The 1,140,397-nt window shown below is 39.3% G+C and overlaps 3 protein-coding genes, 4 long non-coding RNA genes, 1 other non-coding gene and 5 pseudogenes across 33 annotated transcripts; 7 read left to right on the forward strand and 6 right to left on the reverse strand.

Moving 5' to 3' along the window:
* Positions 1-3,160: 3,160 nt before the first annotated feature.
* On the reverse strand, positions 3,161-108,420 carry PANK1 (pantothenate kinase 1). Of its 6 annotated transcripts, none has more exons than XM_043925013.1 (9): positions 108,238-108,420; positions 102,455-102,604; positions 88,513-88,653; positions 28,347-28,699; positions 18,129-18,382; positions 12,871-13,047; positions 12,238-12,361; positions 8,652-8,777; positions 3,161-4,678 (listed from the first exon to the last, which is right to left on the reverse strand). In XM_043925013.1, the coding sequence occupies exons 4-9, from the start codon at positions 28,680-28,682 to the stop codon at positions 4,619-4,621; spliced, it is 1,077 nt and encodes a 358-aa protein (XP_043780948.1). In that variant the 5' UTR covers positions 28,683-28,699; positions 88,513-88,653; positions 102,455-102,604; positions 108,238-108,420; the 3' UTR covers positions 3,161-4,618. The 6 variants fall into 6 exon arrangements, with proteins under 6 accessions (XP_043780948.1, XP_043780950.1, XP_043780949.1 ...); XM_043925015.1 differs by lacking the exon at positions 102,455-102,604 and adding an exon at positions 107,495-107,637; XM_043925014.1 differs by lacking the exon at positions 102,455-102,604.
* Positions 96,902-96,998, forward strand: LOC122709714 (annotated as a pseudogene).
* Positions 108,421-108,528: 108 nt separating the features above from the next.
* KIF20B (kinesin family member 20B) lies at positions 108,529-187,099 on the forward strand. Of its 11 annotated transcripts, XM_043925788.1 has the most exons (35): positions 108,633-109,043; positions 110,551-110,659; positions 114,492-114,639; positions 122,955-123,041; positions 123,142-123,258; positions 123,715-123,853; positions 124,419-124,603; positions 126,481-126,517; positions 126,999-127,226; positions 128,156-128,267; positions 129,387-129,458; positions 129,550-129,696; positions 130,937-131,099; positions 131,637-131,927; positions 135,562-135,701; positions 136,208-136,346; positions 137,336-137,564; positions 138,289-138,341; positions 139,671-139,790; positions 145,282-145,435; positions 153,855-155,091; positions 155,432-155,570; positions 159,328-159,447; positions 161,400-161,460; positions 167,741-167,866; positions 168,709-168,836; positions 170,436-170,591; positions 174,556-174,732; positions 176,472-176,582; positions 178,153-178,350; positions 179,134-179,202; positions 180,881-180,982; positions 181,389-181,539; positions 185,536-185,678; positions 186,848-187,099. In XM_043925788.1, the coding sequence occupies exons 3-35, from the start codon at positions 114,493-114,495 to the stop codon at positions 186,923-186,925; spliced, it is 5,556 nt and encodes a 1,851-aa protein (XP_043781723.1). In that variant the 5' UTR covers positions 108,633-109,043; positions 110,551-110,659; position 114,492; the 3' UTR covers positions 186,926-187,099. The 11 variants fall into 11 exon arrangements, with proteins under 11 accessions (XP_043781724.1, XP_043781721.1, XP_043781730.1 ...); XM_043925789.1 differs by lacking the exons at positions 108,633-109,043; positions 110,551-110,659 and adding an exon at positions 108,529-108,626; XM_043925786.1 differs by lacking the exon at positions 110,551-110,659 and having other exon boundaries at positions 108,604-108,720.
* Positions 187,100-245,386: 58,287 nt separating this feature from the next.
* Positions 245,387-245,878, forward strand: LOC122708544 (annotated as a pseudogene).
* Positions 245,879-272,574: 26,696 nt separating this feature from the next.
* LOC122708986 lies at positions 272,575-528,352 on the forward strand. Its single transcript, XR_006345373.1, has 5 exons — positions 272,575-273,026; positions 520,946-521,235; positions 523,978-524,141; positions 526,864-526,971; positions 528,196-528,352. It is a non-coding gene; the product is annotated as an uncharacterized LOC122708986 (long non-coding RNA).
* On the reverse strand, positions 450,386-450,867 carry LOC122708982 (annotated as a pseudogene).
* A 9,355-nt stretch (positions 528,353-537,707) lies between the features above and the next one.
* LOC122708984 lies at positions 537,708-553,306 on the forward strand. 3 transcript variants are annotated; one of them, XR_006345371.1, is made up of 6 exons: positions 537,708-537,760; positions 539,336-539,497; positions 551,959-552,146; positions 552,339-552,457; positions 552,655-552,745; positions 552,970-553,306. It is a non-coding gene; the product is annotated as an uncharacterized LOC122708984 (long non-coding RNA). The 3 variants fall into 3 exon arrangements; XR_006345369.1 differs by having other exon boundaries at positions 552,655-553,306; XR_006345370.1 differs by lacking the exons at positions 537,708-537,760; positions 539,336-539,497 and adding an exon at positions 551,152-551,835 and having other exon boundaries at positions 552,655-553,306.
* A 21,689-nt stretch (positions 553,307-574,995) lies between these two features.
* Positions 574,996-747,475, reverse strand: LOC122708985. The gene is made up of 4 exons (XR_006345372.1): positions 747,394-747,475; positions 583,874-584,019; positions 582,182-582,307; positions 574,996-575,237 (listed from the first exon to the last, which is right to left on the reverse strand). It is a non-coding gene; the product is annotated as an uncharacterized LOC122708985 (long non-coding RNA).
* LOC122709740 lies at positions 630,645-630,705 on the forward strand. Its single transcript, XR_006345707.1, has one exon. It is a non-coding gene; the product is annotated as a U7 small nuclear RNA (small nuclear RNA).
* A 132,786-nt stretch (positions 747,476-880,261) lies between the features above and the next one.
* LOC122709654 lies at positions 880,262-880,482 on the forward strand (annotated as a pseudogene).
* A 1,219-nt stretch (positions 880,483-881,701) lies between these two features.
* LOC122708981 lies at positions 881,702-882,817 on the reverse strand (annotated as a pseudogene).
* Positions 882,818-976,917: 94,100 nt separating this feature from the next.
* Positions 976,918-1,009,715, reverse strand: LOC122708983. The gene is made up of 3 exons (XR_006345368.1): positions 1,009,353-1,009,715; positions 996,987-997,088; positions 976,918-976,965 (listed from the first exon to the last, which is right to left on the reverse strand). It is a non-coding gene; the product is annotated as an uncharacterized LOC122708983 (long non-coding RNA).
* A 5,054-nt stretch (positions 1,009,716-1,014,769) lies between these two features.
* HTR7 (5-hydroxytryptamine receptor 7) lies at positions 1,014,770-1,125,693 on the reverse strand. Of its 9 annotated transcripts, XR_006345365.1 has the most exons (4): positions 1,124,772-1,125,499; positions 1,044,619-1,045,377; positions 1,043,289-1,043,417; positions 1,033,932-1,037,253 (listed from the first exon to the last, which is right to left on the reverse strand). XR_006345365.1 is itself a non-coding variant. In XM_043925913.1 (3 exons), exons 1-3 carry the CDS (start codon positions 1,125,314-1,125,316, stop codon positions 1,019,396-1,019,398), a joined length of 1,332 nt encoding a protein of 443 aa, XP_043781848.1. In that variant the 5' UTR covers positions 1,125,317-1,125,499; the 3' UTR covers positions 1,014,770-1,019,395. The 9 variants fall into 9 exon arrangements, 6 of the variants coding, with proteins under 6 accessions (XP_043781848.1, XP_043781851.1, XP_043781846.1 ...); XM_043925913.1 differs by lacking the exons at positions 1,033,932-1,037,253; positions 1,043,289-1,043,417 and adding an exon at positions 1,014,770-1,019,423; XM_043925916.1 differs by lacking the exons at positions 1,033,932-1,037,253; positions 1,043,289-1,043,417 and adding an exon at positions 1,023,602-1,023,621 and having other exon boundaries at positions 1,044,614-1,045,377; positions 1,124,772-1,125,498.
* Between the last annotated feature and the right edge of the window lie 14,704 nt (positions 1,125,694-1,140,397).

Raw genomic sequence — 1,140,397 nt, forward strand, 5'->3', positions numbered from 1 at the left:
CTCTAGTATTCTTTCCTGGGCAATCCTGAGGACAGAGGAGCCTGGTGGGCTACATCTGCAGGGTCGCAAAGAGTCAGACATGACCGAAACAACTGAGCATACCCCTACACCCATCTGACTGAAGGAAGTCTTTTTCTTTCCTATCACATCACCCTGTTTCTTTTGCAGCGTTATGACTATATGATTATTTTCTCATTTATTTATTGGTCTCCGCTTAAAGTCAATTTTTCCTTACCAGAATGGAAGCCAAATGAAAGAAGGGATCTTGTTTTCTTATTCACAAAAGAATGTATTCTAAATGTTACCCAGTGCCTTCCAGATCATAGGCATTCAGTCAAAATTAAATAGATGAAGAGAGAATGAGTGAATACCTGGAAGACCCTGTAGGAAATGTGCATTCATTAAATCTTCTTCAACAAATTTGGAAGGATCGTCTTCTGATCACTGGGGGGAAAAGTGCCTTCTCTCTAAACAGTTCTTACCAGTAATGGAGTTTATGGTAATCTCTGATGGAGAAACCTTCCCACTCATTAAACAGAATCACAACAGAATTGTAGCTACTAGTCGTAGCCTTTGTCCTGTGGGAAAATGCTCAAGAGTTTATATAACCATCTTAGTTACAGAGAAATGTGGTCCGCTAAGCAGCTCCTGCTCGAGGTTTGGCACAACAGAGGAAATAAACATGATAATGGATTAGTATGGATTCAAAAGCACAATAACCGGTTTACTCACTTTAATAGGACATTCTGCTCTACTGTCACTTTGAAGCCAGATTAATTCTAGTTTCACTTTACTTGAAACTCTCTGACAGCTCCACACTGACTACAGAAAAGACCAACATCCTTAGTGCAGAATTTGAGTCCTTTCAGAATCTGGCTGTTTCCCTCTCTCCTATATCTGGTTTCTCTCTCACTAACCACAGCCCGGCTGAAGCAGACAGCATCCAGTTTCCTGAATAAGCAAGGCTGCTTCTTTCCTCAATGCTTCTCTCACCCTGCTCTCTGCTTGGGCAGCCCTCCCCTCCTGGTCCGCGTGGAACCCTTGGCTTGTTGGTTAAGACTCTATGAAAACTTTTCTTGCACTGGGATGACCCAGAGGGATGGGATGGGGAGGGAGGTGGGAGGGGGGTTCAGGATGGGGAACACATGTACACCCGTGGCTGATTCATGGCAATGTATGGCAAAACCACTACAATATTGTAAAGTAATTAGTCTCCAATTAAAATGAATAAATTTATTAAAAAAAAAAAAACAAACACTTTTTCTTGCACCCTCCTCCAGGAGAGAGGACCAATGTCTCCTTCAAGTGCAGCTTTCTACCCTCACTTGGAGGACTTCAAACAGGACCCAGTTCATGGCTACTGGTAGAACTACATTTCCCACCACTCTGCCCATTGTTGACTCCAGGCACACCAGCCTCCTTACAGTTCTTTACCACTTCCACTGACATTTTCCAGGAGTAAAAGAATTTCTCCCAGGTATTTCCATGGTGTGTCCTCAACTTTCTTCAACTCTGCTCCAGCATCACCTCCTAAGAGAGGTTGTCTTTGAGCACTCTAACCAAAGAAATTTCTCCTTTTCATTTTCTAAATAGAATTACCTCGCTCTCTGGCCCCTCTATCTTACTTTTTCCTCTTTGTAGTACTGATATAATATTATGTGATTAGTAATGTTATCTGTCTTCCCTTCCAGAATGTAAGCTCTCTGAGGATGGGTCTGTGTTTTGTTTACTGCTGTGCATATTTGTGAAAGAATGAATGACATCGGAAATTATATGGTTGGTTGAAGATGCCTATCTTTCCCGCACTTGACAAGCAGTGGTTGTAACCTATTCCTTCTAGTTTACTCAGTGCCCCTTCCTGGCACAAAGTAACTTCTTAATGTTCCTTGTACAACTGAATGATGTCAAGGATAAATTACCTGTAACAATGGTTCTCAACAAAGGGACTCTGAATCCATGTAAAGATGGATGAAGAATGCATAAACTGAAGAATACAAGTAAATATTTCCACAATTCCTTTATCTGAAACTCTTGGCACCAGATGTGTTTCAAAATTCAGAATGCTTACCTACTTAATTAGGGACTTAATTCTCTGTCCATGAGAATCCCATGGACAGAGGGGCCTGGTGGGTTATGGTCCATAGTGTCACAAAGAGTCGGACACAACTGAAGTGACTTAGCACGCATATGCACACATATGAGTTAGAAAACGGGTTTAAAGAGAGGGTTAACTACTTGCCCACACAGCTCATCAGTGGATACGCTGGATCCAAACAGAAGCTGTCTTACAACCAGATGCCCTGCCGTGGACCTTCTGGTCACCCTGACTTCATGGAGTTCAAGATAAGCATTCTTAGTCTTGCCAAATTTCTTCATGATGTTGAGCCAAAGTAAAGTGTCTGCTATTCAAGTGAATGTAAAAAATTCCTCTGGGTACTACTCCCTCATTGTTTAAAGAAAAAAAAAAAAAAAGCCTGGCTATAAGTAGCCAACATATAACTGATATTTGTATAATGGAGTAATTTATTTCCTCAGCTAAACCAATGTTATATACATTTGTAATGAAAGATCAAGTGATTCCAGATAATTTAAAAATTATGTAGTTGCACTAACATGCCTTGATTTCTTTTGAAGAACCATGATCCAAGGGGTGTTATTCCCTGACAGATGAGAGTAGGAATGGCAGAAGAGAACAATCTGACAAAGGTATTCTCATAGACGATATGTGGGTTTTCACACTTACCTTTTTCAAAAACATCTTAGTTGCTGGAATTTTTTTTAAGCCAAGTGGAAGTTGATCAAATGTTTTTGTGATGACCAGAATTTGAAACTCTTTCAGAACTATCAAATATAGTAGTGATCTTTTGGGAATAAGGAGTTAGTTGTGTAAGAACAATAAAGCTACATTAAAAAAATAAATCCTTGCATAGGGCTACACCACAGCTTTAACTGAAGACATAGTGTTTTGGACCTTACCAAGCTTCACTTGATCTTAGCCCAAAGGCTGAGAAGCGATGGACCTTTACGAAGCTCATATGAACGTTTCAAATCATGAAATGTAGAGTAGCTAAAGTATAACACATATTCATTTTATGATACAAAAGCAGATAATATGGACATAAAGGTTAAGATATGAAAATGACATAGACACTAAAACAAATCACAACAGAAACAGGCTTTATTTCAACCAGACAAGTGAATACTTCCATTAACATCAACTTCTTCAAGACTTGAAGACATGGAAATTAAAGATGGTGCCCAGAAGGCAAAGAAGGAAAGTTTCATCATGGAACAGTGGTACTGCCCTTCAAAAATCCCTTTCAACAATATGCTCAATTCGAAAGATTAATTAGTTCTAAATCATTAGATCTCATGTGTTTCAATATTTGTACAAAGCTCTCATTTTAAAGTTACCCATCGGTCCCAATGATATCTTTCAAACAGAAAAAAATATATATGGATCAGTATCATAATTTTTTTTTTTAATTTTAGAAAGTGAGATTGAAATACAATTTTCAGTCTAAAATATTTCAAATAAAAAGTTTGTTATTAATTAAGATGCATTGTTACAAAGCTCCTAGGTACATACATGTACAAAACACAGATATTACTACATGACACCTCAACCCATGACTTCTCCTAAACATCCCAGTGTGAATAGTTATCTACCAGGAGACTTTCTCTGTAAATTCCAGCATCTTGCACAGGATTTGCTGCCACTCACATGCTCTGCATGGATGAGGACATTTAGTCAGAGACATTTCAATGTAATATTATAACCTAACATAAAAGAAATTCAATGCAACAGTTTATATTCATAAGGGTGATGACAAAATTGCATATATTAATAATTTTCAACTTTTGCCAGACACACTAAATTCATGAACACTTCTTCAGAGTTTTCTCTTCAAGGGCACTTTTGAGAGCTTTAGATCTCATGCTTAACTTTGTATTGAGTTGGTCAGCACCTTGATTAATATGAACAAGGACATTAAAGAACGAATGTGTTGCGGAGGTGGGGGGAGGGGAGTCACTGGAGGACAGAAACAGGGAAGGAGTCTCTTTTCCCATAAGACATTCAAACAGAAAAAACAAGACCAAAAAAAGGTAAACAAACAAACAAAATAGTGTTCACAGTAAAACATGCCCGATTTGTAGTTTCATTTGAAACCAACAGCAAATCATGAAACGTCATGAAAAATATGTCAAGGTAAAATCTTCTAGAGTCATTACTAAATGAAATTAAAAATTATCACACTGATCAGTAAACCCCAGAAGAAAAATAACCAGCACTTACAGTTCAGGTCCTTCTTTAAACATCATTCAATTTTTCAAAGTCAATGCATAAAATTGGTAGGTTTGGCCACGCTGCACAAATGTTTTTCTTTTTTTTAAAAATACAGTATACAGAAAAAACTCTTGTATTCCCCATTTTGAATCATAAGCTCAAAACCCAAGAGTAGAAGATCAGCAAGAAGGATTTTAAATTATGTACAAATCCAGCAGGTTCATCTGCCATAATGGCTTGGCTTCCGTCCCAGTGGCTCTCACCCTCTCCAGCAGCAGAGCTTGCGTCCCTGTCCTCACAGAGGGCTGGCTCCATGTCTATGGCTCGTCTCTACTGGTCATCAGGCATTTTGAACAGTTCCAACAGTGCCCCGACAGCTCCAAAGTAACCCTGCAACAACAACGGGAAAACTTCTGGATGATTATCTCTGAACCTTGGCCCAATACCAACTGCTTTTCATAATTTGAGGAATGCTGCCTACTAATGCTGCGTGCTCAGTCACTCATTCATGTCTGGCTCTTTGAGGCCCTATGGACTGTAGCCCGCCAGGCTCCTCTATCCATAGGATTCTCCAGGAAAAAATACTGGAGTGGGTTGCCATGCCCTCCTCCAGGGGATCTTTCTGACCCAGGGATTAAATCTGCGGCTCTTTGTCTCCTGCATTGGCAGGCGGGTTCTTTACCACTAGCACCACCTGGGAAGCTGTAGATAATGAGAAATTTAAAACCTGAACTCTGATATGAAACATGATAGAATAATAATAAATGCACTGCATATCTATTTGCTTATATACACTAAATAAACTAACAGATGTAAAGTGCTTAGAAAAATCTCTGGCACCACAGTATACACTACTGCCTTGCTGTTGAGTATTTTTAGGATTTTTCAGATTATAATTATTTCATTTTAATCCTTGTCATGGCAAAATTCACATTATTACCCCCATTCCACAGATGAGAAATGGAAGGTAATAAAGTAAATTACCCTTTCAGGGTCACATGCCTTGTCCCGGGGCTCAATCCCAAAATCTATCTGACTCTGAAGTTGTTATGTTTCGTAGGAAGGAACTCTAAGCTTCTCTCATCTGTAAAAATGAAAGACCCTGAAAAACAGAAATTTTTAGAGAAGTTGGTTTCCAAAATGCAGGAGACGCCTCTTCTCTGGTATTTGCCTGGCTCAATGGTTACTTCCTGCAGAAATGGGTGACAGATGTCAGAACACTACACAGCAGGGATCTCTGCCTCCATTGCCAACTGCTAACATTTATTGAGGGCTTGCTATAAGCTAGAAATTGTTCTAAGAAGTTTACATGAATTTTTTCACTTAATTTTCACAATAATTTTATGAGACAAATACTATTATCACTTCATTTTACAAAAGCTAAAACAGAATGGAGAAGTAGTCATTGACTAAGGTCTCCAAGTCAGTGAGAGCCTGTGTTCTCAACTGCTTTACTAGACTATTTCTTTTGGGTTCCAAGATACATGCGTGTGCATGCTCAGTCATGTCCGACTCTTTGCAACCCTATGGACTGTAGCCCACCAGGCTCCTCTTTCAAGAATATTGAAGTGGGTTGCCATTTCCTCCTCCAGGGAATCTTCCCGACCCAGGGATCAAACCAGAGTCTCCTGTGTCTCCTGCATTGGTAGGCAGATTCTTTTACAACTGAGCCACCTGGGGAGTCCACTTCCCTTAGGAGATGCTCACTCATATAAGTGAAACGAATGAGACTGAGTGAGGACTCCAGGCAGGGCAGGAAAGCCACCTTACCAGACCTGCCAAAAGTTATCTCTCTATACCTTCCTCCAGAAAGACCTGCCTAACAGAGTGAACCCAAGGAGGTAGAAAATTTTCTGAGAAGTACCTACAAGGAGTTATAAAAATGCTCTATTTTCACTGGCCATAGAGACTGAGTTTAACACTTATTAACAAACCGTAGCTGTCATCCAGAGGCCTAAGACTGTATGAAGGATATGCCTTTATACCCAGAGAAGTGGGTTTTCCCAAAACATTGGGTCTTACTCCCTATCTTATCATCAACTAACTACCTGTGTGCCCCTGTAGATGGCTTTTAATCTCTGATGGCTTCCAGCATTTGTTTTCTCCCTTAGTCCAAGAGGATCATAACTTAAGGTTGCCAGATAAAACAGATAAGTGCTAGATAAAATAACTGTGTCCTGTATTTTTGATTGCTAAATATAGTAACACTAGGGTTTCCCCAGCGGCTCAGTGGTAAAGAATCCACCTGCAGTGGAGGAGCTGCAGAAGATGCAGGTTCAATCCCTGGGTCAGGAAGATCCCCTGGAGAAGGGCATGGCAACCCACTCCAGTATTCTTCCCTGGGGAATCCCATGAACAGAAGAGCCTGGTGGGCTACAGTCCACAGGGTCGCAAAGAGTTGGATACAACTGAAGCGATTTAGCACAGATATCCAGAAGAGTGTCTTTCTTTTTCATTTTATTTTTTTAAACAAAACTTTACAAGGAAAATCGATTAACTAAGTAGATAGAAAAAAAGATGCTCTGGTCGGGGGGAAGGAAAGTGAAAATTCTGAGGCCTCATCCTCCCCACAAAAAAGTTAACATCACTTTCATTTCTCAGCCTGCATAAAAACACGAAAACAAAAACTTTCTTTAGTATTAATGTCTATCATTGGCCTTTAACTCTTTCGTATTTAACTTCCTATTGCTTTATATGCTTTAATAGAACAGAACATAGGCTTAGGAGCCCTAAATAACTTACAAATGCATCAGCAACTTTTCAAATAAATAATTCAATTTGGAAATGAGAAAAATGCCACAGTATTCATTACAATGGAAATTTATGACACTTCCTGTTCTTCCTACTGCATTAGAGCCAAGGCACTGGGTACCTGCTATGATAAAGAGCTGCTTTCTACAGTATTGATTTTATTTTCTTCCATTTTAAAATTAATTAATTTCTTTTTGGCTATGCTGGGTCTTCGTTGCTGTGTGGGCTTTTCTCTCGTGGTAAGCCAGGGTTCCTCTCTAGCTGCAGTGCTCAGGCTTCTCTTGTTGCAGAGCACGGGCAAACAAGTTTCAGTAGTTGTGGCACATGGGCTCAATAGTTGTAGCTTGTGGGCCCGAGAGCGCTGGCTCAGCGTTTGCTCCACGGCATGTGGGGTCCTCCCGGAACAGGGATTGAACCTGTGTCTCCTGCACTGGTAGGCGAATTCTTCACCACTGAGCCACCAGGGAAACCCTACAGTATTGATTTTAAAGGAGGATAGAGAAGGTGGGAAGAAAAGAGGGCCCCCCTACTCACTCTTAGAAACCTCCAATATCTATTAGTGCAGAAACTGGATATAAGGGATTCTGAATTAATCAGCACTCTCTACTTCTGTAAACAGGCTGCCTGATGTCTAGCACACTAGTCTCTCAAGGCCCCAGGTTACTCTTGTAGGTTGAACACTTCCGTTCTCACCGACTGAGTTGTTTATTTGCCAAGAGTCAGTTGTGTTTATCCTCAAATTTGTTTATGACAATTTCATTGTTAATGTAACAATCTAATGTAATTATATACCACCAAAGCCAGTAAAAAGAGTACAAGATGAATGGTCACCTCTGTGAAAATCCACTTAAATTCTTAAAAAAAGATGAAAAAGCTAGTTAATAATAGTGGAAGTTGCTGGGAGAGTAAATTGTTGAAAGTTCTCATTACAAGGAAAAAATCTTTGTAATAATGTGTGGTGGTGGATGATAACTAAACTTATGCTATTAATAATAACCATTTTATAATATATACATATATTGAATCATTATTATATACTTTAAACTTATACAGTGTTATGTGCTAACTCTATCTCAATAATGAAAACAAAGTGAAACAAAGATTGAAAAAGGTAGTCACAACCGTTGCCCGCTCTTTAGGTAGATTCTACATATGAAAGATTGGGATAATTTAGAATGATTTTGCAACCAAATTACTTCAACCAAATTAAAGTATCTTTAATTTCTTGATCTACTTTAAAGAAACAAACCAAAAATCAAAAAAGGTACAAAATACTGTGGATTATGAAAAAAAAAGACAATTACAAAGCTCCCATCAGCAGAACCCCAGCTCAAAATTAGGTCTTGGACCTACCTCAAAAAATTGGTGAGCAAATGAACATTTACACATTTTATATTAAAACAGAATATTGAAAGTAGGAAGGTATTTTCCCATGATCACTCATTTTTTAACTTTTAAAAAAATTAATCATCTATTAGTCTTGATTGTTGGATGAGAGAGCTTCCATTTTATATACTGTTCTTCCTTATCTTTTGCATAAATACAAACTAAGGAAACCGCTCACATGTTAGGCAACCACGGAGGAAATTAAGTCCATGTGAACTCAACTTACCTCATGTTCCAAAAACAGAGCTTTTAGCTGTCCTTTGGACCAAAAATCCATGGCGTATGCTAGCAGCTTCATGGAGACCATATTGATTCTGAGAAAATTCCCAACGAACACAACCCTATCAATATTCTGGGAAAAGAAAAAACGAAAGAGAAACAATTGAACCATGGCATAAAAATAGCATTTAACAGACCCAATGCTTCGTGTATCACTGTGTTCCAGGACCTTGCAGAGTGAATTTGTTGTTGTTGTTAAGCAGAATTATTTCAGGATTTCCAAGATGAAGCCAAATCAACCTCAGAGTTCATTCCACAATTTGCATGGTTGAGGCAGAGACTGATATTGGACTTGTTTACAGGTATTATGTTAGGTTGCCTTGGGTCTAATATAAAATTCACTTCCCAACATTTCATATATGAAATTAAAACTGGAGTTCAAGCTCATCTAAATTGCTTGTGCATTTCTTCAATCCCCCAAACTTCCAACTCTAAAATATTATCAACTCATAAATTATTTTTTTATGAATTTTATCTATTAAAAAAAAATTAAAAACTATATTTTGGCTGTGCAATGTGACTTGTGGGACCTCAGTTCCCTGACCAGGAATCAAACCTGAGACATTGCGATGGCAGCACCAAATCCCAACCACTAGGCTATCAGAGAACTCCCAACCAACTCATAAATTAAATGGTTATGGTGTGAGTTATTCATCTAACAAGTCTGGTCAGGTTGCTCTGTTGCAAACACTGGCAATACAAAAAAAGAAATGATACTTAGTTTCGCCCTTTAGGATATATGATGAAATATCCTGTTTGATCAATATGTGGGTTACAATAAGATAACAAAAAATACATTTATATTTTTGTCGTCATGGATACAGATTTGCATTCTGAACACACACCTCACACTGAACTCAGCCTGTCTGCCACACAGACGCTGCTCACCATCACTCACTCACAGAGCCAGTTGCTATGGTCACTCACATAAAAGGGAACAGAGTCTTGGGATCTGGCATTATTTTCTGTTCAATCTATCAAGAGCAACCAGAGTGTGGGAACATCACTTTCTAACTGTCTCAGATTTTAACAATACATGTTAACAAACCTATTAACCACAGTGAAAACTTTCCCTGGGTAGAGGTGTGGGAGGTAACTTTAATGTTTCCACAAATAAGAATTGTAGCCACAAACTGCCCACATAGGACTTGCTTAAACTTTCAGTCCTGCATTGCTCTGGCAGGAAGCCAGAAGAAATGGAAATGGCATTAGAATGTGATAGATACTCCTATTTCAAATAAATTTCAGGTGGGTCAAAGATATAAATGTTTTAAAAAAAAAAAAAAGGGAGACAAAGAAAACATGGAAGAATTCTTTTGAAAAATGTCGAAGTAGAAAAGGTATAACACTCAGACTCCATTAAAGAAAAGTCTGACATATTTAATTCAAAAATCAAGTATTTAGTCAGTATGTTTATCCTATAATGCAGATAATATATAGAGTCAAAACAAAACAGAAAAACTAAAAACAATGGCTACCTCTAGTGAGGTTAAAATTGAGGGATGGGATGGCAGCGGTGACTTATTTCCATGTATACTCTACTTGTGGTGTCTTCAGAGCTCTGTATTATGTGTTTGTACTCTCTATTCCAAAAAAAAAAAAAAATACAAACTTTAAAAGCTGGTAGAGAACTATTTGATAGCATTCCAATAATCACAGAAAAATATTTTAGAGTCAGTAAATGTGGTGTCCCTCCATGAAATGGCTGGAATCAAAGATCCTCCAATCAGTGACTCTAGGGAGCAAAGCAATGGCTGGCAGGACGCTGGCTATCAGAACCCTGGCCCCAAGTGATCCGTGAGTCCTCTCATTCATTCGCCACCACAGAAACATTCAAAAGAGTTATTCCAACTATTCACAGTATGTACCGTGGCTACACTATACTCCAACAATAAATGGTATTGACACTGAAATAAAAGTAAAAAATAAAATCAGTTACTCTACTCGGAAAGTGATTATGATACCTGTGAAAAGATCCACTGGCTCACTCACTGCAGCTCTCTGGAAAGTAGGGGAAACGGCACCTATTTGCTCTATTGGATGGGAGACATTCCACCCAAGCGACCTTTGAGAGTTTACGGGCACAGCCAACTATACACATATGAGTCCTGGGGCTTGTTTGGCTACTTGGGAAAACGTTCCTCAAAGGTTAATGTCAAAAAATAAATTCTCTGTTAAAGTGAATCCCATGACCACAGTGGACTTTGAAAAGGCATGTCTCTGGAATACTTTCATCTGAATACCACCCTCATTTATTTTTTATTTTTTTTACCACCCTCACTTAAACTCCAGTCAAAATGGGGGCTTACAGAAAGCATGACACTGATCCATAGGCCAGTGACAAATTCTGTTCAATACTATAAAAGGAGTGTGTCTCTTTCGTAACCCTAGAGTTCAAAGGCAGGGCTGCCACCCACCTGTCATAAAGGCTGCCTCATACCCTGTTTAACATTCCACTGTTCAACTAGAAGGGGGCTGGAGAGGGTTTCTGCAGTTACCTCTAGTGTTCTAATTCTTGATCTGAGTGGTGGCTATACAGGTGTGTGTGTGCATACATGCACACGTATCTGACAATTTGTCAGCTATACCCTTGTGATCTGAGCCCTCTTCTGTATGTATGTCACATTTCTATGAAAAATTCATATTTTATTTTATTTTTGAAAAATTCATATTTTCAAAACTCTTATTACTGATGGTCCAGTGCTAAGTCGCTTTAGTTGTATCTGACTCTTTGTGACCCCATGGACTGTAGCCCACCAGGCTCCTCTGTCCGTGGGATTCTCCAGGCAAAAATATTGGCAAGCAGGTTCTTTACCACGAGCACCACCAGGGAAGCCCCACTACTGATGCTACAGTGATTCTTTAATACTTTTACTATTGCTTATTCCACATCCCAATGCCTCTTTCTTGTCTTCCTAATACAACTCGGTGAGAACTGTTCTACTTGACACATCTTGTATTTCGGAAAAGGGTTCTATTCTTCTCAAAGGAATTTTGCAGTGTTTTAAAACACGTTACCAAAGCTTGGTCAGTCACCAGCTCTGCCCTTTCTTGTGCCTGGGGCTCTGGCTGGCCTCAGCTGTAGCAAGCTCTCTGTGCTTTGATAGCCCTGTACAATGCTGCTTGAACTCCATGCCACAAGGCAACACTGTAAAGAAGCTGAAAGCAGAGAGAATATCGAATATTGCAAGTGGAATGTTTTACCTGCAATTGTTCACAAGGATGCGTGAGATTGTCCTCACAGTTCAACAGGTGTGTGTCCATGAGGTTGGAGAGGTTATAGTATGGACTGTCCTTTTTACTGTGTTTCCCCGGTTAGATGGTTTTATTTGGCATCACCCACTGCCTCCTTAAAAATAAAACACATACTCCTCACCCTCCCCCAACACACATCCCTCATGGTCTACAAGGTATGATTATGAGAAACAGCAGGTTTTCCAAGGATCTGGAGTGCTGTGAGGGTCAACAGTTACTGCACTGTCAAAATTGAGATTTATGAATGACACACGGCTGTCCCGGGGTTAAGGCCTTACCTCATTCAGCGCACACATCCGAGCGATGGAGCCAATGTTGTTGGTGATGGTGACGAGGGTGGCTCGGGCGAGGTCTTCCTTGCTGATGGAATCTCGCTTTTCCTTACTCATCATGTTGCCAAAGCTATGTTGGAAATATTAGCGAGTGTTCAAAATCATCCTCCAGGCAGGCCCCATGCTTCCACCAAAGTACAGCGGAGAGTTTTATGAATAACTCTGATCAAGCTCAAGTAACCTGGTTTAGCTACCATGGTTTACAAGCTGACAGGATTACCATATGGATGACTGGCCGCCCTTTTCTTAATAGGGACAAAGTAGCATGGCTATTAATGGGGAAAAAAAATTTTTTTTTAATGCCTCTAGATATCTGGACAAGAATGGAACAGGGGAAACTGTTGCAGTTTTCCAGAACCTTCTTTCAAAGCTGCCTTATTTTAAGCACAGGTATCCAAAGCTAAACGTCTCAGTGCTTCATCAAGGGCAGGAGATCAAGTCTGAGCTCCAATACCATAGATCCTTGCACCAGGCTGGTGGGTTGACATTAAAAAAAAAACAAATAAACTAAATGAACAGCCAGGGTGGAGAGACTGCCTTGTGTTTAATCACGACTGCTCCTAGCTACTTAGTCTCTACCTTGATGCTACCGCAGATCCTTGAAGGCCAAATCGTTCATAGTCTCCTCCGTAAATGTCCTTCACCAGCTTATCAACATTGGTGCTGTCGCCTTTAGCTGCCATTTCCAGAGCTTCTTCAAAGGTCTCACAACCAGTCAGCAAGCAACAAAGGCCTAGGAATGTTCCACCTCCAAGACTAAAGGAACAATAAGGTTTATTTTTTAAGTTTCACTTGAAGACTTTGCCCGTCCAAGTCCCCAACTACATCAAGACCGCTAATACGGGTGAATAAAAACAGAAGAAAAACTAAGGGGCACTTGAATTAAAGTGCTGGGTGAAAAAGAGCTTGAGGGTAGATCGGATTTAAAAAAAAGGAAAAAAAAAAAAGAGGGCAGAGACTAAAAGAAACATCAAGGAAAACTTGCCCTGAATTTTAAGAACAAAACCCAGAGAAAGACTCTCACTGATTTCCGTTGTGAGACCTTCAACCAGCCGCTGACCTAAGTGCTTCATGTAATCTTCCCACCTAGAAAATGGGGCCAAATTATGAGCTAGCTCCCTTAATCTGGGTGGTGTGAAAACAGCAAATAACTGGAGAAATGACTGCTATTAAAAAAAAATACAAACATATGTAGCTAAATACAAATACTTAGAAACTGTGTATACATGAAGCACAGTTCATATCTAGAGAGACAGACTATGATGACAAAACTGAACTGGGACTCTGCCAGGAATAGCCAGTCCCAAAGCTTTATCTTTCATCTGACCTTGCTTCTCCAGCAGAAATAATTTCATTGAAGATTCTCAGAAATTTCAAAAAGGAAACAACTGATAGATCTCATATTTGATTTTTTTTTCTAGTAAACTTTGGAAAAGATTATTAGTATTTTACTTACCATCCGATAGTCAAAAAGTAGTAACAGAGATCTTAAAATGATTTCAGTACTTGAATTATGTCTTAAAAGCTTTCAGTTTTTTTTTTGGTGGCGGGGGGAATGGCGGGTGCAGGGAATTCATCTACAATAGTCTTTTGAGACAAAATTTGAAACCAATCATGATAGTTGAGAGGGGGAACACAATTGTGTATTAATATCAAAGTTATGTGAGGGGAAGAAAAGCAGATTCAGAATAAAACTGTCAGCAGTGAGCTTCTGGCAGAGAAGAGTACTGATATGGCCATGAATGGGCCTTACTCTCTATTTACCACACAGAAGAGTAAATACATATCAATTTGTTCTGAAATTCCAAGAACTGCCAGCCCTGGGGATTCCATATGTGTTTGGATACTGGCTTTTAAGAGAAAATTAAAATTGAGATTGAGGTTATTTTTAAAACTTAAATCTAAAAAAAGAGAGAAAATGTAGGGTAAAATATATTTATTGTCAAAAAATTGTTACCAAAAAGGTACCAGATTATAGACACACAGTTCCTTAGAATTTACATCTAAGGTGCAACTGTAATATTTCTTAAATAGTGATTCTTACAAAAATATATATACGTGATTGAAATGATGTGTCTTGGTAGAAAATTAGGTAGTTAGGCACCAGTCACAGCTATCCACATTGTAGGTGCAGTACCATGAGGACAAAAAGAGCTCCATGGGCATTACTACCTTGACAACTCAGTCACAGCAGAAATTTTGGATTTCCTCCAAGAAAGTCTGTGTTTATTTACATTTAACATGGTGCATCATGAGATGCTAGTTTTCAGTCTGCCCCACGTAGCTAGCATGGTTTAATGGGAACACTTTTTGGCTGTGTGTCACGTGAATTTGTCTTGTTTTCTCTCTGTATATGTGTGTATATATATATATATACACACACACACATATACGTATATATTTTTTAAAAAAGCCTGTCTCCCATTGCTAGTTTCTACCTTTCATCCACACTAATATCCTGTCTTTGAAATCAGGTTATGTGTATTCCTCAAGGTGTTCAGCAACTGACTCCAAACATATAAGCACTTAAAGGCACTGGCTGACTTAGAAAGAAGGCAACTCATCATCTGATGCGTTGGTATGAGTGAGAAGGGACGAAGGTTTTGTATGACTGGAAAATGACAGGTGACTCCAGACAAAGAATCGGTGCTGAATGGAGAAAGCAAGCATGCACTGACACAGCTGGGACACTGCAGGTTGGAGGAAAGAATGTACAGTTGCAGAAGAGCACTTCATTAACATCCTCAACCTGCCCCCCGTTATCTAGTCTAGCGATTCTCTCGCTTATCATCAGATGCATGTTTGTTTCAGCAGACACATAGCAAAACTCTCAGCAAATCAGAGACCAAAACATCATTCTTTTTTTAAAAAACCCAACAAACTTGTAGTGAGGAATTTCAGGAAGAAAGTAAAAGAATCCAATTACATGAATGCTCATGCCGTTAAAATAGATTCCAAAAGAATGAAATAAGCTGCACTGCTCATTTCATTGAAATTTGAAAAGTCTTTACATTCCTCTTTTCATTGATTACACATTCTAACAATGTAAGGTGTGAAGTTCTGCTTTTATTTTTCATTGACTGCTATAATAAAATTGGAGTTGTGTCAACAGAAATGAAATGTTGCTACGAATCTAGGATGCAGTAAAATTACATATAACACTGAAACAAATAATTTAAAATCATATGTCTAAAAGAAAACTGATATCCTGTAATAATGTGGCTTCCCCCAAATAAAAATGCTTAATAGGAAAATAGGGTATACGAGAATAACAAAAAGCCTAGAGTTACAGCCATCATAGTAGGAGTAGCAAAACTTAAAGATCAAGCCATTTGCTTCAATCAGCGATTTCCAAAGTGTGTTCCACACACTGATGTTCACGGCTGACCAAAATACAGGCACACCTCGTTTGTCCTGTGCTTCACTTTATGGTACTTTACAGATACTGCGTTTTTATAAATTGAAGGTTTGCGGCAATCCTGGATCCCCAAGCCTATCAGTGCCAATTTTCCAACGACACTTGTTCACTTTGTGTCTCTGTATCACATTTTGGGTAATTCTCACAATATTCCAAATTTTAACATTATGATTATATGTGTCACAGTGATCTGTGATCTTTGGAGTTACTATTACAAAAGGATTATGACTTGCTGCAGGCTCAGATTATGGTTAGCATTTTTTAGGAATAAAATTTTTTAATCAAGGTATATATATATGTATTTTTAAACATAATGTTATTGCACAATTAACAGACTACAATATAGTGTAAACACAACTTTTAAATGCGCTGGGAAACTAAAAGATTTATGTGATTTGCTTTATTGTGATATTGGCTTTATTGCAGCAGTCTGGAACTGATCCTGCAATTTCTCTGAGGTATGCCTATAGTTTATAGATCAGTGGTTTTCTAACTTGGATCAAAAACAAAACAAAAAACCTTTCGCAGAATAACTGGTTGGACAAGGAAGACCTGGGGTCCAGACACTTGATATTTCGTTCCCCTCCCCAAACTGTGGCAGCCCTGGAAGGGCTCTCTCTCATAACCTTCAGTCTCCTAGCAACACCTTTCCAAAACTACTGGTTAAAGAGAGCTTGTCAGAAAGCTTGGACATGCAAACAGTATTCGCCGACTGCAAAGCACTGGTCATTAACCAGCATTTACCAGTCACTGGAATTTATAGGCATTACTGCACATGTATCAGATACCAAACATCACAGTTTGGCTCATTATTCAAAGATAACCAGATCCTTGGGGCCTCCAAGGTTGAGAGCATGTACCTGTGATATAAATCATGACTTTGTTTAGTCTTAATCAACAAAACTATAAATATCTCTAATTGTGGACAATGGTTAGCTTGTTGTTACCTTAGGACTACCTCTACCAATTCGATGGCTCCTTTTGGGAGGAAGTCTGCAGTTGAAGATTATACCTTTCTCAGGAGATCACTCTCTTCAGGTAAACCCAATCTAGCCAAAATATTTACTTGTCTCTGATATTTCTGACAGTCCTAATGAGGCTGTGGGGCCAGTTGTGATTCTTCAGCTTAGTGCTGTATTCTTAGTAAGAAAGTGTGTTGCCTGGAGGCAATTTACACACACACAAGCAGGGTCAGTCAGGATGTGTGTGCCAGGGTTTCCTTATACCACTAACTGTTAACATTTGGGACCTGACACTTTTTTGCTGTAGGGGGCTACTGTAGGATATTTAGCAACACTCTTGGTCACTAGATGCCGGTATCACTGAATCTCCGGTTGTGACCACCAAAAAACACTGTCTCCAGACATTGTCAAACCTCCCTCCCCTGAGGGGCTTAATCTTCCCTTCCCCAGTGGTGAACCACTGATTTATGCAGACCCATCACAAGTCATGTTAATAAAGGAGAAAAGCAGTGCTCGCCTCCTCATGCGTGAGTAGAATTACAGAATGTTGGTACTGGAGAGGCAGGTACAAATTAAGAAACAACTCACTTCATGGCACAAACAAGGATACTGAGGCTCCGGGGAGTTACATGATATCTTTGTCTATCAAAAACAACACTTTCAATATCACGTCTCAAAGCACATGTCACACAGCGCTAGTTCCTTAAATCGTTCCTCCAAAAACAGGTTCTTGTGGTCCAATAAGTTAAAGAAACTTCATTCTAATCCTCTGTAATTTTGTTTACACTACGATCTCTCAAAGACTTCTGACCCTGTTTCTTTGTTCCAGGTTGAATCCCCACTAACAGGAAGCTGAGCCCCTGTGCCCGCGGGGTGTGTGTACACCAAGAAACACTCCGCCCCACTGCCGTCACAGGGCTGTTTGCCTATCCACTGCACTTCCAAATTCCCTGTGGGGTATGCTGACTATTTCAGTTTGCAGCGGGAGCATTTACCTGAGGGTAAAAAACACTGTGAACACAGTCTGGCTCACTGATTGGAATGCCATTATTTCAAGCAATTCCTCCTGTGCTAGGCACCAAGGCAGTTCCAAAGCACGGTTTTCTCTGAAGCCCTCTGACCATCCCAAGCATCCTTCCACCTGGCTGCTGTGATTGGGGTCCCTGCCATTCACCTGGCACTTAACACAGACTGCCTCTGGGAAAGCTTCTGGGGTGTGTGACCCTTCTCCCGCACCGGACCAGTTTCCCACCAGAGCAGGAGCTGTGTTTTATTAACCTTTCTATCAATCACCCTTTATAACACATCCAATAAATCCTTTTTGGTAGGTTGAGGAGGTAAGATCTTTCTTTTAAAAGTGTATTCAACATAAGTAACCTTTTCAGAAACTGTCTTTTAAGGAAGAGGCCGGGGTTTAAGTAGCACAGAAAGGTTCTCCTAGTGGAAACCGCATTTACCTGGTCCCTGTAACTCTTTTATAGTTGTCCTTGGAGTACACTGCTAGGATGCTGACACCTGAGCCCATGTTCACCAGCAACATAGGGTACGGGTTATCCAGGCAGTACGGCTTTTTCTGACACAACTCGGGATTTGTGGGATTTTCAAAGTAGTAACATTCCGGCTTGCCATTGAAGCCAATGGAGTCGACGTAAAGCAGGCCCTGAATCAGACAGTCCAGTTCATCCAGTTTGTGCAGCTGCAGGTCAGCAATCTGAAAGAGAATAAGCCCGTGGGAGGGAGACAGTCACCACCTTAGGGATGCCCTGGGGGCTTTTCTTTGGTCTTAATGTGTCATGAACATGGAAACATTCTTCTAGCACTGCATGGTGAAATCTTGTTGAGACTCAGTCATTCCACTGGAAAACCAGCCACTAGCCTGTGGGGTGGGTTAAATGCTTGCCCCTGAGAGATATGCCCAAATCTTAGTTTTCAGAATCTGTGACTGTAACCTTATTCGGAAACAAGGTCTTTGCATATGTAATTAAATTAAGGATCCTGAGATGAAGAGAGCATCCTGGGTTATCTGGCTAGCCCCAAGTCCACGGACAATTTCCTGATAAGACGGGAAGACTGGACGGACACAGGGGAGAAGGCTGCATGAAGACAGAAGGCAGAGACTGACTGGGGGGCTGCACGACTGGCCAGGAATGCCAGCAGCCACCGGACACCAGAAGAGGCAAAACATGGGTTCTGCCCAAGAGTCTCTGAAGGAAGTGTGGTCCTAGCAACACATTGATTTCGTCCTTCTGGCCTCCAGAACCATGACTGAATACATTTCTGTGGCTTTAAGCCGCTAGGAGGGTGGTCATTTGTTATAGCAGCCACAGGAAACTAATGCAGCATACCATGGGATGAAGAGAGTGAGAATGTTCTGGAAGCAGAAAGACTTCTACACTTCCTTGAAAAGATACACAGTCTTGAGGGAGGCATGTGAGCCTGGGGGATGGGGACAATCTCCTTTGAGCCCAAATAGCCCAGCTCTCCTTTGCCCAGGCCCCAGGCTTTGGAGTTAGAGGGGCCTGACTTTGAAAGCTAGCTCTAACACTTAGCTAATTGAGGGATGTGGGGCAAGTACTTAACTTCTCAAGCCTCAGTTTCCTCCTCTGTAAAATGGGGATATACCCACAGCATAGTGTTGTGAAGACTACATGATAATAATATACAAAATGCTGGGACTTCTCTGGTGGTCCAGTGGCTGAAACTCTACCCTCTCTGTGCAGAGGGGCCCCAGGTTTGATCCCTGGTCAGGGAACTACATCCCAAATGCTGCAACTAAGAGTACAAATGCCATAACTAAAGGTCCCATGTGCTACAACTAAGGCCCGGAGCAGCCAAACAAATAAATCTTTTAAAAAATAAAATAAAACAAAATGCTTACACACGGCTTGGCAAGTACAAAGGACTCGAAAAATAGTGGCTCTTTTACTAATAGCTTAGGTAGTCCCAGAGTGTCCTTTCATGCTCCTAAGAAACAAAAACTCCTTTTCTTCTAGGTGTGGGGGGAAAAAGAAAAGGGGAATGAATTAACTGAGGGCTAGCCTTACTTAGCAGGCAATGGGTACTTTGCATTCTCAAATGTTTATTCATGGTCCTCAAGAGTGATATTACTGCTGGTCCAAAAAAAAAAAAAATCTAATATTCACTAACATGAAACTGAATCAACAATGGAAGGTAATTTATAGTCTAACCTAAATTTTTAAAAATCTCTTTAAGAAAATAATAACTAGTATTTATTGTTTACTATATGCCCAACCCTTATACTAGATCATTTAGTTCTCACAAAAATCCTATGAAGAGGTATCATTATCCTAATGCTATATTTGAGGCTCATAGACCTGAAGTAACTTTCCCTAAGTGATACAACTAGCAAATGCCTTGCTGTTCTTCTCCTGTCTTCATTCATAATAAGTCCTGCTTCTGGGATCTGGAAACCACCTACACAAGTACTATACTTAGATATATTACCCCCAAAGCATCATCTTCATTATGAAAGTTAATAGTTAGAAGGAAATTTTGAACTTTTTGTCATCTCACGGTCCCAGTCAACAAAATCTACTGAAGCTTTATCTGCAGAGCAGAGTTAGAACAGGTTACTAGCAAGATGGTGGACATTTTATTGATATACAGGAAAAAGCATTCTAAATGACACATGGTGATCAAGCAAATCTATCAAATGATCCTGAACATTTCATTTTCCACCAAGTGAAACTCTAGGTGAGACGCACGTCATGATTCACGTGTTCAGGGGTAATACTATAGGTGTAAGAGATCTGGAGATCTAAACGCTATAGTGACACATAGCTGTGTAAACCCTGTCTTCTCTTCCTCCTGGATTCCTCGGCTCTATCCATATCTTCCATCACACTCACAGCAAGGGTCACATTCTGGCTTGCTTTTTGGTTCACTGGGTGCCCCTGTGCACCACGCTCAAAGGCCTGTCCCTTATAATGGCTTAATAAACATTTCCTAAATAGAACAGGGAAAGTTGTCCCCTCTTCAATCACCCCATGCTGAAAAAGTAGCAGTTTCATTAGCCAGTCTTGGGGCCATAGGTTAACCTGCTTAAAAATTAATCAGAGGTCCGTCAACAATATCGACAGCCATGCTCAGAACTAACATCAAAAACGTGAACAAAGTCTGTCCAGGAGACGTCCTGACACTGCTCAAGGAGAAAGAAAACCTGTCAAGGCATATCATGCATGCGACTTTGCTCTGAAAGGAACAATCTCAACTTTCCCCTCAAAATCACTTTCAAATAATGTGCTAGCTGCAAACAGACATCTCTTCTACAGCATTTTACTGAGGGATGGGTATTTGTTTTTATTTATTTTTTAACTGGAGTATAATTGCTTGGCAATGTTGTGTTGGTTTCTGCTGTACAACGTGAATCAGCTCTCTGTGCACATATATCCCCTTCCCCTACAGTCTCCTTCCCCCGTCCATCCCACCCCTCCAGGTCATCAGAGTACTGAGCTGCGGTCCCTGTGCCACAAAGCTGCTTCTCACCAGCTAGCTGTTTTACACATGGTAGTGTATTTATGTCAACGCTACTCTCCCAATTTGTCCCGCCCTCGCCTTCCTCTTCTGTGTCCACAAGTCCCTTCTCTATGTCTTCTTCTCTATTCCTGCCCTGCAAATAGGTTCATCAGTACCAATGGATATTTCTGAAGTCTGAGGTCATACACCCCCCACACTGAGAAACAGAAAGATTAGTCACTTTCATTGAGACCTATGGAGACTTCCCTCGAAGGTCTTTCTCATCCAGGAAATAGGACCGGCTCCCAGGTATAAGCCATGAGTCAAATCATTACTTGGACAGCATGTTCAGATCCCAGCTACAGAGAAACGCTCTTTCTCGGGACTTAGTTTTCTTTATACTGGGGGTAAACAAAAACAAATGCTGCAGGAGCCAGTAAAGGAGTAAAGTTCCTTTACTCCTTTAAACGTTCAAGTAACAGAAGGATGGGGACTGTGGCACACAAGGCAACCCACATGTGTTTAAAATTCATTGCAGCCCATATGATAATGGGGGCTCAATGTTGCCAAGTGATCACATTTCTCAAGAGTCAGAAATCTAGATTTTTTATGTGAAAACTTCCAATTTTTAAATGGTGGCAGCTAGTTTAAATTAAATAAATAAATAAATATTGCTACTGCTAAGTTACTTCAGTCGTGTCCGACTCTGTGAGACCCCACAGACGGCGGCCTATCAGGCTTCACCGTCCCTGGGATTCTCCAGGCAAGAACACTGGAGTGGGTTGCCGTTTCCTTCTCTAATGCATGAAAGTGAAAGTGAAAGTGAAGTTACTCAGTCATGTCTGACTCTTAGTGACCCCATGGACTGCAGCTTACCAGGCTCCTCCGTGCATGGGATTTTCCAGGCAAGAGTACTGGAGTGGGGTGCCACTGCCTTCTCTGAAATATATATATATATTTTATAAATATATATATATATATGTATATATATATATATAGAAGGGCACCATAACAGCTGTGGGCTACATCTCACTTCCCACTAATAGGCAGCAAATTCCTATGAATTTTGTATGTATTCTTAATGGTGATCTCTATAATGGGTCTTAGATGATGGTAGATCTGAAATACTAGATGCAGCGAATATGCAAATGAAGCTCCGTTAATGTGAACATAACCTTGTCACCAAGGTGTGTTGGTAAATGTTTTAGAATTAGCTCTCTGGAAGCAAAAGCCCTGGTTTATAGCATTTACCAATTTCAGTTGTATCATCACTCCCACCATGGCCAGCTTCAAGCTGCCAACACAATGTCACTAAGCACAAAGTTGGGAAGACACAATGGGTTTTCATGAGCCAACAGGAGCCAACTCCAGCACACCACTGTGTGTAACTCTCCTTGGCACTTTCAGAAAATATGATTTGTAGGACTGCCTGGCAGTCCAATGGTTAAGCCCTTCGCTTCCACTGCAGTGGGCACCAGGCTCAATCCCTGATGGGAAACTGTGATCCCACATGCCGCACAGTGCGGCCAAAAAGAAAAGAAAGTATGAGTTCTGCCAGTTCTTAAATCATTAAGTTTAAACTATTCCCCAAACTTAAAAACAAGAAATCAAAATTAGCCCTAAGACTCAAACTCTGTAAATAATGGGGATAGGGGAAAGAATAAAGTAAAAAACAAACAAAAAACAAAAAACCCTTTTTTCAAATTATTACTATGATAAACTAATTTTGCTTCGCCCATTCCCAAAGTCGCCCAAGCAAGCATGGGTGCAGTGAGGATTCTCAAATTTTAGGCACCATCAGAACACCTGGAGGCTTTGTTAAATCAGACTGCTGGGCCCCCACCCCCAGAGTTTCTGACTGCCTGTCTAACAATATCCCAAGTGATCCAGATGCTGCTGGTGCTGCGACCACACAGTCTTTGGAGCTGAAGAGCTGGTATGAATGCATGACCACACCACAGTACAGTGACAACAGGCCTTCAATAAAATCACATACTCTCCCCAGTAACAGCTGCCCTAGTTAACTTTCAGGGCTCTTTTCAAGAACCCGATGAGATGGCTGTGTGAAAATGCCTTGGAAACATGAGTTAGACATGAGTTATATAACTTACACAAGAGGTAAAATAATTCAATCTTCTTAAGTTGAAATACATTTGGAAACCCATTTCCAAACTGAAGGCTCCAATTTCTCAAAGGAATTCAGTGATTCCCTGTATGATGAAATTAGAAAAAAAATATGGATTCTAAAGACAAGACATGTTGACGATACAATTTTAAGAGGTTCTCCTTATGTGCTTCCCTCTGTCAAAAATAACTAAGTAGCAAAAATTATTATATATAAGACAGGCCAAATAAGAAGGTCCTACGGGCTTCCCTGGTGGCTCAGAGGTTAAAGCGTCTGCCTCCAATGCGGGAGACCCGGGTTCGATCCCTGGGTCCAGAAGATCCCCTGGAGAAGGAAATGGCAACCCACTCCAGTATTCTTGCCTGGAGAATCCCATGGACCGAGGAGCCTGGTAGGCTAGAGTCCATGGGGTCGCAAAGAGTCAGACACGACTGAGCGACTTCACTTTCACTTTCACTGTATAACACAGGGAACTACAGTCAGTATTCTGTGACAAAACATAATGGGAAAGAATATGAAAAAGAAGGTGTATATGTGTCTATACAGAGACTCTTTCTGCTGTATAGCAGAAATTAACGCACAATAGTAAATCAACTAGTGAAAGTCGCTCAGTCATGTCCGAGTCTTTGCGACCCCATGGACTATACAGTCTATGGAATTCTCCAGCCCAGAATAATGGAGTGGGTAGCCTTTCCCTTCTCCAGGGGATCTTCCCAACCCAGGGACCGAGCTCAGGTCTCCAGCACTGCAGGTGGATTCTCTACCAGCTGAGGCCCAAGGGCGGCCGAAGAATACTGGAGTGGGTAGCTTATCCCTTCTCCAGGGGATCTTCCCAACCCAGGAATTGAACCAGGGTCTCCTGTATTGCCAGAGAAGGCAATGGCAACCCACTCCAGTACTCTTGCCTGGAAAATCCCATGGACTGAGGAGCCTCGTAGGCTGCAGTCCATGGAGTCGCTAAGAGTCAGATACGACAGCGACTTCACTTTCACGCAATGGAGAAGGAAATGGCAACCCACTCCAGTGTTCTTGCCTGGAGAATCCCAGGGACGGGGGAGCCTGGTGGGCTGCCGTCTATGGGGTCGCACAGAGTCGGACACGACTGAAGCGACTTAGCAGCAGCAGCTCCTGTATTACAGGTGGATTCAATTAGATTCAACTAGGCAATCAACTAGACTTCAACACAATAAACTTTCAAAGTAACTAAATAAATAGCTGAATGAATAAATAAATAAATGCATTCATACATACATATGTATGTTCATAAATCTGAAAAAACCCATCCCAGGAGGTTTCATGCCTGCTCTCTATGGGAGTATGCTATGGACCTACTCTATTACATCCCTCTTCTGCCCTTGAGAAATGAGTCACTAAATTGTTTTTCACAAAATGAATAAAGACCCATCTGTATGATATCCCACACTTCCCAAGGTGCTTTTGCTGACACTGGCTCCATAAGTCATACTGGAAATGGCAGAAAAGGTTATCTTACTAAGCTCAAGAACAATCTGCATATAAAATAGTTGACTCTGAACTACAGATTACACTCGGAGCTCTTTGCTCCTTACACACAGGAGAGCTAAGAGACCCGAAAGAGAGTTGAATTTCAAATATGTTTTGTGAGTGAGAAAAATAATAAAACCTCAAAGATGGCTTCTTCCTCCTGATACCCAATGATAAAAGGTGTACATGAATGACAGAAAGGATTGAGCCAGAATGAAGGGGGGGGTGTCTACCAAAGCTTATGCTCCTATAATATCACAAATCTGTTCCTGGATTAATAATAGGAACCCAGCTAATAATGAATGGTCCACTTAGATTTAGAATTTTACATATCCACAATTATCTTATCCCCTCCCGATGATTTTTTCTCTAATTAACTTTTTTAGGTTGTGTCATTGGAGATTTCTGCCTTAATAAAGGCCAATTCTTAAGTCCTCACACCAGGCTCTGGTTGGCCCTATTACAGCCTTGGGCCCAATGTTACCTCATCCCACAAAGACCCTCCCAGTACTCCCTATCCCCTTTACCCATTTCTTTCACCCCAACTTATCGCCATTTGATATGCTCTATATTCATTTATTTGATTATCGACCATTCCCCTGCTCTAGAATATAAGCTCCAGTGGGGCACGAGCTTTGTTTTGTTCATAATAGTACTTGTTGCACAGAAAGAGCATGGTAAATATGTGTTGTGTGATAGAATAAACACTTATTAGGAAAGAAGATGATAAAACCTATTCTTCCTCACAAACTCTGGAAGGATCAGGGTGTATCACTTAGTGTACTGACAAACAGGCTATAGGAAGAGATCTGTCTTCTTCAATTCTGTCTTCACTTTGGCCAAGACTGAGTATGCAAACAGAAGCCAGCCCATATATTGATACTTTCTTTTATAGATGGCTGGACTGTTAGGCAAGTACTCCAGACTTGCTCCCTGCACCAATCTCTTTATTAGGCTCCAGCAGCCTGAAGGATTAGAGGCTTATTTTGGTTATATAAGACATGACCTCTCTCAGGTCAGAACCTTGAGAAACACACTTGCTCATGGCCAACAGAAATTGAGTAACTCTCCTGGGGCATTACTCCAGAGGAGGGATAGAGCCTTTGACAGAGCTTGCTTAAATGCTCTAGGTCACCTTGGTTCACTTCAGGCTCCCTAGAAGAGATGGACACAGGCAACCTTGAGGGACCTGGGGAGCTCATAGCACTAGCAGCAGGTCAGCATCTCCTGAATCAGAATTGAGCTAGCACTCAGCTCTCACCTAAGGGGGCACTATGGATGCCTCTTCATGACTCTTTAGCTTTAGTTTCCTTATCCTTATAGCCACCTTCTGCTGCCTTCTGATGATGATGAAACTGAGTCCCATAGGAGGGACATGATTTATCCAAAGGCACCCAGCTAGTTAAATGCAGAAACAGCATTAGAATTCAGGACCAGTGCTTTTTCATTTATGAATTTGCACTTAATTTTCATGCTCCTAGATCTCAACCTTCTCAGTTTCAAAACTCTTCAATTGTTGGGCCCCAAAGAAGAGAGTGAAACAGTTGGCTTACAGCTCAACATTCAGAAAACTAAGATCATGGTATCTGGTCCCATCACTTCATGGCAAATAGATGGGGAAACAGTGGCTGACTTTATCTTTTTGGGCTCCAAAATCACTGCAGATGGTAACTGTAGCCATGAAATTAAAAGACACTTACTCCTTGGAAGAAAAGCTATGACCAAGCTAGACAGTATATTAAAAAGTGGAGACATTACTTTGCCAACAAAGGTCCATCTTGTCAAGGCTATGGTTTTTCCAGTAGTCATGTATGGATGTGAGAGTTGGACTATAAAGAAAGCTGAGCAGCGAAGAATTGATGCTTTTGAACTATGGTGTTGGAGAAGAATCTTAAGAGTCCCTTGGACTGCAAGGAGATCCAACCAGTCCATCCTAAAGGAGATCAGTCCTGAGTGTTCATTGGAAGGACTGATATTGAAGCTGAAACTCCAGTACTTTGGTCATCTGATGTGAAGAGCTGACTCATTTGAAAAGACACTGATGCTGTGAAAGATTGAAGGCAGGAGGAGAAGAGGACGACGACAGAGGATGAGATGGTTGGATGGCATCACCCACTCAATGGACATGAGTCTGGGTAAACTCCGGGAGTTGGTGATGGACTGGGAGGCCTGCGTGCTGCAGTCCATGGAGTCGGACACAACTGAGTGACTGAACTGAACTGAATTTGGTGGAGAAAAGATTCCATGGATCATTTAAGTAAGTGGCAGCATCAAATTCTACTGCTGGGTAGGGAACATGGACACAAAAGGAAAAGTCAACACCTGAATACAATCAATCTGATTGAAGAGAATGTTCCAGGGCTCTATTGCTAGCTCTTGTGGAAACTACTTATCAATGAGATAAATGATGCTCCTTCTGATTGTGCAAATAAATTTGTATTAGAGCTTTATTAAATACAATGAATAAGGCATTGATTTATTAATTTATTCATTAATGATAAAATTTCTGGCAAGACTAATCCCAGAATCTTTCAACCCTTCCTTCTTTTATGTTCAAACACTTCTGTTCATTTAAATTTCTCTATTATCTCTATTATTTTTCTTTCTTCTCATTGCATTTCCTGTGAGATGAACCTAGACAGTAAAGAGATTATCTTGACTATAGAAATGGGGAAATTGGAACACATAGGTGTTAGGGATTGCTTAATAAAGAGAAAGTTAGGACTCTATGTCACTCATCCATATCTTCCATTTAGCCAACTCTATCAAATCTAAATAAGCAACACAGAGGCAGAATATGCTGCCAATCAGGATAAGGTATTATTTATTTATTTGGCTGCACCATGTGGTATATGGGATCCTAGTTCCCTGTCCAGGGATTGAACCCGCACCCTCTGCACTAGAATCACAGAGTCTTAACCACTGGACTGCCAAGGATGTCCCCAGGATAAGGTACTATTCTTATTATGTAGAACCATACTGCCTAAATCTTATTTATTTATAAAGGAATTCACCTGTAAATAATATCAAAGATTTCATTTTTGTTTGTGAGCAAAACTTCTAAAGGGCATTCATAAAACAGAAAAGACACAGAGCAAATGGGAAGAAAGAAGTAATCATTTTTAGTAAGATGTATAAAAAGTCTTTCCTGCAGGCCTCAGTCTATATATCTATGAAATTGGCACAATAATTATGTTTTTCACAAGACTCAAGATTTCTTGTCTGTGGAAAACTAACATACTTCAGAAGGTGATTTATATCACCTTGTCTTTAGCACATTGTGCAGAGGTAATTGAAACAAAAATGATGAAGAGGGCAGCTAATATTTATTGAGCCTTATAAGTGCCAGGTACATATTATCTCCCCCAGCCCCATGAAGTAGGAACTATTTTTATTCTCATAAAGATGAGGAAGCTGAAGCAGTGAGAGGTGAGGTAAATTTGTCCAATGTTACCAAGCCTAGTAGCCTAGTTCTTCCATAGGCGACGCCATGCCCATGGGCATGGGAGAGGTTTCCTTTGTTTCTCTAAGAGGTGGTTTTGTGGTTTGCACAGGGCTAAAGCGGACATACCGTTCTGAAATCCTCTTCGAACTTGAAAGCCCCACCTCCCGTGGCGCAGAGCGTGGTGTGCAGGCTGGAGAAGTTCTTCTCGCTGCCCATTTGGATGAACTTGTGCATTGCGCAGCTGGGGAAGCGGATGAAGTGCAGGTTCCCCTTCCGCCCGCACATGGTCAAGTTTTTCAGTTCCAGGTGGACATCTCGGATCCCGGTTTTCCCATAAGCCGTGTTAGAAGTCAAATACTTCCTGATGCTCTTCAGGTTCTCCACCTCCTCCTGCTCTTCTTCAGCTGTAATATCCTTCGGCTCAAAGTAGACCAATTTAACCAGCGTCCCACCGATGTCCATGCCGAACCACGGGAACGCTAAGGGGACAGAAAGACAGAGTGACCATGAATTCTGTACATTCAAGAAATAGTCAATAATGAAATGTCATGGTGTCGTATATGTATGCACATTTACCATTCAATTTACCAGAATTCTACTATAGGTGCCTAAAAGAAGAGACAGGCGAGGTGAAATACACACTTTAAAATGGTGCCCATGATTCTGCTTTCATCCCACTCAAGAGTCAACCTCAGAATTGACTATGAGATGAGAATAGGATTCTCTAAGGCAGTCTGAATTGCTGCTTGCCTCTCAGGGCTCCAGAATGTCACCAGATGGAGTGCAACTTCAATACTTAAATATACATGTTTTGCATACACTCTGGCTCCCAAAAGCTATTTTGTCAGAATTTCAGCGAAAGAAACAATGATCTGACACCAGAGGAAATGCTGCTATGCTATCTGTATGTACCAAGAGATGGTACGTTGACTCCTAAGCCTCATGCTCTCTTCCCAGAGCACTCTTGGATGATAATTTTCACCGTATACAATTTTTGCCTTCATGAGCTGACTTTTATACAATGTGACTCCACTGCTTCACTCAACAGAATAAATAGGAAGGAGAAAGGAGAGACAGTGGGTTATAACAGCTGAGGGGCAGACATGATGATTCCAGTGGCAACAGGAATCTGTTCTTCTCAAAAGAACAGATCAAATTACAACTCATTCCTTTCTTTACTAAGGAAGAGATTCTCTCTCCATCTCCAGTTGCCCACCCAGAAGTCCTCACCTCAGCCCTGTGTCTTCTCTCCCATCGATTCTGATTTTATTCTTGGGGAGGACCTAGGCATGAGTATTTTTCGAAGTTCCCCAGACGTTCCAGTTTGCACACTTGTATAAACTGCTAAACCACAAGAACCATGACCACTGATGGTCAAGCCTACAAATAAGCACAGCTCCTGACCAGGTATACAACACAGAGGCATGTTCTGTGTAATATTTCTATATATAAATATATATTTATATTTAATCTGCTGGAGAGGCTTACCTATGGCAAAATGAATTCCCATAGTAATTATTTTTATTGTTATTGTGAGTAATGGGCTGAGCTCCCTGAACAGGCTGACTTTATTTAGAGGCAACCTGGAAAATTAATACTGGGCTGTCACATGCTTTGCAGTAAACACAGGGCAAACACAAATGGGAATCTGAAATTTGGAGATCCCTTTTCATCTTCCTCAGTAGACTGTATGGGCTAAATCTGAACCTTACAGTAAAACTGAGTTTACATTCTAAATCAACTATACTCAGATCTAAACTAAAAAAACACAAAAACTGAGTTTAAAGACTTAAGAAGTTAAAATGGCTTCTTTCAAAAAGCTTATTTTATTCAGCCCTAGAGAACAGCCATTTGAGCCCTGGTCAAATTGGGCACATTATACCTAGAGATTACATGGCCAGGAACAGAACTAGGACTTAGAGGAAGTCTTCTTTCTAGGCAGCCCCACTATTTAGCCCTCTCCGTCGATACATTGGGAAGGGAGGAGGAAGGAGTACATAGGAGGAAGCCATTCCTGCCTAGAATCTTCTCTCCTGTGCTTCCCTATTGTCATTTTAGTTCTGATCCAAGCCAGCTACTCCACACTTGGTAAGCAGTAACTCCAATGATAAATCCCAAACTCCCGAAAAGATTAAGAACAGCAGGGACTTCCTTGGTTGGTTCAGTGGCTAAGACTGTGCTCCCAATGCAGGGGCCTGGGTTCAATCCCAGGTCAGGGAACTAGATCCCACATGCTCCAACTATTGAGTTCTCATATGCCATAACTAAAGATCCTGTGTGCCTCAGTGCAGATCAAAGATCCCTCGTGCCACAACTAAGACCTGGTGCAGTTATATAAATAATTTTTTTTTCCCCCAAAAATGTATTAAGAGAAGCAAATTCTGGTAACAAGACTGTTAACAAATGTCCTCTTATCTTTGCAGAAGTTTGCAAAGCAAATCCCACACAGCTCAGTGTAGACTGGGAAGCTTGCCTATCCTAGCAGGAAGAGAACAGAAACCTGGGAACAGTTCATCCCTAGCTCACAGATGACATTTCTTGGTCCATTCTCTAAAAATCACTGTCAGCATGGCCCACAGTGTGCATGTGTGAGCGCTCAGTCACTTCAGTTGTGTCCAACTCTTTGCAATCCATGGACTGCAGCCCACCAGGCTCCTCTGTCCATGGGATTCTCCAGGCAAGAATACTGGAGTGGGTTGCCATACCGTCCTCCAGGAGATCTTCCCTACCCAGGAATTGAACCCATGTCTCTTATGTCTACCTGAACTGGCACGAGGGTTCTTTACCACTAGCGCCACCTGGGAAGCCCAACCCACAGTGTAATAGGCAAAGTCCCAATTCAAGATTCCAAACAACTGCTTCCCAGAAGCAGCAGCCAGTAACTAGCTCACATGAACTCCCTTCACCTCTCTGGATCTCAATTTCCTTATCTGTGAAAGGAGGGGCCTGTATAAGAATGACCTCCAGTTCCCTCCCTCCCATAAACTTCCCGAGGATTTTTTTTTTTTTTAAGAAATACATACACAAAAATCACAACCACCCACAATCAAATAGGCAAACCAGAGCCCTAGTTTTAAACCCCACTGAAATATACTGTAGTATGTCAACAGGTGCCAGGTTATGCAATCAAGGTTGCAGGTATAATCCATTCTTATCCAAGTAGGAAAGACACCTACTACTGAATAGGATGGGAGAAGTATATTCTGGAACACTGCTAGGATAACCATTTTTGAAAGACTCTGCCAACATCTATTAAAAGCACACATACATTTTAAAATGCAGTTGATTCCTCTCTTGGACCATGTTTTTTAAAGGACCAGTATTTGAGGATGGGTATAAAGAAGTTTACTGCACCCCTTCTTGTTGACTAGTCACCAAGTTGTGTCCAACTCTTTCATGACCCCATGGACTGTAGCTAGCCAGGCTCCTCTGTCTATGGGATTCTGCAGGCAAGAATACTGGAGTGGATTGCCATTTCCTTCTCCAGGAGATCTTTCTGACCCAGTGATCGAACCCATGTCTCCTATACTGCAGGCAGATTCTTTAACAGTGAGCTAACTTCCCACTACCTGCGAAGCCCACTGCACCCCTTACAGTGGCCAAATGTAAGGAAAACAAAAAAGCAAGATCAAAACAAATTGGAAACAACATACATGCCCTTTAACAGAGAAACTTCAATAAAGTATGACTTTCCAAACCATGGGATATTAGGCAGACATTAGAAAGAATGAATGAGATCTATACTAGAGATATCACCAATCTTCTGAGAATGAGAAAAAAATAAAAAAGAGATACTTAGCAGTGTAAATAACTTAACTCCATCTGGTTTGGGAAAAAAAGGAAGGGAGAAAGGAAAAGAGGAAAGAGGAATGAAGGACAGTGGGCAGGCGGATGGAAGGCAGACTCCAAGTGTTTATGATTATATGAGCCCACAAGAAGGTATAGAAGGCCACCCCTTCAGGTTGTTAATATTGTCGGAGGATGGTGGGATAAGTAGATTGTATAGGTAGAGGCTAGAAGTCAGAGAAAAGCATGAGAAAATTCTATACTTAGAACTTTCAGTACATGAAGTAAAATAAGAATTCAGTGATAATGAAAAATAAGACATCTTAGTGCAGAATGGACAGAACAAGTTGTATGTAACCCAGAAAAGGCCCTGTGGCCTTTATGTGGTTGGCTGTTGTTAATTTAAGTACAGGCAACTGAAAAGAGGTCTCCCTTTTTAAAATGTGTCTAGGGACAGCTAAGCATTTTATAAATTATTTATAATTCCAGTTTCTTCTTCCTGCATCACCTCCTCCATTTCAAAGCTTTTGTTGGCAACTCAGCAAAACAGTGGGGGAAAGTGTAGAGTTTTGAAAATTCAGTTAAATGTCATATCAGCAGTTTGAGTTAAGGTAAAAGGGAATAAGGATTGGAAAACTATAGTTTAAATGGCAGTAGAAGTTGCTTTCATTTACTATATTCATTCCTTACCTTCATAAAAAATTAAATGCTCTTCTATTCACATTTTAATGCTTTTATAGGATACTATCATATTTTAAATGTTCAGTTTTATTTATCTTCCTGATATCAAGGGCTACTTAAATGATAGTCCCTATATATAAGCTGTGGTTGGAGACAGAAGAGAAAGGGAAAAAAGAAATCTGAATGCAGCCACCATCCATGACTCATGCTTTCTTTAATCCAGGGTATGCAGATGCTTTGATAAATTCAGCTGAACCACTGATAAGAATCTCTTCTGTGTTTTCCAGAAGTGTTGCTCCTTCTAGATACAGAATATCTGCACTCACTCTTTACTCCTCCCTTTTAAACGCAGATGCCTTTATTTTTTTTGGTTCAGAAGCCTCTAGATCAAGAGGACCCACATCTAGAGTTGACGTTGAAATGACTTTGTTTCACCTCCTAATTTAGTGCCAACTGTGCATCAGCTAGGTTCTTTGACTGGGTGGGACTGTGGGGTTCTCTCCTTTGGGGAGGAAATGAGTATTTCACGTGGAGGAAGGGGAGTGAGCCAAATACCTGGGAATCAGAAGAGCACCTTGTGGTCATCACTAGCGCTGCTGATCCCCTTCCCTCCTGGCCTGTGGCATCACACTGCCGGTCCTGGCCATTTTCTAATGGAGCTGGGCAACGTACCTAATCTAGCTAGTGAGTTGGGAATGGAAATGGTGTGTGTTACTTTCAGGCAAGAGCACTTACGGCGAGTGTCAGAGTCTGCAAAACTCCTTCTCTGTTTCCATAACCAGCAGAATTCAAGATAATGTTTGTTCCATCAGCCCGGATGTAGAGTGAAGATGAGGCGGATTGGAGCCCCAGTCACCATCAATGGATTTACAGTGTGAAGGAGAAATAAACCTTTGTTGTTTTAAGGTACTGAAATTTGGGGGTTGTTACTGCAGGATGATGAAATGGTAACCCACTCCAGTATTCTTGCCTGGAGAATCCCATGGACATAGGAGCCTGGAGGCTACAATCCACAGGGTCACAAAGAGTAGGACACGACTGAAGCGGCTTATCACCACTGCAGGATGATCTTCCCCGTCCTGACTATTAAAACTTTCCATCAAAATCTTTGGCTGGTTTTTCCCCTGGAACCCTCCCTCTCTCCTGTAGAGCCAGATCCAGGGACTGTCAATATTGTTGACAAACATGTGGTCACTGAGTGTTAATAAAATGGTATGTAGGCTCTATTGCATTTATTTGCCTGAAAACTTCTCCAAGCACAAACTTGAATTGGTCATCTGATAGTAGTGAAAACCCTAAAATGAATCTATATTTTACATGGTGTGGTGAAAATATTTTTAAAATTTTATTGGTGGTCAATGGCTTTAAGACAAAGCCTATTTCTTAAAGACCTTTTCAGAACACTAGAATTGTCTCTGAGGGGGTACTTATGCTTCCTGCAGTAAATTGCAAGGGTTACACAGTGAGTTTCTAATAGTATAAATGAGTAAAGACTGAGAAGAATCCAAAATCAAAAACAAACACAGACACACAGAGAGAGGTTTCCTACCAAAGAAACAGTAATAAAAAGCTAAGGGAGCCTGGCACGAGAAAATCCACCTCCTTTCGAACAACCTACAGGGCTTTAAGGTGTTTCTGGTGAGGCGAGTTTCCTACCATCATTATTTCTTCACGTGTGTAAAGTAGGTGCTCAGTATTCAAGATTAGTTCCTCTGTGCACAGGTCTGACTTAGCAACCTGATGCTGTCATGACAGTTTCACAGTTTTCCCTAGGTTCACCAAGCTGAAATTTGTTGTAATGATTGTGAATAGGGAACAAAAGGACTGAGTTTCTTTCTCCACTCTTTGTTAATAGATTGTCAAGCAAACTAATAAGTAGGTGGGCAAGAAGTTTGGGGATTGTGTAATCAACAGAAAAAAGAGACTTTTCAAGTACTTTGGAAGATATTTTTATACTATGTGAATACTGATTATGTTCAAGTTGCCTAAGGACCTCTGCAAGTTAAAAACACCACCAATAACAACTTTAATTTAGATCCAAGTGTGTAATACAAACTGTATTTCTTTAAAAATTTCCTCAGTGCTAGCCACCCCCCTCACTGTGTCTAAATTTGATTGACAGCATAATGAAATTCTCTGCTAATGTATTCATGGAAGCATTGAACTTTAAGAGGTGGAAGGGGTCTTTGCTCAAATTCAACACTTTGTTTACAGATAACAAAATCGAGGTTTAGAACGATCAAGGAATTATCCAAGGTTGATCACAGTAGGTAACAGAACCTATTTTCAGTTTCATGAGCCCACATACTCCCCATTTCGCCAGGCTGGTCTGAGTTGAGTTGTTAGTCACAGACAGAATGATTGTAGGCAAGTTTTTTTCTTGAGCCATTTACTAATCTGTAGGATGAATAGACTAACCCAACTAACTAAGGTCCTGTTAAACTCTTACATTTCCTCATCCCAATTACACATATACAAAGTCCTCCAAAAGCATACTTTTAACAGCATAAAATATAAGAGTTGAAAACCTAAGAACTATTTAAGGACCTTGAAGAAAATGGTAAATGTAAAATTTAATAAAAGGGTTTCCATAACATTGTGAAGAAACCCATAATTATTGTACACAGAGCAGTCTGCTAAACATTAAACACTCTACGCAAAGAAACTTGAGTCATGGTTTCTTTTAAATTAATGCATACCAGGTTTCTTGAAATTTTAGTCACATTGCAGCCCACTCCAGGATTCTTGCCTGGAGAATCCCCATGGACAGAGGAACCTGGCAAGCTACAGTCCATGGGGTTGCAAAGAGTCGGACATGACTGACAATTAAGCACAGCACAGCACAAAGGTATTGGAACACAAGCATTTCCAGAGTAGGCATGGGAATAGAAACGGTTGCAATCGTTCCTCCGGGCTATTTGGAAATACATATTAAAAAGCACCAGATTCCTATGCCCTTTGATACACTGGTTCCGCTTTACCCTACACAAATAATTATGCATGCATTCAAAAATTTATCTTAAAAATCATTAAAGTTTTACTACTACTACTGAGGAAATGAATTTAATGTCCAAAAATAAAAGGTTGGTTATAGATGATTATCCATTAACACAAAGGAACAATGTATCACCATCAAAATCATTTTGCAAGATAGCAATTAATGACGTGAGGAGAATGTTCATTATATAGTATTAGGTGAAAAGTGCAGGTGATTAAGTGGTACATTTTGTATGATTACAGTTTTGTGTAAAAATTAAACAGTTATTTGTTCCCAGAAAATAAGACTAGAAACTTCAGGCCAAAATGTTAACAGGCTTTATGGACAGTGTGTGCTAAGTCACTTCAGTCCTTTCCACCTCTGCAACCCTATGGACCATAGCCCACCAGGCTCCTCTGCCCAAATACTAGAGTGGGTTGCTCTGCCCTCCTCCAGGGGATCTTCCTGACCCAGGGATCGAACCCACGTCTCTTACGTCTACCTGTACTGGCAGGCAGGTTCTTTACCACCAGCACCATGTGGGAAGCCCATTATAGTGGGCTTGTGGTTTTTTTCTTCTTCTGGCTTTGCTGATAGGATGTTTTCCAATTTTTACAATCAATATGTTTAATTTTCATAAGCAGAGTTATTTTACAATTCTCAATCAAAAACTTCTCTGTAATGATGCAAGAGCAAAAAAAAAAAAAAGTTTTAATTTCACTTCAATGAACAGAGAGCAGATCTGTGGTCTTGCTCATGAAAAAGTGTGCCTGCATTTCCTCATCTCAATAATTTGGATTACTCATCTCAACAATTGCTTTCTCAAGCAATATTCTGCTCACATCAAGCCTGTTACCAAAATCTAAGACGGCACTATAAAGAAGATGTGATATATATACACACACAATGGAATACTACTGAGTCAACATAAAAGAATTAAATGTTGCCATTTGCAACAACATGGATGGACTTGGAAGGTATTATGCTTGGTGAAATAAGTAAACCAGAGAAAGATAAATACTGTATGCTACCCCTTATATGGGGAATCTAAAAAATAAAACAAACTAGTGCATATAACAAAATAGAAACAGACTCACAGATAATAGAGCACAAACTAGTGGTTACCAGTGGGGAGAGAGGGGTAGGAGAGTGACAGGTACAAACTATTAGGTATAGTAAGTTGCAAGGATATATATACAACACATGGAACATAACCAATATTTTGTAATAACTATAAATGGACCTTAACCTTTAAAAATTGTGAACCACTATACTGTACACCTTTAACTTACATAATATTGTACAGAAACTATATTTCAATTTAAAAGGTTGGAAACAAAAAAAAAGAGGGACTTCCTTGGCTGTCCAGTGGCTAAAACTTTCCATTCCAACACAGGGTGTGCAGGTTCCATCCCTGGTTGGGCAGCTAAAATCCCACCTAATTTGCGGTCAAAAAACCAAAACATAAACAACAGAAGCAATGTTGTAACAAAATCAATAAAGACTTTAAAAATGGTCCACATTAAAAAATTTTTTTTTTTTTTCTTAAAGAAAAGGAATGACAGGGAAAGCCTGACACTCAAGAACAGAGTTGTTTAGCTAGTTAGATGCTTGACATCACCAGGGCTCTTTCAGGTAGGAAGAGACCTGATTTCCCCCAGTGTGGCAAGGCACACCCCTGACACCCTGAATGTTAAACTTGGAATTCAGAACACACTTAAGAGAGCACAGGTATGTGTGTGGGGATGGATCACCACAGCAAAGGGCCCACATCCCTGTGTGACAACAAGCCTCAGATGCCCATCAGTTTTCTCCTTCTCTCCCAGACAGGTGGGAAGGAACCAAAGGGCCGATCATATTCCCATATGCAAAAGGGGAACAGAATAGTGAGAAGAGTCCTTTCAAAGAATAATCCTTTCAGAACTCCCGAGGCAAGTAGAAGTATTACCACTACAGTCACCAGAACTAACTTCTGGATTTCACCACCTCTGCCATACAGGCTCCAGTTAACTGTTAGGCACCACAGGTTACATGCCTACCATATTTTAAGCAATCACAAAAAAATCAGAAGAAAACATGAATTTTCAGGTCAAAGAAAATGCTGTCATACATAACAACACATCCAACGTTATAGCAACAGTTGTAAAATGCATGTTTTTTTAAAAATGGAGCAAGAGGCCCACAAAGTCAAGAGTGCCTGAGATCCATGAGAGTGAGACTGTGTTTATATTCTGCTCTGTGCCCAACCCCAGGTTAGAAATGATGTGATACCCAATCAGGGTCTACTTTGCACATGCAATTTGAACTGGAGCTCTATGATTTGCTTACAACTGTATTTCCTGAAAGCAACTCCCTCAGTTGGCAGCCTGAGCTCCCTAGCAGTTATGAGCAAAGAGAGCCCCAAGCAGGAGGACTAGAGACAATGTTTTCAAGGAGGGGCCCCTGGAATTCTCATGGGTCAAGTTCAAAACCAGAGTTCTAGCTGAATCAAAATGAACGTTCTTGAATGCTCTTCAGTATTGGACCACAATTTGAAAGTGAGAGTCAGAGTCTGAATGAGCTGTCTTTGCTCATAACTGCTAGGGAGTTCAGGCTGCCAACTGAGGGCAATGCACGGTAATGACCTGGCTGACGTCCCCATTCCCAGGAGGGACTTGGAAACATCTTATCGCTTGCTAATGAAATTATTTCTGGACAATTTATAACATGAGTGCCGCGGGTGATTTTCACATTTTAAATACAGCTTCTCAAGTTTCCAGTTATCATTCAACCGGGCCTGAACCCAGCGGACATGGGTCTAGAAATGTTCCACATATAATTAAATTTCATCATGTGCTCCTCTCTCCCAATGACTCCCATCTGAAAGGTAACCAGGCATTCTTCCATAAAGAAGTAAGCTCTGGCAACAGCACTCATGTATTTAGGTTGGGCAGGCAGATATTCTCTGATTTGCAACCCATGGCACAGACAACCACAAGAAATCAGAACAAACAGGTATACTGACATGAAAGTTATGTCTTTTTTTTTTTTTAAGGTTAAGATTTGGGAGGGGAAAAAAGGCTTTGCAGGGCACCACTGTGGTGGCACCAGCAAATGTGTTCTTAGCCTGGATCTGGGCCAGGAGGAAGTGGGGCCAAGTTGGAGCCAGACATGAGGGGACACAAAATGTCAAACCCCTGAGGCTAAAACAAACTTTTCCTCAAGTCTCTTCCACGAGTTGCTGAGAGGCTCAGTGAGGTGCAATCTCTCTTCCAAGGTCCTGGAATCTCTCTCTCCATTCCACCTTCTTACAAGAAGTTAGAACAGCAAGGGCTGTCATTCCAATGCCATCGAACTCATCTTCTTGCCCTCACCCCTGAAGTCCAGCCCTGCTTTCCTGCAACAGGTCTTAAGGAGGAGAAATGAGAGACAGATGAAATTTGTTTCCCATCCCATTGCAATATTCTCAGGCTGAGTGTGTGTGTGTGTGTGTGTTGGGGGCGGTGGTGGCAGGGTGTGTGTGTGTGCATGCTCAGTTCTGTCCTACTCTTTGGGACCCTATGGACTGTAGACTACCAGACTCCTCTGTCCATGGAATTTTCCAGGCGGGAATACTGGAGTGGGTTGCCATTTCCTCCTCCAGAGGATCTTCCTGACCCAGGGATTGAACCAGAGTCTCCTGCCTTGGCAGGAAACATTCTTTATCACTGCACCGCCTGGGGTGGCAGGAGATGGATACAATTACAGATCTTTACGGTCACAGTCTCTATGTCTCATCCAGACGGTCTGTCTTGCTCAATCTGCAGGCAGAGGAGGGTCAGTATCAACCTTCCATGTGGCCTTCACCTTTAATTACACCACTCTACTCATCAGAAATGGATTTGCTGGTGGCTTAGCCGTAAAGAATCCACCTGCAAGGCAGGAGACAGGGACTTGGTCCCTGGGTTGGGAAAATGGCCCCTGGAGAAGGAAATGGCAACCCACTCCAGTATTCTTGCCTGGAGAATTCGGTGGACAGAGGAGACTGATGAGCTACAGTCCATGGGGTCACAAAGAGTCAGACATGACTTAGTGACTAAACAACAACAATTCATCAGAAATACAGTCCATGAATTAAAAAGAAGATGCCACAGTTCTGACCATGCAGAGATGTGCCAAGAGGACCTGAAGGCAGTGCACCTGTGTGACTGTCTCCAGTGTGATCGTTTCAGCCACCAGAGCTGATCCCAGTGTCCACCTAAGAATGGTTCTTCCAGCTTCCTAATACCCTGCGGTGAAGCTCAAGATGGTAATCTCTTTATCTCCTTAAACAATTCCCAGTTTAAATCTCCAAGAGGTTTAGCTTTGTGTCTTGACAAGCCACCAGAGCATGCTTATTTACTCTAGGGATGCTATTGACAATTTAATACCAGGGAGTGGTTAATTAAAGAGGCTTCGGGGAGAACAGCATTGCCAGATGGCACTGCAGAGAACAACAGGGTTACCAGAAATGAGCTTTGTTCATTAATTTTAGCTGTGAAAGCCTGGCAAACCTTTCAGGTCTAGCTGGGCGGGGACTGAGAAAAGATGTGCTAACTGCTCACATGGCAATACAAGCTGAAGTCGAGGAGGTCACAAGGACCCTCCTTCAACGATCTGAGACCAAGTTATATGCTTATGCCCCCACCGATTCAGTGAACAGATACTTTGTTCTGTAGACTGGGAGGCACTATGGCAGAGTGAGGATGCAGAAATGGACCTGGTCTCCTGGCACTTAGATTCTCCTCTGCATGGACTGATCATTAATCAAGAACAGTCTGGAAAGAAGAAGTGAAAATTCTGCTATGAGTGAAATTCACATTGTCCTTGTACCAGCCATTACTTAATTAAAACAATCCTTTAATATTTACAAAGGGCAGCAGTTCTATGCAGGTTTCTCTTTTTAGCACAGTAAAGTCTGACACTTTCCAGCCATTCAGGAACCTTCTAATTAAACTGCAGATAAATTTTGAACCTACAAAATGTTTCAAAATCACAGGATGTTAGTGTTGGAGGGATGTAAGGGCACTTTTTTAGGGAAATGCGCATCAAAATCACAGTGAGGTATTTCTTCAAACCCACTAGAATGGCTATTATTTAAAAAATGGAAAATAACAAGTGTTGATGGGGAGATGGAGTAACTGGAACCCTCCTACACCAATGGTCAGAATATAAAACAGTGCAGTCACTTTGGAAAATAGTCTGGCAGTTCCGTAAAAGGTTAGACATAAGCTTGTCTATAATCTAGCAATTGCAGTCTTGGGTATATACCCAAGAGAAATGAAAGCATATGCCCACACAAAAATTTGTATGTAAATGATCAGAGCAGTATTACATAAAATAGTCAAAAAGTGGAAACAACAGAAATGTACATCAATTGATGAATGGATAAATAACATAGGACATGTCCATACAATGAAATATCATTTGGCAATAAAAAGGAAGGAAATACTGATACATACTAAGACACAAGGGAAGTTTGAAAACACTGCTGCTGCTGCTGCTAAGTCGCTTCAGTCATGTCCGACTCTGTGCGACCCCATGGACGGCAGCCCACCAGGCTTCCCCGTCCCTGGGATTCTCCAGGCAAGAACACTGGAGTGGGTTGTCATTGCCTTCAATGCGTGAAAGTGAAAAGTGAAAGTGAAGTCACTCAGTCGTGTCCCACTTGTAGCAACCCCATCGACTGCAGCCCATCAGGCTCCTCAGGTCCATGGGATTTTCCAGGCAAGAGTACTGGAGTGGGGTGCCATCGCCTTCTCCGTTGAAAACACTATGCTAAGTGAAAAGAGCCAATCGCAAAAGACCAGATATTATATGATTCCATATACATGAAACATCCACAATAGGCAAGTCTATAGAGACAAAAAGATCAGTAGTTGTCTAGGATTAGGAGTTGTGGGGGAAAAGGGGAGTGATTGCTATTCAGGTTTTTTATGGGGAGTGATGATGTAGTCTAAATTGTGTTAATGGTTTCACTGTGAATATGCTGAAAACCACTGAACTGGGCACTTTAAATGGGTGAATTATATATGTATATATCTCAATAAATCAGATTTCATAACATATATAAAGCTCTGACCCAATCCATGCATTTTACCAATGACTTTTAAGATATAAATGCCAAGTTATAAATAATTTTTGAAGGAAATCTTTCTAAAATGCATGACTCACTTCTCATATTCTTAAAGAAATATGCAGAAAATCTTAGCGCTTTTGATGACTCGGGATCATGTGAGAATCAATTACTGTACCTGCTAGATACTGATGCACTCAAGTACCACATAAACTTATGCTTCCCAGGCCGCTGTGGTTTGAGTATTCATCTGTCTCTGTCATAGCTTTCTATGTCTTTCTTTTCGGCTAATGCTGTTAATTTCTTGGCTGCTGTCAGTGTACTGTAATGTCTATCTCTAACCTGCTATGTATGATTGCAGAGAAACCAGAAAATCAAGTCTGTTAAAGCTGTGACTTGGGTGTAAGTAAATAGACTTGAGAGAGTCCAGGAAGTACTCCAAGTGTAAAATGCACGAGCATTTCTAACTTGATCTACTTTCCAACACTGATTTTTGGTGGCTCAGAAGTGTTTGTTTCCTTCCAGATTCTCATTTGTCTTCTGGGTTATGGCTGCCAAGATGCCTGAAGTGATGATCGCTGTGATCAGCAGGAACAGCCAGATGTAATATCTAATCAGGAAAAGAGATTCAAACTTCACAAATATATGAGTATTCAAAATATTTTATCTGTCTGGTGCCACTTAGTTTGGGGGCATGGTGCCCTTCTCTATCACTAAGGAGAGACTGTCAAACTCTTGAGCATGGGAGCTTTTCTTTTTTTTTTTTTTTTTTAAATATCTTAACTCTGGATCAGGTAAAAACAATATCTTACTTAAGTTGGTTTATTTTACAAAACATATCATGTATTTAACGTTAAGTTAACCAATAAGAACGATGCTATTTTGACGAACATAAAGACCGGAAAACTGTCATTTCTGGACAACAGCTGCACGGGAACCTCAGCATCCAGCTTATCTTTGCACTTTCTTTAGATTACACAATATGGAGACAAATTTGAGTCAGACAGTAGGCGTGAGTGAATCCTAACTGGTTTTGCAGCAGTTCTCCCTACAATCTCAGAGATTTCTTGAATCAAAACTGATGCAGTAGCTTGAAAAGATTTACTGGAAATGTATCACAAAAAGCTGAGTAATAAAATATCTAACAGCTCCTCAGTTTACTTGTAATAAACATTAAAAAAAAAAAATCAAACAAAAAGCCTCTAAATCTTATACATGCTAAAACTCTAAGACAACATAATCAGGACGCAACAGGTTATCCATTTACGTGTGAGAGCATTTGCCAACCAAATATGCCTGAGCCTTGCCCCAAAATTTAATGGAGTGTGGTAAACGTGTGCTGAAGTACCAGCTTATGCAAGTTTATGTGAATATGTGGGCATAGACACACAGGCCAAATTTCAAAAAATACTTCAGGGCTGCACACGTGCCAATCAAAGGTCTCTTTTTAGAAATTCTGAAGTTTATTCTAGGGTCTATAAAAAATGCAGCAGGATTGTAACAACGAATGTTAAGGGCATACTATGTGCCAGGTGCTGTGCTAGGAGCTTCACAGGCAGTATTTAATTCTCATAACCGAATGAGGTAGGCATTGTTATTATGATCAATTTACAGATGACAAAACTGAGGCTCAGAGAGGTTAATGAGCCCACCCAAACATTAGTGAAGTGATCTTTAGCTTTTTAATTACAGCTTTTAAATAAATAAAAGCATTTTTTATTGAAGTATAGTTGATTGTACAATGTTGCGTTAGTTTCAGGTGTTTACACACACACACACACACACACACACACACACACACACACACATCCTTTATTTTTTTTGGCCATGCCATGCAGTATGTGGAATCTTAGTTCCCGACCAAGGCTTGAATCCGTGCTCCCTGCATTGGAAGCACAGTCTTAACCACATGAGTGCACTTCTATCAATAAGAATTCAACGATGTTTAACTGATCTGATCCCTAGGAATGCCTGACAAACAAGATTGATACTAGATAGATTCAGGATCTTTTTTTTCTCTTTCGTGGCTAACTTGAAATACAGGGTCATCGGTGGAGAGATTGCCTGGAATCACAAATCTCTCACAAATTTCAGCAATATCCTTCTTGGCTCAACCCTGAACCTAGCACCTCCAGATTGCCAGGCCTGAGCTCAGACCTACATCCTACTTGTCTATATCTCCAATGTGAGTGCTAGCTTGCCTGTTCCCACCCTACTGACTTCAGAAGAAAGAAGGGTGGAATTCTTTTAAGACTGTTCCTAATCTCTCAATCAGGGCTTCCCTGGTGGTTTGGTGGTGAAGAATCTACTCGCCAGTGCGGGAGACACAAGTTCAATCCTTGGGTTGGGAGGATCCCCTGGAGAAGGAAATGACAACCTGCTCCAGCATTCTTTCCTGGGAAATCCCATGGACAGAGGAGCCTGACAGGCTACAGCCCATGGGGTCGCAGAGTAAGACACAACTGAGCAACTAAACGACAACAAACCTCTCAAGCTCAAGACAAAAACTACATAGGAGATACCAGATGCTTCTATCTCAGTGATTTTGGAGTGATCCCAAAGCTTCTGTTTTGGGGCCCAGGACTATTTTATCCCAAGAAAGGTTTCAAAATCTCAGACCATGAAGATATGGTTAAAAAATAATGATAAACAAATAATAAAAGGTACTGGCCAAAAAAAAAAAAAAAAAAGAAGGAATCCTTCAGGACAACACCATATCAGATTTTCATCTATCAAAAAATGGGATGTAACAATTTTAATCATGGTTAGATAACTGAATTTATTCATCTCATTGTGCATCATAAAATACTATTTTCTCAATTGGATATAATACATCATTAATGTTTTTAGCAAATAACAGATTATGGCTATTTTTTTTTAAAGCATTCTTATCCTTTAAACATATATATGAAAATATCTACCATTGAAATGATATGATATCTGAGATTTGCTTCAATATCATCCAGTTTGGGAAGGGAATATTTGCATGTAATAGCCAAAATAAAATAAGATTGGACATGAGTTGATAACTGAGCTGAGTTTGGGAGGGGAAGATTTGCATGTAATAGCCAAAATAAAATAAGATTGGACATGAGTTGATAACTGAACTGAGTGATGAGTACTTAGCAGTTAGTTACACCATACACTCTAGTTTTGTATAGTGTTTGAAATCTTCCTAAACAAAAAAATTTAAAAACAAAAATCCCAACACTCCAAATACTTCTTCAGGACAGTGAGAGAATAAATGGCACAATGAGTTGCCTTTGGAGTAAAATGCAAATGGGGATGAAATGGAGAAGTCCCTTTTTTGCCTGAGAGATCCTGTTTTGGAAGCAAACTTACATACCAAGTTCTTTCTCCTCCTGGCTGGGACAAATTTCAACCTGCCCACTCTAACCAGAAACATGAAATGAAGATAGTCTGGCAACTCCACCCTGCTGTTTCAGCACCAGTAAATTCTAAATCAACTTAGAAATTCTAAATCAGCAAGGCTCAACTGGGGCTGGATTTATACCTATTTAAAGAAGTTGGCTTAAAGTTCAACATTCAGAAAACTAAGATCATGGCATCTGGTCCCATCACTTCATGGCAAATAGATGGGGAAACAGTGGAAACAGTGTCAGACTTTATTTTTCTGGGCTCCAAAAAGACTGCAGATGGTGACTGCAGCCATGAAATTAAAAGACGCTTGCTCCTTGGAAGGAAAGTTATGACCAACCTAGACAGCATATTAAAAAGCAGAGACATTACTTTGCCAACAAAGGTCCGTCTAGTCAAGGCTATGGTTTTTCCAATAGTCATGTATGGATGTGAGAGTTGGACTGTGAGGAAAGCTGAGCAGCGAAGAATTGATGCTTTTGAACTATGGTGTTGGAGAAGACTCTTGAGAGTCCCTTGAACTGCAAGGAGATCCAACCAGTCCATCCTAAAGGAGATCAGTCCTGGGTGTTCATTGGAAGGACTGATGCTGAAGCTGAAACTCCAATACGTTGGCCACCTGATGCGAAGGGTTGACTCACTGGAAAAGACCCTGATGCTGGGAGGGATTGGAGGCAGGAGGAGATGGGAATGACAGAGGATGAGATGGCTGGATGGCATCACCGACTCGATGGACATGGGTTTGAGTAAACTCCAGGAGTTTATGATGGACAGGGAGGCCTGGTGTGTTGCCATTCATGGGGTCACAAAAGAGTCGGACACGACTGAGCGACTGGACTCAACTGAACTGAAAGAAAAATTATATTGTTCTCCAATCCACAAGCAATGAGAGTGTAACTCAAAATTTGTTATTCAAATAAAAGCAATGGTGAATTATGAAAGAAGTATAAAGAAGTCCAAGGTTATGATTTTCCTATGAGTAATACCTGGGTGCAAACATATATGTATACACACTTACACACGCACAAAGACACGTATGTTATCGTCTCCTTTCCTTGATTCCCATGCTGCACTGCTGCACTGACACTACCCGCTTGTCCTACCTGCTCGGTCATCCAACAGTGAGCCCAAAAGCGTTAGTCACTCAGTCGTGTCGGACTCTTTGCGACCCCTGGACTATAGCCTTCCAGTCTCCTACGGAATTCTCTGCAGGCAAGAATACTGCAGTAGGTTACCATTCCCTGCTCCAGGGGATCTTCCCAAACAGAGAGCAAACCCAGGTCTCCTATGTTGCAGGCAGATTCTTTACCATCTGAGCTACCTGAGCGCAACTATTCTATTTTTTAGTTTTTTTTCTGTGGGGACCATTTTTAAAGTCTTTTTGAATTTGTTACAACATTGCTTCTGTTTTATGCTTTGGTTTTTGGCCATGAGGCATGTGAGATCTTAGCTTCCTGACTGGGGATAGAACCTGCACCCCCCTCATTGGAAGGCAAAAGTCTTAACCACTGGACCACCAGGGAAGCATGTGTGCACGCTTGCTCAGCCATGTTTGACTCTTTGTGATCCCAAGGAGTGGGGCCCACCAGGCTCCTCTGTCCATCGAATTTTCCAGGCAAGAATACTGAAGGGGGTTGCCATTTCCTACTTCTGTCAGGGAAGTCCCAAGCCTAACTATTTTTGATGTAGAAATTTCAGAGGGAAAAAGGAAAGCAGATAATAGTTGTTCATCTAAAATCCAAGGGGGATTTGCTCCAGAACATCAACCCCTCCCCACCAAGTGGATACCAAAATCTTCAGATGCTCAAGTCCCTTATATAAAGTGGCATAGTATTTGTATACAACCTACATGCATCCTCCTGTATTCTGGGGATAGAACCTGCACCCCCCTCACTGGAATGATCTCTAGACTACTTATAATACATAATACAATGTAAATACTATGTAAATAGTTGCCAGTGCATGGCAAATTCAAGTTTTGCCTTTTGGAACTTTCTGCAATCCTTTTCAAATATTTTAATAGAATCTGCAGTTGGTTGAATCTGCCGATACAGAATATGCAGGTACAGAGGGTTGACTGTATGTGAGTCTAAATTCTACCCTTATATTACAGTGGGTTTTCAAACATTTGTAGAATACTTTATTTCCTAAGAATGAGGCTCCATCATCTAATGTCTCATCTTCTGATACTGTCCTAAGTATCAGAGGATATATTGAGCTTTTTCTTCCATTCTCTGCCCCCAAAGCTGTGATAATTCAGTTTGTATTACTGCTGCCCTCTGGGACTTTTTTCTTAGTGACATGTGACCCGTATTACAGTCAGTGGTAAATATTTAACAACTGGATCTCTGAAAATAAAGCCCTGATTTTCAACATTTGCCAATTTCCATTGTGCAAATACACCCATTGTAGCCAATTTCAAGCTGTCAATACAAGGACACTGACTGCAGAGTTGGGATGTAATGTACACAGCTAGCTCCCAGAGCCTGTAGTAGCCAGTTCCAGCACACCACTCGAACTCCTGGTTTGCCCAAGATGGTTCTGGCATCTTTATTAATGGTACCCTCTACCACTCTGTAAGACTGCTGATGCAAAGGAGACATGGACATTTTGCACATAGTAGGGGAAGGAGAGAGTGGAATGATATGAGAGAATAGCATTGAAAAGTAATGCTCAAAATTCTCCAAGCCAGGCTTCAGCAATACGTGAACCGTGAACTTCCAGATGTTCAAGCTGGTTTTAGGAAAGGCAGAGGAACCAGAGATCAAATTGCCAACATCCACTGGATCATCAAAAAAGCAAGAGAGTTCCAGAAAAACATCTATTTCTGCTTTACTGACTATGCCAAAGCCTTTGACTGTGTGGATCACAATAAACTGTAGAAAATTCTGAAAGAGATGGGAACACCACTGTCTCTTGAGAAATCTGTATGCAGGTCAGGAAGCAACAGTTAGAACTGGACATGGAACAACAGACTGGTTCCAAATAGGAAAAGGAGTACGTCAAGGCTGTATATTGTCACCCTGCTTATTTAACTTACATGCAGAGTACATCATGAGAAACGCTGGGCTGGAAGAAGCACTAGCTGGAATCAAGATTGCCGGGAGAAATATCAATAACCTCAGATATGCAGACGACACCACTCTTATGGCAGAAAGTGAAGAGGAACTAAAGAGCCTCTTGATGAAAGAGAAAGAGGAGAGTGAAAAAGTTGGCTTAAAGCTCAACATTCAGAAAACTAAGATCATGGCAACTGGTCCCATCACTTCATGGGAAACAGATGAGGAAACAGTGGAAACAGTGTCAGGCTTTGTTTAGGCTCCAAAATCACTGCAGATGGTGATTGCAGCCATGAAATTAAAAGACGCTTACTCCTTGGAAGGAAAGTTATGACCAACCTAGACAGCATATTAAAAAGCAGAGACATTACTTTGCCAACAAAGGTCCGTCTGGTCAAGGCTATGGTTTTTCCAATAGTCATGTATGGATGTGAGAGTTAGACTGTGAGGAAAGCTGAACACCGAAAAATTGATGCTTTTGAACTATGGTGTTGGAGAAGACTCTTGAGAGTCCCTTGGACTGCAAGGAGATCCAACCAATCCATCCTAAAGGAGATCAGTCCTGGGTGTTCATTGGAAGGACTGATGCTGAAGCTGAAACTCCAATACGTTGGCCACCTCATGCGAAGAGTTGACTCACTGGAAAAGACCCTGATGCTGGGAGGGACTGGGGGCAGGAGATGGGGACGACAGAGGATGAGATGGCTGGATGGCATCACCGACTCAATGGACATGCTTTTGGGTAAACTCTGGGAGTTGGTGATGGACAGGGAGGCCTGGCGTGCTGCGATTCACGGGGTTGCAGAGTCGGACATGACTGAGCGACTTCACTGAACTGATATACATTACCAACAGGTAAAATAGATAACCAGTGCGAGTTCAATGTATGATGGACGGAACCCTAAGCCAGTGCTCTGTGACAGCCTAGAGGGGTGGGATGGGAAGGAGGTGGGAGAGGGGTTCAAGAGGGAGGGGACAGATGTATACCTAGTGCTGATTCATGTTGCTGTATGGCAAAAACCATCACAATATTGTAAAGTAATTATCCTCTAATTAAGAAAAATATAAAATAAATTTTAAAAGACTGCTGATGAAATATTATGTGGTCACTGCAAAGAATAAATCACATTTCGGCTACTTCTTCACGGTAGAAAGCTTCCATGAAAGAAGATGTGATATCTCCCTGACCAAACTCATGCTATCTTCCTTCTAAATACATAGTATCTCTTTAGATGTTTCTCATCAAATAAAGGTAGCTGGGGAAATAGGAATGGTGAACAGTTTTAACTATGTTCAAGCCTTCTGACTCATACATACAATTTCAGGACTTAAGGTACTGCCATAGCATAGGAGTAGAATAAAGTCATGTAAAAGGCTACACTATAGCTTGGAATCACATGAAACCAAATACCACACCCAGAGCCTAGCACGGTGCCTTGGCCCAAAGGAATAAAAACTGACTGACCCCTGTGCGACCCATGGGAAGTATTAAATCTGAGTTTTCAAGGTCACCCAGGTCAATACTTATCTAATCTCCTTTCAGTTCAGTTCAGTCACTCAGTCATGTCTTACTCTTTGCGACCCCATGAATCGCAGCACACCAGGCCTCCCTGTCCATCATAAACTCCTGGAGTTTACTCAAACTCATGTCCATCGAGTCGGTGATGCCATCCAGCCATCTTATCCTCTGTCATCCCCTTCTCCTCCTGCCTCCAATCCCTCCCAGCATCAGGGTCTTTTCCAATGAGTCAACTCTTCGCATGAGGTGGCCAATGTATTGGAGTGTCAGCTTCAGCATCAGTCCTTCCAATGAACACCCAGGACTGATCTCCTTTAGGATGGACTGGTTGGATCTCCTTTATGACAATCCAAAAGAAGTCATCCTATAGTCTAAACTTTAATACTTTCTGGTAACTCAATACAACCTGTACTGAATCACGTGGGTGAAGGAATCTGTGAGGTGAGAGTGTGGCTCTTGGTTCTTCAAAGGGTGGGACCCCAAGCAAAAGTCAAAATAAAATAGCTATCTTTAAATATCTATATAAGATAAATTAGATGTGCTGTGTTGTCAAGGAACACAGGGTAGAAAATGTGAGATGCATTCTGACTAGTGTAAGGAAGGATATCTAACATCAACCCCCATAATTTCTATTGAGTGCCAATGTTTTGATGGAAGACTCACCATACTGCTGAATCTCAAGTCAACTGAGACTGAGCTTCAAGTCAACTAAGTCCATCCCTGTCTCTTTCACTCCTGGACTGCCTACTTCACGCTTTAAAGCAGTTGTTTTTCTGTAAGCCCCAGGATTCCCAGTAACTGGCATCACCTAAGCTGGCCTCAGCTTACAGAGAGGTCCATGCAGGTCCAGAGTGTTCCAAGCCTCTATCTAAAGTCCTGTGGCCTCAGATTCAACAGAGTCAAGGTCAGACAACACCAGAAGGTTTATATTCTGGCCTTGCAGGCAACAAGTGCCCAGAAGTATCCATCTCATCTTCTGCCAGAACAAAGTTTGCTAGGCAGAGGGTTAAAAAACAACACCTAAGCACTGGATACGGCTGTTCTGAATTCTGAAGCCTTCTTCAATTTGTGCAGCTTTTATAAAGGAAAAGTGCTCCCTTTCCTAATCTTTCTCCTCTCCATGGTCCCTATTTGCCTCACTCAAGGGCTGAGATATCAAATGGTAAAAGATCAAAGGAAGATACTTCCTGTTTTAAAAATAACTTTGTCCTGACACTAGATTAGCAGTAACATAAATTACACAGCTTTCTTACTCACAGACTTGCCAACATCATTCTCAGGCAGGGCCCGCTCCTACTTGGTCTCAAGAGTTGCCATGGAGCCATCTGTGAAAGTGACAGTGAGATAAAGACACGACACAGCCATGCGTCCTGCTTCCAGAAACCTAAGAAGGAACTAAGGAAGCTTCCATTTAGGAGATGATGTCAGATCAGGTTGGAAGATACCCTGAAACCCTGTCCACAAAAGTACTCAGTCAGAGCAAGATGGGTTGATGAGAATCCTGAGATTTCAGAAAGATTCGAAAGCCTCTGTGACTCAATAATAGCAAGAAAATTAATATTGAATACCTTTTATAAATAGTAGCTAGTATGAATAGTAAAATATCTTTAACTCTGCACGTTATCAGGATACAGGCATTCTACTATACGAGACCTCACCTACATTTCCCACATTTGGTACTCGAAACCAGTAAGATGTGTGTGTGTGTGCTAAGTCCGTTCACTTGTGTCCGATCCTTTGTGACCCTGTGGACTGTAGCCTGCCAGGCTCCTCTGTCCACGGGATTCTCCAGGCAAGAATACTGGAGTGGGTAGCTATTTCCTTCTCCAGGGGATCTTCCTGACCCAGGGATGGAACTCACATCCCTTCTGTCTCCTGCATTGGCAGGTGGGTTCTTTATCATTAACGCCACCTGGGAAGCCACATTTTCCACATTTGGTCCTTACCACTGGTAAGACAGAGGCCAGTTATTTGTAATCAACAAAGTGAGCCTCTGAGAACCTAAGCAACTCAACTGAGACTGCACTGTGAACAAGTAGTAGAATGAGGCTCTGAATCCAGGTCTGGTGACTCCAAAGCTCCTTCCACTCTAGAACACTACCCATTCATCCTGAGAATCCAAGGGGGTCCTGAGTCTGGTCTCCTGGCCCAGCAGAGTCCAAATCTAAGCTCAATTTTCCCGAGTCCTGGAGTCCTTGCTCCGTTTCTTGGAGAAGGATAAACAGAAATTTATTCCTCACAGTCCTGGAATCCAAGATTAAGACACTGGCAGATTCAGGGTCTGGTGAGCTCAATTCCTAGAAAGCTGTCTTTTTATTTTTTTAAGCTTTTTATTTTGTATTGGGGTATAGCCAATCAACAACGCTGTGATAGTTCCAGGTGACCAGTGAAGGGACTCAGCCATACATATACATGTATTGATTCTCCCCCAAACTCCCCTCCCCTCCAGGCTGCCACAGAACATTGAGTGGAGTTCCATGGGCCATACAGTAGTTCCTAGCTGGTTATCCATAGATAGCTGTCTTTTTGCTTTTAACCTCTAGAGAATTCTCTGGGCTCGTCCTCATGACCTAATCACCTCCCAAAGGCCCCACCTCTTAATACCATTATCTTGAGGGTTAGGATTTTGATATCTGAATTTTGGGCGGACACAAGAAATAAATCTAGAGTAGGACCTAACTCATAGAAAGCTGGGAGTGCTGCATGAGATAATCCATGTAAAATGTTTCGGTTCCTGGCACAGGGTAAGTGTCCCTTAATATCGGCTGTTACATCCACACACACATGAATGAGTTTTTTGCCAAAGGTGTACCAACTGTACACACCGATCTCTTCTTCAAGTTTTACAGAACACACTTCCTTTTCCCAAAATAGTAGGCTTAATGTAGCAGAAAAGAAAGGCAGCTAGCTGAAAATGGAGGTGAACTTGGCTTTGAATTCTGGTTCTGCCATTCACTGACTTCAGGTAGGTTGCTTCAATTCTTCAGGCCTTTCTTTCCCCATCGTAAAAATCGAGTGTGGGAGTGGTGACCACATACTCTTGTAAAGACACATAGAGAGCAATGGGACACACAGCTGTTTCAATACTGGCTAAGTTAGTTACTTGGTCAATCAAAGTGACCGCTGGAAGTACCCACTATTGTCATAAATCTTTTCACCTTCTTTCTAAACTATACAGAATCTGTTAGAGGCACAGATCATTATTTTGATGTAACTGCCTCTAAAAATAACACTCCCTTACCCCTTGGAATCATTGGCTGCTTTCAAATACATTCCCAAGGAGAAAACATAGTCATACATACACACATACAACTAGCCAACTCTAAGCATCTAAAAGATCTCATAAATTAAGTAATGAGGTACCAAGCTTGACAACTGCACTATCTAGAGGAAAGGTCTACTTAGAAATTCTGAGCACCCTATCTGATTCAGAATATTGTCATCTCAAGGTGAACACTGACCTGACCTACACAGGGAAGCTAAAGCATATAATTAAATGTAATTAAATGTAATGGAAGTCAAACCTTGATTGCTTTTCATGGTAATTGGTTTGTATTAAAACATATACACACACACTATTAAAAGTCAGGCTATCACACACATTAAATAAAAAACAAAAAACAAAAAACCAACCCCAAACCTGTTGATTAAAACCAGTACTCTTGTTTCCTGACTAATTATGTCTCCAAAAACCATGCTGGATTTTGTTTTATACCCTTGTTGAATGTCCCACATGTTAAAAATTAACAGCACTCTTTCCGTCAAAAGTTTTGGTTACTGTGCCAAACAAAATATGTTTTGTATTAACGTTGAAATTCACTTACTGGCCTTTTGGGAAAAAGTGGTGTTCAGGTCCCTAATGAATCCTGACACCTGATTTAACCACTTAAGACACTGAACACTTGGGCCCTTAAATTCATAAATCTTTAGTCCAAATGTGCATTGTACAATTCATAACTTCATTGACAAACTTAGAAATAAGACCACATCCCAGAGGTAGCAATTCTAGAGTGTTCCCCTGCTTTCCATCCTAGTCTTTTGTTCTTGATTTGCAAAGCTTCTCCACCATCTACAAGTTCTGACTATGTTTGAATAAAAATGCATATATCGTCACACAGTTCCAACCAGAAAATTCTACCTATTTATCTTTATATCTTGGTTTTTCCATTAGCCCAATTCAGAAGTTGCGGCAATTCTAGGTGCCAAAGCTAAATATCCTAATATTTAGAAAAGTGAAGACTTACACTTTGTCAATGGTGGCTAGCGAAAACTGGTAATAGATTTGTGTTTCTTCAGTTTATACCCCACAAATGTATTATGTGCATAATGAACTCTCACCCATTTTCTGTTCACATTCTATCTTGTTGATCTCAGAATCCGGAACTTCTACTGGGAGGCTGCAGGCACTGCTCCAGCCCTTATTCCTGCTTGTTGAAGAGGGCAGCTCACATCCTCGAGTCTTCTGATGACACTCAAATATTTGCCTTTCTACAGCCTAGTGTTTGGCAGCTCAAACAGTCATCTCCTTTGCATTTTTCTCCTCTCTTCACTAGTGTGGCTCATCTACAAGTATCCTTAGAATCTAAAATATCCAGGATTTCAAGGCAACAGCTGTATACTTTTTTGTGCCATTTATGTTCCTTCTTTAAAAAGTATATATTCATCAATTTCATCAAAAATAAAGAGCTATATACAAAATTGTTGCTGCTGCAGTGTTTATGATGTTTAGAGACTCAAGCTGCAGCCTAAAGCTATTAGAGACAGGTTAAATAAATTATGGTATATCTATATAATGGAATATTGGGAATGTAATACAACCACTACAAATGATGCTTTAATGCTGTAAGAAAATGCTTTCACTAAGATTTTCAAATAAAAAAGGGTAAGTTGGGAGTTTGGCGTTGATATATACAGTACTACATTTAAAACAGAAAATCAACAAAGACCTACTGTATAGCATTGCTGGTGTTGTTTAGTTGCTAAGTTGTATCTGATTCTTTTGTGACCCCGTGGACTATAGCCCTCCAGGTTCCTCTTTCCATGGAATTTTTTTTCAGGCAAGAATACTGGAGTGGGTTCCCATTTTCTTCTCCAGGGGATCTTCCTGACCCAGGGACCAAACCTGTGTCTCCCGTGTTGGCAGGAAGGTTCTTTATCATTGACTCACATGGAAGCCCACTGTATAGCATAGGGAACTGTATTTGATACTTTGTAATAACTAATAATGGAAAAGAAAATGAAAAGGAATAGATATATGTATATGTAAAACTGAATCGCTTTGCTGTATATCTGAAACTAATACAACATTGTAAATCAACTATGGTCCACCATAAAATAAAAATTTTTTAAAATCTTATCTTAGTGTGATCCAAAATTACCTTCAGCACATGGCAAATTTAAACAGCCATCTTCTCTGAGTGATGGTATTTGTGAGTACTTCTTCCTGCTTTGTTTCCTCCATTTCATATTATGCAATATTTTTATTGGAAAAAGGGTGTTGGAAGTAACTATGGGACTAGGAGTATCACAGATAATCAAATAAAACTTTTGGCTTTCTTATATTAGCCAACTCCCACCTTTTTTTAAACAAGAAAGTCAATCTGAGGTGTCTCTGTCAGCTCAGACTCTTGTCCTGTGTGTTAGTGGTGGACAGTGTTCTGCACGGTGTGATAACGACTGGCATTTGTCAAATAACTGCTATGTGCCAAGCAGGAATTCACGTTTTTATATATATATATAATCTTATTTAATCCTCACATCAACCTGATCACATAGTATGATCAGTTCCATCTTATCAATACTGAAACTGAAGCACAGAGGTTAAATAAGTAGCCCCAGGTCACCCAGATGCAATTTAAACTCAAGCCCTCCAGGGTCTGGATAACTCCACCATTTACAAACATTGGCTTGGCATTTTATTAGGACTATAACATTAGTTTCAAAATATTTGGGAAATGATCTGACTTCATAAGGTGCTACTTACGTATGCTTCAAAGAATCAGAACACGAAGGAGCATTCAAAAGGACTCTCCCTATAGAGACCTTAGCGAGACTCCATTGAAGGGCTTTCCGCTAGTCTGTCCCGCAGATGGAAATGGCTACTTCGATGAGGGGGTGATGATGTCACTTGTACCTTTTTCGTCAACATTAATCAAGTATTCATGCATCCAAGTTGCAAAGCATATGAAAGAAACTATCATCTATAATAAGACTTCCAACTTAATTGGGGAGATAAGACCAATAACATGCAGGGAACAATCAGCACAAGGCAAAAATCAAAACTTTTAAAATGATAATAAAATGCTAAGCCATATGGTAGACTGGATGACTAGTGTAGAAGTTATGTAGAAAGAACTGTCAGCTCTTTAGTATCTTAGCACTTTGAAAGCACAAGAAACAATCCTTGAAGATCATTTTGTGGACTCCAGCATTCCAAGAGATCTAACTTGGTTGAGGCTACATAGTTGCTCAGTAGCAGAGACAGGTAAAGTAACCAAGGAAGCTTAATGAAGCAGTTAAGTCTTGGAAAAGCTTTTCAAGGAAAAGCACAGTGAGTGAGGTGATGGTACTTTTGATGAAAAGAGTGGACAAGATTTCCTGGTTTAACAAAGTCAACCTGCCACTACTCTGATTTTTAGATTACAAGATTGTGAATAGTCCTTGTACTGAGGGATTAGATTTAATTTTTTTAAATAATCAAAAACTACTGAATTGCCCGTTTCATTGCATGCATTGTTTTCAGACATGCAGTATTTCAAAGTGTATTGCACTCTACCCAATATATTACCAAATAGAAACACATCTACCCACATATGCATTCCAGGTGCCTATCTGAGAGAAGTGATACCTGGCTGTCCTAAAACACTTCTGGTTCAGATAGAAGCAGGAATCTGAAGTTGCAGACTCTAAGTAGGAAATAGTTATTTGCCCAACTTTGATGATTTTATCAACAACACACTCAAATTTCGTTTAAAGCATGTAAATACCCTGTAATAATTGCTTATGTAAAATTTATCAGTCATCAGAAAATAGAGATATACTTAAGTCTAAGTAGATTTGTTTTAGATTACCTAAAAATCAACTGATTGGGCAATTTTTTTTTTTTTTTGTAAAAAGATACTTGAATATTAATACACAAGGTATAAGGATCCTAAATTAAACCTAACTTCAACTAAGAAATTTTGGTAGTGAACACAGCAGATGTGGCTTAGAAAATGTAAAATTTATTTCAGAAATGTTTGTTCAAATTTGAGAAAAAAAATAGGCTAATGAAACACCAATTTTGATGAATTCTTTTTAAAAGTTGATAAATAAGTATGATCACTAAACTTAAAATACCTATGGCTTTCATTAAAAAAAAAATACAAAAGCTACTTCAACACCTGACAAAATACACAGGCATAAAGTTATACTTTCTTATATTCTAAATAATGCTTCCAGTGGATTTTCAAGCAAAAGTTAAGGCTCAAGGTTATTTCTCTGCCTTCCTGCAGAAAAAATTGTTAAGAGAGTATATTTTCAATTCCTTGAAAATTATTTCAAGAGGTATGATACACTCAAACATAGACCAAATAAAAACTCAAAGCAGTTCTCTTTTGTTGTTTTTGTTCACATTCCTCGAAAATTATTTCAAGAGGTATGATACACTCAAACATAGACTAAATAAAAACTCAAAGCAGTTCTCTTTTGTTGTATTTTAGCTATTTACATTTAAAATTCTAATGTAGTTTGTTAAAGTAAATCAGAGAAATAACTGAAATGTGGCTTCAAAAGAAGTAAAACAAGTTAATCAATCATAAATAATCAATACTAATGCATAAATAAAGTCATTTTCTAACAAGGTCCCAAAACGAAAGAAAACAGAAATTCAGGTTTTAGATGCCTTCCTTACAACCCTACCTATCCGCTGTATGGGTTCAAAGTTCCCGACAAGAAGTTAACTTTGAACCTGAACATTTCAGACTTACAAACCACAAATATCAGAGTTACTGCGTCCCACAGTTGGGTTAAAAAGCTTCCCAAAGTCTAAGAGACTTTAACTGAATGCAGAAAAGCTAAGAGTCTAAGATAATAAACAGAAACGGCAAAAAGTGAAGCTGCCAAATATCAAAGTTTTACAGACGAATCTAAAGCATATCTAGCAATTTCCCTGTATGAAACAGAATAAATAACCTATACGCAAATATGCATGTTTGAATGCAATCACGTTACTAGCATGCATTCTACTTACTTTGCTTTTTGCCATTTATAAGCTTCATTAGGGAGACCCAGAAAGAGGTAACAAGCTGAATGAAGTTCGGCTCAGATAAGAAACAGCTGTAAAATTGACCTACAAATTTGCATCTCAGAACATCCAGCGGGGGAGAGACTCTTGACAAACTAAGATATATACAAGCTTTAGATTGTGAAATAACGCATTTCAGCTTTCTGCACTGTTTATTACTATTGGAAACCTCAACTCTACCTCCCCATTCTCCGAATTAAAAAAAAAAAAAATTCCACCTCCAATCTTCATTGGTCCACATAGTTCCGGCCCACATGGTATCAGTGGGTGTGCCCCTGCCAACAAGTCCTCTCATTGGTTGCGAGGAAACAGCCTCTAATAGGCTGTGATTTGGGGGGCTGTCAAACTCCACGCCTCCAGACCTAGCGCTCGCCAATAGACCCAGGGAGCTGGCGGCTCCTCTGCGATTCAAAGGGCAGGCTGACTGCCTGAGCGCCAACCCCAGAAAGATGAGCTTTCAGAAGAGAAAAGGACGAGGATAAGGGCGACGGCAGCTCAGGCTCTCCCCCCACCGCTGCCCGACTCCTACTCCCGGACCCCACCAAATGTTGACACACGTGCATTTTCCCACCGACATATTAGTAAGGCGGCCAGCTTGTTTGCCGTCCATAGAGCCGTTACCGAGGAGCAGCACAGGAGCCGAGTTCAATCGGCCCATTCTACAGATGGAAGAAGGAAAGGGATCTGTAGCGCCTGGCGCCCCTGGGGAAAGAATCAGTCCCGTGCGCCCCCTCAAAGCCGTCCCCCGACAGCCGGGGCTGGGATGCCCCGGGCGCGCTTAGGTGCCTGTCCTGCCGCTCCCGGGGGTCGCGTCCCGCTCCCCTCCCTGAGAGACTTACGCGGCCTGTTCTTCCTCCCGGAGTCCATCCTCCTCCGCAGCCGGCATTTCTTGGCGGGGGAGTCGTGCTGAGGGGGCGGCGGCTGTGGCTGGAGCTCTGGCTGGAGCGGCAGGCGCGGGGGTGCCGCGTCGCTGTCGCCCGGGGGGCCCCGGCTGCAGAGGCGCGACGGGTGGAACCCGTTGTGCAGCAGCCCGTTCACGGCTGCAGCGCCGACGCCGGCGGTAGTCCCCGGGGCGTGCGGGGCCGAGCGCTCAGGCTGCCCGCCGTGGTCGCCCATGCCAGAGGCTGGTGGGGCGGCGCGCGGGCCCCGGCTCAGGCGGCCTCGCTGGAGGTCATTCTCGAGCGTCTTTATTTCCCCGGATCCTCCTTGCGGCTTCCGATTCAGCAGCCGCAGAGCCGGCGCCGGGGGATGGCGAGTCGGGCGCTCCTCCCCTCCTCCCGCCGGCGTTCCCACCTCCTCCACGCCCTGCCCCCCGCGCGCCGGCCCCCCGGCGCCCGCCTGGAGCATGCCCGCTCCCGGCGCGGAATCGGGGATCCCCGCGCACCCCCAGCCGGGGCCCCCAGAGCCCGCCTTCCCCCGCTGCCCCAGTCGCGCGACTTCAAACGAGGCTTCCTCGCCTCCCAGACCTGTCCCCGCTACTGAGCATGCCCAGTCCTGCCCGCCACCGCCGAGCTTCAACATGGGGACTGAAGTTCTCCGGCTTCGCAAAGAAGAGATGGGCGGGTTGGGCTTTGTATGGCGGAGCAAGCCGAGAAGGGACTGGGCGAGGCCGGCGTGAGCAGAACGAGCAGCTTCGGGAGGAATGCGGGCGGGGGTAGTGGGGGAGACAATAAATATTTGTAGAGGTTTGGGTTTGCTAATCCTGTCCGCACTGAGCTAGATAGCTTTGCAAGGTCATTCACGTTGTCCCCTCCTCCCTGAAAGCTTTGTGAGCGTCTGTGTGTTACTCTGGGTTTAGTTAAGTGACCAAACTACTCACAGGCACGAGGGGAAGGAGGAGAACGATTATTTATAGACAGGTGGGCGGATTTGGAGAGGGAGGGGAGTGTAATTTCTTTGCTGGCACTCACAGACACCATGTGGCCTCGTGGAGTTGTCTTTTACAGGGAGGAACCTAGGAATACAGTGTAAGGACAGTGAAGGACAGAGATGTAGGCGGGATTAACCGGTGCTGGAAGAGACCAAGTAAACAGAAGCAGTCCCAAGCTATAAAAAGCACTTTCCTCACCCAGAAAGGACGCTGAAGAGACAATGTCACCCTATTTATAGAGTAAGGAGTTGCCTGTGTTTTCAGAAGGGCAGGCCGCATCGCAGGGGAGACGGCACCATAACCCTGGAGTCAGAGCGGGATTCAAACTCCAATTCCGGCACCCAACAAACCATGAGAAACTCATTGCTCAAGTTAACACACCTGGTGACAGGAAACAGGACTGGGCATGCTCAGTAGGCAGGACAAACTTGGGTGCTGAGGACCTTCCCAAAGTTGTGCAATCCTTGAGGCCTCAGCTCTTGACTCTAACTAGAAACTGTCTTGAGGAATCTATCTGCTACAGTCCTGATGCACAGTAAATGCCCCAAAGAGCTGGTTATCCTTATTACACTGTTATTATTAGCAGATCACCCTTCATTTCCAACAAGGGGAATAAACCTTACTCGCAGTCATGTTTATTGTGTAACTTACTGTGTGTGATGTTCTCCATCATCTGCATTTATTTAATCTACAGAGGAGTCAGAGGCCTCAGAGCACTCAGTAGCAGCCAGAGGCCTGCACCTGAATGGGAATTCCTTCCAGCAGAGTTTGATCTGGAATCAGCTTTAGAACCCATGACCACTCGAGTGCACAGGTCCCTTGACTACTTTTTTTCAGATAAGAAAACTGAGCCACAGAGGGATGGCTGAGGTTATTAAGAACAAAGCAAAGAATAAACCAGGTGGTTAAATGATAAAGAATCCACCTGCCAATGCAGGAAACACAGGAGACTCGGGTTCAATCCCTGGGTGAGGAAGGCCCCCTGGAGGAGGGCACGGCAACCCACTCCAGTATTCTTGCCTGGAGAATCCCATGGACAGAGGAGCCTGGCGGGCTACAGTCCACAGGGTTGCACAGAGTTGGACACGACTGAGCTTGCATGCACATTAAAGAATAAACCTTAATTCTCCTACCTTTGCTTCCCTGACCCTATCATATTATTTGAAAATATGAAGGAAAAACCTAGGTGACCTGGCCCCTACCTCACCTTGAGCTCCTGATTCTCCCTCTACAGAGCGGCCTTTCAGTTCCTCAAACACACGAACATCCCTTATCATCTGCTGTGTTCCCTTGCGTGTTCCCAGATGTCTTTGTTTACTAGATTCCAACTCAGTCTTCAGATCTCTGCTTCAACCTCTTAAAGTAGCCTTCCCTGACCCTTAGAACAAGATTAGAGCTCCCTCCCCCTACGCTTGACCTTCATGACTCTATCAGTTTGTAACACCACTGTGGGGGTATAATAGGACATCACTGAGTTGTTACAGTGATAAAACGAATATATATGTAAAGTGTCCAGCCCATCATAAGTGCTATAGAAAAAGTTCAATATTATTTGATTGTGCATCTCCCCCTACTACACTGTAATCTCCATTAAGGCAGATGACTCTCTTTCATAACTGTATCCCTAGGAAGCTCTTGGTAATTATTTGTGACTGAATAAATGACTTGGGTGATATTTCCCCAGGGTGTCTCTCACTTTCTATTGTAAATTTGCTAAAAACAAAACGCCTGGATTGTTACTCCTAAATATTCAAATATAAAGCTTTCAAATTCTGACATAATTTAAGCTCAGTAGTTTAGGAAGCACTTTACAGCAGAAATGCAGAGAGTAGATTTAGCAATGCAGTGTATCCAAGGACATATCCTCTCCAGCATGATTCCCGGGCATGGTGAGGAAGGCCTGAGCCAGGTGGCTCAGACCCAGGTAGGGCAGGAGCACTGGTACTGGGGACAGAACATCCTCTCTCATCTTTGCTCTGGGTGCCTTGAATCAGTTATACCTTGCATGTGATAGAGAGGAAGCCAGGTGGCATATCACAGGTTTATGGGGTGCACGGGAGTGGGGGGGGCTTGGGGAAACTGTGGTTCGGAGGTGTAATTTTGAGGTATGAACTGTCATGTGCTGCAGCAGGGGAGTGGAACAAATAATGTTTGTAAGAGAGGGAGGAAGAACCCACAAGGCACTCTCTCCCTCTGTTCATTCATTTATTTACCAGTCATTTATTATGAGTGCGCTATGTTGTAGGCAGTAAAATAAATGCTGGGAGTAAGTACAACGTCAAAACAAATGGCTTCATTGCCCTCCAAGGGCTTACAATTCATAGAGACAGACAGAGACAGAGAGATAAGTCAATGATTCTCCATCATCTGGGTACATACGAATAACCTAGGGAGTTTTTCCTTTTAAACTTCTTGTTGAAAATAACATACATACAGAAATATACACATATCCTAAGGGTAGAGCTCGCTTCCTAAGGCCCACTTGTCTTTACGGTGAATTTTGCAGTGAATGAAACAAACTGTGTCACCTATACCATGGAAAAGAACTCCAAAGGACTCCAGAGAGTGAGCAATGATGGAACAGAGAAGAGAAGAGGAAGATGGGGCTGAGATGGGTGTTAAAATACGCTTCAGGGAGGAAATGACCCTTAAACTGAAGTTTGACCAATGATGGAATTTCATCATGGAAGGCTGAACGAAATCCATTCAGAACTGAGGGAGTGGAGACCCTGCAGGTGGTTTGAAACCATCTGGCATGCTTGGGGACCTGCCAGGAGATCAACAAGGCTGAAAGACAACCTACCAAGGGAGGAGGTTAGTGATGGCCAAAAAGGTGAGATGGGGTCCAAATCTCAGATGGCTTTCTGCACCATAGGAAACAATTCAGACTTTTTCCCTGAAAGCCACGAGAAACCACTGCAGAGTTTTAGATTGTGGAAAAACTCCTAGATTTGCATTCTGGAAGGATCTCTGGCAGCAGTCTGGAGAATAAAATAGGGGAGGAGGTTCCTAGTTGGAGGGACCAGATAGAAGACTACTGGAAACAACCTGGAAAGAAGTGAGATGGGGCTGAGTGAAGGACATACCACTCAGAATGAGATCACCAGGTGGACTCAAAAACTATTTAAAGAATTTATAGGACTTAGTAACCAACTGCAGAACGAGGAAGAGGTAAGGCTAGGATAATTTTTATGTTTCCAGTCTGGGCCACTGGGAATGTGGTGGTTTCAGCATGCAAGATAAAATATGCAGAAAAGGAGCAAGACCTACTACTTATATTCTCTCTGGGATTTATATTTAAGAAGGGTGATCCTTTAAAAATGTAGATATGATCATGACATTCTTGTACTTACACTGATATGTAAGCCATATCAGTATTTGTCTGTTTCAGTCTAACTCGACACTTACCACTTTCCTTCTTTCCTCCCTCCATCCCTCTCTTCCCCTCCCCCCATAAAAAGAGGGAGGTCAGCACTAGTTTTTAACTACTATACATTGGACTTTTAATTTACTTTTAATTTTTTTGAAGACACAGATTAAAACCTGTCCACCATGCCATCATTACACATGATCACTGTAGAAATTCTAGTTCCTTGCTAAAATGGAAATAAAGTCCAATGTGCCCAAGCTTTCTACCACTTAATAACCACACCGATGACACAGTATGAGCTTGGGAAAGGATCCTCTTCAAGACATAGTTTAAAAAGAATTACTAGAATTTTAACTGTCAGAATAATATTGACCCAAGATGACTTCTTTCTTTCATTTTTGCCTCTTTTACTATTGGTGTCGGTGCATTTCTTAGAGATTCGCATGAGGCACCTCAGGAGGCTATTTTCAAGTACTGTGCTATTTTAGATGACAGTGCTTTTCATATTGCTTTCTTCAGGGCCCTAGGGAGTAGCGCTGCTTCAGGGAGCCAAAGGCCACCAAAAACCAACAAAAACTGCCCTGTGAATAACAGTGTTATGGAGAGATTCTGAGGACCCCTTCATCAGAGCCTCCCTCTTCTTCAGAATTGAGCAACTACTACACAGCAGGTACCATACTAAGTACCAAGGATACACTCTTAAGCAAAAACAAAGTTTCCATCCTTATCCAGATTACAGAATGGACAGGCCTTAAGCACGTAATCACCACAACAGCAAAAGTGTAACTATCATTCCAAGAAATGCAAAAAATGGAAAGGCTCTCAGTGCCATGAGGGCACATATCAGGGTGACCTGGACTCGTCTTAAACTTTAGTAGATGAAATGACATTTGCTGAATTCTGAATGTTGAACAGAAGTTAACTAAGGTGGGGGTGGAAGTGGAGGAGGTATTCTTAGGCTCTCTTATGTCATAAATATGGTAGGCACTTCATAAATACTTGCTGACTGAAAAGATGAATTGACCCTGTTCCTCTCAATAGGGCAAATCGAATGTCAGGAAGATTTTTCCCGAAATAAACCACTGGAGAGGGTTTAGGTCAATCCTGTTCTCTTTACTGTTTTTTCTATATGGCTTGATGGAGGATTTTAGTTTTTTGTCGTTGGGTTTTTTTTGTTTTTTCTTTTTTTTTTTGGTCAGGAGAAGTGGAAAAATGTAACATCAGCAGCTGCCACGACAGTAATAACTGTGTGTACAGGATTGAAACACACCCTACATGAACTAATTTCCTGTTAGTCACTAATATTTTTTGAGCACCTACCAATGATGATTTGGTGAAGGGAGATGGGAGTGTGACTGACTAGAAATTTGATAAGCTATAATCAGAGTGACCCCAAGTACTGGGCATAAGTTTAGGAATGTATCTGACTTTAGCAAATTGACAGTAGGCTTATTATCTAACATTTATTGAGTTCTTACATGCCATACACTGTCCTAAGCACACTGTAAGTGTCATCTTTCTTAATTAGCAAGGTAGTCATGTGAGTTGGATACTATTATTAGCTCATATTTTGTATGAGGAAACTAGAGCTTAGAGAGGCTAATGGGTCCAAGTTCACACAAGCAGAAAATCTAACAGACATTTGAGTCAGGTCTGGGTGGCCCTAGAACCTCACATTTTGTAACTCAACCACCATGCCTCCCTCCCAAAAGATGGTGTGCCTGCTGTCACCTGCAGATTTTACACCACGGTTGCAAACAACTGATATAGTATGCCACTGCCCACACAACATTGCCTTTTAAACTTCTCGAGTCCCTTTACTTCTCACTGAAATGTTTTTGCTGTCCAGTGTCTTAGACTTTTGTTTCCAAAAGAGCTTTTCCCCCCCTTTTAAAAAATGTGCCAGCTATTGCCATTTTCTATTTTGTATATCTATCCAACAAATATTTTAAAAAGATGTGCAAACCACTGTTCCAGTTACAGTGATGAGCAAGGCAGAAAAGTCCCTCCCATTCCGGAACACACATTCCTTTGGGGAGGGGGACAAGGAGAGTCAGAAAATAAACAATAAATACAGTCTGTGTTAAGTAACATAAAAATTAAACAAAATGGCATGAAAGAGAATTATTGGAAGAAAGGAACCAGTTTACATGCAGGTAGTTGAGGAAGCCACACTGATAGCGGTTTCTGAGGGTTGAGAGACTGAGGTGTGAAGCATTGTGAAGAGAGGTTTAGAAGCGCATTCCAGCACATGGAAGAGGAAAGAAAATGAGTATCTGTATCTATATCTATGTGTGTGTCTGTTTGACTCTTTGGGACCCCATGGACTGTAACCCGCCAGACTCCCTCCTCTGTCACAGGAATTTTCCAGGCAAGAGTACGGGAGCAGGTTGCCATTTCCTACTCTAAGGGATCTTCTGACTCAGGCACGGAACCTGGTCTCTTGCGTCTCCTGCATTGACAGGTGGACTCTTACCACTGTGCTACCTGGGAAGCCCACTTCTATATCTATATCCATATGTGTGTGTGTGTGCATACACACACACACACATATATATATTCATCTCTTCATCACCGAAGTTCCAATATCTGGGGGGAAGCTGATGAATAAGGGGTAAGCATTTTCCTTTGAGAATGACAGCAGTGGAAGGAACAGTCTTTGATTAGGGTCCCAGCATTCAGGACATTCAAATTTGTCTTACAGTTTTTCTGTTTTCTGGGTGAAGTCCCCTCTGAATCCTGAAGTTTCTTCAGCTGCAAATAATAAAAGCTGCTTTAACTCATCCCCACATAAAGTGAATCAGTACAGGGAACTGGGTGAATAAAAATCTCTGAAAGGCTGAAGGAACGGCCTCTAGGCTGAGCTCCCAGCAATGAATCCCACCACAGGATCAGCTTCTTAAGGGAACTGCTGTAAGTGAGCTGCTACTTCTGGTACAATAGTAAACCAAGATACCAGGGAGTCACTGCACCCCCTGGGTCCAGGACTGACTGTCTCAGGGTGAATGGAAACTTACGGAATTCATGCCCTATATTCTGTCTCTCCAAATCCATGGTGTCCAGGACAAGACACCAGAACCCCTGCTACCATGGCACTGTCCACCAGACCAAACGGCAGAAGTTGGGCCTCCTCCTCCATCTGGACTTCCACATGCTGGCCAGCTGCATCTGCTTGGCAGAGCTAAGCAGTGTACAGGACCCGGGCTGTAACAGGGCCTGGGAAACCGACATCTTCAATTTCCTAATGTGTGGCAAGTGATACGGCATGTTTAGTTCAGTTCAGTCGCTCAGTCATGGCTGACTTTTTGGGACCCCCATGAACTGCAGCACACCAGGCTTCCCTGTCAATCACCAACTCCTGGAGCTTACTCAAATTCATGTCCATTGAGTCGGTGATGCCATCCAATCATCTCATCCTCTGTCTTCCCCTTTTCCTCCTGCCTACTATCTTTCTCAGCATCAGGGGCTTCCCAATGAGTCAGCTCTTCTCATCAGGTGGCCAAAGTATTGGAATTTGAGCTTCAGCATCAGTCCTTCCAGTGAATATTCAGGACTGATCTCCTTTGGGATTGACTGGTTTGATCTCCTTGCAGTCCGAGGGACTCTCAAGAGTCTTCTCCAACACCACAGTTCAAAAACATCACTTCTTTGGCACTCAGTTTCTTTATGGTCCAACTCTCAAATACATTCATGACTATTGGAAAAACCATAGCTTTGACTAGATGGACCTTTGACAGCAATGTAATGTCTTTGCTTTTTAATATGCTGTCTAGGTTGGTCATAGCTTTTCTTTCAAGGAGCAAGTGTCTTTTAATTTCATGGCTGCAGTCACTGTTCACAGTGATTTTGGAGCCCAAGAAAATAAAGTCTGTTACTGTTTCTATTGTTTCCCCACCTACTTGCCATGAAGTGATGGATCAGATGCCATGATCTTAGTTTTTGAATGCTGAGTTTTAAGCCAGCTTTTTTACTTTCCTCTTTCCCTTTTATCAAGAGGCTCTTTAGTTCCTCTTCGCTTTCTGCCATAAGGGTGGTGTCATCTGCATATCTGAGGTTATTGATATTTCTCCCCGCAATCTTGATTCGAGCTTGTGCTTCATCCAACCTGGCATTTCGCACAATGTACTCTGCATGTAAGTTAAATAAGCAGGGTGACAAAATACAGCCTTGATGTACTCCTTTCCCAATTTGGAACTGATCTGTTGTTCTATGTCCGGTTCTAACTGTTGCTTCTTGACCTGCATACAGATTTCTCAGGAGACAGGTGAAGTGGTCTAGTATTCCCATCTCTTTAAGAATTTTCTGCAGTTTGTTGTGATCCACACAGTCAAAGGCTTTGGCATAATCAGTGAAGCAGGAGTGCAATTCTCTTGTTTTTTCTAGGGTCCAACGGATACTGGAAATTGATCTCTGGTTCCTTTGCCTTTTCTAAATCCAGCTTGAACATCCGGAAGTTCTCAATTCATGTACTGCTGAAGCCTAGCCTGGAGAATTTTGAGCATTACTTTGCTAGCATGTGAGATGAGTGCAACTGTGTGGTAGTTTGAACATTCTTTGGCATTGCCTTTCTTTGGGATGAGAATGAAAATTGACCTTTTCTAGTCCTGTGGCCACTGCCAAGTTTTCCAAATTTGCTGGCATATTGAGTGCAGCACTTTCACAGCATCATCTTTTAGGATTTGAGCTATTAGGAAATAGCTCAATTGGAATTCCATCACCTCCAGTAGCTTTGTTTTTAGTGATGCTTCCTAAGGCCCACTTGGACTTCGCATTCCAGGATGTCTGGCTCTAGGTGAGTGATCACACCATTGTGATTATCTGGGTCATTAAGATCTTTTGTTACAGGGAGCTGTAATGGAGCTGAGTGAGCCCATCTATTTACCTGCAATAACCTCAATTGAGAATCTTGATATGAAGTAGCACTGTTTGCCTCAGACTTTTCTGTTTCCTGAAAACCCCATGGGACAATTGTTTACCCTAGGAGGTGCCCAGGCTTGAAGCTCCCTATAAATCCTTCAAAGGGGCTGAAATTGAAAACAGGACTAAGCAACTAATAATAATAATGATACTTACTACCTTACATGATTAAGAGTTCCATCTCTGAAGTCACTCAGACATAGGCTTGAATCCCAGCTCCTCCCCTTAGCCAGCTTCCTCTATTATCCAGCACTTTCCAAGAATTTTGTGATGAGGTAAATGCACTTATGTCTACTTTTGAGTGGTGGTCACTGGCCATGCATCATTTCTGAGTACTTGATAATGTGACAAAAGAACTGGATTTTAAATTGTATTTATGTTTTAATTAATTGACATTTAAAAAGTTAGCTTATTTTAAAAACCACTTTACTGAGCTATGATTGACATATAAAAACTGTACATGTTTAATGTATACCATTTGATGAGTTTATAGATAAGTAGTATATACCGGTCAAACCATCACAATTTGGCATAAATTTATCCATCACCTCCAAAAGTCTCCTCCTGCCCTTTCCCTCTTATTACATGATGATGATAAAAACAATATAACGCCTACCTTCTTAGCAACTTTGTAAATATACACTAAAGTATAGCCATATTGTTTCCCATAGTAGCTGAACCATTTAAACTCAAATAGTAATATGGGACCAGTAGCTACTGTATTGGATAGCACTGTATACAATGGGGATAACAGTGGTATCTACCTCATTCATTTATTCAATGAATACTTATACAATATCTTCTATGAGCATCTACAGGTGTTGTGCTAGGGAAAAACATCCTGAAGCCTACAACCAGTAAGGCAATCAGACCCATTTAACAAGGGAACAAATAAAAAGAGCTACAGTTTATAGTCAGGAGTATAAAGGAAGTAACAGAGTGGAGCTTTGCAGAATAAAAGGGGGTGAGGGGACATAGGATAAAGGAGTTCACCCACATGCTGGCTTCTCCACGACCTAACATAAAACATGAAAAAAGTGATGACTTAAGTCACAACAACTGGAACAGGACCTCTCAAAAGCAAGAAATTTAAAAATATCCCACCTTTGATCGCAACACTCTTTTAAGTTGCCCTGACACTTGAGCTTTTATTGAGAATAGAATGTTCTATATCTGTTTTGTTTTTTTTTTTAAACCATTTTCTGTGGGTCTTAGGCTTATGTGCTCAGATCTGTTGCCTGCCATGCCCCTGCCCTGCCAAGTGAGGCAGGGGGCTGGCTCCGGAAAGCCAACTCTCTTAGGGTCCAGGGTCAGTTGTCTTCCAGCAGGCTTAGTCAGTGGGAGATGCTGGTGAGAATGGCAGAATCTTCTCTGCCTTCCCTCGCTGTCTAGGCAGACATCTCCCCAAAGTTGCTGACCCTCTTCTGGGGTCTCCATCACCTACGGATATGCCTGCCTTAACTCTGTCTTCTGCTTGGTGACCGCAACTTCTGGGATCTGATTCTATCACTTTCTCCCTGCTTCTTGCCAGCCTAAGGTGGTGATGGCTTCATGCCATTGCTAATGTCTGTGTTGCCTCACTGTCCTCTGATTAGCTTCTCTGCTTCTTCTTCCCTCTCTTCTGAACATCCTGGTTGGATGTTAGATGACAGACCATCTATGATGTTGACTCAGGATTGGACCTAGGACCATACCTGAAAACAGTTTTAAGGTTTTAACTACTTCCCATGGCATCCCCTTTTGGCCCACCCCTCAGGCCTGTTGAGGTATGATATTCATTATTCCATTATGGGTGGGCATATTTGTGTCAGCAATGCAACCTTCAGAAAATTAAAATTTATCAAGTCAGCTGGGCTGCAATCATTTAACAGCTGAAAAAATGTATTTAAAAGGTCTGGAATTTCTGAGTAAACATTAAACAGTCCACTGGTCATATAACATGTAGCATGTTAAATTAGTAAACTGGAAATTTTATTAGCATACTTTATACTAGTTTCTGTGTAAATAAATAAATCCAAAACTCAGTGACTTAATGCAATCAAAGTATATTTGCTGTTCTCAAAGAGTTCAATGTTGTCAGCTGGGGGTACCTGGTCTGTGTAGTTCATTTGGAAACTAGTGTTGCCCTAGATGTTGACATCAGGTAGCAGATGAGGGACAAAAGAGAGTGAAAAGGATGGTGGTGGTGTTTTAGGGACCAAAACTGGAAACAGCATACATCAACTTTGGCCACATCTCACTGGGCAGAACTCAGTCACGTGTTCCCTCTGTACACCCACCCCAGTTGCAGGAGAGCCTGAGAAGTGTAGTTTAACTTCATGCCTAGGAAGAAAGAGAAATGACTGTGGAAAATACATGGTCAATAACTACATTTCATTCTTCTTCCCACTTGTAGCATAAACTCTTCCCCACTCACTTCCTAGAACGTTATCCAAAGCTCTAAACCTGGGTGTTGGAGAAGGCGATGGCACCCCACTCCAGTACTCTTGCCTGGAAAATCCCATGGATGAAGGAGCCTGGTAGGCTTCAGTGCATGGGGTCGCTAAGAGTCGGACACGACTGAGCGACTTCACTTTCACTTTTCACTTTCACGCACTGGAGAAGGAAATGGCAACCCACTCCAGTGTTCTTGCCTGGAGAATCCCAGGGATGGGGGAGCCTGGTGGGCTGCCGTCTATGGGGTCGCACAGAGTCGGACACAACTGAAGTGACCAACTTAGCAGCAGCAGCAGACCTGGGTGATGCTCAGCCAGCTCTATTTGGTTCACATGTTCTTTTTGGTTGAGTACTTTACAAACTAAAAAGAGGAGTTGTCTGCCCCTGCTCCTTTCTTGTCCCCAAATATACACTGGCGAGCAGAGACAAAGAACTTCAGGGTCCCATCTGGAAAAGGAAGAAGTGAAAGAAAGCTGACAGTAGTCCAAAGTGGTTGGTCAGGCATTGTGACATTTCCCTCACCAGAAAGCACTGGAAAATGTCTTTTGATTGAACTCTCTTTCTCCTCTATGAGAGGCATTATCTTGTCCATATTTCTCTGTGACCCCTGGTTCCACTCTTCTGAGATTTTCTTCATTGTTCATTATCTATCCTCTGTGGCAATATCTGAAGTGGGTGACGGGGAGTAAATTATCTCTGACACTAGGCAGATTTTGTAGTCTGCCTCCCTCTGATGGAAACCTGTAAGTCCAAGGCTGGTTGTTGCTTTGTACCTTTTTCTAAAATTTATTTATTTTTGGTTGCTTTGGGTCTTCATTGCTACTCACAAGCTTTCTCTAGTTGCAGCAAGCAGAGGCTACTCTTCATCAAAGTGCGGCGCCTTCTCTTGTTACAGAGCAGGATTTCTAGAGCGAGGGCTCAGCAGTTGTGGTGCACAGGCTTAGTTGCCCTGCAGCCATGTGGAGTCTTCCCGAACCAGGGATGGAACCCATGTCCCCTGCACTGGCGGTGGATTCTTATTCCCTGTACCACCAGGGAAGTCCTGTTTTGTGCCTTGACTTGTCTTTGTCCCAGACTTCTGTTTTCTTTGGAAATCATTTTTGCAAAAACCTAACAGACTTCCCATTGATTTCCTTCTAGACAGTTCCTATGCCACAAACTGCAGACCAAACACTGTCCCAGGTAGTGTTCTCAACATCCTTCATATATTTTTCCCCTTATCCTCATGCCTTCCTCATCTTAATGGCAGCCACCTGGACGATGTCAGGATTGAAATGGAAAGTCACACCTGGGAGGTGACCTGTGCCGCGAGGTGGTGGTGACCTAGCAGTTCTCTGTTGCTCACAATTTTCTCACTCTTATTTCCTACCATTTGAGGTCTAGACATAGTCTACTTCAAGACTTCCAATTTATGTAGTTTTTCTATTTTCTTTCACTTCCTCCTGCAAACTGCCCAAATGTGCCAGCCACTTGTGGCCAAAACGCACTAACAGTTTGATTCCTTCCAACTGCTTCTCTTGGAGCTGACAGTCAGGAAGCATATGGTTGGCCTCTCAACTGAGAATTCTCGCCAAGTTTTTGCCATGCACAGCATGCATTGCCACCTTTTCTGCCTCAGGGATCACTTTCCTTTCTTCCCACAACTGGCATGCTAAGCCAGTGCCACTTATTTTAGGTTTTCTGGATTTTTTATTTTAGGAGTTCCTGCCTTTGAATTGTGATACTGGAGAAGACTCTTGAGAGCCCCTGGGACTGCAAGGAGATCAAACCAGTCAATCCTAAAGAAAATCAACCCTGAATATTCAATGGAAGGTCGGACGCTGAAGCTTCAGTACTCTGGCGACCTGATGCAAAGAGCCAATTCACTGGAAAAGACCCTGATGCTGGGAAAGATTGAAGGCAAAAGGAGTAGAGGGTGGCAGAAGATGAGATGGTTAGATAGCATCACAGACTCAATGGACATGAGTCTGAGCAGACATTGAGAGATAGTGAAGGACAGGGGAGCCTGGGGTGCTGCAGTCCGTGGGGTCACAAGGAGTTGGACACGACGCGGTGACTGAACAACAGCAACCCCCACATCAAGGTCCCATTTGTGGTGTTTGTTATAGTATTAATGCCAGCTGCATAAAAAGAACCTCCGAGCCTCAATACTTTAAGACAACAAACACAGTCAAGTTCATGTTTCACTCCACAGTCCTATGTAGGCGTAAGGGTGAGTGTGGAGAGGCAACTCTGAGCTGTGCAGTCAGAGGAGGCTCACAGAGGCTCTACCATCTTCAATGCATGACTCCCAAGGGTGCTCTGAGCATAGATATCCAGCCAGCAGCTGGAAGAGGAGAGAGAGCACAGATGATCATACGGGCTATTTTAGCAGTTGGGTCTGTGAGTGGTGGTGTCTCACTCTGCATACATTTCATTTGTCAGAAATCACCAATATGGCACAAAGGCTCAGTAGGTTACATAAGTGAGTTGAATAGGAACCAGGATGAATTCAGAAACTGCATATTCTTTCTAAAGTGAGCAGCAGCCACTCAACTCCAACTGATTATTGTTATGTGGGAATGCAGGGTTGCCAGATATGATTTTTCTGAAGTAGCCAGAAATCCAGATTTTTATGTGAAGTCTTGTGGTGGTGTCTTCCAACAACACAAGAGAAGAATCTACACATGGACATCACCAGATGGTCAACACCAAAATCAGACTGATTATATTCTTTGCAGCCAAAGATGGAGAAGCTCTATACAGTCAGCAAAAACAAGACCAGGAGCTGACTGTGGCTCAGATCATGAACTCCTTATTGCCAAATTCAGATTTAAATTGAAGAAAGTAGGGAAAACCACTAGACCATTCACGTATGACCTAAATCAAATCCCTTATGATTATATAGTGGAAGTGGGAAATAGATTTAAGGGACTAGATCCGATAGACAGAGTGCCTAATGAACTGTGGACGTAGGTTCGTGACACTGTACAGGAGACAGGGATCAAGACCATCCCCAAGAGAAAGAAATGCAGAAAAGCAAAATGGCTGTCTGAGGAGGCCTTACAAATAGCTGTGAAAAGAAGAGTAGTGAAAAGCAAAGGAGAAAAGGAAAGATATACCCATATGAATGCAGAGTTCCAAAGAACAGCAAGGAGAGATAAGAAAGCCTTCCTGAGTGATCAGTGCAAAGAAATAGAGGAAAACAACAGAATGGGAAAGACTAGCGATCTCTTCAAGAAAATAAGAGATACCAAGGGAACATTTCATGCAAAGATGGGCACAATAAAGGACAGAAATGGTATGGACCTAACATAAGCAGAAGATATTAAGAAGAGGTGGCAAGAATACATAGAAGAACTATACAAAGAAGATCTTCATGACCCAGATAATCACTATGGTATGATCACTCACCTAGAGCCAGACATCCTGGAATGTGAAGTCAAGTGGGCCACAGGAGGCATCACTATGAACAAAGCTAGTGAAGGTGATGGAATTCCAGTTGAGCTATTTCAAATCCTAAAAGATGACGCTGTGAAAGTGCTGCACTCAGTATGTCAGCAAATTTGGAAAATTCACCAGTGGCCACAGGACTGGAAAAGGTCAATGTTCATTCCAATCCCAAAGAAAGGCAAAAGGCAATGCTAAAGAATGCTTAAACTACCACACAATTGCACTCATCTCATACGCTAGTAAAGTAATGCTCAAAATTCTCCAAGCCAGCCTTCAACAGCACGTGAACTGTGAACTTCCAGATGTTCAAGCTGGATTTAGAAAAGGCAGAGGAACCAGAGATCAAATTGCCATCATCTGTTGGATCATCAAAAAAGCAAGAGAGTTCCAGAAAAACATCTACTTCTGCTTCATTGACTATGCCAAAGCCTTTGACTGTGTGGATCATACCACAAATCTGTATGCAGATCAGGAAGGAACAGTTAGATTTGGACAAGAAACAACAGACTGGTTCCAAACAGGGAAAGGAGTATGTCAAGACTATATATTGTCACCCTGCTTATTTAACTTATATGCAGAGTACATCATGAGAAATGCTGGGCTGGATGAAGCACAAGCTGGAATCAAGATCGCCGGGAGAAATATCAGTAACCTCAGATATGCATATGACACCACTCTTATGGCTGAAAGCAAAGAAGAACTAAAGAGCCTCCTGTTCAACGTGAAACAGGAGAGTGAAAAAGTTGGCCTAAAGCTTTAAACTAAGATCATGGCATCTGGTCCCATTACTTCATGGCATATAGATGGGGAAACAGTGAAAACAGTGACAGACTTTATTTTTCGGGGCTCCAAAATCACTGCAAATAGTGATTGCAGCTATGAAATTAAAAGACACTTACTCCTTGGAAGAAAAGCTATGACCAACCTAGACAGCACATTAAAAAGCAGAGGCATTACTTTGCCAATAAAGTACATAGTCAAGGCTATGGTTTTTCCAGTAGTCATGTATGGATGTGATAGTTAGACTATCAAGAAGACTGAGCACTGAAGAATTGATGCTTTTGAACTGTGGTGTTGGAGAAGACTCTTGAGAGTCCCTCGGACTGCAAGGAGATCCAACTAGTCCATCCAAAAGGAAATCAGTCCTGAAGATTCACTGGAAGGACTGATGTTGAAGCTGAAACTCCAATACTTTGGCCACCTGATGCGAAGAACTGACTCATTGAAAAAGACCTTGATGCTGTCAAAGATTGAAGGCGTGAGGAGAATGGGACGACAGAGGATGAGATGGTTGGATGGCATCACTGACACGATGGACATGAGTTTGAGTAAACTCTGGGAGTTGGTGATGGACAGGCAGGCGTGGCATTCTGCAGTCCATGTGGTCACAAAGAGTTGGACACAACTGAGTGACTGAACTGAACTGTGATGTTTAAATGTTCATGTGGCAGACATTCCCTGAGATGGTCTCCAATGATCTTCTGACCATAATAGTTATGTGCTTGTGTAGTCACTTACATCAAGTGTGCCATTGTGTCACAGCTGGTCTGAGTGACCCAATAAAATATGAAGTGATTGATTATATGTGAGCTACTTCTAAGACAAGGTCATAAGACATATGAAAGACTATCTTGCTTTCTCTGGAATTACACACCCTGGGGGAGGTCAGCCACTGTGGAATGAGGACACTCAGGCAGTCTGTGAAGAAGCCTACATGGGTTTACTGATAGCTCCCATCAAGAGTCGTACCATTTTGCCCACCATGCGAGGGTGCCACCTTGATCAATCATCTGTCTCCAATCGAGCCTTCAGATGATACAGCTGCTGCCAATATTACATCTGCAACCTCATGGGAGACTGTGAGCTAGGACCACCCAGCAAAGACTCTGAGTTAATAGATTCTTATTTCTATTTTCCTTACTGTTGTTTTAAGCCACTAATTTTTTGGCATTTTGCTGCTCAGCAATGGATCACTAATAATGGTCATAAGTCATATTTTACATTTTTTTAATACTTTTATTTATTTGGCTGTGCCGGGTCTTTGTTGCTACATGGACTTTTCCCTAGCTGTGGTGTGGTGTCTCCCAGCCTCTAGACCACAGATTCACTAATTGTGGCGCATGGGCTTAGTTGCTCCCCAGCATGTGGGATCTTCCTGGATCAGGAATCAAACCCATGTCTCCTGCATAGCAGGTGGATTCTTTACCACTGAGCTACCAGGGAAGCCCCATTTAAAAATTTTTTAAAAAAATTTAAACATTGCATATTAAAAAATTCCTTCTACTGAATTCAGGTTACCAATTTATAACATCTATAGGGTATGCAAGAAACAGGGGGCTCCCTTTTTGTGATTCTTGCTTGCTTTGAACTTTTCAAGCATGATAAATCTAAGAGGGAAAATGATTTAATTAACTGAATTACTTTTGCCAGATTCAGTAAGACTGAAGCTATTCCACTATTTACTGGTTATGAGACCTTGGAAAATTTACTTAACCTCTTTTGACTACAATTCCCTTAACTGGAAGAAAGGAATAACAACAGAAGTACTTCTCAGGGCAGGGGAGAAAATTGTGAAATACTTTGAAATAAGAAAAAATTAGTGGGTGTCCTATCTGTTAATCTATTAAAAGTTTACTCTCTGCATTTCATTGGCTTTGAGTTATTTTACAACTCTACAATTTGTAGAAAACAGAGTAATGCAAATGTTCTTACACATAGAAATGCACATTGTGTCCAGGGGTATGCCACCCCTTACTGTCCCATGGATAAAGATCACTTTTACACCAATAAAGTAAGTGCATTTAAGCATTCCTGATGGCTTAATGTATTTGCTCTTTGGATTCTCATTTGGACTGGCTGCAACATCTTAGTTATTATATCATTAATTAAATTAATAAAACCAGAGACACATTTATATTTGTGAGTCATGACTCAACTTAAAAAAACTTATCCTTCAACAAATTTCAGAGTGTTATTACGATGAATAAATTAATTAATGCATGTAAAGCCCTTGGCACCATGACTGGCATAGAACTTATAATGCTAAGGAAGAGGGTAGTGAAGATGCAAAGATGTGAGGTCACCAATTTAGGTGAGACAAAGTTCTGTTAGTCTACCTTCTCTACAGATTCCTTTTTCTTTTTTTAAAATTTACTATTTATTTATTTGGCTGTGCCAAGTCTCTTAGTTGCAGCATGTGGGATTCAGCTCCCTGACCAGGGACTGAACCTGACCCTCCTGCATTGGGAGTGAGAAGTCTTCTCTACTGGATTACCAGGAAAGACTCTTCCATCCCTGATTTCTAAAAAGAATAATCAGAGAAAATAACTTTGCAAATCAACAAAATGGCAGTCAAAATGATAACCAACACAGTTGCTGCTGCTAAGTCGATTCAGTCGTGTCCAGCTCTGTGTGACCCCATAGACAGCAGCCCACCAGGCTCCCCCGTCCCTGGGATTTTCCAGGCAAGAACACTGGGGTGGGTTGCCATTTCCTTCTCCAATGCATGAAAGTGAAAAGTGAAAGTGTAGTCACTCAGTCGTGTCCAACTCTTAGGGATCCCATGGACTGCAGCCCACCAGGCTCCTCCGTCTGTGGGATTTTCCAGGCAAGAGTACTGGAGTGGGGTGCTACTGCCTTCTCCGAACCAACACAGTAATTACACAAGATTTCCAAACACTTATCTCACCTATCCTATCCCAGTGAGAAAGATAATACAATACCAACTTCAACAGTTGTTGAGAAGGCTCGTGAAAGTAATATACATGGAGGGGACTGTGAATGAGCCAGAAAGGGTGTTAATCTGAGAACAGATTTAGAAAGCATACTTCTGAGAGTTCTTTCAATTCTGCCTCCTGGTAAGTAACTGAAATGCCTTAAGTGGGCCAGGTATAAGAAATAGCTCCATCAATTTTTGTTTCAGATATTTAATAAAGAGAAAACACATTTTCCTACACTGCCAACTGAAATTTGTCACTTGCCATCTGCCTCTGCAAAGATTAGGTCACTAGCCACCACAGTTGCTGACCTACACCCCCTGGAAAGAGTTCAGGGAAGAAATCAGGAATGAGGCACTCTGTGCTCTGGGGAAAAACTTGCAGAATAGGCCTTCAGATAGTTACGTTAGGTAGTTAGAATAGGGAAAAGGAGTCCAAAATGGCGGTGGCTAAAAGACAAGGAAGGGAAAAGCCCTCAAAAATAGAACAAAGGAAGGTCTGAAGACCTGAGTGAGAACCTCAGGTAAAACAAACAACGCTCCTGCCTAGGCCCAATTTGCACAGGACAGGCCCAGGGGGAACAAAATCATATAAAAAGAGGAGCCAAAGCCCTCTTCGCTCTCTCTCCTGCATGATGGGGCGCTCTTCTCTTCCCGTCTTTGGATCGACGTGGCAGATGCTGGCTGGCCCAATTTACATAAGACAGGCCCAGGGACAGAGAAACATATAAAAAGAGGAGCCAAAGCTCTCTTCTCTCTCTCCTGCACGATAGGGTGCTCTTCTCTTCCCGTCTTTGGATTGACGTGCCCTCACACCTCGAAGACGGATTTTCCTGCTATCATCTAAATAAAATAGAGCTGTAACACTGAGTTGTAACACTGATTTATTTAAGAGCTATAACACTGGTCTGTCCAAGACCCAAGAGCTGTGACCCGCCGAGGGGGCTTTAATGTCCGTCACTCCAAATTTTTGTTGTGACGAGACAAAGAACCGAGGAGCATACACTCGCCTGACAATTAGATATTTTCAGAAGATTTTATGAGCCCAATTGCTTGCATCTGTTCATATCTAGAAAAGCACTAAAATAATTAATGGAGACATCTGCTCCTCTTGACGAGCACTAACCTTCTTGTGACCAGCAGTAACCTTCTGCCAAAATGTGTGCTTGTTGCACATATCACCCCTACCTCCCAAATCACATATATACAGACCTCCCCCTTTACCTCTTCAGAGCAGTTCCTTAAAGTTACCCGAGAGACTGTCTCCCAGGTTATAGTCTTCAATTTGCCCCCCCAAAAACTTAACTTCACAACACTCCCCTTGTGCATTTTTTTCAGTCGACACTAGGAAGTGAACAAATCTGATGATAATTGGAAACAAATACTCTGGCTTAGCATCAGAGAAGCAATATGAAATGGAATAGTGAACTGGAAGTGGGGGGCCACTCCAGTCAAATGTTGCCACCCAGGAATTCAGGCCTTGGTTTTGTAAGAGCAATAAGAATCTCAGTTATTATGGGACATTTCTTAGCTCAAGCAATTAACTAAGCACCCAAATCAGGCAATCAAGACACATCTACCATTTCTTTGTGACCTCTGACTTAGGCCATGATGTTCTGGATGTGCTCTCTAGGTGGCAACCACTTGTTGGTGACACTCATCAGAAGCTTCTTATCCTGGTTTGAAGTCTTATTTTCTGGCATGAGTAGGAGATGAAATGCCAGAGAACTGCTGATCATGTTTGCTTATCGGACTGGGGTTGCTGGTCGTCAACGAAGAGAAAGAGTAAGTAATATCTGTGGCTCTGCTGTCAACCACTGGATGCTTTATTTTGCCATTGCACTTCGCTTTGTTCATCATAATATGTAAACGTGGGGAGAAAGGGTTCTAAGTATGTTCATCCTTTCAGGAAGCTTGTGAAAAAGTGAAAGTGTTAGTCACTCAGTAGAGCCCGACTCTTTGAGACTCCATGGACTGTAGTCCATCAGGCTCCTCTGTCCATGAAATTCTCCAGGCAAGAATACTGGAGTGCTGTAGCCATTCCCTTCTCCATGGGATCTTCCTGACTCAGGGATCGAACCCACATCTCCTGCGCTGCAGGCAGATTCTTTACCATCTGAACCACCAGGGTAGTGCAGGAAGCTTGTATTGTAGTAGAAAACAGACAACTCTGGAGTCATATAGACACAGATTTGAGTCCCAGCTGCAGTGCTTAAGAGCTAACTGACCATGGATACTTTACTTAACACTGCTGAGCCTTGGGTTTCCTCACTTATAATAAGAGAATAAAAGCTGCATACAGAACAAGGCTCCTTCAGTCTGACTTTTCTGCCATCTTCAGTGTGTGTCTTTCTGCCCCTAGGTTGCAACGTGGCTGTTGCCAAACAAGCCAAACAAGCATTGCTTCTGAGTTCCAGGCAGGAAAATGGAGAGTGAAGGTTAAAAGGCACATGTCAGCTCTGTCTCTTTTATAAAAATTCAGTAGCTTCCTAGAAGTCATATCTAGCAGACTTTTGTTACTGGTCATATTAGCCACCTCTGGTTGCAAAGGAACTTGGGAAATAAATTTTTTTTTAGCTGAGCACATTTCCACTTACTCATAAAGCAGAATTCTCCTGTGAATGGGAGATTGGCTATTGGGTTAAAAAAAAAAACCAAACAACCCAGTGATATCTGCCAAAGTGCTCAATAATCCTGGATATTATGTTTATATTAGTCTTAATCTCAGCTAGTATATTTCCTTTGTCATCATATCCAAAGGACTGGGCATATAGTGTGTGTGTGTGTGTGTGTGTATATTCAATCTTGCTTCTTGCCCATCTAACTGGTACATCCGAAGTACATTCTTCCCAGTTAGACTTAACAAAAGGCTAAAAATTAAAAAGAAAAAAAGGCACTTCTTCCATAAGTGTCTATGCCAAGAAAGTACCTTTGTTGGTTTTTTTTTTTCTGAAGATGAACCATTATCATTATGATAATAGCTAAAATTTACTGAGCATTTATGGTATGACAGAGACTGTGCAAAGTTTTTCTATTCATTATAACCATCATAAAAACTCTATCAAGTGGACTCCATCATCCCTACTTTACCAGTAAGGGAACTGATGCTCAGAGCGTTTAGTTGGCTTAAGATCACACAGCTAATACACACTGGAGCCACTATTTGAAGGTGGATCTGTCTGATTGCAAAATTCCTGTTCTCATTTTAGAGTACCGATTATACTGGCAGGTTGTGAGATGTTCCTCACCTACATTTGGAAACTCTTGTCCAACTTTATTCTAAAGCCCAAATCTTGGTCTCACCATTTGGCCAATGCCACAATAATAACTGATGTTTAAGTAAAATCCATCAATGGATTGTAGAATTAGTGAGGTAAAGTTCGATGAAAAACAGGATAGATGCATATTTCAAAAGTATCTCCACATGAGAAACTCAATTATAAAAATAGTAACTTCACAGTGCAGAAAGCAGGCTCACATCACCGTAACCAAGTAATCAAAGTTGACATCACTAGTAATGAGACAGAGCAGTATCATGTGACGCCTGAAATGATGCCCTGAGAGGTGCACAGCATTACAGTGTTCCTGCCAAAAATGCACAAGCTAAATTTAATCATAAGGACATCAGACCCAACTTGAAGGACATTCTACAAAGTAACTGGCTAGTATTGCCCAAAAGTATCAATGTCATGAAAGACAAAAAAAAAAAATTGAGGAAGTGTCTTAGCCTGAAGAAGACAGAAAAATATGACAACTAAATGTAATGTATGATCCTGGATTGGATCCAGGACCAGAAAAAAAAAAATCAGTGTGACAATTAGGGAAATTTGAATAATATCTGTGTATCTGTTAATAGTATGGTTAAGAAAAGTTTCTATTGTCATAATTGTACTATCATTATGCATTGTGAACATTTGGAAACTGGGTGAAGGATATATGAGAACTTATTTTTGGTTCTTGGTGACTTTTTCTTGCACCATTTTTTATAAGTTTTAAATTATTTTAAAATTGGAAATTAAGAAAAACCTGACCTACCCAGTTCACCTGTTAAAGGTGTTTACTTATCAAAATTATGTCTGAACTGCAAGTACGTCTCCACCAGCTTTCTCCTCTGCTCTGTGTTCTGTCTCTAAGAGGCTGCCCTGTTCTTTGTCCAGATGGTGCCAGGCTCAGCGGCGCCAGATCTGAGAACTATTCACACCCTAGATAGCATACATTTGTATATTCATTATGACAAATTTCTGGCAAATGAAAGGAAAATGTTTTGTGCTAACAAAAACGAAGTACTGTGAGTTTATCATGATATGGAGGTAAAGTGTCTTGGGAAGGGTATTTTTTTGTTCTAATTCACAGTGTGGGTTAGCAGTGGTCCTGCTGTCTGTTTCCTTCAAAGTCACCACCAGGGTACAGCCTCTTCTTGTCCAGATTAGATCTAGTCATAGGCCATCTCCTGGTGGAGGGATATCCCCTTTCCTTATCTCTCCTTCAGCTGCAAAGCAGAACCTTCTCTCAGATTTTCAAATATCCCGAGGCGCGACACCCTCAGCTGGCAGCGGGTGGGCTACACTGACCAGCCAATGCAAGGAGGAGCTGCAGCGCTCAGGGCTGTAAGATGAAGAGCTGATTCTCAAACTTCCCCCCAAAGGTTCCCCAACAGTAGAGGAGAGTTGTATCAGTTAGGATGCTTAGGGCTGCAAATAACTGAAAATCCAGTTGAGGCTAGCTTACACACGAAGAAATTTATTAACAGGCAGTCCAGAGCTCAAAGGGGCTGCAGGTCCTCTGCCATAAGGGCTTCCCTCCATTTCTTTGATACTCTCCAGGTTCAGTCTTCCTTTGTGTATCAGCTTTGTCTCTAGATTAGAGTCCTCACTGTGAATAAATGGCTTACAAGAGCAAATGGGACACACATTTCTTTGTTCATGTTCTACAGGAGAAAAAGACCACCTTTCACCCACTGTACCACAGAAACCTTTCCCTTCAGGCTGACTGAGGGGTCAACTAAGGTCACAGGTTCCACTCCTCTGCCAATTAACACTCCCCAAGGGAGCTGCGCCATGAATGACTGAAGCCTGAGTTCCTAAACCATTCAATGGCAAGGTGGTGGGATTACCACGAGTGGTTCAGAGTAAGCAAGACACATCCCAAAGCTGGGAATGAGGTTCAGTTCCTTTGAGTACTGTGCCTCCTGAAGAAAAAGTGGATACTCGAATAAAAATCAGGGCTTTGTCAGGGAAAGGAATGGGAACAATTGACGTTAAGTGAATTCCTACCCCCTGTGAATCAAAAGTGTTGGCCCAGCCTGACCCTCTACAAATAGGGTGTTTCTTTGCATACCTTCTTCCTTTTTAAATGGATTATACTGCTATGGAAAATAATATGGAGGTTCCTCAAAATATTAAAAACAGAACCATCACATGATCCAGCAATCCCACTGCTGGGTGTATATCCAAAGAAGTGGAATGCAGGATCTCAAAGAGATATTTTCACATCCATGTTCCTGACACCACTGTTTACAATAACCAAGAGGTAGAAGTAACACAAATATCCACCCCCAGATGAATGGCTAAACAAAATCTGGTTTACAGGAATATTATTATCCATCCTTAAAAAAGAAGGAAATTCTATCACAAGCTACAACATGGATGAACCTTGAGAACATTATGCTAAGTGAAATAAACCAGTCACAAAAAGACAAATGTTGTATGAATCACAAATGACCATTATACTGCGGGTTGTGATGGCATTTCATAAATGTTAATAATTTTCTCTTCTATCACATTTCATCTAATTTTAAAAATCCTTTTCCTGCTTTATTCTAAAAATTTATTTACATTTCTTGCTCTATTTCATAATGTCTGAGCTGGGTTCATCTTAGAATGAATCTTCCAATTTTGTGGAAAATTGGTTACTTTATTTTACATATATATATTTTTTTATTTAGAGGATAATTACTTTATAATATTGTGATGGTTTTTGCCATACATCAGCAAGAATTGGCATTAGGTATACATATATCCTCTCCCTCCTGAACCTCCCTCCCACCCCTTAGGTTGTTACAGAACACTAGCTTTGGGTTCCCTGCATCATACATGAACTCCCACTAGCTATCTATTTTACATATGGTAATGTATATGCAGATATTTATCCTGTGGCATCCAGAAACCCTTAGCCACATTTGAGAGGAAAGGTATGGAACCCAGAGGAATGGGTTTTCTGGAAGTCAATTTCTCTAGTTAAGTGAATTGTAACGCAGTCATATACATGATAGACTATTAGCCATTAAAAAGGCTTATGAAGAGTATAATTTTTAAATGGGGGAAATTCATATTTTACAATAATATGTAAAAAAGACAAAAGAGAAGTCAATGCTGACCATGACTATAAAAGAAAGAAGTAACAGGAACAATATTGGGAATTTGAAACAGATGTACAGGAAAATACCCCAAAAGAAACTGATGGAAATGTTAACAGTGCTAGTCTTTGGGTGGTAGATTTCCAGGAAAGTTTTCCTTTGAACTTTTAATTTTCTTGTTTTTTTTTCCCCCCTAATTTATAATTATTTATAAATTATAAATAATTTATAATTTATTTTGGGTGTAGAATGTTTAGTAAGGAAAAAGTGAACTGGGGTAAACATAAAAATTGTGTCTCTAAGGGACTCACTTATAAAAATATAAACATTATGACCAGTATTCTGGCTGTTCAGAGAAATTACACTACCACCCACACCCCCACTTTGTTATTTTTCATGTGTTTTTGACAGTTCAGGTCAACATAAAATTACTCCTGTAAACATAAAAATAACGATAGGTCCAAAATTAGGTGGCTCAGCTTTCTCTGTGATTTAACTTCTTGGCCATTTAAAGTTTTATCTCTGAGTAACAACAAACTATTCCTATTAGCATTAAAAGTAAATTAGCATTATTAGCATTGAAAGAACAAAATGCAATTCTTGGTTGTCTGAAAAAGGTTTAAAAGTCTTCCATACAAAAATATAAAATTGTTCAAAGGGATATAATTTGAAAGTCTGAAAGCAGCACATTTATGTGTAAAAAGGTCATTTTAACTCTCCCTTACCACATACTAAAATTTGAGAGGAGGCTGAGCTTGTTCCATGTAAGTGCTCTTTAATAGTATCGTCATTCTGTTTCTTCTAAGTACAGCTTTACATAAGCATCCCCATGTGGAAATTCCAAGGTCAGAATAATTTAGATTCTCTCCTGGGGACACACTGTTTATCTCGTGTAAGATGACGGAATGTCCCTGTAGTGAGATGGGTTCGGACTGCAGACTCTGCTAAGACTCAAGTCCCTGGATGTGGTCCAGTCATGATCTCTATCAGTGAGGTCACAGGGCCGCTCTGAGCTGGCATTTGCAGCTGCTGCTCTCCCCTGCCCTGAGCACCTGCCCTGCAGAGACTGGGACTTGGTCCATCCAGGCATGTGCTAGTCAGCTGGTGTTGGTCTGCATCTTACTGCTGCGGGGCTTTGGATTAATCGGTGACTTACTTTTTGTGACAGGAAAACTCATTGAGAATCAGTTTTTTTTTATATTCTCCAGACCCCGTGCTCACCATCCCCTTTCTCAGCAGAAGACTCGTGGTATTTTCCTGCCTTGGGGGCTTTTTGCACAAGGAAAGACATTGCCATGGACCACTTTTTGCTTTGTTAAAGTTCAAACTCAGCTAGCTTCTTCTATGCATTCTTAGAAAGAGAGGAGAAAGGGGCTCTTTGAGGGAAGCAAGAAGGAAGAGACAAATATACCTGTCACTAAAAGAGGAGGGAGAGGAGCCCAGAGATTTGAGTAGCTAGAGGAGGATGCTAGTGCCCAGAGAGGAAAGGTATGTGGTGAGGTGTACATTGACCTACCCCAGCCCCTCAAAGATCCTGGCCATCACAGGTCACACAGAAGACATGGCATGTCTCATTTCAGAGGAAATTTCCTAGTACAGAAAATGGGCATCCAGCAAGCAATCATGCAGCTGGCTAAGAAAGGGCAGGGGCTGGCATCCTCCATGCTTTAGCACACTGGGCAAGAACTGGAATCCTGAGTCAGGTCCCATGAAGGAAGCCTTCAAATGGCTGGGATGTCATTTCTTGCCATTCCAGTGGAACCATGTTAGGAGTTAGATTTAATTAAATTTTAGAGAAAATAACTGGACATTTCTTATTCATTTGAATTTGTATGTATTTCTACTTTGGCTGTTTGAACCTCTATTTCTTCATTATATCCTGGGGATCAAACACTTGCCTCATAGCATCACTATAAGGATTAAGTTAGGTTAAGATGGGAGGACCTGGGAAGGCAGTTGGTCATACTCACTAGGTGGTTGGTTGCTGTTGATTCTCTAAAAAAAATTTTTTTCCCTTCTCTTCAAGATGGGACTGCCAGAATGAATGGCAGAAGCTGGTATCAGGACCTATGGAAGGCTTTGGGTTAGGGAAGGCAGAGGGGCAGTGATTTTAGCAGTAATAATAATTATTGCTACTTTTTTGGGGGGTCTATTAATTGGGGGCTTTTTAATATTGAGCTTTTAAGTTGATTTGGGCTTTCCAGGTGGCTCAGTTGTAAAGAATCTGCCTGCCAATGCAGGAGATGCAGGAGACTCAAGTTTGATCCCTGGAGCAGGAAGATTCCCTGGAGAAGGAAATGGCAACCCACTCTAGTGTCCTTGCCTAGGAAATCCCATGGACAGAGGAGCTTGGCAGGCTACAATTCATAGGGTCACAGAGTCAGCACACATGCACGCACATTAAGTTGATTTACAATATTTTCTTTTAGGTATACAGTACCTGAATTAACAATTTTAAGTTTACAATTAAAAATTCATAATTTTAAAAGATCATAATCCATTTATACTTATTATAAAATATTGGCTATATTCCCTGTGCTGTATAATACGCCCTAGGAGCTTCTTTTATGTATAGGAGTTTATATCTCTTAGTATCTCTTAGTACCCTAACCCTGTTCTCTATAACTGTGAGTCTTTTTTTTCGTTGTTGTTATATTCACTAATCTCATTTTTCAGATTCCATATATAAGTAATAATATAAAATACCTGTCTTTCTCTGTCTGACTTATTTCACTAAGCCTAATGCCATTCAGGCTCATCTGCATGGTTGCAAATGGCAAAACTTCATTCTTTTTTATGGTTGAGTAGTATTCCATTCCATCCACATACTGTATCCTTTTATTCATAATGATGGACAGTATTTATTAAGAACCTGTTATGGATCAGACATTCCTGGACTATAAATCTTGTCAGAGGTTTTTCACCTGTTCTGCGGAGTTCTAAGATTCCATGGAGGGTCTCAGAAGCTGCAGTGAAGGGTCAAAAGGAGACCAATGAGTTCACATACAGGGCTGCTTCCTTGGCTTCAACTAGATCAGTTTTGCATTTACCTGATTAATACACTGATCCTCTACATGAGATTTTGTTTGAAAAATAGTATGTCTTTTTAAAATGTTGGAAAACTTCTACAGAAATATTGGATCAAGATGGCAATCCAAACAAAAACATGCTCATCCAGCCTTCCTCGCCTGATCTAAACCCTAAAACTAACCTAAAGGATATATATCTACAGATACCTATAAATATATACATTCTATATGTCTTTAGATATATAGATATTTGAAGATCATGTTGACTTGCAAGAAGAATTTCTCTAAATGGATCAAACATTCTGCAAGAACTGCTGAAACACAGAAAACAGAACTGGGATAACACTGAAAAGGGACCCACTGCCCACCATTAAAGAAGAGGGCACCTATAAATTGTGAGTCAGGCTTCAGTACTGCTCCAAGCTTAGGGAAAGGAGACACAGCGTCAGGAGGCAGTCCCAAAGCAACATTTAGGGTGATTCTGGTAGCATTCCAGCAGCAGGAACCATCAGGCAGCTCCTCTTTTCTTCCTTCCATCTGTGCCACACAGCAAACAGCCAAAGTAATTCCAATGGGACCTCCTGGGGATTATAAGCAGGGTAATAACCAAGAGACGTGTGTACCCCAGAAGAAAGTGGGAGTTCCCATGCTCAGAAGACTAGCTACTGATCCACTTGGTCTGGTGGTATATCCTTCCTCTCCCTATAACCACAGGAAGCAGAAACAATGAACAGATAGGCTAAGAGACAACTGAAAATGCAAACAGACGAACAACTGAGAATCACCAAATATTTGAAGAAAAACAAAGAGGTGTCCCAGAAGGGAAGAATGGAGGGAATGAAGGGAAAGAAATATTAAAAAACCAACAGAATAAAATAGCTCCTTGTCAATGAAAGACATGACACCTCCAACGAAAGAGCCCCTGAGTGCTGCTTAAAATGAATAGAAAAACAAAACAAAGCAAAACCCAGATCACATCCAGACACTTGATGGTAACATTTCAGAAAACTAAGGATAGATGACAATTTAAAAATTATCCCTAGGTAAGGAAATTAACAGCTAAAGTAAAGCATATTACTTGGGAGGAGAACATCATCTATTATTATAATTTTATAAAAATTGTAGAAAACCCTGGCGTAACATGGGAATAAAGTCCAAAAACAAAATCACACAAAGCCAGTTCCCAAGGTCTGGCTCACAATACCACCTCTAGTCATCTAGAGCTAGTTGTTCATCTGGCTTACATTCCAGTGGGGTGCACTTTTAAGCATGAGCCGGGCTGAGATTTCCATAATAGCACAGTTAACTCCAGGCCTCTTCCCATTAGCTCACACCTATTTCAGTGACTAATTTTGAGACTGACATGGGTACCACTGAGGACAAAGGGCCCACCCCTCACATCCCTACTTACCAAAATGGAGTTGCTGCTGTTTTTCTCTCCGTGGAGACTCTCTCTCTCTTCCATGCCATGCCTTTCCTGCACAGTGTCAGCTCGTCCCAATCCAAGAACAGTGCTGAGTGGAGAATGGGAACCAGTCTCCAGTCAGGTTACCTGTGAGTCCACGTGAAGGTGAAGGTTATTATACCTTATAAGAGCAGCTTGCAGAGAGGCAGGGCATGCGATAATGGGAAATGAGGGGACCATTCTGATGGGGAAGTGGTGAGGACACAGAGAAATGAAGGCTGGTCTGGCAGAGGGGCTGCAGGGTAGTGTTTCCCCAGGGCTAGGGAGTAGAGCGGAGAAGGTAATGGCACTCCACTCCAGTACTCTTGCCCGGAAAATCCCATGGACGGAGGAGTCTGGTAGGCTGCAGTCCATGGGGTCGCAGAGTCGGATATGACTGAAGCGACTCAGCAGCAGCAGCAGCAGGGAGTAGAAGTCCTGAAGTAAAGAGGATAAGCGGAATGCAGTGTAGAAAATCAGATTTTGTCAGATCAAATAGGATTGATATGGGAAAATATAAGATAGTGTTAACTAATCTGGATAAAAGAACTGTGAACACAGTTTGATCCCTGAAGGTGTGAGGGTGTGTTTTCTTTAAATCTGTTGTATGCCTGCTACTGTATATGCTGAATGGAAAGCCTGCCATTTGTACCCCTGTAGGGCTTATAGATCAGCATCATATATAGCTTCCAAAGTAAACAAAGGTTAAGAGTGATTATCACTGGCTGTAATATTGTTCTTTTAGTGTCGCTAAGTCATGTTCAACTCTTTTGCAACCCCACAGACTGTAGCCCTCTAGGCTCCTCTGTCCATGGGATTTCCTCAGCAAGAACATTAGAGTAGGTTACCAGTTCCTTTTTCCGGGGATAATTCTGACCCAGTGATTGAATCTGCATCTCCTGCACTGGCAGACGGATTATTTACTGCTAAGCCACCTGGGAAGCGGTTGTAAAACTAGGAGTGAGTTAATTTTCTTCCTTATAAGTCATGCTTTCTACAATAGCTATGTATGCCTTTTAAGAGAGAAAAGCAATGAATCTTATATTTTAAATACACAAACACTACAGAAAAATGAAAACAAAGGAGACTAGGCTATAGAGAATTGATTCACACTCATCAGGCTAACAACAGCTTTATTTATAAAACACAATGCCAATTTTATTTATTCAGCCATGTCCAAGATCTTACGATAGCGGCCAAGGTTATACAGAGGGTTAGGATAAATCCTTGCTCACAAGGAAGATTAAATTATGGCTTATGTGGTACTTATGGAAGAGGGAGCTGAAAGAATGGTTAACAGATAGGCATGTATTAATAATTGTATTTCCTTGATGAATAAAATAAGGGCTAACTAGAGGTGTATGTATTTTATAAACGTGCAATGTAGCCTACTGTAGTATATAACATTCTCTATTCTCTGATTTAGGAAATGCTTCTTAGATGAAAATTAGGGAGATAACTCCTAGTACATATTATCAGCCGTACATTTCCAAAGGCTCTATCAGGGTCATAAAATTTGAAGAATGCTTATTATTACCTTTGCTGTCAACTTATTAACTTCAATGCCAAAAAGACCTTATCCAACATTTTACTCTTAAGAGCAGGGGAATGAAATAATAATAGTAGTTACATTAAATGAGTGCTTACTATGTGCTAGGCATTTCATGGGGTCTTTACAACACATCTCTAAGGTAAGTATTACAGGTCTACAATCTCTTATCCAAAAGCCTGGGGAAGAAGGTGTTTTGGAAATTAGATTTTTGTTTCAATCTAAAAAGAAACTGGAATTCTGTGGAATATGGTACTTAAACTACAGATTTTATAACACTACTAATGGGTGTGTAATGCATTAATATTTCTGCAAAGAAATCTATGAAAATTCAAAGTGAAAAAAAAAGACCATAAAAAATATACCTTATTTATGTAAATAAATGACCAAATTTGGGCATGTGGGATCTTAGTTCCCCAACCAGGGATTGAAATCATGCACTCCTGCAGTGGGAGACTCTAAACCACCAGACTGCCAAGGAAGTCCCAAGTTTCTTTCTTTCCTTGCTTATGATAAAACTTATTTCTAGGAAAGGTCTTAGCCATATTTAAAACTGATACTGATGAAAACAAACCTGTAACACATGCAACAAATATCACTTCTTGAAGAGATGATGCTGGTGTTACCGTTGCCTGTAAAACCAGGTTGGAGCTGAACATCTGATGAGGAGCCAGAAACAGAATCCTCAAGTGATGAAGTGTTACCAAACACAGACTTTCCTTTTTAAAGACTCTCCTCCGTGTTACTGGTCTCCCTAAACACACGCTTGTGTTTAGGCAGTTTCTGTTTTTAAAAAATTTTATTTATTCTTAGTTTTATTGTTGGCTGTGCTGAGTCTTTGGTGCTGCACAAGAACTTTCTCTAGCTGTGGCGAGCAGGGGCTACTCTCCAGGTGCGGTGTGCAGGCCCCTCATTGTGGTGGGTCCTCTTGTGGAGCATGGGTTTTAGGCAAGCGGGCTTCAGTAGTTGTGGCCACATGAACTTAGTTGCCCCAAAGGATGTGGAATCTTCCTGGACTAGGGATCAAATTCATGTCCCTTGCACCAGCAGGTGGATTCTTAACCACTGGACCACAGGGGAACTCCAGCAGTTTCTATTTAAATGAGTAAATTGTCAGTGAACAGGCTCACTGATAAACATACACTGTTCAAGTCTAGCAATTAATTGGTCACACATTTTCACCATTTGGTCTTTGGAGATTTTTTTCACTTGTGCCTGTGATGCCACTGTCAGTACTACTACTATCTTTGTACTGATCTGTACCTAACACCCTCTCAGCAATTTCTCCATCACTCAAAGAAAGCACATGGGGGCATCATTATGTGTTCAGCATCTCTTCGAAGTCTGCTTCTTTCAGTTATATTTACACTTCCAGTTTTTGGCAAAAGTAATGAGCTTTGCTATCATCTTCTAACCAGAGTCTCTAAATACTTCAAAATTTTTATCGGTCAGGTAATTTTCAAATGTCATTGTGGCCCAAAGTCTGTACCAAGTATTAGTGTTGATTTACTGACATCATTTTAAGCATTAGCAGTTGGGTTGGTGGCTCAGAGGGTAAAGAACTGCCTGCAATGCAGGAGACCTGAGTTCAATCCCTGGGTTGGGAAGATCCCCTGGAGAAGAAAATGGCAACCTGCTCCAGTATTCTTGCCCAGAGAATCCCACCGACGTAGGCTACAGTCTATGGGATCGCAGAGTCGGACATTACTGAGTGACTAACACAGAGGGTGTTCTCAAGACTAAATTCTTAAGGAAATCTTGGATTTTCAGGCTTCTGTTGACCAAAGCAAGAATGCTACTCAAAAAAAGGAAAGAAGCATTTATATTTGTTCTTCAGGGAGCACAGAATTCCTTGGTCACAGGGTTATATTATGGATGTCACACTGGGGGGAAAGTAAGCACCATAAACATTATTTTTCATAAGAAGTTCAGGAGGGGGATGTGCAGAACAGTTGTCTAGGCACAGTAAAGTTTTGCAATTGTCTTCCAGTCCAGCTTGCTTGCAATGAGTTCATGTTGCTGGCACAAGGTGCTAATGGAACCAATCCAAAAAGATTTCTCTTGTTACTGGTGCTTTCCTGTTTGCATAATACCGCAAAGGTAAATTGTGTACACCATTTTTTTTTTTTTTAATGTATTCATTTGGCTGCACTAGATCTTAGTTTTAGCATGTGGGATCTAGTTCCTTGACCAGGGATCAAACCCGGACCCCTTACACTGGAAGTCATAGCCACTGGGCCACCAGGGGAGACCCTGAGCACACCTTTTAAACATCTCGGATACGGACTTTTCCCAATCACTGTCAATTTTATCTTGTGTGTGTCTGAAGCCTATGCACACCCAAGAAGAGTCAAACTTTGCCTGGCATCCTAGACATCTGTTGGTGTCTTTTTGTCTGTCACTATTACAGTTTGTCTAGGAATGTAGTACGAGTACAGAGCTGTAAATGTGTCCAGGGCTATGGTTTTCATTAGATATGATCTTGGCGAATTCATCAATGTAATTTTCAGTGGTCTCGTAATCATCAACAGCTTCACCACAGAATTTAAGATACTTGATACCACACTACTTTAAAAATTTTTACAGCCAGTCTTCTGAATATTCACACTCACTCTCAATGTTCAGTTCTTCATGGTATAGCCTAGCTTGTTTTATGACCTACAAGGCAGTCAGTGGCATATCTTGACTTCTTTGTTGTTGAATCCATTCAGTTAACACACAGTCAAGATCCTTGTTTTTGGTCCTATGAAATGTTTTTCTGTTTTTCACCAGCACTTGGTTATCACTGTCACCATAAAATTTTAAGAACTTATCTTTCTGTCTGTACAAGTCATAAATGGTGGTGGTCCCCATGCCATATTCTTCAGTAAGGCATCTCACAGACACACCACCACCAAACTTCTGCGGTAACTCCACTTTCTGAGCTATTGACAAAGACAGATGCTTCCTTTTCTTCTGTTACCCAGGGGCACATCTTTAACTCTTTGGGTCATTTTCACAGTGCAATTAATCCTCAAGCCACCAAATGTCAGCAGAAAGCAGACATGAGTGGTGATGGATATGATGGATATGAGTGCTGAGATATAACTAAGGCTGCACAGCTGAGGTTTTGCTGCCAAATAATCCTGGTGCCACACTTATAAAAACGTTTTTGGGTCTCAGACAGTATTTTTTTTGGTTTTGTGTTTCGTCTATTTTGGTATTGCGGAGTAGAGACTGTGGACCTGTATTAAAAATATTATTTTAATGGTGACAAGACTGAGGATCAATTAGTCACTTGCTTTTCTATTTCTTCTCAGTCTCCTAAACTTTGGCCACTTTATAGGACAAAGAAATTTTTTTTTTTTTTGGGTATTGTCTGCCAAGATGATTCGAGTTGGAATATTTTTAGCAAAGGAACCTAATACTCTTGGCTGTTTGACTGACATAGCCAATAGTTGAGGCCTGTGCTGGGCAGTGTGAAGATGCCTAGGCAAGAAGAGGCTGGATGTGCTAAATTTATAGTCATTGAATTTAGATATTTCTTTTTGTTCCAAATGATCTGTTTGGTACTTAATCTGTCTAGATACTTATTGCCCCACAATGAGTAATCAGGACAATTGAGAGAAAACAGCTCATTTCAGATCTTTTTCAAATACTCCTACAAGTTTCCCATAAATATCCACTCATCTGAAAGGTTTTGTTTGTTTTCTTTTAATGATTCCCTAAATTATACATCCCAACTGTGACTCAGAATTATTGTTCATCAAGTTTCAGAATTAAAAACGTATTTTAGACATTCTGCTAAAATATTTCCTTTAACTTAGAAAGAATTCATTAGACTTTTGAATGCCTTTTAAGAGTCTGTGGTTAGGGTCCTACATCAAATATTATTTTATGAGTTTGTTTTGGAGGACCAGCCTTTCTCCCTTAGTCTCATCATCCCCATATTTGTGTAGATCTTCATGGAACATCTATAATGAACTGGAGATTGTTGATTCAGGCCTAAGTCTTTTTCCATTATGTGCGAGAGCAGTCACTAGGACTGAGGGGTTTATAAAACTGTGTAAAGCACAGTTCCTGTAATCCCAGAAGTTTAAAATCTAGTAAATAAAATACGAGAAATGTATAAAATCCAGTGAAAATTCTCTTCCTCAGGAGAGGAAGGGATCACATTTGTTACAATCTAACCACACTTATGTTACCTTTTTACATTGGTCTCTCCTATAAGATTGCAATAATAACTACCATTTATTGGTCCCTTCTGTACCCAACAGAAGCTGGCATTTAAAAAGCACCAGACTCAGAAATGTCCATTGACCTTGCTCAGTGTCACAAACTTCTAAATGACAGTCTGGAATTGACCCTACTACTTGACTATAAAGCTCTATTTATTTTTCACTCTAATTTAAACAACACTCTTTCCTTTGCCTTCAGCATATAGTCTGTGTTCCCACCTGTCTCTTCAGTATAGTCCATTCTCCTACTTTAGAAAAGAAAGGCATATCCTAACTTATCTGAAATCTTATAGTGTATTATCTCAATAAGTAAAAATCTCCTGGTTGTCCAACAAAAGGACAATTCAAACGACTGGGAGACTTCATTGGAGATCCAATGGTTAAGACTTTGTCTTTCAAGGCAAATGGTACGGGTTTGATCAGGGAACTAAGATCCCATACACTTTGTGGCCAAAAGACTGAAACATAAAACAGAAGCAGTATTGTAAAAAATTCAATAAATACTTTAAAAATGGTCCATATTAGAAAAAAATCTTAAAAAAATGATTGGGGAAGCCTCCTTGAATTTTAATCAAGGCACATAAAATCCTGCCTAACATTGGTCTTTCTTATACATACTTTTGTTAAGAGAAAAACGTTGCTTCAGAACCAGCATATTTTGGCCAGTGTTGGGATACTCTGAATTAAAACAGAATAGGTATTGGGTGTGACTGTGCCTCTGACCTTTATGGACTAGAATCAAAGAATGCAGTGCCCTTGAAAGTTCCATGATAGTAAAGCAAAGACAGCTTAGATTTTTTTTTTTAAGGAAAGCAATTCTTTTCAGCTATTAAAAGAATACTCATCTTGGCAGTTGTCATTAGCTAGAAAAAATTATAAGATTTTTCTCAGGTTAGTTGTCTATCATCCAATAAGGGAGCTAAACCCTATTTTATCAAATCAGATTATGAGATAACTTATCCTGATTAAAGTCCATTCCCATTTTTAACATTTATTTGATTGTGCCAGGTCTTAGGTGTGGCTTACAGCAGCTTTAGTTGTGGCTTTTGGGACCTAGTTCCGTGATCAGGGATTGAACCTGGGCCTCCTGCATTAGGAATGCAGGGTCTTAGCCACTGCACAGGACAACCAGGGAAGTCCCCCATTCCCATTTGATTTCATCTTTTGAGTTATTTACTGCTTACTATCTCCTAATAGCTTCCCAGGTGGTTCAGTGGTGAAGAATCCACCTGCTAATGCAGGAGACACAGGAGATGTGGGTTTGAGCCCTGGGTCGGTAATTATGATCCCCTGGAGTAGGAAACAGCAACCCTAATAACAACATCTCCTAATAACAACAAGTGAATTTGCTAGCTGCTGGGCCAATTAGTTACTAGCTGTGTGGCAGAGGCTGGTTATGTGCTCATCAACTGAGCTGCTTCCTGGGTGTGTAGGAAAACCACACTTCCCACTCTCCCCTGCAGTTAGACTGGGACCACATGCCTGGGTTCCTGTCCCAGGAACGTGAGCAGAAGTAATCGACACCACTTTGCAGGCCTAGTTATAGACTCTCCGGGCACCATTCTTCAAGCTCTCTCTTCCCCTTCGCTGGGCCCACGGAGGTCAAAACTGCAGATCACCAGACGAAAGGAACCAAGCCACTGCACGGGAGTCACCCTACTGTCCCTGGGGCTATGATATGAATGACAAATAGTGTGGAGTTGTAATTTTTTAAATAGCATCTAGCTTTAACTACCCTGATTAATACAAACAATGTATACTTTTATTACGGAGAAGTAAATGGCAACCCACCCCAATATTGTTGCCTGGGAAATCCTGTGGACAGAGGAGCCCGGCAGGTTACAGACCATGGGAATGCCAAAGGTTGGACACAACTTAGCGACTCAACTACTTACTTTTATTAAGTGTACCAGATTTCGAATCAAGATTCCTAAAGAATATCATACCTGTTCTCATAGGTCTTGATTTACATGTAACTTCTACTCTTAGCTGGATACTACATTGCATTATTGCAAATTAAGAAATGAAAATGTATTGCTTTGTTTCAGTTAAGTAATGTAAAGTTACTTATACGAGAGCTATATCATTGTAATTTTGATAGCTCATAGAAATACACTGTACAACACGGATTCTGTAACTTCTCAGTGATTTTGATACTGCTCCTTAAAAGAAATATTAGCATATCTGAACTGAAAAATAAAATCTGACTTTTTCTGACAGAAAATAAGTCATATTTTAGTGATTAGTTTCCAAATGAGGACTGGCTTTGTTAATTGGGTCATATGGCTTTGTCATCTGTGATCTGGTTGACCACAAGAGAGGGGTACTTTCCATATATTCAGTGAATGAAATCTTTAAGTTTTGACATAACTATATTTAAAATATGATAAAAGAAGTTTATAAAAAACACTTTACTATCATAGATAACTGAAATTAGTATCTCCAATTTTGACTGAGTATACTGGTTTAAATGAAACACTGCTGAGTGAAAGAATAAAAGGTATAATTAACATTTACTTGATAATCCGTGATAATAGCATTTTTGGTACAGAGACTGAGACTCTAATAATCTGTCTAATAAAACCTTTTAGTGCTCGCTTCGGCAGCACATATACTAAAATTGGAATGATACAGAGAAGATTAACATGGCCCCTGCACAAGGATGACATGCAAATAAAACCTTTTATAAGTCAGATGGTTTCTAATTTATAGCTTTCAATAAAACTAAAAAGAGAACCTAATTCAATTATTAGCTGATAAAACTTTTAAGTAATTTTGGATAATAAATCACTTATTCTTGACATCTAATTTGAAAGAAGTTAAAAGAATTGGGTGACACTGCCATAATTTCTATTATTATATTATTATTGTGAAAAACAGTAAGAGAATAGAAGTGGTACTCTGTCCTATTTTTAGAAATAATGTTCTTCCAAGAGTACCTGAATTAATGATAAAATAAATCCCCATTAATTAAAAAAATTTTTTTTTTTTTGCCACACTGCATGGTATGCAGGATCTTAGTTCCCTGACCAGGAATTGAACCCTTGAACTCTATATTGAAAACAGAGTCTTAACCCACTGGACCACCAGGAAAGTTGCCCCACTAACTTCAATAAAATGTACACGCCTGCAAATTTCTACTTAGGTGTTTGGCAATTATAAAAAATATTTAATATATTTATATGGTTTTAACTACTTGTATAACAATAATAATCTTAATTACAGAGTATTTTTTTTAACTTAGAGGGAACTAAAAAAATTAAAATCTGTATCTGTTTTTGTTTGAAACACATGATAAGGTGATCAATGAAAGTCTTTGGAGCATAAACACTCTCTATTAGGGTAAAAAAAACTTGCACTAGGGTGAAAAACTGGGGGAAATGGAATGAAAAGGAGCTCAGGAAGTAAAAAGAACAATGCTAATTTTCTGACTGCTAAAGAAGAGTTCATGTATTTTTTAAAAATGTGTGCTAGTCTCAGAGTTGCTAACATGAGATCATACTATTCTAACTACTTGTAGCCTGATAGTTTTCCTTGTATATCAACTTTTTAAAAATTGGCTAGGTTCTTATAATTTATGTATTCATATTCTGGCTCTGCCACTGCCCATGATGAGTGCTTGGGCATGCTACTTAACTTCTCAGAGCCTTGGTTTTCTTCCCTATAAAATGAGAAAGTTGAACCAGATCACTTGCATGTCCCATTATGTTTCTAATATTCTATAACTCTGTGACTAAAGACTCAGAAATATTCCTTTAGATGACTGAAAACAAAAACTGCCCAAACAGGTATTTTCTTTTTCCCTCTTTCTCATTTTCCTTTCTCCCTCCCATCACTAAGGCCCTGTTGGCATAGAACAAAGATTGTTTGTTTTGAGGGAGTTACTAAAATTGGTCTCATTATGTTCCAATTAATTACAGTGAATTCACTGGCTTCCCTCAACCAAAAATAGTCAAACTACTCATGACATCATTATTTTCCCCAGTAATGAAAATCTGAAATGCATATAATAAAGGTAATATTTTCTGAAATAAAAAGATCACATTGGCATGACCCTTCTTCCTCCTTTTGAGGAAGCCAGAATCTTGAAATAGCTCATCAGAAAGAGAACTCTTTAGAAAAGTTCACCAGAAAGTCTATAATTGCGGTTGAAAAATATGTGAGGTCCACTAGCACCGCCTTGTGCTATTTTCAAAACAATGCAAGATATAATGCATAAATAGTACTGTTTTGGTTTTAAGTATTTTCATTTTGGTAATAGAATGGTCTGATTTTTCACATTTGCAGTGAGAAAAGGTCTTGAAATGCTAGTGCTGTGTTCTTCTTTCTTGTTCCATACTTCCATGTAGTTAGATCTATCCATGTCGACTTGGGGACAATTGAGATTTTTAGATCAGGGATTCAAAGAGAGAGAGTTAACTCAATTGACAGACTTCCAAAAAACAGCAGAGTAGGGGAGGGAGCCCATGTGAGGAGATAGTTGCTGACCAACCATGGGGAGCTATGTGGAAAGGAGGCCAGGGACTGCAGTTCATCCCCACCATTCGAGTGAGCATGCCTCTTCGTGTATTAGGAGAACCACAGGTGCTACCGTCATCACTGCCGGGTCATTGCCGCACCTGCGCTGGGCCTCTTAGCTCATCCAGCTGAAAGACATCTGCTGCTGCTTGGCTGTGCCTGAATCTTTGCAATCCCATGGACTACAGACCACCAGGCTCCTCGGTCCATGGGATTTCTCAGGCAAGAATACTGGAGTGGGTTGCCATTTCCTTCTCCATAGGATCTTCTTAACCGGGTGATAGAACCTGGCTCTTGGCAGGCGGATTCTTTACCACTGAGCTACCTGGGAAGCCCAAAGAATGCCTGTGTCCTAAGACCTTGCTAGGCTCCCAAATGAACCACTGTGAATTTCAACCTTGTCAACAGGATATATTTGAAAAGATATATATTTAAAAAGATGTTTATCTTTTCAAAATCATGTGAGATCCTTCACCACCAGAGGACACTGAAGATGAAGTAGAAAACAGAAACCCCAGCTTTAGGACTTGAAAGAGTCTGGACTGGGAAACCCATCTGTGGAGTATGTGTGTGTGTGCACGTGTGTGTGCAGTTACATGTATATATTTATACTGGAGCAATATTAGGGTCTTAAGACTAAATGAGATGGCATATAAGAAAGTACACAGTATTAATTCCTCTATACATCCTATTAATAAAATTTTATTGAATACCTAATGAGGATTTATTAGGCACTTTCTATGTGCCAGGCACTGTCCTAAGTACTAGGGATACAGTGGTGAACAAGATCGATGAGGTCTCTGTCTCATCAAAGTGAAAGAAAGTGAAGTTGCTCAGTCGTGTCCGACTCTTTGCGACCCCACGGACTGTAGCCTACTAGGCTCCTCCATTCATGGGATTTTCCAGGCAAGGGTACTGGAGTGGGTTGCCATTTCCTTCTCCAGGGGATCTTCCCGACCCAGGAAATGAACCTGCGTCTCCCGCATTGTGGGCAGGCGCTTTACACTCTAAGGCACCAGGGAAGTCTACTGTCTCATAGGTCTGCCCTATGGTGGGGGAAGACGTAGTGTAAACAAACAAAGAAGGTAATTTCAGTCATTGTAAGAACGTTATGAAGAAAGTAAATGAGGTCAGTTGGATTGGGGAGGTGGCTGGCTGGGGGAGGTGTTGGTGAAGGGAGCAACCTCAGGGAGGGTGGGTAAAGATCACCTCTTTGGGACGATAACACTAAATAATGACAAGTTAGTCATGGAGAGACATCTGGAGGGAACAGAGGGAAGAGAGAGTGCAGAAGCTCTCAGGCAAGTATTAGTCGACCATGTTTTAGAAAGATGGCCAAGGATGCAACCTCTGCAAGCTCAGGAGTGGGGAGCCTCCTTCAGTGAGCAGATGATGGGGTCTTATAGCTTGACACACAGTAAGTGAATAGCGTGTCATTTCTTTGACACATCGTAACACAAGAAAATTCTTGTTATCAATTTAAGAAGAGTTTGTAACAAAAAGCTTCCCCAGTCCCCCTCCTGTCTTGCTTCTCTGAAGCAATCACCCTTACAATCTACTTTTAGTTCTTTTAACATATTTTTGAATAACACACTCATAATGTTATTTCTTCATGTATTAATTATAAGCACTACCAACTTACTTCCTACAATGACAGATAAGCACTTAGCCAAGAGAGTTATGGTTATTTTTCTGCCCCTACTGGTAACCTTCACACCTATAAATGATTAACTTCTATGTACTATGTCCTGTTCCTTCATCTCTTGACTCCCACATTGTAAGACTGGGATATTACAGACTTAAACCTTTCTGTTGCTTCTCTTCCTCCATTTCCCCCTTGCATGTCTCTGCTGTGCACAACCTCCTATGCACTATCGAATACAGTAATTCTAACTCTTTTTTAAGCATGTCATACATACAGGACCGTACATATGTAGGTCCCGCCTGCTTTTTTCATCTCCTGGCATTGTCCACGGTAGCTATACTCAAAGTCTTATTGAACTAGGTACTTACAGTTTTTGTAATGACTTTTGTGTGCTCATGTCTTTCTTTTCATTGCCTCGTATTGTTTTCATTGTCTGGAATGGCCTCCTCCTACAATTCACTGGCAAACTCCATTCATTCATTCCAGTTTACATGCCACTTTACAAAACCTTCCTTGGTGGATGTAATTTATAAATACAAAAAATATTTGTTCAGTGGCTGTTATAATGCAAGGCACTATTATAAGTGTCAGGGTTACAGAGGTTCTAGACAGACACTCATGAGCCTGCATACCAGTGACTTACGCAGACTGAATAAAAACAAATACCATGATGAAACATATTATGTGTTAGGCTTTACTAAATAACGAACGAATGCTATTTTAATCCTCACAACTTTAGGGAGACTTTTATATCCTTCCTGAGGTCACTTCCTGTAAGTGACTGAGCTTATATTCAAACTCAAATCTGTCTATCATCAGAAGTTGTCACTCTAAATTATTCTCATTCTGCTCCTATTACTCTTTGTACACTTTTATCATAACATTTGTCATACTGTTTTGAAATTGTGCAAGGATTTCCCCAAATAAACCACAGGATATAAAAAAAAAATTATTCGTGTGACTATTCTCTCAGTTTTCTCAGGATGGCCACAGAAGTAATACCATTCTAAAGGCACAAGAGAGAAATGATTGCATTACATACAATGGGTGCTGTAGGGAACAGGGATTATATTCTTGCTTGAAATCTCAGATTGAGAAAGACTTGCTTTAGGATGAAGCCTTCTTAAAGACAGAGATATTGAGAAAGACTTGCTTTAGGGTGAAGCCTTCTTAAAGACAGAGATATTGACAAAGACTTGCTTTAGGGTGAAGCCTTCTTAAAGACAGAGATACCTACTGCATAATGGGTACTAGATAAATGTTTGTTGAACCTGTTATTCAAACCTTTGCAAAAATACCTACTCAGTTTTTGGATTGAGAAACTGTCTACATTAGTTCTGCGTTTGGAGATGACTTTGCAGCAGGAGCTAGTCACTCAGTCTTCTTTCAATGGGGTTTCAGGGGTGTTCAGTCCAAACTTTAAGAAGCAGTAGGAAGCAGTGGTTAACTGTGCAGACTCTATAGCCATCTACCCAGATTCCAATTCTATCATTTACTATTTGTACAATAAGTTATTAGTTAACATGTGCCAGGCACTTTTAAAAGTACTTTACAGACATTACCTGACTAAACCTAACACCTCTATGTAGTAAACACCTCTACTATTCTTCAACAGGGACATGTCTCAGTTTTCTTGTCTACTAAAGGCAGAGAGTCGGACATGACTTAGCAACTGAACAACAACTAAAGGCAGGGTACTGATAACAGAATACTTCACATGGTATCTAGGATTGAATGAGTATAAAGTGCTTAGAATAGTATCCAGCACAGAGAAACTTAGCTATTACTACTTGTACAGGCTGTGATCAGAGCAAGAAATCAGCTTGATGCAACTTAATATTTTCATCTTATGCTATTGTTCACTTCAAGGGGACTAATGGGAATTATTTGGAATGGGCCTAAATCTTAAGCATCTCCCAATCAAGTTGGCTCTGTGTTTCTAAGGGAAAACTAGTGGCTGGTGCTGAGATGGAAAAATACCTCTGAAATCTGTTCAGTTTTCTGCATCTGCTCTGCCATCTCCTAGTTCCACGATATCACCACCTCTTGCTGGGATGGCTGTAATAGCCTCCTAGCTGGTTCAACCGCATTCTCCTCGGATGCCTCTATCCTCTGCTCCAGGAGATTAACCTTTTTAAAACACAAAGGCAAAAGGTATTGTATGATACGCACACTTACAACAGTCCTTTCTCATTGTTCTTAAGAATCCAAATCCGTAACTTAGCTGACTAAGCCTTGTAGGATCTGGCCTTAGCCCATCCCTCTCCACCCACCTCAGCCACATCAGCTTTCATTCATTGTTCAGCAAGTATTTGTTTGATTACCACGTGTTTACGGAATCACTGAGGATACAGCAATGACCAAGATAAACACGGCTCTTACAGAATTTACCTTTAAGGAGGTGGGAGAACAATGGCAACAAAAACCAGACATGTAATAATTACTGTAAAAAAGATAATAATTGCTGGTTGTAATACGTAGGAAAATGAAATCTAGCCTGCAAATAAAAAAGAGGAGCATTTGAGATAAGACAGACAGAAAGTCTTTTCTAAGTAGGTAATATGATAGAGGAGATCTAAAGGAGGAAGAGAAGTGAGTCACATGATAAATGGAGAGGAGAGAACTCAGGTGGAGGGAATCTATGCAAAGGTTCACATATGCTAGAAGAGGCTGGTGTGTTTGAAGTACCCAGAGTAGAACTCATTGCACAGAGGTAAGAAAGTGGGGAGTGAGATTGGCTGATACCTGATCTTGTAGGGCTTAGTAGGTCATCATAAGAATTAGGAATTTGGGGGACTTCTGGTGGTCCAGTGGTTAAGATTCTGTCTTCCAGTGGAGGGGGTGTGGGTCAAGACTCTACCCTCCAATGTAGGGGGGGTGTGGGTTTGATCCCTGGTTAGGGAGCTATGATCCCACATGCAGGGCAGTGTGGTCAAAAAAAAAAAAACAAAAAAAAAAACACCAAAACAATCAGGATTTATTTTCCCTTTTCATTTTAGAAAAGCTCAAAGCTATAAGAACTATGAACTGTTTGTCACATAACTGTTTTGGTTCTATTTTCTTTGTTCTCTCTTCTTTTGTTCTCCCTAACATTCTATTTCCCACCTCAAATCTTCTGAAGGTAAGTAGTTGCAGACACTGACACACTTTGCTGCTAAATACTGAAGCAAACATCTTTCCAAAATAAAGACATGCTTCTACATGGTCACAAATTATCACATGCTCCCAAATTAATACTGATTCAGTATAATCTACTATATAATCCATACTTAAATTTCCCCAATTGTCCACAAAATGTTTTTCTTTTTGCAGTTACTTTTAAAAAAATCTATAACCAATGAAGATTCATGAATTTCATTTAGCAACAAGCACCACGACCTTTGACTTTCTCTTTCCCTAACACTGACATTCTAGGTCTGTTGACCTGTAAAATGGTCCTCATGATTAGATTCAGGTTAAACATTTCTGGCAGGCTTCCCAGGTGGTGCACTGGCAGGAATCTGCCTGCCAATGCCGGAGATGCAGGTTCGATCCCTGGGTCAGGAAGATCCCCTGGAGTAGGAACTAGCAATCCACTCCAGTATTCTTGCCTGGAAAGTGCCATGGAGAGAGAAGCCTGGTGGGCCGCAGTCCATGGGGTCACAAAGAGTCAGTCTTGAGTGACCACACACACACACAATCCATTGTTTTAGCATTCGCTGATAAGCTTTATCTATGTTGATTTTTGGGCTCCCCAGGTGGTGCTAGTGGTTAAGGAACCTGCCTGTCAAAGCAGGAGACAGAAGAAAACACAGGTTCAATTGCTGGGTCAGGAAGATCCCCTGGAGGAGGGCATCACAACCCACTCTAGGGTTCTTGCCTGGAGAATCCCATGGATAGAGGAGTCTGGCAGACTACAGTCTACAGAGTCCCAAAGAGTCCAACATGACTGAAGTGACTTAGCAGGGATGTCAATTTTTACACTGGGAGTTGCAAAGTGGGGATATTTTACTATTGTTTTTGCATTAACTGTCATTCTCGTGTGAAGAGCTTTCCATTTTTAGTCCTCTTCTCCCTCATCCACCCTCCTACAAAGAGGACTTAAAACATTAAACGTGTTTTTAAACTATTACCATCATTATTCTTTTGATGCACAAATTGTTCCAAACATGGTCAGTGTAAAACCCTTTAGGCCAGATCCAGTGTCCTTCGTTAAATGACTATTCATCTCTGAAAACTTCTTTGCTTTTTCTGACAAGAATGTTCTAGGTTCACTTTATAATTTCCTTGCCCCAGACTTGGAAGCAGTGTTCTCTCCAAGAGGCACTGGTTTCTTTTAGTGATAAATGGTATTTAGAAACCATTTTGGTGGCTTGGTCCTGAGGTATTCATTGTTACTGGGGTGCCAGGGCTTCTAGGCCTCCAGGCCCTATCAGTGGACCCAATTAAGATAAAAAAAGATAAAAAAACCAAACAATCCAGGTCATTCTACTACCAATTCAAATCTAACAACATGGGATTCTTCTTTACTTTCTATCATACCATATTTATTTCTCTTCTCCCACAGTGAGAACCCTGGAACCAAATATGAATATATTGACTGATTTGCTTTTTCCTATAACACATACTTAATAGTTTCAAATTTATACCAAGACCCGTTTCAACATCAAGCCTACTAGGCCAAGTTATTAATTTTTTTGCATTTCTTTTTGCTCTTCATCATATCCCACAACTCCTAACTCCTGTACATAGAATACTGTGCCCAAGTTAATTGAACAAGCTCTTTATCTCTGTGTAGCTATGCTGACAATTTGATATACAGGTATATTCATCTCTTTCTTTGCATTACATTTTAGGGCTTGCTTCTATTTTTAGGTTTAATTTTTTGAAAAGGCAAAATTCTGTTTGTTTTTTTTTAAAGTTACAGAAGTCACATTCCCATCCCCAATAGATAGCCATTTACAACTAATTTTCTGTTTTATAGTTTTTGTATTTCTATCTTCAAAAATATACCAAAAATGTGTGGAATACATATGTATGTAAACTCTCAATTTCTTCTTCTTGCTTACATAATAGTACAGTTTTTATATACTTTTGCATCTTTTTTCTTCACTGAACAATATAAATATCATTTTATTCTAAAACGTCATTGAAGTGCTTTAAGCCAGAGGCTGACATGATCATTCCCACGTGAAGCTGGTTTTGCTGCCCTATAAATAACGGAGAACAGGATGTGAAGCAGGCGGCCAGCTGGAGGCTGTAGGGGTCTGGGCAATGAAAAGAGAAGCAAGCATTTATTTCACTTCTAACAAAAAAGTAGAACAGATACATTTGTTTACTAACTGGATGAGAGTGGTGAGGGAAAAGGAGAACTCAGAGATGGTTCTTCCTCATGAATAACTAGGTAGATGCGTGGTGGTATCATTTACTGAGGCACAGATTAGGGAGGAGAGGCTTCCTGTTTTGCAATGAAAAATCTTGGTACCATATTGAATATGCTAAATCAGAGATTAACAGTAAACAAGGAGAGGGTGACCTTTTGCTGGCTCAGAAGCCAAAGGAAGAATGTTTCAAGGCTGAAACATTTAACTGTGTGGATGAAACAAACTGTGAGGAATGCTTCTGAGAGCTAGAATAAAATAAGGCAGAAAAACCACTGATTCTTATATTTATCCTGCCCCTATACCTGGGTGCTTACTCCTCTCTTTTTTTTTTTTAAACTTATTTAACACCTAATAACCCTTGGAGATCCAGATCAAACACTACTTGCTCAGGTTCTGGTGACATTCTCTTACAGCTCTAAACATTTTCTTCAAACCACTCAGTACAGTTGTAATTTCTCAATTATTTATGTCTTTTTATTTGTATTTGCAATTTTTTGTCAATTATTTGAATATAACAGTGACAGGTTTTTATTTTCTTGGGCTCCAAAATCACTGCAGACGGTGACTGCAGTCACAAAATTAAAAGATACTTGGAAGAAAAGCTATGACAAATCTAGACAGTGCACTAAGAAGCAGGGACATCACTTTGTTGACAAAGGTCCATATAAAGCTATGGTTTTTCCAGCAGTCATGGACAGATGGGAGACTTGGACCATAAAGAAGGCTGAGCATCAAAGAACTGATCCGTTCGAACTGTGATGCTGGAGAAGACTCTTGAGAGTCCCTTGGACAGCAAGGAGATCCAACCAGTCAAACCTAAAGGAAATCAACTGTGAATTTTCATTGGAAGGACTGATGCTGAAGCTGAAGCTCCAATACTTTGTCCACCTGATGCGAAGAGCCAACTCATTGGAAAAGGCCCTAACTCTGGGAAAGACTGAGGGCAAGAGAAGGGAGCAACAGAGGATGAGATGGTTGGATGGCATCACCAACTCAGTGGACATGAGTCTGAGCAAACTCCTGGAGACAGTGATGGACAGGGAAGCCTAGCACGCTGTACTTCATTGGGTTGCAAACAGTCAGACACAACTGAACAACAACAAAGCTCCTCAAGGGTTAGGGTCTGTTTTGATAGCTTTCCTCCACTGTCTCAATACCTCCTAGTCTAGTGTTTGGCACTTAGCAGGTTTTCTGTAAATATTTGTTGAACAATAAATAAATGTAGCACCTGGAGGGCCCAAGAGTTGGAATCAGTAACAGCTAGTAAAAAGCAAAACAGGCATTATGAGGTGCAGACTGGAAGGGTAGATTTTTGGGTAGACTTGCCTGAAAGGGTAATGAGTTTGACACAGAGGCCCCTAAAGACTTAAGTTACAGCCCAAGCAGTAAATTACAGTTTTATTTTATCATCTCTCCTTTCTTCCCTTTCACACCTACTTTCTCTGTTCATTTTTACTCCTGGCCTTGCATCCCTTCTTTACTCCAAACTGGCTCACCACAAATATGATGATTTTGTGGGGAAAGAAAGCAAACTGAATGAGACAGTGGGAAGTTAGAAAGGGAAGGGGGGTAAGTTACAGGGAACATAAACATAGAATAAGAAAAAGAAAGACAGTAAGTTCAACGGAACAGTTACTATGCTACAAATGCTACTAACCAAGTAAAACAGTGGAAAATAAGATCACATGTGAGACGGCAGGCCTTGAAGTCATCCAGCTGAGTTTAAATTCCCAGTTCCACCATTAATAGCTGTATGCCTTTGAGCAAATTATTTAATCTTGAATTCAGTTTCCTCAAAATCTACAAAAAGAGCATAGTAACAGTACCTACCTCACAGGTTGTTCAAAATCTATGAAAAGTGCATATTAACAGTATCTTCCTCATTGGGTTGTTCTCAGGATCAGTACCATAACCAGTTTTAAAGTGCTTAGGACCACGGCTGGCACAAGGTAATGCTCAGTTAACGTTAGCAGTTACTTTTCTTTAAAATGAAGCACAGCACGTAGAGATGGCCCAAGTAGTAAATAACTTGTCATATGACTGTAGTAACACTGTATCAAAAGAAAAGGATCACTTTAAAATAATCAGAGAAGATGTACTGGCACTTACATTTTGAGCACTGCAAAGACCTTGCCTGTGCGTGGAAGATAGGTAGCTGCTTTATATTTTCAGAATGGCAAACAACAACAACAACAAAACCCACAAAAAGAGAAGAATGCTTTTGAAAATCTTTTCTGAGAAAAATGTACCTTGTCCATGAGGGCGCCTATGGACAACAGGTAGGATCAAGAAGCGAAGGAAGTGAAGTGACCTTCTGGGTGCGGGCAGCGCTCATTCTAAGTTACTCTTTCGAAGCAGAGCCTGTCCCGGCCCACAGTGAAAAGGCCTGTCATTTCTTACCTGGTCCCTAGGGGAGTGGCGGAGCTAAGTGTAGTGGCAGCGGCCTCACTTCGGGGCTTCAGCTACGTCTTTATTTTCTCCAGATTGGAATCCGAGATCCGCAACGCTGCCAAGAGAGGGTGGTACCCACCTCAGCCAGGAAGCAGCACCCTACCCAACTTGGCACGCGGATACCCGCGGGAAGCTCCGCCCACTATCCGCTCTCCAGTCTGCTTCCGCCCATTGGTCGCTCGGCATACCGAGACCCGCCCCCAAATTTGAAAGCTTCTCCCGGGAGTGGAGAGTCTACATAAAGAGACCGCGGCGCTCCGACGCGTCTTCCCGGAAGCTCCGCCCACTCCCAGCGTTCAATGCGGGACCCTGGCCGCCATTGTTTGAATTTGAAAAGGGTAATAACTCGGTTCTGGTCGCGGGTCGGGCTGGCAGGGTAACGTTTGCAGGTGAGGGTGCGAGGAAGGAAATGGGGGACTGCGTACATACCAGGTGAGGTGAAGAAAGGTCTCAGACGGCGTGAGTACCTTCCGACGGGGCTCGAGACGTCCCTCAGGTTACTGTCGATACCTGGAGCTCCGGGTGGAGCCAGTGGAGGGCTGAACCGTTTTACTAGCGTTAGGGTTTAAATCTGGTCTCCGCCGTTTCAGTCCATGAGGTTGCAAAGAGTCAGACACAACCGACTGAACAACAACAACCGCCGCTTATTAGCTCTGAGGCAAGGCAACGACTTCGGTCTCTCTGGGCCTCAGTTTCTTCAGCTGTTAAAAGGGGTTAATTTTAGAACCCACCTTTCCGGCTCTTACGACGATAAGGTAAAACTGTTAGAAATAGTGCCATTGGTATAGTAAGCACTATGTATTTGCAGTCCTTAGTATTTTTATTATTGTTGCTGCTGCTGTGAGGATCAGGCCTCCTTTGCCGAATCTGGTGTCCTGTATCCCCAAGGTGAGCAGTTTGCTCGGCAAGTGGCTTGGTCTGTTTTTAGGGCAGTTGGGGGCTCGATGTCTGTGCAGTTATTTCCAGACTGCTACCGCCGGTGCCGGGGCGCTCCCTTCTTGGTCTTTGCAGTGCGGAGCGAAAGCGGGTATGTGTGGCGAGTGCGATGACTGTAGTCATCTCCAACCACCCACCCCCCACCCCCCCGTTTGGAAGGTTTCCCCCATCTCATTATACTTTTTGGTTCAGTGATTCCTGCGTAGTGCCGCTCTCTAATATTCCTTACTGAAGGGCTAATTGACAGAAGTTCGAGCCTTATGGGTTAGCTTGTTTTTAATCCCCAAGCTGATCAAATTCAGGTTTGAATCCGTTCTTGAAACAAGGTAGCATTACTCCGAAACAGCCGTAACTGTGTACGTTTTATTAAATGTCCAAGACCTGAGACTTCAGGTTGCAAAATAATGTAAAAGACTCATAAGTTAATTGTGAAGACTTTGTATTTTGTGGATGACATTCAGCAACCTCAGTAGCAATCATTCTTCAACCATGAAATCTCACTGGAGAGAAGATAAAGGATACCATCTCTCAGACGTGGGAACAGCCTTCCGCACTGACGTCTTGAACCCTGCTGTTGGCTAGAGATAATATAGGACCAAAAAAATTCTTTTTTGCTCATAGAGGATTTTATTTATTATTATTTAACCCACTACACAGGGAGTCTTTGTCACTGCCTAAATCTCTGAATTTGTTGTAGGGGTACAGAGTAGTATAAGACAAGGTCCTTGCTCTTGTTTCTCGTCTAGTTAGGGAGGCCACACATCCATAGAAGTTAACTAAAAGTACAGGAAATGACAATGTATCTCTCAATTTTATGATTGTTAAGGGGCAGTTTATTCATTGAAAACTGATCATAGAATCAAGCACAAACAACTGTAACCATATTTTTTTTAAAGGAGGTACAATATTCTTTTTAACTTAGTAATTTCATAAAAGATGTGTCAACATTTTTTTAAGCCAAAAATTAATTGAAGGCAAAGAATGAAGGTTACTTTCCAGTTTCCTGGGCATTTCCATGAAATTTCAGTTATGAAATGTCAAGCCATTGCATTCATGTTTCTGTAAACTTTTCTTCTGTGTTCTAGATCAGTGGTTTTTATTCTATCAGATACTTTTTCTTTCTAATTTTCACCCATAAGTTGAATATTTGAAATATTCTATCAAACTACATTTAAATAACTTTTCTCATTTTGATTACATCATTGATGATACAATGACAGCAAAAAGCAATAAAGATTAAACGTGCTTAATTGTATGGTTGGTTGATCTTGTAGTTTGCTGGGTTTTGTTGAAGTGTAAATGTATAGTTTCTTTAAATCTTTGAAGTTTAGGGAAAAAAGAGAAACAGCCTTGTATTGAGTTTGGGGGTTTCAGCGCTGATCAAGGAAAAAGATACCACCACACGGTGGCAGTAACACACAAGGATCTTTAGCAGGTGCGCACTCGGACAGGACTGCGCGCTTTAAAGCTGCCAGAAGCCTGAGACTTCTCAGGAGGCTAGAGTGAAGGGCTGTCACCTAGAAGGGGAGGGTAAGGAACTGGGGAGAAGTGGGAATAACAGCAAAGGGAGCTTAGTATAAGTCCTTGCTCAGCAACGCAGTAGGGAGTCTGCATGTCTGAGAACTTCAAAGGGCAGCAGTGGCTTGGGGTCTTTATAGTCTTGGATTTTGTCTGCGGCTAGCCAATGGTTGAGTGCAGTTTCATGGAATGTGCAAACCAGATGGGCTCTAAATGGCTAAAACTAAGATTATTTTGGCTATATATAAAGCAAACAGATGTATAAAAATTTGAGTTTGACACCTCAGGGGGTTTTTAAACTAATGTTGCCAGCCTGCCGTGAAGTAAACAATGCAGGGCCAGTATACAGGGGCCATCTTTGGCTCATTTACTTAACGCCTGTGGATGCCCATTACAAGTACCTTCTTGAGCCAGGAACCCTATTGGCAGTAACTGTTCTGAATATATCATAATATTCAAAGAGTATAGTGCCCTCTCCATTTCTCCCTGATACTGTGCACCTAGTGGATTCTCAGTAAATATTTGAATGTTAATATCTTATCAGTGAAGCTTACCTCTACATTTGTCTTTAAATTTAGTGACTTGATGCCTGATTTAGTTGTAGTAGTTTCAGTTCAGTTCAGTCCTTCAGTCATGTCCGACTCTTGGCACCCCATGGATTGCAGCACGCCAGGCCTCCCAGTCCATTGCCAACTCCTGGAGTTTACTCAAACTCATGTCCATTGAGTCAGTGATGCCGTCGAACCATCTCATCCTCTGTCATCCCCTTCTTCTGCCTTCAATCTTTCCCAGCATCAGGATCTTTTCAAATGAGCCAGTTCTTTGCATCAGGTGGCCAAAGTATTAGAGCTTCAGCTTCAGCATCCATCCTTCCAATGAATATTCAGGATTGATTTCCTTTAGGATGGACTGGTTTGATCTCCTTGGAGTCGAAGGGGCTCTCAAGAGTCTTCTCCAACACCACAGTTCAAAAGCATCAATTCTTTGGCGCTCAACTTTCTTTATACTCCAACTCTCACATCCATACATAACTACTAGAAAAACCATAGCTTTGACTAGACAGACCTTTGTCAGCAAAGTAATGTCTCTGCTTTTTAATATGCTGTCTAGGTTGGTCATAACTTTTCTTCCAGGGGTCTAGCGTCTTAATTTCATGGCTGCAGTCACCATCTGCAGTGATTTTTGGAGCCCCCCAAAATAAAGTCAGCCACTGTTTCCATTGTTTCCCCGTATATTTGCCATGAAGCAATGGGGACCAGATGCCATGATCTTAGTTTTTGAATGTTGAGTTTTAAGCCAACTTTTTCCACTCTCCTCTTTCACTTTCATCATAGGCTCTTTAGTTCTTTTTTGCGTTCTGCCATAAGGGTGGTGTCATCTGCATATCTGAGGTTATTGATATTTCTCCCAGCAATCTTGATTCCAGCTTGTGCTTCATCTAGCCCAGCATTTCTCATGATGTACACTGCGTGTAAGTTAAATAAGCAGGGTGACAATATACAGCCTTGACGTACTGCTTTCCTGATATGAAACCAGTCTGTTCCATGTCCTCTTTCCATGTTGCTTTCCTGACCTGCATACAGATTTCTCAAGAGGCAGGTCAGGTGGTCTGGTATTACAGCTTTTTAAGAATTTTCCACTGTTTGTTGTGATCAACACAGTCAAAGGCTTTGGCATAGTCAATGAAGCAGAAATAGATGTTTTTTTGGAACTCTCTTGCTGTTTTGATGATCCAGCAGATGTTGGCAATTTGATCCCTGGTTCCTCTGCCTTTTCTAAGTCCAGCTTGAACATCTGGAAGTTCACAGTTCACATACTGTTGAAGCCTGGCTTGGAGAATTTTGAGCGTTACTTGACTAGCGTGTGAGATGAGTGCAGTTGTGCAGTAGTGCAGTTGTGCAGTAGTTTGAGCATTCTTTGGCATTGCCTTTCTTTGGGATTGGAGTGAAAACTGACCTTTTCCAGTCCTGTGGCCATTGCTGGGTTTTCCAAATTTGCTGGCATATTGAGTGCAGCACTTTCACAGCATCATGTTTTAGGATTTGAAATAGCTCAACTGGAATTCCATCACCTCCACTAGCTTTGTTCATAGTGATGCTTCCAAAGGCCCACTTGACTTCACATTCCAGGATGTCTGGTTCTAGGTGAGTTATCATACCATTGTGATTATCTGGGTCGTGAAGATCTTTTTTGTATAGTTCTTCTGTATATTCTTGCCACCTCTTCTTAATTAATATCTTCTGCTTCTGGTAGGTCCATACCATTTCTGTCCTTTATTGTGCCCATCTTTGCATGAAATGTTGCCTTGGTATCTCTAATTTTCTTGAAGAGATCTCTAGTCTTCCCACTCTATTATGTTCCTCTATTTGTTTACATTGATCGCTCAGGAAGGCTTTCTTATCTCCTTGCTGTTCTTTGGAACTCTGCATTCAAATGGGTATATCTTTCCTTTTCTCCTTTGCCTTTAGCTTCTCTTCTTTTCTCAGCTATTTGTAAGGCCTTCTCAGACAACCATTTTGGCCTTTTGCATTTGTTTTTTTCTTGGGGTTGGTCTTGATCCCTGTCTCCTGTACAGTGTCACGAACCTCTGTCCATAGTTCTTCAGTCACTCTATCAGATCTAATCCCTTGAATCTATCTGTCACTTCCACTGTATAATTGTAAGGGATTTGATTTAGGTCATAACCTGAATGGTCTAGTGGTTTTCCCTACTTTTTTCAGTTTAAGTCTGAATTTGGCAATAAGGAGTTCAGGGTCTGTTCCCGTCTTGTTTGTGCTGACTGTATAGAGCTTCTCCATCTTTGGCTGCAAAGAATATAATCAGTTTGATTTCGGTATTGACCATCTGGTGATGTCCATGTATAGTGTCTTGTGTTGTTGGAAGAGGTTGTTTGTAATGACCAGTGCGTTCTCTTGGCAAAACTCTGCTGCTCTCTGCTTCATTCTGTACTCCGAGGCCAAATTTGCCTGTTACTTCAGGTATTTCTTGACTTCCTACTTTTGCGTTCTAGTCCCCTATAATGAAAATGGCATCTTTTTTGGGTGTAGTAGTTTACAGGTAAATTATTCCATATTCACCTGTGACATATTAGGTACCGCTTTAAATACGTTCACATCACTTTTTTTTTTTTTTGGTCATGCCGCATGGCTTGCAGAATCTCATTTTCCCAGCCCGGAATTGAACCCTAGCCCTTACAGTGAAAATGCTGAGTCCTAACCACTGAACCACCAGGGAATGCCCAGTACTTCACTTCTTGCTTGTATTATTTGAAAGAATTCAGTTGAAAGTAATTGTCCAGATAACTGAATTTAACTCATAAATGCTAAAATATTACAAAGTCTGTAATATTCTTCAGAAGACACTAAATAACTAAGCACAAGGTTATACTTATTCCACCTATTTGACTTCTGAGAGCATTTCAGACAGAGACTGAATGTTTCATACTATCTTACTTTGTGGATTATCTTCACTCATGAAATCTCTTTGGATGAGTCTACCTATAGTTTGGATCACATGAACAGTAGTAGCAGGCAATGTCCAATATTAGTTGATTTAGAATCTGTAAATAATCTGTTCTTTTGTCTTTTCCATGGCTCATCATGTTATAGATGAAATAGTAATATCTTTCTTTTGGAAATATAGTTATATGGCAAGAAGTAGCGGGCTGGACTCATAGACTTTTTAAACTATGGATGGTTTATATGCTGATTTATTGAGATTTTCTAAAGATGTTACTGTTACTCTTGCAGAATGGAATCTAATTTAAATCAAGATGGCATGTCTAGACCATCTTATGTTTTCAGTGCTGACCCACTTGCAAGACCTTCAGAAATAAATTTTGATGGCATTAAGCTTGACCTCTCTCGTGAATTTTCCTTAGTTGCTTCAAGCACTGAGGTAAGTACAAGAATTATGTTGATTGTCGTGATTCAGTGAAAATGGACATGTTCACACATGCACACATATACTTGTTGACTGGTATGACTAAAGATGAGCTTTCCAAACTTTGTAGGTTTAAGACAAAGTTTTATCTCAGTAACTTTCTCATGATGCCCTAAATATATAACAGTTCCTTTCCAAATAGTAGGTGCAGACAACTTAATAACTATTTATGCCTGACCTAGTAGCCATTTGAGAAAAAATTAAATGAAAAAAGAATTTTAACATCCTTCTTCACCAACTAAAGGTTACTTAGTAATGGGTTATGTGTGCCTTTTGGGTGCTGCACAACTTCTCAAACTTTGGAATCAGATTAGACACTGCCACCTTCGTTTCCTTTTCTTCATTGTTTTGGAGTTGTACTTGCTTTTCATCACAACCAGTAAGAAATCCAGCTTCACTAACATGACATTATCAAAAGAAGTAGTGTGATCCAGTGTTGAAACCAAATTACTTCATGGTTTTCCACTTGTGTCAAGTATTGCTATGATTCTCTCAAAAATGTCAAATATTCCACTATTCCCCTGGGAACTGCAGGCCTTAGTTTAAAAAATAATGCAGATTTAAAAAAAATTAACTTAGTAGTGTTTAAGAAATAAACACTACTAAGTTTCTACCACCCTACCTATTACTATGTTTGCTGTGTTTATAGACTTTTTCTTACAAATTTACATTCAATTTATTTATATTCTCTTTACTACAGATTAGATTAACTTTGATGCCTTAGAGATATACTAACCCATTTTATAAAGACAGATGGAGTGGATATATGCATAGGTATAACTGATTGACTTTGCTGTATAGTAGAAACTAACAACACTGTAAATCAACTACAGTCTAATAAAAAAAAGACTGAACTCCAGTTAATGGAAACTGTGTACTTTGGGTGATAATGACATGTAACAAAGTTACCACTCTGGTTCCGGGGTGATAGTGGGGGAAGCTGCTTGTGGGGACAGAAAGTACATGAGAACTTTGTACTTCCTCATGCACTTTCTCTGTCCTCAGTTTTGCTGTGAATTTAAAACCACTCAGAGTGACTTTGTTTTGTGTGTGTGTGTGTGTGTGTGTTTTGTAAGTAAGTGGTCTAGGAACTGACACTAGCAAAAAGGCAGACTAGAATGCTCCAAGCCCTCATTTCCCCCATGAAACATTAAAACAACAACAGTAACTAGAGACTGACTAAAATACCTTTGTGAGAGCTCTGAAAAGCAAAAATGCACAGCAATCATGTAAATACCCAATTAAAAAAAAAAAAGCTGTGAAATGGTTAAAAAAAATGATGGAAGGGGAAGAGGGAGTATAGGGAACATAGATAAAAGAATAGCAATTATTTAATACCCATTTCATGTGGCAGGCTCTTTTACTTTAGCTTATTTAATCATAAAAGAGAGAAAGGGATGGCCTGTTTTTGTACTGCTCACAAGCTGTCACTGGTTTTTGCATATCTAGATGGTTGAAGAAGAAAAATCCTATTTCATGACATGAAAATTATATGAAATTCAAGTATTGATTGGTTTACTTATTTTCTAGGTCTTCTAGGTCTGCTTTTATATCACAGTGGCATTTGCTTGCTGATGGACACATGTGTTTATAGTGTCTGGCTATTACAAACAAAGCTTTTATGAAATTTTGTATACAAATCTTTGTATGGATATATGTTTCCTTTTTTTTCCCCCCCCTTGGATGAATACCTAGGATTGGAATGACTGGATCATTTTTAGGAAACTACCAAACTTTTTCAAAGTGATAATAGCGTTTTATATTCCCAGTAACAGTGTGTGAGAGTTAAGGTCTTCCACATCCTCACCAACCCTTGGTGTGGTTAATCTGTTTGTTTTTAAATAGACTTCATTTTTTAGAGGAGTTTTATTTATATTCACAGCTAAAATGAACAGAAGATACAATGATTTCCCATATTCTCTCTGCCCCCACATAGCTTCCTTCATTATTAACATCTCCAACCACAGAGGTACATTTGTTACAATTCATGGATGTACTTTGACACATAATCACTTAGATTCCTTACAATATAGTTACATTATGGTTTACTCCTGGTGTTGTACATTCTATTGAACAAATGTGTTATAACATGTATCCATCATTATGGTATCATACAGTGTATTTTCACTACCTTGAAATTCATCTCTGTTTCACCTGTTCATCTGTTTCTCAGCCCCACCAACCATTGATCTTTTAACTATCTCCAATATTTTGCCTTTTTCAGAATATTATATTTTAATAGTTAGGATTATACTGTCTGTAGCCATTTCAGATTGGCATCTTTCACCTAGTAGTAGACATCTAAGATTGTTCCATGTCTTGCCATGGCTTGATAGTTAAGTTGTTTTTGGTTCTGAATTATATTCCGTTATATGGATGTTCAGTTCAGTTCAGTTCAGTTGCTCAGTTGTGTCTGACTATTTGCGACCCCATGGACTGCAGCACACCAGGCTTCCCTGTCCATCACCAACTCCCGGAGCTTACTCAAACTCATGTCCATTGAGTTGGTGATGCCATCCAACCATCTCATTCTCTGTCATCCCCTTCACCTCCTGCCTTCAGTCTTTCCCAGCATCAGGGTCTTTTCCAGTGAGTCAGTTCTTTGCATCAGGTGGCCAAAGTATTGGAGTTTCAGCTTCAACATCAGTCCTTCCAATGAATATTCAGGACTGATTTCCTTTAGGATGGACTGGTTTGATCTCCTTGCAGTCCAAGGGACTCTCAAGAGTCTTCTCCAACACCACAGTTCAAAAGCCTCAATTCTTCAGCGCTCAACTTTCTTTATAGTCCCCAACTCTCTGCATCCATACATGACTACTGGAAAAACCATAGATTTGACTAGACGGACCTTTGTTAGCAAAGTGATGTCTCTGCTTTTTAACATGCTTTCAAGGTTGGTCGTGGTTTTTCTTCCAAGCAGCAAGCGTGTTTTAATTTTATGGCTGCAGTCTCCGTTCACAGTGATTTTGGAACCCCAAAAAATAAAGTCTCTCACTGTTTCCATTGTTCTGAATTATATTTAGTTCTAATTTTAGTTTAGTTTATAATTTAAACTAAATGTATACTTATATATATTTGGTGTTATATATATAAATACATATTTAGTTATATAAATATATATTTAGTTTAAAATTTTAATTTATGTTTATAATTTATAATTATAAATTTAGTTATGAATTATAGTTGGTTCTGAATTATATTCCATTATATGGATGTACTGTGGTTTATTCATTCACCTATTGAAAGGCATTTTAGTTGCTTCCTTTTGGGGAACTATGAAAAAAAATTTTATGAGCATTCGTTTGCAAGTTTTCTGTGGACATAAGTTTTCAGTTTCTTTGGATAATTACCAATGAACATGATTGCTAGATTATATGGAACAAAAATATGGTTAATTTTGTAAGAAACTGTTAAACTATCTTCCAAAATGGCTGAAACATTTTGCATTCCCACTAGCAGTGAATGAGAGTTCCTGTTGATCCACATCCTCACCAGCATTTGGTTGTCGTTGTTCAGATACTGGCTATTCTAATAGATGTGTAGTGATAGCTCATTTTAATTTGCATTTCCCTGGTGACTTACAGTGTGGAGCATCTTTTTATATGCTTATTTGTCATCTGTATATCTTATTTGATAAGATATCTGATAAGGTCTTTGGCCCATTTTAATCAGTTTGTGTTCTTATTATATTTTGAGAATTCTTTATATATCTTGGTTAATAGTCCTTTATTTGGTATCTTTTTTGCACATATTTTCTCCCAATCTGTGGCTTGTCTTATCATTCTCTTGATTATGTCTTTTACAAAGCGTAAAATTAGTTTTAATGAAGCCCAGCTTATGTGTTATTTCTTTCATAGATCATGCCTTTGGCGTTGAATCAAAAAAGTCATTGCCAAACAGGATCATCCAGATTTTCTAGAATTTTAATCGTTTTGCGTTTTACATTTAGGTTTGTATTCTTTTTAAGTTACTTTCTTTGATGGGTGTAAAGTCTACCTCTAGGTTAATTTTTTTGCATCTGGATGTCCAGTTGCTCCAGCCCCATTTGTTGAACAGACTGTCTGCTCACTTGTGTAGCCTTTGCTTTTTTGTCAAAGATCAATTGACTATATTCATGTTGATCTAGTCCAGGGCTCTCTTCTGTTCCATTGATTCTGTTCTTTTGCCACCACTGCACTCTCTTGATTACTGTAGCTTTATAGTATGTCTTAAAGTTGGGTATTGTGAGTCCTTCATCTTTGTTCCTCTCTTTCAATTTCATGTTGGCTATCCTTAGTAGTCTTTTTATTTTTAGTCATTCTAATAGGTATGTATGGATAATCTAATTGTTATTTACATTTACCTAATGACCAAAGATGTTAAATATGTTTTCATGTGCTTATTTGCCCTTTGTGTGTCTTCAGAGAAATGTCAATTTAAATCTTTTGCCCATTAAAAGAATTTTTTAATTGAATTTTAAGTGTTCTTTATGTTCTCTGGATACATCTGTCTGTCAGATATATCCTTTGCAAGTATTTCCTCTATGGCTTGTTTTTTCATCCTGCAGGTGTTTTGGAAGAGAAGTTTTAAATTTTGACAAAGTCCATTTTACCGGTTTATTCTATTAGGTATTGTGCTGTTTGTGGCATATCTAAGAAATCTTTGCTTAATTCAAGGCCACAAAGGTTTTCTTCTATGGTTTTTTTTAGAAGTTTTTAGTTTTATATTTAAGTCTGTGATCTGTGACCCATTTGAAATTAATTTTTCTATACAATGTGAGGTAGGTATTCAAATTGCTATTTTTTAAATTGTATATAGATGTCCAGTTGTTCTAGCACAGTTTGTTGAAAGAGCTATCATTTCTGTACTGCATTTCCTTTACAGCTTTGTCATAAATCAAATATTCTTGTATGTGAAGGTTTGTTTTTGAATACTCTATATATTCTGTTTCCTTTATCTCTCTGGCTGTCCACTGTTTTGATCACTGTAGCTTTAAAATGTGTTGAACTCATGTGGTAGTGTTAGCCCATCAAATTTCTTCTTTATCAGAATTGTTTTGACTGTTCTAGGAACTTTGCATTTATCTGTGAGTTTTTAAATGAATTTGTCAGTTAATCCCCCAAAAACCTTCCTGCGATTTTTTGTTGCAATTGCATTGAATCTGTAGATCAGTTTTGGAAGAATGGATATCTTAACAATACTGAGTCTACCAAATAATGAATGAGGCATATCTCCATTTATTTTGGTCCCTTCTAATTTCTCTGAGCAATGTTTTTTAATTTTCAGTGTATGGTGTTCCCAATCTTTTGTTAAGATTTTTCTTTAATTGGTTCATAATTTTTTGAGGTTATTGCAAATGGTTTTTTTTTTTTTTAAATCAAATTCTGTTTCTTCTAAGCATATACAGAAACATGACTTTTTGCATATTGGTCTTCTATCATACTACATTGCTAAACTCATTTAATAGTTCTGGTAACTTTTTTGAAGGTGTTGTCAGATTTGTAACATCTAAAAATGGAGATGTTCATGATGTCTGTGAATAAAGACAATTTTATTTCTACCTTCCCATCCTTTTCCTCTTCCTTTTTCTTCTCTTCTTCCTCTTCCCTTTCCTTCACTTCTTTCCTCCTCTCCCCCTCCTTTCACCTGATGACTTTGGCTAAAACATCTAGAACCTCTAATTTAGTGTTGAATAAAGGTGGTGAAAGCAGAAATCCCTTTGTTGTTACTTATCTTGCAACTCTTCTTTGATTCAGTCTTTTGTCATCAAATATGATGTTGAGTATAGGTTCTTATAGGTGCTCTTTATCAGGTTAAGGAAGTTCCCTTCTATTCCAGTCTGCTTGTAATTCTTATTACGAATGGATGTTGAATACGTATATCAAATTCAAGTCATTCATATGCACTTTTTTTGCATCTAGTAGTGATGAAAGTTTCTCATTCTTTTTTTTTTTTTTTTAGTCAAACATTAATACCCTTTAATCAACAAACACTTGTTGGGATTCTTCTACACAACCACACACTGTGGCAGGTACGAGGGGTGCTAGTGCATCCGATGATGCTTCTGGTCACTTAAGGCGCTTACTATCCTTTCCTCGCCGCCGCCACCACCGGCCTCTAGCAGCCCAGGTTCCTTCCCGAGCACCCGCTGTTTTGTTTCCGATGTGAAATCTCGGCCTTTGGAGCTGATGGCCCAGGCCCCACCCCCTCATTTATTCTTTTAATGTACTAATTGATTTTTGAATGCCAACTTAACCTTGCACCAGGATAAGCTATTTTTTGTTAGGATATACTTTCCTATTTTATATATTAGCTAATATTTTGTTACGGAATTTTTGCCTCTTTTTTTCCTGATAGGAAACTTTTTTCAGAATATTTTAAAACAATTACATGTCAATAATAAGAAAACAATCTAATAAAAATGGACAAAAGATTTGTACAGATACTTCACAAAAGAAGCTATACATAGGGTTAATATGGACATGAAAAGGTGCTCAACATCATTAGTCATAGTCAGTTCAGTCACTTAGTCGTGTCCTACTCTTTGCGACCCCATGAACTGCAGCACGCCAGGCCTCCCTGTCCATCACCAACTCCCGGAGTTTACCCAAACTTCTGTCCATTGAGTCGGTGATGCCATTTAACCATCTCATCCTCTGTCGTCCCCTTCTCCTACCTTCAGTCTTTCCCAACATCAGGGTCTTTTCAAATGAGTCAGCTCTTTGCATCAGGTGGTCAAAATATTGGGGTTTCAGCTTCAACATCAGTCTTTCCAAATGAACACCCAGGACTGATCTCCTTTAGGACGGACTGGTTGGATCTCTTTGCAGTCCAAGGGACTCTCAAGAGGCTTCTCCAACACCCAGTTCAAAAGCATCAATTCTTCGGTGCTCAGCTCTCTTTATATTCCAGCTCTCACATCCATACATGACTACTGGAAAAACCATAGCCTTGACTAGACGGACCTTTGTTGGCAAAGTAATGTCTCTGCTTTTTAATATGCTATCTAGGTTGGTCATAACTTTCCTTCCAAGGAGTAAGCGTCTTTTAACTTCATGGCTGCAATCAACATCTGCAGTGATTTTGGAGCCCCCCAAAATAAAGTCTCTCACTGTTTCCATTGTTTCCCTATCTATTTGCCATGAAGTGATTGGACGGGATGCCATGATCTTAGTTTTCTGAATGTTGAGCTTTAAGCCCACTTTTTCACTCTCCTCTTTCACTTTCATTAAGAGGCTCTTTTAGTTCTTCTTCACTATAAGGGAAATGCATAAATTAAAACCACAATCAGATACCACCCTCACACCCAGTAGAAGGGCGATAATGAACTAGACTGGCCACACCATCCACTGGTGAGTTTACAGAGCAACTGACATGTTTATCCACTGTTTGTGGGAATAGAAGATAGTATAACACTTTGGAGAACATTTTGCCTTTATCTTATAATTATTAGGGATATTGTTCTGTAATTTTTTTCTGAGGATATCTTTGTCAGGTTGTGGTATTCAGGTTATGTCAAACTCAAAATTAATTGAAAGGTGTTCTCTCTCCATTTTGTTAGAGTTTGTCTTTAATTTGTGTGATTATAACCTTAAATGTTTGAGAGAATTTACCAGTGAACTGCCAGGTTATTGCAAATGGTATTGCTTTTTGGAGGGTTTGGAGTTTCTATATAGGATTATTTTGTTTGAATATAAGTTGAATTTCTTTAATAGGTATAGAGTTATTCAAATTTTCTTCTTGTGTCTTGTTTGGTGAATTGTGTTTTTCATGTAATTGTTTTCTTTTTACTTTTTAATATAAAGCATTTCTTTAAAATTATTTTTTAAAAAATGAATTAAGCTAATTCCTTTCTCAAAGAAGCAGTAAGGAGAATATAATACACCAAAATAAATAAGTAAATAAAAGTGCATGATGGTATTGAGCATTTGGGTTAATTGAGTATTCTGGTTACTTGTGATTTACTCTATTCTTCTGTGTTTTAGTGACTTTCAGCCCTGTTGTTTGTATTGGTTATAAAAGTTACGATTTTATGCCAAAGAAGCATATTGTAAACTTTAAATATAAATATAGAAGGCAGGAGAAATTGAATCTTTTCTGGCATTTTTGTTTTTTTAAAACAGATTTGTTTTTCTTTAAACAAATATAAAATGGATGAGAACAGAAGAGTCACTGTTTGCTTAGAGGTTTTGTATAATCTCAGATTATTCTATGACAATCAGCCACTTTAAAGAAAGGTGATACCTGAAAATCTACATTTTATATCTTTAAAATATTTTCTCCTTTTTAAGGCAAACAGTTCTGAATCTAAAGATTATCTCCAAGTTTGTCTTCGAGTAAGACCATTCACACAGCCAGAAAAAGAACATGAGTCTGAGGTTTGTGCTGAATTTAATTTGATAATTTATTTCCATTAAGTGGGCACAATATCATCATTTTAATTTACTTGTTGTGGGTTTTTAATTATTTGTGTTCTAGGGCTGTGTGTATATTCTGGATTCACAGACTGTTGTGCTGAAGGAGCCTCAGTGTACCCTTGGTCGTTTAAGTGAGAAAAGCTCAGGGCAGATGGCACAGAAATTCAGTTTTTCCAAGGTAAGTACCCATATGAAACTGAAGGTTTTTCTTTTCTTAAGCTAAATTGCTATCTAATTTTATATAATGAACTCTGTACACCTTGTGCTTATGAAACTTAGATCTTAGGTTCTGGTATTTTTTTCTCAATGGTAGAGCTCAAATTTTAGGTGTGTAAATATGTAATTGGAAGTGAATAAATCATTGTAAAAATTGTACAATCTCTTCGTGGTTGGTGGAAATGTTCTTTTAAAAATTTAGATGAAAGGTTATTGGCTGGATCAGATTTCTGTCGTGAAAACTTTTGGCTGTAGTTAAACTAGCAATTGTATCTGTGGGGATTGGGAATATGTCAGCTATTTTAAGAATGAGTCTTGTAAGACAGATCTTTGAAATATTAAAAATATTAAAGGGTAGAACTCGTGACTATTAACTTGAATTTTCTAAAAAGACTTGTTTTAAAAAATGGTTGTTTAGGTTTTTGGCCCAGAAACTACACAGAAGGAATTCTTCCAGGGTTGCATTCTGCAGCCAGTTAAAGACCTCTTGAAAGGACAGAGTCGACTGATTTTTACTTATGGGCTAACCAATTCCGGAAAAACTTACACGTTTCAAGGTAAATGGTTTTATTTTTGCTAGAAAGAAGAAAGGAAGCCCTAATATTTGCTCATTTTCATAATACTTATAGTTATGTTTCCATTGCCTTGCAAATTTGCTCTGTTTTTAATAGTAATAGCATATTGAATGTGTATTGCCCATGGCTTTTGAATCAGATTGACTTAATTTGTGAAACTACTTTACCCATATGATAGAGAATTACATGGTGATGAAAACTTGGAAAAAGGACTGATGTAACATAAAGAATTAAGCACAGAAAACCAGGGAAACACTGTATTTTATTTTACTTTTATACTTTATGATAATGAATGATAGTCAGTCTTAAAACCTGATTTGAATGTAAAATTTCAGGTTTTACGCCAGGCTAATAGTTGGTAAATGTCAGTTATACAATGAAAACTAAAGTGATGGAACACTGAGTAATCTGCAGGTTTTCTCACTTTTTGTCTTAGCTTTTTACTCTTGCCTATTGGTGGTATAAAAGGAGTCTTGGTAGTTCAACAATGTTTCTTTACTCTTTCTTAGTACTTTGAGAGACTGTAAAACACAAATTCTTGTCATAGGCACAGAAGAAAATACTGGCATTCTTCCTCGAACTTTGAATGTGTTATTTGATAGTCTTCAGGAAAGACTGTATGCAAAGATGAACCTTAAACCACATAGGTCCAGAGAATACTTACGGTTATCACCCGACCAAGAGAAAGAAGAAGCTGCTAGCAAAAGTGCATTACTTCGGCAAATTAAAGAGGTATGGGAGTATTTTAGCCGGTAAAATACACATAATTGTGACCTTTTATTAGCTCTTCAGTTTGTTTCAGCCTATATTGAAATATCTTGTTGTGGTTGTTGTCTTTTCTTTATGATTAAAAGCTTTTTTGAAGAAATTTCTTCATTTTGTATTGTACAAACAGCTGAAATGTTTAAACAAAACAAATGTAAATGTTCTTTAATCATTTTAGGTTGTTGTAGAAACAGCAACTTTCTATAGAATTTTTAAAAATTCCTTTTTCTATTTGTAGGAGTAATGTGTATATACAAAATCTAAACAAGAGGATATGAAAAATAAAAAAAAATTTCCTATAATTTCATTTCTAAAGAGAAAAACTGATATTAACAGATATGAGCATGTCCTTTTTGATCTTTTTCTCAGTATACCAAAAAAAAATAAAATCTATGTACTGAGGTTTCTATGTATGTCTATATGTTGTTTAGTCGCTGAGTCATGTCTGATTGTTTGTGACCCCATGGATTGTAGCCCACCAGGCTCCTCTGTCCATGGGATTTCTCAGACAAGAATACTGGAGTGGGTTGCCATTTCCTTCTCCATGGAATCTTCTGGACCCAAGGATTGAACCTGTGTCTCCACCTTGGCAGGCGGGTGGGTTCTTTACCACTGAGCCACTGGGAAGTTCATATACACATGCAAATATAGTCATATATAAATAGTCGCATATATCTTTATTCCTTTTTCTTTGTATGTGGGATAATGGTCTTTTATTTAACAAAAATAAGATTTTATTATACAGACATTCTATAACTTGCTGTTTCATTTAACATATTATAAATCTGTTACTACATTAATTCATGTGTCTCATCTGTTTTTTCCTTTTTCTTCTTTTTAATAATTTTTTATTAAAACATGTTTTAATAAAGTTATACTTGTCTATTTAGTCCTTCTGGATTTTGTGTTATGTTTTTACATGTTATATTCTAAGATTGTTAAAAACTATTAACAGTCCTTTTGGATATATTGAAAACACTGATGAGGATTTGTTTTTAATAATTTAGAAATCAGGGTTTCAAAGTAGTGTTGCTCGGTGGAGAGTAAAGTTCAAAGTCCATGATTATGCTCTCTGAAAGTAAAATAGTATTTTAACAAGATTTGTGGAGATTGGTGGATATTTGTATAGGTAATTCATAGAGGAAATTCAAGTCATTAATATTGAAAAAAATTTTCTCTAACAGTTTATCTAGTTAAAATATTATTTTGCCTATGAAATTATTAAGATAGTAAAAACATGAGATCATACTTTCTTTTTTTAAAATCTCTTTTTATTGAGTTTGCTGTACAATATTATATGTTTCAGATATATGACATGAGATACACACTTTCACTTCCATATATTGATTGTAAAATGTATTTCTCCAAAGCAATTTAGCAATACTATATTATGAGTGAGAACTTGAAAAAAAGTTCATATCTTTTCATCTACCAATTCAGATTAAGGTATATAGTCTAAGGGAACAATTAAATTACAGAAAGAAAAAATATGCTGTTTATCTTAGTATTATTTAATTAAGTAATTTCACATCACATCTAGTCAGTTATGCAGGCACCAAATGTTTGTTAATAATTTTTAATTTTATAGAGAGAAAGCTTACAATGCAATCAGTGTAGGGAAAAGAATAGACAGGAATATATTGAGATATTAATAGTAATTGCCTCTGAGTGGCAGGGATTATATATGATGGTATTCCTTTGAATATTTTCTGTAGTTTCCCCAAATTTCCTATTAGTTTGTTGAGTTGAGTAGATGAAAGGCTGGTGACTTATTTGGATAGGGAATGAATTTACTGGTTATTTAATATTAACTAAAAATATTTTTTAACTTAAATCTTTTTTAGGTTGTTATGCATAATGACAGTTATGGTGCTCTTTATGGTAAGGTTTCCTTTCTCATATACTTTTAAGAAGTTAATTATTTAAAGGGCTTTTAATTTTTGAATCACTTCTGGTGATTTAATTTCTTTAATGACACAGTCAATAATACTTCGAAAATGGTACATAACTATATGAAATGCCAGTCACTGTAAGGTTTTATTTGGATTTAATAACTGTTACTGATTGTTAACTTCTACTGATTGTTAACTTTTATGTTGAATTCAAGAGTGGCACTATTTTTTTCTTTGTCCTTTACATTTAATTTCATTTTGGTTTATTAACATATTTGCAAAACAAAAAAGCCAAATTTTGGTTAACACAAATATTTTTATCTGCTTTGGTCCAAAAAATTTTTAACACTGCTGCTACTCAGAAGATTCGGATACTTAGTTTCTCAAGCTGGGGAGTCTTGGAAGATAATAAGGTAATAGCCTATTATCTTATTTAAGTTTGTGATTATCTTTTTTTAAATTTTCTGTAGGAAGTCTAACAAACTCTTTGAGTATCCCAGAGTTTGAAGAATCCATGAAAGATTGTGAACGCTCGAACTTGAATATGGATATTAATAGAAAATTTTCTGTGTGGGTATCTTTCTTTGAGATTTACAACGAATGTATTTATGATTTGTTTGTTCCTGTATCATCTAAGTTCCAAAAGAGAAAGACACTGCGCCTTTCCCAAGATGTAAAGGGCTATTCTTTCATAAAAGGTATACTGATGAGTATTTTTTACTTTTTTGCTTTGAAGTTTCTTTCTAGGCTTTGTTATAGGAAAGCAGACTGGAAATTGAAAGTTTTTATACTATTTATTAATATCAAGATAGTAACAGTACTTTGTGCTTTGAAAATGTTCACTAAACCTGAAGGTAAAAGGGTTTAGTGTTTTGTTTCTTGAGTATTATTGATTGAATATTGGGGGATAGGAAAAGCTGTGTGTGTATATTCACATTGTTCTGCTGCTTTGTAACAGTATTCAGACCTTGGAATTATTTGGTGTACCACAATGGTATTTTTGCAACCTTTTAAAAATCACTACCCTACAGTAGGAAATACTTAATAATGACATCATAATTCTCCACCTGCACATGTATATGTGTGTGTGTGTGTATGCATATTTACAATTGAAAATTAACATTAATTATATTTACCGTCACAATACACTTTGGTGTTTTTTTTTTTTTTTACACTTTGGTGTTTTGTACATTCTACTTCATTTTTACAAAATGCTAGTTATGGCTCAAGAAATTTGATTTCATGACTCACAAATGAATTGCAATCTATCTAAAATCTCATAGCTAGTTAATTTTCTAGGTTTACTCTGTAATGTACTTTTTCTTTTTCTTTTTTTTTTTTTTTCCGGATGTCTAATTCTGAGGAATCTTAACCTATTTTTAATTTTCCCTTTGGCAAATCCTGTTGAAGAACATCTACTTTTTGTGTTTATGCTACAAAATCATTATAATATCCTCATCTTGTGTACTTATTTTCTAGTGGAATATGAGATAGCTGAGTTGGCTATACCTAGGATGTGTTATTAAAAGAAAGATTTCATTATATGTCTAGGAAAGAGATTACAAATCTTCAAAGAGATTACACTATGCATTTGTAAATTGATATGTGCCCTCTTTATTTTTTAAAGATCTACAGTGGATTCAAGTATCTGATGCCAAAGAAGCGTATAGACTTTTAAAGCTAGGAACAAAGCACCAGAGTGTTGCTTTCACAAAACTGAACAATGCTTCTAGCAGAAGGTAAGGAGTAAATCTTGTGGTCTAAACCTGACCTGAGGCACCCAGGTGTTCTGTGCTCATTTGAAAGTGAAAGTCACATAGTCCTGTCAGACTCTGTGATCCCATGGACTGTAGCCCGCCAGGCTCCTTTGTCCATAGAATTCTACAGGCAAGAATACTGGAGTGGATTGTCATTTCTTTCTCTAGGGGATCTCCCTGACCCATGGATTGAGCCTGGGTCTCCTGCATTGCAGGCGGATTCTTTACCAACTGAGCTTCTAGGGAAGCCCTAGTACCTGTGCTCATTTAAATACAACTAATTTAAGATTAAATCAGACAGTAGGTTTTCTGATATGTTAAATTAATTTGTAGACATAAAAACATTCTGTAAACTGAAGAGCACTAAACACATAAGATTATCAGGACTAATTTCTTGTTCTAACATACAGTTTACTAATTTGCACTCAATGTGAAGTATTTTTGTTCTTTCTGTATGTGAATATCTAAGCTCAATGTTTTAATTGCCTGTAATATAGGACATTTCTCTGTTTTTTTTTTTACTTACTCCATGAACATAGACACTCTATACGAGTTAGGCCAGTATTTCAAAGGGCTAAGGAAGGATGTTTTTAATGGAAGGGATTGGAGAATGAGAGACAAAAGGGAGTAAGTTTAAACAGTGAGATACTTAAAACAGATTTTCTCTTAAAGGGGAAAGACCCGTTTCCCATGTATGGCTTAAGGACAACATGTAATCCAGATAAGCCAATATTTAGGCATCTAAGCCAAATGTATACTTTGCTTGATTCAAGTGATTAGCTATACATTACACCATTTTAATAAGTAATAACATCTTTGCAAGCAAATTGAGAGTTTATTATGAGTGACTTCATTAATAGAAGTTGGAATGTTGAAAATTTGAAGGATTTGGGGCTAAGTGGTGTTAGTAGTCGAGTGTTACGTAGGTGACAGTGAAACACTGAATTGCGATACCTGATAGGTCGTTGGAGAACGTAGTACTATAATGATGGCTGGTATTAGGATGAAAAATAGATACTGATTTAGATGCTTGCCTCTCCTATTTAGGATGCAGAAATAAAGAATGAGTGATAATATTTAATCTTTGTTTATTTCTTTTAGTCACAGCATATTTACCATTAGAATATTACAGATTGAAGATTCGGAAATACCACATGTAATACGAGTCAGTGAGTAAGTTGAGCATTTTTTAAATTGTAATTATTATTTTGAACTTTTTTGTTTTGAAGAATTTTTTAAAGTTTTTTTCCTCTGGTTAATTTAGATTGTCTTTATGTGATCTTGCTGGCTCAGAACGAAGCATGAGGACCCAGAATGAAGGTGAAAGGTTAAGAGAGACTGGGAACATCAACACTTCTTTACTGACTCTGGGAAAGTGTATCAGTGTTTTGAAGAACAGTGAAAAGTCAAAGTAAGAGTTGCTGAATATGTTATCAGCATATCAAGGATTATGTTAATAATATTAAACTTTCAGCTTTGCTAGTTTAAGAAAGTTCTTTTTGTTTTTAACTTGCTTCTTATGTAATGACTAGGAATGGATTATAATTAAAATTTCTTAGAGATCTTGGATTTAAAACATGATAGAAATGAAAAGCATTATCAGTGAATGCCAGTGACTCAGGTAAACACAGTATTTTCTATAGCAAATATGTATCAACTGACAACTTAGATAATAAGCTTCTAATGCTGGTTTATTGACAGACTTTGAAACCGTATTATTCTTATTAATGCATTGTGGTTTTCTAGATGTGATAGATTTCTGTATTAACTAGCATTTTAGGCTAAGTAAATAATAAATCCAGCCTTTATCATTTTCTAGTTATGGTGTATATATTGCATAATTGCTATACACTAGAGAACACGCTTACTCCTTGGAAGGAAAGTTATGACCAACCTAGATAGCATATTAAAAAGCAGAGACATTACTTTGCCAACAAAGGTCCGTCTAGTCAAGGCTGTGGATTTTCCAGTGGTCATGTATGGATGTGAGAGTTGGACTGTGAAGAAAGCTGAGCGCTGAAAAATTGATGCTTTTGAACTGTGGTGTTGGAGAAGCCTCTTGAGAGTCCCTTGGACTGCGAGGAGATCCAACCAGTTCATCGTGAAGGAGATCAGTCCTGGGTGTTCATTGGAGGGACTGATGCTGAAGCTGAAACTCCAATACTTTGGCCACCTGATGTGAAGAATTGACTTATTGGAAAAGACCCTGATGTTGGGAATGATTGAAGGCAGGAGGAGAAGGGGAAGACAGAGGATGAGATGGCTGGATGGCATCACCAACTCGATGGACATGAGTTTGAGTCAATTCCGGGAGCTGTTGATGGACAAGGAGGCCTGGCGTGCTGCGATTCATGGGGTCGCAAAGAGTTGGACACGAATGAGCGACTGAACTGAGAGAACACAACCCACTTCATTGTGACTTCCTTTACATTTTGCCCTAGTTGGTTATTACTATCAGTATTAATAATAATAGTAGCAGTGTTTAGAGAAAACAACATGAATAAACAGAAAATGACTAGTACAAATGAAACTAATCACTAATCTAGAATTTAAGTCAATGGTTGTTATGTTATTTCTTTGTAAAATTTATCAGTATCCTGACTTTACGAGATTTGTTTTAACTTTTAATTTTTTGAAAATTTTTTTCATAGGTTTCAACAGCATGTGCCTTTCCGGGAAAGTAAATTGACCCACTATTTTCAAAGTTTTTTTAATGGTAAAGGGAAGATATGTATGATTGTCAACATCAGCCAATGTTCTTTTGCCTATGATGAGACACTCAATGTGTTGAAGTTCTCAGCCATTGCACAAAAAGTAAATATAGCTAAATTTCAGAATTTGTTAAGCTTCGTATTAGAATAGTAATGATTTTTTTTCTTAGAGTAGATAATACATTTTGCACTTAACAGCTGTAAACCTAGAAAATAATTGAAAATTAACAATGTAATATTTGAGTAGTAGGCATAGGAAAAAAATTGAAAGTTACCCCTGCTTAAGAGTAAAATGAGCTCAGTAATAAATAACTTACCCGTTACAAATTGCAAGTATGCAGCGAATTATATGCTCTGCTGTCCATCTGGCTTATTTAGTGGCTAATCAGGAAACCCCCTGCTGGGGAATAGTACTAGGAAAAGAACTTAACCCAGGAAAGTAGATTTATCTGTAGTATACATGTGTAATTAGCTTTTTTCTTATCAAATATGTATTTGAGTGTGCTAATTCCTTCTTGTCTATTTGTATAGATTTTTCTTTTTAATTCTCAAGTTGTCATTTGACTTAAATTTATAATTGTTTTTTCTTTGTCGACAGTTTTTGCCTTTGTTTTAAAAGTTACATTGTATATTTTACCAGGTTTGTGTTCCAGATATTTTAAATTGCTCTCAAGAGAGATCATTTGGGCCTGTCAAATCTTCTCAAGATGAATCATTAGAAATTAATGATTCAGATAATAAAATACTAAATGAAAAAAGATCCACGATTTCATGGGAAAGCAGTCTAGAAGATGTGGTGGAAGATGAAGATTTGGTTGAGGATCTAGAAAAAGCTGAAGAAAAGCAGAATGTGGAAACTGAATTTACTGATGAAGATCTAGATAATACATTAGAGGATGATAAGGCTTTCAGTAGCCGTGAGGGGAAGAGAGTATGTATTAACTCATACTTCTAAAATTGGCTTATTTATTATTCTGAAGTTATGGTTAGTAATTCTTAAGGCTCTTTCTCCCATTTTTTTCCAACAATACACTAAGTTTATCTCTCATTTGCATGTTTTGAAAATTTTCACACCCATAGAAAGAATAATATAATGAATAGTCATTTGCACTTCATCTGGATTTGCCAGTTGTTAACATTTTGCCATTTTTATATTCTCTTTTTGTGAGTGTGAATACACGTCTTTTCTGCCTGTACCATTTGAAAACAAGATGCATACATAATGATACCTTACGACTAACTACTTCATCATGTTTCTCAAGAACATGGACGTGTTCCTCACAATCAAAAGGCCATTTTCATACCTAAGCACTTTCACATTAATACAGTAACATAGTGTTGTATTGTCCATATCAAGATTTCTCTAGTGGTCCCAGTATTTCCTTTCATAACCACTTTGTTTTTGATACAACTCAATACATTGCTTCTGATTATCATGTTTCTTTAGTTAATCTCTAATCTATCATAGATATTTTTGAAACTTTGTGATTAGTTGTCCTGTAGAAAACCGCCAGTCCGGATCATCTTAAATAAGATGATTTAACACTTTAAGAAGGTTTAACACTTTAGGCAAGCCTGTTACATATGTGAAGTTGTGAATTTCCCATTGAGTTACATTAGGAGGCAGACAATGTCTGATTTCTCCATTTTTGGTGAAGCAGAGTTTTGGTTAACTCGGTGTTGTGTTTCGGATCTCTTTTCATTGTTCCCCAGTATCCTTTCACCCTGTGATTTTAGCATACTCCTCCAAAATTTTACCTTGCTGTCTTAAGTACAAGAGTGCAAAATGTGTGCCTAGTACCGATTATTCTATTTATTCAAAACAAAAATCGCTTGATCGTCTTACATTTATGAAAACAAATAAGATTTAATGGTGTTTCTTATAATTTCTGTCCAAATAAAATTCATACATATATTTAAGTTTCATTAATCCTGAAATATTGCTTCCCAGGTGGCTCAGTGGTAAAGAATTCACCTGCCAGGGTAGGAGATGCAGGTTTGATCCCTGGGTCAGAAAGATCTCCTGGGGAAAGAAATGGCAACTTGCTCTAATATTCTTGCCTGGAGAATCCCATGGACAGAGGAACCTGGTGAGCTACAGTCCATGGGGTTGTAAAGAGGCAGACACGACTGAGTGAGCACACATGCACACAGTTCTGAAATGTAGATCCTGTCCACATTACTGGTTCCCCTCATTAAGTGGCTTCAGTGGTATTGACGCATCTGACATCATAGTACTCTTTTGGACTGTAGAAATTTAAGTAGATCAATGATGTATTGAGTTAAATACTCTCATCTTAATAGTTTATTCCAGTGTCCCTGAAAGCCATTCTTGTGCCTTTGTTGCTTAGAAATGAAGATGAAAGCTTCAGATGCCATTAGTCCTAGTATATCTGGTCACTGTGTGATTGAACCTGGTTTACCCTGGATCTCTGTAATGTAGTACTTCACTCAGTGGAAAACTAGGCTAAGTCGTTGATAGTCGTAATTTAATTTTTTTATCTCAAAACTGAAGTTTATATATCAATATGATGTTCATTAAACTTATTATGTTAGTAGTTTATGAATTTATATAGGAAAAATTAATGCCATTTATGTAGGATTATATAGTGTAAGTGCGTATCTTTTAGTATTGACTGCTGCTAAGTCACTTCAGTCGTGTCCAACTCTGTACGACCCCATGGACTGCAGCCCACCAGGCTCCTCCATCCATGGGATTTTCCAGGCAAGAGTACTGGAGTGGGGTGCCATTGCCTTCTCTGATAATATTGACTAGGTACTTCAAAATTAAAATTTTCATCCAAGTTTTTTGTAATACTTCTCAAAATGAAAATGATTAGGCTTCTCATGCTTTACATTGTTAGCATTTTATTAATTAGAGGGTCGTCAGTATTAAAGATCATTATGAAATGTATTAAAAATCATTATAAAATATATTGATAGTAACATGTTTATGCTTAAAATTCATTTAACTTGAATAACCAGAATTTTTTTCACTCAATACTTTATCAGATACTAACGGTGATAGAAAACTAGTTGTTGTTGAGAATTACTGAAAGAAACCAATTTCCCAAGATATTCCCACATTCATACAGATTTCTCTTGAGTCTCCCACATTTCTTCTTCATTGTGAAAAGTGAAAGTTAGTAAGTCCTGTCTGACTCTTTGTGACCCCATGGACTGTTCCTGCCAGGCTCCTATGTCCATGGGATTTCCCAGGCAAAAATTCTGGAGTGGCTTGCCATTCCCTTCTGCAGAGGATCTTTCCCACCCAGGAATTGAACTTGGGTCTCCTACATTACAGATGGATTCTTTACCATCTGGGCCATTAGAGAAGCCCCTCTTCTTCAATAGTTACTACTAGTTACTATTAAATATTTATTGTTTTAAACAGTGGGAAAAGTCTGTGGTTATTTAAAATTATAAAAGTATTATATAGTCATGATAGAATCTAGGAAAAAAGAAAAAGGGAAATATAAATGTGTCTAATCTACTGGTCATGTTAATAGATTTTTACTGTTTGTTACAATATTTTTAACTGATTTTCTTCATTTAAAAATAAATTGTGGAAATTATGAATAGTAAATATGTCATCATAATCCATTACAGTAGTTTTACTGTATGCTGGTACCATAGTTGAACCCATTTCTTAAGTTTGACTGTTGAGTTGCATTTTACTTTTTTGTTTACATACAACAACTCATTGCAAAAAACACAGTGACTATTTTATAGCCAAAATATAAAATTATTTCCTCAGTAGAAGTTCTTAGAATTTCAAAGTCAAGATATCTGTAAAATATTTTCAAGTATAAAATTGATAAAGTGAAAGATCTGTAGCTTTGAGAGTTTATTAGTTTATTATTGAGAAACTTTAATTAGAAACCTTAAAAAATGCTATCAGGCTCTTTTCTTGACTGCTACAATTTACATACCTATACTGGCTATAATGTCAAATTTTAATTGTTTTATTGTTTATTGTCCATATTACATGATTAATTATGTGTGCTTTCAAAGAGTTGTTGCTTACATTTGGATAGTTATAGAAACCCAATAAAATATGTAATATCTCCCTTTGCCATTTTGAAAACTGGGGATTCGCAGTAACTGCTCTGTGTAACATGTCAACTTTATATTTTGACGGACTAACTTTAAACTCAAACTTACGCATTTACCACAGCTTGGTCCTTACTTTCCCTACCTAGGAAATTTGAGTGTTCCTACTAAGTGTAAAAAAGATTGTGTGGATTAAATGAAATAAAATATGAACTCCCCAAGGTAGTTCCTAGTAGATAATAGATGCTCAAATTTTCTTTTCTCTTCATTCTCTGTGTAACCAGATACACATTTGAACTATGTCTGTTTCTAAAATGTGGTGAGATGAACTTGATTTTTCACATTAATGAATCTCTGCATATACATAGTTTCCAGTGAAAATACTATCTGTATTAAAAGGAAACATAGTAATTTAGTAAAGAAATGAAAAAGTTTTATTTTTAAACACGTGGAATATCTTTCTCTTGGAATTTATTTGCTTTTTAATTAGAATTTTAATATTTATATTTTAGAAACTTTTGGATTTAATAGAAGATTTGAAAAAAAAACTAATAAATGAAAGAAAAGAAAAGTTAACATTGGAATTTAAAATTCGTGAAGAAGTTACACAGGAGTTTACTCAGTATTTGGCCCAACGAGAAGCTGACTTTAAGTAAGTTGTTTTGTTCTTGTCCAGGTAAAAATTGAAAATTTTATTTACTTGTGAAAAAAATATTTTTTTGCTTTTTTATATTAGATGACTTCTAAACTCTAACCTTTATGCAAGCTTGAAAATAGCTATTACTAATCCCATGGTGATTGTGAATTATATATGAGTGATTATTTAAATTGACTTTTAATTTATAAGTCTTTTTATTTACTGTCTGATGGTAAAGAATCCGCCTTCAGTGCAAGAGAGCTGGGCTTGATTCCTGGGTCGGAAAGATCCCCTGGAGAAGGAAATGGCAAGACACTTCAGTATTTTTGCCTGGAAAATCCCATGGACAAATGAGCTTGGTGGGCTAGTCAGTGGGGTCGCAGAGAGTCTGACACGACTCAGCAACTAACATTTTCACACTTTCACTTTAATTTATAATGTGCTTAATCTTAGAAATTTAAAATAAAAATGTAAAGTAGTGGTTTTTCTGTTTCTTAATGGGATTAACTTCTGTTATGAAGGGAAACTCTCCTTCAGGAACGAGAAATTTTAGAAGAAAATGCTGAATGTCGTTTGGCTATTTTCAAGGATTTGATTGGTAAATGTGATACTCAGGAGGAACCAAAGAATGAAGATCACGCCATGAAAGATGAAACTGAAGTATGTTAACTGAAATATTAAATACATGAACTATAGGTACCAGATTTAGTATATGACATCAATGATAATTTAATATACTTGAGAATTTAAAAAACAACATGACTTTATTATGAGTAAGTGTGCTTTGTTAGGACTGTAAACACAAATAGTTTAAGTATAGCTATTGAACTTAGAAAAAAATACCTTTTACATTTATATCTCAGTTTGATGTGGCTTGAGTCATTGTGTTGTTTGTAGGTAGATTGCTTTTTGTCTGATTATGGGATACCCACTCAGATTTGTTTTAAACTTAAGAATTTTACATGTTGGCTGACAGACCTGTAGGGTCATTTAATTCTGTTCTGATTAAAACAAAAATATTTATATATAGAAAAATCACTCTTGCTTGGCTGAATAACCATTCTCTACTGTTGAGGAAACGTTTTTCTCTTCTGCTGCTTCTACGGAAGCAGAAATTAATCACATCTTTCTGGAATGGTTGGTTGTTTTTGTTTTGCTCTGTTTTTTAATTACTCAGTTCAGAGGTGCAGGATGATAATGTCTAGGCTCTTGCCGTCAAACCATCATTCTGTGTCCCTGACATAGTTTGGGATTTAGTCTGAATTGTGAAAATGAGGATTTGTTTCTTCAGCTCAACCAAAAAATCTTTTAAAGACTCATTATATGACTAAGAGTATACCTGAACTAGATAATTATAATTGTTCTGTAAACTCCATAAGACATTGTTCTTATGGAGAAATAATGTCTCATGTTCCGTAAAATAAACAATGACTAATGGAGCACATCTTTTTCATAATTGGAGCTACTTCTATGTAAGAAAACATAAACATGTCTATAGTCACCTAATAGAAAAACATAAATAATATGTTTAAAAAATTTTAAGTTGTGCATTTGTTTTCCTATTTATTTTTAAAACACGCTAGATGGTACCACACTGAAGTAGTGAAAGCCACTGTTAACATTAGGCATGTGGTTTTTGCTATTTTTAGGAAGGACATAATTATGTAGGAATTGAAGATATTATTGATTCTCTTCAAGATGATGTCACTGGTATTAAGAAACAGGCTGAAATTGCTCACTTATATATTGCATCTCTTGCTGACCCCCAGGAAGCTATTGCTTGTTTAGAAATAAAGTTTAATCAAGTTAAAGCTGAATTAGCTAAAACCAAAGAAGAATTAATCAAAACCCAAGAAGAGTTAAAAAAGAGAGAAAGTGGTAAGTGGTTGTATTATATCCCTATGTAGATGTTATAAATTCTTAAAAAGACGGTTGGTAAGTATGAGATTTATGCAGCTTATTTACCAAGTGGTCAGAAAATGATGGAGGTGACATTTAATATTTTACCATTTGTATGAGTTTACAGTAATTTATTAGTAAAAATATATTTTTGCTTTTCTTTACTTTAAGACTAATATTACTAGAAAATAGACTTTCAGGAAAAACCAAAACCTAAGTATAGCTTTATCAGCAAATTAAGAAATCTCATAGGAAATTGTAAAGCTGTAAAGTTTGTTCATTTATATGTGTGTGTGTGGTGGTGGGGAACTGGGAGGGGTTGTCACATCTGAGTTTCAAGTATTAGATGAAATACTCTGCCCTTTTCTGTGTGAAACAAGATGGGTGGAAAATAGCAGATAAGTGATGCCTCATTATGAAGTGGGTCAGAAAGGTATAAGCTATTTCTCTGACATTATTCCAGAAATTTTCTACTATTGAGCAGACAGCATTCATTTTTTCCCTGGGTTTTGAAAGTGGCTCTTTCAGAAACATTACTCTCTGGTGGTAGAATTTGTAGCTGTTTGTGTGCTTCTAGTGCTGTGAAAATTCTTTTTCCTGAGTATAACAATGAGGTGTCTACTGTAGCAGCTTAAGTTTCATGTTTATTTATCGATTTATTTCTTTAGGTACTTAGATGTTTATTTTTAATATTCTTTTTCAGAATCAGAAATTAATTTAAATTCATTGGTTCAAGAGCTTGAGAAGTCTAATAAGGTACTGCTTTTAAGCTTTATTTTATCTTGATAAGGAAATTAATAAGTAAAATAGACAGCATGAATAATTGATGAGTATGTAAGTGCCTTCACTCTCATACCTCTTTCCACATATGGTTTCTGGAAAGTTTCTTTGGTCTTTCCAGAAAAGATTTTATTTGTATATGTGTAGATATATGTGTATGTATGTGTGTAACATACATCTATTAAAAAATTTATACGAATAGGATTGTAGTTCTGTGTCTTGCTTTCTTCCCTTAGAAGGCATCTTAGATCTGTATGTGCTGCCAGAGAATCATCTCTGTCATTCTTTTACCAGGTGCATTGTGTTGAGTAGATTATTTAAATAGTGTTTATCTTGTCTGAAGTTACTGTTTTAAAATTTAGGATATGGCCTGATCAGTGTGCAGCATCAGAATCTGAAAATCTCTAGCACTTTATACGTTCAGATCAGTTCAGATCACTCTAAGTGGTTGTAGATGGATTTGGCCTTGTTAGATCTAAGTATGAAATTGCAGGTATACATAGAGGTGAAGTGAGTTTAAAACTCTAAACTTAATATTTTTCCTGACCTTCTCTGAACTTACATTTGTTCTTCTAAAGAGCTGAATATTTTAACATATGATCAGATATAAATAATTCAAAATCTTGGCATCTAATACCCAGTACTTAAAAAGATAACCAAAATAATGTACTCAATACAAGACATTTTAGCTGTTGTTTAGACAGTTCCTATTCTCCTCCTTTTCTTTTATTTTTTTCCTATTTATAAAAATAGCTGCTGCTTGTAAACATACTGTTATATTAAACTATAAAATAGAAGGTACAGTAGTCCCTCATAATGTCTCTCTTACATTGAAAACAAATCCAAACCAACTTGGTTGATAGCTCTTTGAGATTATTTTATGTATATACACATACACACACATACATATTTTTTATAGAACATTTTCTATGAATTCTTTTAAGTTCTTTAGTTGTTTAAGTCTCAGAACAACCTTATGATGTAGATACTGTTATTTTTTTTTATGTAGGCATTAAATAACTTGCTTGGGGTTCACAACTAGAAAGTAGAGAAGCTAAGATTCAAACCCAGATCATGTGACTTCTGATTCCTCTTACCCATTATGAAATATTGCTTCTCTTTCCTTTTGTATTTAGGCATGTTGATTTTTTAAATGAAAATAAAGTCATGCTATGCATAGTGTATTGCTATTTTTTTTTTTTTTGCCTAACCTTAAAATTTGAAGGAATTCTAAAATGTATCATATTTGCATTCTAGTTATCCCCAAAGTACATTCACTAAACTTTGTTTTTTCCCTTCCCAAAGAAAATAATTATGCAGAATCAAAGAATTCAAGAGTTGATGGATAAAATTGACCAAAAAGAGGATACTATTAACAAGTTTCAGAACCTAAAATTTCATATGGAAAACACATTTAAAGGCAGTGTAAGAATCTAACTTTATTTGTGTTATAAATTAAATAAAGAGTATGTTTGGTTTGGTTTAAAATAGTTTAAAATAGCTTATACAACTGAGACTAATTCATTAAGAATGTTGACTTGCTTATCTTGGCATTGAATTCAATTCACTATCATGCCAATATGAATTTTTGAGAACTTAGAAGGTTTGATCTCCACAAACTAAGCTGGGAATGCTTTGTACATAAGAGGGACAAGACTGTGTAGCCCTTAGAAGTTTAAGCCTCAGTGAACTGGATGGGGAGCTCTGGGGTGAAAGAAACTTAGATGTGCTTTGATACCCACAGACCATAAAGATCTCTGTCTCTGTGTAGCCCTAATCTATTGATATATCTGTCTATATCTGTACATCCATCTCTATGGAACTATAAATGACATCAGGTTTTAGAAGCTTGTTTCTATTTTATACAATTTTGCCAAAGTTCCTATGTTTAATAGCAGGGATATTTTCTTTTAAAAATTACATTATTAACTATAGCATATAAAGCCTTTATGGGCTTGTCAGGGCTCAGCAGTGAAGAATCCGCTTGCCATGCAGGAGGTATGGATTCTATCCCTGGGTTGGGAAGATCCCCTGCAGAAGGAAATGGCAACCCAGTCCAGGGTGTCTTGCCTGATGAATCCCATGGACAGAGGAGCCTTGTGGGCTACACTCCATACTGTTGCAAAAGAGTTGGACACAACTCAGTGACTAAAAAACAAACTACAACATTTTAAGGGTTTTTAAGTAGCCTTTCATAAATAGAAATTTAGGTAATTTTATATTTAGGTAGTTTAGGATTGGATGATCACCCTTTTAGTCATTTTTTTAATTAAACAGTGGTTTTTGGCTTTCTTTTATATTCATTTTTTATTGCAGATACCTTAAAATTATTTTTTGACATAATGTTAATAACACAATAGGCTGAGTAAATTAATAGCTAAAATTCTCTGCTTTTGTATGCCTTTTCTCTAACAGAGGCAAGTGTGGTATACAGTAGTTCCCCTTTATCTGCAACTTCAGTTTCTGTGGGTTAACCATGGTCAGAAGGATTAAATGAAAAATGCCTGAAATAATTCATGAGTTTTACATTGTGTGCTGTTCTGAGTAGTATGATGAAATCTTATGCCATATTGCTCCATCCTTCCTGACCCGACTCATCCCTTTGTCTAGCATATCCCTCCTGTTAGTCTTGTTTATCAGATTGTCTGTTGTTGGTATTATAGTGCTGTGTTCAAGTAACGCTGATTTTGCTTAATAATGCCCCCAAAGCAGAAGAGTAGTGATGCTGACAATTTGGATGTGTCATAGAGAAGCTATAAAGTGCTTTGTTTAAAAGTAGAGGTGAAAATTCTCAATAAGGAAAGAAAAAAATTGTATGCTGAGGTTGCTAAGATCTGTGGTAAGAATGAATCTTCTATTTATGAAATTGTGAAGAAGGAAAAAGAAAATTTGTGCTAGTTTTGCTGTTACACCTCAAACTGCAAAAGTTATGGCTATAGAGCATAAGTGCTTAAGATGTAAAAAGCATTAAATTTTGTACAAGATAATTTTGAGAGCAACAGAGGCTAAATTCACATAACTTATTATGGTATATTTTTATCATTGTTCTATTTTATTATGTTTAATTTCATTCTGTGCTTAATTAAAAAAAAAATTATTTGGCTCTGCCACATCTTAGTTGTGGCATGAGGGATCTTTAGTTGCAGCATGTAGGATCTAGTTTCCTGACCAGGGATCAAACCTGAGTCCCCAGCACTGGGAGCAGGAAGTCTTAGCCACTGGGCCACCAGGAGGTCCCTGTGCTTCATTTTTAAATTAACCTTTAAGCATGTACTAAACTTTGTAGGCGTGTACAGGAAAAAGCGTAGTGTGTATAGGATTCAATATTTCCATGGTTTCAGGCAACTGCTAGGTCTCAGAATGTATTCTCTACAGGTAAGCAGGGACTACTGTATTATAAAATGTTACATTTGACCCTTCTTTGTGTCTTGAGAGTTGAACACCAGTACCCACAACTTTCTCTGTATCATCTCAACATCAGATAGGTTTTTGATTCTACAAGGGTAAATAAGGAACATTCTCTGGAGAAACATAGCTCATCCTCTGTCTAATTTCTTGTAGCAGACCTCTCTTTTGGCATTTATTAGATGCATTATTCACTCCATCTGACTTTTAGTCACTTCTGTTGAATACGTTATTGTAAATTAATTAATAATTATATTAACAGTTTAATATTTATGTTAATATAGTTATCAACAAATTATATTGGTAATATAATTAATAATTATAATTTATAATTATATATTGTTGGATTTTTTTCAGATCTGTTATATGTATTACTGTTTAACTTTTCTGAACTGGGAGAAATACCCCTGTAGAGTAAGGTAGAGAGTTAGGAGGAGAAGCGCAGAATGATTTATTTTGTCAAGAAAAACTGAGATTCTTTGTGCCAGGTGCTCTGCTAGATTCTAGGCATTACACAGATTAATAAAAACTACTCCCCTTAACAACTCCCCAGTAAGAGAAAACCAACATAAATGTATTTATAATGAAATGTGCAGTGGTAGTTAGTGTGTACAGGAAGCTGAGAATAGATAGGGTTTGAGAGAATATTTTGTGCAGATGAAAATGATTAAGTTGAATCTTAAATGGCAAGTGAAATTTTTCTAGTCCAAAGTAGGAGCAGTTGCAAGAAGATACACTGGCTTTCTAGATAAAAGAATCAGAATGCACAGTCATGGACATATGAGAAGCCTTTCAGTCAGTGTAAGAAAGTGTAAGTTTTAATAATTTGCTCAAGAAGAAAGTTTGAAGCAGGAGAGGTGAATAATGATGCTAGGAGCAATAGACTGGGGTGAGATAGCATATGTGTTAGTCGCTTAGTTGTGTCTGACTCTGCGACCCCATGGACCACAGCCCTCCAGGCTTCTCTGTCCATGGGATTGATTCTCCACTCAGGAGTACTGGAGTGGGTTTGACATTTCTTTCTCCAGTGACCCAGGGATCAAACCCAGATCTCCTGCATTGTAGGCAGATTCTTTACCATCTGAGCCACCAGGGAAGCAGAAGGCCTTGAATACTTCATTAAAGCATTTGGGTTGTATTCTGTAGGCAGCAAGGACTCATTAATTTTAAGGAGAAGAATGGCAAAGTTGATTTTTTATTTTGAGTTGATATTTTTAGAAACTTGGAAGATGGGATTGAGGTGGAATTAGAATGAAGGCTGGGAGACCAACTAGAAAACTCTTGGAAAAGTTCAGGTGATAGTTGATGAGGACTTTGATTTAAGGTAGTTGGGTAGTGGTGGTATGGATTAAGAAGTGGAAATTGATTTGTGAAATAAAAGGAGATAAAACTTTTTACAACTTAGGGCTTTTGACTTTTTCAAGTAAATGAATTGCTGGACCTCCAGGCTCTTAGCACTTTGAGATGATTATTTGCCACCTGTTTTTGTTCTGAGTGAGTGAGTGAAAGTTGCTCAGTCTATCTTACTTTGCGACCTCATGGACTATATAGTCCATGGAATTCTCCACGTCAGAACACTGGAGTGGGTAGCCGTTCCCCTCTCCAGGGGCTCTTCCCACTCAGGGATCGAACCCAGGTCTTCTGCATTGCAGGTGGATTGTTTACCAGCTGAGCCAGCAGGGAAGCCCAGGAATCCTGGAGTGGATAGCCTGCCCCTTCTCCAGGGCATTTTCTGACCCAGGAATCGAACTGGGGTCTCCTGCATTGCCTGAGAATTCTTTACCAGCTGAGCTCCTAGGACTTGATCTGAATTTTAAGTCCAGCCTTAGATTTGTTAAAGGTTAAGAGAAAAACAGAAAACAAACTATAAAAAGAGAAGCCAGAGATAGATCACTCCTAGTGCCTACAACTTTGAAGAAGATTGTTGGAATTTTAGCAGGGGATTATATCTATTTCTGTAGTATGTTTGCATATCACATAATGTTAATAATGTTTATGTAAATAATAGTAAAAAAGAAATATAAGCAATATTCCTAATTTAATAATCCTTGCCTTTGAGTAAATTTTTTAGATAGGCTTTAGACTGGTTTATCAACTAACTTAAAACAGTGTGTTAAATTGTTCACATAAATAAACAAATGCAAAGTAAATTAGAACTTAACCTGACTGTGTTGATCAACTGTTGATCTAGGGTCACTGTTCCAAAGAGTCCAGAGCAGACTCTTTTTATGATTAAAAGTTTGTTTTGAATGGTTCTTTAGCATCCTTCCTACCAAGAATACTCCAGGCAGAAAATATTCCTTTCGGTAACTGACACTTGTGGAGGATAGATTTTTTTCTTGGTGAAGATTGTATAATTTGAAGAGGAGAAAAATGATTAGGTGATTATAATACGTCTGAATGTGGAAGGGGGGACAACTTAAAATTGTCATGGACTGTTTGAAAACTCAGACTTTGTCAGAGGTCTGATTCCTCCATCCCAGGACATTGTCACTTATCAGTGACACCAAGGGACTAATTGTGAAAAAGCATGAAGGTTGTTCTTCATGATATTCTTTGTTTAGGGCCATCTAAAAAGACTGCTTTTTTTTTTAATCATTACTTTATGACTTAAAATCATTTTAATCTATATCTCAAAGTGATGATTTTCTAATATAAAATGATGTTTTATTTTCTCATATAGTTTTACCCGCCACCTACCTGTCCCCCACAAATGGATTGCTACCAGTATGTAGGGATTTAATTAATCTCTGCCTTTCCCAAACCTTTAATTACTTTATAAACATGCACTTAATTGCTAAGGTTTCACCCTTCTTTCTGGGTACCTTTCTGCTGTCCTATTAGGGAGGTGTAGTCTTTGCCTTAAAAAATGAAAATCTAAATGAATGGTCTTTTTCATCTAGATAAACTAGGAGCTCAGTTTTAAAGCAGTATGTAGATTGTGTATCTTTGAATATACAAAGGCTAGAAGCTAAGATTAGAACTTTTTCTGGGATTTGTTAACGTGTAGGACATGGTTACTTTGAGCTTTGGTTGCAAAACAAAATGATTGATGTTTTCTAGTTATTCATGATTACTCAAAATTTTAAGTGACAGTATAAGGAGCAATTATGTCATAGTGTTTTCCTATTTCTCTTTTTCAAAGCTCATTTTGTTTATGATTTAGAGGTCAGTGTTTTAGGACTTGGTTATCTGCAAATAAGTCTCTAACCCACCTGATCTTCTTAGAAAATATAAAGATGAATTTGTTTTTAGTTTTGCTATCAGGATGAAACTACACACTTCCTTTTTGTTTTTTTGGGGTCCTCCTTAGTGATTTTACAAGTTAGTTAATATTACTTATTTCATAGAGTCATCAGTTATTTTAGTGTAGGGTGAGACTTAGGAAATAACCTAGAAAATGTCTCAACAAACTTGAAAATACAATTTTTATGATGCAGTATTGAATTTTAATTTATATAGTTCTTATAGCTTTCTATATGTGAACTAATTTTAATTTATTTTACTTTAGGACAATGTTGGTAATTCTTCTTTAATAATAAACAATAAATTGGTTTGTAATGAAACAACTGAAATGTCTAAGGACAGCAAAACTAAAACGTATTCAGGAAGAAAAAGATTAAATGAAATTGAACTTCAACAAGATGAACCACCAGCAAAGAAAGGTACTTCTTCAGCTGCTAACAGTAGGCCATTGAGAAAGCTAACTCCTAAACCAGTAAACGCAAAAGTTGCAAATAGAAGGAAATTTACTTATCTAAGGAAAAAACCTGAAAAAATCTAAATGTCACTGATTTTTACACTAACATGTTATAAACTATCTAGAGGATGCAGGTATTTAAAGCTGCCTTTATTTTAATGTTTTTAGATGTTATGCTTTTATCAATTGATCATCACGATAATTCTCTTTATTCCTGTGCCTGTCATAATTGAAAGTCACCTTTTCTGCCAAAATTTCTCCACACTTTTTTTCCTCTTTATTCTTTTTTCATTTGAAGAAAAGGCCATTTGACAGGAAGACTTTGAGCTAAACATTACAAAAGGCAAATGTGGTCAAGTTGTGTTTTCTATGAAACTACTAGAAAAAAAGTGTGTGCTAAGCTTACTCACTTTATGCTGTACCTTCCTGGCTATGTAGAAGAACATAGTAGCTTTCACTTTGCCTCTAAACTATTCTGTCTTTAGGAAAACTTTTATAATATAATACAGAGAAGGAAGGCTTTCTAAGAGAACATACATTACTTCAGAAACCTAATTAGCTGCTTCACCTTGAGAAAAATGGATAAATTAAGTCTTGCTTTGTTTATTAGTAAAATAAATATACCTGCCTCCCAAGGTTGTTAAGAATAAAAACAATTGGATAATACACCAATATAATAAAAACTTCATAGAACCTCAGTAAAAGTAATGTGTTCAAAAGTAGTTGACTTAAAGGATAATATAGCATTAGCTATATTAATGTAATAATTTATGAGCTAATAGGTTGAAAGTAATATGCATTTGTCATCGTTCAGTCACTCATTTGTGTCTGACTCTTTGCAACCCCATGCACTGCAGCATGCCAGGCTTCCCTGTCCTTAACTCTCTACTGGAGTTTGCTCAAGCTCATGTCCACTGAATTGGTGATGCCGTCCAACCATTTTATCCTCTATTGCCCACTTCTCTTCCTGCCTTCGATCTTTCCCAGCATCAGGGTCTTTTCCAGTGAGTTGGTTCTTCGCATCAGGTGGCTAAAGTATTGGAGCTTCAACATTAGTTCTTTCCATGAATATTCAGGGTTGATTTCCTTTATGATTGACTGGCTTGATCTCGCTGTCCAAGGGACTCAGTGAGAGTTTTCTCCAGCACCACAGTTCAAAAGCATCAATTATTCGGCAGTTAGCCTTCCCTATGGTCCAATACTCACATCTATACATGACTACTGGAAAAAATCATAGCTTTGACTAGATGGACCTTTGTCTGCAAAATGATGTCTGCTTTTTAATATGCTGTCTAGGTTAGTCATAGCTTTTTTTCTAAGGAACAAGCGTCTCTTAATTCAGTGGCTTTAGTTACTGTCCACAGTGATTCTGGAGCCCAAGAAAATAAAATCTGTCACTGTTTCCACTTTTTCCCTATTTATTTGCCATGAAGTGATGGAACTGGATGCCATGATCCTAATTTTTTGAAAGTTGAGTTTTAAGCCAGCCTTTTCACTATCCTCTTTCACCTTCATCAGGAGGCTCTAAAGTTCCTTTTCATTTCTGCCATTAGAGTGGTATCATCTGCATATCTGAAGTTGTTGATATTTCTCCCAGCAATCTTAATTTCATCTTGTGATTCATCCAGTCTGGCATTTTGCGTGATTTACTCTGCATATAAGTTAAATAAGCAGAGTGACAATATACAGCCTTGACTTACTCCTTTTTCAATTTGGAACCAGTCTGTTGTTCCATGTCCAGTTCTAACTGTTGCTTCTTCACCTTCTTACAAGTTTCTCAGGAGGCAAGTCAGATGGTCTGGTATTCCCATCTCTTTAAGAATTTTCCACAATTTGTTGTGATCCACACTGTCAAAGGCTTTAGCATAGGCAACGAAGCAGAAGTAGATGTTTTTCTGGAATTCCCTTGCTTTTTCTGTAATTTTCTGTGTTTTCTAAACGCGGCATGAACATCTGGAAATTCTCAGTTCACTTATTGTTGAAGCCTAGCTTGGAGAATTTTGAGCATTACTTTGCTAGTGTGTGAAATGAGTGCAATTGTGCGGTAGTTTGAACATTCTTTGGCACTGCCCTTCTTTGGGATTGGAATGAAAACTGACCTTTTCTAGCCCTGTGGCTATTGCTGAGTTTTCCAAATTTGCTGGCATATTGAGTTCAGCACTTTAATAGCATCATCTTTTAGGATTTGAAATAGCTCTGCTGGACTTCCATTACTTCCACTAGCTTTGTTTGTAGTGATGCTTCCTAAGGCCCACTTGACTTCGCACTCCAGGGTGTCTGGCTCTAGGTGAGTAATCACACCATCGTGGTTATCTGGGTCATGAAGATCTTTTTTGTGTAGTTCTTCTATATATTCTTGCCACCTCTTCTTAATATCTTCTGTCTCTGTTAGGTCCATACCATTTCCGTCCTTTGTTGTGCCCATCTTTGCATGAAATGTTCCCTTGGTATCTAACTTTCTTGAAGAGATTTCTAGTCTTTCCCACTCTGTTGTTTTCCTCTATTTCTTTGCATTGTTCACTTTGGAAGGTTTTCTTATTTCTCCTTGCTATTCTTTGGAACTGTGCATTCAAGATAGGTGTATCTTTCCTTTTCTCCTCTGCCTTTCGCTTCTCTTCTTAGCTATTTGTAAGGCCTCCTCAGACATTTTGCCTTTTGCATTTCTTTTTCTTGGGGATGGTTTTGATCACTGCCTCCTGTACAGTGTATTAACCTCTGTCCTTAGTTCTTTAGGCACTGGAGAAGGGAATGGCAAACCCCTTCAGCATTCTTGCCTTGAGAACCCCATGAACAGTATGAAATGGCAAACTAATATGCATGGTCACTTTCTCTTACCCACTGAATGAGTGGTGCCTAGCTGCAGGGAGTATAACCTCTTTATGATTCCCATAGCACTGTTCCTCTGTTTTTTCACCTTGTTTGGGGCCATGGAGTAGAGAGTTCAGGGCAGTTGAGAATGTAGGATCTGTAAGATCACTAGGAAGTGGGAGTGTGAGGAGCGAGTGACCCACATGGTGCGGCTCATCCTAAGGGTGACCCATTCATGAAAGAGATGGTTATATAATAATGTGAGTTGTTAGCAATAAATAATTCAGATGTGAGTAGGTTTATAAGTTTAGGTAACAAAATTCATAACCACTGTGGCTATTTCTTAATTATTTGTTGTTAAGAGACTATAAGGACTACATAAGAGATCATATGAAAATTGTAGCTATAATATAACCATTTTCCCCCCTCTACCTACTACTAAAAAATCTCCAGAACAAAATATGTGATTTCTGTACTTACTAGGATAGGACTAGGGGATTGATAGTTACACAGGATTGATGTTTTCTACTCTTAAAAGGAAATGTAAAGCTATTTCCCTATGAAAGTGAATTTACTTCTTTGCTTCACTGTATCTGTACTTTGGGTAAGCTGATTAACCATGTAAACTTTTCAAGAAATCAGCCTTCAGAATAGTGATAAAGGAGACAAACCAAAAATATGCTACAGTCTGCTCACCTGTGACTTTTCAACCAAAACTAATTTTTGTAGCAAAATATAGGTAAAGCAGTATATGTACAGGTTGGATGTGGTGGAAGCATTGAATTAAAGTAACTCACTTTCTTATTGCTATGTTTACTTTTTGTAAGTTAACCTATATTAGGCTCACATAGTGTAAAACCTACTTCATCTTTATTGCTAGACTACTAATTTAATTTCTCCCTGACAAGGCAGTTCTGAATATGTTCTATGAATCTTTTGTTATGAAACATAAAATTTTCTAAAAGGGTAATGTGTATATCTGAATATCAGATACAAATCTAATTTCTTGAAGTATCTTATGTAATTATCTAGTTTATTAAAGTATAGTCAGAGAACAACATGACAAAATGCTGTTTTTGATCACAAAAGCTATATTGCACTTGCTTTAATTTACCTCAAGATTTAGGGATATGTCTATATAGTATGCGTGACTCAAGTCTCTTCTCTCAGGATATTCAGGATTTATTTGTGAGCTCTCAATTTCTTATTATCATTTTCAACTTGCTTACATCCCATCTCTCCTGATAAAGGGTTCAGACATTTTTATAACTTGTCTTCTTAAAGGGAAGAAGGATTAGTCATTTCCGCTGGTGAAGTTCCACCGATGAAGTCATAGGTGTGAAAACTGTGTCATAAGTACAAAATTACTTAAAGGGGAAGTAGAACAGAAGTGTGAATCAGTGGGAAAGAAAGTTATTCCACTTTGGGATGACTTGGCTACAGTTTTGTAAAATGTTAGGAGACAGTCTGATAAAAAATAATGCATTGGTTGAAGATTATTTTTAGAAATTCGTTAGAATAAATGGGCAAGTTTGTTATAAAAGTAAATAAGACTGAATCTCTAAGTTTCCAAAGTAGCTAGAATCCTTAGAATAAACTGAGAATTTGAAGGAGCTAAATTATGAAAATGTAACTACAAACATAGGAAAATCTTCAAAAATCAACTCATTAGCTTTTCAGAAACCAGGCTATAGAGCAGGAATAATGCCATGATTTTCCTCTCCTTTTTGAGGCAGAAGAGACAATGTAATTATAGGTATTAAAACGTTATCCAGTGTGCTTTTAGTTAGTATGTTAAAGAAATCTTGGAATCCTTTTATGGGATTACATAATTACTGCTGCCCAAGAGCATTTAAACTATTGCATGAAGGAAAAGAATATGGATTGTATTTAAAAAATGAAAACTTAACAAATAAAACTTGTTTTCACAAGTATACTACTGAATGTAAAAATGGATAAATTCTTGGAGTGGCAAGATGATGTTCCCACATTATATAGTGAGTTTTGGGGTGAGGGGATACTCTAACTGGGGACATCAGTATATTGAGAGGACTGGGATTTTTCCCCCCCCAGTCCTATTGAGGTATAATTGAGAAATAATATTGTAATATATTTAAAATGTTTAACATGATTTGATATACATTGTGAAAAGTTTCCCACCATGTTAATGAATTAATACATCCATCATCTCGTGTATTCACCTACTTTCCCCCTCTTTTTCTTTTTTGGTGAGAACACTCAAGTTATACACCCCAAGCAAATTTCAGTTATACAGTACATTCTTATCAAGTATAGTCACCATGTTATAGTTAGATCCTATGACCTATTCATCTTCAACTGAAAAATTATACCGTTTTACAAGCCTCTCCCTGTTTACATCAACCACCATTCTACTCTTTGTTTCTATGAGTTAGATCTTTTTTTTTCCCTTGTATTGATACCGTACAGTATTTGTCTTCCTATGTGTAGTTTATTTCACAAAATGAACCCTCCAGGTTCACCTATGTTGGAGATGGCAAGATTTCATTCTTCTTTAGGTTGAGTAATTATATTCCATTGTATACATACTTATACCCCTTTTTAAAAAATCCATTCACCCATCCGTTGACACTTGGGTTTTTTTCCAATGTCCTGGCTATTGTAAAAAATGTTGCAGTGAACATAGGGCATGAACTTGCATGAACTTTGAACAGTGATTTCATTTCCTTTCGATGTATACTCAGAAATGGGGTTGTTAGATCATATGATAGTTCGATTTTTAATTTTTTGGGAAACCTCCGTACTGGTTTTCTACTGCCTATACTACTTAATATCCCCATCAACAGTGAGCAGATTTCCTCTTTGTTCTCATTCTTCTCAACATTTGTTATCTCTTATCTTTTTGATGATAGACATCCTAACAAGTGTTAGGTGATAATCTTACTGTACTTTGGATTTCCTTTTCCCTGATAATTAGTGATATTGAACACCTTTTCCCGTACCTATTGATTATTTGTATGTCTTTTTGGAAAAATATCTGTTTGGCTTCTCTGCCAATTTTTTAATTGAATTGCTTGAGTTTTTGGCTGTTGAGTTGGGTGAGTTTCCTATATATTTTGGACATTAATTCCTTGTCCTACCGGACAAATGGTTTGCAGATATTTTCTTCTATTCCACAGGTTGCCTTTTCATTTTGTTGACTGATTCTTGTGCTGTGCATACTGTTTGTATGTAGGATTGTATTAATTTTAAAGGACTTTTTATGATATTAAAGATGCCTTCTTAATTGAACAGATTCGTTAGATTGGGTACTAATGTCTCTCATCTAGATGCCCAAGAGCCTGCCACAGCAGGGGGAAAAATTTAAGGGCTTGAATCTCATTGCTGTGTGAGATTTGATATTTATCTCTTACGGAACAATTACATGTAGCTGGGCTGCCAGATAGGGGCTTTGTAATGAAGCAAACTATGTTTAGATCCCAAATGTATTACAGGGGTGACAGATAAGTGCCTGGATCATTGTGTATGTACGCTCAAAGTGTTTGCATGTACAATACATTCCAGATTTACCAAATCAGTATGTTTGATATTTGCTTGGAATCTACATTCTGAGCTCTCTTGCTCACTCTCTAAAACTAGAGAATCACTATTGTAAAAAAGATACCGTAAAGATAAAACCTTAAAATTTAAAACATAAAATTACACCACAGTAACTGAGTTAATATAACTGGGGCATGTTAGATTATAAATTTGCATGTATCTAGAACCGGAGTAGGTGATTGATTACAAAAATTGTGTTTTTTGATCCAGTGATATGTCTTAGAGATAGAAAAGGAGAACATAAGCAACATAGCTAAATGTCAAAAATAATTCATTTAGGATTATTGTTCAAGTATGTAAAGATGCCTTAGACACAGAGAGTCTTCTGTCAGGAAATTTGGAATATAATAGATGAGAGCAACAAGTATATATAGTATTTCAATATAATATGATGTACTCAGATTCATAGGATAATATGGTGGCACTTACTAAAAAGACAACTATAAAATATACCTTTTAAAGATTCTTTGGACAGTTACCAACTGAAAGTAATAGATTTTTTGGAGAATTTCAGTCCACTTCTTCCTTATGACTACCTTCTGCATTTATGGATTTCATATTGTACCTGGCACCTCTAAGCAGGAATTTGATTCTTAATGTGCTTAGTGAGACTGCCAAATAAAAATATAGGTGAAATTGACAGATAAATGGCCAGTTGGGGGGAATGCATGAAGGTCAAAAGGACATGTTGAGTTGATCAGTACAGTATTGTGTAAAAAATACATATAAATTGTATTATAGTCATGTTGTATATAAAACTCACACATACAAACATCAAACCATGAAGTGAAATAGAATAGGAAAAAAATTTAAAAACCAAAGGTTCAGATTCTTAGGTTTTGAATTAATTTTCCTAGGATATGAGACACTCATCAGATCAGTTATTATCATAATGGAAATTGTATGAAAATATAAAAAGATAAATTTGTATATCTGGAGAATTGAGAATTATGTTTCAAGAATTAATCATGCAATCTGTGAGAAAAATTTGAACATAATTTATATTGGACAGTTGTGTGAGATGATTTATTTTGTCAACATAAATATTAAGAATTAACTTTTAGCTAATAGTGCATCCTCTGGACACAGTTTAATTTAATGTATATCAACTGTATTTGTGTAAGTTCTTGTACTTACATAACATTTAGGAAATGCTTTAACATACATTATATATTAATTTATTTGGCCCTCTTAACACTATCCTGTAGAAAGTAGGGCAGAGAGAAATATCCTATTTTTGAAATGTAGAGATTAAGCCTGAAAAAGAAACATTTATTAATTTTTAACTAGCTGAGCTCTTCTGTACAGATTTTCAGTTTCTAACAATAATCTAACTATACCCCAAACACAGTGTTCCAAGTTCATTTATTTTCTTGATCTTCACAATAATTCTGAGATAGGTGATCCATTATTTCCATTTTACATTTGAGGAAACAGCCATGGGATCAGTTTATTGACAGTTATGCAACTAGTAAAGGTAAGACTCCATTAGACTTAGCAGAAGTTTAACCATTTTTCTCCTAATTTCCGCTCTGAAAGTGTAAGGCACTCAGTTTGTAAATCACTGATTTACTAGGCCTATAGTATAATTGTACTTTTAAACTGTTCTTTAGTTGGCCTTAGGGTGTGATTCCCTACCCTCTATCTCATAGTAATAATAAAGATTTGTGGTAAACAATTCAGATAGCATTAAAAACTGTAAAAAGAAAGTAGAAGTAACTGGTAATCACACTCAGAAGTAGCTGCCAGTATTTTCTTGTACATCCTTTGCTAATAACTCTGCTGTGACTTAATGGAACTATGATTTTTACATAATTGGGTTTATACTGTGTATGTTTTGCAACCTGATTTTTCTTTTTTAACTCAATAGCTTATCTCTGTTTTTCATTGTTTGTTTTCATATGTTTCATATGTTTGAAATACTGGCTTATATGGTAACTTTTTGATTGTATTGAGGTTTGCCAGATTAATAATATATTTTTTTTTAATTTTTAAAGGACTTACACATGCTAGTCCAACTATCACTGAAGACCAAAAGAAAAGTGAAGAAATGCAAGAGAGCATTTCAGATGAGGAAAACATTAGAGTTCTACAAGAAAATAATGAAGAGTTAAAAACACGTTTGCTCACCATTGAGAATGAACTTAAAAATGAAAAGGAAGAAAAAACAGAATTAAATAAACAGATTGTTAGTTTGCAGCAGGAACTTTCTTCTTCTGAAAAAAAAAGTTTAGGTTTTAGTATAGAGGTCCAACAAATTCAGTTGAGTTATGACAATGTGATTTCTGAATTACATGTGCAGAAAAGTATAAATCAAGAACAGAAGGAAAGGATCATGAAATTGTCAGAAGAGATAGAAACTGCTAGAAGAAACATCACAAATAATGTTTCCCAAATAAAATTAATGCAAGCAAAAATAGATGAACTGCGTAGACTTGATTCAATTTCTCAGATCGCAAGCATAGATTTACTCAATCTCAGGGATCTGTCCAATTGTTCTCAAGAAGATAATCTGCCGAATACACACTTACATCATTTGGATAATGATTGTTTGATAAGTAAGCAGGTTAAAGAGCATGGTATTCAGGAACTTAGTAGGGAAAGGTCTTTCCACTCTACTGTTGAAGCCATTTGGGAAGAATGTAAGGAGATTGTAAAGACTTCCTCCAAAAAAACCCATCAGATTGAGGAACTAGAACAACAAATTGAAAAATTACAGGCAGAAGTAAAAGACTATACAAATGAAAACAATAGACTAAAAATAGAGGAGAGGGAGAAAAAAAATCAAGATGATTTACTAAAAGAAAAAGATAGTCTTATACAGCAGCTGAAGGAAGAATTGCAAGAAAAAACCGTTAGTCTTGATATTGAAGTACAGCATGTAGTGGAAGGAAAGAGAGCACTTTCAGAACTTATGCAAGATGTTACTTGCTATAAGGTGAAAATAAAGGAACTTGAAGCAGTGTTAGAAACTCAGAAAGATGAATGTAGCCATTTAGCCAAGTTAGAACAAGAAATTATGGAAAAGGAATCTATCATTTTAAAGCAAGAAAGAGATCTGAATGAATGTCAAGCAAATCTTAGAGATTCTATCCAAAATGCCAGAGATTTAAGTGAAAGGGAAGTCAAATTGAAAGAAGAAATCACACAATTAACAAAAAATTTGCAAGATGCTAAGCATTCCCTTCAATTAAAGGAAGAAGAAAAGGAAACAAGCTGGCAAGAAACAGAAAAGTAAGCTAAAAGTTATTAAAAGGTTTTAAAAATTTGCATTTCTTTTATTGATTTTTCTACATAGCTTTTAAAGCATTTAGGTGGGCATAACTTAATCTGGTTAAATATAGCATGTATGTTGAGAGAAGAACTTGAACTTTGTATAAACCTTTGGGACTGAATGTTATTTACATGCAGAATTCTGTTTATAAAATCTCCTGAAATCCTCCTTGAAGTACTCATTCATGCTGTGGACATTCCAAATTTGTGAAGAGATCTAATTTTGTAGATTACTAGTCGCACATATGATCCTAAGTGATTAGTGATATATCACTATAGGAAAGTGATTTGTGATTTTTAGGTTGAAAGAGGAGCTCTCTGCAAGCACTACTCTTACTCAGAATCTGAAAGCTGATCTTCAGAGGAAGGAAGAGGATTATGCTGAGCTGAAAGAGAAACTGGCTGATGCCAAAAAGCAGATTGAGCAAGTACAGAAAGAGGTTAGTTATTTGAAAAGTGTGGCCAATTTAAACGATAATGATTGTTTTCCTTATATATCATGTTTAGACACTAATTCTGGTATTGACCGGAACATTTGTCAACTCTGTAATTTTTTTTTAAATGATGAGAACTGTTATTTCACAGAAAATTTAGTCAGCTTAAACAAACCGAAGAATGTCTAATAGTAAGAAAAATATATGCCTTATATAAGACTAGAACCTTTTTTTTCTTTTAAGGACTAAGCTCAAGTCCCCCCCAAAAAGTAAAAAGTAAACTTTTGTTTACAGATTGTATGTAGGAGAGTATGTAGTGCAGTTGTCACAAGTTTTTGTTATAATTTGATTTTAAAAATAGGAAATATGTTCACATGGTTCCAAATTTAAAACAGATGAAAGTATATATAGTGAGGGGAAAAACTGCCATCAAGCTTCCCACCAAGGAATCAAATGTTACCAGTAATTTTTTTTCTTCACTTCTCCCTCTTCCTCTGTTGTTCCTTTCTTCTCTTCCTGTGAAAAAATGGAAACCTCCAATAAATACTATGTGAACCTTGTTTTTCTTCACATAGTGTATCTTGACTGTCTCTCCATTCCAAGATATAAAGAGTTTCCAGATGACTTTTTTAATGACTAGGAACATGTATTTATGGTTAATGAGTCTCCTATCATTGAACAATTAAAGTAATTTCCAGTTACTGATGCAGTGATGTCATTTTGAACTTTTATAGGTCTTCCTGTGAAATAAATTCCTAAAAGTGGAATTTATGAGTCATTGGTTTGTACATTTTGATATTTATTATGCTTTTTAGAGATTATGCCAATTTACTCACCAGAACTAATGTATAAGAAAGTATTTTTCTCTATACTCTTATCCACAAAGTAGTATTTTATCATTATTTCTTTGATATCTGCTAACTTGACATGTAAATAGTATATCTCAACTATAATTCTAACTTGCATATCTTTAATTAGAATGAACATTTTTTGGTTTACAATTTATTTTTTTTTTCTCCTGTGGTCTGAGTATTCATATTCTTTGTTTTAGTTTATGTTATTTTTTTTTTATTGTTATTGCTTTATGGGAGCTTACTATATATTTAGGAAAGTAACTTTTTAAGGATATTAATTGTGGATAACCCCTGCACCTGACCCCTATGTTGCCATTTTTCTTGATTTTGATTATGGTGCTTTTTTCCCTTGGAGCAATGTATTTTTCTTTTATGACTGCTGTATTTTGTATCATAATTAGACTTTTTAAAAAAGTTGAAATAATTTGAAATATTTTTCATTCCTTAGAGTTAGTTACAAAAGAATACTTAAATTCTAATGTCTGAAGAATATTCACACAGCAGGTGTTTGTGGGTCTCATCCATTTTTTGTTTCCTATCTCCAATGAAGTTACTATAATGAATGTTTTATATTTGTCTTTTTTTAGATCTGTTAAAAATGTAAGTTAAGCTATATATATATTTTTTTTTATTTCTACACATTAATTGTGTTCTGAGACATTATCCACATCATATTTCTGAGAGTCATTTATGTATGGTTATAGTTAATCACTTTCACTGCTGTGTAATATTCCAAAGTGTGTGTAACTGTACAATTTAGTTATCTATTCTTTTGACCATTTACATTGTTTTTGTTCTTTGCTCTTAGAAGAAAGAGTGATCCTATTTTAAACACGCCCTAGGTATGCATGTACAAGAATTTGTAGAGCATGGGGTAGAATTGTTGGGTCAGGAGGTAAAGGGATATCTTATGGTTTTAAGTTGTATTCCTCTCAGTGTCTGTTTTTATTCACTAAATGTCTATTCTAGTTTTCACTCTGAAATACATTCATTCATATTTTCTTTTAATTTTGCTATCCTTTTAAAAATTATTGTGTTGGATTTCTTTATTCTTATGTCTGATTCTTTGTTTTTAAATTTTTGTTTATTTATTTTTGGCTGTGCAGAGTCTTCATTGCTGCACGAGCTTTCTCTAATTTCCACCAGTAATTGTTTACCACTTCCCACCAGGGAAGTCCTTGGTTCTAATTCTTATAAAATATATTGCAAATACTTTCTAGCTTACTTGTTGAAAGTCAGGCCTTCTTTTTCTGTGAATGTCCTCAAAAGCCAGTCAATGTTACACTTATTTTTGTGATTATTTTTTCACTTAATTTTTTTGTTATCTTGATATTTATTTATGTTTTTGTTAGTTTCTCAGTACTTTTAAAAAGATTTAAAACTTTTTTATCCAGCATTTGAAGTCCTTGAATAATTTTTAATGTAGCATAATAAAGCTCACAATAATATAGCATTAATGTAAATTAAAAATGAATGAAAAGAATGGGTATAAACTTTTTGATCAAATAAATTATAATTTTCATGACTATTAGGCCTGTACTGGTAAAGAGAAGCTCCCGCTATGACTTGGTAGATACCCTCCGTATCCATATATGTAAACTAGTTACTCTATGTGCTTGTGTGTTTTTATTTTTATAAATGGGATCAGCAATATATAAATACTGCTTTTAAAATTTGTTCTAATTTTAAGATATTTTTTTTCATAGCTTTAGGTGGTATCTCTTTTTGAGTAATGTTTTATTGTGCAGATGACTAACATTACTCTAAGGGCGAGAATTAAGAGTGTTTTCTCTCTTTCAAAATAAACAATGTATAATGTTAATGCTAATAATAATAGAAGCTTACTCTGGATTGGTTGTTCTGAGTTTACATGTATCATCTCATTTAGTTTTCATACAAACGTTAGGCATAGGGGCTAGTTTTAGCTTCCATTTCCTGACTAGGGAGACAGGCACTGAGAGAGAGAACTTGTCCAGTGTGAGAGCCAGCATGGAAGCTGAAGCAGTCCTATGTGCACCTTGGTGCAATACATAGTCTCTGTCTTATTGGCAGACGGTTTATGTCTGTAAAACTGATGAAGATGGTGTTTATTAGTGGAAGTCCCTTGTTTTTGAACAAAATAAGATAACATAAAATTAATCTTATTAATGTATGATTATAAAAGGAATATATGTTTATTGTAGTAATTTTGGAACATACAGGAAGCCTAAAAAGAAATGTAAAAATCACCTGAAACCAAAGAACTACTATTATTATGGTATCTCCATAATTTTTATGAAGGGGAATTTTGTTCAGTTAATTTCCTTCGGTTTATGAGATCCCTAGGTATCTTGAAAATTGGCCTAAAGGTATACTTTGATTACATGTTTTTTCTACTTATCCCTTTCCCTTCTCTCCCCTCCCTCCTTCTCCCCTCTTTTCTTTTAAGATTTGCATACTAACTCAAAGTGCTTTTTGATTTCTTTAATAGATTTGTAGGATTAAGTTACCCGTAACACCAAAAATCAATTGACCTTCCCTTGCATGGGTACCTTTTGATCTTGTAATTGTTCTGTTTTCATCCTCTACATGCCATTATTAGCTGTTAAGTTATTTCTTGTGTTACTGGATCATATTACTTAATAAATCTTGGAAATCAGAGTCAGTATTTTTCCCCTAGAGTATCTCTATTGATTTTTCCATGATAATGATTTCCCTCTTGCATGCATGGGACTATTCTGAGTCTTTTTTGGGAGCATTTGCAGAGTTTGAGATTCTGATAATTTGAGCTACATCATGTATGTTAGAATCTGTAATTTTTCTAATGCTCTTAAAAAGGACATTAATCTTTGAAACAGTGGCCTTGAATTTTAAACAACAAAAGCAATTAGTATTTTTAGAAATACTTAATTTGATTTATTACTTTGTAGGTCTCTGTAATGCGTGATGGGGAGAAATTGTTGAGGATTAAAATTAATGAACTGGAGAAAAAGAAAAACCAGTGTTCTCAGGAAATAGATATGAAACAGCGAACCATTCAGCAACTTCAGGTAACAGTTTTATTTTTAAAGATGATTTAAATAGACTCTGCTGGTATATTTTAGTGTTTAGTTAAATGTATATATGTTTTTTTAAAGTAAAAAATGGATAATCTGAGGATTATAACCTGGGAGACAGTCTTTCAGAAAGCTCTTAGGACTGTTCCCATTAGAGGTCAAAGCAAAGTTGCATACATTTTGAGGCAAAGGGTTATACATCAAATGATATATTGTTGACAATTTACAGTACTCAGATATGAGTAGGGGGTAATCATGGCCCCTTTCACGATAAGAAGGAAGGTATCTCCTAAGGAGTTACCTTGCTGGCACCAGGAGAAAATAGCTTTTTACCATCCAGCAGGCATTCCTGTGTCTTCTAAGGAGGGGTTAATGCCAGTGCATAATGCACAGTTAAAATAGGGTAGGAGGCGGGCACAGAGAATTTTATGCTTGTAAAAAAAAATTTTTTTTTTTTTCCTTATCCTGCCTTAAAATGTTTATCACAACTCAGGAGTCTTAGGTGGTAAACCCAGCCCAGTGTCTGGTCAAGGTGCCTGTAACAGCTGGGATTGCTCCAGAGATTTGTTTGCATTTGCTGTCAGGGAAGGGCATCGCAGCCCCAGGTTTAGGGGAGATTCCCAGGCGTTGGGAGCCCCATTTCAGGGGGATCTCTTAGTCCGCCTTCATGTTCCCTGACACCTGCAGAACAAGAGTCATGTTTTTAGGAGATGTTTGGAGGCCTTTAGGAAGAAAAAAGCTGTTAAAATCCTACTTTGAAGAAGACAATTATTTCATGATTCCAACACCCTAGGGATCTTTAGGGGACTTTGAGGAACAGCTATGAGTATTTGGTGATAAATGATTTGAGCATCAATCCAAAGGAATGGTGAGGTGTCAAGACAGATGGAAATTTTGTTTATAGTGTGCCCTTATGTAGCCAGACACTGACTAGGTTCTTTCCCTCACTGTCGGACCACCTTGGACCGCCGCTGTCATTTTCCATCTATTTCCGTCTCCATCTGCTTCTGTCCTGCCTGACCACCTCCATCGTTCTCTGTTAGCCTGTGTTGTCCTCAGCGTTTCGGTCTCTGGTCACCCACTTCCGCCATTCTCTGTCTGTTTCTGTCCACTGTCCTTGTTCTCTGTTTCAGTCGTGTCAGTGCTACCTGCATCATTCTGCATCCACCTTAGTCGCTTTCCATCTGTCTGCTTCTGTCATTCTCTGTCTACCTCTGTCATTCTCCGCCTGGTTCCGTCCTACCCGTCCACCTCCTTGGTTCTCTGTTTCCCTTCTGTGGGTCCATGTCTGTAGTGCTGTTTCCCATCTGTTTTGTCCCTGTCCGTCAACCTTTGCAGTTCTGTGTTTCCATCCATCTCTGTCCATCCACCTCCATAGTTCCTCCCTCGTTTTCTTTCATTGTCTCTTCACCATCCTTCCAGCTCTAGATAGAAGGTTAGATTACCAGACGGGTTAAAACTAAAATTGAAGGATTTCCAGTGTCCATAAACTAATGTTGCGTCTTTTTCAAACCTTCCAGCTACTTTCTACATATAGGGGATGTGGGGGCTCAATTTTTTCTGCATCTTGAGTTTACTTGATAAGGAATTTATTTATGGTTTACTTTGTTGTTCCCATATTAAATATATTTCTTACCCTTTATGCTTTTTGTGTTGTGTAAGAGGACATACATGCTAGCTTAAAATGTTGAGTGAAGAAAATGATTTGGCATTTTTGAGGTAGATTAAAGGTATAAAGTTGGGGGGGGGGTGTTTTTGTTTTGTTTTTTCCTATTATCACTCTCACCCTACCCTTTACTCTGAGGTGAAACAAACTTAGGAGCTTAAGACTCTTAGCCTTCTAGGAGATAGATTTCAAAGTTAATAATAAACCCTGTTCAAGTCCCACTGTTAAATATTGGCGTATGATTAAGTTTCATTTGCATTTCATATTCTTTCATTTGCAGGAGCAGTTAAATAATCAAAAAGTGGAAGAAGCTATACAACAGTATGAGAGAGTGTGCAAAGGTCAGAAACAAACCTCTTCTTCCAGTACTAAAAAGACTGCAAAATAAGTAGCTAGAATAACAATTGGTTCATCATTTTCCTTTGAAAATTCTGAAGTGAAATAAGGGCAACATAAAATGTAACTTTGTCACAAGAGAAAAGCATTGATTCTCAAGAGTAATTAACCACCCTGAAGTTTATCAGTGAAGAGGAATTAACTTGGATCAGTAACTTGGATGTGAAAATACATGTCCCTACAGAATCTTATTTTCTCCCACCCTTTTAGGCCATTGTCCCATAACCATCTCATATTTCTGTAATAGTTTTGGAATTTTCCTTTACTTTGGCTCCTTTGTCATTGTTGGCAGGTGTGAATAGATCTTGGCTATTCTATAAAACATTCTTTGAACCAGAATATAGTTTCTTTCATATTTTACTATTTTATTTCTTGGCCACATATTGAGATGTGTGGTGTAGGCCCATTTTGAGTACTCTTAATCTTCCATCTTCTCCAGTCTCTCTAAACTTTAATCCAGGCCACTTGTAACCTGCATAGTTTCAGATCTTTTTGGTTTTTGCAATCTGTCCTTTCCTTTATTTTTTAATTGTTTGTCAATTCACTTTCTCTCATTTTCTTTTTTTAAGTAGTATTAATTGTGTAAGAGTATTTTTTCTAGTATAAAGGTTATGTGTAGCTTCCCCCTTTTTGAAACTCTTTTACCTTGGCTTTTGTGATCTATTCTTCTGGTTACTGCCTTTCTCTCAGAATGGACCTTAGCCACTGTGACAGATTTCTTGAATAAGGCATCATTATCTTTTTCTTTTAGTTTTCACTGTTGAGTTCCTTCACCTTTGTGATTTTAACTTTGTGTTAGACATTCTCTGACAAGCGGAAAAGTACATTTTTAGCTCTTAAGGGTTTCCCTGGCTTCTAAAGTTCTATTTAAATACTGAATGCCATTTACCTAGGTATCTTACTGAGTTTTTCAATTGAGATACACAAAGCATAAAATTTACCCTTTAAAAGTGTATAGTATTGGTAGCTTTTAGTATATTCACAAACTTGTACAGCCACTACCACTGTGTAACTCCAGAGCGTTTTCATCACCCTAGAAAGAAATGCTGTACTGATTAGCAATCACTCTCCATTCATGCTTCCACCAGAACTCCAGCTTCTGCTTCTGTCTTAACATAGACATCTTCCCTCTGAGTGTGTTTCTTCTCCCTATCTGTTGCCATACAAGCTTCCCTTTTCTTACAAGGACACCAATTATGTTGAATTTAGGGCCCACTGTAATCCAGTAGCAGGAGTTCCCCAGTGGCTCAGCTATTAAGAATCCACCTGCAATGCAGGAGACGTGGGCTCCACCTGTGGGTTGGGAAGATCCCCTGAGACTTCCCACTGGAACAACCTGCTCCAGTATTCTTGCCTGGAGAATCTCATGGACAGAGGAGCCTGGTGGACTGCAGTTCACAGGGTCGCAAAGAGTTGGACACGACTGAAGCAACTTTTGCATTCAGGCACGCTAATCCAGTATGACCTTATTCTGAACTTGATTACCTCTGCAAAGCCTCTTTTTCCTAGTAAGGTCATATTCACACGGAGTAGACATAATTTTTTCCCCTGATATCGTGGTGGGTATAAAGGAGTATGTCATTTTGATTCACTTATTTATTCAGCTGCAGCAAGTCTTAGTTGTGGTCCGTGGGATCTTCATTGTGTCTTTGAGATCTTTTGTTCTGACGCACAGCTTCTCTAGTTGTGGGCACAGGCTCCACAGAACAGGCTTCGTAGTTTAGACACGTGGACTTAGTTGGTCCACAGCATGTAGGATCTTAGTTTCCTGACCAGGGATTGAAACCATATCCCCGGAATTGCAAGGCAGATTCTTAACCATTGGACGACCCGGTACGTCCTATTTGTTGTTTTGATTTGCATTTCCTAGTAATATTGAGCATCTTGTCTTCTGCTATTGGACATTAATATATCTTCTTTGCAGAAATGTCTGTTAATGTCCTTAATGTGCTTTGCCTATTTTGGGCAAAGGTTGCCCCCTCTTGTTCCCTCAGACAATTCAGTTGGGTTGTTTGCCCCCTAACCCCACTTGTTTTTTGTGTGTGGGTGTGGAGTTGTGATTTTTATATTTTCTGGATTCTAGACCCTTATCAGGTAAATGTTTTCCCCTATTCTGTGGGTGGTTTTTCACTTCCTGGATAGTGTCCTTTGATAGATAAAAGTTTTTAATTTTTTAAGTTAATTTTTATTGGAGTATAGTTGCTTTACAGTGTTTACAAAGTGAAAGTTTTTCATTTTGATGTTACCTGTCTTGGTTTGATTGCTTATGCTTTAGGTATCATGTCTAAAAAACCTGTAGCCTAACCTGAAGTTACCTAGGTTTTCTTCTAAGGGTTTTATAGTTTTTGGCTATTGTATTTAGGTCTTTGATTCACTTTTGAGTTAATCTGAGTATAATTTTGTATATTATGTAAGGTAGATGTCGAACTTAATTCTCTTTCATTTGGAGATCCAGTTGTCACAGCACCATTTGTTGAAAAGACTATTCTTTCTCCTGTTGCATTGTTTTGCATCGTTGTTGAAAATCAGTTGACCATAAATGTAAGGATTTATCTCCTAACTCTTAACTCTTTCATTGTTCTATGTGTCAGTCCTTAATGCTAGTACCATACAGTATTGTTACTTACCTTTTAGTGAGTTTTGATATTGAGAAGTGTGAATTCTCTCACTTTAGTAAAAAAATAATAATTTATTTGGCTGCCCTGGGTCTTAGTTGTGGCACTTGGGATCTTTAGTTGTGACATGCCTACTCTTAGTTGTGGAATGTGGTATCTAGTTCCCTGACTAGGGATTGAACCCGGGGCCCTGGCAGTGAGAGCGCCATATCTTAACCACTGAACTGCTGTGAAATTCCCAATCACTGAGTATTTCTAATCCAGAGTTTTACATGACATTTGTATGTCGTTTCTTTCACAAGTTGGTGCTATGTCCCTTCTTTCCACAACCAAGCTATTCTCGAACATTATACTTAAGCTTTTCCTCCTTGAAGCCTTGCTAGGACATTATATAGCTTTCAGTGATCCTCTCCCCTGAATGTTAAACACTTGATTGATTGATTGTCTGCCAGTCATTTATTTAGTTATGTTAGTTGATAGCTGTCTTTAGATAGCTTTGATGAAGTATCTAGTTCCTGTCCTTTTGTTTTATTTTGTGTTTTATTTGTTGCGTATTTCTGGATTCTTTTCTTGAAATAAAGTTCAGTTATTGGAGGCTATGATCAATATAATTATCTTTTTTCTTTTACTGTTTCTACATTTCACAATAGATGGATAGCCATTAGTGAAGTTATCATTGGTGTCTTGGGACTTTACTGATTGCTATCTAGATACTTAAATTCCTTCTTTTGAACCCTCTAATTTAGAGCAGATGATAGGATGCATGAACAGATTATTTGAATAAAATTGTGATTAACTATATAGTCAATATATTTGCATATCATGCTTTTTCAAAGGAAGAGTTTGGGGTAGAATACCAGTACTTCTTTGATCCTAAGAAAGAATTCTGTTTCATTAATTCTCCTGGTGGCTTATATCAATGAACAGAAATACTGAAAATTACTCAAGATATTTTCTCATTGTTTTGTTTTAAGCTTGCTTTATAGTAAGTATTTTAAGGGGGCCATCTTTAGATATTTGTGTTACTTTTAGTGCTCTGAGTTTGAGCTATGCATTTATAGATTCCTCACCTCTGACATGAATAGTAGTCTTGGTAAGAGGTGTGGGAAGTGAGCCCTGGTACTGTGTCACCAAAGACAATAAGCCAGTCTTTCCTCCTTATCTCTTTCAGGTAGGATTCGAATTATTTATAATCCATTATTTTAGTCATTTTTTCAAGGGCCAGAAACAGTTTTAGTAAGGTTATCATAGCACAGTTGTTCCTGAGGAGCTGGTTTAAAAAACACTAGAAATAAATATTTAGCTTTGAAATTTTTTCTAGAAAAAATAATTACTTGAGATTTTCAAAATAGTAAATTTGGGATTGAGAATTTATTGTCTTAAGGAGGTAAAAATTTCAGTTTTAGTTTTGGTTTAAGAATATTAACAGTGAAATTTGTCAAATAAGGTTTTTTCTAAACCCCAGTATATGTGTTTATTAGTACTGGTGTACCTCAGAGATGTTTCAGATTTGGTCCTGTGCATGTGTGCTAAATCACTTCAGTCATGTCTAACTCTTCGTGACCTTGTGGACTGTAGAGCCTACCAGGCTCCTCTCCATGACATTCTGCAGGCAAGAATACTGGAGTGGGTTGCCATGCCCTCCTCCAGGGGATCTTCGCAACCCAAGGATCGAACCAGGTCTCCCACATTGCAGGCAGATTCTTTACAGTCTGAGCCACCAGGGAAGCCCTTAGCACCCATGCACATAGTTAAATGGCTTAAAACAATGCAAATATATTACCTTACAACTCTGGAGGTCAGAGGTCTGAAAAAGGTCTAATAAGGCTAAAATCAAGATATCTGCAAAACTGTGTTCCTTCTGGTTGCTTTAGGGGAGAATCTTGTTTCTTTACCTTTTCCAGATTAAGACATAATAGTATTATGTTTAAAAAAACAGTCCTCACACCTAATTAAAAAATACTTTATTGCTAAGAAATGCTAACCATCATCAGAGCTTTCAGGGAGCTGTAATCTTTTTGCTGATAGAGTAGGGCCTTATGTTGATGCTGAAGACTGCTGACTGAACAAAGTAGTGGTTGCTGAAGATTGGGGTGGCTGTGGCAATTTCTTAAAGTAAGACAGTGAGGAAATTTGCCGCATCAGTTGACTCTTCCTTTCATAAACAATTTCTCTGTAGCGTGCTCTGCTGTTTGATGCCTATTTACCCACAGTAGAATTTTTTCAGAATTAGAGTCAAGCCTCTTAGACTCTGTCACTGCTTTACATTACATAAACTCAGGTTATGTAATATTCTGAATCCTTTGTTGTCACTTCAACATTTTTCACTCAGAATAGATTCCATCTCAAGAAACCACTTTCTTTGCTCATCCTTAAGAAGCAACTCGTCGTCTGTTCAAGTTTTATCATGAGATTTCAGCAGTTTAGTCATTTTTCCGGATAACTGGCAGCACCTTCTACGTCAGCACTTGGCTGCTTCACCTTGCACTTTTATGTTTTGGAGACAGCTTCTTTCCTTGAACCTCAAGAACTAACCTCTGCTAGCTTGAAACTTTCCTTCTGCAACTTCCTCACTTCTCAGCATTCGTTGAATGGAAAGAATTAGAGCTTTGCTCTAAATTAAGCTGTGGCTTAAGCGAATGTTGTGGTTTTTTTTGATTTCTCTATCCAGGCCACTGAAAGTTTCTCTATATCATCAGTAAGTCTGTTTCGCTTTGTTATCATTTGAATATTCACCGGGGTAGGACTTTGAAGAACTTTAGTTTGTAGTCACAACTTGAGTGTTTGGAACGAGAGGCCTAGCTTTTGGCTACTCTCAGCTTTTGATATGCCTTCCTTACATAATCATTTCATTTCTAGCTTTTGATTTAAAGTGAGAGTTGTGTGACTCTCCTTGAACACTTCCTTTCACTTGAACACTTGAAGGCCTCTGTAATGTTATTAATTGGATTAATTTCAATATTGTTATGTCCTAGGGAATCGGGAGGTCCACGGAGAGGGAGAAACAGGGAAATAGCTGGTCATGGGAGCAATCAGAGCATGCACAGTCATAATGGGTTAATCTTACTGTCTTACATTGTAGTAGTTCATAGCGTCCCCCCTAGAAATACAGTAGTAACATCAGAGATCAGTGATCATAGGTCATCATAACAAATACAACAATAATGATAGAATTATTAAAATGTGATACAGAGGCAAGAAGTGAACAAATGCTGTTAGAAAAATGGTGCTTATAGACTTGCTTGATGCAGGATTGCCACAGACTTTGAATTTTTAAAAAACATAGTGTATCTGAAGCACAATTAAGTGAAGAACAGTAAAATAATAGTTTTATGATTTTTATTAATAGCTTAATTGTATTGAAAATGATTAATTTTATTTGAAAGGCTTCCTTTTCTGTCTGTTTATTCTTGCTTTCATCTGTACATCAGTTACTTATTTGATCCTTCATATATGCCAGTACTGGTCTAGGCATTGAAAATATAGCAGTGAACGAGACAAAGTTTTGTCTATGTGGAACGCATATTCTATTTAAGTTAACTTAATTTTCAATATGGATATCTAGATGTAGATGTTAATAATTTCTACAGTGTTCTTTCTAAATTTTTAGATCTGAGTGTTAAAGAAAAAATAATCAAAGACATGCAAATGACCCTGGAAGAACAAGAGCAAACTCAGGTAGAACAAGATCAAGTGCTTGAGGCTAAATTAGAAGAAACCAAAAGACTGGCCACAGGTAAAACAAGATGCTTAAATATTTCAAAGCATACTTTTTCATTTTCTTTCTTTTACTGGTTTGCTTTCCTTTTTAATGTGGTTTAATATTTATAAAAATTGATGATAGAAAAGTATTTATTGTCTTTTTGGAATATCCTGTCACTTGTTATGTTTTACTGTGATGAAGATCGTTGTATCTCATTGAAAAAAGGAATCAGTACACTTTCATAATAACTGGATGATAGCTTGCAGTGTTCCCCAGATGTTAAGAATAAACTTTCAACTTTTTCACCTTGCTACAGCAATTGGTATCATCTTGTATGTTTAGCTCAATAAATACTCTGATTCTATCGTTCAGAATACCATTTTTTTTTTTTTTAAATTTTTGAGAGCATGAAGTTTCCTGTATATTGGCACTCATTTAAACTGTATACTCAGAACACTATTCAATGAGTTATTGAGAGGTTTTTGTAGTTCTTGTCTAAGAATTTGGTAAGCTTGTAGAATGGTCTCTCTGCGTGTGTGTGTGTGTGTGAAAATCTCTCAGTCGTGTCCGACTCTTTGTGACCCCCATGGACTGTATATTCTCCAGGCCAGAATACTGTAGTGGGTAGCCTTTCCCTTCTCCAGGGGATCTTCCCAACTTAGGGATCAAACCTAGGTCTCCCGCACTTCAGGCGGATTCTTTACCAGCTGAGCCACAAGGGAAGCCCAGAATGGTCTCAGTTCTATTTAATATTTTGGCCTATGATCTTCTGCTTCTGGGCTCTGCTGATTCCTGTCTGTATCCCATGACACATACATCTCTGTGCAGTATAACTTTTGCATGTACTTTAAAAAAAATTTATATTTCCATATCAGAATTGGAAGAATGGAAGGAAAAATGCAAAGATTTGGAAGCCAAACACAGTCAAAGTTCAAATAAGGAATTTGAGGATAACACAGATGTACTTAATACAAAACTCAGTAAGCTTCAAGATGAGTTACAGGTATGATTTTTATCTACATGTGTAATTGTATCTATATATTTATTAATATTTCTCATAAGAAGATGGTTTAGTAAATATTTTATAATTAATTTAGATATGGATATACTCATGGCTGGGAAATGTTAGTATATAATTTCTCAGTACATGTTGAAATGACATGGGGAAGAGATTCCCTAGAATACAAGCTACTAAGTGCCAATGAAAATGCAGTGGTTGGGTCTTCAGTTTTACATATTTAATTTCTGTATCATCATGTCTTAAGTCTTTGTACCTATTTTTGTACTGTTTAAACTTCTAACTCTTCAAACACCACTATAGAGAAGAAACTATTAGGAAAATTATTTTGATTATTGTAAATTTAATTATTAAGCTGGAAAAGAATAGAATTGTATGTCTGAACATTGGAATACATTTGAAACTATATTACTACATTTGAAACTATATTACTACATAGAAGATACCGTTTCCTGTTTATGTATTTTTCCTTATTTAGCTTTCACATGCCATGTGTAGAATAGAACATACAGGGCAAAGATTTTTTAATGGGACTTAACAAATATTATGTAAAATTTTATACATTTTATTTATTAGAAGTTACAATCCAACTGCAGTTTTGGCATTGAAGAAAGCATAGTAATGAGTTTTGAAAAGATTGCATCTAAATTATTTTCTTAAATTCAGGCTGTATATAATCAGATATTAAATAAATCAGTTCCTTTCTTTTTTTTAACTATTAATTACATACTGTAGAATTTATCCTTTTCATTGTCAGAACCAAAAGCAGCTAGAACAGAGTGGATAATCCATTAGTTATGAAAAAATACACTGATTACTTTGCGAATGTTCATATTAAGGAATACTGGTGTGTTTTGCGTTCTAAAATAATATGATCATGTATCTTATATAATAAACTTTGTAATTCTGTAATGGGCTTGTGGTAATTTATCTGGCACAGTGGTTTTGCAAGTTTTAAGAACAGTAGATTTTTAAATACATAGCTTTTAGTGTAGTATTATTATTTTTGCTCCAAAAGAAGTTTTACATGAGTTTTGAACGTATAAATGAGATGTTTTTGAACTTGAAGGATCTATGGAAGCCTCTTTAAAATTTATTGATCAACTGTATTTTCTGTCCAGCTATTCCCTGTATTCTTTAAACTAATAAATATTTGTCCTGTTACACAAGTTACTCTTTGACATTCTGTATACCTGGGAAAATTTTATTTTAGGAATCACACTAGAAATGACCACTATAAATCAAAAATTTTTTTAAATCTGGCATTTAGGAAGACTTGATTCTCTGTAATTCTTTCAGAAATTTCAGTTATTTCTTAAGCTCACTGATGAAGGAAAGTTCTTAAATGGACTTTATAGCAAAATTAAGTTTATAAATGAAATATTTAGGAAAGCAACTGACAATGTTCATTTTATAATCTGAAATATACTCAAACTTTTTCATTATTTAAAGAAAAATGCTTGTTTTTAAGTTTTCTAAAAGGTGAAATGAAGAGCCATGTATTATATGGAAATGTTTATAAATGCAGATTTATTAACTGCTTTTGAAACATGTGGTAGTTACTTGTGCTATTTCTACATGTAGGAATCTGAACAAAAACATGAAGCTGAAAGAAAAAAATGGTTAGAAGAAAAAATGATGCTTATCACTCAAGCAAAAGAAGCTGAGAATCTACGAAACAAAGAGATGAAAAAATATGCTGAAGACAGAGAACATTGTTTGAAGCAACAAAATGAAATGGTTGGTAATAGTTATACTTTATCTGCTGTGTATTTTGCCTGCTTTCTTTGGCTTCTTAAATTTTTGCCTGGGATTCTTAGATTCTTATCAGTGTCTACATGGTTGTGTGGGTTTGGTTTTTTTGTTTGTTTTCAAGGCAGTTTGTCTATTTGTAAGATGAGTTTTCTATCCCAGTTTATCTTGAAGTTCTTATTTTTGGGAAAATAATTATTTCTCAATATCTAGATTCAGAACTTAAAAATCTTTTCCTTTTGACTGCCGTGGGGTTCTATAATATAAAATATTTGCATTTTGAACTGTAGATTCTGCTAACATGGTGTATGCATTTTACCTCATAAGCTGATTTTGTCAGATCTTTTTTATTTTTTTAAAAAATGTCAACTATATAGTTTCTAGAAGACTTTAGGTAGAAATAACTTTCTGTTTTACATTGACTAGCTATAGTTCTCAAGTAATTCTATCTTATTAATAGTTTGTGTTTTTTCCTCCTATTTTAATCTACAACTTAGTCTCTTTGATACTCAATCAGAAAAAAGTTCAAAGTCATCGTTGACCTGGCAAAACTATTGAGTAATATTATCTTTAAATATTTAAATATTATCTTTAAATATTGAGTAATATTATCTTTAAATGAAAAGATAACCTAACCCTAACCCTAGTTCCCTATTTACAGTAATAGTAACATGGCAGTATCACATTGCCATCTGTTGGCATTTCCTTTGTTTATGACAGAATTTTACTTATATCAGCTGAACTTTTCTGTACAAACAGGAACATTAATTTTCACTAACTTAAAGAAGATTTTCCCACAGATTTTAAAAAATATTTTTTATTTTGAAATCACTTTATTTCCAGAAACGTTGCAAAGCTAGTACAGAGAATTTCTGTATACCTATTACCCAACTTCTGATGTTAGAGCTTATGTAACAACAGTGCAGTGATCAAAACCAACAAATTAAGATTATTATTACAATACTGATTGCTAAATTATGGATCTTACTAGAATTTCACCAACTTTCCTACTGGTTTTTTTTTTTTTCCTGGATATAGATCAAATCTAGGATACTGTGTTCCATTTCGTTGTCAGGTTTCCTTAGAGTCTTGACTCTGTTTTCTTTGTCACATGACAAAGTATGTGAGACTAATACTTGTTATTACTATGGCACTCAGGTGGCAATATATTTCACTTCATGTACCAACGCCACCTGACTGGAGTTACCTTCAGGAAGTGTTGTGTTGAGCAAGATTGAAATGCTACATCTATCTTAACAGAAAATGCTGCTGCTGGTTCTGTTTCTGTCCATAGCCCATTCAACCTTCCGGACAGTAACAAGAGGCAAGAAGTGAAATCAGAACAGTTGACTTTCATAGTTAGTCACTCCAGCCCCAAAGCAGGAATGGACCTACTTCTTAATCAGTGGTCCCTCTGCAGCAATGCCAGCATGTAAACCTCCTTTGAATTTTTAGTCCTAGAGCAAACTAACTTTCTCCTTTCTCCTATCTCTTTCTTTACACTCGTACCTAGGATGTGTGTCTGCAATATTTAAGAAATAAATTGTTGATTTTTTTTTAAGCCTTTTAAATTGGAATACACACAACACAGTAAGTAAAAGAAACGTTGTTCAATGAATTATTGTAAAACCAGTCCCCAGTTAACTACCGTTGAGTTTAAGAAATAAAACAATATTAGCATCCGAGAGACCCTGTCTCCTCGGTGATAATAACTGTTCTGTCTTTTAATGTTAAACTTCAGTTTTGTTCATTTTTTAAAACTTTATATAAATAAAAATATGTAGAATTCATTTTCTTGGGCCTGGCTTCTTTAACTCAGTATTATGTTTGTGAGGATCATCTATACTTGTTGCAAGTAGCTGGAGTTAGTTTCCTTTCATTGCTGAGTATTTCACTGTATAAGTATACCACAGTCTGTTCAATTTAAAGTTGAAGATACAGGGGTTGTATCAGCTGTATTTGGGGCTGTTATGAGTAAGATATCCTGTAAACATTTTTATGTATTTCTCTTAGTGCACGTGTGCATTCATTTCTATTGCGTATATCGCCAAGAATAGAATTGCTAGTGGATAGGGCATCCCTGGAGGAAGGGATGGCAACCCACTCCAGTATTTTTACTTGGAGAATCCCATGGACAGAGGAGCCTGGCAGACTGCAGTCCATAGGGTCACACAGAGTCTGACATGAATGAAGCAGTTAGCAGGCAGGCAGGCATGGTAATTATATGTGGAACTCTAGTAGAATGCCAGACTAATTTTCAAAGCAGTTTTTACCCATTTATACTGCGACTCGTATTGTTGGATCGGATGTTTTGTTTATCGACTCTGCCTACTCAAGTCCCCTTGTTTGTTTTCTATTTGACTATCTTTTTTATACAGGAGTTCCGTATACTTTCTGGACAGGAGTGTGTTGCAGTTCCCTTCTTTCAACCTCTGGGTTACCTTTGTACTCTCATTGCCTTTTTAGAACAGAAATGAAGAATTATTCTAATTAATTTTCTCAGTCTTTTCCTTTATGAACTTCAAGGACATGAAGATGTTCTCTTACATTATTTCCTGAAAAGTTTGGGGTTTTACCTTTCATATTTTGATTCCAGTATTAATTTTTGTGTTGGGGTGAGATAGGGATAAAGGTCGTCATCGTTCTTGTAAATTTGAATTACCAATTGACCTGGTAGTACTTTTTAAAAAAGCTGTTACTTTTCTACTGCTATGCAACTTTTGTTGTTGGTTAGTTGTCCAGTGGTTAACTTTTGTATATGGTGTGAGATTATAAGTCTTTCTTTTTTTCCATTTGGCTGTTCAGGTGTTCCATCACCCTTTACAGAAAAGACTTCTTTTCTCCATTGAGTTTCTTTGACATTTTTATGGACTATCAATTGACCATAATATTTGTGGACTGTATCCTCTGTCCTCTGATGTCTGTATATCCTTAAGACAATATCACACTGTCTGTTATTATTATTATATAGAGTAGGCTTAAAATGACATGGTATGATTGCTCCTACTTTGTACTTCATTTTCAAAGTAAAACTAGTCTATGTTATTTGCATTTTCATATTATTTTTAGAGTCAGCTTTTCCACTTTGACTCACACACAGACACACAGATACATACTTGCTTGGATTTTTATTGAAGTTGCTTGACTCTAGATCTTCTAAGGGAGCACTGACATTTTAAAAATACTGAATCTTTTGATCTTTGAACACAGGTTCTCTTTGTTTATTTAAAAAAGAAAGTGAAAGTGTTAGTTGCTCAGTCTTGTTTGACTCTTTGCAACCCCATGGACTGTAGCTGGCCAGGCTCCTTTGTCCATGGAATTCTCCAGGCAAGAATACTGGAGTGGGTTGCCATTCTCTTCTCCAGGGAATCTTCCCAACCCAGGGATCGAACCTGTGTTTCCTGCATTGTAGGCAGATTCTTTACTGTCTGAGCTACCAGGGAAGCCCCTTGTTTATTTAAGTGTTCCTTTATTTCTTTCAGCAGTGTCTTGTAGTTATGTTTAGATCTTGCACATATTTTCTCTAATTTGCCACTATTTCATGATTTTTGAACCCAGTGAAAAGGTATTTTTAATTTTCCTTTGTCTGTTGTTTGTTGCTGTTGGTTTTGTCATTAATTTTTTTGTAATTTTACCATCTCATTTTACAAATATTGGGGGGAATGCTAAAATTCATTTAAAAGCTGTAATTGTTTATTAAAGGAAGTGCCCAGTAAGCTTTTTTTTGTTTTGGAATGAGGGGGGATAGGATATAGTATGTGGATAGTTAAGGTATATAAAGGCATTACGTATTTGTTTTTTTAAGTACAAATTTTATCTAGAGTTGACTATGTAATTTGTTGTATATCCTGTTCACAGTGGTATTTATTGTGTTATTCATAATAACTTCAAAAATTCTTAGATTCATAATGTTACAACATTTACTTTAACATTTTGTCTGTATTCTGTTTAGGAAATACTTAAAGGACAGTTGGCTGAGAAAGATGGTAACCTCCAGCAGTGGCGGGAAGAACGCGATCAACTGGTTGCAGCTTTAGAAATAGAGCTGAAAGCACTGATCTCCAGTAATGTACAAAAAGATAATGAAATCGAACAATTAAAAAAGATCACATCAGAGGCTTCTAAGACAGTCAGTAGAATGTTATTCTATGCCTTTTTTGATTAAACATAGGAGTTTTTCAAAATTATTTAATTGATTAACTTTTAAAGAATAAAAATGTTAGTAGATCAGTGGGGAATCATAGGTTGAAAAAATTATTTGCATATTTGCCATGAATTTTGAGTTTTCAGAGTTTATCATTATAGTTGACCCATCAGTGACTGGTTGAGGAATAGTACTTTGTCTAATATTTTGGCCATATCTTCAGGTAGAGTATGTAGAAAATAAACAACTGGTGATTTAGTCCCTCATCTGTCTTTAAAATATGGCAGTGTGACTCAGCCTGAACTCTTGCTGATATTTAAATATTTGAGCCCATCCTAAATTTATGATAAAGATACACACTGTTTTTGAAAATAAGCACAATGGTGAGATGTGAGTCATTCAGTGGGTACTTTTTTTTTCTTGGCCACACCACTCAGCTTGCAAGATCTTAGTTCCCCGACCAGGGATTGAATCCAGGCCCCAGCAGTGAGAGCTCTGAGTTCTAACCACTGGACTACCAGCAAATTCCCAGGAGTTACTTTTGTAATATGCACTGGAGTTAGGAACCCTAGATGAAGAAAGCATTACATTTCTCAGTTAACTGTTTCCCAGGAAAATTGAATCAGGGTACATCTAAAGCTAGTCTTTCCAGAGTAAATGATTGGCATTTGAAAATATGCCATTCTAAAGCCTTCAGATAAATAGTAAAATAAATGTGTATGTGTGTATCTCTCTCTTACATCAAAAGACCTTGTGATTCTCAGAGAAATACTGTCTGCTCAAAACAGGTATCAGCATGTGGTATAAATTGTACAGAAGAGAAAGTTAGAAAAATGAGATATCAACTGCTGTCACTGTGGTTTTGGGACCTTTAGGAAAATTACTTAACACTTCTGAACTTTAAATCAGAGGTGATGATGTCTTTCTAATGGAATTGTGAAAATTTATTGAGAGTGTTTGTAAAACAGTTAACACAGTCATTACGATAGTGGAAGTCAGTACATTCTAGTTGCTTTCCATATTATGAGTGCAAATAGGATCTTTTTTACTTGCTATTTTGGTGACATAAGAGATGTATTTCACTTTTGATTTTGGTGGTAGTGATTAGAGGGTCCACGTTGGAATTTATCAAGTTGAGCAATGTAAATCTGATATTTTTTTATATAACCCTTAAGTAGGGTTTAGGAATAGAGCATGTCCTGTGACTAAGTGGGATGAAGAGTGTGCAGCAAGGAAAAGTTTAGTTATCAGTATAGTCTTTTCTACTCTAATTCTGTAATTGCATTCCTAAGACACCTCTAGTTTTTCAGAATTACATTATCAAAGGGATTTGGGAGGTTTAAGCTCCAACTCAGTACAGGCTGTGGTTTTGTTATTTAATGTCTCTAGGTCTCTATTTCCTATATGGAAAGTAGAAATAATTATTCTTGCCAAGTCTAACTCCGAGTTGCAGTGAAAGTAAAATGAGAGAATATATGTAAAACACCTTGGAACTTGAAAGTAATCTTTCAAATTTCTGTTCAGGTCAGACTCAGAAGAGGCTGGAAAGTTGCTGAGTCTCTGAGCGTGCAAAAGAGGAAGAAGGAGAGTTAGTTGGTCATTGAAGTCTTTAGTTACTTCCAGTGTTTAATTCATCCAAATCTTGATTTTATATTCTTTAGGTGAATTATTTTAATGTATATTTGGTTACAGCGGCTTGTTGCTTTAATATTTCCCTACTTTAGGAAAAACAGACCATGGATAGCCAGCCCACACAAATGAGTTCAACAAATCCTGGCAGGGTTGAAACTGAACCTCAGTCAACAAGTTTTGAAATTTCCAGGGGTGAAGTCGAGGTGGGTATTTGATAACACAGTCTGTTCTTTAACCCTCTTTGCCAGTGACCATTAATTGCTAAATAACACTTGAAAGTATAATTTAATCAACTGTTGAAGATATCTTGCTGTACAGTTAGCTATGAGTGCTCTTGGGGAGGAGAACTAAAGGCTTTTGAAGGGAGATGCAATTCTCCTGAGGAAATTTGATCCTGAAATGATACTGATCTCCTCAACGTGATGCTGATCTCAAACAACAGATCTTTTACTATAAATAAATTTGATGGTCAGAAATAGGAAATCCCACAAAAGATAAAATTTGGATGACTGTTTTCTCTCAAAAGTAGTCCATTTAATAAGCATTCTAGTAAACAGTATTTTTTGGAAATTTTACCCACTTTACAACTTTATCACCTATCCCAGTAACCTCACAGTGAAGTTTCTTTGGTTTGAAGCGGCCTTGGGGTTCTGTGACTCATGTTGTATAGCATAGACTTTATCAGAGTGCCTATGAAATAGGTAAAAATCATATGTCACTTTTTGAAAATAAAATTATTTTTTAAAATATTTATTTCAAAAACATTTAATGGGAGCATTCATTGTTAGGAACCTTGCTGAGCCCTGAGGATAAACACATAAATCACCATCCTCGAGGAGTAAGAATTTTAATAAGACAGGTATTTAATGACTGTCTTGTTTGACCATTCAGACTGAGTGTTATGAAGAGAGTGCTGGGAAGGGACACTGAGGAAGATAGGATGAATTTTGCTTGAGTGGCTGTGTAGAAAAAGTAACATTATGCTGGGTCTTGAAGGCTGATGGAAGTTTACCAAGCAGAAAATGGGAAGAGAAAGGCATTTTAATTCAGGAAAATAGCATAAGCCATTCCTTACAAGACTTCAGAAGAATCGTGTTACTTCTACCACATGCTGTTAGTCACAGAAGCCATTAAGGCCAGCCTCCACTCAGGGGAGGGGGAATGAGACTCTCTGAATAGGAAGACTAGTATTCGCAGCAAACTGTAGTTTACCACAGTGAGGGTACTTATTACCTGGTAGCTCAGACGATAAAAAAATCCGCCTGCATTGTGCGAGACCTGGGCTCAATCCCTGGGTTGGGACGATCCCCTGGAGAAGGGAATGGCTACCCATTCCGGTATTCTTGCCTGGAAAACCAAATGGACAGAGGAGCCTGGCAGACTATAGTCCATGGGGTCCCAAAGAGTGGACACGACTGAGCAACTTTCAATAGACTATAGATAATGGAATAGATAGGGTGCTTATTAAAAATCCTAGACTCTTTCCTTTGAGATTCCTGATTTAGTAAATTTGTGGTAGAGTTCAAGAATTTTTTTAAACTATTTCTCCAGAGGATTCTTATGATGATACAGGTTTGGGAAATACTGAGTACCATGTGTTAACCTGGAGAAAGTAGATGACAACTCTTTTTATCCCTGTTGTGAGTTTGACCCAAACGTTTTATCTTTCCCAATTCATTGTTTTTAATAGGTATTTGAGAGAAGTAATTTTTGGCAATTTAGAAATTCATGTTCTGCAAATAAGATTTGTTTTCCTTATAAATTCTGTTGTAGGGTGGATCTATAGTCCTTGACTCTTGTGAAGTGTCAACAGAAAATAATCAAAGCACTCGATTTCCAAAACCTGAGTTAGAGATTCAATTTACACCTTTACAGCCAAACAGAATGGCAGTAAAACACCCAGGTTGTACCTCACCAGTGACGGTTAAGATTCCGAAGACCCGAAAGAGGAAGAGTCATGAAATGGAAGAGGTAAATACTTAACTATTAAGTGAACTAAACAAGTAAGTTTTATTATTGTTAAGTTCAGCTATATAGTTAAACTCTGTTACATTGCCCTCCTGTTCATAAGCACTAGTATTAGAACCCAAAGTCATAGTTTACAGAATATTTAATACTCTTAAGAATGTTGTTGTGGTAAATAGTCCTCAAACAAAAAGCTTGAGGATTTTAAAATGTGTAGATTTCCTTGTTTCAGTGAGGCTGTGATAGGTCAAATGGTGGTGAATTTTAGTAGAAAGCTATTTCAGTATTCCAATTCCGTTCATACTTAGTCACTTTCCCTCCTTTGGAATAGAAAAGGGATTAAGGATAAAGGAATTAGAGAAACTGAAATTACTAACTTGCTTGAATATAATCCTTGTGATTTAGTTAAAATCTTAGGTCTCTATGATCATAGTAGGTTTCAGAAGAGAAATTCTTTTTCTGTGAGTCAGTATGAAAATTTGGATCTTATTTAGTGGTAGCCCAAAAATGATTTACTTCTTTACTTCTTGCTTTCTGATTGTGGGGTTACCAACCTTCTATCATATTCTAGTCATTTAGGTTCAGCAAGTCACATAAACTTTCTGATTCTCACTTTCCTCCTTTTGAAATAAAGAATTAGATAATAATATGTTTAAAATGTTTTGCTTTTGTTCCAACTGTGATAGGTACATAATAAATGACAGTATTTATGTTAAAAGCAATATGTATGTTTAAAACTCTTTAGCACAATAACTTTTTCTCCAACTTGTCTTTTTCACTTCTTTAAAGAGTAGTGTATTTTCAAGCTGGTGGAAGAACAGAAATAATATTAAACATACTCCTGAGGCTCTCTGTCAGGTAATACATTTGATGAATGAATATTATTTAGCATATTTCTTGCTACATGTAGAACACCTTAAAAGATTGTTTTGGAGAGCCTTAGTTAACTTTTATTCTATATTTAATACACTTAGATACCATTAAGATACAGATGACTCTTGGACAACATGAGGGCTCAGTGCCAGTCATTGTGCAGAAAAATCTTGTGTAATCAGTTGGCTCTCTTGAGTGTGAGGTTCCTCATCTGTGGATTCAAACAAAGTACAGAGTATACTTTGAATAGTATTTACTATGGAAAAATATCAGTGTATAAGTGGACTCATGCATTTCAAACCTGTGTTGTTCAAGGGTCAACTCTACTAAGTAGTTTGATTTCATCATCATCTGTTAACATAGTGGCTGACACCTATGTTGACTTGATTCATTTTTTTCAAGGGAAAAGGAAAAATTGACTGTGTACTCCGAGGGTTAAGAGACAGTTATTTTATTCATTTTACTGCTGGTATATACTCCCCATTTCAGAATTACAACAACAGATTGTTGTAAGTAAACCATGTAGAAACTTAAAAATTTTAACTGATTTTGCTAGGCTCTTTACTGCTCTAGTAAACAGTGTTGTGAAGTCTTCAGGAAAATAATTTATACAATGCTATATTCTACTCTCATGAAGACTCCAAATTTGAAGTGCTCTATTGAAAACAGCAAGTGTGATGGGGTTATAATCTTTTCTTCCTTTGCTTTCCCTGTCTATCTGTCTTTCCTCTCTTTAGAAAATCTGCTTCTTGTCATCCTTATGACTTTACTTTGTAACTTGAATTCTGAGGTTCAGTCATGATCTTCTCTCTCTTTCTGTTCTTGCCTTTTCCCCCCCTTTTATGCTTATCATCTTTAGCACAGTTAGGATTTTCACAAGTTCAATTCAGTTAATACACTACGAAAGATTTTGTCTTAAGTAAGGTTATGTGGGGGAAAAGAGTAAGATGTCATGCCTATTTAGTACTGAAGGCAGATTTTATTTCTTCACTATCATTTTTTACCTGTGCTTACACTGAAGATTTTTGTTTTGTTTTCAGTGTTGCTAAGTACCAAATAGAGGTCATGCTCAACATGATTTGGGAGTTGGGAAAAGGGTAGATATATTACTATGTTGTATTTTAAAGATGGGACTCAAATAAAAGATGTTATCCCTTCATTTAACTCATGTAATTTCATTATGATGCATGTGAAAAAATATACCTTCAATAATTTTGTAATAATAACATGTATTATGTCATCACACTGTGCACTTAAACCTACATATGTTATATATCAGTAATATTCACTGAAGGTGAAAAAATTGTGAGAAAAAAGTTGTACCTTCAGTCAGGGTTTCTCAGCTTCAGCATGATTGACATTTTTGGCCAGATATTTCTTTGTTTTGAAGAGTTCAATGTCCTGTACATTGTAGGGTTTTTTAACAGTATTCCTGGCCTCTACCCACTAGTTGCCATTAAACCTGCCTCTTATCCCCAGCAATGACAACCATAAATATCTTCAGACATTGCCAGTGTCCCCTGGGGACAGAATTGCTTCTGGTTAAGAACTGTTTGCTTGGTTTTTTGTTTGTTTGTTTTCTTTTTTTTCTTCCTCTGGAGTCTAGAGAGAGAAAGAATATGTTGTCAAGAAATTAATCAGTGCTGAACTTCATTATTTTTAGGACTTTGTGAAACTTGAAAATAAGAAGAATGCTACACCAAGAACTAATTTGAAGTCCCCTGTTTCTGAGCATAGAAATTCTTCTGTCAAAAAGGAACAAAAGGTTTGTCTTTTAATTTGTCCAAAATTGACCATTTTCATAAGTTAAATTTGTGAAGTAGATGATGAAAATAAAAATGTCAAATTTGATTAGTAATTATTCAGAAGTTGAGTTTTGTCCAATTATAACTCATTTATATTCCATTTTCTATTCATCTAATTCAGCTTAGAATACACAACCTTTAACATTTGACAAGTAGCAGGTACTTCTTGATGTATTCATCTCTGTCTTAGCATTCTTACCACACTCATTCTCTGGCCCTTTCATCCCTCTCCTTATATTATTAACCTCAAGTTCCCTGCCTGAGAATTTATAACTTGTGTCTGGCCTCTTTAATTCAACTGTGACTATAATGGTTTCTTCTAGCATGCCTCATTACCAATAACAAAAAAAAATGTTTGTTTATTAGGTTTCTATACGCCCATCATCTAAGAAAACGTACTCTTTACGGAGTCACGCATCCACAATTGGTGTAAATGGGTCTGCTAAGAAAAAAGAAGGAACGCTGCAGAAATTTGGAGACTTCTTACAACATTCTCCAACTATTCTTCAATCAAAAGGTTTGCAGACTATTAATTAAATGACCCTTTATGTTAGATGTATGGTGTTTGCTAATATCTGATTGGTATAAACTCAACCACAGTGACTCTTACATCTCCAGTAGACTTTATTCTTTGTTAAGTATTGAGGGAGGAAACATGAGAGTATGATGTGCCTTGGTGTTTACTGTGTGGTGGAAGAGAACAATCTGTATTTAAATAATTGATCCGGAGTAGCTTCCCAGGTGGTGCTAGTGGTAAAGAACCTGCCTGCCAGTGCAAGAGATGTAAGAGACATGGGTTCGATCCCTGAGATGGAAAGATTCTGTGGAGAAGGGAATGGCAACCCACTCCACTATTCTTGCCTGGAGACACCAATGGACAGAGGAGCTTGGAGGACTACAGTCTGTGGGGTCGCACAGAGTTAGACACAACTGAAGCGACTTAGCACCCATGCATGTAGACTGCTTAATGCGTTGTAGAGATAGAAGGAAAGAGTAGTATTGGAGTATTGGTAGTATTGGAGGAAAAGAACTGTTGGGGACTATGGGAAGATTTGATATTAATAGACGAGATGGGATTTAACTTAGGTATTGAAATACTGGAAGATTATACCTCCTAGATGTAACCACTGTTAGTATTATGCTATATATTCTAGTGCTTTTTTCCTCTGCATGGATAAATATTACCTAATCTTATGTACTATATCAAAAACATATTTCTTTAAGTATCTATTAAGTTTAGTTGCTTAATGCTTTTTTCTTTATAATGTAGACGTATTAATACCCTGGTATTAATATGTGCTAAGATATATATTCTCTCTATATACACATCTACCAGAAAGAACAGTTTTAACATAAGTAGAGTACCAGGAAAGTGTAGGACTTGTGCAGGCAGTTCTAGGTAGCAGTATGCATCTGGCGTCTAGAATGTGGAGAGATTATTAGGAGGAAGAGGGCAGGAAGGAGTGAGTTTTCATGTTTTCATGGAATTACCTGAGTGGTGGTGGTGGGATAAATTGGAGACTAGAGTTGGGGAGAATGAGGAGGGAAAGTGACTAAAAGCACGGGGACAGTTGAATTGAGTCACGTTGGTTGTGTAAAAATACTTTGTGTAAAAACTTACCACAGAGCTTCCCCAACTCTCTTGGTTCACAGTGCCCTTAATATGTCAGTAATTTTTTTCAGTGCATCCATGCACCCAAAGAAACACCTAAATAGTCCCATCCATTAATACTTAAGGCCAAACAATCCCTGAAAACTTAGCTTCTGAAAATTCAGATTGCTAAAATATGTCACCATCAAAAGGAAGGATATTTGATACCTTTTTGAAGCTCTGAACTACCCTGAGTTGAGTGTCACTGTTTTCCTTAGAAATTTGAAATATCCCAAGTTGCTCTTGTGAATTTGCTGCAGCATGTCTTGGCGCACAGTTTGGGAACTTCAGACTTAGATCCATTAGTGTGTATATATATATATTTAAAAGTATACATTCTTTGAAAGGTATCGTTTGTATAAGCATAGAAAGTATCTGGAGAGGTAAACAGCAAATTGTTAAATGTCTAAATTTGGAGAGATGAGACTTGTTATTTTAGATTCTTAGGTATTCTATTTAATTATATTGACCATTGTTTATATTTATTTAGTTGCTAAGTTGTGTCCAACCCTTTGCGACCCCATGGACTATAAATATAATGGTCACTCTTCGTGACCCAGGCTCCTCTGTCCATGGGATTTCCCAGGCAAGAATACTGGAGTGGGTTGCCATTTCCTTCTCCAGGGTATCTTCCTGACCCAAGAATTGAACCTGAGTCTCCTGCATTTCAGGTAGATTCTTTCCTGACTGAGCTACGAGGGAAGCCCCTCTCCTTGAAAACATACTTCCTTTTGATATATAAACAATATATTGCCATAAAAAGCAGTGCATATATGGTTTATGTATTAAAAGGAAACACGTTTTCAAGTAGAGGGAAGTACCCAGATGGTAATGACTTCCTGAGTTGGTTGATTTAGCTTAACAGCTTCCCTACTATATACCCGGTGTGGATTTTTTTTTTAAAAAACTCCTTTCTAGGAATATAAAGATTCCATGTTTTGGATTGTAACTGCAGTACAAGTCTGTTGTTGATCACTTGGAAATAAAGGGAAAAAAGAAGAAAATAGAGGCTAATTCTTAAAATTCTGTTGCTCTGATAACTACTCTTAATCCATTACTCAGTATCACTGGTCTCCCCATTTATCCCTTACGCCTATCTCCTATCCATTCAGTACATAGCAGCCAGAGTGATCTTTTCAAAGTACAAATTGTTTAAGCCATGTAATTTTTTGTTTTCTGGCTACCTTTTCCAGTAGGATATAAGCTCTACAGGTGCAACACGTCTGTCTCGTTTACATCTTGGGCTCTTAGGACAGTGGTTTGCACATAGTAGTGAGGGGTTTTGAGGCTCCAACCCAAAATCCTCTGTGTGATTTGTTTCAGGCTGACCATGGGCAATTACAAAGGTTTAACCTGTTAGGTCTCATAAGGGAAAACTGCCCTTCCCACATCAAACATGATACACAGCCAGTGCATTCCAGTCTTTGAAGGGAGTTAGTCAGTCAAGGACTCAGGTCTCCTCTTGGCCATACTCTTACACACATCTGCATTTCTAGCCTGTGTGTGTGTACTAGTCACTCAGTCGTGCCCAATTCTTTGTGACCCCCATGGACTGTAGCCTGCTAGGCTCCTCATCCATGGAATTCTCCAGGCAAGAATAGTGAGTGGGTTGCCATTTCCTTCTCCAGGGGATCTTCCCGACCCAGGGATTGAACCTAGGTCTCCTGCATTGCAGGCAGATTCTTTTACCACTGAGCCACCACAAAATTCCTAGCCTAGGGGCCTTCATTTGGATGCTCCTAATTGAGTGCCTTCAGTAGAGAGTGTCCTCGGGCGTCTCTGCTGAAGACCTTATGATGGGGAAGGAGAAGGACTACTTGTCTACTCTTCGCCCTCCCCTCTGGTCTCCAGCACCAAGGTCCGTAAAACTGCAAGTGCAGGAGCCTTTTGACAATGATAGAACCACCACTTCTGTGCTGATCCACCTGACCCAGACCATGCATTCATGGGGGAGTGTGGAACAGGGTGGGAGTTGGTATGTTCTCAGTTTAGCCTCTTGCTTATTCAGTTGCAGTAGAAGGTTAAAGGCTTTAATTTTCATGTTGACTTGTCTTAATTAGCTACTCTGACATCTGGCAGCTCAGCTCTTAGGCTCAGCTTAGCCCTTGACAGGTAGACACTTAATTCTGTGTATTTCCTTATATGTTTTCTTTAAAAAAAAATTTTTTTTTTATATCATGTATATATATATGGATTTTATATCCATAAGTTTTCCCAAATGGAAATGTTTTCTGCTGAAATCAGTATGTGTCTGTTTAAATAAATAAATAAGGCAGATGTACAAAGTAAGAAATTGAAAAATTCTTTTTAAACTTCCGAGAAACGATCAACTGTTAAAAATTTGGTTTCTATCTTTTAATCTATGTATCTGTGTGCATGTGTTTTGTAACTGGAAGTAAATGGCTCACGATTACAAGTTACTTTTACTTAATATTCATGTGGACATCTTTACATGTGAATACTGAACTAGCTCTGCCACCTTATTATTCTTACTGCTACATAGTCCACTGTGTATGTGTACTGATCTTTTCCGTAAATGTAGTATAAACCTCTTCCAAGTCATTAAAGATGCCTGAGTTTTACTGGTGGTAGTATACTTTGCCCATATGTAAATTTACCAAATTTACAAAATTTCAACCTTTACAATATGTTGAACTTTAGTGAAGTGATATTTTATTTGCCTTTCTATTTTTGCTGTTGATCATTAAGTCATATATTTATTAGGCATTTCTTTGTTTTCTATTCGTGTCCTTTCACCATTTATAAATTGCAGTGCTTTTTAATATGGCTCTTTATTAAGCATTTACAATATTTGCAATTAGGAAATTATTTCAGGATTTAACTGATAAATTTTTTTCATAGCAAAGAAGATAATTGAAACGATGAGTTCTTCAAAGTTCTCAAATGTAGAAGTAAGTAAAGAAAATGTGTCTCGACCAAAACGGGCCAAACGAAAATTATACACAAATGAAATTTCATCCCCTATTGATATATCTGGCCAAGTGGTAAGCTACTATTTCAGTTCTCTTAAAAGTAAAACTCTTTATGTTCTTTTTAATTCTGAAGTACTCTTACAATTTGAATTATATAGTGGTTTGAATCTTTTATTCTGTACACCAAGTTTCGTAAAACTTGCTTTAAAATTTATACTATTGGTACTGGATGTGTTAAGTTATAGTAATTGAATGTAAATGCTGCATTAATGTATACAAGTGTCACATGCACCTGCATTTGTAAACTCATTAGAATTTTAGAATTTTAATTCCATCAATAGAATTATCACTGTTTAATAATCTATTGGCTTCTAACATCTGTTTTTCATGTTATCTTTATCGTAAAAGTTGTACAAATCTGGGCCTAAGTCTGCCTGGTTAAAATATAGACTTGACATTCAGTCATTTCCTCCCACTTTCCCTCTAAGGCTTCCATGTTCTCTTAAGAAAAGACTAGTTTGTCAGCCTGACTCTGTGACTCATTCTCCTTACTCAGAACATGCTGTTCTATTACAGGGAAGGTTCTAATTTTCCATCCTGCTTGCATTTACCTAGTGGATAAAAGTGAAGATAGGAAAGTAATTAAAGGAAAAGCCTTCAACAGGAAGTGGCCAAGGAAAATCAGGAGAGACCTTTTTGTAACAGTAGCTGTCAGATAAAAGATAGACACTTGCAGCAAATAGTAAAGAATTAGGGTAAAGAATTAGGGTCATTAGGACTTGCTTTTCCAAGTGCTGTTATCTTGGTTACTTTTTTCCATCTGTCTGATGAGTACATGATTTTCTCCCTTAGCTGAAATTGTTTCTTTTCTTAGTTGCAAAATAATGCTGTACTTGTTATTGCAAAAAATAATTTCTTTAAAATTACTTGAGATACTTGTCTCGAAATATTTTAGTTATTATTTCAAACTATGTATGTCCGGAACTCAGTAAAAGTATGGGTTTCTTTAATTTTAGAATGAGGTGGTGGTGTAAGAATTTTGTATAAAATCTACTGCCTTAGGCATGCTTTTTTATAGAAGATAGTGTAACTGCAGTCCAGGAGGACAAAAATTACTGTCATGTACTTATTATTTCAGTTTATTAAACACTTAAATATGAACATATCTTATTAATTGTAAGTAAGGTTTCATTTTTGCTTTTATTTTCACTTATAAAAATGTATGAAATTGTTCATTTCAGATTTTGATGGACCATAAAGAGAAAGAAAGCGATCATCAGATTCTCAAACGACGACTTCGAACCAAAATGGTCAAATAAATCACTTATGGAGAATATTTTAATATAAATTTTATATTCATAATCATTGTAACTTGTATTGTGACATTTTAAAGATAATTGTATATACTGTGTTGCATCAAATCCCTTTGTGTATACATTGTTATTTTGTACTGGTATAATTTTAATTCAATAAAGAAAACATGTCAACAATAAGTTTACTTGCCTACTTTTCTAAGGCTTTTAAATAATAGCTGCTTTTCATAGTAGCTTCTTTTTAATAATAGCTTCTTTTATCCTAGGCATGGGCCCAGTGAGGAGCCAAGGAAAGATGCTATGGTTTTTGTTTGTGTTTATGTAGATAGATGTTATAAGTTAGATCTTTGGTTTACTTATATTTAACTGTTGCAGGACTTGCTTTTATTGCATCTGTTAGGAAATACAGGTGATTTTACATATCTGTTTGTACAGGAAGTAAGTGTGTATAGGTCATCTGGTTGCTAAAATGTGCACATATTTTAGAAAAGATCTCAGGTTCTTAATTAGAATGTCTTTTATTTTTAAATAATAGAATAGAGTTGGCTTTCTGATTTTTTTAGGACACAGATGATTAGAAGCAGAAAGTTAGAAGGGAAGGGGAGATAACATTTAGAGGCCAAAAAAATAACACTGTTATCTAAGAAAGATAGAAGATTTTAGTCTTCACACGCACTGCAACTAGAGAGTAGCCCCCACTCTCTGCAACTAGAGAAAGCCCACATGCAGCAAAAAAGACCCAGTGAAACCAAAAAATTAATAATAATAATAAATTAAAGCCATAAGTAGAAAACTACAGTGAGGGAAGGAAGATCAGTGATTGCCTTGAAGCTGTGGTCAGGAGATGGAATCTGAAGACATGAGGAAACTTCTTGGGGGAATGGCTATGTTCTGTGCCTTGAGTGTTCTGTATTCTGTATGCAATCTCTAAAAATAAAATTGTCTTTGAATTAATTTTATTGCTTGAAATATAGAGCTGGGAAAAAAGATTTTAAAATAAGCACCAAAACTGCAATGAGACATACCATTCTGTGGAGACCAGGATTGCTAAAATTAGAAAGACTGACAATATCAAGTGAAAGATTCTGGCTTCTAGCATGTATGTTTAAAGGAAATTTTTTTTCCCCTGTAGAGTAACTGCACTCGTTCTTTATTGTGGCAAGAGATCATATTTTGGAAAATGTTTTGAAGGCATTTTTTGACCTAAGGTTCAGTTCAGTCACTCAGTTGTGTCTGACTCTTTGCGATCCCATGGACTGCAGCCCGCCAGGCCTCCCTGTCCATCACCAACTCCCGGAGCTTACACAAACTCATGTCCATTGAGTCAGTGATGCCATCCAACCATCTCATCCTCTGTCGTCCCCTTCTCTTCCTGCCTTCAGTCATTCCCAGCATCATGGTCTTTTCAAATGAGTCAGTTCTTTGCATCAGGTGGCCAAAGTATTGGAGCTTCAGCTTCATCATCAGTCCTTCCAATGAATATTCAGGACTGATTTCCTTTAGGATGGACTGCTTGGATTTCCTTGCAGTCCAAGGGACTCTCAAGAGTTCTCCAACACCACAGTTCAAAAGCATCAATTCTTCAACACTCAGTTTTCTTTCCAGTCCAACTCTCACATCCATACATGACTACTGGAAAAATTATAGCCTTGACTAGACGGACCTTTATTGGCAAAGTAATGTCTCTTCTTTTTAATATGCTGTCTAGGTTGGTCATGACTTAAGGTGACTTAAAAATGATAGAATTATAATAGAAACATTTTATTAAAGCTCACTTTAGAATACAGGTATTAATAATTACATTTGATGAAGTGGTTATAGCAAATTTGAGGGAGAGTTTGAAAATCTGTAGGTGAAATTTAAAATGAAATATGAGACAAGTGTAAGCTGAATTCTAAATGTCCTAGGGGTGATCATTAGAGGAAGGCTTTTGTAAAGGAAATAATGCTTTAATACTTGAGTAATCACTTTCTAATTTATGTGTTTTATAAATTTAAAATTTTATTTTTTCTTATGTAAAGTTATGCCTTATTTGTGATTAAAAGTCAATTTAGCAAATGCTTATCAAAAGTTAATGATGATAAATACTATTTAAAGGCATAACAGAAGAAAGCCAAATATTATATATCTAAAAATGGAAAGAGGATATATACTTCTGAATTCTCCTTTTGGTTACAGTTTTTTTCATCTTCAGCATTCAAGAGAAGTGAAGACTTTATGTGGAAGTTAAGGGAACAACTTCAAAGAAATGTAGTAAGCTATTGGTAGGTATGTTAAACTTAAGCCTGTAATTTTTTTGTCCCTGTGGCTGTCAGAGGTATGTTCATCTGTTAATGCAATTATACCCATTTTTTAAAAGTCATAGTCCAGTATACTGAATATTCTTACTGATCTGAGTCTCAAATCTCAATCAGGGGAGACCTGTAAATGTGATATTCTGGTTAATCTACTATACCAAGCTGTGCTTTGCTTCCCAACTGCCCAGCTTCCCTAATCTTGATCTTCACTGCTTTGGAGCAAGACAAAAGTGCTGTACTTTAGCTATTTAATCTCTGCCTACAACCATCACTGCAGATGTAATTGCTATAACTGCAGTTTGATTAAGATGGGCATTTTCCTTCCCCTCTTCATACTTGGTAAAGCATATAGGCTGTCAGTGTTTCTGATTTGGCCAAATCCCAGAGAGTGACCAGACGGGGTGCTAGATTGGAATTTTACTGGCTGATGTCATTCTTCTAAGCTTTTCATTTCCTATTGGTGACTAGTACCTTTGAACCAGTATCTGAACTCTGTCTCAGTGTCACACACACAGTCAAGTCCGTCCCTTGTTTCCCCAAATATGGAATTCATTAAGGAACTACTGTATATAAAACATAACTACTAAGGACCTACTGTATATATAGCACAGAAAACTATTTAATGTAATGACCTATATGGGAAATAAATCTAAACAAGAGTGGATATATGTTTAACTGATTTCACCTTGCTATGTAGCAGAAACGAACACAACATTGTAAATGAATTTATACTGCAATGAAAATGTTTAAAAACAGAAAATATCTACACCCCCCCCCCCCACACACACACACACAAAGAGGAAGTTTAGGCTTTGCTTAGGCTGTTTCATGGCCAAGTAGGCTAAACTTGCATAAATGGGAGGCTTCACTGTGGCTTTCTGAACCTAAGGCTTGAACTAGCAGAGCCTACTCTAATTAATAATAGCCAAGAATTTGGTCTTTAGTTCTAAAACTCACTTTTTATTTTCCATGTGACTGAGGGACATAAATGTATGTAAAACAGTAGATGAACCTTATGGTACAGACTCGGCATGACTAGATTCTATATCCAGTGTTAAATTCAGATACATATTTTCTGTGCAATTTGTACACCAGCAATATGATGACTAGTCCCACAAAATTAGTGCAGTATTAGTTTTGCATGCTTCAACTAGCAGTGTATGGTTCAAGAATACAATTTATATATTGACACTTAGCCCCCTGTCCATATTATCATTCCATTTATCATTTATTTTGGGACTCTTGTCCTTAGAATACCATTTAAAAGTTACTTAACGAATAACGATGAATAACCATTGACAGCACCAAAATGACGTTCTTGAGATAAAATATGTATATGGATTATTGGGCAATGTTCAAACTAACTTCTGAAAGTTTCAACAGAAAAGGAAACAAATGGTTTCTCAGATAACACATTAAGTGGAAATTTGAAGACAAGATACACGTCATTGATCAAGGTACATATCAGTGATCCAGTAATCCAGAGATCTATTTAGTAGACCATACTATGGCCATTACTCATATATCTGTAGTTAGATTCATACTACAGAGTTGAGTGGTTGTGACCCTTGTCTGCAAAGCCTGAAATTTTTACCATTTGACCCTATACTGAAAAATTTGGTTGGCTCCTGTAGTAGACAGTCCAACATACATAATGCCAGTCAGTAAGTGGTATTTATCCAGCAAGCTGCCAAACATGTTTGGTCATCATCAGGTGATGTTTCCTGCCGCTTCCTGGCATATTTTGGATTTAATGTAGTATGTCAGTGTCTGGCACATAGGTTTATTTTTTTGAGCATTTACTGTTTTAATTTACCTGTTTTACTAAAAATAAGCATATGATACCCTTACTTTTAAAAATTGATCATCACAAAATAAGAAGAACCTAGAAGTGCTTAGTATTATTTTTAAAAGTAAATTTTGATTAACATTTTAATACTGTCTCTAGATGATAATGTGAAACATTACTGTTTGAGGAATGTAGTTTGGAAAGACTACTCAAGGTCCTTGTTACTTACAGTGCAGTCAGTAGTCAGGCAGTGTGGGCATCACTTGGAAGCTTGCTAGAAATAGAGACAGGTTCCACCCTAGACTCCTCCTGGAAAAAAGCTGTTTTTTTAAACAAGATCTCCAGATAAGTCATGTAAAGTTTGAAGAGTACTGCCAGTTACAATACCATCGCAAGTGATTGTGAGCAACTTCTACTCATGTCCTGCTGATGATAATGTACTTGATACAGCCATTTTGGAAAATTGGTAGTATCAATTCAAACTCCCCCACTTAAGGTGAAAAGCACAGGGAAGACTTGATTCCTAGTGAAACTATTTTTTACCATCCTGGTTAAAAAAAAAGAAAGTTAACAATTCTCAAGTACACAAAATTGTATACAGCTCAATGAGTTATCAGAAGTGAATGCATCTATCTTATGAAAACTCAAAGAAAAATTTCTATCATTACTCTCTGGCCCTGTCCCAGCTACAACCTGTCCTGTTATTGGAAAGTAACCCACTATCTTAATTTCTAACAGCATAGAATGCACAAAAAGTATGCATATGTTGTGGCTGACACCATTTGTACTAAAATATACTTGTGAGGTTTATCTATATTTTTCTTTCTGGTTATAGTATTTTCACTTATTGCTATGTGATATTCCATTATATATCACAATTTATCCATTCTACTATGGATGGACATTTAGGTTTCCAGTTTTTTGTTATTTACAAATAATGCTGCCATAAATGCATGTATCTGAGGTGTACCTAGGAATTGAAATTGTTAAGTTATAGGATATATTTGTATGTTCAGCTTTAGAAGCGAAGTGAAGTTGCTCAGTTGTGTCCGACTCTGCGACCCCATGGACTGTAGCCTACCAGGATCCTCAGTCCATGGGATTTTTCAGGCAAGAATACTGGAGTGGGTTGCCATTTCCTTCTCAGCTTTAGAAGATACTACCAATTTTCTAAAATGATTCTACCAAAGTACATTATCATGTACATGTACAACTCAGCAGGGCATGAGTTGTAGTTGCTCACAATCACTTGGCATTATATGGTTTTAATTTGCATTTCTTTGATGACTAATGAGGTTGAGATCCTTTCATATGTTTATTGACTATTTGATTATCTCCCTTTACTAAGTCATTTGCCCATTTTTAAATTGGGTTGTCAGTCTTATTTATTTGTAGGAATCCTATGTCTTCTAGATACGAGCTCTTTTGTCATTTATATGTGTTGCAAGTATTTTTTCTGATTTGCCTTTTCATTCTTTTAATGATATATATTTTGAATAATTTTTCATGTTGTACTTAGAGAGTTGATCAAAACCATCTAATTCAATTCAGTATTGCCAGAAGGAGAACTAGTTTCCTTTTTAATAACTAAATTTTATAACAGTGATGTATATTTATGATGAAAACAGCCATTATCAGCAGGAATTAGTTTGACAAGCTTTGAAAAGATAACAATCAATTCAATCTATTTAATCTTCATTTGAAGTCTTCTAGGATATGTAAAAAAGCAATAGATAGTATGTAGCCTCCATGTTACATGTGTAAGAATTTCTATAGTTATATATTTATGCCTTTGATGATCTTCTCTCAAGATTATCAAATATATGTTCAACAAATGTACATCAAATAGATCTGTATTGGTTGGGGTAAAGACAGAAGCTGAGATCTTGGCAACGTAAATATTAGAAAAATTTATTTGTAAATAACTTCAAGATTATAGAAAAGTTGCAAGAATAATAATATTATATGGAATACCTATGTAATTTTTACTCAGATTCTCCCTTTTTTCAGCTTTATTAAGGTATAATTGATGGAAAAATTATGATACTTAAAGTGTACAAAGTGATTTGATATAAGTATACATTGTGAAAATATCCGCCATCAAGTTAATTAACATATCCATCACCTCACATATTTATCCTTTTTTTTCCTTTTGGTAAGAAAACTTAAGTTCTAGCAAATTTCCGTTAGACAGTATGGTGGTGTTAGTTGGTGAAGTGAGTATTAATGAGGAGGAGAAGAAGGGAAAAGCAAGGTCTGAGTGTGTACCTTAGATACTGTAGGGCTTGGTGTTCTTAGATGAGTGTTGGTACTCACAGGAGGAATGAATATACACCTTAACGGGTCCTTAAGAGAATTAAATGAGAATATATGTGAGAAAGTTTTTGGTAAATACAAAAGGTATGAAAGTCTGGTTAAAACTACTTGACAGTTTTGCGAAAGTACCTGATTGTATACTTATTGTGTGTGTTGTGTGTATTTCCTTAGTACATTCTATCTCACTATGGGGAGAGTCACTCAGGAAGAAACTGGGATTTACAGTTCTTATATTCTAAGAAAGTCCTTAGTGATTTCTCCTCTGCAAATTGTAAAGGGGCTTCTGGAAGATGATAGAATCTACATACACAGATTGCTGTTATCCCTTTGTGGCAATCTCACAGGAGGAATGAATGTCCAGTATTTATCATTGATTTAGAACTTCGAACTCAGTGCGTATTAAAATTATGTACGTATTTTTTAAACCAAATATCGCTGGCTGGATTCTGTTGCAAACCTCATTGAATTAGTCTGGGGCAGGGTTGGGGTATTGGGATTATTGAACCACTGGTGATTATAAGGGCTTGCAAGGTGGCACAATGGTAAAGAATTTGCCGGCCAATGCAGGAGACTTGGGTGCGATCCCTTGGATTGGGAAGATCCCCTGGAGGAGAAAATGGCAACCCATTCCACTATTCTTGCCTGGAAAATTCCATGGACAGGAGCCTGGCAGGTACAGTCCACGGGGTCGCAAAAGAGTCGGTGACGACTGAGCTTGTGTGCAGAGGGATCCCAAAGTGCACCCAGGCCTGAGAACTGCAACTAACGTTGCAAAGATAAATTTTTCCACCAGAGGGAGACAAAGCACTTCTCTGTGAAAAAGGCCTGGCATAAAACCCATTCTCTGACTTCACAGCTGCACCAATTTATGTAAAGTGCCAAGCAGGGCAAAAATGTGGGAAGATAGGTAATATTATCTTTGGCACTGTTCCTTACCAACCAAAGAAGTTCTTGCCACCACTGGAGAAAATTCCAGGAACTAATTTTAAAAGTAACATGTTTAAAAATATCTCTTATTCATCCAATTACCTATACTAGCCTCTAGAAATCTTTTCATTCCTTCTACTACCTCACTTTAATAAAATAGACTGCATGAAAAAAAGGGTTATATTGTTCATATCAAGTGGAAAATTGACATAAGATCACTAGAAAAATTTGACATAAGATCACTCAAAGAATAGTGCAAATAGAAATCAACATCAGCAAAAGTAAATTAGCTTAAGTTATGCTCACAAAATTTTAGGAAATATGCAGACATAATAATGTGATTTAGATGTATTTGATTGGCATCTCCCAATTTTAATTTCTCCCATCTCATGCCTACTTCATCATGCATTGCAGGCAGACTCTTTACCACGTGAGCCACCAGGGAAGGCCCATCCTCCATCATAAAAGCCACATCCATCATAAAAGCCACAAAAGCTACAAACTTGATCTCTGCCCTCTTGTGGCTGGAGACGGTCAGTGAGAAGGAGGTGAACATCACTGGGGAGGGCTTACCTTCATGAATAAAATGGCAAAGAAATTTCTCTCTTTTCATTACCTAGCAGTGTGCTTGGCAAATGCCATATGTGATGGACCTCTTTATGGGATGGAACCAAAGTGAAAAGATATTAGCTTGCCTGGAAAGAAATGGAATTTGATGGCCAGGACAAGGAAGTAAATGATGATTTTTGATCTGATTATCCAGTTCAGTCGCTCAGTCGTGTCCGACTCTTTGTGACCCCATGGACTGCAGCACACCAGGCTTCTCTGTCCATCACCAACTGCTGGAGCTTACTCAAACTCATGTCTGTTGAGTCGGTGATACCATCCAACCATCTCATCCTTTGTTGTCCCCTTCTCCTCCTGCCGTCAATCATTCCCAGCATTGTGGTCTTTTTAAATGAGTCAGGTGGCCAAAGTATTGGAGCTTTAGCTTCAACATCAGTCCTTCCAATGAATGTTCAGGACTGATCTCCTCAGGACTGGCTGGATCTCCTTGCAGTCCAAGGGACTCTCAAGAGTCTTCTCCCACACGACAGTTCAAAAGCATCAATTCTTCAGTGCTCAGTCTGAAGAGTTATAGTCCAACTCTCACATCCATATGTGACTACTGGAAAAACCAAAGCTTTGGCTAGGCAGACCTTTGTGTGCAAAATAATGTCTCTGCTTTTTAATATGCTGTCTAGGTTGATCATAACTTTCCTTTCAAGCAGCAAGTGTCTTTTAATTTCATGGCTGCAATCACCATTTGCAGTGATTTTGGAGCCCAAAAAAATAGTCTGTCACGTTTCCATTGTTTCCCCATCTATTTGCTATGAAGTGATAGGACCAGATGTGATGATCTTAGTTTTCTGAATGTTGAGTTTTAACCCAACTTTTTCACTCTCCTCTTTCACTTTCATCAAGAGGTTCTTTAGTTCTTCTTCACTTTCTTCCATAAGGGTGGTGTCATCTGCATATCTGAGGTTATTGATATTTCTCCTGGCAATCTTGATCCCAGTTTGTGCTTCATCCAGTCCAGCATTTCTCATGATGTACTCTGTATGTAAGTTAAATAAGCAGGGTGACAATATACAGCCTTGACATACTCCTTTCCTGATTTGGAACCAGTCTGTTGTTCCATGGCCAGTTCTAACTGTTGCTTCTTGACCTGCATACAGATTTCTCAGGAGGCATGTTAGGTGGTCTGGTATTCTCATCTCTATAAGAATTTTCCACAGTTTATTGTGATCCACACAGTCAAAGGCTTTGGCATAGTCAATAAAGCAGAAGTAGATGTTTTTTCTGGAATTCTTGCTTTTTTGATAATCCAATGGATGTTGGTAATTTGCTCTCTGGTTTCTCTGCCTTTTCTAAATCCTGATTGAACATCTGGAAGTTCATGGTTCAGGTACTGTTCAGTTGGCACTAAAAGTCAGCAGCGTAGCTACTACAGCTCCCTTACACATGCATGTATTCTCATCAGTCCCAAATGGGCATATCTGCTTGAGCCATTAAACTGTGAACATGTCAAGGCATTACCTTTAAGGTAACACTGACTAGTTGTACCTTAGACTTTTGGCAGGAAAGCGCTCATTTTACCATAATGAAAGTCAGGATTCTTGTGGTAATGGCTGTTTGATCCTGGCTCTGTCCGTAATAGCACACTGGAGAGTATGATTTATGAGCTGAGTTTTTATTGTTCAAACTGGGAGTTAAAGAATAGTGTCTTAAAAAAAAAAAAAAAAAGAATAGTGTCTTGACAAAACCACCTGATATCACTTATATGTGGAATCTAAAATATGACACAAATGAACTTATCTGCCAAACAGAAACAGATTCACAGACAGATCAGACTTGTGGTTGCCAAGCAGGGGAGGGTGGAAGAGGGATTGATTAGCAGTTTGGGATTAGCAGATGCAAGCTATTATCTATGGATAAAGAAGGTCCTACTGAACAGCCTGTATACCACTCTAATGGTAGAAAGTGAAAAGGAACTAAAGAGCCTCTTGATAAGGATGAAAGAGGAGAGTGAAAACACTGGCTTGAAACTCAACATTAAAATCATGATCATTAAGATCATGGCATCTAGTCCCATCACTTCATGGAAAATAGAAGCGGAAAAAGTAGAAGCATATGACAGATTTTCTTTCCTTGGGCTCTAAAATCACTGAGACTGATGATTGTAGTCATGAAATTAAAAGACATTTGCTTCTTGGAAGGAAAGCTATGACAAACCTAGATAGAGTATTAACAAGCAGAGACATCACTTGGCCCACAAAAGTCCATGTAGTCAAAGCTATGGTTTTTCCAGTAGTCATGTACAGTGTGAGCATTAGTCCATATAGAAGGCTGAGCACCACAGAATTGATGCTTTTGAATTGTGGTGCTAGAAAAGACTCTTGAGAGTCCCTTGGACTGCAAGATCAAACCTGTCAATCCTAAAGGAAATCAACCCTGAATATTCATTGGAAGGACTGTTGCTGAAGCTAAAGCTCCAACACTTTTGCCACCTGATGCAAAGAGCTGACTGAGTGGCCAAGACCTTGGTGCTGGGAAAGAGTGAGGGCAAAACAAGAAGTGGGAGGCAGAGGATGAGATGGTTAGACAGCATCACTGACTCAATGGACATGAATTTGAGCAAACCCCAGGAGACAGTGGAGGACAGAGGAGCCTGAGTGCTGTAGTCCACGGGATCACAAAGAGTTGGATATGACTTAGTAACTGAACAAGAACAACTGTAAAGCGCAGAGAACAATAGTCAATATCCTGATAAATCATAACGGAAAAGAATATGAAAAAGAAAATGTCTATAACTGAGCCTCTATGCTGGACAGCAAATATTAACATAGCAGTGTAAATCAAATACATTTCAATAACATAAAATTTTTTAAAATGAGTAACCTCTTGATAGCAATACACTGAAAGCCTTGGTGCTGTAGCAGCTTCTAAGATGGAGCATTTATGGACCCTGGTGTTTGGACAGCTGGACAAGTGCAGCTGTATTTGAGACATACTGAAATTTTTTTGTGTCGTTTAACTGATATTCAAATATAATGGGCATCAGGTGTTTCATTTGGCATGGAAATGGCTTAAAAAACCATACCCCAAATTAGGGGGTCATTCGATGTGCTAGAAATAACTCTAGCAAGTGTCAGAAGAACTAGTTTCTAGCCACAACTCTGCTGCTGCCCTCCACTGATTCCTTACCTTAAGAAATGAGAGGGTTTCAGATGCCATAATTTTCAGATTTTGCTTGTCTTTAGAAACTCTTCACAAGTGAAATTTTATTCAGAAGCCCACTATATAAAACAGATAAAAGCTGAGTTGCTCTGATTGAAACTGAGTGTGGGTCACTACCTACCTGAAAGCGGTAGAAAAGCACTGGACTTGGTGATTTCTAAAATTCCTCTACCTGTGACAATCTGTGTGTCCAAGTGAATTCGTTTTATAGGAAGTAATCATCCAGATTGTGATTAATCAGATGTCGTCCTTTCCTTTGACACTTAGGAAGGACAAAGTAGAATTAGTAACTGCCTTCGTTGATTCTTTCCACAGATGTTTGTTGAACACTTACTACAGGCAAGGCAATGTATTAGGCACTTTGGAGCAAGAATACGAAGAGAGAATTTTAGAAGGCACTCTGAATTTAGTAGAAGAGTTGAAACTTATGACAGGTAACTGTAGGTGCATTTATTAAGATTTACTATTTGAGGGGTATGCAGTGCTTCCAATTTAAAAAAGTATTTCAGTGAGCATTGGTCTGACTCACAGCTCTTGTTCTTTTCCACCTGCTTTCATCATAATCTTATTTCCTTTCCATTTTTTTTTCTAAAACTAATATGCAGATGATTCCTCTACTTGTTTTTATCTCTGAATTTGCCTATCTAATTTTAGATATTTCTTAGAAGCCCTACCTCTGCTAAAGTGTAGAATGATGAAGTAATAAAGTGTCCCCCCGCCCCCACCACCTTTCAAAGAGGCATTCCAGAGACCCAGCCTCCTCCCACAGCATGTCGTGTCCCAGGTTGGGGGTAGAAGAGTTCATTTTGGACATAATCCTCATTTTCATCCATTTGCATGCTGAGGCTGTTAGCAAATTTCACCGTTTCCTGCCCTGCAGCATTCCTGGCTTTCTCCTTCTTCCTCTGCCAGGCCGGATCCCTCACCTGAGTTCTGGTCATCTCACATCTCCCTCACTGCTGTCTTCTACCAAGTCTTTCTCTCCCTGCCTTTCATATTTTGCATAACTCCGCAAAGGTTCTTTTTGACCATGCTAAGGTAAGTGGTTTGAACCCACTGCTCTGTCCTTGTCTTCCTGCTACTGAACATTCCCAGGTGCATGTTTGAACAAATGTTCTCATTTTGATACAGCTCTCGATGGCCAGGTATTCTCTTCCATTCACTTTTGGTTTTTAAAAAACATTTTTGTTTTCCTTTCATGGACTACAAAATAATATCTGTTGAAAAAAATTAAACATATGCTTTTTCAAAAAGTAAGTGTAAATCATATGTAATTCTGTCTCTCTGGAGTGGGAGGGGAGGTGGGGGATGAACATCTGTAAGGTATAGTCTTTGGATTTTTTTCTTCTATGTATTTTTTTTCTTCAACAAAAATAGAAGCAAATATACATACTGTTTTGTGGCTTGCTTTTTCGTTTAACAATAGTTAGCGAACATCTTCTGATTTTATTAAATTTTTTCCCTTGATATCATTAAAGACTGTGTAGTGTTCTATCAGATGGATGTGCTATGATTCATTTAGCCTACGCTACTTTGTTGGTCATCTGAGTTTCCCAGGTTTTCCCTATTAAAAACATCCTGCCCTCAACAATATTGAAGCTAAAGTGTAACATACATCAGTGAAATATATTAAATGTTTTTTCCCTTAGGTCAATTCATAGAGAAAATATTTAGACATAACCCACTTCACAACCAGATTTCACCTGGTGTTTTGGTCAAACTTTCTTGTGTGACCACCCAATTCCTGGATTGCTCCTTCTCGGCCATTGAAGACCCGCTTCTCTCCTGTCAGTCACAGTCTCTCACTTTATACCACACCTGTGTTAGCAGATTTCACCCGGTAAACACTGCTGGCTTTCCATTCTGCAGGTGGAGGGAGAGCAGAGCCTCTGGCTCCTTTCTCTTTCCAATGTTTCTGTTATTCCTGCCTCTTTCTTGGGAATAGAGAGGCATGCACAAATCCCTTAACAACTTGAGCTTCACTTAAGATGGTGCTGGGGAAGCCCCTCCAGTCACTGTGTGACTCATCTCAGACACACACACACACACACACACACACACACACACACACACACACACACACTGCCCTCTCAGACCTTCACCCAAGGCCCAAGTTCCCAGCAATGCTCCCACAGAGAGGCAGACTGCATCCAGCATGGTGGAGATAGTTCCTGTCTCTGGTGTGAGAAGAAAAGTCAAGCACTAAGTGGTATCATTGCAGGAAGTCTCAGGGCTCATTTTATGTTATTATATTTTTTTTTTTACAATTTTTTCTGGGCCGTGCCCCACAGCATGTGGGATCTTAGTTCCCTGGCCACAGACTGAACCCATACCCCCCACCCCAGCCCGCATTGGAAGTGTGGATTCTTAACCACTGGATTGCCAGGCAAGTCCCCCATTTTATGTTATGATATAAGAATTCTAAAGAATCTGAAAGAGTGGATATAGATATTATATAATATATATAAAATATAATTATATATATATACACTTTGCTGTACACCTAAAACTAACCCGACATTGTAAATCAACTATACTCCAACAAAAATTGAAAAAAAATTTCTTTGGTAGAAGGAAAAACTGTAGTTTTTCAAGCTGGGTCCTGTGAGGCCCTTGGGTTCTAACACAACTTCTTGGGGGTCATCCCAAGTGGGGAGCAGAGAGCAAAGTTGAGGTGACCTAAGCTGGTCTGCCTTTTTGTCTTGCCAGAGAAGAAGAAATGAAGACACTGGAAGGAAGCGAGGGCCTTCCTAAAGTAAGCAGAGGTCATGTCTTAACCCAGAGTTCCCAGGCTTTTCGTCTTTTTTTGAGAGGAGGCTGCTTCTGGGCCTGGAAGGGGGCCCAAGAGAATCCCTCAGTGGCTGAGAGTTGACTTGGAGTTACCGGCTAGTGCTTCCTTCTGATCTGGTGCCTGTGAGTGCTGGACAGGGAGGCCTGTGCAGAGACACAACTCAGTGAGCGGGAAGGCGACGGCTGTGTCCCGCTGTACAACACGGCAGACACACTCAAGTTCTCCCGTGGGCCCCGAGTGAGTGGGAAAGTGAGTGGAGAGCAGGGACTGTTTGGTCACTTCTCCACTGCTGGACGCCTGTGCTGTTGGTGGTCCCTCAGAGGGTTTGACAGAGAGGAGACAGGACTGTCTCCACAGGATCACCCCTGAAACTTCACTGGGTAGGAGAAAACAAGCAGAGCAAAACCCAAGAATCTGATGAGTAATCAGGGTCTTGTGCGCCCAGATGTTTGGACTGTCCTCCACAAGACTCAGACTTACGTGATGGGAGTCATGGGTGAGTTCCCTGCATGCTGACTGACTGGCGGGACTCAGGTCCGAGAGAACTTAGGGCAGAGGACTTAGGATTCCGTGGTGGCTGATGATAGTGATGTTACTTAAGAAAGTGACATTTGAAACCCGAAATGATAGAAAATGACTAGATTGAATCAAGTCTTCCAGATTGGCTTAAATTTAGTTTCTTCATTTCTGATAATGAATGAAAAGTGAAGGTTTTACTTGCTCAGTCGTGTCCGATTCTTTGCAACCCCATGGACTATGTCCTACCACGTCCTGTGTCCATGGAATTTTCCAGGCAAGAATACTAGAGTGGGTAGCCACTCCCTTTTCCAGGGGATCTTCCCGACCCAGGGATCAAACCCAGATCTCCTGCACTGCAAGCAGACTCATTACCATCTGAGCCACCAGGGAAGCCCAGATAAGTTCTCACGAAAGAAAAATTTCAGTATTTATAAAAATAAAATGAATTTTATGCTTGCATGTAGATTATTTATGGCTAAGTCACATCTGCTCTTATATTTTTTTATGCGAGAAGTGAGACCCAGAGAAAGGGAGGGATTGATTCAAGGATTCGGTTATTGAGCAACAGCACTGTTCCTAGAACCCCTGTGTCCACTCAGTGCCTCAGTGGAAAGTCACCAGGTACACACTGCTGCCAGACAGAATAGGGCTTATGGAGCTGCAAAGAGGGAGAATGAATGTCAGGAGAAACGTCAGGGGAGGTCTTAGAATGCACTTGGAGGATTTGGGCTTGTGGTGGGTGATTTGGAGGCAGGTTTAAGGAAGCAGGTCTTGCTGTCTTTGCTGAGTTGGATGCTGTCCGAAATAAAACATTGCTGTCCATGAGGCAGATGATGTGTTTGAGGAAGGAATCTGTAGGTCAGGTATGCTTTGGGGGTAAAAACATATACCTGAGTTAAAAAGAACAGCAGATAGTTTACAGTGAACATGTAATTTGATGCCATTGTTTTTCCCAAGTTGCAGGAGAGAAGGTCAGGTTGTTTTCTAGAAATTTGAATGATGTGAATTAAGAGATTAGGTTTAACATCTAGGCTCCAAGCTTATCGTGTAGAGGTAAACTGTCCACAAAGAGATCCAACATATTTGTTTCTTCTCGCCTTTTTTTTTTTGCTTCTTCTCTATTTTTGCCAGTAGAGATTTGTCCTGCCTTTCTTCTCCATGGCCCTCACAATATAAGAATCTGAGTCTCTGTTATCCGTCTAATTATAAAGCCCAGGGTCTAACCAGGACAGCAAAGAGACTGTTGAAATAAAGATCTTATACGTGCATTTTGATTTCATTGTAACTCTGGTTATAATTAAAAATTAAACATTCCTATTTTCCTGGGAAAAATAGCCAGATACTCAGAGCTCCTCCTGAAAATACTATTTGAATGATGCCTCAGATTTTTGGGAAGAGGTGTATGAAACATATGAATTGGAAGTGGGGACTTTTTCCAGGCTCCTATGTTGTCTGGGTTTGGCTTCTGGCTGGAAGAGCAAATTTCCTTGGGGAAATTTCAGGGTTGGTGGACAAAAGCTCTACCTTACAGAAAAGCCAGGTAAAGCTTGTGGATTTGGTGTTTTGTGGGATTGCATTGATTAAGTCCAGACTAAACTCTAGTGCCTGAAGAACAACATCTGTCTCATGAACTGTAGATAGAACAACTAGCTTCTCCACAATCAGTCAATCTAGACTAGACAGCAATGCCATTTTTTCTTAAGACATTAAAAAGAAGAGGCATAATGGATGGGGACTCTCAGAGTGGATCATCTCAGATGCAGAGGATCCTCTGGAAATATCCAGCTGCTGAAAAAATTAGGAGAGCAGTAGCGGCAGAGGAGGCAGGGCTGAGGGTGGGCAAGAGGTAGATCCCTCCTCGAGAAAGGCAGTGTGGACTCCCTGAAGAGTCAGGAAACCTCCGGGTCAAATCTGGCTGCTTCCTGGGATACAGAGTTGAGAGCACGCCTGTATGCTGCCCTGCTCTCTAAGAATCCAGGTGCTGCTAGGACGAAGTGAGGGATGCTGGGAGCTTCCACTGTGAGGAGCTGGGTTTTGAAAAGCATCCTCCTTGCCTGTTCCATGTTAATTAAACTGAACGTGGGAAAGGAGCAGGAATCCTGAGGGGAGAAGCAGAGTGTGCCAGCTGAAGGGGAAGCTGTTGCTCAGCCCATTTCCGCTGCTTGAATGTGTACTCTGTACCTTCTTGCTGTGTAACCTTGAATGTGCTCCCAACACTGTCTGTGTATTGAGTTTCGCATTAGTCAAGGGGAATAGTAAATGCCTTCTTTGTAGGGTTGATTTGAGGATGAAGGGAGATGGGTTTTTTAAAGAGCTATGGTAGGCCCTACCTAACTTGTAGATGGTTCTCAGTGAATATTGGCTCATTTCTTCCTCCCTCAGGAGAAACTAACTTTCCCTCTGGTAATCTAGCAAGCCTTGGGTGTCAGGGATTGACAGTGATTTCACATAACCCTCTTTCTAATTTTTGGCTTTAACACAGATTGCAAGGAACAGAGCAGGTCACTGCAGGAGGCCTGTCATTTGGATCCAATACAACCCTGCAAGCCACAGGCCTGAAGACACATAATTCTAATTACCTGGAAGCAGAGAGGGGACTTGCCTGGCCATCTAGTGGTTAACACTCTGCAGTCCCAATGCAGGGGGCATAGGTTCCTTGATCAGGGAACTAAGATCCCTCATGCCACATGATATGGCCAGGAAAAAAATAAAAAAAGAAGGATGATTTTGGAAAACCCAAGCTAAGTGAAAAGAATAAAATCTTACTAATACAACATTTACATACATGTTTAAAACATACAAAGCAATGTCTAGAGCCACAGAGAGAGGGAGCTGATTGGGTTGAGTGACAACACTTACGAACATAGATACTGGTGTGTTAATTTCTGTCCCCCTCTAAACATGTGTGTGCTGTGTTAAGTCACTTCAGTCATGTCCGACTCTTTGCAACCTCATGGACTGTAGCCCGCCAGGCTCCTCTGTCCATAGGATTCTCCAGGCAAGAATAGTGGAGTGGGTTGCCATGCCTTTGTCCAAGAGGGGCAGGTAAAATTTGGCATTTCTAAGTATCTGCAGGCAGCCAGCAGCTAAAATTGACAAGAAAATTTCAAATTCTAGTTCTCTTTCCATGGATCTAAGTGGAAGTTAGATGAAAACAAAGAAGGCTTAGAAATGGTTGGGGTGAAGAAATCTGCCCTACCAGGAAGCATTAACTTTTCCCCCGATAACTTGCCAAAATGCACAGCTATTTACAATGACTAGCTCATCCTGGTCTACCTGGACTTTTCCTGGCTGTATCACTGAAAATCCTGAGTTCCAGTAAACCTTTCTGTCTTGGGCCAACCAAGACAGTTGGTTATCCTCCTGGAAAGGATCAAGAAAAACTATTGAGAAAGAGACAGCCTCAGTGAACTCTGGAGGGATAGGCTGGGGTCAGGAGTAAGGGGAAGTGGGTGGGGTTAACTGCTTGAACTAGGCCTGCAGAGTCACAAAGCTGAACTTTTCAGTAATTGGGGGAAACCCAGAAGTTAGAGAGGTTGCTGAGGCCACCTTGAGTAACCAATAAGCAAATAATTAAATGCCAAAAAAATGGAGGAATTCTACTCCCCACCTGAAGTTGAAATAGGCTAGACCTAAAGATCTACTTTGGGACTTAGGGCAGAGAAAGAAAATTAGTTTTTAGGGAACTGGTCTACAGAGCAAGACTCCATTAAAATTGCTAAGAGTGTTTATTAAACAGTTTCCTGGACCTTACCTCAAACCTACCAAACATAATTGTTCAGGCTTAGGACTGGGAATCTGTCCTTTTAATAAGCACCTTGGAGAAATTAATATGAAGTAGGTTTGGAGGATCAAAAAAATTTTTTTAATATATATTGTCAACATATGTTGTTGTTTAGCTGCTAAGTCATGTCTGACTCTTTGTGACCCCATGGACTGTAGCCCTCCAGGCTCCTCTGTCCATGGGATTTCCCAGACAAGAATAATGGAATGGCTTGCCATTTCCTTCTCCGGGAGATCTTCCTGACTCCAAGGTCAAACACACATCTCTTGCACTGGCAAGCAGATTCTTTACTGCTGAGCCACCTGGGAAGTCCCAACATATATATATATATATATATATATACACATGCAGCTGTCTTTTAGGTTTCACATTTCACACTTCTAGAAATGGTTTAATCAAATTGGTTTATGTTCTTATCATACCTTGGATCTTTCTTTTTAGAACACATTTGTCTGCTAGACTAGAGTTTCATGAGGGCAAAAGACTCTATTTGATTTACCTTTGTACTCATGGCAGAGTATGCTTGGCTCATAGGAGGTGTTCAATAAAATATTGGTTTGAGCTGAATTTTAAGGACTCCTCCTTGAAAGAAAGGGGGCTTCCCAGGTGGGTTTAGTGGTAAGGAACCAGTCTGCCAATGCAGGAGACACAAAAGACGTGGGTTCAATCTCTGGGTTGGGAAGATCCCCTGGAGTAGGGCATGGCAACCCATTCCAGTATTCTTGCCTGGAGAATACCACGGACAGAAGAGCCTGGCGGAGTATAGTCTATAGGGTCACAAAGAGTCTGACACAACTGAAGCAACTTAGCACGCACCCTTAAAAGAAAGAGAGCTTGTCCATGGAACAATGCTGGTTAATGCTAATATTGCATGTCCAAAGTGCTTCATGTTTCCATGGAAACTCATCTAGGAGTTCACGTAGTCACCTCTACCTGCCAATGCCAGGTACCCAGAGAGTTTAAAATCCCATTTCCTGGTCTCCAGCTGGTTTTCTCCCACAATGGCAGGACTCCTGCTATAGGAGAAAGGACCCTCCATTAAAAGAGCAGCAGGAGATATCAGTAAGAAGCTTTCAGTCCAGACAAGTAAAGAGTAAAGCAGTGGAACAGCTTCCTTCTTCAAATATCACCTCCCCATAGGAGGCATGACTCAGTGAGGAGGTCTCCTCGGACAGGTAGGCAGGAAAACAAATCCACTTCCCTCTCTTGGGAGCTTTATTGTTGAGTTCCAGTGATTGCTAACATCAATTATACCATCACTACTTAATAGCACCTTCGAAAATAGGGATTGCTGGCTTTGGAAAAACCTAGTTAGTTTCTTTATCTACTTTGGGGTAAAAAAAGTCAACATGAAAATGAAGATTGAAAGACAAGGAGTGCTTTCATGGTTATGTAACTGCTTCCACGCATGGGCGGCAGATGCTGTGCACGTTTAGGGAAATGATGAAATGGTGGAAGGTTGTAGCTGGGGAGATCACGATTCTGACCCTCAGTCTGCATCATTACTGAGGTAGGTGTTGTGAAATGACCCAAATCACTCTGGTACAACCACTGGGTTCTTTTTGGCAAATGTATAAGTAGTTTTCAATGATTAGAAGCTGCTAAGGGTTATGTGTTCCTGCTCATAACTTTCTACTAGGTTAGAATGGAAGCAAATTTCAAGCCATACCTGACACACATACTCACATTTAGTAGCAAGGAGACCCCCAAATGATCAGATCTGATCTTTGAGGTCTTTTGACTATTGTTAAAGAAAAAAATTATCCATGACACTTGTTACAACAGTAAGGCTGGTTTTTTTTTCAGGACCTTCGAGATAGATGTAGGAACTAATGCAGTGGGGCTTTGATGCAAGGGAGAGAGATTGTGCTCAAATCCTGATACAATAAGAAAAAGTGGAAATTTTTAAAGAAGTGGAAGTGTGTGTGTGTGTGTGTTGCGGGGGAATTGGTGGGCAGGAAATTATTGAGGAAACATCAAGGGGAGGGGAGGGACTCTGGCTAAACTGCTCTCATTAGATTGTCACTGAAGGCAAGCTAGGATGATCGGACATCACCTGGAGAATGGTGAGGATGGAGACCCTAATGAGCAAGGAGATGTGGGAGATGGGGTTCTGGCTAAACTGACTCAGTGGGACTCTATTCTTGAGGACATGCCCAAGGACAGAGGTTAGCTGAAGCAGAGCTCAGAGGATACAGATTAGAGTTTGATCAAGGAGAGAATCTTAGTTACTATACCTCTGTGAGAAGAAAATGTGGCTAGACTCAGCTAATTTTACAGTTAAATCCCAATGGCAAGAATCCCTTGAATCAGTCACTGTTCTGTCTGAAATCAAGCTTCGGGTACATTTCAGAGGGTACAGATGCCTGCGCTTGCTAAGTTTGTTTACACTGCTCACATTAGAGCAGTAAAAGACTGTAAGACTTTTAGCCAAAAGACTTGTCTTGAAGACTGTTCATTCTAGTGGAAAACCATAGTTCGTTATCACTACCTGGTGTTGGTAAAGATGGTTGAGACAGTCATAGGAGCCATCTCTGAAGTGTGGCTTCCTGCCAGTCTTTCCAATACTAGCTGCCACTGTGGAGTGGTGTTCCCCTCAGGGCAATCGACCACTCAAGATTATAGCCTGGAGCTAACAGGCAGTTAATGCCAAGTACTTAATGTAAATTACAGACTGCAGGATGGTGGAACTCAGGATTTTTTTAAAAGTCTATAACCATAACTGAAATAAAGCAAGATGCTCTTGTGCTTCTTTCTGGTGTAGTACACAAGTCATGCATGGTAGTGATTTTTAAGAAAACCCATATTGACAACAAAGGCATAATTTAAAAAAATTTACTCAGTCTAACAAGGTGGAAAGAGCATTCCTCATATATAGCAGAACTTAAAATATGTGTCCCTATCATTGCCTCTCTTAAAATATTCCTCATGGACAAAAGCTGTTTTCAGAAGCTCTCATTTTCTTTCAACTCACAACTTTAAATATTCTTCCAATTCCAGACTCACTTCTCTGTCTCCTCTCCCTTATTTTCTCTCACAATTATTTTTTCCCTCTCTTGTGGGAATTTAGACTTTCATGCTGATTTCTCACCATTCTTGCTATCAGTGTAATGAAGCACAAAAATGAGAGGTAGATGGGGAGATAGGGAGAAAGGTGGGGCAATTGTCAGAGTTTGGGAGGAAGGAGAAAGAATGAATATTTTTCCCCACTTGTTACATAACTTAATAAAACCCTAGGCTCATGGGTTGAGTAAGATATCTCTATATATAGGTTATTCATTTTGTCTCTCTTGTTTTTCTTAATCACTCCCCTTCCATTACTGTACTCTTACATTTTTAAATAGTTTAATGTTTTAGGCTAGTGTAGCAATAATATTCCAATGGAATTACAAAATTTCTACTAGTAATGAAATTATTATTTTTCTTGTGCTTAAAAATGATAATAAAAAATGTATTCTCAGCTACACCACTGCAGTGTTTAAACACATGCAAGATAATAAATAGAGCGACACGGGACCTGTAACTATATAAATATCCTCCTCAGAAAGAGTTGGCTTTGGTCCCTCTCATGGTGGGAGTCAGGTTGTTTGACCTGGTAATTAGTGGGAATGCGAGATGAAAGGTAATCCTTGGTCTCGTTGTGCTTCTTTACTACACAGTAGATAAAAGAAGTTTTGGAGAAGGGTGAAGGTTTCCCTAAGGTTATACCAATTGGTTAGTGGCCAGAATCTGGTGCTCTTTCCTTTATTTTCATGCTGTCCCTTTGCCAGATTTTGTCTGGCAGAAAATGGTTTGTTTTGACTAGGATATAGGAACGTAGAAAAAGAATTTTATTTCTACACATACACAAAATTGAGCTCTGTGTAACTGGGACAGTTTAGATAAAAAGAAATAAAGGAACAGTGCACCCTCTTGCAGCATAATGCAATTTGGCATCTGTTCTCCGGTTTATAACAAAAGGAACTCAAGCGCCTCTCCTAGGCTGTTGCTGTTAGTTAAGTTGCAAAGCAGCTGGGAAACATTGCTCTGATGAGACTTCCCTTGGCCTGCTGAGAACAGGCTGGGTGATGCCGAGAGCTTAAAGAGGAGAAAGTCGACCTAAGAGAAAAAGTTGACAATGAAAGATTTTACTGGGTAGAGTTAAACAGGCAAAAAAGATTTAATTTGAGACTATGGGTTTAATTGCAATAGAGATACAACAGGGGAGAGAGTGAACTCCATGGAATAAAAAGGCTGGAGGGTTTTGTTTGTTTTTTACTTTTTTTTGGCCACTCAGCATGTGGGATCTTAGATCCCTGCACCTGCTGCATTGCAAGTGTAGAGTCTTAACCACTGGACCACTAGAGAAGTCCCTGGAGGGTTTTAGTGTTGAGGTGAGCTCATGGGAAAGTACTGAAAGTATTAGGAGGAAGTTGGTTGATGTGATTAGGCCACATGTGTTTGCCTGTTGACGTCAGCCTCCTACTGCCCACAGATTAGAGAAATATGGACCCAATCTTTTTGATGATTACATTTCCAAGGGCTGCCCTTCCCTCCCCTGCCTCCTAGAGAATGATTCTTAGGTTGTAGAAGTTGTTGTTGTGTAGTTGCAAAGTTGTGTCTGACTCCTTTGTGATCCCATGAACTGTAGCCTGCCAGGCTCCTCTGACCATGGGCTTTCCTAGGTGAGAATACTGGAGTGGGTTGCCCTTTCCTTCTCCAGGGGATCTTCCTGACCCTTGTCTTCTGCAATTGGCAGGCAGGTTCTTTATCACTGAGCCACCTGAGAAGCCCAAGTTGTAGAAGTGTTACATCTCAAAGGGGCAGAGAAGATTTGCAATACAAATTTTCTAAAGTTAATGCTCTAGGAAAAGATCATCAGTGCTCTTGGAGATCAGTAGTGGGCCTATAGTTGGAAAGTAACCAGTCTAAAGTTAGTTAAGTTGAGGGGCAGGTTAAGGTTTTCTTTGTCACGGGGATGAGGCTTGGAAGCAGGTGGTTGCAGGAGTGTCAACTGAGATAAACTGGATTATACCAGGAAGCATCTCTGTTCAAAAATTCCCCATTACAGGGACTTCCCTGGTGGTCCAGTGGTTAAGAACCTGCCTTCCAATGCAGTAGGGCTGGATTGGATTCCTGGTAAGGGAACTAAGACCCCACATGCTGAAGGGCAGCTAAGCCCAGGGGCCGCAACTACGTGGCCCGCATACCCTGGAGCCCTCGCGCCTCAACTGGAGAAGCCTGCACACCATAACAAGATTCTGAGTGCCACAACCAAGATCCCACATGCTGCAACTAAGACCCACACAGCTAAATAAATAAAGTAAAAGGAAACCAATGTCATAAAAACAATTCCGCATTACAGGCAAGCCACCTATTGAAATCACACTTAAAGTGATTCACTCTTAACTGTACTACAGTTAAGTGGTTGACATTCTAACATATTACAGTATTAGGGTTTTTAAATTTGGCTATATGTTTATCTTTACCAGTGTGTCATATATATTCATATGTTTTCTTATTGCTAATTAGCATTCTTTTATTCAGTTTGAAGAATGTCTTTCAGCAGTTTTTGTAAGGCAGGTCTAGTGGTGGTGACTCCCTTAGCTTTAGTTTGTCAGAAAAAGTCTATTTCTTCTTTATTTCTGAAGGACAGTTTTGCAGGAGAGAGTGTAGTTAGTTGATAGTTTTTCGTTTGACTATGTATATATACACACATACTAATAGTCCCTTTTATGCTGATAAAAACTTAACTTTGCATACAAAAGCTCTACCCTTTTACTACTCCCCACCCTTGCCCATTTGATGTTTTGATGTCAAGTGTGATCTTTTAAAACATAAGTTAGACCAAGTCATTGATATGTTCAAAATCCAGTCATGCTAAAAGTAAATGTCAAAGGGCTTGTAATGGCCCAGTGCTGCTTCCCCATCCCCACCTGTTACCTCCTTGACCTCACCTCCTACTGCTCTTCCAGTCTCTGTCTCCTACCACGCTGGCCTCTTGCTGCTTCTACAGTCCTGGTATATCCTGGCTGTGGCTCTTTGCCTGGTTGTCTCCTTTGCATCTCTTCACACCCAAGATGAATGCTGGGACTAATCCCTCATCTTCTTTATGTCTACTCAGACATCACTTTCTCAATAAGGCTGACTTGGACCACTCTATTGAATACTGTAAACTTCCTCTTTATCCCACCTGCAAACTTCTTTACCTGTTGTTATTCCTTTTGTAACATATTGTGTAACTTACTGTGTGCATCATTTATTGTCTGTCATCACCAAACATATTGTGTAACTTACTGTGTGCATCATTTATTGTCTGTCATCACCATCTACTATTGCAGTTTCCTAAGATTAAGTATTTTATATACTGACACACCTCAAAGGCCAAGCACACAATAGGTATTCAATAAATATTTATTGAATGAATAGATGCAAGTGGCCTAAAAATGCCCTGAAAGTGGGAGCTTTGAGTTGAATTGAGAGAGAACCGTTTGGTAGGGGCTAGAAGGGAAAAGGGTGAGAAGTCAGTCTGGAGCCCACGCCAGAGGCTACCGTTGGGTGTGGGGTAGTTATAGACGGAATTTGTCCTCTCCTTATTCATATATTAAAGTCTTAATGACCCTTGTGCCTATATTTTTAGATAGAGCCTTTTAAAAGGTATTTAAAATTAAATGAAGTCGTAAGAGTGTGGCCCTAATCTTATGGGACTGGTGTCCTTACAAGAAGAGACACTGGTAATGTGTGCACATAGAGAACTGGCCATGTGAGGAGGGGGAGAAAGTGGCCATCTTGCAAGCCTAGGAGAGAGGCCTCAGGAAAAAACAAACCTGCCAAAAACTTGCTCTCAGATTTCTAGCCTCTAAAATTGTGAGAAATACATTTCTGTTATATAACCCCCCAGTCTGTAGTATTCTGTTCTGGCGACCTAGTAGGCAGGTAGTATTTGGCCTGAGAGTTTTTACGTCTGTCTTGGGAGGAACTGTCGGAGGAAAAGGAGAAGTGGGCAGAGAAATGGAGTTGGAAACTTAACCATGTGCTCGTTTGGATGTTTGTGCAGGTCACTGTGCTCTTTCCATTCAGCAATGTGTGTGAAACGCATTGACTGCTTGCCCAGTTTCCTTAATAAACTTGCTCTCATTTCGTGGCTCCTGTTTCAAGTAGAGTGGCTGGGGATGGGGATGAGTGCTGTGTGGTTGGATTGGTCACTCATTTCTTCATCCATTCACTCATTCAAGGGACATGTAGTAGGTACCTACATGAGCTAGGCTCCTGTGATATAGAGATGAATATAATGTGATCCCCACCGTAAATCAATCATGTTCTGATAGTGGAGAAATACATAAGCAGATAATTGCATTACAGTTATCTGAGACGTCTTATGACAGAGAGGCATCCTAGTGGCAGTAGTGATAGAAGAAGGTGCTGAACAGGTGGAGCTCTTGCGTCCTTCTTGGTGACTCCCAAAGTTAACAAATGTTAAAGTTAGCACAGATGCAAAACTGAGCCAAAGAGAGTCATTTTGGCTCATAGATATTAAGAATGTTAATTTGCATAGAGCCCTCCAAGGATTCTGTAAACAATTGACAAAGCCTCATTCCAAAGAAAGCAACATTCCCAAAGGGGCACATCATGATGAAGTCTTCAGGATTCTGAAACCCCATCTACTGAATAAATGCTCTTGATGAAATTCGGGTTTCAAATATTCCATTGTGCCTCAGTTCTGCTGGCCTTCTGTTGTGCCTGAATTTCTGTGGGAACAGGATTTAACCTTTGAGTTAAAATGGTTCTTAAATGGCATGATGTGACAATAATGTCATATCAGCACAATGAATTGCTGCTCTCCCTCAGGTGGTATTTTGTGCTTTGTGAGACCCCAAAGTACAGTTTAATGGGAATCACTGTCACTGTAGATTGGGTAAGGGCATTTTGTCTCAGATTTGGCACTAGCTTAGAGATGGGGAGCAAAATGAGTAGGTAGAAATGCACATTTGTTTAGAAGGAAAAGGGTAAACCCAGTGGGGTTCCTCAGGGGTTGGTCTGAGTCAGCCTTATTTAGTACCTTTATAAAGGATCTGCAGAAGGTTTTGTACTGTGAAATCTCCAAGTCTGCAGCTAATGCTGAACTATTCTGAGCAGGGAAAAACCAAGCTGATGTGTACTGATTCCCTGATGAGCAGGGAAGACTTAGGAAGCTGTGCTAATGGGCAGGAAAGTGGTAGATGAGTTTAAGTGTGGACATGAGTAACATAATGCATTTAGAACAGGAACATTAAAAAAATTTAAAAGGATGATTCTAAAATGTGACACAAGAGACTCATGGAATCATGATAAATTCTTGTCTAATGACATTAACCCACATGCTTCTGCAGCCAAATATGTGTATTATAAAGGGAAAACAAGGAAAATTGTTGTAAGTATGATGTTAAATTTTCTAAAACTCGGCCTCTTGATCGTGCCTTAATTTAATTTATGTTTATGGAGCACCTACTATGTGAAACATGTGTTTGGCACTGTGCTGGATAGGAACAGGCCTCCAAGGGAGATGGCCTGATAAGTATGCATCATCTGATAAGTGAAAGTGATGGGAGGGAACCAGCAAGGGTCCTTTAAATTACCAGGACCTGGCAGGCAGCCTAGAGTGAGAAGCAGCCAAGAACCTCAGGCACTGGTGGAAACATCTGCTGATAAGGAAACAGTGATGGTGTCCTAGGAAGGATACCCTTTGCTTTTCTGTTGATTTGATACAACAATCGCTGCCACTTGGAAGGGCCTAATATGTGCTCTTACACTGCTAAATACTTACCCTTGTTTAACCAACTCTGTAAAAACCCAGATTCCCTCCCTTTCTTTGACAAAATAAACATTCTCCTTGTTGCAGTAACCTAGATAAAATAATCTTCTCCTTAATTGTCCCATACATCTTATTTTTCACAATTTCAAGCAATTAATTATAATTAAATATTTATTTGTTCACCTAACCTCTGTATATTTGCTCACCAGACACTATATTGGCCTCAACATGTACAGCACTAAGCAAGGCAGACATAACTCTCTTTGGAATCCCCAATTCACAGTCTCGTGAGGGTGTCAGATGATAACAAGGAGTTACACTAAAGTGTGATGACTGTTGAGATAGGTGATTTAAGTGCATTATTGGTTCTAAAACAGAAAAGGATTTAATCCAGCATTGAAAAGTGCAATGTTTACTTTCCTATTAAATGCTTCTTTAATTTACATCTTAAAATATAGACATTGCCTTTGCCAGGGAGCAAAATGACTAATCATACAGAGGCCTGATGTATTTGAGGGAAGGCTTGCCATACCTCTGTCCAGGCTGCTCAGGGATCCCAAAATGAATAGACAGTGGCCAGAGAGATTCCCTTTGTTGCTTCATGATGGAGAGGACTCCAGTGATGAACATGCAGGCCACCAAACCTCAGGTCTGCTACAGTCCCCAGACACAAGTTTGAAGGTGGAGACAGGATGAAGGTATGTTTGTTTCTTTATGTGAAGTATAAACCTGAATTGATCTGGATTTTTAATGTTTGGTAGGAGGTAGCAGGAACTTTCTGATGGTCCATTTAGAAGACAAAAAAGATCTCTGAACCAAGGCCTCTGAGCAAGAAAGCATTAAAAACATTTCCTTCAGTTCAGTTTAGTTCAGTCACTCAGCCATGTCTAACTCTTTGTGATCCCATGAACTGCAGCACGCCAGGCCTCCCTGTTCATCACCAATTCCCGGAGTCCACCCAAACCCATGTCCATGGAGCCGGTGATGCCATCCAACCACCTCATCCTTTGTCATCCCCTTCTCCTCCTGCCCTCAATCTTTCCCAACATCAGGGTCTTTTCAAATGAGTCAGCTCTTTGCATCAGGTGACCAAAGTATTGGAGTTTCAGCTTCAACATCAGTCCCGCCAATGAACACCCAGGACTGATCTCCTTTAGGATGAACTGGCTGGATCTCCTTGCAGTCCAAGGGACTCTCAAGAGTCTTCTCCAACACCACAGTTCAAAAGCATCAGTTCTTCAGTGCTCAGCTTTCTTTACAGTCCAACTCTCACATCCATACATGACCACTGGAAAAACCATAGCCTTGACTAGATGGACCTTTGTTGGCAAAGTAATGTCTCTGCTTTTTAATATGCTATCTAGGTTGGTCATAACTTTCCTTCCAACGAGTAAGCGTCTTTTCATTTCATGGCTGCAATCACCATCTGCAGTGATTTTGGAGCCCAGAAAAATAAAGTCAGCCACTGTTTCCAATGTTGCCCCATCTATTTGCCATGAAGTGATGGGACTGGATGCCATGATCTTAGTTTTCTGAATGCTGAGCTTTAAGCCAACTTTTTCACTCTCCTCTTTCACATTCATCAAGAGGTTCTTTAGTTCTTCTTCACTTTCTGCCATTAGGGTGGTATCATCTGCATATCTGAGGTTATTGATATTTCTCCTGGCAATCTTGTTTCCAGGTTGTGCTTCCTCCAGCCCAGCGTTTCTCATGATGTACTCTGCATATAAGTTAAATAAGCAGGGTGACAATATACAGCCTTGTTGTACTCCTTTTTTCTATTTGTAACCAGTCTGTTGTTCAATGTCCAGTTCTAACTGTTGCTTCCTACCTGCATACAGGCTTCTAAAGAGGCAGGTCAGGTGGTCTGGTATTCCCATCTTTTTCAGAATTTTCCACAGTTTAATGTGATCCACACAGTCAAAGGCTTTGGCATAGTCAATAAAGCAGAAATAGATGTTTTTCTGGAACTCTTTTGCTTTTTTGATGATCCAGTGGATGTTGGCAATTTGATCTCTGGTTCCTCCTCCTTTTCTAAAACCAGCTTAAACATCTGGAAGTTCGCGGTTCACATATTGCTGAAGCCTGGCTTGGAGAATTTTGAGCATTACTTTACTAGCGTGTAAGATGAGTGCAGTTGTGCAGTAGTTTGAGCATTCTTTGGCATTGCCTTTCAAGTCTATTTTATTTAGTGAGTTACCGTGGCAATGGTCTGTTGGAAGAAGACAGTTCTACTTACAAAGTTTTTTGTTTTAGGAATTTGCCTGACTCCCATAGTGTGGGAAACTCAGTGCTTAATAATCCCTAAGATCTTGGTGCCCGGATTTTCTGAATTTTTAAAATTTACCTTCGGGCCTTGAAAGGGACCATGATAGATATAAACACAGGTCCTGGTTTCTATGAATATTTTACAGTAATAATAAGTATTATTGTTTATGATAATGATTGTAAAAGTGATCAATTACATTCAGAGAAAGAAGCAAGAATAAAATATTATTTATTAATATTCTCTCCCCAACAAGGTAGTGATTATTAGCTTCATTTTACATATGAATAAACTGAGGCTTAAAGTTGAATACCTAGGTTTGTCTGACTGCAAAAGCCACACTCAGAACCACTCTGCTGTACAGTTTCTAAACATTGTCACGTGATTTCCCATGGCCATTACATTTATTTTTAATGATTTGCATTTTGAAGAAAGCACACTTTTTGAGGTGTTATGATTTTTATTTATTTTTTCATTTCTGGGCTATGTGGCATATGGAATCTAACATTTCCCAGCCAGGGATTAAACCTATTCCCCCTGTAGTGGAAGCACAGAGTCTTAACCATTGGACCACCATTATCATTGAACACTGTGACTACTATGACAGAGAAGTTGCCCCAAATCTGGTATAGGAAGGAATCTTTGTATATGATGTAATTTGTTACCTCTATTTTTGGAAGAAATGAACATTCCCGTAAAATGCTTAAGTAATTTTCTGCTAAATATTAATGGAACAAAATCTTGTTCTAGGAAACCTGTCCCGTATCTATACTGCTGACTGACACTCAAAAATCTAGCATCTTTAGCAAGCATTCTTTTCTTGTATATTTCCCTGTAACATTTTCCTATAAAGAATACATTTTTGATCACCTCACTAGAGGCTTTTGCCCTTGCACCAAGATTGTAATAAACTGTGACAATGCCCATAATTAAATAGCCTGAAGGGTTTCGATGAACACTCTAGACTCACATCTCTGTTGTGGAACCTAGCTTTATTATAAATCCCATGGGTAAGGATTCCTTCAACTGCCTATTGCTTACCAACCCCTTGCCAGCTTCTCCATTGTCTTCCCCACTGCACAGTGATTTCTGTTCCCAACTGATGGAGACCAAGAGACATGGAGATGGCTTAGTCTTTGCCTGTATTGGAAATTTGTCTTGGAACATGTTTTTCCTTAAATGATTCTGAACCACATCTCAACTGCTAAGCGAATTTTTTTCAGAAAAGATGTCATGAGAGGGATGACTCATGAGGATAAGTTTAACTGCCCAAGATCTAGGCTGGAAAGAAGAGAGGTGCATTGGGAGATAAAACCTCAGCTAATCTCTAAGGTCTAATCTGGCTATCAACAGAAACTGCCTCACCAAATCCTGAACACAAGAGAGCAGCCTCTTTGGAGTTTAAGTGAGACATGATTAGGATAAGTAAAAGGAGATACTGTACTTCCTGGGTAGACAGTGAGTGGAAAGAAATATTAAGAAGTTAAAAATATTTTGATACATTCACAGATGAAAAAGTCATGATTAAAGGACCTTGAAATGCTTGGGAATGTTGTTCCTGTTAATATGGTAATCAGGGATAAATTACATCCCCAATGTATTGTTGAAGATGCTGTTGGACTAAATAGATCATTAATCCAATCCAGAAAAGTTATCATTTCCTGTTTTTGTTTTGGTTGGAGGGGGTTTGTTTTCATCATTTTGATAAAAATTATAGAGAAAGAAGCATATTACTTATTTAGCATATTGCTAAATTTCCAGTGATAAAGGTAGCAGGGCAGTTGACCATGAAGAAGGCTCAAACAGCGTTATATATCATTCCCTAAGGTCCTCGGCATCAATAAAGCTGAAAAGTACGGTGTCTCAGAGATCAGACTTGAGAATCTGAATCCCACCCAGCTCTATTATGTGCCAGACTTGAATTTTTCAGCAAGTAATTTCATCTCATTCAGCCTGTTTCCTCTTAAAGAAAGTGGAAACACCTTTTCCACAGTGTATGTGAAGCTATCTACTTCTGTTTTGTTTTTCTTTGTATCAATTTCTCCTGTTTTTTTTTTTAGTAATAATTTTCCTATAGAAAATAACCTCCCCGTAACTTTGGTCCAAATAGTTCAAGTAAGATTGAACTCACGGAAGGAGCTCAAAGGGTCAGCAGGTTAACACAGACCTGGCAATGAGAAAACCCATGTTTCAGTGGTGGACATGTGACCCGAACCAGGCAAATTAGAATCAATTCTGGGACTTTTGCTGAGGTTGTTAGGGAATTCCTCTGGGGTTGTGTATTAGTCAGCTGGGCTGCCATGACAAAATACCATAAACTGGACAACTTAACAACAGAGATTTATTTCTCACAGTTGTAGAGGCTGAGATTTCTAACATCAAGATGCTTGTAGGATCGGTTTCTGGTGAACATTCTTCCTGGCTTGTAGGTGGTTGCCTCCTCTCTGTGTCCCCCTATGGTGGAGAGCACAAGTTTTCTGGTGTCTTCTTCTCTTATAAAGACACCAATCCAATCAGATTAGGGCTCCAACCATACAACCTCATTTAACCTTAACTACCTCCTAAAGGCCCTATTTCCAGTATAGTCACATTGAGGGCTGGGACTTCAACATATGAGTTTAGTTGCGAGTGATACAAATCAGTTCACAGCAGGTTTGTTTTGCTGATAAGATGTAAACATGGAGCTAATGGCATTCATCTCATAATTACACAAAGACATCCTGAGAATAAGGCAATTTAGAAGGAAGTGGAGCAGAGAGAAAAAAAAGTGTCTGGATGATATCATTGAGGCTGTGTCATGTCTTTAGCTAACTATGTTCCAGAATTTTAGAGCTGCATTTTTTCCATTTGCAATCCAAAGATTCTTGACTAATAGTGAGTTGTTGGGAAGAGACAATGAGATTGCACTTATGAAATACTTAACACATTACCTGGAGGAGAGTAAGTGCTCAGTAAATACTAGCTGTTACTATTACTATCAGTGATTGCATCAGTGACAGACTCAATTGATTTTGGATTTTTCTGAGACATCTAATGGAAATTTGGAACAATTTAATCACCTGAAAAATGTTGTGAGGGTAATTTAGAGAACTATAAGTTTTGTGGAAATTCATTTTTGAAGGGCAGAGGGTGGTTGGACAGATTGCTCTCAGCAAAAAAGAAACAGCCATAGCAGCACACAACTCATAACTTTTAGACAATGTGATTTGTCTTTCCAATGACTTGAAGGAAAGGTCAGTAGAAATATTTTAAAATGAAGAGCTGAAGTTACAGAAGATGATTACTTTTGGCCCTCAAATCAATTCAACAATGTATGAGCAGAAGGGAAAGGAAAAGAAATAGAAAAATATATAAAGATTCAACAAACTATTTAGCTGTTTGAACAAACACGGATCAAAACTAGTGGACTGATGGTTTGGTTTTCATACTTGGTGGGATATTACATTGATGAAGAAAACAACTCATGACATCACATTTATGATTGACTTTCATTAACATCACTAGATTTACTTTTTTTTAATGGCAGAAAATATTCTTAGTATTTTGCTTATGGAAATACTTTTTCTATACAGATCTCCTAAGGAATTCTATATGCCATTTAAAATTTGAATTTTGAACATTGTATTTTAAGTTCAAATTGATTTTTCTCTCTCTCTCTTCCTCTACCTCTCCTCTCCCTATCCCCACCCCCGCCCCTTACAGGGGAAAATGTTAAAAAAAAGATTCTGATATTTTTATCTAGAGCTTAAATAACTCTACAGTGCTTAGAGATATTAACAAGATGGCTGTCTTCACCAAGTAAGGAAACCCTAGCAAAATGTGTGTGTATATCAAGGTGGTGTAAGACATTTCCAGAGCAATGAAAATATTTAGTGATGTGTAGGGGTGTAGAACCTGGAATTATAATTTTTAGAAATGACTCATTCCCTAACATGCTCTGTCAAAATGTAGAAGACCCAGGGCTTTAGAACAGTCTCTAGTTTTCATAATCTCAAAAATTAAGAAAATAAGTACAAATCCTAAAATATTTTGCCATTTCAAGGGGCGAGGAAATAGAAAACATACAAATAAAATATCTAGACAGTACAGGGATATATTATTCTGTATCTTCATTTAACAATTTTTGATATAAAGCAAAAAGTCTTGTTTTGTCTTTAGCTCCCTGTTTGATATATAAGGATTTTCAGCAATGTGATCTGGATTCATTTTTGGTGTTGCCACTGGCAAGGACAGACTCTTTTTTAGAGACACACATTTTGGAGCATCTTGAGTTTAAAAAGCCACTGTAGAATTGGGTCACTGACATCCAGTTGCCTAACTCCTTGAGATCAGAACTAGAATGGCCCAGATGAAATGTTTTTGTGTCCTTCTCAAAACTTTCATGAGGGTAAACATATGATTTTACTTTCTATTTAGTCCACTAGTAGAAAATAAGGGAAAAGTTTGCTTTAAAGTTCATAATGCTATACTTGTTCAGTGTGCTAAATTTGTTCAAAATTTGATATGCAATAATTCTGAAATGGATGCTTCCCACATTTATCTTCCTATCAGTCAGTTCAGTTCCATCACTCAGTCGTGTCTGACTCTTTGTGACCCCATGGAATGCAGCACGCCAGGCTTCCCTGTCCATCACCAACTCCCGGAGCTTGCTCAAACTCATGTCCATCGAGTCGGTGGTATGTGATACTAAAAAAAAGAAAGAAAAAAGTCTATTAAAAATGGTGGCAAGGGTGGTTCCTTGTCTTCAATCACTGGGAGAGGATTTCTATAACACCTCAATATGTCCCGAACAATGTTAAGATAGAGGGCATAGAATGATGTGGAAGACAAGCACCATCCTCTTACCCTAATAGAGCTTCCTGTTTAGTCAAGGAGACAGGTCAAAAATACAAGGGCCTAGAGAATAAAAGAAAGGGATTTAAGTTAGTGAAATGATAAGTTGGTGAAATTTGTGACAGACCAAAAAGATGTACTGAATAAATCTCTTCAAGTTTAATATAAAAGAAAACGCTCTTTGGACCATGGAATATACCTTTCTATAGGCACTTTAGAATTATACACCATTCAAAATTCCTACATTAAAGGAAAATTTCATAAATAATTTTGTAGGTGGGAAAGAGAAAAAAACTATCAAGAATAATGTCATGGTTTGTGCATGAGTCGGAAAAGAATTTCTAGTCATGAGGCAGAATGAGAAGAGAATAGAGTTTATTAGAGTGGGAGATGCTGTTAAAATAGTGGGCTGATCAAGGGAGAGGCAACACTTTCATGGGCTAGTAGCCAATTTTTCTAGCCTCAAGACAAAGACAATTCCTGCTGGAAGGCTGGAATTAGGTGATTGGTTAGGATGCTACAGGGTAGGTATTTTTACCTAATATAGGATCAGGGAGCTGACTGGTTTAGGTCTTTTCCAGTGAGGTTGCTCCTCACATCAGGTGGCCCAAGTATTGGAGCTTCAGCCTCAACATCAGTCCTTCCAATGAATATTTAGGGTTGATTTCCTTTAGGATTGACTGGTTTGATTTCCTTACTGTCCAAGGACTCTCAAGAGTCTTCTCCAGCACCACAGTTCTAAAGCATCAATTCTTTGGCACTCAGCCTTCCTTATAATCATGCTCTCATATCCATACATGACTACTGGAAAAACCATACCTTTGACCATACATACTTTTGTCAGCAAAGTAATGTCTCTGCTTTTTAATACATTGTCTAGGTTTGTAATATCTTTTCTTCCAAGGAGCAAGCATCTTTTAATTTCATGGCTTCAGTCACCATGCATAGTATTTTGGAGTCCAAGAAAATAAAATCTGTCACTGCTTCCACTTTTTCCCATATATTTGCCATGAAGTGATGGGATTGGATGCCATGATCTTAGTTTTCGAATGTTGAGTTTTAAGCCAGCTTTTACACTTTTCTCTTTCACCTTCATCAAGAGGCTCTTTATTTCCTCTTCCTTTCTGTCATTAGAGTGGTATCATCTGCATATCTGAGATTGTTGATATTTCTCCTGGCAATCTTGATTCCAGCTTCTGATTCATCCAGCCTGGAATTTCACATGATATACTCTGCATATAAGATAAATAAGCAGAGTGGCTTTGGTGTAGGGCTATACAAATAGCCCAAGATGTCATGAGGAAGTGGCTCCTCACTATAATTTCTGAGGAAGTTACAAGTTATCAGTGACCTGAAAGATTAGTAGGAGTTAGGCAATAAAGATTGGGGAGAGAAGATTTACATTGAATGCAACAGTAGCACTGATTGTGGGATGGGAAATAGCAAGTGATGAACTGAAGGGGCCAATGTGAGATTGAATAGGCTGTCTTGAGAATTTTAAATTTGTCCTAAAACAAATAGAAAATCAGTAAAGGATTTTAAACAAAGTGATTTAAGCATATGTATTTTTTTTGTAGGAATACCCTAGATGGAGTGTGTAGAATTGAATAGAGAGAAGTCAAGATTGGATGTGTCAGGGACAGTTAGGATGCTATTACAGTGGTTCAGGTGAGATGGACTGGGCTTGGACCATATGGTTGATGGTTGAAATGGAAAGATGATTTATCACTTGAAATTAGGAGTAGCCTTGACCAAAAACTTTGTATTATAGCAGCTTGGGCAGATAAAATGTTTATTTCTTGCTCACATAACTGAACTATGCACATAGTCTGCATAGAATTAGATTGGTGGTTTTACAATCACCAATACCAGGGACTAGATCCTTCTATCTTGTTTTCCAGCATGTAGTCTCTACCTCTTTGTCCAAGATTGTTGCTCTGATTCCAGCTTTGTTGTTTTTATTACAGCTAACATGAATGAGGAAGGGGAGAAAAGGGTATGTCCCCTCCTTTTATGGGCATTTATAGAAATTATACATGATACTTTTAGTTATAGATCATTGGAGAGAACTTAGTCATATGGCCCCATGTGGTTGCAAGAAGTGTAGGGAAAGAAAATGGTTATTATAGGACTAAAGGTCTAGTTGAAAACATGGGATTTTATGACTAAAGACAAATGGGACAATGAACAATAGAGACAACTAATATCTTCTGCCCAGAAGTAGACACAGTTGAGATATGTTTTGGAGGTCAAATTAGCAGGATTTGATGATTAATTTAATTCAGGGAAGGTGAGGAAAAGAGAAGGAAGACAACTGAGTTCAACTTTCCTGACATAATCAATGGGATAAGTGGTAGCATATTTTTGAATATGAAGAAATGAAAGAAGGGGCAAGTTTAAGGCAAGAAACTAGACTTAGTTAACCTCTAGGAGCTTGTCTACTCTGTCTTCAATCCTGGAGGGAAGCAATTTATCAGTTTGCTGTTGCTGTTGTGATGTCCTCTATGACCATATAGGTGTGTTTGTGTCAGCATGTATATAATCTGTGTGTACACAAAGTTACTTAGACTCATGTAGATGCACACACATTTCTAATTTTATTTTTATGCAGTGGTGTTGTTCAAATATCACACCATTATAAATCTTAAATTTTTCATTTAATGTATCTTAGAGATATTTCCATATAAGTGTATGAGTGAGGGTGTGCATGCTTAGTCATGTCCGACTCTTTGTGACCCTATGGACTGTAACCCACCAGTTCCTCTGTCCATAGGGTTTTCCAGGCAAGAATACTGGAGTGGGTTGCCATTTCCTTCTCCAATAAGTGTATGAAGGGGTACCTGAGTATTTTTAACCATCACAGAATATTGTATGGTATAGCTATGCCATAATTTAACCAGTCCCTTCTCCAATAAGTGTATGAAGGGGTACCTTAGTATTTTTAACCATCACAGAATATTGTGTGGTATAGCTATGCCATAATTTAACCAGTCCCTGAGTTGTTTCTAGTTGTTTCCTATTATGAAAAATGCTGAAATGCTGTAATACATGTCCTTACACATGTCATTACCACATGATTGAATATAATTGTAGGCTAAATTCCTTTAAGTAAAATTGTTGGGTACAAAGGCACATGCATTTGAAATTTGCATTTGCCTATTTCACTTCATGGAAGTTTTAGCAATTTATACTCCCACCAGCAGTACATTAGAGTGTTTTCCTACACTCTTGTCAACTGAATGTGTTAAACTTTCTGAACTTTGCCAAGCATATGGCTTAAAAAATTGTACTTAGATTTGGTTTCATTTTGCATTTTTCTTACTATGAGTGAGATCAAATATGTCAAAAGTTTAAAAATCAGTTTTATTTCCTTTTCTCAATATGTCTTCAATTTTCTAATTGATTTGAAAGAATTAGTGATATATTGAAGAGATTATCTATTATGTTTTGCAAATATTTTCCTCATTTTATTCTTTTATTGCTTATATTTTCCTCATAGTAAATTCCTTTCTGTGAATTAAGTTAGATGATTATTTTTTAATTGAAATATAATTACCTATAACATTATATTAGTTTCAGCTGTATAACACAATGATTTTAATATATGCATATATTGCAAAATGATCCTCACATTATGTCTAGTTAACATCCCTCACCACATATATTTACAACTTTTTTCTTGTGATAGAACTTTGAAGATCCACTCTCTTAGTGACTTTCAGATAGACAGCACAATGTTATTAGCTATAGTCACCATACTGTACATTACATCCCCAGGACCCATTTATTTTATAACTAGAAATTTGAACCTATCGACACCCTTAATCTATTTTAGCCACCTGTTCCTGTCCCTGTCAACTGTCACTCTGTCCTCTGTATCCATGAGGTTTTTTTCTTTAGAGTCCGTATATGAGATCATACTATTTGTTTTTCTCTGATTTATTTCACTTAATGCAATGCCCTCAGTGGGGCTTCCCAGGTGGCGCTAGTGGTAAAGAACCTGCCTGCCATTGCAGGAGACAAAAGAGATGCGGGTTTGATCTTTGGGTTGGGAAGCTCCTCTGGAGAAAGGCATGGCAATCCACTCCAGTATTCTTGCCTGGAGAAGCCCATGAAAAGAAGAGCCTGGAAGGCTACAGTCCATAGGGTTGCAAAGAGTCGGACACGACTGAAGCAACTTAGTATGCACTCACTCAATGTCCTCAACATCTATCCATATTGTTGAAAAATGGCAGGATTTCCTTCTTTTTATGGCTGAATATTATTCTATTTATCATTAATGGTGTCTTACTTCCCTTGTGGCTCAGATGGTAAAGCGTCTGCCTACAATGTGGGAGACCCGGGTTCTATCCCTGGGTCGGGAAGATCCTCTGGAGAAGGAAATGGCAACCCACTCCAGTACTCTTGCCTGGAAAATCCCATGGAGGGAGGAGCGTGGTAGGCTACAGTCCATGGGGTCACAAAGAGTCGGACACGACTGAGCAACTTCACTTGGTCACTTGGCTTCTTACTACATAGGTTCAATATAAGTACTTTTTGGTGCTTTGACCTTTATTTTCCTTAGCTTACATAATTTTATGAAACATGCTCACACCACACATACTATTTAGGTATTTGCTTTTAATCACATATAATAATGGAAATCCTTCTATATCATTCAATATTTTTAAAAATCATTTTTAATGGTTGTATGTATGATTTTGTCCTTTCAAGGTACAGTAATTTAACCAATCCCCTTACTCTTATTTAGGTTATTTCCATCTTTAAAAACCACTGTTTAGCTACACATTCATGGTAATTCATTAGGATAAGGTCTCAAAATAAAACTTGTATGTGTAGCACAAAAGCCTCTCCTGTTACTTTGTGGCCTCAGGCGGCTCCACCGGACTCCTTGGGTCTCAGGTCTCAGAGCGGTCAGTCAGTCAGTCAGTTCAATTGCTCAGTCATGTCCAACTCTTTGCAACCCCATGAATCGCAGCACGCCAGCCCTCCTTGTTCATCACCAACTCCCAGAGTTTACTCAAACTCATCCCCATTGAGTTGGTGATGCCATCCAGCCATCTCATCCTCTGTCATCCCCTTCTCCTCCTGCCCCCAATCCCTCCCAGCATCAGGGTCTTTTCCAATGAGTCAACTCTTCACATGAGGTGGCCAAACTTTTGGAGTTTCAGCTTCAGCATCAGTCCCACCAATGAACACCCAGGACTGATCTCCTTTAGGATGGACTGGTTGAATCTCGTTGCAGTCCAAGGGACTCTCAAGAGTCTTCTCCAACACCACAGTTCAAAAGCATCAGTTCTTCAGTGCTCAGCTTTCTTTACAGTCCAACTCTCACATCCATACATGACCACTGGAAAAACCATAGCCTTGACTAGATGGACCTTTGTTGGCAAAGTAATGTCTCTGCTTTTTAATATGCTATCTAGGTTGGTCATAACTTTCCTTCCAACGAGTAAGCGTCTTTTCATTTCATGGCTGCAATCACCATCTGCAGTGATTTTGGAGCCCAAGAAAATAAAGTCAGCCACTGTTTCCACTGTTTCCCCATCTATTTGCCATGAAGTGATGGGACCAGATGCCATGATCTTAGTTTTCTGAATGTTGAACTTTAAGCCAACTTTTTCACTCAGAGAAGTAGTTCCAGGCATTTCCTGGAGGGCATGGGGACGATGCTGGAGGGCAATAGGCACTCTGCAGCCCCTCCCTCCCCTCGCGCCCAGCACAGCCCTTAGGGATGTTGGTACCTTACCAAACCGCCATCTCCAAAGCCAGTCAGAATTTGAATTTCTTCTAGAAAAAAATCAGATTTTGCTGGAGAAGAATTGGTTCTTTATTTGGGTATGTACTTTGCAAATCCCTGGTGGCTCAGATAGTAAAGAATCCCCCTGCAATGTGGGAAACCTGGGTTGGATCCCTGGGTTGGGAAGACCCCCTGGAGAAGGAAATGGCAATCCACTCCAGTATTCTTGCCTGGAGAATCCCCATGGACAGACGAGCCTGGTGGGCTACAGTCCACGGGGTCGCAAAAAGTCGGACACTACTGAGCGACTGACCACACTTTGTAAATTATACAATACCGGACTCTTTCCTCCGGCCCCCACCCACCCTCCATTCTCCTATTAGTGCATATAAAATATATTCCTAGTAGTTCAGCTTATCTCGTAGCATATTTAAGGGGAGTGTGATTTGTCTAGAAAAGGAATGGACATCCCCCAAAGATAAAGTGAACAATGAGATTTCATGTCCTCATTTGGGAAGCCATTTAGGGTGTCAGCTGCAGTCATCTTAGGGGAAAGCTAGATTTTGCAATTGCAGGTTAAATATGCCTATTAGAGGCCTAGGACTGAGTAGGGTACCAGTTTGACAGTGCTGGTTTTGTATGGTGTGGCCTGACCTAAGCTGGAACTACATTTATTTTATGGTTACATGTTAGAGTTGGCAAGAGGGAGATGTGCAAGATTTAGGAGGTGAAAGTGAAGTGGCAGCTGTGCCTGCAGTTGGGGTTGGCTGCAGAGGCAGAGGCAGATGTGCTAGTGGGTCCTAGTTTGTTCCTGTTCTTCTGTTTTGCCTCTAGATTTTTCTGCCCAGTCTGCCCTCCTGGCCTACAGGAGCCCCAAGTCCCCCATCAGATACAGGGCAGCAGCTTTCCTTGGCCTTCTTCACCAGCTCCCATCTGTGTCCCACTCTTGCAGCTAAACGTGCTCTTCCCCAGATTTTCCTGCAAGTTCTGAGTTTCCCCTCATACCTCTCCTCACAGTGTTGGGAGGGCTCAACAGGGGCTTTTCTCTGCTCCTTTCCCTCCTCAGTCTGGGCTTTCCTTCCTCATCTCCGCCCATTGTTGTGTAAGTTCTCATTCTGTAAATTACTAGACCATTAACTTAAGTTAAGCATAGTGTCTGTTTTTATAACAACTGTAGACCCAGTGCCTGGCACCTAGAAGATATTCAATAAACATTTGTTGAATTTGTAAAGGATGTAATACATGTGCTTGACCCATAATTAGCACTCAATGAATAATTTGCAATTGTTTATCCAATACTGTTACCCAATAGAATTGAAGAGGACTCTTCCTCATGGGCCTTGGTTCTTGGTAAGGACACAGAGAAGAATCTGAGATCTTACCCATGGCAAAAACAAGTTTATTGAAGAAAGAACAGAAAGAACACCCCCAGGGAGAGGTGGGATAAGCCATGAGAAGTTGGAATGATGAGGTAAGGGGTTTTCAACACAGGGCTTTTACATGTTCATCTAGGAGGGCATGGACTGACAGTTTTGATTGACAGTTGCAAGTTACATAACGCTGGTCTCTATTACACATATCCTTCCCATAATTCAATCTGTTATAATCAGATGTATATATATAGAATTTTTATGAACCCTTAATGGGCTCCTGGCTGCCTAAGTTCCCTTGAAGACACAGCTGTGTGTCAAGGGTGCATGTCCCTGATTTGGAAAAGTCTCTGTGGTTATTTTGTAGGATATCTGTGAGTGCTCCTGGGCAGCACTGGTGAGTGTCTGGGATGGGATTTTCCAGATCAGCTTGACATTTTTTCAGCTAGGCCACTTCTCATTGCTCTTGCCTTACTTCCTACCTAATAGTGAAAGTGTGAAAGTGTTAGTCGCTCAGGCAGTCGTTTCTGACTCTTTGTGACCCCATGGACTGTAGTCTGCCAGGCTCCTCTGTCCTGGAATTCTCCAGGTAAGAATACTGGAGTGGGTAGTCATTCCCTTCTCCAGGGGATCTTTCCAATCCAGGGATTCAACCTGGATCTCCTGCTTTGCAGTCAGATTCTTTACTGACTGAGCAATCAGGGAAGCCCATTCTCAAATGAGACTGTGTGGCCTGAGACAGAAGGTACATAAGCAACTTGCTTTCACTATCTGGCTTAAAAGCTTATTAGGGAAAACTACTTTTTAAAGTGTTTTCATTGGCATTTGAGGATCTCTGGACCTCTAAACTCAATCCAGTCCCTGGGAAGCCCCAAATTACCTATAGATAGGGTGGTCTGAAAAATTTTGGCTTGCACCTCACTGCCCAATGATACCTTCATCATAACTCTTTCCTGCTTTTCCTAGATTTTTTTTTCCTTTAATATGTTAAGGTCAGCAGAATTGTCTTTCCCTACTTGTATAAGGTCATGTGGACTTCTTTAAACATTGTTTTATATGTAACTAAGCATTTATTCTTAGTTACTCATTGGAAATAACTATTCTGACTCATTGGAAAAGACCCTGATGCTGGGAAAGATTGAGGGCAGGAGAAGAAGGGGACGACAGAGGATGAGATGGTTGGATGGCATCATCGACTCGATGGACATGAGTTTGAGCAAACTCTGAGAGTGAAGGATAGGGAAGCCTGGCACGCTGCAGTCCATGGGGTCACAAAGAGTCGAACATGACTGAGCAACTGAACAACAACAAACTATTTTTTCACTTCTGAGAGAACTGTTTTCTTTGATTTTGTTTTGACTCAGTATCTTTTCCCCTTATTTATGTAAAAAAAATATAGCTCAACCATCCATGGATGAGTGTACAGCATTGTGCTATGAACATATTGTTGTTGGAAAATTGTTAAGGACTTCAAAGAATCCATGAAACAAACACATGGGATTTTTGTTTAAAGTATCTTTAATAGTAATTTCTCATTTTGTTACTAATTTCTCATTTAAATGCTTTCCTCTCTGCAGTCACCCTCTGTGTTTTTTCATAATGCAAGCTAGCACTCTGTTCTAGTCTTTATCACTACTGATTCTCACTCCCCAAAGACAACAACTTACATCTCATTGAGGCTTCCAGTGTGGGTTATTTTCAAATATCTTTTTATGTTGATTTCTAACATAGTTCCACAGTGATAAGAGAACAGATTCTGTATGACTTCAATATCTTGAGACCATGAAGTATTTTCACTTTGTTTTATGTCCCTGGATATGGTCAAGTGTCTCCTAGTTTACAGTCTATGGGAACTTGAATAGACTTTGTATCCTGCTGTTGTGTGAAAATTGTATAAATCTTAATTATGTTGAATTGGTCCACAGTGTTTTTCAGGTCTACTAGATCCTTCTACTTCTCTATATATTTATTAATTTTTGAGAGTTTTATTTTGAAACTCCAACCAAAAATGCTTATCTACTTAAAAAATAAATATAGTGGAATTGTATATAACCTTGTTCTGTATTTTTCAGGTCTTCTGTAAAGGTGTTATCATACTTTCATAATTAAAAAAATAAAAATTAAAAAATAAAAATATAAAACAAAATGCACAAAAAGAAGAATTCATGAAAGGCATAGTCAGTTTTGGGGGAGGGTAATTTTCTGCTAATAGACTTTAAAATATCTTCAAGGCTTTTCATATACTATATCTAACCTAATATATACCACTTTAACAAGTCATAATAGTTAGGAGAAGGGGACGACAGAGGATGAGATGGCTGGATGCCATCACCGACTCGATGGGCATGAGTTTGAGTAAACTCCGGGAGTTGGTGATGGACAGGGAGGCCTGGCGTGCTGCGATTCATGGGGTCCCAAAGAGTCGGACACGACTGAGTGACTGAACTGAACTGAATAGTTATTCATAAAATATTATATTTATTCTCTTGATTCTCTTGTTTTACTCTTTTCTCAGTGTTTTATTATGGAGAGCTCATATTTATATCCTGTTTTATATTCTCCCATACAGACTATAACATAATGGTTGTATCTGGCACTTCTGTTCGATTAGACTTAGCATTTTTCACTTTCCTCATTTTCATTCATTTTCTTCTTTTTGAAGTATTTCTCATCATCTTGTTAGAATTTCACTTTGACCTTAGAGTCTACTCTATCTCTTTAATGTCCCACAAGCACATTTCATGGGTTTTAAGTGTTCTAATGTGCAAATCCATTTTTGCACTTTCTAAACCTTTTCAAATTTAATACATACTCAGAAAAATAGAAAATTCTTCGAGTAAGTATATTAACACTTAGCAATGCTTATAGTTCCTTTAATTTAACTTCATTAAAGTAGCATATGTTCTCCATCATGGAGTAAAAAAGTTAATGTCATAATGCAAGCTAGCACTCTGTTCTAGTCTTTATTACTACTGATTCTCACTCCCCAAAGACAACAACTAACATCTCTTTTAACTGTTTCCTCTTTTAGCTTCACATTTCTTTAACATGTCTGTAATACTATTTATTTTTTAAAGTGTAGATGATTTACAGTGTTGTGTTATTTTCAGGTATACAGCAAAGTGAATTAGATATATTTATATATGTAGATATATGTATGTGTGTATACACACATACATGTATCTTTTGCAGATTCTTTTCCACTATAGGTTATTATAATGTATTGAATATATTTCCTTATGCTATAGAGTAGGTCCTTGTGGTTTATCTGTTTTATATACAGTACTGTATATCTGCTAATTCCAAACTCTTAATTTATCCCTTCCTCCCTGCTCCCCTTTCCCCTTTGGTAACCATAAATTTGTTTTCTGTGTCTGTGAGTCTATTTCTGTTCTGTGTATAAGTTCACTTGTCTAATACTATTTCTTAATAGTTCAATGTATTTCTTTTCTCTTTCCTTCCTACTGTTGAAGATGAATTGACTTTCTTACAATTGGGCACATATCCCCTTTTCCAATCTTCCTAATCTAGAAATATTTCATTTTCAGTGCTTATTTTGACACTGTATGATTCACAGCTGATTTAGTATAGATTAAGATTACATCTCCTTTCTTATAGAATTGTCTTCTGTTTACTGTGTATTGTGTTTTCTTTGCTTAATGACTCCGATTTTCCACCCACCTGATCCGCCACAGGTCCCTGATGCCTCCCATCCAGAGCTTCCCAGGGCCTGCAGCCCAGAAGAGCTTAGCTTGCTCACTCTTTGCCACTGCTGGTTAGGTTCTGGCTTCCTCACATTTGCCAACAAGTTGCTACTCATTCACACACAACACATTCTTCCAAACTGTTATTGCTATTGTCTTCCTGCCACTTCTGCTTATCCTTGTGTTTTGACCTTGTAAATTATTCCTTTTACTATCATTGTAGGACTTACCAGGAGGGAAGTGAAGGTAAGTGTCCTTGTTTGTTTTTTGATGATTAGTGTGAAATGTCTCATAAAATTCCTATACACATTTTTACACACTATTTAATGCTCATATAGTGTCCTAGAATCCTTATAGCAAAGTAGCTGTTTGGCCATGCATATAAGCATGTGCATGCACGCGTGTGTGTGTATGTGTGTGTGTGTGTATTGAGGCAAAGAGGGCATCAAATGGTAGTTGAGCCTTAATTGTATGCTATTACTCTCTCTATTTAAATTGCAAATTTAATCTCTCTAGCTCATTTTTCCCCCTTATATGTTATAAATAGTTTAATTTTTTAAATCTATTCTTTCATACACTGGCATTAAATCTGTGTCAAAACAAGTTCCTTTCCAGGAGTGAATAGAACCTGTCTTTCTTGGAACTTAAAAATAATTTTTCAAAATACAGCAGACCTTTTTCTTCTTTTTGTTAAACATGCTTGTGCCCCACTTACACACAATAGGAAGAACTAAACTTTAAAAACTATGGAAAAATTTAAAGTATAAAATTTGTCATAGCTCTAGATATCAGGATATAAGACATCTAAAATCATTTCTATTTTTATTACCTCATTTACTTATATTAAAGTTCTCTCATATAAGTCCATTTATGCCTGTTAGTCTAAACTAATAGAATCAACAGATGTTAAGTACCAATAACATTTAAATACATACATTTTTTATTCTAGAATTTCTTGGAGACAAGTGATAGAAACTCATCTCAAATTAACTGAAACCAAAATGGCAATTAATTTGTATAAATACTTGGGAATTCTGAGTTTATTTAGCTCTAGGTATAGCTGGATTAAAGTGGGTATTAAAAAATATTGTCAGGGTTCTAGCATTTCTTTCTCTTCTCTTTCTCTCTGTCTGCGTATACCCCTATCTATATATGTATATGTCGTTGTTGTTTGGTCGCAAAGTCGTGTCTAACTCTTTGTGACCTACCAGGCTCCTCTGTCCAGGGGATTTCCCAGGCAAGAATACTGTAGTGTGTTGCCATTTCCTCCTCCAGGGGATCTTCCTGACCCAAGAATCAAACCTGTGTCTCCTGCAGGCAGATTCTTTACTGCTGAGCCACCAAGGAAGCCATATGTGTATGAAGGTATATCTATTTTACAATAAATATTTTTATCATGTTGCCAATATTATTCAAACAAATATCCAAATGAATGTTAATCATTTAAGATAGTTTTTTAGGAGGCTCAAACACAAATGGAACATTTGTATACTTTTTCTTTTGAATTTCCTTCTGAATTAAAGCCACAGAAGGAAATCAGTCTGGCAATTTTATAATCATTGAACTTTCACTGGTTCCCATATGATATTTGTTTTATGGACACTTGTGTATTGCACCTGCAGTCCCTTGGATGTTTAGGCTCTGAGTAAACAGCTGTGTGTTCTCACCGGCTTTGCCTGTGTTTATCTTCCAGAGCATCGTGCCTTCACACTGGATGGAGGAGAAGAGGAGTCCCTGGCAGGATCAGGGCTCCCAGGAGACACTGGGCCTGGCTGAGGTCTGGTCGAGGTAGGTGAGCATGGCCTCAGCTCAGAGCAGCCGCTTCTGGGGTCCCTGGATGGAGGATCTGGAGGCAATGCTTCTGGAGGCCATGGAGACAAGGGGCCCATGGGGGTAGGGAAGCCACCCTTCCTACCCACAAGTCCCACTGCCTGCACAGCGGCGGGTCCTGGTTTGGCTGCACTGGCAGCTGCTCCATCATCATCCCCTGGCTGTCTGGGGCCCTCCGCCCTGTCCCCTGATCCTCCCCCAGATCTGCCTTCCTCCTCTGAGTATTCTTAGTAGCAGTTAGAGGTGGGGATGTGCTGCTTGCAGTTGGCGGGCACCCTATCCCCACACCTGGGGGGAGGGAAGGAGAGCTGTTGTTAGATCGGCTGAGGGCTGAGGCTTCAGGGTGACTGGGCAGCCCTCCAGCTCGAATCTCTTATAACCCAGGAGTGATATTGGAACATGACTTCCTATTTCTGGCCTATCAGTGAGTCCTGGATCTCCATCTCCAGGTGTAACCATGGATGCCATGAAGTCAGTCTGCCCAGAGTCCTTGTGGCTCCATGTAGAGCTTTAGTTGCTCATATCCATGACTCACAATAATCCACGGATCCTTCACAATCTGCTCTAAACTCTCTCTCTTGACGGGATCGAGAATGGGAAATTTCTCTAGCAGATTTTCACGTTCCTTTCACAAGAATGGAATGTGACGTGTTCTGCTCAGAACCTGCATCTACAGCTTCTTGAGTTTCCATCCTTGGAAAGGTCAGAATCCATTGCACTGTGGACAGGATGACTTCCTATGATTCTTCCCTGGAAGAGTTCTGGGGCAGCCTGAGGGGGACCACCCCAGAAGATGTCCAGCTTGTTGTAAAAAGTGAATTTGTTGCTGAAGCCAAAGTCTGATGTTCGTGTTCGCATCCAAGAGCAGGTTTTCTGCTTGTAAGTCTCTGTAGCACCCTCCTGGTGACCAGTCACACAGAGCACTCTACCGGTGGACCCTGCCTTCAGCCTCTCTGCTTTCCTACTGCCCTGAGCCACGGGTGCTCACACACCTCTCCTCCACTAGCATCCTCCGAACATGAGTCAAAGTTTCAGCATCTTTAAATGTAGAAGTTGCAGCTGTGAGTTGAGGAAACATGCCATCTACTCTTTTTAAGTCAATAATCCACTGTGCTCTGTGTGCCTCTTATTTGGCTTGGGATGAGGGAGTAAGGGCATCTGGGTGTTGTCACCAGTGGCTCAGAGGAGGAAACCAAGACACCCGTGCACGATTTTTTAAAGAACGTTTTATTGACAGTATAGATACAGAAAAGTGCACAAATCATGTGTGCTGCTTGGTGACTGTTTACAGATTAAACTCAACTTAAAGAGCATTCAGATCAAGAAACAGGATGTCATCAGCTCCCCTCCCCTCACCCCCCACAAACCCCTTTCCAGTCGCTTTCTCCACAGTGATAACCACTGCTGTGTCTTCTAACAGCACAGATTAGGTTTGCTTGTTTTTGAACTCTACATAACTGGAATCACACAGTGTTAGACTCATTGTGTCTGCTTCCTTTGTTCGATGTTTTTATGAGATTCATTTCTTTCATTTGCTCTTCTAAATGCTGAAGAGTAACCCATTGTTTGTCCATTTTGCTGTCCCTGGGCATTGGATAGGTCTTGGCTCAGTTTGGGCTGTTAAGAAGAGTGCTGCTCTGAACGTCCCTCTCCTGTGTTCCGTGAACCTTTATGGCTTTCTGTTGGGTATACACCTGCAAATGGGATGGATTGCTTAAGAGGGCTACAGTACAGTTTTTGGTTTTAGCAGACACTGCAATTTATACCAATTTACACACCTGCCAATATTAGCCCTTTAATTTTAATCTTTCTCTGGGTGTGGAGGTGTAGTATTGTGGTTTTAATTTGCATTTCCCTGATGCCTAATAAAGTAGAACACTTTCATATGCCTACTGGCCCTTTTCTTTTCTGTGAAATGCCCAGTCAAGTCTTTTGCCTATTTTTCTTTTGGGTTGCCTGTATTTTTCTTATTGGTTTGTAGGTATTCTTCTTCTTCTTCTTCTTTTTAATATTTATTTGGCTGTGCCTGGTCTTATTTGCATCACTTGGGATCTTCAATCTTCCCTGCGTCATGCAGGATCTTTAGTTGCAGCATGTGGGATCTAGTTTCTTGACCAGGGATTGAACCCAGGCCCCCTACATTGGGAGTGCAGAGTCTTAGACATTGGACTACCAGGGAAGTCCTAGTTGGTAGGCATCCTTAAATGGTTTGGTATGAATTGTTTGTTGGATTTGGCCCTGGATATACATTTCCTCTCCTCCCCACCCATCCCTGTTTAACTCTCTGATGTCACCTCCCACTGCTCATTCCTTCCCCGAAGCTGGACCGCCTTCTTCCTTGAATATGCCCTGCCAGGCACATTCCCACCTCATGCTCTGCTCTAGCTCCTGCTTATGCCTGGGCTCTCCTCTCCCTGGATCCACAGAACCCTCTCCCTCACCTCCTGCAAGTATTTGCTCCAGTGTTACCTTCTTAGTGAAGCCTTCCCTGATTTACATCTTTGGTCTTATAAGGTGTGTTACAAGAGCTATCTGCCACCCTCAATCCATTGTTTGCTTTCTTTTTTAAAACTTTGCATTATGTAAAAATTTAAACATACACAGAACTAAAAAGATTAGTATAAAGGCCTTTTCTCACATATCTAATATCCAACAGCTATAATTATCAACAGTGTTGCAATCTTATTTTATCCATAAATACTTCAGTCTACATTTTTAATAGGTGCATTTTTAATATGTAATACTGATCCATATTCAAATTTCCCATTTGTCTCAAAAATGTTTTGTTACATTTGATGTGTTTGAATAAAGCTCTAAATAAGATGTACTTGTTTTTACCTTTTTCCATAACAATTTGCTTGTTATGGAATATATTTATCAAATATATCAAAATGTATATATTTTGCTTACTTATTGATTATTTTTCTGTCCCTCTCCCATTAGAATATCTATTCCACGTGAGCAGCGATTTTTGTCTGTTTTGTTCTTTGTTGTACCTCTAGCACCGAGAACAGTTCCTAGCACTAAGTAGACATAAAATAAATGTTTGGAGAAGGAATGAGTGAATATGTTGGCAAGATGGATGTAATAGTGCAAGGGGTATGCTGTGTCAACTTGGTGAGATCTGTTATTTTCCCTCTCTAAAACTTCGGGCAACTTCTCTGAGCCTCAGATTTTCTCATCTGTGAAAAGGGACTGATAACACCAACTTTTCAGGGTTATTTTGAGAATTAGACAAGACTGAGTGCGCAGCGCCTCACACTCTCTGTGTGGCTACTAGTTTTATTTTTCACTGTAACTGCCTTTGTTAGCCATATCTGTAAGGCACAAGCAGATGAAAGGACTGCAGTGGCAAACTTAGCCTTGCCCAAACAGAGGTCTGACCTTTGTCCCTGGCTCCTAGGAGGTAACAGCTAAACCCCTTGGGATTTTCTGAGTGATAGGAATGTCTTTTTTATTTAGTGTCACACTGGATAGTATGCTATTGAAGTGTCTCCTGGTGCACCCTTTGGGCCCCTTGATATCTGCCCTGCTGAGATGAGGGAGAGAGCTGAATGCTGAGTTCAACCACATGGCCAATCAGTTAATTATGCCTTCATGTGAAGTATCTATAAAAACTCTGATCAGTGAAGACTGGGTGAGCTTCCCTGTTGGCCATGCTCCATTCATACTGTCACACATCAGTAATGGGAGGATAATATGTCTTGAGGGCAAAGAAAATTTATGTTTGGAAAATTCCCAGACTCTTCCCTATGTGTCTCTTCATTTGGCTAATTTTAATATTCATTGTTTCCCTATAATAAACTATAACCGTGAGTCTAAGCTTTCAGTTAGTTTTGTGAGTCCTTTCAATATATGATCAAGTCTGAGGGTGGCTTTGGAAACTCCCTGAATTTCAGTTTGTGTTGTAAGTGAGGACAGCCACAGTAGCTATGCTCTTCAACTTTACATTTGGACTCTATTCTGGTATGCAGTGTCAGAAATTTGGGGAGACTTGGCACTCTGAAGCACTCTACCCTTAAACCTCATCTTTGGGCCAATTGCAAGTAGTTGGTGTTAGGAGAAGTGGGATTCAGGATAATGACCCTGACTCACTGAAATAGGCAGTTTGGGAAGAGAAAGGATGAGAGATCAGGGCTTGACAAACCTTTGATTCCTGAATGGCCGTGGGGCCACCCATAGAGTAGAATGGGTGATAGGTGGTACAACTGTGCTGTAATCAGTTACTGGAGGTAACTACAATAGAATGTTGAAAAAGCTACCAATGGAATGTTGAAATGATGAATCCATCTCCTAAGGAGTTAGCTCACTGGATGCATAAAGAAATGTAAAGTAGTAAAGAAATGTAAAGTAATCAGTCCTTTGGTTATTGTTTTTTGTTGTTGTTGTTTAGTCACTAGGTCGTGTCCAACCCTTTTGCGACCCCCATGGACTCAGCCTGCCAGGCTCCTCTGGGCATGGGATTTCCTAGGCAAGAATACTGGAGTGGGTTGCCATTTCCTTCTCCAGGGATCTTCCTGACCCAGGGATTGAACCCCCATTGGCAGGTGGTTTCTTTACCACTGAGCCACCTGGGAAGCCCCTGTTATTTATAAAGTGCTAACATAACAGTGAGGAGAGGGATGGTGAATCCCAATGACCAAGCTTGGATTTGGCTGGTCTACATTTCTGCCCCCAGCCTTAGGACCGCTACCACTGGGTAAAGTTAAACTGAAAGAAGAAATAGTGTTGTGCTACATCCTGACACTAGAACAAAATTGGATTCTGGCCATTCAGTGTTACAGACTCTAGCCTCAGGGCCCTGAACAAAGGGCAAAAGAAAACTAGAAGAAAGTCTGGGTAGATCTTGACACAAAACTTGAATCCCAACCTATCCATGGGACAGCCTGTGGCCTCAGGGCTGCTGCCACCAGGTCAGGTTAAAATGAAAGTAAGAGAAGATAGGGGTACTTTCTGATGCTGGGCAAACTCGAATTCCAGCAGGCTGAGCTACAGTCTTGGTTTCAGTCACTTCCAATGAGAACAGTTACACTGAAACACCAGCATGTCATTGTATACGTGTACAAAGGGAACAGCTTTCATTTCACCTCTCTGAGTTGCTGGAAAATGCAGAGCTTAGTCTAAAGTCAGGTTGAAAGTGACATTAACAAGTACTTTTGCATGGTGTCTTAGAATACTAAACGTGGTGTCCAGAGATCTGCTTTTAAATCCCTTCTTTACCATTTATCATCTTTTTGACTTTGGAATTCATATTGGCCTACTTGGACTCCAAGCAGAATACTGATGCCTGACTGGCTTAAACACAAGAAATTTATTTTTTCACAGTTCTGGAGGCTAGACTATGGTACTATTGAGATTGGTGCATGAGACCTTTCTGCTAGGCTTGAAGACTGTGTCTTCACATGGCTCTCTTCTGTGTGTGCACACAGAGAAAGATGTTGCTGTTGTCTTTTCTTCTTCTTGTAAAGACACTGGTCCTAGAGGGTTAGGGCCTCACCCTTATGACCTTATCCTACCCTCATTATTTCCTTAAAGGCCTTATCTCCAAATATAGTCACATTGGGGGTTTAGGACTTCAGCATATGAATTGGAGGGGAAGCAGAAATAATTCAGTCCATTATGGAAATATTGTTTAATTTTAGTGTATATCTCATATTGCATTGCTGGGTAGGTCTGAAGATTAAATAAGAAGATATATGTAGTAGACACTTAGTATTTGAGTTTTTAAAAAAATACTTATTTGCTTGCACTGGGTCTTAGTTGTGGCCCATGGGATTTTTAGCTGTGGCACACAGAAAATATATATATATAGTTTTTTCAGTTGCAGCATGTAGGATCTGTTTCCCTGACCAGGGATCGAACCCAGGCCCCCTGCATTGGGAGTGTGGAGTCTTAGTTATTGGACCACCAGGGAAGTCCCTAGTTATTATTTGACTTTTAAAAGTATATCATTTTTTAGCCCTCTGCTATGCATTGCCAACTGAGAGGAGAGGAGATGATGAGTTTAGAATTTATATTAGTAAATTGAGCATATTACATGTAATTTGATTATATGTTGATTTTCAGCTTATAAGTTGATTTTCAGCATTTGTGAAAACATGTAGGGGTGTTTGAAAAAGAAAACATTCATTTCCTGGATTTACAATGCTTTCTTTTCACTACGAACACAAATGTTAAATAAGCCACTTTTAGTCATGACTAGTGGGTTTGAACATCGCCAGAAAGTGACTGATGTTAGAGAGCTTTGAAATCTATGAGGTGAAACACAAAGGTAAAGCATTTGTGTTATTTTTATACCCTGTATCTCTCGTCAAAAGGCTTTCAGTTCAGTTCAGTTCAGTTGCTCAGTCGTGTCCGACTCTTTGCGACCCCATGAACCGCAGCACGCCAGGCCTCCCTGTCCATCACCAACTCCCGGAGTCCACACCAAACCCACGTCCATCCAGTCAGTGATGCCATCCAACCATTTCATCCTCTGTTGTCCCCTTCTCCTCCTGCCCTCAATTTTTAAGGTAGTTAAAAAAACAAAACACCAAATCCTCTAAATGCATTTGGTTGTTTCAGTTAGATATTTTAAAAAAATTTAATTGGCATATAATTGCTTTACAGTGTTGTATTAGTTTCTGCTATACAGCAGTGTGAATCAGCTTTGTGTATACGTATGTCCCCTCCTTCTTGAGCCTCCCTCCTGCCCCTGCATCCCACTTCTCTAGGTCGTCACAGAGCACCGGGCTGAGCAACGTGTGCTACACAGCAGGTGTCTGTTCTACCCACGGTGGTGTGTATGTGTCAGTGCTGCTCTCTCCCTTCGTCCCACCCTCTCCTTCCCCGTCTGTGTCCCTCAGTCCATTCCCTACATCTGTGTCTCTATTCCTGCACTGCAAATAGGTTCATCAGAACCATTTTTCTAGATTCCAGTTTCAGTTTTCTGTGGCTTATTGAACCGTCATGGAGTACTGGGGCTAGCGATTTGAGGGATTTGTTATTTGTGTGACTGAGAGAATAAGCCATAGCCAATTAAAAGAACTTTAGGCCTGACACTTTTTTGTGTGTGCAAATCTGACACATGTAACCTAGACTGTGTACATAACCAAGTTCTCACTCTGTGCTTTCCAAATAACACTTGCCACACAATCCAGATAATTTTCATCATATGAAAAACATGGTGCATGTTTTTCAAGAACATGTACAAAAATCCTAATTCAATTTTTCAGCAAACATTAGGTATGTTCTTGCCATGAGCCAGGGGTCAATGCTTTCTAGCCAAAATCACCAGGAACATATCACATTGTACCAGTTGGACTTATTACTCACTGTAGCAAGGGATGGAGAAGGCAATGACACCCCACTCCAGTACTCTTGCCTGGAAAATCCCATGGACGGAGGAGCCTGGTAGGCTGCAGTCCATGGGGTCGCAAAGAGTCGGACATGACTGAGTGACTTCACTTTCACTTTTCACTTTTATGCATTAGAAGGAAATGGCAACCCACTCCAGTGTTCTTGCCTGGAGAATCCCAGGGATGGGGTCGCACAGAGTCGGACACGACTGAAGTGACTTAGCAGCAGCAGTAGCAAGGGAGAAAGCCCATCATAAGGGCCTGAGGGACTTCTCAGTAAGAGGGTGTTGGAAGGTGACTATTACAGGATTTGATTTGTTTTAGGTGATTTTGTGGAGGGGCTAAGGAAGCAGGAGTTTGCATTGGATGTCAGGAAGCTAGTTCATTCTATGAAAAAAATAAAAGTGGAGAGAAGCCACGTATGGTCAGGCCACTCAAGACATCTCCCGCCCAACCAGTGCCTGTTCACCTACGCCCTACACAGCTGAATGATCTTCCTGTGTATTTGCCCCAGGCCTCTGCTGGTGATTTTTCTTATCAAAAGGGCGGTGAGGGGCGTGCTCCTCTGCTGGTTTCCCTGGTAAGTAATGGGCCCACCTGCCATCATTTCCCCTATAACTGGTAACTCTTCCCTCCCCTCTTCCCCTGGCAAAGACTGCCACCATGTTCTGCCGCTTTCTGCAGCACACTATGAAGTGTGGCTCCAGGACCTTTCTTCAGATGTGTAAGCTCCCCCATCCGTTAATCTCTTTTGATGACTCCAGTCTCTTTCTTGGGTCTTGAAGCTGGGCAAGCACAGACCTCATGGTCTTCAGGGCACAGCTCAACAAGCCGTCAGGGATGGCAGGGGTGGAGGGCTGACTGTGGGAGAAGGTATACAAAATTAATAAAGCAGAGTGTTTATCTTGTTCACTTGGCGGGTAGGATGGGCAAACAGTAAGTCATTTATCTGAGGTGGATGGCTTGTGGAGTTAGTGGTGGTAAGAGGGGGTGAAGCAATAGGTTGGACCCAGATTATAAAAGACCTTGAGTGGAGGAAACGGGGAGTCATTGAATAAGTTTGAGGGGGTGCCAAGAATCACAACTCACAGCTCATGCTCCTAACAGGGTAGGGGTTTTCATACTCTTCTGACCATGTTGCAATAAGAGATACATTTTACACCAAAACCTAGTACACTCACACACACACACCCCTGAATTTTAACAGAACATGACTCAGCCTTACTATTAGAGCTGCCCTCTATTTTCCATTCCATTTGACTACACTTCACCTCTCTCTATGCTACTTCACTCTGTTCTATTTCATGCTGGCTTTTACGCACCCAAATGATTTTTCTTCCTACCCAGGAATGGCCTGAGGTCTGAAAAATATTGTTTTTAGAAGATGAATCAGTGTGGTGAGGGGAAATAGGAGTAGGAGGGCTGTTCATAGCACAGCAGTAGTTCATTTACCAAAAAATTAATTAATTCATTCGATCAAAAACATTTATTAAGTATCTCCTACATACCAAGCATGAAGATACAAAGATACCCAGACCCAGCAGGGCCCTTGGAAAGCTCATGGTCAGCTGTCAATTCACTGTTGCAAGTCTTTAATAGTCAGTTGTGAAAATATTTCAGGATGATCTAAACTGCCTGAGAAAAGTAGGGAAGGCTTTACAGAGAAAAGGGCATTTGAGGTGGTTCCTGAAAACTAAGTTTGCCAAGGTGAGGGGACTGGTGGAGTGTAACCTAAGGGAAAGGGTCATGTGACAATGACAAGCAGGTCTGAAAGCACAGAGTGTGATCTGGTAGGGTTGCCAGATTGAGTAATAAAAATAGAGTGCCACCAGTCAAGTTTGAATTTCAGATAAATAATTACTAACTTTCAGCATAAGTATATCCCATCAGTCTGGGAGGGGCACAACATTCTGTGTGATTGGAATATGGGTGAACACTGGGGTGTACTGGGATCATGCTGTGAAATGTGATGAGAGAATAAAGAAACTCCCCTGTAGAGTCAAGCTTCTCCTGAAGGGTAATTTGAGAAATAATTGTGGAATGCTTGGAAAGAAATTAAAAAAAAAAAAAACACTGAAAAATATGCAACCCTTGAGTCTTTAGCTTATTAAAAAATAAAGGTAGAATCACAGTAGATGGGATGATTATTAATTATTAACCATTATTAATTGTGTTTGAGTAACTGTTTCTCACCTTCTCTCCTGATGTCTTTGTCCCCATGTTTAGTTGAAAAGAGGGGAATGAACACATTTTGCCATGGGTACCGATTTCTTATTACAGTCTAGCCTGAAGCCATATTTAGGTTGGTAATAGTCATGGAATGAATAACACATGTGTGATCAGTCAAGTGAATCTTATTTCTGTTTAAGCAATTTACCAGATGTAATAGACACAGGTTGTCTACCTTTCATCCTCTCCCTTCTGCCCACCCTCCCCAACCCCCATCTCATCTACTCTTCAAAATACTGTAAGGGTGGCCCCTGGCAGGCATGTGATGGGGCAAGTAACCCAAGCTGGACCAGGTAGTCTTCAGTCTCTCTTTTGGTAGTTGTAACTGTGACTTTAAACTCAGGAGCTCAGGGTAGCCGTGTTTTTTTTTTTCCTGCCATATGGACTGGAAAACCAGAAGAAGCCAGTCAATACTGGGTGCAGGGTGTGGAGACTTGTGCAGCTTTTCAGTGAAGGAAGGATAGAAAGAGTGTGAGCATTTGGATTAAAGCAAAAACATATTAGAATGAGAAAGTGAAGAATGAAGAGACACAAAAGAGGAGAGAGAGAGAGACAGAGACAGACAGACAGATAGATAGGGTTGGTTACATTCCATCTTTGAGTTTTGTGCCCTTTTACCTTCTGATCCCTTTATGTTTAAGATCACTTTGCTGGATTCTGTGACTTGAAATGAGTACTAATTTAAAAACCAGATCACTGGAAACAGTGGCTCTTGTCAATCTCTTGTCTCTGGAGAGTGAAGACCAGAGAAAGGGGATCCAAGCCTCAACACTGTCATGGATGAGGGGAAAGGAATGTGATGTCTTTTTTCAGGACAAAAGGAGGAGAGCTTTATGTCTTCCTTCAGGAGACATGCTTTCTCTCCATTTGGCTCTGTGAAATAAGTCACAAGGTGTATCTGTCTGCAACAGGACAGTTTGAGCATTGCTTGCCATTCAGTGCTCATGAAAGGAAAGTATGAAGACTGAGGAGAGTCAAGATTATGTGATTTTTACAAACTGAAGATTCATGACAATCTTGAATCAAGCAAGTCCATCGATACCATTTTTCAAACAGCTTTTGCTCACCTTGTGTCTCTGTGTCTTATTTTGAGATTAACCCCTGAGCCTTTGGAGTGGCAGCACTGACTCCAAGACCCTGGACTACCAGAGAACTAACCCCAGGGAGTATCAAATAGTGAGAACTCACACAAAGGAAACCACTTGAATACAAGACCCAGCATCACCCAACCACCAGTGGCACCCTGTGCAGGAAGCCTCATCTAAACAACAAACAAAACAAAAATACAAACTCAGTCTTCAGCAGACAGGATTACCACCCCACTCAGCCTTTCCCATCAGAGGGAAAACAAACGAACAAACAAATGAAAATTGCACAAATCTCACCCTATATGAAGCTTACACAAACCACTGGACCAACCTTAGGAGGACAGGAACCAAAAGGAAGAAAGAATTCAACCTTCAAGCCTGGGAAAAAGAGAGCTCAAACACAATAATTTAAAAAAAAAATAATGAAAAGGCAGAGAAACACTACACAAATGAAGGAACAAATTACAAACACAGAAGTACAAATAAATGAAGAGGAAATAGGCAAACTATCTGAAAAAGAATTCAGAATAATGATAGTAAAGATGATCAAAAACCTTGAAAACGAAAATGGAGAAAATGCAAGAATCAATTAACAAAGACCTAGAAGAATTAAAGAATAGACATACAGAGACAAACAACACAATTACTGAAATGAAAAATACTCTAGAAGAACTCAGTAGTAGAACATCTGAAGCCAAAGAGTGAATCAGTGAGCTGGAAGATAAAACGGTGGAAATAACTTCTGAAGAGCAGAATAAAGTAAAAAAGAATGGAAAGAACTGAGGATAGTCTCAGAGACCTCTGGGACAATATCGAATGCACCAACTTTCGAATTATATTGGTCCCAGAAGAAGAAGAGAAAGAAAGGGTATAAGAAAAATTTTGAAGAGATTATAGTTGAAAAATTCCCAAACATGGAAAAAGAAATAGTCAATCAAGTCCAAGAGGTGCAAAGACTTCCATACAGGATAACCCAAGGAGAAACACACCAGGACACATATTAATCAAACTAACAAAGACTAAACACAAAGAAGGAATATTAAAAGCAGCAAGGGAGCCTGTCGGCTGGAACCACCATCTTCCAGTAATTCGCCAAAATGACCAACACAAAGAAGAAGAGGAGGGGCACCTGCTACATGTTCTCTAGGCCTATTAGAAAGCATGGAGTTGTCCCTTTGGCCATGTACATCCAAATCTACAAGAAGGGTGATATTGTAGATATCAAGGGAATGGGTACTGTTCAAAAAGGAATGCCCCACAAATGTTGCCATGGCAAAACTGGGAGAGTCTACAATGTTACCCAGTATGCTCTTGGCATCATTGTAAACAAATAAGTTAAAGGCAAGATTCTTGCCAAGAGAATTAATGTGCCTGTTGAACATATTAAGCACTCTGAGAGCCTAGATAGCTTCCTGAAACATGTGAAGGAAAATGATCAGGAAAGGAAGGAAGCCAAAAAGAAAGGGATTTGGGTTCAGCTAAAGCACCAGCCTGTTCCACCCAGAGAAGCACACTTCATGAGGACCAATGGAAAGGAACCTGAACTGTTGAAGCCCATTCTCTATGAATTTATGGCCTGTTGGGTGTAAAAGTAAAGAGCTGGACTCTACAAATGTTTCTCTTAATTGAGTGGAGGTGTTGTGTCTAAATTCAGTGGGTGATGTGTTTTCAAATCAAGTGTTTCTTCTTCCTGAAAAACGTAAGATAGTTTGTTGTTCAGTATGTTCCATTGGTTAATAAATTGCCAGATATTGCCAAAATAAAAAAGTAAATTGCCAAAAAAAAAAAAAAAAAGCAGCAAGGGAAAAGCAACAAGTAACATACAGGGAAACCCCATACATTTAACAGCTGATGTTTCAGCAGAAACTCTGCAGGCCAGAAGGGAATGGCAGGATATATTTAAAGTACTGAAAGGGAAAAATCTACAACCAAGATTACTGTACCCGGCAAGGATCTCATTCAAAATTGATGGAGTCCAGATCTGAAAGAGACACGTGCACCCCAATGTTCATCGCAGCACTGTTTATAATAGCCAGGACATGGAAGCAACCTAGATGCCCATCAGCAGATGAATGGATAAGGAAGCTGTGGTACATATACACCATGGAATATTATTCAGACATTAAAAAGAATTCATTTGAATCAGTCCTAATGAGATGGATGAAACTGGAGCCCATTATACAGAGTGAAGTAAGCCAGAAAGATAAAGAACATTACAGCATACTAACACATATATATGGAATTTACAAAGATGGTAACGATAACCCTATATGCAAAACAGAAAAAGAGACACAGAAATACAGAACAGACTTTTGAACTCTGTGGGAGAAGGTGAGGGTGGGATATTTCAAAAGAACAGCATGTATACTATCTATGGTGAAACAGATCACCAGCCCAGGTGGGATGCATGAGACAAGTGCTCGGGCCTGGTGCACTGGGAAGACCCAGAGGAATCGGGTGGAGAGGGAGGTGGGAGAGGGGATCGGGATGGGGAATACGTGTAAATCTATGGCTGATTCATATCAATGTATGACAAAACCCACTGAAATGTTGTGAAGTAATTAGCCTCCAACTAATTAAAAAAAAAATTTGATGGAGAGATAAAAAGCTTTTCAGACAAGCAAAAGTTAAGAGAATTCAGTGCCACAAAAACAGCTTTACAACAAATGTTAAAGGGACTTATATAGTCAAAAAACACAAGAGGAGAAAAAAGATCTACAAAATCAACCCCAAACAATTAAGAAAATGGCAATAAGAACATATATCAATAATTACTTTAAATGTAAGTGGATTAAATGCTCCAACCAAAAGACACAGACTGGCTGAATGGATACAAAAACAAGACCCATATATATGTTGTCTACAAGAAACCCACTTCAGACCTAAAGACATATATAAACTGAAAGTGAGAGGATGGAAAAATATATTTCATGCAAATAGAAGGCAAAAGAAAGCTGAAGTAGCGATCCTCATATCAGAAAAACCAGACCTTAAAATAAAGATTACAAGAGATAAGGAAGGACACTACATAATAATCAAGGATCAATCGAAGAGGAAGACATAACAATTGTAAACATCTATGCACCCAACATAAGAGCACCTCAATACATGACAAAGACTAGCAGACATAAAAGGAGAAATTGACAGTAACACAATAATAGTAGGAGACTTTAACACCCCACTCACACCAATGGACAGATCATCAAAACAGAAAATTAATAAGGAAACACAAGTCTTAAATGACGCATTAGATGAGATGAATCTCATTGATATCTTCAGGATATTCCATCCAAATGCAGAAGAATACACTTTCTCAAGTGCACATGGAACATTCTCCAGGATAGACCACATCTTGGGTCACAAGTAAAAACTCAGTAAATTTAAGAAAATTGAAATCATATCAAGCATCTTCTCTGACCACAATGCTATGAGACTAGATATCACTTACAAGAAAAAAAAACTGTAAGAAACACAAACACATTAAGAGTAAGCAATACACTTCTAAACAACCAACAGCTTACTGAAGAACTAAAAAGTGAAATAAAAAAAATTGCTAGAAACAAATGACAATGAAAACATGACAACTCAAAACCTATGGGATGCAGCAAAGCAGTTCTAATAGGGAAGTTTATAGCAACACAATCCTACTTCAAGAAACAAGAACAACATCGAATAGACCACCTAACTTTACACCTAAAACAACTGTAAAAAGAAGAACAACCCCCCCCCCAACCAAATTAGTAGAAGGAAAGAAATCATAAAGATCTGAGCAGAAATAAATGAAAAAGAAACAAAATAATACTAAAGATTAATAAAACTAAAAGGTGATTCTTGAGAAGGTAAACAAAATTGACAAACCTTTAGCCAGACTCATCAAGAAAAAAAGACAGAAGAATCAAATCAACAAAACTAAAAATGAAAAAAGGAGAGGTTACAACAGACAATGCAGAAATACAAAGGATTATGAGAGACTGTTATGAACAACTATATGGCAATAAAATGGATAACCTGTGGACAGATTCTTAGAAAAGTTCAATCTTTCAAGACTGAACCAGGAAGAAATAGAAATTATAAACAACCCAATTACAAGCACTGAAATTGAACCTGTGGTCAAAAACCTCCCAAAAAACAGAACCCAAGGACCAGACGGCTTCACAGGAGAATTCTATCAAACATTTAGAGAGGAGCGAATGCCTATCCTTCTAAAACTCAAAAAATTGCGGAGGAAGGAATACTTCCAAACTCATTCTATGAGGCCACCATCACCCTGATACCAAAACCAGACAAAGACAACACACAAAAAGAAAACTACAGGCCAATATCACTGATGAACATAGATGCAGAAATCCTCAACAAAATTTTAGCTAACAGAATTCAGAAACACATCAAAAAGCGCATACACCATGATCAAGTTGGGTTTATTCCAGGAAGGCAAGGATTCTTCAATATACACAAATCAACCAATGTGATATACCATATTAACAACTTAAAAGATAAAAACCACATGATAATCTCAATAGATGCACAAAAAACCTTTGACAAAATTCAGCACTGATTTATGATTAAAACTCTTTAAAAAATGGGCCTATAACGAACATACCTCAACATGTTGTTGTTGTATTAGTCGCTCAGTCGTGCCTGACTCTTTGCAACCCCATGTACTGCAGCCCACCAGACTCCTCTGTCCATGAGATTTTCCAGGCAAGGATACCCATTTCCTTCTCCAGGGGATCTTCCCACCCCAGGGATTGGACCCAGGTCTTCTGCAAGGCAGGCAGATTCTTTACCGACTGAGCTACAGGGAAGCCCCAGAGTAAAGGCCATATATGATAAGAAAACACAAATGTAAAACGGCAAAATGGTTGCCTAAGCAGGCCTTTCAAATAGCTATGAAAAGAAGAGAAGCAAAAGGCAAAGGAGAAAAGGAAAGATATACCCATTTGAATGCAGAGTTCCAAAGAACAGCAAGGAGAGATAAGAAAGCCTTCCTCACTGATTAATGCAATGAAATTGAGGAAAACAATAGAATGGGAAAGACTAGAGATCTCTTCAAGAAAATTAGAGATACCAAGGGAATGTTTCATGCAAAGATGGGCACAATAAAGGACAGAAATGGTATTGACCTAACAGAAGCAAAAGCTATTAAGAAGAGGTGGCAAGAGTACATAGAAAAACTATACAAGAAAAGATCTTCACAACCCAGATAATCACAATGGTGTGATCACTCACCTAGAACCAGACATCCTGGAATGCAAAGTCAAGTGGGCCTTAGGAAGCATCACTACAAATAAAGCTAGTAGACATGATGGAATTCCAGTTGAGCTATTTCAAATCCTAAGAGATGATGCCGTGAAAGTGTTGCACTCAATATGCCAGTAAATTTGGAAAACTCAGCAGTGGCCACAGGACAGGAAAATGTCAGTTTTCATCCCAATCCCAAAGAAAGGCAATGCCAAAGAATGCTCAAACTATTGCACAATTGCACTCATTTCACATGCTAGTAAAGTAATGCTCAAAATTCTGCCAATGAGGCTTCAACAGTACATGAACCAAGAACCAGATGTTCAAGCTGGATTTAAAAAAGGCAGAGGAACCAGAGATCAAATTGTCAACATCCATTGTATCATCGAAAAAGCAAGAAAATTCCAGAAAAACATCTGCTTCATTGACTATGCTAAAGCCTTTGACTGTATAGATCACAACAAACTGTGGAAAATTCTTAAAGAGATGGGAATACCAGAGCACCTTACCTGCCTCCTGAGAAATCTGTATGCAGGTCAAGAAGCAACAGTTAGAACTGGACGTGGAACAACAGACTGGTTCCGAATCGGGAAAGGAGTCTGTCAAGGCTATATATTGTCACCCTGCTTATTTAACTTATATGCAGAGTACATCATGAGAAATGCTGGCCTGGATGAAGCACAAGCTGGAATCAAGATTGCAGGGAGAAATATCAATAACCTCAGATATGCAGATGATACCACCCTTATGGCAGAAAGTGAAGAAGAACTAAAGAGCCTCTTGGTGAAAGTGAAAGAGGAGAGTGAAAAAGTTGGCTAAAACTCAACATTCAGAAAACTAAGATCATGGCATCTGGTCCTATCACTTCATGGCAAACAGATGCAGGAACACTGGAAACAGTAACAGACTATTTTTTGGGGGGGGGGTGCTCCAAAATCACTGCAGATGGTGACTGCAGCCATGAAATTAAAAGATGCTTGCTCCTTGGAAGAAAAGTTATGAACAACTTAGCACATTTAAAAGCAGAGGCATTACTTTGCCAACAAAGGTCCTTCTAGTGAAGGCTATGATTTTTCCAATAGTCATGTATGGATGTGAGAGTTGGACTATAGAGAACGCTGAGAGCCAAAGAATTGATGCTTTTGAACTGTGGTGTTGGAGAAGACTCTTCAGAGTCCCTTGGACTGCAAGGAGATCCAACCAGCCCATCCTAAAGGAAATCGGTCCTGAATATTCATTGGAGGGACTGATGCTGAAGCTGAAGTTCCAATACTTTGGCCACCTGATGTGAAAGACTGACTCATTGGAAAAGACCCTGATGCTGGGAAGGATTGAAGGCAGGAAGAGAAGGGGATGACAAAGGATGAGATGGTTGGATGGCATTACTGACTCAATGACATGAGTTTGGTAACCTCCAGGAGTTGGTGATGGATAGAGAAGCCTGGCGTGCTGCAGTCCATGGGGTTGCAAAGAGTCAGATATGACTGAGTGACTGAACTGAACTGATGATAAGCCTGCAGCAAACATTATTCTCAATGGAGAAAAACCAAAAGCATTCCCCCTAAAATTAGGAAGAAGACAAAGATGTCCACTTTCACCGCTATTATTCAACATAGTTCTGGAAGTTCTAGCTACTTCCAGAGAAGAAAAAGAAATAAAAGGAATCGAGAATGGGAGAGAAGAAGTAAAGCTCTCACTGTTTGCAGATGACATAATACTATATGTAGAAAACCCTAAAGATAGTATCAGAAAATTACTAGAGCTAATCAGTGAATTTAGCAAAGTTACAGGATACAAAATCAATACACAGAAATCACTTGCATTTCTATATACTAACAATGAAAAAACAGAAAGAGAAATTAAGGAATCAATCCCATTCACCATTGCAACAAAAAGAATTAAATATCTAGGAATAAACTTATCTAAGTAGACAAAATAATTGTACACAGAAAATTATAGGATATTATTGAAAAAATCAAAGATGACATAAACAGATGGAGAGATGTTCCATGTTCCTGGGTAAGAAGAATGAATATTGTGAAAATGACTATACTACTAAATTCAATCTACAGATTCAATGTGATCCCTATCAAATTATCAATGGCATTTTTCACAGAACTAGAACAAAAAAATTTCACAATTCATATGAAAACACAAAAGACCCTGTATAGTCAAAGCAGTCTTGAGAAAGAAGAATGGAACTGGAGGAATCAACCTTTCTGACTTCAGATTATACTACAAAGCCACAGTCATCAAGACAGTAGGGCACTGGCACAAAAACAGAAATATAGACCAATAGAACAAGATAGAAAGCCCAGAAATAAACCCATGCACCTATGGGTAACTTGTTTTTTGACAAAGGCAGCAAGAATATACAATGGGGCAAAGACAACCTCTTCAATAAATGGTGCTGGGAAAACTGGACAGCTCCATGTAAAAGAATGAAATTAGAACACTTCCAAACACCATATACAAAGATAAACTCAAAGTGGATTAAAGACCTAAATGTAAGACCAGAAACTATAGAACTCTTAGAGGAAAACATAGGCAGAACTCTCGATGACATAAATCAAAGCAAGATCCTCTATGACCCACCTCCTAGAGTAATGGAAATAAAAACAAAAGTAAACAAGTGGTACCTGATTAAACTTAAAAGCTTTTGCATAGCAAAGGAAACTATAAGCAAGGTGAAAACACAACCCTCAGAATGGGAGAAAATAATAACAAATGAAACAACTGCCAAAGAATTAATTTCCTAAATATACAAGCAGCTCATACAACTCAATACCAGAAAAATGAACAACCCAATCAAAAAGTGGGGAAAAGACTTAAACAGACATTTATCCAAAGAAGACATAGAGATGGCTAACAAACACATGAAAAGATGCTCAACATCACTCATTATTAGAGAAATGCAAATCCAAACTACAATGAGATATCACTTCACACCAGTCAGAACGGCCATCATCAAAAAGTCGACAAACAATAAATGCTGGAGAGGGTGTGGAGAAAAGGGAATGCTCTTGCACTGTTGGTGGGAATGTAAATTGATGCAGCCACTATGGAAGATGATATGGAGATTCCTTCAAAAGCTAGGAATTAAACCACCATATGACCCAGCAATCCCACTCCTAGGCATACGCCCTAAGGAAACCAAAATTGAAAAAGACACATGTATCCCATTGTTCATTGCAGCACTATTAACTGTAGAAGAACATGGAAGCAAGCTAGATGTCCATCAACAGATGAACAGATAAAGAAGTTGCGGTACATATACACAATGGAATATTACTTAGCCATAAAAAGGAATGCCTTTGAGTCAGTTCTAATGAGGTGGATGAACCTAGAACCTAATATACAGAGTGAAGTGAGTCAGAAAGAGAAAGATGAATATCATTTTCTAATGCATATATATGGAATATAGAAAAATGGTACTGAAGAATTTATTTACAGGTCACAATGGAGAAACAAACATAGAGAATAGACTTATGGAGATGGGGAGAGAGGAGCAGAGGGTGAGATGTTTGGAAAGAGTAACATGGAAACTTACATTGCCATATGTAAAATAGATAGCCATCAGGAATTTGCCGTATGGCTCAGGAAACTCAAACAGGGGCTCTGTACCAACCTAGAGGAGTGGGATGGGGAGGGAGATGGGACGGAGTTTCAAAAGGGAGGGGATGTATGTATACCTATGACTGATTCATGTTGAGGTTTGACAGAAAACAACAAAATTCTGTAAAGCAATTATCCTTCAATAATAAAATAAATTAAAAAACCAGATTACTAAAGTTGTATTGAAAACTCCTGTGATTATCCTGGTTAAGCGGGGATTATGAGATGGATATTTACTCACTGGGGCTTCCCAGTGGTACTAGTGGTAAAGAACCTGTTTACCAATACAGGAGACATAAGAGATGAGGGTTCGATCCCTGGTTGCACAGATCCCCTGGAGGAAGGCACAGCAACTCACTCCAGTATTCTTGCCTGGGAAATCCCATGGACAGAGGAGCCTGATGGGCTACAGTCCATAGGGTCCCAAAGAGTAAGACATGACTGAAGTGACCTACCACGCAGGCACATTTACTCACTAGGTAGATCTTGACCCTAGAACTCCTTAATGGCAAACAGAAAGAAGTATGGTTTTCATTAAACTGTGTGCACTGCTACTACACACGACAGAAACTACCCAGGTATACCGCTTCTCTCTCCCTCCTGGAGCTAATTCTGGATTTGTTCTAGGAAAAAACCATGGGTTTAATTTGAAGCCAGTTTATTTTTTATTGGTTTTGCAGTTCTTTTGTGGTGCTTTTAATATGACACAAGTTAGGGTTTCCCAAGGTGTGTATTGTAAAGTTTTAGTTCAGCCATGGAATAAAAAAAGGAGGGAATTTCCATGGTCAGGTCATGCGGGCTTTAGGTAAACCACTTTATAGTACACTGTGGAGTCTTTGCTCTGCCCATATGCAATGTGAATTTCTAAAAGGGAGAGAGCTGATGCTGCATTTCCTAAACTCACTTGATCACAGCATGGAGCATTTCACTGGACTAGCATCTCCCAGGACACACTATGGGACAGGACAGCTGAGTGCACATGGGGGTGGCTATCACTCCTCCTCTGTGTAGGAGGGGACGTCTCCTGCCTGGTGCCTCTAGCATAGAACGTTGCTCTTCAGGTGACAGGAAAACGACCTGACTGCCAGCGATTCTGCAGTACTCTTGAAGTTGTTAAGAGAACAGATTATTTTAAAGAGCTTCTCCTAAGAGAAAGGGAAAGCTTGGCATAGTGTGTCTCTAGGTCAAGGGGTCCACAGATGAGATGCGTGGAGAAAATTCAGGTGCTCTCTAAACCTGGATAGAAATAGGAACCCGTGTCTTCATTTTATCAACATCCATCCAAAATTTAGCAATTCCTATAGTTATGAATGTGGCAACAGACCCCAGTAATATGAGCAGAACCTGTGACTTCATCAGCAATAGAAATCATAGATTTAATATTATGTCACAGTTGTTGCAGGTTTCTCAGAATATTATTTGAGCTTCTCGCTAGTTTGAAATTACACTAATTATGACGCCTGTCGTTAGATTGATCTTGTTACTTACTGTGTTACTAAAGAAGCACATAATCACCAAAGTTTGTGTGTGTGTGTGTGTGTGTGTGTGTTGGCCACATTGTGCAACATGTAGGATCTTATTTCTCTGACCAATGATTGAACCTGTGCCCCCTACAATGGGATCACAGTGGCTTAACTACTGGACTACCAGGGAAGTCCCTACCAAGGTATTTTGATAATAACTTTACCTCTCAAGCACATAATCTGTCCCTTGGTAGGGCTTCATGAATATTGACTAAAGTTACTACCAGCCCCATCACCACCATGTGACTGAGTTTTCATATTTGTTGTATTAAAATGTCTCACTTTACTTCCAACCTCAGAATAGTAAGGCATTTAATACTGATCAAATCAGATTGAATTATTTGCATTGCTGATTCTTTTGCACATGATATGTACTAGAAAACTGCAGCACTTACAAGAAACTTTAACTTGTTTATAAATTCATTTATGCATTCATCTGCCAGGCCCTCCTCCTTGGTCTCTGTTCAGGTAATGTTGGTGTGGTTGGAGTGGAAGTAAAGGGGGGAGCAGTAAATGGGAAGAAGTCTTCATAATCTATTTGTTCAACCTTCATCTCTCCCTGTCTTGTCTCTGTTAACTCCAGAAAATTCAAGGGAAATGTTGCCATTGGTTTCTAGCACCGTACTCTGAGCCTCAGGGCACTAGGGAAGTTGAAAAACAACACAGGCTCTGTCTACAGTGTTTTTACAGGGTCACTTTTAAAGACTGTGGAACCCGTGTTCTCAGGTTATCTGGTATCTAAGTGCCTTTTTAAAGTTTATTTTCTAAAAGTGGAGTATAATTGCTTTTCCATGTTGTGTTAGTCTCTGCTGTACAACAATGCAAATCATCTACAAGTGTACGTATATCCCCTCCCATTGGGTCTTCCTCCCACCCTCTCAGTCATCAGACCACTGAGCTGAGCTCCCTGTGCTATAAGCAACTTCCCACTAGCTATCTATTAGACACGTGGTAGTATATATATATCAATGCTACTCTCCAATTTGTTCCACCCTCTTCCCACTCTGCTGTGTCCACAAGTCTGTTCTCTACATCTGTGTGTCTATTCCTGCCCTGCAAATAGGTTCTTCAGTACCATTTTTCTAGATTCAATATATACGTGCTAATATATGATACTTATTTTTCTCTTTCTGACTTCACTCAGTATGACAGACTCTGGGTTCATTCACACCACTACAAAGAACCCAATTTTGTTCCTTTTTATGGCTGTGTAATATTCCACTGTCTATATGTACCACACCTTCTTTATTCATTTATCTGTCAATGGACATTTAGGCTGCTTTCATATCCTGGCTATTGTAAACAGGGCTGCAATGAACACTGGGATACATGTATATTTTTGAATTATGGTTTTCTCAGGGTATATGCCCAGTAGTGGGATTGCTGAATCATGTGGTAGTTTTATTTTTAGTTTTTTAAAGGAAACTCTGTACTGTTCTTCACAGTGGCTGTACCAATTTACATTCCCACCAATAATGTTTATTGTTTATAGATTTTTTGATGGCCATTCTGACTGGTGTGGGGTGATACTTCACTGTAGTTTTGATTTGCATTTCTCCAATAATGACAGATGTTGAACATCTTTTCATGTGTTTGTTGGCCATCTGTATATCTTCTTTGGAGAACTGTCTATTTAAATCTTCTGCCCATTTTTGATATTTTTTATATTGAGTTGCACGAGCTGTTTGTATGGTTTGGAGATTAATCCTTTGTCACTTGCTTCATTTGCAAATATTTTCTTCCATTCTGAGATTTGTCTTTTCGTTTTGTTTACGGGTTCCTTTGCTATGCAAGAGCTTTTCAGTTTAATTGGAAATGCCTTTTGTCTAATCTTCTCTGGTTGTTTCAGACAGAAAGTGGAAGATTGGCCAGGTGAGAATAAAATCTCTAGCGGGTTAAATTGTGTCCCCTAAAAGATGTGTCAAGGTCCTAATCTCTGCTGCCTGTGAATGCTACCTTATTTGGCAATAGGGTCCTTGAAGATGTAATTAAACTAAGAATCTTGAAATGAGAACATTCTAGACTTAGGATGGGCCCTAAGTCCAATGATAATGTCCTTATAAGTGACAGAGAAGTGTCCTTATAAGTGACTCAGAGGCACACCAGGAAGAAGGCCATATGGAGATGGAGGCAGAGATTGGAGTGTTGTAGCCACAAGACAGGGAAGTCCAGGAGCCACTGGAAGCTGGAAGAGGTGAGGAAGGATTCTTTCCTAGAGCTTTTGGATGGAATGTGGCGCTGTGGACACCTTTATTTTGGACTTCTGGCCTCCAGCGTTTTAAGAAAATAAACTTTTCTTATTTTAACCATATTAGTGGCAATAATCAGGAAGCTAGTCCATTTTCCTCCTCCACTGGATACAGTGTGGAGCACACCAGTGTTCAGCCAGGCCTGTGATTTGAGTGACAGACATTGCTATGGTCTGAACGTTTAGGTCCTCCCCAAATTCATATGTTGAAATCCTAACTCCCCAATATAGTGGTCTTAGGAGGTGGGGCCTTTGGGAGGTGACTGGGTCATGAGGTGAAGCCTTCATGGATGAGATTAGTGCGCTTGTATAAGAGGCTCCAGAGAGCACCTCCTGCTACATGAGGACACAATGAAAAGATGGTTGCCTATGAACCAGGAAGCAGGCTTTCACCAGACACCAAATCTACTGGCACCCAGATGATGGAATTTCCCAGGCTCCAGAACTGTGAGAAATAAAGTATTGTTTATGAGCCACCCCATCTAGTGTATTTTGTTATAGCAGCCTGACTGGACTTAAGAAGACAGACATTCTTTAGTAGCTTCAGCATATTTTCCATTGATTCAGAGTCCAGCCCCAATTGGTTTGAACTTCATTTATCTATTTCTCTCCAGCCACCCTCTCTCTCTCTTTTCTTCTACTTTTAGGATAGAATCAAAGGCACCAGAAGACCTGATAACTATTCCTGTCTCATTCAGAGTTGTCTCAATGATCCTAAATCAACCGAGTGACTATACCTACCTGATCCGATACTGTACAAATAGTTTCTTCCCTCCTCTTGTGAAGGTCAGCAGGCTGGAACTGATGAGAGGCTGATGAGAGAAGGGGATGATTGAGGGAGGCCCCCTCTTTCTCTGGGCGTTGCCCTCTGATCTCACTCCCAAAACCTCTCTCCAGACTCTGTTCCCCTGCTCATAGGAGAGAGAGACTAGGAACTAAACTGAACACACATGAGCAGGGGAAGAAGGCTTTGTATGGAGGCAATTGTTACTGATGTGCCCTTGCATGGGGTGGTGCCCTTCCTGGGGCCCTTTGCAAAAGTGACTAGGAATGTACATGAACTTGGGCAAACTCTGGGAGATAGTGAGGGACAGGGAGGCCTGCTATGCTGCAGTCCATGGGGTTGCAAAGAAAAGGACATGACTCGGGGACTGAACAACAATAACTCTTGGGAAAGAATTTATCTTAAATTCTTAAGGTAATTTTTAATTTTACCTTAAACCAGGCTTGACTTGGGCTTTGAAGGGAGCAGTGTATGTCATCATGGCACATAGAGCAGGGAGGAGAAGTCCCATGGACACTCCATGGAGCTCCCAGACATATTTGGGAGAGAAGGCTAGATTCTGCAACTGTGGGTGGAAACGGAGCCAGAGAAATAAGGTGTTGATCTGTCTCTTCTGTTTCTCTTATGGAGACCCTGGTTTTGAATCCAGACAGGAATGACCTGGGAAACACTGGTAACAGTGGGATATAATGCCAGTCACAACTGCTGAAAGCCATAAATGCTGGAGCACATTGGAAAACAATAAGCTCACTTTTAAAAGCCAATGAAAAGAACTTATAAAACTTGTTGCAATTTAGTGAAATTGATCAACAAAGATAATTTATTTTGCATAGATGTGCATAATAAACTTGAATTACAAAATAAATCTCTAGGGTTAGAACCCAATAAGGGCATGATGGCTTCCCTGAGCCCAGTTGGTAAAGAATCCACCTGCAATGCAGGAGACCCCTGGGTCAGGAAGATCCACTGGAGAAGGGATAGACTACCCACTCCAGTATTCTGGCCTTGAGAATTCCATGGACCACAGTCCATGGTCGCAAAGAGTTGGACATGACTGAGCAACTTTCACTCACTCACTCAAGGGCATTGTATCCTTTCTTCTATTCTCATCATAAACCTGAAGTCATATGGCCAAAAGCTACACCTGCAGCAAAAAGGTAGCTTTGTTCCTGCCTCCTCCTCCTCCACTGCCTGGACCAGCTCAATGATGAAGATGTCTGATGCTGCAGGGGCCTTCTTGGTTCTCTGAGTGAAAGTACTGCTCCAGAAAGTGTCTCTGTGGCCCTCCTCTCTCCTTCCTGTCTCTCTCAGCCATCTCAGGTGTCGAGTATCTGGGAACACCTCAGCATCTCAGGCCTCCACTGACCCAGCAGCTGCTCCCAGAAGAGCAGCTGGGAATCCTGGGGATCAGAGACTCTCACTGGGTGACCTTCAATTGTGAGGAAATGTTCTAGCTTTTCCATCAAGTGCTGTGGTTACTGAGCTACCATGGGTAAGAAGCTCTGCTAGGATGTCTGCAGGGCTTCACATAGCCCATCCTCAGAAGTATTTAGGGAGAGAACACACACTGCAATTAGAAAAGGAAGAAGAAAGTGATCTCAGTGAGGCAGTAGCAAGTGGTGGCATGGAGTGAGATCTTAATGCCCTGCCCAGGAATTGAACCTGGGTAGCCAGGATGAAAACTAGGAACCCTATCCACCAGACCAACAAGGGCTAGAGGCTAGATGCTAATTTTTCCTGGATCTTTGCCCCCAGTGAAAAATGCATTTATCACAGAGGCAGAAACGGTACATGCAGGTACAAAGTTTATTATTAGAGACATAGCACAACAATAAGTGGGAGAGCACATAGAGACACAGTTTGCTAGGCTGAGACAGAGGCAGGGCAGAGACGCACACCCAGAGAGAAAGGGTGTGGGCGTCCCCCCAGTAAGGAAGAGCACTGTAAAGAGGCGGTTAAGTCATTTATATAGATCAGTTCTTCTGGGTCTTTGTCCTCCTTCAGGACAATTATCTGGTTTCTTTTCCAACACTAGACCTACTCTGGGACCCTCCCCCAGATCTCGAAGTGAAGGCTTCTGGGAGGAACAAGACTCATTATGGCCTGGAGTTATCCCCTGACTTTTGATTCCAAGGAGCGTTTCTGTGCATGTGTAGTATCTCTGTTATCTTTTACTCAGAGTTTTTGCCTCTCTTTGTCCTTGCCATGATTATTCCCTTGAGATGTACACAAGAGACAAAGACTGGCTATTTACCCTGTTTCTATTGTTACTTCCATTTCTGAGAGCAAATAGAGGGCTGGTTGTAAATTCCTCAACTGGAGCCCACCTATCTTTTGCCTCAGAAAATGTAAAGAGAAGGCTGGCTGATTGTGAATTTCCAACCTGGACCCTGTCAATCTCCTACCTCAAAAACAATAGGACAGTGTCATATAATGGCTAAGCGCTTGGGCTCTGAACTCCCCAGCGGCCCTGGGATGAGTCTCAGAACTCCTTGGCACCTGGCTGGAAAGGAACTGGCCTTCTGTCCAGTCTCAGGTGCTGGTGGGGGGACCTAGAAAACCGGGAGGAAAGCCCTTCAGGACAGCACAGGTCCCCAGAGGAGTGGGACAGAGGCGTGAGCCCTTCACCCACGTGTGTCTGCTCCTGGTTTGCTGTAAGGATTATAAGAGCTCATTATGAAAAGCAGATAATTAGCACAGCTACTAGCACATAATAATCTCTCAAAAGCAGTGCTATTATTGTTTCAACAGAAAGAACTGCCAGACTCCTGAGGATGGAAGCGATTCCTGGAGGGATTCATGAGAGGGAAGAGATTTAGGCAGTAAGAGGCTTCTGGGGTGGGGGACCTGAGAAAAGATGACGTTGGGCAGATGTATTATGAGATGGCTTTGAAAGGGTCATCAGAATATCACCTAGAGACTGGCCTTGGAACTATGGGGGCAACCTTTGTTAGCAGTCTGTGGCTTTGTTATTGATCAGTGTTCTTTGCCCTCCTTGATCAGTAGAAATGGATAGGAGGCCAGACAAGAAATTCAGGCAAGGCTTTATTGGGGTCCCTGCTGCAATAGAGGGGAATAAGAACAAGTAACAGTTTCCTTGCTCACTCCCTAATGAGGGTGGAGAGTTGATTCCCTTCATGTGGGGAGGGTAGGGGTGGGTCCTGGGGTTGGGCCAGAGGGGTGGCTTAAGTGGTTTGCCCACTTCTTTGGTGGTGGTGTATGCAAGGGGCATGGACAGCACCCTGCTTTTGCTCCCAGCTCTTCAGAAGTGGCAGCTGGAATTTTGGTCTTTTTGTATTTTACCATTCATAATTTGCCCCAGCTGCGCATGCACACAGTTCTTTGGTCCCTTGTAGTTTCTTTTTAATCCCTTATAGCACAGGGAAACCTGGCACGCTGTGGTCCATGGCATTGCAAAGATCCTGACATGACTTGGCGACTGAACAACAACAAAGTCTCTTTGTATTTTGTTGCTCCAGGAGATGTCTGTCCTACAGCAAAGGGCCCCAGGACCCAGCCTGTCTCAGCTTGAGCCCCACAGGCCAGGGGAGCAGGAGGTGTCTTCAGTGGTGGGCTGTTGGCGGAGGGCAGGGCCTGAGGAGAGCCAAGGCCCAGAGGCCAAACTTCAGGGGGTGTTGAGGGAACAATGGGTAAACGCCACCCCTTCCCAGCTGGAGCAGAGGTTTGGCGTAAACTGTAAAATCAAAGAGAGTATCTCTGGGGCTGTGCCAGGGACGAGAAAGCTAAGGGGAGACGATCAGATTTCCAGGAGGCTTAGAGCAGCCCCAGAGGGAAGTCATGAGCAGGGTGGTGTTGGGGTGTGTGAAGGGGTGGGGTGCAGGTGCCTCCCCAAAACAGGACTCACCGGGTGAAATATCTCTCCCAGCCCCGCTGAAGTGTACCTTCCCCAGCTAATTCCAGGCTGGTGTCACCTTCTACTGAGCGAAACAGTGGGGAGGCCTGAGAGCTGCTGTTTACCTTAGCAAACAGCGGTGAGCCTATGCCAGCGAATCCTGAAAAGGATAAAGGCTGTAAATTAAAGTTTAGGAAACACAAGAAATGAAACAAGGCCTTTTAACTTGTAGCCCCAAATAGGCAAACTGCTCTGTTCAAGCAGTTCAGCTGCCGGGCTGGGCGACCGGCAAAACACTGGAAAAGCCTCTTAAAACTAAGTTTGAGGACGACGTGACACCGTTCTATTAGAAAATGGGCTCCGCATGGCGGCTCACTGCTCCTGCACCCTCCTGGCCGCCAGGGCTTCCCTCCTGGCTTCCGGTACACGCAGAATACAACAGTCTTTCCTCTCCCTTCCCTGTCAGTAGGAACACACCCAGAGGGGTGAGGCTGAGAAGAGGTCATTCGTTGGCTCTGGAAGCAGGAGGTCGGGTGACCTTGGCTAGGGCAGCTTTCACAGGCCCGGGAGAGCAGAGGGTGCTGACGGGCTCCCCCACTAGGGGGCGAGCGTGGCCGACTCACCGGGGCCTCGGGAACAGGTCTGAAGGGGGGCGGGCCGTCTCCCCTCCTCGGCCCCGCCCACGGAGGCCTCCACACCCTCTTCACAAGTGAGTTCTTAAAACACCAATTTTCTTTTGTGTTTCTTATTTCAAAAGGAATATACAGAAAATTTTTTTTGAGGGGGGGTGGGGGAAACAACAGAAGACCACAGAGGAAAAAAAACTGCCCACAATCCTCGAACTAAGGAATTCCTCTGTTAGCGTTTTAGTGTGTTATGAGTTGATTTTTTTTTTTTTTTTTTTAAATTAAGTGACAGCTGGCATCAGCATTTATCTTTGGGGTGAAATTCTCTTTTTGAGAAAAATAAACTGGTACATTTTCTGGTTCAGCGTGGGAAGACAATTTGCAGGAAGGAGAGAAATGGGGTGTGGGTGTCCTCTACCAAGGGGATTCAGCGGAAGCTGTATGACCTGGCTTTCTTTTGTTTCTTTCTTTCTTTTTTTTTTTTCAGCAAATGCATTTGTTGCATTGTGTGACTGGATATTTTTGTGCTGTGCGGAGCCATTAATTTCAAGTCTAGAGCAATACAAGCAGCGTAAGCATGGAGTCTGGGAGGAAGGAACTCAGGGGGCCATGAACATAGAAATTCAGGGTGAAGCTGCAGAAATCTGGGGGCAGGCGTTTGGACTTCCACAGTCTGTGGTGTACTGACAGGGGTGAGTCAGCTATACCCAGAAATTTGGGGATGGAAAACATCCAGCTGGGTTATGTCATGCTAGAAATTTATCATTAGGATCAAAATTTATCATCGGGATCGTATTTGCTTTTTTGGTTGCAATGTGCCTGACATTAAACTTTTGATTGCTGAGGTGTCCACATCAGACATTCATTTCCAACAGACACATTGCCAGCTACACTAGATAAAACAGCCAGACCTGGTCCACCCATGAAGTTCCTTCTTTTTTGTTATTTCAGAAAACTCTGGTTGTGGTAGATAACCAACTCTTCATTTGACTGACCTCTTGTTTTCCCTCCTTGAGCTTTAATTCTGGATTGTATGATTTGTTTTTTTGAATAGGGTACTGAATTTATTACTTAATTTTTGTTAACTGCAGGGACATAGACAGAAATTCTTAACTTTCCCTGTATTGCTGATAGAAATGTGACTGACTCAGGTTCTTGGGGGCTTCCCTGTGGCTCAGATGGTAAAGCGTCTACCTGCAATGTGGGAGACTCAGGTTCGATCCCTGGGTCGGGAAGATCCCCTGGAGAAGGAAATGGCAACCCACTCCAGTACTCTTGCCTGAAAAGCTCCACGGACTGTCACATGAGGAGCCTGGTAGGCGACAGTCTGTGGAGTCGCAGAGTCGGACAGGACCGAGCGACTTCGCTTTCAGGTTCTTGGACTCCTTAATCACTAGAAATTGGTAAGGGGCCAGAAGAGGAATTCAGGCAAGGCTTTATTGACATTCAGGTGCTCCTGTTTGTTCCTGAGGTGGGGAACAAGCTGGTACCTTAAATGAGCTGGGCGTTGAGGCGGGTGGGTAGTCTGCACACCCCCTTGGTGGTGCTGTGTTTACAGATTTTGTGGGGTACCCTGCTTTTGCGCCTCAAGAGTGGCAGTCGGTTTGTGACTGTTTTGTGTCTTGTTGTTTGTAATTTGCCCCAATTGCTCACTTATGCAGTTATTTTTAGTCTCTTACAGTTTCTTTGTATTCTGTTACTCAAGAAATGGAGGAGACATTTGTCCAGGTCCAAGCACTCTGGTAAAAGTTTCCAGGTCCCAAGTCCCAGGTCCCAGCCTAGCAGAAATAATGACAAAGTGCAAAAATACAAGATTCTGGATGAAGAGTCAGGTTGTTCTACAGCTTGTTTTTACTCAAGCAAGTTGGGACTCTTGGTTCACAGGGTCTTTTGGGAATATTTATGCTTTATCTCTTTTTCTCTTGAATTTGTTTCTCTGTTGTAGGTTTTGTTTTGAGTACCTGTACTGTTCTCTTCTTTCCTGTTTTTGTGCTGTGTTCTTATCTTTTTAAAAGTTATGTCCTTCTTTTTTACTAGCTATTTTTTTAAAAATTTCAAATTTATTTTTTAATTGAAGGATAATTGTTTTACAGAATTGTGTTGGTTTCTGCCAAACATCAACATGAATGAGCCATCAGTATACATGTGGCCCCCCCCTCCCTCCCACTTGCCTCCCCATCCCACTCCTCTAGGTTACTACAGAGTCCCCATTTGAGTTCCCTGAGTCATACAGAAAATTCCCGTTGGCTGTCTATTTGCATATGGTAATGTAACTTTTCATGTTACTCTTTCTAGCTATTTGGAATGCTTATTTCAGTTGTCCTGGTTTTTGGATTTGCTCATTTAAGATGTATTTATCTCTATTCTTGTAGCTATAACTCACAAGTCTTTAAATGTAATGTATTCTTTCTCATTCTGTTATTATTTAGAACATTTTTCTTTTCCCTCCAGTTTTATTGAGATATAATTGACATATACCTGTATGTGTCATATACAAGCTCACTGCATAAATTTGGGGCTTCGCTGGTGTCTCAGATGGTAAAGAATCTGCCTGCAATGCAGGAGACCTGGGTTTGGTCCTTGGGTTGGGGATATCCCCTGGAGAAGGGAATGGCTCCCCACCAGTATTCTTGCCTAGAGAATTTCATGAATGGAGAAGTCTGGTGGGTACAGTCCATGAGTTCACAGAGTTGGACACAATTAAGCAACTAAACACAAACACACACTGCATAAATTTAAGGTGTACAGCATAATGATTTGACTTCCATATGTCATGAAATGATTGCCACAATTAGTTTACTGAACATCCATAATCTCATATAGATACAAAATAAAAGAAAAAATTTTTTCTTTGTAATGAGAACTCATGCTTTAATCTCTTAACAACTTTCATGTATAGCATATAGCCATGCTAGTTATATTAATCATACTGTACATTGCATGCTGCTGCTGCTAAGTTGCTTCAGTCATGGCTGACTCTGTGCAGCCCACCAGGCTCCCCTGTGCCTGGGATTCTCCAGGCAAGAACACTGGAGAGGGTTGCCATTTCCTTCTTCAAGGCACGAAAGTGAAAAGTGAAAGTGAAGTCGCTCAGTCATGTCCGACTCCCAGTGACCCCATGGACTGCAGCCCACCAGGCTCCTCCATCCATGAGATTTTCCAGGCAAGAGTACTGGAGTGGGGTGCTATTGCCTTCTTCAGTACATTGCATACCTAGTACTTATCTACCTTGTAACTGGAAGTTTGTATCTTTTGACTATTTTCAACATATAAAAATATTACATAATTATTGAATATATTCCACAAGCTGTACATTTCATCCTTGTGATTCATTTATTTTGTAACTGGAAATTTATATCTCTTAATTTCCTTCACTTATTTCGCTTATACCTCTTCCCACTGGCAACCAATTCTTTGTTCTCTGTATCTGTGACTCAGTTTCTGTTTTGTTATATTTGTTCATTTGTTTTGCTTTTGAGATTCCACATATATGTGAAATCATACAGTACTGTCTTTCTCTGTCTGACTTAGTTCAATTAGAATAGTAATCTCTAGGTCCACCTGTGTTGCTGCAGATGGCATTATTTCATTCTTTTTTATGGCTGAGTAATACTCCATTGTATATGTGTGTGTGTGTATGCCACATCTTTATTCATTCATCTATCAATACATACTTAGATTGTTTCCATCCAGATCTTATATTTTAAATTCATCAGTAAAGAGTGAAACCAGGAAGCAGTAGGCATCCCACCCTTGACCCCAAAAGAGGGGGAACTCCAGATCCTTTTTCTATTTCTCTCTCTCTCTCTCTGCCTACCTGTGACCTCTCCATGTGGTCTCAGGGGTGCCACATACTTTCCAGGACATGTGAGTAATAAGCCTTGATTTTTTTCAAAATTTCCTGGTAGTTATTGCTGAGTGTATCTTGCAATTACAGTAAGAACCACAAGGGTCAGCACAACTAAAATATTGACTCCATAAAGGAAATGTCTGTGGGACTCAACACAAGTAGTACAGGCCCAGTTTAATGTCCCGAGGCAATTCTAGTCAGTAGCATCACTATCAATAGGCTGAGACAATATTGTTATTATATATATATATGTATATATATATATATACACACACACATATATATATACACACACACAGTTTTTATCTTGTTATACTTTTTCTTATTTTATGCTCTTGAGTATTTTCCCTGCCCATTAAAAAAATATATACATGTATATATGCATGTGTGTGTTCACACAGGTATATATGTATATACACAACATATATACATGTGTGTAAATACATGTACGAAACTTAAAATGTTTAAAAACTGCAATATTCTATCATTTGGATGAAATTCTGATGCCTAAATTTGGATGTTGAGTGTATTTGTATGGCAGTGAGTATTAAAGAAGACCTGATTTTGAGGTCAGGGGTTGAATATTCACTTCTGAAATATCTTTCACAGCTCTGGCCTTTCTTGCCCCAGAAGATCCCCCAGAAGCACCCAGGTACAGTGGTGACCATTCTTGCATTGTGGTTCCACTGTGTTCAGTCGCCTCAGTGTGGCTGACTCTGCAACCCCATGGACTGTAGCCCTCCAGGCTCCTCTGTCCATGGGATTTTCCAGGCAAGAGTACTGGAGTGGGTTGCCATTTCTTTCTCCAATTCGTGCATCACACTGGGCTATTTCAGTTGTGTGTTTCTACTTCCTCTACTATACCAGGAACTCCCTGATCTTACGACACCTCATGTTTTACATTTACAGCACAGCGTCAGGCATACTGTGTAGGTTCAGGACACGTTTTAAATAAACATGAGTACTGAGTCATTGAGCAGATCCCCCTCCCACCCCAAGTCATGGGCAGACACTCACTCTGTCAAGCTTCTCCCATTGTGATGAAGTGGCATTCTAAACTGACAGTTAAGTCTGCTTCCCACTCTACTTAGATGAGTCCTGCGGAGGCGAGCTTTCATGATTCCTGCATCCTAACTGGACTTACATAGATTCTTTTCATGTGTGACACCCAGTGGGTTTTTTTAGGAGTATTTTGTATTGTCATTGTTCTGCTTTCTGAATCTGAAAGTGGGTGGTGGAGGAGACGGGGAAAGAGGGGACAGACTGAGGTTTTTTTGCTGGCCTGCCTTGATATTCAGTTATTATTTTGACTTTGGGTAGGTAAGCATTAAAGATTGAATCCTAATTCTGAAAGAGCTTACAACCTCTAGAGGAAAAATGTGAGAACCAAACCCATGTCTTGCTATTTTGTATTTGAATAGTTGAAAGGATTCCCATGCACCCAATTTCACCCAGTTTGTGATTTTGTCATCTTTATTGTTTTTAACATTGCTGATATCTGAAGCTAACTGAAAGATAGTCTTTTTATTGACATCTGAGAAGAGAATCATCTTCCAGAACCAACACATCCTTTGTGTGGGAAGTGTTTCCTTTGCTTTTCTCCCCCTAGTAGTTTCTGTTTAGAAGAACTGAGTCTTGGTGCATGTGTCAGGCAGGTCTGTTTCAGAGGTGAGTAGAATAGATGGAGTGGCTGGTGAGATTTCTTTTTCTCTTCCTATACCACTTGTTGAAGATAATGCAATACATATAGTGAGCTCAGAGAAGGAGGAAACTGTAGGTGTTTTTCAGACATTCCACTTGACAGAAGTTGGCCTTCTCCACTTTTTCCCTCTCTCTTTCACCTTCTTACTACTGTTACAGAATTTCAATGAGTTAAGATACTTAAGACCAAGTCAACTGCATGGCAGTTATACTCTGCAAAATGAAAAAGGAAACTAACCTTAAGAATAGAGAAATAAATGATGTTTTCAGTAAGAACACATGCTTTTCAGAGTGCATGAAATCTTAAGAATCTAGAATCTAAAATCACTAGAAGAGTCCATGGATGTGACATAGCTAAACACCTGGGGAATCAGTACTGATGCTTCTTATACTGACGATGGCAGACATCATTAACTAATCACAGCATCTGTCCCACTGTGCAGAGACAGGGCCTCAGAACACCTCTCAGCAAACCATACTGGTTCTTCTCTATTAATTCATGGGAGTTGATACTGAAGATGAAAGCTCTTTGTCTGGTGTGACTTAGACATACTATCCATTGTATGAAGGGAGTTTATCTTACAATGTTTTGGATGGGTGATTCAGGGCTTCCTATTTCCAATGATCTCTGTAGCCCCCAACAGTTATATGTACCACAAAGTTCAGACAAATGAAATGATCTCTGCTTCCCAAATAAAGCCTTGGTTATTCTTCTATAATTTTGTATATCTCGAGCATCATTATCACCCTAATAACATTCCAACATCCTTCCAAGATCCAAGAACTGCCATTGCAGTCAAAGCTTCTAACCATTTGTGCCTCACAGAATTTTATGATTACTTTTTTATTTTTTTGACCACACTACATGGTCTGTGGGATCTTAGTTCCTCAGCTAGGAGTTGAATGTGTGCCCCTTGCAATGGAAGCACAGTCTTCGCCACAGGACCACCAGGGAGGTCCAGTGATTACTTCTTTAAATCCTCATAGCACTCTGCACCTTATAATAAACTCTAGTAGGTGTTTTGTCTCTAAGACTTTTTAGAAATTTTAAACTGGTTTAAAATTATCTCTTGGCCAACACTTTTTGGGTTTAAGAACTTCTGGATGAAATGTAAAGAGACTCAGATAATCCTGCTAATGTTTGGCTTACCCAGTGCCAAAGTAGTCTGAAATTTTTTCCTTTTCCTAGATTTAATTGATTGAAAGTTTGATGTTTTTCTTTCCAGTGTGAAATCACTTATTCTTGTGTATCAGGAATAAGTCAAATCAGTATCTTAGCAACTATTTTTGAGGCACTTTTCAGTAGCATATGTTTTTTATGCAAAAGTAGATAACTGTATCTTTCCCAGAACATAACAAATATTATAGACAGCCACGGGATCACTAGCCTGATGACCACAAATTTTATGGTAGAACTCACTGACATTTCTATCATATTATTTATGATAAGATAGGAGTGAGATTAACACAAGTCTCTCCTAAGGGTACACTGAAAAATCCAACTTCATTTTTTGGTAATCTCAGCCTTGGAAGTCCCCTGTACATATACGGCCTTACATTACAAAGACATTTCCACGTATGCAGATCTGTGGCATAAAATACATCGTGAAAAATAATGACTCCTCTGAGTTCAAACAGAATTTAGTGAATCTACATTGTATGTGTCATTTAAACACAGACTGCCCTAAATCAATATGTCTGATTATTCTTATTAGTCCTAAACCACAGTTTCTTCCATTTCTTCTTTAGAATTAATGTAAATCTCTCCCTCTTCAAACTGTCATTTCCTATTTTCTGTCCTCCGTGGAATGGACTCATGGCCAGTTACCATTGTTTATATGATACTCTTTCATTGCTTGAAAATTTATCATCAACTTCTCGTCTTCTAGCTGAAATATTTTTTTATTCTTTTAACTTTTCCTCAGAAGGTCTGCTTAACCCCTTCTACCTTTTTAAATAATTGCTCCTCTGGAGACCGCTCTGAGCTCACTAGGTGTTGTTCAATTCCTAATTGAACAGAGTAGTTTAATAAAGGTTGTTCACCATTGCTCCAAGGCAGGTGACTGGGTGATATTTCATGAGAAAGTACTTTGTGGGCTCCAAAGCAACACCCAGATGGGGGAGATGATTATTACTTGCTTGTTTGTGCAGCTAGAGCCAGGTCCTCATTTCTGGAAGTAAGGTTTAAAAATTTCTTTACTTACTTAGTCACTCATTCATTTATCCAACAATAATCTTTTTAGCAAATGCTGTTAGACAAGTATTAGAAATTGGGCAAAATCCATCTCAAGAGTCTTTACCTCTCAATGCCTATGTGACAGCTAAACTTGCTTTTCCAGTTTTTAAAAAAATTGAAGTATAACTGATTTATTTACAATATTGTGTTAGTTTCAGGTATACAGCAAAGTGATTCATATATATACGTGTATATCTATATTCTTTTTCAGATTCTTTTTCATTATAGGTTATTACAAGATATTGAGTATAGTTCCGTGCTACATAATGGGCCCTTTTTGGTTATCTATTTTATATATAGTGGTATGTATCTGTTCACTCTTGCCATCTCCTGTTTGACTACTTCCAATTTGCCTTGATTCATGGACCTAACATTCCAGGTTCCTATGAAATATTGCTTTTTACAACATCAGACTTTGCTTCCATCACCTGTCACATCCACAACTGGGTGTTATTTTTGCTTTGACTCCATCTCTTCATTCTTTCTGGAGTTATTTCTCCACTGATCTCCAGTAGCATATTGGGCACCTACCAACCTGGGGAGTTCATCTTTCAGTGTCCTATCTTTTTGACTTTTCATACTGTTCATGGGGTTCTAAAGGCAAAAATACTGAAGTGGTTTTCCATTCCCTTCTCCAGTGGACCACATTTTGTCAGAACTCTCCACCATGACCCGTCTGTCATGGTGATGACCATTATATCTACTACTGTGGGCAAGAATCCCTTAGAAGAAATGGAGTAGCCATCATAGTCAACAGAAGAGTCCAAAATGCAGTACTTGGATGCAACCTCAAAAACGCAGAATGATCTCTGTTCATTTCCAAGGCAAACCATTCAATATCACAGTAATCCAAGTCTATGCCCCAGCCAGTAATGCTGAAGAAGCTGAAGTTGAATGGTTCTATGAAGACCTACGAGACCTTTTAGAACTAACACCCCCAAAAGATGTCCTTTTCATTATAGGGGACTGGAATGCAAAAGTAGAAAGTCAAGAAACACCTAGAGTAACAGGCAAATTTGGCCTTGGAGTACAGATGAAGCAGGGCAAAGGCTAATAGAGTTTTGCCAAGAGAACGCACTGGTCATAGCAAACACCCTCTTCCAACAACACAAGAGAAGACTCTACACATGGACATCACCAGATGGCTGACACCAAAATCAGATTGATTATATTCTTTGCAGCCAAGGTGGAGAAGCTCTATACAGCCAGCAAAAACAAGACTGGGAGCTGACTGTGGCTCAGATCATGAACTCCTTATTGCCAAATTCAGACTGAAATTGAAGAAAGTGGGCAAAACCACTATACCATTCAGGTATGACCTAAATAAAATTCCTTATGATTATATAGTGGAAGTGAGGAATAGGTTTAAGGGACTAGATCTGATAGACAGAGTGCCTGAAGGACTATGGACAAAGGTTCATGCCATTGTACAGGAGACAGGAATCAATACCATCCCCAAGAAAAATAAATGCAAAAAAGCAAAATGGCTGTCTAAGGAGGACTTACAAATAGCTGAGAAAAGAAGAGAAACGAAAAGCAAAGGAGAAAAGGAAAGATACTCTCATCTGAATACAGAGTTCCAAAGAATAGCAAGAAGAGATAAGAAAGCCTTCCTCAGTGATCAATGCAAAGAAATAGAGGAAAACAATAGAATGGGAAAGACTAGAGATCTCTTCAAGAGAATTAGAGATACCAGGGGAACACTTCATGCAAAGATGGGCACAATAAAGAACAGAAATGGTGTGGACCTAACAGAAGCAGAAGATATTAAGAAGAGGTGGCAAGAGTACACAGAACTATATTTTGGGTCCAAAATCACTGCAGATGGTGACTGCAGCCATGAAATTAAAAGACACTTACTCCTTGGCAAGAAAGTTATGACCAACCTAGACAGCATATTGAAAAGCAGAGACATTACTTTGTCAGCAAAGGTCCATCTAGTCAAGGCTATGGTTTTTCCAGTAGTCATGTATGGATGTGAGAGTTGGACGGTGAAGAAAGCTGAGCACCAAAAAATTGATGCTTTTGAACTGTGGTGTTGGAGAAGACTCTTGAGAGTCCCTTGGACTGCATGGAGATCCAACCAGTCCATCCTAAAGGAGATCAGTCCTGGGTGTTCTTTGGAAGGACTGATGCTGAAGCTGAAACTCCAATACTTTGGCCACCTGATGCGAAGAGCTGACTCATTTGAAAACTCCCTGATGCTGGGAAAGATTGAAGGCAGGAAGAGAAGGGGATGACAGAGGATGAGATGGTTGGATGGCATCACTGACTCAATGGACATGAGTTTGGGTAAACTCCAGGAGTTGGTGATGGACAGGGAGGCCTGGTGTGCTGCAGTCCATGGGGTTGCACAAGCACACGTGCACACGCGCGCGCACACACACACACACACACACACACACACACACACACACATCAGACAAGCCAACAGAGAGGGCCCACCATCAACAAAGAATATGAAGGCGTGGAAAAACTCTATTATATGGACCCAATTACACGGCCTATTGGGTTCATATGTCTGGAGCATCAAGTGTAATGAGAAGATGACTGGAGAGTCGAATTGAGGCCCCAGGATGAGTGATGTCATACAGCCACCCATGTTGGCCCCAACAAACGTTTTCTATAAAGGACAAGATAGAACATTTTATAGACCATTGTAGACCACATACAGACTCTGTTCCATTTTCTTCTTTTTCTCTTTCCCTTTTCAAGCCCTTTAATTTAAAAGTATAAGAACTATTCTTAGCCCAAGGGTTGTGCAAAAAAACAGTCGGCTAAATTTGGCCTTCATTCTGTAGTTTGTTATACTAAGTCCCTCCCTTGGGTGTATAAAGAATTTCCTCCAGCCAGAGCCACTATGCCAGTGCAACCAGAGAGACTTGGAACACACTGATAAAGAGAGGGACTAATTCGTCCTCGGGGAGTCTTCTCAGAGGCAATGGCATCTGAGTTGTGTTTGGAAGAATAACTAACAGTTCACAAGGAGAAAAGCAAGTTGCAGGGGAGCGATGTTCCTACTGAGTCGGGCTCTGCCATTTGAAGATCATAAGCTATGGGGTAAGGCTTTGTTGGACCTGAGTTTCTTCATCTTTAGGGTGGGTCTTATAATACCTACCCTTCTAATCTGGAAAGAAACACAGTGCAGGTGATATACTACCATCACCGCCACCAACAAAAAGCCCTCTAAACCTTGCTTAAAAGAGCTTAAAGTGCCTGAAAAACGTGGTTGTTATCTTAGACCCTTCATCTTGCCTGAGCCAAGATGACTCATGCCACTCATGTGTGCACAGTAATTGCTGAGATTATTGGGTTTATGCTGGAGTGTTTGGAGCCAACCACTCATCTCTCAAGAGAGAACAGAATGAGTCAGGAACAGACTTTGGCATCTTCTTGTTGTTTTTTATGTGAGCCATTTGCATACTGATCTGAGGCTAAATTCGTTACAGCTCTTTGCTTCTTAAAAGTGCAAGTCATCAGGGGTGGGAGGAGGGGAAATGGGAGGAAGGTGGTCAAAAAGCTTCCAGTTATAAGTAAAGTAAGTACTAGGGATGTAGCACACATGATGATTGTAGTTTACATTATTGTGTGTGACATACATGCAGGCTGCTGAGACTGATTCTGAGACTTCTCATCACAAGGAAACGAATTGTTCCTTCCTTTGCTTTCTCTTTTTATGGTACCTACACAAGATGATTGGAGAAGGAAATGGCAACCCACTCCAGTACTCTTGCCTGGAGAGTCCCGTGGACAGAGAAGCCTGGTGGGCTGCAGTCCATGGGGTCGCACAGAGTCAGACACGACTGAAGCGACTTAGCATGCATGCATGCATTGGAGAAGGAAATGGCAACCCACTCCAGTGTTCTTGCCTGGAGAATCCCAGGGATGGGGGAGCCTGGTGGGCTGCCGTCTATGGGGTCGCACGGAGTCAGACACGACTGAAGTGACTTAGCAGCAGTAGCAGCAGCATACAAGATGATGGATGTTAACTAAATTTTTATGGTAGTCACTTCACAATAGTTTATGCAGTTTAGTTCATTATGCTGTAAACCTTAAACTTATAGTAATGTATGTCAATTATATCTGAATAAAACTAGAAAACAAAGTACAAGTCAGAAGACTTTTTGGTGTTTTCCGAGGGGCAATATCAGGATCTCCCCAACTATTAACTTTTTCTATCATTCCACAATGCCTGATGTTCCAACAGAGTGGATCCAAGTACTTCTTTAGAAAGGAAATAGCATTTTGGACAACCGGAGGTGAGTCAGACATCATATATGCTAAGTCACCTCAGTTGTGTCCGACTCTTTGTGACCCCATGGACTGTAGCCCAGCAGGGTCCTCTGTCCATGGGATTCTCCAGACAAGAATACTGGAGTGGGTTGCCATTTCCTCCTCTAGGGAGGACACCTTAAACTAGGTATTAGCCAGAGAAATCATTTTCGTGCACCTGATTCTGAGAAAGGCTGAGGTAGAGACATGGGACTCTAGGAAGATGACGTGGGTCCAAACTCTTTGTGCTAATTACTTAGCCTTTGTGTTTCTCTGTTTCTTCTCCAGGACATAAGATGGTGCCACGACCTTATAGTTGCCATTAAGATGGAATGCACAAGCATATGTCAGGAACACAGAGCAGTGCCTGACAGACAGTGACAGATGTTAGCTGTTATTATTTCTAGTTAAGGTCAAGTTGAAACAGAGGGATAGTTTTGTAACTGGAGCTAGGAGTGTGGAGAGGGGAAAACTGCTGTTGTTCAGTTGCTAAGTTGTGTCTGATTCTTTGTGACCCCATGGATTGCAGCCCACCAGGCTCCTCTGTCCTCCACTATCTCTTGGAGTTTGCTCAAATTCATGTCCATTGAATTGGTGATGCCATCCTACCATCTCATCCTCTGCTGCTCCTTTCTCCTTTTGCCTTCAATCTTTCCCAGCATCCAGGTCTTTTCCAATGAGTTGGCTCTTTGCATCAGGTGGTCGACGTATTGTAGTTTCAACATCAGGATCAGTCCTTGCAATGAATATTCAGGGTTGATCTCCTTTAGGATTGACTGGTTTTGTCTCCTTGCAGTCCAAGGAACTCTTAAGAGTCTTCTCCAGCACCACAATTCAAAAGCCACAATTCAAAAAATCAGTTCTTTGGTACTCAGCCTTCTTTATGGGGAAAGCTGCCATGTGTGCACGCTCAGTTATGTCTGACTCTGTGACCTTATGGACTGTAGCCTGCCAGGCTCCTCTGTCCATAGGATTCTCCAGGCTTACTGGAGTGGGTTGCCATTTCCTCCTCCAGGAAAAAGCTGAGATAAGACTAAATATAAGCATCATCTAGGTTATTTTTTTCGCATACTGGACCTCTGAGTGCTGTGTCTGGGCATGGTGTCTTGCTCAGTGAGCCAATAGTTTAGTCTTGATTGGAAGATCCCCTGTCACCACGTGGATGGATGTTCAACACAGGCTTCACCATAGTGAGACATGGAGTGATCACTCTTCAGTTTCCTTCCTGCTGCTTCTGTTTATTTGACCATCTTTACTTATGCATTCAAAATATTCTTTAAATGTGTAAATAAATATCTGTATTCCATATTTACAGGCTTTGCCTGTAAATTACAAGTCTATTTACAGGTGACTGCCATATTTACAGGTGACTCAGATGGTAAACAATCTGCCTGCAATGCAGGAGACCCAGATTTGATCCCTGGGTTGGGAAGATCCCCTGGAGAAGGGAATGGCAACCCCCTCCAGTATTCTTGCCTGGAAAATGCTATAGACAGAAGAGCCTGGTGAGCTACAGTCCATGGGGTTGCAAAGAGTCAGACACGACTGAGCGACTAACACACACACACATTCCATATTTAATTCCTGGGGAAAATTAGTGGTCTATGTATGTAGGCAGATGTATTTACACATTTTATGTTCACAACTAAGTTATTTGGGTCATCAAGATTAGATGCCAAACACTATGTACAAGGTTGGGCAAATTCTAGAAATATTTAATCTGTTACTGGTCAATCCAGTTCATTCTCCCTCAATTCTTGAGAAAACTAAAATCCAAATCTAAATGCTACAGGCCATTTAAATTCCTCAAAAATCTCAGAAAGTGGAAATGTTACCCATTGGAGCATAAGAGGAACCAATTTAAGGTGAGAATCTGAGAAATAAAATGCTTTACTTTTATTGACAGTGAGTCAATATGATATTAAAACCAAAAAAAAGAAATTCAGTGAAAGAGGCAGTCCATGCCATCTTTGAAAATTCAGTAGGAAAAAAAAAAATCAGATTAACTGGTGATTTTCCTGAAGTTGCTTGTCAATTTGTTCAGAAAGCTTAATTTGGCAGAGTCAGCCTTAAATTGGTTTCTAGGGTGTATCTTAATTGTATCACTTTTCAGAAAAATGTTTCTGTCAGAAAGTGTTTTAAGAACTAACCTGCTTGCAAAACTGAGACCGGGCTCTTCGTGTAGGAGGACAGCAGGTACCCGAGTCCTGTATCAGAGAGGAGAGAACGTTCCATGGAGGGGTGGGAGGCTGGGATGTACAGAAGTGCCTTGGGGCTTAAGTCCATGTTGACATTTTCTTTTGGGGGAAGTCTTGCAGTAGTTAAAAGAGTAAAACTCATGAATTCTAGTCTTAGGCCTCCTGGTTTCTTTCTTTTGAAGGTGTGTGGCCTGGGGTAAGATCCATCTTTTCGTTGTGTCTTGGTTTCCTTAACTAGAAAATCTTAAGAGCTGAAGGGTGTGCCATCAGAGATCTTTTTTTGTTGTTTAGCTCTCAGCCTATGTGAGTATGTAAGAGAACCAGGTTCAATCCCTGCGTCAGGAAGACCCCTGGGAGAAGGTACTGGCTGGCTACCCACTCCAGTATTGCTGCCTGGAGGATTCCATGGACAGATGAGCCTGGCGGGCTGCAGTCCATGGGGTCGCAAAGAGTCAGACACGACTGAGCGACTTTCACTTTCACTTCACTATGTGAGTTTACAAATTTTCCCTCTAAATCCATTTCTGAGATATTAAGGGGTTTCAAAAGATATTGGGGGATATTTACAAAGTCAGAGGTATTTGGTATTTTCACGAGCAGAACTGATTGCAATTCAGGGCTACCTAAGGTGCTGCCCAGAACATCTAGCCCTGGGCAAGGGGACAGCCAATGGGGCCCAGAGCAGGAACACAGGGTAAATAAACATTTCTCCCATCAGCTCTCCCACCATCTCTATGATGGTGGCGTCATCATAAGCTGACTCTGTTGATCTTTATGCTGAGCAAGATCCACATGGTCCCTGTGAATGCATGCCACATACCCAGAAGACAGTGAGAACAGGGAGATTTTTGGTGGGGGGAGGAGGGTGGAAAAAGACTGTAGAGATTTCTGTCTGCAGGAAATAGAAAAGCATAGATTTCAGGCTGTTTCTGCCATAAATCCTTATTCAGTGCCTGGTTTATAGTAGATACTCTGGATTTAATACTGAACAGCACAGGTAGGCTTCCTGCCTTCGTGGAGCTTATTGCTCAGTGGAGGAAAAGAGTGAGTAAACTGCAATCCTATTACACATCATATCAGGGAAAGTGGAGGGTCCTGGGTGCCCGTCGGTGGGACACCTGACTCAGGTGTAGGAAGCTTGGGAGGTTTTCTGAAGAGATTTTTAAGCAGAAAATAGGAAAATACACAAACGGAGAAAGCAGAAGGAAGTGTTGAAGGTGGAGGGACCAGTGTGTACAAAGGCCTGGAGGTGGGAGACAGCGGGGTGTGTTCAAGGATCTGAAAGCTGTTCAGCGTGTCTGGAGGGTAAGAGACGGAGGCAGAGAGTAAGTGGTGGAGAGATCACGGCAGTCAGGTTCCAGAGGGCCTCCTTAAACCTCAGGAAGGAATTTGGTCTCTCATTTCAATGTGGGGCGAGTCTCTGAAAAACTTTAAACAAGGCAGTGATGGGATCAGATTTGTGTTTTAGAGCCATCTTCCTGGCTGCAGAGTAGAGAGGGGATTGGAGGGGGCAAGAATCGAGATGGAGAAAGATAGGAGAGAGAGTCAGAGGATTTTTGAAATCTAGGTGGGGAGAAAATAGTTCTTTGGATAATGACAGGAACAGTGGGATTAGAGAGAATTGGTGGGTTCAAGAAATGCTTTAGAGGTGGACTTGACAGGACTCAGTGAATGAGATGATGGGGACACACACACATTTAGTCCATAACAGGTGGTATCATAGTTTTCACCATGTCATGTACCCTTTTGAGACCCTGGTACATTGCAGTTTATGAACTATGATGACTGGTGTATAGAACTTTAGGAATTATTTGTCTGGATATGGAAGTAAATAACCATCTGTTTCTATGAGAATTGGTCTTCTGTTTTGTCATATGATTTGTAGTGATTGGTTTCTGAGCTGCAGTTTTTATCCTGTGTGACCTTATGTCTCCTGGTCTTGGTCAACTGGATGAAGGGTAGAAAATTAATTTAACAGGAAGATTTGGCTCTTTCTCCTAGGAATTTCAAATTGAGAGTGTTCGTGTAACTGGACCTTTATCATGTAAACTTGGGAGCTGCAGGGTGGACTTATTTTCTACCACGGAGATCGGGAAGCAAAGAAAAAACAAAAAGGAGCAGAAGGCTGTGTAAAGGTGAGCATAAGTGAGAGATGGAAAGAGAGTCTTATTTATTATGGACTATTACAGTGTTGTGTTAATTTCTGCTTACGGTAAAGTGATTCTGTTTATATATATATATATATATATATTCTTTTTAGTCTTCTTTTCCATGATGGTTTATCATAGCATACTGAATATATCAACAGTTCTCTGTGCTATACAGTAGGGCCTTGCTGTTTATTCATTCTATATATAATAACTTACATCTGCTACATCCAACCTCCCACTCCATCGCTCCCTCAACCCCCTCCCCCTTGGTAACCACAAGTCTGTGGAAAGAGAGTCCCAATGTCCTTCCCTTCTCTCCCTGCAGTTTCTTCTTCACGTCCAGCTACATATCTGTTATGGGTTTCCATGAGATTCTCCTGTATCCCTCTTAGAAATTCTCACTTTTCCTTTTTGAGTTGGTTTCTGCTGCTTGCAACCAGATAGTCTAAGTAAAACACCTAACACCTTTTGCCAGATACCTGGCAAAACATAGGTCTTTTCAGAGCCTTCTTGCCTGTACCATCCTTGCAAAGCGTTCTCTTTTCATGCGTGGCTTGGGCTGTCATTTTCTATAGAAACTTTCTAGAGGTGATGTACCATTAGCTCAGTGGTGGCTCTGGACATCTATATTTTGGCTATGACTCATAGAGCAGCTCTCTTCCTTGGTATAGATCAGAAAAAAAAGAAAACTTACAAATAATTGTATTCAGCTCCTTTCCCAACCAACGTTGTTTTGACCTGGCATTGTGCCAAGTATAGCAGCTTGGCTCTGATGGATTCAGTCTTCTAAGAAACATATGATTAGAATCATGAACACTGATAACATTTTATAACCTGCTGAGGGCAATGTTTTTCCACAAATAATGCTCATAAATATCTGAAAATTTTTTAAATCTAGCTCTGCACCCAAGATGTTTTGGCACAAATTACAGAGCATTTTGGGACTTTTATCACATGCTGCTTTCTGAATTTAGTAACTGAGTGAATACGTTATGTACCAAATTCTTGCTTGTTTAAAGAAATAAAGAACTATGTTTTCAAATTAAAGTCATTTTAAGGTTTTGCAGCTGTTAAATTGAAAAAAAAATTATAAACCAACAACCTAGCCATATTTGAGCTGAGTCTACACAGCAAAAGAAAGTCCGGGAGTTGAGGCATTGGCTGATCAAATCATGAGAACTTAGAAGGGTACCTACTGCTTAGTGGTTAAGAGACCTGGTGTTGGAGGTAAGACCCCACACCTAGGTTGGAACTGGGCCTTGCCTTTTTCCAACTAGTCCATTTTTTTTAACCTTTTGATACTCCAGGCTTCTTCATTATAAAATGTATTGCAATTGTACCTACCTCAGATGGTTTTGTGAAGATTAAGCAAAATGGTGCTCATGAAGCACTTTGCCTGGTCATCCTTAACGCTCAGTCGTGTCCGAGTCTGTGCAACCCTGTGGACTGCAGCCCACCAGGCTCCTCTGTCCATGGGATTTCTCAGGCAAGAGTACTGGAGTGGGCTTCCATTGCCTTCTCCAGGGGATCTTCCCAACCCAGGAATTGAACCTGGGTCTCCTGCAGTGCAGGTGGATTCTTTACCATCTGAGCCCCCAGGGAAACCCTGACCCGGTGATGGGGCATGGTAAAAACCCACTGCATGTCAAGTAACTATTTGGTGCCTGGATGAGGTGGATTGGAAAAGGGGGGAACACGCTAGGATGGCCTGCTGTTAATGAAACAATCCTCCAAAACAGGACATGGCAAATTATATCCTGAGAGCCAAGTCTAGCTGGCAGTCTGCTTTTATCTGGTCCACATCTAAGAATGGTTTTCAAGTTTTAAAGGTAATACTATTGAATGAACTTCACCAGAGCTCTGTGGGCCTGGAAAAAAGCAACTGTTAAAACTTCTCTTCATCTTTTGTTTTCTGAGGCTAAGTGTAGAGGACCACCTCACCCTGGCATATTCTAAGATAAAAATTGTCTCCAATCTCCTTTAAGACTTCCCTAAAACTCATGGATGGCTCCCCTTGTGTAGTTCAGGTCCTCTTCCCTTTCTCTGAGACATTCCTTTTTAATGAATGTTGATCCTATTCCAATAACCTGAATAAAGCCAGCACCTTAGTTGTCTGGTGCATTTTGTCTTTACTATAATGTTATTAAAAATTAAGACCCAAATCCCAAATATACATGCAACAGGGACTGTTGCCCTCAACATAAGAAATATTTAATCTGGCTTTACAGAAAAGCTTGTTAACTCCCATGTCTGGGATAAAAAGGGTCCTGGCCCAAAACTCTCCCTCAGTCATAGACATTCTTTTGTATATCTGTTGAACTTGTCAAGTGATTCCTATTATAACTCAGATATACCATAGGAATGAGCCAATCAGAGCATTCAAATGGGGGAAGGAAATGAGCAATTTGGAAATGATGAAAAACGATCAAAGGTACTTGTGCTGCATGTTTTCTTGATATTATCTCCTATAATTCTTAACTGTTTTGAGACAGTTGTTCTAAGAAACAGTAGATTCAGGAGAAGCTTTGAAAACTGAGTGGAAGATACCCTTTTGTAAGGGACGTTTATATTTATAAAGGAAACTTCCATTTGTAACAGTAACAGGAAAAGAAGTGTGGAGGAAAAGAAAGATATATATTTAGAAACTTCTATCAATAAAGAAGGCACTGACTTAAATCTGCATTATGAACCTTACTCTTGCTTATTTTGATTTCCTGGTAATCTCTTTAACACTGACTTCCCTCCCACCCACACTTTTCATTCTTCTGTCTTTAGCTGAAGATGGTATTGAAGTTGGAGTTGTAAACCACTTTTTTGAATGACCAGTTTTGCCTCTGGCTAGGGCTTCCCTGGTGGCTCAGAGGTTAAAGTGTCTGCCTGCAGTGCAGGAGACCTGGGTTCGATCCCTGAGTTGAGAAGATCGCTTGAAGAAGGAAATGGCAATCCACTCCAGTATTCTTGCCTGGAGAATCCCATGGAGGGAGGAGCCTGGTAGGCTACAGTCCGTGGGGTCACAGGGAGTCGGACACGACTGAGCGACTTCACTTCACTTCATCTCCCATGTATCCATGAGGTATATAAGTTAATAAACAACTTCCATTTGTTTTTCTCTTGTTAATCTCTTTTATGACAGCAGTCTCAGCTAAGAACTCAGAATGGTAGAGGGAATTATTTTTCCTCCCCTACACAATCTTGCAGAGTGAATATTTATCATCCCAATCTTACAGGTTAGGTGATTGAGTGTGAAGGTCACAGAGCAAATAATTGGAATGTGAGTCTCAAGCTCTCTGATTATAAGGTCCACGTTTCTTCTACTAAAATCCTATTAGGTTCAAGAATTTGAAGCTCTGCTATAGAATGCTGAGTAAACTAGGGTACTCTAAAGAAGACAGAAGGTGAGATGGTTGGATGGCATCATCAACTCAATGGACATGAATCTGAGCAAATTCCAGGAGATAGTGAAGGGCAGGGAAGCCTGGCGTGCTACAGTTCATGGGGTTGCAGAGTTGAACATGACTAAGTGACTGAGCAACAATAGTAACTACCAGAAGAATGGAGCTAGGCAGATTCTGGTTCAATGAACAGAAAAACTTTGAACAACTAGGGCTTTTAGCAAGAGGGACCAAGTCTGTGAAGTTTGCCATCTGGCACTCTATATGTCAAAAGATATATTTTCCAAAATTTAAAAAAAGTCTTTAATTCTTGCCACAGAATACTTTAATGCATACAGTATAGAATTTTGCAGGATTTTGGTCAGTGATTATCAGTGGTGATTAGAATGGAAGAACAGATCACCTTAAAGTGGGAAGCTATCAGAATTCTCATTCTAAATGTTCTTATAGGTCTTGACAACTTTGAAGCTCACTCTTACTTTTGGGAGTGTGTCCTTAGGGGGTTTGGGGAATGAAAAACTTTTTTTTGAATATTTAGACACATGTGCTACAAATTATAACTTAAAAATATCTAAACTCTAAGAGTATTTTGCACCCTAATCAAGAGAATTAATGGTGTCATTTTGTTCCACTTGAACATATTGAATATTATTTCATCAATATTACATTCTTCTTTCAAATATCTGCATACCCTGAAGCCATTTTTGAAGTGGAAATATTTTTTCTACCTGCTTAGCTGTTGCAAGTGAAAAATTGATTTGAATTTAATATTGCCATTTCCTGCCCCCAGAAGCATCCTAGTGTTGGTTTCTTTTGAGCTTTTAAAAATTCATTAAAATATTGACTTTCGTTTGTTTTTCTTTTTCCATTTTTCTGGCAATAAAAATGATTAACCAAACCCTAGAGTAGGGTCTTCTATAGATGTGTTAATTTGATTTAAATTATTTATATTTCTTGTTATGCCTTGCTGTCCACCTAGGCTGAGACTTGGGGAGTAAATTTCCTGCTTTCACTAATCTTTGAAATGGTGATTAGCGGTCTATCTTTGCAGAAATAGTGTGCTGTTAGACTATTGGTTCTGGAAAACAGAATAATAGCTTTTGTTTATAAATGCAAAAATTTAGTTTTGAACCACAAGATTAATGTTTTGAATATTCTGAAAGCTTTGCATGTGCATGAAGGAATTATTTAGGTTTTAAAATTACTCAGCTTCAATATATCAGAGGAGGGGCTGTTAATTTTATGTACCCGGTGCCCTTGGCTGAGCTTTGACATTCAAAAGCTATTTTAAAAAATTAGTTTGTTGTCTATGGCTGTAACTTGACTGGATTTTCAAAGAAGTTTCCACTTAAAAATGATTAGAGATTAACATTCGACAATGCCTGAAGGTTACAATGGGGACCCACATTTGTCATCAATTTTAGATTTTTTCTTAAACAAAATTTTGGTTTTAATAAAACAACCAAGGAAAATATGAATTAAAAACACAGAAAAATTTTCAAGGGAAACCCACACACACACCTGGAATAGATGATTTAAAGCTCTTTAAACTTTAAAAAAAAAATATCAGTATAAATGCTTTTCATTTCTTCAATTTGTTATTTTGTATCTAGTGTGTGCTAGCCATTAAACTACTTAATATATATTTATGTTGTTTCATTTTCTTAATAATTCTTTAAGAACTATTCCCTCCCTTTTAGATTAAAAAAAAGTTGAAAATGTATGAGGTTAAAAAATTGCCTAAGGTCACAAAACTCTTTCTCTAGTAGCAGAGAATTTGACAGCAGTTCTGACCTCAATGTTAGAGTTTTTTTGACTACCAGTTATTAATAACAGTCACCAGGGCTAATTAGCAAGATTTTATCAGCTAGTGGGCCAGCATGACATTCTGTAGAAAACAAAGATGACTGAGGTCCTTTTGGACTCCATTGTGTCAGAGAGCAGGAGGTGACTTGTTTTGGGTCAAGACGTGGGTTTATAATGTTGTCCTTCCCACAAAAATTCAAACTGTTTTTGACCACTTTACCAATGGGGATTGAGAAGAACACATATCCCAGATCAATTTCTTCATCTTGAAGTCCAGAGTCCCTATCGCTTTGCTCAGTAATGTTAAATGAACTGTCCAAGTGAACAAAGTGAAAGTGAAAGTTGCTCACTTGTGTCCGACTCTTTGCAACCCCATGGCCTATCCAGTCCATGGAATTCTCCAGGCCGGAATACTGGAGTGGGTAGCCTTTCCCTCCTCCAGGGGATCTTCCCAGCCCAGGGATTGAACCCAGGTCTCCTGCATTGCAGGTGGATTCTTTACCAGCTGAGCCACAAGGAACTTGCCCAAGGATGCACAGTAAATAGTGGGCAAGAATGGAATAGACCCTGGTCTATCTCTCTCCAAATTCTGTGCCCTTCCCAGCACACTACATAGCCTTTCTCTGTGGCTCCTACCAGGTCATTCTACATGGTAGACATTTTATATGGGAGATATCTCAATCTAGTGGCTGATCAAAATGAAAAGAAGCTAGATACTTGATTAGTTAATTTTATCAATAACTTTGTGATTGATTCAGTTAAAGATTTTATGAAAAGCTGGGAAGGTTTATGATTATTGTGAAATAATCAAATGGTGTCTATTATACTCTTGGGGTTCATTAGTCTATTTTGGATAATTGAATTTATATATTACAGAATGTAAGGTATAGCTAGTTAGGTTGAGAGTCAGCTTGGACTCAACTTTGCTTCAAATACTATAAACTAACACTCTCAGGAGTCAGAATCGTGATATTTTGAGCCACTAACTTCATGTAGCACCCACTTCGTGTTGTACAATGATTTTAACTTCTAATCATTCTTGTTTCACTTGTTCAAGGTGGGTAACATAGAACTTATCCAGAGTTTAGGTTAAGATTGGCAGAATAAATTTGTTCCTGTGATCTACTGATTTTTTGTTTTTTCTCTTCAGACATTAACAGAGACATAGTCCATTCAAGTTACATACTATAATGGATTATGTGTGAATAAATTAAAAGATCTAGATCTTTAATACTAATACCACTTTGTAGCAGCAGTGGTTCTGTAAATGGATATCTTACTTATTAAACAAAGTGGAGTTGAAAAATAAAATACACTGCTACGCAAATAACACTTTATGTTACAAATAATCGGTTTGGATACAGCTACAAGATTTTTCTGGCACAATAGTAAATTACACTTCAGCAAGTTTGTCAAACTGATGAAAATCCCAATCCTATGTATTTTGTTTTAATGATGTAGAAATATAGACAAGATGTTTTCTTTTATCCATATTCACGTGAACAGAAGAATAATTTCACAGGTAAATAGTTTCTAGTGTTTTTCTGAGAAAATGTGGTTATAGCAGTTAGAAATGCCATTAGTAGCTTAAAACAATAGCATTTACTTTTTTTTCATAATTGACATTCCAGAAGTTGATGGCTACTGGTATAAGATCACCCTATCAACTATGCCAGGAGTCCCCAACCTTTTTGGCACCAGGGACAGGTTTTGTGGAAGACAATTTTTCCACACAGGCAGGGGTGTGGGGGAGGATGGTTTCAGGATGATTCAAGTGCATTACATTTATTGTGCACTTTATTATTATATTATCTCCATCTTAGATCATCAGGCATTAGATTGTAGAGGTTGGGGCCCCTGAATCATGCCATCAAGGACAGAAGGAATTTCTATCTTCCAATGTTGTTATTCTTAGAAAATTAGCTTTCATTCTCCTGCTAATTGCTTCATGGTTGCAAGGTGGCTGCAATAGTTCTGGCTATCAGAAAAAAAGGGAGAGGAATCAGGATATCTATGATCCTTTATCAGTCCACTTTCACATTTATCTCCTAGACCAGTATTGTATCCTATGTCCTTGTCTAATTGCAAGGAGGCTGGGCAAGTGAGGAGCAGGATTGGTATTGTCGGTATGGCCAGTCATGACTAATCCTCAGGGGCTAGGCTGTTGCTGCCTCCAAACAAAATTGGGGTGTGTCTAGAAAAAAAGAAGAATATGGATGTTGGTTCCACTTCAGAGTTTTCTGTATGTTGTGGTCAGCTGTTCTTTTTACTTTTCTCAGAAGTCTGTTCACAGGTGCCACCTTACTGATAACTATTCCCAATGGATGTGTATGCTTAAGTATGGATGGTAGGGATTCAGATGTGGAAAAGATCAGTGAGGACAGGAATGCTCACAGAATATCTAATGAAAGAATGGAATTAAAGGGTCAGGTGGCACAGTGGTAAAGAATCTGCCTGCCAATGCAGGAGAGGCAAGAAACATGGGTTCGATCCTCGCGTCAGGAAGATCCTCTGGAGTAGGAAATGATAACCCACTCCAGTATTCTTGCCTGGAGAATCCCACGGACAAAGGAACCTGGTGGGCTACAGCCCATGTGATCGCAAAGTGTCACACATGACTGAGCACACATGCAACCATGTCCCAGGAGGAGGAGGATTCAGAGAAGTGATAGGGAAAAGAAACAGCATCCCAAACAGAGGGATGGAGTCAGTCAAGTCAGGGAGGTCGGCTAAGCACTGTCTCATGAGAGAGAAAGGAACTGAGACTGTGAGTTGAGACTTTCCTTCTGAGAAGAATTGAGACTGTGCTGAGTGTGCCTGTCTGTTCTGATAGTGTTCTGATGGTTTGGCATCTGGGACCTTGCTGACGTGGAGAGACTATCCCTCCCAGGCCAGCCAATTCCTAGAGATAGTAAATGATAGTAAATGACTTGCCTTTTGAATACGCGCACACCAGCCAATCCAGAGACCATGCCTTCCCACTACCTCCTTTGGACTTGTACACTCTGGGCCGCTGTCCACCTGCCCGAATCACACCAGGGCCAGGTAGGAGAAACTAGAGGCACCTACACCCCAAAGCCAACGGAAAGTGTTTAAAGTAGCCAGTCCTATGTCTTCTCACCCTGCCCCACTCGTTCCTTGGTGGAAACCACAACGAAGTCCCTTCCCCATGTTTTCCCCTCGCTCCTTCTGCTTCTGTGTGGCTCCCCCACAAGGCCAAACCATGCCTCCTGTTTCTAAGGATCTGTATCAACTTCTTTCTTCACGGCAGCCATTTTCCTGCGTGTTTTCCCATACCTGTTTGAAACACATCCTGGTACATTCTACAACACTGTTCATTTTTTGTTTGTTTTCACCTTCTCTTTATTTTTAATTTATTTTTTTATTGAAGTATAGTTGATTTACAATGTTGTGTTAGTTTTAGGTATACAGCACAGTGATTCAGTTATATATACATATGTATATATATTCTTTTTCAGATTCTTTTCCCTTACAGATTATCCCAAAATATTGAATATAGTTCTCTGTGCTATACAGTAGGTCCTTGTTGGTTATCTGTTTTCTATGTAGTAGTATACAGTGAAAGTGTTTGTCTCTCAGTTGTGTCTGACTCTTTGTGACCCTATGAACTGTAGCTCTCCAGGCTTCTCTGTCCATGAGATTTCCCAGGCAAGAATACCGGAGTGGGTTGCCATTTCCTTTTCTAGGGGATCTTTCTGACTCAGGGATCAAACCCACGTCTCCTGCACTGTAGGCAGATTCTTCACCATATGAGCCACCAGGGAAATTCATCGTAGTAGTGTACAATACTATCCTTATTCAAAAGCACATCAGTGAGACTGGGAAGAGTGAGAAAGAAGGTCTCATACTGTGGTCTGAGATTTCCAATTTTGGTGTGGAGAGGTGAATAGGAAGGTCACTGAGGAAGAGAGAGGCTTGGAAAAGTTCTGATCTGACCACTGGGATCAGAGGGCTCTGGGGCTATTTGGTGGCATGTGGAGTTTTCTTTCAGAAATTCAAAACATGACTGTGTTTCCATGTGAAAGTCAGTTAGCTTTCAAAGTGATCTTCAGTTTGCTATTCATGTCTGAGAAGGATCAGTGAGATTATAAAAAAGATTGGAGCTAATAAGCTACTGATGAGAAGCAATGAGCTCATTTGTAACCTCATTTCTATAAATGACATAAGTTTTGCAGCTTAAGAAAAAGTGATGTATTGGGCAGTTAAGGAAACTAGTGTTTTCCCTTCAAATAGTATCTTTCCTTTCTTTTATTCTACCATGAAATATTTCTGTTGCCCATATTGATAATCTGTTGTTAAAATTCTAAGAACCCTTCTTTGGAAGTCTGCAGTTTATGAACCCAAATAATTGTTAATATTTTATGGTTGAAATAGCAGAACAAATCAAAACTAATAAAAACTTGTGGTTACCATCTTTACTAGCATAAAATTTCCTACATAAATAGTCTGCAGTTAAAATGAGAAGAGAGCATGCTATGAGGTAGTGGTCCTGATAAAGATGGACCTTAGCAGTGTTGCTGTCTGGAGCTGAATTTCCAGAGACTTCCCTTGGCAAATTGCTCTGCTTCCAGGCAGAAGTGAGCCAACTGAGAAAAGAGCCTTAGGTACCCTACCGAGCTGATGTTGGAGAATTGTGATAACTGTTAACTCGTCTATTAACTTAACCGAATAAGATTCAATTAAATCCAGTTCATACCTCATTGGTAAATTTGAAGTTTCAGAATGCTTGCTGGTAAAATTCAACCTACTGGAACTTCCCTGGAGGTCCAGTGGTTGACTTCGAACTTCCACTGCAGGGCATGGATTCGATCCCTGGCCCAGAACCAAAATCCTGGAGAGCCAAAAAAAAAAAAAAGATCAGCCTACTGTGAGTGTGTGTATTAGTCGCTCAGTCATGGCCGACTCTTTGCGACCCCATGGACTGCAGCCCACCAGGCTTCTCTGTCCATGAGATTTTCCAGACAAAGATACTGGAGTGGGTTGCTATTTCTTGAGCTAACCCAAATCATCTTCTCTTCCAAATTAGGGTTCTAGAATATGTGAAAGATAGGAAAAGACCCCCTCCACTCATTTTCTTATGTGTTAATTAAAAACCAGAGCCCCTCATAGACTAGCATACCAAGAGAACCAGTGTCACCATCCAAACAATGAAACAGCTATTGCAATTCATAAAAAAAGCTTCATTGAAATAGCCTTCATTATTAGGTGCTCCTTCTAAAGCCATTTAAGAGGGAAAAGAACATGTTGTTCAGATGTGGGGGGAAAAAAGAACAGGAAGGCAAATCTTTAGATCAGGTTTGGAGGTTTTTTTTAAAAATGACATTCATCTTGTAAGTGGGCTTTACACCCAGTTTAAACCAACCATTTTGTTCTTCAAAAGTCTGGGCTGTTGTTTTTGCGTTTTAAAGGATAATCATTTCCCAGGGCACTGTCTCTGATTAGCAGGAGAATTTTAAAACCCTTCTGCCACAGAGAGGTGTGTAGAGGAAACACAAACTGAAAAGGCAGCTTGACTCTGCCACCGAGCAAATTAAGTAAGCCCGCCTCTCTTCAGGCTTCACTTTTCTTCTCTCTAATGTGCTAAGGTTGGGCCAGCCGGTCCATGCAGTCTTCTCCAGCCCCAACATCCTGTGATGCCCAATCTCTGTGATTCACGACTGTGTGGTTCAGGCGAGTAACGTGATGGGAGAAGAGGGGCAGCTGCTGAGGGAGGCAAACTGAGGGGTCTGTGCTTGGCTTAAGGAACACAGCTGCTGCTCAACTCAAGTTTACTGATGCTGCCACAGCTACAGGGCCAGTGCTGCAAGCTCTGATTTCTTTGAGAGTGACTGCCCAGCAGTCAGTCTTTTTTGCCTTCAGACCTATTTCTCCACTCCCCACTTCTTTGCTCTGAAACGGGGTGCTGACCCCCACAGGCTGGGGTTCCCATGTCAGCTGACTCTGCTTGGCTCCAATGATTGAAGCCTTTGAAGATGGGGGTTGGGGAGAAAGGGAGAGGCCACGGTATTTCTGCCTCTGCCTCTCTGCCTTGCAATATGAAGGCCTCCTATGGCACAAATATCTCTGCAAGGACCTCAGCTTTTGCAAGACAGGCCCACCTATGGAAATTCTAGCTTTCACTGGGTGATCCTAGTCATCTCCTTGCCCTGTTTTTGTACACCCTCTCTCCCTATCTCTGCCTCTTCCTCTCCCTCCAGCCTAGATGTGAGACTTTCTCCAGTCTAATACCTCAGGAAAATTCTGGAACACAAAGTGCAGCACAGAATTTGTTCCATCTTGAGGCAAGGGTTGACCAATTATACCCGTAATGTGTTAGTAATTGGATAACTCTCCAAGTTTCAGAACACTCATCCTTGTTTCAGCCATGTTTAAACAGATGTGATTGTTTTAACTGTATTCCCTCCTGAAGGGATGATGAGAAGAAATTGGAAGTTTTACAGCTGTGTTACAGTTCCTTGGGGGGAAAACACAACATACCCTTTAGGGCCCCACAGGGAAGCATTAGGGTTGGTGAAGATGCAGGGAGAGAAGGTAGCTGTGGGTAAGCACCTTCTATGGCTTCTGTGGGAAGGAGTGGGCGAGGTAGCGTGAACAGGCTTAGGACTGGCTAATCTGAATACTTTCAGAGGGCTCTGGGAGAATGGGGGCTGCCCTTGGTTGTCTGGTCCTTGGTCCTGGGGTGATAAGCGTAGTTATATAGTGGCCTGGAATATAAGAACCCCATATGGAAGGTGCTTGACTTCATCTGCCGCTCAGGAAGGGGACCTGAGCAGCCTCTAGGCAGGACCTCCAAAGTGGATCAAGACAACACATACAAAAACTATTTTACAGTGACCCAAGTGGAAACTTCCCCAGGGAGGCCTTCCTGGGTTGCAGGAAGGTGTTACCTTTCCAGGAAGATTGGGATAACTGCTAGTTCTCCATCTTTGCAAAGCTACCTAGCAACGGTGCCAACACTTCTTGCTCAGCAGAAAAAGAAGCTAGGGACAGCCAATACTTACCCCAGCCAGTGGGCAGGGCCAACAACTGGTCTCTGGCTACACCTGGCTTCTTCTATCACTTCTCCCAGCTTCACAGAGGGAAGCTGTGCTCTAGTCTTGATTGACAGTTTTCCCTAGCCCCTCTCAGTATTAAGCACAAGCACATTTAGCCTAATGATCCTTCTTAGAACATCTCCTTATGGAAGATCTTTGATGTTTCAACACAGAATTGAAAATGATTAGCTTTGAGGTTATAAGAAGGGATCACATAATTTTCTTCTTCACCCAAATTTGTTCAAAGTGCAGAAGCAGCAAACCGTAGACTGTGAGCCCCCAAAGGAGCTTAATCCTATTCCCTCTTTGGAAACAGGCTCAGAGAAATGAAGAGACTTGCTAAAGTCATGCAGCTAGTTTGGTGACAAAGTCAGAACTGGGATCCAGATCTCTCATTCCTTTACTAGTGGCTGAAAGCTCCTGGAAACCACTTGTCCCGTTTTACAGCATACACATAAAAATTAAACTCAACACATTTCTGGAATTTGCAAATATGAAAGTTGTTAACGTTGAACTTTATTTATTAAAAGTTGTGAGCGGGGCCTTTCTATGACCAGTTTCTCAGTGAAGGCCGTGAAAATGGCCTGAACTTGAATCATGCAGCAAGTATGTGCAGATTACTCATGTGTGTGTTTTCTGCTCAAAGAAATCATATTTGGCCCAGTGTGTGTAGCTGGGTGAACAAACCTGACTTAGCACGATGGCAATTTTATTTATTTATTAAGGAAATTTGGGGGGAAAATTTTCAATGACTGCTCACAGACTGTCTAGTGTGGATGCTACTTTATTTAATCATCACATCATCCCCTTGGGGCCTCCCTGATAGTTCAGATGGTAAAGAATCCACCTGCAATGCAGGAGACCCTGGTTCACTTCCTGGGTTGGAAGACCAGGAGGCCCTGGTTCGCTTCCTGGGTTGGAAGACCAGGAGACTCTGGTTCGCTTCCTGCTGGAGAAGGGATAGGCTACCCACTCCAGTATTCTTGGGTTTCCCTGGTGGCTCAGCTAGTAAAGAATCCCCCTACTATTTGGGAGACCTGGGCTCAATCCCTGGGTTGGGAAGAATCCCCTGGAGAAGGGAAAGGCTCCCCACTCCACTATTTTGGCCTGGAGAATGCCATGGACTGTATAGTCCATGGTGTCACAGAGAGCCAGTCAGGACTGAGCAAATTTCACTTCACTTCACTTCATCTCCCTCAGCAAGGTGGGCTGCTTGGAGAGTCCCTGAAAGAAAAGGTTATCAGAAGGACATCTCCCCTCAAAGGGGAGTCACATGATACCTCTGTGAGCAAGACAGGAATGAAAACACATTTGCACAAAATCTGCCCAGATTCTGTTGACAGTTAGCCCAGTTTAGTACCTCAAGACAACTTTGTGATTTTGGAAGAATAGAGAGCCCAGTCAGAGACATGACTGCAATTGCCTCTCCACAAGTTACAGAACAGTTTGGGACCAGCCTTCCTCTAATTCTTTTCAGTGGCCTTGACCATGTGTCCGCAGACAACTTCTCATTGTCAAGTTGTTAGCAGTGGTTTTTTTGAGTGGCTTTCCTTTCTTCCTTCATTCTATCTGTTTCTTCCTGTGCCTTGTATTTCATGTTAAGGCAACCAATTAAAAAGTCCCCATGTTTTCAGTGCTTTAGTCTCAAAGAGCACAAGTTTGATTAATGTCCTTGGAGAGACATAGTTTTATTTCCTCATCTCTAATACTGGGTCTTTGCAGCCAAAGAGTGAAATACTAGAAGATCATGACGGACCTTGTGTGGCTGGTCATACATACTGTAGATATGTTTCAATGTAATTTCTTTTAATTTATTTTTCATTTTATATTTGAGTATAGTTGATTTGTAATTTTGTATTAGATTCAGGTATACCGCAAAATGATTCAGTTATATGTATATCCCTTCTTTTTCAGATCATTTTTTCCATACAGGTAATTACATAATATTGAGTAGAGTTCCCTGTGCTATACAGTAGGTCCTTGTTGGTTATCTGTTTTGTATGTAGTAGTGTATATATGATTAACAGTGATCTTGAAGTGAGTAATCACCAACAGAATCCTTCATGTTTTATGGATAAAGACAGACTCCTGTTTGAAAACCTCTGGCAGCTTGCCACTGCTGACAGAATGATGCTAAAACTCCTTGGTTCAATATGCAAAGAAAGCCCATCATCACCTAATAGTGAGTTCTTAGTCTCTTATAGTTCTTAGGCTTCAGTCAACTTGAACCCATTCATTCAACAACCATGTGTTGGCCCCACCATGGACCAGTGCTGTGTTGGGCACCAGGGAGAGAGTGAGTCAGTCCTCCTTATCATGCCCACTGTCAGCATTCTCTTCTCCAGATGTTCACTGGGTTTCCTCAATCTTGTGTCTCTGGTCCTCCTGTTCCCTGACTGCAGTGAACCCCACCCCCCATCCTCTCATCACAAAGGACCCTCTAGGTTCTTTCCTCTGAAGTGACCTTGGTTTCCTTGTTCCCATGTGTTTCTGTGGTACTTACCCTTTCCAATCCTGTATTCTAGCCAGGATTTACAACTCAGATTATTCAAAGTACTCATGAACAGGGATAGTATCTCATTCATCTTTTAATCTTTGCTGCTGGCAGCTGTGTGGGGATGGATAGAGGTGCCTTAGGCTGATGCAGGCAGTGACATAGGCTTTGGCCTCCTCCTGCAGCTAGCCTTCTGATTTCCTCCACATTTTGTTTCTCATTTATAGTGACTAAGGTAACCATCATATCCAAGAAAACATCCATTGCCCGTGATGTGAAACTCAGCATAGCTTGAGCGGAAGTCAAGGTGTGGGAATTTTCTCCATGTTCAGTGACTCGTTCACTGAGAAATATGGGGTTAATGTACACCTGATTTTTGAGTATGTTCATTTGTGAATGTTTGTTACTATTGTATTTACTTGTTCTGATAAAGAATCTTGGTTATTTCCATTGCCATGTACTAGTTTATTTTAAGCTTTCAGCAGCTGCTTTGAGGAGAGCGAAAAGGATTTTCTTCCAAGAGAATAAAGTGAATATTGTGTGGAGGATAATCACTAAAATGTATTGCTCATGTGGCTGTTCAAATGACCTAGTTATTTATGTAAAACTTCCTTTTCATTTCAAAAACTGTCGACTGGACCTAATTGCTTTTTGATTGTAGTGCTAGCAAAATATATTAATACTAATTACCATGGATTCTATCATCTGAAAAGATGAAGTATTTATTTCTGTTTCATTCTTGAACTAAAAAAGGATATGCCCTTCTGTAGGATTTTTCCTTAAAAGCTGAGAGTTGCATGTTTATTTTCATTTGTTAATTCAAGTGTGAATTACATGGGACCTTCTTGTATATTTTTTTAATTTTGGGTATGGAGCTTAAAACTAAAGTCATCTCTGTATATCTCTATTTCTATTTAGCTATACCATCATACCATCATCTACATATCCTCTCTATTTAGCTCCTTCCTGTATGTATGTCTGTCTGTCCATCCATTCATTCATCCACCCAAGTTCTCTATAGAATAAGATGCAGTAGGATATGTTTCATGTTAATTTTTGGCTACAGTGTGTACTTGGATTGTTTACCTTTTAATTTTGGTTTTACAGTTTAGGGTTTTGCTAAAACTCATAGATGAGTTTGTTTACTCACTGTTTCTAATCTTTGAGGAATTATAGAAAATGGAAATGATGCCAAAATACTGGAACAATTTTCTGGGTGAATTTGTTTCCTTTACAAAAGAGAGAAGAGAATGGACTCTGTAAATCAAAGACTAATGCCCTTGAGACCAATATTTGGATGGACTCTAGAATAAATGATTGAAAAATAGTTACTGAACATTTAGAACAAGAAACAGTAATCATTCAAATTCTCAAGGGTTCATGAACAATACATTTTTAAACGTTCTTTTCTAACTGGTTTATTGAACAGGCTTCCTCATCAGACTTTGTTTACTGAAAAATTAATATACTACTGTACTTTTTCTTCCATTTTTGGAGCTTGGAATACCCTTTTTATAAGCTCTTGTCTCTATTTAAAGTTTATTCATTTATCAAGTTACAACTCAATGCTTTAGTGAAGCTTTCTCAAGTCCCCCAATCAGGGTTCAGTGCAGCTTCTCAGAATGAGCTTTCCTGGTGGCTCAGACAGTAAAGAATCTGCCTGGCAATGCAGGAGACCCGGGTTTGATCCCTGGGTCGGGAAGATCCCCTAGAGAAGTAAATGACTACTCACTCCAGTGTTCTGCTGGAGAATTCCATGGACAGAGGAGCCTAACAGGCTATAGTCCGTGGGGTTTCAAAGAGTTGTATATGACTGAGCGACTAACACTTTCACTGACTTCTCATAGAATAGACATGTGTATCTCTTTTCCCTTCTTTAATTCTGTTACATATTAGGGTTTACAAATCTATTCTTTCTCTATTTATTGAAGACAAAACCTGCTCAACTCAGCCCATGACTCTCCACTCGCACAATTGTGAACTTATATTGTGGTTGCTTTCTCCTAGGGTTCCATTATATCTTCATTTTCTTTTAGCTTCTCCTAATTGGATAAAGTTAGCTCTTGTTTACTCTTGTTATTTCATTCTCTTATCTTCAAAGGGATGATACCATGACAGTAAGCAGGTCCAACATTGGTTGGAATCTCTATCTTTAGCATAATATAACGTCCATCTCCTTATATCTTGTCTCTGGGCCATAATCTGTTCCAGATTTGCACCAAGAGCACACGTCTCCCATTTTCTCTGTGAGGGTGGGAAGCCTGCAGTATGTTGTATTCTGCAGTTACTTTGTCTTGATGTTATTTAACAATGGTACATCCCACAGTTTAGATATGCCTTCTTTACATTCAGGCTATTCTTCACTCCTTCTTGAAAAAGCCTGTTCCTCTCAATCCAAATTGAGAATACCATCCATTCACTTACGCATTCAATGAACATTCATTGAGTCCTAGTACATGCTAGGCACACAGATACAAGAATAAATGATTGTCTTTTCTGTTTCTTCAAAGCACTCTGACCTCTTAGCAAGATGGATGCTCTAAAGGAGCATTTCAATTCGGTGTTCTGAGACAGTGCCAAAGAGAAGCACTGGTCTCATACGAACCCTTGAGGACAGTTCTGATCCTTCTGGTGCAGTGAGATAGGATAAGACAAGGTTCCCAGGAGTTTTAATATTCAAGTTAAGCCTACAGACATGAGTAGACATTAGCCTTCAATAGGAAGTAGCTATGGAAAAGTTGGGGGTGGGGTGGGTGAGGCGTGGGGGTGGGGAAGAATTATTCTGGGCACATGGCAAGGCATGAGCAAAGGTGAGGTGGTAGAAACATCATATTGTAAACTGCTGCTGCTGCTAAGTCACTTCAGTCGTGTCTGACTCTGTGCGACCCCATAGATGGCAGCCCACCAGGCTCCCCCGTCCCTGGGATTCCCCAGGCAAGAACACTGGAGTGGGTTGCCATTTCCTTCTCCAATGCATGAAAGTGAAAAGTGAAAGTGAAGTAGCTCAGTTGTGTCCGTCTCTTCGCAACCCAATGGACTGCAACCTACCAGGCTCCTCTATCCATGGGATTTTCCAGGTAAGAGTACTGGAGTGGGGTGCCATTGCCTTCTCCAATATTGTAAACTAGGAAATATAAACCATTTGGTGTTGTTGGAACATGGAATTCAAGACAGGGAGTGTCAAGAGTTGAGGCTAGAGTGTCAGTCTCAGGTCAGATCTTGTAAAATCTGTAAAATTCAAGCAGAGAACTTGGCAGCATTCTTGTCCTGAGTTCCACCCCAGCAATTCTCACTAATAACTCTATATTTCCTTCTATGGGTTAAAAACTTGTTTGTTTTGGTCTCCTTTCCACAGATACATAAAGCTGGAGCTGATTCATACTGACTTGGATTTTTTAGAAATTTTGCAGGTTGATTGTTGAACATAGCCATTATTAAAAATTACATGCAATTATTAGGTTGGCCAAAAAGTTAATTTAGGTTTTTCTACGACATCATACAGAAAAACCCAAATGAACTTTATGGCCAACCTGCTAATTAAATTAAATATACCAATAATAAATACTCACCACTTTTCTATTATTTTACATTTCATTGCAATGTATGGTATCTGCACTCTTAAGATTATGTCTGTTGCTCTTGTGTGGTAGAAATATTATATAATGGTGTGCTGCTCTGCACAGCCCTTCCCAACTCTGTTGCATAAAATTGGTAGCTTGAAATTGGCCATGGTGGGAATATTTACACCATGAAAATCAGCAAACGCTATGAGTCAGGGATTGATTTATTGTTTTGTTGACTGTCTAGACTTAAGAAAATGAGGGAGCAAATGTAAATAATGCAGATTAACATAAAAGCATGTTTGTGTCTGTAGCCGTTACATTGGGAGTAATGGTAAAAAAAAAAATAGGAAAATATTCTTCCAGTATCTGAAAACGCATTTCCAATTCAGCAAGGAAAGCACTCACATCACTGACAAATAAGTAAACTTCCAACATATGTCTTTGTTGTTTTTCTTGTGTCCTTTCTTATTAAGGTAAATAAAAACATCTATCGAAGTTCATTTCAGAATGATGCTCATGTGTCATTTGCAGCCATAAGTTGGACATAGATACAAAAGTTCTTCAAAAATCAGCAGCTGCATTTTGTCAGGATCAGTTGGCTATATAAATTTATAATAGAGGGGATTATATATTTTATAATTATTTGTAAGTGGTGAGCTATACATCTTTTATATGCATAAAATTTATGAAGAACTTTTATGACTGTATTATATAATACATATATATATATATAAACCACACATATATATAAACCACCAGGGCTTCCCTGGTGGTTTAATGGTAAAGAATCTGCCTGTAATGCAGGAGACACAGGTTCGATCCTTGGGTTAGGAGGATCCCCTGGAGAAGGAAATGGCGACCCATTCCAGTATTCTTGCCTGGAAAATCCCATCGATAGAGGAACTTGGTGGGCTACAGTCCATGGGGTCACCAAAGAGTGAGACAAGACTTAGCAACTAAACAACAACAAATTATATATAAGTTTTTTTCCCTCAAAGAGCTGTTGTTAATCATTTCCCAACATGTTATGGTCTAAACTTATTTCTAACTGTAGTCTAGCTTAATTTTTTCTGTTGGTCACTGAGTTCTGTTGCACAATTATTATTTTTCCTGTATAATACACAGAACTTGCTGTTACATTTGGTTTTACAAAGATCTGGGCACTTCCTCTCTCCTACCTCACCTGCTGTTTCAACTACTGGTAATCATATTGACAACTCTCTGGGAAAATTTATCTTCTTTCTCTCTTTGTGACCTGCATGATGACCTTAGCCCATTGTTCTATTACCAGGTCTAGAAGATGGAAATTAACTTTGCATCCCCCACCTCCATTTAGCTAGTTGTTCATTTCCCATTTTTTTTTTTTTGTCTCATAAAAATTCCCAGCTCTCAACTCTAAGTTGGGATATATAAATTCCACTTCGATATACAAGTCCTTTAGCTTCCCTCCATGAACTTGATTGCCCTGAGAGATGTCTTCTAAGTCTCTTACAGCAGAATTATCAGTCTTTGAATGAATCAGTAGAAACAGAAAGAGGATAAATGTCATGGCCTTCATGTTCTCCCCTGGAGAAGGAAATGGCAACCCACTCCAGTATCCTTGCCTGGAGAATCCCATGGATGGAGGAGTACAGTCCACGGGGTCGCAAAGAGTCGGACACGACTGAGCGACTTCACTTCACTTCCTGTTCTCCATTGGAAGGACTGCCACTAGGGGAACATGTCAAGTTTATGAGAACCGTATCTCTGTCATTCCAAGAAGCCATTACTGAGGTCTGAATGCTTCTCACAGCAGACCAAGAGACAAGCGCTTTCTAGTACTAGTCTTGTCCTACAAAGCATAAATCACTGCTTCTCCTCTGCTGCTGCTGCTGCTAAGTCGCTTCAGTCGTGTCTGACTCTGTGCGACCCCATAGACGGCAGCCCACCAGGCTCCCCCGTCCCTGGGATTCTCCAGGCAAGAACACTGGAGTGGGTTGCCATTTCCTTCTCCAATGCATGAAAGTGAGAAGTGAAAGTGGAGTTGCTTAGTCGTGTCCGACTCTTAGAGACCCCATGGACTGTAGCCTGCCAGGTTCCTCTGTCCATGGGATTTTCCAGGCAAGAGTACCGGAGTGGGGTGCCATTGCCTTCTCTGGCTTCTCCTCTAGGAGGTGCCAATTCTCCTAGAGATACAGTTTTGGGTTGTTATGAAGCTTTCTTGCTTCAGTTTCCTCTCATTATCTTCGTGATCACAGTCTACCCACCACACTCTCCCCAGGCTTCTTGCTGTCATCAACTTCTTGTCTATTTTTTGTCTCAGATTTTTGTCCTCCAAAAAGGCTTCCCTGAGGGGTAGTGCTCCTAGGCACTCTGCCCACCCCCAATATTGCAACTGGAGAAGTGCCAGCATGACTTCTAAGCTATCTCCTACACTGTTCTGTGAGGGCAGAGATGGTACCCCTTTTCTCTATGACTTTATTTCCAGCTCTCAGGAGAGGACCTGGTAAATGGTAGGCACTCAATAAATATGTACTGCATGAAATAATAGATGAATAGATGAATGGTCTTGGGTCTCGATGGGGTGCCTCTTGATTCAAAGATCTGTGAACTAAGAAGACAAATGTTCTGCTCTCTAACACATAGTATACAATAGTAAGATAGCAGTAATACATACCGTTAGTGTGGAAGAAATCCAGCCATTAGAAAAGGGGAAGACTAGTAGGTACACAGTAATTGCTGGTTTACTGCAGTTTTGAAATTTTACTGGGCAAATCCTGCCAGGTCCTCCCATTTTCAGGGCAGGGAGGATTCCTAAATTAAGCCTGGGCAATGTCTCAGTGAGTGTTGCAATGCAGGAGATACAGGAGACATGGGTTCAATCCTTGGATAAGGAAGATCCCCTGGAGGAGGAAAGAGCAACCCACTCCAGGATTCTGCACCTGAAAAATCCCATGGACAGAGGAGACTGGGGGTCTACAGTCCAAAGGGTCACAAAGAGTCAGACACGACTGAGTGACTTTCCCTTTATCCTTCACCTGCTCTCTTGGTGTGACTCCCAGTTCATTATTGTCATAGGTCTTGGCTTCTCCCCCAGAGATGTCTTTCTTTCTCCATAAACCTATTGGCTACTTCTGAAGATGGAATTGGAATATGTTCTTTGAGTACATCTTTAGCATTCTTCCTGCCCAGAGAAATTTAGGGACCCTCACTCTTTCTCAATTGAGCAATGTCAGTCTCCAGTTTAGGCTGGCAGTGTCTCTGTCAACACACCTCTTTGTATATTTGCATGTTTTCTAGATATATGATTTGAAAGGTCTAGATAGGCCAAAGGTCACACCAGCACTCCTTTTTTTAGGTACGTTTTTCTCTCTAGACTTAATTACTCCTATCTTGGTCATCTTTGACTCAATGGACATGAGTTCGAGCAAGCTCCGGGAGATAGTGAAGGACAGGCAAGCCTGCCATGCTGCAGCCCATGGGACTGCAAAGAGTCAGACATGATTGAGTGACTGAACAACAATAATCTTAGTCTTAGCTGGTTGCTATGGAACCATCCCATACCTAAGCTTTATAGAAGCATTTTTGTGTGTGTGCAGCTGAGAAGATACTTTATTTATTTCAGAAGTTTTAAGAAGGGCTGTGCAACCAAATTATTGATTTGATCTTTACCCTGAGGGTGTGTCTAACTGCAGTGCCCTAGATCTTTGCCCACAGGATTTTTCTTAGTTTGAGAATGTTTTACTGGTTGAAGAGGTTGAATATGAGAAACCAATTAATTTTTCAGATGAGTCAGGCCCTGCATTTCTGGGCTGTGTTCTCTCTCAGTTTGTTTGCAAGTTTGCTAGTTCTTGCTTGCGCTGATCATCTCCCTCTTGTAGCTACCTAATCATAAACATTAAAAGCAACCAGCTGATGCTTTCAGCATTGTGTCTAGAGACTGCCTTCGGTTCAGTTCAGTTCAGTCACTCAGTCATGTTCGACTCTTTGCAACCCTATGGACTGCAGCACGCCAGGCCTCTCCGTCCATCACCAACTTCTGGAGCTCACCCAAACTCATGTCCATTGAGTGATTCCATCCAATCATCTCATCCTCTGTCATTCCCTTCTCCTCCCACCTTCAGTCTTTCCCAGCATCAGGGTCTTTTCCAATGAGTCAGTTCTTCAAATCAGGTGGCCAAAGTATTGGAGCTTCAGCATCAGTCTGTCCAGTGAATTTTCAGTACTGATTTCTTTTAGGATTGACTGATTTGATCTCCTTGCAGTCCAAGGGACTCTCATGAGTCTTCTCAAACCCCACATTTGAAAAGAATCAATTCTTCAGTGCTCAACTTTCTATATGGTCCAACTCTTACATCCATACATGACTACTGAAAAAAACCACAGCTTTGACTATATGGACCTTTGTCAGCAAAGTAATGTCTCTGCTTTTTAATATGCTGTCTAGGTTGGTTGTAGCTTTTCTTCCAAGAGGCAAACATCTTTGAATTTCATGGCTGTAGTCACCATCAGCAGTGATTTTGGAGCCCAAGAAAATAAAGTCTGTCACTGTTTCCATTGTTTCCCCATCTATTTGCCATGAAGTGATGGGACCAGATGCCATGATCTTAGTTTTCTGAATGTTGAGTCTTAAGCCAGCTTTTTCCCTCTCCTCTTTCACTTTCATAAAGGCTGTTTAGTTCCCCTTCACTTTCTGCCATAAGGGTGGTATCATCTGTATATCTGAGATTATTGATATTTCTCCTGGCAGTCATGATTCCAGTTTGTGCTTCATCCAGTCTGGCATTTTGCATGATGTACTCTGCATGTAAGTTAAATAAGCAGGGTGACAATATACAGCCTTGTCATACTCCTTTCCCAATTTGGAACCAGTCCGTTCCATGTCTGGTTCTAACTGCTGCTTCCTGACCTGCATACAGATTTCTCAGGAGGCAGATCAGGTGGTCTGGTATTCCCATATCTTTAACAATTTTCCACAGTTTGTTGTGATCTATACAGTCAAAGGCTTTAGCATAGTCAATGAAGCAGAAGTAGATGTTTTTCTGGAATTTTCTTGCTTTTTTGATGATCCAGCGGATACTGGCAATTTGATCTCTGATTCCTCTGCCTTTTTTAAATTCAGCTTGAACATCTGGTTCTTGGTTCATGTACTGTTGAAGCCTCACTTGGAGAATTTTGAGCATTACTTTGCTAGCATGTGAAATGAGTGCAATTGTGTGGTAGTTTGAACATTCTTTGGCATTGCCTTTCTTTAGGATTGGAATGAAAACTGACCTTTTCCAGTCCTGTGGCCACTGCTGAGTTTCCCAAATTTGCTGGCATATTGAGTGCAGCACTTTTACAGCATCATCTTTTAGGATTTGAAATAGCTCAACTGGAATTCCATCACTTCTGCTAGCTTTGTTCATGGTGATGCTTTCTAAGGCCCACTTGACTTTGCATTCCAGGATGTCTGGCTCTAGTTGAGTGATCATGCCATCATGGTTATCTGGGTCATGAAGATATTTTTTTTGTATGGTTCTGTGTATTCTTACCACCTCTTCTTAATATCTTCTGTTTCTGTTAGGTCCATACATTTCTGTCCTTATTTGTGCCTATTTTTGCATGAAATGTTCCCTTGATATCTCTAATTTTCTTGAAGAGATCTCTAGTCTTTCCTATTCTATTGTTTTCCTCTCTCTGCATTGATTACTTAGGAAAGCTTTCTTATCTCTCCTAGCTATTATTTGAAACTCTACTTTCAGATGGGTATATCTTTCCTTTTCTCCTTTACCTTTCACTGCTCATCTTTTCACAGCTATTTGTAAGGCCTCCTCAGACAACCATTTTGGTTTTTGCATTTCTTTTTCTTGGAGATGGTTTTCTTGTTTGTTTGTTTGTTTTGTTTTTGTTTTGCAGATGGTTTTGATCACTGCCTCCTGTACAGTGTTATGAATATCCATTCATAATTTTTCAGGCAATCTGTCTATAAAATCTAATCCTTTGAATCTATTTTCACTTCCACTGTATAATTGTAAGTGGTTTAATTTAGATCATACCTGAATGGTCTAGTGGTTTTCCCTACTTTCTTCAATTTAAGTGTGAATTTTTCAGTAAGGGGCTCATGGTCTGAGCCACAGTTAGTTCCTGGTCATGTTTTTCTGACTGTATAGTGATACTCCATCTTTGGCTGCAAAGAATATAGTCAATCCGATTTTAGTATTGACCAGCTGGTGATGTCCATGTGTAAAGCTGTCTCTTGTGTTGTTGGAAAAGGGTGTTTGCTCTGACCAGTTTATTCTCTTGGCAGGACTTTGTTAGCCTTTGCCCTGCTTCATTTTGTACTCCAAGTCCAAACTTGCCTGTTATTGTAGGTATCTCTTAACTTCCTACTTTTGCATTCCAGTCCCCTGTGATGAAAAGGACATCTTTTTTTGGTATTAGTTCTAGAAGGTCTTGTAGGTCTTCATAGAATCATTCAATTTCAGCTTCTTTGGCATTATTGGTTGGGGCATAGACTTGGATTACTGTGCTATTGAATGGTTTGCCTTGGAAACAAACAGAGATCATTCTGTCATTTTTGAGATTGCACCCAAGTACTGCATTTCAGACTCTTTTGTAGACTATGAGGGCCACTCCAATTCTTCTAAGGGATTCTTGCTCACAATAGTTGATATAATGGTCATCTGAGTTAAATTCACCCATACTGGTCCATTTTAGTTCACTGATTCCTAAAATGTCAATGTTCACTCTTGCCATCTCTTGTTTGACCTTTTCCAATTTACCTTGACTCATGGTCCTAAAATTCCAGGTTCCTATGCAATATTGTTCTTTATAGCATCAGACCTTACTTCCATCACCAGTCACTTCCAAGGCTGGGTGTCATTTTTGCTTTGGCTCCATCTCTTCACTCTTTCTGGTGTTATTTCTCCACTGATCTCCAGTAGCATATTGGGTACCTACCGACCTGGGGAGTTCATCTTTGTGTCATATCTTTTTTCCTTTTCTTACTGTTCATGGGGTTCCCAAGGCAAGAATACGGAAGTGGTTTTCCATTCCCTTCTCCAGTGGACCACATTTTGTCAAAACTTTCCACCATAACCCATCTGTCTTGAGTGGCCCTGCATGGCATGACTCATAGTTTCATTGAGTTAGACCAGACTGTGATCCATGTGATCAGTTTGGTTCAGTTCAGTTCAGTTTAGTTCCTCAGTCATGTCCGACTCTTTGCAACCCCATAACCTGCAACACGCCAGGCCTCCCTGTCCACCAACTCCTGGAGTCCACCCAAACCCATGGCCATTGAGTCGATGATGCCATCCAACCATCTCATCCTCTGTCATCCCCTTCTCCTGCCCTCAATCTTTCTCAGCATCAGGGTCTTTTCCAATGAGTCAGCTCTTCGCATCAGGTGGCCAAAGTACTGGAGTTTCAGCTTCAACATCAGTCCTACCAATGAACACCCGGGACTGATCTCCTTTAGGATGGACTGGTTGGATCTCCTTGCAGTCCAAGGGACTCAAGGGACTCTCAAGAGTCTTCTCCAACACCACAGTTCAAAAGCATCAATTCTTCAGCGCTCAGCTTTCTTTATAGTCCAACTCTCACATCCATACATGAATACTGGAAAAACCATAGCCTTGACTAGATGGACCTTTGTTGACAAAGTAATGTTTCTGCTTTTTTAGTTGACTGTAATTGTTGTTTTCATTCTGTCTGCCCTCTGATGGATAAGGATTAGAGGCTTGTGGAAACTTCCTGACAGGAGGGACTGACTGTGGGGGGAGGTGCATAAATGTGTGGCATCAGTCCCTTTGGAGGATTTTGCCATTAACCCCACCATAGAGCCACCAAGCAGATGACCCACAAACTGGAGAACAATTATACCAAAGAAGTTCTCCACACTGTTGCAAAAGTTCTAGGGCCCACAACATATTTCCCAACCTGGGTTTCCAGCAAAGGGACTGAGAACCCCTAGTGAATTTGACTTTAAGGCTGGTGGGATTTGATTATAGAACTTCCACAGGACTGGGGAAACAGACTCTGGGAGGGCACAAACAAAACCTTGTGTGCACCAGGACTCAGGAAAAAGGAGCAGTGACCCCAAAAGAGACTGAGCCAGACTTGCCTGTGAGTGTCCAGGAGTCTCCAGCAGAGGCGTCGGTTGAGTGGCTTGCCGTGGTGTCAGGGGCGCTGAATACAACAGACCTGGGAGTCTTGGTGTGCTGGCATATGTCCTTTTGAAGGAGTTCACCATTACTGCCATTACCCTTACCATAGTTTGTCCTCAGGCCAAACTAAGGCAGGGAACACAGACTCACCCAGCAACAGAAAATTGGATTAAAGATTTACTGAGCATGGCTGCAGGGGCTTCCCTGGTGGTTCAGAGGTTAAAGTGTCTGCCTGCAATGCGGGAGACCTGGGTTTGATTCCTGGGTTGGGAAGATCCCCTGGAGAAGGAAATGGCAACCCACTCCAGTATTCTTGCCTGAGGAATCCCATGGACGGAAGAGCCTGGTGGGCTACAGGCCACGGGGTCGCAAAGAGTCGGATACGACTAAGCGACTTCAGTTCACTTCACTTCACTTTGGACAAGTTCAAAAGCTTATTAGATATATTTTCTATCTTCCAAGTGACATAGGTGACAGTTTAACCAATTGTTTCATGTCTCCACAATGAAGCTCATGGTTTCCTAGCCTTATATGTTTTCTAACCATGTCTCTAGCTTTCCTTAACACTTTCTTTGCCATTTTCTGAGCCTGCACACATAGTCTAGTTCCAAAGTTAATGCCTCATAATTTAGGTTTTTGGTTGCAGCAGGACCCATTTCTACGTTCCAATTTCTGTATCAGTTAGCAATTTTTATGTAACTAACTATCCCCAAACTTGTTGGCTTAAAATAACAATCATTTATTATTTTAATTATAAATGGCTCTAACCCACATGGCAAGGGGAATGGCCACAGGGAGGGATGTTGGGTTGCCATTAAAATAATCCACCCTAAAGATTAAGGCTTTTTGCCTTAGAATTACAGAGGAAACATTTTTGTCCGTTGGATAATGGTGTTATTTTCTCTCCACACATTAAAAAAAATACTCTGATAAAAGCACACTGATTTCTTTCTTTAAAAAAAAGTCAAAATCTGTTTTTTTAAGTCTGCAAAAATCAGTAAATGAAGTGAACTGTGGCTTCAAAGTTGTTAATCCAACTTTTAAAAGTGAAGCAACTAAGATTTCGACAGGCTCTTATTTCAAAGGGTAGAGAACCAAGCAGGGCAGCTCAGTGGAGGAAAATCTTCCCTTTATTGGCAGAGTCACTCTAGGAACCAGTATGTTTTCTTTCTGCCAAGGCTCATGGAAGGAATGTACAGAGTTTTGAAGTCAGTTGAACTAAAACCTTTGGGGATATTACTCAATAAGGCAGAGTCTGAGAATGCAGGAGCTAGACCTGGTGGGAAAGGCTTCAGATCCATATGACCTCAAGGCCTGGGGGTTCTGTGACATAGTGAGTGAAGGAATGTAGTTTAAGGGCTTTTTCCACCAGTGCTCTGCAAAGAAGCAAGACAGGTTTGGAGTTCATAATGGAGTGCAAGCTTAGTTGCTCAGTTGTGTCTGACTCTGCGACACCATGGACTGTAGCCCACCAGGCTCCTCTGTCCAGAGGATTTTCCAGGCAAGAATACTGGAATAGGTCACCATTTCCTACTCCAGGGTATCTTCCTCATCCAGGGATCGAACCTGTGTCCCCAGTGTTTCCTGCGTTGCAGGCAGATTCTTTACCCACTGAGTCATCCAGAGAGCTCCATTCCTAATAGGGAGAAGGGTCATAAATACAACCTTGATATTGAATTTTAAAAATACCACTCTTTGGATTACTTTTATATAGTAAGTAGCTAGTATTTGTCTACTATTAAATGTTTTTGTCAAAACATCACTGGAAAACATGTGCTCCATTATTGTAATTTAGTGAACTAGTCGAGGGAGGCAGAACTCCTTTGAGCTCAGTGGTTCAGCATAAGAGATGTTCATTCCTCACTCATGTCACAGGCTCCGTGGATAGAAGGGAGGCTCTGCTCTGGAAGGTCATCCAAGAATCTGAGCACCTTCGTCTTGAGGCTCTAACCTCTTCTGGATCCTCTTAGTTTCCTTTGTCCAGCTGAGATATGGTGGAAAAGAGTGAGATGGCTTTAGAATGGCCACATATCCTTTGTGATCTTTTAAAAAAATTGTTTATAAAATTTTGACTGTGCTGGGCCTTGGTTGCAGCATGTGGGCTCTTTGTTGGGCAGGCTTCTCTTGTTGCAGCATGTGGGCTCTCTGGTTCTGGCACCATGTGTGGGATCTTAGTTCCCTGACCAGGGATCAAACTCACACCCCCTGCACTGGAAGGGGGATTTTTAACCACTGGACCCTCAGGCAATTCCCTCCTTTGTGGTCTTTTTATGTGCACATGACTCAGATGTACTTGACAAGATGGTACTTTATTCCCTTCCTCTTGAGAGGGGACTTGCTTCTAATGAATAGAACAGAATTGATAGTGGGTAGCTTCCGAGACTAGATCATAAAGGCACTGCAGCTTCCTGCTTGCTCTCTCTCTCTCTCTGATGGTTTACATTGAGGGGAGCCAGCTGCCTTGTCACAAGGACATTCAGGCAGGTGTGTGGAGAAAGAGGAGGTGAGGTGGTGAGGAGCTAAGGACTTCTGCCAATTGCCAGCAAGGAGATGAGGCCACCTGTCAAAAGCCCTCTCAAGAAGCCTCCTGAGGTATGGATCCTCCAGATCCAGGTGAGCCTGCAGATGACATGGCCTCATTGGATGGCTTGACTGCCATGACCTTGTGAGAAACCCTGAGGCAGAAACACCCAGGAAAACCAGTCCTAGGTTCCTGACCTTCTGAAATTGTGTGAGATAATAGGTACTTGTTACTTTAAACTGCTGAGGCTTTGGATGATTTGTTATATCGTGATAAGTAACTAAGAGAGAATGAAGGATTGTGCCTGGAAGGGTTTTATATCCTGGACCTGCAGGATTCATAAACCACTTTCTACCACATTCAGTTGGCTAGAGTGACTCACATGATCACACCTAACAACCCAACTACAAGACAGGCTCAGGAATGTCATCCAGCTGTGGGCCCAGGAGGAAAGGCCCACTGGGAAAACAGCTGGCCAATCTCTTCCAGGTTCAGTGAGTTTATATTTAGGAATGTTTGGACTGCAGGGAGCTGGTGGTTGTTTATCCAGGTTCGGACAAAGTTCTTAGGGAAGTAAGTACAGCCTTTGAAATATTCGTATTTATATTAGTTCCTCTTGTAGAGTGATGTCAGCTGTCTCTGAAGTTACTCAGGAGACTATTAAGAGGCTTTGGTTTGTCTCTTGGCAAGTGCTGTCACTGTCATCAGAAGCAATAACAGTGATACCACTACCCACAGTTCACATTTTCAAATAACTGGACATCATATGAAATTGTTAATCATCACAGCACTTAAATGAGGTAGGGAGAATGATCTCAACTTCACAGATGGTAAAACGAGACATAGAGAACCTAGGCAACATGTTTAGAGTCTTACAAGTATTTTCAGGCCCTTTAACACAAGTATGTGTTTCTCCAGATCTAAGATGCTTGACCTCTCATCAGGGTTAGCAGGATGTTTAAGGGAGGGTCTGAGCTTGGCCAAGTGCTTTTAGCACATGGTGTGGGAAGGGCTCTGACATGCCATCCCAGGCAGAGGGGGTGATGGTCTGCCACACTCTTCTACAATGAAGAGTACTAGATACCTGAAGACACTAGATACTTCCAGTACAAGTATCATCCTAAAAGCAGGTAGAAAGACATAAACTAGCTGCGTCAAATTCTAACTTGGTCAAACTCTCATGTTTTTTTCTTCAGCACAGCTCTAGGTAGGATATCTCTGAGCCTCAGTTTCTCCTATAAACCAGGAACAAAGTGGGCTTGTTGTAAGGTTCGAATGACATGGTGTATGCGAAAACATCTGGAATATTTCTTGGCAACACTACAATTTTTTAAAGTCCTTCTAAAACCCAAGCCACTATTTTCTGAGGGACTAGAAGCCACTTCTTATTTATCATTATATATCCTTCATACCTAGTACAGTGTCTGGCACAAAGTGATTGCACAGTACAGTTACGTTGAAGGCACAAGTGAATAAATGAAAGAATCATTTCTTCTTCGTTCTTCCCAGGAGTGAGGAGCTTAGTTTGAGATATGCAGTCTAGCGATCAAGGGTTTACAGAGTGCTTTTACACACAAAATCTCCTGGCATTGCTGCTCCTCCCAGCTTCTTCCCCCACACCTCCTCCTTCCCCGCCACCCCCCAGGACATTGCCACTGCCTACTCCCGAAGCAGTGGGAGGCAACCCTTATTAAAGTACTTTGTCCAGTTCAGGATTGAAGAAAATCTAACAAACTCAGAGAGTGCCCAGAGGAGAGCAATAAAAATTGATTAAACAGACCTTCTGAAGAAAGGTTAAGAGAATTGGGATTATTTTCAGCTAGAGTGGCTGGTGGAGGGAATAATAAATTTTCAAGAAACAAAAGAATATCTTGCAAAACTTTTTTTTTTTTTTTTAAAGTGGTTACAGTGGGCTATTCTACTGAGGATAGTAGAGAAGGCGTTTTGATGACTTTTTTGCTTGACATTAGCAAGCAGCCTCTCTCACTGTCTCTGCCCATGGGATTGTATTGGCTACTTGCTCTCTGAAAATTCCTTATTGCTTTGGGACATTCCTTTAAGAATGTTGTGGGTCTCAGGTACTGTGAGGTCACTGGTGCATGATAGAGAAGAGACACTTGAATTAAGTAAGAGATTAGATTATATTCATCCCCTGACTTGGAACTTCCAAAGGAGAAGACTGTAAACCCAATTAACCAGAGGCCCCAAAGACGTTTATAGACACTATGCCTCCCTACTTTGCTGACCTCCCAAGACTTTTCAGGGCTAACTCCTATAAATCTGCTACATTCCATAAGACATGCATGAGCAGCATCCTCATTTTATTTTTGTTCAATTATCCTGTAATATTTATGGATAGAGGTAGATTTCCTAGGACAGCAGGAGCTCAGAAATAGGTATCAGCAGCACCACTAGGACCGTGATGTTCCTTGCCTACGCCCTAAAGTCAATTTATGTTGACTTTACACAGCTTAGTAGCATAGTAGATGTTTATTGAGTGCATTCTATATGCCAGGCATTGTGTTAAGCACTGGGGAGACATATACAATGGTGAGTTTTCTATATGAGACCCTTGCCAACACAGGGCCTAAACATGGGTTAGTGGGGATACAGACAATCAAGAGGTAACTGCAATAGTGTGAGATATATGCTATGAGGCCATTTGACAGACCTGCTTAACCCAGATAGGTGGTCAGGGCAGGCTTTATGGAGGATATGATGCCTAAGTGATTTGTGAAAAATAAATAAGCATTATTAATTATCACTAGTTTCTATTTTGGCTACATTATCAGTCTAGATAGCTCTTGTTTTGGAAATGGATGTCATTACCTAATCCATTGTCACCCTTCCCCCACTCCACTGTTTATTACTTTTTGTTTTCTTTTTAAATGTTGCCTCCCTGATCCAACCATTATCTTCATGGTTTAGGGATGAAGAAAGGCTCCAGGTATACTTAATCCAGGTTAAATTAATGCCAATAATTATTTGCCAAGAGTTAATACTCTCTTCTGAAGCGCTGTATTAGTAAAACATCCAGGCATCCCACATGTTGAAGAACGTCTGATCTTGAGATTCATACAGGAAAGAAGCTATACTCATTTGAACCAGAGAGAGCTGATTGTCCATTCATGGAGCCCAGAGTACTGCCTTGGCATTGGGGCACTGTTAGTTTTTATTAATTATTTTCTGTTTAATAATAATCTGAATGAGGCCCCAGTGTAATGACAGAGCTTTGTGAAATTAAATTTGAGCTGCTCCAAGTTAAATAATTAATTACACTCAGCTTTGGAGCGAATATACAAAGAGATGTGTGCCCAGCTCAGGGTGGTTTCCCTTCTTTGGGACTGTGCCATACAGAGAATGGCCTCTAGTGGCTGTGCGTCTACAGCTGATGGATCCAAGGGCTAGACACCTGTCCAAGCTAGGCCAATCTCATTTCATCTCAGGAAGTTTTGAGTTGAGAGAGAGAAAGGGAGAGAAGTAGAAAAGAGGGGAGAGGAAAGGGGAGGGCAGAGAAGGAGAGAAGAGGAGAGGGAACACTTTAATGGCAGTAAGTGTCTGGCTCCCATAGTTCTCAAGGTCTTCTCTGCATCTGTCTTGCAGTTTGGTTATGTGAGATAGGTCAATATTCTTATAACAAATTCATTAGTCTGCCTTAGCTACATCAAGGTGGTATTCTGTCCCCTGCCATTGAACATCCTGCTGAAGACAAGTCTGCAGTATATACACTGCATATACTGTATGTATATATATATATATATATATATATATATATATATAGTATCAGTTCAGTTCAGTTCAGTTGCTCAGTCATGTCTGACTCTTTTCGATTCCATGAACCGCAGCACGCCAGGCCTCCCTGTCCATCACCAACTCCTGGAGTCCACCCAAACCCATGTCCATCGAGTTGATGATGCCATCCAACCATCTCATCCTCTGTTGTCCCCTTCTCCTCCTGCCCTCAATCTTTCCCAGCATCAGTGTCTTTTCCAATGAGTCAGCTCTTCGCATCAGGTGGCCAAAGTATTGGAGTTTCAGCCTCAATATCAGTCCTTCCGATGAACACCCAGGACTGATCTCCTTTAGGATGGACTGGTTGGATTTCCTTGCAGTCCAAGGGACTCTCAAGAATCTTCTCCAACACCACAGTTCAAAAGCATCAATTCTTCTGCACTCAGCTTTCTTTATAGTCCAACTCTCATCCATACATGACCACTGGAAAAACCATAGCCTTGATTAGATGAACCTTTGTTGGCATAGTAACATCTCTGCTCTTTAATATGCTGTCTAGGTTGGTCATAACTTTCCTTCCAAGGAGTAAGCGTCTTTTACTAGGTGGCTAGAAATCTGTAATTCACTGTGTGGTGATAGATGGTCACAGGATGGAGCATAAGGCTGTCTGACCTCCTGCTTTGTGAGCTTGCCTGTTAGGAAACCTTTAGGGGCTCAAAGAGTCTTAAGAGGCCACACACTTGGCTCATTTGCCGAGGTTCTATTCTATACCTGTGTCTGAACCTCAGTAGCAGGCTGCATGCTCTCAGCCGTCACTCCTGTGGCTATATCCAGGGGCTCTTCCTAGAAGGCAGTGCTATGCAGTAGTTCCCCACTCAAACTCTGGAGTCAGACAGACGGTGCTCGGGATCCCAGCCCTGCTCTTTAGGAGCAGCGGTTATGTGGCCATTTGTTAATGACTCACAGCCTTGGTTTTCTCATCCTTAAAATGGAGGCCTCACTTGGTGTTGCAGGATTAAAGTTTCTTTTTTTCACAAAGAATATTGGACAGAGCACCTGGCACATATTAACCACTCAAATATTAGCAATTAACTTGAATACAAGCCAAGTCTTCAAATAGGAAAGAAATGTCCTTGTTCACTCAACTGGTATAAGGCAATGGATGAAGCAGGCTTTTCAGACACATAGAGTTACTCAAATCCTGGTATTAAAAAATACTTAGTGTATTAATGTCTTGGAAGAGACCCGAACAAGGTAAGGGAAAGTTATGATTATATTGCTACTTGTGACTTAATCCGACGGTCTTGCTTTCTCATCTCCTCTTGGGAAAACCACAGCAGGAACCTCCTGAAACCATGCAGTGACCTCACTATATTATGCCTCACTTCATTCAGGAATCCCACAGATCCTATCCAGGGGGTTTAATTACCCAAACTATGCAAGGAAACTAATTATAAGAATGCAAGGTTGCCCTGAAGTTGCATTTATGCTCAACCAAGATGATCATAAAATCTTCTCTGTTCATAGCTCTGCTTATTTTTTCACAGTTTGAGGTGAAGATTATTGAGTGTAAAGTCAGCCAAATTTCTGTCTGTATGTTTTCTTTTTCTGCTCTGAGACCTCTCTCTCCACCACATGCCCTAACTTCCTGGTTCCTGCTCCCCTCAATTTAATGAGAGATTTGAAATAATATAATTGTTGAGAGTGACTTGAGAGTCAGATATATCTGAATTTCAATTCTGACTCAAAGAGTAACCTACTTCTCTTTGTAAGTACATAATACATGTCAATAAATGAGAATTATTGCTAATTATCAAAATGTCTCATGTTTCTTCTATGAAAACAACAAGGAATGATTTTGAACTGTGGTCTGAGGATAGCTTTCATCAGAATGATTCTTACTAAAAATATAGACTTCCAGGCATTTATTTTTAGTAAGAACTAAAAAATAAAGGGGCTTCCCTGGTGGGTCAGATGGTAAAAATCCACCTGCAATACAGGAGATCTGGGTTCAATCCCTGGGTTGGAAAGATCTCCTGGAGAAGGGAACAGCTACCCACTCCAGTAGTCCGGCCTGGAGAATCCATAGACAGACGAGCCTGGCAGGCTACAGTCCATGGGTTCGCAGAGTCGGACATGACTGAGCGACTTTCATTTTCAAAATAAAGGGGGAAGCCTAGGGGAGGGACAGAGCAATCTGTATGATGAGCCCCAAGATGATTCTTCTTCACGTTGAGTTATGAGAGTCACTGAGATTCTACTTGAAGATACCAGAGGTGGAGTCCATGTGGTACTCCAGTGGTATTCTCAGTGGAGAATGGTATTTGTGCTTTGACCTGACCTCTGACAGAAGGGTGAGAGAATTTTGGACTGAGTCTCAGGCTTTGCTGAGCAAGACTGGAAAAGCTTTTACGAGCTCCAGGGATGTCCATTTCCCTGAAATCACACTGAGTTTATGTGTAAGGTTGACCTCAAAGGTAATTCTGTTTTTGTGGTTTGAGTCCTTAACCCCTTGGGGGCTTCTCCAAGGCAAGAGGGATGGTTTCCATTACTGCTCACTTGTGATGGCAGAAGCCTGTTCCCATGAGCACCTGGAAGCAGAAGCTATGGGTGTCAGACCTGCTCTGCTTCTGTCCCAACCTGCCTCCAGCCTCTCCTTGCCTGGACAGCTTCCACCTGCAGGTAATGCCTCCCTTCTGAACTATAGAAGGTGTGGTTACAGCTGGAAATGTCTGTTGACCAGAGGAGGCAGAGTGACCATAAAGCTTATGAAGCTTGGGCTTCAGGGCTCTTCTCTTGCACAGACCCCTCTGTGTCTTGGGAGCTAGGGAGTCAGGAGTGGAAGGCTGACAGCCATCAGGAAGCTTCTGTCTGTATAAGCATTCCCGGTCAGTTGCCTAGGAGATCTTATAGGAAAGGCACCTGGATCTCTAGGGTGCCAGCAACTTATTTTCTGTAAATTATTTTTGTAATTTATTTTCTCATTCTAAGCAAATATTTACTTTTGTATGTAGTTCTGTATTTGTAGTTTTGCATTTGTTTTCCTAAAAGTCCCTTACTCTCCAGATTGTATAGACTTCAGCCTCATAAAACCTGGACCTGTCCTCTCTCCTGATTGGGGCTCATTAGCTTTACATGAGCTAATATAAGTTTGGGGGAATTAATAGATTTTTCACATGAATATGAAATGGGCTCAGGGTGGTGCTTTGGGGCCACAAGTGAACTGAACATGAGGCTCTATATTCATTGGTCAAGAATGGTCTCATGGCAGTAATTCCCCACATTTACTGAAGACCCTCTCAGATTGCACCTTTGCAGGCTGAGTGACCGCATGCAGGGACTGGTCAGTGGCTGAAACATGAGGTGAGGTCAAGCCAATTGACATGATGCACCAGGGCTGAAGGGTTTCCCTGGTGGCTCAGATGGTAAAGACTCTGACTGCAATGCAGGAGACCTGGTTTGATCCCTGGGTTGGGAAGATCCCCTGGAGAGGAATGACTATCCACTCCTGTATTCTGGCCTGGATAATTCCATGAACAGAGGAACCTGGAGGGCTACAGTCCATGGGGTCGCAAAGAGTCAGACACAACAGAGCGATGAACACTTCACCAGGGCTGATAAAAGCATCTCCTGCATAATCATCATAGCAAAGTCAATCAAGATGCTTCCACTCAAAAAGTTAGCTCTATTGAAGAAGATTCCAGTTTCCAGGAGAGTCATTATAAGAATCAGCAGCACCTGGTGAGTGACTCATCCATCTATAACCTAGAATTGGCTGCTACTGAGTAGCTGGTAAGTCTTTTGACAGATAATTTTATCTATGGGTAGAAAGGGAGATTGGAGAAGGCAATGGCACCCCACTCCAGTACTCTTACCTGGAAAATCCCATGGACAGAGGAGCCTGGTAGGCTGCAGTCCATGGGGTCGAGAAGAGTCGGACACGACTAAGCAACTTCACTTTCACTTTTCACTTTCATGCATTGGAGAAGGAAATGGCAACCCACTCCAGTGGTCTTGCCTGGAGAATCCCAGGGATGGGGGAGCCTGGTGGGCTGCCGTCTATGGGGTCGCACAGAGTCAGACATGACTGAAGTGATTCAGCAGCAGCAGCAGCAAAAGGGAGATGTGAATTAATTTGCTTCTCTCAAAAGAAAAATCATGTGTTAACTATTTGCCATAATTACTTTTGGAGCATTTTATCATCAACTTTGGGAAGCTATTTGGCATTTACTTTCACTTTAATATTCATTGCTTTTCCAGAAATTTTCCAACAAAACAACTGTAATGTGTTGAGAAACTCTGTTCAATGATTTGTTGAGGTTATCCTCAGGTCTTTTTAAAAGGCCTCTATTCTCTTTCTACCTCTGTGTGACACAAACTGCCCTCGAGCAAATCTTTTACTCTCTCTGGGCTTCAGCATATCTTTGTGTTACATTTAGGTCAGTTCAGTGGTTCTTACACTTCAGTGTACATCAGAGTCACATAAAGGGCTTGTTAAAACATGGATTGCTGGCCCCAACTCGTGGGTTTCTGATATAGGAGGTCTGAGATGAGGCTGAGAACTTGCAAGTCTAGTGAATCTTTGGGTGGTGTTGGTGCTACTGCTAACCTGGGACTACACTCTGGTAACCCCTGGGCTAGACAGATAGACCCTAATGCTGACTGATGACCAGGATCATCTGGGGAACTTCTAAGCAATGGAGATGCCTGAAGCCTGTCTCTGCCTATATCAGAATCTCTAAGAGTCAGGGCCAGGATCAGGATGAGTGAAGTAAGGCACCCAGGTTACAAAAATAAGGAGGGACTCAATTGAAAATTGTTTGCTTTTCCATTATGGTTTATTGAAGGATATTGACTATAGTTTCCTGTGCTATATCAGTAGGAACTAGTTGTTTATCCATTCTGTATTTGATAGAGCATCTACTAATCCCAAACTCCGAATCCTTGTGTCCCCCTTGGCGAGAAGGGAATCCTTGTCTCCCTTAGCAACTACAAGTGTGTTCCCTATGTCTGTGAGTCTATTTCTGTTTTGTATATATGTTCATTTGTGTCATATTTTAGATTCCACATATAAGCAATATCAGATGACACTTGTCTTTCTCTTTTTAACTTAGCATGATAATCTGTGGGTTCATCCATGTTGCCGCAAATGGAGGATGACTGCAGTCACTTTTAGGGTTGTACAAATCCACTCTAAGAGTGAGTGCCTCCTTAAATTTTGCTCCCCAGGCATCTCACTCACAACCCCCGCCTCCTCTGCCCAGAGTGTTGGCCATGTTAAGAGGAGAGTTGAAAATTTGTATGTAATGCACCAGACGCGTGGCTACACAGATGGTTCTCTAAAGCTTCCTGGAGTAATCAGGGTGTGGGGTAGCCCTTTACTCATTTATAGATTAGACTGTTTCTTTTTAAAAAAATTATTTATTTGTGATCACACTGGGTCTCCAGTGCTCTGTACAGGCTGTCTGTAGTTGTGGCAAGCAGAGGCTACTCCTTGTTACAGTGCATAGGCATCTCACTGCAGTGGCTTCTCTTGTTGCAGAGCATGGGCTTTAGTTTGCAGGCTCGGTAGCTGTGGCATGCAGGCTTAGTTGCTCTATGGCACATGGGATCCTCCCAGACTAGGGATTGAACCCGTGTCCCCTGCATTTGTAGGTGGATTCTTAACCACTGAACCACCAGGGAAGTCCCTAGATTGTTTATTTCAACAAGGGATGTCAGACCAGTGATATTTCTAGGGCTAAAGAGTCTCAGGTTGTGCTCTTAATAATTGGTTCCTGCTGAATTCCTTCCTTAGGCAGAAACTTTAAGTTACTCAACCTGTTGAGGGTTAACTGCTGATGAACTGATCTATACTGGGAAAACATAGAGTGCAATGGAGGGGCTGTTGGAGCTGCTCGATGCAGTTGCCCCTCTTTCCTTATTATTCATATATATGCTTGAAAATAATATTAAGTGATAGCATATCACAGAAGTAAACAATGCTTTATTCTTTTTCTTAGAATCATTATTTTGAAATCATTTCAAGCTCACAGAAAAGTTGCCAGAACAGTACAAAGTACTCCTAGCGCCCCATCATCCAGCCTTCCCAATTGATAATATTTTACTGCATCTGTTCTGTCACACTGTGTTCTTGGTCTAGGGTCCCATCAGGTACATGTAGTCTAAGGTAGTGTTCAGGTCTCTTGAATCTCTTCAAGTATGGAAGAGTTCCATGGTTTTCCCCTGTTTTCCATGTCCTTGATAGTTTTAAAGACTACAGGCCTTTCATGTTGTAAGATTACTCTCAACTGTCTGGTATTTCCTCAAGCCAGACTCAGGTTGTGTGCATTCTTGACAGGAGTCCCACAGGAATCACTCCTTTTCAGGGCATCATTTCAGGGGGCACTCTCTTGACTGGTCCCACGACTGATGATGTGAACCTTGATCACCTGATTATCTTAGTGTCTGTCAAGCTTCTTTACCAGTTTTCCCTCTGTACTTAGAATTTTGTGGAGGTATTCCAAGGTCACACAAATATCCTTCTGCATCTATAGTGTCTGCCCAATGGTGATTCTCCGTTTCCATCACTCTTTCTACATTTACTAGTGGCCACTCGCATGCAAACCTGAGCTTGTTAATATACATGGACTCATTGTGTGTTAGTCAGGGTTCTCCAGAGAAGCAAAACATTCATTTATCAATCAATCATCTACTGAGAAATGTATTATATGGTGTTGGCCCATGAGATAATGGAGACTGAGGAATCCCACATCTGCCCTCTGCAGGCTGGAGACCCAGGAAAGCCAGTGGTCTAGTTTGGAGGCCTGAGATCCAAGGGAGCTATGATATTATAGATTCTTGTCCAAGTCTGAAGACCCGAGAACCAAAGAGCCAAGGAGGGCAGGACAAGAGGTCCCAGCTCCAGCAATCAGGCAGAGAGAGGGCAAATCCAACCTTTCTCTACCTTTTTCTTCTATTCAGACCCTCAATGAATTAGATGGTACCCACCTGTACCGAGGAGGGCAATATGCTTTACACAGCCCACCTATTCAAGTACCAATCTCTTCCCAAAGTACTCCCATAGACAAACCCAGAAGTAACATTTAATTAGATATCTGGGCTTCCCATAGCCCAGTCAAGTTAATACATGAAATTAACCATCATGCATGGATTCCTATTTTATTTTTAGTGATTTGTAATTTGTTACTTTGTTTTTTTATTTTATTTATTTGATGCTCAAATTTTCCGCAGTTTGAATACTGGAAGCCTCTTAATGCATGTTTCTATTATTTTTTGACCGTTTTCTTACTTTATGGCAAAAAAAACAAAAACAAAAAGGATGCTCCAGGCTCATCTTGTACTTTCTGTGTCTCAGCCCAGAAATGAGCCATTTCTCTAGGGACATGCTTATATAGTCCTCAAAGCTCTCTCCAAATAGTGTTTACAAATGAGAATTACATGATAAGAATTCATTTGTTTCTAAATTTTAGCATAGGCATATTAACAAATGATAAAAACTCAAGCCAAGTGAATATTTTAGAGGAGTAGATAAAAATGACAGCATAGGCCAGAAAAAAGTTTTTATGGCCAGTGTTTCCTTCTCCTTGAGTTATACTATTGCTTACAAATATGCACACCTCCTAGCATTTTATTTGCGCCATAAATCCTTTTAGTGTTAACTTGCATCTGGTTACTGGGTTTCCTTCTTTCTCTGGGGCTTGTTTGATGGCCTCAATTGACGAAAACAGTTCAGGCTGTTGACCTCTCAGTGTATCTCCACTGAGATCAACTAGAGGAAGCAGAGTGAAGAGTTCAGTTCACTTTGCTGGTTGAGCATAAAGAAGAATCCAGAAAAGACCAGCTTATAATGGTAGCTAATAATGCCATTCCTAATGAAACCAATGACAGTGTCCTAGAAAGAAATCTGCTGATAACATGTTATTCTGGTGGTGTTCTTAGAAGTTCCCATTGTTTCCTGCTGAGCCTCCTTGCCAAAATAATTAACTTGCAACCTGGGAACTGCAGTAGGGAGGGTGGAGGGAGAGATAAGATACAATTACTTCCTATGAATTTTTGCCTTCCTGAAAAGATTTCAGGTTTTGCAAATTTCTCTGCTATTTTTAAATGTTCTCATTCTAATGAGAAGCAGACCCAGCGTCATGTAATGGTTGAGTTGGTATGGTAATTGCATTACAATAAATAGCTGAGGTGCTCAGCCCATAAAACTGACCTATAACCCACTGTTCTCTTGGAACAGGGGACTCTTTAATAACAACAGATTTTTAAGGGGCTGGTGTTTCTTTGGACTATTTCTTCCAGGTATAAATAAGGAAAAGTCTACCTTAAGGGCCCTGTGTTGGGTATGAGTAATTTTATGTCTTTGCTAAGATGAGAAGTGTTATTATCCAGAGAAAATTATGCTGACACACTTTAAGCAGAAATGATATAGGAGATAGTTGGAAAAAAAATCAAGCCTTTTGTTTTTCCAAGCAAGAAATTAAGGTACCTTGGTATTACTGGGAGGAAAATGAACTGAAAATCATATTTTTAAGGACACAGTCCTCTCTAGACTATGACAGAAGACTACTGGGATCCTCAGATATATGCAATAGGTATGTGAAGGTACATTTCATACGTATTCTTTCCCTTCTAATTTCTGTTATGGACTGAAGGTTTAAGCTTATAGGAGAAAAAAGTCATTCATAGGACCCAGCTCACTTATATTAAAATGTTCTTGTTCAGGGTGGTACAAGACGGAATGGAGGATGAGACAGATGTACACTGTCTAACTGTGCCCTTAAATAGCTTATGATCATGGAGGGGGGCCAGAGGGGTTTTATGTATGTATGTATATATGTATCTATCTGAATGCAGCACAAGCTCAGTGTGAAACAAGCTCCAGGAGTGCTACAACTCAAGTGTGATGTGGGTTAAAGAAGAGAGGTGTATTTAGATGAAAGTATGTGTATTTATGTGTGTGTATAAGTGTCATTGACTGAAAAAAATGCATAATGTAAAAGTTGAAAATTATATTTTATTCAGCAAACAAAACTGAGGACTTAAGCCTGAGATGCAGCGTCTCAGATAAGTCTCAGAGACTGCTCTGAAGAGATGAGGGAGGAGCCTAGGATATATTAGAGCTTTTGCAACAAAAACCAGGTAGTCAGAGCATCAAAAGGTTACTGTTAATTAAAGAAAACCAAATATCTCAAGTTAAGGAATTTAGTGCTTTTCCATGTATGGAAAGATGCAAGACTTTGGGCTCACAGAAATCATTACTTTCTTAGGCACCTCAGCTATCTGGGGCCAGTATCCTGTGCCTTTCCATCCTGTGTCTCCTCAGGGTGCACCATCCATGGTGGGTGGCTAGAGATGTTGACTGTTAGATGGTGGGCATCCTTTGACTTTCCTGAGTTCTCCCAGAATTCATCGTAGGGGTGGCTATAATGTGATGGCTTGATGTCTGCAACATCTTTTACTAATATGGCAGGCAGTGTATTCATTCACAGTGTATTTGTGTGTGTGTGCATGTGTGTGTGTGGCTATAGATGTTTCTTAGATGTTTCTGATGGAAAGAACACAATGACACTTGGCAAGTCAGGATAAGAGGGCTGGCTAGATGCCTGGTTGGGCCTTACAATGTGGCATTTACATGGGTGAACTCACTAGTGTCCTAGGCCTGGCTCATAGTATTTCAGTATCAAAAACTGACTTCTTGGTGCCCCAGAATTGATTGGATTTTGTGATGCTAACTTGGTTTAATAAAGCTTATGTGAGTTTAATGTATTAATCCAGAAAACCAGTTTATTAATTCATAATGGGAATTATAACCCTCAGTGGACTGGACACTTTTGTTAGCCTGATTAGAGTGTTAGTCCTACATACGCAGGAGCCATGATCATGGCTTGGAGCCATGAACTCAGGATGAAATCAGAATCAGGATGCTTAGCTATCTGAGTTCAAAATGTAGTGACATCATGTTAATCCAAATTGTAACCATTTTTAAAATAGGGGCACCTTTGATGATTGGATCCATCAGGATGCATCCTTGAGCTACAATGGAACATTTTCATCTGGATGTTGCTTAGACCAGCATGGCTCACGGTGGCCTCCGGTCTTCTTTCTTGTGTATTTCCATGGATGACTGAAGATCCTCCACTTCCCTTTGGACTGACACATACTCTTTTTTTTTTTTTTTTGTAGTAGAATCTCCTTTTCAACAAAATTGACTAAAGGGTTGTTTAAAATGATGCACTTAATTACATTAAAAAAATTAACAAGTATCAATATAAATTCATTCCCTAATGTTTTGATGTAGCACCACCGTTTCACATTTTGTTTGATTCTTAGTTTGGATTACCTGGGGTTTCCCCAATGGCTCTGCATTTAAAGAATCTGCCTGCAATGCAGGAGACAAAGTCTGATCCCTGGGTTGGGAAGATCCCCTGGAGGAGGAAATGGCAACCCACTCCAGTATTACACAAATGATACCCATTATGTAACCTCTATGATTGGGTTATAACCATGTAAGGACACTTAGGAAGCAATCTGAGGGCAGAATCTTTCTATATTGTTATGATTCTCCCTTCACATTAGGCTTTTTATAGTTTTCATATATGTGCTTCATTTGATAGCAATTTACTTTCTTCCTTCTTAACATTATTTAGTTTTTCTAAGGCTTTAAATTTAAAAGAAAGAACAATTATTATTCTTTTCACATTCAGATTTCATCAGTTTATATATTGTTTATTAAATAACTTAGGTAAATAGTTTTAGAAGAAACCATAATCGACTCTTATATGCTTGAAATCAACTTGGTACTTTAGAGTACCTAGTCACCCAGAAGTGAGCAATCAGCATATAGGGTATTAGTCAGAAACATTATCAGCAGCATTAGGGAGGCTGGGTTAGTCCAGGCAGCTTCTACTGTATATTAATTGTTCACTTTGTTTACAAGTTAGGTCTTGCTGGCCCAGGAGTCATTTCATCTCTGGCTCTGCACTTCTCTTTATTGGCCCATTATGTGCTATTGAGCAATCAGAGGGCAATCTCATTTCCCTTCCTTAGCAGCATGTACTTTCAGAGATTACTTCCCCTTGCTCCTTTCTAGTGAAGGTAGCTCAGTGGGTAAAGACCTGCCTGTAGTTCAGGAGATGCAGGAGACGTAGGCTCAAGCCCTGGGTTGGGAAGATCCCCTGGAGGAAGGCATGTCAACCCACTCCAGTATTCTTGCCTGGAGAATCCCATTGACAGAGGAGCCTGGCTGCTACAGTCCAGGCTGCTAGGGTCGCAAAGAATTGGACATGACTGAGCAACTAACACCTTCTAGTGAAAGAGGTGCCAGAGAAATCATTTTGGAAACACTAGAGGCAGCCATATTACCTGCCACGCACCAGAGGAGAAAATATGACACTTAAGTTTCTCTGGCGAGCTGGCCCAGAGAGCACTGTAGAGTGTAGAGCTCTGTCATCCAGGGAAATGGGGTACAGTCAGATCCTTTGTGTGAGAAAGTTACTGGCTTCCTTAAGTTAATCTATGGGGAGAGCAAAATGCTTTGGTTCTAAGCTTATGACTATGAAATAGTGGCTAGAACCAATCCTGATGCAGAATTCCTTGGGTGGACTGATGCTTTGAATGGGGATGGGTATATGGAGTGAAAAGCTGGGCTATGGAAGCTGGGGATCCCAACAATGGGTTACTCTGGACTAAGCACTGGGACATGGAACAACAGACTGGTTCCAAATAGGAAAAGGAATACATCAAGGCTGTATATTGTCACCCTACTTATTTAACTTATATGCAGAGTACAGCCCAGAGAAACGCTGGGCTGGAGCAAGCACAAGCTGGAATCAAGATTGCCAGGAGAAATATCAATAACCTCAGGTATGCAGATGTATACAGATGACACCACCCTTATGGCAGAAAATGAAGAATTACAGAGCCTCTTGGTGAAAGTGAAAGAGGAGAGTGAAAAATTTGGCTTAAAACTCAACATTCAGAGAACTAAGATCATGGCATCTGGCTTCATCACTTCATGGCAAATAGATGGAGAAATAGTGGAAACAGCGGCAGACTTAGTTTTTTTGGGCTCCAAAATCACTGCAGATGGTGACTGCAGCCATGAAATTAAAAGACGCTTGCTCCTTGGCAGGGAAGTTATGACCAACCTAGATAGCATACTAAAAAGCAGAGACATTACTTTGTCAACAAAGGTCCGTCTAGTCAAGGCTATGGTTTTTCCAGTGGTCATGTATGGATGTGAGAGTTGGACTATAAAGAAAGCTGAGCACTGGAGAATTGATGCTTTTGAACTGTTGTGTTGGAGAAGACTCTTGAGAGTCCCTTGGACTGTAAGGAGATCCAATCAGTCCATCCTAAAGGAGATCAGTCCTGAGTGTTCATTGGAAGGACTGATGTTGAAGCTGAAACTCCAATACTTTGGCCACGTGATGTGAAGAACTGACTCATTTGAAAAGACCCTGATGCTGGGAAAGATTGAAGGTGGGAGGAGAAGGGGATGACAGAGGATGAGATGGTTGGATGGCATCACAGACTCAATGGACTGAGTTTAGGTAAGCTCTGGGAGCTGGTGATGGACAGGGAAGCCTGGTGTGCTGCAGTCCATGGGGTTGCAAAGAGTCAGACACGGCTGAGAGACTGAACTGAACTGAACTGAAGCACTGGGAGACTGGGGTCTTCATCCCTTTGAACCAGAGTGGTCCATGCAGAGATCTGGGCCAGCCATGCACCTGTTGACAATTTTCCAAAACTTGGATGGATAGCAAAGGGAGGGAAACTTGTTCTTTCAGTGTCCTGTTGGAGCATCACGTAAGGGGGTCATCCAAAAGTATTTAATTACTTTAATTTTGACTTGCTATTTTCTATTGACTAAGGCTCAGATTCTGTGAAGTTTCAGATTGCTGGGTAGATTTTGTCTGGTACAGGTGAAAATGGGTCTGTCTTGTAGAAAAGATAATCCTAAAGTTTATGTTTTAAATGCCTTATAGGACATTATCAGTTTTACATCCAACCTAGTGTGGTGGTTTATTTGCTAAGTCATGTGTTACTCTTGTGACCCCATGGACTGTAGCCTGCCAGGTTCCTCTGTCCATGGGATTTCCCAGGCAAGAATACTGGAGTGGGTTGCCATTTCCTTTTCCAGGGGATCTTCCCAACCCAGGAATCGAATCCAGGTCTCCTGCATTGCATGTGGATTCTTTACCAAGTGAGCTATGAGGGAAGTCCTATTCTAAAATGAAAAAAAAAAATCAAATACCAAACATCCCAAATTCCTCAGATGGTCTTGGACCCAGTTTTCCCATGAGTGAGTTGAATAAGGCTTTGGCATATGTTCATTCTTTACTTGCTCCAGAGTCAAGTCTGTGTTATACTTTGATTTACCTCTGTCAGGCTGATTTGGGATCTGTCTCTATGAGGGATCCCCTGTGGGAGAGAGGAGTAAAAGCATCTCACATCTCATCCTGGAGGAATGGGTGGGAGGGGTGGACTGACTGCCTCTGTTATTCCTCTTAGGTTTCCAAGCTCTTGGAAAATTCAAGAGGAGGACAGCATCCCTAAGCTTTTCTGCTCTTAGTAAAGGAAGTGGGATGAGATGGTAGTGGTGGTAAGGATGTGGCTCCAGTGATTAATTGGGAAATAAAAGTGATGTGACTATAACTCTATCTTGTTTGTGGAGTAGCTTATATGTGAGTTATTAATATTTAGAGCAGCAAATTATTTTTGGTTATTGGGGTAGAACTCTCTCTCTTCCCCTTGTATTTCTGGCAGTAACATTGAAAGGTGTCTTGAGACTGCAAAGATGAGGGGGTGTTGCACAGTGCTGTGGGTGTTAGCACTCAAATAGATGTATGCTTGCTAGGTGTTACAGTGCAAGGTTTTTTGTTTTTGTTGGTTTTTTTTTTGAGGAGGGCTTTTATATTTTTATTTTCTGTATAGTACAATCTTTGTGGTAGTGGGAATGTATGCACAAAAAATCAATTCAAATTAGAGTTCAGAGTAAAAAGAAAAAAGAGAATTTATCCCAAAGGACATTAAATATACATGGTTTTCACAGCTATACTCTATCCATGCCCCCAGACTCCACACATCGAATCATTCTAATGAGACTATCTGATCTTGAAATTTTTCAGAATCAGGGGAGAAAACAAACATGGCCACCTCTCCTTTTGTATATTTACCTTGTTCTGAAATTTACCTAGTTGGGAGTCAGGTGCTAAATCCAGCACTAGAAGTGTTATTCACATGATGATTCCTGTTTCTGATGCTTGTTAAACATTTCCTATCACCAGGCACTCTTCTAATCCCCTACCTGTAAGAATTTCTTTCATAATGAAAAGAAATCACATTATGCCATATTTCTGTTCTGTAATAGATGTGATAGCAGCTGTTACAGGTCAGGTGCCCCAGGAAGCAGACTATGAGATGGAGTTGTGTATACAGGAGGTTCATCCAGGATCTGTCTGGGGATCAACCTCTTAGGGAAATGAAGATTCAACCTCTTAGGATGAACCAGGGGGAGAAGCTGAGTGGTGATACAACAAAGACCTCAGCTGATCCCATGGGAAGCGCAGTTTTTGAACCCACTTTTATCTCCCAATTAAATATTAATAACTCACTAGTCTGAATGCAGGCTGACCCCACAGGAGGGGCTTTGACTTGGGCAGAGTGGTGAGCCTCAGCAGGCAGCAGGCAGCAGGCAGCAGAAGGGGGCTCAGTTGTGAGCTGTTATCAACACTTTGAGAAGCTGGGGAAAGAACATTTCAGTCCTGAAATGGTAGTGGGATCTGAGCATCCACTAAGCAAGCTTTGGCTTATGTTGTGCTAGCCTAATTTTCATATCTTAATAACTGCAATTTCTGGACACCCATGTTTCTGAGCATTCCTTTTTAAGGCTCCTTTGGCTCTTTCCTTCTTAAATGTTATCTCCTGGGTTCCCAGCCTCGGCCCTCTTCTCATTCCAGCTACATTTATTTTCTAGGTGATCTCATCAGCACTCATGCCTTTGGCATCTTTCACATAGGACAACCCACGATGGCGTTTTTTTAATGGATTCCCTTAAGTAGTTGTGTGGAGCTCTTACTAGGTAGCATATTTCCTTTCTAGACATCTTGATGGTATCAGAATCTCTTGACTGAACATTGTCTTAGCTTTGTCTGCAATAACAAAATACCATAGACTGGAAGGTTTAAACAACAGATGCATACCTCACAGTTCTGAAAGCTGGGAAGTTCAAGATCAAGGTGCCTGAAGATTTGTCTCCTTGTTTGATAATAGCTATCATGACAAGTGTGAAGTGATATCTTGAGTTTGTGTGTGTGTGTGTGTGTCTTTCTGATGATCCGTGTTGTTTTTGCATCTACCTGTTAGATATTTGTATGCCCTCTTTGGAGAGGTGATAGACAACTATGTTTTTAACTTTGTCTTTTGTAGGAAAACATTAGAGGTGCAGTACCGGAAGGCCTGGAATGAATCCTTGATCAAGTTTCTTCTTTTCGTGTCTCTTTCCTCATAAAATTATACCTTGATTACAGGACTGTTGCATAATGAAGTGAGATGCTACAAGTGTAAAACTATTTCCTGGCATGGCTTTAGTAATCAAAACACATTAATGATTAATTTCATACCCTTTTGGTATATATTTATAAAGATAAAACTGTGTCTTTCCATTTATCTCTTTTTAAGTTACTTTTTTTTTTCTCTCTGTTCACCTAGAAAGAACTGAAACGGCCCACCCAGTTCCCATTCTTTTCTACAAGAGCACACTCCTGTAGTGGTCCTGGAAATACACAGATGTCATGTGTTGGATGACTCCAAAACCTACCTCTGGTTAGATTCTTCTTCTGAATTCAGGATGCCTATTTTTGGCTGCTTGTCAGGAACCTCTTGCTGTACTCCCAGAGATACCTCAATTCCAACAATTTAAAAAATAAACTCAGAATCTTTCCTCTCAAATTTTCTTCTACAATCTCCATTTACCAACTTTCCCAGGCAGAAATATCAAGGTCATATCAGATTCTTATTCTTCTTCCCTTCCTCACGTGCAGTTGTTCATCAGATTCCTATAGGTTCTCCCACCTAGATGTTGCGTCACCTCATTTCATCCCATTCTTTCTAATCCCATTTCTCAGGGTAGGTTTATGCTCTCATTGTTTCTTTAGTGGTTATTTCAATGGTCTTCTAGCAACTTGTTTCCCAGTTCCCACTACTGTCCTGTCCAATTAAGCAGACATATAATTTGTCAACCAAATCGGGACACTTTTGAGAGTGAAGTAGGGGTGTTATTAAACATTACACGCAGACATCAACAAGGACTGTCCCAGGCAAATTAGGACATATGGATAGCCCTCTAATTTATCCTGCACAGCTGTCCGAATGTTCTTTCTAAAACACTTGTCTGACCCTGTCGCTTGCTCTCCCATAGTGTGTCTAAGGGGAAAGCATGTGATTTCTAATGACTGCAGCGTTCTGCTCCGCTTGGCTTGGTTTCTTACTGTAAATCAATCAATTAGCTCTCTGCCTCTCTTGCAGTTTGGGGTAAATTTTAGCAAAGAGAAGTCTTCCCAGGGTTGGATCACTTCTGAATATTATAAAAAAGCAAACTTTGGGATTTACCCAGCTTGGAATACACTGGACTGATGTAGGCATTGTTGTTGTTTGGTTGCTAAGTTGTGTCTGACACTTTCATGATCCCATAGACTGCAGCCCACCAGGTTCCTCTGTCCATGGGATTTCCCAGGCAAAAATATTGGAGTGGGTTGCCATTTCCTTCTCCAGGGGATCTTCTTGATCCAGGGATTGAGCCTGCAACTCCTGCACTGGCAGGCAGATTCTTTGCCAATGAGCCACCTGGGAAGCCCAATGCAGATGTTACTCGAGACAATTCTGCCTTCCCCACCAGGGGACCCCTCTATGATACCAGCACCCCACAGCCTTCAGCTGTCACCTCTCAACTGCTGTCAGGTCAGTTGTTGACTAAATCTGTGCATGACAGATTTAATAAATGACTGAACACAACATAAAGTGGCCAGCAGGCCTCACTAGGTATATCAGCCTTTTTTTTTTTTTACATTAGCTTTCTGATTTTCAGGGAAAGTAGCAAAAATCTTTTCCTGATGAGTATGCATTTACTTTTCATTCACTGAAGAAAGGAATATTTTCTTACAGCTTCTCTGAGGAAACCAGCTATTCTTTTAATTGATATTTGCAATCTTTCCTAAATATCAAATTTTTTGTTATGTAAGAAATCGATAGTCATTGCAGAAAAATTGAAAAATATATAGAATACACATAAAAATATACAGAATATACAGAAAACACAGAATGGGAAAAGGAAAGAAAAATGACCCATCTTTCTATCTTGCACATAAATTGTATTCATATTGTGTGTTTTCCTTATATATTTTCTGTGTGAATGAGTATATAAACAACTCACATAAAACAGAAATAAGCATGCTGAAGAATAGCTTGCTTTTTTGGCTTAGTAATAAAAAATGCTTTTTATCAAAAAGTGTATCTTGGCAACCATTGTTTGTAAAGGCTGCACTGTATTCATTGTATGGCTGCTCCATTCTTTACTTAACTGTCCCTTATTTTTGGATACTTAGGAGGTTTCTAACTTTATTTCCATTTAAGAAAATATTCATGGAATCTCCTGGAATATACATCTTTTCCCACTTTGGGTATTTCTTTGGGATTCATGTTCATACGAGGATTTGTTGAACCATTTTTAGATCTTTGAGCTCTTTGGGCTTTGCATTTGTATGTGCTACTGGGCCTCAAAGCAGCCTATCTGGGCAGCTTCACTGACGGAGCCTCACATTCTTTGGTTGCTTATTAGAAAAAGATAAATTTTAAACTCGAAGGGGTGCCTTAAATATATATTTTTTATTACAATCTTTTGCCTGTGTTTATGCAGGCATGTTGGAATGGGATATGTTCTAAAGAATCCATTTGCAGAAAAATTCAAGCCCATATATATTTTTCTCTCAAAAGTGTTTTTATTGTGCCTTCCTCCTGAACTCTTGGGTCATTGGGAAGAAACAAGCATGGTTTCACTTCTTTTCTGCTGATTATCTGGCTAATGGATTCAGTCTAATGACTGAATGCTTCTAGGGAAGACATGAAAAGACATATTCTATGTATTTCTAATTTTGAATAGATATCTACCCAGGAGAAGCACTTTGAATTAACCAAAAAAAAAAAAAAAATGATCAGAAGGTGACATATAATTGCACTCATGTTTTATTCTTCAAATAGTTCTTTTGCAGAATTTGGTATTTATTTGGACCCACTAAAAGTAAAGTTTGTGTCAGAGTCCTTTGTGATGGGTGTCAGATAGAAACTGTCAGCATGACTCCGAATGTGATGGATTGTGGAAGATTGATTCCTCAAGAGAAAAATTGTGAAATGATTCTCAGAGATGGCAGCATTCAGAAGAGTATACATTTTTGCCATTTAAAAAGATAATGTCAAAATGAAAGTCAAATTTCTTTAGGTATTTCCTTAGTGACTATCACCATGATCTTTCATGTTCTACATTACTTTCCTTCTCCTAAACCAGATAATTTTTATTTTTTCCCTGAAATATGCAGCCGTGTCCACCCTAACTCTCTCTCCAGAGGAGTCTTCCTTTCCCTTTGGATTTTCCACATGGGCAGGAGAGGGGTGGGGCGGGGAGTGGGAGTTGAGGCTTTGTTAGCATCTGGAGTGGCTTCTTGCTTTCTGAAACCTAAAACATTAACCTGAGGGACAGGAATAATGCTAGGTGAGTCAGTCTTTTTTCCCTCTAGCATCAATATCTTGAATCTATTAATAGTGACATCATCATAGTGTACAATTAGGCCCTAATCAGTGGAGCATTTTATTGATGGTAAATGTAATTGCTAGCTAATGTTATGATCATGTCAATAGAACTCAGAGGTAAAGGTTTCCCAGTTAAGCACTGGGTATTTGAAGGTGTTGCTGCCCTAGGTATAGGCAGTGCTTCTGCTCAGTACCATTCTGCAATAGACAATCTATAGATCAGAAGTCTGCAATTATCTATTGCATCTACAGAAACTCTCCTGTCTCTAAGAGTTCATGAATTCTGGGCATTTCCCCTCTCCCCACCAACCTAAAGATGCTGAAGCATAAAAGAGAGCCCCAAGCACAAAGATATCCATAAAAGCCTGTGCTCTTAGGTTGACGGTGAGGATGCTAAGAGCTAACAGGTTGGTTAGTTGGCTTCTTTTGGGATAGAGGGTGAGATTTGCAGTAGTCTGTCCACTTGTCTTTCTGGATCATGGTCCTTTCATATTTAACCATAAAATGTGGATGTCTACAATATGGGAAAGAGGAGGATGGAACCAGGAGAAGATAACAACACTGTGTTGGAGGAAGGGATCTTTGATTTAACTTGTATAAACGTGCACATTTTTATGTTTCCTACTTTTGTATTCTTTGAAGGAGACAAAGGGCTTGAATCATAACAGCACACTTGTTAGTCATAAGAAGCAATATACAAGAGTTTGGAGCTGCCATCTTCTTGTTCTAAAACAAGTTGCTCAGAAATTAGGGTGGCTGGGAATCCTGATTTTTGTGGCTGGTCTGAAATGAGGGCAGTCTAGTGAGGAATTCTGCCCTTAACCTGCTAAGTTTGACCTAATTCCAGGTAATTAGCATTAGTGGTCAATTACAATACTAAAAAGCACTGGGGAAACATTGAAAATAACATAATGCCTGGCACAGAATTGTTGCTTAAAAATGTTAGTTAAAGGGCTTTCAGTTAAATGGGACAAAGTTATATTCTATATGGGAATAAAATAAAATGGATAAAATCTACAATTTTGCATCATCTAACTATGGCAACACATTCAAAATAGTCATAAGCAGGGACAGCTTATGCCACAAGTTTTATCTTGTAAAAATATTTGTCAAAGAAGAAGTGTTAATATAACAAGCAAAAAGATAAATCTGTGAAGATATCTGGCTTGAAATATTTAAAATTTCACTATGAAGAAAATTAGAGTTGAGAACATCATCAGTTACTAAAATTTACATTTACCAAATACTCCGGCAATAGAAGAGAATATTTTCTCAGTATTTAAAACTGTTATGGCACTTATTACAGAAAGAGTCAATTGAAGATGTCAACAACTTCTAATTTATTAACCATAAAGGGTAACTTTCCAGAAGATTGTGGCAATTTTCTAAGAACTTAAAAATAATAAAGTTATATTGAAAAAATTCTTTGGAAAAATATCACTGACATGAAAGGTAAGTGTGGTTGAGAAACTGGATAGTGAATAGAGCTATGTATTAGTCCACTCAGAATAAAAGCCAAGGTCCTTAGGATGGCCTGTGAGGCTTTCCTAAAGTGCTCAGGCTCTTTCTCTCTGTGAACTCTTCTCCTAACCCTCTCTCCAGCAGACTCTGCTCCAACCACATTCCTATTTTTGCATTCTAGCTGCCATTCACACTCTCCAGGCATGCTGTGCTGCCCATAGTCAAGAAGGTTGGTAGACCAGAAAACCTAAAAACATGTCTCAAGTCCCCAGTGCTCTGAATGTGCCTTTTGAAATTTATCACAAAAATGATGCAAAGAGCTGACTCATTGGAAAAGACCCTGATGCTGGGAAAGATAGAAGGCAGGAGGAGAAGGGGATGACAGAGGACGTGATGGTTGGATGGCATCACTGACTCAATGGACATGAGTTTGTGCAAGCTCCAGGAAATGGTGAACGACGGGGAAGCCTGGCGTGCTGCAGTCATGGGGTTGCAAAGAGTCAGACACAATTGAGTGACTGAACAACAACAATTACAAAATTTATTTCCTACTCCCTTTTAGTTGGGAAGTTAAAATGAGATTGCCAAATAATGGCATTATAGAAAAGAGGAAGTAGTTAAATTAATACCCTCAGCTGTCTAGTCTCAAGTTCTTTACAATAAATCAACAAATGCCAAGCAAAATCAAAGAGAATGCAATACAGTAAGAAGATACAGATGCTGAATAGGAGTATTTACATATCACCACAGGAAGATTCATCTGTTTGTTTGTTTACTGACAGGTGTGGTTAAATCCACAGGCTTTAATATAATTAACCCCAGTTACGAAGGGACTAATTATCTAGTCTAGTTTTCATCAACTTTATCTTAAACAAGAAATTTACACGGTTTCCTCCTCTCACCTCTTCCCATTTTCTCCCCCCCTCTGATGTCTTACTCTTGACCCCAAACCCTTCTACTTTCAAAATTTACTAGTGATGCTTAATTGGCAGGCTTTCCAGTCTTCACCCAGTTTTGCCTGAGGGACTTCTATTAGGTGACCATCCACAATTCAAACACTCCATTTTGGGTTTCCATGATGTGTTCATTCTCTCTTGAGTGATGTGACCCTTCTAATTTCTACCTCCTTGTAGAGAAAACCTTTAATCCCTCTAATCTAATCTCTCTGTCCTCATTGTTTGGTTCTTGTCCACAAGAAGCCCCTATTCTTGTTCTTCTCTGTGAACTCATTCAACTTCATGGTTTGACACCTCTGTAGCCCAGACTGTGCTGTGCTTAGCCACTCAGTCCTCCGCATGACTCTGCAACCCTATGGACCATAGCCTGCCAGGCTCTCTGTCCCCCGGGATTCTCCAGGCAAGGATATTGGAGTGGGTTGCCTTGTCCTCCTCCAGGGGATCTTTCCAACCCAGGGAATGAACCTGTGTCTCCTGTAGCTCCTATACTTCAGTCAGATTCTTTACCCCTGAGACACCAGTGGTAAACACAGTAGGTCCTTGTGGTTTAAGTATGGTTTTAATGGAATAGGATGGAGTCTTCTTAGGCAGGGGCTACAGACTGATCAGACTGATTCTTCCTTAAGCATTTTGAAGTTTTTTTCCCCCTTATTACCTGCAATTAAACAGTAATGAAGAATCATTGGAAAAATTAAAATGCATACAGCATAGCTAATGATGTAAGAGGGATGACAGCCTCGCTAAAGACCCAGGCACACATTCACATCCCATTAACTAGTCTTTTAACTGCTGTCTTGTGAATTACTGCACATGTAGAAACTGAAGAGAGCTACACAGGCAGGAACTTATCACAGAAGAGAGTGCCTGACCAGACTGCCAAGCTTAGTTAGAGCAAATATCTCCTGCCAGAGCCTGCCAAAGTGTTTGTTCACTCTTCCAGATCGCTTGCAGTAGGAGCTCTGATGACAAGCTGGAGCTCGTGTCTTAGCTGTCATTACCAACGGCATTACTGATGAGTATGCTGAGCCCAGGATTCAGAGCAGAGATTCTCTGATACTGTTCTCTGCAGGGCTGGCCTCAAGCTAACTGTGGATTCAATCACCTTCATTTGTCCTCAGGGCCGCCCAAAGTTTCTTCTTATATAGCCCCTCCCTGCCTCTCTCTCCCCAAACCTCTTCAAGATGCCTTATTCATCAGAGGTTGAAAAAGGGTTGGGGATACAGGGAGGAGGAATTAGAAAGGGGATATTTTTTATTTTTTAAAAATTTTATTTATTAAAAATTTTTTTAATGTGGACCATTTTTAAAGTCTTTATTGAATTTGTTACAATATTGCTTACGTTTTATGGTTTTTTTTTTTTGTCCATGAGGCATAGATCTTAGCTCCCTGACCAGCAATGGAACTCACACCCTCTGCATTGAAAGGCAAAGACCACCAGAGACATTCTGGGACTAATTTTTAAATGAAAATAATACATGTACACATATTTTTTTGTAAGTCAAAGAGTTTTCTAAGGTTTAGAACTAAAAAGACAGTCACTTGGATCTTTTCTTCCTTCATCATTTCCATCTTATACTACCCAGATGCAACCACTTTCAGTTATTTCAACAATTCTCCTGGTATTTACCTCCATGTCTAAATAATCTGCTTATGTGCCTATTTATTTTTACTTTTTGATTTTAACATTATCGATCAGTTTTCTATGATTATACTTTAATAAGTTTAGAACGCCAACTGCCTAACACATGTATACTCTGCTAAACCCTAAAATTGGCTATATGATAATTGGATATAAAAATGTTTATACTTTTATTGGATATAATAGTATTTCATCAGCTGTCATACAGTGTATTATGATTATGTTTTCTTTCTTGTTCAACCTTTCTTCTAAGTTAATAAATGCCTTGTTTTTTAAAGTTTAGCTAACTAAATCAACTCCAAGAATATCTCACCATGTAAACAAGAAATCAGGTCATCTATCAACTATTTTTTTCTTTTATTCTTGGGGTCTTTCCTCTGAAGTCTCTCAAATCAACCTGGGCTAATTGCTCTTGAGACCAATTGTTCTGGGTCCACCCTCACTCTCATCCAGGAATTTCCTTTGTCCTTTTCTTATGCTGGATGCTCTATTTTCATGTTCCATGTATTTCTCTTTCTTGTTTTTGCCTTGTTTTTGTGGGGTATACCTTCCAGTAGCTTCCAGAGCAAGATGCATAGAAGAAACACTTCTTAAGAGCTTGCTTAAGCGTCTTTATTCTATCTCCTACTTAACTGATAGTATTTTAGGGTTTATATTTCCAAGTTGAGAATAATTTCTGCTCAGAATTATATTGCTCTTGGGAAGCTTATTGCTATTTGGTTAGCTGTCTCTGGTATGTGAGCTGTTTTTTGTCTCCTTCCCAGGGTGCCATCAAGTGTTCTTCCCCTAAATCAAGATATGTCAAAGTGCAATTACAGAATTTCAAAATTAAATCTTCTACAACCCCTGGCTTACATTGTTTTGTTCCTTTCTTTTACAAGGATCAATTTAAATGTCTTCCTGTTCACAGCTTTGTTTTCAATAATTGCAATTTGCTAAAAGCTTCAAAAGCTGAAAAATTTGGCACTTTATACATGAAATGCCACCTCCTAAAACCAGAAAGAGTAAGCACATTTCATTTTAGCATCCTGCGTGCTGTTCTTGAAAGGGTCTGGGAAGGGTCAGGGAAAGAGAGAGGGTGACCACTGGTTATTGTCTAGATTTAACCACAAGTTAAGACGAGAGGTCTGTTTCCTGCAAACGCATCTCACATGCTACTACGTGAGAGCATGACAGATGCTGGGAAGTCTAAGTAAAGGTCATCTGGTCTCATCAGGCTGATTTTAAAGCAACTATTACTACTAATAGTACTTTATTACAAATGAAAATAATCTGGAAAAATGGTAAACTAGATCCAATTCTAGTGGGACTGTTCTAAGCAAACAAGGATGGATGGCCACTTTAGACATAGGGCATCTTTGATATTATTGCAGAGGTATCCATTTCATATTTTATGGAAAGAGGATTATATCTTAAAATGTGTATTGGATGTCTCTATAAGTTGCTCTGGCCTGAGCATTCTGAAAAAACAAACATAAAAATGAGATCAGGGACTTGTGAGGACTTGTAACCCCAAGGAGGGCTGCCTGACTAGGAGGAGGGTGACGTGGAAAGGAATATAGGTTGGGTTGTTGCTAGAGGTAAATACCATGGATTCATCCTGTAATGGTTTGAGCAAAAAGTCAACCACAATTTGGAGATTTCATACCCTCTTAGTGCTATAAAGAAATGTTCCAGTTGGATGAGGGCTCAAAAACCTTTAGATTTAATGAGATTTCAACTTTCAAATGCAGTCTCTAGTTTGCATGGAGTGAGACTTGCTAACAAAGTTGGTAGCTTCTAAAAAGGCTAATACTTGTTCTGAAGAGTTAGAAAAACCCTGTGAACCTCACGTGAGCACCAGCTGGGTTCTGTGAGGTTGACAGATGGTGCTTTTTCTTGAGAAAGTCAACTCTGCCTGTGTGTTCGCCCAGAGCAGTGGCATATCTGAGGTCAAGAGAAAGCTTGACAGAAAGTTTCATTATGGTGACATCTATCAAAAGAGAAAAATCTGTTCACTTGAACTCTGAAGGAGGTGTTTTTAAATCTGTCTAGTTGACTTAGGACTACTTAATCTGTTGTTGTTATTGTTCAGTAGCTAAGTCATGTCCGACTCTTTGTGACCCCATGGACTGCAGCATGCCAGGCTTCCCTGTCCTTCACTGTCTCCAAGAGTTTGCTCAAATTCATGTCCATTGAGTCAGTGATGCTATCTAACCATCTTATCCCCTGTCACCCCCTTCTCCTTTTGCCTTCAATCTTTCCCAACATCAGGGTCTTTTCCAATGAGTTGGCTCTTCACATCAGGTGGCCAAAGTATTGGAACTTTAGCTTCAGATGACTACTTATCTACCTACTTAAATATATACTATGCATATTCTTGTGTGCTAGGCATTGTACTTGCTGCTTGAAACTCCTACCTTCATGGAGTTTTGGGATGAATACAAAGAAATATTTCTTTGGAATTCTAAGTAATTCTAAGGCATTCATTATCTATCCTTCTGCCCTTCCAACAAGTTGCAAGTTTCAAATATAGATTGGTGCCAAGATAAACATACTTTTGAGGAATAAGGGATTTTTGAGAAGTATATTTCTCATCAGATTGATTTAATGGAAGAAAATAATTTAACTAATTGATATAATGATGTTATATTTATAATGATGATAATAATTCAGTGGGTACTTTCCATGTGCCAGATATTGTGTTAGGAATTTTCCATAGATTATTTCATTCAATCTTCTCAACAATTCCATATGTAGGCACTACTGTTATCTCTCTCTCTCTCTCTTTTTTTTTAAGAAGAAAAGTGATTTACAAAAAAGTTAGGTAACTTACTTGCCCTGGGGCATTTATAATGTACAGATGAACCAAGAACCAAGCCTAGTGAGTCTGACTCTGAAATGACAGTCTTAACTCCAGACATCCCCTGCTTCCATCAGATTCAGGCTAAGTGGCATCCATTTGTGAGGTCAATGTGGATCAGGTCTGTGTAGTTACTCTTCTCAGATGCTGAGGGAAGACATTGTTGAAGGGCCTGAAAGGTCTAGTCAACCTCTGTTTGGAGCATCACCTTTAATCTAGCACAGTCCTAATTTATGGCACAATGGATGCATCATCTCTGTCGTCAGTGCCTCTCTATGGAAACTCTGTCCAAGTGTCTTAGCATGTGAAAAATGGGCATAAACCCACTCAGCAGAATCCAAGTAGAAGGAAAATCTCAATCACAATTTGCTTTCACATCGAGTAAACATCCTACATCAAAGAGATGGAAGTTGGCTTATGAATGGCAGCTCGGAAATGGCTCATCTGTTAGGTCATATAAGTGGTACTAAATATAAGTTTGAAAAGCACCAGGGCATGTTCAGAGTATAGAAAGCTAAGATGTAATCACTTACAACTCCTCTGTATGGATGTGTATGTGTGTGTGAGTGTGTTATTGTGTGAGTCAAGCTAATGTCACAAATATTAAATTATTCAATTAGGCAGCACAAGATTAAGCCCATAAAATGTGTTAATGTGACACATAATTTCACAAATGGGACTTTAGGATGGCTTGTTAGGATTCTCCAACATGGCAAAAATACCTATTAACTTTTACTGCAGTTTGTCTTCAGATTGAGGTAGAATCAGCTAATAGTTCTAGAAAGAAGTGGTGGTAGAGGAAACATGGGTTGGAAGTCAATGTCCTGAGCAGTGATTTTGCTTTTATAATTTGCTTTTCTTTCCTAACTTCTCTTCAGACATACAAGTAAGCTGTCTTATTCTTATTAATCACTTGACAATAATGTCTACTATATACTGAGTTGTATTCTGGGGAATTAACCATGTATTAAAGAAATAAATTGTATACAGTGCAGTAATTTAAATGTATTATTGTTATATGCCATTTATTATTCATATAATATTATTTGTTACATTGGAAACACTATACATTTTCCAAAAACTGGAAAATGAGCTACAGAAACTGGGATATATCTGCATAATAAAATATCATCTAGCTGTTAAAATGATGTTAGCAAAGATTGTTTTTTTTTACTAACAAGTAAAAATATTACTATGTTAAATGAATAAATTAAGTTAAAACTTGTTCACATAATCTAATGTTTGTAAAATATCGATAGATAAAAGACTGGGAGGAACATTCCAAAATGTTAAGATTGTCTCTGGGTTACAAGATATGGATATCAGCTTTTTTTCCCCTTCTATTTTGTTTTTTTTGCTATTCTTTCTGTGTTATTCATATTCTCTGTCATAAGAGTTATTTTCATAATCTCAAACCAAAGTAAAAAATCTCATTTAAGAGACATTTGAATTATTCATAAGTACCAATGGAAACTTTAATTAGCAGTCACCATTATGTTTGGGCACTTAAAGCAGTTTCAATATCAAGCAATTTTAGTACTTTCAGTAAAAGTGATTTGTTCAAAGTATGAGAAAGATATGATTTAATTATGGCCTTTTATGCAAATTCCATTTATGGGCAAAGGATGGAGAGCACCTGGATTGCACGTGGACCCCCTGGTGATCCTGCCCTGAGTGTGTGTGAGGCTAGGAGCACCCTGCTTGCTGCTCCTCTTCTGCCTCCCTACACCTGTCTCAACTCCGCCTCCCACTGATCCAGGACCTGCTTAAAGGTCATTCTTTCAGGCAGGCCTTCCCATGTTTCTCTTCTCACTCTCCACTCCGGTCCCTCCGGAAGGTCGTTCTATTAAAAGCACCCTGCCAGCACCCTGCCTTTTATCAGGGAGCCTTTTCTGTGATGTGATTGTATCCCCGCGTGATTTCTGTCCACCCATCCTTCCGCTGCACTTGACCCTCTATCTGGCTCCCTGCTGCTGTCTGAGCACCTAGAGCAGAGTATAGCACATCAGAACTCAGTACCTTTTTGTTGCATAAACGAGTGGATCCATCACATTTTAGATGCCAGATATCAATTCCAAATGTGTAAATATCCCCATGCCACTACAATTGTGTTTGAAGGAGAAGCCCCGGAATGGGGCCATGATGGAAGCTGGGTGTGGAGTGGAAAAGTGAGGGTTGTGCCTTCCTTCAGACACATTAGCAATGAGAGTGTGTTAGTCTATCAACCCTATTCTTAAGTCAGAGCTGAGGTTTAATAATAGTATAGCCTTCTGCCTGAGTATGAAAGAAAACTACTTGGCTTTGCATTCCAGCTAGGCATTTACTGTATCTGTGAATCTGGCTTGTTATTTAATACCTCTGTGACGTAGTTTCTTCATCCGTATAAAGAGCTACGCCAAATCACTCAGTCGTATCTCTCTTTGTGACCCCATGGACTGTAGCCCATCAGGCTCCTCTGTCCATGGGATTCTCCAGGCAAGAATACTGCAGTGGGTTGCCATGCCCTTCTCCAGGGGATCTTCCTGACCCATGGATAGAATCCTCATCTCTTGTGTTTCCTGAATTGTTAGGCTGGTTCTTTACCACTAGTGACACCTGGGGAGCACATAATGAGCTACAGTACCAATTAAGGTTATTGTAGAGAAATTGAGAGACAGCACATACAGAGCTGAACACAGCCCTGGAATACTTCAGGTGTTCATTAAGTCTCTTCAACAGCAGCAGTATTATTATTAATAGTTTTTTAATTTCTAAAGTCGTTACCAATTTTGAGACACAAATTTCTCAATGACCACTAGATGGCATTAAGATTAGTTTAAAATATACATAGTGTGGTCCTTATTCATATCTATAAAAACATGTGGTGAAAGGCAATTTCATACATTCTGATTTTTAAGGTCAGAATTAATAACTAAGGGGTTTTCATTATTTTACATAGGAAAATCCTAGAGGGGATTATATTTGATTCAGCTATGTTTCCATTAAGGGCTCACCAGGCTTCTTTGGTTTTTTTCAATTAAGATGTTTACTGTTGAGTGTTCTGAACTATGCCATAAATTAAATGGCCATCTCAGTGCACCGAAAACTACAGTTTTGCAACCATGGTGGGGTATACAGATGATGAACAATGTGTTAAACTCAGTGGTGATTTGGACAGAAGTTTCTGTGGGTTTCTTGTGCTGGGAGTGAAGATCGTATGACAGTGATTATGTGTGAAGCAGATGAGCGTATACAGGAAGAGCCTGGTGCATCCAGCAGGAAGTGCACTCACTCCCTATGTTGCTCAAGGATGCTGTTTCATGAGACAGATGCCTGTTGCTTTCTCAGCTTTGCAGAAGGTAATAAATGAGCAGAAAATGCAAATATATTATAAATATCCTCCTCAGCAAGCTGCAGAGGACTTAAAACTTCAGGATTGCTGATTTTTTTGTGGATTACCCAGACATTAATCTGTGGATATGTTATCTAAGGTGTTGTAGAAGGGCTATGTATTTAGGACATTCAGAAAGGAGAATAACCTTGGTGACAAGTAAACTTTGATGGGGTGGGTGGCTGACTAAGAGCAAAGAGCACACAATGTTTAACAAAGGGGAAAAATTAGTTTTGTCATAATGGCCAATGAACCTGAGTTGGAAAACCATCCACTTGGCAGTTAGAGTTGGATTGCTAAATGACCCAACTCACATGTGAACTTCATTGAGGCAGCAAAGGCTTGTGTATAGCATTTCTGAGTCTTCAGTGCAGAACATAGTACTTACAGAGAGCACTGTATGCACTCAATAATGTTGGTTGAACAAACAGTAATAAAATATCCAGTCAATTAGACTAAATGAAAGAATCCTATTAGAGGTCAGCAAGCGGGATTTTTGGTCAAGTTGTTATAGCATATTTGTAAGAAGACACTCCCCTTTCATTTCAAATATATAAGAGAATATAAAATATGAACTAAATATAACAAAAAGAGATAAAAAGGCAAGGTAAAGTTGAAAAATAAGGTAAAGGCCTATATGAACCAGAAATGGAACTCAATCACAAAGCAATGAATGAAGCTAAAGGTTTAGGATACTGGGCTCCTTGTATCCCTCAGAATAGATTGGTGAGTTTTGCTTCTGTGGAAAACAAAGTAAATGCTCTCCTTGTGGAATGGGGAATTGGGTCCAGGCTTGGGCTTCCCAGGTGGTGGTAGTGGTAAAGAACCTTCCTGCTAATGAAGGAGATGTTAAGAGATGTGGGTTCAATCCCTGGGTCAGAAAGATCCCCTGGAGAAGGGCATGGCAACCCACTCTAGTATTCTTGCCTGGAGAACCCCATGGACAGAGGAGCCTGGTGGGCTACAGTTGATAGGGCCGTACAGAGCCGGACACAACTGAGGCGCCTTAGTATACACACATTCACTGCTTGCATTTAACTCCCAAAGTCTTAATCAGAATTATTAAGATTATATTTTAACGAGAAGAAAAGTGAATCCACTACAATCGTGATATCTAGCCCTTAGTCTTATAGACTTTAAATTTTTTTTTTTTTTTTTAGCAAATTTAGAAAGAACTATCACTTATGGGGATGATTCAGATTAGCCAAGGCCCAAGACATTGATGTAAAAAAAAAATTTCTCCAAAAACCTAGAATGCAAATATAGCTAGAAATAACAACTGATGGCCAAAGCACTCTCTCCTTTGTGGGTACACTGCCTAGAAAGCTAAATTATAATCGGAAGTCTGCTTAGTGAGCATGAGATCAGAGCAAGAGGAATTAGTAATATAATTAAAATTATTGAAAAGTTTTATGGTAGAGGTGGGCAAACTTTTTCTGTAGAGGTTTTGTCAAGACTACACAACTTTGCCATTATAATGCAAAAGGAACCATAGTTAATGGGTAAATGAATGGACATGCCTGTGATTCAATAAAATTTTATTTACAAAACAGGATTTGACCTATGGGCTATAGGTTACCAACCCCTGTTTTGTGGCACCAGGTCTGTATGCCTGTTTTATCCCTCTCCACCATGCGGTTAGAGATACGGTATTTATGTGAGGCACTGCATTCTTGAATTAGGGTTTTCTTGCCCTCAGTTAAGCAGAGATGAAATTAGTGTCTGTGACTTGGCTTTTGGCAGGCCTCTGTGGTCCCCTCCTCCTCATGATTAAGACTCCTTAGGTATGATCATTCCTCCAACTAGAGTTGAGTGTTGTTGGTTTAGGAAGCTTTCTGCCTTCTTAAAGTGACTTTGGATATCTCTGTTTCAGTTTAACTCTCGGGGGATGTTTTATTTCCCAGTTCTACACTGGTCCCCAGTTCTCTCATTTCGCATTTCTAAGAGGTTTCTCATCATCACCTCACATTGATCCTGCAATGGCAGCTCATGGGCAGATCCAAGCAAAGGGAAGTGATGAAGCATAGTTGTCAGCTGATGCTTAAAATGCTTATTTCTCCCAGCTGTGTGATTTCAGGAAAACTGCCCTGTTTTATAGCTCCCAGAGCCCTCACTGTCAGTCTGGGACCCAAAAACATCTTGGGCTGAGTCTACATTTTAAAGAAACCACATGTAAAGGACTTTTTTTTTTTTTCTCACAGGAGTTTTTCACATTTTTGTAGTAATTATTCTGGTCTGATGGCCTCTGATTCCTGTCACTGTGTAACTTTAGTTAGTGATGGAGGAGCAACCATTGTTTATCCTAAGTGGTGGTATTAGAGTCTACTTTAGCAACATAGAATGCAGAATGTGGGCAGACCGCTGCTGCAGTAGCATCGCCTGGGAGCCGATTAGAAATGCAGACTCACAGGGCCCCAGACCTTTTCAATGAGAATCTGCGTTTTAACAGAATCCTCAGATAATTCATGATAATACAATTTTGAACTCTAACTTATTTTGCATCTTAATGGCCTTTATTTTTTGGCTATGTTTAGATATAATTGACAAAATTATAAGACATTTAAAGTGCATGTCATTTATCATAGTGATTTCATATATGCAGACATTGTAAAAGGATTTCCCCTAGCACATCTATAGCTTAGTGTTAATTAGGAAACAGTGGCTCCTTTTGGCTGCAGAATTAGGAAAGGCCATGAAGTTAGAGGATGTGGGGTTAATTTCTCCCATATTTTCATTTCTTTGGGGAGATCATGAGGGTATGTGGTGGCCTTGATGGGTGTGGTCATCCCAAAGTCCATTCGTAACCCAAATTATTGTGATTAGATAGAGGGGTTGAGTAGACTAAAATAAATGAAATTCTACTTCACCAGCAACCTTGTTTTTCAGAGATTTTTAAAGAAAATTTTATTTACTTAATTTATTTTTAACTGCACTGGTCTTTGTTGCCACATGCGGGCCTTTCTCTAGTTGTGTAGAGCCGGGGCCACTCTCTAGTTGTGATGCTCGAATTTCTCATTGCAGAGGTGTCCCATGTTGTGGAGCATGGGCCCTAGGGTGCGGGTTTCAGTAGTTGCAGCACATGGACTTAGTTGCTCCATGGCATGTGGAGTCTTCCTGGACCAGGGATCAAACCTGCATTCCCTCCATTGGCAGGGGGATTCTTAACCACTGGACTACCAGGAAAGTCCTCAAAGATTTTTTTTTTTTTAAAGCTTCTTTTATTGGCAAGTTGTGACATTCTTTTGCCTTCATTTCTTGGCAATTAAATATTCTGGAACAAATCGTGTTCCTTTCAGGGCCTTGCAGATCTGGACCTTCACCTTCTAGCTCTGGATTTTACAAGACTCACATGTATAGACTCAAACTCTTACACAGCAATCTTTGATTAACATTCATTATATCACTGTGTGGCACAAAATGGATCACATGAGGTATAACTGAAAGTTTCATGCGAAACTGATTTTTAGGGATACAGAATAGTCTGGTTGTATTTCAAGACAGAAGATTAATATTTGATACTTGGTTTTGCCGGGTTAAGGTTTATTATGTGTCCTTGGACAAAACACTTTTTTCCAAAGAGTGGTAATTTATAACAAAATAACATTCTATGCCTTTGGGGTGGAGACTAGCAATCTTAATTTTGTAAAAATTGAAGTATAGTTGATTTACAATATTGTATTAGTTTCAGGTATACATCACAGTGATTCAGATATATATATATATATATATATATATATATATATATATATACACATATATATTTAAAGAAATATATTTATACACACACACATATATATATTCTTTCCCCTATTGGTTATTATAAAATGTTGTGTATAGTTCCATGTGCTATACTGTAGTCTCCGGTTACCTATCTTGTATATAGAATGTGTATATATTAATCCCAACCACCTAATTTATCCTTTGCCCTTTGGTAGCCATAAGTTTGTTTTCTGTGCAATCTTAAATTTTTAAAAAAAGGCTTCCTAAGTGACTTTAATCAGATTGATTATATTCTTTGTAGCCAAAGATGGAGAAGCTCTATACAGTCAGCAAAAACAAGATTGGGAATTGACTGTGGCTCTGATCATGAACTCCCTATTGCCAAATTCAGACTTAAATTGAAGAAAGTGGGGAAAACCACCAGACCATTCATGTATGACCTAAATCAAGTCCCTTATGATTATACAGTGGAAATGACAAATAGATTCAAGGGACTAGATCTGATAGAGTGCCTGAGGAACTATGGATGGAGGTTTGTGACATTGTACAAGAGGCAGTGATCAAGACCATCCCCAAGAAAGAGAAATGCAAAAAGGCAAAATGGTTGTCTGAGGAGGCCTTACAAATAGCTGAGAGAAGAAGAGAAGCTAAAGGCAAAGGAGAAAAGGAAAGATATACCCATTTGAATGCAGAGTTCCAAAAAATAGCAAGGAGAGATAGGAAAACCTTCTTCAGTGATCAGTGCAAGGGAATAGAGGAAAATAATAGAATGGGAAAAACTAGAGATCTCGTCAAGAAAATTAGAGGTACCAAGGGGACATTTTATGCAAAGATGGGCATAATAAAGGGCAGAAATGGTATGGACCTAACAGAAGCAGAAGATATTAAGAAGAGGTGGTAAGAATACACAGAAGAACTATATAAAAAAGATCTTAATGACCCAGATAATCAAGATGGTGTGATCACTCACCTAGAGCCAGGCATCCTGGAATGTGAAGTCAAGTGGGCCTTAGGAAGCATCACTATGAACAAAGCCAGTGGAGATGATGGAATTCCTGTTGAGCTACTTCAAATCCTAAAAGATGATGCCGTGAAAGTGCTGCACTCAATATGCCAGCAAATTTGGAAAACTCAGCAGTGGCCACAGGACTGGATAAGGTCAGTTTTCATTCCAATCCCTAAGAAAGGCAATCCCAAAGAATGCTCAAACTACCGCACAATTGCGCTCATCTCACAGGCTAGTAAAGTAATGCTCAAAATTCTCCAAGCCAGGCTTCAGCAATACATGAACCGAGAACTTCCAGATGTTCAAGCTGGATTTAGAAAAGGCAGAGGAACCAGAGATCAAATTGCCAACATCCGCTGGGTCATCGAAAAAGCAAGAGAGTTCCAGAAAAACATCTATTTCTGCTTTATTGACTATACCAAAGCCTTTGACTGTGTGGATCACAATAGACTGTGGAAAGTTCTTAAAGAAATGGTGATACCAGACCACCTGACCTGCCTCTTGAGAGATCTGTATGCATGTCAAGAAGCAACAGTTAGAACTGGGTATGGAACAACAGACTGTTTCCAAATAGGGAAAGGAGTATGTTAAGGCTGTGTATTGTCACCGTGCTTACTTAACTTATATGCAGAGTCCATCATATGAAATGCTAGGCTGGATGAAGCACAAACTGGAATCAAGATTTCTGGGAGAAACATCAATAAATTCAGATATGCAGATGACACCACCTTTATGGCAGAAAGTGAAGAAGAACTAAAGAACCTCTTGAAGAAAGTAAAAGAGGAGAGTGAAAAAGTTGGCTTAAAGCTCAACATTCAGAAAACTAAGATCATGGCATCTGATCCCATCACTTCATGGCAAATAGATGGGGAAACAATGGAAACAGTGACAGACTTTATTTTCTTGGGTTCCAAAATCACTGCAGATGGTGATTGCAGCCATGAAATTAAAAGATGCTTGCTCCTTGGAAGAAAAGATATGATCAATCTAGATAGCATATTAAAAAGCAGAGACACTACTTTGCCAACAAAGGTCCATCTAGTCAAAGCTATGGTTTTTCCAGTAGTCATGTAGCGATATGAGGGTTGGACTATAAAGAAAGCTGAATGCTGAAGAAGTGATACTTTTGAACTGTGGTGTTGGAGAAGACTCTTGAGAGTCCCTTGGACTGCAAGGAGATCCAACTAGTCCATCCTAAAGGAGATCAATCCTGGGTGTTCATTGGAAGGACTGATGCTGAAGCTGAAACTCCAATACTTTGGCCACCTGATGTGAAGAACTGACTCATTTGAAAAGACCCTGATGCTGGGAAAGATTGAAGATGGGAGGAGAAGGGGATGACAGAGGATGTGATGGTCGGATGGCATCACCGACTCAATGGATATGAGACTGAGTAAGCTCCAGGAGTTGGTGATGGACAGGGAGGCCTGGCGTGCTGCAGTCAATGGGGTTGCAAAGAGTCGGATATGACTGAGTGACTGAACTGAACTGAACTGAGGCAAGAAGAAGATGGCAGAGTAAGGGGATGTAATGAGAGGGAGGGTTTATGATCTCACTGTGGCCTTGCCTGTGGGTAGGTGGGTGGGGGAATGTTGAAGGTGCTGATCTGTTTCTATTGTAAATAGAGGCTAGAGCCAAGCCAAATGGAACCCATTCAGGGTGTACCTTCTGTTGACCTAAAACAAACAGACTACCAGATATTTCTGCAGCAATGATGGGTTTATTTGGGATCAGCAGAGAATTGAAATTCAGGGCCTGCAACCATGATAAGTCTCCCTCAGGCAAAGGAAGGGGAACTCTTCTACTGAGGGGAGAAAGAAGTGAAGAGGCTGTGGAAAACAAAGAATCCATGGCTTTTCATTGGTTGAATTCTTACCAGGAGAGAAGAGAAGCTTTTCTTCTTCTTGATGGCTCTGCTATCAGCAGAGGGCATAAGAGCACCCCCTTCTGATCTCTCATCTCTATTTAATTGAGGTTTGAGTTTATCACTTTTTTATTCTTCAAAGTCACCTTTAGGCCTCAGAGAACCTAGCATGATAATCCCTGTGTTACCTCTTGGTTATGCCTATAACATCTAGAAGAATAAACAGGTACAGGTGGTTAATTGAAAGAAAAGATTCACACTACCACCTTGTTGACAACATAGTCTGAAGAATGGTGCAAAATGTGTGGCTTTCCCCTGTCCCACTTTCTTTCTCATAAGGTTGCCAAGTTACAGAATCTGCCACTTTCGCTTATTGGGAGTCCCTTCTTTTACTGATTCCCATCTTTTGTCTGTCCCTCTGTAGGTTTTCCTCCTCTTTTTTAATACTTCTGCACAAATTCCTCTCTCCCTCCCAACTCTGATGTCTAGACTCCATCTTAGAGGAGGTTCTCAGTGTCATGATAATCGTTGGCTGTGTCCTGAAAAAGTGGGTATAGGGCTTTGTCTGTTGAAAGAGTAAGCTTTAGGCATTCACAGAGTCTTCACAGAGACTAGTGCAAGTCTTGATGGGTTCTCCATGTTTAATTTAGCTGAGTTATTCTACTCATCCCAATAGTTTTCTCTTCACCCTCTCATATCAAAGACTCTCTCCACTATGAAAGATGTGGGAAGAAAAGAAGTGCATGGCAGGAAGGAAAACATTGTTTCACATCTTTAGGTTGCTAAGGGAACTGGCTATTACATGGAGGGAAAAGACAGCAAGGTTGCTGTCTGATTCTGAGGACAAGAGGATGAGAAGTAGTATTTCCCTAATTCTGAAGCGCTTTGGAAATTGATGTCACACTATTTTGCCCACTTAGCTCTAACATTGGAGTGCTTAAAACCTATTATAGTGAAACCTGTATCTTCTTCAACCCTTTAAGGGGAAGTCTTACAAATTTTTTGCTTTCTGGGGCTTATATTTATATGGTAACGTTCGCTTTAAGAGGAACTCAGAGATAGGTTGAAACAAACTCCAGACTGAAGTCAAGGTGAAATAAAGCTTTCGATGAGGAGGAATTATTCATGGGCCTCATAATTGACAATCTTGTGCAAGATAATTGGAACATCATTTTAGACACTCCTTGTGACTTGGTTGAATTTTAGTTGATCTAAGCATTCAGCCCGAAGGTACTCTGAAAGTATAATTCTGTTTGAAATAAAAGTTAAAGGAATTTTTGGGTAAAAGTTTGGAGGTAAAAAACTATAGATGCTGGTGGGCACAGAATCAGGGACAGGAACTACGCCAGCACAAATAACTCACATATATGCTGGCCCTCAAATTTTAGAAAAATCCTTTCTAACAAAGGAAAAAAGATAAACTAAACAAGGGAATTTCCCTTGTAATATAAGAAGCATATATATCATGGCCAGCAAATATTCAGTATGACTGTTGCCTCTTCCCTCCAACCTGTACCCCAACAGACATTGCTAATTGATCAAGACTCACTTTTCCACAAAGCCTACAGCTGGTCTTGCAGTGATCACCACAGTTTTCCAAGTAGCCAGGGAGAATCACAAAATTTGATATCTGAGATTATCTGAGATACAATTTACCTTCCTTGATAACTTCAGTCACCAAAGAAGGCTCTCAGGTAGACTTGAAATCCTTCTTTGTCCAAATATCAGAGAAACATTGTAAAATGTCATAGAAGGAGAAAGAGAAGATAAGGTGCACAGAAAGTCTTAGTCTAAATCAGATCTGATTCTTTTACATAGCTGATCGAGCATTATTTATTCTCAACTTGACAGAAACTGCTCCTATAGTCATTCAAAGAGGGCCCAAACTGAAAAACAAAGTCACTAAATACTCCCACATTCTAGACAGAGATGCAAATGAATGGCCTAGAGTTGAAGCAGAAACTTTATAGGGTTTCTGCTTTATCGGGTTTGTTTATGAAGAAGTAGTCAAATCAGCCCCATTACCTCTAATCACCACTGCCTTCCTGGTCTGTGAAAGAAGCCTGGGGAGAGGAAAAGTGTCATCATAGTCCTTTGAAATTTGGGGGAATTCTCCTTCTCCTCCCCCCAACGGAGGGGGTGCACTCCAAGAGATCATCTATGGAGATAGTTGGTGTTTTGAAGAAGGAAAGGCTAGATCACTCTTGTTCCTTATTGTGACAACTTGCTCTTATGTTTCTCTGCCTGTCTGATGAGGGGAAGTAAGACCTGCAGCAAGGAGGCGGGTGGAGAGACGGGACGGCAGTAGAGCGCCTGCCTGCAGACCCTTAGTATGTCAAGGCGGCATGAGTTTTCCAAGGGTTGGGAAGACACAACAGAAGGTAGCTTGGCCAAGTTTGTTTGTCCTCACCAAGAAGGGATGCTTTCTGGATGTAGGAACCTCAGCAGCAAAGGCTGTGACATTGACCACTCGTGGGAGACGCTGGAGCAATGATGAAAGAGGTTGAACCAGAGTTAAAGTTCCCATGTTTGGGACTCTTCAGTGGGAGACTCCACAGGGCCCTCCAGAGAAGCCTGAAATGTACAACACAAGATATTCATCATTCAGAAGCCAACTCTACAGAAGACACTGGTTGTCAGAGTGTTAGTATAAGAAAAGAAACTCAATAAGAATAGAAAAGAGCCCACCCTTAAGACACACGAGAAGACATTTACTTTTTTCAATGTGGTGGCCAACTTTCAGGACAGACTTCTTATATTTCTTTTCTTTTGTTCTCTATCCTTCAACCTCTCACCACTCTCTACCTACTTTTCTCTTTTCTCTACTGTCTAGAGCATAGAAAGGGATCGGAATTCCTGGATTCCATAGATTTTCTGTTGAGTAGGATCAATTTGCAGATAATTGTAGCTATGGGAATACTGGGGGAAAAAAATACTTCTTCATGCTTGAATTTCCACAACTAATAATGGTTTCTTTGGTGTTAATTACAGTCTCTTTCTTCTTTTTATTCCCCTCCCCCCAGATACTAATTTGAAATGATAAAATTTTCTAATAATAAAATGAAAGAATCTAAATATTCTTGTAAAGGGTAACAAGGAAGTTGTCATCTTACTTCTACCCTCATTTACTCAGATGCACAGGTCCTATGGCTGAGCTGCAAATCAAAAGGTGAGGATTACACTCTGCTTGTAGCGGAGGATTGCAAAGCCATATAACACTTGGGTACAGAATTGGGGCCAATCTGCCATTCTTCTCAATCCATTTATTTGGTATGATCTTAATTTCTTGCTATTTCATATAGGTTAGTTATATATAATATATAAATTGTTGGCTTCCCAGGTGGCACAGTGGTGAAGAATCTGCCTGCCAATGCAGGAGGCAGAGAAGATGCAGGTTTGATTCCTGGGTCAGGAAGATCCTCTGGAGGAGGAAATGGCAATCCATTCCATTCCAAACTCTCGCCTGGAAAATCCCATGGACAGAGGAGCCTGGTGGGCTACAGTGGCAAAGAGTCAGACATGACTGAGCACATGCACTGAACTGAATGTCTATAAATTATATGTGTTATAAAAGAGAAACTTCTCTAAGGCCACGGCCATGTGGAAGAGGATGATCTGAAGGGTGAGGAAACTAGAGACAGTGTGATCAGGCAGAAAGTTGAAGAAATCAGTTAGGGCAGGATGAATCTTGAGCTGAGATGGGCTAACATGATGGTAAGGAAGGGGAGGAAAATCCCCCTGAGAAAGACTTTGGAGATAGGTATGTGTCTGACAGGTTGATTGGTTGATAGGAAAAGGGAAGGGGTTCTTGTCACGCCCAGATGCCTGGCTTGGGCGCTTAGAATAATCAGGGGGAAGTATAGTTCAGGACTGGATGTGGAAACATGAGGGCCTATGAGATATTCAGGGATGCCCATGAAGCATCTAGATTTTTGGATCTCTACCTCAGGAGACAAAGATTTTGCTGGAAACAAAGATTTAGGCATCATTAACTTGGAGTAATTAATGTTCTAAGTGAAATGAAAGTTGCTCAGTCGTGTCTGACTCTGCGACCCCATGGACTATACAGTCCATGGAATTCTCCAGGCCAGAATACTGGAGTGGGTAGCCTTTCCCTTCTCCAGGAGATCTTCCCAAATAATGTTCTAGGAACAGAAGAAATTTCTGAAGAGGCCTATGAAGAAATATGAAGCCCAAACCCACTGGCTTTTAAGAAATAGCAGAGGAAGTGAAATTCACAAAAGGGATCATAGTATATGAGGGGGGAAAGTCTTAACACAAGCTGAAACTCAGAAATATCAAGATGAAATAAGCTGTTATAATTTGGGCTCATTTCCTCCCCAAATCCAAAGTTCTTCTCCAGGGCAGTGCCCCACTCCACCCTGCCCACCTCTGTTGGCAATGCTTGGGTCCAGGGAGCGTGTGTTAGGTTCTTCTAGTTTTTGTGGGCAAAGGAGAGTTCCATAGGGACATGATGATTCATTTTTGCTTTCCTTCAAATAAAAATTAGTCTCAATGAGCCCTGAAGCCCTACCAAATGAATCTAGATGTGTTTTGGGGTTTTAATCCATTGCAGCGGTGGTGGTGGTGTTCAGTCACTAAGTTGTGTCTGACTCTTTGCGACCCCATGGACTGTAGCCTGCCAGGCTCCTCTGTCCATGGGATTTCCCAAGAAAGAATTCTGGAGTGGGTTGCCATTTCCCTCTCCAGAGGATGTTCCTGACCTAGTCACCAGGGAAGCCTTTAATCCATTGTAGGCAACAGTTTTTAGCATTTTGACTTGAACCATTTGTGTTAGTGAACACAAATTAATTATCTGGTATTTCTGTATCCACCCACTAAATTAGTGAAACAACCACGAAATTACCTTTGTTTTGTCTGATTTTTTGTAAGTATTTATAAGACACTAGGAAGGGTAGATTGAGATGAAAACAAAGTCCTTGGAGAACACTTGTGAAGTTAAGTAATTTTCAAAGGGGCTTTGTATCATCAGAAAGACTGCTTTCCTTAGAACCATCTGAATTATACTTGGGAGACTTTGCTCATGTCTCTGAGTGGTGCTTGAGATGAACCCCAGACTGCAATTTTCTCAAAAGCAATTACTAAAAAAGGGCCTTATTGAAGAGGTAATGAAACTGTTCATCACCACAAAAACACTTTCCACCAGGCATGATGAAAACACTTGCTGGGCTGGGTGGGGTGTTTTGTCATTTATTTAGTCTCTTTGAGACTATTCCTACCAAGCCAGGGAAGTGGGGAGGAGAGGCAAGATCTTGAAATGAACAAGATCAAAATGTTCTGTTGTTAAAGAAATATTGACATTATGCTTGCTTTCTGAGTCATCCAGGTCCGGCATCTACATGAACACATCGGGAGCTCTCATTCTCTTTCCCACCGCCCCGCCCCCCCCCCCCCCCCCCCCCCCCCCCCCGCCCCGGCTGAATGCCGATATGTCAGTGCCACTCTTGTAACAGAGGATTATAAAGGATTGTAAACGTCTAAAAGTGACCTGGCCAGGCTTTCATTCTGTAGTCTCTAAGAGTATATTTCTTTGGGTCTCTGAATCTGGGAGTATATTTCTCTGGGTTTGATTCCTGTCTCTGCCACTTCCAGTATGATTTTAGGTGAATTAATTAACTTTGATGGAGAAGGCAATGGCACCCCACTCCAGTACTCTTGCCTGGAAAATCCCATGGACAGAGGAGCCTGGTAGGCTGCAGTCCATGGGGTCGTTAAGAGTCAGACATGACTGAGCGACTTCACTTCACTTTTCACTTTCATTCATTGGAGAAGGAAATGGCAACCCACTCCAGTGTTCTTGCCTGGAGAATCCCAGGGATGGGGGAGCCTGGTGGGCTGCTGTCTATGGGGTCGCACAGAGTTGGACACGACTGAAGTGACTTAGCAGCAGCAGCAGCAGCAGCAGCAGACGAGTCCCAGGTAAAGTTCTGAAAGTGGTAGAATTGTGGTTTGGTGGAAAAGTGGAAGTGGGAGGTAGGAGCTAGCCACAGACAGGGGGTTGGCAGGCATAATGAACATGGTCCAAAGGGTAAGGATGTGTAGCCAGAAAGATAATCTCCCAAACTGAAGACAATAGGGGGAGTTGGAAGGTAGGAGGTGAGACGAGTCAGCCAAGGAGACTGGGAGTGTGTATGAAGAGGGTCCCCCAGAGGTACAGGCTGGAGAAATCATTCTTGTGGGATTATGCATGTTAGTCCAGAGGCTGGTGAGTTTATTAGGGGCAGTTGGCAAGTTTGGAGCTCATTAGGACTTGCATTAAAGTGACAGCCATCAGAACAGGAAACCAGCAACAACATTTCAAGGGAATTTTGAGGAACTGTTCACTTCATTGTAAGAGGCGATCAAGTCCAGATTTGGGGAATCTCACAGAACCAACATTGTTGTAAACACAGACATTTGGGAGAAATATCAATAACCTCAGATATCAGATGATGCCACTTTAATGGCAGAAAGTAAAGGGGAACTAAAGAGCCTCTTGCTGAGGGTGAAAGAGGAGAGTGAAAAATCTGATTTACAACTCAACATTCAAAAAACTAAGATCATGGAATCCAGTCCTAACACTTTATGGCAAATAGAAGGGGAAGAAGTGGAAGCAGTGACAGACTTTATTTTCTTGGGCTCCAAAATCAGTGCGGACAGTGACTGCAGCCATGAAATTAAAAGACGCTTGCTCCATGGAAGGAAAACTGTGACAAACCTAGACAGTACATTAATAAGCAGAGACATCACTTTGCTGACAAATTTCTGTATAGTCAAAGCTGTGGCTTTTCCAGTAGTCGTGTATGGATGTGAGAGTTGGTTCATAAAGAAGGCTGAGCCCCAAAGAATTGGTGCTTTTGAATTATGGTGGTGGAGAAGACTCTTTAGAGTCCCTTGGGCAGCAAAGAAATCAAATCAGTCAAGCCTAAAGGACATCAATCCTGAATATTCGTTGGAAGGGCTGATGCTGAAGCTGGAGCTCCAATACTTTGGCCACCTGATGCAAAGAACTGACTCATTGGAAAAGACCCTGATGCTGGGAAAGATAGAGGGCATGAGGAGAAGGGGGCAACGGAGGATGGGATGGTCCGATAGCATCACTGACTCAATGGACATGAATCTGAGCAAACTCTGAGAGATCGTGAAGGACAGAGGAGCCTGGCATGCTGTAGTCCATGGGGTTGCAAAGAGTTGAACATAGTGACCGAACAACAACAACAACAGACATTTTACCACTAGATGATGAATAGGGATTTCACTTCAGAGCAAGGAAACACAAAGTATGCAAGACTGGTTAGTCAGTCAGTCAGTTCAGTCGCTCATTCGTGTCCAACTCTTTGCGACCCCATGAATCGCAACACGCCAGGCCTCCCTGTCCATCACCAACTCCCGGAGTTTACTCAAACCCATGCCCATCGAGTGGGTGATGCCATCCAGCCATCTCATCCTCTGTCATCCCTTCTCCTCCTGCCCCCAATCCCTCCCAGCATCGGGGTCTTTTCCAATGAGTCAACTCTTCACTTCAGGTGGCCAAAGTATTGGAGTTTCAGCTTCCACATCAGTCCTTCCAATGAACACCCAGGACTTATCTCCTTCAGGATGGAGTGGTTGGATCTCCTTGCAGTCCAAGGAACTCTCAAAAGTCTTCTCCAACACCACAGTTCAAAAGCATCAATTTTTCATAGCAACTGTTGAAAACACTGATATTTAAGCAGACTCCCTTCACCGCTCCAGTGGTGGCAGCAGGCAATCTAGACCCCAGGTGCAAGATGCTAGATTTGTTTTTCCCCACCCCCAGGCTCTGTTTTAATTTTCAAAATTTTTGCCTAACATAGCATATAAATTGAAACAGTGGGAGGAGAGGGGTGAAGGTCCGTGATAAGCTGTTGGGAGTCTCGGCTATGGGCGCCTTTTGCCCCAGCTCAACGGGTACCAGCTGTGGTGACAGTGATGCTGAGGCCCCGGTACTTTCAGTCTGTTCTCCCTGTAGTGACTGCCGGCTCCAACTGGGCATGGAAGGCCGAGAATCTGTGAGGCCAGGGTAACTGACATCTCCCCTGCTTTCAGGACTTATTCTTAGGTGCGGTGTGGAAACGGGTGGGTAAAATCCATTACAGCAAAGGGGTTTTCGAAAAGGAAGATGGATCCTAAGTTTTGATTGCTGTGCCAGCAGTCCTTTAACTACCTCTGGGAATATGCTGTCCTAGAAAAAAAAAAAAACAGGACTTTTTGGTACTAAGTTTTTACCCCAACATAGCATTACAACTCTAATTTCTCTTAAGTGTTCTATTTCTCTTGTTCCATGTGGCTGGAATATTTAGAGAGCATCATCATACTAGTGACTCATGTTTGTAATTTTTAACTGACTTTGCCTTTAATCTGGCCAGAGATTTCTTCAAACCAGCTTGGTTGCTGCTTCATAGCAAATCTCTGGGTAATGTTGCCGCTGTACTTGAATCCTTTCTTCCTTTCTTTTCAGTTCATGGTGTGTTTCTAAACAGATCTCACTTGTGGGTTTACTTTCTGCTTCCACTGTTACTGTGTTTCAGAAAAATCTTTGGAGTAGAGGGGTAGTGGGTCAGGTGACATAGATAATCACTTTTAAATGTGGTTTTGTTGAGTAGAGATGTGTGGGCCTTCCATTGCCATGAGTTTTTCTTTTCTTTGAAATTCAAGTGATTATTTCAGATCATGAACTTCACAAATCAGTATAACTTCACAAAACAGTATAACTTAATAAATGTTCATCTTGAGTAAGTCATTGTGACAAATATTGGACTGGCCAAAAATTTCGCCTGAGTTTTCCCATAACATGGAAAACTAGAACGTTTTGACCACCTCAGTACTTTGTATCCCTTTTCTGTTTGAATCCTTTGGAAACTTTATGAGATAAGTTGTTTTATCCCTTCAATAGGGCAAGAAACAGGCCCTGAAAGTCTAGGTGGTCAGGCCATTCACGATGGCTGTTGTCCTACTCTCTGGACTTGCTTTGCCTGACCAGTCCCTGCTTCACTCATATGATTCTCCAGTCTTTTTAATTATACAGCTTAATCAGTAACTGCCTGCAAGTTTGCCCCCTGCCCCAGCGCTGGTTTCCCTAGTAACTGATGAGCCAACCTGGCATCAGTTCCCCCTATAAATGGTAGCCTCACCACCCCCCACCCAACAGGAGTAGTACTACATGCTGTTTGTCATCCGCAGTGGGCTGTCTCTCCAGGACCTTTGTTTTGGACGTGTAAATCACCTGTCCAATAAATGGTTGATGCCTTTGTTGGTGTTTCTGTGTCTCTCTTCAGTCTCTCTACTGGGCAACTGCAAGGCTTTCAGGCCTGAGGTGTGCATTCCAACAGGTGCCTTATCTAAAGTAAGAGGCGAAACAGTAGTGTCTTTTTTTAAAAAATTAAAAAAAAAAAATAGAGTTGATTGACAGTACTGTGTTAATTTCAAGTGTGTAACAAAGTGATTCAGTTATATAAATTTATGTATATACATATATAGTTTTTTAAGATTATTTTCCATTATAGGTAATTACAAGATATTGAATATAGTTCCCTGTGCTGCACAGTAAATCCTGTTGCTTGTCTATTTTTATATAGAAATTTTACCTGTTAATCAAATCCTCCTAATTTATCCCTCTCTTCCCTCCCTTTCCCTTTGGTAGCCATACGTTTGTTTTCTATGTCTGTTTCTGTTTTTAAATAAGTTTGTTTACATCACATTTTAGATTCTACATGTAAGTAATATCATATAATATTTGTCTTTATCTGACATCACTTAGTATGATAATCTGTAGGTCCATGTTGTTGAAAATGGCATTATTTCATTCTTTTTTAAATGGCTGAGCAATATTCCATTGTGTATATATATACTTCACATCTCAAATGGGTTGTCTGTTGATAAGCATATGGGTTGTTTCCATGTCTTGGCTATTTATAGTACTGCTGGGAACATTGGGGTGCACGTATCATTTTGAATTAGTGTTTTCATTTTTTCCAGATGTTTACCCAAGAGTAGAATTGCTGGATCATATAGTTGTTCTATTTTTAGTTTTTAAAGGAGCCTTATATGTTCAGGACACTCAAGATGGCTGTTCTCTTGTCTGTGCATTCCCCTGCCTGACCAGTGTTCACATGGACCCTGTGCACACAGCTGACTTTCCTTTGTGCTTGCCCCAGGCTCCAGCAGGTGATTGTTCTTATCAAAGGGGCAGTGAGGGGCGGGCCCCTCTGCTGATTTCCCTGGTAACTAATGAGCCCACCTGCCTTCAATTCCTCACTAAGTGGTAATTTCTCCTCCCCCCCTAGGAATGACAACAGCTGCCAGATCCTGCTGTCTGCTGCACACAGTTACTCCAGGACCTTGCTTCAGAAGTTAAGTTCCCCCTCTATTAATTCATTGGTGTCTGTTGCTGACCTCTGGGCTCTTTCTGATGGGCAAGCACAGGCCTACAGGGTGCAGTCCAACTATTGTTGGAGCAGCCAGGAGACGGAGGAAACCCATGTAAGAGTGGATGTGTCAGGAAATAGAGGATAGGGAATGGAAAGTTATGGGGGTCATCCACTAACACATGGGGCCCAAAAGTTCTGTAGGTGATGCCAAAAGTTATGGGGAAATCCTGGGGTGACTGTCCACTAGTATGTGGGGCTCCAGGGTGGCTGCCCTTGCTAAATGGGGGCTGTCAAGAGATCTGGAGAACAATGGTCTCTAATGACTCTGCTATTGTAGTGAGTCTTTTGTAATTGGTTAAACTAGTTTTCTAGAAGGAACTGGTATTTCTCTTGTCCCTTTGAGATGTAAATAACCTACCTGTGCTCTCTGGAACTTTAACCTGTGATCTTTTCAGATGTGCCTTGTATATCTTCTTTGGCCTTTGAGGATGTGAATGTATTTGAAAGTCAAAATGGAGTAGCTGTGGTGCAGACATCTGAAGTAAAACCAGGTGGCCATTGTGTACATGATTTTAGGCACATAATTGTATTATTGAAAGCTTGTTTTCTGAACTGTTTGCAGACCAGGATATTATATCAGAATGAGGTTACTGCTTGTATTTTGCTTAATTGTTATGGTCTCCACTGTGTTGTACCTGTTCGATGTCTTAGAGGTAGGAAATCTATTTGAGGACTGAGCAACACCACTGGCCTTGCTGTGAAATGAGTCAGATTTCTGGGTCTACAGTTAAATGGCATTGTTGTCCTCCTCTGGATTCCATGAAAAATTGATGTGCCTAATGTGATTATGTGGGGACTACTGACAATGAAGGAAAAGACCCACCACCATCTTCCAGTCCCACATGCCGATACATCAGAAGGACTCCTGTCAATAAACATTACTGAATGACCGACAGCCCACGAGCCACCTCCCAACCCCCACCATGCTATATGGAGTGGAATAGGCTGGCTTCTGGACATATAGTCCATCTAGTGGGGTTAATTGCTTTTGTTTGGAAAGACTTAGTGGGTCCACCTTTAACAGCACTCAGCATAACATGAGGTGACAGATATGTGCTGTGACTGCTGACTTCTGGCCAAACCATCAGACTGTTTCTTTTAAAAGTCAGGTCTTCCTCTCCCCATGGGGATGGCTCTGGGTTTGTGAAAACCAGGGGTGGCCTTTCCTTCCTTAGAACTGCACAGGGCGCTGCTGCTATTGACTCTCTTTCCATTGATCAGGTAAGTGCTTTGGCTCCAAACTTTGCCCACATCCTGGCCAATGACTGTTCTGAGCATACTAGGTATCTTAATCTTGATACTCCGGCCCCTACTGTCTGTATTGTGGTATCTGGTTTCAGTGCGCGTAGCAAACCTGAAGGGATAAGGTGGAAGATAAGGGGGTGGGGGGACCACGATTGTTAAGGGTTGGGCAGGGTCTGTAGGAGTGGAGTGTATGGTCAGGTGGCTGTTCCCTTGCTCTCTGTACACCCCCTGCCTGACTGGTGCCTGCTTCACCTGTACTAACCACAGGCCCCAGCTAGTAATTGTTCTTATCAAAGGGGCTGTGAGGGGCGTGTCCCCTGCTGTTTCCCTGGTAACTAACAAGCCCACCTGACCTCAATTCCCCTACACCTGGTAAGCGCCCCTTACCCCCAGGAGTCAAGATTGCCACCATACCCCACCAGGTGCCCACTGCACATGGTGGGGTATTGCTCCAGGTCCTTGCTTCAGATATATAAGCCTTCCCTGCCACCCTTAACCCCCACCCCCTGCCAATTAAACCATTGATGTCTCTGTTGCTGATTCTGGGTTCTTTCTTTAGTCTTGACCAGGCAAGCACAGGGCTTGTAGGCCTGTGGGGGGCAGCCCAACAAACCTCCATACTGTTCTTCATGGAGACTGTACCAATTTACATTCTCACCAATAATGCAGCAGGGGTCCCTTTTCTCCATACCCTCTTTCAGTTCAGTTCAGTTGCTCAGTTGTCTCTGACTCTTTGTGACCCCCATAGACTGTAGCACGTAGGGCTTCCCTGTTCATCAGCAGCTCCTGAAGCTTTATCAAACTCATGTCCATTGAGTCGGTGATGCCTTCCAACCATCTCACCCTCTGTCATCCCCTTCTCCTCCTGCCTTTGGTCGTTCCCAGCATCAGGGTCTTTTCAAATGAGTCAGTTCGTTCCATCAGGTGGCCAAACTATTGAAGCTTCAGCATCAGTCCTTCCAATGAACAATGAGGACTGATCTCTTTTAAGAATGACTGGTTTGATCTCCTTGCAGTCCAAGGAACTCTCAAGAGTCTTCTCCAACACCACAGTTCAAAAGCATCAATTATTTGGCGCTCAGCTTTCTTTATAGTCCAATTCTCACATCCATACATGACTATTAGAAAAACCATAGCTTTGACTAGATGGACCTTTGTTGGCAAAGTAATATCTCTACTTTTTAAAATGCTATCTAGCTTGGTCATAACTTTTCTTCCAGGGAGGAGCAAGCGTCTTTTAATTTCATGGCTGCAGTCACCATCTGCAGTGATTTTGGAGCCCAAAAAAATACAGTCTGTCACTGTTTCCATTGTTTCCCCATCTATTTGACATGAAGTGATGGGACCGGAAGCCATGATCTTAGTTTTCTGAATGTTGAGCTTTAAGCCAACTTTTTCACTCTCCTCTTTCACTTTCATCAAGAGGCTCTTTAGTTCTTCTTCACTTTCTGCCATTAGGGTGGTGTCATCTGCATATCTGAGGTTATTGATATTTCTCCCGGCAATCTTGATTCCAGCTTGTGCTTCATCCAACCTGGCATTTTGCATGATGTACTCTGCATATAAGTTAAATAAGCAGGGTGACAATATACAGCCTTGATGTACTCCTTTCCCTATTTGGAACCAGTCTGTTGTTCCACATCTGCCGGAGCCTGCCGGCAAACGAACTGGTCAAGAACGCAATCACCAGAGTACCTAGGAAAAATAAGACTCAGAAAGAGAAAGATGGGGTTGAGAGGGACGGAGTCCGCTTGCGTCTGACTCCGCCAACTTTATTGAAGAATACCACACCTATATATATGCTAACAGGAGTTACTAAGAATAGATTGAGGGTTTGCATACGTGCAGAGCTACAGATGTTTTAAATTCCCACACTCAAGATCAGTAAAGCATTAATTACCCTAGCGCCCAACATGATTAAGATCATTAGAACATTAGATAGAAAACAGGCTTCATCAATAGAACATTAGATGGAAAACAGGTTTCAGGCATGATGAGCTTATCAGCACCAGAAAAACAGGCAAAAAGGTCACCGGTGTGTTTTTTCCCTGAAGGAGACAAATGCCAGTCTATACTTTAACAAGAAGGGGTGGCAGGACAAAGAGAGACCTTTTGATCTCTCTTAGGGCCGTAAGGGGCCTGTACATTCAGGCCGGCTCCCTGCAACTCCCCCTTTTCTTTAAACTATTGGCAAATATGTCTCCTTCAGGGGAACCCGTTGTGCCTGTAAATGAGAAAACATCAACAATCTTATCTATCATCTCAGATATACATTGACAAATGCAGTGGCCAAAGGTTATTTCCACAAACCCATCGGGTATTGTTAGGAGCTACTCATCTTATACCAGGATTATTGTTCCTAGTCTAACCTAGGCCACACAAAGGACTTATTAGTATTCAAACGTCACATCTATCACAATTTTACATTTGTAGGTAGGTAAGAGTCCCATATGTTTCATCAGGTTTCCTGGGAGTGTTCCGTCTTCAAATGTTGGTATATGAGTCTTTTGCTCCCAGCAAATGTCGGCAGGGGTCAGTAGCTGTCTTTTTTCAGGGGTCATCCAGAAATATTCGTCCCAAACTTGACAATAATCTCCTTCAAATCAGGAGCACTGGGGGAAAGCTTGACCAATTACTGCACATGCCAATGCAAGAACAATATAGGCCAGAGCAGATCGGGGTTCAGCAGTGTCAGCGGCCATCCTTCTTGCTTGTAAAATGAACTCATGCATCTGCTGAGCTGTCGGGAATGCATTTCTCTGCTGTAGAGACAGCCGACTCACTTGCTGGTTCAGTGATCTTCTCCGTCTGGCGTACCAGCCTTTCCGGGAGCCAGCGCGGTGTTTCGGCATCCTGTGGAAAAACACATACATAACCCCTCCCCCAAATTAATACTGGATCCGGACCATGCCATGAATTGTCTAATGGGTCTTTCCATAATACCATTGGTTTCTTACTAGAGATTTGAGGGTCCCAAAATCTCTGGGCAGCTGAGTGTCCTTCTTTATCTAAAATTAAAAAATTTAAAATATATAAAGCATGATTAAGATAATTTCGAGGTAAAAGAGGGTAGAGCTCCCCCTTTTGTATTTTTTGTAGCTGCAATTTCAAGATCTGATTGGCGCGCTCGATGATGCCTTGGCCCTGGGGATTATATGGAATTCCTGTTTTTAAGGTAATAGAAAAGGAGGAACAAAAAGTCTTAAAAGCAGAGGAAATGTAACCGGGGCCATTGTCAGTTTTTATAATTTTTGGTGTACCTAAAATAGAGAAGGCATACAGACAATGTGAAATGGAATGTTTTGCAGCTTCGCCAGTTTGTAGGGAAGCCACGATATAACCTGAAAATGTGTCAATAGATACATGAACATATTTTAAGCGACCAAAGGAAGGAACATGAGTGACATCCATCTGCCAAAGGTGATTAGGTAAGAGTCCACGAGGATTGACACCTAGATGAGGGACTGGAAGAAACTGAGGACAAACAGAACAAGATTTAACAATCTGTCGGGCAGTTTCTCGAGGGATTTGAAATTGCAAACGAAGGGTATTGCTATTTTGATGATGTAAGGCATGTGATTGTTGTGCTGCAGCTACCTGTGAAAGAAAGACTCGAGTATGAGAATCGGCTATTTGATTTCCCATAGATAAAGGTCCAGGAAGCCCGGTGTGGGCGCGTAAATGCCCAAAAAAGCAAGGTGAGGCACGCTGTTGAAGAAGAGATTGAATTGAGCGCAGTAAATACTGAATATTAGAATTAGTAGTGGAAATGAAGGGAACAGTTTCTATATATTGTAAGGCATGAACAATATATTTACTATCCGTAAACAAATTAAAAGGCTGTAAGAGATATTGAGAACAGACTTTGTGAACCGCTGAAAGTTCGACTTCTTGAGCGGAGGTATATCCAGTCTGCCAGGAAAAAGAAGTATTATTAACCACAAAAGCAGCAATTCCATTAGAAGATCCATCAGTAAAAACAGTTAGTGCATTTTGGATAGGGGAATTGGAAACATTTTTGGGGATGATAAATGCATGTTGACTAGCAAAATGTAAAACTTTGTCAGGAGGTAAATGATTGATAATCTGTCCTGTAAAAGAATCAAAAGCTAAAGCCCAGGAATCATTAAACTGAAAAAGCCATTCCTGTTGTTCTTTAGTATAAGGCACATAAATGTAAGTAGGATCGGCCCCCAGCATTTCTCTGGAAAGACGTCTTCCTTTGGCTACAAGGAGGCTAATAAAATCAAAGAAAGGAGTAAGAACTTTTGAAGGCGATACAGGTAAATGGATCCAATATAAAGGGGCATTTTGATATAACACTGCCGTTGGAGTATGTTTCGAGGGAAACACATATAATCCCCACGATCGAGAAAAGTCACAGTAGGTAGCAGAATGCTGAGAAAGGGCCTGTTCTACTAAGGCCAGAGCAGCTCGCCCCTCATTGTTTAGTGTTCTAGGGGAAGAAGGGTCAGTGGATCCTTTTAAAATATCAAACAAAGGCTTCAATTCTCCAGTGGTCAGTTTTAGATAGGGACGGATCCAATTTATGTCCCCTAATAATTTCTGAAAGTCATTTAAAGTCTTCAGATTATCTTTTCGAATCTGAAGTTTCTGCGTTCGAAAGGCTTCTCCCTCTAACCTAAACCCCAAATAAGAAAACGGCGGGGATCGTTGTATTTTTTCAGAAGCAATTTGCAATCCAAATTTAGTTAATTGAAGCAATAGTAAGTCATACGCTTGCAAAAGAATACCCTCTATACAATGAGCAAGTAAAATGTCATCCATATAATGAACCAAATAAACTTCAGGATAAGTCTTTCGAACGGGGTCAATTGCCTGATCAACAAATTTTTGACAAAGTGTAGGGCTGTTAGCCATGCCCTGTGGAAGGACTTTCCAATGATATCTTCGTGCAGGCTGTTTAAAATTTGTAGAGGGAATACTAAAAGCAAAGCGATGACAATCATTAGGATGTAGAAGTATTGTGTAAAAACAATCTTTTAAATCTATAATTATTTTATAGGTTGCACGTGGTATCCTAGCAGGTGAGGGCAAGCCGGGCTGGAGTGGTCCCATAACCACCATAGTTTCATTAACTTTGCGAAGGTCTTGTAACAACCTCCACCTGCCAGACTTTTTAATAACAAATATGGGGGAATTCCAAGGGGAGTTAGATGGCTCAATATGTCCTAATTGCAACTGCTCCTGTATCAATTGCTCAGCTGCAGAAATTTTCTCTTTAGTCAGGGGCCACTGATTAACCCAGACAGGTTCATCAGATTTCCAACTGATTGGGTCTGCATGGATTACAGGAGAATCAGTAACCCCCGTTAAAAACAACCTAATCCAGATCTAGAAGGTTTAGAAATAGACATAACTGGTTGGGTAATACCTTGATTATTTCTTCCTAGCCCCTGCTGGGGAAGTAACCCTTGATTCATCATCATCTCAGAAATAATCTGATTTGGAGCAAAAATATAAGCCCCCATTTGTTGCATTACATCTCTTCCCCATAAATTAACCGGGAGATGAGGGAGAATGAAAGGTTGAAAATCTCCCTCATGTCCTTCAGAGTCTCTCCAATGTAGGATACTGCTGCTCTGCTGTGGATTTTGAGATTGTCCTATTCCCCGTAAGATGGAAAAGGCCTCCTGTTTGGGCCAATGCTGAGGCCAATGCTCTTCAGCTATAACTGAAACATCTGCACCAGTATCAAAGATCCCTGTAAATTTTTTATTTTCAATAAAAAGATCTAGTTTGGGACGCTCAGCAGAAATGGACTGTACCCAATATACGTCAGAAGAGCCAAAACCATCAGTCTTTCGTTCTCGTTTAGAAGCAGTTTTCCCCTCTAAATGAAGAGGTAGCAAAACCAATTGTGCTATTCGTTGGTTGGTGGGAATGCTAATTATATTTGAAGGTGCATGGGCCATAATTTTAAGTTCCCCTGTGTAGTCTGCATCAATCACCCCTGGGGACACTGACAACCCTTTCATAGTCCAACTACTTCTACCAATAATTAGTCCTACAGTTCCTTTTGGTAACGGCCCGAAAACTCCAGTTGGAATGGCTTGCATTCCCATATCAGGTGTTAATACTGTGTGGGTGGTGGCACACAAGTCCAATCCTGCGCTGCCTGGGGTGGCTCGGAAAAGGCTTTTAATGCCGGGTCGATTAGATTTGACTGAGGCTCGGTCTGAAGTGCCCCATAACATTGTTTTGGGGCCTGGGGCCGGCCCCTCACCCAGTTTCCCGACTGTGGAGGAAGAGGTTTGCCTTCTATATTCATTTTTGATCTACAGTCCCTGGCCCAATGTCTTCCTTTTTTGCATCTGGGACATACATCAGGATTCTTTGTACTATCTAAATTATTTTTCTTAGGACATTGGGCCATACGATGTCCCAGTTGTCCACACGAAAAGCAACTACAGGGAGGCCCTCCCTTTTTCATACCACCCTTGTTCTTAATCTGTTGATATAAAATTTCCTTGATAGTTTTTCCCTGGATAGCAGCAGCCATAGACAATCCCTGAAGATAGGAAGGGCCAATGTCAGCACAAATTCTTATATAATCTGTTAAACCCCCCTTTCTTCTATAAGGTCTCAAAGCAGCCTGGCAAGCAGCATTTGCGTTTTCATATGCCATCTGTTTAGTTACAAGAGTGCCAGCTTCTTCATCTCCAATAATTTTAGACACAGCATCAAGTAACCGAGCGACGAAATCCTGATAAGGTTCGTCAGGTCCTTGCCTAATTTTTGATAAATCTTCAGTCTTTCTATTTGAGGCAGGGAGTTTTTTCCACGCTTTTAGCGCCGCTTCATTAATCTGTGGGTAGGCTTGTTCAGGATAGTTTAACTGCTGATTAAGATCTCTAAATGCTCTTTCCTCCGTTAACATGTCCAAAGGTAACCTGCAGCCCATTACGGTGATTACGAGTTTCAATGCTGCTGCAGATCTCGCCATATTCCGAGCGCCACAAAAGATATTCACCTCCTGAGAGACAGGCCCGTGCAACAGCCTTCCAGTCATTTGGGGGCAAACATTGAGATGATAGACTGTCAATTATAGCTAAAGTAAACGGCGCAGTAGGCCCATATTGAGTGCAAGCCTGTTTAAGCTCCTTCAGTTGTTTAAAAGGCAGAGGCTCATGATACCTACGACGATTGGCATCTTCAAAAACAGGGAAGATCATAGAATATCCCTCAAGATTCTCACCCTGATCTCGGGCTGCTTTCATAGCCATTTGAAGTGGTGAAAGGACTGGCTTTTTTAAGCCAGATGAGACGTATACAGGTGCTGTTGGAATCAAAGGCGTTTCTGCGAGGGGAGGGGGAAGGAGAGGGATGGGTGGCGGAAGCGGGTCAGGATCTAAACCTGCTACAACAGATGGCGTTTTAGAATGCAATGGTTTTGCTGTATCCAAAGATAATAAGTCTAGCCGTTCTATTCTCTGCGATATAGATGTTAACATATCTTTAAGTTCAGAAAAAGGGGAGCCTTTATCTTTATGTTTAGTTACTATAAAGGCATCCCAATTTTCTTTATTATACTCAAAAGCCTGCTCTTCTAAATCCTCTCGGTCTTCATGGGAGAGTTCTGAATCAAAATCTTGTTCAGGAACAATAGTCTCATCATTTTTTTTTCTAGGACCTGGGATTATTGGGGAGTCATATATGTGCTCCGCTACCCTTTGGGGAGCATTCAAACATTTGGGTATTATAAGTTTTTCCGTTTAGACACTGAAACTCCTCTAGCTTTTAACATAGTTTTTAGAGTAGAAGCAAAGAACTGTCTACTATTATTTTGCCCCATGAGTTTTACTCTCAACTATACCCTCTCCACCCGTAATCATCCACAATACCTGTACTCGTAGATACTTTTTTACCTCATATATACCTTTCTACTTCCCGCGGGACAACTTTTTTTCTTCGGGTGGCTGTACGCTGGAATCCGTTCCTGTCCCTGTTCGGGCGCCACTATGCCGGAGCCTGCCGGCAAACGAACTGGTCAAGAACGCAATCACCAGAGTACCTAGGAAAAATAAGACTCAGAAAGAGAAAGATGGGGTTGAGAGGGACGGAGTCCGCTTGCGTCTGACTCCGCCAACTTTATTGAAGAATACCACACCTATATATATGCTAACAGGAGTTACTAAGAATAGATTGAGGGTTTGCATACGTGCAGAGCTACAGATGTTTTAAATTCCCACACTCAAGATCAGTAAAGCATTAATTACCCTAGCGCCCAACATGATTAAGATCATTAGAACATTAGATAGAAAACAGGCTTCATCAATAGAACATTAGATGGAAAACAGGTTTCAGGCATGATGAGCTTATCAGCACCAGAAAAACAGGCAAAAAGGTCACCGGTGTGTTTTTTCCCTGAAGGAGACAAATGCCAGTCTATACTTTAACAAGAAGGGGTGGCAGGACAAAGAGAGACCTTTTGATCTCTCTTAGGGCCGTAAGGGGCCTGTACATTCAGGCCGGCTCCCTGCACACATCCAGTTCTAACTGTTGCTTCTTGACCTGCATACAGATTTCTCAGGAGGCAGGTCAGGTGGTTTGGTATTCCCATCTCTCTCAGAATTTTCCACAATTTGTTGTGATCCACACAGTCAAAGGCTTTGGCGTAATACACTGTCTCTAACATTTATTATTTGTAGACTTTTTTTTATTAAACTTTTTATTTTGTTTTGGAGTATAGCCAATTGATAATGTTGTGATAGTTTCATGTGGGCAGCCATACATATACATGTATTCATTCTCCCCCAAACTCCCCTCCTATCCAGGCTGCCACATAACATTGAGCAGAGTTCCCTTGTGCTATGCAATAGGTTATTTGTAGACTTTTTAATATTAGCTATTCTGATGGGTGTGAGGTAATACTTCATTGTGGTTTTGATGTGCATTTCTGTAATAATTAGGGATATTGAGCATCTTTTCATGAGCTTGTTGGCCATCTGTATGTCTTCTTTGGAGAAATGTCTACTTAGGTTTCTGCCCATTTTTTGATTGGATTGTTTATTTTTGATATTAACTTGTATGAGCTGTTTAAATATTTTGACTATTAACCCCTTGTTGGTCTCATCATTTGCAAATGTTTTCTCCCATAGGTTGTCTTTTCATTTTGTTGATGGTTTCCTTTGCTTTTTAAGTTTATGCACCGTTGTTCATTTTGATTTTATTTCTTTTTGCCTTGGGAGACTGATCTAAGAAAATAATGCTATGATTTATGTCAGAATGTTTTGCTTGTGTTCTTTTCTAGTTTTATGGTTTCATGTCTTATATTTAGGTTCTTTAAGCCATGTTGAGTTTTTTTTTTTTTTTTGTATGGTGTTCAGTTCAGTTCAGTCGCTCAGTCATGTCTGACTCTTTGCAACCCCATGAATTGCAGCATGCCAGGCCTCCCTGTCCATCACCAACTCCCAGAGTTTACTCAAACTCATGTCCATCGAGTCAGTGATGCCATCCAGCCATCTCATCCTCTGTCATCCCCTTCTCCTCCTGCCCCCAATCCCTCCAAGCATCAGGGTCTTTTCTAATGAGTCAACTCTTTGCTTGAGGTGGTCAAAGTACTGGAGTTTCAGCTTCAGAATCAGTCCTTCCAATAAACACCCAGGACTGATCTCCTTTAGGATGGACTGGTTGCATCTCCTTGCAGTCCAAGGGACTCTCAAGAGTCTTCTCCAACACCACAATTCAAAAGCATCAATTTTTTGGCACTTAGCTTTCTTCACAGTCCAACTCTCACAGCCATACATGACCAGTGGAAAAACCATAGTCTTGACTAGATGAACCTTTGTCGGCAAAGTAATGTCTCTGCTTTTTAATATGCTGTCTAGTTTGGTCATAACTTTCCTTCCAAGGAATAAGCGTCTTTTAATTCGTGTGTTCTGATTATATTGATTTACATGTAACTGTTCAGAGACTATTTTTTCTCCATTGAATATTCTTTCCTTCTTTGTTAAAGATTAATTGACCATAGATGGTGGATTTATTTCTGGGCTCTCTATTCTGTTCCATTGATCTATGTGTCTTTTGTGCCAATACCACACTGAAAAATAGCATCTTGATATTAGATTTGAGTCCTATTATGCCTCTAAAGACTTTTAATGAACTGTGGAATACTATTGGTTTTGTATATTTTTAGAATTAATAATCTGGAAGAGACCAAAACATGTGACTGTCTTTTTTTTTTTTTTTTGAGTATCAGTTTGGTACAGTGACCATCAGACAGTAATGGAACTCTGAGGCCCCAATTCTTGCAGAAGAGCCTTGCTAGGTAATTGTAAATGCTGAAACTGAAGTCTTTGATCTCAGACATGGAGATACTAGATATGCTAGGCAGGTTATGAAACCTGTGTGTTTCATAACAGAGAATGATGATATCACAATTACTCCAGAATAAAGGCTGAGAATTCCAACATGACATTGACGCTAATGAATTTTGACTGATGAAACACTCTAGCATATTAAAACAGATATAGAATGCTAGAGAATTCCTCTTGGAAAGCAACATTGCAGATGAAGGAAGCAGATAGCTTTTAGGTCCTAGGGAACCTCACTCAAGTGAGCAAGTCACAGGTATAATGGGCTGGTTTAGTGGGAGGCAGTTGTTGTTCAGTTGCTAAGCTGTGTTCAACTCTGCAACCTCATGGACTACAGCATGCCAGGTTTCCCTGTTCTTCACTGTCTCCCAGAGTTTGTTTAAAATCATGTCCATTGAGTTGGTGATGTCATTCAACCATCACATCCTCTGTCACTCACTTCTCCTGCCCTCAGTCTTTCCTAGTGGGAGACAGAGATGGCAGTGAAATGGCCCTCCAAGATGAAATAGATTCTACTAGGTGAGAAGGCCACAGCAATAATGGGTCCACAATGGACTATTGCCTGAAATGATTTCAGGTAAATGGTACTTACTCAGAGGTTGAAGGATCAAAGTCAAGGCTCTGACTCAAGGAAATAGGAGTACTTGGCAGGAAGGGTAATGTGTTAAAACTTGGGAATAGGGGTAAGCAGGAACCTTGACTGAGCCAAAGGCAGGGCTGGATAGTTGAGGATGGTTTGAGGTCCATCACTATGGGAGGTCATACCTGGGACTTTATTCCTTGTTCTAACTGGAAAAGCAGGACTTGGGAAGCAGCATGGAATTATACTTCTTTTCATTGGCAAGCTGAGTCTCAGAGCAACATCTAGTTTTAATATAATCTGCATATAAATATATATACACACATATAAATATGTGTATATGACTGTATACACATACACAGTCAGCTGTAAAATTGGGTTAGTTGATGACTTGGACAAGATAAGATTTTAGGAAGATCTATCAATGGCCCAACCTATGGTCAGCCAGTCAGGGCCACAAAGAAATTGGGAGGAGTTTGAACTCTATGAAGAACAGCACAGACCTAGATAGAAGGTCCCTAGTCCAGTAAAATATGTAGATCTACTCTGTAAGGAGTGCCTGGTGAGTGCTCAGAGAATATGTGGAATTCCAGAGCTGCTCCTCTTCTCCTGTTTGCATTATATTTTGTCTTTTATTTTCCTATTTCAAGTTCCATTCTACCTCTAATCTTGCTTCTGTGCTATTCTTTCCCCAGAACTGGTTTTGGATTTTGAACTTTGGTTTCTGCTATCTCTCCCCTGGCAAGCCCTCTTTATTAACTAGCCCTGTTTGATGTGAATCTCGACTTCCCACAGACATTTACTGCTCTCTCATGCAGAATCTAGAGCCAGGGCCCAATTTTGTAAATGGACTTGGGAAAGGTATTAGTTATTGATATTTCTGAACAATTCTGTTGTCTTTGGACCATCCCTATCCTCATTTATTATATTCAATAGAGAAGTATTTCCCAAAGTATGCTCCACTGCATGCTTAGTCCTATGAATCATTCTGTGAAAAGAGTTCTGTGACCATATATGTTTGGGAAGCAGAGTATGTTATATCCTCTTCTTGGGAGTCATACTACGAATGTTAGCACATTAAAGGCTCTGATAATGAAACTCTTCATAAACAAATGTTTTCCAAAGTTGCTTGTTCTGCTACTTAAAATTCCATAGACATAATGTTCCAAAGAACAAATTTGGGGAAATGCTGTCACAAAGCAGAGTTTGTACTGGATTTTCTGTTTAAATTGTTAGGCTAAATGAACTTTATTGATAGTCATCAAGTCTAGCAGAGAATAGAGCGTACTTTGCAAATATTTTCTTTTGATAGAGCATTCCCATGACCACAAAATCTCTTTTGTGACTGTATAGGAGACTTCTTAAGGTTCTACTTGTGACTACCTCATGTTAGGATAAGAAGTAAAAGCAGTTGACCTTCAGAATATTATTCAAATATGATTTTGTCCTGGGAACAAAGTAAAATGTGTACTGATTTTATTTTAATTAGAAATGTACAATAAAGTAGAAATAACTGTACTGGTTAACATGACCTGGTCATAAAATGTTCGTTCTTAGAATTAGTGAGTTTTCATGAAGGAAGAGCCAGCTCTTCAACTAGTAGAAATTAGGCCTCCGCTTTAATCAGCAGGACAGTGAAAACCAATGAGAAGTAAGTACTTGTCTCTTAATAATCTTAGCAGAGGGAGACTTGAGGTCTTTAGGCAATAATACAGGATACAGAGTGTGCACTATAAAATTTCTGAGCTGTATTCACAAGTCTGGGGCTGTTAGTTTTTATGGAATGCAGTTGCATCTTTTATGCTGGTAATCCTAAATCATTCAACCAAACTCAGCAAGCAATATGAAGGATGGTGGAAGTGGAATTCAGGAGAAACATTATTTTATAGTGTCAGTGATTCTGTGGCCCATTACTCTCAGTAAGTCTAAGCCTGGGAGAAGGAATGGATGGGAGTGAGGGTCAGCCCATGGGAAAGAATGTTAATATGCTTTCCTCTCTTTTCCCAAGTGTCTTTTCTAGCATGAGCATTCTGTGTGTCAAGGACGATTTTAGTGGTTGGTAATTTGTGTTCCGCTCAGAAATGGCTTCCTTAAGCAAACCAAAATCTTCAACTGGAGATCAATATGGTAGTGCCTTTCCAAGGGGTTTTCAAGGATAAATTGGCTATATGCAGTTTTTACCTTGAGCATGGGTTTTGGAGCTAACCTCCATGGGAGAGGGGACCCTGTTGAACTCAGATATCCTGTCTGCTTGTTCTGAGACTTGATCCTATTTCTGATTCTCCTTCTCAAGCAGGGATCTTGTTGGAGGAGGGGAAAACTGAGTCACATTTCAGGAAGAGTCATGAGAGATGCATTTGTTACCAGTCATGTATATTCTAAGGAAGAGAATGTCCTTTCTCTACAAACACCCTTTCCTGGGGCAGGGGAGCAGTTACGGTGAATACAGAAAGTTGGTACCACTTTTTTCTTTGCTTACTATGCACAGTAAAAATACTATATTTTTTTGTAAACTGCTTGATTCAGCCATGTGGCTTGGACTGGGGACACTGTGATAAACAGCTAGAATTATGACTGTGGAAACTAACATAAGTGCTGGCAGTTGAAGCCCATTCATTTTTGTGTAGAATTCTTTATGGGAACCAAGATAAAATTTTAATTCTATTAATAAAAACAACAAATGATAACATATTTGTCTTGCACTTTGAAAATATCAGGTTGATTCATAGCTTGTAACTTTAATGTAATTCACCCTGGTGAGATCTACTCATAATAGTGAAACAGATTATAGCAACTCTGAAACAGATGGTTATATGTGTCTACATATATCCACTGGCTATGGGCACATATTGCCGTATCACTGTATTGTTGATCTGAAACAGTCTGCCAGTTACTTCTCAGGCAAAAATAGGCTTATTGAAGAAAAGCAAAGAACTGCAAGTTGGAATCTGCAACCATGGCAAGTCATGTGTCTGTCCCCACACAGCAAGGAGAGAACTCTTTTAAAGTGGGAAAAAGGAAGTTGGGAAGGGTTAAGTAAACAGAGAGCCCAGGGGAGGAATTGAGAGTCTGGTCTAGTGACTTTTTACTGGCTATGTTATAACAGTCCCTCATTGGCTGAGCTCTCCCTGGGCAAGAAGAGGAAGTTTTTCTTCTTTCTTTTGGATTCTCCTATCATAGGGAATGAAAGCTTTCTTTCTGACCTCCTGACTATTTTAATTGAGGTTTTCTATTCATTTTTATGAAAGTGAAAGTTGTTCAGTCATGTCCAACTTTTTGTGATCCCATAGACTGTAACCCTCCAGGCACCTCTGTCTGTGGAATTCTCCAGGCAAGAAGACTGGAGGGAGTAGCCAGTCCAAGTGGTGCTAGTGGTAAAGAACCCGCCTGCCAATGCATAAGAAATAAGAGACACAGTTTTGATCCCTGGGTTATGAAGATCTCCTGAAGGAGAGCATGGCAACCCACTCCAGTATTCTCACCTGAAGAATCCACTGGACAGAGTAGCCTGGGGGGCTACAGTCCATAGTGTCGCAAAGAGTTGGACACAACTGAAGTGACTTAGCGTGCATTAATTGTTGTAGTATGTAATATGCAATTGTTTGTATTGACTATTAAGTACTTTAAAGTATAAAATTTCTCTGCATAGATGCACAAGGAACAGTGGTTATTTCTGGGAAGGAGAGCTTGGAGGGTTGGGGGAATGTTTGAATTTTTAAAATTACATGCATATGTGCGCTCAGTCATTTTCAACTCTTTGTGATCCCACGGACTGTAGCCCGCCAGGCACCTCTGTCTGTGGAATTTTCCAGGCAAGAATACTGGAGTGGGTTGCCATTTCCTTCTCCAGGGGATCTTTCCAATCCAGGGATCGAACTTGCATCTCTTGCTTCTCTTACACTGGGAGGTGGATTCTTTACCATTGCCTTACCATACCCTTAGTTTAAAAAAAAAAAAAAAAGAGACTGGTGAATCTTTTCATGATGCTAAGCCACCAGAATAGGGAGAGGAAGGTCCAGGGCCTGGGATGCCAAACAATCTAGAGATTGTTTGATTCCTAGAGAAACTGACACCCTCCTACCATGAAGATATAATTAGGCCAGAGGTGTGTCTTGCCAAGAAACTTAAAAGTGATGGGTAATATAGGTCATTCCTGGACTCCACCAAGCAGGAGATCCTTGAGGTACTAGGAAGAAAAAAAAAAAAACCCTTTCTCCTAAGCATTCATTTTTGTTGTCATAACAGAAAGTGGTGAAAAGAAAATTTAGGCTTATGCACAGAACTGTCATAATGGTTTTGAATTTTATCATCCCTTTCATCTCCTTTCTTCTTTCCTGCCTTTTTGGAGAGGAGGAGTTGACAGTACAGTGGGTGTTGTGTACTATGGGAGGGGTCCCAGGTTGAGAAGCAAGAGTCCAAGGGGTTCCAGAGTTGAAGGTGCAGAGTGGTCTCTCCCGGGATGGGCGGTTCTTTTGGCCAATCTGCATTTATTCATTTCTTCTGGAAGAATAAAGTTTTGCTCACTTTTCATCTTGATAGATTTTTCCTTCTGCCCTCTCTGCATTTCTGTTTTCATTGAACAGCTATGATACTAGCCCTGATGTTTCTTCAGACATTTTTTTTTTCCTAAGACTTTAGGCAGAAATTCAGACAGCTGCCATTCTGTCTTGGGCCTTTTTGATGATTGATTGAACATGTTTTCAGATTCCACTCCTGGTTTCTATCCACTCTTCAGTGTTGAGGCCTTGGGACTGTGTCAAAGAGGAGAGTGTCAAAGATGTGTCTACATGTCCTATGGACTGGGTTGTGTCCTTCTTTTCTGCAGAACCCAGACTAACGCAGGCTCCTGCCACCCCACAGAGAATGGGAGACAGGAGTGCTATATCTTTCAAAGATTACATTTTAAAGGGATGGCTCTCAGATTTTTGAGAAAGACTTCCTTGAGTTGTAAAAGCTGGCAAAGACTGGGAGAAGATTTACATCTCAACAAGTCAGAAAGAGAATTGACAGTTAGAAGTTTTCTAAAGTAAATGCGTTAAGAAAAGGGAGGTTAAGGGTCTATAGTCAGGAAACAAACCTATAGTCAAGCCAGGGAGATAATGTTATCTTTGTCATGCACCAGTCACTTTTATATGTCTTGAGAAGCAGAATTATATTTAGGCATCAGTAACAGAGGGCATTTAATTTTTCCATATTATCTTTAAAAGAGTTTACATTTTAAAAACATGTTAGATACTCCCATGAACAAGAACTTAGTTTTTCCTTAGGAATAATTAACCTAAATGAGATAAAGCATGTTATTAACATTCACTTATAAGCAATGCCTGGTTCACAAAATTGATTTGATTGACTCTCATGAAATTTCTCCTGGCTGTTGCAATTCCAGTTTATGGCCCTAGAGAGGATGTGATAGTAAATAATCCAGATAAGATAATATGGCATCCTAATGGAATTATACTACAGAGTAAATATGAAAGCATCTGGCACAGTGTCTAATATGAGATGTCCTCAAAAAATGTTTTTCAAAGTAGACATTGGACTTGTTCCCATTTTCTGATCCCAGACCAAACAGGCGCTGGTATTTCACCCTTGGGTATTTCTGCCAGAGGTGTACAACCCTGTGTTCTTAGCATCACCATGTGTTGCTATGCAGAGATTTCATGTTACAGGGAAGAACTCAAGCACATTTGGTGATGGTAACTGGTGGGCAGTGAGGAGACATGTGAGGGAGCAAAGGAATGAAGGAACAGCAAGAGCGGTGATGGTAAAATTTTGTAGGAGCAGGGAGGGGAAGATGGCAGGAAAGGACATCAGCCACACATCAAACGTGCGGAGAGCTTGCTGCTCCGTCTGATGGTACATGGGTAGGTGGCGCAGGCTGAGTCCTGGCTAGAATCCTCTGACTATTCGGGTTTACATAGTGATGAAAAGCAGAGGGTCTTGGAAGTCTGGTTGGAAACCATTTATTTGCATTCTGACTCTAGCAGCTGGCTGTGTGAGTTGGAGGATATTATTCAACCTTAATGTCATTGATAGAAGAAAGATAATTGCATATGGCTCACTTGGGGCATTAAATGGGATGTGTGTAAACACTTGAGCACAGTAGCAGGTCCATTTGGGCCAAAAACAAACTACCAAAAGCAAGGACAGGAGTGGAAAATGCCAGTTTCCCTTCCTCAGGTTTTCAGAGGGCTTCCCTGCCAAGGTTTATGCTGCCGCTACTTCCAGTCTCTGGGCTAAGAACAAAACTCATTAAAGCAAATTCTTTTTTGTTGAAGTGGTAGGAAAGAGGGTATTGAACTCACTAGTTGACAGTGTTTTGAGAAAGCAGGAAGTGTGGGCCTGCTGCAGCCAACTGACAGTCTGAGGGATTGTTTTGTACCAATGATTATTCATTTTCTGTGATTCAGAAATTGCCTAAATGTTTTAATTATGTTCCTTTCATTGTATTTTAATGAGCTAATGAATTCTTTCACCCACTTTTTATCCAACAATGGGCCAATAATTATAACACCCAGAAAATCTTTTTAAATTGCCAGGAATCAAAATTCAGTGGAGTTCTTTCTGGGTATTAAAATGAATGTGCTAATTTTGTTAGCTAACAAGCAGCTTTGAACACCCACTGTGCACCAAGCCCCACAAAGAAAGTGAGGGACGTGAAAGAAAAAAGAACCAGATGTCTACCTTCACTTTAGTTTTTCTTTAGGATGTAAATAACTTATCTCCTCTTCATCTTGTTTCTTCATTCATTTACTTCGTAACCATTGGTGGAGCATGTATTTCATGTTGGGGACTGTGCTAGGTATGTTGTGACTGGATGCTTATGGAGCATAAAGTGTAAGATCAGGATTAGTGAGAGATGAGCTATGGGATCAGATGACAGAGACTTTACATGGGATTACGTGAAGGGGAGACTTTAAAGGTTTTCAGTCTGGAGTGATGTGGTCAGATTTACATGTTTTATGTACATGACTTGGGTTGTGAGGAGGAAAATGGATTAGAGAAAGAGTTACTGGTTATAATGAGACTTCTGTGGTTTTGCGGGAGAAAATGGAAGCAGTGGAAGAAGGATTGGATAGTGGACACCTGAGGATCCTTCCTTTCCTTCTGCCCACTTTCCAAGAGGCTTTGATTTCCTGGGACCTATGAGGTTATGAGGAAAATGAGTCCACCTGTGGTGCCATGGGGACGAGCACGTGGTCTGGGCTAAAGCGCTCACACTGGGTGTGGGTGATGGACTGTGCTGATGAGCACAGACCAAGTCCCTTATCACCTGTAGGGCTGGGGATTGGTTTGGAGGTGAACGTATTACTTAAAAGCATTGAATCACAGTGACTCTTAACTTTTCTGGGGATTCTGTGACCAGTACTCATTCTTGCTTTGGAGAATGTAATATAGATATGAGACAGATTCCCTGGAGGTCATATTATTTTCTAAAGCCAATGGCAGGTAGGTGCAGGGGCAGCTGTGAGGCTCCAAGTAGTCACCGGGGGAACTCTTGAGAACTACCCATTCAGATCAAGAGAGTCCAGATGACCATGGGGGAACATATGTATGTGGTGACTTCTCTGACCTTTACCACCGTTAGCTCTTTCAACGAGTGTTCTCTGTATTGAAGCTCTATATATTGACATATATAAAGGATCTCTTTTTCCTATCCACAAGCTGGCTGATACAAGGTAGTAGTTAAATTTGTGAGCGAGGTTGATATTGTTTGAGAGCATCATCTTCAGTTGGGAAGAAAAATGCTTACATGTGAATACTTGGGCAATACCAATACTTGGGAATCAGTGGAGGAAGACCAGAAATAAGTCCAGAAAAGGAACTGTTTGATGCAGAGGAAGAGAGGACCAGTGGAGTATAATGTGGAAACCAAAGCATTAAGTTTCACAGAGGAGGAGGAATTTGCAAAGTAACAAGACTTGGCAAGAGAGAACAAATGATCAGCCAGTAGATTTGGTGGAAATAAGGTCAAGTAAGACCTTCGCAAGAATAGTTTCAGTTGAGGGATAAAGGATGAAGCCATTGTAGGGTCAGCTGGAAGAACTGGCCCAGTGAATTCACTCATATGAAAAAAGACCATGAGTTTTGACTGCTAGTACACTTTAAACACATATCTCTGTTGGGAAATTTTCCTCATATCTCAATGTCCCAAGATAGAAACTAGAAATGCTCCTCTTCCCTGACCCTCCTTGCTCCTAGAGCAAGGACATGTCACTTGGGCTCTGCTAACCTAGGAAACTCATTTGAGATTTTAATTCAGAAGATACTGAAGGACACACAGTACAATTCTGGTAAAGGTCCACATTGAAAATATTTATCATATGATAACTTAAGAGCCTTAAGATATCCCTACACTTTGATTCTGTAATCTCATTACTCAAAATTGGAAATTATGAGGCCAAAGCTATACTTATTAAAATGACCAAGGATGCATCTTCTATCCATAAAAGGAAAAAATGGAAATGAACTAAATGTCCATCCTTAGTAGAATGGTCGGAATGGATGGAGGAGCCTGGTGGGCTGCAGTCCATGGGAACGCTAAGAGTTGGACATGACTGAGCGACTTCACTTTCACTTTTCACTTTCATGCATTGGAGAAGGAAAGGGCAACCCACTCCAGTGTTCTTGCCTGGAGAATCCCAGGGACAGGGGAGCCTGGTGGGCTGTCGTCTATGGGGTCACATAGAGTCTGCACGACTGAAGCGACTTAGCAGCAGCAGCAGCAGCAGTAGAATGGTCAAATAAACCATGATGCATGTACTTGATGGAGTATTATTCAGTCTGTAGCTTTCATATTAGTGTCTATCACATGGTAGTTATTTGTTAAAAGAATGTTGTTAAAGTGAAAATTATGGAGACTGTGCATGGAAAAACATATATGGTTTGTTGTGGTAACAGTAAGTAAAAGACAAAATGAATTTTTGTATATATGATTACACCTATGAAAAGTAAGAATACATGAGTACATGGACTCTAAATGAACTCAAAACTCAAAAATGAAAGGATTTGCAGTAGGACTGGGAGTATGTGGTAGAAAGTGAAGAAGAACTGAAGAGCCTCTTGATGAAAGTGAAAGAGGAGAGTGAAAAAGTTGGCTTAAAGCTCAACATTCAGAAAACTAAGATCATGGCATCTGGTCCCATCACTTCATGGCAGATAGATGGGCAAACAGTGGCTGATTTTGTTTTTCTGGGCTCCAAAATCACTGCAGATGGTGATTGCAGCAATGAAATTAACAGATGCTTACTCCTTGGAAGGAAAGTTATGACCAACTTAGACAGCATATTCAAAAGCAGAGACATTACTTTGCCAACAAAGGTCCATCTAGTCAAGACTATGGTTTTTCCAGTGGTCATGTATGGATGTGAGAGTTGGACTGTAAAGAAAGCTGAGCACTGAAGAACTGATGCTTTTGAACTGTGGTGTTGGAGAAGACTCTTGAGAGTCCCTTGAACTGCAAGGAGATCCAACCAGTCCATCCTAAAGGAGATCAGTCCTGGGTGTTTATTGGAAGGACTGATGTTGAAGCTGAAACTCCAATACTTTGGCCACCTCATGCTAAGAGCTGACTCATTTGAAAAGACCCTGATGCTGGGAAAGATTGAGGGCAGGAGGAGAAGGGGTGACAGAGGATGAGATGGTTGGATGGCATCATCGACTCAATGGACATGGGTTTGGGTGGACTCTGGGAGTTGGTGATGGACAGGGAGGCCTGGCATGCTGCGGTTCATGGGGTCGCACAGAGTCGGACACAACTGAGTGACTGAACTGAACTGAACTGGGAGTATGTATGTGAGCCCCTCCCCCTCTTTAATTTTGTTACTATGTTTATCACTTATGGGCTTCCCTAGTGGCTCAGATGGTAAAGAACCTGCCTGTAAGGCAGGAGACCCAGGTTCAATTCCTAGGTCGGGAAGATCCTCTGAAGAAGGCAACGACTACCCACTCCATTATTTTTGCCTGGAGAATTCCATGGACAGAGGAGCCTGGCAGGGCTACAGTCCAAGATGTCACAGAGTTGGACACTACGGAAGCAACTTAGCATGTGCATATGCATGTTTATTACCTATACCACAATAAGCTGAAGTTCAAAATGCAAAAAAAAGAAAACGAAAAGGGAAGAAATAAGTCCAGGGCAATTCCTGCTTTATTCTGGTCTCTAACTGTCCTAGGCCATTCTGCCATCTTAGGTGATTCCATCCACAGGCTTCAGAAGGAAAGTTTCTATTGATTAGCCCACCAAGCCAGGGAAACTATGACTCATATCTCAGGAAGTTGGCTGCTTCTGTGACATTGCAATCCAGCAAGACTTTCTCTGGAGATTTCTACCTTCATGATCCTTCAGAGAGAGGTGTGCAAGAAACATCAAAGCAGGGAAATGTGTACTTGGAGCTATGCTTAGCTTCTCTGTTTGACAGCTTTAATTGGGAGTCTGAGAGACAGCAGGTTCCAGGAAAGAGAAGATGCTTTGGAGCCTGTATCAGCTGGGTGGTGTGCAGGTATGTGCAACAGTAAATCTTACTAGAGTGGTTTACATAGTTTTAAACACTTTTATTCTCCTCCTTTAACAAGAAGTCAGGTGGTAGATAGTCCTGAATCTCCTGGTGGCTTACTAAGAAAATCAGTGGTCCAGGCTTTTCCTAGCCTTTGTTCTCTGTGTTGTTCCTTGCAGCAAGAAAGCTATAGTAAAACCACATTCCTGATAGAGGGAAGATGAAATACCTGCAGACGTTTGCTTCCATCTCCTCAGTCAGAATGCATCATCTAATCACTCTTGGCTCCAGGAAATGCTGGAAGGTTATTTTTCATTCTGTTTCAGATTTTCTATTTCCTTATCCGAAAAGGGAAATTCAATGAACTGTCTTGTATGGTTGTTGTGAGGGTGCAATAACTGAGTCAGGAAAAGATCTCATCTAGCACCAGGGACCTCAGGTATGTTAAGAATAAACTCAGTGAAGCTAGGACTGCAAGAGCCCAACCGTGAGTCACATTCAAATGAGTTGTGTGATTTCAAAACCTTTGAATGGTATTTATATGCTTTTCATTTGAAAAAATAAATCTTAGGTTTTAAAAAAGATCATTACATATATATAGTTGAGGGACAAACAGTCCTATAACCAATAGTCCCTTATCCTCAACACATCCCATGTTTAACCTCTCTAAGTGGTGGAGGGCTGACTGGTTGTCTGCCTGACAGTCTGGGAGAGGTGTTCTACGACAGGGATGCCCCAACCTCTGGGCTCAAATGCCTGATAATCTGAGGTGGAGCTGATGTAATAATAATAATAGGAATAAAGTACACAGAAATGTAAGGGGCTTGAATAATCCCCAAACCATCCACACTACGCTGGCCCCCAATTTTCCGTGGAAAAATTGTCTTCTACAAAACTGGTCCATGGTGCCAAAAAGATTGAATCTAAGAATCTGTCTTAAAAATTATTAGTAAATCTCTAGAATATTCAAAAGGTACAAAGAATAATAATTGAACTAGTAGTCAATGACCATCATTCCAGTTATTTATCTATTAATGGGAAAAATAGTCCCATTAAATACACCAGATAAGATGTTAGAATGCATATACACGTACTCTGTACCACACACTTTTAAAAATGAATGGCTTGAATCAATGTATGACAAAAACCACTACAATATTGTAAAGTAATTAGCCTCCAACTAACAAAAATAAAAAAAAACAAACAAACTTAAAAAAAAAAAAGAATGGCTGAGCTGCCAGGAACATACACAAACTCACAAGGAGCTAAACTAAATCAACACTGTGAATCTAGAAAGGTAAACAAGTGCTAGAGCACTCGCTCATCTTTGATGACTTAGGCCTTTGATTTCATGGCCACTGAAGGACAGCTGACAAAGCCCCATGCTTGGAAACATGGTCATTCAGATCAGAGACACTTGAATGTAATTAGAACTCCCAGAGGGCAGAACCCTCTGGGAAAGTTTGATCTAAACACATTCTCCTCTGAAAAGGAGAGAGTAAGGCATATAAATTCAAGTATCTCTATGGTGATTTTCAACCCTTCTTATCTTTCCAACATCTATCATACTTCAGAGATTTCTGGAACCTCAAACTTCTGAGACTCTTGGGACTTCTGAGGCTCTGTATGATAAACCCTTTGCTTCTTCGCTTGGCTCCCCACATGCAATTTGTTTTCTCCTCTTTACCATTCACCAAGGTAGTTGCCTCATCTCCACATGTTTCCAAGTTCTGAAACTGCTGTCTTTGTCAGCTGTTTCCTCTTCTCTTTATCCTCATGGGTGTCTGCATTTATTCTGTTTCTGGAACACAGTTGTGTTTTAGGAGCCAGGAGAGGTAAATATGAAGAATGAACTCGTAAACGTTTAAACAGGAAGTCGAAAGTGTAGACCTTTGCTAGAGCTTTCTTAGTCTGTGTCATAGTCACATTTCTTCAAAAGACAACAAACGCTGCTCCTATGGCCACAACTTCCCACTCAAATAGCTGCTCACTTCTCTTGCCTGCCAGTGCACACACAGTGTTCTTTCACTTTCTCTCTGTACCCCGTTGAATCACACTCCTTTCAACTCTGTACATGGGGATTTTCAAAGTATTCCAGGTGATCCTAAAATGAAGGTTGAGAACCACTGCTTCTCATAGATGTGTTGATCTGTTGATATTTGGATCGAGCTAGTGGAGACTATCCATTAACACATTGATGGTTAGTGATTTCTTGTGTTGAGTTTAAATTTCAAGTTGTTAAGTCATAATAGTTTCGACAGCCTGGAGTCTACCCTGCCCCTTCCAAAGATACCGAGCTGGTGCACTTGCACACCTAAACACATGCTCTTGGAGTGGTCAGAAACTTCACTGTCTTACTGTCTTCAATAGCCACTTGCAGAAACTTCTGAGACGATCGGATACTGACTTTTTTACCAAAAAGCAATTCCATATGAAAAATACTGTTATTAGACAACTGTACTTACATTTTTTATAAATACATTTTATAACTATACTTATATTTCTTGAGGAGAAAACCACGAGCTCTATCTGCAGTGATGCTTTTGGGAGGTTGAGATGCTTTTCTGAGTTACTGTTGTCATTCAGTTTACGCAATCATAATCCAATACTACATTAAGTCAAAAACAGTGGCTAAGTTTCTTTCTTTTTTTAACATTTATTTATTTGTATATATTTGGCTGTGTCTGTCAGGGCATGCAGGATCTTTTGTTGCAGTGCATGGTCTTCTCTCGCTGTGGTTCCCAGGCTTGCCTTATGGCATGTTGGATCTTAGTTCTTGGACCAGGGATCGAACCTGCGTCCTTTGCACAGGAGGGTGGATTCTTAACCACTGGACCACCAGGGAAGTCCCAGGGGCTAAGTTTCTAATGAGAGTGCACATAATTTTGGCTTTCAGAGTAGAAAGGATGACAAATGATGCAGGTGCTCGCATTAACTGAAGTGAACATTGATGGCAACTTGCTTTGGTTGAATTTCAGTATTAAAAATCATGTGAGGAATACAGAGGTGAAAAGGACATTTTCTTATTCTAAGGAACTTACAATCCAGAGCAGAACTTATAATCTAAAAGGAAAAGAAAACTCCAACCTAAGAAAACGCCAGAGAAAATGTCATCATGGAGGCACAATAACAAAGGAATCCTCTTAGTAATTTTGTGAACTCCCCAACTCCTTTCTTGGAGCTATTAGAAGGGTGAAGAGAGCTTTTAGTTTCCAGTGTAAGACCTGGAAGATAAAAAGGAAATGCCCTCTGGGTCCAAAGAGAAAGGGTGAGTGCCAGCATCATGCCCACTTGGAAGGTGATTAGTGTTTCCTAAATGCTTACCACATGCTGGATTTGTATCATAGTTTCATGGCCTGTGCTCCCTCCTAGCACAGTCAGTGGTTTGATGTGAGATCTGAGTGATTCTGTCTGTTTTTTTGAAAGCTTTTCCCATCCTACTTCTAACTGATTCAGGTACTTATTCTCACAACACCTAGCTTCACTGATGTTACATGTCGCTGTGTAACACATTGGGACATAGAAGATGTGTCTGGAAGCTTCCACTGGGCCATCACGTTCAGCCTGAATGATACAACCGAGTGTCCAAAGGAGCCTTAGAGTTCATCTTGTTTGCTCTCTGGCTCCCTTGATTATACCTGATGCAGTGTCTGTGTAAATACTTTGTCCATTGAGAGCTAACCATTTCTCAAGGTAGTCTGCAATTTGTAGGCCAGTGTGTGCTGTTAAAAATGTGGTTTTTTTTTTTTTTGATCCACTATTTATTTTATTTTATTTTATTTTTCCATTTATGTTTATTAGTTGGAGGCTAAAAATGTTTTTATTTTGAGCTGAAATTCAATGGAACACATTTAACGTTCTTGAACTATATGGAATTTGGCTTCTTTTTCAACATACCTGAGCCTATTGAAAAATCCCCACTTGGAAGTCAGCCCTGAGAAAAGTCTTAATGAAACAAAAATGTCCTTGGGTCTCCTTTACTTCCAATTATCTACTTTTATACTTTGGCTTTGATTTCAATACAGGCTTTGTAGTTCACTAGACTCCAAAGCATCATTTGATAAATTTCTAGACAAGAACAGAAAATACTGATATTTCCATTTTCAGTTAGTGTAGCAGAACCGAAGAATGAAAGAACCCAGCTTCTCAAAACTCTTTTCACTGAATCGCTGCTCTTCAGTTTTTACACAGAGAGCTTCTGGAAATTAACCAACAAGGTTTTACTGAGGGCCTGATACTTGTTCAGACAAGCAGTGTTAATGGTGCATAGAGATGAAAGACTGAGTTTCAACATCTCAAAGAGCTTGCTGTCTAGCTAGGGAGACACTGATATGTTTGAAATGAAAGCAAATACCACATGGCAGATTGGAAAAGATATAAAAGTTTTTTTAACATTAAAAATTTTTTAGTATGGACTCATTGAGAAAAATTTGAACTTCAGTATTAAATGAAAATTGAGGAATATTTACTGACTTTTGAAAAACTGATTTTTAATATCAAATTAATCTCTAATTAGGCTGATGCATTTTATGAACAAAGACTAATAAGAGGCCTTTCCTCTCATGTTTGTCCCACGTCTATATCATCTAGATCAGTTCTGTCTTTCACCAAGACAATGTAAGCCATTGTATAATTAAAAATCTTCTAGTAGACACATTTAAAGGGCTTCCCTGGTGACTCAGATGGTAAAGACTCCACCTGCAGTGTGGGAGATGTGGGTTCAATCCCTGGGTTGGGAAGATCACCTGGAGAAGGGCATAGCAATCCACTCCAGTATTCTTGCCTGGAGAATCCCCATGGACAGAGGAGTCTGGTGCGCTATAGTCTGTGAGGTCACAAAGAGTCAGGCATGACTGAGCAGCTTTCACACATACAGACAAATTAAAAAACTAAAAGAAACAGGCAAAATTAAGTTTAGTGATGTACTATTGAATCCATTATATCTAAAATATTTCAACATGTAATCAATATAAAATTATTAATGAGATTTTTACATTCCTTATTCCATACCGAACTCTTCAAAATCTGTAATGTACTTAAACAGAATAGGTGTCAATTCAGATGCTAATTTTTTATTAGAAGTACTTGCTTTATATTTGGATTTTAAAAATTTTACATTTGAAAAGTAAATTTGCATTCCCAAGTTGTTTCAAACACATTTTTTCTAATAACTATGTCGAATATCAGCTTTTGAAATAAAATTTAAATGCTTTTCTCAGTTGCACTAGTCATAATATTTGAAGTGCTCAATAGTCACATGTGGATAGTGGCTACCCTACTGGACATCTCAGGTGAAGGAGATAACATCATGATTTATGATTTCAGACCTCACATTCAAGTCTTTAATCCATTTTGAATTTATTTTTGTGTATGGTATAAGAGAGTAGTCTAATTTCATTCTTTTGCACATGGCTGTTTTTCCCAACACCATTTATTGAAGAAACTGTCTTTTCCCTATTACATATTCTCAGCTCCTTTGTCATAAACCAGTTGACAAACTATGTGTGGGTTGATTTCTGGGCTCTATTCTATTGGTCTGTATGTCTGGTCTTTTGCTAATACCATACTGCTTTCGTTACTGTAGCTTTGTAATATAGTTTGAAACCAGGAGTGTTATGCAGAATTTCTTTAGGAAGGTTTTAAACTATGGATGTAATTTATTTTATAGATAAAAGATTTTTAGATTGTCTCTTTTTGAGGCAGTTTTGGTAAGTTGTGTTTAAGGAAATTATCCACTTTATATAAATTGTCAAAATACTATTTTCTTATCTTTTTTAATATTTCTAGTTTTTTTTTTTTTAATAATCTTATTTAGTTATTTCAGTTTTGACCATTCCGGGGCTTCATTGCTCCTTGGGCTTTTCTCTAGTTATGGTGTGCGGGGCTGTTCATTGCCAAGTGGCTTCTCTTGTTGTGGAGCACAGTTCTAGGGCACAAGGGTTTCAGTAGTTGTGGCCTGTGGGCTCAGTAGTTATGGCTCTTGGACTCTAGAGCACAGGCTCAGTCGTTGTGGCCCACGAGCTTAGTCGTTCTGCAGCATGTGGAATTTTCTCCATCAGGGATCAAACCTGTGTCTCCTGCTTTGGCAGGTGAATTCTTTACCACAGAGCCACCAGGGAAGCTGTCTTGTCTCTTTTGTAAATGTGGGCTCTTAAGTGATATCTTTGCTCTTGGTTTTATCTTTTAATTCTTATTTTCTTGATCTGTCTTACCAGTGACTTGTCAACATTTTTCAGTTCAGTTCAGTCGCTCAGTCGTGTCCGACTCTTTGTGACCCCATGAATCGCAGCATGCCAGGCCTCCCTGTCCATCACCAACTCCCAGAGTTTACTCAAACTCATGCCCATCGAGTCAGTGATGCCATCCAGCCATCTCATCCTTTGTCATCCCCTTCTCCTCCTGCCCCCAATCCCTCCTAGCATCAGGGTCTTTTCCAGTGAGTCAACTCTTCGCATGAGGTGGCCAAAGTATTGGAGTTTCGGCTTCAGCATCAGTCCTTCCAATGAACACCCAGGACTGATCTCCTTTAGGATGTACTGGTTGGATCTCCTTGCAGTCCAAGGAACTCTCAAGAGTCTTCTCCAACACCACAGTTCAAAAGCATCAGTTCTTCGGTGCTCAGCTTTCTTTATAGTCCAACTCTCACATCCATACATGACCACTGGAAAAATCATAACCTTGACCAGACGGACCTTTGTTGGCAAAGTAAAGTCTCTGCTTTTGAATATGCTGTCTAGGTTGGTCATAACTTTCCTTCCAAGGAGTAAGCATCTTTGAATTTCATGGCTGCAGTCACCATCTGCAGTGATTTTGGAGCCCCCAAAAATAAAGTCTGACACTGTTTCCACTGTTTCCCCATCTATTTCCCATGAGGAGATGGGACCGGATGCCATGATCTTAATTTTCTGAATGTTGAGCTTTAAGATAACTTTTTCACTCTCCTCTTTCACTTTCATCAAGAGGCTTTTTAGGAAAAACCAATAGTTATCTTTGTTTATCCATTCTATCATGCACACATACACACAATTAACTCTGTTTCCTTTTCGTGGTTCTGTTGGGGGTCTAATTTCCTATTCTAACTTTTGGTAATGGACTCCTAGATAATGATTTTAAGAATTTCTTCTCTTCTATTACATGCAAATAATATTACAAATTTTCCACTGAGAGCATCTTTCAGTGCTTCAAGGTTTCATATACTACATTTTCATTATCAGTTGGTTAAAGGGAGTTTTTAACCTTTAAAGGGGCTTCCCTGATAGCTCAGTTGGTATAGAATCTGTCTGCAACGCAGGAGACCCTGGTTCGATTCCTGGGTTGGGAAGTTCTGCTGGAGAAGGGAAAGGCTACTCACTCCAGTATTCTGGCCTGGAGAATTTCATGGACTGTATAGTCCATGGGATCACAAAGAGTTGGACACGACTGAGTGACTTTCACTTCACTAAATGGAGGTTTACAAATTTACATTATAATTTTTGAAACTGCATAGGCCATTTGGATATAATTTGCTTGATTTCCAAATATTTGAGAATTTTATAGTTACTTTTTCTTATTGATTTCCTGCTTAATATTACTGTCACCAGAAGACATCTGTATGATTTTAATACTGTGGAATTTAAGAGTTGCTTTATGGACAAGCACATGGTCAATTTTTGTAAGTGTCCATGTGCAGTTGAAAAGAATGTGTTTGGGGGAATAAATATATATTATGCATATAATGTAAATCACAAAATTATATAACTTTGTTTGTAATATTGTTTAAAGCTCATTTACACTTTTTTTGTCTGTTTTTCTATCAATTACTGGAAGAAGAATATTTATCTCCCATCACGATCATAGAATTTTTTCCATTCTTTCAATTATGACAGTTTCGCTTTATATATTTTGAGACTGATATCAAGTGCATACAGACTTAGATTGTTAGATCTTGTTGGATTGACCTCTTTATCAGTACTAAATATCTCTCTTTATCTCATGTAATGCTTCCTGTCGTAAAGAACAGTTTCTACAATGTTAATAATTATACCAGTTTTATTTTGGTTTGCACGGTATATTTTGTTTCATATTTTTTTAACCTTCAGCATTTCTATGTAATTTAAAACATTCTTCTGTGAGCAGAATATAGTTGGATTTTATTTTTTGTTTTTTGTTCGGTCACTCAGTAGTGTCCGAGTCTTTGCGACCCCATGGACTGCAGCATGCCAGGCTTCCCTGTCCTTCATCTTCTGCAGCTTGCTCAAACTCATGTCCATTGAGTATCAGTGATGCCATCCAGTCATCTCATCCTCTGTCGTTCCCTTCTCCTCCTGCCTTAAATCTTTCCCAACATCACAGTCTTTTCCAGTGAGTCAGCTCTTTGCATCAGGTGGCCAAAGTCTTGGAGCTTCAGCATCAGTCCTTCCAATGAATATTCAGGCTTGATTTCCTTTTGGATTGAATGGTTTGATCTCCATGCAGTCCAAGGGACTCTCAAGAGTTTTCTCCAACACCACAGTTCAAAAGCATCAATTCTTTGGTGCTCAGCCTTCTTTATGGTCCAACTCTCAATCCACACATTACCACTGGAAAAACCAGAACTTTGACTAGATGGACCTTTGTCTGCAAAGTAATGTTTCTGTTTTTTAATATGCTGTCTAGGTTGGTCACAGCTTTTCTTCCAAGGAGCAAGTGTCTTAATTTCATGGCTGCAATCACCATCTGCAGTGATTTTAGAACCCAAGAAAATAAATTCTGTCACTGTTTCCATTGTTTTGCCATCTATTTGCCATGAAGTGATGGGACCAGATGCCATGATCTTAGTTTTTTGAATGTCAAGTTTTAGGCCAGTTTTTCACTCTTCTCTTTCACTTTCCTCAAGAGGCTCTTTAGTTCCTCTTCGCTTTCTGCCATGAGGGTGTTGTCATCTGCATATGTGAGGTTATTCATATTCATATTATTCATATTTCTCCTGGCAATCTTGATTCTAGTTCCAGCCCAGCATTTTGCATGATATACTCTGCATATAGGTTAAATAAACAAGATTTAATAATAAGGATTTTGCTTGTATTATTTTTTTTCTTTAAATTGAAGTGTTTAATCCCCTTAAATTTAATAACATATTTGGATTTAAACATGCTTTATTATTTGTTTTCTATTTTTCTCACCTACTTTGTATTCACTTTTCTGTCTTTTTGTTTTCTTTTGCATTAACTTAAAAAATTTCTCTCTCTTTCCATTAGCTTGTTTACCAAACTTGATGTCACTATTCTTTTAGTGATTACCTCAGAGATTATCACCTGTCCTTTGACATCTTATCTCATTTTATTGAGAATAACTAACATACATCACTGCATAAGTTTAAGGCATACTGCATGATGGTTTGATTTACATATATTATGAAATGCTTATTACCACAATAGGTTCAGTAACATCCATCTTCTCACATAGATGTAATGAAAAGAAAAGAAAGAAGAAGAAAGGAAAAGAATTGCTTCTCCTTGTGATGAGAACTCTTAGAATTTACTCTTTTGAGAATTTTGTATTTTGACTTAAGTATAATAATATAGGGCATTTTTCTTTTTCTTTTTTTTTTTTTTTTACCATTTTCTACACAATGCAACGTGTCTTCCTTTTTATTATGTTTGTTGTGTTTTTAAATTCTATCTCATTATTGCTATTTACATACAGTCAGTAAATACTTTTTGTCGTTTTATACAGTTCATGAGGTTCTCACAGCAAGTATGCTGGAGTGGTTTGCCATTCCCTCCTCCAGTGAATCGCGTTTTGTCAGAACTCTCCGCTTTGACCAGTCTGCCTGGGGTGGCCCTGCATGGCATGACTCAATAGCTTCACTGACTTGTGCAACCTCCTTTGCCATGACAAGGCAGTGATTCGTGAAGGTAGGGAGATCAAACCAGTCGATCTTAAGGGAAATCAACCCTGAATACTTGTTTGAAGGACTGATGATGAAGCTGAAACTCTAGTATTTCCGTCATATGATGCGAAAATCTGACTGATTGGAAAAGTCTGTGGTGCTGGGAAAGATTGAGGGCAGAAGGAGAATAGGGTATCAGAAGATGAGATGTTGGATGGCATCACTGATGCAATGGACATGAACTTGGGCAAACTTCGGGAGATGGTGAGGGACAGAGAGGCCTGCCGTGCTGCAGTCCATGGGGTCACAAAGAGTTGGACACGGCTAGGAGACTGAACAAGTAAATACTTATATTTATTCATATGTTTCCCCTTTCCAATATTCATTTTTTCCCTATACTTCTTTGCTTTATTCTATTATTATTCTCCTTCTCCCTTAAGAACATCTTTTACTATTTCTCATGAATCCACTAGTGACATTTTTTGGGGTTAGTTTTCATTTGCTTAATGTTTCTTTCATAACATCCAGGTTGATAGTTACTCTTTTAAAATATTGAATGCATACTTCCACTGTCTTCTATCTTCCACTGCTTTTAATGCAACATTAGTTGTGATTCCTTTAGAGGTAAAATATCTTTCTTTTGCTGCTTTAAAGATTTTTATTACTGTCTTGCTTTTCACCAGTTTTACAATAATGTGTGCAGGTTAGGTTTTCCTTGTTATCCTACTTGAGTTCATAGTTGTTCCTGAAGTATAATCTGATTTGGAAAAAAAAAATTCAGTCATCACCCCTCCATTTGTTGCTTCTACTTCATTCTTTCATTTTTCCTCTGAAACAGTAATTGTACACTGATGAGAACTTATCATTAGGCTTTATTTACTCTTTGCTGACAAGGGTCCATATGGTCAAAGCTATGGTTTTTCTAGTAGTCATGTACAGATGTGAGGGTTGGATCATAAAGAAGGCTGAGTGGCAAATAATTGATGCTTTTGAACTGTAGTGTTGGAGAAGACTCTTGAGAGTCCCTTGGACTGCAAGGAGATCAGATCAGTCAATCCTAAAGGAAATCAACCTTGAATATTCATTGGAAGGACTGAGGCTGATGCTGCATACTTTGGCCACCTGATGTGAAGAGCTGGCTCATTGGAAAAGATTGAGGGCTGGGGAAGAAGGGAGCGACAGAGGAGGAGATGGTTGGATGGCATTATTGATGCAATGGACGTGAGTTTGAGCAAACTCAGGGAGATAGTGAAGGACAGGGAAGCCATGGAGTTGCAAAGAGTCAGACATGATTTAGCGACTGAACAACAACAACGAATCTACTCTTGGGAATTTTCTGTTCCTTTGTTTCACTTTTTTTGATCTGAATTATTTTCTTCTATCGTTTCACTAATTTTTTCCTTAGCTGCTGAATCTAAAATTCTGTTAAATTCATCTCCTGACTTCTTAATTTTCATTATTGTTTCCTTTTCTACAAATTTCCATTTAAAGTAGAATTTTTATAGCTTCTTCTTCTTCTTTTTTCTCTTGTAAATATTAAGAATACTAATTTTAAATTGTATCCAGAAAACCTGGATGTCTTGTGTAATAATTGCTTTTTGCTTGTTATTCATTCAAGTATTTATTTTTGTGCCTTAAAAAAATTCTTGTTGTCCACATGTATATAAAGTTTGTAGAGATAATATGAGGCTCTTGGAAGATTATATCTCCCTGTGCAAGCACTCATTCGAGTCCGATTCTTTGTGACCCCATGGACTGTAGTCTGCCAGGCTCCTCCGGCCATGGGATTTTCCAGGCAAGAATACTGGAGTGGGTTGCCATTTCCTTCTCCAGGGGATCTTTCCACCCCAGGGATCAAACTTGGGTCACCTGCATTGCAGGCAGACTCCTTACCATCTGAGCCACCAGAGAAGTCATTGTATTTCCTATAGAGAGAATTTAATTTTGCTTCTGGTAGATGGTTGGGACAGGGAAGATCACCTTAATTCAGTTAGGGACTGAGCTTCAGACAGTTAATCTGAAACAAGCTCGTCTGTCATTTCATTTTAAAATCTTCAGAAGTGGGGTTTCAGACTTTTTGAGGATTATTTACATTTTCTACCTTTTTCCTAGAGGACAGCCTTTTAGGGGTTCCAAATAAAAGTGTGGGATGTTTAATAGAGTTCTACCTTTACTCCAGCCGTGACCCATGAGGTTTTCTGAAGGTCTGCCCCATTTCTTTGTGCTCAGCCGTGTATGCTCTTATCTGCTACTTTTGAATCAGTAAATGCCTTGGTAGAAAACGTGTTGCCAGATATCAGATCCACCTCTCAGAATGTTCTGTCTGAAATCTTAATTATTTAAGCACTCATGGACCTGGACACTCTCAGATGCTTTTAATAGGTTAAAAAACAATTTTGTGAGCTTTTGTAGTTATTCTCAGGGAGACAGTTAATCTGAAACAAACTAGTCTGGCATTTTATTCTAAAATTTTAGTGTTTGCTACAACCTACCATTCTGACTGTGCGTTCCTTCTTCTACCTTGCTCATTGTGCTTCAACCACTCTGAGCTTGTGCTTCCCAGCCTAGGACCTTTGTACTTGATTTTCCTGTGCCTGGAATTCTCTCTTCATCTCCTTCTCCTTGCCAAGAAAATGTCTTTTCAGTTTGGAAACCTCATATCAAAATTAAGTCCCACAAATGAGAGGCCTTGCTTCCCAGATTGTCTCTCTTTTAACAACTTTAATTTCCATTTACTTAATCTTTTTAGCACTTATCACATTTGTATTAAATTACTGTGCAATTAGGAATTTAATGCTTCTGAATTTATTCACTTCCTATGGCTACTGTAACAATACTGCAAACTTGGTGACTGAAAACAGCACAGATTTATTCTCTCACAGCTCTGAAGCCCAGAAATCAAATCCATTTCACTGGGCTAAATAAGGTGTTGGCTGGGCTGGTTAGTGTTCATTGCTCAGTTGTGTCCAACTCTTGTGACCAAGCTCCTCTGTCCTTGGGATTCTCCAGGCAAGAATACTGAATTGGGTAGCCATTCCCTTCTCCATGGATCTTCGCAATTCAGGGATAGAATTTAGGTTTCCTGCATTGCAGACGGATTCTTTACCAACTGAACCCACAGAGAAGCCCCTAAAGTTAAGGTGTTGGTTGTGCTGGATCCTTTTGGAGCCCCAGGATGATCCTTGTGATTATGGTGGAGCCATCCAGGTAATCCTTGATAATCTCTGTCTTGAAATCTTTAATCAGATATTCAAAGGTCCTATTGCCATTTAAAGTAACATTCACAGGTTTGGGTATTAGGATGTATCTTCAAGGTGCCTCTATTCAGCCTACCACAGTCAGCATGGAAAGCAAACTCCACAAGGGCTAGAATTCTTTTCTTGTTCACCATTGAATCTCTAGCATATGGTCTACTTGAATATTTGAGGAATGAATGCTTCCTCTCCAGGCCAGCAAGACACTTATTGCACGTTTACATAGAGGCTTTCTCAAGAGAAATGACTGAACAGAAAATGGTTGTGGACTAATACTTACACTGAGCACCTACAGTGTATCAGGCAGTGAGCTAAGATTTTTATACTGTTGCCTCCTTTAATTTTTAAAAAAGCTTTCTGAGATAACTAGAGCTTAGAGAAGTTAATTAACCTGCTCAAGTTCACAAAGCAATTGAGTAGCCAAGCTCATATTCAAATTTGGGTCTTTCTGACTGCAGATTTCAAGCTTTTAGTATATATGTGGAAGATTCCTTATAATTAAGCAGCTCACAGTTTAGTAGTAATATTTAATATTTAGTCAGTGGTTTACAAAGATACTGTGCTGACACATGTAGTTTTATTTAAGACTCCCAAACAAGAGGAAACAATCTGTTTCCTGCAAAAGTTGCAAGCATGTATTAATGGAAAAGACCCTGTGTTAATGGGAAAAGACCCTGATGCTGGGAAAGACTGAAGGCATAAGGAGAAGGGGCCAGCAGAGGAAGAGATTGTTGCATGGCATCACTGACTCAATGGACATGAATTTGAGCAAACTGGGAGAGAGTGAAGGGCAGGGAAGCCTAGTGTGCTGAGGTCCGTGGGGTTGCAAAGAGTCAGACATGACTTAGTGACTGAACAACAACAAATGTGTTAATGAGCAAACACTAATAGACCTAATAAACATTTAGCATTTCAACTTGGAAATGTTAGTGTGTAAACTAACTATTGAAAATTATTATTAATAAGCAATGTCAGTGGATAGAAAAATCTATATTTTTCTTAAAAACATAATTAAAGTTCTGAGTACCCTAGTTTATAGTAGCCTGTTAACATGCTGCTTTTGACAGGGAGTCTCCTTAATAAAACTTCACAGGAATCTCTATTTATGTGCAACCGAAAGTTTATTATCTTCTCATTATTTGATGCTGATAAAAGAAATGGCTGAAATGTTAAAGCTTATGAATCTCTCTTATGTTAGCTGAAGACTATTCTTTGAGCCTATGACTCATTCATATTATTTGAGAATCTGTGTCTTATATTTTTTCAAGGTCAAAAGAACAGGCTCTATTCTTGGTCCTTTCTGCCTCTAAGTTTTTGCTGTGTATGGGTGAAATTCTGATGTGAGAAATCTTGTTTCAAAGGAATAGAAATGTCTAAAGTTTTCTATCAGATGATGCTCTGTTAACAGAGGTATTTGCAGATGGGTTGACTTTGGGGAAATAAAAGGCTTCTTTATCAGTATCTGTAAGGCAGTCCTGAATGGGTCATCAAGCAACAGGTGGTGGGAGCTTAGGTTCCCACTCATCATGTGACAGCACTGTCTCTTGTAAGAACAGTGACAACGCGTCTGCCTGCCCGACTGGGGTGAGAACCTTCTTGGAGTGATGCCTATCTGTGCAAGCATCTTTTAACAAGTAAGAGAACTTTCTGATCCCACAGAAGGGAAGAGAGAGGTGTCAAAATATTCCTCCACAGTTCTTTATTAAAAAGTTTCAATTTAAAAATAGCATTTTTTCTTGATTGTAAAATTAATACATGTTTATTATAAAGAAAGTCAGAACCTTTTGGCCAACTCAATATATACATATATATGTACACAGACACATAGAAACACACATCCATATACAATGCTTGTAAAAATGAAATGCTGTTTTTCATAGTGAGTTTTAAACTTGCTTTTTCACTTAACAATATATAGTCATCATCTAAATTGATTTATACAGATTTATTTTAATTATTTCATAGTATGAGTGTACTGTAACTTATCCTTTCACTGTTGAGGGGATCTTTGGTTGTTTGCATTGTTTTCTATTATAGACAACATAATAATCAATTTTCATTCACATATATCTTTCTGCAGATGGTCTTAAAATTAAATCATCAAATATTTCTTTATTCTAGGTAATGGAGGTACGTACCTGATCGGACAGACAGACATTGTCTGTCTCAGTAGGCTTAGAATAGAGGAGTGAAATTAGCCATTAAAAACAAGTAATTAGAAGTGAGATGGTTATTAAATGGGCAACTCAAAGTACCATAGAAATGTATAGTAAATAGATTTTCTTGGTTTTGATATGTCAGGTACAGCCTATCAGAGGACAAGTCATTTAAACTGACATCTGAAGGATGAATAAAAATGTTTGCAGATGAAATTGATCTGGGGCACTAGGTACTTGAGGGATGAAATTGATCCAGGGGCATTGGGTACTTAAGGCGGAGTCAACAGTATGTTAGGGGCCAGAGTCAGAGAAAGCATGACATGTTCATGACTGTAAGGAAGGTAAGGATGTAGGAAGTGAGCCAGAGAGAGGCACAAAATGATACCTGGAAGTGTGGCAAGGGGCTTGATTTTATGAAAGAAGTATTAAGGATGATCTGGAGGAATTTAGGCAAGCGAGTGACATGGTTACTCTGAATTTAAAGTTTTACTTATAACACTGATAGTACTCCATACTGTTTGAATTTTGAGCATGAACGAGAAGGATCACAGGAGAATCTCAATTTTCCAGCTCGAGGCGGATCCCTGAAAATGTGTGCCAGTTGCCATGTCCTTGGTAGAGAAGCTGCTTTGAGGAGGGAGGATGTTATAATTGAAGACATTTTGAGTTTGAGTTACATCCAGGTATCAAAATGGAGATGTCTGTAAGTAAGCATATAACTTTATAGCTCACAGGAAAGGACTTAGCTACAGACATAGCTTTGTGAGTCCTCAGCACCTAGATGGTAATCAAAATGGGAGAGCAGGTGATCAAAGACAATAGAAGAAGGGCCATGACAGAGTCCTGAGAAATTCCTGTAAATGAGTATGGTATTGGGGAGATGGTGGCAGAAGTAGGTATCAAAAACAATAAACCAGAGGGTACAAAGTCCCAGAATGCAAGAGAGAAAGATATTGCTCTAGAGGAGAAAGTGGTACATTGTATCAAATGTTGAGATAGGTTTGGTGTTGGAAGTAAGGAGTATGGCTGCAGAATCATGGAGACCACTCATGACCTCACTGAGAGCAGTCTGATGGAGTTGAGGGGATGGCTTGGGAGTAGAATAAGAAGGTAAGGAATGTGAAAAATGTGTGTGATACTTTCCTTAGGGTATAATTCAAGTAATGGAATTGATAGCCAATGGTACTTCGTATAAATTTGGACACATTTTTCCTACTTACCTTTTGGAAAGGTTTTATATATTTATGGTCTTTCCTATAGTTTTATGAGTGTTCATTTTCACATACTTTTGCCACCTGTTAAAAAATTATCTGCAATTTCATAAGCAAACAAGACAAACCTAAGTTATTTTTAATTTGTATTTGACTATTAATGTACTTGAACATTTCATTTTTTTTTTTACCATGTTTAGTCCTTCTTTTGTGAATGATATACTTTTTTCATTTTCTTGTTATGTACTTTGATTTAAAAAAATGATTTGGATGATCTGTATATGTCTTTATGATTGTAACCTATGTCTGTCATATATACTGCAGTATTTTATCCTGCTTATCCTATTTTTTTGTTCATAGAGAAATCTTTAACAGTTTTATGTATTAAATCTAGTTGTCCTTTTTATTATGGTTTCTGTCTTTGGTGTTTTTCTCAGAAAGGCCCTACCTCACCACCACGCTGCAAGTCTATACTTTTCTTCTAATTAATTAAATTTTCTTCTAATTAATTCATGGTTTGAATTTTTCAATATAACTTTTAATTCACATAAAATTCATTTTGATGTGACATTTAAGATGGGGACTCAACTTTATTTGCTTCCAGTAACTTGTTTATCTAAGTATGCTCCACACTAATTTGGATTTGGAATCAGAAGAATGAGTAAAGTAAGTGAAAAAGGAAGATTTGAAAGAGAAGAGCACTCCAGGTTAAAGTAACAGTATGTTCAAAGGGCCTGAGGTGGAAAGGGGCCTAGTGATGTCAAGTTTGTAATAGGGCTAGTATGATTAGAGCTCAGAACAGGGCAAGAGTAGTGTTATATGAGGCTGGAAAAATAAGTGTGGACCTTGTGTTTAGGGTCCTATTAAGTACCTATTAGGTTTTGTTTCAGGGCAACAGGAAGCCAAAACAATATTTGAAGTGACAGCATAATTTTTACGTTTTGAAGAAAACAAAGTACACTTTGTTTGAAATTGGGATAAAGACTGGCAGAGAGCAAGAGTATATTAAGAAAGCCATTGGGGGAGATTATATTAGTAGTTTAAATAATAGTTGATAGTAACTTAGATTCAAGTGTGAGCAAGGGAGACGAGAGAAATAGTACAATACAATTAAAGATATTTAGAAGGAAAATAAAATTTGATTTAGGGAGAACATCAGTCAGAGGTTGTTTGGAGAAATAAAACTACTCCAAGATATTGTGGATCAGTAAAGTGATTAATAGAGGGGACTGGGTATTTATTAACCAAGAGCTGGAGGAACCGAAGTGAGTGACAGTTATCATTAGATCTCGGGTTTCACTGTTGGCTTTCAGGAAGCCAGTTGGTCACAAGAACCATACGAAAGGACTGCCATGATCACATATGTCTCTTGTACCTGGGTGAATAATTCATAGGAAATTATCTGTAAGCCACTGTGAAGGGTCTGCCTGCTGATACTGAAGAAAAAGAAAAAGGCTTTCAATTCTTGGACTTTCGAAATTTCATGGTAATGCCTCTTATTGTGGCAGTCTAACCAAGAATTCACTGGCAGATACCCTGGTATCTAGGGTATCTAGGTTTCTACCCATTATTCTCCAGGGGAGAAATATAGAAGGGAAAAATTGGGGTTGGGTTACTAGCAGACAGTTAACACAAGAAGTGAAAGAGATAAAGGTATTAATGATGACACCCATATTTCCAGCACAGGTAACTGGATGTAGTGTCATTTGATAAATATGTACAGAGAACAGTATAATCATGTTTGAGGGTACTACGAGAAGAAGTGGGCTTCCCAGGAGGTGCTAGTGGTAAAGAAGCTTCCTGCTAATGTGGGAGACTTAAGAGACATGAGTTTGATCCTTGGATCAGGAAGATCCCATGGAAAAGGAAATGGCAACCCACTCCAGTATTCTGGCCTGGAGAATCCCATGGACAGAGGACTATGGCAGGCTACAGTCCACAGGGTCACAAAGAGCTGGACACAACTGAGGTGACTTAGCACACACCAGTAGAAGTAATATAAAAGTAAATATTTATGTGACACAAATATTTATGTTTCTAGCATTGTTCTAAGTGCTTTACATGCGTTAACTCATTTAATCTTCACAAAATTTCATGAAGTAGGTATTAATATTATTTTCATAGGGGAGAAAACTGGCATACCAAGAAGTTAAGAAACTTAATAACAAATGTTGGTGAGGATGTAGAGAAAAGAAAACCTTTGTGCACTGTTGGTAGTGTAAACTGGTGCAGCCACTATGGAAAACAGTATGGAGGCACTGCAAAAAATTAAAAACAGAGCTACTATATGGTCCAGAAATTCCACTTCTGGGTATTTATTCAAAGGAAACAAAAACACAAAATCAGAAAGATATATATACACCTCCATGTTCATTGCAGCCTTATAATATATATATATACACACACATATATATAGATGCATGTGTGCTAAGTCACTCAGTCATGTCCAACTCTTTGGACCCTTTGGATTGTAGCCCACCAGGCTCCTCCAGCCATGGGATTCTTCAGGCAAGAATACTAGAGTGGGTTGCCATGCCCTCCTCCAGGGGATCTTCCCAACCCAGGGATCAAACCTGCATCTCTTAAGTCTCCTGCATTGGCAGGAGGTTTCTTTACCACTAGCACCACCTAGGTGGAGAAGGCAATGGCACCCCACTCCAGTACTCTTGCCTGGAAAATCCCATGAACGGAGGAGCCTGGTAGGCTGCAGTCCATGGGGTCTCTAAGAGTCGGACACGACTGAGCGACTTCACTTTCACTTTTCACTTTCATGCATTGGAGAAGGCAATGGCAACCCACTCCGGTGTTCTTGCCTGGAGAATCCCAGGGACGGCGGAGCCTGGTGGGCTGCTGTCTATGGGGTGGCACAGAGTCAGACACGACTGAAGTGACTTAGGAGCAGCAGCAGCACTACCTAGGAAGCACCCCCCCCCCACATATATAGTGGACTATATATGTTTATATAATAATGGAATATGTATATATACATATATATTTAGTCATAAAAAAGGAGAACATCTTGCCATTTGTGACAACATGGGTTAATCTTGAGGGCTTATACTAGGTGAAATAAATTAGAAAATATTACATGATGTCACTTATATATGGAATCTAACAACAACAGCAAACAACCCCAAGCTCATGCATACAGAGAACAGACTGGTGGTTGCCAGAGGCGGGGAGTTGCAAGGGGTGGGAGAAAGGGGTAAAAGAGCTTATTATAAAGTACAACTTCCAGCAGTAAAATAAATGTCTTGGAGATGTAACATATAGCACACTGGCTATAGTTAACAATATTGTACATTTGCAAGTTGCTAAGAGAGTATACCTTAAAAATTTTCATCATAAGAATAAAATTTTTTGTTGCTATTTATAGTGATAATATTAATTATACTTTGGTCATTTCTCCATATATACAAATAATGAATTATTGTACACCTGGAACTAATGTTAGATATTAATTTAAGAAACTTGTCAAAGGACACAGTGCTAATAAATGGTGGAATTGAGATCTCATATCTGGCACTAGACACTGTTATTTTAACCCCTATAAACTGCTATGATAAAATTCATAAACTTGATTTCAAACATATTGATTTAGAGATGCCTTTGAGACATTTTAAAAGAAATGTAGGCAATTAAAAAAAAATGAGGAGTAGTTGTATGATTTGGAAGTGTAGAGGTGAGCTCTGGTTGGAGATTTTGAGTCTTCTGCTGTATCATACCTTGTGGTTGGGAATAAGGTTGCCCAGGTGGTAAGTACAGAGTTAGAGGAGAGGAATGCTTGGAACTGAGTTTAAAGAAATGCAAACATTTGAGAGCTGTGTAGGCAAGATGTAAGCTTTCTAAGGACCCAGAGGAGGAACACTTTAAGATATTGGAGTAAAATTAGTAAATTATGATAGTCTAGAAAAGAATTTTTAAAAAGAAGAGTGTGGTCAAAAATGTGTACATTGGTGACCTTATCCAGAGTTGATTTGCTCAAATGAGAGTGATAGAAGCCACTTTAGTGTGGGCTAGGAGTGAAGTAGGGAGCATAGAGACAGCAAGTATGGACTATTTTTGTGAGATGACAGATTCAGTTCTGGCTGCAGGAGAATTTTGTTCGAGGGGTGGTTTTTGTTTTTAATTGCTTGCTTTCAAGAGGGACAGACTTAAATCCTCCCATTTTATTTTATTTTTTAATAAGTTTAATCAGTTAGAGTTTATTTTACTTGTTGTTGTTGTTCAGTTGCTCAGTCTGATTCTTCACGTCCCCATGAACTATGGTACGCCAGGCTTGCCTGTCCTTCACCATTTCCCAGAGCTTACTCAAACCCTGTCCATTGAATTGGTGATGCCATCCAACCATCTCGTCTGTTGTTTCTTCTCCTCCTGCCTTCAATCTTTCCCAGTATCAGAATCTTTTCTAAGGAGTCAAATCTTCGAATCAGGTGGCCAAAGTATTGGAGCTTCAACTTCAGCATCAATCCTTCCAATGAATATTCAAGACTGATTTCCATTAGGATTGATTGGTTTGATCTCCTGGCAGTCCAAGGGACCCTCAAGAGTCTTCTCCAACACCATAGCTCAAAAACATCAGTTCTTCAGCACTCAGTCTTCTTTATGGTCCGACTCTCACATCCATACATGACTACTGGAAAAACCACAGCTTTAATTAAATGGACCTTTGTTGGCAAAGTAATGTCTCTGCTTTTTAATGTGTTGTCTAGGTTTGTCATAGCTTTTCTTCCAAGGAGCAAGTGCCTTTTAATTTCATGGCTGCAGTCACCTTCTGCAGTGATTTTGGAGCCCAAGAAAACAAATTCTGTCACTGTTTCCATTGTTTCCCCATCTACTTGTCATGAAGTGATGGGGCTGGATGCCATGATCTTAGGTTTTTGAATGCTGTTTTAAGTCAGCTTTTTCACTCTTCTCTTTCACTTTCATCAAGAGGCTTTTTAGTTCCTCTTCACTTTCTGCCATAAGGGTGGTGTCATCTGTGTATCTGAGGTTGTTGATATTTCTCCCAGAAATCTTGATTCCAGCTTGTGCTTCATCCAGCCTGGCATTTCATATGATGTACTCTGCATATAAGTTAAATAAGCAGGGTGACAATATACAGCCTTGATGTACTCCCTTCCCAATTTGGAACCAGTTGGTTGTTCCATGTCTGGTTCTAATGGTTGCTTCCTGACCTGCATACAGGTTTCTCAGGAGGCAGGTAAGGTGGTCTGTAAGAAAAGGAAATTTCCAGCAGAAATGACCTTTAACAACATAGGAATAAGTTCCCTTGAGTAATTGAAAAATTCACAAAGTTTTGCATTTCCAGGAAGAGTTGATGCAATAATCCAGGATGTCAAAAGGAGCTGGGGTTGCTCCATCTCTAGGCTCTGTGTCTGCCTCATTTTCCACCTTGCTCCTGATCTAAGATATCTGTTTCTATTCAGTCTACATGCAGGACTTCTCTTTCTTCCCTCAAATATGGAACAAAGTCTTTTAAAAAATGTTTTATTTTATATTGGAGTCTAGTTGATTAACAATGTTGTGTTAGTTTCAGGTGTACATCTAAGTGATTCAGTTATACACACACATATATTCCTTTTTATATTCATTTCCATTATGGTTTATCACAGGATATTAAACATAGTTCCCTGTGCTATACAGGAGGTCCTTGTTGGTTATCTGTTTTAAATCTAGTAGCGTGTACATAGATAAATTCCCAGTTTATCCCTCCTCCCACCTTTCCCCTTTGGTAACCACAAGTTTTTTTTTTTTCCGAGTCTTTGAGTCTATTTCTGTTTTGTAAATAAGTTCATTTGTCTTTTCTTAGATGCCACATATAAGTCATATCATGATATTTGTCTTTTTCTGCCTGACTTTGCTTAGTATGATGATCTCTGGGTTCATCCATGTTGCTACAAATGGCATTAGTTCTTTTTAATGGCTGTGCAACATTCCATTATATATATATATATATGTATGTATGTATGACATCTTCTTTATCCATTCATCTGTCGATGGACATATAGGTTGCTTGCAAGTCTTGGCTATTGTAATTAGTGCTGCAATGAACATTGTGTTGTGTGTATTGTTTTGAATTATGGTCTTCCCAGGAGTGGGATTGCTGCATTATATGGTAGTTCTATGTTTAGTTTTTCAAGGAATCTCCATATTGTTCCCCATGATGGTTGTACCAATTTACATTCCCTTTCTCCAACCTCTCCAACATTTGTTTGTAGACTTTTTGATGATGGTCTGAATGGTGTACAGTTTTGATTTGCATTTTTCTAATAATTAGCAATGTTGGGCATCTTTTCATGTACCTGTTAGTCATCTGTATATCTTTTTTGGAGAAGTGTCTATTTAGATCTGCCCATTTTTTGATTGGGTTGTTTGTTTTTTGATAATTGAGCACATGAGTTGCTAGTAAATTTTGGAGCTTCATCCCTTGTCAGTCACATCATTTGAAACATTTTCTTCCATTTTGTGTGTTGTCATTTCATTTTGTTTATGGTTTCCTTTGTTGTGCAAAAGCTTTTGAGTTTAATAAGGTCCCATTTATTTTTGTTTTTAATTCCATTACTCTAGGAGATAGATCAAAAAAGATACTGCTGCAATTTATATCAAAGAGTGTTCTGCCTATTTTCTCCCTTAAGTTTTAAAGTATCAGGTATTATATTTAGGTCTTTAATCCATTTTGAGTACATTTTTGTATGTGGTGTTAAAGAATGTTCTATTTTCACTCTTTTACTTGTAGATGTCTAGTTTTTTCAGCACCGTTTACTGAAAAGACTCTTTTCTCCATTGTATAGTCTTGTCTCCTTGGTTGTAGATTGATTGACCATAGATACATGTGTTTGTCTCTGGGCTTTCTGTCCTGTTCTATTGATCTATGTGTCTGTTATTGTGCCAGTACCATACTGTTTTGATGAAGAATCCACTTGCAATGCATGAGACGGAATTCTCATTAGGCTCAGGGACTGACCAGCTTCTCGAACAAAGAATGTGCTGCTACCGGTCTGGGGGAGGTGGTTGTGATGTTGAGTGGATTGTGGAGTAAGACAAAACTGAATTTGAATCCTGATTTCATTAGGTACTGTAACTTACTCCTTTGAGTCTGAATTTTCAAATCACCAAAATAGGATTTGCAAGGCCAATTGTATGCAGGTACTGTCAGGATGAAACCAGATAAAAAGTATGACTTATTGATTACAGTGCCTAGAATTTAGCATGTGCTCAGTAAGTCTGAATTCTTCCTCTATGAGGAGACCCATCCAGGGAAATTGCAGTATTGAGGGGAAGACTTGTAAGCTCCCTCTATCCCCAGATATTGGAGGACAAATAGTTTGCTAAATTATAATTTTGTGCAAAAAGACAAGCAAATGAATAGTTTGCCAGAGGTGGCAAGATGCCTTACTTCCTAAATTTTTTTATAATATGGAAATTTAATTCCATTCTGTGGTGATTACAATTCAGTCTGTGGAGATAATTGCACCTAATTGTGATCTTGTTATGAATAACTTTGTAGAGAGAAATGCAGCTAAACAATGAGGTTGATTACCTGAGGTTTACAGCATTCAGAGAAGTGACAAAAATAGGCCAGAGTCCTTGGCTGAATATTGATTACTAAATGAAAGCCAGGATTTTCTTTGAGATTCAAGAAGTATATATTTTTCCTCAGCTCTAATGAGGCCTGTACAACGTAGTGACAATCATAACCATGTAAGGGTGGAAGATAGTGTTTTTACTAGAGAATACTGTTAAGTACAATTTATTGAGTATCCATCATGTGCCCCATGCTTTCTAAGCACTGACTAATCTTTACAAACACTCTTGGGGGTGGGAAATTGATCCCCAATTCCAGATGAGGTGGCTGAGGTTGGACAGTTGAAATTACCAAAGGCTGTCATTTGATCAATGTTTCTTTAAAGTCCAAGTCTACCCATTATATCACCCTGCCTCTAGGCAAAACTCTGGGAGCATAGGTGTTATGTTTCTGGATTTTTATAAAAGAAAAACAGCAAAATTTCTTAGACTGCATTAGTCAAGAATTTTCCAGAGAAACAGAACCAATAGGATGTGCATATGTATGGAAAAAGATTTATTATAAGGAGTTGGCTTATGCAGTTATGAAGGTTGGCAAATCTGCTGAGTGGGCTGGCAAGCTGGACTTCACTTTTCCACTGGTGCAATTCCAGTCTGCTGGAGGATTCCCTCTTGCTCAGGGATACTGGTATTTTTGTTTTATTCAGTTTTTCAACTGATTGGATGAGGCCTACCTGCGTTATAGAGGGCCACCTGCTACTCACACTTAACTGATTTAAATGATTAAAAAAGAGCTTCTCCACCTTGATGAATAAAATTAACCCTCCAGAGACTTAGATGAGTCTATTTTTTAAAAACTCATTTATCCAGGAGATAGAATTTACCAGGCACTGATGTAATTTCCTACCTTGATAGTTAGCAGAGCCCATTTAGTGGGCTCATGGAAGATTACAATAGGTTAGATGATGCTGCAACACCTTAAGAGTGAGCTATGGTTCAAAGATTCATAGAAAATAAAATTCTAATTGCAAAAATTCAGTCTCTGAGATTTAGTCTTCAAAACTTCCACTCTAGGGAATACCAACAATCCTTCCTCTTAGACTAACTTTGTGATCATCCTCTCTATCATCATCAGTAGTGATGATAACAGTTAACATTTACTGACTGGAGCTTGTGTGGTTGGCACTGGTTTTGAGCACTTTTTGTGTGTTACCTCATTTATGTCAGCACTAGGAGGGAGGTGAGGTACTATTTATTCTTTTACATCTTTTTTTTTAACATGCATGGAAAGAGTCTCCCAGAAGTTTGTAAACTGGCTATGGTAATACAGCTAGTAGAGTGTGGATTCAGGATTCAAAAAGGCAGGTTGCTATGCATAAAGATGACTTGGGGTCATCTTTGGGGTCACCTAAAGCATATCTGCCTGAAAATCTTTCATTATTCGTCATAGCATCTGAAATTGTTACTTTTAGAAGAATCAAACCTTTGGAAAAATCAAACAGCCAACATTCAGTACTAATTGTGGATCTGGTGCCCATGTAGGGCTTCCCTGGTAGCTCAGCTGGTAACGAGTCCACCTGCAATGCTGGAGACCCTGGTTCGATTCCTGGGTAGGGAAGTTCACCTGAAAAAAGGGATAGGCTACCCACTCCAGTATTCTTGGGCTCCCATGTAGGTGTAGAGGATAGAAAGATTAGTAAAGAGGACTCCCTACTTGAAAGAGCTTGTAGTTGTTGGGGAGGGGATATCTCCCCTCTACCTGTCTACAGTTTTTGTGGCTGGACTAATAATAAAATTGACAAAAGACAGATACCAAATTAATGAACCATTTCAATTCTCTCTGGAGTCTTGAGTGGGTCAGAGCAAAGAATTTGGATAATTTGGTGGACTCTTAGGCAAATGCATCTAGCAAGATACTTACTAGGACTTGTTGAGTAAAATAAATCATAATAATAATAGATATGATTTGGTGAGAGCTCACTAGACCCCTGAGGTAGGCCATGAGACATCAAGCATGTTAATTGCATCTGTTTCTCATATTCTAGTAAAATGTAAGCTTCATGAAGATGGGGGCCTTCTGCCTTGTCATTGCTGAGTCTCCAGCCTCTGGTAGAGAGCCAGAAACTTGGAGGGTGCTCAATAGGTGTTTACAAAATAAGTGGATGGATGTGACAGTTCACTTATGGTCATTCTTTGCTCTGTCAAAGTGTGATAGTCAGAACTGGGTGATTTTTCGTTTTTTACCCAAGTAGAAAGAATGTAGCCTTTGTAGTCAGTAGGACTTGAATATTATCACCATTTTTCCATTTATATTACATGTGACCAAAATTACTTTTAAGCCCAATTTCCTTGTCTAATTCTGCTAAGATGGCAGTGGCAGCAGTTCATAGTCTTATAATTTTCCCTAATCACACCCTCTCCACCCATAAACAAAGAGCATCTAGCTAGCAAAATAAGTAGACCATGAAACCCATGAGGGGCATTTACAATGAAATTATGACAAGGTGTCCTCAAAACCCCAAAGACAAACAGCAGGAATAACCATCAGCCACCACAAAACCTGTGTGACATTAGTAATTGTGTGGGATGAAGAAGGAAGCATAGGCGTGTCTGATGGATATAGGAACAGGAGAATCCCAAAACAGACAACAAGGATTCACTGAAAAACACTGTGGGCTAATTTGAAAGCAGTTACTGAAACTGGGAGGGGTTTTGTCCAATCTAACAGCAGGTGAATGTAAAGGTTCGCATGACTGTACATATTTCCTTGCTAGAACTTTCTCTCCATCCCCCCATACTCTACCTATACCACTAATATTAATTGTTCAGCTTTAGGCTTAGATATCACTTTGGCTGATGTGTGATTTTCTTACCGCTCCCATAACAAAAGCCCTCAAACTGATTGGCTAAAAACAAAGCAATGTTTTAATCTTTAGGTTCTGTAGTTTAAAAGTGCAACACAGGTTTCACTAGGTTAAAAATCCAGGTGTCCGTGGGGCTTCCTTTCTGGAGGCTCAGGAGATCGGTGTCCTTTCCTTTCCAGCTCCTATAGGTGACCCACTTCCTTGGTTCATGATCCTTTCCCTCCATGTCCAAAGTCAATGTCAGGGAGATTCAGTTTTCTTGACATCGCATCACTTCAACTTCCTCTTCTGTAGTCAAATCCCCATTTACCTCCCTCTTATACTTTTAAGGACCCTTGAGATTATATTGGAGCTACCTGGATAATCTACAATAACCTCTCCATTTCAAGATCCCTCAATAATCACAGCTAAGTCCTTTTTGCCATATATGGTAATAGATTACAGGGTTCCAAAGATTAGGACATGGATATCCTGGGAGGAGGAGCAGTAGTTAGGGGGTACATTATTCTGCTACCACACCTGAGAAGTGTTTCCTGCCCCAAGATGGCATTGGGTACCCCTCTGCTGAGAGCCTGTGGATGCTGGCCTGCTTCCCTGTTGGCTTGTCTGGGGGTGTCACAAGACAGACAAGATAAGATGGAGTCTTCCTTAAAAGCAAATATGTATCTTTGCCACTGAGTTCCCATAATCCAGCACACTGCTGTTCAACATAAATATAATATGATCCACATATGTTATCTTAAATATTTTAGTGGCCACACACACAAAACCTGGAACAATACATTTAAAGACTACATTTTATCTAACCCAATATGTCCAAAATGTTATCTTTTCAACAGGTAATCAATATAAGGTTACTAATGAGATATTTTACATTCACTTATTTGGACTACATCTTTGAATCCCAGTCTGTATTTTTGTACATACAGCCTATTTCATTCGGGCCAGCCACCATTCAGATGCTCAGTGGCCACCGTATGGGACAGCTCAGCTCAGCACCGTCCCTGGTGTTCAGGAGCATTCCAGGTGCATTTGTGTAATAATTGGGGATGGGGACTGATGTGCAGCCAACAGGAGGGCTGAATCTTAGAAGTGAGTGCCAGCCTCATGGTGCTACTGTGTTCATGGCTTAAGTTTATTAGATTTTACATAAAAAACAGAAACAAAATCAAGCGCCTTGTGAGCATAGGTCTTTCGGTTTCTAATTTGACAGTGTGCACACTCAGATCAGTTTCCTGGGGTGATGGAGCAACCACTGCAGTAAACATTTACTCAGAGTCCTCTTCCAAGGCTCCCAGGAGCAGGAGGTAATTAGCTCTGGAGGCGAAAAATGTATTTTCTCTGCATTTCCAAAGGTTTGCCTTACTTTCATGTATACCTCCTTCACAAACTGTCCTCAAACTGTATGTTGAAAGCTGACCCTGCTAACTCTGGCTCCCCAAATCTCTTTGAAGTCACAGAACCGCCTGAAAACAAAGCATTTTCACAGTCCTGGGACAGAAAAACAAACACACATTCCTCCTGAAGGGAGATCCCAGCCTCTGAACTTCAGAACTCCGTCTGCCAGGGGAGGCTGGCTGGTGTTCAGGGCTCCGTCTCCACCAGAATCCCCTCTATCCTCTGCTTTACTCTTTCAAAGAGCCGGATCCCCATAATGCACACTCGTATTTCCTCACTGCCAGCACAAGGCAGAATTCTCTGAATTGAGCTGCGTGTAGAGCCTTGTGATCTAGCAAGATATTAAACTATAATCAGAAGCAAATTGTTGCTCCCCCTCCCAACAGATGGACTATAAACAGAGATAATCACACAACCACAGCATTCTGCCTGGTTCTTTTCTGCTTTGTACATTCAACAAGGCAAAGAACCAGCCACATATTAGGTCGCTAAATGGTGTTGCATGCATGCATGCCATGGACTTTCCTCTCTTGCCCCCAGCTTTGCAGAGGGAACGGGAAGAGAGATCTATTATTTCTGGGGATCATGCCATCCTTAGAACACATGTGTAGCCAATTCTCATGAAAGAGTACCACATTTCAATATGATCCATTCACTATCAAAGAGACGAGAAAGGGACACACTCCCAAAGATGTTAGGGTATAGGCTTTCACACTGTCTAAAATCAAGACAAATCTCAAGGTCAACCAGACACTGCCTAGAACCTGAGGATCACTTTGAGTTCTATGGAGCAGGACTGGTAGGTTTTCTGGTTGCTGCTAAAACTACCCAGCTACAGGGAAGACCCTATGATTGGAGTGAACATGAAGACAAAAATCAAGTTGTGGAGGCTCTCTCTGCATCCATACTGTGTAATAGGTATCTGTCTGTTAAAGTTATAAATTGCAACTTAGTTTATTTGTTTCTAGTTCCCCTGCATGGTTCAATTTCTCCAGGCATCTTTTAACTCAGTATGCCTAAAAAAAGAAGACCACCTTATTTATTGGGAACATAAAAGGAAAAGGAAAGATAGAAATGGCAACATTGTCTACACCTCTTCATTCTGCTACTCCTGGGCTTGAGGCAGAAGGGTCTCACAGATTTGAGCACAATTTCTCTTGCGAATGATATAGGGTGTGTGTGTGCTCAGTCATGTCCGACTCTGTGTGACCCCATGGACGGTAGCCCACCAGACTCCTCTCTCCATGGGATTTTCCAGGCAAGAATGCTGGAATGGGTTGCCATTTCCTCCTTCAGGGCATCTTCCTGTCTCAGGGATAGAACCCTTGACTCCTGTGTCTCCTGCATTGACAGGCGGATTTTTTTTACTACTGAGCCACTTGGGAGCCCAAATGACACAGACTGCAGCAGTCGTATGGGCAAGTGTTCATGTTTCCAATCATAGGAGAGGAGGTTGATCCTAGGACATAACTTTAATAGGGAGCCAAATAAGACAACTGGAGAATCCACAGCACCCCACCTTCTGTAGCTTCAGCCTCTCACTGCCGCACTGTTCCAAGGTTGCCACATCAGGGGAGAGACGGGGGTATGTTTATATGTGCACGTAGGGACTTGATTTTTCACTAGCATATTCCCTCTTAAGACCCAGATAGAGTGTCCGATTTTCACTCATGGTGTCTTTGGGCCACTTTATGAACTTTGAACAGACCTATGTTTTTCCTTGCCTTCCTGTCTAGCGAGAGTGGGGAATCATTATACAGAAAAATCGGCATGCGTAGTTTCAAACGCGTCTTCTTTAAATGCTAATTCTCCACATTTGATAATTAAAAATAAAAACTTGGACACAGATGCACTCTAACATGGAAAAATAAAATTGTTAGCCAGTTTTTTAAGGCCAGATGGTGGGCAGTGAAGAATAAAATCAAGTTGAGGAATTGGTTGTGGCTAGGATATAGTAGATGTTGCAAAGTATTCATGAGTAATCTATTTTAGGGAAATGCAGGACCAAGTGGTGTGGGTTAGTTCAGAGTCTAAACTTTTTATGCAGCCATAGGAAAGAACAGGCCAGAAACGGATTTCGTTTAAGTCAAATGAAAGAATTACTGGAAAGCAGATTTGGGGCACGAGGAAGTCATAAAATTTTCTTGGAAGGTGAGCAGGGACAGATAAACCAACAGATCTACCAACAAAGAAGGTAGAACCACTGAGTTAGTTTTTCTATTTCCTGTTTTGGCTGTACATGTCATTGCTGAGTGTAAGCAAATAAGTTTTGCAGCTGTGTGCTTCTGACCATAAAGGAAGGCTACTAGTAAATTAAACCTTGTTTTTTTTTTTTTTTTGGCTACTGGAAGCTGACATTTTATTTGTCCATTTTTTTCCCATTATAATCATAAAATCATAAAATAATAGCAATCATAATAGATGACTGGAGTTCCATCTATTTGAAAGCTATAAAATTTTGGTAGGCAATTAAATGTTTGAATTGATGATTCTGAGACTGACATTTCATATGTTTTCTCTAAAGTTGGAGGCTTCAATAACATTCAGATGGCCAAATATATTTGGTTCATCTATTCAATGGTGTTTATCCTGGGCTTGTTTTACTAAGTGCTTGGCTATGGTATTAGGCTATTATTAATATGATTACCATATTGAACTTAGGTCAAGTATATGGCTCAGAAATTGAGAGCATTTCTCTTTTACCATGCCCTAAATGAGTTAAAAATGGAAAATGGTAAATGCTATAATGAGGTGAATTGGCATGAGAAATGGGGCTAGAAGATTCTGGCTATGTTTCTTGGTCACTTAGTCCCCTTTGGGACTGGGCACCAGCAGCTCTTAAGCAAATAATTTTGTATTTATATTTTTTTAGTGGTAATACTTGTTTTTCCAGAAAATGAACTTTAGATGCTCAAAATTCGATTACTTGTAATTCTGATCTGAGTATCATACATCTACTTACCTCTTTTTATTTTCCTTCCTTTCACTAATCATCCCTGGCCCCAAATTTCATTTCTCCTTATCACAGGCACCCGTTCTTTTTCTTTTCTGTTTTAGTCAGTCAATTCAGTCTTATTAGTTTTCAGTTCGGTTCAATCATTCACTTATGTCCAGCTCTTTGCTACCCCATGCACTGCCGCATGCCAGGCTTCCCTGTCCTTTACCATCTCCCGGACCTTGCTCAAACTCATGTCCATTGGGTTGGTGATGCCATCCAGCCATCTCATCCTCTGTCACCCCCTTCTCCTCCTGCCTTCAATCTTTCTCAGCATCAGGGTCTTTTCCAATAAATTGGCTGTTTGCATCAGTTAGCCAAAGTATTGGAGCTTCATCTTCAGTATCAGTACTTCTAATGAATCTTCAGGGTTGAGTTCCTTTAGGATTGACTGGTTTCCTTGCCATCTGAGGGGCTCTCAAGAGTCTTCTCCAACACCACAGTTCAAAAGCATCAGTTCTTTAGTGCTCAGTCTTGTTTATGATCCAACTCTCACATTGATACATGGCTACTGGAAAAACCATAGCTTTGACTAGACGGACCTTTGTTGGCAAAGTAATGTCTCTGCTTTTTAATATGCTGTCTAGGTTTGTCATAGCTTTTCTTCCAAGGAGCAAGCGTCTTTTAGTTTCATGGCTGCAGTCACCATCTGCAGTGATTTTGGAGCCCCCAGAAAGAAAATCTGTCATATGCTTATCTTTATTCCCCATCTACTTGTCATGAAGTGATGGGACTGGATTCCATGATCTTAGTTTTTTCAATGTTGAGCTTTAAGCCAACTTTTTCACTCTACTCTTTCACTTTCATCAAGAGACTCTAGTTCCTCTTCACTTTCTGCCATAAGGGTGGTGTCATCTGCATATCTGAAGCTATTGATATTTCTCCTGACAATCTTGATTCCAGCATAATGTATAGTACAGTGATTATAGTTAATAATACTGTATTGAATATTTATAAGTTTCTAGAAGGATAATTCTTTATTTATTTATTTTTATTAGTTGGAGGCTAATTACTTCACAACATTTCAGTGGGTTTTGTCATACATTGATATGAATCAGCCATAGATTTACACTTATTCCCCATCCTGATCCCCCCTCCCACCTCCCTCTCCACCCGATTCCTCTGGGTCTTCCCAGTGCACCAGGCCCGAGCACTTGTCTCATGCATCCCACGTGGGCTGGTGATCTGTTTCACCATAGATAGTATACATGCTGTTCTTTTGAAACATCCCACCCTCACCTTCTCCCACAGAGTTCAAAAGTCTGTTCTGTATTTCTGTGTCTCTTTTTCTGTTTTGCATATAGGGTTATCGTTACCGTCTTTCTAAATTCCATATATATGTGTTAGTATGCTGTAATGTTCTTTATCTTTCTGGCTTACTTCACTCTGTATAAGGGGCTCCAGTTTCATCCATCTCATTAGGACTGATTCAAATGAATTCTTTTTAATGGCTGAGTAATATTCCATGGTGTATATGTACCACAGCTTCCTTATCCATTCATCTGCTGATGGGCATCTAGGTTGCTTCCATGTCCTGGCTATTATAAACAGTGCTGCGATGAACATTGGGGTGCACGTGTCTCTTTCAGATCTGGTTTCCTCAGTGTGTATGCCCAGAAGTGGGATTGCTGGGTCATATGGCAGTTCTATTTCCAGTTTTTTAAGAAATCTCCACACTGTTTTCCATAGTGGCTGTACTAGTTTGCATTCCCACCAACAGTGTAAGAGGGTTCCCTTTTCTCCACACCCTCTCCAGCATTTATTGCTTGTAGACTTTTGGATAGCAGCCATCCTGACTGGTGTGTAATGGTACCTCATTGTGGTTTTGATTTGCATTTCTCTAATAATGAGTGATGTTGAGCACCTTTTCATGTGTTTGTTAGCCATCTGTATGTCTTCTTTGGAGAAATGTCTGTTTAGTTCTTTGGCCCATTTTTTGATTGGGTCATTTATTTTTCTGGAATTGAGCTGCAGGAGTTGCTTGTATATTTTTGAGATTAATCCTTTGTCTGTTTCTTCATTTGCTATTATTTTCTCCCAATCTGAGGGCTGTCTTTTTACCTTACTTATAGTTTCCTTTGTAGTGCAAAAGCTTTTAAGTTTCATTAGGTCCCATTTGTTTAGTTTTGCTTTTATTTCCAATATTCTGGGAGGTGGGTCATAGAGGATCTTGCTGTGATTTATGTCGGAGAGTGTTTTGCCTATGTTCTCCTCTAGGAGTTTTATAGTTTCTGGTCTTACATTTAGATCTTTAATCCATTTTGAGTTTATTTTTGTGTAAGGTGTTAGAAAGTGTTCTAGTTTCATTCTTTTACAAGTGGTTGACCAGTTTTCCCAGCACCACTTGTTAAAGAGGTTGTCTTTTTTCCATTGTACATCCTTGCCTCCTTTGTCAAAGATAAGGTGTCTATAGGTTCGTGGATTTATCTCTGGGCTTTCTATTCTGTTCCATTGATCTATATTTCTGTCTTTGTGCCAGTACCATACTGTCTTGATGACTGTGGCTTTGTAGTAGAGTCTGAAGTCAGGCAGGTTGATTCCTCCAGACCAAAGAATTTCACAATTTGTATGGAAATACAAAAAACCTCTAATAGCCAAAGTAATCTAGAAGGACAATTCTTAAAAATTCCTATCATGAGAATAAGAAAAGTTCTGTAATTATGTGCTGTGAGAGGTGTTAACTGAACTTACTATAGTGATCATTTCTCAATATATATTAATATAAATATTGAATCATTATGTCATACACCTGAAACTAATATAACATGTCAATTATATCACAACAAAAATAATCTAAACAAGTAAAACAAAAATAAAGAGTCAAAACCATATATTCAGAAACAAGAAAGATTGAAAATTAAGGAACTAAGCATTCAATTCAAGAAGTCTGCCAAAAAGCAATAAAATAATCCTCCAAGAAAGCAAGAGATGTAGAAAAGCATTGGATGAAACTCATAGAAATGTTGAAAGGATTGAAGCTGACTCCAACTGGGTCTTAAGGCACATTTAGCCAAATTGAATTGTGAGGGTACATGTTCTAGCAAGCAACTCTTTTGTTTAATGATAATATCTATGGAGGTTTTTCCCATGATTGATGAGATATTGAACTTCATGATTACATCTGCCAGGCCAGTCCACTGAAGCTTATTCCCCAGGAGATCTTCAGGTTAAATTTTAAACTTAGGCACCATGCTGAGCTGAGAGCCTGGAAATCTTGCTTCTCACCCCTCTGCTAGCATGCTATTGCTGGAAAAATTTTGTCATTTATCATTATTTCCCATGGGTGTGTTAACCTTCTCTGAAGAATTCTTTTAGAAATTTCACCATTCTTTTTTCTCCAAATGAATGTTCATGCTTCCATGACCAACCGTATAGATACAAAGCTAAATTGATGCCCCTGTCTGTCACCAGAACTGAAGAATAATAACCTTTGGCATTTAGAATTCTTCATTCACAAAGCTATCTTAAATCTACTTCTCTTTAAATAGTAAATATTTGGATTTTGTATTATGATTAAAATTGAGTAGCAATTGCTTTTACAGCTGACAGCATTATATTAATAAAAAACATTTGGCTTCCAAAAGTAAAACTTTATTTCAAGATTGGATTTCTCTATAATTTTAGTGACTCAGAATATATCAAACCCGATATTAATGTTCAAGTCAGTTATTACATTTTGTAGATAGCCTTTTGTGTTTCTGGAACATAAGGAATGAATAAATCAACCAAATCAACATACTATATTTATTTACCAAGGCTATGTTTTTACTACTTTTCAGAAATGTATTATGTGGTACTGTTGCCTATACTCTGAGAATATTGTTTCCCTCTGTGTTTTCTGATATAATCTGGAAAAATAAAAACCAGAAGCAAACATAATTCTGTCATTCTATTTTTGTTGGAAGCAAGGCATTTGTTATTATCTGGTTTTGGGAAAATAAAGGCAGTATCTCGGATTTGGAAAATTTCCCAGACTTAAAAATAATATTTGACAGTGTGGAGAGCAGGGCCAGTGTGGTCCCTTTTGTATAGGCAGAATAAGCCAGTTTATTTGAAGTTAGATTTTTCTCTGTATGTAGTCAAACAAATCCCTTTCATGTGTGGATGTAATTGTAGAGACGCTGAAAACCAAGGACGAAGCATTACACTTTGACAGTAAGCTGTTAGGAATGAACTCTTAAAGAGAATCAATATGCTATTGTGGTTGAATTCAGCTTTTGAATCAGACATACCTGACTCTAATTTCATCTTTAATTCTTACTAGCTGTCTGACCTTACTTTTCAAATATCTAAAATGGGAATGATAATCGCAGCTAAATCATTAGCTTGTTATAAAAATTAAATGAAACCAAATTTAACAACTTATTGACCAGAGACATGTTACTATGTCTTTTGTTACCCAAACGTTATTAACCAGAGTGTTTTAGTATTCACTTATATAACAAATTGTTGGCCACAGGTGTTATCTTCTGCAAAATTCCCTGGTTAATAATGTATTAAGAAGGCTTGCAGCTCTGTGCCTGACCCACAGTGAACTCTTTCTCTGTCTCCAAGAAAACTATTAACATAAAAATTCAAGAAAAGACAGGGAATCCTTTTATAGTTCATGTGAAGCACCCTTATTTGAAAACGTTTGATGAGTCTGGAAACAGAAAAAGGCAATGGACCTACTGCTGGGGGTGGCATAGAGAGGGAGAGGCATTTGACTTTAGGGAAAAATATTATTACCAAAGCGGATAATAGTAACTGAAGGGAAATCAGGGCCATCTAGGGATAACAGAACTTTGAGGATGACTTCGGTCTCCGACAGGCCATTGTCATGTAGGATGTTGTGTGCATGTGAATTAAGCCCCAGCTCCTCACTCCTTGCCCTGACATGCAAGAACTTCACAGGTAGCTCTGATAACCCTATTAGTACCGCTTTCAACATACAACCCAATTTCTCTGCAAACTAGACCTTCCCCCAAAGATTGTCGCACTTTCTGGCTTCTGTGGCTTGGTTCCTGCCGTCCTCTCTGGTTTGTTTCTTCTTCCTTTCTTCATCCAGTTTCTAGCCATCCTCCCTATTCCATCTGAAAGGCACCTTCTCCTTTCTGGATCCCAACATTAAGATTTAATATCTCCTGCTTTTGAATTTCTGTAACTCTTGGTTTGCACTTCTTTCACAGCATCTACATTATTCATCTTGGATTAGAGATGTGATTGTCTCATTACTCCTACACTTGTAAGCAGCTTGAGGGAAGTGATGATCTAACTTATCTTGGTTTCCCCCTGCAAGACAGCTAGTTTGTGATAAGCGCTAAACAAATGGTTGTTGAGAGAATAGTCATTGCAGATGCAGTTTTGAATGGACCACTAATGTGATCCAGCATGGCATTTTTTTAAAAGATTTTTTTGATGTGGGCCATTTTTATTGAAATTTGCTACCAAGACTTGATTGAATTTGTTACAATATCGCTCCAGTTTTATATATTGGCTTTTTGTATGGGAGGTCCATGGGGTCCTAGCTCCCCAGCCAGAGATCAAACCTGCAACTTCTGCATTGGAAGGCAAAGTCTTAAGCACTGGACTGCCAGGGAAGTCCCCATGGCATTTTTTTTTTTTTTTTTGGATAATGTACTGGTAAAAACTGCATCAAATTTTTATAAAGCATCTACTGTGTACCAGGCACTGAGCTAGATTCTGTGAACAAGGTAGTCTTGATTTGTACTCCCTTGTGGTTTATAGATTAATGGGAAAACCAATTTTAGACAATTAAGTAGAATTGAGTATTAGGAAAGAGGTAGAAAGAGGTTGTAATTAAATAGCTTATTTCTCAGAAAGGAGAAAGTGGCTGTTAATGCTGAAAAAGTTATCTGGATTAGTTTCCAAACTCAGAAAATCCTGTGCCTGAGACTGATTTAGGTTTGAAGCTACAAAATGTTATGGAACCACAGGAGCTGCTCTGTGCTCTCAGAGAAAGAGGCTACCTATAAATTTAGGTTCCGGAGGTAGGTTGGGAAGTCGGAGTGTTAGCTAACTGAAGAGATGCACTAACACAGCATAAAATACACTGAGATCTGCCACTTATTGTCCCCTCAGCTGGCATAAAGTTGTTGAGTTACTGGCTGTAGCAAAGATGGTAAAGTGATACTGTAGCATAATGTCTATTATATATGAATTCAGGTATCTACACCCTGAGTATATAGGCACATGCTTACATTTTATCTTGTTCTGTTGATTTAACTTGGTTTTAGAATGCAGGCCATAAAGCACAATAAATCATGAGAGTTCTCTCAGAACACTGACCTCAGAGCAAAGCTATCTCTTTGGCTTAAAACCACTCTGACTACTCTCCAGAAAAAACACTTAACCAGATGTCTCTACACTCTTTTGAGATTCATCTTTCTTAAAGTGAATGGCAAAAAAACTGACTTTGAATAAAATAATGATATATCGGAATTTTAATATTTAATTTCAATAGTTCCTCTAAATGAGGACAGAATATGGCCTGCAAATAATAGCTCTCTGAATTTTCTATTTTACCTGAATTTATATCAACCTTGTAAAAACTTGAAAACATCTACAGGCAAGGTAAGAGACTTTTTTTTTTTTTTTTCCTGGTAGAAGTTGAAGTGCTTAAGTACCTAAGTGCCATCCCCACTCACTGAGTTGGCTTTCCTTAGGGTTACTACAATATTTACAGAAAACCGTTTAACTTCTTCACATTCTCAGTTTAAAATTCCTAATAGAATGATGGAAGCATTTTGTCCACTTTACACAGGCGCTTTGAGTACAGCAAAGCGAAGTGAAAGTCGCTTGGTTGTGTCGACTCTTTGCAACCCCATGGACTGTAGCCTGCCAGATTTCTCTTTCCACAAAATTCTTCAGGCCAGAATACTAGAGTGGGTAGCTGTTCCCTTCTCCAGGGGATTTTCCCAACCCAGGGATCGTACCCAGTTCTCCTGCATTGCAGGCTAATTCTTTCCCATCTGAGCCACCACGGAAGCATAAGTAGCTAAACACCAAGGCTCTGAATTGACAAAAATTTATGTTCTAATTCTATACTACTATTTATGAGCAGTCAGATCTTGATTAAGGAAAGTGAGGCTTTAAGAGGTTCCATATCTGTAAAATGTAAGTTATCATTTTACTTAGAGCTGTGGGGATTTAAAGGTGCTAATGCATGAAAGCTCTTAGCATAAAGCTCGAGATGTGGTAATTTATCAACAAATAGTAGTTATGCTGATTAATCTTTATTAACCTCTACCTTTATACCTAGGAAGCACATAGTGAAATGCTTCTTCTAGTGAAGAGTAGAGAGAACACACTCTTGGTTCCTTAGAGTTCTAGAAGCAGTGAAATCACTAAAGGAGTATAAACATGTCTGTCAGGATTCTCTCGGTTGTAAGTAACAGAAAGCCAGTTCAATCGACTTAAAGCCAAAGGGGGATTTGTTGGAAGGAATAATGTATTGGGCAAAGAACATATGTTGCCTTTTATCAGGAGCATCTAGCATCACTGTATCTTGGTATGGGCTTGCATGCACCCCTCTTGTGCTGCTAGAGAGAGACCTTGTTCTGTCTTGTAAGAGACAGATGTAGTACTGGAGTTGGGCATACCTGCCTTATATTTTATAGTTTTCAGCATATAGGTCTTTCACCAACTTGCTAAAGTTTATTCCTAGATATTTTATTCTTTTTTTGATGCAGTTTTAAATGGGATTGCTTAACTTTCTCTTTCTGATATTTCATTGTCGCTGTAAAGAAGTGCAACAAGTTTCTGGGTATTACTTTTGTGTCTAGCAACCTTGCTGAATTCATTTCAGTCCTAATAGTTTTTGTCTGTGGAGTCTTTAGAGTTCTCTATATAGTGCATTATGTCATCTGCAAATAAAGACAGTGTTATCTCTTCCCTTCTATTTGGATACCTTTTGTTTTCCTGTCTGATCTGGCTAGGACATCAAATAGTATGTTAAATAGAAGCATTAAGAGTGGGTGTCCTTGGCTTGTTACAGAATTTAGCAGGAAGGCTTCAGCTTTTTGCCATTGAGTACTAGGTTGGCTGTAGGTTTGTTGTAAATGGCTTTTATTATGTTGAGGTATGTTCCCTCTATGTCTTTTGGTGAGAGTTTTTATCATGAACGTATGTTGAATTTTATCAAAAACTCTTTTTTGTGTGACTGTCAGGATGGTTATGTCATTTTCATCTTGTTATCGTGGTGTACTACACTGATTGACATGCATATATTGAATGATCCTTAGGACTCTGGAATGAATTCAATTTGCTCATAGTGTATGATCCTTTTAGTGTATAGTTTGGTTTGGTTTGCTAATATTTTATTGAGGATTTTTGCAACTATAGTTGTCAGAGATACTGGTGAAGGCCCCCATTTTCATGTGGCTAAGTTGAAGAACTGCATGCATGTGATTTATTTTCCCAACAATATGAGCAACTTGTGGAACTAAAACTACTGTAGAAATTACTTACATTAAGAAGTAAAATTGAGTCTTGAAAACCACCAGTTATATCTCTTATTCTCTCTCTTGTCTACTTGTTGGCCTCATTTTCTTCTATCATTACATGATTTTACCCTTGCAACATGGATCCTGGCTCCTGGCAACTTCCAGGGCCATATTTTAACAGCTTGGAAACCAGTGAAGAAATAGAGTATCCCTCTCTCACCTTCTGCTTAAAAAAGTCTGAGGAAGGCCTCTGGAATTGGTCAGATATTCTCTTGGACTGCTTACTGTGATCAAGGATTGGGGTAGCACTGTTACTGGCCTAACTTGGGCCATGTACCCACCTCTGTTACCTGAAGCAAGTGCATTTTGTGTAGGCTTGTGGTTAGGGTTAGGTAGAGGTTGAGGGTGAAATCTCTATAGCACAAATGTGACCATTTAGTGAAGAGTTGTTAGGATTTTTCCAAATTCTTCAATGTACAGACAAGAAAGTGGAACTCAGAGCTAACCAAAGGTTGTTCAGAGTTAGCCAGGCATGGCGCTACTGATGAAGTATTCTGTGCTGGCTGGAAGGAAGCTTATCTTCATTTGGTCATTGGAGGAACACAGTCAGTCAGAAGGACCCCAAATACTTAAATGCCTATCATCCTTCTAGCAGGAAGATTTCTAAGTTGGACCCTCTATATTTGAAGAGGAAGATACAACTCAAGAGGGCAGGGAAGGTCACAGGACTTTGATTTTCATCTCTTAGAATTATGATTTCCTTCAAACCCTGTGTACGTGCTCAGTCATTAAATCATGTCCAACTCTCTGCGACCCTATGGACTGGAGCCCACCAGGCTCCTCTGTCCATGGGATTTCCCAGGCAATACTGGAGCAGGTTGCCATTTCCTTCTCCAGGGGATCTTCCCCCTAATCAGATTGTTAACACCTCACAATTTGCTTATGAGGGCACAGACTATGTAATCACAAGCTTGGGAGGTTTTACTGACCATCGCAGCAGTCTCAGGCATGAAGCTGTGAACACATTCTCAAACTTTGCAGAGGGGAAGACTCAGGTACAGTTTTGCCTCTGAGCACCACTTCTTCTGTCCTCTAGGTCCCGAAGGGATTCCTCTCAGCCTGTGAATGGCTTGGTCTTATTCTCAGTTGGTCTCAGTTCTCACACTGGGATGCACTGGAAAGTGTTCCATGGAACATGCTGCAGTGGGGGAACCAAAGATAAACAAAGAGCATTTTCTTGGTTTGGCAGTTAAAAACTTGACTTACAATTAAGACAGACATTCAAATATTATGAAATGGAATTTAAATAGCGTTTCAGTGTTTATGATGAATCGGGAGACTTTGAAGTCGTTTAATTTTGTTGTCAGTGTCCTGGTCCCACGTCCTTGGTTCCCTAGGGGTGGACTCTCTTTCTTGTCAAATTCTATGAGTACCATAGATGGAAAGTTTGAGAAGCACTGGGGAACCAGTTGTTCTCAGGGCTTAACTCTGAAGTCTGTAGGAGAAGATCATCATACTTAAGAGTTAGGCTCCTCCTTGGCGCTGAAAGCTTTCAGAAGCCTGTTTCCTTTTGCTAGGGTGATTTTGGAAATGGAAAAATACTCTCGGGCCACAGCATCATCCTTTGCTTTGAAATTCCAGGCTAAAGAACTTGGTGGGGGTAGGGAGCCACTTCATTGTTTAAATGAAACGGATTTCCTTCTCTCCTTTCCTTTCATCGTGTTTATTGCTTTCTTACAGAGCTTCCTAGTTCCCTTTAACTTTAGACTTGGATACGTAGAATTTAAGAGGTAAAGAGAACTAAGAAATTTCCTCACAAATGGAGAGCCTGAAGCCCAGAGAAGGGGAGTGACCAGTTCAAGATCACACAGCTCATCATTGTGGCAGAGGCAGGAACGGAAGCCAGATTTCTGCTCTCGTTCCAGGGCTCTTTCCATGATCCCTCACCTCCACAGACACTACCTCCAAAAGGGTTAGACTCGTGCTAAAGTTTATGTGGTTTTACTTCTCTGCTCGTGAATGTCTGCCTTGAATTAACCTTAACTTGGATTGTGTTGCTATCTCAAGGGACAGTACTATATTGAGATTCAGCTGCCTTTCAGAATGTATTTGCTCATTTTTTCCTTGTATGTGTTGACTTATATGACTTGGTATCTAGAACTTTTTTAGGGACATTTCACTTTTTAATTTCTGAAGTGTCAGCAGATTTCTAATTTCTGAACAGTCACTTCTCATCTAGGTTATACCTGTAGAGTGCTCTCTCCTCATCTAAATTCTATAACTTCTACCCACAGGATGCGTGCACAGGTGCTCAGTCACTTCAGCCATGTCCGACTCTTCATGACCCTATGGACTGCAGCCCTCCAGGCCCCCCTGTCCATGGGATTCTACAGGCAGGAATACTGGAGTGGGTTGCCATGTCTTCCTCCAGGGGATCTTCCTGAGCCAGGGATTGAACCTGCGTCTTTTACATCTCCTGCATTGGCAGACAGGTTCTTTACCACTAGCACCACCTGGGAAGCCCACCCATAGGATTCTCATTTGGCAAAGTTTCACCATAAAGACACAGGGCTTTTTCATCACCTATGGAAATAATATGTTCTCTTTCATTCTATTAATATCATCAGTTATATTGATGGATTTGTTAATGTTAAAATTTCTTTGCATTCTTGAAGGAATCCTATTTGTTTGTGATGATGTATTATTTTTATTGAAATTATAGATTCTCTTTGATAGTGTTTTATTAAGTTTTTAGATGTCAATATTCATTAAGTGCCATCTTAATCTTTCAAGGTGCCAACCTTGAAAGTTAGCTTATTTTAAAATTTCACAAATTTCCCTGTGAAACTATTCAGACCTTTTTTTTTTTTGTAGAGAAGTTTTTTTTTTTTTTTTTTAAAACACTCTCAATTTTTAAAATGGAAATTGGTCTGTTTGTAAGTTTTCTATTTACTGGGTTTCACTTATGATTTTAAAATCATATGTATCATTAGTTTCTTTTAGCTACTTCTCATTTTGAATATTCTTCACCTTTAAAAAAATTAGGCTAGCTAGTGTTTTATATATATATTTTTAAATTTCCCCCAATGCTTATTTATTTATTGGTTGTTATTTTTGTTTTCTAGATTATTAGATTCTTTTATATTAATCACTTCTTTCTGATGTCTTTTATTAATTTGCAGTTCTCTATCTAGCTTTTTGAATCATTCATTCAGCTCTTCCAAGAAGCACATGCTCAATCCCTGGGTTGGGATGAAATGGCAACTCTAGTATTCTTGCCTGGTGAATCTCCATGCACAGAGGAGCCAGGAGTGCTGAAGTCCATAGGGCTGAACAGAGTTGAAAGACTGAGGCTACATAGCACAGCATAGCTCTTCTATTTTAATTTTATTTAATGCTAAGAATTTTCCTCTGAGCACTTTTATAAAGCTATACCCCACATATTCTGATAAGTTTTGTTTTCACTATTTTCTAGGAATTCTAGAAACATGTTTTGTGTCTTCCTTTTTTGTCCCAAGCATTGTTTAAAACACATTGTTTATTTACGTAGCCCATTGGAAAAACCTTTTAATTTTTTAGGTTTTAAAGTTTATTATTATCTAATAGTTTCATTGTGTTGTATTCAGAACATGATACTGTTTTTGTTACTATTTTTAATTTTCTGAGGTTTTTCTTTGTGGATTTGTATGTCCTCAATTTCTCTATGTATTCATTGTGTACTTGAAAGTATTTCTTCTAATATATGGATTTGGACCTTCTATATCCTCAGTATTTTTTGATTTACATGGTCTGTTTAACTCTAAGAGAGGTGATAAAGTTTTGCTTACCAGGATGTGTCTGGTTCCTTTTATATACTTTTAATAGTAAAAGATCTTTTATTTTTAATATTTCTTAATTATTTTGTTAGTATATTTCTTTACATAGTATGGAATTGAATTTTTTAAACCTATTTAAAAATACTTTATAGGGAGTTGAAATCTATTTACATGTAAAAATATGACCTATTTGGTTCTGGTTTGTCATATTGCTTTATATTTCATACATTACATAAATTCATACTATATGTTATACATACCAAAAAAGTTTTTCACTAGATGGAATTTTTTGTTTCTTATTTCATAGTATTTATGAAGGTGTTCATTTCTGTTCTAGTGATTATCACTAACAAATACTTTTATTACATAATACCTTTAGTTATCTCTTTAGATATTTAGATAATGTCTCTTGGTTTCCTAATATGAGCCATTCTGATGTGAGTTATAAATTACTTCTCTTCTGCCTCTACTTTGCCCATTAATCTATTGTTCAGGGTTTTATCTTTATAATTTGAGGTAGACATCTGTTACTTAATTTTTCAGTTTCAAATGATATTGTTTTCAGCTCAGTTCAGTCGCTCAGTCGTGTCCGACTCTCTGCGACCCCATGAATCGCAGCACGCCAGGTCTCCCTGTCCATCACCAATTCCTGGAGTTTATTCAAACTCACGTCCATCGAGTCGGTGATGCCATGCAGCCATCTCATCCTCTGTTGTCCCCTTCTCCTCCTGCCCCCAATCCCTCCTAGCATCAGGGTCTTTTCCAATGAGCCAACACTTCACATGAGGTGGCCAAAGTATTGGAGTTTCAGCTTCAGTGATATTGTTTTAGTCTCCTCTAATAACCAGTGGCAGTCAGAGGCTTTATTCTATTTTATACTTATTGCCTTTCTTAATCTCCCTTTTTTTTCATTAGTTACATAATGTCCACATGCTCAGAACATTTGACACTTATTTATAGCTTTGTTTCCTTTTTCTCCATTTTTTAACAGGATGGCTTTTTAAAAAATCCATTAATATCACTAACATCACCAGGTAATGGAGAATTATGTGAATCAAATCTGGAGTGGCAGAAGTAACAGGAAGTGAAAGGGGACAAGCAGGGTAACCAATAAGATACAGAAATGAAACAAAAAATTTACCCCAAAGTTACTTCCACCCCAAAGTGAAGAGTGTTCTCTGAACAGAACCCAAGTTGGAGGATCTAAGACAGCAGCAAACTGGGAAAAATTCCCAGAGGTTTCAAGTTGCAAATGAATGCAGAATGGAACAAGGTTGGTTTACAATGTGTTAGTTTTAGGTGTACAGCAAGGTGATTCCGTAATACATGTATTCATTTTTTTTAAGATTCTTTCTTCATATAGGTTATCACAAAATATTGGGTAGTATTCCCCGTGCTACACAGCAGGTCCTTATTGGTTATCTATATTATACATAGTAATGAACATGTGTGCATCATAAGCTCCTGATTTCTCTCTCCCCTACCCCCGTATTTCCCCTTTGGTAATCATAAGTTTGTTTTGACATCTATAAACATGCTTGTTTTGTAAATAAGTTCATTTGTATCTTTTTTTCAGAATTAGATTCCACACATTTGTGATACCATATATTTGTCTGACTTACTTCACTTAATGTGATAATCTCTGGGTCTATCCTTGTTGCTGCAAATGACATTATTTCATTCTTTTTAATGGCTGAGCAATATTCCATTGTATGTACCACATCTTCTTTATTTGCTCCTTTGATGATAGACATTTGGGTTGCTTCCTTGTCTTGGCTATTGTGCAGTGAACACAGGGGTGCATGTGTCCTTTTGGATTATGATTTTCTCTGGATATATGCCCAGGAGTGGGATTGCTGGACCATATGGTTGTTCTATATTGAGTTCTTTAAGGAACCTCCATACTGTTCTGCATAAAGATTGTACCAGTTTACATTTCCATTAATGGTACAGGAGCGTTCCCTTTTCTCCATGCCCTCTCCAGCATTTATTATTTGTAGGCTTTTTGATTATGGCCATTCTGACTGGTACAAGGTAATACCTTACTAAAGTTTTGATTTGCATTTCTCTAATAATGAGTGATGTTGAGCATTTTTTTGGTACGCTTTTTAGTCATCTGTATGTCTTCTTTGGAGAAATGTCTGCTTAGATCTGCTGATTTTTTGACTTTTTTTTTTTTTTCATATTGAGCTGCATGAGCTGTTTGTATATTTTGGAGATTAATCCCTTGTTGGTCACTTCATTTGTAAATGTTTTCTCCCATTCTGAGGGTTGTCTTTTGTTTTGTTTATGATTTACTTTGCTGTGCAAAAGCTTTTAAGTTAAATTAGGTCCCATTTGTTTGTTTTTGTTTTTATTTCCACTACTCTCAGAAGTGGATGAAAATAGATATTTCTGTGATTTATGTCAGAGAGTGTTCTGCCTATGTTTTCCCTAAGAGTTTTATAGTATCCAACCTTATATTTAGGATTTTAACCCATTTTGAGTTTATTTATGTATATGGTCATATAACAGTTTTAAATCTGCCAATCTATCTACATGTGCATATAATTTTACATTTTGGGACATGAGCTTGGCAGAGTGTTTTCTGGGAGTGCACGCATACTAGTGTGTGCCAATGTTTAGCAGTATGATTAATAGCTCAAAATTCCATACAGCAATTCTATAATTCTATTGTTCTCATGTTCCCAACACTACCACACTCAATAAGAAGTAGGTTTCTATCTTATACTCATAGAGTTCTGTACTTTTCATTTCTGACACATCAAATGCTGTGATTATATAGTGGTGTGCTATGTTAGATCTCCAGGGCTGCCATAGCAAGTTGCCACTATTTGGTGGCAAAAAACAAGAGAAATTTAATCTCTCCCACTTCTGAAAGCCAGAAGTCAGAAAATCAAAATATTGGTAGGGTTGTACTCTCTTGAGACTTTGTGGGAGAATCAAGCCTTTGCCCCTTCTAGTTCCTGGTAGTTGTAGACATTCTTTTGTATTCCTTGGCTTATGGCTACATCTCTGCAGTCTCTGCCTCCATCCTCACATCTCCTCTGGGTGTCTGTCTAATCTCCCTCTGCCTTTCTTTATTAAGGATACATGTCATTACACTTAGGGTTGACTCAGCTTATTCAGGATAAGTTTCTTCTTTCTATATCTTCAACTCAATCACATCTTTTGCCATTAAATGTAATATCCACAGGTTCCAGGGATTAGGATGTGGACGTACCTTTGCAAGGGCTTCCCAGGTGGTTCAGTGGATAAAGAATCTGCCTGCAATGAAGGAGACACAGGAGACATGGTTTAGATTCCTGGGTCAGGAAGATCCCCTGGAGGAAGGCATGGCAACCCTCTTCAGTATTCATGCCTGGTGAATCCCATGGACATAGGAACCTGGTGAGCTATAGCCTATGGTGGTCACAAATAGTTGGACATGACTGAAGCTACTGATCTCTCGGGCCACCATTTAGCCCATTTCCTGTACCATCCCTCCTACCAAATATCTAGTTCTTTTAGTTCCTAAACTTCATCAAGTCAAGATTATGCCCTTTTCTCTCTTGATAAATTCCTTGTTTCTAGCACTGTACCCAATCTGTTCAACTACTATTAACTTATAGTCAATAAATAAATTATTGTGGTATAAATAAATAAATAAATAAATAAATCTATGAATTATGTATAATTGCATCTCGATGTTTACAGTTAGCCTGCAGCCTTAGCCTTGAGCAATCTACTCAATTTATAACTGAATGGGGAAGTGTCTTATGAATTCTAAAGGATCAGGCCAAAACTTGTATTAAGATATGGTATAATGAATGAGATAGCTCTTTTGAATTGAATTAAGTGTTTTCTAGCATTCCAGAAGCATTTCTTCATTTTACTGACTGAGAGCTCCATGAATTAGTTTCTTATATGACGTATTAGCAACTATTTGTGTGTCCTGTTGTTATCCATTTTTCTTGTATGTTCAGCTTGGTGGAGTTGTATTAAGATAAGCATTGCTTTGGGCCTGAAAGATGGACTATCTTCACGGCTAGCTCATTTTCCTGCTTGTGCTCAGGATTTCTTTAAAAATTAATGTATACCCTGGCTTCCTCCAATGCAATTTTGAAATAACTTCCCCACTTAATTCAAGCAAGCAAGACAATAAAAATATTTTTAAAAATAACAGAAGTCAAAGTAAAAAAAGAAGAAATATAGATATATTAGATACTCAGGATGAGATAATTATTGTAATCATATGCTAAGCACTGTTAGGACTGGTAGTTGAAAAAGAAAGAAACACTACTGAATTAACAAGTTAAAGAGAAAGTGAAATTCATTAGAGGATGTAAAGATTTTCCTGACTCTGAACTCTAAGAGGAGAAATTTAGTGTGTATGTTTTGCTTACAATGTGTCGTTGGTTGTTTATTAAATTCATCTCATCCCACTCCCTATGTTCTTTCTGAAGCTACTCTCAGTCACAAATATCTTTGTGACATGTCAGAAAGTAACATATCAGAGTCAAGGGGAGGTTGAAGGGCAGGTAGTAGCAGGATACATTAAGCCTTTTCCCCAAATTCGTTTTGTTTCTGAATAATGTACATTTAAGTAACCAGGGTAATTTTTTTTTAATTTCTATAATCAAGATTGAGGAGTCCTTCAAAATGTTTTGAAATCAATACGCTCATTTTGCTATTAGCAGAAATCAGTAGCTTGTAGCACACTTCTACAGCATACATATATAGTTGGCAGGTATCAATAATGAATAAGTCCCTGAAGAAATTAGGACATTTACAGCTAGAATGTAGCTCTACTTTCCTTCCATATTTTACACAGATCCCCTCAAGCTATGTAATTCTCCATTGTCCCCGTTTCTGATCACAAGCCTATCTCAACCTTACATAGTCTTTCCTATCTCTTTTGTGTGTCAGTAAGATGTTTCTCCTCTTTCCTGAGATAAATTCCTCCACCTTGTTCACATCCTTTGATCTGATGAGGAACTTGGTTTTACCCAGCATCATCTGTTCTTCCTCTTGTAATATCAACTGCTCTATCATCTCTTTTCTTTATGTAAACATTTATTTAACAATTATGTAACTCCTATTGAAATACAGTGGTGATCAAGGCATCCCCAAAGAGTAATATCCCCAAAGAGATGATAGTATAATAGGACAGAGGGTCAAATAAACAGGCAATTTTAGCACAATATAACAAGTGTTAGGTGTAAAATAAAATGTTACAGGCTCTCACTGATCCTTCCTCAGAGGTGGGTTCTGATTCCCCTCTTCTTTGATGTAGGCTGGGCTTAGTGATTTGCTTGACTGATAGAATATAGTAGAAATGACATTCAGGGATGTTAGTCTAAGTCTTAACTTGCAGCAGGACTCCTCAGAACCTTTAATATGTTGAGGTTCCTTGTAAGTCTCTGAGAAGTGGAAATCAGTTATTAAATGCCCCTTCTCCCCTTCACTAACTATTCTATTGTATTTCTATATTTGAGTAAAACTTGAGGAGAAAAATAGGAGAATTATGAGAGACAATGGCTTTGTTCCTTCTCAGAGAGACAATGTGGCCGAATAGGAAATAAATAGGTTCTGGGAATTAGGCTAACCTTGCTCTTCCATTTTAACTACTTGTTTGACATTAAATTGCTTATCTTTTATAAGCCATAGATTTTTCTTAATCGAAAAAGAGTTTTTGATCTGAATTATAGATTTTTGAAAATAGATTCCACAAAGCCCCTAGGTCCATGAACCTTTGGAAGTCATTCACTTATCTCCTCTCTTTAGATTCTCTATTAGATTCTCAAAAGGGTCCCTGAACCAAAAGAGGACAAGAACTACTAGACTAGATTATTTCTAAGCATAGCCCACGTGAATACCGATTCAGTACCATTTCAAAGCGTAGTGTGCAACTAACTAAAGTTAGTTGCTCAGTCATATCTAACTCTTTGCTACATGACTATGGCCTGCCAGGCTCCTCTGTCCATGGGATTCTTCAGGCAAGAATACTGGAGTGAGTTGCCATTCCCTCCTCCAAGGGATCCTCCAAGGGATCTTCCATACCCAGGGATCGAACCCAGATCACTCACACTGCAGACAGAATCTTTACGATCTGAGCCACCAGGGAAGTCCACCATTTCAAAAAAGAAGTGTTTTTTCAATATTTATCTTATTAGCTGATTTTTAAACCATATGCTTTGTTGTTCAGTCACTAAGTTGTGTCTGACTCTTTGTGACCCCATGAACTGCAGCACGCCAGGTTTCCCTGTCCTTCACTATCTCCCAGAGTGTGCTCAAGCTCATATCCACTGAGTCGGTGATGCTGTCTAACCATCTCATCCTCTGCCACTCTCTTTTCTCTTTGCCTTCAATCTTTTCCAACATCAGGGTCTTTTCCAGTGAGTTGGCTCTTCACATCAGGTGGCCAAAGTATTGGAGCCATACGCTTGCACTCACTTAAATGAATGATTCAGTTGAAAGAAATATTTTATTATTTTTTAAAAGATTAAAAAATTAATTTTCTCCTTCATACTGAAAAACATCCAATAGTTTTAGTATGCTTCGTAGAGTAAGAGGAAACCCAAAGCTCAAACAACTGTGAGTGCAGAATTGGTCTTGAATTATCAAATCAGAATTAAGTTTGCATGAAAAATGCTTTGAAAGTGATTTCAGTCTGGAGTTTTTAACTAATTTTGTTTTAGGCATTAAGAAGAATACTGCAGTGAGTGAGTGAAGAATCTTTCCAACTCAAAGAACACACACAGTGTGGCAGGAAAGCAAAGGATGAAGTGATTATGTAAACACAGAAGAACTAACTTAAACTATTTAAACCTCCTATCTTAATTGCATACTAGACAGGAATGGTTTCTTCTTCAGGGGCTCAGATTGCTAGTTGGGTTTTTTTGTCCTGATTAAATTAATTAGATGGATAGATGTTGTCTCTTCTTCCGTTCATCATATCTTTCTTTCTTACTCTTGTGGCAGTCACTCCAACATATATATTTTTACAGATGTTTCTTCTAAACATTTAAAGATAAGCTTTATTAGTTGAGTGGAGAAATAGCTCTATTAAAATTTCAGTTTCTTCATTTCTTAGGAGTTATTTTTGGAGGCTTCTAGTTGTTATTTTTCCGGTATCAAATTGAGAAGCTGGTAGGCAGGGTCTGGGTATCTATGTCCCAAATGGAGCTATGTATTGGGGTGTATGCATTCCTGGCCACTGTTTGTCACTTCTTGCTTTAGGTTTTGCTTCCTCTGCCACCTCCTTCTCCTCCTGCCCTCAACCTTTCCCAGCATCAGGGTCTTTTCCAACGAGTTGGCTCTTCTCATCAGGTGGCCAAAATATTGGAGTTTAAGCATCAGCATCAGTCCTTCCAATGAACACTCAGGACTGATTTCCTTTAGGATGGACTGGTTGAATCTCCTTGCAGTCCAAGAGACTCTCAAGAGTCTTCTCCAACACCACAGCTCAAAAGCATCAATTCTTCGGCACTCAGTCTTATGATCCAACTTCCACATCTGTACATGACTACTGGAAATACCATAGCTTTGACTAGACAGAACTTTGTCAGCAAAGTGATATCCCTGCTTTTAAACAGCACTGATTCTGCTCATCAGTAGGACAGCCAGAAGGAACATGTGGGAAATATTATGGTTGAAAAATTTCTCACAAGCTCTAAGCAAGCTCTTCCAGAAAAAAGAACGGCTCAAGATAATTATTCAATAGTATTTTTTTTTTTTTTTGGCCTGCTGATGTGTATAAACAATTATGGGAAGAGTTGACATTGCGCCTCAATTTAGCCCTCTTCCAGAAGCTCATTTCAAGCATTCCACTCTGACTGCCAAGCCTGCTAGTGTTACCACTTCAGCAGAGAACAGGGAGGCCACAGATTTTTCCTTACGATTTACCCTTTACCTCCTTACTGCCATTCCTAATCTCCACATTTCATCACTATGAGAAGTCCTCTGTAAATACCATCACTCCTTTGGTTGTCCCTCCCTCCCTTCATCACACCTTTCTTGCAAACTCTCCACACTATCTGAGACCAACTCCCTGAGATATTAAATCAATGTCTCTTTTTCACATAAGGAAACCAGGACTCAGAATTAAGAGATTTAGTCAAGGCACACATAGTTAATAACAGTGGTAATTTTAAGGATAATAACAAATGCTTTGTGTCAAGCATTGACACAAATACAGTCTCTTTTCATTTTCATAATAAACCCTTTCTCCATGTTGATACATACATAGAGGTTCAGGTTAGGCTGAATAGGCTGCCCAAGGTTACCCTGCCAGTCACTGAGGCATTCAGTCTGACATTCAGTCATTCAATAACTCTTAATTGAGTCCATAATCTCTGCAAGTAGTGAACTGGGGATTGAGTCTACAGTGGTGGACAGAACAGATATAGACCTTGCCCTAATAGTGACACCATAGTGGGAAATATTTATTAAGCTTTTAGTAGACTCTGGACATCATTTTATTTTACTCTCACCACAATTCTGTGATGTAGATCTTGTTAATATAATATGCAATTTTCAGATGAGAAGTTGAATCTTGAAGAAGGATATTCCTGAGGCCCTACTGCTGATAGATGAACAGATTAGGATAGGTATATGAACCCTGACTTCAAAGTTCATTCTTCTTATCACTATGCTATGGTGGCCATGGATACTAGCAATAAACCACAGATAAACCCAGGAGAATTTCAGGTTGTCTTATTGGAAAGGAAAATCTAGGGCCAGTGGACCTCTTTTTACCCGGCAAATAACATCACCTTCTTCTGCCCTGCCAGTCCACAGGGTTTATGGAACTGTGTGCACAGGTGTCAGCCAGGCTTTGCATTCTTATAATTTGCATGATGTCAAGCAAACCCAACTTTTAATGATTCCTATTGAAATGATTCAATAATTTCTATTGAATGTAAAAAAAAAAGCCTGTCAAGTTAAAGAGAAATAGAGCATTTATAAACATTCCAAACATTTGTTTTGTGTTGGCTGGAGTTGGAGTCTCAATAAAAGCTCCAAGTGTGACTAATAATTATAATCTAATTTAGTGCACTGAATTGGAAAGGAGTAATTACTACACAGGACTTTTTGAAGTAAATGATTTATGGTTGACCTACAGTAGATTATTAATTTGGAAAAGAGAGGAATTTTAATGCAAATTAATTGAATTTGGAGTCCTTTCCAATTAGGTTGATAGAGTAGTGGAAAATTCCAGGGTCTTACAATACTGGCTGAATTCAGACTTGAAATATGGTGTAAACATTGTATTGGTGTCTGGAACTTGGGTGTAAAGACACAAGCTTCATGCCAGACACTGAGCTTTTCTGATCTGATCAGGGAAGAGCCCTAAAAGAAAAACTGACCTTCTTCAAAAAAGGAAATGTTCTCTCCTCAAGTATTTATATGCTCCAAGATAGTTGTACTCTTTCTGGAGCCAAGAAGAAGCACCATCACCACATACTGAGTGGTGTTATGTTCCAAGTACTCAACCTTCACAAGATTGACATTTTGCTGTGGGAATCTGTTCTGTGCATGTAGGATGTTGAGAAGCATTCTTTGCCTCTACCCCTCAGATGCCATTAGCATCCCTCACTTGTGAGAACCTCAGATGTTTTCAGACATTGTTGAGTACATCCTATGGGAGGGGGGCAAAATTGCCCCTGGTAAGAACCACTGTGCCAGACACTTAATGTGCATTATTTACGTCATTCCTGACAATATCCTGAAAGGCCAGATGTATTAGTGTCCATTTCAGAGATGAAAACCCTGAGGCTTACAGAGGTTATACTTTACCAATCACATAACTAATACATGTGGAAGCCAGGATTTAAACACAGACCTGTATGGACTCAAAGCCTCTATTTTCAGGGAAGTGATGTTTTTGAGGTTGAATCACCTCTCATTTTTAATAAATAAACAGAAGTCAGGCAGTTTAGTGATGTGGTCAAAATTACATAACTCACTTATAGCAGAGGTTGCACTACAACTTGGGCATCCTTAAACAAGCTGGTCATGGGAAGTAGAGATTCAGCTGATAAATGAAAAGCACATTCACAGTGACTTTGGCTGGTTTTTTCTCTTTCAATTGTTACTCTTTTATTTGTTCAGTTTAGCTTTTGAGTATAAAAGGATCTTTAAACTTGTGTCCATTAGCTCTCAAATACATACTGAGAGTTTAAAATTTGTTTCTTTTAATATTGGAAAGAAACAGACCCTTGGATGGTGGCTGCTATATAATTATTTATAAAAGCATTGCAACCCACTCAAATATTTTGCCAGTCTATCCTCACCACCACCCCTAACCCCAACCCAGCAAGTATAAAGGAAGCCAAACAACCCAGTGAGAATTCTATTCTATTCCTAGCATATTCTGGTACTGCTGGTGAGCCAGGGGGTAAAGGAGTAACTAACTGGATGACTATAATAAAATAGCAACAGACAGCCTCAGATCAGAAATTTGCAATGGCCACTCCAGCCAGCATTATTATTCAAATCCACATGTAACGCAGTGGGGCCTGATCTGAAATTTCTGCCTGGTGGGTGCCTAACCACAGAAATCAATGTTTTCTCTATAGAAGATAGGCAAGGGCTTTCAGAATCTGTTAGGCTGAAGAAATCTAATAGAGAGATCTGCATAATTAGTTCTTTGACTAATCTTGCTCTTGCCTTGGGGTGAGAGGCAATTTAAGCTGCAAAAACATTTTTGAATATTTGAACTGCAGGGAAAAAAATGTTCAGGATTTGTAGACTTTTCAAAATCCAGGGCAAGATATTTATTCTTCAAATAGAAGGTCCCTGGAAAATCTTCAGCCTTTTGGAATATAGGGTTTCCTGGTGATGAGTAGGTTTTCTTCTGGTTCAGAGATGCTGCCGAGTTCTGATGTGTGTGTGCTCATGGGTTATCTGAGGCTAGGGAGCCCAACCACGGATGTTGTCAGGGAGCAGGGCAGGACCAATGTGGAAAAGTCAGACGGGCAGAGTGAGAATTAGCAGGCAAATAATACCTACTCGGAGATGCTAGATGATATAAAGGAAATTATTCCAAGATTTAAAGATATAGTACATTTTTTTAGGTTTTGGGGTTGACTGTGCTAGAAGGCAATGGCAACCCACTCCAGTACTCTTGCCTGGAAAATCCCATGGATGGAGGAGCCTGGTAGGCTGCAGTCCATGGGGTCTCGAAGAGTCGGACACAACTGAGCGACTTCACTTTCACTTTTCACTTTCATGCATTGGAGAAGGAAATGGCAACCCACTCCAGTGTTCTTGCCTGGAGAATCCCAGGGACGGCCAAACCTGATGGGCTGCTGTCTGTGGGGTCGCACAGAGTTGGACATGACTGAAGTGACTTAGCAGCAGCAGCAGTGCTAGAAGGAACCACTGTAAAGATAGAATATAGAGTTTGAAGGCTCATCCCTGGAGTCAGATCATCTGCATTCCAATTTCAGCTCTCCCACTCACTGGCTGTGTGACCTGGGATGAGCTGTTTAATTTTTTGTCTTTGTTGATCTTTTTTTTTTTTGTTGTTGTTGTTGATCTCTTCATAGAACAGGCTTAGAGTAAGAGTAACCCCATGGAGTTGTTCATAAAGGTTAACCGAGACAATCCCAATCAAGATTTAGATCTGGGTATAACACATAGCACTCAGTGAATGCTGGCCATTACTGGACAGTCCAGCCCACCAATGGGGTAAATCAGTTCAGTTCAATCAGTCAGTCATGTCTGACTCTTTGCAACCCCATGAACCACAGCACGCCAGGCCTCCCTGTCCATCACCAACTCCCAGAGTCCACCCATGTCCATTGAGTCAGTGATGTCATCCAACCATCTCATCCTCTGTCATCCCCTTCTCCTCCTGCCCTCAATCTTTCCCAGCATCAGGGTCTTTTCAAATGAGTCAGCTCTTCGCATCAGGTGGCCAAGTATTGGAGTTTCAGCTCCACCATCAGTCCTTCCAATGAACATCCAGGACTGATCTCCTTTAGGATGGACTGGTTGGATCTCCTTGCAGTCCAAGGGACTCTCAAGAGTCTTCTCCAACACCACAGTTCAAAAGCATCAATTCTTTGGTGCTCAGCTTTCTTTATAGTCCAACTCTCACATCCATACATGACCACTGGAAAAACCATAGCCTCGCCTAGATGGACCTTTGTTGACAAAGTAATGTCTCTGCTTTTGAATATGCTGTCTAGGTTGGTCATAACTTTCCTTCCAAGGAGTAAGCATCTTTTAATTTCATGGCTGCAGTCACCATCTGCAGTGATTTTGGAACCCAGAAAAATAAAGTCAGCCACTGTTTCCCCATCTATTTCCATGAAGTGATGGGACCAAATGCCATGATCTTAGTTTTCTGAATGTTAAGCTTTAAGCCAACTTTTTCACTCTCCTTTTTCACTTTCATCAAGAGGCTCTTTAGTTCTTCTTCACTTTCTGCCATGAGGGTGGTGTCATCTGCATATCTGAGATTATTGATATTTCTCCTGGCAATCTTGATTCCAGGTTGCGCTTCTTCCAGCCCAGCGTTTCTCATGATGTACTTTGCATATAAGTTAAATAAGCAGGGTGACAATATACAGCCTTGACATACTCCTTTTCCTATTTGTAACCAGTCTGTTGTTCCATGTCCAGTTCTAACTGTTGCTTCCTGACCTGCATACAGGTTTCTCAAGAGACAGGTCAGGTGGTCTGGTATTCCCAGCTCTTTCAGAATTTGCCACAGTTTATTGTGATCCTCATAATCAAAGGCTTTGGCATAGTCCATAAAGCAGAAATAGTAGGGCTCAGAAAAGTAATGGTGGAAGAGCTGGACTTCTTCCCAATGGATCACTATAGCGCCTCTTCCCAGTACAAATGACATGACCAGCCCCTGGCGGTAGTAGGAGTCTGGCACAAGTGGGAGCTTTCAGAGCTCCTGAAAAGAAGCACAAGCTCCTTTGCAACTAAAGAACCTCCTTCTTCAACACAGTGACTTCTGGGAATGTGAGCCATTGCTGTTGAGCCAGGAAGCATTAAACATTGATACCTAGCTCATTTCTGTCCATTCAGGACACTATTGGGTACACATAGGCCTGGTTGAAGTTTAAGTATAAAGCAGAAGATCCTAAATGTCTATAGGAGAATATTTCTATCAAAAAGTTGAGATTATCCCACCTTGAAGAAAGGTAAAATGAGATACCTCACTGCATATGTTTAGGCTTCGATGTTGAATATGTTTTTATTGATAACATACCCCTTTCAGTACATAGAATAAATACATATATTTAACTGGTGAGCCTATCTTGGCCACAATTGCTTTAGGTTTTACTGCTTAATAAGGGCTTCCCTGGTGGCTCAGTGGTAAAGAACTCGCTTGCCAATGCAGGAAACATAAGAGACGCAGGTTCAGTCCCTGGGTTGGGAAGATCCCCTGGAGAAGGAAATGGCAACTCATCCAGTATTCTTGCCTGGAGAATCTTATGGACTGAGGAGCCTGGTGGGCTACAGTTCATTGGATCACAAGGAGTCAGACGCGACTGAAGTGACTTAGCATGCACATGCCTAATAAACTGGGTCTTTGTAAGTGAGAGAAAGCAGTTGAGCTAATAATCACTGGACCTTCTTTGAATAGTCAGTGAGCAGTAAACCTCAGTTTCTCAACACGGCCTTAGTGGGGATGGACAAGGAGCTGGGCCTGATGGGAGGAGCCAGTGGGACCCAGAATGTGGACCAGACCACGAAGAGGACTATACTGCTCTTACATGGTGGGCCTCAAAGGTCAACCGATTCCAGCCTCTGGGTTTCTGAAACTCAGCCCTCTTCTAACTCTCTCCTAGCCACAGGCTTTGTCAGGCAGAGGTCAGCCCAGCCTATTTACAGTTTACGGGTGCTGCAGGGGGAAGGGGGCAATACTGTGTCTATCACCATTCATCATCATTTTCAGAAATAGAAAGCCTGGATCATTGGCATATCCTTTTCTGAGACTAGGGTAAAAGAATGGGAGCAGATGTATAAGTGGTGTGGCTTTTTTCCCTCTGTCCACTTTCCTCTTTTAAAATGCTCAATTTGATCAGACCATGTTGAAGCAAAGAGGATTAAAATAATCCAAGATCAATTCCTTACTAACATAGATGACATTTGTAACAAGGTTATTGCACATCCAGGGAGCAGATAAGCTCTTTTGGATATTGAGGAAAAAGCAATCAGTTTTACATTACCAGGCTTCTGGAGCAGAGTTAGAGGTTATTAGAGATCAGGGATATTTACAGATGAGGTGAAACTTTAACTCCAGGAGACTAGAATTTGGAAATGCAATGTTGCTTTTTTTTTTTGGACAGCCAGGACAGCTCTTGAAGACTCTGTTTATCTCTGAGGTGACTGGTGCTTTGATAAAAGAAAAGATGCTTTTAGTCTTTCCCATTTCATCCTTTCAATTTTAGGTTAATAACTTTCCTTCTTCAGCATTGTGGATGTGTTAGATTATTACAGGGAAAAATATATATAGTATGCAAATTCATCCTTTTCGAGCCTTTGGATATCAACAAAGTTACTGATTTTCAGAAACAAAGAATATGATTTATATAATATGAACTTTTAAAATTGAGTATGCATACTTTTGAGTTGCTCTTAATTTTAGGAAAGCAATTTGAGGATTTTATAGAACATAATGACAGCTTATACAGCTTTGTGTGACAACTTTTTTTTTTTTAAAGGAAATTAATTTCATTCCAAAACATTTTGAGACATTTTTTATCACTAATCATGTAGAAACTAAGTAAAAAATATCCCATGGGCCCTTGTATTAGTGAAAGAATTAAAATGCTTAATTGCATTTATTGCTTAATTCAATCAAAATACACTTATTCCTCTCAAGAAAAAAAATAGACTTATTTGGAAGTAAGAACATATCCAGGTTGAAATAGCAATAAAAGTGAAAAATAACACAAAGAACCAAATTAGAAATTTTTATTAAAGAACACATCACTGCAATGAAACACATCAAGGTTTCTGACATTTACAAGCTATGTGACTTTGGATGAAAGATTTACCCTCTTTTTACTGCATTTTCCTCATGTGGAAAGTATTGATTCAAGGCTTACTTGAGATCATGTATATAAAGTGTCTGGCATTGTGCTCATTCTACAAATATTAGTCATTACTTTTTACTTACATACTTGGAATTTAGGTATCTTGTTCATTTTTAAGTGCCCATAAAACACCTTTAAATATTTTTGAAACAAGCAGGAATAAATTCTATATTAATGTGTTCACTTTGTGGCAACCACAGAAATGGAAAATGACCTTTTGTGGAATTGCTTATTGTATTTTTTAATTGGAATATAATTGCTTTACAGCATCGTGTTAATTTCTGCTGTACAACGTGAATCAGCCCTATGTACACATATAGCCCCTCCCTCTTAAGCCTCCCTCCCACCAGCCCCCCACCCCACTCTTCTAGGTCATCACAGAGCTCCAAGCTGAGCTCCCTGTGCTATACGGCAGTTTCCCACAAGTTTACACCTGATAGTGTATATATGTCAGTGCTATTCTCTCATTTCATCCCATTTTTCTTTCTGACCTCACTCTGTATGACAGACTCTAGGTACCTCCACTTCCCTACAAATGACCCAATTCACTTCTTTTTATAGACTTACTGTATTCTTTTTAAAATTAATTAATTTATTTTAATTGGAGGCTAATTACTTTACAGTATTGTGGTGGTTTTTGCCATACATTGACATGAGTCAGCCATGGGTGTATATGTGCCCCCCCATCCCAAACCCCCCACCCACCTGCCTCCCCATCCCATCCCCCTGGGTTGTCCCAGTGTACTGGCTTTAAGTGCCCTGTTTTATGCATTGAGCTTGGACTCGTCATCTATTTCACATATGGTTATATACATGTTTCAGTGTTATTCTCTCAAATCATCCCTCCCTTGCCTTCTCCCACAGAGTCCAAAAGTCTTCTTTATATCTGTGTCTCTGTTGCTTAGACTTACTGTATTCTTACCTTAAAAAGCCTATCTCTTCTACTGAACTGAAGACAAGGACTTCACCAAGGCATGGGGGAGAGGGAATGTCCTAAATGGGAGAGGGCTCACATAAACTTCTTAGAGGATTGTTATTGTTGTTGTTGAGTCACTCAGTCATGTCTGACTTTTCTGCGACCCCACAGACTGTAGCCCACCAGACTCCTCTGTCCATCAGATTTCCCAGGCAAGAATACCGGAGTGGGTTGCCATTTCCTTCTCCAGGAGATCTTCCCAGTCCAGGGATCAAACCCATGTCTTCTGCATTGGCAGGTGGATTCATTACTGCTAAGCTTACCAGGGAAGTCCCTCTTAGAGGCTAGGATAATCATATATCTGCTGCCAAGAACAGTCAAAGCTCATGTCTGTTATTTTGGCATAATTACTTATAGTTGTCATTACACTAAAGTGTTTTGGTTGGACAATACAATTTATGGTCACTCTAATGACAACTCCACTGGGATGTCCCTGGAAAGAGAGCAAGTTGATCCTGACAGAAGCTTTGAGAGAAGCCAGGGAATTGTTGCTCAGATCTTGGCCAAAAAGTTGACCTATGTCATCTTAGAGAAAAGACTTTTTCAATGTCTTAATCCTAAGAAGTCTTAATAAATTTTCCCATGATTTCATTACATATGAAAAAAATGCAGCTAAACACAGTCTGATTAATTAGATCAATTGGGTCTTAAGTCTTTTTTTAAAAATTTCAATATATTAAAATTAAGGACATGACCAAAAAAGTCCTGGATGTGAACGAGCTGCTTCTTTGGGTGCACTAGGGTGACAGATTCTTGATGAAGGTTCAGTTCAGTTCAGTCGCTCAGTCATGTCTGACTCTGCGACCCCATGAATCGCAGCACACCAGGCCTCCCTGTGCATCACCAACTCCCGGAGTTTACTCAAACTCATGCCCATCGAGTCGGTGATGCCATCCAGCCATCTCATCCTCTGTCATCCCCTTCTCCTCCTGCCCCCAATCCCTCTCAGCATCAGGGTCTTTTCCAATAATGAAGGTTACTAGAGTTTAGATCTGGTCCTTGACTGTGCAGATTCACAAATTGAATTTTCTAATAGACCTCTCAAAGCCCAAAGATTGGGTACAGAAGGAAGAAAACTTCTGGTTTTGAGGACAATGAAAATAATATCAATGGCTAGCAAGTGTCAAGCACTGTTCCAGGCACTTTGAATGAGTCATTTGGTATCTTTTGTTTCACAAGCATAGCACTTGAAGCCGAGTTTTCCTGGGGTATGACCACACTTCATCATAGCAGACACTTCAGTTCATGGGTCACACTGTGCCCAGGCTTCTATAGTTTCTAAAAAGATTTATAAACATTTCAAAAAGAGAAAATACTTATAATTACACATTTCTAAAGTAAATGCACTAGGTAATGGGAATTCTAGGGAGAAGTCTATTCCCATATTTTCAACAGGGACAATTGAGTCTCTTATTTGTGTAATTTATATTTGTCTGTATACCATTCAGATACAGACAGCTGATTTTGGAAATAAAGACAAGACAAAACAAAACAGAAAACCTTGTTTTCCTAAAAAGAAGGATGTCATTAGATAGTTTTGGAGAGTTGGGCTTGCTGAAAATGCCGTCATAATCTCAGTACAAATCCATTGGAGTTAAGCGGATTTTTCTGACCCCACCGTCAGTCTGTGATAAGCTTGATTTAAATCTTTGGCTCAAAGATCCCCAAAGCATTACCCAAAGGATGAGCCTCCTCACCTAGAACCTAATCTCATACTCTAGGCTAATCAGCAAGCGCTAGAAGTGTTACTATATCCCATGGAACTAGAATCGGTTCAGTTCAGTCACTCAGTTGTGTCCGACTCTTTGCCACCCCATGGACTGCAGCATGCCAGGCTTCTCTGTCCATCACCAATTCCTGGAGCTTGCTCAAACTCATGTTTATCGAGCCAGTGATGCCATCCAGCCATCTCGTCCTCTGTTGGAACTAAAATAAGAGTCCACAAAGGCTGAAGTCAACTTAGAATCACAGACTCTTGAAGCCCCAAAGTGCCTTAAAGAACATATAATTAGATATCCACCTAAGGCCACATCGTGCTCAGAGAGGTTAACGTTAGTGTCTGGAGTGGGAAACAGGAGACAAATAGCTAATTTCTTTTCACAAAGAGAAGCTTCATGACCAGATGCCCTGTCTCTGGTCTCTAATAGTTGTGGGATCTGGGGAAAAGCACAGAAATGCCATGTTGAAGCAGTTGCATTTGGGTTTCACTGTTTTCTTATCTGTATGTTAACTGCTTCCTTGCTGATCATTATGTAAAGCAAGTGTAATGAAGTCATTTTGCTGGTGCTGATTCCAGAAGACAGTGAAATTTTGCTGGTGGTGATTCCAGAAAACAGGGACATCAAAGAAGAGGTTCTGGCTGAGACTGAGGTGCCTAATAAACAAAGAAAAGCAAAATGCACCCAGAGAAAGAAACTTCTATAGCATTACAAACCTGGAAATGCCTGAGGGCTATCATCCATCCACCAGTTTCATTTTGCAGATGGGAAAACTGATGAAGAGAGAACATATTCTCTGCTCTGAAAGGCAGAGTGAACACCTTGAAGGATGAGAAAGAGATCTTGACTTGTAGTCTTGCACCATTTCAAAAGATTGATGAGACTGTTCACCCTCAATTGAACTTTACTTTTCTCTCTACTTCTGCGGTTTCACTCCTAAGTGAAGCTGGGCATGGGTGTGTGATGGATGTGTGCCCATGTAACCATATCACATTCCATGTCACTACACACCAAGCTTACTCACGACATCCCTACCTTCATACCCACTCCAGGAGAAGACAAGTCTGGTTGGTGAGAGGAAGCCTGTAAGATTTTATGGGGATAAGCAGGCATCATGGGGAGGTCCCAGTATCTGAAAATGATTGACATTAGCAATGATTGACATTGCTAATTCTCACATTGTTAGTAATTCATAGTCTGCTTCTAGCACATTCATATTTAGGAAAACAAGGGAAACTTAGGAATTTTTTCTTCTCTTTCAAGATTAATTTATGTGTTTTGGGAAAGTATTGGCTTCCTTCCCCAGTTCTTCAGCTGTTATCTAATGCAATGAATCATCTTGAGTTCCTCATGTCATATTATTTTCTTTTTCTTTCCAGCATAATGGAAGAATATAAACACTCCCAGACATATCACAATTGGGGGAAAATGGACAAATTATTTTCTGTGAAGAGATTAATGGCTGATGTTTACAACATGCTTACTATTTGGGCTTCTCTTCTTTACTTTGGAAATGCATCAAGCCTTCCATGTATGCTAAGTCGCCTCAGTCGTGTCCGACTCTTTGTGACCCCATGGACTGTAGCCTACCAGGCTCCTCTGTCCATGGGATTTTCCAGGCAAGAATACTGGAACGGGTTGCCATTTCCTCCTTCAGGGAATCTTCCTGACCGAGGGATTGAACCCTCGTCTCCTGTGTCTCCTACACTGGCACGCAGGTTCTTTACCGCTAGCTCCACCTGGGAAGCTCAAGCCTTTCATGGTCAAGTGCTATTCATCCCAGACAGACTCAAGTGTTCCTGGTCCAATGCTATTGTGCTTACCATTTCAGGGTTTAAAGGATGAAACTCTTTTCCATTTTGCATCTTGGGCCTACAAAATGAGCAGCCCGTTTCCCAATATTTAAGATGATTCTTCATTCCACTTGTATATTTCTCTCTGAATTTTGGACATTTTGATACTTTTTAAAAGCATCTTTACTAAATAGGCAGATTCGAACAAACCTTAAACAGACATTGAAAATAATTATTTAAAGTCCTTGTTTTTTGAAAAAATTATGAGCACTCTTTCATCTTTTAGTTAGGAGTTTTCATCACCTAGATTATTTTTGAGTACACAGCACAAAGTAGGGAGATGTCAGAAAATCAAACAGTAGTTTGTATTTGGAGGTTAATGTCCAGAATGCAGTTTGAAAGCAAATAAGAGTCCTAAAATGCAAACTTGAATTCTACTGAACTACTTCTGTAACTTACAGAGTAACTTAATTTTTCCTTAACTCAGCCTTCAGTCCTTCTCCCCACCAATCTTCTTATGAGATTACAGCTGAATTGTTTCTGCTATGGGTTCTGACCTACTCATTAATTATCTGGGTCTTCTCTCTTCCATATCAGCCTCTGGTGTTTTGTCAGCTTATCTGGCCTCTGGTCCTCTGAAAGGACCAAGGACAGGAGGAGAGGAGGAAAGCAGACCTCATTTGATGTCTGTCCGTCATTAATCCAGGCGAGCTCCTCTTCTCTAAACATAAAATCCACTTACCACTTGTGGTTCCTAAAATGTATCTCAGTGTTAATAGCTTTATTTAAGGGGAAAAAGAAAGTTTTCTGGTCAAATATATTTGGAAACTGCCATGTAAAATTAAATGAGCTGTTTATTGCAGACCTTCTCCAAGTTTTAAATATGCTAATGTGCATTATGAATCTCTTAGAGGGCAATGTAAAGTAGTATACAGCTTTTCCCAAACTTATTTTACTGAGAAATATTTTTTTCTTCTGGGAGCATATTTTGAGACTAGTGTTTTAGGGAGCATAATTTTAAAACTCGTTTTAATTTGTCTCTTTAGCTCAGTTTTTCCCAAACTTCAGCCACCCAATTATCACCTTATCACTTTTTTGCTGACATTTTTCTTAAAATCAACTCACTTTTTAATTTAAATAAACTTATTTGAAAAGGAAATTACTGTGATGGGAAAAATAAGAATCACTTGCCATAAACAGAAAAATAACCATGAAATTAAGTAGGATGAAGCAACATTCAGTTCAGTTCAGTTTAGTCACTCAGTCGTGTCTGACTCTTTGAGACCCCATGGACTGCAGCAGGCCAGGCTTCCCTGTCCATCACCAACTCCTGAAGCTTGCTCAAACTCATGTCCATCGAGTCATGATGTCATCCAACCATCTCATCCTCTGTCTTCCACTTCTCCTCCTGTCTTCAGTCTTTCCCAGCATCAGGGTCTTTCCCAATGTCAGTTCTTCACATCAGGTGGCCAAAGTATTTGAGTTTCAGCTTCAGCATCAGTCCTTCCAATGAATATTCAGGGCTGATTTCCTTTAGGATTGACTGATTTGATCTCCATGAAGTCCAAGGGACTCTCAAGAGTTTTCTCCAATATTACAGTTCAAAAGCATCAATTCTTTGGCACTCAGCTTTCTTTATAGTCCAACTCTCCCTTCCATGCATGACTAGCAGGAAAAACCATAGCTTTGACTAGACGGACCTTTGTTGGCAAAGTAATGTCTCTGCTTTTTAATATGCTGTCTAGGTTGGGCATAGCTTTTCTTCCAGGGAGAAGCGTCTTTTAATTTCATGGCTGCAGTCACCATCTGCAGTGATTTTGGAGCCCCCAAAATAAAGTCTCTCACCATTTCCATTGTTTCCCCATCTATTTGCCATGAAGTGATGGGACCAGATGCCATGATCTTAGTTTTTTGAATGTTGACTTTTAAGACAGCTTTTTCACTCTCCTCTTTCCCTTTCCTCAAAGGCTGTTTAATTCTTCTTTACTTTCTGCCATAGGGTGGTGTCATCTGTATATCTGAGGTTATTGATATTTCTCCCAGCAATCTTGATTCCAGCTTGTGCTTTATCCAGCCCGGCATTTCACATGATGTACTCTGCATATAAGTTAAATAAGCAGGGTGACAATATACAGCCTTGACGTACTCCTTTTCCTATTTGGAACCAGTCTGTTGTTCCATGTCCAGTTCTAACTTTTGCTTCTTGACCTGCATACAGATTACTCAGGAGGCAGGTAAGGTGCTCCGGTATTCCCATCTCTTTAAGAATTTTCCACAGTTTGTTGTGATTCACACAGTCAAAGACTCTGGTGTAATCAACCAAGCAGAAGTATGTGTTTTTCTGGAACTCTGTTGCTTTTTTGATGACCCAGCAGATGTTGGCAATTTGATCTCTGGTCCTCTGCCTTTTCTAAATCTGGTTTGAACATCTGGAAATTCCCAGTTCACGTACTGTTGAAACCTGGCTTGGGGAATTTTGAGCATTACTTTGCTAGGGTGTGAGATGAGTGCAATCGTGCAGTAGTTTGAACATTCTTTGGCATTGCCTTTCTTTGGGATTAGAATGAAAACTGATCTTTTCCCATCCTGTGGCCACTGCTGAGTTTTCCAAATTTGCTGGCATATTGAGTGCAGCACTTTCACGGCATCATCTTTTAGGATTTGAAATAGCTCAACTGGAATTCCATCACTTCCACTAGCTTTGTTTCCGGTGATGCTTCCTAAGGCTCACTTGACTTTGCATTCCATGATGTCTGGCTTTAAGTGAGTGATCACAGCATTGTGATTATCTGGGTCATGAAGATCTTTTTTTGTATAGTTCTTCAGTGTATTCTTGTTACCTCTTCTTAATATCTTCTAATACTTCTGTTAGGTCCATACCATTTCTGTCCTTTATTGTGCCCATCTTTGCCTGAGATGTTCCTTTGGTATCTCTAATTTTCTTAAAGAGATCTCTAGTCTTTCCCATTCTACTGTTTTCCTCTATTTCTTTGCAGTGATCACTGAGGAAGGCTTTCTTATCTCTCCTTACTATTCTTTGGAACTCTGGATTCAAATGGGTATATCTTTTCTTTTCTCCTTTGCCTTTCAATTCTCTTCTCTTCCCAGCTATTTGTAAGGCCTCCTCAGACAACTATTTTGCCTTTTTGCATTTCTTTTTCTTGGAAATGGTTTTGATCCCTGCCTCCCGTACAATGTCAGGAACCTCCATTCATAGTTCTTCAGGCACTCTATCAGATCTAATCCCTTGAATCTACTTGTCACTTCCACTGTATAATCATAAGGGATTTGACTTAGGTCATACCTGAGTGGTCTAGTGGTTTTCCCTACTTTCTTCAATTTAAGTCTGAATTTGGCAATAAGGAGTTCAGATCTGAGCCCCAGTCAGTTTCTGGTCTTGTCTTTGCTGACTGTATAGAGCTTCTCCATATTTGGATGCAAAGAATATAATCAATCTGATTTTGGTGTTGACCATCTGGTGATGTCCATGTGTAGAGTCTTCTCTTGTGTTGTTGAAAGAGGATGTTTGCTATGACCAGTGTGTTCTCTTGGCAAAACTCTATTAGCCTTTGCCCTGCTTCATTCTGTACTCTAAGGCCAAATTTGCCTGTTATTCCGGGTGTTTCTTGACTTCCTACTTTTGCATTCCAGCCCCCTATAATGAAAAGGACATCTTTTTTGGGTGTTAGTTCTAGAAGGTCTTGTAGGTTTCATAGAACCATTCAACTTCAGCATCTTCAGCACTACTGGTCGGGGCATAGACTTGGATTACTGTGATATTGAAGGGTTTGCCTTGGAAACGAACAGAAATCATTGTGTCATTTTTGAGATTGGATCCAAGTGCTGCATTTCAGACTCTTTTGTTGACTGTGATAGCTATTCCATTTCTTCTAAGGGATTCTTGCCCACAGCGGTAGATATAATGGTCATCTGAGTTAAATTCACCCCTTCCAGTCCATTTTAGTTTGCTGATTCCTAAAATGTTGATATTCACTCTTGCCATCTCCTGTTTGACTACTTCCAATTTGCCTTGATTCACGGACCTAACATTCCAGGTTCCTATGCAATACTTCTCTTTACAGTATTGAACTTTATTTCCATCACCAGTCACATCCACAACTGAGTGTTGTTTTTGCTTTGGCTCCATCTCTTCACTCTTTCTGGAGTTATTTCTCCACTGATCTCCAGTAGCATATTGGGCACCTACTGACCTGGGAAGTTCATCTTTGTGTCATATCTTTTTTTCTTTTCTTACTGTTCATGGGGTTCTCAAGGCAAGAATACTGAATTAGTTTGCCGTTCTCTTCTCCAGTGGACCACATTTTGTCAGAATTCTCCACCATGACTTGTCCATCTTGGGTGGCCCTACGTGGCATGGCTCATAGGTTCATTGAGTTAGATAAGGCTGTGGTTCATGTGATCAGATTGGTTAGTTTCCTGTGATTGTGCTTTTCATTCTGTATGCCCTCTCCTGGAGAAGAATAAGAGGCTTATGGAAGCTTCCTAAAGGGAGAGAATGACTGAGGGGGAAACTGGGTCTTGTTCTGATGGGCTGGGCCATGCTCAGTAAATCTTTAATCCAATTTTCTGTTGATTGGTGGGGCTGTGTTCCCTCCTTGTTATTTACCTAAGGCGAAACTATGGTGGAGGTGATGAGGATAATGACGACCTCCTTCAAAGGTCCCATGCATGCACTGCTACACTCAGTGCCCCCAGACTGCAGCAGGCCACCGCCGACCCACGCCTCTGCTGGAGACTCCTGGACACTCATGGGCAAGTCTGAGTCAGTCTCCTGTGGGGTCACTGCTCCTTTCTCCTGGGTCTCCAGTGCCTACCATCTTGCTGGTGCTTCTCTGTCCTTGGATGTGGGGTATCTCCTCATAGTCGTTCTAGTGCCGTGTAGCCGCTTAACAAACAATAGCAGTTTTTTTAATATTACCTAACATTCAGCTCATATTTTAAAACTTTTGTTCAAGAAAACTTTGCTTCAAGAAACCTTTGAGTGTTCTCTAGATGATTTTCTTTGGAGAATGTCAAGTTATTTGATAGTGTCCAGTGTTGTAAACTAAGGCATATTAAAAACTTGAAGAGTTTATTTGAGAAAAAATCAATTTGAATCAGGCAGCATCCAATCTAGCAGAGAAAAAGAGCTCCAGACAACCGCATGAAATGAAAGACTTCTATAGCCAGAAAGGAGCAGAACCAGGAAGTTATGGTAGGCAAACAAGTGAGTTGGTTATTGCAAAATTACTTTCCTTCAGGGGATGGCAGGCAGATGACCTGACTAGTACTGATCTGGTGATTCTTGATTGATTGGTTTATGTTTCCATTTTTGGGAGAGCTGAAGCTATAATTAAGTCTCAGTTTGGTGACAGGGCCTCCTAAGTGAGTCCTTTTAGGGACTATGATCTTGTTTTAACACCAGTCAGTGATGAAAAAAATATTCATTATCTACTCTCCACTGCCATTTAATTTGGGGAAATACTGATGAAGTCTTTTTATAAATGTTTCCAGTTTCACTTCATAACATTTGAAGTATTTTGAGTTTTTCAGATGAGTTGATAAATAAAACATTCTACTTAAATGAAAGTAGAGTTTCAAGGCAAACCACTTCAGTATTCTTGCCTTGAGAACCCCATGAATGGTACGAAAAGGCAAAAACATAGGACACTGAAAGATGAACTCCCCAGGCCGGTAGGTGCCCAATATGCCACTGGAGATCAGTGGAGAAATAACTCCAGAAAGAGTTATTTCAGTATTTTTTGGTTGTGAAATGGAAGAACAAGATTAGGGAAAATTAGAGAGCAGAGCCCCATCAGTGCTGTGTCCAATGGAGAGAAAGAAAAAGTTATATTAGGTGCTTATCATATGCCAGGTACTAGCCTAAAAGATTTTTATCTGTCATCTTACTTCATTATCATAATACCTATGTAGTAAATACTGGATTATTTTCAAGGTGGCTGTATACCGTTAGGCAAGGGGGTAAGTGAGGCTTAAAATCCAACTTCCGTTCCACTCCTCAAACTGTGTCCATTGGTAGGTTTAAAGGCCTTTTCCCAATTCGCAACAGATTCATGTATGCTGGCTACAGCCAAGTCAGGTGGCTGAGATATCTGGGATGCAAGGCAAGACCCCGATCTTTGTCTCTCTATAACTAGAATTGTACACTTTTTAAAACAAATTTTTAATTTTGTTGGAGTATAGTTGTTTTACCATATTGTATGTGTTTCAGATGTATAACAAAATGATTCAGTTATATGTGTGTATATATATACACACATATATTCATTCTTTTCTCATATCTGTTATCAGAGAACATTGGGGCAGAGTTCCCTGTGCCGTACAGTAGGTCCCTCTTGATTTATCTATCTTACATACAATAGTTTGTGTGTGCTCATCTTAAGCTCCTGATTTACTCCTCCCTCACCCCGCGTTTTCCCTTCGGTAATTGTAAGTTTGTTTTTGACATTGCTTCTGTTTTGTAAATAAGTTAATTTATATCTTTTTAAAAATTAGATTCCACATATGAGTGACATCACGTGATATTTGTCTTTGTCTGACTTACTTCACTTACTACGATAATCTCTAGGTCCATCCATGTTGTTGCGCATGGCATTATTTCTTTTTTTTTTTAAGTTGCTTTATTTATAATGCCAACTTTAAAAGCCATGAAACTAAAATTAACTGAACAATAAACTAGGTGAAAATTGCATTCAAAAAAGGGAAAGTCCAAAATGTCACTTTCTATAGAGAACCCACCGGAGAAGGCAATGGCACCCCACTCCAGTACTCTTGCCTGGAAAATCCCATGGATGGAGAAGCCTGGTAGGCTGCAGTCCATGGGGTCGCTAAGAGTCGGACACAACTGAGCGACTTCACTTTTTTCACTTTCATGCATTGGAGAAGGAAATGGCAACCCACTCCAGTGTTCTTGCCTGGAGAATCCTAGGGATGGGGGTGCCTGGTGGGCTGCCATCTATGGGGTGGCACAGAGTCGGACAAGATTGAAGTGACTTAGCAGCAGCAGCATAGAGAACCCACAGTTCAGTTTTATTCAGAACAAAGAAACTTTTGATCACGCTCGAAGAAACCGAGCTGTAAGTGTGGGATCTGTACTGAAACTACACGTGCAATGAGGACAACACTCTAGTAATACAATTGGCTTGCTGCTGCATTTGTTGACTGTTTTTCTAATATTAACAATTACAAACAAATTATAAACAAATACTAGTGCAACTAGTATTTGGAGTAACCCTTACAGTGTTAAAACATCAGACACAAAATTTCACTTCTCCTCATACCACTGGTTTTCTATGTGTATGTGAGCTTCCTCTTCTTCAGTGAAATCATTTTTGATATTGAATGTCTTTCAAATCTCCTCAGGGGTTTTCCCCTGGATCATACTGGGAACAGTCTTGCAAGTAACATCAAGCAAAACTTTGATGTCTAAGTATTTTGCTGCCAGTGTAAGCTCAAAAGGTGTTCCTTGGTCACCTTTCAGAATGTCTTGATCCCAAACAGGGTTATCATCTGTTCGCTTTTCTTTATTCTCATCCCACTGAACGATCTTTTAAAAATATTGCTGCATTAACATTTGGCAAGGGGACTAGAGCATCATCTTCATCATCCATTCTCAAATCTTCTAGTATGGTCTTCACAGTCACAGATTGTTTTGCAGTTTCAACATCCACTTTGAATATATCTCCATCAGAACTCTGAAACTTAATTGAAGGCATGGTGTTAGGTCTCAAGGAGACGGCAGGCATGAGGCTGAAGAGAGAGGGCAGTGTCTGCAAATGGCAAAACAGAAAGACAGAGAACAAGGCCAATACCTATTTCATTCTTTTTCATGGCTGAGTAATATTTCATTGTATATATGTACCACATGTTCTTTATGCATTCCTCTGTCGATGGACATTTAGGTTGCTTCCATGTCTTGGCTATTGTAAATAGTGGTGCAGTGAACATTGAGGTGCATGTGTCCTTTTGGATTATGATTTTCTCTGAATATACACCCCCGATGAATCAGTAGGTAAAGAAACACCTGCAGTGCAGGAGAGGCAGGAGATGTGAGTTCAATCTCTGGGTCAGGAAGATCCCCTGGAGCAGGGAGCATGCCATCCTCTGGAGGGCATGGCAACTCACTCCAGTATTGTTGCTGGCAAAATCCCATCGACAGAGGAGGCTAGTGGGCCATGGTCCATGGGGTTGCAAATAGTCAGACACAGCTGAAGTGACTGAGCACAAACAGAACACAAATTGGCTCACATGCCCAGGAGTGGGATTGCTGAGTTGTATGGTGGTTCAGTTTTAGGTATTTTTAAGGCGCCTCCGTACTGTTCTCCGTAATGATTGTACCAATTTACATTCCCACCAACAGTGTAGGAGGGTTCTCTTTTCTCCGCACCCTCTCCAGCATTTATTGTTTGTAGACTTTTTGATGATGATCATTCTGACTGTGTGTTAGTCACTCAGTCATGTCCAACTCTTTGCAACCCTGTACCATGTCAGGCTTCTCTCTCCATGGAATTCTCCAGGCAAGAATACTGGAGTGGGTTGCCCTTCCCTTCTTCAGGGGATCTTTCCAACCCAGGGATTTAACCCAGGCCTCCCACATTGCAGGCAGATTCTTTACTGCCTGAGCCACCAGGAAGCCTGCTGATGGGTGTGAGGTAATTCCTCATTGTAGTTCTGATTCTTTCTCATAATTGGTGATATTGAGCATCTTTTCATGTACATTTTTGCCGTTGGTATGTCTAGAATTGTACTCTTAGTCAACTTTTCCTGCTGTCTCCTAGAAAACTGATCTGGAATCAAAATTGTTTATGGAGATAATGGAGAAAAAGATCTTGGACGAGCTTGGGAGGCGGAACTAAGAAAGGCCATGCTTCCTAAATATGACTGTGGAAAAACAAACTTCTCTGTTATTGTGGGTATAGGGCCTTTTAATTATGTGATAGCAAGAATATTATGCAGTGAGAGGTGATCAGTTTTATCAAGAGATCCATCTTTATCTTTCCTCTACACTGAAGAACATGAAGACATGGGACAAATGGGATTCCCTACCTGGATTTAGGGACACCCTAGTGAGTGAAGAAATGCCAGCTTCCTCACTGGGGACCAGCATCAGGAAGGGAGGAAAAGTATGTAAGGGAGAGGGGAGATAGGTGTTCATACCAAAAGATGCAGGCATGCTGCAAGGAATAGTCATGAAGCATAGGCTCTGCTTTCTGGCCTTCTGAGCTCTTCATGACCAGCTAAGAACAGGGTGCTTCCAATGATAGGCAGAGGCTTTGCCCTTTCCTAGGTAGGGAATAACACATAAAAGGCTAAACTATTTTGGTCAAAACTCAAAACACTCAAAAGTGTTGTGTTCTGTTGTACCCCAACAGAATGGGCTACTGTCTTTGCTTGTTTGTAAGTTTTTGTGCTAGCTTATTGTGAAAATGGCTACAATTCTTTCACACAGCCCATTTTCTAGTTTTATTTTATCTTCCCAATAGTTACCTGAGAGAGATAGCATCTCATTTTACTGGGGAGAAAACTGAATTTCTAAGGACATAGTCGGAAAGTAACAAGAATGCAAGTTGAGTCTCAGATCAGCCTGACTGGAAAGTCTGTTTTTGTGCCTTTGACTGAGTATACTGCCTTCCTTTGGAATATATAGGGAAAAACTCTTTGTGGTTTTCATTTGAGGGGACTCTGGAACTAAGGTGGACTGTTAAATTACCTACAATCATTATCTGTTGATTAAAGAGTAGGTAGGAGGAGGAAGATTGGGATGAATAAACTGGAAGGGTCAGCATGACTGTTGAAATCTACAAATGAGATGTGAGTGCCAGAACAGAAATAACACTTCTATAAATAGAGTTTGGTAGGAAAAAGGACCAAGAAAAGCCATCCTGACCAGGCGTGAACAGATGTTGAGCAGGTAGGAGGTGTCTCTGGAAGACCATTTTAATTTCAGCCTAAAAGGAAAGTCAGACAAATCATAGAAAGCTCCACTTCTCTCCCTCCTCCACTTTCTTCCTTTTTAAAAATTCAGCTTTATGAGGTGTAGTTGATATATAAAGTTGTAAGGTATTTAAAGTGTACATTGTGGTGATTTGATATATGCCGACTTTATAAAATGATACCCCTATCCCATCCAGTTAATTAACACATCCATCACCACATATATTTATCTCTCTCTCTCTTTTTGTGTAAGAAAATTTAAGTTCTACCCTCTCAGCAAATTTCAATTAGAGAACTCAGTGTTATCAACTATAGTCACCATGTTTTCTATTAGATTCTTAGACTGTAATCATTTTATAGCTGAAAGTTTGTAATCTTTCACCAACCTCTCCCTATTTCCCTCACCCTCTAGATCCCAAGAGCCACTTTTCTATCTTGCTATGAGGTGGTTTTTTTTTTTTTTTTTTTCATATTCTGCATGTAAGTGATACCAAGCAGTATTTTTTTTCCCCTCTGTCTGGTTTATTTCTAGCACAATACTCTCAAGGTCCATCCATGTTGTTGCAAATGGCAGGAGTTCTTTCTTTCTTGCGGCTGATAACTATTCTTCCTCCACTTAAAACTGTGGTATAAAATAAGTCTGAGGAGGCACTTGGAACCAACTTTTGGGGAGAGTTTTGACATCCTGCTAAGCACTAGAGATAATTATAAGACATAGAGTGGGCAGTTATGAAAATAAAACTTTAGCTAATAAAGAAGAGGAACACATTTGTTTTCAATAGTCCATCGAAGTTCTAATAACTTAAGGTGAAGTTGTTTAATAATAATATTTTTCACTGTAATACAACACAGTGACACAGGAAAATGTCTGAAGACTGTTTTCCCCCTTAAACCTAAAGCTCAAATTCAGACAGAATTCCAACCAAACCTCAGTCCCCTTGCTAATGATCTGGGGAAATGTCTTGATTGAAGACCTGGTTTCATCAGCTTAAACTGTGGTGATTATGGTATTTAGTTCTTGAACCTTTTGTGAGAATTAAATGAGATTCCATGTGAAATTCTTACTGAAGCTTTTGGCAAATGTTGGCTCTAAGAGAGTTCTGTGGTTTCTGCCCTATAGTCACAGCGATTCCTCTACCCCACCACCAGGGGCCAGTATATCTAAATTTCCAGGGCTGTTCCTCAGATAAATTAATTGAATAAATATTTATTGAGTACTTAATATAAGGATAGGAAAGACATGCTCTTAGATGATTCTGGTGCTATAAAGCTGAGTAATGTGGTTCCTGATTTTTAAAAGTTTATGACAAGGATTACAAACTCTAGCTAAGTTGGACAGGAAGAATTATTTTATTTTATTGGCATGATTTTGTTTTTAATCTGTTTTTATTGTTCAGTTGCTAAGTCATGTCTGACTTTTTGTGACCCCATGGACTATAGCATGCCAGGTTCCCCGCCCTCCACTATCTCTCGGAATTTGCTCAAAGTCATGTCCATCAAGTCAGTGATGCTATTCAACCTTATCATCCTCTGTCGTCCTCTTCTCCTTCTGCCCTAAATCTTTCCCAGCATCAGGGTATTTTCCAATGAGTCAGCTCTTTGGATCACGTGGCCAAGGTATTGGAACTTCAGCTTCAGAAACAATTCTTCCAATGAATATTCAGGGTTGGTAGCTTTTAGGATTGACTGGTTTGATCTCTTTGCAGTCCAAGGGCTTTTAAGAGTCGTCTCCAGCACCACAGTTTGAAAGCAACCATTCTTCAGCACTCAGCCTTCTTTATGGTCCAACTTTCACATCCATACATGACTACTGGAAAAACCATAACTTTGAATGTTAAATGTGTTTAAGTATGGTATATACCCTATTTCACCCTACCAGTTCCTTTTCTTGTATTATCAGTTCAGTTCAGTCGCTCAGTCATGTCTGTCTCCGTGACCCCATGGACTGCAGCACGCCAGGCTTTCCTGTCCATCACCAACTCCCAGAGCCTACTCAAACTCTTGGTCATGTCAGTGATGCCATCCAACCATCTCACCCTCTGTCGTCCCTTCTCCTCCCACCTTCAATCTTTTCCAGCATCAGGGTCTTTTCCAATGAGTTGGTTCTTTGCATCACGTGGCCAAAGTACTGGAGTTTCAGCTTCAGCATCAGTCTTTCCAATGAATATTCAGGACTGATTTCCTTTAAGATTAGACTGGTTTGATCTCCTTGCAGTCCAAGGGACTCTCAAGAGTCTTCTCCAACACCACAGTTCAAATGCATCAATTCTTCAGCACTCAGCTTTCCTTATAGTCCAACTCTTACGTCCTTACATGACTACTGGAAAAACCATAGATTTGACTAGATAGACCTCTGCTTTTTAATATGCTGTCTAGGTTGGTCATGGGCTCCCTTTTTGGCTTGTGGCTGCTGCTGCTAAGTCGCTTCAGTCGTGTCTGACTCTGTGTGACCCCATAGATGGCAGCCCACCAGGCTCCCCTGTCCCTGGGATTCTCCAGGCAAGAACACTGGAGTGGATTGCCATTTCCTTCTCCAATGCATGAAAGTGAAAAGTGAAAGTGAAGTCCTCAGTCGTGTCCGACTCTTAGCGACCCCATGGACTGCAGCCTACCAGGCTTCTCCCTCCATGGGATTTTCCAAGCAAGAGTACTGGAGTGGGGTGCCATTGCCTTCTCCTTCCCTTGTGGCTTAGCTGGTAAAGAAGGCTCCTGCAATGTGGGAGACCTGGGTTTGATCCCTGAATTGGGAAGATCCCCTGGAGAAGGGAAAGGCTATCCACTCCAGTATTCTGGCCTGGAGAATTCCATGGACTGCATAGTCCATGGGGTCGCAAAGAGTCAGACACGACTGAGCAACTTTCACTTTCAGATTGGTCATAGCTTTTCTTCCAAGGAGCAAGTGTCTTTTAATTTCATGGCTACAGTCATCATCTGCAGTGATTTTGGAGCCCCCAAAAATAAAGTCTCTCACTGTTTCTATTATTTCCCCATCTCTTTGCCATGAAGTGATGGGACCAGATGCCATGATCTTGTATTATACTCAACCCAATAATGTTGCCTTCTAGCCCTTGTAGACATTTGAGATGGATGCCCCTGGTTTACTAATAGGTTAAAGGAAGAATAATTCAGCATAGGAAATACAATATTTTGAGAGCTGAATCTGCACAAAACTGCACTGACAGGAGAAAGGTAAACTGGGCTGAAACTAATTTGGCCTATTTAATAGTTTTGCTGAGGCCAACACAGATCTGTTATCTGCTACATAAAATTGTTTCCTGTTATATTCACTTAAATTCCAAAAAAAGTTACAAAATAAATAAAAGACACAAAGTGCTGATTGGTTTCTAAAACTTCCAGATGAAAAGGCTGAATAGTGAAGTGTATCTGTACTTATAAAATGAAGCCTCATTTGGGAGATATTAAAAAGCAAGAACTGCTGTGATGGGTTGGACCATGATGCTGTAAGCCCCATATTCTAACTGATTTTTTACAGCTTCAGGGAAGAGATTTCACCTTTAGAGTCATAAAATCTCAGCATTGGTAGGGAAACAGATTTGATAAATGGGGAAACTGAGTGAATAAATAACTAGATGACTTGTCACAGGTCCTGCAGACTATGGAAAATGGCAGTATACCAATAAAACCCCTGGTTGCCCAACTTCCAGTGACTCTTTCCACATTGCAATGATGGAAACAGTATTTTTGGCTTGAGTAATTCAGATTCTTGGTCTATATGACCTATAGTTACCAGTAATTTTCACTTCATTTCTCTCTCAGTTTTTGGACTTTGGAATTCTGGGGAGGTGCGTATACATGTAGCAAAGATTTAGCTTCAGCTAGCAGAGGGTGTATATCACCAGGAACAGTGAAATTGAAATTTCACCTTGTCATTTGAGCAATTCAGGGAAAAATAAAAATAATCTGCTACTGAAGGGGAAGAAAAGGGTGTTCAAAATTGATTTCTGACATTGATTCAGCCTTTTGGGTCTCTGCCCAATTCCTCTCTTTTCTTTATATAAATGGATCTGAGAGTCACAGAGATAAATAAGGGTCAACTAGTTCAAATGAAATGACTCATTTCAGAGATATCATCTCTCTGGAGAAAGCTTGAGAACAAACATATCCATTCTCTAAGCTGCTCTTATAGTGGGCTCCTATTCAATTTTGTACTTTTCTGAAGCTGGCTACATCATAGCACAAAATGTGGGAGTCTTGGGTTATCTTTAGAGCATTCACCACTCTTTGATATTTTTTCGTGGATTCATTCATTCTTTAAACAAATTATTGCTGGTGTCAAGGGGATGTTTATGGATGGATAGGGATAGGTTTAGAATGCTGCTCTTAAGGAACTTGTGACTTACCAAATAATGGGGCATAAAATAAGCACAGGTATTTCTACCACACCAAGTAGACTGTAACAATGGAAAGCAACTGTAAATAGTATTGGAGAAATCAGAAATGTTGACAAAAGAGATGTCAACTGTGTCGGGTCTTGAAGGATGGATAAGATTTCTGTAAGATTTGACTCATACAGGTCTCTCCACTTAGAATAGATAACCTACATTTTGGTTGATAAAAGTAGTGAATGAATCATTGTATCAAGTACTATTTGAAAACCTACGATGTTCTGTCAAAAACTCTATTCCACCTTTATAGCTCAATTAATGCTACCATTTTATTTAAGCTTTCTAGGAACATCTCAGCAAAGATTTCTTTGTTTGCATTTCTGGTCTGCTTAATTGGTGATTATTTTGCATGAACCTTGGACCTAGAACTGTGGATATTTGTTTCATTTATGTTCTTGGCTTATAAGCTCCTTGAGGGCAGGTATGGTTTTGTATGTCATTTTAATTCAGTTTAGCATTAGTACAGAGTGAGACTTTAGGAAGATTTTATTGACCAAAATGACCTAGGTAATTGTCCAGTCTTCACTTTGTGTGTGTGTAAATTATTTCTGTCTTCTTTGTGACGAATACCACCACCATGGTCAACCTTCTCTACAAGGTTGTCTCTATATTTCAGACAATTACAAAATAAAATGATCAGATGGTTAGATCCTAAAGTTCCCTGTTCTCTGTAATGTCTCCTGGGCACAGTCTGGTCTATTCTAATATCTAACTTTTATAGAAATGGTTTTTAAATTTATGTGAAACTATTCTCTAAAGACAATAAAATATAACCTTTGTAGAAAATTATGTAAAGATATAGAATTTTGAACAAGGGATTTCAACTTTTTGTTATGTGTTAGCTCTTAACATCTTTTAAAATCAGAAATCTTTGGAGATTAAAAACTGAAAGAGCTTGTCCAAAGACTGCTCAGGGGCTGAAATGACAAAGCATCTCATCATTTTCTACACTTACCCATCAGTTCAAGCCTTTTCTTTTGTCATATAAAAATTACTGAGGTTAATAGGCTGGTTTTGGCCTTGTTCCCCAATCTGCCAGAGGGGTTTAAAGTCAGAATCTGAAGGATACATATGACATACATTACTGAGTCTGCCTGAATTGTCTCTATCCACAGACTCACCATGAAAATAAGATAGCTCCAGAGGCTCAGCTTCTTTGGCCCAGAATCCAAAGGGATGCCATTAACCATTCTGAATAATTAAAGCTAACAAAACTCAGAATGTTTGTTGTCATTTTTCATGATCAAGAACCTTAAGAGGTAGGCACTTTTATTCTAATACAAATGAGAAAATTGAAGTTCTGAAAGTTTCTGTAAGCTGCCGAGGTCACTCAGCTGGTGAGTGATAGAGCAACAATTTGAACCCAAGCAGTCTAAATCTATGCCAACAAAATTAATCCCCAAGTTATTTTGCTTTTGTTGGAATTCCATATTCCAATTATATGTGACACTTTGAGAATATGCCAACCCTCCTCTGAGGAAAGAGACTGCCCACAGAAGTAGATTCCATTCTAGGTTCTAAATTTTATTACAAGTTGATTCTTGAACCTCATGGAATGAAGTCAGGTATAGTAAGTGCTACATAAATATTCCCTGAATAATTGAATAGCATGTCCCTAGGTAGATATCTTCTTTATTAAACCCTTCACTGAAATTTTCCTTAAATCTTCAGTTGAAGTCAGAATTATATAGTCAGTGGAGTTTAAGAGAATATTCCCCCTTTAATTTGAAGGCTGCCTTAAAAAGGAAAGCATTTGGATATGAGTATTAGCAGGATATTTCCTATACACTCTATTGCATTTGTGAAATTGCTATTAATTTCCCCCATTTCACTGCCGTTTTAAGAGCTACTAGGCTGTGATTATGTAGCAATTTACTTGCCATCTTTCCCTTTTCTGTCAACAATGCCAATGCATAATTAAACCATGTGCCCTGGGGAAAAGACACTTTTGAGTACAGAGGTACAAGCAGGATATGTCTCAAGAAAAGAGCACAGAAACCAATTTAAATACCAAGTTAATGTCAGTATATTAATGTCAGTATATGCTTTGGCAAGGAGAACTAACTTGAATAATTTGTTTCCATAGTGCTTTTTAATTTGATAGTGTACTATTGTTGAAGTTTGAAGATATTCTCAGGCACAAGATCATATATACAATAAATATTTTATGTAACATTATATAAAATAATCAGAGAAAATTAATGATCATTTGATTATTTAGATGTAGCAGTTAAAAAGTGGCAGAAGTCTCTCATGAGTGTTCAGAAAGTAAATACATATATTAAATACTTCAATATAATTTTAAGGATTCTTTTCCTTTTTTTTTGCTATAGATAAGACACAGACATTTCAGTATATAGCAAGCACAGGATGAGCAGATGCAAATGAATCTAAATCCTCTGGAAGTCATTTTGCACTAGTTTCTTTGGCATTTTTCCATTTAATAAATAAATGCATCCTATTACATTTATTTACATTTAGCTGCAGGCTAGTAGAGAAAACCCATTTAACAAATATCAGGCTAAACTGCCTGATAATTTGGCAGGGTACCTCTCTCAGGGTAGGGCAGCAATGAGCTCCAAGCACGAGGCACAGAGAATCTAAACATATGCAGAACACCATTTATGATTTACTGTTGGCTTGGCTATGTTCTAGAGATCATGAGATAGAGGAAAACTTCTGGAATTTCTCCTTTCTCCTTCCTCTGACTGCTTTTCACACTGAGAACATAGGTCAATACTGCTTTTCCTCATAAACCAGTTGACCCTTTGCAAAGAAGTGACTGTTGACTAGGAAAAAAGAGCAAACAGACTCTGGTATAGGAGCTAAGGGGTTGGTGAGCCCTTTAAGTTGCTCACAATCTAACCTGGCCCCAAATGGCGGAGGAATGCCAAAGAGCTCTAGGCAGTATCATCCAACCTTCTTTGGTCAAATTCAGGAACCCAAGGCAGGACAAGAGAAAATGAATCTAGAACAAAGGAAAAGTACTTTTGAAGGGATCCATCTATGAAGATTCAGGCTTACTTCATGTTGTTTTTGTTCAGTCTCTACATTGTGTCTGACTCTTTGCAACCCCGTGGACTGCAGCACACCACCCTCCCCTTTCACTATCTTCCAGAGTTTGCTCAAATTCATGTCCATTGAGTCAGTGATCCCATCTAACCATTCAATCCTTTGCTGCCCCTTCTCCTTTTGTCTCCAATCTTTCCCAGCATCAGAGTCTTTTCCAATGAATTGGCTCTTCACATCAGGTGGCCAGAGTATTGGAACTTCAGCCTCAGTCCTTCTAATGAATATTCAGGATTGATTGCCTTTAAAATTGACTGGTTTGATCTCCTTGCAGTCCAAGGGACTCTCAAGAGTCTTCTCCAGCATCACAACTTGAAAGCATCAATTCTTCAGTGCTCAACCTTCTTTATGGCCCAACTTTCACATCCACGGGGCTTCCCTGATAGCTTAGCTGGTAGAGAATCTGCTTGCAATGCAGCAGAACCCAGGTCGTTTCCTGGGTTAAGAAGATCCCCTGGAGAAGGGATAGGCTACCCACTCCAGTATTCTTGGGCTTCCCTGGTGGCTGAGCTGGTAAAGAATCTGCCTGCAATGCAGGAGACCTGGGTTCAATACCTGCATTAGGACAGTCCTCTGGAGAAGGGAATGGCTACCCACTCCAGTATTCTGGCCTGGAGAATTCCATGGACTGTATAGAGTAGGACACTGTAAAGAGTAGGACAAAACTGAGTGACTTTCACTTTCGCTTTTCACATCCATACACGACTACTGGAAAAACCATAGCTTTGATGATACAGACCTTTGTTGACAAAGTAATGTCTCTGCCTTTTAATACACTGTCTAGGTTTGTCATAACTATCCTTCCAAGGAGCAAGCATCTTTTAATTTCATGGCTTCACTTGTTGTCCACTGTGATTTTGGAGCCCAAGAAAAGAAAACCTGTCACTGTTTCTACTTTCCCCCCTTCTATTTGCCATGAAGTGATGGGACTGGATGCCATGATCTTAGTTTTTTGGGTTGAGTTTTAAGACACCATTTTTTCCTCTTTCACCCTCATCAAGATGCTCTTTAGTTCCTCTTCATCCCTGTAGCTCAAACAGAAAAGAATCTACCTGCAATACAGGAGACCCAGGTTTGATCCCTGGGTCAGAAAGATCCTCTGGAGAAGGGAATGGCAATCCACTCCAGTATTCTTGCCTGGAAATTCCCATGGACAGGGGAGCCTGGCAGGCTACAGCCCATGGGATTACAGAGTCAGACATGACTGAGCAACTCATACTACTATATACTACTACTCACTTTCTGTCATTAGAGTGGTATCATCTGCGTATCTCAGGTGACTGGTGTTTCTCCCAGCAATCTTGATTCTAGTTTGTGATCCATTCAGCTTGGCATTTTGCATGATGTACTCTGCAAAGAAGTTAAATAAGCAGGTGACAATATACAGCCTTGTCATACTCCTTTCCCAATTTTGAACCAGTCTGTTTTTCCATGTCCAGTTCTAACTGTTGCTTCTTGACCTGCATACAGGTTTCTCAGGAGACAAGTAAGGTGATCTGGTATTCTCATCTATTTAAGAATTTTCCAGTTTGTTGTGGTACGCATAAAGGTTTTAGCATAATCAATGAAGCAGAAGTAGATGTTTTCTGGAATGCCTTGCTTTTTCTATGATCCAATGAATATAAGCAATTTGATGTCTGGTTCCTCTGCTTTTTTTAAACCCAGCTTATACATCTGGTAGTTCTCAGTTTGCATACTTTGAAACCTAGCTTCAAGGATTTTGAGCATAAATACCACATTTTGTCAGGACCACATTTTGTCGGAGCTCTTCATGATGTCCCAACCATCATGGGTGACCCTCTACAGCATGGCTGATAGCTTCATTGAGTTACACAAGCCCCTTAACCTCAACAAGTCTGTGATCCTTGAGGTAAGGGGGGCACTACTTCTTAGACTTTAAAAATTGTTTTTCCTTAGAATTAATTTGAATGACTTAAGTGAATTAGCATGAGAGAGAGCACCCTTGGGGGAGTGATGTGCTAGACCTTGGGTGTGCCAGCTCAAACGGTGAAGAATCTGCCTGCAACACAGGGAAAAGGCTCCCAGAGCAGCCTCCCAGGGGAAAGGCTGAAACTTGTATGGTGCTACATCCTAAACTTCCAACATTTGGGACGCCCTCCTGTTTCTGTCCACTGAGAGGGGTCTCTTCTTTCAGCAGAGTAAGTTTTCAGGGTCCTAGTTCTTGGCTTCATGTAATCATTTTTAGGAGTTTTTTATTTTACTGTCAATGAAGGACTGCTTTTTATAATAAAAACATAAAACAAACATATCCTGTGACTCTCCTGTCACTGGGTGAACATAAGAATAAAATCCCTCAAAGGATTGATAGAGATTAAATCTCTGTAGCTTCAGAAATTGTGATAGGGACATACTAGCATCCTCAAAAAGAAATCAAAACTTTAGTCAGTGCACAAATTGGGTAATCACATCGTGTTTTCTTTATGTATATTTGTAATGAGATGTTTGACAAACAAACATCAGACTGACCTAAAGGTGGATGCTCACTGGGTCACTTATTATCTATTTGTTACATTATGTAACATTTAGGTATTTTATAATATTAAGGAGTCAGTTTTCAGGGCTTCCCTGGTTGCTCAGTGGTAAAAATAATTCGCCTGCCAATGCAGGAGATGCGGGTTTGATCCTTGGGTTGGGAAGATCCCCTCGACAAGGAAATGGCAACCCACTTTAGTGTGCTTGCCTGGATAATCCCATGAACAGAGGAACCTGGTGGACTACAGTCCATAGGGTTGCAAAGAATCAGACATGACTGAATGATGCACAATTATTTTTCAAAGTTATCATGAAATTGTAAAACCCTATTTTTAAGGCATGGCAGAAACCTGTTATTTCTTCAGCTATATAAGGTATTAATAAAATAGTGCTCCCTTAAAGTCCTACAGGGAGATACTCACAAGCTTCAAGGCCTAATGCATTCTCAGCAGTTCATAAAGTTGAGAAAAAGTTGAGGACGCAAGACTGGCCTAGGTTTCCTGTGTGTGTGTCTCCCCTTATCAGAGTTACGTGCATTATCAGGCTCAAGTCTGGGCCTGTGATAGCTCCATTTCAGGCATATTAATGTTGAAAACTGGGGGTAGAAATAATTATCCATATTTCAAAGGCCTTAAGTCATTCGAGGCAACCAAAGGGGTCTGGTATGAATTCTGCAATTTGGCTGTCAGTTTTGTTTAATGAATCTATCCAACATACATTTAATGAGTTTCTTTCTGTAGAGCCTGGTTTAAGTACTGAACGGGGAATGAAGATACTGAAACATGAATCCTTTTTGTTAGTGGCCCCTGTTCCTCCTGTTTTAGGAGCTGTGGCCATTTGGAGTCCTGTGGTGAATGAAATGAAAGATTCTTAAGAGACATCTTTGGCTGGATTTTGTCCTATGTAGAGGGGCTGGGTAAAGCTCTGCTTCAAGCTGGCATATTGCAATACCCCACTCACCTACCCTCCTCAGTTCTATCAATTCTATCTGTTCCCATATGTGGCGATCCATATAACAAAAGAGGAAAGCAGTGGGCTCAGATTCTAAACCAGGAATCTTGTCATGTCCTGAGATCTTTCCACGATTTGCAAAACCACCAACAGGTTCCAAACTACCAGTGTGATTGATTTTCATCAGGGAGGTGATATTAGAGGTAGTGTTTAAAGCAATTATTTGAGGCAACAGGAAGAACATGAAAGAAATGCATGACCATTTCTGGTCCTTCTGCCTTGTAGAGCCTTGGGAGAAAGGAAGGAAGAAGGAAGGTTTGAAAGTTCTCTGGTATCTGGCCTACTAAACTTTCTTACGATTATGCAGGAGTTTTAATATTATTCCTTAGTATTAGTTTCTTATTCCATTTAAGAGATTTCAGTTTAGTGGAAGTGACTGTAGAGTCACTAGCCAATGTCCTATCTCTTCTCTTCTGTTTTCTTGTGGTGGACTTTTCACAGTCAGCTTTCACTGCAAACAGAGTGTTACCCATCACAGAAAGGAGCCATAGAATGTTCTGCCTGAGACTTAGATATGTGTTGCATTTCCTTTCCGATGAACTCAGAATTCTCTTTGGCCCAGGACTTCAGAGCTCATGCTAATTTTTTTGGCAGCAACCAGTAAAGAAAGATCAGTTTCATTAGGTTCCAGTGTTTTTCAATAATAACCCTTTTTTATTTCAATGAATAGATAAGCACTTTTTATATAATTGATTAACTTGCTTATTTCATCTTCCTTAAAACAAACAAAACAGACCGAGAGAGGATACCAGATACTGAACAACCATTTGCACAGCTTAGGACAATTTTAACATAATATGCAACAAGCCCCAGGGTTTCTATCAGAATTTTGCACACATTACCTGGATATCAGAGAGGGTGGGTTCTGTTCTTTCTGCTCTCTAAGAAGGTTTGTGTTTGGGAGTGACAGGACTGTTGTGGAGAAATTTGTCTCTTCACTCCCTTTATTTTTATCTTTCTTTTCAATTGATGATTATATTTTTATTCAGATTCTCAGAGGATTAAAAGAAGACATTTAACATATGATATACTCAACATTTCTTCTATACCATCAGGCACATAAGAAATTCATACATGGTGTATTACATGTTTAGTATTTATGCCTCTCTCCTAATAATAGAGCAATGTTCTACTATAGGAGCATTAAATAAATGGTACAAGAGAGCATTATATGAGAAAAATTATTAAAAAGATGTGCACACCATTTAGGCTTGTAAATGTTATCTGTCATTTCTCATATACTCAACTTTTTTAAAGATTCATTATTTTGCTTTTATTTCTGTTCTTCTCTTTCATTTTGGTTTGACTTTCTGGCTGTTTCTTCTTCTGACTCTTCTTATCCTTGCTAGGCTTCTGCATTCTGCCCCACACATGAGGACTCTTCCTCAAGATCAAGAGTCAGTGTTCTTGACAAACATTTTATTTGTAGACAGAAAGTTGTTTTATTGTTAAAGCAAGCAGCAGCTTCAACCAGGAGTTGGCCCTGCTTTGGAGAAGTGTCACAGGTAACTGTTCGAAAACCAAAGTTAAGATTTTGGTAGCGGCACTCAGATTTTGCCTGGTGATGGATGTCATCTCTCTGAAGTTTTATGCCATCTCCTGCTCCCATCTCTGGGTTGGGAAGATTCCCTGGAGAAGTGAATGACTACCCATTCCAGGATTCTGGACTGGAGAATTCCATGGACTGTATAGTCCGTGGGGTCACAAAGAGTCGGACATGACTGAACAAATTTCACTTTCAGCTGCTCCCATCACTCACTTGGCGTTAATATTCTTTCAATTCTGCAAACACATTCCTGCTTCCAGGGTTTCATATATGTTGTTCCTTTCTTTTCACCTTCCCTCTTTAGTTTGAATGCCGCCTCCTAAAAGAGGCCTTCATGAACCATCAAACATGTTACAGTGTTAGACTTTTGGATGAACTTTTCTCTCCCTTGGGTGCTTGTAATTTGTCATTGTGTTTTCAATTCTCTTGCTTTTGCTGTCATAGTAGAATATAATTTTCATGAGGCTGGGAATATGTCTGAATTTTTCATTATTGCATCTTTATGATTTAGCTGAAGCCTGACACACAGTAGATGCTCAACAAATACATGCTGAATAAATAGACAATAATCTTCATAGCAATTTACCTCAGCTTGGTATATATCTTTAACTTAGTTCACTGTGGATATCTCAGTTTACTGTGGATATCTTAGGGATTAGCTTGACAAACTCCATGGTAAATTTATTGAATCTGTGCTTGGTAAAGTAGAAGTTTGAAAACTAATTTGTTCATTTGTCTCTGTGTTAATGTGATTTTAAATATTTTATAAAAATATGAATTATTTTTAACGTGATGTTACATATTTATTGTAGAGAATTTGGGAAACATAAATATGGTGGAGAAAGTATAAAACTACTGATCATCGGTCAGCAAGTTAATATAAGCTGTTTTTTTCTTTCACTGATAACTGAAAACTTATGTAACATTATAAATACCACTGCAAATTCTGCACATGGAGGCATGAGTACCTGGTTGACCAGAGATGCTAGCCGGGAATCCACTGACCCAAAGCCTTGGAATGAACTCAGAACTGTTATCTCTGGTTTTTAGTGCAATATATTTATTTTAAAACATCTATACATTGGGATATACAGTATGAACTCTTTTTGAAATTTGCTTTTGTTTTTGCACTGAATCTCACGAGTGATTTCAATCCCATTAGGTATTGCTCAAAAATGTAAGTGGCCTCATGGTAATTAATCCAAATACCTTCTTGAAGCCTTAAATGGTTGGAATTGGGTTTCAGTGGCTTATAACCAAAAGAATATGGGAAAATAGATATACCAAGGACTTTTATTTATAACTTCGCACCATGTCAAAAAGGAAGTGAACTCTCAGAAGTTGGGATGGAGAGAAAGTATGGCTGGTTTTTTTTTTTTGGTAATTTTCCTATTTTCAAAGCCTGAGGTCTGACTATCCTTGAGCGTGATGTGTTACTCAATATCCTCCTGATAACTTTTTCTTCCCTTTCTTAAGACAATTTCAATTACTTTCTGGTACCACTAGAAGAACTGTGGCTAAGTCACGTTATTAAGAAGTGAAGAGCCTCCAATATAGTACTTTGGAGACAGTAAATTCCGTTCTTCATGTTCCATCTTGTTTTTCTCACAAAGACAACATTAGTATTTTCTTCTTCCAGAGCCCATAGGAACATATTATGACTTGAGTTCCTTTGCCACTTCAGTTACATGTTCCTGTTTTAAACTGTGCTTGTCCCAAGTTCAGGTGGTTTTTCTTACTCTGTCAAGCACTCCACAAAACTTTCTTCTCTATCTCTTGCTATGCTTCTTGCCCTCTTTTATATTGGGGTGTTCCACATGCTTTTGGACTCAAGTTCCATCTACAACAGACCTATTGTTTTCATTGGCTCTGGTCTCCCTCTACGTTAATCCCCTTGCATCTTTTCTCCTCACTTCCATTCATCCTCTGGTTTTTGACAAAGCTGCTCCTACCGAGGCAAGTGCTTTTGCCAGGTTTTTTCTGCAAGACCAATTTTCTTCCCTCTGTTTTCTCAGGGTAGTTCTTTTTCATCCCTAGACTCTTCCCTCTTTCCTTTTATTTATTTTCCTCCTGGAAAATAAGCTGCCTTCTTTACACTCCTTGAGATGTTCCTAGAGTATTATCTTACTTACTGTGTTCTTACCGGCCCAGGTGACTTCTCTGCATTCTTTTGGGCTGAGAGAATGGGATCCCTGTTTATTCAGGCTCTCTGCCTAACCTCCCTTCACTAGGGCCAACCCAGGGATCGAACCCAGGTCTCCCTCATTGCAGGCAGATTCTTTACTAGCTGAGCCACAAGAGAAGTCCTTACTATGGCCAGTTCCTAGGAAATTTGTCTGAGTAGGTTCTTTGTAGTTTCAGGGGTTAAAAAGAAGAATGTATTAGTCTGGGTTCTCCAAAGAAACAGAATATACATATATATTCTATTTTCCTAATAAAAAATAATGAATTGGCTCATGTGGTTTTAGAGGCTGAGAAGTCCCAAGATCAGTCAGCAAGCTGCAAAACCAGGGGAGCCAATGATGGAAGCTTCAGTTTGAATCAAGTCCAAAGACAGGAATAGGGTGATGTTCCAGCTTGAAGACAAGATAGCCAGAGTGAGACTCACTCAGCATTTTTATCAGGCCTTCAAAAGATTGGATAGGGCCCATCCACATTGGGGAGGGCATTCTATTTTACAATTTGCCTATTGAAATGTTAGTCTCATCCAGAAACATCCTCACAGCCACACCCAAAAGTATGTTTAACCAGATATCTAGTTGCTATGTGTCCCATTAAACTGACGCATAAAACTAACCCATCTCAGAGAGTTAAATGAAATTACTTCAACTGCTCATCCATATCTGGTAGACATCCAAGGCTTGGTGAACCCCTCAGGACTCACCTTCCCTTGGTATTTTATGGATCTTTACTTTTTTTTTTTAACTTAATTTTTTTTTTTTTACTATTTTATTTATTTTTTTACTTCTACATTGGTCCAGAGAAGATATGAATTTGCACAAAAAAGGTTCACATAAGGCAGTTGAGGATAGCTCTAGACCCACAGATGGGATGCGAAACAGAAACTGTACACTAAATCAGTGCCATAAATCAAAATTATATAGTAGATGGTTCTATTTTTAAAAAATACCCAGTCACTCCACCTTCAAGATTCCTCACTGGGCACCTTTCTTCCACCAGATGGTTCAACTGCATCCTCTGCTTCTTACTCTATCTCCTCCTCTCTGTCCTGAAACCCCCAATTCCTGTTTGATTTATTGGAACAACAGTTTAGTGAATTCTTTGTTGCATTGCAGCCTTCCAAAGTGTAATGTATAGATTCACTTTTCCTGCCCCAATACAGTTCCTTCCTAAAAATCTACTAAAATGCTACTTTATTCACTCTACTTTGTTTGTTTATGCAAGTAATCAATCATTCATTAAACTTTAACAAGTACCTACTTAGCAGTCGTTAAACATGGAGAAGCAAAAGAAAGGCAAAAATTGTGTGAGATAGTGTTTTAAGTGGTTCTATTAGCTATTATGTGTTATGATTTACTATCTATTGTATTAAGAAGGAAGACTTAGAATAAGAAGGAAAGAAATGAATCATCTCATAGCTTTAGGAATTCCTGCTAGCATAAGGGTTGAAAAATAAAACTAAAAAATGAGTGATAAAAAAATAGATCACGTTTGTTAAGGCTTCAAAAACAGTAACACCATCAACCACAACCATTCCATTGTTTAGAGAATTTACAGACCAGTAACAGGGACAAACAAGCAGAGAGCAAATAGCAACACAGTGTGATAAATAGAGATAAACATGGGATGGCATGAATGGGCTGTGGTCATCATAGAATATTGAGTCTTGGGCTTCCCAGGTGTTGCTAGTGATAAAGAACCCTCCTGCCAATGCAGAAGACATGAGACTCAGGTTTGATCCTTGAGTCTGGAAGATCCCCTGGAGGAGGGCATAGCAACCCACTCCAGCATTCTTGCTTGGGGAATCCCATGGACAGAGAAGCCTGGTGGGCTACAATCCATAGGGTCACACAGAGTTGGACATGACTGCAGTGACTTAGCATGAAAAACTGGCTCTTAGTTGTTGAGAGAAGACACAGGTAGGTAATGAAGCATTTGTTTGTTCTTGTGTATTGGTAGGTAAATATGAGTGGAGGTGAGGGGCGATGATGATGTAGCAACTCCAGAGCGATGTCAAACTCATAGGACTCAACATAGCCTAAATTAAACTCTTATCTTTTCCTCTCTTTCTGCTTTTCTTCTACCATTCCCTCCTCAGTAGATGACACAAACACTCACCTAAATGTTCAACCACAAGTAGGGCAACATCCCAGTATGTTCTCTCTCAACAAACATATATAGTTCATCAGCTATTAAGTCTGGCCATTCTGAACAACTTTCAAAATCCTAAATATGCCATGACTCCTTTTACCTCTAAATGTTTATTTCCTCTATCTGGAACATACCCTCTCTCACACATACCCACTTTAGCTTGGCTAACTAACATTTTTGGTTTCTGTATGTTGACACACAATATTGTTTTAGTTTCAGATATCTGACATAATGATTTGAGATTTATATACATTGTGAAATTGATCACCACAAGAAGTCTAGTATTTGTCTATCACCACAAAAAGTCATTGTAACATTATTGACTCTATTCTCTATGCTGTATAGTACATCCCAGTGATAGATTTTGGTTTGTGGTTACCATGAGGTTCATATATAATATGATATAATATGAACGGCCATATATAATATGAATTTCATGTTTTTAAGTCTGTTTTAAGTTAATATTAACTTTAGTTCAAATGCATTATAAAAACACTACATTTTTACTCCTTCACTTACAAGTTTTATGCTTTTTACATCATATTTTACATCTTTTCATTTTGTGTATTACTTAAATCATTATTTTAGATTTAGATGATTTTACTACTTTGTCTTTTAAGTTTCACAGTAACTTTGTTAAGTGGTTGATCCACTATATTTGCTATGTGTTTTCCTTTATTATTGAGATTTTTTTTCTTTTATAATTTTCTTGTTTCTAGTTATGATCTTTTCTTTTCCATTTGAGGAAGTCCCTTTAACATTTCTTGTGAGGCTGGGTCAGCGTAATGAGCTCATTTAGCTCTTGATTAATTGGGAGACTTCTTATCTCTCATTCAATTCTGAATGATAACCTTGCTGGGTAGCTTATTCTCAATTGCACTTCTTCCCTTTCAGAAATTTGGATATATCATGCCAGCCCCTACATCCCTATACAGTTTGTCCTAAAAACTAGCTGACGGTCTTATGAGATTCTCTTATGAGCTACTAGTTGTTTTTCTCTTCTTAGTTTTGAGGCTCTCTCTTTAACTTTTGACATTTCAATTAATGTGTCTTGGTGTAGACCTCTTTTGGTTCATCTTGTTTGGAACTCTCTGTGTTCCTGGACGTGGATGTCTGTTTCCTTCTCCAGATTAGGAAAGTTTTCGCCATTATTTCTTCAAATAGGTTTTATGTCATGTTCTCTGTCTCTCTCTCTCTTGTCTTTCTTATAATGCAAATGTTAGTATTTGCTTGATGTTGTCTCAGAGGTCTCTTAAACTATTCTCGTTAAAAAAAATTTTTTTTTCCCTGCTCTGATTGGGTGATTTCCACTACCATGTCTTCTAGATTGCTGATCCATCTTTTGCATTTTCTAATCTGCTGTTGACTTTCTCAACTGTATTTTTGATTTTTAATATTGTATTCTTCAGTTTTAATTGGTTATTTTTAATATTTTCTCTTTGTTGAGATTCTCACTAAGTTCATCAATTTTTCTCCTAAGTTTGATAAGCATCTTTAGGACTACTGTTATGAATTTTGTATCTAGTAAACTGCTTATCTCTGCTTTGCTTAGTTCCTTTTTCTGATACTATTATCTTGCTCTTTTGTTTGGAATGCCTTCTTTTGCCTCCTCGTTTTCACCTAACTATTTGTTTACATACATCTCCTGGTCTTAAAAGAGTGATCTTAGGTAGAAGTTGTCCTGTGGGGACCAGTGGCACAATACCCACTGGTTACCAGAACCAGGTGTTTCAGAGGTATCCCCAGTGTGGGCTGCGTGGACCTTTCTTTGTGGTTGGGCCGCTGCTGATGCAGGCATCCTGGTGGACAGGGCTTATTCCCAGGCCAGCTAGCTATGTGGCTTGGCAGAGCCAAATGTTGATACTCTAGTGGGTGGAGCTGGTCCCTCACCTGGCTGTCTAGTAGACCTGACCATGAATATGTGGGTGTACTGGTTTGTCAGGCTGATCCCCTGGCGTGGGAGCCACTTTGGAAGGGTGCTTTTGCTGGCTGAGTCCTCCCATCAGATGACCAGGGCTAGCTGTCAAGGGCAGGAGCCTCTTGGGGGGTGCCAGTGCCAGCCAGGAGGGTGAGAGTTGTCTTGGAGGGACTGGCCGGGTCGAATGGGTTTTTTCTCAGGGGAATGCTGGGTGCCCAGTGTTAGCTAATTTGATGGAGAGTGACAGAAATGGCACTTGCCAGTGTTGAACCAGCTAGGTAGAAGAATTTTTTTTAAAGAAGGCACCTACTAGTACTTCTGTCTCTGGAAGAAGTTTTATCAGATCCCTGTTCTTCCACACATCCTAAAATTAATCAATGATTTTTTTTTTTTTTTTCATGACCCAGGGGCTTGTATGACTCAGCTGCAGCCTATGCACTGGGCCTTAGAATGGGTGAGTTTGTGCAAAAGTCCTTCAAGAGTGGAATCTCACTTTCCCACAGCCCTCTAGCTCCTTGGATGTAAGCCCCAGTGGTTTTCAAGATGAGACATTATGAAGGCTCATCTTCCTGCTGCAGGTCCCCCAGGTTGGGGAGTTTGACATAAGACTTGGGCCCCTCATACCTCAGGGGGGAACCCCATGGTTGTGATACCTCTTCTGTTTGTGAATTGCTGCAACAGGGGTGTGGGTTCTGACAAGACCATGCCTCTGTCCCTCCTACTTTGTCTTGTTGTGGCCTTCTCTTTATATTATTAGTTTTAAAAATCTGTTGTTACTCTTTAGATCATTCTTAGAGATCACTATTCTATATGTAAATAGTTGTAGTTTTGGCGCATTTGTGAGGGAACTTAAGTTCAGGATCTTTCTACTTCACCATCTTGATCTGGATCCTGTCTTTCCTCTTGGTCTCTTATAATCATTTTTTAAAATTTATTTTATTGAAGTATAGTTGATTTACAATGTTGTATTAATTTCTGCTACATGGCAAAGTGATTTTGTTTATACACACATACAATATTCTTTTCCATTGTGATTTATTATAGGACACTGAAAGTAGCTCCCCGTACTACACAGTGGGACCTTGTTGTGCATCCATCCCAAATATAACAGCTTGTATCTGTCAGCTCCAAACTCTCAGTCCATCCTCTGTCCACTCCCTCTGCATTGGAAACCACAATTTTGTCTTCTATATCTGTGAGTCTGTTTCTATTTTGTAGATAAGTTCCTTTGTGTATTCCATTATATATGTGTGTGTGTGTGTGTGTGTGTGTGTGTGTGTGTGTATCTCCTGGAGGGGGAAATGGCAACCCATTCCAGTAATCTTGTCTGGAAAATTCAATGGACAGTGAAGCCTGGAGAGCTACAGTCCATGTGGTCGCAAAAGAGTCAGGCACAACCAAGTGACTAAACAACTACACACACACACACACACAATCTTCTTTATCCATTCCTCTATTGAGGGACATTTAGGTTGTTTCCATATCTTGGCTATTGTAAGTAGTACTGCTGTGAATATAGGAATGCATGTATCTTTTTGAATTATAACTTTGTCCAGGTATATGGCCAGGAGTGGGATTGCTGGATCATTTGGTAACCTTATTTTCAGTTTTTTGAGGAACCTCCATACTGGTTTCCATAGTAGCTGCATGAACTTGCATTTCCACCAGCAGTGTAGGAGGGTTCCTTTTTCTCCACACTCTCTCCAGCATTTGTTATTGGTAGACTTTTTAATGGTGGCACTTCATTGTAGTTTTGACTTGCATTTCTCTTATAATTAGCACTTATATTCTTAAAATATCAGTTGAGGCTTTACTCGCACAGGAAACCTACTATGACAACCTATATCTAGATCAGATGCTCTTCCTGTGTCTTCCCTATCATATACCAAGAAAGTATTTATGTCGTTCTATTGTAATGGCCTGTTGGTTTTTCTATCTCCTTCATTAGTATATAAGTTCCACAGAGGAAGAAATATTGTCTTTTAAAACTATAACTGTTTTACAGTGACTAGCACAGTGGTTGACACAAGGTAGGTATTCAATAGATATTTGTAAAATGAATGAGGAAGTCAATGATTGACATTTCACAGGTAGAAAATTCCAATGATGATAAAAAGCCATGGTGTGGATATAGTTCTGTGTGGCAAATATAGGTGAAGTTGAAAGTCACTGGAATTGAGAAGGCCAAGAGCTTGTCTACCTTAGAGATGTCTGAAGGGATTGAAGTTTGTTAAGGGCAAACATGGATAGAAATATCAAGAACCACAGTCAAGGTCATTAGTAAACATAGTGAGTACATCATGAGGTCAACAGATCATCAGAGATGAGAAAGCATTCAGTTCAGTTCAGTTGCTCAGTTGTGTCCGACTCTCTGTGACCCCATGGACTGCAGCACGCCAGGCTTCCCTGTCCATCATCAACTCCTGGAGCTTGCTCACACTCATGTCCTTTGAGTCGGTGATGCCGTCCAACCATCTCATCCTCTGTCGTTCCCTTCTCCTCCTGCCTTCAATCTTTCCTAGCATCAGTGTCTTTCCCAATGAGCCAGTTCTTCGCATCAGGTGGCCAAAGTACTTGAGCTTCTGCTTCAGCATCAGTCCTTCCAATGAGAAAGGGTAAATGGTATAAGAGCCAGAATGGAAGAGCATCAAGGAAGGAAGGGAGGAACTTTGTATGAACACAAAGGGATACTTTTTTATACCAAAAACATTTTTTCCTGTCCATACAAAGCTCTCAGGTTGTCCTCAAGCTCCACCTATAGCATATATTTACTGTCCTTAATAAAATATTAATACTGAACCCCTAAGATGAAAGCATATGGTGAATATTTTCCATTGTTGCCTTTCAGTTTTTTCATTCCCCAATTCAGACACCAAGTTTACTACTCCTTTTATTGAGACTGCCAGTCCATCATAATGCCTTTGATCAATCACAATGCCTCCTACAGCAATTGTTTCCTCCCTGGAAAGAAAAGAAAAACAATCAATGTATGACAAAACCCACTGGAAAAAAATAAATTTAAAAAAAAAAGAATCAAAAAAAAAAAAAAAAGAAAAACAAATAAACAAACAAACAAACAAACATGTTTTTAACCTTAGCTTTCAATGTATGCTCTCTCACTGGCTCATTTTTTTTCTTTTAATACTCTCTTCAAAATGCAATTTTTCTAATGCTCTGTGGCTCACACTGAATGACTTATTTCCAGAGATTTGAATTACTGCAAACAGGCCTCTTGGGTCCATCCTAGTGAAATCAATAATAGGCATTTCTACCATGTAACATCTTGCCAGGCAGTGTTTTATATTCCTTTTTATTTAGCTCATCCCAGTGAATCTTTATAGAATGGTGCACTTTTTTACCCTTCCCTGTAAGAGGTTTCCTCTTCTTTTTTTTTTCCTTCTCAATCCCTGTAGTTGGTAAGAAAGGCATAAAGGAAAAGTCAGCATTGTTAGTTTCTTTTCTTCCCATCCTTCTCACATTCATCTCTACATTTCTGCTCTTACTTACCCATTCCAATTCTTCTGTTGTTATCATGCTGGCCACTTTTAAGAGGCTGACACAGAGGTTCTTGAGACACTATCTCACTCACTCTCAATGAGACAGAGTCTCCCTCTGAAGGACTCAAGAGTGCAGCCCTTTGATCTCTGGTCCCATAGAAGAGGCTCCTCACACTTTGACTCTACACATCCACTCCCACCCCAGTGTCCTGCATGGTTTGGACAGACCCCCACTCACTGTCATCACTGTCCTCCATTCTCCCATTTCTAGTTCTTCACTTAGGTCTGCTGCAATATCCCCAATAGTTACTCTGCTGAAGGGCATACATTTCCACTCCATGAAACTACAGCTTGATTTGGGTGATTGAATTTGATCCGAGATTGAGGGAAAGAAGGCCTTTGAAGTGAAGTCTCTGAAGCCATTTTAACTGATTTGAGGCTTTCTATCAGACTTAATAAATAAGATGGTGCCATTTAAATTAGTGACATGTGAATATCATACGGTATGGGTAGAATTTGGTCCTCATTATTTCAGAAAATTGTCTTCTTTGACCTAGAAGGCAGCGCTAGTGGGAAGCATGAGAAAGAAGAGGGAAATTAAATCAGGCTGGTAACCAATGTGTGACACATGTCACTGATAGATCATGCTTTTACCTGAGAATTTCTGCTCACAAAGCCAAACAGGAAGAGTGGCAATATAAATGTAGACCTGTGGCCTGCTTTATCCTCTTGGTGCTGTGAAAAGGCCCTTAAGTTAAAAAGAAAAAAACAACCAGACATCTGGGGTTTTCTTTAAGCTGACAGTTTTCCCCTCCATCCTAGGATATCCTGATAAAGTTCTCCTTGACTTTCCAACTTCTGCCTTTATAGGTTATTAGAGGAGACCACACAGCCTTTCTCAACTCTACTTCCCTCTTAGAAATTCCTTTATAGGAAATACTGACTTAGAGCCCCAGGCCTCTGCTTGCTGCTGGCTCTGACACTTCTCTCCAACATGAGAAGCAGAGGGAAAGTTTGGAAGGACAACTCTTCCAGTTCAAAATGAATTCCCATTAAGCATGCAGCAAACCCATGCCCACCACTGACTCCAGGGTGAAGATGTGGGCATCTAGAGGCTGCATGTATTCCTACCGCAGGGTGGGAACCAGGGCAGACTTCTCTGTGCTTTTTACAGTCTGTTATGTAGGTAGACAATCTACTGTTATGCCATTTTTGAAATGAATTGGTAGCAAATGCATCTGGCTTGAGGATATGAGAACACATCAGAGATGCAGCGGAGCCTCAGTCCCAGGTCCTCTGACCACCAGTCTGGCTTCTTGCTCTTGGTACCTGTTGCCTCTCCCAAGTCCCTATTTTTGGTCAGAAGTTCCATTATTCTGAACAAAAAGAAGAAGCTACATTTAAAAACAAAATTCTGAGCATGTAGTTTGCTCTCCAGTCTCTGAGCTGATTTGTTTATCTAATCTGTACACACAGAACTCTGACTTCATTGGGTTTTGTTAGAATCACATTCCAGGGCTTTGTGGTCGATATTATGCAATGCCATTTTGCTGGTTTGTGCTCTGCCAATTTTGGGGAGCAGGCTTAATTATGCAAATGCATCTGATAATAGATTATTCATTTTAGTCATGCTCAATTATTTATTTTTTATGCATGGCCCTGATGACTTGGACCGAGCTTAGCAACAGCTCATCTCATATCTAGCAAGAAGACACAGGCAAGGACGTAATTCTGATGCAGGTCAACTGCTCTTATGGGCATCAAGCTGCTTGAGGAAAAATCACATTTGAGGCAAGGCCAACTATTTCCATGGAAAATGCCAGCTGTTACTGCCTGTCTGTCTTTCCCTGACTGAGAGGCCACTTCATGCGCCGGAAGGAGCAGTGACACTTAGAGGCAGTAGGACTTTACTTGAAATTATGGGTTGAAGGTGAATGAAAAGAAACCTGTTTGGTTACTGATTCCTGCTGCATTTCCCCATTTGGGCCTTTCTAGCTTTAGGGATCATAAAAACGGACCTGGAGGGAAAGCAGTAAAGTGGAAATAGACACACAAGGGTGTTTTGTCCTTCTCAGAAGAAAGTAAGTGAAAATAATGCTGTGGAGTGGAAACAGAAAGTCTGGCATCTTTAACTTGTTCATTTTTCCACGTGTATCCTAAGTTTATTGACACACAATATGTATCTATTTAAAGGGACTTCACTCTGTCCCCCAGAGTTGACTGTTACTCATCATGTAGGTGTCATTTTAAATATTATTTCTCCCAAGAAGTCTTCCCTGAATACTTTACCCGCCCTCCACCTTCAACCCCAGACTAGGTTATACACCCTGTAACATTGTCTAAGAGAATCAGGTACATTACTTACCTTGCCACTTATTTCACTTCATGGGATTGCTTGTTTAATTGTGTGTTTATACCCATTTGTGAAGGTGAAGACAATGGCTGTGCTGCTTATTGATACAGAGCTAACACCTATCTCAATGCTTGGGAGATAGTAGCCACTTCATAAATATTTATTGAATAAAACAATGAATGAATAACTGATAGAAAGTGGTGATGTGGGGGTGGGGGGTGTCAGGCTTTGCTCTGTTCGTTAATGTCCTCTCGAAAACCAGAAAAAGTCACCTAACTCGGTGGCAGTACTTGTTTCTAGTTGTGGGAAACAACAGTGTTTTTTCTATTGGATAGCTGTGGCTGATTGATCGATGGGTTTTGTGAATGCTGTGGCCAGTGGTGGCTAAAGTATTGTTCCAACAGACTTTGCTCTTGACCTTTCATCTGGGTAGACAGAGTAGGCTTACTCTGTCCCTCTTCTCCACTTGCCCTATGACTGCCAGAGAGGCAGGGAATAGGATCCGGGACTAACCAGTATGGCTCTTCACCAGGAATGAAATTGGAAGAAAGCATATTGTGTTAATTAATTTTTATTAGAATATCGTTGCTTTACAATGTTGTGTCAGTGTTAGCTATACAGCAAAATGAATCAGCCATACATATACATAAATCCCTTCCTTTTTGGATTTCCTTCTCATCAGGTCATCACAGTGCATTAAGTAGAGTTTTTCCTCTGCTATACTGTATGTTCTTATTAGTTATCTATTTTATACCTAGTCTCTATAGTGTATATATGTCAATCCAGATCTTCCAATTCCGCCCCCCCCCACCCGGTATCCATGTGTTTATTCTCTATGTCTGTGTCTCTTTTTCTGCCTAAGCATCTTTTTGTTTCCAGTGAGGTTTGTTGCATCAGAGGCTTTGAGTCTGAGACCACTGATAGCCATCTTGTCTACTATCACCCAGAGAGTCTACAGATGAAGCCAATCATAAAGCCACATAGAAATTCAGATAGAGTCTAAGATCCTGATTCCTGCACATCTTTTTTTGCTCCCATGACCTTCACCAGGACACAGTTTTGCTAGGAAGCCAACAAAATATTTTTTCTTTCAGTCAATATGAGTTTGATTTCTATTTCTTGCAACTGAATGAGATCTGCCTAATGCATTGATTAAAGTACCTTATTTTTACAGACATAGGGGGTCAGCTGAAATCAGGGGAAAAGGCTGTCAGACCTTAGTTTCCATGTTTATATAAGCTTGACTTCGAAAACTCAGTGTTCTGATAAGTAAAGAAAATTCAGTGTTCTATAAAGAAATCGTTAGCTAAGGTCAGATTTAAGGGTCATGTTCTGACAACCTATCTAGTATTGGTAACTGTAGTAGATGGTTCAAGAATCAAATCAGAAATAAATTGGAATTTTAAGGAAATTACACTGACAAAGAAACCCCCAGGCTGGCAAAAGGGGCCTTATAATTACTTAACGCCTAAGGCTCTCCTTACCACAGTTGTGATTGTACTGTGGGAAGAGGATGAATCATTGTAACACCAAGTATCAAGTACTAATTCTGTCTTAGGCTTTTCTAAGGAGGCCAATGGTTATAGTCAACTTTTCTGACAAGTGTCCAGGGCCAGGAAGAGAAATTCATTCAAGGACTTATTCTATGGTCAGGGAAGTCAGTCTTTCTCCTTTTGACACTTTCCAAATGGGACTTTAATTGAAGTGTATAACACTCCCTTGCAATTTTATATTGGCTATGTTGGGGTGGTTATTATTTGGCAAGACTATGACAAGACTTGGGATTCAATATAGCAAATAATGTGACAGGCTGTTGCTTTGGAAAGGGTGGACATGTTTTCCGTTGTACATGGGACACTGGCATTTTGATAAGTGGGCATTTTAAAATTTAATGTCAGGGGACACGGGTACCTCTTGTGTTATGAAGTCAAGTGGTGGAATGTAGCAAATCTTGGTAGTTATTGTGTTGTCCACAGAGCTTTTCCATCTTCTTCTCTGGCAAATGCTCCTTCCTCTGATTTCTCTCCCACTACCCCAGCCATAGAGATGACCTTATAACTCACATCTGAATAAAACCGTTTCCTGGGATTGAGAGATCATCTCTGGGAAAAAGACTGCTCCCTTTTTTGACGTAGCCTAAATGGGAGGATGTGAATCTGAGGCTACTGAGATGAGAGGGGGCAAGAGGTAGAAGAGAAGGTTGTATTCTCTGCGTCTAATTCTCCATCTTTAAGGTTCCAAGGCCTGGACCCTGCAATTGCTCATTCAATCTCAGCGCTATTCCAGTATCCCATTCACCTTTTGGGTCAATAAAATCTGTTCTTAATGTATCTAGATGTGGATTTTTACCACTTCCAACCCAAAGAGTGAGCTCAATGCCATATCCTCAGAGAGTCCCTCTTTGACCACCCTAGATAATTTAGTGCCCTTTCATCACTTGCCATTATCGATCTTGTTGCCCTACTTTAGGTTATAAGGCACTAATTGCACTCTGAAATTACCTGTATAGAAAATGTCTGTTTTTCTGTTTGTTGCTCATTCTTCCTCCCTTCCCCTGCCTGCTACTGAAATGTAAGTAATATGAGGTCAGAGATTTCATCTGTTGTATTCATTAATTTCCCCAAGGTCTAGAACAGAGCCCAGCATGCAGTAGGTGCCTCTTAATAAATACTTATTCATTGAATCACTCACTAACACTACACATAGATATAAAGATTAAGGAGTATAAAAGGAAACAGAATCTGCAGGAGGAGATATCCATTTATTTTTCTATCCTGGCTTTCCTAGCATTTCTATTACCTCACCCACTATTGTTAAATATTTAGCTTTTTCCTCTCCTATATTTGTCCTTTGTTTAGAGTAACCTTACCACTCAATCTCTACACCACTCCTTCCATCACCCACCCTTGCCTCATAGCTACTTTTCTGTCTAAAAACTCAGTCCATATTTGGCTCCCATAAATGCTTACACACCACATGACTTAATTATTGAAAATTCTACATTTCCTTTTGGTTCTCTACCCAAGGAACCTATCCCACCACAGTGCCTGAGTTCTTTATATGTGTGCATGTGTTCAGCCAGTTCAGTCATGTCCAATTCTTTGTGACACTATGGAGTATAGTGCACTGGGCTCCTCTGTCCATGAGATTTTCCAGATAAGAATACTGGTGTGGGTTGCCGTTCCCTCCTCCAGAGGATCTTCCCAACCCAGGGATCAAAACTGCATCTCCTGCATTGTAGGCAGGTTCTTTACCACTGAGCCACTGGGGAAGCCTGAATTCCTTATGACCTGCCTGAATAATTTCTTTTTTTCTGTGGGGAGAAGGTGATTAAGAGACCTACTTTCTTAAATGATAGAAAAATGTATTCTCTTTAAAGCATCTGTGCATGTGTTAATTTCAGCTATCCTGTACAATATCCTTCATGATGCAGACAAAAACTGGAATTGGTATCAAAAATTCAGAGATGAGAAAACCAGGATAAAGAAAAGCTGATGGTTCTTCTAAGGCTGCAGAAGTGGCAAGGGTAAACTTGGACTTGAATCCAGTCTTTTTCTTCTTGGTAACAAATGAGACATTGTAAAGAAGGCTGTCAATTGGGATGAGAATCAAATCATAGAGTGTTGGTAAATCAGTGGATTCTAGGCCACAAACTCAATTGTAATCATTTTCCTAACTTACCAGGGACAAAACAAACTAGTTTATAATATATACACTATAATCTATACAGACTAGCTGTATCACTAGTCAAATTTTGCTAGCAGGAAAAAAACAATCCCCAAACTGAAAGCTGCCATTTGAAATTTCTTATGATACCATTCACCAAACCCCAGCCACAGAGGGATAGAAAAATATCGGTTTTGAACAAGTTGCATTTTCCCTGTGTTAAGTAAAATACAATACATCATAGGCCCAATGACATTTTAAGAGTTTCAAGTCTGTAGTGGCTGTCATGGCATGAATCATTCAAATGGAGGCCACCATCCTGAGCAATGACTCAGAATAAATAGCTCGAAGAGAGAAAAACATATTCTCTCTACTTGGAGCCATCCTTCAAATGAAATGAACTTACCCAAGCCACGAATACCTTTCAGAAGGCTGGATGCTTCTATTGTGTCCACAACAGAGCATATTTTTAAGGTGAAGTCAAATGAACAGTGGAGACCTCTGAAGGTCAGTTCTCGCTCCATCACTAATGAAAAGTGTGACCCCAGGCAGGTCTTCACAGTTTTCCTGGCCTCAGTTTCTTCATTTGTGAAATGAGAGAGCTAGACCACTTAGACTTAGAGGTCCCCTTGGTTCTAAGAAGTGCTGATTTCAGGTTATCTTACTCTAGTCCTGGAGGTGTTATTGATTCCAGGTGTCGTCTTACCCACTGAGAGAAGCTAATGCTCTGAGTAAGGAGGCAGGTGCTGAGGTGTTGTTCCTGGTTCAGCTACTACTGTGGCCAAGAGAGGCAGAAGATACAGTTATCACTTGGGTGGCAAATATTTTAATTTGCACCAGGATGTTTCTGAACCCTAGAGGGAGTCACAGGTTTATATTTACCTAGTATTTTACCAGAAAACTTCCTTTGTTATGGCAGAGGAAAACACAGTAGCCAATAGTTCTGTTGTACTTTTGTGTGCTTTGCTATGATGATTCCCAGATTTTGCCATTACCCTTTACTTCAAGGGGAGGAGAAATAGGGAATTCAGAGAGAATATAACTGCTTTATCTGTGTCAGGAATGTGATGGAGCAGCCACTAGTCTGAGAGATGGGATTGGTCTCTTACTGCCAGAAGGATGATAGATTGGATGATGTACTGCAGATTCTTTACCAGCTAGATAACGAGGGAAGCCCAGATTGGATGATAGCCGAGGATTTTTCTTTAGTCCAGGCACTTGGGAATGATTAAAGCACTGTTTTGCTTAGACCAATGTAGCTCCTTGATGGAAGCTTTCATTTATTGATGGCTAACTTTTTCCTTAAGGTTAAATGTTTCTGAGAGTGGGGGTTCTATATAAAATTCCCACTTTTTTCAACCAATAACATTCAAATGCTTTAAAGAATTAAATTACTCTATCAGGTGCATACTCACAATACTCATTCTTTTACAACCTAATTAAACACAGAATTTGAGGAGTCATACAATTGTTATCAGTACACAATTCAAGCCATTGTTTCATAATGTTTAAAATAACTTGCATATATGTGTTAATATACAATTTTTTTTTCTCTTTCTTACTTACTTCATTCTGAATGACAGATACTAGGACCATCCTTGTCTTTACAAATGATCCCATTTTCTTCCTTTTTTGTGGCTAAGTAATATTCCATTGTGTGTGTGTGTGTGTATACATACCACATCTTCTATATCCATTTATCTGTTGTTGGACATTTGGGTTGTTTCCATGCCCTGGCTACTGTAAATAGTGCAGCAATGAAGTCAAAGAGAAAAAACAAATATCATATATTAACACATATATGTGGAATTCTAGAAAAATGGTACAGATGAACCTATTTCCAAGGCAGGAGTAGAGACACAGAGAATGCACATGGGGAGAAGGGAAGGGCGGGATGCACTTGGAGGTTAGGACCGGCATGTGTACACTGCTGTGTGTAAAATGGATAGCTGGTGGGAAGCTGCTCTATAGCACAGGGAGCTCAGCTCCGTGCTCTTGAGGACCTAGAGCGCTGGGACGGTGAGGTGGGTAGGAGGGATGTCCGAGAGAGGGGATATATGTATGCATGTGGCTGATTCACTTCATTGTACAGTGGAAACTAACATGATATTGTAAAGCAGTTATATTCAAAAAAAATAATAATAACTTTTACCACTTAAAAAACAAAACAAAACAAAGCTGAGGGCTCAGGAGCCCAGTGGCCTGAAACCATCACCTGATCCCGGTATTTCCTATCAGGGACATGCTGGCCTTACAGCAGATTTGTCAGGGTTACCCAGTACAGACAGTTCCAGGGATTCTTGGGGTGATTTCAGTGGTCCCAGGACTGGCAGCAAGTGCCAATAGAATCATGGTTTGTATGTGGCATGGGGGAGAGTCAGAAGTGGGCATTGTGGCTTCTAGTGCTGTATTTCTTAAAAAAAAAAAAAAAATTGTGGTGAAGTATACATAACATACCAGGGCTTCCCTGCTAGCTCAATCAGTAAAGAATCTGCCTGCCATGCAGGAGACTCGGGTTTTATCCCCGGGTCAGGAAGATCCCCTGGAGAAGGAAATGGTAAACCACTCCAGTATCCTTGCCTGGAAAATCCCATGGACAGAGGAGCCTGGTGGGCTGTAGATCATGGGATCGCAAAGAGTCAGTCGCAAATGAGTGACTAACACTTTCACACATAACATAAAATATAGCATTTTAAGAATTTTGAGTGTATAACTCGGTAGCATTAAGTACTTCACAAAATCATGTAACTCTCACCACTGTCCACTTCCAGAAGTTTCTGATCATCCCAAACAGACACTCTGTGCTCATTAAACAATATCTCTGTTCCCTCCTTCCCTAGCCCTTAGTACTCTATTCTCCTTTCTGTTTCTCTGAATTTGCCTATTTCAAGTACCATATATGAATGTAATCATGTAATATTTGTCTTTTTGTGTATGGCTTATTTTACTTAGTATGTTCGCAAGGTTCAGCCATGCCATAGTAGATATCAGAGTTTCATTTCTGTTTATGGCTAAATAATATTCCATTAGGTGGATCTGTTACAGTTTTTCCATTCATCTGTTAATGCACAGTATTAACAGGTTGTTGGCTTTTTCTGTTGTGAATAATGTTGCCATAAACACTGATATACAAGTATCTTTTAAGTCTTTGCTTTCAATTTTTCTGGGTATATATCCAGAAATGGAAATGCTGGATGATACAGTCATTCTATGTTTTACTTTTTGAGGGACCGTAAAACCACTTTCCACAGAGGTTGCACCATTTTATATTACTCTCAGATATGCATGAGAGTCCTAATTTTTCCATGTCTTTGCCAACACTTGTTTCCTGGTTTTGATTTTTTGATACCAGCGATGCTAACAGTATAAAGTGGCATCTCATTGTGGTACTGCTGTATGTTTGACAGAGCAAGGGAAGCAAAGAATAGAAAGAGTACTTTTGCTTGGAAATTTAGCCATTGACTAGATCCCTGAAGATGCAAGTTCTGTGTACCCTCTGGTACTGACACAAAAACAGACACATAGACCAATGGAATGGAATAGTGTGTGCATATGAAATTGTTTCGGTCGTGTCCTACTCTTTGTGACCCCATGGGCTATAACCCACCAGGTTCCTCTGTTCATGGGATTCTCTAGGCAAGAATACTGAAGTGAGTTGCCATGCCCTTCTCCCGGGTATCTTCCCCACCCAGGGATTGAACCCAGGTCTCCCTCATTGCAGGTGGATTCTTTACCATTAAATGGATTATTATCTATAAGAATTTTGAATCACTATGTTGTATATATGAAGCTAATATTGTGATTCAACTGTTTTGCTTTTAAATTGCAGCATAGTTAAGAGAAATAAGTTACTTAATCACTGACTCACCTTTCTTCCCAGTACCTATGATTATGAAGTTCAAAGTAAATATAAATCACCCAGGATATATTGCCTGCACCAGCCCAAGTTGCCGAATGGTGGGCCCCATTTCTTGTTACTTGCCCTTGACAGAGTATAGGTATGGCACAATTTGGTTATGATCAGAGTATAATAGACTTCATTTTTTGAAAAGATAAACATTACAACTCCTAACCAAAGCTTGTTACTTAAAACACATTCTGTTCAAAATATTGGTCACTTTACTTTTTGAAATGAGGAGTTTCTCAAGCTAATATTTTAGTTGAAGGGGTCATGGGATTTAGCCATCGCTATTCTACAGAGAGAGAGGCATTTCATACAGAATTTTATCAGGAATGATATAGAATTGTTATTTTTATTGACTTTCAGTATTTGGTTGCAAACAGTAAGTTGCTTAAATCAATTCAAAACACCTCTCTCTCCTAACACTCTACTTAAACTCATAAAAAATCTGAAAAATACTAAACTTATTATAAGACTCCAAGTGAGTAGGGTTGCTTCTTAATCAAATAAGCATGCTTTTTCAGTGAGATAAAACATGGCTATGTCCTGACTTCCATTCATTTTAATTAGTTTCTTATCATCTGATAGCACATTAGCATGAACATTCTTTTATATAAAGCTGCTATGTTTTCAATATTGTGATCTAGGAGAGATCTTAGTAGACAATGTAACATGCCATCTAATTATTATGGAGGAGAAAAACTACAGATTTTGTATCCTAAGATGAAAAATGATTTTTCAGGGAACTAATATTTAATTAGTCCATATTTAATAATTTCACATAGCAAGTCGCTTCACTCAGTGCTTGTGGCACATGTTTCTCATGAAAGAAATAGAAAAATAACATACCTTAAAATTAGGCATTCCATGAATGATATTTTAAAATGGTGGAGCAGTCATTTGGCTGTGGAATATTCTGGGTTAAGCAATTTTGGCCATTCTATTTAGAGTGTTCTGGAATGTAGATTGCTTTTTAGTCTGTGATGTTAAGGTAGAGGGATGCAGGTATAAAGATGACTAAAAACCCAACTTTCTATCCACATATTGCCCGAATCCCCTCTGAATGGAGGTGAGAGGTATATATCTTTTTTAGGTTTCTCGAGTTTCACAAAAGAATGTCAACTGATCCACTAACTCAGCTTTAAGTTAAAACATACCATTTTGAATTTAAGTGGCAAAAGCAAGGTGCCCAAGCCAGGTAATTGTCAAGGATTACAAATCCAAATTCTCTTGTGCTCTACTCAAACTCTTAGTCAAGAGAAAAATATTCTTAGAGAAGGGTTCATAGGATAGACAATCTATTAAGTTCTCCAAATGAATGCTTCTTAATTTCTCTTAACAAGGAAGATAATAGGATTTATTAAAAATGAGAACATAGCTATTTGCCACTTGGTACAACACTTGCACAGACCAGGTGGGATGGATGGTGGCTATTAAGGACTATATTGTATTGGTTCTGTCTTTGAAGATGGAGTTGGTTTCCCTATCACAAAGTCATGTGGAGCCACCATCGCACTCATGGCAATAATTGCACTTCTAGTATCTATTGCCAAATACAGAATGAGAAGATAAGCCTCCATGAATTCTGTGCCAAATTTAAGTATCTATATAATCATCTACATAATCATAGTGTCTATACATATCTGAACATTGTTCATATATCAGTGAGTGAGACAATTATTTATGAAATAAATACATGGACAATACTTCTGGAAACTTCACAAAAACTTCAAGTTTCCCCAGGAATTTGTTGTGCAGAAGTTAGAAGTCATAAGTAATCTATGTAAATTATGCTTTGTAATCAACCTATGTAAATTATGCTTTGTAATCACCAGATGAAAAACAAACAGAATCTATTGGAGGGTGTTGAGGGCCTGGTTTGTCATATTACACAATGCCAGACCCCTTCAGTGAAATCTTTTGCTTTATTTATGAAAAATTATTGCTTTTTCCCCCTAATAGCTTATCTTTGGGAAGCAGAAACATATGATAGACAAAGAAAAAATTAACTGTTAGGAAAATTTTGAGGCAAATATGCCACTTCCTATAATTGGCAAATAGGACCTCATGAAAGGTGTTTTATGTCAACCTCATTTCTATCATATTCCCTTGCTTTCTGTTCATCATCTACCTCTAATTTCTTATCTTGATGTATCTTATATATCTTTGAAAGATAATAAATCTTTTTCGGAATAGAGCTGGATATCCATAAACAAAATTAAATGGCTGCTGTCTATGGGGTTGGCAAGTTGACACAGCAAAAGGACAGAGGTATACACATAAAAGGACAGAGGTTGATTCCTTTCGTAAGCTCTGTGAATATTGTGTTCAAAATTTCTCTGCAAATCCTAGAAGCTCCGGCTTCCCTTACAGTGTGGGTAGGTGTGGTATAGCTGTGAAAATTACCGGAGCGAGAGGAAATTCTGGGCTTTCATTCTTAGCTTTCATGTTAACTAACAGGATTAATCAAGGCGTTGGGGCATTGGTTCTTTTTTTAAAGTTTTTTTTTTTTTTTTTTAAACTTTTTTATTAGTTGGAGGCTAATTACTTCACAACATTTCAGTGGGTTTTGCCATACATTGATATGAATCAGCCATAGATTTACACTTATTCCCCATCCCGATCCCCCCTCCCACCTCCCTCTCCACCCGATTCCTCTGGGTCTTCCCAGTGTACCAGGCCCGAGCACTTGTCTCATGCATCCCACCTGGGCTGGTGATCTGTTTCACCATAGATAGTATACATGCTGTTCTTTTGAAACATCCCACCCTCACCTTCTCCCACAGAGTTCAAAAGTCTGTTCTGTATTTCTGTGTCTCTTTTTCTGTTTTGCATATAGGGTTATCGTTACCATCTTTCTAAATTCCATATATATGTGTTAGTATGCTGTAATGTTCTTTATCTTTCTGGCTTACTTCACTCTGTATAAGGGGCTCCAGTTTCATCCATCTCATTAGGACTGGTTCAAATGAATTCTTTTTGATGGCTGAGTAATATTCCATGGTGTATATGTACCACAGCTTCCTTATCCATTCATCTGCTGATGGGCATCTAGGTTGCTTCCATGTCCTGGCTATTATAAACAGTGCTGCGATGAACATTGGGGTGCACGTGTCTCTTTCAGATCTGGTTTCCTCGGTGTGTATGCCCAGAAGTGGTATTGCTGGGTCATATGGCAGTTCTATTTCCAGTTTTTTAAGAAATCTCCACACTGTTTTCCATAGTGGCTGTACTAGTTTGCATTCCCACCAACAGTGTAAGAGGGTTCCCTTTTCTCCACACCCTCTCCAGCATTTATTGCTTGTAGACTTTTGGATAGCAGCCATCCTGACTGGTGTGTAATGGTACCTCATTGTGGTTTTGATTTGCAGTTCTCTAATAATGAGTGATGTTGAGCACCTTTTCATGTGTTTGTTAGCCATCTGTATGTCTTCTTTGGAGAAATGTCTGTTTAGTTCTCTGGCCCATTTTTTGATTGGGTCATTTATTTTTCTGGAATTGAGCTGCAGGAGTTGCTTGTATATTTTTGAGATTAATCCTTTGTCTGTTTCTTCATTTGCTATTATTTTCTCCCAATCTGACGGCTGTCTTTTCACCTTACTTATAGTTTCCTTTGTAGTGCAAAAGCTTTTAAGTTTCATTAGATCCCATTTGTTTAGTTTTGCTTCTATTTCCAATATTCTGGGAGGTGGGTCATAGAGGATCTTGCTGTGATTTATGTCGGAGAGTGTTTTGCCTATGTTCTCCTCTAGGAGTTTTATAGTTTCTGGTCTGACATTTAGATCTTTAATCCATTTTGAGTTTATTTTTGTGTATGGTGTTAGAAAATGTTCTAGTTTCATTCTTTTACAAGTGGTTGACCAGTTTTCCCAGCACCACTTGTTAAAGAGGTTGTCTTTTTTCCATTGTATATCCTTGCCTCCTTTGTCAAAGATAAGGTGTCCATAGGTTCGTGGATTTATCTCTGGGCTTTCTATTCTGTTCCATTGGTCTATATTTCTGTCTTTGTGCCAGTACCACACTGTCTTGATGACTGTGGCTTTGTAGTAGAGTCTGAAGTCAGTCACAAAGTTTGTTTATGTTGGAGTATAGTTGCTTTGCAATGTTGTGTTAGTTTCCACTGTACAGCATAATGAATTAGCCACATACACACATATGTCTCCTCCCTTTTGGATTGTCTTTGCATTCAGGTGAGCGCAGAGCATTAGGTAGAGTCCCCTGGGCTCTACAGTATGTTGTCATTAGCTACCTATTTTATATGCAGTATCAGTAGTGTATATGTGTCAATGTCAGCCTCCCAATTCGTCTCAATCCCTCTTCCCTCCATGGTATCCATATCTGTTCTCTGCTTCTGTGTCTCTATTTCTGCTTTGTAAATAAGATCATCTATACCATCTTTCTAGATTCCTCACATATGTGTTAATAAACAATGTTTTTTTTTCTCTTTCTGACTTCCTTCATTCTGTACGACACTCTCTAGGTCCATCCACATCTCTACAAATGATCTATTTTCATTCCTTTTTATGGCTGGGTAATATTCCACTATATATATGTACAACATCTTCTTTATCCATTCCTCTGTTGATGGACATTTAGGTTACTTCCAAGTCCTAGAAAAATCCTCAACAATATACTAGCACACCGAATCCAACAACACATTAAAAGGATCATAAACCTTGCTGGGTGTTCATTGGACGGACTGATGTTGAAGCTGAAACTCCAATACTTTGGCCACCTGTTGCGAAGAGCTGACTCATTTGAAAAGACCCTGGTGCTGGGAAAGATTGAGGGCAGGAGGAGAAGGGGACGACAGAGGATAAGATGGTTGGATGTCATTACCAACTCAATGGACATGGGTTTGGGTGAGCTCCGGGAGTTGGTGGTGGACAGGGAGGCCTGGTGTGCTGCGGTTCATGGGGTCGCAAAGAGTTGGACATGACTGAGTGACTGAACTGAACTGAAACCTTGCATGACTAAGTGGGATTTATCCCAGGGATGCAAGGATCCTTTAATATATGCAAATCGATTCATGTGATGCCCCATTTTAGCAAATTGAAGCATAAAAACCATATGATCATCTCAATAGGTGCAGAAAAAGCTTTTGACAAAATTCAATACCCATTTATGATTAAAAACTCTCCAGAAAGTGGGCAAAGAGGGAACCTACCTCAAAATAATAAAGGCCATATATAACAAACCCACAGCAAACATTATTTTCAATGGTGAAAAATGAAGTATTTCCTCTAAGATCAGGAATAAGACTAGGGTGTCCACTCTTGCCACTAATTATTCAACATAGTCTTGGAAGCTCTAGTCATGGAAATCAGAGAAGAAAAAGAAAAAAAAGTCCAAATTGGAAAAGAATGAATGCTGTTACAGTTTGCAAATGAAATGATACTATACACAGAAAATCCTAAAGACGCTACCAGAAAACTACTAGAGCTAATCAATGAGGTTAGTAAAGTTGCAAAATTAATACACAGAAATCTCTTGCATTCCTATACACAAACAATGAAAGATCAGAAAGGGAAATAAATGAGACAATCCCACTTACCATTGCTACAAAAATAATAAACCTCACCTAAGGACATAGGAATAAACCTACCTAAGGTGGCATTATTTCTTTTAAGAGTCACATGTTCATCAGCTCATAAATCAGAACTCAGTGCTTTCAGGTGTCCAAGGAACTCTGTAAGACAAAGGCAGAGGCGGGTATGGCAGGGAATGGAGAGCCCGCGACCCACCTGAGACATGCCAACCTTTTCGGTACTCTGTACCAGCTGAACAGTGGGGTCAGATTTGCCCAGAGGCTGTCAGGTATTTTCCCCTTTTTTTCCCTTCTTATAACCCCTGGTCCCAGTGATCCTGCAGGGTCCCGCTGTTCTTGTCATTCTGTGGTGATAACTCCATTGTTCAGCACAGTCCACCTCTTTCAGGCTGGGCAAGTGTGAAGAATGAAATGACAGTCAGGGTGTGAGCTGAAGTGAGGGGATCGCAGGCAGGGAGACAGGAGAAACCTTTTAAGAATTCAGTGACAGCCTCTGGCACCTGGTACCCGGGGCAGAGCTGCAGCTGGTTGCGGAATGGCAGCAGCTCACAGACCAACCTGTGAGGAGGGGCGTGCTCTCTTTGCTGGGCTTGACTTTGGACTGACCATGAATCTAAGAAGCAGAATTACAAATAGTGACAGGTGATAATAAATAACCGTTTCCCAGCTTCCTTTTCTTCCCTCCCCTAGACCCTTAGGCATTCAGCCTACTTTCTGCTCCTTTTAATGGCTTTCTCATTATATTCTACCCATCACTCAAGTGCAGCTCAAATGCCAGTTCCTCCTCGAAGCCCTCCTGTCTCCGTGGCTGGAATTCTCCTCTGTGCTCTGGGTTTGGTTTGGATTTCACTGGGTGCAGATTGCATTCTACCAGCTGCTAGTATTATGACAGTCTGTTTTCACCTGCTGGGATGTAAGCTGCTTTCTCTCTGTTTTTCTGTCTCCCTCTCAGTGCCTAGAAGAGTGCCTTGTTAAAGCAGATGTCCAGGAAATAAGGTATGAAAGCCCAGAGTTTAGGCTCTGTGGCCAGAAACACAGACTCAGTCTGGGCTGCTGGACCCACTAGCTTTATGACTTTGGATGAATTAGCAACCTCTCCAGGCCTCAGAATCCCATGGACAGAGGAGACTGGCAGGCTACAGTCCATGGGGTTGCAAGAGTTGGACACAACTTAGGGACTAAACCACAACCACCAAACCTCAGTAGTTAAGTGTGTCTGCTTGCTTGTGTTTAGGATTATATGGTAAATTCATGTACACTTCTCAGCATAATAATATCTGGTGTCTGGATAAATGTTAAAAAACAATGCTGCTACATGTTGCAGTCTATGCCCTCTGTAGCCACATTCCTTTTTTTATTATCTGAAAAATGAATTTGTGTGTGTTGATGAAAAACAGGGCTCTGTGGATGATGGCTTTATGATGGACCAGAAATGAAATGACCAAAAAAAAAAAAAAAAAGGAAAACAAGGATTTGATCTTAGACTTGGAGGAATAGGAGAAAAAGTGACTGATGTTGGAAAGCAGAAATTTCAAACTAATTATAAAGAGAGGGCCTGAGGGAAACAGAATAAATTTAATTAAGAGGAGCAGTTGGATCGGCTGTCCAGAATGACAAATTTGTTAAACAAAAGAGGAGAGAGTCAGAAGTAAAGATGAGGCAAAAACTGAGAAAAATTCAAAGAGAAGGTCTCCTTATGGAATCTGTCCTGGGGCTGGGGTGGAGGGGTGACCAGGGAGTTCCTCCAGAGGGATACCTGAGGGTTGAGCAACCATTTAAAGAGTGGAGGTGGTGCCTGGGACAGGAGCTCACACAGAAAAGCCCAAGCATCCCTAATGCTCAGGAAAGTGGGGTCCTATCTTCTATGAGAGAGAGAGAATCTCAAACTCCAAAGTCCGGCTTACCTGTTAAAATATGCTGAGCACAAGTTGGTGACAGCTATCGACTAGTAATCTCCCACTTTCCCTAGAGTCAAGAATTTCAGTATTCTGAATTTTGCAGGTTGATCTTTATATCTAAAGTACCTGTGAAATAAGTGAACTAAGGTTGTATGTAATACTTCCCTGGTGGTTCAGATGTTAAAGAATTCGTCTGCAACGTGAGAGACCAGGTTCGATCCCTGGGTGGGGAAGATCCCTTTAAGAAGGGCATAGCATCCCACTCTAGTATTCCTGCCTGGAGAATCCCCATGGACAGAGAAGCCTCACCCCATGAGGTTGCAAGGGGTCAGACACGACTGAGTGACTAAGAACAGCACAGCACAAGGTTGTAATAACGGAAGGATTTGGAAGTTGGTTTAAGTTTCATATGAAGTCAAATAATTAGAGGTTGTTTGCTGAGCATGGAATTAAGCTACAATATTTCATTAATTCTAAGATGTATATGATCACATTTTAATATCCAAAATTATGCTATGTAATAGATAATTGTATCTTTTTTTTTTTTTAGATAATTGTATCTTATAGTTGTGCTGGCCAAGTAGCAATAGAGATGTGGCTTGTTAAAAACTTGATATGCATAAAGTCAAAAGTGTCAGCATCAAAACATGCAAAATGGGTCAGCACCTGGGTCAAAAATCTGGAGACAAATGTGACTAACTCTTTTAAGAAACGTGAACTCATCATGACATGATGGCATAGAGCATGGAAAAGAAGATCAGTGACCCTTCTTACCCAGAAAGTAATTAGGAAGATTCAGGTTTGTATTGTGAAGAAATTCCAAAGGGGGTGTTTATTTCATTTATATTTCAGTGTATGTGTATAGAAGATAAAAATGCCTCAATCAGTTTCTATCAGCTAAGACTCAAGAAGAAGATAATTTACACATGGAATAGGGAAACATAGGGATAGTAAGATATAGAGCTATGACCTGGGAATAGTAGCAGAAAAGCTTTTGCCACCTCAAGGCAAAGGGTTGGGTGTGTGCTCCTAGAAGTCAGGGTGAAAGAATTGTAAGACAGGGTCCGAGGGTGACTGTAAAAGGAGGACAGATACAACCAGCCCAAGTGACCCTGCAGGGAGACAGTTGGGGGAATCAACATCCACTGCCACCCCCTGTACCCCCATTCTCTAATTTCTTGGAGGGATTTGATCTCTTGATCAAATAGAAGGCAGAGGTAAGACAATACATTTATGTAAACTACCAGTTTTCAAGTTTTTTGGTCTCAGAACTACATTATACTCTTAAAAATTATTGAGGACCCTAAAGAACTTCTGTTTATGTAGCTTATATCCATTGATATGTACCACATTAGAAATAAAAGCTAAGAAACTAAAAAAATTTTTAATTGAATTAAAAAGTAATAAATCCATTGCATGTTAATGTAAGAAACATTTCAATGAAAAACAACTATGTGTTTCAAAAGCTAGTAAGTAGGTGGCATTGTTTTACATTTTGGAGAATTACTAATGTTTGGCTTCATGGAGGACAACTGGATTTTCATATTGATTTCTATATTCAAAATGTGGTGACATACTATTTTGGTTGAAGTGCATGAAAAAAAATCTAGCCTTATACCTACATGCAGTTAGAAAAGGAGGCTTTTAAATATCTCTTCCAAAAATCATGTATATTCTCCTTTAATAATGCACCAAAGCTCAACAAGTAGTTTCTTAAAGGTTAATGCAAGATGGAATCTGAAATCATACCAATGAACTCTGTGTACTTGGTTACATTAAAATCTATTGGCCTATATTGCACTTTGAATATACATTTTACCCATGCATGATTGTGTAATTTTATGCCTTGGTCATTTGGAAAATATTGGTTTAGTGAATTATGCAAATCTACTACATATTGACACACTTGAATATACAATATAAAAAAATCAGTTTTGTTAACAGCACCACCAATCTCATCAGAAAAATTTTTAAGCTTTGGGAAACTGTCAGTCTCATTGGAGTGAATATAAGTTTCAAGAATTCTAATATTTGCTTAAAAGCTCAAATTTTATCATTGGCAGCAAATACAATGGTTTCTCTCAAAATGACAGATTCACTTGTGTTATTTTTGAGAAGAGACCTGCCAAAAGCCAATTCTGAATACCTACAGTTTATCTATTAGTCTTATTTCCAAATGGTGCTCCATGAGCGAAGCAGATATTCAACCTGCAGTTTAAACAATCCTGTCAATGCATTTCTTGGAAACAACCGTCATGCTTGGGTGTACAGAAGAAGAATACTTTCTGCATATTCCTCTCTCATTACATGGAATATTAAAAAGATATGGACACAAAGGATGTGAGTGAATGAAATTAATACTGTTTTTGCTATTTTGTCACGGGCATTCTTAAATGAAGCTGGCATTTCTTTAAGAATCGAGAGTGCTGAGTGAGTGGAGAACATGATGTGAATGTGAAATTCACTCAGTTGTGTCCAGCTCTTTGCAACCCCATAGGGTGTAGTCTGCCAGGCACCTCTGTCCATGGGATTTTCCAGGCAAGAATATTGGAGTGGGTTGCCATGCCATCCTCCAGGGGAATATCCCGACCCAGGGATCGAAACCAGGTCTCCAGCACCGCAGGCAGATTCTTTACCATCTGAGCCACCAGGGAAGCTGGAAGAATACAATGACTACCAGCAAGTGGGTGCCCTGCCTTGATTCTTGCTAAAGCAACAGCGGTTTTATCCACCTTTGGTTTTGCACCATTGGTTCAAATAGCAGCACAGTGAAAAAGGCAAGTACTGTCTTAGTATTCTTATAGTTTTGACTTGTATACCTCCTGAAAAAGTCTTGCAGAAACCCAAGGATTTGAGGACTGTACCTTGAGGACTGCTGAGGTGGCCCCTGCAGATCAGTCACTTGGGTCAGAAGGCTGAACAGACAAAGGTGGGGAGTAGATTTGAGGGTGGTGGACAATAGGAAGCTGTGCAACGTAAAGCCGTAATCAGCAGTCTGCTTTAGGATAAAATAAAGACACATCTCAGTTACCAGCTGACTTGATCTTTGGTTTCTAGGAATTTGCAGTTTAGGAGAAGGAATAAGTCAAGTGTACAGGTAAACAATAGAAATTCAATAGTGGATGGGATCAAGATAGTAGAGTAGGAGGATGTGGACCACCCCCGCCCCACAAACATATCAAAAATAAATCCACAATCACAGAAAATCAGTGGGAAACTGGCAGAAGATCTCTTCCACAACCAATCCTGCAAGAAAGATCCTCATAGACCCAGGTAGGATCAAAACAAGGCTTTACGATGGGATTGGCATCACCGGGAGGGATCTGTGAATGTAGGGGGTGCCTTACTGGCAGGCTCTCGGCCTGTGAAGCCCCACTGTAGGCTGAAACAGATAACAGGTGCTGCGGGAGCCTGGACTCTGTGCTCCTCTGCTAGCTTGCTAGCCCTCGGGACAGGGAGAGACCAGTGCCGATGGCTGCCACCTAGCTGCACTACCTAGCCTGAAACAAGAGTCAGGTGGGCGTGCTAACCCATAGCAACTTGGTGCGGAAACCTGGGCAGACAGACCTTAGGAAGGGACTTGGTCTAGCTGCGCAGAGACAGACCACAGGGCCTGGGGTATGGCCAGGCTGAGCCTCTGAGCCCCTTGTCAAGGTGCCTACAGGGGGGTTCCTAGGTGGCACAGTGCTAAAGCAGGAGACACCAGAGATGCAGGTTTGATTTCTGGGCCAGGAAGATCTGCTGGAGAAGGAAATAGCAACCCACTCCAATATTCTTGCCTGGGAAGTCCCATGGACAGAGGAGCCTGGCAGGCTACAATCCATGGGGTCGCAAAGAGTGGGACACGACTGGGCATACACACACAACAGCTGTAGTGGGGCACAACTCTTGAAGTGGTGGACCATGTGCACACGCACACAGCTGGGGTGGGGCTGACCTGTGAGCCCATCAGTACTCACAGCCTTGGAGCAGGAGGGCAGATCCAAGGGCGGGTCAGGAAGTTGTAGACTTTGTTGCCGTGTACATCAGCTGGTAGACCGCATCATAGATCTGCACCATTCCAGTTGAAAGCCCCTGGGGAGGAGTATGCAGGGGTTCCTCATCCAGTTCAGTGCTCTGGTTCCTTTTCCCTCACACAGCTGCTTAGAACCAGATCTGGGGCAGACAGGTCTCAGGAAAGCCCTCATACAAAGGCAGCTCAGGTCCCAGGTGACAGCAAAGCCACCTTGATCCCTGCAGGCACAGTGCCCTGGGCCCTAGTGCTAGCCTAGGAGCAGGTCTGGAATGAACACATGGAGAAAGGGACATGACCTTGGGCTGCTTCTGGGCAGAACCTCAGAGGCATGCACAGGTGGTCATTTCACTGACAACATGAGCATCACCTGCCTCAGCTTATCCTTCCTGGAGACAAAACACACACTTAAGCACAAGGGATCCTTTATTGAATGCAACCCTCAGGGTTTTTACTCCAACAATTGGAGAGCAGACCCCACCACTGACAGGGCTGTGATATCCATGGAGCAAAGAATAGGCCCTTCCCAACATCCAGTGCAGGCTCTGGACACTACACCATCAGTCACATCCCCTATCGGGGGGAAACAGCCAGCACACTCTGAGGAAAGATGTGGCAGGCATCCATACCAAAAATATTGGACTCATACAGTCTACACAGGGACAATCCTACATAATAACAACTCTTCAAGACCACAGCAGGTAACTGTTCGTCCTAAATTCATAGAGACAAAGTTAAGATGAAAAAGCCGAGGAACTACTTCCAATTAAAAGAAAAAGAGAAATTCCCCCAAAGAGAAATTCCCCCAAATTCCCCCAAATAATGAAAATGACCTTGCCAGTCTACTAGACCCTGAGTTGAGAAAGGAGGTAATAATCTTTCTTAGTTCCTATAGTACTTTATTGATAGAAATTTGGATCACTGTAACATGGAACTAGAAACTATAAAAAGGAGCCAATCAGAATTAGACAACTCAATTGCTGAGATAAAAACCAAACTAGAAGCAATGAACAGCAGACTAAATAAGGCAGAAGAGCAAATTAACTGATCTGGAAGTTAGAATAATGAAAATCACCCAATCAGAACAACAAAGACAAATGAAAAAAAAAAGCAACATACAAGATCAATGAGATAATATAAAATGTGCCAACCTATGCATACATAATAGGGGTTTCAGAAGGAAGAAAGAGAGAAGGGATTAAAAATGGATTTGAAGAAATTATGTCTGAAAATTTCCCACATCCGAAGAAGAAAACAGTATCCTGGTATAGCCACCACAGAGGGTCCCAAACAAGATGAACCCAAACAGACCCACCTCAAGACATATTAGACCATCTCTACATTTGAACATTCAAGTTGTGAACTTTCAGAGATGTCAGCATGTGTTCCATCAACATGGGGTGTGAGTGAAATTAAGCTTACTCTCCATCTCCTGTTGCTAACCATCCTTCAGGCTCTACCATCTCCCACTTCCTCTCCCTCCTCCAGTCACTAATCCTTTGTCTGTTCACTTGACCCCAGTGCCTATATGCCAACTGTTGGACTCTATTACTATACTATTTCAAGGTACTGTACTGTAAGAATAAAAAATGTCTTTATTTTTGTGTTTGTTTTTTATGTGTTATTTGTGAGAAAGTTTTATAAACCCATCACAGTATAGTACTATAGAGCCAATCGTGTTAGCTAGGTCACTAGACTAACTTTGCTGGACTTAACAAACAAATTACTTACAAACACGGTTTCAGAACATAACTTATTCATGTGTGGGGGGACTAACTGTATTTAAATAGCAAAAGTTAAAGATTCTAAGGGCAATAAGAGAGAAACAAAGTCAATTACAAGGGAATTCCCATAAGGCTGTCAACTGAGGTCTTTGTAAAAACTTTGTAGGGCAGAAGGGGTTGCATGAAATGTTCAAAGTCCTGAAAAGGAAAAACGTGAAACCTAGGATATTCTTCCAGCAATATTATTTAAAATAGAGAAAGAATTTCTCAGACAAGCAAAAACTAAATGATGAACATTAAATACTAGACCTAACCTAAAAGAAATATTGCAAGGTCTTCTCTAAATAGAAACTTTTTGCAGCAAAGGAACCTGTCAACAAAATGAAAAGACAGCCTATGAAACTGGAGAAAATGTTAGCAAAAGGTGAGATCAACAAGGTGTTAGTTTACAAAACACACTAACTGTTCATACAATTCGATATAAAAGAAAAGAAAGAAAAAACCCAACCCAATCGAAAAATGGCCAGAATGGGGTGGGGAGATAGGGATGGGCTTGGAATTTCAGGTTGATAGAGTCAAACTATCAAACTATTCCATTTAGCATGGATTAACAGCAAAGTCCTGCTATATAGCACAAGGAACTATATCCAGTTTTCTGGGATAAACCATAATGGAAAAGAATATCAAAAAGAAGGTATATATCTCTATCACTGAGTCATTTAGCTGCACAGCAGAGATTGAGGTATGGCTGATTTACAATACTGTGCCAATTTAAAAAAAAAAAGGAAAAAATGTGCAGAAGACCTAAATAGACATCTCTCAAAAGAAAATATACAGATAACTAACAGGCACATTAAAAGATGTTCAACATCAATAATTATTAGAGAAATGCAAATCAAAACCACAGTGAAGTATCACTTCCTACCAGTCAGAATGGTTATCATCAAAATGTCTACAAATAATAAATGCTGGAGAGAGTGGGGAGAAAAGGGAACACTCTCATACTGCTGATGGGAATGTAAAGTGGTGCAACCATGATGGAAAACAGTATGGAGTTTCCTTAAAAATTAAAAAAAGAGCTACCAAATGATCTAGCAATCCCACTTCTGGGCATATATCTAGAAAAGCTGAAAACTCTAATTTGAAAAGATACATGCACCCCAGTATTCATAGTGGCAGAATTCATAATTGCTAAGACATGGAAACATCCCAACTACCCATCAACAGACAACTCATTTAAGAAGATGTGATATATAATTGAATACTATTTAGCTATACAAAAGAATGTAATACTGCCATTGGCAGCAACATGGAGGGACTTAGAGAATATTATGCTTAGTGAAATGTCAGAGAAAGACAAATAGTGTATGATACCTGGAATCTAAAGAATAATACAAGGACTTTGCTGGTGGTTCAGTGGTTTCGACTCAGTGTTTCTACTGCAGGGGGTGCAAGTTAGGTCTCTGGCTAGGGAAGTAAGATCCCACATGCTGCATCGCCAAATAAAGACATCTCAAATAAATAAGAATAAAAAATAATACAAATGAATCTATATACAAAAAAGAAATATACTCACTAACATAGAAAACAAAGTTAGGGTTACCAAAGGGGAAAGGGTGTGGGCGACAGATAAATTAGGATTTAGGGATTAACAGGTACAGACTATCATACATGAAATAGATAAGCAACAAGAATTTACTGTACAGTACAGGGAACTACATTCAATCTTATAATAACCTATAACAGAAAATAATCTGAAAAAATATATAACCAAATCACTTTGCTGTATACCTGAAACTAATACAATATTTTTTAATCAGCTATAATTCAATTAAAAAAAAAACTCAAAAAGTGTGGTAGCACAGTGTAATTGTAGCTTGTTATTTTTTTAGCAGTATATAAAATAAAGTACATCTTTGAACTGACTCTTTAAGACTCACATCTGTGAAGTATCATAGGTGGAGAGAATCAAATGAATTATGTGTTAGAGTGACCTGATACATCTCTTTCCACATATCTGTTTATTTTAGAAACACTTGGTTTTCTAGTCTTCCATTGTTTATGAATCTCCTTTCGGAGAGACACATTTTATCTTCTAAACTTATGAATGCACAAATGAATGGCCTGCAAGTCACTGGGCCTCCTTCAAAGGACTTTACCTGTCCATTCTGGTAGGATGATTTTGTACTTTAATGTTCGTGGGGCAGTTTCCCCCCCCCCCCAATTTCCTTTCACCCTTGAAGAGGAAGAATCCTTTACTGCCACCCTAACTCCTTGCCCACTATGCTATGGACATAATAAAGAATTGAGACTGATGGATACACTATGTTGCCATCAGTCACTCTTCCATGAATGCCCAGCCAGACTTTCTCCAGTCATGACTCAAGAGAAAGTAATGTTATCTGCAAACTGCAGTTACTTGAGTTTACATTTGCAAGGGAAACTGTAACCTAGGAACAATCCTTTATTTCAAGGGGATTAGAGCTTCAGCTGATATTGGACTCTCTTATTTGTTTCTATAAATTTTTAACAGCTTGAAATGGCATTAAACTCTGCAGAGAGCAGAATATAATGCCACTAATCCTGTTGATCTTACATTGCTTTACAGAGGCGAGAACTGCAATAAATCCTTTTATGTGTAAATCAGGAGAGATGTTAGCCATTTCTCTGCAAGGACATATCTTATTACTAGAGTTGGCTGAGATAAGTTAGAACTCAAGTATTAAACCTGAAATGTCTTTTCCCGTTCCCTTTGCTAGTCCACCAATTCTCTTCCTTCTCCCATTCCCCTTTCCCCAAATAACCAAACCTTTCTTGTATCTATCAATCATCCATTTATCTATCCATCACTTGCAAAATCTCAGTGTCTGACTATTCTGCCATTTTAGGACACATTTCTGCAAAGCATTGTGACAAATGCTTTTTGAAGGCACACAGTAAGACTTGATTTTTAAGATCTTGCTATCTAGTGGGAGGGATAAGTCAAGTGCACAGGCAACAGAAAGTTAAGGTTGGATTTGGCAGGATATGGATTTGAGTGGATAATGGTTAAGGGCAAGGACTCAGAAGATGGAATCTATGCTTGTCTCTGTTACATGCATGTGTGCATGCTAAGTTGCTCAGTGGTGTCCAACTCTTTGTGACCTTATAGGCTATAGCCCTCCAGCCTCCTCTGTCCATGGGATTCTCCAGGCAAGAATACTGGAGTGGATTGCCATGCCCTCCTCTAGGGGATCTACCTGACCCAGAGATTGAACCCACGTCTCTTACATCTCTTGCATTGGCAGGGGGGTTCTTGACCACTAGTGCCACCTGGGAAGCCCTTCCTACCCATACTTCCCAAGTGAAATTCTTTGATGTATCTGAACCTCAGGGTTCCTCATCTGCAATGTCAACCACATAGGACTGTTGTGATGATCAAAGAAACACAAGTATTTAGCACAATGCTATTTATTCCTGTAAGTAATATTATAATCTGTGCTCAAGAGGTATATAGTGTGTGTTAGACGCTCAGTCATGTCTGATTCTTTGCGATTCCATGGACTGTAGCCTGCCAGGCTCCTCTGTCCATGGGATTCTTCAGGCAAGATTACTGGAGTGGGTAGCCATTTCCTTCTCCAGGGGATCTTCCTGATCCAGGGATCAAACCCAGGTCTCCTGTATTGAAGGCAGATTCTTTATTGTCTGAGCCACCAGGGAAGTCCCCTGTTAGTTGCTCAGCTGTGTCTGACTCTTTGCGATGGTATGGACTAAGCAACAACCAATCTGACCCTTACGTGATTATTAATAATTGATTTACCTAGCCACCAATAAAAACATATCAAATTTGGTTTTCCTTTTGTGTAGCTTTCAGAAATAAAGCTAGCCAAAAGGCCCTGAGCTGTCACCCACATTATAGTAGTTTCTTTACACAGATGGTAAGGCTATCCCTGAGAAAAGATGCTTCTGGAATTGTCTTTCTTATGGTAGACATATGTTGTGGTAAACCACCTGTGCAGTTCAATGAATCTCTACTCTTACAAGCAATGATATCGAAATGTGTTACTGTCCCAGAGCTGGATTTGTTCAGAAGAAAGATAGTCATGTATGACATAGGTCATCATATTTGCTCTGCTTGGTCCAGTACAAACCAGCCCCACTGCCATCAGCCAGCTATAAGTTTGCAAGCCATGTGTGATTTCTTCCCCTATGCTATTATACTCACTTGAATCCCAACAATTTCTATACTTGCAGCACCTTTGTCCCCATTCCAACACAGTCACTGATGATTCATACATTTCTGGGGGAAAGAAAGAACCATAGTTTCTAGAACTTCAGAGGAGACCAACCTATTTCAAGACTTTGGCAGTCTGGAATTCCCTCTGGAAGAGAGGAACAGTGGAGGAAAACGTAACAGCCTAGAATCAGAACCTCAGAGTGACTTCTGGCCCTAGTTCTGATTTACTCTGTTGATTGAACAAATTACCAAGACTTTGGGGGCCTCAGGTGACCCCACTACATAGTAAATGTATTATGCTAAATAATCTAAGCTTAGTGCATTCACCAGCTCATCCATTTATAAAGTACTTGATCCTGCACTGTGCAGAATACAAGACATTTCTATTATATTATATAAAATCTAGGCACATGCACACACTGATTCCATTACTCAGAATGTGATATGAGCGGCAAATAAAGATACAAAATGGTGAGGGACTGTAGTTGTTCTATTGTGAGTCTAAGCTACTTCTCAATTCTAACCATAGGGCCAGATCTGTCGCTGGTTTCTTCAAGTTCACAAACATATCTTGAAGCATCACCTCTCTGGGGCTCTGTTGTTTTCTCTGGAAAATGAGGCAAATGAATTTAACAGCTATTTAAAAAAAAATTTTTTTTTGGCCACATAACTTTATCACATTTGTCTCTGAACATCATTGTGAATTGGTCAGTGACAATATCCCTGTCATCTTTTGATATATAAGGAGACTGAGGCTCTTAGAGGCTTAAACGCTTACTAGAAGGAAAACCAGGGTATGGATGCTCAGTATAGGACTGTAGATGTAATGCACAGAGAAATAATTGCTGGGTTAATTCTCCAAACTAAAGCTCAGTTTTGCCATCAATATATTCTTCTCCTGATCTAGAACATATCCAGTGGAGGAGATAATGTGTAGTAACACCAGTTTTTTGGTTAATCATCTTCATCTGGGTTTGTGCTTTTAGGATGAACTCAGCCAGACGATGTTTCTTCCTGCCAATAGGTGGCAGAGGAGGCAAATTTGTCTGATAATGGAAATAAAAAATATCTGAAAGGAGGGAGCATGGATTGGGACCTCCTGTTTGGCCAAGCTACATTTAGCATGCACTCACGTTGCAAAGCCCACCACAATGCAGGTTTGAGCAGTTTGCTTGCCTGCTAAGTCACTTCAGTTGTGTCTGACTCTTTGTGACGCTATGGACTGTAGTCTGCCAGGCTCCTCTGTCCAGGGGATTCTCCAGGCAAGAATACTGGAGTGGGTTGCCACACTGTATCTTCTACTGTCACATACACTTATCCTTTTAACTAATTTTAGGCTCTTTTAACTAATTTGAAAAATATCTGCATATTTTGCTTGCTAAACTGAGATCTTGGAGGTCATGACCATAAAATTAGTCATCTTGGTGCTACAGTGCCAAATATAGTAATCATTCATTATTTGTTGCAGAAATGAATTTATTACTAGAGAAATAGGTGACAAGGAGGGACTGGGATGTTTTCTAAACTGCATCATGTTTTTTTAGAGGATGGCTGAGGTGACCACAGAAAAATGAGACACAACAGAAAGTATGGTAATATAGCCTTTGTGACACGTTAGCCGTAGCATATTTCAGAGCCATGTCTTTATTCACATATGACTCTGTCACATGTAATTTAACATCTCTGAGCTTGTTTACTCATGTAAAATGTGAAAAATAATGCTTCAAAGAACCGTCACCAGGTTAAGTAACTAATAATCAGATTTAAGTTATACATTTTAATATAATACACATATATATAAGAATGGTGACTACTTATATTATCTCTGTGACAAACCATTTTCTCTTTGAAATGATATTTGGTATCTTTAGAGTCAGCAAAATTAGCAAACCATCAAAAGAAGTTTATTCTTTTTCTTATATCACCTGATTTTGCTACCAAGGAAATAAAGGCAGTTTTGCAGGTTAAAAATGGTTGATTCACTGAAGCAAAAAATATACTTGCAATTGTGATTTATGTGTATGATTTTTCTCCTATGAACAATTTAGAAATGAATAGGGATTATTTTATGTGGTGTTGATTTTTATGCTGAATTTAAAAAGTGTTTCTGTAAAGATCCTGAATTGTATTCCCTATCTGATCCTAGAGGCTTTTTTTCTAGAATATTTATAAATTAAAATTAAATTTGGTGGAATATAATTAAACATATAACTTTAAGTATAAATTGGGGCCTGTGAAAGTTTGAAGACAAAGAACACTTCTGGCAAAGTGAAAATGCTTGAAATTTGTGGTGGGGCAAGCTGCTTGTGGGCTTCCTGGTGGCTCAGACGGTAAAGAATCCACCTGCAAGTCAGGATACCTGGGTCTGATCCCTGGGTTGGGAAGATCTCTTGGAGGACAGCATGGAAACCCACTTCAGTGTTCTTACCTGGGAAATCCCATGGAGAGAAGAGCCTGGTGGGCTACAGTCCATGGGGTCGCAAAGAAGTCGGACACAACTAAGCATATTGCACGCACACACCACACACACAAGCTGCTTGTAAAATGATTTGGAAACTGTCACTGGAAAATCAGAGGACGGACAGAGTCCGAGTTCAGTTGGCTGTGTTACCAGTGGCTGTGCGGTCTCCTCGCCCAGCTCAGTCCTGGGTCATGGTAGCTGCATCCCTAGCTGGTGGGTTGGAATGCATGTGAGGAGCCAATGTCTCATCAAGCAATAGAACCTGTGCATTCTGGAGCCACACACTAGATCCTACCATCATTGAAAGACCAAAAAACAATACGAGGAAGTGACACAATCTCCACATGCTGAATTCACCCTAATTCCTTAAAGTTATCTTTTTCTTGAGGATATGCAGCCTGCAAAGCCCAATGCTTTAAACATGTACTGTGGTGGTACCATCCTCACCCCCTATCTTAAGCTGTATCCAGAAGGATTTCTTCTGATTTATGTCTGTGGAATGAGATTTTCTTTTCTCGTGCTCGGGAGATTTCCATGGTGTCCTGTGGATGCTTCGAAATGAAGCCTTTCCTTTTTTAATCCTTTCCTTTTCTTAGATAGAATTGCCTTTTGTAATTTCTTCTTCGTTGTTGTTAAAAAAAATTCAGAAGGAAAGGAGAAAAAGATGCAGAAGGAATCTAGCTGATGGCTGCAGCCCAGCTATTCCAGAAGGTAACTCCTGTAACTGGTTGTTAAAAGTGCCATTGTCGTCATTTTCCCCACAGATTGAAATTGACTTTTCCTTGAAACATTTCCCTCTGGGGGCTAGGGAACTTAACCAATTAATTGATTAAAATGAAATAACTGTCTAAACATTTTCAAGTACTGGTTTCAAAGAGAAAAAGGGGTTTTGAAGCATCTCTCTCCTGAACCAAAATCTCGGTTCAGTGCATGAGTGCTGGTGTTTGAATGCTAAATCATTCAAGATCTGTTCTCAATGTACGTTTTTCTCATTGAGAAATCTCACACATGATTTAGCATAAATTATAGCCGAGTGTGATGATCATCCATAAGTGAAATACTCTCAGTTGAGTTAAAATGTTGTTAATTGATTGGGGAAATCTGAAAAAGATCATGTGACGGCCATGTGTAACTACTCAGGAAAAAAAGAAAAAAAAACGGTTTCTAAGGAAATGGACTTTATTCTCAACTGCTGAATGTCCAAGATCTCTACAGTGGTCATTGGAATATTGTGGTGATATGAATGACACAAGTTAGAGTGAGAAAATAATGACCATGAATACAAATAACCAGACTACGGGTATGAGCAAGCTCAAACTCTGCTGATACAAATGTTCTGTAGGAAAATTAGAGACTACTTTGAGAAAATTTAAAAATGTGCCCATTCCTTGGCTCCTCAATTCCATTTTTAAAAATGTATCCTAATGGAATTCAGGATGTATGCAAAGATGCACTTGCAAAGATGTTCATTGTAAAATTATGATAGAAAGTGGAAGCAACTGAACCAGTCAACAAAAGGATAGTTACAATACTGGTTAAATAAATCATGGCATAAATTCCAACAGTGCTATACCACTCAGCTTGAAATGAAGTGAATGGAAACAGGTTAAAAAAGTATACACGCAGCAAACAAAGATCCTGTGCATCGCAATTAAGATCCAACATAGCCAAATAAATAGATGAATATGTGTTGCATGTTTGATAATATTGCAATACTGGCCCGCACTTCTCGACTTTGAGATGGCTCAGAGTCTCCCTGCTGCTGCTGTTGCTAAGTCGCTTCAGTCGTGTCCGACTCTGTGCGACCCCATAGACGGCAGCCCACCAGGCTCCGCCATCCCTGGGATTCTCCAGGCAAGAACACTGGAGTGGGTTGCCATTCCTTCTCCAATGCATGAAAGTGAAAAGTGAAAGTGAAGTCGCTCAGTTGTGTCCAACTCTTAGCGACCCCATGGACTGCAGCCTACCCAGTTCACCTCAAACTAGTCACAGTAACCATCCTGGGCAAAATGCTATTTAGAACATGGAATCTCCTTAGAATCTAAAGATTTTGCAGTGTAACATCTTAACACTTTCTTATTTATCTTTTTTATATGTCTTAAAAATATACTTCCTCAAAATATGATGTTATACATGTTAATGTTTTAAATTAGTATATTTTATTCTTAAAAATGTGTTGGAATAGTTCTTGTGATAATTGTTTATGCAATGGGGAACATCCAGGGCTTGCAATCACTTCTTCAGAAACTGGATTTGTCATGGATTTGAATCACTTTAGAAAGGATACTGGGTAGTGATAGTCAGAATTCTTTGAAGTATGTAGTGAAACAGAGAACCAAATTGCAGTCAGGAAGAAAAAGGAAGTGTACTCCTGTAAGGAGAAAGTCCCTCCATCTTCATTCCTATACAGGTATCCCTAGTAACTACAAAATGTTTTTAAGTTCTATGAATGAGATAGTGTACTCTCTCCCTATCTCCATTATGCCTGGAGTTTAATAGTCATGATCGGGGTCAAAGAAGAGAGCACATGTGAAACAGTCAACATAAGTCACAGCAATATTTTCTTAGATTCATCTCTTAAGGCAAAAAAATTAAAAGCAAAAATAAACAAATGGGACCTAATCAAACTTAAAAGCTTTTGTACAGCAAAGGAAATCATCAACAAAATGAAAAGAACCTGTGAAATGGAAGAAAATATTTGCAAATGACACAACTGGCAAGGGGTTATTTCCCTAATACATTAACAGCTCATACAATGTGATATCAGAAAACTAAGCAACCAAATCAAAAATTGGGTAGAAGACCTAAATAGACATTCCTTGAAAGAAGAAGAGATGGTAAATAAGCACATGAAAAATTTGCTCAACATTGTTAAATTATTAGAGAAATGCCAATCAGAACCATAATGAGGTATTACCTCATACCAGTCAGAATGGCTATCATCAAAAAACCTTCAAAAAACAAATGTTGGAAAGGATGTGGAGAAAGGGATACACTTGTACACTGTTGGTGGGAATGTAAATTGGCGAAGCCATGTGGAAAACAGTATGCTGCTGCTAAGTCGCTTCAGTCGTGTCCGACTCTGTGCGACCCCATAGACGGCAGCCCACCAGGCTCCCCAACCCTGGGACTCTCCAGGCAAGAACACTGAAGTGGGTTGGCATTTCCTTCTCTAATGCATGAAAGTGAAGTCACTCAGTCGTGTCCAACTCTTTGCGACCCCATGGACTGCAGCCTACCAGGCTTCTCCGTCCATGGGATTTTCCAGGCAAGAGTACTGGAGTGGGGTGCCATTGCCTTCTCCGCTACTTAGCCTAGCAGACCTCAAAGTATTACAATAGTATCTCCAAAATTTCCGTGGAATTGCAGTAAATTTTCCATGATATTTCCTTGTAAACATGTCTAGCCCTTCCAAATTCCCATCCTCCCAGATGGGCAGTTAGAGGTTTTTTCCCGCTCTATGGTAATACATTACCCTGTAAAGTCTTTTTCATAGCACTTAGGGTATTATATGATAACTCTTTGTTTTTTTCTTAGACTTTGAGCACTTTGAAGGCTAGGACTATGAATTAGGCATCTCTCCATGTTCAGATCCCATGTCTGCCATAAAATAGGCAATTGATGCATTGAATTCATATGGAATAAATAAGGTGATAATTGTAAGAATTTGACATTCTCCTTGTGAAGAAAGCATAGGCCAGGATGTCCATTTACTGTTAATATAATCTTATGTCTGGACTCATAGTGATAAAAAGCAAGAAAGGGAAGCAATGATATTTTATAGCAATGATATTTATATACACTTACATAAAATATATTTTATAGTGCCCCTTTAATGATATATAAGACTGGAAGAAAATTAGGAGTTTTTCTCTCTATTGTGTAAGTCAGTTTGGAAAATGTGGATACTTTACAAGTCTTTGACTGCTGGAGCATTTATATGCATATGCAGTCACTGCTCAATCTCCTCAGATAACTTCTTTTTCAAAAAAATTGGAGCTAACTTCTGCAAAAAGCTGATACCATTCTGTCACTCAGACATCTAACACTGTATCAGAGTCACTGCACCATATATCAGCCAGCACACCCAAACTTGTCTGGAGCAACGAACAGTCAGAACAACGGCAGATTTCATTTCAAAACAGCAGTGGAATTAAAGAAGCTTTCACTTATCTCAGGCATTAGATAAAACACTGTTTAGTGTATCATTACTAAGAAAAAGTGAAGTCTTTCTGTGTTGTTTCTGTGTTTTTTTTTTCCCTTTTCTGCTCATATCTTTATTTCTATCATCTATGAAGCTGTAGTCATCACACATAATTTAGGGCAAAAATGTCTCATAACGGCAGATTCAAGGAACTCCTAGAAGTATCCTGAAATTCACATAGTAAAACACACTGGGTTAAAATCTTGTCTTTAGCTCCAGGACTTAGAGGCATAAGTTAGACACTTCTCTATTCTTAAAGTTCAACGGCAAAACATGTTAGGTGTAAATTAAGTGTCAGACAATATGTTGGGTTCCTAGGGGGGTGTTTGGAACAGAAGAGGAATAAGTTGAAATGGCTTTTCTTGAAGGGCTCACAGTTTGGTAGTGAAAAAAGACAATATTATACACTATAAGGACGCCCAGAGAGGGCTTTGGGATCCTAGAAGAGGGATGTATATTTTCCTGTATATTCTTTTGCAGTTACATTCATTTTGGGTTTTTTTTTAATCACTTGTAATTCTAGAGTCCTGACTATTATAGTCTTTCAGTCCTGGTAAAACCGAGTCATCATTTGCTACTCCCTGCAACCTATATCATCTCTTCCTGGGATCCATGGTTATGCCCCTAATCTTTGATCTCTGTCCTCCTCTTGGTTTTAGGACAGCTCTCAATACCTACTGTTTTAGGACAGCTCTCAGTACCTACTGCCATTGTAAACAGTGCTGCAATGAAATGGAGTACATGTATCTTTAGCAACCTAAGTGTCCCTTGATAGAGGAATGGATAAAGAAGATATGGTACATATATACAATGGAATATTACTCAGCAATTAAATGGAATGAAACTGTGCCATTTGCAAAGATGTAGATGGACCTAGAGAGCATCATACAGAGTGAAGTAAGTCAGAAAGAGAAAAACAAAATCATATATTACCACATACATATGGAATCTAGAAAAATGGTACCAATGAACCTACCTGCAGGACAGGAACAGAGAGCCAGACCTAGAGAAGGGACTGTGGGCCGAAGGGAGGGTGGGACAAATTGGAAGAGTAGCACTGATGTGTATACACTGCCATGTGTAAAGCAGATAGCTAGTGGGCAGCTGCGGTATACCAGGGAGCTCAGCTCGGTGCTCTGTGATGACCTAGAGGGGTAGGGTTGGGGTGGGGTGGGAGGGAGGCTTACAAAGAAGGAGATACATGTAGCTGATTCACTTTGTTGTATAGCAGAAACCAACACAGCATTGTAAAGCAATTACAATTAAAAAAAAAAATACTGCCAGAATAAAGCTGATATGCCTGGGTTTTGAAACTGGTCATTTGGTTTACCTGGTTCCACACACTTGGATTTTTCACACCAGGTTTTTCCTCTGTCTCTTCATGGGTTGAAACCACAGCAACCCAGTCACAGAATTGGCAAGTTCCTGAATGCAGCTGCCAGGCAAGGGCTTCTGTCTGTTATTTCAAAAGGCCAGTGGATTTATTGTTGTGTCATGGAACTCAAGGGGACACCTAGCCCTCTCTAGTTGCCACTGAAACACACAATTAGGGGAGGTTATGTTCAGTAGAATGGAAATTTAATCAAGCAAATTATTTCATTTACTATTCAATAAGCATTTACTCAGCACTTTCTGGGTGTCAGGCACTGTGCTAGGAATTGGAAATCAAAAATGCTTTTGAAGTGTGCTTTTGATGAAGAATTGGTGCTTTTGAACTGTGTTGTTGGAGAAGACTCTCGAGAGTCCCTTGGACTGCAAGGAGATCAAATCTGTCATTCCTAAAGGACCCCTGGACTGCAATGAGATCAAACCTGTCATTCCTAAAGGAAATCAGTCGTGAATATTCATTGGAAGGACTGATGCTGAAGCTGAAACTCCAATGATGCAAAGAATTGACTCATTGGAAAAGACCCTGATGCCAGGAAAGATTGAAGGCTGGAGAAGGGAAGACAGAGGGATGAGATGGTCGGATGGTATCAATGACTTGATGGACATGAGTTTGAGCAAGCTCTGGGAGTTGGTGATGGACAGGAAAGCCTGGCATGCTACAGTCCATGGGGTCACAAATAGTTGGACACAACTGAGCAAATGAACTGAACTGTCATGAAAGCTAAATAGAGATATTGGGCAGGTAGAGAGCAGATCCAGAGAACTAAAGAAACCTATACAGAAGGGGAACAGTTCGATGGGTCTTAAGAAACAGGACTTCATCAAGGAGTACAGAACAGCCTATTCCAAGGTGTGAGAGTGGAAGAGAAAGAAGTGTGACTTGGGAATGATTTTAGTGTAACTGGGGGAGGAAGAAAGGATTCAAAGTATTGACAAGTTGTGCCTGAGGTCTAAGCGAACTATTCTCCTGCCTGTGCATTTCCTGTTATGTTTTTTCTCTCCTTCCATGGAAGAGAATCTCCACTTCCTCTCTTTCTGCTAGAGACCAGATATTGACTAACTCATTACTCTCTAAATGTAAATTTCAGAATGTTTGGGGAGAAAATGTTACATTCTTGACCGTGACCATGGATGCTAAACTTTACTAGGTGGTATCCAAATAGCCTGAAATAATTAATACAATTATTTGCAAGTGAGATCTACCCAGAAATTTATGTTTGAGTCATTAAAACACTTGGTGCATCTGATTCATCATTTTACCACCATACAAAATGGGACCCTGCATCTTGTAAACAACTCTGGTGATGTACTTTACATCGTAAAAGGATCTTGACAGCTTACAGTCATCAAGGAGAGCCTCTGTGTTCTGAAACTGAAATACTTATATGAAGAGTAAGAAGGTGATTCCTACTCTAAGCATGCACACTTTTGGAATTTTAATTTTTCAAGATTGAAGATGAACAATTTGGAGAAAGATGGACTGAGCTAGTGATTCTCAACCTAAGCTAGATGTAGAGAAGAATCACACATGGAACTTGTTAAAAATAAAGGGGGAAGGATCTGGAAGTCAGAATTAAAAAAAAAAAAATTCCACAGGTGGCTCTTGTGCACAGTCAGGTCTGTAAATTCCAGGGTTGGATGACCTTTCGTGATATGTCTAGTCAGAACACTGTTAGGCAGTTTTCTGGGTGAATAGCTAAATAATGTTAAAAAAAAAAAAAAAAGCCCACCTGAATCTAAATAAACAATACAAATGAATGCATAAGCAAAACAGAAACAGACTCACAGATAAAGAAAACAAGTTTTTGGTTGCCAAATGTGAGATGCGGGGAGGAATAAAACAGGAGTGTGGGGTTAAAGAATACAAAATTCTATGTATAAAATAGGTAGGCAACAAGGATTTACTGTTCTAGCATAGGGAATTAGACCCATTATCTTGTAATAACCTATAATGGAATATAATCTGCAAAAATACTGAATCACTATGCTCTATCCTAGAAATGAACACAATACTGTAAATCAACTGAACTTCAATTAAAAAATCCCCACCTATTCAAGATTGAATTGTATATAAAGAGAATTGGTTGTTAAGACTTCCCTGGTGGTCCAATGGCTAAAACTCCATGTTTCCAACACAGGGGAGCATCCCTGGTCAGGGAACTAGATCCCACATGCCACCACTAAGAGTTCTCATGCCTCAACTAAAGATCCTGAGTGCCTCAACTAACACCCAGCACAACCAAATAAATTAAAAAAAAATTTTTTAAGAGAGAATTTGTTGGAGTAGAATGCCCAAGTGTTTTTTTTTTTTTTAATTATGTAAGGTCATTTTAAAAACCATATTTGACCACTATATACATTATATATAGTTCAGTATAACCAAGCGTGAATCTAGAGTTCACTAGTTGTTTATGTTCCTCCCATTCCTATTAGTAATATACATCTCCCACTTTTGGTCATGGATTCATGACTATTCATCCCCCCAGGCAGACTAAGGTGCTGTTACTTCTCTTGGCGAGAGCAGTAACTTTAAACTGTATAACATCTATGAGAATAAGGGAAGTAAAGATTAACTTCCTGCTGTTGTGAATTTTCACATGGTTGACTGTTTTTTAAAAAGTTGCTGACTGAATGTTAAAGCATTTAACAAAATTTATGAGACCAAACGACTGAGTGTACATGGGTGCACACACATACACATGAGGCTTACGGTAGAAAATCAAATTAAATACAAATGTTAAAATAGCAAAATGTGATATTTGTTCTTTCCCTTACAATGGTTCAAGTGTGTATCTGCTCTAGCAGGGACACAGTTGGTGAGGTCTGGGTTAGTGCCCTACTCCATAGGGAAGGGGGTTAGAGAAAGGAGAAAAGTGTTCTGACAGTCACACCAGAACCAGGTGGCATGAGAGAAGGACATTTTTTTTTAAGGCAGAGGAGGGGCATTGTTATTAGAAAAATAAAAGGTACCTGGCAGATAAAAACAATATAGGTCTCTTACCATTATAAATCAGATTACAATATTGCTTTGTTTTCTCCAGAACTAAAATTTCATCAGGGATACCAAAAAGAGGGCTGCTTCATCTAGCTTTATTTCTGAGCCATTTGAAAATGGAACACAAAGGTTTACATACATTAGCCACTTGGTAAATACCAGAAGAAGAGAAAAGAAGGTGGGTAGACAGGCATTTTCCAGCTTGAAAAAAATTGTGTTGATGTGCTTCAGAGAAGAATATGGTTCCAAATGTATGGTAACTAGATGCAAAAATAATTATAAAACAGTATGGTTTTGTCAGTTAAGTCTTAAGATTTGCATGTGAGATGAAAACGAGTCATTGTTTTGGTTGCTGTCCCAATCAAGTATACTGTTCATATGTGTCAAAGCTGTTTTTATTGAAATAAGCAGAGTCAGGCATTCCACTTTCACTAAGTAACAAATGCCATGAGAAATTACAAGTTGTTATGTGTCATTGGACTAAGCATTTTCTCTTGACACTGTTTCCTAAGGCCAGTGGTTTGTCCAGTAGTAACAATTTATGAACTCAATTGATGACCAAGCCACTAAAGGGCGCCTAACTCCATTTCACTCTTTTCTTCTATTAACTCTCACTTTAATTCTCTGATTTTTTTTTTTTTTCCCCTCATGGTCTCTCCCCATTCTGCACAGTAAAATCCATTCAAAACCTGATTCTCCACTCTTCTCACATTATCAAACTTCTCTAAAGACTTCACTACAATAATTACTTTGCCCCACTTCTCTTTTTCCTTTGTCTTCTTGTCCCTTTTTCCTACAAGTTACTTCCCTATCTCTTGTCAAGATGAATGTCGAGTTGGAGAAGTGAACTGAAAATTGTTTAGAGGAAATGAAAAAAAGATGTTGAGAGAGAAAGTAAAATAAAAATAAGAAATGAAAGCCTTAAAGACAGTCCATTGCTTTGCTATAAAAATAGAGACTAATACAGGCCTTGAAGATTGAAATAAATTAGATGGAAAGGGTCACAGTCACTAGCAATTTGCAAGGCTTTTGAGCTATTCCTTTGGACTTTTAAGACTCCTTTCTGAAGGTGTGTAAAGGGTAAGAGAATTCCTCCAGATGTCTAAAGGGATAGAAACTGTCCTGCTTCTTCTTGCATGGCTTGGAAAGCAACCTTATTGCAAAGGCTCTGCAAAATGAGATGTGGGAGGAGCAAAGAAACAGAAAATCAGCTTTGACACAAGAAAAGAACTTGAAAATGGAAAAACTGAAAAGACAAGCACTGAATAAAACATAGTTGCTTTGATGTCACCTGTGGTTCTCTGTGGACAGAGTTTTCACTGAAGGCATAAAGTAAGGAGGTCATGGTGTTAAAGACTCTTTGGTGAAGGGTAAAGGTTTAGGCAGCTGTCTTTAGGGTTCGTTCCATCATTTTGTGAGGTTCACTTTTATTTTTATTAGTGAAAGCAAATATAAGTTACCATCTAAATTTAGACCAGCTGACCAAAGATACTGGTTTCGAGGCTTGGACATCCTACTCTGGCAAATCCAAGGTCTTTGCCTGAAGAAGGGATATTTAGTGAGTCAGGGGAAATAAAGTTTGTTTTAATTTCAGATGCAGTAAACACTAGTCTGAGTGACTTGTACCAGCGGTGATTTCTTTTTTTTTTTTTTTTGAATGATAATTTTATTTTATTTTATTTTTTTTTTTAAGAGGTAAACTTTCTTTTTTTTTTATTTTTTTTTTAAATTTTTTTATTAGTTGGAGGCTAATTACTTCACAACATTTCATTATTAGAGAAATGCAAATCAAAACCACAATGAGGTACCATTACACACCAGTCAGGATGGCTGCTATCCAAAAGTCTACAAGCAATAAATGCTGGAGAGGGTGTGGAGAAAAGGGAACCCTCTTACACTGTTGGTGGGAATGCAAACTAGTCCAGCGGTGATTTCTAATATGATCTCACAAGTGTGAAACGGGGAGAAGACAATGATCAGGCCTTTTAATGACCCAATATAGTAAATGCCTACTTGTCATTCATATTACATATCCATCTCAAGTCAGTAGGCATGTCCTGCCCATTGGAGCCACTTAAGGACACAGGGTGGTGAGATGCCATCTTGATACATATTTTTATAATCACCAAAGCAAGGAAAGAAGATACAGTAAATCATACACTGACTCTCATTTAAAGTTTCTGCCTGAAAGTGACACGTTACTTCTGCTCATAATAGAAAAGCAAGTCATAGGACCACATGTAACCTCAAAGCAGGAAGAGAAGGGCAATCCTCACACCTAATCACAGAATAGGAAGTTTTGCAAGCAATTCCATTGTTGACCATGCAAAGCAAAAGCCATTTAATGTAATTTAAATGAACTCATGTGAAGAGCACAGGTATAGGACTTACCTATACCTGTGGTAAGGTAAGAGTGACTTACCCTATCGTATTAAATGTATAAGTAGTCACTGACCCTCAACCCAAACTTCAAAGCCTCAACTCTTAGCAAGCTCCTAAGTGTTAGAGAGTAGTTTCTCCTTCTAATGACATATTTCTGCACATTTTTATCTTGGAGTCAGAGGGTACCATTCTTTGGCCTCTAGAGTTAATGCTTCTTTTCCTTTTTTTCCCATCTTCGCCTCAGTCTTATTGATACTGGCATTACCCATTTCTCTTAAGATAAATCTCTCCAGACTTCCCTGGTGGTCCATTGGTTAAGATTCAGTGCTTCCACTGCAGGGAGCACAGGTTCGATTCCTGGATGGGTGGACCAGTATCCCACATGCCACACGATGCAGCCAGAAAATTAAAAACAAAATCTCTCCTACAGTTGCCTCGTATGTCATCTGGTTTCATGACCCGGGTAAATGTAGTATTCAGCAGACTAATTCCTACTGTGTTGTTCAATCTAATGTGGGAGACTTCCTAGATTTCCTTCCCTCTCACTCCCTTTTTTCTTCTACCGCATCTTACTCCTTCCTTGAATGAGGTCTTGGGTAAAAATCAAAAATGGTTGAGGGTCTGTTGGCAAAATACTTGAAGTGCTGTTATGCTGCTGCTACTGTTAAGTCACTTCAGTCGTGGCCAACTCTGTGCGACCCCATAGATGGCAGCCCACCAGGCTCCCCTGTCCCTGGGATTCTCCAGGCAAGAACACCGGAGTGGGTTGCCATTGCCTTCTCCAATGCATAAAAGTGAAAAGTGAAAGTGAAGTCGCTCAGTCACGTCTGACTCTTTGCGACCCCATGGACTGCAGCCTACCAGGCTCCTCCGTCCATGGGATTTTCAAGGCAAGAGTACTGGAGTGGGTTTCCATTGCCTTCTCCGAGTGCTGTTATGAGAGGGGGTCAAATCAAGGTATTGCATCTCCCAGCTGCAGCAAAGCCTGGAGTGGTGGAAGTGATGTTATTCTTTGTCTCTGTGAGGTAGTCTTATTAATTTGCATGCATTTGTTCCCTCTTGAAACACTGGGGGAACATTTTTCTGCTTCCTTGTTTCTCCAATTGCAATGTTATAAGGGTTTGTTTTTCTATAGTTTAAGTTTATGGTATAGGTTTTGGCTCAAATGCAAAACTTTCCTAATCCCTTGAAGTTCCTGAGGGGTCAAAAAACCTGCTGACACCCTGAGAAATGGAGTATTTCCTGCCATATCAGTAAACAAGGATGTCACAGTCATCAGTGATTGCAGCCCTTCAATGCAGGTTCCTGAGCCCTAAATCTTCCCAACCCAGGGATCAAACCCAGGTCTCCTGGGTTTGTGGGTGGATTCTTTTCCAGCTGAGCCACCAGGAAAGCCCAAGAATACTGGAATGGATAGCCTATCGTTTCTCCAGGGGATCTTCCCAACCCAGGAATCGAACCAGAGTCTCCTGCATTGCAGACAGATTCTTCAACAACTGAACTACCAGGGACATCCCTAAAGGCACTCGGGAAGGAGAATACCTGGGAACTAGCAGCCATTAGGACTGCAACTACTCCCTATGGGGAGCCCCAAGGGAGCTCAGGATGTGAAATACACAGGATACTGAGATGCACATGAAAGGAATGATTTCAGTGAACCCAGACTTTTGCGTCTTCCCACACATTGAGGAATACTAAATTCCTTAACTTGGGATATCTGTTTTTCTTTAATTAGCAGTAATCTTTTGATGAAGAGATTACCTGTCCTTTGTTGCAAAATTTCTGTATAATCTGGCTCCTCTCCTCACCTCCTCAGAGCAATTCTCTCAGGGTTACTTGAGAGGCTGTCTCCTAGGCTTGATGTTCTAAAATTTCCCACGGAATAAAACAGAACTCTCAACTTTTAGATTGTGAATATTTTATAAGTTGACTGCACACACACCCAGACACACACACACACATGCACGCACGCACAACTACACAACTTCCTAGGGAGATTCTTTTTATGGCCAGACTGTCACAAAGAACTTCAACCTTCAAATGCTTGCCTGAGGCCTTTCCATTCCTGGGACTGTGACTACCGCCTAAAGCAGGGTAAACAAAGTTCTGGTCTTTTTAACTTTATAGTAGGGGTGTCATAAAGGCTATTTCATGGTTCCCATTTTAGCTATTGTTTTGCTTTGGAGAGAATGCAGAATGGGACTTGGAAAGAATAAGACATCAGCCACACACACTCAAGTACCATCTTCTTAAAATATCTCCTCATAGAAACATTTGCTCTCCCATCTGAAGGGATAATTCTTGATGGGAGAATACATTTTTGTCTATTCCTAGGCTTATTTATGGCTTTGTGATATTCTTTCCTTGGGCTACTTCCTGCCCAAGTTCTCTCCTTTCCGTGATAATACAAAAATAATTATTTTAAGTGACTTTCTTGAACACTTACGGTATGCCAGATTCTGTGTTAAGCACTTTATGCATATTATTTCCTTTACTTCTCCTTACAGGCCCATGTGTAGGTGTTGTTTCAGTTTTATAGATTCCAACTCCAAGATTACCAAAGACTGAGAAAAAGAGTCTGATTTTTTTTCTTGTAGATTCTATTTTTTTACATTATTTATTTTAATTGGAGGCTAATTACTTTATAATATTGTGGTGGTTTTTGCCATACATTGACATGAATCAGCCATGGGTGTATATGTGTCCCCCATCCTGAACCCCTCTCCCACCTCCCTCCCCATCCCATCCCTCTGGGTTGTCCCAGTGCACTGGCTTTGAGTGGCCGCTTTCATGCATCGAACTTGGACTGGTCATCTGTTTCACATATGGTAATATACATGTTTCAGTGCTATTCTCTGAAATCATCCCACCCTCGCCTTCTCCCACAGAGTCCAAAGTCTGTTCTTTACATTTGTGTCTCTTTTGCTGTCTCGTATATTGGGTCATCATTACCATCTTTCTAAATTCCATATATATGCATTAATATACTGTATTGGTGCTTTTCTTTCTGACTTACTTCACTCTGTATAATAGGCTCAAGTTTCATCCACCTCATTAGAACCGATTCAAATATGTTCTTTTTAACAGCTGAGTACTATTCCACTGTGAATATGTACCACAGCTTTCTTATCCATTCATCTGCTGATGGACATCTAGTTGTTTCCATGTCCTAGCTATTGTAAACAGTGCTGCAATGAACATTGGGGTGCACATGTAGGAGAGTCTGGTTTTGAATTGAGGTCTTTCTTACTCAGTTCATATGCTTCATTACATATATAGTTTTGTGACTATCCTTCCTCTGTCCAACTATGGCTCCCAATTCTTTATATTTTCTTACTTAATAATAGTATTGGATGATACTTAAGTGATCTCTATGTGCCCAGCCTTTTAAGAACAAACAGGAAAAAACAACCAATGGAGAAAAGCCAACAAACAAAGGAAAATCCAATAACCCAATATTAAATAGAAATTTCATACTATAGTTTTATCTGCCAGCCATTCCATTGAGATGGTGACTATTATACCGGGAATGAATCAATTGCCCCTTTGGCTAGTCTCAGTTTCCAGGCCGAGCATGTCTCTACACTGAATGTAGTTTAGACCTTTAACCAAAGTCATTGACTTCATCTGGGGCTCATCAAAGGAAACCCCAATAGGAAAAACACAGGGGGGAAAACTAAACAATGATGTGTATCAGCTTTCAATATGAAACGCAACCAAGGGATTCTTAAAGATAATTTTAATCAGGCTCATTCTTACCTTCCGGGGCATCAGAGCAAGCCATGACACTTTTACCATGATGCACGAAAAATCAGAGAAGGGACATTAAAAGCTATTTGAACAACCCCCTCAAAGTGTAAAGACATAGAAACTCAAGCAGAAGCAGTTAAATGGCATATTCAACAGGAGTGGGATAAGTTACCCCACTGTACCTGTGGGTAGTAGGCAGCTGTTAGGACTAGGACTCCATGCCTGAGTTACAAACTCAGCTCTGTCATTCCCAGTGGTGTGTCTATGGGAAGGAGATTTCATTTTTGTCCTTTCACAGGTATCGAATAAAATAACACCTCTTTTCTTTTTGTTGCTGGTGAGTGAAATAACCCATGTAAATCTGACTTTTAAAATACTAATATAAATATAAAGAATTGTTATTTTATCTGTACCAGGCTGCTTCGGTTACCTTTGCCCTGTCTCTTTTGCTTCCTCTGTCTCTAAATTCTTACCTGTCTACTGTTCGGTGCTTCTTTATCTGTAGTAAACCAATTGTTTTGTAATTTTAGAGTATAAACAGGCTTATGAGAAAGGTCCAGAAGAAGGGTTTGATTGGCTACTTACATTCCATTAGTGTATTCAGTGTCCCATGTGGGAGTGACAGCCGCTTACCTCCCAGTTCAGAGATTTTTGTGCCCACTAAACATGATGGTCAGGAAACCTAGATGTGATTAGTAGTGTCACATATGGGTTAAAATTACAGGTTTTGGCTAAAAACATCCTGGGTGGAGTGAAAGCTCTGAGAATGTCTAGTTTTGTGACTTTCAGCAAATTATTCAATCTTTCTGAGTCATGTTTTCCTCATGTTAAAAGTGGATGGGTCAATGTCAGCTCAACAGTTGTAACAAAGGTACCACTGTAGTGGGAGATGTTGGTGATGGGGAAGTCAGCGCGTGTGGGGGAGCAGGGAATTTACAGGAAATCTCTTTTTCTCAATTTTTCTGTGAACCTAAAACAGTCTAAAACTACATCTTCAAATAATAAAAGATACACAGTTTTTGCTGCCCTTAGTAGGGTTGCTGGGAGAAGGATGTAATGATAACTGTATGTAAAGAGATCATTGTGTTCCTAAAACACAGCTATGAATTCTCTCACACAGCTCTCATCCGTACTTGAGTGTACGGCCCTCCTCTTCAGACTTGGACAAGACTTTGTGACGATCTGGATGGAGAGAATGCAGCAAAGGGGGACAGCGTGGTGTTCAAGCCAAGAATGGAAAAGATCATGCAGCTTTTGCCTGCCTTCTCTTGGGATTCTGAGAATCAACATATGCCAAGGAAAAAGCCTAACTTATGCAAATTCACTATTTGGAGAGACCCCAAAGAATAAAGGGAGAGAGAGATGTGCTCCTGTTGGTCCTTTTGAGTCTTCTAGCTGAGGTACCACCAGGTAAGTGAAGAAGCTCTCAAGAAGACCCCAGCCCTGGGACTTCCCCAGCCGTCCAGTAGCAAAGATTTCATGCTCCTAATGCTGGAGCCCAGGTTCCGTTTCTGGTCCGGGAACTAGACCCCACATGCTGGAACTATGAGTTTGCATGTGGCAACTGAGAGTTCACAGGCCAGAGGTAAAATCCCATGTGCTACAACTAAGACCTGCTGCAGCCAAACAAATAAATATTAAAAAAAAAAAAAGCGACCCCAGCCCGAACCTTTGTCTGCCTGCATTTGTCTGAGAGACCCTCAGCATGAATCACCCAAGCCCAGTCAACCCTCAGAACCTTGAGAAATAATAATAATAATAAACTATTGGTGTTTAAGTCTTCATTTTTGTTAACACCCAAGGTATTACTCTGAGTCTGTCTCTGTATCCTTAACTCATTTAACCCTCCCAGATCTGTTATTTTTCCCATTTTACATATTGGGTAGTTCATGTACAGAGAAGTTAAATGCATCAGGTGTGTTTTTTTCTGTGTAACAAATAACCTCAAATCTAGTAACTCAAAAAATAATAATTCTGCTGATCTGGGTCTGGTTGATGTCAGCTGGCCTTATTCATGTATCTGTACTTAGCTGCTGACTCACTGGGGGTGGGAAGTCTGTCATGGCCTCACTCACACTTTCGGCCTTTCATGAGTTATCTGGGGGTACTGGGGTGACTGGACCACGTCATCTCTCATCACTTCACAGGCCAAGTCTGGGGTTGTTCACACGGTGGTGGCAGTTTTCCGGGAGAATGAGTGAAGCATTCAAGGGCTCCTGAGGTCTAACCTCGAGACTGGTACAGTGCCACTTCTGCCATATTTGTTCATTAGAGCAGTTCAGAGTGACAACCCAGAGCCGGGGGAGGGGGGGGGTGAGGAAAATAGAATCTGCCTCTTGATGGCAAAGCATTTTTCAAAGGGCAAGGGTATAAGGAGGGAGATTCCTGGGCCATTTTGCAACAGTTGGCCATATTATATAACTCACCCATTGTCACACAGGTTGTAAGTGACAGAGCCAGGATCTGAATTCAGCAGCAGGGCTCCAAAAAGCATATTTTTACTACTCTACCGCCCTACTTCTGAGTATCTGAAATCAATTATTCTTGGTGAAACCACCTGAAAAGACAAGTTGGCCCTATATCAGATTAGGAGCCCAAAGCTATCAGAGTATGTTAGAATAGAGAGTTTGCATCTTTGCTTAACTACTCACCAACTCTTTGTTCTTGGGTAAATTACTCAAACCCCTGGAATATCAGTGTCCTCCAATGAAAAATGATACTTTTTGCAAGATTTAAATAGGATAATAAGGTACATTCAGTTCTACTATAATGCAACATATGCATTTCCTAAAGTCACTGTGCTGTGCAGAAGTACACAAACCACAAACTTACAGGAGAAATGAGGTTAGAAGCACAACACTAAAACACTGGTGAAACACAAAAAAGAGGAGGATACTTTAATGGAAATACTAGAGCAATTTTACATGATAAGTGGTTAAGAAATACATAGATACTACAGTAAATATGGCCCTGTGAAAAGACCTGGAGTTGGCTGTGAAACTGGGTGCCAGAGGGTTGCAGCTTGTGGGTTATGGTGGAGCAGTGGATGGGTTGGGAGTGGTGGTTTAGTACCTAAGCTGTGTCTGACTCTTATGACCCCATGGACTGTAGCCTACCAGACTCCTCTGTCCATGGGATTTTCCAGACAAGAATACTGGAGTGGGTAGCCATTTCCTTCTCCAGGGGATCTTCCCGACCCAGGGATTGAACCCAGGCCCACTGTACTGCAGTCAATCTCCTGCATTGCAGGTGGATTCTTTACGGACCAAGCCACCAGGGAAGCCAGATTGGTGGTGAGGGGGTGTGTGTATCTGAAATTGGAAAGAAAGTTGTGACACTGGATATGGATGAGTTGACTCATGTGGTGAACTGAGGCAGCTGGTAGAGATCTGATCTATGTCCATGTATACACTTTGTATATTCATAGCGGTTGGATTCCATTGAGTTTTTGCTTTGGCCTAGGGGTTCCTGCAGACAAAGTTGTGTATAAGCAAATGAATTCGCAGTATGTTCAAACTGTTCCCTAATATATGGTTCTTAAACAAGTTTAGTGTTTTCAAAACAAGCATTTAAGCAGAATTGACTGTGAAGTTAGCATACATCCAGCACTTATTACCACTCAATAAATATTAATATTAGCTCATTACTGTTAATAATAAGGGCTCACTGAACATAGAAAAAAGGCACACCCTATTCAATGGCATTAATATATGTAAAGGCAGAATATGTGGGTGTCCAGCAAGGAATCTAGAAAAGGGAAGGCCAGTGAACAGGAATTGTCTATGTGTTTCCAGCACTGGCCAGAGAATCCAAGTGTCCTGCCTTCCTGGCAGGTCAATCCCAGTTTGGAGATGGATGGGTCAGCTTTAATGACACCAGATCTTAAGGTCATCCAACTTCCCCCTCCTGCTCCAATCCATACGTGCCAAGTCTGTGACTACCCACCAAACTTTGGATTATGATTGACCTCCTCATGTCTTTAGCAGGCTGCCTTCTCCTGCTGACATAAATGTTCGGAACCGTTTGGCAGTTACATTTCTTAGTATAAATTGGTAAATTGGCAGTCTGCTTTGTACATCAGTCTCTTGTAAATTCCTGGGGATTAATCAACTACAAGCACACTGACACATTTCATTTTCTGGATCTGCAAAGCTGAGGAGCAGATGCTGGAATGCTGTGACCCTGAGAAGTGACTGCGCCCTGCCAGGCCTGACAGCTGCCTCCCCAGATGACACATTTACCCCTCCTCCAACTGCAAGTGTGCTGGCACGGAACTGCATTGGACCTGAACACACGTGCATGGGAGCAGCTAGAAGGTAGGCGCTGTTTAAGGCTCCATCTCTTGTGGAATTAGGACCATTTTCTTTGTTCATTAGTCATTCATTTCAGTAGCTGGGATCTGAACCTCAAGGCATAGCATCTTTACTTACAAGACTTGGATTTTGGATAGCTGACTTTGAATGAATTTGCACCTGCAAAAACTGATTTTTCTCTTTCTTCAGGGGGTAAATTACCTTAGAAAGAAAAAGAGCATGACATTCAGCTGTCTACTCTATTCCCTATTCATTTTGAACCAAACCTGAACTAACAAAAGCAGGCATGATTAGTGTCATCAAAGACAGAACTTGGAGAGAAATAGACTCTTCTCTTATGTTTTTCATTGCAATACTGTCAGACTTCTAACTCCATGATTGGGTCTGAAGTGCACTATTTTTGAAGATGCTAGGTTTGCAATCTTTTTTATTAGCAGGTGAGAAAACCTGTCGGCTTTACCTATGGATGAACACATACAGTACAAACAAACCGAAAATTTGTACAAAGATGTTTGCAGATATTTGTTATAGTTTGAAGGCAAAGATAATCAGCCAATTAAGTAAACTGGAGCCATGACCGTTCTCTGAAATTTCTTAAAACTTGTAATGTTCAATATATCAATATTTGTCATAAGAATACCTTAATATTTAAACTAATTCATTTTGTATATTCCATTTTTTCTATGGTTGCATGCATTTTCATTATCTTGAAGTATTCACTCAATAACAATGATTTTTTCAACAAACCTTTAGTAAGTGCATTAATTGAATTCTAGGCATCATGTTATGTCCCAAAGATATAACAATTGTGATCATTGACCTCTAGGAGCTTGCTGTTGGCTTGACACAAAGTACAAATCAATGAATGCTTCTATAAATCATTCATTCATGGATTCACAAATCTTTATTGAACACCTAAATGTCAGGAATTATTCTAAACATTGAGAATGCAACAATAAACCCAAGATACAAGGTCCCTGCTTTAGCAAGCTGGCATTGTTGGAGACAGCTAATGAATAAGTGAACAAATAAACAAGATAATTTCAGATGGCCATGAGAGCTATGAATAAAATAAAGTGGGTGAACTGATATAGAATGATGCACTAGAGAGTGTAGCACTTTGCTGGGATCATTAGCAACAGCTTCTCTGAGTAGGTGACATCTGTACTGAGATATGAATATGAGGAAGTGGCCAGCGGGGAAGATCTGGAAGAGGAGTTTTCCATGCAGGGGAGCTATAATTTCAAAAGCCCTGAGAGGAGAACAAGTTTGGCATGACGCTGTAAGCGAGGCAGCATGGCTGGAGCAGGACTTTGTATGACATGGGGTCCTAGTTGCAGGCAGAGACCTCGAGACCACAGTAAAGCACTGAAGTTTTATCCTAAATGTGATAGGAGCTGCTGTGGTGGGGAGTTGTTGAAAATGGAAATAGCCTGACTCAAGATCATGTTGGCAATTTGTGCAGGGGCTAGATGGAAGTGGGTTGACAAGGTGGTTTTTGCTCTAACCCATGGGGAGATGGGTGAGCACAATCTCTGCAGAGTCGAGTTACAATGTGATCGGTGTGATAATGCTGTATATAAACAGAGCCATGAGAGCACAGATGCAAGTGAGTTTAATTCTGCTTTGAAATGTTGGGACTTCATCAGGAAGGGCTTGTGGACTGCTACATGTGAGACTAAAGCAGGGATTGGAAAATTTCTGTGGAGGATCAAAGGGAAACATTTTAGGCTCTGAGAGATGTTGCTTCAACGAATCGATTTTGTTGTTGAAGCTCAAAAGCAGTCATAGATGATGCGTGTAAATAAACAGGTGTGGCTGTGTTTTAATAAAACTTTATTGACAAAAACAGGCAGCCAATAGATTTGGCCAGTGGGCTGTGGTTTGGCAACCTCTGGGGTAGAGGTTATCATTTCCAGCACTGCTGAGTTTCTTCTTATCCTCCATGTTTTATGCCATTTCTCTCTACTCTCACTCTTCTGGTTTCATTTATATTAACTCTGAGAACCCAGATGTTTTTGCTACCTTATTGAAATAACTTACAGCATCATCAACCATGATGTCCCTCACTGCCCAAAATTTTGCTTAAAGGATTGGCCTGACGGCCTGTGATAATATGGTCTGAAACCTGCCCAGAACTCACATAAGTTTCTTAGTGGAAAGCCAACAGCAGTCTTCATTTCTTAATCACTGCTTTATCTCTTGAGTTCATTTTCTGGTACTGAAACTGATTGATTACAAAGATATTGGAGTCATATTTTATTAGTCACGGTCTTCAGCTCCTATATGCAATCACATATACAGTTCTAGTGGCTCTTTCTCATGAAGTTTTCCATCCAGCTCAACATTAGTATGATCCATAACTCAATATTACCCTCAACATAGGTCATGATTCAACCAGGAAAAAAAAATACTGTAAATATTTAACAGAGTGAATGGGTATCACCAATGATGAAGCTAAAAATCTATATAGGGAGCAGTCAGATAGCTCAGACATCAGCAACAGCAAGAAGCTGCTAGCAGCTGTAGGCAGGGGTCTGGGGTTACTGTAGCCCAAGGACTAAAGTCACCAGTCAGAAAGTAGAATTCCTGTCACTTGGCAGGAGCTGGAGCAATAGAAGAGACATGGTCAATGGCTGAGATGATGCCCAAGATAGTGAAGTAGAGGGAAAAATCACTTGGGTTCTTTCTTTGACTCCACAATCACCTGCCTGTCTTTCCACAGGCCAGGCGTTTGCCAGAAGCCAGCTGACACATGAGCCTGTGAAACAACGTGAGACACAGCAGAGCAGAGAAGGGGAAGGGAGCAGATCCGAGGGACATAAAGACCAAAGTAAGCAAGGGACTTGATAGCCTTTCCTAGATGGAAAGCTAAATGGAAACACACACACACAGAATCAGAGGCAACCATCAGCTGGGCAGAGACAAGAGCAGGGGGCCTGGAATCAGAGGGTTTTCTACTCACAGATACAGGGTAAAGTGTGCTTATCACAGGCAGTTATAATAACAAAAATATGCAGCAGTTGGCCTCACAAACCTAAGTATTTCCAAAATGTACTTAGAAGGACAGTTACCAGAGACGTCTCCTGCCCCCCACCCACCCCACCGCCAGAGGGACTCACCACCAAGATGGAAGGAAGCCCACCTCCTTGCCAGCTTTCCCAGGCCCATTTACTGCCCATCTGTGATGGGAGCTGTTGAAGGAAAAGAGTTTGGAATTTGTCCAACCAGGCACTACGGACAGATTGCCTCAGAGCCAGCAGTGACCCAGAACTTCCTTGTCATTCATAGCTGAAGGCACAGCCTCAGCTGAGTTCAGTCCAGCTGGCCTGGGATATCCTTGCTTGGTGATGGAGAATCTCTCCAAATTAGCAGCTTCAGCTTTCACACTGTAATTTTGTGTAAACATAGCCCTGACACAACCTGGATAAGTGAGAGGGTGATGAAATACGTGTGACATGAGCATTTTCATTCCTAAATCCACCAACAAACAACCCTTCCTCAATCCATAGGGATGCCCCTGGTAGTTATGCCAGAAGCAAGTCCTTGCTGACTTCTTTCACTGCCCAGTGCCCTTCAATACCAGGATCTAGCCCTCCAACCCTTGGGTGATGGCATAAAAGAATGATGTCAGTAAGATCTCAGTGGTTCTCCTGAGGGAACTCCCTCTCAAAGAGGTATCTCTTAAGAAACAAACTCATGGTTCTCTTTCCCAGACCCAGGAAAAAATAGTTTAGTTGCCTGGAAGAGGTCATCAGTGACTCCTGATGACCTGGGAACATGACAAAAGCAGTTGCAGTAGTTTGGTTTATATGCTGAGACATCACTGTCTCCTTCAACCGACTGATGTGGGGACTTCAAAAGGCAAAACAATCATACCTAGGACCCACAACTTCTGGGACCTAGAAAACCGTTGAATTATAAGTGTTTTGGAGGAATCTCAGAAATATTTGGGGAAGGTCAACTCTCTTCTCTGAGTATTTTTAACTAAAGAGCAATGGGGAGTCTTCATAGCAGGAGTTTTATGGGGTTAATGTAAATACATTTGTACTCTTAGCTGGCTGGTGATGGCTGAAACATCTGAGTTTCAGGAATAGTTTCCTAACAGTGAGAGAGGATTCAAGATTGCATTGCCTCTAGTGAAAGTGAATTGAGTGGCTGAAGCCTGGATACTTCTAGTAAGCAGGAATTGCTGAGGGGATTTGAATCCTCAGAATCAAAGGTAAGAGAATTTCTGTATAACATTCTTACTGGGCAGTTCCCCCCCCCACACACCAGTTTTCTTATCTGTCTCTTGGACTTTGCTGTGTTGCTATGAGGCTGCATATCTTTATCACTTTAGTCAATAGTTCTTATTTTCATAGTCAAGAACGTGGGGGAACACGAGGACAGAGTGGCAACAGATGAGAGTCACGAGAGGCAGCTTTGGAAAAACAAACCTTCTGTAGGCTTATAGATCTTATAGGAATTTAGTTCACAGTTACTTTGAGGATCCTGGATAGTTGCTGAAAATCTGTGCAGTAGGATGTGAGGAACTTCAAGTGCAAAGTTATGTTCTCCATCCTTCCCACTTGCCCGTATGGCCACAACAGAATTATACAACTGATGAGAGATTTTTATAGGTTTTCTCAGCAGGATAGCACATTGATCATTTGGGGGCTTATTGAGGAAAATTGTCAAGCAGTCAACGGGTGCTTCCACATTGGCAAGCTGGCCCCATTACCAGCCTGGTTTAAATAACTTGACAGCACAGAGTGTCAACAGTTCAGGCTCTGATGGATCACTTTAGACAGGGGAAAAACTAAATTACCCTTCCAATGGGCTGATAAGGTTGAAATATGTAAAGAGAAACAGAGTTCTCCTTGGAAAATGTCCACTATAACATTTGAATCATAATGTAGCAGAGCCTGAGAACAGGAAGATTAATGATAATCTAGGAGAGTAAAATTAAGTTCTTTAGAAAAGTGAAAGAATTGGGGCAAAGTTATAGATATGATAACCCAAAACTCTCCCGCTTTGCTCTGTCAGTATGGGCATAGAATGTCTCTGACAACCTACCTGGTGCCAGGGGAAAATGACATTTTGCAAAAACAAACATACCAACCAACCAAGCCAACAACCAATTCAAAATTATTGTGCTATTTGTGAGCTTCGTTTTATTTAACCTTGTCCTTGTAAGTTAATGGGTCAAGACAGAAGTCCATTACTGGAGTTGTTATTTAAATTGCTTTGTTTGGGAGGAGAACTTTAGCCTCTTTTATGTTCTGTGTGTGCAAAAGTTTTTGTTTATAATATTAAATTTTCTACTGGCTATTTTATGGTGTAGATAACCTTTAGCAACATCTGTTTTATCCTTGTAAAAATATTCCCTTATGCATCTTGTATAAATATTAAAATCCTCAAGCCATCCCTTCATGAAATTCATTCTTCTTTTACAAAGAAATTGAAGAAGCCAGCTGATTTCAGTTAAAATATTATATATAAAAGTTATTATTGCCTCCACATACTAAACCCACTTTCACCCCTTTGCTTTTACCTAAAAAAAAATTTTTTTTTAATCCCATTATTTAGAGTCAATGCAGAGACACAAAACTGCCCTGGGGCTCATAAAGTCTGAGTAACAAAATAGAGAAATGAAAAAAGAGAAAATATAGGACAAAACATTACTGTCTCCCCAGAACAGTTGCAGAATTGAGGTGTGTATGAGGCATGGGTCTATTTTTCAGATCACTTTAATCCTCTTTCATATTGCATGTTTTGACTTGGCCATTGTAAGTACTTTTAATCGGTTGCAGTAAAATAGCTTTGGCTTTCAACTTGAGTTTAAAAATATATTATGCAAATATATATGATTATAAAAATTACCTCTGTACACAGAAATGGAACATGACGTTAACTTGTTTTTTGGTTTAATAGAGGAGTTTGCCTTATGTCTGAAATCTTTATACAACATATATATTCTGAGCATATGCTGTATGATAAGTCTTCTGCTAGGTATAAATTATGCAGCTATCATGGGGTCAACATTTTTTATACAGCATACTCAGATGTCTAAAAAGGAGGTGAGATATATAAATTGGAATGATTTCCTTCCAGAGGGGCTGGGAGTTGTAAGAAGAACCATCTTGACAATCAATGTATTTCAGTCTCTGCTAGGATTAAATAGTTTTCCTCTTGTTTAGTTCAGTCTCTTTTGGGTTCAAGCTTCTGCTCCCTACCAGGCTATGTTTATCTTTCAAGTGTCCATCCCATATCGTCTCCCTCCCCAAGATGGAATCAGTAAGGATGGCAAATCATGCATCTCCTCTGGAAAACAGAGGCAACTGTTATATATATGGGTCCTTGTGTCATCCTGTAGTTCTTTTTTTAAAAAAATGTTATTGAATTATAATTGATTTACAATGTTGTATTTAATTTCTGCTATACAGCTCAGTGACCATACATCTGTTCTTTCTCATTCTTTTTCTGTTATGGTTTATCATAGGGTATTGAATATAGTTCTCTTACTATACAATAGATCCTTGTTGTTTATCCATCATATATATAATAATTGCATCTCTTAATTCTAAACTCCCAGTCCTCTCTCTCCCACCTCTTCCCCATGTTGGCGACCACCAATCTGTTCTCTATATCTGTGAGTCTGTTTTTGTTTCATGTGCTATGTGTGTGTGTATTAGATGCTCAGTCATGTGAGACTTTTTGCAACCCTATGGACTGTAACCTGCTAGGTTCCTCTGTCCATGGGATTCTCCAGGCAAGAATACTGGAGTGGATAGCCATTCCCTTCTCCAGGGGATCTTCCTGACCCAGGGATCAAACAAAGGGCTCCTGCATTGCAGGGAGATTCTTTACAGTCTGAGTCACCAGATATGTTCATTTGTGTCATATTTTAGATTACACATATAAGTGATAGCATTTGTCTCTTTCTGAATTACTTTGCTTAGTATGATAATCTCTAGGTCCATCCACATTGCTGTATATGGCATTATTTAACTTCTTTTATGGCTGTGTTACTGACCTCTTGTTGAGATGTCCTTGTCCACTGAGTGGCCAGCTCTTATCTGAGGTACATGATTGGTCACGTCCTATTCGCTCAGTACAGGCAGCATTCCCTGGGATCTCCACCATCTCCCTGCTGACCAGCCAAGGCCTGGCCCATCTTCCCTGAAGCCATCACTCAGCAAACCTACTGGACCAGAGCCATCAGTTATGTGTCTCCTGCAAGGTCACAGGAGCTTCTGGTGCCCACTCTGTGACTCTTTCTCTATCCAACACCCTTGCACTTCCACCAACGCCATTTTATCCTGGGTGGCTGCATCCTCTGAGGCTGGCTTCTCTCAAGAACAGGGCACGGATTCCTCTTGGCTCAGCTTCTCCCTCTGCTGCAATACATCGGGACCTTTTATATCATTTCCTTCCCTGTTGGCTCAGTGATAAAGAATCTGCCTACAATGCAGGGGAGCCAGGTTTGATCCCTGGGTCAGGAAGATCCCCTGGAGGAGGGAATGGCAACCCACTACAGTATTCTTGCCTGGAGAATCCCATGGATGAAGGAGCCTTGTAGGCTACAGTCCATAGGGTCACAGTCAGACATGACTGAAGTGACTGAGGACACGGGCACTTCTTCCAAAAGTGTATATAGAAAGGAGGATTTGCATAAGGTTCCCCAGGCTTTGGCTTTATGGGCTTTTGCCGACAAAGCTCCATTTAGTCAAAGCTATGGTTTTTCCAGTAGTCATATATGTGAGAGTTGGGCCATAAGGAAGGCTGAGTGCTGAAGAATTGATGCTTTTGAACTGTGATGTTGGAGAAGACTCTTGAGAGTCCCTTGGACTGCAAGGAGATCAAACCAGTCAATCCTAAAGGAAATCACCTCTGAATATTCATTGGAAGAACTGATGCTGAAGTTGAAGCTCCAATACTTTGGCCACCTGATGCAAACAGTCGACTTCTTAGAAAAGACTCTGATGCTGGGAAAGATTGAAGGCAGGAGGAGAAGGGGATGACAGTGGACGAGATGGTTGGATGGCATCACTGACTCAATGGACATGAGTTCGAGCAAACTCCAGGAGATGGCAAAGAACAGGGAAGCTTAGCGTGCTGCAGTCCACGGGGTCACAAAGAGTCAGACACGACTGAGTGACTGAACAACAACCACCCCAGGCTGCAGAACCAGAAAGCATTTCACCTGGTTTCTGTGAAGTAGGGGTTGCCTTACCCTGCAGCACAGCTTGTTTACACTACAGTTTTTAGCAAAGCATTTCTCCTGTGATAGGTCAAGATGAATTAGGTAAACTTTGAAAAATCCCTTTTCTCTCTGGAGAAAATTTTGTTTTTGAGATGAATGTTGCCCATTCCAAGTATTACAGGTGAATAAACTTCACTTGGGGGCTTCCCTTGTGGCTCAGCTGTAAAGAATCTGTCTACAAATGCAGGAGACGTGGGTTTGATCCCTGGGTCGGGAAGGTCCCTGGAGAAGGAAATGGCAACCCACTCCAGTACTCTTGCCTGGGAAATCTCATGGACAGAGGAGCCTAGGAGGCTACAGTCCATGGGGTTGCAAAGAGTCTGGCATAACTTAGCAATTAAACAACAACAATAAACTTCACTTGTGAGGCAAGAATTGAAGATACTCTCTTGAGATATACCAAGATACCACAGTGGTCTGCAGGTGGTGAGAAAGAGAAAGTTGGGTCCTAAGCCCAGAACCTGCCTCAGTGTGACCTCCACCAATGCATGTTGCTATCCCCTTTCTCATTGAGGTCCACTCCTAGGCTTCAGCCTGCTCACTCTCCAAATCTCTCCCTTTGTCTTATAACACGTTCCCCCATGGCCTCCCATTTTCTGTACCTTTAGACTATAAACCAGTCTAGGACTATAAATTATTTATATGCATTACCATGAGATTTCTAGACTGTCATCTTATTCCTTTCTTTTTGACAGCTATCTACTTTAAGATAAAGGGTAGGGAAAACAACGCTGTCTACAACAAGAAGCTCTGAGGATGGGGTAGAATTCAGCGAAGTATGTTCCCATGCTTTCCTCAGTCACTCATGTGAATTAAGACAAATAAAGCATTGCACTTCCACTACAGACACCAAGGTCAGAGCTTCTTCTTTGGCCAAAGAGGAAAGAGGAGGAAATCTCTTATTTCTAAAATCTGTTGTAAGACTACATTATCAAAGGAAGAGAAGAAATACTTAAAAGGAGAAAAAGGACTGCTAAAATCAAGGCTATTTATTGTCACCCTGCTTATTTAACTTATATACAGAGTACATCATGTGAAATTCTGGGCTGGATGAAGCACAGGCTGAAATCAAGATTTCCAGGAGAAATATCTATAACCTCAGATACGCAGATGATACCACCCTTATGGTAGAAAGTGAAGAGGAATTAAAGAGCCTCTTGATGAAACTGAAAGAGGAGAGTGAAAAAGCTGTCAAAACTCAGCATTCAAAAAACTAAGATCATGGCATCCCGTCCCATTGCTTCATGGCAAATAGATGGGAAAACAATGGAAAGAGTGACAGACTTTGTTTTCTTGGGCTGCAAGGTCACTGCAGATGGTGACTGCAGCCTAGAGATTGAAAGACGCTTGCTCCTTGGAAGAAAAGCTATGACCAACCTAGACAGCATATTAAAAAGCAGAGACATCACTTTGCCAACAAAGTTCTGTCTAGTCAAAGCTATGGTTTTTACAGTAGTCATGTATGGATGTGAGAGTTGGACCATGAAGAGGGCTGATTGCCAAAGAATTGATGCTTTTGAACTCTGGTGTTGGAGAGGACTCTTGAGAATCCCTTGGATTGCAAGTCAATCCTAAAGGAAATCAGTCCTAAATATTTATTGGAAGGACTGATGCTGAAAATGAAGCTCCAATACTTTGGCCACCTGATGCTAAGAACTGACTCATTGGAAAAGACCCTGATGTTAGGAAAGATTGAAGATAGGAGGAGAAGGGGACAACAGAGGATGACATGGTTGGATGGCATCACCAACTCAGTGGACATGAGTTTGATCAAGCTCTGGAAGTTGGTGATGGATAGGGAAGCCTGGCGTTCTGCAGTCCATGGGGTCACAAAGAGTCAGACACAACTGAGTGACTGAACTGAAAATTTATGACATGTTTTTCCACAAGTATTTAAATATTCCTCAAGCCTTTCCACTTACAACAAGGACAATGGATACTCATTTATGTGTGTGTGTGTTTGAGTGGTGATGGAAACATCTTTGCTTGAAATCTCGTGTTTTAGTTTATGTATGAGAAAATTTTATTCTAATCTAGAATATATCTCTCTTTTAATGGAAAGAAAATGACCTCATAGTAAAATTACTTTTCAGTGTTTATCTTTTGGTAGGACTCCAACCTTAGGTTGAGAACCACTGCCTTATTCTCTTTACTGAAGAGGGTGTATGGAAGAAATGGCTAGCTGTCCACCAAAATTCACTCTCCCCTTCCACAATGTGGAGTCATTTGGGGAGGGAGCTGAAACGAGGGACTACATTTCTCACCAGTCACCTCCAACTCCACATTCTCCACCAGCATCTGAGTATGAACTTGTGATTTGTTTTAGCCAATGAACTATGAGCAGAAGAAATGCTTGTTGCCCATGTTCCAGAATGCTGTGATTGAGAAACTGATTTGTACCTTACACCGGTCAGAATGGCCATCATCAAAGTCTACAAACAATAAATGCTGGAGAGGGAGTGGAGAAAAGGGAACCCTTCTACACTGTTAGTGTAAATGTAGATTGGTAAAACCACTGTGGAGAACAGTATGACGGTTCCTTAAAGAACTAAAAATAGAACTACCATATGCTCCAGCAATCCCACTCCTGGCCATACATCTGGAGAAAACCATAATTTAAAAAAATACATGCACTTCCTCAATGTTCATTGCAGCACTATTCACAATAGTCAAGACATGGAAGTAAATGTCCTTCAACAGATGAATGGATAAATAAGAAGTGGTATATTTATATAATGGAATACTACTCAGCCATTAAAGGAATGAAATGAAGCCATTTTGCAGCAACATGGATGAACCTAGAGATGATCGTACTAAGTGAAGGAAGTCAGACAGAGAAATACAAATACCATATGATTATCACTTATAAGTGTGGAATCTAAAAAATGATACAAATGAACCTATTTACAAAACAGAAACAGGCTCACAGACTTTGAAAGCAAATTTATGCTTAATAAAGGGGAAAGGTATGGGAGGGAGGGATAAATCAGAAGTTTGGGATTAACATATGCACACTACTGAAAACACCTAGTATAGGTGAAGTTTTATATCTGAAAAAAGTTAAAATGAGGTGTAGTCAAGACTTGATTCTGAATGACCTCTTCCTTTTTCACAGTAATATTGAAAAGTCCGTCTTTTTTGGATGGGGCTTAGCAGAGAATATCAACTACATCAATGAACATATTTACTGAGTTCAAAACACTTATTATTCTGCTAAGAGCTCCACATTTATCTTATGTACTCTTTATAGAAATCCTTAGAGAATTTAATTTGCACACTATCATACAAGTGGAAATGGACAGAAGTGTAATTTGAACTCTGACCTGTTGGAATTCTGAAGACCATGTCTTTTCTATGAAGCAATGTCATTCTCCTTCAGTCAGTCAGTACAGTCGCTCAGTTGTGTCCAACTCTTTTCAACCCCACAGACTGCAGCACACCAGGCTTCCCTGTCCATCACCACCTTTCAGAGCTTGTCATTCTCCTTGCACCAAACAAAATTGCATGGAAGAAGAGGTAACTGCTAGATATCACTCGCCACTGATATCATGGCCATTTTTCCCCAATTGTGATCAAAATGGCAAGAGCAATGGCTCTGCTAAGTGGATATAGATTTCTAGAGTGTTCCCTGAAGGTACAAGACCTTGGTTTTTACCAAATCAATCCCTCATCCATCGTTCATACTGTCCACCCTGACTTTAGATGATGTTACTAGCTGCTGTGTCATCACTCAGCTCAGTGGCTTCTTTATGAGAACAAAACTAGGATGGTCAAGACCAAGGCGGTGAGGTCTGGATGGGCAAACTTCATGTCATACTGGGCTATTTCCAGCCCCATGAGAACAGTTGGAAATTTGCCTGCAGAGTAGAGAAAAATGATCAAATCAGATGCCTCATCAATTATGTGTGATATGAAAGATTGAAGCAAGCTGGAGAAATCACGACCAATTCTCAAGTGCTTGTTTCCTATCATTTGTTCTGAATCCCATCATAGAAGGCAAGACCACTTAGCCACTGTAATTTGGCCTTAGGATAATTTTTTTGAAATATGAAGTCTTTATCTTTTCAAAAGAGAACATTATTCTTTACTGTTTGTATCACAATTTAAATACAATTTTATGCTCATGAACCTTTCTTTTCTACTGTTCTTTGTCAACAGTGGAAGGTAAATAAGAATACCATTTGAATAATGAATGCTAATAAAATTCATAAAGGGAAGAGTGTTTATCACAGAATTGAAAAATCAATGCCATCAAGTGCCTACACAGTCTAAAAACCCATATTCAAAACACATTATTATTTTAAGGACAGGGACCTTTAAAAGTCATTAGGATGTCTTAAGCCCTTCCAAATTATATGACCTGAGGATATTAAATAATTATTGCTTTTGATTTTTGTCCCTACATATTCCAGGAATAAATGCAAAGACAGTTATACAAACAAGCCTGGGCAGCTTGCTAAAAGCAATTGTTCAATCAAACAACGATCATTGTTCAGGCACTCATATTTTATGTTACATGCATCTCCTCAAAGGATTGGAAAATGGATCTCTAATTTTCCCTCAAGAAAGTTCTGATTGCGGTTTTGGCTTTCAGGGTATTAAGCTCAATACATAAGCCAAAATGTAAAAATACAGGAGGGTTTTTTGCTATCCTGACCCCCCAAAAAAGAGTCTCTAGGTATCTAAGACTAGATTATACAAATATTTTTTTTTAAAGGCATAGTCTATACAAGTAAGGAATTAGAGAAAATTAAAGATAAATTCAGCACTTTAGCTTCTCTTGGTCTTGAATTTCCCAGATAATTGTCCAAATATTTGCTGCACTTTGCATAAGGAGATACAGCTATCATTTTGTTGAGACAAAAGCACCTTTTGGATTTCTTTAGTTCATTTGTTAACTTATTTTATTAGCATGAGCTGAATGGTGAAGCCATGCATATAATCCAGCCCCCTGTATGGGTCAAAGCCACCAGATTGTGACTATAGAATCCTTCTACTCAGGTCGACTAAACACAATGAATAAACAAGTGAACAAGAGCTGAGTAACTCAGCAAAAAGATATATAAATTCTGTGCAATAAATATGAATCTAGATACCAGCTGGTGAGGAGCAGCATGAAACTAAAAATAATACCGTCGATCTTAAAATAGTGAAAACCAAGACTTGCCAGTAAATATTCACATTCAACTAATATTTATTGAGTGCCTACCCCACACTAGGGCCCATGTTAAGCACTTCTCAGATATCACCTCCTTTCATTTTCACAAGAACCCAGCCAAATAAGAGTTATAGATTTCTTTTTCTTTTTTTTTAAACAGAGGCAGAAACTGACATACCTCTGGGTTAAATGACAGGTTTCAAGGCCTGGCAGCTGGTAAGTCTAACCGGGTTTTGAATCAGGGTTTCCTGACTTTACTTGAGGTAGTTCCTCCCAGAAGCAGACCCTGAGCTAAGTTTGATTCCAAGTGATTAAGAAGAAAGTGTTCCCGGGAGAAGGTAAGTAGCAAAGGGACGGGCAGGGAAACAGTACATGAGTGCTAAGTCACTTCAGTCGTGTCCAACTCTTGCAACTCCATGGACTGAAGTCTGCCAGGCTCCTCAGTCCATGGGATTCTCTAGGCAAGAGTACTGGAGTGGGTTGCTGTGCCCTCCTCCAGGGGAATCTTCTAGATCCAGGGATGGAACCCACGTCTCCTGAATTGGCAGGCAGGATCTTTACCACCAGCGCCACTGGGGAAGCCCGGGGAAACAGACAAGGGTGCAATTATAGATGAAGCCTTACACTGAGGTTCTGCTTTGAGGCAAATGCAGACTTTGTGCTCCCTCATCAGCTAGTCTGGCTGGCCAGGCCCTTCCCTCTCTGCAGAGCAATGCTCTCAGGTATCTGTACTTAGCAGCAGAGCAAGAAAAAAAAGTAGAAGCTGGATGCAAAGAGCAGGAGAAAGAATGTCATCAGAGTTCACTCTAGACTCCAAGACGTGTGCTTCCTCCTGAGTTGTGTGTGTGTAACTTTGGAATAAAATTTTTTTCTCCCAAATTATGTAAACAAAAGTGTAACATAATAAAAGCACTCAGGACTTCCCTGGTGCTCCAGTGGTTAAGACTCTGGGCTTCTACTTCAGGGGGTACAGTTGGTAAAGTTCCACATGCCTCACTGTGGACAAACCTGAGAAGAGTTATTCAAAGGACATCTTCAAAGACTGTAGAGTTACATGGTTGGGAAATTTCTTTAGTTCCAACAGAAAAAAAAAAAAAATCACCCATATAAGACCTATGGCTTCAACAGTTTGTGTGAATGTGATATTTTCCCTTGAGCTTTCCTGGAACTGAAGGGAAAAGGAGACCATTTTTGTAATTGTTTTGCTTCCTCCCTCTCTTAATTTCACATTTTTAGAAGTCTATATTTGGATGAGGGCTTCCTTTGTGGCTCAAATGGTAAAGAATCTGCCTGGGTTCAACCCCTGGATCTTCCCTGGGAAGGGAATGGCAACCCACTCTAGTATTTTTGCCTGGAAAATCCCATGGACAGAGGAACCTGGCAGGCTACAGTCTATGTGGTCGCAAAGAGTCAGACATGACTGAGTGGTGGACTTTCAATTTCATTTCAATGAACCACAGTTTGTTGGTATAATAAGTCAATGAGGACCAATTCTATTATTGTTTCTTAAGAAAAATGAATTATTAGTACTGACATCTTGCTACATTTTTAAAAAGGCCTCTGTCATCCTTGTTTCCCTTCTGCAGCTTCTCTTCATGTCTTTACTTCTACTGGGTATATAATTGTTCTGATCAATAGTGGAACCAATGACATTTATTTCAATGAGCTGCATTAATACTTCTTCGGGATTGACCAACACTTTACCAATCACTCCTGGGAGCATATCTGCTCCAAGACCCCTTTAGTAATCAGGAGATCTCATCATCTCTACCTCTTTTTTTCCTGTTCCAGGTGCCATTACAGGCTCTGAACTTGACCAGGCAGGAAAGAGTCTACCTATGTTTAACACCATGATTGACCTTCACTGGCCACCAGAACCACAACCAATAAGTTGTGAATCTTCCATTGAGAACAATAAAAGTGTTTGCTGAGAAGGACTAACCCCTCTCTAAGGTATGAGCCACATGCTATGTTGCATTTAGCTAATCAAGTAGATTACATAGAAGGTCTACTAGGCTTTGAATGCTAACTTCCCATCCTTCTTCCCCAAGGACTGGGATGAAGTCTCTGACTCTGTCTCACGTGTATCCTTATCCTCCCATGTCATCCATGGCCTCCATCATTCATTGATCCTCGTGTCTGCTCATTGTATTTCTCAGGTTTGTCTGTGTCAGAGTGGGTACTTCATTCTGATTAGTCCTTGTTCTCCAGAGAGTCCTCTCCTTCTGTAGATGCTCAAAGTGCATGATTTCCACAAGGTGCTGCATTTGGCTCTCCCAAATTCAACTTACACCATTCTTGGGTGTAAAAAACAAGAGGAAAGTTGGTCTTCTTCAACACACACTCTATAACCAGCCAACCAAAACCACCAGTTACACCACAAATAGCTTCCTTCTCCTGCACTGTCTATCCTCTGACTGAGGCCCTCTGAGTGAAGTTATCGGTGTGTGAGTGTGCACACTTACTCTCTGACATCATTGTGCCTGTGCGCCAGGAAGCATCCCATGGTTTTATGCTCCCTCTCAGCATATGGGCTTCGCAGAGGTCCTCTGTATGTGGGCAGGGCCCGAGGTTCAGAAAGTGTTCATGCATAGTTCCCTACATTATTGCTCCACATGGAAATGTAGACTGGAAATTGTAATCACATCTTGGGCCAATTATCAGAATCTCTGCACCATAAAGAAGAGAAATAGGGAGATAGACTGATTTCTTTTAATAATCAGTACAGTTAGTGAAATATAACCTGTCACTTGCCACTAATCAAACATGAGTGCTTCAAAGTTTCTGTGACTTCAGAAAAGGCACTTACGCTTAATTTATAATCAGTTCCAGAAAAGTAAGTGACATTCCATAGATCAAATACGAGATAGCCAAACTAGGATACATTAACATCACATTTAGCTATATTTTTTAAATTATATGAAGCAATAAATTGAGATGGATTAGTAACCAGAGAGAAGCTGAGAAATGTTAGGCATCTGAAAAGACATTTATCATCACATATGCAATTGACTATCAAAAGTACTGATTGCTTCCATTACAGAAGAAGCCAGATTCTGATAAAGGAGAGAAATATTTCATAAGCATTTTTTAAAAGGTACTAAAATATTGCATACCTCTTTCTGCTTTCACCTGGATGGAGAACTGAACTCTTATTCTCATATTAGAAGCTCTTTGTCACTAAATCACTTCTCATTGCTTGAAATGTGGGCCAATTCTGTAGGCTTATCCTCAGATTTTTTTTGTTGTTATTACTATGGGTTAAAATCCACCATAAGGCTTTCAAAGAAGACTCAGGTATGATGCATAGAAAAAACTGTAGAGGTAGAGTCTCTTAGTATAAGAGGAGGCAACAGCAACCCGCTCCAGTATTCTTGCCTGGAAAATCACATGGGCAGAGGAGCCGAGTATGCTGGCATCCATGGAGTTGCAGACAGTTGGACACAACTAAGTGACTGAACACACAGCCCACACTCATAGCATAGAGATGGTTTGTAATTCAGAGGTAATTTCATAAAGAAAGAATCATGATAGTAAAACATCATACCACTGTGTTGTTTTTAATGTAGCATCTAAAATGATTTAAGTTGGATTTTGGAAGGAACCCATGCAAAAGACAGACCTAAAACTAATTTTTTTCCTGAAAATAATATCAAGTAGATGTTGATTTGAAGGGATGGAGTAGAGAAGTGTATTGGGCACTGTCATCCATTTTGAATGTAGCCATGATCAGACATGAACTGGTGCCAGGCAAAGATGGTTGGTTCAAATCTTCTGTGCTTCTCCCTCTTGCTCAATCTTTAGATGTCTAATTATTACCATCTTTTTATTTTTCAGCATTAACTGAGATTTCTGAGCTTTAGTCTCTTTTTCCTAATTATAATTTTTCAAATATATGAACAGTTTCTGATTTTACAATGTCAGATAAAACCAAATGAAACAAAAGTGCTCACTGTCTTAGCTGACCAAGGACCCAAATTTCAAGCATCTAAGAGATGGTTAAAGGAATGAAAAGATGATGAGATTCCTAAAGGATATGGAAATAAATATCTTTGATTCTCCCTGGAAAAATAAAAATAAAAAATTGTACCTGATGAAAAAGTACTGAGCCTTTCTCAGGGTCAAGACTTATGTGGCCTAACCCTAACCTTTGCTTGCACAGATATCTGAGACCTGAATTTAAGAATGAAATAAATTCCTTCTCATCAACAGTTGAAGGTAAAGTTATATCAGCAAGCCTTGAGTTAAAAAATAAAAGTGTCTATCACCTACCTATCATCTACATATTTTTGTTCATCATTCTGTAAGGAAAATTTTAAGATTTTAGAATGGGAAAAAGGATTACTAGGTATCTATTCAGTGGAATGCCAGAGTCTTGGGGTAGTCTGCTCTTACAGGGCTGTGAACCTTTGTCTTTCACTAGGCATTATGCTTTGTTAGAACTTTGACCACCTGATGCGAAGAGCCAACTCATTGGAAAAGACCCTGATGCTAGGAAAGATTGAGGGCAGGAGGAGAAGGGAGCAACAGAGGATGAGATGCTTGCATAGTATCACTAACTCAATGGACATGAATTTGAGCAAACTCTGGGAGATCGTAAGAACAGGAAAGCCTGGTACACTGAAGTCCATGGGGTCACAAACAGTCAGACATGACTTAGCAATGGAGCAACAACAGGCTGTTATACAACACTGAAGAAAGACACTAGCTAGTAGAAAATGGAAATTACCCAATGCAAATATTTCCTCTTGGCTTTGCAAATGATTCCTGTTCATGGCAGTGCAAATGAATTTTGTCCAGTAGAGAGTATAAATTAAATCCACATTGTTAGAACCAGTTCTAACAACTTACCTGTTCCCTTATTAATGTGTCAAAAATATTTTTGACATGTGTTCATTTTCTATATATATGAGTCATAATTTTAGATTTGTTGGAAGACTAATAATAATACTCAATCAGGGTCTTCTTTTCCCTTTTAGAGTTAAAAGGATTCTGGAGAGAGTGCCATCATGCCAATAGGAGCAGAATCTTTTGGTACCACTGTGGAATACTTTTGCAGAATACCAGAAAGATTTGGGATATATTGGGTGTTGAGAAGGCTCAAAACATTGTGATAATGAGAACAAAGAACCAACTGTCTTCTCTCCATACTCATGTTTCTAGGTGTGCACGACCCAGATCTGCTTCTGGGGGAAAGGGACAGAGGAGAGAGAGAATCCCTTTCTTGAAACTTTTCTCTTACCCTTTGTTTCTTGACTTAATATTTCTAACACATCATTATTTGTTTTGCTTTCTTCCTAGAAGAAATTTCATAGAATGCCTGCAATTTATACAGCAGATATATTTATGTTGGCAAGCTGTCATTTTCATTTCTTTCAAGAGAAAATAATTTCAAAATACTTTGTCAGTAAAAATTTTGTACATCTGTCTTTCAAGAATATATATCATGTCATCCACTATTCCTTCACTCACCCAAACCCTATGATTAACCAAAAACCTTAGTTGATTTAAACAATTTCTTGCTAAATGTTACAGTGCTTTCCTATAAGCTACCAGGGCAGATCCTGGGCAAGGCTGTAAACTGTGAATAAGATGCAGCCTATGATTAGGGAACAAGAGCAGCAAAATTCAACTGAAAGCCATAGGATTAGTAACAGACTGGCTCAGTGATTCCCAAGTAGAGTTTGTGGTTGTAGACTAGTGAGAAGACAGACTTGCAGCAGAGAGTGCATGTTGAACATGCCTAGTCAACTCGGCCTGCTGCTGAAACACTGTTCATCTGTTTCCTTCTCTGGAAGTTGACATCAACCGATGCTATGTCCCCACGAATGCCCATGAGCCCAGCCAGGGAAGACCTTGGAGGGAGACCTAAATATGTTTCTTTCCCTACATATTTGAGCTCCAAAGATTCATAACCACCTTCAGGAAACTTACTGTAAAATGTTCAAGAAAGAGGAGGAGAGAGAACATCAGGGAAGAGGCATTTGCCCACACACCTTTGTCCCTGCCTTGGGTTGGAGGAGTATTCCTCTGCAGACCTATGTATGTCTGGGGCTGCACTTAGCACAGGCTGCAAATACAAAGCAGGGTTATCAAAGGAGATCAGTGTCCCCTCCATCGAAGGGCGACACCTGGTCTTAGGCTTGGGCTAAGAATATATACTTGGTTCTGTCTGTCTTGTATGACTTGGTGTCCAGGTCACTATATGACTCTCTACTTCAGGGCTTGGTAGTTCTCTGCTTGAGCTGCAGTATCTGCTATCTTCCTTGATTTATTATATGAAAATAAAATGAGTGCCAGTTTATTCCAGCCACACACTTTCAGGGTGGGTGCTTGAAGGTGAAAGAAGTAGTAGGTTTGACAGTACAAGTCAAAGTGAAAGTCGCTCAGTCGTGTCCAACTCTTTGTGACCCCATGGACTATATAGTCCATGGAATTCTCCAGGCCAGAATACTGGAATGGGTAGCTGTTTCCTTCTCCAAGGGATCTTTCCAACCCAGGAATCGAACCCAGGTCTCCCACATTGCAGGCGGATTCTTTGCCAGCTGAGCCACAAGCGAAGCCCTGACGTGTACAAGTAGTGTCTAAGAAATCAAGAAGCAAATACGTGTCTCTAATCTAAAACTGATCAGACTTATGCTTTTTTAAAGCAATTTAAAAACTCTCAAATGCACAGAAAAGTTTATATGTATAATTTTTGCTGAATCATTTGAGAGAATGTTGCAGATGTCACAATCCTTTATCCCCTTACAGAATCACAATGTAATAAGCAATTCAACATGGGGAGGGAGGTTCAGGAGGGAGGGGACCCATGTTTACCTATGGCTGATTCATGTTGATGTTTGGCAGAAACAAATTCTGTAAAGCAATTATCCTTCAATTTAAAAATAAATTAAAAAAAAAGAAATTCAATACAGATACACTATGATTCTTCTACCATTCTTCAACATATAGTCCATGTTCAAGTTTCACCCTTGTCTCAATAACGGTCTTTATAACAAGTTTTATTTTTTGATTCAAGACTCAACATGGTAACTGTTTTCAGTCTCTTTTTATCTAGATTAGTTTTCAGCCTTTCTTTGAACTGAGTTAGACATTTTTGAAGAGTACAGGCCATTTGCTTTGTAGAAAGTCCCTTAGTTTGTGCTTGTAGGATGGGTTCCTTGTGATAAGATCTAGGCAAAGATATTGTGGGGGCAGGGGAGGGGCAGAAATTCTACATAAGTAATGTCATGTCCTTCTTAGCACATCAAATCTGGAATTTTGTGATGTTACTTTGTTTTATTATTGGTGACATTAGCTTTGATCATGTGTTTAAAAATGAAAGTCATACAGGATTTGGCAGTAGAATGAATAGTATAGAAGGTTTATTCTACTCTATTAAGTAAATTTCTGTATCTAATAGACTAATATGTGAGGAGGTTGGATCTTTCAGACTATACAAGTAACTTATTCCTTAATAAACATTTTAGCCAATGGTTTAAGTATCTGTAATGATTCTTCCTTGAAACAATTTGTTATTATAGAGTTTGAAAATAATGATTTTCTAGCTAGTTCATTTCTTTCATGTATGATGGTAAGAATTCTGCTGAAAAGGGGGGCTTCCCCTTTCTCTCTTCCTCTTTCCTTCCCGCTCTCATTTCATCTTGATGTGACAGCTCCCATTTCCTATGCTATTTTATTAGAATTTTAACCTGTTTGCAATGGAGAGTCTATGACCACTTTGTAGTTATTTGAACCATGTGGATAACAAAGGCACCACATCACCCTTTTCATCTCTGTAACCACTATACCACAAGCTTCACTATATCAGTGTACACAAACATTTTTAAATATATCCCACACAAAGAAATACATTTCCCATTATAATCCTGTGTTCATATACCTATGTATTAACATAAGCTGAAAAATACCACTTAGGTTTATTACCCTTAACACATGCAAATCATATTGTCTAGCCTATTGTTTTTTTAAAAGGTGACATCCATCTATGTGAGTCTGCTCGATATACCATAGCAGAAAACCACAGACTGGATGGCATGAACAACAGGAACTTGCTTGTCAGTTCTGGAGACTGGATCAAGTATAGTCAGATTCAGTTCCTCCCTGAGGATCCTCTTTCTGTCAGCAGATGCTTGCCTTCTCACTGTGTCCTCACAGCAGAGACAGAAGAGAGACACACACACAGAGAAAGAGACTGAGATGGGGTCAGGGGAGAGGGAGAGAGAGGAAAAGTTCTTTGGTGCTCTCTGGCCATCCCTTCTTATAAGAACACTAGGACCTCAGGATATCATTTAAACCTAACCACCTCTCAAAGGAATCATCTCCTACACCATCACATCAGGCATCCAGGCTTCAACATATGCCTGTTGTGGAGGACACAATTCAGTCCACAGCACCACCTCATAAATTGATCTCATATCCATCATTGGGTAACAACCCACAGTTTGAAAAACTCTGTTCTATGACTCATATTTTGCCCACCGTCTCTGAACTCTAGGGAAGTTTCTACTAAGTTCTATGTTAATCTCTCCTATTGTTCTAACCATATGCACACATAAACACCACAGTCCTATATGATGTGTAGGTAATAGTAATGAGAACGTATAATGGCAAACATTCCTTGAAATAAAAAAAATATGGCCTCCCAAATTCAAATCCATTATCACATAAAAACAAGTTCCAACTATTTACAGAGTTGCAAATACACTAAAACCATGTTGTCTGGTATTCAGAGCGAGGAGGCCCATTTTATACATGGAGGCCGTTTGCATGTGGGACCCATGGATTATTCATTATCACTCTGTTTCCTGGTCATTTCAATTACTCATTTGCCTTAATCAGGCTGACTGATGTTGTTTCTTTCATCAAATAACTCATTGTTTGACTCAATCGACCAAGTAACAGCTTGTGTTCTGGAGATAGTGCAAGTAAAGGCAGAGCTGACAGTTAATCTAAATGAGACCATTTGTTTTGGGTGGATCTTAATGCAGTCTTAAGGAAAACAACCATCAGAAATTATTCCTGGACAGATAAGATAATAATTTTGAGAAACAGAAGGTAGCTATTATTTAAGCTTTCCTTCTTTTTAATTTGTTTCTTAATAATGTGAAGCTAGTTGGGAATGATGAAAACAGATATCAAATATTTTTCTAAGCTAATGAAATATTTTTGTCAGGAATTTAACAAATGAATTTGTTTTATTATCTAAAGAAGGTCCATAGAAAAAGTTGCTGGGGATTAATCACTCAAACCTGAAATCAATATTTTGATATCTCAGATACACTTGAGAATGTCACTGAGTCATACTACCAGTTCCCTAGGGCTGGGTTCTTTAGAATATTTCAGAATGCAATCCATCCTGGAAATCTATATTTCTCCAAATAAGATAGTTTCTTGTGTTCACCATTAAGCTTTTTCTTTAGTGAATTTTAGGGTGATTGGTGACTCCCATGTTAAAATTGTCTGGGCTATAATTGTCAAAGTGATCATATTCTATGGTATAGAACTATGAGTCTTATATAGTCATTTACTGTTGGTGCTAACTTTTACCTCATTGTTATATTTATATACTGTTCCTGTCTAAATAATTCCCACCAACCAATGAAGATGGAATAATCTCTGCACAAATAGAGGTGATGATCGAGTGCCTTAATTTTCATAAGACATCAACCTCTTTCTTTTTACTGTCAACCAGTTTTTAAAGACCAAAGATGGTCCAGAATCAGCAATACAGAATCAGTTCAGTTCAGTCGCTCAGTCGTGTCCGACTCTTTGCGACCCCATGAACTGCAGCACGCCAAGCCTCCCTGTCCATCACCAACTGCCTGAGTCTACCCAAACCCGTGTCCATTGAGTCGGTGATGCCATCCAACCATCTCATCCTCTGTCATCCCCTTCTCCTCCTGCCCCCAATCCCTCCCAGCATCAGGGTCTTTTCAAATGAGTCAGCTCTTTGCATGAGGTGGCCAAAGTATTGGAGTTTCAGCTTCAACATCAGTCCTTCCAATGAACACCCAGGACTGATCTCCTTTAGGATGTACTGGTTGGATCTCCTTGTAGTCCAAGGGACTCTCAAGAGTCTTCTCAAACACCACAGTTCAAAAGCATCAATTCTTCGGCCCTCAGCTTTCTTTGTAGTCCAACTCTCACATCCATACATGACCACTGGAAAAACCATAGCCTTGACTAGATGGACCTTTGTTGGCAAAGTAATGTCTCTGCTTTTTAATATGCTATCTAGGTTGGTCATAACTTTCCTTCCAAGGAGTAAGCGTCTTTTAATTTCTTGGGTGCAATTACCATCTACAGTGATTTTGGAGCCCAGAAAAATAAAGTCAGCCACTGTTTCCACTGTTTCCCCATCTATTTGCAATGAAGTGATGGGACTGGATGTCATGATCTTAGTTTTCTGAATGTTGAGCTTTAAGCCAACTTTTCCACTCTCCTCTTTCACCTTCATCAAGAGGCTCTTTAGTTCTAAACATTTTTCAGAAGAAAAACATGGCATTATCTAGTGCCTGAGTTTTTATCCAAAGTTCAATTATACAAAATGCATGGAAGATCGCCTATATGATCTATAGCCTCTTCATTGCTCAGTTTTCTTGAATTGAGAGAAAGTATAAAAAGCAGTCATAATAAATTTGCCTTACATCTATATAGGGATGCATGCATGCATGCTCAGTCGCTTCAGTTGTGTCTGACTCTTTGAAACCTATGGGCTGTAGTCCACCAGGCTCCTCTGTCCATGGGGTTCTCTAGGCAAGAATACTGGAGTGGGTTGCCATGCCCTCCTCCAGAGGATCTTCCTGACCCAGGAATCAAATCTGTGTCTCCTGAATTGCAAGCAGATTCTTTTCCCTTATTGTCTCCTATACTTAGAGAATAGGCAGAACTTTTCCTTTTGTCCCCAAAGAGAAAACAAAATGATTGGATATCAATACAGAAAAGAGTGATGAAATGTCTCTATTTGCTCAGAATGGCCTGGTTCCTACCTGTTGTTCTACTGTAATTAGGAATAGTGACTTCTTTTATCATTTTCAAAATTGTTTGGGTTTGAAATAGTAATCATGTGGTCCCTCTATCACAGGAACACAAATTCTGCCCAGTTTGGAGTTAAGAAAAGGAGACCAAGCATTTTCCCTCTCAGAAACGGAAGTTTTCTTGCTTACAGAGTTTGTCCTTGTGTCATGAACAAACCCCTAAACAGTCCACCTGAATATAAACAACATTGGATCCAAGGATCTGGGACTGGTCAGGTCTTGGAAAAGTAAAATTCCGGCTTTGACCAAGTCTTGGAAGCAGTATGGACATTTGAATGTTTCTCTGCAATGTCTTGAATAGGAAATACAGGGTTAGGAAAACTTTTTCTTCACAGTGATTACAGGATTCAAAGTAAGACCATAGTCAAGGAGGAAGATTTCCTTAACTTTGATGAGTTCTTTGGCACACAACTCAAACACCAATGGTATCCTGTAGCCTCATGCTGATGACTTTAAAATATTTGGATGTTATAAAAATAACTTATTTCTATGGTGTATAGGGCCAAGACTACTGTTTGGAACCTTTTATTCACCCCTACAGGGGCTGTAAAGAAAAACTGTATGCATGAGTGACACTCTAGGAACAAAAACTATTTCTTTCCTTTAATATATTTATAAATCATCAGCGTACTTTTGTAACCCCAAAGAGTACAATATCCTTACATAGGATGCATACCAGAGTCATTATTTCTTTAAAAATCTTTTTTGAAAATATAGCAGCAATTTTCATTTGAAAGTCAGACATCCTACAACAGCTAGCAAATTGCATACCCACGAAGTCAGCTACATTTCTGTCCTTTCCTTGATTGGAGAATTGGGCAGAAATGATCAAGATCAATCCAGGATGCATGAATTTCACCTTCTTCAGTTTCTGAATGTTATATGAGGCCTGTAATTTCGTCTATAAGATGACGCTCTTAGGGAGTGAACAAAGAAAGCAATTGATGCTTTATTCTTATTCTTGCAAATCATTTTGCTTATTACCTTCTTCAAAGTACAATTGAGTGAATAGTGATTATTCTTGCATAAGCATATATGTGGAAGAAGCTAAAAATGAATGGCATGAAAATAGCTTTCAACTTCCAAAATCATTTGTTCAATCTGCCAAATGAGGCCAGATTTGCACAATGGACGTCAAACTTAGAATAGACTCTTCAAGTTTTGTGGCTGGCTCTGGATCCAGTAATGTAAGGTGAACGGAAGTAAAAATTACTAATGTAGATTTTTCTGCCTATGGTCAGGACTGTAGGGAGAATCTAAAAACACATCCTTATTTCTCAGAGTACACATTACAGCTTAACAAGCACTGATGTAGTTGGTAGGTTGTATTTGCAAAGCTTCAGAAGCACATGGATCCATCTAGAACTTGAAGCATGTTTATTTCAATGCCATGTCTATTGAGTTCCTACTATGCACTTTATATATTTTTAAGGTATATATTTGTGAAATTAGTTCATGGATTCTATTCTATGAATGACTAGAAATAAATGTTTAGTTGGTTCAGTTAGCATAAATTTTTCTTCTTTTTCCCTTGTCCCCCATTATAAGTATGTATCCTTAGTCAGTGCTCTTAGAGTGTATAAATATATTTTTTACTATCTAAATTATTTGCAAATGACTGCCCACATGAATTTCACTTCATGAATTGCCATTAATTGTATATATCACTCTTCAGCTTACACATATACAGTGAACTCTCACTTAGGCACAATGATTAAGGAATGGTCACTAATAGCTAACTGACCATTCTGGTTAACTGATAATTATATGACACATTTCCAGAAATTAAGCAAACTTGCAAGCACTATGTAACACATCATTTAACTTTGTCTTTCACAGGCACAGGGGATTTTAGAATCTTCATGTGGCTCAAACTCTATTGTTACATGAACACCAAGGCTTATCAAAATTTATCTTTGGAATATATTTTATGGGGTCTCAGCCCTCTTTTCCTCATCCCTGACTAATTTACTTCTGAAATCTGAGAGTCTGTTAAAAGGATAAGTTCATTTTACTTCTCTGCTTAAAAATACCAATGGCTCTCTCTTTCTTTCAGGATAAAAATTCAAAATTGTCAGTATGGTCTGGACCATACATACTTTTCAGGGTCACACATCATCAGGCTTCTCTATTTCCCAGTTCCACTCAGCACAGGTGTGTCATCTCTATCTCTTCAGTCTATCCTCCAGTTAGAAAAATGATTTTCAGGTCCCAGAAGTCTCTGTGTACTTCTTGGCCTCTGGGCCTCTGCACCTGCTGCCCCTGTGACTGGACCATTATTTTTCTGTTCTATACTTTCTATCCCATTGCACGAGTAATTCATATCCCTTCCGATATCAGATTTACCATGGATTTATCCAAGTGCCTTGCCTGCCTCTCTGATATCTCTTTGAGCCTAAGCCCATGCATGCATGCTAAGTCGCTTCAGTTGTATCTGACTCTTTGTGACCCTATGGACTGTAGCCTGTCAGGCTTCCCTGTCTATGGGATTGTCCAAGCAAGAATACTGGAGTGGGTTGTCATGCCCTCCTCCAGGGGATCTTCCTGACCCAGGGAACCCACGTCACACTGTGTACCCTACATTGGCAGGCGAGTTCTTTACTGCTAGCACCACCTGGAAAGCCCCAGGGATCCCATAGCAGATCACTAAACGTCCTTCATCTCAGCACTTTGGACTCAGATTTCCTGTTTATCTCTCTGTCTCCCCAAGTATTTTAGGGCCTCCATGGTAATGAGTTAAGTCTTTCTCACCATTAAAAACCCGATGCCCAACACAGTGACAAACATAGATGTCACTCCATATATTTTAATGAAATAAATGAACCTACTGATTTATCAAAAAGCATAAAATTTAATCTGTTTAAATATCACTTTTCTATATGCACTATGAGAAAAGATAGCAGATAAACTATTTACAATGAATCTTTAGTTACCTGGATGTGTGCTCTAGAAGATTCATTCTAAAATTAATACCCAATATTAACATGTTTGCTTGACACTTCTTTTCAGAAAAGATAAATGCAGATTGGGCAAATGCAGAGCTGGTTAGGCCAAAACCAGCTGGTTAGGCTGCCCTTCATAAAAATGAATATAAGATTCTGCTCATTTGTATGCTCTGATTATTACAAGAGAAGATGGATTACAGTCTATGTCCTTAGAACAAAGAGTGGCAGAAAATGAGAAAAAGGAACTGTGGATGGATCATGTTAAAGAGATTCTCCAACCTGGTGAAACTGCAAACTAAATACGGTAAAACTCTGAGAATTTAATTAAGCAATTACATACAGGAAAAGTATTTAATTAAGAAGTAATCAACAGGATTTCAAGTTTGTTAAGAAATAATCAAACTCAACTGATGTCTTCATCTTCCAGGAAAGCATCCTCATAAAGAAATGGTACCTCCCACCCTCAAGGATGTGACCAAAGACAGAGTCTGGTGGCAATGCCACAGCTAGGAGAGAGGGCTCCTAGCTGTGCACGCGTGAGAAGACCTGGGGCAGGAAGTCTGCCTTTGTAGTAATTGGCTGTGCTGAGGTGATTAACGACCCTCCAATCCAAAGGTTTCCAGACATAAATGCTTATTTCTGATGCACATTTCGTGTTAGCTGTGTCTGTTACAGCTCCATGTCAGCATCCCTTTACTGCAAATCCCAGCTGAAGGAGAAGCACATTTGGGGACATGGCATTCTTATGGGGAAGGAGACATGAAAGGCAATGTTTAAACACATAATCACGGTTATGATTCTTTTCAGATATGACGTGTTACAACTGCTTCCATGCCATTGGCCAAAACACATCATCTGACGAAGCCTGATATTAGACTGAAGAAGTGCCTGCCAGCCACACAGAAGCTCTGCAAGTCATGTGTACGGTAGGGTAGCGCTATGTGCTCTTTTATAAAAGGGAGTGACTACTTGGGAACGATAATATAATGGACTGACAGTCCTTGAACTGGGACACAGAGAAGACGGAGTCAAAATGAGGAACACGGCAGGGACGTGTGAGTTTGAAAATGAAAGGCCCTGTGGGATAACATTTCTAAAACCTGTGTCTATTCCTCTCTTATAGGTGGAAGCTGTGTGGCTTGGAGGTTAAGGACTCGTGCACATAGATCTCTGATTGTGCTGGATGGGAATCTGTTTATTAGCTTGGTGACCTGGTGAGGCACTTCACTTTTCTGAGCCTCAGTTTCTCTGGCAGAGTCCATTTTCTGATCACGAAATATCAAAGAAAAATCCACATGCTTCTCTTATATTTAATCACTTCACCTGCAGTTAAGATGAGGCCATTAAGACAGGTTCTGGGCAGTTGGATAGGAAATTTCCAGATATGGCCCCTAAAATCGGCCCTGAGACCCTCAGCTTATTTTCTTCTATTCTGTAGAGCAAGAATTGGAGACAATATAGATCTCTGAATTTCTCTTTGGAGAAGACTCCCACAGGAAAGCTACCCAACCCACCTAAGACTGTGCTGGGGAGACAACTCTAGGTTGGTGTTAAGTCATTGAAATCTATTTTGTTTCTGCACTGATCATTCATCTACAGAAGAGACCAAAGAATGAATTGTGTTTTACAAAGGTGAATTGAGATAATTTACACAAAGCATGGAGACTTCCCAAGTGGTGCTAGTGATAAAGAATTGGCCGCCAAGGCAGGAGATGTAAGAGCTGCAGGTTCCATCTCTGGGTCTGAAAGATCCCTCAGAGAAGGGCATGGCAACCCACTCCAGTATTCTTGTCTGGAGAATCCCATGGACAGAGGAGCCTATCAGGCTATAGTCCATAAGGTCACAAAGAGTTGGACATGCCTGAAGTGACAGCATGCATGTAAAGTGCAGAGCAATGTTTGGCACAGTAAAGGCTCATTTTGTGGTGTTATAATTTATTTTAAGGTCATGTTAATTTAGAGATTAAGAATAAAGTCTTTAAGATCAATAGATCTAGTTTATATTCCAGTTCTGCTACAAACTAACCATGCATGTTAAGAACAATTTTTAACTTCTCTATGCCTCAATTTCTTTGTTTATAAAATGGCAATAAAAAATAACATTCAACTTACAAGGCTGTGAATTTATAATAAGATAATCCATGTGGTGGTGGTGGGTGGTGGTGACAGGTGGTGATCTTTTGCCTGATCTACCGTTATAGAAGCAGAGTTGACTGTCAAGTAAAAGAACTAAGGTGACAAGCTTATGTAGAGACTGAACTATGATTCTGATGTGATCAACTGAGCTGACTAGTTACAACGTAAGTACTTCTAGAACTGTCTCCATCCATAAAGAAAGTGCCCAGATAATGGCAGACTATCTATATCACTAAGTGGTTTTTCTGCTGAAGACATGAAAAACTTAGGAGCTGGGAAAACACATATATACCATTTTAACTTTGTTGTGTTTGTATTTCTTTTTTAATAATTTTAATGCAGTAAGGGATGCAGCATTAAAAATTATTATGTTTTCTATTAAAATACATAGTTTATTGTAGAAAGAAGCATAGATATTTGTGCATCAAAAACTGCATAGTTCTAATACAAGAAATAACTAGTAATTGTTTTGTATTTACATTCAACCATTTTTCCTATGGGTGAGCTTTGTTTATTTAATATAGTTGGATTTTCTAGAGTTTTATTAAAATTATTACATAAATATTGTTTTCAAGGACTTAATTAAATGAATTTACCAGTTTACTTAATCATATATTTATTTTGGGTCATTAATTTATTTTATTTTTTGCTATTATAAATAATGCTCCTGTTAATTTTTCTGTTATATATTTTTCCATGTTTTGATTTATCAGGACAAATTCACAGAATTGAAATCACTAAGTCAGATAGAAGAAATATTTATAAGAAATAATAAACTGACAAATTGTTAACCCCAGAAATACAGTCATCTCTTGATATACGCACACTAAAATCCCTTGATTCTCAAGTCCTTTACATAAAATACATTTGCATGCACATATCTTTTACATAAAATACATTTGCATACACATATCTTTTAAGTAATCTCTATAAAACTCATAGTACTAATACAATGTAAATGCTATGTAAATAGTTGTAAACACAATGTAAATACTATATAGATAGTTGCTGGCAGGTGCAACAAATTCAAATTTTTCTTTTTGGAATGTTCTGGAATTTAAAAAAATGTTATCTATCTGTAGTTGGTAAATCTACAGATTTGGAACCTGCAGATATGGAGGGCTGACCATATATGAAAATTATGATTTCATGTGGCCCATCATGGTTTTAATTTTTAAAGAAATATTTGCTAATTGTTTGCAAATATTTACTAATGTATTTATAAATTTAAATATATAATTATTTTCTTAATGATACAGGGGTTTGAAAAATCTTCCAAGTTTATTATTAGTGCATGGTTTTTGAATCATCTCTTTATGTCAGTTGCCAATATCAAATATTTTCATTACTGATTTGCATGACTGTTTCTAAAATTAAAGTTATTAGACATACTGTCTTCTAAATTTATATCATCCTTTATATCAGGAGAACTAGAAGCTGCCTCTGTTCTTCTTAGCTCACTTTTAACTAATTAGGTGGCTATTTTTTTTTTACTATCTCTCATATACTCTCACAGGCTTCCCAGGTAACTCAGTGGTAAAGAATCCACCTGCCAATACAGGAGACGTGAGTTTCATCCCTAGTCGGGAAATCCCCTGGAGAAGGAAATGGCAACCCACTCCAGTATTCTTGCCTGAAAAATCCCACAGACAGAGGAGCTTGGCAGACTATAGTCCATGGCATTGCAAGAGTCAGACACAACTTAGCGACTAAACAATAAAAACATATACTCTCATAACTGGATTTCCCAATGACTGTAGTTAAAATCAGTGGGTGAACTTGCAAGCTTAACAGAAGCAACTCTCCCTGAAGATAGACCTCATGCAGACTTTTCAACTTTTATTAGATAGATTTGGTATCTGTTTCTTTCTTTTTTAAAAATAGCGTAGTTACAGAATTTTATTTAAGTCCCTGTCTTTAGGCAAAATGTTTCTTCTAACACAACTCGGAACTGTCAGAGAGGTACTGAACTATGGCTGAGTTTCTGTGTTAATTGAAATTTGAGAAATAATTGGAGTCTTCATAGAAATTTCCATTTCTGGCTATAACTCACGTTGCTGTTTGAACTTCAGACATTTTAGATTATCTCTTCACAGATTACAGTTCTAAGCACTGGGAGTGTTTTCTCAGAATTTCCCCCATGGAGGTGCCGTTTTCCATGATTGCCAACTTTTCTACTGCTTTGTACCAGGACAGGCAGACTCTGTGATACAAGCTGTCAGTTGAGCTTTTATGTGTGGCTTCTGCTGAGCCTACGTTCATGCCTGCCATTAATGTAGCTAAGTTTCCAAGTGCACAGTGCTAAGCAGAAACCCTCAAGGTTACATGTGACTTTTTTATATAGTGGATTCTATTTGGACCATTGTTTCCCTCAGTTCTCACCTATTCTCATGTTTTAAGCAGCAAATCTCAAAGATTTTGACTTAAGGGATTTCAAATGCACCAGTATAATACCCTGCATAAAACTGCTATTGTAAATACCACAACCAGTGTCTTCTAGCATTAAAAGGCATCATCCATCCTTTCATTCATTTGACAAATATTGACTGCCTAGAGGAGCTAGTCTGCCTGCATTTGAATTTCAATTCATTAATTTAGCAGCTCTGTAAATTTAGGTAAGTCTAATTAATCTTCTCAGTTTTTCTCATCTGAATTGCATTATTTCAACTATGATGACTATAATCCAGGCACTGTGCTAGATGTGATGAACACTTCAGTGATTAAAACAAGCATGGTTTAAACTTTCATGGAGTGTAAACTCAGTCAGGAGAGGTTTCTGGGTTTTGGAGAAGATAATAGAGGATGCCTAAATTTGAACCTCTCTACCTAGCTTCATATAATGCACAAAGGATAACAAGGAGAGGAACTTAAATCTTCCATAGTGCACAGTTACAACTTTAGTAGGCAGAAGAATGTAAAAAATCTCAATTGACACATAGGTGAAAGAACATGTCTAAAAATAGTGGAGTCTGCTCAGGAGTCCAAAAGAGTTGAGAATCAGATGGAAATTCTGTAGAATGAGAGAGAGGGCAGTGGCATCAGCGTGTCACTATGACACAGATAATATCAACTGAAGTTTATCCCCAGAAGGACTGGGTCTTCATTCTGAATGAAGAAATAATATAAAGTGTGTGTTCAGAAATGAATAGGAGCTCTGGCTACCAAGAAGTCTAATGGAGGATTAGAAAGAGAGCGTCACAGGCAGGTACCACCACCATGGAATCTGTCTCTTGGGAGCTCAGAGAAAAAGGGGAAGAAGGAGGCATTTGAAGGTAAATGCCACAACTTAACATGATAAAATCAAAGATTCAGAAGACAATGGACCCAAAAAGTCGCTTATTAAAGAAATTGCACCTCACTGTAGCAATAGAAGGAGACTTTCCTAAACCAAGAAATCAAGTAAGCCACTCAAACTCCTATAATACTGCTTCTCTAGGAAAACCCAACCCAAATGCAGTTATTGGATGCCAATAACGAAGAGTCCCAACACCCCTACTGAGTTGTTACACATAATAAAAGCAGTGGTTCAAGGAAAATACATAGCCTTAAATACTTATTATGTTAATAAAGATTTCTTTAAAATGCTGGTAAATTAAACATCCAGCTCAAATATTTAAAAATTTTTAGACAGAAAGAAAGCAGAAGGAAAGAAATGTCAAAGACTACAAAAGTAACAATTTATAAAACAAAAACATGAGGACTAACAATTATTCTCAATTATTTTCACATGTGATAATGATGATCCTCTGTTTAAAAAGTCTCCTGAAGTCTTCTTACATTACTGATGGAAGGCAAAAAATGATCCAGTCACTCTGGAAAAGAGGGATTTTTCTTAGAAAGTTAAACATGCACTTATCATAGGATCTATTAATCCTGTTCTTTGGCATTTACCCAAGTCTCATGAAAACTATGTTCACTCAAAAGTCTGAATACAAATGTTTATAGTAACTTAATAATCACCCAAAACTGGAAACATCCCAGTCCTTCAACTGGTGTGCAGATAAACAAACTGTGATACATCCATAACACAGAATGCTCCTCAAAAATAAAAGGAACAAACTATTAATGAGTAAAACAATATGGATGAATATCAATTGTGTCAAAGAAGCTAGACTCCATTTACATGAAATTCTGGAAAAGACAAAATTATAAAACAAAAAGCCAATCAGTGGGGTTGGTAGGAGGATTAATTATAAAGAGGCATAATGGAAATTTGAAGGAAGTGTTCCATGTCTTAATTTTAACTGTGTTTACATGACTATAAACATAGCTTAAAACATGGAACTGTACATTTGAAATGGTAAATTTTCCTGTATGCGAATTATACCTCAATAAATCTGACAGCATCTCAGAGATTTAAGTTCTAGAGAGTCTTGCTAAAAGGTTTACAGATAAAATGAAATCTAATATTTTATTCAAGATAATCTGATGGTTTGGAGAGTAGTTGGAAGTATACATAAAATCAGATTGCCCAAGGGTTGCACTTGGTTGAAGTTAGAGTGGACTTGATTCCCCCTGGGTCAGAAAGATCCCCTGGAGGAAGGGATGGAAACCCACTCCAGTATTCTTGCCCTGGAGAATATCATGGACTGAGCAGCCTGGTGGTCTACAGTCTATAGGGTCGCATAGAGTCGGACATGAGTGAAGTGACTTAGGCCCATTACTCTATCCACCTTGCTATTCTGTATATTTGACATTTCTCACCATAAACAATATTTTAAATGTAATAAGTTCTTTGGAATTAGAAATTAGTCAACACAGAAGAAAAAGTCAATTTCACATATTCTTAAGATCAAGATACAAATCTTGGTATATTTTGCAGTAAGCTGTTATGTTGTTATCACTGAAAAAGACTTGTTGGAAGTCTTGAACTTGAAATACTAATTTGGAATTTTATGAAGTAGGTATGCTCCATAGGAGTCCCATATTAAACAAATTAAATTGTATTTTTCTTAAAGTGCTTTATATCTTGATGTGGGCTTCCCAGGTAGCCCAGTGGTAAAGAATCTGTCTGCCAATACAGGAATTGTAGGATATGTGGGTTTGATCCCTGGGTTGGGAAGATACCCTGGAGGAGAAAATGGCAACCCACTCCAGTATTCTCGCCTGGAGAATCGCATGGACAGAGGAGCCTGGTGGGCTACAGTCCACAGGGTCGCAAAGAGTCAGACACAATTGAGCACACATGCCTACACACACACACACATCTTGATGTATGGAATTTTAGCATTCTCAAATTTATTTGTCTATATAATCCTCTTTTTTTTTTCCAGAGTGTTTGCAGAAATAGCATTGCATGGAACATACTTGAGATTCCATACAATACATATCTATAGTTGCTTAGGTGCCAAGAGGCAACTTAATTCTGAGATTAAAACTCGGTGCTAAAAAAACAAAAAACAAACAAACAAAAAAACCCCACAAAACTCGGTGCTTCATATATTAGGGTACTGTTCTCTACTACATCACATAATTCCCAGAAGTAAAGATGCTTAACAAAATAGAATTTATTTCTCCCTCATATGTCTGTCAAATGAGGGTATTGGGGTAGCAGGTGACTTTCCTTTATGTAGAATTTTCGGGAATTGATATTCTTCTCATATTATTCCTTTTTCATCCTCTAGGGGCTCAGATTCTTCTTCATCTATTCAGCTCCAAGAAAGAATGAAGTCACCTTGATAACTTAACCACCTTTGCCCAGAAGTGATACACATCACTTCTGCTTCCATTTCCTTGATGACAGTTAGTCATATGGTCCAACTAGATACAACAGGGTCTGAGCAATGGAGTTCCTGGCTGGGCAGTTGCTTTGCATGAAAAATGAACATGAATTTTGATGGACAGTTCACTGCTTCTACTATGGGCAGCATAAACACATGAGCAATTCAACTAATTCAGTATTTCTACCAGAGATTATGACTTTAATGATCTGAAGTGTGATCCTGGCATCAATATTTTAAAAATTTCCAGATAATTTATTTCTCAGTTTGAATTAAAAAACATGAGTAGTCATTAATTTTTAAAGAAGAAATTTCTTTCTTCCTACTTTTTCTAGCTTTAGTGAGATACGATTGACAAATAAAAATATATGTTAGGCTGGACAACGTGATTTTTAAGAAACAGGTCTGTTATGTATAGGACACCTCATTTTCTATATTACAAATGAAGTGAAGTGAAAGTCGCTCAGTTGTGTCTGACTCTTTGTGACCCCATGGACTGTATAGTCCAGGGAATTCTCTTAGGCCAGAATTAGGCCAGAATACTGGAGGGCGTAGCCTTTCCCTTCTCCATAGGATCTTCCCAAACCAGGGATCGAACCCAGGTCTCCCACATTGCAGGTCGATTCTTTACCAGCTGAGCCACATGGGAAGCCCTTATTACAAATAACCCAATGGAAATGCTAACTTATCAAAAGATATTCTATTTAAAGTCAGGTCAATATGAAATTAGGTCAATTAAAATTAGGTCAATATGAACAAGCACTGCTAATGTGATGATCTGCTGCCAATGATATCTGGATCCCTGGGCAGTATTCTGCAGAATGCTATGGCTTTGCTTACCAACCAAAATAGATACATTTTCACCCAGCATACTCCTAGAATATAAATCATTCAGATGGCTGAAACTTATTCTTTGATGGCATGATAGATCACTGGGCAATAGATCCTTGAAGAGATGCTATTTTTCAGAAGTTGCCTTTAAACCATCACTCACACTGTCACAACAGATCCAAGTTTTATAGCCCCACAGCTAATATTCTAAATTATTGAAATTGACACTAAGCAGCATGTCCACCATAAAAGACTTTATATAAAAGTATACTTGAATTTTATTTCATTTATTTTGATGGATTGCATTAAACTAATTTGAACTTACTACACAAGTGTCCACAACTACATTTCTCTGCTATGTGTCTAGGAGTTTTTATCTCTATTCTTTAAGAAATGATTCATTTTGTTTTAGCCACACAGGTCCAGAGAACACTTGTCCATCATATTTGTATGTAAAGGTGTTTATATTGTTTCATTATGGAACATTTTGTTCCCCCTGGAATGGAGACAATCATAGAAAAGAGATGACCTTTATCTCTGTGCATAACTTCATTTTGTTTCTCAACATAATCAATTGGTTTCTATGTTTGTCAGTTTAGTTTCATCAGCCGCCATAATGGTCAATTACTAAATAAGAATTGATCACCAAGTGGCCTGATGCTGTTTCCTTAGCAACCCTGTGCCCAGTCTAGTTATTTAAATCATTTAAATGCCTAGATCAGATTAGCCATTTGCCATTTGATCAATAGCACAGTGACCTGCATAAGACTGACTAATCTTATTGTGCACTTAGGCAAAGTCTTAGGAGGAATATAGTTGTTTAATTAACATACAAATATATTTCCCTGGGCAAAACAAAGTATTTGCAGATATGCTATCTAACATTGCAGCTATTTTATTTTTCTATAAAGTGAGAAAAATGCCAGCCTTAAAGTCTATGGTACAAAACCATAGATAATTTATTCATTTAACAAATGCTAATAAGGACAAAGTAAGATTTTATGAGCTGGATGTTGTGGATATAGTGATGAATAATTCATAGTTCCTGCCTGCAAGTAAATCATAGGCTCATAACAGAGATATACTGGAGGAAATAATTTCAATAGAGCATGGTAAGTAAAACAAGGTATGATAAATGGGGTGGGGGAGAAAGAGTTACTTTTTTCTACTTGAAAAGTTAGGTAATATGCACATAGAGGAGATGAGGCTTAAATAGGTTCTTGAGAGATTGATAGTCAGTTCAAGGTAAACAAATAAGAGCATTATAGTCACAGGAGACCTAGGAAAGCACAAAATAGCATAATGTCTGTGTTTTCCCATGTCTCTTGGTTGAAAGTGACAAAATCAGAAAAACTAATTTGAGAAGAAATGTGGATTTTTATTAGAAATAGCAGTAGGAGGGCAGAATAATGACTCTTACCCCACAATATCTACGTCCTAACATCTGAAACCTGTTAGTATGTTGTGTTACATAGCAAAGAAAAAGTAAAGTTGCAGATGGAATAAGGTTGGTAATAAACTAAATTTAATTAAGATAAGGAGATTGCCCTGGATCATCCAAGTAGGCCCACTGTATCAAGAATTACAAGGGTCTTTACACAGAGAAGAAGAAAGTGGAAACACAAGAACCACAATGGAAAAGACTTAACCAGCATTTCTAACTGTGAAGATGGAAGGGAACCACAAGACAAGAACACGAGCAGTCTGCAGAAGCTGGAAAAGACAAGAAAACAAATTCTCCCTTAGTGCCTCTATAAGGAAATATAACCCTGCTGACACCTTGATTTTTAGCCCAGTAACACTCATTTTGGATTTCAGACTTATAGAAATGGAAGATAATAAGATTTTTAAGCTACTGACTTTGTGGTAATTTGTAACAGGAGTAATAGGAAACTAATGCATAAACTTACTTGAAATTTAGTTTACTTGAAATATAAATGAAGGGAAAGCTGGGAAATCAATCCTTAAGAAGGGTAGGGATAATTGGAACCAGATTATCAATAATCTACATCTCTCTACTCTTTCTCTCTCAATCTATTGGTTTCCTTCTCTGAGAGCAGCTTTCCCCATGGGATAGGGGATCTGGTCACTAGCTGCCCTGGGCTCATACATCCTGGAATTTCAGAGAAAACTATTTTTCCATCTTGGTTTCAGTTTGGAAAAAAATGCCATGGAAATATTCTAATGGGCCTATTGTAAGTCAGATGTTAGACCACTGGACTAAACTCTTGGGGTGAATGATATTAATTAGCCCAGCTGGGACCCCATGCACATTAATTTGGCAAAAAAGAGAGATTTGCTGCCAGAACAATGGGGACAAGAATGTAGGGAAAACTGGAATAGTAGCTGTCTACTACAACGTGTTGAGTGAACTACAAGTGGTTTACTATAGCAAGAACTTAAAGTCAGCAATGAATTCAACCTAAATTCCTATGAATAGTTGCTGCTGCTGCTGCTAAGTCACTTCAGTCGTGTCCGACTCTGTGCGACCCCATCCCTGGGATTCTCCAGGCAAGAACACTGGAGTGGGTTGCCATTTCCATCTCCAATGCATAAAAGTGAAAAGTGAAAGTGAAGTCACTCAGTCGTGTCCAACTCTAAGCGACCCCATGGACTGCAGCCTACCAGGCTCCTCCGTCCATGGGATTTTCCAGGCGAGAGTACTGGAGTGGGGTGCCATTGCCTTCTCCGTATGAATAGTTAGATCATACAATTAGTCACTCAGTTGTGTTTGACTCTTTGTGATCCCATGGACTGTAACCAGCCAGGCTCCTCTGTCCACCAAATTTTTCAGGCAAGAATACCGGAGTGGGTTGCTGTTCCCTTCTCCAGAGGATCTTCCCAACTCAGGAATCGAACTGGGTCTCCTGTACTGCAGGCAGATTCTTTACCATCTGAGCCACCAGGGAAGCCTAGATCATTTAAATTAGCACTAACTCTGCAGACTTGATTCCCAGAACTCTAGCTTTCCCAAATGCATGTTTATGAGCTTCCTTTTAATCAGGGAGGTCATGATAGATAAGTTCAATTTACACTGGTTCACCATATTGTTTTCAGTATAGGAAATTTAGGAACTTGGTCAGCTGTGAGGAGACTGAGGTCAGGAAAGTAGATCCCTACTAAGAAGTGCTATTTCTTGGGTCACCTCTAGGCAACCAAAGATCCAGTCATGAATCTTCAGCCTTTTGGAAAGTGCCTTGGATTTTGGTTTCAAGATCTGGATATAAGCCTAAGCTACACTCTTTCTTAATTTTATGACCTTGGGCTGGTTCTCTCAGCACTGTAAATCTCATTTTCATTACCTGCGATCTATATATTGATCATAAAATCTGCTCCCTGTAAAAGCTGTCATTTATTGAGAGCTTATATGTATCAGACACTTTACGAGGGTTCCAGGAAACTTCAGTCATGAAGGAGAAGTCACTGGCCTTGAAACAAAGTAAATCTGTAAACTAAGGAAAGAGGGCAGAGACCTGGTGAAGTGCTATAGACATAAAATCAAAGCTGAACTCGCAATGAAGTTAACTGGATGCAGAGGCCTTTAAAGTAAGGTTCTTGTTGCAGATATGATGGCTTGCTGAGTCTAAGTGAGCTGGAAGCAGGGTTACACAGTCTGCAGGTGAAGGAGGTCAATCGTGGGGGGATACAGAGAAAGAGACAGAAACAGTTAGACAGAGACTGAGTATGGAGGCACGAAAGTCATTCCACTTCCCTTTCTGCCTCTGCTTTTCCTACCCCACATTTTCCAAGTATGAAAACCACTCTTGAAGCCAGCATTCGTTTGGCAATTCCTTAATGAAAATGATTCCAATGAACCGAGGAAAGGAACCTTCAATCAAGACAGTCTTTATAACAGCCCCAAATGGCAGCTGTTTCCCAAATCTTAGAACATTGCTGATTCTGACCCTGTAGGCCAGCTAGACCCACGCTCACTTAGCAGAGTGTCCCATCTAACAAAGCACCATATTACTGTTAGGAGTTACTCTAGCCCATCCATATTCATCTCCTCGAGCTGCTATTACAAAGCACGACAAGCTGGGTGGCTTAAAACTATAGAAATGTATTGTTTCACAGTCTCCCTGTGTGTCTCTGTCTTTGCATGGCTATATTCATATAAGGCCATTAGTCATACTGGATTAGGGGCCCATCTTACTCTGGTATGACCTCACTTTAACTTAGCTAATTATATCTGCAATGACCTTATTTCCAAATAAGGCCCTCGTCTGAGAATCTGGAGATTAAGACTTCAACATATCTTTGTGCTATGTTTAGTCACTTTGGAGAAGAATATGGCAACCCACTCCAGTGTTCTTGCCTGGAGAATTCCATGGACAGAGAAGCCTGGCAGGCTATAGTCCATGGGGTCTCAAAGAATCGGACACAACTGAGTGACTAACACATACACACACATGATTAGTTGCTCAGTCATGTCTGACTCTTTGTGACCCCATGCACTGTATAGCCTGCTAGGCTCCTCTGTCCATGGGGATTCTCCAGGCAAGAATATTGGAGTGGGTTGCCATGCCCTCCTCCAGGGGATCTTCCCAACCCAGGATTGAACCCAGGTCTCCTACATTGTAGGCAGATCCTTTATGGCCAACCCAATAATTCAACCCATAATATCATCCTCTTATTTTTGACCAACTCTCGTTCAGATTCTACATCTGTTTGCTTGTTGGTTCCTGACTCCTGATTTCTCTGCTATTTATGACCCAGCTCTTATACTTGGGGTTAAGGGTTCACAGATTGTTGATACAAACAAAAGAGAAAAACAGCCCCTGGAAAGTAGAAGCTGGCTGGATCATCCAGACCTTGATGTTGCCATGAGCTGCCTGGCGCCTACTGCTAAGCCTTGGTATTCCCTGTGAACATGATGAATCAAGACAAAAACAAGACCACTCTATAATCATGTCTGAACACAGAGAAAAATACCAACATTGTCCAAACCACACAAAAAACCAAATCTCTTTTTTATCTTGAGTAATATGAGTGACTGCTGCTTCTTTACCACTCACAACTTTGCCTTGGTCTAGTCCTCTCCCCTTCTAGATAAATTTAAATAAATCGTTAAACTTGCTCCCACTTCCTGAGAGCATCTAATCCAGAACAAAGCTCCCCTTCCTTAAATCTTTCCCAAATCACATAACATAATCCCAAATCTTATAGTAAATTCTTTCTAATACCTTCTGTCTGAGTCTCTGTCTGGCTTAATGATGTATATTCCCTCTCACTGCAATAAGCAATAAACTTGACTTGTCAAACTATGAATTTGTTCCTGATGGAATTTGCTTGGAGGGCATTGGCAGGAATTTTAATAATGCATATTAGCTAAAATGTGATAATTGAATTAGAAAAATACTTTGCATGTGAAATGTATCAATCTATTCACTGATTACCATGGGGATGAGTATACTGCACTCCAGAGAGAAAATGCTGGTGTAAAATATGGTTGTACTTACTAAAGTATTATTTGCTATCCAAATCTGGTGTGTGAATGCAGTCATATGTCTTATTTTATAAATCAGACTCAAACTTTGTTACATCAGTTTGGCATCAAGGCTAGTGTCTTTTTTTTTTAAAGTGTCTTCTTCCATTGAATGGTTAAGAAAAAAACCTAGAAAACTTATCAACTTCCACACCCAGTTAGTGGGATGTGAGAGAGAAGGTCTGAGATCATATCAGTTGGCCCCAGCCATTATTTCTGGCTGTCCCATGGAGTCACAGTTGGAAATTCATCCTACCCTGCAAGGTCAGGCAGTCGGTCATCTTTGATGACTCAAATCCCTCAGTGGGGATTTCTCTGGTTGTCCAGTGATTAAGACTCTGTGCTTCCACTGCAGGGGTCATGGGTTCCATCCCTGGGTAGAGAACTAAGATCCTGCATGCCTCATGGTATGCCAAAAAAAAAAAAAAAAAATCCCTCAGTGCCTGGTGCCAACCAGAACATTCCTGACTTTGGCTCTCCAGGTCACAGCTGTTAGCTCTTGACTCACTCATTCCCACCAGTAGTCATTCTACCAAGGTGCCAATTGCTCCAGGAGTGCTGTTTGAAGTAGGACAAGAGCCTGCAATCTGAGAACTCTCTTTTCTCTGTTGGAGAATTGCCTCCAGGATGGGCAGTTCATCTTATTCAGACCCTCGGACACAGGTTTCCTTACTTACATTGCCTCTACAATAGGGAGGACTTTTTACCTCAAGAGAGTTCTGAAATTCCTACTTCTACCTGGAAGGGAAGGAGCCGCCATGTCTCAATGAGAAGAACCTTCAAGGGTGACATGGGGGCTGTTTAAGCCCTCTCTCAAAAGAGCAGAGAAGAAAGAAAATATTTTTAAGACACAAGTTAAATGCTTGGTGGGGCCATACTGCCCATTCAGTGACATAATAACATAGAACTGCTTTGTTCTTGAGTGTCTTCTCACTTGGAATTGCTTTCTTTAATTTACATTGGACATTGGGTTCTTTGCCAGGGGATCTTTCTGACCCAGGGGTCAAACCTGGGTCTCCTGCATAGTAGGCAGATACTTTATGTGTGAGCCTCCAGGGAAGCTGTATCTGTTGTAGTTTTGATAATTTAGGAAATGAATACATTTTACCTATCCTATATCTTATCCCAGACTTTTAAATGTAAAGTACCTTTGCTCTAGTCAAATTTCATCAACACATTACTGTATTTAGCTTGAAGTAAGAACATATCCTGATATTCTTAAAAACACTTTGTAAATCCCTCTAAGAAAGATCAGATTATCAATGAAAGTTAAAATTTCCTCAACTCTTAGCTTTTCCCCCAATGAGACAATTATTTGTATAACTTTAAAACTCTGATACTATCTAGATGATATCTATCTGTAACTGTTGTAGCAGAACAGACAATATTAATGCTCATTCTAAATTCCTTTCAGGACTCTGACTCTGCCTGCCTCCTTTTTTTTTTTTTCATTCTATATGGAGTTGTGCTGGTACTGTAACAGGAAGACCACTATCAACTAAGATATTTGTTGCTTAAAAGTGTTTTTTACTATCATAACAGAGAGAAGATTTGAGGATGAGACTCAGGCTAGGTCAATTTTTGCTGGAAGGCAAAAAAAATTGCAGACATAATGTAATCCTCTAGAGCATCAGCTCATAAGGGTGGTCAAGGTAGAGGGCAGAATATGAGAATTATGAGGATATAGATAAAAGGGTAAAGAAGTCAAAATTTAACTCATATCTTAATTTAGCTTTGGTTTCTCCCCAAACTTTCAGTTTGTCTATGATGATATTTAGTATCTTTAAAAAAATGAACTAATTTAAGATAAGAAAGTTACTTACATTAGGTTTAGATTTTTTAAATGAAATTAGGCTGAATAGTATTCACACTTGTTCCAACTCCTGATAATTTCAGTTAACACAGATTTATAGTGCATACCTGGGATCTAGAAAGCCCAGAGACATACTATGTCTCTGCCATCACTGATACCATCATTCTGGAATGTGATTTCAGCCCTGGTGAAATCCAATTGTGATGATAGTAAAGTACACTTCTCTGATGCTTTCAACTCACTCTGTTCCTGGGCAGTATTTATTTGTTTCTGTTCTCTTCAATCTGACAAAGTACAGAAAAAAGCTCATAGATAAACACAACACTCCTTTCTTGCTCTACACGGATTTCGATGAAAATTGAACTACTGGTTCTCTGACAAAGAACATTTGATAGAAATGTGACCATGAATCCTATGGGATACATGCTTCTTAAACTGAGCTGTATGCGTTTGTACTCTTCAGAGTAAAAGAATCTTCAACCATTTTCCTCTAATTGTTATGTCATGTTCTGATAATTAACATTTTCTCCATTCTGAGGATTATCACTTCTTACTTATTTTATGTTATTCAGGAATCAGGGTTAGCATCTTTTCATTAAAGGATCACCAACAATAAATTTTCATCTCAAAGCAAGATTTTCGGCAAACAGAATAATAAAAGTATTTTTATTTTCTGACATTTTATGTTTCTTTTAGCTTAATGATTTCATTTACGTTTTAGTGCCTGGCAAGTGAAACATTCTAATATATCTTTAGATGATGCATTCAGTGACATAGGTCCCTAAACTAGTGGAAACATGGTTGAAAGGGCCATTGGACTAGGTATTAGAAGATGTTATTATAAATTTTGTCCCTGTTATTTATAAACTATGTGAACATTGGATAATTACTTAAGCTCTCAGATCCTCATTTTACTTTTCTACAAATTAGAGGTGATAATTGTGCTATATAAGGTCATTGTGAGGATTAGAGATCATGTATATAATGTAAGAACTTGGCATATATTAGCTGCTGACGAAAAGGAAGCATTTATGCAAAAGCCCTGGGACACATGCATTAGACAGCCTTGGATGGGCCCCAGTGGTCCTCATTTTTGGGGGTTCATGACCTTGGGTAATCCCTTCTCCTTGAGTGTAGTTGGACTCGAGGGAATATGTCATAAGTGATGAAATGACACTTTTGAGTTTAGGTTATAAAATGACTGCCTTTCATCTTGAATGTAGTCCCTCTCATCTACTCATGGGTCATATGCCCTAAGGGATGGCAGTTTGCATGTTTTAGGCAGTCCTGTGAAATTGTTTGTGTGGTGAGTGACTAAGGCCTGCCAACAACCATGGGAGTGATCTCAGAAACAACCACTCCACAGGTGAGCATTCAGATGAAACTGCATCTCTGGTGTACCTCATGAGAGACCCTGAAATGTCCAGTGAAGCTGTGCTCAGATTTCTGACCCAGAGAAACTGTGAAATAATTAATACTTATTCTTTTAAGCTACTAATTTTGAGGTACTTTGTTATATGGCAGTAGATGACAAATATATCATTAAAAGGCGTAATAGCAGCATTTTAGAAAAAATATTTTCTTCCACTTCATAGAAATCATTTGGTAAATGTACATAGGAAGTTTACATATAATCCATCTCTAAAGAATATTTGATGTGTTTTGCAGTGTGAGGTGGCAGAGGGGAAGAGTATAAAGCAGTTTTTGAAGACAGACTTTAGGTTCTGTTCATCTGACTATAGCCTTGAATCTCAAAATGTACCCAAGGAGCACCAGTCAGTCTCCAAGAAATGTGGTCACTGTGCTCTCTGAGTCTGGAAAACACCAATACCTTCTTTTATTCCTGGAGGGTCACAATAATGAACACAGTATACTATAGGTTCCAGAAGTCTGAGAAATGCTAGGATTTCTAATATGTTAATGGCTTCAACAGGTTAAACATCCCACAGTAGACTTTGGGAAATCATGAGTTACTATGATCAACAAAGTGCTGAAATCCTGGCTTATACCTCACAGCAGCCCAAACGTCACTTACGAACAATGACTTTCAGCCTATTTCACCTTGCCTCAATTCCCAGGCCCTAAAGGTTCAACCTTTTCCCTGAGCAAATGTTTTATTAGAAAATAACAAGAACTCAGGGTTATAATCACCAGATGGTAAAAGCTGAGCAAGTTCTAATCTGACACCACAAAAGAAGTTGGTCCTAGTCTCACTCTGTCCATTCACATTTCATCTTTTTCCTCCTAACTGTTGATGTTGAGTTGATGATTGCTGATTCCAGCAATTCATTCATTTTTTTTTCCAGAAGGACTTGTTAATAATGCCTTCTCCACCCCCACCCCTTAAGAAAATATTAATAGTGAAATCCGTCCCATTTAAAACTCCTGGTTAAGCAGTTTTAGTTCTCCATGAAGGACTCCCCGCCACTATGACTTGCAGCATTTCTGCTAAATATTGTATAATGTTTTTGCAACATATTGAAAATTCTTCAAAAATGTTTGCATTTCCCTCTAGTACCATTTGCAGCCGTGTGTGGCAGTTGCTATGACAACTACCTTTAAAATTAAAAAGAGAAATTAAAAGTTTTACATAATTGAAAGGACTTCCTGACACTAAGTTTAAGATGCTAGGATTTTAACATAAATTATATCTTAGTGTGTAGGTCTTTTCTTATTAGGACAACATTTAAGAGCTCATCATTGGAAATGCTGTTCTACTCATTTTTCCCGTGTCAACTATGCTAATATTGTCAGAAAATTGTTACCAAAAATCTGTAGGTTATAAAGTTTATGAAATGTGCTTGGTTAGCAAATTCTCCTTTCTGAGTGCAAGCAACAACCACCACAAAAACCACAACAGTGTTAGCAATCACCAAGTGGCTGTGTGTTATGTACTGCATCAGGCATTGATGTATGCATTATATAGATATTCAGGATTTTGTAGGATTGTCCTGAGAAGGAAATAGAATTGTGCAATTTTATATACACAATTAAGTTATTTCTGACAACACTCCTACTAAATAGCTATTGTAATCCCCATTTTAACCATGAAAACAATCTGAGGCTCAGGGATATTATATAATTTGTTCAAGGTTATAAAGCTAATGGATGGCAAAGCTAGCATTCAAACCTAGGTTTGTTAACTTCCAAAGCAGTGCTCTTAATAATTACACTGCTTTATAAAAATAACAAAAATCATATGATATCGCTTTTATGTGAAATATTAAAAAGGATAGAATGAACTTACTTACAAAACAGAAATAAACCCTCAGATACAGAAAACAACCTTAGGGTTACCGAAAGGGAAAGGAAGGAGGATAAATGAGGAGTTGGAGATTAACATGTACACACTACTACATATAAAATAGACAACCAACAAGGACCTACTGTATAGCAGAAGGAACTATTTTCAGTATTTTGCAATAACTTCTAAGGGAAAAGAACTGAAAAAGAATGTATATGTATGAGTAAATGACTTTGCTGTATACCCGAAACTAACACAATATTGTAAATCAACTATAATTAAATTTTTTAAAAAATTTTAAGCAATTTATCTACGTTACTTTTTAATTGCTGCTCTTTGCAATTCACACACAAGAGGTTCTTGACATGAGGACAGGTCAGAGGTGATCCAGGGAGAAACTCTCAAAAGCAATGCAAAGACCCTTTTCACATTCCTCTGGCCTGACACAGGCCACCAGGGAAATGCAAATCAAAACCACAATGAGATACCACTTCACACTAGGATCGTTATAAATCTCAGAAACAGAAAATTACATGTATTGGTGATGTGGAAGAACTGGAGCCTTGTGGCAAGGTAAATGGTGCAGCCTCTGTGGAAGACAGTTCGACAGATCTTAAAAAGGCTCAACAATGAATTACCATAAAAATGAAAGCGTTGGTTGCTCAGGCCCACTCTTTGCAGTCCCATGGACTGAAGCCCACCAAGCTCATCTGTCCATGGATTTCTCCAGACAAGAATACTGGAGTGGGTCGCCATTCTCTTCTCCAGGGGAATCTTCCCAACATGGGGATTGACCTCATTGCAGGCAGATTCTTTACTGTCTGAACCACTGTGGAAGCCCATATAGCCAAACAATTCTACACCTAGGTATATAGCCAAAAGCACTGAAATCAGGAACTCAAAACAGATTCTTACAAATATTTACTGCAGCATTATCACAAGAGACAAAACAACCGGAAGCAACAAAACAAGTCGGAAGCGACCGACGTGCCAATCAACAGATAAATGGATGAACCAAACACAGAATATGCATACAACAAAATACTACTTAGCCATAAAAATAAAGTTCTGACACATCTTGCAATATGAATAAACCATGAAAATATTATATGCTAAGTGAAATCAGCCAGACACATAAAGGACAAATATTGCAAGATTCCATTTCAGTGAGGTATCTAAAATAGGCAAATTCACAGAGAAAAAGCAGATTAGTGGTTAATGGGGGTGAGGGGAATGGAAAATGAGAGTTATTACTTTCTAACTTTCTATTTAAGGTAATGAAAAAATTTAAAAAAATAAGCAAGTAGTGATGATTGTGTGGCATTGTGAGTGTAATTAGAATCACTAAATTGTACACTGAAAAATGGTTAAAATGACAAATTTTACAGTATATGTGTTTTACCACAATAAAATGAAATGTTCCAATTATCTTTATCTTAACTCCTAATTGTCCCTTGACTTTTCTGCTTCAGCTTCCTGATACTAATTCCAGCTTTAGTTTTTTAAGTCTTTTGTTGTTGTTTTACCTGTACAGTCTGTCCAGAAAAGTTTCCAAAGAGGGCCAGAATTTCGTGTGGATCTTAGAATTTTAGACTGGGATAAATTTAGACATTATTTTTTAAACCACTCCAACACTGTTTTTGAAAAGTTTAGATCCTCCAGAACAAAAATTAACACATATATTTCCAGGTGCTATCACAAGGCCTGACATGTCGCACTTGACAAATGTAAACTTAAATAAATGAAATGAAAGAAAAGAAGGAAGCAAAATGAAATCCAGAGAAGTGCATTTCAGTTCATTTTCGTCCTTAATCTAGCCATTCATTCAAACAAAATTTATTGTTGTGTTCTCGGTGTTAGGGCTACAAGATGCTGATTTGTTAGCTTTTATCCCTAAGGAGCACAGAGTCAAAGGTGAGAGACAGATATATAGGCATATTCCCAGCACAATGGAGTGTCTGGCAGTATAAATAGTTAGGGGTAACATAGCTGGCCAGTCTCTTGTTTCCTGAAAAAGTGAAAAGTGTTAGTCGCTCAGCTGTGTCCAACTCTCTGAGACCCCATGGACTGTAGCCCTCTGGGCTCCTCTGTCCATGGAATTCTCCAGGTAAGAACACTGGAGTGGGTTGCCACTGCCTTTTCCAGGGGATCTTTCCCAAGCCAGGGATCAAACCTGGGTCTCCAGCATTACAGGCAGATTCTTTACCATCTGAGCCACCAGGGAGAAGGCCAATGAATTTCTATAGGAAGGTCCTAAGCAAAGGGGAAAATATGGTAACTGGTCTTTTCAAAAACTAAGCATCTCCCTCACATCAGTTTTTAACTGTGCTCTTGATTCCTATTTCAGCTTTATTCTGGTATCACTTGATAAAAAAAGATGGAACAATGTAAGTGGTGCCAATAACCCCTCTCCACTAAGGGCTAGAACTAGGCCAGAAAAGGTCATTCTGGTCTCTAGTATTGTAAGGACTTTTGAAATTGCATGACTTGTATTGTATTAGGCCACTTCATAACTTAGGTTTTATACCTGGCTATTACAGGGTATGAGACATTTCTGGGAGATTATATCAAGACTTAGGATGCTCAGCATATGTTATGGACTGAATGTGTTCCCCAGTATACTTATGTTGAAGCTCTAATCACCAATGTGATGGTCTCTGGAAGTGGAGACTTTGGGAGGTAATTAGGTTTAGAAGAAATCTTGAATGTGGGCTCCTCCAGGATGGCATTAGGGTCCTTATAAGAAAAGGAAGGGAGACCATAGCTTGCTTTCTCTCTTTACTATGTAAGAACATAGTGAGAAGATGGCATCTACAAGCAGGAAGAGGGACCTCACCAGGAACTGAATCAACCAGCACTTTGATCATGGATTCTGCTACCTCCAGAACTGTGAGAGATAGATGTCTGTTTTTTAAGTCACTCAGTCCATGGGATGTTGTTACCAGTAGAAAGTGAAAAGGAACTCAAGAGCTTCTTGGTGAAAGTGAAAGAGGAGAGTGAAAAAGGTGGCTTAAAACTCAGCATTCAAAAAACAAAGATCATGGTATCCGGTCTTGTCACTTCATGACAAATAGATGGGGAAACAATGGAAACAGTGAGACAGACTTTATTTTTTGGGGCTCCAAAATCACTGCAGACAGTGACTGTGGCCATGAAATTAAAAGACACTTGCTCCCTGGAAGAAAATTTCTGACTAACCTAGACAGCATATTAAAAAGCAGAGACATTACTTTGCTGACAAAGGTCCATCTAGTCAAATTTATGGGTTTTCCAGTAGTCATGTATGGATGTGAGAGTTGGACCATAAAGAAGGCTGAGCACCGAAGAACTGATGCTTTTTAACTGTGGTGTTGGAGAAGACTCTTGAGAGTCCCTTGGACAGCAAGGAGATCAAAACTGTCAATCCTTAAAGGAAATCAGGCCTGAATATTCATTGGAAGGACTGATGCTGAAGCTTAAGCTCGAATACTTTGGCCACCTGATACGAAGAACTGACTAACTGGAAAAGATCCTGATGCTGGGAAAGATTGAAGGCAGGGGGAGAAGGGGGTGACAGAGGATGAGATGGTTGGATGGCATCACTGACTCGATGGACATGAGTTTGAGCAAGCTCCAGGAGTTTGTGATGGACAGGGAGGACTGGCATGCTGCAGTTCATGGGATCACAAAGAGTCGGACATGACTGAGTGACTGAACTGATTGCTGTCTGCAGAGACGGTGGGATTGGCTTGTCTGTTCTTGGTTGGGGTAGATGGCAGAAAGTACTGGAATGCCTGTCAATATGAGTGTCAATGCATATGAACTTGGAAGACCAGCTTCATGCCCCATGGTAGGAAGGGGAGAGCAAGGTGGGTTGCTGATGTTTAGTCACTAAGTCACGTCCGATTCTTTGAGACCCCATGGACTGTAGACTGCCAGGCTTCTCTGTTCATGGGATTTCCCAGGCAAGAATGCTGGAGTGGGCAACCATTTTCTTCTCCAGGGGATTCACCCTGGGATCTAACATGTGTCTCCTATGTATCCTGCATTGCAGGCGAATTCTTTACCACCGAGCCACCTGGGAAGCCGTAGCAAGGTGGGACCAGGGTAATAAATGTAATGTAGACATTCAAAACCAGAAGTTTACAAAAGAAGAATTGAGAGTGAAAGTCCAAAATTTTAAAAAGAGAGGAAGATGAAAATAAGATGAAATATAGACTGTGAGTAGGAAAGATGGGCATATTTCAGAGGTCAAATTACAGCTACCTCTTTATACGATGAGCAGGTCCCTTTATGGGGGCTGAGATGGGTTATCCTATAATACAGCCATCTTCTCACCTTGATTTTACTGGCTTGGCTCTGCTACCAGGAATGCACTTGGTCCCCTTCACCAGGGCTTTCAAAGGTCTCCGTGTTTTTCAAACTGTCACAGTGGTCCCAGGTCTCCTTACTCAGGAGCCCTGGAGGAAGTCTGTGAACATCACAGGGATGCCTGAATCTACAACAGGAAGAAACCAAAGACACATTCATGAGTCATCCTCATCAACTGCTACTGGAATATGATTTGAATTACTTTGATCTGTTTTCCTCAGTGGTTCATCTGGTTCATAGACCAGAAACATACAATAGTTCCTCTAATTCACCCAACTATATAATGGAAACATCTGTATCATCCTGAAAACCTTTAGCCAGATCAAAACTGCTTATCAATTTGTGCATGAACACTGACAGTCCTTTGAACTGAGATTTCTGTTTTAAAATTGACAAATGCTTGGAAGTTAAAATTGCAACTCTACGCACTACTTGCAATTTTATGTTCTTTGCAAATTGTCATCATGCATATTTCTGGAAATCTGAGGGATTTCAGTTCAGAAGCTCATTTTTCTTTCTTTCATCCTCTTTAGTCTTCCAACTTTGTTCCAAACCAGGCTCTATCTTCTAAAGAAAAGTTGCAAGGGGATCATTCATATTCAGTTTTTTCCTTTTTTGTTAATTCAGAGTGTATGAACTGTTCATTTTACATTGCATTTTAGATAAGACATTATTTTTTCTGCATTCTCTAGCTTTGGTAGGAAAAAAAGAAAAGTCCTGGTTGAGTAGTTAGAAACCTGGTTCTTTCCAGTTTTGAGTAAATTATGTAACTCTCTGAATTTCACTTTGTATTGGCAAGATGGGAATGATTATTCTTGCCCTACACATATTGTTTGGCTGCTGAAATGATTAAATGAGGATACCAGATATTAACAAGGCCCTGTAAAGGACACAGAACAACTTCAAGAGTAAATAATACAGAAAGCAGAAAAGACTTCTGTGGGAGCTTGGTTATTTAATTAAACACATTTTCAAACAAAGAACAAGTTGCTGTCTTTCTGGAGCAGCTTTCATCCAGGCCCTAATCCCCATACTTGAGCAAGCAGTATGAACTCTACGAGAAAGTAAGTGAACCACATGCCTGGAGAGGAATTTCCCAATGAATATCAGGAGACGAGAAAGAAACACAAAAGAGCTTGATGTAGTTCCCAATCTCTATCAAATAGGAAGGGGTTACACAAAGGAATAGCAGCTCCATCCAAGAGAGAAATACTCTAGAATTCTCTGTATTACAGGACAGAATCTTTCTTATGTGGAATATTGAAGAGGCCCAAAACTTGGGTCTGTTTTCTGCTTGCTCTCCCTTGACTGGAACCAGACTTTCTGCTTTTCCCGAGAGAGAAAACTGTTGGGAAAATGGACTTACTCAAACACTGAGGAAATATACACAGTTCCTTTCTAACTAACCAGGTGTCGAGATGAGAAGACTCATCAGACAGCTGAAATGGAGAAAATATATAAAAGGGAAAGATTCTGATCAATTAACAACTGATACCAGAAGAACTAGAGATAATGTAGCAAATAAAAATAACTTAAAAAATAACTTTTATTTATCAGAAATTTAAAAAAAATACATTGTGGTCATAATATTAAACTATTTTGAAATGTAAACTAAGCTATTAAAGACCAAGATAGCACCTTGGAAATTAGAAATTCAACTCCTTAAAATGTAAAAGATCTAGAGTGATAGTTGAAGATAAAATTTTTAATTTGGAAAGTAAAAAGCAGTTGATTTCTTAGAAGATAAGGGAAACAGATGAAATAATAGAAAAATAACGGAGAAAATTAAGAGATGTGGAAAATTATTCCAGAGGTCCAATATTTACCTGACGAAGATCAAAAGTCATAGGCATTAGAAAGTGAAGATAGGAGAAATAATTTTTAAAAGATGATTATTTTTTCAAGCTGAGGAAAGTCACAGGTGGAAAGGTGTGTGTGTGTGTGTTAGTCACTCAGTCATGTCTGACTCTTTGAGACCCCATGGACCCCAGGTTCCTCTGTCCATGGAAGTCTCCAGAACAAGAATAATGGAGTGGATTGCCATTTCCTTCTCCAGGGGATCTTCATTCAAACCTTGGTCTCCCACATTGCAGGCAGATTCTTTACCTTCTGAGCCACCAGGGAAAGTTCTCATGGAGTGCCAAAATGGAATGAAAGGGGTAAACAGATAAACAAAAGATGATGGGTAGATGATAGATAGATAGATAGATAGATAAATAGATAGATAGATAAAAGAAAGAAAGAAAGAGAGGGAGTATATACTATGTTACATGGTCCAAGGAACTTTGCTAATGTGATTAAGTTAAAGATCTTGAGATGCAGAGACGGCCAGCATCACCCTGATGGGCAAGCACAATCACAAGAGTTCTTATAAGAGGGGGGCAAGAGGATCAGAGTCAGAGACAAAGAGTTGATCTGAGCATACCTCAAAGAGATGTCGGTCTTTGAGTCAAGGAATGTGGGAAACCTTTAGAAGCTAAAAATGGGCAAGGAAACATTCACCCCTATAGCCTCCAGAGAGGATGCAGCCTTTCTAACTCTTTGACTTTAGGACCTCTGAGCTCCAGAATTGTAAGATAATATATCTGTGTCATTGTAAGCCACTGAGTCTGTGGTAGTGTGTAACAATAGCCATATAAAATGAATGCAATTTATTTTGTTCAAACACTCATGGGAGTGATAAAAGCCTAAGCAGAGATTGTTGTTATACCTCTATCAGGAAGACACATGTGAAGACACTGAAAGGAATATCTCATGGATGCAGAGGTCTTTGGGATGGATAGCTAGATGTGAGGGATGGGCCTTCTTTCAGTGAAATGGGGTCTTTGCTACTGATGAATCCGCCCTGACTTTCACTTTGGTGCTTAAGCAATACCTCTCATGGTAGCTTCTTGAGGACAGATCCTCATTGCAATTGACATGGCCCTTCAGGTCTGACTTTTCTCTTAGGATCTCTGACTCTTACGATCTTTGATCCCCCAACCACACATTTTTTTTCCTCACTAATATGGTGAAATAAAGAAACTATATACTTCTCTGTAAATGAAATGTTTTCTCAGAGTCCCCTGGATGAGTTTGGGTTTTTAGAAACCAAAGCTTGGAAGACACATTTTTAACTTCTGCTTCCTTACTAGTTCTATGTATCACCAGGTACATGGATCGCAATGCTTACTATCTGCTTGAATGGGAGGGAGACATACAAAGAAAAAGATAGAAGCTTGGAAATAAGAGGTTTAGGAAATCAAAAAGTGGTTCTAGGCAACAGAAAGGTATCAGAAGCTCAAGACATTATCTAGATACCTCCACAAGGTTCCAAGTAACAGGTATCAGAGAGAGAAGGCAGCTTGCTCTTTACTTCATTTTGAGTCACTTGTTTAGTTCTTCCTGCCCAGGGCAAAAGCTGGTATCAGAGTGTGAGGCCTGAGTTCAAAGATTGGGATAAAAATGACTATGTATGGGTGCACTCTCAATTGTGTCTGACACTTTGCAACCCCATGGACTGTAACCTGCCAGGCTCCTCTGTCCATGGAATTTTCCAGGCAAGAATACTGGAACTAGTTGCCATTTCCTTCTCCAGAAATATGACTATAGTGAGAGAGAAAAGGAAAAGGAAACACAGGAGTTCTTGACAGGGTAATATTTCTTTATATTCCAGCAGGTTGATGATTAGAGTCATGCAATATCAAAGCTGAAAAAGTCTTCAGAATCAAGAAACACTAGTAATGATTGAGCATGGGGTGTTAAGTGTTAAAGCTGTGTGCTAAGTGCTTTATATCCATGTAATCCTAAAAGTCAATCCATGAAGTTGACATTATTATGCTGTCTGACAGATGAAGAATCTGAAACTCAGAGAATTTAAGTGAACTATCTGAAGACATTCAGCTCAAAGGTATTCAACAAATGCTTGAGACAGAAATAAAACAAAACCCAAAATGCATGCAGTCTTGATTTCTACCATATCGCTCCCAAATAGTCTCAGCAAGAATTTTCTGTTACTATCTAGAACCCACAACTGCAAAAACATTCTAGTGCAATCTTACTGCTATGCTTATATGAGAAGTCACATGCAGTCACACAGTTTTAACATTCAATTCATTTTCAGGTGATATACATTGATATTTCCTCTTTGAACTATGGACAAATCTTTCAGTACCTAGCGGTATGTCTGTAATCTCCCTGGATTCCACTTATTTTGGCCAGCAAAGCACAGCCCCAATCATGCTGCTTCAGTTTCTAATTTAATGGAACATTAAGCATTCATTTCTGGTATCTAAATTAGCTAGTCTCTTTTATTTATAGAGCTTACATGCAAAGTGTTTAACTAAAAAATGGAAATAAAAATAGGAAATGGATGGGTGCCTGCCATTGAAGTCTCATGAGTGATCCCATAATATTATTAAGTCCAGTGGGTAATGAGTGTTAAACAATTTACATTTTAGAAATTTTAAAGTAAAGACTTAATTACTTCCTTCTGCTAATGAGCCTCCACTTTTTCTTTGGTGTTGCAAACATGGGCTTCTGGAAATAGGTCAGCCACACTCCATACATCATTTGGACATTTCTTGTTCTTCATGGTGGTAGAGTACCTCTTTCTTTCTCCCTCATCCCTTCCTTCCTTCCTATAAATCAACACTGAGATGCGAAACCCAGAAATGAACTCTGATACTGAGCATGTGTGGCAGGGGAGCACTTTGTAAGCCTGTCAAATACAGTTTCAAAATTCCACTAATGAAAACAAATATACATAATCTGAAAGCTGCCTTTTGTTAGGGACATTCAAAATGGATATCTATTTATTTTTGTTGGCCTATAAGCACAAGAAAAACAAAATTTTGCTGACAGATTCAGAAGTTCCAGGAGATACTGAGTAAGGGCCCGAGGACCTAGGACAGGAATCTCCACGCAGATCATAGTCTGACATTTGATTTCAATGACTGTTTGTTAAAAAGCAGTTGGGAGTCACAGAGTGTCTCTCTACCTTTCCATACCGCCTAGGAGGTCCAAGCCCCTCTTTCTATGCAGCTGCTGCCATATATCTCATGCATACCATCTTCTTTTCTGTCAGAGTTTCCCATGGGATATCACCCACATCCCTCTGACTCTCAAGATGTTAGTTGCTCAGTCAGGTCTGACTCTTTGTGACTCCATGGACTGTGACCTGTGTCTGACCTCTTTGTGACTCTTCTGTCCATGGGGATTCTCCAGGCAAGAATACTGGAGTGGGTTGCCATGCTCTCCTTCAGGGGGTCTTCCCAACCTGTGGATCAAACCCAGGTCTCCTGCATTGTAGGCAGATTCTTTACCATCTGAGCCACCAGGGAAGCATAATTTAATTCTCTTCCTCACTCTTTGCTCATCCTGACCCAGGGCTTTTGTTTTAGAATCAAAGGTTGCTTGGCTAAACAAAACAGTTCTTGCATGTAAGAATTCTGTAACCAGAATTAACTGTATGTCCAATTAGTTCTTTTTCTCCTAATCTTACATTTCTGAGAACATTTTAACCTCACAAAGACACTATCAGTTAGGCAGGACTTATTCAAGATTCCCATAGTATGGACGAAAGATCTGAGTCATACAGTTGCAGTAACTTGAAGCTGGAAAATTAAATATCTAAAACTAGAATGCAGACCCTCACATGCCTTGTGTACTGCTATATCTGACACATGGTGCAGGCTCTACGGATTAACAGAGTTTTCAGACAGTGTATGCAAGGAATGTGACCAGTGGGAACTGTAGTGGTGAATGTTATGTGTCCACTTGACTGATCAATGGGTTGCCCAGATGGCTGGGAAAACATTATTCCTGGGTGTGTTCATGAGTATGTCTTTGGAAGAGATTAACATATGAATCTATAGACTGAGTAAAGATGACTGCCTTCCCTAATGTGAGTAGGCATTATCAATCCATCAAGGGCCTGAATACAACAAGAAGGTGAGCGAAAGGAGAATTCTTTCTCTGTTTGAGCTGAGACATCATATTCTTCTGCCCTTGATCACTGGCTTTTGGACTCATACCTGGACTTAGACCACTGGCCCCTGATTCTCAGGCCTTTGAACTTGAATTGAATGACACGACTGACTTTTCTGGTTCTTTATTTTGCAGATGGCAGATTGTGGGACTTCTCTGCATTCAAAACCACGTGAGTCAATTCCTGTGAGTTTCTCTGTCTCTCTACCCCACCTCTCTATATATATCTCCTATGGGTCTGTTTCTCTAGAGAACCCTGACAAATATAAAGGTATTGGAGAAATGTACTGTGATGAAAACAGTCATTGCTGGGCTCACAGGAATGTCATATATTTTCTACAAAAAGAGTGGTATCAAACTCATAGTTGGACAAAATTTGCAAGGAGATCCAACCAGTCCATCCTAAAGGAAATCAATCCTGTATATTCATTGGAAGAACTGATGCTGAAGCTGAAACTCAATACTTTGGCCACCTTATGTGAAGAACTGATTCATTGGAAAAGACCCTGATGCTGGGAAAGATTGAAGGCGAGAGGAGAAGGGGATGACAGAGGATGAGATAGTTGGATGGCATCACCAACTCAATGAACATGAGTTTGAGTAAACTCTGGGAGTTGGTGATGGACAGGGAGGCCTGGCGTGCTGCAGTCCATGGGTCGCAAAGAGTCAGACACGACTGAGAGACTGAACTGAACTGAACTGTGCCCTCTCCTCACTGGAGAGAGAATGAAGAAAAAAGGGACGAGGAGGAAAAAGCCACATTTTATGAACAAACTCATAGATTTGGAATCAGACAGCCTAAATTATACCTTAGCTCTGACAGTAACCTCTTACCAGCCAGACCTTGGACCAGTCTGTCATGTCTTAGCAGGAGACAGAGGACTAAAATGACCAAAGAGAGTTTCAGAAAGAAAATATTTGCAAAGTTGTAGGAGCATTAAGAAAAACCAACAAGGAATATAAAAACTCTGACATTAGCAACCTAGGGAAATTGCTTATACCCCTAGATCAATGGGCCAGGACTAGTTAAAAGAACTCCATGAGATCTGGCAAGAAAGTGTCAGAAGACTGAATACTCCAACTTCTTTCTGCTCACCCACTCACCTCCTGCCCGTGCCTCACTTTGGCTGAAACCAGTTAAAAATCAGAGGACCTGAGAGCCCACTGATGCAGTCCACGGACATCAGCCTCCCAGGTACAGAGCAGGATGGAGAAGAGTGCAGAGTTGATCTGGAGAGGTAAATAGAAAACAGTTTGCATAATGAATAACAATTTCCTGGTACAAAATAGAGACTAAAAGTGCCCATCTCAAAGTTTTATCTGTTTGTTCTGCTTCTGCTCATTGAAAGACAATGATTACAAAGGACTTGACCTCTGGATATATATTATTTGCAAAGCAGTATTCTGCAAAAGAAGAAAGGTAACACTAGTATGAAAATTCCTTGGATCCAGCTGCCATCATTATTTCTATAGTGACTTTAGGTCAATTTAGTCAATTCATCCATTTACTGCATAGTCCCTATGGGCAGAGGTTGGGGAGTGGTGGTCTGGGTCACCTAAAAGCATCCAGGGTTAGGAGCAGAGCAGAAGCAATCCTTCATTACGTTGATAGTGCTTAGCTCCTGGAGAATGATTAAGCATTCCCTTTGGAGCAATGACTACGGCTTATAGAAACATGTGTAAAGTTAAGTTTTCAAGATGAACAAAGTAGTTTTGTAATCACATACAAAAAAAGAAAAGAGGGCTTTGAGCCATATGACAGTATCTGGGAGGGCATATTCTTGTCCCCCGCCTTACCAGGCCATGAGGACCAATGGTGAAGGGACTAATCAATATTTTTCATAGCTGGTGGCACTGACAGTTTTTGGTTTCTCTCAGATAGGAACATATTCTTGGCTTAAAGGAAGAAATTCCCTGAAGTTTTGAATTTCATTCTCTTGGATTTGTAAAGATGGGGAATTTGTGACTGTGTTTTAACTGAAAGTCTGAGGGACATTAAAAATAACTCCGACCTAATAATATTAGGTGCAAACTAAAGTCTCAAGTTTACTAGATTGACAAGGCTACTGCCTACATTTTAAAATGATGGGGAAATTTAAGGGACAGAGGAAAGAAGAGAGTACTGGGGAGTGCAAGAATAAGACGTCAATAATTTTGATGAAAATTTGGATTGATGCTTCCAAACTTAAAAGTTCACGTGGGAAGAAAGAGCAATTAGGAAAGTTTGTGAAGACATGTAACAAAACAATCAATTATGGGAAACGCTGTTCATCCACCCACTCATTCTCTAGATATTTAATAATAAACTACTATGTCTCAGGCACTGTCCTAGGTACTGCAGATACAGACAAATTCAGGAAAAATGCCCTCATGGTATATAGTGAGCTAGTGACATTTGACAGTAGGAAAGGTATGCAGGAGCCAGGTCACAAAGGACATAGAGATTTAGGTTAAGTCATTTGTATGTTATTCTATGTGTAGTAATGTAACATCAATTTATCTACAAACAATAGGATTCCCCAACTTAACTGACATTTCAAAGGAGGAAGATTAATTACCTTACATAGTGCATTCCAGAAGTAGGGTAGTTCCAGAAATGGTTAAATTAACACTTTGATAAAGCCCTCAAAGAGCCAGGTATTTTACATTTATCTGTTCTGTCATTGTTAGCACAGTGTTTTGTCTTCATGATTGCAAAGTGGCTACCTAAGTTATATTCTGAAATTTGCAGATATGATTTAATGGTAATAACTAAGAGAAACCAAATAACAATGAATTAAAGAGACAGAAACTTACTTCTTTTTATGTAAAAGAAATCTGAAGTTAGAGTTGGTTCAGTATCTCCATAAAGTTATCAGATTCAGGTTTCTCTCATCATCTCATCACCAGGTTTCATCTCATCATCAGGTTTACCGCCATCATCTCTAGGATAAGACTGCACCCTAAGAGACAATTATGACTGTTGGAGCTCCAGCTATTTTATCCACATTCTAAGCAGTAAAATGCAATAGAGAAGAAAGAAAATAGGTATACCCCATGTCTTTTAAGGGGAGTTTCCAGAAGTACACTCAAAATCTCTACTCAATCTCATTGACTACTATTAGTACTTAAATACAATGCCATATGTAACACCAAGAAAATCTGTGACAATGGTGGTCTGTGGTATTACAGTAGGATAGCAATATATCTAGTGAAAAATTGGAAATTTATTAACAAAGAATAAAAGGAGGATGAATATTGAGGAAAAAGAGGAAGTCTCTGGCACTAAGAATCATCTTCTATTCCTTATGTCTCAATTTGAGAGCAAGGAACATTTCCAAAAGCATCTTAAAGAAGCTTAGTTATGGAGGTTTTGAATTTGAGAGAGAGATTTGTGGCTCAGATGGGAAAGATTCTGCCTGTAATGCAGGAGACCTGAGTTTGATCCTTGGGTCAGGAAGATCTCTGGGAGAAGGGAACGGCTACCCACTCTAGTATTCTTGCCAGGAGAATCCAATGGACAAAGGAGCCTGGTGGGTTACAGTCCATGGGGTCCTAAAGACTCAGACATGACTGAGCAACTAACACTTCACTTTGGAATGTAAAAACTGATATTACAGCCCAGTTCTGCTATATATAATCTTGATAAATTTATGCAAGTTAGTTTACCTCTCTGAGGCTCAAGTTATAATATATAAAATGAGGATTCTAAGCTCTTAAGTTTGTTGAGAGTATTAAATGAAATTGTGTATTGCAACAGATGGTAAAGTGGAAACTGCATTTCACTACTGGGACCATCCTAGTGACCAATAAAGTTCATCAGTTGTTTTGATCTTTTGTTTGAAGATCAATGCTTGTGGGTAAATTTTGTGACCAGATAGTAGAGAAGGGGCTTTGGCCTCACCAGCTCCTCAGTAGGCTATGTGTATGAGCATGAGAACTTAGCTTTGAAACCATAGAACACATAGATTCTTTCTCCTGTAGCAACCATCAGTTTTTATCATTTGCCATTTTCCATCAAGGAAGACTCTAGGATATTTTAGAATTGTCTTAAGTAGGGACTCAGCTGCAAAATATAAACTTTCAGAACATATGGTATGGAATACAACTAATGCGAAAGTTCCAAAAAGAAGATGAAAATCCTAAAGGGCTAAAAATACTTTCTTCAAACAACCTTTTTCAGTACATCAGTACAGCTGCTTCTTTGTTAAGCCAGCTGTTAACTAACCCCCAAGGGTACTTCTTACAGAGGGCTGTATTTTGTTGTTGTTTTGTTGTTTTTAAATGATTTAATTCTTATAGCTCAAACTGCATTGTGTTCTTAATGGTTTTACATTTGTACCTCTGAAAGACAAAGAAAAAAAGAGTAGAACAATGAAAGAAATTAAAGGCTGGAGGAAGATTGATGAAGGGTGTGTATATTCAGTTCAAAGTATGGTAGGAGGGAGGGAGGAACTGGCAGAATAGCTGAGAAAATGAGGATGTGAAAAATATAAGTAGTTCCTGATGAAGACAAGCTAAAACTTAGCATATTAGGACATGCTCAACACGCTGAATATTAAATAACGTCTATACCATATTGGCCAAAATACAGGAAAGCAACTGAATGTGATGTTGAAGATAGCATTCTTGGGAGCATAGTGGATTATAGAAACCCTAGTTCCTCTACTTACCAGTGGTGGGAACTTAGCCTTAGAAAAGCTACTCGGTGTCTTTGAACCTTAATATCCTCATTCTAAAGCAAATAATAATAATAATAATAATAATAATGTCTACCACATGGGATGACTCTCCATTAATTGAAGCAATGTGAATAAAAGCATTTGTGATACTGCCTGGCACATACAGAGATCACAATGAATTTAATGAAAATTATTACAATTTGCTTTTTCAGAAAAGGTTTATACTTGTTAAGAAAAATAATCAATACACAAGAAATAGACTAAAATATACAAGAAAATGTTCCCTTTCATCATGGACTCTTTCTATAAGACAAAAAGTCTTATAGCCATATCCTGTCCTCAAATGGGTCAACCTTTTTTTTTTTCATACTCAAAACAGATTGTACAATATTATTCAACCTTAAGAAGGAAGGAAATTTTGTCATATGCTACTACATGGATAAACCATGAGGATATTATGTTAAATGAAATAAACAATCAAAAAAGACAAATACTCCATAATTACACTCATATGAGGTATTAATGAATCAAACTTATGGAAACAGAAAATAGACTGGTAGTCTTCAGGGACTGGAGGGAGGGGGTATGGAGAGTTGTTGTTCAATGAGTACAGAGTTTCAATCATGCAAGAAGAAAAAGTTCAAGAGGTTTATTGTATAGTAATGTGCATATAGTTAACAGTATTATAATGTACACTTAGAATCTGTTAAGAGGGTAAATTTATACTATGTGATTTTTACTGCATTCACATACTATAGCAAGGACATATGATAACCTTGAGGTAATTGTGCTAAGCAAAATGAGCCAGTTACAAAGGGGCACATAATATGTGGGGCCACTTTTATGAGGTATCCAGAGTAAATTCATAGAGAGAGACTGTAGAATGGTAATTACCAGAGGGTGAGTGGAGAGAAGAATGAGGAGTCACTGTTTGATGAGTATGGAGTTTCAATTTGGAAAGATGAAAAATTTCTAGAGCTAGATGGTGGTTATGGTTGCCCAATAAGGTGAATGCACTTGTTCAGTTGCTCAGTCGTGTCCGACTCTTTGCAACCCCATGGATTGTAGCACTCCAGGCTTCCTTGTCCTTCACTATCTCCTAGAGTTTGCTTAATGCAATTGAACCATACACTTAAAATGGTTAAGTGGTAAATTTCAAGTTATACATTCTCAACCACAGTTAAAACAGACAAACAAACAAACTACCTTTTCTATAATGGGGTTAACCAGTATGTCTTTACAATTGAATTGGTCTGACAGTAATATGACCATAGGAACACTTAGCTGCCATATTCAAGGGCTGAAGAAAGAATGAGGCCCTTCTTTCCCATGCAGTGTGTGACATGGTATGTGCTGTAATAAAAATAAGTTTTGCTTAGACAAAAATTTTCTATGGAAGTCTCCTTGCCTGATTCATCTTATGTAAGAACAAGAATCAAGGATGTTTTTCCTTTCAGAAAAAATATATAATGTGGATACTTAAACTCAGGACTTTAAGAAGATGGCAAAAGGATTTGCTGAAAATGTTTCAAACCATTCTCTTCATCTCATAACCAATTTGTTAAATACACTCAGAGATGGCACATTTTAAAAGATAATGTTTATTTATAGTTCTTCCCCAATAAAGAACTGCTGTCAATCCCTTCACAGAGAGGCAAAAGAGATGATTCTTGTCCAGATTTTACTCTCCTTTCTTCAAACTCAGTGTCACTTTATTCTGTCTCATGAACAGAATAAAGAGTGTCACATATGGCTTTAGGGCCATTATTTATGATTTCTTGAACTTATGTAGGTACTTGATTAAAGCAGAATCATTTTGTTCTGAGATTTTTTTGAACCAATTTCTATAGAAGGCTTTGCTTCCCCCCAAATAATCAATACTGTCCTGACTATACAATCTTTTTACACCCCTACCCACTCTTCTGTGATGACCAACTTATTGATTCTTTAAATGGGGGATGAATTTTAAACTGATTTTGGTGGAAAAGGGTCACTTCTTGCTCAGATTAAAAGCTGGAAACTCATACTAAGCATGGAGTGCTTCCTAGTAAAATCTTTGTGTGTTATCTGGCCCCTGAATAAGCTGAGGTAGTAAAGAACGGTGGACCCATTTGAGGACAGGATATGGCTATAAGACTTTTTTTTCTTACAGAGTCCACTGTGAAAGAGAAAATTTTCTCATTTACTTTGTCTATTTCTTATATATTGATTTTGTAATAATTCAGAGCATTACAATTTGATTTCCAATGTACTACATCATTTTGATTGTATAAGGTGGGAGATCTTCTGAAGTGGGAGTTCATGAAAGGTAAAGAGGCTCTTTCTTTAAATGTTTTCCCAAGCAAAAATTTAAAATAAATAGCTTAAAAAACTGCAAAGCACTCAGGAATGATACGCACAAAGAATACATTTTAAAACTGTCTAAGTGAGCTCATGAGAAAGCAAGGGAAATCCCCAGGGGGCACAATCTAAGAGAAAGAAAGGCATTAAAATAATACTAATGCTAAGATTGACTTGTGATTGGCTGGTGTTTGCAAAACCCATAACAAGGGTCTGGATTTTCAGGAGCCACACAAAGATGTAAGATAGGGTTGAGCTCGTATAAGGTAGAAAAATTGTTACTAAGACTCTTGAATAAAGTTGTGACCCTGTAAGAGTAAACCCCGGGGTTGGTGATGGACAGGGAGGCCTGGCATGCTGCAGTCCGTGGGGTCGCAAAGAGTCAGACGTGACTGAACAACTGAACTGAACTGAAGGGTAAACCCGTAGTGAACAGGAGAAATCAGAGAAAAGAAATCTATGCATTGCAAAAGGAGATAACATAAAACTCTTCTATTTCAGCATGGTCTTTGATAGAAAATATTCCTGTAACCGTAAGCTTGTCCTCATACATAATTGAATGCCAATTTATTCTCCCTCTGTAGACAAGAATACTTTAACCTAAAAAATTAATTTAAAGTGTCCAGAGCTAACAGCAAACCAAGGAATTTGGCAAAGAAAATGCAAATCGTGATTCAGGCTCATACCCTTGAGGCAGGCCATCCGTAATTCTTTTTTAAAAAGTTTGACTAAGTAAAAGGATATAATTACAAAGTACTTAATACAGTTAGAGGAAACCACCATGAGTGAGGGACAACAAATAGACTGATTAAACTTCCTAGTTTAACATTCTGATTCAAGCATAAAAACTAAAAGTAAAAGATAGTGTTTATGTTCAGTAATGGCATAGTAGTAATGATAATAGCTATAACTGGACAAAATACATAAATCAAACACCTGAAGGCACTTAAGATGACAAGAAACAGGTATACATTGAAAGCAAATTAACACTTGGGACAGGCTTCCCTGGTGGCTCAGTGGTAAAAATCTGCCTGCAATGCAGGAGATGTGGGTTAGATCCCCGGGTTGGGAAGATCCCCTGGAGGAGGAAATGGCAACCCACTCCAGTATTCTTGATGGGAAAATCCCCCCAACAGATGAACCTCATGGGCTGTCTGTGAGGTTACAAAGACTTGGACCTGACTGAGCATGCACACACACACACACACGCACACACACATTTGGAATATAGGAACAAAATTCTCTGAGATACTCAATGGCTTTCAGTCAAAGGGGTGGTCCCATTTATAAATGGGACCAAGTAGTGTAAATAAAACATGGATAAAAACTGGAAAGATTGTTGTCTTGAAGAGCTAGAAAATAGAATTTGGGGGTGACCACACCAGCTTTTAAGTGAGAAGGGGAATCCAGGAAAAGAGAAAGTAATAGCAGAGAAGCCCAAAAATCAACATAAAAACCCTGTGTTTTTATATCTGGCTAACTCCTGAGCTTCTCATGAACACAGCAGAAATCAAGCAACAAAGCTGAGAATTTAAAAAAAAAAACTAGAGCAAGACACGGAAGCGACCTTAATGTCCTTCAGCAGATGAATGAATAAAGATGTGGTATATATTCACAATGGAATATTACTCAGCCATACAAAGAATGAAATCATGCCTTTTGTAGCAACATGGGTGGACCTAGAAATTATCATACTAAGTGAAGCAAACTGGACAGAGAATGTAAATGTCAAATGATATAACATATGTGGGATCTAAAAAAAATGATACTAATGAACTTATTTACAAAATAGAAATATACTCACAGACATAGAAAACAAACTTACGGTTATCAAAGAGGAAGGAAATAGAGGGATAAATTAGGAGTGTGGGATTAAAATATACACACTCTTATATTTAGGACAGATAACCAACAAGGACCTATTGTATATCAAAGCGACTACACTCAATATCTTGCAGTAACCTATAATGATAGAAAATGTAAAAAAAAAAAGAATATATACATGTATAACTGAATCACTTTGCTATACAACTGAAACTAACACAAAGTTGCAAATCACCTATATTTCATTAAAACATTTTTTTTTTAAATGGGCAGAAGACCTGAATAGACATTTTTCCAAAGAAGATATGCAGATGGCCAATAGGCACATGAACATATTCAACATTGCTAATAATCCAAGAAATGCAAATCAAACCAGAATGTGATATTACCTCACACCTGACAGAATGGCTAGCATTAAAAGACCACAAACCACAAATGTTGCCGAGAATATGGAGATAAAGGGAACCTTTGTATACTGTTGTTGGGAGAGCAATTTTGTGCACCCACTGTGGAAAACAGTACATAGGTTGCCCAAAAAAACAAAAAATAAAATTATCATATGATCCAGCAATTCCAGTCCTGGGTATATATCCAAAGAAAGTGAACATATTAATTTGAAAAGATACATGTACCACAATGTTCATAGTGGCACTGTTTACAATAGCCAAAATATAGAAGTAACCTAAATGTCTATCAAGGGATCAGTGGATAAAGATGACATGGAATATATACAATGGAGTACTATTTAGCCATACAAAGAGTGAAATTTTGTTGTGTTTAACATGGACAGTTCCATACGGTATTGTGCTTAGTAAAACAAGTCAGACAGAGAGCATACATACTATATGCTATTACTTCCATGTGAAATCTGAAAAATGAAACAAACAAATGAATATAATTAAACAGAAAGAGACTTACAGATATAGAGAATAAACTAGTGGTTATGCATAGGTAAACAGAAGAGGAAGGGGCAAGATTAAGGGGTATAACTACTGCATATAAAATAAATAAGCTACAAGGATATATTGTAGTGCACAGGGAAAATGGCCAATATTTTATAACTTTAAATGGAGTATAATTTATAAAAAATATTAAATTATCCAATTAAAAAATCCAACCCTTTTTAAGTACTCAGAAGGGCAGGCAGCAAGATGGTCTTAGCCACTAATAACTGGCTGTAAAAGAAGCTATAATTTTCTAATTCAACCAAATGTCACAATTTTGCCCCAAGTGGATGTGTCTTGATTTGTTAAAAATCAAACTTGGCTCTTAAAGAATATTAAATCACTTTGTTATACAACTGAAACTAATATTATAAATCATCTATACTCAATAAAAAACAAATAAGTAAATGAAAAAAACTTAAGTAGATATTATTGCAAGTTGTCAGTTTTGTTATAAAATGTATATAATATCATAATAGTATTGTCAATGTTTATAATTAGTTGCATTAGTTTCACTTTCTTATATAGCTTAAATAATTTTGTTAATTAAAGTTTATAGTATACTTAATATAGGACTTCCCACAGGGCTCAGATGGTAAAGTGCCTGCCTGCAAAGCAGGAGACCTGGGTTTGATCCCTGGGTTGTGAAGATTCCCTGGAGAAGGAAATGGCAATCCACTCCAATACTCTTGCTTGGAAAATTCCATGGACAGAGGAGCCTGGTAGGCTACAGTCCATGGGGTCGCAAAGAGTCAGACACGGCTGAGTGACTTCACTTTCATATTTAATATATGAGCAACTTTTTTTATATAAAAACATAGCTTACATTATACAATTATAATTATATAATATAAATTGCTTACAAAATTTTGACAGTTTCATATTTCTATTGATCAGAGAGTGCAAATGCAAATATGAATTGTATCTGAACCATAACAGATTCAAAGTAGATTTCTGCCAAAGAATATTATTTTTACAATGATTTGTGATCCACCAAAATCTATTATTTGGTTAACTATTACAAAAAACTTTTATCTTCAGTTGTTTAACTTTCTAATTGAACTTACAATAGCATGTATAATAATATCAAATGTTTTACTTTTGGCAGAGTAACCATTTAAAAGCTTTACTTTTGATTTCAAAAGTTGTTAAAAACCAAATGATTAGTACTGATTTAATACTGGCATCATTTAACTGTTAGAAAAATCATTCTTTTAAAAAAGCCAACGTAGTAACTAATATCACCTCAATTTTCTTAGACATTTAAGAACCCTTGTTTTGAAAATGAGCAAAATTAACTTTTAAAAAAACAGTCAATTTATTTAAATAAAAAGTGATGTTTCACAGTGGACAGCTGCTTATGGTAAATCACCATCTTCAGGGACAGCCTCCTTAAAACACCTCCCAACAATTAAAGTTAACACTATGCTTCTTCAGCAGACATGTCTCTTCTGATTTTCACAAGCTATTGGATATTTCAGGAGGTTTCTGATTTGCTATTATACCATTATATTGGGTAAATATCAATAAATATTTTATACATGGTCGTCATCACCTTTCTTGAGAATGAAGAACAAAATTCAATCCTTATATTTTTATTAAATGTACACTTCTTTCTTTGGCTCATTGTTGTGTAAAGGGTTTATTATAAAATAAATACACATAACCAAAAAATAAATAGGTATAGCTTTATACCATATATCAAGTGGTAAACTGCTGTAGGAAGGTCAGACTACTATCTTTACACTCCTGGCAGAACTTCTCAGCCTCTTCCCATAAAGACTTGTATATCTGACCTTCAGCTTCCCCTGTTAACTATCGGCCTTGCCAACTGGTGGCTTTGTACCTTTATGCTTCTTCCTGACCCACAGCTGGCCAGTAGGGGTATCTACCTTCTTTACATCTCTCACTCAGGACTAGAAACAGCTATCCCAGCTGCTAGTACCTGATAGTACTTTGTTTTTATTAGAGAATGGTCCACTTGCATTCTTGTCTAAAAAATTCCATGGACAGAGGAGCATGGTGGGCCACAGTCCATGGAGTTGCAAAGAGTTTGACTGAGCATCTGACCACACACATACACCATATGTGTTGCATTTCCTTTCATCTGAACAGGTGAGAGAAAAAAGCCAATACTGAGCCTAGTATACTAAGTGGAAACTTCTGGATGCTCAAAAGGTATATCTATAAAAATGTAAAAGTGTAGCTATAACACTTTCACTTCAATTTAAAGTGTTAGCTATATTTATTTAGAAAGTAAAAATAATTCTTTCATTAGGTTTCAAGTATAAAATTCAAAACCTGATAGTTTCTTAATGGTTTCACAAATGCTTATTCCTACTTTGTCAATTCTATTATTAGAAACACTTTTTTACCATGCATAACTAACCAGTAATTTGGCACAATTTTTGTACTCTGGTCATTGACTAATCATTAATAGTACAAATTCTAGCATCACTTAAATATTCCTTTCTTTTGCCAAGTAAACAGTCACTTTTTCATCACTGTGTATTTTGACTAATCTCTTAATTTAGGAACATGTTTCTGAAGAGCCCTCTCATTCACAGATTCTAAATCCATTCTGAACATATTAATGTTGCCTGTGAGTCTTTCCTAAATTCTCATCTCCATAACTTTCTTTCTCAGTCCCACTCTGCCGCCATTTGATTTCCACCTCTCTCAAAATGCTCAAGTTTCTCTTTATCTTAAATATAAAAGGTGAACACAGGAACTAAAAACAAACAATTTCTGAGACTGCATGCCAGTGACATCTTACTAGTTTTAAAAATATGCTTTATGCCTGATTTTCTACTTCTCCTTTATTACAGTGTGGAGGTTTTCATTTATTTAGCTTTTCATTTTTAGCTTTTCCCTTGGACACAAGGTAAATTTGATTTTAACTTTTACCTTTATTTTTGTAAAATTTGACCCCATATTTGATGGGTAATTTGGGGTTAGATACATTCAGTTGTGGTCTTATATTCCAAGTTGATAATCAAGTTTGTATTTTAAAATTTAATGTAGAAGATGCCCATATAACCTTAATTGGTATATTCCCCTGGTCCTAGGCACTGTGAGACAAGTATTCTCTTACTTTCCAACAGATACACATATGGTTTGATCATCACTGCTTAATCCCTCTGACTGATAGAGATCAGATCATTAAACAAAGATTCTATTGGTGCTTCCTTCTCTATAAGGAAAAAAAAAATCCTAAATTGCTCTGATGTGATTTGCATTTAGATGCTCTATACATAGCTTTCTCTGAAACTCACCTGTAACCAAACACATTTTCCTCCTTTCCAGTTAAACACCTCCAAGCATCTTACTAAGAAAGACTAAAGCTTTTGCAAATATAAACAGACTAGTTTTTTTTTTAAGTAAGTAAATTCAAATTGGAATTTTTGAAGACTTTCTATGAAACAAATGGGCTGAATAACCTAGTGAAATCGCAATCTGAATTTCTCCAAAGACCCTCAAAACTTAAATATTAATACTGATGACTTTTATCTGAGATATGTGTTTGATAATAATAAATACATTATTGAGAATACAGTACTGTACCAAAGAGAAATGCCTCATAGGTTAAGAGGTTATTTTTTTTCCTTCTGCTTTAAACAATATGTTAGGGAATGGTTGTATAAAACTTGGAAACAGATCTGGAAAAAGCTTGGAAACACAGGAAGAAAAAAGATGATGGTGATTATATGGTGGTAGTTATGGTTTCTCTACTTAGTTATGTATGGATGTGAGAGTTGGACCATAAAGAAGGCTGAGTACCAAAAAATGGATACTTTTGAATTGTGGTGCTAGAGAATACTCTTGAGAGTCCCTTGGACAGCAAGGAGATCAAACCAGTCAATCCTAAAGGAAATCAACTCTGAATATTCATTGGAAGGACTGATGCTGAAGCTCCAATACTTTGGTCACCTGATGCAAATTGCTGACTCATTGGAAATGACCCTGATGCTGGAACAGATTGAGGACAGGGGGAGAAGTGGGCAACAGAGGATGAGATGGTTGGATGGCATCATTGACTCAATGGACATGAGTTTGAGCAAACTCTGAGAGATAGTGAAGGACAGGGAAGGCTGGCATGCTGCAGTCCATAGGGTTGCATATAGTCGGACATGACTTAGTGACGAGACAACAAAATCATATCATGCAGGAAGGCAGATCATATGTAGATACTTTTCCCCATCTCTGAGCCTTGTTTTCCTCATCAGAAACAAGAGGAGAGTATTCTGCATATAGAGTGATGTACAGCTGCAATAAAGTATCATAAATGCTGTATGCCAAGATCATTAAAATTTTTGTGCAGAAACAGACAAACAAGAAAATGAGATCAGTACTACATCAAGAAAGACGCCAAAATATCAGCCATAAACCAGGTAGGATGCCCTGTGAGTAGCTAACTGTGCCTACTTTTGTAAAGTATTCTTTTGGGAATTCTCTCTTGGCTTTTTCTCTATGATCTATTGCCTTTAAATCTTGGTTCTTTTTTCAATAATTTCTTCTCATGCCACCAAGAAGGTGACACACCAGGAACATGTCTCACAGGACAATATCAGAAGACAGCACGTCTGAACTATCTCTGTCTATTTAGGGAGGAAAGGCCCATTCCTTCTTAAATAATCATAGTTAGACCTCCCTCAAGAGCCAAGATTTGGCAGTGGATCAAAGACAGAGAAGGAGAGGAGGGCTCTAAGTGTAAAAGACAGATTAAGTCACCAGGTCAAGAATTTCTATTTGAGAATTTAAGACCAAAGCGGTTCCAAACAGGAGTTTGGGGATGAATCCTGCTTTAAATAGAGTACCATGTCCTGGGAACTCCCTCCTGTACATCTTTCTCATGAAACTAGAGCAGCTATAGTCTCAGGGTAACACTCAAACCCACCATCTTCACCCACAAAGCCCGTTGTACCTTATCATGGCTGAAAAATGGCACAAATGGTATAAATTTAAATCCAGGACTCTGGTTGACCAGTTTTCCCAGCACCACTTGTTAAAGAGGTTGTCTTTTTTCCATTGTATATCCTTGCCTCCTTTGTCAAAGATAAGGTGTCCATAGGTCCGTGGATTTATCTCTGGGCTTTCTATTCTGTTCCATTGATCTATATTTCTGTCCTTGTGCCAGTACCATACTGTCTTGATGACTGTGGCTTTGTAGTAGAGTCTGAAGTCAGGCAGGTTGATTCCTCCAGTTCCATTCTTCTTTCTCAAGATTACTTTGGCTATTCGAGGTTTTTTGTATTTCCATACAAATTGTGAAATTCTTTGGTCTAGTTCTGTGAAAAATACCGTTGGTAACTTGATAGGGATTGCATTGAATCTATAGATTGCTTTAGGTAGAATAGCCATTTTGACAATGTAAAAGAATGAAACTAGAACACTTTCTAACACCATACACAAAAATAAACTCAAAATGGATTAAAGATCTAAATGTAAGACCAGAAACTATAAAACTCCTAGAGGAGAACATAGGCAAAACACTCTCCGACATAAATCACGGCAAGATCCTCTATGACCCACCTCCCAGAATATTGGAAATAAAAGCAAAAATAAACAAATGGGACCTAATGAAACTTAAAAGCTTTTGCACTACAAAGGAAACAATAAGTAAGGTGAAAAGACAGCCCTCAGATTGGGAGAAAATAATAGCAAATGAAGAAACAGACAAAGGATTAATCTCAAAAATAAACAAGCAACTCCTGCAGCTCAATTTCAGAAAAATAAATGACCCAATCAATAAATGGGCCAAAGAACTAAACAGACATTTCTCCAAAGAAGACATACAGATGGCTAACAAACACATGAAAAGATGCTCAACATCACTCATTATTAGAGAAATGCAAATCAAAACCACAATGAGGTACCATTACTCGCCAGTCAGGATGGCTGCTATCCAAAAGTCTACAAGCAATAAATGCTGGAGAGGGTGTGGAGAAAAGGGAACCCTCTTACACTGTTGGTGGGAATGCAGACTAGTACAGCCGCTATGGAAAACAGTGTGGAGATTTCTTAAAAAACTGGAAATAGAACTGCCATATGACCCAGCAATCCCACTTCTGGGCATACACACCGAGGAAACCAGATCTGAAAGAGACACGTGCACCCCAATGTTCATCGCAGCACTGTTTATAATAGCCAGGACATGGAAGCAACCTAGATGCCCATCAGCAGATGAACGGATAAGGAAGCTGTGGTACATATACACCATGGAATATTACTCAGCCATTAAAAAGAATTCATTTGAATCAGTCCTAATGAGATGGATGAAACTGGAGCCCCTTATACAGAGTGAAGTAAGCCAGAAAGATAAAGAACATTACAGCATACTAACACATATATATGGAATTTAGAAAGATGGTAACGATAACCCTATATGCAAAACGGAAAAAGAGACACAGAAATACTGAACAGACTTTTGAACTCTGTGGGAGAATGTGAGGGTGGGATATTTCAAAAGAACAGCATGTATACTATTTATGGTGAAACAGATCACCAGCCCAGGTGGGATGCATGAGACAAGTGCTCGGGCCTGGTGCACTGGGAAGACCCAGAGGAATCGGGTGGAGAGGGAGGTGGGAGGGGGGATCAGGATGGGGAATACGTGTAAATCTATGGCTGATTCATATCAATGTATGACAAAAAATAAATAAATAAATAAATAAATAAATAAATAAATAAGGAAAAAAAAATAAATAAATCCAGGACTCTGAAATCAGAGTATCATATGATAGAGAAAGAATCTAATGATGAGTTTCTTCCTAGTTCCAGAGGAAGAGCAAGCCCTAGGACATAGTTTAGTAAAGAATCTGCTGTCCATGGAGCTTTGAAGGTGGCTCAATGGGTAAAGAATATGAAGGAGATACAGGAGACTTGGGTTTGATCCTTAGGTTGGGGAGATACCCTGGAGGAGGGAATGGCAACCCACTCCAGTATTCTTCCCAGGAGAATCCCATGGACAGAGTAGCCTGGTGGGCTATAGTCCATAGAGTTCTGAAGCGACTGAGTGTGCATGAACTACCTTGTATATTATCCTATTTTTCTGTTATATGTTCATTCTACCTCTTATAATCCTTCAGGAACATCATGCCATCATAATGCCTTAAGATATTATGATACTGTGAGCTCCTAACTTGGCCTGCCCTACTTTTCGAAAGTCTGCAAGTTGCTAATTTTCTATCTCCTACCTCCACCCAAGACCCTCATGTTTTCTATACAGCTGCTCAGACAGGGGTATGAAGGAAAGCAGATGATTAAACCAATTCACAGAAAGATTTGAATGACTGATCTTTCACACACCCCCAGATACTTGCATTTTTGGAAGAGGAAGCTTGTTAACTCAAATAAATCTATCATCAGTGAAATTTTTAGATGACTTATCAAAGAGAAGAGAAAAAATAAATCAGACTTTGATAGGAAAGGCAAGAGGAGGAGAAATGAATCTGTTTTGTCCAGCCATCTCAGTTCCAAGGATGATCTTACTCTGGTCTCACAAAATTCCTCAACATGCCAAGGTTAATAACAGTGGTCCTCATGCAGCAATATAATTGCAGATGAAAATGTATGCATACACACATGTGTGTGTATGTGTGTGTATTTGTATGTGCAAGGGAAACAAGTTTATGGTAGGGAAAACAGTAGTGAATTACTTGTAGATTGTGACCTGGCAACCACTGATGTCTGATGGTGGTTAAAAATAATTCTAGCATTCACAGGAAAGGTCCTAAGTATGAAATAGATGTTTGTTTTGGATTGGCTATAATGACATCAGTCAGTAAGAGACTGACTGCACTGGGAAACATTTAGAATGACTATTGGTTAACCTTTGCTGAGCAACAAACACCCCAAAATATAGAAACTTAAAACAATAATCATTTATCTTCTCATGATTCTGTGAGTCAGCAATTTAGGATGGGCTCAGCTGGAAGGTTCTTACACTGGCTTTGCCTGGACTCTCCTATAGGACAGCTGTTAAACAGGGGCTTAATGGCCTCACTAAACATGACTTGCAGCAAATCAGTTTTTGGTTGGCTGTCTCAACTCTCTTCCACATGTCTTCTCCATTAGGCTGACTTAGACCCATTCACATGAGAATAGCACTCCGAGAAGGCAAGATGAAAGCTTCAGAGCTGTCTCTGCCTAGGGCTCAGAATACACACCATGTCACTTGCTCACTTCTGTCATATTCTATTGACCAAAGCAAGTAACAAGCCCAGCCAGAATCTAGGACTAAGGAAGCAGCCCCACTTTCTGAAGAAGACCACTGAAAATAGCTACTTTTTAATCAACTTATCAAGTCTTAAGAGTAGCACAAAAGATTTTAAATAATTTTCTATCTGAGGTGTTTTCTTTTTTCTTCCACTCTCTCCCTACTTAAGTCCAATGAGATTATTATTTTTGTTTTGGAGAGAAATGATACTGGGAGAGCTCATGTTCCATTTGTAAACAAGACCTATGAGAACAGAGATGTTAAGCTGCTGATTATTCCATTTTAGGAAAAGTGAACAAAAATAGACCTTACAGTTTTTAGAACATTTCAAAAATGACATGTAATCTTTTTCTTTTTCCCAATAAATGGCCTCTAGTGGCATTGTTTGGAAGAATTAACACTAGAAAATTCACTGTATAGCTTCTCAAGTTTGAACTGTTGGAGCAGATGTGCTAAGATATTTAATTCACACATTTTCCAAATATTGACTTTTTTTAAAGGGTGTGTTTAGCTTTTATCCCTTGAGACTTAGATTTATGTTTCTTGCCACTCATAATAAGAACTTGAAAGCTATTTCTTTTTTCTGATTGAACATCTTATTTCCACTTTTTAGGCTAAAAGGAAAAACATTTAAGGAGACTATTTTCTTAGTTTGTTATGAGAACATTTATGACAGGCATTGATTTCTTGTGGTAAGCATCTGGTCATGGTTTATGACAGAATGGAACAGGTGCTATTACATTTGGAGAAGCTGATATGGGTGTCTCAATATTGAGCTCTGTAAGTCATATAGCCTGTAAAATAAGATGATCAAGGATTCTGTCTGAACCAGCTTGGTACTAGAGCCAAGCCAGAAATTTTGAAGAAGAACAAATACTTATTTTGAACATCACCTTCCAAACAATGGAGAAAGTAGGTGTGATGGGAACAAGGTGCATGGTAAGGAAACAGAGGGAAGGAGCAACCTCTGGGCACAAGAGGGTCCTTGTACTTTCAGACTCTCTGATCTTGAACTCCAGTCTCCATCTCCATCTGTTTTTGTACTTTCTAAAATTCAATGTCTTTGGAGTAAGAGCTCTGATAGTAGATGTGGCAGTTTCTATTCCCCATAAGGTAAGACTTGTGATTATAATATAGTCTTCAAGGAATCTTTCACTCTGTTTTGCTTCCAGATGAATTTTCATGCCTTGTCTTGTTTTTGCTTATTTCTATTTCAGCATTTTAGAACAATTGAACATACTTAATTTTGTGAAAAAGAAAAAGAAAAATGAACATTGTTTCTATGACTTGATTGGATTATAAAGGAAATCATCCTGCCCACCTATTTTAGATCATTGATTCTTCCTGCAAGGATAATAAACATATAATATACCATTTGTAAGCCATATCTCAATGAAACAAAACCAAGGCAAGAAGAGTTTTCTACATTACATTTGATTTTTTTCTTACACAATTTAGCCCATTTGACAGAAACCATGAGCTCAAGAAATGTGAGTTCCTGCTGCCATTAAATGTATCTGCTTCTAATGTATGCTGCTACTAAGATAATTATATTGTCCAGTGAAATTTCTATGACTCATTCGATATTATATACTCTAAAAAACTCTTTGCCAGGAGTGCAACTCTTTATAATAACTCAGATAAGATATTAAGCAATTCATAGATATCTTTTTTGAGATGTCCTAAAAAGTATTGCAGCAAACAATGAGATTAAGTATATGCCATATAAAAACTGTTTTATACTGATTTTAAGTTTTATTTTTTACATATTTCCCACTATGGATGATAATGACACATACATTCACCTCCTTTATTTCTTTCATTTTTAAATTGCTATGGCTATGTAACTATTACAGCTAACCTGTTAGCATATTATGATCACATCTCCTTTCTTATAAGTTGGATTTTGTCTAGCTTTATTAAGGCATAATTGACAAATTAAAAACTGTAAATACTTGAGGTATAAAATGTGTTTTAAGTGACTGTGGTTGAAGATGCAACTTTCAGTTAAAAATGAGTAAGTTCCAGTGGTCTAGTATAGAGCATGGTAACTGTAGTTAATAATAATGTATTGTATACTTGAAATTTGCTGAGAGTAGATCTTAAGTGTCCTCACCACATACAGACCTAGAATGGTAACTATGTGAAATGATATGTTAACTAGCTTGATTGTGGTAATCATTACACAAGGAATTTTCCCTCCCCTGATTCTATCCCTAATTTACTTTTTCTTCTAGTCCCTGTTCTATTTTTCATATTCAGTATGGACCTCATACTACTAAATCCAGTGTTCATTTTTTAATCCTTGTCTTATTTGACTTCTAAGCAGCAGTTGATATCACTGATCACATCTTCTTTTTGGAAATTCATTTTCTTGGTTTCTATGATGCACTTTCTCCTGGACTTTTATTCTCAGACCCCTTTGTTAACTTAAGTGCTTCTGCTTAAACTCTACTTGAACTTCCCAAGTTCAGTCCTGGAGTTTCTTTCTTGTCTATCTCCACTTTCTCTACATAGTCTTATTCATATTCATGATATTAAATGCTAGCTATGCTCTGTCTTTGAAATTTTTACTGCCAGTCTTCATATAATTCTGGAATTAGATTGGAATAGCCAATTATCTACATACAATTTCCATTAGGATGTCTAATAGGAATCTTAAACCTCACAAGATCGAAACAGAACTATTGACTTTGACTCCAACCTCTTCCTCAGTCTGCTTTTCCCAATTCAAAACGGTATCACCATTCTCCCAATTTACTCAAACCAAAAATTCAGGTACCATTATTTCCCACCTCAAATTAATCCAATAGCAAACCCCACTTATTTTATCTCCAACATGTGTTCAGAATCCATCTAGTTTTCTCATCTCAACTCTTCTACCCAAGTCCAATCTACCGTACCCTGTCTAAACTTCCACGTTAACCTTTCCCCCATATTCCATGATTTAATATGGTTTTTTTTGTTTGTATTTTAACTTAATACTAGAGAAATTTTTAAACATATACAAAAATATGGAAAATATTATAATGGATTGATCCCTAATGAAAACTTCATCTAGTTTCAATAGTTAACATCCTGCTAGTTTTGTTTCATCTATCATCTACCATTTCTCCTCCTTTAATCAATGAAATACTTTAGATGAAAGCATGGACATCATTTGATTTCACTATAAATAATCCAATATTAGTAGCAGAAAGTGACCTGTGTTGTTAACATAACATCACTAGACAACTAACCAAAAAAAAACTCCAATAATTTTGTTACATCATCCGATATTCAGTCCACTTTAAAATTTTCCTAGATTTTAGGAAAATTTTCAGCAAGGCCAAAAGACTTTTGGACTAATAAGCTCAATAGAAAAAATATGACAAAAAGCACAAATATTTTAAGCCACAAAATATCAGAAATGCCTTCTTATGGTTGTTCCATTTGAATAAGACTCCAAACAAGGTCTACACTGCATAAGCCTTTTTTAATCTGTAAAATCCTCATTTATTTCATGTCATCTATTTGTCAAAGAAAGCAATTTACACATTCTGGATTGGCTGGCTGAATCTTCACAATTCTTTAAACATATTTGCCTCTCCACATTTTTCCTTAGATTGTTAGACCTAGAGACTTGATTATATTCAGGTCCAATTTTATTTTGTTAAAGATAATTTTACTTTGTAAGTGATATACTATGTGCTTCCAATTGCACCATATCAGGAGTATCTAACATCCGGTTGTCCCACTTTAAGTGATAATGAGATTGATCTATGGGCTCAGGTGATGTCAGATTGGCCCATTCATTATATAATTCTCAAACAACTTTTTGTTCTACTGTTCTAGAAAACATGGTGACCACTATCTAGATCCATTATTTCAATATAGGTCACAAAAGGTGATTTAAAAAAATTCTGTCCTTCTACCTGCATACACTGGCTGAAACTTATAAAGAACATACCATCAGCAGCTATTTTCTTATCCTGAAGCCCACTTTATACAGGAAAGACAGAATTTATGTTAGATATCTGCCCTTTATTTACCATTTTCCAGGATAATGAGCCAGTGCTTTGGAAACTTACAAAAATTTTAAAATTATTGTTCAGTTCTGTTTTTATTGTCATTATGAACTTGCACATATTTGATGGGCATGAGCCACAAAATAGTCTTCAAATTATTCACCCCATTACTACGATATTCTTACGAAATTTTCACTACACTGCAGTCAGTGTGATCTTTGAAAAACCCAAATCACATCACACCATCTGTCACTTACTACCTTCCAATGTCTCCTCATTACGTTAGAATATTCCCCAAATCCTTTACTCTAGTAACGTCTTCATAATCTGACCCTGCCTACTTCTCTGATTTCAGTTCACACACATCTCCTCCTTCACCATCAATGTTATTCTGTTTCTCAAATGCCCGTCATCCAGGGACAGTGCACTGTCTATTCCCTCTGTCTCTAGTGCTGTTATTCCTGGTCTTTGCATATGTCCTTCTACAGTTAGTCAGTTATTTTACACCAAATCTCCCACCAGGGTTTTATTCTTAGTTTTTAATCTTACTAATTTATTACTTTATTGTGTTTGTTTTTATTTTACTCTCTCCTCTGAAATATATGTCCTATTGAGAACAAAGATCTTGCCTATCTGGTCCATCACTGAATCTTCAGTGCCTAAAGGAAGATTAGCACTAGCAAACTTTCACTGCTTCTGTGAATAACTGAATAAATGCATGAAGGGCTCACCCAATTTAAGACTGAATCTCCCCAGAGAAGAGTGCCCTTGAGATAAATATATACACTACAGACTTCTTGGTGGAAGATATAGCTCTCATATTGCTGAGAAGACTGTAGTTGCTCTCACCCTAGTATGGCAAGTTTCAACTTACAAATAAATAAAGGAGAAAAAAAATCCTTTGAGCAATTTTGCATTGAAAGAAAAATTAAAAATCAACACAATTTATTTTAAAATCTTTGTTAGTCTTTCACAGCAAAAGTATGAACTTCAGTTAATAGTAGTAGGATTTGCTTTAAGTTTTCCACTTCAAAAATTTGTTTCATATTGTTAGCAATGTCATACAACTTATTAAAAGTATATTATATTGCAGAGTAACACACACAGATATTCTTTTGGTGTTTCTTATTTTTGACCACATAAACTTTTGTATGAAAGACCAAAAGAATTTTGGACTAATAAGCTCAGTAGAAAAAAATATGACAAAAACCACAAAGGTTTTAAGCCACAAGAAGTGCTAGGCTCTAATTGCTAAACTTTTGAATAATATACCATCAAGAATTTTTTTGAGGTAATTGTAAAGTCGCACTTCATATATTGATATTATTCCATCTCAATTACATGCTGGTTTAATGTCAAAAATCTGGGTGTAACTCTTTCTAGTCAGTATAGATTTTTTAAATTATACACAAATTTAATTTCTGATTTCAAAATATTGCTAAAAATGTTACAGTAACCTATAATCTATAATATTTTTAAAAATTAAGATCATATGAAATTATTTTTATTGTTTTAATTAAAAATACAAACATAAACATTAACCTTTATTTTAAATATTTAATATGTTTTAATAAAAAAAGTATTTGTGTTTTATACTGCAACAACTATTGAAATATGATGGTGCCCAGTTATTTATCTTTGAGGAAGCAATAGATTCTAAATATTAACAACTCATTTTCACTAAAATACACCAAAGCAAAGTGAAAAACTTATAATTTGGGAGAAGATTTTACAATACAACTAACTAATAAAAGACTAGACTAGTATCCCAAACATATATTAAAAAATCAACTTTTTAAAGTAAAATGGGCAATGAGGTATATTCAGTTCAGTTCAGTCATGTCCGACTCCTTGCAACCCCATGAACCGCAGCACACCAGGCCTCCCTGCCCATCACCAACTCCCAGAGTCCACCCAAACCCATGTCCATTGAGTTGGTGATGCCATCCAACCATCTCATCCTCTGTCATCCCCTTCTCCTCATGCCCTCAATCTTTCCCAGCATCAGGCTCTTTTCAAATGAGTCAGCTCTTTGCATCAGGTGGTCAAAGTATTGGAGTTTCAGCTTCAACATCAGTCCTTCCAATGAACACCGGGACTGATCTCCTTTAGGATGGACTGGTTGGATTTCCTTGCAGGCCAAAGGACTCTCAAGAGTCTTCTCCAACACCACAGTTCAAAAGCTCAAATTCTTCAGCACTCAGTTTTCTTTATAGTCCAACTCTCACATCCATACATGACCACTGGAAAAACTATAGCCTTGACTAGATGGACCTTTGTTGACAAAGTAATGTCTCTGCTTTTTAATATGCTGTCTAGGTTGGTCATAACTTTCCTGCCAAGGAGTAAGCATCTTTTAATTTCATGGCTGCAATCACCATCCGCAGTGATTTTGGAGCCCAGAAAAATACAGTCAGCCACTGTTTCCCCATCTATTTGCCACAAAGTGATGGGACCGTATATGCCATGAAGTGATGAGGTGTATTAGGAGCAGATTATTTCACAGAAAAGAAAACATAAACAGTAAACCAGCACATAAACACCTGTTGACTCTCAGTAGCAACCAGAGGAACATAAGGTCACAATGATCACAGTTTGGATGCACTCTATTGGCAAAATATTAGAAATTTGATGATACAAAGTATTAGTGAATATATAAATCAAAGAGAATGCATAAACAACTGTTCATGAGTATGTAAAATGATATACCAACTGTGAAAGACAACCAGATATTATCTTAAAAGGTTGAAAATGTCCATACACCCTTCCACAAACATCCCATTCCTAGTTGAATACCTTACAGAACCTCTTGATGATCGATGTGAGACATGTAAAAGAATAATCAGAGCAACTTGTAATTTTTTTAAAAAGCAGAGATTCAAACCATAAATGCCCAGTAAAAAGAAAACATATATTTGAAACATACATACATACCTACACACACACACACACATATGAATAAAAGAATTATAGCTATTCATGATAACATGGATAAATCTCAGAACCACCATACTTAAGGAAAATCTCAGGTCTCAAAAGACTATAGAAAGTATATATACTTATAAAGTTTAAAGCAAGCAAAAACAAACAATATATTGCTTATGAGTATGCAGAGTTAAATGAATTTTAAACAAGGGAATTCAGGATTATGGTTACTTCTGAGTGACTGACAAGGCAACATAGGATATAGGTAGTTTCAGTTACATTAGTAATATTCTAAGAAAGGTGATGAATTCATAGCCACCATTGTATTATTTTACTTCAAATTTATGATGTTCTGTGGCTAGCATGGATGACTGACTGGGTTGATTAGAACCAACTTTTCAGTTGAGAAAAACTACAGAAGCTGTCCATAATGTGCATACCATCTGATCTAAGTTATTGGAGAGGTATAAAGATGGTGAGAATTTTCAGGCCATAGCCTGTAAAAATAGTGAAACTAAGAGAAGTATTTACATATTTAGAATATCACTTACTTGCTGGGTGATTCTGGATTCTACAAAAAGCAGTGAATGAAAAGCTGAAAAGCTGAGCACAGTTTTTATTAGTCTGTGGAACTGGGGGAAAAAAAAGAAAGTGAAACTCAAGGAGAAGAAATGTCACAGGTTAATATTCCCTATTTCAAAATCAGATTCTGAAGGGTACACTCTGCAGTTTATAATGAATAGCAAATAGAATAGCTCTCAGAAGGACTGAAGCACATCTTTAAATTATCTCAAATCAGTTCATATGGCTTCCTTTTACCCTAGCTGCCTACCAGAAGCAAAATATATTATTTCTGGAGGAAAATACTTTCAGACATAACTTTAAATTATTTCTATAATTTTTTACATGCAACTTTCAGCCTTTAGTAAAAATAGTGAGACTTACAAGTATACAGAATTGATCAAAAGTCAAGGGAGACATAAATATTAGAACTAGAGACCCAAAAGATAAAGATACTTAAAATTTTAAGGCACATACTTAATAAAAACACAAAACTATGCTTAATATGATCAAAAAATTAAATTACAAGTAGAGAATTTAAAGAAAACCAAACCAAAATAATAAATAGATAGTATATAGCTAAGGAAAAAAACCCTGAAATTAAGAACTCATAGAGTGAGTGTAATAGCATACTGGACTCAGAAGAAGAATAAAATGGAAGGTCAATTCAGTTCAGTTGCTCAGTCATGTCCGACTCTCTGCGACCCCATGAATCGCAGCACGCCAGGCTTCCCTGTCCATCACCAACTCCCGGAGTTTACTCAAGCTCATGCCCATTGAGTCGGTGATGCCATCTAGCCATCTCATCCTCTGTCGCCCCCTTCTCCTCCTGCCCCCAATCCCTCCCAGCATCAGGATCTTTTCCAATGAGTCAACTCTTCGCATGAGGTGGCCAAAGTACTGGAGTTTCAGCTTCAGCATCAGTCCTTCCAATGAACACCCAGGACTGATCTCCTTTAGGATGGACTGGTTGGATTTCCTTGCAGTCCAAGGGACTCTCAGGAGTCTTCTCCAACACTACAGTTCAAAAGCATCAATTTTTCCACGCTCAGCTTTCTTCATAGTCCAACTCTCACATCCATACATGACTACTGGAAAAACCATAGCCTTGACTAGATGGATCTTTGTTGGCAAAGTAATGTCTCTGCTTTTTAATATGCAGTCTAGGTTGGTCATAACTTTCCTTCCAAGGAGTAAGCGTCTTTTAATTTCATGGCTGCAAAATGGAAGGTAGGACTGATAAAAATCTAGCCTGAAATATGAAGAGGAAAAATCTGGAAAATATAAGAAACAAACAAAAAAACTCCACCACACTGCCTGAATAGGAGCATTGGTAAGAGTAACAGTGATTTCTCAACAGAAATAATGAAAGACAAAAGATAGTGGAATAGTATTAATGTCTTCAAAGTAAACAGTGACAGTGCCTGGTAACTTAGAATTCTTAACAAATATAACCTTTAAAAGTGAAAGAAATATAAAGAAATTTTAAACAAGTAGAAGCTCAGGTTTTATAATCAAACTTATACTAAAGAAAATATTAAAGTGTATTCTTCAAACAGAAGACAAATTATTCAGAATGAAAACAAAGTTCTGGTTTTTTAAAAAACTGGAAATAGAACTGCCATATGACCCAGCAATCCCACTTCTGGGCATACACACCGAGGAAACCAGATATGAAAGAGACACGTGCACCCCAATGTTCATCGCAGCACTGTTTATAATAGCCAGGACATGGAAGCAACCTAGATGCCCAGCAGCAGACGAATGGATAAGGAAACTGTAGTACATATACACCATGGAATATTACTCAGCCATTAAAAAGAATTCATTTGAATCAGTTCTAATGAGATGGATGAAACTGGAGCCCATTATATGGAGTGAAGTAAGCCAGAAAGATAAAGACCATTACAGTATACTAACACATATATATGGAATTTAAAAGATGGTAACGATAACCGTATACGCAAAACAGAAAAAGAAACACAAATGTACAGAACAGACTTTTGGACTCCGTGGGAGAAGGCGAGGGTGGGATGTTTCAAGAGAACAGCATCAAAACATGTATATTATCTAGGGTGAAACAGATCACCAGCCCAGGTTGGATGCATGAGACAAGTGCTTGGGCCTGGTGCACTGGGAAGACCCAGGGAGAGCGGGTAGAGAGGGAGGTGGGAGGGGGGGATAGGGATGGGGAATACATGTAAATCCATGGCTTATTCAAGTCAATGTATGACAAAAACCACTACAATATTGTAAAGTAATTAGCATCCAACTAATAAAAATAAATGAAAAAAAAAAAACAAAGTTCTACAAGAATAAAAAAATAAAGAAGAGGATAAATATGCAGTAAAAATAAATGAATATTGACTACATAATGCAATAATAATTGAATATCATGTGAGATTTAATATATAAGTTAAAAGCATGCAATAATAGCACAAAATCCCGTGGGTAGCTGGGTGAAAAGAATTAAATTGTTCTTTGATCTTTGCATTTTTCTGGAAGATGTTAAATTTCTAATTTTATGAAGCATTAATAAGTCACAGACATATGCCATAATCTCTATGGTAATATCAAAAGAATAGTAAAATAACATATAATTATAAGAAAGGACGATAACAGAAACAGACTCACACACAAAGTCAGGAATAAACTCTAAGTAAGAATAAAAGAAATCATAAAACAGAAGAGATAAATAGAAAATGAATATTTAGATGACAAATTTAAACTCTAGTACAAAAAATATGTGGTGAATATTTTGTTTAAAAACAGCAATTATCAACTTGGATAAAAGTAAATATATACTTCTTATAAAAGACATAAATATAAGACTACACAAAGCTTTAACATAACAAAAAAGTTGTAAAAATTACCAAAATAACATCTATTGTGACATGACATGATAAATTTACTTTAAAGCAATAAGTAATATTAGAAATAAAAATTGATTTTTCATAATGAAAAGTCAATACACTAGGAAGATATAATAATGACAGAGCCTCAATATATATGGAACAAAAACTGACAGGAATAAAAACGAATAAAGTTGATAAACTTCTGGAAAGATTGACAAAGAACAAAAGAAGGGATAAATAGCTAATTCAGGAATAAAAATGACAGAGGACACTCAGATTGCTTATGATACTGGATTTGAAAATATAAAGTGGAGACAAGAGGAAACAGAATTACTGAATAGTCATATAAGCTATTAAAAGAATTGAATCATTTCAATTCTTTAAAGAAATAGTAAAAGAACTTGTAAAAGGATTAGTGAAAATCTCCTAACAAAGAAAACTCCCAGTCCACATGATTTTATTGATAGATTCTACCAAACATTTACAGTGACACAATTTTGTCCAAACTCTTTCAGGTAGTAGAAAAATAGGTAACATGTTCCAACTCATTCTATGACACAAGTATCTTCAGAGAATTAGTTTATTTCTACAATTAAAATTATATATATATACACACACACACATATACACACTTAAGTAGGTAAAAGGCATTTCTGGAAGGAGTCACAGGAAACTATAAGCAAGTAGTTTGCCTTCAAGAGAAGAGCTGGAGCACAGTGTAGGAGACAGATTTACTCTTCATTATACACTTCTTGGTAATATTTGAATGTACATGTATAGATGCATATGTTTATAACAGATACGTTTAATTTTCAAAAATCAAAGAATAAAAACAATGAAAAAAGGGATTGCCAGTGTTCAGACTAGCACATAAGCAGCTTGGAAGTCACTAATTATCCTAACAACAAATAAAAAGCTGAAAAGTCAACAGCTCTCTCAGATCTGTAAGAGAGAGAGAGGTCATAGGCCAAATCTCTGCCTCTGAAATTGAAGACTGGCAGGCAAATTCAGGCAAATTCAGAGAATCATAATTTACTTGATTATAAATCCTCCACAGGAGCTAGAACTGGGGTAGGGAAACCTCAACAGCAACTAAGCAAATTCTGGAGGCTCAGAGAGGACAACTCTGAGAGTTAAAAAAAAAACAAACAACAAAAAAACCCAGGTAGGGTATCACAGCATTCAGCCCTTCTTTACAAACTTTACCCTCGGAAGAAACTCGTCAACCAGAGCCAAATCTGCTGAGATTTTTTCAGACCATGAGGCTGGGAAAGATTGAAGGCAAAAGGAGAAGGGGGAGGTAGAGGATAAGATGGATAGATAGCATCACTGACTCAACGGACATGAATTTGAGCAAATTCTGGAAGATAGTGGAGGAGAGAAGAGCCTAGTGTGCTGCAGCCCATGGGATCCCAAAGAGTCGGAGGCGACTTAGCAACTGAATAAGAACAACTAACTTGAAGGAAAGAAAATACCCCTCTGGCCCACATTAGCCATCCTGTTCCACCTAACAGGGTGATGTGACTGAGAAACATGTGTGAATTTCATAGTTGGGAGGCATATGCTCCCTGAAAGAGTGACCTCCTATCATGGAATGGTAGAATGCTTCCCCTCACCCCACACTTCACCACCACATTACTAAGGCCTATTTGCAACAGTAAACTATGGACTTTTGAGTGATAGGGACATGTCACTGTAGGTTCTTCGGCTGTAACAAATGTAGCACTATGTTGGGGTTGTTGATAATGGAGGAGGCTATGCATGTGTGGAGGACAGGGAGTATATGGAAGGTCTCTCTACCTTCTCCTCAATTTTGCTGTGAACATAAAACTTCTCTAAAAAGTAAGTCTATTAAAAACAAAGTAAAAAGGGGCCCTGTTGGCCTTTTTACCTAACTTCTGGTATGTGAAATGTTGAGAGACTGACTTATGACTATGAACTCTGCTGGAGGGAGAGGGTTCCTGGACACTAGAAAGAGGGTGGTTATAGTGAATTGGTTGGTAGTCTCAGCTGTAATCTTGAAAATGGAAATGGCCAAGGGAATATAAATTATCCCCAAACCTCAAGGCCAGATTACAGACTTGAGACGTGGCCACGCCAAATGTTTCTGTGACCTATTGCTTGATGTATGCTATGGTGACCAAGCCCCTCAAGGCACCAGTCTGCACATTGGTTGATGTTAAATTCTCACCTGCTCCTTGAACAGAAGCTTAAGAAAATGCTGAAGCTTGTCCTGTGTCATTGTACAATGAATCTGACTTCTTATATCCCTGATCAATACAATGGTGTGTTAATTCCCTCATGATTCAGATGGGAGGCAAATAGAAATGAAGATCAATGAATTGTTTTTATAAGCACCATTTTGAGCTCAATCATTTTGTGCTTCCAAGATGTTGCCTCAGAGTGACTAATTCACAGAGCTCTTCCATCACCTCTTCTATCTCCATTGCTAATGCTGTTTTTGGCAACTGACCAATTGTTTGGCATTCAGCTGCGTTGACAGCTGATAAAAGTAATAAAAATGTGTTGGTTGAATGATAACTAGTGTCACTGGATTTAGATTTTGAACTATAGAAATAGGGGAGGTTAACAGTCTGGAAATGTGGAATGTGGAGGGGGAGGGAAGGCACAGGGCACCAAAATAACTAACAGACTTTAGGAGGAGGGGACAAACTGTCACATGTACGACAAAAGCAATTATTGAGAATGCAGCAAAAACTCAGGAGGAGGGGTGTGTGAGGGGGGAAATGCATAGAGGTCCAAAGGGATGTTTCAAATTGTTACATATTAAAACATTTGTTTTGTTTTTAGGAGAGCTTCAGGTCTGTAATGTCGGATTTTATATAAAAATCATTGCTACCCCTTGTAAAAGCATAAAATGAATGTGAACAGGGTACATGGGACTTCCTTTAGCAGATATCTTACAAAAAGAGTGGTTTGACTGAAAAATGAAAGTGAAAGTATTAATCACTCAATTGTGTCTGACTCTTTGTGACTGCCAGGCTCCTCCCTCTGTCCATTGAATTCTCCAGGCAAGAATATTGGAGTTGTTGCCATACCCTTCTCCAGGGCAATCTTCCCAACCCAGGGATCGAACCCAGGTCTCCTGCACTGTGAGTTACATTAAAAAATGATGGATAAAAGCAAACACATGAGCATTCAATATCAACTAACTTCAGGCTATTTAGTAGGGAGATGAGACAATTAGGGCCAAGCATCACTTCATGGGGAAACAGTGGCTGACTTTATTTTTCTGGGCTCCAAAATCACTGCAGATGGTGATTGCAGCCATGAAATTAAAAGATGCTTACTCCTTGGAAGGAAAATTATGACCAACCTAGACAGCATATGAAAAAGCAGACATTACTTTGTCAACAAAGGTCCGTCTAGTCAAGGTTATGGTTTTTCCAGTGGTCATGTATGGATGTGAGAGTTGGCTTATAAAGAAAGCTGAGCACCGAAGAACTGATGCTTTTGAACTGTGGTGTTGGAGAAGACTGTTGAGAGTCCCTTGGACTGCAAGGAGATCCAACCAGTCCATCCTAAAGGAGATCAGTCCTGGCTGTTCCTTGGAAGCACTGATGTTGAAGCTGAAACTCCAATACTTTGGCCACCTGATGTGAAGAACTGACTCATTTGAAAAGACCCTGATGCTGGGAAAGATTGAAGGCAGGAGGAGAAGAGGACAACAGAGGAAGAGATGGTTGGATGGCATCATCAACTCAATGGACATGCGTTTGGGTGGACTCCGGGAGTTGGTGGTGGACAGGGAGGCCTGGGGTGCTGCGATTCATGGGGTCACAAAGAGTTGGACATGACTGAGCAACTGAACTGACTGATCATTGTTTTGAAGCTGCCAGAATTACTGATTCTGAGTCTATCAAGAAAAATAAACAAATTCTGTATGCCATAACCTATTAAAAGCAATAACATGAAATTCATTTTAGAAATATTTCCACTTTCAGAATAATTCAAATATGGAAGGCTTATCACTGTAGACCCACTCTTTCTAAAAAAGAAAAAACAAAGATAGCTCCATGTATCAAACACCTATTTTGTGCCAAGTAATTCATACATTAATGCTAATCCCCAATAATTTTGCAATGTGTTTATTATTATCCACTTTAAAGATAAACAGAGGTTCACTATATGCAAGACAGAAAAAGAGACACAGATGTATAGAACAGACTTTTGGACTCTATGGGAGAAGGCGAGGGTGGGATGATCTGAGAGAACAGCATCGAAACATGTATATTATCAAGTGTGAAACAGATCGCCAGTCCAGGTTGGATGCATGAGCTCGGGGCTGGTGCACTGGGATGACCCAGAGGGATGGGATGGGGAGGAAGGTGGGAGGGGGGTTCAGGATGGGGAACACATGTAAATCCATGGCTGATTCATGTCAATGCATGGCAAAAACCACTACAATATTGTAAAGTAATTAGCCTCCAACTAATAAAAATAATTGGGAAAAATAAAAAAATAAAAAATAAAGATAAACAGAGGTTCAGAGAATCTGTAGTTTCTCTATAGCTTGCAAATGACCAAGACAGAATTCAGTCTCAGGGCTATTTGACTCCTTGATCATGCAGCCTCTCAACCAGACTATCCCTGAAGAGTTCTCAGGGTGGAAATCTTCCAGTAAGTGATCTAAAAATAAGTGTAGATTGTGGGCAGCACATTTTCTTTGTCTTTCATATGAGTATATGTGAGTGAGTGGTGAGAGCAGTCTCTCATGTCAGCCCACCTGCGTGGGGCTACCTATCCTGCTTTGTGCCAATGTGACCTGGTATAGTATTCAGATCACTGTACCCCAGTGTCTGTTTCAAACTCCAGTGTCTCCCTCCACCAGCACAATCTGTACAATAACACCCATCTTATAGAGACTGGAAGAGATTCTCCATGTGACATACTAATTGGCACCATTAAAACAGCATATTAGAAAGCAGAGAGATTACTTTACCAACAAAGGTCTGTCTAGTCAAAGCTATGGCTTATCCAGTAGTCATGTATGCATGTGAGAGTTGGACTATAAAGAAAGCTGAGCACCGAAAAATTGATGCTTTTGAACTGTGGTGCAGGAGAAGACTCTTGAGAGTTCCTTGGACTACAAGGAGATCCAACCAGTCCATCCTAAAGGAAATCAGTCCTGAATATGCATTGGGAGGACTGATGCTGAAGCTGAAACTCCAATACTTTGGCCACTTGATGTGAAGAACTGACTCATTGGAAAAGCCCCGGTGCTGGGAAAGATTGAAGGCAGGAGGAGAAGGGGACAACAGAGGATGAGATGATTGGATGGCATCACTGACTCAATGGACATGAGTTTGAGTAGGCTCTGGGAGTTGGTGATGGACAGGGAAGCCTGACATGCTGCAGTCCATGGGGTTGCAAAGAGTCTGTCATGACTGAGCACCTGAACTGAACTGATTTTAATAAGCTTTACTTATAATACTTTACCTATCGAACACACATAGTTGAACACCTACTTCCTTCTGGACAATTTTCTTAATCAAACAGAGATGATTAAACCTCCAACCCTTAAGTAGCTGATAATCTAATGGAGAATAAATGCAAACAAATAAAAAATTTATTAAAAGAAGTATAATAAATGTTTATATATATGAGAGAAAGACTCAAAACATGTTTAGTTTTTTTGTATTTACCCTAGAAGGCCTTCCAGAGAAGAATGCCTTTCCATCTTGAAAAGTGACATGTGGTATCTAAATAAAGCAGCCCTTTTAGGGCATATGTGCTGTCGTCTGCTTCAAATACATTTTCTCGGAATGGTTCGCATATGGATGAAGTCACTGTTTCTATTAAAATCCCTCAGTCCTTTTCCCATTATCATGGAGCACTGAAACACATTTTTTGCTATCTGGCTACTTATTTTTAGGGAACAAAATGTCAGGAGATGGTTAGTTGCAACTCCTGTATTTCCCAGTTATAGTTCTTGGGAATCTAGCGGCAAAAGCAGAGTCAGGGTTTATTTCTCAATTCAGTATCACGCAGAAGCAAGAGGAATGGTGGGAAAGGACTGCGTACAGCCTGGAGCCCTACTTCCACAGAAAAGCAGATGCTGCTTGTTCACGGTCACAGTGAAGTGATAAGCACAAGCTTTTGAGATGAGCAGCCATCTCTCTCAACCTGAGGAGCAGGTGGCCAGCCATCCAGGACTTGGTCCTTTCACATATGTTCTCTGTCACACAGGGCAGCCCTGATCAAGCTTCTGGTTGGAGAGGCCTGATAAACTCACCGACCCTGGCCCTAGAATGCACGGTTTGCACTGAGTCATCTGCTCTGCCTTTCTACATAGTGATCAAGATCACTAAATATTGCCTCCCCCCGCCCCCCACCCCCGCACTTCCTTTTGCACTAAATCCCCTTTGAGACAAATCTCAAAGCAAGGAAAAGGAACTTACGACCCTAGAGTGGGATCAGAGACCAGAAGGAAGGGCATCTTCCTTAGTGGGGGCTGTGTCCCGCATTTAACCTTAAATATAATGTCCTCATAGAGGCCAAATGAAAAATACTATGTCAGCAGGGTCATATTACTACAAAGGCTACCACCACTCACATTTTAAAAAGAGAAGTTTACAAAAGAAATCTGAACTTCAGATCCGATTTCATAAATAGTTTCAATATCCATAACCTGCATACTTAAGCAGTTCCCGTACCTTTAAACATCTAGAGAATTGGATTCTTTTTACATATATTTTACAACATTCATACATATACTTTTTCCTGGTTAAAATAGTAGTAAATATTCATTGTACAAAAATTGAAAAATAGAGAAAAAGTATAAAGAAGACAAAGTCATCCACAATTCCACTCCTCAGAGAGAATCATACTTGAGTTGTGGCCTCAGAAATTTTGAAAAATGATTTCAAAAAGTCAATTTATTTAAAGAAATCATAGTATGGTTTGATTTTCTGCTTCACTTCCACTGGAATAAAAATCAAATAAGAACTTCCCCAAATCCATAACACTTAGGGGAAGAAAGGAATGAAAATTAACAAATATCAAACTGCAATGAACATATGAAAAATCCCTATTTATGTTTTCCTTCAATTTTTCCACCACTTGAAGGCCCAAATGTTTTCTGGTTGATTGTTCAATTTAACTAGGCAGAGAACAGGTGGGAGCTAACTGAGTGGCAGACGCATTTCTTTCCAGTGTCCAAAATGGGCTTTCTTTTTAAAAAAGCCATCTTTTAGTATCTAGTAACTGTAGGAACTATATAAACTGGAATAAAGAAATCAGATCAGTTTCCACTTAAAAAAAAAAAAAAAAGGACAAGATGTGAATAGATTTTTCATTATCTCTGAGAAACAACTGTGAGAAAAGGCTGCAAGGAAATATCATGGAAAATGTTCTTTTCCTCACTTTAGGAATAAGCTATGTTTGTACATCATCGCATGGACTTAGTTCTTTGCCTGTATCGTTCTAAGGTATGTTTATAGGTAGTCTCTTAGGTAGCTCACCAAATATCCAAAGTTAAAACCCCAAATTCTGGGCCCTGTGCTTTTTGAGGTAGGAGTGTTATAGTGTGTTTCTGAAAAGTTCTATTCGATTCTGAAAGAGCTTCCTGACCAGGAAACAACGACAACTCAGGTGTTAGACGATGTGAGGTATAGAGATGGCATGGCATGGCAAGGCAAAAAGAGCCTGGCAGACTTGGATTCAAATTCTGTACTTCTGTTTGCTAACTTTTAGAAAATTATTAAACTCCGAGTGTTTTTCCTTACGTATATAACAAGTATAATACTATTACTTTCACAGAGTGTGGTGAGAATTAGAAATAACACACAGTGACTAATGAAGCAGATGTTCAACAAGGAAAAAAATATATTGGCATCCCTTATGTAGACATTTACAGTCAGAGAAAACACTGATCATTGTCTGTGGAGGAAAGGAAGTTACTCTAATAGAAAATCTCTACCAACAAAGTATCTTTTCCTGTGAATCCTCCCTAACCTCTCATCTCTTCCTGAAACCATTAATGAGGTTTCTGTTGGTCTATTGCGGGGACTCAGTGACCCATAGAAGGATGCCAGTGATGAAGAGGGTGACCCTGTGAGCAGAATCGGAGCCTGAGAAGGATGAAGGGGTCATGCATGGGGGGGTCAGTGCTGATAAATGTCTCGGGGAAAGAAAAAGTTCCATGACACAGTGTGTCCAGGAAATGCTAAGGTCTATAGGTTTGTCTTCTGTTCATCTATTCAGAGCCTTTAATACACTAAATAAATTTAAACTCTCTAGTAGTCTTGGCCATGGAACTCTTTAATAAAAAATATTCTCTTATAACCACTTATTTGCGATGATGGAACCAGTTTTTATTTATAGATGTATTTACAAATTTATCATGAACCGATACTTTTGCAAAAGTGAATTAGTAAAAAACTGAGATAATAAAACAAAGACTTCAGTTCACACCTCAAGTATTTATGAGAGTTTAGATACATAGAGTTACTCTGTCAAATTGTACTGAATGTTTTTAAATGCCCATTCTTTGGGCATTTGAACTTGTCAGGACCAAAATTGAATTGTCTGCACTTGGACACTGAACCATACTTTGAGTAAGCCTGTTACAGGTCACACCCAGTCCCCTTGGTTTACAGGTGTGGAAACTGTGGCACAGAGAGACAAAATGACCAATCTGAGGACATACAACTATGAGAGAATAGCCAATACTACCCCGGGACTCCAGGCTAAAATAAGAATGCTCTCTAATATTCTTTGTGTTTTGATAATAATCTCCAGAAGGCAAGGATCAAATGCGTCTTGACATTTTATCAGTACTTATTAGTATGATGCTTGACTGTAGTAGATTCTTAAATATTAAATGAAAGCATAAGTAAATGTCCAAATGAATGTTCTAACCACTAACTTTATGAACTGTTTGACTTTAAATTCACTGACTACTTTCATGTTACTATTTCTCTACACAGGTTTACCAGTGCACAGTGAGCGTCTTGTGTCAAGGAATGTGGAATGATACCTTTATTCATAGCCTTTGCATACCTGTTATAAGACAGTTTTAGGTGGAGAAACATGTTCAGCTGAAATCCAAACATGTATAGTTAGCAAAAAGCATATGGAAGGGAGGGTGATCTCGGAGGTAGATCATAGGCACAACTATTGTGTTTGTACTTTTTGAGGCTTTCGAAATCAAATCAGTATTAGGGAAACTTAATTAAACTCTTTCCCCTCCTCTGACCTGAAACCAGGTGGCTGCTTTCAGATAAGAGCAACAGACAGAAAGAGTTCCATCAAAGGGAGAGCTGCTTTCCAAGAGTTCAAAGCCTCATCCCAGGAATAATTAACACATTTTTCATAAACTGAAAAGGAACTCACTCATTGCCCCTCCCCCAAACTAGCGTATTTATGAGACTAGTTAGCCAAGCGGGGAAACGTTTGATATTAGTCTAACAAATACAAATATTTCTATGAGTTTTATTACTAAATTTAAGAACAAGAGGGATTTTTGTGTTGAAGAACAGAAGATCACATAGAAATTTTCTAAATACCACACTTCTCTCTGCCTTTAGCATCAGCAAACTGTTCAATCACTAAGTCGTCTCTGACTCCTTGTGACCCCATGAACTGCAGCACACCAAGAATTCTTGTCCTTCACTATCTCCTGGAGTTTGTGCAAATTCATGTCCATTGAGTCGGTGATACTATCCAACCATCTCATCCTCTGCCACCCTCTTCTCCTTTTGCCTTCAATGTTTCCTAGCATCAGGGTGTTTTCCAATGAGTCAGCTCTTTGCATCAGGTGGCCAAGGTATTGAGCTTCAGCGTCAATCCTTCCAATGAATATTCAGGGTTGATTTCCTTTAGGATTGACTGGTTTGATCTCCTTGCAGTCCAAGGGACTCTCCTGCTAAACACTGACTTCTCTTATAGCCCCACTCCTTTTCCAAATGTGAAACAGACAGTTCTCCTGAGTTCATTCATCTCTGACACGATAGATGGCATGCAAATTCTTCTGAAATATGGAAACCCCAGCATGTCAGTGAGGAAATATCTGTTTTGCTTAGTTATACAGTTTATAAAATTGCAGGGAATAGTTTTTCCTTCTCCAAGTATATTTTTAGCTAAAGATAAATGTTATCACTCTGGACTCACTGTTAAGGGTTGATGCCTTGGCATATCCTTTCTCAAGCACTTTTTTTCCTCTCTTCTGGTTTTTCTCTCCCTGTCTCTTCTCCATTCCAGTCACTACCCTGAGGCCCAGGGGCTCAGAAAAAATACTGTTAAGATGATAACAACTAATTCCAAGTAGATTGCCAAAAACTATATGAATATCTACTCTCGGAGAGTGTTTTGCAGTTGAAGCTATTAATATTATACTATAAGACTTAGATAAAACTTCCTCTTAATATTTTCAACTGTAAAAGTATTAGGCTGAATGGTTTCTGAAGTCCCCAACTCTAAAATATGACAATTCAGTGGGGTATGTTACACCCATTTATTCATAAATCAAGTTTTCTGGAAACAGTATGAAATGCACACTTTGGCAGAAATTGACTCTGAGTGCTAAAATAATTGTCATTTTCACCAAGTCTATAGTTTCCACCTAGGTAATTTGGTTCCTTAAATCTTTTTCCCTCAATGACCACAAAATTCTTGAAAATGGACTTATATTTTTTTAATCATTCTGTGTGCTAGGCACTCAACTTAGTTTATTTAATTCTCCCAGTTCTATGGGAGAGGTATTCTACAATAAATAAACTGCTGCTCAGAGAGGTGTTCATTTAGTGGTAATTTAACCAAGATGACATCTACCTTGTACTGACAGAACTTAGATTCAAAATCAATAAAGCATACTGAACATGACATCAATAATTTTTTAAATTATAAAGTAAGTACATGGTCATTGCAGAAACTTGGGAAAATTACTTAGAAGAAGAAAATAAAATTTAAATCACTCTAGCAATCCAGAGAAAACTCCTACTACGTTAAGATGTATTTCCTTCCAGATATAAACATATAAAGAGGTTTTGTTGTTGTTGTTGAAGTTCAGTTGATCATCTTTCCCCTACAAACTGTGCTTCCTGAGTTGGCTTTTTTTTTTTTTTTACTATCATATTAAAAAGAGAAAACTGCAAAATAACAATAATAACAATAATGGAGAAAACAATTAAAGATGGACAAATTGAAAGAAGAATAAATATCAGCATGATATTGAAGGATTAAAAGAAAGGGAAAGTGGGAGAAAGAAGCTGATCACTGCACAGAAAAGTCACCTTCATGTGTATTGATGTCTTGGAGGTATCAAGAAAAGATTAAATTGTGTTTTTACGTAAAAGGAGAGAAATGTGTATAATTTTTTCAAAAAAAACATCATGGAGCAGAGGGGAACGGGGAGGATGAGATGAATTGTGAGAGTAGGATTGACGTATATACCCTGCCATGTATAAAATAGGTGGCTAGTGGAAAAGCTATTGTATAGCACAGGGAGCTCAGCTCAGCACTCTGTGATGACCTGGGGGTGAGATGAAGGGGTGTGGGAGGAGGTTCAAGCGGGAAGGGATATATGTATACATATAGCTGATTCACTTTGCTGTACTGTAGAAACTAATGTGCTTAGTCGCTCAGTTGTGTCAGACTCTTGCTACCCCACAGACTGTAGCCTGCCCAGCTCCTCCGTCCATGGGATTCTCCAAGCAAGAATAGTAGAGTGGGTTGCCATTACCTTCTCCAGGGGATCTTCCCAACCCAGAAATTGAACACAGGTCTGCATTGCAGGCAGATTCTTTACTGACTGAGCTATGAGGAAAGCCTAATACAACATTGTTAAGCAATTATACTTCAATTTAAAAAAAGTTAAAAAAAAAAAAAAGGAACTAACATTTAGGGGAAACATCATCATTTTGAGGTTCAGCATAAGGAAATCTGAAACATTTTTTTCTTTTGGTCCACCTCATCTTCTAAAAAAAAGTGACAGTTTTCCCCACAGCCTTGTACAGGGTCTTTATTTTAGAGAAGTGAAGGTCTATTATCTCTTGTCACCTTAAATCCCACATCACTCATCTATAGCCCACACTAAGTCAGGGCTTAGGGAGCAAATTACAAAATAGCAAAATAGCTTAGGAAAACAGCAACCTCCATTGTTGAAGGAAGAAGTGAAAGTGGGGATGTATGCTATAACATACAATCTCTGGATATATCGAATTGATTCAGGCATTCCACTAAACCATCTCTTTCTAATTCATGAGCCAGAAAAACAACACCTTTTACTATTATAAGTCTACTCTAAAATGGTAGAAATCTACACCAAATAGCCTGGGACCCCCATTTCTTCATTTCAATAGCTGATCTCTAACATCTCAATTTGAAGAATCCAGATGTTAATCTTTGTGAATTCCAGCATATCAGGTTACTGATGTATCTGAACTGCAGCACTGGAATTGAAATTTTCTTTGGATAGTCAGCAAATCCTCTAGGACTGATTAAGTCTTCTGACTTGGAAGACCCTTATATAGGTGTTATGTTTAGCTTTCTTAAAACTCTATGCCCAAAGGAAAGCTACAAATCCACAGGCTGGGCTCATAAACGCCTTAGAGATATAGGCATACCTCATTTCTCATAATAGATATGCTCTTAAAATTTAATCATAATTTGGAAACTATACAAAATCATATATGAAGCTTGTAAAAGGTAAATCACTTCTTAGTGTTATCAGCATTCCTAAAAAGAATTATTTCACAACAACAGCAAATGCTTTTGTAATGCAAATAATCACTCTCATTAGTTTCACTTATCCTTTAAAAATAAATTCAAATGTTTATATTCAGGGTTTGTTTAGAGGACACTTGACTTTCTTATCAGTCATATTTTAGCCAGCTCTTAGGAGCCAGTTATATTCCAGTAAATGTTACCAAAAACATTTGCTTTTCGACATGCAGACAGTCCCCATCACCATGTGTACTCCAGAAAGGCTAGTTGTAAGAACATGGTGTGTGTGTGCTCATGTGCTTAGTTGCTCAGTCGTGTCTGACTCTTTCTGACCTCAGTGACTGTGGGCCACCAGGCTCTCTGTCCATGGGGATTCTCCAGGCAAGAATACTGGAGTAAGTTACCATGCCCTCCTCCAGGGGATCTTCCCAACCCAGGGATCAAATCCAGATTTCCCATATTGCAGGTGAACTCTTTGTCAACTGAGTCATTAGGGAAAAACATGGGGATCACAAGCTATATCCAGAAAAGTGCTTCCTACTGCTCCAAGGCTTTTTTTTTTTTTTTCATTTGTGAAGGTTTCTCTCTTTAAGCTGAATCTCACCCTGTCAAGTTACCCACAATCCTTTAAGAACAGCAGATTCAAATCACAAACTTTAAATAACAGAGATGAAAGATAACTCTTAAAATGTGGAAGTTTAAATTCTGGCTGTTTAAAATTAGAAACTGAGGTCCAGGGAGATGAAGATAGTGTCCATTTTTATACCGGGAGTTATCAAAAGAGCCAAATCTAGGTCTTCTGATACTAAAATACATGCTCTTCCTAATATAAAATGCTGCCACTTCTGCAGTCCTTGAATCCCTGTAAATGATATCCATTTCTAAGCCTAATTTGTAAGTAACAAATATGATCAGAAAAAGATGACAGAGTCAAATACTAGCTCATATTTTTTCCTTTGAGTGTGTTTTCTGGGTTCATCTGAAATAAAACAGAAGGATATTTTTAAAGGCTTTTTCCTAGTCATAAAACTGTGAATTCATTCTTGAAAATGATGTTCACATTCTATGTAGATTCTAAATACAGAGATAACTAAGATGGGGAAATTTCAAACATAAAGATCTTGCAATTGAGAATACTTTTCAACCAAATGACTTCCATCAGCCTAGTGCTTCTGTGGTCTGGATCTAAGGGAATATTTTCAAAGATGAACATGATTGCAAACCTCCTCTTATCTACCTGGGGCTTTAAAGTCATGAAAACCTGTGTGCAACTTTGAAAAACTGCCCTGGAACATGGAATACCGTCTCTTCCTCCCAGAGCTGAAGCTGGCTTCTTCCACCCCCAGCTTTAGTATTTCTCCGGATGGCCAGTTAAACGAAACCATCCTTTCATAAAGTCTGAGTGAGCCCAAGAGCCTCCCCAACCACAAACCTCATGCGTGCTAAGTCACTTCAGTCATGTCTGACTCTTTGCAACCCCATGGACTATAGCCCACCAGGCTCCCCTGTCCATGGGATTGTCCAGGCAAGAATACTGCAGTGGGTTGCCATGCCCTCCTCCAGGAGATCTTTCTGACCCAGGGATTCAACTCATGTCTCTTATGTCTCCTGCATTGGCAGGCAGGTTCTTTACCACTAGCACCACCTGGAAAGCCTAACAACAAACTATGTAGAAATAAAGTAAGCTCCAGTGGTGAGTATCATGTAAAGATTTGGTTCCCAGACTTGGTTGCTCATTGAAATAATCCAGAGAACTTTAAAGGTATAGCTGCTTGCAAAGTTTGCAAATATTCAGTGGTGTTATGGAAATTTACATTAATATGTTTCAAAAATTTTGATCTACAGATTGAATTTCTGTTTGATTAATTGATTTATAAAAACCTATGTCCCTTTTATGACTCCTTTTCTGCCTTTTAGGATTGGAGTTCCATTAAGTTTAACCAGATCTTGATGCACAGATATTACTTGATGATATTGAATGGATTTCCTCTACTATGTAATATTCCTGAACACTGTACATTGAGAAGCATTTTGGGAGCTTAAGAGAAAAAATAAAACAAGTGCCCAATCCCCAAAGACTCTGAGTTAATAGATCTGAGGTTGAACCAGGGCTTAAATGCTTTTTAAAAGCTTCTTGTAGTAGCCAGCCTTCTGGGCTGTGGCCAATGAATGTCACCTATCAGTACTTGCATCTTTATAAAGCATTCCTACATTGTGCCAAGGGCTGTTCTACATGACCAATAAAATAGTGCGTGAAAGTGAAAGTAAAGTTGTTCAGTTGTGTCCGACTCATTGTGACCCCATGAACTGTAGCCTACCAGGCTCCTCCGTCCATGGGATTTTCCAGGCAAGAATACTGGAGTGGGTTGCCATTTCCTTCTCCAGGGGCTCTTCCCGAACCAGGGATTGAACCTGGGTCTCCCGCATTGTTGGCAGATGCTTTACCATCTGATAATTAGGTTATAAAAGACGCGGCAGTTTCCATCTTAGTTGTTTTATCGCTCTCTCAGATTTTTGCTCTGGGGAACCCAATCACCATTCCACAAGCAGCCCTATGGAGAAGCCTATGTGGCAAGGAACTGAGGCCTCTTGCCACTTGCCATGTGAGTGAGTTTGCAAACTGATTCTCCAGCCCTGTCAAGCCTTTCCCTGGTGGCTCAGATGGTAAAGAACCCACCTGCAATGTAGGAGACCTGGGTTCGATCTCTGAGTTGGAAAGATCCCCTGGAGGAGGGCATGGCAACCTATTCCAGTATTCTTGCCTGGAGAATTTCCCATGGACAGAGCCACCTGGTGGGCTACAGTTCATGGGTTGCAAAGAGTCAGACACGACTGAGAGATTAAGCACAACACAGTCAAGACTATCAATGACTACAATGGTCCACATCTTGACTGAAACCTCATGAGAGACCGTGAGCCAGAATCACCCAGTTAAATGGCTTCCAGCTGCTCAAAAATGGTAAGAAAACAATTTCTTCTTCTTTTAAGGTGCTAAATTTGAGTAATTTGTCATACAGCAATAAATAGCTAACATACTCCTCACAGGTTTTAATTAGCAGAAAAGAAAAAGTCAGGAAAAAGACTGAAGTTTCTGGATAACTTATTATTAGTGGCATCTAATTTAGTTCTATTATGATAAGAAGATATATGTGAAAAATTTCGTTAAAAACTTTATTGAGTTCTTTTATGGTCCCCAAATGATACATCTTGTTGAAATTCCATGTGCACTTTAAAAGAATGTGTCTATTTTGCATTTGCTGTGTGTATTGTACTGTAAATATCAGTTAGATGATGCTAATTGACAGTATTTTCCAGATCTGTGTTTTCACTCTCTTTCTGCCTAGTTAATCTGTCAATTTCTGAGAGAGGACTATTAAATCCTCCAACTATGATAATGGGTTTATCTATTTCTCTTTTTAATTCTGTCAATTTTTGCTTCCTATATTTTGAAGCTGTATTGTTAGATGCAAGAATATTTGTGATTGCTATATCCTATGAATTCACTGTTTTTTTCTTATTAGATATCCAAATATCCTTCCTTGTCTCTGGCATTTTGACTTAAACCATCAGGCAGAATGGTAAGTATAGTAGTAGGAATCCTGGCTTGAGTCTTGATATCTCTCCAACTGCTAGTATTGTCCATGTAGTACTTCAGATTTTACTCCTTCTGATCATAGAGTAAGATTGTATTTCCCAGCTTACTTGAAACTGCACATAACCTATGATTTCCTTTGACTGATAAAATGTTGGCATTTGACTTCAAATTATATGAGTTGTCCTTCCCTGAACCCTGCCATACTCCAGAGAGTGAAGCCTCCATCAACCTGAGATACCCTACATCCAAAGACAAAAAGAAGCCACAGTGATACGCTAGGAGGGGGCACAACCACCATAAAATCAAATCTCATACATGCCAGGTGGGTGACCTACAAACTGGAAAATAATGATACCACAGAGGATCTCCCACAGGAGGGAAAGTTCTGAGCCCAATATCAGGCTCCCCAGCCTGGAGGTCTGGTGACAGGAGAAGGATCCCTCAGAGAATATGGCTTTGAAGACAAGTGGGGTTTGACCACAGTAATTCCGCAGAGCTAGGGGAAACAAACTCTACTCTTGGATGGCACACACAAGGTTTCACACACCAGGACTCAGGGAAAAAAGCAGTGACCTAAAAGAGACTGGGCCAGACGGCCTGGTAGTAATGGAGGGTCTCTTACAGATGCACGGGATGGCTGTGGCTCACTGCAGGGACAAAGACACTGGTGGCAACAGTTCTGGGGAGTCCTCGTTGGCCTCTTGAAGGCTGCCATTTTCTTACCAACACTTGGCACCACTCAACAGCCTGTAGTCTCCAGTGCTGGGATGCCTCAGGCCAATCAACAGGACTGAAACACAGCCCCAACCATAAGCAGACAGGCTGCTTAAAGTCTTACTGAGCCCATAGCCCTCTAGACATGCCCCTTGATATGGCCCTGCCTCCTAGAAGGACAAAACCCAGCTCTACCCACCAGTGGGCAGGAACCAGTTCCTCCAACCAAGAAGCCTGCACAAGCTTCTTAGCCTCATCCACCAGCTGGCAGACAGCAGAAGCAAGAACTACAACCTTGCAGCCTGCAGAATGGAAATCATAATCACAGAAAGTTAGACAAAATGAGATGCAGGAGGAATATGTCCCAAATAAAGGAACAAGATAAAATTCCAGAAGAACAATTAAGTAAAGTGGAGATATGCAATCTACCCCCCAAAAAGACCATATATAACAAAAGTGAAAGTCACTCAGTTGTGTCCAACTGTTTGTGACCCCATGGACTGTGAATTCTCCAGACCAAAATACTGAAGTGGGTAGTCTTTCCTTTCTCCAGGGGATCTTCCCAATACAGGGATTGAACCCAGGTCTCCCACATTGTGGGTGGAGTCTTTACTGGCTGAGCCACCAGGGAAGCCCAAGAATACTGGAGTGACTAACCTATCCTTTCTCAGGTGAATCCTCCCAACCCAGGAAAATTAAACCAGGGTCTCCTGCACTGCAGCTGCATTCTTTACCAGCTGAGCTCTCAGGGAAGCCCATGCATAACAAAGGCCACAGCTAACATCATACTGAACTGTGAAAGGCTGAAATTTTTACTCAAAATTGGGAACAAGACACAGATGCCCACTCTCAGCACTCTTATTCAACATAGTTCAGGAAGTTCCCATCAGAGCAACCAAGGACAGATAAATAAATAAAAGGCATCCAAATTGTCAAGTAAAAAGTAAGATTATGATTTTTTACAGATAATACAACCTTATATATACAAAAGACTAAAGACTCAAACAAAAAACTGTTCAAACTAATTAACAAGTTCAGTATAGTTGCAGAATATAAATCAATATACAGAAATCAGTTGCATTTCTATATGCTAATAATCAAATATCTTAAAAAGAAATGAAAAACAATGCCATTCATAGTAGCATCAAAACCAATAAAAGAGTCATAAATAAATTTAACCAAAGAAGTAGAATCGGGTGGAGAGGGAGGTGGGAAGGGGGATCGGGATGGGGAATACATGTAACTCCATGGCTGATTCATGTCAATGTATGACAAAACCCACTGCAATGTTGTGAAGTAATTAGCCTCCAACTAATAAAAATAAATGGAAAAAAAAATTGAATTTAATAAAAAAAAAAAGAAGTAGAAGACCTATATAATGAAAACTACAAGATTTTGATGAAAGAAATTAAAGAAGATATAAACAAATTGAAAAATAGCTCTTGTATATGGATAGGAAGAATTAGTGTTACTAAAGAGTATTTTACTCAAAGCCATCCATAGTTTCAATGCAATCTCTTTCAGCATTCCAGTGACATTTTTACAGAAATAGAAAAAAAATTTTTTAATTTGAATAGAATCACAAAAGATCCCTTTGTATATTATCACCCTGCTTGTTTAACTTATATGCAGAGTACATCATGAAAAACACTGGACTGGATGAACACAAGCTGGAATCAAGACTGCCAGGAGAAATATAAATAACCTTAGATATGCAGATGACACCATCCTTATGGCAGAAAATGAAGAAGAACCTAAGAGCCTCTTGATGAAAGTAAAGGACAAGGGTAAAAAAGTTGGCTCAAAGCACAACATTCAGAAAACTAAGATCATGGCAGCTGGTCCCATCACTTCATGCCAAATAGGTGGGGAAACAGTAAAAACAGGGGCTGACTTTATTTTGTGGGGCTCCAAAATCATTGCAGATGGTGACTGCAGCCATGAAATTAAAAGACGTTTGCTCCTTGGCAGAAAAGCTATGACCAACCTAGACAGCATATTAAAAAGCAGAGACATTACTTTACCAACAAAGGTCCACCTAGTCAAGGCTATGGTTTTTCCAGTAGTCAGGTATGGATATGAGAGTTGGACTATAAAGAAAGCTGAGAACTGAAGAATTGATGCTTTTGAACTGTAGTGTTGGAGAAGACTCTTGAGAGTCCCTTGGACTGCAAGGAGATCCAACCAGTCCATCCTAAAGGAGATCAGTCCTGAGCGTTCACTGGAAGGGTTCACTAGAAGGACTGATGTTGAAGCTGAAACTCCAAAACTTTGGCCACCTGATGTGAAGAGCTGTCTCCTTTGAAAAGTCCCTGATGCTGGGAAAGATTGAAGGCAAGAGAAGGGGATGACAGAGGATGAGAGGTTTAGATGTCATCACCAACTCAATGGACATGAGTTTGGGTGAACTCTGGGAGTTGGTGATGGACAGGGAGGCCTGGCGTGCTGCAGTCCATGGGGTCTCAAAGAGTCAGACATGACTGAGTGATTGGACTGAACTGAGCTGAAGAGAAGATCCCAAACAGCCAAAGCAATCTTGAGAAAGAAGAACAAAGCTGGAAGCATTAAACTTTCTGATTTCAAACTATAGTAAAAAGCTATAGCAATTAAAACAGTACTAACTTGGCATAAAAATAGAACTGTAAAAAATGGAACAAAATAGAGATTAAAAAATCGCCTATGTATATGATCAACTAATAGTTAACAACAGAGCCAAGAATACTCAATGGGGGAAGAATAGTCTCTTCAATAAGTGGTATTAAAAAAACTGGATAGTCATATGCAGAAAAGTGAAATTGGACTCCTATATTACATTAGTCACAAAAATTAGTTCAAAATTGATTAGAGACTTCAACAAAATATCTGAAATTGTAAAAACCCTAGAAGAAAGCATAGGGAAAAACCTTCATGTTGCTGTTGGCACTGATTTTTTTTGGATATGATGCCAAAATCACAGTAACAAAATAAAAATAAACAAATTCTAAATCTTCTGCACAGCAACACAACCAACCAACCAATGAAAAGGTAACCTTTGGATGGAAGAAAATATCCATAAACCATATACTGGATAAAGGATTAATATCCAAAATATATAAAGAACTCATACAATTTAGTAATAATAATCAATTAAAATGGATAGAAGAATGAATAGAAATCTTTCTAAAGAATACATACAAGTGGACAACAGGTACATAGATAAGATTCTCAGTATCACTAATCATCAGATAAATGCAAAAAAACCACAATAAGATATCACCTAATACCCATTAGATTGACTATAATCAAGAAGACAAGATTTAACAAGTGAGAATGTGGAGAATTGTGCACTATATACATAAATATAAATTGGTTCAGCCACTATGGAGAAAAGAATGAAAGTTCCTTAAAATACTTAAAATGGAACTATTAATGCCAGTTGACTGGCAATCCCACTTATGAGTATATATCCAAAGGAAATGAAATTGGGATATTGAAAATATATCTGCAGTCTCACAGCAGCATTATTCACAATAACCAAGATGTGGAAACAACCTAAATCTCCATTAATGGATGAACAAAGAAGATATATCTATGTATACACCTATGTATAGCTTCTGTATCTATTTTCCTATAAAATGAAATATTATTCAGCCACGAGAAAGAAATTCTATTTCTGATAACAGAGATTTCGAAAGCATTATGCTAAGTGAGATAAATCAGAGAGAACAATAAATACGCTATGATAGCATATATACGTGTAACCTAAAAGTGCCAAACTTCTAGAAGCAGAGAGTAGAATAGTGGTTATCAGGGGTTGTGGATTACTCAGTTTGGGGAGATGTTCATTAAAAGGTGCAAACTTCCAGTTAGGGGATGAGTAAGTTCTGGAGCTCTCTCTAATCTAGTGATTATAGTTAACAATATTGTATTATACACCTCAATGGTTTTAAGAGACTAGATCTTAAAAGGTCTCTTAACAAAAAACAAATAACTATGCAACATGAGAAAGATATTAGTTAATGCTATGGTGGTATTCATATTGCAGTATTTAAAGGTATCAAATCAACATGTCGTACACCTTAAATTCACACAATTTTATATGTCAATTATGTCTCAATAAAAATAAAAGAAATGTTTTAAGATGATAGATTTTATATATGTAATCATTTTTCAAAGATTTGGTTGGTATGTTTCAGAGATTTTTTTTTTTCCCTCAACACAAAATACAACATGAAACTAATTTAAAATACTCTGGGGAAGTGTTATAGCTCTTTTAGAATTTGTCTAGCAGGTTTTCTGGGACTCACCAGAAACCATTAGTTAGCATGCGTGCTCATTGGGTCTGACTCTTTGTACTTTCATGGACTGTAGCCTACCAGGCTCTTCTGTCCATGGGATATTTCCAGGGAAGAATACTGGAATGGGTTGCCATTTCCTCGTCTATGGGATCTACCTGACCCAGGGATCAAACCAGTGTCTTCTGGTCTCCTGGATTAGCAGGTGGATTCTTTACCACTGAGCCACCTAGGAAGACCCACCAGAAACTACCTCTGCTCAAAACAATCTGTGGAAACATATATTCATAAACAAGAATGCCTGTATAGCAGACTTTTTACTTTTTGAAAAGAGGAGAGTGATACAAAACATCTGGCCACCATGAGGAACATAACTCAATCCCCAGTGAGACCAAATCTATGATATAAACATATGTTTTACTACTCATGCCTTTTAAACAACATACAACCTTATGATGGGCATTTTCCAGGATTTCTATTTAGCAGAATTGGTCACCATGGTAACAATGTGAACACAATGATTCCTATACTTTCTCATTAAAGTTGAATGACCCCAGTAAGCCACTTGGGAGCTGAGGTTTTCAGTTATAGCAACACATACTCCCCACAGAGTTCATAAAATTGCTTCTCAGTCAATATGAATCAATTGACATGGTAGTCAAAATAGCTGGCTGATGTTGCTTAAAATCCAGATATTTCCAGCATCTTACCCACTAGAGTTGACCTTTTAGTTTTCAAAGTGGCAGCACACTGACTATGCCCACAAGTCTTACATGATGATTGGTGGTGAGCTAGATAATGGATAAAGTCATGTAGTTGATTAAACAGGCATCTAGGTAAAAACTAAAAGCAATTAAAAACATGTGGATAATAAATTCAGTTCAGTTAAGTTCAATTCAGTCGCTCAGTCGTGTCCGACTCTTCGCGACCCCAAGGACCACAGCACTACAGGTCTCCCTGTCCATCACCAATTCCCAGAGTTTACTCAAACTCATCTCTATTGAGTCGGTGATGCCATCCAACCATCTCATCCTCTGTCGTCCCCTTCTTCTTCTGCCCTCAATCTTTCCCAGCATCAGGGTCTTTTCAAATGAGTCAGCTCTAGCATGAGGTGGCCAAAGTATTGGAGTTTCAGCTTCAACATCAGTCCTTCCAGTGAACACCCAGGACTGATTTCCTTTAGGATGGACTGGTTGGATCTCCTTGCAGTCCAAGGGACTCTCAACAGTCTTCTCCAACCCCACAGTTCAAAAGCATCAATTCTTCGGCACTCAGCCTTCTTTGTAGTCCAACTCTCACGTCCATAAATGACTACTGGAAAAACCATAGTCTTGACTAGATGGACCTTTGTTGGCAAAGTAATGTCTCTGTTTTTTAATATGTTGTCTGGGTTGGTCATAACTTTTCTGCCAAGGAGCAAATGTCTTTTAATTTCATGGATGCAGTCACCATCTGATTTTGGAGTCCCCCCAAATAAAGTCAGCCCCTGTTTTTACTGTTTCCCCATCTATTTGGCATGAAGTGATAGGACCAGATGCCATGATCTTAGTTTTCTGAATGTTGAGCTTTAAGCCAACTTTTTCACTCTCCTCTTTCACTTTCATCACGAGGCTCTTTAGTTCTTCTTCACTTTCTGCCATAAGGGTGGTGTCATCTGCTTATCTGAGGTTATTTATATTTCTCCCGGTAATCTTGATTCCAGCTTGTGTTCATCCAGTCCAGCGTTTCTCATGATGTACTCTGCATATAAGTGAAATAAGCAGGATGACAATATACAGCCTTGATGTACTCCTTTTCCTGTTTGGAACCAGTCTGTTGTTCCATGTCCAGTTCTAACTGTTGCTTCCTGACTTGCATACTGATTTCTCAAGAGGCAGGTCAGGTGGTCTGGTATTCCCATCTCTGTAAGAATTTTCTACACTTCATTGTGACCCACACTGTCAAAGGCTTTGGCATAGTCAATAAAGCAAAAATAGATGCTTTTCTGAACTCTCTTGCTTTTTTGATGATCCAACAGATGTTGGCAATTTAATCTCTGGTTTCTCTGCCTTTTCTAAAACCAGCTTGAACATCTGGAAGTTCACAGTTCACATATTGCTGAAACCTGGCTTGAAGAATTTTGAGCATTACTTTACTAGCGTGTGAGATGAGTGCAATTGTGCAATAGTTTGAGCATTCTTTGGGATTGCCTTTCTTTGGGACTGGAATGAAAACTGACCTTTTCCAGTCCTGTGGCCACTGCTGAGTTTTCCAATTCTGCTGGCATATTGAGTGCAGCACTTTTACAGCATCTTTTAGGATTTGAAATAGCTCAACTAGAATTCCATCACCTCCACTAGCTTTGTTTGTAGTGATGCCTCCCAAGGCCCACTTGAGTCCACATTCCAGGATGTCTGGCTCTAAGTGAGTGATCACACCATCATGATTATCTGGGTCATGAAGATCTTTTTGTATAGTTCTTCTGTGTATTCTTGCCACCTCTTCTTAATATCTTCTGCTTCTGTTAGGTCCATACCAATAAAGATGGGCTTTCCTGAGCCCATCTTTGCATGAAATGATCCCTTGGTATCTCTAATTTTCTTGAAGAGATCTCTAGTCTTTCCCATTCTATTGTTTTCCTCTATTTCTTTGCACTGATCACTGAGGAAGGCATTCTTAATTCACCTGGCTATTCTTTGGAACTCTGTATTCAAATGGATATATCTTTCCTTTTCTCCTTTGCTTTTCACTTCTCTTCTTTTCACAGCTATTTGTAAGGCTTCCTTGACAGCCATTTTGCTTTTTTGCATTTCTTTTCTTGGGGATGGTTTTGATCCCTGTCTCCTATACAATGTCATGAACCTCCATCCACAGTTCTTCAGACACTCTGTCTATCAGATCTATTCCCTTAAATCTATTTCTCTATACTTCCACTGTATAATCATAAGGGATTTGATTTAGGTCATACCTGAATGGTCTAGTGGTTTTCCCTACTTTCTTCCATTTAAGTCTGAATTTGGCAATAAGAAGTTCATGATCGGAGCCACAGTCAGCTTCCAGTCTTGTTTTTGCTGACTGTATAGTGCTTCTCCATCTTTGGCTGCAAAGAATATAATCAATCTGATTTCAATGTTGGCCATCTGGTGATGTTGAATTTTACAGAGACACAAAATAGATCTTTCATTTATAGCAATTTCAAAGTAGAATGATAACTGTTGCTTTTCTTCTTTCACCTAAGCTGGCTCTAAAATTTACTCTGAGGAAGAAAGTAGAGATTTTTATGAGTGAAATTGGCTAATGTTAGCTGATCAGTGTGTATTAGTTTAATGAATGAATAGAAAACTAATGCCAGTCAGTATTTTTAACAGGGAACCTCGATAGAAAAATAAATAAAGAATATTTCAATCTGATTTCAATGTTGGCCATCTGGTGATGTTGAATTTTACAGAGACACAAAATAGATCTTTCATTTATAGCAATTTCAAAGTAGAATGATAACTGTTGCTTTTCTTCTTTCACCTAAGCTGGCTCTAAAATTTACTCTGAGGAAGAAAGTAGAGATTTTTATGAGTGAAATTGGCTAATGTTAGCTGATCAGTGTGTATTAGTTTAATGAATGAATAGAAAACTAATGCCAGTCAGTATTTTTAACAGGGAACCTCGATAGAAAAATAAATAAAGAATATTAATTAAAATATGTTTATAATTTTCATATTTAAAGTATAATCACATTAATTTAATTTTTAGTCTAGTGAGACAGTTTATAATTACTCCAGTTTTATAGATGAATAAATATAAGGTTAATAATGATTATGCAACTGAAATATACATAACAGGTAAGTGGCAGATTAAAATTAAGGCTTTCTAAAGGTACCTCTCATAAATTTCATTAATATAATTTAAAAAGGAACTTAAATATAGTAGATAAATTCAAAATGATGCTAGGGAAAACAATGAGGTGAGTTTTATTTATTTTATTGCTATTTCTGTAGACTTTGGAGGAGTTTGAATAAATAAAGTCCCAAATGTCAAAAACAAAATTTTAATAATTTTAGAAGGAAAACATAGGAAACTATCTTTTACACAAGGATAGAAAGGAAGCCTTTAAGTAAAACACACAAAAAAGAACAAACCACAAATAAAAGATTGGTAACTTTACTATATTAAAATTAAAATCGTATTTATTACAAAGAACCAACGATGAATAAACTCAAAAGGTGAGTCAAAGACCAAAAATGTTATTTGCAATGTATATGACAAAAAAGAATTGTTACTCTGAATTTGTAGGGAAACTCTACAACTGAATAACCCTACAGAAGAATGAACAAAGGAACAGGAATATGAAACTATGGTCAACTTTGCTAGAAATGCAAGGCAAATAACAAAGACATGCAGAATTTAACCAATAAAATGCAGTTTCACATAGGCTATTTTGGAAGAGTTATAACCTTTGGGAGGAGCACTGACCAAGAGACAGTGGCTTTGAAGGCAGCCAAATCAAGACAACCTTTCAGAGAAACAGCCAATAGAATTACATGCACTCACTTCACTCCTTCACTTCTCTACCTCATTCTGATATCCTACCAGAGCTTCCTACTGGCTGAAACAAAACAGAAACTAGAGGGATATGGATATGTTGATATAGTCCATATGGCCAGAGTGCTGCACAGGTAGGGGTGAGGCAGGGTAGAGAGTATGTCTGGAAGGATAGATGAAAGATAATGTGACGCAGAGCCTTTGGTGTTGGTGTCCCCTGCATTTAAAATGACAAATGTCATTTAAAAAATGTACAATATGCAGCCATCCTGACGGAATTTAGAAAGATGGTAACGATAACCCTATATGCAAAACGGAAAAAGAGACACAGAAATACAGAACAGACTTTTGAACTCTGTGAGAGAATGTGAGGGTGGGATATTTCAAAAGAACAGCATGTATACTATCTATGGTGAAACAGATCACCAGCCCAGGTGGGATGCATGAGACAAGTGCTCGGGCCTGGTGCACTGGGAAGACCCAGAGGAATTGGGTGGAGAGGGAGGTGGGAGGGGGGATCGGGATGGGGAATACGTGTAAATCTATGGCTGATTCATGTCAATGTATGACAAAAAAATAAATAAATAAATAAATAAAAGAAAAGCAAAAAAAAAATGTACAATATGCATACATGAGAAAACTAAATTTTTAAAATGGGGAATGGAGAACATCTTTTACATTTTTATTTTTAAAAGTCTAGATTTCAACACTATATTAAAATCCCTTTGTTGATTCAAGTGCATACATTATCTTTCTCCTGGGAATATGCTTTACAAAACAATCTATTGTCTAGATAGATTACAAAACTAGAGCATTTTAGTCTGTAATACTGATTTCAAATAGTACATTTTGATGTTTTACAAAAAAGAGTCCTTGAGGGATCAGCTTTAAAAGACAATTCCTAGAAACAGTATAGAGTAGAGAACTATATTTATTCTCACTGTTCTACAAGATTTTTTTATGTTCTTTAACGCATGACTTGGAGAAATTGCAGGTTCGATCCAGACTACTACAATAAAGTGAGTATTGCAGTAATGTAAGTCATGAATTTTTTTATTTCCCCGTGCCTATAAAAGTTATGTTTCGACTATACTGTAGCCTACTAAGTATGTAATAGCATTATGTCTAAAAAAAAGAATAATGTACAATACCTTAATCGAAAAATAATGCTGTTGGAAAAATGGCAGTGATAGACTTGTTCTTTGTAGAGTTACTGCAAACTTTCAGTTTGAAAAAAAATGAAATATCTGTAAAGAACAATAAAATGAAGTATGCCTGTAACTTGTTTTTATTTCACAAAGTTTGCTTTAAGCCTTTGCTAGTAAGAATCTAAAATGTGAGAGTTCATTTTACTCACTTGACTACTTCTTTCAATTATACCCTATGGCACTGAATGAGCGTCTACATAGCCTAGTTCTCCCTGGATTTAGACGAAAGCATATAAATTGCAATCCAGTGAAAGTATCTCCAACAGCTTTCAACTGAGTTTGAAAATGGTTTTCTTTACTATGTGAGTCAGGATAGTATCTGTATTAGTGAAGGTAATCCAAACAAAACAAACTTTTAGTTATTAGTAGTATAATGAAATTCAACAATTCATCCAACATATCCAACACTTGAGCACCTTCTAAGTATTCTAGATGTTTGAGCTACATCACTGAACTACAGAGAAATATTTCTGTGCTACAGAAACTCATGTTCTAGCAATGGAGACAAGCAATATGTAATATACATAATAAGTTTATAAATTGCATAGTATGTTAGAAAAGGAGATATGCTACAGAGAAAATAAAAAGTAGAGCAAGATAAGGGAGACTAGACTGTGGGTCATATTGCCCACAGGGAAGAGTTAGGATTAGCTTCATTGATTAGGTAATATTTATACCAAGGTTTGAAATAAGCGTGCGAGGTAACCAAGCATATAGCTGGAGGAAGAGCATTCCAGAGAGAAAAAAGTCATATATGTGTGTGTGTGTGTGTGTGTGTATAAAAGAGTGTGTGTTCTGAAATTAAAAATGTAAATAAGGGTTAACTTAGTTGGTATACCACCTTTTTCCTTAATCTCTCCTTTGTCACATCTAAAACACCATACTTTTTACCAAGAGTTCTGCTTCTCAGCTACAGTGGCAACAATAGAATAGTCTCATAATTGCCCATTTACTTTACTTCTAATTATGTACATAACACCAATTCTATTACCACCAATTATGGTAACTGAAAACAATTAAGAAAATTTTTTGATTGTTTCCATTTCCCTTATTTGTGTGTGTGTGTGTGTGTGTGTGTGTGTGTCTTTTTGCATAGCATATTTGCATACAAGGGCATATAGCCATTACATACTATATTTTCTCCCTTTTATTTACATTCACTATTAATTCTATTCATTGTTGTTCAGTCACTAAGTCATATCTAACTCTTTGCAGTCCTATGGACTGCAGCATGCCAGACTTCCTTGTCCTTTACTATCTCCTGGAGTTTGCTCAGATTCATGTCCATTGAGTCAGTGATGCCATCAAACCATCTCATCCTCTGGTGCCCCTTTCTCCTCTTGCCCTCAGTTTTTCTCAGCATTAGGGTCTTTTCCGTTGAGACAGTTCTTCATATCAGTGGCCAGAATATTGGAGTTTCAGCTTCAGCATTGGTCCTTCCAATGAATATTTTAGGGTTGATTTCCTTTAGGATTGACTGGTTTGATCTCCTTGCTGTCCAAGGAACTCTCAGGAGTCTTCTGCAACACCACAATTTGAAGGCATCAGTTCTTCAGTGCTCTGCCTTCTTCATCCATACATGACTACTGGAATTAATTAATTCTATTAGTTATAGAATTATAACTTAATTCTATAAGTACATGTATATTTGGTGCTCACCACCAGTCATATTGATGTATCGCTCTACATGTGGATTTTCTGAAGTTTGCTATTTAATTCCTCAGACAGGGAACATGGCAAGAGCATGCTACTTCTTGTATGCCAAAAACACATGTGCTATTCTATACTTGCAAGTCAGCTTTGCTGGATATAAAGTCCTTTCCTATATATTAAGCCAAGTTTCTCTGGTATAAAGTTTTTGTTATTGTTCAGTCACCGAGTTGTGTCTGACTCTTTGTGACCCCATGGACCACAGCACTCAAGGCTTCCCTGTCCCTTACCATCTCCTGGAGTTTGACCAAGTTCATCCATTGAATTGGTGATGCCATCCAACCATCTCATCCTCTGTGGCCCTCTTCTCCTCCTGCCTTCAATTTTTCTCAGCATTGGTACTACTGGCTAATAGTTTGAAGATAACCTAGTATTTACTATTTTTGCCTAGATAACCAAATACTTTATTTTTAGGGTTGACACTAAAAAGTACCCTTCTGTTGATTGTTCTAGGTTGATATTCATAGGTACACAGTGTACTCTTTCAAATTATAGTTAAAGATATTTCATTTTTAATTCAGAAATGCTTTCTTGAATTATAGTTTTTCATATTATCCCCCTTGCTTTGGCATTTTCCTCAGGAATGCATATTACTTACATGTTGGCTTTTCTTTGTCTGTCTTCAGTATTGATTATTTTCTCTTGATTCTTTTCACCTCATTTCCTTTTTATTTATATTAAGACATTATTTACTGTGTTGATTCATCTTTCTCCACTGTATTTTTTAGTCCAGTCTTAATTTCTAAAATTATTTCTAATCCTTCTTTTAGTTCTGTCTTCCCATTTCTAAGTTTTTCTAATTCTTATATATACTGCCCTTTAAATCATATATTTATATTTTGGTTTTGAAACAGTAAATTACGGTTTAAATTTTCTTATGGGATGCCTATCTGGTATGCTTTGATTATCTATAAGGATGCTATTTTGCTCTATATTCTTTTCTATAGCAATTTTGTGTGGGATTTGTTCCTAGTACAGTAGATGCTGGTCAATTCTATTTGCAGCTAGTTTTCTTGGACTTTCAGAAGGCATAATTAAGGATCATTTTTTTTTTCTAATTTAACAAGTCCCCTGTGTCCTCTATTGTTTTCACATAGTGTGCAAGAATTTGGTGACTTGCTTTCTGAAGCTTTCTAGCTCTGTTTCCCTCTCAATTTTTATCTTGATCTTCTCAGTCTTTTGTCTCCATCGCCCATACCCTATTCAATTTTTATTCCACTCCCACTAATTTCTCTTCACGGTTGAACCCTCTCTTGGAAGGGAGTCCTGCTCAGTATCAAAGTTCACAGAGCCTACACTGCTCAATTTCTTTAGACTTTGCTGTGAGTCCCTCATGTGTCTCTACTTTTGAAGTGGTCAAAACCATTCTCAGCTTTAGATGTTGTTCTCAAGTTGGCCTCCCATGCTTTTCAGGGAGTGCCTAGGTTGAGATTCTATATTCTTTGGTGGTGGTGGTGGGTTAGTAGCTAAGTTGTGTCCAACTTTTGTGACCCCATGGACGACAGCCCACCAGGATCCTCTGTCCATGAGATTTCCTAGGCAAGAATACTGGAGCGGGTTGCCATTTCCTTCTCCAGGGATCGAACTTGCGTCTCCTACATTGCAGGTATATTCTTTACCACGGAGCCACCACTGAAGCTCCCTATATTCTTTAGGTCACTCCATCTTTTAGTTACTCCATTTATGTTTCCTCCTTCAGAAATTATGGCACTGGGAAGTTCTAGAAGTTGGCAGATTCTTTTGCCACAAACTTGTACTTTGGGGTTAGAAAGAGTGCTATTTTTGTTATCCATACGCTTTTAGTTTTGCTATCTAGTTCTATCTATGGGGATTGGTAAGTTACTTCAACTATACTTCCTCTACTGCCTTCCTAGAATCTCCCTCATCTTGCCTTTTAAGATTAAAATGTATCTGTTCAAGTTTTCACCTCATGGAAGACTTGAAAACATGATCTCATTTTTTTCCATGGACTCTTGGAGTCCATAAATCGCCATAAAAATGGTCATAACAATTATCTAGAACAACCTATAAGATAATGAGCTGTCCCGTTTAGTGGATCACTTTCAGTAATTTTTCTTAGCTGAATTCTTGCTAAGACTCAGACCTTTCAAAAGCTGGAAACTGAGAGATAAATGCCAAATATTCTTCAGGTGGAGGCAGCAACTTTTCTATTATGTACCCAGAATCATCTTTCTCAAAACTTCTGTCTTTCAGTAGAAAAACATGATCATGATTTTCCTTCCAGTAGTTATCACTGATCCCATCTGGACCTGAGTAAGCTAAAGATATTTTGGTAGTTGGCATATGTCCACATCTTCGAATGGGTCATATACCAGGGTTTCATTTTCAAGTTCCTCACAATGATATGCAAGATGAGATTTTGATATTTTAATATAGCTTTTTAAAGATAATCAATGAATCATCATAGTCAGCCAATTAATTACTTTTATATTACCCACACAGTTTTTACTCATGATGTTATTTTTTGGGGACCAATCAGTCCCAATGTCTGACTTGTCTAAGATACAGACAATCTTATTAATGAGTCATTGCCTAACACCCTGAATGATTCAAGAATATCTTAAAACAACACTTATCAGGATTTCCAAATCCAGGAAGAAGATTAAAGGACATTCTTTAAATAGATACATTCAGTACCACAGCACCTAATTAAACTGATTTCTATTAGGGGGTGAAAATGTCATTAAATTGGCTGTGTGCTACTGTGATTCAATTTTTTCAAGTAAATCTGTAAAGCCAAATGAATTTTCAAGCAGTCATGAGCTTTCCAATAATGCATCTATTCTAAATTTTTTCCCCCAGAAATCAACATCAATTTTGTTAGGCAGTGTTCAGAATCCATTACATTCTACTTTCTCAAAAGCTCAGAAAACATCAGCAGCATTATTGTATCCATTACTCTAGCACAATACTAGTTAGTTAGAATTTGTCAGGGTATACCAGATGTGGTTCTTTCAGAAGTGACATGGTTCAAATCTTCAATCCCTTCTCAAATGAGGGAAATATGGCACTCTCTCAGATTGTTGTGTGATATGTTATTACAGGTATTCTGGAGGGTGATTTGGAATTAGGTATCAAAAAGTCTAAAAGAGAATGTTCCCTTTAATTTAGTAATCCCACTTTCAGAAACACATGTATTCTGAAGAATCAATGAGAGCTGTACACCAAAGGTTATGTGAAAACTATTCTCAGGTGGCTCAGTGGTAAAGAATCTGCTGCCAAGCAGGAGATGCTGCTTCAACCCTGCATCTGCAACCCACTTCAGTATTCTTGCCTGGGAAATCCCATGGACAGAGAAGTCTGACAGGCTAAATTTCATGGAGTCTCAAAGAATCAGACACAACTTAGTGACTAAATAGCAATAGCACCATGCTAGTTAGTCGCTAAAGCACTTTTAGATTAGGGGAATCTAGAAACAACCATGTTCCACCACCATTAAGGGAACTGATAAAGTATGCAACAGCTACATAGATGGTGGAAAATCATGCAGCCATAAAATACCATGTTTGGGAATACTTGGAACTAGGAAATGATCATTATGTTTAATTTTTTTAAAAGCAAGTTAAAGTTGGTAAATTATGAATTTAAATTTGTTTTATGTACATGGACACTGCATGTGCCCATGTGTTAGAGAGGAGACAGAGAAAGACAAAGAGAGACATACAGAGAAAGAATTTTAGACCTCACATCAGGCTATAGGAAATGATGCATTCCTAGATTTCTTTAATTACTTTAATGTCCTTCAATCCCCTACTCACTCACTGTCATTATTAGGGCCTCAGTCTACCTCAAGGAACTTAAAAATAATATTGGATTTAATAGTTACAGAATATAGATGTAGGGATCAAGTTATTAATCCACAATAATTATCATTTTTTCAGGGCTCCTCAGCTACAGGATATTCCTATCAAGTGTGGTCCTTACCATTTGTCTTTCTCTCATTTATCTCTCTGCTTCTGGAAACTTCAGGGATATTTCTTACAGTGGTCCTGCACACTGACACATATTTGCAACCTGATAACTATTTTTCAGTCTAGAGATCTTTCTTCACTGCTCTCTAGTTTAGGGGGAAGCACTAAAATTCCCCTGGCTCTTTGCTTCTGACTCTTTCCTCTTAGACTCTTCAGGGACCCATTGAATCCTCACATAAAGGGAATTAAGCCCTAAAGTTCTCGGTTTTCACAATGGTTGGGAGGAGGTAAAAGGGAAACCAATTCTCTTTTCTATTGGTGGAAATGGGGAAAAGTGATGTGAGTACACATTTATTTCTTAGTCACCCTGTTATCTGAACAAGCAGAAAAAATTTAAAACTGGGAAGGTATATAACAAAACAATGTTCATCATTGGGTACAAGGATAATGAGAGGAGTTTTTATTTATTTTGGTTTCATTTTTAGTTTTAGCTGTTTTTCCTGATTTTCTATAATGAGCATATAGAACTAAATAAAATTATGATCAGCAAAATAAACATTTCATAGTTAAAACAGAAAAAAAGTCATCCTAAAATGACTGATAATCGGTCCCACTGAGAAGAATCATCAGGTATATTTGGTATAAAAATATGCTAAATGGACAGGGGCTCTGTAACAATCTAGAAGGGTGGGATGGGGAAGGAGATGGGAGGAAGATTCCAGAGGGAGGGGACATATGTATACCTATGGCTGATTCTTGTTGATGTTTGACAGAAAACAACAGAATTCTGTAAAGCAATTATCCTTCAGTTAAAAATAATAAATTTTTAAAAATGCTAAATGTTTTTATTATTCAAGAATTACTGATGAAGAACCAATGTGACAAGACTAACTAGAACAATAAATGTAGAATTCCAAATACTGTATACGAGCAGAGAGAAAGAATATGTAGAACTACAGAATATGTGAGCTGAAACTGAGAAGATCAAAAATGTAGGAATGAGGATGAAGAGACAAGATGGTTGGAAGTGAACAAACCAGTCTTTGATCCTATTATGAAAAGCCTACCTGTGAACCCTTAAGAGGTAGATAGCAAAAAAGGAAAAGAAAGCTGTTTGGAGGTAGAGAAGCATCTGTTGGCCTTTTGTCCAGGGCTGTTACATGGAAAGAAAAAACACTCAAATAATTACTAGACAACAGATTTTGTGCTATCACAGTTTTCCCCTAGCATATTAAGTTAGTAACATATTAAGCTCTATAGGGTTTTCCTTCAAAAAATGCCTCATGAAACATCTTAATTAAGGTTTTTATCAATACCTATCTTGACAATTTATTCATACAGCCAATGATTTCTAAACGTCTTGCACACTCCGAAAAAGTCAGTACAGAATAAGAGAACAGAGAGTAGAGAGTAAAGGGGAAAGATGATTTAAATATGGCAGAAAGGATGGGTGTTTCAGAAGACCTAGAAATGCAGAATAAGAAACATTTTTTCCTAGTGTTACCAATAGTAAGCAGCCATGATTGGTTTTGTGCAAAGGAATGGAAATGTCAACGTGTGGTTCCCAGTAACATGAATTTAGCAGCAGGAAATACTGGGGCAAAAGTAAAATAAGAAAACAGTTAAGTGGATAAAATGATGTTGGTTTCTGTGTAGAAATAAGGGTCAACCAACTATACCTCCTCTCATTTTGGTGAATTTAGCACTCCATCTAACATCTTGGATTCTCAGTTTGTAGTTTCCTCACTTCTAAGTATTCCTTCCTCCACCACCTCTCTGCCACCTGCTCACTTCGTCACATTCTAAATTTTATCATTACAAAAAGTGCCTTCAACCTGTAAGGGTCACCTGTCACCTCATTGGTCAGCAGGATTGATTCCATTTCTCTGGCTGGACAGGTGGGAGTCCTGCCATCCTTCTCCACTCCAAGCATGTCCCTTCTGAAAGTAAAGTGCATTAATTGTCCTTGGTGAAGGAAGACTATTCTCTCATCAAGAATACTGATCAGCACAGTGCCATGTAGAAAAAAGCATGTCACATCAAGAACTCAGTTCCTCTCACTACTATTTTGTTTTATTCAGTTTTGCTTCCTCCTAAATGAGCACATAATAAGAGAATGCAGATTTTGACCCTCATTTCCCATGACTCAACTTTTCTTTGGGGTTTATAACCAATTCTACTGATTTTGGACTGTAAGTTCAAAGGAAAGAGCTTCAAGACCACGATAAGCTCTCTCATGTTTTTGCAATCAGTTCCCCAGAGATGTGGGCTGCATCTCTGTCAGTGATAAATAGATCAAAGTCCCTCATTTTAATTATAATTGATACAGAAAAGCATTTTCCCCTGAAATTGTACTAATTCAATTCTGATCACTTAGAGTAAGGTAAAGTGACATTAAGTCTTCCCAGCTAAGTTTAAAATTCTATATTTTTCTGTTCTTAAAATGTTTCTTTCTCTATCAAGTAAATTTTAAAAGATATATTTTGTTACTTGCATGTCAAGACAGACCATGAGTCAAATCTAAATTTCTTTTTAGACTAACACTATAAATCAATAACATCTGTTGATAAGAACTTTCAATGAATATGAAATGTTTAAAAAAATTCTTCATTATAAATGACAATTGCAGTCCTATTTGAGAAGTGATTGAGGCTCCTTGAATATGTCTTTCTCTTTTATGTAAGATGAAAAATAAATATATTTTAAATTAGAATGCTTTTTCTATAGGAAATTATCACTATTCATGAGAAGTGGGAGAATCTTCTTCAGAATGTTTAAGCCATTTCTTTGTCTAAAATCATAAAAGGGTTGGATGGCAAATTGTAGGATAAAAAGAAGCAATATATAGTTTCAGAACAGGCTCAAGAGGCCACTCCAATTTAGTGGGGTTTGCATCTACCTCTGTGACAACCTAGATGGGTAGGATGGGATGGGAGGTGGGAGGGAGGTTCAACAGGTAGGGGATATATGTATACCTATGGCTGATTTGTGTTGCTGTGTGGCAGAAACCAACACAATATTGTAAAGCAATTATTGTCCAATTAAAAATAAATAAATCATAAAATAAAAATAAAATTATTCGAATCTGTATAACCGTTTGAATAAAGAGGTGTTTATTTGGGGTTTGTTAGGACTGCAGCCTGGAAGACACAGATTCAAGAAGTACTTGAATTGTGTTCCACTGGACTACAAAATGGGGGAGGCTTATACAGGCAAAAACTGCAAAGCCACAGTTACATGAATTGTGTATCAAGAATTATGATTGGAGCTGGCAAAAAAGTAAGGGTGCTTGTTAAGCGAGAATGGGTTGAAGTCTGAAATGATTGCATCATTACAAGGGGGAAGGATCTTGAAATACAGGGTTGCAGTTAGCAGATATTGTTTTGAAAGCTGCTGGTGTCCTTGGGTTAAGTAAAGAGTAAGATTCTGTTTTGCATATAGGGTTATCATTACCATCTTTCTAAATTCCATATATATGTGTTAGTATACTGTAATGGTCTTTATCTTTCTGGCTTACTTCACTCTGTATATTAGGCTCCAGTTTCATCCATCTCATTAGAACTGATTCAAATGAATTCTTTTTGGGACTCTGTGGGAGAAGGCGAGGGTGGGATATTTCGAGAGAACAGCATCGAAACATGTATATTATTTAGGGTGAAACAGATCACCAGACCAGGTTGGATGCATGAGACAAGTGCTCAGGCCTGGTGCACTGGGAAGACCCAGAGGGATCGGGTGGAGAGGGAGGTGGGAGGGGGGATCGGGATGGGGAATACATGTAAATCCATGGCTGATTCATGTCAATGTATGACAAAAACCACTACAATATTGTAAAGTAATTAGCCTTCAACTAATAAAGATAAATTAAAAAAAAAAGAGTAAGATTAACTTGAATTTTCTCAGTGGTACAAGGATGTGTATGAGGCCAGTTTCTGAAGGTCCACCTGACTCAATTTTTGTATACCTGAATGGTGATTACTGCATTCTAATTTCAATTTGTCATCAATAATGATAACAGTGAACATTTGCTCTGTACTTACTGTATACCAAAGTTCTGAGTATCTTTTGCTCATTAACTGATAAGAGGACAAAAGAAGTTACGTAACTTCCTGAGATCTGGAAGCTTGTATACAGAAGAGGCTGGATTGGAACTCATTTTTTTCAACAGCAAAACTCTTTCATTGCATTATGATGTCTTCCAGCAAAAAAAAAAAAATTATCTGCTAACTGACAGTAAAGTGCAACATTTTTATATTACTTAAAATCACCTTAATCAAACTTTTTCCATTCTCTGGTTTTTGTCTTTTGAGATTTCTACTCAGGAGATGCTAGTCAGCTCAAAGCCTTCTTCAGCCACTCTCTAAGAGACTTTCAAGGCTATTTTACAAGCAGAAGTAACTGTCTCAGACTTTTCTATTTACTAAACTCATTGAAGTCAATAACCTGGATTATTGGTCTACACAAGACAGAGGAAGAGAAGATGGGAGTATAAAAAAAATTATCCTGTGAGACAAAAGTAAAGTACTGATAAATAAACAACTCAGAGAATAATAATGAAGTTTCCTTCCATTAAGCCACTGATCCTATTTTTAACAACTGCCTTTTTTTCTATACGTGGGGCTTCCCTGGTGGCTCAGATGGTAAAACATCTCCTGACAATGCGGGAGATCTGGGTTCAGTCCCTGAGTTGGGAAGATCACATGGAGAAGGAAATGGCAACCCACTCCAGTACTCTTGCCTGGAAAATCCCATGGATGGAAGAGCCTGGTAGACTATAGTCCATGTGGTTTAAAAGAGTCGAACACGGCTGAGCGGCCACTTTCACTTTCACTTTTTCCTATACATACTAGGATTAATCCTACAGAAAGCTTAGTATTTCATGATCTTTCTGATTTTCATATCAGCTGCGTTTCAGCTGTGCTGTGTAAACAAATTTAGGTTCTCCCCAATATCTGATGAAACTTTCGTTTTACTTTTTAAAACCATTAAAACTGGAATCCTAATCACCATCCAACCTTCTCTGCCTACTCCTCAAATCCCCTGCCATGAAATAAAATCCAGCAGATCTCACTGAAGTTGAATTCCCTTACATGATAAAAAATAAAATATGGCGTTTAAATGCTGTGGCCAAAATAACACTTAGTTTTGTACTTGCCAGGGCACCATATATAAGCTGGAAATGTCCAGATAAAGCATATGATGGAAAAGACTGAGAGATTTGAAATGGAAAGCCATGGGTTGTGGAAATGCTTCTGGCTGATACCAATCTGTACAAAAAAGTCACTATTCTGAGACTCAGACTTCTCATTTGTAAAATGTAAATAATGATATGCATGTGGTAAGGTTGTGGTGAAGATTAACTAGATAATATATATGCTTCACTACTCTCCTCCACCCAACAGAAACTAGCCCACTGGTCTTGGTGCTACATTTCCTTGCAACCCACTGATGAGCCTTCCCTCTCTAGGGAAGCGAGGGCAAAGTCTGAAGCTGCACTTGACCTTGTGCCCACACTAGGTCAACAGTGGCCTGCCTCTGCCACTCACACCTAGTGGTCTTCAGGATCCCCAACAAGTTGACTCAGAATTCTGAGACTTCAGACAAAAACTAGAAATTCTGTAAAAGTGGTATTATGCAAAGGAGAGAGGAAAGAGAAGAGCAATGTGAGATTTATGTAATAAACGTGTGTGAGCAGACAGGTAAAGCAGGTGCTACCTTAAAGGAATAAAGACTTAAGGATATGGTTTTTATATCTTACTAGTATCCTTCATTGATTGTCTGGATATCAACTTTATTGTTTTTTTAATAAACAGGAATGAAGAGAGCATAATTTATGCAAAGTGTCCCCAAGTTATCTGTTTCCATTGGAAGACTGCTGTGCAGGGGTGAAGAAGCATAGATACTTGTAGACTTTGGAATATCATATATTTAGAGTGCCAACAATTATTTGACTAAAGGCAGAAGGAGAAGGGGATGATAGAGGATGAGACGGTTAGAAGGCACCACTGACTCAATGGACATGAGTTTGAGCAAGCTCTGAGAGTTGGTGGCAGGTTACAAAGACAAGTGTCTACTTCTCACTCATGTACGGGGTGGTAGTGAAATACCTTTGACTGTGTCTCATATCTCCTTTATTCCAGGACCCAGACTGAAGGAGTAGCTCTGTCTCATTTGCATGGCAGAGGTGAAAGGGCAATGGTGGAACCACATATAGCTCTTAAAGCTTTGGCTGGAACTTAGGGTACAACGCTCCAGTCACATTTCTTTGGCTAAAGCAAGTCATATGTTCAAGCCTATTTTTAGAAGAGTGTGTGTTGTGCTCAACTGCCCAGTCATGTCTGATTCTTTGTGACTCTATGGACTGTATAGCCTGCCAGACTCCTCTGTCCATGGAATTTTCCAAGTAAGAATACTGGAGTGGGTTGCCATTTCCTTCTCCAGAGGATCTTTCTGACCCAGGGATTGGACCCCTGTATCCTGCACTGGCAGGCAGATTCTTTATCACGGAGCCACCCAGGAAGCCCCATTTTTATAAGTAGAGGGACTATAATTCTCTATAGGAAAACAGGACAAAAGCATGCACAGAGAGGAAGTATTAGAGCTGAAATTAAAGCTGAGATTCTTCTGATCCTTAAATGCAGTACTGTTATGCCCAGCATGCTCCAGTGGTGAATGGACACAGTTGGCACTGAAAACTCATCTACTGATGAGTGAATGAAGGAAAGAAAGAATGAATGAATGTCATCCACGCAGTTTCTCCTTTCTTATGTGAGGATTCTCCTGGATAATTATTGAGACTTTGATCACCAGAAATCTTAAATATCTACACATAACTCATAACTGTGTTGGACTGGGCCAAGGAGACTGGGACAAATGTCAACAGTATACCAAACAGAATCTAAAAGAAACACAGTAACAGGAGAGTTTGTCTACAGGATAATAAGCACCACTACACTTCGAGAGCAATCTTTTAATAAAAGCTAAAGATGAACAACTGTTACCAGTAGGACACTGAGAATGATAGACACGACGCTCGTCATGACTAAAGGTTCCGATTTTGATTCCTGCACAGATATGCTCACAAGAGTGAGTGAAAGATTTGGCTTTAAAGGGAAAGAAAATGAAAGAGAGAGATGCTCCGTGGTATCCAACTCCTTGCGACCCCATGGACTAAACAGTCCATGGAATTATCCAGATCAGAATACTGGAGTAGGTAGATGTTCCCTTCTTCAGGGGAATCTTCCCAACCCAGGGATTAAATCCAAGTCTCCTGCATTGCAGGTGGATTCTTTACCAGCTGAGCCACTAGGGAAGCCCAAGAATACTGGAGTCAGTAGCCTATCCCTTCTCTAGTGGATTTTCCTGACCCAGGAATCGAACCGGGTCTTCTGCATTGTGGGCAGATTCTTTACCGGCTGAGCTACCAGAGAATCCCAGTTTTAAAGTGGACTGTCAGTAACGTGCACCTATGCACATTGAAATGAAAAGATTCTTGCTTCTTGGAAGAAACTCCATGACAAATACAGACAACATACTAAAAAGCAGAGACATCACTTTGTCAGCAAAAATCTGCATAGTTAAAGCTATGGTTTTTTCCAGTAGTCATGTATGGATGTAAGAGTCGGGCCCCAAAGAAGACTGAGTGCCAAAGAAGATGCTTTTGAATTCTAGTGTTGGAAAAGACTCTTGAGGGTCACTTGGATAGCAAGGAGGTCAAAACAGTTAATCCTAAAGGAAATCAACCCTGAACATTCATTGGAAGGATTGATGCTGAAACGTAAGCTCCTATACTTTGGCCACCTGATGCAAAGAGCCAACTCACTGGAAAAGACACTGATGCTGCTGAAGACTGAGGGCAAAAGGAGAAGGAGGCAGCAGAGGACGAGATGGTTAGAATGCATCACTGACTCAATGGATGTGAATTTGAGCAAACTCCAGGAGACAGCGAAGGACAGGGAAACCTAAAGTGCTGCAGCCCATGGGGTTGCAAAGAGTTGGACACAACATAGCAACTGAACAACAATGCAGATTGAAATTCACAGATCATCATTTCAATTCAGTTTTCTCCCCAATTTGACTGCCAATTGCCTTCTTAGTCATTCAGCAAGTACTTATTGTGAGTCAGTTAGATGCCAGAAATGATTTAAGGTACGGAGGATATAAATCAAAAAAGGAATAAAAATTTCCTTTTCACATGAACCTTCTTTGCTAGTGCAATAAACATAATGATGTCTCTCTCTGCATATGTAAGAAAATAAAATATGTGGACTGTCAGATGGTAATAAATTCTACATAAAAAAGGAAGAAAGGGAATAAGTCATCTCAGAGGAAGAGATTGGTAGTGGGAATTGTAATTTAATAGAAGAATTTGAGAAGGTGACCCTTGAACAGTATGCAGTGAGGAAGGAAACCAGGCAGATCTAGGTAAAAGTGTTCCAAGCAGAGGAAACAGTTAGTGCAGAACCTTGAAGTGGGACAGTATGCAGCAGGTCTGAGAAAAAGTGAGCAGCTAGTGTGGCTGGAACTGAGTCAGCAAAGAGAATAAAAGGAAAATACTAGGTCGGAAAGGGTAACAGAAGGGAGAGCAAACCATGTTATACTGCAAGTCATTATAAGTACTTTGACTTTTTCTCTAAGATGGGAAAATCATTAGAGATTTTTGACAGAGTAGTGTTATCATCTCACTTAAAATGTAAAATGATCATTCTGGTTTTGTCTGCAAGGAGAGAAACAGGGAGATCAAATAGGCGGCCAGTTCAGTAATCTAGATAAGAGATAACAATAACTTGTTCCAAGTTGGCAGTGGTCAAGATGGGGAAAATGGAGCTTTCTTGATGTATTTTGAAGGTAAAGATGATATACTGATGGGTTGGACTTTGGGTATAAGAGAACAAGAAGAATCAAGGAAGTTTCAAGATTTAACTTCAGCAACTAGAAAGACGGTGTTACCGTTATAGAGATAAGAAAGACTATCAGAGGGTGAGATTTGATAGAAAAATAACAAATTTGATTTCTAGCAGGTTAATAATAAAATGACTATGTGATAATCAAATGATAATTTTAATTAGGAAGTAAGATAAAATTTTTGAATTCAGAAAAGAGGTGCCACTGAAGATAAAATTTGAGAGTCAGAATACAAATGCTTTAAAGCTATGAGATTGAAGGCAGTCATCAAGAGAGTAACAACAGAGGCAAAGACCAATCTTTCCAGTTCAGAAGGATGAAAAGAAACCAGAAGAGGAGATTCATATCCAGTCAGCAGGGTAGGTGAAATCACAGATCCTGAGATTATTGTTGACCTAAAGTCTAAACAAAGGCAATTTGGTGGAGAGGTGTAACACTGACTGAAGTGAGTTGAAGAGGAAATGGAGTAGAATCTATTTCCAAGTGTAAGATTAACCTTAGGAAGATGAGCAGTTTATACAGTTACAAAAGGGAAGGTAGTGTTATAAGCAGGAGCACAGATGTAGACAGAAATAGAGACATGATGGTAGAATTGTGTGCAAGTTTTCTTCAGACATTTCATTTCTAGAGAAAATAGTAACCATTCCCAGGAGCCAATAGTGGGTTTTAAGGATAAAACAAGACAATAAGCCCCAGGTAGAGTCACTTGTGCTAAGCCCCACATCACCAAACCAAGACTTACCCATAGTTTCAGCTCTCCCAGAAATGGAATCTTAAATCAATCAATCAGGAATTGCCTGATTGGTATTAGTTCAGTGATCTACCTTATACACCTCTGCCATCCTTAAAGGAAAGTTGAGATGACCAACTTGCTTTTTTGCCCAGTGTAACTTCTTCATTCCTGCTCCCTTTTTCCTATAAAAGCCTTGCATTTGGAACAGAAATTCAAGAATTCCTATCTGCTAGATTGGATGCTGTCTGATTTGAATCAGTTTTTTCTTAAACTCTTAAAATTTTTAATACACCTCAGTTTGTCATTTAACAGGTTGAAATAGTCACCTAGAATAGAGCAAGAGAATGAATGAGCTGCTAGGTGCATTGTTGCTGGAATCATGTTGCTGGGCTTTGCTTATGCACAGACATGAGTATGATTTTTATGAAAATAAAGTAAGACAAATCAGGAAGGATATGTATTTTTCTCTAGCTCTATTCTACTGTGTGGGAGCAGAAAAGAGTAGGCAGAAATTTGGATTTAATTAGAGCTGGGGTTTTGCCAGATATAGATGATAGAGACAGTGCCAAGGGAGTTAGGGGAGAATCTAGGGACATATCATGATGGAAGAGGGAATCTAAGCTTCATGAGAAGGAAAGCAAGAAGGGATAGGTGGCAATAGACAGTGAAAATGTGGAAGTTTCAGTGGATTGTAGCTCCTGGAGACATGGTGGTCAGAAAAAGAAACGTTTGAAGTTGAGATTATGTGGATGCATTTTAGCTTATGTAATAATAATAATAATGAATGTGAAGGAGAAGAGTAAAAGAACCAGCTTAAAACAAAACATTTTTAAAACTAAGATCATGGCATCCAGCCCCATTACTTCATAGCAAATAGAAGAGGAATAGATGGAAATAGTGACAGATATCCTTTTCTTGGGTTCTAAAATTACTGCAGATGTTGACTGCAGCCTTGAAATCAGAAGACAATTGCTTCTTGGAAGGAAAGCTATGACAAACCTAGATAGTGTGTTGAAAAGCAGAGGCATTACTCTGCTGACAAAGGTCCATATAGCCAAGGCTATGGTCTTCCCAGTGGTCACGTATGGTTGTGAGAGTTGGACTGTAAAGAAGGCAGAGGGCCAAAGAATTGATGCCTTTGAACTGTGGTGTTGGAGAAGACTACTGAGAGTCCCTTGGACTGCAAGGAGATCCAACCAGTCAGTCTTAAGGGAGATCAACCCCAAATACTCATTGGAAGGACTGATACTGAAGCTGAAGCTCCAGTATTTTGGTCATCTGATGAGAACAGCCAACTCACTGGAAAAGGCCCTTTTGCTGGGAAGGATTGAGGGCAGAAGGAGAAGAGGGAGTCAGAGGATGAGATGACTGGATGGAATCACCAACACAATGAACATGAACTTGGGCAAACTTCAGGAGATAGTGAGGGTCAGGGAGGCCTGGCATGCTGCAGTCCATGGAGTTCAATCAGACATGACTGGGTGACTGAACAACAACAACAATGAAGTCAAAAGTATGACCTTGGGATTAAACAGGTGAGCAAGAGAGATGAATCATTAAAACAGAGAATGTCAAGGAACTGAGAGACTAATGGATTGAAAAGATCATATAAATGGACACTAAAATCACCAAAAACTGGAATGCCCTGGCAGTCCAGTGGTTAGGATTCTGTGCTTCCACTGCCAAGCCCTGGGTTTGATCCTTGGTTGAGGAACTAAGATCCTGCAAGCAGTGTGACATGGAAGAAAAATCACTAAAATGATGGCAAGAATAAAACTAGAGTTAACTGAGCCAGGAACTAAAAGCTTAAGGCAAAGAGAGGGAGTATTCTGGGGGTCTGTAGATGATCAGAACAAGGAGAGAGAGTGGACATTATAGTATGATGATATGTGGTATAAAGTGTGCATATATGTGTGTGGGAGCGGGCAAGGAAGAGGAAAGGAAAGTGGTCTAAAGTGGCCAAGAGGAGCAAGGGGTACACCAACATCTCCCAGAGACCAACAGCAAGAGGGTTTGTGATGGAAAATATCCACCACTTAGAGCTTCTACTCAGCTTTACCCTGGTGATTCAGATGGTAAAGAATCTGCCTGTAACACAAGAGGCCCAGGTTCAATCCTTGGGGTGGGAAGATCTCAACCCAATGGCTACCCACTCTAGTATTCTTGCCTAGATAATTCCATGGACAGAGGAGTCTAGTGGGTTACAATTCATAGGGTTGCAAAGAGTTGGACACAACTGAGCAGACGAACACTTTCATAGGTTCTACAGGGGGAGCAATAAACTTAGAGTGACTGAGGTTTTAGTCAAAGCAAGACAGTAAAGGGGACATTTAGTGAAGAGTCAGAAGATATCGGGAAATCTGCTCATGATTGACCTTGTATTTCAGAATACACAGCTTTAGGAATTTAGGATTTTAGGAATGGAGCTAGAGTGTGAGATGGGTTGGGAGAAGTCTGTATGGAGTGGTAAGGGGATGAGAATCTGAAGGATAAAGGATAACTTGGGAGCACTGAGTCGCTCTGGATGATGGGAAGCAGACATAAACATCACAATGAGCTCAACTCTGAAGGTGCTGAGGCAAGTAGTAATGATGAATCTGTGAGTATCTGTGAAGGGGGAACGGCAGGGCCTGGTTGTGTGTTGATGTGGAAGTAAAGGAGAGTTGAGGTCCTCTCTGGACTGACCAGGTCTCTCAGATTTCTCCCTCCTTCCTGTGGACACCACTGCTGATTGCATTTGCATTTTACCCCCAGTGCCCTCCTGTGCCCAGAGACGGTGGTCGTTGAATGAGATAAGTCATCAGTGAGCATTAGTTAGATTTGAGCTGTGGAGATAAGGTAGATGGAGAAATTTTGCAGACCTTGGAATGTCTGTGGAGTTTTTCAGTGTTTGCCTCTCACCATGTGATACCAGACGCTGTTCAGCTCTGCCCAGCCAAACAATCTGGGTGTGACTCATCACTGACTCACGCCAGCTCGTGTCGCCTGCAGTGCTCGCCTTAAGTCAGTCACAGTGACCTTTCCTGACTACCTGTAATGGCAGCACAGTGGGGACCGCAGTTCCTGGACAGTGTGCAGTGATGGGTTGGTGAGTGGGTGAGTGAGTACTGCTTCTTGTTCCTGGGAGTGAAAGGGAAAGTGAAGCCAAGAACGGGGTTTTATTGTTACATTTTTCTTCACTCAATTGAGAAATGTATCTGAAAATTACTGTAAAACTTCCTATTTTTAAGAGGTGATTTTGTTTTTGTTTTTGTTTTTTCCAAAGAGTCAAGGGCTTTTTAAAGACATTGAAGGATTCACTGCTGCTGCTGCTAAGTCGCTTCAGTCGTGTCCGACTCTGAGTGACCCCGTGGATGGCAGCCCACCAGGCTCCTCTGTCCCTGGGATTCTCCAGGCAAGAACACTGGAGTATGTTGCCATTTCCTTCTCTAATGCATGCATGCATGCAAAGTGACTTCAGTCATGTCCGACTGTGCGACCCTATGGACAGCAGCCCACCAGGCTCCTCTGTCCATGGGATTCTCTAGGCAAGAACACTGGAGTGGGTTGCCATTTCCTTCTCCAAAAGGATTTACTACTTTTAATCATATAGAATAAAATACAGAAATCCTGAAGTACTTCCTTTAGAAACGTTATGGTTGGAGAAAGAGTTTCCATTTTTAAGAGTGATAAGACTAGGTCATCTTAAATCCTTTTTGACATAAAGTTTATATTAATCCATAAGATCTGAAAAATTCTGATACAGTTTTGATTGTGGTAGCATGCATGATTAGCAGCTTGTCTTGTGGGACTTTTTGTGACCTCATGGACTGTCAGCCCTCCAGGCTCCTCTGTCCATGGGATTTCTCAGGCAAGAATACTGGAGTGGGTTGCCATGCCCTCCTCCAGGAGATCTTCCTGACCCAGGATTGAACCCAAGTCTCCTGTGTCTCCTGCTCTGCAGGCAAACTCTTTACTGCTGAGCCACTGGGGGAGCCTGATTGAGGTAGCAAGTTAGCCAAATGCCTTTACAGTGTTCCCAACTGCTATGAACTTAATTGTATCCCCTCGAATTCATACACTGACACTTGAACCCCCAAAGTGACTATATCTGGAGAGGAGGTCTTTAGGAGGTGATTAAGGTCACAGGACTGTGGCCTCTTAAGAAGAGAAAGAGGAATTTCGCTTTCTCTCCTTACCATGTGAGAACACAGTGAGAGGGCATCGAGCAGCAAGCCAGGAAGGCAGCCCTGACAGACACTGCCTCTGCTGGTATCTTAATCTTGGGCTTGACATCCCCAGAATTGTGAGGAAATTTCACTTATTTAAGCCATTCAGCCTGTGGGATTTTGTAACAGCAGCCTGAGAAAATTAAGACACTCACCTGCCCACCTTTCTAGGACTGATGTTTATTCCCGAAGGAACAATTGATTTACATCTCCGTCTTGTTTGGGAGATAAATTCTGAAAATTTGTACAGCAGTCAAATATTTGCACAACTTAAGATGCTCTCTTAGACTGCCAATGTCTCACTAGTACGGACTGTGTCTACTGGTATACCACCAGCACACTGGTTGAATGAAAAAAATGCATGCAAATAATCTCTTTGATGGTGAGCAACTGAAAGAAGGAAAATACTGAAAAATATGTTGGTTTGCAGCACACACATGAAATGAAAGACTTACTGTCTTTAGCACCTACTTCTGTGCTCATTAAGTGTCAGGATACTGCGCAGCAGAAAACTCATTTGTGCTTTTTATTTTTCTAATTTAAAATTACTGGCTTGATACTAGCTCAGTCAGTATCAAGATTCTATCTTGAGATCAATAAAAACAATCATGTTTTAACACCACCGTAGACTTAGGTACCTGAGATTTGGCAATACCCTCCAATAGATGTCAGCACATAAAAAAGAAAAAAAGTTTATTGCACATAAGAATATCTAAGTACATAAAATCCTTACTCCTACGTGTTTTTAAAGCCATCCCCGTGGTACTTCAACATTATTAGTACAAGGCAGATTACCCAAACTTTCATTTTTCCTTTCAGTTAGCTTGATTTTGTAAGAGAAGTCATAAAGAGTTACAACTCTTATTAAAAAAGAAAGGAAAAATCATTTAAAAATAATAACTTAGGTCTGTTCTTTGACCTGTGGTGAGAGTCCTGGCAGAGTGAAGTTGAAGGCCAGCACTTGGAAAGGGAATCCTCCTACACTGTTGGTGGGAATGTAAGTTGGTGCAGCCACTATGGAAAACAGTATGGAGGTTCTTCATAAAACTGAAAATAGAATTACCATATGATCCAGCAATCCCACTCCTGGGCATACATTTGGACAAAGCTATAATTCAAAGAGATACACGTCCTCTGTTCATAGAAGCACCATTCATAATAGCCAAGACACAAAAACAACCAAAATGTCCATTGACAGATGAACAGATAAAGTAGATGTGGTACATATATACAATGGAATACCACTCAGTCACAAAAAAGAATAAAACAATTCCATCTGCAACACGGATGCAAATAGAGATTATCATACTAAGTGGAATAAGTCAGAAAGAGAAAGGCAAATACCATGTGATATCACTTATATGTGGAATATAAAATATGATACAAATGAACCTATCTATGAAACAGAATCATGGACATAGAGAACAGAGTGCCAAGGTGGTTGGTGGTTGCCAAGGGAAAGGGTTTTGGGGGAGGGATATAGCAGGAGGTTGAGGTTAGCTGATAAACTGGTGTATATAGACTGGATAAACAACAAGATCCTACTGTTATAGCACAGGGAACTATATTCAGTATTCCATGATAAACCACAATAGAAAAGAATATGGAAAAATTATAACATGCATGTGGATGTGTGTATAACTGAGGCATTTTGCTTTTCAGCAGTAATTACCACAGCATTACAATTCAACTGTATTTCAATAAAAATTAAAAAGAAAAAAAGGCCAGCTCTTGGAAAGTAGAATTCATTGCCTCCTTGCTGGGAGAGCAGAGGAGGTGAATTTTTTCCCTTCCATAAACCCAGATGGCACATTTTTACATTGCGTTAACCTACAAAAGGAGACCTGGAATAGTTGGCCCCCGCAAATGTGTGAACTTTGTATTTTAAAAATGTTAACAACAAAAGCATCAATATGAGTGCCTGGCCCATCCAACTAGAAATAATCTGTGACACTTGTGTGAAGAACTAATGACATCTGTCAAGTTTTCTGTCAACTCCTCCTCTCTTCCTTGTTTCTTTCGCTCCTTACTTGATGTGCTTCAATCTATCAGTTGCCCAGTACTAATCTCTCCCTCCTGGGAAGGCAATGTGAAAAAATAGCAAAGTACTATTTCTCAAGTTTTAGAATGAGTCAGCAGGTCCATTTAATAGCTGCATGATTTTAGACAAGTTATTTCATCTCTTTATTACTCATTCTCCTCATTCCCAATAAGAGAAAAATAATTGTACCTAATTTTTTGGTTGCTATATGAATTAAGTGAAATAATATAGGCAATTCTCCTTGCATACAGCAAATGGTCAAAATCTTAGCCATCATTTCATTTTGGGATTGACGCTAAGTGAGATTATTGATCCACTTTTTTAGGTCTTCTGTCTTATTCCTTTCTACTTCTAAGAATAATGGGGAAGAAGAATTGTTGTGATTCCCATAGAGAAATTTTATAACATTAGACTTCTGTCCTCTTGTGGGAATTTCTCAGCTCCCTGTGCATCTTTTTCTTGTCTCCTTGTTTCTCAGTTTTGTCTTATTTTGCGGTTTTCCATCATTCCTTCCTCAAGGTCAAAAGGTTTTTCATCTCTTTCTGTGGGAAAGCCTGAACTCCCTATAGTCTGTTTTGTTACCATCAGAGCATCTTCTCTATGTTCATCTGAGTGGGTGTTCTCAGCATGAACTGTTCTCTTTTCCTGTCTTCTTTTGCCAGGTAGCTGGGTTGACTGTGTCCCCTTTTGCTTTAGAATAAGGGTCTTGGAAAATTTTCATAAGTTTTTCCTTTTGCTCCATTAAGTTATAAACAAAATTCATATTTATTGAATTTATAGAGGCTACTGCTATGTTCTTACCCCTTCACCTTCACACTCTTTTTTGCCTCCTTCTTTTCAGCTTTATTAGAAATCATTCTCGTGCCTGCTCATTCTCTGACTCTGTTTTCAGAGATCATGTTTCATTTTTCTTTACCCACCAATCTGTTTCAGAGTTTTCCTGTTTGTTCTTCATCCTTTGGATCAAAATTTTATTCTCAAAAGAGAAAACTGTTTACTTGATCAATTTTTTTCACCTTTTATATCTCAACTTAGATGTCAGGAAATTTACTGTAATGTTTCAGGTTTCTAATTTTACATATTCAGTGTATATTATTCTTCTGTGAGACACATTTATCAAAATTAAATTACTTCCCTGTTTATTTGTCAGCTGGCTGCCTGCTGTTTGATACCATAACTTGCTGTTTTGTTCAGGGATGAACAAATACCTAATAATACCTAACACCATGACTAGCAGATAGTAAATTCTCAGTAAATACTTGAATGGATGAATGAATGAATGAATGAACATATGATTTGTACAGCCTTTTCCCATTATTTCTCATGGTACAAGACAACTTCTTTGACTAGTCTGTCTACCAAAGCTAATCATCCTCTACTATAATAAAAGATACCAGACAAATAATTCATTTATCCCTCCATTTCAGAATTTTATATTTATACTTTTCAGTCCAAATTCAAATAAGTATATTTGCCAAACTCTCAGGGATTCAAAATATCTCTTTAATCAATTCCCAATATGTAGCTATTGATTCTTTCATCCTTAGTTTGCTCAGCAGAGTCATATGGTTTCTGTCTGTAAGGGTCTCCCTTTGATGCAGACATAGAAAACAGACTTGGGGACCCAGAAGGGAAGGGGAGGGTGGGGTGAATTGAGAGAGTAACACTGAAACATATATATTACCACATGTAAAATTAGATAGCCAGGGGAAATTTGTTGTATGATGCAGGGAACTTAAATCCGGTGCTGTGACAACCTAGAGAGGTGGGAGGTGGTGGGAGGGAGGGTCAAGAGGGAGGGGACATACATATACCTATGGCTGATTCATGAAGTTGTCTAAGAGGTATGCTGAATAAATTTTAAGAATTAAAAAAAAAAAAAAGATTCTCCCCTGTAATCTCTATGGTTTGAAAGCTCCTCTCAATGTCTCTGAAGCTGATGATCAAAGTCAGTCTCCTCTTGACAATGTTTGCTAAACAGTCTCTTCCTCTCACTGTGGTCCTCAGTGGTTTTCCTTATTCTTTCTTATATTCCTTGTCTTTATCATTCTTGCTGAAGATGAGAGAGGCAGAGACAGGTCTCTTTCAGATCTGTTTCTGCTGCCTTTGTTTTGTCTCCTCCCAGCAGGTATCTTGGGATTTAAGCCTGACACCCTTCCACTACCTTTCTGCCTGCCTGTTCCACAACCTGGGTAGGCTTCTTGCCTGTCAGCACTTTCTCCAGTTGTAGTTTTTCACTGTTCTTTTTAAACATCCTTCCATGCATTTTTATTATTCCTCTGCACTGTGGAGGAAATTCTTGGACCCTCATGATAACCTAAAAAGTTGGCAAGCATCAGATAGGATTTTGGGAAAACCACTAACTGAGGCTGAAAATGTCATCTCCTAATGTGTGAAGCAGCTACATGTTTTGGTGGAGAATTTGACTCTCCAAAAATTGTTTCATGTGAACTGCCTGTAAGAAAGTCAGTTATAGAGATAAAGGTCAATTTTCCCAGGGAGTATTTATGTCCATAGCAAGGGAAGACTTTGAGCCTGAAACCAAAGTCCTCCAGTCATCTCAGCTTGGCCTGGTGTGATCTTCAGTGGGAACCAGAAGCCCCGTTACTCGGATCAGCTGCTGGTACAGAGTTAGGAGCAGAGGGGAAGCTGGAGGAAGAGAGTTTGAGGAATGTTGACTAAGGTGAGAATTACATAAAGATACCTTGCGAAAAAGAGAGCAGTTGTGCAGGGCCAAGGCCTGGGAAGGTGGGTAAAGGAAAAAGGAAAGTATTGCATGGATTAAAAATTGTAATTTTAAGATGGTTAACCAATACACTGAATCCCTTCTTTAATTACATTTGGTTGTTAGACTTATTTATTTATTGGACTGTAATGCTGTGCAGAGACGGGGCCACAGGGGTTTTTGTTTTGGTTTGGTTTTTGTTTATTGCTTTTTGTGGGTATTTTTCCTTAATGTTGTTCTTTTAGGATTTCATTTCTTGCCTGTGGTTTTGTATTTAGTAATAATTCTCAGCTGTGCTTCTGATGAACAAAACCAGCACAGATCTTATACCATGAGTAAATTTTCACCATGAATGCCTGACCACTGGGTAGATGTGAGTCATCCTGGTTCTTGGAATATAAGTACAAGTCAGTGGGGAGAAAGTACAAGTGAGGACAGGATGCTGTAGGCAGGCAGACTGGCACAGCATTACATGAAATTGTCAACTTGAAAGGAATGTAGTTTTTAACCTGAACTCCATGGATCCTCAGTAGCATAAGACACCAGAGTCCTTTTAGGATGGCAAGAGGAGTTGGTCATGGGGGATCAGTCAAGTCAAAATGGCAAAGTAGGAGGTCATGAAACGCACCTCCCTTCACAAACACAACAAAAATACATCTATATGTAGAACAGTTTGCATTGGAAACTGGCAAAAAGACTCCTTTATAACCAGGGCTGTAAGAAAGAGCCACAGGTAATCAGACAGGAAGGCAAGAAAAGTGAACAGGTTGGGACCTGTGCCCCTGGGAGGGGGCTCAGAGGAAAAGGATGAATACACAGTTGAAACCTGCTCTGGGAGTGAGCAGTGAAAGCCACAGACTGGGCACCCCAGTCCTGGGGTCCCACATAGGAGAGATGAGCTTCCTTGGCTGATTGGAGGACCTCTGGGGCCAGCAGGAGGGCTGTGGGCAGTCTGGGCTCCACTCATGAGTGTGTGCCCCTTGCTTGCCCCCAGAAGCAAAGTGGAAAGGGCAGTTAGAGGAATGCTCAAGTGGCTGCTGGGTTTCCTGCAACTACCTCAGTGCACACCCCCAGCGCCTCAGCTGAAGCCAACACTCCAGCTTGCTTACTTTACATCACACAATGGCACAGGATCTGGGGCTGCCACAACCAGGGAAAAATTTGGCCATGGAATGCAGAGGCAAGCCAGTCCCAGGACGGAGCCTGAGTTGGGGAGGGGCAGCAGTCATTGTTGGCATGTACTCAAGAAGTGCATCACAAGCAGCCCAAAACTCTGATGATGGTTGTGTTATCAGAGGCCACACCAAGATATACACTGAGGGTCCATGTGGGCCATGCCTGCCCTGCACTGAGACCCCACAACAGTTATTTAGGACAACCTGGAAATGGACAAATTTCTAGAAATATACAAGATATCAAGACTGACTCAAGAAGAAACAGACAATTTAACCGACAGATCACTAGTAGTGAAATTGAATTTGTAATTAAAAAAAAAAAAAACCTCTTAGTAAACAAAAGTCTAGGATCAGATGGTTTCACTGGGGAATTCTACCTAACATACAAAGAAGAGCTCAAATTATTTTTAAAAATGGAAAAGGATGGAACACTCCCAAATTCATTCTATAAGGCCACCATTACCCTGATACCAAAACCAGAAAAAGACACTATAGAAAAAAGAACATTTCAGGCCAGTATCTTTGGTAATTATAAATGCAAAAATCATCAAAATATTAGTAAACCAAATATATAAAAAGGATTGTATACCATGATCAAATAAGATTTATTCCAAGGACACAAGGTTGTTTGAAATTTTGAAATTAATGAATGTGATATACTACATTAATAAAAGGAAGCAAAAAATACCAAAATCATCTCAATAGATGCAGAAAAGCATTTGACAAAATTCAATATCCATTCAGAAAAATTATTGAAGTGAGTACGAAGAGAACATATCTCAACATGATAAAAACCAGTTATGATAAACCTATAGCTAGCATCACACTCAATAGAGAAAAACTGAAAGCTTTACCTCTAAATTCAAGAAAAAGACAAAGATTCAGACTCTCACTACTTCTATTCAACATGGTATTAGAGGTCCTAGCCAAAATAATCAGATAAGAAAAAGAAATAAAAAGCATCTGAATTGGAAGGGAAAAAATAAAACTCTATTTACAGATAACATGATATTTTATCTAGAAAGCCCTAAAGTCTCCATGAAAAAACTGTTAGAACTAAAAAATGAATTCATTTAAGTTGCAGAAGATTAATGTATGTGAAACTGTTGTTTTTCTGTTCACTAATACTGAACTATCAGGAAGAGAAAGCTAAAAATCTCAATGAAAAATCACATCAGAAAGTATAAAATACCTAGGAATAAACTTAACCAAGAGGGGGAAAGACTTGTACTCTGAAAACTATAAAATACTGATGAAGATAATTGAAAATGATTCAAAGAAATGGAAAGATATCTCTGCTCATGGATTGGAAGACTTAGTATTGTTAAACTATAACTACCTAAAGCAATCTATTAGATTTAGTGCAATCCTTACCAAAATATCCATGACAAAGGAGGCAAGAATATACAATGGAAAAAAGACAACCTCTTTAACAAGTGGTACTGGGAAAACTGGTAAACCACTTGTAAAAGAATGAAACTAGAACACTTTCTAACACCATACACAAAAATAAACTGAAAATGGATTAAAGATCTAAATGTAAGACCAGAAACTATAAAACTCCTAGAGGAGAACATAGGCGAAACACTCTCTGACATAAATCACAGCAGGATCCTCTATGACCCACCTCCCAGAATATTGGAAATAAAAGCAAAAATAAACAAATGGGACCTAATGAAACTTAAAAGCTTTTGCACAACAAAGGAAACTATAAGCAAGGTGAAAAGACAGCCGTCAGATTGGGAGAAAATAATAGCAAAAGAAGAAACAGACAAAGGATTAATCTCAAAAATATACAAGCAACTCCTGAAGCTCAATTCCAGAAAAATAAATGACCCAATCAAAAGATGGGCCAAAGAACTAAACAGACATTTCTCCAAAGAAGACATACAGATGGCTAACAAACACATGAAAAGATGCTCCACATCACTCATTATTAGAGAAATGCAAATCAAAACCACAATGAGGTACCATTACATGCCAGTCAGGATGGCTGCTATCCAAAAGTCTACAAGCAATAAATTCTGGAGAGGGTGTGGAGAAAAGGGAACCCTCTTACACTGTTGGTGGGAGTGCAAACTAGTACAGCTACTATGGAAAACAGTGTGGAGATTTCTTAAAAAACTGGAAATAGAACTGCCATATGACCCAGCAATCCCACTTCTGGGCATACACACCGAGGAAACCAGATCTGAAAGAGACATGCACACCCCAATGTTCATCACAGCACTGTTTATAATAGCCAGGACATGGAAGCAACCTAGATGCCCATCAGCAGACGAATGGATAAGGAAGCTGTGGTACCTATACACCATGGAATATTACTCAGCCATTAAAAATAATTCATTTGAATCAGTTCTGATGAGATGGATGAAACTGGAGCCCATTATACAGAGTGAAGTAAGCCAGAAAGATAAAGACCAATACAGTATACTAACGCATATATATGAAATTTAGAAAGATGGTAGCGATAACCCTATATGCAAAACAGAAAAAGAGACACAGATGTACAGAACAGACTTTTGGACTCTGTGGGAGAAGGCGAGGGTGGGATGTTCGAGAGAACAGCATCGAAACATGTATATTATCAAGGGTGAAACAGATCACCAGCCCAGGTTGGATGCATGAGACAAGTGCTCGGGGCTGGTGCACTGGGAAGACCCAGAGGGATCAGGTGGAGAGGAGGTGGGAGGGGGGATCGGGATGGGGAACACATGTAAATCCATGGCTGATTCATGTCAATGTATGGCAAAAACCACTACAATATTGTAAAGTGATTAGCCTCCAAGTAATAAAAATAAGTGGGAAAAAAAATATCAATGACATTTTTCAAAGAACTAGAACAAATAGTCCTAAAATTTATATAGAAGCACAAAAGACTCCAAATAGCCAAAGCAATCTTGAGAAAAAAGAACAAAGCTGGAGATATCACCCTTCCTGACTTCAGTCTATACTATAAAGCCAAATCAAAGGAGCATGGTATTGGTAGCGGAAATAAAAATAGACACATAGATCAATGGAACAGAATAGACAGCTCAGAAATAAACCCATGCACCTATGTTCAGTTAATCTATGACAAGAGAAACAAGGACATACAATGGAGAAAAGACAGCCTCTTCAATAAACAGTATTGGGAAAGCTGGACAGCTACATGTATCAGAACATTTCCTCATGCATGTACAAAAATAAACTCAAAATAGATGAAAGACCTAAAGGTAAGACAGGAAACCATAAGCTCCTAGAAGAGGAAATAGGTAGAACACTGATAAAAACTGCAGCAATATTTTTTTTTTTTTTTTGGATCTGCCTCCTAGGACAAAATAAATACAAGCAGAAACAAACAAATGAGACCCAATTAAACTTAAAGCTTTTCCACAGTAAAGGAAGCCATCAACAAAACAACAACAATCATACTGAATGAGAGAAAATATTTGCAAATGATAGGACCAATAAGGGGCTAAAATCCAAAATACTAATACCCAATATTGGCTATTATCCAAAATATTGGGCTTTCCTTGTGGTTCAGCTGGTAAAGAATCCGCCTGCAATATGGGAGACCTGGGTTCAGTCACTGGGTTGGAAAGATGCCCTGGGGAAGGGAAAGGCTACCCACTCCAGTATTCTGGCCTGGAGAATTCCATGGGGCTGCATAGTCCACGGGATTACAAAGAGTTGTACTTGACTGAGCAACTTTCACATCCAAAATATATAAATAGCTCATACAACTCAATATCAAGCAATCAATCAGAAAATGGGCAGAAAATCCAAAAGACATTTTTCTAAAGAAAACATACAGATGGCTAAAAGGTACATGAAAAGATGCTCAACATCACTAATTATAAGAGAAACACAAATTAAAATAATGAGATATCACCTCATACCTGTCAGAATTATTATCAAAAAGTCTAAAAATAACAAATGTTGGCAAATATGTAGAGAAAAGGGAACCCTGATGAACTATTGGTGGGAATGTAAGTTGGTGCAGCCACTATGGAAGAAACTGGAGGTTCATTAAAAAAAAAACAAAACACTAAAACCAGAACTGCCATAGGATCCAGCAATGCCACTCCTGGATATATATCTAAAAGAAAACAAGACAAAACCACTACTTCAAAAAAATATGCATCCTGATGCTCATAGCAGTAATACTTGCAATAGCCAAGATATGGAAGCAACCCAAGTGTCCATAATAGATGACTAGAAAAAGATGAGGTATACACACACGATGGAATATTACTCAGGCATAAAATAATGAAAGTCTGCCATTTGTAGTAACATGGACGGACCTAGAGAATATCATGATTATTGAAATAAGTCTGACAAAGAAAAATGCTAGATGATATCACTTAGGTGTGGAATCTAAAAAATAAAATAAATGAATGTGTATATCACAATAGAAATAGACTCACATATATAAGAAACAAACTAGTGGTTACCAATTTGCAAAGGAGAGATGGGAGGGGCAAAATAGGTATATGTGATTAGGAGATACAAACTACTATGCATAAAATAGATAAGCAACAAGGATTTATTGTATAGCACAGGGAATTATAGGCATTATTTTATAATAACTTAATGGGGTATAATCTATAAAAATACTGAATCAGTATTCTGTATACCCGAAACTAACATAATATTGTAAATCAAATATATCTCAATTCAAAAAAGAGGAGGTTAATGTCAGACCCATTTGAAACAGTTGTATATTATCGCTGCCCAGTAGAGACAGGATTCCCCAAGGACTGGGCTGTTTCTATGAAACTTAAGTGAAACAGGCTTTTAATCTATGGATAAAAATGCTCTCCCTCCAGAAACAATAAATTCTCATGAAGAACCAACCCAGAAGACTGAGAAAAGACCTTTGAGTCACGAGTCATGGTTTAAATATTCCATTAATATGGTGCTGCAATTTAAATCCTCAGAAGCTGAGAAATGCTGACACTAAGTTCACAGACCCTCAGGGCTGTTCCCAGTCACCCAACTGCAGAGACAGCCATCCCCAGGGAGAACTGTGGCACTTCTCAGGACAAGCATGGGGTAGGTTGACAGCGGCTGGGACTGACAAAACCAACTTATGACCGGTTATCAGTGGACAGGGCAAGATCGTTACCACCAAGTGTTCAGAGCAGAACTCTAGCAGTGAATTTCCTACCAGGGCTGCAAAATGATGCTCAGAGTATCAAAGCCAAACCACAACAAAACAGAAAAAAGTGCTGGAACAAATTAAAGTCCAGATTCAATAAGCGATTTTGTAATTCATGGTAACCCAAAGGGATTCTCAGAATTCTCTTTCTAAGAGCTAATCAGGGCACAGGGATGGAAGAAGGATTTCACATCGGTACTTTCACAATGGGGCAGAATATTGATCAGTGATGGCCAAGCGGACTTGGGCGGCCAGGATGCTGCAGGAGATCAAGTCTCCTGAAGTCAGATCTTCCCTACTCAAGCCAGGTCTAGGTAAGTGCAGGAAGAAAGCTCCTTCTTCCCAATCTGGGGACAGACCACTGGAAGATTGGAGACTGAATTCTGGAATTTTATTCCAAAGAGGTTGTGTTGCTATAATTATTCCTTTGTATTTCTTCTTCCATTGCATAGTGGAACACTCTAAAAAACCATGGTGACAATGTCTACAATTTTAACAGTTGAAGGGAACTCTGCAATCAATTAGAGAAGCAAAAAACAACTAGTGGCCTTCTGTTCACAAGAGGGAGATAAATTAGGAACATATCATATTCCTCACCTTTCCAGGTTCACAGACCTTTGAGAGCAGAAAAGTGAAACTTTCAGCTGTCATTTTACCTGCAGGAAACTCTCCAATCTTTAAATACAAAGATTGAAAGAAGGGACCTAATGGAACATCAGAATGATGCTTCTCATGAGTTTCTGTATGCTTACTCCTAAGAGGGTTGGTAGAGGATCAGGGAAGATATAGTGACTGTGTCCTCCTGCCATTCTTCAACAGTAAACTCTAGCCCACCAACAACAGCAAAAATCATGAAGGCCTAGCAGGTATTAAAACAAGGAATGGGAAAGTGTTTGTGGGAGGTGGGGAGGAAAAAAAAATCAACAAGGACAAAGATAAACGGGATAATTTCTGAGGTAGGACAAATGAGAATCCACAGATATCAAATTAGTAATTAGCCCCCAATTAATAAAAATAAATGGGAAAAAATAGAATAAAGATAAAGAGCAATTTGATCATGTTTCCTCGTGTTGTGATTTGGATCCACTCATGTTCTTTGAAAATAAAGACATTTAAAATTACTTTGCTCTGGTTTATGCCTGGAATACAGCTCTAGTCAGTCCTTGGAACCCACAAAATCTAAAATCTATTAAGCTTTATTCATTGTCTTAGTTTGGACTGCTATAATAGAATATGAGACTGGGTGACTTATAAACAGTACAATTTATCACAGTGCTGGAGGCTGAAAAGTCCAAAATTTCAACTGATTCAGTATATTGTGAAGGCCCCTTTCCTAGTTCATGGTCTTCTCCCTGGGTCCTCACATGTTGGAAGGCGACTAGAGACCTGTATGTGGACACTAATCCCATTCACGGAAGCTCTACTCTCATGACCAAGTAAAAGTAAGTAAAGTTGCTCAGTTGTGTCCGACTCTTTGCAACCCCATGGACTATAGCCTACCAGGCTCCTCTGTCCATGGGATTTTCCAGGCAAGAGTACTGGAGTGGGTTGCCATTTCCTTCTCCAGGGGATCTTCCCGACCCAGGGATCGAACCCTGGTCTCCCGCATTGCAGATAGATGCTTTACCATCTGAACCACCAGGAAGCCCATAAAGGCCTGCCTCCTAATAGCATCACACTGGGGATTAGGATTTTAGCATATGAATTGTAAGGAGACACAAACATTCAGGCTATGGCAATGATAGAAAATGTAGATAGGTATTATACCCATGTTTTTCAGGTACCAAATAAAAAAGCTGTTAATACTGAACCAAATGATTACCCCAAGATTAAGAGATTCTGCCAATGTTTACGAGGAGAAAGGAAACCTCAATTTTTGTCTCCTTGTCTTTCCTGGAGGTAATATTACTTCATCAGTGTGTGTATACCTACTTGATTAGAGGGAATCACTGTGTAGTAAGTACATGTGATAATGAATGTTTAAAACTGTATGATAGACTTTTAGACAAGATTATTTTTTCTCTTTCCTAAACAGGTTATAAATTCCTAGTGGGACAGAACCATATGGGACTCTGTACATTGCTTTCTCCTTTCCCCAAACTTGCTTTGCTGTTCTCTTTCCTATTTCATTTTCAGTATCATATATTTTCTCTTTACTCGCCTATCCTTTCCTGATCTCAGCCCTTCTCTCACTCTTTTTTCACCTTTAATTTTTCCATTTCACATTTCAATTGGCCCTAAAGAATAGTAAACTCACTTTTTTTTTTTTACAAAGAAGTGGCAAGAAGTAAGGCGACAGAATCTGTTGGTGTCAATCAGGGAAGTTGACCCTGCAAGTTGTGGAATAAAAGACTGATTACAGGAATTATAGTTTACATAGCTATGGGAAGAGCTGGGGAATTAAAGTCCCAGAAAGCAATGAAGGACCAGAAGCATGTCACCAGCCAGCCCTGCTAAAGCACTGATAGAGCCAGAACCAGCAGTGAAATGTGTGAAGCCAAGTATGTCCAGCTGCCGGACACTGGTGTAGGAGTCGCCCAAGCATTGATGCCTCTGTCTCTGATGATAAGCCTGGGTTCACAGTTGGTCACTGGGCTGCCAGTGAAGAAGGAGAGATGGAATCAAATAAAAGAGGAGCAAGTACAAGCTGGAGCTGGTCAGGATCTTTCCTCTGTCTCTCACTGCAGCTTGAGGAAGGACAAGCCTGGACCTGCCAGTTCCCCTGCGTGCATCCCTCACTCAATCTAACAAGGATAGCCTTTAGAAGGTAATAGCTGCTGCTTTACTTTTCCCATCCAGTTATTACGTAGATGTCTCTTTGGCCAACTGTAAACTAGAATTGTGAGGAAGGGGAAGGTAGTTCCAACTGATGTAAACTAACATATACAAAGCTCCTGGAGAAACTAAGCATGCTTGTATCACAGCTGTGAAGGCAGGACAAGGGAATTTGTAAATGTCAGCATCACACACCTGGCTTTCTCCATTGAAGTTGATAACCCGTTCCAGTATTCTTGCCTGAAAGATCCCATGGACAGAGGAGCCTGACAGGCTGCAGTCCAACAGACCACAAAGAATCAGACGCGACTCAGCAACTGATCACACTGAGTTCAGAGTTTCTTAAAGCAATAAAGATTTTATGGGATTATCTGTTAGATTTATTTTAGTTTCTCTAAATTACCCAACCATAACAATGTATTGGGCATAAGTGGATAAATAATGTATTTGGAATAAGTGAATAAGGGAGATAGAGTTGCTGCCTTAGCATTAATCACCCAGGGAAGGCAGATGTAAACAATGTTGACACAGGGCAGTAGGTGCTAGAGTAAAGGTGGGCCAAGTGTCCTAGGGGAGCACAGAGGAGGTGCCCCAATATGGCCTGGGTGGGAAGACCATGGGGTCTTTATAGACCAGGCAAAGACAGAAATGAATCTTAAAGGATGAGTAAGAGTTTGTCAAAGGGAATGCTATGGACAAAATCATGGAATAAACAGTTTGGCGTTGCTGGAAATCAAAGGGCACACATGGGAACAGCAGGAGATGGGTACAGCAAGGTAAGCAAGGTTATCCTTAGCATACATACATCCTTAGCATGTAGGACCTCAGGCAAATATATTTTGCAGTGTTCTTGTTTATATAAGTAATTTGATTAAAGTCATATAGCAAAACTGTGGGCTCCTATGAGGTATAGTGATTTGTTGGTGAAGATTCAGGCTAATGGGTAGAAAGGAAGTTTTTACACATCTGTTTATTGGGCCTCAGTGCATGTGAAGATTTTGTGTAGTATTAGGCTCTTCCTGATTATGTCAAGTAAGCATGTGCTGTATTGTCACAAGTAGCATTCCTACCTAATTTCTTTTTTTTTTTCCTACCTAATTTCTTATCTCGCACTACAAGAAAAATGTAGTGACACTTTTGTAATGCCATAGCTTCTCAGAACATAATTGCATGGAAACCCTATGGACTATCTTACCTCTGAAGTTCCCTAATACCACCTAGTTAATGCTGGCTATATCACTACTCATGATTCTGCATCATCTCTCATGCCACCTGTGGATACTACTGGCCTCCAGGGATTCTCTTAAAAGTTGTCATTATGCTTCCATGATGATGGTCATGATGATGACCACAAATGTAACCCTTATGCAGGAAAGTGTGAGAGAGAATGTAATGGAACATATGGTACCATATCTACTTTATGGTAGAACAACATTTCTACACCCTGTCTTCTCTTGAGCTCTTGGGGCCGCAATCACAGCATTCCTAGAATGTGCTTTTTCTATGCGGATCTGTCTTGCACACACTGCCACAAACAGGAAATGTAGGTGGGCGTGTCAGACAGGGTAAGAAGAGTTTTCTTGGCCATATAAGTCATGCCTGTCCCTCATCCGGCTCAAGATTGATCAAGGGGAACACAATGACACCACATGGGTGGGGATAAGGGAGGACATCCGTCAGAAGGGGCTGCTGCTGCTGCCATCATGAAAGCCCTCATAAAAGATGATATACAAGCATTCCTCTGCAGAGAGCACAGGGTATGGAGCCCATGAAGAGGGTGGTGAGTCAGCAGTGGGAGACACACATGGTAAGTGACATGTGCTACCACTGTTGCCACCCAGCAATGCTGTAGGCTAGAGGTGGCACCATAGTCAGAGCACAGATGGGTGAGAGCCACAAATGCAGCACAAGCTCAAAGACCAGCACTGGAAGTGTCAATAGCCCACAGTTCTGAACTCACCCTATGTTTATCATGAAGGCAATCACTCCAAATCAAAATGTTAGCATCCTTTCAGTGAACCATTTTCATGTAATCATGCCAACGAAGCACTGTGCTCATCAGCAAGAGAGATACTGCAACCAAGTCCAGCTGCAGTTCCTAGGACAACCCCATAGTCTGAGTCTATGAGTTTCTTGGGGATTTCTGGTCAACTTCACAGGTTGTAGAGTACCTTGAAGGATATAAATAAAGTCCAGGGCCCATGAGTACCTGTCCAACCTTGAAATGCCTCATGCAGGCGTTATTTCCACCAAGTTAGTCCCAGGATTTCCAGGAAGGGGATTCAGAAAATTTTAAGGAAAGTGACATATCTATTAGAGAAGGAAATGGCAACCCACTCCAGTACTCTTGCCTGGAGAATTCCGTGGACAGAGGAGCCTGGTAGGCTGCTGTCCATGGGGTCGGACAGAGTCGAACATGACTGAAATGACTTAGCATGCATGCATGCATTGGAGAAGGAAATGGCAACCCACTCCAGTATTCTTGCCTGGAGAATCCCAGGGACAGAGGAGCCTGTGGGCTGCCATCTACGGGGTCACACAGAGTCAGACACGACTGAAGCAACTTAGCAGCAGCAGCAGCAGCTGTAAATATAGTAGCCTTCATGAAGCCCAAACTTAGATCAGGGCTGAAACTTGTCCAAGTCTTAGGGTGGTACTAAAGGGGGGCTAGCGCAAGTTCATGAAATATCTTGTAATAACATATAAAATTTAAGATCCTGATCATGGTAAGTTAGAATTTTAACATTTCTTACTTTTCTGTGCAATAATGTTATTATAGTAGTAGTAGTAGTTTAGTTGCTAAGTCATGTCCAACTCTTGTGACCCCATGGACTACAGCCTGCTAGGCTTCTCTGGCCATGGGATTCTCCAAGCAAGAATACTGGACTGGGTTGCCATTTCCTTCTCCAGGGTATCTTCCCAACCAAGGAATCGAACCCGGGTCTCCTGCATTGCAGGCAGATTCTTTACCAACTGAGCTAATAATGTTATTAGGTAAATTGGCAGGGGGGAGGGAATGGTGAAATAGATGGGAAACATTTGACAGCCTTTATTGTATTAGTATGGATTTTGAATTGTCTGTAAAGAGATAGACTATCTACCCTTCTGTAACTTTATCTTAAAAAATAGCCCATGAAATCTTTCATCTGTTATGAAGTATATTACTTAATTATGCCACAGAACACACTTCAGAAAAAATGACAAATGACATAAGAACCATTGCAGGGATTTCACACAGAATAGATTTCCATTTTAGGAAAATTACTTTATAGGAAAGTCAGTAGTTAGAGGGGAGAGAAAAGAAAAGGAAAGATGAAGCATAAAGGTTAGAGAATTTCCAGTGATTCAGACTCCTCTTTCCAATGCAGGGGATGTGGTTTAAATCCCTGGTGGGGAACTAAGGACCCACATGCTGTGGAGTGTGGCAAAATAAATAAATGAGTAGTGGTTAGGCATTTTTTGTTAAGAACAAGTCAAGTGATGATAAGATCTGAACCAAGCCAGTATTAGCAGGACAGTGCAGTCACAAACACATATTTCTTAGATAAATTAAACTGTATGCACCTGGCCAAAAATAACTAAATGAGGAAAAGAGTCACTTAATTATTTTAGGCTAGTGAGCCTGCCACTGCACTCAATGATAGCAAACTCCAGACTGTGTGTGAGACTGTTTTCCTGGAATTCTGTTATCAAGTACATTTTATGCATGACCAACTAGCCCCTTGGAGAGTGATTCTCATATAGAAGGATATGTATTTTCTGTAAAATGTTGGCTTTAAACAAAAGTCAACCACTTCATCTGGGACTCAATCTGTTCCACTGCTGCAGGGAAAACTGGCCATGTTGGACTGACTGAGACACAGTATGTCAAGCTCTGCTGTAACCACTTCCTAAGGTATCCTCAAGGGTAATTTCAACCATATGTGACTGTTCTCCTTTGAAGATGATTTTCGTATCCAATTCCAGAGTAGGCTGCAACTGTATTCACTGATAATCACAAAGAGCACATGTCAACTTCTAAATCTAGTCCTGTGATTCTATAGCCCCAAACACATGTAAGTGAGAGTTTAAATAATCTCTGGATAAAAATAGAAAGACCATATGTATTAGAAGCTGAAGGGGCTGGAATTTGATAGGCTCTGGGGGGAAAATCTAAACTCCTTTATTTTTATCTTTGGATAATGAAGCTGACATTCAGAGAGAGAAATTGACCAAGTCTAATCCAATATGGCAGAACTAAGATGTAAACCCAAGTACTCTTACATTTTAAAAAATGTTTATATCTTTATAAAAATTTTATATTTTTTAATTTTTAGAAATAATCTCTAGTGACTATAAATCTCTTTTAGACTATGATATTAAAAAGCTTTTATGAAAGCATAAACAAATATGATGTTATTTTCTCTTAGCCTCAAAAGGCACACAAACTTAAGCTGTGTGGAATCACATGGTACAAATGTATATCACCGTGTATGTTCCATACATTTCTAAATACCTCATTTCTATCTCCTCCATAATGGAGTCATTCAGTACAAACAGAAAACCTCTGAATTTGAGAAGCTTTTTAGATATTTTATTCTTCCAGAAATGTATCAGCACTATTCATTCTATTTCCAAAGGCAGAGAAATGTGGTCCTGCACCATAAACAAATATACCCCTCACTTCACCACATCAGCCACATCAGGAACCAGATCCTCAATGCTGCAATTCCTTTGCAGCCAACATTCTATCTGGACATTTAATTATATTTGGTCTTCAGCTGGCTGGCTAGACTCCTGAGCTTTATTTAAATATTAAATGATGAAATTACAGAGCACTCTCAATCTTCCACAATAGGAGCTCAGATTAAGCCTCAGAAGAAACAGATGCAAAGCACAGGCTATGTGTTGGAGAGGAAAACATCCAGGTCCCTCACTGATGGTGTCTTGGCCAGCCAGGTTGACCTGTAGGCTTCCATACCTCTTCTGAGGACAGGTGTTGATCAGAAGAGGCAGGCTTTCTGGAAAACTGAGGGGCTGAAGAGCAGCAGTTACTATGGTTAATGGGGGAAGACACAGTGTCACTGAGAGAGTGCTGTGATGATGGAAGTAATGGATGGAGAGTAGGATCAAGTAGACTGCAGCAGAGGAGCCAAAGGGCCAAGAAGCCAAGTACTGCTGTTCAGAAGCTGCTGACAACATGGTGGCAGCCAGACAAGTCATGCCAGACATGTCACCTGCAGCAACCTCACGGCTCACGAAGATGATCTAGAGAGGAACAAGAGCTCAAAGTCACTATCTGGCAGCAATGTTAAAAGAGCAAAGCTTAGCAACCAATCTTTCTCTTTCCTAGAATCATCAGAGTGCAGTGAAAACATACTTGGGGGAAAAGGGAAGTTATAGAAAAATAAAGCGTAGCCCCATCTGTGTTTTTTAAAAATGTATGTGTTTATGCTTTGCATGTATATGTATGAGAGAGTGCATTTGTGTACCACATGCATAAAGATATATATGTCTTTATGAGCCTAAAGAAATGTCTGAAAGCATACCAAATTGGTCAAACTGCTTATGCTTATCTCTAGTTGTCAAATAAGACAGGTAGAGTAAACCACTCTCTCTTCTTAATTATACATATTAAGGTTTGATGTGGAAGACAGTAGTAGTGGATTTCACTTTCTTTTAGTGCTGTTCACATTTCTTTATATATGTGTATATATATATGTGTGTGTGTGTGTATATATATATACACATATATTTAAAAATGAAGCTTTGTGTCTTACAGCCCCATTTAATTGTGGGAATTTGAAAAAAAAAATCTCTTCACATTTGTTATCTTTATTTTCCAAATTTGAGAAACAGATATGCCTGTCTGACCAGAGATGTGAAGCTCAGATGAGCTGATGCTTCCAAGAGTGTTCTATAGGTAAGAAAGCAATATAAGACGTCTTTTTCTTTTCCTTCTGTTGAGAAACTAAGAGTATACTTGAAATACCCCTGTAGAAGCACTGTCATTTCAGAAGGTAGGAGAAGCTTTGTTTTTGCACAATTCTCATAAATGTAGACTTTTGAAAGCCCTAAAACAATGACTGCCCTTGTGGATTTGGTAATGCCAAAGAATACTGCTATAATGTTTTTGTTGTAGGCTGCTCATTTTCTCCCTCCTTATTCTGAACTAAGGAGAGCTTTTTAGTGTGCTTAACTGAGAGGTGGCTGAAGTAGCCTTATTTATCTCTTGATTTGCTTTCAAGCTTTTTTTCTTCTTCAGATTGTAGCCAAGACAAGCGAAATAAATGAGAATAATATCCTAATTTAAAAGATAAGACTAGGCTTTTACTTTTTTTCTCACTTATAAGCTGTCTCCCCATATAACACTAATTTTACAATAGGAAAAACATATCTTCTAAGAGTCACATATCAGTCAATAAAATAAATATTAAAGCTTTATAAATGAGGCTTTATAGATTATTATTACCAATGCTTTTATTAATTTTTGCTAATGAGAATCCTTCAGCTTCAGCTTCTAGTAATCACGTACAATGAGCATTAGCTTTCGTGGGAAAGCTCTTAGTGTACATGGGAATAATTTGGAGTGCTTATTTAAAATGTAGATTTCTGAGACTCACTCATAATTAGTCTCATTTAATTTAGATCTGGGGTGCCTCCCAGGAATCTGCACTTTAACCTGTATCCCCAGATGATTTAATGCATTTAGTTTTAAATGATTTAATGATTTAGTTTTAAAACTAAAAATTTAAGTTCAGTTCCACTGAACTGGCCTAGGAGATCTAGAGATGAGATGAGCCCTTTGATTTCAATGTGGACCAGAGAATTCTGAGGTGACTAAAATAAAAAGAAAGAAAGAAAATGGCAAGTAATAGCAGGAAATCTCAAGGGGCATGCCTATGGACCTGTCACATGGCATATATATCAGAATGGTCTGACACACAGGACTCTTAAAGAATTTGTAGTTGGGCTTCCCTGTTGGCTCAGATGGTGAAGAATCTGCCTGCAATGTGGGAGAGCTGGGTTCAATCCCTGGGTCAGGAAGATACCCTGAGGAAGGACATGGCAACTCACTCCAGTATTCTTGCCTGGAAAATTTCATGGACAGAGAAGTCTGGCAGGCTACAGTCTATGGGGTCACAAAAAAGTCAGACACAACTGAGTGACTAACACTTCCATTTCCATGAATATCTAGGTCTAAAATAGATGTGGAACCCACTAAGTTGTTACTTGATTTGTACTAACAAGAAATCCAACAAGCTTCATAAAACTTTCACTGTTTGCAGATAACATGATACTATACATAGAAAAAAAACCCAAAAGAAACTATCAGAAAATTACTATAGCTAACCAGTGAATTCAGCAAAGTTGTAGGACACAAAGTCAATACACAGAAATCACTTGCATTCCTATATACTAACAATTAAAAATCAGAAAGAGAAATTAAGGAATCAATCCCATTCACCATTGCAAGGAAAAGAATAAACCTACCTAAGGAGACAAAAGAACTGTATAGAAAATTATAAGACATAGATGAAAGATATCAAAGATAACATAAACAGATAGATATTCCATGCTTCTGGGTAGGAAGAATCAATATTGTGAAAATGACTATGCTACCAAATGCAATCTACAGATTCAATGTGATCCTTATCAAATTACCAATGGAATTTTTCACAGAACTAGAACAAAAAATTTCACAATTCATATGGAAACACAAAAGACCCTGAAGAGCCAAAGCAGTTTGAGAAAGAAGAATGGAGCTGGAGGAACCAACCTTCCTGACTTCAGACTATACTGCAAAGCTAAAGTCATCAAGACAGTATGGTATTGGCATAAAAACAGAAATATAGGCCAATGGAACAAGATAGAGAGCCCAGAGATAAACCTATGTACCTATGGGTACCTTATTTTTTTTTTTTTTTTACAAAGGAGGCAAGAATATACAATGGGGCAAAGACAGCCTCTTCAAAAAGTGGTTCTGGGAAAACTGGACAGCTACATGCAAAAGAATGAAATTAGAATACTTCATAATGCCATATCCAAAGATAAACTCAAAATGGATTAAAGACCTAAATGTAAGACCAGAAACTATAAAACTCTTAGAGAAAAACATAGGCAGAAAATTCAATAACATAAATCAAAGCAAGATCTTCTATTACCCACCTCCTAGACTAATGGAAATAAAAACAAAAATAAACAAGTGGGACCTAATTAAACTTAAAGGCTTTTGCATAGCAAAGGAAACTACAAACAAGGAGAAAAGACAACCCTCAGAATGGGAGAAAATAATAGCAAAGGAAACAATGGACAAAGAATTAATTTCCAAAATATACAAGCAGCTCATACAACTCAATGTCAGAAAAACAAACAACCCTATCAAAAAGTGGGAAAAAGATCTAAACAGACATTTCTCTAAAGAAGACATACAGATGGCTGAAGACACATGAAAAGATGCTCATCACTCATTATTAGAGAAATACAAATCAAAACTACAATGAGATATCACCTCACACCAGTCAGAATGGTCATCACCAAAAAGTCTACAAACAATAAATGCTGGGGAGGGTGTAGAGAAAAGGGAACCCTCTTGCATTGCTGGTGGGAATGTAAATTGATACAGCCACTATGGAAGACAGTATGGAGATTCCTTAAAAAACTAGGAATAAAACCATCAATATAAACCAACAACCCCACTCCTAGGCATATACCTTGAGGAAATCAAAACTGAAAAAGACACATGTACCTCAATGTTCATTGCAGCACTCTTTACAATAGCTAGAACATGGAAACAACCTAGATGTCCATCAACAGATGAATGGATAAAGAAACTGTGGTACATGTATACAATGGACTACTACTCAGCCATAAAAAGGAACGCATTTGAATCAGTTCTAATGAGGTGGATGAACCTAGAGCCTATTATACAGAATGAAGTAAGTCAGAAAGAGAAATATAAACATCATATACTGATGCATATATATGGAATCTAGAAAGATGGTACTGATGAATTTATTTTCAGGGCAACAATGGAGAAATAGACATAGAAAACAGACCTAAGGACATGGCGGGAGAGGAGGAGGGGGAGCGTGAGTTGTATGGAAAGAGTGACATGGAAATTTATAATGCCATATGTAAAATAAATAGCCAATGGGAATTTGCTGTACCATTCAGGGAACTCAAACAGGGGCTCTGTGAAAATCTAGAAGGTTGGGATGGGGAAGGAAATGGAAGGGAGGTTCAGAAGGAAGGGAACACGGGTGTACCTATGGCTGATTCCTGATGTATGACAGAAAACCACAAAATTCTGTAAAGCAAATTCTCTTCATGTAAAAAAATAAAGTGGCAAAAAAATATCAGAAGCAAGACAAAAATGTCTGTTAATACTACATTAATCCCATCCCATTGAAAGTACTAGACAGTTCAAAAGTACAAGAAAAGGCAAGCACATAAAAGAAATTAGAAAAAAAAAAAACAACCAAATTTCAAAGCAAGTGAACAGAGATCTGATTGGAGACTCCATGATAGTCACAGTCCCTTTTCCACTTCTCTGACTTGACTCAGTTCATAGACCCAGAACTCTTTAAAAGTAAAAACAGTATTGAGGAAAAGACCATGGGGAGGCATAGATGGACCTGTATTAGTAACTTGGGGCTGAAGGGGTGATGTGAGACTTTGGGGTTATATTTTTAAATTTATCATTTATCCAGATAACATTTTGTACATTTTATACAAATATTCTGTCAGGCAGTCAGTCCAGTCGCTCAGTCGTGTCTGACTTTTTGCGACCCCATGAATCGCAGCATGCCAGGCCTCCCTGTCCATCACCAACTCCTGGAGTTTACTCAAACTCATATCCATCGAGTTGGTGATGCCATCCAGCCATCTCATCCTCTGTTGTCCCCTTCTCCTCCTGCCCCTGATCCCTCTCAGCATCAGGGTCTTTTCCAATGAGTCAACTCTTCGCATCAGGTGACCAAAGTATTGGAGTTTCAGCTTCAGCATCAGTCCTTCCAATGAACACCCAGGACTGACCTCCTTTAGGATGTACTGGTTGGATCTCCTTGCAGTCCAAGGGACTCTCAAGAGTCTTCTCCAACACCACAGTTCAAAAGCATCAATCCTTCGGCACTCATCTTTCTTCACAGTCCAACTCTCACATCCATACATGACCACTGGAAAAACCATAGCCTTGACCAGATGGACCTTTGTTGGCAAAGTAATGTCTCTACTTTTTAATATGCTATCTAGGTTGGTCATAACTTTCCTTTCAAGGAGTAAGTGTCTTTTAATTTCATGGCTGCAATCACCATCTGCAGTGATTTTGGAGCCCCAAAAAAATAAAGTCTGACACTGTTTCCACTGTCTCCCCATCTATTTCCCATGAAGTGATGGGACCAGATGCCATGATATTAGTTTTCTGAATGTTGAGCTTTAGCCAACTTTTTCACTCTCTTCTTTCACTTTCATCAAGAGGCTTTTTAGTTCCTCTTCACTTTCTGCCATAAGGGTGTTATCATCTGCATATCTGAGGTTATTGATATTTCTCCCGGCAACCTTGATTCCAGCTTGTGCTTCTTCCAGCCCAGCGTTTCTCATGATATACTCTGCATATAAGTTAAATAAGCAGGGTGACAATATAGTACCAATTTGTTGTTCCATGTCCAGGTATTAACATTTTAAACTGTTTTCCACTTTCTTTTTTTAAAAAATGAATTGCAAAGGGATATTTTCTATTTAACTTTTCAAATCTTGAACAGAAACATATGTTATATTAGAATACCTACAAAATAGCCACTCTTTCTTGATCCATTTCATTATTTAGCAGTAATTATCAACATTCAAAAACCTAAGATCATGGCATCCAGTTACATCACTTCAAGGCAAATAGAAGGGGAAAATGTAGAAGCAGTGAGAAACTTTATTTTCTCGGGCTCCAAAATCACTGCAGACGGTGATGGCAACTATGAAATTAAAAGACGCTTGCTCCTTGGAAGGAAAGTGATGACAAACCTTGACAGTGTATTAAAAAGCAGAGACATCTAATCAAAACTATGTTTTTTTCCAGTAGTCATGTATGGATGTGAGAGTTGGACCATAAAAAAGGCAGAGCGCCAAAGAATTGATACTTTCTAATTGTGGTGTTGGAGAAGACTCTTGAGAGCCCCTTGGACAGCAAGGAAATCAAACCAGTCAATTCTAAAGGAAATCAACACAGAATGTTCATTGGAAGGACTGATGCTGAATCTCCAATACTTTGGCCACCTGATGTGAAGAGCAGATTCCTTGGAAAAGACCCTAATGCCAGGGAAAATTGAGGGTGGGAGGAGAAGGGGGCGATAGAGGATGAGATGGTTGAAAGGCTGACTCAACGGGGGCGATAGAGGTTTATTCAACTCACTGACTCAATGGATATGAATTTGAGCAAACTTGGGAAAATAGGGAAGGACAGGGAAGCCTGGTGTGCTGCAGTCCATCGGGTCACAAAGAGTCCGACCTGACTTAGCAACTGAATGACAACACTTTGTATGTGACTTAGCAGTTTAGAATGTTCCTTTTTGAATGTTGTGGTTACTTAACTCATCTTTCAAAATATTTGTTTTCTTTTTGAATGCCATATGAGTTTGCATTACTTTCAGATTCTTACCTGTCTTCTTAAATGGAATGTTTTCCTTTTCCATTTGGAAAAAATGTTAATTAACACATTAGGAATGTACTTGGTACATTTGGTTGCAAATGCAAACAGTCTAATCTTCGATTCATTACAACCTTTTCTGAATTATTCAAGTGAGTAACAGGTTGCAGTCAAACATCACCCAAAGGATTCAGTTATCTTAAAAGTACTCCTTTTGTCTTTCTGAGAAGAGTTATGTATTATGAATTACTCAAATTGCATTTTTATTTGATCACCATGGTAACTACTATGGCAACATTTGAAGGCTACGTTAATCACTTCTCTTGTGAACAAGAGATTCTGGCCACAGTTTCTGTGCTGAAGTTAGCAGAGACCGTTTATAGCATCCATAGGAATTAAATATCATCAGAAATTTTGTACTCTGAGACTTTGTATTGATGTTGGTGTGTGTGTGTGCTCAGTCATTCAGATGTGTCTGACTCTTTGCAATCCCAAGAGCTATAGTCCACCAGCCTCCTTTGTCTATGGGATTTTCCAAGCAAGAATACTGGAGTGGATTGCCATTTCCCAATTCAGGGATCAAGCCCATGTCTCGCATTGGCAGGCAGATTATTTACCACTGAGCCACCTGGGAAGTCCCATATTGATGTTGCAGGAACACTGAAAATAAGTTTCTCTAAAATTGAATTCCCCTGCCCAGCCTATGATTAACCACTCTATCTAAAACTTTATTCTCCTTCCTGTCCCACCTCTTGCTCTCCTCAGGATTGATAAGTATCAAAAAGAGGGAGTGCATTGAAACCAAGCAGGGCCCTGTGGGGTACAAAAGTCCCTCTGTGTTACCACTTTCTTGTTTGTAGAAAAAGGGTTTAGTCTTCAGGCCCTTTGTTGAGTTCCAAAGAGCCAGCATAAGTAGTTACTAATTAGGGAGGTAAGGGAATGAAGAAAGAAAAGAAAAACAAAGAGTTTAGCATAAAACAGAGTCTTAGTTCCTCTTCAAGAGATACCCACAACAATCTAATGCATATCTTTGAGTTGTTCTGCAGACACTAATGACCCTCAACCCAAGTGGAGGATGGTTACTACATGCTAACCACAACCACGTAGAGCCCAGACCAGTCAGAACCAGAAGATTGAATATTAAGATTCCTGCAACATCACCCTGTTATCTTACTGCTAACCAAAGAAGTCCATAAATTGCCTATAAAAATCCTTTCCAGAAAACCACTGGGGAGTTCAGGTCTTTTAAGCATGAGCTTCCCCTTCTCCTTGCTTGATATCCTGCAATAAACACTGTACTCTCCTTCACCAGAACAGTGTCAGTAACTTGTCTTTGCTGCAGGGGTAGAGCAGATCCAAGTTTAGTTTGGTTACACTTTTCAAGGGGAGGGCACAATTAAAAGGCAGAAATAAACGGTCATTTATCAAGCCCCTACTATGTGTTAGGTGCTTCTTTCAATGACCTGTTTTAATCTTCCCAACAGTTCTATGGAGGTAAGTATTATTGCTTTTCCTCTTGACATGAGAAACCCAAGGGTCAGAAAAATGAGTTTGTTCTGTCATTCATCTAGTAAATAGCTATCAACTGTTTTCTTTCAGCAACATGGACAAAACCCTACAAATAGTGAAGCTGAGATTTAAAACCAAGTCTATCTGACTTCCAAATTCACACTTTTTACATAATATAATTTTGTCTCCCGGAAACATTGAGTTGCAACGTGTCTTCCTTATCCTGATGTCTTACTCTGATAAAAGTAGCATAAGTTATATGAGTGAGTGTGTGTGTGTGTGTGTGCACGCACGTGCACACATGAGAGAGAGAGAGAGAGAGAGAGAGAGAGAGAGCATTGGCTTGGGAACAGATGTCTCTACATTTACAGTCAAAAAGAGGTGTAGAACTGACACTACAAGTAAGCAAAATACAAAGTCTAATATGGGAAAAGTGCCCAGTATAATTAAAGAGTTTTTAATATGATTATATTTTAAATTTAAATAGTTCAGGCACCGTCTGCTGTACTGGTCAGTGCAAGCCCAGGGGAGTTGCTGGTGGAGACCACCTCCTAAGCCTCATTCGCAGCACTCCTGCCTCACCATTTCTGCTCCCCTGCTGCTCCATGCTGTGTTATTCACTGCAATTTCCCTGTGGTTTTTTTTTTTTTAGGAATGTCTCTAAAATTTCTTCTTGCCATGCCAAGCAGCATGACAGAATGCCATTTATATTTTGTTTTCAACAGTTTTAACGAGGGTCATTTTGACCTCACAAATACTGGTGAGTGACTTGTCACCAAGAGCTTTTTTCTCCAAAACACTCCCTATAATGGTAAAATGGTGAAATAAGCCAAGAGCCTCTCAAACTACTAAGCCAAATGCTCCAAAATCACTAAAAAATAGTGACAAAGATTTCATATGATCATTGCTCCTCATTCCTTTGTTACCTAAAGAAAACAACAGGCTGCAGAATAGCAGAAGGAAGTCAGGGAGAGAGGGAAGGAAGTCAGGGAGAGAGGAGAGGAAGCATGAGAAAGGAAAGGAGCGCATAATCTTTGCCTATTTACATAAAATTGAGTGATGGTTATCCTACAGTTATCCTTACTAGAGAGCCAGCAGGGTGGAGAGGGAATGGAGCTGGATGAAGAGTCAGAAATCTTTGCATTATACAGACTTGCTCACGTAAGTTACATAACCTCTCTGAACCTCAGTGTTTTTCTTGTCTAAATAGGGGAAAATATACCCACTCCTCTCATCTGCTTAGGTTATTCCAAGTTTCAAATGAAATAATACATGACAAAAGGATATGCACTATAAGTTATTCTCATTGTTATATAAGAAGAGGCACTCTTCTGTATATCACCACTTTCTGTCTTCCAATAAAAACTTCAGGATGGAAAATAAACAAGAATATATCATTTCTATTTCTTAACAGCCATACAGCCTACTTACCTGCTTTCAACCATTGACATTTACTTGAAAATATATTTTTTTCTAACAATTGCCTATTGTTGGGAAGTATCTACTTCCACACTTGTATTACTGCTCCAGCCTGGTAGTAATATAGCTTCATAACCAAGGCCAGATTATACCTGGTATGAAGGGAAGGGGCACACAGTTCGATTCAAAATCAGATGATACCTGCAAAAAAAAGTACACCTCTGGATCTCTCCTGTCTTCCCTACTTCCATGTGATACCAATTTCCCTCTCTGAGCTGGTACCAGTGTGTGTGTCTGTGTGTTGAGTCACTCAGTCATGTCCAACTCTTTGCAATCCCTTGAACTGTAACCCGCCATGCTCCTCTTGTCCATGAAATTTTTCAGGCAAGAATACTGGAGTGGATTGCTGTTTTCCTCCTCCAGGGGATCTTCCCAACCCAGGGACTGAACCTGTGTCTATAGAGTATCGTATGTTGGCAGGCAGATTCTTTACCACTAACACCACCTGCAAAGTCCAAGCAGGTACCTCCTTACTCTGAAATGTCATAGTCCAGTCTTGCACCAAGGGTTTCCTTTAACTTTGAGAAATTTAGTCATTCAATAAGCTTAACTAAACTTCTAATGCATGCCTAGCAAAATACTCAATGCTCTGTAAAAGGGAAAGAAAGCCCTCATGAGGTTTACAATCTGGAGGCAGAGCTCATATGCATGAGGTGACATGAGATAGCTTACTTGAGCATACCAGGGAAAAATACCCCTCTGACTTTCCAACAGCCCTCCAGAGCATTGTAACCATTTTCACTGTCAGTCCTACTTTGAAGAAAAAGAATACTGACATCCTGTGGATCAAAATTCAGATGTGTAAATTTTATTTTCCATTCAAATAAAACCACTAGAAAACAATAGCCTGCACACTAATTAGCCATGGAGGATTCCATTAGGTTCAGCCAAACTTAGGTGACTACTAGAGATATATCAACATATATTTCTAAACTGAGTTAAATAAAGTTTAATTACTCATGATGTTTTATATACCATGTGGGAAAGTTCCAACTATTTTGTGATATATTTCCATTGCAAGAGTACAGTCCATTAAATAGATCTAACATTATTAAAATCTCTATACCCAAATCATGACTCAAATGAAATGTTACCAGTTTTCAAAGGCAATATTTTCCTAGGTAATTTATACAAATATTATACATCAGATGTGACCCATGTATACATATAAGGATTGCTTCTTGTGCAATCCTTTTTCCATTGATGCATTCATCCACCCATTCATCTATTCATCCATCATGGAAGAAGTTTAATATGGAGAAAGCACAGGTGTTTAGGGGCTTCCCTCTTGGCTCAACAGTAAAGAATCTGCCCCGCTAATGCAGGAGATGCTGTTTGATCCCTGAGTCAGGAAGATCCCCTGGAGTAGTAAATGGCAACCTATTCCAGTATTCTTGCCTGGAAAATCCCATGGACAGAGGATTTCTGTCAAGGCTCAGAGAATGGGTGCTTTAGTTTCCCACACACTGTGGATCAGAGATAATTTTAGACTGATGTGCACAATCTTGCTAGAGATTCTGATTTCCAGTATGACAAATTAAAATAGTTGAAACAAAGTCCCTATATTTAAAACATGTTTTGGGACCATTGAGAAGTTAGTTTTGCTCCAACAGAGCAGCCAAGGAGTAGGACTATCTTAGTACATGTCTTTTTGTTCATTGGTACTTTGAGAATCAATTCAGATTTCTCCTTCAAGAAGGAGAAAGGTAATGAAAACATCAGGATTCTGCAGCAACCAAGTCTCAACCCAGAAGTCATCAACATTTGCTGTATCCAGTTCTGTCCACCGTAAGAATGTCAAAGACAATTGATGCTGTTCCTACCTTTTATTTTGTGTCTAGAACTTTGCTTAGTGTTAATACATATTTATGGAGAAGGAAATGGCAACCCACTCCAGCATTGTTGCCTGGTAAATCCCATGGACCGAGGAACCTGGTTGGCTACAGTTCATGGGGTCACAAAAGACTAAGACATGACTGAACAACTAAACAGCAATACAATACATATTTAACTCAGTCCAAATATGTGATGGACTGGGAGAATTGAAACTGGCATATATAAGTGAATTTGATTTAACTCAGAAGCCAGTTTTTGGTGGGGGGAAGAGTGCCTAGCAAAATACCTTGTACGTAGCAGGAACATAGCAGATAATTATAATAGTTTCATTCCCCAAACTTTGAGCCCCTACTGTGTGCCACCCACATACCATCCACTCTTGTCCAAACAAAAGTAGGTCCTTGCTCTCAAAGGACCTATAATTCAGTGCTGGAGGAGTTCACTGAAGATATAAATAAAGTGGAATGAAATTGTGCCATTTACAAAGATGTGGATGGACCTCGAGACTGTCACACAGAATGAAGTCAGAAAGAGAAAGACAAATATTGTATATTAATACATATATGTAGAATCTTGAAAAATAGCACATATGAACCTATTTGCAAAGCAGAAATAGAGACACAGACATAGAAATCAAACATATGGACACCAAGCGCGGAAAGAGGGGTTTAAATTGAGAGATTGGAATTGACATATATACACTCCTATGTATAAGTGGATAAATAATGAGAACCTACTGTATAGCACAGAGGGGGGAAGGGGAGGTAACAATAAAGCAAGTTTGATAAGTGTAATAACAAGGGCACAACATTCTGTGGCCTCAGCAGGAAGGAGGAACCCCCTCAGTGACAGGGAACTTCATTAAGAGAGTGTATCGTTCTGTCATATGAATAACAAGAGGTTTAGGAGACCTCAGCCTGTGTCCAGCTCATGCTTGACCCTGAAAACTGTCTGGGTCTCAGGATCTCTATCAGCAAAGCAGAGTTTGTGAGCAAAACAATAACACAAATTCTGGTTTTGCTACCCTCCAAGCTGTTCCCATTCATTTTTCTTTTAGACCTTAATTTGTTCCTTTATCTTTTCATCAAATATTTACAGAGTACCTACTACCATGTGATAAGCACTTTGAGAACAGCATTAATTAGATAATAAACCAGATACTTATTCTATTCTTATAGAGTTCATGATAGATAATAAGCAAGTACGTAACTTGATGTTTGGAATCAGTGAAACAACAGAAACCCATAAGCATACTTTAGCAAATTATAATGCAGCCCACGGGGAGGAGAAAAAGGGAGTCCTGAAGGAAAACAGAGTAAACATTCTTTGGGTATTAGCTCCAGGAACTCAGATTCTCAGTGAGGCATGAAGGCATAAGAGGAAAGAGTCTCTGACTCCTCTTTCCACCTCTGATTCTGCTGGTTCCTGAGCTCACGAGGCAGGTGGTGCCTCAAAGCCTGCCCCTCAAAGCTCCTGCTTCTGCTTGCAATGCTTTTTACCCAAATCACCCCATGGCTCAGCCCTTTACCTCCTTCAATCCCTTGCTCCTTGGTAAGGTCATCTCCATCTATCCCATCTGTAATGGCACCTCTCCAAACAACACCCTCCCACCCCTCACCCTCCCCGCCTCGCCACGCACACATATACTATATTTTTCTCCGTTGCATTTATTTTCTTCTAAAGAAGCTGTAAAGTGTTCTTATTTGACCTGCTTAGTCCCTCTCCTCTAGACTATAATATCCATGAAGGCAGAGATTTGTGTCTGTTTTGCTCAATGCTATATCCACCAGCTTCCAGAATGGTGCCATAGTCAACATTCAGATATTTGTTGAAAGAATCTCATTTAATCTTCACAAGGCAACATTCAATGACTAGCTCAAAGGGGTAGTGTATTATTAGCTTTCACAAAGTTACGAAAATCATTTCATTGACAGATTAAAATCTTGTATTGATCAAGGCAATAAATATCCACAAGATAAATTCAAATGTTGTATTAATAAGTTTTGACAGTTTTTCTATCTCTTGAAATTAAAATCAATGACATAATTTATAAAAGTAATTTTTTTGCTATTAATTATATATTATTTGCAGTGTGACAATAGTTATGTCCATTGATTTGGTTTAAATTTGAAATTAAAAAAGAGTATTAAAAGGTTCTCTGTGAGATTCAACTCCTTAAAAATTGCTATCTCTTCTCTTCTGACATTATGGTATAAACTGTACCTTTTAATGAATTATATGTTCAAATATAAAGAGAAATTTGGTCTTCGGAATATGATTCATTTTGCTGTCATTTAAGTATAAAAAACAAAATGCAAGCAGAGAGATTTTGTTTGCGGGGGTGTTGTCTGTTCTTCAACTCTAAGAGATAAAATGCAAAACTAAAAGAAGCACAGCTAGCCAGACAGATATGTCTCCTTGCTAAAACCACGGTGTTTAAACTTCCCATTCTTGGTACTTATTTTAACTTGGTGCCTTTTGCCAGAAGCCTCTCAGGCTATGGGATGTCTGGGAAGATGCAGTGAGCTTTTTCTGGAGCTGGGACCTGTGAAGAGGTGATTAAGTTAAAATGAGGTCACTAGTATGGACCTTAATCCAATATAACTGCTTTCCTTATGAGAAAAGGAATTTGTAACAGACAGGTAGAAAGGGAAGACCAACTGAGGACACAAGAAGGCAGCCATCTACAACCAAAGGAAGAGGCTTCAGAAGAAACCAATCCTGTGGACACCTTGATCTTAAACTTGTAGGCTTCCAGACTGTGAAAAGAAATCCTTGTTGTTTAAGCTACCTAGCCTGTGGTACTATGTTATAGCAGCCCTACAGACTAATATACTATATCTTCATCTTTCTCTCCCCGTGGGAGAAGGGGATACATTAGACTCAGTACCTTTTCCTTTCTCAAAGAATGAGTCCAAATCTTTCTGCCATTATGTAGGGTTAGTAGTCACTGGCCTGAAGGTTGCTAAGTCACTGAATCTGCAGTGTACTTAATGCTTCTTTTTCCACATTTTAAAAAATTAGCGTATAGCTGCTTTTACAATGTTGCATTAATTTCTGCTGCATAGCAAAGTGAATCAGCCGCATGAATACATATATCCCCACTTCCTTGGATTTTCTTCCCATTTAAGTCACCGCAGAGCTCTGAGTAGAGTTTCCCATGACATACAGTAGGTTCTCATTAGTTATCTATTTTATACATGCGTGTGTGCATGCTCATCATGTCTCTTGTAACTCCATGGACTGTAGCCCACCAGGACAGAGTAGAATATATATGCCAACCCCGATCTTCCAGCACACCCCACCGTCCCTTCCCCTCTTTGTACCCATACCTTTGTTCTCTATGTGTGTGTCTCTATTTCTGATTTGCAAATAAGATCATCTATACCATTTTTCCAGATTTCACACAAATGTGTTAATATATGATATTTGTTTTTCAGACTTCTTTGATGCTGCCAGTGTAAGGAATGGGGGCTGGTGACAGGGGTAAAGCGGGGAGGGAACCACCAACTGCTTGCTCTGGGGAGAAGGCATACGTCTCCTGTGGGCTGAGTGGATGTTGCCCAAGGTAGCTGGCTTCCCCAAGGAGGGCCTCCCACTAGAGCCAGAGGACCCCAGCGGCAGGAGATTCTGGGAGACATTTGCCACTGTCAACTCACTCATGCCAAGGAACAGCCCAGGAAAATGCTCTCACCTGGAGGGACCCCTGAACAAGTTATAGGTGACATATCCTCAGCATTTCAGAGTTAGGTGGCACAGGTGACCAACAGTCAGTTTAAAATACACATAAAAGTAGTAAAAGCTAATCAGCAGAAACCTCAATGTAATATGTTAGGAGACCATGAAGGGGAACTCTTTTGCCTGCAATGATAGCAGAGTCCGGCAGGAAGAAGACTGGCTCTTCTCCTTTCCTGTCAAGGACTTGGCCAATGAAAAGCCATGGTATTTTTGTCTACTACAGCCCTCCAGACTTCCTTGTCCTCCCTATAATAGAGTTCTCCTGTCTTGGCCATGTGGGGATCTGCATGATGCTCATGTTGGGTAAAGAATCTGCCTGCAATGCAAGAGCTGCAGGAGACGAGGATTCAATTCTTGGGTTGGGAAGATCCCCCTGGAGGAGGGCATGGCAACCCACTTCAGTATTCTTGCCTGGAGAATCCTATGGACAGAGGAGCCTAGTGTGTTACAGTCCTTAGGGTTGCAAAAAGTCTGATGCAACCGAGCATGTGCATGCACACATGCATGCACATCATGGTGGCAGACCCTGAGTTGCAATTCCCTGCTGATCTCACATTAATTCATCTTTGCTAGAGAAATATCTGAGTGTCTGTTTTGGTTCAATAAAGCCACAGCAACCCACTGAAAGGTGAAGGTGAACTTGGAACTGCTGCCATGTATGTGGTCAGTGATAGCAAGTGTCTTCCCTCCTTCCATCACCAGGAGAGATGGTTTGAAGGTGCAGATTATCTCCTACTAATGATTCTGACAGCAATTCTGATGTGAAAGGGGTTTTCTCTACCACCAAGCTATTCTCCCACATCAGCTGGGAGGCCTACAATTCATGTTAACTCTGACAACATCTGGAGAGAGCAACAGATCCCCCAGGATAAGGGTTCCTGCAAGGCAGCACCCCCTCCCGCACCTTGAGACACCAATTGCAAGTCCAAGTTGTCTCCTGTGCTTCTAACTAACCAACTGTAAAGGTTCCTATGACCCCCTTCTTGTATTAGGGGGAAACACTGACAAACAGTCTACCCTGGCCAGATACCATAGTAACCATTTTTGTGAGTTATTTTACAACAAGAGATCCCAGTAAGGAACATGGAACTAACAAGCCACCTCCAACTGGAAGAATTCTGGAAAAGGTCAAAAAGTTGCCACATGTCATACCACCTCCCAGAATCCTTCTCACTGGCATCCATCTTGGCTGAGCAATGCGTGTGCCACCAGGAAGGACCTGAGTCAAACTGATTGGCCAGAGGCAACCCAGAAACTAATTCCATCACTATAAAACCAGAGACTGCAAGCCACAGGGCAGAGCAGTCCTCCTGGGTTCCCTTACCCTCCTGATCTCCACCTAGGCATGCCTTCCCAATAAAGTCTCTTGCTTTATCAGCACATGTGCTTCCTCAGACAATTCATTTCTGAGTGTTAGACAAGAGCCCGCTTTGGGGCCCTAGAAGGGATCCCACTTCCTGCAATACTTGGGTTTGTTTAATTTGCTAGAGCAGCTCAGAGAACTCAGAGAGAGAAACAGTTTACTTTACAGCCAAATGGAAGAGGTGCATAGAGCAGGGTCTGGGGAAAGGACACCACCCTACCCAAATTTTCACATGTTCACCAACCTGCTTCCTTAGAGTGAAACCTGGGAACTTCCCAAACCCTGTCCTCTTGGATTTTTAGGGAGCTTCATTAAATAGGCATGACTAATTAAATTGTTGTCCATTGGTGACTGAACTCAGCCTCCAGCCTGCTCTCTTCCTTGGTGGTCAGGAGGATGCAATTGAATTACCAACCAACAGCACCCCCCCCCTCCCCCCCAACACACACACACACCCACTCCTCTTTCGTGGCTCAGCAGTAAAGAATCTGCTGTAATGTTGGAGATGCTGGTCCAATCCCTAGGTAGGGAAGATCCCCTGGAGAAGGAAATGGCAACCCACTCCAGTATTCTTGTCTGGGAAGTCCCATGGACAGAGAAGTCTGACAGGCTTTAGGGACTAAACAGCAACCACAATCACTTAGCAGCTCCTGGCAAGCAAGCCCCATCCTTTGTATACCTAGAGGCTTTCCCAAAGCCTTTTCATACTGTTCATGGGGTTCTCATTACTTTGCCAACAAAGGTCTGTAGTCAAGGCTATGGTTTTTCCAGTAGTCATGTATGGATGTGAGAGTTGGACTATAAAGAAAGCTGAGCACCAAAGAACTGATGCTTTTGAACTGTTGAAGAAGACTCTTCAGAGTCCCTTGGGCTGCAAGGAGATCCAACCAGTCCATCCTAAAGGAAATTAGTCCTGAATTTTCATTGGAAGAACTGATGTTGAAGCTGAAACTCCAATACTTTGGCCACCTGATGGGAAGAACTGACTCATTGGAAAAGACCCTGATGCTGGCAAAGATTGAAGGCGAGAGGAGAAGGGGATGACAGAGGATGAGATGGTTTGATGACATCACCGACTCAATGGTGTGAGTTTGAGTAAACTCCGGGAGTTGATGAGGGACAGGGAGGCCTGGCATGCTGCAGTCCATGGGGCCACAAAGAGTGGGACACGACTAAGTGACTGAACTGAACTGAACTTCCCAAAGCCACCTCATTAACATAACAAAAGACACCTTTATTGCCCTCTTCACTTGGAAAATTCTAAAGGCTTTAAAAACTTAAATTAAAGTTGAATTTAAATGAAATTAAAAGATGCTTGCTCCTTGGAAGAAAAGCTATGACTAACCTAGACAGCATATTCAAAAGCAGAGACATTACTTTGCCAACAAAGGTCTGTCTACTCAAAGCTATGGTTTTTCCAGTAGTCATGTATTGATGTGAGAGTTGGACTATGAAGAAAGTTGAGTGCCAAAGAACTGATACTTTTGAACTGTGGTGTTGGAGAAGACTCTTGATAGTCCCTTGGACTGCAAGGAGATCCAACCAGTCCTAAAGGAAATCAGTCCTGAATATTCATTGGAAGAACTGATGTTGAAGCTGAAACTCCAATACTTTGGCCACCTGATGTGAAGAACTGACTCATTGGAAAAGACTCTGATGCTGGGAAAGATTGAAGGCAGGAGGAGAAGGGGATGACAGAGCATGGGATAGTTGGATGGCATCACTGACTCAATGGACATGAATATAAGCAAGCTCCAGGAGTTGGTGATGGAAGGGAAGCCTGTCATGCTGCAGTCCATGGGGTCACAAAGAGTGGGACATGACTGAGCGACTGAACTGAACTGAAAGGCTTTAACTGAGCTTTGTGCTGGAAACAGGGACAAAGGACAAATACATTGTTCTCATTATAAATCACAAATCACACCTTCCTTGACCAAACCTTCCCTTTTCCCCAGCAGCTTTATCCTCCAAGTCAGGCTCAGGAAGGGACAGCTCAGTTCAGTGTTTGGGATAAATTTGAGTTCTGCAAATTAATTTGAGTTTAAAAAGAATTGTAATTTGAGTTCTGCAACCATGGCTAGCATGTGAAAATAGCCCACAAAAATGGAGGGTACAATTCCTCTAGGGGGAAAGGAATTTAGGAAGGCTGGAGTAAACAGAGTCCAGTGGAGGAATTGAGAGTCCGAAATCTAGTGACTTTTCATTGGCTGAGTTATGACAGTTGCTCATTGGCTGGGCTCTTGCTGGGCAAGAAGAGAAGTTTCCTCTTCCTGTTGGGCTCTGCTACTGCCCTGGGGCATGAGAGTTCCCACTTCTACCCTCCTGACTCTATTATGATGAAGATTTCTTTTTATTAATTTTTATAAGATAATAATACCAGCTTGTAGGGTAGTCATCAAGAATAAATGATACAGAGCATTTTAAGATCAAGTCTGGTACATGCAACATACTTGATAAATGAGAGTTACTATTATTATTATTATTAACAATAACAATACTCATATGAGTAAACCCTACCTTCTAGGAATACTAACCTATTTGTGTTAAGCAAACAGGGATACTCATGGTCCCTTGCAAGCTATCTGTCTAGAAAAATATGGCACTCACCCTGGTACACATACCCTGGAGGATGGGTGCCAGTGTTGTTCACTTAGTCATGTCTAACTCTTTGCAACCCTACGGACTCTAGCCCGCCAGGCTCCTCTGTCCATGGGATTCTCTAGGCAAGAATACCAGAATGGGTTACTAGTTCCTTCTCCAGGGGCTCTTCCCCACCCAGGAGTTGAACCGTGGTCTCCCATGTTTCAGGCAGATTACCATCTGAGTCAAGAGGAAAGCCTAGGGTCCTTATCAAATCTCACCTCTTTGGTGAAATCTTTTTTAACTACAACTTTGTACCCCCATCTTCTTTATCCCATACACTTCCTAAAACTACAGAAGAAATCTCTTTCCCTGCTGGGTTTTGTTCAATCTGCTAGAAAACCACTTGGCATATTATCCTTTCCAGCTAAACCACAAGCCCTTTAAGGGCTAGAACTATATTTTTTTCATTTTGTACCTAGTAGTTTGTCAGTGCTCAATATTTTTATCTTTAAAACAGGGGTTGACTCCTATATTCTTACCTATAAATGAGGTTTGGAATTAGAATGAGTGAAAGTCACTCAGTCGTGTTGGACTCTTTGGGACCCCATGGACTATACAGTCCATGGAATTCTCCAGGCCAGAATACTGGAGTGAGTAGCCATTCCCTTCTCCAGGGGTTGTTCACAACCAGGGATCAAACCAGGTCTCCTGCATTGCAGGCAGATTCTTTACCAGCTGAACCACCAGGGAAGCATCTGAGAATCTTCCAGAGAGCTTGTTCAAACTCAGATTCCTGGGCTGTACCCTCAGGAAGCCTGACTCAGCCCGTCAGGGGTGTCCAGAGCTTAACAGTCATCTGCCACTCCCCCTCCCCCCAACCCCCCCACCCCTTCTCTCCCCACAGTTGATTACTCTGTAAGTGATCTTCCCACGGTCTGCTCCTGGCCCTGGGCTTCTGTGATTACACAAGCCAGATAATGAACATCTGACTGTGCTCTTTGCTCATTTCCCAACTCAGCTCTTCAGCCTGCTTTTGATTATGGGAGAAGGAAAAAAGGCTTTGCTTCTTTGTTGCCGATGTAAGAACTCATTTTTACTGAGAAGCAATTGCTCACTGTGGAGCATAGAAAGTATTTTAGCATTCAGATCAGTTCAGTGTTGATGAAGCATTTCTTGAAATTGTTTCAGAGCCTACAGACAAGCCTATTTTTTGCCTAAAAATGGCCTATAAAGCATCATCTGCCGTGTTCACAGTACAAAATCGTCTTTCCAGAAGCTTTAGGTTCTGTCTTCTAGCTCCAAAGAGCCATGAATAAACTTCTGTGAGACTTGCACAGCAGATCTCTGACCTACAAATCTTGCATATCAAATCTATCCACTTTCTCAGTAACAGTATCCTCCCTCCTCCAACCCAAGCAACAGTGTTAAAAGTGCTACATTTTAAAAAATAAATGAGGAATAGCTGCTTTAAGGATGTATATCACCAATAAGGACACAGACTAGAATAGTCACAGATGTTAAAGTAGAGATTTTTAATATTTTCATTTTGTCCATTTTTCATTCTCTGAACAATCCAGCCTCCTCTGATGCCAAGGCTTTATACAGCTAGAGAATAGAAACAAAACAGAAAACACTCTGGAGAAGAATCTTAGAAAGAAAAGGGAGAAGTCAATGAGGCAGGTAGCTGGTTGCTAGCTGTAGGAAGGTTCTGTTTTTCCTTGACTCCTTCCATCAGTCAAGGAAGAAGGATTTGTTCATATTTCCCTTCCCTGCAGAAGAATGTAACAGAAAGGAAATTGGGCACACTTCCAATCCTCAACTGGATGGCTGGCAAACTTGGATTAATTATCCTGGGGATATTCCAGTTGAAAATCCAACCTATATATGCTACTTCAGCAAGTATAATTAGAAAAGATAATCAATTTAATACACTTGCTACAGTACTTGTTAAGAGTGTCCCACTTTACAATAAACATTAAATATAATTCTTCCTTTAAACCTGTAAATTATCTCTGCTCTCTGTACCTACTGAAGGGTGTTCTCTCTTCTGGCCTTCATATACTCTTTGCTATCTTCTGCCTAGCTTGGGCTTCCTGAGAGACAGATCATACAGAACTCTCAAACACATTACATTTATCCTTAAACATATTTTCTTCTCCAAAGCCCTAACCCTTTTCTAACTTGAGCTAGAAAAGTCCTTGTAAAAGAATGAAATTAAACTCAAACTGGATTAAAGACCTTAATGGAAGACTGGGTACTATAAAACTCTTAGAGGAAAACATAAGAAGAACACTATTACATAAATCACAGCAATATCTTTGTGGATCTGCCTCCTAAAGGAGTGAAAATAAAAACAAAAATAAACAAATAGGACTTAATTAACCTTAAAGGCTTTTGTATAGCAAAGGAAACTATCATCAAAAGGAAAAGATGACCTACTCAATGGTAGAAAATATTTGCCAAAGATATGAGTGATAAGGAGTTAATACCCAAAATATAGAAATAGCTCATACAACTCTACATCAAAAAGCAAACAACCTAATTGAAAAATGGTCAGAAAAACTAAATAGATGTTCTTCCAAAGAGGACATACAGATAGCAAACAGGCACAGGAAAAGAAGCTCAGCATCATTAATCACCCAGGGAAATGCAAATTAAAACCCCGATGACTTATCACCTCACACCTATCTGAATGAATATCATCCAACAGAACACAAACAAAAAATGCTGGCAAGGATGTGGAGAAAAGGGAACTCTCATAAACTGTTGGTAGGAATGCAAATTGATATAGCCACTGTAGAAAACAATATGTAGGCTTCTCAAAAATTTTAAAACAGAATTACTATATGACCTAACAATTCCACTTCCAGGTATCATACCCACACCCCCTACCCCCTAAAAAAATGAAAACCCTAATTTGAAAAGATGCATACACTTCAATGTTCATAACAGCATTATTTACAAGTCTCAAGATATGGAAGCAACATTAAGTGTCCATCAACAGAAGCATGGATAAGGAAGATGTGGTATATGGGAATACTACATTTAGCCATAAAAAGAACAAAATCTTGCCATTTGCAACAATATGGATGGACTTGCAGACTATTATGTTATGTGAAATAAGTCAGGGAAGATAAATACTGAATGATATCACTTATATGTGAACTATTTACACTAGAGAATATAACAACAACAACAAAAAAGAAACCAACTCATAGGCAGAGAACAAACTAGTGGTTACCAGTTGGGAGGGTGAAGTGGATAGGGGCAAGATAGGAGAAGGGGATTAAGAGTTATAAATTTTTATTTATAAAATAAGCTACAAGGATGTATTATAAAACAGAGGAAATATGGCCAATATTTTACAGTAACTATTAATGGAATATAACTTCTAAAAACTGAACCATTATGAGGTACACTTGTAACTTATATAATTCTGTGTATCATCTGTTTATCAATAAAAAGTATATAAATAAATATTTTAGAATATTTTAAAGTCTTCCTTCCTATAATGGTGTCGATAGATTAAAGCAAGAAACAGAAGTTCTTTGTTTTCGTCAATTTTTAAATAGCATAAAGAGTTCTTGAGGCCAAAGAATTTGAGAATCCCTGGTTGAGACTTAATGAAGACACAACCACTACAACTAGCAATGTCATCAGACTTCCTAAATGCACATGAATCTCTTTACAGGTGGATACATGAATACGTTGAGAGTTCTGTTAGCCAGGAATAAGGAAGCATCTGGTAAAATTAGAGCTGGGACTTTGACCTCCCTCTAGTATGTTCTGTGGAGAAGGCAATGGCACTCCACTCCAGTACTCTTGCCTGGAAAATCCCATGGATGGAGGAGCCTGGTGGGCTGCAGTCCATGGGATCGCTACCAGTCGGACATGACTGAGCGACTTCACTTTCACTTTTCACTTTCACACATTGGAGAAGGAAATGGCAACCCACTCCAGTGTTCTTGCCCAATCCCAGGGACTGGGGAGCCTGGTGGGCTGCCTGGGTCGCACAGGGTCGGACACGACTGAAGTGACTTAGCATCAGCAGTAGCAGTATGTTCTCTAATGTGTTTGTTGCCACTTGAGTAATTACTACAAATGCCTTTGTGACAGGCCAGCTCCCAGGCTCTCTGATCTCTATGCTCTGCACCTGTGTTCTTCTACGTCCACCCCATAATAGTGTTCTCTCCTCCATGAGGCCCTTTACCTGTCCTGGTCTTGTGGTCTGATGAGTGGAAACAAATTGAGTAAGGGTTTGGGATCCTGCTTTAGCATTAGAGACTGGCTTCATCAGGCCTTGATCACACTTCATAATTCTTGGTATCAGTGCAGCCAGAGGGGAGAAGTGTGGGAATAAGGAACTGAGAAATATTCATAAACACAGTTACCTTTAGGGAGAGGTAGCTTTACATTTTCTTTATAGCAGGAGTTTAGGAGCAGTAACGCAGTGGGAAAGGAGAGTTAATGACCCTTGCTTTTAAACTACACTTGCCGACCACACATACGATTGATGTTTTAAATCTGTGCTTTATATCACAGATATATAAAAAGAGCAAGGCTTGGGAAAGATGTTTTTATTCACACATTACTTCAGAGTTAGAAAATGACAACTGCTTATTTAAATAAAAAGTCTCCAAGAAGTCACTTGAGTGCAGAGCAGTTGATTGAGTAGGGAAGTCAAAAGGGGAGTGCCCTGTCCCTAACACAAGTAAAGAAGAAAAGCAAGGCTGTAGGGAATAAGGTACAAAAGTAACCTCTAAGTCAGGGCTGCTAAACAACTAATAATACTTAGAGTAACATAGGGTCAGGTGAACAATTTCTGCTCCTTTCGGTACCTGAGTAACAGGGAAAGAGTGGCAGGTGCCAGGGGAAGAATGACTTTTGGCTGGGGACCTAGCTAAAAGGAAATTTCTACCTGCTTCTAAAATTCAGAAAATGATTTAATAGAGTCCTAGCAAATGTTGAAATGATGATCACAAAAGTAATATCCACAAGACTCTGCATTATCACTTGGGAAAATGATTCAGTAACAGGATTTGGGGCAAGGGAAAGACATGATGCCTGAGTTTACTCAGGATTTATCAATATCAATATAAAAGTCCCCTCCACTTAATACTTGACACATTTATACATAATCCTATCAATTACTCTGTGTAATATAGCATTATGCTGAGAAATCTTGTCTTCAGTTTCAGATATTCCCCAGATCTTCCCAGGAAGTCACTGGAGAAAGATATGCCATCCCACAACATTCTGTGAAATTGATTATCTGGGAAACTCATTATAAATCTAATGTATCCGTGAACCACAACTTAGTAACATAACAAAAATTATACCTCATGTTTGTGTAGCATTTAACTGTTTACAGAGCATCCTTATTCCCTGTCATCCTCACAGCATCTAGCATGGCACTCAGTTCAGTTCAGGTCATTTCAGTGGCTCAGTCACATCTGACTCTTTGTGACCCCATGGATGGCAGCACACCAGGCTTCCCTGTCCAGCACCAACTCCCAGAGCTTACCCAAACTCATGTCCATTGAGTCAGTGATGCCATCCAACCATCTCATCCTTTGTCATCCCTTTCTCCTCTCTCCTTCAATCTTTGCCAGCATCAGGGTCTTTTCCAATGAGTCATTTCTTCCCATCAGGTGGCCAAAGTATGGGAGTTTCAGCTTCAGCATCAGACCTTCCAATGAATATTCAGGGACGATTTCCTTTAGGATGCACTGGTTGGATCTCCTTGCAGGCCAAGGGACTCTCAAGAGTTTTCTCCAACACCACAGTTCAAAAGCATCAGTTCTTGGGCACTCAGCTTTCTTTATAATCCAACCCTCATATCCATACATGACCACTGGAAAAACCATAGCCTTGACTAGATGGACCTTTGTTGGCAAAGTAATATCTGCTTTTTAATATGCTGTCTAGGTTGGTCATAACTTTCCTTCCAAGGAGTAAGTGCCTTTTAATTTCATGGCTGCAGTCACCATCTGCAGTGATTTTGGAGCCCAAAAAAATAAAGTCAGCCAGTGTTTCCCCACCTGTTATATTTATTTATTTATTTATTTATTGTTTCCAATAAAGTGGAAAATTCTGAAAGAGATGGGAATACCAGACCACCTTACCTGCCTCTTGAGAAACCTGTATGCAGGTCAGGAAGCAGCAGTTAGAACTGGACATGGAACAACAGACTGGTTCCAAATAGGAAAAGGAGTACGTCAAGGCTGTATATTGTCACCCTGCTTAATTAACTTCTATGCAGAGTACATCATGAGAAACACTGGGCTGGAAGAAGCACAAGCTGGAATCAAGATTGCTGGGAGAAATATAAATAACCTCAGATATGCAGATGACACCACCCTTATGGCAGAAAGTGAAGAAGAACTAAAGAGCCTCTTGATGAAAGTGAAAGAGGAGAGTGAAAAAGTTGACATAAAGCTCAACATTCAGAAAACTAAGATCATGGCATCTGGTCCCATCACTTCATGGCAAATAGATGGGGAACCAGTGGAAACAGTGACTGACTTTATCTTTTTGGGCTCCAAAATCACTGCAGATGGTCATTGCAGCCATGAAATCAAAAGACCCTTACTCCTTGGAAGGAAAGTTATGACCAACCTAGACAGCATATTAAAAAGCAGAGACATTACTTTGTCAACAAATGTCCGTCGAGGCTATGGTTTTTCCAGTGGTCATGTATGGATGTGAGAGTTGGACTATAAAGAAAGCTGAGAACTGAAGAATTGATGCTTTTGAACTGTGGTGTTGGAGAAGACTGTTGAGAGTCCCTTGGACTGCAAGGAGATCCAACTAGTCTATCTTAAAGGAGATCCATCCTGGGTGTTCATTGGAAGGACTGATATTGAAGCTGAAACTCCAATACTTTGCCCGCCTGATGTGAAGAGCTGACTTATTTGAAAAGACCAACCCTGATGCTGGGAAAGATTGAGGGCAGGAGGAGAAAGGGACAACAGAGGATGAGATGGTTGGATGGCATCACCACCTCAATGGACATGAGTTTGGGTAAACTCCGGGAGTTGGTGATGGACAGGGAGGCCTGGCGTTCTGCAGTTTATGGGGTCGCAAAGAGTCCGACATGACTGAGCGACTGAATTGAACTGTTTCCCCATCTATTTGCCATGAAGTGATGGGACCAGATGCCATGATCTTAGTTTTCTGAATGTTGAGCTTTAAGCCAACTTTTTCACTCTCCTCTTTCACCTTCATCAAGAGGCTCTTTAGTTCTTCACTTTCTGCCATAAGGGTGGTGTCATCTGCATATCTGAGGTTATTTATATTTCTCCCAGCAATCTTGATTCCAGCTTGTGCTTCTTCCAGCCCAGTGTTTCTCATGATGTACTCTGCATAGAAATTAAATAAGCAGGGTGACAATATACAGCCTTGACGTACTCCTTTTCCTATTTGGAACCAGTCTGTTGTTCCATGTCCAGTTCTAACTGCTGCTTCCTGACCTGCATACAGGTTTCTCAAGAGGCAGGTAAGGTGGTCTGGTATTCCCATCTCTTCCAGAATTTTCCACAGTTTATTGTGATCCACACAGTTGAAGGCTTTGGCGTAGTCAATAAAGCAGAAATAGATGTTTTTCTGGAACTCTCTTGTTTTTCGATGATCCAGCGGATATTGGCAATTTGACCTCTGGTTCCTCTGCCTTTTCTAAATCCAGCTGGAACATCAAACAATGTACAAGATAGGCTTTATCCACCCTTGAGATATAGGGAGACTGAGGCTAATACAGTTTTAAACAATTTTCCCCAAATCCGTGAGCAAGGAGGTTCAAGAAACATAATTCAAACTCAGGTGTGCTAAATTCCAGTTTCATGTTCTTCTGTACATCATAGCTGCCTTCTACTTGTAAACTTGCCCTGCTACATCCAGAAACATGAACATAGCTTCCAAAGTCAGCTAACTTGCTCACTTTATGACACTCATATTTTGATATGAAGATGCTCCTTCCTTCCCCCTTCCTCTGGCACTTTGCCCATCTGGTAGCGCTTACCGCTGTCTTGTAGGGCTGGTGTTTGGTACCAAGCTTCATCTCCTGTGTAAATTTGAGAGAGGATCGTGACTAGCTTGCATATCCTAGCTTTTTCCACAGAACCCATCTCAGTGCTGGATCCATGGTAGAAGCTTAGTAAACCCTTGTTCCTGGTTGATGAAATGCTTCCATCCCTGCTCTTGGAGTGTGTGCTGGAATGGTTTCATAAGAAATTCAGCCTAACAACAAATCAAGACAAATCAATTATCTTGTGCAATTATCTCTTTCAATTGAACGGAGATTTGATCCTGCAGAAGATGCCTAAATTCAGCCAGGCCAGCCAGCCTTCCCAGCTCATTAGGATCGTTGAGGCCATTCTGGGAAAACAATGAGATCCACCACCCAGGTCCCCTTCAGGGAAGAACTTGATGTCCCAGCTGCTGGTAGTGCTGTCATCTGACAGTCTAGCTCAGCTCCCTCAGGGATGAACTCAACTTTCCTTGCTGGGTTTATAAAGGCCTGACCGTCTCCGTTTAACACAGTCAACCCTGAATGGCCATTTCATCTCAAAAGCTCCCCGTGGGCTCGGCTGACGCTGTCACTGGACCAGCATGACATATCTACCTTGCCCTCTGCTCAACCTTCCTTCCTCACTTCCCCTTCTAGCTGTGCATCTCAAGTGCTCTCCTTAATTAGCATCCTGCACACAAGCTCCATCTCAGAGTCTCTCTCGAGTTCCCAATCTGCACCTAAGTTTTTCCATGATTTGAAACAAATTCAGAAAGATTTCTAAAGTCTCTTCTTTCTTTCTGAATTCACCTTGTGGAATCATAGCCAGCCTGGCCATTGCTCTTTCTGCTTTTCTGTACAATGAAAATAGCTTTTCTCTAATTATGTAAATAATGTAGTTTCAACATAAAGCATTTGAAAAAAACATAAAAATAAGCAAGAGAAGCTATATGAATACCATGATTGTCTTTAATACCACAGCAGCTAGCTTTTCATGCATTTCTTTACATATACATACCTCTATAGTTTTACAAAGTTTGGAACATAAATGCCAGTTGTTTGTAATTATAGACTCCATATACACTGTGCACAAACCTACAATATATAGCATACAAACGTTTGATTTTATGTATTGTTCCTGCCCACTGCTCCCCCCCCCCCCCTTTTCTTTTACAACCCCTGGACACACCACTGTTAAGTACTGTTAGTTACTCAGTGGCTCTATTCATGACTTCTCCATGCTCATATACTTACACACTCACCTGCACAGAGATGAGAGGTATTTTTGCTACTGTTTGTTTTTCCAAAATGGAATCATCTATCCTCCTGTATCTTGCTACTTCATTTATGATATTATGGAAATCTCTCCAACTAAAGTGGTATAGATTTATCTTGTGGCAGCATACTCCACCAAATAAATGTATACAATTTAAATAAATATTTGAACGATATTTTTTTATGATTACATTGTTTCTAGAAATTTACTACCCCAGTGTTGTAATAAACATACTAGTGCTTCTATTTCTAAGGTATAATTATCACATACTCACACACAGAGATTTCTTTCCAAAAAGGATGTAAAAATTCATATTCCCGCAAGCAATATGTGAGTGTACCCTTTCTCTTACAATCCCAGAGTAGGTATGAATACTAACACTTCCTAGATTTTTATGACAATCTTGATGATTATAAATTTATATTTCACATATTTCACATTGATTTGCATTTCCCTGGCCACTAGCAAAATCAAATTTTTCATATATTTATTGGCTGTTGGATTTGCAGGTTATGATCCACTCCATATTTTCTATTTTTAACCTAGATCTCGACTTAGGAATTATTTATTGTTAGCCTTCTCAGTATTTAAAAGTTTTTATTTTATTTTGTATTTTAAAGTTTAAGTGGAAGGATCTTTGTGAGTTGCACATGAATAGTACTAAGAACAGGGATGTAGGAGCTGGGGGGCTGATTTAGGGCAACGAGAAAGAAAATGTCATTGATGAGCTACTGCTTTGCCCTAGGTGCTTGGTCTATACTAACTTACTCTATTTTCTCAACACCTCTGAGAAATTGGTATTATTACCTTCCATGTTACATAGGCAGAAACTGAAGTTCAGGATTTTTCAGGAGCTTTTTAAAGTCACTCAGGTGCTGATTTACAGTTGAAACTTTGTGAGCTAGAACTCACATGCTACCACTGCTGAGCTTTACTTCTTAGCACAAGGACAATTTCATAAGCATGTATTCACACCCACTCCACAAAAGGTGTAAGATCTCAGATGAGTTTCTCATGCTCTCTCTGCAGGGTGAAGAGAGTAGGTCTGGAGAAAGGGTGATAGTCACAGCAGAAGATGATCCAATGTTTCATAAGATTGAAGGGCTATGGTAAAAGATTTATCTGTTAAATGTAGCTGCTACAATTTTAGAAATCCCATTTTTGAATGGGACTTTCTCAGGAAACTATTGCCCTGGCAAGGCTTTTTTTTTTTTTTTAAGCAATAAGACAGATATCAGTGTTTTAAGAACTGATTTTTCCTAATCTTGTTGAATTATCCATCTGTGTTCTCTTGAAGTTCACTGAACTTCCTTAAGACAAATATTTTGAATTCTTTATCAGGAAATATTTAGCTCTCTCTGTTTTCAGGGTCAGTTACTGTGCTTCCCTGGTGGCTCAGAGGGTAAAGCATCTGCCTGCAGTGCAGGAAACTCGGGTTCAATTCCTGGGTTGGGAAGATCCCCTGGAGAAAGAAATAGCAACCCACTCCAGTACCCTTGCCTGGAAAATCCCATGGACAGAGAAGCCTGATAGGCTACAGTCCATGGGGCCACAAAGAGTCAGACACGACTGAGCGACTTCACTTTCACTGGAGCTTTATGGGCTTCCCAGGTGGTGCTAGTGGTAAAGAACCTGCCTGCCAATGCAGGAGACATAAGGGACATGGGCTCAATACCTGGCCCTGGTGGGCTACAGTCCATGAGGTCACAAAGAGTTGGACATGAATGAAGCAACTTAGCACGCATGCACAAGAACTTTATTCACTTCCTTTGATAAACTAACCATGTTTGCCCAATTCTTCGTGATCTGTGTAGCCTTGTCTTGGTGTATATGCACTTGAAGGAGCAAACACTTCCTCCTGTCTTTTCAACAGGTAAAGAACTTCTCTTGCTGGGTCCTCTGGCTGATGGGATAGACTCTGGGATCTCAGTCAAGTAAGGTTGGCCCCATGCCACAGGGCTGCTATTGGTTCAAAGTTGAGTTCCAGGCTGGCAGGCCTGTTACCAGCAGTCACGCATGGGTACGGCCCCCACTGGGTCCTGGATAAGCAGGACTGGGTTGGGCCACAGGCTGCCTCGGGATCCTCGGTGGCCAGCTAGGTAGTTGGGGGAAACTGACCGGCATGTCTCCTATTGGGTCCTCCTGAGGGCCGGGCTGGCTCTGTACTAGCAGTAAAATGGTCCTGGAGCCATGTCCCCCAGCTGGGTCTATGGCGGGGAGGAGGGCTATCCACACACAAAAGAATGGAATTGAAACCTAACTTACACCACACACAAAAATCAACTCAAAAGAGATTGAAATCTGAAATTATACTACTCCTAGAAGAAAACATAAGGGAAAAAGCTCCTTGACCTTGGCAATGATTATTTGGGTATGACACCAAGAACATAGGAAACAAAAGGAAAAATAAACAAGTGGGACTACATCAAACTAAAGATTTTCTGCACAGCAAAGGAAACAATCAATAAAATGAAAAGGCAACATGAAATAGGAGAAAATATTTGCAAACAACATATACTACAAGGAGTCAATATCCAAATTACATAAAGAACTCATACAACTCAATAGCAAAAAAATTAAACTCCAAACTCAATTAAAAATTGGCAATGGACCTGAATAGACACTTTCCAAAGAAAACAAATGGTCAACAGATACATTAAAAGATTCTCAATATCACTAATCATCAGGGAAATGCAAATGAGAATCACAATGATATAACCATAAGTTTGTTTTCTGTGTCTGTGAGTAAACTTGTGACTGTCAAAGGGGAAAGGGAGAGGGGGAGTGATAAATTAAGAGTATGGGATTAACAGATACAAACTACAGTATATTAAAAAAAAACAGCAACAAAGACATACTGTACACAGAGAGAACTCTATTCAGTATCCTCTAATAATTTATAATGGAAAATAATCTGAAATATATGTATGTAACTGAATCACTTTGTTGTACACATGAAACTAACACAATATTGTATCTCAACTATATTTCAATGAAAAAAAAACTGTTGTTTTGGTCTCACACTTGTTAGGATGTCTCTAAGCAAAAAGTCAAAAGATAAAAAGTATTGGAAAAAAATGTAGAGGATAAAAGAATACTTGTTCACTGTGGATGGGAACTTAAATTGGTATAGCCACTCTGCAAGCATGCTCAGTCACTTCAGTCATGTCTGACTCTTTTGCGACTCCATGGATTTTAGCCTGTAGGATCCTCTGTCCATGGGATTATCCTGGTAAGAATACTAGAGTGGGTTGTCATTTCCTTCTCCTAAAGCCACTATGGACAGCAGTAGTAAGGTTCCTCCAAAAGTCAGAAATAAAACTATCAGATGATTCAGTAATTCCATTTCTGAGTATATATCCAAAGGAAATGAAATCAGTATTTCAAAGAGATATCTCCATTCCCATGTTCACTGCAGCATTACTCACAACAGCTAAGACACGGAAACAACCCATTGGTAGATGAATGGATAAAGAAAATGCTTTACATTAGATTGGTGAAAAAGTAACTTCAGCTTTGCATTATTGAAATTTGCCATTTGATATTGAAATACATTCTTAAATAAATGTGGTTACATTATATATCATTCTAATACACATTTATCACTTTATTTATATTTTCTTGCTAATTACTTATTGCCTGTTGCTTACTTTATGTTTATTTTAGACAAAGGAAATGATGTTAGACAAAGGAAATGATGTTAGACAAAAAGCAAATTCAAGCAATTTTCTTATTTGAGTTAAAAATGGGTTGTAAAGCAGTGGAGACAACTTGCAACATCAACAACACATTTGGCCCAAGAACATACAATGCAGTGGTGGTTCATGAAGTTTTGCAAAGGAGACAAGAACCTTGAAGATGAGGAGTTTAGTGGCTGGCCACTGGAAGTTGACAAACAGTTGAGAGAAATCATCGAAGCTGATCCTCTTACAACTACACAAGAAGTTGCCAAAGAACTCAATGTCAACCATTCTATGGCTGTTTGGCATTTGAAGCAAACTGGAGAGGTGAAAAAACTCGATAAGTGGATGTCTCATGAGCTGATCAAAAATCAAAAAACTCATCCTTTTGAAGTATCATCTTCTTTTATTCTACACAACAACAATAATGAACCATTTCTTGGTCAGATTGTGATGTGTGATGGAAAGGGGACTTTATATGACAACCAGCGATGACCAGCTCAGTTGCTGAACTGAGAAAAGCTCCAAAGCACTTCCCAAAGCCAACTCTTTGGCGGTATGTTGCCTGTCTGATCCACTACACCTTTTTGAATCCTGGTGAAACCATTTCATCTGAGAAGTATGCTCAGCAAATCAACGGTGCATTTGCACTAAAAATTGCAGCACCTGCAGCCGGCATTGGTCAACAGAATGGTCCCCATTATGCTCCACGACAACATCCACCTGCACGTCACACAACCAACATTTCAAAAGTTGAATGAATTGGGCTAAGAAGTTTGGCCTCATCCGCCACATTCACCTGATCTCTTACCAACTCACTACCACTTCTTCAAGGATCTCAACAACTTTTGCAGGGAAATAATGTTTCCATAAACAGGAGGATACAGAAAATGCTTTCCAACAGTTTGTCAAATCCTGAAGCATAGATTTTTATGCTACAGGAATAAACAGACATTTCTCATGGGCAAGAATGTATTGATTGCAATTGTTCCTATTTTGATTAATAAATATGTGTTTGAGCCTAGTTATAATGATTTAAAATTCATGGTCCAAGACCACAATTGTGCTTGTACCAACCTTATATATATATGCAAATAGGTATATATATATACATACACACAAACACATACATATATATACATTATGTGTACAATATGTGCTGCAGACCATGGGGTTGCAAAGAATTGGACACGACTGGGTGACTGTACAACAACAACAAATATTTAAACACACATACTTTTATTATTCAGCCACAAAGAAGGAGGAAACCCTGCTATCTGTGACAACACAGATGAACACAGAGGAAGTTATGCTACATGAAGTAAGCCAAAGACAAATACCATATGATCCCACTTGTATTTGGAATCTCAAAAATCAAACTCATAGAAACAGAGAATAAAATAGTGAAACAGTGGTTACTAGGGGCCGAAGAGTGGAAGAAAATGGAGCTACTGGTCAAGGAGCAAAAACTTTCAGTTACACAATGAATAAATTCTGGAGACCTAATGTATAGTATGATGACTACTGATAATAACGTATTATACACATGTGTGTTGCAGAGTCGGACACGACTGAGGGACTAAGCATGCACACACACACACGTGAAAAGTGCTTCCCAGGTGGCTCAGTGGTAAAGAATCCACCTACCAAGCAGGAGACTCGGGTTCGATCCCTGGGTCAGGAAGATCCCCTGGAGAAGGGAATAGCAACCCACTCCAGTATTCTTGCCTGGGAAATACCATGAACAGAGGAGCCTGGCGGGCTACAGTCCATGGAGTTACAAAGAGTTGGACACAAGTTACTGACTAAACAGCAGCATATACACCAAAGGTGTTAAGGCAGTAGATCTTATATTTTCTAAAAAAGGTATGGCTATGTGAGGTGATAGATATGTTAATTAGCTTGACTGTGGTACATATTTCAATATATATATATTTATAGTCAAAACATCAAATTGTACACTTTAAATATAGACAGTTTTTATTTATCAATCATGCTTCAATAAAGTTGGAAAAAAAGGAAATGATTTTTTTAGGTTCAGTCTCTTTTTTTTTCCCCCCAATTATTTTTATTAGGTTCAGTCTCTTTTAATTCGGATGTGTCATCCTCCTTCTTGCTTGCACTACATTGTTATTTCTTATTCAACAAACCTGACAATAGTCTTGATGACTGTAATAATAATTATTATCATTAAGATGACAATAGCAGCACTGACCCTAATCCTATTCATACCAGATTTTGCTAGCAGTAATTGTCATGATGGCAGTGCTTCTCTCGGCCAGCCACTTTCTCACCCGCTTTAACAAGCATTGCTTCATTTAAATGTAATTTCAGACAAAGTCCCACGCACTGGTCACACTAAACCCAAGGTAAAGAAGGACAAATACGATGTGTTTAAATCATCTGCTGTGCTGTCTACCAGAGGCTTCAGCCCCTAAAGCTTTCAGTCCCACCTCGTGGGTCACTGTTGGATCGTCTGACTGGCTCCACTTGCAAGTAGAGAGACAGTGACACTTGGAAAAAGCTTCCTGTAAGTAGGTTGCTTGCATACGTTATCTTGGAAAACCTCATGTTCTGCTCATCAATCTCTGCACCATAGGGAGGGTAAGAAACGAAACGTGCTTGGCTCCAGCTCCCAGCACTTGCATTAGGAAATTATTGTCTGGTTGCTTAGAAGTCCATCTGCTCCTGCTGGGAGTTGCCACACTTGGAGGTCTAAACCCGGTAAGTCATATGCAGCACTGCCAAGGACCCAGAGTCCCTGTGGCAGAGGCTATTAAGCCCTCATATGGGAAACGGGCTGCAGGAGGAGATGACTTTCAGAGCTCTGATTTTTTTCATCCAAATGACCTATGGCACACTGAAAAGAGAGGATGCACAACTTACCAAGAACTGCATTTTTTTTTTTAGCTTATATCTTTTTCCCCTGTGCAATTGTAGGTGTTTACACTCTGCTCTCTGCATTAAAGAGGGAAATGTGAGGCTTTTAGTGGAATGATTAGTGTAAGTCTTTTATTAATGTGTCTTCCTGAACTGGGAAAGACAGAGGACAGCACTCTGGGGCTTCTCTGTTGCGCTGGGCAGGCCGATGCCTCTGAGTTTGCCTATGAATGAACTGCTCACCTTGGAAGATAGAGCAGAAACAAGGGAAGACCTCTGGGTTGGCGATTCTTCTCCTGGCTTCTCCAGTGATTTTCTCTCTGGTGTTTACTGAGAGGCTTAATTTTTCTGGAAGCTGAAAGTCATAAATACACTATAACATGCTGCTAACTTCCAAATCAACTGCTTACTGCTTAGATTCTCTCTTGATATCACTTGATGCCTTTTACTGGTTGCTAAGATATCCCTTCCAAACATCTTTTACACAGCAGCATTATTCCTTTCTTCAGTTAGGAATTCACACCGTATACCAGTTCTTTTTTTTATTTTTTAATAGAGTATAGGGGTTCAAGCTCTGCCCCAGGACATGATAGCATCAAGTCAGAACCAAACTCTTGTTCCCACTTTCCATGAACTATCCTGTGATCCCATGAAACCCAGAATGTTTCAATCCTATGTAAAACATGAACTGGAAAATTAGCAGGTGGTGTTACCAAAGGCAGAAACCATCCTGCAGTGAACCTCAGAGGGGTAATTTGCCCAGGCAAGTTATTGCTGGAAAAGTGGTGCTGAAACTAACCTGGAATTGACTATCATGTATCACCATGTCAAGGCTCACTTCAGCAGTCCATTTCCCTATTCATGAAAAAGAAACTATGAGTCCCTGTCCAATTCCAACCACCACTCCCCCAGTGATGATCTTGGATGTCAGTCAACTTAGTCACATTTTTCCTACTTTCTACTTCTCCTTCAGAGTTTCTACCCTAGACCATTGAGGATAGGACTTAGTATTCAAAAGGGAAAATTCTGCTTCTACCCAGAACCACACAACTTCCAGACACCTTTAAAACACAAAGGAAGATGACTATTTCTTTTTGTTGTCCAAACTACTATATAGTATTTTTACTTTGGGCAAACCACTTGTACCTTCTGAATGATGGGAGATAAGACCTGCCTTACCAGATTGTGATGAGGATTAAATGAGATGATGCTAGGAAACGAGGATGACAAAAGAGAATTATAAATGTTTTGTAAATTGTAAAATTGTGCCACCAATATTGTGTCACTGTCATTATTCTTAGGAATAATTTGTGTTTATGCATATGTGCAACTTTTGATGTGTTGCTCAAAGTAAGTATTGTTGAGTGGGTCTCAGCATCTCTGGGAATATCTAAAACACAAGGCAAGAGTTCTTAGCCAAGTTATAGTACGAGGTAAAATTAATAGAAACTATTATATGTGTATGTGTCTCAAACATTAAGTGGGTAGATGGTATATAGACATGAAATTAAGTCTGAAATGCTGAGAATGAGGAACATTTCCTTCATACCAAATCTTCAAACATCCATGTGAGTTCTTAGGGGTGCCTTTGCTTCCATTATCAGCCACTGATCATTTTCTAGAACTCTATTAAACCTGCTGAGTCATGGGTGCAGACAGAAATTGGTTCCTTTGAGCTGGGTCTCTGGAAAAGGTATTTCTCCTCCTGAGTCCACCTCTACCCCACTTCTGCACCTGTGTGCACTGATAAGCTGACAGTTTCTTAACTTCCCTCCTACCATGGAAATATTGTTGGCAATTATTGCTCATCCAATTTACCCTCTCCCCCAGACCTTCTCAAATTTTGCCAGGGAGAGGAAAATTACTCCAGGTTTGCAATTATTTTTTGTTTTTGATATCATCTACTCTGATTTGACAGAGACTCACTTTTCCCCAGTGGTCTCCAGTGGTCCTCACTGACCAGTGAGTTTCCATGGCATTTTATTGTCATCACGCTGCACAATAAACAGCATCAGCGTACCAAGTTGAACTCATAGCTGGAAGAAGTTAATACAGCTTTCCCAAATACTTTGGTTACTCCCCCAAAGTTATATATTTGAAGAATCTAACTCATGAACTAGGTGATCTATATAAGCAGAAATATTTCCTAAGAGAAATTACTATACCACAGTTTTATTTTTCCCTGAGACAAAAAGCATGAGAAATAATGTAATTTTATACAATATAATGCAAAGAATAGACCATTACTCACCAGAAACAGCACATTGCTTAGCAGCTGACACGAATTACTAGGAAACTTCCTGCAACAGCAATCTACATGAGCAATAACTAAAGAATATAGCTTTCTCTTTCTCTCACCAGATGACCAATACACACTATTTCAGCTCCACGGGCGAATTCAGACTCATAGAAGATCATTTAATACAACTGCTCACTAGTGTTTCTCAGACTGCATAAGCATCACTGAAAGAGGCTGCTAAAAATTCAGATCCCTGTGCTCCAGCCCCAGAGGTGCTGAGCAGGTGGAGATACAGTTAGAGACCATGAACGTGCATGTTTACTGGGCACTTCAGGGAACCCCGATGCAGTTGGGCCATAGGCCTCGCTTGAAGCAATTGTTACTTCTACATTGAAGATGAAAAAAATTGCAATTCAGAAATATAGATGTGCATAACCAAGGTCAAAGATTCACTTATTAGCAGAGCCAGGACAAGGAATAATTAATAATGATAATGATAAAGATGATTATGATGATAAGGAGAAGTAGGTGGAGAAGGAGAAGAAGAAATTACTAAGTATTTTATGAAAGAGGAGAAACAAAGCTTCTGCCTTCCATGCAAGAGAAAGTCCCATCCATCCTTTATCTTTTAATTTCTTACATACCTTTCCTCATCATGCAGGCATCTTTAAAATATTTATTGAGCATCTACTAAGATTGAGACACCAAGAGCAAAATGTTTAAAGACAGAATCTGGTCTCTTCCCTCATGGAGCTTACAGTATATAAGTGTTTATAGAAATAAGGAAGAATAGAGAATAAAAACAATGAAAAAAAAATATTTGGCTAAAGAAAAAAGTCCTTAAGGATCCACTCAATATTTAGGGAATTAGTATAATAAGAATGAGGAGAGGTATTTCACATAATCACTTATCTGCTTATTCCTTTATGCCATAAATATTCACTGAATACTATTATGTGCCAAGCACTATACTAGGTATCAGGGATGCAGCAGAAAATATGAAAGATGAGGTCCCTGACTTTTTGAAGGGTGATTTCTAGTAGGTTGAGAAAAAGATAATTATTAATCCACATAACTAAGCAATATAATGGAATATTATATTATATTTAATGTATAATATATTATCATGTTATATTATAATAAGCACATTAAGAAGTGCTCCAAAGAAAATAAATAGGACGATGCAACAAAGTAAGAGGAGGAAGAGGTAGAAGGTAGTTGCAACATGATGGCCAAAGAAAACCACTGAAGGGACATGACATTCTCTGTGACACCCAAAAGTCACACAGGAACCAACCATGGTAACGGAACAACCCTGACAGAGAGAGTGGTAAATGTGAAGGCCAAGGGAGTTAGAGGAAAGCCAATTTGGTGTTTGATGGGAAAACAGAGAGTAAAAAGGAATGTGGTGTGACATGGTGTCTGGGTTGCAGCCAGGAGCCAGGGCCTTTGGGATCAGGCAGGCCTCAGAAAGGAATCTGAAGTTCATACCAAGGGCAGTGGTCAGCCATTAAGAGCAGAGATTAGAGGGCTCAATTTGTATTAAAAATTTCCACTCACCAGATCAAGTGTGAAGAATGAACTGAAGTGGAGGATGAATATATGAAAAAAAAACAAGTTTAAAAACTGTTTACTTGTAGTTCAAGGATGTTTTATGCTTAAAGGCTTGAAGACATTTTATGCTTGAAGGCCATTCACTGGACACAAGGAAGAGAGATAAAGGTGTACACCAGGGACACTGACTTTCGTTTTAAGTTGGTTTGACTATGTGCACATGTCCTCTTGGCCTACACATTCAGCACAGACAGCCCAGCAACCAAGAACATCCATCTCACGGCATTGCCAAAGTATAGGATTTATCTTGCTTTCCTGCCTACCAACCAGAGTGAACCATCTATTTTCCAGTTATTCTTTCTGCATCCAGCACCACGTTTATCCTCATTTTGTTCCCTTTTATCTCAATCTGTTCTTGCCAAAGCTCTCTTTATCTAAACTTGAGGGCTTACAAATGTTTCCTCCTTTGGAGAACCTTTTCTCTCATTCAAATGCAATTTCTTTCTCCTTGGCAAATGCATTCCAGTTCACAGTTACGCCTGATATGATTGCTCTTTACTTTTATATCTCTCTATCCCTATTATATTGTGAGTTACTTGAGGAAGAAAGAGAGTCTTGCTTGCTTTTTATTACCCATGATGCTCTGTACCGGGCCTCAGAAAGGAGCACAAGGAGTTCCACAACCTGAACTAAAGAGCCTCATTTCTCATCTCATCTACTACCTGAATTCATGTTGTTCTAGTTGCAGTTCGGTGGAAAAAACTACGCCATGTCATCATGGCATCATACAATACAGCTTGTTCTGGAGAAGTACATGCCCTGGTAGCTTTCTCAACTACTGTACTCAAAGATGCCTTTATTCTGCCCGTTAAACATCCAGTATGGTTGCACTGAATATGGTTAATTTTTCCAGGTTGAAAATAATTTTACCTAGAAGTTTAAATCTTCCAGCATTCCTGGTAAGAAATCTGATCATAAACTTATTTCTGATTATTTGTAAATGATCTGTATATTTGTCTTCTCTGGGACCTTTCCAGGTCTTCTCTTTAAATGTAGAGTTCTGGAATTTGACAATCATGAGCCTCAGTGAAATTTTATCAGTGATTAAGCTGAGCCCTCAGTCGATATTTTCCTTCTAGAAATGTAGGTTCTGAGAATGGCATCAGAAAACAGGGATCTAACACAAGAGGGAAAAGAAAAGGAGAAAGGTGAAAGATATTTCTAGAATGATGATAGCAGGGAATTCTGGGATGAACTGTACAGCAGGCTTAAAAATCAAGTATTTCAGATTGAGTAGAAAAAAGTCTGTAATTAATTTCTGTAGAGAAAAAAAATTATAAAATATTACAATTCTAGAATTTCAAAAAGAGCACTTAGAAATTGAGAACATGTGAGAGCAGGAATACACACACATGTGCACACTACATACAAGTTGGAAGATATGACTAAGATGATCTCAGAGATCTCTCTCAGAAAGCAGGACACAACAAGAGAAGAAAAATGGTATTTTTTAAAAAGAAAGTGAGAGGATCAACTCTAATGGAAACAACTGGGAAGTTCAAATACCAGGAAGGGAATGTAGAAAAAAATGGTGGGTAAAACAATACCAAAGAAATCAACTCACAAAGAAATGTTCAGAACCTACACAGATCAGGTGGCACCCACCAGAGAAAACCCAGAGTTCACCCCTCTGATCCATATAGAAAATGAATAGATTTCCCTTGGAGTCTTACTAAGACACAATACTTTTTATTGTCAGGAAGGTGTAGAATATATGTATAATCTCCATGCGTAGTGGAATGGATAAGGTTGAAATATCCAGTTGAAAAGAACCACAGGACTCCACAAGATTGAGGGAACAGAAGTACCTGTTCCACCACAATGGGGATTGTTCAATGGGCCAGAGAACAAATATTTGAATCACCTTCAATTCCACTAGCTCTTGTTTCACTTTAAGGTGAAACTGAAATTCGAATCCAATTTCCAATGACAGGCTCTATTGTGAAGGGACAGATGATCAAAACGGTAGAGAAGAAACAAGAGTGGTTGGACAGGAGCCATGTAGGATGAGGAGCAAGCACTCTCTTTTGATCCAACAGGCTGGCATTTCAAAGTCTGTCCAGGAAACAATTTGAGAAAACATCAGGCAAGTAACTAACTATGTTATTCTTGGGCTTTAAAAACATCATGTGTGCTTTGAAACTCTTAGGGGAAGCATCTTTTACCTCTTCCCTCAATAAAATTTGAAAAACCATCAGTTTCCTAAGGGCTGGTGAATGTGTCAGTGCCAAGCCAGGAATCCAGATTTGGACTCTGGATAGTCTCTTTCTTTCCACTACAAGGGTTAAATAGTCATTTAACCATTAGGTCCCTTTTACCTTCTCCATTGTACTTGCCTAGACTAAGCTAACGGAGAAGGTAATGGCACCCCACTCCAGTACTCTTGCCTGGGAAATCCCATGGACGGAGGAGCCTGGTAGGCTACAGTCCATGGAGTCTCGAAGAGTTGGGTACAACTGAACGACTTCACTTTTACTTTTCACTTTCATGCACTGGAGAAGGAAATGGCAACCCACTCCAGTATTCTTGCCTGAAGAGTCCCAGGGATGGGAGCCTAGTGGGCTACCATCTATGGGGTCACACAGAGTCGGACATGACTGGCGTGACTTAGCAGCAGCAGCAGCAGACTAAGCTAAGGAAATTATTAGCCTTTCTCTTCTCAACTTTAGGTAAATAAGACATTTTTCTCTCAGCTTGTCTGAACGGGTGTGCATATGTGTGTGTCTCCCAGTGGATTTGAAAGGAAAAAAGCCTTCCCAGAACTGCCAAAGGGGTCAGAAGAAAATGAAATAGAAAAATATTTCCCTTATGTGGAAAGTATTTCTGAGGCTGACTAAATAAGAACATTTTAATAGAAAGAAATGAAGGAATGTTCCAGTCATGGGGAGAAATCTCATGGGGGGTCCTTTATAATATTCATATTTATATTCAACATCGTGTAACCAGATAAGGAAACAGAACATATTACTGAAACCTCAAACTTCTCACACATTTTATCATTTTCTGAATTTCTTTAAATATGTGAATGTACTAATTCTTTAGGAACATGAATAACTCAATAAGGAGCAAGTATAATCTATCTAGGTTAAACACACACACACACTTATTTTTCTCTACATAATATCCTTGAAAATACTCTAAGTATCTGGCCAAAGTCATTTAAATTCTAGGGCAGTCTTCGTACTAGTCATTAAAAAATAAGTTAAGCATACTTCAGCTATATAAACATTTTCTTAGCACTGCTCACACCTCAGCAGTCCTCAGGCATGTCTTACAGAAAATTCATTTTAATTTCAATTTCTAAGGAATTACAGAAAACTTCCTTTGAGGCTTTCAAAAATATGGCATTTGGTTGTACAAAGTATATCCCCACCCGTGTAAAAGGGACATGCCTAAACTTTGAGTTTCCTATGAAATGAAATGGGTCTGACTCATAGAGAACTTTTAATCAATATAATTTTCTTCATTAAAACTTCCCAGTCCTTTGGATCACAGGCCAATATTCGTTAGAGACTTGGAAACTCCTCCCAATCTCTAGGATAAAGGAATATATTCTCATTTCAACAGTGCTCCAGACATGTTTTGATGAGCATTGGGTTTAGAGGTCTTCAGGAGGATATTTTAGTATCAATATTTGGAAAGCAGCTCAAATAACTTTCCAATATTTAGAAAGTTCCTTCCAATACATGTAAGAGTTACATCTTTTCTAGGCCACTTGGTTTATACCCATGAGTGCTTTAATCTTCTAGATTAAAGTGGGACTGACATCAGGCCATTTGTGCAGTATAGGAAAATCAACTTTCCTTCTCTCTGCACACTCTTTGTCTATATCCCTGTTCTGGAGATCATGACAGGAAAGACCAGTACCCTGGGCTGGTTTGGGCTGTGCAGAATCTTGCCTCAGATCCTGCCTGCCCCCTTGAATCATATAATCAGTATTCCCCAAAAGACAGACCCAAATCAGGTCACACACAGACCAATCTGGCCAATATGTCATGATATTAATAACTGATGTTTAAATAATAGCTTATATTAATGCCAGGGTGTTCTCAGAGTCCCTGAAAGAATCCATTCTAATTAATACCATTCTATTCATCATAATGAAGACCATCTAGACAATGAATATAAAATAATAGCACATATATCACCATTCCTCCTGTCCTATGTTCATGGTAGATGATTGCAATTGATGGACTATACTTAACTAATTCATAGACGGAGCCTCAAAATCCTTTGCAGCACCCTACTCCAGACAGCCAGTACTAATATATGCATTCGTGGTAAAGAAGCTACCTGCCAATGCAGGAGACAAGAGATGTGGATTCAATCCCTGGGTTGTGAAGATCCCCTAGAGGAGGGCATGGCAACTCATTCCAGTATTCTTGCCTGGAGAATCCCAAGGACAGAGGAGCCTGGAAGGCTGTAGTCCATAGGGTTGCAAAGAGTCAGATATGACTGAAGCGACTTAGCACACATGCACATGTTTAAATTACCCTAACATGATGATTAGTGACCTAAACCAACAAATATTTATTATCTCTCAATTTCTGTGCATCAGAAATACAGGCTTAGCTTAGCTGGGTGCCTCTGGATCAAGATCAAAGTTCCACTTTGTTAGGATCTCATCCTAAGCTAACTCATATGGCTACAAGCAGACCACCTTATGTCTTTTATTGGTTAAAGGCATTCAGTCGTTATGACATGATCCTCTCCATAGGAGAGCTCACAACATGCTTCTTGAAATTTTCTTAGAGCTAGCGAAGAAAGGGAAAGAGTATGAAGGAGGTGGAGAGAGAAATCCACAGCCTCATTGTAACCAAATCTCAGAAGTGACATTCTATCACTGTTGCTATATTTTATTTGTTGGAACTGCATCTCTAGGTCCAGTCCTCATTCAGGGGGAGGAGATTATACTAGGACACAAAAACCAAGAGGTGGGGATCACTGGGGGCTATCTTATAGAGCGTCTACCACACTGTCTAGCAATCTGTCAGAACAGACATGCAGCATGGGTTTCACTCTGTAAATTACTGTTTAATAATTTCAACTGAAGGTATGAAAAATTTGAATTTAGTAAATGATCAAAAATCTAAAATAACAGTATTTTTTGAAGTTATTGTTTTAAATAGATTGTTTTAAGTTTCTTTAGCTTCTCTTTAAAACTGAACTACATAATTCTGGAAAATAGCTACCTCATTTAGAGTTCCAAAAAATCAAATACCAGATCTGTGACGAGTTAGCCTCTTGCAGATTTAAAAACATAATAAAAATGTAATAAATAGCCACTTTTAAAGTTTGTAAAATCTAGGAGAATATAGGAAAAATAAATTTGTCTATGATTCAACCTTTCAGGAACAACTACTTTTAATGGTTTAGCCTATTGAAAAGTTTTATATGTGTATTTTCCACATTTAAAATTTTCACATTTGGTTGAGAATATTTTAGCATTTACCAAAGAGGAAACAAAGCTGGAAATATTACTCTGTGCAGTGAATGTCAAGATGGTTTATTTACTTGAAGGCATATGGACACAGACTTGAAGGAAATAGTTGTAAAAACCACTTGGGTCATAGCACAGTGTGAGCCTGTGATAACTTTTTTATTCTTTGTAAAACCTCTGCAACTGCCACAATAATGGTTTAGCAATAAATAAAACCCCAAGAGAGGAAGGCAGAGTATATTTTCTCTTCTTAACCAGATTGAAGAATTATGAGAGTAGTTATGAGCCTTTTTGAAGGAAGAAGAGACAACAAATCAACAGTTTTTCTTTTGAGTTTAGCCTATTACCTTTGTTTAGTATATTCTTTTTTTTCCCATTCTGTTTACTATGTTTTACTAAAATCAATATTCCCATTATTAATTCTGATCCATCTAAGAGAATCTTGTCCCCTTAACAGTGTTTTAGATCTGAGAGTACAAGCATAGTCTAAGAAGACCATTTTGTTCCTATAAAATATCTTTGAAGCAAACCTTAATGATAATGTTAAAATATGTACTCTTTAGGTCAATGGGAGGATTGAGTGGTGTTGTTGTTGTTGTTTGGTCACTAAGTCATGTCCGACTGTTTTGCAACTGCATGAACTGCAGTCCACCAGGCTCCTCTGTCCATGGGATTTCCCAGGCAAGAATATTGGAGTGGGTTGCCATTTCCTCCTCCAGTGGATCTTCCCGACCCAGGGACTGAATGGGATAAGTGTTACTAAAAGGGCAGGTACATATCAAGCACTCAATAATGGTTAACAATTTGGAAAGGAGGGCCTGGGTCAATCAACTTCTCTAAGCTGGACTTTTCCTAAAAGTTAATGTCTGGGGAAATCAAACCAGTCAATCCTAAAGGAAATCAGCCCTGAATATTCATTGGAAGGACTGATGCTGAAGCTGAAACTCCAATACTTTGGCCACCTGATGCGAAGAACTGACTCATTGGAAAAGACCCTGATGCTGGGAAAGATTGAAGGCAGGAGGAGAAGGGGATGACAGAGAATGAGGTGGTTGAATGGTACACCGACTTAATGGACATGAGTCTGAGCAAGCTCTGGGAGTTTGAGATGGATAGGGAAGCCTGGCATGCTGCAGTCCACGGGGTAGCAGAGTTGGACACGACTGAGTGACTGAATTGTCTGAATGTCTGGGGACGTACCCAGTGGTCCAGTGGTTGAGAATCCACCTTGTAGTGCGGGGGACGTGAGTTTGATCCCTGGTCGGAAAACTAGGATCCCACATGCTGAGGAGAAACGGCCTGCATACACGACCACTGAGAGTCCATGGGCTACAACGAAAACATCCTGCATGAGAAAGATTGTGCATAAGGCAAGGAAGATCAGCATGCAGCAAGATATATATATACACACACACACATATAAAGTTACTGTGTGTAATGATGGGGAAGAGAAGATTCTGCAAAAGCTCTGAATTCCAGGGCACTGTGTAAAGAGGGATGGAAAGAAGATCCACACTTTAGGTCATGATGAATGAAAAAAGGAAAATACTCTTTTTCCTGAATTTTTATTTTGGTCCATTTTTACTCCTTTAAAGGTTCACAGAACATTTTAAAAGATTCAGAAATTTAGTAAATTTGCCTGCAATCATCTGAACTCTGACCAACCTAGGAAATTCCTTCAGACACCCCTTTTTTCTTCCTGATGCGCCTCCTCCATCTTGGTTCCCTTTCTGACTCAATCTTAAATCTGTTATTGTGGCAAAGAAAGCTATCAGTTAACCACTGATAGAGCTGTTTCCAAGGAAAGACTCTGCTGCCAGTGGTTGTACTTCCCAGGCTACTTGCACGCAGGTAGAACTCTGTAACTCGTCCTCTCCAAGTGGAATACAGGGGAAGGGGTTTGTGTTGCCCACAGGTTGGGAGAGGCATCTTTCCCCAGGTACTAGATGAAAGAAATGCCTGCTCAGTCACTTGCTTCAGTCATGTCCAGCTCTTTGTGACTCTATGGACTGTAGCCCACCAGGCTCTGTCCGTGGGATTTCCCAGGAAAGAATACTGCAGTGGGTTGCCATGCCCTCCTCCAGGGGATCTTCCCAACACAGGGATCAAAACTGCATCTCCTGCATCTCAGACAGATTCTTTACCCACTGAGCCACCTGGGAAGCCTGGATGAAAGAGAAGGGAAAGCTAAAGCAGAGAACAGAACTAGTCTGGTTTCCTGAATGATTACATGGAAGGCCACCTGCCAAACATAGACATCAGGCTGTTACATGAGCGCAAAATAAACATTATATTGTATGAAGCTGTGGCAGTTTGGGAGATTGTCTGTTATAGTAGCTAAGTAAGCAATAGTTACCCAGCTCCAAAATGAATACCTTGGTACTGACAAGGGAACTATCTAGAACTCCATCTGAGCCAATTACTATTTAACTGGTCATATCCAATCTGTGGGTGCTTAGAATTGTACCCAGCTGCCTAGCTAAGGTTCCTATCTATGTAACAAACCTACCCACTCTTCTAGACCTCACACACATGGGAAGGGAGAAAAGATGTGTTTGCAGTCAGCTTCAGCCCCTTGAAATTTCATTGTCTGGCCCTCAAGTCCAATCAAAGAAACACTGCCATAACAGTTTTCTAATGGATTTTGATAAGGCACAATTTAACTGATAAAAGTCATAGGGAATCTTACTGTGGTATCAAATGGCAGGAGACGTACTTTAGTAGCTAAGTGAGAGAAAGAAACATGGACAGGAAGTCCAAATTAATTACCAAGCACCGCTGAGTTTCACTATCTGCTATCAAACTATCCACTGACTATCATCACTATCCACTGACTTCAATGAAAAGGCATTATCTGAATTTCTGGATTACAGTTGAGCCCCAAATAACAATTGTGTTGTACAACTAATAAAGTCTGCTGCAGAGAATGGTGGGCCTCAAGTGTCTCCTAGACAGAAGGCAGCTGTCAATTCCACTCTATCCAGGAGTTCCACTATTCAGCAGCTCACACATAGGAATGCTAAGACAGTCCATTTGAAGAAAATTTGGGCTACTGTGTTATTATGCCTGATATGATGGGACCAGCAAAATCGACCCTTGCCACTCTAGTGATATAAGACCTTTTTTGGTGATTAACACACAACTAAGAGGGAGTTTTCTACCACAAACAACTTCAAAGGGCATCTGTATGAAAAATGAGGCAAAAGACCTTTAATTCAGAACATATAGAAGATACAAAGGTAAATGACAGTTAATTAGGTTAATAATTTTGGGAAATTTGCTGTGTTCATCTTTTAATTTTATTGTACATTGATAAAGATTAAAGCCCATTATGCTTTTGGCTTTATATCAGTTTGGAGACATGATAAAACATCTGTCATTTCTGATAGCAAATGTAATTTATAGAACATTAAGCCATATTTACCTAACTGAAATAGGCACTGGTTCTTATTGTATCTCTTAAATACTGTCTATTACTTTTGTTCGAAGTGCCAGGTCACCAAAGTATAGCTGAATTGTTTTTAGATGCTGGTGAGTCACTGTGGAAGATCAAATCCTGCATCATTAGAATAGCAATAGGGAAAGGTTGCTAGCAGAATTGAGACAATGCCAATACATATTGTCTCTCTGTATTTCTCTTCTATTTCTCCCCTCTCCCATCATCCCTCTTTTTCTCTATTTCTCCCTTGCCAATCAAGGATCGAATTTGTGCCCATTGCAATGGAAGTGCATAGTCTTTTCATAGTCTTAAACAGAGGACTGCCAGGAAAGTCCCCTCCCCCTTCTTTCAGGAAGGTACATAATAAATGAAATTTTTACAGAAGAAAGTGGTAATTCTGCTGGAGATAGTAAAGTCATAAAGTCCATGTTACTCTTACTTCTAAGTAAGCCACAAATAATCAACTCAAAGTGTATGTAATTATAAGTTATCCACTCAGTTAAGTCATGAGAACTGTGTATACCCCAATGAAAATGAAAAGTTACTTAATTACTGTGGGACATCTATAGCACAAAACACATTCACCTGGAATATTGAGGCAATAAGGGATGTTTGGTCACTTTGAGGAACACATATACTATCTCAATTGTCTAGCTCAATCTATACATAAGAAATACAGCCCTAAATGATGCTTGCACAGGATGTGATTTCTACCATGGTATTGGTTGACCTGGCTCAATTCACCTGTTGTCTGAACTGAAGGCTCTGAACTTTATCAAGTTAAATGAAAGAACTTTAGTGATGTTTGACCTATTTGTTACCTCAAGCTACATAAACTTACCCTTTTCACCAACAACCTTTTCTACTATTTATTATCTCCAAGTATTGATGAAGTTCTATATTCTAAAATGTTAATAATTAAACAAGCCTAGTAGATAGGAAAGGAAGAAGAGAAAAAAAGAAGTTAATTATAATGTTGTGAACATCTCTGTGACAAATACTGGGGAGTAGCTTCACACACATGATTGTATTTAATCTTTACAGTACAGAAGGAACTATACTTTAGTTTTACAGATGAAGAAACTGAGATTTCAGGAGGGTAAATAATCTGCCCCCAAATAAACAATTCATGGGCTTCCCTGGTGGCTCAGAAACAACTGAGAAAGGGCTGGAATTCTAATTCTGTCTGTTTCTTTCTAAAGTCCTTGTCCATACAACTCCATCCTCCCGTCTCTCACTTTCTCTGTGTCACCTACTTTCCTTGTTGATTAAGTTGTAGACTTACACTTGTTAGCATAAGGTCAAGGGAAATAGATCTGACTACATTCTTACAAAGCATAGTGAAATCTAGCCCAGTGCAAATCGCTGCAATTCACAATAGAGTAACAAAAACTTATACATAAAATCATCATCATGATGTCAAGTTTTCCACTTAGCCCATCTGTCAAGCTGAATACGTCTCAGAAAATAAAGACAACAACTCTTGGGAAAGAATTCTCCAAATATTGAGTGGTGTATTATAAATCAAAGAAATAAGACATAACAAAAAGAAAAACAACTTTAAGATATTTTTGGTGCTTTCTAAAGGCTTCTAAATGTTGCTTAGATATAGGATGACTACTTTCATTGGTGAAAAGTCTAGTTAGAAGATCACCTACCTGGGATCTTTGTGAAACAAGAAGGAAAAATATCAGAATCAAATTGACCTAAACTGTAGCTTTCAGTTCTAAGTAATCAGTAGGCTGTTCAGACTTCAAGATGTAGGTCAGGAATTGGCAAACTTTTCCATGAAGTGTCAGATAATAAATACTTTAGTCTTTGCAGGTCACATGATCTCTGCTGTAACTGCTTAGCTCTGACATTATTGCATACGAATATAAAATACAAAAATCAGAGTGGATGTGCTCCGATATATGTATATGTGTGTGTAAATATACATATACATATATATATATTTACAAAATATATGTAGTGGGACAGATTTTGCCCATAGGTTGTAATTTGCCAACCTCTAGCTTAGGCTATTCTTTCTGCCTAGGGTAGGAGGGAAAGAGGTTTGCCTAAGTCTGTGTTTGTCACAATAAGCTCTTGATGGGGAGAGAAGGAAACAGAAGGTAGGAGGAAGACCATGGCAATGTAGCGATGCTAAAGCCAGCAGCAAAGTGGATCTGTCACAGAAGCTGGAGGGGACTCTGTAGGTATGGCCTGGACTGGAGAAAGAAGGAAGTGACCCATTAGTTTCAGGAATTCGTTCTCATTAGCAAAATTAAAGGCTGAAGTAGAGCAAAGGGTCTGAGAACAATATCTTCAAAATGAAGTCTTTTGAAGTTACTATATGTAAAGCAAATTAACCTACTGACACTCTTGTTAAATCCAGCCTGAGGGAGTCTCACCTCACAAGAGTGATCCTGAGTCAAAAGAAAATTGTTTTCTTTCCTTCCGAGATCCCTTTAGAAACCAGCAAACAAAAATTATTTTTGTTTATCTCTATTTAAGCTCATATTAAATCAATTTTGCCATTTTTGTTATTTTTAACTTCTTCATTGAACTCTATCCTTCTCGTCAGACTTTTTTTCATGATGAACTGTTTTTAGGTAACATAGTTTGGAGGGCTAAAATAAAAACTAGATGAAAATGCTTGGCAAGGGTATATTAATAGAAAGTATTATCTCCTTTTTTTTCTTTTGACTGATTAAATATAGGAAGAACTAGTGGAACATTTTTACTCCACACTCTACAGATCTGAGCTCCAGCTCTAAGGGCCTGCTTTAGCAATGAGTATCTTGATGACAAAGGGGGTCACAGAACTTGCCCTTCTGCAGTCACTGGAAATTGAGTTACCACCATGAGATTGGCAAACAGACTGACTGCAGGTTTTATATGAGAAAAACACTACCTGGGTTGTAATTGAGTGTGGATTTCATCAGAGGTGGAAACTGTCCTGCTGATAAGTTTTTATCTTTGGCAACTACTTTGCTCCAGTTTCTTTCTAGCACAAAGCCGGACACCAAAAAGACATTCAGTGTGGGCATTCCAGTTGTTTCATTGCCAGGAAGCATCCTTTGAGCTGAGACTTAGGACCACTCAGGAAGATAATACACTGAAATGCTGAAAGAAGGTGTTAGAGCAGTTATCTTTTGGGAGCAGGAGAAATTTGTTCCTTCAAGCATAGTTCTAGTCATTTAGCAGAAAGAAATGTCAGGCCATTTTTAACCACATTTTGTCATAGACAGCTGTGACACTTTATGCAGTAGTTCCTTTTATTTTTTTCACTCCTTTAACACCAGCAATAAAGAAAGTTTACTTTTTCCTTTTTTATAAGCTCACAATACATGATGCACAGTCATAGAAATTATTCCCAGAGGTGGCATGGTCTTGCATTTATCTTTTTTAATCACTCATTGGAGGATACCATGTTTCCTATTAGCAGTAGTGAACTTGATGTTATTATGCATAATTTCTTCCAGATGAGCAGTATAGCACTTAACTTTCTGGTTCAAAATACTGATTTATGCTTAAAACAAGCCCAGCTTCTACAGAGTGATTTCCCAGAGCAGAGAATTCAAGTCTGATTAAACACAACATTTCCCCATCAATGTTTTCTCTGTGACCAAATCATTCCTTAAGAGGTAGACAGGTATCAAACCTGGAAACAATTTTTAGGTGTGGGGTAGACACTAATAGAAAGAGTAGCTTACTGATGCATGACAACATTCATGAGCAAACTAAAAATAATTTATAGAATAGTTAACTTTTTAAAAATGCTGCATTGCAGGGCTTTGTGCTCACTCTGCTTCATTGCACTCTCATAATCCTTATTGAAGTTTTCCTCCTATGTAAAACACAGAAATAGAAATTTAAAAGAAACGTTGGAATTAACTGCTGCAATTTACCAAGTGCCTACTTTGTGCCAATGTGTTAAACATATCACATAGTATTACAGATAATGAAATCCCTTATCCAAAAACCTTATAGCCCTGTGTATCCCTGAATTCAGAATTGTTTAGATATTAAAAGATAATAAAGGGGAAAAGGGAATTCCCTGGCTATCCAGTGGTCAAGACTCCAAGCTTTCACTGCTGAGGGCCTGTTTGATTCCTGTGGCATGCCTCCCCCCTGCAAAAGGAAAAGAGAGAGAAAGATAATAAGGTACATGTATCCCATGTTTTGCAACCAAGTGAGAGCTGGTATAACATTTTGGAGGCAAATAAAATATTTGCAGTGAAACACAAGAGTCATCCTATTAAGCGGGACTAAAAACACACCCACTAAAAAAAGTAATCATCAATATGCTTGTCATATTGCAAAATACTTTTTTCAAGGTTTCTGGATTTTGTACATTCACACATTGGTTTTGTGTGAATTAGTTATTGTAGATGTTTAGACAAGTTTTTTAAAGAGAGATTAAATAATCTGCTCAAAGTTACTATAGCTAGAAATCAGCTAGACTGAGATTCAAACCCACAACTGTCTGCCTCCAAAGTCTATGTTCTAGCAGATGAAGAGAATAAGACCAGTCAAACATCCTGGGGTATGATCTTAAAGCAGGGCAAAATAGAGGTGCAGTAGAGGGAGGAACATGTTAGGGAATAAAAAGGATAGTAGGTTGAGTAAAGAAAGAGGAAACCATAACATGAGCCATCCAAAGTTAGCAGAGAGATGATGAAGTGCCATCAGAACGAGAAAGGTGAGGGACTTCCCTGGCGGTCCAGTGGTTAGGACTTCGCCTTCCAATGCACTTGTAGGTTCATATCGCATGCCTTGGGGCCATAAAACCAAAACATAAAACAGAAGCAATATCATAACAAATGCAATAAAGACAGAAAAAAAAGAAAGAACAAGAAAGGTGACAGACTGAGTGAGAAGAGGAAAACAATGTGCTGAGTCTCCATGAGCTTGTATGAAAAAGGTGAGGCTGAGTGGGTTCTGTACAGATGGGAAAGTGAGGCTGTGTAGATGACAAGAATCTGCTCATTGTATCATAACTGTCTCCAATTGCCATAGCTTCTGGATATTTAGCAAACGATATTTAAATGATGCCTGAAAAAGTGAAAGTGAAGGTGTTAGTTGCTTAGTCATGTCTGACTCTCTGTGACCCATTGGCTGTAGCCCGCCAGGCTCCTCTGTCCATGGGATTCTCCAGGCAAGAATACTGGAGTGGGTTGCCATTCCCTCCTCCAGGAGATCTTCCAACCCAGGGATTGAACCCAGGTCTCCTGCATTGCAGGCAGACTCTTTACCATCTGAGCTACCAGGGAAGCCCACCGTGTGGCAAACACTAGGGATAAAGTGATGGGGATCATGGGCATGCATCTGCATTCCTGGTCCCAAAACTTATTAGCTGTGCAACCTTAGCAAAGTTGCTTAACCACTCTGCACTATAATCAGTTCAACTGTAAAGTGAGGATAATTATATCTACCTCATAAATAGTAAATATTAAGAATTAAATGTTTAAGGACAGGAAAAGAACTTAGCAGAGTGCCTGGCGCAAAGCAAGTGACATAACCTTAGCCAATATTATTACATGAATTTTATCCTTTGTGACAACTGGTTACTCCAATCAAAGAAGAACTCCTACATTCTGGGAGTATCTGCAAACAGCAAACCAGAGGACAAAGCACCAACTTCTGGTCAAATATAATTGCTGTCCAATAAGCAACCCTGGTGAGTTTGCTCTATTTTCAGCTCCAGCTCTACTTGTTGTGTTATCTTGAGTGAGTCATTTAATAGCATCTGCTTCCCCTTCTGTGAATTGACTTCTGCTCTTTAACTCAAGGGTGTTACAGGCAGTTCAGGGATAAATGAAGGAGAAATCATTGTTCCAGCTAGTACACTGCTTTAAAACATTTCTTTATAGAAAACTCTCTTGAAGTTGAAGACTAGGAAAGACACACTCTGAAAGCAAGCAAGCTTCCCTTGCATGTTCATACCTGCATGAGTAGAACCTGTATGAGCAACCACCATGTAAGTAAAAGGAAATGTAAGTAAAAGGAACCTGAACAAATATCGCTTTGCTGTCTGACAGTAATTTTCCCATTCAAAAGTATGGTGCTCATTTGAATACAGCTATCATTTTCTCTCAAGTCAGAAAATTGAGAATTGCTAAAAGAACTGATCTATTTCAGCTGCTTTTACAGTATAAATGGATAATCCAAAGGATGGTCATTTGTTCCTGGCAGGTACCATTAATAAAATGTCTTGTGGGCAGTTACTTTCATTGAAAACCATGTGTGGTTCTCTGCCTACCTGCCTACCTATACAATGCGGTTCTGCAAAAGAAAAGAGTCAGGATCCGACGACTTGGGTGCACAACTGGGAAAGCTGCTGCTGGGTGATAATTAACTGAAAGTACAGTGCTTTGTTATATTTGCTATAAATAAAATGTGGAGAATCCGTGTTTAAACTGCAAGTGGAAAACCACCATCTTTATTACAAGAAATACATCTGGAAAAGCTTGGATCTTATAAATATAGCACCTTATTCTCTATGGGGTACATTTCCTAAAATTTAAGGGCAGTAGCCAAGGGGCACAAAACATTATCTTTTGTCTGGAATGAAAAACTAAAATCAGGAGACAGCAGCTTATAGAATAGACCTAACTCGTCTCCCCCAGATACAGATACACTCAATCTGGATTTTCTCATCTTCCAATCATTCTTCAGTTACACTCAACCACTTACAGACCCCCAGCCCTGCTGCGAAGCCTCTTCAGTCTGTACTTCTTATTTCCTCTCCCATGCCCTCTTCTAATCTTCTGGTTAACGCATACTCCATGGTTCACATTGTCAATCTGAGAGAGAGTCCCCGACCTAAGTCTCATTTAAGTGCCTCACCTTTGTGCTCACTTGGCACATGTCCCTTAGATTGATGAAGGTTTCTCTCCTTCTCTGCCTCTTCCTCTTGACAACAAGCAAATTGGAGACAGAGGCTCTGTAATACTCATAATTGAATCCTCAAAACCCAGCAGCATAGTGCTAGTCATGTAACTGCTGCAACTGTTCGGTCACGTCTGATTCTGCAACCCTATGGCCTGTGGCCCACCAGATTCCTCTGTCCATGGGATTTCCCAGGGAAGAATACTGGAGCAGGTTGCCATTTCCTCCTCCAAGGGATCTTCTGGACCCAGGAATCGAACCTACGTCTCCTGCACCTCCTGCATTGGCAGGTGGATTCTTTACCACTAAGGCACCTGGGGAAACCCAGTCATGTAACAGACACTTGGAAAACATCTATGGAATGGTGACTGATGGAATGAATGAGGCTACGTGGATGAATTTAATCAAGGGATTACTGATTTTTTTTCTAGTTCACTGTACCATTGCCTAGATCAACATCACAATACAAATTTATCACATATAGCTCATAAACAGGCTTCTGGGTTTGTAGCCATCTGGAGCTGGCAGCTCTAGATCATCAAGAGGTTCCAATTCTAGTTCAGAGTGTAAGTGAAGTTATGGTGATAACCTCTGTCACAGAAAAAATAAATATATCTTGGCAACCCATTAGTAGTTTTGCTGATGAGAATGAGCAGAGTGAAGAGGGGAAATCTCATTAAACTTGAAAGTATTTTTAGTCAGAGAACATTGGCATTAGATTGTCAGAAAATCAAATGGAAGGAAATTGTGATGAACAGTAAATATGTTAGTGAAAATGGTCAAGTGGAATCATAATTCAAAGAATTGCCTACTATTTCTACCAAATCACAGTCTGGTTGCCCAGCAACTGCCTCATACAAGAGCTTCACAGATTGATGACATATTAGATCCCAACCTCAATAGTGGACTGACAAGACACACCATTAAGTCCTACAGTCTGACTTGCATTAGCTTTATCACCTTATTACATTGTGAATGAGTCTTATTTTTCACCGACACAAAAGATGAAGTCTATCAAAAGAGCACACAAATATCTTGGATGCTTTGAGATACCTTGAATGTCTTTAGGATAGCTGAATTCATTATACATACAGATTCAATTATCTGTGCTGTCCCAGACTCTTTCCACTGCACTAGTTATATGCTAGTGATGAAAAGTGATATCCAGGCTAGTCCTTGTAGAAAAAGGCGATATATGGAGTTTAGAAAGATGGTAATGATAACCCTATATGCAAAACAGAAAAAGAGACACAGAAATACAGAACAGACTTTTGAACTCTGTGGGAGAATGTGAGGGTGGGATGTTTCAAAAGAACAGCATGTATACTATCTATGGTGAAACAGATCACCAGCCCAGGTGGGATGCATGAGACAAGTGCTCGGGCCTGGTGCACTGGGAAGACCCAGAGGAGTCGGGTGAAGAGGGAGGTGGGAGGGGGGATCGGGATGGGGAATAAGTGTAAATCTATGGCTGATTCATATCAATGTATGACAAAACCCACTGAAATGTTGTGAAGTAATTAGCCTCCAACTAATAAAAAAATTTAAAAAAATAAAAAAAAAAAAAAAAAAGAAAAAGGCGTGCTGTCTATGCCAGTTTTGAGTTTCATCTTCCTTCTCATCTCTCACTTTACTGCCCACTCTCAAAAGAAGGAAAAACAGCAAACTGTAAAGTTAAGGTTAACATTTTTTGTTAATCAATAGGAGAAAAGAACTGTAATAGAAAAGATACAAAAGGATATCAATGAATCCACATACAAAATGAATAAATAAATAAAATAAAATTAACATCTATTAAGGATTATTATACCATTCTTATATGTTATAAATGTCAAACATTCTAATATGCATTTGGGTTAATACACTGATTATTCATATGAATTACTTTTATGATACATACTATTAATAGCATTCTCATTTTTTAGGTGAGGAAACCAAAGCACAGAAAGTTTAAATAACTTGATACAGGTCAAATATCAAGAAAGTATCAGGACCTGGATTCAAACCAGGCTGCTGACTTCCAAGACTACACTCTCAAAGACTGTCTTTCGAGAATAAATGAAAGAGACTAAGTGTAGAAGAAAATGCTTGTGTCTCTAGTAATCAAAGAACTACAAATCAAACCAAACAAACAGCAAGCTGTTATTTACCAATTCAACTATGATTTTAAACAATGATATTCAGTGCAGACAGTGTTTGTATAGCATTTAATGTGAGGAATCGCTACTTAACTCCCAGCTTTTTGTTTAATTGTACCACAGTGAAATGACAAAAATTTGGAGGTGTAAGAGTGATTTTCCACATTAATCACTATATACATACTTTCAGTGAATCATAGGCATCTTTGTAATTATTTTCTTTCATCCTATGTTGTCTGCTCTAATTCTATTTCTTGAAATGTAACTTGATGTCTATTTAATCTACTAAAAAATGGGCTTGTAAAAATATTCAGTGTAAACAAGGATAAAGTAAAACTGAAACTTTTAAATATTCACTGTAGACAAGGATAAAGCAAAACAGACTTTTAGAAACCACTGATGGGAACACTGATTAGCATATACTTTCCAGGTGAACCTAGGCATCATGCAGGAGGATTACAAAGCTTGTGTCCTTGACCTAATAAAAGAAATCTATTCTAAAGAAATAACCAGAATTTTAGGGAATCACAGACATTAAAGAATATTTGCTAAAGCATCATTTAGAGCTGTAAATAATTGAAAATAATCTAATGTCCGAAATTGTGAGGCTATTAATGAATATCTAAAATCAGAGCATAGAAAAATTCAGTGTAACATAAAGTGAAATCAGCAGAATATAGTTATGTTTATTGAATGACCCCTATATCATATATTCAAACACAGAGACACGTGTGTGTATGAACACAAAAACACATATAGAACTACTTTCCAAAGAGAGAAAGAAGGGAAGGGAGAAAAAGAAGCCCTCTGAAATATGTAAATAACTTTCAGTATTTATTTTTAGATAATAAAATAATAGCTTATCTTTTATTTCTAACTATTTCTAAAATTTTTCACAAGGCTTTATGCTTCTTAATGTAAAGGTATTACAGGAGCCTGGCAGGCTACAGTTCATGGGGTTGCAAAGAGTCAGACACAACTTTCACATGCACATGTATCAAAAATAATGAAACTCTTTACTATCTGCTAATAAGTCTCTTTGAACCTAAATTAGATGACCAGAAAACTAATCTAGTCATGAATTGTGCTCAATCACTAATGTTATACAGTGAGTGGCTCATATATTGTATATGTTTACCACTCATATATGTTTACCACTCCAATTTAACATTTTAATTTAAATAAGTATCTTTAGTGCCTTAAAGCAGATGTGATAGTATGAAAATTTCAGTTTTAAAAAATATCCTTAGATCAACACTGTGTTTTGTAGTGTACAAAGTCCTTTCTCAGAGAATACAGAACTAGTTTGATCCTAAAGCAACTTTTGAGTAGGCAAATTCTAATATAAAAACAGAAGAACAGGAACAGACTTCACCATTAGATTCCTAGGGCAGCATGATGCCTGATCTCTCACCTTCTCCTTACCCAGCACCGAACTAAGCAGATGCAAAGTTCTACCTGGCCAGGATCACATGGTTGCTCAGCAGTAGGATCAAGGCCCAGATCAGGACCAAGATCCTTTGATCCTTAATCTGGTACACTTTCCACTAACTCATCAGAATAATCATGTGGTCATTTTGTGAGGAACACAGCTGGAAGAGGATTTCCATTTTTCTGAGCTCCCAGGCTCATGTAGAAAACCAGCATGGAGCATATAGACTTTTGAGTGGACTAAGCCTGAGATTAATTCATAACCAAGTGTTTGCTACATGATTTTTGCAAGTCACTGAACTTTTCTTGGTCTTTTAATCTGTAAAACAAGAATAATGATGCCCAAATCTGTAAGGCTGTTATAAAGATGAAATAAGACAAGGTATGTAATATGTGCATGGTGTCACATGAACCTTGAGTACAACACCTACTGCCTTCTCCTGCCACCCACCTCCTCACTGCCTCGCCCCACTGAGGCACATGGGCACAGCCTTGGTTCAAGCCTGCCCATCTTCCTTCCTGATTCAAGAAAACATGGAGTTAAGCACCATCCTACAAAGAAGTAGTATAGAACACAATGGATTTCAAACTTTAAAAAGCCCACTTTCCCTAAATACTTTCTTATAACTCAGTACATTTGCTAAAAAGAGTGTTCAAGCTAGTATAGGCCATCAAATCTCTTCTGATGCTAAACATAAGAAGCTACTTGGATAATGCAGCATTCAGTCATATGTTCAGCTTAGAAAACATTAACTGAGTAAAATGCAATTTTGACTACAGGTGACCAGGGACTTCTGAAATCTTTCATTTTTGCTATTTTCTTTTTAAACATGGAAAATTTGGATTGAAGATAGGCAATGGGAAATGCACATACATTTTATCTTGTGACTCAGAGGGCTTTTTACTAAGCCTAAAAGCTTTTGGCTAAAGTGCAAAAACACTAGAGACTCATTTTGAATAGCAAGAGAAATTGAAAGGATTTCAACTCATCAACAGTTCCAATGGCTGGCAGGAGGTACCATTTTTTAATTGATTTTTCAAAAACATTTAAGTCATCAAGCATGTAGATTTTAACCTTTCCAATTGAGTATTAGCAAACCTTCTTAAGAAAAGAGACTTTTGAAAAATCCTGTTATCTAGACTCTTTGGAAGTGGGGAGTCTGGGGACACTGATGGTAATCCTAATGGAATGAAGGTTCCCAAATGAATTTTAGATATAAGGCCAAATTCTTAATCACTTACATGAATATAGCAGAGAATACAAGGAAAGGCCTCATTAGAATAGCTCCTGCCACAAAAACTCTTGCCAGCAAGTTTTAAAATCAGGCTTTTTTGGTTTTCTCTTCTTTGCCTACATCTGCTAACCTTGCAGTAGGAATGCTTGAACAAAATGTCCATTAATTACAAGGAGAGCCCAGAGAGTGATCCATATATCTAAGGAATCAATCTTGTAACAGTCAGACTGCCAGTAAATCAGGTACCTGGAGGCAGCTTGACTGGGTGAAGCCCTTTGGTGCTCCCATCATCGTTCATTCAAAGTAAAAAGATTTTAAATTATAAGATGAAATGCAATGAAGTCCAACAAAATTCTCATTTTATCCTTCATGATTATTTTCCCTCTCACTGGAGATATCTAATATTCAATTATGAACAGATATTTTTGCTCATTCATTTTGAGGTTACAATTGTTTTACTGTTCCATGAGCATGAACTTTCCCTACCAGTTAGATCATCAAGCACTGAATCAGATAATTATTTTTTCAAAAATCCTGTAGTACTAAGCCATTTGAGTTTTAGAGGAAAAAAATTATAAACAATTAGTTATTGTTTTACTTGCTTTTCTATGATTTTTGTTCACATCTCATTTGGAGCATTGAAAAATACTGCTGTAAAATCACAATAAACATTTTATATAAAAACACAAAAAATATAAAATACAAAAGTATAGATTTTATGATGTAGCAGAATTCCCTGTGTATATGTCTATGTTCCCTGAAGGCTCAGAAATTGTTTCTTTCCTCCTTGTAGCTTCTTGCCTACAACAGTGCTTGGCACACAGCAGGCACTTAATCAATGTCTGATAAATGACACTGAGGTAGGAGGTAGATGGGCTCCCCCGCCCACTGGGTAAAGCAATGGGAAATTCACTCCCTGTGGATTGAAACACCAAGATAAGAATAGCAGGATAATTAAGAGAGGAGGCTGGGCCCTGCCCAGATCACATAATTCTCAATCTCAAAGTCAGGAGACCTCCCCAACCACACATGTGCAGAAAGGCTTCTAGGCGGTCAAAGGGAAATGATGCTAAGGAATGCTCTACCCATAGGCCTCTTCAGTGGAATCCATCTTGGCTAAGAGATGCATGAGCACATATGAGAGGATCCTTAGATATACCAAATACGGACTCTGAACCAGGCAAATCAAAATGACTGGCCAAAGGGAAACCAGAAGAAATGCCCCATAAAAGTAATGCAAACTGCCATGGGGGCAGGATTCAGGGACTCTCCCTCTGAGTCTGCCTGTGTATCTATCCACATGTACTGTACTCTTTTTCCTTTTAATAAATACTTGCTTCACTACTTTCCATCTTTGCAGGAACTCTTTTCTGCAAAGCTGAAGGTCAGGGCCCTCGTCACTGACCATTGGTCTGTTGGCTAGGATTTGGTGCTCTCACCACCACGACCTGGCCTCAGTTTCTGGCTGGGAACCCAAGCTCCACTCTAAGCCATTGCAGGCTGAGGCCACCCAAGATCAACATGACAGATTCTGATTTACTCCTGTTGGTATTGTTGGTCATGTCTCTCATAAAATGAGAAGGGAAGTTTTAAGAAGTACCATGATTATCCAAGGTCAATCAGTGCCAGAGACAGAAGCAAATCTTAGATGATCTTTCTGCTGTACTGAGAGAGTGACCTTTCCACAACAGTATCCTGTTTCCAAGTAATCTCCTGTTTTAACTTCATAGTGACAGAGTTAAATACCCACAGTGGTTGCAAACAATGTAACAAGTCTCATAGATGTGTCTGTGTTGGAGATAGCTGTAAAAGAGCTGCTTCCTGTAAAGTTAGCTGCCCAGCCAGATGAGTTACACTCACTCATGAATATAAACATTTGCTTGTCTAATCAAATATTGCTAATTCCCCAGACAAAATAATCACTCTTTTGGGTTCTTAGGAGAAAATTCTCTCCCCTTCTCACTTCTGGTCACTCAACAGTTTCCTCAAATCTTGTGCTCTTCAATGAATCTAAGGATTTGAGGTGGAGGAAGGTGCAAAGGGAACCGGAATTTCTTGCAGGCTACTCCTATTTCCTACAACTCATATCTCCCCCAAAGTAGTAAAGAGCACAGAGTCATAAATGGGGGTAACAAAATGCCAGGGAGATGACACAAGAATGCAGGAAAAAATAAAATTTATATTTCAAAACATTATCTAGACAAATATATATGAAGTATGTTTACAAATCAGGAAAAAATATAATACTAAAGCAAGAACATGAATAGAAAGATTACAAAGTAAGAAATAATATATGTCCCATCTCTATTTTTAAAATGATCAACTTTACTAGTAATTGAATACAAATATGAAGATATAACCAGAGATTATCATACTAAGTGAAATAAGTCAGAAAAAAACAAATACCATATGGTATCACTTATATGTGAAATCTGAACTATGACACAGATGAACTTATCTATGAAACAGAAACAGACTCACAGACATAGAAAACAGATATGGTTGCCAAGGGGTGGCAAGGTGGGGGAGAGATGGACTGGGAGTTTGGGGTTAATAGATGCAAACTATTGCATAGAACATGGATAAACAATAAGGTCCTACTGTATGGCATAGGGAACTACTTCAATATCCTAAGATAAGCAATAATGGGAAAGGATATAAAAAATAATCTATATATATATGCATAACTGAGTCACTTTGCTATATAGCGGAAATTAACACAACACTTTAAATCAACTATACTTCAATAAAACAACAAATTGAAACTTAAAAAAAAAACTCTTACACTTGTAAAAATTTAAAAGTTTGATAATGACCTGTATCACAGAGAGTAAAAAGGGCAAACTTATTAGCAGACTTCTCAAGGAAATATTAAAAATATGCATTTCTTTTGACCCAGAAATTTCATTTCTATGACTCTGTCCATCAAAAATAATCATGCAAATTGACAAGGATGGTTGTATGAAGATGTTCATTAAAACAACCTCAATACCCAATAATAGGAAATTGGTTTTCAGTATGGACCAGACATTGCAATAACATCTTATGCAACTGTCAGACATGATGCTAGGTTAAAACAGAGGTTGATAAAATAGTATTGAATTCTACCCTGTAGTTCTAAGTCTGAAGCACTATATAATCAGAACGGTGGCTATTTCTTAAAACACCTTTCAGAAATTTTCTTTTTTCATTTTTAAACTTGGTCATATTTCTTGTGATTTTTGAATATGTATTCCTTTTATAATTAGACACACATTAAGCCTTATGGTCATTGCTAGAAATATAGGAAGGAAAGACAGGACGGAAGGAGGGAGGAGAGGTATCTGGAGTGACATCCCCTAACTCAAAGATTTGTCAGCAAAGAGTGCTAAAGGGGAAAACATAAATAAGATCAGAATAAAAGACAAAATCCTCTAGAGAACTTTGCCCTTTAATTACCCTGAAGTTCATCTCTATGGCTAAGTTCTATTGGCTAGATGGTAAAATATTGTATTATATCACATCCGCCTGAGATATCCTCTTATCATTCACCTGATTTTCTTCTTCAGTGGTTCCTCCAGGAGCCCAATCTCAGCTCCCTTTATGAATTTTTTTAAGTTCATAATTCATAGAATTGCATATTATTTCTGTCCATATCATCTGCTCAGGATTTATAATTCTCTTACCTGTCAAAATGCATATATCTTGATATCTGTTAAATACCAACTGATGCTAATGAGCTAATATACTAACTATGATTCAAAAGAAATCTTTTCTCACAAACACTTTCTTATAAGGGTACATGTTAGGTTCTTGAGAAAAATAAATAGCAAGCATGGTTCTTATACTCAAGTTTGGGAGACTATAAATAAGAACACCTAATTAACACCAGAGTTTTAAAAACTAACAGTATGAGCTACATCACAGACCAATATGTGTTTTAAGACATCAGTGGTGTCAGATGAGTTGGAGATTTGGAAATCTTAAGACCTGAGTTTGAGACCCATACCTGCCACTTCCTTTATCACTTGAGGTTTCTTAATTCCTCTGGGTCACAGTTTCTTTTTTATGTTAGATACTATAATAGTAATAGTTTGTTCACAGGATTTAAAGAGATCACATATTTGCATATTTGTAAACATTGCATTCATGGATGAACAACCGTTGATGATGCCTTTCAAACTCATGTATATTATTACACTCTATGTGATGGTCTGCCTGGTTCACCTCCATGTTAGGCCAACTCTATTCACTTCTCCCTGCCTTATAGAGATGACCTACATTAAAATCAAGTAGGAACAAGGCATCTGAGTCTTAGAAGCAGCCACACTTCTATAGCTGAACTATCACATCTAGTTAGATACCATTACTGGGTCCTAGTCCCTGGGAGATAACTAGTCACTTCTTTGAGCAATAAAAAATATTGGACTAAATATATATTTCTGTTGAGTTATATGGATAAAGCAAACAGCAAACAATATGTGAACCTTATTTTTTAAATATTCCCTTTAACCTGTGGTCCTCTGTGCCAAGAATTTTTCAGAAGTTGCAGAGAAGGTAAAAAAGCATAATCCCTAATTTATTTCTGCTTCAATCTAAGTGAATAATTTTCAGACTGAAAGAAAGAATTTGCAGTTATTTTAAGGGCTTTGGTCCTATCTTCTACTTTCCCACTTAATTTAACTTTGGCTTCAAAAAGACTCTGAAATCCCAAACATAAAATACTAGAAGAAGCTCCAATTCCTTTGAAAATGGCGAATCTCTCAAATAGTGGTTGTGATATTACATCCAATGTTCTCATGCTTCCATTTTTACTGAGGTATAATTGACAAATAAAAATTGTGCATATTTAGGATGCACATGTGATGATTTTATATAAGAAGTATACACTATGAAATGATTACCATAATCAAGCTAATTAATACCTCCATCATCTCCCAGTTGTGAGTTTGTGTATATGTAGTGAGAGCATTTAAGATCTATTGTCTTGGCTAATCAAGTGTATAATAGAATATTGTTAACTATAATCACCATGCTGGACTTTAGATTCCAAGAATTTATTCATTTTATAATTCAAAGTTTATACCCTTGAATTTGAGGGAACAGGAGAATGGGGGCATTGTTACATAGGTTCTTGCATTAGAGACTGGCAAATCATACTTTAAAGAGAAAAAAGATTAAATGCTGTAAATTATGGATTTTATAAGCATGTAATTGAACCAATAGCAGAATTCTGAAACTGCTTATGTAGTAAGTGATTTATGAGCCTTTAGCATATAATCTTATGATCACTGGCTTACTAAAATTAAGTCTCATTGTGAATGTGGAAGAGCTTGTAGACTTATTTTACCTGTAAGTCTGTTAGAATGAGCAACAATGTATTGTATTCAACACTTGCTGATTTCCAAGGCACTTTCACTGAATTTCTTGAAATCTCATAACAGCTCCATAGGCTAGAAATGAGATTGTGTTCCAATTTCAAACAGGAGGAAGCAGACAAAAAGTGGCGAAGGGTTACAAGGGAGCAAAGCTAGTGACTGGGAGAGCCAGAATGTTGACTTGAACTTGTGATTGCTGATCCAATGCCCATTATGATTGTAGTTACTCTCCAGTGGCCAAATTTATAGATGTGAAGGTATTAGGAGGAATATTTACTTTGCAGTTTTTTGAGCTATTTGACAATGGAGTAATTTGTTTTATAAACAGAGTCACTTTAAGTTCAATAATCAAACTAATAGTGAAGTGGCTGAGAAATAGGACAAATAATTCTTGTAATGGTAACCACTCAAGTCTCTGCATCTCTAAATTCTAAATTAGAAATTTCTGTAATGCTTCAATCAATCAAGCAGACCAGATTTTTCCTGGACATGTGCTGCAGACTAAAAATTGCTTAATTTTCAAACCATTGTTAAATGAATTGGCACTAGAATGACTCCAACCTAAGTAATCACTGACAGTTTCTATTTAAGTGTTAAATCTTTGTTTTCTGGGTTAATTGCTTCTTTTTCTGGTTTTCATCATATTGGAAGTCATAATTTTGAAGACTGGCCATTACATTTCTGCATACTTTATGCAACTAGTCATGATGCAAAGATAGGTTGTGATTTACTTAAAATATCTTTGCCTATTTGACCCTTATATCACCTCATAATTAAACACATTTTTTATTTAAACCTATTTTCTTACTTTATATGACCCTCTTTTCTAAATGCAAATAAGAAGCAGGTACTTAAAAAATCTCCAATATTTTAGAATCTTGTTGGAAATAAAAAGGCAGGTTGAAGTCCCTTCAATGTTATTTTTAAACCCAGTCTTGTATCTCCATTACTACCACAGTACTCCTGACATGCATGTGTGCATGTGAATGTGCTTGTGCCTGCATGTTATATACATATGCACACACATGTGTGTACACAGAGTTACAAAGTTCCATTCAAAATAATTTGAAAATTTCACCAGGCACACATTTAAGGTCATACAGGATTTAGGTCTGGCATTTAAATTAGGCTAAATCACAAAACAACCATCAGCAAAAAATCAGAATTAGCTCTCACACCTACAGTCCTGTGAATTTTCTTCACTTCCCTACTCCGTCTTTTTTCCCCACCTGCTTTTTAACCTCACCCAATACCAATAAAAACTGGCTCTGAATGTTCTTGGCTTCATTTCCCATGTGATAAAAAGCCCACTTGTCTGAGTTCCAGTGCTTCCCAAGATATTGTTTATCCTCCAGCCTTTCCACATCTAGCCACTCTGTTGCCACCAAAATTCACCTTCCCAGTCCCCCCATGTCACAGCCTGCACTTGGTTTGTCCAGTTTGAAGGAGACCTACTTCCTTAAAGATGGAGTAGACATATTTTTTCCTAGTCCTCCAACTACGTACAGCTAAAATGATTGGCCTTATATGCAAAACAAATATAACAAGACTGAGTGGTAAGATACAGAGAGCAAACTGGCTAGGAGTTTAAGGAGTGACATATTTTTAAGTTACCTTGGGATTTCTTTTTTGACTCCTATATCCCAGACTAGATGCTGGAGAGGTCAGTAATCAGGAGATGCCAGTGAGAACAGACACAAAAGCCCCAAGGAAATGAGAGTTCTGATCCTCTCTAGTCAAAGGACCAGGAAAGGAAGAGTTTTCCAAGATATAAAACCTTTAGCCAATAAGTGTTCTAGCCCAGTCAAAACACTATAGGAAAACAACAACAACAAACAGTAGATCTCCCATCAGAAACCATGGAGGTCAGAAGTGGCATAGGATTCTACAAATGTTGAAAGAAAAGAAATGTCAATCCAAAATTCCATAACCAGCAAAAATATCCTTCATAAATGAAATTTAAAATATCAAAATATTCTCAGATGAATTGAAACTAAGGGAGTTTGTCACCAGCAGATTTATCCTAAAAAGAATAACTAAGAAAATTATCTAAACAGAAAGAAACAATAAGAATAAGGAATTGTGGAACATCAGGAAAGAGGAAAGAATAATGAATAGAACAAAAATATAGGAAATAATGATAGACTTTCTTCTCTTGAATTTTCTAAATTATGTTTGATGTTTGAAGCAGAATGATATCACTATGAAGTAGTTTTCAATATATGTATAAGAAATATTTAAGACAATTATTTTATAACTGTGAAGAAAAAATGGATGTAAAGGGGAGCAAGATTTTTAAACATCATTGAAACAGGTAGACTATGATAAGTTATGTACGTGTAACTTAATACCTAGTTGTTATTTAGTCACTAAGTAATGTCCAGCTCTTTGCAACACCATGGCCTGTACCCTGCCAGGTTTCTCTGTCCATGGGATTTTCCAGGCAAGAACATTGGAGTGAGTTGCCATTTCCTTCTCCAGGGAATCTTGCCAACCCAGGAATCAAATCCACATTCTCCTGCATTGGCAGATTTTTTACCAATGAGCCACAGGGAAGCCTAAATTAATACCTAGATCACTACTAAAAAAGTTACACAAAGGCATACACTCAAAAACACTTCAAATAAATGGTAATCTAAATATATTCAAATAAAACACAGAGAAGAGGAGAAAGAGAATAGAAATATAAAAAGGAGAGAGCCCACAAAAATGGCATTTCTAAAACATCAATAATTACATTAAAAGTAGTCTAAATATATCAATTAAAAAATAGAAATTGGCAGTTGATTAAAGAGAACAAATGAAAACATGGCTTAACTATATGCTGTCTATAAGAAACTCATCTTAAATAAATATAAAGATATACACAGGTTAAAATTTTAAAATATGGAAAGATATACCATGCAAACATTAACAAAAAAAGTATGGATAGTTATATTAATATCAGACAAAAGGAAAAAATTTATCAGAGACAGAGAGGTAAATTATATAATGATAAGAGGGTAAATTCACCAAGAAGACATAATAATCCTAAATTTGTATCACCAAACAAGAGACATTAAAAACATGTAAAGTAAAAATGATAGAATTGAAAGAAAAAAGAAAGAAATCAATAGTTTTAGTTGGAGACTTAAACATCTTTCTGTCATAGTGATGGGAAAATTAGACAAAATCACAAGTGTAGAAAAACTCAATATATCATCAACCTATAGGATCTATTCAATATTTATAGAATGCTCCATGCAACAACAGCAGATTATATAGGAACACCATGAAAAAATATGAAACACTGTGAGAATTACCAAAAGGAAACACAGAGACACAAAGTGAGCAAGTGCTGTTGGAATGTGCCAAAAGATTTGCTCAGTGAAGGATTGCCACAAACCTTTCATTCGCAAAAAAATGCAGTATCTGTTCAGTTCCGTTCAGTTGCTCAGTTGTGTCCGACTCTTTGCGACCCCATGGACTGCAGCACGCCAGGCCTACCTGTCCATCACCAACTCTTGGAGTTTACTCAAACTCATGTCCATTGAGTCAGTGATGCCATCCAACCATCTTAGCTTCTGTCATCCCCTTCTCCTCCTGCCCTCAGTCTTTCTCAGCATCAAGGTCTTTTCCAATAAGTCAGTTCTTCCCATCAGGTGACCAAAGTACTAGAGTTTCAGCTTCAGCATCAGTCCTTCCAATGAATATTCAGGACTGATTTCCTTTAGGATAGACTGGTTGGATCTCCTTGCTGTCCAAGGGATTCTCAAGAGTTTTCTCCAACACCACAGCTCAAAAGCATCAATTCTTCAGTGCTCAGCTTTCTTTATAGTATAAAACTCACATCCATACATGACTACTGGAAAAACCATAGCTTTGACCAGATAGACCTTTATTGGCAAAGTAATGTCTCTGCTTTTTAATATGCTGTCTAAGTTGTTCATAACTTTTCTTTCGAGGAGTAAGCATCTTTTAATTTCATGGCTGCAGTCACCATCTGCAGTGATTTTGGAGCCCCCCAAAATAAAGTCTGTCACAGTTTCCACTGTTTCCCCATCTATTTGCCATAAGCAAAAAAAGCCTCAAAACAATATTCTAAGCTTCCAACTTAAGAAATTAGAAAAAAGAACAAAATATACCAAATACAAGAGAAAGGAATGAAATAATGAGAACAGAAGTAAATACAAACAGAAATAGAAAAACAATAGAGAAAACAAATGGCGCAGAGAGAAGAGAGTCCATTGGACAACCAGGAATTAAATCAGGCAATCCTAAAGGAAAATCAACCCTGAATATTCATTGGAAGGACTGATACTGAAGCTGAAGCTCCAATACTTTGGGCACCTGATTCGAAGAGCCAACTTGTTGGAAAAGACTCTGATGCTGGAAAAGACTGAGGGCAAGAGGAGAATGGGGTAACATGCAGATAGATGCAGAGTATTATATATCCTACATGAAGATAGATGCACAGTATTGAGATATAGTAAATAGAATTTTTATACATAAAAATATTTAAAATAATCAAATGGGGTTTAGAATAGGAAAGCAAGGCTGATTCAATACTTGAAAATCAGTCAATATAATCATTCAAGAGGATGAGATGGTTGGATGGCATCACTGACTCAATGGATAGGATTTTGAGCAAACTCAGGGAGATAGTGAAGGACAAGGAAGCCTGGTGTGCTGCAGTTTATGCGGTTGCATAGAGTCAAACACAACTTAGTGACTGATCAACCACAACGAGGCAGAGGGACGCTGGTTCTTTGAAAAGAAAAACAAAATTGATAAGCCCCAGTAATAGTGGCAAAGGAAAATAAAAAGAGTAAAGAAGCAAACTATTAGTTTCAGGAATGAAACAGGCTATATCACTACAGACTCTATAGACATCAAAAGGATAATAAGCAAATACCATGAATAACTCTACACAGATAAATTTGACAATTAGATGAAACATACCAATTTCTCAAAGAGTATAAACTGTTCACAACTGTGAAACTGGTATAAAATATATAACACTAAAAATATATTATACAGATCATCTGAATTTGTAATTTAAAATTCCTCTAAAAAAGAAATCTCCAGAGCCAGATGGTTTGGCTGAAGAATCTGATCACATGTTTAAAGAGCAATTAACACATATTCTATGAATTTTTTCCAGAAAATTAGATAAAGGGGGACACTTTCTAACTTGCTCCATGAAATAGGCATTCCTCTGGCATTAAACAAGACAAAGAACAACAAAAAAGAAAACTACAGAGTTATATCCTACATGGCGATAGATGCACAGTATTGAGATATAGCAAATAGAATTCAGTTATATTTGGCTACCTGATGCAAAGAGCTGACTCATTTGAAAAGACCCTGATGCTGGGAAAGATTGAGGACAGGAGAAGAAGGGGACAGAGGATGAGATGGTTGGATGGCATCACCAACTCAATGGACTTGAGTTTGGGTGGACTCCGGGAGTTGGTGATGGACAGGGAGGCCTGGCGTGCAGCAGTTCATGGGGTCGCAAAGAGTCGGACATGACTGAGTGACTGAACTGAACTGATACATAAAAATATTTAAAATAATCAAATGGGGTTTAGAATAAGAATGCAAGGCTTATTCAATATTTGAAAATCAGTCAATATAATCCATCACATCAACAAGCTAAAGAATTAAAATCACATGATCACATTGATAAAGTATTTGGTAAAATTGAACACCTAGTCATGATAAAAACTATAAAACCTCTCAGAAATCCAAGAATAGCAGGGAATAAGCTCAACTTGATAAATAACAGAAAAAGCTTCAGGTTATTATCTTTGCTTCTTCTGATAAACCTGCTATAGACTACAGGGTCTAGTGATCCCCTCCTTAGACTTCAGCTGCCAGTCACAAGTCCAGGGTTGTCACCTGTACTTCTGCATGTATAAATTAGAAGTTTGATAAATTTGCTAGAATGGCTTATAGACCCCAAAGAAACATTTTACTTACTACATCACTGGTTCACTATACAGGGATGTAACTTCGGAAGTTACATATGGAAGAGTTACATAGGGGAAAGGTGCACAGCTTCCATGCTCCCTCCCAGTGTACAACTTCTACTCTCCACATGTTCACCAACCTGGAAGCTCTCCAGAGCCTGTCCTCCAGTTTTTTGTGGAAGCTTCACTACATTGTCATGATTGATTAAATCATTGGCTATTGGTTATTGATTCAACCTCCAGTCCCTCTCCCCTCCCAGGAGACTGGTGGCAGAATTTCTTTTAAGGATGAAATGCTTAAAAAGCTGATTGGGTGGAAGAATTGGTGAATTGGCTAGCCTCATTGGGAAGAGGAGCTCTGGATCTAGCAGTATTGTTGGATATAGTTCCTGCATCTCCCAAGTTAGTACCTTTGCTCTCAGTTTGGTCAGTTTCTTCAAAGATATATCTCAGTATTTTGCCCCGATATTAGAAGGTTGGCTGGTAGTATTGTGGGAGTCAAATGAGGTCTAGGTTTTGGGACAGAGTAGTTCACCTTTTGGGCTTCCCAGATGGTGTTAGTGGTAAAGAACCTGCTTGCCAGTGCAGGAGACCCAAGAGACGCAGGTTCGATCCCTGGGTCAGGAAGATCCCCTGACAGAGGGTGTGGAAACCTAGTCCAGGACTTTTTTTTTTTTAAGTCCAGTATTTTTGCCTGGAGAATCCAGGCCTGTTCAGAGGAGCCTGGTAGGCTACAGTCCGTAGTGTCTCAAAGAGTCAGACACAACTGAAGCGACTTAGAACACACACACAGTTCACCTTTCAGTATGGTTTTCGTTTAATCCCCCTGTTTTCATATGATGTCTTACCTATCCCTCCACCCCTAGTTGTACCTGCTATTCACAACAACATAGTATGTAGAATTTCCACAGAGTGAACACCATCCCCTCTCCCTAACCAATGGAGACGGGGAGGCTCACTGCCCCGGAGAAGAGGGAGAACTTTTAGAAAAGTCTCTTTTAAGTTTTAAATTAAAATTTCCCCTGGTGAGATGATTGATTCGGGAACTAAATCCAAAATTAAGCTCTCCGCTCTGCTATTGGCAGCCAGGTACACAGTGGGAAAGGCAGGGCAACTCTGGGGTCAAGGCCATGCTGGCAGAGCTTGGGCCTCTGACCCCCACTGGATCGGAAGTCCCACACAAGCCCTGCACATCTAGCTGGAGACAGAGGTGTCACAGCGTGAGGCAACAAGAACTGCAGAGCCACTGACTAGGGGTAGGGAGAGGACCCCACATCTTCAGCCACGGAGCGCCTCTGGGACCCCCTCCTGTAGCCACTATAGGGAGTGGGGAGGTGGTGGTCCTTCCAGAGGGAGAACTTTTAAGGAAATGGATAGACTACTAGAACTATATCACCTACTAAGACTAAATGATTAGATAGACAATCTTAACAGACCAATAGCAATCAAGAGTTCGAATCAGTAACCAAACATCGCCCAACGAAGAAAAGTCTATGAACAAACGGTTTCATGGTGAATTCTACCAAACATTTAAAGAATTAATGTCAATCCTTCTCAAACTCTTTCAAAAGTTGAAGAAAAGAAAATGATTCCAAACTCATTTCACAAGGTCACCATTACCCTGAAAGCAAAGCCAGAAAAAGAAAGACCAAGGAAAGCAAACTGCAGGTCACAATCCTTGATGAACAGACACAAAAGTCCTCAAAAAAGATTGGCAAACTGAATTCAATGACATATTAGCATGATCATAAGAAAACATGCACTTTACATTAGGATTTGGAAATCACCAACCCTGCTTCCAGTTTTTTAAGTTTATAAAGCCAAGCAAACTATAAATTCTACTTCTTGAATATATTAACTGGAGAATTTTTAAATGTTCTTTGTAGGCAGGTTACAGTAGAGAATACTCAACAGATGCTGAGACATAAATTAGAAAAATAAAAAGATCCAGACCTTTTAATAGAGTGAGAAGACATTTTACAGCTTTTCACAGATGAGGCCCAGAGTTCTGACTCACTGTACAGCTGGTTATTGGCTGAGCTGAAGATAAAGCTTGTGCTTCTTAGTTCTTATTCTAGACTTCTTTCGATTCTGCCACTTTGAGTCTACAAAAATAAAGTAACAAAAGATCATTTAGCAAATTGAATCTAACAGCACATTAAAAAGATCATACACTGTAATCAAGTGGGATTTATCCAAGAGATTCAAATTATCTACAATATATGAAAATCAATCATATGTAGTGTATGTGATAATGTAATGTATGTACACTACATTAACAAACTAAAGAATAAGAACCATATGATCATCTCAATAGATACAGAAAAAGCTTTTGACAAAATTCAGCATGCATTCATGATAAAAACTCTCCAGAAAATGGGCACAGAGAGAGCCTTACTCAATATAATATAATAAAGGCCATATGTGATAAACCCACAGAAAACACCATTCTCAATGTTGAAAAATTGAAAACATTTCCTCTAAGATCAGGAACAAGACAAGGATGTCCACTCTTGCCAGTTTTATTCAACATAGTTTTGGAAGTCCTAGCTATGGCAATCAGAGAAGAAAAAAGGGCATTCAAATTGAAAAAGAAGTAAAACTGTCACTGTTCGCAGATGACATACTACACATAGAAAATCCTAAAGATGTTACCAGAAAACTACTAGAGCTCATCAATGAATTTGGTAAATTTGCAGGATCTGAAATTTCAGGATCTGAAAAACACAGAAATATCTTGGATTTCTATATACTAAGAACAAAAGATCAGAAAGAGAAATTAAGGAAACAATCCATTTACCATTACATTAAAAAGAATAAAATACCTAGGAATAAACCTACCTAAGGAAGTAAAAGAGTTGTACTCAGAAAATTATAAAGATATCAATGAAAGGAATAAAAAATGACACAGAGAGATATACCACATTATTGAACTGAGAGAATCAGTGTTGTGAAAATTATTATACCACCCAAAGCTATCTATAGCTTCAATGCAATCCCTACCAAATTACAAATGGTAATTTTTTTTTTTTTACAGAATTAGAACAAAAAAAATTACAGTTTATATGGAAGCACAAAAGATCCCAAATAGCCAAAGCAATCTTGAGAAAGAAAAACAAAGCTTAAGAAATCAGGTTCCCAGACTTCAGACTATACTATACACCTAATCATCAAAATAGCATGGTACTGGCACAAAAAACAGAAATATAGATAAATGAATAGGACAGAAAGCCCAGAGATAAACCCAACACCTGTGGTCACCCAATCTGCAACAAAGGAGACAGGACATGTAAAAGAATGAAATTAGACCACTCCCTAGCACCATACACAAAAATAATCTCAAAATGGATTAAAGACCTAAATGTAAGGTCAGACACTTTAACTCTTAGAGGAAAGCATAGGCAGAACACTAACACAAATTGCAGTAAGAACTTTTTTGATCCATCTCCTAGAGTAATGGAAATAAAAACAAAAATAAACAAATGGATCTAATTAAACTTAAAAGTTTTTGCACATCAAAGGAAACAATATTCAAAAGGAAAGACAACACAGAATGGGAGAAAACTTTTGCAAACGAAGAGACCCAAAAGGGATTAACCTCCAAAATATACAAATAGCTCATGCAGCTCTATATAACAATTTTTTAAAATAGGCAGATCTAAATATATATTTCTCCAAAGAAAACATATAGATGGCCAAAAAGACTATGAAAAGATCACTAAAGATTACAAAAAATATATATGAAGGGATCAACATCACTAATTAATAGAGAAATATGAAAAAAAACTACAATGATGTATCACCTTATACCAATCAGAATGGCCATCATTAAAAAATCTTAAACAGTAAATGCTGGAGAGGGTGTGGAAAAAAGGGAATCCTCCTTCACTGTTGGTGAGAATGTAAATTGGTTCAGCCACTGTGGAGAACAGTGTGAAGGTTCCTTAAAAACTAAAAATAGAGATACCATATAATCCTGCAGTCTCACTCCTGGGCATATATCTAGAGAAAACCACAATTTGAAATGAAACAGACATACCCCAGTGTTCACTGAAGTACTATTTACAAGAACCAGGACATGAAAGTAACCTAAATGTCCACTGTCAAAGGAACTGATAAAGAAGATATGGTACATATATACAGTGGAATATTACTCAGACATTAAAAGGATGAAATAATACCATTTGCAACATGGATGTACCTAGAGATTGTCACACTGAGTGAAGTAAGTCAGACAGAAAAAGCCAAATATTTGATATCACTTATATGTGAAATCTTAAAAAAAAAATGGTACAAATGAACTTATTTACAAACCAGAAATAGAGTCACAGATGCAGAAAACGAACTTACGGTCACCAAGAGGGAAAGGGATAAATTGGGATATTGGGATAGACATATACAGATTATTATATATATATCTGTGGTGTGTGTGTATAAAATGTATATATGTGTGTGTATATAAAATAGATAACTTATAAGGACCTGCTGTATAGCACAGGGAGCTCTTCTCAATACTCTGTAATGACCTAAATGGGGAAAGAATCTTAAAAAAAGTAGATATAGGTATATGCATAACTGACTCACTTTTCTGTATAGCAGAAAATAACACTGCATATCAACTATACACCAATAATTTAAAAAAAAAAAAAAGAAGCTTAGAAATGTGGAATATAGATAGGCCCTAGATGTTATCCTGGACTTCTCTGGTGGTTCAGACAGTAAAGAATCCACCTGCAGTGCAGGACACCTGGATTTGATCCCTGGGTTGGGAAGATCCCTGGAGAAGGGAACCCACTCCGGTGTTCTTGCCTGGAGAATCCCATGGACAGAGGAGCCTGGCACACTACAGTCCATGGGGTCTCGAAGAGTCAGACATGACTGAGCAACTTTCACACACAGTCTAAGCACACGTCTTGAAAAAGGTAACCAGGAAGCAAGACAGGGAAGATGGGAGACGCAAATCATGTTAGACAGCAATTCTTTAAAATAACAACAAAAATTAATTGTAGAGGAGGAGAGGACAGTTTTACATACTCTCTTGACTTGCGGAAAAAGAGAAAAATGTAAAAGCTCTAGTTCATTATTTATTTGTTTATTCAGTAAATATTTCTTAGTAGTTACTATGTGGTATTTGCAGGGCTGAGTCCTGGGAACATGATGGTAAACAAAAAAGACACAGCTCTACCCTGCAAGAGCTTGCAATCCAAGAAAGGAGGCTGGCCTTTAGCTCAGCAATAGCAAAATTGCAAGAGCCATCTTGGGGAAATTAGAGTGGATGGGAGGAAACTTCCCCAAAGAATAAAAAAAGATTTACTCAAGGAAGTGATATTCATCTGAATCAAGGGATGAGTTAAGAGATACACATTGAAAAGACTATCCCAGATGAGAAAATCTCTCTGTCTTGACTCCTCTATAGACTCAGCACAATTGGCCCATCCTCCTGCTTGGACTTAATCTACATCACTGGCCACTCTTTTTCAATCCTCTCTGCAGGTTTGGCCTCTACTCAACATTCAAATGTTGATCAGCCATACAGACCTCTTCTCTATATACATTCTCTTACCACTTTATCCAGATCATTAGTTTATTTCCAGGCCTGGTCTCATTACTGAGCTACAAACCTGTGTGTCCAACCACCTGTTTCAAAGCTCTGCCGGTTTATTAGCCATTTCAAACATTAACTATCTTGCCTGGGGTTGCCCTCCATTTTTCTTCCAACTTCTATGTGGAGTATACAAACTCAAGAGGAGCCAAGTTTGGTAAGGAGAGAAAGGAATAAGTATTTAAGCTAAGATACAAGAGTGAATAGTATTTAGCTGTGTGTAAAAGGAGACAGACAATACTCCCAAGTCAATCATGATCTCTATTTTTATGTTATGTGGTCTCTTAACAATAATTACCCCATAAGGTACAATTGATTTTTATTTTACTTTTAATATGTAGCCCAAATTTTTACAGAAAAAAATATTGAGTAAACAAGTAATATTTAATAAGAAATATTTATTAATCTGGATTACTAGGAGGGCTTTAGTGATGCCAGTGAAGGCTCCAGGTTTAGAGATTTGTTTTTAGAGACTGGAATTGGTTTTGCAGGTTTCTTCCTCTCCACCTAGTTTGATGAGAATAGCCAACAAAATCCTGCCGCAATTTGAAGGAGTCATTATGAAAGCAAAGAACAACAAAAAGGCTTGCTAACTTTAAATATTTCTAGGTATATGGCCTTGCCCTCCAGCCAAAAGAATCCATTTTTTACCCAAGCCACATCTTTCACTTATAGCTTTTTGTTGCAGATACAAAGTACAATAATGAAAAGGGTGAATAGTTCAACTCTCTGATTTATAATGACAGTTTTCTGATACAGGGGAAATGAAGAATTGAGCAGATTCTATGAAGTGAAAATTCCCAATGACATTGTTCCCTTATATTAATTAAACAGGTGCTAGCTAGTTTTCAGAGTAGAACTTCTGCAATCTTTGCTGTGCAGAATTACTTACAGTTGTTAAGTGCCATCCTCTTCTCAATGAAAGCAGTAATACAAATCTTGACTGAGCCTCTATAAGGTACAAAGTACAACTCTACGTGGACTCCCTTGAAGAGTCACTCACTAATCTTGAGACACCTCATCTGTTCCACCAAATTTTCATTTATTAAGAAAAGTAATCTGCTTTGGAGGGCCTCCAATATTTATCAAAAAAACTACTGTCAAGATTATTTCAAAATCTTAGCCCAATTCACCACTGCCATCCTAGCTCATGGTTCCCCAAAGAAAAATACTTTTACTGGGAACCATGTACATTTAAAAAAAAATGGTCTATATTTTTCGCCTGGTATTTGTGGTCTCCCAGAAACTGGACAATCTCATCCATGGCTTAAACTAATCAAAGTTTGTGACCTCAAAACTTGAAACTATTGACAAAAGTTTACCTCTTAGCTTCAGAACCTAACAACGGATCAATTTCTTTTCTTAGTTTTTTGCAGGTACCTTAAAATCAACATGGCAAACACAGAACTTGCTATCCTCAACAAATCATTCTTTCATTTATATCCTCTGTTTCTTTGAATGAGCATGCAGTATCTCAAACCAGAAGCCAAGAAATTATCCTGGAGTCTTTTTTCCTTACCCTTCATATACAGTCCATCAGTAAGTTCTTTGAATTCTTCTACCTAATACATCTAAAATCCTTTCTGCTTCTCTATTACCAACTCTGCTGCCCCTGGTCAGGCCCTCGTCATATCTCGTCTAAACCATTTATAATAGCTTTACAAATAGCTGTTTTTCTTCTATATGCCCATCCTTCCATCAGACGTAATACTGTCATGGGAGCTTGTGCTCCACACTGTCATAGGTTATCTAACTCTTAAGTCTGATCACCACCACTATCATTTTCAGTGATTTCAACAGCTCCTAGTCACTACAGAATATTAAACTCCTTTGCATGACTTACAAGACCCTTTTTGATTAGACTTCCTCCTTCCTCTCCCACCAGTCCTAATCCCTTTCCTATATGACCCCAAACATTTTATTTTCCAGTTCTTAGAAAATGCCTTTGCTCACTGTTATCTCCAGGTCTGTGTACATTTGGGTTGTTCTTTGCACAGAATCCTGACCCCTTCTTGTCTGTTCATGAAATTCTCATTTATAATTTGTCTTAAACTCTAATAATATCTGCTCTAGAAATTTTTCCTGATATTAGAATCTCCTTTCTCTCTACACATTGAGTATACTTAAAATACATAACTGTCCCTTTATAATGATTTTTTTTCTGTGTCTGACTTCTATAAGGTTATACATTCTTTGAAATTAAGACTTTTGTTTATACGACTTTGCACCTTCATCAGTTAGGACAGTGTTTGACATAGTCAGATGCAGTATTCTGAAGAAATTGACTCGAATGAATATATACTTGAAAATATAAGTGAGGTTGATCTGGAAGTTATTTTTACTTCAGTAGCTTTCCAACACTATCACCTCTTCTTCCAATAGCTTAAGTTGCTTTGTAAATTTAATGTCTAAATCTGATCTCTTGGCTATGTCCCTTAAAGGCAGTTTTATGACATTTCCTGTAATTAGGGGCAGGGTTATAATAATGGGAAGAACAGATGTGTGAATGCAAAGATGGATTTTTCCTTTGCTCACCTTTAGAGTCCCTTTCCAGGCTTCCCAGGTGGTGTTCATGGTAAAAAAAAAAAAAACAAAAAAACCCACCTGCCCAATGCATGAAACATAAGATTTGAGTCGGGAAGATCCCCTGGAGGAAGACATGGCAACCCACTCCAGTATTCTTGTCTGGAGGATCCCCATGGACAGAGGAGCCTGACAGGGTATAGTTCATAGGGTTGCAAAGAGTTGGACATGACTGAAGTGACTTAGCACACAGCACGCATGCACACAATGTCACTTTCAATTGGTCACGTGTGTGTCTCTGCCAAGTGCCAAGGCAGATGTGTGTTATTATTGATGAGTTATTTCAAATCACTTATCAGGCACACTAATTGATTGTATTTCCTAAACATTAATAGGAAAGTAAGAACTAAGTGAGGAAAATGACATGAGCCAAATTTTTATCCTCTTGTGAGGGTGAGAACCAACCCAGGGTTTACAATGCACCTGCTTACAAAATTGTACTAATCTTTACACTGGAGATTTGCCAACTGCAGACCTAGTTCAGCCGCAAAAGAGAAACAGTAGCCAAAGGACTGGAAATAGGGAATTTCCAAACAAAGAGAGGCTTCCAAACTCACCTAAACAAAACCAAAAATGCAAATATGAAATGACATAGAATGAAAGAGAAAGTGCCCTGAACCCTTGGTTTCATTAGGCCAGAAGGTTCATAATTTATTTGTTTAAATTCCAATTTTTTTTCTAAGATGGCACATATAAAACCAACTACTGTTAGTGTTAGAAGAGATCTTGGACACCATGCAGTTGCTGTGCTGTGCTATGATGAGTCACTCAGTCATGTTTGACTCTTTGCAGCCCCATGGACTGCAGCCCGCCAGGCTCCTCTGTCCATGGGTTTCTCCGGGAAACCAGTACTCCAGTACTCTTGTCTGGAAAATTCCATGGATGAAGGAGCCTGGTAGGCTACAGTCCATGGGATCACAAAGAGTTGGACACAACTGAGCAACGTCACTCACTCACTCTTTACCAACTGAGCCACCAGGGAAGCCCAAGAATACCGCGGTGGGTAGCTTATCTCTTCTACAGGGAATTATGATCCCCAGTGCCTTTGGGTTCTGATGTGGTACTTCAGGGATCAAGAGCAAGCTCCAGCTTTCTTACCACGCTTTAAGTCAAGCAGCAATCCTCTTCTGTTTCATTTGTTTAATAATGGAATAGCATTGAATGTAAATTGGTGTATCCACTATGGAAAACACTATGGAGGTTCCTTAAAAAATTAAAAATAGAACTATGATATGATCTAGCAATCCCACTCCTGTGCTTACACATAGACAAAACTATAATTCAAAAAGATACATGCACCCCAGGGTTCATTGCAGCACTATTCACAATAGCCAGGATAATGAAACAACGTAAATATCCATCAACAGATGAATGGATAAAGAAGATGTGGTGTACACACACATACATACACACACACACTCAGGAATACTCTTCAGCCATAAAAAAAGAATGAAATGATGCCATTTGCAGCAATATGGATGGGCTTAGAGATTATTATACTAAATGAAGTAAGTCAGGTAGAGAAAGACAAATATGGGTTCACTTATACATGAGATCTAAAACACGACACAAATGAATTTATCCATGAAACAGAGTCACAGACATAGAGAATAAACTTCTAGTTGCCAAAGGGGAGGGGTGCGAAAGAGGAATGGATTGGGAGTTTGGGATTAGTAGACGCAAACTATTACACGTAGGATGGACAATAAGGTCCTACTATATATCACGGAGAATTACATTCAATACTCTGATAAGCCATAATGGAAAAGAATATGAAAAGGAATGTATATATACATATAACTGAATCACTTTACTGTACAGCAGAAATTAACACAATGTTGGAAATCAACTATACTTCAATAAAATGTTTTTTAAAAAATTGCAATTCCCACACAAGATTTCAGTTGATAGGAATAAAAGAATTGTTTAAAAGCTTAAAATACTCTGATCTACACCAACTCCCTTGATTCATAGATGAGGAAAAACATGGACATAGTATCCCAGGACATGAATTTTATTTATTTATTTTTATTATTATTATTTTTTTTCCAGGACATGAATTTTAGAGCCCAGGTATCTGAATTCATATCCTGTCACTGTCTCTATATATATATATTTGTCCTTTCTGGGCATCAGTCCTCATCTGAAAAATGGGGCTCATATTGGTACATGCCTCACAGAGTTGTTTTGAGGAGTAAATGTGTTAAAATATAGAGTATGTCTGGTACTCTAGCCTTCCTCTTTAATTTTTTCATTTATAAGGATCCTTGTGATTACACTGGGCTGAAATAATTCAAGATAATCTCTATCTTTGTATTCTTAATTTAATCTCACAAGCAAAGACCCCTTTGCCATGTAAGGTGATGTAGTCACAGATTCTGAGGATTGGAACATGCACATATTTGAGGGACCATCATTCTGTGTATTGTAGGCAAGTATGCAAAAATATGGATAACATGCAAAATGGCTTTGTACAAGAGGGAATGATGTGCACTGCATATGCCTTACCTAAAGGCAATCATATTTTTCAAAAATACTAGACTAGCCAAACTAAGTCCTCTCAGACCTGACTTGGTATGAGGTGGCTGGTTTGGATCCCTGCCCTATGGCATTCCACTGTTTGGTTAGACCAGGTCTAAATGATATAAGACAAAGAAAGGTGGTGACTGCCTGAGTCTGTGCCATGTAAGAGCCCTAAATAATTCAAGATATCTTTCTCATAATGAAACAAAATGATAAATTGCCATCCAATTCACACAATCTGCTTTAGCATGCTTTAAATACCTGTGGGAAATGAACCAGTTTTGATCACCCTCCATTGGCTACTTCAAATTAAACTCTTTAGCAGCCAATGACAACAGGCATCATACTAACAGGTGCCTCATCCTATTTATGTCTCTTTTTCAGCCATTACACCTGGTTGACTTGGAGATCCTCCGGGGACGGCATCTGTTAGCACCGTTTCCCTTGAAATCCAGGCCCACAGTTGTTGATCTGCAAATGTTGATGAAAACCCAACCTGTACTTGTCTCCTAGATTTGCCACCATATGCCCAATCAAATTACCTTTCACAGATGGCAGTGAAAGAAATGAAGAAATAGTCAATGCAAAAACATCTTCCTTGGCACCATTGGGGAGGTAACATATAAAGCCAACTTCCTTATCTCCTTTATCAAGTCTGATTGTGATAATTGCTAACATGCAAAGGGGCTTTTTAAAAGGATCCCTAGAGCCTCCTTCTCCTGAGCCCACATCTCAGTTGCTAAAATGAAGATTTGTCTTCAAGCATGAGAAATAAGAGAGTGCCCTTGAGGTGATGACATTTGAAGGAAAGGTGAGCAAGAAATAACAAGTAGGGAGATGAGAGATGAAAGCAGGGAAAATAGATGAAGTTCTCATCTGTACATATGTATGATTGAGTGACTGTATCTGGGAAAACAACTAGGGGCTTGTTATTAAAAGTGTGAGATAAAAGAAGGAAAGGCTTGTTTCAGTCCCTTTCTGGTTACTAAGTGAAAGTTACTATCTAGGCTCAAGAGTCTAGCGCCTATAGAGTCATAATTTATTGAACTTTAGTTGATGAGTCATTATCCAATAGATGGAAGGAAACAATTCTTGTCATATGCTATGTTTTAGAAAGGAAGCAAGCTCTTAACCATTGAGTCTCACCCCAAGGAATCAGTTCTTTTGCCACTAAAGTTACATCAATATGGCACTAAGACCAAGCGGAGAAGATGCTGGTATAAATGAGGGTTAGGCAGTTTTTAAACTTAGTGTATATATTTCCTGCTTTTGTAACAAACTATTGCAAGCCTAGTGGTTTGAAATAACTCAGATTTATTATCTTATATTTCTGGAGGTCGTAAGTCTGAAATGAGTTTTATGAGTCCAAAATCAAACTATGAATGAAGCGGCATTCCTTCTGGGGATGCTAAAGAACAATGTTTCCTTGCTTTTCCTTCTAGAGATCACCAGCATTTCTTCACTGTGGTTCCTCCCCCTGTCTTCAGAGTACATTGTTACTCCAACCTCTGCTTCTGGAAGCATATCTCCCTTTTATAACTTAGACCCTCTTGTCTCCAGTAAGATCCTTGTGATTACCTTGGGGTCCTCTAGACAATGCAGGATAATCTTCCCATCTCAAGATCCTTAATTTAGCCACATTTGCAAAGTCTCTTTTCCTAGGTAGGGTGACATGCTCACAGGTTCTGAGGATTAGGATATAGACATCTTTGGGGGGCCATTATTCTGTCTAGAACAGACAGATTTGTCAATAAAGGCTTTATTCCAGAAACTACAAACCCAAAATCGACAGAAGAGAGGCAGATAATAAATGAAAGAAACAGATCAAAGAATGGTGAAAGGGGAGGTGAGCTAGAGAGTGAATAGAATTCTATGGCTAATTTTTAAAATTCTAATTTAAAAAATTGTTTTAAATTGTATGTAATTACCATGTGGGTGAGACAAAAGAGGTCTCTGGTTCCTGCTTGCTGATTTGCAGCTATGGATTTAAATAAAATATTTGCTGTTGAAACAAAATATTCTCCGTTCTTCAAGAGCATTTTTTGCTCAAACAAGAGAGACTCCTTCTGTTAAAATAGCCCTGTACAAAGTTACTGTATAACACAGGGAACATAGTGCTCTGTGACAACCTAGAGGGGTGGAGTGGGGTAGGGAGTGGGAAGGTGGTTCAAGAGGGTGTGGACATGTGTATACTTATGACTGATTCACGCTGTGGTATGGCAGAAACCAGCACAACATAGTGAAGCAATTATCCTTCAATTAAAAATAATTTTAAAAAATAGCCATGTGCATTCCACAGCCTATCCCACACTGACATGAATATATAAAGGGCTAAAATACAAGAATATGCTAAAAAGAAGAATGAGGTTTGAAGCCTGTGTTAGCTGAAGCCCACTGAAGACTAACTGGAAGAAATAGGCTAGGAAGGAAGCTGACAATTACAGGAAATAAAGGGATAAATAAACAAAGATGGGGACCCTGCTCCCAGCAGACTCAGCAGCGTTCTCAGGCTTGGGGGCAGATGAGAGCCTGCTAAGTAGTCTGCAAGGATTGAGGGCCCATAAGTTTCATAGTAGTATTGTAGAACAATGACATTATAGCACTAGTTCCAAGGATATAGGCGAAGAGTAGCAATGCCGTTTCTGTTGGACTTTATCTTAGAGGGTTTCTGCCAGCTCCTGAAGTTTAGTATGTGCTACATGGGGATAGGGGAGTGAGGTGTGGTACATAACTTTGTACAGATGTGCTGAGTATTTGATCATGGTAAGAACTTAATTCATCATCATGTATAGAAATCCGGGTTAGCAGACACTCTGAAGTCTGCACCCAAATCAGAATATATGTCCAAGTTTTATATAGATTTAGATCAAAGATCATCAAGAAATGATCCTGGGAGATACATAGCGTTTAACAGATGTAATAGATGTGTAGCAGGGAGGAACAAAGAAGATGTAGAATTGGTCAAGAAAGACAATTGGGGCAGCTCATGCATGAGGGGAGCAGCAGAATTCATTTGGAATTCATATGGGGAGGAGAGCACGTCCTCTTATTTAAAAATCAAAGTAAACAAAATGAACAAATACATGAACTTTTGGTTATGAAGAGAAAGGCTCTATGCTTGTGTAGAGGGGAGAAGTTGAGATAGAGGAAAACAAAGTTACTTTCACACAAAACATAACAGAAATGTGAGTGTGTGTGAGAGAAAAAGACAGAAGAGGAGAGAGTGACATGCTGAGAGAAAAAGTCAGAGAGAGACAGAACAAGACAGAGACAGAGAGACAAAGACAGAGAAATTGCTTTAGTGAATGATTTACATTGAGTAAGGGGTAAAATTTTAACTTAGCTGTTTCTGTTGTTCTATGCCCCTGCCTTCCAACAAGCTCTGTCAATTGTTTTCTTGCCTCTGGATGAAATCTCAAAAACATAAAAGAGCTTTTCCTATCACTCTCATGTATAAGTAAATAGTCTTAATATAAACCACCCCCATTTAGTCTGGCCTAATATCAAAGCCTACCTCCTTGTGTAAGTCATCTTCTTCCCTGCCATTTTGCATCTTAGGTGGATTGAGGCTTGGAGAGCTGCAGTGGGGAGGGGAGCTGGACCAACTTCTGCACTTGGCCCTGTTCTCATTCTTCTCCCTACGAGGTAGGCTCTGGTTTTTCCAGGGCTCCAGAGGATAGGGATGAGGATGAAAATATTTACTTACTGGTGTGGTTGCCCCTGGGCTTCCCTAGTAGCTCAGCTGATAAAGAATCTGCCTGCAATGCAGAAGACCCTGGTTCAATTCCTGGGTCGGGAAGATTTCCTGACGGGATCGGCTACCCACTCCAGTATCCTTGGGCTTCCCTAGTGGCTCAGATGGTAAAGAATCTGCCTGCAATGTGGGAGACCTGGGTTTGACCCTTCGGTTGGGAAGATCCCCTGGAGGAAGGCATGGTAACCCACTCCAGTATTCTTTCCTGGAGAATCCCCACGGACAGAGGAGCCTGGAGGCCTACAGTTCAAGAGGTCGCAGAGTCAGACATGACTGAGTGACTAAGCACAGCACAGTGGTTGCCCCTGACATTGGTGGAGAGTGAGAGAGAGCTGCCCTCCTCCCTTTTCTCTCTCTCTCTCTCTCATGCAACCTTTCTCAGTAGAACTCATGTGAAATCTTCAGAAGCTCCATTCCTATCAACTTCTCACCTGCTGTTCCCTTGTCACAGAAGATTCCACCTTCAGCTAGTTGCTCATGACTTGCCCCCCAGCCTAGCATCCAGAGGTTTATCCCACAAATATCCTCCATCATGGGGTCCCCATACTCACCAAGAGATCCTTTTGAGCAGGATCTTTCAAGATGAGCCATGTTCAGCTCCTACATCAATTTATATCTGGCCCATGTGTAGGCAAGCAGACCAGTTTAAATGCAGACCTGTGTCTTTGCTACTACAAGCAGTTCCCCTTAAGCTTCTTCCTTTATAATATTTAGGTATAAATCGTTTTCCTGAATATCACCAGGTATAGGTCAAGCTATCCAGGTGGTTTCCTAAAACATTTCTCAGGTGATATGAGACCAGAGTTAAGCCCCCTTCTACTCTTCTCTTCCAGACCCTCCAAGGACTTGGAAACCTGCAATAACCTAAGCATGAGCTAGTCATCTACTAGCACAAACCTTGCATATTTCACGAACAGTGGGGGAATTCTGAGGATCAGACTTCGCAACTGTCCCTGCTCTTTTGAGCTTCTATAATTTCAGTGTTTTATTCCATGACCTCTCACTTCCATTGCCTCCAAGTTCACTAATTCAGATCACATACCTCCAGTCTCACTTTGAGGATGAGCAAGAGTATATTACAATCAGACAAAAGCAGGTGACAGGAAAACAACTGGTGTTCCCAGGATTTCAGAAGTCACTAGTGGGATCTTGCTATGGGCCAACAGGCAGTGTATAGAGATGAGTTTGGTCCTTGTCCTTGGCTTTACTATATGAGGACCAGCTTTGCTAGACTGGGTTTCTCCCTGTTGGCCAAGGTTTTATACCTTCTGATATTTCAGGGCCTTGTAGGTTCATGCGTTAAAGCCACAGAAGAATAGCTCATACCACTCAGGGTCACCCAAGGCTGATTTGTAAACCAGAAAACCAATGTGCTAATTTGCAGTGATTCAGATTCAGCTACCATTTGTTTTGAACATGCTATGTGTCAAACGTTGAACTGGAGGCCTTCTTGATCCCATGGGCCCATGATCCCATTTAATCCTCCTGTCAATGGTCAGGGGATGTTCCCAGAGGGAAGCCAATTTACAAAAATGAAAGAAGCTTAAAGAGTATCTTGGAAATATGGTATCAAGGCAAAAAGAACTAGATGACCTGTGAAAGGAATCTTGTAATAAAAGGGTGCTCTTGAATCCTTTCTCTTATATACACCTGCTTATGGAGCCAGTTTCAGTAAGGAAACTCAAACTCTGTCCCATTGGTGGTGCTGGACACCCACTCAACAATGCTTTCTCCAATTCTGTTCAGCATTTTATGCTGACACTTTTTGTCTCCCTACAACATCTTATTCCCTAACTTACAATCAAGAGTGCCTCTGCAGAAGGAATCTAGGCACAGACACACAAGTTACATAGTAGAAAGTCCCCTAGATGCAAATTCCTTCTTGAATCTGACTTATTTCTCTTTACACAATGACAAAGTTGACAACATGCCTCTAGAATAAATCCCTGGAGATTTCCACTCCTGTGCTGAGAGTGCAGAGGGTCCTTGGTGTCCTCTTTGTGGCTCTAGGCATGGTATGAAGGAGGGGCATAGACAGAAGAGACTCAAACTTTTAATATTGTAATCATGTAAAGAGACTGTCCCTTATAAACTTATGCATAGAAGTTTGGTGTTTTGAATTAGTTATTTAAGCATTTATGCAGTGCTATGCACTTGGTACAAGGAAATGAAAAAGTCACTACTCTCAAAGAACTCATTGTCCACTGGGGAACACAAACTCATAAAGAAATAATTTCAATGCAGTGAGCTAAAGGTTAATTGAAGTATAAACATGGTACCACCAGAGAATCAAGGTTTAGAAAATTGTATGTACATGGTCAGGGAAGGTCTCACAGCTAAGGTGACATTTATGCAGTTTTAAATGAAGAACAGAAATTCACTGGACAGGAAGAGGAGCAGCGGGGGCAGATTTGAGAAGGATGTTTAGGTGAGGGCATTTCCAGCAGAAAGAAAAGAAACATACAATAGCCTAGTAGTTTTCAGAAATGATAGGCTATACTTGGTATGCCTAGAGCAATTTATATGAGTGGAAATAAGGATGAAATTTAGGCAGAGTCAAATCAAAACTGACTCCTATTGTTACTATTTTAAGTTTGAATTGCATTCAGTAGCCACTAGGTGAAAAATTTAAGTAACGTAATGTCAAGAACATATTTATGTTTTTCAGTTCAGTTCAGTTGCTCAGTCGCATCTGACTGTTTGCAACCCCATGGACTGCAGCACTCCAGGCTTCCCTAAAAGAGGTTTAACTATATGATTCATGGAAATTTCTTTGTTCTGTAACTCTTATGGAAGATTAATATATGAATGATGATATTTGTTTTAGGGAAGTATATTATTCTATCCCAGTGTTTTAAATTTTATAATAATATTGTAAATAATTATTTTGCAGTGTATTTTCTCCCTTTTTTCTAGTCTTTCCTGATTTGTCAAAAAATTAATATATAGTATATAGCTCTGATGTGGTGGGAATAGGACTGAATCTGGAGTCAGTAAACTTGGTTCTGAGACTACTCTACCTCTTTTCTATTATTATTATTAATTATTATTATTTGGCCATACCACAAAGCTTGTGGATTTTAGTTCCCCAATCAGGGATCGAACCCAGACCCTCAATAGTGAGAGCACAGAGTTCTAACCACTGGACTGCCAAGGAATTCCCTCTTTTTCTTTCTAGCTTTGTAACTTCACACATTTAACTTCTCTGAGACTCAATTTCCTCATTAGTGAAATAAAGATATTGATATCCATCTTCTGGTTTCTTGCAAGGATTAAATTACAAACAGCCCTTGGACCTAAAATGTCCCCTAGGACTCATCCCTAGGGATTTCAATTTATAAAATCTAAGGTACATTTAGATGATATTTAACAGACACTGCTGACCCTATAGTGGCAAACTTATTTTTCTGCCTTTTCTGGATGAGAGCACAGAGTTTCAGAGAATGGAAACTAATGATGGAGCTAAAACTAAAGTCTGGACTCCAAAATTTCACACTTTTATAATTCAGAAACAATCCTATGGAATGGACTCATTCAAAATTAAAACTTATATGAAAGTGGATATGGAAACAGACTGACTTGCTATTTAAGTAAGAGAAACTCTGATGGTTAGAAGATAATATGTATTCTAACTTCTTCCCCTCTGAATGAAAAAAATTAGATCTCTCCCTTACTCACCACAAAGTATACTATAACCTGATAACCCATTCTGGTGTCATCCACTGATAAAGATGGGTTTTCTGGATTAAAGAAAAATCTTGACTGAATGATAATCTCACTAAAGAGAAATATATGCATTCCTGTCTTAAACCATATGTACTAAAAAAAAAAAAATTGTCATAGGTGTTTTTGCTTGAGTTTTCAGTAGCAATACTCTAAATAAATCTGTCCACATATGTAGGAAAACAAAGGAGAAAAGCTTTTTGAAAAAGTGAACAGAGTCTCACATATTAAAAACAGACTGTGTTTTTTAATTGATTAACATTCCAAGATTAAATTGAATAGAATAAGTGAGTCTAAATAAAACCATTCAGGTGGAAATGGCAAAATTTCTTTGTTAGAACTATAATAAAAATTCAAAGTAAGAAGTCCCATTTCAGAGGAAATGGTAGGTTAGGTAATCAAACTGATCCCCTTGCTGAAGAAAAACAAAAAATACTGAATAAAATGTACCTTTTTAAAAAACTCATAAAGAGAACAGAATAGTAGAGAAGGTAACAAGACATTAGTAGTTAAAATACTAAGCAAAGGCATGCGTCCTAAAAGCACGCAAGCTGCTTTTGTTCCCATAGCATCTACCAAACTTGGCACAATTAAACTCCAGATTCAACAGTGTTATATAGTAAAAGAGAAAGAAATTGAACCTAAAGCTTTCCCATGTTAGACAGACCAGTAGGAGACCCTCTTAATATTAAGATGGAACCTCAGAAAAGTAACCCCTCAGATAAAGATGAACCAGAGCTAAACTGTGTGCCCGATTCATGAAAAGATACTCAACATCGCTAATTATTAGAGAAATGCAAATCAAAACTACATCAAGTATCACTTCATACCAGTCAGAATGACCATCATTAAAATGTCTACAAATAACAAGTGCTGGAGAGCATATGGAGAAAAGAGAAACCTCCTACACTGCTGGTGGGAATGTAAATTGGTGCAATCACTATGGACAACAATATGAAGGGTCCTCAAAACACTAAAAATAGAGTTGCTCTATGATCCAGTAATCTCACTCCTGGGCATATATCCTGATAAAATTCTAATTAAAAAATATACATGCACCTCTAGTGTTTGCAGCAGCACTATTTACAATAGCCAAAACATAGAAACAAACCAAACATCTATCAAGAGATGAACTGATAAAGACGATGTGATATGAATACACACACACACACACATACACACACACACACACAATGGAATGCTACTCAGCTATAAAAATAAATGAAATAATGCCTTTTGTAGCAATGTGAATGGACCTAGAGACTACTATACTAAATGAAGTAAGTCAAAAAGAGAAAGATAAATACCATGTACATCACTTATATGTGGTATCTAATATACAACACAAATGAACTTATCTACAAAACAGAAACAGACTCACAGACATTGAGAACAGATTTGTGGTTTCCAAGGGGAAAGTGGATTAGGAGAGGGATGGACTGAGAGTTTGGGACTAGCAGATGCAAACTATTTTATATAGAAAGAATAAACAACAAAGCCCTACTGTGTAGCACAGGGAACTACATTCAATATCCTGTGATAAACCATAACGGAAAAGAATATGAAAAGAATGTATATATACACATATATATATATATATACACACACATATAACATATATATATATATACATATATATAACTAAATCACTTTGCTGTACAGCAGAAATTAACACAATATTTTAAATCAACTGTACTTTAGTAAAAGGTTTAAAAAATATATGCCCTATTTCCTCCCACCCATTTCAAAGGAATTCCAAATAAAGATGTACTGCAGAGAAGGAGAAAAAACTACAATCCAAAACAAACAAAAATCCTAGAAGAGAGGAAAAAAAAACACATAAGACTATTGTTACAGTTATTTTCTGAAAATTGAGCTGAATGTCATCTCCATTTTACCTCTGTAATTTGAAGTCTATGGCCTTTCCTATTGTATAGGTTGGCATATACCAGACATTCTGTATCTGCAGATTCACATCTATAAATCCTAAAACTTGGTCATAAAGAAAAATCCCTCAATACTTGATTCCAGAGTAGAATTGTCCCCAGAGATCTTCCAGAAGTGAAAACACATCCTCTCTGGAGGAAAGAGTCTTCCTACTAACCCTCTGAGTACCATTACAAAAAAATATTTTTAAGAACTAAGTAAATGGAGAAATGGATTACAAATGACCATGAGGAAACCTTTTGGGGGTCATAGAAATATTGATCTTTTGATTGTAATGATGACATTATGCATATATCTATGTGTCAAAATTCATCAACTTTGCATCTTAACCTATGAAGTTTATTATATATCAGTTCTTTCTCTCTCTTTTATCTGCTAAATCGTGTCCGACTCTTGCGACCCCATGGACTGTATAGCCTGCCAGGCTCCCATGTCCATGGGATTCTCCACACAAGAATACTGGAGTGAGTTGCCATTTCCTTCCATAACTCAGTAAAGATTAAAAAGCAAGCACAGCTAAAAAACAAAAACAGATATAGAAGACAAAGGGGTTGTAGAGGACAAGTGATAGAAATATTTGCTCACATTAAGTTACCCATCACTGGAAAGATTTTTAAGTATGAATGAAAATCTTTTAGGCATTTTAGAGACGGTTATATTCAAAAGACTAAACTGCATGTCATCTCAGGTTCTTTATCTCTGCGATTTGGAATCTATGACAATTATCATAGAAGATAACAAGGATTCTAACTTCTTCCCATCTGAGTGAAAAAAAAAATATATATATATATATATATATATCTCATAGAGATTGACACATCACAGACTTTCTGTATCCCAGATAAGAGATTGCCCATGAATAAACATTTTTTAAAACACCAGCTATTTTATGATTCTGCTATACTTCCTGCTCATATAATTCCACATGACTTTTCCAGTCCTCTTTCAAAGTTAGTGAAAGAAAGTGAAAGTGTTAGTCGCTCAGTCATGTCCAACTCTTTTAATGACAACAGTCAATTATTTCAGTAACTTCAGCTGTTTTTTTAAATGTTTACTTCTCTTATAAAACAGGGAAAATGTGATACTTGTGAATCAGTGGATCAATAAACTTGGAAGACCATGTGTATAGCCAACCGCAGTTCACTTATTTGTGTTCTCTTTTTAAAAATCTATGGCTGATTCATATCAATGTATGACAAAAAATAAATAAATAAATAAATAAATAAAAATTAAAGCAATGTTTTACTTCAGAAATAGCATCCTGTGAAATAGTGCTTCTTCTGAATTTACACATTTTGGTATAATGATAATTATAATTCAGTGTAGAAAACATCAAATTCAGTAGCTACAATTTATAAATAATCTTCAATTGTTCCTATTATCAATATTATAGAAATAATGTTTGGTTCAGTTGCTCAGTTGTGTCCAACTCTGCAAACCCATGGACTGCAGCATGCCAGGCCTCCCTGTCCATCACCAACTCCTGGAGCTTGCTCAAACTCATGTCCATGGAGTTGGTGATGCCATCCAACCATCTCATCCTCTGTCATCTCCTTCTCCTCCTGCCCACAATCTTTCCCAGCATCAGGGTCCTTTTCAATGAGCCAGTTCCTTACATCAGGTGGCCAAAGTATTGGAGCTTCAGCATCAGTGTCAATCCTTCCAATGAACATTCAGGACTGATTTTCTTTAGGATGGACTGGTTTGAACTCCTTGCAGTCCAAAGAACTCTCAAGAGTCTTCTACAACACCATAGTTCAAAAATATCCATTCTTTGGCACTCAGCTTTCTTTATGGTCCAACTCTCACACCCATAGAGTTCAGGTCAAATGCTCAGTCATGTCCAACTCTTTGCGACCCCATGGACTGCAGCACTCCAGCCTTCCCTGTCCATCACCAACTCCCTGAAATTGCTCAAACTCATGTCTGTCAAATCGGTGATGCCCTCCAACCATCTCATCCTCTGTCATTCCCTTGACCTCTCACCTTCAATCTTTCCCAGCATCAGGGTCTTTTCCAATAAGTCAGTTCTTTGCATCAGGTGGCCAAAGTATTGGAGTTTCAGCTTCAACATCAGTCCTTCCAATGAACACCCAGGACTGATCTCCTTTAGGATGGACTGGTTGGATCTCTTTGCAGCCCAAAGGACTCTCAAGAGTCTTCTCCAACACCACAGTTCAAAAGCATCAATTCTTCGGCACTTAGTTTTCTTTATGGTCCAACTCTCACTTCCATACATGACTTTTGGAAAAACCATAGCTTGGACTAGACAGATCTTTGTTGGCAAAGTAATGTCTCTGTTTTTGAATATGCTAAGTTGGTCATAGCTTTTCTTCCAAGGAGTAAGCGTCTTTTAATTTCATGGCTACAGTCACCATCTCCAGTAATTTTGGAAACCAAGAAAAGAAATTCTGTCACTGTTTCCATTGTTCCCCCATCTATTTGCCATGAAGTGATGGGACCAGATGCCATGATCTTAGTTTTCTGAATGTTGAATTTTAAGCCAGTTTTTTTCATTCTCCTCTTTGACTTTCAACAAGAGGTTCTTTAGTTCCTCTTTCCTTTTGGCCTTAAGGGTGGTATCATCTGTGTATCTGAGGTCATTGATATTTCTCCTGGAAATCTTGATTTCAGCTTGTGCTTCATCCAGTCTGGCATTTTGCATGAAGCAGGGTGACAATATTCAGCCTTGATGCCCTCCTTTCCCAAGTTGGAACCAGTTCATTGTTCCATTTCTGGTTCTAACTGTTCCTTCTTGACCTGCAAACAGGTTTGCAGGTCTGGTATTTCTATCTCTTTAAGACAAGTGCTCGGGCCTGGTGCACTGAGAAGACCCAGAGGGATCGGGTAGAGAGGGAGGTGGGGGGGGATCAGGATGGAGAATACATTTAAATCCATGGCTGATTCATGTCAAAATGGTATGACAAAAACCACTACAATATTTAAAGTAATTAGCCTCCAACTAATAAAAATAAATGGAAAAAAAAAGAATTTTCCACAGTTTGTTGGGATCCACACTATCAAAGACTTTAGCATGGTAAATGAAGCAGAAGTAGATGTTTTTCTGAAATTCTCTTGCTTTTTCTATGGTCCAATGGATGTTGGTGATTTGATCTCTGGTTCCTCTGCCTTTTCTAAATCCAGATTAAACATCTGGAAGGTCTCGGTTAATGTACGGTCGAAGCCTAGCTTCGGGAATTTTGAGCACTGCTTTGCTAGTGTGTGAGATGAGTGCAATTGTGCGATAGCTTGAGCATTCTTTGGCATTGCCTTTCTTTGGGATTGGAAAGAAAACTGACCTTTTCCAGTCCTGTGGCCACTGCTGAGTTTCCCAAATTTACTGACATGTTGAGTGCAGCACTTTCACAGTATTTGAAATAGCTTTTAGGATTTGAAATAGCTCAGCTGGAATTCCATCGCCTCCACTAGGTCTGTTTATAGTGATGCTTCCTAAGGTCCACTTGGCACTCCATGATGTCTGGCTCTAGGTGAGTGATCACACAACTGTGGTCATCTGGGTCATGAAGATCTTTTTTGTATAGTTCTGTGTATTCTTGCCACCTCTTCTTAATATCTTCTGCTTCTGTTAGGTCCAAACTATCTCTGTCCTTTATTGAGCCATCTTTGCATGAAGTGTTCCCTTGGTGTCTATAATTTTTCTTGAAGAGATCTCTAGTATTTCCCACTCTAGTGTTTTCTTCTATTTATCTGTATTGTTCACTCAGGAAGGCTTTCTTATCTCTCCATGCTATTCTTTGGAACTCTGCATTCAGATGGATATATCTTTCCTTTTCTCCTTTACCTTTCACTTCCCTTTTTTTCTCAACGGTTTGTAAAGCCTCCTCAGATAACCAGAAATAATGTTAGACTTTGTTTAAATTTTTAGTCTTGTAGTAGTGATGTTACACTGTAAGTTTTAAAAAGAAATCATATTGCAGTGTTCTTAAAACACATACATATGCCGAGATTATACAGTTCATGCCTCTTCACAATGGCAGAAAAGTTAATAAATATACCATAAATTTGAATACAAAAATAAAACTCCAATGCCTTATTCTCTCTTTTATCACATTTTGGAATTCCAAATATACATTTTAAAACTTTCCACACTGTCTTCCAAGCCTCTTAACCTTTTTTCCATATTCTCCATCTTTTTGTTTCTATGTGTGACATGTCCAGTATCTTCTTCTCATTTATCTTTCGGTTTACTAATTCTTTCTCAGATTTTGTCTAATACACTGCTACACTTATTCTTTGAGTTTTAATTTTGCTAGTGTAATTGTAACTTATAGAGCTTTTCATTGGTTTTTTAAAATTAATTAGGTCATTTTTTATTGTTTCCTTTACCCTTTGGTACTGTCTAACATCAAAATTAAAGTTGGTAAATTTCCTCCAGTCAGTTATCTTTCTGAATTTTCACTGTTCTTTCAGTTTTAACCAAGATATCCTTTGTTATTTCACCAACCTTTTCATGATTTTAATTATACTTTCAAAAATACTTTCTCCAGGAATTTCTCTCTATAATTGTGTGTAATATGTACATGTGCAAAGGTGGAGGGGAGGGAACTAGGCTGAAAACCTGGTCCATCACTATAGGAAACTGCAGTCTGAAAATTGTTGGAACAATTTAAAAAATACAAAAGTACACAATTTTGTATTAGTTGGACTATTTGGGATATAGGTCAAATCACCTGTGTGATTTGTTATCTGATCTGTCATGAAACTCTTATAAATATCAAGTATTTAGAACAACCATTTTCAATCTATCTTTTGTCAAGCTTACAACACTTGACCATTTTCAGATGGAGTTTAACTGTGCAAAAGAAACTTCCAAGCAAATTAATTCTCTGTTTAAAGCCATCTATAAATCTTGTCCCCATAGTAACACAAGTACTTCTCAAGATTTCTTCATTTACACTTCATAATTTGCCTAGTCATGAATTTTAAAACCATACCTTAGGTGTTTATTTTGCAATTAAATCAAAAGCTTTATTGTTAACCCAACTTTCACTTCTGTCTTTTCAGAGAATTCTTAGAACTTACTGATGAGCAGAGAAGTAAAAAGTTGTTACAGACTAGTTAGTGATAAGAAAATAAAATAGAGTGCTTTTGAAATGTCAATGATAGAACGCACAAATAAACAGATTGAACTGTTAACTTTTAGAAAATGATGGCAAATCTTTAATAGTAGTAAAAAACAACATGATTGTTTTTAGCTTTTTATTTTATAGTGGTACATAACCTTTTAACAATGCTTTGATAGTTTCAGCTGGACAGCAAAGGGACCTAGCCATATATATTTGTGTATCCATTCTCCCCCAAACTCTCCTCTCATTCAGGCTGCCACATAACATTGAGCAGAGTTCCCCATGCTGTATAGTAGTCCCTAAAACTGGTTCCAAATAGGAAAAGGAGTATGTCAAGGTTGTATATTGTCACCCTGCTTATTTAACTTATATGCAGAGTACGTCATTAGAAACACTGAGCTGGAAGAAGCAAAAGCTGGAATCAAGATTGCCGGGAGAAATATCAATAACCTCAGATATGCAGATGACACCACCCTTATGGCAGAAAGTGAAGAGGAACTAAAAAGCCTCTTGATGAAAGTGAAGGAGGAGAGTGAAAAAGTTGGCTTAAAGCTCAACATTCAGAAAACTAAGATCATGGCATCTGGTCCCATCACTTCATGGCAAATAGATGGGGAAACAGTGGAAAAAGTGTCAGACTTTATTTTTGGGGGCTCCAAAATCACTGCAGATGGTGATTGAAGCCATGAAATTAAAAGACGCTTACTCCTTGGAAGAAAAGTTATGACCAACCTGCATAGCATATTTAAAAGCAGAGACATTACTTTGCCAACAAAGGTTCGTCTAGTCAAGGCTGTGGTTTTTCCAGTGGTCGTGTATGGGTATGAGAGTTGGACGGAGAAGAAAGCTGAGCGCCAAAGAATTGATGCTTTTGAACTGTGATGTTGAAGAAGACTCTTGAGAGTCCCTTGGACTGCAGGAAGATCCAACCAGCCCATGCTAAAGGAGATCAGTCCTGGGTGTTCATTGGAAGGACTGATGTTGAAGCTGAAACTCCAATACTTTGGCCACCTCATGTGAAGAGTTGACTCATTGGAAAAGACCCTGATGTTGGGGGGGGATTGGGGGCAGGAGGAGAAGGGGATGACAGAGGATGAGATGGCTGGATGGCATCACTGACTCGATGGGTATGGGTTTGGGTAGACCCTGGGAGTTGGTGGTGGACAGGGAGGCCTAGCATGCTGTGATTCATGAGGTCGCAAAGAGTTGGACACAACTGAGCGACTGAACTGCACTGAAAACAGCAGAGTTCTTTACCTGTTCTTCCTGTGTCAAACTAAAGAGTTGAAACTGAATCAGTCCTACCTAGCTAATATTCACATTATATAACAAATACTGACAATGACTAAAATTGAGTATTTAAAAAATACTCACATACACATATAAATATAGGGATGATTGGTTTTTAACAGATCAGTAAGTCATAACACTTAACATCACAATGAATTTCTTGTTTTCATTTCTTACTAGTGCAAGAGTTAATTCTTAGGTAGGTTGATAAGGAGTCTGGGGCACTCAAGGAGGAGAAGGGACTACATTGCTTTTTTCCTACATTGCTTTGTCTTAGTCACATAAGATATTTTTTCTTCAACTCTGAGTTGTTATGACAACAATCTTTAAGACTAACTTTCTTTAAGCCCAGAGCTAATGATTGTACAACAAAACAACTCATCTTGCTCAGGGGTATGTTTTACTTAAGCCTGTACTAATGATTCTGTACTAATGACCCTGATGATGGGAAAGATTGAAGGCAGGAGGAGAAGGGGACGACAGATGAGATGGTTGAATGGCATCACCAACTCAATGGACATGAGTTTGAGCAAGCTCTGGGAGTATTGGTGATGGGCAGGGAGGCCTGGCATGCTGCAGTCCATGGGGTCGCAAAGAGTCTGACATGACTGAGTGACTGAACTGACTGACTGATGATTATATAACAATGTATCATGATCAACATGTTTCTCTTTCTTAACAAGAACCTTCTAGTTAGTCTTATTATCTTAAGATGTATGCTTTGGGAATAAGTCTGATAAGACCTTTCTATTGTTAATTCTCAGCTATCTAATTTAAGATGTATGTTGTGGGAGTGGGTTTTATAAAAGTATATAATGCCTTGATAAGACTAGCAAGTGGGACACTCTCCATCCCCCTTCTGATTTCTATGTCGAAGTTTTCTCTGTCCTTCTTTACTGTAATAAAAGTTATGCCATACAAAAGCTCTGAGTAGTCCAAGCCTGGTTCTTAGTCCTGAAGCTAAATCTTCTTTGGAGATCACAAATTTGACATTATTCACCATAAACTGTCACTAGTCCCTACTATGCTCTCTCTTCAATTCACGACTTAAAAAAATAACAAATGGTGTAACTCAAATTGTCAAATAATTCTTTCTTGTTCCCTTTGTAATATGCATTTTTATTTACCCCAGAGTTGTCAAATGAGCCAAAGGAAGTTCAGAGTGGTACAAAGTATTATTAAAACTTTATATAATATAAACTATATATTAATATAATTATATAATTTTATATATATATATACATATATGTATATGTATATATATATATATAGGTGCTAGTGGTAAAAAACCTACCTGCCAATGCAGGAGACATAAGAAATGCAGGTTTGATCTCTGGGTCAGGAGGATTCCATGGAGAAGGAAATGGCAACCCACTCTAGCGTTCTTGCCTGGAGAATTCCATGGACAGAGGAGCCTGGTGGGCTATAGTCCATAGGGTTGCAAAAGAGTCAGACATTACTGAAGTGACTTAGCATGATAGTATATGTGTGTTTGTGTATGTGTGTGTGTGTGTGTGTGTGTGTGTGTGTGTGTATAATCTCACTCCCTACAGAACTTCAAACATACTTTTCACAACCGTGGGACATAGAGCATCCCAGAAGAGTTTGAAAAAAGACCTAAAACTCACCACTATATACATTGTCAAAAGCTGGAAAGATCTGGGTTCAAATCCTAATTTACTGTAGGACTTTGGGCAAACTACTGAAACCCTATGCATCAGGGTTTGGTCAAGAAAACAGAAACTGCTCAAGGTATTTCAAATAGAAAGAGATGTCATATGGAGAGTGAAGAGTTAAAAAGCCATCATGATGACCAATGAAACAAGGGTCAGGGAAACCATTGGCAGTGTTCAAAAATTCAGGAAGACTAGGAATCATAGGAAACTGCTAATTCACAGGCTGACATGAGGATTGTTGGTGTTTAGTTGTTAAGTCATATCTGACTCTATTCATGACCCCATGGACTATAACCCACCAGGCTCCTTTTGTCCGTGGGATTTCCCAGGCAAGAATACCATTTACTTCCCCAGGGGATCTTCCTGACCCAGGGATTGAACCCAAGTCACCTGCATTCCAGGTGAGTTCCTTACCACTGAGCCACTTGCAAAGCTCTAAGCACACATCAAGCCTCAAATCTGCCACATCAGCAGGCTATGGGCTTAAGCCTCTGCATCAGGAGGAACAGTGGCTTCTTCTATCTTACCAGCACTCTTTGGCAGAATGGAACATGGTGCCTTGCTGTTAGGAAGTGTGGAGAATATAGTACCAGGCTTTCAGCCTCTACAACACAGGAAAGACAAGAGCAAGGGCAGGGGATGCTGCTAAACTACCAAGAGGAATTCTAGCTCATTCCCTATATCTCACCGTCTTCAAATGTAAAACTACTATCAAGAATAAGTCAAAATAGTAGATGGAGCACCTGCTGAAATAATCTTTTGTATATAAACTATCCTAAAGTGAGAAAAAAGATACATATGTGTAAATACACATATTATTCAGATGTAGCTATAGATGATATAGACATAGATAAAGCATAATGGTACAGGAAAACAAGTTGTGAAGAATCCTTAAAAGATAGAAAGCATATGGGATCAAATTGATAACAGCTGTGATAAGCATAGCTCAAACAAATTGAGGGCATTATCTCTATAAAGACTAAAAACAGCATCTAAATTGGATGAAAGAAAAAAGCAGAGAAGTGGTCCAGAAAATCATTAGGGCAAATCAATTAAAAAACTGAATTTAGGAAATTAAAAACAAGTCATTTTGTACTTGCAGTATGTGACAGACCCAAGTTTTGGACAAGTATTAATTTATATTACTGGCACAAGATTGTTTTTTCATTACCACTTTAAAAATAATGTTTGTGTAATTTAATTAATTTTGATATAAATATTGCTGCATTGTTATCCAAGTTGTTTAATTTAGTATCTAGTAATAGATTGCCTTAAAAAAGCTTTTCTGATTTTTTTTTTAAGTACATTTTTTGGCCTTAAATGGTGATTATACAATTAAACAAAAACATCTTTTACCCACTTGAAAGCTTTATAAGCTATTTTGGGGGGAAAGTTTAACAATTCAACTGAAAAGGGATGTATATATTTATTGTTCTCTGTCCCTTCTAAGTGGGTCACTCTTTTTAAAATTTGGTAACCAGGTCATCAATCCATTCTCACCCCTTTTCTAGCTCTTTCCTTTTTATTAATGAAGAAACTGAAGACCAGTGTTAGTTTTTGACATGTGAATGGGCAGATGACCTCATCTCACCATCAAGATATTTTTCTTGAATATTTGAGTGCTTTCAAAATGACAGGCAATGCTGAGGTTTTAAAATACAAAATCTTACTTAATCTACAAAATAATAAAGTGGATCCTGTTGTTATATTACATTCACAGACCAGGAAACTGAGATTAGGGAACATTAAGTTATGTAATGTCACATTGTTAAAAGTGTCAAATTAGGATTTGACCATTATCGAGTTTTCAAAGCTCATGGCTTATTTGCTATGCCAGTCTTTCTAGGGCATCCACAATAGTCTGAATCTTTGTCTACCTCCAAAATTCAGATTCTGGAATTCTAACTCCCAAAGGTGATGATATTAATAGGTGGTGCCTTGAGGAGATGATTTAAGTCATGAACGTGGAACCCTCATAAATGGAATTAGTGCCTTACAAAAGAGGCTCTGAAGAGCTCCCTACCTCTTTGGTCATGCAATGATACAATAAGTCTGAAAGTTAAAGTTGGAAGAAAGTCACCCACCCAACCATTCTGGCACCCTGAAATCAGACTCTCGTCTACAGAACAGTGAGAAATTAATTCCTATTGTGTATAAGTCACCCACTCTGCAGTATTTTCTTATAGCAGGCTGAAATGACTACAACAGCCTCCAAGATCTTCCGGTATCCATGTTCTGTCTTTTTATCAAGGGTCTGCAAATCTAGGCTTTTTTCTTTTTTCCTTCATTTTGGTGAAAGTATATCCTGTAAAATAGCTGGATGAGCACCTTCCAGCTGACTACTGGCAGATGATTACAGGACCCATATTTGCTTTAGTATTTACAAATAAGTGCACACCAAGTGAAGGCCAAATGAATTTGGAACATGCTGGTGGATGAAGAGCTTCCAACAGTTTGCAGAGAAAACCTGGACAAGCTGAGTCATCTCAAGACAAATGTTGGTAGAGCCATGTCAGTTGTGAAGAAATCTGCCCAGTAGCTACGTCTCATTAAATTTACCTTCCACCTCCACACATCTATAGCTCTGATGGATTTCCAGGCCATTCAGGGTTCATGCAGGAAACATATGGTACAATCAAGGGGATGATGGAAGAGAATTCAGTGAAGATACTATTTACAAAGACGCAGCCAAGGTTAAGGGAAATTCATGAGAGATGGAGTAGTGTTGCCAGGGGAAGTAACGAGAAATGTAGAGGGGTTCAGAAAGGAACTATTACTTCAACCTGAAGAGAGAGTGAGCTGTGACTTTAAAAAAAAAAAAATTAAAATAGAGTTGATTTGACCTTTATTAGTGGGATACAACCAGGGCTTGGGAACCCAGCACAAAAGGTACCAGAAGAATTAATATCCCATCCTCACTCTTATCTCTATATAGTACTATCTCCTACTAGTAATCTCCAACTCCTGACCTAACCAGAAGTCAAAGGACAAATAGCCCTTGATGCAATCCAAACAGATCATCACCAATCCCTGAGCACCAATCCCTGCAGAATGAAGTTGGTGGGGCAAGGAGATACCCAGCATCATTACATTATCCAATGATATATTGCTTTGTCCTGATGCTAACATCAAGATCGATGTTTCCTGGAAAGTATATTTATTAACATCCATAATGTTGAGTGAGAACAAGATTCTAAGGGCACATCTTTCTTTTCCCAGTTGAAAGAAGGTAAGATTAAGTAAGAAATTTGGTAAAGTCATTTTAACAAAGCATTCGAGACTTTTTGTCTCACTTAAGTTGAAAAAATTCTCATTCACTTGCATTTCAGCTTTTTTTACATGGAAAGTTAAGGGGCTGAATTAAAATTAGGAAATAGGCAAGCAAATAAAGTGTATCTTCCTGGTGAATTTCTTTTTAGAGACTGAAAATTGCTACTGGATGACAAAAGACTTCAAATGACTTCAATTGGCTGTAATGATGAATCCAACTTAACAAAAGTCTTTTTTTTTTTTTCCCCAAAAATTAAGTTTTGTTCAAACAGAACATAAGGAAAATCTACCTAAAAATAATTCTTTAGTAAAAGACCTGGTGGCTTTGATAAATAAAAAATCTGTTCTGAGCTTTAAAAAAGTGACAACTGATAGGAAACGCAATGAAATCTTAGGTCAAAGGAAGATAAAGAAACTTCAGGACAGGGGAATTAATAATTCCATGTGGTTTTGCCTAGATTAAATACTGCCTGGAATGTTGAACCCCATTTAGAGGGGTATTGGTAAAATGATTCTTGTGACAAAGGATCTCAAATCTAGGTTACAAAAACAGTTTAGAGACACTATGGGTACAAAACCTGCAGAAAATGTAAGGAACATTTGCTATGGCAAACATCTGAAGATAAATGAAGGAGTAGACTAGTTTCATGTGGCTCCAGATGCAAAACTAGGAACAATAGGAGCCAAAGTGACAGGTGAAGAGATTGGGACTCAACACAAAGAAGTACTTAATGAAAAACTAGAGGTGTCCAGACAGAGAGCTTTGTCCCTTGCAAAGAGATTGAAGAGGAGAATGGATCTTAAGGATGTTGAAAGATTCTTACAATGAAGATATGGTTGGATTGAATGATCTGAAGTTCTGTGATCTGTAATTTGATTTTAAAAAAAAGAGCATTTTGAAACTGACACCCAATGGAAATGGCTAGCATGGGATGAGGAAGAAATTATGGGATTTTAGGGTTTTTTTTATTTTTTATTTTGTATTTTTTTTTTCATTTGCAATTTTAGGTTTTAAAAAAAAGGAAGAGAACATTAACCCTGAGTGTCTCTGGTGGGGCATAAATAGAAGAAATGGGGAACAGACAGAAAATGCCACATACACACAGAGAACAAGAAAATATACATACTCTAAAGAACAGGGAAAGGAGGAAGATGTATATTATATTTTTGGAGGTTATTTTTCTGAAAATGAACTCAAAAGCATTATTTATAAAATTCACTTACATTATCACTTATCTTTTATACTTTCTGGTATCAGAACTCCATAGAGAATGTGACACTTTTCCTACAGTTTTGATGCTAATATATGTGAAATAGCATTCAGAAGTAGAAAGAAAGCAGAAATAAATTCTTTTGTCAATGTCTCAGAAACATTGCATGACTGTACTGAGAATTGTCAAAGACTTAACTGTGGCAGTTAGAAAGTATGATTTTGAGCAGAATGTTTCAGTTGTTCAGTATCTTTATCTCGCAAAATGTGGAACAGCTGTTGTATTATAAAACTTACTAAATAAGTGAAGCATTGCTCTTCCTCAGCATTTTTTGTGCTACTTTAAATTACAACGAATTCAGATGCTGTTCACCAAGAGTGAATGATCTTTTTTATACATATGATGGACAACACTGATGTAGAATCCAATAACTGTTAACTTTCAAGAAAAGTAAAAAGTGCAGAATTTGATTCAAATCAGTCCCTAGAGTAGAAATTTTAAAGCATATCGTAAAATAATGGGCTTTAAAGTTGGGTCTTTGTTGTGCTTTCATCTGTGAGGAAAACATGACCTAAGGGTTAGCTTCTCTTTCCTGACCCTCAAAGTGAAAGTATCTCAACCATTAGAACACTGAAGGATAAGCAAGAAGACAGGCCTTTGGGTTTCTGTGATGGGATTCTTTATCTATCCTTAAAATCCTATAAAGAAATGAGTAGGACAAGTAAAGGAGAGAAAGACACAAGGTTTCACACCTCCTTAGCAACTGAAAGTCAGCTGAAAATATAAGCTATTTCTTTCCATACTGTTAGAATTCAGTTATCCCAGGCTGGAAAAAAAAAAAAAACAACTCTTAAGAGTTAAAGACGATAGCGGAGGTCATTGAGGTCAAGTAACATGAAGTAGGTACATAAGTATTTTCATAGATAGATCTGTGTGCAAAGATGAACCAGATGTAGTCTCTCCCCTTGGTGGGGTTGGGGTGGAGGTTCAGGGCAGAAAACATGAACTCTCATGCAAAGATTTCAGCAAAGGTCTATGCACAGTACATGAAACTCAGTGAAATGAGAATTCATGAAGGAAGACCAAAATAAGTAATGTTCACTCAGCCTTGAATGATGAACAGAATTGCATCCAATAGAAATAGAGGAAAGAGATGGAAGAGATTGCAAAAGCCAGGCATAAAAGCTTACAATGTCTGATAAACCAGCCACTTGATCAGCACTCCTGGAAGCCTCCTGGTCTCCCCTACCATGTCTCATCACCTAATATCCCTGCATGGATGTTCTAGCAACACTGACTGAGTTTGAATACATTTATTTACAGAGGTGGTGACAGAAAGTTCTTTAGACCAGCTGAGTTAGCAGGAACCTGTTTCATCACTGAATGTTTAGTCATGGGGAGACAGAAGAATACTAAGATCTGAGTCACCACAGATGCTATTAATGTGTGTCTTAGGAATCCAGGCAGAGAAAGAAGGCCACAGTCCTGCTGGGAATGCAGTAGGAGCAAATAATTAAATAAGCCAAAAGTATTCTAAGTGGGAGAATTCAAAGTGGCAGAATAAAGAGCTGCATTGAAACAGTGAATAGAAAAGACAAATATTTCATCTGCATCGTTCCATCCAAACTTCTCAGGCTTTAGCCAACTGCCTCTGAATGCACTCATTTCATCAAACAGGATATGCAAAGCCTTAGCAATCAATCAAAGGAGTTGGCTGTGACAAGCCTCTGGCTTGCAAGGCCAGATCTTAAATTGAAATGTTGTGTTCCTTCAAACTCATTGAGCTCCTAAGACTGCTGCCTACTGGAGATAGTTTAGAAGCACAACTACTTATAGCTATCTTAGATCTAACCCAAAGGTTAGTACAGATGTGGTATTTATTCATTTCCTAATAGAGTCTTCCAATATAGTGTCTCAGATTATTTAGGGAGACAAAGCTACTGATCTATCACCAGGAGATCATGGAATTTAAGATGATTTCCCCCACAAAATTATATTGATTGTAATTGTTGTATAGATGAAGTCATCCTTATCACTAGGACCTTGATGTAGACTTCACCAGGTTAGGGGGGGCATAGCTGTTTCTGCAAGTGAATGACCTGCAACCATGATTAATCACTGACTGCACACAACATTCCAGGCATTGTAATAAGTCCTTTAGATGCATCACATCATTCTATCATCCCAACACCCTTATGAGGTCTTGACAATGTTCTATAGGGAAGGAAACTGAAACTTAGGTTAAAAACCCATGATATCCCATAGCTGCTAAGCTGGAGCTTACGTGGAGCTTATATTCTAACAGAGCAAGACAGACAACTATTGTGCAACATGAAATATCAGATGGCAATAGATGTTAAGGAGCTAAAAAGAGGCATGGAGTCAGAGGCATTTTTAGTTTTTACAGGGCTGTCACTCAATATAAGACATGTGTGTTGGGGTACCTATGTCTTTGATTATGGTTTACTCATATGCCTGGTTAGTAGTGGGATTTCTGGGTCATGTGGTAGCTCTATTTTTAGTTTTATTAGGGAACCTTCATACCATTCTCCACAGTGGTTGTATCAATCCATATTCCAACAGTGCAAAAATGTTCCCTTTTCTCCACACCCTCTCCAGAGTTTAGGGAATGGACATGTGGACACAGGGAAGAGGGGAGGGATGAACGGGAGATTGGGACTGACATATGTATTCCACAATGTGTGAAGCAGACAGCTAGTGGGAGCCAACCCAGAGCACAGGGAGCTCAGCTCGGTTCTCTGCAGGGACCTGGAGGGGGGCTCAGCAACAGACTGGCTCCAAACAGGAAAAGGAGTACGTCAAGGCGGTATATTGTCACCCTGCTTATTTAACTTAGATGCAGAGTACATCATGAGAAACGCTGGGCTGGAGGAAGCACAAGCTGGAATCAAGATTGCCAGGAGAAATATCAATAACCTCAGATATGCAGATGATACCACCCTTATGGCAGAAAGTGAAGAAGAACTAAAGAGCCTCTTGATGAAAGTGAAAGAGGAGAATGAAAAAGTTGGCTTAAAGCTCAACATTCAGAAAACTAAGATCATGGCATCCAGTCCCATCACTTCCTGGCAGATAGATGGGAAAACAGTGGAAACAGTGGCTGACTTTATTTTTCTGGGCTCCAAAATCACTGCAGATGGTGGTTGTAGCAATGAAATTAAAAGATGCTTACTCCTTGGAAGCAAAGTTATGACCAATGTAGACAGCATATTCAAAAGCAGAGACATTACTTTGTCAACAAAGGTCCATCTAGTCAAGGCTATGGTTCTTCCAGTGGTCATGTATGGATATGAGAGTTGGACTATAAAGAAAGCTGAGCACCGAAGAATTGATGCTTTTGAACTGTGGTGTTGGAGAAGACTCTTGAGAGTCCCTTGGAATGCAAGAAGATCCAACCAGCCCATGCTAAAGGAGATCAGTCCTGGGTGTTCATTGGAAGGACTGATGTTGAAGCTGAAACTCCAAAACTTTGGCCACCTGATGCAAAGAGCTGACTCATTTGAAAAGACCCTGATGTTGGGAAAGATTGAGGGCAGGAGGAGAAGGGGATGACAGAGGATGAGATGGTTGGATGGCATCATCGACTCAATGGACATGGGTTTCGGTGGACTCCGGGAATTGGTGATGGACAGGGAGGCCTGGCATGCTGCGGTTCATGGGGTCGCAAAGAGTCGGACACGACTGAGCAACTGAACTGAACTGAACTGAACTGAACTGGTGAGGTGGGATAGGGGTGGGGTAGGAGAGATGTCCAAGAGGGTGGGAAGATGTGTGTACATATAGCTGATTCACTTTGTTGGCAGCAGAAACTAACACAACATTGTAAGATAACAAAGTAGTTAGGAGGCTATTGTAATTTATGAAATGATGGTAGCACAGACTCGGGTGGCAAATTAAGAAAGAGTAAAAGTAAAATAAAAGACATGGTAAGTAAAGGGACAAGCCTTATAGATATCTAGGGAATTGTCACTATAGGAAAAAGGAAACAAATGCAAAGACTCAGAGAGGGAAATGGCTGATGTGTTGAGTGCAGTGGAGAACCCAAGAGCAGAGAGCATAAGAGGGGCTAGAAAGGGAGCGTAGAGTTGAAACAGGGTCCAGATAATGCAGGACCTTGTAAATCACAGAAACCAATTGGAAATCAATCCTGAATATTCATTGGAAAGACTGATGCTGAAGCGCCAATAATTTGGCCACCTGATGCAAAGAACTGACTCATTAGAAAAGACCCTGTTGCTGGGAAAGATTGAAGACAGGAAGAGAAGGGGATGACAGGATGAGATGGTTGGATGGCATCACTGACTTGATGAACTTGAGCAGGCTCTGGGAGTTGGTGATGGACAGGAAAGCCTGGCATGCTATAATCCATGGGGTTACAAAGAGTCAGACATGACTGAACGACTGAACTGAATAACTAGGGAAGCCATCAGAGGTTTCTAAGCAAAGAAATAATATAGTCTGGCTTTGGTTATTATGTTAGAGATAGATTTCAATGAGGAAACAGAGTAGTTGAGCCTAATTTATGAAATTATTGTAATACTGACTCAGATGGCCATAGCAGAAGTGTGAGAGTAGGTCACATTCTGAATATATTGTGAAGGCAGAGGTGAAAAGATTAAATGGTAGTTCAGAGGTAAAGTGAAATGAGACAAGGGAGGTAAAGTTAACTTTAAGGTTGGACTGTACAGCTTAGAGGGCAAATTTTCCATTTCCTGGCTTGAGGAAATGGGTGGGAGAATTGGAAATAGAAGTTTGATTCTGGACATGAGCCTCTCTAAGTAGAGAAGGATCAATTAGGCAGATGAATATAGGAGCCTGGAATTTAGGTAAATGTACAGATTGAGGATACATATATTTTGGGATCATTTGTGTATAGATAATGTATAAGGTCATGTGGCAGGATGAGATCACTTTGAGAGTGACTATAGATTAAGAAAACAGACCTGAGAACTGAGTCCTAAGATTACACTAAGATGTGCATGACTATGTCCATCTCTTCTGTTTAACTCCCCACTCCCCAAAATGTACTTGTAACTTCTCCCCGCTCACTGGAAAAACTGTATAGAATAGTTCCCAATTATAATTTGCCTGTGAGAATCAGTTGTGGAGACTAAACAGAGGCAGTCCATGAGTTCAGAGGACTAAAAGAGTTGACTGCTAGAAGACAAGAGTAAATGTATTTTAAAAAGAGGAAATGTACCACTGTATCAGATGCTGCTGATATACCGAGTAAGAAGAGGATTAGGAAAATCTGATTGGGACATGTCCAGAGACAACGGGAAGAGAAGAACAAGGGAGTCAAAATGACTGCACCAGATTTTATTTCCACTGAAAGTGAAAAAAATGAAAGTGTTAGTTGCTCAGTCATGTCCAGTTCTTTGCGACCCCATGGACTGTAACCACCTCTAAGTCTCCTCTGTCCGTGGAACTCTCCAGACAAGAATGCTGGAGTGGGTAGCGTTCCCTTCTCCAGGGGATCTTCCCAACCCAGGTATCCTGCATTACCAGCAGATTCTTTAGTGTCTGAGCCACTAGGGAAGGAAGCCCACTAGCAGCCTTTTAATGATGTCTTATCACTCAAAAGAAGAAACCCTCACTGGAATGCATCCCTAGATATGGTTCCAGGGATGTAGAAACATCTACATGTGAAACATCTACAGATGAAAAACATCTACATATATCTGAATTCAGACTTATCTACACCCCCTCCACCTAGAGCACAAGCTTCAACTTTAAATAATGTCCTGCTTTCCTCTTATTCTTTGGCCATTAATTACTTGAACCCAATTACTCCCTAACAGTCATCAAATCCCTCTGAGTCATTTATCTTACAAGAGTTGAGCCTTTTGTGTATGTCAATTAATTCTATGTGTAACAGTAAAAAACTGCTTCATTCTGAGATGATGTATATTTCAATGTTACCCACTGAACCTCTCAGTCTTTTCTGGTTAGACAGTTATATTAACCAAACCACATTCATTTGTTGAAAATGAGGGCATATTTCTTTCTAGATTTTCATGGCAAGTTAACAATTCTTGATGAATGTATTTCTGGCAAGGCACAATTCAAAAGCCTAATTGAACGCCTAATACCATTTTGGTCTGTTAGACAGGTGATTCTTTTGCTAGCACTGAAATCTCTCCATAATGTCAAGTAGAATACACTGATTATTTTTTTTAAATAGCTTTATTCTTCACCTCCTTCAAAATGTTCATGCCTGTTGGGAATAGTAGAGAATCAATAACCAGGGCTACATCTCAATTATTAAGCTCTGATGTTGTTTTGTAAAAGAGAAAACTGAGGCTCAAATAGAGACTTGACAATGATAGGCAAGGCTGTAGCTCTGGAGGCAAACTAAGTTAGGAGTTATGGAGGCAGAGTTCTAAGTGTGTGACTTGGATCAATTTACTTCTTATCCATTAAATGGGTACATAGAATTAGCTCAGAACTGTCATGAAAATAAACAAAATGCAAAGCTCTTCATTTGGGGATTAGAACACAATAAGCACTCAATAAATGTTATTTATTCTTAAGTAGCCAACCTAAGAGCAGAATCTGTTCATCAGACTTTTTCACTGTTGATTTTTCTTCTGGGCCAAGACAACTTTTAAACATGATACAGTAATAGAATTTGTGCCATGGCAACCACACTATGACAGGGGGTGAAAATGGAAATGAGAATGTAGGGCAGTCTGTGCTTGAGCCAAAGATGATTTCATTTCAGCTGGAGGAATTTTCCTTTCACCCCAGGTCATTTCTTCTCCAGCAGACCTGATCAGACCTCCACAAGGCAGATGTCCTAATAAGCTGGGTGTCTCTGACAGGAGCACAGCTGCTGGAAATAAAGGCGCTGAGCCTGTCAGCACTGACTGCAATGTTCCTCTTGGGTATAGAAGACAATATGAACATATCAGCAGTGAGACAAAGTGAAGGGCAAGGTGAAGGGTGAGAGCTTAAAAGACTCATAACTTTCTTAATGGGGCCACTGGCCTCACCCTCCGGCCACTTTGCAAGCAAACCTTCCTCTGGGACTTCTTCCCTGCAGAGATCCTCAGGCTTACTTTTGCAGAGCTTTGTACTACCCTGGACTAAATTTAATTCCCACAAAGCACATCCTTTGAGGTGGCCTGCCAACCAGACTTGCAAGACTTTACTGTAAATGCTTCTTTTAGCCTAGTTTCATTTATTTTTAGTTACTTCATCTCTCACTTTTTATATGGAAAGGAAGAAGAACCTGAACAAGGGAAATAGTTTACAGGTGATTTCTTGACATAAATGTAGAAGACATATTGCCTTTTATTGTCCAGTTATCACTGCAGGGTAATTCCTATTTGGGAACACACAGATGTTCCAGGCTTAACTTTGATGAATCCTACACTGAGCTGGAAAAAGCAGAGAGCCATATTCTCAAAACTTTTTTCCTTGAAAAGCATGGAATCCTGCCCTAGTAGAGAGATATCACTGAGACATTCTACAGCATAAAAGCTATTTTGACTCTTTTCCCCACTTGTTGTTTATATTTTCAGAATAGCTTTAGATTAACAGAAAAATTGAGAAGATAATACAAATATTTCTTATACACCCCATCCTAGTTTCCTGTTAGTGACCATCTTACAGTAGCAAGATTATGATGATTAATGAGTCAATACTGATACCTTATTATTAACAAAAGTTCATCCTTCTTTCATATTTCCTTAGTTTTTACATAATGTCCTTTTTATGTTGCAGGATATCATCCAGGACACTACATTTAATTGTCATGTCTCCGTAGGCTCTTCTTAGATGTGATCATTTTTCCTTGCCTTGACAGTATTAAGGAACATTGGTCAGGATGTTTTGTAGAACGACCCTTATTGGATTTGTCCCATGTTTTTACCATGACTTGACTGGGCTTATGAATTCAGAGACAGATCACAGAGGTAAGTGCCATTTTTATCATATCACATCAATGGTATAAACTATCAACACAATTTATCACTACTGATGTTGACTCTGATCACTTGGTTGAGTTAGTGTTTTCTCCTCTATAATATTATTCTTTATTGCCTTTTTCATATTGTCCTCTTTAGAAGTCACGATGTGCAGCTCACACTTGAGGAGTGTGGAGTTTCATTCCCTCTCTTTGAGGGCAGAGTATCTACATAAATTACTTGGAATTCTTCTATATGGGAAATTTGTTAATTAATTAGCTTACTTATTTCAGTATGGATCTTTAGAAATTTATTTTATACTTTAGATTATAGTGTAATATTTATTTTCTTTGCTTAAATTTTTCTGGCTTTGGCCACTGGGAGCTCTTTCAGTTGTCACCTATAGTCCTTTGACTACCTCCATCAATAAGGGGCTTTGTTTTGTGGGTACTTCCTGCCTTTGTGGCTATGCTGATGTCGCCAATGCTAATCCATTACCATAAGAATCATTCTAACCTCCTCCCCTTGCTCATCTGTGAACTTCTACTCCAATAATGAGAAACCTGGTTCCTACCATTTACTACCTTTATCAGTAAAGAACCTACCTGCCAATGCAGTAGACACAAGAGACTTGGATTCGATCCCTGGATCAGAAAGATCTCCTGAAGGAGGAAATCTCAACCCAACCCAGGATTCATGCCCGGAAACTCCCATGGACAGAGGACCTTGGCGGGCTACAATCCATGGGGTTGCAAAGAGTCAAACACACCTGAAATGATTTAACATGCATGCATGTGGCCAGTGTAACAAATTACCATAAATCTGCTGGTTTAAAACAGAAGAAATTTATTCTTTTATGGAAGAAATTTTAAAAATTTTATTCTGGAGGCCCAAAGTCCAAAATCAGTTTCACTGAACCAAAGTCAAAGTATTGACTTGACTTCATTCCCTTTGGAGACTCAAGGGGAAAAGCTCCTCCTAGTCTTTTTCAGCTTCAGTGCCTGTCAGCATGCTTTCGCATCACTCCAATCCCTCCTCCATTTTCACATCATTTGTTCTACTTCTATGAAATTTCCCTCTGCCTCTCTCTCACAAGGATCCTTTTGAGATGGCATTTTAGGGTCTACCTGGATAATTCAGGATAATTGATAATCTGTTTTAAGTTCTTTAACTTAATCACATCTGCAAAGAGTTTTTCCAAATAACATTTACAGGTTCCAAGGACTAAAACCTGGTATCTTTGGCAGCTACTATTCAGCCTACTATACCATTATTTTACCTACTTTTCCATTCCAGGATAGACATGTCAAAAATAACGCTAGAGAGTAAAGGTGGAAAGGACAGATTTATTCAGTATTAACTATTGCATCTGATGACTTAGCAGGTAAAGAATCTGCCTGCAATGGAGGAGACACAGGTGATTTGGGTTCAATCCCTGGACTGGGAAAATCCCCTGGAGAAGGAAATGGCAACACACTCTAGTATTCCTACCTGAGAAATACCATGGACAGAGAAGCCTGGCAGCCTACAAGGATCACAAAGAATCAGACATGACTGAGCAACTAAGCATGCAGCACAACTACTGCAATAGGGAAGAGACTCCAGCATGAAATGAATTCAAAATGCAATTTCCATAGAGGTTACTGGGCATGTTAACAGGAGAATAAGAGACTATGGTGGTGGGGGGTGGGGAGGAAGGGGAGACAAGTGGGGCTCCAGCAGAGCCAGGAGAGTGGAAATTCACAGAATGCAGAAAGACAGATTTGTCAATGTGATTAGACTATCTGGGTTTGCTAACTGACATTTGCTGAAGTCAGGCTCCTACCTTCCCACAGAGACTGGGAGACTCGGGCCCTATCTTCAGGTGTTTAATAGAACAAACAGTAAATTCTTTTAGCAGTCTTGACCTTTCCAAAGCAGACAGGAATGTAAAGGGGGCTGGAGTCTTCACCTGGGGGATGCTGCCTCGAGCTGTGAGAAAGTATGCTAGCATTTGTTCAAGTCTCTTAGTGTGTGCCAGAAGGAGCATTTGTGCTGTGTGTCTGCAGTTTTTATAGGCCAAGGTTGAGAGCCAGGCAAGAAGAGGGCAGGGGAGCCAGACTTAAGTTTTATCAAGGAGATAGTCTTTGTCATATTTATAAAAGCCTTCACAAAGGTTAACCTGTACTGCCATGGGAGACAACTCTGTCAACTAGAGGAGAGTTAAAACATACAGTTAATTTACCTTCACTCTTACAGGCTCTATCATTTCCAAAGTTACTAGGATCAGCCCTTTTTTCCCTCTCACCATCTTTACTGTAGTTGCTTCATATATTTACAGCACTTAATTTATCCTGTCTTCATATTCATTCCTCTCTGGGATCTTCTACCTCCTAAATGATTTTTGTTTATTTGAATATATTAAGACCCATTCTTTGTGCAATAAAGTTGTATGAGTTTTGATACTTGTCTACCATTATATGATGCATCACAGTAAAAAAGTGCCCTCTAGGACTTCCCTGGTGGTCCAGTGGTTAAGAATCCACCTGCCAATGCAGGAGACGCAGGTTCAGTCCCTGCTCCAGGAAAATTCCTCATGCCTCGGAGAATCTAAGCCCATGTGCCACAACTACTGGGCCTGCGCGTTCTACAGGCAGTGCTCCTCAACAAGAAAAGCCCACACACCCCAACTAGAGAGTAGCCTTGGCCTGTGACAACTAGAGAAAGCTTCTGTGCAGCAGCAAAGACCCAGTGTAGCCAAAAATAAATAATTTTTTTAAATGCCCTGTGATTCATCTATTTTACTCTCCCTCCTTCTAATTCTCAGATAACCATTGACAGCTTTGGCTTTTCCATAATGTCATATAATTGGAACCATACAGAATGTAGCCTTTTCAGACTTTTTCACTCAGGAATATGGATTTAAGGTCCATCCATGTCTTTTTGAAATATGATAGCTCATATTTTTAATCACTGAATAATATCTGCTGTGTGGGTGTACTACAATTTGTTTGCATATCTATGGAAGGACATCTTGATTGCTTCAATTTTTGATGACTGTGAATAAAGCTGCTATAAACATTCATGTGCAGGTTTTTGAATGGACATAATTTTTCAAACCAGGAGCATGATTTTACTGGATTGTCTGGTAAGAATATGTTTTATTTTATATGAAATTGACAAATGTAGGTGTGCCATTTTGCATTCTTGACAGCATTAAATGACAATTCCTCTTCCTCTGCATTTTCATTAACATTTGGTACCATCAGGGTTTTGTTTTGGTTTTAGTTGTTTAGCCCTTTTAATAGGTGTGCAGTCATATCTCATTATTGTTCTAATTTGAAATTCTTGATAATAAATGTAATCAATGAAGAGTCTTTTCATATGCCATCTTTTTTTTTTTTCTGTCTATACAGTAGGTCCTTGTCAGTTATCCATTTTAAATATATCACTGTGTACATGTCAATCCCAAACTCCTTAACTATCCCACCCTTCCCCTCTGGTAACCATAAGTTCATTCTCTAAGTCTGTGAATCTGTTTCTATTTTGTAAATAAATTAATTTGTATCATTTTTTTTAGATTCTGCATATAAGTGATATCATATGATAATTCTCTCTCTGACTTACTTCACTCTGTAGGAAAATCTCTAGGTCCATCTGTGTTGCTGAAAATGGCATTATTTCTTTTTAATGACTGAATAATATTCCATTGTATATATGTATCACATCTTCTAGAATCAACATTATCAAAATGACTATACCACCCAAGGCAATATACAGATTCAATGCAATTCCTATCAAATTACCAATGGCATTTTTCACAAATCTAAAACAAAAAAATCTTATAATTTATATTGAGACACAAAAGACCTCTAATAGCCAAAACAATCTTGAAAAAGAAAAACTGAGCTGGAGGAATCCAGGCTCTCTGACTTCAGACTAGACTACAAAGCTATAGTCATCAAAACAGTATGGTACTGGCACAAAAATAGAAATACAGACCAGTGGAAGAGGATAGAAAACCCAGAAATAAACCCACATACATATAATCAATTAATTTATGACAAAGGCGACAATACTATACAAAGGAGAAATGACATTCTCTTCAATAGATGGTGCTGGGAAAACTGAACAGCTACATGTAAAAATTGAAATTAGAACATTCTTTAACATCATATACAAAAATAAACTCAAAATGGATTAAAGACCTAAACGTGAGACCAGACACTATAAAACTCTTACAGGGAGATACAGGCAAAACAGAGTCTCCAACATAAATTGCAGCAATATATTTTTTGATCCCTCTCCCACAGTAATGGAAATAAAAACAAACATAAATGAGACCTAATTAAGCTAAAAGCTATTGCACAGCAAAGGAATCCATAAACAAACAAAAAGACAATCCACAGAATGGGAGAAAATATTTGCAAATGAAGTTACTGGCAAGGATTTAGTCTCCAAAATCTACAAACAGCTCATGCAGCTTAATATCATCAAAACAAACATCCCAATCAAAAAATGGGCAGAAAACCTAAATAGACATTTCTCCAAGAAGATATATAGATGGCCAAGAAGTACAAGGAAAGATGTTCAGTATCATTAATTATTAGAGAAGTGCAAATCAAAACTACAGTAACACCTCACTCCAGTCAGAATGGCTATCATAAAAAAATCCACAAATAATAAATACTGGAGAGAGTGTGGAGATAAAGGAACCCTCCTACACTGTTGGTGGGAATGTCAATTTGTACAGCCACTGTGGAGAACAGTATGGAGGCTCCTTTAAAAACTAAAAGTAGAGCTACCATATGATCCCACAATCCTATTGCTGGACAAATGTCCAGAGGAAAACATGATCCAAAAGGATACATGCACCCCAGTGTTCATTGCAGCACTGTTTACAATACATGGAAGTATGTCAAGATATGGAAGCAACCTAAATGTCCATTAACAGAGGAATGAATAAAGATATTCATTGGATAAAATGATTCATAGATCCTCTTTGGCTTAAGAGTCTGTGAGATTATTTGTCAATTTTTTTATTGTTTATTTTTAAGATGTGTTATATTTTAGGTATAAGGCCTTTATCAGATATTCATCTGAAAATATTTTATTCTAATCTGGGCTTGTGTTTCATTCTCATAACCTTGTCTTTCACAGAGAAAAAGTTTAATTTTAATGAAATCCAACTTTTTTCTTTCATAGATCATGCTTCTAGTATTGTATCTAAAAAGTCATCACCAAATCCAAAGTCCCCTAGATCTTCTGCTATGTTATTTTCTAGGAGTTTCATATTTTATATTTAGGTCTAAAACCATTTTGAGTTAATTTTTGTGAAAGATATGAAGTCTGTGTCTAAATTCTTTTTTTTCCTGCAAGTAGATGTGAAATTGTTCCAGTACTGTTGGTTAAAATGAATGTCTTTTCTCTCCTGAATTGCCTTTGTTCCTTTGTCAGAGATCATTTCACTATATTGTGTGAATCTATTTCTGACCTTTCTATTCTGTCCATTGATCTTTATATCTTTTCTTCACCAAAACCACACTATCTTAATTACTGTAGCTTTATAATAAGTCTTAAAATTGGATAGTGTGAGTCCTCCGACTTCATTTTTCTTTTTAGTATTGTCTTGGCTATTTTAGATCTTTTGCCTTTCCATATAAACTTTTGAATTAGCTTTACAATATCTAAAGAATAACTTTCTAGGGCTTTGATTGGAATTGCATTGAATATATAGTTCTATCTTGGAAGAATAGACACCTTAAAACTATTAAGTCTTCTGATCTATGAGCACAGAGTAACTCATTTATTTAGATCATCTTTGTTTTCCTTCATCAGTCTTATAATTTTCTGCATATAGATCTTGCACATATTTTGTTACAATTATCATTAAGTAGTTTTGTTTTTTTACTGCAAATGGTATTTTAAAATTTCAAATCTAATTGTTCACTGCTGATATATAGGGAATTAATTAACTTTTGCATATCAACTTTGTAACCTGTGACTTTGAATTCTCACTTATTATTTACAAGAGATTTTAATTGATTCTTTGGGGTTTCTACACAGCCAATCATATCATCTGCAATTAGAGTTTTATTTGTCCCTTCCTGATAGGTATATCTTTTATTTCCTTCATTTTCTTATTGCATTAGCTAGCACTTGCAACGTATTGTTAAACAAGAGTGATAAGAGAAGACATCATTTCTTGCTTTCTATTTCTCACCATCAAGTGTTATGTCAGCTGTTGGTTTTTTGCAGGTCATTTTCACTTTTTAAATTACATGTGTTCCAAATTTATTTGACCATGAGGCCCTTTGGTTGAAGTACACCTATTAACATGTCACTGAGCAATAGTGTTCCATGGAACACAGGAAAATTTTTATCATGGTAATAATTACTCAGGAGTAACAGATCAAATTTGCCCTCAGGAGAAAATAAAATTGATTCTAGAGACAGATGAGAAAAAACATTGAAATAGTTCTTCTATCTGGTTGCCAAAACAATTGAAGATGGTACATGGAAATCTGGGGTTTCATTCTCATGGTTTCTCAACTTAATGTCCACCTGATTCATTCATTCATTTTAAAAGGTTTGTTTTGTGTTCTCAGATTACAGGGTGTTATAAGACTACAAGATGCATACAGCATAATTCTTACACTGGAGTTATGCAGTCCAGAACAATGGACTGGTTCAAAATTGGGAAAGAAGTGCATCAAGGCTGTATATTGTCACCCTGCTTATTTAACTTAAATGCATGTGAAATGCCAGGCTGGATGAAGCACAAGCTGAAATCAAGGTTGCCGGGAGAATATCAACAATCTCAGATATGCAAATGATACCACTCTAATGACAGAAAGTGAAGAGGAACTAAACAGTCTCTTGATAAGAGTGAAAGAGGAGAGTGAAAAACCTGACTTAAATCTCAGCATTCAAAAAACTAAGATCATGGCATCTGGTCCCATCACTTCATGGCAAATAGATGGGGAAAAGGTGGAAACAGTGACAGATTTTATTTTCTTGGGCTCCAAAATCACTGTGGATGGTGACTGCAGCCATAAAATTAAAAGACACTTGCTCCTTGGAAGAAAAGCTATGACAAGCCTAGACAGGATATTAAAAAGCTAAGACATCACTTTGCCAACAAATGTCTGTATAGTCAAAGCTATGGTTTTTCAGTAGTCATGTACAGATGTGAGAGTTGGACCATAAGGAAGGCTGAGCATTGAAGAACTGATGCTTTCACATTGTGGTGCTTGAAAAGACTCTTGAGAGTCCCTTGGACAGCAAGGAGATCAAACCAGTCAATCCTAAAGGAAATCAACCCTGAATGTTCATTGAAAGGACTGATACTGAAGCTGAAGCTCCAATACTTTGGCCACCTGATATGAACAGCCAACTCATTGAAGAAGACCCTGATGCTGGGGAGGACTGAGGAGAAAGGGATGACAAAGGATAAGATGGTTGGATGGAATCAATGACTAAATGGACATGAATGTGAGGAAATTCCTAGAGATATTGAAGGACAGGGAAACCCGGCGTGCTGCAGTCCATGGGGTTGCAATGAGTTAACATGATTTAGTGACTGTTCAACAATGACAATAAGCTAAGTAATTTTCTTCTGTGAACTTACAGTTCATAATCTTTGCTGATTTCTCTTTGGAAGTTATTTATCCAGATAGTCTAGATACTGACTAATCCTTTGATAAATAGGCTCCATTGATTTTTCCTAGTTGGTTTTTGCCTTTCTGCTTTGTTTATTTGTACGCTATGATGCACATAAGCTTTTAATTTTATATAGTCCAGCTATTGTTTTCCTTTAATTTTCCTTTGTTTTCTCTTTGCTTAAGAAATACTTAACATAGATTAAAGATATAATCCTATATTTTCATTTAAAGCTGTTCAATGTTACTTTTACCATTAGATTTTATTTCACCTAGGATTGATTTCTTTTGTATGGCTTATGTTGAGATATGATATTTCTTATTTTCTAAGTTGTGCCAACTGATTTACCAGAAAAACTATGTCATATGTCAATTTTCCATATGTGTGTTTATTTTGGAGCTCTTTTTATGTTCAGTGAACCAATTGCTCCTCTTATAACATCACTGGCCTAAATCATGATATTTTATTTATTAAAGTCTTGCTCTCTGGGAAGAGCAGTTGCCCCAGCAATGTCTCCTTTTCTACTAATTGTCTTAGCAACTCTTGGCCCTTCTCTTCTGAATATTTTTATTAAACTAAGTTGACAAAGACTTGTAGGTTTTAAAATTTTCTTGTTTGGGAATTGTATATAACTTGCAGATTAATCTTGAAAGAACTAGAATATTAATGATATTAAATCATATTACCTTATTATCTTGTTTTCACATTTCATTTTTGAAGATTCATTCATAGATGTGTTATACATTGTACACATAGTATTTAGTTAAGTTTTTGCTTTTGGTACATAGGAAACCAATTTACATTTGTTTATTGATCTATGTTGAGCTCTCTTCTTAATTCTAAACTTTGTGTATACTCTTGGATTTTCTATAGAGATAATCATGTGTGCATGCTGAGTCACTTCAGAAATGTTAGACTCTGTGACTCTCTCGACTGTAGCTCACCAGGCTCCTCAATCATATTCAATTACAAATAACACTCTTTCTTCCCTTCCATCTTTCTTCTCATTATTTTGTTTCCTTTTTCTTACTATACTGGTAAGACCCCCATTATAATGCTGAATAGAAGTTACATAATAAGAATTTTTATTTTCACTTGATTTTAAAGAATATATTGTAAATTTTTGTTATTAAATATGGGGTTTCCTGTAAGATTTTGGTATCTGCCATTGATCAGGTTAAGAAAAGTCTATTTCTAGTCCACAAATAATTTTTAAGTTTTTTTTTTTTCAATTAATTAGAGGGTGCTGAATTTTATTAAATATCTGTCTACATTTACCTTGACGAGGTAAATTATTTTAATATTTTCTAAAGTTAAACCAAACTGGCAATCTTGTTAAAAGCCTAGTTTACTCACAGTATATTATCAATTTGTATTATTGTACAGTAATGCTACATTAACTATCCTAAAACTCGGTGACTTGCAGCAGTAATCATCCACACTTATGAATCATTGGTCAGCTGGGGTGCATGGAGCGGCAAAGAAAGCTCTGATTCATCAGTGGTACCTGGAACACCTGCTAACCCAAGTTTGTGTATTTGTGCTCATGTCTGTAGGTCAGCAGATTCTAAGCTGCGCTGAGCTGGGCAGCTCCACCAAGTGTCAGGGTGTGAGTTAACCAACTAGCTCTGCTCCACACAACTCATCCTCCTTAGCTCGTAGGTTAGCCCTTGCATGTTGTTCCCATGAAGATGGCAAAGAGACAAGAAACAGCCTTATTACAAGCTTATTCCAAACTCTTGCACGTCATCTTTTCCCATCAACCAAAAAATACCACATTGTAAAACCTCAAGTCAAATTGTAGGGATGTGTACTCTACCTTTTGCAAGAGGAATTGCACAGTTATATGGCAAAAAGTATGGATATCATTAAGAGTGAAAAATTTGGTCCATTAATGCACTCTGCCACAATGTGTTATTCTGATATATTGCCTGGCTTTGCAAAATGCAAAGATCTTATTAAGTACATGATTTTAGAATTGTTCTTTAGTGAATTTGCTATAGAATAAAGTTCAAATTACATTATCATCCTCCTTTCTTCTCTTATATAAAGTATGAAAAAATTGGGTAGTGCCATTATATCTCTATATCTAGGACATGAATTACCCTAGAGATTTCCCTAAGGAGTGAAATTAACTTCTTTCCTAATTCTACTAATTCCTATATTTTCTGGAAAAAAATTTTCTATGCCTCAGGAACCAATTTAGGTTGAAAAATCTCAAGAATTTCTTCATATATTAAAAAAAAAAAAAAGATGTCACTATGGGTAAAAAAGTCTAAATTAGTTTAAGTTTAGTCAAGAAAACACAGTCTCTTGCTGCAGAAATAAGGGGTTTAACATAGGAACTGGGACAAATATGAGTGCTACTAAGGGGCAACTTTTCCTGCAAGGACATTTCCCAGATTTTTTTTTTTTTTTTTTTTTTATTAGTTGGAGGCTAATTACTTCACAACATTTCAGTGGGTTTTGTCATACATTGAGATGGATGAAACTGGAGCCCATTATACAGAGTGAAGTAAGCCAGAAAGATAAAGACCATTACAGCATACTAACACATATATATGGAATTTAGAAAGATGGTAATGATAACCCTATATGCAAAACAGAAAAAGAGACACAGAAGTACAGAATAGACTTTTGAACTCTGTGGGAGAAGGTGAGGGTGGGATGTTTCGAAAGAACAGCATGTATATTATCTATGGTGAAACAGATCACCAGCCCAGGTGGGATGCATGAGACAAGTGCTCAGGCCTGGTGCACTGGGAAGACCCAGAGGAATCGGGTGGAGAGGGAGGTGGGAGGGGGGATCGGGATGGGGAATGCGTGTAACTCTATGGCTGATTCATTTCCCAGCTTTAAGATGTTTTGATTTACCTGATTATTTCACAAAATGAGCTCGTTCTGAACACAAGATACATTAACAATAGCAACAAAGAGCATGAAGTATATAGAAACGAACCTAATAATGAATGCAGAAAATCTTTCAGAAAAAATAGTTTAATTCTATTAAAGGATATGAAAGAAAATTTGAGTAAATTAATATACAATGTTTATGCATGGACTAATTAATATGGATTGAGATCAGTTATCTCCCAAATTAGTCTGCAAATTCAACACAATAGCAATAGAACATATAGCTGGAGGCATCAAACTCATTCTAAAGTTTATATGGAAGAAAAATCAAAGTCAACTTTGAAAAAGAAGAAGACAGACTAACCCTACAAGATATTAACATATTACTTAAGTCATAGTAATTAGACCAGAAGACTAACAGAACACAATAAAAGAAACAGAAATAGACCCTTGTATACATAAAAACTGATATACGATAAAGATGGTACCACAAAGCAATGAGGAAGAGATAGTAGAAAGCTTTGTGAATCTATTGAGTTTAAAAAGTGAAAAATAGTAATTTGGGGCTCAATTAAGAATGTACCTACCTGCTTAGTTTATTTTCTGCAACTAAAAGGACTTTTTAAGCCTCTTGCTCAACTACTTTTTCAGAAAGTGCCTGTTTCGGAGGTGCATTTGCCCCCACTTGGAGAAACAGGTCAATGCTTGACAAAAGGAACCCACAGAAAGCACCAGAATATAACATGGGTGCATAAGGGTCAGAGAGCTAAAAGGAAATGGAGAAGTAAAAAGGATTTCCTAAAGAATATTATAAAATAATGGGCAGAGAGAGGACTAGAAGAAGATATTTACAACTTCTAAAACTGATAAGGAGTAACACTTCAATTCTAAAAAAGATCTCTCAACAATAAAGAAAAAGACAAGAAGTACAGTAGAAAACTAGAGAAAGATCAACACGTCCAAGAGATATGTTCAAAGTCAAGGAAAAACACTAATTTTTCTAAAAAAGCAACAATGAAAGATGTACACCCATCAGAATGCAAGAATTAAGAATATGGATAATATCTAATGTTGCAAAGTTGTGAACGTGGACACTCACACACTGCAAGTAAGAACAATAATTAATTGATCCAGACATGCCAGAAAGCAGTATGGTAGTGTGCAGGAAAATAGAGTATTTCTATGTTTTATGACTCAGTGATGCACACCTGGAGATTTTATTAATAAAATGAAATAGCTGTATATCATGGAATTCTAGATGCACATACAATAGCATTGACCAACCTTTAACACATTTTCGAAGTGAGCGAACTATTAGAATGGAATACATAATGCAATGCCACTTATGTAACTTAAAAATAAACACGCACAAAACCATACATTTTACAAGGATATGTATTAAAACACATGGACATATATACTTAAATATATGTAATATAGTTAAGAATGCAAAGCAATTGGGGAAAGAAGAAAGAAGGGGAAAATTAAATACGTAGGAGTAAAGCCTTATGTGAATCAATTATCATTGTGTAATATATAGTCAGGAGTATGATGAGCTCCACCCCCTGCCTGAGTTGTGGTAGTTAAAAGAAAAAGAGAAAAATAAAAGTGCCGACTTATTTGTTAACCCCAAGGGCTCGCTGGAATATACCACACAGTTACAAAAATCTTCTGATGCAAGATTAAAGATGAGAATGGGAGAGGCTGAATCTATACTAATAAACTTTCTGGCTTTTGGATATGATTTCAGAGAATTAATTCCTTCCATATTTGAGATTTTAGGCTGTTTCAATCCAGTTGCAGCACTTTTTAACAGAGCACAAGCAAAGATGGATTTGGTAATCCAACCTCATTGAACAGTACTGCTTAGCAGAGTCCAGTGGAGATCGTCCCTTCTGAGGTACAACAGAGCTCACGCATCCCCACATGGATGAAGTTATCTACTAAGACACAACTGATAGGTGCCTTTTTCATTCACAAGCTTGATCACGTCCTGATAACACCTATAAGTTTTCAGCTGTTGTACCCATTAGCTGACATGACTGATTGCTGAAGACCTGAGTACTGCAATTAGTCACGGTGCCATCTTAACTACTAACTTCTCCATGACAGTTCCTCTGCCTCACTCCTGACAGGAAAAACACAGGCAGGAAAATGGCAGAAATTCATCTTAAGCTAGACTTACAAATTTGAATTGGCTTTAATGTTTTCATTTTGAATTAAGAGGGCTCCTTCAATAATCACTACTCAAACTAACTGGAGAAGGCAAAGGCAACCCACTCCAGGATTCTTGCCTGGAGAATTCAATGGACAGAGGAGCCTGGCAGGCTACAGTCCATGGGGTCACAGAGTCGGACACAACTGAGTGACTATCACTCACTTACTCACTGCAAGTAAGAACAATAATTAATTGATCCAGCCATGCCAGAAAGCAGAACGGCAGTGTCCAGTAAAATAGAGTATTTCTACACTTAAAAGGAAAAAAAATATGGGTACACCAAGAAAAAGAATCATGAAAGTCCTATTCTATCATTCACCAGTCAGAAGATACCCGAAATAAACTTGTTTAATTCTAAAAGTCAATGTTTAAGAAGGATTTATTTATACAAACTGATTTCTATGCAAAGAAAAATGAACATGATCTTATTAAGCCTGGAAGTCACATCAAATCAGGTGCTAAGGGTGTTTGTACCAGAGAAAAAACTCCTAATATTAGAAGGAGAGCACTTTTAAAATGCAAGTGGTTGGGTTGTATCCCATTAGGGTCTCCAAAGTTCTGTCATGCTTATAAATCTCACAAGTTCTCAAATGGCAAAGGGTCTGTTTCTGTATGATGGATTACAAGAAGAATTAAGTATCAGATGTTTCACTAAATGACAGTTTATGAACCCCTCCATCCATGACTTTCAATGCATCTGTGAAAATGTTTTTAACATATAAAAAGAAAATGAAGATGTTCTCTTGTTAAATGACACATGTACTGGATTTTCAAATGAGCACTTCTTGATTCCAGATAAAATAAAAGTTTCCCACATCATTCTAGATCATTTTATTGCTACCTTGATGGCTGGACACATCAGTCATCACATGACTAAGATTTTAATATCTGTGAAAACCCAAGGACACAATCTTAGAATGAGTCACCACTTACTATGACAGAGGCTATCAGCAAAGGTCCCAATCAGAAGTGGGACTTTCAGAGCAGAAACAATAGTTTGAACAATGCACAGTGCATTTCTGTGATTGTTTTCCCATTTTTTTCAAAACCATCTGAAGGACTGATTGACTATGCTAAAGCCTTTGACTGTGTGGATCACAACAAACTGTGGAATATTCTTAAAGAGATGGGAATCCCAGACCACTTTACCTGCCTCCTGAGAAAACTGTATGCAGGACAAGAAGCAACAGTCAGAACTGGACATGAAAAAATGAACTGGTTCAAAATTGGGAAAGGAGTACCTCAAGGCTGTATATTGTCACCCTGCTTATTTAACTTATATGCAGAGTACATCTTACAATAATGCTGGGCTTGATGAATCACAAGTTGGAATCAAGACTTCCAGGAGAAATATCAACATCTCAGATATGCAGATGACACTACTCTTATAGCAGAAAGTGAAGAGGAACTAGAGAGCCTCTTGACGAAGGTGAAAGAAGACAGTGAAAATGCTGGCTTAAAACTTAACATTCAAAAAACTAACATCATGGCATCCAGTCCCATCACTTCATTGCAAATAGACAGGGAAAAAGTGGAAACAGTGTCAGGTTTCATTTTCTTGGGCCCCAAAATCACTGCAGACAGTGACTACAGCCACAAAATTAAAAGACACTTGCTCCTTTGAAGAAAAGCTATGACAAACCTAGACAGTGTATTAAAAACAAAGACATCACTTTGCCGACAGGAGTCCACATGGTCAAAACTATGGTTTTTCCAGTAGTAATGTATGGATGTGAGAGTTGCACCATAAAGAAGGCTGAGAACTGAAGAACAGATACTTTGAACTGAGGTGCTGGAGAAGACTCTTGAGAGTTCCTTGGACAGCAAGGAGATCAAACCAGTCAATCCTAAAGGAAATCAACCCTGAATATTCATTGAAAGGACTGGTGTTGAAGCTGAAGCTCAAAAATTTCAGCCACCTGACATGAAGAGTTGACTCATTAGAAAAGACTCTGATGCTGGGAAAGATTGAGGGCAGGAGAAGGGGGTGACAGAGGATGAGATGGTTGGATGGCATCACTGACTCAATTGACATGAGTTTGAGAAAACTCAGGGAGATAGTGAAGGACAGGGAAGCCTGGAATGCTCCTGTTCATGGGGTCACAAAGAGTTGGACATGACTGAGCAGCTGAACAACAATATCAACTAGTGACTCTAGTATCAAAACCACGAAGGTACATATAAGCCTGATGGAAAAACTGCTGGGATTTTTTAAGCTAGTTTATTCAGTAGCACCATCAAGATTGAAAACTGAGTTTTATGACAGTGATAGAACCACAGAGAGCCAAGAGAAGCACTGTTTCAAGATTTGTCAAGAAGAGGTCACTTTGAAAAGCGAAGCTTCTATGCACAGCCATTACCAAAGACAGACACACTGGGGGAATTTTCCAAACAAGGAGGGAGAGCAGGGCCCAGACACTCTTAACTCAGAGCCCAGTGGGATTCATGGGTCTAGCCTGAAGGGCCTTCCCATCTCCGCCAAGCTATTTTCAGGGATCAGCCTTTATCATGGCACCTCTCTAAATAGATTTCATTCACTGTCAGGATTGAAAGTATTCAGTTCGTCAGCTCTTATGGACAACCAACCAAGGAGGCACTTGCTAGCTTCCTTATATGTGCCAGGCAAAATTCAAAAGAGATTCTTATTTCTAAACTATTTGCCTGGCTTGCAGGATCCCTCACTTCCTTCAGGTCTTGATTCCTCAGTCAATTTCTCAATCAGGCCTTCTTTGGTCAGCCTATGTTTAAAATGTGTGCATGCACTCAAACTGCAACATTTCCTAAACTTCCTGCTTTCACTTTCTTCAAGCATTCATCAGCATTTAATATACTATGTAATTTACAAACGTATTTGTTTATGATATGCCTCTTACCACCATTACCCATCAGAATACAAAATCCATGTCGTTGTTTTGTTCAGTTGTTGTGTTTGACCGTTTGCAACCCCACGGACTACAGCATGCCAGGCTCCTCGGTCCTCCACTGTCTTCCAGAGTTTGCTCAAATTCATGCCCACTGAGTCAGTGATGCTATCTAACCATCTCATCCTCTCCTTCCCCTGCTCTTTTTTTATCTTCATGTATAAAACTCATGAAGTGATTTTTGTATTTTGTTTATTCCTCTGTTCCAAGTACCCAAACTGTGCCCAGCATTTAGATCTTAAAAAAATGTTATTGACTTAATAAAATGAGAACACATTATAAAGGTATGTAGCACAGCTCCAACACTCAAAATTCTCAATATTAGTATTAATATATTTTAATCATAATATTAATATTATTTTAACATTTACATCTATGTTCAGCCTCCCAGCTTTCCAAGGGCATCAAAACATGTTTTAAGTCTTGGAAGAAGCAGGAAAATTGCTTTAGCTCTTTATCATTAACTTTAGCACTGCTTGTGTTCAGTTGGCCAGAAATTCCATGAAGCTCTGCAATTCCACAGGCTACAAATTAGCTGTACTTGCCCAGACTACCACCCACACAAGGACATACTTGGAAATAAGACACATGAGATCCTTCCTATTCTTCCTGCTTTGTTTAAAAAAAAAAAAAAAAAAGCCATGTTCAAATGCCATCAACATCTCCAAAATCCTTTCTCCACCCTCCCCACCTTAGCTCCATGACCCTCCCGCATTCCTGTTACACTATGGTGCTTTCTATGAGTTGCTTCTGTCAGGTAATCTGTTTTGTCAGATAAATCTGTTTCTCTAAATGCGGTCATAGAGAACCTAGGATATACCTCCAAAATAGGCACTTTCTGAAGCAGTAGTTGAGTAAGAGCTTTCAAAAGCCTTTTAATAGCAGAAAATTAAGTAAGCAGGTAGGTTCTTAATTGAGCCAAAGTTTTTAACCCAATATATTCATATAACTTTCCAGAATCAATTTCCCTTCATAATGTACTTTCATGGAAATAGTAAACAAGATCAAACTTAAACATATTCCTTAATACCAGTCTTCCTAACTCAAAATCTAAGTACATCAATTATTTTCAGGCACTCCAGAACTCAGAGCTATAGACATTCAAACTTATTATTAATGATATCAGAGTGCAATGAACACATATACCATGGTGTGCCTTGCACACTTGCATCCCTGTAATGCAATTTTGAAAATATAAAATGCTAGATTCAGAGATAAACCACTCTAAATTTTGCACAGGAAGGAGTCAAGGCCATGCCCAGTGTCACAGAGCTAGCTAGAAGCAAAGTGGAGGCGAAAAACTGGGACTTTAGCTTCATGTCTGTGGTGCTCAGTCACCACTAACCACACACTCAAGCCTCAGGTACTGGCCTCATGGTGAGTCCTGAATATTGACTACTCTAATTGCACAAGGATGTCTGAGTTAACAAAGGTTGCAACGAGCTCAGCAGTTTAATTCAACTTGTTCAAAGAGCTGAAATGAATTTCCACTCTACACATGATCAGAGGGTGAGGATCATGGATAAGAGAGCACATTTTGGGTTTAGCTGAAAGCTCTTCAGAAATCCAAAGACCTGCAGTATGATTTAGCACATTATGAGTCACAGTAAAAGAATTGTCCTCTTTTGATTATGCAGGAGAGCAGGACCCAAGCCACTTCACATCTGATGATAAAGCATCTCTTCAGATCAAGGGAGAATGGTCCTGTACTAGATTGATTTTTATCATGGTAGAGTTACAAATAAATCCATAGAACCTGATATACAATTCTCATTACATCAGTCTACTGGCTCATGATACAGAAATATTTTAAATTAAAAAGTTGCTATTACATACTACACTGCTACTTCATAATAGAGAGTTGCCTGGTATCTAATAGCAATTTGAAAGAGCCTTGAGACTTTTGCCAGCAAGGTCATCATCCAGAGTCTATATACAAGCAATAATAATTTCACACACTCTCCCACAGAGCTTTAAAAGACAGTCTCTCGTCTATCTGGCTTGTAAGAAGCAGAACAAGAATGGCTTTCCTAGCCCAGGGAAAAGTGAATGCCAAGCAGGAATTCAGAACCACAGCACAAATGAGTTTCAGCAGCACATATAATTACTATCCAGTTTTAAGTGGGAATGAATTTTTTCTTCTATATAATTCTCTAAGTTCAAGGCTTCTGGCAGTATTAGTTTCCTATAAAAATAATCACTTAAGAAGTTGAAAATAGTTGGAAGGATTACTTTTATATGTGATTAAGAAACACAAGTTAGGGTCTGTGGTCATGCAACTTTGCCACTTATTAGCTGAGAAATCTTAAGCAAGTTTCTTAACCTCTCCCAGGCTGTAATTTTCTCGCTTAAAATCTAGGATGCCTTGCTTCTGAGGTACTGTGAGGATTAAAGCAAATAATGCATGCAAAGGGTTTAGCACATCTCCAGGTATTAGTATGCAAGATTACCATCACTATTATTATGGAAGGTATAGATAAACAAATGCTAATAGAAATATAAGCAATGTCCCATGAAAGCAATTTATTCTGCCTAGTGATTAGACCTTTGGCTCTGAGCTACACATGACCTTTACAAAAGTAGCACAAATAGAACATAGTTCCTAAGGTATGTTTAGAACCTTTGCAGAGCAATAATCACGAGGTCATTGCCATTCCAGATCAAAGGGCAAGAATTAGTCTTTTGTCTGAAACTGCCATGTCTATGACTGGCAGAAGAGAAAGACAAATCTATTATCTGCATTGCTTAAAAAAATTTTTTTCTAAGAAAAGGAAACCACAAGGAAACCCAGTTTACCTCATAGCGAAATTTGGCTTACACTAAATCTGAATTATACCGAGGACAAGAGCCTTCCGGCAACACTAAATGGTCTTTCTCTCCTTTTTATTTGTACAATGTTGTATTAATTCCTGATATACAACAAAATGATTCCATTATCCATATATACACTATTATATTCTTTTCCATTATGGTTTATCACAGGATATTAAATATAAGTCCCTGTGCTATACAGTAAGACTTTCTTATTTATCCATTCTACATATGATAATTTGCATCTAATAACCCCAGACTCCCACTCCATCCCTCCCCCACTTCCCCACCCCCTTGGCAACTTCATGTCTGTTCTCTGTTCTATACGGTCTCTTTTTTTAAATTAATTTTTTAAATTGGCATATAATTGCTTTACAGTTTTGTGTTAGTTTCTGCTATACAACAAAGTGAATCAGCTATACCTGTACATAAATCCCCTCCTTCCTGAATCTCCCCACTATCCCCCCATCCGACCCCTCCAGGTCATCACAGAGCACTGAGCTGATCTCCCTATGCTATATAATAGTTTCCCACTAGCTCTTTGTTTTATACATGACCGTCTACATGAGTCAATTCTACTGTCTCAATTCGTCCCATTCTCTCCTTCCCCCACTGAATCTACAAGTCCATTTTCCATGTCTGCATCTTCTCTATTCTGGTCCTGAAAATACAGTTATTAAATCGTCTCTTGAAGAGACCTCACCTATAAGTTTCCATGGATCCTGTCTTTAGTCTGATTAGGCTGCTATAACAATATACCATAGCCTGGGAGACTTAAACAACATGCATCTATTTCTCATGGTTTTAGAGTCTGACAAGCCCCAGATCCAGGTGCCGACAGAGTCAGTTCCTGGTGAGGGCCCCCTTCCGGATTGCAGATAGCCATCTTCTCACTGTATAGGAAGATCTGGCATCTCTTCTTAGAATGGGTGCTCTATTCACGTGACTTCATCTAAACCTAATTACCTCCCAAAGGCCCCATCCTGTAATAGGGAGCTAGAGCTTCAACATACGAGTTTTGAGAAGGACACAATTTTAGCTCATAACAGACCACATAGTTACATATTGCTCCATCACATTTTTATTGAAGTATAGTTGATATACATTATGTTAGTTTCAGGTGTACAACACAGTGATTCAATATTTTAAAAGATTATACTCCATTTAAAGATACTATAAAATACTGGCTATATTTACTGTGCGGTAAAATGTATCTTTGTAGCTTCTTTATTTTATACCTAATAGTTTGTATCTCATACTCCTTACCACTATGTGCCTCTGCTCCCTTCCCTCTCCCCACTAGTAACCACTAATTTGTTCTCCGTATCTGTGAGTTATATCCACAGCTTCATTTTTGTTATATCCACTACTTTGTTGTATTTTTTAGATTCCACATATTAGTGATATCATTCAGTATTTATCTGTCTCTGTCTCATTTATTTCACTTAGCATAATGCCCTCCAAATCCATCCATGTTGCTACAGGTGGCATAATTTCCTTCTTCTTATGACTGAGTTTGTGTGTGTTTGTCTTTTTTATCCACTCACTTGTTAATGGATACTTAGGTTGCTTCCGTATCTTGGCTACTATAAACAGTGCCATTATGGACATTGAGGTGCACATCTCTTTTGTATTAGTGTTTTCATTTTCTTCAGATAAATACTCCAAAGTGGAATTGCTGGATCATATGGTAGTTTTACTTTCAGTATTTTGAGAAACCTTTATACTATTTTCCATAATGGGTGCTTATTGAAGAGATATGTTTTACCCATTGTATATTCTTGCCTCCTTTATCATAGATTAATTAATCAAAAGTATGTGGACTTATATCTGGGCTCTCTACTCTATTCCAATGACCTCTGTGTCTGTTCTTGCCAGTGTTAAACTGTAGGTTTGTAGTACAGCCAATTCTCTCTTGATCTTTAACTTTTGCCATTTTTAATTTTGATATGTCATAGTGTGGGTATCTTTGAGTTCATCTTGCTGGGGACCCGCTACACATCCTATACCTGGGTATCTGTTAAGCTTTCAGTCATAATTTCAAATACACTCTCAACACCTTCCTCTCTCTTCTCCTTCTGAAAGAAAAGTGAAAGTGAAAGTTGCTCGGTCACGTCCAACTCCTTGTGACTCCATGGTAGTCCATGGAATTCTCCAGTCCAGAATACTGGAATGGGTAGCCTTTCCCTTCTCCAGGGGATCTTCCCAACCCAGGGATCAAATCCAGGTCTCCTTCATTGCAGGAGGATTCTTTACCAACTGGGCCACAAGGGAAGCCCAAGAATACTGGATTGGGTAGATTATCCCTTCTCCAGCAGATCTTCTGAACCCAGGAATTGAACCGGGGTCTCCTGCACTGCAGGCAGATTCTTTACCAACTGAACTATCAGGGAAGCCCCTTCTCCTTCTGAGACCCCTATAAATGCAAATGTTGATAAACTTGATGTCACTCCTAGGGATGCATGTCCGGACATGATTGATCATTCCTCTTCCTTTCCTACCCAACTGTGTAAATCTTTCTTTCCAGTCCTGGTTGTGTAAGTCTTTCTACCAGTTTCCAGTTTGTTTTCACATGTAGATTTTTTTGAAGTTTTAATGGGGGAAGTGAACTCGATGTTCTCCTACTCTATCTTCTTGATCTCCTCTATACTTTCACACTTCTTGAACTATGGTGATAAAGTTTTTATTTCAAAACCTCTTATTCTGAAAGTTTTAGATTTACAGAAACACTGCAAAGATAGAGTTCCTATATATCTTATGCCCCGTTTCCCCTATTATTAACAGCTTACATTAGTATAGTATTATAAGCTGTGTATCTAAAGAAACTGGATAGACCTCCACCCAAAATCTGATTTGGATATCAAGATCTATGATGTCACACACACACACACACACACACACGAGGTTATAACAAATCTGTTACTACAATATAGTCAGGTTTTTTGAGTTGAGTAGGGAAAGCTTTCCAGTCATAAAATCAGTGATTTCTCCCATGATTTCTGATTCCTTTTATGGCAGCACAGAATTAGAAACCAAATCTGGGCACTAGGAATGTGTGTTCTTACCGAGGTGTTGTTGTTTCTAGGTGCTGAGACAGAGCAAAAGCAATATCCTGTGTGCACTAACCCATGTATACAAAGACTTTTTAAGAGGCAGAAGCAATACTGAGAGCCATGAGCATACCAAAATTGTCCACGGCTCTTGTGTACAGTTCTATCAATCACTGTACTATTAACAATTTGGACTGGGTAAGTATTGTGGGGGCTGGAAGGTGCATTGTAGAAGGTTTGGCAGTATCTGAAACCTCTCCTCACCAAATACCAATAGCATTCTCTTTCCCAAGTTATGACAACCAAAAATGTCTCCAGACACTGTCAAATGTTGTCAACCACAACTGTAGTCCAGATGTTCAAGAAAGCCCTTTTGTTTCTAGATATTTAATGGAAAGTCAAAGACACCTTGCCTTTTTTGAAAGTTATTTTTCAAATAAAATCTAAAGTTTAAAAAGGAGACCATTAACCATTAACTCAAACTACATCAAGAGATTCTCTCTTTTCTCTTCTTATATCTAATTTTAAAAAACTATCCCCAGTTACACTGCAAATTCTCTTTTCTCACTAGCTTTTATTTGCATTTGATAAAGATATGCATCTGTTTTTAAATAGTTTATTAAATTTGCTAGTAATTTGCCAGCCACATATTCTAATATTTGACCCACCACTTTCTTAGAGAGGTGGTTCAGCTGTCAATGGCAGACATTATCCTGAGGTCTCAAGAGAAACTGGACCCACCAAAACCTTGATCTTGGACTTCCCAGAGTCCAGCACTACAAAGAATAAATTTATTTTGCTTAAACCATCCAGTCAATGGCATTGTGCTGTGGTAGTCCTTGCAGACTAACACACAGTCCATAATGCTTTTTGAAGTTCTGTAATAGCATGGGCTTCCCTTGTGGCTCAGCTGGTAAAGAATCCGCCTGCAATGTAGGAGACCTGGGTTCAATCCCTGGGTTAGGAAGATCCCCTGGAGAAGGGAAAGGCTACCCACTCCAGTATTCTGGCCTGAGAATTCCATGGACTGTATGATCCACGGCGTTGTAAAGAGTCAGTCTTATAAAGAGTCAGACACGACTGAATGACTTTCACTTTCACTTCACTTTACTTTCAATAGCATTCATATGGTACATTCTAGAACAATGGAAAACATGTTGGTCTACCTAGATAGGTTGATGAGCTGCTTAAAGACAAAGGCTTTATAGATTTTATGTGTTTGGTGGTCATTTTATTTTCTCTATTAAATTATAAACTAAAAAATGGATCTTGTCTATCATCCATAAGTCCTAAAATAACATATAGTCTATTGAAAATGATTATTGGTTGAAACAGTTTCTTTTAACAAAAGCCCCAAGATTCTCAGAATAAAAATCATAGCCCTCATTTTCTAGTTCAAAAGACAACAATAACAACAAATAGTATTGAACTTTCTTTCCTATGTGTCACACACTGGTCTCTATGTTTGGCTATTGGTGAGGCCATCTAAAACAACTAGTTTTCATTAAAAAGCAGCCCTGTGTTGCCTCCTGTTTTCTGGCTGGGAAATACTTATTGGGACTTTTAAGAAGGCTGAGATCACAATTTTATGTCTCACAGTCTAAGGTACAGAAGCAATTGAACATTCCAATCTATGAAGCCCCAAAACATTGGACTATCAGTCAGTATTAATTACAAGTCACAGCTGGCAAAAGCCACCCTTAACAGAGCTGCATTATTTTCATCACTGCTTGCAAGTGAGCTGTTTCTTACTTCTCTTTCTCTAAAACTTGGTTAAAAGAAGCAAATGGTGATTATCACCTACCAGCATTCTGACCTCTAACCTATTCCCATACAGTCCCACACCTGTCTTCAGAAGCTATCACAGTATTTACTTTACCAAATATTTGTTCTGGCATGACAAGGATAATCAGCTTTATAGCCTACAATATCTGCTTGACCACTGAGCCAAAGCAGTTCCACTTCCAGGCAACAAATACCATAATGGCCATGAGTCAGCATAGGAAAAAGAAATCATTCTAAGGATTTTAAAATAGAAGGAGTTTTATATAAGAAATTAAGTGAAACCATTGGATCACCTGGAGTAGCAGTGTCAGAATCCCAGTAGAACTTGAAAGAATATTGAGCTGCCAAGTGTTAGAAACGCCTGATGAAACAAATCAAAATGAAAGCTACAATCAAGTCTTTGATGACTTATAGTGAAAATATAAGCATGAGGGTAAAACCTGAGACAGTGCTGACTCCCCAGTGCCAGTCCACTTTCTCCCATGGAAAGATTGGTGGAGGGTTGACCTGCAGACCAGTATAGTGCATTGGGTAGACCCAGTACAGATGTGGGGGACCCTTTCATTTTTTAGGGCATGCCAAACAATAGTGTCCTGCAATTTTATGGACACTGTGTTAGAGGAGTAGAATGGGAGGAGGAGGGCTGAGAGTAGAAAAGCACTGAGCCAGAGTAGAAGAACGTGTCTTCAAGAGTCCTCACAATCCTCATCTACTCCCTCATAAGGAGACCTCAGCAGAGGCACCTGAAAAGGACTTGGCAACAAGAGCCCAGATAAAGAGATTTTTGAATGCAGATGCCTAGCCTAGGAACGCAAATATGTATGAGAATGATGGGGTAACTCCCCTTGTAATGCAATTTCTGTGCAACTAGTCTAGAATATAGTGACTGGCAGTTTTCCCTGTGAGGTCTACTGGGTAAAGCCTTTGTAATCGAATATGGTCAGATTTGAAAAATCATACAAAGGCAATTTTTGGTGAAGAATCAGAATTCTCAGCAGAATCAAGGCAGGATCATCAGGACTTCCTAGCATAATGCAGAACTCATCCACAAGGAAAGTTATTAGTGCCAAGGCCACCATTTAGTGCTTTGAATGAAGTAACCACCCAACATACCTGATATCCATATCCAACACATGGTTGAATTAGGATGCTATCACCATTGCTACTATTGTCACCACAATTCCCTCTAGATATTCAGGAGCCCAGAGAATGGTCCCTGGAGAATATTGCAGAAAAAAGTCCTTTCTCCACAACCTAGTTTTCCACACAACCAATTAAAAGATGAAGATAGAGTGTGAACTAGATGGCAAATAAGGCTTTTTCTGGTTATTAAATGTTAAAATTTTCAGTACTTAATGAACTTCTATATTGGTCTCTGAAGAATGGAAAAGGGCAGGAGACAGCTCCTGCCCATGAAGAAAATACTGATTTCCTCAAAAAATATAGTTTATGCATGTCAACTACAAATTGGCACTTGCCAAGACCATTTGCCAGCGACTGAACAAGGGCCTTTGCCATCTTCCTATGCAGAGATTGTACCCTATGCTACTGAAGCTGTTGACCTTCAACACCCCCTGAGGGAGTTCAAGGTGGAGTGAGGCAATCTGTGCTCCAGGGAATCTGGTGGAACAGGTCTTTAGAGAGTTAGATATTTTCAAGCATTGATTTCCTGCTCTCAATCTTCTCTTTTCTTCCTATCTAGAAGAGCACTAAATCCCTTCATGGTGACATCAGCTCCTCGTGATTAGCAGAGAAACTTATGTATAGTAAGCACTTGACTGCATTGAACTCCTGCTTCACCAAAATCTTATATGTTGATCTTTCCCCACTGCCTCTTTGGAGCAGTCTCTCAGAGCTATCTGAGGTGCTATCTCCCGAGATACAGTCCTCTTTATGCCCCAAACAAAACTTGACTCACAAGTTTCACATTGTGTACCTTTTTAGTTGACATTCAAGCAAAATGGTTATCTGAGGAGGCTGTACAAATAGCTGAGAAAAGAAGAGAAGTGAAAGGCAAAAGAGAAAGGGAAAGATATACCCAACTAAATGCATGGATACAAGGAATAGCGGGGAGAGATAAGAAAGCCTTCTTAAGTGAACAATGCAAGGAAATAGAGGAAAACAATAGAATGGGAAAGACTAGAGATCTCTTCAAGAAAATTAGAGACACCAAGGGAACATTTCATGCAAAGATGGTACAGTAAATTACAGAAACAGCAAGAACCTAACAGAAGCAGAAGAGATTAAGAAGAGGTGGCAAGAATACAGAGAAGAACTATACAAAAAGGATCTTAATGACCCAGATAACCACCTTGTTGTGGTCACTCATCTAGAGCCAGACATCCTGGAGTGTGAAGTCAAGTGGGCCTTAGGAAGAAATACGATAAGCAAAGCTGGTGAAGGTGATGGAATTCCAGCTGAGCTGTTTCAAATCCTAAAAGAGATACCATTAAAGTGCTGCACTCAATATGCCAGCAAATTTGGAAATCTCAGCAGTAGCCACAGGACTGGAAAAGGTCAGTTTTCATTCCAATCCCAAAGAAAGGCAATGCCAAAAATGTTCAAACAACTGTACAATTGTTCTCATTTCACATGCTAGCAAGGTAATGCTCAAAATCCTTCAAGCCAGGCTTCAACAGTATGTGAACCAGAAATTCCAGATGTACAAGCTGGATTTAGAAAAGGCAGAGGAACTGAAGATCAAATTGTCAACATCCGCTGGATTAGAGAAAAAGCAAGAGAATTTTACAAAACATATACTTCTGCTTCATTGACTATGCTAAAGCCTTTGACTGTGTGGATCACAAGAAACTGGAAAATTCTTCAAGAGATGGGAGTACCAGACCACCTCACCTACTTCCTGAGAAATCTGTATGCAGGTCAAGATGCAACAGTTAGAACCAAGCATGAAAAAACAAACTGGTTCAAAATTGGAAAAGGAGTACATCAAGGCAGTATGTTGTCACCCTATTTATTTATATGCAGAGTACATCATGCGAAATGCTGGGCTGGATGAAGCACAAGCTGGAATCAAGATTGCTAGGAGAAATATCAACAACCTCAGATATGCAGATGATACCACTCTAACAGCAAAAAGCAAAGACAACTGAAGAGTCTCTTGATGAAAGTGAAAGAGGAGAGTGAAAAACCTGGCTTAAAATTCAACATTCAAAAAACTAAGATCATGGCATCTGGTCCCATCACTTCATGGCAAATAGATGGGAAAAAAATGGAAATGATAACAAATTTTATTTTCTTGGGCTCCAAAATCAATAAGGATGGTGAGTGCAGCCACAAAATTAAAAAAAAAAAAAAAGATTGCTCCTTGGAAGAATAGCTAAGATAAACGACAGTGTGTTAAAAAGCAGAGACATTATTTTGCCGACAAAGTTCTGTCTAGTCAAAACTATGGCTTCTGCAGTAGTCATGTATGGATGTGAGATTTGGACCATAAAAAAAGGTTGAGCATTGAGTACTGATGCTTTTGAACTGTGGTGTTGGAGAAGACTCTTGAGAGTCCCTTGGACTGCAAGGAGATCCAATCAGTCCATCCTAAAGCAGATCAGTCCTGGGTGTTCATTGGAAGGACTGATGTTGAAGCTGAAGCTCCAATTATTTGGCCACCTAATGTGAAGAGCTGACTCATTGGAAAAGGCCCTGATGCTGGGGGAAATTGAGGGCAGAAGAAGGGGGCAACAGGATGAGATGGGTGGATGGCACCACTGATATGATGGACATGATGGACATGAGTTTGAGCAAGCTTCAGGAAAATGGTGAAGGACAGGGAAGGCTGGCGTGCTGCAGTCCATGGAGTCACAAAGAGTTAGATGTGACTTAGCAACTGAATGACAAAAAAGTGATATTTCAGAATATGTAATCTGTCACCTATTCATGACTTCTTCCCTCCTCTCCCTTCTCATCGAAGATGCTGATAGTGTTTCAAATTATTCTCCCACTATATGCCCTCATTTCTAAGTGAAGTGAAGTGAAGTCGCTCAGTCGTGTCCGACTCTTTGCGACCCCATGGACTATAGCCTACCAGGCTGCTCTGTCCATGGGATTCTCCAGGCAAGAATACTAGAGTGGGTTGCCATTTCCTTCTCCAGGGGATCTTCCCAACCCAGGGATCACACCCGGGTCTCCCACATTGCAGGCAGATGCTTTACCCTCTGAGCCACCAGGGAAGCCCAAGTTATATCCAAATGAGTAACTGTCCAAAAAGATAAAGTGCCTTCCATATACCAGAAGTCATATTCTTTTTCATACAATCAGGGCCATAGTGGGATTTTCTTTCCTAAGGTAGCATTATCATTATATAGGTTTTAAGAATAATTAAGTAACTGGGGACTAGTTTCTGTTACGATAATTATGGGAAACAGAGACCTCTTGACTGAACAAACCCCACTGAAATTGTTAATAAAATCTGAGGAGTGCTATTTGTCATGCAAAGAAACACTGAGTTAAGGCAAATATCAGCTTAGAATAAAAAGAACATTAACAGTCCTCACCTTCATTATCCCAACTTCTCCCTCACTAGTCACTTAACCTTTCATACCTTTGCTAAAACCTCATTAGTAAAAAGGAGACCTGCCAACTTGGCGTAATGGTAAAGCTTTAATGGATTTTAGAGATCATTCACCATCTATGACTCAAAGCACTGAAATGCTAATTCTTTTTAATTTGAATACTTAAGAGCATTAATTGAGCATATTAATGAGTTTCAATTGTCAGAATAAAATAAACAAAGTTCTCCGGGAGAATCTGAATTTTAACAAATATTAAAGTCAATGAAGTTACATGGAGAAAAGTATTTTGGTGACATGAATTCTAGTTGATACAGTTAGTTCTATGAGTTTTTAAAATCTGCTTATTTAGCTTTAAAACTAACTCTGCAAACCTCTTAACCCAGGGAAATTATTTCCTGAAACTGTTTCACTGCCTTTAAAAACACTGCTGTTTTGCTTTCATTTGGCTTGGTTTTTGTTTGTCTAAAAGAGACATGAAGGGAGTCTTGGAAGGTAAGTATCTTTCAAGGTGTTAAAAGATAAACTGAGGTATATTAAAAAATTTTAAGAGTTTATGTGAACAAAAATCAATTTAGATTGGGCAGCACCAAACCAGAAGAGGTTAGGAGCACTCCATCAACAGGAACTTGGGAAGAGACTGTTAACAGAGAAAAAGGGGAAGCAAATGCAAGTAAATTACTGATTGGTTATAGCTTAACACCTAGTTCACTTTTTGCGATTCACTGCCCTTAGGTTTCAATTTTATAAACTTGAGGAATTTGTAGGCTCAGATTTTGTTTCCTTAACTAGGTTGCCATAGCATTAGAGCCATCTCCATTCAATGTCCTCCTTGTTGAATTAATTTAACAGTGGGCACATTTCAGTCTAGGTAAAACTGGTGAAGAGAGAGAATGGATGCTGAATTATTCAGTAGTATCTGCCATAAGATATTTAGACAGAGAAGCACAAGGCTCACCATAGGAAGTATCTGCAATTCCTTTTGACTAGGATTTTCTTCTCCCACCTCTTCATCTAACTAAGGTCTATTTCATTCTTGATTTGCTTGATACTGTTTTAATCTTGGATATATATTCACAGAAGCTAGATTCAGTCCCTGCATCCCTTTTTAAGACCTTCTGATACATAAGAAACTAAATGTTTCCTCTAAGAAACAAACACATGACACTGTGCACAAACTCCATTATAGCAGACAACACACTCCTTTGAAATAATTCATTTATATGTGCATCCTCCTCTACTGTGATCCCCCTGGGCATCAACCATGTTTTGTCATATAGGATTGTGACTGGCACATATTCAGTGTCCCATAAATCTTCATAGAATTAATAAATGATTGAATGAATAAGAGTTAGCAACAGAATTCTACTATATTCCCCAAATGTCTTTATTTATTTCTGATGAATTTAAATATTTGTTTTATTTTTCCTAACTATATTTTAAAAGGTAATACATTTTTTGCTTTCATTTTCCTAAGGGTCTTACAAGGAAATGCAAGATGTAAAATTAATTACAGAGAGATTTCCACAATGGATATCCACACTGGATACCCCAGGCACAGGGAAGTGAACATGCAGACTGAAATTCCTAAAACCAAGCCAATTATTACAAGTTTGTCAAGATACCTTGATTTACTTTACAATAAGATCTTACTACCTTCCCTCTAGAGGCAATGCCTGTTATGAGCATTCCCTATGGGTCTGTATAAGTGGAAAATTAAAAAGCATAGTGAAATGCAACATTATTCTACAAAAATGTTGCAAATTCCCTCAGGATTGACTGTGTTTGTGATTCAATATTTCTAGGAATTTACTTTGCCTGTAATGAAGAATTTCCAATAATTCCCTTCTTGGGTAAGATTAGGGCATCAGCAAAGAAGTAAACTCCATAACACCAGCAGTAAGATTCTATTTTTCACTAAAATGTATTACTAGAAACCATATTGTGAAGCAAAAAGATTAGAAATAGATTTTTTAAAATTTCATGAAGGTTTTGTTAAGTTTAAAACTGCAGTTACTTATTCATTTAAGCATGTAATATTTTTATTTGATTAGGTAAGATATTGATTGGGGCTCTCTTCTGGAGCCAAGAGAGAATAAAACAACTGGACTGTGTAACATAGGCTAGGTTTCTCAGTAATTAGTGCAGCAGAAAATCTAGTTCAAAGTAAGAAAAAAAAAAAAAAACACTATGGCATATATGTCTTCACTTCCCATTTTAGAGCCTATAAAGGCAGGACTTGTCTTTATAGTCCTGACACTTGCTCTGGTCATTATTTCCTGCTATACCTACCTACATTTAACTTAAGGATCTTCCTTCCTATTGAAGTCCAGGTGGTCACTAGCATTCATTTTTTGGAGTTGTTATCAATACAATATTACATATATTTAAAGTTGGCCCAACTCCCTAGACTTAGGTTGTTTACTTATATAATTATACGCAGGGAACAAGCTTTCACCCAGTGACAACTTGAATAGTAGTCATAACCTCAGGAGAAAGAATCAACTATTTTAAGCTTGATTCATTAATTCAGCTTTGCAGACAGTGGCAAACATAAGCTATTATATTAAAAAGAGAGGCTTGTACTAAATTTCTTGAGTTGCTAGAATTCCCTAGCTTATATCATCATGGGGTATACTTTAATAACAGTTTTTTTGATTTATTATGTAGCTGTGCCAAATATTTCATTTCAGTCAGACCATTTACTTCAGCAAATACTTACTGATGTCTTATTATATATATATAGCAAATTAATGGATTGTTTTAGGACTTTGAAAAATATGCTTCAGAGCTTGTTCTCAAAAACTTTACTCTTTTAATGTCAAAGAGATAGGTAGAGTTCTGCTTTCAAGAATGATAGAGTAGCTTATATTGGATTAACTTTACCACAGATTATAAACTCAGGACAAAAAAAATTTCAAATAAAACACAAGTACTTAAAAATATAAGATAATGGCGAAACTTAGTAAAAAAAGAAAGGAAAAGAAAAATCAGTTCAGTTCAGTCAGTTCAGTCGCTCAGTCGTGTCCAACTCTTTGCGACCCCATGAATCACAGCACACCAGGCCTCCCTGTCCATCACAAACTTCCAGAGTTAACTCAAACTCATGTCCATCGAGTCGGTGATGCCATCCAGCCATCTGATCCTCTGTCGTCCCCTTCTCCTCCTGTCGCCAGTCCCTCCCAGCATCAGGGTCTTATCCAATGAGTCAACTCTTCGCTTGAGGTGGCCAAAGTACTGCAGTTTCAGCTTCAGCATCAGTCCTTCCAATGAACACCCAGGACTGATCTCCTTTAGGATGGACTGGTTGGATCTCCTTGCAGTCCAAGGGACTCTCAAGAGTCTTCTCCAACACCACAGTTGAAATGCATCAATTCTTCAGTGCTCAGCTTTCTTTATAGTACAACTCTATCATCCATACATGACCACTGAAAAAATCATAGCTTTAACTAGATGAACCTTTGTTGGCAAAGTAATGTCTCTGCTTTTTGATAATGCTGTCTAGGTTGGTCACAACTTTCCTTCCAAGGAGTAAGCATCTTTTAATTTCATGGCTGCAATCACCATCTGTCTAACTCAATGAAACTAAGCCATGCCGTGTGGGGCCACCCAAGATGGATGGCTCATGGTGGAGAGGTCTGACATAAAGTGGTCCTCTGGAGAAGGGAATGGAAAACCACTTCAGTATTCTTGCTTTGAGAACACCATGAATGGCATGAAAAGGCAAAAAGATAGGACACTGGAAGATGAACTCCCCAGGTCAGTAGCTGCCCAATATGCTACTGGTGATCAGTGGAGAAATAACTCCAGAAAGAATGAAGGGATGGAGCCAAAGCAAAAACAACACCCAGTTCTGGATGGGACTGGTGATAGAACCAAGGTTCGATGCTGTAAAGAGCAATATTGCATAGGAATCTGGAATGTTAGGTCCATGAATCAAGGCAATTTGGAAGTGGTCAAACAGGAGATGGCAAGAGTGAACATTGACATTCTAGGAATCAGCAAACTAAGATGGACTGGAAACGGTGAATTTAACTCAGGTGACCATTATGTCTACTACTCTGGTCAGGAATCCCTTATAAGAAATGGAGTAGTCATCAAAGTCAACAAAAGAGTCCAAAATGCAGTACTTGGATGCAATCTCAAAAATGACAGAATGATCTCTGTTCGTTTCCAAGGCAAATCATTGAATATCATAGTAATCCAAGTCTATGCCCCGACCAGTGATGCTGAAGAAGCTCAAGTTGAATGGTTCTATGAAGACCTACAAGACCTTCTAGAACTAACATCCAAAAAAGATGTCCTTTTCATTATAGGGGACTGGAATGCAAAAGTAGGAAGTCAAGAAACACCTTGGGCAAACTTGGCCTTGGAGTACAGAATGAAGCAGGGCAAAGTCTAATAGAATTCTGCAGAGAACGCACTGTCATAGCAAACACCCTCTTCTAACAACACAAGAGAAGACTCTACACATGGATATCACCAGATGGTCAACACTGAAATCAGATTGATTATATTCTTTGCAGCCAAAGATGGAGAAGCTCTATATAGTCAGCAAAAACACGACCAGGAGCTAACTGTGGCTCAGATCATGAACTCCTTATTGCCAAATTCAGACCGAAATTGAAGAAAGTGGAGAAAACCACTACACCATTCAGGTATGATCTAAATCAAATCCCTTATGACTATGCAGTGGAAGTGAGAAATAGATTTAAGGGACTAGATCTGACAGACAGAGTGCCCGATGAACTATGGACGCAGGTTCGTGACACTGTACAGGACACAGGGATCAAGGCCATCCCTAGAAAAAGAAATGCAAAAAAGCAAAATGGCTGTCCGAGGAGGCCTTATATATAGCTGTGGAAAGAAGGGAAGCAAAAAGCAAAGGAGAAAAGGAAAGATGTACCCATTTGAATGCAGAGTTCCAAAGTATAGCAAGGAGAGGTAAGAGAGCCTTCCTCAGTGATCAATGCAAAGAAATAGAGGAAAACAATACAATGGGAAAGACTAGAGATCTCTTCAAGATAATTAGAGATACCAAGGGAACATTTCATGCTAAGAAGAGCACAATAACGGACAGAAATGGTATGGACCTAACAGAAGCAAAAGATATTAAGAAGAGGTCGCAAGAATACACAGAAGAACTGCACCAAAAAGATCTTCATCACCCAGATAATCACGATGGTATGATCACTCACTTAGAGCCAGACATCCTGGAATGTGAAGCCAAATTGGCCTTCGGAAGCATCACTATGAACATAGCTAGTGGAGGTGATGGAATTCCAGTTAAGTTATTTCAAATCCTGGAAGATGATGCTGTGAAAGTGCTGCACTCAATATGCCAGTAAATTTGGAAAACTCTGCCGTGTCCATAGGACTGGAAAAGGTCAGGTTTCATTCCTTCCCAAAGAAAGGCAATGCCAAAGAATGCTCAAACTGCTGCACAACTGCACTCATCTCACATGCTAGTAAAGTAATGCTCAAAATTCTCCAAGCCAGGCTTCAGCAATACATGAAGAGAGAACTTCCAGATGTTCAAGCTGGTTTTAGAAAAAGCAGAGGAACCAGAGATCAAATTGCCAACATCCGCTGGATCATCGAAAAAGCAAGAGAGTTCCAGAAAAACATCTGTTTCTGCTTTATTGACTATGCCAAAGCCTTTGACTGTATGGATCACAACAAACTGTGGAAAATTCTGAAAGAGATGGGAATACCAGACCACTTAACTTGCTTCTTGAGAAACCTGTATGCAGGTCAGAAAGCAACAGTTAGAACTGGACATGGAACAACAGACTGGTTCCAAATAGGAAAAGGAGTACGTCAAGGCTGTATATTGTCACCCTGCTTAATTAACTTATATGCAGAGTACATCATGAGAAATGCTGGTCTGAAGGAAGCACAAGCTGGAATCAAGATTCCCAGGAGAAATATCAATAACCTCAGATATGCAGATGGCACCACCCTTATGGCAGAAAGTGAAGAAAAAATAAAGAGTCTCTTGATGAAAGTGAAAGAGGATAGTGAAAAAGTTGGCTTAAAGATCAACATTCAGAAAACTAAGATCATGGCATCCAGTCCCATCACTTCATGGCAAATAGATTGGGAACAGTGGAGACAGTGGCTGACTTTATTTTTCCGGGCTCCAAAATCACTGCAGATGGTAGTTGCAGCCATGAAATTAAAAGACACTTACTCCTTGGAAGCAAAGTTATGACCAACCTAGACAGCATATTCAAAAGCAGAGACATTACTTTGTCACGGCAGAGGACAAGATGGTTTGATGGCATCACCGATTAATGGACATGGGTTTGGTTGGACTCCGGGAGTTGGTGACGGACAGGAAGGCCTGGCGTGCTGTAGTTCATGGGGTGGCAAAGTCGGACGTGACTGAGGACTGAACTGAACTGAACTGGACTCTTGGGAGTTCTTGGACTTCAAGGAGATCAAACCAGCCAATCCTTAAGGAAGTCAACCCTGAATATTCATTGAAATGACTGTTGCGAAGCTGTAGCTCCAACACTTTAGCCACCTGATACAAACAGCCAACTCACTGGAAAAAGTCCTGATGCTGGGAAAGACTGAAGGCCAAAGGAGAAAGGGATGGCAGAGGATGAGATGGTTAGATTGCATCACCAACTCAATGGACATGAATTTGAGCAAACTCTAGGAGATAGTGGAGGACAAAAGAGCCTGGTGTGCTGCAGTCCATGAGGTCCCAAAGAGTCGGACATGACTTAGTGACTCAACAACAATAGCAATCATCATTAGACCTCTGAAAAATGCAAAATAAAATCTAAAGGAGATATCAATACGCACTCAGTAGAACGGTAATAAGACTTAACAAAACTGAAACCAAATAGGGTCCTGTGGGGCCCTTCTGAGTACAAATCCTTCACATTTTGTAGGAGATAGGCTTCATTCAGCCTCCTTGGCCTTCCTTGAGTTCCAAAGGATAGATTAAAACAGTTGCTTATCAGGGAAGTGAGGGAAAGCAGTCAAGAAACAATAGTGCAGCATGGGACAGGATCCCGGTTCTTCCTCAAAGAACAAATATAACAGTATCTTTGAGTTCTTCTGTAGGAACTAAGGCCCCCAACCAGGGGGAGGATGTTAACTTTAGATTGAGCACAAGATTCCTGGAACATCACCCTGTTACCTCACCACCAACCAATCAGAAGGAAGTCTGCTCACAGTGAAAGATAATAGATTCTGTCCTCCTCCCCAAATGATTCTCCCTTTAAAAACTTTCATGATCAAACAGAATCTTTGGAGTTTGTTTTTGGACATGAGTCTGCCTTCTCCTCAGTGGCTGGCCTCTTGAATAAAGCAAGCTTTCATTTCCAATCAACAGTTGTCTCTCGAGTATTGGCTTTTGAGTTGTGAGCAGCTGAACCTGAGTTTGGTAACAAAATCAAACATTGGGATAACATGGAGAAACTGGAACTCTCATATTCTACTGGTGGAAATGTAAAATAGTACAATTGCTTGGGGGGCGGGGGGAACAGTTAACTGCTTTCTTATAAAGTTAAACATATATCATCCCTGTTTCCCAAGAAGAATGAAAACACATGTCCATGAAACGACTTGTTTCAGACTATTTGTAGCATATATATTCATAATAGCAAAAAAGTCTTATAAACAACACTTGGTTTGCAAATTGGCCCCCATATACAGAGGGCAAGGGGAGACCAAAGAAAGAGGCAGCCCCTCCAGAGTAGTAGGTGGCAATTCTAATAGGCAAAGCAATTAAGTACCAGGCTTGTCTCAGGTAGCTGCAAGACAAGTAGGCCTTCTCATCTGCCCACCAGAATCTTAAGTTTATATAGACACCTTAACTGGGTTTAATCATGTATTCAGTCTCGTTGGTCTCCACAACACACTGCTCTCTGAAGGCCGTGCCCCTAAAAACAGTGGAACTGGCAAGCAGACAGTACATTCAGGGACTGGGGAGGAGATGAAGGACCTCTGAAAGCCTGGGTCCAGCTCACAGGTCAACCAGCAGTCATGTCCTCTACATGCTCTCCTTCATTAACACAGACATCCATCAATAGGAGAATGGGAAAACAAACTGTAGTTTATTCGTAAAAGGAATCCTATATTACAATAAAAAGAAATGCATTACTGATACTTCTGACGACAAGGGTGACTCACACAGAAGTCATGCTGAACAGGAAAAGGCAGATACTTGCCACCAGATGCGAAGAGTCAGCACCTTGGAAAAGACCTTGATGCTAGGAAAGACTGAAGGCAAAAGGAGTAGAGGCTGGAAGAGGATGAAACAGCATCATTGACTCAAACTCCAGGAGACACTGAAGGACAGGGAAACCTGGCACGCTGCATTCCATCGGGTCACAAAGAGTGATTGGACAACAGAAAAAGAACATACATACTGTATGATTCTATTTGTAATACAGTCTAGAAGATTAATCCACAGTGAAAAAAAGCCCGAAAAGGGTTGCCTCTGGGAGCAGGGGTCATTGACTAAGAATGAATTCTCTGGAATGACAAAAAGTTCTATTTCTTGATATGGCTAGTGGTTACACTGTTGTATGCATTTGAGAAAACTTATTGAGTTGTACACATTCAGTTCAGTTCAGTACATATTAAACCTGAGCATTTCACTTTATGTAGACTTTAAAGAAAACAAAGCAAAAGCAGTACTGAAAGTAAAAGACAGCTCTATGGAAAAAAGACATGCATATGCCACAGACATAAAAACAAAAGCTATCAAGAAAAAAAAATTTTTAATTCTATTAATACTTATAATAGCCTTATAATCACTGTCTCAGATAAGTCATACAATTAACTAAGTTCTCTATGGTACTGCTAGCAACACTAAGGCAGTATATATAAAAAAAAAAAAATACAATATGGTGAATTGTCCCAAGTTAAAGAAATGAAAATAAACTCATAAAATCCTCAAATTTCGTTTTTTTCTCCAATACACTTTAAAAAACATATGTTTTTGCTTTTAACAGCTTGCTTGAATGTGCTAACAAATATCACAATAAAACAAGACTGAAATATTAATGGGAATAGTTAGAAGTTTGACTTCTTAAATCTGTTATCATCAGTTTGCTGTGGATTTTTGTTTTATAAGGAGACCCATTTCTATACTACAATAGTATCATATTTTATGTTTGCAAAGGTGCTTCTAATTGCTATGACAGAAGTAAACATAGTAATATTCCCTTGTGTTAACAAAGGGTAACATAACCTTCACGGTTATGCACCATGAGGACAAATTTGAGATCCACAGTCATTAATATTCAGGAAGGCATGATGTGTATTAACTTTATAGAAGAAAGCATCTGTGAGATATTAGGATTTTTACTGAGCCTAAATAGTGGAATTCCAGTAGGTAGGAAAAGACTAGAGAACCTCCAGCTGAGATTAGGTAGCATTTGAGGTTAAAAGCTAAGGCTTGGGTGTCAGGTCAACATTAGCTCAAATTTGGGAGTGGCACTTATTAGCTATGTGATCTTGAGCTTGCTTTTAAACCTAAATCCCACTCGGTCCATTTATAAAAGAGGGAATAATACCTATTTTTCAGGCTTGTTGTGATGAGACAATATGTATATAATGTTTGACACAAAAGTGTTCAAATAAATAATTACTAAAAAGTGAATCACACTAAAGATATTATAAATAAGCAAATCATTATGAGATTAGTTGAGGTGACAAATTTGCTTTATTCAATGAGATTTTTCTGGAAATTAGTAAGAAATAAGGCTATTAACCTTTATATATGATCTTGTTGTTTAGTCACTAAGCCATGTCCAGGTCTTTTGCAACCCCATGGACTGTAGCATGCCAGGTTCCTCTGTCCATGAGATTTCCCAGGCAAGAATACTGGAGTGGGCTGCAATTTCCTTCTCCAGGAATTCAACCGAGGGATCAACCCAGAGATTGAACTCATGTTTCCTGCACTGACAGGTGGATTCTTTACCACTGAGCCACCAGGGAAGCCTGTTATATATGATGAGGGGAATAATTTATGAAAAGCTTTGAAAGTTAGGGTAAGGAATTATATTTAGACACACAAGTACCTAAAGATAAGTTTGAATATGATTTATAACAAAGGACTCCATGTCATTTTAATTAGAGGAATATGTGTCTTTTCATATGCAAAGAAAATATGTATATAAATATGTACATAGTGGTGGGATAAATTTTAAATTTTACAGATATATAGTCACTGCACTAAGATACTCAAGGAAACAATTTATTCCAATTATAGCATGCTAATTTGCCAAGAAAAATGACTAATTTTCCAACCTGGTACTTCCCAAGGGAAGTTTAAGTCTAACTTGGCTGCAATTTTTAAATTTCTTTCATTATTCCGTTGACTATATGCTCCTGGACTTTATCATTAAAGGCATTTGCTTACAAACACGTAGTAACATGAGAAAAATCCAAAGATGGTAGTAGCCTAATATATTTTTAGCATTTACCTATTATCTCAAGAAATAGCATCTGCTTCAGTTATACTAATGAAGTTGTTCTGTAACTCATATTGGAGCTTGGTATACTATTGCCTGCATACTGAAAATAAAAACACAGCAAATTATGCTAATTTAATTTACATCAGGTGTACTACTTTACACCCAATGTCTCTCATTTATGGAAGAGAACAGCTAGCTAGCTTGTTCAATGATATAGGCAATCTCTTTCTCACTTGGATTCATCATTTTTCTAGCAATTTCAGTATAGGAAAATGACTCAACTACAGTCCAGCAAATAACCATTCGGAAATTATTATGCATAATGCACAATATATGGGGCTTTCCAGGTGGCTCAGCGGTAAAGAATCCACCTGCCAACGCAGAAGTCACAGGTTTGATTCCTGGGGCAAGAAGATCCCCTGGAGAAGGAAATGGCAATCCACTCCAGTATTCTTGCTTGGAGAATCCCATGGATGGAGGAACCTGGTGGGAAACAGTCCAGAAGAGTTGGACATGACTGAGTGATGAGGACAAAGTACACAAAACACATGCATAACGCATCTTGAAACAGTGAAATGACTTAAAATTATGTATTTTGTTAATAGGATGACCTACACCTACATGACCAAACTGCTGCTTGACCTGGTTTTCCATGTTTCAAATAGTCTTCTCATTTTCTATTTCTTTCATCTTATTCCCTAGATGTCTGGTCACTACAAAGGTTTGCAGCCATTCTCTTTGCCTTAGGAAAGAGTTTAGAAAAGTTGCAAAGTGCTGACCCCCTCTCAATGCCAGTTAATATCCACACGGTCTCTCCTCTGAGCCACGCCAACTGTAAGTCCAAAACCACAGATACTATCAGAGAGTTCACATTCCTTGTGTTGATACTCTAACAGCCTTTGGAAATGGCCTAAATATGGCCTAGGAACTAATGTGCCCGAATGAGGTTTTGCTGTACAGAAGATTTGATCCAATGACTGTGTCTCCAGCTCCAGGGAGAACCCTGGGACCAATAATGAGCTTTCTCAGGCTGCCTTCCACCTCAAGCCCCAGTTGTCTCTTTGTTCACAATTCCAAGAGACCTGTGTTGTTGTATGAAGTCACTAACAATCTTGAGCCAAACAAATTAGAGAAGCACTGCTGGGTTGGAGAAGAATGTTAGCCTCAGGAGAGAACAGTTTGGGCTTCATACTGCCTCAGATTAAAAACTATATTCCATTATAGAACAGAAGGTTTCCCCCATTTTAGTACCTATCTATCAGGGTAGAGTCATGTCTTACGATTGCCTATTCTTTGTACTAAATTCCAGCCAAACTTAACATTTTGGGCTGCTTCTTCACTGCTTTCTCTTCTCTCTGTGATTTTGTTATCCAAGTTGCTCTTGGAAGTCTCTCTCCCACACCTCCCACATATACCTTCCCCTGTTTTTACTGAACCAATTCCTACCTATCCCTCAGAATTTGGTTTACTTGTATATTTTTCCAAAGAACTGTTTCTTGATGCTCCCAGATTCTCTTTAAATGACATTCCTAGGGGCTGCCATTACACACTCTAATCCTTCAAGAACAAATGAGGTCTTAGGAAGACATAACAAGAACACAGAAAATACTGCATATTTATAATAAAAATAAAATAGAAATAAACCAAGCTCTTATTCTTCTGCAGGCTGAATCCACTCTAGAGAAGTTAGGTCTGATCTACAGAGTAGAAAAATTGAGTGACATTAAATAAAAACAAAGATTTCTATCTTCTCTTTTAAAAAAAAATTAGAACACCTAGCAACACTACTATATTTCGACATGCCAAAAATTAACTGGGGAGCAGCTAACCCCTTTGCAAGGGCTCCAGTTCACCACAATCCCCACCACTCACTAGTTACTGCCTGGCTTGTGTATGAGTGCTAAGTCGCTTCAGTCACATCCAACTCTTTCCAACCCTAGCTAAGGACTAGAGCCCACTGGGCTCCTCTGTCCGTGGGATTCTCCAGGCTATAATACTAGAATGGGTTGCTGTGCCCTCCTCCAGGGGATCTTCCCGACCCAAGGATCAAACCCGAGTCTCTTATGACTCTTGCATTGGAAGGAGGATTCTTTACCACTAGTGCCTCCTGGGAAGCCCCACTGCCTGGCTCACTCACAATAATCTGTGTTGCCCACTGGACCCCTGTAAGCAAGTGGACTTGCAACCATGAACAGTCAAGAGATTGAGATTGCAATGATAATCTCCAATGTTTATGTTGATAACATGAGATGAAAGGTGAGATAAAGAAAAGGACTTACGTTAAAAGATTTAAAAATTAGGAGGAGGAATAATGAAAATTAATTAACAGGAAATAGTGATAGACACCCAACTTTTCTGCTTCAGTAACTTCAGTTCTAACTAGCTGGAATGTGTTTTCTTTGTTGTTTTGTTTTGATTTGTTTTGTCACCAGATAGGAAACTAAGGCAGAATGGTCAGTACCATTTGTTCAGTTAAAACTCTCTTCACATCTAGGTAGAAGAGTACCTGGATATAGGTGGTAACTGGGTCACAGTATCACAGAGCCCAATTTCTAACGCAAAAGCCATCATTTAAGGATGTGCTTCAGGGGCTTCAATCAGATGCCCTACTCTGCCCTGGTGAACAAATGAGTGACTCATTTACCCCCAGGCAAAAAAGAAGGCATGAGCCCAGTGAGAAAATACAAAAGGAATGGTCCACAAGAAACCAATTCCTGTACTTCATCACTTTTATTCCTTTCACAAGCCAGAGTATTCTTTAGGGAATGATCTCATCTCTGGAGACTAATGAAAATATATTACTTCTAGGAGATGCAAATTTTACTTCAGTGTTATGGGAAAATAGGGACACTTCAGACCATAAAATGTACATTTTATGCTTTGGTGAGAAAGACTTTTAAACATGCCCTGTCATCCAGAAAATAAATAGCTTAATAAAACTGCCCTAGAAAAGATGAAAAGGTTGTAACTATAAGAACAAAATCTTTTGAGACATTTGATGGCCCACAAAATGCAATTATTGACCATTATATTATGTTTTTCAAGATACCTCAAGATCCTCTAGAACATCCCTTTCCATATAGGTGAACAAAGGTATTTCATGGCTCAAAACAATGCTAATTTATTATCTTTCATCTCTTGAAGTCAGAAGTCCTAAAATCAAGATGTTTGTAGAGTTCTTTCTTTCTAGATGCTCTAAGGCAAAATCCATTCCCTTCTTTTATGCAGCTGCTTAGGTCACATACATGCCTTAATTCAGGGACACTGTCCTCCATTTTTAAAGCCCACAGTATAGAATCATCAAATCTCCAGGATTCTGATCCTCCAACCTCCCTCCAATGGAGCCTTGTGATTACATCTGGTCCATCCAGATAATCCAAAGTAATCTCCCCTTCTCAAGGTTCTTAATCTCATCTGCAAATCCCCTTTTCCACTTTTGTTCTAGGGATTAGGAGATGGACATCTTTGTGTTCAGTGTGTCCTCAGTCCCTCAGTCATGTCCGACTCTTTGCGACCCCTTGAACTGTACCCTGCCAGGCTCCTCTGTCCATGGGATTCTCCAGGCAAGAATATTGGAGTGGGTTGCCATTTCCTCCTCCAGGGGATCTTCCCAACCCAAGGATCAAACCCATGTCTCTTGCATCTCCTGCATTGGCAGGCGGATTCTTTACCTCTAGCATCAGCTGGGAAACCTGGACATCTTTGGGAGTGCATTTATTATTCTGCCTAAAAGACACATTGATTGGAGTTGTCAGATACAAAGCCCCATAGTAAGAAAGGTAATTGGAGTAAGAGTGCATTAGGGAGCTCTCAAGGTGGTTTCAAATAAAGCTCAATCACACAAGGAAAAGCATTTTATTCTGCTATGATTTCATACTTTTAATCTACTAATATAGATTTCAAATAACTGTTCTTAGAAATGTTTTATCAGAACTTAGTAGATGTAAATGAGATCAAATTTTTAAAATGGATAAATATTTAATGAACATTGTACTAAGATTTTTTACCAGAGTATTCTCATTAAAGACTTAAGTGTTTTTAATAATATAAAAAAAACCATGAAACTGTTGTCTAAGATACTGGTTTTATTTAATATGCTACGTGTTAAATGAGACTATAATCCTGCTGTCCCTGATAGAACAGGGCCTTCAGATACCTTCAGTCAAGATTGTTCAATATGTGTGTGTGTGTGTGTGTGTGTGTGTGTGTGTAAAGAAACAGCAGTAATTAACATTTATTAAGTGTCTATTATAATCCCCATGAGGGCTTCCCTGATGGCCTACATGGTAAAGAATTTGCCCATAATGCAGGAGACCAAGGTTCAATCCCTGACTTGGGAAGATCCCCTGGAGGAGGGCATGGCAACCCACTCCAGTATTCTTGCCTGGAGAATTCCATGGACAGAGGAGCCTGGCGGGCTTCAGTCCATGGGGTCACGAAGAGTCAGACACGACTGAGTGACTAACACTTCATAATCCCTATGAAGTGATTCCCTACAATTACTCTTATTTTACATTTGAAGAAACCAAGTCACAGAAAGTGACTTATCCCAAATTTTAAATCTAGCAAGTGGCATCTGTTTGAACCCAGGTGTTCTACATAAGAAGTTTCATTTACCTGTTTTAAGGAAATAAATTTCAAGGAGAAGCTAGAAAATGGTAGCAAATATTGGAGATTCCTCTATGCAGATCAAGATATACAGTTTGTATGAATTTTCTTCATATTAACCCAGAACCCTGTGAAGAAACACTGTGTTTGGATTTGTTCTAATTTGGAATTGATAGAGTTGACCATACTTAGGTTAGAAGTGTTCTTGCCTGGAGAATCCCAGGGACGGCGGAGCCTGGTGGGCTGCCGTCTATGGGGTTGCACAGAGTTGGACAAGACTGAAGCGACTTAGCAGCAGTAGCAGCAGCAGTTTAGAAGAAATACATTTGTTGATGAAATACAGAGAAAAGAGGAACAAGGATAGTACTTTTCATATATATTCACACACACACACACACACGTTTTAAAAAAAAAAGCAAAACAAAGACAAACAACTTTGTACTGAGGAAAAAAAATCAAAGGAGTGCTTTCCACTAAAACATTTGTTTCAAATTCTCCCAGTCACCTTAAAAATCATGAGTAAGACATCCTATGTCTCTCTCAAGCTGAGGGTTAAAGCTCCTCAAGGTTAAAGGAATGGAAACTTCTAGATAAAGAAGCATCAGGGCTTGAAAGAAAACATTCTGGGCTCAATGGTGGTGGTGGTTTAGCCGCTAAGTCATGTCCAACTCTTGTGACTCCATGGACTGCAGCTTGCCAGGCTCCTCTGTCAATGGGATTCTCCAGGCAAGAATGCTGGAATGGATTGCCATTTCCTGCTCCAAAAATGAAAGTGAAAGTTGCTCAGTCATGTCTGATGCTTTGCAACCCCATGGACTATACAGTCCATGGAATTCTCAAGGCCAGAATACTAGAGTATCTTCCCAACCCAGGGATCAAACCCAGGTCTCCTGCTTTGCAGGAAGATTCTTTACTAGCTGAGCCACAAGGGAAGCCCCTGGGCTCAATATGCTTGTTCTAAGCACCCCTGTCTCATGAATTTTGTCACCTACTACTTTGGTTTCAAATACTTTGTCTTTTTAATTTCCTGAAACAACATGGAATTGTTTCAAATATAATGGCTTTTTCACCAAGATTTTATGATGAAAATTGATATTTTGTGGTTGGTTGCAGATAGCACCATCCCTTTCTCTCTGAAATCAGTGATGAACACATGCACAAACACAATTAAGAATTGCTTAACTCCAACAGGTTCAAATTAAAATGACATAAACTTATCTAACACAGAGAAGGTGAAAAGCCATGAAACATTTCTTACATTATAGAGCTAACAGAAGACAACATTTGGAGCTGGGAGAGGTACAGGCCATCTTGACCAAGCCTCACATTTTCTTATTGAGGAGATGGAAATTCAAGAGTGAAAAGAACTGCAAAAGCATCATCAGAGTAGTCTGTGCAGAAGTCAGACATCAGCTCACTGACACTAGCTCATCTTCATACCTCAATAATAATGACAACTTCATAACAATGGTGATAATAAAAAAACAATATTTTTGAGTATTTCAATGTGCTAGGCATTCCACATACATTAGTTTATTTATGTTCCCCAGACCCTTTAGAAGTCAGATTTTGTTAGCAATCTTCCTTTACAGGTGAAGCAACTTCAAGTCAGAAAGGTAAAGTGATTTCACAAAGGCTGCATGTCTAATGGGTGGTAAACTGCATTTAGAAGCCAAGCTGATGCTGAAACTGAGTTCTTAACTATTGGGTTGGCCAAAAAGTTTGTTTGGGTTTTTCATAATTTTTTAGCCAATCCAGTATTATGCTGTGTATCAACAGTCAATGCAAAAAGAGATGCTCATGCCTACATACACACATGCACATACATACCATTAGTAAGAAGTTTCTCTTCATTTCTTTTGTCTCATTTTTACTTTCAGTGTAGTTCCCTCAAAAGATTCCATTTCCCTCCTTTTAATTCTTATCTTCTTATAATTTTTTCTAGGCCTGGAAGATAAGAACTTTTCACTGCATTACCACTATCTTTTGAATTAGCACAAGTAGCGAACCAGATTATAATGCTAGTTAGCAACAGCTATGTGATCTTTCCAATGGTTCCTCTTCATGGCAATTTAGTGCCTTTAAAACCTCAAAATTGCCAAGTTACTATGTCTTTAGTTCAGCAATTATGATAGTTATCAAGTCCCTGTCAGTAGAATAAACCCTTAAAAAGTTTACAATTGATATACTGTATAGAGGAAAATCAAGTGCTTCGGGGTAGATCCTGAATGACGAGAATATTTTCTAGGAAAAAAATATCCAAGTCTGAAGAAAATATGTATCTCATCATCCTTCAAGTTTATGTCTTCTGAGTCCTATTTAACAGACTAGGAATGAAACTACTTTAAAAAAGGGTTTTGCATATCATTTCCTTTTATTTTTCCAACAGCATTCCCAAGTAACTAGTATTATCCACATATTCCCAAACAATTTGGGGGAAACAGGATCAGAGAGAGTAGGGAATTTACTAGGATCATAAATGGGGCTTCCCTGGTTGCTCAGATGGCAAAGAGTCTGCCTGCAATGCAGGAAACACAGGTTTAATTCCTAGGTTGGAAAGATCCCCTGGAGAAGGGAATGGTTACCTACTCCAGTGTTCTTGCCTGGAGAATTCCATGGACTGAACAGCCTGGCCATGGGATCACAAAGAGTCAGACATGACTGAGCAGCTAACATTTTCCCTTGATTTTCAGGCTCATAAATGGTGATCCAAGATATGTACCCAGGTTTTCCCTGGCCCAAATGCTCATCCCACTCTGGCATTCCATGGCCAGGAGGGAACACTTTTCGGTGTGGGTATGACAGTGCTTTTCTCTTCAAAGCAGAGCGCACCTTGGTAACGTACCCTTCAGTGCATCTGTAAGTATCCGACTACCCCCACATGGGTTTCCCAAGCAATAGGTTAACTCCAAAGAACTTACTGGTGGTAGAAGTGGAGAAATGGAATGATCAGAATGCCAAAAACCTTTTAGTCTAAAGCAATTTCACATATAAATCTCAGACAAGCTAAGATCATCTTTATTCTTCAAGCCACTTACAAAAGGTCATTTTAAATACATTTATATTGCTTTGTCAGTTTCCTGCATGTCAGGTCCTCACAAATAGAAATTCATCTGTAGTGACCATGACAAAAAATTCTCTGCACTGAGGCCTTCTCCTTTCTCTATTCAGAGGGCAATCCAGATAGCAGAAAAAGGGCAAACACACACTAATTTTCTGAAAGGCACTCTTTCAGGATAGCTTTGGTTTGCAGTTTCAAGAACCATATGAATTGCTTATTATAGAGTTTCTAAGTAAGTCCTCCTGAGTCTTAAAGACTTTCAATCCACTCACATCTTTATGGCAAAGCCATTTCAGAATAATAAATCATTTTCTTTAAAAAGACATCATAAAGCTAAGTATATTTGAAATTACATGGGCCTAAGAAAAACAATGTAAGTGAGGTGATTGAACAAGGAGGTTTTGACCTTCAGGAATGTGCATCTATAAAAGTAGATAAATCAGCTATAAAGATCATTATTTCTATACCCTAAAACCCTGAAAAATACCCTCATAAAGTCAGGCATGCCTCACTAACTATGAGAAGACAAAGGACATGACTAGAGGAAGTACTGCTGCTGCTGCTGAGTCACTTCAGTCGTGTCCAACTCTGTGCGACTCCATAGACGGCAGCCCATCAGGCTCCTCCGTCCCTGGGATTCTCCAGGCAAGAACACTGGAGTGGGTCGCCATTTCCTTCTCCAATGCATGACAGTGAAAAGTGAAAGTGAAGTTGCTCAGTCACGCCCGACTCTTAGTGACCCCATGGTCTGCAGCCTACCAGGCTCCTCCGTCCATGGGATTTTCCAGGCAAGAGTACTGGAGTGGGTGCCATTGCCTTCCCGAGAGGAAGTGCTGGTCTTTCCCTCATTCCATGTTTTTGCTTGAGACTCCTTAACTAACCTCAACCTCCAGCTGCCTCTCCCAACTAAAGAGTCACCTTCACTTTGAAGTGTAGTCCATGGGGTCATAGAAGTGCTAGACCCATCTGTTGAGGTTTCTTGGAAACTACACCTGAGCACCATCCTCCAACTATAGGCTCTTTCGTCTCAGGGAGAGCAATTTTAAAAGTACAAATCAGCTGCTAAAATACAGTTGACCCTTGAACAGTGTGGACATTGGGAAGACCTACACTCTGTAATCTAAAGCTTGTGTATAAGTTCTTTATCTAAAACATCAATCAATAGATGAGTGGATAAAGTAGATGTGGTACATATATCCAATGGAATATATTGACTGACTGACTAGTCAGTCAACCATAAAATAATAATGAAATAATGCCATTTGCAGCTACATGGATAGACCTAGAGATTATCATACTAAATGAATTCAGACAAAGACAGACAAATACCATAGGGTATCACTTATATGTGAAATTGATAATATGACACAAATGTTTCTGTTTCATATATAAGTTCAGACTCACAGACACAGAGAACAGATTTATGGTTGCCAAAGGGGAAGGGCAGGGGAGGGATGGAGTGAGAGTTTGGGATTAGGAGATGCAAACTATTATCTCTAGAATGGATAAACAACAAGGACCTACTATATAGCACAGGGAACTATATTCAACATCCTGTAATAAACAATAATGGAAAAGAAAAAATATTTTAATCTGTGTATAACAGTAGAACCTTCATATCCACATTTCCTAGGTATCTGTGTTCCTCATCAATAAATTCAACCAACTACATATCATGTGCTACTGTCATATCTATTACTGAAAATATATGCATTAAGTGAACCAGCTCAGGTCAAACCCTTGTTGTTCAAGGGCCAACTATTTATACTTGTCTCGACAATTCTAAAAATTTCTGCTAAGAAAATGTTTAGTGACAGATATATTAAACTAAATTACAAGATTGTTCCTTTATGTTATTTTTAATGCCCAACAATAGAGGACTGCTTATTTATTCAAAATGTTATTACAAATGTCCATGGCATGATATCAGTGAAAAACACATGTTCCAAAAAGTAACTAGATTTTGATCTCATTTTTATGTGTGTGCACACAGACATACACATGCACACACACACCTAGGTAAATGGTGGGAATCTGAGTATTTGCAGTTTTCCTTTTTCTCTGTATTTTTGTTTTCCATAATAAAGTTCTGTAATATACAATTATTCTTAATTGTTTTTAGTTTACCTACAAAAGATGAATGAAAGAGCATAGACCCAATGGTAAAAAAAATGAGAGTGTGCATAAAATACTTCACATCCTTGAGGTCATTCTCAAAAGTCACCTAATCAGTGTCAGCTTGCCTGGCTCTTTTTAAAATTGTAACCCGCTCCCTTGACACTCATTATTCCACTCCTGTTTGTCACCATGGCACTTTCTATTGTCATCTAACATACTGTATTTTTTTTTCCATTTATTTTTATTAGTTGGAGGCTAATTACAATATTGTAGTGGTTTTTGCCATACATTGACATGAATCAGCCATGGATTTACATGTATTTTTATTTACTTTGTTTTTGCCTTTTCTCCCCATAGAAGGTCAGAGACTTGGTTCTGGTTACTGATATTTCCCTGGTGGTTCTTAGCACAGTGACTGGTGCTACACCATATATAAGCAAAAAATATCTAAAGAACATTCGACTAGAAAGGCATGGCTCAGGCCAGTACCAAAAGTCAAGGAAGACAGATTCTCTAATAATCAAGACTTATAAAAATGCTTAAAACACAAAAAGGGGGACATGGTTAGAAGTAAACTATATACAGAGCAAGAAGATAAAAAATTTGATAGGGCACTGATTAAGATAGTACAGGGTTAGATGAAAAAACAATCAAAATTTATCACTCATTACTTCACTTCTCTCTTCTTTAAAGGATGATAGTGAGAAAAGGCTGGAATCAAAAGCTGTAATCAAGATTGCTGGGAGAAATATCAACAACCTCAGATATGCAGATGATACCACTCTAGTGGAAGAAAGCAGAGAGGAAATAAAGCCTCTTGATGAAGGTGAAAGAGGAGAGTGAAAAAGCTGACTTAAAACTCAATATTCAAAAAACTAAGGTCTCGGCATCCAGTCCCATCATTTCATGGCAAATTGATGGGGCAAAAATGGAAAGTGACAGACTATTTTCTTGGGCTCCAAAAGCACTGCAGACCATGATTAAAGCCATGAAATTAAAAGACGTTTGCTCCTTGGAAGTAAAACTGTGACAAACCTAGACAGTGTCTTAAAAAGCAGAGACATCACTTTGCCAACAAAGGTCTATATAGTCAAAGCTACGGCTTTTCCAGTAGTCATGTACAGATGTGAGAGTTGAACCATAAAGAAAGCTGAGCACTGAAGCATTGATGCTTTCAAATTGTGGTGCTGGAGAAGAGCCTTGAGAGTCCCTTGGGCAGCAAGGAGATCAAACCAATCAATCCTAAAGGAAATCAACCCTGGATATTCATTGGAAAGACTGATGCTGAAGTTTCAATAATTTGGCCACCTGATGCAAAGAGCTGACTCATTGAAAAAAAAAAACCCTGATGCTAGGAAAGATTGAAGGAAGAAGAGGAGGGGATGACAGAGGATGAAATGGTTGGATGGTATCACCAATTCAATGGACATGAATTGGTGTAGATAGATGAAGCAAACTCTGGTAGATAGTGAAGGGAAGACTGGTGTGCTGTAGTCCATGGGGTTGCAAAGAGTTGGACACAACTGAGCGATTGAACAACGACAAGTGAGAAAAGGCAGAACTAGCACTGAAATAAGGACACTGAAAAGCAAAGTAAGTGAGAAGGATATACAGGAGTTCAGGTTGCTCTGCATGAGGTCTGGCCTCATGACTCTGTCGCTCTTTCTGGGAGGACTTCCATCTGGCTTTAGGCATCCATTACATGCTGTGCCACCTTGTTGTAACATCACCATTTACTGTAACTAACTACAGCTCACTGAGAAGGTCAAATCTTTGAGCATAAGCATTGTACTCTCTGTTCACTGTTGAAGCCTCAGTATCTATCCTAGCACAAAGTTCCCAATAAATATGTGTTTCATTAGCTCCTTAAATACAAATCAAGATACTAAGAAAACTTGCATATTAGTATATTGATCCACCCAAAGGGAACATTAAAAATCACAGAAGATTAGAGAAGTAAGTGGTAGCAGACGATTGCCTGATTTTACAAAAGTAGAAGAAATATTTGGTAAATTGTTCACTGATGTATTCTGTTGTTGATTTCAGGCCAAATTCTATACTGAATAACTGAACAGAGACTTTGTACGTGCTTCAGAAAATAAGCTGTGAGCAATAGGGGCCAACATGGGTTCACCTAGAATTGTTCTTGCCAGCCAGCCAGATTTTCTTGTCTAGGGTTAGTGAACATTTTAGAAAACTATCAGAAACTTTTGATTTCTGCAAAGCACTGAACAAAGGCTTGTGATGTGTTTATTGACAGAAGCCTGCACATAACAGATACTTGATAAAAGTGGATTTGGCAAATGCTTGCAAAGAGTATTAACTGTATCATTTCCTTCCAACATTTTTTGTGTTTTTCTTTCTTTTATTCATCCATGTTCCTCTCCTTAAAAGACACATTTCTTCTTACCTGCCAGAATTGCTAACCCTTTGTTGAAATTAAAGCTTACTATGGCATACTTGGGATAATTACAGGGTTTGAGAATTTCTTTACATCAAACATTGGGCAAAAAGGAAGCTTGGTTTCATCTATCAATTTTTCCTCAGAGAAGAATGAAACAAATTCAGGGAAGCAAGGAATTAGATGCAACAGGTCAAGATGAGGAGCTCCGTCTTTCTTTCCTTGATTTTTTTTTTAATTGCATCACTTCCAAATCAAATCCCAGTTGCATCTCCATCACCCTTTTGTTACCCTGGTATCTGTATGGACTTCCCTGGTGGCTCAGATGGTAAAGCGTCTGTCTACAATGCAGGAGACCTGGGTTTGATCCCTGGGTCAGAAGATTCCCTGGAGAAGGAAATGGCAACCCACTCCAGGACTCTTGCCTAGAAAATCCCATGGACGGAGGAGCCTGGTGTCCATGGGGTCGCAAAGAGGTATCTGTATAGAAAAAAATTAATCTGATGAGTTTATAATACTAAAGGGATTGAATATTCTATTGCCACAGGGCTTTCATATTAAAGGAAGATGTGAGAGGGTAACTAACCTATTTTTTAAAGGTTAAAAAATTCTTTGACACATACAAATGCTCTGGGCAGGTCTACAGAACATACACACACACCGCTCACACCCATGAAGTGATACAGGAAGTCCTGCATGAATTCTTCCTCCCTTGGCTATGAATGCTTGAGTAGAAAAGTACTCAAATGGGAGTGAGGAGGCTTAGGTTCTTGTCTCAACTCTTCTACTATGAAGGTGTCTTATTCTGAGCAAGTCACTCCCTTCCCTAGACTCTAGTGTCCTTATAAAATGAAGTGAATTTAGCACAAGAAATTAAGTGTTGATAGAGCTGTTAGATGGAGAAGGCAATGGCAACCCACTCCAGTACTCTTGCCTGGAAAATCCCGTGGACGGAGGAGCCTGGTAGGCTGCAGTCCATGAGGTCACAAAGAGTTGGACACGACTGTGCGACTTCACTTTCACTTTTCACTTTCATGTGTTGAGAAGGAAATGGCAACCCACTCCAGTGTTCTTGCCTGGAGAATCCTGGGGATGGCGGAGCCTGGTGGGCTGTCATCTATGGGGTCGCACAAGAGTCGGACACGACTGCAGCGACTTAGCAGCAGAGCTGTTAGAAGGCTGAAGGAAGAGGCTCCAGACCAGTCTCTGGGGAAGTCTCCAGACCAACAAAGAACTGACTCCCTAAAGAAGCTGCTACCCTTGCAGCCACCACTAGATACATGCTGGCCTGCATCTCATTGTGCAGCATCCACTCACTGCACAGCAGCAACCTATGAACGCGGGCCAGGCTGCACGACACTAACACCAGTAATCCAGAGATCACAGTCAGCTGCCCTTACACCCACTAATTACTGACAGCCAAAAGACTAGAGAATGAACTCTGGAATCTGCATTTAGAAAAATCACATTCTTGCTAACTAGCATATACAACCAGGAACTGGAGGTAAGAGACCCTTTCTTCAATTCTCCCTTCAAATCTCATACAAGCGAAACTTGGTGAAATCTATGCCAAATCCAGTTTCTTAGTTGCAAGCAAACCTTGAGAATGCAGGTTTTAGCTTCCTAACTTGTGTGATACACATGAGCACATAGAAGAGATTATGACTGAATGCTGAATGCTAAAAACAATCTCCATCATTGGTATGTTCTGATAATACAAATACCTCTTTCAGGAGCTAACAAGTTCCCATCACTGGAGATGTACAAGCAGAAACAAGATAATCTATTGGGAGGATGAAACTGTTTTTGACCAGTAATTTGCACACCTTGCTGCATATTTTAATCCGCTGGTCCCATTTCCAAAGAGTCTGGTAGGGTGGGCTGTGGTTAGTCCCAGCAATTGATATTTTTAAAATTATTCTACATGATTGTGAGGTATGGATGGACTCAGGGACACTCAACTACAATGTCCAAGGTAATTTCCAGCCCTAATATATAAATCCTTGCATCTAGACCTTTGGGCTTCTGCCGGGAGCCAGCACACGAGATCCCACCCATGACAAGGTCATGAGGGAGAAAACCTGACAGGCAAGGAGGATCAGGTTTTCAGGGATTTCGAAAAGGCCAGCTCACGAGATCCCACCCATGGCAAGGTCATGAGGAGAAAACCTGACAGGCAAGGCAGATCAGGTTTTCAGGGATTCCGAAAAGCTGCCCCCGGAGCTCACCTTAAAGATGATATCTGTCCTTCTGATGCTTGCTTCAATAGACTACTCCCTAATTTCTGTGACACAGGCAGAAGGCCTTCCCCAACCTCTTCCCAAATAAGAATCAATTTAGAACTTTAATCAATAAGTTTCCCGGGTGGTGGTATTTTATGAGATTATCCAGGGTGAGAGGAGTGTTTCAATTTAAACTCCTTTGCTGGCATTCTAGTTCGTTTAGCAAATGCGTCTATGCCCTTAGTACTAATATGCATGATTGCTTATAATATCCTAATCATAAAATAATGTAAAGAACCTGATCCTGTAAAGACCCTAATAGACATAGAGCCCTTCGGGGAGTGAGGAAGCCCTATTAGAAAACACAAGAAAAATTATTCTAAAAGTGGTTACTGGGTTAACGTTTGCTGGCTGTGTTTTTGCTCTTAATGTGCTAAGGTTGTGTTATGGAAACCATTGTTAATATAGTTAAAGATCTAGAAAAATAAGAGCTTAGCCCTAGTGTGGTAACAATGAGATGGTTGTTAATTGTCAGCCAGGAGTGCTAGGCAGAGGCTGCCTCACCAAAGTCGCAGAGTCAGTCTGGGGTAAACTTCTTAGATAATCTCAACTTACAACTTCTGCAGAAGGATTAATTTTTGTGTTAACAAGGTTATACTTCTACTCTGTACTGTTGCCCTATGAGACTGCTACCTTTCAGTTAAGGTCACCAGAGAAACAGAAAATAGGTTTACATTCACCTGACTTGCATAAAATGTTAATAGGCCCCAAGGCCAGAAGATAATGTACAAGACCCTCATAAACAAAGAAGTATGCAGAAAACACCCTGGTTTCATGAAGGACAAGCTGACGTAATGTTAAACTATCTTCCCCTTAGAAATGTACTAACTTAGGGTATAAAAGCCACGGTAAAAAATAAAAGATTGCCAGACTCTGCTGCACCCCCCATCTGGTCACTCTCTCTCTCCCTCGCAGACTTGGCCCTATCAAGGCTGGTCTCACGTGTCCTCTCCCTCTCTCTCTCGCCAACACCGTTCATCCTGAGGGTACCCCCTGGATCCTGCCGAGGCTGGACCCCAGCAGGCTTCCTAGGGGCTCAGAGGTTAAAGCGTCTGCCTGGAATGTGAGAGACCTGGGTTCAATCTCTGAGTTTTGAAGATCCCCTGGAGAAGGAAATGGCAACCCTCTCCAGTATTCTTGCCTGGAGAATCCCATGGAGGGAGGAGCCTGCTAGGCTACAGTCCATGGGGTCGCAAAGAGTCGGACAGTTCCCATTATCTTGGACATTGTAGTTGAGTGCCCCTGAGTCCAGCCATACCTCTAGACTTTTCCGTTCAGTTACTCAGTCATGTCTGACTCTTTGCGACCCCATGAATCTCAGCACGCCAGGCCTCCCTGTCCGTCACAAACTCCCAGAATTTACTCATACTCATGCCCATCGAGTTGGTGATGCCATCCAGTAATCTCATCCTCTGTCGTCCCCTTCTCCTCCTGCCCCCAATCCCTCCCAGCATCAGGGTCTTTTCCAACGAGTCAACTCTTCACATGAGGTGGCCAAAGTATTGGAGTTTCAGCTTCAGCATCAGTCCTTCCAATGAACACCCGGGACTTATCTCATTCAGGATGGACTGGTTGGATCTTCTTGCAGTCCAAGGGACTCTCAAGAGTCTTCTCCAACACCATAGTTCAAAAGCATCAATTTTTTGGCTCTCAGCTTTCTTCACAGTCCAACTCTCACATCCATACATGACCAATGGAAAAACTTTTAGGACTATACAATTGTATGCACCATACACTTCTATTACAAGAACTCAAACGTTATCTTCAGATGAACACAGATCCTTGAGAAATCCCACAATGTAAACCGGGATGTTATTCTCTTGCCTTATATGAAAAGAATCTGGTCATCAACTAGTTTGTGGCAATAGAAATTAGTGCCAAGGATACGCTAACTGAAGGCATTCTTTCACATGAAGAATTCATGACTATAGTATGCTGAGATAATTTGCTTTTTCCTATAAAGGATTTATAGGCCAATAGAATGGAGAAAAGATTACTCAGGTATTCCTTTGTGAAAGGCTTTTTTAAAATATATATATATATATATTTACTTTTGGCTGTGCTGGGTCTTCATTGCTATTTGGCCTTTTCTCTGGTTGTGATGAGTAGGGGCTACTCTTCAGTTGCAGTGGGCAGGCTTCTTATTGCAGTGGCTTCTTCTCTCACTGAGCATGGTTTCTAGGGTGCAAGGGCTTCAGTAGTTGCAGATCCTAGGCTTACAGCATAGACTCAAGAGTTGTGGTACACTGGCTTAGATGCATTGCACTATGTGGGATTTTACCAGATCAGAGATCAAGCACTTGTCTCCTGCATTGGCAGGCAGATTCTTTACCACTGAGCCACCAGGGAAGACCTATGAAAAGGCATTTTAACATTTTGCTGTTTCTTTTTGTTTTTGGTGAATAAATTCATCCAGATGGGATAGGGGGATTTATCCTCTGCACACATATCAAATTCAGTGCTCCTGTATGCTTGCCTTTGAAGGGCTGGTAAGTGTTTATATTTGTTGTTCTGCTCAGCCAAACAAGTCTTATTACTGGTATTATAATCAGTGAACAGTATGAAAAGGTAAAAAGATAGGAAAGTGAAAGATGAATTCCCCAGGTCAGTAGGTGCCCAATATATTACTGGAGATCAATGGAGAAATAATTCCAGAAAGAATGAAGAGATGGAGCCAAAGCAAAAACAACTCCCAGTTGTGGATGTGACTGGTGATGGATGTAAAGTCCAATGCTATAAAGAGAAATATTGCATAGGGACCTGGAATGTTAGGTCCATGAATCAAGGCAAATTGGAAGTGGTCAAATGGAAGATGGCAAGAGTGAACATCGACATTTTAAGAATCAGCTAACTAAAATGGCCTGCAATGGGTGAATTTCACTCAGATGATCATTATATCTACTACTGTGGGCAAGAATCCCTTAGAAGAAATGGAGTAGCCCTCACAGTCAACAAAAGAATTCGAAATGCAGTACTTGGGTGCAGTCTCAAAAACAAAAGAAGGATCTCTATTTTTTTCCAAGGCAAACCATTCAATATCACAGTAATCCAAGTCTATGCCCCAACCAGTAATGCTGAAGAAGCTGAAATCAAATGGTTCTATGAAGACCTACAAGATCTTCTAGAACAAATACCCAAAAAAGATGTCCTTTTCATTACAGGGGACTGAAGTCCAAAAGTAGGAAGTCAAGAAACACCTGGAGTAATGGGCAAATTTGGCCTTGGTGTACAAAATGAAGCAGGGCAAAGGCTAATAGAGTTTTGCCAGGAGGACACACTGGTCATAGCAAACACCCTCTTCCAACAACACAAGAGAAGACTCTACACATGGACATCACTAGATGGTTAACACCAAAATCAGATTGATTATGTTCTTTGCAGCCAAGGAAAAGCTCTATACAGTCAGCAAAAACAAGACCAGGAGCTGACTGTGGCTCAAATCATGAACTCCTTACTGCCAAATTCAGACTTAAATTGAAGAAAGTAGGGAAAACCACTACACAATTCAGGTATGACCTAAATCAAATCTCTTACAATTATACGTGGAAGTGAGATAGATTTAAGGGACTAGATCTGATGGACAGAGTGCCTGAAGAACTATGGACGGAGGTTCATGACATTGTAGAGGAGGCAGTGATCAAGACCATCCCCAAGAAAAAGAAATGCAAAAAGGCAAATGGTTGTCAAATGAGGCCTTACAAACAGTTATGAAAAGAAGAGAAGTGAAAAGGCAAAGGAGAAAAGGAAAGATGTACCCATTTGAATGCAGAGTTCCAAAGTATAGCAAGGAGAGATAAGAGAGCCTTCCTCAGTGATCAATGCAAAGAAATAGAGGAAAACAATACAATGGGAAAGACTAGAGATCTCCTCAAGAAAATTAGAGATACCAAGGGAATATTTCATTCAAAGATAGGCACAATAAAGGACAGAAATGCTATGGACCTAACAGAAGCAGAAGTTATTAAGAAGAGGTGGCAAGAATACACAGAAGAACTATACAAAAAAGATCTTCACAACCCAGATAACCATGATAGTGTGATCACTCACCTAGAGCCAGACATCCTGGAATGCGAAGTCAAGTGGGCCTTAGGAAGCATCACTATGAGCAAAGCTAGTGGAGGTGATTGAATTCCAGTTGTATTATTTCAAATCCTGAAAGATGATGCTATGAAAGTGCTGCACTCAATATGCCAGCAAATCTGGAAAACTCAGCAGTGGCCCCAGGACTGGAAAAGGTCAGTTTTCATTCCAGTCCCAAAGAAAGGCAATGCCAAAGAATGCTCAAGCTATCACACAATTGCACTCATCTCACATGCTAGCAAAGAAATGCCCAAAATTCTCCAAGCCAGGCTTCAACAGTACATTAACCATGAACTTCCAGATGTTCAAGCTGGATTTAGAAAAGGCAGAGGAACCAGAGATCAAATTGCCAACATCTGCTGGATCATTGAAAAAGTGAGAGAGTTCCAGAAAAACATTTACTTCTGCTTTATTGACTATGCCAAAGCCTTTGACTGTGTGGATCACAACAAACTGTGGAAAATTCTGAAAGAGATGAGAATACCAGACCACCTGGCCTGCCTCCTGAGAAATTTGTATGCAGGTCAAGAAGCAACAGTTAGAACTGGACATGGAACAGACTGGCTCCCACTAGGGAAAGGAGCAGATCAAGGCTGTATATTGTCACCCTACTTATTAAACTTATATGCAGTGTACATCATGAGAAATGCTGGACTGGGTGAAGCACAAGCTGGAATCAAGATTGTCAGGAGAAATATCAGTAACTTCAGAGATGCAGATGACACCACTCTTCTGGCAGAAAGTGAAGAACTAAAGAGCCTCTGGATGAAAGTGAAAGAGGAGAATGAAAAAGTTGGCTGAAAGCTCAACATTCAGAAAACTAAGATCACGGCATCTGGTCCCATCACTTCATGACAAGTAGATGGGGAAACAGTGGAAACAATGAGAGACTTTATGTTCTTGGGCTCCAAAATCACTGCAGATGGTGACTGTAGCCATGAAAGTAAAAGATGCTTGCTCCTTGGAAGAAAAGTTATGACCAACCTAGACAGCTTATTAAAAAGCAGAGATATTACTTTACTGTCAAAGGTCTGTATAGTGAAAGCTATGGTTTTTCCAGTAGTCATGTATGGATGTGAGAGTTGGACCATAAGGAAAGCTGAGCACTGAAGAACAGATGCTTTTGAACTGTGGTGTTAGAGAAGACTCTTGAGAGTCCCTTGGACAGCAAAGAGATCAAACCAGTCAATCCTAAAGGAAATTAGTCCTCAATACTCATTGGAAGGACTAATGCTGAAGCTCCAATACTTTGGTCACCTGATGCGAAGAGCTGACTCATTGGAAAAGACCCTGATGCTGGGAAAGATTGAAGGCAGGAGGAGAAGGAGATGACAGAGGATCAGATGGTTGAATGGCACCACTGACATGATGGACATGAGTTTGAGCCAGCTCTGGGAGTTGGTCATGGACAGGGAAGTGTGGAGTGCTGCCGTCCATGGGGTTGCAAGGAGTCAGACACAACTGAGTGACTGAACTGAAAGAAATACCTGTGTTGAACTCCTGCCCTATGGAACTGTAAGATCCTAAATTTATTTAAGCAACTAAGTCTGTTGTAATTTGTTACAACAGCAATGGAAAAATAAAACACCCAATATATTTTCTGTCCATTATTCCCATTTCATCACAGAGTATCAGGGGCTGATTTCTCAACAATAATCAACAGAAAGTTTAACATTTTTTTTTAACAAAAGAAAGTTTAGGTGAAGCAGGAAGAACAGGTGAAGTTGTTTGTAGCTGAAGATATGACTCAACCAAAAATAGGACCTTGAGGAAGCTCTCAGCTTTTCTTAGGTTTAATATTATCAGATACTGGGAATAAGAAGTCTTGTTATTTTACAGAATAGTTGAAAATATCAAGTTTCAAAATGCATATGAACATACTTTGTATATATTATAATCTATAAAGAACCATACTGGTCATTACTTTTTTCTCCAAGAAAATAAATGTATTTCCACTCTAACATTGTTCAGCTTACAGCAAGAATATTATCTCCCAACATCCATTATTTCCTTCTGGTTTTATACAAGACTCTTCCAACTTTTAGTTGGGAATATGGCAATCAAGCCACACACTCCAGCTTCCCTTGTTGTCAGGCTTGGTCATGTGACTACACTCTAACTCAGGGGATGGTGACAACTGAAGTATGCAAACTTCAGATGATTCTCTTCAAAGGAGGACGTTGCCCTTTGCTTCTTCCTGTCCTGTCCCCATAGGCTGGAATGGCTGGGGCAGCACCAAGTTAGCACTCATAAATGAGAGCATCATGCCAGGTCAGGGTGGTCAACGATGCAGCCATTCATTCACGTGTTGTCATGGCAACAGTGGAGTAGAGAAACTACAACAAAAAACCACATCATCTTCAAAGCCTAAGATATTTACCATCAGCCCTTTACAGATAAAGCTTACTGGCCCCTGCCCTAAGTAATAGGAAATCAACAAAATAGATGAAATCTAGGTCCACAGACAACATCTAAAACAGATATACTACTCTTCCCCTCTGACAACCTACCAGTATGGATTTTTATGTGAACCAGAAATAAATGTTCTGTTGTTTAATACACTACTTTATCAATTACAGTGGGCATGGTAAATCAGAAATAGTAATAGTAATGATGATGATGATGATGATGATAACCGTTAACACGTATACGGTTTGTGCTTACTACATGAACCATAAATGTGCTTACTACATTCTAAGACTCTTCTATGTATGTATGTGTAATGTATCCACACACACATTTCAAGATCATGGTAATTCTATGAATTACTATTTTTTACTCCCACTTGACAGATGAGGAAACTGAGGCCCAGAAGTTAGGTAACTTTTCCAAGGTCATACCAAAAAAGTGATGGAATCAGAATTCAGACCCTAATCTATTCAGCACTAGCATCTCTGCTCTTACACATCTACTTGATTCCCTTTTGGTAAATCACAACTGTTTCATTTTGACTGAGAACAAATCTTAGGATCAATCATCCTCAAACTCCCTTTTCTTTTTTTTTTTTTTGTAAACAGGAGACCTATTAGTAACAATAGCTTAACCCCCAAATGTTGACATGTGCTGGGTTCAGTTCAGTTCAGTCACTCAGTCGTGTCTGACTCTTTGCAACCCCATGAATCGCAGCATGCCAGGCCTCCCTGTCCATCACCAACTCCCAGAGTTTACTCAAACTCATGTCCATCGAGTCAGTGATGCCATCCAGCCATCTGATCCTCTGTCGTCCCCTTCTCCTCCTGCCCCCAATCCCTCCCAGCATCAGGGTCTTTTCCAATGACTCAACTCTTTGCATGAAGTGGCCACAGTACTGGAGTTTCAGCTTTAGCATCACTCCTTCCAATGAACACCCAGGACTGATCTCCTTTAGGATGGACTGGTTGGATCTCCATTGGGAATAACAAAAGCAATTTTTTTCACAAGGGCTTCCCCTGTGGTTTAGCTGGTAAAGAATCTGCCTGCAATGTGGGAGACCTGGGTTCTATCCCTGGGTTGGGAAGATCCCCTGGAGAAGGGAAAGGCTAACCATTCTAGTATCCTGACCTGGAGAATTCCATGGACTGTATAGTCCATGAGGTCCCAAAGAGTTGGACACGACAGAGCAACTTTCACTTCACTTTCCTTTAAATGAAATGTGTTTTGTATTATATACCTAATCTTTAGACTGAGAAAAAGTTGAAATATTATACAAATCTTCTTATTTGAATTAGGGTAATCTATTTGGAAATAAAGATAAATGAAAAATATGGTAAAAGTTTAAAGTGATAAAATGAAGCCTGAGAATTTATGATTAAAAAAAGAGAGTGATAAAGGTTACATTAAGGAATGCAAAAAAAAAAGAAGAAAGAAAGAAATAAAAAGGAATGTGGAATCTAAAATTATTGTATGCTTACTAAGTACTTGAAAGGGAAGAGGACACTTGAAGTCCTAACTACCTATAAGACTTTTTTAAAATTTGCAACAGATTCATGAAAATTGAACTACTTGCTTAAAGTCACAGAAATCAGTGAAACTCAGATCTTTTTTACCCCAAGCCAAGATTCTTCATGCTACAAAATCTTTAAGAGAACAAACAAACAAAAACACACCTTAGTCATTTCAGGCAAGAAAAAGTTTAAGAATGAGATAGGCACTTATTTACAGCTTCTGTGAATAATCAAGCAGGCACTTCAGAAGACCATAATGCACAAGACTGACCCAAGGCTGATCAAATGTCTACAAGAAAACAAAAAAAAAAAAAAAAGGAAAGAAATCTTGACCAATACTGATGGCATGGAAGAAATCAAAATTAAAAGCTAAAAGTCAGAGCCCCATGATGTGTACCAGATCATGAAAAAGAAAAGTTACATCTGTGAGGAAACTGTTGAGCTTTAAAGAAACTTACTCTCTCAACTGGTATATCTATTTTCACTGTCAAGGAGGAGATTAGTTGCTAATAAGCTTTTTATTATTGATTTCTGTGAGCCTTGAAGTTCCCTTAAAGATGGAGACTATGATAGGATGAGCTTCATTACAGTTGTGAGGTTAAATGCCAGATACTGTGGTTGCCTCAGTCAGCTGAAAAGAAATGGCCTGTAGAATTAACTCATTGTATATTATATCATTCCTTAGTTCCATATTGCCTAGAGTGAATCATTAAGGAGAAAATAAAGCATTATTATCCTTCAAAAATGAATCTGAACCAAGGACTCAGAAAAGCCTTTTGGAGATCAACTATTCATTTTATAGATGAGAAATCAAAATTTCCAGGGAAGACTTAGGTGATGTGATTTCTTGGTCTTCAAGCATGAAATGAAGGCTTCCAAGCCCATTTCAAAACTCATAGCATAGTTGTATGCTATCTGGAGTTGATTTTGTTTGAGCTATGGATTAGCGTTCTGGGATGTTCAGGAGGAAATATTTGTGCAGATAATGCATACATAAGTGAAATTCCCCATAAGTGAATAGACTGTTACCTGCTTGGTGTGGTCAAAGAACAGGAATTTGTGTAGAGTGACATGGGACCAAAAGTAGCAAAATGTGGCTGGAAAAATAAGCTATGTCCTGGTCACCAGGTGTTTTATAGACTACAACTGGGAAGTTGGATTGTTTTTCTGAGTGCCATTCTGGTCATTGGAGGAGTTTTGATAGGAACATGATATAGTTAATTTCACTCATTCATCTACTCATTCCTTTTGTAAGCAAGCATAGTTTTAGGCTCTCAGGAAGCAATGAGATACATTCCTAGCCCAGGAGGACCTCAAAGCCTATTGGAGGGGACAAAGCTATAAAATGTAATACAAAGTAGCAATAAAGCTTGGAGAGGCAGGGAAAAGCCTACAGAGAAAAGAATGGTTAAATGTGCCAACAAAGTCTAATTTTCAAAATTATTCCTCATGAGACCAGACCTCCAGCATAGTAGAGTTATGTTCAACCCAGATTCTGACAGTAGTGAGAATAATTGTACAGCATTGTGGAAACTCAGGAGGACAGAATTTTGTGATGTATGAGGATCTCTAGAACAGAATGATGGCACATCTCTACTTTTAGGAAACAGCCTATGGAAGGAAAACACAAGAAAGAAAGAGATCTTCTAGCTAGAAGGGCTCCATAGAGCATTTCAGAGCTTCATAAACTACTTTGAAACTTCACCTATTATCATCATTTGGGAAGTAGACAATGGACATAGTTTGTATCTTCGAGAGAAATTACATCATGGCAGCACCTCAACTCAGCTTCTGAATGAAGAAATACCTTCTATCACTGCTATTCTTTCTTGCTACTCTCAAGTATTAATTTCTTCTTTTAGTTCAAAGTTCTAAAGGGGGAAGTTCATTAACTAGTGATAAATTTTTTTTTTTCTTATCGAGTTTTTATAAGGATTAAACAGGAAAACATTCTTCCTGTATTTGTGGTGGGTGGGGTGATGGCATTGTAGGAATTTTGGAGATTTGAAGAAGTCTGGACGCTCTCTCAGGACACATCCAACAGATTTATTCTCCTAAGGCAGACAACTACTGGAGTTGGAAACTGAGGACAACTTGGAGGGAGGGAGCAAGGTCCAGGATCAGACAGAAAGAGGTCTAAATTTTCCACTTCTGGGCTGCGTGAGAAACTAGGCCCCAATTAAAGAGAGACCTGGGATGATTAGTAAGAGTTTCCTAGAAAGAACTTGTCCTATAAGCTCTTAGGGGTCCAGCGAGGAAGGACAGAGCTGGCCCATATGAACACTCGCCCTTCAGAGAAAATTGGAAATAAGTTGAGTTCCTTTATACAATAAAGCTGGGAGAAAACAGACCTTTATAGCTGATGAGAAGGGAAGGAATGGGGCGTGCGTGAGATGCCTTGAGAGATGACTAACGAAGCAGAATGCTTGCTAGTATGACCGCTAGTGTCCAGTGAGCAACGAGCCCCAAGACACAGATTCTACTGGGCTTAGGAGGCATCATTGATCTATGTGACAGAGCTGTGCTTACCTGAGCCTCCGTGAGTGACGTGAAGAAAAATGACCTAATTCAGGACCCTGCCTGAGAGGACGAATATAGAAATATAGAGACAGTCGAGAGCAAGAACTCCTAGGGAAACAAAACTACTAAAATAGACAGATGGCAGGTGGCAAAAAAAAATTAATAAACGAAATCTGATCACAGCACAAATAACACTGAATCTATGAAACATTAACTTTATCACAAAGTTTAGTGGATGAACTCAATAAGTTCATGGTATTTTCAGACAACAATGAAAAAACATTTATCATCCCATTTATGTAAAAATTATAGGAAGAAAGGAAGGCACAGGAGAAACAAAGATACATGAAGGGGAAAAAGAATCCTCATCAAAATCTTAATGGTAGTTTTCTCAAGATAACCTTAAATTTGTGCTTTCTTTCAATTTTGGGGTACCATATGAATTATATCAAATGAAATATAATCAAAGTATACAATCAGAATTCTATTTGTATAGAATAAAAATGATTAGAATCGCAGGTGCTATTGTATCCCACAGCATAGAAGACTAGAACAATAAGTAGTAAGATAGTTTGGCTTACTGCAAAAGCCATTCTTCTCTCAAGAGGACTGGATACTATACAAGGCACTGATGAGCATCTGAACTGAGGGGTCAGCACAGTGAGGCAGCATCATGGACAGGGTTTTGTTCCCCTTCACCCCACTTTACTCCCACCACCTCAGTGGGACCACTCGACTCTGCCCTCAACTGTGGCTCATAGTTGTTCAGTCGCTAAGTGTGTCCAACTCTTTGCGATCCCACGGACTGCAGCATGCCAGGATCCCCTGTCCTTCACTATCTCCTGGAGTTTGCTCAAATTCACGTCCATTGAGTGGGTGATGCCTTCCAACCATCTCATCCTCTGCTTACTATGCATGAATTCATATGCACTGATTCCCACACCCTGTGCACATATTTCTCAGTGATCTTAAGAGAGAAAACACTATTGCAGGATCTCACTTCATTGGATATTCAAAATAAGAATCATTGCATACATCATTAGAAGAATTAAACTTTATCTCAGTTTTAAAAGGTTATTAAAATTAACAGCTAAAGAATGTATATCACTGATTGAATTCTGGACCAAAAATGAATACAGCTAATCATAAAACAGCAATTCCCTTTCGATGTGCTGCTCATGCACAGAGATGCTTATTTTTGCCAAACCTCAGAATTGGGAGACTAAACTGTGGTGACACTTAATGACATACTTTATAAGCAACAGAAATTGATCAAAAAAGAGAACTGCCAGTAATTACTGTGAAAGTGAAGTCACTCAGTCGTGTCCAACTCTGTGACCCCATGGAGCCCACCAGCCTCCTCTGAGTCCATGGAATTTTCCAGACAAGAATACTGGAATGGGTTGCCATTTCCTTCTCCAGGGGATCTTCCTGACCCAGGGATCGAACCTGGGTCTCCCGCATTGCAGGTAGACTCCTCACCATCTGAGCCACCCGGGAAGTAATACTGATTGTAAATGTCTCTAAATGGAAATAAGACAAAGGCAGACAATTTGAATGAGATTATTCCAAAAACCAAACTCCACTCCGGAAGGTTGCAACTTGTCTCAGATCAATTGATGGCAGAGCCCACTGGTCCTGAAGCTGCATCTACCTTAAACTGATTGAAAACTTAAAGAACACTTAGCTAGAGAGGCACCCAGCAAACTGCACCTCCCACAAACAGGGAGAGAGAGATGCCACTCCCAGTAATTACCAGCAGGTACTTCTGCAAAGTACCTTACAGGAGAAATGCCCTTCTTCTACAAAATTAGAGACATATTTATAGAGCAAACATTGGTGAAAATAGAGAGTATTAGAGATGGTATTTAAAGTCTAAACATTAAATAAATACATACAAAGATGCTGAACAGCAAGGAGATCAAACCAGTCAATCCTAAAGGAAATCAACACTGAATATTCACTGCAAGGATTGATGCTGAAGTTCCAATATTGTGGCCACCTGGTGAGAAGAGCCAACTCATTGGAAAGACCCTGATGCTGGGAAAGATTGAAGGCAGGAGGAGAAGGTCACCACACAGGATGAAATGGTTGGATGGCATCACCAACTCAATGGACATGAGTTTTAGCAAATGCCAGGAGATGATGAATGACAGGGAAGCCTGGCATACTATAGTCCATGGGGCTGCAAAGAGTTGGACATGACTTTAGCGACTGAACAACAGAACAAAGATGCTGGAAGCTCTGCATTTTTGGTAAAGGCCCTAATATAAAGGCTACTCCAGCACAGAAGAGTACGGGACCCACAGAATTGTGTAGCTCATTTGTACTATTATTTGATCTATCATGACTCTCTTTCTTATAAAATATCTTCCCTTACTGTGGGGAACACTTCCCTTGTAGTTTGAATGTGATTGACTTTGCCTCCCACCTTTCCACAGGTCATTCATCCTGGGATTAGCCAAAGAACACTCCATGCATCTGAGCATAATGATCAGATCACCGTGGCCCCATCAAATCATCTCTAAGGCTTGTCTTGTGGATAATTGAAGAGAGAGCATCAGTCTTGTTCTGTAGTCAAGAGCTTGAAGTGCCATCTAAATCTTGAGTTTCTGGTCACTATCATTCCTGCTACCAGGGAAAAAAAGAGCTAATAAAAATGAAGTTCACACTAAAAAAAAAAAAAAAAAAGAAGAGTAAAAATGGCTAAGAAAGTAAAGAATCTGTATGCAATGCAGGAGACCCAAGTTCAATCCCTGGGTTGGGAAGATCCCCTGGAGAAGGGAATGGCTACCCACTCCAGTGTTCTTGCCTGGAGAATTCCATGGATAAAGGAGCTTGGTGTTGCAGGTATGAGATCAAAAAGAAAGAGGGAAGAAATCAGAAAAAGAGAAGAGAGGAGCCAGGGAGGAAGGAAACAAATGGAGACAGAGATAAAAAGGAAGAAGTTGCTCAGCAATCTCATCAGAGCACCAAAATGCAGCCATGTCTTGTTTGGTCATGGATCTCTAAGCTGCATGAGCTAAAAGAGCTCTTTTTAAAAATTAAAGTAGTCTGAGGCTCACATATATTATTTGAAACTCAAATGATACAGCATGAGCTGCAAATATTAGCCCTGAAGTTACACAGCAATATCTGAAAAGCAGTATAAAAAAAAATTCCTACTTAGAAAAGTTAAAATTCATTTGCCCACACTGTTTAGGGTTTTACCAATCATTTTCAAGGGAGACTTGAAGTCAATTGTATAGTAGAAAAATAAAGAACTATAATTTATAGTAGCCATATCTTATTTATGTAATCATAGCTAGTTGTAGAGAATGCTAGATAAAACTCTACAGTTCTTCTCATAGACCAAAGATTAGCATAAGATTATATTAAATTTAAAATTTTTTCAACCAAGAATACAAAAACATAGCAGATGTAGGCTGGAAATACAGGACAGGTACAGATGCAGCATTTCTAATCATGTTTGGTCTCAGCCCTCATAACACATTCAGTAGCTAGTCACATTGTCCTTATAAACTAGGATCTTCCCAAATGTAAGAAATTCAATTCCTGCTGCCCCACTGCCATCTTAGACTTCTCTTTTCAGAAAGGACTAACACCAACTATCATTTTTGTTTCAGAGAATTACAGAAGGCTCCTTTGTTCTTAAAATTCAGCATCATCTAAAAAAAAAATGATACAAAGGAACTTACATACAAAACAGAAACAGACCCTCAGACATAAAAAAAAGTTTATGGTTACTAAAGGGGAAAGGGCGGGTGAGGGATAAAGTAGGTGTTTGGGGCTAACATTATATCCTGTATGATGTAGGGAGCTCAAATCTGGTGCTCTGTGAAAACCTAGAGAGGTGGGATGGGGTGGGAGGTGGAGGGAGGTTTAAGGGGGGAGGGACATATGTATACCTGTGGCTGATTCATGTTGATGTGGCAGAAACCAACACATTACTGTAAAGCAATTATCCTCCAATTAAAAATAAATAAATTTAAATTTTAAAAAGCTAACCAACAAGAACCTACTGTATAACACAGGGAACTATACTCTATATTTTATAATAACCTATAAAGGAAAAGAATCTGAAATTGGATGTATCTGTGTATATATTTATAAATATATATGTGTTGTGTATGTGTATACATATGTGTGTGTGTGTGTGTGTGTATACACATCCCTGGAGAAGCAAATGGCAACCCACTCCAGTATTCTTTCCTGGAGAATTTCATGGACAGAGGAGCCTGGAAGGCTACAGTCCATGGGATCACAAAGAGTTGGACATGACTGAGTGACTAAGCACACATATATACATATAACTGAATCACTTTTCTGTATACCAGAAACTAACATCACAGGTCAACTATGCTTCAATAAAAAAGAATATTCATGATAAATTTGAAAATAGAAAATGAAAGATCAAGTTAAAAAGGAATTCATTGTCAAACCACAAACTGTGTCCTAATAGATGCTCTAATAGAAATTATGCTCTATGCTTTGGTAGAAATTAGAGTCATTCTCCACAGGTCCCTGATTCATGTCTCTGCCTTCAAATATCCCGCATTCTGGAAAGAAAGCCCATTTACCCCCATTCATGTTTTAACTCTGATTTAATATCCTTTTAATACAGAGTTTGATCTGAAGGTAAAGAACACAAATCAGTTTCCACAAAATTATAATTCTAAAATACACGTTCAATTCTTCTAAATCAATCTTTTGTTCTTGTGTTCTAAAGTCTCAAGTTAAGGAAGAAATTGCTTCAGATATTTTTTAAAGGTAGGAATCTGAAACGGACATACATCAAATAATAGTTTCAATTAAGCTTTTGGTTTCTAACAAAAGCAGACTGATTTGAAAACACTCCATACAAAATATCATCTTTAAAGCAATGCCTGTCAGTGTGTGTCATATATTATCACAAAATAGAGTTATATCCTTATAAATTTGATATGAAAGCAAAGGAAAGAATGATTAACTCAGCTTGCTGGGAGAAACCATAAGACATCATAATCATCTCTATCATCATTGAAATATTGATCAAATGTCTGTAATGCTTTTATGTAATTTCTGTGACATGTGCATTTTACACATTATTTTTAAAAAAGAACAAAGCAGTTTATTTTAGAATCTGACTCTCTCCTGCTAAAAATACCTAGAAATTCTAGTAAGACACAGTTAACATGAGAGGAGAGTGAACGTGGCATTGCCAGGCTGCCTGAGGGTATCTCTTGACACACACAAAAAACTAAATACTTGGTTTTGACAGTAACAGGGGAAAGAAGACAAAAATCATAGGCTTTCATAGGATGAGGTGTTAGATGGAAATTTCTGCAGGCATTAAGGACCATAGGAGGAGGAACGGCAAGACAATTGGTCCATCCCAAGCCTCTATGGTGGGAAGAAAAATAAGGAATTTCCTACAAAACTTGTCATCCCAAGCTAAGTAAGACCAAGACTGTAAACCTTTTGGAGGCACCAGGGAAAATTCCTACTTGCCTCTGCCAGCTTCCAAGAATCACTCCAACTGCTTCCTTCACCTTAATAATCAGCTGTGAAGAATCATCTCTTCTCTTTGGCCTCCCAACTCCCTTGTAAGAGGACTCCTATGATTCTGTCAGGGCCACCTGGATACTTGGGATTCTCTCCAGGTCACATTCCTAACTGAATCTTATCTGCAAGGTCACTTTTGCCACGCAACGTAGCAGATTCACAGATTCTAAGAATTAGGATGTACACATCTTTGGGGACAATTATTCAATTAGTACAATGACCTTGAGTTGGGTCAGAGGGTTGAATTTAGATTGGCCCAGGGGGCATTGAGTGAGGAACTTAAAGTGACAGAAGCCTGCATGAAAACTCGCTGGAAGAAATCATCTTCAATATAAGCCCCTCAATGTGTAGATCGATTGAGACTGAACATAAGCAAGTAAGCATAAGCTCACAATCAAAATGTACCCACTGCAAGAGAAAACAAGACCTCATCAGTAAGGGTCAGCTGGAGTGACAAATAACTATTATACCTCCAAAACCTTCAGATTTTGGAATTACTGGGTACCGAAAAGGGGGGGGGGGGAGTATGGCTAAAATGTTCATAGAAAATAGAGAAATCTGATAAGAACAAGAATCAAGAGTCTATAATTAATGGCAAGATAGATCTGATAAAGAACTTGTGAAAATAAAATAGTAATTGAAAGTAAAAGCTAACAAGATGGGAATAACTGGCAATAGCACAGTGTTCTTAAAGTACTAAAACTTCTGGGTAAATTTTTAAAGTCACATAACTAATAGTATGTGAAGACTCTGAAAGTGAAAGCATTAGTCACTCAGTCATATCTGACTCTTTGTGACCCCATGGACTGTAGCCCGCCAGGCTCCCTCTGTTCATGGGATTCTCCAGGCAAGAATACTGGAGTGGGCTGCCATTTCCTTCTCCAGGGGATCTTCCCAACCCAAGGATCAAACCTGGGTCTCCCACACTGCAGGTAGATTGTTTACCATCTGAGCCATCAGGGAAGCCCAAAAATTCTAGATAAATTTTAAAAATCACATGACTATTAGTATTAGAGCTACAACAGAATTGAGAAGTAGAGGGGTAAACATTCAGGATAGGGGAGAACTTCAAAGAGATGAGTGACCTCATAAAGACAGTTTTACTGGGTTATTCATGATATAGTACATAGTATATAAAATTTACTGAGGCTGGTGACAAACCAGAAGAGCTTTCATCCATTTGGGGATATGCAAAGAGAATATTCATGTCTCAGACACAGCTGGTTTTCCTCTCAAGACATTTGCCAAGTTCTCAAGACAGGGAAGGAGAATCTTTACCAGAAGGGGCCCCAGAATAAAAACCATTCTATCAGTTGGAAACACCAAATGCCTACATCCAAAGAAAGGGCAACAGAGGATGAGATGGTTGGATGGCATCACAGACTCAATGGATGTGAGTTAGAGCAAGCTCTGGGAGACAGTGAAGGACAGGGATGCCTGGTGCGCTGCAGTCCATGGGGTCGCAGAGTTGGACACGACTGAGTGACTGAAAAACAACATCCAAAGAATGGAAATTAAACAGAAGCTGAGCTTTCCCAGGTTGCACTAGTGGTAAAGAACCTGACTGCCAATGCAGGAGACATAAGACACGGGTTTGATACCTGGGTCAGGAAATCCCCCAAAGGACGTCATGGTAACCTACTCCAGTATTTTTACCTGGAGAACCCCATGGACAGAGGAGATTGGCAGGCTATAGACCATAGGGTCACAAAGAGTTGGACACAACTGAAGCAACTTAGCATGCAGGCACTTTCTAAAACTCCAATCCAAGGTCAATGCTATTCAGACCTTGATTGTATTAAAGTCTTTCCTATTTTATCTGCCTCTATTTAACAGAAGAGTGAACTGTGTTTTATGGAATATAACCAAAAGTTCATCTAGAGTCTTCATAATACAATGTCCTATATTTAATGAAAATTTCTAGGCATGCCTAGGGGCAGAACTATAAAAACAAGAGAAGAAAGTAGATGGAAATTGATAGTAAATAAGTGACTTAGAGTGTTTTAAATAAGTGATTTACAAGAATGTTTTAAGTAGAGAAATAGAAGAAAACATGTAGAATTACAACAGACTGAAATTTATAATATAAAATGGCATGAAAATTACAATTAAAATTATAATGATAAGTTTATAGCAGATTATACATAGCAGGATATAAGGTTAGTGAAATGTAAGATAGGTCAATAGAAAATATTTGAAATGAAAGAAAAAGATATGCTATATATATATATGTTATATATATATATATATGTATTACATATTTATTGGATCATGGTAAAGAATCTGCCTGCAATATGGGAGACTAGGGTTCGATCCCTGAGTTGGGAAGTTCCCCTGAAGAAGAGAATGGCAACCCACTCCAGTATTCTTGCCTGGAGAATCCCATGGACAGAGGAGCCTGGCGGTCTACAGTCCATGGGGTCACAAAGAATCAGACATGACTGAGTGGCTAATACACGTATATATTTTTATTAGAATTCCAGAAGGAGAGGAGAATTGAGCAAAAACAGTATTAGAAGATATTTTCTAAAACTAATAATAATAATAAAAAAAACCCCACAGGTATAAGAAGCTATGCAAACCCCAAGCAAAATAAATATGAAAAATCACCACACCTACATACATCCTAGTTAAACTACTAAAAACCAAGGACATAATTAAGATCTTTCAGTTCAGTTCAGTTGCTCAGTCGTGTCCGACTCTTTGTGACCCCATGAACTGCAGCACGCCAGGCCTCCCTGTCCATCACCAACTCCCGGAGTCCACCCAAACCCATGTCCATTGAGTCAGTGATGCCATCCAACCATCTCATTCTCTGTCGTCCCCTTCTCCTCCTGCCTTCAATCTTTCCCAGCATCAGGGTCTTTTCCAGTGAGTCAGCTCTTCACATCAGGTGGCCAAAGTATTGGAGTTTCAGCTTCAACATCAGTCCTTCCAATGAATATTCAGGACTGATTTCCTTTAGGATGGACTGGTTTGATCTCCTTGCAGTCCAAGGGACTCTCAAGAGTCTTCTCCAACACTACAGTTCAAAAGCATCAATTCTTCTGCACTCAGCTTTCTGTATAGTCCAAGCCTCACATTCATATATGACCACTGGAAAAACCATAGTTCTTTAGAGCATCCAGATTTTAAAAAGTCACATTATTTTTATAGTAGTAGTAAAAAGACTTACACCTGCATTAAGAGAAACAGTGGGAGCCAGAAGACAGTGAAATAACACCTTTAAATTTGTGAAAGAATATACAGATCAAGAATTCTATTTTGGGTCTTCCCTAGAGGTCCAGTGTATTGAAAGACTTCACCTTCCAATACAGGGGGTGCAGCTCCCTAGGTGGGGAGCTAAGATCCCACATGCCTCACAGCCAAAAAAATGAAAACATAAAACAGAAGCAATATAGTAACAGTTCAATAAAAACTTTAAAAATCATCCACATCAAAAAGGAATTCTATACTGAGCAAAAATATCATTCACATACACATTTTCAGAAATCAAAATCTGAAATAATTTTCTTGAGAAGTTGCTATAAAACAAACACTAAAGAGTGTTGTTTAGGGAGAAGGAAAGTGATCCCAGGAGGAAACATGGGTATGTAGGAAACTATGAAAAGCAGTAAGAAATATGTGAGGAAACATAAATGAAAACATAATGTCTTGTGTGGTTTAAACAGGATGAAAACATAGGATTATAATGCAAGAAAACAATACTTCAGAATATGGGGGAGATAATTCAAAATGTTTGTTCATCTAAAAACTGAGTTTCAAAATACTAACTTGCAAAACCACAAAAAAAATGATTGACAAACATAAAATTCACAGATTAACACTATTGTCTGAATAATTAATAAGTAGAGAGAATGTCAGTAAGGACATCAATTCAAGCAACATCAAACAATCGACATTTATAGAACACCTAAAACCAGAAGAATATATATTCTTTTCAGGTGGGTCTGGCACATTTATCAACATAAACCATTCAATAGTCTGAATAAATTTTAAAAGATTCAAGTCACAGAAAGTTGTTGTTTTTTTTTTTTTTTTACCACCACAACAAAAAAATTTGAGACAGAGAATGGAAAGATATCTGGAAAAATGCCAGATAATTGGAAACTAAAACAGTTCTCAATAACCCATGGGTCAAAGAATAAGCCAAAAGGGAATTCAAAGTAATGTCAGCAAGATTATGGTAAGGGAGTTTCTAGCACTCAGCTCCTCCCAGAAACAGAAGTTTGAATAACTATCCACACACAAAAATACCTGAACAAGAGCTAAGGATTCCAGGTGAGGGACTGCAGTGTCTGGGTGAAACAAAATAAAAAACACATTAAAGAATATAGGAAAGATGGTCTCACATTACCTGTCACACTTCCCCAAAACAAGGCAGCCTAGGGCAGAGAGACATCATCCCCAAGGGGATGGGGTAAGGATTCTCCAACCATCCAGGTCCAACTCGAGTCTGCCGGTGGTCATATTCTTCTAGTGACCTCCTCTAACACAAGGGTTAGCAAGGATGTGAAGAAAAAAGAAAACTTGCTGCACTTTTGGTTGGCGTGTGAATTTTACATCAATTATTGCAAACAGTTAAATTCACCCATTGCAGTCCATTTTAGTTCACTGATTCCTAAAATGTCGATGTTCACTCAAATCTCCCATTTGACCACTTCCAATATGCCTTGATTGTTGGACCTAACATTCCAGATTCCTATGCAATATTGTTCTTTACAACACCAGACTTTACTTCCATCACCTGTCACATCCACAACTGGGTGTTGTTTTTTGCTTTGGCTCCATCTCTTCATTCTTTCTGGAGTTATTTCTCCACTGATCTCCAGTAGCATATTGGGCACCTACCAACCTGAGGAGTTCATCTTTCAGTGTCCTATCTTTTTGCCTTTTCACATTGTTCATGGGGCTCTCAAGGCAAGAATACTAAAGTGGTTTGCCGTTCCCTTCTCCAGTGGACCACATTTTGTCAGAACTCTCCACCATGCCCCATCCGTCTTGGGTGACCCTACATGGCATGGCTCATAGTTTCATTGAGTTAGACAAGGCTGTGGTCCATATGATCAGTGTGATTAGTTTTTCTGTGATTGTGGTTTTCATTATGTTGACTCTCTGATGGATAAGGATAAGCAGCTTCCTGATGGGAGAAACTGACTGAGGGGGAAACTGGGTCTTGTTCTGATGGGTGGGGCCATCAGTAAATCTTAATCCAATTTTCTGTTAAAGGGTGGGACTGTGTTCCCTCCCTGTTGTTTGACCTGAGGCCAAACTATGGTGGATGTAATGAAGAATATGGCGACCTCCTTCAAAAGGTCTCATGCATGCACTGCTGCGCTGAGTGCCCCCAACCCTGCAGCAGGCCACCACCGAGCCACACCTCTGCCGGAGACTCCTGGCCACTCACAGGCAAGTCTGGGTCAGTCTCTTGTGGGGTCACTGCTCCTTTCTCCTGGGTCTTGGTACACATAAGATTTTGTTTGTGCCCTCCAAGAGTCTCTTTCCCCAGTCCTATGGAAGTTCTGGCAGCCCTATGGTGGGGATAATGACGACCTCCTCCAAGAGGGCTTATGCCATACCCAGGTCTGCTGTCCCAGACCCCTGCAGCAGGCCACTGCTGACCCCTAACTTCACAGGAGACACTCAAATACAAATTATATCTACTACTGTGGGCGAAAATCTCTTAGAAGAAATGGAGTAGCCCTCATAGTCAACAAAAGAGTCCAAAATGCAGTACTTGGATGCAGTCTCAAAAACAACAGAATGATCTCTGTTCGTTTCCAAGGCAAACCCTTCAATATCACAGTAATCCAAGTCTATGACCCGACCAGTAACACTGAAGAAGCTGAAGTTGAACGGTTCTATGAAGACCCACAAGATCTTCTAGAAATAATACCCAAAAAGGTTGTCCTTTTCATTATAGGGGACTGGAATGCAAAAGTAAGAAGTCAAGAAATACCTGGAATAACAGATAAATTTGGCCTTGGAGTACAAAACAATACAGGGCAAAGGCTAACAGAATTTTGCCAAGAGGATGCGCTGGTCATGGCAAACACCCTCTTCCAACAACACAAGAGAAGACTGTACACATGGACATCACTAGATGGTCAATACCAAAATCAGATTGATTATTTACTTTGCAGCCAAAGATGGAAAAGCTCTATACAGTCAGCAAAAACAAGACCAGGAGCTGACTGTGGCTCAGATCATGAACTCCTTATTGCCAAATTCAGACTTAAATTGAAGAAAGTAGGGAAAACCACTAGACCATTCAAGTATGAGCTAAATCAAATCCCTTATGATTATACAGTGGAAGTGAGAAATAGATTCAAGGGATTAAATCTGATAGACAGAGTGCCTGAAGAACTATGAACAGAAGTTCATGACATTGTAGAGGAGGCAGTGATCAAGACCATCCCCAAGAAAAAGAAATGCAAAGGCAAAATGTTTGTCTAAGGAGACCTTACAAATAGCTGAGAAAGAAGAGAAGTTAAAGGCAAAGGAGAAAAGGAAAGATATGGGCATTTGAATGCAGAGTTCCAAAGAATAGCAAAGAGAGATAAAAGAGCCTTCCCAGTGATCAGTGCAAAGAAATAGAGAAAACAATACAATGGGAAAGACTAGAGATCTCTTCAAGAAAATTAGAGATACCAAGAGAACATTTCATGCAATGATGGGCACAATTAAGGACAGAAGCGGTATGGACCTAGCAGAAGCAGAAGATATTAAGAAGCGGTGGTAAGAATACACAAAACTATACAAAATAGATCTTCATGACCAAGATAATCATGATGGTGTGATCGCTTACCTATAGCCAGACATCCTGGAATACAAAGTCAAGTGGGCCTTAGGAAGCATCACTACGAACAAAGCTAGTGGAGGTGATGGAATTCCAGTTGAGCTATTTCAAATCCTAAAAGATGATGCTGTGAAAGTGCTGCACTCAATATGCCAGCAAATTTGGAAAACTCTGCCGTGTCCATAGGACTGGAAAAGGTCAGTTTTCATTAATCCCAAAGAAATGCAATAACAAAGAATGTTCAAACTACCCCACAATTGCTCTCATCTCACACACTAGCAAACTAATGCTCAAAATTCTCCAAGCTAGACTTCAACAGTATATTACCAAGAACTTCCAGATGTTCAATCTGGATTTAGAAAATGCAGAGGAACCAGAGATCAAATTGCCAACATCAGCTGGATCATAAAAAAAGCAAGAGAGTTCCATAAAAATATGTACTTCTGCTTTATTGACTATTCCAAAGCCTTTTACTGTATAGATCACAACAAACTATGGAAAATTCTTAAAGAGATGGGAATACCAGACCACCTGACCTGCCTCCTCAGAAATCTGTATGCAAGTCAAGAAGGAACAGTTGGACATGGAACAACAGACTGGTTCCCAATTGGGAAAGGAGTATGTCAAGGCTGTATATTGTCAGCCCACTTATTTAACTTATATGCAGAGTACACCATGCAAAATGCCAGGCTGGATGAAGCACATTCTGGAATCAAGAATCCCAGGAGAAATATCAACAATCTCAGGTACACAGATGACACCATCCTTATGGCAGAAAGCAAAGAATTAAAGAGCCTCTTGATGAAAGTGAAAGAGGAGAGTGAAAAAGTTAGCTTAAAACTCAACATTTAAAAACTAAGATTATGGCATCCGGTATCATCACTTCATGACAAATAGATGGGGAAACAATAGAAACAGTGAGAGACTTATTTTGGGGGGCTCCAAAATCACTGCAGATGGTGATTGCAGCCATGAAATTAAAAGACACTTACTCCTTGGAAACAAAGCCATGATCAACCTAGACAGCATATTAAAAAGCTGAGGCATCACTTTGCCAACAAAAGTCTGTCTAGTCAAAGCTATGGTTTTTCCAGTAGTTATGTATGGATGTGAGAGTTGGACTATAAAGAAAGCTGAGTGCAGAAGAATTGATGCTTTTGAACTGTGGTGTTGGAGAAGACTCTTGAGAGTCCCTTGGACTGCAAGGAGATCCAACCAGTCCATCCTACAGGAAATCAGTCCTGAATATCCATTGGAAGGACTGATGCTAAAGTTTAAGCGCCAATACTTTAGTCACCTGATGCGAAGAACTGACTCACTTGAAAAGACCCTGATGCTGGGAAAGACTGAAGGCAGGAGGCAAAAGGGGACAACAAAGGATGAGATGCTTGGATGGCATCACTGACTCCATGGACATGAGTTTGAGGAAACTCTGGGCATTGGTGATGGACAGGGAGGCCTGGCGTGCTGCAGTCCACGGGGCCTCAAAGACTTATGGACTGAACTGACTAACTGATAGCAAATAGTAAGGAGATTCCTGGAAACGTTAAAGATAAAATAGTCATTGATCCCATAATTTCATCTGGTTGTGTCTCTAAAGGAAATGAAATCACTGTCTCAAAGAGATGTCTATACTCCTATGTTCACAGCAGCATTAGTCATAATAGACAAGACATGGAAACAACCGAAGCATCCATCAGTCATTGACTTGATAAAGAAAATGTGTTATGGGAGGAGTGGCCAAGATGACAAAGTAGGAAGAAACTTAGCTTACTTCCTCATGTGGGGACACTAAAATGACAACTATTATGTTGGTGCAAAAGTAATTGTGGTTTTGCACTGTTGAAATTCACTGCTTGATATTGGAGTACATCCTTAAATAAATATGGTTATGTTATACACAATTTTAATGCACGTCTCCCTTAATGTTTTTGTTGTTTTTTTTTTGCTAATAACTTATTACTTGCTGTTTATTTTATCTGTATTTTAGACAATGGAAATGATGTTAGACAAAAGGCAAATCTGAGCAATTTTCTTACTTGAGTTCAAAATGGGTCATAAAGCAGCAGAGACAACTCGCAACATCAACAACACATTTGGCCCAGGAACTGCTAAAGAATGTCCCAGGCAGTGGTAGTTCAAGTGGTTCTGCAAAGGAAATGAGTGCCTTGAAGATGAGGAGTGCGGTGGCCACCAATCAGAGTTGACAGTGACAACTGAGAGCAACCATGGAAGCTGATTCTCTTACAGCTACGTGAGAAGTTGCTGAAGAATTCAATGTGGACCATTCTACAGTCATTTGACATTTGAAGCAAACTGGAAAAGTTTGATAAGCAGGTACCTCATAAGCTGATGGAAAGTCAAAAAAATCATTGGTTTGAAGTGTCACCTTCTCTAATTCTATGCAACAACAATGAACCATTTCTTGATTTGATTGTGACCTGTGAGGAAGAGAGGACTTTATATGACAGCTAGTGATGACCAGCTCAGTGGCTGGACAAAGAAGAAGCTTCAAAACACTTACCAAACACCTTGGTCCAGTCAAACTTGCACCAGAAAAAGTTCATGGTCACTGTTTGGTGATCTGCTGCAGGTCAGATCCACTACAGCTTTCTGAATCCAGGAAACCATTATATCTGGGAAGTATGCTCAGCAAATTGATGAGATGCACCAAAAACTGCAGCTGGCATTGGTGAATAGAAAAGGCTCAATTCTTCATGACAACACTCAACAACACATTGCACAACCGATGCTTCAAAAGTTGAACAAATCGGGCTATGATGTTTTGCTTCATCTACAGATTCACCTCATCTCTTGCCAACCAAACTACCACTTCTTCAAGCATCTCAACAGCTTTTTGCAGGGAAAACACTTCTACAACCAGCAGCGGGCAGAAAATGCTTTCCAAGAATTCATTGAATCCAAAAGCATGGATTTTTATGCTACAAGAATAAACAAACTTATTTCTCATTAGCAAAATTGTGTTTATTGTAATGGTTCTATTTTGACTAATGGAGATGTATTTGAGCCTAGTTTTAATGATTTAAAATTCATGGTCCAAAATGGCAATTACTTGTGTACCAACCTAAAATTTACAGAGCAACTTATGATGAGAATAACCTGAAGACTAGCAGAAAAGATCTACAACTTTCTACAACTAGAGATACAAAGAAAGAACTACAATGAGATGAGTAAGAGAGGTAGAGATAGAGGATAATCAAGATGCCTGTTCTCAGGTAGGCGAATCACAAATAGGAGGGTATTTACAATTGCAGAGATTCTCCCCAAGGAGCAAAGGGTCTGAGCCGCACCAAGGGATGGGCCCAGAGGTCCTGCAACAGGAAGACGAGTCCCCAGAACATTTGGTTTTGAAGGTCAGTGGAGATTACTTTTGGGAGAACCAAAGAACATAGAAATAGAGACTACATTCTTAGGGCTCACACAACATCTCACATGCTCCAGAATCCAGGGCAGAAGCAGCAAGTTGAAAGAAGCCTGGGTCAAACCCATCTGCCAATCTTAACCTCCCAGAGGAGATGGATGCAATCAGAGCTCACTCTGGGCATACAGCAGCTATCTGGGAGATCTGATTCTACTACAAGTATGCTGTTTCTGGCAAGGGCCACTGTCAGAATCTTCAACCAGATGACCCACACTCTAGTCCCACTCACCAGTGGGCCAGTATTTAGACACCCCAGACCCTATATGGCCAGCCATGTCAGAAACTGGTTCTGCCCACCACCCAAGCTGACATTAGATCTCAGACTACTGACCTACTACCATTCACCCCAGAGCCTTGCTCTGCCCGCCACCAGGACAGCACTAGGCCCAGGAAACCGCAGCATCCAGCCACCTTGTGACCTGGTTCCACCCATCAGCGGACTTTAATCTCTGCACAAGTAAGGGCCTGGCAACCAGCCAGACCAGGGGCCAACCACACCTACCAGACTGCCAGAACAGTCAGCCCATTACAACAGAAGGGCCCATAGATGGCCAACAGGTACATGTAAAGATGCTCAGTATCACTAATGGAAATGCAAATCAAAACCACAGTAAGATTATCACCTCACATCTGTCAGAATGGCTATTATCAAAAAGACAACAAATATCAGGTGCTGGCAAGGACATAGAGAAAAGAGAAATCTAGTACACTATTGATGGAAATGTAAATTGGTGCAGCCACTGTGAAAAACAGTACAGAGACTCCTCAAAAAATTAAAAATAGAACTACCATATTATCCAGCAATCCCATTCCTGGGTACTTATCAGAAAAAAATGAAAGCACTAATTAGAAAAGATATTAATATGTGCACTCCTACATTCATTTCTGTGTTATTTACAGTGGCCAAGATATGAAAGCAACCTAAGTATTCACCAACAGGTGAATAGATAAATGAGATGTGGTGTATATATATAAACACACATACATTTATGTATGTGTGTATATATATGTGTGTGTGTATATATATGTATATATAATAGAAAGAATAAGAAAGAATTCTTACTTATTTCTTTCTACCATAAGAAAGAATAAAATCTTGGTATTTGTAACATGGTTGGACGTAGATGATATCATGCTAAGTGAAATAAGTCATAAAGAGAAAGACAAACACTCTATGATTTCACATACATGTAGAATCTAAAAACACAAATGAGCAAACATAGAACAGAAACAGAGTTATAGAGAACAAACAAGTGATTGCCAGAGATGAGGAATAAATAGGTAATAGAGATAAGAGGTACAAACTTCAATAGCAAAATAAATAAGCCACAAGTATGAAATGTATAGGGTGGATCAGCTCAGTTCAGTCACTCAGTCATGTCCGACTCTGCGACACCATGAACCACAGCATGCCAGGCCCCCCTGTCCATCACCAGCTCGTGGAGTCTACCCAAACCCATGTCTATTGTGTCGGTGATGCCATCCAACCATCTCATCCTCTGTCGTCCCCTTCTCCTCCTGCCCTCAATCTTTCCCAGCATCAGGGTCTTTTCAAATGAGTCAGCTCTAGCATCAGGTGGCTAAAGTACTGGAGTTTCAGCTTCAACATCAGTCCTTCCAATGAACACCCAGGACTGATCTCCTTTAGGATGGACTGGTTGGATCTCCTTGCAGTCCAAGGGACTCTCAAGAGTCTTCTCCAACACCGCAGTTCAAAAGCATCATTTCTTCTGTGCTCAGCTTTCTTTACAGGGTGGATAATATAGTCAATAATTATGTAATATCTTTGCATGTTGGCAGATTGCAACTACACTTATCATGGTGATTACTTTGAAGGCACATATCGAAATATTGGGTCACTGAGTTGTGTAACAGAAACTAACATAGGTCAATTATATTCCAAAATCAAACAAACTCATAGGAAAAGATTTGTGGTTAGTAGAGATAGGGAATATAGGGTGGGTGAATTGTCTGGGGGCAGTCAAAGGTACAAACTTTCAGTTATAAAATAGATAAGTACTACATATGTAATGTACATGATAAACACTGTTGTATATTATATATGAAAGTTGATAAAAGTAAATCCTAGGAGTTCTCAATGCAAGGAAAAAATTTCTGTATTCCTATAATTGTTTATCTATATGAGGTTGATGTGCACTAAACTTATTTATGATATTTTGTGATGTATGTAAGTCTTAATGCTGTGCAGCTTGTATATGTGTGGTTTGTGTGCTAATTGCTCAGTCATGTCCAAATCTTTGAAACCCCAAGGACTATAGCCTACCAGGCTCCTCTGTGCATGGGATTCTCCAGGCAAGACTACTGGAATGGGTAGCCATTCCCCTCTTCAGGGAATTTTTCCAATCCGGGGATCGAACCCAGGTCTCCTGCATTGCAGGTGGATTCTTTACCAGCTGAGCCACCAGGGAAACCTGCTGTACACACCTTAAAGCTATATAACTCTGTATGTCAATTATAACTCAATAAAACTGAAAAAATTTTTAAAATGTATTATACATACACCATGAAATATTATTTGGTCATAATAAAGAAGGAAACCCTGCCTTTTGTGACAGCATGGATGAAACTTGAGGACATTATGCTAAGTAAAATAAGGTAGAGAGAGAGAGAGAGACGAATATTGTATGTGAAATTTTAAAAAACTAAATTCACAGAAACAGAGTAAAATAGTGGTTTCCAGGGGCTGGGAGGTGGGAGAAAAGGAGAGATGTTGGTAAACAGTGCAAACTTCCAGTTATAAGATTAATAAGTTCTAGGAATCTAATGTACAACATGGTAAATATCATTTATAGTACTATATTGTATACTTGAAAATTGCTGACAGCACAGATCTTAATGGTCTCTATACACACACAATGTAATTATGGGATATGGAGATACTGACAGACCTTATGGTAATAATTGCACAATAGATGTGTGTTTCAAATAATGATGCGTGCATGTATGCTCAGTTGATCAGTCCTGTATGACTCTTTGCAACCCCTCTTTGCAGCCCTCCAGGCTCCTCTGTCCATGGAATCATCCAGGCAAGAATATTGGAATGGGTTGCCATTTTCTTCTCCAGGGGATCTTCCTGATGAACCCACATCTCCTGCATTGGCAGGAAGATTCTTTACCAGTGAGCCACCTAGGAAGCTTTCAAATCATGATGCTATACACCTTAAACTTACACAATATTATATGTCAATTATATCTCAAAGCTTAGGGAAAAAGGAATTCAGGAATTATTTTAAACTGAATAAAAATCATAATACAATATAATATCTGTGAGATGCAGCTAAAGCAATGCATTGAAGAAAATGTATAACACTAAATCTGTATCAAAAGAAAAATCTCAAAACAATAAAATCTCAAATTCACCCTTACAAACAAGAAGAGAGTGAATTAAGTCAGAAATAACAAGAAAATAAAAATCAAAAAGAAATTAGTAAAATAGAAAACATAAAAATGGTAGTGAAAAGTCAATAAAGCCAAATGTTAGTTCACAGAGAAGATCAATAAAACTGATAAACCTTTAGACAAGGTACTGAAGAAAAAAGAGAATACATAAAATAAAAACATCAGCCTTGAGCGAGGTAATATTACTAGTGATCATAAACAGTTAAAAAGAGAATATTATAAACTTAAGCCAGTAAGTTAGACAATTTATATAAAATGAATACACTTCTTGAAAAACACAAGTAAAACCACAATTATTTGTAAATAAAGCTTATTCTGATACAGATGTCTGCACAGGGGTGTTATCTTCAATGCCACTCCTAATCTAGGGAGTGAAGGATGGGACCAAGATAAATTTCAAACACCACAAAGCAGTCTTCTTAACAAGATTTATTAGGTTTTCTTCATTAAGTGTTCCTTTGATTGCTGAAAGCTTTTGGTTAGTTTCCAGAGTTCCACAAACTTTGATTTTGTCCATTTTGCCAGTTTCTCTCACTGCTTTAATGGAAGAACATACTTTGGGGTCCCTTATTCTGCCATTTTCACTAATACCACCCTCTTCACTTAATTATATGATTACAGTATAATCTTACTAAAACCAAGTAAGGACTACACAAGTAAAAGAAACTGTAGACCAATCAATCTCATTGACATGAACGTAAACCACCTAAATGAAATACTAATTTGTAAAAGATAGCAATAAATACACACACTATAATAAATTTGTATTTATAGCAGTTATAAATACAGGGGTGGCTTAAATACATAAAGTTTAATAATATAAACTGTCACTAAGAAAAATTATATCATCAATACAATAGATGATGGAAAAGAATTCCATACAAGTCAATACCATAATTAGCAGCTCTTAATAAACTATGTATAGAAGGAAAATTGTTTTCTAAAAACGAGTATGAACCAAAAACTTACGTCAACTACCTCAATTAATGGGTAACTGCTTAAGAGCCACTTGCCTTAAAAATCAAGAACAAGCTAAGTGGGATAGGATGAGAAAAATAAGAGGATGTATAAGGACTGAAAATGAAAATAAACTTTCATTTTTCCCTAGAACCCCCAAGAGAATATAGACTTTTTTTTTTTTTTTTGCTGAAGTACAGATCATGATTTACAATATTGTATTAGGTTTACATGTACAGCACAGTGATTGAGCATTTTTTAAGAGATTACACTCCATTGAAAGTTATTAAAAGGTAATGATTGTGATTCTCTGTGCTATACAATATATCCTTGTTGCTTGTCCATTTCATACTTCGTAGTTTGTGTCTGTTAAGCCCATACCCCTCAGTTGCCCCTTTCCCCTTCCCTCTCCCCTTTCTTAACTACACATTTGTTTTCTATATCTATGGGTCTGTTTCTATTTTGCATATACATTCATTTGCATTATTCTTTAGACTCCAATATAAAAGTGGTATCATGCAGTATTTGTCTCCAAATAGACATTTTAGACTTATTAGAAATTGAGTTCAGCAAAGACTGTGAATACAAGATCAACTTAAATCATCTGCATTTCTGTTTCCTTGAACAAATAGAAAAAATTTTTAAATAAACAATTTAGAGATAATTTGATATGTCTGACCTTCAAGGAAAATATAAAACTATTTTAATTATATATGAGGACCATTACTATATCTAGGTACAACAGGACAAGATATTATGAAGATGACAATTCTGTCCAAATAATTCTATAAATTTCATTCCATTGCAAAGAAATTTCCAACAGGGGGTTTTGAGTTCTTAAATTGACTCTGACATTTTAGGAAAAAATAAAAGACAATGAACACACAATAGTTTTTAAGAACAATGCGGGGAGAATTTTTTAAAGCTATAGCAATCAATAAAAATTCCACTGTGACAGAATCAGAAGCTTTGAAATAGAATCATGCTTACATGAAAAATTTATACCAAATCTAGCATTTCAGATCAATGGTAAGAAAAAAAAAATCGATGCAAGCTATAACAGAATTTAGTTAGGTTATTTCCTCACATAATGCAAGGAACTCCAGACATAATTGTTCAAAGCAAACTCAAACTTACAGAAACAAATATAGGAGAAAACTTTTGTCCTTCAGTTAGTGAAGGATTTCTAAATCAAGATTTAAAAAATCTATAAGGGGAAAGTAAAATCCATGTGGCAGATCCTATTTCCCAAAGATGACCACAACGATATTCTCAATTCCATATACTTTTTTTTACAATGTGATCTTGACACTCCTGCCATTAAGGGATGAGGTCTGTGTCTCCTCTCTATGAAAATGGGTGGGCTTTTGTGACTATTTTGACACAAGAATACACAAAATTAACAATAAAATCCCAAGGCCAGGGCACTAAAGGTACCAGAGTTCCTCCTTGCTTACTGAAACATATACCCTGGAGCCTAGAACAGCTAAGCAAGCAGCCCAGCTACCCTATGCTGTTATGCTATGAAGAAACACACACAAGATGCTAAAGATACATCATATAAGGAATGTCTTGGACTACCTGATAAAAGTAATACCCAATCAGCTTCTCACTGTTCCTGTTCCAGTCACCATCCCTTGGCAACCACACAAAAGACCTCTAGTCAGCGCACTCAACTGAGCCCTTTCCAAATTACAACCCAGAAGAACCATGGATGTGATAATGGTGTTTTAAGCCACGAAGTTATCAAGTGCTCTTTATCTGGTGCTTCCCTAGTAGCTCAGTTGGTAAAGAATCTGCCTTCAATGCAGGAGACCCAGGTTCGATCCCTGGATCGGGAAGATCCCCTGGAGAAGGAAATGGCAACCCACTCCAGTACTCTTGCCTGGAGAATTCCACGGACAGAGGAGCCTGGAGGGCTACAGTCCATGGGATTGCAAAGAGTTGGACAGACTGTGCGAATAACTTTTAACTTTATACAACACTACAAATTGGAACAGTGTGGCTATATTCAAGTTAAAAAACTTCCATTGATTCAAAATACCATAAAGAATGAAAAGATAACCCACAAATTACAAAACAATGCTTGCAACCATACAACAAACAAAATATCATATGCAGTGCATGCAAAGAACTTCTCCAAGTAATAAAAAGGTAAACCAAATAGAAGAACAGGCAAATGATACGAACAGCCAATTCAGGTGACTAATACCACTAGGATGGCAATGCCATATGAAAAGTTGCCTAATTTAGCCAGCAAATAGGAAAATATACATGAAAATCCACATGATACCATTTCACTCTATCATATCACAAAAACTTAAAAAGTTCAACAACAAACACTGGCAGAAAATGGAGACTTATCCTACTCTGCCAGTGGGTGGGTTAAGTGATGTTATCAACTTTAAGAATTAAAGTTGGAGACACAGTCTATGAGTCAGAAATTCCACTCCTACATAAAAGTTCTGGAGAATTCATCCACCTGCATGTCATGAAATGCATATGATAATGTTCAGAACAAAATAATTTTGTTGTTGTTGAAAATTATTATAATATCCAAAACAGAAAAGTCAGTAATTATAGAATATTCATTAAAATAGCTGATATATAGCAAAGAAAATGGGTGAATTAGAGCTGTATGTTCTTCAACATGGATGAATCTCAAAATGTAGAATTAAAGATGTAAGGTGAACAATATATATGAAGATCTTCATAGGAAATTTTAAATCATTCAAAGCAGCATCATCATTGTTTTCTGAGATATAAATAAGTATAGAAGTATAAATAAATGAGAAAGAAACACCAAATTCAGGATAATGGTTACCTCCAGGAAGGAGGAAGGTGGGGTGATGAGAAAGAGCTATAGAAGTAGAATATGGGTTGTCAACATAAAATAGTAATATCAATATTTGTTATAGTTTTCTTTAAGCTTTCAGGTGCCCTGCTACTGATGCTTTTTATTCACTAAGTCTTGTCCAACTCTTCTGTGATTCCCACGGGCTATAGTCTGCCAGGTTCCTCTTTCCATGGGATTTCTCAGGCAAGAATACTGGAGTGGGTTGCCATTTCCTTCTCCAGGGGATCTTCCTGATCCAGGGATTGAACACGAGTTTCCTGCTTGGTAGGCAGATTCTTTACCACTGAGCAACCTAGGAAGCCCCTTCCAGTGTCTTAATACTATATAATAACTTTGATATTTTCAAAGATATAAGCAAGACCCAACACAGGGAGAAAGGTCAGCACTGAAAATGACTCTCAGGAACAGAATCATGCCTACCCCTGTACGGTCATCCATGGAGATCCAGACTTGGAGCATTACCAAGAAATACACAGATGAGGGGAAGTTGGGAGTCAGTGGACAAAACATAGGAAATAACTTCTTGCCTGGACTCTCACTATAGATCCCTCCAGTCTGACACTCTGGCATCACTTGCAGCCAAGGCAGCTTTCATTCGCACTTGGGACAGTAAAACTTCTGTCCAATTTAAGCCCCTAGCTGCTGCCTCCAATTATCTCTGAGTTCAAGTCTCATCCAGAAGACTCCACGCAGTTGATCTGATTTCCATGTGATTCCTATAGATCCAAAAAGTCAACAAACTAAAGGGGCACTTTTAATAGGATCTCTCACTTCTCTGCCTCAAAAAAAAGTAAATACTGCTCTCTGGAAATTGATCAGATACTTGCCACTAGGCTTCGGTGTTGTTTGAAGCTGGTCTGGCATTCAAGCTAGGCTGTACCATTCTCATGCTAGACATAAACAACCTTATGGAACACTAATATAAGATATGATAACTCTGAGTCCATAATAAGTTGAGACAAAACAAAGCCACCTCATAACTTTGTCTAAGCACAGGAAAATGCACAATCGCACACTTAAGACCAAATATACCCCTTTCCTGACTGGTGTGAGAGACTGATCTTCTTTCCCTATTACAGCATTGTCCTTGCTCTCTTTTGCTCTTCCTACAGATAAGATTGATTGATACAGCCAATCATACAATTGCTGTTTTTGACAGTACCCAACATAGAGCAAATCTTCACTTCCTTAGACCCTCCTAAAAATCACCCAACCAATACCCAAATCTTATAATAGGATCTTTCTGACACAACCTTACTGAGAGGCTCCACAATTCCTTATGATGTGTGCCGTAACTCACTGCAGTGAGTAATAAACCCAACTTCAATTACACGTATATCTCTGGTAGTGTTTGGCTGGAGGTCATTGACACTTGCCATCACCTATCTTCAAGGAAAGCCAATTACCTATTGAAGTGAAATCACAATTTCTCAAACTGTTCAAACAGTTATGCCTACCACTTTGAAGTACAGAAAAGTTGATAGGAAGATGAAATACTGACTACTACCCCACATCAAAACTGTAATAATCTCCAGTTTCACACAATTTCCTCCTCATTGATCATGACCATAAACATAAAAATTGCCTCCATTGGCTTTTGTTGTTATCTGAGCAGAATACAAGAACTATTTTTTTCATAGCCTGGGAGACAATGATGTAACTTGTACAAAGTCATTCAACTAGCAAGCAGAATGCAAAGGGGCATTCAAACCCAATGAACACTGTCTAAAACCAGAGTCCACACTTCATCACTGTGTCTGTCATCTTCAAAATGATCAACAGTGGTAGTACAGAAGAGAGAGGATGAACAATCCAACCAGAAAACGGCATGTGTGAAAAGACGAATAAACCATCTCTCTGGGTTCCTGGCATGGCAAATGTTTACACGTGGTTCAAGAGTAAGCTCTGTGGAGGGAGATGTGGCAAGTGATGGCATTTGTGAGAGTAATAGTTAAATCCTAAGTCTGGCTTGGGAAGGTTAGGCAGGGTCACGTGTGTCAGGTGACAACAAATTTGGATAGTATTTCATAGCCAACAGAGGTTTTAAGACATGGATGGAGGCAAAGGTGTGCAATCATTAGAGCTATGTTTCAAAATGGTAACTGAACACAGTGAAAGATTAAAGAGGAGAAAGGACTGATAGCCTATGGGAAACACGTTTTATGAAACATGTCTCAAAATTAACACCAAATGGAGGCATTTATTCTATATATAAATCTCTCCACATCCAGGTGAGATAGCTTTGCTGTTGTTTCAACACCCATGGGTTTTAAACAACCATAGTAAGCTTTCATAGCTCAGGGAGTGATAATGCAGTTCAGTTAAATTATGAGCTCTAATTAGGGTTTAATTAGAAATAGAAAGCAGCTTGGTTGGAACCAGGCTTTTGATAGCTAGCAACAAAGCTTCATCTGCATCTTTGTTATAGAATTTTTTTTAAAACTCTCTATGTGCTGAATTAAGGAAGATAGTGATTTTGAGTCTATTCTGCAAAACCCATGGGCTCCATGAATCACCACTAGGCAATATTGGAGAGAAATACCACAGGAGAGCCCCTGAATTTGTATTCCTGCTTCACTTTCCAAACCCTGTTGAAAGCCTACACCCAGAAAACCAAGGTGACAGGTAATAGATTTCATCTTGATTAAATTTAATGCTATTGAGGAGGGCATGGCAACCTATTCAAGTATTCTTGCCTGGAGAATCCCATAGACAGAGGAGCCTGGTGGGCTACAGTCCATGGGGTCACAAAGAGTCGGGCATGACTGAAGTGACTTAGCACAAACTTAACACTAATCAAAGGTTAGGGACTGAAAAGAATGGGATTCTGAGAAAATGTGCCTTGGCACAACAAGGAAGAGAATTTGGGAGAGATTTTGATAGATAAGCTACAGGGGTGAGTGGTGGCAACAGAGATAGTGACTTAACACCTGGAAGTATTCTCTCCAAGCAGAAGACACAGAAATCAGAACAAGGATTCAGGACTTCCTTGGTGGTGCAGTGGATAGGAATCCACCTACCAATGCAGGGCATATGGGTTCGATCCCTGGTCCAGGAAGACCCCACATGCCACGGAGCAACTAAGCCTGTGTGCCACAACTACTGAGCCCATGTTCTAGAACCCTCAAGACCCAATACTGAAGCCCATGAGCCTAGAGCCCATGCTCCACAAGAGAAGCCAACACAATAGGAAGCCCACGCACCACAACAAAGCATAGCTCCCACTCTTCACAATTAGAGAAAGCCCGTGCAGAGCAATGAAGAATCAATGCAGCTAAAAATTAACTAATTTTTAAAAAAGAACAGGGATTCACCATAGCCTTATAGGAGTCAAACATAGCCTTGCAAGCACTTGATACATTTGTTCTGTCCAATATATCTTATAATTATTTTCTATACTCCATTATATCTCGTGACCTTTCTCCTAGTAGGTCAGAAGCATTCACATTGTCTCTAGAAGAAATAAATTCCTTATAGCAAGATAACCAGAAAACAGTAAATATTGACATTTTATTTTATTCCTAAAATAGGTTTTTATATTAACAGAAGAAATAGTTGTGTAAGTCTTAACTCACAAGAGAAGGGTTGGCTGATCAAAGAGAAAGCTGTGAAAGAGACAGGGAATGACAATAGGTTGGAAAGACAATGGAAGACATTGAGTCCCCAGACCAAATGAGGATGACCTGACCTAGGAAAGGTGGGGTGAGCTTCAAAGAGATTGTTTTAACCAAAACTGTGCCCTAGCAGAAAGAAGCAAATCTGGCAGCCTGCCAAAGGAAGAAATACTTTAGTTCAAGTAATACATGCAAAAATATAGTCATTGAGAAGTGTAGTGGTCAACTGTTATTTTATGTGCTTGAAAATATGTTGCATGTTATGTCAGCTGAACTCAAATGTATGAAATGAGTGTTTTACTGGAGTGTGCCAGAGTTGCAATGATACATGGAGACATAGGGGAGAAAAAGCAGAAGGGTCTATTCTGGATTCAACTTTAAGAGTTGCTTGTGCAACCAACTCAGTTGGCATTTGGCCATGTGAACAGAGATTCAAAGCACCATTCCAGTTTGCCTTCCCTAACCCAACTTACATGGCAATTCTATTCATGCTGATAATGTTATAGTGAGCTTTGGAGGAAGGGCATAATAATACAGTGGAATCATAAGGTGAAGAGATTAACTGGTTGCTCCAAGGGAAACCTTTGGGTGTTGAGATCATCTTGGACACATGGTTGTTGTTTTTCAGTCACTCAGTTGTGTCTGACTCTTTGTGACCCCATGGACTGCAGCACGCCACACCTCCCTGTCCTTCACCATCTCCCAGAGATTGCTTAAACTCATGTCCATTGAGTCAGTGATGTCATCCAACCATATCATCCTCTGTCGTCCCCTTCTCCACCTGCCTTCAGTCTTTCCCGGCATCAGGGTCTTTCCTAATGAGTCAGCTCCTTGCATCAGGTGGCCAAAGTATTGGACCTTCAGCTTCAGCATCAGTCCTTCCAATGAATATTCAGGACTGATTTCTTTTAGGATTGGCTGGTTGGATCTCCCTGCAGTCCAAGGGACTCTCAAGAGTCTTCTCCAACACCACCGTTGAAAAGCATCACTTCTTCAGTGCTCAGCCTTCTTTGTGGTCCCACTGTCACAACCATATATGACCACTGGAAAAACCATAGCTTCAACTAGATGAAACTTTGTTGCCAAAGTAATGTCTCTGCTTTTTAATATGACGACTGGGTTTGTCATAGCTTTTCATCCAAGGAGCAAGCGTCTTTTAATTTCATGGCTGCAGTCACCATCTCCAATGATTTTGGAGCCCAAGAAAATAAAATTTATCACTGTTTCCTGTTTCCCCATCTATTGACCATGAAGCAATGGGACCAGATGCCATCATCTTTGTTTTTTGACCATTGAGTTTTAAGCCAGCTTTTTCACTCCCCTCTTTCACCTTCATCAAGAGGCTCTTTAGTTCCTCTTCACTTTCTGCCATAAGGGTGGTGTCATCTGCATATCTGAGGTTATTGGTGTTTCTCCAGGCAACCTTAAGAACTCCAGTTTGTGCTTCCTCCAGCCCAGCATTTCACATGATGTACTCTGCAGATGAGTTAAATAAGCAGGGTGACAATATACAGACTTGATGTATTCCTTTTCCTATTTGGAACCAGTCTGTTATTCCATGCCCAGTTCTGTTGCTTCCTGACCTGCATACAATTTTCTCAGGAGGCAGGTCAGGTGGTCTGGTATTCCCATCTCTTTAAGAATTTTCCAGTTTGTTGTGATGCACACAGTCAAAGGCTTTAGCGTAGTCAATGAAGCAGATGTTTTTCTGGAATTTTCTTGGTTTTTCTATGATCCAACGGGTGTTGGCAATTTGATCTCTGGTTCCTCTGGCTTTTCTAAATCCAGCTTGTACATCTGGAAGTTCTCAGTTCATGTACTGTGGAAGCTTAGCTTGGAGAATTTTGAGCATTACTTTGCTAGCATGTGAAATGAGTGTAATTGTGTTGTAGTTTGAGTGCAATTACTCCCTCTGGCATGGTCACAATCAGGACAAAAAATAAAGGAAATGTCAACTTATGATTTCATTGTATTCCTTTTCTTTCTGTTGGCATTATTGCTTGGAAAGAAATTCCAGAGCTGATGTTATACATTGTAATTACCATCTATCATCCATATGGATTTTTTAAAGGACATTGTTAACATACCAGAATGGATAAAAGATAACTTTTAAATTTTACCTTCATGAAAAATTTACTGAATATTTTATTTATCACCAGTAGTGAGAATGTTGTCTTACATTTTCTGCAGAGTTATTTTGGGGAATACCCTCAAAAGATACAGCTGTAATAAAGTGAGGAAAGCAAGACTGGGTCAAAGATAAAGTTGACCTACTATGCTGTTGCAACTGAATCTCATTCAATCCTACAAGGAACTCTGGACCTGGAATGGCCCTTCACAGTTATCCCAAATCGAGCCTTGGGGCTGAGTCTTCATATCCTTCTTCAGTCATAGACCATAGGCCATGGCCTCTAGGGAGGGTAACCTTGGATGAGACAGTTCCCAAAAGCTCAGGGCAATTTTAGTGGAAGGCATAGCAATGATCCATTGGAAGCAAATATTTCCAGCACTGGAGGATAAGTGGTAATGAGAGGAGCTGGCTAAGAATCTCAATATACATTACAAGCTTCACATGAAGTACAATCAGAGTATTAACGTGAGAAACTACTATCTAGGCAATGCTTCAATTCTCGCTCTTAGAAAGACTCCATGAATGCAGGCAGGGCCCCCCCATCTTTGCTCCACCAGCCTATCAGCTTTCATTTACAAACCACAGTCCCTAACAGTAAGCTACTAAAGAAATCTGGGTCTGCCTGAAAAGCGATGGATGACCACAGTGGGGGGCAAAAATACCTACATCTGTTTGTCTAGCTATCCAATCTGGAGACCATGAAAGCGAGTAAGAGGAGTGGGAGATTTGTTACTTTTATTTTCCTTAGGATTTCATGCGCAAATAAATGTAAGCCACCTCTTATGTATTATAAGGTCAGCCCTTTGCAGTGTGAACTACATTTGCCGTGTGAACACTGAGTTGCTGACTTGTGTCCTTATGAATTACAGAAGCAGGAATATTGGAATCCAGCAGTGATGGTGTGTGCTGATGGGCAAATTTTTCCTCTTTTGCATCCTTTTCATTGTTGATATAAATTAATCTCTTGGCTTCCAGTGGCTAATGTTATAGTGGCTTCCTTCAGCTCATCTCTAAACTCTACACCTCTTAGTGGGAGAGAGAAACAAAGAATAAAGGTTACCATTAGAAAAAACTTTTAAATGTTTTTAAATATACATTTTTAAACATAAAAATATTAAACAATATGTATGTATGCATACATACGGGTTTTCCTGGTAGCTCAGCTGATAAAGAACCCACCTTCAATGTAGGAGACCTGGGTTCAATCCCTGGATTGAGAAGATTCCTTGGAGAAGGGCATGACAACCCACCCCAGTATTCTTGCCTGGGAATCCCCATAGACAGAGGAGCCTGGCGGGCTACAGTCCATGGGGTCACAAAGAGTCAGACACGACTAAGTGATTAAGCACAGCACAATACATGCATACATATATGAACATATTTATATATGTGTGACTTTATTCTTATAAAATTTCTCTTAAGCTGTTTTTCTTTAACCTTAGTGTTGTCTTTTAATACCTAGGGCTTCCCTGGTGTCTCAGATGGTAAAGAATATGCCTGCAATGCAGGTTCAATCCCTGGGTTGGCAAGAACCCCTGGTGAAAGGAATGGCTACCCACTCCAGTATTCTTGCTTGGAGAATTCCATGGACAGAGGAGGCTGGCAGGCTATGGTCCATGGGGTCTCAAAGAGTCGCTCAGCCCAACTGAGCAACTAACATTTTAACACCTATAATGTCTTTTGCTGATGAAATGCTAATTTTTTGCTTAGAAATTATTTCCATTTAATTTTCTTCTTTTGGTTTAGTTCAAGGTAAATTCAGTATTTTTTTTTTAGTATTGATTGATGCCTTTTTTCTTAAATTGCTTCTTATTATTGATCTAATTATGCTCCTCAATCTGAGTACATCCAGACTGAGATACTAACAACTGGTGGATATCACACAATAAATTCTGTGTTGCAAACGTAGAGAACAGACTTACGGACATGACTTGTTGGAGAGGAAGGAGAAGGTGGGATATATGGAGGTAGTAACATGGAAACATACATTACCATATGTAAAATAGATAGCCAATGGGAATTTGCTGTATGTCTCAGGGAACTCAACCCAGGTAACAACTACAGGGGCAGGATGGGGAGGGAGGTGGGAGGGGTCAAGTGGGAGGGCACATGGGTAAACATATGGCTGATTCATGTTCATGTTTGGTAGAAACCAACACAATACTGTAAAGCAATTATCCTTCAATTAAAAATAAATAACTTTTAAAAAATCAAACAGTAATCGCTTCTCGGCCTTTTGGCTAAGATCAAGTGTAAAAAATCAAACAGTAAAAAATACACTTCAGTGTTGGGATTTTAAATGATATTTTACTTCTCCCACATTTTTCTATTACTTGAATTTTAAATAAATTTCCTTTTTTATCAGGGCTTCCCAGGTGGTGCAGTGGTAAGCAGGAGTTGCAAAAGATGCAGGTTCAGTCCCTGGACTGGGAAGATCCCCTGGAGAAGGGAATGGCAACCCACTCCAGTATTCTTGCCTGGAAAATTCCATGGACAGAGGGGCCTGTTGGGCTACATTCCATGGGGTCACAAAGAGTCGGACATGACTGAGCATTAGCACTGACCTGGCTTTGGCTACCTTTTGAACATCATCTCTCCCTAATGGGGCAGGGTTACTCCAAAGGATACAGTGTAAGAAAAGAAGGGGAGAAAAAATGAGAAGCCATCCAGAAACTAGAAGGGTGCTCTGAGGAGCTGTATGAAATGGAGGGTTATAATAGGCAGCAGGAGGGTGGGGCAAGAAGGTTTCTTTTTTTAATCAAACTAAGATAAATGATAACATTACAATTTAAGAAGAAAATACAGGAGGAGGAACATGAAGCTCCATTAAGCTTTATTTCAGTATAGATAGATAATCTTTTTATTCCCATTTCATTACTTCAACCTCAAATTGATGAAATGAAAACCATGAACAGAGACAGTCCTGTGTCTGGTCCAAGAGAACTGAAAATTGAAATGGTCAGAAGCATGGGACTATGAGATGGGGCTCTTTTTACTTTCATTTCTTAATATATAGTCTTAATTTGTATATTTCCCCAAAATAAGTCTCCTGGAGGAAATATAAAATATGGATGTGAAAGTGAAGCAATTCAAATGAGCCCCCTACTGGGGTCACACTTGAAATCATAGATTAATGAACAACAAAAAAAAAAGAGCAAATATTAATTTAATGAATAGGATAAGGGTTACTCTCCTTCATGTTTCTTACTCTGCTTTTGGAATTTGCTTTTTTTTTTTTTTTTTAATTACAGAAAAGAAAAAAGTTTGGAAAAGTAGAGAAAGATGCATATGAAGAATAATGATCATTCATAATTTCATTTCCCAGAGGCAGCTACCATTAACATTTTAGTTTAATTTCAGGTTTTTTTCTAAGCATTTTGATTGGCATCTGGAATCAAATAATAATAAATAAATATGTATATGTATATATATTGTTTTCTCTATGTAACATGATATATTGAAAAGTTCTTATGAACGTTTATACAAATAGATGATTGAAGAAATCATAAAATGTAATTTAAACTCATCCTGCCACCTAGATATACACAATTTTTGTTCTGGGTACTTCCAAGCTTTCTTTATTTCAAGCTTCAGCAACTTTTATTTTCATGGGTGAGAGAATCCCTGCCACCAGGGGCAAGAAGAAGTGGAAGCTGAGGATCAACTGTTAGGTTCTGTGCCCAAGACACAGGCTACTGCCTGACGCCTACTCTATATACATTCACTGAGAGCAACCCCTCATAGGAGCCTCCGGCCAGAGTCAAAGGCAGCTTCTGAGCAGCCAGGAATTGGGTAGCTGACTCCAATTTTTGCCAGTGGCCTAATGTATCCTGGGGGATAGAGTTCTGGTGTAGATGGATCAAGCAGTGACTTGGTGGCTCATTCAGTCCTAACTGAGTGGCAGCAGGTTTCTCTGCCTCCTGTTGGAACAGGCCCTGAGATAAGATACAGCCCCTGGCTTCTAGTGTCTGTAACCAGGAACCTCCTAGCATCATAGTCACTCTGAGGCCAGAGGGGCTCCCACCCTGCTCAGGGAAAGCAACTGAGTCAGACACAGTTCCCAGGATGACTGGGTCTTCTGAGGATGGCACCAAATGTCCAAATCCCTGGACGGACAGACGAGCTCCTTGGCACTGCAGATTCACCACAGCCAGAGGCACAGCAGTGATGGTACTCAGGGCATGGGCCAGAGGGGCAGCCTGGGCAGGGAGCAGCTCGCTGAGCACTGAAGCTGGAGTGGCACTAATAATGTGGTCCGCCTCCAGGCTGTCCCCTAGAGACACCTTCCAGCGCCCTTCCGCCCGGAGACTGAGCCCACAGACTGGCTGGCCCTGGAGAACACTGACACCCCTACTAGTCAGATGGGTGTTGATGGCCTGGGGCAGTCTCCAGCCCTCCACCGAGTGACCACTGGAGCCAGCACTCAGCCCGAGCTTGGTGAATACGTGCTGAACCCAGCTGTGCGCCCCACCCTGCCCCCAGCAGCGGCCCCAGTAATATGGAATGAAAGGTTTGCTCAGCTTGGAAGAGACTGGGAAAGCAGGAACTGATGCTGAGCTCACAGCTGTTGCCTGCAAACACTCCAAGCAAGAGACTGTCCATGGCTAGAGACGCCACCTCAGAAGCAAAGTGGCGCTGGGTAAAACAGTGCACAGTCTCATCAGGGTCTTTGCCATGAGGGGTGGTCAAATCCCTCAGCCCAGCCCAGAACAGAGGTTTGGAGAAGGGACGGGAAGGGCGGAGGAGCCCCCTGATGCAAAAGGGCATGGCGTGTAGAGCACCACAAACGCGTAATTGTACTGAAAGTACCTAAGAATGTTTGTTTCACACATGGTAATTTTGAATACTTCTATTAAATTTAATTTTGTAATGTAGTAGGAAAAAGCCATTATTGTCTTAAATTGCATGCGTTTGATTACTATCAAGGCTAAATATTTTCACAGAATTACTATATATTTTCTTCTATTTCTAGACTTTACATATTTTTACTGATATGCTTATTCATTATAACCATTTAAAATGTGAGTCAACATTACTTCTTTATCATTTATGTTTTTAATATACTCATAATCATTTTTCTCATCTAATTGAATTGGCTAATATTAAAGTTAAATAGTAATTAATACCAGAAGCTTTTTTTCACCTTTTCGTACAGTTCATGGGGTTCTCAAGGCAAGAATACTGAAGTGGTTTGCCATTGCCTTCTCCAGTGGACCACATTCTAGCAGTCGTGTATGGATGTGAGAGTTGGACTATAAAGCAAGCCGAGTGCCAAAGAATTGATGCTTTTGAACTGTGGTATTGGAGAAGACTGTTGAGAGTCCCTTGGACTGCAAGGAGATCCAACCAGTCCATCCTAAAGGAGATCAGTCCTGGGTGTTCATTGGAAGGACTGATGCTGAAGCTGAAACTCCAATACTTTGTCTACCTGACACAAAGAGTTGACTCATTAGGAAAGACCCTGATGCTGGGACAGATTGAAGGCAGGAGGAGAAGGGGATGACAGAGGATGAGATGGCTGGATGACATCACCAACTCAATGGACATAAGTTTGATCAAGCTTCCGGAGTTGGTGATGGACAGGAAGACTAGTGTGCTGCAGTCTATGGGGTCACAAAAGAGTCAGTCACGACTGAGCAACTGAACTGAACTGAACAGAAGCTTTGCTCTTATCGTGGTTTTAATGAAATGAAATCTAGTCTTTCAACAACTAAACATGCCTGATATCTTGAGATTATTTTTTACATATCAATTTCATCTAATCCTACTTCACTAGCTTATTTTTTAAATCAGGATGTGTTTCAAATTTCAAATGCCTTTTTAGCATCTATCAATATACATTTTATTGATAATGTAAAAAGTAATTAACTAGTTTTTCTAATATTGAATCTCACTGCATTCTTAAAATTCATCCTCCTTGGCACCTAATGTTTAAGTCTGTTCAATCTGTTATGTTCTCATTTTCAATAATACCAGTTGTGCATATTTTAGACCTCTTTTATTTACCTTTTGTATCTGTAATAAATGATAGAATGACCCCTGTTTGTTTCCAAGGCAAACCATTCAATATCACAGTAATCCAAATCTATGCCCCAAACACTAAGGTCAAAAAAGCTGAAGTTGAATGGTTCTATGAAGACCTATAAGACCTTCCAGAACTAACACCCAAAAAAGATGTCCTTTTCATCATAGGGGACTGGGATGCAAAAGTAGGCAGTTAAGAGATACCTGGAGTAACAGGGAAGTTTGGCAGTGGAGTTCAAAATGAAGCAGGGCAAAGGATAACAGAGTTTTGCCAAGAGAACACACTGGTCATGGCAAACACCTTTTTCCAACAACACAAGAGAAGACTCATGGACATCATTAGATAGTCAATACCAAAATCAGATTGATTATTTTCTTTGAGCCTAAGATGGACAAGCTACATTTAGTCAGCAAAAATAAGACCAGAAGCTGACTGTGGCTCAGATCATGAACTCCTTATCGCAAAATCCAGACTTATATTGAAGAAAGTAGGGAAAACCACTAGACCACTCAGATATAATCTAAATCAACTCCCTTATGATTATACAGTGGAAGTGACAAATAGATTCAAGGGATTAGATCTGACAGAGCGCCTGAAGAACTATGGATGGAGGTTTATAACATCATATAGAAGGCAGTGATCAAAATCAGCACCAAGGAAAAGAAATGCAAAAAGGCAAAATGGTTGTCTGAGGAGTCCTTACAAATAGATGAGAAAAGAAGAGAAGCAAAAGCAATGGAGAAAAGGACTCTAAATGCAGAGTTCCAAAGAATAGCAAGGAGAAATACGAAAGACTTCCTAAGTGATCAATGCAAAGAAATAGAGAAAAACAATACAATGGGAAAGACTAGAGATCTCTTCAAGAAAATTAAAGATACCATGGGAACATTTCAGGCTTCCCTTGTGGTTCAGCTATAAAGAATACACCTACAATGTGGGAGACTTGGGTTCAATCCCTGGGTTGGGAAGATCCCCTGGAGAAGGGAATGATACCCACTCTAGTTATCTGGCCTGAAGAATTTCATGGACAGTATGATGGGGTCACAGAGTTGGACACGACTAAACAACTTTCACTTCACTTCAAGGGAACATTCATGCAAAGATGGGCCCAAGAAGAGTCAGAAATAGTATGGACCTACAGAAACAGAAGAGATTAAGAAGAAGTGGTAATATACATGTTTCGATGCTGTTCTCTCGAAACATCCCACCCTCGCCTTCTCCCACAGAGGGAGTGGGTAGAGAGGGAGGTGGGAGGGAGGATCAGGATGGGGAATACATGTAAATCCATGGCTGATTCATGTCAATGTATGACAAAACCCACTACAATATTGTAAAGTAATTAGTCTCCAACTAATAAAAATAAATGAAAAAAATAATAAAATCAATCCTGAATAGTCATTGGAAGCACTGATGCTGAAGCTGAAGCTCCAATACTTTGACCATCTGATGCAAAGAACTGACTCATTGGAAAAGACCCTGATGCTGGGAAAGATTGACGGCAGGAGGAGAAGGGGAACACAGAGGGTGAGAAGTTTGAATGACAACACCAACTCAATGGACATGAGTTTGAGCAAGCCCCAGGAGCTAGTGAAGCCTGGTGTGCTGTAGTCCTTGGGGTCACAAAGAGTCAGACACAACTGAGCAACTGAACAATAACAACAAATCTTTAATAAACCTTTATTCTTTTTGCTCCATTTTAGATGATCTTCCAAGCTATCCATTCTATCTTTGCTTGAGTTTGTTATTTCTCTACCTTTTGTTACTTTCATTCTGTAATGTATAAGGTTCCTTTTCTATTCCTTTTTGAACTTTTCCAACTGGCTTTTCAGATTATCCTGTTATCATATTATCATCTGAGCTTTTCTTATTTTTAGAATGACATTATCTACACTTTATTGGATAACAAAAGAGAATTACTAAACTGAACCCTTCCTATCTTTCTTCAGGCAATTCATTTTACAAAATATATTGTTGATTTCCTTTTGTTTAATACTTTTACCCAATTTTGTATGATTTATCTGCTAGATTCCAGATGAAGAACATTCTATGGAGGAATACAATGTGACCTGGCAATCTGCAGGTTCCCCTTTGATCTAGTTTACCTTCTATTTTATTGACCTAGGGAAAAGCATAATAGAATTGGAAGGAAGGAGGAGAAGGCAAGTCTCAGAGGGTTATAATGAAAAACACAGACTCTGGAACTTCCCAGGTGGTGCTAGTGATAAAAAAAAAAAACAAAAACAAACAAACAAAAAAAAAAACAACTGCCTGCCAATACAGGGAACAGAGGAAACACAGGTTCAATCCCTGGATCAGGCAGATTCCCGGGAGAGGAGCATGGCAAGCCACCCAGTATTCTTGCCTGGAGAATCCCATGGATGGAGGACCCTGGCGGGCTACAGTTCATGGGGTCACAGAGAGACAGACACAACTGAAGCAACTTAGCAGGCATGCTACTTTCTAGCTCAAGATTCAATAATTAGTATTTTTAATTCTGTATCTTTTTTTCATCTGTAAAATGGGGATAGTAATAACTCTTTGATAGGTTATGAAAATGTAGCAAGATAACACTTAGTCTCAAGTAGCTCCTCTTATGGAGAAGGAAATGGCAACCCACTCCAGTATTCTTGCCCGGAAAATCCCATGGATAGAGGAGCCTGGTAGGCTACAGTCCATGGGGTCGCAAAGAGTCAGACATGACTGAGTGACTTCACTCACTCAGCTCCTCTTACATACTAATTGTTGTATAAAGGTTAACATTATTAACTATTATATGGCCCTGTGACCTCTCTGATGCAATCTGCAACTGCAACTTTCCTTTTCTTGGGTTCCTCTACCCTACCCCAGGTACCTACTTCAACTAGGAGGGCTGGTCAGAGAAAGTAGAAATGCCCAGAAATGCCATAATAAGGTATATTGTTCAGCTGTACTTCCTTGCATTTTTGCGGTTTTAAACTAAGTCTCTACAGGGACAATCCACATCTCCCATAAGTGTTCCATTCCTTATTTTGCAGAAGGTCAAGAGTACCACTCAGCTCTCAGCAAAATTTGGCCAGTGCTTTATAATTTGAAGTTGTTAAGGACATTATCCCTTCTTTTATTGGGATGAGGTAGATGATGACTTATGCTCTTCCTACCGTTTCTGTCAGTTATTAAGAAAATGATGAGAATATACATGCCTTAAAGATTTCTAACAGAAATCTGGAATAGTTTAATAGCTTAAGAATGATCTGAAAGAACTCACATGTGAGGTACTCCAGGCTGAAACCTAATAGTGAATCCTTAAAATCTAGAGTGATCATTACTTATATTTGCTACTTAAGGTTTTTAGTAGCTGGTATTTTAGAAATTTCACTTGAGATTTCTTATTTTATAACTTCTATTTTTAATTGCTTTAATGTTTCTGTTATATCCCTTCATTCAAACACTATATATGTGTGGTCTGTCCATTATTTGCATTGCCAGGATTTGAGATATTTACTGGTCTTTCCAAAAAGCCTATTCATGGCCTTATTTTTATGCTTTTATCCTATATTTGATTCTATCTCTCATTTTCCTTAGCTTAATTTCTAGTTTGTCTATATTTTTCTATATTTTTTAATAGAATACCTGGTCTATTTTTATTCTTAGTTGTTAATAAAACATTTGCAGTGAATCATTTTACTCTGAATATAGCTTGGTGATTCTACATTATTTTGTTTGCATAATTAAGGACAATGAAATAGTCTATGAAAAGACTAAACATTAACTATTCTGTTTTTGCTTGTAGGCTAGTTCAATTTTTGGTTGATTATAATCAATCTATTTTGTTAAAAACACTACTTTCATGGGTATAGTAATACATATTTTTGCAAAAATCTGAAAAATTCCTAAAGCCAGAGGATGCTTTGCACTAAAAGAATCTAGAATACATTTCTTAATATCCCCTGACTTTACAAAGTTAATTATTTTTCAAAACACTGTAATATTTAGCATCAATAACCTGTGACATTAATTGTGGTAAGTGAACAGGCATAGTCAAAAAGGGCTAACGTTAAATCTTATCTTTGCTCATTGCCCTCAGATGATCTCAAGTTTCATTTTATTGGGGAAAAAAATCTGTCACTTTTGAAAATTATGTTAATTTCACTTGTATCTTAGTGAAAAATATACTTGGCATTACATATCACTGTAGGGGGGGCTTCTGTGGTGGCTCTGATGGTTAAGAAACTGCCTTCAATGCAGGAGGTCTGGGTTCAATCCCTGGCTTGGGAAGATCCCCTGGAGAAGGCAAAGGTTTCTCACTCCGGTATCCTTGCCTGGAGAATCCCCATGGACAGAGGAGCCTCGGGCACTTCTGGGGGTCGCAAGAGTTGGACACAACTGAGTGACTAACACTAATCATCATAGGCAAAGAATTAAACTGTTTCCTCCATAAAGCTATTGTGAAAAGATGATGAAATGGTTAAGATGATGGTGAAATGGTTAAGAGAAGGCTGACAAAACAAGCCACTGGAGATAGCTATCTTCTGTTAGGAGGCTGTGATAAGGAAATGGAGATCTTCCAGGAACAGTGTTAGGAACTTGACATATGCTTATCAAAAGACTGTGTGTAGAAATAACCAAAAATATGTGCTCAAGTAACTTGTCCTCTTCGCAGTAACCTGAGGTTCATTTAGACTCCATGCAAATTGTCCTGTCATAATGGCTAATACTGAAAATATCAAACTTACCATCAGGTACTAAATTCCATACATGCAAAATTTCATTTCATCTTCAAGATAACACTATATGGTTTTATTAATATGATAGACTGAACTAAAAAATAACTATTCCCACTGCAAATGCTTAGAAATTCTGGAGAAAGGAGAAGCATTTTTAAATACATTAATGGGTTGTTAGGAAAAAGAAGAAAAAGCCTTGAGCATAAGAAACTAAAATAGTGGAAAATACACACACATTGACACTGCAATAGCCAGGGCTCAACAGGACTAGTATGCAGGAGGAGACAGAACCAGGGAGGTCTCCTCTAATTGCTAGGGGTTCCGGTCCTAATGTCCACGCAGGTGATCAGACCTGCATGAGATCAGAAATTGAAATGTAAATCCTTGGATAAAGCCAGGCCCCTCAAAGTGCTATACCCTTAGAAAATGGGGAACAGATAAAAATCTGCCTACTGTCACAGGGAGACAGCAATAATATTTTCACTATCTTGGATTTTGCATAAGTTTTTTAAAAATTACCTCATCAAAACCTCAAGCCTACATTATCTGGAGGTTTGAGTCCAACTTATAATGCCCATAAGTGATGAAAATTCAAGCTGGTACCACAGAGACAAACAGCATGAGAAAATGAAAAACTGCTCTGAATCAGTGCTATGTGAAATGCCTACAAGGGGGAAAATGACATACATAAGTTCCCAGTCAAAAATAATGAAATATGCTAGAAAATAAGCAGTGGACAGAATAAGTAAAATGAATAGCCTCTGAGAATGACAAATAATCTGAATAAGCTTAGACTATTTTAAATGCCTGAAGAGATAAAAGAATGGAAATAAACATAAGGAATCATAAGAAATACAAGAAATCCAGAAATAGGACTTCTTGAAATGCATATGCTTTTCACTGATATTTAAAATCTAGTTGAGGTAAAAAAACAACTAATTCAATACAGTCAGTGTATAATCAATTAAAAAAGAACTGAGGAAATAACCCAAGATGTATAAGTGATAAGATGATACAACTCTAAGAGATGTTAAAAGATATGGAGAACAGGAGAGCATTCAACAAATGTCTATTAGGAGGTTTTAAAAAATGAGAATGAAGGAGAGCAATATTCAAAGAAGTCATGACTGTAAAGCTTTCTGAATTAGTAAAATACATGAAATCTCAGATTGAATAAGCACCAGAACTCCTGAGCAAGTTAAACAATATCAAATGGACCGAAAACAAAACCTTATAAGTTACCAGAAAGGAAAAAAAAAGATTACCCAGCAAAGCAATACACTGATAGAGTTCTAACAGCAAAACAGAGACCAAGAAAGCAATGATGAAATTGAGTCACAGAAAGGTCAGGTATTTTCTGTTAAGACTGGTAACAAACAGTGGTAGAGTCAGTGCTTAAAGATATCTGATTCAAAGCCTATGTTGAACATCACAGTGCCCCTTTCTGGATAGTACCTTAGACAATTATCTTTATCTCATCTTTAGTGGTGGGGGAGGCTCCCTGTGGCTCAGTCGCAGGTGACCTGAGATCAATCCCTGGGTCAGGAAGATCATCCCAAGAAGGAAATGGCAACACACTCCAGTATTCTTGCCTAGAAAATCCCATGGACAGAGGAGCCTGGAGGGCTACAGTCCATGGGGTTGCAAAAGAGTTGGACATGACTTAGTGAATAAACCACCACCACCAACTTTATGGCGGGGGGGGATATAATTTCTCTCAATAATTCAAGAACTGAAATTTTGAGAAAAACCACGTGTGTGCCATTTAACCAATATGAAGTTGAACTATTAATATTTATAAAAATTCAAAGTAGGATTTGGAGTACTGCTCCTAAGCAGTAGTGCAGATTATAGATTCCACACTGCGTCCAACTAAACTGTATTTAGACATGTCTGAAGGTGAAACACTGTTGACAATGTCATGCAAAATGGAAGAAAGTGGGTGGACTTTAATGTATAAAAATATTTCCAATTTTTAATTAGGCATGCCATATGTAGTAAATGGAGAAATCTTAATCAACATCTCAATTTCCCACATCATCTCTAAAGCATATGATCTTGCATATAAATGAGCTGGGCAACAGATCTTTAGTGAATGTTACACATGTATTTGTAGTCTCAGTAGTAGATGAAATTATTTTTAAAATGGGACAGATTCTTTCACAGCTTGTTAACTCGGTCTGAAAATAATTCCCAAAGTAAGGAATATGGCGATGTAAGTTAAAATAAATATTTGACCTCCAACAGTGTACACTTTGAAGGACAACACATCTTCACATATATAAAATTTTTTCATCACAGCTCAAAAAAGGTGAAAGTCACTGAATTTTTAAAATACTTTCTACATGTACGGTATCACTAGAAAATGTTTCAATATTACATGGTACAAAAGAAAAAAAAATAGTCAGCTTACCAGAAAATTGTTGTTCTGAAATTATAAACACTTTATTTCCTTTATTAACAAAAGCTATTAAATGAGTGACCAGAGAATGGTCACAGGACTAGAATAGGCTCAACAGTATACTAATTAAAATTATTTTCATGTAACATTGCAAGCTCACTTTTTAATAAATGAAACACCTACTGGGAGGTGAGTGGTATAGCTGAAGCTTAAAAGATTAGGTTTAAACCCTTCCTATCCTATGACCTTGGAAAGTTACTTAAACCTCTGTACTTTCATGTGGATAAGGCGATAATACTTATTTCAGGCTTTTGGTAAAAATTAAACAAGATAAGGTATCAAGAAATCTACAACTAGAAGTCATCTTTATCTCCAATTAAATGTGCCAATAGTAAAGCCGATATGGAAGCTGTTGGGAAACTCTCAGGTCCTGACAAGAAAAGCAAGCATCACACACACTTGAAGCATGTGTAGTATCTGGGTACCCAAGAGAGGCAACCACAGGCCTTGGTTTATCTTTATTCAAAATTCCCCAAACCTGTCACTAGAGGTCTATCCTGAAGAAGATCCAACCTTCACACCAGAGGGAGTGTGTTCTGCCTGACAAGGCTGCTCATGACACTCCATACCATGTGACTAGATAGAAATTACAAAACAGCAACCAAAAGTCACATTTCAAAAAGTTAACAAGGTAATCCACTGAGATAGAAATGGATTAGGACTGGGTGTCAATTTATTCTGCTCCATTTCATGACTTGAGCTGATAGGACAGAGCTTATCAGACAAGTGGCCCAAACATTAGTAGTTTCAGCCTTTGACATTCCTCATGATACTGAAACAGGAATCTGAGTTCCTGTTCATAGAACCAAAGAATGAACTTCACAAACACACAAACACTCATTGTAGCAAGCAAATAGGATTTATTAAAGAGAAGGAAAGTACAATGCTCTCAGCATAGACACTGAGAAAGGGTAAGGAGTCCTCCCAAAAGTGGGACTTAACAACAGTTTATAACCTTACCAGTATTAATCTGTACATTTTTGGTTGGCTCCCATTCTTAAAATACATCATTTCTAACCCATCAGTTTAAAGGTCAAAATGCTTAACTTAAAGTCTTTATGGTTTTTCTTGATCCTCAGATTAAGTTGCCACCCTTTTTCATGCCCCTTGGCCACTTGAAGTGGACCAGATGTATGGGCTAGACTAATGATCACCTGTTGTTTCTCCCTCAACCACATTTCCTTGGATCTCAGTGCTGATAATTTATCAGTTCAAGGACACATTCCAGGAATTTGGGACAAACAGTATTAGCTAAAGGTTAATGGAGTGAGATGTTTATTGAAAACAAGACCGAGGTCTCAGAGTCCTACACTGACTGCCCAGAAACTTCTACCTCAATACTATGAGGAGAAGGTTCTCAACATTTGGCAATCCCCTTCATAGACTAGTGCCCTGGTTTTTTTTTGGCACACCTAAAACAAACCCTGACATTTTTCACCAACCACAGCCCCAGCCCTGACCTATTAGGAAAGGAATGAGCCTGGGATGAAGGTCACTAGCTCTTGCCTGTTCCCCTGTGACAATCACGGGATTTCACTTACTCCAACAGACCTCTCTTCCCCAACAACCCTCCATCCAAGCAATATAAAGTTACTGAGCACTGACCATACTATAGTAATAGTCCTGTTCGAGTGCTCACTGTGCACTCAGGCACAGTACTAAATTCTTTTGCAGTTGCATCTTGTTGAATATTTCAATAACTTTGTAAGTATGTTTGCCATTTCCTATCTAAAGGAACTAAGGCACAGAAAATTTAAACAACTTGACAAATATTCAGCTTGAAGCTTTGCCATGTTTTATTCATAAAGAGGGTTACTTGATATGAAAAAGTACTGTCTCTAAATAATCCATCTTTGGTTTGAAAATGTCCATAATTTGTATAGATCCTAAAGCAGGAGAGATTTCCTTTCTGTCATTTTTCTTTTGCTTTTGTATGACCAGGTATTTTCTGTACCAAATATTTGGGAAAGAAGTGAGCTTATCTGTTCATTGTTTTAGAGTTTTGCTTGTCTACTTAGCATTCCTTTTTGAGTATCAAGATTTATGGAACAATAAATGCCATTTAATGCCATGTGCTATTTAGAATTCCTCATCAGTTTCTACAAATGGAGTAAAAATAATTAAAAACTCAAACTTGAAATTACACCAAGAAGCATTGAATAATAGTTTATCCCAATGAAACAGGTTAAATTATGGCACCAGCAAATTTTCTTTTTTTTAATAGTCGGATGCACACATTTCAGTATGTTTTCCAATTGTTTTACAAAAAAAAGAAGCATGGTCTGATCATGACTATTCTAATCCTGGAAGAAAAAAAAAATGAGTAAGACACACTGTTCTCCAATTGTTTAAAGTCCAATTCAGGATACACACATTTATAACTGACAATAAACTTATTAATAGTTGACAAGTGCTCCAAGGAAAGTTCAGACAGACTGATTTTATTCCCCCCCAAAATGGGAGTCTCTCTTATCAATGTCAGCTAATGACACTTGACAATATAGGAACATATTCATACTCTGTATGAAGCATTGACATTGTAAACAGATTTGTTAATAGAATAATTCTACATGAGAGTCTATCAGGGCCCTGGTAGACTGAGCACATCTGGAATCTTAAGCCTTTTGCCATGATGATGTTTGTATCTATATCACAAAGTAATGTTTAGTCAAGCCTGAGAAAATGGTGAACAAGGTAAAAAGAGCCCTGAAGGACAGAAACAAACACTCACAGAAGTTGCCTCAGTCTGAGGAGTAATGACTGGAAATGCTCTTCCCTAGCAGGTCTGAAATTAAAAGACACTTGCTCCTTGGAAGAAAAGCTATGACAAACCTAGACAGCATAACAAAAAGCAGAAATGTCACTTTGCGACAAAGGTCCATATATTCACAGCTATGGTTTTTCCAGTAGTCCTGTATGGATGTGAGAGCTAGACCATAAAGAAGTCTGAGTGCTGAAGAACTGATGCTTTAAGATTGTGGTGTTTGAGAAGACTCTTGAGAGTCCCTTAGGCTGCAAGGAAATCAAACCAGTCAGTCCTAAAGGAAATCAACCCTGAATATTCATTGGAAGGACTGTTGCTGAAGCTGAAGCTTCAATACTCTGGCCACCTGATGCAAACAGCTGACTCACTGGAAAAGACCCTGATGGCTGGGAAAGATTGAAGGCAAAAGGAGAAGGAGGTGGCAGAGGATGAGATGGTTAGATAGCATCACTGACTCCATGGACATGAGTTTGAGCAAACCCAGGAGATAATGGAGGACAGAAAGCCTGGCATGCTACAGTCCATGGGATCACAAAGAGTCGGACATGACTTAATGACTGAACAACAAAAAGCAGGTCAGAAAGTTATCAGGCGGCCCACAGAGCAAGGTTTAATAGACCTCTAGGCCCCAAGCCCAAGCTCCCTGGGTTAGGGGATTTCACAAATTTCGTGTTACAAAGACTTCACAAACTCCTTCACTGTCCTGGCTTTGATGAGTCACTGAGCAATGAAGGTTCACTCTGAGACCTGATGATTACGGCCACAGGGCAAAATAGTCTTGGGTCTCCATTCTAATTTGGCATATGGTCTTAACTATTGAGAGAAAACCATGCTTCTTCCACCCCTGCCCTTAGACTGAAGGAGGATTTCTCACTTGTGGGGCAATAAATACAAAGGAGCCAATAGTCACAGAGGGAGAAAGGGCAAGGGGAAAATCTTAGGAAACTGACCATGAGCAGACATGAACATGAATTGGAGGATCTCTTTTAAAGCTCAGATCCCTGGCTACTTCCCCTCTCAACCCCTGAATTTTATTCTTTTGGCCAAAGTTAGCATCAATCATTCACCTTCCTGTTCCTTCAGAGCACATTCTATCTCTATTATAGCATTCCTTTCACTCCATCTTATAATACAACTTCTCTACCATCAAAAAAGATTTTAAATTCAGCCACTTCTGACAGCACAGTTCCACCAATGTGCCTAACCAGGTCTGTTATAGCAGCCTCCGAATTGGCTTGTCTACTCTACTGTGCCCCACCAACCCCCACATACCCACAATCTGTTACCAATATAGCGCCTTTTAAAACAGTGTATCACATTTTAGCTCAAAAACCTTCCGGTGGATTCCCATCACACTGAAAATCCAAAGCCCCCTACCACAATCTAAGTGTTGCATCCACTTCTCCCAGATACCAATCTTATCTTGTTTCCTTTCACTCTACCCTCACCCACTCCAGTCATTCAGCCTTCTTGTTCATCTAGCATGTTTCTACCTCCAGGTCTTTGCATTTTGTTTCCTCTGACACTTTCCTTCCAGGTGTCCTTAAGACTCACTGCTCATATTATTGAAGTTCCATCTCAAATGCTACCTCTTCTGAGAGGTCTCCTCTATTCTCTCCATCTAACACTGTACGCTATCATTCATAACCCTTGTGTCCTACTTTGCTTCTGAGAGGGATTATTACTGCTCTGATATGACAGCATTTCCTTGCTGTCTCCTATACTAAAAAAGCTTCCTGAGAGCATGGCTGTTAGCTTTTGTTCACTGTTCAATCCTCAGTGCAATGCTGGAACCAGAAGGCAACAGATGCATAGAAAGTGACTTCTCACAAAAGCAGCATGTTTAATGAGCCAGGAGACTGGAGGCTTTGGCAACCTCAAGAGCACCTTTTGGTCAAAAGATCAGTGAACAAGCTCAGAGAAAGGAACTCAGGTGAGATGGAGAGCCCCCTCTGCCATCTTCTGCTCCACAAAGTTGAATTGCACAGAATCTCCTGACAACAAGGTCAGCATCATCCACTGGGCAGTTGGGGCTTAAGGAGAGTGCACAGGAATTACCTTGAGAATACTTAGGCACATTTGAGAACACTAGCTGATGGGGGCTTAGTCACCACCTATAGGGCTTAGGCAATTAGCTAATCACCTCTAAGCCTCAGTTTTCTCAGCAGAGAGAACAAAATCATAATAGGCACCTTGCAGGACTTCATGAATTTGCCTGCAATGAAGGAAACCAGGGATCAATTCCTGGGTCAGGAAGATCCTCTGGAGAAGGAAATGGCAACTCACTCCAGTATTCTTGCCTGGAGAATCCCATGGACAGAGGAGCCTGGCAAGCTACAGTCCATTGGATCTCAAGAGTCGGACACAACTTAGTGACTAAATCACCACCAGGACTGCATGAAACAAGTTTAATAACCTAATATACATGGAAGGGCTCAGAATATTAGTAAACGCTAAGCAAATGTTTGATGAACATGAATCTGGTCTCAAAGGCAGCAAACTACCAAATCTCCATCTTAGACCTGGAGCAATGAGAGAACCACAGTACTAGATGATGAATGGAAACAGCCAGAAAAACATCAGCTACCAGTGAAGCTATCTCATGGACCCATGTATGGCGTAAATTGAAAATGAATCTGTACCAAATGCATAGGAGTATTCTCTGGCAGGTATTTCTGTGTCCTATAAGACCCTCATTTGGGTCCAGCCTGTTCCCAGACAGCACCTGTCATCAACATCACCACATAGCCAGGCATTGTTCCACATCTGACAGTTCAAAAGGAAAAACATCTACTTCCACTTAATTGACTACGCTAAAGCCTTTGACTATGTGAATCACAAAAAACCGGAAAATTCTTAAAGAGATGGGAATACCAGACCATCTTACCTGCCTCCTGGGAAATCTGTATGCAGGTCAAGAAGCAACAGTTAGAATCGGACATGAACAACAGACAGGTTCAAAATTGGAGAAGGAGTACAAGGCTATGTATTCTCATCCTGCTTATTTAACATATATGCAGGGTACATCATGCAAAATGCTGGGCTGGGAATCTCATGCTGGAATCAAGATTGCTGGGAGAAATATCAACAACCTTAGATATACAGATGAGACTGCCCTAAAGGGAGAAAGCAAAGAGGAACTAAAGAGCTTCTTGATGAGGATGAACGAGGAGAGTGAAAAAACTGGCTTAAAATTCAGCATTAAAAAAAACTAAGACCATAGCATCCAATCCCATCACTTCATGGCAAATAGAAGGAAATAAAGTGGAAACAATGACAGATTGTATTTTCTTGGGCTCCAAAATCACTACAAATGGTGACTGTAGCCATGAAAGTAGAAGACACGCACCTTGGAAGAAAAGCTATGACAAACCTAGACAGTGTATTAAAAAAGCTGAGACATCACTTTGCCAACAAACATCCGTATATTCAAAGCTATGATTTTTCCAGTAGTCATTATGGATGTAAGAGTTGGACCATAAAAAAAGCTGAGTGCAGAAGAAGTGATGTTTTTGAATTGTGGTGCTGAAGAAGACTCTTGAGAGTCTCTTGGACTGCAAGGAGATCAAACCAGTCAATCCTAAAGGAAATCAACCCTGAGTATCCATTGCAAGGACTGATGCTAAAGATCCAATACTTTGACCACCTGATGCAAAGAGCCAACTCATTGGAAAAGACACCAATGCTGAGAAAAATTGATGACAGAAGGAGAAGGGGGTGACAAAGGATTAGATGGTTAGATAGCATCACAAATTCTGGGAGATAGTGAAGGACAGGGAAGCTTGGCATGCTGCAGTCCATGGGGTCACAAAGAGTTGGACACAACTTAGCAACAACAACAACAATACTTAATATGATCTGGTGAGTATGCTTTGTTAGTTAGGTGGTTATAACTTTTCCCCCTAACCATAAAAAGCCATCTTTCAACTCTGGTGCTTTATACTACGTAAACACAGGAGGGCAGTGAGAGCCCCCAGGCTAAGATTTCTAAATATCCCTGACGCTGGGTATCTTTCCCATCGTTCTAACTTAGATCTAGGAAAGGAATGGCAAATTCTTGTTAAGTGAGGCCACCTTGCCCTCCTGAGCTTGCAGGTTCATCATGGCCCATTTCCCAGAGAGCCCTGACATATCTTCAACAGTGTTTCTGGCTGACACTGTCAATAATCTTAAATTGAAACATAAGAAAAAATCAATTTCCTCTCCCTAAGGATTACTGAGAGAAGAGAAAACAGTAACCATCTTTATGTGTCGCCTCCACTCTACCCATTCCAGCCTGTTCAACTCAAAGCCTAAAGAAGAGAAATTGTTCACTTTGTCCTCTTTCCCTCCCCCACCTCTGCCCACCTTGAGTCCCATCACACACTGGCCACTAGGAAACTTAATATATTCAATGCCACCAGCTGGCTAATTAGAGAGAAGAGTCTGTTTCTTTAGCACTCTCCTTCAAAGCATTAATGAAAATGCTCTATTTTATGTTCTTTCCTTTTCCTAAAAGAAGTACAACACCGCAACCCCCTTATGATAGAAAGATGCTTTACAATTCACGATGATTGTTCACAAGACAAAGCTATTATCTCACTTTATAGATGAAGAGACATGGGTTCAGAGAGGTTAAGTGACTTGCTATTTATCACACGACTAAATGACAAAGCAGGGCTTAAACGCCAAGTCTAGTGAATTGAAACTCAGAACATTTTCCACTTTACCAATGAGCTAACCTGAACAACTAAGATACCTTCAACCCAGCACATATAATATCATTGGCAGTTTTTCTTACTCAAGACTGGAAAAGAGACAACCTGAGCATCTTCTTTACAAAAGACCATCACATGCTCAATGGGAAAAGCATGTGGACATAGGTTTCAGAGGTGCTCTTAGCAAGGTTTGAGTTTGTTGTTGTTGCTATGGCTATTCCTTCAGCAGCAACCCAACTTTCTGCCTTCCATGAAGAGGCCCATGAAAAACAGGATGTTGTACAAAGGTAACAGGGAATCACAAAAGGAGTGAATAGCAAACAAAAACATTTTTACTGAAGTTTTTCTTTTTCCTCCACATGATGGAAATGATACCTAGGAAGCCAGGAGCTTCTGTGAGTGTAGGTGAGACAGAGGAGCAGAAAGCTGGCAGCACAGAGCCTAGCTCTCTCTGTACCTCACTGACACTGAGTCACATACCCCCTCAGCTTCCATATCTGTCAAGGAGAGACCATCATTATACTACCTAATAGGGTTTTATGGTACCTCGAAATCAGTTTATTCAAAGCCCTGAAATTACTAACATTATCACCCCTTGTGCCAGAAAGAAACCCTAATTAGGACTCTCTCCCCTTTCATGCCTCATCTTGGTCTGACCTTGCACCCAACAGTCCACCTCACTGGCCTCCATGTCCCTCTTTTGCAGACAGTTACAGCAGCCCTACCCACTTCATCAAATCCTTAATAGGATCACAGGGGATAGAATAGTAGAGGGATTTAGGAAGCAGTCTTTGATCAGAGTCTTTTCCATTCTAGCCAGGTGATCATATCAAAATGTGAGTTGAGTAACTGAAGTTCTCAAGGCTGTAGCCCAAATGGATAAAGTGCAAATGTGTTTGTGCAACAATGGAGGGGTGTGTTGTCACACCCATCATTTAATATGCCTTTATTTCTTCCTTTACAAATAGAGTACCTCCTGCGTGCTAGTCACTTGAGTTATGACGGGGATAGAGTGCTGACAGACAGGCTGAGCCCCTGCCCTGGCCCTGCGTGTTCATATAAGCAGTCGGAAGGTGTAGGTGGGAAGGCAGGGCACACTGTTGGAGGATGCAGGCTGGTTTTGAAGGGCGGGCAAGGACACAATGGAGATTGTATTTAGGTAGAGATTCAAAGGATGAGGAAGCATTACCATGGCAAAGGGGACGGAGAACCAGCATTAGGAAGACAAGTACAGAGACCCCAAAGGAGGAACAAATATAAAACATTCAAGAGATCGAAGGAGATCGGTGTGAATGGGACTGAGAAAGCAAGGAGGAGGCAGTGGGGAAGTGGGCAGGGCCAAGCCTGATCGGCCAAGTCAGAGGTTTTGATCTTTATTCTAAAAGCAGTTTTATAGAAATCTACATGTTTGACATTAAAGTTAGCTCGTCTGACACAGTGGCAGAATGGAAGTGTGGGGCACACATAGATGCAGGAAAAGCAATGAAAGAATGGCTCCCGCTGTGGTCCAGGCAGATTGTAGTAGACTTCTGTGACAATGAGAAGAGGGAGAAGTGGTCAGATCCAAGAAGGACCTATAAGAATACAGCCCTAGAACTTGGCACTAAATTAGCTCTAAGGTGAGAAGGGGAAATGCTCTGTCTCCCCTTGGAATAACTGAGGAGAAAATGGAAGGAGCCTCTGATATAGAATGTGCTGGAATATGAACATGTTTAACCAACTCTGAGGCATCCATATGAAAGTAGCCAGCAAGCAGTGGAATAGAGTCCACAATACAGAGAACCTTGAGCCACAGCTGAGCTGTATTTGTTTTCAGCTAAAATGTGTAGAATTCGGGGGAGATGGTCCCTTCTGATGAGGCACAGAGAAAAAATGACTGACAGAAGCCAGATGCAGCCAAGACCAGATCACTACTGTGAGTTCCCTCCCTTCTCCATCCATAATCCTTCACAGCTCTGGCAATGCCACCCTTCTGCCCATTGCTTTTATAGCCACAAATTGGTAACTATGGAGCTTTCAGATGCTCTTTACTGGTAGAGGGTGTATTTCCTTACTGGGATGGACAGTTGAGAGACAGCAGGAAAAAACAGCAAGAACTAAAACAGTGAGGCTTTCTAACTTTCTCTAAAACTATTGGCTTTTTCTTACATGCAAGGATGACTAAGCTTACAGTTTTGCAGAATTTGCAGCCCTGGGCCAGCTTTCTGACCAGAGCACTTCCCCAGAACTTCTGTCTGACTGGGTGGGGCTATGTCAATACCTGTGTTTCTGCTTCTCAGCCAGGTCCCCTCCTCTGTTCTCTTTGAGTCACAAGCTGATGCCCCTTGGGGCTCAGTCAGTGTGCCCAGTGTGCCAACAGGAAGCACGAAAAAGTATAAGAAAGTGAATTCATGGTTAAAGTCTTCCTTGTCCTTAGCACTTCAACTCAACATCCATGTTTGATTTCAGACTTTGCTATTTACTCTTAGCTCTGAGTTCTTGCACAAGTTACTTAATCTCCTTTACAAGAATTCCCTTAATTGTTAAATGGGATGATACTGCTTTCCTCATAGGCTTCTTATGAAGCTGAAATAAAACATGCTCATCATAAACAATTATACAGTGGAAGTGACAAATAGATTCAAGGGATTAGATCTGACAGACGGAGTGCCTGAAGCACTATGGACAGAGGTTTGTAATACTATACAGGAGGCAGTGATCAAGACCATCCCAAGAAAAAGAAATGCAAAAAGGCAAAATGGTTGTCTGATGAGGCCTTAAAAATAGCTGAGAAAAGAAGACAGGTGAAAGGCAAAGGAGAAAGGGAAAGATATACCCATATGAATGCAGAGTTTCAAAGAATAGCAAGGAGAGATAAGAAAGCCTTCTTCAGTGATCAGTGCAAAGGAATAGAGGAAAACAATACAATGGGAAAGACTAGAGATCTCTTCAAGAAAATTAGAGATACCAAGGGAACATTTCATGCAAAGACCAGCATAATAACGGACAGAAATGGTATGGACCTAACAGAAGCAAAAGATATTAAGAAGAGGTGGCAAGAATACACAGAAGAACTATACAAAAAAAGATCTTCATGACCCAGATAACCATGATGGTGTGATTGCTCAACCAGAGCCAGATGTCCTGGAATATGAAGTTCAAGTGAGCCTTAGGAAGCATCACTACAAACAAAGCTAGTGGAGGGGATGAAATTACAGTTGAGCTGTTTCAAATCCTAAAAGATGATGCTGTGAAAGTGCTGCACTCAATATGCCAGCAAATCTGGAAAACTCAGCAGAGGCCACAGGACTGGAAAAGGTCAGTTTTCATTCCAATCTCTAAGAAAGGCAATGCCAAAGAATGCTCAAACTACTGCACAAATGCACTCATCTCACACACTAGCAAATGCATACTACTGCACAAATGCACTCATCTCACACACTACATTACTAGCAAAGTAATGCTCAAAATTCTCCAAGCCAGGCTTCAACAGTATGTGAATCAAGAACTTGCACATGTTCAAGCTGGATTTGGAAAAGGCAGAGGAGCCAGAGATCAAATTGCCAACATCCAACATTGCTGGATCATCAAAAAAGCAAGAGTTACAGAAAAACATCTACTTTTGCTTTATTGACTATGCCAAAGCCTTTGACTGTGTGGATCACAATAAACTGTGGAAAATTCTTCAAGAGATGGGACTACCAGACCACTTGACTTGTCTCCTGAGAATTCTGTATGCTGGTCAAGAAGCAACAGTTAGAACTGGACATGGAACAACAGACTGGTTCCAAATTGGGAAAGGAGTACATCAAGGCTGCATATTGTCATCTTCTTATTTAACTTATATGCAGAGTACATCATGTGAAATGCTGGGCTGGATGAAGCACAAGCAGGAATCAAGATTGCCAGGAGAAATATCAATAACCTCAGGTACGCAGATGACATCACCCTTATGGCAGAAAGCAAAGAAGAACTAAAGAGCCTCTTGATGAAAGTGAAAGAGAAGAGTAAAAAAGTTGGCATAAAGCTCAACATTCAGAAAAATAAGATCATGGCATCCAGTCCCATCACCTCATGGCAAATAGATGAAGAAACAGTGAAAACAGTGACAGACTTTATATTTTTGGGGCTCCAAAAACACTGCAGATGGTGACTGCAGTCATGAAATTAAAAGACGCTTGCTCCTTGGATAAAAAGCTATGACAAACCGAGACAGCATATTAAAAGCAGAGACATTACCTTGCCAACAAACGCCCATCTAGTCAAGGCTATGGTTCTTCCAGTAGTCACGTATGGATGTGAGAGTTGGACTATAAAGAAAGCTGAGCGCCAAAGAATTGATGTTTTTGAACTGTGGTGTTGGAAAAGACTCTTGAGAATGCATTGAACTGCAAGGAGATCCAACCAGTCAATCCAAAAGGAAATCAGTCCTGAATATTCATTGGAAAGACTGACGCTGAAGCTGAAACTCCAATACTTTGGCCACCTGATGCAAAGAACCGACTCATTGAGAAAGACCCTGATGTGAGAAAGACTGAAGGCAGGAGGAGAAGGGGATGAAAGAGGATGAGATAGTTGGATGGCATCACCAATGCGACGGACATGAGTTTAAGTAGGCTCTGGGAGTTGGTGATGGACAGGGAAGCCTCGCTGTAGTCCATGGGGTCGCAAAGAGTGGTACACGACTGAACTGACTGACCTGAATCATAAACTATTAGTACACAGAAAGGAAACACTCTCTTCTGTTTCCATTCTGGAGTATTTTTCCAAAGATAGTCCATGAACTATCTGAATTAGTATCAGGGAGGCTTCTATAAAAATCAGATTCTAAGACCTTTTCCATTGAGAGTCTACATTTATGTGGCAGAAGAGAAAATATTATTTCCCTAAGTTTGAGGAAACATTTCTGAAAACACTGAAAACTCTGAAGACTCTTTTGATCCTAAATCACGGGTTCTCAACTCTGGCTGTACATATCAATACTCAGGGCTCTACCTGAGTTGAATCAGAACCCCTGAACACGGGGCCCAGGCCTAAGTATTTTAAGAAGTACTTCTAAGTAGGTGATTCATTAGTGTAGTCTGAGTTGAGAAACACTGGGTTCTATTTTACTTACTAAGATACCAGGGAATTCTATAATTCTATGTTAATGTTAGTTGCTCAGTCGTGTCTGACACTTTGCAACCCCCTGGACTATAGCCTGCCAGGCTCTTCTGTACATGGGACTCTCTAAGCAAGAATACTGGAGTGTGTTGCCATTCCCTTTTCCAGTGGATCTTCCCAACCCAGGGATCAAACCCAGGTCTCCTGCATTGCAGGCAGATTCTTTATTCTCTGAGCCACCAGGGAAGCCCGTCTATAATTCTATAATTCCTTTTAATTCCCATTAATCTCTAGCTACCTCCTTTCTTTTACCCCCACCTCTTTCCACTTTGGATGCCTGTCTCCTTTTTGGTATTTTATACCATAGAACCATCTGATCACCTTTAGAAGCAAGAACTACCCAATATTTACCTATGAACCAGTACTGCCCTGTGGACGCTTCCCCACCTAGAAGTGCAGAGTGCACTAGGCCACTGGGAGATAGGTCTGGAGTTAAGACATGGCACTGACCACAGAACCCGTGGAGATGCTGAGTCTCCCCAACAAGACCAAGCTGGTAGACAGGGCACTAAGAGGATTACGTATGTAAAGAGGAGCTCATTATCTTTAGGGTGGCAGCTGTGTAGAAGGGTGGCTTCTACGTGTAACAGCAGGCTTTTTATCTGACTTATCAAGTTCTAACTTTGTAGTCTATTTTAATTAAACTGTTAATGGGGGAAAAAAGGTAGACCAAAGAAGTAAGTAAATTGCTAAGAAAAAAAGCTAAAACTTCAAACAGCATATGTTTCCATATTGGCACATGGAAAACAGTGAAAGGCAGTCAGCCAAAGAAAACTTGAAATATGGAGACTCTCAGGTTCCATGGTTCTCTGGCCTAAATTTTCCTATTAAATGACAAATGCCTGGGATCAGGGACAAGGGAGTGGCAAAACTTTTGCCTTCTGTATAGTCAAGTTGATAAGCTTCTTTCTTGGGAATAGTGTTAATATTTGACAGACTTCCTTAAACTTAGGGAAGGAGAGGAAAGTGTAAGGTGTCTAAGGAGGCATGAGTGATGTTTTTGGAAGGAGACCTTTTGTTCATATTGGCATGATCATATCACAGCTTCCTTTGTCCCAGATCAAACCTAGAAAACTAGCTCTGCATCAATGACAAAGTAATCAGTAATCTTAGAAGAGGGATACTCCATGCACCTCAAGACTTTTCCTTAGGTCTACCTCATCTCTGATCTTGCCCCCTAGTGCCTCCCATTTTCCTCCCTTCCAAAAAGTGTCCAGGCCACTGAAGATGTTTGCTTTTGACACCCACATACCTGTTACATGGTCCTTGTTGTTGCAATTGCAATTTATTTTCTACTTACGACAAACATGGTTCAAGCTCTCTAGCCAATAATGGGCTTAAAAATTTCCCATTTCTGACTGTGAAACAGTGCCCCACAAATTCCTCAGGCTAGATTCCATGGATGGGGAACATATACCTCCACTTTATCCAGTCAGGACTCTACTTCTGATCCTACTTTGCATCCCAAAGACAGATACCAGATCACAACAGATGGAAAGAGCCTCCAAAGAAGGCCAAGATGAATAGCAGTTAAGTTAAAGTATCACCAGGATTAGTTTACATAAGTCTGATTTTTTTTATATTGTATCTTTTTCTGTTCTAATAATAAATCCCCTTTCTATTCATAAAAGTAGGGGTGCCTACTCCAGATGGTTTAAGTGGACATCACAGCGTTTATTCCTAGAGAAGAAACCTTCTAGGGAAGTCTCTAACCTCTGAGAACATCCACTTACTTCCATTCTTTCCTTTGGTCTTAAGGGGAAACCCCAGTGAAAAAAAAATACTAAACAAGGTAATGGAGAATATTGTGTTGGATAAACTGGAGTATGAGGAGAGTAATTCAAACTGTCCTGGGGAGGGCATGAAGGAAAAGTACCTCTCTAAATTTGATGTGTGATGTCTATAGGGACCTAAATAAAACACAAAGATTCTAAAATAAAATAAATTGTTTGAAACGCACTTCAAAAGTATGGGTGGAGGTTATGAGAAAGAACATTTTGATTAAGATTCACCAGCCTAGATTCAGGAAAAGGAGAAAAAAAAGGTGTTGTCTTAATACCTGCTGCAGCCTTTGAAGCTGTCTCTCTTTATTCTCATGACAATGAGGCAATGAGAGCAAGAAGCTCATTTTTCAAAAAACCTTTTGACATAGTTTAACTTCTGGAGATAATAGCCAAAGCAAATGTCACAGAAAAAAAGGATGAAATAAAGTTTTATGTAGAAAAGACCTAGGGCCAGGAGATTAAAGAAAGTCCTAGGTAACTCCAGGATTTGCCTAACATGGTTGGCTGAGCCTGTTTTCAATGAGGTCAGGAGAAAGACTTCACTCAAGCCCCTGAAGGAACAATTACTATTTCCAAGAAGACACTTCTAATCCCACCCAAATCATCTTCAAATGTGTTCCTTTTGTCATAGAGAAGAGCAAAGGATGAAAAAGGGCATACAGGGCAGTAAAAACCAAGTTCTTGCCCAAACCAGTAAATGAATCTACGTCAAAAAATGCAGTCAGATAGTTAACAATACTGTATTGTGTTCCCCCAAAATTGCTAAGTGGGTATACTGGACTGGGTTGCCATTTCCTTCTCCAGGGGATCTTCCTGACCCAAGGATCGAATCCCATCTCCTGCACTGGCAGGCAGATTCTTTACTGCTAAGCCATCTGAAAGCCCTTCATGGGTATTTACTTCTTTATAAATTCATCAAGTTGCATACATTAAATCTGTATGGCTTTTTCTATGTCACTCATCCCTCAATAAAGTAGTTTTAAAGGAGGGGGAGGAGAAACCTCTGTCTAGTCTCCTACTCTAGGTTTTCACCCTAGCCAGCTATTTCCAGTTGTTTCTTCCTTCACTCAAAGATTCTTTATATATACATAATATATATATAATATATATATATATATATGTGATTAAGACAGCTAGAACTTGGGAAGCATAACAGCTTATCCATCAAGTTCTCCCTAGGTCTTCTCTTTCCCTACTCGCTCCACTGCAGAAGTCTATCTACTGCTTGAAATGACACCCCAGACATAGATGCCCAGGGCTTGATGAGACCAGTATTCCCCACCCCCACAGCTGCCCATCCACAGGGATGGACTTCTATAAGCTGTTTACTACAAAAGCCAGATCTCCAGCCCTTTGTGATTGGGCTGGGGTTGACCTCTGACCCAAGGTGGACCAGTCATCTATTCTGAAGGAACCTGGAAGAGCAAATCAAAGAGCTTGACAGCCTCAGCTGTGGCTTGAAGTGTTCAGTTAAAAACTGAAAATGAAGTCACCACGGGACAACCCTACTCCTCCATGCCGACCAGAAAGTAGAGAGAGCTGATGAGCAGTGAGCGAAGAATGAAAAAAAAAGATGTACAGAGAACATGCTGGAGAATCCCGATTGATTTATTAATTTCTATTTTCAGCCATTTCTGCCCATGAAATGCCCCCTCCCCCGACCCCATGTCTTTTTCTCCTTTTGTTCCTATTGACTACAACTGTCTCCTTTTTGTAAATCACCCTCTTGACTAAAGACATTCCCCTACTCCCTCCTCTCTACCCTCTTCCCCACCATGGACACTTATCCCCCATGTCTTTCTAGTTCTAGTTCTAGTTCCCTGTTACCCCTAAGTGCTAACTTGGCAGTACCCTATCACTGGCTCTATAAAGCTGTGGCGTTTTGTCTATAGGAGGTTGAGCTGAGGGTGAAAGGATTCTGTTCGTCTCTAAGTTTTCAGTGATCTTAGAGATATCTTAGTTATTGGTGAGATGAGCTGTAATAGAAAAACAATTTTTGAGGTGCCCTTAGGCAAAATATGCCTTATTTACTGATCCTGCCAGTCCTGTGAGGATCTAGAAACCATGTGGATTCTAAGAGCCAAACAGGCAAGATTCAGAAAGTAAAGGAGACCTTCCACACATCCTTTTCATTACATGCATTTTGGGAAGTTTGGATACTTTGGGGTCAGATAATTCAAGACTATTTCTCCGGATTCTGCTGTATCGTGAAATGGCTTCCAGTATCTCTCCTGATCCCGGGGGAAAAGAGGCTGTCACTATGAGTTCCCAGGAAACCATGAAATTTCCTCATGTTCAAGCTATGTGCCATAAGCAAAGACAATTTGTACCCTGTAGAGATATAAATTAGGATATTTACTTAATGAATACTTCAGAATAATATGCTGCTGGGATATGGGTAATCCCAAACTCTAATTTCCATGAAGTCTCCAGGTTCCTTCATTAGTTGTTTCATGTATTGGAAAAACATCTGAGTATCTACTATATCCCACTCATTCTAATACATTGATGCATGAGCATAGTCATTCAAAAGTGACCTGGGGAGCTCATTCTAGGTTGTCTGGACAATGAGCCAATTGAGATTCTGCTTCTCCACAGACGTGTGTGCACCTGAACTTAGCTCTTTATGGTACCAGGGGCTTCCTTTCCCAGCAGAGGATGCTATAACCTCCCATGGGCCACAAGATCCTTGGGAATTGATCACATGGCTTTCCCAGATACATACTTTAAATAGCCGGTACTCAAATCATCTGATTACCTCCCACTGAGGAAGCGGCTTTCATTTTTGCCCTCTAAAAAGATAGAGTGTTCTGGACTGAATGTCTGTGTCCCTCTAGAATTCATGTCAGAAACCATACTCTCCAATGTGATGGTATTATGAGTTGGGGACTTCACAAGGTAACTAGGATTAGATGAAGTCATGAGATGGAATCCTCATGAATGGGATTAGTGCCCTTATAAAAGTCCTGAGAGCTTGTTCCTCCCTGCTTACCACCATATGGGGACACAGTCTATGGAGAAGTTGGCAGTCTACAACCCAAAAAGGGTTCTCACCAGAATGCAAATATACTAACACCCTGATCTCAGACTTGAAAATCTTTAGAAATAAAATTTCTGCTGTTTATAAGCCATTCAGTGTATGGCATTGTAGGGGTAGAAAAAGTTTTCCCCAACCCTTTCAGGGTCCCTGACTGGGTCTGAGAATTAAACTGACAGAGAGATTCGTAGGAGAAAAGCTTACATTATTTAATATGAAATTTATATAATACAAGTTTTATAAGTGAGAACCTTCTTAAGGAACCAAAGATCTGACGTAATGGTTAAATGGGGTATTTTTACTCTAGAAATATGATAGGGCCAAGAGTATGAGGTTAAGTGTAGTATGAGGTTATGTGTTTGTGTGTGTGCATGAATGCACTCAGTCATGCCCAACCCTTTGTACTGCCTGGACAGTAGCCCACTGGACTCCTCTGTCCATGGAATTTTCCAGGCAAGAATACTGGAGTGGGTAGCAATTCCTTTCTCCAGGGGATCTTCCTGACCCAGGGATTGAACCTGTGTCTCTTGTGTCTCCTGCACCGGAGACCTGTTGAGCCACCAGCAAAGGCCTAGGTGTAGCAGACCAGGGAACATTTAGAAAAGCCTCTTTGGATGCCCCTGGGGCATCCCTTTGTCTTTGTAGAGAAGAATGTTATAGGGAAGGCAATCCTCACACAGAGGTTTTATTCCCTACCGATACTCCCAGTAGAGAAGGAAATGGCAACCCACTCTAGTATTCTTGCCTAGAGAACTCCATGAACAGAAGAGCCTGGTGGGCTACAGTCCATGGGGTCCCAAGGAGTTGGACACTACTGAGTAACTAACACTGATACTCCCTGAGGGAGGAGGGAAAGAAAGGGATGTGGGGAGAAGATCAGAGTGACCTTCCTGCCTCTGTCTCAAAACCCTTCAGCTGAAAATATGCAATACTTATATTATCCCATCACTTTATGGCAAATAGAAGGGGGAAAAGTAGAAGAAGTAACAGATCTTTTCTTGGGCTGTAACTGCGGATGGTGAGTGCAGCCATGAAATTAGAAGACATTTGCCTCTTGGAAGGAAAACTATGACAAACCTAGACAGCATATTAAAAAGCACAGACATCACTTTGCCAACAAATGTTCATATAGTCAAAGCTATGGTTTTTCCAGTAGTCATATCTGGATGCGAAAGTTGGACCATAAAAAAGGCTGAGCATTGAAGAATTGATGCTTTCAAATTGCAGTGTTGGAAAAGACTCTTGAGAGTTCCTTGAACAGCAAAGAGATCAAACCAGTCAATTTCAAAGGAAATCAACCCTGAATACTCTTTGGAAGGACTAATGCTGAAGCTCCAATACTTTGGCCACCTGATGCAAAGAGCCCACTCATTGGAAAAGATCCTGAAACTTGGAAAGATTAATGGCAAAAGGAGAAGAGAGTGGTAGAGGATGAGATGGTTAGATAGTATCACTGACTCAATAGACATGAATCTGAGCAAACTCCAGGAGATAGTGAAGGACAGAGAAGCCTGGCGTGCTATTGTCCATGGGGTTGCAAAGAGTCAGACACAACTTGGCGATTGAACAATACTTATATTTAAATTAGCACTGTATTAAACATTATAGTAAATACAGATTTTTAATAGGCAATACAAATATTCATTGCAAATTCAGAAAAGTGCTATGAACATGGGAGAGAGATTCCTGTGATAGAGGAGAGAGATCAACTTAAGTGAGATTTTCAGGGAATACCTGGCTGAGGAAGGAAGATAAACTGACAATTGATAGATGAGAAGGGCCAGCAAGCCACATAAAGAGCTGGGGGCAGGAGAGTCTACACTGAGGGACAGCACAGAGGATGTTCCCAGAGAGGAAGTGACCCACGAGCTAAAGGAGTGCAGTGTAGCTGAAATAGGGTAAAGAGAGAAAACAGGGAGGTTGAGACAAAGCTGTCGAGGTACTAACCATAACCCAGTCACTATCCAAAGTCTATCCCTGGTTTGGCCCCTGGAGTGGAAGCTAATCTACCTTTCATAATAATACCAAGTCAAAGACAGTGCTTTCAGAATTCTCCTGCCCACCAGTCCAAGGGGGTACTTTCACTAAGCAGTCCCAAGATGAGAGTACCACCACCCCCCATATATTCTCCACTTTGTAGACAAGGGGAGAAGTGGGGAGAGCCAAAGTGGGTGATCAGGATTGAGATATATGTATATAGTAACACTAGTGCTACTGCTAAGTCGCTTCAGTCATGTGTGACTCTTTGCAACCCTATGGACAGCAGCCCACCAGGCTCTTCTATCCATGGGATTCTCCAAGCAAAAATACTGGAATGAGGAATGAGATATATACACTACCATGTGTAAAATCGATAGCTAGTAGGGAGCTGCACATGGAGCTCAGATCAGCGCTCTGTGATGACCTAGAGGAGTGGGAGGGAGGTTCAATTGGGAGGGCACATATGTACACATATAGCTGATTCACACTGCTGTACAGCAGAAATGAACACAACACTGTAAAGCATTTATCCTCCAATTTACAAAAAAAGAGAGAAAGAATAGGCTCAAGGAACACTCTTCTCACTACCATGATGTTTGTGTGCTAGACTTGCATTCAGATCGTGAAAATAATGCTGCTGATGCTGCTGATAACAACTGACAGCTAAACTCACATTTGATGATTGTCTGCCAGGATCTAGGTGAAAAACTTCATGATTTAATCCTCACAAGCATATATACTTGTCACAGAGCCAGAGTCAGGGGTATTGCGAGTATATCTGGGTGAGGAAGGGGTTAGGGAAGGTCATGTTTTCTTTCAAGTACATTTGTCATAATGGCATGAAAAATTGGGTGCCACAGCATGTTTATGTTACAGAATCACTGTTTTAGAAATAAAATACAGGAATGTTTAGGCTTGTCCTTGAGCTGGACTTGGGAACTCATGGTCCACAAAGCAAAACACATTGCTTCCAACATTCTCCAAACAAGAATCCTAAGATCTGACAGCTGATAGAAACTTTATGACAAAATAATTAGGACTTTCTAAAGAAGTGGTTGCATTGTCTTCCTTATAAGGAGTACATATGAGGGTGAAACACTTCTTGTAGACTAGGCTTGCTCCAGCTCTAGTCCAGTCTATTTTCTACACTGCAGGAAGGGCATTTTTCTAATTTCTATTTAGTGATCTCACTGAATTTCTTTTAAAATTATCTCCCCAGCCCCAAAACCTTCTTCATTCTCAGGCATGGGGTTGGACGTGCAGCTTTGACCACTAGTAAACACTCTTCTCAAGCATACCCCAGGCTTTCTCTGGAGCCCGCACAGACCTTGAGACCTCAACTAGTTGCCTTGGCCATTCCACTGGACTGACCTCAGGATGCTCCCAACTCTGCTTGCCATCCTCTTGTTAACTCTGGATTTGCCTTGTGTGTGTCTTTCTCAACACAGCTCTGTACCTACCTCTCATTGGTTAACACCCTCTCCTGGTTGAGTTTCTTCCTAGAGTTTCCACAGGGTCAGTGACATCCCCCCCACCCACCTTGCCATCCAGCTCACCCTGAAATGCAAGTGAGACACATCCTGCAGAATTTATCTTTGGATTTTTTTCAGGCATGAGCTTTTAGGACATTGCTCTCAATAATGACTTGTGTTACAGACACCAGTATGAGCCTAGAGAAATTTGGTAAGATCTTTAGAGAAGCTGCCAAATTAGTAAACCAAAGCAAAAATCCCATGTGCAGCTTCTGGTCTCACATACTTTCTCTTTCCTCTAGGAAAACCCTAACCGTTCTCTTTTCCATCTTTGCTTTCCTCCAAGTGTTTGAGACTCAGAAGAAAATAACACCTTCCACTTCCAAATAGATCATTTTCTAAGTGTGTTTAATGAGATTGATGTCATAAGAAAAACAAACAATATCACAGATCCTCCAAAAGATAATTTTCCTGATAGTTCAGTGCTTGTTTTCTTAATTCAAGAATGACTAACATCCAAAGAATTTTGAAGGTGTATGGAAAACAAAATGGAGCTAGCATGTATTGTATAATTTATTTTGGACACACGCACACTGCACTAGGCATGTTATACAATTTAGCTCTTAAGTCCAACTGCATGCCCCTCAGTTATTCCATAGAAGAACATAAAGCTCTCTGGGTTGCATGATAGAAATCCCCTTTAAATCTTCTGTAGTAAATTCCTTGGAGCATGTTGTTTTCTTTACCATTATATCACAAATGGTAAAACACATAGGTTTTACTAAATATTTCTGAATTGAATATGTTTTTCTGATTGTATAAATATCTAAGTATGGTAGGAAATGTAAATACCACAAAATTGCATGACTTAAAAAGTGATCATTTCCTCAAAATTACCCTTCACCCCCCATGATACAAACACTGTTGGGTGAACTACTTTTCACTTGCACACTGGTGCCTTCTATTTCTTGTTCCAACTGAAATCTCATTCTCTCTTCCCCTTTTCTGGTTCTCAGTTGTCATCCCACTTCCCCTAGAGTGGTTATCTGCCACTTGTGTCTGTCTAGCACCACTGCTTTCCTCAGGTAATATTCTTCTCTCATGACCATCATGCATTCTTGCTCAGGGCCTGCCAGTAACAGGACACCATCTCCCAACTTCAGTGACTGGCCTAGACTAGTTGTGTGTCTCTCATAGTGAATACATCACTATGGTCATGAGACTGGAGGACTCTGATTGGCCAGACCTGTGGCTTGGTGTGGAATATCCACAAGGAAGTTTCTGGCCACAACCCCAAATACCACAAGATAAAAAACAGCCTATTCATCAGAACAGCCTGGCTTCCAGGAAAGGTCAAATTTAAACCACCTCAAGCCCGTTGGAATTCTGTAGAAGTTTCCAGAGTCATGTTGCAGAGATACTCTCCTCGGCTACTGCACATACATCCTAGCCTGACTGAGTTATGATCTGGATTCACAGACAGAGCGGTCCCTTTGTAACCCTGATTTGTTCCTAGTGACAATAAAGCATTTATCCACCACAGGCAATGTTTACCAGTGTTTCACTTCTCTTCTGGTTTCCTGTCATCTCTTTCTGGGTGCTCTGCATGGACAACTGTGGTCAGCTGCCTCCAGCAGAAAATGTCTGTTGTCTTAGTCACCAATTCCGGACACTCACATTGACATTCTGCTGTGAAACATCTTCATCATGTATAAACACTTATCCTCGTTTGGGTATAAATATTGTACGTACGATAGATAGGGTAACAGAGATGACCCAAAGCAATAGCAACTCAATTGCACATTTTACTATTAACTTCAAAATATTTTCTAAGAATAAACTCCCCTTTTCCACTACTTCTCAAAATATTTAAAAAAAAAAAATAAAATGAAGCCAGTATATCATTAAGTGAAGATTTCATCCAGGGGTAAATTCTAAGAGATACTCTGGCTCAGCGTCGTCTTGAGCAAGCCCAGGTAGCTCTGTTCACTGGGGTTTCTCTGCTTCCTGGAAAGCAGATCCACTCTAGTAGTTGCACATGATTGAAAGACGGGGCCCACATGGTTTGGGGTAAATTTCTGCATTTCTTTCTTACCCCTGAAAAAATGATTTCATAGAATAAGAGTATAGCGCTTTTGATTTCAATTCATCAAAACTGATTTGATTAAAACCAGAAAAAAATTTAAAAGCACAGGCCCTCAGGACATCCATAATTTTTTTCTTCATCTTTTGCTTTAAAAGAGCTTTGCTGAAAGCTTTCAGTAACCTTGAGGTTCTTAGGACATGAGCCACCCTTCTCCTTGCATGGCCCTGTGATAAACCTTTCTCTGTTCCAAACTCAAAAAAATAAAAAAAAAAAATTAAAAAGTTTTATTAAAGAAATGGAGTCCATATCAAAGAGCTAGTGGTCTTCTTGTCAAAATGAAAAAGTTAGCCCTCTATCAACAGATAACATTACTTCTCCTAGAGGCAGGTGTCATCATAGTTCAGATCTTAGCTGTGCTATATTCCAGTCGTGGTACACACAGCAAGTGAATTTTTTTATAATGGAAGTAATACACAACTTTGGTGAACATACTGGCTTAAGAAAGAAAAACATAATAGAGATTGATATTTGGAGCCTTCTTCCCAAACCAGTTTAAGAGTACCATCCTCGATGCATACCAACAAGGAGTTGACCCCTAATATCATTGAGAGCCTTCGTTACTCAAGCACCCTTTAGGAATTTAAGAAAAACTTCCTGTTAATGTGTTAGGATGAAGTAGGTTTGCAATGAAGTTGTTTTTACTAAAATTCTGTTTTTTCATGTTCTACATATTGTGAAATAAATTCATATTTTATGGAATTTTGAAAATATGGAAAATATGAAATATGAAAATTTAAACATTAAAAAATGTCCTCTGCACTTTGGCCTACTCTCTCCCCTCTACTGTGTATTGTATACCTGTATTGAGTGTCCACCAAACCACCCTCTTCAGCAGAAGTAACTGCTCAACCATGAAGAACAACATGAACTGTTGAACAGCATCATCAAGGCAACTCTTTAAAAGATAACATTTCTTCTTAATCTTTTTTTCCTTCTTAATCTTGTAAGGGGACACAATGATATTTAGATCTTGATTGTGTAAACTGTCAATAATACATCATTTAATGTACAACCATCTGTCTCAAACTTACATGACTATGCCTTGACTTCTAACATGCAGAACAATTCTCAGAGCTTTCTGAGATGTAGTTCCTGGGTTATAATCCTCAATTTGACTAGAATAGAAATGTCTGTTTATTATTTTGATTAATTTATTTTAATTGGGAGCTAATTATTTTACAATATTGTAGTGGTTTTTGCCATACATTGACATGAACCAGCCATGGGTGTACATGTATCCCCCATCCCGAACCCCCCCCCCCCCAATCTCCCTCCCCATCCCATCCCTCAGGGTTGTTCCAGTGTACTGGCTTTAAGTGCCCTGTTTCATACATCGAACTTTGACTGGTCATCTATTTCACATATGGTAATATACATGCTTCAGTGCTATTCTCTCAAATCATCCCACCTTTGCCTTCTCCCAGAGAGTCCAAAAGACTGTTCTTTATATCTGTGTCTCTTTTGCTGTCTCGCATATAGAGTCATCGTTACCGTCTTTCTAAATTCCATATATATGCATTAATATACTGTATTGGTGTTTTTCTGACTTACTTCACTCTGTACAATAGGCTCCAGTTTTATCCACCTCATTAGAACTGATTCAAATGCATTCTTTTTAATAGCTGAGTAATATTCCATTGTGTATATGTACCACAGCTTTCTTATCCATTTGTCTGCCAGTGGACATCTAGGTTGCTTCCATGTCCTGGCTATTATAAACAGTGCTGCAATGAACACTGGAGTACATGTGTCTCTTTCAGTTCTGGTTTCCTCAGTGTGTATGCCGAGCAGTGGGATTGCTGGGTCGTATGGCAGTTGTATTTCCAGTTTTTTAAGGAATCTCCACACTGTTCTCCATAGTGGCTGTACTAGTTTGCATTCCCACCAACAGTGTAAGAGGGTTCCCTTTTCTCTGCAGCCTCTCCAGCATTTATTATCTGTAGACTTTTTGATAGCAGCCATTCTGACCAGCGAGAGATGGTACCTCCTTGTGGTTTTGATTTGCATTTCTCTAATAATGAGTGATGTTGAGCACCTTTTTATGTGTTTGTTAGCCATCTGTATGTCTTTGGAGAAATGTCTGTTCAGTTCTTTGGCCCATTTTTTGATTGGGTCATTTATTTTTCTGGTATTTGAGCTGCATGAGCTACTTGTATATTTTTGAGATTAATTGTCAGTTATTTCATTTACTATTATATTCTCCCATTCTGAAGGCTGTCTTTTCACCTTGCTTATAGTTTCCTTCATTGTGCAAAAGCTTTTAAGTTTATTTAGGTCCCATTTGTCTATCTTTGATTTATTTTCATTACTCTGGGAGGTGGGTCACAGAGGATCCTGCTGTGATTTATGTCAGAGATTGTTTTCCCTATGTTTTCCTCTAAGAGTTTTTTAGCTTCTGGTCTTACATTTAGATCTTTAATCCATTTTGAGTCTATTCTTGTGTATGGTGTTAGAAAGTTTTCTAGTTTCATTCTTTTACAGGTGGTTGACCAGTTTTCCCAGCACCACTTGTTAAAGAGATTGTGTTTTCTCTATTGTATATTCTTGCCTCCTTTGTTGAAGATAAGGTGTCCATAGGTTCGTGGATTTATCTCTGGGCTTTCTATTTTGTTCCACTGATCTATATTTCTGTCTTTGTGCCAGTACCATACTGTCTTGATGACTGTAGCTTTCTGGTATAGTCTGAAGTCAGGCAGGTTGATTCCTCCAGTTCCATTCTTCTTTCTCAAGATTGCTTTGGCTATTCGAGGTTTTTTGTACTTCCATACAAATTGTGAAATTATTTGTTCTAGTTCTGTGAAAGATACCATCGGTACCTTGATAGGGATTGCTTTGGATAGGGATAGGGATTCATTTTCACTATATTGATTCTTTCAATCCATGAACGTGGTATATTTCTCCATCTATTTGTGTCCTCTTTGATTTCTTTCATCAGTGTTTTATATTCATTGACAATGTCAGATCAACTTCAAATCCAGCTGTCTATCTCAAACCTCATCCTTGTTCCCTGTTGCTTCCTCTTTCCACAGCTCTCATCCTCTGAGTCATATTCTCAGCAAGTCAGTCTATGGTTTAGCTAAAATTAAGAGAGACTATTCCTATGAAATGTTTAGTAGTGAGTATACAAATTTTACCTCTGAGGAAGTATAAACTGTTTTGAGCACTATTCCATTTTAGCAAACAAATGCAACTAGTCAAACAATAAACTGTCAATTTACTTATCCAGGACAGTCTCTCAGTACACTTTCAGTCACTTTGCCAGTATGTGATATAGAATAACAGATTTCAACTGTGCAGGTTCACTTATACACAATTATTTTTTTCAACAACAAATACCCTGGTTGCAATGAAACATGCAGGTACTTGTGGCAGTGGGGCACAGTGACAAAGACAGAGACCAGAAGCAGTGAAGACACAAGGGCCTTTAGGAGGTTTGCCTGGGTATACAGGCTAGTCAGTAAAGGAAAAAGGAACTGACACTTCCTGAGTAACTATGTGCTTAGTAATAAGTCATTAGAGAAAACCAAGAAGGGACAGAAACTTTTCTGATGACAAAATCTTGGAAATTTTTCTGAGCCCTGTGATTTCTAATAAGACAGGGTGATCATGAAAGATTATCATGAGCCTCTCTAGCCTAGCTCCAAAAATGGATGTTTGCAGGCTGACAAGAAAACATAGAAGTTCCTTCTTCTATAATAAGCATATTTTTCTGTTCCTTTTCAGTGTTGCCCCCTTCCACATTATTAACCCCTTATCATATGATTGCAAGCAAGTGGTGCAGTTAGGAGAGATGGGAGACACCAGCCTCCCATGAAAGAGGTCCTCCATCTGCAGCCCCCTGAAGACACCTGTTGCCTGTTGCCTCAGAAGGACCTGGACTTTCCAAGCACATCAGTGCTTGTAGCAAGTCAGATCGGACAGATGTAAGTGATCATACAGGTCCCACCTACTGATTAACATCAGCCAACAGAGAGTCACTTGTCATCTGATGACTGTCTGATAGAGAAGAAAATTCAGAGTAGAGGCTTATTGCTTTTAGTTCTAGAGTCACTTGAATTTCCAAACTCCACTGCTGAACAAATCTGGCTCTCAGATTCTCTGAGATCTAATTCTTATATTAGAAACTCCTCTTTGCTCTCCTCTACTATCAAGTGCCCTTAAGACTGATGGACACCCAGTTGCCCTGTATCAGTCGTCTTACCAGCCCTCTCCAAGCTGGAGGATGAGTATGGCTTTTGGCACTCACTTAGGAAACATCAGTGCCAGTCCTCTTATGTCTGTCCTTCTCAGAGAAGAAAAAAATCCTGTCTAGCACTAATGTCCTAAATGCTCTGCTCAGCAGTCTGGCCACTTCTGAGATAGCTACTCCCTGTGTCATGCAAGAGAATATGAGGAAAATAAAATTAATGTTGAGGTTTATTGTGCTAGCAATAAAGAATCCACCTGCCAGTGCAGGAGATGCAAGAGACACAGGTTTGATTCCTGGGTTGGGAAGATCCCCTGGAAAAGGAAATGGCAACCCACTCCAGTATTCTTGCCTGGAAAATCACATGGACAGAGAAGCCCAGCAGAATACAATCCAAGGGGTCTCTAAAGAGTCAGACACAACTGAGCACAACATTGAGGTTCCAGCCGGCAGAGTGAAGGCTCCCTCAGCTCTCTTCGAGTGAAATAGCTACTCCCAGCCCACCTATAATCTGTGTACTCTTCTACTGAAATGCCAATAACCTCTTGTACTTTTTAATGATTATTTGTCTCCCTTTAGAAGAGGGAATGCTCGAGAAGAGGGACAGATAATTTGTCTCATTTATCTATCCAAAGTGTTTACCTCAGTTTTGACACATGAGCTCCTCAATAAATTTGTCAGATTGACTATTTTTACATCCTGAAATTCACTCTAGAAGAGGTTGAGAATAAAAAATGTAATAGCCACTAATTATTACAGAAAATACTGATATGAAATGAATAGCATTTTGATTTTTCATAGAAAATGAAGAACTAAATGTGTTAGCATTCTCCGAAGAACCAGTGGTGCATATACAGGTATGCATGTAAATGTATGGGGTTTCATATAAGGAATTGGTTCCAGCAGCCATTAAGGCTGGCAGTCCCAATTTCTGCAGTTGGCAAGCTGCAAACCAGGGGATCTGGTGGTGTAATTTAAACTAAATGCTAGCAGATTTGAGATCCAGCAGTTGCCAACATTTCAGTTTGGGACTAAAGGCATGAAAAAGTCTCTATCCCAACTCAAAGGCAGTCCAGCAAGTAGTCCCTCTTGTTCAGGGGAAGGTCAGCCTTTTTGTTGTCATCATACCTTCAACTGATGGAATGAGGGCCACCCACCTAGGAAGGGCAATCTGCTTTCCTCAGTCCATCAATTTAAATGTTAAACTAATCCAAGCACACTCTCACAGAAACACCCACCTTTTGATTTTTTTCATAGACAATGAAGAATATGTTAGGGCTCCCCAAAGAACCAGTGGTGTAGGTCCATGTATACAGGTATGTATGGGGTTTATTATAAGGAATTGGTTCCAGCAACCATTAAGGCTGACAGTTTTTCCAAATATTGTGGGCACCATGGGCCCAAACAGGTTGACATAAAATCTATTACATTGAGTATATAAAAGTCTAAAGTGAGTGGATCATCCCCTCTCTTCTCACATTCACTCAACAAACACTTAATAAGGACATACTATCTGCTAGGCATTACAGATTCTCTTGCTTCCCTCCTCTTTTCTCTCATGGGGTCTAACATTCTGCCAAGGTGGTGGGTGCACCCACATGATAGAAGGACCAAGTGAGCTGGGGCAGCACAGACATGATTGGAAATAACCAACATGAAAACGGCCAAGCACAGCCCCTAAGCAGGACTCTTTCCTCAGATTTTCATTTCTAGACAATACTGCTAGGGAGAAATGCTTCCTCCCAGAGAAATCAAAGAAACATTTACTTGGAATGATTCACACAAAGGCTCTCAAACTTGACTGTACTTTTAAAATCACCCAGGGAGCTTTAAAAGCCACTTATGCCTGAGCACTGATTAAATTAGAACATCTGGGGGTGGAGCCAAAGCATTCATAGTTTTTAAAAGCTCCCAAAGTGATTCTGATATGTAGCCAGGGTTGAGAATCGCTGATTTACACTAATTTACACAATCTTATGTGTTAGGCTTCTGATTGTAATTATTCAAGTGATCACTTGCCTGTGGGGCTTCCCAGGTGGTTCAGTGTTAAAGGAATCCACTTGCCAATGCAGGAGACACAGGTTAGATCTCTGGATCATGAAGATTCTCTGGAGGAGGAAATGGCAACAATCTAGTATCGATGCCTGGAAAATTCCATAAACAAAGGGGCCTGGCAGGCTATAGTCCATAGGATCACAAAGAGTCAGACACAACTCAGCAACTCAGCATGCACTTGTCTGTACTATATACATCATTCTTGCTGGGGCAGCTGATAAAGACGAGAAACAGTACAGTACTGATAATGAACACCTGGATAAGCTGTCCAGGTGGTCGGGGGCAATCAGTCCGGTATTGCCATTGATAGCTAGTTTTGGTCTGAGATTCAGTGGCCCATGCATGCATGTCAGCCACTTGCTAGAACCATTCCCACTTGCTTTGTTCTTCCTCAGTCTTGGTGCCACTTGGTGTTTGTTCTCAAAGTCAGAGCCCAATATCAGTGTCTGATCCACTTGCTTTGTCCTCTCTCACCTGAGCTTGTTACCAATTTTTCAAAGTAATGAGTAAAATTGTGTAGCTTATTTCCTCTACTGAGGTAGCATTGCAGACTCCTCACAGTAAGAGGCAATGGTTTTTCCATTTATGGTGAAGGCAGCCAAGCTACAAAGCCAGAAGCAGCCTGGTTTATGCCAAATGGGCTCCCACAAAGAGGCAGGGATGATGGAGTGCAAAACACTTTTCTGAACCCCAGAGAAATGGACACTAGTCCATCTGCTGCTGCTGGGCCAGGAGGGGACATCTTTCAGGGGGAAGCAGTCAAGCCCAAAGTCTTCTTCTCCCCCAGGTCCTGTCTCCCATAACTAATGGGGTCAATTCTGAGAGACTCGGGACTTGCAGGGGTGATATACCTGAGAGGTTTAAGAACACAGGCTGTCCAGATGCCACAACTCAAATTAGAATTCCAATATTACCACTACTACCTATGTGACATGGGGCAAATTACTTAACCTCTCTCATTTATTTGCTCAGTAAAGAGAGGGGATAATGATAACACTTGCCTATTAAAGTTGCTTTGTAATTATAGGATATAAAGTATGTGGAGGGGTTATTTAGCACAGTGCTTAGCATATAGTAATGCTCAAGTAAACATTAGCTATTCTTAATGTAAACGTATACCCCAGAAGTACATGTGTTTTAGATTATAACTAGTGACTAAGAATTCTCATGTCCCATCAGAGACTGGGCCACCTGTCATGAAAACCAACTATTAGCTTAGTCTCACAACACCCCAAGCCAGGGAGAAGTCAAGCTGGTGGCCCATTAGGAATTGCCCCATGCCCACATCACATCAGCCACTATTGGTAGGTGGACCCAGCCCTACATGGTAGACTCATCTTTCTGCCATATCAAATGTATAACCAGTCCCCACTCTACTGGTTTCCAATCCCAAACTCTCTCTAGTCCATCTCAAAGACTGAAGTGGGCCCTCGACTCCAGCCAGTTACTTGGAAGGCTTGAACCTTTGCCCTAATTCATACAAACTCCTTTCCTCTAGCGGGCAGGTCTATCACCAACCCCATCCATCTGCATGCCTCCAAGTCCTGACTGAAACCATTCCCTCAAAACGGACCTCTCCCCCCAAGTAGCACTATCCCCAGCCTACACAGCACTCAGCTCTCCAACTTGATATTCAGTTGCCAGGCTACCTACTGGTCTGGTGTCCAATACATATCCTCATATCCCTAATGAGAAGGAAGAGTTAGTTTAACCGTGGTCCAGCTAGCTCCCTCCCCTTCAGTAAGAGTTATGAGTGTCCCACAGAGTCAGGCTTACATTGGGGATCTTAATCACCTTTGCTTCCAAAACACTATCCCTCACCTGCCTGCTGATCAAATCTTTGATCTTTTTAGCACATGTGGGTTTCTCCTCTTGCTCCCAACTCTCCTCCACTCGACTTTGATATTTCAGGGTAAGAATCATTTAGTATATGATGGATGTCAAATACAGCAGTCAATACACAATTCCATGACAAACAGATTAATCTGTAGCAAAAGATCAGGATCCAAGTTTAATCCATTTTCTGTGGCTTATGTGTGCATGCTGTCACTTCAGTTGTGTCTGACTCTTTGTGACCCATGGGCCGTAGCCCACCAGGCTTCTCTGTCTATGGGATTCTGGAGGCAAGAATACTGGAGTGGGTTGCCATTCTGTTCTCCAGGGGATCTTCCTGACTCAGGGATCAAACTTGGGTCTCTTGTGTGTCCTGCATTGGCAGGCCAGTTCTTTACCACTAGCACCACCTGGGGAAGCCTTCTATGGCTTGTAAACATTTCATAAACTTCTTTTGGTCTTTATATTACATAAAAACTATAAGCTTCTACATATTTAACATAATAGAAGTAACCCAAGTCAACAGTGAGGGGCTGCAAATTTTTCTTCATTTATTCATTATCTTCATGTGTATTTGTTCAGACAATGGGCTCCTGAATCTGGATTCCCAGGGAGAAGGTCAGCCACTTCCACTGCTCTGGGTCATGTTTTCAAACTTCTCTGCACAAGAGGAGATGTGGCCCAATCCACATTTCCCCAGCAGAGAAACTTCTCTACCCATCATGAATTCCCTTGGAAGATAATTTCTCTCCATCTGAGCATGTCTGCCTTTCTGTACGACTTGATAATATTTGGGGGTCAAAACGTTTGCCAGTGGAACACTATTGAGCTACCTAGTTGAGTGCTTCCCAAAGCATGGGATACATTCCACTAGAAAATGATAAGTGGTAGAGAATACATAGAACATTAAATAACAGTGAGTCACATGGTGAGATATTATTCTCTCTTCAACTCTCTTCCAGCCTCTCTGATTGGTCCAGAAGAAGGTTTCAGTTTGGTGCTAATATATCTCCAACACCTCTCTGGCACTTTCTAAATTGCCTTTTACAGAGAAGCCTGTGTCCCAGAATCTTCAGACTACCTTGTCTATCTTGGATTAACAAGGCTTTATTTTCATGTATTTATTTTATGGTTACCTGCCATTTGTGTATCAATTTTTTTATTTGCAGTCATGATAGAACATTTCCTTTAAAAAATTTAAAATGAGCCAACTTAAAAGAGTACAGGCATATTCGTGTTGCAAAACTTGCCAAGGTAACACACAAACTGAAACTCAGCTTCTGATTTTACCAATGACACCTGGGGACCTGATGACAATACTGATGCCCATGGTCACAATGTTTGGTTGATAGTGAAGCTGAGACAAGAACCAGGCCTTTCAACCCTGAGTCCGTGCTGCTCCATAATTCCATTAGGAGCTTGACAAAGTAAAAGAAGAATATAGTAAGTCTTAATGTGCTTGTGTATCTTGGTCAGAACTACTACACCTACTTCACACCTGCCTGGGAAACCTTCTGGTGCAGCATTTAAAGAGAGACTTCCTAGAGACTATTATATAAAGTAAGTCAGAAAGAGAAAAAACAGTTATCGCATACTAACGCATATATATGGAATCTAGAAAGGTGGTCCTGATGAACCTATTTGCAGAGCAGCAATGGAGACATGGACAAAGAGAATAGAATTATGGACACGGCTGGAGGAGAGGGGTCAGGAGAGGGTGGGAGGTTTGAAGACAGTAACATGGAAACATATATTACCGTATGTAAAATAGATAGCAAATGGGGAATTTGCTATATGACTCAGGGAACTCAAACCAGGGTTGAGACGAGTAGGATGAGGAGGGAGGTGGAAGGGAGGTTCAAGTGGGAGGGGACATGGGTAAATCTATGGCTGATTCATGTTGATGTTTGGTATAAACCAATGCAATACTGCAAAGCAATTATCCTTCAATTAAAAATAAATGAATCAATAAATAAAATTACAAATTTGCTACCAAAAAAGTGGCTTCCTTCTCCTATGTACATCTTCTAGGTTATATATTAACGTTTAGGCCTTCATTTCAGAAATAAGGAGAAATAAAGTGAGTTTATTACAGGATAGTGAATATTTTGCCTCAATTTCACAAGTGAGAAAATAAGAAAAAGTGCTTTTGAAATTAAGCAGCAGTCCCCAATTAGAAAATAGCATAATTACATCCAATATTGTAACAGGACTATTTTTTTCATGTCAACAATCACCTAGTTATTTAATTCCCTAATGCAAAACAAGGCAGAATGTTAACTTTTGCTGAGAGATTAATATATTGTAAAGAAGAATGACCTCCCACACACTAAGCGCATCAGGCAGTGTTTTTTGCCACATAGAAAACGGACTGATACACAGCTCACCCTTGGGAGAATACCGTGTTTTCAAAGAGCATACACGCTTTTAAGATACCGTTTCTTTTCACACTTAAGATTATTCTTTGCAGCTGATTATCATTAGATTTCTCATTGCCTAGATTCTTTAGGTTCATCCATGGCCTATCAGGGGTAGCTCAGATGCAATTACAAGTAACAAACATTGGTGGGCCACAGCCAGGCCTACTGTAGCTTTAACCAACCAGTAGTAGTTACTTTTATTGGAAACTCTGCTAACTATTTTGCATGTATTACTTCACATACCCTTCACAACACCCCTGTGATCCCTCTCTTTTGTATAAGGAATTCAAAGCTTAGAAAAGTTAAATTCTTACCCAAAGGTATAAGAAGTTGCAGAACCAGGATTTGAATGTATACCTTTCTGACTCCCCAAAAAGGGGAGTTTTTTAGCAAACTACTAACCACAAAGTCTCTGAGAACTTGCCATGACAATGGAGCACTCTGTGCCAAGTACGTGGCACAGTCAACTCAGACCAAATCAAGTTTACTCATAACCTCTACAGGCTGGTTATTTCTAAAAATGTTCCAGGTTGATAATGGTGTTGAAATAAGAAAGGATTTTCTTAATCAATATTTTTGGGAAAGAAAGTAATGACCTATAACGCAGATATTTTTTAAAATAAGAAATGCACTTACATAAAATTATAGAATAACTAATAATATCTATATAATGTCAACAGTTTTCTTGTCAATGCTAGAAAAAAAATCATCAAACTTAGTAACTAAGAACAACACAAATTGTTCTCTTACAGTTCTGAAGGTCTGAAGTCCGAAAACAATTTCACAGAGCGAAAGTCAGGTGTTGGCAGGCTGCTCCCTTCTGGAAGCTCTGAAGGAAAATTCCTTTCCTGAACTTTTCAGCTTCTGCATCCCTCAGCTCCTAGCTGCTTCCCAGCATTACCACAACCTCTTGCTACCTCCTTCACATCCACTACTGACTTTGGGTTTCCTGCCCAACTTCTAAAAGGACGCTTGTGATGGTATTGGGCCCACCTGGCTACCCCACGCTAACCTCCCCACCTGAAGACTCTTATTTAATCACGTCAGGAAAGCCCCTTTTGCCCTGAAAGATAACCTACTCACTGATTCTAAAGTTAAGACATAAACATCTTTAGGCCATCATTGTGTCTAGTGCAATTACCAACATTTACAGTTTTTTTTACTTGAAACAAAATTTTAAATTAAATTGGAAAGGGGTCTAACCTTTATTGTAATTACCTGCATCCAATTTCCAATGAATTTATGGTTTTCCAGGGCTTAACTTCATGGCTAAGCAATGATTTTTTTTTTCTTCTGGTTGGAAACTTTCTGGAGCACATGGATGCAGTGATGGTGGTTACTAAGCAGCTTGAACGAACATCTGTGCAGGAACCACTGTGATAGGAATATTTTAAAACGGTTTCCTCCAAGTGATCAGAACAGGGCCAAGCCTCAAGTTTGGAAGCAGCCTGAAATCTGCTGCAGAAAAAAAAAAAAGGAGAGATTATAAAATGCAGAGGGTAGTTAAATAAATGCATTCACTATTAGCAGTTCACTGGGGATAGGTAAGGGAGCAAAGAGGATTAAAGGAGGAGAGAAGAAAACCTGCAGCTTCTTGACTAATCCATTGAGCCACTTAATCATGCTCTCATTAGAACACATATAGCAAGAAAACATGCTCCATATTCCTGTAAGGCTTATCCCCTAACTGTGGAAAAGAAGAAATCCACAGTGCTAAGAAGCCCTTGACATGGGAAGGAATACCAACCAACCAACCAACAAAAAACAAACATTTGGCAAAATCTGAGTACAGCAAGCCCATGCAGAAATATATTTGTTTTTGTTTTGTTTCTCCTTTGAATTGGTATTAGAGAACGTCCACTCACTTAACACCCTAAGGAGAGATGGACAGTCTCCTGGTATCTCATCCTGATTTAAAAAAAGATCCCTACAAGGGTTGCTACACAGATAGAGCTAAATGTTTTGAAGGTTCAAGTTGCTGCTTCTAAAAGAATCAAGTGACACTGAAACTACATTTGTAAAGAGATCAACACACTTCTAATACTGGAAACTCCTTTTACCTAGATGTTTCTGTTTATTCAGCCTTGCTTCTAATGACATTTGAATGTGTATATTCATTTCCTAGGAGGGCATTAACTAATACACAATGTTACTTAATTAAGAAGCTATAATACAGCTTGTTTTTTTAAAAAATGAGAAAATATGTATAAAATGCTTTGAAGCCACTAGCCATACCTAATAAAATATTCTTATTACCCTAATTAGAATTCTTTTCTATCAGTGAAGGGAGAGAAAAAGAGGAATAAAAGCCTTTGGGACTGGTTGATTCTAAAACTTGCTCCAATATTTCTCAAACTTTAATGAATATACAAAACACTCAAGGATGGTGTTAAAATGCAGATTATGGTTTAGTAGGAAGGAGAAGGGGCAAAGGGGAAAAGCACATGGATTCTGTATTTCTTAAGTCCCTAAGTGATGTCATTGTGCTATTCTTCCCCCTTTAAGTAATGACCACATAGAAAACTTTATAAAATAATTACAAATTCCAGAGTACCACTGCAAACTTTCCTGCAGATCTGTAATTTCAACAGGCCCCTTCTGACTATAACTATATCACCAGCCTTACACTCATTCAATGAGCTGAGTTGGCACAACCCAAATGCCCACAGAGGGCATGTGGTTAAATAAATATTTGAAATAGATTCATTTTAAAACAGGTGCTAAGCTGGTTAGGCTGGAACTAAGCTTCAGACCAGCTTTAATCCCATGCGTTTTAACATGCTTCACAGTCAGAAAACAATAGCAAATACTGGTATATGTTATAACTTCTGAGTCTAGAGTTGGCAGTCTTAACATTTTGGAGGCCATGTCCCCTGTGAGAATTTGATATAAATTATGTGACATCTACCCCAAAAAAAACGTCTACAAACATACACACACACATTTCATAAATAGTTTCAGGAAATTGCATCTTTCCTGGTCTGTCCGTGGATTTTTTAAGAGTTTGTGAACTTCCAGCTAATTTTAATTCAGAAGGTATGAAAGAAAATAAAGAATTTTAACATTAAAATAAAGACATGGAGTTTGCCTTGGATTGCTAGTGTGCATACACACACATGCGCTATAGAGCTTTGGCATGTGTGGTTCTACAGTTGAATTATTTTAACATCTACTCCTGTAAACTTTCTTAGGAATTTATGTTTCATAATATTTTACACTTAACTGTGTAATAATTGAGGGTTCTAGAATCGAGCATTACTAGTGAGTTGCAATATGTGACATTACCCACTGAAAAAACTCTTCTCATCATTTCTCCTCACTTAAAGATGTCAATTACAAAACATTCACTGTAAAGGGTAAACTAAGAAATACCAGCAAATGTTAGTTTTTCACCAATACATGAAAATACATGAAATTTGTACAATACATGAAAAAGGTATTATAACAGCCAAAAAAATAAGAGGAAGAGGGATGATCTGAAGATGTATCTAAGTATTTACCACTGCCTTAGCCACATGATTACTAAAAAGGCTTTGAAGTCAGTACACAATAGGGCTTTCCTGGTGGCTTAGCTGGTAAAGAATCCACCTGCAATGTGGGAGACCTGGGTTCAATCCCTGGGTTGGGAAGATCCCTTGGAGAAGGTTCACTCCAGTATTCTGGCCTGGAGAACTATACAGTTCATGGGGCCGCAAACAGTAGGACACAACTGAGCGACTTTCACTTCACTAGGTACCAACTTTTCTGTTTTACATGATGAAAAAGGGACTCTAGAATTTCAGAATTGATTTGCTTGTTTGAATATAAACCTTTCTTGGTAGTACTTGGTGTTTGGAGTCCAGAACACAACTCTGCCATATCATTGGTAATAATGGGAATTACCTTGACCTCTGAGAGTAAAATTTTAAATCAACAGAGAATTGATCAAAGTGAAATTATGCAAAATCAAACCTACAGAAATAGAACTGATCTCATAAAAGCACAACTTACTTAAGGTCCACATGAATATAATAAATATCCGACGTAAGACTGTGATAATTGTGAATGGATAGATCAGTCAATGTAGCATTTAAAAAACTTCACAAAATCAAATTATAATAGGACACAGCCACACCTTATGAAGTTATGTTCAATAGACTTTAGTTATTCATCCCTATTACTAGGTGGAAAAACCAAACCATCTTAGCCTAATTCCATTAAGTATTTGACCCTTCTGACCTTTTTCTTGATCTTTTGCATTGTGCTTTTCCATTGCTGATGTAACAAATTTCTATAAACTAAGTGGCTTTAAAAAACACAAATTAATTCTCTTTTAGTTCTGGAGGTTGGATGTCTGAAGTGAAGGTAAAAATCAAAATGTCAACTGGATATTTTCTGAAGGCTCCAAGGTTAAAGAATCCTCCTTCTTATCCTATTCCAGCTTATGGTGGCTGTCCCCATTCCTTGGATGGTGGCCATACCACTCCAGTCTTTGCTTTTGTTGTCACACTGCCTTCTCCAATCCTAACCACCCACGTCCAATGTCATTACATTGGGACCACCTGGATAATTGAGAATGAAAACCTTCCTATCTCAAGATCTTTAAATTAGTAGCATGTGAAAAGTCCCTTTTGCCATATAAGGTTACACAGATTTAGGAATTAGTATTGTGGATATGTTGATTTCTGCAAGCTTCAGAACACTGACAATAAGGGCACATACATGTGGATTAATTGCTTGGGGCAGACTTACAAACTCACATGCCTGACGTACAAAATCAGACTGTTCATTTTTTTTGAGACATACAATATGTAAGTACTGAAATATTTAAGCTTATATGGAGAGCTCTCCTCCCAATGTAGAAGACACAAGAGACACGGGTTCAATCCCTGGGTCAGGAAGATCCCTTGGAGGAGGGCATGACAACCAACTCCAGTATTCTCACCTGGAGAAACTGATGGACAGGGGAGCTTGGCAGGCTACAGTCCATAAGATCACAAAGAATTGGACATGACTAAAATGACCTAGCATCGGTACACAGTGTAATCTTTAGGGCAAACACTAAAAAGACTAATACAAAAAGATATAGCCAAACAGCCAATAGAAAATTAAAATAGAATACTAAAAATATTCAAGTAATCCAAAAAAAGGCAGGAAAGAAAGAAAAGGGGAACAAAAACCAAAGTGAAAAAGAAAACAATCGGCCTTCCATATTCATGGGTTCTGCATCCATAGATTCAACAAACCACAGATTGAAAATATTTGAACACAAAACGCAAAAATTCCAAAAAGCAAAACTTGAATTGGTAGCACTCCAGCAACTATTTTCACAGCTTTTATATTATAAATGATAAATAATCTAGAGATAATTTAAAGTATATCTGAGAGATCTTATACTATGAAGTCAAGTTCTCTGTTATTGACCTCTAGAGCTAGTGACCCTCATCTTCATCAGTGACTAATACTATATCTATATCACCACCAGCAGCAGCCACAAGAACACTATATACCTCTTGGCTGACATCTAATGATAATGAGCCACTGTTATGTTCAAAGAACTTTTGCTGGACATTCTTAGTTTGTTCATTTACACACACATACACACATACCATTACCATCATCTCTACCATTGCTAAGGAAATAAACAATTATATTGTAGCTATCAAAAGTAGTATTCTTTGCCATATTTTTTTTCTATTCTTTGCCATATTTTTATCTATGTTCCTTTCCTTTGAAGATCAAGAAAGAGAATAATGATTATTCTATCAATATTTTGAGCAATAATTGCCTTTCTGAACAATCCTAATTGACAAATGTATTTGTCAATTTGGGCCATGTCCAGATGGTCACAATTCCATGAGTTAACAGGCACAGCATTTTATTACAAATCTGAAATAAAGGTATCTCCAGGTCAAGTTCTAACAGGGCTAGAACTTTCTCTGTTAAAAACCTTGCCTCAACCTCAGGAACCCTGTTGGGGGAGAATAGACTGAAAGAAAACCTAATAACCTACATGTGTCAGTCACCATGAACCACTGGAGAACCTGAATTCTCCCCAGTGGAAGACAAAAATTTGTCTGGAGAACACATCAGAGCTCACTGACAGATACCAAGACACTTGAAGTTATGAAAAATTGGTGTAATAAAATAGTCCCAACTATAGCTCTTATTGTATCTACACTCTTAAAATATATTTTTGCAGCTATTCCATCAAAATGATGAGTCTCTTGAACTTTGCTCGTGGCCCCGTGGTAGAGAATCTGCCTGACAGTGCAGTGGACATAGGTTTGATCCCCGGTTCGGGAAGATCCCACATACTGAGGATTGACTAAGCCCACGAGCCTAAAGCCTGTGCTTTGCAACAAGAGAAACCACTGCAATGAGAAGCCTGCACACTGCAACTAGAGAGTAGCCCCCACTTGCCGCAACTAGAGAAAGTCTGAGCGCAGCAATGAAGACCCAGAACAGTCAAAATTAAATAAATAAATAAAATTTTAAATAATGAGTTTTTTTATTCACCCCTTGAATCTAGGCCAGTCCTGTGACATGTTTTGGCTAATAAAATATGGAGAAAGCGAGGTTATGCCAGTTCTGAGCTGAAGTCTCAAGAGGCATTTTGCGTTTCCCTTTTCCTTCTTGGAACCCTGCCACAATCATATGAACAAACCCGAGCTAGCCTGTTGGAGGAGAGCTCAGCTGTACTAGCCAAGACTGTCCTAGCCCAGCCTCCAACCAGCTGATCCATATGTGTAAGAAAGCCTAGCCAAGACCAGCAGAGTTGCTTATCCAACCCACAGCTGCTTGCAGACACAGAATGGGCCCATGGGAGACCAGAACTGCCTAGCCAACAGACTTCAAACTAAATATACTTGTATCTTTAAACAATCAAGATTTGGTTTCATAGAAATTGTTAGGCAATAGATAACTAAAACATAAATAGATGAGAGTAGCAATATTGCCATCATCAGAGATGTAGACCTTTGGGAAGAATCTGGATCTAATTTCCTCAGTTTATGAATACAAATAAAGACAATATATAGAGAATATGAACTAAGAGTTACAAACACCAGCTAGCTCTTTTCTTTACTATAGTTAGCTAATATTACAAAATTTCCTTGATCAGTTCTATTACAATAAATATATTACTAACTAGCACTTTGGCACTAAATATAGACAGATATTTATGATAAAATTTTACATCAGGTTTTCCCTATAATATCGAGAAATAAAGATTCTCAGAATCACACATGGAATGCCTATCAATATGAATTTTGTAACACAAGGGCCCATATCCTACAGTTTCACTACATTTGACTGCCTCCCACTATGGTAAGGCACAGAGCTACAACTTATATTGGACTGAAATTTTAAAGTCAATATACTAAGCAAATAATAACTGCAGTTCAAATTATCCTTGAAAATGTCTTTGCCTATAAATTACAACACCAGCTGTCAGGAAGTCCACCAGAGTCAGTTTTTTCCTCCAGTACTGAACAGACAGCTAGAGTTTGGGAGGGAGAGAGGTCAGTATAAATAGATAGATTGTGTATCAGAGTCCACGTTGAATTTTAAAAGAAATACATACACACATGGCCATGTGTTTAATAAATGGTTAGATGCTCACACTGAAAGAGATATATGAGATATGAAACCTACTAAATGATCATCAAACTCACCTCTCCCATCTCATTTTTCCTTTGGCCCATAAGCCAGACTGACAGATGGAATCATGATATTAAAATTTGCTCTTTCTCTATTCCTGTTTCCTTCCATTGCCAAGTATTTAAACACTTAAATTCACAAAAGTTAAATGTGTATCTGGTGCAACTTCACTCTACTGTTGCAGGAAAACATAACATGCCACCCCTTCCAGAGTCATCAAGGAAGTAAGCGTATGTGGAAAACTGGAAATGTTGACGCATGAGGAGTCAGGGAACCCGTAGTCTCGATCCCTGATCTGGCACTAACTTGCTACGTGACCTTGATGTGTGTCAAAATCCATTTGCCATCTCTGGAGCTTGGTTCCCTCACCTGTAAAATGATTTTTGACTCAGAGAAATGTGCCTTAACCTCTTTATACCAAGAGATAAAATACAGCAAGTAAAATTTGACTGCTTCCAGGAAATTAAAAAAGGGTGGGGGAGGGGTGGGATTGATGCGTGGCTCCTATTCCTCAAGGAACAACTGGCTTCCCAGCAGCTCTTCTGGATGCTTCCTGAGACCCAGACTTCTCCTGCCTTCCGAAAAACACACCATCCACTCATGCGTTCTATGATGTCCTGGATCCAGGGTGCAACAGTCCTGAGCTCCAGCCTCCGCTCCTTCCCCTGTTACCAGCATAAATCTTGGCAACTTACTTAAGCTATCTATAATTTCAATTTCCTCATGCATGCAACAGAACTAATCATATATATTTAACCTACACACATAATAATAGTTGGTATTTTTGTTAAATATATAACAGATGTTAAACCCAGTTATTTTGTACCCCTTGGGATCATTTAAACACTCCAAAAGCAACAAAAACAGAATGCTACTTTCTTAAACAATAAAATAAAAATAAATAAATGGGAATAGTGAGCTCAGGAAACTGAAAGGAGAGCAACCAGACCTTGGAAAGACTGGACCCAGGGCAGACTGGGGTATCCGCACAGTAGAGTGAATGTCCCTACATGGGTCTCTGCCCCACCGACCCTTTGTGTTTAGGATGGAATTGCTGAGAGAGATAACCCAGGTGGCTTAGCTTGGATCATAGGACTACATCTGGTCAAAGGCAAAGAGCCCTGTGAGGGAAAACCCCATTCAAGCTGCACAGAGTGAATACAGGTGAGCTCCCTGAAAGAAGGAGGCCCTGTTTCTAGAATAAGAGACCAGATGTTGCTGGGAAGGGAGAAACTATATTCCACACCCAGTCCAGAGAGTTATCATCAATGTTACACAACAGTTAAATCCTTCTAAAAAGTCACTGTTGGGTTTTAGGGTTTTTTTTTAATGGCCTGTCCAATGAAATCACCCTCTGGATGTGACTTTGCTGTGATCTCTCCTGCTCCCCAACCTGCCTACTGTTGGTCCTTTTGTGGTTTCAGCCACTTTCCCACTGAAAGTCTTGCTGAGTTTTTTTATTTGTTTGTTTGTTTTTCTTTGTTTTGTTTGGCCACACCACACTCCATGTGCAATCATAGCTCCCCAACCAGTGACTGAACCCGTGCCCTCTGTGTTGGAAGGACAGAGTCTTAACCACTGAACCAGGGAACTTCCAGTCTGCTGAGTTTAATTGCCTTTAGGGACCCAACTCTTCATGGAGGTTAACTGAGCCACAACACACCATTAATCCAGTGGGTAGGCTTAGGTATCCTAAACAAAAGACTTGGTTTTCTTCAATCATAGAACAATAAAAACTCCACATAACTGATGAATCAAAAAATTCAGAAACTGTGATCTTCCCCCAGAAACAACACAAAGAAACTCAGAAACCAGAGCAGGAATGTAGCCTCTCCATGAACTTCTCTCTGTGACTCCCATATGCTGTTTGAACAGCTGTCACAGGCTCAGTCTGGTCTTCTGAACCCTCTGTGACATCAGGTCAGATAGTAACATCAACAACGTACTTAGCCAGGAGGGAATTAGGAGATGAGAAAAATCAGGGGCAAAAGAGACCAAAATGAATAGTGCAGGCTGTTCTTTGTAATTTTTCTTAGCAAAAGAAGGAAATGCTTGGTCTATATATTTAGGCTCAAGAGCTCCAGATCCTAATGTGAACTGTCTTGTGATTCTTTTAATCTGTGGCTTTTTCCTTCCCAGCACAAAATACCTGGATAAAAATTCCACCTGCAATCTGAAAGTGAAGAACCATAATTCAGTCTAAATTAGTTTTCAGGATAATAGAACCACTAGATGTCAGGATGCTGGGTTCTCATCCAACTGCCAACCACTGCCTAACTTGAGCAGCAGTGCTTTCCTTCTGTGGGTCTCAGTGTTCTCATCCCTCGAGTGAGGGTGCTGACCCACATGTTTCTAAGGTCCCTTCCTTCCTGATTTATTAGTCAATGAAGCTAGGGTCAGAGGGATTCCTAGGAACAAATGTCTCCAGTGTATTGAGAGGGCTTTCCTGGTGGCTCAGATGGTGAGGAATCTGCCTGCAATGTGGGAGACTCAGATTTGATCCCTCGGTTGGGAAGATCCCCTGGAGAATGGAATGGCAACCCACTCCAGTATTTTTGCTTGGAGAATTCCACGGACAGAAGAGTCTAGCAGGCTACAGTCCATGGAGTCACAAAGAGTCGGACACAACTGAGTGTATATTGAGAAACCAAGTTTCTGCTGAGGAGGAAATACATGAATATTAAAGTGAATCATTTTCTCACCTTGATCTGAAAGATCAAGGGCTGAAGAGCTGAAAAGTGCACTTGTTGATGTTACTAGTGAGCTCTGGAATATCACTCTTCATAAGCATGTGTTCTACAGTATTTGAGATGACAATAAAAGCCAGAAGTTAGTAAACTTTTTCTGTAAATGTGAAAGTGAAAGCTGCTCAGTCTGTGTCCAACTCTTTGTGACCCCGTGGACTATACAGTCCATGGAATTCTCCAGGCCAGAATACTGGAGTCATTCCCTTCTCCAAGGGATCTTCCCAACCCAGGAATCAAAGTGGGATCTCCTGCATTGCAGGCAGATTCTTTACCAGTTGAGCTAAAGGTCAGATAATAAATACTTTTAGGCTCTGCAGGCCTATAGTCTCTGTTGCCGCTATTCAACCCTGCCTTTGTAGTGTGAAAGCAGACAGAGACAACAAATGAATGAGTGTGGTTGTGTCCAGTACAAAGATATATGATGGGACTTGACCCACGGGCTGCAGTATGCTGACTCCTGATACAAGGGATGGTCTTACTTCACAGAGAGATGCAAGGTCAATTAGCATTTATCCTTATGGAGGGAGTCTCGAGGGAAGGGTGCAAAGTCATAAAATAATTTGGAATAATAATAGTAATATGAAGATCCCTGACATAGGAGCCACAACATGTAGATTAAAGCCAAATTCCATCATTCAACTAATTGGCAAATTGTTTAACTTCCACCAACCTCAGTTTCTTAATTTTTAAATGGAAAAAAAAAAAAAGGAAATGCTATGCCTAAAGGAATAAGAACAAGAATAGTAACAGTTCACATTTGAATGTCATCATAAAATTTTAAAAGCTCCTTTTACTTTTATCATCATATTTAATTCTAAACAAAACTTAGTTTCTGCCTAAAGTGGTAGATATTATCTAATTCTCAGCATTCTGACTTGTAGATACCATCATTTCCATTTTATGGATAAGACACTTAAAGTCATGTAAAGAGTAAAACTGAGACGGAAACACTCTGAAAACTGTACATTAGCATAAAGTGTTACAATTGCTCAAGATGAGTATAATTCTTCCCAAATCTTCTTTCCACAGATTAAAGTAGTGCCTTTTCATCATGGAATTTAAATCTAATTCCACATGTGCATTCTGACACCCACTATTGTATGTAATAAGCCTCCACCTTCAAGGAGCTCCTGATCCCCATACATACAGAACCCTAATTCACCCCTAAGGAGAAGCTAGAGAATCTCTCCTATTTCCTTGCCCTCCCTAAAGCATATCCAAGAAAAAAGAGTTGCTGTTATTTTCATGGACATTATAGTCACATGGCAACAGAGATCCAGACATGGTTCCCACCTGTGCCAATAAAATATGTGAAGGAATGATAAGGCAGAGATGTTCAGTGAAATCTGGCATCTTCTAACTCCCAACAGCCCTGCAAGTGAGAAGCTGCAGAGATTCTCCTTTGCCTAAACATGCATAAAGGCAAGGATGATAGGTACCCAGCGAGTATCTTCCCATGCTTTACACTGGATGATCAGATGAAAAAGACACACACCAAGACGTCACTGTCAAGTGTTTGAAATCATCTCAGGCATTACCTTTAGACACCACACAGTTTTAAAGAGCAAAGACCATGGTTGTTGAATTCCATCTGCAGAGCACCTCACAGTTTAATTTGACACTTACATGACTCTTTTTTTTTTTTTTGGTGGTTTTTGATATGTGTTTCTTTTTACTACAGTTGACCCTTGAACAACATAGAGGTTAGGGATACCAAACCACCCCCTCAAGCAGTCAAAAATCCATGAATAACTATATTCAGCCCTCTATATCCATAGTTCCACATCCAGGGATTAAGCCAAAGGCAGATTGTGTAGTACAAAAATTTGCATGTAAGTATAGCCAGGCATGGGTACAAACATGTGTTGTTCAAGGATCAGCTGTAAAGGAAGCATTATTCTAATATAGAAAGCCAGGAAATACACATACACAAAAATAAATAATTGATGAAACAAGAGTAATTTGTAATTTCATAAAGCAAAATAGCTATGAATGTGGCAAATCATTGTCAGAGATGGCCACAACCCCTCCTCCCTCCTGCATGCACTTTTGGAATGTGATTTTGCCACCCCTCTCATCTAGAGATGGAGTTTGATTTTCCCTCCCCTTGAATCTGACACCACAGCTTGTTTACCAATAAAATGTGGCAGAGTGACATTGTACAAATTATGGCTTTAGGCCCTAAGAGGACTTACAGCTTTTGTTTTTGCCTGCTGAGAGCCCCTAGTCTCCATATTATTACCAAAAAAAAAAAGCTCTTCTAAAATAAGCTATTTAAGTAGGACAAAGTCTTATAGCATCACAAGCCCAATTTTCAACTGAAAATCATTTGATACCAAGAACAGGAAAGATCTCAAATCAAGTGAGAAAAGAAAATCAACCAATATGACACAAATGTTGGAATTATCTGACATGGATTTTAAAGCAGCCATCTAAAAAATGCTTCAGTGAGCATATGAAGATGTTTGAACCAAATGAAAAATAGAAAGTCATAGAAAAGAAACAGAAAATATGAAGAAAAAACAAATGGAAATTCTAGAACCAATATATAACATAAATGGAAAAAAAAAAAAAACCTCAGTGGATGGTTCAACAGCAGAAAGAAAAGGACCGAAGAAAAATCAAAAAGTTGAAAAGTTAAATAGTAGAAATTACCCAATCTTTACAACAGAGAGAAAGAAAATAGAAAAAAAAAAAAAAAGAATAGAGCCTCAGGGACATGGGGACTATGACAAAAGATTAACTTTCATGTCACTGAAGCCCAGGAAAAAGGGAGAAAAAGGGTGGACTGAAAAAGTGTTCAAAGAAATCATGGCTGACAATTCCCCCAAATTTGGTAAGACATAAACCTACAGATACAAGAAGCTGAAAGAAACTCAAACAGGATATATCCAAAGAAATCTATGTCAAGATATACGATAGCTAAACTGAAAACTGAAGATAAAAATAATCTTAAAAACAGCCTGAGAAAAATGATGCATAACTATAGCCAGCGTGGGGGGAAAAAAAAGCTTGAACAAGGCAGACTTCTCATTGCAATCCCTGAAGGCTGGGAAAAAAGTGGCACAACAACGTTCAAGTGCTGAAAGACAAGAAACATGAATTCAGAATCCTATAATTAACAAATAAATCCTTCATGAAGAGGAAATAAGATATTTTCAGATAAAGGTTAGCTAAAATTTACTTCTAGCAGAGCAACTAGAAAAGAATAACTAAGGGAAGTTCTCTAAACAGAAAGAAAACAGATAAGACATCTTAGAAAATGAGAATATAAGAATGAACACAGAAAAATCAAAAGAATGGTTTTGATTTTTATAAATGCAGTAATACTTCCTTCTCTTAAATTTTCTAAATTATATGGTTTAAGAAAAATTTTCTAATTGATAGTTGAAGAAAAATTATGACAAAGTCTGGAAATATCTAAGACAAGATTAGGGGGAGAGAGTAAAGGGATTAAAAAAGAGAGAAGAGGTTTCTACACTTAAACTGGTAAATGTTGACACCTGTAGACTGTGATATGGTGCGTGTGCATATAATGTAAAACCTAGTGTATCATTATAAGAAATACACCAAAACAAACATTTTTAAATGCTATGGAAATCAAAACTGAATTTAAATAGCCCTCAGGAAGGCACAGAAAAATGAAAGAGAGAAAACAAACCAAAATTCTTTAAAAAGCACAATTATAGTGGGCACCAAAGAATCATGTGCAAAGTGGTTAAAGCCAGTACTCTGGAGCCAGCTCATCCAGTTTAAATTTCTGACTCAACCACACTGGGCAAATTCCCTAGTCTCGTTGTGCATTAGGCACTGTATCTGTCAACCAGAGATAACAGTATCCACTGCACAGTATTGTGTTGAAGTCTGAGTAAGTTAATATTTATTAGCAATGGCATCTGCAAAAGGTAAATATATACATGTTTTCCAATTAAATAATATACAGTTGATGGAATAATGTGAGGATTAGGGGTACCCACCCTCCACACCACCAAAAATTCTGAATAATCTATAGCCACCTCTCCCTATATGTGATTCCTCCATACCCAAGATTCCTCTGTATCTAAGGTCCCTCCATATATGAGTTTCTGCATCCTTGGATTCAACAACCGAGAATCATGCAAGACTATAGTATTTACTTTTAGAAAAAGTTCACAAATAAGTGAACCCACACAGTTCAAGCCTGTGTTGATCAAGGGTCAAATGTAATTAAATTCACTTCCCAACTAGGGGCAGAGGAACATCCTACTAGTTCCCATTCTTGCCCTCATAAATTACACCATGACAAACATTCTTGTTCTTTAGGCTTATTCCATACTTCTGACTATCTTTAGGATACAGGGCTTCGCTGGTGGTTCAGGTGGTAAAGAATCTGCCTGAATGCAGGAGACCATTTCCATCCCTGGGTTGGGAAGATCCCCTAGAGCAGGGAGTGACTGCCCACCCCCATAAATATTGCCTGAAATATCCCATGGACAGAAGAGGCTGGCAGGCTACAGTCCATGGGGTCACAAAGAGTCAGAGCTGACTGGGTGACTAACACTTTCACTTAAGGATACAGGAGTCCTCTGAAATATGTCTTGATGTTCACATGCAACCTCACTTTTTTTCTTGTCAGGATAAACATCACAGACTTCTATAAGAAAAAGAACAGACACAGAACTTGAATAAAGTAGCTGGAGTTTTTCACCAGATTCATTTTGCCAGCACAGAGCAATGAATTCACTAATGCAGCATAGTATACTGGTTAGGAGCAGAGACTGTGAGGTTAGACGGCCTGGTTTCAAATTCCAGTTCTATCATTTATTAGCTGTGCAACTTTGGGCCCATTGCTTAACTTCTCTGCCCATTGCTTCAGTTTCTTCATCTGTAAAAGGGGAGGAATAATAATCTATAACTCATAGGAAAGTTATGAGGCTGAAATGAGTTAATGTACCTAAAGTACTCAGAGTGGTGCCTGCCATTCAATCAAATACAAATGCTAAGTGAATTTCCTTTTGTGATGTCCTAAATTGATCCTGAAAGCATACAGATAAGAAAACAATCATAAGCCTCAATGTGAAATGGTGAGGAAAAGAGGGAAAATACCTCCCTCTTTCATCAATGAGCAACGTCAGCTGCCAAGAGTATTGTAATATAGAGCTATTGGTTATGCGGCACCACTATCTGTAGCTGCTGAGCATGGAATTCCCTAACATCATCTTTAAACAATGAGTGAAACAAGTAATTTTGCATAAAGAATTTTTTTTCATCTGAACAGATTCTAGTTGCCTGCACATGTGGGAGCTTAGCATATTTATTTGATGACAAACAGATCGGTCCATCTTATAGGGGCATCCTAAAGGATCAATGTTTAGTTTGAGATCTTTGAATATCTTGGTTTAAAGGAATTCCGCAATTTTTGGTTTAAAGAATCCCATGACTCAATGGGTTTATTCTTAGATTCCTTATGGCTGTAAACCAAAATATAAGATCATGCTTTGGGAGATGTTGTTTGTTGTGTTTTTAAATGGAGTTAAAAATAAATTGCTAAAATCTCTCTTAAACTCCGGGCCTAGAGTAGATTCTATTTGGGGGAAATTATTACACAGTATGTAAACAAACTGTACCAAGATAAATCATACAAGATTCCATAATCCCTTGCTGCTAAAGCATAACAGCTGCTTGCTGCAAAAATGTCAGTTTTCTCTCTAAATCTAGTTTCTCCTCTCTTCATGTATAATGGCTGATGTCACTCTGGGATCTAAACACAGGACAGACTATAAAAGCATTGTGTGTGTTAGTCGCTCAGTTATGTCCGATTCTTTGTGACCCCACGGGCTGTAGTTCACCAGGCTCCTCTGTCCACAGAACTCTCCAAGAAAGAATACTAGAGTGGGTTCCCATTCCCTTCTCCAAAGGATCTTCCCAACCCAGGGATCAAACCCAGATCTCCTGCACAACAGGCAGATTCTTTACCATCTGAGCCACCAGGGAACCCTGGTGACAACATAAAAGCATTAATCCATCCATTTTATTCAACCTTGCAGCAAGATATGCAAGACTCAAAGGAACTACTCTATAATGGTCAGACTCCATACATTGTAAAAAAAAAAAAAAAACCAAAAAACAGAGATGTTTGGGGCTGATACATATGCTCTCAACTCATACCCGATTAGTATTGTTAACCATAGATTTTGATTTCCCAATCCAGTTTCAATATTGAATATTCTGACCTATTTTTAGCATAAACTATCAGATCAGCCTGGAAATTCCAATAGCTAAACATTTTTTATTACACCTTCCCTATAACCCTGAAGAGCCATGTGTTTCATTTTAAGGTATGAAAAAATATTAAGACCATGAACCCAGGCAGCCTTTCCTGTTCATAACAGCTGAGTACTATCTGCCCATTTTCAGGGCTCAACATTAAGGTCTGGCTTCTGTAACTTGGGGAACTTGATTAGCATTCCAAAGAAAGCTTCAGAAGGGAGGCCTCATATGATTTCTTAAGAATTTCTGCTCCAATGTGCTTTGGAGGTCTTACAGATTTAAAGAAGAATTTGAAGTAAATAAGAATACTCCACTAGAGGACTTCTAGTTGGGAAATATTCATATATTGGACCCTGTTCTCTTAGGGGATAAGCTCAATGGAGCAAGGCTAAGGTAATGGGAACAGAGACCAAAGAACACTCCAGCCTCTGCAGCTTTAGAGTGTAGACTCTGGAATCAGACACGGATTTTAATCTTATCTCTACAGTTTATAAGCTGTGTGACATTAGACAAGTTAAAAAATCCTCTTTGGTGATAATAATAGTGTCATCCCAGTACTATTGTTGTGAGGATTAAATGAACTAAAATACCTAGAATAGTGCTTCTAAAATAGTATTTCCTATTTTAGTATTCTTATTATTGAGACTGTTATACTGTCATGTCCATATTGAGAGAGATTTACTCAGAAACAAGAACCAATAAAACGTATTAAGTGCCTACCACTTCCCCAGTCCTGTGCTAATCACTTAGAATTCAATGATGTAAAAACATATGGGTAAATGAGGGAGAAGAAGCAAAGCTGCCAGGCAGAAGAATTCCAGGTAATTTATGTACTCAAGCTGGACTCCCCACTCAGAAGTAATAATCACACACGGTGACTCTGTTTCAAAGAGTACAGGATAGAAGGGGCGGGGGAGAGGGGACACACAGCTTTAAGTGAAGGAACCTAACAAATACTAGCTCAGCCAGATGATCAAGGTCACCATCAACAGCGCTGCATCGGGTTCATCACATGTACCCTAACTCCAACCAACTCATGAGAAAAACTTCAGATACATCACAGTTGAGGGACGTTTAACAGCATACCTGACCAGTACTCCTCAAAGATTTCAAGGATACCCAAAACAAGAAAGGTCTGAAAAACTGTCACAGCCAAGAGAAAGCTAAGAAGACATGAAAATGAAATGCAATGTGGTGGTTCCTAGAACAAAAAAGGGCACCAGATGAAAATGAAAGAAATGGAAGTGAAGTGTGGATCTAGTAATAATACTACACCACACTGTAACAAACGTACTCTACCAGTCTAAGATATCAATAATAGAGGAGACTGAAGAGGTCTATGGATATTCTCTGTACTGTCTTTTCAATTTACCTATAAATCAAAAACTGTTCTATGGGGGGAAGGGTGAGGGGAAGGGGTAGTTAGGGAGTTTGGGATGGACAGGTACACACTGCTTTTTTTAAAATGGATAACCAACAAGATATAGCACCGTAACTCTGCTCAATGTCATGTGGCTGCCTGGATGGAAGGGGAATTAGGGGGAGAATGAATACATGTATATGTATGACTGAGTCCCTTTGCTCTCCACCTGGAATTATCACAATAATATTAGTTGGCTGTACTTCAATACAAAATGAAAAGTTAAAAAAATAGTTGTTGAATAAATGAATAAATTGAAATCACCATGTGATTTAAAAAAACAAATGGTTCTAGAAACTAAAGTTTATTTTAAAAAGAAAAGAGAGAGAGAGATAGGTTAGGTTCATGAGGAACACCCAGAGTAACAAGAAAGACAAGTAATTAAATTATAATATGTGATAGTATGGCATGTGTAAGGATGGAAACACGTAAAATGTGCAGAGTCTGCATGGAACATGGAAAGGCTAATGCCAGTGTCAAGGGTGGTAAAGCAGAGCTTCAGGAGGGACACATGTCTGAGCTGCAGTTTCTAGGAATGAATTAGGAGTTGTGGAAGGCAGGCCTCCTAAGCAGTAAGGACAGCTTGGGTAAGACCTGGATACTACTGAGCCCTTTGGTACTGTCAGGGCATTCAGGGGGAAGGAAAAGAAGTCACAAAATAGGACACTGAAGAGGGAAGAGCCAGATCAGAAAGACCTAGCAGCTGGACGAAGAACTGGACCACACTCAGCCAGAGGGAGGCCCAGCCCAGCAAAGATGTTTCCAAGAGGAGAAGACTGAAAGGGCAAAGTAGTGGGAAATGCTGCTAACAGGCACCCCATTCCCGTTCAACTCAAGCCCGTCATTCCTCCACTGCCGGAAATGACAGCTGGAACATACCAGACCTGACCTACTTTTAACTCCATTTGTCTGCTAATGCCATTGGGCTCAATTCATTGATGGCTAATAGGTTCTTTCTAGAGAAAGATTCATGACTAGAGAAAAAGAACTTAACATTATTAGTCAGAAGGCTTCTCCTGGAATGGAGAGAGCAAATAGCAGAAGGGCCCAGTCCTTAAGGCTTGACCTGAATGACAAGTCTTAGCCGTCTCAGCCTGTGTGTGGTTCTGTGAACCAGTGCCCCGCCAGGGAGGACAGGGAGCAGACATTAGGCTGGGGGTTAAGCAATGCACTTTTATAAGGGGCTAGAATTGAGGAAAATGCCCTGGGGGTTGGGCTCCATCCTGAACACAGGCCAGCAATCTAGGAAGGCTATTAAAATAATAAGACAAACCCCCATCACTTTTTGCAGAGCTACCAGCAAGCCCCTTACTTCATGAAAAAGAGCAGTATGGCTTGTGGGTTCAGTGAGAAGATTTAAATTCCAATGTATGAAATCCACAAAGAGAAGAATTTGTCCAACCAACACTTTTGGTTGCCATGATGAGGAGAGGCACAACACGTGGAAGGGTCACACCTAAACAAACAAATCCTCCATTCCACATGCTTTTTACATGTCACTCCAAGGAACCATGAGGAGCAAACTCTGGGCATACTTATTACAGCCTAGAACACAGCTCTGGTGGGCTAATTATTCTGGGAAGCTTCTGGACTGAAACTACAAGAGACTCAGTTTAAGGAAGTTCCTAAGAGCAGAAGCCAAATTGGGCTCCAGGACTGCCCCAGAAATCTGGAGCTACTCTGAGACTCAGTTAAATGCAAGTCAACTAAATTGCAAAAATACTTCATAAATATTGGGTTGGTGCAAAAGTTCATTAGGGTTTTTCTGTAAGATGTTATGGAAAGCCTGAAGGAACTTTTTGGCCAACCCAGTATCACCTTCCCTGGTGGCTCAGAGGGTGAAAAATCTGCCTGCAATGTGGGAGACCCGGCTTTGGTCCCTGGGTCAGGAGAATCCCCTGGAGAAAGGAATGGGAATCCACTCCAGTATTCTTGCCTGGAAGAACCCACGACAGAGGAGTGTGGTGGGATACAGTCCATGCCGTTGCAAATAGTCAGACACGACTCAGCAACTAACACACACACAATCTCCTTAGGGTTCTGAGACCAAGCCAGGATTTGATTCTGCTTTAGAAGAGTAATATCTCCAACAAATAGAAGAAAGCCTCATAGAAGTGTTTTCTAGGACAGGGCAGGAAGACTATTTACCAGTGTTGCCTACATGGGGCATGAGCACCCTCACCAGAATTATTACTGAGTCTCACTGAGGTAAATGGTTTCTTGCATTAGAGTAGTTTGCACAGTTCTCAGAAAAGAGGATCTGAACAAACATCCAGAGCAATGATGTCTACCACCATGCCCCACCCGAGTTGCAGATAGAAGCTTCCTCAGTATGCAATGCCTATTTCAGAAAATTCCAGACATTAGCACTGGATAAGCATTAGATACAGTTGCATGGCTCTACCATCTCATTTATTCCTCACAATATCTCCATGATACAAGCATTATCATCTCTTATTTCCAGACAAGCAAACTGAAGTTCAAGTAGGCTATGTTTTCCAACCAGCTTGGAAGTAGGAGTTTGAATCTAAGACTGTCTGACTCAAAAAAAAACTCTGGTTTTTAATCACTGCCCCATGAGAGGCAGCATGGACCATGGCTAGAGTATAACCCTCAGTGTAAAACATGTCCCAAGTCACTGGCTGCATGATCTGGAATAAGAATATCAATATCAGTCTTCTGCTTCTCCAAGATTTCATGATCAATCAGAGGAGAGCTGAGTCAGGTGCAGACAGCTGGCTGAGGCTGGGCTGGATTGTTATTCTTTAAACCAGCCCCCAGTCTGCTAAAAGGTCATACAGTGGGTACTCCAGGTGCACATGGATGGGCAAGCTGGATGCACACTTGGAGAGTAAAGGTTACAACTAACTTATGGATTTATGTTTTCGAGGCCAGAGCTCTTGAAGCTGTTCATTTCCAAGTAAGTTCCTTTGCACAAGGCAAGGAGTGGAGACAGTGATCCTCTACAGCCTTTTGCTATCTTATGTTTGCAATCTAAATGCAGCTGTGATTACCTAGCCTTCTGGATTTTGCTGCTATTGGATGGTAGAAACTGCTGATTGAGTAGCCCAGCTGTCACTTCTGGATTCATGGCAACCAAATCCAAAATATATATACAGAGAGAGATACTATGTAGTACATAGTATTAAACATAAACACATGCATTACATAAATTATATTATTTATAATATATAAATTATATGATATCTGATATGACATTATATAATGTCTACTATATATATATACACACACACATGTGTGTGTGCTAAGTCACTTCAGTCATATCTGACTCTTTGCAACCATATGGACCATAGCCCACCAGGTTCCTCTGTCCATGAGATTTCCCAGGCAAGAATACTGGAGTGGGTTGCCATGCCCTCCTGCAGAGGATCTTCCCAACCCAGGGATTGAATCCACATCCCTTATGTCTTCTGTATTGGCAGATGGTTCTTTACCACCAGCACCACCTGGGAAATATATATATATAAACCCAATTACTAGCTGCTGCTGCATAGACACAAAAGTTAAACCATAGATCAAAATAAGTATTCATATGGCTAAATTACTACATGAGATGGATATAAAATGCCCAGGAGAATAAGTTGTAAAGAAATACAAGTTTTACCTAATCATAGTTCTTGAGAAGGAACATGGTAGCAAGAGCTTGGTTTTCCTCCAGCTCTGCCACTAACCAGCTCTGTGAAATCTATAAGACCCGGTGAGGTCCATAACAAGCTCATGGGTCAGACATTTTAAATTATGATGTGGCAGGGCATTGATATACATAGTACCATTCACAAGTGCAGCAAAAACAGAACAAAGAAACAAAAGTCCTTTTTGTCACATCTTTATGGGGCTCTCATTCCCACCAATGGTGGAAAAAGAAATATGACACTTCAAGGTTACTCAGTCTTAAGTTTTGAAAAGCCTCCTTCAGTGTAACAACTTTACTTGAGCAAACAGTCGACTCAAATTCCCCTTCAGCAGTTTTTCCCTCTTTTTTCAGATTTAATGTTCTCCTATTCCCTCCTTTTTTACAATATAGTATCAAAGTATGCATCCTCACCGCAATAGGATGGGGCCATCTGGTCTACCTGCTTTCCTTACTCCACAGTTCTACAATGCTAGCTAGTGTCAGTGCAGACTGGCTCCTAGGCACTCTCTACCAGTGTCTGTAGAGATGCAGATAATCCTGGTGATTTAGGGTGTCATGCTGGCCCCTGCTCCTAAATCTCCTAAATAAAGTAGTCAAAAAGAGTTCCAGAAATAAGTGTCTCAGAAAGTAAAAGAGATAGAATCTTACTCATCACTTCAGCTACGCCCACAACATCAATAATGATCTACAGTAGATGACTCATGTTTTATCTCCAGTCCAGACTACTCCTTGAGCATCTGACATATGTAGTCAACTGTAACTCTCATCTCCATATGGTGTCAGATTGAATATACTCATCCAAATTCATAATCTTCATCCCCCCAAATCCAGTCTTCTCTCAGAATTCCTTAAAACAATAAGTGCACCTATTACCCACCTAGCTATTTAGGGTAGAGATTTAGATCTCATCTATACAAGCTTCTCTACTTCAGCCTCTCTATATAATTTATCATCAGGTCCAATTGCTTTGGCCTCCTAACTACCTCACAAATTCATTCCCTTTCTCTCTGTTTTCATTGCCACCTCCTACTCCAAGTCACCATTTTCCCCCATCTGAACTTCTTCAAACCAAACAGGCAGCTGATTTACCTGTGTCTACTCTGGCCTTCTTCTAATCCCTTCTTTCCACTTCAGCCAGAGAGATGTGTGCCAATCAGAGCACACACACACACACACACACATACACTCCCTTAAAACTCTAACTGGCATCCTATTAATCTAAGGCAAAGACAAAAATATTTAACATGCCTCTCAGAATCCTGCGTCTTCCAATCCCCACTTCCCTCTGCAGCCTCCCTCACACATTCCCCATTCACGCTGGTTCCAGTGTCACTGAGTTCAATCTCTCATCTGAAAGGCTTGCTCTCAACACAGGGTCTTTATGTACGCTATTCCCTCTATACTGAAGGCTCCTCTCCCCACTTAACCCTCCTTTGCCTAGCTAACAGAACTCTTCCTTAAGACTTCACCTTATCATCATTTCCTCAGGGAGCCCTTTTTAACCTTCCTGACAATGTAAAATGTCCTAGTCATATGTACTTCTCAGTGGTAAATTTATATGTATGTATAAGGTGGCTCAGTGGTAAAGAATCTGCTTGTCAATGCAGGAGCCGCAGGAGACACAGGTTTGATGCTGGATTGGGAAGATCCCTTGGAGGAGGAAATTACACCCCACTCCAGTATTTTGCTGAGATAATCTCATGGACAGAGGAGCCTGATGGGCTATATATAGTCCATGGAGTTGCAAAGAGTTGGACACAACTGAGCATGCACCACACACACATATGATTTTAGATCAATATATATCTCTCTCATTAGACTGTAAGCTTCATGAAAGGAGAAACTACACTCTGTTTTTGCTCACCATTTTCTCCTTAGCAATCAAAATGATGCATGGCACATAGAATGAATGAATTACTAATCATTTTATACATAACTGAATGAATAAAATTCAACCAGAAACTGATGATTATATTTTTTAAAATTCAGTTATTGATATTTGTGACATTGACTCTCAATAGGAGAAATGTTATCAGATCAGAGAATAAATGCAGTCTACACCACCTGTTAGCCAGCTAATCTTTGGAAAATCATTTAACTCAGCAGCATCATTATCATAATAATAACTGTTTTCAATCACAGGGTTATAGATAAACTGCCAATTGCTATACAAATGTGAGACATTATAATTCTATCAGCAAAACTTAAAAGTGCTTTGTGCAAAAGCCACCAAAAATTGCATAAGAACGAGTAATCAATGTTGAAAAAAGCCTAATGATTTCCTCCTACAGGGTTCAATTTTACTTTTGTTAATATGGATCCTTAATCAAATGATACACTAAAACAGTTATGAAATATTCTTTAGGTACCCAACACCTTGCAAAAAGTAGCTGTTTATTTCTTATCTTGTAATCACGATCATAGTTAAGTGAGTGATATCAGTCCTTTCCCCATAGATAAGAAAACTGAGCTTTAAGAGAATAAGCACCTTGTTCAAGGTCACAGGCTAGTAAGAGATGAAGGAGGATTCCAACACCTGGCTTCTGTGACTTCAAAATCTATCTATGCTTTTGGAAGTCTGGATAAATTTAAAGGGGACATTTTATCAAACAAAAGCAGCATTTTACTTTTTTATAGGGGATCATTATTGAAACCTGAATTAGTAACCTAGGAAATGACCTGCAAGAAATATTTCAAACACCAAAGGAAAAAGCATAGAGACTTAGAGCCTATATCCAGGAGACCTAATATATGAATGGCAGATATTTTAGCATGATAAAGGGATATAGATGAGTGGAGGTAGTATTTAGTTAAAGCAAAAAATGTTTCTGACACAATGAACAACTTGGGTCTGTGAATTAAAAAAGCTCTCTGATTTCAAGGCCAGGAATAAGGTGCGGGGGGAAGATACTGAGGCATGCCATAATAAAATCTTTGATCTCTTTAGGATAAAGAGAAAATCCTTACAAGCTACCAAGCAAACAACAACAACTACCTACACAGGAAGAAAAAACTCAAGCTAACATTTACAATATTGGAAGTTAACACTAGAATCAAATCTATGGCTAGGAGCGGACTGAAACCTAATGCTATGCCCTAGAAGGGTAAATTCCTAGAAGGAAAACTCTAATAGATATTTAAATTGTAATAGCAAAATCTAGGTATTAGTCTTGGGGAAAAAATGAAAACATTCCAAAAGTTTAATGGTAGCAAGAGGGGAAAGAAAGGTGAGAGAAGTGAAAGTATTTTAATGGTCTCATCCTGTAGGGTAGGGAGAACTGGTCAAACAGAGCATCAGACAGTAAGTGTACCCCAAGTCAGGGATATAGTTGGTTTTATTCATCTGGTGGAAGATGACCATTTAACAAAGGGAAAGAAAAAGAATGAATACCAACTTAAACCAGCTAGGTTAAGAGAAAGGAAACAGAAGAAACAAGAAAAGGAGTAGGCTCCTGGGTACACCACGTGGGGAGGGACATGGGAGAGGGGTTCAGGATGGGTTGGATACAGGTCTACCTGTGGCCGATTCATGTTGATGTATGCAAAAAAAAATCACAATATTGTAAAGTAATTATCCTCCAATTAAAATAAATTAATTAATTTTTAAAAACAAAAAAGAAAAGGAGTAATGAAATGCAAAGATTGAAGAAAGTCATTACTTTGAATGTGAGTAGACTGAAATCTACTAAAATATAAAGATTGTTGGATTAGGTTGTATACATTTTGCTATTTGCAAACTTGTATTTAAGTTGATGTGATAAAGATGGAAAATAAAAGGATCAGCAAGGAGATATCAGACAAATGCAAACAAAAGCAAAACAGATATGGCAACATTAATATCATATAAGGTGGAATTTAAGGTTAAAACATTATATAGGATTGAAAGCATCATTACTGCTGCTAAGTCACTTCAGTCGTGTCCGACTCTGTGCGACCCCATAGATGGCAGCCCACCAGGCTCCTCCAGGCAAGAATACTGGAGTGGATTGCCATTTCCTTCTCCAATGCATGCTAAGTCACTTCAGTTGTGTCCAACGCTGTGTGACCCTATGGATAGCAGCCCACCAGGCTCCTCTAGGCAAGAATACTGGAGTGGGTTGCCATTCCTTTCTCCAAAAGCATCATTATGTGGAGGTAAAAAACTTAATTAAGGAATTTAGTGTTCCAGGAGTTGGTGATAGACACGGAAGCCTTGTATGCAGCATTCCATGGGTCACAAAGGGTCAGACATGAACTGAACTGAACTGATAAGTACCAAAAAATGGCAGCTAAATATGTGCATCAAAAACTATTAGATACACAAAGAAAACTTGAAAAATGCCATTGAAATAGGGGATTTCAACACAATCCTTTTAGAACCTAGTGGTCAAAAGTAAGTTAAGGTTATAGAAGAATTTAATAATACAGTAAATAAGCTTGATTTAATAGCTAATTAAATCAATAGATGAACTAGTGCATACTAGTTTTTGGAAGCCAATTGTGAGTATCTCATCCCATCTCCATATTCAGTGTTGTCACATTAGTAACTAGAAATAGGTCATGACAGGTGTATATACACCATGGAAAACAGAAATGCTATAATTGCTACAAATCATATCTAGAGATTTGACTATTAAATGTTTATCAGCACACCACTGAGTCTCTACGTGAACATTTACTTTCAAATAGAGAATACAATTTTGCTTGTATATCCACTGAACATTTTGAAAAGTTAATCATGTACTCAACTCAAAAACTTAACTGATTCCAAAAGTAAAGATTTTTACAAACTATAGCTTTTGATCATATAATGAAACTTGAAATAAGTGACAATAATTACCACTGAAAAAATTTAGAAACATATTTCTAATAAGTCTTAGATCAAAAAAGTACAATGAAAGGGAAATCAGAATCACTTAGAAAGCAAAAAGAGAACCTCTTTTTTTTTTTTTCAGAAATCTATGGGATAAAGGGAAAACTCTATTTCATAGAAATATTATACCTTGAAATACCTTTATTATTAAAGAAGAATGAGCAAGGAAGAATAGTGCAAAGGGGCTAAGTACTAATCTTAAGAAGTTGGGGGATAAAGAACCATAAAATGAACCAAGAAGCAATGAAGAGAGAATAAAGATAAAAACTGATACTAATGAAATAGAAAACAAAGAATAGAAAGGATTAAAAACAGACAAAGAGATCCATGAACCAGTTCTTTGAAAGAAAAAAAAATGGATAATTTTTTAAATAGGCACTTGAATAAAAAAAAAATGAGAGCAAAAATAGAGCAACATTAGGGTTGAGAAAAGAAATATAACCACAGATGTAGGAGAACTTGAAAGAATTACAAGAGAATGTATCACATACATATTTTTAAGATGCATTCAAAACAGATTTGAAAATGTTTTCCCTGAAAACACAAATTCCTTAAATTGACCTAAGAAGAAATGGAAAACTCAAATATTCCAATCATCATAAAATTGGAAAGGCAATTAAAAGACCACCTGCAAAAAGGCATCAATATCAGATGGGTTCATAGCCATGTTTTGCTATCTTTGAAAGAATAGACAAATATTTAATCTATTCCATTCCTAGGAGGGAGGTGAAAATTTCTTCAGTTAAATTTTAGAAGATAAAATCATTGTAATATCAAATCTGATCAAAGTACTAACCAAAAAAGAAGAAGAAAAAGAGGAGGAGGAGGAAGAGAAAGAACACGTTCTCCTGGATGTAAACTCAGTAAGGACAGGGATGTTTATGCATAAATGCTATAGCCTTTATACCCAGACTGATACATGACACAAAGCAGGTACTCAATAAACATCTTTTGAGTGAAGAATAAACCAGTTCTCCTTGTGAACATAGATGCCAAAACTAAAAATAAATATTTGCAAACAGAATGTGATGACACATCAAAGTATTTATATCATATCTTATTGTCATAGAGTATTTAATCAGTATTACAGAGGGAATGATAATATAATACCAACATTCTTTGTTATTTCTATGAAGCATCTAGAAAATTTAGTAAGTAAAAAAAAAAATAAAACAATGAATATAAGCATTTAAAAAGAAAAAAGAAAATGTTATTCTTGATATATATCTCTATACCTAGAAGACCAATTATCCTGGAGAAATTTCCATAGGAATTATTAATTGATAAAATTCAAGTGCACTGAAGTGGGTATAATATCTCATTTTCTAAAACAATGATGAAAACAAACATGCATGGGAAGATATACATAAGGTTATCATATTGGATTATCATGTGGCAGGGAATAGAATCAAGAAAGAAGAACAGGAAAGAAAATCCAGGTGAAGTTTAAAGCAAAAAATATATATAAATTAACTTATAACTTAAATTCAAATTTTAATCTTATTGTAAAATGGATCTTAAAAGATGCATTTGTTTACTTTCAATGGATTGCATTGTTCCAAGGAAAGGTATAGAATGAAAGAATTAAGAGATCACTCTTCCCAACTCCAACTCGAGGTGGCGAGATGCAGGTCGAGAGCACAAGAAGCACAGACTTGAACTCCAACGTCTGTGCTTCCAGGGCCCTGGCCTACTTTGCTGCACAATCTTTCTCTGCAACTTTCTGTGGGGAATGCCCTCTAACTGGGATTCATTAGTCATAAGAGGGTATGGACAGACTAATCACAGGTAAATGCTGCTTGATTCGATCTCTCCATCAATGGGCCCCATCAAGGGCTGGTTTCACTCCTCTATGTTGCCATTCCAAATAACTGCATGATTCAAATTTTTGATTGTTTACTTTCTCTAAGCTTCCTCTAATCCCACTGCTGCATACTTAAGGAACTAGAGGTCAGTAAGACTACTGAAGAGCCTTCATTTTAAAGCAGCATTTCCCACTCTCACCCCACTCCCGCCCACCAAACACCATCACTCACTTGACCGTGGTAATTGAATAAAAGTAGTTCACTGAACACATTCAGAGAGGTGCTTTATATGACATCATCTATGATTGAATGAATGTACTTGGAAAAGGGAAGAAAAGTCCCTCTGATGTGTCAAATGATGTTAGAAATGTTCATTATATTTTACCTTCAGTTCAGTTCAGTTCAGTCGCTCAGTCATGTCCGACTCTTTGTGACCCCATGGACTGCAGCACACCAGGCTTCTCTGTTCATCACCAACTCCCAGAACTTGCTCAAACTCATGTCCATTGAGTTGGTGATGTCATCCAACCATCTCATCCTCTGTCATCCCCGTCTCCTCCTTCAATCTTCCCTAGCATCAGGGTCTTTTCCAATGAATCAGTTCTTTGCATCACATGGCCAAAGTACTGGAATTACAGCTTCAGCCTCAGTCCTTCCAATGAATATTCAGGACTGGTTTCCTTTAGGATTGGCTGATTTTATTCCCTGCAGTTCAAGGGACTCTCAAGAGTCTTCTCCAACACCACAGTTAAAAGCATCAATTCTTCAGTGCTCAGCTTTCTTTATAGTCCAACTCTCACATCCATACATGACTACTGGAAAAATCAAGGTAAACTGGAAGTGAATCAAGGTAAATTGGAAGTGGTCAAACAGCAGATGGTAAGAGTGAGCATTGACATTTTAGGAGTCAGTGAACTAAAATGGACTGGAACAGGCAAATTTAATTGAGATGACCATTTTATCTACTACTGTGGGCAAGAATCCTTTAGAAAAAATGGAGTAGCCCTCATAGTCAACAAGAGAGTCCAAAATGCAGTTCTTGGATGCAATCTCAAAAACAACATAATGATATCTTTTCATTTCCAAGGCAAACCATTCAGTGTCACAGTAATTAAAGTCTATGCCCCAATCAGTAATGCTGAAGAAGCTGAAGTTAAATGGTTCTATGAAGACCTACAAGACCTTCTAGAACTAACACCCAAAAAAGATGTCCTTTTCATTATAGATGACCGGAATGCAAAAATACGAAGAGATACCTGTAGTAATACAAAAATTTGGCCTCGGAGTACAGAATGAAGCAGGGAAAAGGCTAAAAGAGTCTTGCCAATAGAACACACTGGTCATAGCAAACACCCTCTTGCAACAACACAAGAGAAGACTCTACACATGGACATCACCATATGATCAATACCAAAATCAGATTGATTATATTCTTTGCAGCCAAAGATGGAGAAGCTCTATACAGTTAGCAAAAACAAGACTGGGAGCTGACTGTGGCTCAGATCATGAATTCCTTATTGAAAAATTCAGACTTAAATTGAAGAAAGCAGGGGAAACCACTAGACCACACAAGTATGACCTAAATCAAATCCCTTATGATTATACCGTGGAAGGGACAAATAGATTCAAGGGACTAGATCTGATAGACAGAGTGCCTGAAGAACTATGGACGGAGGTTCATGATGTTGTACAGGAAGCAGTGATCAAGACCATCCCCAAGAAAAAGAAATATTTTACCTTATGAAGTAACAAAGATGTTAGAGATAAATCATCTTAATTTCTTAAGATCAAAATTATATGTTTCATCTTATATTTTTGGTATAAATTTGGGTAAAACATTTTACTACAAGATTTTTTTATTCTTTATCAGAAAACCTCTAACTATTAAGTATATTTATGATTCTGGTATAATACCTAGATTATTCTTCTATTTATTTTCACTGTGGCATTACTTAAAAATCTCAGTTCACAAAAGTCCATAGAATAAAAGTTAGAAACCACAGGTTCTATGTCTTGAGCTATCTGGATATTCTTAAATTGGAATAATCCAAAAAGTATTTATTGTTTCATCATCACAACCACCTCTTTCTTAAAGAAACTTAGGGCTTTGATTGTTCATCTTCAATTTTATAATAGTCCTTCTTTGTTTTTTAAACTAAGATACAGCTCTGAAAACCAAATAAATATGTGCTTTTGATTAAAATACTTTAAGCAATAGCTAGATTAATGATAGACTAATTAGTTTATTAAAATTATTGAACTAACAATTAACATTCAATAGCAGTTAAGACAGGGGTAAAGAATCTGCCTGCCAATGCAGGAGATGTAGGAGACTTGGGTTCAATTCTTGGGTCAGGAAGACACCTTGGAGAAAAAAATGGCAACCCACTCCAGTATTCTTGCCTGGAAAATTCCATGAACAGAAGAGCCTGGTGAGCTAAACATTCCTTGGGGGTCACAAAGAGTCGCAACTGAGCATGCATGCCCTCCTCCTAGCACAATAATATTCATCACCCTCAACCACCCTCTTGAAATCAAGAGAGACCTACAAGTAGGGATTAGAGAGAAAGTGAGCAAGTTTGGAGCCATTCTTTGGCAGTTCCCACATTACAGCAGAATCAAGCCCTGCTGTAATCGGGTGAATCAGAATCAAGGTGACAGGACAGAACCTACCACAATAAAGGTAATTCTTTCTAAAGATCAATATATCTGATCTATATCCTTTTTTAAAGTTCGACTTCTCCTATTAATGTGAATTTAACCCAATTCTTTGTAAAATAGTATCTAGGTTATTTCATAGTAAAGATACATTTGCCTCTGCCTTCCTCATACAGCATGCATGCATGCTAAGTCATTTCAGTCATGTCTAACTCCTTGCAGCCCTATTCCACCAGGCTCCTCTCTCCATGGGATTCTCCAAGCAAGAATACTGGAGTGGGTTGCCTTCCTCACCCAGGGATCGAACCCACATCTCCCGTGGCTCCTGTATTGCAGGAGGATTTTTTACCACTGGGTCACTGGGGAAGCCGTTCCTCATATTCAGTTCAGTTCAGTCGCCCAGTCGTGTCCGACTCTCTGCGACCCCATGAACTGCAGCACCCAAGGCCTCCCTGTCCATCACCAACTCCTGGAGTCCACCCAAACCCATGTCCATCGAGTCGGTGATGCCATATAGTAAGCAATAAATAGAAAAACATTGAAATCACTCTCTTCTAGTCCCCAAATTTCCCCTTTGTCCACCAAAAGGATACAGATAGACAATTCAATCAATCCTGACACAACACATCATTGTTAATAATGCATACCCAGCTTTCCCCACTAGAGTATAAATTTACATTAGAATGTAAATTCGGTGAAGTCAGTATCCTTGTCTATTCAGAAACCCAATGCCATCATATCCTGAGCTTTACAGAGTTCCTGGAATGTAATAGGAACTCAGTATATGTGAAACAAGAGGAGGGGAGGTGTGAGGGGAGGCAAGAGGAAAAAAGGAAAGAAGCAAGTCAGGAGACAAGCAGGTATATAATAATAAATGATGGCTTATTATTCAAAAAGTGGTTGTACTATTGCTGTCACTGCACATATTATGAAGGGGGTTGTAAGTCTATTTGCCTGCATTTACAAAGACTTCATTAGCCCTTTAGACGTTTTTTGTTGGGCCTTAGCCACAACATAATCCTATTTGCAGGCTAACATCTCTGAAAGAAATGTATTGTGGTTTCTGTTTACTTCTTAGCTAGGTCTAGGGTACCCACATTTTCCCCCCCACATTTTAGAAGATGACAAAAAAAAAAAAAAGTTTCTCTGAAGCTATCTGAACCAAGAACAGCAAGTTCTGTTTTTATGTGGGAATGGATTTTCCATTAAAGGGAAAATGCACTATTTCACACAGTTCGGCAAAACAGTATTTTTTAATTTATATGTTTAAATTTAGAGCACTGAAAGTCCAATTTAAGAGTGTTTTCTGACCATGGAAACATCATCTTCACTCAGTTATGAAGAAGGCCAATTTTCATCGACTTCACACTTTCACTCTCAGTACTGTGTCCTTATGAGCTAGGAAAACAAGCAAGGCCATTCTATTAGCCTTTAAAGTTTCTCTCACAGTCCAAATAATCAATTAAGAGTATTATTCTATTTTAGCACATTTTCAGAAAAGTTATCATACTCAAAAAATATGGCTATTTGTCAACCTCCTCTTTGCTCTGTAGCAAGATGAATTTCCCTCTGCCTTTGCTCACCAGAAACCCTTTCTCACTGTGTGAAGTCATTTTAAACTGAAGGGAGTTATTCTCCATTTCTGTTGATTTTAACCAGGAATGGAATCTATGAGTCAGGGGTGTCAGCACTTTCCTATCACTTATCCATATCAGATATCACATATCAATTATGGGAAGTTCAGAGTCTGGATTTGATCACACAATTCATATCAACATAGGCTTTCAGGCAGTCACCTGCAATTAATTAGACTGCTTATGTGAGTCTAAAGTTGTTTTGTCATTGCTGATCTAGCAATGGCCACCTGAAAGCAGTGTAGTCAGTTAGATTTCTTAAGATTCACTTCAGTTCTATTAATCATTCTTATTTACTAATCATTTTATCCCAAGGATCAGGGAGAGACTACTCAAGCAATCTTCCATACTCTAGAATAATAAAATATCATATTCTTCGTGCTGATGTCAGCAGTCAAGTTAGGAGCTAATGACCAGGTACAAGCTTGAGTAATAAATGTTGTATGTCCTGGGAAAGACATGCAACTCCATTTATATTCTGTAAAGTTGTAACCAAACTCCATATTCTGATTTATACTATCCTTCCGCAACCCAGCCTTTCAGAGATCACAATTGCAAGGTCTGTTTAGAGCTTGCATGCGTGCTAAGTTGCTTCAGTTGTGTCCAGTTCTTTGCTACCCTTATGGACTGTAGCCAGGTTCCCCTGTCTATGGGATTCTCCAGGCAAGAATACTAGATTGGGTTGCCATGCCCTCCTCCAGGGGATATTCCTGACCCAGGGATAGAACCTGTGTCTGTAACGTCTTCTGCATTTGCAGGCAGGTTCTTTACCACCAGAGCCGCCTGGGAAGCCCAGAGCTTGTGTAAATACAAGAAAAACTAAGTCACAAGAGGTTGGTAAGATGTATGTTATTAGAAATGTGAGTAAAGTTGGTCTGGGGCAAAGGGGAATGCAAAGGAGATCCTAAGAAAAAAAAGAGATGGTATGCATCTAGCCCTTCCATCCAGGTTGATGGAGCATAGGACAAGGAAAGAACAAATACTGCTGAAGGGTGGAAGATCCAGTGTGGGAACACTTGAAATTGAAGAGAGGATGGGGAAGAAAGAAAAACTCTACTTCTGCATCTTGGTTCTAGCTATTTAGGAGGTATTTTATTCCCACTGGTGAGTGAAACGATGGACAGTAACATACACAACCAATGATACCTGTAACCAGATGGGTATCAGCCTTTGGAATTTCCAGGTATTTGGCTGGTTCTATTAGAGACAAGTTGGGGTGATAGAATAAAGTGAGTCACCTCAAGTATTAATACCCCAAACCAAGAAAAGACACTTCAATACCAAGAAAAATCTCAAGTCAATCTTAGTTACAAAATATTTGAATCTGTGACTCTAGAACTATATCCACTGTATCTTTTCTAGTTTCCCCCTTCCCATCATGTCATATTATGTATTAGAGGTGATAAAAATCCTGTCATGAGATGAATGCTGCCGTGCTCCTTGACCCTCCTGTTGTAGAGAAGAGGGGCACAGATATTGCATGAAGCCCTGTTTCTCCCTCCAGGACAGGCTCATGACTCATAGCTTACCTACCAGATTAACATGATGGTATATGAAGATTTAAAATCTTACCCATATTTTTCTGTTTTGCCAAATACACAACAAAATAAATCAAATAAATGGATGTGCTCAGTGTTCCTCTCCCCAGGGCCAAAAGTTCTCTTCCTTTTGGGAGGGCAGCTTTAAGAGTGGGACACTGCCTTGGCTTCCTTTCAAATCTCTCTGGTCTCTAATTAGAGCAGTAGAAAGCTAGAAACTATTACCAGTTTTACCCAGGTCCAACTAGACCGCAGGAAAGAAGAACCAAACAGTTGAACCAAATAGTCTACAACACTCAGAGTTCTCCTGAGAAGCAGAATCATTTACATATATACACATACATATATATGTGTATGTATGTATATATGTATGGGGGAGGGGCTTTCGAGGTGGTGCTAGTAGTAAACAAACCACTTGCCAATGCAGGAGACATAGGAGATGTGGGCTTGATCTCTGGGTTGGGAAGATCCCTTGGAGGAGGGCATGGCAACCCACTCCAGCATTCTTGCCTGGAGAATCCCCATGGACAGAGGAGCCTTATGGGCTACAGTCCATTGGGTCACAGAGTCGGACATGACTGAAGTGACTTAGCACACATGCACATATGTGTGTGTGTGTGTGTGTATCCATATACATGGAGAGATATAGACAAATATAGGAGATACATATACACAAAAACATATGTATCCTATATGTGGTATACACCTGTATATGGTTTATATGGTTCCAAATTAGGAAAAGAGTACATCAAGGATATATATTGTCACTCTGCTTATTTAACTTATATGCAGAGTACATCATGTGAAATGCCAGGCTGGATGAAGCAAAAGCTGGAATCAAGATGCTGGAAAAAAATATGAATAACCTCAGATACACAGAGGACACCACCCTTATGGCGGAAAGTGAAGAAGAACTAAAGAACCTCTTGATGAAAGTGAAAGAGGAAAGTGAAAAAGTCGGCTTACAGATCAACATTCAGAAAATTAAGATCATGGCATCTGGTCTCATCACTTCATGGCAAATAGACTGGGAAACAATGGAAACAGTGACAGACTTCATTTTGGGGGTTCTAAAATCACTGCAGATGGTGACTGCAGACATGAAATTAAAAGATGTTTGCTCCTTGGAAGAAAAGCTACGCCCAACCTAGACAGCATATTAAAAAGCAGAGACATTACTTTGACAACAAAGTTCCGCCTAGTCAAAGCTATGGTTTTTCCAGTAGTCATGTATGGATGTGAGAGATGGAGTATAAAGAAAGCCGAGCGCCAAAGAATTGATGCTTTTGCACTGTGGTGTTGGAGAAGACTCTTGAGATGCCCTTGGACTGACTGCAAGGAGATCCAACCAGTCAATCCTAAAGAAAATCAGTCCTGAATATTCATTGGAAGGACTGATGCTGGAGCTGAAACTCCAATACTCTGGTTACCTAATGCGAAGAACTGACTCATTGGAAAGGACCCTGATGCTGGGAAAGACTGAAGGCAGGAGGAGAAGAGGATGACAGAGGATAAGATGGTTGGACGACATCACTGACTCGATGGACATGAGCTCGAACAAGCTCCAGGAGTTGGTGATGGACAGGGAAGCCTGGTATGCTGCAGTCCATGGGGTCACAAAGAGTCAGACACGACTGAGCAACTGAACTGAACTGATGGTATACCCTATTTTATATATATAAAAAGATGCATTTTGAGGAAATGGCTTATTCAATTATATGAGCTGAAAAGTCAAAAATCTCTAATATAGGGACTTCCCTGGTGACCAATGGTGAAGACTTACCTTCCAATGCATGGGGCATGGGTTCAATTTCTGGTCAGGGAGTTAAGATCTTATAGGCCTCACAGACAAAAATCTAAAACATAAAACAAGGAATACAGTAATAAATTCAACAAAGACTTTAAAATGGTCTACACTAAAAAAACTCTTTAAAAAATAAAATAAACAAAATCCCTCATATAATACCATTAGTCCACACACTTCAGTTAAAAAAAAAAATAGTCCCTAGGGCAAACCAGCAAGCTAGAAATGCAGGCAAGAGGTGATGTTATAGTCTTGAGTTCCAAATCTATACAGCAGGCAACTAGGCTGGAAATTCCAGCAAGATTTCTATGTTCTAGTCTTAAGGCAGAATTCTTCTTTTCCTGAAACATCAGTTTCTGCTTTTTAAGGTCTTCAACTGATTGGATGGATCAAAATCACATTACAGAAGTTAATATCTTTTACTGAAAGTCAACTGGAATTGTGAATGCTAATCACATCCACCAAGTACCTTCACAACAGTATCCAAAATAGTGTTTGACCAAACAACTGGACACCATACTCCAACCAAGCTGACACATAAAATTTCATGATCACCAAGCCCTATGGATGTTTCAAAATGCAGACCTTCTAGAATTTAATTATTTACACATCATTTCACCATATTAATAAATAGATTAGTTTTATTATTTTAAAATAAATTCAAGAAATGTCAAAAGAATTGTTTCATAGTCCTTTTAGGAGTACATGAAAAAATTATGTCACAAGTAAGCTTTGCTGCTGCTAAGTCGCGTCAGTTGTGTCCAACTCTGTGCAACCCCATAGACGGCAGCCCACCAGGCTCCTCCGTCCATGGGATTTTCTAGGCAAGACTACTGGAGTGGGGTGCCATTGCCTTCTCCGAAGTAAGCTTTAGTGTTGTTTAATTTAAAAAGCTCTAAAATATTGCAGGGTTCTTCATCATACATACAGGAATAAATCTGTAGGATGCTTTTGAAAGCATTCTAAGGTCAGATATCCAATGCAATATCACGACAGAAGTACCTGACATGAACTGAAGCAACACAAGCAAAATCAACACATACATAACATCTACTACACCAGAAAATTGAGGGGTTTTTTCCCCTTTCACATGAAAGAGAAATCCAATGTTTTTTCAGGAGTTTACATTCGCTGGGGTTGCTTTGATTTCAGAAAGATCAAGAAAAAAGTCAAAGTACTTTACTTTTGCCAAAAATGCAACAATAAGTAGAGAAAATGTGGAACTTATTTATTCTATGACACCACAGATTCAACATCCTACTGTTCTAAAAGCCCCTTTCATTTTTGTTACCAAACACTGTCACATACCTGCTATGTCCTAAGCCCTCCCTTATGTGCTGGCAATACAGAGATTCCCAGCATCATAGCAGGGATCCTGAGAAGGAATTACTTGTGTTTATAAAAGAACTGTGAAGCAGAGAGATAACATTTTTTTCTCTGCATAAAGGCATAAACATTGCCTAAATGGCTACCACCACCTGCCAGATAGGTGAATCCGCCAAGTTGAGACAATGTCTGTGTGTTCAGGAATATCCCTCTTTGAAGTATGCCTACCTCCTGACTTACCATCCACATTCCCAAATCCATTGTTTTTCTCTCTTCTGGTCCCTTAGAGTGTCTCCAAAACCTAGCACAGATTATCATTTACTTTTGTTCATCTATTTCTTGTTTACCATGGTATCCCCTTCTTCTGGCACAGGGCCTAGATAAGGGCAAGAGATTCAGTTGTTTGTTGAGTGAATTAATGAATGGCATTTCACAATCACATATACTCTAAAGCCTGACCTAAGTCAAGGGTATGAATAAAACTATCCTACATCCTGACCATGGAGAAGGCAATGGCACCCCACTTCAGTACTCTTGCCTGGAAAATCCCATGGACGGAGGAGCCTGGTAGGCTGCAGTCCATGGGGTCACGAAGAGTCAGACATGACTAAGCAACTTCACTTTCCCTTTTCACTTTTATGCATTGGAGAAGGAAATGGCAACCCACTCCAGTGTTCTTGCCTGGAGAATCCCTGGGATGGGGTCTCACAGAGTCGGACATGACTGAAGTCACTTAGCAGCAGTAGCACACCCTGACCAGAGAGACATGCCCAACCATGGGCTGTCTGCTTCACTAGCCCCATCTTTGAAACATGCCATGCCAAGAATAGTGGGAACCTTTCTTAACCTGACAGAATTAAGCTCTGTTGACCTATGGCATCCACTGTATGTCATAAATTAATGTCTTTCTCACGCACCTAGAGTGTTCTCTATTATCCTCAGGAAATCTGAGGAAACCATCACTCAATTCCTTTTCTGTGTTCAGCTGAGGATGGCTGAATGGAGCTACCCTCCCCCATGGCTCAGTGGCAAGGCTTCCAGAATGTATAAGTGCAATTACACTGACCAACTATAGATAACTACTCTTCACTGTTGGCTATTTCCCTTCATTTCCCTCCATCCTGCTTAACCCTGATCATTTCAATTCTGCAGAGGTGGCAGGAACATTCAACTCCGTCATTTGAATGGGTCACTATGAGGTAACACCTCTTCTCTCTTAAGTCAAAGACCACTTTGTCAACTATTCTACTGCGTCATTATGGGGCCTTGGGCAGGAATTCCATGCTGCCAGTCCCTTCTTAGAGTAGCCATGTTCTTCATGCAGTTTCTGATATTTCTGAGTTAATCACAGAGGACAGTCAACGTCAAGAATTTTAGAAAATGAGGGAGGTGGGGTGAGCCTAGAACCCCTCTATCAAGTCTGTCACATTGTATGCAGCCATCGGACTTAATTCAGGTTCAGCCAGAACACCGGGTGGAGGAGGGAGTGGGCAGTACCAAGTGTTCCCCATGCAAGGGCCTCCTGCTGGCCAGCTGAGTCACCATCTTATTTTCCTTTCATCATTCTCCTAAGAAAAACAGAACTCCCTCTCCCTATGTTATGCTGCTCTCAGTAGGAGCCCAAACCTCCAAGCAGCTGGGACAAGAAGGTGAAAACAAGGATGCTTGATCACTTTAAGGAAGCCTTGAAATAAGCAGAAAAGAGCCTGCTTCCTTCTGCTTCCATTAAATAAAAAATGGCTCAGCAGTTTGCTTATCAGAATACAACTTGGCTTATTTTCTCAGCTATTTTACCATTTTTGTCTTTCAACCATTCTTTTAAGACAGAAGTGACAGGAACAGTGCAACCTATGTGTCTCTCCAGGAACAATAAGTAGAGAATTATTATAGACACAGGAGAGGTACGCTTTTCATGTATCCCCAATGGTGTTACTGAATTTCTAACGTTTAGATCCTCATTTAAAATCCCAAGTAGTAGACAAATAACAGTCTAGAATGGTTTTCTAATGCCATGCCAAATACTTGTGGCACTACATGATGCTGATAAATAAAACAATCATTTGGTCAGAGTTTTCTTTCTGTGTCAGAGATGTTTACCATTGCTTAACAGGTTTGAAAATAAAAGAACAGTCCTATATTGCTGTTCCTATAGATTGCTGCAATCTATATTGCTCCGTTCCTCTCAAAAACCTAGTCTGCTATGGGTATGTGGACCAGACCAAGTAGGTCCCCATTCGGCATGAGTAATGGGGGAAAATGAAATCACGTATACTTCCACACTGCTTAATGATTTTTCTCTTCAGAGTAACTATTAGAAAAATAATGTATTTGATCATCTAAACAATACTTATTAAATATAATGTGTAATAAATATATTATAATAACAGTAAAAGCAAAGACTATGGGTGAGCAGGCACTATTCTAAGTATTTGTCATGTATCAGTTTATTTAATACTCACAAGACCCCCACTCCATGCAACAGAAGCTACTATTAATGTCACTTTACATATTAGGACACTAAGGCACGAGCAGCAATGCAGCTTATCTAAGGTCACATGACAAGCAGGTACAGTCATCCCTTGGTATCTGTCAGGGATTAGTTCTAGGGCCCTCATAGATACCCAAATCCACAGATGCTCAAGTTTCTGATATAAAATGGCAGAACCATCCACCCTCCTTATCTGCAGGACCAGTGGATAAGGACATTCTGCAGATAAGAACGATTGACCGTGTTTTGAAACAATATTGAAACAAGGATAGGTGAAGAATAGCACCCCTTGCCACTAAATTTTCTTTCTATTAGCACTTAATTAAACCTTGGCTTAGGAAAATTTTCTCAAAAAACAAAAAGAAAGAAATTCCATACCTGAGGCCAGGGCTTCCCTCTCATTTGCAGTTTGTGTGTTATGACAGATTGCATCTGCCTGCTGACAAAGTTCAACTGAGGCTGTGCATGAAAGTCATTCAGTTGTGTCTTTGAGACCCCGTGGACTATAGCCCCTCAGGTTCCTCTGTCCACGGGATTCTTCAGGCAAGAATACTGGAGTGGGTTGCCATTCCCTTCTCCAGGGTTTGCTCCCTGGGTCTCTTGCATTGCAGGCTGAGTCTTTACCATCTGAGCCACCAAGGAAGCCCTCAGCTGAAGCTAGTTCTCACTTAATATTCACGCTATGGGTAAAGAAAACTGCTATCTTTGCCTGTGGGTTGTGCTACCTGTGGTGGTTCTATATTCTTTCTTCATCATAAACAGAAAAATTGAGACTTTTGAAATCCCCAAGAGTTTCCCCCAAACAATTATTCTAGCCATTACCATGTCTCAACCCAAAAACTTATTGAGGAACCAAGTTGCTGGTTCATTCAAATAGTTCTCTTCCCAGTGCCCAGGAGTGGCCTGCTACACCACATGACCTCTCTGGCTTAGCTGTGCTCAGCACAAATGGTTCCTTCCTGGGGCCTTGCTTCTGGAACATTTAAAAGCACAATTTAGAAAGAGCAGTAGCTTTAAATACAGTTACACACTGCTTCCTTCACTAGGTGCCAAGGTCTTAATGAATTTTAAGTGAGTCTTTTACCTAAATCAGTTATACAGACCACATTTTAAATCCTAGCTAAAATTCTAGCTAACAAATGGCCTCAGGTTCCAATATGTACAACAAAGAAAATTTATAGCACTTTAGCTTGTATTTTAGTTCCTACTTTCCTTCAAAAATACTGAGGCTAATTCAATGAAGGATTCTAGATACCCAAGTTTTTAAAACAATGGCCTATTTAGAATTGTAAACAAAGCAACACACCCTTTCTCTCCCTTCCCCCATACCCATCTGCCCCTGGACCCTAGAGATGGAAGCATCTCACAGATGATGTCCTGTGGTTTATGGAAGTGAAAGGATCAGAGAAGTCTTAGACTAGTCCTAAGTATATGACTTGTTGCAGAGACCCACACGTGTTTGTCTAGGACACATTAAGAAGTTTCACAACACAATAAACCTCATAATCAATAATAGTTAGCTTTGGATATTTACTGTATGCCAGGCACCTTTCTAAATGCCTTACATGTTTTAATGCATTTAGTCTTCACTGGGAATGAGATAAGAGAAGATTTTACAGAGAAGATCATTGAAGAAGGGAGAGGATAAGTAGCTTGCCAAGGTCACATAGCTTCTTAGACAGGGAGCCAAACATCTGGACCCAGGCATTCCAGCTCTGGCTTCCCAAGTAGCACTAGTGGTAAAGATGCAGGAGATGTAAAAGATGCAGGTTCAATTCCTAGGTTGGGAAGATGCCCTTGAGGAGGGCATGGCAACCCACTCCAGTATTCTTGCCTGGAGAATCCCATGGACAGAGGAGCTTGGCAGGCTGGGGTCCATAGAGTCACAGACTTGGGCACAACGAGGCAGCTTAGCACAGCCACTATATCTTAGCCTCCTCTCAGAGGGGAAGTTTTGTGCTGAATGCCCTCCTCTTCCAGGCCTCAGAGACGAAGAAAGAAACAGTCAGCTACTTACTTGCCTGGGGGGCTGTGGGAAGGGTAGATTTCAGAAAGCTCAGTTCTGGGGGCTCTTGTTTGGTTTTGTTTTGGGAGAGGACCATTGTTACTGTTACTGAAAAAAGACTCCTTACAAAAACTAGCATAACGTTTGTCTAGCAGAGAACCTTTGGACACATTTATCTGACTTTCCAGGGTAGAAATAAATAAGAGTTGGGGCCTGCATTTGCACTTATAGTTCTGACACTTTAAAAATTCAATGAATACCAAAAGCATCAACTCAAGTCACAAATGATACAAGCAAAGCAGTGTACCTGGAAGGGGGGTGATTTCTAAGCCTGTTTTATCCCGCTACATCCAACCAATATGGATTTGTTGATAGAAACATGTCAGTTTCAACCTTTTCAGTATTCCTGACATTTACTTAGACCGGAGGAATGGAGAAGAAATATCACTGTAATCTACAAAAACAATCAAATCAGTGCAATACCATCTCCACTGCAAAGTTTCAAGCAGGCAAATTCCATTCCTCCTTGGAAATCCAGCACAATTCTGGCACTTTCAGAGCCTAAAATATAAATCAGAGTATAATGAGAGCTGGTGTCTATTTATCTTGCTCACAAAAGTGTTGCAGGTGCCTAGCAGATAGTAGGCACTGAATATACTGACTGAACACTAATGAATGAATGAGTTGGGAGAAAAGAGCCCTGTGAGTCTAGTTCCATTCCTGCTTTGCGAGAACCAGGTAAGACTCCTATTCCAATTTATTCTAGAATTGCAGCAGGATATGCAACCTGAAACATAGCAGACAAGGAAAATCTTTGCTCAAATATATACCCCTAAGATTATTTCAGTAGCCACAAGGCTTGTTGACTATAGACCAGCATTTGACCAGAGATTAAAAGTAAAGGCCTCTGCCCACCCACAATATTTACCGCAAACCTACTTGCAAAGTAATTTCGTGTAATTGGTCTTGAGGATCAGGCTTAAATTCAAATCTAAACACCACTAATTATGAGCTAAATTTTGAAACTCTCTTAACTTGTTCTCTCGTCTTTAAAAATCAGGATAATAATTCATACCAGTTCAGTTCAGTTTAGTTCAGTCGCTCAGTCATATCCAACTCTTTGCGACCCCATGAATCACAGCTCACCAGGCCTCCCTGTCCATCACCAACTCCTGGAGTTCACCCAAACTCATGTCTATCGAGTCGGTGATACCATCCAGCCATCTCATCCTCTGTTGTCCCCTTCTCCTACTGCCCCCAATCCCACCCAGCATCACGGTCTTTTCTAATGAGTCAACTCTTCGCATGAGGTGGCCAAAGTATTGGAGTTTCAGCTTCAACATCAGTCCTTCCAAAGAACACCCAGGACTGATCTCCTTTAGGATGGACTAGTTGGATCTCCTTGCAGTCCAAGGGCTGGGAAACCAAAAAATTCATGTGACTTGCTTTATTGCAATGTTTGCTTTATTGTGGTAGACTGAAACCAAACCTGCAGTATTTCTGGGATCTGCCTGTATTTTCATAAATAGGTTTCAAAATCAGAAACACAAAGAGAATCATGGCAATGCTGATTCCATCCTCCAGGGCTAATTCCTGAAGGCCCACTTCAGGCCTTTCACTTGCTTTTCAGACAAGAGTAGAAATAATTGGGCTGCACTAGGTCTATTTTTATGTAATTATTCTGAAGAACACTCATTAAGTTGGGAAGACTCTACCTTACCCATCTCCATGGGTGTGCTAAATGAGGACAGCAGGGTTTGTGAAAAAGCAGTCATGAGCTTTTAAAATCACCACCTTTCATACAATAGTTGATTTCTTACATGTTTCAGTGGGCCTGGTCTCAAAGTCCAAACTTAAAAGAAAACCAGCCATTGGTAGCTCAACTTTAATAAAAATTCTCTACAGTGTCAGAACTATATTACATGCTCAAAAAAGTCCTTATAAACATTTAAATTCATATCATAAAAGCAATGTCAATTATTAAACTATGGGGTTATCTGTCCACTGGGGGGACATTTATCTTTATGATGAGTCTTTAAAGTGCAGTCCAGAGTGTGAGGTGGACTCGTGCAACATATGATTCTGCAGCAGGGCTCTTTTGTATCCTGAGATTTGCAGAGTCACCTCAGCAGCTTTCACAGATGCAACTGGTTTAGGGCAACTAGAAGGGTTTCCACACCAAAGAGGTTAGCTCAAACCCCAGATCTGCTGGTAGACTTCACTTCATTTCAATATATTTCCTCATCTCCAAAATGTGTGGGTTGGACAAGATGATTTCTAAGGTCCTCCAGAAGCCTCAAGCTCTAAGGCTTCTTCTTCTACCCCACCTCACTCCCCATCCCATACACACATCACTTCTTCCTTTCCCATTGCACTTCTGGAAATGGGGGTAACTACTCAGACTGGTCTGATGATCAGACTCCATGATATTGATGGGGCCACGTTCCCTGCTGAGCAGGGGCTCCAAGCAGCGAACGCACACTTGGGAGTGGGATGGACCTGCAGCAGTTCTCCTTCCCTGCTCTCAGCCATGCAGCTCAAGTGGAGAGTTGGCCCGGCGGTTGTTTTCTGCACTTCTCTGTCTCTCTTCTTTCCTCTTCACAGCAGAGCCCAAGTCCGTGTGTAGCCTAGGCGGTTTTAGGCATTGGATTGTAAAACACTTGCGTTTTTTCCTTGCAACGTCTCTCTCACCTCCCTCTCTCTGTAGTTCTAGTCCCCTACTGCTGGTAGATATAATAGATTGGTTATAACCATCTGGGGGAAAGTGAAACATTCCTATTAGCTTTCCCAGAGTTCTACAAACTGAGACCTCAAGCCCAAACCCACTTTCAAACATGTAGCTCTGTCAACTTACTTTCTGCATGTACCACATGGATGTACCTTCCCAGAGAACCATCCAGGAAGGAGAGGAGCTGGGCTGAAGTAAGAGGCAGAAACTCTCATTTCCTTGGCTCTCTCATTCTAGTTTTACCAATGATGCCGTATCGACAAGACTGCTGGGAGAATATCCTTTGATTACAGAAACAAATACAGACAAGTATTTTATCAGAAGTTAGCTTATACCCTAATTAATATAGAGTTTGCATAAAATAGAAACTATTAATCAGACAAAATTCTTTTGTCTGAACTAGTTAACATGACGTTCAAACCTCTTTTTCTCAGAGTATATCCAGCTCTATCACTTTCTTTTGTTGTCTGTCTCTCCCTGTCTCACACACACACATACATACACATGCTGCAACATGACCGTGTAGGTACATCATTGCATCACATTGAGAGGGACTGAGAATTTACTCCTTCCCAGACAAGCCACCTGAATCAGAGAGCCTGCTTGGAAGGTCCAAAGAAGAGATAACACAATTGGTCCCAGTTTTTCCTGTCCACAGCCTACAGATACACCTTCTAACACACACACAGCATTTGGGTTGCACACCCTAGCATTTTCCCAACCAGTGGGGGCTGTGCATCTCAGATTGAGTTACTTCAGTTGTGAAGACTGACTTCTTGAGGACATGCTCCTGGTCTGAGAAAACATGCCAGCCAGAGGCAGCTGCCTGCTTGCCCAGTGGCGCTTGGGACACCCTCCTCACTAGCCAAGTCAAACTGAACTCCCATCCAACCTTTCCCTGAGGGCTGTGACTTATCATTAATGAAGCTTTCTAGTTCCTTAGCCTTCCATCCTGTCACAAGAATCCTATCATTTCCACACCATTGACTGGAGCCTAAACGCTGCTTTGGGTATAGAAGAAAAAGAAAAGAAAGTTGAAAAAATATTCAACTGCCACCTCCTCAGGCAGTTATGAAAAGTCAGCTGAAAGATTATGTCTGGTTTCCCAGAGAAGAAAGGAGAAAGAGGAAAAGACAAAAGACATTCGAGAGCTATCAAATTCCAGAGTACCTTCTGTAAGTCCTTTCTAGCCCTAGTGATAAGGAATGCAGGCTGTGTTGAAGATTTCTCATTTTCCCTAACACTCCCTGAGTAATTCTCAAGCTGTTGTCATTAAGTGACTGATGCTTTCTAATGCACAAACACTTTTATAGTAATTAGATACGGGAGACTTCTTACCATTCCAAAATCGTCATGCTGGAGCCTAGGAGAGGAAGCTGAGGAGTCTCTTCAGCGACAGTGGCTGCTCTCTTGCACCATCTTTCAAGCAGAAGATGAGACCCAGGGTATGATAACAAGGTAGCAAAAACCCAGGGCAGAGCTGGCTCTCCATAGAATGCAGAGAGGGAGAGCCGGGCCAGGAACCACCCTCTGCACCACACCAGAAGGGAAAAGGAAAGATGTGAATTCTATGCCTTAGAGACTGTCCCATCTCACCTCAGTGCTGGTCCAAGGTTCTTGGTTGACACTGCAGTCCTAAGGGTGACATGCGCTAAGTCATTCTTTCTGGAGTAATCACATGTGTTTCTTACCCCATCTGGTTTCCTCAGCCTGCAAAGGCAAACACAAATACCTAGACCTCCTGTATATAATCTGCTGCCCTAACCAAGACTGGTCCCAATGATTAAATTTGTTACATGTTGTAAAAATATTATGTGTGTGTGTGTGCTTAGTCACTCAGTTCTGTCCAAAATATTACATATTCAGAGGAAAATCCTCAATTATGCAGAATGGTATATGACATAAAATTCCTCTCCTTATCACCAGAGTCCCCCAAGTGCCCTTACCATAGGTAACCACATATCATAGTTTATATCCTTTAAGAAATGATTTACAAACATGCAATGGATTCTATAGATGATACTTTTTAAAATATTCAAATGAGAATCACACAAACCACACTGTTCCATTGCTTGCTTTTTTTTTAACTTCATGTATTTGAACATTTTTCCATATCAATACACTCAGATCTAATTCACTCTTTTTAAGAACTGAATATTGTCTGGGCAGACTGTAATTTAATGAGTCCTCTTGTAAGAGACTATGGGGTGACTATCCATTGCTTATTATTACAAGCCATGCTGCAGTCAAATTGTTTGTACATATATCTTTGTGTATCTGTGCAAGCAGATCTTAGAAGTAGAACCCTACACTACATTGTAAATTTTGGTAGATGAAGTCAGATTGTTCTCAACAATAATTGATGGTAAAGTGTTTGCTTTTCTACAACCTGGCCAATGTCAGTATTCACTACTAAGTGAAAATGGTATTTAATGTTTTAATCTCCATTATAAATCTTCAGTGCACATTTACAATGCCTTATTTGTACACACACAGAAACACATTTCCTCCATGAACTACTTATTCATATCCTTGATTCATTGTCCATTTACTCTTCTTGATTTGTAAGAATATCCACAAATATATACAAAATGATAATATCTTGATCATATGCATCCATTTTTCCCACTTTGTTCTTTGAATTTTTTTACTTTGTTTACAAGTATTGTTAACATTCTAAAGCTTTATATATTTTTAAACATAACCCATTTATCAACTTAGTACTTTATAACTTCTGGGTTTTGTGTCAGACCCCAAGAGTTTCCCCACTCCAAAATTATTTTTTTAATTAGTGGTATTTTCTTCCAGTACTGTCATTCCTAATTCTTTAAGTATAAATGTTTTAATAACTTGGGATTTATTTTGGTTTAAGACATGAATAAGGATCTAGCTATGCATCGTTTCCAAATTTCCAGTTGTCCAAACATAATTTATTACAAAATCTAATTTTGCCTTGCTGATTCTAAATACTATCCGGCATGTCAAATCTGAAAACAAATTCAAGTCTATTTCTAGACTCTGTAATCTGTTTCATTGATTTTCTATTTCTACCTTGATTATAAACTTATTTAATTACTCTAACTTTATTATGCATTTTAATAGTTGGTAGGGTTAATCTTTTCTTATAATCTTCTTTAGTGTACGTTATTCTCAAGCTGGAAAAGTTGCTGGCAGACTCCCTCTTCAGGGGTAGCAGCTTGGGTTTTTGATGCCTGTTTTTCAGTTCTGTGAAAAGCCACCTGAGTGAGTCTTTTGGTTGTGCAATGCCCACCCACGGCTCTGGGGAGGACATAAATGCAGACCCGAATGCAATCTGCTCCATCTGAAGAAGCCAAGGGGTCTGTCTAGAAACTAAGTTGGGCAGATCTTTGAACAAATCAATGTTTCTACAGTTTACATAGCCCACAGAGAAATGCTTCTTCCCTAAGTGCAGACTTATAATGTTGTGTAACAACGTGCACGCGAGTGCATGTGTAAGAGTACAGTGTTTGGGTCAGCATTTGTGTCGAGGAGTTGCAGAGATGGGAGGAGGAGCCAGCATCACAGAGGGGCCTGTGTGGAGTCCTGATGATCTCTTCACCTACAGCACCAGTGATAAGTATTAGTTACTTGGTCGTGTCCGACTCTTTGTGACTTCGTGGACTGTAGCCGCCGCAGGCTCCTCTGTCCATGTAATTCTCTATGCAAGAGTACTGGAATGGGTAGCCATTCCCTTCTCCAGGGGAGCTTCCCAACCCAGGGATCAAACCTGGGTCTCTGACATGGCAAGCAGATTCTTTACCATCTGAGCCACCAGGGAAGCCCCAGAGAGAAGATAAAAAAGAACAGACAGGGAGGGACTGGTGCCGTCTATCCTCAGCCTGGGCTCTTCAATCCACAGTTGGGGTCATGAACAACTGAATTAGGAAAATGCATATGGTTAAACTTCAGGCTTCTGATTTATTCTAGAGCCTTCAGAGAAAACCTTATGCCTGTGGTTATTTTTATCTTTGCAGTTCCTATAAACTCACACTGTCCTTTCAACTCTACCCTCCTCTGTGTAGATTAGCTGATCAAAGCCCCAACCCTTCTATGCTGCCCTTAGATGGCCTTTGGAGGACTCATTCAATTTACAGATTTGGGAAGACCCTTCTGTCACCCTACAGACAACTTTTTAATGCCATTCTCACTTAAAGGTACCTGCTCCTTAAGCACCCAGGAAAAGCCATCTTTTGGCTCTATCGCCCTTTGCCCTCCTGAGTTCACTCATCCATCGCACAAGCATTTATTAAGCACATGTCTATCATATACACAACTTTATACCATGAACAGTAGAGATTATGATGATTAGCTTTCATTTTATTTTGAAATAATTTCCAAATGCATTACTTCATCTAAATCTAAGTAGAAAAAAAAAGCCTATGTCTTAAAATAAATTTAGACTCTTTGGAAAACAATATATTCCATGCTGGTGTTAAAAACATAATAAACTTGATATGTTTGTTATGTTTTACAAAATAAGAAAACTAATGGGAGCTAACAGGAGGTCAGCTTAACCTTAGAAGGATTCTTAGAGGAGTTGATTCAGAGTACTTTTTCTTTAATTTTAGAGATGAATATAAGTGAGTTTTTTAAAGTTAGTTCTCATATAATCATGGTATGGAAATTTTGGAAAATGAAACACCACTGTCCTAACTGATATTATTAGCATGGATAAGAAAAACTAGTGGAATAGAGTACTAGTGTATACTAACTACTAATGTTTAGTAGTTAGTATATTAATATACTAATATACTAACTACTGACTACAAACATACTAATGTTTCCTTTCATTAATTTTTCCTCATATGCTATAGGTAAATATACAGGTATGTCTATCTACATATATAATTTAATATTCTGATTTTTAGATAACATTAGGGCTTCCCTCATAGCTCAGTTGATAAAGAATCCACCTGCAATGCAGGAGACCCTGGTTCGATTCCTGGGTCAGGAAGATCCACTGGAGAAAGGATAGGCTACCACTCTGGTATTCCTGGGCTTCCCTTGTGGCTCAGCTGGTAAAGAATTCGCCTGCAATGTGGCAGACCTGAGTTCAACCCCTGGGTTGGGAAGATCCCCTGGAGAAGGGAAAGGCTACCCATTCCAGTATTCTGGGCTGGATAATTCCTATAGTCCATGGGGCCAAAAAGAGTAGGACACGACTGAGCGACTTTCATTTTCACTTTCAGGGTGTGAATATTTATATGCTACCTCAGAGTGTTGTTAACCATCATTCTAATTCTTGTATCACATTATAGTGAGTGACTATATCATATGCACCATATAAATATTGCTCTATCACTAAACATACAGAGTTTTCCAACTTTTCAACTATTTGGAGCAAAATACTCCTTCCATATTGTTGTTTCCATTAAGTTACCTATAGGAAACCGCTTTGTTTGTTTTTAGGAAACCTATTTTAAGTAATCCATCTTTTGAGTTTGAGCTTTCTTGCTGAAACTATGAGAAGTCTTTGCAAAATTAAGATGATTAAAATCTGAATGAAAGTTTTTGCTGCAATTTTCACTAATTTAAGTCTACATCCATTCTTAAGTGACTAGTCCTTCTCTACAACTTTTTCTGACTACTTTGTTACTCTGCCAGGTAGACAACATATCTTTTCTGTCAACATTTTGTTATACAAACACAAAACCATTAACATCAATCAGACATGCTAATTGAAATAAAAGTTGTGGTGTCTTTAAGAACTAAACAAAAAATGAATCAGCAGTGACACTAAAGCTTTTTCGCTGGGTTGAATTAAACAGTACAAATTCTGGACCTGTGAAATCACTCTGGTGCATTGAAGACAGATTTAAGAACACATTTTCCTGAGTAATCCAATAGATTTGCTCTGTTTCTGTTTAGTTTTTGTCTCTTTTCACCAAGCCTGTTTGCATGCAAATAAGAAAGGTTGCTGATTCCCCACCTGCAAAGCACCATTCTGCTATTCCTTTAATTAACCAGCCCTCTTGAATCACCTTTTACTTTCCTCCCACATCGTTCTAATTCTATCCATAGATCCTGTTGTGGAGTTGTTCACAGTACTTGCTAGCATCCCATTTGGTGGTAGATTTTATAAGTGAAAGCAAATCAACACTTTTGTTACAGTTAAAGTTTCACATACAGAGATGTTTACCATGGACTCCCTGCAATAACTTATATACATCTTTTTCTTGCATGAAGTTTCAGTGCAGATCATTTTCAAAGTGGAGAAATGGGCAGTGACTGAAGAAATAAATGCTGCAGGGTCAAATTCCTCCAACAACATAAAAAAGAATAAAAAAAGATCCACAGGATACATGCATTTTAGAAATATTTCTATGTAAATTTCAGGATTTCAAATATAAGTAGGAACACGTCACAAGATTTGTTAGCTACTTCAGTTCTATATACAAAGAAGATTGGAGAACAAATGTTTTCTAAGTTTAATGGTACAAAAGAAATACATGTTTATTGTAAAAATTCAAAGTTTACAAAAAAGCACAAAGAAAAAAATCCAGCAATAATACTTTAATCCTCTCTGTCCAAAGACCCACACTATTAATATGACTTTGTTTTTTTATAAAAATAGAATCGTACTCTACATTATAATTTAAAATCATGCATTTTTCAGTTAATAGTATACTGTGAACAATTTCCTATGTTATTAGTGCCCTAAAACATGATTTTTGTCTTGTTCAATATATTAGTATACAATATACCACAGATTATTTAACTCCTGTTTTTTTTTTATCTATTGCGAGGGGTTTTTTTCTATTATCAGTAACTGTAATTACAATCTTACATAAGTTTTTTGCACATCTCTTATTATTCTCTTAGGAGAGATTTCTGCAAATCTAGAAAACTTAGAAAAATTCCTAGTTTTGCAGCTCAAATTATATAAACAAGTTTAGTTTATATAAATTATACAAACAATTTTTAGTAAATGATGTTGTGTTGCTCATGAAGGACTTTTCATTCTTTTAATCTATGAAAATGTACTGCATATATTCCTTCCTACATTAAAACTTTTAAAAATCAAGTGTGATATTGTTAACTAACATCTAAAATAATCTATTTGCCTGTGTATTCATTCACTGGTAGGCTACAGTCCATGGGGTCGCAAAGAGTTGGACACTACTGAGTGACTTCACTTTCTTTCTTTTCATTCCCTTTACATTTTAATCCTTTTGTTTCTGTAAAAATTATGCACCTAGAAAAGTAACATTTTGTCCTATCAACCTTATAACTGGAAGACGCCCACAGTTCATTTCTTCCTTAATGCTTAATCCCTTCAAACAAATACTGTGCTTTCCCAGGAAGGGACTCTAAGATGAAAATGGAAAATCACCACTTCTGTTTGAAAACAAAAATCAGAAGGACTTTCAGTTCAGTTCCGTTCAGTTCAGTTGCTCAGTCGTATCCGACTCTTTGCGACCCCATGAATCGCAGCACGCCAGGCCTCCCTGTCCATCACCAACTCCTACAGTTTACTCAAACTCATGTCCATCGAGTCAGTGATACCATCCAGCCATCTCCTCCTCTGTCGTCCCCTTCTCCTCCTGCCCCCAATCCCTCCCAGCATCAGAGTATTTTCCAATGAGTCAACTCTTCGCATGAGGTGGCCAAAGTATTGGAGTTTCAGCTTCAGCATCTTCTTTATACTCTACCAAAAGAGAGGGGATACATGTATACATATGGCAGAATCATTTTGCTGTATAGAAGAAACTAATTCAACATTGTAAAACAATTGTGTGTGTGTGTTATTCATTCAGTCATGTCCAACTCTTTGTGACCCCGTGGACTATAGCCCATCAGGCTCCTCTGTCCATGGGGATTCTCCAGGCAAGAATATTGGAGTGGGTTGCCTTTCCTTTCTCCAGGGGATATTCCTGAACCAGGGATTGAACCCAGGTCTCCTACACTGCAGGTAAATTCTTTACTATCTGAGCTACTGGGAAGTCCTAAAGCAACTAGACTCCAATAAAAATTATTTTTTTAAGTCTTTTTACTCTAAGATGGGAACCTACAATTTTAGCTGCCCAGCATCCCTTCCTTCTCTGATTTAATATTTTTGGTGGGGGGTAGGGGTAAGGACACCTGCCCCTTACCTAATTAGAGCACAGTTGCCAGTCTCCCTCCAATAATTATTTAGTGAGCACCTATTTTGTGCCATACACTACTTTAGGATCTTGGAATTCAGCAGCAAGCAGAAAATGAATAAGTTCCTGCTTTATTGGAGCTTAGAACCTATTTGGAGGAATTGGTCCAATTAGACCAGTTGGAATTATTTTTTAGAATTTTATGTGTAGACAGTGAAAAAAAAAGAATTCTTTCTTTCCACTTGATTGAGAACTGTAATGATGCTATCCCAAAGCTCCTAGCAGCCATGTCCTCTGCCTTATGATGGCTCTAGAAGAATGAGGTCAAGACATACTATTGAAGCTGAGCAAAGAGCTGAAGAGTGAGAGACCCACAGTCCTTCAGCCGTTTTGCATCCCCAGACCCACTCTTGTTTCCAGTTACAAGAGACAGTACAGTGTCTCCATCTTTTTGTCTTTAACCTATTTGTCTAACACAGACTCTGGTCCCACACTGGTAAATGCCTCTGTTTTCTTCTGTCCTATATGATGGCATCTAGGAGTGCTAGAAGCAGGAGACAGAGAAGATGTTCAGCTTAAGTTTATATTTTTATTCTTCGTTGCTCTAGCAGTACTTTATTTAACTATTTGATTCCCTCTTACATTCCATTCATTCAGTGAACATTCATTGAGCAACCACTATGCATCAGAGAGTCTTCTTGGTGCTAAGGACACAGCAGTGAACAAAACGAAAAAACCTCTATCCTTAGATAGTTCAATTTCTAGTGGAGCCAGCTGACAACCTTCAAACTAACAGAGTGGTTGGCAATAAGAAAAGACAGCAGGAAAGGAGACTAGGGAGTGTTGAGAAGGGGTGGGTAGGGATCCTTGTGTTATGAAGAACAGTCTGGGAAGGTCTTGCTTTGTAAGGGGAGATCTGAGCAGAGTCCTGAAGGAGAGATGGGAGCAAACCACAGATCGCTGAGGGAATGTGACTGAATAATAGAGGTGAACAACTCAAGAATGCCCTGACACTGCACGGATAAGTCAGCTCATGCTGTCTCTTCCCTGAAATTTGACTCTTAGACAATTTTTAAAACTAGAAGAAAAGTGGGGGTGGGGGGGTGAGGGGGCAAGCATTAAAGGCTATTGTGGATTTAGTTTACATTGAAAGCTTTGTTTTTTATTGCTATCTCCTTTAAAGGTATGGTTGAGGCTATTGAAATAAAGAGATAAAAATGTTATAATTTAGGGGAGGATAGAAAAATGATCCTTTTAGCATAATTAATGAGACACTCATCTAAGTCTCCATGGGTGTCTAGTCTACCTCCCTTAGCCCTGTCCTTGTCTAAAAAAGTCACTGAGAGGTAGAGAAAGAATCTGGTTTCCACTGGATTGAAATCTAGAATGGGGAGTCCTTAACTGAGATGACAAGAGACACTGACACCATAAAATCAGGCAATATCCACAACCTCAGAGATAGACAGACATTGTCAGAGTGTGTTGTTGTTCAGTTGCTAAGTTGTGTCCAACTCTTTGTGACCCCATGGACTACACCATACCAGACTTCCCTGTCCTTCACCATCTCCCAGAGTGTGTGTGTGCATGTGCTAATATGCATGCATATAGACTAAGAGATGATTAGACAGCATCACTGGATGGACATGAATTTGAGCAAACTCTGGGAGACTTTTGAGAGTCCCTTGGACAGGAAGCAGATCAAACCAGTCAATCCTAAAGGAAATCAACCTGAATATTCATTGGAAGGACTGATGCTGAAGCTGAAGCTCCAATACTTTGGCCACCTGATGCAAAGAGCTGACTCATTAGAAAAGACTCTGATGCTGGGAAAGATTGAGAGCAGGAGGAGAAGGGGGTGACAGAGAATGAGGTGGTTGGATGCCATCATTGACTCAATGGACATGAGTTTGAGCAAACCCCGGGAGACAGTGAAGGACAGGGAAGCCTGCTGTGCTGCAGTCCATGAAGTCACAAAGAGTTGGACATGACTTACGGACTGAACAATGAAAAACTGGGAGATAGTGAAGGACAGAGAAGCCTGGAGTACTGTAGTCCATGGGATCACAAAGAGTTGGACATGACTTGGCAACTGAACAACAATATATATATATATATACATATATACATATATCATACCTATAGTGTTTGTGAATAATATACATATATCTAACATTGACACCCAGGGTAAATTAAAGTGAGGCTCCCTTCTCTGTCAAAGATAAATGATCCTATTATTTGCTAGAACCCCAAACTCCTCTCTTCAGAAGAACTGAATTATGAATGTGCCCAAAATTGCTGCTCTTCTGAATCATGGGCCCTCTGCTTCTCTATATCACATGCTTATGAACAAATATAAAATTAAAATGCTGAGAAAGCCATAAAGAGATCTCTTGGATTTAAAAACCCTGGAGAATCTCAGAACCAACCTGTTCAGTGATGTGTCACTGTCCTGTGGACCTGTAGCCCTGAGGGATGCCAGCCTGTGAAATTGGTAAATCAGAGAATCACTAATGCCTTTTGAAACATGATGACTTTCTTCCTATTCAGGGCACCCTCTATTCATAGGCACCTGGTACCCTCATATTTGATCATCTGCTGCTTGGCCTTCATTTCCTCACTTTAAAATATAAAGGCTGGATCAGATTTCCAGTAAGGTCACCTGCAGCTTGAAGTGATATAATCATTCACTGTTCAATGTTAGAACCAACCACCCTGTAAGGAAAAGGACATGCTACCAGTGGTACTTACTAGAGACAGGTTGCACCCTCTGGTCTATAGGCAAGATGTTTTCAATAGTTTTCTACTTAAGTTGAAAGCTTCAGATGTTTAAGAAAAACCCACCAGGTCTTTTTTTTTTTTTTTTAAGAAAATCTTCTAGTTAGAAAAAGGAAGAACCATTTTCAACAATATTGGGAAATTGTGACATAAGGTTAGAAATCCTGTGGCAAGTGATGACACCACTCCCTTCTGTGATGCACTTGTGGATAAAATACCAGGAAATCCAGAGGCAAGGTAAAAGTAGCCCCAACCACAGAAGCTTGGAAAGTGATCTACTTCTGCTTCCAAAGACGTCATGGGCACTGTTATTCCACTTATTCTACTTACTGTTTCCAAGTAGATGGTAGAGTCCAAGAGCCCATACAGGGCTTGTGACAGGTTGGATATCATAATTGAAAAAGAGAAGCAACCATTATTTAAAAAGAAAAAAAAAAAGGAAACACAAATTCAATAAAATTCTATGAAAACTAGAAACGTTTGGTCCAAACATGCCAAATCTGATGAGCCTCTGGGTGCTGGCTTCTGTTGCCACTCTAAATCCCTGTAATGGACAATTTCTAAAGTAATGTTTCAAGATGCATCTCCTCTTGGACATGGACCAGCAAGGCAAAACCTGGAAACAGCTTAGAAAAGTTGATGACAGGAGAGCTTAGATTTTCACACAAGAGAAGGGAAAACTGTCAAACCTCCATATCAGTTGGTTCAGGTTTCTTCAGGAAATGTTACTTGTTCACTTCACTGTGCTCCACATTAGCCACTTCCATCCACTGTCAACAACAGCAGGATTTTTTAAAAAGAGGGGGACAAGAAAAAGGAGGAATATTCCAGAGAATGTCATATCATTGAGAAGCAAGGAAACAAGATTAACTAGACTAATAGAAATAAAGAAACAAAAGATAAAAGAGAAATATTCCAAAACATCCCTCCATCTCACTTTTCCAAACCTTCCACTCGTTGCACTCACCAAATACTTCTTGGTAAACATCTTTGATCTGTTTGTTTTATTCCAAAATAATGAAGGCTCAAGGTATTGGTGAAGCACAGAGAGCTTATAACATGAGAATCCCCAGGAAATTCATGAGAGTTTTGGGGAATCACGTCACAGACCACGTCAAGTGCATGTGGCCAAGATGTTCCCTTCACTCTGCTTACAGGATTCTCTTCCTGTAGCAGCAAGACTCCTGCCAAATTACTAGACTGGTGGAGGCACAGGACACCCTGCTGAGAATCAGGATGTTTGGAGTTCAGCCTCAGCTGTGTCATGGAATCTAAGCCTTGGTTTCCTTCTTCGTGAGAGGAGGAATTCTTAATTGCCTCCTCGACTTCAAGGGGCTCTTGGGAGGATCAGATTAAGAGAAGGCAAATAAAAACATCTTTGGAAATTACAAAATGCTACAGTAACATAAATCTGTTTGTTACTCCTCCTTGCAGACAAACACTATTTGATTCCACTTACACAAGATACCTAGTCAAATTCATAAGAATCAGAAAGTACATTCGCAGATGCTGGGTTGGGGGGGGGGGGGCGGTGGTGTGGAGAGGGGGAGGAGGAACGGGAAGTTGGTATTTAAAGGACAGAGTTTCAGTTTAGGAAGGTGAAAAATTCAGAAGAAGGATGATGGTGAGAGTTGCACAGCAAGTGAATGTACTTACTGCCACTGAACTGTACAACTAAATATGGTTTTAAGTGTTTTACATTATGTGACTTTTACCATAATAAAATTTGTTTTTAATTGTTACTCCTCTTATTATCATCATCAGATGAAGTGTGGGGCAAGTTCAAATGGCAGAGCGTGGGTAGTCTGGGCCACATCTATCTTCACTCCTGAATATCAAGCCCCGAATGCTCACCGCCTTAAGGTGAATTACCATGGTCTCTCACTTTCATATAAGGAGGTGGAAATCATATCTGTGGAAACCTGTGAGAGCTTAGAACAATAACAAATTTGTTCTAGTGCCCATTGTGCTTCCTTGACCTCGGATGGAGTTACAGAATATGTTTCCATTTTACTTCAACTTGTAGAACAACCTCACTACTGTGAACTTGGCACATCTCATTCTCTAGAAACTATCTGAATAAAAGTCTAGGAAGAAGCTTGGTTTATCCATAAGAATTAATACTTGCTTCTATTCTCCCCTAGTTTATGGAACTTCTCAATATAAGAGTAATTTGATTACTAGCATGAGATTCCTTGGGGATAAAATGGGATTAATGTATTTTAACAAAAATCACTCAATAAGTAAACTCCTTAACAATCCCACATTAGTCTTCAGCTTCTGTGTTTTTCTTAATGCTCCAAAATAGATACACCAGTTTAAGGGTTGATGTTAATGTCCTCTGCTAGGTAATTCCATCCTCAAGAGAATATGTCAAGAAAAGAATTGATTATAATCAGAATTACATGCCACTGTAGTTTAGCCATACTCTTACACCAACATCTAGTTCTAAAATAATGCCTCCAATAAAGCAGCAGTGAGATGATAAGATGAAGCAAAATGGAAATAAATGAATTATTTGCATATCTAAAACGACAGCAGCAAATTAGGACATGCGAACTGTTGATGTATCTAAACACTGCACATTTTAGTGATGAAGAATCTAATCAATTACCTAAATGTTTGGCCTGTGCAATATACTAAACATCCATACTAAAAGCTGGATCCCTCCTCGTTTTGGTCAAAATGTATTGGACAACTATAGACCCCAGGCAAATGCAGACAGGGAAGGGGTAGGGTGTAAAAAATGTAACCATAATGTAATAATCACTAATAAAAATCATTTTAGAATCACAAAGTATAGAATTACAAGGAGGAGGCTTCTCAATGATATGGCTGAGCAGATTTTTATAGAAAGTGCTCCTGAAATAGCCCTGAAACGTAAAATTCTGGATGGAATATTTTAAAACCCTTTTAAATTTATGGCTAAGGTTGTGGGGAAAAAAGAAATATGGGTAAAGTACCAATCTACCATTAATCTACAATTAGGACTTAACAGGCCTAAGGAGACTTGAAACAGACCCATCAGAATATGATAAAAGGTCAATCAGAGACTCTAAACCTGGAACCCCTCCCCACACCAGGGATTTTCACCCTTGAAGGAAACAACAGAAATGCCTGACTCTCTTGGCCTTGGCTGTGGAAAGAGCTGGCGAAAAGACCCCCTCGAATTTCTAATCATCAGTTCATAACCAGGCAAATTTGGGGCCAAAACTCAAATGGTCTGTGTGGCCCAGGAAAACCTAAACTAAAATTTTAAAGTGTTTTTAGGTTTGTTATGCTCCCAGGAATATGGCAGCAGTGAAAGAAAATCCTTTCTGCGTTAATATATTTTAGGCACAGGACCCAAAGAATTCAAGATAAGGTTCCTAGGAAACTGAGCACACAATGAAAAAAATCCTTAAACTTACGATGTAAGAAGAAACTATAGTAAAAAATCAATACTTGGCGGAAAAAGCCCTATAGAATTGAATCCACAAAATTTCAGGTACTGAAATTATCACATATAGAATATAAAATAAGTATGTCTAACATATTTAAAGAAACAAAAGAGGTGTAAGTATAAGATGAAAACAAGTTATTAATACTATACTATCAAAATTGTCCAGACAGATAAGAAATAGAATTAAATAAAACTTCTACTTTCAACAATTACAGACTAAGGAATACAGACAAACCTATCCACAGGGGAAAATTAGAGAAGTAGGGTGGAATGTAAAACACATCTGCTTAGGGGCCCTGGAGAGCTCACGGGACAGTGAGGAGTGTGATGCAAACATTCAGGGATAATCAGTGGTCTGAGAGTGTTGGAGGATACTGTTCTGTTATGACTGCTTGCACATTTCAGGAGAAAACTGAGTGGTGGGAATAAAAGAGCTAAATAGTAAGTCCAGGGCATGCCAAAGGTGAAGACTGGTGAGAATGCCTCTAGCTTTGTTCTAGGGCCCTAAGGAGCAACACCCAAGGAGTAGGAGTTTCCTAGAAATCAATAGGATTTTCACAGAGGCAGCAGCTCAGTTTCAAATCACATCGGCCTTTGAAGCTTATCCTGGATTTGGAAGCCTAGCAAAAACAAACTTAGATCTTCACTGGAGGAAGATACTATCATCTAACGTTATTTTCACAAATAATTATTTCCACATAGAAATCAATAGCAAAAAGATAAGAGAATCCTCATGTGTTTGCAATTTCAGAAAATACCACTTTTAAGTAAACTTTGAGTCAAAGAAAAACATTCAAATGGAAATTAGAAGGTATGTAAATTTTTTAAATGACATATCAAAACATGAAAAGCAACTAGAAACAAATTTATAATTTTCAAGTATCTGTTAGAAAAGAAGACTGAAAATCAATGAGATACACATCCTAACATCCATCTCAAGAAATTACAAAAACCAAGGAAGTTAAGATAATCAGAAGAAAAGTAATGAAATTAAAAAACTAGAGAATATCAACCAATACAAAAGGTGTGTGCACTAAAAAGACATAAATTTATCAACTCTTAAGAGCTATTAGTCAATAAAAAAAGAGATGAAGTATATAAACTCTTAGAAAAATAAAACTTACAAAAACTGATAAAGAAGATCCAATAAATTTGCAGTCTACTGACAATTCAAAAGTCTGATTCTATAATTAAAAACCTTGTAACCCCTCAGGGCTCACAGAAAGTTGACTCACAGGAAAATATTACCAAAGAATATACACAAGGCATGAACACAACCCAAATCATTTCATGATTCTGAAACCCTGCAGGACCCTATGGGAGCCCTCCCAAGTACAAAGGGCTTTCTGAGTCCCTCATTTCTTCTTTGCAAGGAAAAGGTTTCATCCTCCTAGACCTTATCTGAGTTCCAAATGGCAGGTTCAAACAATCAGTAATTAAAGGAGCAAGGGATTGCAGAAAGAAATGATAGTGAAGGATAGGGCAAGACCCTAGTTCCTCCTTAGGGACATGCAGAGCAATCTGATACACACCTCTGAGTTCTTCTACAGGAACGAAGGCCCTCACTCAGGCGGAGAATGTTAACTATAGGCTGAAGACAGCACAGGGATCCCAAACCAGCTGGACCCAGGCTAATGACTCAGATTCCTGGAATACCATCCTGTATCTTCATCACTAACCAATTAGAGGAGGGTTACACAGCCTGCAACCTTCCTACCAAATTTTGCCTATAAAACCTTCTTCCCTGAAACCCACTGGGGAGTTCAAGTCTTTTGAGCACCAGCCACCTGTTCCCTTCACAACAGGCAATAAAACTTTCTCTGCTCCAAACTCTGATATTTTGGTTTGTTTGGCTTCATCATGTGCCAGGCATGTGGACTTGTGTTCGGCAACAATTTTGACAAAATACTGCAAGAAAAGCAGTTACAGGCCAGACCTGTCTTGAACACAACACAAGAAATCCTAAACAAAACATTAGTAAAACAAATCTAGTAACTTATTTTTAAAGGTTGGGTTCAGCACAGGAGGGCTATACAAGAACAAACATAGGACACTTTATTTATGAAGATAGAAACCTACATTAAAATTGGGTTGTGCACAGTAAGAAAATGAATGAGCCAGTTAAAAACTGGGCCAAAGACCTAACAGACATCTTGTCAAAGAAGATACACAGATAGTAAAAAAGCAATATAAAAGGTGCTTCATATTATACGTCATCAGGGACATGCAAATTGAAACAATGGAATACTACTACACACCTATTCAGTTTCAGTTCAGTTTTGCTCAGTCATGTCCAACTCCTTGCAACCCCATGGACTGCAGCACGCCAGGCCTCCCTGTCCATCACCACTCCCGGACTCTACCCAAACTCATTCCACTGAGTCAGTGATGCCATCCAACCATCTCATCCTCTGCTGTCCCCTTCTCCTCCTGCCCTCAATCTTTCCCAGCATCAGGGTCTTTTCAAATGAGTCGGCTCTTCACATCAGGTGGCCAAAGTACTGGAGTTTCAGCTTCAACATCAGTCCTTCCAATGAACACCCAAGACGGATCTCCTTTAGGATGGACTGGTTGGATCTCCTTGCAGTCCAAGGGACTCTCAAGAGTCTTCTCCAACACCACAGTTCAAAAGCATCAATTCTCCGGTGCTCAGCTTTCTTTACAGTCCAACTCTCACATCCATACATGACTACTGGAAAAACCATAGCCTTGACTAGATGGACCTTTGTTGGCAAAGTAATGTCTCTGCTTTTTAATATGCTGTCTAGGTTGGTCATAACTTTTCTTCCACACACCTATTAGAATGGCCAAAATCCAGAATACTGATAACTAGCAAGGATATAGAGCAACGGATATGCTCATTTATTACTAGTGGGAATGCAAAATGGTAGAGACATTTTGAAAGACAGTTTTCCAGTTTCTTATAAAACTAAACATACCCTAACCATATGACTCAGCAATTGCTCTTCTTGGTATTTTCCCAAAGCAGTTGAAAACTTTTGTCCACTCAAAAACCTACACAGAGATGGTTACAACAGCTTCATTCATAATTGCCAACACTTGAAAGCAACCAATATGTTCTTCAGTAGGTGAACTGCGGTCCATCCAGACAACCAAATATTATTCAATGCTACACAAGTATGAGCTAGCACGTCATGAAAAGACACAGTGGACATTTAAGTGCATGTTGCTGAATTAAAGAAGCTGGTCTGAAAAGACTTCATACTGTATGATTCCATTCCAAGTATGATTCTATGATTTTGATATTGTGGAAAAAGTAGAACTTTAGAGAGAACAAAAGGATCAGCGGTTTCCTGGGACTTGATGTGGGAAGGGAAAAAAGGATGAACAAGTGGAATGCAGAGAATTTTTAGGGCAGTAAAACTATTCTGTACAACACTAGATGGTAGATATTATGCATTTGTCAAAATCCGTAGAACTATACGACAAATAGAATGAACCTTAATGTAAACTATGGACTTTAGTTAATAATAATGTACCAGTGTAGGTTCATCAATTGTAACGAGTGTACCACTCTAGTAGGAGATGTTGATTGTAGGGGAGGTTATGCATGTGTGGGGACAGGGGGTATATGGGAAATCTCTGTTCTTCCCACTCAGTTTTGCTAAGAATCTAAAGTGAAAGTGAAAGTCGCTCAGTCATGTATGACTCTGCAATCACACGGACTATACATGGAATTCTCCAGGCCAGAATACTAGAGTGGGTAGTCTTTCCCTTCTCCAGGGGATCTTCCCAACCCAGGGATCAAACCCAGGTCTCCTACATTGCAGGCAGATTCTTTACCAACTGAGTCACAAATGGCTCTAAAAAAGAGGGTTTATTTTAAAGAATTAGACTGTTGTAATAACGAAAAGATAGAAATATCAGAAAATATAAGTGTAGAGAGCCCAGAAACACACCCGTACATTTCTGGAAGTTTGATTTATGACAAAGATAACACAGCAGAGGAGTGGGGAAACAATATTATTTACAATAAATGGTCCCAGAACAATTGTAAGTCCATTATAATAAAAGAAACATGACCCCCTAATTCACATGATACAGAAAAACAATTTCAAGGTAAATTGTAGATCTAAATGCAAAGGCCAAAAATAAAGCTCCTAGATGGTAATGAAAGACAATATTTTCATGGTTTAAAGAAAAGGAAGGACTTCTTAAACCTGATACAAAATGTAACTATCAAGGAAAAGTTTGACAAATTTGAATAAATTAAAATCAAGATACCTTTAAGATAGTAAGAAGATACCCATGGAGAGGAAGAAGTTATCAATATTATTTATAACTGATAAAGTGCTCTTGACTGATGAACATTTTTAAAAAATATATCTCTGCAAATGAATGAGAAAATGTCAGATGACTCAACAGAAAAATGAACAAAAAATTTGAATATGTGCTATATGAAAAGTCTATCCAAAATGCTGATAACCATATACAAACATGTGCAGCCTGACCAATGATCAGAGAAATGAAAATTAAAGTCACATGAGGCACTGCTATTTACTTACTAGAAGGGCTAAAACTAAAAACAATTTTTGAAAGAAAAAAAATAATACAAGTCATTATTCAGAGTGGGAAGCAAAAGGAATTCTCATCCACTACTAGTGGGGGGAGTAAAATGGAAGAATCACTCTAGAAAACAGTGGCATTACTAAAATTGAAAACATGCATACCCTATAACCCAGAAATTCCACTTCTAGATGTATATCCCACACAAATGAGTATAAGCATACACACTGCATCAGAAAGTTCCTTGCACCATTACTTACAATAGCCTCAAACTGGAATAAACCAATGTCCATCAAAAGTAAGCTTCATGAAGTATCATATGTTCATACAATGAACTATTATAACACAATAAAAAGAACAAAATAAAGCTACACACTGAACCTAGGTAAATCTCACAAACCTAATGTTTAGCTAAATAAAGCAAACCTGGAAGAATTTACACAAGATAGCCCATACTTGGTATGCTGACCTCTAGGTCCATCCATAATACTGCAAATGGCATTGTTTCATTCTTTTTTTATGGCTGGGTAATATACTAAGTGAGGTAGCTCAGCTGGTAAAGAATCCATCTGCAATGCAGGAGACCCCGATTCAATTCCTGGGTTGGGAAGATGCCCTGAAGAAGGGATAAACTACCCACTCCAGTATTCTCAGGCTTCCTTGGTGGCTCAGACAGTAAAGAATCTGCCTGCAATGTGGGAGACCTGGGTTCGATCCCTGGACAGGGAAGATCCCCTGGAGAAGGGAACAGCTACCCACTCCAGTATTCTGGCCTGGAGAATTCCATGGACAGAGGAGCCTGGCAGGTTACAGTCCATGGGGTCACGAAGAGTTGGACACAACTGAGCAACTTTCACTTTCAAGTCAGACAGAGAAAGATAAATATCATATGATATCACTTATTTGTAGAATCTTTAAAAATGATACAAATGAATTTATTTACAAAACAGAAACAGACTCACAGACATAAAAAATAATTTTACAGTTATGAAAGGGGAAAAGGTGGGGAAGGGGCAAATTAGGAGTTTGGGATTAGCATACACAAACTACTATATATAAAATAAAAGAAGACCTACTGTATAGCACAGAGAATTATATTCAACCTATAATGGAAAAGAATCTGAAAAACACTATACATACATATAACTGAATCACTTTGCTAAACACCTGAAGCTAACACAGCATTGTAAATAAACTATACTTCACTAAAGAAGAAAAAAAAAGATTTGAGTTATGACCCTATAAAAAGTTTTCCTGTAAACACTATAAAAGAACAAGCCATAGAGAAGTTTAACATCCAAGCAAACTAACAGGCAAACTGTCTGATAAGAGTGTATGAAGACATGGAAGTATTAGTAGCTCAGTCGTGTCTGACTCTAAGACCCCATGGACCATAGTCTACCAGGCTCCTCTGTCCATGGGATTTCCCCGGCAAGAATACAGGAGTGAGTTGCCGTCCCCTTCTCCAGGGGTTCCTGACCCAGGGATCGAACCTGGGTCTCCTGCATTATAGGCAGATTCTTTACCATCTGAGCCACGAGGGAAGCCCAATGTAATTCGGGGAAGAAATAAATTACACCACTCATACTGCAGTTCCATGTGCCACATAGAGCTGCTGGGGTCAGGAAGATGAAGTGGTCACAATGGGAAAAAAGTTATTATGCATGAGTGAATTTCCATGTTGTATCTGGAAGACACTATGCTTGGCAGTAGGGGACCAGAGGAAATATGAATTTTAAGTTCTTTTTCTGTAAGCATAAAATAAATAAGAAGTCAAACAAAAATATAAATAAAATATCCCATACTAATCCATAATATTTAGGGATGCATTGCTAGGTGGAATATAAATAAATATGGTTTCTTTTAAAAAATGAGGCTGTTTTATCATAAACTTCATCAGGGTAGTTATCATTAGGGAGAAGAGGAAAAATGACTGGGAGGGGGGACAAAGGGAATATTTAGGGTGCAGACTAATTCTATTTTGGGGGTTACATGGTTCCATTTTGTATTAAATTATAGAGGTGTGCACTGTGACAGACAGAATCTAGGGTGAGCCCATGATTCCCATGCCTTCTGTGGGAGGGTCCTGTGACTTGTTTTAATCAGCAGAATACACCAAAGGTAACAGAATGTAGGTAATCATGTATATTTGATTATGTTACATAAAACTGTAGCCCATATTACCAAGAGTCTCTCTCTCTGTTGCTTTCTTTGAGGAAGAGCTGCCATAGTGTGAGATGCCATATGAAAAGAGCCAAGCGAGAAGGAGCTGAGGTAGCCTCCAGCAAAAGTCAAAGAGAAACTGAGGTCTTCAGACCAACAAGCGGGCAAGGAACTGAATGCACCCAACAGTGTCACCTGGATGCTGGTGGGTACCCAGCTGAGCCCGCATAAAACAGCACAGTAAGATGAAAGAAACCTGTATGCAGGTCAGGAAGCAACAGTTAGAACTGGACATGGAACAACAGACGGGTTCCAAATAGGGAAAGGAGTATGTCAGGCTGTATATTGTCACCCTGCTTATTTAACTTATATGCAGAGTACATCATGAGAAATGCTGGGCTGGAGGAAGCACAAGCTGGAATCAAGATTGCCAGGAGAAATATCAATAACCTCAGATATGAAGATGACACCACCCTTATGGCAGAAAGTGGAGAAGAATTAAAGAGACTCTTGATGAAAGTGAAAGAGGAGAGTGAAAAAGTTGGCTTAAGGTTCAACATTCAGAAAACTAAGATCATGGCATCTGGTCCCATCACTTCATGGCAAATAGATGGGGAGACAGTGGAACAGTGGCTGACTTTATATTTCTGGACTCCAAAATCACTGCGGATGGTGACTGCAGCCATGAAATTAAAAGACACTTACTCCTTGGAAGAAAAGTTATGACCAACCTAGACAGCATATTAAGAAGCAGAGACATTACTTTGTCCACAAAGGTCCATCTAGTCACGACTATGGTTTTTCCAGTGGTCACGTATGGATGTAAGAGTTGGACTATAAAGAAACCTGAGCACTGAAGAATTGATGCTTTTGAACTGTTGTTTTGGAGAAGACTCTTGAGAGTCCCTTGGACTGCAAGGAGATCCAACCGGACCATCCTGAGGGAGATCAGTCCTGGGTGTTCATTGGAAGGACTGACGTTGAAGCTGAAACTCCAATATTCTGGCCAACTGATGCGAAGAGCTGACTCATTTGAAAAGACCCTGATGCTGGGAAAGATTGAGGGCAGGAGGAGAAGGGGATGACAGAGGATGAGATGGTTGGATGGCATCACCGACTCAGTGGACATGGGTTTGGGTGGACTCTGGGAGTTGGTGATGGACAGGGAGGCCTGGTGTGCTATAGTTCATGGGGTCACAAATAGTCGGACACAACTGAGCGACTGAACTGAACTGACTAAACTGAAGATGAAAGAGATAAAAACATGGAAAAGTGAAGAGGCAAGAAAAATAGCATTAATTCCAAAAATGTCTATTGGGAATTCATGGAAGAGAGAGCAGAGATTAAAAAAGGAGAAACAATATGTTTAATATACAATGTTTTAGTTTTTTAATTTTTATTTTATACTGCAGTATAGTCCCTTATGACTACACAGTGGGAGTGAGAAATAGATTTGAGGGACTAGATCTCATAGACAGTGAGCCTGACGAACTACGGACGGAGGTTCGTGACATTGTACAGGAGACGGGGATCAAGACCATCCTCATGGAAAAGAAATGCAAAAAGGCAAGATGGTTGTCTGAGGAGGCCTTACAAATAGCTGTGAAAAGAAGAGAGGCAAAAGGCAAAGGAGAAAAGGAGGGATATTCCCATTTGAATACAAAGTTCCAAAGAATAGCCAGGAGAGATAAGAAAGCTTTCCTCAGCGATCAATGCAAAGAAATAGAGGAAAACAATACAATGGGAAAGACTAGCGATCTCGTCAAGAAAATTAGAGATATCAAGGGAACATTTCAGGCAAAGATGGGTTCGATAAAGGACAGAAATGGTATGGACCTAACAGAAGCAGAAGATATTAAGAAGTGGTGGCAAGAATACACAGAAGAACTGTACAAAAAAGATCTTGATGACCCAGATAATCACGATGGTGTGATCACTCACACTCAGCTAGAGCCAGACATCCTGGAATGTGAAGTCAAGTGGGCATTAGAAAGCATCACTATGAACAAAGCTAGTGGAGGTGATGGAATTCCAGTGGAGCTATTTCAAATCCTGGAAGATGATGCCGTGAAAGTGCTGCACTCAATATGCCAGCAAATTTGGAAAACTCAGCAGTGGCCACAGGACTGGAAAAGGTCAGTTTTCATTGCAATCCCTAAGAAAGGCAATCCCAAAGAATGCTCAAACTACCGCACAATTGCACTCATCTCACACGCTAGTAAAGTAATGCTCAAAATTCTCCAAGCCAGGCTTCAGCAATACCTGAACCGCGAACTTCCAGATGTTCAAGCTGGTTTTAGAAAAGGCAGAGGGGCCAGAGATCAAATTGCCAATATCCGCTGGATCATCGAAAAAGCAAGAGAGTTCCAGAAAAACATCTATTTCTGCTTTATTGACTATGTCAAAGCATTTGACTGAGTGGATCACAATAAACTGTGGAAAATTCTGAAAGAGATGGGAATATCAGACCACCTGACCTGCCTCTTAAGAAACCTGTATGCAGGTCAGGAAGCAACAGATAGAACTGGACATGGAACAACAGACTGGTTCCAAGTAGGAAAAGGAGTATGTCAAGGCTGTGTATGGTCACCCTGCTTATTTAACTTATATGCAGAGTACATCATGAGAAACGCTGGGCTGGAAGAAGCACAAGCTGGAATCAAGATTGCTGGGAGAAATATCAATAATCTCAGATATGCAGATGATACCACCTTTATGGCAGAGAGTGAAGAGGAACTAAAAAACCTCTTGATGAAAGTGAAAGAGGAGAGTGAAAAAGTTGGCTTAAAGCATACCATTGAGAAAACTAAGATCATGGCATCTGGTCCCATCACCTCATGGGAAATAGCTGGGGAGATGGTGGAAACAGTGTCAGACTTTATTTTTTGGGGCTCCAAAATCACTGCGGATGGTGACTGCAGCCATGAAATTAAAAGACACTTACTTCTTGGAAGCAAAGTTATGACCAACCTAGATAGCATATTAAAAAGCAGAGACATTACTTTGCCAACAAAGGTCCATCTAGTCAAGGCTATGGTTTTTTCAGTGGTCATGTATGGATGTGAGAGTTGGACTATAAAGAAAGCAGAGTGCTGAAAAATTGCTGCTTTTGAACTATGGTGTTGGAGAAGACACTTGAGAGTCCCTTGGACTGCAAGGAGATCCAACCAGTCCATCCTAAAGGAGATCAGTCCTGAGTGTTCATTGGAAGGACTGATGCTGAAGCTGAAACTCCAATACTTTGGCCACCTCATGAAAAGAGTTGACTCGTTTGAAAAGACCCTGATGCTGGGAGGGATTTGGGGCAGGAGAAGAAGGGGATGACAGAGGATGAGATGGCTGGATGGCATCACCGACTTGATGGGCATAAGTCTGAGTAAACTCCAGGAGTTGGTGATGGACAGAAAGGCCTGGCATGCTGCGATTCATGGGGTCACAAAGAGTCGGACACAACTGAGCAACTGAACTGAACTGAACTGATAGTCAATTTACAATGTTGTGTTAGTTTCAGAGGTTCAGCAAAATGATTCAGTCATATATTCTTTTTCAAATTATTTCCCCATTTAGGTTAGATGCAATGTTTAAGAATTTCCAAGAAAGATGAATTGCACCAATCCTCAGATTCAAGAAGCCTAGCAAATAGCAGGCTAGACACACCTCGGCATGACTTAGGACCAAGTGCAATTCCAAAGACAGTGAGGCCTTCAAACTAGTAAGAGAAAAAAGCAAAACTGTCTATAAATGACTTGAAATTAAATTAACAGGTTATTTCCCAATATAATTCCCAGTATTTTCCCAGAGTAATATCTTCAAAACACTCAAAGATAGAACTGTCAACCTAGAATGTCATATTTTAAGAAATTATTTTTCAGTAATGAGGATGACACCAAGACATTTCTAGAAAGACAAAATCTGAGAATTTTCAATGAATTTATACTCACAAATTTAAAATGTTTAGAATGACAAGAGGAAAAGTAACTAAAATAAACTGATGCTTTCATTGAACATCTTTTTGTTGTTTAGGCTAATTGTACATCAGAGGTTGTAACGTTTTACTGGTAAAATATTCAGACTGTGGTAAATTAGCAATTGTTCTATATCATTCAAACCCAAAACCTTGTTTTAATTTATTTATGTATGTTTTTAAATTAATTTGTTTGTTATTGATTTTTGAAAGGGTTTGGGATTTATCTAGGGCATCTGACTCAACTGTGCATTGAAAAAATTAAGGAGGAAAGTCTGAACTAAGATTCAGGCAGGTCTGATCATACGTAATGAACTGGTGAGTAGCTGCCCTCAGTTCATTTCAATAAGACGAATTTGTCTGATTGATTGCTTTTGGAGGATATTGAGAAAGTTGGTCTTTCTGTAAGTGCTTAAGAAGAAAGATGAAGCAAATTGGACAACAGCGTAATGTTGGTCTCAAGTCTGGTTCTCTTCCCTGGACAATGTCTGCACCTGGGTTCAGAATGTTTTGCAGCATCCCAGGAAATCTATTTGTCTTTAGTATTTGGACAAAGGTACTGGCAACTGCTGTCATACACGTTCCTCTCTCAAGGGGCTTCTTGGGAAGCAAACACTGATTACAGTCCAGAACAGAAGAAACAGAGGAGTTTACATGAGTGCCTATGAGACTACCTGGGAATTCTCAAAAATAATGGGAAGAGCCTGTCAACGACGGACTGAGATCCTGCATAAAGAGAGCGGGCAGAAGTCAGTGAAGTCCAGAAACACTTCTGCAACTGTCCCTGCATAGGGAGGGCACATGTGAGATAAAGCGCCTGTGGGTACGCCTGCTGGCCACTCCATTTTCCACTGGTCATTGGACAGCTCCAAAAGCCTTTCTTCCTTGGGCCCATGCCCTGTAGCTCCTACTAAAGATGCTTTCAGTTATTCCTGAGATACAGATATAGAGTGATTTTTTTGGAAAGAGATAAGATTCTGATGGCAGAGTCCACTACATCAGTCCTTCCTGGGCAAAATAAGAAACTATCCTTAGGAATGCCAAGAAGAGCCTCACCCTATGAGTGAGAAAATAGAAAAGAAAGTCCAAATGAAATAAACTGAGGTCACGGCATAGGAAAGCCTGGCATCATGGACACAGAAGAGGAAGGAGAAGGCAGGAGGAGCTGAGAGAGTAGAACTGGTATATGTTCACTACCACGTACAAAATAGATGCCTAGTGGAGCTTGGTGTATAGCACAGGGAGCTCAGCTGGTGCTCTGTGGTGACCTAGAGGAGTGGGGTGGGGGTGGGGGTAAGAGGGAGCCTCAAGAGGGACGGGATACCTGTACACACATAGCTGGTTCACACTGTCGTACAATAAAACCAACACAATACTGTCAAGCAATTATCGTCCAATTTTAAAAAACCCTATGATAAACCATAATGGAAAAGAATATTAGAAAAAGAATATATATATGCTTATAATCAAATCACTTGTTGTACAAGAGGAATTAACACTGTAAATCAACTACACTTCAATAAAAATAAATAAGAAAATAAAGAAGGCTTGGCACCCCAGAAAGAGTAGGGACATGGAGGGAAAGCAAGGGGAGAGGCAGAGAGCAGCATAAACGCAAAATGAAAGAAAAAAGTGAGGGAGCAAGAGAAGAGATGGTTAGAAAGCTGATAATGACAAGCAGACAGCGAATGGTCCCCAGGGAGAGTAGGTTGTCTCCAGGATGACAGCCCAAACAGAACACAATCAGTAAAGCTCGGGAACTGAGAGCTCTATAGGAGAAACCAACAGAGCTGGCGAACAGGGGAGGAGATGGGGCGCAGAGAAAGACCAAGGCTTGCTTCTTTGGCTAATCAGCTTTTGCCAGCTCCTACTGATCTAAGTACAACGTGCAGTGTTTGTGCAGCTCTACCTGCAGGTATAATGGTATAACGTGTTAGGAGTCAATTTTGTATAATTATTTATGTATAGAGAACAGGAAAGAATGACTTAACAGTTTTATAAAATTATACTTTCTCATAAAACAATTCTAGGAATACTGAATAGAAGGAAAAAAGACAATAAAATACTCCTCAAATCCCACCTACTGGAGATTAGCATGGTTACCATCTGGTAGACATCATTTCAGGTAAATCAGATAAATATATCTATCAAGCTCATGCTAAGTTGCTTCAGTCATGTCTGACGCTTTGTGACCCTATGGATGGTAGCCTGCCAGTCTCCTGTCCGTGGGATTCTCCAGGCAAGAATACTGGATGGGTTGCCAAGCCCTCCTCCAGGGGGTCTTCCTGACCCAGGAATCAAACCTGTCTCTTACATCTCCAGCATTGGCAGGCTGGTTCTTTACCATTAGCGCCACCTGGGAAGCCCCATATATATATATATATACATACATACATGCATAAACATATATATACAAGCACCCACATTTCTCTAAAAACACACATACACATATATGTCACACACATTACATGGTTGGATGAATAGAAGGATGTACACAGAGAGATACAAACCAAATAGATAAAAGAGAAAGAAAGAAAGGAGGAAGGAAGGAATGAAAAGGAAGGCAGGAAGGAGAAGAGAGAGGAGTAATGAAAACTTTTGCGAAATGAACTTACACTACCTGCTGCTTTTAATTAAAATAGTTCCATAGAGTCACATTATCTAATGTGGATACATTAAAATTTAAGATCACTAAGACAAAGAACATTACTCACCACTCAGTTCTACAAGGGTTAAGTTGTAATCCACTGCAGCTGACCACCAACAGTGCACCCAGAAAGGAGTATAGGATGAAAAACAGATGAGGCACTCTGTGCCTTGGAAAAGCAAGTCCTTAAAAGAGTTGGATGCATACTTCAGGAAGAATTTCAATAACCCCAGATTCTTGCATCTTCCCATACACAGAAAAGCACTAAAATAATTAATTTGCGATGTCTATTCTTTGTGATTAGCAGTAATCTTTTACTAAGATATATATAGGTGACTCAGTGATAAAGAATCCACCTACCAATGCAGGCCAATGTCTGCTAATGCAGGGTTCAATCCCTGGGTCAGGAAGATCCCCTGAAGAAGGAAATGGCAACCCACTCCAGTATTCTTGCCTGGAAGATCCCATGGACAGAGAAGCCTGGGGGGCTATAGTCCATGGGGTCCCAAAAGAGTCGAACACAACTTAGCAACTCAACAGCAACATACTTGACTGCATGAATTTCCCAGCCAAAAACCATATATAAATTGGCTCCTTTTTAAAGCAGTTTCCTCAGAGCTACTGAGTGACTCTCTCTTAGGCTTTAGTCCTCAGCAAGAACCTAAATAAAACTGAAACTCACAACTCATGCTATCTTTTTCTAAGTTGACACTAAGCATTTATTTAACTTACATAGATACAGCCACACACTTAGATAAAGAGAGAGAGGAAGAGTAAAAATTTACGTAGTGCAGACATTTCAACTTACCTTCCCCTTCATTCAAGGAGCATAAGAGAGATTTCCATCTCTCCCTCACTCATGGTCAATCACAATGTATCTCTGTAATGCAAACATCTCACTGAACTGAATAGAAGAGTTGGCATGCAAAAGGAGATATTGTTTGCACAGTATGCCTCCACACAAACTTACTACCTTATCTAGTACTCTAATAAGAAAATATCAATTTCTTCCAAAGCTGGAGATTAAACTTTCTAAAGAGATTTTCAAAGAAAATGTTGATTGCATATAATATTCACATTCTGAGATCATCTTAAAATCTATTGCTTAAGCAAGATATAATTTTTCAGTATAAATTTACTGTTCTCAAAATTTGCCAGAAGGTACCAAAGAGCAACTGAAAAATTACTAAATCTCCAAGTAATATTTATGAGATTTCATTTATAAAAAGGACCCCAAACAAAAAGACGTAAAGTTATTTTTTAAACTATGCCAAGATGCTTTTTTAATTTCTTATTTTAAGTATGCTGCTGCTAAATCGCTTCAGTCGTGTCTGACTCTGTGCAACCCCATAGATGGCAGCCCACCAGGCTCCCCCGTCCCTGGGATTCTCCAGGCAAGAACACTGGAGTGGGTTGCCATTTCCTTCTCCAATACATGAAAGTGAAAAGTGAGAGTGAAGTCACTCAGTCGTGTCTGACTCCTAGCGACCCCATGGACTGCAGCCATTCAGCCTCCTCTGTCCATGGGATTTTCCAGGCAAGAGTACTGGGGTGGGGTGCCATTGCCTTCTCCAATTTTAAGTATAGTGAATGCCTATTCATTCCCTTCTTGAAAGATATGAAAATTAACACCATAGTTTCTCCCACCATCCCTCCCTCAATTCCTATTTTTTATTCGTTACACAATTATTTTACTGTTGTAAAAGTTGGTAACATGACAGTCTGATTGTGATCATATTCCTCGTACGGTGCTGTACTGTGCTTAGTCACTCACTTGTGTCTGACCCTTTTTGACCCCATGGACCGTAGCCCACCAGGCTCCTCTGTCCTTGGGATTCTCCAGGCAAGAATACTGCTGTGGGTTGCTATGCCCTCTTCCAGGGGATCTTCCCAACCCACAGATCAAACCCAGATCATTTGCTAATTCCAGGAGTTTCACCACTACTCCAACATCATGACATTGTCATTTACCTCTTAATGTGCTACATTTTGTCATCACCTAGATTTTTCAAGATCGGATCACTGAGACGACATAATTCAGAATGCCTGTTTTACAACTTTCCACTTGTATGCCCACTCCACTTGATATTGGTAGATACTTGTTCTATCGCCTACAGACACTGACTGATCGCATTAAGCAACCTGGCACCATACATATTTTTCCCCTGTTAAGATCTAAATTTTCTTGCCACTAAATTTTCCTTTATTCCTAAAACATAGTAATTTCCCCTGCTGCTGCTGGTGATGTCTTAATTTTAATTATTCTATATCAAGGTTGTAGATTTTTTCTGCCTAAGATAAACTGTGCCTTTTTAATCTGCAAATTCACGTTTTTATCTAGTTGAAGAAAATTGTCTTCTATTCTGTTTTTACTTGATACTTTTTCCCTTATGTCTTAGAGTTACATAAGTTCAGTTCAGTCAGTCAGTCATGTCCGACTCTTTGAGACCCCATGAACCGCAGCACACCAGGCCTCCCTGTCCATCACCAACTCCCGGAGTCCACCCAAACCCATGTCCATTGAGTTGGTGATGCCATCCAACCATCTCATCCTCTGTCATCCCCTTCTCCTCCTGCCCTCAATCTTCCCCAGCATCAGGGTCTTTTCAAATGAGTCAGCTCTTTGCATGAGGTGGCCAAAGTATTGGAGTTTCAGCTTCAACATCAGTCCTTCCAATGAACAACCAGGACTGATCTCCTTTAGGATGGACTGGTTGGATCTCCTTGCAGTCCAAGGGACTCTCAAGAGTCTTCTCCAACACCACAGTTCAAAAACATTAATTCTTCGGTGCTCAGCTTTCTTTATAGTCCAACTCTCACATCCATACATGACCACTGAAAAAACCATAGCCTTGACTAGATGGACCTTTGGGGAAAAAGTAATGTTTCTGCTTCTTAATATGCTGTCTAGGTTGGTCATAACTTTGCTTCCAAGGAGTAAGCGTCTTTTAATTTCATGGCTCCAATCACCATCTGCAGTGATTTTGGAGCTCAGAAAAATAAAGTCTGACACTGTGTCCACTGTTTCCCCATCTATTTGCCATGAAGTGATGGGACCAGATGCCATGATCTTAGTTTTCTGAATGTTGAGCTTTAAGCCAACTTTTTCACTCTCCTCTTTCACTTTCACTAAGAGGCTTTTTAGTTCTTCTTCACTTTCTGCCATAAGGGTGGTGTCATTTGCATATCTGAGGTTATTGATATTTCTTCTGGCAATCTTGATTTCAGCTTGTGCTTCTTCCAGCCCAGCATTTCTCATGATGTACTCTGCATATAAGTTAAATAAGCAGGGTGACAATATACAGCCTTGACATACTCCTTTCCCTATTTGGAACCAGTCTGTTGTTCCATGTCCAGTTCTAACTGTTGCTTCCTGACCTGCATACAGGTTTCTCAAGAGACAGGTCTCATATTCCCATCTCTTTCAGGCTTTTCTACAGTTTATTGTGATCCACACAGTCAAAGGCTTTGGCATAGTCAATAAAGCAGAAACAGATGTTTTTCTAGAACTCTCTTTTTTTCGATGATCCTGCGGATGTTGGCAATTTGATCTCTGGTTCCTCTGCCTTTTCTAAAACCAGCTTGAACATCTGGAAGTTCATGGTTCACGTATTACTGAAGCCCAGAGCATCAGAAGGCAGACAGACTGAAACCACAATCACAGACAACTAGCCAATCAGATCACATGAACCACAGCCTTGTCTAACTCAATAAAACTAATGCTGTGTGGGGCCACCCAAGATGGATAGGTCATGGTGGAGAGGTCTAACAAAATGTGGTCCCCTGGAGAAGGGAATGGCAAACCACTTCAGTATTCTTGCCTTGAGAACCCCATGAACAGTATGAAAAGACAAAAAGAAAAGACACTGAAAGATGAACTCCCCAGGTTGGTAGGTGCCCAATATGCTACTGGAGATCAGTGGAGAAATAACTCCAGAAAGAATGAAGAGACAGAACCAAAGCAAAAACAACACCCAGTTGTGGATGGGACTGGTGATAGAAGCAAGGTCCAATGTTATAAAGAACAATATTGCATAGGAACCTGGAATGTTAGGTATGAATCAAGGCAAACTGGAAGTGGTCAAACAGGAAATGGCAAGAGTGAACATCAACATTCTAGGAATTAGCGCACTAAGATGGACTGGAATGGGTGAATTTAACTCAGATGACCATTACATCTACTACTGTGGGCAGGAATCCCTTAGAAGAAATGGAGTAGCCATCATAGTCAACAAGAGTCCGAAATGCAGTAGTTGGATGCAATCTCAAAAACGATGCAATGATCTCTGTTCGTTTCCAAGGCAAACCATTCAGTATCACGGTAATCCAAGTCTATGCCCTGACCAGTAATACTGAAGAAGCTGAAGCTGAATGATTCTATGAAGACCTACAAGACCTTTTAGAACTAACACCCAAAAAAGATGTCCTTTTCATTACAGGGGACTGGAATGCAAAAGTAGGAAGTCAAGAAACACCTGGAGTAACAGGCAAATTTGGCCTTGGAGTACAGAATGAAGCAGGGAAAAGGCTAATAGAGTTCTGCCAAGATAATGCACTGGTCATAGCAAACACCCTCTTCCAACAACACAAGAAAAGACTCTACACATGGACATCACCAGATGGTCAACACCAAAATCAGATTGATTATATTCTTTGCAGCCAAAGATGGAGAAGCTCTATACAGTCAGCAAAAACAAGACTTGGAGCTGACTGTGGCTCAGATCATGAATTCCTTATTGCCAAATTCAGACTGAAATTGAAGAAAGTGAGGGAAACCACTAGACCATTCAGATATGACCTAAATCAATCCCTTATAATTATACAGTGGAAGTAAGAATTAGATTTAAGGGACTAGATCTGATAGACAGAGTGCCTGATGAACTATGGACGGAGGTTCGCGACATTGTACAGGAGACAGGGATCAAGACCATCCCCAAGAAAAAGGCTTGTTAAATAAGTACATAAGTAACATATGTACACAATTAATATTCCTTGAATGCACAAATAATATGCTGGAATACTTTTTCTGTTCCATTTATTCTGTTTTTTTTTCTTCAGAAAATAAATTATACTTCTGTTCATTACCTTTTATCTGTCTTCCACCCTGACCACTTTTTTCTATCCCTTCTCCCTCACCTTTTTTTTCCCCCACACTGCAGGATCTTAGTTCTTCCACCAGGAATTTAACCTGGGCCCTTGGCAGTGATAGCAGATCCCTAGCCACGGGACCCCCAGGGGATTCCCATATACCCTTTTTAATACCTCTGTCTTTTCCATTTTGTTTTTATGATTCCTCAAGCCTACTCAGCACTTTTACCTCTGGCTGTGTTTTCAGCCTTGTGCCACTTCTTTTCCTCTCTTATCGTTTCTGAAGTGTGCTTCATCTCTGTAATGATTTTGTTTTCTTGCAGTTCTTCCCTAAATTCTACTGACACACTATTCATTTTCTGCTTGATTTATTATAGTCTCTTCACAGAACCCTTTGAGCTCTCCTTTAGAAAACACAATGTAATTTCTTTAAAATACATACACTTATTTGTCTAAACTCTTCCTATGTTTTGGGGTAATTTTTATGATTTATTTTTTTCTGCTTTCTTTAAAATGAAAATAGTGAGTCTTCTTTAAATGGAGCCAACTATTAGCTAAGGAGTAATGTGGACAGGGGAGAGCAATCTTGAGCATTCCACAATGTCAGTTCAGGTTCATGGCTGTAGGTAAATCTATCACAATTTATATGGCGGGCTAGGAGTTCTGGTGTATATGTTAAGCTAACAGTTTTAATCAGAAGGAAAGGAAACAGTCATCTGGACATCTTCATCCACTTCAAAAGGGTGCCCACTGCCAACATTCCTGGCTGGTAAAACATATAGATTACAAAAGAGATTGGAATATACACAGCCCCTGGTGTGGACCCATCACTTTCAGCTACAGACAGCCCCCTCTCTCATCTCCCAGCCTTCCTTAGGAGTGGAAGTTCATGGAGGTAACACTGCTGCTTGGTGTCTTTCAGCATCACAATGGAATATTTTCAAGTCCACAGTGAAATACTGAAACGGTAATGAGGACTGCTGGTGAATAATAAACCCAGGGATAAACAGGGTCAAAATGGGTTAGAACCAAAAGATGTGTAACTGAAAGCAATGCTCGGGGGAGGGAAAAAGGGGATGACTCACACCCAGAATTATGCAGGAGGCAGAGGTAAGTGTATAAGAAACTCTAATATTGGGATTTAGAGCTTGAGGACTGCAGAATTTCAGCGCCAATCTGTGCCACTGGTTAGACAACCAATGAAGTTCTGATTACCCACACTTATTCTCCTGACTCATATTTCTAGTACCTATACACAAAAAAAACCAACAGCTGAACAATAATTCAAATCACAGCCCTGATTACTCTGCTCCTTCCCAAGTGCCTCCTCTTGCTGTTCCTAGCAATTCAGAAGCCACAGCTGACTCAGACTAGGAGATCAGGAGCCATCGTTGGGGTGAGGGAGAGGACAATGTCAAGGTGGAGACGGAGGATGTGGTTGCTGAAATTGGCCAGAGGGCAAGTCCAGAGGTGGGAGACTTAATGCTTTGCCCTGGGAGAATGTTCCCCCTTCCTCTCTGAGGTTTAGTGCTTCTGTCAATCAAGTCCTTTCTAGTATATGAGTAGGTGAAAAACAGAGCTTCCCTGCTCCCCTTTATTCTGCTGCTGTTTGGATAGATTTAGACAATCATGATATCCAGCCTGTCCTAGACCCCATCCCAGCTCTACCTTTTACTTGCTTACTCTGAGGGTAAGCTTAGACTCTTTAGCCTCCCTGAACCTCGGTTTCTTCATATGTGAGAGGTACAATATACTATGCATAAAATAAATAAGCTACCAGGATATATTGGACAGCAAATATGGCCACTATTTTATATTTTATAACTATAAGTGGAGTATAATCTTTAAATTTTGTGAATCATTATCCTGTACATTGGGCTTCCCTGGTGGTGCTGGTGGTAAAGAACCTCTCTGCCAATGCAGAAGACATAAGAGACATGGGTTCAATCCCTGGGTCTGGACGATCCCCTGGAGGAGGGCATGGCAACCCACTCCAGTATTCTTGCCTGGAGAATCCCACCTGGAGAATCAGAATGACAACAGAGGAGCCTGGCGGGCTACAGTCCATAGGGTCACAAAGAGTTAGACACAACTGCAGTGACTTAGCATGCACACATGCACACCCTGTACATCTGCAATTTATACAGTGTTGTAAAGCAACTATATCTCAACAACAAAGAATATAACACCACCTCCCCCTCCCCCAAAAGGGATGTCAGTGAGGCTTTTCTTTTAGAGATGCCATCCCTACCAATGAAAACTATTAACCTGGGTCTCCATGGGCCAGTCCTCATTTGGTGACCTGTGTACTGCCACAGCATAGAACATATCCTGTGAATCTAAAGAATTACAGGATGAGTCTTTAGGTTTGAGATGTTTGAGAGAAATCTGGGGCATTTGGGGACAGGTTGCAGTTGGGATCATTTTATTCTTTCATTGAATATGAGGGTATTGTTTTCCCTTGTTTTTCATTCTTTTGCTACTTTAGATAAGTTCTAAGGGAGAAAAGAGGAGTAAAAATGCTTTTACAAGGACATATTTAACCAGAAACTCCCTAAGTTTGGCTATATGCTGGTCAGTAAGTAACAATTAGAACTGGACATGGAACAACAGACTGGCTCCAAATAGGGAAAGGAGTACGTCAAGGCTGTATATTGTCACCCTGCTTATTTAACTTATATGCAGAGTATATCATGAGAAATGCTGGGCTGAAGGAAACACAAGCTGGAATCAAGATTGCCGGGAGAAATATCAATAACCTCAGATATAATGATGACACCACCCTTATGGCAGAAAGTGAAGAAGAACTAAAGAGCCTCTTGAAAGTGAAAGAGGAGAGTGAAAAAGTTGGCTTAAAGCTCAACATTCAGAAAACTAAGATCATGGCATCCGGTCCCATCACTTCATGGCAAATAGATGGGGAAACAGTGGACACAGTGGCTGACTTTGTTTTTCTGGGCTCCAAAATCACTGCAGATGGTGATTGGAGCCATGAAATTAAAAGACGCTTACTCCTTGGAAGCGAAGTTATGACCAACCTAGACAGCATATTAAAAAGCAAAGACATTACTTTTTCCCCAAAGGTCCATCTGGTCAAGGCTATTGTTTTTTTAGTGGTCATGTATGGATGTGAGAGTTGGACTATAAAGAAAGCTGAGCACCGAAGAATTGATGCATTTGAACTGTGGTGTTGGAGAAGACTCTTGAGAGCCCCTTGGACTGCAAGGAGATCCAACCAGTCCATCCTAAAGGAGATCAGTCCTGGTTGTTCTTTGGAAGGACTGATGTTGAAGCTGAAACTCCAATACTTTGGCCACCTGATGCGAAGTGCTGACTCATTTGAAAAGACCCTGATGCTGGGGAAGATTGAGGGCAGGAGGAGAAGGGGACGACAGAGGATGAGATGGTTGGATGGCATCACCAACTCAATGGACATGGGTTTGAGTGGACTCCGGGAGTTGGTGATGGACAGGGAGGCCTGGCGTGCTGCGGTTCATTGGGTTGCAAAGAGTCAGACACGACTGAGTGACTGAACTGAACAGACTGATATGTGCAGAGGAAGTCTGGGGGTTTGCATGGAGTTTCAAGTCAATTTAAACACTGCCTTCATCACTCATGAGATCTTGAACCAGTGGCTTAATCTCTCAATGCCTCAGTTTCAGCATAGGAAAAAAATAAATGGAGATAATAAAATCTTAATGATAAGCTTATTTGGGGGACTTAAATAAAATAACTCAGTTTAAACAGTGAGCAAATAGTAGGAGAATCAAAAAATACAATATACTGTTATTATAAATTTGCCGTACATTACCAATTTAAGTAAACAGAGAAGAATTGGTTGATTTTCCAAACCTAAATCTGGGTAGGCCCTACTAATACTCAAGTGTTTATATCTACATCCAAGTAAGAAAATACAGCATTCTTTTCCCTGAAGAAACAGTAAGTGACACTTTCTTGTAGTTCTATGCCAGAAGTATATCAGTGGGATAGACTATCACCCTTGACAGAAGCATGGCACTTCACAAGGCAAGTGTATAGTCATAATTATCTTTGATGGGTGCAGTAACACTCTGAGTCAGACACTACAATTACCACCATGTAGATAAGGAATCAGAGAAGGCAACGGCAACCCACTCCAGTACTCTTGCCCGGAAAATCCCATGGACAGAGGAGCCTGGTAGGCTGCAGTCCATGGGAGTCGGACACAACTGAGCGACTTCACTTTCACTTTTCACTTTCATGCATTGGAGAAGGAAATGGCAACCCACTCCAGTGTTCTTGCCTGGAGAATCCCAGGGACGGGGGAGCCTGGTGGGCTGCCGTCTATGGGGTTGCACAGAGTCAGACATGACTGCAGCGATTTAGCAGCAGCAGCAGCAGATAAGGAATAAAAGTGACTTGTGTAAGATCCCACAATAAGGTCTCAATAACTTAGAACTACTCTCTTTTTGTCCTCACTTTGACCCATGGACCCTCAACAGAGAGGTGCAGAGGTACTGAAGGAACATGAGCCATCCTCTACCTCCCGTAGGTACTGGAGAAAATAAAATACCAAAATAGACAGAGGTGGCACACTTCTCCTCTTTATAGCCCTGCAATTTAGGAAGGCTTAGAATGAGTGAACAGAAATTTTCTCAAATCCTACATGGAGTAAGGTAAGGTATGGAAAGGAAGAGGAAAAAAAGGAAGCAAGAAAGGGAAGAAGGGAGGAGAGGAGAGAGGGAGGGAGGAAAGGAAGGAAGAAGGAAAGAAGGAAGGAAGGAAACCCACTTCTGACCTAAAAATGTAAGTTGCCAATCTTAAACTCTCACAGACCTGTGTAATTTTAAGAATTTTATGTCCCACAATCTCTGTGAAAGCAACTTACAGTCATGCTTGACCTTATCAATTGATGTCAAGATTAACTTAATAAAAAAAAGATGAGGCCTCAAGAGAAAACAGAAAGAGATATTAGGAATGTTAAGCCTACAAATTGCTCAATATTGGTCTGTTATTGGGAGCTGAACATTATTTCACTGATGGGAGACTGGCTAGAGAAGCAGTGGTTGTAGATTAAAGAAACATCTTTATACCTGTCTTCTCTGTCTATAGTCTGTGGGTGAGCATCCAGATCAGATCTCTTTCTGTTATGATATCTTTCTGTTATGATGGAAGAGTTCTTTAAGACATACCTTTATGGAGATGCCAACAATTTTATGATAATGACTAACCCCAATCTGTAACAAGATCCATGTACAGCGTCACAATACAGTTAACTTAAGCACATGGACAGGCAGAAAATATTTAAATGGGTTTCCCCCTAGAAGATGCTCTCTCTCTAGTTCTTCCACTAATGTTTAGTCCATGTTGCTGTACTGATTCCTTTCACAGTATAAAGGAAGCTTTCGTTTCTTAGCCTTTGAACAAGAACCATAACTCCCAGATTGAGTTTGAGTTGAAAACAGTGCACTATTAAACATCCTCTGTGGAGGTCAGGACTTTTAAATGTGTGAAAGTGTTAGTCGCTCAGTCAAGTCCAACTCTTTGCAACCTCACAGGCTGTAGCCCACCAGGCTCCTCTGTCCATGTAATTCTCCAGGCAAGTATACTGGAGTGGGTTGCCATTCCCTTCTCCAGGGGATCCTCCTGACCCAGGGATCGAACCAAGGTCTTCCACATTGCTGGCAGATTCTTTACCATCTGAACTATCAGGGAAGCCCCAAGAACACTGGATTGAGTAGCCATTGTAACTGTCCACTAATCCTGCTCATTAATCAGGAAGGCTAACTACAGAACAGCTGCAAACAAACTAAAGCTCTCAGTGGGGAAGACCTGGTTAGGACTACTGATACCTTTGCTGGGAGACTTCTCTAAAAACAGCTGAGGAAATAAGCTAGAGACGTGTAACAGTCAATAGGTCAGCCTTTCTATTAGCTGAATTTACATGTTTTTTATCTTTATCTTTTTATCTCTTAAACTAAGTAAACAATGGCTCAGAAGATAATTAGGCATCGCAGGCATCATGAAGCCATTCATCTTCAAAGCTTTGCCTGGGAAGTTGTTACAATGTTGAGACAACTTTAGTTTCTTAATTTCCTTCATATAGCAATCACTTAAATAATTGAAACAAATTTTCTAAGTCATATCCTTTCCTATTTATTCACAATTATCCAATCAATTGAAGTACTTTCCTGTAACTTCAACCATAATATAATAAGTGCTATAATCAGATAAGTTTAAAGTTTAATCAACTCAGACTTCTATGTCTATGGAAATGTTTTAGTAATCTAAATTAAAATCACCCCTGATAATTCACTCACTTCTCTCAACGGCATTGAGTAGTTCAGGGAGGGGCACATGTCAGGGGGTTAGCATTCAGTGGCTTTGTGTTGTATTGAGCAAAAGTTATTTTCTTTAAGCACAATATAAATTGCATTTTAATATCTCTATAGATTTCCCTATTGACAAGAGGAAAGCACAGCAAATTTACTAAATACATTGGAACTGAATGGCCCAGGGTTATTAATCATTACATCTCTGTATTTTAAGGACATGAATTTGGTTGCTTAAAAGCCATCTGATAAAATTGTAGTGTCTATATATTGAAGGGCAGGTGAACTCAGTCTCATTAGAGTCCATGCTAACAGTACAGGAAAGCATATACAAACTGAGCTTTGGGAATAATCCACTTTGTTGTAAAAATCCATTTATAATATAAATACACACACACACACACACACACACACACACACATATTTAGATCTACAGATCTATGGAAGGCAAAAGTCTATTAAACCAGGAAGCTAATTCGGCAGTCTCTCAGTACACAGTGATATCAATACTCTATATTGATTGATGCTTTTTTCCAAGTATACATTCTGTCAATACTTGTAAAATGCAGAAAATTATGAAGGAAGTTAAAATAACAGGCTGCTGTGCTGTTGTGTTTAGTCACTTCAGTTGTGTCCGACCCTTTGCGAACCCATGAAGTGCAGCCCACCAGGCTCCTCTGTCCATGAGATTCCCCAGGCAAGAATACTGGAGTGGATTGCCATGCCCTTCTCCAGGGCGTCTTCCCCACCCAGGGATCAAACCCACATCTCCTGCATCTCCTGCATTGCAAGCAGATTCTTTACTGCTGAGCTACCAGGGAAGCCCCATAAATCCAATTTATTATTAGAAATACACTTATTAACATTTTAAAAATATAGAAATGTATAAAAAAGGAAATAAAAATCACTTATAATGTCAATATTAAGAGACAACCACTTAAACAGTTTGTACACACACATATACAAGGACTTACACATATAAGCTTTCCTTCAATTGAGATTTTACTACTATATATGAAAATGCAACTTCTTACCTGGAGGTTTTCACTTGAAGTTGTACCATTGATTTTCTTTTTGTCTTATATATGGTCAGGCCACTGAAGACATCTGTTCTCTTGCTCTCTGGGCATCCGCTGGCCAACCAATGCCTGCTTCACCTACACCTTACTCACAGGGCTGACCTTCCTATGTACTTGCCCCAGTACTTCTAGGTATTGTCCTACATACAGGAGCCAGCTGGTGCTTGTTCTTATGGAAGAGGTGGTAGGAGCATGCCCCTCTGCTGGTTTCCCTGGTAACTAATGGACCGCCCGATGTCAATTTCCCTATAATTGGCAAGTTCCCCTTCCTCCCCTGGAGCGAAGACTGCTGCTAAGTCCTTCCTGCCTTCTACTGCACACTGTCGGGTGTTGCTCCAGGACCTTTCTTCAGAAAAGCTCCCCCACCCTTTAAACCACTGATGTCTGTGTTGCTGACTCCAAGCTCTTCCGTCTTAAAGCCAAGCAAGTGAGGCCTCATAGGCCTGTGGGGTGCAGCTCAGCCTATTATTAACTGTATTTCCAAAATCTGTTTATCATTAACGGATGTTAGACGATAAGCTCCATGAGCGCAGGTACTAAATTAAATCTATCTTGTTCATATAACCAGTAACAAGTGTGCTATAATTTATTTAACCATTTTCCAATTGTTTGACATTTAGGTGGTTTACAAATTTTCACTCTCATAAATGTTACAATATTATTAATGCATGCATTTTCTCAGTCTCTCCCCTTTACCTAACAGCTGTTTTGTCTCTCCCATCCTCAGAGGAGAGCTCTATTTTGCCTGTAGAGACTCTGAGCTTTTGTTATGCAGATTTTAGAAGGAAGATGAAACTTTAGAAAGCTGAAGTTGAAGAACAAGAGGTGTGTGGGCACTAGGAGTGGGGAGAAATTTTCTGAGAATTTTGGAGGACAAGATGGGGGAATAGGTATGCAAGAGAATTAGATGGGAGGTAAGTATTGGCAGTGGCCTGTGTAAACTCTTCACTGCGTTCTTAAAATGTAAGTACAAAAATTGAAATGAATCAGGTTGGGGGGGGTGCAATTTTGACTGCTGAACATTCATCCTTCACGATTAGGGTATCCTAACTTCTGAAATTGTGGTGTTGGAGAAGACTCTTGAGAGTCCCTTGGACTGCAAGGAGATCAAACCAGTCAATCCTAAAGGAAATCAGTCCTGAATACTCATTGGGAGGACTGACGCTGAAGCTGAAACTCCAATACTTTGGCCACCTGATGTGAAGAACTGACTCATTGGAAAAGACCCTGATGCTGGGAAAGATTGAAGGCAGGAGGAGAAGGGGACAACAGAGGATGAGGTGGTTGGATGGCATCACTGACCTGATGGACATGAGTTTGAGCAAGCTTCAGGAGTTGGTGATGGACAGGGAAGCCTGGTGTGCTGTAGTCCATGGGGTTGCAAAGAGTTGGATATGACTGAGCAACTGAAATGAACTTCTGAAACAACCCCCAAATCTCAGTGGTTTAACATCATTAAAGTTTAGGACTCGTTCATGTCATGGTCTATTAGGGTGTTCAGTGGGTAACTTTCAGTGGGTGACTTTCAGGTGGTGACATAGGAACTCCACTTCTTGTGGTGGATCTGACATCCCCCAGGGTCTCTTGAGTTTGGCACTGGTCCTTCTATATCCTACCTGGAGATGAAGAAGCGGAGAGAGCACCATGGACTCTGCAGGAGGTCTCCTGCACCTCCACCTCTAGGTGGAGAACATCACCTTTGCTACACTGCACTTTCTAGAATTCAGTCAGGTAAACCCCATCTAGCCACAAGGGAAATTGAAAATGTAGTTTCTTGTGTCCCAGAGATGACTAATCTTTGTTATCACTTCCTATTCTCTAAAGTCTTAATAAAACTGTTCCTCAAGGCATCTGTGTCCTCTCGGCCAAATGATACATGGGGGCCAAGGTAAGTCTATTCAGAATCTCCTTCCTTCCTAATTATTTGAATCTTCAGTCAAGTGACAAAAAGATGGAAAACATTTGGGGCTTATTCATTCTGATGGCAATGCCCTGTAATAACTCTTCATTTGTTTCTGCAAGGGGGGCCCCCCCACAATATAGTCTTGGAACAATCTTTTTTTTTTAATTGGAGGAAAATTGCTTTACAATGTTGTGCTGGTTTCTTTCACAAACAGTGAAAATCAGCCATAATTATACATATATCCCCCTCCATCTTAAGTCTCCCTCCCCTTCTCCCATCCCACCCCTCTGGGTCATCACAGAGTGCCAGTCTGGGTTTCCTGTGTTATATAGCAACTTCTCACCAGCTATCTATTTTACACAAGATAGTGTATGTAAGTTGATGCTACATTCTCCATTTGTCCCATGCTCTCCTTTCCCCACTGTGTCCAAAAGTCCATTCTATACATCTGCATCTCCATTCCTTCCCTGCAAACAGGTTCATCAATACCATTCTTCTAGATTCTATATATATATATACACATACATTAATATATTTGCTTTTTTCTTTTTCTGACCTACTTCACTTTGTATATAATGGGTTCTAGGTTCATCCACCTCACTAAAACTGATTCAAATTCATTCTTTTTTATGACCAAGTAATATTCCATTGTATATATGTACCACATCTTTTTTATCATTCCTCTGTAGATGGACATCTAGGTTGCTTCCATCTCCTGGTTATTGTAAATAGTGCTACAATGAACATTGAGGTACATGTCTTTTAGAATTGTGGATTTCTCCTTTAAAACACTAGGGATAAATCTACCATATGACCCAGCAATTCCATACTGGGCATACACTTTGGAATCATCTTTTACAAGAACTAGATATTCAACTTTTCCTTCATATCCATAATCTACCCACATCTTTACAACGAATTACTTTGCTGTCTGTTAGCCACAGTTTATTTTTTGTTGTTTATAACTAATACAGAATTTGAACTATTTTGGAATTATGTTCATTTGTTATTAGTACTAATCTGCATTTCTTCACTCATATCACCACTTTTGGTTGATGGCCTTATAAATGTTACAGAAGTAATATTTAGATAAATTGATCTGTGCATAAATCTTTACCTTATTTCTGATTATTTCCCTAAGCCAAATATCTAGACCAAATATGCTTTAAAAAGCATTTTAACCCTAATTATGTATTTTAGTCTTTTAAAGATTGATACAAAATCTTTTCCTATGATACACATTTCATTTCAGCTTCAGAAATTGTGTTTTCATCTTCATCTCTGTAAGTAACAGTAAAAAAAATAAAGCACTCACCACACAGACTAGCGTTAAAGTTAATGAATCTAATCATAAGTGAGGAAATACTTCCAGAAACTTCAGATACAGTGTGAGTTTTCCAGAAAGCTGTGCCTTCAGTTGCAATAGGACGGCAAGAGAAGTGTGACTGTATGATTAGTGAGCCTTCAGTCACGTATTGGGTTCGGGTTGTGGTCAATTCAGCTCTCCGTTTCAGTGGAAACTGAAACATTCTTTGTCCCCTCTCTTTATTCTTGTTTCTTTGCCTCTAGACTGGGATGTCTCTTCATCTCCATGAAGCACCAGGCCACCAACCACCAGGTTATGCCCACATAAGTCAGACAGGTCTTTACGAATTTGCCCATGAGGTTTCACGGTTGCATGAAGACAGATTCTTTCACAAGTTTGTTTTGCCTTCTTGGTTTAGGAAAGAAAATGGGGGAGATTGACATATAGACATTCATGTATCCCCCCAAAGAAGATAAGGACAATTTTTCTTTTTAATTTCCTAAAAGAGGAAAAGCTGCATATCTTGAGCTATTCTTATACAATAATATCCTACTGTGAAATTGGAAGAGCTGGTGTTGTGTAAAATTTAGCTCAGGTGTGGGCAACTCAGCCAAGCATTTTGTTAATGCTGTCCAACTTGTGCTGTTTGAAAAATACACTCTTTATCAAAATGTTAGCATAAAATGATGAGTATTTAACCCAAAATATATCATATATATTTAAAGAAATAGAATATATTTATATACAACACATAGTTAATGAAAACAAGCACAAAATTCACTAGTAGAAAATTTTAACAGAGTAATACAAAAGTATGAGTAATCACTTTTAATAAAATTAGACTAAAACAAGTCTTTCTTAATCTAAAACCAAAACCAGAAGAACATGAAAAAGCTTTTAAAAGCTACTTAACAAAAATACCTGGTAGAATCATTTTGTTAGCAAATATTTTAAATATATATATATAAAATAAAGTTTGCTACTGAGGCCTAGAACAATGTAAAGAAAAAGGAAATATTCCAAATATGTGATATAAACATCCTGATACTATTGCTAAATCTTACTAAACTAAAAGAAAGCTACTGACCAATCTCACTTGTGAATATCAACCAAAAAATATCCTAAACAAAATGTTACTAGATGAATCAAATAAGACACTGAAAGGATAGTAGTGGGTCATAAATAAGTGTAAATCATTCTAGACTGCAAGGATAACATAATATAAGTAAATGTTCACATAATATACTCTCTTACCTGCCAAAAACATTTGGTTAATTCCAAATGTATTCCTGATTTTTTTTAATTGTAAAGTAGGATGGAATGATTACTGCCTGAATAAATATAATGAATACATATTGAAAATTAAGGTCAGTATTATGTTTAGTGGATAAACAATGAAAACGTTTCCATTGAAGTCATAAATAAGGATATCTTAAATCATCACAATTATTTAATATTGTTCTGAACATTCAAGACAATGCAATTAATCAATAAAATGAAATAAGAGGTATATATACTTGAGGGGAGGATGAAAGATTGTCATAATTTTTAGTTAATATAATTTTATACCTCTAAATGATAGGAGAACAAACTGTAAAACTTGTGGAACTATTAGGAGTACCAGTAAGGTAGCTAGTTTTAAAATAAATAAACAAAAATTCAATCAGTCTTTTTATTTACCAATGATAACTAGTGAGAAAACTACCACATTTACAATAACAACAAAGAAAATGAAATAGAAAAGTAAAAAGAAATACGCAGCAATACAAATTATAAAGCTCTACCAATACACAAAAATTAACTCAAAATGTATTAAAGACTTGAATATAAGACCTGAAACTGTAAAATTCTAGAATAAAACAAAGGCAGTAAGCTCCTTGAAGTACATAGGTCTTGGCAATGATTTTTCAATCTGATACTAAAAATAAGAATAACAAGAGCAAAAATAAACAACTGGCACTCATCAAATTACAAAGCGTCTGCATAACAAAGACATTTATTAACAAAATAAAAAGGCAACCTGAGCACGAGAAAAAATGTTTGCAAATCATATATCTGGTAAGGATTTAATATCCAAAATATATAAAGAACTCACACAACTCAATAACAAAAAACCAAACAATCCAATTTTAAATGCACAGAGGATATGAATAGACATTTTTGCAAACAAGGTGTACACATGGTCAACAGGTACATAAAAAGATGCTCAATATCGCTAATCATCAGGGAAATGCTAATCAAAATCACAAAGAGATATCACTCATACCTGTTAGCATGCCTGTTATCCAAAAGACAAAGTGTGAAGATGTGGAGAAAAAGAAACTTTGTGTATTATTGGTGGAATGTAAATTGGTGCAGCCACTAAGGAAAATAGTATAAAGGTTCCTCAAAAAATTGAAAATTACATATGATATGTACTACCATATGATCCAGCAATTCCACGTCTGGGTGTTTATCTAAAGAAGACAAAAACAGTAGCTCAAAAAGATATATGCTCCCCATGTTCACTGCAGCATTATTTTCAATTGTCAAGATACAGACACAACATAAGTGTCCATCAATAAATGAATGTATTAAAATATGTGATATATGTAATATATGTGTATACAATGTTAATATTCTAGGCATTAAAAAGAAGGAAAGCTGGCCATTTGTGACAACGTGGATAGCCTTCAAGGGCATTATGCTTAGTGAAATAAGTCACACAGAGAAACACAAATATCATATGATCTCACTTACATGAGAAATCTAAAAAAAAAAAAAAGCAAACCAAAACGTTTGTCTCATAGATATAGAGAACAGTTTGATGGTTGTTAGAGGTGAGGGGTGGGTATGGGTGAATGGGTAAAGGGGATTGAAAGGTACAAATTTCCAGTTAGAAAATAAGTAATGGGATGTAATGTACAACATGGTGACTATTTAATAATACTCTACTGCACATCTGAAAGCTGCTAAGAGAGTAGATCTTAAAAGTTCTCATCACAACAAAAGACACTTTCTTACTATGCAAGGTGACAAATGTCATTACTGTGGTGATCATTTCACAATGCATACAAATATTGAACTATTCTGTTGCACACTTGAAACTAATACAATATTTTCTCAATTATACTTCAATAAAAATAAATTTAAAGACATACCTTGTTTCTGGATGGAAACACTTGGTGTTGTAAAGATGTCAGTTCTCTTTAAAATAGACTACCGACTGTACGCAATTCCAATCAAAATCCAACAGGATTATTTTACAATATAACGAAAATTACTTTCAAGTTCATCTGCAAAGACCATAACAAAAATGAAAAAGGAATGGAAGGAAGAGGACACATGCTTTCCCTATTAAGTAGTAACATCTTGTATTTAGCAATAGTAGTAACAACAACAACAGGAACAACATAGGAAAAGACAGACTGCCAAGGCGCAGGGCATAAAATTCCAGAAGCAGACTCAAGTATCATGAGAGTATTGTTGGTCTGCAAACTCGGGAACTTCCTGGGTACAATGTGAAATTGCCCACCGCCGCCCCCCATGTAAAGGCAAGCTACTCCCTATTGGTGGGTGGCAAGTTTAATAAGGAAGGGACCTCACAATGCTTGTTATGGGTGGCTGTCAAATGAGGGGCCCTCTGCACCCGCCCCCCAGAATCTTAAAGGTTTGTATAGAGGTCTGAACTGAATTCAGTCATGTACACACTCCAGATGGTCTCAACACATAACTCTCTCAAAGCTGTGTCCTTTGAGGGATTCCAGGTGGGGACGGTGGGTGGTACATGCATTCTGAGGATAGAGGAGGAGGTGGGGAGCCTGATTGTCCGGATTCAGCTTGCAGGTCAACTGTGACGTTCTCTCTGTGACCTCCTCAATGTATGATAAATGTGGCATTTCAAATCACAGGGGAAACAGTTGCTATTCATACATAATTTGGGGACAAGTGGAACCTTAAGGGAAAAATTAAATGCCATAAATTCAATTCCAGTTAGATTAAAATTTTTAATAAATGTCAAAAGTGAAACAAAAGTCTAAGTAAACACTTTTAAAAACAATAGAGTAGAACAAGCATTTCCTAACTTGACACCAAAGCCAGAAACCATAGGAGAAAATGAATTTACATAGAAATTAAATACTTCCTGGCAGCAAAAACAAAAACAAAATAACACAATTATAGAGGTGTGAAAGACTTAGAAAAAACTATTTAGTAACACACAGGATGGACAAAGAGCCCTTACAAATCAACTATAAAAAACGGTCAAAGACTGTGAATAATAAATCCACAAAAGGAGAAATTAAAATGGACAAAAAGCAGGAAAAGATGTTCAGTTTAATTGTTTTCCAAAACACAAACAAGAGCAACAAAAAAGAAATCTTTGTAAACCATAGGTCTAGGATCAGATGAATGACAAAAAACAAATATTAGTATAGAGGAGGCAGATTTTTACCCCCACCTTCTTAGGGTTTTTCAGCATGGCCTGAGAATTAAACTGACATTAGATTAAAGGAGAAAAGTATACACACTCATATTAAAATTTACATGACACGGGAGCTTTCATAAGGAATACAGAGTAAAAGAAATAGCAGAACCTACATGCTTTTATATTAGCCCGAAAAAAAAGGAAGCAATTGTGAAAAGTGGTTCAGTGGCTCAGTTGTGTCCGACTCTTTGCCACTCCATGGACTGTAGTCCCCCAGGCTCCTCTGTCCATGGGATTCTCCAGGCAAGAATAGTGGAGTGGGTTGCCATTTTCTTCTCCATGTGGAAAGGAACTAAACAATATAGAGAGGCTAAAGGAAGATAAGAATTATTTGAACAAGGTCTGTGTATACAGATTTCTTTCTGCCTCAGTTCTGTGTCTTTGGTGATAAGAACATCTTCCTTTTTCCTGGTACAGAAAGGGCACCTTTCACAAGGGAGTTTTATCTCCTGCTTTCAGGAATAAAAAGGAGGGTCTGAACGCCCATCTTGCATCCACCGTTTCTCAAGTGACTTTAATGCAAAATAATCAATAAATCATGTATTATGGGGTGACACATTCTGAACTCCTTCATCAGCAAAGGAGAAAGAAAACTGGCATTTTCCAAAACTTTTGATATAAGTAAGAATGGATACAGCCTTTCTGGAAGGTGCTTTCATCAATCCATACCAAATTATAATGGCACATCTGATTCAGTCTAAAGATCTCATATGTAGAAATTCTCCACAAAAAGACAGTTACAAAATGGTGGGGGGTGGGGGGAGGGCATCAACATGCCCATTGTTTTAATAATGATAAAACAACACTGAAATGAGACAAAACAAAATGTCCATCACTGGGTGATTGGTAAAGTAAATGAGAGACTCTGCTATCATTAAAATAAAAGAATGTAGTTTTACATCTTTTGAGGTAGAAACATGAAGTTAGCACATTTTTGACTGGTGAAATAATAGGCTGCAGTAAAGGATGAATTCAATTATAAAGCATATGTCTACATATCAATACGTGCATCCATGTACCTTTAGAAATCCGAATGTTTATCTCTGATGGTTACATTTGGTGATTTCATGATCTAAATATGTTTTTCTCATTTGATATTTACTTATTAAGTAAGTGAGTATGTATCATCTTAACTAGTAAATATTAACCTTTTTCAAAATCACTTTACTAACCAGTTCCCAACCCTACTTAGTTTTGTCCCTCTCTCGACACCAATACTACCACATTTTGTCAATACTAAACTGCATTTTCTTTCTCACTAGGAAGCATCTTAAAATATATGGCACCTCACAAATGATTTTGGCCAGGAGACTGGCCAAGATGACATAGTTGTCACTGCCTGTGCAAACTCGGTTATAGTTATTCTTATTGTCATCACTTCAGTTAATTACAGACATCACTGACACTACATCTGTTGAGTATAACTGTCATTCAAAATTGCTTTGGTTACTCTTGTTACATAGCTAATCACCTCAAAACTCGATGGCTTAAAACAACAGCAATCATTTATCATCTCACAGTTTCTGTGGGCCAGGAATTCAGGAAGTCTTGACTGGATGCTTCTGGTTAAAACATCTCTCATGAGATTGCAGTCCCAGATTGGCTGGAACCAGAACAACTGAGGCAGAGGGAGCAGGAGCAGCTGGAAACTGGCAAAGTATTGATCTCTCTTCACTAGTTCCAAGACTTCTCCATGGAATCCTCCTGAGTTGGACTAGCTTGGGTTCCTTCCAACATGGCGGCCAGAGACCAGCGGCCAGACTGTTAACATGGAAGCTCTGGGCTCCAGAGCAACTATTCAAGCAAACAAGGTGGAATTTGCATCATCTTTTTCAGAGCTGGATTCAGAAGTCATAAGGCACCATGTCAGATGCTGTCTATCGGTTACAAGCAAGTCACAAAAGAACCTAGATTCAAGCAAAGAGAAACTGGATTTCCCCTCTTAGTGTGGTAGTCGTAAGGCGCCAGAAGCACATGTTGGACAAGAGCTGTTATCATGATCACCTCTGGGAAAAAAATATTTGCCACAAAATGTTTTCCAAAAATTATACTTTTGCTTAGTATTGAAATGTGAAGTTATCTTAAATCCAGAAAAGTACTACATGATAAAAACAAATTCCTTTTATATGCCTAACAGAGCTCTTTCAGTAGGTGTAATACAAAGATTTCAAGTGATAAAGGAACAGTGTCTCACAGTTTAACTGGCAGAACTTTTTCTTCCTTGGGGTCTGTTGCAGAGATGTCTTCCATTCATCCACTTTCCACACTTCTCCTCATGAGGCTGATGTTTGCCCTCTGTGGATGTGCTCCTGTGCCCACTGGCTTCAGGTTGGGCTGGACCACTGGAGCAGCCTGGCAAGAGACCAGGAGACAGGAGGGAGGGAGGGAGGGACGGAGGGGAAGAAAATGCACTCACATAGTTCTCTGCCCGTGAGTTCACCTAAGTCTGGTGGTCACTCTACAATTCTCTCCCCTTCCAGTAATATCCCCCACCCCTCATTCTTTTATATGAAGGTGGTGACAGTTCCTCAGATGTTAGCCCTAGGTTTCTACACTTTTCATTGTGGTTCCCCTCCGCCTCAGTAACTAGTGCCTTTGTAAATAAATTCTTGACTGGTCAAGAGGTGTATAAAATAATGCTGCATCTTACAACTAATGGCATCTTAGAATAGATACAACTTTAGAACTGACTTCACTTCACTTTACATGTTAACAGAATGAACAGAGACTGGCCTGGACAAAGCCTTTCTACTGAGGAGAGGTAGGCTGGTGAAGCTGGGAGCTAAGGGGAGAGACACTGGGCCAATTCCCTCTTGCGGACAGGCATGGCCACTGGGCTCTAAGGGCATGACCCACTGTAATATTTCCTATGTTGTAATTCTCTTGTACTACAAATACCCCTTCAGTTATGTTTGCTTGATGTTACAGCCTGATCTTATCTATGACATAAGCAAGGCCCAAACCTCTCCTTGTCGTGTAAAAGAAATAGAAAACCAGTAGGAAGGAGAGACTTGTTGGCCAAGCAATAAATGACCTAAGAAGAATGAAGAATGCTCATATACAAACAGATGACTGAGGGGATGGGTTAGAATCAGAATGAAGGAGGACATGGATGATTTCCCTGTGGGATCCCAGATACCTGGGGAAGCTCTGCTGCTGTATGTGACTCAGGGTTTCAAAAGAGAGGGAAGCTCCCAAAATCTGGAGATGCCTGGTTTTCATACAGTTTTAAACCTAATTGTGAAAGTTGCTCAGTCAGATCCAATTCTTTGCGACCCCATGGACTAATGGAATTCTCCAGGCCAGAATACTGGAGTGGGTAGCCTTTCCCTTCTCCAGGGGATCTTCCTAACCCAGGGATTGAACCCAGGTCCCCCGCATTACAGGCAGATTCTTTACCAGCTGAGCCACAAGGAAAGCCCAAGAATACTGGAATGGGTAGTCTATCCCTGCTCCAGATCTTCCCGACCCAGGAATCGAACCAGGGCCTCCTGCATTGCAGGCGGATTCTTTACCAACTGAGCTATCAGGGAAGCCTTTATACCTATTTAGGTAAGCCTATTTCTTGAACACTTTTGGACATGAGCCCACTCTTAGTCATATCTCTGTATGGGAAGCAAGCCAGAACTTCCAAATCATCTTGAAATCTGTTTAACAATTTTAGCCATTTCAATTCTGCCAGATACAGTAGTGATACACTGCACTGAAAACAAGGCACATTCCTTTCAAGTAGAAAGTGAGTAAAGGGTCACGCTCTTGCTTTTATTTGATGTATTACTGATTCTTCTGAAACTTACCAAAAGAGAGCATGCAGACTCTAATTGGTTGTGGGAACCTGTTTTATAAAAATTCAGCTAACACTTTTGACTAAAACATTATTTCAAAGGTGACTGTCAAGTTATTTCAACAAAAATGCACACTCTTTTCAGTAATTCTAATTACTGCAATCTGTCAAAAAATAGATTATATTACCAAAAAGAGATTAAGAAGGATCATTAGGAGAGCCAGAGCTTTGGCACTGTTTACACTGGAAGAGCTCTTTCAACTCCCTCCCTCTCTACTAACTTGTCTCTTTCCCAAATTATAAGAATCCTCTATATGCAAAGATCTCTGCTTCCACAATTGCAGCAGTTGTTACTTTTTCCCCCCTCTGGGTATTTATAGTATATTCTAAAGATTAGCTATGATGTTCCATTTTGCCAAAGGTGCCCACCTCCCTTGAGATGAACTTCTCCAGGCTGATAATTCTTTAATGTTTCAGAATTTTAAAAAATGTATTGGAAATGAGAATTATCTGAAAAATAATCCCATTCTGAGGGTTGTCTACTTTCATCTGTGAATGGATTAAAAACCATAGTTATGAAAGTTAAAAATATATATTTATCTTTAAATTATTCAGGTCTAGAAAATCCCACCTATCTATTATAGTTGTTCTTTAGTCACTAAATCATGTCCACCTCTTTTGCAACCCCATGGACCAACCCTGCCAGGCTCCTCTGTCCATGGAATTTCCCAGGCAAGAATCCTGGAGTGGAGGCAAGAATACTGGAGTGGGTTGCCATTTCCTCCTCCAGGGGATCTTCCCAACCCAGGGACTGAACCTGAGTCTCCTGCATCACAAGTGGGTTCTTCACTGCTGAGTCACCCGGAAAGCCCACCTGCAACAATAACTCTGGGTAAATAGTCTCAGGAATTCTAATTATCAACATATGCAATATTTGATGCATACATTTTGTCATAATTAATAGGTACAGAAAATGTAATACAACGTGGTTGGTGAGATAAAAATGTTCAATTTCAAAAATCTGAACTTTGAGACCCTAGAAATAGACTGAGAAAGGTTTTACAATGTTCTTTCAGTAGAGGTTCTCTATAAGCTAGGATTCTCCTAGTTGTTCATGTCAGAAACCCAATTCAAACTAACATCTTTCAGAAGATCAATCGTGTCTAATAAGATCATTCTAAAACTCCGGTTATGATTTCTTTTCAAGAAAATATGTCTTTTTCTCAGATGTCCTCACCAATGGTAGATAAATTAATTAAGTTGGTGCCCTTTTTTAATATTTGCTGTGGTGAAATGGAAATGAAAACATTTTACCTCAGCCTATGTTAGTGTTGCTGTAAAACTGTATCCCCCACCGCACTGCAATTCATGTTATAATATTGAAGAGATGGTTTACATCCCAAACTCTGTGCTTTGCATGATCCAAATGGATGATTGGGAAATAGGCCAAATTTTCCCTTAATTGATTTAATTTACTAAATCTTTTATTTTTGCAGATAAGTTAAAAGCCAATATTGAAAAGCGTGCTACAATTAAATTGCTCAGAGACAAGCAAACAAGTATAAAGACTAGAATTTAACAATGCACCCGGAAATAGTTTCAGGTGTTAATTTTATCTCCACGTTTAAAATGTATTCTAACATTGCAGACAGAGCCACTGATGAGGAAGTTGATGGAGTAATGGGGATGACAGGCAACACTCCTCACAGGAATTGCTGTCTTGAGCCTGAAAAGCAGCCAGAGCTGTCTCACAGGAGCAGATCTCCCAAAGACCAGGGTCCAGGGCAACTGGCCAAATCTTCCTGACAAACCTCAGCTGCTACCTAATTACCTTCGTTCATCTTTGCTTTAAAAAGCTAGGGAATTCCCTCAGTTCTCAGCTCCAATGGAGCAGGAGAGAGACCTGGCCCGTGGTGTAGATGGGTTTGGTTAACAGCGTGCTTTCAGATGCAGAGGACCCTGGGGGTCTGCAAGTAACTGAGCCAGGTCTGGTTTGAGCTGCTGTCACCAACACCAACTTGTCACATGGTCTGAAATTTCTATCAATACTCTCCCAAGTTCGGACACCGATCCAAGGAATTGTCTGCCTCAATGTAACTGTGTACCTTGTTAAAAATGGTCATTGCCTCTGAAAAATGGATTAGGGTATTTGAATGAGACACAGGACAGGTAAGTTTTAATGAGACTATAGAAAGGCACACATTGGGAGTTCGCTGGTGGTCCAGTGGTTAAGACTCTGCACTTGCACTGCAAGGGGGGCAGGCTCCATCCCTGGTCAGGGAACTAAGATCCCTCAGGCCTAATGGCTAAATCCCTCGGACCATGGCTAAATAAATAAGTAAGCAAACTTTTTAGAAAAACATGTATTGGCATATACAGCAATGAAAATGAATAAACTGTGACTACCCAGAAAATGGCTGAACTGACAAAATGAAAATTTTAAAAATAAAAAGAAAGGCACCCATGAAAGGCAAGATCAGTTAGGGCAAGATCAGCAGGGTCTTCAGAGAAACAGAGCCAGTATTATTTTGTATATATTATACATAGGTTATTAATACACATACATCATGAAAGTGAAAGTTGTCTGACTCTTTGCAACCCCCTGGACTATAGCCCACCAGGTTCCTCTGTCCACGGAATTTTCCAGGCAAGAATACTGTAGTGGGAAACCATTTCCTACTTCAACGGATCTTCCCTACTCAGGGATGGAACCTGGGTCTCCTGTATTGCAGCCAGATTCTTTACCATCTGAGCCACTAGAGAACCCTGCAAAGATATATATATATATCTTTACACACACATCAACCAATATTCTACTCAGATATATATGTGTGAATACATAAATTTCTATGTCTACATGTACACATATATAGAGACAGAGAGTTGTATATACTTACATACATATATACAACCCTCTGTCCAAGAGGGCTTCCCTGGTGGCTCAGCAGTAAAGAATCTGCCTGCAATGCAGGAGATACAGGAGACACGGATTCAACCCCTGAGTCAGGAAGATTCCCTGGAGGAGGGCATGGCAACCCACTCCAGTATTCTTGCCAGGAAAATTCCATAGACAGAGGAGCCTGGTGGGCTATGGTCCATGGGGTCACAAAAAGTCAGACACGACTGACGTGACTAAGCACATACACATGCATATAAAAATAATTATTATAAGGAATTGCTCACATGATTATGGCAGTTGAGAAGCCCCACGATCTGCCATCTGCAAGCTGAAGACCCAGAAGAGCTGGTGATGCAGTTCGGTTTGAATCCCAAGGCCTGAAACCAAAGGGCTAATGGTTCTAGTTCAAGCACAGGAGAAGACTGATGTCTCAGCTCAAAGAGTTGGGTGGAGAGTGAATTCTCCCACCTGCCATCTTTTTGTTCTATTCAAGGCCCTCGATGGATTGGATGAAACCCACCTACATTAGGGAGGGCAATCTCTTTACTCAATCTATAGCTTCAAATCCCATTCAGAAGCATCTGTACAGATACAACCAGAAAAAATGTGTAGCCAAAATATATGGACACCCTGTGATCCACTCAAATTGATGCATAAAATTAACCATCATAGGCAGGCTGCAATAGGAAGGAATAACCAGGAAAAAGCAAGTGAGATACTGGGTACCTGGAAATGCAGGAATCCAAGAAAAAGATTAGGAAGCAAGAATCACATCCTTTGTTCCCTTCACAGGATTTAACCTTGAGCAACCGCTTTGGGGTATTCAGTGTAACAGGAGGTAAGAAATAAGAGTGAGTCCCCTCTGAGTACAGATGCATATTTTCAAGCCTACAAAAACAGTCAGTAACCAGTGAGATGCATTCTGTGAAAAGGAGAATGTCAGAGAAAGTACACATCAGCTGGAGAGCTAACATTTATTACTTACAAGTTAATGTCCTGGAGGGCCTTTCCAGGTGGCACTAGTAGTAAAGAATCCATCTGCCAATGCAAGAGATGAAGCAGACACAGTTTCCATCTCTGGGTAAAGATCATCCCCTAGAGTAGGAAGTGGCAACCATCCCAGAATTCTTGCCTGGAAAATCCCATGGACAGACTAACCTGGCAGGCTACAGTCCATGGGGCTGCAAACAGTTGGCCATGACTAAGCGACACACAATGTCCTGGAACTCCGCAAACCTCAGTCCGTTTTCCCCCCAAAATGGATTTAACAGACTTTTAGAGTTGTTTTGAGGATTAGCAGAATGACTAGTGAATAATAAATAATCAATTAATGTGAGCTGTATTAATAGCTGCTATAATCACACACACACACAGTGGCAAAAGTGTGGACCTTGGCCAAGGTCACCATCTCACACTCAATGAGTGAGATGACATATTTGACAAAGATCAACTCTTTGGTTGGTGACAAACATTCTGATCAGCTACTTGGCCATGGGGACAGAAATCCAATGCACTGATTCTTAGCCAACTTTGTGCAAAGTGCCAATATTAGTTAAGCCAGTAGTTACTCAATAATGTAGGAATTAGCCCAGTCTGCACTTAAAACTCATATGTCTAAATATAACTGAAAACTGTCTACGGGGACCTATGGGTTATTTCCTTCCACAAGCTTGCTGGATTTGTGGTACCAATAGTAGCATGGAGTCCTACAGGGCACTTAAGAGAGGGTTTGTGAGCATCTTGTGCATTCTTCTGACAAGATTCTATAACCATATACAAATGATTTCGATATTATTTCACATTAATTATGCTTTCCATACTAACTTCACACAGATTCAGTCAGATGAACTGGTTTTCCAGCATCTTTGGGAAGAGCAATTCTCAACATCCAGAACCCGGATCAGTCAGCATGATTTGGAGCCCAATCTCACCTGGTAGGCACCCTCCAGGGCATCCCAGGATACAATGAATCAGAGTTTCTGTAAATGGAGCCCAGGAATCTTTATGTTTAACAAACTCCCTAGATAACTCTTATTCAGAGTGAAATTTAGGAAAACACTGGGTATAAGATATAAGGTGGTATGGCTAATGTTAGAATTAACATTCTAATATCACAACTTTTCACCTTCAAACTCTGTGGTTCAATGCTGTATACTATCAAGGGTGAAACAGATCACCAGCCCAGGTTGGATGCATGAGACAAGTGCTCAGGGCTGGTGCACTGGGAAGACCCAGAGGGATCGGATGGGGAGGGAGGTGGGAGGGGGGATCGGGATGGGGAACACATGTAAATCCATGGCTGATTCATGTCAATGTATGGCAAAAACCATTACAATATTGTAAGGTAATTAACCTCCAACTAATAAAAATAAATGAAAAAAAAAAAAAACTCGGTGGTTGACATGCTATCAAAATCCAATCCCTTTCTTTGCCTTACATAAGAAAATTTTAGTTAATAGAATCATTCAAAAAATTAAACTCTTTTCTGTGCCTTCAGGTCAGCCTTCTGGATTCAATTTAACTGTAGATAATTGAAGAGCAGAAACACAGAGGGGGACGTTCAGTTGTGTAAAGGCTCTGATTTGTGACCACAAGTAACTTCTCTGCATGTTTCTGCTACCCCAGGGGTAGTTCTCAGATATGAGCTGTTCACCTTCCCCACAGTATACCCTCCCAAAATAGGGCTCATCATACATGCTCTGTATGGCCTTGCACACATGTCTTGCATACTTGGTGTCCTGCACTTGTCACTTCTCAGTTGGGGGAGTGCTAGGATTTCCTTAATTGACTAACTACGCACTTTCAGTCCACGACAGTCAGTTTTTGTGATTCTTTTTCTCTGTGATGTTTGATCTGACCATATTTACTGAAATGCAGTTTTACCTTTATTGAACTTAAAGGAAAAAACTGCACTTAACATTTTGTATTTTTTTCACTCTTTTCTTATAATAATCATTTTTATTACTTTTTCAAATACATAGCTGTGTCACAGATTTAAACAACACTCCTTCAGCTAAGACGGCTTGCAAGACGCTACGCCGTTATCACATCTTGTCAACAACTTCAGACAAAACACAGTCCTAATTTACATGTTCTCACTTGCTAACTGCGAGGGGTTTATATCTCTGTGGGATCTTCCTGACTCTTATGCTTTCATCTGAGGGCTTCCCTGATGGCTCAGCAGGTAAAGAATTTACCTGTAATGCAGGAGACACAGGAGATCCAAGCTTGATCCCTGCCTCAAAAAGATCCCCTGGAGAGGAGTCTGAGCTACAATTCAAAGGGTCCCAAAGAACTGGACACAACTGAGCGACTAAACAGACAGCCATGAGATTCTCTAGGTCTATAACTCTCTGTGAATCCAGTTACATTTCATTTTCCTACAGGTAGATTATTAATTATCCATGACAAACTTTTACATCTAACTGACTTTTTGCTGCCTCTCCTCATAGCTCTTCCCCATCTCTCCCACTGTGAGACTGTGTGGGTTGAGAGACTATAGAACATTTTAATAATAGCCCAATCAAAATGTAATTAAGAAAGGTAACTGGCCCCCAAAACACCACATACTACATATCAAAGATAAATTCTAGATAATTCTTGCTGTCTCCTATTTTGAATTACCACTTCTTTCCCCCACTGAAAATTAAATATTTATATCAATATACTGAAGTATGCATTTCTTTCTGAACCTTCCTTATGTGCCTTATTATAATGCACATCACATTTTATTATTATAATCATTTGTGTACCATTCGGCTTCCTTGCTAAACATTTACCTTCACAAGAATGGGATTTGTTTCTGTCTTACCCCTGGGTTCTAATGTTTAGATAGACTTTGACATATTAATAAATATCTATTTGATTGATGAGTGGATGGATGAATGAATTTCTTAGAAGAAGAAACATGGATTAGTCTTTTATTTTTTTATAGTCTTCTGAGTATTTCTTATCCATTACCTTCCTTTTAATCCATAATCTCTGAGCACAAATTATATAGTTTGAATAGAATCTAAGATATCATACGCCTGTTGAGGGAACCATAATTACAAGATGTCTCAGTTCTTTCTCAGCTTTTCGTAAAGTGCCAAATGCCCAACATAACTGTCATCTGTTACATATATTTCTGACAAGTTATCAGCCTCTCTCATTTGTTTTGGATTACCCATCATAAATTTTGCCTTTATGTTTTTATTGATGATCATATCACATCTCTGTTGCTTGTACTGCATAATCAGGGTTTGGGTTTTGTTTTTTTTTTTTTTTTTTTTTAATGTATTTAGCCAGCAGGAGTTTAAATAGCAAAGTGTTTAAGAAATTATTTTTCTTCTCCAGAGAAAGTGTAGACAAAGCAAGTTGAAAGAGAGACCCAATTAAATAAACTTCTGTCTCTGGACACAAAATCCCAAGGTCTGCATGCTTCACACATAATATTAACAAGGCCTGCTTTTCTGGATTTACACTGCTTAGAGTAAGTAAGGAATGACATCACAATATGCATTACTCCCAGTGCTTTCAAAATGCACTGAGATGCTGAAAGTTTCCAAATGGCTTCTTTGTACGCTGTTAGGGACCATCTGGCTAGCTGGAGATAAACAAGTTTCAGCATATGGGTCCTAACACATACACAGCACTGCTTCACTAGTGCAGAAAATTAACAAAAGGTCACTCTCTTAATATGACAAATTCATGCTAAAGAAGCAGCACCATGTAGTGGAGAGCCTGCCCTAAGTTGCACACAGGAGACCTTAATTCCAGGTCCTTCCTGCCCACTCACTGCACGTGGCACTTGATCACACCAAGTTTCCTGGAGTTCCTCACCTGAAAGTTAAAAAGTACCAAGTCAACAGTGTCTTTACTCCCTCCCTTCCCTTAGATCCTTCCCTTTCTCTTTTTTTATTTCTTCCTTCCTATGAAGGAATATTTATCAGTGTTTTATTTAAAGTTATCAGCATAAAGGCCTTTAATCTCCTTCTTTAGGTTTCCTCCTAGGTATTGTTTTTGAAGTGATTTTAAACAGGATTGTTTTTTTGAATTTCTCTGATATTTCATTATTAGTATATAAAAGAAATGCAACAGATTTCTCTATATTATTCTTCTATCCCGCTACCTTGCTGAATTCACTTATTATTTCTCATGGCTTTTGTCTGGAGTCTTTAGTGTCTTCTGTATAGATTATCTTAGCATCTGCACACAATGACAATTTTACCTCTTCCCTTCCAATCTGGATACCTTTTCTTTTTCTTGTCTGATTACTGTCACTAGGACTTCCAGTACTACAGTGAATAGAAGTGGTGAGACTGGGCATCCTTATTTTGCTCCAGGTTTTAGCAGGAAGGCTTTCAGCTTTTCACTGTTGAGTATTACATTGCTTGTGAGTTTATCATTAATAGCTTTTATTATGTTGAGATGTGTTCCCTCTATACCCACTTTGGTGAGAGTATTTGTCATGAATAGATGTTAAATTTTTATCAAATGTTTTTTGCATATCTATTGAGATGATCATGTGGTTCTGTCTTGTGTTTTGTTAATGGGATGCATCACATTGATGCATTTGTGTAGGCTGAACCATTCTTGCAAGCCCTGGAATGAATCCAACTTGATTATGGTGTACTATCCTTTTTCTGTATTGTTGGATTCAGTTTGCTAAAATTTTGTTGAGGATTTTTACATCTAAATTCACCAAACCTATTGGTCTGTAATTTTATTTTTTTTTTTGGTATTGTCTGTCTGGTTTTGGTATCAGGGTGATGGTGGCTTTTAGAATGACTTTGGAAGTGTTTCCTCCACTTCAGTCTTTTGAAATAGTTTGAGAAGGATTAAGTGTAAGTTCTTCCATTGAAAAGGAAACACTGATAAAGGAAATTGAAGATGATTCAAAGAAATGGAAAGATATCCCATTCTCTTGGATTGGAAAAATTCATATTGTTAAAATGACCATACTATGCAAAGCAATCTGTCACTCTAATGTGATCCCTATCAAGTCACCCAAGACACTTTTCACAAAACTAGAACAAATAATCCTAAAATTTATTCAGCATCACAAAGACTCAGAATTGCCAAAGCATTCTGTGGGGGGATGGAGGGAAGCTAGAGGCATAACCCTCCCAGACTTCAGACGATACTACAAAATTACAGTAATCAAAACAGTGTGGTATTGGGGCTTCCCTGGTGGCTCAGTGGTAAAGAATCTGCCTGCCAATGCATAAAACACAGGTTCAATCTCTGATCTGCGAGGATTCCACATGCCACAGAGCAACTAAGCCCATGTACCACAACTATTGAGCCTGGGCTCTACAATCTGCGAGTGGCAACTACTGAGTCCACGTGCCAAAACTACTGAAGCCTATGTGTCCTACAGCCTGTGCTTCACAACAAAAGAAGCCACCACAATAAGAAGCCCATGCACCACCAGTAGAGAGAAACCCCCATCCACTGAAACTAGAGAAAAGCCCACATAGCAATGAAGACCCTGCACAGCCAAAAAAAAAAAGTGTGGTACTGGCACCAAAAACATAGAGATCAATGGAACAGAACAGAGAGCCCATAAAGAAACCCATGGGCTTTGTAGGTGGTGCTATGGTAAAGAATCCACCTGCCAATGCAGGAAATGCAAGACGCCAGTTGGATCCCTGAGTCAGGAAGATCCCCTAGAGAAGGAATCGCAACCCCCTCCAGTGGAATTTTCTTGCCTGGAAAATTCCATAGACAGAGGAGCCTGGCTGGCGACAGTCCATGGGGTCACAGTCAGACACAACTGAATGACTGAGCATACACGCACAAAGAAATCCATATACCTATGGCCAATTAATCTTAGACAAAGGAGGCAAGAATATACAATGGAGAAAAGGTTGTCTTTTCAGCAAGCAGTTTGGGAAAGCTGGACAGCTGCATGTAAATCAATGAAGTTAGAACACACTGTAACACCATACACAATACATGACACCATAAAACTCCTAAAAGAGAACATAGGGAAAACCTTCTTGTACATAAATCAATGCAATATTTTCTTAGATTAGTCTCCCAAGGCAAAATAAATAAAAACAAAAGTAAACAAATGGGGCCTAATCACACTTAAAAGCTTTTGCAAAGCAAAGGAAACCATCAACAAAAAGAAAAAAAAAACCTACAGAATGGGAGAAAATATTTGCAAATGATGCAAACTGACAAGGGGTTAATTTCCAAAACATACTAACAACTTACACAATTTAATTTAAAATAAACAACCCAATCAAAAAATGGGCAACAAACATAAACAGACATTTCTCCAAAAAAGATATGCAGATGACCATGACATAAAAGCACATGAAAAGATGCTGTGTGTGTGGATATGTTAGTCACTCAGTCATGTCTGGCTCTTTGCAACCCCATCAACTGTAGTCCTCCAGGCTCCTCTGTCCATGGAATTTCCCAGGCAAGAATACTGGAGTGGGTAGCCATCCCTTTCTCCAAGGAATCTTTCCAACCTAGGGATCAAACCCAAGTCTCTTGCATTGCAGGCAGATTCTTTACCACCTAAGCCACCAGGAAAACCCAGAAAAGATGTGAAACATTGCTAATTATTAGAGAAATGCAAATCAAAACCACAGTGAAATATCACCTCACACCAGTCAGAATGGCCATCATCAAAAAGTGTACAAATAATAAACGCTAGAGAGAGTATAGATAAAAGGGAATTCCTCCACCGTTGGTGGGAATGTAAATTGGTACAACCTCTGTGGAGAACAGCATGGAGATTCCTTAAAGAACTTTAAAAATATCTACTATATGACCCAGCAATAAGGATACATGCACCCAGTGTTCACTGCAGTGCTGTTTATAATAGCCAAAGCATGGAACTTGCATCCATCAACAGATGAATGGACAAAGATTGGATACACAAACACACACACATACACACACACACACTAGCTTGGTGCAAAAGTAGCTGGTTTTACATTGTTGAACTTTGCTGTTTGATATTGGAATACATTCTTAAATAAATGTCATTATGTTATACATTATTTTAGTGAGCATTTCTCACTTTATGTTTTTTTGCTAATGACTAATTACTTGCTGTTCATTTTATATTTGTCTTAAACTATAGAAATGATATAGACAAAAGGAAATTTGAGTGATTTTTTAATTTCAGTTCAAAACGGGTCATAAAACAGCAGAGACAACTTGCAGCATCAACAATGCATTTGGCCCAGGAACTACTAATGAATGAGAGTGCAGTAGTAGTTTAAGAAGTTTTGTAAAGGAGAAAAGAGCCTTGAAGATGTGGAGCATAGTGGTCAGCCAGCAGAAGCTGACAAAGACCAATAGAGAGTAATCATCAAAGCTGATCCTCTTACAACTACACGAGAAGTTGCCAAAGAACTCAACATTGACCACTCTACGGTCATTCAGCATTTGAAGCAAATTGGAAAGGTGACAAAGTTCGATTAAGTGGGTGCCTCGTGAGATGACAGGAAATAAAAAACTTGTTGTTTTAAAGTGCCATCTTTTATTCTATGCAATGACAATGGACCATTTCTCAATGGGATTGTGACATGCAACAAAAAGTTGAATTTATATGACAATTAGCCATGACCAGCTCAGTGGTGAGACTGAGAAGAAGCTCCAAAGCACTTCCCAAAACCAAACTTGCACCAAAAAATAGGTCATGGTCACTGTTTGGTTGTCTGCTGCTGGTCTGATCCACTACAGCTTTCTGAATCCCAGCAAAACCATTTCATCTGAGAAGTATCTCAGCAAATCAATGAGATGCACCGAAAACTGCAACGCCTGCAGCCAGCATTGGTCAACAGAAAGGGCTCATTTCTTCTCCACAACAATGCCCAATTGCACGTCACACAACCAATGCCTCAAAAGTTGAACGAACTGGGCTAGAAAGTTTTGCCTCATCCGCCATACTCACCTGACCTCTCACCAACCGACTACAACTCCTTCAAGCATCTCACCACTGTTTGCAGGGAAAGTGCGTCCACAACCAGCAGGAGGCAGAAAATGCTTTCCAAGAGTTCATTAAATCCCGAAGCATGGATTTTTACATTACATGAAAAACAAACTTACTTCTCATCAGCAAAAACGTATTGATTGTAATGGTTCCTGTTTTGATTAATAAAGAGGTACCTGAGCCTAGTTATAATCATTTAAAATTCATGGTCTGAAACTGCAATTACTTTTGTACCAACCTAATACATACACACTACATTACCACTCAGCCATAAAAAGAATTTGCAGTAATCTGGGTGAACTGAGAGAATATCATACCAAGTGAAATAAATCAAAGAAAGACAAATTTTATATGATATCACTTACATGTGTAACCTAAGAAATATTACAAATGAGTCCATTTATAAAACAAACAGACTCAGACATAGAAAAGAAACTTATGGTTATCAAAAGGGAAAGGGACGGGGGAGATGAATAAATTAGAGGAGTATGAGATAAACAGATAAATACCACTATATGTAAGATAAATAAGCAACAATGATTTATTGTATATTATAAGGAACGATATTCTTTATCCCAGGAATGCAAGGATTCTTTAATATCCGCAAATCAATCAATGTAATACACCACATTAACAAATTGAAAGATAAAAACCATATGATAAAAACCATATCTCAATAGATGCAGAAAAAGCCTTTGACAAAATTCAACATCCATTTATGATAAAAACTTTCCAGAAAGCAGGAATAGAAGGAACATGCCTCAACGTAATAAAAGCTATATATGACAAACCCACAGCAAACATTATCCTCAATGGTGAAAAATTGAAAGCATTTCCCCTAAAATCAGGAACAAGACAAGGGTGCCCACTCTCACCACTACTATTCAACATAGTTTTGGAAGTTTTGACCTCAGCAATCAGAGCAGAAAAAGAAATAAAAGGAATCCAGATAGGAAAAGAAGAAGTGAAACTCTCACTGTTTGCGGATGACATGATCCTCTACATAGAAAACCCTAAAGACGCTACCAGAAAATTACTAGAGCTAATCAATGAATATAGTAAAGTTGCAGGATATAAAATTAACACATGATATTTAATACCTTATAATAAGTTATAATGAAAATAAGTTGAAAAAATAAATATATAACTGAATCACATTATTGTAAACATGAAACTAACATAAAATTATAAATCAACTATACTTCAATTTAAAAAAGAAACATTTTTTACCTTCTATATAAGTTCCAAGCATGGGGCTTGGTGCTAGGAATATTGGTTAAAAAAAAAAAGACACAGTTCATGCCCTTGAAGAATTACTAAACAATGAGAAAACATACATAAAATCAATAACTGAGAACAGGAAATTCCAGGCAGAGGAGAAAAGCATTTGTAAAGATACTCAGGGAGGAGCATGGACTGTTTAAAAAATTCCATAGATTTGTAAACATTTCTATCCATTGAATTGAGAACTCACAGGACAATTGAAATGCTAAAAGGAAAATTCTCATCATCCCCAGATGCCTCAGACATTATTTATTATATTTGTTGTTACTGTTGTTTAGTCGCTAAGTCATGTCAGACTCTTTTGCGACCCCATGGTCTGTAGCCCGCCAGGGTTCTCTGTCCATGAAATTCTCCAGGCAAGAATACCAGAGTGGGTTGCCATTTCCTTTTCCAGAGGATGTTCCCAACAAGATATCAAACCTGAGTCTCCAGCAGAGATTGAACTTGCGTCTGTTACATTGGTTGGCAGATTCTTTAACACTGAGCCACCAGGAAAACCTATTATTACTACAATAGCATAAATTATTTGAAAAATTGCCTGAATTTTCTCTTTGTCTTGTTGAGGTAATGCCTATAATCGATGAATCTAATAAAATTACATGAAAATACGATCATCAAAAACATTTACAGGCATCTCAGGCACATGACACCATGGTAAATGCTTTAAGAATTTATGAAACAGTTTCCAGAAAATCTAGGTTCTATGAGTGCCTCCTGTTTAATATTTACAAAATAAAATTAAACACTAAGGCAACAGTCACTAAGTTACTTCTTACAAGTATGCCACTTCACAAGTGTCAATTCCCAATATTCGGTCTTACCAGAAAATAACTGATATCCTAGAGTCAGAGAGAGATTAGTTATAATAGTCACTGTTGCTGAATAGTCCAAAAATACATATAAAATTTTTAAGTGATTTCCCCAATTCTTAGTTAAAAGCTGTACCTTTGGTACAAATTACATCATAGGTGAAATAGTATAAATTCTTTGACATTTTTTCTCATTCTCTCCCAGTTTCTACTTTTTCTTTTCCTTTGGCTGCTAGGCAAGGAATGTACAGTATCCAGTGACCAGCCACTGTAACCAGAATGAGGCAGAGAGTTCAAGGGCCAAGGTGTTCAAGTCAGGCAGGATAAAGAACTGATTTTAATAACTAAGGTCCTAATTTAAAAAATTAAACACATATGAAAACCTGAATCAATCCAATTAACCATAAGGCCCTGCCTTAAACTACAGGAAAGAAACATGTCACTCCTTACAAATCTCTCTTGTGCTTACTATACTATATGGTGACAAGCTGAGAAAAGTCTGCCTTCTGATGTAAATTCCTCAAAAGTAAGGACTTGCTTTACCCATCCTGGTTCCCTCAGTGTCCACAGTGCTGAATGCAGCAGGAGCCTAACAAATGCTTATTAATCAAATCAAGGCATGAACGGTCACTATTTTTAAGAAGTTACAAAACGGATGCAATTAATTGCAGAACTATCTTAGCTACCTGTTAGGATTGCAGCAAATACATAAAGTTTGCCATTCTGTTATTCTACGTAGAGTGACATTTGTAACATCAGACCATCAATTAAAAGTCATTATTTAAGTTGCTTTATTACAGCTACAAATAAACTTTATTTGATGTAATGTAATAAAACATTTTCAAATTTAACAACATTTACCTGACCAGAATGAATCATTTAAATTATGGATATAAGTATATACAGTTACTTCAGCAAACCCAGAGTTCAGGAATTGGTACAAGCTTTATCAGAAAGAACAGTGCCCACCTCCCCTTTCAGAGAGGCAGACCCTTCCTCGGGTGTGGTAAGAAGCAAAGTCAGTGAAAGTTGGAAGAAATCTGCCATCCACGCTGGAATTCCACATTATCCTGTGAGAAAACAGCTACACATATTGCAGGAAAATAATATTCTCTTTCCATTCTCTCTTGTCAAATGAAGGTTTGCCTTCATTTTGTCCCTTTAGAGGTACTCTTCTCTGATCTACTTTCTGTCTCCCTAACTCATACATATTACATAGAACCATTTAAAAAAAAAAAATGCCAAGTACAAAGGGAACTTTTCCATGTCCTGACCTGCCCTGAATATCTATCACTTTGGGGAGGGACAGGGGAGAAGAACAGAATTGACCAGGCACACATGTGATTTCAGATACAGAGAACACAAATACCAACCCTCTAGAAGGAACAGAATGGTACTCCAGAGGCTTCCCAACACTGCCCCAGGTGACCTCTGGGGCACACATACAATGCTGCTCAATGAGAATTAGCACAAGGATGCTCTATCTCCAAAAGCATCACAGCCTTGCATGGAAACCCCATTATTACCATCCTTCCTCCCCCAAACCTCACAGTTAGGAGCCAGCCCGCAGGCCCACAGCACCCAGGTGTAAAGGACAGTCACAAGTTCTGTGCCAACCATCATGTTCATGTCCAGGGCAGGGAGGCAGCCCTCGCTCTCCATCCAGGGAAAACTCCTCACAGGAGGAATGCCCCTCCCCTCTCAGGAGCCCCCAGGAGAAGATTGAGCGTGATTAAAAAAAAAAAAAAAAAAAACTTTATTCAGCTTTTAAGATTCTCTCCATCCTGAGCTCTGTTCCTGAGTTACTCCAGAACGAGAGGCGAGTTAACAAAGAAAGGAGGCTGGTGGGGACGTCAGAGGGACCCTGCAAAAAAGCCAAACTGTTTGACAGAAGCTTTGAACAGACACTGCTCTGGGAGATCATTTGTAGTAGCTGATGACAGGGTTCTGTTTTCTAATGTGGACATGCAATGTATTCATCACTAGGCTTACCACAGTGGGCTGAGGAAAACACCCTCTGTCCCACAGCAAAATACATCTGTCTCATGAATGATTCCTGAATATTCACCACAAGGCCTAGACTCAAAAGCATGGGAAGTATGCATGGGAACTTCTTCATTTGCACAGACTTGAACAGAAGCAAAGCACCAGAAACTGTGTTCTTTCTGGAACTCAGTTCTGTGTGTGCGCTTACAGCTGAGCCGATCAGGCCATTTCCACGTGCACACAATAGCACGGATCCACAGAACACCATCCCTCTCACGATATACTCTGAACAGTGGATATACTTTGCTGGTCATGTCTTAGCCTTCCCAAGAAAGGACAGACGCCGCATTCCATTCCGAAGTCTCAGCAAATGATTGCATTCTGTTTCCACCTCTGTCTTGCCTTGTTTATTTCATCTCCATTATTCTGCTTTTGATCATGAATCATGACTTTTTTTTCTACAGTAGTCAGAGTTTTGTCTACAGAGAGAGAGAGAGAGAAAGAGGACGCAAGAAAATGATTTAGCAGAACTGTAATTGTGAGCTCTTGTTTTGTGGTGGGTGGATTTAATTCTTACAACATTTAATAATTTGAATTATTTGTGGTTTCTAAGGGGATATGAGCATCTAAGGGGGAAGAAAAAGTGCTATGACTCTTGCCGTACATTTCGTAACATCTACAAGTTGCAGAGGCCTTAATATATTTGCAAACCAGCTCCAGATAACCCATTTAGAAGTTCACTTTTATAATACAGCCCCAAATGGCTCTATTCTCAATAATCCTTTCAAAATACGACGGCATTTGTTGTGCCCAAAAAGAATGATGATGACTACAATGGGAAGTGTCCTCCCCTTCAAACTTAGAAGGGTGCATTACAGTAAACCTTGTGTGCAGAGACTGAGAAGCCACTCCTTCCTAGCTTCCTTCCTCCCAGATTCACAGAAATGGCATGAGTCAGGAGAAGTCTTGGCCAACAGCTGAAGGAAAGTCCCTTTCTCCTTAGTGTAGAACCAAATCCCTCCAGATAAACTCCTCTAACTCAGTACCTTCACAGGACATCTCAACTTACCAAACTACATCTGTGTGTGTGCTTGAGAGCTGGATCTAAGAGGGTTCGGGGCCTCTGCCTCCCCATCCCACTGAAAGTGCCTCCTCACGTGGCTGTCAAGACTTGATGAGTGAGTCTCCCTGGTGACAGGATCAGTTTCTCCATAAGACACCAACTCTTGATTTGTTCGTTACCCCCACCATGGTGCCTGAGGGGAAGCACCACGCTCTGGCTTTGACCCACGGCTCCAGGCTGCTGGGTAGCTAGGAAAATGCACTGAGAAAAGGCTGCATCCCCACCGGGGCTCCACATTTATTCTTGTCCCAGGGCCTCTGCCTCTTCTCCCCACAGAGGAGACCGCAGTTCCTCTGAGGCTCACAGCAGCTCATGAGCTTTCCTGAGTCCCACCAGGCTCTAGCACCATCTCTGAAGCTCCGCTTTCCTCACAACCTACCTGTTAGTCAGTTTCCAAACGTCCAGACATCCTTGGTCTCTTTCCTAGTCTGAATGCCCGCCTTCCTCAGGCAGGCCTCATCACTCTTACATTGGTCTCCTACCCATTTCCGTTCTCCTATTGTGATACACTAGATCTTTTCTCACCCCAGATCAAAAACCTTCATTTCTTTCCCTGCCCACTTTGCCCACATGCCCTCCAAGTCGACCCCAATCTACCCAGCTTCCAGGTCCTACTGAAGACACGGCCAAGGGTCTTACTGTGTCTCTGTCCATTTCTAAGTCCCTCGGTCCATACTGTCCCCTCTTCTTGGAGTAGCCCCCAACCCACCTCCACCCCTGCCATCCCTTAATCCTACTCTTTATTCAAGACCCACTCCCAAAGATCATCTCCTTCATGATTCCCATCATGGATATTTTCTTCCTAAGACATCCCCCTGAGGCTTATTTTTCTTGTAGACATGTTTATACTGCTTGATTTTATCTTGGGCTGTGTGTATTTACTGTCTACTAAGAAAACAAACAAAAATATTAGAAAGAAGCAAGTGAGGTCAATTGCCTGTCTTTCTTAAAGAGATGCTGCAAAGTTAAAATGTAGGCAAATACAAAGCAGGAAGTGAACAAGCTATTATTAGTACTAATTGATGATTTAATAAAAATAAAGAGTTGAATTCCAGCTAGTTAATGATGAGGAAAATACTACTCCAGGGAAATAAAATTAATGAAACAACCAACTTTTTGTTTGGCTTTGTCTTTAAGACAGCATCCTACCACAGACATCCAGGGTTTCAAGAGCCGTGATGTTTCTTCCCAATTTTCAACAGGACCCATTTCATCTTATTTTTTTTTAATCACTCCTAAGTGATTCCTTGCCCATAAAGACAAGGCAGATTCACTCTGAACTCCTAAGCTTCAGTACTCACCATGGAGTAGCATTCAGGACAAGAACTCAAGGTGACTCCACTATAACTGCAATGGACAGGGACTGTAAGAGTCTCTTTGCTAGGAAGAAGGGAGAAGGGAAGGCAGAGCTACTTGAAAACAATATCATGAAATTTTTTTACACGGGAGTATTTTAGAAATTGCTGTTCAATATTGTTCACAGTAATGGTGTTGAAGAACAAAAGTCATCCAAATGTGACACTTAAAAGCCATTTAGCATTTTGGCAATTCAAAGCAAATCCATAAATAAAGTTATCAAATTAAAAAAAATGTTCTGCTTCTATTACATTATCACATTTGGTTTTATATTATCAGTATTTGAATACTTGTGAAAAGGTGACAAAGACTGTAATTTAGGGTAGTGCATTATAATTACAATGAAGTATTTATAGCCTTTTCCCTCTATTCACTCCCTAGCCAAGGAAGACTCCCTAGTGCCTGCCAGACTCCTGAGCCTCTCGTTATGCTGATCAAAAAATGGGGAAATATTTGGAAGTAGCAATACACAATTGAGTAGATTGTTTATACAGGAAAGGAGGAAAACTATTATATAGGAGGAAAAAATAAAGCCAAGAAGATGGAGTTGGGGCAAAAGTAAAAGAGACTAGAACCTAGGCAGCCGGGGGGTGGGGGGTAGGGGGAGAGGAGGCTGGAGAGATTGGAATAAGCAGCCCAGAGTCTCTAGGTTGGCCAAGAAATGTGTGTGCCAGAAAGTCAGGGAGGGGGAACAAGGCTTGTAAGATTTGCTGTGAGCTATGGACTGGATGCCAGATCATTATTCCAGAGACTCCAGTAGAGTTAGGATTGATTTGGGTTATCCAGCTGGTGTTTACTTGAATGCAGCTGTGCAGAGCATGGACCATAGGGGGAGTTCTGGTTGCTAGTCATTTACAAGCCACCACTCCCACCATGTCTACAGCCACCCCGGCCCACTGGATCTGTGAGCTTCCAGAGGCAAGGACTGTCACTTACTTGTCCTTCTATCACTGCCATGCCTGGCGCCAGGCCTTGTACATAACAGGCTCTCAAATGTTTCTGGAGGAAACAAGCCAATGAAGAGATGCCTTAATTCCAGCCTCTATCTTCTAATTCATTCCACTTGATACCACCAAATCAGTCTCATGGTTTTGGTGACTCCGTTTTCCTTACTTGCAGGGATTTGGTCAATGGCTTCCTTCTGCCCACAGGAGGATTTCTCAACCTTGGCATTATGGACATTTTGGGCTGGGTAACTCTTTGCTGTGGGGGCTGCCTGAGTAAGACAGGATGTTTAGCAGTATCCTCAGTCTCTACCCACTAGATGCTAGGAGGTCTTCCCCTTCCCTAGCTGAGGCAACCAAAAACATCTTCAGACTTTTTCAAATATCCCTGTAGTGCAAATTAACCCTGATTGAGAACCATTTGCCTACACTAAAAATCCCTAAAATTTCTGGGACTGGAATGGAAGATCCTTCATAATTTACTTTATTTGATCTTTCCATTATGATCTCTAAATCTCCCCTACAACAATGCTTAGCTTCAGTCAACCTGTCCCTTGCATAAATTCTCACATCAACACCTCTATAGGAAATGTCCCCTTCAGGAGGAATGCCATCTCTAGTCTCCTGTAGTCATAAATGCTTTGACCCTGATAGTCATATTTGAGCCCATATCCTTCAAGAAGTATTCCCTGGTCAGAGGTAAGGAAATCACGGAGTTATTTTCCTCTTCTTTGAATCCTATAGCTTTTCCTGTCTCCAACTTTCCTTGGGTTCTCAACACAAAAAGAGTAAATGAGCTTGTGTGTGTGTTTACATCTAGTCTGTGTGATAGAAATGCACACACTATGGCAAGAAAGACATCGTATGTTTTCTGTATCCTCCTCAATGCCTGACACAGTTATAAACAAGAATTTAAAAATGAGTCCTCCCACATTAGAACTGAAAAGAAAACTGCTTGCCATAGAATTTTTTAAATAGCAGCTATTCCAACTAATTAGAAATTTCCCAGAGTTAATGAATACTTAGGTCCATCATCCCAAATGATTTTAACATTCCATAATTCTAAATAAAATCAATAATTAAAAATTTAAACAGAAAGAGATGTAATGAGGACACAATCATTTTCTGAGACCAGGGGAGAGCAAACTATGACTTGTAGGCCAAATCCAGATTGCCACCTGGTTTTGTAAATAAAGTTTTATTTGTATACCACCATATTCATTGGTTACTTGTGTCTAGGACTTGTTGCTCACTACAAAGACGGAAACAAGTATTTTCAGTGGAGACCATATGGCTAGAAAAACAAACTATTCACCATCTGGCCCTTCACAGTGAAAGTTTGCTGATCTTTGTCTTAGATTAACAGAAAAACTAAGACCTGAGACTCCACACTAGCTAAAGATGCAGAGGCAAATATCTTTTGATGTTATGTTAGCTGATATAAATACTTTTATAAAAGTCATAGCAGCATGGAAGATTAAAATGCATTTGAAAACAGATGTCCTGCACTCAAATTCAGCTCCCCAAGTAAGATCGAAAAATTATCTGACCTCCCCAACAGAACGAAGATAAAGGAAACCAACCGCCCATAAGGTTTTAAGAATTAAATGGCATAATTCACATGGAGTGCTTAGAAGAATATCTGAGAGTGAATCATCAATAAATGTGGGTAACTATTATTTTAAACTGGAAAATCTGTTTGTGTGATGTTTGAAGAATTAGCATTTTTTGAATTATCTGAATTATGTGTGAATTATTAGCTAAAGTAACTGATAAAATTATCCTCGAGTTCTTTGACTGTGTAGAAGGAAAACTTACACAGTGGTGTTTTCTAGTTCAGCACCTCAGTGGTTCTTTCCTAGTTTCTACACTGGCTGCTTAACTGGACCCCCTGCCATTTATTTTATCTGCCCTTCTCACTGTTACCAGAGAGACTCTCTTCAAACACATCTTTCAGCATGTTACTCCTGGGAGCTGAAATCAACACACTTTCCTGCTCCTGTGCTGAACAACTCTGAAGCCAGGCAAAAGAACCCAGCACTTGTTACAGGAAATAGTTGCTTCTAAAAGATAAGACTGCACACCAACTGAACTAGCTTACCCCTCAAGACTGACAATTTGCTCATTAAAACTGGCTTCAAGGTCCTCACTTAGCTGTACCCACCCATCCAAAGCTATCACATCATAAACTCTGCCCAGTCCTCACCTCTCTGCCCTAACACTACCCAGCCCAAGCTCCAAAACTCTATCAATAACCTTTGTTTATTTCCTCACCAGAGAAATGACCAAGCCTCTGTCAAGGAGGTGTCCTCTTAAACTGTAGTAAGTCTAATAAACTTAACTTACTCCTATTAATGGGTTTTTCTAAACACCTTCTTAGTGAACTGATGGTTAAAATCCCCAGCTCAAAACATCCACAAGCTCATTGCTACTATAGACTGAAGTCGTCTGACAAGTAGTGTTACACAATAGTTAAGAGCCCATGCATTGGGCTGATTCATACCACATCTACCACTCGGGACTATGTAATCTTAGGTTGTTAATTTATGTCCCAAGCCTGTTATTCTTCTGAAAACTGGGGGTGCCAGAAGCAACTAGTTTACAGGTAGAATGATAAACACCATGACAGCATCTGGTAGGTATTCAATAACTGTTAGAAATTATTACTTTGATTATCTGTTATATGTCAGGCACTGTACTAGATTCTACAAACAGAAATTTGGCTAAGACATGGCTCTTTCCCTGAAGGAATTTAGAACCTGGTCCTGGTGGATAAACGCTAGTGATTCATTCAATAAGAATCTTATAAACCTGGAAAGATCCTTGGTAATACAGGTCACTCATTGCATATATTCTGAAACCAAAAGACTGTATTCTTTTATAATGAAATTTTATTTATTTTTTGATGCAACATGGGGAATTTCCCCAACCAGGAATCAAACCTGTGTCCCCTCCAACGGAAGTTCAGAGTCTTAACCACTGGACCACCAGGGAAGTCCTTGTATTCTTTCAAAAAAAAAAATCTAATTTTTTATTATGAACAAGCTCTTATGTACAAAACAGGGTATAGAATAGAAGTAAAAATAAATACCTGTGAAGCTATTTCACAGCTCAAGAATTAGCATATCTGTAGTCTTACAACTTTGAGTTCCTAGGACAGGAAATGATGATCTCTGGTTTCCCTTATCCATATTAGGGAGATGTTTCTGCCTCCTTCATCCTGGTGATGAGTTAGAGAACAAGCTGAGTTCCTTGAGGTTTTCCGAGTCGTTTGGGGTGTATCCTAGTTGGGAGCCCTGGAATCTACCATAACCCATGAGGGCACTTTGGGACCCTATTCCCCTGAGATAGCTGAGAGCACAGAGGTCTCCTTGGCCACCTTGATTACACATAAAAGCAGTCTAGTATATGGAGAGCATCTGGAGGTAAGATTCACATGATGTGGGATCTAGACCCAGAGGTACCGGTAATCACTGCATGATAGCTCACTCGCCATGACCCAATTATGTCTTCTGTCAAAGGAAGGGGCTGGACACGATGACTGGGAAGGTCCTTCTCAGCTACAGTGGCCCAAGGTTCTCTGGCCAATTCCAAAGAACAAGGTTCAGTGAAGAGGGACACCTCTTGTCTCACATTCAACACTGATCTATTCTCTAACCAGCACCTTCTATTTCCTCAATCTAGTTTATTTCCCCTCAGTTTTCAAATATGAAAATGTCTCCTCTACCTCAAATTTAAAACAAAATCTTCACTGGACCTGATGACTTTGCTATGTCGTCTCCTTCTTCACAAAACCAAATTAATCCACATGTGTGTTATATTTCCTTATCACCATTGGCTCTTGGCGGTCCTTTTTCAGATTCCAACGTCCTATTGTAATTGCGTCTTGAAAAGTCACTACTTGCCTCCTAGACAAACTCAACACCTCTCTATCAGTTCCCAACTCCTAAAGCTGGGTAGCGCTTTCTGAAAACTCTGTATCTATCTAGACTTCGCTCCACCCTGGCATTTCCCCACACTAACCACTCCCTACTGCCTCAGACTACTTCTTGTATCTTTACTAGATATAAGAGTAATAGCAACTAAAATGATAATGTTACAAGAATTAGAGCTCTAAGGACCTAAGGTGAATGCTACTTTCAGAGAAAGGAGGAAAAACATCACCTTCCTTGTCAGCCATGGCATCAACTGTGATTCATCAGCAAATCAGTCTCTTCTTCCAATCCACCTGAATACCTATCTTTGGCTTTTGGAACTCTATGGGGTGGAAGACTAGAGTACAGTGTTCTGGACTCAAATCTGATACACTTGGGAGGAAATAAGATGGCTACTGGTTCTGGAAGCTTCCTGCCATGTGCTTCAGAAAGGAGTTCCATGAGAGGGTTGGGGGATAGAAGGAAAACAGCGATAAATGACCTTACAGCACAAGCTCAGGTCTCTCAGGCCTCTCGGCGAGCTTCAGGGCCTCGTGCATGCCTGCGGCTGACAGCTTCCGGTTGATATTCCGGTATTGGCATTGGAGCAGGCTGCGGTAGGTGGTCCTCAGGTCCCGGTTGAAGAAGGCATATATAAAGGGGTTTATGAGGGAGTTTGCATAGCCCAGCCACAGACATGTCCTCTCCACCCACAGTGGGATGCAGCTGCAGGCGATGCCGCAGATGAAGGGCCTGGCGGTCGAGAGGAGGAAAAACGGCAGCCAGCACACGGTGAAGGCCCCGACGATGATGCCCAGGGTGGTGGCTGCTTTCTGCTCCCTCTTAAAGATGGAGATGTTTTTCCTTTCGTGTTTGAGGAGTCTCGAAAGGTTTGCACACTCCTCTACCTCCTTCTGAAGCTTCACCATGCCATTGAGGGAGATGACGCTGTCAGGCTCCTCTGGCCGGGGGAAGCCAGGGAACTTGTGTTTGGCGGCGCTCTTCCTGGCGGCTTTGTAAATCTGGTAGTACATGAAAAGCATGACAGACATGGGGATATAAAATGCCACTGCGGTGGAGTAAATTGTGTAGCCAAAGTCCTGGCTGATCAAGCACACCTTGCCATCATTGACGTTCTGAGCCCAGCCGAAGAGCGGCGGTAAAGTGATGGAGGCAGACAGAAGCCAGACGGAGAGGATCATCTTGGCCATGCACTTCCCGTTCTGCCTCACGGGGTATGTCAGCGGCCTCGTGATACCAAGGTACCTGAGAGAGAAGTGGGAAGAGAACATGATCACAACTGATCAACTGGGGGGTACCACTAGCGAGGGGCTAGGCTGTGAACCTACTAGTTCCTTTCCTTACAGTCCCTTCTAGGCAGGCATCCGTCTTCCCATTTCACAGAAAGGTAAACTAAGGCTCTGAGAGGCTGTGTATTTTATTCCAGGTCACACAGCCAGCCAAAGGCACTGCCAGCACTCAGCCTGAGCCCTCTGCCTGTAAGGCTGGGCCATGTTCTTTTCATACCTTGCAGCCTCCCATAGTCTGTGTGGTCAAGGAACCAAAGACTCAACATCCGCCTTCACCCCATGACTGCTGCCACTGAAATCAGTTAGGAACAAAGTGTCAAGCCTGGTGAGATGTTGTGATACACGCTCATGGGCTAGCCAAGGTCTACCACACTTGGAGATTATTCACCCACTGATCTCCGCTGTCTGAATTCAGGCCAGCTCTGAATTCATTTTCACTTCCCCTTTGCTCTGAAATGAAAGCACTTCTCTAAGATCACAGAGATCTGTGAGATATTTAGGAAATCCTAGGGTTTTGGAGAAGGCAATGGCAACCCACTCCAGTACTCTCACCTGGAAAATCCCATGGACAGAGGAGCCTGGTAGGCTGCAGTCCATGGGGTCGCTAAGAGTCAGACACGACTGAGCAACTTCACTTTCACTTTTCCTTGTATGCATTGGAGAAGGAAATGGCAACCCACTCCAGTGTTCTTGCCTGGAGAATCCCAGGGACGGGGGAGCCTGGTGGGCTGCCATCTATGGGGTTGCAGAGAGTCGGACACGACTGAAGCGACTTAGCAGCAGCAGCAGCAGGGTTTTGGAATGGAAATTAGCAAGTGATCATTTTTTTTTTATCCCCAGAAAATTTTCATGCAAGAGTAATGTCCTAGGAGCAATCATTAGAAAATAAAAACAGTCTGCCTCGTCTTTCCAGTTCTAAGGAGGATCACAAGGAAAAGCATAATTCTGAAAAATATTACGCAAATCCAACATTTCCCCTGTGCTTAGTTCTATACAGAGAATAAATACTTCTCTGTGTCTGTTATCAAGGATTTATAATGCAAGAAAGACTCAGCAAACAGGGAAAACATAGTCAGCAAGATGTTCTGCCAAATGCTTGGTAGTTTTCAGCTTTCCAAATCTGTTTTCTTCTCAATATTTGATGGTTTTAGCTTCTATTTGAGAAGGGATTCAAAGAGCACTTGAGAATCCAAGATAGGTAAAACCTGGCCATTTTATTGGTTTTTTTCATTTATATATATATATATATACACACACATATATATATATATATATGACATATTCTTGAAACATCAAAAGGAAAGGTACAGAGAATGACCAACTTACCAACACGCTATTTTCTGAAAGTCTGTCACTTAATGGGTTGGAGTTTAAAAAATAATTATTTTTGTGCTAGAAATACCCTCACATGTTATGCTTGAATTATCTCACAAAAGTCATAATGAAAATTAGCATCAATGTAACACTTACAATAAGGCAAAATTGAACTACAGTAAAAAAAAAAAAAAAAAAAAGAAGGAGCAGCAGCCAGATTTGCTTATTCAGTGGCAATATTCATTCATTCCTTTAACAAATATCAACAGTGTTCCTTCAGTATGCCAGGTGCCATTTTAAATGTTGGAATTTGAAACTAATGAAAGAGACACAAACTTTGAATGCAGGCACATGAGGAAATCACGCAGGGGTGAACAGGACAACTGAGCTCGTGGTTATGTTAAAGTGACCCCTGACCCCTCCTCCCAAGCATGCAGGTGTCAGTGGCACCAATTCTTCATCCTTTCTGCCTTCCTTTGTCCACAATAAAGCTGGCCCACGAGCACAATCTCTAGGGTTTTCAGCTGTAACTAGGATTATGTTTTGGCTCCTAGATAGAATGAAGGACGAGAAGGAAGGGGGTTTTCCTGAGAACTCCAGAGTAAGAGCTGAAAAGGGAGGGAAAAGAGAAAGGAGGGGGAAAAGAGGAAGTATGGGAGGAAGAGGAGAAAGATCAAGAGAAGGTTAGTGTGAAGTAGCTTTGGCCTTATTTGAAAATCTCTGAAATTATCTGAGTTTTAAGCTATGGGGAAAAAAAATTAAAAAAAGAAAAAGGTACATAAGGAAACCCCTGAAGAAAGATGTTAGAACTGACAGGAAGCTTACAATCAAGCTCATCCATGCCCTATGGCTGAATGCAGAGGTTCCACTAAAAAAACAAAAACAAAAACAAAACTCTGTCTTTGCTTTGGTTCAGGGGCTCTCTCCAAGTTTTTCCTGCTAAAATCCCTCTGCAGACCTCTCTTTTTGGACCTAGTTCTTGCCCTTTACCAACTCCTGTGGATGGAGCCTGGGCTCTTTTCAAGCTTCCCTTCTTGGACTTGGACTTGGATTTTGGACTTTTCTTAGGACTTGGACTTTGATCATCTCTCTTTGACTGTGGCCACAGGCCTAAAATGCTTTTTCCCAAGCCTGGATCTGGCTTCCGGGATATTGTGTCAACCCAGGCTGCAGGTCCAATGGGAGAGATTAATTCACATAGTTTCTTAGGTGGCCACCAGATGGCACTGTCAGACCATCTTACTGGGGGTTGGGATGGTGGGTAGTTAGAGCAGTAAGCATTGGAAGGAGGAAGGAGGATTACTCATGACAAGATGAGAAATTATACTGTATTTGTGGGGTCATATTAAAAAATTAGCAAGCCTGGAACTCACAACCTGGTGAACTCTAATTCTTGAGGAAGTCGGTTCAATTTTCCCTTCCATCCTTCACATTTTCATTACTTAAAAAGGAACTTATACCTTAAGGCTTAATTAAATCTAGCTTCTCTTTTACTCACGTTAAGTAATATCGAATCCACAAAGATTAATCCTGAGAGGTTAATTAATTGAGTATCAAAGGACATCTCAGAATATTAAATAATCTCATAATAACAGCATACTTATTCATTCTAATATATTTAGTCTGACTTATATTACATTTCAGTGGTGAGGACTCAGTCCTTCCTGGATATACAAATTATATTCCATAAACTTTCCTATTTTAGGCTCTATTCTATAATCACCTCAAGTAATGTTGTACAATAAGGGAATTATATTTTCTTCTTTAGTCTCCTGGGTACCATCGAAGACGTCTGAAAGCTAGAATCAACCAAAAGATGATTAGGAAAAACTATGAGTGCTCATTAAAGTGTCTGGAAATAAAATAAATAAACAAAAGTCAATAGCTTTCTTAAAAAGGATTAACAATCAGAAAATATCGTGGAAGAAAATAATTTCATTCACAACAATCAAAAAAATATCTAGAAAAATCTTTTTAAATGATCAGGGCCTATATAAAAGAAAACATGAAATGCTACTGAGAGACCTAAGAGAATGCCTGAATCCATAAGAAAAAAAATTATTAAAAAATCCAGTACTATAAAAGTGCCACTTTCCCTTCAATTAATGTAAAAATATCATACAAGTCTAGTTGAAAATCCTAGCAATTCTTTCATTAGCTTGACCAAATGATTCAAGTTCATCAATATACAAAAGTAGACAAAATCTGTAAACAATGAAAAATGAAGGGATATTTATAAAAAATAGTATAAATCCACAGATATAAAAACTATCAATAACAACTATTCAGAAATAGATAGATCAACAGAACAAGAGAGATCCCAGAAGTATATTCAAAACTGTAAGAGAATTTAATATCAGAAAGTAAGTTTAAATCAAAGTATAAGATTAGATATTCATGAAGTCTGACAACTGGCTAGCAATTGAGGTAAAAAACAAATCTGAATTATCTTTCTTTTTATTCAAAAATAAATCCCAGGTGGATTAAAGATTATCATGTAAAAAAAATTAAACCCTAAGACTGCTACAAGAAAATATAGATATACCTGCAATCCTGCCAGAGGTCATTATTTTAACCTTTGGATACAAAAGATTGATATTATAAAATGATATAAAAGCTTGAAACTACTGATAAATTTTTGACAAAAATTTTACACAAAAAAACAAATAAATAAGAAACATTTTATTTAATTCAAAAATCACTATGCATAGAATTAAAAATCAAATGACAAACTTGCAGACAAAGAACAATATATCAATATTCACAGATCTCTTACAGGTCAGTAAGAAAAATACAACCATCTTGATAAATAGTGAAGCAATAAAACAAAAAAGAAGAATATTCTATAAGCATTCAGAAATATGTATAACTTCCTTAATAATTAAAGATATGCAAATTTTAAAATAATGTTAGAATTTGGAATCATTTGTCAATTTTTAAGAAAGACAAAACCCAGTATTGGGAAAATGTAAAAAATAAGTGCGCTAGCTTTTTGCCAGCAGAAGTTTCAACTGAGATAAAAGTTTGGGAGGGCAGTTTGGTAATTAATATACGTCAGCACTCGTCTTTTAGCTCAGCAATCAAGACTTCGAGGAATCTGTCTTACATATATAATTGTACAGATGCAAAATGATTACTGTGCAAGGATATTAACTAAGCACATAAGAAAGAGAGGAGAGAAAAGATGCAATCTAAATACCTATCAATAGATATTTTTGTGTGTGTAGGTGCAGAGACACAAAATGTATATGTATATATCTCATGTCACCATTAAAAATTATGAGGTACATATCTATTTATTGATATAAAAAAACCCAACCAGATGTGGACAGAAAATGATGACTAGCCCTAAAAGACAAGTAATAGAATATCATATGTTGTATTAATCTGTTTATATAAAACTAGGTGTTTTCATCAGTGTGTGTGCATGTGTATATACTGAGATGTCCAGAAAAACATCTACCAAGATAGTAACAAGAATTTTACCTGAGTTTTGGAGATTTAAAAAAATTTTCTCTGTGTTTTTTATGCTTAAGTTTTAGCTTTATATACTTTTTAAAAAGTCATTTTAATTCTAAGAACCAAATAAAAGATTTAAGAGGATTCTATGATTCCTAGGTCACATGAGTGATTTTGGCAAGAGATGATCTGGTTTAAAAGTCTGACAATTAAATCTTAGATAGTTTTATTTGATTAGCTTTTCAAAAGTATTTTATTATATTCATAAGTTCACACAAAGAACACAGAACTTACTGGCATTTAAAATCCTATAATTACTATATAAAGTAATACTGGTATTCAGGAAAGTATCCAAATTAAAAACTGATCCTCCACAATCTTGTATAATACAAATCTTACCATTGGTGGGGGGAGCAGCCTCAAATGATTCTAAATATTCCCTTATATGCAAGGCTAACATTTGTCAAACTAACATTTTATGCTCACTGTTAATTAGAAAGCGGGGTGCTTATAAAGCCTTCAGAATTTTATTTTTAAATGCATATGAATGTGAAAGTACAGTAAATCTCAAAGACAAAGGCACCAAAGTATTATATAATTGAGAAATGTATGCAATTCACATTAGGGATTCCGTTAAAATGGGGTTTAGAGAAAAAGAGGATTAGAGAATTATATACATGGAGAGGGATTAGAATGCAAATTAACTCTGCTGCCTGTCTTCCATTCTAACTGTATAGAAATTATAGATAATGGCTCTTTAATTAAATGGCTTCTGAGTTTTGTTAATATAGAATAATCATTTATGGGGTAAGGAAACTGGGTAGAATTACTCTGAAATACACTGGTTTTTTTTTTTTTTTTTTTTTGGAATATTAGGCTTTAAAAAGGTCTGCACATTTAGAAGACCTCTTCTGTGAGACCTCCTTCCTTACAGTAAGTGAAATTCAAGGCAATCTCCAGCCTACTTCAGTGGTTCCCCAAATTATTAGATTATCAGAATCACCAAGAAGCTGTTGAAACACAGACTCCCAGACCACCACCCAAAGACTCCTTTGCAAGGTCTGGAGACCCTGGGCACTTCTATCTGGGACTGATGATTCTAGTTCTTTATCCCATGTACTTTTAGAGTCATTGCCCCTCATTCAGTCACAAAAACTTTACACTTACGGTATGAAGCGCTTTATTTTTACTTTATATATCTCATCTTAATGGTGTGCTTCCAGTCTGGTCTAACAAAATCTCATAAATCACATTTCCAGTATCTCAGCCATTAGTCCTATCTTTCAGAACTGTGCTAAATGAAAATAAGATAAGCATGGTTTTTATGTCTTAGTGACGTTGTAGATTTTTTTAAATGTACAATACACAGCAGAGTTTTGTAAAATCTTTCTGACATGAATTAAAAATAAATATGTTCTACAATAAGAAATACATTTGCCACCATCACTCAGTACAAATAAATATACTGAGTTGGTCAAAAAATTCATTTGAATTTTTCTCATAAAATTTATGAAAAAACATGAAAGAACTTTTGGGCCAACCCAATATTTATTTATGCAAATTAAAAACTGATGCATGCACATATATGTACATCTATGAAGGTATATAGATACAGATGCATATATTTATATACATGAAATTCAAACAAAAGTTTTACTATACCATACTTACCTTTACAACTTGCAAATCACTCTCTTCTACTATATGCTATTCAACTTCAGATTTTTTATATCTGGTCTTAATGTACTAAGTTGATTTCAAGACCCAATAATGAAGCATGTCCCGAAGTTTGAAAATTGTGTTAGTTGCTCAGTCGTGTCTGACTCTTTTGCAACTTCATGAACTATAGCCTGCCAGGCTCCTCTGTCCATGGAATTCTCCAGGCAAGAATACTGGAGTGGATTGCCATTCCCTTCTCCAGAAGTTTGAAAATTACTGACCTTCAATAAACATATGGAAAGGTGTTAAACATTATGAGTCATGAGGGAAATGCAAAGTAAAAGCATACTGAGATACACCAGCATGTATCAGAATAGTTAAAATTAAAAATAATGATAATAAATGACCCAATCAAAAAATGGGCCAAAGAACTAAACAGACATTTCTCCAAAGAAGACATACAGATGGCTAACAAACACATGAAAAGATGCTCAACATCACTCATTATCAGAGAAATGCAAATCAAAACCACAATGAGGTACCATTACACGCCAGTCAGGATGGCTGCTATCCAAAAGTCTACAAGCAGTAAATGCTGGAGAGGGTGTGGAGAAAAGGGAACCCTCTTACACTGCTGGTGGGAATGCAAACTAGTACAGCCGCTATGGAAAACAGTGTGGAGATTCCTTAAAAAACTGGAAATAGAACTGCCATATGACCCAGCAATCCCACTTCTGGGCATACACACTGAGGAAACCAGATCTGAAAGAGACACGTGCACCCCAATGTTCATCACAGCACTGTTTATAATAGCCAGGACATGGAAGCAACCTAGATGCCCATCAGCAGAAGAATGGGTAAGGAAGCTGTGGTACATATACACCATGGAATATTACTCAGCCATTAAAAAGAATTCATTTGAACCAGTCCTAATGAGATGGATGAAGCTGGAGCCCATTATACAGAGTGAAGTAAGCCAGAAAGATAAAGAACATTACAGCATACTAACACATATATATGGAATTTAGAAAGGTGATAACGATAACCCTATATGCAAAACAGAAAAAGAGACACAGAAATACAGAACAGACTTTTGAACTTTGTGGGAGAATGTGAGGGTGGGATATTTCAAAAGAACAGCATGTATACTATCTATGGTGAAACAGATCCCCAGCCCAGGTGGGATGCATGAGACAAGTGCTCAGGCCTGGTGCACTGGGAAGACCCAGAGGAATCGGGTGGAGAGGGAGGTGGGAGGGGGGATCGGGATTGGGAATAAAGACCTGCCCTCTGTAGTTGAAATAAAAAAATAATAATAATAATAATGATGATGACAATAAGAATAACAAACTGATGCCAAGTGTTTTGTGAAGATATAAAACAACTCTAATTGTCATGCAATGCTGGTGAGAGTGTAAATAGATATAGTTACTTTGGGAAACCATTTCTTAAGATCTTCTAAAGCTGAAATAAATATATATATACATATATGTACATATATATTTCTTTCTCTACGACCCAGCAATTCTTCTAAGTATACAATAAACATGCATCAAAATATGCATATAAGAATGTTCAAAGCAGTAGTAATGGTAATAAACCCAAATAAAACTAACCCATTCTACATGAATAAAATAAGTACAGTTCTACAACAGTAGAAGCGATACATAAACTGTGGTACATTTACACAGTGAATTCTATAAAACAACAAGAATGAACCAACTACTGTATCGACATAGATGATTCTCACAAGCATAACTGAGCTAAAGAAGCCGAAGTCAAAAGGGAACACAAGGTTCAAAAATAGTCAAAACGAGTCTATGGTGACAGGAGCCAGAAGTGTCACTGCCTCGAGGGAAGAGGACATGCTCTGGAAATGTTCTGTTTCTTTACATTCCTGCCAACAGTGCGAGAGGGTTTCCTTTTCTGCACAGCCTCTCCAGCATTTATTGTTTGTAGACTTTTTAATGATGGCCATTCTGACCGGTGTGAGGTGATATTTCATTGTAGTTTTGATTTGCATTTCTCTAATAATGAGCGATGCTGAGCATCTTTTCATGTGTTTGTCAGCCATCTGTATGTCTTCTTTGGAGAAATGTCTCTTAGGTCTTTTTCCCACTTTTTGATTGGGTTGTTTGTTTTTCTGGTGTTGACTTATATGAGTTACTTGTATATTTTGGAAATTAATCTTTTGTCAGTTGTGTCATTTGCTATTACTTTCTCCCACTCTGAAGGTTGTCTTTTCACCTTGTTTACAGTTTCCTTTGCTTTCCTTTGCAAAAGCTTTTAAGTTTAATTAGGTCCCACTTGTTTATTTTTGCTTTTATTTCCATTACTCTAGGAGGTGGGTCAGAGAGGATCTTGCTTTGATTCATGTCGAGTGTTCTGCCTATGTTTTCCTCTACAAAGTTTATAATTTCTGGCCTTACATTTAGGTCTTTAATCCATTTTGAGTTTATCTTTGTGTATGGTGTTAGGAAGTGTTATAACTTCATTCTTTTACATGTAGCTGTTCATTTTTCCCAGCACCACTTATTGAAGAGGCTATCTTTGCCCCACTGTATATTCTTGCCTCCTTTGTCAAAAATACGGTATCCATGGGTACATGGGTTTATTTCTGGGCTCTCTATCTTGTTCCATTGGTCTATATTTCTCTTTTTGTGCCAGTACCATAATATCTTGATGACTGTAACTTTATAGTATATTTTATCTCTGTGTGTGCATAGATCCATTCATTTTTAGCCTCTCTTTTTTACATTCTTTTCCCATATGGGTCATTACAGAGTATTGAGTAGAGTTCCCTATGCTATATGGTAGGTCCTTCTAAGTTATCTATTTCATCACCCTGATACCAAAACCAGACAAAGATATCACAGAAAAAGAAAATTACAGGCCAACATCACGTACAAACACAGAGACAAAATTCCTCAACAAAATAATAGCAAACTGGGTACTTCCTGGTGGTTAAGAATCCACCTGCCAATGCAGCGGACACAGGTTCAATCCCTGGTCCAGGAACTAAGATCCCACGTGTTGCTCCAGTTGCTTAGCCACTAAGTTGTGTCCGACTCTTTTGCAATCCAATGGACTACAGCCTGCCAGGCTTCTCTGTCCATGGGATTTCCCAGGCAAGAATACTGGAGTGGGGTGCCATTTCCTTCTTCAGAGGTCTTACTGACCCAGTGATTGAATCCGTATCTCTTGCATTGTCAGGCAGTTACCACTGAGCCACCAGGGAAGTCCCAAGACCCCACATGTTTTGGGGCAACTAAGCCCATGTGCCATAACTACTGAGCCAGATGGCCTAGAGCCCACGGTCCACAAGAGAAGTCACTGCAATGAGAAGCCCGTGCGCCACAGCTAGAGAGAGAGTAGCCCCCACTCACCACAACTCGAGAAAGTCCGTGAAGCAATGAAGAGGACATGCACTGCAAAGAAAACTCAGCACAGCCAAAAATAAACATTTTTTAAAAAAATACTAGCAAACCGGATCCAGCAATACATTAAAAGGATCATATGCCATGATCAAGTGGGATAAAGCTATCTTTAAAATGGGGTTCTACTATACTTTTAAACCATTTTCATCAGTGTGTCCAAGTGTAATTATAGTTAAAACCAATAAACAATCTAAATTCTCCATTCTGACCTTAGCATTGAAGAAAAAAGTGGATGGACAAGCAGGGACAAAAAAGCTACAAAATTCAACAAACTTTGGAAACCATAACAAAAGCTTTTTCTTCTTTGAAAAAGTAAATTATAAAACAAGATACAAGAGTTTTCCTTTAGGGAGAGAATTGGACAATTAAAGCAAATCACTTAAAAGTACTTTTAAAATATTCGTATATTGTTGCTACATAATTAATCACCACCATTCAGTAACTTAACACCAATTCTGCAGGAGTTCTCACAGTTCTGTAGGTCAAAAGTCTGGACACAGTTCAACTGGGTTGTCTACTCATGGTTTCATCAGGCTGAAGTCAAGATGTTGGCTGGGGTTGAGGTGTCATATGCAGCTCAGAGTACTCTTTCAAACACATGTGGTTGTTGGCAGAACCACATTCATTTCCCAGTAGCTGCAGAACTCACAGAGGTTGCCACCTTCAAGCATACCAGGAGAGCACTGGCTGCAAGTCTCAATCTCTTTGATCTTTAGACCCACTTTGAAAAGGGCTCACCTGATTATATCAGGCCCACTGACATTCAAGGGGAAGGAATATACAGGGCATGCACACTGGGAGTCATCTTAGAACTCTGCCTACACAGATACTTGGTCATAACAGAAGTTAAAGATACAGAAAATGTCCTACCACAGGAGTTCAACAAAGACCTACTTCCTACCTACTCAAGTTGAGACAAGCCTTCCAGTGAGACTAATGTTGTCTGTACTCTATCATAAGGCAGTGGTTTTCTACTGAATTTTTCTGTCATTCAGTGCAAAAATATAAGTTATCTTATTGTCAACTCATTTATTTAGCCACCTGTTATGTAAAACTCTCTATGTCATCTACTAAAAACTATCAAAGGAGATTTTTAAATAATTACAGAAAGTCAATACAGGAGATCAATAGTGATCTCTACATTATGGCCACTTTTCATCACTGCAGTTGTATCTGAACTTTATTATATAATAGACTCTGAATTTTCCCACCAAAGAGTTTTCCCCCTCAGAGAAAGACAAATGGCAAGGCAAAGAGAGAGCCCAAATTTACTAACAACAATAAAGGAAAAGATGGCATAAAACCTCAGCTAAGAAGTACAAAGATTACAGGAAGAAAAAAAAAAATATATATATATATATATATAGTTATATGACTGTACTCAGTTCAGTTCAGCTGAGTCACTCAGTCATGTCCGACTCTTTGTGACCCCATGAACCGCAGCACGCCAGGCCTTCCTGTCCATCACCAACTCCTGATGTTTACCCAAACCCATGTCCATTGAGTCAGTGATGCCATCCAACCATCTCATCCTCTGTTGTCCCCTTCTCCTCCTGCCCTCAATCTTTCCCAGCACCAGGGTCTTTTCCAGTGAGTCAGCTCTTCGCATCAGGTGGCCAAAGTACTGGAGTTTCAGCTTCAGCATCAGTCCCTCCAATGAACACCCAGGACTGATCTCCTTTAGGATGGACTGGTTGGATCTCCTTGCAGTCCAAGGGACTCTCAAGAGTCTTCTCCAACACCACAGTTCAAAAGCATCAATTATTTGGCACTCAGCTTTCTTTATAGTCCAACTCTCACATCCATACATGACTACTGGAAAAACCATAGCCTTGACTAGACGGACCTTTGTAGACAAAGTAATGTCTCTGCTTTTTAATATGCTGTCTTAAGGGGTTTCTAATCCCACCTCACACCAAGAAGCAGTACTGAAGAAAGAAGGTGAGTGAATAAAATCCTTAAAATTCTGTATGTGCATACTGCATGCTAAGTTGCTTCAGTGGGGTCCAACTCTGTGTGACCCCAAGGACTGCAGCCCCGCAGACTCCTCTGTCCACAGGATTCTTCAGGCGAGAGTCCTACAGCAGGTTGCTGGGCCCTCCTCCAGGGGAACTTCCCAACCCAGGGATCAAACCAGTGTCTCTATGTCTCCTTCACTGGCAGGCAGGGTCTTTACCACTAGTGCCATCTGAGAAGCCCAAACCTCTGACATGACTTAGTCATGTCCAACTCTTTGTGACCCCATGCACCATAGCTTGCCAGGCTCCTCTGTCCATGGGGATTCTCCAAGCAAGACTGTTGGTGTGGGTTTCCTTGCCTTCCTCCAGGGGATCTTCCCAACCCAGGGATCGAACTCAGGTCTCCCGTACTGCAGGCAGATTCTTTATCATCTGAGCCATCAGGGAAACCCAAGAATACTGGAGTGGGTAGCCTATGCCTTCTCTAGGGGATCTTACTGACCCAGGAATCAAACTGGAGTCTCCTTGCATTGCAGGTGATTCTTTACCAGTTGAGCTACCAGGGAAGCCCAAAATTCTGACTAGTACCCTCCTCTTTGGAGAGAAGCAAATTGGGGTGATAAGAAACTAGCGTTAAAAAAAAAAGTAATGAAAAACTATCATGTACCAAAGCCTCAACACACAATTTCAGCAAAGGTCAGAGGGGCCACCATAATTTGTTCTCTTTTAGGACACTGGGATGAACTGGGACACACCAGGGTTTGGAAGGGGGAACCCTTAGCTAACTGGAAAGTGCTCTGGTACCAGACATGGATGAGCAGTCAGAATAAAGAACAGTCCTCTATCAAAGGCCACACTTGACTGCAGTGAACTCCACTCCCTTCACTTCCCCCAACTCTACACCTTTTTCAGACTACAGAGAAGTAGATACAGTAAATAGCAGCCTAAAGGATAAAATTAACTGAAATCAAATAGGAATGAATATCAAGAAGAGTTCAACCACACTGTGTCAGAACAAACATTAAGTAACCCATGAATGAGCAAGATGGTGAAAAAAAGAAAACACTATAGTAACTATATAAATATGTGACAAAAATAACCCCAGTGAAAGAAGCAACTGAATATGCACAAGACTATTGAAAAACAAAGTTCAAAAAGAAAACACAACCCTCAGAATATAAGCCATTTTCCTACAAATACTTTTCACTGTGAAAGACCTTAACACGTATATGTTATCACTATTATATTTTAAAACAGAACACAACACAAAAAGGGACCATAAGGTAAAGAAATAAATTGAGGTCAAAACATCACCACTGTAGATCTAATAGATAAATTAGAAGCAACTGGGAATAGAATAGACAGGCTTGAAAAGCTAATCAATGGCATGAAATAAAGGCTTGAGGTAATAATAATAATAAAACGCAGGGGGAAATTTTTATTCAAGCAATTAAAGAGACGATAACCAACATACAAAGAGGATATAACAGAAAGATCACTTATGCTCCCAAAGAAAAGAACACAACAAATGTAAACAACAAAATGTAAACAGAGGTGCAATATGTAAAAAATATACAGAGATACAGGATGTTTTCCTTAATGCAAGAGCTGAAGGTTCAAGAGGAGGGGACATATGTATACCTATGGCTGATTCATGTTGATGTATAGCAGAAATCAACACAATATTTTAAAGCAATCATCCTCCAATTAACAATAAATAAATTTTAAATAAAGTAAAAAAAAGAGAGGTGTCTACAATGATGCTCACCAAAAGTTAACACGGGTTTTTTTCCCCCTCTGCAGGGGGAGAGTTCAGATGATCTGTTGCTTTATTTGCATTTTTTATTTGTATGTTTTACAATTGCTTGAAATTTTTATAATGAGCACATTTAATTTTCACAAAATTAAATTATTTCTCTAAAATATAGCAAAGCCTTTTAAAAAATAATGATTTCAACCAGCCGTTTCATTCACCTGCCGGGTGGTCTCTTAAGAATCCCTCCAGGAGCTTGGCAAGTTTGGAATTAACAACTAATTTAACCATATTCACTTTCTGAGAAATTTTGGCAAACTATCTGTTCTCTCTGAATTCTAACTTCTTCTACTGTGAAGTAAATGGAAGAGGAAGCCAGTTCTAAGCATCCTAACACTATAATCTCCTAATGAGCCGTGGTGGACTATGGACGGCTACGTATTCTTTGCCCCTCTCTGAGAGGTAAACTCTTCCCCTCTCCTTTATTCTGAGCTCTCCCTGTGACTTTTCTTTACCATCAGAGAGTGGGGCAAATGATCATGTGTAACTTCTGAGGCTGAGCCTTAAGAGATCTGCAGCTTCCACCTTCGGAAAACTCCGTCTTAGGAGTCCACTATGTTGCAAGGAGGCCAAAGCTACCTCTGTTAAGAAAATCAGTGCTTCCTTATCCATTCATCTGCTGAGGATGGATTCCATGATACACTATGGAATATTACTCAGCCATTAAAAAGAATTCATTTTAATCAGTTCTAATGAGATGGATGAAACTGGAGCCCATTATACACAGTGAAGTAAGCCAGAAAGATAAAGACCAATACAGTATACTAACACATATATATGGAATTTAGAAAGATGGTAATGACAACCCTATATGCAAAACAGATAAAGAGACAAAGATGTACAGAACAGACTTCTAGACTCTATGGGAGAAGGCGAGGGTGGGATGTTCAGAGAGAACAGCATTGAAACAAGTATACTATCAAGGGTGAAACAGATCACCAGCCCAGGTTGGATGCATGAGACAAGTGCTCAGGGCTGGTGTACCGGGAAGACCCAGAGGGATGGGATGGAGAGGGAGGTGGGAGGGGGGATCAGGATGGGGAACACATGTAAATCCATGGCTGATTCATGTCAACGTATGGCAAGAACCACTACAATATTGTAAAGTAATTAGCCTCCAACTAATAAAAATAAATGAAAAATAAATAAATAAATAAATAACATGAAAAAAAAAAGAAAATCAGTGCCATGTGGGGGAGCGCCGGGGAGTCAGACACCTAAGCGAAGCCTTCCTGGACCTTTCATCCCTGCGTAGATAGCAGCTGAGTGCAGCCAAGTGAGTAATCCCACATGATGCCATTGAGAGTCAATAACTACCCATGTTCCTAAACCAGGAAATTAGGAACAATAATAAATGAAAATAAAGTTACAGGGTAGTTTATAAGGCAACAGTAGATGTGCCCCCCCAAGGTGGTGCTAATGGTAAAGATTGCACCTGCCAACACAGGAGACATAAGAGGCACAGGTTTGATACCTGGGTTGGGAAGATCCCCTGGAGGAGGGCATGGTGACCCACTCCAATATTCTTTCCTGGAGAATCCCACAGACAGAGGAGCCTGGTGGGCTACAGTCTACGGGGCTGCAGAGAGTTGGGCATGACTGAAACAACTTAGCCCGTAGCACAGATAATTGAGACAACATAACAATGCTATATTCTCCTAACACATGACCTTAGAATTCAGACTGGCTGGCAAGCACTTCACCTCACTACTAGGAATGAGTCTATCCAACTGCTTTCACTTGAAATCTGCAGCCCCTAAAGTTAGCCACAAACACCAGCATTCGAAGCAACTCTAAAATTCATTCCATGCTTACTTTGGAACTTTGACTCCATCTTGACTGATTCATTTATTCATTCAAAAACTATACCCTAAGTGTCTGCAGTATACCAGGTACTGTTTTAAGGACTAGGGACACAGTAGTGAATGAAACAGACAAAAATCTGTTAAATGTGAAGCTGACAATCTAGCAAGGGGGTGAGGAGACAACTCCGAAATAAATAAGTAAAAACATAGAGTCAGATAATTATGAGTGCAATGGAGAAAAATGAAGCCGAGGAGGGGAACAGGGTGGGGTTGGGGGTAAGCTGCAACACAGACTTTCATTGTGATCACAACCTTGAAGCCCTTTCACCTCCATCTCCCAGAGTAGATATCTAGACCTCAGCTTTTCCTTGAAACATGAGATTGGTGTGTCCCTTTAAGATGAAGATCACCATTATCTCAAGCAGGAGTTTCCTATGCAAGTTTTATTCAACAGAATCTAAACTCTTCCTGTGCAAGGACGTACTTAAAGAAGACTGACTGTGGGCCTAAGCTTTCTTCCCTCCTCTAAGGACTGGCATTTAAATTATCTCTCTCCCTCTAACTTTTCAAGACTATAGGTTTATTCTGTTCCACCTACAGGTATAAATGTATGGGTGGGTACATGTGCATCTACTGTGTATATATATTAATAATGTGTATGTGTAGTCAGTCAGTCATGCCTGACTCATTGTGACCCCATGGACTGCAACCTGCCAGGCTCCTCTGTCCATGGGATTTTCCAAGCAAGAACACTGGAGTGGGTTGCCATGCCCTCCTCCAGGGGATCTTCCCAACCCAGGGATCTAACCTTTGTCTGTTGCATCTCCTGCATTGGCAGGTGGATTCTTTACCACTGTGCCACCTGGGAAGCCCTTGTTGTATATAGTATATTCCATCTAATCCTCCATAGTTCTCATTCCTTTTCACCCCAATTCTAAGGGACACCTCTATCTAAGCTGCTCTTATTTTCTATCCACCCACTTCCTTCTGATTCTCCCAATAATCTGGTTTCCAGCTGCATCAAAATCAGTTTACTCTAAAAGGTTACCTCCCTTTTAGACAAGTCTAATTGTTTTTTTGCTCATTTCTAGTAACTCTTGACTTCTCTCCTCCCTGAACTGTGATTGCAGACTACTCTCAACTTCTGTGGCATTGCCTTCCCCACTTCTTTATCTTAGCTTGCATGAACAGGTACCATCTCTACATAGTAGCTAGATGATATTCAATCTAAAGAGAAAATGAAACCAATCTAAACCTTGCATTGGAGAGGTCTAGTTTGAATTTTGGCTCTGTCCTTTTAATCAGCTAAAATACTCCAAAAAAGCAACTCAGCCTTCCTGAGCATTCTCTGTCTCACACATAAGGAAGAGGAAAGTGAAAGTGAAGTTGCTCAGTCATGTCTGACTCTTTGCGACCCCATGGACTGTGGCCTACCAGGTTCCTCCATCCATGGGATTTTCCAGGCAAGAACAGTGGAGTGGGTTGCCATTTCCTTCTCCAGGAGATCTTCCCGACCCAGGGACTGAACCCAGGTCTCCCACATTGTAGGCAGACGCTTTATCATCTGAGCCACCAGGGAAGTCTAAGGAAGAGGAAAAGAGTATCTATCTTGTGATTTACTATGACAATTACATGAGAACATGCATGTAATTAAAGTTTTCACCCCACTTTCTACCTAACAGACATTCATAATATATAGCTGACTTCCTTTCCTCCAAATGCTCTTTTAAAGAAATGAATGGACAAATAAGGTGATCCAGTAAGAGAATAAGAGGATTATAATACAAAGATCTGAGAAAGGAAGTAAGACTAGAAGGTGGTTATTTCTACAAACAACAGAGCATACAAGCACAGAGCAGGTATATGTGGAATTCATTGGTGTGATTGGTGGCTGGATCTGAATTGGTGAAATGGTGCTATTAGTGGTGAGAAGAAGACAGAAGCAAGAGATAATGTTGAAACAGAGTAAATAGAACTTGAAAATGGTTTAGTAAGGATGTGGGAAGCTGTGCGTGCTCAGTCATATCTGACTCTTTGTGACCCCATGGACTACAGCCATGGACTACTAAGCTCCTCTGTCCATGGGATTATCCAGGGATAAAGATAAAGGAGGAATTAGAGAAGCTCACCGATTTTCCATCCAAGATAACAAGCAAAATGGTTAGCCAGTATCTGAGGTAAGCAGATCTCAATCCACTGTAATCCACCCGAGAAGCCTCTGAGATGGATCTTGCTGGGATCACTGATGCTCTCTCTGGATCCCAAAGACATTTCTCCATTCTCATCATCCCAACAACTCTGCAGCCCCGTGTGCACTCACCCCCTCCTTCTTGAAATTTTTTCCTTGGTTCAGTATTACTGCACTCTCCCAGTTTTCCCAATCCTCTGCACCCTTTTGCCCACTCTTTACCTTCCTGGCCTCGCCTAGCACACCTTTATGTTTTGAAATTCCACAAGGCTGGGTCCCAACTCTACTTTTCTTCTAATTCTAATTTCCTAATTGTCTTTAACAATTACCAGTTCTTCAAAAATCTCTACTGGCTGATGATCGCCAAATTCAAATCCCCAACCCAGATTTCCCATGGAGCTCCAAACCCACAAACGCAACTGCCTTCTCCATGTCTCTATTTTACTATCTCTAAAATATCATATTCACTTCTTTGTTCAACAGACTGTTATTAAATACTCTGTATGGGTCTGGCCCCATCTAGACAGGTCCAAACACATTAGCATCTCCACAAACTGAGCCTCCTTCTGTTTCCTCAACTTCAGGAATCCATCTAAAGGTGTAGTTCAGAAACCTGGGAATGATCCTTGACTCCTCCTCTTTCATCATTCTGCTCCCAGTTATTAACACATACTGCCCTATTTTACCTCCTCAATACCTCTAAAACCTATCCACTTCTGTCTGTCTCCATTGCCCCCACTCCTGAATCATTCTCTCTCCACTCATTACTGTAACGACCTCTAAATTTGCCCTCTGCATCTCTTCTCCTTCCTAATCCATTCTCTTCATGCATTCAGGGCAATCTTTTCTTTTTAAATGTTTTAATGTTAATCTATTTCATTGATTAAGTAACATCTTCACATACCTCAACAGTTTAAATTAGGTATATATTAAGTTTTACTTCAAATCCTATTTCCATCGTCCTCACCCTCGTCTCATATATGTATCACTCTTATTAGAATCCTGTGCATTCCTCCAGCTTTTCTTTGTACAAATGCAAGCAAATAGAAATATGTGTTCTTACATGTAAGACAGCATACTGGATACAATATTTTGCATTTTTCACTTTAAAATATCTCCTGGGGATACTTTCACATGGGTGCATTGTGAGCTCCCTCATGCTTTTTCAGAGCTGCATAGCATTCCATTGTAGGGCTCTGTCATTGCTTATTTATCCAGTAATCAATAAATAATGGGCTTCCCTGGTGGCTCAGTGGTAAAGAATCCACCTTCCAATGTAGGAGATGCAGGTTCGATTCCTGGGTTGGGAAGATCCCCTGGAGAAGGAAATGGCAGCCCACTCCAGTATTCTTGCCTGGGAAATCCCACGGACAGAGGAGCCTGGGGAGCTATGGACCATGGGGTTGCAAAGAGTCAGACATGACTGAGCAACTGAGCACAAATCAATAAACAATAGGATAAACAAATTCAGATGTCATCAACAACATTCTTTCCCACTTTCTACCTGATATCCACACTTCGGAGGTGAACACCCAGGCATATAAAGGATAAAACAATTACAACATCTTGGTGATACGAACCCTAAAATTTAGTGGCCACCAGTCCTTCAGTTCGCCTTTGAAGATAAGAAAGGATGCTGATGACAAAGGCTGGTGCTCAGCCACTCACATGGCATAGAATTGACACTCCTTCCTACTAGCCAAGAACAGCCCCACTATCTGGAGCCTAGGGCCCACTTCACAAAAACCCTGCAGAGGCTGAGGGTATGTGTCCCTGAGGCACCCCTGTAGAAAAGACAAAAAAACAAGTTTCCTCAATGTACTCCAAGTTGCTACACTATTTGAATATGAACATCGCTTTATTCCTATGTTAAGAATATCACACATAGCAACCTAAATCCATCAATATTCAAGTTTTAAAAAGCATATAAAAATATGGCACCTACAGCTTTGGGGAAGACATATGTCTCTCTATTTAATACTTTGAAAACACCATTTCCCCTTAAGTGAATTGTATGGAAAGTTACAAATTAAATTTATTCTACACTCTCTTTTCTATTCATTATTGTTGATAATTGTTAATTAATTTGCCCATTTCCATTAATCTTCCCCCAAAGCAATCAGCTAGCAAGTATATTTAATCTTCAAAAGCATATTATGTATGCATATGAATGCATAATTTCAGTGTGTTTTCTTTCTGAACTAAATTGCTTATCTGATCTAGGCCTATCACAAATGTTCATATATTTCCACTGGAATGGAGTAGAATATAAATCAGCATGTAACAAAGTGCATTTTCTAGTTTAAAGTTTTCAACGTAATCAGCTTCATACGTTAGAACTAACTATAACCAAATACGTATCTTAAAATAATTATGAGAACAACGAACAAAAGAGGTTTTAGAATTAGAAAATCAGTGATATAATACATTCCAACATAGAAAGTAATTCTAAAAATTAGAGTCTAAAATCCAAAGCAAAAATAAAACAGTAATATCAGAACCAGCTAGCAAAACACCAAATGCCACCAGTGCTTTGAACAAAGTGAATAAAACTGAAATCCCCTTTGTGGACTGTGAAGTGAGAAAGAAATGAAAAGAGAGAAAATATTATATGGAAAGGTCAATAATTTTCTAACTAATTAAAACAGAAAACAAAAAATGAAGAAAAGCCTCTCGGTAAGAACCATAAATCACTATATCTTTAAAAACAGTATTTAGAAGAAATCTCAATTGAAAACTGATGATAAAATCACTATAAAATAATTCAACAACCTCCTAAATTCAGAGAATATTAAAACAAATTCCTAAAATCAAAACTCTCACATCATAAGAGCACAATTTTGTTCATATCTACTTAATACTATAAAATAGCAAATAGGCATCAGGTGTTTGGTTATTGATTCTCTTAATCCTTTACTCTCATATTTTTTAAATAGTTTCTCTTCAAATGGCATTATTCAATAGTTTGAAGTAACATTCAGTGCTAGTAATCTATATGAGCCATCACAGAGTCTAATTGCTTAGCTGTTTTCTTGTCCTAGGATACACAATATACAGCAGTAAAAGAGACATTTCCCCTCCTCTTCCTTTCTCCTTTAGCACATTAACCACTAAAAATCCACCACAACTTTAGTCCAGAGGCTATTTTTATTCTTCTTTTCTTCCCCTTAGTCCCATTTTACATGACAAGTCTCTCTGCATGCATGTGTGCGTGCTAAAGTCACTTCAGTCATGTCTGACTCTTTGTGACTGTAGCCCACCAGGCTCCTCTGTCCACGGAATTCTCCAGACAAGAATACTGGAGTGGATTGCCATGCCCTCCTCAACATGTCTCTTTACACTAAAGCAAAAACCTTCCCAATTAAATATTATAACTGACAAACTCACTTTCTACTTGTATGGGGAAAGAATTATGTTCATTTTATACATGTGTCTACCCAGAATCTGCATTATGTAAGGTTAATGAACTATGGCATATTTTTTTCTTTTCTCCCCAGAATGAGTATGCTGAAAGAATAAGAAGAGCAAAAATAATTCTGCCTCATGTTTTCATAGCATTTGAATAAAACTGGCTGATATTTACTGAGCATACAGCATGCCAGGCTCTGTGATAAGTGCTTATACAGAGTACTGGATTCAGTTCTCACAACCCTAAATGGTAGGTATTATCCCCATGTTACAAATGAGGAAATTGAGGCTCAGAGAGGTTAACTTACTTTCCCAATGTACATAGTTATTTAATAAAGTTCAAAACTTGGTTTCAAACATGGATTTTTCTCCAGATCCTCCTCTTAACCAATATATACTTTTCTACTGAGTCAGTTACAAATCACATCCATATACCTGGTCTAGTAGAATCCCTGTTTCCTGTTTATACTGGAGAATCAATGAAAGTCTTGTTGGAAAGAATTTAGAAGACCTGACTCTGACTCAGTATAGAAATTCCCACTTTGAGCATCCCTAGCTTTTAGTTTGGAGAAGGCAATGGCAACCCACTCCAGCACTCTTGCCTGGAAAATCCCATGGACGGAGGAGCCTGGTAGGCTGGGGTCCACAGGGTCGCTAAGAGTCGGACACAACTGAGCGACTTCACTTTCACTTTTCACTTTCATGCATTGGAGAAGGAAATGGCAACCCACTCCAGTGTTCTTGCCCGGAGAATCCCAGGGACAGAGGAGCCTGGTGGGCTGCCGTCTATGGGGTGGCACAGAGTCAGACACGACTGAAGCGACTTAGCAGCAGCAGCAGCAGCAGCAGCTTTTAGCTAAACTCAAGTACTGACAGAGAAGTCATAGCTGCTTGTAGCAAACATGTACATTGCTGGATGGTCACAAGTGTTTAAAAAGTTCTATTAAGTCCAGGACAAATGCACCTTTTAATGGATTTCCCTCCCCTCCATCGGTGTCATTCTTTCAGAACAACTAATTCTTAATCTTTTCCATATGACACCTATTCAAGTAACTGTAGCCATTTGTGATCTTTTCATATCTTTCATTCAGTTAGGTCCTTTCCTTTGGAAATGACAGAACCCCAAGCAAAAATCAAGAGTAAGCAAGAAGACTAGTGTTGAAGTTATGCTTCAGGCATGCCTCAGTCCAGAGGCTCAAATGATGTCACCAGAATCTGGGTTCTCTCCAACTCTCATCTCTGTACCCATCAATATGGCTTCATTCTCAAGTTCAGTTATGGCAATATGGCGTTCCAGCAGCACCAGGGTTATATTTTGCAAGGATCAATCTGATTCAAAAGTATGTGCTCTCCCCCAGCACACCCAGAAAATGTCTGATTGTGTTTTTCTGGCCCAGATCAGTTCACACGTCCACCCCAAACAAATCATGCAGGCCAGGAAAAACACCCCACCCTCCAGACTGGGGCATCCACTCCACCCAAAACACATGGAGTAAGAATAGGGGTAGGGATAGCTTCCCGGACAAAAATAATAGCTGTTCCAGGCATCATCCTTGTTTTAAGTAGAATATGTCAGTCATCCTATAACATGACTACAGAAATGAACTCAGGACTTCAAATGTGCATGAACTAGCATAGATGACATGAAGCGCAGAATCATTTTTTCACATTTCTGTTATATTTATAATTCAAACTTATAGAATGGTAATTGAAGGTATTTATCCTTTGTTGGAGCATTTTGTCCCTCAAGTCCTGAGCACTCATTTTGTGCCAACTGTGTCTCTAGCCTACTCCTTAGAGAGATTCTACAATAGTGTCACTTATTATGACTTCTGTACCTTCATCTGACAGGTTTATAATTTGGAGGCCACTTCACTTAAAATTTTATTATAACATAAGACCAGTTAGATATATTTGGCTGGGGAGAAATGTTTTTCAGAAAACTCAGCTCAAAATGGCCTAAACAATGAGAGTGATTTATTATCTCCCCAAACAAGAAGTCATGAAGTTGGCTGACTCTGAGATACTTAATTTGCCAGCCTGATGACATCAGTGAGGACTGGGTTTCCTTCCATCTTTTCACTCTGCCATCCTCAGTGTTCGACTCAGCAGCTCCAATGGACAGGGTATGGCAACTGCCAACCCAAGCATCACCCACAAATCAAAATCAGTAGGACTCTGACAAACCGTTTCTTCATGAGCATCTCTTTTTAAGAAATAAAGCCTTCCCAGATGGCCTTCTCCACAGCCTTCTGCTCATGGCTTGCCAGCTGTGAACTATATCACGTATTTATCCCTAAACCAATCACATACAGAAATATGAGACAACCACAAGTGGTTGAGTGAAACATGACCACATGTAGAAGAGGGGGTGCCTGAACAAAATAAGGTTCTTTTAATAATGAAGAAGAGGGGATGAGCTCTGAGAGGTAGCAGAAAAAAGTTAAAATCAATCATACTCTCACCACCCCAGAAACAGATCTGATTAACATTGTGGTGTATTTGCTTCCAAACTTTTTTCTGTTTTTGTTGCTTCTCCTAAAAGCTTTTCATTCATTCACTTGCTTGACAAATGCTTATTGAAAATCTACTACTTCCCACTAGTGTTCTAGGCATTGGAGACATGGTGGTGATAAAGGCAAGGAAACAATTGGATACGGTTTCTCAGGCAGTGTTAGGTGCCAGGTAGGTTAGTTAAAAAGGGATAAGGAGTGAGGAGGGTGCAGTGGGCAAAGAGAGGTGGTAAGGTGAGGGCAGGACTATCTGAGCAGAGTTCTGAGAGGTGAGAGTGAGTCACAAGAGGATCCAAAGAAGGTGAAGCCTAGATGCAGAGGTTCTGAGACCTCTGTCCATGAGCACACTCCATGTCCAAAAGCCAGCCAAAGGACCAGGGTGGCCCCATCATCAGGTGAGTGAGTAGCAGAGATATAAGTGATACATCTGGTCAGGAATCAGATCTTACAGGGCCTGACAGGTCCTTATGAGGCCTTTAGTTTTATTCTCGGTGAGATGAGAAAGTCTTGGAGAGCTGAGTGGTGGAGACGTGGCCTGACTTACATTTTGTGATGTTTACTCAGGCTGCTCTGTGAAGAAGAGACTGTGGACACAAAATTCTAGGAAGTAGACTTTTTTCAAGAATTTCTGACAGCTTTTTAATGTCTTTTCCCCCCTGATTTACAAGAACAACGTTGTCCACTCACTAGCTTTCTCCTATATCTCTGACAGTCTGTTTCAATTTTCTGGTTTAAACCATACCTGGCCAACAGAAATATATGATGAGAGCCACAGATTTAAAGTTTGTAGGGAAAAAAATGAAGTAAAAAGAAACAGATGAGCTTGAATTTAATATTTTATTTAACCCATATTTCCTAAATAAAATTTCCACATATCACTAATACAAAAATTTTAATGAGATATTTTACAAGCTTTTCCTTGTATAAAGCCTTTGAAATCTAGTTATATTTTATGCAGACAGCACATCACAATTCTCACTAGCCACATATGGTCACTGCTTACCATATTGGACGTGGAAGTTTGGGACAATAGTTTCTACTTGTTCTATATTCCTTTTAATGTATCCCTTATGCTGTATCATACCTTTAATATCTGTGGACTTAATTTCATGAATATTTCAATTTTAAAAGATCCAGCTAACTTTAATACCCTGTATCACTCAGATAAATTGGGTGGATCTTGTCTCATTCCATTGTCTCTTTAGATTAACTTTTTATTTTCAAATATTTTAATTCAAAGACACACTTATACAGTTGACTGCTGGCTAGTAATAGTTCACGATATTTACCTGAAAAAGGAAGAATGAACACTGACAATCTTTAAATCCTGGCTTCCCTGGTGGATCACGTGGTAAAGCGTGTGCCTGCAATGTGGGAGACCTGGGTTTGATCCCTGGGTCGGGAAGATCTCCTGGAGAAGGAAATGGCAACCCACTCCAGTACTCTTGCCTGGAAAATTCCATGGACTGAGAAGCCTGGTAGGCTACAGACCATGGGGTTGCAAAGAGTTGGACATGACTGAGTGACTTCACTTCACTTCTATTTTGTTCAGCTCCTCAGTTGTGTCTGACTCTTTGTGACTCCATGGACTGCAGCACGCCAGGCTTCCCTATCCTTCACTATCTCCTGGAGTTTGCTCAACTTATGTCCATTGAGTTGATGATGCCATCCATCCTTTAAATAATTGGATAAATTTTATTAACCTTAGAAAAGATGTAAATCTGATTTACTTTTTCTTTCTTTTAAGTTTATGTGAGAACTACAATAATTATCCTCACACATCACAAAATTGCATGCTTCCAAAAGTGCATTACTAGTCTTTTAAAAATTCGAGTATGGTATTCAGTACATGGTACAGTAGTGGCACATAGTAGGGGATGATCAGTGTGAGATAAAGGGTTAAGTGAATAAACACAGAGCAGCTCAGAAGGTACCAGGAATAGTGGGAGGCACAATGCCATGAGAAATGGAACAGACTCCCACTCAGTATGAAGATCAACCATCACCAAGAATGACAAAATCAAGTTCCCTGCATTTGTAAATCTAAGAAATAAAATCTAATGAGATTATGGGAAGTTATCTGATTTCTGGTTTGTTTTTTAGGTGGTGTTGTGGTTGTTTGTCCCAGCAAGAAACAGGCATAGCCCAGAGCCTAGAGCATTGTAGGATTCCATATGTCTTACTTTCCTCTCTCTCCTAAGAGTACCATTGGTTTGAGGAAGAAAACAAGGACAATCAAAACTCCCTTGCAAGAAATAAATGTTTACATCTAAAACATATGAGACTTCAAATTTTAAATTTTTAAAACTTTTCATTTTTCACTTTGGGAATATGAGACCCACAGCATTGAAATAATATGAAAAGGTATGAATTCAAAAGTAAAAGTCTCCTTGTCCATTTGTAACCTAAATTTCTAATACTACTCTCCAAAAAAATTGCTGTAACAGTATATTCTTCTTAAAATTATCTATGCATACTATATTCATACATGTTTATATGTAATCTTTTCATAAAATGAGATTATACTCTACATATTCTATGACTCGCTTTTTCCCCTTCACCACATACACTGGATATATCTGTTAGTAAATATAAATATACTTCCTTTATCTTAAAGCTGAATAGTGAGAATAAGGAATTTAAGCTGAATCAGTGAGCCAAAACTTTCTGGAATTTCACTTTTAAATATATCTTTCAAAGAGAAAAAGATTTTAAGACATTCTCTTACAGAAACAATCAGAAAACTGAGCTCATATTCCACAGAAAAAAATCAGAAGACCTCAGAAGGGTAATATATGGTCAATACAATGCAACTATTCACCTTTTAACTGAAACTAAGAATCTGAGAAAGTAAGTATTTTACTTTCCCTAGAAAGTGTGTGTGATTCTACCGGGGAAGAAAAAGAGTGATTTCAAATGTCCTATTTCAAACACAGTTTTGTTACAAGACCTCTTCTTTTATTTTCTCATTAGCAGAGAATCAGAATTAAAGTCCCTCCCCATCACTTAAAAGCAATATTCATGCATCAAACTTCACACATCAAATCAGTATTTGGCTGGGAAAACTCTCTCAGCAGTTCTTTGACCACTGTAAGGTTCCCGGCAGAACCCTGCCTGCAGCCGTAGGGAGCAGAGACAGCAGTCAAGCTGCAGCCTGCACCTCACTCAAGGATTGTTCCCCCAACCCAGCTCCCTGCTTTGGGCATGTTCTTCTTTGGTGCCAGACCTCAGCTCTCTCCCTCTTCTGCCTGGGTTGGATCAGACTGCATTCCAGGACCAAGCACTGACCTCTGGCTCTGCTCTGGTTTCCCCTTGGGAGGTTGATTCCTGCCATTTCGGGACATCACAAATACAGCAAGGATAGCTCCCCCCACATCCTGGAGAGGCTCCTGGGTACTGCCACTAGCATATCCACGGCACCTCCAATTCCATACTCATGAGCAGGAGACAATGCACCATCCCCACCTCCTGGGGTACCACACTGGCTGCTCTGCTTCTCCACGAGGACACGGAAGTAGCTTCCAGAGAAGCCAAGTCAGGAATGTGAGCGCAAAGGTCAGGCTGACTGGGGTCACAACCGACTTCTAATTTGTAAGCTAGAGTGAGCCATTTTTAAAAATATTTATTTATTTATTTATTTATTTATTTGGCTGCGCAGTTCTTAGTTGTGGTATGCAGGATCTAGATCCCTGACCAAGAATCAAACTCTGGCCCCCTATATTGGGAGTGCAAATCTTAACCACCAGACCATGAGGGAAGTCTCTAGAGTGAGCCATTTAACCCAAAACTTCATGATCTCACTGATAACATTGAGTTAATGACAGCACTTTCATAATATGGTTAAGTAAAATCTTATTTAATAAGATTAAATAGTCCCTATTATTTATCGTGCTCAGTAAAGTTCAGTTAGGTAATAACACTATTACTGTGCTCAGCACAATGCATGAAGCTTAGTATATGCTTAATAAGTACTAGTGGAAATGACAATGGTGATGGTGATAATGATGACACCAGTGATTACAATGATGATGCTAGACCTCACCAAAAGTCTTTAGAACTACTGGCTTCCTAAATAATTAACACGAAGAGCAAGAAGAGATGAAAAAGCCTTCTTAAATGAAGAATGCAAAGAAATACAGGAAAACAACAGAATGGGAAAGACTAGAGATCTCTTCAAGAAAATTAGAGCCACCAAGGGAACATTTCATGCAAAGAGGGGCACAATAAAGGACAGAAACAGCAAGGATCTAACAGAATAAGAAGAGATTAAGAGATGGCAAGAATATACAGGAGAACTATACAAAGAAGGTCTTATTATCCAGATAACCATGATGGTGTGGGCACTCACCTAGGGCCAGACATCCTAGAGTGTGAAGTCAGGTGGGCCTTAGGAAGCATCACTACAAACAAAGCTAGTGGAGGTGATGGAATTCCAGGTGAGCTATTTCAAATCCTAAAAGATGATGCTGTTAAAGTGCTACACTCAAAATGCCAGCAAATTTGGAAAAGTCAGCAATGGCCACAGGACTGGAAAAGGTCAGTTTTCATTCTAATCCCAAGAAGGGCAGTGTCAAACAAGGTTCAAACTACCAGACAATTGCACTCACTTCACATGCTAGCAAGGTAATGTTCAAAATCCTTCAAGCTGAGCCTCAACAGTACATGAACCGAGAACTTCCAGATGTTCAAGCTGGATTTAGAAAAGGCAGAGGAACCAGAGATCAAATTGTCAACATCCACTGGACCAAAGAAAAAGCAAGAGAGTTTCAGAAAAACATCTACTTCTGCTTCATTGACTACATTAAAGCCTTTGACTGTCTGGATCACAACAACCTGGAAAATTCTTAAAGACATGGGAATACCAGACCACCTTACCTGTTTCCTGAGAAACTTGAATGTAGGTCAAGAAGCAACAGTTAGAACCAGACATGGAACAATGAACTGGTTCAAAATTGGGAAAGGAGTACATCAAGGCTGTATATTGTTACTCTGCTTATTTAACTTGCATGCAGAGTACATCATGAGAAATGTCAGGTTGAATGAAGCACAAGCTGGAATCAAGGTTGCCGGCAGAAATAGTAACAACCTCAGATATGCAGATGATACCACTCCAATGGTAGAAAGCAAAGAGGAACTAAAGAGCCTTTTGATGAAGGTAAAAGAGGAGAGTGAAAATGGTGTGAAAAAGCTGGCTTAAAACTCAACATTCAAAAAACTAAGATCATGGCACCCAGTTCCCTCACTTCATGGCAAACAGATGGGGGAAAAGTGGAAACAGTGACTGACTTAATTTTCTTGGGCTCCAAAATCACTTTGGACTGTGACTGCAGCCATGAAATTAAAAGATGCCTACTCTGTGGAAGAAAAGCTATGACAAACCTAGACAGCACATTAAAAAGCAGAGACATCACTTTGCTGACAGAGGTCCATATAGTCAAACCTATGGTTTTTCCAGTAGTCATGTATAGATGTGAGAGTTGGACCATAAAGAAGGTTTAGTGCCGAAGAACTGATGCTTTTGAATTGTGGTGCTGGAGAAGACTCTTGAGAATCCCTTGAACTGCAAGGAGATGAAACTAGTCAGTCCTGAAGGAAATCAGCCCAGAACATTCATTGGAAGGATTGAAGCTGACGCTGAAGCTCCAATACTTTGGCCACCAGATACAAAGAGCTGACTCATTGGAAAAGAAGCTGATGCTGGGATAAATTGAGGGCAGGAGGAGAAGGGGGGTGACAGAAGGTAAGATGGTTAGATGGCATCACCGACTCAATAGACATGAGTTTGAGAAAACTCCGGGAGAAAGTGAGGGACAGGGAAGCCTGGTGTCCTGGCGTCTCAAAGGGTGGGGCATGACTTGGGAACTGAACAACCACAACTAATTAACTCCCTAGAATCATGCCCCATTAACTTTCCTAGATATCAAGGAATGAGATGCCTGGATCCTTCCAGAGGAAAGGCACTCTGACCAAGCTATGACAGCACCCTGAAATGGCCAACTACACTTAACCAGAATCCTCCAAAACTACAAGGTAAAGCCTTGCGACTTTCCATGTTCTTGAGGCTTCCAAGAGTTCATCTGAGGCTTGTATAATTTTCTAACACTCATCCTGGCGCCTTTTTTCCTCTTCCCACAAACCTGCCCAGTCATTTTGTATTACTTTTTTGTATTACTTTTGTTCCTTGCTCATACTTTCAATTCCATATTTAATCTCTTTAAACACAGTACACTTGGGTATCTGAGGTTCAGTATTTGATAATTACATCTAAAATCTACAGGCCAAATTGGGCTGTGTGTAGTGTCTGTTAGTAGTGCCTGGCTTCCTAAGGATTTGATGATGTGGTGACTGCGAGCCCGGGTTTACTGGGACTTTAACTGTGGGGATTCTTTGAAGCCTGTAATGAAGATGTGTTTCTCCAAGGGCCACCTGCATCCATTTCTGCAAGGCCAGGCAACATTGTCAATCCAGGAGCCCTTTACATCAAATTCTAGTTTGGGTTTTTTGGTTTGTTTTTCCCTACACCTCAGGAGTAGTCCCCAGAAGCACTTGCTTCTGGTTACAAATTCCTAAGAGAGACTTTACACCACACAGTGCCAGGGTTAAGAAAGACAAATTTCCCTGCTAAATCCCTTGCAAGCTCCCACCCCCACAGGTCACTCTTTTAAGGTCCTAAATTACAGTGGTAGCTTCAAGCTCACTCCCCCATTCTGTAAAACCCCTGGGTTTATTTCTTGCCACCAGAATGCAGTCTTTATAGACCAGGTTCTAGGTCACCAGAAATCAGCAACTATCCCAAGGGAGGCCATGAGCCTCCATAGTTTTCCTCTCTGCCTTCTCTACATTTCAGGACTATAAGTATTTCTCTCACTTTTTAGCCAGATCAGCCACATGATTTAAAGGACAAATATTCTTCACATTTTATCCAGCATTTCTAGGGTTTTCCATTAGATAAGTTTTACACAATAGCTAGTCCATCCATGATACTACCAGGAATAGCCTGGATTTTAATCTGATGTTAAAATTTACCCAGTATTTTGTTTCCAGTGATTGGAATGACTTGTCTGCCTCTCCTTGTCATCTGCTTCAATAATCATGATGTTCCCGCTATACTGTGGAGCCCCCATGAACTCACCTCTGTCTGAGTTGTCTCTTATTACCTCCTCTCAATTTTCCATTAAACTCTTGCTCTTCAACATGAATTTTTCCAACCAGGTCTGCCCATAGGAGAAAGGTTACTGCATAATTATTATTTTATTCTGTGACTTCAAGCAAGATTTCTAGGAAATTTAGTTCTTGACAGGTACAGTAAAATTACATAAATAAAAATGGGGGTTTATTACATTCTCATTAAGACAAGTCTTATTAAAGAGATGATATGGAATAGTATGGCACTTTATACATTATCTGTCATAAAATACACCACACACAAAACTATCTAATTATGTTTCCAACCACCTCAGGGATGGTGAGGTGAACTGTCTACATCCTATAATGCCTTCATTATCTTAAAATTAATCACAAAAGACTCTGAAAAGATTCACTAATAGCCCTGCAAAACATACTAAATACCCCCATATTGTTCTTTCTCTGAAGCTCATTGGGATTTCAAGCCTAGCCTCTGAGATAAACAGCCTGGGTCTGACTCCTTACTCTGATGGTTAGAGGTGAGAGCCAACAGCAGGTCACTTTGTCTCTATGAGCCTCCAGTCCTCATTTACACAACAGAGATAACAACTCCTCCTTTACAGAACCACATCAGGGGTTAAATAAGACCATTTATAAAAGCTTTGGTACAGTTCCTGGTACATAGGTTGCCTTCAATAAAAACCAGCTTAAAAAATGAATTCTATTACTACCTAGTTTTAAAAAAATACCCAGCATTCTTATAAATGGAGTAGTAAGCACAGCTGGACCAACATCAGTAAAGTGTAAGGAAGCCAAGAGATTTGTTTAAGGACTGGATATTAATGTGTGCTGGCCTGATCACTCTTCTACTTGTTACTCTGTGGAGCCAACCCACTCTCCAAGATGGTCAGTCAGGAGAAAGCCCAAATTCAGGATCTGTAATAGCTCGTTATGTGACCTGGTATCATTAGCACAAGTACATATAGTTCTATACTACTGCCCAGTTCATTTATCAGCTGTTTGTGCTCTAGTCCACTCTGGGGAAGACTCATGCTCCCAGCCATTGTACAGGCTGCTCTCTGCCTGGAATACTCTGTGGTCTTCCTTGGACTAAGTCCTACTTATTCTCTAGATACCAGGTTGGATGCCACTTCCTCCAGATTCTCCAGAGTAACTAAGTGCCCTGCTCAGAGTTCCTAGCACATTTCCTCATCACAGCATCAACTACCCTGGACTATGATTAAATGCTCATGTGTTTGGATCCTCGGTAAGATACATTAGGATAGGAATCATGTTTTTCCTTGATCAGAACTAAATCCAAACACTAGTACAATGGCTGACAGGCATTAAATACTGGTAGGATAAATGAATGAATGAAACTTAACAAACTATACTAAAGACTTCTTTTTTCCACAGACATCATTTAGAGGTATTAGAAATATCAAAGGTGTTTGATCACTCAGGCAGTGATCATTAGACCTAAATATCTAACAGAGGTAATTAAACTGAAGAAATGGCACAGACTTACACTTAAAACACTATCTTCTTGGTGAAAGCCAAGTAGAGCACACACAAATATGGACTTTCCTGGTGGCTCAGTGGTAAAGAACCTGCCTGCCAATGCAGGAGATGCCGGTTTGATCCCTGGATCAGGAACATCCCTTGGAGAAGGAAATGACAACCCACTCTAGTATTCTTGCCTGGGAAACCCCATGGACAGAGGAGCCTGGTGGGCTTCAGTTCATGGGATTGGAAAAGAGTGGGACATGACTTACACCTAAACAACAACATACATACATATGTGCGTGTATATACCTACCTCTCCTTTATCCATTCATCTGTCACTGGGCGTTTAGGTTGTTCCCATGCCTTGGCTATTATAAATAGTGCTACTATGAACATACAGGTACATATAACCTTTTGAGTTACAGATTTTTCTGGATATATACCAAAGGGACTGCTGGGTTATATGGCAATTTGATTTTTCATTTTTGTGGGAACTGACATACTGTTTTCACAAGTGAACTTATTTATGAAACAGAAACAGACTCACAGATATAAAGAACAGACTTGTGGTTGCCAAGGGCTGTGGGGAGAGATGGATTGAAAGTTCTGGATTAGCAGATGCAAACTATTATTTATAGAACAGATAACTCTCCAAAGAAGCTGCACCAATTTACATTCCCACCAACAGTGTAGGCGGGTCCCCTTTTCTCCACACCCTCTCTAGCATTTATTGTTTGTGACTTTTTTATACTGACCATAGACCACCAGGCTCCTCTGTCCATGGGATTCTCCCAGCAAGGATATTGTAGTCAGTTACCATGCCCTTCTCTGGGGGATGATCATGACCCAGGGATCAAACCCGTGTCTCTTACGTCCCCTGCACTGGCAGGCAGGTTCTTTACCACTAGCATCACCTGGGAAGTCCAGCTGATTCTTTACTCAGTCTTAAAATCAGGTTGTTTTTTCCCCCAACATTTCTTACTACTCCTCAAAGTACACTGTAATGCTTGATGGTGAGGACTGAGCTCAGAATACAGAGCCCCACAAAGTCCTCCAGGAAACAGTTGGTGGGCAGCCTGCTAAGCACCCAACATGGGAATGTACATGCCCGCCAGGCGTGTGCTTCCCCACTGAGATTCACGTGACCACTGATGCAGCCTTGCTGTCAGGAGCTTAAACACCACCTCAGTTCAGTTCAGTCGCTCATTCATGTCCGACTCTTTGCAACCCCATGAATCACAGCACAGCAGACTTCCCTGTACATCACCAACTCCCAGAGTCCACCCAAACCCATGTCCATTGAGTCAGTGATGCCATCCAACCATCTCATCCTCTGTCGTCCCCTTCTCCTCCTGTCCTCAATCTTTCCCAACATCAGGGTCTTTTCAAATGAGTCAGCTCTTCACATCAGGTGGCCAAAGTACTGGAGTTTCAGCTTCAACATCAGTCCTTCCAATGAACACCCAGGACTGATCTCCTTTAGGATGGACTGGTTGGATCTCCTTGCAGTCCAAGGGATTCTCAAGAGTCTTCTCCAACACCACAGTTCAAAAGCATGAATTCTTCAGTGCTCAGCTTTCTTTATAGTCCAATTCTCACATCCATACATGACCACTGAAAAAACCACAGCCTTGACTAGATGGACCTTTGTTGGCAAAGTAATGTCTCTGCTTTTTAATATGCTATCTAGGTTGGTCATAACTTTCCTTCCAAGGAATAAGCGTCTTTTAATTTCATGGCTGCAATCACCATCTGCAGTGATTTTGGAGCCCCAAAAAGTAAAGTCTGACACTGTTTCCACTGTTTCCCCATCTATTTCCCATGAAGTGATGGGACTGGATGCCATGATCTTAGTTTTCTGAATGTTAAGCTTTAAGCCAACTTTTTCACTCTCCTCTTTCACTTTCATCAAGAGGCTTTTTAGTTCTTCACTTTCTGCCATAAGGGTGCTGTCATCTGCATATCTGAGGTTATTGATATTTCTCCCAGTAATCTTGATTCCAGCTTGTGCTTCCACCAGCCCAGCGTTTCTCATGATGTATTCTGCATATAAGTTAAATAAGAAGGGAGACAATATACAGCCTTGACATACTCCTTTCCCTATTTGGAACCAGTATGTTGTTCCATGTCCAGTTCTAACTGTTGCTTCCTGACCTGCATACAGGTTTCTTAAGAGGCAGGTCAGGTGGTCTGGTATTCCCATATCTTTCAGAATTTTCCACAGTTAATTGTGATCCACACAGTCGAAGGCTTTGGCATAGTCAATAAAGCAGAAATAGCTGTTTTTCTGGAACTCTCTTGCTTTTTCAATGATCCAGCGGATGTTGGCAATTTGATCTCTGGTTCCTCTGCCTTTTCTAAAACCAGCTTGAACATCTGGCAGTTCACGGTTCATGTATTGCTGAAGCCTGGCTTAGAGAATTTTGAGCATTACTTTACTAGTGTCTGAGATGAGTGCAACTGTGCGGTCGTTTGAGCCTTCTTTGGCATTGCCTTTCTTTGGGATTGGAATGAAAACTGACCTTTTCCAGTCCTGTGGCCACTGCAGAATTTTCCAAATTTGCTGACATACTGAGTGCAGCACTTTCACAGCATCATCTTTCAGGATTTGAAATAGCTCCACTGGAATTCCATCACATCCACTAGCTTTGTTTGTAGTGATGCTTCCTAAGGCCCACTTGACTTCGCATTCCAGGATGTCTGGCTCTAGGTGAGTGATCACACCATCATGATTATCTGGGTCATGAAGATCTTTTTTGTACAGTTCTTCTGTGTGTTCTTGCCACCTCTTCTTAATATCTTCTGCTTGTGTTAGGTCCCTACCATTTCTGTCCTTTACTGAGCCCATCTTTGCATGAAATGTTCCTTTGGTATCTCTAATTTTCTTGAAGAGATCTCTAGTCTTTCCCATTCTGTTGTTTTGCTCTATTTCTTTGCACTGATCGCTGAGAAAGGCTTTCCTATCTCTCCTTGCTATTCTTTGGAACTCTGCATTCAAATGGGTATATCTTTCCTCTTCTCCTTTACTTTTTGCTTCTCTTCTTTTCACAGCTATTTGTAAGGCCTCCTCATACAAACATTTTGCTTTTTTGCATTTTTTGCTTTTCCTTGGGGATGGTCTTGATTCCTGTCTCCCATACAATGTCACAAACCTCCGTCGATAGTTCATCAGGCATTCCATCTATCAGATCTAGTCCCTTAAATCTATTTCTCACTTCCACTGCATAGTCATAAGGGATTTGATTTAGGTCATACCTGAATGGTCTAGTGGTTTTCCCCACTTTCTTCAATTTCAGTCTGAATTTGGCAATAAGGAGTTCATGATCTGAGCCACAGTCAGCTGCCGGTCTTGTTTTTGCTGACTGTATAGAGTTTCTCCATCTTTAGCTGCAAAGAATATAATCAATCTGATTTCGGTGTTGACCACCTGGTGATGTCCATGTGTAGAGTCTTCTCTTGTGTTGTTGGAAGAGGGTGTTTGCTATGACAGTGCGTTCTCTCAGCAGAATTCTATTAGCCTTTGCCCTGCTTCATTCTGTACTCCAAGGCCAAATGTGCCTGCTACTCCAAGTGTTTCTTGACTTCCCACTTTTGCATTCCAGTCCTTTATAATAAAAAGGACATCTTTTGGGGTGTTAGTTCTAGAAGGTCTTGTAGGTCCTCATAGAACTGTTCAGCTTCTTCAGCATTACTGGTCGGGGCACAGACTTAGATTACCATGATATGGAATATTAACACCACCTGGCTTCCAGCTAAAATACTGCTCATTCTCAGTTTTCTGGGGAGAAAATTCCCCAGCACTTTCTGCACAGGTTTATCTCTGATCTGAACAACTGTGTTTTCATTGAGAACACATAATTTAGAAGACCACCTGGGGGGACCATCTCATCTTTGCTTGGCATCTACCCACACACCCAACAAGCAGGATAACTGCTCTGGGGGCCTGCACACTCTTTCAATGCCAAATGGCCAAGGATGATTGGCCAGGCCTTGGCTAAGGATGATTGGTCTGCTTCAACCACAGGAAAAGACTGGTGAAACTTACCTGCTGCTAGATACCTGTTCCTATTTCTCTACGCAGGTCAGTAATCTTTTTCTTCCCATATACATTCCTCCTGGGTCTCTGAAGCTAACGAGGAGGCCAGCTGTGGTACCTGGGTTAAGATTCCCATGTGTGTGTCCCTGACACAGGAACAAACTAAGACATGATTTAGAAGATGGAAAAGCGATGAGATGGGGAAGACTGAGAAACTCTGACAGGGTCTAACTTCCCTTATTGTTGATTATTACCTGAACTTTTATTTTTAAACCACAAAGCCTTGAAATTCATGAATAATACAGGAAATCTGTAAAATGCCACTTTTCTGGAATAAGCAGGACATTAAAATGCAAATTGCAGTTCCACACACAGCTGTACTCGATGTGACAAATTAAGCTCCTCTTATTCCTAGTCTTGACATTTACCTTCAAGATGTTTGTTCGATGTACAGAGAAAGAGCAAGCAAGCAGCAGATGAGGGGAATGGCCACAACAACCCCCCAGGAGGCCAGCCTCCATAAGATGCCCTCAGCGGGTGAAAGGTCACCCAGGGACCCTCCTTCCCCCCGAGCAGAGAGCAAGGGAAAAACCATCTTCTGCATTGTCACACTTTCTCAAGAAAACCTTCTCCTAAAAACGGCATTCTTTCATGATAACAATCCGTCTTCAGAAACCTAGAAACTTAAGTAAACTGGAAAACTTATGAGTCCCTGTTGGACCCATAACTCCACACTTTGCTCACTCAGCTAGACTCACAAAGCCCATTCTCAAACCTTCCCTTAGTATTCAACATATTTCTTTAGGAGGAGTACCTACTATGGGCCTGGAACACTTAGGATCCATCAGCAAACAGCACAGACCAAGCTCACTGACTGGGGATGGGGGATGAGGAGCCAACACTTCAACAGCTGCAGTGCTAAGTGTTTTACATATAAGACCACCCAATCCCCAGGAAACTGAGGCCCAGAGAAGGCATTTATCTAGTGAACTAGTAAGCAGATGAGCTGGGATGTGAACCCCTGTACCCTGGACCAAGAATCAGCATGCTTATCCACTTCATTAGATTACCTTTCTCTATAGCCTCGTCCGGGCTTCCCAGGTGACTCGGTGGTAAAGAATCCACTTGCCAATGCAGGAGATACACGTTTGATCCCTGGGTCAGGAAGATCCCCTGGAGAAGGAAATGGCAACTCACTCTAAGATTCTTGCCTGGAGAATCCTGGACAGAGGAGCCTGGTAGACTACAATCCATGGGGCCACAAAAGAGTCAGACACGACTGAGTGACTAAGCAGCAGCATAAAGCCCAAAAAGAATATGACTATTTCTGACTTCTACTTCTGCAGGAACCCACTGTATATTCTTTTACTAAATATTAGCTAATTGTGCTATCAATTTATTAGTATAAAATAAGAATGAAGCCTCTATATAAACCAAACTAATTGCATTTACCTCTTGAGGCCTCTTATCAAAAACAATAGAAAAAATAAGAATATGTTATTTTAACCTTCTTCATTTGTTTTTCCCCTTTGACAAAAAGTTAAGATAAAAAAAGAACAGAAGAAACCAATGAAAAATGCAGGGAAACATTGTTATAGGCCAAAACGCAAAAGTCAGAAAGAGTCTGTAAACTTCTAACCCCCCACTTCCTAACCAGGAAAACTCCTATTCATCCTTCAAGACCTTGCTCAAGTGTCACATCCACTGTGATGTTCTTCCCTTCTGTGCCCCACCTACAGCTGCACACCCTCATTACTGAGATCCTGTAGCACCTGAGAAATAACACCATCATATGATTTCTATCACATCATATTATAACTATGCCCTGACATCCTTCTCCTACCTTCCTCATAAAGTTTCTCAGCACATCCACCAGCTCTATAACTACTAAAACCAGAAGTAAATAATGATCATTTGAAACAAATATTATTTCTTTCTTCCTAAGCTATTCTTTGTATTATTACACAACAAAAAAGTTCTTGAAAATAGCATAAAGACACAGCAATTCTCAAGGCCTTTACTTTGACTTTCTGTTTGTGGGTTTTTTCCCTTATGTGGTTTTCAAAACTAATCCTGCTGACAAAATCAACAATCACTGAAAATGTAAAGTAGAAGAAATAACCAAGGACTTTGGTTTTCAATGCTATTTTTGTCTGTTCTGCCCACGATAAAACTGTGTCAGGAAGGACACCCCACACACATCAGTGCATCTGCCTGAACTGCAAAGAATGTGGAAAGGCTCACTGGGAACATCAAATCCACTTCATAAATCCAAGTGCCCAGACATGATCTGTCTCTTTAAATGTTCTTGGCAAATGTATGACTGAAGGTTAACAGACAATTAAGAATCTCTCTAGTTCCATGAAAATGATAAATAAAACAGAAAGATCAGCCTTGCATGGTTACATAAAATCAGCTACAATTAAAGAAATAAGCCACTAGGGAAAGCAGTGTGCTTGCTAAATGGATCTTACTGGTATACTGCGATGGTTAAATGTTTGGATTTGGGGAGATCACAGAGCCAGAATTTAAATCCATGCTCCACCATGTATAAAACAGGCAACACTGAACATGTTACTTGATCTCTTTACCTCAGTTTTCTTATCTGTAAAATGGGAATAATAATAATACAATCCTGGGATTGTTATGAGCACTTTGCAGAGTGTCTGACATATGATAAACATTTGATAAATATTAAAAAGTTATCATCCTTTCTCTTATCTTATTTATTTATTCAGAGTGCCAACACTAAATATTGTGCTGGAGACATTCATACATCATGGCAATTTCTATCTGGAAAAATGAAAAGATTTTATACTATGAAACTTTCCAATGCCAATATCTTTCATTTTAGTCATGTGAGTAATAAAACATGGCTTCCAGGGTTCTGCAAATATCTGATTTAAATTTCATTGTGAAAATATCAATGATGAAAATATATCAATCATTTTTGGGAACTGTGCTATAGAGCATCACCCATACTTAACTTGTGTTCTGTATTAAACTTTAACACAAAGCAGATCCCAAGTGATTTAATTTGTGCTGCCTTGTTATCTCTGCTTTTTTCTGGAGACTTCGTGATAAAGTTTCCTCATGGATATATTTGAACTTTATGGGAATGTGAGGCTGATTAAGAAGATCTTTTCTTGTTTTGTTTTGCTAAAATTCAGACCTACCCATGTCTACTTACAGAAAACCATACAAGCCAATACAGTACAACATATGTGTGTTCCACTCAGTTAAACGACATGATATATTCATAGGTATTTTTTGCCAAATGATACAAATTAAAATAACCAAGGAACCCATTAATTGACTCTAAACTGAAACTTAACAATTACTTGCATGAACTTGTTACTTGCTATGATATTAACTTGAAACAAGTACTTCCCACTCTTCTGAGTTACTATAATAGTTAAATTGAAGAGCAAGCTATTAAAAAATACTACCATTTGCAGTTATTCATCTGTGTGAGCCCCGATTTGCTTAATACCATACAAAGAGAAAGAGAGTAGGCATGTACATGAGACAGAGAGAGAGACGCAGAAAGAAAAAAGAGGGAAAATTAAATTGGATGCTTATATTTATGTGACTAGAATTGTTTTCTATAAACAAATTTTATTGGAAGCTCATTATTGATAAGTCAGCCTCATTGATCTTTTGGATGACTTTCTAATAATCAAATGTCACAAATTCAAACTAACAGCTTATACTAACAAAATGCCCCTTTAATCTCTTCTACATATTCGAACACTAGATGATATTTCTTTTAAAAGAGAGGTTCAGAAAACTGTTCCAAGCTATTCTCTTTAGTGAGCCATTACCATAGACCAGTAACTATTATGTTCCTAGGTGAGACACAAAGAAAAATATTACCAAGTACCTGTCCACAAGGTTTAAATCTAGAAGAAACAGACATATTGACATTTACAATAAGGCAGTATGTGGGACATGCCAACAAAGTATGTGTGCAATTATATACAATACCTGAAGGAGTGAGGAGGCAGATTGGGGGATGATCAATTTCTACTGGAAAGTTAAAGGAATTAGTATTTAATGAGTATTTAAGTTGCACTTTGAATACTGATTAGAATTCAACACAAAGATTAAATGTAAAGATTCAAAGGAAGAATACTCAAGAAAAATGCATGATCCAGTGTATGTAAATACATCTTTGTTCACGTCCATTGAAGGGAGGAGGGGAGGAGACAGAACATTCTGAGACAAGGCGAGCTTAAATTAAAATATGTCACAGCCCCTGAAACTGTACATAGAATAAAGATATACATTTGGTATTTAGCGTACATCTAATGAGCCAAAAGAGAAAATGTTTAAACTGAACTGTTGATATTGCCTTTCAGTTTTTCCTTTCAGCCAAGATACCATCATAATTTCCAGTAAGTTGAAGCTTGAAAATCCTCCTGTTTCTTGATCTTTCCTAACAATTTCTCACAAACATAAAAATTATTCCATTTTTCGACAAGAGTTTTATTTCTTCAAATTCTAAGTATCTGGTTACAGCTGCTCCATATAGTTCTTTGGTATTTACCTGAGAAATCTCCAAGGCTGTCTTTGGTATAGTCTAAAAAATACATCATGAAATTAAAGAACTTTGAAAAAAGAAGGAACCATAAGATCAAGTAACTCAAATTTCTCATTTTCAAAGGCATCTATAACCCATAGAAGTTAGATGATGCTGTTGAAAGGGTGAAATGAAACAGAAGGTGAAACAATTTTTTTTAAACACAAAAACCACTAAAAAATATTTTTTTAAGTGTCACGCAAGTTAACTACACAAGCTCTCGGCTCAGTTCAGTCGCTTGGTCATGTCCAACTCTTTGCGATGCCACGCACTGCAGCACACCAGGCTTCCTATCCATCACCAACTCCAGGAGCTTGCTCAAACTCATGTCCACCGAGTCAGTGATTCCATCCAACCACCTCATCCTCTGTTGGCCCCTTCTCCTCCTGCCTTCAATCATTCCCAGCATCGAGGTCTTTTCCAATGAGTCAGCCCTTTGCAACACATGGTCAAAATATTGGAGTTTCAGCTTCAACATCAGTCCTTACAATGAATATTCAAGACTGATTTCCTTTAGGATGGACTGGTTGGATCTCCTTGCAGTCCAAGAGACTCTCAAGAGTCTTCTCCAACACCACAATTCAAAAGCATCAATTCTTTATGGTCCAACTCTCACATCCATACATGACTACTGGAAAAACAACAGCTTTGACTAGATGGACCTTTGTCGGCAAAGTAATGTCTCTGCTTTTTAATATGCTGTTTAGGTTGGTCATAACTTTTCTTCCAAGGAGTAAGCGTCTTTTAATTTCATGGCTGAAGTCACCATCTGCATTGATTTTGGAGCCCCCCAAAATAAAGTCTGTCACTGTTTCCATTGTTTCCCCATCTATTTGCCATGAAGTGACGGGACCAGATGCCATGATCTTAGTTTTTTGAATGCTGAGTTTTAAGCCAGTTTTTCTCACTCTCCTCTTTCACTTTCATCAAGAGGCTCTAGTTCCACTTTGCTTTCTGCCATAAGGATGGTGTCATCTGCACATCTGAGGTTATTGATATTTCCTCCAACAATCTTGATTCCAGCTTGAGATTCATCCAGCCCAGCATTTCTCATAATGTACTCTGCATATAAGTTAAATAAGCAGGGTGACAATATACAGTCTTGATGAACTCCCTTCCCAATTTGGAACCGGTCTGTTATTCCATGTCTGGTTATAACTGCTACTTCTTGACCTGCATACAGATTTCTCAGGAGGAAGGTAAAGTGAAGCGAAGTGAAAGTCACTCAGTAGTGTCCAACTCTTTGCAACCCCACGGACTATAGAGTCTGTGGAATTCTCTAGGCCAGAATACCAGAGTGGGTAGCCTTTCCCTTCTCCAGGGGATCTTCCCAACCCAGGGATCGAACCCAGGTCTCCCACATTGTAGGCAGATTCTTTACCAGCTGAGACACCAGGGAAACCCAGGGCAGGTAAGGTGGTCTGGTATTCCCATCTCTTTAAGAATTTTCCAGTTTGTTGTTATCCACACAGTCAAAGGATTTAGTGTAGTCAGTAAAGAAGAAGTAGATGTTTTTCTGGAATTCTCTTGCTTTTTCTATGATCCAATGGATGTTGGCAATTTGATCTCTGGATCAAACTGGCTACAGCCATACCAGATGGAAATAATTATAATTCTTGGTTTACAACACATTATCAACATTGCTCCATGTATGACTCTCTTTTTCATTTATTTTATTTATCTTTAAAAACACAGGGAACACCATGAATACACCATCCATCCCAAGAACCAGGATGCAGACTATCATATCTATCTGTGGACATCTTCCTGTTTCTTTCTCTGCCTTCCAATGGAAGACTCAATGGTCAGACTTAAATCAAGGATGATCAGTAGCATTTGGATAGATTCAAAATAATACACAAATCTGAATAAAATCTTGAAAAAAGTGCAGACACACAAAAAAACTAGAACTAGGAGGGAGTAGGGTGGATACAAAGACCTATGCAGCTGAAATAATAATATGTGGAAGGACTTAAGAGAAAATGCATCTATGGGTAGAGAGCTCTAAATGCCACCTAAGGGGTCTTAAGCTTATCCTGAAGACAGTGGGGAGATTTTCAAAGGAAAAATGAATGATCAAAGTAGTGTTTGGGGAAAGTTGGCAGGATAGATAAAAGCAAAATAGACGGAAGGGAAGGAAACCAAAGTCAGAAAGTTCAGAGTTGTACAAGGAAATCTCACAGTAAATGATCACTTGCCAACATTCCAATAGCAGCCATTCTCTCCTTCCCATAAAAATACCCACTCCTCATGAAAAATAAAGATATGACTTATGAAATTACTTATGTGAATAATCAAACTATTAACAAGAACCCTCAGACTATCTTTTAAAATATTCAACAAGACATAGCTTAAAATAAACACATCTATTCAAAAGCACAGAGAGTTAAAGGATAAACAGAGGCAAATACTAATTTTAAAAAAGCAGATGGCCATATTAATTTCAGATGAGGTATACAATTCAGCTTACCTGAAATGTCTACAGGAAAATATAAATTTCACAGATTAACCCCCCCAAAGAAGCAGACTAATTAATAGTCTACTAAATAGACTATTTAGTAACCTACTAAATAGGCTAGTTAGTAGTGAAGGAAATTAAAGGGGAAAAAGAGGCTCCAGAACCAGATGTTCTAATATGGACAAAAAGATGTAAACGTATCTAATTCATTTTATAAATCTAATATAATTCTACTATCTGAAAAAAAAACTAGCTCCATTTAAGAACAAATTGTTGATATTAACTACAGACCAGTTTCATGTCTTTAATTTTAATGGGTATTACAGAGTCTGTTATCTAACAGGCACTATGCTAAAACACAAGAAAAAAATATAGTCTCTATATTCCTAGTACTTATAGTTGAGCTAGTAAACAAGTAGTTATTAGTGTTAAGGGGTAGATATAAGATACATAAAAGTTACAAAAAATACTGACAAACATTTTGAAATAAACTAAAAGAACCATTCATAATGACCACAGTGGAGGTTAATACCAGGAATGCAAGTATAATGTTCAGAAATTTATTTATATCATTGTGTATCAACATATCTAATATATATTAGCATATATACAAGAAATTTACATTAAAAACCAATTTTAAAAAACTCTTTAAAAACAAAAAATAGTATCAGCTCATAATTACAGATCAGTGTATGCTATAGCTTCTACCCTTAATTCACCAGTTCCTTGATGTATAAAGAGTGTTTTAAAAAACAGAGTTGGAAAGCAAGAAGAGGGTACCTTCAGTGAACCAAAACTCACATGGAATCCCTTAAAGACAGAAAGTACACGCATGCATACTCAGTCATTTCCAACTCTCTGCGACCCCAGGGACTGTAGCCCGCCAGGCTACTCCGTCTATGGGGGTTCCCAGGCAAGAATACTGGAGTGGTTTGCCATTCCCTCCTCCAGGGAATCTTCCCAACTCAGAGATCAAACCTGCATCTCCTGAGGCTCCTGTGTTGGCAGGCAGATTCTTAACATTGAGCCAAGTAGACTGGATCAAATTAAAAGAGGAACCACAGTTCAAACTGCGCTGAGAAAAATGACTGCTGAAAAACAAAGGGGAGCTTCTGGGACTGCTCTAAGCTAGGAAGCAGGACAGACATGGGAGGGGGATCCAGGGCAACCGATAGTGTGATTTGAGTGGAGACAGTTATCACAGTACAAACAGACAGGCAAATTTGTCACTCTCCACTCACCCCTGTGCCCCAAACACTAACGAGTAGGACTGCCCACCTGGAAATGCATCCCTCATCATTACTCGGGTACTGGGGTGAAAGAGACACCATCGGCAGATAAGCAAGATGAACCCACAACCAAGAACCACAAAATATTTTAGGGGGAACCAAAATCACCAAAGTGAAACACCAGACTCAACAAGACCTAACAGAGGAGGAATTATTAGAACAGACAGGGAGAGACTTGAAAAGAGGTATAATTTTTAAAAACATAATTAATAATCCCAAAATGATCACACAAGATATTAGTCAATAAAAAGTAAAAGTCTGTATTGAAATTATATCTTAGAAATGTAACAGGATATTTGTTTTCTCAAAATGAGTTAAATAATTCTAAGCTCATCTAGAAGAATACTTAGATGATATTATCCAAGGAAATAAGTGGTCTCATCAAATAATAAAAAATTAACACAGCAAGTTATTGGCATAAGAATTGATAATCAATCAGACAGAATAATGGTCCAGAAACAGACCTCAATATGTAGTAAAGCTTTCTATAACAATGAAAATAATGAAAGAATGGAATGTTAAAAAATCCACAAAATACCTAAAATAAATCACAAATATTTAAATTATCAAAGGATACATAAAGACATCTTAAGCAAAAGTGAAACCTAAGAAATAAAAGAAGATAGATTAAACGGTACTAAAAATATCACCAAAAATAAAAAGCAAATGATAACTCAGAAAAATATATCTGCAACACATATGACAAAAAAGGGACTATCCTCCAAATGTAGAAAGCTCCTATGAGCTAAATTTTAATTAGTATAGATACTGAGATACAAAGAAAATAGATTCTTTGAATACTCACCATCTTAATGATACATATCTCTAAGTTGCAAAAGTAAGAATTTTATTTCCTTTATACTTTTTTGTATATGTCAAATTTTCTACAATGAACAATTTTATAATCAGAAATAATTATAAATAAAAGTTATTTCTAAATCAGTAAAATGAAGAACACACAGGCAAAGACAATTCGCCAGAGAAGAAACAGAAGGCCAGTTAAGCTGCGATAAAAGTTGGACATTACTAATCAAAAATGCAAAACAAAATGAGATGCCATGTTTGTTTCTTAAAATGTCAAACTTTTTTTTTAAGTTTTTTTAAAAATGATACTACCAAATATTGGCAAGAATGCAATGAAACACATATTTCACATACTCTTAGTGATGAAAACCAGACTGGTATAATCTTTCTGAAGAATGTGGCAATATATGCCATAAATATTAAAAATATACAAACTCATAATTTCCACTTACAGGAAATTAGCCTGAGAAAATAATCAGAGCGGCAAACTGGTATTTTCATCACACTCTTTAATAACGGTCAAAAATGACAAATAACCTGAAATATATCAATATATATATAACAAAATAAATAATGGTACGCAATTATGCAGTCTCCAAAAGATAAAATTTTGAAAAATGACTTAATTGTGGGGTAACTGTAACTGGGGTAACATTTTAACAATGTTAAAAGAAAACAACAAAACATAAAATTCTATCGACAGGGAGAATTTAAAATGGTGCAGTTGCTATGGAAAATAATAGGTAGTTTGTAAAAAAAAAAGAAAGAAAGAAATTAAAAACAGAATTAGCATATAACCCATAAATTTCACTTCTGGATATACAACCCAAAAAAACAGAAAGCAGGGTCTTGAAGAGACAGGTGTACATTCATGTTCAAAGCAGCATTATTCACAGGAGCTGAAAGGTGGAAGCTACCCAACAGACAAATGGATCAGCAAGATGATATATCCGTACAACAGAATACTATTCAGCCTTAAAGAAGGACATTCTGACACAAGCTACAATATGGAGGAACCTTAAGGACATAACGCTGAGCGAGATAAGACAGTCACAAAAAGACAACCGCTGTCTGATTTCCATTAGTATGTGCTACCGAGAGTAGTTACACTCACAGAGACAGAAAACAGCATGGTGGTTACCAGGGGGTGAGGGGAGAGAGGAACAGAGAGCTATTTACTGGGTATGAATTTCACTTTTGCAAGATGAAAAGAACTGTACAGTTTAGTAATGGTTACGGCTAAATTTTATGTATGTGCACTGTACTATAATTTTTTTTTTTTGTACTACAATTTTTTAAATGGGGAAAAAAAGCTAAGCAGGAACCCACTTTTGAAAGAGATTGATATGGAAGAGAAAAAGAAAATTATCACCTCCCTCGACCCATCTCTACTACCACTGTTTTCTAAGGAGACTGATGGTATGAATACAAAAGATTAAAAATTCTCTGAGCAATAAGTATTACTAATAAAATAATATCCTCCATAAAATACGAGAAGTTTAGGAAATGAAGCAAAAAGCAAGAGAGAAAGGAAAAGATATACCCAACTGAATGCAGAGTTCCAGAGAAGAGCAGGAGAAAGAAGACTTTCTTAAATGAACAATGCAATGAAGGAGAGACAAACAATAGAATGGGAAAGACTAGAGATCGCTTCAGAAAATTGGAGATATCAAGGGAACATTTCTTGTAAGGATGGGCACAATAAAGGACAGAAAAGGCAAGGACTTAACAGAGGCAGAAGATATTAAGAAGAGGTGGCAAAAATACAGAAAAACTACTCAATAGGTTTTAGTGACTGGGATAACCACGATGGTGTGGTCACTTATCTAGAGCAAGACATCCTGGCACATGAAGTCAAGTGGCACAAAGCTAGTGGAGGTGATGGAATTCCAGCTGAGCTATTTCAAATCTTAAAAGATGATCCTGTTAAAGAGTTGCACTCAATATGTCAGCAAATTTGGAAAATACAGCAGTGGTCACAGGACTGGAAAAGTTTTCATTTCAATACCAAAGACAGGCAGTACCAAAGAATGTTCAAACTACCAGACAACTGCATTCATTTTGCATGCTAGTAAGGTTATGCTCAAAATCTTTCAAGCTAGGCTTCCGCAGTACATGAACTGACAACTTAAGAGGTACAAGCTGGGTTTAGAAAAGGCAAAGGAATCAGAGATCAAATTGTCAACATTCACTGGATCATAGAGAAAGCAAGGGAATTAAAAAAAAAAAAACAACTCCTTCTGCTTCACTGACTATGCAAAAGCCTTTGACTGTGTAGATCACAACAAACTGTGGAAAATTTTTAAAGAAATGGGAATGCCAGACCCTGTTACCTGTCGCCTGTGAAACCTGTATGTGGGTCAAGAAGCAACTGTTAGAACCTTACATGGAACAATTGACTGGTTCAAAATTGGGAAAGGAGTACAACAAGGCTGTATATTGTCACCTTATTTAACTTATATGCAGAGTACATCATGCAAAATGCTGGGCTCCATTAATCACAAGCTGAAATCAAGATTGCTGGGAGAAATATCAACAACCTCAGATATGCAGATGATACCACTCTAATGGCAGAAAGTGAAGAGGAACAAAAGAGTATCTTGATGAAGGTGAAAGAGAGTTAAAATGTTGGCATAAAACTCAACATTCAAAAAAACTAAAATCATGGCATCTGGTCCCATAAATTCATGGCAAATAGAAAGGGAAAAAGTAGAAACAGCGACAGGTTTTATTTTCTTGGGGTCCAAAATCACTGCGGATAGTGACTGCAGCCATGAAATTAAAAGACGCTTGCTCCTTGGAAGGAAAGCTCTGGCAAACCTAGATAGCGTATTAAAAAGCAAAAACATCACTTTGCCAACAAAGACCAGTATAGTCAAAGCTATGGTTTTTCCAGTAGTCACGTACAGATGTGAGAGCTGGACCATAAAGAAGGCTGAGCGCTGAAGAATTGATGCTTTTGAACTGTGGTGTTGGAGAAAATTCTTGAGTGTCCCTTGCAAGGAGATCAAACCAGTCAATTCTAAAGGAAATCAGTCCTGAATATTCATTGGAGGGATTGATGCTGAAGCTGAAGCTCCAGTACTTTGGCTGCCTGATGTGAAGAACTGGCTCACTGGAAAAGACCCTGATGCTGGGAAAGACTGAGGCAGGAGGACAAGGGGCCGACACAGGATGAGATGGTTAGATGGCATCACTGACTCGATGGATGTGAGTTTGAGTAAGCTTCAGGAGTTGGTGATGGACAAGGAGGCCTGGCATGCTGCAGTCCATGAGGTCACAAAGAGTCGGGCATGACTGAGTGACTGAACTGAACTGAAAACTCCATTACCAAAGAGAATTTACAATATGTTATAAATGGCTTCAATACTTTGTGCAAGTGGATTCTTCTAGGAAAGCTCAGAGAAGAGGCTGAGCAGCAGCTGACATCTGGGTTATATAAGAAATGTCTAGGAAAAAAGACTGGAAGGATACCTCCTAACTGTCCATGATGGTTATTTCTGGATGGCAGAACTCCTGGTGGTTTCTCTTCTTGTTCATATGTATTCATTTATTCATTTATGTATTTTCTAAACTTTCTACAAACAGCATGGGGGCAGTTATTTCTCAGTGGTTGCTTTGGAGTACAGTGAAAAAAAAAAAAAAAGAAAAACAAGGGAGAAGTGATGAGCATGAAAGAAAAGTTAAGCAAGAGACACTGCTATGTGAAAGACAAACCTACAGGATTAAGGCTAGGCCCACTGAGGAACTTTATCTTTTTGGCAGTTCATTCATTTTCTGATTCACTGTTCTCATACATATTTATCAAGATTCAAAGGAGACCAAAATGAAGAAGATGCAGTTCTTGCCCTCAGGCAGCCAGTTCTTACTTACAGCCAGTTCACCATAAAGGCAGAGGAGAAGAACTGGACAAATGCTGCATACGAAGGATAAACTGTAAAAAGAACTAGAAATCTTGTCAAAGTACCAACTGGAAGCCAGGATGGAAAAATGCTTGGAATTAGTATAAATCAATAGATGCAAGATTCTGTCATAACTATCTGAATTATTCCACTCAGGAACAAAAGCCCCATAGAACCATGTAGAATGTATCAAGAAAGATGTGCCCCTAAGTAAAATGTCCCAACACTGTATGTTCAGGCAGCTAACATTTTGATAAGTATTTTTGAATGAAATCTTTCAAAAATAATGTGTAGGCTTTTTCTGCATCCCAAAAAAGCATCTGCAGAACAAAATCTAATGTTTTCCTGATGACTCAATGTCACCATGAAAAGAATCAAGTATTACGCTGCCTATGACACAGCTATGCCCTCAGAAGCTACTGGGTTCTCTAGGATTATTTTCTCCATACTGGGTCCATATTTCTAGGTTTTTCTCCTTGTATGTGTTTCCAGCAGCTTTTTATAGCTTTTATCTTAAATACATTGAATTTTAGAGCTGGAAGGGAACTCAGAGATTAACCAGTTTAACCCACTCATCTCACAAGAGGAGGAACCTGTTCCCTCCTTCACTCTAAAGTTCTGTCTCCAACTTGGTGACATTTTAATGCTCCTGCTGTGATCGACACCTCTCCCTTTTCTGATTTTTCTGCCTCTGACAACTGGGAGACCAGATAAGCAACCTTATTAGAATGATACCCAAAATAGCCATAATCGAAATGGAAAAAAAATATTCTAAGAACACAAAGTCTGACTTTTACCTTTGTTCTCTTGGGCCATACATTGTGGGAACATGGAAGCCTCTTTTCTATTCTTCAGGTTTGGTGAATCTGTTTACAATATGAAACTGAAGGTTTCCAGGACTGTCAAATGATGAATGCTCATCCTCTGAAAAGGAAGACTTCTTCCCCTTATTAACTGTGTGGACTTGAGTAATTATTCTGAACCTTGGTTTGCTCACATGTATAAAGGGAACACAGAAGAGGAAATAGCAAACCACTCCAGTATTCTCGCCAAGAAAATCCCATGGACAGAGGAGCTGGATGGGCTTCAGTCAATGGGATCGCAAGGAGTTAGACAAGACTGAGCATCTGAACACACACACACATAAAGGAAATAAAGTTTACCCAGGATAATAACGAATGTATGACATGAAGTCACATGCTTTAATGAGTGCTCAAAAAATGGGACGTTCTCTTGCTGTGTCTCCCCACTTTTCCTTAAGCAGCACGAGATGGAATATTTGCTAATGGACATCTTCACTTTCTGTAGCAGCCTCAGGACCTCGGTACAACCCTGCTCAAAGGAAAATGGGTTCTTCATAGGGCTTCTCAATGTAGATACCATTAGAATCACCTGGGGGCTTATAAAAGGTGTGCTGCTTACACGTCACCTGTAGATATTCTGATTTGATTGGCCTGGATTTGGGCCCAGGTGGAAGTTCTTTTTAAGAAGTCTCCAGTTGATTTTCACAGGAGCCCAGGTTGTGAGTTAATGCTCCAGAGAAAAGCCTTGAGCCGTGCTAAGCCTCCAAGCCTGTCTGTGTGAGATCAGGACCCCTAAAAGCCCACTGTTCACCAGCCAGACCTTGGATTGGACCCTTTGCAAAGAGAGCCATACAATTTGCCTCCTAATTTTATTCAAGTCTTTGTTCAAATGTCTTCATACTGGAAACAAATGGAACCCAGACTACTCACTAAAAAGACATTTGCCTTGCTTCACCATGTTTCAATTTGCTACAAAGCACAAGTTATTTACTACTACATTTCTTAGTCTATGTGTTGTATGAGTCCCTCCACTAGATCCAAGGTTCTGTGAGAAGAAAGATTTGGCCTGATTTGTTCATTCTCTATTCCCAATGCATTGAACAGAATCCATTCCATATTAAGTGCTAATCAGTATTTGCCAACAACATGTGAATAAAATGAATTACATACTACTTAGAAAATATATGGATGAGAGAAAATATCTGCAAATCATATATCTGATAAAGAAAGGGCTTGTATCTATAATATATAAAGAGCTCCTACAATTGATAATAAAACCACAAACAACTAAAAAGTAGGGGAAAGTTTTGAATAGACATTTCACCAAAGAAAATACACAACTGGCTAATAAAACGCTCAAACTCAGGGCTGGGTAGGAAAACACGAATTTAATGACAACAAAATTCCACTAGAAACCTACTAACATCATAATAAGCAAAATGACTGATGTGAACATAAAAAAACTGAACTTCCATTCATTGCTTTTGGGAGTGGACAGCAAACATCTTGGAAAATAGTTCAATAGTTTCTTAGAAAAGTGCAAGTGAAGTCGCTCAGTCATGTCCGACTCTTTGCGACCCCATGGACTGTAGCCTTCCACGCTCCTCCATCCATGGGATTTTCCAGGCAAGAGTACTGGAGTGGGTTGCCATTTCCTTCCCCAGAGGATGTTCCCAACCCAGGGATTGAACCCGGGTCTCCTGCATTGTAGGCAGATGCTTTATTGTCTGAGCCACGGGGGCGACTTTCTTAGAAAGTTAAATATGTTTAACTCTGACTGTAATTCCACTCATAGTTATCTATCCAAGAAAAATAAAATCAGTGTCCACATAAGGACTTAACCACTATTTACAGTAGCAAAAAAACACCCTAAATATTCCAGATGTCCTTCATTGTTGAGTGAATAAACAAAACATGGTATATCCATAAAATAGAATACTGTTCTGCAAATACATGTGTATGTGTGTGTGTGTATAAAAGGAGTGAGCTACAGATACATACTACAGTATAAATGAACCTCAAAAATATATTATGCCAAGTGAAAGAAGCAAGGTACAAAAGACCACATATTGTATGATTCTACTTACATGAAATTTAAAAAAAAAAAAAAGGCAAATCTACAGATACTGAAAGCAGAAGACTAGTTGTCTAGGAGTGGTAAACAGGAAATAAGGGCATATGGAATTTGGAGATGTACTGAAAATTTTCCAGAACTGGATTGAGGAAATATGTTCACAACTCCATAAATTCACTCAAAATCACTGATTTGTGTACTTACATTGGGCAAATTTTACAGTATGCAAACTATCCTTCACTAAAGCTGTTAAACAATAACAATGACAAGATGAAATAGAAACCACCATGAATATACATGCTCATTCCATTCCCTCCCAGAAAATCTCTCCTACTCCCTTTTCACTAATACTGCTTCTCTCTCCACTACAGAAATTAGACATGCCTAGGGCTGGGGACCCAAGTCAACAGGGATCTGCTGGGTTTGGGACCTTGTCTTTGAACAGCATATCCCGTTCCCCCATGCTGCTGCTGCTGCTGCTAAGTCGCTTCAGTCATGTCCGACGCTATGCGACCCCATAGACGGCAGCCCACCAGGCTCTCCCGTCCTTGGGATTCTCCAGGCAAGGACACTGGAGTGGGCTGCCATTTCCTTCTCCAATGCATGAAAGTGAAAAGTGAAAGTGAAGTCACTCAGTCGAGTCCGACTCTTAGCGACCCCATGGACTGCAGCCCACCAGGCTCCTCCATCCATGGGATTTTCCAGGCAAGAATACTGGAGTGGGGTGCCATTGCCTTCTCCCTGTTCCCCCATAAATTCTCCCAAATAGCCAATGATTTGTTGATAATTTTGAATCACAACCCTAAATTGTGCCATTAAGGCTTAACCTGATATCTGGTTTCTACTTCTGTGGTCGACTCACTTTGAATTGACCTCTTGGTTGCCATGCTCACTTTTGTCCTGGACACTAGCTTTGGTTTAGCCTTATTCCTCAAAGCGTACACCTGAAACAAGAACCCTCCATTCCATCCCAGATCCCGGGCAAAGAACCTCCTTTAGATCAGCACCAGCTAGTTTCCCACTACTTCTGGGGAGGGGCAGAGTTCAGGCAGTATCTCACAAGCTAAAAGGAATATTCCAGGAAATCCCATCCTCCTTCAAAAATGAGGACCCCTTTTACATAAATGTCAAAACATTTTTCAAACCCACATTTAGTAGTCATTGTACTTCTAGTATCAGTTGACTGAAAAAATTCAGAATGACACAAAGGTATGATAGCTTAAATGCTCTTAAGTAAATTTGCATTTTATTAATCATAACTACATCTACATTAACCAGGAAGGAAATTTTGCTATTTTAAAAAACAGGAAAGCATTCTAGCTGCTTCTGCATTTTGAGAAAGGGAAGAATTCACTTCTGGGGGAAAATGTCATTGTTTTGCTTAGAATGACACAGTCCCTAGGTCATGAAAGAGAAGGCTCTAGGCTAAACTGATGACAGAGAGGCTAAAGAAAAACAAATTCTTCTACATAATAAAATAATACAGCTATTTTAAGCTGTTCCTATGTAGCTTAAGAGAGTGATGGCTTTCAATTTTGTTTTTGTTGTTGGGGGTGTGGGCAAATAGGGAAGGAAAGACTCCCAACACATTGAAAGAGACATTGGGGGAAAAAAAGTTGATAAGAAGAGGAAATGAACTTGAATTCAGACCACTCTTATTTGGAGCAAGAACTCGGAGGCTGTTGGAACAACTCGATCAACAAAAAGGGGCTACCCACTGTAGGAAATGCAGTTCCTGACCATTTTCTTGAGTTATTTCTTTAGAATCATAAGAACTACAAGTGATTTTACAGATACTGGGCGAAGATCCCAGGCATCTAAAGCAGGAGATACAAGGATCAAAAGTCAACATAGGCCCCACAGTCCTGCCAAGTCTGTTGTTTCAAAGGACAGTTGTAACATCCTAACACTACAGTAAAACCAACAATTTCCACAACTTACAAAAAAGCACTCTTGCATAAACATTTTTATTTTCACCACCAAAATATCCTATGAGAAAGGTATTACCAACTCAACTTTATAATGGGGAAATTGAGGCTCAAAGAGAATGAAATGATACTTACAGCTAGTAAGGAAGCCATAGAATGAGAACTAAAAGAAAAGCCTTTGCATTCCAAAAGCAGTGCTCTTGCTACATCAACACAGGTATGGAAAAGGAGTAAGAAAATAAAAGGGCATCAATAAAATTCTAATTAATTTTATCAGATTTCAGTAGCCAATACAGAAAACCTGAGAGGTCAAAGAATGAAGCACTGCTTATGACAGATTAGATGCTACTCCTAACTTTAAACCACTTCCCACTCAACAATATGAATATTCACTAATTTAATAATTAAACAAATACTTATTGACTTTTTATCTTATGCCAGTGCACTGACAAAAGCTAAGTTTCAGTAATTATAACTTGAACACTGTTTAATAATTGTTATCAATAAACAGTGTAATGATATTCTTTCCTTGATGGTGAAGTGAAGTGAAAGTCGCTCAGTTGTGTGTGACTCTTTGAGACCCCATGGACTATATGTCTTCCTGTCTTCCCTGGTGTTTCAGCTGGTAAAAAAATCTGCCTGCGATGTGGGAGACCTGGGTTTGATCCCTGGGTTGGGAAGATCCCCTGGAGAAGAGAATGGTTAACCACTCCAGTATTCCGGCCTGGAGAATTCCATGGACTATATAGTTCATAGGGTCACAAAGAGTTGGACACAACTGAGCAACTTTCACTTCACTTCCCTTGATGGTAAGAACCTGATTCACTGCCATATTGGTTTGTGGATGTTATAAGCTGATGCCTTTCTTAAAAGAACAAAGAGTGTTTACCCTGAAAGACACTAATTACACTGAACACAAACCATCTGCCTACATTGCTTTTAAATTTGTAACCAGATAAACAGAGAAGCCCATTCATGACTTTTTTCATTCTAGATCACCCAAGGTAAGACAAAAGTCATAGCTGAGAAGTTGCCCAAGTATAGCTGAGCAATGACGTGGGTCAAAATCATCACAGGAAGATGTGAGCCAGCAAAACCGCTCTATTAACAAAGGAAATAAGTCAATAACTTCCTCAATTTGTGTTCTGCCAGTCACTGTCTTTTGCCACTGGAGTCACAAGAAGTCAGCCCAGTGTGTCTTCCAAGTTCTGGTTCTGCCACTTAGTCAGCTTCTTCAACAGACACTTTCTCCGTGCTTCAGTTTTCTCTTTATAGAATGTACTAGTTTAACTACATAATCTCTAGAATCCTCTGTCAATCAGCAATCAGCAAGATATAGACTGTACACCCAAATCAGGACAATTCAAGGAGACTATTTGCAGAGGAATGGGCAGGAGGTAGGGAAAGTACTAAGGACAGAGAAGCCACAGGAGAATAATCAGCATCTCAGGAAAAGGAAGAAGGAGGCAGTTACAGGACAGAAGGAAGGAGTCATGTAGCAAGGGATGACCAGCGACTCCCAATACAGGGTACAGCCAGTGCCAGATGACCACCCTGCAGAAAGGGCTGGGTCTCCCTTTCATATCCTTCACTGGACTTGCTGTTGACTGAACCCAACCAGGAGCCAAAGAGCACATCCGTTTTCCAGGGAAGAGAACAGACTGGAGAAGGATAGAGAGTAAGACCCGGAGATAGGAACCAGCACAGGTTCTTTAAAGTTTTAACACTCGCTGATTCTGTTTGTCTGGCACTTTGAGGGGACAACTTGACTTCGTTTGACCACTGACATGCCAAACGTGGACCTTCTGGGCAGTCAGGAATGGGTACAGAGCAACATTCCCAACAAGGTCAGCCCCTATCCTATCCCTGTACAGAATATTTCCAGGTCCTGATATCATGCTCCTAGGTGAGCCCTGAAATTCCAGACATGTTATTTGATTTTCATCTTTAGAAGAGAATACATAATCTAAAAGGAATAGACCATATTTTCCATCTACTTCTCTGTGAAGCATAAGAGTTAAGATATCAACGCTGAAATCAGATCAAATCAAACCCAAGTTTGGTTCCCCATTCTGATTCTGGGTAACTCAATTAAACTCTCTAAGCTTCTCCTTGTCTGTAAAATGGGGATAACAGAACCTACCATGTGATTGGGAAGATTCAGAGATGGTCAGCATGTAGCACAGGCCCTGAGTGATACAAGGCAACCTTAATCCTTCACTGGGTATTCATCTAACAACATTTCTTGGGGAGTTGTTAATGACTACTACCGGAGTTATTTTCCTCCTCCTTCATTCTGACTCTGAAGGACTCCTTCAAATGACTTTCTAGGGTTCCCAAAATGCCAACAATCAATCACAGATTTTTACTGAGGCTACACATTAAACAAATTTGTTTGAAGAGTTATCACCTCAGACAAGACAAAATGAATAGCTTTCAGAGGAAAAATTGTTCATTTTGAAATCATAAATCTTACACATTGAAAATAAAATCAAACCCAAAGAAGATATAAATCAATCATCACATAACACCATTGAAAAATATAATTTAGAAAAAGGAAACTTGGATTCTATCAAAGGGATTCATTTTGTCCAGTGCCTTTAATGACTATATAATCCTATTTTTGAAAACCTTGGGGGACTTGGGCAATTATCTATAGAAACACAAAGATAACATAAGGATGGATAAAAGATCACTGTACAACAGAATGTGACAATACAAAATATCATGAGTACAGCAAACATCAGGTTTTAGATATCTAGCTGGGGCGTAGAAAAGAAATAACTAAAGAGAATATTCCTGACACAGAAGCCAAGATTCAGAGACATCACAATTGAGCTGTACTTGCTCATCTGGCCCATCCACACTTCCAGACTGTGTTCTTAGTCCTGGGCACTGGAAGAGGCTAAGGGTGAGCAAATCCTATTTGTCTTCCAGATACTGCTTCTGCTTTTGGAGTATCCAAGGTCTACTGGGGAGGTAGACTCATAAACAACCATCCAGAGAACATGATGGACATGGTGCCATAACACAAATCAATATGGGAACATAAATCCAGGGGGAAGGAGAGTCAAAGTACTAATGGCTTTCTATAAGTTAGCTTTGGCTATGTAACAAACTAATCTAAAACCCTATGGTTTAAACACTAGCCATTCATCCAGCTAACTATTTGGTGGGTCAGTGGGCCTGTTCTGGGCCAAGCAAGTTCGGTTCATCTCAAGTGGGTTATCTTATGTCTGTGTTCAGGTGATAGATCTGCAGGTGCCTGAATAGTTTTGCATGACTTCTATTCACCTGACTGGTAACTGGCAGCCAGGAAACTCGGAGGACTAAGCCATGGGTCTCTTGTCATCCAAACGGAGCTCCTTCACATAGGTTCCCAAAAGCAGCAAAAGAAGGCAAATTCCAAGTCTCTGTATACATCATGTTTGCTGAAGTCCCATCAGCCAAAGCAAGAAAGAAGATCAAGCCAAGAGTCAGTGTGGGAAGGGCTGTACAGACACACTTGAAAGGCACATAGCATTGAGAAGAACTGGGAGCCATTTTTATAATCTATCATAAGGCTACCCACAAGCAACATTTGAGGGGAATGTAACAGTCTCCAAGGAATTCACCAGGTGGGAAGGGCTGTACATACACACTTGAAAGGCACATAGCATTGGGAAGAACTGGGAGCCATTTTTATAATCTATCATAAGGCTACCCACAAGCAACATTTGAGGGGAATGTAACAGTCTCCAAGGAATTCACCAGGGGAGGAGCTATTCCCTGGAAAAAGAATCAAAACAGGAACCAGCATGGAAATGGAGAAATGCGCCACAGATCCACCAAAAATGGATTAAGAGAAGTTCTGGAGGCAAGGTTAGATTTCATCACTTGATTTCTTTTTTTTTTTTTTTTGATTGATTTCTTTTTTGAGGAAGTTTATTTGAAATATTCATGGCTGCAGTGGATCCCATCATACTGTCTCCAGTGTCTAATCTTGTCCCTGGGGCTTGGTAGCTAACCCACTAAGGCTGCTGGGGACGTTTATACAATATACTCTGCAGGCAAAAACCCCATTATCTGACCATCCTTACAGGGAGAACTTAAAGAAAAAACAACCTGGAAATGAAATCCACAGCATCTTTATAAGTCATGAGAAGCAGAACCGTGCCTTCAAAGACATAGAAAAAATGCTCCTGTTATCTATAATAAGGACTCCACTCAAGGCAGTAAGAAAACAAGACCCACCAAAGCAGAACTGAGTCATAAATCATGTGGCTTCTATGTCCCTCTTTCATTTTCCCTCTCTGTTTCTACTTAATGTCTTAAATAGTCACAAATAGTCTTAATGTGTGTGTCTTAAATGACACAAATAGTCAATTTTCCCCAGCTTCATTCATTTATTGATTCACTTATCCAGGAAATATTTATTAAGACCTTTTACCTATCAACAGAAGCTGGGAGCAGACAGAGATTTTTTTAAAAAAGATGTCTCTGTCTTCAAGAATGTAGCATTTGGTGTGTGGTGGACAGAGAAATACAATGAACTACATTTCAGCCTGATAATCACAGAAAAGGAAGCTCAGAGTGGTAAGGGAGAGTCTGGGAGGGGCATCTAAGCCAGACCAAGATGTCAGGGACAGACAGCCTCCTAGAAACCAGACCATGTTAGCTTCATCATGAAGAATACTTGGGAAACAAGCAGAAAAGAGGAGGGCACTCCAGGCAGAGGAAATAGAATGCACTGAGACATGAAAACAAAGGAAGACATGGTATACTGGAGAAAATGGAAGCAGCCCCCATACTTCCTATGATACACAGGCGGTACAGAGAGAAAGGACAAAAGCAGGAAACAGCTAGGATGTTATCTGAGGAGTTATGGTGCATCACAAATGCTCCTCTCCCCATTATCTAAAACATTATATAAAGTACCAATTATTTATCCTTGCTGACTGACCCACTGAGCACAACTTAGCATGACTGAATTCAAGTCCCTGACTCGCCTCAAGCAGCATCTGAAAGAAATCATGGAACTGACTTTGGCTCCTATTTCTGGCATCCTTGGACAGGCAGGGTGGTGCACGGACAGGCTGGCATTCCCTGAAGCCTCATCAAGATCCCATATAGACTCTTCCTGAAGCAAAGTTGATTTACTTTTTCCTTTTAGGATGAAAGAGGAGTGTCAGAAAAGTCAGCAGTGAACCTTCCCATTCAAACAACTCTCCAATCCCAGAGGGCTGCCCCGAGTCACTGGTAGAACTCAATTCTCTGGCACATTAATATTATTAATATTAACATTACTAATATTAATAATAATAACTGCTCTCAATCAGTGGGTATTTTATGTAAGTCAGGCCCTTGGCTAAACTCCTCATGTATATAATCTCATTTATTCATCACATTAACTCCATGGAGATACTTCTATCATACATGAGAAATGAGGTTTAGAAATAAGGTCTAGTAACTCACAGTTCAGTTCAGTTCAGTCGTTCAGTTGTGTCCGACTCTTTGCGACCCCATGGACTACAGCACGCCAGGCTTCCCTGTCCAGCACCAACTCAGAGCTTACTCAAACTCATGGCCATCAAGTTGGTGATGCCATGTAACCATCTCATCCTCTGTCATCCCCTTCTCCTCCTGCCTTCAATCTTTCCCAGCATCAGCGTCTTTTCCAACAAGTCAGTTCTTCTCATCAGGTGGCCAAAGTATTGGAGTTTTAGCTTCAGCATCAGTCCTTCTAATGAATATTCAGGACTGATCTCCTTTAGGATGGACTGATTGGATCTCCTTGCAGTCCAAGGGACTCTCAAGAGTCTTCTCCAACACCACAGTTCAAAAGCATCAATTCTCCAGTGCTCAGCTTTCTTTATAGTCCAACTCTCACACACACACATGACAACTGGAAAAACCAGAGCTTTGACTAGACAGATCTTTGTTGGCAAGGTCACAGTTAGGTCACAGTTAAGACCTCTGTTGGCAAGGTCACAGTTAGGAGTCACAGAAACGGAATCTGGCTTCTGACTCTGGCCCTTCCCCAGTTCTATGGGAATCCTGGTCTAAACAGCCAGCATTGCTGACCTTTCCTAACCCAAGCTCCCCTACTCTACTCCCAAGTTTAGCAGACTCATTTATTCATTCAAGGATATTTTTGTATTCCCACTAGTGTACATGAGCCTGCAGAAGATGAATCAGACACAGTCTCAAGCCTAAAGTGTTTCAACTCTAGTAGGATATTCATTAAATCCATTGATCCATTCATTCAATTCATATGATTAAGCACCCACTGTGTGCCAGAAACTCTGTAAGCACTAAGAAAAACAGAATTTAAGACATGCACATAAATAGTTGTCATAAGGGTCACTGCAGCAGATATAGAGTTGAAATGTAGGTTTCCCGACTCTCAAAGCTAACCTTCTTCAAAGAGTTGACCCTAGTCATTGCCTCTACTTCCTTCTTCTCAATCTCTCTTCACTTTGCTCCATGTGGGCTTCCATACCACTTTTTCACTGAAACCACTCTTCTTAGTATCACCAGTGACCTCAAGGTCACCCAATTGTATGGCCATTTTCCTAGCCTTATCTTACAACTGTTTTTGACACAATTGGTCTTTGTCAAAACATGTTTCTCTTAATTTCCATGATGGCACTCTCCAGATGTTTTCTGTTTCACTGTCCATGTTTTAAACTGTGCTGACTCTTTCTCTTCTCTTTACTGCTAAATATTTTACTTCCCTAAGAACTAGTAGCTGGACCCCACCCTATGGCTTTATACATCATTTCCAATGATGTCCAATTTTGTATCTCCAGTCCTACATCTCTCTGGAATCCTAGACTCTTATATCCAAATGTCTATTGATAGCAAACTTATCATTCAAAACAGAATTCTTGGAAAAGCAAATCAAAACTACAGTGACGTATCACTTCACACCAGTCAGAATGGCCATCATTAAAAAGTCTACAAATAACAAATGCTGGAAAGGGTGTGGAGAGAAGTGAACCCTCTTCACTGTTGGTTGGAATGTAAATTGGTGCAGCTACTATGGATAACATACATATAGAGATTCCTCAAAAAACTAAAAATAAAGTTGCCACATGATCCAGTAATCCCACTCCAGGGTACATATCTGGGCAAAATTATAAAACAAAAACAATACTGTACATATAACATACAGTACTGTTCATAATAGCCAAGACATGAAACAACCTGAACGTCCATCACCAGATGAATGGATAAAGAAGATGTGGTATATACAGACAATGGAATGGTACTCAGCTATAAAAAAGAATGAAATAATGCCATCTACCAGCAACATGGATGGACCTAGAGATTATCATACTAAGTGAATTCAGAAAGAAAAAGACAAATGCCAAATGACATTACTTATATAAGTAATCTAAAATATTGCACAAATGAACTTATATATGAAACAGACATGAAGAAGAGACATATGGTTGCCAAGTGTAGGAGGAGAGAAGGACTAGGGGTTTAGGGTTAGCTGGATAGAAACTAGTATATATAGAGTGGATAAACAACAAGGTCCTAGTGTATAGCAAGGGGAACTATATTCAACATCCTGTGATAAACCATAATGGAAAAGAATATGAAAAAGCATGTGCGTGTGTGTGTGTGTATGTGTGTGTGTGTAACCAAATCACTTCTACTGTACAGCAGAAATTAATACAACATTGTAAATCAACTATACATCAATAAAATAAAATGCATCAAAACTATATAAAATGAAACAAATAAATAAATAATAGAATTCTTGATTTTTACCACCAGTTCTGCAACTCTCTTATTTGGTCAACAGCGTAACCATCAACTGAGCTGCTTGAGCCCAAAGCACAAGGTCATCCTTTATCCTTCTCTGTCATCTAATCCCTCAGTCTGTTGGGTTATTCATGTCCAGCTCTTTGCAACCCGATGGATTCAGCATGCCAGGCTTCCCTGTCCTTCACTATTTCCCAGAGTTTGCTCAAACTCGTGTCCATTGATGCCATCCAACTATCTCATCCTCTGTTGCCCTCTTCTCTTCCTGCTCTCAATCTTTCCCAGCATCAAGGTCTTTTCCAATGAGCCATCTCTTTGCATCAGGTGGCCAAAGTATTGTAGCTTCAGCTTCAGCATCAGTCCTTCCAATGAATATTCAGGATTGATTTCCTTTAGGATTGACTGGTATGATCTCTTTGCTGACCAAGGGACTCTCAAGAGTCTTCTCCAGCACCACCCTTCAAAAGCATGAATTCTTCGGCACTCAGCCTTCTTTATGGTCAAACTCTCACATCTATACATGACTACTGGAAAAACCATAGCTTTGACTACAAGGACCTTTGTCGGCAAAGTGATCCCTCAGTTAGTCCTGTCAATGTACAGCCCAGATGTATCTCAAATCCTTCCACTTTTCTCCAACTTCACTCTTTTAATCTTCTTTTATCTTAACAATTACAGAAGCCTTCCCATTGGTCTCCCAACCTTTTATTCTCACTCCTTTCCATTTCATTCTCCACAAAGTAACCACAAGGAACTATTAAGACTATAAACCAGATCATGTCACCCAAGACTTCAAAGTGAAGGGTTCCACTTTATTTAGAAAAAAACCCACTCTCTTTACCTGTCCCAAACCTCAATACGACTGTGACCACTGCTCTACCGTCATCACCTTCTGGGCTTTCCCTTGAACTCTCTACTCCAGTCACACTGGCCCAGGGCCTTTGCACCAGCTGTTGCCTTTGCCTAAAATGTTCTTCCTCCTGATCTTCTCACAGCCAAATCCATCACATTTCTTATACCTCAGTGTATATGTCACCTCCTCAGGATCACCCACTCTAACACATCATTCTGTTTTAATTTTTCATCTGGCACTTATCACTAATGAATCAGCGTCCATGTGTGCATGAGGCTTTTTTTAGTTTATCTGTTCCTCGTCTGTTTATTTTTACTCAAATATAAAATTCAAGACAGTAAAGGCCTCATCTGCTTTATTTAGGATAAACAAGAGTAACCAATGAAGACTAAGTAATCAATAAATACTGAAGATGTAAATAGATGAATCCCCTAGGATTCCCTTAACTTAAAAAAGGGCAATTTTTCTATGTTAAGAAACTGCTATCAGAAGACTATCACCAAAAAAAAAAAAAAAGAAGACTATCACCTTTGTGACCCCGAAAGGAAGCCAGAGTGATAGAAGCCTCCAGCATTCAGAAAACTGTCAACTATGAAACTGTGAGGCAATCTATTTTTCAAAATAGGAGATTCTGCAAAGACTTCTCTTGAGAAGAATATCAGAGATATCTTCAAACCAAATGTATAGAATATACATTTCCCAAAAATAAAATTCTGAAATATTCAAGCAGCTGGGCCAGATTGATGATAGATGGCTTGAAGCATGCCATTTAAGTCTCCCCATGTCTGACTACAAATATTGATAGCCCCCATGAGGTGGTTCTGCCTGATGTTCCAGATAAAAGAACCATTTGGAAGGAAGAAAGCGATCCAGCTGCCTCCCTTTGAGAGAGTGGGAAATATTATCAGAATGCCCAGAAATACAGAATTTGAATCAGAACAGAGGCCAGGATGAAAGTGAGAATACAAACTGGCTAAACAGGCAAAAATAAAGCTCCCCAAATAGATGCACTGGAGATGCTCCCCCGAAGGCCCACAGCTGCTCAGCCCCCAGGGGCTGGCATCCTGTACTTCAACAGGCAACATCAGAAGCAGGAGCACGTAGGTCTGACCTCACAGCCCTCGTTGTGCAGCAGCCTTAACAAGAATTCTTCAGTCACAGAGAGGATGCTCAAAAACAGACCATAGAGTACTGGGGGTTTTATCAATGGAAGTGCTCAAACCACCCAATTGTTTGCAACCAGAAGCTAAATGATTCACGAATCCCTTCAAGAAAGGTCATATCACACAGGGATTGACTGAAAAGCAGTATGTACAACCTAACTTTTTAAAGGTACAAATGTTCTGGTATGTGAAAAAAATAGTTTATGCTCAACTAGATAACCTCTTGAGGACGAGGCTGTGTCTTTCTACACCTTTGTATCCCGACAGTACTTAAATACCCAGTAGGCAAACAAGGGTTTGCTTAGTAAATAAAGGTCAGCCCCACCATCTCCGCTAACCTGCTTGCCCATGTACCCTCTCTCTACCTGTCACCTCCCCTCCCTCTCTTCTTCTCTCTCTACATCCATATCTATCCCCACTTACCTACCCCTCTTTTCACCCTCCCCCTTTACACACACACGCATACATACTTGGCCTCTTTGTTAGGGCCTCTTGCTCAGATTCCAACTTAAATCTTTGAAAGAAAGTGCTAATCACTTCAGTCGTGTCTGACTCTTTGCGACCTCATGGACTATAGTCCACCAGGCTCCTCTGTCCATGGGATTCTCCAGGCAAGAATATTGGAGTGGGTTGCCATTCCCTTCTCCAGGGGATCTTCCTGATTTAGGGATAAAACCGAGGTCTCCTGCATTGCAGGCAGATTCTTTAACATCTGAGCCACAGAATGGATCTTAATATTCCATAATATTCCACAGTGACCTCACCTTAACTGTAACCCAAGAGCTAATGGATGGACTGGAGTGGGGGATGCCCTGGATCAATGCTAGAGGAAAATGTGCCAGAAGACATCTGGTCGTTGTCCCTGTCTGAGCAGCCCGACACCTATGGCTTTCCTTCTGGGTTTCATTGGCTCAGTCCAAATATGTTTTACTCATTGAAATAAAAAGAGTCTGGGATTTTTGTTTCATTGTGCCTGCCTTTTCAACCTGCTTCATGGCACAGCAATGATGATAATAAAAAGCTGACTCCCGGGCTCTAAGCTGCTAAATTTTCGCATCACTAGGGCTTTGTTTATGTCAATGTTCTGCACATGCGTGGAGAGCAGAAAGTGACTCACCAGTTTACTATGCCTTAATGGGATGACTCCTCAGGACTGTCCAGTTGCCTCCACACTGCTTCTGTTTCATCACACAATCTCCCAACCCTAATTTGGTTTCCAAAAAAATTCCCCAAGAGGAATATTTCATAAGAAGCTGGAGAATAAGAAGGCAAGGCCAGACATTTGGGAATCAGAGGTACCCACCCTCCCTCTCCTCCTTTCTTCTTCCCTCTGTCAATCCATATGGATTAACTGAACACCTACTATGTGGCAAGTATTATGCTGGGGGTGGGGCACACAGTCTCCAACAAGAGAGACCTTGGTCCTGCCATGTCTGCTGTATGGACAATCCCACAAATCATGAATCCACTACAGTTAAGTTAAAACCGGTAATTACAGACCGAGGTGAGTGAAAGGAAGAAAAACTGCAGGGAGTTATAAGACCAAGATAGTCTGGGGATTCTCAGAATGCTTCCATGAGGCAGTAACATCTAGTCAAGGACCCGTCTGAAGAGTGATAAGAATTAACTCACCCAAGAGGCACATAAGAGTGTCAGGGTATGGGGTGGGGAATAGGCAATAAAAAGACTTGTGAAGTCCCTGAACAGCAAAATGTCAAGGAAGTGAAGGAGGCTCAGAGTTGCCAAAATATGGGGGGAAGAGAGACAGGGGGAGGAAGAGAGATGATCTATAAGATAGAGAATTGAATTGAATCAAACCAAATCTTGGGTAGAAGTCGGCAAACTCCAGCAGCATTAAATCTGGTCCCTGCCTATTTTTGTATACCAGCCCCCATCAGCTAAGAATGCTTTCATATGTTTTAATAGTTGAAAAAATAAAAAGAATAATAGTTAATAATGTTGTGAAAATCATATGAAATTCTAACTGCAGTAGCCATAAATAAAGTTTTATTGGAACACAGCCATGCCTGTTCATTTACATACAGTCTACAGCTGCTTTCATGCTACAGAAGCAGAGCTGGGTAGTTGCAACAGAGACCATATGGTACACAAACCCAAAATATTTACTATCTAGCCCTTTACTGAAAAAAAATTGCCAACCCCTGATCTAGTAAGATACACAGAAATCAGATTACAAAATCTTTTAAATTATATTAAAAATTTAGCATCTTATCCCCAAAGCAGGGGAACTCATTAACCCATTAAAGAGTTTGAAGAGGAGAACAGCATAATTCAGTAGTGCCCAAACCTGTCTGCACACTGGACTAACCTAGGAAGCTTCCAAAATATAATGCATAAGTTTTGCCCCCAGTGTTGTACATCAGCCGGGTTTGTGTATGGCCTGGGTATGGGTTTTGGAATTTTTTGAAGATTCCAAGGTGATTCTGGTGTGCAGGTAACTTTGGCAACCATGGATAAAATCACATTTACATTTTTATAAGATCACCCTAACTCAGGGCTTCTCCCTCTGGCTAGATACACATTAGAATCACCTGAGGGATATTTTCAAACACACTGATGCCCAGGCCCACTCCACATAAGGATCTATACAGACAGGCTCCGAGCACTGATATATTTTAATTGCCCAGATTATTCTAACATACACCCAGGCTTACACACTCTTATCAATGTGTGGCAAGAGTAGCTACAGGGAGAGTCCTGGGAGGCTACTTCAAGGGGTCCAAGTTAAAGATAACAGAGACTTGGGTTGAGTTTCTTGTCCTGGGAGTGGGGAGAAGAAAAGTGAAGGGACAGTCAGTAGGATCTGGTGATGGGCTGGTGACAGTGAGGGGCTGGGTGGGAAGTTTCAAAGGTGATACCTAAATGTCTAGCAAAGAAAATGGGTGCTGCCTAATGCCATTTACTGGGATGGGAACCTTGTAAGAGGAACAAGTTTAGGGGGTAAGAACATTAGTTCTATTATTCTGACATCTTGTTGAAAGAGAGGATACCTTGATGGAGTTAAGTCAGATTGAGGCTATAAAGGAGGCTGGGGTCAAATTACAATAGGCCTTGAATGCTATACTCACAATATCCTCCTCATTCAGCAAGCAATGGCAACAATGTAGTAAAGGAACACATCAGGGCTTTTGATTCAGTTGGTGTTCTTGCTCTGTACAGTGTGTGTGTTTCCTCAGCTTCCTCATCTACAAAATGGGATTTGAAATGTTCATACTCTCCTATACCTTTGGCCAGCAGACCTCAATGTCAGCAGAGGCCTCAGTAAACACCCTTACAAAGGTGTTATGAAGATTAAATGAGATATTATGTGTAAAGTCTCTATGAATTCATGTAGCACAGAAGGCCCTTGTTCCTAAATGTCCATTCCAAGATGAACGGACAAAGAAGATATAGTATACACATAAAATACAATACTGTGCTGTGTTGTGCTTAGTCGATTCAGTCATATTCAACTCTTTGCGACCACATGGACTGTAGCCCACTGGCCCCTCTGTCCATGGGGATTCTCCAGGCAAGAATACTGGAGTGCATTGCCATGCCCTCCTCCAGGGGATGTTCCCAACCCAGGGATCGAACCCAGGTCTCCCGCATTGCAGGCACATTCATCTGAGCCACCAGGGAAACCCAAAAATACTGGAGTGGGTAGCCTATCCCCTCTCCAGGAGAACTGCCCGACCCAAGAATCAAATCGGGGTCTCCTGCACTGCAGGCAGATTCTTTACCAGCTGAGCTACCACCTGGCCATAAAACAGAATAAAATAATGCCAACTGCAGCAACATGGATGGGTCTAGAGATTACCATACCAAGTGAAGTAAGTCAGAAAGAGAAAGACATACACCATAAGATATTACTTATATGTGGAATCTAAAATAAGACACAAATTAACTTATCTATGAAACAGAAACAGACTCACAAACATAGAGAACAGACTTATGGTTGCCAAGGCGGAGGGAGAGTTGGGGAGGGATAGAGTGGGAGTTTGGAATAAGCAGATGCAAACTATTATATATAGAATGGATAAACAACAAGGTGCTACTGTACAGCACAGGGAACTAGATTCAATATTCTAAAATAAAACATAATGGAAAAGAATTTTTAAAAATAGTAGTCATTATTCCCAAAGGAGAATGACACAGTGACACCTCACAATGATGCTTTAGGAAGTATATAGAACATTAGTGTGAAGGATACACACATAGGATAAGAAACTGGCACTAAGATTTTGAAGTTGTGACAGACAACATAACAATATCTGTTCAACCACTACTAAGAAGTCAGGGACATGCAATCCAGTAGAGACTGTAACCCTTCAGGGTCCCTGCTACCCTCCCAGTTCAGTTCTCCTCCTTCTGGAGCATGGCCCTGGTTGGTTGTCCAGCTTGACCATGAGTTCTAGCCACTGTACTCACTATCCAGTTGACAAGATGGAGAGAAAAAAATAAAAAGAAAAGGATTCGTTACCATCTTTCTAAATTCCATATATATGTGTTAGTATGCTGTAATGTTCTTTATCTTTCTGGCTTAAACCCTATATGCAAAACAGAAAAAGAGACACAGAAATACAGAACAGACTTTTGAACTCTGTGGGAGAATGTGAGGGTGGGATATTTCAAAAGAACAGCATGTATACTATCTATGGTGAAACAGATCACCAGCCCAGGTGGGATGCAGGAGACAAGTGCTCGGGCCTGGTGCACTGGGAAGACCCAGAGGAATCGGGTAGAGAGGGAGGTGGGAGGGGGAATCGGGATGGGGAATACGTGTAAATCTATGGCTGATTCATATCAATGTATGACAAAACCCACTGAAATGTTGTGAAGTAATTAGCCTCCAACTAATAAAAAAATAATAATAAAGAAAAAAAAAAAGAAAAGGATTCTATCAACTCTCAAAGAATATATACATGCTGAAAATTAATTTTAAAGATGATCAAGGATGACTTCCTTCAAAGAGAAAGGGGATCCAGAGAAGCCAGAAGGTACCCTGCACTGCTGACTGCAGCAGAATTAAAGCCAAGAGCAGAACTCAGATGACTGAGGCGAATGAGTCATGGTACCTGGCGAGGAAGCAAGGCTTCAGCCAGACACCAGTCAGAATTAAAGATTATAGCTCTTGCAAATTAGCCAGAGGAGTTCCTGCAACTGTGGACAATCCAAAGACGAGCCCTGCCCTCACACATGAGGCTGAAAGCCAACAGATGCTGACTGCATTAAAACAGTAACTGCATCTGCTCAGATTAACCATACATCTGATGTAAATCCTAAACACCTCACAAGATGTCATCAAATAAATACTTCTGTCCCTTTAATATAAAATAAAATATAGATGTAAGAAGCTGCCGAAAATACACATGGATATTTTCATAGTAACTTTTAGAGAATCCTCAAGATACCTTGCCTGTATCCACCTCTACGGGCAAGAGATAAAACATTATGCCATCTCAAAAGCATGCCTTTCTGATCACCATGATTCTTCCCACCTAGAAGTAATTAATCACTATCCTTGTTCTCATGATGTAGATTTCCTTTCTTTTCTTTATAATATTTCCATCTCTATGTATCTCCAAATAATGTTGCTTGTTTCTATTTTCAGATGAATAGAATTACATTATATGTGTTCTTTTTACTCTGTTTCTTTGGCTCAGCATCATGTTTGCGGCTTCAAAGCATTATATTTATGGGTGAAAGGCCACAATGTCTAAAATTTGAGTTAAAATACTGTGAGGAAGGAGTTACAATGTAAACATTAAATACTTTGTGATGGATAGATTAGGCTCTTTATACTAGACTCTTGGCTCTTAAATTTTAAGTTTCAAAATTTTTATAATAAAAAATTGCTTAAATTACTTTGTGAGATTCCTTTTACTACAGCAATTTTCATTGCTGTATAGCAACAGTTTTCTAAGTAAGGTCTCAAAATCAAGAGCATCAGAATCATTTGGGAATTTGTTTGAAATGCAAATCACTGGGCTCTACCCCAGACTCAGAAGCTTTTGGAATGAGGCCCAGTAATCTGTGTGTTAATAAACCCTCCAGATAGTTCTGATGACGCTCAAGTTTGATAATCACTACTGAATAGTGTTCTATTATGTAAATGTTCCACAGTTTATCCATTCTACTATTGATACATTTATATATTAATATATTTCAAGTTTGGGGGTTTCAAATTTGTGAATATTATAGATAGTTTGTACAAGACTTTTGGTGACAAGAGCCTCTGACATATACCTACTGGTACAATAACAGAATCACAGGGTATACATATTAATATTACCTGATAATGCCAACTATTTTCAAAGTGGTTCACCAATTCACAGTCCCACTAGTAATGTACAAAGGTTCCTTCCGCTCTACATACTTGCCAATATGTGGTATTTTTCAGATATTTTCATTGTTGCCATTTTAGAGGGTTAAGCACTTTTAAGCTTTCTAAGTTGGGATCAAAAATCATGTATTAGGGAATAGAATTCCAGACATGAAATCATAGTATTGCAACTATATTAATTGGCAGATCTGCATGGAATAAGCCTGACATAGAAAGAATTTGGCATGATAGAGAAACTGAAAAAGGCCAATATGATTATACTATGAAAAGCAAAGTGAAATACAGTACAAAATGTTGTTGGAGGTAAGAGAGGAACAAATCAGGGACCCTGTAAGCATGCTAAAGACTTTGAACTATATTCCTAGTGAAATCAAAAGCCAATGAAGGTTTTTAAGCAGGAAATTTACATGGCTATATTTCTCCATCTGTATATTTAAAATCTTTCAGGCACACATCCAATTCTCCCTATAATGGAGTTGCTTAATGCTTCAGACTATGCTTCTGCTAAAAACAACTAGAATAGCTGGATAAAGCACAAATACATACACACACCTGCTTAAAGGCATAGCAGAGTTTTTAAGACAACCAGTAATTGAGGGGACAAATCCCAGAGATAAGGGAACCACAAAGAGACGAGCCAAAATTATGCAGTCATTCTTTCCCTTGGGACATTTGCCTAAAGTAGGGGAGGGGTAAGGGGCTGAGGATCCAGGCAAACAGCCTCAACATAGTTGCTATTAAGAGGCAAAAATACCAGAAGAAATTTCAGTAGTCTCTTGAAGAAAGAAAGACAAAACTTAAGAGCCCTGAGATGCCAAGATCCAAATAAAAAAGAAGCAGAAAACGAAGCCCAGCACTTGGCTGGTATTCCCCTCTAGACATCTGCTCAAGTCTAAAGCTGTGCAGGGCATGAGGCTAAGAAGACAAGGAGAAGGCTCCCAAAAACATTTTCAGCAAGAATTTTGATAGTCTCACACTGCTGAGGAGAGAAAAGCGTTCTGGACTAGCCACAGAGGGGGAAGTCTGAGAACATCCTATGCTCTTAGCTGCAGTTCCAAGAAGGCTACAACCTAGAAAGAGGCATCGGCAAGTGGCACACACAGCTTTATCAAAACTAAACCAATGGCTATCCCAGCTGGATTATAATAACCAGTCCCCCAATGTGCATACCTGGAAGTTTTTTCTCTGGAGATAAAATCACACACAACATTCACAATTTTTCATACAAAATGTTGAGTATACATTCAAAGCTAATTAAACATGCCAAGACACAAAGCACAAACCCAGAGGGGAATAAAAAACAGATCACAGACACAGAAATCACAAGTGATCTAGGTATTAGAGTTAGTAGGAAAAGAGTCTAACTATGATTAATATATTCAGAAATATAATAAGAAGGTGGGAAAATTCATAAAAGGCAAAGAATTTCACCATAGAGTTAGAATCAATAAAAAGAATCAAATGCAAAAAACAGGATCAAAAATAATTTCTAGTACTGTAAAATTAAAACTACTGAGCAACATATTAGACATAGCAGAAGACATGATTAATAACTAGGAAGGTAGGTCAAAATTCTTCAAAGCTGAAGCACAGAGAAAAGCTAAAATGGAAAAGAAAGAAGAGTAACATACATTTATGATAAAGGAAAAAGACCTAAATTACGTAACTTTGAAGACAGAAGAAGAGAGAAAGAAGGGGCAACAAAAATATTTAAAGATATACAACCAAGTTAGAGATACCAATGCACAAACACAAAAGTTACTAAGAACTTCATCAGGGTTGACAGCAAATATACAATAGAAAATAATCAATAATGCCAAACCTAGGGACATCACAGAAAGATGGATAAAACTAAAGGCAGAAAGAAAATCCTAAAAGTAACCAAAGGTAAAAAAACACAATATCTTCAAAAAAAGTTTTGATAATGTTGGTTAATGACTGACTTTCCAGCAGAAAGGATGGAAGCCTGAAGACAATGGAATAAGATTTTTAAAGTGCTGGGAAAAAACCTTCATTAATAGAATGACATACTTAGAGAAAATATCATTCAAAATGACAGTAAAATTAAGATATTTTCAGATAAGTAGAAACTGAGAGGATCTGTCAGCAGTAAACCCTCACTTTGATAAAATGCTAATAAAAGTCTAATGGGCATAAGAAAATGATCCCAGATGAAAGCATGGCAATGTAGGAAAAAAATAAAGAGCAATGGAAAAGGTAAACATGTGGGTATATAAGAATGAATATTGATTGTTTAAAGTAACAATAAAAATTCTAATACATTTTTAAAATGTGTATTTTAGATTAAAATGCATCTATAAAATGAAAGATATGAGAGGGCACATAAAATTAAAATGCAATAAGGTATCTTATTATGCACTACATTTACCCAAAAGAAATGAAAATATGTACACAAAATGATTTATACATTATATATTTATAGAAGCGCTGTTAGTGACAGGCTTCCCAGGTGGCACTAGTGGTAAATAATCCACTTGCCAGTGCAGGAGATGCAAGAGACATGGGTTCAATCCATGGGTTGGGAATGATCCCTGGAGTAGGAAACAGCAACCCACCCCAGTAATCTTGCCTGGAAAATTCCATGGACAGAGGAGCCTGAAAGGCTACAGTCCATGGGGCCGTAAAGATTCAGACACGGCTGAGCACACACACACCTACCTAATTCCTAGTATCCATGGTTAGTGACAGGTAGAAACTGAAAACAATTCAAATGTGCATCTACAGGTGAACTGATAATCAAATTAAATGGAATACCACTCAGGAAAGAAAGGAACAAAATACTGACAGACTAAAAACTATTGATGAATCACACGTATGGGTTTAGAGTGAGCAAAAAAAGATGCCAGGTTTAAAAGCACACAGTATACTATTCCACTTTGTGAGGTTTTGACCAAGAGAAACTAGTTTCTGATGCTAACAATCAGGATAACTGTTATCTTTGGGAGTAATATAAACTGGGAATGAGTAAGAAGGGACCTCTGGCTGGTTAGTAACGTTCCATTTCTTGATCCAGTTACATTCATAGGTTCACTTCATAGAAAAGGATCAAGCTTCACATTTAGGATCGTTCATTCCTCTATAAGTATTTCCAAAAAAAACCAGTTATACACAGCATAATAAGACTATATCAACCACTAAAATATAGCATTAATATATATGCTACTCCCTAATTACCCCCACCCCCGCCCCACTAGAGATAACTAACTACTCTCATAAATTTGGTGCTCACCATTCTTCTGCACTAACTTATATTTTGACTCCTTATATATAAGTTCACCTAAACAATATATAGAATTGTTTTGCATGTTTTTAAACTTTATATAAAAGATAATTTGATTTCTGTATTTAAAAGATCATTCTAAAAATGGCACAAGGAAACTTCCTAGTGTGAAAAAATATTCTATATATTATTTAGAGTGTTGGTTAAATGTGTAAAAACATTTGTCAAAGCACATCAAAATGTACATTTAATATCTGTGCATTTCAATACAGGTAAATGTTACCTCACTTAAAACCACTTTTTAAAAAACAAATCATTCTAGCATTTTCATAGGCAATGGATGAGAAGTGAAATCAGGAAGGCCAGTTAAAATATTACAGTAGACCTGGTGAGGGCCAAACTCATCTCTCTGAGAAGGAAGGAACTAAAGTCAGGTTGTGCTCATAGTTCTTTGAACAGCTTAATTGTGAAGTGAAGGGCTTCCCAGGTGGCTCAGATGGTAAGAAGCTGCCTGCAATGCAGGAGACCCGGATTCAATCCTTGGGTAGGGAAGATCCCCTGGAGAAGGGAATGGCAGCCCACTCCAATATTCTTGCCTAAAGAATCCCATGGAGGAGGAGGAGGAGTCTGGTGGGCTATAGTCCATGGAGTCACAAAGAGTCAGAGACAACTAAGCAATAATCCTTTCACTTCCCACTGTGAAGTGAAGCAGTGACTGGAAGGAGGAATAAGGCCAAAGAGAGTTCTTAAAAATGGAAGATGGCTAGCAAACAGAATCCAACAACATATTAAAAAGATCATACATCATGACCAAGTGGGCTTTAACCCAGGAATGCAACGATTCTTTAATATCCTCAAATCAATCAATGTAATACACCTCATTAACAAATTGAAAGATAAAAACCATATGATTATCTCAATAGATGCAGAGAAAGCCTTTGACAAAATTCAACATCCATTTATGATTAAAACTTTCCAGAAAGCAGAAATAGAAGGAACATGCCTCAACATAATAAAAGCCATATATGACAAACCCACAGCAAACATCCTCAATGGTGAAAAATTGAAAGCATTTCCCCTAAAATCAGGAACAAGACAAGGGTACCCACTCTCACCACTACTATTCAACATAGTTTTGGAAGTTTTGGCCACAGCAATAAGAGCAGAAAAAGAAATAAAAGGAATCCAGATAGGAAAAGAAGAAGTGAAACTCTCACTGTTTGCAGATTACATGATCCTCTACATAGAAAACCCTAAAGACTCTATCATAAAATAACTAGAGCTGAATCAATGAATATAGTAAAGTTGCAGGATATAAAATTAACACACAGAAATCCCTTGCATTCCTATACACTATCAATGAGAAAACGGAAAGAGAAATTAAGGAAACAATACCATTCACCATTGCAACAAAAAGAATAAAATACTTAGGATTATATCTACCTAAAGAAACAAAAGACCTATACATAGAAAACTATAAAACACTGATGAAAGAAATCAAAGAGTACACAAATACATGGAGAAATATACCGTGTTCATGGATTGGAAGAATCAATACTGTGAAAATGAGTATAATATCCAAAGCAATCTATAGATTCAATGCAATCCCTATCAAGCTACCAATGGTTTTTTTCAGAGAACTAGAACAAATAATTTCACAATTTGTATGGAAATACAAAAAACCTGGAATAGCCAAAGCAATCTTGAGAAAGAAGAATGGAACTGGAGGAATCAACCTGCCTGACTTCAGGCTCTACTACAAAGCCACAGTCATCAAGACAGTATGGTACTGGCACAAAGACAGAAATATAGATCAATGGAACAAAATAGAAAGCCCAGAGATAAATCCACGTACCTACAGACATGTTATCTTCAACAAAGGAGGCAAGAATATACAATGGAAAAAAGACAACCTCTTTAACAAGTGGTGCTGGGAAAACTGGTCAACCACTTGTAAAAGAATGAAACTAGAACACTTTCTAACACCATACACAAAAATAAACTCAAAATGGATTAAAGATCTAAATATAAGACCAGAAACTATAAAACTCCTAGAGGAGAACATAGGCAAAACACTCTCTGACATAAATCACAGCAAGATCCTCTATGACCCACCTCCCAGAATATTGGAAATAAAAGCAAAAATAAACAAATGGGACCTAATGAAACTTAAAAGCTTTTGCACAACAAAGGAAACTATAAGCAAGGTGAAAAAGACAGCCCTCAGATTGGGAGAAAATAATAGAAAACGAAGAAACAAGGATTAAAAAAATATATACAAGCAACTCCTGCAGCTCAATTCCAGAAAAATAAATGACCCAATCAAAAGATGGGCCAAAGATCTAAACAAACATTTCTCCAAAGAAGACATACAGATGGCTAACAAACACATGAAAAGATGCTCAACATCACTCATTATCAGAGAAATGCAAATCAAAACCACAATGAGGTACCATTACATGCCAGTCAGAATGGCTGCTATCCAAAAGTCTACAAGCAATAAATGCTGGAGAGGGTGTGGAGAAAAGGGAACCCTCTTACACTGTTGGTGGGAATGCAAACTAGTATAGCACTATGGAGAACAGTGTGGAGATTCCTTAAAAAACTGGAAATAGAACTGCCATATGACCCAGCAATCCCACTCCTGGGCATACACACCGAGGAAACCAGAACTGAAAGAGACACATGTCCCCCAATGTTCATCGTAGCACTATTTATAAAAGCCAGGACATGGAAGCAACCTAGATGCCCATCAGCAGACAAATGATAAGCTATGGTACATATACACAATAGAATATTACTCAGCCATTAAAAAGAATACATTTGAATCAGTTCTAATGAAATGGATAAAACTGGAGCGCATTATACAGAGTGAAGCAAGCCAGAAAGATAAAGACCAATACATTATACTAACACATATATATGGAATTTAGAAAGATGGTAACGATAACCCTATATGCAAGACAGAAAAAGAGACACAGATGTATAGAACAGACTTTTGGACTCTATGGGAGAAGGCGAGGGTGGGATGATCTGAGAGAACAGCATTGAAACATGTATATTATTAAGTGTGAAACAGATCACCAGTGCAGGTTGGATGCATGAGACAAGTGCTCGGGGCTGGTGCACTGGGATGACCCAGAGGGATGGGATGGGGAGGGAGGTGGGAGGGGCATTCAGGATGAGGAACACATGTAAATCCATGGCTGATTCATGTCAATGTATGGCAAAAACCACTACAATATTGTAAAAAAAAAAAAAATGGAAGAGGAAGCTTGACCCTATTGAGAGGCAACACAGAAGACAAAGAAGAGATGAGGGTTTAAGGGTTGAGTCCTCTAGAAGGTGAGAGGGGATGGGATGGTCTGATCTCTGCTGGGACACAATGCCTTCTTGCTTTTAACTAGAAGGAAGTAAAGGTATAGATGCAGGAAAAATTGTTTGGTGATAGAAAGACAAAGGAGTTTCCATTCAATGGCTGCTACTTCTTCAATGATCATGGGTCATTATCTATAAAGGGTGAAGATTGGAGTGTTGAAGCTTATGAAAAGGGGCATGAAATTCCATGGGAAAAGGCTGGGAAAGCATCCCAACATGGTGGGGAAAGGTTAAGAAAAAATCTAAGGTTCTATTTTGCAAGGTTAAATGACTAACAGGTATCCAAATAAAAAATGGGAATATTATTATTCATCTTTGCTTATGCTTCATGAAGCACAGTGTAACAAATAATAGGTACATGAAAGAATGAAGATTAAATCTTTTCATATGTTCTTAGCACCTTTTTACATTGTTGGCCATATTCTACAATGGAAATCAAGAAAAAATAGAAATGATGTACCTTATCAATCAATCGCTATCAAATGCATTTTTCTTTTCCTCAGTTTTAGTTCTGTGTGTTCTTGGAAGAAAAACAATCTGTGTCTTCCAATGTTACAAAGTCTTCATTTTATCAAAAACTGACATGTTCATCCTCTAAAAAAAACTGTTCAGCAGAATTCACCAATGGGGCAATTTTCATTAAAAAAAAAAAAACTGAGAGACAAACTCTGCATCCCTATGATAACACAATTTGTGACAATCATAAGGATATAGCTGAAAAAGAAATTAGAAGCTCTTGCCAAGAAGGATTAACCTGATCTCTGTATTGGAGACGTTCGTGCTGCTGCTAAGTCACACGTGCATCATGAGTAAAGAAAGCCTTCAGCTTGTGTACAGGAATCTCAGGGTGACCCCAGCAAACAATAAGCACACTGTGCTGTTTGTTTATCATTTATCAATTGTGAAATAAAAAAAAGATTATAAATGCATCACTTGCAGTAGAAATTATTTTTATTACACTAAGCTCCATTGAAAAGGGCTCCATTCATGCAAGAAGCACTGTTTTGGCTGGATGAACAGTCAGATTTTTACAGTTATAATTCAAGCATATACTTACTACATATATTGAGTGCACTCTCCTAGTTCCTGTTGCTACAGTCAGACTACAAATGCGTATTTGCGGTCATGCTTAACTACAGTAATTCAGAACTTCAGCTGTCAAGTTTGGAGCTAATATTATCATGTATGCAGTTCATGTTCTACTCTTAAAAATAATTCCTTGTTTGCTATCAGAAGCTCCTAATATAATACACAAAATAGCAGGATCAATTTTTTAAAATAATCTATATCTTTAACTTAATGTAAATACAATGTACTTTTTTCCCTGAAAATATCCCCTTCCTTCAGTAACTATAAACCCTGGTGAAGGAGTAAAACAGAAGAACATATTAAATATATACAAAACACACACAGAGAAAACAGCAGTGTTTACAGGGAGGAAAGGAAGGAAAATCTCAGTTTTGTGCTAGACTATCCTTTGAGACATTTTTTTAAGTGTGGAGGCACCAATTATTTCTCCTTTACTGGAAGGTCTACACATTTAAAGGTTCTGTAGGTCCACTAAGAAAATAAGCAACTGTTTCTCTGTATCATTAAACACAACAGGATACCAGTCCTGTGCCGATTTTAAAACACTAACAAAATTCTAACTGTGAATATTAAGATTTAACATTTCAGTTTCAAGAGAAGCAAAGAGTTGTTTTGTCTCCAAACAGCATTAGAACCATACTCCAAATTGTCAATTGCACAATATCTCTAGCACTGAAGGCTAGCTCCAGTGCAGAATCTTATAATGCTAGAGTCTGAAGAAAACTTGCAGGTCCCCTATTCCAATCTGACACCCAAGACAGGAATTTTTTTCCTCAGCATCGCTGACAGATGGTCAGTCTCTGTTTCAATTACTCCAGTGGGGGAGTTCTCAAGAGAAGATTCCCAAGGGATATGATGAAATGCTAGAATCAACCATTCAGACAGGGAGTACAGCTCCAATAAGCCTGTAGATACAGACAGCGTTGCCAGACAATAAAACCAGACTTCCAAAAGAAAGTGATTCAGAATCAGCAATGTTAAGACATGTAGACCCCCCCAATCCTGGGACCACCCTAGGTCTTTTTATTGGCCTGGGAAGTAGCGTCTACAATCTGGGAAGCAAGGTGGCTTTTCTCCTGCTGGTTTCTTAAAGAATTGATTCTTTCAGGCTCACAGCAAGGGTTTGTTAGGCTCGGAGAGGATCAAATTTCTTCCTTCTGAAAACCAAGCCAAGGGACCCCCTGGTGGAATTGCTAATGCTTAAAATACTCCTAACTTTGGTCTTAAAATTCTCACTACAATAAACCAGGGCATTCCGAGCTCTTCTTTTAAAGGTATATACAGGCTAAGCTGTAACTGAAGTAGTTTGGTTGGTGTAGGGTTGATGTGTGGGGGTTGATGTTAAGCGCAGCCCTTCATCCCGCCGTGAAGTCTGGTTTACCTGACCAGGAAAGGCGAGCGAGCGGGGCAAAGCTGCCAGCACACCCCCTGCTGGACCCCGTCACAGGGTTGTCCGGCCCTTACCTGTCGATGCTGATCACGCACAGGGTCATGATCGAGGCCGTGCAGCACATGACGTCCATGGCGATAAAGACGTTGCAGAAGAAATGGCCAAAGATCCACTTGCCCCCAATAAGGTCGGTGACGCTGACGAAGGGCATGACCGCCACGGCCACCGAGAGGTCGGCCAGCGCCAGGGACACGATCAGGTAGTTGGAGGGCTGACGGAGCTTCTTGACGAAGCACACCGAAATCACCACCAGGCAGTTGCCGGCGATCGTCAGCAGCGTGATGAGCGTCAGGATGGAGCCGATCACAACTTTCTCGGCTCTGCCGTAGTTGATCTGCTCCCAGCAGCCGGAGGTATTGTCCCGCGGCGCGTCCCGGGTGGGCCCGGGGCTAGCCGTCACCTCCACGACCCCGTGCAGCAGGTGCGGCGCCCAGGAGCCCGCGACCGGGCCGGCGCCGTCGGGGCTCAGGTCTGGCAGCCCGCGCCCCACCTCCGGCAGGAAGAAAGAGCGGAGGTGCCCGTAGAGGTCCGGGCGGCCGCTGCTATTAACTTCCATCATCGTGCCGCTGTGCGCCGCTGCCCATGGAGCCGGCGCCCCCGCCACGCGCTGCGGCTGCCGCCCCGGGGGCTTCACCTCGCCGGTTCCGCTCCGCTCGGCCCAGCCATGAGGCCCGCGCTGACCGCAGGGGGGCGCCCCGGCTCGGCCTCGCGGCTTCGCACGTCCCGGTCCCGCAGCCGCAGCGGACAACACGGGAGCGCGGCCGCCCCGGGGACTACTTGCCAGAGGCGTCTCCGGCACCCGACGGACGCCCGGGACGCGCGGGTTCGCAAGCCGGCGGGCCGGGCTCGGCTGGCCGCACCGCAGTCCGCAGCCCGCAGCCGCCGCGCCGCTCGGCCGAGAGCGCCCGGGAGGCAGCGGCAGAAGTTGCGGAGTGCGCCCCGCCCCTCGCGCCCGCCGCCGCCGCCGCCGCCGCCGCTCCCCTGCGGCAGCCACGCCGCGTCCCCGTCGCCGCCGCCGCGTCTGGCCGCTGACCGCGCGCCCCGGGATCCCGGACGGGCTTCCCCGGCTGGGCAGGGGCCGCCGCCTCTCCCGCGCCACCCCCCACCCACTGGGCCAGGGGAGGCGCGAGGAGCGCCTCCCGGGATCCCGAGCCGCCTCGCCCGGGGGATCTTTCTTTCCGCGGGAGGCTCATACGCCCTCCGACAGATCCGAACTCCCTTGCAGTGGTCAGGATAGTTTAGTGGGGGAGGACTAGGGAGCCAGCGGATGTCCGGACTCATTGCAAAATGAAGAACCCGGGGAGGATTTTTTTTTTATCTTAATTTTTAAAAAGACCAAAAAAAAAAAAAAAACCTTTCTGAACCCTATACCAAGCAACAGATAATTTCCAATTCTTATTTTGACCACTGATAGGAGAAAACGAAGATGAAAAAAGAGAAGCAGCTGAATGGGGCGGGGGTGAGAGCTCGGATGGAGAAAAGGGACAGCGAGGGATGTCTTAGGGTCCTGGCACCTGGGAGGAGCTAGGGGCTCTGGAGAAGGCTCTGGAGAAGGGCCTTCAGAGAGCTTAAAAAACCCATTGTGACAAACCCTCCAGGCGTCTAAAAACCGGCCTTTCCGCTCTGAAATAGACGTTGGCTATATTCAGATTTCAGAGCCTATGTTCAGACTTCAGAGCCTAATATATTGAAATATTCAGAGCCTAATATATTGAAATGAGAGCTAATTCTCCATGGTGTTCTGGAACTCTGGCATGTAAGAAACGACCGCTTATAATGTTCTGCAGAAGAATCCTGGAGATGTATGTTGATTTAATCCCTATTGCCTAAAATCCCCTTGGTATTGAAACCCTGTCAGGGTGGCTGGTTTTTTTTATTTGTGAGACTTATTTCATTCCATTTTGTTCAAATATTTTATCGGAAGCTAGCAGTGATTTCTTTAGTTTAAAGACCCTTAAAAATAAGCAAATCTGTTTTCTAGTTAGGCCCTAGTGTATCATAAATAAGAAGAAAGGGAACAGAAACCTCAACATATTGATAGAGTGCTGGGTTGGGTAACACTCTTCATTCTTCAAGGTTTTTCATTCGTCCTGTTTTTTCAGATAAGGAAACATAGTTGCTATTTCAGTCAGCTAGTAATAGGTTTCAAACCCAGGTTATTCTGATTACTATGTTCATATTCTTCCCTCTAAACATTCCCCCCAAAATTTTTTTAAGTGGAAAAAAAATAAATCCCTAAATCTTGGGCCAATATTGACAGCTCTTTCACTACTGTGAACGTGTCAGGGGCTCTCCTCTGGGGTAAGCGGATCAGTACATTCAGAGGAAGAGTGGAAGGTAACATATAGATCACAGAGCAGCACTGTTTCATAGTTAAGAGGATGAGTTAGGAAGTGTCTTCAACCTTACCTAAGGGGACGACAGAGGATGAGATGGCTGGATGGCATCACCGACTCGATGGACATGAGTTTGAGTAAACTCCGGGAGTTGTGATGGACAGGGAGGCATGGCGTGCTGCGATTCATGGGATCGCAGAGTCGGACGCGACTGAGCCACAGAACTCACTGAACTGAAGTTAGTATTAAATGTAATTTCAGACATTAGAAAACTAGTTTGCAGTTGGAAGGCATCTGAAAAACCATTCTCTTCAATGAAGAGAGGGAAGTAGAGGCTGGGACAAGTGACTTGTCCAAGATCATTCCTGACTACATTGAAACGGATCAGGTTTTTGGTTTTGTGGTTTAGAATTGTCTCAAGGCCTCATAAAAATTCCTTAATGTAGTAAATTTCACACTATGTTCTGGGCTTTCCTCACTTTGACTTTTTAACTCATTTTAACTCATTTTGGCTTTTCTTATTTTTTCCTTCTTGAGAACTCTAATCAGGGTCAGCTTACTTTCTGTCTTGGCTCTTTTAAGTAATATTCTACATTAATTATTCAAAGAATCTGAAAAGCAATATTCTATATTTGAATCTACAGTCAGTATAATTTGCGACCTACACTCTGGCCAGCCCTTACCCAACCCACTTAGGTTTCATAGCAGCTTCTGATGTTTTTTGCTTCTGTTTTTTTCATTGTAGACATATAAATGCACCAAATAATCAGTAAAATAGTACTTTCAAATTTTACTTCCTCTTCCACTTTCAATATAACATTAGTTCCAAACTCCCCTTTTTATAGAGAAGTCACCTCTGTTATATTATCCCTGGTGATGGCTGAGTGTATTTCCTAAGAGTTGCTAGGTTTTTAATTTATAAGCTGTCACAATGCATAAACACAGTTATTGAAAATCTCAGCCTCTGCAGCATTGCTTATGTTGAGTTTAAATTTCATCTATCTTTGTATCATTCCAAAATCCAGACAGAAAAACCTGGAATTCTTTCAGTTTCCCTCTAACCTTGACTAACAAATAATCATATCTTAATAAAAATGCTAAAATCTCATTTATTATTTTCTATAATTTTCTCACAAAAAATGCTAAAGATACAGCTTCACAAAATGTTCATTAAAATACCTAACATTCACCTAAATGGGTTGTTTTGCCCTTGGTATCCTGGGGTTTGAAAATCCATATCAGGTTGTTGCTGCCTTTCCCTTCCTCCTGCCAGCCTACTCTGGCTGTTATTGTAGAGATAATAAGAGAAGTGTTGGCATTTAAATCAAATCATGTCTTTAGTTTTTATCCCTTGTATTTCTTTCATTAAAAAAAATATAAATCTGCTAACTTTAAAAAGTACCAGTCCTTGTCTAGACTCTCATCTCCTATAACAGCATTTTCCTAAAATTGTCAACGAGGGCACCTGAAACGACAGGTTCCTGAGGCTTCCAACTGGCAATCTCCTGCTCTCAAAACTGCTCTGGGGGAGGACAGAAGAGCAGCCGCATCCTACAATAGGAATTATCATCTTTTTATAAGCTCTTCTTCCTGTAGGTACTCATCTGGCTCATCTAAATGCATGTGCTTAATCACATCTCTGCAGACCCACACATATCCATCTGGAGAACATAAGCTTAGGAGAGTTTATTTTCCCATAAACCAGCATACTCTGATAGTCTAGATTTACTTTAAGAAACACAAGTGAAAATAAGGCTTTCTATGCCATAGGATTCATTGGCAACATACTAGTTGTTAAGCATACTAACGTCACGGTGACTGAGGCTCCAGTAATTTCCAATGCCTGATGCAGCTGTCTTCCTGCAGGGTTACTCAACAAGAAAAGGCTAGGAAAACAATGCTTAGATGGGTATTGTGCTAAGATTAGTATATATAAATAATCAAATCCTACCCTGTGGACCAGTCAGGCTGTATTGAGCAGTATCACAGAGAAAGAACATACATCCCAGCAACTGTCAACACAGATATTAGGAGGCCCAGTTGGTATAAAAGCAGTTGGTCTGGTGCATAAGAATGTCCCCTTCTCTGTGACAGGCCCCCTCACGGTGACTAATCTCATCCTTTCTAGATGCTGAAGGCTCTTATGGCACTTTTTTCCCACACCTTTATTATAGCACTTACTGTTGCATTATGCTTTTATGTTTAGGTGACTGGATTTTCTGTCTAAGCGACAACACCCCAAAGATAAAGATATTTTCTTTTTTTTTTCCATTTATTTTTATTAGTTGGAGCTAATTACTTTACAATATTGTAGTGGTTTTTGTTATACATTGACATGAATCAGCCATGGATTTACATGTATTCCCCATCCCGATCCCCCCTCCCACCTCCCTCTCCACCCGATTCCCTCCACATACTAGGTGTTCAACAAATGGTTGTCAAATAAATTGAGTGTAGAAAAATGCCTATAACCAAGAGTCGTTCATGATTTAAAATCATTCCTCAGCTTAAAAGTGTATGGTGAGTTTTGTTTTGATTCATATGTATGTGTCTTTTCATTGTGATACTTTCATTTGCATTTTCACTTAATTCTGACTAGAAAAAAATGTATTTTTTTCCCCGTTGGTTCCTTTCGTTTAGAAAATTTTCATTCTCTTTACAAAGAAAATGTAACCTTTAAAAATTTTCCTCAAAAACAACAACAAAAAATATGAAGAGAAAATCAGAGAACAGATAAATCCAAAAATGCTCATTTATTTTCCTAATTACTCAACTTTTTCTTACCAGGACCATCTTGAAATATAAGTGGTACGTGCACACCCTCTAGTGGTGAGTCTATTCCTCATACAAATTCCACACAGAACTTCAATGGAAAGTGTCAGCTTCCATGGTCCAAACCTGAAGGATTAATTAAAAGAAAAATTAAGTTCCTCAACTTAAAGAAAAACAGATAATATGAATATTCACTCATTGATTGAGTCAACATTTATCGACTGTCTAATGCATTCCAGATACTGTTTTAGGAGTGTTTTTTGTTTGTTTGTTTGTTTGTTTGTTTGTTTGTTTTTTAAAGGACACAGTATGCTGGAGATCCTGTTGGACATCCAAGTGGAGATATCAGATAGTCAGATACAAGTTCAGGAGACAATTTCTCAAGAAGAAGAGTAGATAGAGTAGAAACCTGGGGAATTTACCCTAGGATGGATGCCCCAACATCCTGAGGTCAGGGAGAGGATGAAAGACCAACAAAAACTGAGGAGAGTCCCTTGAGTTAGGAGGTGAACCAGGAGAGGTTGGATGCTCCAAGTCAGGGGAAGAAGATGTGTCAGGGAGAACAAATTGATGAACTGGATCAAATGCCAAGTAAGGAAAGAACTATTCCAATGGAGTGGCTGGAATAAAAGTGGACTAGAATGGGTTCAAGAGATCATGAGAAGAGAGAAAATAGCGACTGGGAGGGCAGATAACTTTTAGAGTAGTTTCATTCAAAAGAGTAACAGGGAATTGGGCAGAAGCTAGAGGGACATGTGATATTTAAAGATAATCAGAAAGAAAGAAATAAGAAAGTTTTTCTCTTAAAAATTGATAGGATGCACCTTATACCATGTTTTCTAATCTCCTGTAGAATTTTAGCAACCCTTCTATAGTCTTCAAAATAATATGTGAAATGAAAATTTCCATCATGTTCATGTCCCCATTTCCAGGCGAAATTATCCTTGATCCATTCTTTCAGTCATTCAATAAATATGTACCAATTATATATTGTTTTCAGTGCTAAGGGTGAATAATTAAGACAAATTCTCCATTCTGCAGATGTTCACTACCTGGTGAAAGAGACAGACTAGATACAGTGCAGTATGAAAAGCCTCATATGTATGAAATAAAGATGGAGCCCAGAGGAAAGGAGCATTGGCTGTTCTTGGGGAGACCAAAGAATTCACAGAGCTAACATTTCAGTTCAAGCAGAAGTTTCATCAATAGACTGAAGGACAGGGGGTGTGCAATGCTGACAGGTGTTCATAACTATATGGAAGACTTGCCATAATATGTCATGTAAAATGCATTGGAAACAGCAAGGGTAGACTTGCTGGGAGGCAATCATAAAGAATCACGTGTGTCCAAACAATCAATGCTGGGGAAGGTGTGGCAAGAAAGGAACCTTCCTACGCTGTTGGTGCAAATGTAAATTGGCACAGCCACTATGGAGAACAGTATGGAGGTTCCTTAAAAAGTTAAAAAAAGAGATACCACATGACCCTACAGTCCCAGAGAAAAACATGATCTGAAAAGATATATGCACCCCAGTGCTCATTGCAGCACTGTTCACAATAACCAAGATGTGGGAGCAACTTAAATGTCCATCAGCAGAGGAATGGATAAAGAAGATGTAGTACATACACACAATGGAATATTACTTAGGCATTAGAAAGAATGAAGTAATGCCGTTTGCAGCAACATGGATGGACCTAGGCAGCATCATACTGAGTGAAGTAAGTCAGACAGAGAAGGAGAAATGTCATATGATTTCCCTTATATGTGAAATCTAAAAATAAATGATACAATTGAACTTACAAAACAGAAAGAGACTCACAGACTTAGAGAACAAACTTATGGCTTCCAGGAGAAAGGATAGTGGGGATGGGATAGTTAGGGAGCTTGGGGTGGATCTGTACATACTACTATATTTTAAGTAAATAAATAACGAGGACCTACTGTATAGCACATGGAACTCTGATCAATGTTAGGCGGCAGCCCCAAACTCCCTCCCAATGTTGGGAAGGGAGTTTGGGGCAGAATGGATACATGTACAAGCATGGCTGAGTCCCTTTATTGTTCACCTGAAACCACCACAACATTGTCTGTCCGTCTCCTGTACCCCAACACAAAGTAAAACGTTTGAAGAAAAAAGAAACGGTGCTACCACCTCCCCCAAGAAAAGAATCCTGTGTCATGCAAAGAAGGTATGAACGTTGCTGTGTGCTCATATGGCAGAGATCAGAGAGAAGCAAAGAACTTTCTCATGTTTCTGCTTATAAGGGCACTAATCCCATCATGAGGGCTCCACTCTCATGACCTAACCATCTCCCAAAGGTTCTGTCTCTAAATGTGATGTAAATACATATTTGGGGTTAGAATTTCAGCATGAGAATTTGCAGGTACACAAACATTCAGTTCATAGCACCTGCCTTTTAAATAAAATATTTTCAATGATAGAGGAGAGAATAAATAGATGTATAAGTGTGTGCATGCTTAGTCACCACTGGATCAAAAATATAGTAGATGCCTTTATCTACTTCTAACAAATATGTTTTCATTTTAATATGTTTAAATGTAGATTTGAGATCAACTGAATATTGTCAACAGTCCCAATTTACATGTAACATTTTGAAGTAAGGGCTAAATACATACTATATATATATATATGTAACATATATTAGATAGTATATAAGATGATGGATGGATGTACATGTGGGTATGTCTGGTAACATTTACATAAAAGAATCACCATGAATGTAACTACTATAAATGCAGAGTGATACAGATTGTCAACTCAAATAATAAAAGTAGCATAGCTGCAATAACATATGTTTTTGAAACGGGAAACAACTCTTCTGGTTCTCTTATATATAGTTCCAACCAACCCTTATAGGTCCAAGCAAAGCAAAATACACTCTTCCCTCCATTTACACAATAATCATATTCCTGGAAAATTCTGTGCATATAAAAATTGCTGTGCTTTTATATGTAAAACATATTTAGGGTCTAGGCTTCAGTTCAGTAAGTTCAGTCGCTCAGTTGTGTCCAACTCTGCGACCCCATGAACCTCAGCATGTCAGGCCTCCCTGTCCATCACCAACTTCCGGAGTCCACCCAAACCCATGTCCATTCAGTCGGTGATGCCATCCAATCATCTCATCCTCTGTCGTCCCCTTCTCCTCCTGCCCCCAATCCCTCCCAGCATCAGGGTCTTTTCAAATGAGTCAGCTCTTCACATCAGGTGGCCAAAGTATTGGAGTTTCAGCTTCAATATCAGTCCTTTCAATGAACACCCAGGACTGATCTCCTTTAGGATGGACTGGTTGGATCTCCTTGCAGTCCAAGGGACTCTCAAGAGTCTTCTCCAACACCACAGTTCAAAAGCATCAATTCTTTGGCTCTCAGCCTTCTTTATAGTTCAACTCTCACATCCATACCTGACCACTGGAAAAACCATAGCCTTGACTAGATGGAACTTTGTTGGCAGAGTAGTCTCTGCTTTTAATATGCTATCTAGGTGGGTCATAACTTTCCTTCCAAGGAATAAGCAACTTTTAATTTCATGGCTGCAATCACCATCTGCAGTGATTTTGGGGCCCAGAAAAATAAAGTCAGCCACTGTGTCCACTGTTTCCCCATCTATTTGCCATGAAGTGACGGGACGAGATACCATGATCTTAGTTTTCTGAATGTTGAGCTTTAAGCCAACTTTTTCACTGTCCTCTTTCACTTTCATCAAGAGACTCTTTAGTTCTTCACTTTCTGCCATAAGGGTGGTGTCATCTACATATCTGAGGTTATTGATATTTCTCCTGGCAATCTTGATTCCAGCTTGTGCTTCCTCCAGCCCAGCGTTTCTGATGATATACTCTGCATATAAGTTAAATAAGCAGGGAGACAATATACAGCCTTGATGTACTCCTTTTCCTATTTGGAACCAGTCTGTTGCTCCATGTCCAGTTCTAACTATTGCTTCCTGACCTGCATACAGATTTCTCAAGAGGCAGGTCAGGTGGTCTGGTATTCACATCTCTTTCAGACTTTTCCACAGTTAATTGTGATCCACATAGTCAAAGGCTTTGGCATAGTCAATAAAGCAGAAATAGATGTTTTTCTGGAACTCTTTTGCTTTTTCGATGATCCAGCGGATGTTGGCAATTTGATCTCTGGTTCCTCTGCCTTTTCTAAAACCAGCTTAAACATGTGGAAGTTGATGGTTCACATATTGCTGAAGCTGGGCTTGGAGAATGTTAAGCATTACTTTACTAGCTTGTGAGATGAGTGCAATTGTGTGGTAGTTTGAGCATTCTTTGGCATTGCCTTTCTTTGGGATTGGAATGAAAACTGACCTTTTCCAGTCCTGTGGCCACTGTGGAGTTTTCCAAATTTGCTGACATATTGAGTGCAGCACTTTCACAGCATCATCTCTCAGGATTTGAAATAGTTCAACTGGAATTCCATCACATCCACTAGCTTTGTTCGTAGTGATGCTTTCTAAGGCCCACTTGACTTCACATTCCAGGATGTCTGGCTCTAGGTGAGTGATCACACCATCATGATTATCTGGGTCGTGAAGATCCTTTTTGTACAGTTCTTGTGTATTCTTGCCACCTCTTCTTAATATCTTCTGCTTGTGTTAGGTCCCTACCATTTCTCTCCTTTATTGTGCCCATCTTTGCATGAAATGTTCCCTTGGTATCTCTAATTTTCTTGAAGAGATCCCTAGTCTTTCCCATTCTGTTGTTTTCCTCTATTTCTTTGCACTGATTGCTGAGGAAGGCTTTCTTGTCTCTCCTTGCTATTCTTTGGAACTCTGCATTCAAATGGGAATATCTTTCCTTTTCTCCTTTGCTTTTCACTTCCCTTCTTTTCACAGCTATTTGTAAGGCCTCCTCAGACAGCCATTTTCCTTTTTTGCATTTCTTTTTCTTGGGGACGGTCTTGATTCCTGTCTCCTGTACAATGTCACAAACCTCCATTCATAGTTCATCAGGCACTCTGTCTATCAGATCTAGTCCCTTAAATCTATTTTTCACTTCCACTGTATATTCATAAGGGATTTGATTTAGGTCTAGGCTTAGGTAATGTAAGCAAGTTTTACCCCATGTGAACGTGTGGCAGGATATTCAAAAATCATGCAAGATGAAGGACAAGTGTTCATTATATGATACTCTCATTCACTGCAGGATAGTTAACATCTCTGACCCCTTCCTACTGTAAGCTAGTGTCAACCACCTCACTTCTCAAGTATAGTGACAATGATAAGCTTACAACAACAAATTACTATGACAAGCAAAAAAATTACACAAATTTTCAAATCCCTCCTCGCCCTGGCAATGTTAACTGGGAGGTAGAATAGAGTGTATGAACACTGTTGTGGATCATTGATTTAAAAATTGTTCATCAGATGAAAACAAGGTCCTCCTGTACAGAACAGGAAACTACATTCAACATCTTGTGAAAAGAATATGAAAAGGAATGTGTGTATGTAAAACTGAATCACTTTGCTACACAAAAGAAATTAACACAATGTTGTAAATCAACCATACTTGAATAAAATAGTTTGAAAAAAATAATGAAGGGTTCAGCAAACATTTTCCATCATTTATATCAGATGGTAAATATTTTCTGGGCCGAGATGCAGAATTGAGGCTATCATGTAGGTGTTTAAATAGCAAAACTTCCTTTTGTAATTTAAAATCACATTAGTGACATGAATTGAAGAGGGCAAGTTAAGTATTAGCATAAAGTTTCAAGGCTTAAATCAGAGCACCCTTTTTGGATCAGTCTTCAGCTCCACAATTTAGCACTGCACTATGAGATTAGACCATAATTTTCATATTTGGAAACCAATTTCTAGGCCAAAAATGAGCTTAATTATTCCTTGTCAGATGAGTTTCCCCAAAACAAAATTTTGCTATACATAAACAAATCAGTTTACATGCTTTTTCAAAAGGTGGGGAGAAAGAGTATTTAAAGGGGTTATAGCCTGGACCAAAAGAATCACATCTGGCCCAGCCTCCACTGGTAAATGAAGATGGAGATTTTTTTCCTTGACGGCATCAGTAAAGTAAATTTCTTTCAGCAGTTCAAAATTTCCTCAGCATCCACTATATGCGCTGCAGCTTTTTGGAACACAGATTGTGTGGGTCATGGTTAATTGCCATGGCTATTACTTGTATAGTTTTTAAGTTTAAAGCTCAAAGTGGTTCTGATCTACAGGACAATAAATTGGCTAAATTCTGCCTTGACAAAATCTTGTCACATTGTGCTTATATTTCATGAGTGTGATGTTAACACTGACCCCTGCAGGAGTCCCACCTGTAGTCGTGGTTACCAATTCTGACACATCTACTTTAAAATGGTCAAAATTTCTCTTCATACACAAAAATAAGCCACTTCCTAATGATGCGCCTTGTTTGGGCAGCATTTTCAAAAGATATTTGGTCATATCAAAATTCCCAACCACACCAATAGCTTTTATATATCTACTTCCTTATCAGCTGTAATAGAATATGCCAGAAATAACCTAGCTTTTTCTTGCAATTTACCCTGAAAATTCTAAGCTATATTTCCAACATACTGAAAATAGACTTTTAGTTGTATTGTCTGTGAATACTAGTTTCTGCTTAGGACCTGCTCTTTCTTCTGCCTTCAATAAATATTCTTCCCAAACTAGTCTTCAGTTTAAAAAAAAAAAAATTAGTTGCCTGAGCAGTTTTTCTTCACTTATGGGATGATTTCAAGGCATCATTCCTACAATGATTCTATCAACTTGACTGGGCCATTGGGTGCCCAGATCAGTGTCAAACATTCTGGCTGTGTGTTTGAGTTTTTATCTGAATGAGATTAGCACTTGAATCAGTAGATTGAGTAAAACAGATTAACCTCCATAATGTAGGTGGGCTTCATTCCAGTCTGTTGAAGACCTGAATTGAACGATAGGACTGACACTTCTAAGGGCTTCCCTGGTGGCTCAGCGGTAAAGAATCCACCTGCAATGCAGAAGACACAGGAGACACAGGTTCAATCCCTGGATTGGGAAGATCTCCAGGAGAAGGGAATGGCAACCCACTCCAGTATTATTGCTGGGAATATCTCATAGACAGAAGAAGCTGGTGGGGGACAGTCTAAGGGATCACAAAGAGTTGGACAAGACTGGAGAGAATGAACACACACCCAGTATGCTTTACCAGGGTCCCTAGGAAAAGTTGGTCAGGTGGTTCACTGAGCAAACTTACCACCCATGAGGTAAATAGGGGCAAATGTGAATCTGCCTGGAGGAAGGGCATCTTTTTCTGTTCCACACAGGAGCACCAGTAAGTACTCCATCACTGGGAAAAAGAGGGGGTTCTATTTGAGTTGCTAGTGTACCCTACCAGGCTACCATGTGCATACTTCAGTTAATTTCTGTATTTAGATAATTGAATACATACAGCAGTACTTCAGTTACCCAGACTGTTGCTTAGGTAATTGAATACATCCAGTAGTGCTACAGGGCTTCCCTAATAGCTCAGTTGGTATAGAATCCACCTGCAATGCAGGAGACCCTTGTTTGATTCCTGGGTCAGAAAGATTCACTGGTGAAGGGATAGGCTACCCACTCCAGTATTCTTGGGCTTCCCTTGTGGCTCAACTGGTAAAGAATCTGCCTGCAGTGCAGGAGACATGGGTTCAATCCCTGGGTGGGAAGATCCCCTGGAGAAGGGAAAGGCTACCCACTCCAGTAGTTTGGCCTGGAGAATTCCTTGGACTATACAGTCCATGGGATCTCGAAGAGTCGGACACAACTGAGTGACTTTCACTTTCATCAGTGCTACAGTTGGGTTGACGTGGATATGAAGATAAACATGAAGCCATGGGTTCCTTTATTAGATTTGCAACTTTTGACTCAGTACCACCTACTTTATGCCAGTTCTAGATATACCTCAGACCTCTGAGTCTTGTTGTTCCTCAATTTCATGGGCCAAAATTTAATTCAAGCATCATCTCCTCTAGTAAACTGTCTGTATGTCCTCTCCAAATCTCTCAAACCTCCCCCTCAGTATGGAAGAGAAGACTCTACCAGATGCTCTGGACACACCTGTGCAAGTCATGTTATAGTATTGCTTTCTTGCCTTGCCCAACCTTAACCTTAAGCTGACAGAGGACAGAGGGGTGGGAGGAGTATTTCTGAATTCACTCAGGAAGGGTGAGCCAAGTGAGAAGAGTACAAGGGCAAAGACCAACAGAGCATGCACTGACACTGAGGGGCCAGCCCAAGAAAGAGGGGTCTGCAGGGAGCCCCAGATGGGCTGGAAGTTTGCTTTGGATGCTAAAGCCCGTTCTCTCTTTCATAGCTGCCTAAGGAAGAGGAAATAACTGAAGAGTCATCCTTTTTGAGTTCAGGACTCCTTGATATAATAGGAATAACAATATCTCATTGGCTGGTTGTGAGGATTAAATCCTCACTGTAGATAGGAAATATGTAGAGTAATTATATAGTACTATTATTTTCCAGTCAGAAGTTTCCAAGGTCTTCTATCCTTTTTGCTGTAGCTACACCAACCCACCTCACCCCTAGGCCAAATTCTGACCCCTCTTCTCTGCTCCCCTCCCAATGCCATCTTCTCTTTTCATTCTTCCCATTCCTCCTCCCCTCTTCCACCTCCTTCCTCCCCTGCCCTCTCCCTCCCTACTTCTTCTTTCCTCTCTCTCCAACCCTCCACTCTCCCTTTCCCTCTTCTTCTCTCCTCCTTCCTTTCCCATCCTCCAACTCTCCCTCTGCTTGCTTTGCCCAGGAGACAGTACACCGAAGCCCAGGATGAAGATGCTTGGATCCACACATAGGTCTACCATGATTAACTAAGTTTTAGATGACTCACATGTAAAATGTAGATGTTACTAAAAAGCAGGACTTAACTCATAGCTGTTTTGAAAATTAAATAAGGTATGTAGGTAATTACTTAGCAAATAGGCTTGCCCTCAGTAAAGTGATCAATGACTGTCATCTGCTCATTTTCCTTCTCACCCTTTTTATTTCCTTGTTATCTAAGCCCAGAGTGAAGATGAAGAACGAATTCTAAAGGGTATAGTTCACAGCAAGAGCACCATGACTTTCAAAGAGAGAAGCTCTCTGTTGTCTAAGCTCTCTGTTGTCTAATCAAATAATGAGTCATCTTATTCACCTTCACCACACATTGGACATATTTCTGACCAATATAGATTTTGTGGTCACAGTATTACCAAAATGCAAGTTCATGTGCCTGACAGTGAGGCCAAACAATACCAAAATGTCATAGTTTGGAACAGAGAAATTTTATTACAGGGCCATGCAAGCAGATGGGCAGCTCAAGCCTTAAAAACCCCAAATTCCCTGAAAGCTTTCAGCAAAGCCCTTTTCTAGGAAAGGGGAAGGAGAGGTTTAGTTAGTCATTGCAAACTTCTTGGGTCAAATCCTTTGTTTTTGAGGTCATGTCATGGCCAGGTAATGCTATTTCTATAAATCTCTACCAAAGGAATGTTATTCTCTGTTCTGACAAAAAAGGGCAAGGTCTCAAGGCACAACTTTTTCCCTCTGAGGTCAAGGTCCTGGTTAAGAGGAGGTAGAGCTCAGCTGGCAGCTCCCTCAGAGCCAGCTCCCTGCCCAGTTGTCACCGCTGAGGGAGCCAGATGCCCAGGACCCAACTGGCCCTCAGGTTCCTCAGGTCACCTAAACGGGAGGGAAGAGAAGGTCCCACAGACTGCAATCCAGGCAGATGGTCAGTAACTACTATCTCAGGTCGCTGAGATGCGCTTGGGGGAGAGGTTCACTGCTGCCTCACAGCCTAGGCCAAGGCCAGTGGGTGGCCATGATAAGGGTTCTGGAGGTGTGCCAAGGGCTGCGCCCGGCTGCACTCCATTGCAATAGTGTGATAGAGTATGACTGAGTGCAGCCCTCAGCACCCGGGCCGGTGCTGTGCGCCATTAACCCCCTACCCTGTTACCAGGGAAAGGTTACCACAGGACCATTAGGGGTCCTGCTCAGTCATTGGTCAGCACTGCAGTGGGCCCCGCCCACAAGCAACGCCGCTGTCAGAGTGACCGTTAGTGAGCCCCAGGCACGTGGTGGCCGTCAGGCAGAGAGAAAGGTGAGAAGTGGATCACAGCCTTTTCCCCAGGGCTCTCAAACTCACTTACTGGCCCGAGGCCCGGTGAACTGGAGGGGTCCAGGAAACAGGCAGGGGGCAGTGTCCTGGAGGGTTCCAGAGTCTGTCCCAAGGCCACCCACTGGCCAGACCCAGGCCTTAAGGTGGTGGTGAACCTCTCCCCCACCCCCAGCTCTGTGACCTAATGGCAGCAGTCTGCATAAGATGCAGTCTGGGGGACCTGGCCTCTGCCGTTTGGGTGGCCTGAGAAGCCTGAGGGTCAGGTGGGTCCTGGGCACCGGGCTCCCTCAATGATGACAGCTGGGCAGCATGTGGGAACCTGGCTCTGAAGGAGCCTCCAGCTGAGCTCTACTTCCTCTTAGCCAGAACCTGAACCTCAGAGGGTGAAAGTTGTGGGTTGGGACCTTGCCCTTTCTTGTC

The sequence above is a fragment of the Cervus elaphus genome, chromosome 15, assembly GCF_910594005.1.
Source record: "Cervus elaphus chromosome 15, mCerEla1.1, whole genome shotgun sequence".
NCBI lineage: Eukaryota > Metazoa > Chordata > Mammalia > Artiodactyla > Cervidae > Cervus > Cervus elaphus.

Coding starts and splice junctions, on each gene's coding strand:
- PANK1 (XM_043925009.1), bottom strand. CDS start 59,498: ATGTTGAAGCTCGGCGGTGGCGGGCAGGACTGGGCATGCTCAGTAGCG. Junction 18,383..28,346: donor TCGAAGAGGATTTCAGAACG/GTATGTCCGCTT, acceptor ATTCTCTTTCAG/ATTGCTGACCTGCAGCTGCA. Junction 12,362..12,870: donor GGATCTGCGGTAGCATCAAG/GTAGAGACTAAG, acceptor TTTCCAACATAG/CTTTGGCAACATGATGAGTA.
- KIF20B (XM_043925786.1), top strand. CDS start 108,698: ATGGGGGACTGCGTACATACCAG. Junction 131,928..135,561: donor GTAGCCGTGAGGGGAAGAGA/GTATGTATTAAC, acceptor TTTATATTTTAG/AAACTTTTGGATTTAATAGA. Junction 168,837..170,435: donor AGCTTCAAGATGAGTTACAG/GTATGATTTTTA, acceptor TTCTACATGTAG/GAATCTGAACAAAAACATGA.
- HTR7 (XM_043925911.1), bottom strand. CDS start 1,125,316: ATGATGGAAGTTAATAGCAGCGGCCGCCCGGACCTCTACGGGCACCTC. Junction 1,045,378..1,124,771: donor TGCGTGATCAGCATCGACAG/GTAAGGGCCGGA, acceptor CTTCTCTCTCAG/GTACCTTGGTATCACGAGGC. Junction 1,037,254..1,044,618: donor GAGAGACCTGAGCTTGTGCT/GTAAGGTCATTT, acceptor CTCTCTCTGTAG/ACAAAACTCTGACTACTGTA.